General features: G+C 39.6%; 2 protein-coding genes, 2 long non-coding RNA genes, 4 other non-coding genes and 2 pseudogenes across 15 annotated transcripts; 4 read left to right on the top strand and 6 right to left on the bottom strand.

The window, feature by feature from the left end:
- Window positions 1–247,599: 247,599 nt before the first annotated feature.
- LOC102518753 lies at window positions 247,600–305,317 on the bottom strand (annotated as a pseudogene).
- A 43,280-nt stretch (window positions 305,318–348,597) lies between these two features.
- Window positions 348,598–353,516, bottom strand: SOX4 (SRY-box transcription factor 4). Its single transcript, XM_032462576.1, has one exon. It carries the CDS (start codon window positions 352,707–352,709, stop codon window positions 351,300–351,302), a length of 1,410 nt encoding a protein of 469 aa, XP_032318467.1. The 5' UTR covers window positions 352,710–353,516; the 3' UTR covers window positions 348,598–351,299.
- Window positions 353,517–357,997: 4,481 nt separating this feature from the next.
- On the top strand, window positions 357,998–361,055 carry LOC116658228. Its single transcript, XR_004313471.1, has 2 exons — window positions 357,998–358,968; window positions 359,082–361,055. It is a non-coding gene; the product is annotated as an uncharacterized LOC116658228 (long non-coding RNA).
- Window positions 361,056–419,804: 58,749 nt separating this feature from the next.
- CDKAL1 (CDK5 regulatory subunit associated protein 1 like 1) lies at window positions 419,805–1,141,180 on the bottom strand. 7 transcript variants are annotated; one of them, XR_004313468.1, is made up of 21 exons: window positions 1,141,063–1,141,180; window positions 1,140,210–1,140,253; window positions 1,128,995–1,129,169; window positions 1,126,057–1,126,169; window positions 1,051,269–1,051,353; window positions 988,633–988,729; window positions 970,878–970,926; window positions 953,249–953,369; window positions 896,266–896,369; window positions 818,206–818,372; window positions 790,023–790,168; window positions 737,725–737,905; window positions 709,424–709,486; window positions 631,681–631,764; window positions 628,390–628,554; window positions 591,201–591,323; window positions 554,163–554,281; window positions 525,496–525,648; window positions 481,829–482,020; window positions 478,165–478,273; window positions 419,805–419,916 (listed from the first exon to the last, which is right to left on the bottom strand). XR_004313468.1 is itself a non-coding variant. In XM_014557197.2 (16 exons), the coding sequence occupies exons 3-16, from the start codon at window positions 1,129,162–1,129,164 to the stop codon at window positions 603,323–603,325; spliced, it is 1,752 nt and encodes a 583-aa protein (XP_014412683.1). In that variant the 5' UTR covers window positions 1,129,165–1,129,169; window positions 1,140,210–1,140,253; window positions 1,141,063–1,141,179; the 3' UTR covers window positions 602,601–603,322. The 7 variants fall into 7 exon arrangements, 6 of the variants coding, with proteins under 6 accessions (XP_014412683.1, XP_014412684.1, XP_006182283.1 ...); XM_014557197.2 differs by lacking the exons at window positions 419,805–419,916; window positions 478,165–478,273; window positions 481,829–482,020; ... (1 more) ...; window positions 554,163–554,281; window positions 591,201–591,323 and adding an exon at window positions 602,601–603,529 and having other exon boundaries at window positions 1,141,063–1,141,179; XM_014557198.2 differs by lacking the exons at window positions 419,805–419,916; window positions 478,165–478,273; window positions 481,829–482,020; ... (1 more) ...; window positions 554,163–554,281; window positions 591,201–591,323 and adding an exon at window positions 602,601–603,529 and having other exon boundaries at window positions 1,140,210–1,140,267; window positions 1,141,063–1,141,155.
- Window positions 468,788–484,899, top strand: LOC116658227. Of its 2 annotated transcripts, none has more exons than XR_004313470.1 (5): window positions 468,788–469,466; window positions 470,038–470,156; window positions 470,600–471,033; window positions 475,651–475,707; window positions 482,388–484,899. It is a non-coding gene; the product is annotated as an uncharacterized LOC116658227 (long non-coding RNA). The 2 variants fall into 2 exon arrangements; XR_004313469.1 differs by having other exon boundaries at window positions 470,600–471,157.
- LOC116658402 lies at window positions 551,833–551,939 on the bottom strand. Its single transcript, XR_004313782.1, has one exon. It is a non-coding gene; the product is annotated as a U6 spliceosomal RNA (small nuclear RNA).
- Window positions 580,763–580,834, top strand: TRNAA-CGC. The gene has a single exon. It is a non-coding gene; the product is annotated as a tRNA-Ala (tRNA).
- TRNAA-GGC lies at window positions 608,436–608,508 on the top strand. The gene has a single exon. It is a non-coding gene; the product is annotated as a tRNA-Ala (tRNA).
- Window positions 1,061,475–1,063,781, bottom strand: LOC116658226 (annotated as a pseudogene).
- Window positions 1,141,181–1,147,929: 6,749 nt separating the features above from the next.
- On the bottom strand, window positions 1,147,930–1,148,003 carry TRNAS-AGA. The gene has a single exon. It is a non-coding gene; the product is annotated as a tRNA-Ser (tRNA).
- Window positions 1,148,004–1,153,433: the final 5,430 nt, after the last annotated feature.

Raw genomic sequence — 1,153,433 nt, 5'->3', positions numbered from 1 at the left:
ACCAAAAGCAGTAGTCTCCATCCAACAATCTGACTTCCTGTATCTCCCAATAAACAAGAAAATCCAAAAACTATGGGTACAAAAGTGTTCATCTTAGTTTAAAAAATAAGCTTTCCTGGCTTAAAACCCCATACTGCATAATTTGGCATTTTCTTATTCTTAAGATGCTTCTGCTTTTTGTCTTTTCTTTCAACTGGACCATAAATTCCTTGAGGGCAGCAACTGTGTGTCTTTTATCTCTCACTCTGTATTGCTGCTGTCCAGTACTCATTATCAGTAACATAAAAGTCAAATCAGACAGCCAGTGAGAACCTGATATTTTCTTCTCAAGTGGACAGATTACAAAACTAAAGGGTAATTCTAGATGCCTCTTCAAATACCCACAGGGAATTCTGACTTCACAGCGTAGATCTTCACAGCAGGCAAATCCCTGGTAGAACGCTGGTGCTTTACACCGCTGCTTTAATGAATTTCAAAATACAAGCCAAACAAATAAAAATAAGAAGTTAAAAATTTGATGAGCTCCTAGAAATTAAAAACGCCATGGCTAACAACCACTAAGGATTGGAAGATAGTTAAAATAGTTCACAACATATGGACAAAGACAGAAAGATGGAAAATGTGAAGGAAAGATAAGGAACATAGAAGATCCACTCAGAGGATCCAACATCTGACTGACAGGTAGACCACCCTAAGAAAGAACAGAAAAAGCCTAAGGAAAATATATCAAAATAATAAAAGAAAATGGCCCAGGGCCAAAAGGAGATGTAGTTTCTAGATTACTCCAAGTACCACTCAGAATTAATAAAACCCGAACATCATTACAAAACCTGAGAACCAAGCTTAAAAGAGATCCCAAAAGTTTAAGAAAACAACATTGAATCTAGAAGCAAAATCTAACTTACTTTTTTTAAAGGCTTGTATTTATTTCCCCGCCCAAAAACAAAGATCTAATACTTCAGAGTTAACAAATTGTCTAGTAAGTTTGGAGGTCACATTTGAAGCAAACTGAATGTTTTATGGTTTCAATGAATTGATACAATTAAATAAGGAGTCTTCATTTGACCCCTTTCATAGAGATCATGAAACTGGAAAAGAATACAATCAGAGTATCTTACTTGGTCCTATAGTGGACATTATTTGCATACATACAGCATAAACACTGATGATTGGTTTTCAATTTTTAGTAACAATCTGAATGTGTACCATGGGAGACTTCATAACAGTTACAGAATTGTTAACTTTAGCAATGGGAAATGTACAGTTGATACATGTTTGAAAGTAGAAGGCTAGAAGAGCTAGGGTAAAGGATAAAATGCCTGTATCCTCAACTCATGAAGTAGATTTTTAAATGTACTACTGTAAACTTATCCAAAGAAACCAGGGTTTATTATTTTTTTTCCAAGTGATACACCCACTGAAAAATCTGTATTGAGAACAAGTATAGGACACAGAGACATTCATGTCGAATGAAACTGGTGCTGGGATCATGCTTGATTTTCTGTTTTATATTTGATTCAAAGTCACTCCATTAGCAATTGACAATTAAAAATCAAGCAATAAGGGGAAAAAATGCTGTATGTTAGTCTAGTTTCCAGAAGGCATTTTTAGAAACACATGAAATACCACTTGGGGACACATTGTGCAGGAGATAGAAACTGGCATTTAATTGACAAGCCAGATAACACCATTTCCATCCAAACAGTATATCCCACAAGTGATTTCTGAGGATCATGAAGGCCTATTTTGACAGGAGCGCATCTTTAAAGTGCCTCAGTACCCAACACGTACCTTCTCATTTCAAATAAACAGAAAACTAATGCAGCAACTCTGCCAGAGTGTCCCCTTCAAAAGGTTGGCTCTGGTGGAAAGGGAACAGCTTTCACTTGGTACTGTCTCGCCAGCTCAAATAGCTGGTAACCCCATTTCTTTTCAAACACTTTTGTTCTTCCATATAAAATAGTCTTCCTCTACCTCCAGCTACCTATACTTCTGCACGATTTTTCTTCCAAAGACTCAGGCCACTTTATCATTTTGATTGCCCTTGTGTGAAGAAATCATTTTGCAACTCCATGAAAACAGGAAAGGGGAGCACCATCTCAGTGTTTAAGTGGATAAGCAGGAACAGATGTTAAACAGTGACACCAGCACGAGGTGGTACTATCAAAATCCTTCTAATTTATAGGTAGCTTCCTTTTGAGCCACAATAAGGTTATCTTACGTCATTTTAATGACATTAGCGCAGAAGTTCACAAATTCAGACCAGAACAGTTCACACAACCAAGAGAACACAGTCATAATGGAATTCTAGTCCTTAGCTAGCTTAATTTAACCAACTTGAAAAATTGAAAAACTTCTTATCCAAATTTAAATATATATATATATCCATCTTCCTTGAAGTTTCCCTCAAAAGAAAAGTGGGTATGTTTCCATTAATATATGACATAAAGTAGCTTTTGCATTGATACTGAAAAGGAAATTAAGAGAAAAGAGGAGGCAGAGGTGTATTTAGAGGCATCCTCATACTGTAAAACTACTTCTTTCATAAACTTCCTGGGTTGATCATGAACTCCCTAACACAGGAGGAAAGTAAATTTACACAGGATAAGGAAAAGAGGAAAAATTGAAAATGAAAGTACAAGTAATTGATAATAACTCTATATTCAAGCTTCAGGATTTACTGGGTATTTGCCCTTCCAAAGATTCTGAGGGTTACAAAAACACATCAAGGGAAACAACAAAACCCAAATGGATGATGGGTTTTTCCTTGAGGTGAAAGGTTTATTGTAAACAGAGCTGTTCGGCTGGGAAGAACAAAAGGGGGCTGAGAAAGTGCCTGTCAGGAGGCTCTCTCACTAATAAAGCATGAAGTCATCTAGAGTGGTGACACTGGCCGTCCCTGTCCACCCAGGAGTCAGGAGGGCCCTGAGGGAGTGGATTGTCCCCGCCAGAAGAGTCAACCTGCCCAAGCAGAAGGTACAGCCTGGGAAGTGGCCCCCAGAGCAGTGGGCTTGGCTTACACTTCCTACCAGCAAGCAGACGGGAAGCATTTTCAGCCTGACAAAGAGGCAAGGAGAAGCCAAGGCTAAAAGTAGATCACATTTCTGAGTTTCGAACATTGAAAGGACGGAAACCATATGGGAATTTATTATTCAACTGCAGCCTTCAGATGGCTTTAAACTAAAAGGAATATTGTCAACCACATCCCTGGGCCCTTTTTTTTTTTTTTCCCACTTCTCCACCCCCTCCTTCTCTTTTCAAATTTTACAAGCTCTGTGATTTAGCAGTGGAAATTCCCTAAATATAAATTAAGCATTATGTCCACCCAAGAAAATCTTCCTGGCACACAACCAGGAGTTTGGCATTAACATCTCTCATATGACTCTTGGGAGGGTAAGTTAATGTATGTATGTGTGTGTGTGTGTGTGTGTGTGTGTGTGTACACAGTTTCATTTTTCCTTCCTTAGAATTATGCTCTATTATGTAACATATTTGTTGAGAAGTATACACGCCATGTCAGAAGGTCAGAAGGGTTGTCATCTCTCTGCAGAAATGTAACAACTATACTGAAATGTAGGACACACCTCTCAGAGCATAAACTGGGCACTCAGTTTTTGTGTCACAGGAACTACCATGAGTACAGTTTCCTAGCACTGTCACCATCACAGCTGTGAATACCCCTCCCAAGTCAAACATCTAGGACTCAATTCCCGTGACTCTAAAGAGATAACGCCAACAGCATTAGTCAGGACAGTGACGATACCCAGCAACACATCACCCGCAAACCCTGACTTGTAGTAACCGAAGCTTACTTCTTGCTTGCACCACAGTCTGACCTAGGTCCAAAGCTATTTCCTTCAGGGGCCCTTTGAGACCGGACTGTGAGGGTTCCGACCTCCATGTGTGCTCCCACTAAAGTAGGTGGGAGGGAATGACTCTGAAGCTTCACCTGGGAAGTAACAGAGGTGACCTCTGCTCACGTTTCATGGGCAAAAGCCAGTCATGTGGTCATACTTAACCCAAAAAGAGGCAAGAAAGCGCAACTGTACTCAGTGTCCCCAAAGAGGCCCAGATACATTTGTGAGCATCCTTGAAGACCACAGGAGTCCTACAAAGGCTTAAAGCAATCAAAAACCTCCTAGAGCTCATGAAGATTATCAGCTGTTATTGAGGTACAAACATCCCATCTTATTTTTACTTACATCCTCAGCCCCCAGGCCAGGGAACTCAATGTCTGCTTGAAGAGAGAATAAAAGAGACTGGGTAACGTACCTATGACAGTTTTTACTCCTATGGACCCCAACACTAATTTGGCAGGTTAAGTAAAAAACTTCTCCCTGTTGTTAACAAAGATAGCAGAATAAACGATGGATGCCATGATTGTTCTTCAAGTGCTCCCTGCATTCTTTGCAGGACAGGAGAGGGGTACTCAGTCTCAAGTAACCTTGTCAAGACAGAAACTCACAGATACATGGAAAGAATTTCCTTGCTAATCATTTAAAGAAGACCAAGAGAATATTTCACCCATCTACCCTTAATGCAGATGTAAATTTTCTCCCCACAAAGCACTCAGGGACAGGGTATTCCATCTTGATACAAATACATCTCTTCACTTAGTACATACAGACCAGTAAAAGAATGTCTGCATAACTCTTGCTTTCCTAAGAAACAGCCCAAATAATGTCTTATCTAAGAGAGAAGCAGAAGGTCAAGAATACATAGAAGAGAAACCTTATTCCCTCCAGCTCAGAAACACTTGCCTAGCATTCCTTCTCTGGTACGTTAACCCTGCCCCACACCCTGAAATTCTAAATGGGGAGGAGTGAAGGAAATGTATCGGAAGGAGACTTGGGAGGCTTTTAGTAATGTTAGAATACTGCTTACTGTTTACTAGACACATGGAGAGACTTAAATAAAAAATTCATGCCAAACAGTATCTGTACAGGAGACCAGCTGTGCCTATTTACTCCAACAGACATGGTTACACAGGACTCTGAGCTCTATTATCCAGGCTCAGCAAACTACTCTAGCAACAATTGCAAGGGCTTTGAAGCAACTCAGGTCACAGAACAAGGCCTTCATTTTACAGAGAAGTGCTGAAGAACAGTTTTTTCTAAGAACTCTAAATTCTACCTGAAAGCAATCAAATTTGATCATGGGAGAGAAGAAAAAAAAAACAAGCCTCACCATACTGTGGGCTCAGCACCTAAATTACTTTCCTTCTCCCCATAATGCCCAAGACTTGCAGGCACCATTACCCCCACTCCCCCACCTCCATGCTCATCCCTGACGACTGACACCAGCCCTTGAAACAGGGCGACATGCTGCTGATCCCCGCTGAGCACAGCCTTTCAGCAGTGAAGCCTGAGTGAATTCATATACCCCCATCCACGAGTGCCTTGGAGCACAGACATCTCACCTGAGAAGTTTGCTGAGAATTCATTTCTTTTTATTTTTTGATCGACATCAATAAATGACTGAGAATGGTATAACTACGAGGAAGATGCTTTAAAGACTACCAGCTTTTAAGTACTGAAGGGGAAGACCAGTACCAAAGCAACGACTATGGTCACAACCGGCATTTAACGAGGGTTTTCTAAGTACCAGATTCTGTGGTAAGAGCTTTAGCATCTTTAACCTTAAAACAATGCTATGAGCTATGCCTAGTCATCTCCTTCCAAAAAGTACAATATGGAAAAGGGGGAAAGGAGTAACTCTACAAAGGAAAGGCCTGGCCACCATCATCTCAGCCACGTGAACAAGGTCAACCTCAACAGTAACGAGCCATGTTGAGGGTATATACTCTTGACATGACGAGCTGGGAGTAATGATTCACCTCTGAACCCTTTCTCTCAAAAACCCATAATCCAGTCCTATCATGAGAAAAACATCAGACAAACCCCAACTGAGGGACATCCTACAAAATACTCACCTGTGCTCCTCAAAACTGTCAACGTCATCAAAAACCAGTCTGAGAAACTGTCATAGATCAGAGAAGCCTAAGCAGACATGATGAATAAATGTTACATGGTATCCAAGATCAGACCCGGGAACAGAGAAAGGACATTAGGGGAAAACTCACGAAATCCAAATAAACTGTAGAGTTCAGCTAATAACGAAGTGCCAGTGTTGGTTCCTTAGCTTTGACAAACATCCACAGTAAGGTAACGTGGTAAGGACAAGGGAGACGAGGTAAGAGTGTATGAATACGCTGCCTTTCTTGGCAACTTCTCTGTTAATCTAGAACTATTCTAAAATAAAGTCTAATTTAAAAAACCCTCTGAGGTTGATGCTCTTGTCTCTCTTCTAGAGATGAAACATCACAGGTTACATAACTTCCCGAAGTTATAAGCTAAGGAGCAAAAGAACGTGGTCAGATACGTCTCCTCTCCCTTAAGCACCAGTGCAGTAAGGCTGTAACGTCCTACGTTGTATAAGCTCTATTAAAACGGTTTTATGCCAGATACATGCTGAGAAACTTCAACTAAAGGGATCTGTGTCACTTGCATTCCTCAGAATACACTTTTATTTTAGTACACTTTTAAATAGAGGGGCCATAACACTACTTCCTGAATATTCCATTTTTATACTCGTCACAAATTTAAATTACTCCATCAATGTCAACGCTGTGTGATAAGCTCATTTGTGTTTAAATGTGATCAAGATTTTGCCAAAACCTTTTTTTCTTCATTTATTGAAGTACAGTTGCTGGACAATATCGTGTAAGTTATAGGTGCAGAAGGTAGTGATTCACCATGTTTAAAGGTTATACTCCATTTATAGTTATTATAAAATATTGGCTATATTCCCCATGGTATATGTTTCACAGTATATCCTTGTAGCTAATTTTTTTAAATTAATTTATTTTTTAATATATACCTCCTCCTCCATCTCGTCCTCTTCTTCCAACTCCGCACCCTCCTCAGGCCAGCTGCCCTCGGCCTCCAGCTCTCGGGCAGCCGGGAGCCCTGGCCTCGGGCAAAGGCCTAGGTTCTCCTCTCTTGCCGCAGGCACGGGTCTCAGGGCGGGCGGGACGGCACCGCTAAGGCTTCCTCGGCCTTGGCAGCACCTGGTCACATGTGGATACCACAGGGACCCCCTCCCAAACAGGCGGTGCAGACCATGTGAGGCAGACAGAGCAGCTGGATAGCGCGGGAATTCCCGTGCCTGCCCCAGCTGCCAGTGCACAAGCGCGGAGACCTGCAGGACCCACTTCTTGTAAGCTTATTTTACACCTAACAGTGTGTACCTCTTAATCCCCTACCCCTATATTGAGTCCCTCCCTTTCCTGCTCCCCACTGGTAACCACTAGTTTGTTCTCTACATCTGTGAGTCTGCATTTTTGTTATACTCACTAGTTTGTTCCATTTTTTAGATTCCACCTGTAAGTGAGATCATAAGAGTGTATCTTTCACTGACTTACTTCACTTAGCAAATAGTCCTCCAACTCTATCTGTGTTGGTGCAAATGCCAAAATTTCATTTTTATGGCTAAGTGGTATTCCACCATACCATATACACACACAACTTTATCCATTCATCTGTTGATGGACACTTAGGTTGCTTCTGTATCTTGACAATTGTAAATAATGTTGCTATGAACACTGGGGGGCATGTATCTTTCCAAATTAGGGTTTTGTTTTTTTTGTTTTTTTTTTCAAATATATACCCAGGAGTAAAATTGCTGGGTCATATGATAGTTCAATTTTTAGCTTTTCTGTTTCCCACAATACCAAGTTACATTCCTAGCAACAGTGTAGAAAGGTTCCCTTTTCTCCACATCCTCACCAACATTTGTTATTTGAGTGTTTTGTTTTTTATGACAGCCATTCTGCCAGGTGAGAGGTAGTATCTCATTGTGGTTTGGACTTGCATTTCCCTGGTGGTTAGCAATGCTGAGCATCTTTTCATGTGCCTGTTAGCCACCTGCATTTCCTCTTTGGAAAAATGTCTATTCTGCTCTTATGCCCATTTTTTAATTGGGTTGTTTGTTTTTTTATGTTGAGTTGTATGAGCTGTTTATATACATTGGATATTAACCCCTTATCACTCATAACATTTATAACTATTTTCTCCCATTCAGTGGGTTGTCTCTTTGGTCGATGGTTTCCTTTGCTGTGCAAAAGATTTGAAGAAAACTAAATGCCCTCTGAGTATAAATTCACACAGTCTTATCGACTAAACCAGTTTCCCATGTGAAGCCAGCCTCTCTGGGAAAACTCCAACATCCTCCAGGAAGGCTCAAGCAGTCCAAGACATATATTCTTTTTTTTTCCTTGGGATTTGCCAAAATCAGACAGTAGGATTCAATAAATATTTCTAAACACTGCACTTAATATATTGTTCCCTGGGAGAATATACAGTGGAAGTGGTCCAGCAAGTAAGAAAACAGTCTGCCTTCTTGTGTGATTAGATTAGCTTGCCTAAAGACATGTTTTTCACAGTCTTGTTCTATTTACCAGTCTGTTTGTTGTTCTTTTTAAAGGCAAGTGATCCCTTAAATTATTGATTTTACCACTCTGGGCTTGTCTCAGGAATAGCTCAAAGTACACCTCCCCACCCCCACCCCTTACACTTCAGACTATCCCAAGGCAATTAATTAAGGACACTGTATCAGTTTAACAAGAGAAGGATAGAGAGAAAAAAGAGGAAGTGATTATGACAAATTTTCCCACAGCAGTAGAGTAACAAATGGAGCTAACTCTCCTGATTCACTGGATAATGGAAATAGAACCAAAGCCAAAGTTAAGTTTAGAAAGAAATGAACCAAGTTAACGAAGCCATAATCATTCCCCCAGACACACACAGACACACACACACACACACACAGAGCAACTTGGCAAACTGGTACTCATCCAAAACAAATCCTTCTTATTGAGAATCTTTGCTATTTTTATATCTGTATTCATGAAAAAAATCTTTTTATTTTGGAGCCTTGGGTGGTTCAGACTGGAATTTTTAAATTTCTAAAGTCGAACTAGGATTAGAGGCCAAGGTGTTGAGAGGCCACAGGGAAAGTTACACTTCTAGGATCATCATGGTGAGAAAGAAACTGAACATCAGAAGCAGACCACCTTGGGGCAGAATCCTGGGTTCTCAAAAAAGCACTTAAACCCTCTGGATGAGTATCCCCAGCCTGCCCAAATCCTGATCCTCCTCCAGGCAGACATCCCTAATCTAAACCTATTTATATCCTCCATCATCTCAGCATTCCAGATGGATGGACACCGAATTCATCACACTAATCTGCCACCCTTCAAATCCTGTCCTAACTCCACAAAGGACACCTGCTGAACATTAAACCGAGACTGAGTTTCAAAGCCAAAACCTACAAAATAAGGAGAGGTCAAATTTTTCAAAGCACTTGCCGATAAGCTTTTTTGTATCCCTTAAATTGCTCATGAATGGTGTCAAGTTTTCTCAGTGATTTTCCATTCTGCCTTTGGTTCACCAAACGTCGAAGGTTGCCAACTATCCACATGGTAGGGAAAGTTGAACCACGTGGGACAGTACAGAGCAGATAAAACATGTAAAAACATGAAGCAAAAGGTCACTGTTTAACCTTAACATTTACATGTCCATATTACAACTTTTGTATTGATATTATTATTAACTCTTAGTAAAGCCACATTAACCAGTATATCAAAGAGAACCAATTAAGCCATCTGCCATGTGAAAGCACAGAGCAACATCACAGCATTGTACCTGGTGCACACAGGCACATATATATTGTTGAATTAACCAGTAGTCTTTGACATCTGCTAAACATCTAGGGGGAAAAAAAGGAAAGCTCTTTCCCTTCCTGGTCTTCACAAATATTTCTAGATAGCTTTTATGCTTAAAATGCTGTTTCCATGATGGCCCTATGCTGCATTTAATACGTAGGTAATACATATGAATATTAGCAAACAGATAAGCAAAATAAAGGCATTATCTCTAGGTGATTTGAGAATAATTAAATAACTTTTAGATTCATATATAACCTCCTAAATCATTTCAGTGCAGACCTGCTCATGTATGCCTGCAGAGCAGGCTGGGGTTTTTGTTTTTCTTTTGTTTTTTTAAATAAAATCACAGAAAAATCTACAGCATTATTTGAATGCTTCATTTGGTATTTAATTGTTTATTTCTACTATAACTTATTTGAACACCCTAATATGTTTAGATATTAATAACAAAATACATCAAAAAAAAGTTTGTGATAAAACCTTCTTGAAGTCCTATCTTTCTACACATGTTCCATCATAGTTTTGGGACAAATCTGCCTGGAAGCCATGCTGCCAGGAGCAAGAATAAACACATTTTGTGACCTCTGATCTTATATACTACAAAATAACCTCCAGATACCATATACACATTTCCCCCCAAATAGTGTGTTTTTCCCATACCTAAGTGACACTGGATTTTATGATTATTCTCAAACTTAGCCAGTCTTGATAGTTTAAAAAACGTGTTGTGTTTTGCTTTACATGGCTTAGAGAAAGGCTGGTTGTTCACATATTTGAATATAAATAACACGCATAGTATTTCGAAGCAACTCAATAAGAAGTACAAGAAGCTTTGGGCACCTAATACTATTTAAAAGGTACAATATATATTGAAGTCCTGGGGTTAAATGTTTCCTTTTTTCTTTTTCTTTTTTTTTTTTTTTACAGAATCATCCAACACTTCCGTAAAAATTTCCTAAAGTTCAATACAGATCAGAATGGTGGAACTTAGGGTGACAATGTCTCTTTTTTAAAGTATGACTTTCTCTTCTCATCAGATACTGAAGAATATGCTCAGTGTTCATATTCTCTCTCTATCTCATGGCCCATCTGAGTTTTGCTTCAAATGGCGTGCATGCATGCACACAGGGACGTGTGTATACACATGTGTGCGTACACACAGACCTACGTATATCTGTGTATGCATGCATCCATATACATATACTTGGTATACACCCATGTATGTACAGACACACACAGATACTACACCTTGCACTCTTCCCCTTAGTCTCAGTACACCAGCTACTGAGATGCCAAGAGCTATACTTCCTCTGTCCTCCAAGTAGGACAGGTTTGTCTTGGCTCTGCGAAGAGCAGGGACAGCTCCACGTACCCATCGTAACTGACATCTGTGGGCAAGACGCCGAGGTACACCTCAATCCCGTGTGCCTGCTGGGGATGCTCACTCACACACCTGCTTCAACGGTGTGAGTGCAGCCTGTGGGTTTTCCTTGATTGATGTTGGTGTAACTGCTTCACGGTCTCTGTGGGTGAAGGGAAGTGGGCTCGGCTCAAATCAGCTTGTGGTGCTTTGCACTTCCACTTGCTATTACACAAGGAACAACAAGTTTCAGAGGTGGGTGCACATGCCCCTGGGCTCACCACACCCTCACTGACGGACTGAAAAGGCACCCAGACTTAAAATAAAACAACAAAGAAAGAGGCTTTGAAAACCAGGAAACAAGCAAGCAAAGGAAGCATCTGTTTCTTTCATTGAAAAACCACCCACCCCCAGGAATCATACAGATACACACACACCCACTCACCACCGCAACCGCGACCACCACCACCACCTGAGGACCATCGATTTCATCACCTCCAGGCCTTCTGAGAGACTTAATCTTTCTTGACTAAGTGAATTTGTTTCTGGCCCGAACTGTAACAGTATTCATGGAATCATTCTGAACCAAAAAATAGAGGGAAAAGACACCTTCTTGAACAAATTTCACAACTTTGAACAAGGTTCAACCTCCCCTAGCATGGACATGATGTAATAAATCGAGTCCATGCAGATAGCTTTTCATCTTTCACACCCATCTCTTATTTTCAAAACAAAACAAACATAAAATCAGCTAAGTGAAAAACCCAACTTTGGATCTTTGGTGCCCCACAACCAAACCCCCACACGTCCCCAGGTGAACAATCAGGTAAGATTCCACAGGCTTTGGTCACTCCTGACACCATGCTATTCTTTGTCTCTTCTACTATGAGATTTGAAGCAATAACTATAATTTTAGAAAAAACTGGTAAGAAAAATCCAACCAGAAAATACCTGTACATTCTAGCAAAATATATGCAAAAGAAAAAATCACCAATTGGATGCCAAAACATTTCTGGCTTCTGAAACCACTCCATACACCCAACTGGGGGATAGAACTGTAGAAATTCTAGCAAAAATGTAATAACTATATTTAGTTGAACTATGTAAACTGCCATTTCTATACAATTGAAATACTGACAAGTTCCGATGGATCAACCTATTTCCTTAGATTTCTACATGCCACAATACCTCTGGTGATCTGGACAGAACGTTTATGAAGTGCCAGAAGCTTCATTATCTAAATCCTCCCATTTTCAGCCATATTCTTCCCTCTTTCTCTCTTCATCCCCTTCCCTCTTCCCCTGTGTCTCTTCCCTGAACAGATGGAGGCGGGATCCTGAGTAATTACCTGGAACCAGATCTGGGTTTGAGCCCAATTTCCAGTTCCAGAGGTAGACCTGTACATCCATTCATAAAGTTTTTAAAAGTAGGGCTCTAAAAATGTCTTCTCCACTCATGCCTTCTGTTCAGGGACCATCTATCCTAATAGTGACGTTCACTCATCCAAGGTGAATTTAAAACAACCCTTGAAAACCTAACTGGTTACACACACCACATGGTTTGGGTTTTGAACTCTCTAACTGAGCTCGTCACAAATCAGTTTTCACCTTTTACATCAATTTTCTCCCACTGGTCCAGAATTGCCTTGACATTTTCTAGTCACCTTGCTTTCTCCAAGAAGCTTCCCACTGGAACACAGGAGAGTTTGCCAGATACCTTCACCAAGTACAGTAAGATTACTGCACTGGTATCCTTTACCACTTTGAGAGAAGAGTATGCATTTAAGTCAAATATCCACATCTAAAGGAAACCCATCCTTGCAGGAAACAGAAAAATTAACAGAAAAAAATTAACTACATATACAATAATCAGGAAGCCCTCACACCCCTACCTAGTGTAGCTGCCAAAAGTGTGCTAGAACCTTTGGACAGATGTCAAAGGTCACAGATTAGAGAGAAAAGATGCCAACTGAGTGCAATAATGTATGAAAAAATCCTTGGAAATTTTTAAAGAATCCATGAGCACAAAGTACTGATAAACGGCTGTCTTCAATAGGTTACAAGCCTAACAAAGACTAAATTCAAGTCCCACTTTTAAGAAAATGTATTAATTGATGTAGTGCTCTCATTTCTGTATCTTTCCTTTCATGACGATTCTGAGTATCTTCAGTCCTCAGGGTTGTCACCAACCTGATTCTGAATGTAACTGCAGTGGGGATGGGGAGACAGAAACTTAAGGGGCTTAGAACAAAAGCACAAAGTCATGATTCAGTCAAAAGAAAACCAAGTGTCTACCTAGTATGAATTAAATTATACGATTTTTCTCTCTTCAGATTATGCCACCCCCAAGAACTCAGTTTCTACAGTATGGTTTCCCTAAAGACAGTAAATTCTGTATTGAAATACACAAATAGAAATATGGGAATCCCAGACACAAGTCCTCCCATTTTACTGACTAATAGAAGCATTAATAGAATAGTAATAGCATTATTATAATATTATATATTACTGTGAGTACTATTATTGTTATTAATAATAGAAGTAATAGCATCGTCAATGTGACTCCAAAGAATTGCTATCAATTCACCTAAGAAACATAGCAACCAAAAATTACAGTGACGGCTCATGTGTGTAGCATGTGTTAGGCACATACATAGCTCTTTTTTAAGGATGTCGAGTATCCTATCTCACTAATGTTCTTTCCAGCAACCCTTGAGGTGAAGAATCCTCCTTCCACTTTACACATGAGGAAACCAAGATGTAGAAACTAAGTAACTTGCCCAAACAGACAAAACAGGTGGTGAAGCTCAATGTCAAACCCAATTCTTCCCCATCCCACATCTCTATCTATTCTCTCCTGACTTCTCCTGTGGAGGCCCATGAGGGAGCAAGCGTGAGGGTGGGAGGTGGGACTCTAAGGAGCTGCCAAGCCCCTGCCCTGCCTACTCAAGGCAGGTACAGCATAGCTAGTACTTATTCTAACGGACATTTACCATGGGAGACTACCGTTCTGCAGAAGCCAGATCTTTTGGCTTTTTTGTCAAGATTAACCAGATTTTTATGTAATTAAAAAAATACTAGCAGCTAGTTCTTTAAACACACACACACACACACACACACACACTCTTCCTTGCAGGGCACACAACGCGTCTGAGGGCTGGCTCTGCTCTGTGGTCCACCAGTTTGGAGCACCTGCCTAGCCCGCCCGGTGCCCATAGCCTCTGTCCATCAGGAGCCACACTACAGTCCAAGTCCGGAAGCCCCTTATTAGCTTACATTAGAGTTCCGTACACTTTGCAAATCAAAACCCTCCTTAAAACTACCAATGGTTTCAGTGAACTGAAGAGAGGCACGAGCTTTAAAGACACGAGCTTTAACAACAGAAGCATCCACCTTCTCCCATGGTCAGTACCTGCAAAAGGACAGTCAGATCCCACCCCAGCCACTAAGCAGGCAACTCCAAGAGTGGTGACGGCAGCCTCTGGGTTCTATTAGCCTGTGCTTTGCCAGAGCCACAGACCAGGGGAAATTTCAGAAAGGCAGATCACAAAGGCAAAAAGCACCGGCAGGAACAGCTCTCCCCATAACCTTTCTTGTCCCTCTCTCCCCTTCCAGTTTGATGATTTGGCAGTTCTGGAATTCTTCCGAGAGGAGTCAAGACTCACTCTGCCAGCCCCAGCTGTTCAAAGCGCAGCACAATCTGTTCCATACAGTTGGCTGTATTATAGCAATAATGTGGCTAGAGTTCACCTTCATTTGCTGCGAAGATCATTAACTATCCCTCGGAGAGAGACAGCATTAAAGAGAGAGAGGGCCCGAGACATAATAAATGGAGTCTCTGGGTAACACAGCCCCCCCCCCAAAAAAAGGTAGGATGATGCCAGCCAGGCTACCTGACAGTTTCCATACTCAGAGAAAAGAGTAGAAAACAAGGGCAGGAGGGATGGAAAATAAGAGAAGAAAGGAAAAGCAAGAACGTGCCTGCCAAACATGTATTTTCACAGGAAGGGAGAATAAAGAGGAAAAACATTTTTTTGAAATAAAGACAGCAGGACATATAAGGTTAAATCACAGTAGGGATATGATCCTCCTTGTCTGGCAGCTCAAACATTCTAGCACAGAGGTGGAAGTAAATGTGGAAGGAGATCGAGTACAGAGAAAATGAATCACAGTCTAATACAGGAAGAATGTAATATTCAGGACAATTTCAGTGTAAGTAAAAGACGGTGAATTCGGTGAAACGTGTCTAAATCGTGTATCTGGCCTCCCATTCACAAAACTGAAGTCAGATGTGGAGTGGGTGTGTTTCTTCATTCAATTCACACATTCAGTTAAAGTTTACAGCGTGCCTCTTTGGAATCTTGTTCGCCAACCAGTAAGCCGGCACCTTTATAAAAGCACGAGGGATCAGGGTGCCCCTTCAAAGAAAGGACTCCAGGATATATAACCACCTGGAAGTTCTTCAGTTGATAATGAGGGCATCAAAATCAACACGTGTTCTAAGTGATGTGCAGTTGTTGTATCCATCTAAACCAAATTTCAGCCAACAAGGGATAGATAATTGGTGGAGAAGTAGGAATTTTAATGGCAGACTTCAACTGCTAAAGAGGTACCTTCTTCGGAACCACACGGGTAACGTATTTTAAGAGCAAAAACAGTAACTCCATATTCTACATCTTCACTAATTTCTTTTCCTTCTTTTCTATAGTTAAAGTTATCCCTAGAGCAGCAGTTCTCAACTGGGAGCAATAGTGTTCTCCATGGTGCTTTTTGGGCTGCATACAGGGGTATGAAGTGTTATCAGCAACTAGTGGGTAGAGGCCGGGGTGCCACTAAATTCCACGATACACAAGAAAAAAACCCGACAATACAGAATTATCCAGTCCATACTGTACACAGTTTTTAGAAGTAGGAGAACAGGAGGTGTTTCTATATGCATCCTGCTATTATTAAAAAACCTTCCCTCCACGTAATAGTAACATTTAACATAACTGCAAAGGAAAGCAAGGGGAAGAAATTTAAAACTAATTTAGAATCACAATGGAACTCTGGAAAATCCTGTTACAGCATCAAATTTTGTGTAAGGCTCCAACCAGTGATGTCATTAATACAAGGCTTAAAAAATATAGCACAGTCTAACTCAATTCACCTAGAAGGTAGCTTCAAAACATACAGACTCAAACATAGCAAAAAAACAAAAAAAGAAAAGATAAAGATTTACAGAGGGAAAACAGCCTTGGCCACGTCCTGTGGAAATACACAAACTCACACACACACACTCACACCCCACCCACAAGCACAAACACACCCACACCAATACCTTCCAAAACCAGAAGCCTCTGTGTTAAAGCTCTCATACTGGCTCTGCACAAAAGAACCTGCTCTCAAGGGAGACAAAAAGTTGGGATTTAACCTTCTCCTGCAAGAAGAGAAACACTTCCTCAGTCACACCTAGAAACGAATGAGTCGTCTGTGATGTTTTCATCTGTAGTCAGCCCAAGAGCTCAGCGGAGTCATCCTAACATTTATAACGCCTGGTAAAAAAACCAACTCACTGTGAGGTAATTAGTGAAAGCTCAGGTCATATTCCCATCTTGCCAAATAAACAGAACTGCCCAGGAGAATTCCTGCTGCTTCAGCCCTCAGACTGATGCTCACCTGGTCGGCTCTCTCCTCCCCACTGATCCTCACTCAGGTCCTCGGGGTCTGTGTGTGGCTGTGGGCAGGTCTGACATGTGTGGGCTCCTGGGCTTTTCTGGACTCCTCTTGGCAGCCACACTTGGACTCAACTCCTGCGAAGGGAAGAAGCACAAGGGAGGTGTCATCTTGAACAGGGATAGAGCTGTGACTTCCCAGCTCGAGGAGAACATGTTCTGCCCTGTCAGGATGGGGAAGTCACTTTAGAAGTCGAGCCCAGGACTTCCCAGCACAGACCGTCCACTAGCTATCGTGCGGGTGCAGACTTCCACTCAGCAAGGCAGGGACGCAAGGGCAAAGGAATTCATTCCCTGACTCCTCACCATACACAAAGTACTGGGAGCAGGGAAAATGGACTGGGAAAAGGCATGTGTCCTCAGAGTAGAAGAAAAATACTCCAAAGGAAATTTTATTTGAACAGATTTCTTTGGCAAAATGTTCCCTCTTATGTGAACAGAACACAGAACGTAATTTGGTAATTCAATTTATGAAACTGTCCATGCGTAACTTAAGAAAAACATGGATTCAGTTTTGTTTCCATCCTGGCCTCTCCCAGGGTCTAACCCCAAAGCTGCTTTTGTAAACCACTGTTGGCAGAATTATCAAGGTGATGGAGGTCACAGCAGGTCATTTATCTCTGGTTTTAAGGAGAAAATGTAGGGACAGGGGACGGGACCATTTCTACTGTAACCAGGTTAAGGAAATCCTTACTAGACAATGTACTTACATCCACTAGAATGTATTTAAAAACCAAACTCCTGTCCAGTTCAATCCCGGAAGGAAAGCATGAGGACAACAGTAGTATTCAGCAATGGACAATGGACACCCAAAGTACTTTCCAGTCTGGGAAGAACCCAAGATGTTACTAAATCAGCCAGTGATGTTACATTGAACCCAACTCTCATCCTAAATGTCATTACATTAAAATGCCTAAAGATTTCTTCCTCAAAGTGCTTCTCCTTTGATCAAAGGAAATTAGGGTGAGAAGAAAGGATACATGGATAGAGCTAGAAGACCAGGAGGAGGAGAGGCTCCTCCAAAACCCTATCCATGTCTACAATTCAGGTGTTCATTCTGTAAACTGGTAGCTCAGTAGATCAGTCATGTACTTTTTAACTCATAAAACTAAATTTACTTATTATCCAACACTACCTTATGTATTAGATTTATTGAATAAACCATAAAAATTTAAATCACAAAATGAACTATATGACAAAATGTGGGGCTTTGTTGCATGCCAAGAGTGCATTTTCTCCCCAAGTGAAATTTTCTGGAATAAATGTGACTTTGGTCATAATAATACCTCCAAATCATCTTCTATTTTTGCTGCATCAGAACATTGTAAACAGTGTATTCAATGGTATGTGAGTGTGTGTATGTGTACATGCATGTATTCATCTGTCTTACACAACCATGGTTGGGACACCAGTTAGTTTACTAAGCCAAGTGAGCAACTGAAATGTTTAAAGTTGCTTAACTACAGCAGCCAGTATCAGGGTAATTTTATTTCTTTAAGAATATATTTTTCTGAATAAATATGGTCGACACTACATTTTTGTGAGTCCTCTTGGAGAATATAAACTACTGATGGATACCTGTCAATGACAGTCCTCTGTAGTTTGTGGCATTTGGGATTTATGACAGGAAAATCACTCATTTCCCTAGTGATCATAGAGAAATCTGCTGAATTTTATATAATGTAATTGAAGAGACAGTAAGTCAAAACATATAAAACATTCTTCATGCTTATCTTAGCCATCTGCAAAGCTTCTTATATGCACGAACTATTTAACATCATGTCAGGCAGTTTTATGAGTTTCCCAGGAATTATGAGTTACTTAAATACGAGCATTTTGCTGTCCCAGTATAAAACCCCAAATTAGCCAGTCTCTCATTCTAAACAAAGGAAGTCTCCCCATTGACATGCCACACTTATCCAGGATGGCTCACAAAAAACCCAAGAGAAGCAGGAATACAGGCACTTAGTGATCAAAGAGAAATTCCAACAGTAGAAATGAAAAACAGAATTTCCTGAGAAAAAGAAATATGAAATGACATAGAAACAAATGGCAGAAAACCTTGTATTCCATTGTACGACAGTAGGCAACTTGGTTTTTTTCCCCTACTTCTTTGGCCTAATGTGGGAAATGCCTATACCTAATTCACATCTATCGAAGGGGGAGGGGGAGGAGAGGGGAAGGAGGAGCAGCAGCCCCATTTTATCGTTTTATGCAGTAATGAATGAAGACTGGCTAGGGAGATCCCTGAACCCTGGGTGCTGATGGTGGCATTTCCTTCACCAGTAACCCAGCTCATCAGTGTTCAGTTTCCTAGCTGTGAGATGATGACAACTATTCTGGTCCTCCCACTGTTCTAGGCTTCTGAGCAATCTAGCCTCCCACACCCTCCCTGCCCACCTTCACCTACCCAGCCAAATACTCTGCATAGACTGAGCTCAAACGTCTGCTGAAAACCACAGAAGGAGTGGTCTCCTCCCTCCTCTGTACCCTTACAGAACTTTTCTTTCTGCTTACACCCCACTTCCTCATCAGCCCTGATTAGCTGGGCTCAGGACATTTTCTCCCACCAGAGTTCAAATGTCTCGAGGACAGATTCAGCATTTTATTGATCTTTTATCCCCAGAGTCTAGTAGTGAGTCTGGAATACAGCAAGAGTTCAACAAACATCTGCTGAATAACTATGCCAGTGACTCAAGAAACATGGAAAGACTAAAGAAAAGACTAAAGACTTTAGTCACCCCAAAGACTAAAAGAAAAAAGGCTAGGAGGAAAAGAACCTAGTTCCCCTATTTCTGCCACTCCAATCATTATACTGAAAGGATTCGATACTTTTCAATACAAAGGGAAATATATTTCCAAACAGAAAAAAGATAAGCATCTCATGTAAAATATCACAAGGACAGTAGACATTATAAATTATACCTGAGAAATGCTAGTCTTTCAAAACCTATGTGGGATTTCCCTCAGTCCTATCCTTTCATCTTTACCCTCGATTTGTTTTTCCATCACTGAGTGGTTCAGACTGAACACCAAAATAACACAGGGACACTTAAGTGTGAAAGCACAAAATCTCCCACTCTCTGCAAGCATTCAGAGTCCTAAGGCCCAGCTACCACCCTGGAAAGGCTCCCAGAGAGCTTTTCCCAATCATTCCCAATGACTTACTCCTCCTCCACCCTCTAACTATGGCTTGGGGGTACATTACAACTGCTATCCTAAAAAGTGTACACTACTTATAATTAATGAAAAAATAGGGTAACAAATGATAAGTGCTGGAGAGGCTGTGGAGAAAAGGGAACCCTGCTACATTGCTGGTGGGAATGCAGTTTGGTGCAGCCACTTTGGAAAACAGTATGGAGATTCCTCAAAAGACTAGGAACAGACTTAGCATATGACCCAGGAATCCCACCCCTGGGCATATATCCAGAAGGAACCCTACTTCAAAAAGACACCTGCAGCCCACTGTTCATAGCAGCACTATTTACAACAGCCAAGACATGGAAACAGCCTAAATGTCCATCAACAGATGGCTGGATAAAGAAGATGTGGTATATTTATACAATGGAAGACTATTCAGCCATAAAAATGACAACATAATGCCATTTGCAGCAACATGGATGTCCCTGGAGAATGTCATTCTAAGTGAAGTAAGCCAGAAAGAGAAAGAAAAATACCATATGAGATCACTCATATGTGGAATCTAAGAAAACAAAAACAAAAACAAAAAAATGAAGAAGACAAATGAACTTAACTATGAAACAGAAACAGACTCATGGACATAGAATACAAACTTGTGGTTGCCAGGCGGAGGAGGGTGGGAAGGGACAGATTGGGAGTTCGAAATTTGTAGATACCGACAGGCATATGCAGAACAGATAAACAAGTTTATACTGTATAGCACAGGGAAATACATGTAAGATCTTGTGGTAGCTCAAGGTGAAAAAGAATGTGATAATGAATATGTGTATGTGCATGTATGACTGAAAAATTGTGCTCTACACTGGAAATTGACACAGCATTGTAAACTGACTGTAACTCAATAAAATAAAATTTTAAAAAGAGTATGTATTTACCGAAAAAAAAAAAAAAGATAGTCTTGGAAATACACACACATGAAATCATTTCCAAAGTCAAGTGAGGCCAAGGCAAAGCTCCTAGAGAGCCACAGCCACTAACGCACCAGGCTAAAGATCCCACTGTAGGGTTGCTATGGGGCAAGAAGGCTTGGATTTGAGTGCACGTTGGCTGTGGGACCCTGATAAGTTAGAAATCCTATTGAGCCTCAGCCTCTTCACCTGTGAAAGGAAAAAATAATGGTGCCTACTGGCCAGGAGCGTGATGCAGAGCAGCGGAGTCAACAGAGATGAGGCCAACAGACACACACGCGGCACGCGTTAAACAGCCTAAATAGCAGAGCTACTGCTGCATGGTCATCTTCAAATGTTCCTGTCCTTTAAATGATTGCTGTCCTAGAACATTCCCAGAAGACAAGAAAATGCCCCACCTCAGCAAACCTCTGCCATAACGTCTCTGCCATTTTGAGCCTAAGGCAGAGTTGACAGTATAAAAACCTGATTCTATAATATTATGTTCCTATAGGGTATGAAACCATGGAAGGTTTTAAACGGAAATACATAGTACTGGTTGCACTACAATCCATATGATTATACACAAAAAAAATCTTTCTGAGCCACACACAAGAGAATAAAGAAGGAAAACCCTACAATGCTTAGTAACAAAATGTTTTGGGCCAGGTTACTTGCCTCTGGGAGCCTGTTTCCTTATTTGTCCAATAACATTAGTCATTGTCACAACCTTCACCATAGCTAATGCTTTGATAAAACTTAAATTATGTCTAGAAGAGCATCTAATATACAGATGATTCAGGCAGTCTTTATATTTTTTTTCCTCCCAGTTTCTATCTAAACCTGTGGACTTGCTGTGATTTACATCAGGTTTCCAAGATTCTCTTGTTCCTCTCTCCTTTCCACTTTGAATCAGGTCTGTGAGAAAAAACAAACAAAAACCCAAAAAACTAAAACTAATAAACAAACAAACAAATACAACAATTTTCTGTTTCTGGAAGAACCCAATCAAACATTCCTGATGAATAAGTTCCCTGTTTCCTTAAACCAAGGATATCTGTTGTAGTAAGTGTGTGACGGAGCCAAGAAAGGGTAGTTACCATAAAACTATACAAAGAAAGCAGACCAAGAGACATGAAATGGTCATATGAAGTTAGTTGTAAACAGAATAAACAGTGACTTCTTTCCCCTGAGTTTGGACTTAGAAGACAAAAGGAAATAAAGGCATAATACGATGCTCATTTTTCACTTTGAGAACAGATGGTGAGTAGTATCTGAGAACACTGAATTGTAGATCTTCCCAGGTATTTCTGCAAAATTAGATAAGACCAAAATATATGATACAGTGCATGTAAGTTATCCAATAAAAACCACCTTTTATGTTCTCTCTCCCCTTTATAACTGAGCAACATATTTTAAAAAATTGGACATAAATTTCAAAAAGATTTGTGTAATAGCCTTTTTATTAACTTTTAAATAGCTTATTTGTGCCCCCAAATCTATTATTTAAATGATCTTTGTTTGTGGCCAAAGATTTTGATATTAGATAAAAGGAAAAGAAGAATTTGCCACCTAAATAAATGACAAGGAAAGAATGGATTTTCTCAAATCCACATATACTATGTTTATATACTGCAACTACCAGCCACAATAAGTAGTTCAAGAAACAGATCTAAATTTCTGACCCTACACGATACTTACTTACATGGCATCACAGATGAAAGCAAATTATATATATTTAGCCTTTGGAAGACTAAGATTCAGAGGGGGTTGTGATTTAATCAAGTTCACCCAGCTTCTAACTGCAGCACAAGGATTTGAGCTCAGAGTTTCCTAAAGCCAGCATCTTTCCCTCCCCATCAAATTATGCCTCCTCTGAGAATACACATTCACAACAGAGAGCTGTGGAGGCCACTCCTGGAAAGGCAGATTAGAGTCAACTCGTGGTGGCCATTGAGTGTTTTTGTCTTTTATTCCATAGTTATAAGGAGCCATTACAAGTGTTTATTAGGAAAATGACATGTTTAAGAGGAAGAGATATGGTATGTTTTATAGACAGTTACAATTTTTTTTAAATAACTGAAACCATTCTCTCCCAACAGTGCTTTCTGGTCTGTTGAAAGGTTGGTCAACAAGTCATTTTTTCCAACCATCCAAATTTCTAGGATATACCTTAGTTATCACGATTATCTCCTACATCCAGACTCTATCTGCAAAAACAACACTGTTCTAGATTGTGAAAACCCAAGGTCAGCTTTCATGGAATCCATTAAACACATAAAAAGGAAATGAAATAGCCTAGCACAGCCAGAAGGAGAAGAAGAAAGTTGGAGGAATACCATTAGCTGACTTCAACACTTATTATAAAGCTACAGTAACCAAGACAAAAGTGGGACTGGCAAAAGAATAGGCAAAGAGACCAATGGAACAAAACAGAGGGCCCAGAAATAGACCCAGAAGAGTATAGTCAACTGATCTTTGACAAAGAGGCAAGGCAACACAAGGAAGCAAGGACAGACTTTTCAACAAATTATGCTGGAACAACCGGACAAGACATGCAAAAAGAAAAAGAATTCAGACACAGACCTTATACCTTTTACCAAAAAAAAACTCTATAAATGGATCACAGACCTAAATGTAAAACATAAAATTATACAACTTCTAGAAGATGACATAGGAAAAAAACCTAGATGAATTTGGTCTGGCAATGACTTTTTAGATACAACACCAAAGGCACAATCCATGAAAAATAATCAATAAGCTGGACTTCATTAAAATGCAAAATCTCGGCTCTGCGAGAGAAATTCTCAAGAGAATGAGAAGACAACTCACAGAATGGGAGAAAATATTTGCAGGACATCTCAAAGTATTTTGTATATCCAAAACACAGAAAGAACTCTTAAAATAGTAAGAAAACAAACACCTCAATTTAAAAATGGGCTAAAGACCTTAACAGATGCCTCAAAGAAGATACACAAATGGCAAAGAAACAGAAACAGATGCTCCTCATCATATGTCATCAGGGAAATGCAAATTAAAACAATAAGATATCACCACATATCTATTAGAATGGCCAAAACCCAGAACTTGTTCAATGCCAAATGCTGACAAGAATGTGGAACAACAGAAACTCAACCACTGATGGTGGGATTGCAAAATGGTATAGCTACTTTGGAAGACAAGGTGGCAGCTCTTTATAAAACTATTCTCTTACCACACAACAATCATGCTCCTTGGTATTCACCCAAAAGGGTTGAAAACTTATATCCACACAAAAGTCTGTAAAGATATTTAGAGCAACTTTATTCATAATTGCCAAAACATGGAAGCAACCAAGCTGACTTCAGCAGGAGAAAAGATAAAGAAACTTGTACATTCAGACAATGGATTTAGTATTCAGCACTAAAAAGTAATAAGCTATCAAACCACGAAAAGACATGGAGGAAACATAAATGCATTTTACTAACTGAAAAAAGCCCATCTAAAAAGAGTATATTCTGCATGATTCCAATTCTATGGCACACTAGAGAAGGCAAAAACAAGACAATGCAAAGATTAGTGGTTTGCAGAGTTTGGGAGGATGAGAAAGGATGAACAGGTGGACCACAGAGGATTTATAGGGCAGTGAAAATACTCTGTATGATACCATAATGATGGATACACGTAATCATACCTTTGTCTAAACCCATAAAATGTACAGCACCAAGAGTGAACTCTAATGTAAACAATGGACTTTGGGTGGTAATGATTTGTCAATGTAGGTTCATCAGTTGTAACAAATGTACCAATCTAATGAGAGATGCTGACAATGGAGTAAACTATGCATATTTGGGGGCCAAAGGAAATATGAGAAATCTCTGTAGCTTCCTCTCCATTTTGATGTGAATCTAAAGCTGTTCTAAAAAATAATTTTTTAAAAAAGGGAACCAAAGAACAAAATATAGTCATACTGACACTTTTAACTTTCATCTTCTTGAAAAAATGCACAGAATTCCTTATCCTCTTAAATATAGATTATATATTCAACAGAAAATATATTCATGGACAACCAAGCTCCATAAGACCCTCTACAGAAACAAATTCAGGATGAGGACAAGTAAAGATGAGATATAAATGAGTGAAAAACACTTCCTGGTTCCTCAACACAAGTATTCATTTAAAGGGTATACCTGAATACATAGGCAAACAATTGAAATAGCTTTTAAAAAGTACTGATGTGAGCAGTGGTTATGATACAGTAATGGTATAGTATGATATAGTAATAAGTACTGTCCCTTGACAAGGAGAAAATAAAGTCAGTGGGTACTTTTTTAAAAGCATAAAGCTTTTTTAAAGCTGTTTCCATTTTTTGCTTCAATTTTCAATACAAATTTGGAACATAAAAAGATAACCTAGAATACCACCATCAGGGAATATGAATGCCTAGCTAGAAATCCAGATCAGACAAAAAGTAAAAGAAAAAGCTCGCACATGTTATATATAAACCAACATAAAAATGTTTTACTTAAGAGATAGTGTTTATGTTGGAAAGGTACACAAGGCTATAAACAGCTTCTCAGTTGGTTCAATACCAAGGCAGAGCTTATGCCTTAAATGGCTCCATGAACGGTCACCAGGAGCCAACTACAAGTCTCCAATATGTTTATTTTAAAACAAGAACAAGGACAGGCTGGTTCATTGTTCATGCATCTTTCTGAGGAACAGGCTCTCCTATAAAGCTTTCTACATGAACACACCTACCTTCCAACTAGAGTTCTGTTGGCTTTCATAAGCATCTATGTATTTTTTTCTAAATGTCTCCTGAAAAGAAACCATCAACTATCAACAAAGGTTGGTGTTACAGAGAAGCATCTGAACACTGGTCAAGGCTGAGACTCAATCTTTAAAGGCCAATTAAAATTTTCCAATCTTCAGAATCGTTTGAGATCCCATTTTTAAAGGAGTGATTCCAAAAACAATAAATATCTAGTCCTGAACTCAGCTCAGCAGATCTTTTAGTTACACAGAGTCTCCTTTCCAAAGACCCAATAAAAGGCATGACACCAAGCTGTCTTCACCTCTCTTTCTTTGGATCCTTTTATGAGGTAATAGTCTTTGACCACTATCCATGCCCCACTGGGTAGACAAGATTAGTCAGTCATAGAGAACTATATTATATCTCTAATACGCTTTGAGTGTTGAACATGTTAATGGAAATGACCAACTCTGAATAACATATAATATTCTTTAGGTAATATAAAGTACAAACATTGTAATCCTTTAGAAAACAATTAACCTATAATCAGAAGTATTAGAAAACAGACAATTACAATGCTGAGAGAAGTGTTAAAGATAATTCAGACTAAAATCTAATTTCATAAATTCAAATAGGAAATAATTTCATATTTGGGCATGAGGTTCATAAAAATCAAGTTCAAGTTATTCCACCGCATTCACAATTCTAATTAGTGGCAAAAGCAAGACTAGATCTCCAGTCCTGACTCCTATTTCTCTTTATTATGTCACTGAATGAATTTTTATACTGTCTACCATTTCTAATCAGACCACAGATTCACTCCTTTCTCATGGCTGAATGTTAATAACTGGTGTTCAGAATTTACCAAGGGTCCTGGGATCACCACATACATGCTCATGGCTGGACATAGGCACACCCTAGGAGAGATGAGAGCACTGGCTACTGTATGGAGTGTGGAGCCTGCGAGGAGATGCCAGTGTGCCACATCCCCAGCACATACACACAGGGCCACTCTTCAACCCTGGTTAGGACCAAAACCAGTTCAGAGAGAGATGAGATCTTCATCTCACTCTTAAATGAAGAGAAGGTTTAAAAAACCCATAAAGTAAGGCAGAACTATTAGAAAAGACTTACTTCTATAAGATTATAATAAGGCCAAGATGATGGAGCATAGAGAGAAATTTTCTTAACCTAAGTCCCAGATAAACTAAGTAGAACAGAACCTTGGAGCAGAGATACTACAAAAGCCCTGAGCTCTCAGGCTAAAGGAAACTGCTACTGTTCCATTTCTTTCCCCAGAGTTTCAAATTTTGTTCCCTAGGCTATCCATGTGAAAGAAGCAAGAAATAGGAAAAAACAAATCTGTAGCTCCCACAACATATGAAGACTGAAACTGATGGCAGAGGATCTCCAGAGAGGATGAAAAAAAAAAAAAAAAAAGAAAGAAAAGAAAAACCCTCACTTATTTAGCCTCCTAGGTCAGAACAAAGTAAATACCCACAATCGACCATCATGGATGAGGAAGAATGAACAAGAAGGATGCGAATCTTATTTTACTGATTTTTATCTTACCAATAGCAGCTCTTAGGCTGGGGCAATTACAGCTGTTGGAGGTCACACAGTGAAGGTTGCTGGTTTACAGTCCACTCTTGATAATCCAGGGTGAATGATACAAAACATGCAACTCAGGCAACTGGTTGTGTGAGCCTCCTCCTCGTCTCTATCAAGTGAATCAAGAGAGAGATAAAGAGTGTCCAACAGATAATCCACTAGCTTGTCTAATAAAACCACCACAAACAACAAGCATTGTAAACATGTCCATCTGACAAATGACCAAAGGAAAACTCAGAGAAGTTACAAACACTTCCCAGTGTTTACTAGTAAGATAACTGGAACAGGCTGGTTTCTAATCCAGAGTTCCTGACTCCAAGTGCGCTAAACCATGGGCACTTACTGAAGATAGTATTTTATCTCTTTCCTCTTCCATCCTTAAAGAGCTGAGCAGTAGAGAGGTTTTTGAAGGCTGTGTTTTCGGAGAATTTATAGATTTCAGTTCTCCATGTTTTTCTGACCCAAACTTATTATTGATAATGTAAAGTTGGCTTTATATTATCTCTTGGGTCTTTGGAGGGAAAAACAATCCAATTTTTAGAAATAAAAATATGAGCTGAATGTACACTGGGGCAGGGGTGGGAGGAGGTGGAGGCTAATAGGTTTATCTGTCTTTGCTCTAGAATCAAGAGGACCAAATCCCCAGCAGAAAAGTCAGTCCTATCTTCCAATCAAATAAAGTCATCTACCTTCGTAGAGGATACCAAGTGAATGTACATAAGATTTTATAAATTTTATAAATGTTGGAAAAGGACACCACCTGTTCACTGAAAACTAGTGATCTTGGTTCCACCCAGGCTTAGTTGGTAAGTTAATGTGAGTCTTTTTGAAAGAAGGGTTAGGATTCCAAAGCAGTAATATTCTTTCTTCTCCCTCAAAAAAAAAAAAAAAAAAAACAAAAAAAAAACACCAAAAATCTCCAGATAATTGGGATTTGAAAAGAATGGTGTAGTTTTCTAAATCTTCTGGCATTGTGAACATGTGCTAATTAGCATTCACTATTAAAGCTATAAAGCAATCCCTCTGTTATTATTCAGAAGCCTTGGCTCCTTATTTTCAGATTAAAATGAAGACTAAAAGACTCAGCTTCAACCATGTCTGAATGTCTGTGGCCTGATTTCCCCACAACCAACAACCTTACCTAAACTCCCAACTTTTAAACTGCTAAAACCATGGAAACATTAATAAAGACCCTTCTTCATTAAACCTCAACTTCCCCTCCCACTTGCACTTTTGACCAATTTACTCACTTCAAAGCAAGCAACAGCATCCTGTTCAGTTACTCAGTAGGACCTCTGTATCTTCACCCAACACCTTCAATCAAAAGAAAACCAAAAGCCACACACACACACCAAAAACCCTTCGTGATCTCCCCACTTCCAAGTCCAGTGACGCCACTTACGTAACCTCTATTTTTTATTTTTCAGTTGCCATGGGAAAGACTGTTTGGGCAGCCCCATCTGCAAGAGATAATTACTGGCCTTCCAAACACACACACACACCATGCAATGCTACAAAGAAAAAGTATACACAATTAAAGAATTTTTCAAAGAGTGCAAGCAAATAGTAACCAATGTGTTGCTTTGCTATGGGCACAAAAAAAAAAGTTAAAAAGGCAACTTAATTACCAACTATACTCCACATTTTCAGCTAAAGTATTAATAGCAATTAATATTCCCTCACAATTTAGTCAGGCACTTAGTCCACAGTCCATGAATCATTTTTCATCAGTAAGTGCCATGAATATAAATTTATAATTCTGATTTTACAGATAAAAAAAGAGGTTAAGAGAGGCTGAGTAATTCACACAGGGCTAATTAGTAGCGGAGTCAGGATTCAAACCCAGAGCCCACAATCTTGCCACACTGGCCACTGTTCATGGCACTTGACCACAGCCCACGTCATAACCACAGCTAGCTTCTGGCCTGGTCTACTGACATGCTGAAGGGACTCCAGCTTCTACTCCATCCATCTAGTAAAACAGAAAAATACAATATACTTTTGGTACCAAAATGCATAGGTTCCCAGGCCATAGTAGTAATAATGACCCTCTTTTGTTATTCCAGCAGAAAATAAACATGCACATGTGACATTCAAATAGTGTAGTCTTTCCCTCTTCTTAATCAGTTATAATTTTCCCAGAGTTAACTCCTTAACTGAATACTTCTTGCACTTCTTGTGCATAAAAATCCCACCTGCTAATATACATATAAAGCGAACATTGAGTTTTAGGAGATTCAGAAGTGCAGGCTAGTGAAAGGAGTGGCTGTTCTGTCATCTATTATATTTCTCTGGGAGAAGCAGTACTTTTACTTTGGCCTCCTCTTTAATTTAGATAATCATTTAAATTGTTATGATCTTTACAACATGGTTCTGATTCCTAAGGGTGGAAGGTTTATAGACCTCCCAGAGCCATCTATGTTAATAGTGTAAAAAGTTTAAAATATGATTAAAAGAAATTAGGCATTGTCAGAAGCAGAGCCTAGACTGGCAACATTACTTGCTCCACCTTATAACACATCAACATATACCAGCAGCATCTGTGGAAGGGCCAGGCTCATCGCTGCCTCCCCTCCAGCCCAAAGTCCTCCCTACCCTCCTTGACTCCGCCAGTCGGTGGAGGAGTCTGGATAGTGGACTGCGTGGAGCTCCGAGGCCTCCCCTTTTCCTCAGCACAGCATGCCAGGCAGTCACTATGCTGCCTGACAGAGTCTGGTAAGACTCTGGCTCCAGTCCCTTGGCCTCATCTGACCCTGCCCTTCTGCCGTATCACTCATCTCCTGGAAAGAAACTTATTTCCAAACCTCTTCCACATCAGCAATAGGAAAGGAATTTCGAGTCCCTGCGTGTGAAGTGACACAGGTAGGAAAAAAAGTCCAGCCCAGCTTCCTTAGGAGGGAGATGAGCTAGAGAAGTAGGGAAATACCTTCGTATATACGTTTATTTTGCCAAATTCCCATCCCTTTTTTGGCCTCAGGCAAGGCGGGAGGGGAAAGCCAAAAGAGGTGGGAGGATAAGTGGAAACAGCTCCTCCTCTTCCCCTGTGCTTCCTGTCTGTAAACACAGCTTGGCCACCCTTCCCCAGCAGGCGCCTGGGGAGACTGCACAGGCTTGCCTGACCGCGGGAGCCCTGCCACCCGCACTGGGCATGCCTGGAAGGCCCTGAAAGGCTGGGCATGGAGGGAGGTCAGGGTGGGGACAGGCTGGATCCAAGGAAGCCCTTTCCATTAACAACCAGAGCTCCTGGGGTCACTTCTGAGAGGTGAGCAGAGGGGTGTCTGGACAAAGAAATCAAAACATTTTCTTCCTTCCCATCTCTTAGCACCACACTGTGAAGCTTTCCTTAGGTGCTGCAGCCCAAAAAGGTGAGGGGGTGTGCCTGGCCGGGAAGCAGTCCCCCCGAAGGATAGGTGAGTGATTCTGCTCATGGGAATGAAAGGCCGGCCCCGGGGAGCAGTGAGGTGGTGGTACTGAAATCCCAGCTCCCAGACCCATGGCCAAAGCAAAGCATGTAATTAATGTAAACTTGCCAGCAGCTCTCTTAACACATAAGGCCAAAAGTTCATGTCTGATGGACTGGGGCCCACACCAAACTCCAGCTCAGTGCCCTCCTGACTGAGGATGAGTTCAAAGGAATGAGAGGTAGAGGCAGGCAGTATGACCCAGGTCGGGCTCTTCCGGGCTCCTGTGACATTCTGAGCACTTCTCACCACCATCATTAGTGCTTTATTGATGCATCTTGCCCACTAGGCAGGGTGGAGGGCTGACCATTTCTGGACTTTGTGTCCTTGACTGAATATGCTAGGTCTGCACAGTCTAATAGGATGGCCACCAGAACCACGTGACTCTTGAGCACTTGAAATGTGGCCAATCCAAACTGAGAAGTGCTGCAAGTTTTAAATGCACAGCAGATTACAAAGACTTAGTATGAAAAACAAAGCAGAGTATCTCATTTTCTTAATATTCATTGCATACTGAAACGGTAATAGTTTGGGTCTACCGGGTTAAATAAAATGTATTGTTGTTCACAGCAGCACTATTTACAATAGCCAAAACATGGAAACAGCCTAAATGTCCATCAACAGGTGAATGGATAAAGAAGATGTGGTATATTTATACAATGGAATACTACTCAGCCATAAAAACCGACAACATAACGCCATTTGCAGCAAAGGATGCTCCTGCAGAATGTCATTCTAAGTGAAGTAAGCCAGAAAGAGAAAGAAAAATACCATATGAGATCGCTCATATGTGGAATCTAAACAAACAAACAAACAAACAAAGAATCAAACAAACAAAGCATAAATACAAAACAGAAACAGACTCACAGACATAGAATACAAACTTGTGGTTGCCAAGGGGGTGGAGGGTGGGAAGGGATAGACGGGATTTCAAAATTGTAAAATAGATAAACAAGATTATACTGTATAGTACAGGGAAATATACACAAAATCTTATGGTAGCTCACAGAGAAAAAAATGTGACAATGAATATATATATGTTCATGTATAACTGAAAAATTGTGCTGAACACTGGAATTTGACACATTGTAAAATGATTATAAATCAATAAAAAATGTTAAAAAAAAAGTATTGTTAAAATTAATTTCACCTGGTTTTCTCCATTTTCTTAAACATGGGTACTAGAAAACTTTAAATCACATTAAAATTTTATACTTAGGTAACCATATTTGCATTATATTTCTATTGGACAGCATGGTTCTGGGTATCCCATTGATTCTGTTGAATGAAAGAAAGAATGCTGACTTAAGATCAGCATTAGTATTTTTATATCAACATAGAAGCAGTCAATAGAAATGGTTAAAAAAGAGTGAGGCACAGTTGTTTTTTGAAATAACTTTTGTATCTGGAACTACATTTCACTCTGAGTCACTTGCTGTGAGAAAATGCTTACTCATCACCCAGGACTCCAAAAGGATGAGAGGGCGACAGACTGTCGGCCAGGCCACACCACCAAGGCCAAACGACCTTCAGTCCTATGACGGAGACTTAGCAGAGCAAGAGACCAAGCACACGCTCTGAGAAACTGCCAGACAGACACGAAACAGCTCTTCTGGGAACCCCACAGTTTTCTAAGCTTCTCCTCATCCTAAACATAATGGTTCTCCCAGTCCAATTATTTGCCTCTAAGATATTCTTTAATTCTGTTTTAAGAAAATTCATTGCAAATCAAAAGCACTATGAGTTATCACCTCACACACAGGATGGCCACTGTAAAAGGAAAATAATAAAATAGAAAGTGTTGGTAAGGATATGGAGAAACTGGAAACTTTGTGCAGTTAAGTCGGACTGTAAAATGGTGCAGCCACTATGGAAAACTGCACGGGGGTTCCTCAAGAAAAATGAAAGATCCAGCAATTCCATTTCCAGGTATGAATCCAGAAGAACTGACAGCAGGATCTCAAACAGCTACTTGCAAAGCCATGTTCACTGCACCATTAATTACAACAGCCCAGAGGTGGAGGCAACCCAAATGTCCATCAACAGATGAGTGGATAAACAAAATGTGGTTTAAACATACACCGGAAAATTATTCAACCTTAAAGAAAAAATGCCATATGCTACAAACTGGGTGAATTTGGAGGACATTGTGTTAAGGGAAATAAGCCAGTCACAGAAGGACAAACACTGTATGATTCCACTTACATGAGACATCTTAAGTAATCAAACTCATAGAAACAAAAAAGCACAACAGTGAATGCCAGAAGCTGAGGGGAGCTGAGAAAGTTGAGTTGTTGTTCAGTGGGCACAGAGTTCTAGTTTTGCAAGATGAAAATGTTTAGAGATCTAATGCACAGCAATGTAAATATATTTAACTGAACTGTACACCTAAAAATGGTTAAGATGGTAATTTTAGGTTGTTCTTTTTTTTACCACCACAAAGAAGAAAGCATGCCCAGCATGATCAGTTTTACTGCTACCAACGAGTCCACAATGTAGACCATAATCCAGCATAACATCTCAGCATCCTTTACAATAATAAAAGAAGAAAATGTGCTCAGATATTGGTAAACCAATTATTATAGTAGTATTATTCACAACAGGCAAGAGGTGGAAACAAACCAAATGTCCACTGACAAGTGAATCAACAATATGTAGCATATCCATACAAAGGAATATTACTTGAAAAATGAAATTCTAACATGCTAGAACCTGAATGAACACTGAAGATATGATGCTAAGTGAAATAAGCCAGCCACCAAAGGGCAAATACTGCCAGATTCCACTAATATGAAGTATGTAGTGTAGTCAAGCTCACAGAGACAGGAAGCAGAATGGCGGTTGTCCAGGCAGAGGGGAGGAGGAACAGGGAATTATTGCTTAATAGGTAAGAGTCTCAATTTGGGAAGAAGAAAAAGTTCTGGAGATGGATGATGATGATGGCTACAGAACAAAACCAAAGAACTTAATGCCACTGAATTACAGATTTTTAAATGGTTAAAATTATATATTCGATGTTCAGTATATTTTACCATAACTGAAAAAGAAAATATGACAAGAGGAAAGGTAAGGAGGTGAGAAGCCGGACGGGGCAGGAAGATTAGAATGACCGTTGCATCGTCCAAGTAGGAATTCACACATCTACCCGTGACTGCCTTCAAGTGTTGATTGAGCATCACTGCTTCTGAACCAGATGGTCTCTATGACAGCACTCTGTCTTCCAAGAAATGCACTTCCTTTTCATTCTGCTGCTTCAACTGGCAATGAGATTCAAACACCAGACCAAGGGCACACAAACAAGCGAGAGAAAGAAAGGGAGAGTGGGTGCACATGCTCTCTTTTGGGTAAGAATGATCTATTTCTTTTAACCCACTGTTCCTATTCTTGGACCCCATCTGTCCTCACCTCTGTCAAAGTCAGCGACAACAAAAATTGGCCATACTTGATGGTAAATATACTTTCAGATGCTATAAGTGATTCCTAAAATGATCTAGCAAGGTAGTAACAGCAGACATTATGCAGCAGACATGGCCCAAAGTACTTTAAAAGTTTTAATATTTTCGACAGCAACTTTACACTATTAAGGCTATTTCACAGACGAGGGAAACTGAGATTAACAAAATCATCTGTCTGAGAGCACAGGGAAGATGAGATTTTTTTTCACTCAGGTCTGGTTGCTCCAAACTAGGGCTCCTGATTGCTGGCGGTGAGGGCACACTTCAAACACAGAGGCCATCCAAATCAGAGGAATATTAATAAATCAGAGGAAAGAGAAAAGTCAGGAGGGGTAAATCTAAGCAGGCACTGGCTAGCTAACTCCACTGCCAAGATGTGAGTGGTACCGAACTACACTGCACACAAGGTTGGAAACTTAATATTTTATGAGGGCTGGTTACCATGTTAATTTGAAGGGTTTTTTTTTTAATTTCTGAAACTCGGCCTCAAACTTAATAATCTGCTCTCCTACAGTGTCCTTTTCTCTAAGTTACATATGTAAGCAGAGGGAAACATCAGAGGGAAAACAAAAAGACTGCAGCAAGTGTGTAGACGCTTAATGAACAATAACGTCCTCAGTTATTCGTGCTTTCTAAAACATAACACCGTACATAAAAGTCAAGCCATGTTTAAGCAGCATCAGAGGACTTGATTAATACACAGCTGCCACTGATGGTTTGCCTAAACCCAGGTTACAACAGGAGCGTGTTCATCACAAAGCTCCGATTGGACCATCTGCTGAAAATGGGACAAAAACTCACTAAAGAGCAACAGCTCCCTAAATCCCTTGTCCTCACTTCCTCTCCCCCCAGAAACCCAGAAAACCACTTTCAGACGTATCAGAGGATCAAAGCCTTTCCTGCCATGAGAAGCTTAAAACTACACAGACTTTTCCATTTGTTCTTCTCCTCCCTTTACAGGTATTATTTTCTGAAACTCCCAAACTTCTGCCCCTGACAACAAAGCTTTCTCACACAAGGCACTTCCACCGCCCCCCACCCCCATCTCTCTGTATCCATTTTTAAGCGTCTGGAAAACACCAGAAGGGGAAACAAAGGGCAAATGCCAGTCTGTGACCTATGTCTGGACTCAGCCAAGCATGATGTGTGAATCAGGTGTGTGGAATGGAAGTTTCCATAGCAACGAGACAGCCAGGCGGGCAGGGGAGTCACACACTCTTTCTACGAAGGTAATAGAAACGGTGAGGCCATCAGTGGGCCCTTGAAGGGGAACGCAGCAAGCCCAGAGCTCTCCAGGGACTGTATGGACCTAAGTCCTCGGTGGCTCCTTCCCGTGCACCCTGCCCCGGGTGCCTTCCCACCAATAACTTGGGATACTCTACCAGCTCTTTTTTTGGGAAGAAAGAGGGGAAAATCAAGTATTATCTCAAGGGAGTTGCTCATGAGAAAAATGCAGAAAGGACTACAAGAGAAAAATGCTTTCCTTACGTAGAAAAAAGGCTTCTTCGCTTTCCTTCGCAGTGTGCTCTTAGTGTGAGCCCAGTCCACAGTGAAAAGTTCTGGACCCACACTTTCTATTTTACAGATTTTTAAGTTATATTTGCTATAGGTATTTGAACAATCTTCTAAATTTTTAGGAAAATGTGTTCATTTTTAAAACAGCTTGTGTTTTAGACCCACATCTTGGAAGCAAAAAAGTATACAATTTTAATGGCATCAAAGTTGTGCTTGGTTATCGAGCTGGGAAAAGGTAGTCTGAATGCCAGCTCTATGTGGACACTATGGCTTTTTAGGCCATTTCCCTAACTTGAGGCTCACAGATGTTAACAAGAACTGGAACAAGGCCCGTGCATTTGGATCCAAATCATGTAAGACCACAGACTCCGCTCTTGGTCTCGTTTACTGATAGCTGTGCTCTGGAAGAGGCCGTTCAGTTCCACCAGGTTGCTACTCCGGAGTCCAAAGAGAATCACGGTGTGACCTCTGCTGACGGCTATCCTCTAGCAGGGGGTCCCTTCTACACCACAGACGGGATCATGTCATTCAGTCTCCAGACCCTTCAGTACCTCCTTACTATGCTCTGAGAAAAGATACAAAATAGTGTATGAACAGTGCAAAACGAGCACTGTGGAGAAATGAAGGACAGCGCACTGCACGCTGACGTCATCCCGGGGAGACTGCTCTTCTTAGAAGATTAAAGAAGGGCCTGGGCTGCCACGTCAAGTGATGGAAACCAGCGCAGAGAGGAAGTGAAATCTGCAAGATACACGGGGTGAAGAAATAACGCTTGGTTGGGATAGCGGTAGGACACGAGTCTGGGAAAGCAGGCTGAGTAAGTGCGGTAACAGATCACATAGAAAAGGAAAGAAACATGCGAAGGGAATTTAGGTAGAAAGGGAAAAGAAAGAACGATCAAAACTAAAGGAAAAAAAACTAAAAGGAAGAAATAAAAGTGATGTTACAAAGCACTTATCACCAGATAAAACTTAAATTTTAGATGCCTGGATGTGAATTAAATGTAACAAGTAAAGATTTTTCCTGATAGATTAGGGAAGTGTTAAATTAAAAAAACAAACAGGGAGGTCAGTATTGGCTGAAGGGCAGCAAGGTGGGCAATCTGAAATGTTATGGTTGGGAGGAGGATACAACTTCCTTGGGAAGCAGTTTAGCAATGCGGGCAGGGGTCCTTTAATAGACACAGTAGTTCCCATACAGAATGCTAACTTGGTAAGTAATCAGGAATACGGAAAAAACCACTCATGCCCAAAGATGCTCTTTATAGCACTGCTTACCTAACAAAATAAACCACCACCAACACAATTAGTACAGCAGAAAACCCAGAGGGAGCTTGTGAAACACACTGTGATACAGTCACATTAAGAAATGCAACTCAACCGTTAAATACCATGATAATTTTGCTGTTGCAGGAAGAAAGTCAGAATTCAAAATGTGTGTGACCCTACCTATGTAAAAATGCGTGGAAGACATAAGCACATAGAAATCAATACTAAAAGGCAATACATTCAAATTCTCTCCAGGTTATATAATTATGGGTTACTTTTATTTTTTGGAGGTATGTCTATATTTTCCAAATTTTCTACATTAAGCATAGATCACTATATAATTCAAAATTATATCTGGATACTGAAAGACGAAACGTTTTCATTGCTAACAACATTTAGAGAGAGCTGTCCATGCCACGTGAAAATAGTTCCCCCTCTGAGCTGCTTAGTGACAGAGCCTTAATCCTGCTAAACCAGTGACTATGCACGACTCTAAGGGTGACGTGCAGGGCTGCTCCCCTCACGTTCTGCTGTGCACGAGAAATGACTTACACAAGTTATTGCATCATTGCTTTTCCCTAAGGAAGTATTTATACAAGTAAATGTCAACTTTATTTTGGATCTTGATTTTTGAAAGCCTAAACCCCATGGAATATCCTAACCCTTCTCTTTCTTTTGTTCTTCCCCGCATCCCGCCATCTCCTCCCTCCCAACATCCCTCTTTCTCTTTCACAATGTAGAGGCAGGCCTCTTAAATGCTGCCCTCAGACCAGCATAGTAGCACCGTCTCTGATTTCTTCAGTTCTTCAGATAATGTTCAGAGTAGCACCCTCCACACAAAAACAACTTAGAAGTTTCAAAAATGCAACTCAATTTCCGTTGTAGTTTAAGGATATTTACAAGCACCACAGAAAACAACTGCCTGTGCGGTATCACAAAAGAAAGAAAGAAGGAAAGAGGGGAGGGGAGGGGAGGGGAGGGGAGGGGAGGAGAGGAGAGGAGAGGAGAGAAGAAAAAAATACCCGGTACATCAGAAGCCAACATGATACTCATTTAAAACGATATGAGAAGCACTGCCCTCTCAGAGCAAACCTTCAGTCTGTGCTGGGGCAGGAAGCAGAAGTCAGCAACAGCCCACTGCTGGAGAGGGGGCTAAAGTGGTGGTAACTCTAAATCAAAGAGGGAAGCTTGAAATTTTTCTACCACCAAACCAGGCAATTAAAACATTAAATGTGAAATGTGAGGCACTGTAAATTTCCTAATATGGTCGAAGTGCTGAGTTTCCCAAATGATGTTTTCTCATCTTTCAACATATCAAAGAGCATGCCAAAGCCCCAAAGAAACATTTCAGTTTTGAAAACAAAAATAAACCACACACATCCACATTCTATTAATAGCATTGTCTTGCCTTAAAGACCTTGCATCCTTACCCCATTGTAGTTTACATAAATTTTAACATTACTGAAAACTTCCATCCAAAATAAACTGGACTTAGGAAGGAATGGGGCAAAAGTAATCAAATCCCTCCCTTATTTTCCTTACTGGAGACCAAATGTTATGTTCCTCATCGTCACACCTGAAGACTTTGTAAGTATGTTGTACATCTTCAGCGCCATTTCTTAAAGAGTGCAAAGAAGGACAGTTGGTGTCAAATACACAAGTTCAAGCCAACTCTACAACATTTGGAGACCTGGGGTAGCAGAACACAGCTTGGATCCGAAAATCCTGGCAGAAATTGTCCGACAAAACAAAGGACAGGTCAAAGACCCCAAAATCCAGACTATAAACTCTTGATCCCGTCACCATGAAAAGGAAAAATGCTGTCTCATGGCATTTTAAGTTTAGAGACAGGAAGCAGCCATTAAATGTGGTGCTTTCCTTCTTCAACTCAAATACCCACAAGCTGCTGCCTGTGCGCTCAGGGGGAGTGTATCGCGCAGCACAGGACACAGAAGCCGCCCACAAGACACTCCCATGTTTGAGGGAAGAAAACACATTAAAACAATGGGAAACAACAAATGATCATTTACTCTACCCTGAAAAATTGACCATGTAATTAAAATGTCAGTTCAATTCCAGTCTTTTTGGACCGCCTTGACTGAAGCAAACCCTAGAGCGTCTCTACAAGGGCAAGCAAAAGGGAAAACCAGAGCGATGCAGGGACCACCCCTGATCAGGTGAGGAAGGAAGAGGACGGACTCAGAACACCAACTCAAATGTAACCAAAATGGAAAGAAAGGAAGTACAGAGGGTGGTGAGATGAAAAGATCACCTCTTTAGAACCAGCAGATCCAAGTTCTAATCCTAACCCAGCCACTTACACACACCGGGCAGTTTGCTGACCTGTGTTCCTATCCCATTATTTAACATTTACCTACTACACTATGGCAGATGCTCTTCGAAGCACTTTACAGCTTTTATTTATCCCAAACAGGGGAGGCTGGTTTCATCATGATCCCCACTTCACAAACGGGGAAACTGAGGCACCAGGTGGTCACAGACTTTGAAGGTAGCGAAGTTAGGATTCAAAGCAGGGCAATCTGGCTCCAACATCTGACCTCTACACTGTCTCATTATGAACTACTTACTTTTCAAAGTTGTAGTCCAGACATACTGGCATGAATGTCCAGCACCCAGGGCAGTGCCTGACTTAGCAGAGGCTGAATCATCTCCCTCCTCCCACTTCTCCCTGACTCTCTCCCCCCACACTGTGGGAGGCCGCAGGCAAGATTCTGCACACAGATAAAGGCAGCTACATCAATTTGCAGAGGCTTGGGGGCTCCAAGGGCAAGCTAGGAAACAACCCTCTGTCTCTACCCCCTGAGGCCTGGAACAACAAGAGCTCCAGCTCAAGCAGAGACGCCCCGTACTTCCAGACAGAGCCTGCCTCTGTTTGTTACCATCTGCATTCAAGGCACAAGCACTGGAGACAAGTCTTAGGGAAAGTGAAAGGCTTCTGATTTTTGACATATCCATATACAGCTCCTAGCACAAACACAAATACCACATCACACACGTGACATCAAACAGTTACACTGTACCTACTAAGGAGGGGAAATGATCTACTTTCCAGAACTTTCCATTGCCTAGAAAATGGCAGAGTGTCTGTATCAGGCTGCAACTTGCTTTAAGACAGTCCAGACACCGACACTGAGCTAAAGGACAGAGTCCTATTTGAAAATTACTTAAGAACAAATTAGGCCCAGGGACCTTGACGAGCTGTGTTGTAAAACCTGAGAAAATTGTGTTTTCCAGCCCTTTGGCAATTTTCATGAACTGGTAACAATAAAATAGAGGACAGACACTATTTTTTTAATCTTGATCTCAGTCTAAATTATCACTGAGAAAGGTGAACATGTTATCAGTTAAATGGCCTATATAATTGGGCAAGTCATGATCTAATACATTTGAAAAGTCCCAAGTGCGGAGCCAGTACCTGTTACTAATATAAGAAGTTTATAAATGCTACCAGGTAGGAATGCTGTCTACACACTCTTCCAATTTTTCTTCAATTCATAAAAATTATTTTATTGCACTAAAAAATACCACTACAGTGAAGGACTGAAGCTGTTGTTTTGACCCGGAGAATGAGCTAACATAGTTTAAAAGTAATTAAGTAGGAAAGCTGACTTTCTCCGTGGCTCCCGGGTTCCTTGGCGCCTGCCAAACCTTGCGAAATGACAGTGCTCGTCACCACGTGGTTTCTAAAACCATAAGCTTCTCCTGTGAGTAAGCTTGATTTTCTGCTTTAGAAATCCATCACCTGCCAGTGGCTCTCACAGCAGATTGCTAAGAAAGACAGCCCCAAAAAGCCCAGGTACATGCACCAGGGATCCAGATTTCTGTTCCTTTCCACTACAGGTCGGCACAAGTGAGAGCAGACAGTGAAGAAACCGCCTTCCTAAAATGTTCACTAGCAGTCTTCCGGTTACCAGTGGAAAGGGGATGGGAAGGGATCAATTTGGGAGTCAGAGATTTGCAAATATTAGCCACTATATATAAGAATAGAATTTAAAAAAAAAACAAGTTTCTTCTGTATAGCACAGAGAACTATATTCAGTATCTTGCAATGACCTTCCAAGAAAAAGAACATGAAGATGAATACATGTATGCATATGCATGACTGGGACAATGTGCTGTGCACCAGAAATTGACACATTGTAACTGACTGTACTTCAATAAGTAAATAAAATGTTCATGAGAAATGGCCATTTTCTATCGGGGAAACAAAAATAGCACCCTTCAACATACATCTGCACAAACCCCCGGTGTGCAGTATGCCTCTGTCCTCACATGCCTGCCACACTGATGCTTGTGGTTCAGCCCAGAACGCTGGAAGGGGGAGACAGGAACAGAGACGCTAACAGCAATGAAAGAGGAGGACGACAGGAAATTTTTCAGACGTTTATGAACCTGTGTGAACAGTTCCTTCTACTTACTATTTAAGTTCTTACCCTCCCCAAGCAGGGAGATTTGTTATCTCCTTAGTAACTTCAAAAGCCATTAAATGGGAATGAAGAGGGGAGTGAGGCAAGCACGGTGTGTCTGTGTGTGTGTCTGTTGTGACTCAGCAAAAGCCGGAAGCCTTGCAAAAGGACTTCAAACAACAAGCTGGAAAGGAGGACAACAGCTCCCATCCCCAGACAGTGAGAAACTGCATTATCCTAAGGGATCACGGCCACCCGTGCTCAGCGCAGATAAGTGAGAACCGTCTCTGCTCTGGCCAACAGGAGCCGTGCAGCCACAGCTGCTCACAGAAGCTCTGGGTGGCCTCCATTCCAGCTGCTCCAAATGGTTTCAAGGCAAGAGCACTGCAGCTGGGTGGTGCTCCAAAGGGCAGGGGTGGGAGGGCAGGCCAACAAAGTGGAGGCTGGCAAGTTGCATCCCCTCACCAGGTGCTCTAAATCCCCTCTCTGGGCTGAGGGAAATCACACAGAGGTCTCCAGACTGACCCTCAAGGCAGCCGTGTCAGAATCGGCCTCCCCACCATTCCATGGCAATGAACTGAAACTGTGCCTCCAAGACTACAGAAACTGTGGGGCAACTTTCCTGCCAGGCAGTTCTTAATGCTCTAGGAGCAACAGGATAATGAATGCCACTTGGCCAAAGAGAGGGGCATTCCGAACACAGTCATCAGGGAGACAGAAGCCTGGCCACACACCCTCCACCGCAGACACAAAGCCCCTGGAGACATTCCCTTTAAAGAATCAGGCAGATCTGATCAAGAACTTACAGCTGCAGTAAAATTTTAAATTAAAAGAGAACAAACAACAACAAATCTTAACATTTGTTAAGGAAAAGTATGTGAAAGTGACAGTAGGGGCTCACTTTGGGGATACTGTCATTTGCAGGGAAGAATTATCTAAAAAAAAAAAATATTTCACTTATTAAGTACCTACAGCACAATTTTGGAGTATTTCTTGTCATGGGTTACATTTTACAATATTTTCACATCTATGTAGTAAGTTCAGCTGCCAAAAACTTAGGCAAAAGTATCAGGTAAGCTGATGATGCTGGAATCTCCTACTTGCATGAAGACCCCATACCAAGTAACCTTTCTGCAGAACCTAATTTTGTATATATTTCTTTTGAAAGAAATATATACACACGTCATTTTTTTATTATACACACACAAGTGTGTGTGCATGTTAGTGAACGAGAAGTGCTTAAGACAGAAAAATACGAAAACTGGAGCACTGGCTACCATATGAATGCTGACAGTAGTACTTCATGCAACACCAAAATGGGTAGAGGTGTTAAAAATTATAATTAAGTCATCTGGCATCTAGATCACTGCAACGGAAGTTGAAAGACCCAGGAGACATTTTCCACTCAGCTCCTGATTTGCTATGGGGCCCACATCAAGTTGTGCTATGCCTCTGTTGTAGCACTTCACACCACCTACCTCAGAGAGCTGTTAGAAGATTAGATACCAAAAAGGAAAATCCTCAAAGCCCTCTGAGTTTCTCATAAATGTAAGACACGCAATTTAATAAAATACCATCACCCTCACACAGCTCCTAAGAGGCTCAAGGATATAGGAAACAGGAAATAGACACCAGCAACTCAGCAGGGCAGACACCTCACACATTTAAGATGAGGGAGGCGGAGGGCAGTTCTTTCCCCAGCTTCTAGTGAAAAGGTGGGGGAAGTAACTCTGAAATTCTGATCTCCTCAGTCAAAACAAAACATCCAGAGAAGGGGGGGAAAATACAGTCCTGTTTCGACAAATCACTAGTAAGTCAAAAGAAGCAATCCTGACAAGTATGACCAAATGCTTGCTTACAGGTCTAGATTTACAAGAAGAGAAACAAGCAACATGACACTCGCAGTTTTTCAGTTTTAGTAAAGTCTCATATTAAATTGGTTCCATAGAGGAGTAAGTGTAATGATATCCTCACACTGAATGAAATTTAAGCACAGAATACATGGGGTATTTTTAACCCATTTGTACTGGAAACAAAAAACAAAGTGGACTGTATGTAGCCACCTAAAAGAAACAATTACATTGGGGCTCATAAGGAAAATCAGGAGAAAAGTCTTAAACATATACTGAGAGTCTGGATGATGGAAAATTTGAAATTTGAATTGATTAAACACATATTCGTTCTATAGTATTGTCAAGCACTTATTGTGGGCCATGTGTCAGGCTAAATTTAAAAAAGGTAAATAATATCCTATTTCTGGCTCTCATGAACCTCAAAGTCTAGCAAGGAGACGACGCAAACACAATAAAGCAGAACACAATGTGGTAAGGGTTAGAGGCAAGTACAAACAGAGGGCTGAGGAAAAAGAAAGAAGTAATTGATTTTGCATAGAGAGAGGGAGGGAGGGAGAAGGGGAGGGAGGAGAGGGGTTCAGAAGAGTCTCAGAGACTCTGACACTTGAACAGGACCTTACAAGATGAACAGTACTACACCAAACACAGAAGAAGAGAAAAGAGCATTCTAGGTAAGCAAACAGCAGTCCCTATTCTCACGGCCTGTCCCATACATACACCCTCGTTAGGTGAGCAGCAGCGGAGACAATCTGGGAGGGCCTGAATTCCCAAGTCTTCATGGGAGAAAGAGCACCCCAGGAAGACATTTTTAAAGGACTTGTTATTTCAACAACTCAATATAGGAGACTGAGGCAAAAGGGACAGGAGCAGGGGAGGTGGTGCCGGCCACGGGCATGAGACAGACCCCAGGAAAACTGGCAGCATTGCTGAGACCAGTTCTCTAGGGAGAGATGAAGTGCGTAAGGAGGCAGAGAAGCCAGCAGGCTTGGCAAGCGTAACCATGACTCAGGGATGGTCAGGACCAGGGTTTCCAGGAGCAGGCAAGCAGTCATATAAGGTGGGTAAAATACAGTGTAACTGGATGAATAATGCTCTCCAAAGACAGCAGATCCTAGTCCCTGGAACCTGTAAATGTTACCTTGTAAGGCAAAGACTTTGCATATGCAATTAAATTAGGGATCTTGAGATGGGGAGGTTATTCTAGATTATCCAGTTGAGCCCTAAATGCAATCACAAATCTGTTTCCAAGAGGCAGACTGGACTACAGATAGAGGAAGGGAGGGAGGTAGATGCTGGAGTGATGCAGCCACAAGCCAAGGAGTGTCAGCGGCCACCAGAAGCTGGAAAATACAAGGAGCAGAGTCTCCCCTAGGACTTGGGCAAGAGTGTGGCCCTGTGAACACCTAAATTTGTTGCTTTAAGCCACCAAGTTTGCAGCCTTGAGTAAGGAGTCATAGGAAACTAATGCACACAGTGGGCAGAGAGCCAGCCCCCAGGTGCTCTCAGGTGTCACACTCACCAGTCTTGAGAGGAATAATTCAGATGGAAGGCACCTCACTGATCGAGACGTTGAGGTCCAACCTGAAGTCTTAGAGAAAGTCTAGAATATTACACTGAGTAACTAGCAAAATTTAGGTAATGGGGCCCCAGTAAAGTCCAGAGTAGGTGAGAACAAGACGGGTGGGAGAGCTGCAGAGCACGGACACTATGTGATGACACACAGAGGAAGGAAACTGGCCACGATGACAGTGATATGGATGACAGGTGACTCAGAGGGCATCACAAGGCCACCACATTTCTGGTCTAGGGAAAGTACACATTGCATACAGGAAGAGTAAAGAGATGGAAAAGACTTACCTGCACCCTGGCTCAGTCAGGACTGACTCAGGAACTAGACCAGGACTAGACCATCAAATCAAAGGCAGCAGTGGATGCAGGTGTGGGAAGATTTTGGAAAAGAGGCCAACGGGATATGAAATGCTAAAAATCTTGCAATGTACTCTTTGGTCAATAAGGGAAATAACTCAGTAAGATCTATTTCAGGAGGATGGGAGCAGGGTGGGATACCCACAGGAGACCAGATAGCCCAGTAAGAAAGCGCCTGAACCAGCCAAGGTTGGAGATGATAGCAGCCAGATGTAAGAATGGGAAAACGGTGGTGGATTAGAAAAGTATCTGGAGCACATGGTAAGTTACTGAAATAAGGAATGAGTGATTGACTAGGGTGTGGGAGCAGCAGGCAAATGACAACCACCACCTTTGAAGCACAAAACTCAAAGGAAAAGGTCAGAGCAGAACAGGCAGAATGAGCTGGTCTCTGGCTATACTGAGTTCAAGGCATTGGCGGGTCAGGCCAAGGGTGACAGCCAGAAGCTGACAGAACGCTCAGATCGAAAACTCAATGCCAAAAATACTTGAATACTTGCAAAAGTTATCTGTAACACGCTCCTTCAGTCTTCTTCCTCCTGCTTTGTCCTTAGGAAAGGAATCTAAAAATGGTTCCTAACATTTTAATATCGTAAACACAACATTTTTGAACTATAGTCATACCACCCACTCATAAGAAAAACCTTGCATTGGCAGCACTTAAAAGTAAGTCAGAAATGTTCTAAGAGGTGGGGAAACCTTACCATTAGCCATCCCCCTTTTCTGTTAGTTTTAAGGAGATCTAGTAAAATGCACAACAGAACAGCTATCCATGGCTCAGAAGCAGTTAAAGATGTTCAGTGATGACCCCAAGGGTGACCTGATGATGGAAAAGTTGGCTCACATTTTATATTTGCAAAAGACATCAAGTTAGACACCGCTAACGCAGTAAATACAGGTCCTACAAAGAGAAACCAGTATGTTTACTAACAACCACCTGAAAAGAGATGAGCGAAAAAAAAAAAAATACAGATTTTCTGCGGAAGAAAATGCAAACTGATCAGGTGCCCCCTCCCACAAAAAAACACCTCATTTGTTTCCTAGAGCTACAGAAACCATATTCCCCTTCACCAAAATGCTCAGGTATACAGCGATCTGTGGCAGAACACAGGCAGCTCTCGCCGTTAGCCTGCGATTTCTCACAGCTGATACGAGTGGGAATGTGGAGATGACTTCCAGGGCGCAGGGTCTGAAATTCCAGATTAGATAATGCGGTAAGGGTGACAAGGGGAGGGCAGCAAGATATAATGCAAAGATGCAGAGGACTCTGATAGAACCGCTGTCCCTGAGCAACTGTGTGTGTTCACATAAATAAGGTTCTTGGTCCTACAGTGGAGAGACCAGAGCAGTACAGAGGTGACAATACAACAGTAACTTTATCTTAGTAGGCTGTTGTAGACAAGGCAGACCAACAAATATCCGTAAGTGAGCAGATAAACGACCAAGTCAAATATATGTAGGTAAAAAAAACATGAGCAAACAGGGCTGTATTTGCAAGACCTATTATGGAAACACATCTCATTGTCTGCAAATAAAATTTGAAGGTCATGAGAAGTCAGGAGGAATGCTGTTATTCCAGAATAAAGGACGTTGTCAGCTAAGCCCAAAACATGTCCAACCATCACACCACCTTGCGTCCGCATTTTATTTGTATGAACGCTGCTGCTTCATAAGTATCTTGTCTGATCCTTGGCACACCCATGTGTACGTTGACTTCCCCAAGTTTTGACCACGAATTCACTCCACATTTTTAATTTAGTGCCCACTATAAAAATCATACTGAGGTGACATATAATATCTGCCCCTAGGAAATTAGAAACCAATTAAATGAAAAATATAAAACACGGAATTATAGCAATGGATAACATAAAATGGAAATAAAAATGGACAGTTAAGTGTTCATACAAGGCAAGAAGTGACAGAAAAATATAGGTCATAAGTCTGTAAGTGAGGTGCATACATGCAGGACAATGGAAAGCTCCTGAGGGGAGAATAAAAAGATACATGAGGAGAAAATGGGTGAAGAAGATTCCAAAGGATTGGATCAAAAAAGTTATAAGCCTCATGTGACTGAAGTTATGACACTTAAGCATAAAAAAACATCCTGCTGCAGAATAGAAGATGTTACGAGCAAATGACAGTAAGGCCAAGTGAAGACAAGTGGATTGAAGGGTCTAGGCTCTACCACCGTAAGTTTTACATCAGGAGTGAAATAAAACATAAGAGCTTTAATCAGAAAACTACGCAGGGAAGAGGACTGAACACCTGCGTCTTAGAGACTAGCTAGAAGGCCATGAGGGCCATCTATAACAGACTGTAATCATCTCTGGTATATCATAGTATATAGTAAGCTGTTCTGGTACAGGAGGCATGAAGTCATGAGTTCCTCACCAGGGAGGAAGCAAGGAAAATGCTGAAAGAGGGATGGTTACGGAAAAAAAGAGAATTAAGGAAAAATTCTAAGGTTTCAGTGACTGTAGATGAAGAGGATAAGGAATGGCGGGAAAGGTGAGAAATTGCTTGGGATTACAGCTCAGTAACCAGAAGAGTAAGGATACCACTAATAAGGCACCAGGAAGGAAGACGGACATAGTTTGAAAAATGATTGTTTTGAAGACATGGAATTTGAGGTGCAAACAGTGTAACTCACATAAAGTATCATCTGTAAGGGTAACAGCAACTGTGAGTACTGTGGACGGAAGATCCCGGGTTAGAAGTGATCACTCTCATGGGATATTGAGATAACAAATACACGCTTAGAGAAACCATTTAGACAATGAATTCAGGGGCTATGGGATAAAAAGGTTTGGGAATTTCTCCAACACATCACAACTTCTGATTTTAGTGACAAACTATTAAGCAAAACTTTAAATTAAAGAACTTGGAAATACTTCGAGATGAGGTTGGACTTACAAAAGGGACCATATTTCTCAAAATATTTCAAAAGACCAGTATCTAACAAGCAAAAGTCACCCTAAAATATCATACTGTCAATTCTATAATGAGTTCAAAATTTAGTAATGACATTACACTGCTTTCTATGGAATTTAACTACATAAATAAATTATGGTTAATTACTTGATTTTAATCACTTCACACTGCGACCAAAAAAAGCGTCACCAATAGGTACATAGGGTCTGGTGTTTTTAGCACCCTTTCCCTCTTGCCGTTGACAACACGGTAATAACCACTTGACCTCCATGTTCATGGTTTCTTAGGACCTTAAACTCTGTGAGCTTCCATGTCTAAGAGCTGCAGAAGGTTTCTGAAAGTAGGAAGGTAAACTAAATATTCTCTTGGGTTATTTTCAAGTTTCTGGCAGAGAACTCAAAGCTCGAAGAGATTTCCACAGCCGCATAGACCATGCACAGAGGGGTCTGGAGCTTGTCGTTAATTGGAGGGAAAGGACACAGCTCCTGCACAGAAACATTTAACCATCAAGTCCTACCTTCCAGTTAAAGATGTCCTAGTCATCATACAACAAACAAGAAAAGGAAACTGCCCTCCTGTCTCATTTCATCTCTCCTCCTGAAGTTACCCACCGACAATAGGAGGAAAATCTAAAAATGATGCCTCTTTGTTACTAGTTTATTTGGCAATTAATAGCCAATATTTATTTAACACTTGTTATGTATTTGGTATTGTTCTAAGCCCTTCAATATCCACAAAGACCGTGTGAAGTAGGTACTGCTATCACCAACCCCATTTTATACAAGGAGAAACCAAAGCACAGAGAGGCTAAGTTGACCAAAGTCACATCCTTAAATGTAGTAGAGCCAGGATTTCAATCTCAGCAAGATTCCAGTGTCTCACACTGAATACCCACACTGTCTATTCTTTTTCTCAAATACATGAGCCAACACCTCAACTCCTATTTTTAAAAAAAGTAAACCATTGTTTAAAGACAGTAAACAGAGTCTATGACATAAGTGTTTTCTGATTATTGCAAAAACCTCTAAGAGTACCAGTGCAAACAAACCAAATGAAAATAGCAACACACACTTTCTGAGGATACTTTAAATAAAATTTTAAAGATTCCACTTGGATGTAGTGAAACTGCTGACCATTAAGGGTGGCAAGGAAAAAAAATAGAGTGAGCCTCACTAAAAGACAAGTTGGAACCATCCACTCCTGAAAAAAGTGATTCTCCCACAGACATTTGTCCACTTTTTAAAGTAGACTTTGGACTCAATGCAGTTATTTCTCTTGAGATGACTTCACTATGCACTTCACTCTCCTAATTTTCTCATTTTCTCTAACTGCAGTCTAAATCTGAGTTTAAAACAATTATATAAGCATCTCACACATGATCCTTGGTAGGCATGACAACTTTCATTTAAAATTGATTTTTAACCTGTATTCCTGAAGAACAGATTTTAATTGAAGGCCTTTGTAACCAACAATCAAGCTAATTGTATTTTGATTCTCCTTCCATTTCTCTGGCTCAAACGTTCTCATCAGGAAATTTTTCTTTAAGACATTTATTTGCTACCTTATTTCAAAACTTAAGAGGAGAAAAGGGTCCTAATGAAAGGCAGAGGAAAAAGCCACCAACGATTTCTCGATGAAATGCAATTTCTTATGGGACTCTACTTCAGATATGGGTAGAGGAGGAAGTAATTTTTCGATTCAATCTTCTGTGATCCTGTGATAATCCAGCGTTGACAACATGGAACATAAAGTATTAGATAAATCATATGGTTATATAAGGCCAGATCATCACAACAGTTTTAGAAGCAGAGTGCTAGAAATGTCATTAAAAGCTTTATCGACAGCTGCCAGGGAGAGCAGGGACAGCCCCAGGCCCACCAGGTCCTCATACATGACCTGAGGTCCTAATGAATCCTTCCTCCAACACCACCAGGGTGTGGACAATGTTACAGGAAACGTGGGTGCTCATGTTTCACTCTCCCTAACCACACACCTCTAACAGTACCCAATGCCCAACGTAATGCTCATCTCAACGGAGAAATAAGATCCACAAAGAAAAAGTCTTTTAACCCCAGCATCAGTAATGAGAACCACAGAAGCCAGAAGTTCAGCATTCAAATTAATAACACTTCAGTAACTAAATTTTTTAAATGCTGTGAAATTAGTTTATATAAAGGACTTGGGGATTCCATGAAATTTTAGGAATTCTCTCAACTTCTTAAATCTTAGCTTAGATGTATTTATGCCCCTGAGAATAAAAAACTGTAGGCAGGCATAAGCAGAATAAAACTTTAAATCATACTTTATTACTGCCCTCTTCAGAGATGGTTCTTAAGGCTTCATCCTACACAGAACAGTCTGAGCTAGTTTTTCCTTAAGAGCATAAAACTAGCACCCAAGGTAGCTGCTCAGGGGTGTTCCAGGAAACTAAGATTCTGTACTTAAAGTGTGAGACCCATGGCATGCTCTGAGTCTTCCTTCTTGGGAAGGTATAGCATACGTTAGTAAATTCAATACACTGAGAAACTTTGTTAAGTGTTGCCTACTCTTATTTGATCAGGGAATGCATTTTCACAAAATATAGGGTATCAGGGCTGCATAAAGTACAGTTTGGAAAATGTTGCTCTCAATGCCTGAGCTCAGCACTAAGACTTAAGAAATTGACCCCAAATTACACTTCATCATAATCAGTAAGCTACACTGACAACTCTGATGATCAATGCTGATCTCACATCCCAGTTTCGCCAATAGAAAGAAAGCTTCTCCTCTGGTCCAGTCCATCGCCTCTCCCTGTCCCCAATAGAGATTTGCTCCACTGTTTTAATCAGACCATTCCCTGTGCTAGAATTTCTACCATCATTTTATTCAATTTAATCCTTTGACACTGGAAATAAAGTCCCACCTCCCATGTCTCTTCCACATAATGTTGTCCTACCTCCCCCTGAAGAGGCCACCTCCAAGTAAAACAGCACTTTGTCAGGACTCACCTACTTACTACCTGGATTAAGGGCTCCATATTTGCTGCACAGATGTCTGGTCCCCCAACTATCCAAGGATTGGCTGAAAAGAGGCTCTGAGCTCTTGGTTTCTACTATAATATTTAATATAGTATTTTGCTCCACCAGAGCAGACACTATACACAAATGCTGATGAACTGAAAACCCCTGCCAGTAGCCACTCAAATGGTACTGAAACGCCAAGCATGGCTTTCAGCATTAAGTAACAGACTGACACTAGGAAGACTCCAAACACTTAACTGGGCATATTTTTAATCTCTGGAAAATCTTTTGGCCTGTTTTAGAAATTACCAAAAGGACACAACCTAGGTCTGCAAACTGACATCTCAAACGAATTCTGTAACAATGACTTAATGAACACGGAACATACTCAGGCCTTTAAGAAAATGAGCAGCACTGGGATTTCTGTTATCTCTGGTGACCACGAAGTCCATTCCTTACTCTCTACGTTGTACATCTAAATTTGTGACTTCTAATATATTTATGTGGTGCATACAAAAGTCTTATTTTATTTCCTCTCCAGAATATCTATGTAGCTTTCTCTCTCTCAAGGAACCTCAGATGATAGCCTATCTAAACACCATAGTGACTACAAGGGTATACTCATCTCTATGGAGGAAATAAATTCATACCTAGCAGTATCTGATTTTGGCAAGTCAAACCAAGAAAAGTAACGGAAGTCTGAAGGGGCAGAATATTTACAAAGAATTCTGGACTTCAAAGTAACTGTATGATAACCTGGTGAGAACACAGTTGACCCTTGAAAATAGGAGGATTGGGGTGCCAACCTCCACACAGTCAAAAAAAAAAAAAAAGTGTAACTTAGTTGGCCCTACATGTCTATATACAGTTTCTCTGTATCTGTAGTTCCACATCCATGGATTCAACCAACTGTAATCCTGTAGGCTCCTGTAGGATCCTGTAGTATTATCTATTGAAAAAAATCCACATGTAAGTGAACCCACCCACCCGGTTCAAATGTGTGTTGTTTCAAGGTTAGCTGTACAATACACACTGACCACCTGAAAAACCGCTCAAGATAGGAAAATGGCCAGCCTAAGAGGTTTTCTTAACTGGTGAAAAAAATATATATGCCAATAAATACAGAATGACTGAGAAAACACTACAAAAGCAGTTTTTCATGTAATTCCAGAACTAGAATTACTGTCCTGTGGCAGAGATTACAGAGCATGCAAACTTGCCCTTGGGAAGCAATCAAGAGGACAAATTAAAAGCCCTGGAGCAAGTGGTCTAGGTTCAAATCCTGGCTCCATTTCTTACAAAGCATCTGGCAGTATCTATTTCTTCTCTGAGCCTCACTCAGTTTTCTCATCTGACAAACAGATGTAAAATAGTTTCTACTCCATTGTGCTGTTGTGACATTTCAATGTGATAACACCCATGACACTCCTACAACATTGCTGAGTACAAAGAAAGCACGCAATACATGTTACCATTATTACATCCCTGTAATCTAACTAAAGGACTTATCCTGAAGGCTGGTACTGCAATTACAAGATTAGCACAAAAACCTCCACTGTGCTCCCTTTAATGCTATTGCTATTGAGTGGATTACTACATGCAAGAGGAACAGAAAAGGCTTGCTGTGGGAGTTACAAATATTTACAGTCCCTAAATCCTACCTACCTCCTATAGGGGAGATAAAATACAACTTTAAGCAAATAATAATCATCACTGGGCAATCCATTAAGCAATCTAAATTACAATTCTGATATTGCCGTATCTGTGGAAGTTGTATGTTTGTGTTATACTGTCCTTCATTTACATATATGTAACCATGTTTTTACCTGCACATTGGTTTTAGCACCAGACAGAATCACTTCAAACATGAAAGATACTGTTTTCTTGTTTCCTTGATCAAAGGAAAAACTCACAAAAGAAAAACCTACATCTTACTGGTTTTTTCATTTCACTGAACACATTCATGAATCTTGTATGGAAAAAGGAGGAGCACACGTTTTCATTTTATTGCTAAACAATCCAAAATAACACACTCAGAAATCTTTCATTATCAAATACATGTTTACAAAATGATAATAAATTAATTTAACAAAGTCTTAATAGGTGTCATTTAAGGAAAGATCTGAAACTCAAACCTACTTGGTAACATTCCAGGTATTTGCTTTTTGTTCTTTCTTTCCTATCCTCTATTTCTTCAATCTTTTCCCATACCTCACACTCGACATCATTTTTTGCTTTGTTTTTTTGGTTTTTTGTTTGTTTGGGTTTTTTTTTTTCAGGTCTCATACTTCTTTCAGGTCTTCTAAGTTATCTTTTATCTTTTCATTAGGTAACAATTTTGTTGTAGTTAATTTCACATAAATATTTTCAGCACTGTTAGTTTCTAAAAGTCGAGTCTCATTTCTCCCTTTGCCCCTCCCACCCTGCTCTTTCCTTTCAGAAGGATTGCTTTTTGGTGTTTGATGTTGATGTAAAGTTTAAGTGACAGAGAGCATAAGCTGCCAACTAAATCCAGCTTCAAACCCACTTGCTGAATGAGGTCCACGCTCTCCATGAGAACATGGTCTCCTACTCCTCTGAAGGTGGAAAGATTTGATTTCCAGTCAAAGTATTTCTCTCCACAATGGGGAGAAACATGATAAATACACAAAACAAAAATAGTTTTCTACACAACATATATTGAGTTTGTCACTGCACAAGCATACCTTGGAGATACTGCAGGGTCAGTTTCAGACCACCAAAATAAAGCGATTATCACAGCGAAGTCAATCCCACAAATTTTTTGGTTTCCTAGTGCAAATAAAAGTTATGTTTACACTACACCGTACTCTAATGAGTGTGCAATAGCATTATGTCTAAAAAACAACATATATACCATAACTTAAAAATAATTCAGTACTAAAAAATGCTAACCATCACCTGACAATGCAGGGTTGCTACAAACCTACTTGGGAAAAAAATGCAACATCTGCAAAGTGCAATAAAGCAAAGCACAATAAAATGAAGTATGCCTGGAAATGGAATATATAAAACATGTAAATTTCTCATGACATAATGAAATGTTAATATTTATACATATATAGAAGCTTAAACAATTTTACATCCTCTCTAATGTAATCTAGTGGTGATTCTATTATTTAAGAAAATAAGATTCTTTGAGATTTGCAGATACTTACTACTAGATATAAAATAATAAAGTTTCTTCTGTATAGCACAGGGAACTATAAGCAATATCTTGTAGTAACCTATAATGAAAAAGAAAACATGAAAATAAAATATGTATATATATGACTGAAACATTATGCTGTACACCAGAAATTGACACATTGTAAACTGACTATATTTCAATTAAAAAAAAGAAATGAAGATTCTGAAATTTTATTTTGGTCTCATTAGCATATGTTTAGTATAAAAATGCCTGAGTTTTGGAGGATACCTGCTCATCTAGTACACTATAACATGCCAAAAGGCCCAGAAATCATAAAACTGCCATGTTTTACTTTGCACTGTCATTGTTATTTCTATGCAGAAATGTTTCAGACAGAAACAGCAAGATGTTAATAAACATAAGTTGGGAACTTTTTTAAAAAACCTGTGTGTTTCTATTTATACTTAGGGTTATGTTTCTATTAAATTAAAAGGGAGTATGCGGTCATTTAGCTCAGGCTCCCCTCCTGAAACTGTGTTTCAACCACAGGAGAACCTGGGGACACAACTCCCTTTCTAGGAATTTGATGTAAAGCTGGCTCATCTTTGAATCCACCAGAGGGATTAGTTAATGAAGACCTACAAAGGACATAAAAATACAGTATTATTTCAAAAGCAGTTTAAACACAGGAATTGAGCATTAGCAATGAGGCTCCACCAAACACGTGGGGCATAGGGTTCAGCCCTCGGGCTGTCTGCTTGCCCCCCACCTGCCTGTCTGCTGCTGACTCCATGTGCTCCCCTGTGCCAGCCAAAGACCCCACATGTGGCCTGGGGACCCGCTAGTAGCTAAATGGAAAGGGTCTGACACCACTTCACCTTTCTCTACAGAGGTCACTGATCTCAATTTTCATAATGAATTGCTTTAGAAATGCATTTGTTTTTGAAATAATCCAGAAGAGAGATGTCAGATTTTTCTGAGCTAGCTCTTCCATTATTTAATAACTCACCAAGAGTGCCAGTTGTAGGTTAAATTGCAAAGTCAATCAAGATTTAGGGGACCTTCTAAAATACTTTTCCAGTTCCCCTGTGTTCAACCAGGACACCTACAAAATAATCTACCAAATGTCCTTCATCCCCAAGCAGCCCACCCCTCATCTTAACCGCCTCCTCCCTTCACACACTTTCCTCAAGATCCCCCCTTACAGCACCCACCCTGTCCCGACTCTCTGCTACACATCAGGCTAGCATTTCTTAAACTTGAGTAATCTACTAAGGTTTCCTCAACCTCCCAGTACTGACCTATTTTATTAGATTTTAAAAATATGTATATAAGCACAACTAGAAATAAACTCCTTAAGCTTGAACACCTAAACAACTTTAGAGCCAAAATACATTTATAAGAAAAAGACAAAAAGAGCTATAATAACACAATTTAACACCATGAATTGAATGTGATGGTTGAGGCCCTGCTACTACTAACTTGTCACCTGCAGCCTGACTATGGCACTGATGCTCCAGCCAAGGCTCGTTTGTGCTAGAAGCACTTGCACTGCTCTGGGCAGCAGGGTGGTTCAATTCTCCCACCTCTTTTTCCACTAACCTCCATCAGAAAAGGATATCATCCAGCCTAAACTTGCTAGAAACTCATCACTGAGAAATCAGTCATTAGCCAGAAACAAAGACTACGACTCAGAGGCTGGCACAAATGTTAACACAGGTGCTGAGTTTCATGGGATGACCTTGTTATAACATGACCATTCAGATGATTCAGGATGTGTTTATATCAGTGTATTATTGTTATCAAAATAGAAACACAAAGTTGAAACGCCTTGGTAGAGAAGCAAATTCCCTGAGGGTATATGCTCTGGACAGATGACTGCGGAGGCAACTGATGGACCTGTCTCCAGACAGGCTCCTCCATCCTTACTCTCGGTCCAGCTACCATATGGGAAAGCAGTATGAGTCAGCTTCTCACATGGAACATCTTACTGTCCAAGAATATTCATCACATGAAAATAAATTCTTGGAACAGACAGTAACATCTTTAATCCACAGATCACCTTTTTAAAACTATAGAATCCCATGCACGATGTGGAAAGAGAGAGAAAGAGAAAGGGAGGGGGAAGGAGAGGGAGAAAGACTTATTTAGGGGGAAAGTTTTTGGAGAAATTGCTTAATTCTCATTGCTCTCTAGTAACACCACACTCCACCTACACTTGTTCTGATCCCCCATCAACAGCACTGTGACTACTAACATTATCCCCACATCAAATGTAAATTTACACATGCCTGATGTTAAGTATACATACGTGCACATGCACACGCACATGCACACATGCACACCAGCCTGTGTGCCTCTCGGTCCACAAACTTGAGTCTAAGTAGCTCAAAAGCTCCCTCGTCTTTCCTGATTTCCAGTGGAGAAGGTACAGACGTAGCCCTAAAGGCAGAAGCAGTCCTGGATCAAGAACTTTGTCTCACTGTCTTGCTGCTGCTGACCAGACCCAAAAAAGCAGAGAACAGTGTTCATGTTGGAGGCAGAACGGTCTGTCCCCAAGAGTACACTCACAGTCTCACTCCAAAATGTATTTAACCTCAGGCCAGCGAGAAACAGCAACATAAAAAAAATTTTTAAAATATGGACACTGTATTAGTCAGCTAGGGTTGCCGTAACAAAATACCACAGACTGAGAGTCATGAGAGAACTTGATTCTCTCACAGTTCTGAAGGCTGGAAGTCCAAGATCATGGTGTCAGCAAGGTTTGTTTCTTCTGAGGTTTCTCTCCTTGACTTGGAGACATCGCCTTCTTGGTGCCTCTTTGACAGTTGTCTCTGTGCTTTATGTCTCTCTGTGTCCCTGTCATCTCTAGTGTGTCCCAATTTCCTCTTCTTAAAAAAACACTGGCCAGATAGGATTAGGGCCCAATCTAAAGGCCTCATTTTAACTAATCACCTCTTTAAAGACCTTATCTCCAAATAATGAGGTACAAAGTGTTGGGCCTTCAGCATGCATTTTGGAGGAACACAATTCAACCCATATCAGGCACCCATATTCCACATAAGGTAAAGAAACTGAACACTTGCAGCCCCTCTGTGGGTCCCTCCCAGATCACAAACCCCCTATCAAGGGCAACTGCTCTTCTAACTCTAGTTTTGCAGTTCTCCAATATAATTGCTAAAATTATAACGGTTTTCGAAGTCTTAAAGCTATAAATTTCCCTCTAAGTGGTCCTTTAGCTGTATCTCCTACAGACTATGATATGTTGAGTTTGCTTTATTACCATTTCAAAATATATAATTTTTTTTACATATGGGTTATTTAGAAGTGTGTTGTATAATTTCCAAATAGAGATAATTTTCTAAACGGCTTTCTGTTATTAACCTGTAATTTTGCTGTTATCAGAGAATACACTTTATGATTTCAATTCCTTTTAAGTTACAGAGACCTATTTGATGTCTCAGCATATAGTCTCCCACTTGGAATTAAAATAAAATAACATACTTTAACATAGCTGTAGTCACTGTGGCTATGTTGCTTCAAAATATCCTAACGTTGCTTAAGGAGAAGCAAGCTAAGAACAAATTTTAATTTATTAGGTGAAAGTTTGATTGCCACCTATGGAAAATGGACAAAGTATTTATTTTTAGTGACATAAGTATTCTTTTTTTACCTAAAGCATTGAGGAAAAGAGGCTGAAAATAGTATAAACATATCTTAGAGTTACACCATTTTTTAAAGCCCATCATGAAATATCTAAACCAGATCCTAATCATTTACCCTACCTCTAGGAGTCAAGTACAAGCAATAAAGAGACCGACAAATCTTAAAATTTATCCTAGGGCAAAGTGAGCTGGGCTGGAATTTGAGACTTCATTAAGAAATTTCCAATAAAAGACTGTCCAACAAGAAGCTTTATACATAAAAGTTATATACAGTAAAAATGTGAACCTTTTCTCCAAAGACTTCCGGATATGTTATAGGTGAAACCACCATACAAAACTACTTCTACATTTCTAAAAAGGATGGTAACTTAAAATACTGAGAAAACAAGATTTAATGAAAAAGCAAACTACTCAATGTTCACTATCTTACTTTAGGGAAAACCATTTAGGGGTACAGTTCCCCCAAAGCTATTTAAACACTGAGATTCAGAAGCAAACCTTATTTAGCAGAGTTTCTAGTCAAGGACTTGACCTACATAATTTAAATTATATAAATCAAAACTCAAGGCAATATCCTCAAAGGAAGGGGCTAAAAATGTTTTAAAATTTTTCAGCCTGGGGATAAACATGAACTAGAAGAAGCAAAAATGTTTCCTGAATACTTTGTATCACACAGTTAAGTAGACAGGATTTTTAATGTCTAATTCTTAAACTTCTTTAAAAATGAATTTCCGTAAGCACTATGGAAATAGCATGCCCTAAATTTTGGCCAGAATCATGATAACTACTCACATGTTGCAATCATCTTTCAAAGTAAGACTCCACAGATGCAGCTTCTGGGGCTGCTACAAGCCAATATACTGTTAGTACCACAGTGCGCACAGAGCTGTTAGTTTGTGCGATGGTTCAAACATTCCTCTGGTGAACCTGTGTTAATGGAAATTCTCCTCTGCAAAGATTCTTTCGGACCACTATTACAGAAACCTTGTATCAGAGCCAGCAAACAGCCTCATCAAGATCTTCAACTGTACATTTTTCAGGCATGACACTAGATTTTCTTATACAGTTCCCTATTAAAATGTTTTAAATTCCAAACCAAGCCTTGGGAAACAGAGCAGACACTTTCTTGAGCCTTTCTACAGCATTTGGCAATGGGACTAGGTTGATGAAATGAAAAAACAAAAATGGTTTTCAGTTCTTACATAGGAGAGGCAAATTAATCCTTTTACGATGGCAACAAGGGGCAAAACCTTTTGTTATCATCGATTGTGAAATGTTCTTAAGACAATTTTGATTTTTACAAAATTAGGTTTTGGCCTTAGCCTGCAGGTATTTCCCTACTGCATCCTGGATTAATCTACCTTTATAGCTAATTCCTGTCAAAATGACAAAGGAGAATTGATTTCTTTTGGTGAGGTATCCTTATCAATGGCAACTTCTATACATTGATGGATGGGGTGTTAGAGGAAAGAGCCATTAATTGATTTGTAATAAATAAAGCAAAATCTCCACTTAGGACCAGCAATTGATAAAGGCAGCTCTGTTTTCATTGGTAAACTTCTTTAACCTAAAGTTTATAGAGCAGTCCAACTCAACACTCACTCAACTTATTACTATAAAACAGCTTTATTAAAGGAATTCCCACTGACATGGCCCAAGTTAAAGGTCACTCAGCATGGTCATCACAATATTAAGTAAAAAATCTTAAAGTCAAATGGAAAATGTCATTGAAAGTTACTCTCTGGTATAATGGAAAAACCTGCAGCTTTGCAATCAGATGATCTAAATTCAATTCAGCTTTGCACTTATTAAACATTTGACTCAAATTGTCTCAGTCAGTTTTCTCATCTCCAAGATTTGCAGCCCCCTTCCTTGCAGAGTAATTGTACTAAATGAGTTAATACATGTAAAATGTCTGAAATATAGCATAGAACATAGCAGTTAATTGCTTAATATTATTTTATTAGTATTATTATTCGAGAACAAAACCTTAAGAGCAAATCATTCTATCATCTGTCCTATGTCCACATTACACTAACAGGGCCCAGTTAAAAAAAAAAAATCTAATAGGCTTCTCAGATTTTCTTCACTTACAAACTAATATGGTTTTTCAGCAATAAAATTCTGTTATTATAATATCCTTAATGATATATTGGCTTTTTATGTTGTTTGCTTTGCTTTCATAAAGGAATTGAAAGCAAAATTGTATTTTTAAATGCACTTATAATGTTTAAGGATGCATTTCTAAGATCTTCCAACTGCATGGATTTTAACTGATCTGATTTTACAACAGGAGACGCACCGCACCGCTGCTAAGGGTTTATCACATCCTTGGCAAAAATGAGATGAGGCATCAGAAAGGCAATGTAAATGCAATCTGGGCCCAAAAGTTAATTGCTCTTGAATTTCCCTTCTTGTGAATACCGATGGAGAAACAGAATTGGTGCCAAAAGCTTGGAGATGAGGAAAGTAAAGTTCCCACTTTCAATGAGACAGTAGAGAAAAATGACAAGAGAGAATCCCAACACTGCACCCCACCAGTGCACTCAGCTGTTGATCCTGAGCAAGGTTCTTGGAAAATCGTTCCTCAGAAGAGAAAGCAACAATCCTGGCACACAATGTGGGCCCAAGAGCAAGACAAACCTCACTTCCTCCTCTGACAAGGCGAGTAGCCTGGAAGATGAGGAAAAGACACCAGATAAGATACATTTGGAATTGAGGAAGGAATCTGACAAAGGTTCTCATGACAACATAAAGGACAAGCTGCAAGAAAATGAGCTCAATGCCAGGGCACTTTGTTAGACTAATCAGCATTTGAATCAAAATGCCATCAACATCCAATCAATACTATTGTATGGAAGTTTCCTAGAGATCGGGTTTTGTCCTTGGTCCCTTTGCTTCACCACGTTTTTGTTTTTGTTTTTTTAAACAATCACCTGGGTGAAACAAAGAAAGAGTATTTATCTTACCTTAAAACTGGTAAATGAAAATATTTGTGTTGTACATTATTTTTTGACCTACAAATACCTCTACCTGAACTACAACTCTTTGCCTTCACAACTATTCAATGAGGGAGTTAAAACATTATTTTCTAGTTTATAAGTGAGGAAACAGAAATCCTGGTTAAACTATTCATTTCAAATAACAAAGCTAGAAAATAGAGCTGGGACTTAACGTCAAGTCTTTTGACCTCACATTTTGACTAAAACTTGGGACAGGAAAGAACTACAGATGCAGGACAAATAGATCTTAACAAGCATTAAGTCAGGGGAAGTATCTGAGAAATGACATCAAATAGAGTCCCAGTGAGTCCAGATGGGTGCCATGATGTTACATGGATGTTCGAAAACATTTGGCCCAGTGAGTTTAATGAGACAGTTAATCTACTAATCCAGCCAAGCTGTATTAATTACCAAGAGCGACCCTTCTCTCTGCTGGTCACAACCCACCTAAGCGGTACCATTCAACATTTTGACAAGGCCATAAGAGGGATGGACGACAACTGGAGAACAGTTATCAGGATGATGAGGTTATAGGAAATCACGTCATATAAAGAATACTGAAGGAATGACAGGTGTTCAACTAGAGAAAAGGCCATCTATGTGTAGCAAGAGAAACAGCTGTCTTCAAATGTAAGTCATGTGTTTAGACTATGTCATGAGAGGAAAGAAAGAGAACAATTCAAGCATTCCTTAGTCAGAGTCTGATCAGGAAATGATATACAGCACTATGAGTAATAAAATATAAAGGATTTACTAAAGGAATTAAATCATATGCAATTGTAGGAGCTGTGTCTGTGGTCTGGTCTGGAATTGCCAATAGTTCATGCAGGCAGACAGCTGAGAAGGAGAGCTGGACATGAAGTGAGGGCAAACAAGGAAAAACTGAGACCCACGTCTCTCACCATCTCCAACATGAACGATGAGGTGGGACCTGCAGGAGAAGGTGGTGCCTTCGCCACAGAGCCACACGCTCTGCACAGCCCTAGGACCTGGAGAAGCCAAAAGAGCAGATGGAAGAGGAGGGAACCCCAGGGCAGCCCCACCCCAGCACTGGAGGCCAGAGGTGAACAAGGCATGGGAGCGGCACCGTGCCTGACTCCTGACGCCAGTCCCCAGAGCTTGAAAACCGGCTGCTCCTTCACGTCCACCTCTGGAACCTCGTACACTTCTGTTGTGCCCAAGCCTAATCGAGAACCTCACAAGGGGACGCCGAGAGAAAAGTACTCTGGAGAACTGCAGTTTCAGCTTAGCGAAGTAGGGGCGGTGCTAAGTCACCAAAAAGGAAACCTAGGTTTCTGACCAATACAAGTGTGTGAGGCAACCAAAGACTGAACGGACACTGGAAAGTATGGACTCTGTCATCAGCTACACTCAACCTTGGCTCAGGAAACATGTGGAAAAAATAGTATTAGCAGAAAAAGTGATTCACCCAGATGTGATACTTAAGATCCTTTCCCACCCTGAGAGTACCACTGTTGCAGTACAAGGCAATGGTTAAGAGAACCTATTTTGAGAGTAAATGCTCACAGTTTGGATGTGCAGGCACTGACAGCATTACACCAATCACAGGACTTGAAACGCAGAACTCTTAGGCTTTAGAGTTCATGCAGCAGTGATTTTCAAACTTCAAAAATGTTCACCACAGCCATAAAGGAATATATATTTTTTCATTCCAGTGTCATGTGGTCCAAACTCCCCCAAACACATGGGTAGCAGCTGTCAACGGTATACTGGTGCTTAGAATGTAATATGGGAAACCCAAAGACATCTCCGACGTAAGAAGTAGAAAAGGTGACATTTCTCCCCAAGCTTTCAACTTGCTGGGCCTGGGGTTAACGCCCTCTCCTTCCTTCTTTTACTTCCTTCAGGGCAACTTCATCAGGCAACATCTGTCCTCTTGTTCTTAGTGGTCCCTGCAGCACTCAACCTGAGAGGCTCGGATAACACAGGAGAAAGAGTCATGACGGCGGCCCGCATCCTGAACGTGTAAATCCCGCAAAGGGGCCTGCTCCTTGTCCTCGTGCTGATCGAGCACCAGTCCAGCCTGGACTTCCGAGATCCACGGCAGGAGAGACCTCAATCTAAGGCAACCAAATGGTGGGTCATGACAGCCTCCCAAAACAGCAACAAAAACCAAGCAAAATGCTCCAAATACTGAAGGGAAAATCCATGTTTGAGCATACATTCCTTTTCCTATGCCCATAAAGGTCTACACTTGTAAAACTGTACCTGGCCTTTGGCGTCTACAGGTCATACTCTTGGTTCAACGTTTAAATGGCAGTTTCTCCTTCCCAAGGACTTCACAGCTACCGAGGTTTCTGCCTCACGACAGCTTAACTTCAGAACTTTAACAAACCACTTTACATGTCAGATACCCTCATGGTTTTTTTCCTTTTTTTCCCTATTTTAAAACGTATTCCCACCTTCTGACTCTTTCCAGTAGTTTTCTTTGTCCCAGCTTCCTGTGACCAAAGGCAAAAACTCTTTAGGTAAACAGGCTGGGGGCGGGGGGAACTAACTTAGATCAACACAACCGAAGTCGAGTATAGCCAAGAGTGTATAGTGTTTTTCCACGAGGTGTGGTCTAGCAGCTGACTCTAGAGCAGCTCAAATGCCTCCTGCTAGTGCCATTGCACCAGCTCACGCCGTATGCATGGGAGTCACCAGCCAGTGCCTGCAATGCCAGCAAGAATCTGCAGATTAATGAAATTCCCCACAAGGGCTGCAGACACGCCCATCGCTTTATTTCTTTTACCAGGATATTAATGCATTTCAGGCTCTGAGTTTACAGCCTGTGTCAATTTTTTTTTTTTGATGTCTGAGTTACACCCACCAAGACAACATAACATCCAGACAGCAACCCCAAGGGCAAAGTGAGGAGGATTTTCTGATTATGTCATCAAACAGGAAACCTCATGGAGACTCTGGGATTAATGTACTTTCCACTGGAGCTGAAAGCAGGCAGGATGCAGTCCCTGGAAGGGACAGAGGGAGGAAGGGGCAAAGCTGGAAGGGGTGTAAGGTAGTGTCTTTAATAAGGCATTTAAAGAAATCACTCACTGATTCACATCTTCAGTCTCCAAGCAAACCAAGATTTTAAAACATCTGTTGACTGTAGTACTGAGCACACTGCAGAAGCACTAGGGGTGAACGCACCCCACGAAGTGTATCTCTAAACCATGGCACCATTCTTGCTCCAGATGGCATGGAAAATAATTTATAAATGACAAAAGTTCAGTGAATGTGCGGCAGCTGCTCGGTGCGAGCCCTGTGGCCACCCACTTCAGTAGAACTGAGAGCCTTCAATCAACTCTTGTCTCTCAGAGGGCCTTCACACAGCATCAGAACATGTGTACAATATGTTCTCAGAAAGTAGCTAGCCAAATATGAAAGATTAGAAAATCAAGTTAACTAGAAACGGAAGATACAAATACATACTGTTTTCTTGAAATCCCTAATACCAAGCAGGGACTAAAAAAAAGACTTTGACTTTTCAAAACCAAACTTTGCATGATCTCTTTTTTCCCCCTGCGTATATACTCACAGCTTCCTTTCACACAGAATGAGAAGCATCTCAAATTTGGGCAGTATTACTTTAATAGTAGTCAACACTGCACCCATCTCTCTTCCTTCATTCACTCCCACGACTCCTCATATTAAAGTATTCCAGCATAACCATGAGCCACTGGCTACTCTGAAACATAGGCCTCATCCATTTTCTCTTTCTGCTCGGAGCCTCCAAACAAAGCCAACAAATTCTAAAGTGCCACCCCCGCCCGGCTGCAAAATGAACATCTTCTGCCTGTTTACTTGGGAAGGGTTGTGCAATTGCTATTCAAATCTAGGTAAATCATTCACGAGTACAGAAAGGCGACTAGAGATGATTACATTAACTAAATTCTTCGAGTTACTTAAAACCAAAATGAATCATAAAACCAACGCAACCTAAACAACATACCACTTTCAAGGGGGCCAGTTTCTAGCATGGCAACCACAACAGGTAGGGTCATCACTTAAGCAGAGACAACTCTTAGGACAGTAAATGCCGTGAAGCCATCTGCCAGATGGACTCTTCGGCATGCACTCTTAATTGACTACAGAAGTATTCTAAGCTTTCATCTGACCAGGTTTGAACTGCACAGAATGTAGAAGGATGATAAACAGCTGACACCCATGGTAAGCTACAGAACACAGGAAGCTAAGATCATATTACTGGGGGCACCAACGTACCCACTCACTCCTGCTTCAGTCCTCGCCATAAAGAGATATCTTAAATGAGGGGGCTTGCCAGGGCCCAGGAGGTAACAGTTCCTTCACCCTAATACTATGCATGGGGTCTGGTGTTTAAAAATAATAATAACAGAACTAGAAAAACATTTTAACAAAGCAAAAAGTATCATATCAAGCTAACTCACAGCAAACAGTGTTAAGCAAAAATGTTCACAACCACCAGATTTTCAAGAACCATCAGGACCAGTTAAAAACAAAGTATCCTCCAAGTTCATATTCAATTTCATATAAGCCCTTGGACGACGCTTGTCCAGTTGTTCTTTTATTACCATTAAACTAATTGTGCAGCTTGTGAATTATCACTTACACAGTGCTCTACTGGTTAATCTATAAATGAAAAACACATACTTAGGAAAAACTGATCAAACATTGTATGCCTGGAGGGAGCAGGATAGAGAGAAACATTAAAACCAATCATTTTTATATCTTTTTTAAACATACTTTCTACACTACCCAGCTGTTACTAGGGATGAAAAAATCAGAAATGCAGAGTTTTTTCAAATAGTAAAGGCGTTTGGACACCTACCCAGAGTCAGGCAGTAGATACAGAGATCTGGCAAATGTTAAAGTTACTCTGAAGATACTATAAGGATTCAATTTCAAACCAAAAAAAAATTTTATTCACAGCACAAAATATCTCTAGTTCAACAAATTATTCAAAACTTGGGACCGAATACATTCAATAAAGCTGTCAAAGAACAAGGATCCATTGTCTCTGTTCTTTGCCTCAAGGAACTTGGACAGACAGCCACCAGACAGTCTGTTCAGCTCTGTGGTCCTCAAGGGTGAATTTCTGCAGGACAATCTCTACACTACAAAAAGAACTTTAACAAGTAGTTCTGTAACTTAAGACTCCCTGTGTTCGGATTTTATACTAAATTAGTTTCAGTCTGTGGCTGCTTATTACCAAGTCCACTTGCCAAAGAGACAACCAGTCAAAATCAGCAGCGCAATGTCATGAATAAATTACAGTTCTTTAGAATATATACTGTGAAACAAGGTTAAATTACGGTAACCAATGCTATTACATACACTACAGCAAACAACATAATCCACAGCTGCATAGGTGGAATTAGATCTCTCTCTGAGTTCCCACAGCACACTTCACATACCAGAACTTCTTCCAGCAACAAGATCTGGCTACCTTTCATGGCAATAACCCAGTTCAAAATGTTTTAATCCAAATAAACAGATAATTAAGAGCAGATCATCACCACTCGACCTCAAGAACTACCATAGAGCTGCAGTAATCAAGACAGTGTGGTCCTGGCTAAAGAATAAACAAACAGATCAATGGAACAGAATAGAGAGTCCAGAAATAGACCCACATACCTACAGTGCAAAACTGGTCTTTGACAAAGGAGTCAAGGCAGCACAATGCACAACGGGCAGCATTTGCAATGAACGGTGCCAGAACTGGACATTCACATAAAATTAACCTAGACACAGCCCTTCACAAAAATTAGCTCAAAATGGATCACAGAAAATTTAAACGTAAAATGCATACCCATATACCTCGTCCTAGAAGATAACATAAAGAGAAAACCTAGATGGCCCTGGGTATGATCACGACTTGTTAGATAGAACACCAAGGCACAGTCCATGAAAAAATTGATAAGCTGGGCTTCATTAAGATTAAAAACCTCTGCTCTGTCAAAGAAAATGTCACAAGAATGAGAGGACAAGTCATTTGCAAGAGACACACCTGATAAAAGACTGTTAGCCAAAATATACACAAAACTTTTGAAACTCAGTAAGAAAACAGCATAATAAAAAATGGGCTAAAGATCTTAACAGATGCCTCACCAAAGAAGATATACAAAGAAACATATGAAAAGATAACTCATCACGTGTCATCAAGAAAATGCAAATTAGGACGATGAGATATCACTGCACACCTATCTCAGTGGCCAAAATCCAGAACACTGACAACACCAATGCTGATGAGGATGCGAAACAACAGGAACTCTCATTCATTGCTGGTTGGGACACAAAATGGTACAGCCATTTTTAAGGACAGTTTGACAGTTTCTTCCAAAACCATAGATTCTCTTACCATATGATCCAGCAACCACAGTCCTTGGTATTTACCGAAAGGAGTTGAATACTTATGCCCACATAAAAGCCTGCACTCAGTTATGACAACTTTATTCATGACTGCCAAAACTTGCAAGCAACCAAGATGCCCTTCAATAGGTGAATGGAATAAAGAAGCTATGGTATGATCAGATAATGGACTATTATTCAATTCTAAAAAAAAAAATAAACGAATAAGCTATCAACCTGTGAAAAGACACAGAGGAAACTTAAATGCTTATTATTAAGGGAAAGAAGCCAAATCTGAAAAGGCTAACGTATTGTATGATACCAACTCGATTACATTCTGGAAAAGTGCAAAAAGGCAAAACTATGAGACAGTAAAAAGATTAGTAGTTGCCAGGGGTGGGGAGAAATGAACAGGTGTAAAGTAGAGGATTTTTAGGGCAGTGAAAATTCTTTGTATACTATAATGATGGATACGTATTATTACACATGTGTCCAAACCTTAAAAGTGTACAACACCAAAAATGAACTATGAACTTTCAGTGATGATGTGTCAATGTAGGTTTCTCAGATGTACCACTCTGATGAGAGAATGTTGAAAATGGGGGAGGCTATGCATGTGTGGAGCTCGGGTATATGGAAAACCTCTCAATTTTGCTGTGAACCTTAAATTCCTCTAAATAGTCAACTTTTTAAATTATCATAAAAATAAAAGTATTTTAAAAAATCACTAAAATGACCTTAAATCCTCATTGTCCAACAAAACTTCCTGCAATAATAGAAATGGTCTGTATCTAAAACTTTCACCCTGGTCGCCTCCAGTTACAAGCATGTGAAATGTGGCTCTTCCTAAGGGAGGAATTGAATTTTCAGTTTTATTTAATGTTAGTTGACTTTATTTTAAATTTAAATAGCCACATGTGGATAGTGACTACCACACTGGACAGCATGGTTCTAGACAGAAGGTTCAATTAGTAGGAAAAAATTCATCACTTGAGCCCTGACTCAGCAACCTAGAATAGAAGAAAAATTCTACAACTACAATACCAACTCAATGTCAACAGATCAAACATGGGACAACTCTCAACATCTGAGGCAACTACCTTAGGAACCAAGGTGAAAGCTACCAGGAGGTATCAATCCCAAAACATCTATTTTTAAATACTGTGTCTTTTCACTTTTTAATGAATTATATTTTTCATACAATATTAGGATCTACAAGAAAACAAGGTAATGAATTATTCTAAAAATGGAAATCAGACTGCCCCATGAGTATTTTGGGAAGGAAACGTACAACTGAAACAAATACTCATTTTATCCTATCAGTTTTGTTCATCCCTCAGTTTGAGAATGAGAAGATGACAGAAAAGACCTTTGTCTAGCACTTTACAGTTTGCCTTCTTGTACCCTGATAGACATAACAGTGAGTTGATTTTGTCAGGTGTAAACAGCATTTTCACACTTCCTATAGTAGTTTGCTTCGTTATTATTCAACATTTAATTAAGTCACCACATCAAAAAGATCTGGTAGTGAGTTTCAGCAAACACACTATACACAGCTAACTACAGACACAGGGGGCTGGACCTGGAGCCCGTAAATAATCCTTCAGGCCAAATGCCTGATATTAACAGAAATGAGCAGAGGGAAACGACCTGAGATCAGTGGTGGAGCACAATTAGAAGCAACCTGATGGTCACTCAAGTACTTGGTGTGACCATGGGGAAGTCACATCTCCTACACCTCAGTTTCCTTATCTGAAAAATGGGGACTGTAATACTGACTTAACTTTCAGTCAGTCCTGGGTGGAATGCTCTGCAGAGAGAGAGCAAATAATACGTGTGTATTTTAGGAGTCACACTGTGATAGTAAGATTGTCTTTGGTTATTTCAAGTTACAAAAGCTCCAGGACAGTTACCACCCTTAGTCCCAACCCACTCTTGGCCATGTTTAGACAGGTTAAAAAACAAAACAAAACAAAACCAAAAAAACGCTGCACAACAGGACATTAACTTCTTTATCACGTAGGACTAACAGTCCCTTTGATGCATGCTATTCATTCTCTGATGTTCAAGACACACACTGCTGTTTTTAACACACAGCGAAGGAAATAACCACTTCATTCCCATAGTCTTTCCAAGCCTTGTCAACACGCTGTTTCTATTTCCTCAGACACTGTCAGACATTAGGTCTTCTTTTGGAGGAGAGACTAATGAGGCAAGAAGTGGACCCAAAGGCACAGACTCTGAAACAAACTTCAACTTAGAGGCCATCCAGCCTGATTCTCTAATTTTGGTTTTTTTGGAGCCTGGATCTTGGAGGGTAAAACCATTTGTCCCAAATTTCTCAGAAGTTCTATTCCTGGGCTCCTTCTGTCACAGAACATTGCATCAAAAGCCAACATCAATATTTACTTAGAGCTCAGGGCTTCAATGATTCCAGTATCCATTTACTGGGACTTTTTAAGTGATGATGACAATAATTAAATCATATCAAATTATAATATATTCATTAAAAAATGAGTATCAATCATTGACTGTCATTAAGGTTATAGGTTTTTTCCCCTTAGGACACAAGTGAATGGTGTAGGTCAATGATTTAAATGAACCCATGAGAGAATATTTACCTTTGTAAAAAGCCCCAAAATAATAATATAGAATGATATATAACCCGCTGGATGTTAAAGACAAATGTAATTCCAACAACCTACTTAGAAAATTACACTTACATCCTTCTCCTCTTACATGCAATGAAAATCTAAAACCACACTGCCTGCTGCTGTAAAGCGAATGTTCCTTCCACTAAACAAGCTGCCTCCCAAGAAAGTCTAGAAGAAAAAAAGTCAAGAACCAACAGGGTTCTTACTTGCAAACATCTGTAAACAAGTTTAGAGGATTCTCGAAAACCACTGACTAAAATACATTTCAGATTATCAATGATACCATCTTATCTGTCAATGTTTCCCATTACCTGATTCAGCTGAACGGACTGCCCATTCATCTTCCAGTAGGGAAACGAGAATGAAACCAGTTTTATGTAAAGAATTTTGTGTGTGTGTCTCTCACTAACAGACTCCTTCCCTGCCTGTACATTATACCTTCTCTTTGGTAGCAGGTTCCAGAGTATTCAGATCATATTAGAAATCTCACTCTCCTCTTTCTGATATCTATTATCCAAATTTCAAGTATGTACCATTTCAACAGTCGAAAGAGCACAAGCTTTAAAATCGGATACATCTAAAAACAAGGCTCCCCACCAACTATTAGCCAAATGAAATAAACTTCAGTTTTCTCTTGCAAAACAGTACAAATTTTATGTCACAGGGTAATTGGAAAATTAAATGAGATACTGCATGCAAAACACCAGCACAGTACGTGAAAGTTAGTGCCCAGAAAAATAACAAGTATCATCATCTCCAGCAATCAACAGCTACAGTCATTACTCTTTTTTTTTTTTTTTTTCAAACAAGGGAATAAATCAAATCCTTTCCCTTACGGGGCTTTCAAGCCAAAGCAGGGCCCCAACATACTCACAGTGACATGGGCAGCATCCTAAGCAGCAGAAGCTACCCACCAAATGAGGGCCGAGCAGAAAAGAGAGAGAAGCTCCAGGGGAGGGAGGGGTCAGTTTTAACTGGAATAGCTGAAGATGCTTCCTCGAACAACCAGGGTGAACTGTCAACTGAAGTCCAGCTCAAACTTGTAAATGCCAAGGAGCAGGCGGGTCATTGCTGGCGGGGACATGGCTGTGGCAAAGCTAAAATACCGCAGCACAAATGTATCTGGTGGAAGCAGGGCAAAGCAGGGCAAAGCATTCCCACTTAGATATCACGACTGGAAACTAACTGGAGTCCAGTCTGGGCAAGCCTGGAACACAGTCTAAGAATTTAAAGCTCATCCTAATGATAGCTGGCAAAGCACTGAAACTTCTGCAGCAGCGGAGCAATATATACAAAGCGGTGGACTTGGAGGCCAGGAAATGTGGAGGCAGGGGTTGGAGGAGAGGTAACAGAGCCCTAGAGACCAGTTTTCGTCCATGCAGTGGGCGGGGTCAGTGTGCTGTGCTCTACTGTGGTCTAACACACTGGAAGTGAAATGGGAGCGCCTCACACAGTACACAAAGCACGTGCTTATTTGCCCAGTGAACGGGGAATAAAAGACAGTGATGCTGCAAGCCTTTCTGGGGTCACACAGAAGCAGGCTAGAGCAGGGCATCGGCCAGGCAGAGGCCAAGCCTTTAGCAAGGTTCTATCTGTGGTCACTAAAGGAAGCGTTGGGCAGCCTGTGGTAGGATTATAAATAAGGATGAAGGCCCTAGCAATGGAATAGGCAGGTTAAGGGCTGGGCAGAGTTTGGGGCAAGACTGAAAGAAATCCAACGCCAGGAATGTGATGGCCATAACAAAGTGATCCAACAGGAAGAAAAACAATCTCAAGGAGTTACTCGGGTCTTTATCATTATCAGCCCAGGGTGATTCTTCTGGATATAAAACACAAAAGCCTATCAAGATTAGTTCTCATCCCCTACAGGGTCCATCCCCATCCTTAGAAGCCTCTTCTCCATCCTCTCCCTGCTTGCATTATATTCTGAATGGCTAAGGGCTGCGTGTGAGAAGGCTGAGAGTTGAGACTCGTAAGCCTTAAGAAGCTTTCTAAGGCTCCCTCGCTCATTCTAGGCTGAGCAGCCAAGCAGACACAGCCTTTGCTCTTAGGGAGCTCACATTCTAATGCAGAAAGAGAAAAAGAACAGGTCGCAAAAGTTAGACAAATAAATGCAAGATCACGTCGAGAGATAAAGAGATTTTTAAAAACCCAACTCTAAAGGCCATGTGCTAGACTGTAACAGAGCAGGGCGAGGCAAGTAGGGGTCCAGCAGGGAAAGAGGAATCTGAGCTGAAAAAGAGGAGCTTTGGGGACAAACATCAAGGAGGAGCTTGTCTTATGACTGGAAAAGAAAGAAACCACCGTTGACAGACATCAAGGAGGAGGGTGGTACCCCCATCGTACGCCAGCACTGAGTGTGCATCGGGCACTCCGTATCTCCTTCATCTTCCAAGCAGTTCTTCGGGTTGTTACTGCTCACACTTGGTGGGTCAAAAAAATAGGCTCATACAAGTTAAGTAAGCTGCCCGAGGAGAAGAGAGTAAAAAGGTCATGTCTGACACCCAAAGTCCACGAAGTTTTTGACCAAGAGCTTGTCCAGTACGGCAAAAAGAGGAACATAGGACAGGCCTACAGGGGCGCAGGATGAGGCCAGCACAGAGGGGACAGAGGCAGGAACAGGAGGCAGGCACACACAAGGGACACTGCGCAGTTATCATGAGGAGGACCCGGTGGACTAGCCCTGGGGAGTGATGAGCCTACAAGGCTGGGAGAGGCAGTGCTGTTACCAAAGGCTCAAGAAAGAGGACTCTGCGGGAGGCCTGGGTTTTAGCCAAAGACAATGAACTTGGTTTTACAAGTGCTTAGCTGATGGGTGGTAGGCATGCAGGGAACAGCTGGGTAAAGAAATCCTGACAGGTGAGTGGAAATAAGAAACTGAAGTTCCAAAGGAAGGCTGAGCCTGAGGATGTGGCTCTGGAGTCACTCCACCAACGGGGGTTCGGCAGCATTTCTACGGTTTTCTACGTGGGAGAGTGGTGTTACGTTGGCTACAAGAGCAGACTGACATCTTGCCAACCTTCAGGAAACATGCAGGAATTTTCTCTGCTGCCCACCAACATGATTTGCCCCAGAAACACACACAGAATTCAGTTTAAGTTAAAGGCCCTAAGACACAGACAGACTCACAGCAAAATGACACGTTATTTAGATTCAAATGTGCTGAATAAAAATGCTACGAAATCATGTGGGCCTTGACTTCTTAATGTTTCTCAATTGATGTCATTAAAACAGAGGAATTAGTCTTGTAATTATTCCCTTATGAGTTCTGCTTTCCGTCTAAAACAAGGTAAGAGTGCTCATTTCTGTTCCCAAACCAACTTATTTGGGGGGAAATTAGATAGGTTAAAGGCAGCAGAAACCAAGTTTCAACACGCACAGGGAGGAGGGGTGGGGTGGGAGGAAGAAAACATGTGTCAGGAACGAACAACGTCCTGCCAGCCAGTGAGAACGGTGCCTCCATTTGGACTGTGTCGTTTGGCTGATGCAGTGGTGAGGACAGAGCCTGTCTCCTAGGCTTCAGCGAGCTGCCCCGCTCAGCACTCCAGCACTTCATTAACATGCTAACGTGGGCCCGCTCTGCCATGCGCAAGCTCCTCCCTCTGTATCTTTTAAAGTCTCTAGCAAGCCCAGCTAACGCAAGGGACCTAACTGTTGAAAATGACCCAAATGCTAGCTCACACCGTTTAGTAAGAAGCGATACGCCACTCAAGAATTTTTTTTTCTCCTATCTTAGGCTTTGGCAGGTCAGTCATTCTTTCTGTGAACATCAGTGAGAAAAGAAGCCAATTTCTTCTGAAGCAGAAGCAAACCATAACATTAACTCTACCAGGAAAAACAGACACACACTGAAAGTCAAGGCATTAGAGGTATATGGTGATTACAGACATGGTTTGTTGGTAAAAGTAATGAACTAAGTCAGAAAACCTCATTTCAATTTGAGGTTCTCTCACTGTCTGACTCAGTAATCGTCAGTGAGTCATTTGACCTCACTGGGAACTCTTTTTCTTATTTATAGCATGTTGGGATATCTGAGATTACCTTTAAGATTTCTTCTTACACAAATAATCTAAGATCAAAGGATACTGTTACTGAAACAACACTGAACCCTCCATTTCTATACGTCAACTATTTCACAATCATTTCTGTGGATTATCTGTCTTATTTGCCTTCATCTTCTATTGACTCCTACCGCTGACAAGCGTACCTCTATCTTTACGGAGAACAATTTGAAATGTAATAAGGTTCATAATCTGAACTGTAATAAGGTACACAGATGATGGAATAGATGGAGAAACAGAGAAAGCTCCTAGATGGACTTATTAAAATGATGTTGCTATTATCTGTTTTAATTTATAAATTCAAATACATTCCAAACCAAAATTTCAGTTGTATTTGAGGGACGTAACAGAAGTTAAGATTCATATGGAAAAATAGAGCTTGCAGATACCTAAGTCCACTCTGAAAAAGAGCAATAAGGAAGATTTACTCTGCTCGATGTTGGAATGTAAGACCGAGCTCTGGTAACAAAATAGCATGAACTGTGGTTACAAGGCAAAGAGACCAATGGAGCATAAGAGTGGCACCCACTGCCTAGGAAACAAGAACCATCATATGGAAAAATAAAACTGGACACCTGCCCACTAGCAAGTGCACAAATGGACTCTCAATGGGTCAGAGACCTAAATGCCAAAAGGTAAAACTTAAAGTATAATAGATAATAGAAATTTTATGACAGAGGGATAGGGAATAATTTACTTCACAAAGCCCCCAAAGTAAAATCTTGATGAACTAAATTACATTAAAGATTTAGATTTTTCACTCAATAAAAGAACACAATGGACAAAGTTAATAGAAAAATGGCAAGCTAGGAGATTTCTTAAGTCTAAAAGCAGCTAGGGACTAGCTGGGATATATAAAGATCTTATGTAAATCAATAGGAAAAATACAAAAACTTTCAGTGGACAAATGTATAATAAATCTGAAGGGGGAATTTACAGAAGTGAAAAAAAGAATCTTAAAGATAGCAACATATAAAGAGATGATCAAATTCATCTGTCAGATAAAAGCAACAAAAAGATAGCATTGTACACCCACTATACAGAAACAGGGAAAACTGGAAAACGTACTAATCCTAAGTATTGGAGGGAATGTGGGTATATAAACGTTCACACTGCTGGTGGCAGTGTGGACTGGTGAATCACTGTGGAGGTAATCTGAGAGTACTTAGTGAAATCATACTCTTTTACAGTATCTGAGCTGTAGATGTATGCCCCTCTGCCCAGCAATTCTAGTATTTGTCTAGAGCCCAAATAAAAACTCTTGGTATTTTCCAGTAGGAGCCTTGTCTGAGGCTGTTCACAGCAGCCCTGTTAGTGGGGAGAGAAGATGAAGACAGCGTGGATGTTCACTCCTTGTCCCAGGAGCTCTGTAGCATGCTAGGAGCACTGAGTGCGATGGGTTAGGTGTACACGTAGCAATATTCATAGACCTCAAACCAATGCTGAGTGGAGAAAATAACAAAATAAGATCTATAACATATTTGCATAAATTAAAATCCAAGCACAAGAAATTCAAAATATGAAATTACGGGTATCTTACAAGAACACATTCACTGACAAACACATACATTTTGAAAATTGTGTTTCTGAATGAACAGAACTGGGGACAGAGGGGACTGTCCCAGTGCCAGCATGCCTGAGTGCACAAACACAAGTAGGGCCCGGGGAAAAGGTGTGTTGATACGTGTGTGTATGTGTGTATGCACGTACCAAAAGTTTTACAGAATAACATTCTTATTACATGTAATATACTCCGTTTATATTTTTTTCCTATTTTTAATGCTAATCTCTATCTACTAAATTGATCTCATTAACCTATGGGGTTACAACTTTCGATTTTGAGGCACAGATCTAGCTGATAATAAGAGCATTATAGTGAGTTTCTGGGATGATAATAGTAAGGCCACACATTCATTAAAAACCAAAGCATAGAAAGCAGAATCAAGAAAATGCCTCTCTTGTGCTGCCTTGTCCCAGAGACTCACATCCACAGGGAATTACTGCGAGTCCTGGCCGCTCCTTCTCACGTGATCCGGGCCTTCACAGCACTTCCTGAGAGTGAACTTTTCACCCCTACTTCAGCCCTGGCTCGTCTGCCTAAGAAAAACTAAAACAGGAAATGATGCGCCACTTGCTAAAGTATAAAGGGATATTTTAAAACATAAAGGAAGGTTTTAAAACATTCTTTAAACACAATTATACGTGTGTGTGTGTGTGTGTGTATAAAAAAAACCACAATAGTAAATAGATATAAAAAATTAGGTCCTTCTCTTGGACATGGAAAGTTTGGGAAGATATGAAAAGGGCAAACGTGCTAAGGACCAAAATAATAAAACAAAAGCCTTGGAAACAGGAGTTAAGTTACACAGACTTAAGGAGAGCAGGAAGCTAAGTCAGAGTATGAGGAGAAATCTGCCTAAGAGACTAGAAAAGTCCGTCAGTCCTTCCCACTTGTAGCTCAATAATTAAAAATTAAAAGTAATCAAAAATTTACATTCCAAATCAACTGAAAATTGTCTTTTGAGAGCAGCTTTAGATCTTCCTTATATTAGGAAGTCTTACCAGAAAACACATTTACTGGATCTGTGCTGAAAATAGTCATTTTAAAGAATTTAAATAGGGTTAGACACTTCTGGGCTAAATGAGGTTTAAAAAAGAAAATGACAATGAAGAGCAGGACACAGAACTTGTTTCTTCCTTTGCAGCTGCACCCAAGGTCAGAGATGAGAAGGTGCAGACAGGTTTAGAAACAGACCATCACCCCTCTCTACAGACATAGAGGCCACAGCATTCTAAAGTTCCCCCCACCCCCAGCCCCACACACACACCCTTGGAGACACTGTTCCCTGGAGGGTAACATTTGTGCAAGGATACCCAGGAACTGATGTATGAGCTTGCATTTGAAGTCAGCATCTACCTAGGGCCATAATCAACTACTCAGAGAACAGAATTAAGAAGATGCATTATGAAGGCGTAACAAAAATCTAAAAATAGCTGGGTTCCAAAGAATCCATGTAACAAAAGACACCTGGAGAAGAAATGTAGTTCATACAAAAAGAGGAATGACTTCTGACCTGTCGGGTAGAAAAAAGGTAAAGGGCTGGCTATGCAGGTAGGGTAGGAGGAAAGGGAGGAAAGCTAATTAACTGTAATAGGTTCATTAAAAAGAGATGGACATAGAGGAAACACAATTGTCCAAGTGTATTTACCGGTTACTGGTCCCTGACTCACAGGTGTTTACGAAGTGCAAAAGTACACATGTCATGTTAAAGATAAAGACCTGCTACTTTCAATTTTGATGAAAATATGGCAAGAGAACAGCAACCCTGAAAGCTACCATTCATTGGAAAGGCTCTTTATGATATATAATTGCTGACACTTACAACAATTCTCTAAGGTGAGTGATATCCCCGTTTATAGATGGAGGAACAGATCACCATAGATGCTCAAGGGTTACGCAAGAAGAAGTAAGCAGCAGAGCCAAGACTTAACCGCAAGCATTCTTACTTTAAAATGTCTTTTCCTTACACATACTGACTCTAAAAAGCATACATGAATGAGAAATCAAGTGCCTCATGTGAAAGAATTTCCTCCCTTCCGAAAGACTAAAATGGGTTAAGTTCCAGAAGTGTAAACCACGAATGTTAATATCCTGGTTTTCATTATTTTACTATGGTATTCAAGGTATCACTTCAGGGAACTTAGGTGAAGGGTCATGGGAATCTTACTACTTTGCACCTTTCTGTAACCTAAAATTATTTTTAAATAAATTTTTAAAGAATTAATGAGAATGATCCTTCTGGAAGGTTAGCTAGCTTCTTTTTTCCTTTGGAAACAGTTGTTCCCCTGTGTCCACTGGTTCTGAATCCACTGATTCAACCAAGTATATATCGAATATCTTCAGGGAAAAAATTCAAGGAAGTTCCAAAAGGCAAAATTTGAATTTGCTGCATGCCCGGCAACTATTTACATAAGATTTACACTGCATTTACAACTATTTACATTATTACATTTACATTGGATTAGATAGTATAAGGAATCTCGAGATGACAAAGTATTAGGGGAGAATGTTATATGCAAATACTACACCATTTCATAAAAGGGACTGGAGCATCCAGGTATTTTGGTGTCTGGGGGAGTCTTGCAAACACTCCCCTGTGAATACCAATGGATCAAGAAATATCAATGTATCTTCATATATGGTAATATTTGAGACATACTCCATTACACAAATATATATTTGAGATATATATAGGAGTTAAATATGTATTTCTTTTGGACATTTTTTTCCAAAGCTAATTCCCAGTTGTCTGCAGTGACCTACATACCACAAGAAATGAAATACTGAATCCCTTCTACTCCCATTCAATATTAATAAAGTTTCATTAAATACTTATTACCACATGGTACCGTACTCTCTCTTCTATACAAGTTCACATAGTCCCAGGTCTTTCATTTCTGTCCATCATGTTTACATACAGAAACAAGGGAAATTTAGCTACCAGATACACCTAAACTGAATGTCATGAGAATGCTTAGCCAACATTAAAAAGGATGTTTGGTAAGAAATTTACCTTTTGCCCCTAAGAATTACTGGGCCCCTTTTTTTCCAGTAAAGACAATTTTTGAAGAGCTACCATTTATTGAGTGCCTTCTGGGTGTCATTAAATTCCTTTACTATCACGACAATGCTCTCAAGTATTAATTAGCGTGCCCATTTAAGGAAAGCTCGCCCGATCAATGTGCAAAAGTTGTGCAACTATTCAATGGTAAAATGAGAATTCAAACTCAGATCCACATGACTCTAAAGGTGACACGCCTTCCACTGTCTTTGCCCGTCCACACTTTCATTTCTAAGCTTGAAAAGCATCTACTCTATTACTTACTAACTGAACCTTGACAGCAAAATATCCATTCTAAGCACATTCACATGTTTAAGAAAAAAAAACACTCAGTATTCATTCCTGGCTCTAATTTGAAGTTAAAGTTTGTTACTAAAGCTGAAGAAAATCTTAGAAGTATGACAGAAATGCAAGTGGTATTCCAAGTAACAGTATGTGTGCGCTCGGGTGAGAAACATGAGAGGACAATCTGCCAAACTCATTCTGGCCTCATCTGATGCTATCTCACTGATCTGGGTCCAGCTTACATTTGTTCCTCTCTCCCTCCCTCCCTCCCTCATTTCCTCTCCATCCCAGAAGCACCCAAAAATCATACCAAAGAAGCTGGATAGAGTTTCCAAGAATACACGGAAAGCTCTATCATATAAGGGAATGGCCATCTAGCCCAAGCATAACCTTGTTTTGACTAAGAAAAACTTACAACACTAAAGAAAAACTTTATGAGACCATAAATAATGACTGGAAACAAAATTATCCAAATATTGATTATACAGACAAATCGATTTTTGGAGAGAAAAGCTCCAAAGAACTAATTAAACATGCCTTTTTAGTCTTGTGCTCATGCACAGGACATTATCATTTAGTATGAGTCAGCCTCAAAGTGCACACACTTTTTAATTCAAACTTTTTTTAAGCCTTTATGTTTAATTCCACTTCCAGCTTTTGCTCCCCAGCACTGATCCCTACCTGTTCTACTGAGGCTAATGAATCTCAGATTTCTGATATTTATAACTAAACTTCTCAGGACTAAGCATTAGTTTTGATGGTCCACATGCATCATGGCGAGCTCCGTGGTGTCTACCCACACTGGGAAATTTTTTAGTGTAATATATGAAATTGGTGTGTGTGTGTGTTTTTTTTTTTAAGGAACAGTCAGTTTTCAGTTATGCTTTTCCAAAGGGTTAAAGTAAAGATGGCTAGTTGATCTCTATTTTTAAAGTCACCCCTGGGGGTAGGGAGTAGCTCAGTGGTAGAGTGCTTGCTTATCCTGCATGAGGTCCTAGGTTCAATCCCAAGTATCTCCATTTACAAATAAACAAACCTAATTATCACCGCCCCCAAATTTTTTTAAAAAGTCACCTCATTGTTCTCCGCTTATGGTGATATTGTATGGTATCTCTAAGTTCTTTCCTTCCAACTTCTTGGTAAATTAAAGCACTGGACTGTATTCATACAACAGTCAAGAAAATTTAACTTTCTAGAAAACCAAACATACAGGCTAAAAAAATTCTGTCTTCTCTCACAGACAACTAAAGATTAGCTAACAATTAATAGCAATGGATACTTCCCTGCTTATGTTCAGGTGCCCAGATGGTAATGCTATGAAGTCTAACCTGCAAGATGCCAATCCCTCCTGACCCTCCCCTCAAAAAAGGTAAGACTAAAGAACTCTGCCAGACACTGTTAATCCTGGGAGATAACCACAGGAAATGGTATTTTAATAGCCTCCCTAATAAGTTCACACTCAAGTGGAGGAGGTAAAGGTAACAGACAACTGTAATTCAGCATGATGAGGGATGTTGGAAGAATAAGCATAGGGTGATACAAAAAAATAAAGGTAATTTCAGCATAATCTGAAGAGGGGAGGAGTTGGGGGTGTTCAGAAGAGTCCCAGAGAAAATGATGCCTAAAAGAGACTAGGAGATAAAGAACCACCTTACATCCCCTAGGGTGGTAATAATAAAAGACTGACAATAACAAGTGTTGGGGAAGACCTGGAAAAACTGGAACCCTCGTACGTCATACATCACCTGTGGGAATGTGACATGGTACAGCCGCTTTGGGAAACAGCTGGACAGTTCCTCAAAATGTTAAGCAAAGAATTACCCCATGACCCAGTTATTTTCACTCTGAGATATATACTCAAGAGAACTGAAAACATATCCACCCAAAAATGTGTACGTGAATATTCACAGCAGTATTATGCAAAATAGCCACCAAGTGGAAACAGCCTAAATGTCAACTGATGAACAGATCAAGGTAATGTGGAACATTCCAAAATGAAACATTACTCAGTCTTAAAAAAAAGGAATGAAGTATTAATAAATGCTGGAAAATGTAGAATGTGGAGGAATCTTGGTAACATTATGCTAAGTGAAAGAAGCCAGACATAAATGGCCACAGATTGTCTGATTCCATCTATATGAAATGTCCAGCATAAGGAAACTCCCAGAGACAGAAAGCAGATTAGCAATGTCCAGGGGGCAAGAAGTGGGGAGAGGAATGGGGGAATAAAGAGTGACTACTAATGAGTATGGAGTGCTTTTCAGTGGTGATGAAAATTCTGGAATTAGACGATGATGATAGGTCCTGGAGCTTGACTAACCTAAAAACGGCTGGATTGTATACTTCAAAATGGAGAATTTTAAGGCATGTGAATTATGTCAATAAAAAAGAGAGAAAGAAGGAGTGGGCAGGTAAGAACCACCTCTAAGGAGAATAGAAAAGAGTGGTGCCTGGAAAATAAGCCAGTTATTGAAAGTTTCCCATACTTACTTTAAAAAAAGAAAGAAAGAAAATCAGCTTCCACATTTACACTATAAAACAATTTCCTTAGACACAAAATGAACACAGGGTCTCAACAGATTTTTTACCTCAGTCAAACCTCTCGCATCTTTGGACTACACGGTCGGAGGAGCCCTAGGCTCGCTTCCTGCTACTTTTTTTTTTTTTAACAGGAATGTTTACATCATTTCCGAGTCTTTCCTATTCAGTTTGTCAACTGCTGAAGTCTTGCAGTAAGTTGCCCCTTAGTTTCCTCATATTTTACGATATTATTTAAACTAGATACTGCAAACTCCAAAAATCAATATGAAGATGGCTTACATAAAGCTTTTCATAACCTCCAAGGAAAACAAGTTTCTCCTTTTCATTGCATCTTTTCTTAAAAATGGTTTTCTTAATTTTTTTCAACATTAAGAAACCAGGAGTCTATTCCATTTGCTCCAGATCTTAAGTCATGTGCATTTTTTTTATCTTTCCACAAATCAGTTAACTAGTAATTCATATTTAAATGAATAAAATTGGCTTTTACCTTCAGTTGGTAATGTTGCGATTCAGTCAGAGATTTGTCAAAACCTCCAAATCAAGATCCAGATCTCCAAGGGATAAGAAGGGAGCACCTTCAGCAGATGATTTCACCTGTGGACAGAAGTCAGTGATTTATTAGAACTTTGTGTGAAAGAAAGGTGTCATATGGTTACTACTGAGTTATGTAAATACACCAAGTCTTCAAAAAGTACAAAAGTTTCTGATTTCTATTCATTACACAAAGGTAGACTAGTTCAACACGTTTTGAAGGTGTCCTCTGTTGCAGGTGCTTTTTTGCACATAAGCTCATTTGTTTCTTATCCCAATGCTATTTTACAGATGATGAAAACAGAGTAGCCAATGAACAGCAGAGCCAGAATTTGAACCCAGGGATTCTGGCTCTAGGTTCCGAGTTTGTCATCACTACTCAAACTGTCTGACATCCACCCAGATACTCTACTCCACAGAAGACTCAAACAGCCTCAGGAGCATGAAGAATTCCTGGTAACTCATTCCCATTCGAGTGCTAGTGTTTCTCCAAACACATAAATGTGACCCAAAATTCAAAATACTACCGTCAGGATAATATAGAGAAAAAAGACCAAATGAAAGGGAGGGGGCCTGGGCTTTGTTAAGCTAAACTGCAGCTAATGAACCTTGTGTTGAGACGTTTCTCCAGCTCTCCTATGCCTGAGTCCACTCAACTAGCTGACCACAGTTTGCTCAGGGGTCTGAAACGCCACATCAGTGACAAAAGGAAACACATCCTGTGAAGCCCCTCACCAATTCCACTGCCAGCATTACTTCCTTCCTCTGATTAGTCATTCATCACCCATTCCTCTACGCACTGGTCAAAAATCTCTCCTCTCACTCTTGTCAACCAGTCTCTTCTTTCATTTTATATTTTGTTAAGGCTGGTCTGTCCTAGATAATTTAGCACTCATTAGGATAATATGCAACTTGATTTCTTTCTTTAAACCCTTTTAGCAAAGGAGCAGAGCATAAATAAATAAAAAAGCATCATGTTTAATGCTCTCTAAGTATCATGTGTGATTTGTCAGGAGCTTGAACCACTGTCCTTTGAGAGAAGGGAACCCTTGCAAGCCCGTTGCAGGTGGCAGGATGCTGAGCACCTCACAGGCAACAGTCATAGCAGCACAGAACCCTCCCTTCAGGGATGGTCCATGTTTACTGGCTCCTTTGGTGCACAAATTTACTCGCATTTGCAAATATGTAAACCTGTTGAGCTTCAGTCTGTGAACCTGAAATAAGACCTGAAGTCATTATATTTCCTACATATTTCGGCCAAAGTAAACATTTTTCTTTGGATTCTGATTCTGATTCTATCTTGCTTTCTTTGTATCTTGTTTTGACCCTGTCTTCATTTCTGCTGTTCTTCTTGAACATTTAAAATGTGTGCCGTCCCTGTTAAAAAACAGTAACTAAATCCAAAGGTGTGCCTGAGGGTGGGGGCTGGCTCTGGGGATAAAAGAAGCATCACACACACACACACACACACACACAAAACCAGTGCACAGTGTTCATATCCAAAAATCAATGGCATTACTATCGTTCTTTCATCGGTGTATATAAGAGGGAACCAAATTTCCAAGTACCAAGTGGAATTTCTTTTAACCAGCTTCTCTAGTCTTCACATAAATTATAGATACTGTGGTAGTAGTAGCAAGAGTAGCAATAACAGAACACTTCCACAGCATTTAGTCTACATCAAATATCCTCCTAAGTACTTTACTGGTATTAATCACACAGCTCTCACAATAACTCCATGACACAGGTACTACCATTAGCTACTTTAACATTGAGATGAAAAACAGACAGGTTAGTTCACCTGCTTAATGTCACACATCTGGTAAGTGATGAAGGTGGGATGTGAGCCCAGCAGACTGACTCCAGAGCACTCACTTATAGTCCTATTAATCTAAAATGCCTCACCACCATGGTAATATTCATAGTTTTGACCCTAGAACACTCCATAGTTTTGATTCTTAGTCAAATTTGAATGATTCTGTGTAGGTACAAAACCATTCCACTTGTCCAGAAATGTCCTGATTTTGTAAAACTATATTCTTCTCGATACAAGAGTTTCACAAAATTCCAAAACCGAAAGTCTGATTTAATCAGACTTGGTGAGATTCTTATACAAATACAACCAAAAATAAAATAGAATTCAGAATCTCGTAGTAGACAGAGTTAAAAAGTTATTTCCCAATGGCTTCTTACCTGTCTTTCCATGTGTGTGAGATACATAATTACTCACTTACACCAAGAAGTGATGTATTATATTATACAGTGGTAAAAGTTTCACAAACCTGGTGTCAAATTTTTCAAAAGGGATAAAAGAAATTCTAATATATCCTTACTGAACATCCCACCCAACTCATAATGGAGATGGGGAAAGTGGGACCCAGAAAGGTCACAAGCCTTGAAGTCACAGAGCTATTTAATAGCAAAGCACCATCCGAACCCGGACTTTCTGGATCAGTACGCGATGCTACCTTTCAAGTGTTTTTTAAGTAACTAATATACAATTTTAAAATACACCCACTGAGAAGCACGCAGTGCTGTAAGCCCTCACGAGCAAAATTTATACTCCTGAACGCAGCAAGCCTGTTTTAAATAATGAGAAGAGCACAATCTCTTCCATGGGAACATTAATAAAACTTACTCAAATGCTGAACTATAAACAGAGTTCACATAACCAGGGGGAAAAAAAAAAAACCTTCCTTATTTTAGCATTCTGCAATTCTTCCAAGACATCATAATTAGTATCAGTCACCAGCGCACCAAAGAGAAGACAACGTGCAAAAAAGGGGTGATAAGTCCACCTGCCTAAGCGTACTAGGAGGATTAAGATAGTGCCTGTGAAAGGCTTATGTAAATGGAGCTGCACCAGACAGTTCTAAGTGGCTCTTTTCCCCTTGATGTAAATAGAGTTTCTGTCAAACAGCTGATTAAACCAACTTTGTGCAACATGGTATCAGCTCTGGCACCAAGCTTACACTAAGTATCCCACTAAGCAGGTCGCTTCAACTTTTGGTGGCCTAGTTTCCTTGTTCTTCCTCCATAAAATGGAAATGACAACACCTGGTGCTCAGAGCTGGTATGTAAATTAAAGGAGAAAAAAAATTATGTAAAACGCCAAACACAAAGTCTGACACCCAGCACCCAGTTAATAAGTGACAGCGCCCCCATCGTCACCACCTTATCACAGCACGGCCACCATGCTCTTCCCTTACTATGAGAGTTACCGTTACTTTCAGACCCTCACGTTGCTTGCAATATCTACTCCTGGCAGGAAACAAAAGCTGGTTGAAATTGGCTTTGGTTGTAAATAAAAGGCAGCTCATTTTGTATCTGCAAGAGGATACACAGGCAACTCCTAAATTATTTCATTTTTTTCTAGATCTGGCCTCACAATCCTAAGGCTGAGCCTACGTTTTAGCTCCACCCCCACCCAGGACAATTAAACACGGTGAGTTAAAAACCCAAGTATGTTGGGCCCAAAGATGTCATTTTTCTTCTGTGACATGGTACTCTGAGACTTCACCACATAGGGGCTAATTAAGGGTGAAATTTCAGACTAGGATTAAAAAGTATATATATTCAGCAAGCTAATTTTATGGAAAGGCGGAAAAAACCATAAAACCCTTAAAAGATTTAAAACAGATCAGGGATAGAAACAGTATTCAGGCACGCCAAAAATGGTGGCTCTTAATACGTGACTCCTGGCAAACTAAGCTGCATTTTATTACTTAAAGCTTAGCTATTTTTAACTGGCTTTTTCCCCCGTTCTAGAAAAGAATGTGTGTGTGTGTGTGTGTGTGTGTGTAAGTCTGGAAGTCTGGTGTGCAGTGAAATCCCAGGTGCACTGTGGCTTTCAGTCTTGTTAAAAAAAAAAAAAAAAAACAAAAACACCTATTTCAGATCAGGGGCTTCAGCCTGGCCCGTCAAGCAGGAATTAAAATTTCTTTAAAAAGCAGCTTTGCATGGTTCACGTGTCAGGCTGATACGAGCTGGATCAGCTTACAGAAGGGGCCAGAGATAAGGGATCCAAAGGAGGTTAGAAGGAAACAGCCCCTAGAAGAAAATTTATGATTTCTTTCACTCATCTACCCCACTCTCACTTATAAGAATTGGAGCTAAGTACAGAGGAGAGAGCCATTTCTTTCCCTTCATTAATGACAGCACTAGATTCTGAAATTAATACATCAGGAACCATCTACCTCCAACTTCTAAAGATCTGTATATTTCTTTAAAAATCACAAAACAAAAACCACCAGTTTAAAAGCCCATCCCATCAGGCCTTTGATTTTATTAAGTCCAAGGTACCAAGCCAGCAGAGGAGAACAGTTTGGTTTATTTTAAAAGAATGCATCAAATATTAGTTGGAAATTGGTTGTAAATGGAGCCACTTAAACTTCCATGGGAAGGAACTGCAGAGGCTTGGGATTAAAATTGCAGGAAGCCAGAAAGAAAATTGAGGACCAGGAAATGATGACTCAGAGGCTAGGTGCTATTATCTCCAAGAAGAGGAAGGACACTGAGGACTTGGGAAAAAAAAAAATTACATAGGTGACCTTGAGAAAAAGTCTGGACTGAGAAGTCAGCTGGGTGTAGCTTCCTGTGGGGATGAAGGAGAACAAGCGCGATTCTTCGTTTCCAAATGGATGATGAAGATGTTTCAGATAAGCAGTTTTGATTCCCTTTTAGCATGCGGAGCTGCAAGCTGCATCTCGAAGAATAAATGTCGTGAAGCCCTGGCAAAATGCTCCATCTTCCGTAGCTGCAGTTTGAAACTCTTAAATGGTCCTGGAGGATTTCATGACTTTGGACACAGGAGATTGGAGATTAAAAATGGACTCTATTGACTAAATTACTGTACAGGCTTTCTGTCTTTATCCTCCGTCACTGCGCACAGAACAGGAGAGCCCCAAGCCATTAAAGGAGATTCCATCTAAACTTCCTATTAAACTATTTCAAAATGAGAAGAGCAGATCATGGGTCCCAGAGAATGGAACTCTTGCAAATTCTCTCTATACTTGAACTTCCTGAAGGTGGATTTGCTAATGTATTCCTTTAGATCAGCTATTCTGAAGTTGGTTAATTTCAAGATACTTTTACTCATCTTAAAAATTACTCACTCAAATATTTACCATGTTGCAAATTAAAACTAGTAAGTATTTAATACTTATTAGTTCATGTAAAACAATTTAAAAACACATTACTATTAACCTAAGTGAGCTTATTTTTATAAACAATTAGATTTTTGCTATAAAATGCACTGGCATTGTTTTACAGGGTTGTAAATTTTTTTATGCCTGGATTAATAGACGACAGCTGGAGTCTGTCTGCTGTATTCAATCTGTTGTGACCTTATTTTAGTTAGAGTGCATAAAGAAAACCTATTCTGACACAGATATGTAACTGAAAAATGGAGGAATAACATAATAGTCTTTTCATATGATTTTCGATATTCTTTCCCTGATACTACACCAAAACTCAATAGCTGGTGACTTTCCATAGGAATCAGAACCCCTATCAGTGAATTTTTCACACTCTGATACATTAAAATCCATTGATGGGGTTAGCACTTGATCTTTACCTATGCCCAGTTTTGTAACATCAATCACTAGTTATTTAGAAAATATTGATTCACTGTGTTGCAAATAGGCTCCAAATGTATGACAGGAAACTTCATGGTACATGTGTCAGCGAAAGAAGATGAAAAAGGCAAATAACATCCTAGTTTTATTATGAAAATAGATTTGACCTTGTAGATCCACTGAAAAGGTCTCAAGGACCCTAGAGGGTCTATGAACCAAAAGTTGAAACACGGCTGCTTTAAACTCTCATAACACTGAAAATAGTGACTTGAGAATGTAGCTTGCCAGGTCACTGAAGGATCCTTTGAAAGGCCAGTTAACATTAAAAAAAAAAAAAAAAAAAAAAAAAAAATTCTAAATTTGAGAGTTCTATATGGTTTCTAAGCTGTAGGCCAGAAACCAGAAAGGATATAACCTACTGGATTTGACATTGATCACCACTACAAAAGTACCTGAGTTTAAGTAGTAACAACCATGTCTGAAGTTGAAATCCAGATATGAGACAGTGTTTTATGACAAGCCAGAACCATTTATTATTGATTTTTCCCATTTGTGAAATTCTGGGGTTTAATGTTTCCTTCAAAATCATTATTTGTTAATGGCCCAGCTGCTGCTGAGAGAATTTAAAATTTGTATTCATTAGATCCTGATAACTACATTCTTCAAAAGTCAGCTCCAACAGGCAGGGACACAAACTGTCTTGTTCAACACTGCATCCCCAGTCCCACCAGTGAAAACCAGCGCCTATCACCTATTCAAAGCCAATAGATATTTTAACGGCAAATATGATACTGTGTATACTATATTGAAAAAATGACCCTGCATGTCTAACTTAGCAGGACAATCAATGGCATTTTAATGGAAGAAGAAAACGTTGATGAATGGTTTATCTGTAACAATCATCTTTAATCAAAAACATTAATTCACAAGCGTATTTTTAGTAAAGACCTCATGAAATTCAGGTTGCAAATTCAAACTTTAAATTTTTAATTCAATGAAATGAAGAAAGCTATTCAAGAAAAATGAATTCCACTGTTGACAGGCTGTTGTTACAATGCAATCTGATGCTTGAGAAAAGTAAATTTTCTCCTAATCCTTTAAAGATTAAAATTCTAGGGAAAAGTTGTCCAAGAAACAATACCTTGACCAAAACATTCACATGCATTTGTGTGTGTGTGTGTGTGTTTGTATGTGTGTCTATGAAGTTCTCCCTGATGTGTTTGTTATTGCTGCCTCACTGGCTCCCCTGTTCTTCAGCTCATTATGGAAGACAGAGGCAAGACAGAGAGGAGGTGCAGAAGGCTAGCTTTGCAAGTGCCCCAATATTTCAGGAGTTTTGATAATTTGGATTATGTAGGTTAGTTTTTTTTATAGTCCTGCTTAGGGGAGAGAAAGTGGGCCCCCTTGGTGAATAGAAGTGACTGTTTGTGCAATAGAATTGATTATCTGTTCAAAATGGCTTATGCTGTAGGACTATAAAAAATTGCAGGTGGCTTACGCTACAAGAGGAGCTATCAGTCATCCTGAACTATTGACATATTTTTATGTACTGTAGTCTCAAATCACTCACTAAGGTTACCTATTCATCCATGAAATCTAAAATTCACAGTCCTACCTACAGGGAACAAAAGGGATTTAAACTGAAAAGTCCACTCTCCCTAGTCTTAGAACAATATCACGTTTTGAAGCTCAATAGAAAAGCAGGTCTATATTCCTTAAGCTCAGCATCCCAGGTACCATTGGCATCCAGCTACCACCTTTGTTCACGTGATACCAGAGAGCTACACATTTCAGGGATTGGGAAAAGCTATTAAAACTCTTTTCACAGCTTTGATATCCAATTGGGTCATGAACTAATAAATATTATAGTGAATATTTGTTCTTCTTCACCAATGTGCTTGTCACTGTACAAACTGCAAATGAAATCAAGTTTGGTCCCAGAAACTTAAAAATTACTAAGCACATGCTGACCTTCCTGCATTATGAGAGACAGTCAGATAACTAAACACAGGGCCAAGAGAGAATCTCCCTCAAGAGATGGATAAAAACGCTATAGTTATGGCTGTGTGATTTCCCTGCCACAAGAGGAACCCGCTGGAAAGGCTCGCCAGCCGGCTAACAACCTTAGGACCATAATTTTTAAACACATAACGCTGGATTAGAGATGAGGTGGTAAGTTCTTCTTGCTGGCCTTTCTCATCCTAATGTAAAAATTCTCTATCTAGATCTGAATTAACAAATTTTCTTAGACCTTTGTTCCCCAGTTCCTCTTAATTTCTCAGCTCTGTGCAGTTTTTGTCTGTTTTCCCAAACTGGCAGTCACTCCCTAATACTCCATTATCTTCAACCCTTGAAGCAATGAGTCTCTCTGTCAAGTGTTTCCTCTCCTCTCTCCCTTCTTTGGTCCAATATCTGGGCATTTTACAATTTATCAGAACCTTTATCAAGCAAAATCTTATCAAGTAGAAAATTTGAACAAGAAGGGGTAAACTCAACTGTCAAAAGAAATGGAAGTTATCACAGGCAACGGCAGAACTCATCAGTACTAGAGTGGTGTAGCATGTTTTGCTGATTTTCTTTTTCTTGGTTACTGCTGTCTCAAAATACAGTTTATGGAGCTTACTATTATTCTGTGGAGTCATCACAGGTGAAATATCCTGAAAGTCATGTAGAATTTTTTTGTAAAGCAACAAAAAGGAAGAACAGCGCTTGACAAGTCAGTTACAATTGACTTCCATTCTACGTCACTATGAGCTTCGTTCATTTATACCTCTTTCTGACAGGAGCACCATGATTTCCTATTTATTTACTCACTTATTCAGCATATAATACATATCAGACATAGTATGCGATAATAACAGTAAAATCCAGAAGAAATCACAGTCTACACTCAAAGAGCTCAGTGTCGTGCTAGGTATGTAATGTTTTTTAAAGAGCAAAGAAGAAAGGAGAGTAGGAAGGAGGAGAGAAAGTCAGACTACAGTATTCGAAGTACACCTGTAACAGAAACCTGCAACAGGAGGGAAAAGCTACGTCCAAGGACAGAAGGAGGAGAGGGGAGGGGCAGGAAAGGCTGGGCTGAGAGCAGATGCTGGAGAATGGAGTCTTGAAGAGGAGCTGCTCTGCTTGCCTGGTGAGTTAGAGTAAGTGCGCAGGAAGGACGGAGGCAGAAGAGAGCAGTAAGGAGCACTTGTGTCCCCAGGCGTGAGGCTGTCTGTGTCACTCCTCCCTGCATCTTTCATGTCTTTACAGTCACCAGGCCCTGACCTTTCTAGCTCTGACATCTCACAGCTGCCCCATCTTTCCCCTCCTGCTGGTTCTTCTCTGTAGAGGACTTTGTTATGCAACATGCATGCCTAAAGTAGCCCCAGTGGTTCTTCCCTCTAAGCCACAGACTCTTTCCACCTCCTCACCAGCCTCCCATCCACCAGTGGCTCCACTGCCTGCTCAAGTCCCAGCAAGTCATCTTCAGAGTGAAATTCTAAACGCTCAGACTCCATTCTAAGATCTTTGTTACCGGCACCGATCTCCTACTCAGCTTTGTGTTCTACCACGTTGCTCCTTCAGAGACAGTGGTTTCAGTGCCTGACAAATGGACGAGGCTCTAAGGTGGGACTGTAAACGTAACTGTCTTACAGGAGTAAAGGTGAAATGAGAACATATATACAAACATAGCACAGCACCTGGCACTCTGTGAGCCCTCAAACAGGAAGGTTTGGGGGAGCAGGGGAGAGGGGAAAAGGGGACGAGAGGTACTTCTAATTTTAGCACCCCCCCCCCCAAGACTGCCCTCCTTCCCTTCTCTCCTCGTCTTTAAAACGTCCACTAACAATCTCGCTCTGGGACAGTAATTCTCCCCCTGGGAGTACAATTCAGTACTAATTTTCTCTATTCATTATTGCCCCTGCTAAACCTTAATTCTCTCATAATATGCTTCTTTTTTTTTTTTAAGGGAGAACTACCATAGCCTCAGTTTATCCAAGCAAAATCACTACTCCCTCCTCACTCCACAATCACTTGGTCACCAAGTCCTTGGAAATTCTCATCTTCTAAACTCCGCCCCCCTTTTCCCCATCCCCATTTTCCACAATAGTCATTTCACAAACAGGAGATAAATGAATAAAGACACAACTGATTCACTAATTACAACTGTGGATAAGTCTGATAAGTCTCCATGGAGAACTTCACTGGAATGTGTGACATCATATGGCTGTTGTGAACATTCAATGAGATAATAGAAGAAAAATTTAGAACCTATCTTTAAAGGCAAACATGTGACATTGTGATATTTTTATTAAGGTCAGGGGAAAAATTTTAATAACTAAATGGCAAGTTGGCATTGGAAATTATTGAAACATAGTACCAAGGTTTCAAAAACATCTAGGATTAGACCACCTTCAAGTACCTCAACTTCCACTTCAATAAAATGGACTAGATTAGACCAGACCAACTGTCGCTACAGAGAATTTTAAAACTATGGAAAAACTTGTTAACAAAGACTCTGCTTTGAAGGCACAAAGACTTGAAGGGCCATGACTGTGGAAACAAGGGAGCCTGATGTCTGCCTCCTCTTTAACAAGCACATCTGCTAATTCTACTGCAGACGGTAGAAGAACTAGAAAGCTCAATCAACTCAGGAACTGGGCAGGTAAAAACTGGAGTTCACTGCCTGCTAAGGGAAAGGGGCACTCCCTGATAACAATCCAGACCCTTGGTTGGGATCCCCCATTTCTAAACCCAAGGAGGACGCGTAATATACCAGTAAATGAGCAGCCCTCACCAACACTAAGGGCCCTCTTTGGAGCAGTTATTACCTCCATGTATCAAGGTGTTTCATCCTTACCCTGCCTGCCTCCCAGAAGAAAAGGAAACACTTCAAAGGAAGTTATCATTCACAGCTAAATAGTATCTCTATACTTTTAATACACAATGCCCAGCATTCATCTGAAATAATCATGCTTACAAAAATAAGAACTAAGGAAAAATCAAGAGAAAAGTAAGAAGCAATAGAAACAGACCCACAGGAAATTCAGACATTGTAGTTATCAGATGACTTCAGAGTAACTGTGATGAGTGTGTTTAATGAGTCATCCAACTAAAGGATTTCAGCATAAACTGAATCAAAAAGACATCTTATAAATTAAAATATAACCACTGGTATGAAAATATTCAAAATACGGGTTTAACAGCATACCATGGATAGCTGAAGAGATAAAAGTGAACTGGATACTACATCAGGAGGAAATATCCAGATTAGAGCATCAAGAGAAAAAGGGACCCTCATACCACACACAAAAATAAACTCAAAGTGGCTTAAAGACTTAAACATAAGACACCATAAACCTCCTAGAAGAAAACATAGGCAAAACATTTTCTGCCATAAATCTTAGCAATGTTATCCTAGGGCAGTCTACCCAGGCAATAGAAATAAAAGCAACGATAAACAAATGGGACCTAATTAAACTTATAAGCTGTTGCACAGCAAAGGAAACCATAAGCAAAACCACCTACAGAATGGGAGAAAATATTTGCAAATTATGTGACTGACAAAGGTTTAATTTCCAGAATATATAAACATCTTATATAACCCCCCCCAAAAAACCACAACCCAATCCAAAAATGGGCGGAAGACCTAAATAAGCAATTCTCTAATGAAGACATACAAGTGGCCAACAGGCACATAAAAAAAATGTTCAATATTGTTAATTATCAGAGAAATGCGAATCAAAACTACAATGAGATATCACTTCACACCATTCAGAATGGCCATCATTAAAAAGTCTATAAGTAATAAATACTGGAGAGGCTGTGGAGAAAAAGGAACCCTCCTACACTGTTGGTGGGAGTATAAATTGGTGCAACCATTATGGAAGACAGTTTGGAGATTCCTCAAAAAACTCAAAGTAGACTTACCATATGATCCAGCAACACCATTCCTGGGCATATATCCAGAGGGAACTCTAATTTGAAAAGATACAAGCACCTTAATGTTCACAGCAGCACTATATACAATAATAGCCAAGACATGGAAACAAACTAAGTATCCATCAACAGAGGGCTAGATAAAGAAGCTGTGGTATATTTACACAATGGAATACTACTCAGCCATAAAAAAGAATAAAATAGTGTCATTTGCAGCAACATGGATGGATCTGGAGATCGTCATTCTAAGTGAGCCAGAAAGAGAAAGAAAAATACCATATATCATTCTTTTCTGAAATCTAAAAAAAGAGAAAAAAGGACACTACTTATCTATAAAACAAACAGACACACAGATAAAGTAAACAAACTTATGGTTACTGTGGGGAAAGTGGTAGGAAGGGATAAATTGGGAGTTTGAGATTTGCAAATATTAACCTACTATATGTAAAAAAACTTTTTAAATTTCTTCTGTATAGCACGGGGGACTGTATTCAATTATCTTGTATTAACCTATAATAAAAAAGAAGATAAAAACAAATATATATATGCATATGTATGACTGAAACATTATGCTGTACACCAGAAATTGACACATTGTTAACTGCCAATACTCAAATTAAAAAAAAAAAAAAAAGATTAAGGCTGAAAAAAAGAAAAAAGGAAAGCAACAAATGAAACCCAGGTTACTATACATGTAATTAGAACAAGACTATACATGTAATTAGACAAGAGAAGAAAAGGGGTAAAACCGTTATCTAAAGAGATAATGGCTGAGAATTGTCCTAAATTGATTAAAAACAACTGTTAACACCACAGATTCAAGAAGTGCTACAAATCTTGAGTTAGGTAAACACATGGAAACTCACACCTAGACCATAATAGAAAAACTGCTGAAAACCAAAGACAAACAAAATCTTAAAACTGCTTAAAAAAAAAAGTGAACATTGTTAAAGCTGCAGAGAGTGGGGGAGGGGAGCTTAACAGGGGAGACAGTATTTTCAAATGGCAAAAGACAGACCAACAGATTCAACAGAATCATGGTAGCCAGGAGGCATGACCTCAGAAATGCTATTTTTAATGCACTGAAGGTAATTTCCAAAAATTCTATACCCAGTGAAAATATCCTTCAAAAATAAAGGCAACATCAAGTCCTTAATGTAAAATCTACAAATATATGTATATACATCATGACTGGAGCATTATGCAGTACACTAGAAATTGACACATTGTAAACACTATACTTCAATAAATATATATAGATACAAAAATAAATAAATAAAATCTGAGGGAGCTTATCACCGGAAAACCTGAACTGAAGAAATTCTAAAGGGACCTCTTAAGGCAGAAGGAAAACAATCCCAGATGGAAGGATGTTGTACAATTCCTCCCAAGGAGTATTTTTAAGTAGATCTGAAAATATCAGATTGATGATCTAAAGACTGAAGAGTATCATTAGGTCTCTGCATGATCTGTTCAATATTTGCTTTAGTAACTTGAATGGCATAATACAACATACTGTACTATATATAAAATCAACAAGTTTATACTGTATAGCACAGGGAACTATATTCATTATCTTGGAGTAACCTATAATGAAAAAGAATAGGAAAATGAAAAAAAGAAAATATAGAATTCTATGTTAAATATTCAAATTTCAAAAATATGTCCCCACATACCACAAAAACTAACCAATTCACTTTTACTGAAAAGCTTTCTATGATTGGGAGCTATGTATTTACCTCACTTCCCCTTTGAATACCTTGAGTTCCCATCCAATCATTTCCAAACCATTAAAAGCTGTCCTTCCTTCAAGATTTATTTTTAAGTTTCCCTAACATTTATCACCTATTAAGTGCCTATTTTTGTCAAGTTTGTACCAGGCACTATATTAGTCTCTACAGCAGAAAGACAGGTCATACCCCTTGTCTTCCCAGTGTAGAGGTTCTCTGGTTATCTTTCCTGACAGCCCACAACTGAATATACTGACCTTCCTTTAACAGAAGAACTGTGAGAACATCATGGGATGGACGTTTGTTTTTGTTGCTTTTTTAAACTGATCCCTACAGCACAACCTGTCTGAGACTCTTGTATCAGTGATCTCTCTACAGCATTTAACACAAGAGTTCCACACACCAGAGCCTTGACATAAATATCCACTAAGCTAAATCTTGACAAGAGGAAGCAGTGGGCCCCAACTCACATCACAGAGTTTAGTAGAAACAAACAGAAAATCCTTCATTGAAGATTTAAAAAATGAACTGAAAATGCATTGGTGGGAAAGCCCTGACTTACAATATGAACAAAATACCTCAACATTTTAGCTAATAAAAAGTTTGGTATCTTGTAAACGTATTCTTTAGGTCAAATCTCGCTCTTAAAAGTGAGGGTAGACTCGGCACATGTGAAGCCACCTCCCCAACACCTACAGAAACTGATTTCTCCTTGTTGGTCTTAAAAGACTTCATAAGAAAACAACACATCCAATGAGAACTGCCATTCAGTACAAACTCTTGGCCATTCAGCATCTGAGGTATACATGAAACTGTACCAATCCACTTTCCCTTCATTCTGAGCTTTGAAATGATGTTGCTTTTGCCCAGGTTTCTGCCACTTCAAGAACAACATCAAATGTTCTTTATTTGTAAAGTTAAACTCTGTACTCTAGGTTCCTCGGTTATTTCCTTAAACTTCAGTGGATAAAATGATAAAAATTATTTGAAAGGCAAGTCCAGATTTCACCACATGCTGTTCTTGGCAAAAATGAAATTCTCTGCAAAGGTCTGAACATTTGAAGTCCCGCCTCCGTCATCTCTTTTTACTATGTTAATTTTGTAACTCCAGCTTTAACAAACATACAAGAACTCCTCCCTCGGACCTGGCACTCTTTCATAGAGAACCAGAGTAGTAACATCTTTTTCTTGCCCTTTTAATCTTCCCCAAATGCTGTTCTCAGTACTTCTACCTTCAGGTTCAAAGGTTTGTTTTTTATTTTTTTTTTTAATATAGCTGCAAATCTCTTTAATAAGTAAGAGTCAACATAGAACACAAGCCTTGGGTTCACATTTAGACAGCATGAGGTCTCATCCTAGTTCTTCTGTCCAGTGTCTACATGGTGTTACATGTGTGGCCCAGATACTTGTTTCTCCGTCTCAGTGTTCTTATCTGTGAAATGTGGCTCATCATACTGAGTTCTAAGGATTGTTTTCTAAATAGAAGTGGAAATCTCTACACACGGCACCTGATATGATAGAAAGATACACATATACAAACCACATACACATGTGCACGTACTCTTCCTTTCTGTCTGCTCTCTTCCCATGACCATATCCAAGAGGAGTACTTCTCTATTTCAGTGCCATCTGGACAACTGTGTTTACTTCTCTGGGTTAATTCCATATTTCCTTATTCTCCAAGCCATAACCTGCATTCATAAACACTCATCTCCTTCCCCGGATATTGCTTCTAGTAATTATGGGTATGTCCCCTATTGTGGTTGTTGAGTGTAGATCATCCCTGTTACCTTCCCCATCCTTATAGTTTCCTTAAGGCAGCCCCACTAATGCTGGATCTGCATGAAGATCAAATTTATGTTCCTTTTCAACATGCATTCTTCATGTTCCTTTCTGAGATGCACTCCACCCATATATCCATGACTATCACTTTTATATGCAAGTCTTGGCCTTAAAAAATCTTCCCCTGTTTTCATTTACAAAGGCAGTCGTTCCTTTCCTGTGTTTTTTTCCCCTCTACCAATGTTGCAATGTTGACTCTACTACCTTGTCTCTCAAAAGTCCTGGAATGACTTTGATAGCTCAGTAGGGAAATCCACATTATTACAAGGCAAAAACAAGGTCTTTTCAACTATGGCGACTTTTGTATCCAGTGCCTACTTCATGCTAGGTTGTGTTTTAAGTATTTTACATAGATGAATGCATCAAGTCTCACAACTCTATGTAGTCCATTACATTATTATCCTCATGCAATAAATCAGGAAACTGATACAGGAAATAACTACAAACGACTAGTGGACACCCAGCTAACAAGTGCACTCAGACTCAGACCCAGTGGTACCAGCAACACCTCGTTATAGGTGACCCCCGAAGCCGCCTGTGAGCTTGAAGCTGGTTAAGTCAAAGCCATTCCCTGCAGAATGCTGGGGGTGACAAGATCTAAACTCAAACCTCCGCTCCACACCAATGGGAGGGCGAAGGAAGCAGGGTTCCGGGTGAGGAGTGAGCCAGGAGTCAAGGTTTCCTGGATAAGACCTGAGCTGCTCCTCTGCAGCTCACCCTCCACTCCACACTCCTGCCCGGCTGGGGGATGCACGAGGAGGGGGTGGGCTTTACATCCCTCCCTCTCTACTTCCTCATAAGTGAGCCTGGAGGCACTATGAAAATCCTTCTCCTCTCTTCTCCAGAAGGCTTGCGTTTTCCTCCAGCCTGGCCAAGGATCTTCCACCTCATCTTTTCCCTTCCGATGCAGCACACCCCCACTCCCACAATTCAGGCTCCAACGCACAGACCCACTTCTTGACTTGCGTGGGACTTGTATGTATTTTCACTTCATGATCATTCACCCAGGTGTACAGTTACGTACCATGTATTTTTCTGTACATAAGTTATACTTTAATCACAGTTTTAAGTTGTATCTATTTAAGCCCCTAAACTACAAACAATTTTAAGCCCCTAAAATACAAAAATATTTTATTTTTAAAATATTTTTAACACTTCACCTTCAACTTAAACTATCTGATAATGATACTGTAATAACTGAAAGGCAGATCTTCGAAATGTCTTGATGTTTAAAAATATTAACTGAGCTGGTACACAAACAGAAGCTCAGGACTCCAAAGTTCCTTAAAGTGGCCTAAATTTCTGCCTCCCCCAATCTGCATACCCCAAGATCCAACATATCCAGCTACTTGCCCTTTGTTGAACACACAGTATTTCCTCATACCTGGAATGCGCTTCATGTAATTCATTCAACAAATATTTAGTCAAGAAACCAAGCTGAACAAAAAGACAGTCTCTGCCTAGTGGGGAAAAGATATCATTCAAATAATCATGCAAATCATGTCAAAGCACAGCTGTGACAACCACTTTAAAGGTGAGCTCTTCTCATAGGAAGAAATTGACTTAGAAGTCAGACTTGCCTGAGGAAGTAACATGGGATCTGGTATCTAAAGGACTGAACCAGGGAGAAGAGCTGAGAGCAACTTTTCAGGCAGAAGGAAAGGAATGTGCAAAGGCCCTGAGGTTCAGAGGAGGCCGGGGAATAGGAGAAGCCTAAAGAAGGCAATATCCTTCTCTGCTTTCAAGATTCCTCCTCTTCTATCACATGCTGCTCAAATATCACTTCCTCTGGGAAGCTGTTGCCTCCTCTCCATTTGCACTGTAAGTGGATACATCTCTCATACCATTATAGCATTTCTTTCATCCTTCTGTTAGCACTTAGCTCACTGTATTGCAATTATCTGTTTATACATCTGCCTCCCTCACTAGACTGAGAACTCACGGCGGACAAGAGCAATAAAGCGTTATCTTTGTCTCTCTGCATACATGCATAAGCATATTTTAAATGCTCAGTAAGTGTCTTATGAATGAAATAGGGCAACAGAACATGTTATACACACCCAGACATAAACATTTTATCTTCAAACTGTTACCTTCTTTGTGAGTCTGTCTAAAATTTTTGCAAAGACTCAGCTGTGAAGTAGCCACTTTAAAAAAGGTCTTTTCCCACCCCCAACCTTCATGAATCATAAGGTGTTATTTACTTAAGCATAAGAAACAGCTGCCCAGACTTTGTTAGTACAACGTAATTCATTTTATAAATATCACACAATTATCTAATTTCTAAAAGTCTCTGCATGCTATGAAAGGTGTTATTTTGGAAACAAGTCCTGGCCCATCCCAGGGAAATTCCCAAACCAGCATTGTCATTGCTAAGTATATCTACAGAAGCTCAGAAAGACCACAGAGGAAGCATCAACCCCCAGCTCCTCTGGACATTCAGAGCGCTGATAGCCCAACATGGGAGGGGTCTCCACGCCCCCCAGTCAGAGCTGCAGTCACTTGGCCTGCCTGCACTTACAGGTAACAATCCCAGAGCTCAGCTAAACCAACATGCAGCTTCCCTTCATCAAAACAGCACCAGCCCCTCCACGGCAGCTGCTGCCTGCCTGCCTTTGTGTGATCCGGTGGTGAGGATTATGGAACAGAGGCAGGCTTGTTTTGCTGGCCTTTTTTGCTGAGCCCTCCAAATGGGAATCGAGGCCTCTGAGGTTTTCCTTACATGGTGTCAGCAACCCCAGTGCAGATTCTCCTCCCACCTCCAAATCCAATCCCACCCTTTTAGGGAAAGATGAGGGTATTCCTGCTGCAACCCAATCCCCAGGCTCTCCATCTGTTTGATACGGGGTTGTCAGATAGACCTTGGAGGGGAGAGCCCTATCTGTCCCTGACATCTTTCCAGGATTATGGGGACGTTAGCAGCAGCAGGAGGGGTAACTTAAAACCCAGCCTCCTGGAGCCATGTTTGTGAACACAAGCAGATGTGCGCTTATCCCTGTCGTCCACGGAGGCAGGCAGCCGGAGCCCCGAACTGAGGCCGCATCCCTGAGAACCACACTCCCTCAGCCTCTGCTCACCACTTCCTCCTCCACTGGCCTCCGCGCGGAAGGGCAGGATGTGGACAGCCTGGGAAAGAATCCCTGTGCCAGCCCGTCAGACGCTGCCCTTTGATCTCTTCCCACCACACTGTGTTACTCTGTGGGCTGTTTTTTTTCCCCTTAATCTGGCATCCATGGAAGTTAGTACTTTATTACAGACTTCCTGCCTTTATTTATCTCACTTAATTATAAAAATCTCCTGGGAAGAAGGATTCTATAGAATGCCAGGGAAAGGAGCACAACCTATCAAGGAAAGCCAGGCCAGGTTCTAAGGTTGGGGGTCGGGGGGGCACTCCTGACTCAGTCATCTGTCCAGTTCAGTGGTGACACTGTGCACTGGGGTTTGGGTCACAACAGGGTATGACTTAATCCATCTCACTCTTAGGACGGAAGCTGTTTGTCTTACACAACCAGGGTCCTTGGAAATGTCTGTCTCATCTCAGACAGGACCAGGTGGAGGGAAAATCTCAAGTGGGTGAAGGTGGACAGTGGTGGGTGGGGAGTTCCCCAGCCCTTCCTCTGAGGCCTGGATGTGTGCTTCACACTTGCCCCTTCTAAGACAAACAGTATCCCCAGGGATGCTCAGAATAAAACATTCTCCTTCTCCAGGAACTCTCTCTGAACAGCCCTGTCCCTACTCCCCCTTTTCCAAATTGGTACCCCCCCAACCATATCCTTATGGTCCATTGCATATCTTACTGGGTTTATTGATCTTTTTTTTTTTTTAAGGGGAGTTGGGACATTGATCACCTTTTTAGGAAAGTATCTTAACCTGTCAATCACTCCCAATAGACTGTAAGCCCCAAGAGGGCAGGAAACATACCCATAAATAGTAGGCACTCTATAGAAGCAGGCCAGGTACACTAAGAATTTCCAGTACTTTGGCTACAAACATGAAGCCTCAAGTCAAATTTCTCTTTGATTCACTCCAACTACTAAGGGGTTTGTTTATATTTAAATAAACCAGTATTTAGTCAGAAATTATTAGGACTAGTGTGTTAGGACTAGTCACAGAAAGCAAATTTGAACTCCAAAGCAACCTTGCTCGATCCTAAAACTTTCTTTCCCCCTTAATGTTATGTTTTCTGTTGTAGTAAACATTTACTGAGTAGCTCTGTTCCGCACCTCTAAGTCCTTTTAAAATGGAACTGTCATGTCTACACAAACCCATTCTGAACCCCCGAGACAATGCCGAAGACCAAACTCCGTCGTTCGCTCCCTGCCGTCCACTCACCACACCGACACTCAGAGGACTCAGCTTTCCAAGCTGAGTCAGAAGCATTGCATTTCAGCTCCCTGGATGAATGGATGGATGGACGGCCAGAATTGAGCCTGATCCCAGCTTTCTTCAGTTCTGACTTCACCACTCCTGGAGGCCAGGCACACCAACCTAGAGCTCCCTAAACCACACACACGGGAAAAGACGCAGGAGGTACATGAACATGTCTCCCATGGCTTACACAACTCAAGTTTTGTCTCATCTCTCCTCATAGCTGAAATGAGAAGAAAGCTAGGTTCTCGGGCTCCATAGGACCAATTATTGAACAGAATAAAATGCTTTAGCAATAATTTAGGGTTCCCAGCTTTTAAAGCAGACAAGGCTACTCACAGACACTAACAAGCACCCCCAAATCTCCATCACATGGAATCAAAAGGTTACAAATTAACAAGGCTCATTCCTCACAAGCATGTTACAAAAAAGGCAAACTATGATTCCTGAAAAATAAAAAATACATTATGGCCCTATACAACCTTAAGAACTAAAATTTGAGGCTTCAAATTCTCCAAGTATATCCTACAATCCAGATATCAGCAAACTTTTCCTATTAAGGGCCAGACAGTAAATATTTTGGGTTTTGTCTTTGTCTCAACCACTCAATTATGACCTTGTGACCCAAAAGCAGCCATAAACAATCTGTGAATGGGTGAACATGGGTTTGTTCCAATAAAACTTTATTTACAAAACCAGCTGACATAATTAATGGTTGAGTTCATCAGCATTACCAATATTAAATTGTGGAAGATCCAAACTTCAATAACCCTGTCTCTAAAGCAGAGTTCTGTCAGCTCGTACTGAATTTGAGCTAAAAACAATCCAAATGCCCTAGGCTCATGTCTCATCAAAGGAGTACATATGACAATGATCTTCTGTGTTTGAAGACCATGCCTCGGGACTGTTGAAATGTTTGCAGCATCTGTGGAAATTAACCCTGAGTTTTAGGAAACTTCGTGTATACACGAGCCAGTCAAACAGCTGGAAAAGACCAAAGTGGTATGTACTCAGGAAATACAACTAGCCCACATGGAAATCAAATCAATGATTCTGATTTGAGTATAATTATCTACGCTGATCTATTCGGTACCACCTCATTCAGGCACTAGCTGGAACACCAAGCTAGGGTCCCGGGGAGAGGAATATTTAACAGCAAAAGCATATATCCAGAAAATATTAGCACTGAACAGGATCTTACAGGTCATCTGGGAAAACTATTCCATTTGTACAAAGAAACTGAGGTAGAGAGAAATAGTCCCATGCCCAAGATCACAAAGCAGGCTGCAGGGGAGGCATGACCATGAGCCAGTGAACTCGGTGCTCTAGGAAGTGCAGAGCGCATCAGCTCCGGCTCAGCACGGTGTCCCAAGCCTTGACAAGTTCTGGGCACACGGGAGGCAACCGAGAAATATTTGAACACATGAATAAAGAATTGACAAATAAGCAACAAACGGGCCAGACCTCCATACTTCTGCATCAGAAGTAGTGTGGACTAATAAATGCTTTGTTCTAAAAGCATGTTCTCTGTGTAACTTTCTTTCTGATGTTGAACTGAGCATTTACTCCTTCAGACACCACAATAAACTGTTGACCAAGTGCAAGTAGCCTGAAGGAGTAGAAACACCACTCGAGGCAGCTAATTTCAACCTAAGGCATTATTTATTCATGATGAGACTCTGTCTGGAACATCAGTGATGTCTACCCTTGATGACGACTCACAGTGGACTTGGGCAAAGTGTTCTAACACTGTCTCATCTTGGGGCTTCCCAGGACTTGCAAAATGGAAGCCTGATTGCTTAGAGAGGTTATGGCTTATTTCACATTATCTACACCCACTCATTCATCACTACGTGACTGAGTGGTCTACAAAGCAAGCTCAAAGCACACTCTGACTATTCCTGTTTGCCATATTTTCCCTTCCTGACAACAGATGGGACAGGTGCTGCCCCCTGGGACTTTGCAATGGCGGTAAGTGCTCCTACTTGATCACCATAATATCTAAGTACCTTGCCCAGCTCCACAGTTGAAGGTCAAGTGGAAACAACCTGCATTCCTTCCACAGGTGTTGGCCTTTTAAAAGGAATGCAGACTTTGAGCTCCATTTAAGTTTTCAAAATATTGCTTTTTCTTTGAACTAACTTGGAATGTGTAACTTTATCCACAGACTGTGCAATTTTACATTCACCCAGGCTGTATTTCTGTGACATGGCTCTTAATATCTCAACTATTTAAAATTTTTAAAAGTCCTTTGAGAATCTCACAAGGGAGAGCTAGAAAATAGTCTTCAACATTTCCCTGTAAATTCCACAAACATGTATAATAATGTAAAATAATTCTATAATCAACATGTATAATTACGTGTGCATGCCTATTTTAGGGGAAATAGGGGGGAATGGCCATCTTAGCTAAAAGGGCCAGAATATTCAACAGCCATTTTTGGCGCCGTTTTCTAGGTCTGCACCCAGGACTCCTTAGAAGTAGGCCATTAGAGACCAGAAGTAATTAAGGGTAGAGAAAGGTCCCCGCTGCTTTATCACTCGACTTCTAAATGGAAACACTACCAAATACATCTGGCTAGTTTACAAAAATTCTGCAAGCTTCCCCAGCTGCTGCAAAGCAACAACAAATGATATTATATCACTCAATCACAGAATAATTAAAACATTTAAAATATACGACCTCTGGAAATAAATATTTTAGGTAACACTTTCTGAGTTCTATGCTTTATTGACATAATGCTCTTCTGGAAAAACTGATAATACCACATGCACCAAAAAAAAAAAAAAGTTCTGACATACTAAAAAGAAATGCACATAGGTACTTTTCATTTCATTTCACACACACCCAGTTTTCCAGGATGAGACACACACACACCTTGACAGAAGTGAAATGGCAGATTCAAAACAAATTCAAAACATTTACAAGATAAATACAGACATCTGAGGAGGGTTTTCCCCCTATTAAATCTGCAAGGCTATCAACAAAATCGGTTTATTTTAAGACTGCTTGCCCAATATATAAATTTTCCTTTGTGTTTGAAATACTTTTATCAGATAAGATAGCTTTTGTTTAAACGGCTATTTTCAGAATTTGCTTTGGGGGTTTTGAATACACACAGGGAAGTAACTTGAGATTTCCTACCCTGCTTTAAAATGTGTTTCTTCTGTCTGTTTGTATTTAGTAATTTCCTGTCAAATAACCTCACATAATTAACTTTCCTTGCTCCAACCCACTTTTCTTTTCTTTCCCCCCCCCCATTTCTACTTCCTGAGGACAGTAATAAAAACGCTGATTACATTCGGCTGTTATCTGCCCTTCCTCCATCCCCCACCTCCCTCCCTCCATCAGAGCCCACTCTCAGGTTTCAGCAGTTGGACCAGGAGAGACCTGGAACCAAAAGGAAGCCAATCAGACTTGGGAACTTCCTGTTCACTCACATTTATTGAGTAGTCCTACAGCTGAGCTGGGGCCAATGAGTAGTGGGAGGTATGACCTGTTTTTCCACCCCCACAGTCAGTGAAACCCATGGACAAAACCCGCCACCCCACAGCCAGATGTTCCTGACACGCAGGAATGGACTCCTCCCAGCCTTTGGTCAGGAATGAGGAGGAGCAGTAGCCTCGGGGAAAACGCCCACCAGCATATACAGAAATAGAAATGTTCTATGTATCGGCTTTTTTCATATTGCTGAGCAGATCAGTACAGGTTACTTCTTGGTAAGTAATCTTTCATTTCACACTAATTGAGCACTTCATAGAAATTACACCAGGAATCTGTTTAACTTTTTTACCGAGGCATTCCCAACATACACTTCCAAAGATGTGACATGAGAAGAAAAAGCAAAAAATGTTGTGACTACGTCAAATTTAGTGTTGGTACTTCCAGAACACAAGGACAGATCACCCTCATGTACGTCAGTTTCTTACCCTAGTACTGCTGACACACTGAACCGAAGAATTCTTTGTTATGGGAGGCTGTCCTATACACTGTAGGCTTAGCTTTATTTTTACCCTAGTGCCACTGACATGTCAGAGCAAGCATTTCTTTGTTGTGGTAGAGGCATCCTGCTCATTGTCCTATAGGATGTTTAGCAGCATCCATGACCTCCAGACACTAGATTTAAGTAGTATCTTCAACTCCCTCCTGTTCATGACAATCAAGTGTCTCTAGACACTGGCAAATGCCCTGGGGACAAAAAAATCACCCTCAGCTGGAAAATAATCATATATATTAAACTCAGAATAGTGGAGCTGCTTCTTCATTTCTTACAGACAAAAACACAATTTGTGAAAACTCTAGCTTCATCATACGAAGGATTCAACCTTAAAATTCCACGAAGGGTCTCCATTCTGACCACTAAACATTTCAAGTGAAATGATGGTGATTTCATATGATGGTGCCTTACAACACTCAAAGAGAAGTCCCAAGGGACAAAACTCATAAACATCTTCACTGATCAGAATCAGACCAAAAATGCCCACTAGCAAGAGAGTAAAGCACAGGATGCTGGAATCCAGAGCTATCCAAGGTAATCGTGGTTGAATCTGACACCTGACAGGTCACTGAGCATAGTCCATAAACAAGCAGGTTCCCTCCAAGGTGTACTGTCCTAGAGAAACACTGAAATCCATACTTCAGTTGACAGGCACAACAATGTCCATAACAGCACTGCTCCTGATAGCAAACAGTAGAAACACAACACCACTAATGGGAGAACAAATACACTGCAGTATATGTAGAATGTAACATTCATAGCTTCAGCAGAAAAACTGTGGCTACGGGTAACACTGATGAATCTGAGAGGCATTATTTTGAATGAAGAACAAGTCACAGAAGACTACCTACAATGTGCTCATAGTATTACAAAGTTCTAATATAAGCAAATCTAAATATATTAAATCTATTTTTAAAACCAATTTAAACCTATTTTTAAAAACCAAATGTGTGTGTTTTTAAAGGCAAAAGGGTAAGACTCAACTCAGACCAGTGGTTTCCTCTAGGGAGGAAGTAAGGGATTAAACTCAGGTAAACTGAACTGCATTAGAAACGCCTGTGGTAAGTTACCAGGTATTCATTTAATATTATGCTTCATAACACATATATATAGTATGTGTTTGGGGGTGTGTGTATTCTTTCTACCAAATAACTTTTAAATGTCTCCTTTAGAAAAGGGGGGGGTGAGCCCTAAGAAAAATTATGCTAAAACAAAAATCAAAAGCAAGTATTAAAGAATGTACTTCAGTAAAATAAAAAGTGAATCCAAAGGATTTAAAAACAATGGGAAAATAAACGAAAAATTGGCAAAATATCAGTGATTTGATTGACTGAGAAAGTAATAACCAATTGAAGCTAAACTGGGTAAAGTTAAAAATCCAGGCCAATAAAAACAAGTTGAGGGGCACTGTTTAATGGAGAGTTAAGACATGCTAAAGTGTTTTTCACATTCAAGAGGAGGGTAAACTAGATGAGTAAGCATATAGATTTTTTTTTTTTAGAAAAATTTATAGTTATATAATACAAAGGATATTAAACATTTAAAAGCAATCACTGGAAAACACTAGAAATTTCATCTATGCCTTCCAGTCCAACAGAGGGGGAAAAATATCAGCAGAAGTTCTATGGAGTCACATCAGGAAATGGGGGGAGGAGGGCAGGGAAAAAATGGCAAATAGGAATGACTAAGTTTTAAGCAGGTAGAAATAAGTCAAAATAGGTATGTAATTACAGTAAGTGTGAATTTCCAAAACGCACCTAATAAAAGAGAATCTGATGCAGGATCAAAAGAGAAATCCAAAACACCACTCCAAGAAAGACTATGCAGGATCAGAAAAGGTATGTGAGATCAGAAAAGATACACCAGGCAAATACAAACTTCAAGCACCATTTTGATACCAATATCAGAAAAAGTAGAATTTAAGGGAAAAACATCTAAAGGTTAAAGAACGACTCTACATAATAAAAGGAATAATCTATGAATTTGTAACCGTCAGATGCTTGGGTTCACTGAAAGACACAGCCTTAAAAAGGAAAATAAAAACAGAGTTGTGGGGAGAGCTTGTCAAGCCCAAAACAATAAAGATTTTAACACATCTATGTAGAACACAATTAAGCAAGGAAAATATTAGTAATGATGTGAACAATTATAAAAGATTTATTATCAAAAATACACATAGAAATCAGTAGTCAGAAGCTAGTATATATCCATTCTTTCTACATACATATGAAGTTAGCAGTTACTAAAGTTGACACTGTACTAAGTTAAACATGATGTCTCAATAACAGTTCAAAGAATCCACAGCACATACAACTTGTTTTTGAAGTTTAAAGTTGAAATAGAAAATAGAGATACTTAAATCTTTAAATGGGAGAAGAATGAAAAATAATGAGTTAATTATCTAACTTAAGATAAAGAAGAATATGCACAAAGTAGAAGGAAGGAAACAATAAAGATACTAAAAAAATACAGAAATGAAATACAGAAATGACCAAGTAAGCCAGAAGCTTTTCTAAAAAATTAAGATATGATGCTCTGGCAAGGTTAAGAAAAAAGAGAAAGGATAAGTAAACTACATCAGGAAGGATAAAACCATATAAAGACACAAGAGAGATTAAAATCAGAGAACCTAAACCATTTATGCCAATAGAATTTTGAATTACATAGCTCTGTAGTTTCTCTTTATCGAAGTTATCACAGCTAATAATTGAGGAATTAGTACACTGCCCATTTGGAAATCCTAAAGAAATAATCCAACTGGGTCATGATGATTATCAATGGCTGTTAAGATCATAAAAAGATGACTAGACATCACAAGCCTCCTGATTGAAGAACACAACATTACTGATAATTCTTGCCCACTTCTCCCAAAAATCTAAATCCAAGCAAATCTCTAGACCAGTGCTGTCCAAGAGATCTGTGACCATGAAAACACTGCATATCTGTTACCCAATACAGTAGCCACCAGCTACATGTGAGTATTACGCATCTGAAATGTGGCTAGTGCAACTGGGGAATTAAATTTTAATTTCATTTAACTGTAATTAGCTTTAAATATTCATATATGGCTATTTTATTGGACAGTTCAGCTCTAAACCTAACTACCAATTTATAGGACACACAGAAAACAAAAGAACACGATACTTAGTAAACCCAAACATCGAGTGTGTATACATATACTTATATAGAGTGAGAGGGAGGGAGGGAGGACACAAAGGAAGAAACCTAATTGTACACTAATAGGGAAACTGATAGATGGATGATACACCCAAGCAAGATACATTACTTAGCCTTAAAAAGAATGGCTCCTATAAATATGCTAAGTTACAAAGTTATCCTTGATCTGTTGTTATGTAAAAAACAGATGAAGATTAATACATAAAGATGTTATTTTGCAGTATGTGTGTGTGAATGTGTATATTCAGGAATAGATACAGCTATGTGAACTTTGAGAAAACAAAGAAACATAATCTAAATGGTATTTACCATTAGAGGATGGAAATTTTACAAAAAGGTAAATTTATAGTTGATGTCTTGATGTAGTTCAAGTTTACAACTTTAATATGAAAAACTGTAACATTGCAAGAATTGATAAAACATTAAAATCAGGAAAAGTTATCTTCTATAACTCCTTTTAGTCAACACTGTACTAAAGTCCTAACCAACAAAATAACAGTCATAATGTAATAGGTGAATAACCAGAAAGGAATTTTCTTTCAACTGTTGTTATTGGTAGACTACATGTTGTCTACACAGAAAATCTAACAATCAAAAAATAAAAGAAACATTTAACAAGGTCCCTGGGTATATATTGAACAGAAAAGAATTAGAAGCATTGCTATAAATCATTAAAATTGTTCAAAAAATCATAAAACCATGTATAACAGAAAAAAAATTTTTTAAAGAATTGTAAGACCACTGTCTTAAAAATAAAAGAAAATTGCAGTAAGTGGAGACAGATAATTAACTCATGAATGGATAGGTTCAAAACTGAAAAATCTCAATTCTCCCCCAAATAATCTACAAATTAAATGCAATACCAATAAAAATGCTGTTTTGCGGACCACGACAAGCCAATCCTAAGACAGAAAACCAAAAGGCAAAGAGTACGAAATTTTGCAAGAACAAAAACTTGGGAGGACATACCCTACGAGGGAACAAGGCTCTTTAAATAAAGTCAGTCATTGGGACAAGCTAATACAGTGCAGGACTGACAACTAGACCATCAGACAGAATCATTCCCACCACAGACTCAGTAATGTGTGAAAACGGGACAAAATGCAGATGCTGGGCAGCCTGATATCTAGGGTTTGGGACCCAACACAACATGCATACATATGAGACTTACAGAATATAGAAGCCAGAGAATTCTCTGTGGAGATGTTCATAGGGACAGTGAATTATGGGGGCAGTGAGAACCTCCAGGTCACAGACACAGCATGAAGTTGGCTCTCCTGGATGGATGGATAGATGGATGGACAGACGGATGGCAGCAGGAAGAACAGTGATGAGGGACACACAACAACCACACAAACAGGGTGAGACTGTGTCGTAAGAACAGCAAGGGTGGTGCATCGGTAACTATTAAAAACAAAGATGAGATGGGAGGCAAAGGAATCAGATTTGAATTCAAATCAATTCAGACATTTCCATCTCTACCACTATGCTGTGCACTGAGCAGAAACAGACTCAGGACCCAAGATTCCAATTCAGGACCCGTGACTGAAGAGTGGGGTATCTCAATCCACACACATCATCATCACCAGCAGTATCACCCTGCGGCACGACTGTGAAGCAACAAGAGCCCTGAACTTGAAGTCAAAAATATGAGTTCAAGTACTGGTCACTAGAGCACAGTGGTGTAGCCCACATGTGGTTCACATCTGCCTCTGCATCTACCAGGATCTTCAATGTCACTCAGCTTCATGCCTCAACATTCCCATGGGTACAACAGGGACAACAGTACCTCTGTAATAGGACTGATGCGAAGACTGAAGACTTTCCTATGTACTATGTGGAGAGCACTTAGGAAAGTTCTCAGGAAACACTATGCACTCAATAAACCCCAGCTGCTTCAACCACCAGCTTTCTAGTTGTTGGGCCCCAGTCCTTGAAATCTGAGCTTCTGCTTTCTTCTTTATAAGAACATAACACTCCCGCCCTCAGAGCATTGCTGTATGGTTGCAGAAGCAAATAAAAGGAAAAAAGCCTTCGTAAATTGCCAGTGTTATACCAACAGTAGTTATACAACTGCATTTCAAAGAATCAAAAGCTCTTTTTTTTCTTGTACAGACTATTTGTTAACTCCCTGGGTTGCAAAGAATTTCAATATAGCAATTTTGCTTCAGAAAATTAGCCACTCTCAGCTCATAATAAGTAATTAAAGGAATATTCTTCAGAAATCTAGCACATTAATCAGCTGGGTACAGCAGACGGATGTCCAGCCATTGGAGATATCTAAACAATTTGGTTAACCTTTAGCAAAAACATGCAGGCAACACTGACGACTAGTGCAGTTAAAAGATGTTAATGTTTCTTTTTAAAGTACTGTGTGCAGTGTTTATCCTTTCTTCTTTTTATTGTGCCTAATTATTTTTTTTTAATTTAGCAAACTCAGGACAAATTTTTGATGAAGTTTTCTTTTCTGCAAGTTCGTCTCAGGATATGAGAAGACATGAAGCGCTAATGTCTGCTTGTGAGAGAGGCTATCTGAAGGTTTCTGAAAGCAAAATTAGAGAATAACAATATATCCACAGAAAATAGAGAATTTTAAAGTCAGTTTCCTAAAATAACACCCCTCCACCCCTTAGCACTCCTAATCCACTTTCAAAGCTGCCTCCAGGTTCTCTAAGAAGAGGTTAATTACTTTGTGGATTAGTCAAATCCTCTGCCCTTTTCCTCACAACTGTCCTCACCTCTTTCCCGTTTGATAATTCTGATTGTAAACTGCCTTTACCGAACAATGAAAGAATGGGAAGGCAAAAATCAAACAGATGGAGTAATTTAGTATTTCAGCTAGCTCTGACAAAAAGTTTAGGAGAAGGAAGAACAGCTAAAAATGAGGGCTTGAAATTATTTGAGTCAACACATGCATGATAAATAATGAAAAGTTAATCACAGCACACAAGCTCTTTAGAAATGCTGCAGAAGTCCACTGTGCTGGTCACTTTCAGGTACCCAGAGACTTACCAGATGCCTAATTCATACGGCACCAAGCAGAAGTGGTCACACTATGTTTTTAGTCTGAGAGGTACGTAGCAGTGTCACAACTAAAATCTTATGATAAAAGACTGCAAAGATAATCAGTGCATCAAGCCCAGCCAGAGGGGAGAGGGCACAACGGACATAACCAACCAAAGGAGAAGTCAGTCATCAATGGCATCTCGCGTTCTGCAGTAAGATGAGAAGCAGCCCACATGTACAGAAGTTGATTTATGACAAAGGTGGCCCTTCAGGGCATTTGGGAAAGGATGCTATTTTCAACAAATGACTGGTTCAATTTTGATATCCATTAGGGGGTAAAAAATGGTCCTTTATTTCACAACCAACATAAAAGTCAATTCCCAGTAGACTGAAGATCTACATGTGAAAAAACAATCAGGTTTCCAGAAAACACATAGGAAAATATCTCCATGATTTGGGGATAGAAAAAAAAATCTTAAACAGAAGACAAAGGACATTAATCACAGAGGAAAAGACTGATGAATCTGAGTATATTCATACCTCCTGTTCATCAAAAGGCACCATTATGAGAGCAAAAAGGACAACCACAGAGTGAGCAGGCAAAGATATTTGTAACACACAACTATTAAAGGACTTATTTCCGAAGTTTACAAAGAACTCTTACAAGTCAAAAAAAAAAAAAATCAATAAAAATGGGCAATGGCAATGAATTTGGGTAATATCTTTAGAAAGAGGCTTCCCAAATGTCCTCTCAGAATAAGAAAAGATTATCACCTTAACCGTTAGAGGGAAATGCAAATTAAAACCATGTAGAGATACTCCTACACCCAGCAGAATGGCTAAAATGAAGAAGTCTGACAAAGGCAAATCCTCACAAGGATGTGGAGCAATGAGAAACTTTATAATTCTAGTGGTAGTGTAGAGAAGTACAATCAGTTTCAAAATCTGTTTGGCATTGCCTATTAAAATTGAGTATGTGAAAACTTTACAACCCGGCAATTTTGCTTCTAGGGCATGTGTTTGTATACATGTGTGTATATCTAACAAAACAGTAACACCCATATGTATCAAAAGATTTGAAGAAAAATGTTCATAGCATCATTATTCACAACACCAAAAATAAGAAAACCTATGCCCAAAGTGGATAGTCTATATTCATAGACAAGAATTTTATAGGGTGACTAAAACAAATTTAATCTCTCCAGCATGTTGAATAGGGGAGAGAAAGACAAGCTCCAAAGACAAACAACAATATTCCATCTATACAGAGTTCAGTATCTGGTCAAACAAGTCCAAAGGATGACAAGAGGGGATATATATATATATATACACACATACATATACATATATATATATACATATACATATATATAAAGAAATGCTTCATTTATTTGACCCCAGTAGTTCTCCATCTAGAACTTTTTCTTAAGGAAATGCTGACAAATATGAAAAATTTTAGGCACAATATGTCATGTGGCATTATTATAATGGTGAAAAAGGAATATTGAAAAGTAAGGAAATGTAAATTTTAGCATATCTAATTAGTGAAATATCACACAACAATAAAAAGTACACTCATGAAGATCAATCACTTACACAAACTGAAAAACATAATAGAAAAAGACTGAAAATAAGCCAGATAAAAATACGCCAACATCTCTTCAGTATTTAAGTAGACAGGTTTTATGTGACTTTTTGCTTTTTTTTTTTAATTTGTTATACTTAGAAAAAGTGTGTCGTTTTTTCAGCAACAGAATGTTGTGATCTTCTTTCACTACAGCTGGAAGGGTAAATGAGAGATTCACCCTCGTCCCACTAGATAGGAAACACACAAAAACAATTCCTGGACAGTAGATGCGAGGTCACTTGGGTAACTAACTACTAACTGACCTACCTACATATACCTGTACCTCAGAAGTCTTCACATTACACGACAATTTTGTTTTTTAAAAGGTAAATAAATATCATACAGGCATACCTCATTTACTGTACTTCCGAAGATATTGCACTTTTTTTTTTTTTTTTTTTACAAATTTAAGATTTTTAGCAACTCTGGGGAGTCATACGATGGTTAGCGTTTTTCACCAATAAGATTTATTAAAGTATGTACATTATTCTCTTAGACATAATGCTACAGCACCATTAAAAGACGACAGTATAGTACAAATGTATCTTATGTGCCCTGGGAAACCAAATAAATCGTGTGACTCACTTTATTGCGGTGTTCTGGAACCAAATCTGCAGTATCTCTGAGGTCTGCTTGTGTGATGACGACCAAGCCCAGGAATCCCATGAAATACAGTCTTAAATTTCCCAGGCTCTTGCCCCAAGGACTAAAGAGAAGGCCTCATATTCTTTAGCTGATGGTTCTAGAACCAACCAGAAATAAAGATGATCAATCTTTCACTTGAAGGCTTGGTGTTTTGGTCACAATTCTATGAGCAGAGCACTAAGCAAGCACAGGGCTCTGTGGTCTGCCTTGTGAGGTTAATAAAGAGGATAAAACCTATTCCCACCCTCAGGCAGTTTAGCACCTTGTTTACCAAACACATTATATGACAAAAATAAACTAAAAGCTATTAATGACTAAATATTTATATTAATTAGTACCATCCCTATTTTTCTAAGCTCTCACCCAATCTTAGGGGCTTGAAAACTGGAAACTACATTTCTCAAATTCCTTTGCCAGCAAGGATTTCAAGTTTGGGGTCTTTGAACAAGAGACACTTTTGAATGGAGATGGCAGAATTCATTTGTCTTTGACTCCAGCAGCAACAGATTTCAGGAGAATCCTACAGCCCAGGCCCCTGCAGTGGGGGCAGTATAGAGCCCTGCTACTATGCAATGACTGAGTGGGAAGTGCTGGGGCCAGTGAGCACACACACCAGCAGTAGCAGACTCCTGCAGTCCCAGATCTGGACTTCCTTCTCCAGTCCTTTTAGCAATTGTGATCCAATCCCCTGTATTAAATCCCTCTCTGCTTGAAATAGGTTCCATGTCCCTGACTGACCTATGACTATGAGTTACCAAGAAGCAGAATCACCTCTTCTGATCCCTTTTGGACAAAGGCTAAATATTAGTATATGAGACATAGGTTTCTTTCTTTTTTTTTCATTGTCATATTTTTCATCATAGGTTACTATAAGATATTGAATACAGTTCCCTGTACTATACAGTAGAAACTCCTTTATCTATTTTATATATACAGTAGTATCTGCAAATAAGACAGTTTTCTAACTACTAGCAACTCTTTCATTTTTTTAAACCATTATTATGAGTTTCCTTTAATTTTCAAAAGCACAGAATATGGTAAAGTAGAAAAAAACACAAGTTTCCACCTCAAACATTTGACAAAGATGCACACTCTGGATTCCTTACGTTTATCCTATAGAATAGGACCAATACACTAAGTACAGTGTGACACTTCTTGAGTTAAGGACAATTATATCATTACTAAAAAGTCTGCTTTTAAGGTTACCAAAATTATCATCATGCTCAAGCATGTGAGTGTATATATGCATACATACTTGTATACCATATGCCTTTCAAATTCTGTCCGATTACATAGATTTCCATATTCCTGTATACAAAAAAAACCTAACTATATTCCGTAATTCAGATTACCTAGAACCATGTAGGACTCATCAACAGTATGGAAATCCAGACAGTCCTTCCAATTTACATGCATGACTGCTTTAGTATGAGAGGGAAAAAGTCACCCACTATGTTATTCTACAATCAATACTGTAATAGCCAGATTTCTGGTTCTGGATAAGATGGTGTAAAACATACTTCACCTACCTCTATTATTGAATAAAGCTATAAAACCTGGACAGATGACACAGAGCAGCTATTTGAAACCTCTGAAAAGTAAACAGCAGCAGGCAAACCTCAGAAGTCCACTGGAATCTGAAGTACAATCAAACTGGCAGTGGGTTTACCATTTATTTTCCAGCTGTATCCTCTAGCCTGAACTTAATATAGCTGGAAACCTAGAAATGAGCATTGTGGTGGCGGAGGAGAAAGCTCTAGGAGCCCTCTAATTCTCACTCATGGGACAAAAAAGGAGACTCAATATTCATGGGAGCACGGAAATTCCACAATTTTGTTCTTTGTTCCCTCCTTTTTCTGTCACTTTTCTCAGGACCTCGCTCCCAGGAAATTCCGTGGCAGTGACCAGTAATGGAGGTCAGAGAGAGTGAAAACCCTAAGCAAGGGGAATCTTTCTATCCATTAGGTGGAGGTGTGGTCACGAGAAGCTGAGGCCAACCCTTGCGCTTCTTTTACTCTCTCTCTCCTCCTGCTGGTTGGGCCCAAAAAAAAGCCCACATGGCAAAGTGCACAGCAGATTCTAAGAGGACTGAAAAGCTAAACTTTAAGGAACTAAAATGTACCAGGGAGAGTTCAGGGAGGAAGATGCTCAGGCAAGTGACCCTATAACATCGTTTATGAATTCCAGGGATTGTCACCAAGTCAAGAATGTGTCAACCAGATTGTAATTAGCATACCAAAGGCTGTGAGAACTGAATTCTCAAATGGAACACTACACAGGTGACAGACTCACCAATGGGTTGCACACACCCAGAACAGAACCAGAGTACTATCATGACTTTGAAAAGTGGACTGATAATGAAATAGCTCCCTTAAGGTAGGTTGGAACTTGCAGCCTGAACCTAAGTCAATGGCCTGCTTTCAAAAAAAAAAAAAAAAAAGGCAACATTCTTCATAAGATTTAAACATAACCCAGAGTCTCATAATGTAATCTTCAAAATATCCAGGACAGATTCCAAAATTACTCAACATACCAAGAACCATGAGAATTTCAACTCACACAGGAAAAGATAGTCAACAGATGCCAATGCCGACATGATACAGATGTTGAAATTATGTGACAAAAACTTTAAGGCAGCTATTATACAAATGTTTCAATGACCAATCATGAACATTCTTGAAACAAACATGAAAATAAATAGCCTCAGCAAAGAAATAGAAAGTATAAAGAAGAAACAAATGGAAATATTAGAACTGGAGATGACAATAACCAAAATTTAAAATTCACTTGGTGGACTCCAGATCAGAGTGGAGATGGCAGATGAATGTCAGCGGATCTGAAGATAAATCAATAGAAATTACCTAATCTGAACAGAGACAAAAGGGTTGATAAATAAATGAGAAGAGCTTCAGAGATGTGTGATTGAATAGCAGAAGGCATAAGATTCATGTCATTGAAGTGCCTGAAAGATACAGGAAAAAATGTGTGCTAAAAACATTTCAAGAAACAAGAGTGGAAAATTTCTCAATTCTGGCAAAAGACAAATGTACAGATTCAATTATCTGAGCAAATTCCAAGCCACATGAAATTTTTGGGGTTTATCCTAAGAGAAACTGCTAAAAACTAAAGATATTTCATTCAGGGTGATAAAAAAGTTCTGGAACAAGAGAGTGGTGACGGCTGCACAACATTGTGATTTTAACTAATGCCACGGAACTGTACACTTTAAAATGGCTAAAATGGCAAATTTTATGTTTTGAGTATTTTACCACAATTAAAAGGAAAAAAAAAAGGAATCTTCAAAGTAGCCAGAGTAAAATGATATGTACATGATTACAATGATTAGAATGACTGTGGATATCCCATACAAAACTTCAAGGCTAGAAAGAAATAGCACAAAATTTTAAAAGAAGTGTCATCTCAGATTATAATAAAAACATTATCAATAATACAAGTGAAATAAAGACATTCTTAGATGAAGGGAAGTGTTAAGAATTCACAGCAGACCTACTCCAAAAGAACTGCTAGAGGAAGAGCTTTAGAAAGAAGGAAAATGTCAATAGAAGGAAACATGAATGAGAGGAACAAAAGACGAACAAATGAATCCGGACAAATATAGACTATCCTCCTCTTGGGCTCTTTAAAATGTGTTTGATGGTTGAAAGTGAAAAATGACATTTTCAACGCATGTAGATGCTACACATCAGACATCAATGGCACCGAGAAGGAAGTGTAAAGGGATCTATAAGGGCTCTACATTCCAAATGAAGTGTTAAGATATAAGCCATATGTTAAAAAGTTAAATATATATTTTGTCATCCATGGAACAGTCACTAAAAAAGTTATACAAAGAGATATTGTCAAAATCTCAATGAATTAACATGGAAATCTGAAAATGTTCAAATAACCCAAAGCGTGATAGGGAAAGAGAGAGGAACAAAAAATAGGAAATTAAGAACTAATGGACAGGTAGACCTAAACCCAAATATGTCAATAATTATATTAAAAGTACATGGTCTAAACATAACAATTAAAAGACAGAGATTGTTTAAAATGACTCAACTATATGCTACCTATGAGAAATTCACTTCAAAAATATTTATATAGGTAGGTCAAAAGTAAAAGAACGGAAAAATAAAATGCAAACCAAAATAAAGCTGGAAAAGCAAACAATTCATTTATATAATAAGCAAAAGTAATGAACAGACATTTCACTGAAAAGGATATGAAGATATCTAACAATCACATGCAAAGATTTCCAATATAATCAGCCATTAGGGAAATCCAAATTAAAACCACAATGAGATACTACTACACATCTATTAGAATGGTTAGAACAGTGACATCAAATCCTGGGGAAAATGCAGAGAAACTGAATCATTCATATGTTGCTTATGGGAATACAAAATTATACAGCCATTCTGGAAAGCCACTAAACAACATTTAGTTTCTTATAAAATTCAATACTGGAATACTACTCAACAACAAAACTGAACTACTGATCCATACAAGTTGGATGAATCACCAAGGAATTATGCTGAGTGAAAAAGAGCCAATCCCTAAAGGTGGTATATGCTGTATGATTCCATTTATGTAACATTCTTGAAGTTACCAAATTATAGAAATGGAGAACAGATTAGTAGTTGCTAAGGGATGGGGGAAGGGGGATGGGAAATGAGTGTGATTATAAAAGAGCAACACAATGGATCCTTGTGGTAATAATGGAAGTGACTCTGTGTCTTTTTTTTTTTTTTTTAACATTTTTTATTGATTTATAATCATTTTACAATGTGTCAAATTCCAGTGTTCAGCACAATTTTTCAGTCATTCATGGACATATACACACTCATTGTCACATTTTTTTCTCTGTGAGTTATCATAACATTTTGTGTATATTTCCCTGTGCTATACAGTGTAATCTTGTTTATCTATTCTACAATTTTGAAATCCCAGTCTATCCCTTCCCACCCTCCACCCCTCTGGTAACCACAAGTCTGTATTCTCTGTCTGTGAGTCTGTTTCTGTCCTGTATTTACGCTTTGTTTTTGTTTGTTTGTTTGTTTTTGTTTTTTAGATTCCACATATGAGCGATCTCATATGGTATTTTTCTTTCTCTTTCTGGCTTAGTTCACTTAGAATGACATTTTCCAGGAGTATCCATGTTGCTGCAAATGGCATTATGTTGTCGGTTTTTATGGCTGAGTAGTATTCCATTGTATAAATATACCACATCTTCTTTATCCAGTCACCTGTTGATGGACATTTAGGCTATTTCCATGTTTTGGCTATTGTAAATAGTGCTGCTATGAACATTGAGGTGCAGGTGTCATCCTGAAGTAGATTTCCTTCTGGATACAAGCCCAGGAGTGGGATTCCTGGGTCATATAGTAAGTCTATTGTGACTCTGTGTCTTGACTGGTGGTAAATACAAAAACCTACACATTTGCTAAAATTGCATTTAACTAATACACACAGAAGGACACGTAACACCACATAAATCTGAATAAGATCAGTAATTTGTATCCATGGCAATTTCCTGGTTGTGATACTGTGGCACAGTCTAAGATATTACCATCAGGGGAAATTAGGTAAAGAGTTCACTCCTACAACTGCATGTGAATGTACAATTCTCAATATAAAGTTGTTAGCTTTTTTTTTTCCCAAATAGGGAAAAAAAACTTAAGTGAATGGCTATATTAACAGGCAAAGTAAACTTCACAACAAAGAAAATTACCAGGGATAAAGATGGAATACTGCATAATGACAGAAGAACTGATTCACCAAAAAGACGTATCAATCATATGCATATGTATCTACCAGCAGAGCCCAAAATACACAAAGCAGAACTAAGCAAAAAAGTAAATAAATCCACAATTACAGTTGGAGACATCAACACACCCCTCTCACTAATAGTTAGAACTAGTAGACAGAAAATCAATAAGGATAGAAAAGAACTGAACAATAATACATCAACCAATTAGATCCAGCTGACATATACAGAACACCCCATGCAACACTAGCAAAATACACATTCTTGTTAAGAGTAAATGAAACATTCAACAAGATAAACCATAACTTGAGCCTTAAAAAAAAGCACAACTAGTGTTAAAAGATTGCAGTCATACATTATTTTCAGATCATCATGTAATTAAACTAGAAATCAATACCAGGAGAATCTCCAATATTTTAAATAAAAATTCAACATGCACATTCAAACTAGTTTCATTTATATGTGTTATTATAATACTTGAAAATCTTTAAGCTACATCGAATTAAGTCTATTGTGCATTTAAAAGAAAATCATGAGAGAGTTAAGTCTCTGGAATTAGTCATTTGGCAGTCACAAGGTACATATAGTCTATGGCCACTATAATACTGGCATCATTGGTATGGAACAGTAAGGAACCATTTGAACAGAAACAGACTCAGACAAAGAAAACAAACTTATGGTTACCAAATGGGGAAAGGGGGAAGATAAACTAGGAGTTTGGGATTAACAGATACTCACTACTATATATAAAAAATAGACAAACAACAAAGTCTTACTGTATAGCACAGAGAACTAGTCAGTATCTTGTAAAAACCTATCATGGAAAAGAATTTGAAAAAAGAATATGTATAACTGAATCACTCTGCTGTACACCTGAAAATAACACAATATTGTAAATGAACTACACTTAAATGAAAAAAAAATTTAAAGGAATCCTCTAAGCCATACTCTGGAACAACTTCAGTAGTTGCTCATAAGTCACTAAACAGCAATATACACTTAAGGGGTCAGGGCTCGAAAATACAACTACATCAAGGCTGAGATTCTATGCTTGATCTGTATATCCAGCCTCCTCCTCCTCCTCCTCCCTTTAGATAAGTTCAGATATTCCATGATTGAAAGAATCTCAGCTTCTGAAATGTGAATGTCTTTTAGACACTTGAGACATTCAGAAGACTTTCTAATCTACAGAAAATAAAGTTTGACTTATTAAAAACATAGGTCAGGGTTGAGATATTCTATCAGACGTGTCAAATGAAGGAGGAGTTGGTTATGGCATATTTTAATATTCTAAATGTATATTATGCCAGCGATTAATTTTCTAATTTCAAGTTATACTCTCATCTCCAACGGTAGCAATGTAAAGGCAAAAGTAAAGTATGCCAGAAAGTAAATAGTGTAGATACAATTAATAGATATGCAATATGCATTTTTACTATGATCTACATTTTAAAAAAAAAGTAACACCCATAGCCTCCATCCTCAGCTTACATTCATCTAACAAATATATACTGACCATCTTATTGGGTGCCAGACATGATACAGTCATTACTCTTGAGAATTTCCTAGTTCAGCGGAGAGAGAGACAGACACAGAAGGAAACAATTACAATTTAATATGATATTTGCTATAACAACGGGGCCACAAAGGGATATTGACAGGCTTCACAGAAGACCTTTGGCTGGACTTTTGAGTAGGTAGGACAGTCTCCAGGAGAAGTGAGGGGAAGAGGAGAACTAAGAGAAGGACGGGTCCATGCACAGACAGGACACGTGAGCACGCTATTCCTTAGTAACACTGGAACTTAAGGAACTTTAAACATAGGATGAGGTGGGGGAAGGTGGGAGAGGACTTATCTGGGGAAGGGTTTGTGCACCCCAGAGGATTAAGGCAAAGGAGAGACATGATGAGAAGTTTCCTCAAAAACAAACTCCAGAGACAGGTAGCACCTGTTGCAGTTACCCAACAAGAAATAAGACTCGACTCAAACGGTAGCCACAGAAATAGGGGGAAGGACAGCGTCCGGGGTGCTCAGTAGATAAAACAGAACGGACTTCGTGACCAAACTGTGAGGAGGGAGGCCCAGCCTGTAGCATGGACATATCCTAAAGACAGAGAATACAAGAGGAAAAAATTGGGCCAAAGAAGATAATGAATTGGTTTTGAACATGCTGGTGTCCAATGTGATGAAGCTCGCAGACAGAAACCAGAGACTTGAAGCAGTACCGTGAGCACACGAGTGTGGGTTCAGGAGTCAAGAGGCCGCAGGCCAAACTTTAGGAGTCAGTCATTGATGAGCTGTTGAAGTCTCTGGGGATAGATGAAATCGAACATGGAAAATACATTCTTGTGATTCCTCTAATAAATGCTTCCTTGGCAAGGGAGCACTGATTGAAAAGTGATTAGGGTTTAGGACACATTAAGGTTCCTTTGGTTCAATAAGTTTACAAAGCAGTCTTCTAAAATGGTCATCACGAAAGGCAACAGTTAGACAATGTTCTATCCTCAACACTGAACTCCACTTTTGAAGGGGAGTTAACAACACGCCTGCCCCCTGCCCACTCCAGCCCGGGAAGGGTTCCAACGGCTGATGGCACAGAAGGCCCTCTTCTGCTGACGTTCCAGCCAACACCCAAGCTACGTCCACCCCTCACTCATCGGGGCACTTCTCTCCTCTCCCCACCCACAGCCTTGTCCCTCCCCTCCGCTTTTGTTGTGAATTTATCTGGAGGCCATAAAGAGGCTATTAACTCCTCCTGCAGCAGGTAGCTTAAGGATCAAATATAATGTTATTTCAAAAATAAATGTGGTAAGGAGAAACATTGCTTTTGACACCTGTAGAAAGCAGCTGAAGGGTCAGAACTAGAAAGGGAAGCTGGAATCAGAAAATCCAAGCAGAATGAAGGTTTCCCTGCTTAGAATTATCTGGGGGCATCGAAGTCCAACTAGCTTACCTCTAAGTGGGCAGAACTGCTAGCAGAAGGACTGAGTGGAGGGAAAGAGCAAGGAAGGCTCCACCAAATTTTAGCCGCTCAAGAGCCAACAGGAGGTGTGAGAGGCCCCCAGCCAAGACTCCAGAGCAGGACCCAATCGCACGGCCAGAACCCGGAAGACCCGAGGCTGGGAAAGCAGCTCAAGCTGGCATTTTAATAGCCTTCTTAGCAGAAATCTTGGAGCCAAGTATTGTAAAAGATTCCAAGGGGCCAGAAAACAGAGAAGAACAAAGGGTCTGGAATAGAAAAGAACAAACACCCCAGGTTGACCTGAGCTTTGCAACTTCATTTACACAAAAGCAAAGCAGTCTTGCACTGAAGGAGGGAGAACAACACCTGGAGACTTGTGCTCACTTCTAACACACAGTTCTAAATCCAGTGCTTTAAGATTCTGTGAGGTCTCTAGTTATCATAGGAGAAATCTCCAGCAACACAGAAATAAAGACTGCTGGTATCTGGTTAGGCGGGGTTCGGGGGCTGAGAAGTTGCTCTAGGGGGCTTTCCTGACTTGCCCTCAAGTCTTCACAGATGGCTCTGTGATAAAGGTGACTGAAATGTATATTGCGTCAACAGACACTTCCCTGCAAGGAGATAAACATGAAGACAACACCTCACTCATCAGAAACAGCCAAACCTATCGGATACGCAAAGTGAGCCAGAATTCCTTCTTTTGTGTTTTGAAAAACAGTTTAGTGCCAGTCTACTGAGAAAAAAAAAAATGCCAGCAACATCCCCAAGATGACGTCATTATCAACTGCTAGCTTCAGGTCCATTACAGCACCACAGGCAGCTTGACTGGAGACAAATGCCCCCAGTGTCCCCTCCCCCTGGATCAATCTACAGACTCCGAATGACCTACAGAAATGACACTTCCCATTTTGGACACTGAGGTAGTAAACTGTGTATCGAATTACGGCATTTCAGAATATGCAGGGAAATACTCATTCTACAAGTTACTCTGCTTCAGACGGTGAAGCACCGTTTAAGCACATTCAAATTAAAGAAGTTAAATTCTTCTTAACCGGACATCGGTTTCCATCACTGCCCAAGGCCACTCCTCCAGGTTATAAAAACTGAAGCCAGCAACAGCTGTACCCCTGCCTGAATAGTGAGCAGCAATCCAGGCAAGTATTATCAACAGGGAAGAACAGAAATCTGATACCTGATTAGAAAACACAGACAAGCTGGGTTTTGTTTTTGTTTCCTTTGGTGCTTACTCTTAAACAATCCAATTCACATCTACCTCTGTGCACAGAGGTCTTGTGTAAGATGTTGTGTCTGTGTGCGTTGGAGGAGGAGGGGGGACCTACCATCACCACTGTCACCACAACAAAAAGTATGAATTTCTGTCCTCCAAAAGGCCACAATCTTCCTTCTTGGGAAATTCTGCTGATGTCTATACTGTTTCTCCTCTGCCTTCCTAAAACAATAACCACACAATAAGCATCGTTTCAATAAAAGAAGATCAGGAGGAGGTCAAGGCTGTTCAGACTTCCGAAGGTCCTGGTGATAGAATACAGCGAATTTATGGCCCCGCTCAAGCGTTTTTATCTTCCCAAGGCAGAAAGATATTTGCAACTACAAGAGTGAGATACTAGAAAGAATGCAGCCTCTCTAACATGTTATCATTTGTAAATTCTCTGCCTGATTTGATAGCAAATATCACTTTTCCTTCAGCGTTATTGGCAAGAAAAAGAAGAAAAAAAAAAAACCGCGATAACAAAGGTGCCATTATTTCTGGTAGCTTTTTCCTGGGTCCTGTTAATAATCACACTTGCAGTCAACTAATGCCCTGAATTCTCACATCACTAAATAAATATTGCCTGGGGGCAAATATTAGTATCCCAACTCTGCATTCCAAAATAGTCGTGAAACCTATCAGAAAGGTCAGATCTCAGTAAATAAGGCCAAAGCAAAAATAAAATTTAAAAAAACCATCCTGCTTCCACTATTTCTTAGTTTCAACAAATTCCTGTGTCTCTGGCTCCCAGTGGAATTTCCTACCAGATACATCAGTAGTCACTGTAATCCCACTGTGTTTGGCATTAGAGAGGTGATGAGCAGAAGTTCCAACAACAACAAAAAAAAAAACCAAACAAACAAACAAAAAACCCAGAGTCCTAGAAGTGACTTCTGGATCAGGGACTCCTAAGATTTGTTAAACACAAATGCCCTTAAACTGCAGTTTTAAAATTTGTACACATAGGGTTTTTCTCGGAAAATGTCCATAGTTTTCTCAAATTCTCAAAGACTCCTGGTACTTTCCCCATTTTAGAATCACTAACAGCCAATGGTCATTCTTGATTCTTGCTGTGCATCAGAAGAATCCCTAGGGAACTTTTATGAAAAATACACACCCCCAGACCCCACGCCTGACCGACCAACTAAATCAGAATAGTGGTAGACAGCGCCCAGGCATGTGAATTTTGAAAAAAGAGACAGGGGAGGGCTACTGAATGATTCTAACACAGAGCCAGGGTTATGAAACACTTTGTAGCTTCCACTGATTATCCTTTTGTTGAATTAAATCACTGAATTTTTTAAACCTGGAAGAAACCCTAGGTATCAAAACCCAGCAAATTCCCTTTATCAGTCTGCTGAGAGACTTGCCTGGGAGAAACACCACTAACTCAAAACAGAAATGCAACCACAGCTACAGTTTCTCCCCAAAAGAAGGTTATGTACAAGGAGAGTCTCTCCTGAAGGATAAAGTATGGACCCCAAAAGGTACTGCTTTAGATCCTTAAAAATCACATTCACTTCTCTAGAAGAAAAATCATAAAAGGGGGTTGAGCCCTCTTCTTTCGACTCAGTCACATATCATCACTTCTCTAACACAAAGTTCACCACCTTATACACAAAAATTAACCGATCTGCATAACAGAAGAATCCTATTTATCAGGATAAACCATCGTGGGTAGTCAATTTTGAGAAATACACGCTGAAGGTTGGCTGATCCTTTTGTCTACTAGGGGAGAAGCTGCTGATTGTCAAAATTACGCCTCACCATAATTTGTTGTGCTTGTCTTTCTAGCTGGTTTTTAATGATCAAAACCAGGAACTGGAGCTCCTCTGCCACCAAGGGTACCAGCAGCCAAAGCATCTCATCTGCTTCAGGAAGGTATTTACAAATCCTTCCCCAAAGCAGGAAGGATGGGCCCTTTCACGGATCAAATAACATCTATTTATCCTAAGAGAAGGACTTTTAAAATGCAATTCAAGTTGAAAGGACGAAAGGGAGAGAAGGAGGTGACTTTTCCTTTATTCAGTCTCACAAATTTACACCCAATGCAGCAAGTACTTCTAGGTGGCTTCACAGTAGCTGGGATAAGTATACCACGACCTTCCAGATGTGTGAGTTCCCTTTGAGAGAACCCAGCTGAATCCCAAGGACAGCGCTCCAGGGCACTGAAAAGAATTCTTTCTGCACACACCCACCATGTGACTTGGTCCAGGCAAGATTTCTTTGAGGCAGATAGTAGAAAGGAAAGGAGAGGACCTGAGTTCACGCTCCCTACGGGGACCCAGGCAGATACGAACAATTGTTAACCTTCAAGTGATTATCATATGCCAAAAACTGCTCTGAAACTGTTTACATGTTACCTCCATTAGAGGATCCATTCTTAAGGACAAAGGCTCTTCTAGTATGTTCACCCTCTCATAGGGCCCAGGACGATGCCTGAAACCCAGGGGAGAATGAACATCAGATGAACGGAAGTGAAAAAATTCCAGAACATCGGTTCCAAAGGGCATGAGTACTTCCTGCGGTCAAAAGTGCTTCACACAAACTCCTAAAGCCACACTCTTTTCATATCCTTTCACATCCCCCCACCCCCACCCTTGAATGAAGAACCATAAGAAGGGAACTGAGGCCCAAGGCCAAGAACCAACTGCCTCAGGACAGGCCAGTAACTGGAAGAGTCAGACCTCAAATCCAGGTCTCAGCTCAGTTCCTCCAGCAAACCCCCTACCTTCAGCTCTGCCTCTTGCAACACTTCTGTGTGCTCTCATTTACGGCAACCCCAGAGGCTACCAAGAGGTGAGGCCATGGGTCCAGGAACACCCAGCCCATTCTCTCCCCTAGCATCCAGGGCTTTCTCCTCCATATTGCAGGAGCCAAACCCAGGCAGCTGTAAATCCAAATGGTTGCTCTACCTAAGCGTGCTTGTAGCTACCTGCAGTGCAGAGAGAATCTGTGCTAGAGGTAAGCAAGCAGTGACACATGCCTCAGGAACCTCACAAGATGCAGCCTGAGGCTTCTGAACGCACATCTTTTTACAGCCCTAAACCAGAAGTGCATTAGCATTCTTGCAAAACAGGCTGTGTGGCAGTTTAGAAAGCCCTCATATAATACCTTCATAAGACCTGTACTTACAGAGATCCTTTCATCCAAGAAATTCAAAGTCCTTTACAAGCTCAGAGCCGTTCACCCAAACACTCCAGGGAGGTATGCAGGTGGCCAGGGTTAGATTCACTGACAAAGAAACTGAGGCAGCCTGATAGACTTTAAATACTGTTCTTTAAAACAGCCTGTGCTCTTTGAAAATGAATGGTCTTAAACATTCACAAGAACATGTCACTGATATGGGGGGAGAGAGATTTGCATCATTTTTACAAAATTAAATCGAATGTAACAAGAGTTAAATACCATGTCACAGAAATCTATGCCTTGCTGTAGTTCTTTCAATCAAAAGGGCCAAAAATTTATGCTTAGATGCAAATTCCATAATCAAATTTTAAGAGAGAAATTTTGGTCCCATCCTCCCCACCCCAAGCAGAATCAGGCTTTTACACCTTTGGCCAAAAAGCACTTAGCAAAGGCGATTAGCATATTCTTTCCGGTCTAGATGGAATTGATTTCAAGCCACAGAGATTAGCTTCATTTGCTTTTTAGTGGGAGGTAAATGGCCCCAGGGAAGTACTCCTGATAGGAGTGGAAGAAGAGTCCTTTTGTAAATAAGATTAGGAGTTTAGAAATAATTAAATGTAAAGCAGCCACTGTAGCTACCTTAATAAAAAACAAAACAAAAAGTGTGTGCTAAATGACTATAAATCAATAAAAAAAATTTAAAAAGAGATATAAAAAGAGGTAAGATGTAATCAGGCTGAAAATAGTAAAATAAAACCAGATTTTATTTTTTTAAAAAAGTGTGCTGAAAACCTATCTGAAAGTTATGTTTATATAACAATAACCAACACTTAATGCTTACTGCAAAGCTAATCATTGTTCTTGGTGTTTGTAAGTAACCCATTGTACAGATGAGGACAATGAAGTTCAAAGACCTTACAGTGGAGTTACAAAAATAATCACTCATTCAATAAGCTGAACTACACAGAATCTGACCATTTATATAGATTTCCTCTAGAGAGTTCGACATCTAATGGAGAAACACACAGGTCAAACAATTTCCAAATAGGCATGTCCAAGGCACAAGCTTTCATTCCAATGCATTAGAAGCTGACCTGAGGGGCTGAGGCAAGAAATAAAGACTGCCGAGAGGATTTCAAGAGGCAGATTAAAAAAAAAAAAAAAGTACGTTTAGACTAATGGCAGTGGCATATGCAAATGCACCAAGACAGAAGAGAACCTAATCTGGGTGACGTGAGTTCTCTGGCTTTGCCAGGGAGAAAGAGGATGCATGCTAGTAAATGGTAATCCTGGTCTGGACAGGTATGGATAGAATTGGATATTGTTGAGTTAATTACTTTTACAATCATGTGTATCTTATCTCCCCCAACAAGATATAAGTCTCCTTGAGGGAAAAACAACCTATCCGGGATTCTAGTAGAGTGGCTGATATCTCATATCGTTTACTCTAGAGAATTGATTTCTGTTATTTCTTCATCACCATCATCAGAGTAAGCACTTAAATAATGGCTTATAGGCACAAATGTTAGCACTTGACTTGTATTAACTAATTTAAGCCGTAAACAAACCCAGTGAGGTAAACTCCATTACTATCCCCATTTTCCAAACAGGACTGAAGCACAGCACTATGTGAGAACACGCACCTGCTAAATGGCACTTGATGGAATGTGTGTGCCCAAAGCACACCCCAAACTGAAGTGTGAAACTGTTACTAGGGATTTCCTGAACACTATGTCCTCATCCATCACATAGTTGTCTGCCACTTTCTTCCTCTCCTGTTCAGTCCTATCCAGTGATACCTGCCACTGAGAACCAACATCAGTGGTTCTAATGCCCAACATACTCATTTAGCTGCTGAGACATTAAAGATGCCAATTCCCAGTTGCCCAAGCCACCTACTCTTGTGGCTGCCAACCTTATTCCTGATGGAATTACTGGTGTCACTTCACATACTCAATGTGGCACAAAATTTTGGTAACGTCAGTTCTCTCGAGTTTCTGCTTTCGGTTTTAACACAGTCCAGTCTCCCTAGGTTTCCAACATGATTCCAGGAGGAGTTCAACTGGAAGGTAACCCAAATGAGGATTAGCATGCTCTCCTTGAAATCCTCCTCCCCTCTATTAACATAGCTTCAAGTTTGGTTTAAGGAAACATTCCTCCATTTGACTGCAAGCTCCTTTCAACAACCACAGGAAGTACGCACATTTTCCTAATTCAGATTAAGAAAGTAGGAGGTTAACAGGCATTCAATGGGACTGAGCAAAGTATTTTTAATTGTCTACCGTCGCCATATGCTCCTTGAGACTGTGCAAGTCTCTTCTGTTCACTCCTGTTCCTCATTCCCTTGTCTGTAAGATGAGTTAATAGCACTAACTCCATCAGGTTTAAGCACTCGGTAACCATTAGTTACCGTGAGCATTATTCTCAGATATATACATTTACAGATATTTAATTGCTCTGAGAAAGGCGTCAGCAATGGTAGCCTTGAGTATATCTTGTCCAGTTCAACTAAGTCTTCCCATAGAACAAGTTTCCACAAAAAATGATGAAAAGAGACTCCTGGAAATCAAAACACCAGATCTCCAGACTTGCCCAGACAAGTGTGACTTTGAAAATGTGAATGAAACACAGAGGGCCAAAGCCATGACACCAGTTACAACTAAGTCACATTTTCCACAAGTAATTAAAACTCCTCATAGAAAAAGAAAAGATACACACGTGCCCATGGATGGGGTACGCTTCTGAATGATGCAATACACAACTGACCCAGGGTCACTTCTACTGACCTGATAAACGGCTGAGGAGGAGTCATGGCAACATGCCTTGCACTTGGGTCAACATGGTGACATAAACCCAACTAATATCAGGCTATGTGACCTCACCCTGGGATGGGAGCCAGTCGTTTCACCTGAGATTCAGGTACCAGTTCTGCAAAGTGTCTCACCTGCTTTTTCTTGTAGCAAAACCAAAGGACCCTAGGAGGTAAGAAGGTAGAACCAGAAATTGTCCAGACTCCATCACCCTAAATTACCTGATGGTGAATATTCCTTGTTCCGTTGTTTCAGTGAGAGGTAAACCACTAAAGACACCCAGTGTTCATTGTGCTTTTCATCTTTTCCTTTCTTTATCTATAAGAACATTCACATTTCCAGACTAAGGATGTCCCTTTAATATAATCTCAGACAAACCCCGTTTCCTCGTTCTTTTACCCTTTTTCTTGTATTCCTCCATCAGTCCACTTCAACCCATTAACCATCGTGGAGCCCAGCACCTATTACACATCTCCATCCCAGGACGCAAAAGCCAAAATTGTACTGCTTTCAAGTACTGCCCTGACTATTGCTGGCTGGATGACCTTGGGGACATTTCCTCACCTCTGTGGACCTCAGTTTCTGCATCCATAAAATGAAGTTGATCTCCACATCCCTGTCACCATCAAAATTCTCAGTCTTGAGCTCACAGATTTCTAAGTGTGAACAGACACAAAGACTCATGGGAGGCCAGACCCTACTCTCACCTCACGGGCCAAAGAGCTCTGTGAAAACATGTTCTCAGAGGTGGTGGTCACCTAGAGAAAAAATTACTACCATTGAATACAGAGGGCGGGGAACACATCACCTTGTCCCCCAAGAGGAATTCAAAAGTGTAAGCCATCACAACCACAAAGGGGAAGGGCTGGCAGGGAGCCCAGTGGTGTGAAGTCCACCTGAAATCTTCCCTCTCTACCAGTACAGAGTATTTTTGTATCTAGTGTAACTAGAAAGGGAGAATGAGGCAGATGGAGGGTGTTTTTAAAGGGACAGGACAATTTATTAGGTACTACACAGCACAGTCCATCAGTTCTATCTTATTTCAATTGAATTCACCATCTTTCTACTGGTTCTCCTTAAAGACCAAGCTGAGCCCAAAGTGTTCCACTCTGCCCTCTACTCCTCATTTAGTGAACATTCCAGGTGTCAATACACAAATTTAGAAGCTCTCAACAGCAAGACTATAATCATGACCACATAGCACTGAAGAATTTAATCAGTTAATGTTTCAGGATCTACCCAGCAAACATGGACAGACAGCTCACAATCAATGTTAAGGAGTCATTCTGTAAATTAAAATTTTCCTCCAACCTTGAATTTGAGATCTAGAAGTCTGGCTTGCTTGACTTCCCTGGAAATTTTCCAGATTTGTACTTCAGTTCCAACTTTGTAGATTGGGTTTTGTTTCTTAAAGACAATAGTGAATGGTTTTCTTACTGGCTATTAAATCTGTTTTTAAGAGCTATTTAGGTATTCTTTGCAAACAGGCTTTTGTCATTTCCATCATGTTATTTTGTTTTCAATTTTTCCTCTTCCTTCATTTTAAATCCCCTCTCTCAGTGGTGTGCCTAAGTGCTCAGGTAATATACATACAAATGCTTCGACAGACAGATGGGTAAGTACCATCTCATGGTGCCCATGCTTCTTAGCGTAAAAAAAAAAAAAAAAAAAAGTACCCAAAACAGAATGCAGTCATTCCATCCCCTAAGGTGCTATAATAATCCCTGCAGGGGGTAGTTTGCAACTAAAACTATAGCACAATGGATGTATAAATTAAGGCTACCAATAATGCTTGACAATACAATGAAGAAAGTAATTCTAACATCTCCATCCCTAATACACATTGCATAAAACTGGAAAATTTACTTTAAAACCAGAAGCAAAATAACATTTGTTAAACTGCTTCTTAACAAAGTCAGTGCTATGTTCTTCTTTAAATATATGATTTTCATGTAACCAAATAAATACTCCAGGAGTGTGACCCTTGGTATAGATTTTCTTAAGCTGTAGGTCTTATCAGTTTTGCCGGTTAGTCTCTAGGTACAGGATACCTGAAGGCTTATTAACGACTAACGTTCAAGACATCTTTACTAAAGTACTAATCACAACTGGACAGTTCTCATTTAATTCTGATATGTTATTATTATCCCCATTTTATAACTGAGGAAATGAGGCTTTAAAAGAGAGGTTAAATAATTTGCCTGCGGTTCACATTGCTGATGAACGGTAGAACCAGGATTTGAACCTGGAAACTCTGGCTCCAGAGCCCAAACATTTAAGTATGATATAGCATCACCCTGGTAGTGGAACTGGAGTCCGTAATTTTAAAAGGAAGGAAAAACAGCTCACCTACATGTTATTTGCCTTAGATGATGTATTATAAGGCCAGACTAACATGGGGACAATACAGGGAGTTTGCAATATAGAAATGCCTCAAAGACCTGAACTTTGCCTCTGACACATTCCTCCTGCACAAAATCCAGAAGCAGGGCTATAGCAAGGGCCCCTCTGAATTATGGGGATCAGTGAGCTCACGGCTATCTACCCTCCTGTCCACCTGCTTTTAGTTATCTGGAAATAGTGCACACCCTGAACTGTGCACATACCAAGAAATGTCAAGGCCGTTAATATTTACATCACATGGAACTGAAGGTCAGTTCAAAAGGGTACCGTGAAAAACCGGTACCCAAGGCAGATGGGAGAAAAGGAAGAGCCTGGAACTGTTCCCATTTTATCTTAATGATCTCTAACACAAGGAGCATGTATATGTATGATACACACACATGCACACACACACATAACTAAATAAGTACGCTGTACACCAGAAACTAACAACATTGTAAATCAACTAAACTTCAATTTTTAAAAAAGCCTACTGTTAACCACTAAGACACTCCAAAGTGAAAGATAAAGTTAGTATTTTTAACATAAAAATATCACTCAGGATATTCAATTTTCACAAAATCTAATGTCACCTACAGTAGCAAATCAGAAGACCTCATCGCATTAACAGTGCCTGAAACCTCTGAATGATAAGCAATTCCAAAGTGATGATACAGTTTAATTTTAGGATGAGTTGTGTTCTAAATGCTGTATCCGGCATGTTTTAAAAACATGAAAACAGCACAGAAGCCTTTATCTAGAGCAACTGGTGATAAAACAAACCATTTGAACATTACCAAATATTCCGTTCAACTCCACCATTTGAACATTACCAAATATCCCATTCAACTCCTCCTGTATATGTTTGCAATATCAAAATTCCTGGATAAAGTCTTCTCCAAGGCCAGTTAAATCCTTTTGCCCTAAACACACACAGTTGGGAAGGAAACTATTCACCCAACCCCCATTTCATCATGTCAAACCTGGAATGAAGTACATGTAAATGAAAGATTCCAGAAAAAAAAAATAGGGTAAGGTCCCCACTAAAATGTTGAGTTTGTCCTGATACTAACACTGGACAATACCCTGACCTCACAGAAAGAACCTGAGTTCTATATGAGGCCACTTGGTTTCTTTGATTTCCCAAAAAATCACAATATCAAATTAACAAAAATCATGGAGGAAAGATGTATAAAATTTAACTAGGATTGACACACTAACCTTTCTGATGGAAGTCACCTTGAAAAAGTAAAAGAAAAATTCTGAAGACTCTACCGCTTGCAATGAAGAGGTATGTCCAGAGAGTATCAAAAGTTGTGTTCTCCTGGTTGAAATCTTTTGAGTTTTATCTTCCTGTTTTGACTAGATGTCTCTTGACGAAAGGCCTACAGTGTTATAAATTATCCCATTGCTCACTCTCCTCAGCTATCCTCGCTGCAACAGGAAGGAAGTAAATCTTGGAGTCCTGCACTTACACCCCTTAATCATCCACACACATGCCCCCCAAGCAGTAAATCACCGTCTTTCACTACATTATCATGATTCACACCTGAAGCACAGCAGAGAAGACTGGCAGTCAGAAATGCCATACCAAGGAAAGTATCTTAATACATTACAAATAGTGATGCTCAGGCACACCAGTGTTGTTTCTTCTCAAATAGACAGCACATCAGCCAGTATATCACTCTAATTAAGAGTCATCAGCCGTGTTAAAGGCCAATTTTATAGAGCAGAGCTTTCCAAACAGAACATTTCAGGACTCGGTACCCTTTCTAAACTCTCTTAAAACCAAACATCTATATCATGTTGACCCACCTGCACATGACTTCAATTAGTGGGACTGGCCCTATGGTTAGAACAACTTTCCTCCTGTAAATCTGGCAGGGCAGAAACATGACCAGTCACATGTTTTAAGATGCCACACAATGATACAAAAGATCTGATTTCATTTTGTATAGAAACAGTTAAGAGTCAAAATACAGTTGACCCTTGAACAATGCAGTTGAAAACTCATATATAACTTTACTGTCATCCCTGGGTATCCAAGGTTCTATCCACAGATTCTATCAACTGCAGATGATGCAGTACTGTAGTATGCATTTATTGAAAAAAAACAATCCATACATAAGTGGATCCATGCAGTTCAAACCCCATGTTGTTCCAGGGTCCACTGTGTATTAATCCTAAATAAAAATATCTGAGGTGACCCTCATTTTCTAAGAAACTGTGCCCATTTACTATTTTTCGAACAGAAAGACAAAAAGAGCTTTAATAGTTACAGAGCCTACTTTGATTAAAAAAATGCAAACTCTTTTCAGGTCTACGTGAATTGCATGAATCTGGGTGGCTTTCCCTACTCAGTATACAACTGCATGACTTCCATTTACTTGTCTTTTTGGGGAGAGGCAGTAACAGAAGTGTAGGCTCAATACTTTTTTTAAGCATCTTAAAAATCTCTCTAGCTGGGGAGATAAGTACAACTCCTCCTCCTTGCCAATCAAAAGCCGACAGCCAACAGAACAAAGCCAAATGATAGAAAACACCTCCTGCAGATTTTCCTAACTTTTTTGTTGAGTTTGCACCATGATTATCAGCTGCCCTTCACAACTGCCAGCGTGTTTCATCAAATTTGTTATCAGCTCAGTATCAGCATGATAACAGTACAATGGTCTCCCAGCTCCTAGATTTGAGAGATTGATGATTAGATGTTAAGGAGTGCTCTGTCTGCAAGATTTATTTCTTATATTTGACTCTCTGACCTTAACTTTATTTCATTCAAAAACAGGGAACTAAAGTTCACTTTGGGCAAAGAAATGCATTATGACACTCTTTCAGCAAGAACCAGACCAGGCTAACAGGCAGCTTTAACTGCTTTCCAGCAAAATGGTCTCCTCAAGGATCAGGCTCCAAAATGGCTGAAAACAGGGATTTGCAGGACAACGAAAAAGGACACACATTTTTGACAGTGGTAAATATATATATAGAATAAAAATATCTTTTAAATAAAAACCATTGTGGCACATTTAAAGATGAGTAATGTAATTGAAAATAGATTTTTTTTAAAGAAATGAACTCAATGCTACCACACTTTTAAGGCTGTTTTATTTTTTATTGATTTTCAAGGGCTTTCTAATAAGATTAGATGCCCTACATTACAGGGCCAAAAGCTCTTTGACTGCGTATGAATGAATTGTGGTCTGCTTTACTTTCAACTGAGGACTCTCTCACCCAGACTCCATTAACGCTGTATTAAAACAAAAGTCTCTCCTTTGACTTTTTAGTTGCACTGTGGAAAAACACTAAGGCCTTAGCCTGAATGTACACGCATACAAAAATTTCCTTTTCACAATCAGCCTATATTAATGGATATCTGGCATCCATATTAAAGTATATGGTCATAAGTTACTAAACAAAAGGAAATCATCTTGATGAACATCCCACCACAAAACATGAGTTTCTGGGGTTACTTCAACCTTACTGGTGCCATGGATTACTTTTTGAATGATTTTTTTTCTAAATCACACTTGAGTTATGTTTTACCCCTAGCTTGAAACCATGCAAATGAAAGAAAATCAGTCATAGTCAACATCCCCTGATACCATCAGGCTTAGGAGACTGTTATTAGACCTAAACAACAATGCAACATCTACCACAGATGCTGTTTGCTACGACTTAGATATTTAAATTTCTTAGCACTTTACAGTTCGTGGGTATGTATTAATAGTTCATATTAATAAAGCTGTTCTTTAACAGACTCTTCTTATATAAAAAAAAAAAAAAAAAAAAGATGCTGGCGCCTGTCAGGTACGATGTGCCCCAAGATAAACCCACAGCCAACTATCCCTCCGTTCCATTCCACGGTCCCTTAAATATGAACCCAAGAAAGGCACCTTCAAGCTAATACTGTAGATGTCAGGTAGCTGCATGTCAGACTTGAAAGAAGATCTTCAGAAAATCTCCCATGGCTTATGCTGTCCTAAAACAGTGAACAGTGACTTTTTAAAAAATGGAGTAACAGCAAACCACATTCAAGGTCGGAAAGAGTCTACTTGGCCACCTGAGTAACTGCCTTATTTGCTATCCAAAATTAAAAGGCAAGACATTCAAAAGCAGCAGTTGAATGCTAAATTTCGACACTAAAACTTAAAATTGGGGTAGAGCATAACCCAAAATAAAAACAACTCATTTAATGACATTTACTCAGCTCACTTGTTAAATATGCACATCCAGCCAAAAAACAGCACTAACGTAAACCAAGAATGGCTACTGTCATCATCGGACACATCTACTGAGCCACTTCGTGTGTTTGAAACAGTCACAAAATTATTAGGCCTGCCTCAAGTAGGCTGAGACAACCAAATATTGTTAAAATAGTAAAATATATGAAGAGACATGCATAGCGGAGCGTGCACTCAGCAAAACGTCACTAAATTACAACCTTACATCTGCCTTGCCTTTAAAATGCACACCCATCAGACATTCATTCACCCACCACATAGGACACAGCCAGAAAGCAGCTGGGAGCCTGCAACCAAAATGAAAGCCCAAGAGTTTGTGGGTTTTTACAAACGGCAGCTTGAACTTTAGGTTTTTGTTTTTCTGCATAAACAAAATATCCCTGGAAATGTTCTCCTGACACTCTGAAATCACAGACAAGAAGATTCGTAGACCCAGTGGTTTACCCATTTCTCTGATAAAAAGCAGAGGATCAACCAGGTCAGAAGTCCCTTCTACCTGCCACTGGATAATTTATACTGAGCCATGAAGCTGGTTTATTGATTTACCAGGAAATGTCGCCCCTATCAAGTTCAGCACTGAATAATGAAGCACAGATATTCAATTTCAATCAGACAGCAACAATCCTCCAAAGCATAAAACCATCTTTCAAACATCAACATTTATAAGAGGAAGTTCAAGGAGAGAGGAGTAAGAAGAAAAATGCACAGAAAAAAAGGACTGATGTTATGGACGAGCAGAGGAGGGGTTGAATTTTTTCCATTATCCCAGGGGTATCACTCAGGTTCAACTAAGCTCAGACAGAAAAACAAGTTTGAGTCTAAGAGTTTTGTACTCCAGGTACCAGTATGAATAGAGTTTACTGGCTGAAGGGAACGTCATCTGAAAATTTTCAGTTTACTGATGAGGGCTTTCTATCAATTTCCAACCAAAAAAAAAAAAAAATTGTTAAGCCTACCACTGATGTGGTTCATGACTCAAGAATTATACAGGGAAGCATAAATATGGCTGGATAACAACAAGCTCTTGGAGATGAAAAATTCAAAAAGGCAACCTGTTCTCCCGAGCCCTCAATCTATAAATTGTACAGCTGACATCTCCCAACCAGGGGCCATAATACTGGAAGATCAGGAGGGGCATTTCTGTTCTTAAGGACAGAATGGACAGCTGCTGTTCTCGTTTGGAATACACGGCTCCTCTCAACTTGTTTATGCATTTGGTGTATTCATATAATTTGCCAATTTGCTAGACTTGACACCGATAAGATGGCTGAACATTTGCTGCTGTTATCCATTTGCTGACTCACACCAACTCAAGGACTAATGCCACCTAAAAAGAACCGGACCAGCTGGAAGAAGACACCAAGTACTCAGTGAAAGAGAACAGTCTTGTCTTGATTTTTCTCTGCAAACAGTCAAGAAGGAACTCTCATTTTCTAATAATTCTAATCACCATTTATCTTTTCTTTTTACAAAAGCAAGATGTATTCCTACCATGTTTCAATATATGGTCACAACCACTGCTTAAAACAATCAGGCACGAGGTATAATTGCTTTGAGTATTTAGCCCCAAATGAACACCAGCTAAATAAACTACTGACCTGAGAACACAAACACCCAGCCCATCTCACTCAGCGCTACAAGTCACTGGGCCAAATTTTTTTTTTTTTTTTTTGCTAGTGAGAAGCACAGCTCCAGGGTTGTTTTGGGTTTTTTTTTCCTGCCGTCTCTCACCCCAAAAGAGGGCAACAAATCATACATATATTGATTCATGAAAAAGATCTTTAGAACCAGACCAAGGTTGGTTTCTTTCCAGCTGTAACATTTCATAAAAATCTCTGATGATGAGTAATAGAAAACTCTGCATTTAAAAAAAAAAATTTACACTACACTGAGTATATTTCAGAACAGCCAGAGCCACAAAGTTGGCTCCCTAAGCATACATCCTAGTATTTCAGGAGCACCAAAGAGGCCCTCCTCCAAAATAATCTCTTACTGAGTTGCCTGTCACAATACCCAAATCCCCGTGCTGTGTCTTGGATATCAAATCCCCTTGATAAGAGAGCTAGCTATTAACTCCTTAGCAGAAATTTGCATCATACAGTTATCTAGTGACCAAGAGCCAAAGAACATCATCAGTTGAACAGTTAAACCATAATACAAGTGAGGAATAGGAGTTAACTGTTTAATGGGAAGAGTTTCAGTTTTGCAAGATGAAAAAGTTATAGAGATTGGTGCACAACAATGTGAATATACATAATGCTACTGAACTGAACACTTAGTTAAGTGTTTTATCTCAAGCAAAGTTTATGTCTTTGCCACAATTGAAAATAAAGTGTTAGAAACATATCTAGGCCACAATCTGGAAGTAACTGCTCCAAGTTACTACTGCATTTTTGCTGTACCTCTCTTCAGATATTGATCAAATAGGAATGTCCTTAGTGTAATGGTTTTACCTGATTCTCTGAAGTAGTAGCTACTAGGATCAGCCCTTGTTTTACAGACAAGTAAATTGAGGCCCAAAGTGATGAAATAACTTGTCCAAGATCATCATCACAAATTGATGGTACCTGATTCATACGTCACCTCCTTTACCTCACACCTGCCCTTCACTTTCAAAAGAATCTTAAAAGCCGTTGCTTCTACTTTCTAATGTCTTTCTGCAATCAACCTTCTGCAATCAGCCTTTCCCCACACGCACCCACTACACAGCTCTCCCAGAGGTCACCCATTAGCTCCACACCACTGCCACTCAGTTTTGTGAGCTAATCTTAGATTCTATGCAGCAAGGGATCTATCTGACCTACCCTTTTCCTTCTAAGAATTATCTCTTCCCTCAGTTTTCTGGACACCATCTTCTCCTGGTAATCCCTTTCCTTATCGTGTTCTTAATAGATTTTCTTCCCCAATTTCCATCAAACAATGGTTAATGGATGACTAAATGAGTAGCCAAGTAAGATTTATTTTAAACTAATTTAACACAACCACAGGGTTCTTTGGAGGCTTGTTGTAGGTTCTAGAGCCTCCAGGATGCACGTCCTCCAGAGTTGTTATTTGAAGACAGGGATTCCAGTTCATGTGCCTTACACCTCGGTCTGGCACAGTATCTGACACTTAATAAACCTAAAGATGCTTGTTCAATGTACTTTTAGCATAACTAAATTCTCACCTTCAAAGTCGCTCTCCATAGCATACTCTGCCAGCTTTGACTGAGAAAAGTTCCCCAGCTATTCAACTGTCCCCTTCATTCCAAGGCCACTTAAGGGTCCAACATGAGCTCCAGACTGTAGCTAAAGCAGAGGCAGAATAACTCCATTGTCCTTACGGTGTTGTTCTCAGAGCCCTGCCATGTGGGTATCAGAGAGACCCCAAGCTATTTTGCAGGAATTTCCACAGGATGCTGCCACTCCCCGCCTGCTGTGTTTCCACCGCCAAGTCAGCCCTCAGAGGATCTCACCCTAGTGTAACAGCATTAAATGAAATGAGAACATTAAGTGATTTCTCTCTATTTTCTAACTCAATTAGTTGAATGAAACATTTAAAACTCAAATAAGAGAAAACTGAAGGAAGCTCAAAAGGTGTCTGCCTATCCAAGCCAGCTCAATTTTAGTGAAGAGTATGAGGTTAGCAATAGCTAAAATTTGCCGTAATATCCCCTGGACTGAAAGTTACACAGGTTTGCTCTTTGCCACCTTCCCTTCAGGTCTTTGCTTTACCCACAGGCCTCTGGAAATGGTATCCATTCCATCCTTTTTTGAGTAGTGCATTCGGAAACCTACTCCTGCTCTCTGACCTCACGGACAGTCTCCTTATTAGTCCCGTGCTCAGCATAATGGAATGTTAATAGGCCGTTATGATTTACTCTACAAAAATCAATGGTGTAGATCCTGCCGGGTAAACAAGGTACTCCGGTGGGTACGTCTATCCACTGAAAAGTGACTGCCTTAAGGAATGAAAATCCATCCCAGGGAATTCTGAGCTTTCTCAAATGGATTTTTTGTTTGCTATATGGATTGAGAATAATGCCCCACCTAATTCCATACACCAGAAAAACAGTGAGGTAACAGATCCTTATTTGTCTGTCACATGGACAAGATACAAAATATGGGACAATGTTCAGATAAAAATTCGACAGCAAATGATGACCACTAAGTTGTGAATTTTGGAAGACAGTTAGCTGGTACAAGAGAGAGGTTAATTTTTTAAATGCAGGAAAAAAAATAACCTAACATAACCATAACCAACTGATAGATCACTGTAAGACATTCAAAATGAAAATGCTTTTTGCCAAAAATTGATTTTTGAATTCTATTTTTCAATAAATGAAAGGTCACTGTTTGATAACAAAAGTGTGATGGTACATGAAATTGATTCAAGAAAGGATCCATTTTTTAAATTGAGCAGATTTTTTTTTTAAAAGAAATCACAATGTTTTGAAAGAATGGAAAAGAAAGCCTTTCCTGACTTCTGAGTGTTACAGAAAACATTTTCCATCTATGGCGCTGTCTCGAATTAGGTATGTATACAGCGTTAAAGCTTTTTCACTATTTGTGTTATTTCAGAACACTTACGTAAAATGATCATTACCAAGCGCAAAGGCTTTTCTCTCAGAGACAATGGTCTCTGAAGGTCAAGTATCTCAAAAGGACAAACCCCAACCAGAAAAACTGCCGCACACCAGAAGGGAGTGAGGTTTGTGGGGAGCAGCCCTGGAGGAGGAGTATTTTTTAAGCAGGGTCTTACTTAGAAATGCTCCCTGAATAGTAATAAAACAGCAGACCAACTTTTAGTCTGTTTTATTATTTACAATTCTCTACAATGAACCTTTTCACTGCCTATACAGGGAGCTGGGAGCATGCCCACATTCTGCCGCCGCCCCCCACCCCCACTCTTGAATCACATGACTTTGAACACAATTATCACCACCACCTCCATGAAGCCTTCCCCAGCTCCCCCACGGGAGCACTTGTCACAAACTGTGATTTTCTGTTTGTTTTTCTTTCTCCCTGTTGGATGATGAGGTCCCTGGGTTTGTGGAATCTGGATTTACTTTCCCAGTTTGTCCAGATGTCTTGCAGGGTTCCTCAAACACAGCCAAGCCCTCCACAGCATCACTGATTTAAGGAAAATCCACTGAGTGTCTGTTACTGATGAGGCCCTGCCCTGGCCGCTAGGTTCCAGCCACGAACCAAACAAATGAAAATGCCAGCCTTCACTGAGTTCACCTGCAAGTGACACTGGAGGGGGTAACGGAGGAACATTAAAGAGCCAACAGTACTTTTTCTTGATCGCTTGGAAATTTACTCACTGGTGCAAAAGAAAACATGCGCACGGCCTGCCTGTACTTAGTTCTTTACATTCGTGAAAGCCCAGGCCTTACTGTACATGAAATTTAGAGGCTTGGAGTCATCAGTGGCTCCACTGATTTCTTTTTATCAATGATCAAAGGCAGGAGACAGCCCTCCCACTTCCATCGTACTACTCAGCCCACAACCTGTAACACGTCCCCCTTGGATGCAGCCACAATTACCCCTCAAAAACTGAAAACTGTGTTGGAAAGGTGTGTTTAATGAGGACCAGTCCTCCACCAGCAGGCAGTACTAACAACAACTAATACACACAGAATGTAATCTTCCAACTCCTTTCGTTTCACGTAAGTCTCTTTTGAACCATCAGTAGCACATGAGGTGGACACCTCTTGAGAATCTCTTACTGCCTTTTCCCAACAGATGTGTAAGTGGAGGCACAGGAGTTTGTTATGCGCCTAACTTCACACAGCTGATGAATTCCAAGGTCAATCCTAAAACCAAGACTGAACTTCAGCATCAGTAGTTAGGCTCTAAGCAGTACTAGGGACCCAGAGGGAAATCTACCAGTTAACAGTGATGATGAGTATTTCCTGCAGTAGTCAGATATTAAAGCTTCCAGAAAATTTACTCCTAGGTTATCTAGTTATCTCACTCATTTCTGGACCACTGAAGAGCATCTTTTCATCTTATGGAGTATAAGGTCAAAGGCTAGTAAGCCCCACGTGGAATCTCCGAGAGGACCGGGACTGTGTCTCCTTCCCTGTCCACCCCCCCCCCGACCCCCGCCCTCAGCACAGCCCCTGACAAGTAGCAAAACCCTCAGCAAATACTCAATGTGTGGATGGCAAAAACACTACACTCGACACTGTGAAAACTGGCCTTGGTTGTGTTTTTCTGCTTTTTCTCCCCAGTCTATTAATTAGATTTTGAGCCCTTTAAAGGCAGAGATGCTGTGTCTTTCCATATAAATCATGTACAGAAACACAGATGGTGTCACGCTCATGTGACACGTGTGTTGCATCAATATTTGTTCATTGATTTGTTGCTCAAATACCACTGCTGAGTCATGTTTGTCTGACAAATCATGCCATTTTAATAATTAGTGTCTGAGGTGGGAAAGTGCCTTTTTATAAAAAGTCAGGGGTGAATGTGAAGTATTGGGTATGATACCAGACCACTTAGAAGTGTGCTGGATGAAAATACATTTCCCTAGCAAATTAAAATTTTTTTAAAAATTTTAAATGTAGGTAAAATCTCAGTACCACCACCATTTTGACACATACACACACACAAGGCATGCCGAGTCATACAAGCACCTTCAACGCCTCTGGCAGTCTGAAAACTCACTGTTTACTTGCAACACAGAAGCATCAACTACTGCTCCAGAAGTACTTATTCTCATGTCTATAATCACTAAATGTTAAAGATTCTTCTGACCAGAAGTACATGCACTCAATGCGTTATTAGACTCCTAGAGGTGGAATGAGGTGTTTTAGTTAGCTGAGTTTCTGATTCCATTAAAGATTAGCCAGAAAACTATTTATGGTTCAAACCTTCTGATTGGAGGAAAAAGTTAGCAAGGACAATACAGATCATCCAATCAAATCTCTCACCCAATAAAAGGAAGCCTTACTGTACTTATCACAGAGATCTTTAGGAATGAAATAATTAGTCCATGCTTCCATGTTAAGAACGTAAACTCTTTTATCCTCAAAGATAAAATGAAGTAGTGCAAAATTATGTTTTTGATTCAGAATTTTTAACGTAGTTAAGTGTGATGATGTTATCATACAATATTGGGCCAAATGTACACAGATCACAGGGTTTACCTGGGAAAAGACGCTTACAGGAATTAAAATCCTTGATATGTTTACTATCATGTACCTCTTTCTCCTAAGAGAGCTGCTCTAAGAGAGCCTATATTGAATAAAGAATTGGAATTTGAGTTCTGGTTATCTGGGGTTTAATTTGATCTTTATTGAGAAAAATAATTCGATATTATGAGCTCAAGCAGTCAGATGACAGCCAAAGGCAATGATGTCGTTAATGCTTAATTGAAAACTCTTCTGAATTATTAATGAAACTAGCATAATTTCTGCCTTCAGATAAATACACATTTATTTCATTAAAGCTTGTCCAAGGTAAGATTATATTGCAATGACAAACTAGTATACTCTTTCAAGGTACAATAGGGTAACATTATTTTATACAATAGATGTAGTCCTGAAAACTAGGGTATGTGCAAAGTCTTTTTAAATCTCATAATATGTCAAACATCCTAGGTAAATTCACCACAATCAAACCACCGTATCAACTATCACCTAAATTACATTTCATTTGCACTTCTCAATCTTTGAATGTTTACTTTCAAAAAAAAAAAAAAAAAGCACAACTTTAAGGCTTTCTTCTCTTTTCCAAGAAGAACTGAAGATACACAAGCAAAAACACACAAATGTTAAGCAGTCCCTGCCCTCACAAAGCTTACACTCCCATAACAGAAGACAGGCAAAACCCATCTAAATGTATATAACGTCATAGGGATATACTGACAGTGTGGCTACAGCAAAATCAGCAAAAAAAAAAAAAAAAAACAATCACAAGAAAATGAGTAAAGAGGTCACAGAGGTGCTGGGAGTAAGTAGTCAGACCACACAGAGTGTCGCAGGCCACATGGAGGGGATGCCATGGTCTGCCATCCAGACATTCCTTCGGGATCAAGACACTCATTCCTCGCTGCTGGGAATGTTGCTCGCTGTTGGCTCCCAGCTCAGTACTTCTCCAGGTGCGGATGCCAAAGGAAACTCCTCCTTGGGCAGATCCATGACTGGCCAATCAAGGGTAACTGGGACATGCCTGAAGGGTCAGCCCAGCTTCAGTGGTCCCTGTGAGATCAGCTAGCTTTCTCTTGCATCACAGCTCAACCTCTCCCTCTCTCAAGTCCTGCTTCCCAGGCCCCTCCTAGTGATGTTCCTGAGAGCCCTCCCACAAGCAAATCGCAGACTCTGAGTTCATATCCTGGAAAACTCAGTTCACAACCTCTTTTTTGTTTTTCGGGGTTTGTTGGGTTTTTTTTCAAACTTTCAGTGAAATGAGAAGTCTTTGGAGGCTGAAGCAGAGGGTAATATCATCTGATTTATGTTACAGAAGGGCCACCCTTGCTGCTTTCTAGAGAGCAGATTATCAAGGGAGTGAGCAGGCTACGTAGTAAGGGTGAGATAGCAAGGAATCAGAAGCTGAATTTATCACAAAGATGAGCTGACAGGCTTTATAGTGGGTTAGATGTGGAAAGTCCTCAAAATCATGAGAATAGGGCAGCTCCAATTTCCCGAAATTCATGCCTCTAGACATAAAAGCCCAAAATACACAGTAATTCTTATAGACACACTTTCAAAAATCACTATTGCCAGGCTTGAATATACATAGAAAGGAGTAAAATACAACGTGAGATGCAGTTTAAAAGTGGAAGGAATATTTAAGAGATGTTAATGATATAAACTCACAATTGGTATCCCCACCTAACTCTTCTTCCTCTTTTGTTCCCAATCCCAGATGGTGACAGCTACTCCATCATTTCAGCAGGAGACGGGAGTTCCACCCCTTACCTGCTGTCACCCCCTACACACATACCATAACCACCACATCAAAGTCCCACCAATGTCATCTCCAAGTATTTCTCACATCCACCTCCTCCTGACTCAACGTCCTAATTCAAGCCTTTGTCCTGTTTCACATTAACCCCTGTTTCCCAATTCCATCGATTCTCTATGGCACTAGAGGAGTCATCTGTTACTACACACTAATGATGATTACCCCATCATCAACTAGAGAGATGACCCCTAGTTCAAGACCTCACCTTGGCTTTACTCTCAAACCTCACTCCCATCACACTACCCTCCCCTCTTAGAACTGGCCAGTACTGAATGACTGCACTGCCTGTCCCATGTTTAAAACTCAGATCACCCCTCTGACTAGAAAACAGGCCACTCTTCCTAGATTAACTTCACCTTGTTCTTAACAATCAGAGAGCATTTTTCCACAAGTGCCCCTCTGATTCCAGCTCCCCAAATGGATTAGTTACACTCCCACAGCCCTTTCCGCACTGTGCTGAAAGTCTCTGTTTATGTTCACACCCACCAACACTAGACTCTAAGTTCCCTGAGGACAGGAACCATTCTTCCTCATCTTTGAGTTCCAGAAGGAAGAGCAGGGCCTAGTACATGACAGGCAGGGGGAAAAGGCTAACCTTTACTTTTATCATTACCTAAGTATTTACATAAAGGAAGCTGTGGGTGAGTATTTTTTTTTAAAAGAGAGATACTGACTAGGGCAAAAAGAAAACAAATGTACAAACAGAATGGAGCTTTAAAACAACAAAAATTTCCACCACTGTCAGAAGTACTTTCAGCTGCAAATGCTTAAGACATCCTAGTCTCAATGTCCCCTTCTAAAGGATAATACAGTAACAGGAAGAAAATAAACTGTTAACCAGTGCTTTTCACTATCTTCTTCCAGAAAGGAACACAAGCAAAACCCCACCTATGGGTGAAAATTAAGAGTCTCTTGGATATTTATTACAGGGCTATATATGGCAGAGGTATACATAAAGTACAGATTTTCAGAATTCATTTTCCTCAAGCTTGAGTATACGTTCTTCCTTCGTAGTTCCCACAATTCGAAACTGAAAACAGAATTGGTGGCAAACGTAGGTGTGAGAAAGTGTTCTCTTCAAAATAAAATTATTAATCCAAGGAAGTTCCAGTGTTAATGAGCCCTCACCACTCATTATAAGCCTTACTCGGAAATTTCTACCGAACTAGGGTGGTTACATGTGATTTATGGCAAAAGCACTAAGAGAGAAAAAGTAGAAAAAGACAAGGCTTTGGTCAAGTCCACGTGTGACGGTCTAGCCACGTGGTCACGTGGTGTCTGCTGGGCTCTTCCGGAAGGGCCTGTCCTCATGGACCCTCTAGGAGCTCGGGCAGGAGGGGACAGGCAGGGCCGAGGTGTCCTCGCGGAGTCGCAGACACACCAGGCACCACAGACACAGCAAAGATTCCACAGGAATAAAACCACCAAGGGCAGAAGTGGCCCAACTTCTAGGGGACCCGGTAGTTAGAGGAAAGCCTTTTTTAATTTTAAACTCAGTGGAAAAGGCACACAGCGCAGCAGGCACTGGTGTAATTAGTGAAGCCACGAGGCCTGTCTGCCAAGCAGGGTGGATGTGGCCTCTTGACCAGGTTTTATTCTTGGTGTCTGCCTCCCTCTTGTCCCCTCTGCTCTTTCTGCTCCCGCTGCTAAATGCACCAGCACATACTTGCTTCGGGTACCACCGACTCTTGGCTCTCTGTCTTCTGGTTTGTTCTGGCATCTGTTTCCAGTGGAAGAGCATCTGTGAGATGGACCGCAGCCCCCCAGAATGCTGCTCCGGGGCTACTGACGAACTTCTGCGTTTCCAAAAACTATTACACATTTTCCTATCAAAGATACAAGTACGGCCCTGACACAGTCACTCGGCAGTTGCGGTTCCTCATCTTCTCTAGGGAAACACACGTCACTATCCAAATACCAGAGTGGGAGGGGGGTGGCAGTTTGCTTTTCATTCCCTGCTGAATTTCACTCACTCCCATTCCCCTTAGCTCTCTGCACAACCGGATTCACTCCTGTGGCTTCATTATGGGCTGTGTGTCAACTCCTCAGCTTCTCTCTCTGCACCAGACCAGACCTCTCTGCTCAAATCCCGACCCTGAAATCCAAGGACCTAATGGGCATTTCAAGTACAAACTGCTCAAAATTGAGCTCATCTTCCTCTTGCCAGTGCACTTCATCACCCACCAGCTTTCCCACCACCCCCACCTCCTCTCGGGAGTCATCCGTGACTCCCCGCTCTCCTTCCGCCTCACATCTCGTCAATAAAGCCATCCTGGCCTGAGCTACGCTCTATTAACCAAGAAGAGCTAGACTTCTGTCAGACTGAAGTCCGCCGAGTCTCTCGTCCAGACTCTAGCAAGCGGCGCTGTATTTCAGAGAGTGCCCACTGTGTGAGCAGAGCAAATGCCCTTTCATTCTGCCAGAGCTCCCCCGAGGCCATGCCCCTACATCCCGATTTCAAACGCACCGGCATGCAGCGCAGTAGATCCATTTCCTTACATCTTTGGGGGAAAACATAATCCGCTTTCTGAAGTCACTGTCAACTTCTTTTCTCAAGTGAGAGCTTAAAAAAGCAGCTCACTTTGCAACGGTAGCACCTCCAAGGAAGATTCTTCAAGAGTGAGACAACAACGTATATCATAAAACAAAACCAAAAGGAATCCCATACATAGGTCAGTTAAACAGTAATAAGTTGCAAAGCCAGAACTCACCTGGATGGAGACTTAAAGAGCTAAAATGTGACAGGAAGAACACAAATTAAAGTTACCAACGGTGGAAGTCCAGGGACTGCCCGAATGGTGCTCTGCAATGACAGACACCTGCACATCTTACGTTCAACAGGTTTCCTCCTGTCTTCAACCTGTGGGGATGTAGCTCAGATACAAATATTTGAAAAGGATACATTCCCTTAACACTAGACTACCAGTGCAACTCCAATCCAGAACTGGCAGAGTACGATGTCTAATTCGGAAGAGCAGACTTACAGTCTCAGCTTAGTTCAACTCTGTGGAGAGACTATCCCAGGCAATGGCTACACACATGTTAATGAGGATCCTTTCCTATCTTTGGGGAGCAGAGTCACCGTTTCTAGGACTGACCCCACGCAAGCAGTGTTAATCATCAACTCTCAGGGTCCCATTTGACAACCCAGACACTGTTGGCAGCTGAAAGGACAGAGGTCATGTGTGCCACGTGGATCTGAAATAAAATTCTTTTTGCCCCTGAGTTAAGTTGATTACTCAAACTCTGAAGACTCCTCCTGCCCCCACTCCAGCCTACTCGCATTTTCCTCAGGCTGGGAAAACAAGTCTTGCATTATGTTGACTCCTTGGAATGAGCTCAGTCCTAGTTTCAAATTCCCTTTCAGAACAACCCGAAGGCCACAGACCCTGTTAGAAATCTCAGGGGCTTAATGGCCCAGGAGAGCCTGAGCTACAACCAGAAAGCATTACTTAAGTCATAATCTGCAAATGCATCCTAAACCCAGACTGGCATCCTCACTGGTCTGTTCCAAGGCACTGGGCAGCAACTCATCTGTAAACAACCGGGTCTCAGCTCCTCCTCCCGAGGCTCCTCGGCCAAGGCAAGGCTGCACTGCAGCGTTCAGCAGCGATTTTCTCCAACTGGCACCATCTGTGCTGGCCCAGCCAGACGTGCTGACAGAGCAGGCTGCGTAGACCATCACTAATCTACCGAGGCCAGGAGGGTCAGGCCTGGAACACGAAGCCTATAGATTTCAAAGGCCAGCCGTCCCTCCACGCCAGCTAATCAATATACATGGAAAAGCAAGCCCATTTTTATTCCACTTTCTTTTAACATTTCAAAGAGCAATCTCATTCTGAAAGCTCTCAGTGAGGAGATTGCTTGCACAGCATCGGGCGTCCTGATACCACCAGTTAAGCTGCAGGAGGTCTCTGGGGCGTGAGGCTTCCCCTGTTGATCCTTGGCCAAATCAGGGTAACAAGATCAGGACAACCACACTCCTCAGACAATGAAAGCCTTCAAAAGCAGGGACACAGAGAAAGGACAACGTGGATCAAGATTCAACATCTACTGCCAAGCCCCCATAAGCTGAGTCTGCAAGGGAGTAGTCAGCGCCAGCAGCTCTCCTCCCAGACCACACTGTGTGAGCCTGTGCAGTCTACATGGGGCTGGTAAGTTACAGCTTTCCATCACCAACCATCCACTGCAGAATTCTGCCCACCGCGTGTCTGCTAAACACCTGTCGTGTGCCAAGGGCTTTATGTTCCCTTGCATCTCTGTCATTTCCTTTCCTGAGGAACGGGGATAAGTGAGTTGAGCCATCAGCCATGCACTGGCCAGAAGAGCCCCAGAGCCCCGCAAAAGCAGGGGGACAGCAGTCCTGTCTTCAAAGTGCCACGGGGTAGCACAGACACAAGCTTGCTGCAGGAACTAAATAAAACTTTTAGATAATCTTATTCATCCAATTTTTGTGTGTCAAGACCAACAACTATGATCACTCCTTTGTAGTAGATGGTATGTTATTCTAGATCTCCAAATCAAAGGATGACTCATTCTGATAAGAGTCAAAAAAACACCAACAGCCACAAAACTAAGACATCACCAGGAGCTCCAAAGAAACGAGATCTTGTGTTGACAATAATTAAAGGTTTAAAGAAACTTCAAGGTAAATGACTTCATCTTCTTACTTGTGCTTAGATATCAGTTTCTCCACTTACCAGAGTTGCAATTGGGCTAAAGAAGGAGGGGTAAAGACGAATTTGTGGACTAAAATATAACTCCTCTAACCCCAATCATCTTCCTTGTAAGGCAAGCTGGGAGGGTCACAGATCAGACACGCGGCTTCAGCACAATATGAGCAGGTTTGCATTAGTCTCTAGTTGGTAATTTCTTCTTCCAGTTTTCTCCAAGCTTCAAGCGACTATAGGTAACTCCAGGCTAAGCTGGTTCCACACACATCTACTCTTCCCAACTCCTCCCTGCTCACAGGGGTGACTCTGTATTGTCTAAAAATAAGTGCCACAATCACTCAGATCCCCTGCAACATCCCATGTTGCCGAAACGCCGCTGCCTTAACAACAGACCTCTTCTCGGCCCTTCAGACTTACCTGGGAGTTCTCTCTCTTTTTTTTTTTTAAATGAGCACAAAACAAAGGGAAACATTTAAAAGGAGATCATGTTTCACATCTAAGAGTGTATCTTTACTAACCCATCCTGGGATCTCAGGTATACTGAGGAAGATTTCATTCTATTCATAAAATGAACACGTTTACATTCCGGGATGGTTTGTTTCCGTCTTTCAGAAATAAACCGAATTCCACACATTGGGCTTTTAACATAAAGCTTTATGCTGTCTTTCCCCCATCCCTAGGCCCTGTTCTGTTTTAGCAGCTTGAGTTGCTCCAAACACCAGCACCTCCTTTTGTAAACAAAGGCGGCCCAACATTCAACTTCATTTCTCTGTCTGATTCTGCTGGAGTGAAAGATAAGAATCTAGACAGAGGCTTTCATGGTGTTTTACTTATAACTTGACAAAACCACCAACTGACAAACACAGCTCTGCCCAAAGGTACCCGAGGCATCGACGCAGCTGCACAGAACTGCAGCCCTAACAACAGTCCCGGCGCAGAACTGCAGCTCCTTCAGCGGAAGGGACTGGAAGGCAGGGTGCCCAGACAGCAGAACGACCGATTCTGGAGGAACGTAAATGTATCGAGTCAAGCAAGGAGGTGGCAAAGTAACAGCGAAAACATGGCCACAGAATATACAGAAAAAGACCTACCCAAAACTCAGCTGTAAGTCGGGATGGTAATAGATCCATGTTTCTTCAACAACCCAATCACCTCCAAAAAGGCAGAATATACATGGCCAGACTCTGTCCCACTTTAAGCAACTCGTGACCCTAACAAGGTCCCTAAAACATCTTGAGTTTTCTCTCCTTTGATTTCTAAGGATTTAATCGTATTTCACTAGCCTACTACTGAACGATAAGGTTTATGGTGTTTTATTAAATTATTTCATCAACTCTATGCTTTAATATTTACATTTAGTAATAAATTTTAACACTCCACATTTATAGAGTTTAAAAAAACACATGATTACACGTCTAAGGGGGAAAAAACTCTTCATTTCTGAAAAAGACTTAACAGAAGGACAAAAGAGACAAGGTTCATCTTATTCTCTGCCTTCCCCGACCAATTAGATTTTATCTGGTTTATAAAGATTTCAAAGCAAGATTCCTGCAGGGTCCTCAAAACCCCAATTCAACAAGAAGCCCAACAGCAGCAAGTCTCCCCTACATTGCAGGCACTGAGCAGGGTCCTGGGACAGTAGAAAGATACGATCTTGGTGCTCTCTCTCTTCCCAGAACAAATGCGAAGAAACACTCAGAAGTCCTCACCACTACAGTTTAAGACAGAGTTGCTTACATGAGATATGGAGAAAACAGTCATCTTTCATTCTCAGTTCAGAGAAGGGGGGCAGACGACTTCCAGAGTACTGAGAAATGTTTTGGTTTCTCATACAATGCTGGTGTAATATTAAAAACCAGTTAAGAGTGATCAAAGGAACCTCAATGAAACACTGTGGTCACTCTTCCTTCAGGTGTCATTAGCATTTGCCCAAGGGCTGCCTTTGTGACAAATCACAGTGCCTTGCCCCAGGCTCTGCTCTGCTTCAGGAACCAGATTTAAACAACAACCCACGTCTGATTTTGAGCCTCTTAAGTTAAAGGGTCAATTTTTTTTATAAACATTTAATATCTTTGCTCTCTATGTAACTACCCTTTCTACAATGGTTTTACATCTAATCCCCAATTCTTTCTCAAAGAAACCAGCTAGGAATCCTTAATGGAAATAACTCAGGACAACTCATCACCCCCAAAGAAACTCTAACTGTCATGTAGGGAAATGGATCACCAGAGGGGGAAAGTAAAGATAGTTACAAAAAGATGTGGAACAGAAACCAAAAGGAAATGGACTTCTCTCTTTACTAGGGAGTGACAAGCCTGTGGAAGTAAAAGATCCACTCTAGAAGCTCTGATTTCTAAACCCACAATCCAGAAGCCACCAGAACACCAACGGGCCAAATCCAAACTGATTCTCAGGGGGCTGAATCACGCAGTTGGCACCGCATTTAATGGCAGCGTCACCACACACTGCAATGTAACATACTGAAGGCACAAAGTCTCTGCCTATAAGTATTTTTTTTAATATTTTTTCCAGATGCCCCGTCTATTTTCCCAACCGTAGGCACAGTTCAATAAGCAGGGCAATAAATAAAGACTGACTTTTTAAAGAAGGTTTAGGATTATATGCTAATTTTAGACGTTTACTGATTATTCCACAACTTGCCATCTCTTCACTTCTACTGTGGAGTCAATAGCTTACCTTCTGCTTCACATGATCCTTTTTAATGTTAACTTTGACATTCACAGAGATACAGAGTCCTAGCATTTCAGAAGTGAGAGAGCCTGGGAACCAGCGAGCACATATTCTCTGTCACAAATGAGGAAACTAAAGCTCAGGAAGTTAAGTGGCTTAAACAAAGTTACAGAGTTGGAAGTCACAGTCTATCAGGTTATACCGGCCAAATGGAAAGAGACTAAGCACCCAAATGTGCGATTTACCTGTTCAGTTATATTGTATTTCAATAAATTATAAGTAATCCAAGGTTTCTTTTTAAAAATATCTGAATTAATACATTTAAAAAATTTTTTAACTCTATTGCAGTCATTTAATGGGTTGGTGAACTGTAATGTTTCTATAACCACCTTTCAAAGCTAAGCACATGTTGAAACTGGACCACCCAAGTCAAAAATTTACTTATGCTATTCAATGTTTATTTGGTTTGCTTCTAAATGTGTATTTAAGTGGCAAAGTCATAAAGGGAAGAATTAATGATAATCGATACCAGACCTGCAACCATGGAGCTCCTCTTGAGTTTACAATATTAAGCAAAGTCAGTCGAGAAAAAAAAAATTCTAAAATGAGAAAACTCTGCTTAGTACTTTCAAAGCCAGTCCCAACTATCGGCTGTATTCGCAAAGTAAAATTATCCAAAAATCAAAACATGATCCTCTGGAAGATATTCAGCAAAAGGAAAATAGAGACATTAGAAGCACATGGAGGCAGCCAATGAGATGTAATGCCAGAGAAGATGCTCTTTGCCCTTCTGGGTAGCTTCAACACCATCACCATTCTAGATTCTAAAGTGAAGAACTAGCTTAAAAAGACCCAGAAATCAAAGCTTCATTTACTTTCCTAAACACGCACATGGTTCCTATCCCTAAGGAAGGCTGGTAATTCATTTGGAAGCCAGAATACAGCTGTCTCATAGAAACAGTATCGTACAACAGTGATTACGTTTCCAGACAGGCGCACAGAAACTTGTCTCATTCCGTATCTACCCAAGGTGATAACTGCTAGTAATTTATAGAACCTGTGCAGGAAAGAGCCTGAGGCAGGGGCAAGAAGGACATGGGTTTTGTAGGGACAGAGAGGAAGGAAGCGTGCTTTTATTTACCTTCTCCCAGCGCCTCTGAGCATCCGGCTAAAGCAATGGGCCACCACCACTCCAGCTCCGTAGGCCTGCTGGACAGCTCTCTGCCCTCCATCCTCCTCTGCATTCCCAGCTCTCAAGGAGAAGACAGAACCAGAGACCCAAGTGTGGTAATTCCCACCTGCGCAGGCCTCCAATAGGCAGCAGAGCTAACTGAGCAACCAGTCCCTGGGACCCCGGGAGCAGAAGAGGCAATGAGGAGGCCCAGGGGGCCTCAGAAGGGCTGGGACAGGAGAAGCAGCCGCACCCCCACCGCAGCTCGAGGGCCTCAGGCCACTGCATGGAGGGGCAGGTTCTAGTGAAAGTGGCTTTCAGGAATCAGGCACCCAGAGAAAAACCACCGTGAAAGCCAATTTGGTGGGCCACTTGAAACATTAGGAAATGGAACCTTTCTTATTTCTGTAAGAATGAGTGTCAGGGCACAAAGTTAGGATGGGCAGTGAATGAAGTGAGCGTAACTCCAGTGATGGGGGCCAGCACGTTTCACGCAGAAGTAAGGAACCCTGTGTAGCTGCTGTCTGGGTCCCTCAATCCAGTTACTTATCTTGATACACCATGCATTGAGTACTAAACGAAGAACTCAGGGAGGGTGACCATCACCACAACACAAACACTCCAAATCCCACAGCCTGGGGGCCTATTTGATTGCAGTGCTGGCCTAAAACGGTACAAGTCCCCTTAAGAAATCACCTTACGTATAACTGCATGATCTAAATTCAATTCCTTACCGAATGTGTATGTAGAACTGAATTACCATGCAGTGCACCAGAAACGAATACATCATCATAAATCAATCATACTTCAATTAAAAAAAAGCTAGGCAAAAAAAAAAAAAATCAATTCCTTATCAGAAAAATCCATTGCACCAAATCTACCAACCAATAAGGTAGGAGGTAACATGAGTTTGAAGGAGAAACTTCAAGGGAATCCTCATCACCAGAAGCCTGGGCAATACTCCTCCTTCTCAGTCTCAGAACACATCAAACAAATGTCTTAAAACAGGGCTAAATCCAACTTAAAACCATGATTGCCCTTGGTTTTTTTGGTTTTTTTTTTTTTTTTTTAAGTACATTGAGTCAAAATTAATACCACTCCACGGGCTCAAATTCGGCTCAGCTCGGGGCCACATGCCTTTACAGGAGCTCCGCTGGGCTCCACCCCCTTGGGTCCCTGCCTCCGGGCGGAAAAGACTTGAGACAAGTCGAGGCAGAGGAGAAGAGCATACAGAGCCTGCAGCAGACAGAACCATCCTGGGTGAAGATGCTACCTCCTCTTGGCACCCAGTTCCAAGACCAATTCACCACGTGTTGCGGAAACACGCTCAGGATCTGACCAACATGATGAGTTAATTCAGCTGCAGCACGAACAGCCACATATGCGCAACCATTATGTAGTCCTGTGGCTCCAGCAAACCTCAAGTTAATGAGGGAAACAGTTCCCCATACAGGGGAAGGCACTGGGCTGCATCAGAAGACCTAGATTTTTATATCAACTCTGCTGGCTCATCTCAGGGGAAGGGACAAACTGCTCCCTCTCTGGGACTCAACTTCCTCAACTGTAAAATAAAGAGCAGATGTGCTCTTCCAGCCCAGAATTCTAACCCACATGGAAACTGACATGGAAACATGTGTCCCTCTGTGTCGGGCCCAGGGAGCCTCCAGGACTTTTTGGCCATCACATTCATGGGCTTCTAAGACTTGATACAGTGGCATGAGCAAGGCACCTACTTAAGCACTCTCATAATCCCAAACAAAGCATCTTCAAGGGAAAAAAAAACCTCACTAAAGCACATGGCGGATGAGAGCCGTTAACTCTCTCCTCCTCTATCTCAAAAACAAGTCTCCCTAGAAGGCAGCACGACCCCATGACACTGCTGCTGATGCCTGGCAGTCACATGCAATTGCCAATCTCTCCGCAACTGATCTAACCCTCTGGCAGAGGGCTCCCGACAAGATAACCTCATTCTGCCTGGCAAGCCACTTAACTGAATGACAGCAGCCCTGTTCGTTGGTGGTGTAGGTATCCGCACGTTTGTGTTACGTGTCTTTCCTGACTAAGCTCCCAGTAGCTTTGGGGCAAGGAGTAAATCCACCTCCCTATTAGGGATGTCACTTAACAAGGTGACTCAGTGCCTGTGAAGCAATCAAAACAGTGTGCACAAGAGCCGGAGGTGGGGCCACTGAGGTGCTTCCATTCTTCCCTGGAATCCTGTCATCCCCAAGCGGCTGGAACCTGTCCTGGAATGCCCTCCCTGAAGGAGCTCGCAGTCCCACCACCTCTCTTCCCTGCATCTTATTTTGTCAACTGCCTAGATTCGAACTCCCCACTCAGCAAAGCCCAGGTGGGGCAGCTCTTCCTCTCCTTCCCAGCCTCACACCTAATGTGTCTGCTTCTACGCATAACTCGTGTTCTCATCTGCCAACTGGGTACGGGACTTTTAATAACATGAGGGAGAAAAGGGAAAAGAGCCGCTATTGACACTTTCTTTTTCCCAAGCCCTAAATCTGTAAGATTTGACTGAAATGAAACTATCCCTTTCAGACCCAAAGGAAATGGGCAGTTGGCCAAGAGGACAGCCCAGCCCTGGCAATCGGGACACAAAGAGATAGACACTTCACGAGAGGGTACACCCAGGCTTTGTCGAAACTCAGAAAACACAACTCAATGGAAAACTGAGCTTCACCTAGAGAACCAGTTGCTCCTGCTGAAGGACGGTTACAGCCCAAGTCCGCTTGGGACCATCACCTCTTCCCTCCCTGTTTTCTAAACCAGAAGCAAATTCCCTCTTCACACTCACCAACCTATTATCCTGTCTCGGCTTCAAAAGCCAGCTTCCCAAAAGCTACATTTTCTCCATGAAGCCAGCTCCTCACAGCACTCCCTTGGAGTGCTCTTACTCCACAACTGAAAAGGAGCCAACAAATCTCAAGCCTCTGAGAGTTAACAACTCAGTGCCGTGTGCCTGAATCTCCTGCTCTCTCTCTAACCCCAACCATAATCCCCCTTTAAAACCTTGACAGCAATGGGGGGAAAAAAGGATTATTATATGTGATAAAACCCACGGTGCTGATACATGAAATCCTGGATCCACCTCTCAGTTCACTTACTGACCTCCTGGAAAACGTTAGGGAAGACGTGTATCCGTTTGTCCCTTTATGAGGCAGCATTTCACCAGGTTGTGTTGACATACGGCACTTAGTCTTCTTAAGCAAATAAGGAGCATGGAAGATTCTTCCACCCCATCAAGCTCTCTCTGCATAATTCTGTCTAGTGTCTAGTCTTCCCATGTCTCAGGGATCTGCCCTGCACTCTATAGACCTCAGAACTCCAACTCTTACCATGAAGACGTTTCCAATCACATACGAAGTGGCCACCCAAGGATCACAGATAACTCACGTAAGCCAGCATCTAGCGCCTTGACCCCTCATCCTTACAGGCACTTTACACCATGCACAGTATGAAGAAGGGAGACACGCTCAACAGTAAGACTCCTGGACACTAGTCACTCCACACCAACGTTTGTGGGATGAATCTGGATATTGGAACGAGTATTGATATCAAAATGACAAGAGGGAGAATTTGTACAACTGGATTTATTCAATGTTACCCTCTCTAGTGGGCAATTAACAGAAAATCACTTTACTCACATCAGAGCTACCAATTCCCATTTGCAGTGTCACCTTGGGCAGACCTCACATCTAGGGGTCACTTCCGGTTGTTAAAATTCCAGGCCTATTTAAATTTTTATTCTCAAGTTGGATTGTGGTTTTATGCAAACCCCCACTCCAACAGCAGGCAAAGCTCTGGCCTGGACTGCAAATAGGAAGGGCGGGGATCTGCTTTCACTCATTCCCTTCCTCTGGGCTTGATCTGCAAGCAGCTGGTAGGAGGGAGGAAAGGCAAGTGTCTCCCTACATGAGTGGCCATGATCGCTTCTTTAGCTAATGCTGGCTGGCGTGTGGATCCTCCCAAGGGCCCTATAGGACCTCCTCACCACTCAGCTTCTCTGATGTAGATCTGACCCCAGTGCTGACTCAACCTCTTCCACCCACCTCTTGGCTCCCTTTACCAGCAGCCACCCTCGTATGGACAGAGTCAAGCAAGATGGCTCAAGATCATTCTCAGTGTTCACTTCACCTTGGAGAATTCCCACATCCTTGCCAAACTAAACAGGGGATATGTCAGCTGCTCCACTTCCTGTGGTGCCTCTCCAGTTCGCTCTTTTCCAACCCAGTTAGGGACAGAGGCAGGTAGGCAAGTCTGCCGGAGTGGATGTTTAATGAGAAAATCCAGAACCAGTCTTGCGTTCTTCCAGGCACCCTCAATCTCTCCATGGGTGATTCTCTTGGAATTTTCCCTCACATTTTTGGTATAAAGCTAATGAATCTTTCTCTCTTCCCTCCTTCCCCAGTGTTCTATGCAGATAAGAAAACATTCAGAGTAAGGGTAGGAGATCGTAACTGGTGGCAGAAGGGCCAATTTTGCTTTCCTTTGCTAAGCTCTTTGGAGAGGTGTCTGGCCTCAAATGGTCCAGACTCTCAGACTGCAAGGTCTTCAAATCTTCCAGTTTGAACTGAAGCCCAAAACACCTATTCTAAAACAACAGAAAAGTCCAACTCAATTATTACCAAAAAACTTAACTGTATAGAACCAAATTATTTTAACACTTAAAAATAGTAGAAGTGACATGAACTCTTGGGAATAAGTCTTTTGCATGTAAAAAGTCCATTCTCAGCAGGGTACAAAATACAATACATCCCTTAATTCTTAATTCTTGTTAGTTACATTGATAGAATCCTTAGCTCCCTTATTTGGTATTTGTGTATTTGCCTCACCAGACACTGAAATGTGTTTGACTACTCCTTAAAATTGCCCTTTGGGAAAAACAGTATTGCCCTTCAGATTTTTGTTTCTGGCTGAGACAGTAAAAATTTTCCTGTTATTCTATACATGAAGTTTCAGTATTAAAACTTATCTTTACTATTTAAAGAAATGACTTCAACTCTATTTCATATTATACTGAATTATGAAATTCAAGGCCACCATAATGAAACAGATCTTCAACAGGAAATAATTTTTAAAATAATGAGCAATCCTAGTTCTTTTGAGTTTCTTGTTATGTTTTTGTTTTTTTAAGGATCTTTTAGCCCATCCAAAACAAAGTACTTTTAGACAAAAGGTTAATGTTTGGTTCAAAACACTGAAATTATGGCATAATATTTTTTAGCTTTCTAGTTTCCAAAATCTTATAAATATCTCAACTTTGCCTTGACAACATTCCCACCTAGCAAGGCAAGTATTTTTAATCTCTCTTTTAAACATGTGAACATTAAGATGCCAAAGGTTTAAAAGTTCTAGCACAGGTATCCAATTAAGTCTACTGAATATGAAAAAGGATGAAATAGGAAACATTATCTTTTTCTCAAGATCCTAAAAAAATAAGAGAATGCACTTCATTAGTCAAGAGAACTATTATCTATGTGAAAGCTAAGGGAACTTGGCTGGTGTCCTTCTGTTAACTGTAGATTCCAAAATTAGCCCCTTTATGGTAATTGCAGCCTTGATCATAAAAAAATATTCCCTAGTTTCTCAGGATTCCATAATATGGTATTTTTAGATATATCCAAAAATTATTTCTTTGAATCACTACACAATTTGGGAGAATAATAATGGAACAGCTGACATTTGCACCATCCATGGTAATTTTTGATGTTAACATCATATCATCACTTCATGCCCCACGTTATTATCTCTATTTTTTTAAGTCTATGAAAGTAAACTTCTAAGAAGTTTAAATAATTTAATGCAGATCACACAGCTAGTAAGTGCCATGCTTGGGACTCAACCCCAGGTCTTCTCACTCTAAACCCTGCCTGGTTTTTTTAAACTCTTGTAGGTAGACTAGCTCTCCCATGACACTGAGCATATTACCTCAGACAAGTTAGTTATACTCATTTTACAACTTGAAGGTTCTTCATGAACTATCTCACTTGATTTTCCCAGTGGCACCATAGAAAAGACAGATATCATGTCTGTTTTAAAGATGAGGAAATCAAAGTTTAAAAAAGGTTAACGTGCTTGGCAAAAGCCTTACAACTGAAAAATAGCAGAAGGCATCTGAAGCAAGTCTTCTGACTTCTACTGTAGTAAACATTAATGCCTATAGTCCAGATTTCTCATCTTCTATAATTTGAGTTCTTACCCTACTCTGTGGCACAAGAACACAAGGAAATCAAGAGGAAGGAAGAATGAGTTAGATTAGGTCTTGACCCCTAAGAATCCATGAACCCGGCAATCCACGTAACAGCACCAGCCTCTCCTGCTTCCTGCCCAGGGACCTCGAGGATGGGAAGTGGGGAAGAGAAGAGGGTAGAATATAATCTGAGCTGTTTAAACACAAAACAAGGTACCACTGGAAAACAGAGACCACGAGAACAGCGGACCTAGTGAGGTTATGGATCTCTGAAGACAAAGCAAGAAAAACAAAATGACTTGAGCAGCAGCAGAGAGGCCTGAAAGTGACACGGGGGGGGGGGGGGGGACCTGCAGGAGGAGGAATTGCCAGACTCCTCTGAGGACCTCAGAGAGAGCCCTCCCGCAAGGCCACGAAGCAGGTGCTGGCAGTACGAAGATCCCAGCAGAGCGTGAAGCCAAGGCCACACTCACCACGGGGCTGAAGGGCAGGGTCTGCCTGGAACAAAGGATGGAAACTAACATCGGCACACCAACACCTCACTGCCGCAGCAGCCTGGACCTACCTCGAAAACGCTGCCAAAGATACCGCGGGCAAGCAGCACCCATGTTTTAACTGTATCTTTCCTTATGTTTAAAGGAAAAAGGAACATAGTGATCTACTTGTTAATTGCATTATGTGTGGCCTCACACCTACGGCAACAGCCAAGAAAGTCAAAACCCTAGCTTGTATGGGGGACACCACTCACTCCCAAGACGAGACCAAGAAGGTGCCCAACAAGAAATGTCTGGAATGAGTTCTCCACCCCAAGGCCTGCAGGCTTCTTGTCTTTGCCAAGCCTCTCCTTGGATTGTTCTTTATGATTTGCCCCCAAATAATTATTGGAAACACTGTAAGATAAGGTAAAGGAAATACTACTTAAATGTATGTTCTGGGAGAGCCAGTGCTGTCCGTTATACAATTAAAACTATTACATAAAACATAACTTGGCATTGTTTTTGTTATCCATAAGAGAGTAAGTTAATGTCATTAAGATCATGTTTCATATTTTAAAAGCAAACCTGGAAGGAAGAGCTAACTTACATGTTGCCCACTAAGGATCTGGCTTTGCGTCAGGTACCTGGCACTTAGTTTTACAATCAATTAATCATAAGACACTACGAGGCAGCTATGATCATACCCATTTCCCACATAAGGAAATGAAAGCCCCCAAAAGAGAAACAATTTGCCAAGAGTTGAGGAACCAGTATTCAAACCTAAGACTTCAGTTGAAATTCCAATTTCATTATACAATAAATGGCTCCAGAAGAAAGCATGGGGACCCAGTGCATCAGGAAGACTCTAGGTATCCTCCCATCAAACTGACGCTTCACGGGGCCAGAAGAGCTGAAAACGGTGGACTAGTACACCACTGCAGCTCAAAAGGTCATAGCAATGGCTTAAAAATCTCTTGAGTTTGGTAACGTGGAAAGTTAGGCAACCTGTAAATTAAAACTGGCTGAATCTATCTACACTGGATTACCAGAAATTCTGCATAGAGGTAAATACATAAGCACTCTAAGACCAAAATACTTTTACTGACCTCTGGTGCCCTCTATTTTATAAACCACACACATTGAGAAAGAGGAAATTAAAGTTCTAAGTGCTCAACTGTTGAAAGAATGTTGGAAGCTTAATTTGCATAAGGCGTCACCATCTGTAAAGTGCTTACCGAACTACAACTCCAAAGAAGGATTTTGCTGTAACCCCACAAGAACAGAGCACTGGCGAGGTTTCCACTAGGACGACATGGCGGTAATGGTTACTGAGTGTCATCGTATGTACTGGCAAGACAGCATTCTCAAAACTGTGGCAGACCGGGAGAAAACCGAGGTTTTGAGCCTTCAACCCCTGTCAAAAAATACATTTTATCTACAAATGATGAAGAATGGACAAGAAAGGAAAACAAGGTTGCTATTCCTGGGGCATTACTGCTTTTGCACTCTGAAATAGCCATCTGCCTGTGTGGGAGCTCTGAGCCCCTCCCCTCTCCTCCCACTCTCCAGTATTGTTTAAAAACAACTGAGGGGACAGTAGCTCCACAAGTGATTTTCACAAGCCAAATGTCAAATGAGAAATGGCAAGTCTGGGAGAACTGCAGAAGTGATGGAGGGAGACATGACACACCACAGATACTCCCCGACGGGGGGATGCCCCTTGGGTGGATGGAAGGAAGGGCTCTGTTATTTCTGATGGAGCCACGAACCACATCACTTCGGTATTTTCACCTCTGGGCTTTTTACCATGTGATTTAAAGTACGGAGGAGAGCAACTCCGCAGTTCTTGTTTTAAATACAGCCAATGGAGGCAGCTTGGTTTTCCATACTTTGTTTCCAGAACGCACAGTTCCACAACGCACGCTGGCAGTGGGTAAGATGGTCTCTCCCCCTTTTCTAATGGCTGGGAGACACCCTTCCACCCTCTTCCTGGTGAATAAGCTATTGGGTCTTTTTCTCCCTTTCTCCCGTCAAAAGGCCCTATGTATGGAAGTCAGCAGCTAACTGACAGCAGGGAAAGCAGCTCCAGGTGTTGGAGGGAAAGAACTCACCATAAACAGCATCTTGCCTTTGAGTTACAGTATTTTGAGAAGATATTTCAAGTATCCTTAATTTTCTCAGATTTTCATTCCACAACGTGAACAAGACCCTTCAGCTCAAGGAAGAATCATCTCAGAGGAGGAAGGCTGGCAACTTAGCTCCACGCAGCCACTTCCTTTACAACCTCAGCACTTACACACAGACGTGGACACACACATGACTAAGTTCAAGGGACCAGGCTCATGCACAGTGAAGCTTAAGGACTACACACTCAACCCCAAAAGGCTGCAGAAACACAGTAAGAATGAATTCAAATCGAGCAGGTGTTCCAGACAGAAATAGTTCTAGTTAGAACTACCCTAGGTTTTAAAAATAGATTTTAAAGATAAATTTCTCATCATTTATTTTAAACACACAAAAAAGGGAATCTCTAGATTTTAAGGATTTGCAAACTGTTCATGGGCATTAATTTTGTTAGAAATAGAGCAGATCTCAGACATTACTTTTTCCAAGAAATATATTTTGATGTAGCTTTTTGGTGCAAACATGAGAATGTTTTGACATGGGAACACTTTTGACTGATCCTACAAAACACCAACCCAGGAAAAAAAAAAAAAAAAAAAGAAAATTTTCATCTGCTTTTTAAAAAACTACCTAGAAAGTCACATAACAGGCAACCCTCTCTACAACTACTGGGTCAGGGCTAAGATGGATTAAGGAAAACTATGGAAATGAGTTGAGTATACTGCTTAATAAATAAAACCAGTGGTTGCACTGTGAAGAGATGCCATCTGGTCAACCTCTTCATTTGTCTAGGCATGGTCCAGAGAAGGGAGTACCTTGCCTAAACTGGGCAGTGAGAGTGCCACAAATTGATCAGGTTTCTTCTGTCCAAATCTATGTTCTTTCCACTGTTTGAGAGACCCCATGTCTCAGTGACATTTATGTCAAGGAGCTGAACTTTCTTTGTCCAGCTGCCTAGCTTGTTTTCACTGCTATGACTTGTATGTTCCTTTAAGTCTGCACACGAATATGCAATGAATACTAGTCTTCTACTCCTGTGTAACCACCGCAAACTTATTGGCTTAAACAAGAAGCATTTATTAGCTCACAGGTTTTTAGGTCAGAAGTCCAGCACATCATCACTGAGTTCTCTCTTCAATGTATCAAAAGGCTGAACTATCAGTGTAGAGTGGAACAAGTTCTCACCTAGAGACTCTAACGGGGGGGAAAAATCCCTTCTAAGCTTATTCTTGCTGTTGGTAGAATTCAGTTCTTCGCAGTTGTAGGACCGAGGTCCCATTTCATGGTTGGCAGGCATCTTCTAGAATGTCTGCATTCCTTGCCACATGGACCCCCTCCATCTTCAAGTCAGTAAGGGTACTCTGAATCCTTGTTATGCTGTCTCCAATCACCCAGACAAAGCTCTGCTTTTAAGGAGCTGACTGATTAGGTCAGGCTCACCTAGATCATCTCCCTATTTTAAGGTCAACACTGCCATGTAACATAACTTCGAATCCACCATATTCACAGTCCCGGGGATGTTTCAGGGTGCACGGACTGTAGGAGTCAACGAGGGAATCTCGAGGGCCATTATTAGAATTCTGCCTTCCACACAATGTTATTACCCCTTGTTTATTCACACCTCCCTCCATAAAACACTGCCTAATTACAAAAAATAATTCTGCCTGAAATGCCAATAATGAAGCAGCATGGATGCAATTCACAAAAACCTTTCACAGAAGCCAGCATGTTCTACTGCTTGAAACCAATGACAGCATGGTTCTTTCAACTTTAATCATTCTAACAACAGGGGTGGAAAACAAAACGCATCAAGTTGGGTCATCTGGGGATAAATGTGGCACAGTGGTGGAACTGGCTCTGAAGAAGAAACTTTTAGTCACCTACAGTATATGACAGACAAAGAACATACCCTGTCCACAAAGTCATGTGAGCGCCTTTCCCTCTGTCTACCCACTAAGGCATATACGACCTGTTTCCTAAAGGCAAGAGCCACACCTATCAACCCCAAAGACAAGCATAATACCCAGCACATGCTTAGTGCTCAAGAAATTTTTACTCAAATGAGCTTTAGGTATGAAAGGAAAAGCTGATGACCCCCAACAACGAGCGCACAGCCACAAATCATGAAAAGGGGATTGGTAACTTCCTGCTAAATATGAGCACCACCTCACTAGCCTTGGGCAAAACAGAACCAATCAAAGGACCTCTGCAGGTGGAGAGGGAGAGAAATGCAGGATCTCAGGTCCTAACCCAGACCCACTAAATCAAAACGTGGATGTTAAACCTCCAGGTGCTTCACATGCATGTTAAATAGCCCGCCATTTCAATCCATTTTGTTTTTGAACATGTGACAATGTTCGTGTGTTTCAGGAACTGTGAATTCAAAAAAGAGAACATAGCAATTTTATTTATCTTATGATGGGAGTCCAGATTTTAAAAAGCGTCTATAGGAGACACAAATACCACAAATGACAAAAATCTAATTGAACTTGGTTTTTTAGATTAAATGCAGTTTTTGTCACAAAGGTATCATGGATCCTTGGTTTTTTTAGATGGTGTCATAGTGTTAAACAATTTGTAATCTATATTGCTTGTTGAAACATTAAAAATTAGCTGAAATGACAATTATTTTAACTTAAGTTTTTAAAACCAATAGGTTTTCCTTTCTGTACATTTCCTTAAAATTTAATTGTGGTAAAATGTTAACAGACTTCACCATTGTAATCATTTTTAAGTGCACACACAGGTCTGTGGCATTATGTACATTCACACATCACCGCAGTCCAACCACAGAACTCCTCATTCTACGAAACTGAAACTCTATCTATTAAACATTAACTTCCACTCCTCCACCCCAGCCTCCAGCAGCCACTGTTCTACTATTTCTTCGAATGTGACTAGTCCAGGTACCAGGCATAAGTGGAATCACACAGTACTTGTTCTTTTCTGTCTGGCTTATTTCATTTAGCATAATGTTCTCAAGGTCCATCCATGTGGCAGCATGAGTCAGAACCTCCCTCCTTTTTAAGGCTGAATAAATATTCTACTGTATGTATAACACCTTATTCTGCTGATGACACTTGGGTCGCTTCTGTTTTTTTGGCTATAGTGTGGATATGTTTTCAAATTTTTCCCCCATTCTTAAAAATACCTGTCTTATTGAGGAAATTTTGGTTTTAGGAAAAAATATATATCCTTTTTGGAAACAAGGGGATAGAGGCTGATTGCAGGAACTAAGAGGGAGAGGATTAACAAACATGCCTTTCAAACTGCAGGCCTTTGGGCACCACGTCAATAAAAACAATTACATTCACCTTCCAGGACAGCCCACACCTTCTCTATAGTATGGCTGCACCTGCTCATTTACTCAGAGGTATTTAAAAAACGAACTCCTCTCATTACCTACTTGGGAAAAAAGTGGAGAGAAAGCTCATCTGAATTAGTCAAAGTTCTGAATTACAGATTTTTTTTTTTAAGCAAAGCAATTTTATTATCTTCAACCTATGGGAAGCCAACAAATGGTCAGCAGAGCCTCAGGCTCCTATTTTAATGAACACAGGAGAATCGTCTATGACGACCCTACCAAGTGCCACTGTGGAAACAGACTTCGGAAGTACTGAGGACACTCAAAACTGGTTCACCCTCTAGGATTTTTAGACACCCCACCATCACTACCCCATCTACCACAGTATCATTTAGCTGTTCATTTCAAGCACTGATAAAGGTTTACCAAGCTAACGTACACTGTAGCCCAATATTTGAGGTTAACAAGTTCTATTACATTTTAACATATAGCTAACATTCTTTCCTATGAACCAACGGAAAAACTGAAAATGTTTGAAGGGAAAACAAAAGCAGATTTACAACTGATTGGTATATTTACCCAGGTCTAGACAAATAATTTGTTTGCAACCAACAACATTAATAAGAGAAAGTGGAAAAAAAGGAGAAATTATTCCCATCATATAAGCTTAGGGGAAAGAGGAAAGCAGTAACAGGACCAAATTTCTCTCAGAAGAATAAGTGATCAAAGACGAAGGCAAACTGGAAAACAACGACATATCAAAAAACCCAGTAAAAACTCCCCCAGGCTTGATAATGCTTCATGTTGTAAGGCTGTCTGACATTCATTTCCAGTTCTTCACTTCAAACGCAGAGGAAGACAGAAGTGGCTGCAGCCTTGCCTCACTGAGTGAGAGCACATGAGCAAATCCATCCTCACTTTCATTCATTTTCCCTGAACATTTTCTAACTGACAAGCACCAGAATTCATCAAGATCATTACTCCCCACCTGGATTTGGCATCCTTCAAGGAAGGGAAAAAAGTATTCCTTTTCTATCTCATGAAACAAACCAGCAGTAAAAAAGAGCACCAAGAAAAGCTCTTAGAAACAGCATCTCTGGCCTGTGGATATGGGCCATTTTGTATTTTAAGGCGGCTGTGAAGTCCTCTCAGTGTTAAAGGCGGAGGGCTCAGGGATCACAAATCTCTAAAGTCCCTCCATTTCCACATCCTTGTGGCCCCAACTTGCAAGCCGTGTCAACTGGAACAGACCAGTGCTAAACCCTCTTGGTTCCGTGCGCTATGTTCACTTTCATGTTATTGGTGGAGGCCAGGGTTGAGGGAGAAAGTCATCCAACAGAGAGATATGAAAAGAATCAAAGAATTATCAAGGGAGGAAAATGGAGGGATAGCAGATTGCCCGTAATTATTTATTATTACCCTAATTTTTGTCTTTATTAAAAGGAGAAAAATAAGGCATACAAGCATTTTTGGAAGCTGACTATTCTGCTTATGAGGCATATATTAGATGTCTTTTAATTAGCCAAAGAGTAGTTATTAGTGCCTCCTGCATGCTTCTGAGAATGAGAATCACCTCTGGAAGATGTTTCCCTACCCTTAGAGGGCTTACGTTCTACTTGAGGTAAAACCCACACCCCTGTAGGTGAGGACAAGTGTTGCTGATGGTATAAAATCTCGAAGGTCTTAGTCTAGCAAAGGTATGGGCACTTGGAGGTGAGAGCTACGCCTGTTGTCCTGTGTCTTCTCCACCTTTCCCCAAACACAACAGGCTCTTTCTTACTTCCTACTCTTTGATCTTTCATCCTCCTAGGCTCCCCTTTGGCCTTCCTCTGTCTGGAAAAACTCTCCTCCTCCTTCAGAATGCCAGTTTAAATATCACCTCCCTATGAAGACTTCTTCAAATCCAGCCATTAGATATACCTCCTCCAGGTTCCTGTAGTAATTATGCCCAGAGGTCCTTAACAAAGTGGCATTGTGAGTCTGTCCAAGACAAATCTGTCTGAGCCCGTCAGCAGAAATGAGTTTTGTTTTGTGTGCTTCTATCACAAGATGTGATGCAATGTGTTATGCTCAGTAAATGTTTGCTAAGTCTATTTTAAAACAAACCAGAAAGATGGTGTAATTCCTTTGGTCTATCTTGGCGGAGTCTTGGCATTTCTCTGGCTTACACTCTCCCTGAACCACCCCCATCCATAGATCCCTGACTCAACCCCAGCATTTCTGATCTGTGGACAAAGGCAGTGGTCCCTTGGCTGCACATGAGAGATTCTGGAGGTTAGGTCTGGAAATCAGTGGTTTTCGTTTGCTAGTTGTTGTTTAAGAGCTGACAAGATGACTGATGAACAGTCAGGTTTGGAAGCCACTGGACTTTGCATACTATATTTTTACCAGTTCAAGAAGCCTAGCTTACCAGTTACTGCGTCTAGATATTCTATGCCCATTTCGTGATGGGTGTTTACTGCTAAGACTAGTCTAGAGCTTCTAGACTCACCATTTTACTTTCTGATTAAGCAATGAGAGGTGCAAATTCTTCCTGGTTCATTTATTTCACTTATTCAGAACAAGTATTTACTTAGCTTCATTGAAGGGCTAAATGGCTCTCAGCTTTATACGGGATTGTCCACTAACTTGATCTTGAACTCTTTCCTCAAAGGAAGACTTTTAAAGCATAGAGCAATTATGTAGGTTTCCAATTCAGGACAAAGTGGGCGGTCACTTATATTTTTAGCTCTTAAGTGGGTACTCATGACCATATGTCCGTCTTGAGTGTGGAGATTAAACACTAAATATAGAACAAGGCTCATCTATACAGTATAATTGTGGATTTTCTAAGTTTTAGGTGCCAAGCCACAAGAAATGAGGGGGCTAGTCAGAGAAGTGGATTAGTTTAGCAAATATTCTATGCTTTCCCCAAAATCAGTTTTCAATAAATAAGGTTGCAACTGAGGAAATGTTAGTCTTATCCCTACAAATTTATTTGGTATTTCCCACAATCCTTACTTGACTATTGTTTGAGTTTTTTGGTACCCACCCGCTAACTCCCAGAAAGGATGACTATTGATCCTTTTCCATCATTGTTATGATTTCCCACATGCCCAAGCCCTTGGGTGTGACATGCTTCTGCACCTGGAATCTCAATTAATTCCAAGCACTATAAATAAAAGAGCAGCCATGAGTAATGGATATGAAATAAAATGGCAGAGGGACACTTTAAGTCGCGGTATAGTTGATTTACAATATTGTGTTAGTTTCAGGTGTACAACATAGTGATTCACAATTTTTATAGATTATGCACCATTTATAGTTTTATAATACTTCGGCTATATTCCCTGTGCTGTATGATGTATCTTTATAGCTTATTTTACACATAGTGGTTTGTACCTCAATCCCCACCCTTATCTTGCTCCTTTCCCCTTCCCTCTCCCCACTGGTAGCCACTAATTTGCTCTCTGTATCTGTGAGTCTGATTTTTTTTATATTCAGTAGTTTAATTTTTTAGATTCCACGTATAAGTTGTATCATACAGTGTTTGTCTTTCTCTGACTGACTTCACTAAGCATGGTACCCTCCAGGTCCATCCATGTTGTTGCAAATAGCAAATCATCATCTTTTTATGGCTGAGTGGTGCTGGCAGAGGGACACTGTTAAGGAGTGAAAACAACGGCTTTGACTATGAAAATAAGGAGTCATAACACCGGACAGGATCTCGTTTGGTCTGCAGAGGAAAGTGTGGTGTGTCAACTCCAGACATATCTAACGCGCAGCACTTGTTCAGCGCTCTGGGACGACATCCGGCTTTTGTTCAGGTCCATGAGCGTCTTTTAGAAAAAGACAGCACAAAGCACACACAGAGGAAGCTGCTGCAACACTGACTTCTAATTAGATCGCCAACATCACTGGAGGAAAGAGGAAAATGGATCTGTCTACTGCTTCCTTAAAACCCACTACTGCTTTATCTGAAGAAGCCTATAACACAAACATCCTAAATACTGCACTGGACTCGAGTTCAAAAGTTCAGCGATATCTGGAGAAACGGCAGCACCATCCCAGAGGAGAGGACGGTCCGGGAGCTGCAGATGGGAGAAGGGCCATTGGATCTCGTTCCTCCCACTCAGACCATCTGCAAAAGCTTAGGTCTGCAACCACGCTGACCCCCAGGCCCAGAGTCGTTACTCAAACTGCACCTGCCCAGGATTAAGTTTCCTGCTAGTGAAGGATCTTTTCTTTCCTTTAGTCTGCAAACAGCTGTCATGTGATCAAGTGGCAAGAGAGAAGGAGCTGGGCCCCTTGCAAAAGAACGTAGCAGGACATGGACCTGAGTGATTCATTTCCCTCAGAAACCTGTTCCTGAAAGACTTTTGCATGTTTCTATCACTCCTTGTTTCAGCTCACAGATAATTAAAACCTGTCAGGGAAAGAGCTCTAACCTGGAAAACAGACTATTTCTATGACTCATTAGAGCTCCCAGGAATCAATGAGACTCATTGTCTTTCTCTTTTCCCTTTGACCCCAAAGGCCACTAAATCTGTGGTTTCTAACCTTACTAAACGAGGGAAAACTGAAACATAATGTGGCATCTTGCTCTAAGGAGAGCTACAATTGTGTGGCAGAAATGAGTTACATCTGCTCGCTGGGCATTTGGCTAATCCAAGTAACACATCCACAGCATGCATACAATTAACTTGGACAGCCCTTTCATCAGTGACAGAGAAAACTTAGATGCACTTTCACTATAAAAGAGAAGGGCTTCTAGGGGAGGAGGCTGAATTCATACAACACTTGTACATGGTATCAGGAGATTCTACCTAAGAGTACATCAACAAAGGAGTATATTATTAAAGGGTTATCCACCAACGAAGTTAATTACAAGAAAGACTAAGATGATTTGAACCAGAATTTCTCATGATAAAGAATCTTGGCCTTCCCTCAAAAGGACATTTTTTAAAAATCATAACGAGCTGTATTTATACAAAATGCTCCCCAAGCGTTAATCGAAACACAGCATGCCTCCTTCAATTAGAGTGAACCAGGAGGGATGGAGGACCGTCCAACCTTCCCAGACCCCCAGGGTCACAAATCAATGCAGGGGTCAAAGAGTGGCTGGGGCAGTGGCTTTCCTCCAGAGAATTCCACTGCTGTGTAGCAAGAATGCTATTGGATTTTACACACATACATACACAGACACACACACAGAGCCTGGATGTGCCACAGTGTGATCCTCCAGCTGAAACACACCATGCAATGAGAAGAGCACGCATGAAGTGAAAAAGCAGGCTGGTTTAGGTTTAACTGCAGGGTTATCAGACATAGAGAAACCAAATTAGGATTTAAGAAAATTTTAAAAAGCACATTTCATCACCCATCCACATTCCTCCCATACCCAGAAGTGTCAGTGCTGGATCTGAGCGTCCTAGGATGTTTAAAGACGGACAGGAAGAAACTCCCATCTACTGCATTAGCACCTCAAGTGGCCAAATGTCGGCTGTGGGTGCCCAGGTGTTCAAAAGCGCCTGCCTTACTTATAAGCAGTAAGACAAGACGGGCTGAACACTTGTGGCTGATTGCCCCAGCTCCTCAAGGGAAGGCCAGAATGACTCTGAGCACATAAGAAATGCATTCTTTCAGAATGCTCTCAAGTGCCTCATTTTAGATTACAAAATGGATTTTAAACATTTCAGCTTTGAAAAAGGAAGAAAGAAAGAAAAAGAAAGAAAACAGGCGGATCAGTTTATTTTCTGAGCACAGTATTAATGACAAGATGACATCACCAGCAGCCAATCAGAAAGCTCTCTGGTGTCGGGTGTTCTAACACCATTTCATATTTATGGGTAAGCACCAGAAGGGTGTCAACCCTAAGCTGCATTTCCCTCCCTACTCACTTCTAAATAAAGTGCCTGCTTTCATTCAGCAGCCAAACTGCAAAAAAAAAAAAACAAAAAACCACCTTCAGTGTCTCTTCCTCCTCACCCCAGCCTGTTTTCTGACAATCCTGAAACAATAAGTGGAAGGCAGGGAAGGTGCCTGGGACCTTGTGTCACCACTTCCTGCAGAGCTGCTAAACACACTCTGGGGCTTCAGAGCAGCCCTTCACCAACAAACCAAAGCCAACGCTTCATCTGCAAAACCCCTAAGAGCAGGAAGGAGAGACTGGATGCACACGACAGGGTCAAGGCTCTCAATACTCAAGAAGTGAATGCAAACATTTTCCCCTCCTGTTCTTTTTTTTTTTTTTTTTAAACTATATCTACTCCCACCACTTCCTCCCCCTCTAAAGCAATTTTGAAGGAAGGAGTGAGAAAAGTTAACCCTGCAATGCTTAATCCAAGGCCGGCCCAGGCAGAAGCAGTTCAGGAGTTAGGCTTCCCACTTCCCCAGACTGATGGAGGCCAAGTGTCTTCAAGGGATCCCAGGAACAGAGCAATGGGATGAAACCAGCGCATCTATGATGCTGACACTGCTCTCAAAGCTGGTGCTGATTGCTGAGGTGCTCTGAGGCACTGTGTCCGGAACAGGAGCAGTGCCCGAAGTCGTCTTCAGTCTAAAATCAATCTCAACAGAAACTGATAACGTAATTCAAATTTGAGGCAGCACAGCGAAGACGTTCATGACATCCGTGAAAAAATCCCTGCCCTAGACAAGTGCAACATGCTCACACTTCTTCCCAAACCTCGCTTGAAGATGAATATAGCCTGCTTCCCTTTCTACACTCCTAGCCATCTGATGTTGTATAGCCTGCTTCCCTTTCTACACTCCTAGCCATCTGATGTTGTATCAGGATAGCTGGATCCAGCCCAAAACCAGAATTATAACATGTAATAAAGATGCCTGGCCATGCCGCGAAGATGACAGAATTTGGCATGCTGGCCTGGAGCCAGAGAGACAGATCTTGAGCTGATGTTTCTTTCCAACAGATTTAATAATGTACAAGGAGAAAAAAAAATTAATCTGCTCAGAGCAAATTCGGTGTCTACAAGCTTCTTTCAATTTGCCTCTGATGAGCCCCACCCTGTACTTTCCTAGATGCCAAAAACATGCAAATAAAGTGATATAGCTGTCTCTTTTCCTAATTAATTTGGCCAAAGGTAAACTAAGTAGATTCAAAGGGAGAAGAGGAATTAGGGTCCTGACTATTCAAGAGCTATGTAATCAGAATCATCTAACTTCTCATATGCACCTACATAAGCCGAAGTAGAAAAGATTCTCCCTGCCAGATCTCAAAGCTTATGTATTTTATGCACAACCCACATACCCTCTTCCCCTTGCAGAGTCCCCATACAAATCACAAGGCTCACAACGTAAGGAAAAGACAGTTGTGTGTGAAGTGAAGAAGAAAGGAATCTGACCCAGACCTCTAAATCCTTAGGTCATCCAGGGCTTAGGAGAATGGGGAGGAAAAAAATGAAAAGTTTTAGATGCCTTATTTAAAAAAAAAAAAAAAAAAACACACAAGATAGAAAAAAGAAAAAAGTTCCTTCTGTCCCATATGCTAAGCAATGGGTGTTGTCATTTTGAAAGTTATAAAAAATTCACCAGGACAAAAATCAAAAGCAAGACATGAAAATCTGAGCACTCAACGATAAAGAAACAAATTGGCAGGCAATATGCTGGTATCATAAATCCAAAAATAAATATTTAAGTGTTTCTAAAGGGCATTCTTCCCAGTGCCCTTTCCAAAACCTACCTATTAGAAAGCCTTGTTATTACTTTCTCATCTTGGTGCTCCATGGTAGTTGGCAGAAGAGAAAACTAATTTGGATCATCCAAAAATCAGTTACATTTGGTTTTAGTTTTATTATATGAGGGTGGTTATGTTGGCAACAAATTTCCCTCCCTAATTAAGTTTAGTTTAGAATTTTAAATTTTATATTCCCTCAGTACAAGCCAACTAACGACTGCAGACAGTGGCCGGCTGGTGACAGGAAAAAGCCAATTGTGGATTTTTGTCCTAAATTGTCTTAAGTTATCCACATGTAGCTAATCATGGTGACAGAATTGGCCTCAGCTCAGGGTGCAAGAGCTGGTAAGCATCTTGAGGCCTAAATGTGCCAGTGACATCGTGGGTTCAAGCAACGGTGTGACCAGATGTGTCCAGGTCTGAGAGGTGGTGAGGCACCAAAAATATGTATTTCCATGAATATATGTGTATGTATATGCTTGACTGGGACATTGTGCTGTACACCAGAAATTTAGACATTGTAACTGACGGTACTTCAATTTAAAAAATATATATGTAGTTCCGTCATTATAATCATGTCACCTTCCTCAATATTCCATGCTCATAACCCGATCCTTCCTCCAGTTCTTCAAAGGTAAAGCTGTTGTACGTCTTAGGATCTCTAACTCCAATCCAACATACGTATTCACAATTCACACACCCTTATTAAAGTCAGAAATGGCCTGTTGAATCAGACCCCAACTGGGATTCCAGAGGCTACACACAGAGACTCCATCCTAAGTCTTAAGAAACCTGGAGAAGAACTGCCCAATAATCTGACTCAATAGACACAGGGGAACCCAGGCCAATATTCCTATTTATAACAAGTACAGGAAGCCTTCATGTATGTTTAGCTGTCACACTATCTACTTCCTCTGACATCTTTATTATGAATTCTTTCCTCAATATTCCCAAGCAGTTGGTATGCAAGTTCTCATGAGGTGTTATTTTTTAACTCTTCATCTCACTCTAAGCTTTTTGTCTTTTTTCAAATCCATCCAATTTTATATTTTTTCTGTGATTCCTTTGTGGAAAGAAGCAGGATCATGTCTGCTTCTGAATGGCTGAGAGAAAATTTAGGAAAAGAAATGTATGTAGGAGGGGTATTCCCAAAATACGGGAAAAAATGCAGTAAACAACCATCATCATTTTCTTTTCCCTCCCTGACCCCAAGTACAATTTCCTTTCGTCCCCAACACTGGGAGAGGATTACTGTTTGGGGATAATCAAATACAGGTGTTATTTTCAATGTGCATTTGACGTATACCACAGAAATGAAGATAGGTCTGAGATTTTAGGAAAGGAATTTTAAATCTCAGGTAAAACACGCATTTTTTTAGATGCTTGGCCATTGCTGCGGGTAGGGTGGCAGTAAGAGAGACATATTTAAGTTGCTATGAATCACTTCTTATACACAACACATGATGAGCTGTCTTCTCTAAACATAAAAATGACCAACTGAAATTTGTCATTTTATAACAGAGTAAAGCCAAGGCCAAAGAATAGAAAGATTTTATGGATAAAATACCACTAAAGCATCACCTTCTGTTTCTAGGAAGATTGCTCCAGTTTGACAAGAGGCACAATTCTATGCCCTGTTCCTTGGGTAAGCAATGGAAACTCGATCCATGTGCAAAGCCAGCAGAGTAGACATTTATGGGCCTTGCCATTTATCCAGCATTCTGTCTCCCAAAACAGGAAGTGACTCACACCTGAGAAACTACTTCATCATTTTCAAAGGAAAAAGACAGAACTCCGAGTTAACATTTATTCTGTAACAATATACTCCAAGTTAACCAAATTGTTCATTCTGTTTATAATGACCTAAATCGGTTCTTACAAACAATTCATCTGAATGGTTTTCATCTTGCTTTATATGATTCGGTCTCCCTCTAAAAATAAGGTCTCATACTGGGGGCAGCAGATTCATAGTCACATTCTCTTACATTCCCAATTAACAGGCTGTGTCAGTATAATGTTTATATTATCAATGCTACATAGTTGAGATTTAAAAAGCATAGTTTTATCAGCATTTTGGGTCATGGTTTCCATACACAGGAGAAAGAAAATGAATGAGTATAGAAAAGGACCAGGTGTGGTAAGGGTAGGATTATTAAGCCCATTTCTAAACACGCATACAGGAGTCCATAGTAAGTTCAGTGTCTTAAAGCAATCCTCCTAATTTCCCTATTTACTGGGTTTAGTTCTTAACTTTTATCTAATTACAATTAAGCCACTGGATTTGGAGAGAAGGCCAGGATATGAATTACATAAAAACATACAACAATTACTAAGATACTTATTTCTCCAGACATATAATTCCAGGAATCTAAGGGGCCTACCCCAGGCATTTATAGTACTTAGCTATCTGGTACAAAACAAGATGTTTATGCTTGGATTTACTTTCTAAATTATTGAGAGGGGGAAATGACCACAGATTACACTTAGAGGCTGGCTAATCCTTGCCTGCAAATTACACCATATAATGAACAGCTAGATAGATAACTGCACACATAATTCCTCAGATCATTTGCCTCTTTGAGACACCTGAAAATTCAGATACATCCTCCTCTATATAATCAAAAAATTTTACATTATATTAATAGTTATTATCCCTTGAGTATTCATGACACTTTTCTTAGAACTGGGGCCACACTGAGTAGTAGAGAAACGCACACTGGAGAGAAGATGAATGCTCATTAATGACATCTTCAGGCCTACCCCGTTGGGCTATGCAAGTTCTGCCCTCCACAACTATGCTTTAAGCAAAGGGGTGAGCGGGGACACACTGTCAGTCCTCATTGCTCGCCAACCACACATGCCCTGGCACCAGAAGGAACATCTTTTTCTCATTTATTAAAGTTTTCCATAACCCTTTAACCTCAACAGCCTGACTGGGTAGGTTTTTTAGTTGCAGAGGTATCTGGAGTCAGATTATAAACATACCTACTGTTTGGGAAAAAAAAAAAAAAAAAAGCCCAAAATGGAGTCACTTATGCTAAGCCCCTCAATCACCATAATGAAGCTTAATTTATAGTTTCAGCTCTCCCATAAATGAAATCTTCAGCCATTCAATCAGGACGCACCTGATCAGCACACATTCTGTACCCTGCCTGATAGACCTCTGCCACCCCCCCCAGAGAAGAGTAGTCACGCAATAATCCACTTTTTTGCCTGGTAGAACTTCCTTGTTCCTGCTTCTTTCTAACTGTAAGTCTTTCATTGCGTACAGCTCCTCAGAGCTCCTTTCTCACTGCTCGATTGGATGCTGCCCAAGTAGAATCAATTTTTGCTCAAACTTCTTAATTTTAATATGCCTGTTTACTTGTTAATATATACATGTATTTGTGTATATACGTATACATATAAATATATATGTACATCATTTCAATAATTTTGAGTCCACCCATTCAAATTTTGTAATGAATATATGTGATAACATGGAGCTCGGCACCTAGTACTTAGCAGTGCATGTGCAGACAGATCCCAGGTCTAAGTCATCTAAAGGAAGAGCAAAGAGCAGATCCACCAAGAAAAGGAGATGCAGATGAAAAGAAGGAGATGAGTCAGTACAAGGCAAAGAGAAGGAAAATGGGATCAATGTCTATGGGCCACACAGTAGAGGGAGGATAAGACTGGCAGGACTTGACCCACAGAAGGTTATCTTGAGCTTTCATTCCATTAACCCCTGGGCTAAGTCACCTGGGTGATTTAAACATGGAGCGCTAAGAGGCCAAAGTTACAGGTTCAACCATATGTGAGTCACACTGCTTCTGTTCCAGGGGCATAGATTTTGTGCTGCACTCAAATTAGCAGCTTGCATATGCTTCTCACTCGTCATAACAGGGGCCAGAGCATGAGGGTGTAGCCACAGAAGTCCATCATCATTACTGTAAGAAACGTCTCTCTCAAGGTATCTGCCCTCTCCACAGCAGTCCTTCAAGATCAAGTTTACCTGGAAGTGAAACCACGTTCTCAAATCAAGATAGTCCCAGCTCTACGGCAGCCAAGTGGGCATGGCACCCTCATCCACATGTGTCATTGCTCCGGTTCCTAGGTTGAGGGAGGACGGGCTCTGCCTGAGGTCCTGAGCATTAGTGTATTTCTACTGAGTTTTGAGTCACAAGCAGTTTTCTTGCCGCAGGGGACAGTTAAACAAACCTTGAAAATTATACTAAAATTAAGAAGAAAATGTTTTCAATTGTTCAAACAGACACGCTTCAAAATTAAGTATCACTCACATGTAGTCTTTTCCCCAAACTCCTGGAGTGACTGGTTTACGTTACAGACTAATGTCTCTGCAGTATTAAGTAAACCAAACAGTTTGGGTATTATAACAATAATCACTAGCTTTGTTTCTTTATTAGTGGCTTTATAGAGAAATTACTTTTTTTTTTTTAATGAAAAAGTTTGCTTCAGGCTCTAGCCTTGAATACCAAGCTTCGGTTTGTGGTAAAACTTAACAGCCTTGTTATAAACCCTCGAATGTTGGGAATTATGACGATGGAAACACTGACACACATTAGCCGCAGCTGGCACTGCAAAAGGGCTTTTAAATGTGTTGACTCTCCCCTGTGAAGTCAGTCTCCTAGCCTACAACTTCGTGATTTTAAACTGTAAAAGTGAAACCCGCCAGCAGTGAAAATCAGGGTAAGGGCTGGAGACCCTGGACTTCTAGCTCAGGGTATCCAGTGTTGACTAAGAAACATGTGAAAAATACTTGTCCAATCTGTTCCTCAATTACCAGAAGGAGAGAAATACAGATTTCACATGAGGTCTAACTTTACCATTGCCACTTTTCATAATGGTAAAGAGAAAGGAGGACAACACAAAAAGGTGTGATTTTTGAAATGCAGAAGTCAAGAGCTAAACAAAGTCTACTTGATTAATTTTACATCTTACTTGCAAGTTCCAATGTCAATGAGTCAAAGAAAGGAACTGCATGAGAAGTGACTATCTAGATGATAAAGCTAGAATCTCCTTACTGAAGATACCTCAACCCAAACTGGGATCATTACACACACTCTAGCCTTTGATTTATTAAGGGGAAAGAAAATTCAAAGGCAGGTAAAAAAAATTTTTTAAACCAACTGGTCAGGGGTGGGGGGTGGGCAGGGGTCTTAACGATCAATAGGTCTCATAGATGCCATTTCTACAAACTGCCCTGATTTTGTATACTGGCCACGGTTTTCAGTATAACCTTCCTTCCTGTGTCACAAACCATGTCACTAGTCTCTTTCAGGAACACCTTTGGTCCCCAGGCTGGACCAGACAGCCAGACCAAGAGGCATGTTGTGTATCAGAAGGTTCACGGATCTCCCACACTGAAGCCCAATTAAGCTTATTCAGCAAAGATGGAACGACATTCCCTTTGATTTTTCAACTCATTTTGTCCTCAATAATCAAAACCACCATGCCTAAAAGGAGTTTTGAATATTCTGGGAGTAAGATTTGCATAGAAACAGTGCCCACATGTATATACTTTAAGGAAAGTTCTGTACACTCCCTAGGCGACAAGCTCTACCACTCGAACAGCTTCAGCTATTTTTAGGTTAAGGAACCTCCAAAATTGTCCTCCATAGGCTGCACCAATTTACATTCCCACCAACAGTGTAGGAGGGTTCCTTTTTCCCCACAACCTCTCCAGGATTTATTATTTGTAGACTTTTTAATGATGGCCATTCTGGCTGGTGTAAGGTGATATCTCATTGTAGTTTTGATTCGCATTTCTCTAATTATTAGTGATACTGAGCATCTTTTCATGTGCCTATTGGTCCCCTGGATGTCATCATTGGAGAAATGTCTATCTAGGTCTTCTGCCAACTCTCCATATACTTATAACCATCTAAGATTTCTCTCTCACATCCCAGACCTCCAAAGCTGTCAAACCAACCACCCATTTAACATTTTCCTTGAGATATGTCAAAGGAGCTTAGCCAAATCATTTCATCATCTGCCACCCACACCATGCCCACCCCTGGCTCCCTGTCAAAGCTCAGTAAGTGGACCACCACCATTCTAGGTGGTGTGTTGGATACCTTGAGACTTCCTCCCATATGCATTTTGCAGCACATCACAAAGTTCTATTGACTCTCTGCTTGTTCACCAGTTTTACTCCTGGTACCTAGCACAGCACTCAGTACAAAGTAAATGCACTTAAATAGGTATTAAATCAACAAGTGAATGACTTACAGAAATAATAAACCACTTGTGGACCTATCTTTTCATTCCCCCACACCCTTTTCCATGATGTTCCATCCACACAAGCATCCCCCTTTCACTCCAAAACCTTGCTAACATTTACGCTCTAATTCTCGGCCAAAATGTCGCTTGCTCACTAGTTTCCCTTGGCCTCTCCAAGACACACTCTCCGCTAGCATGTTACCACATACACAGCACCACGGCAACACCATCGCTGCCTTGCGATGACTTGGCCTGACGACATCCATCCTTCCTTCCTTCAGATCTGAACACATGACAAACGGAGGTTCAACTATTCTTGAATGACTTCCTTACTGATTTAAACTCAAGTCTCCATCTCTCCCACCTCTTCTACCCAGGCCAAGAAAGGCAGGGCAAAACACACTTAAGAGAAAGGAATGGCCAGTCCTGGTGTGCTCCCATGGCTGCACAGAACCAGACACCACTGTCTTCTCCCATTCTTCTATTAGTGATGAGAGCTGCTTTATTCCTTCCATTCCCCAAATTGGTGAAGGGTGTGTAGGGGACCAGAGGGAGAGGGATGTACACACGTCCCCCACCTCCTGTGAGATGGTGGCCAAAGCCTTTTGGGTTAAGGATCAACACTACAGAGGTACGTTTTCCTACTGTGGGAAAAGTTGTTAGCAAAAGGCTATATACACAAAGCTCTTCAGCCACAAATCTGGAAGAGAATCAAAATCAGCCAACGCTTAATGAGAGTTGAAGATTTCCTGTCTGGGACCCATGTTAGGGACTGAGCTTCAAAAGCCATCACCGTGGAGTCAACTCCATCTCAAGGAGGACGGGCCTCAGAACACCAGAGGCAGAGCTGGCCGTTTAAAAAAAAAAAAAAAATCACGTAATCAGCATTTACAGCTTTTGTGTACATTATTCCCCCCTAACCTCAGCTCAGGGCACTGCTGAAACCCCATGCTCCCAACTCTCTGCTCAGTAACTCCTCTCCCCTCCCATAAATTAAGTTAATGAGGAGTTTTCTAAAAGAGGGCCTTCTCTTAAAGGCTCTGTTATTCTGAAGTTAATGGCTCTGACATGTAGCCAGGCCAAACAGTCACAGGCAGCAATAACTCTCGCAACAGCTCCAAAACTTAGCCTCAAATGTCACCGCGTCCTACCCTGATCTTTCTTCCCCTTTGATTATCACTGGTTGCCTTCCTTCCTCCCCTAACATTTTATAGCAAACTCAAATGCATCAAAGAAACCAGTTAAGGATGTGAAGATTGAGAAACACATTCAATCTTAATGTTACGATCTTGTCTTTTCCTTCCCACGGCTTGTCTCTAAGAGAAAAGGACAAGTGTAAATTCGATGTCACACAAAACAAAACAAGAAATTACACTGAAGGCAACGAGGGGGATGGGCATTTCTAAATGCCAGCACCATGCTCATCTAATACTTAGTACACAATTACTGCAAGGATTATGTCTCATTTTGTGATGGGTTCGTTTTCACATGAGAAATGACTGAACAAGCATGTAATGAAGCCATCAAGCAAACCTGACAGAATCAATTGCTTCAAATCACCTTCCTAACCTAACATCCAGCCAGGAGATGATCAAAATATAAAAATGCAAACTCAACTGCAGGAAACAGAATTTCACCATACATAACGGGTGCAGGATCAGAAACAACCTGGTGAAATGTACTCAAGTTCTTAAGCTGCAATTACAAACGATGATTAAACACAGGTTTATAAACCAGTTCATCTATCTTGACAATAAAAAACACGTTCTGGATAAAATGGGTCCAAAATCCTGTATCCATTATTTGATCTAGAAATTTGTACTGATATACTGAAATTTTAGTACACATGTTCCAAAAAGTTGGGAGGAGAAGGAATAGAGGAAAAAAGGGAGAACCATGGAAGAAAAGCTGTATTTCCTTCCTCTCACTGACCGTGGCTTACTGAACCAGCAATAATTTCCTGACAATTTGTCAGTGTACTCCACGGAACAGTATGTCATCTAATGGCCACAGGCTCCAAAATACAGTGATAAGACAGGCAAAGGGAGACTAACGTGAAGGGCACAGACCTGGAGAAGGGCACTTTTTGTAGCAAGTATGGATATGTGAGATAAATCATTAGACCCTGAAAAACAGCATGTATGCTCTTCTGCTTTGTCTGGGCTGCCTTCCTCTATGCATGACTATAGAACACTATTTAAGAATTTTAGGGTTTCCAAGGCATTTTCACATATATTTATTTCTCTCGTTTGATCCCACCACAATTCAACAAGGCACACTCTTTTCACATGTGAGAAAATTGAGATTCAGGAAAGTTAAGTGATTTTTCCAAAATGATACAAAATAAGAAGTGACCAGAGAGCCAAAATTCATGTCGTCTGATTCCTGGGTAATAGGTTACATTTATTATTAACTTTGTAAATTTACAATAATAAGAGGAATAAAAGCCGCAGGAAAATAAATTCCTAATGAATTTCCAACTACCCCCAAGTCAGGAATGTTGAGGCAAAGTTCCTCACAGGTAAGTAGGCAGTGAACTTGCTTCAAGATTGATCATTATGAAGTGAAATTTGGCATCTTGTGAGTCTGTCTTCATAACCTTTTGCATTTCCTAACATCACAAATATTTGTCTAGGCCGTGGAAGACAGTTTATTCTGACCCTGAATTTGTGAGGTTGCTGGCTGGCTGTCATTTCTACTGAAAACATACTTAGCAGAGCACAGTGTGTTCCTTACCTATCCTTGCCATGAGGTGAAAATGCCCCGGCACTCAATGAAAAGAATGGTCTGGTAATATTTAATATGAACACAGACATTTCTCTTCCAGTGTAATTCACTGTGCACACATCATTAAGGATCAAAGCACAGGCAAACCGAAGAATGGAAAAGGAATTCGAAAACATCAAAGTTAATTATATTTGGTTGTCCCAATAGCTGTTACTAGTTCAATTAAGATGCAGCTTTGGCTAATCTTAAGTCAAGCTGTGCTTCTCAAAAAGTCTAAGCAATAAAAGCAAAAGTCAAAACATCTAAAGCTGACACTCCCCACCCGCTGCCCCACGGCCCACCATGCGTTCTCTGCATCTCCTAGGGCCTCCCTCCACAGCTCCCATCAGCGTGCAACTGACTAGTCATTCTTCACATCAGCAGGGCGAGCTCTAAGGTCCAGCCCCCAGGCCGACCCTCAGTCAAAGGTGGTCCCTGAAACCTCTACATCCTGGGTCTTCTTCCATCCTATGCTTTAAAGGAAAAAGAAAAAAAAAAAAAAAAAAGAGGTTGGGGGAGAAAACCCGCACAGAGAAAGGGGATCAAAACAAAACCATGAGCCTGCTCTGTTGAAATGTCTGATATTACAGGTGACTTCTCAAATCTTGGTTTACTGGGAATGAACAACTCATCACACCTCAATTCTGCTTGTTCTTACACTGTCCCAGGCCAACAAGCTTAGGTTCTGTCACTGAGAGCATTTTCTGCCTCCCTATGCCCACTTCCAAACTCCAAGGGCAAGAACAGTCATCGACTCATCCACTCAGTGGTCCCATCTAAGGGGTGAAGAATCTGCATAGTAGGTAAGGAAACAGTGCTCTGCCACACAATTCATGTAGTACTAAAAGGCAAGAGGCCACTAGGGTTGTCTCCAGTGAAAACAGGCAGAAGAGAAAATGCTCAAAGGCCACTGGCAGCAACATTGCTTTATCATTTCTGGAATCATTCCTTTTACTCCATCCGTACATTTATTTTCATGGAGGGGACCTGCATATTGTCAAGTACTTATTATACACCAGGAACTGGACGCAGGCTTTGTAAATGTTGTCTGATTTAATCCTTCCCACAAGCCTGTGAAACCGAGGCAGAATCTAAATTTTGAGCTGGAACTCAAGGAGGGTGCAGTCCAGATGCAGCTGGAGGAATTTCCATCAGGACTGGTTCTCAAGACTACCTGCGAATCTCTTCTGAAGGTGTGACTTCTGAGTCCACATGTCTTGGGTAAGTTCTGGGATGAGAAGAGGGTGCAGCCACCAGCTCCCAAATGCCCCACATGCCAGCCCCGTGTGTACCCACAATTCTTCCGACAGCCTAGCCAAGCTCTTCTTGAGCCCTACAGTTTTAAGTTCATGTGTCCTGTCACATCAGTGAAAAAAGCACACTTTGTCTCTTCCCTGGGTCTCTTCAAGCCCTTTGGTTTATTTAAAACCAGACACACACCCCCTACTTATCGAATGTAGCAGTTTATCAAGGCATTTCAACCAATTCTCATGATTGAACCATCTGTCTGTATCAAAATAAGTTCCTTCTCCATACTGTGCTTCAACTTCTAAATCTTCCCCCACCTGAAGATGGTGAAGAGCACGAACAGAGAGCAAGTTCCGTATCTTAATCACTCTCTCCATCACATCATGCAGGGAGCCAGACCTGCAAAGTTCCCACACGAAGTCTCTTGATGAATGATGTAATGAAAGCTAGGCACACCAACCTTCTTTTTTGACTTAAATAAACTCAGGAAACTGTTTTCTTTCTTTTCATCGCAGGTGCTCAACCTAAGAGAAGGAAACTCAGTTTTTCCGTGGTTAGTCAAAACCTCTAGAATTCCTTACTGATAAGGTTTTCAAGCCTTGTTCCTCTGCTCAAAGTCTCAAGTAGACTGTATTCTTACATGAGAAGGGCTGTCTTAGGAAACCAAGACCCTTAAAGGAATTTTTCATTGAATAAATATCACAAAGGGTGCAACAACACTGTATCTCATGTTAGAACCTCTAGCAGTCTTTCTATCCTGAACCCTCTCCCAAGAGCCACCTTTGGGTGGTCACTGAGACCTCTACTTTGAGAGAAGACTCTATACCAATCTCATTTTAAAAGTCCTCAATGTCACCCAGAACTGAAATGTCAGCCCCAACTCACTGTGTACTAAGCGCATCCGGCTTGGTTACCCAGATGGCATCCTCTCCCACGTGGTTATGCGCACCAGTGAGTATGATCTTGCTGAGCTCATAGCTGCTCATTCCTATTTGTGACGCTGTCCTTGCAAATATACATCAGCACGATGAAACCCAGTATACACAGGACATCCCACTAGAGTGGGCTCACTGCAGAAGTGCATGTGGCTTCTCAGTACAACTTTTACTAAGAAACTGGACCCCACAGAGGAAAACAGGTCTCTCCTTATCTTGGTTTTCTCCCCTCCATTCACAGTCTAACATGATCCAGAAGACGTCAAAGTCACCTGCTACTCTAAGGCAAGAGACAACACTAAACTAGGAATAACATACCAGTGCTTCTCGAATCATGAAGTGCCGGAGAATCACCTGAGAGGTGCTTGTTCAAACTGATTTCAAAATTCCTCCGCCGTGGTTTCTGGTTCAGCAGGTCTATCGGGGAAGCCTGAACGAGCACTTTGATCAAGTGCCCCAAGTGACTGGATGCCGGCGGTCCCAGGACCACCCCCCGAGAAGCCCCAGCAAGTGGGGGTGAGCACACCGGAGGAAGGAGCCAAGTGAGAGAAGGAGTTGAGTCGGGCCCCTGGAATTCTCAAGTGGTTTTAGCTGTTGTTTATCGTCTATTCCAGTGCTCCAATTGTAAAGCCTGTGCAGTTAAAAATTCACCCAACACACCAGACAGAAAAAAGACGAACATAAAAGCCCTGATAACGCTAATGGTGGTAAATGGGGCTTCTTTAAATAGGGCACCTTGTTTGTGCCGGGTTGCCTTCTTTCAGGATTTATTGAGGTCCAGCCCATTTACTTTCTTTGCTTTAGAGGAGGCTCTCATCTTTGGTGACTTTCATTGGGAACGACATTCCCTAGCACCATCAAAATCTGTCCCATTCATCTTAATTTTTGTTCTTACTTTTCTAAGTTACTTTTGCTACATTAGGTAGTTATACTATTTTTTGTATTCTAAATATCACATTCATTGGTTTTTGGTTTTTTTTAAGGTGACTCTTACACAACCATGAGGTAGAGAAACGCACTAGAGGCACTGGTAAGATGGAATCAAACTCCCCACAAATACATACACACATGCACTAAAATGAGGATCTCAACAGGTTTAAAAAAAAAAACCTGAAAAACAGACTAACATCAATAAAGCCAGAGCAACTAGAGCACAAAAAAGTCTAAGTGATATAAAAGTATTTTTAAAGGGATTAGTTCTGTCCTATTGAACATTTATTCAACTTATACATTTTGTGAAGTACTGTCAAAACCAGGAATGGAAACAGAACCCAGGACTCCCAAATTTCCAGCTCTTGTCAATAAATCAGGCAATTTCCCTACACAATCCAAAACAGCCAAAATGCTCTGGTTACTCTCTAACATACGGCTTAAATATTTATGTTTTAAGTGTTTTCAGCTTACAGTCCACACGATAAACATTCATTAACATTTATGCAACTTCTTAAGTAATTCTAACTCCAAGGTCAGACCAAACACATTTGAACAAAATAAACATTCCCAAACCAATCATAGGCTAAAATTGTTCCAAAATTTACTGGATAACCTGACACCCACACTCACTTTGCCTTCCTTCCTCCCGGAATAATGTTCTTTAGGAGTTATTCCTCCAATACAACATACAACAAAAGACAGTTTTAGAAGCCAGAACGAGAAAAGCACTTAGAACTTGAGAGAATTTAAATACTAGGAGAATCTATCTCATAGGTTGGTTGTGTTTCATGAATCACATCAATTGGTTCAACCAATCCTTGTGCATGTGCCCGGCACAGTCCTGGTCCTAATGTACAGGCTCACACTCCTTGCCATTCTAGTAGACTGACAATAAACCAGTCAAATATTTAACATAACATCAAACAGTCAAGTGCCAGGAAGGGAAAGCAAGATGGAGTAAGAGGGAAAATGACAAAGGATTATGGGAGCAATTTTGCTATTTTTAAGTAGGGTCGACAGAGAAAGCTTCTCTGATGCCTTTAAATCCTATCGACTAAATCCAACAAGAATAATATTAACTCCACTCTCCAGAGTCACAATTATGGGTCAGTATGAAAAGCTGAAGGCTGCTTACACACATGTGAATTAATGAACATCTAGGAATTTTAGAGAAGGAAAGAAACCTGTGAGGCTAGATGCCTTGATCTGTTTGGTTACTTCTGAAACAAAGGAATACAGGCACATGCTTTATCTTGTCAGGTGAGCTGACCAACATGATTCACAGGGCTGACTTAACACGTCTAGAGCCACGCGAAATCAGTCACAAAAGGAGGGAGGAATCCAAGGAAAGCTATTGTGGAATTCCTTTAAAATTCTCTTTTTCAAGGTAGTAAGTGAATATAGTAGCTGATCATACCATCAGATGCAAGTAACCTAAATAATAATACTTTACAAAGGTTATACCATTGCTATGATCATCAGGTATTTTTTATTCTTAAAAGAAGGACAAGCTTTAAACAAATTTCTAACATATTTACAACATGCACATTTTTAAAGATACCAATATCCTATATTAAAAGACAGGAAGCAATTGCCTTAGAAGTTTGTCAAGAGTGAAATAAACCTTTGTATTTGAGAGAAAATAAATATTGGAGGGGTCCGACAGTACAGGAAAACTGTACTCTATTTCAGATTCAAGGACATTTAAAGAGTCATCGCCTTCTAGTAGCTGGGATTAGACTTTGGTGAGAGCTTCAATCATTCATGCTTTTAAACTGAAGTTGGTCCTTAAAACCTGTAATGATTAAACAATATACCATCCACAGAATCAACTGTAAAAATATACTGCAACTAAGAGCATAATGACATACTCACTTCCTTTCTCATTTTTCCATAATCCATTCGACCCTCTTCCTGTCACCTAATGTAATCATTGGCTGGGTTTCCATTAAACTAAGAGTCTCCCCTCTTGCGTTCTCCAAAGTCACTGCATTGCTTCTCCCAGATTTCATGGATAATTTTGTAAACGTTACCACCTACAACTGAATTGTTAAAAATGTAAAGTAGACAGTGATTCAATTTGTGGCTGTGTGTTCCAAGAGTAGAGTGGTGATATATATAGCATCGGGGATGCAAGTTTCAAACTTTGTCCTATACTATCCAACGACTGGAAATATTCTTAGACACGTTTTCCAACTTGATGAAGACATTCCACAGCACTACTATTACCCTCGAAAACAGACAAAGTTTGCGTAACACATAAAGATTCCCAAAGCATTTTTACATACATTTATCTTATCTCATCTTCACAACAGCCTCAAGAACTTTTAATTATCCTAAATCACAAAAACAAATTGCCTAAACTAAAATGGGGGGTGGGGTGGAGGGAAATTGCATGCATGCAAACTGGCTTTTGGTTTCATTAAATCTTCGGTTGTTCGTCAATGACATTTTTTAGTGACATATTTTTAAACAAAAAGCTTTTGCTGCTGAGCAGACCCTCATCAACCTTTCCTCTGAACTCCTCAATTTCTAGACAGGGATACCAGCCACCTTGTTACCTGTGTCTACTATGTACAAAACCATTCAAAGTTATTATTTAAAGACAGATGTTCGGATAGTTTACCACCTACACCATCAATGAGCAGTTTCATTTGGACCTGTAGTATGGATAAAGAGGGAGCTAATCTTTCATCCAAGGTCACACCCAGTTAATAATACTCCTTGTATGTACCTAGGTCTGTCTGGCTTCTTCACTGTCAGTCTTATCTAGCTGTTGATTAAGTAGGGGGAACTATGACCTTGAATAAGGCTTTGACTGGCAAATGGATTCCTAACCCATCCTTAAAAATAGAATTTCAGTGGGTAAGATCAGAAAACTCCTAAAGCAACTCAACTTTAACTCTGGGTAGCTTTCTTTAATGGCCATATCATAGCCTAAATGAAGTGCAATTATTGTTGATTAAATTTTTCAGCAGTTTCTTGCCTACCCAACAGAATTAAAATCACATCTAAGAAAACAATGTTTAGAGGTCCCCCCCCTTTGCCCTTAGGAAACACTGATCATTTGACCTCATTCCATGCATATGACTTTCTCTTCCAGGTTGTGTTTCTGTTTGCTTTAGTTGTGGGTAGAAGCATAATTATCACAAACATAATAGCAGCTTACATTTCCAGAGCGCTTTATCACTCACAAATGCATTATTATCCTTTTTGATCCTTAGAACTCATTGCAGTAGTATGTGAATTATTACCCATTTTCACAAATCATTAAGTGGAGGCTCAGAGAGGTTAAGTAATCTGCCCAATGTCAGTAAGTTAATAAGGGCAGAACAAGGTCACAGATCCAGGTCCTTTTGTCTCTTAAGTCTTGGGCTCTTTTTTAATCATTTGGTCAGAAAAGCATCATCGAAGGAAACATTCTGATGACTCCTGTGTATCACTCTACAGTCACTTCATTAACAAGTATACTCAAAAGGTTTTCTGCACTGTCACTTGACTGCTTCTTTCTTATGTCCCCGTCAAGGTAACTCTGACACTGTCTTGCAGTGACAGAAGCAAACACTACAGAACTGTGCAAAGATAGGTGTTCTCAAATGTCCAAGTTCTACCAATAAATAAATAAATAAATAACAATTTGATCCACAAAGTCCATTTAAGGAATCCATCAATATGCTTCAGAATTAAACTAGTCAAAGGGATGAGATCTGTCACCCAGCTTGTCACAGAGAAAAAGAATAGAGAACAGAAGAACTGGGGCAGACAAGAAGGGCACAAAACCTGGGAAAACTGGAGTGATCAGAAGCCCAAGCTATTGACAGGGAAACTGGGAGCCACAGAAAGCTTGCAATTCTTTCCACTCATTTGTTGGAAAACATCCATTAACATCTGTTAAGTGATTCAATTTATTTACCTACTTACCTAGCAAGTAAAAGCATCTCAAGTCAAGTGAGGTATTTCTTGGGATATTTCTTAAACATTCTTGAAAGCTACTTGGGTTGTGTTTTGTTTAGTCTGTCTTTTAAGCACAAATTTTTTTTAATCCAATTAGAAAAACGGGTAAAAGGCATGAAGACACTTCACCGAAGAGAATATAATATGGATGGCAAATAAGCCCATGAAAAGATGTTCCACATCATTAGCCCTCAGAGAAATGCAAATTAAATCTAATGAAATCTCACTTCACACCTATCAGAGCAATGAAAATTTAAAGAAAAAAAAAAAAAAAAACCTCCAAATGCTTGTGAGGATGCAGAAAAACTACATCACTCCAACTTTGCTGGACAAGTATAAATTGGTACAGCTACTCCGGAAAATAGTTTAAAAAGAAACTGCCAAACCAAACACGCAATTAACATACGACCCAGCAATTTTAGTCTTGGGCATCTGTCCCAGAGAAATGAGAACTTATGTTCACACAAAAACCTGTACACCAATGTTCAAAGCAGCTTCATTCATAACAGCCAAAACCTGGAAGCAGCCCAGGTGCCCTTCAACAGGTGAATGGTTAAACGGTGGTATATATGTATCATAGAATACTATCCCATAATAAAAAGGAACAGATCACTGATGCATGCAACAACCTGCAACAATCTACGGAGAGTTATGTTAAGTCAAAAAAGCCAATCCATAAGGTTTTAAACTATATGATTCCATGTACATAAAGCTTTTTTTTTTTTTTTTTTTTGAAATGGTGAACCAATTAGTGGTTTCCAGAGGCTAGGGATAGGAGAGGAATGGTGGGAGGAAATGAGGTGTAGCTATTAACAAGGGCAAAAAGACAGATGCTCCTGCTACTGAACTGCTCAGCGTCTTTACTGTGGTGGATACACAAACCTACACAGGGGATAAAATTGTATAGAACTAAATACAGACACACACCAGAGTGTAGGTTACATTGTAAATGTGACCAAGCTTGGTAGATTGCATCAGTGTCAATCTCCTGGTTGACATACTGTATTTCTGTAAAATGTTACCAGTGGGGGAAACTGGTTAAAGGCTTTATTACTTCTTACAACTGCATGTGCATCTATAATTACCTCAGTTAAAATTTCAATTAGAAAACAGATCAATGCTATGCTAGCCTAACCATCTCAAAATTATTTTTACCTTCCTTCCTTGAAACAGGACCACTCTGCTTTATTCCTAAACAACCACTTATAATTAGCTTCTATTATACATGATATGAAAACGATTCATGACAATGAAGCTTATGAGTGAGAGAAGCCTTAAACCAACAGTCCATGTTGTGAGGCTTCATTTACATGAAGCTAGAGGAGAGGCTAACCTCATCCACAACGGGAAAATTGTTAAAGGCAGAGGAATGGTTACCTGTTGATGAGGTGAGGCAGTGATAGGAAGGAGCAGAACTAGCCGGGACAAGAGTAACACTCTAGCGAATACTCTGGATCTCTCCTGTCAAGATCTAGAGAATGACTTTTGGACTAGAGTCCAAAGTACATAAGTGTATGCATTTGTCAAAATTCATACACACAAGATTTGTGCACTTCATTGTATGAAATCTTTACACGGAAAAAGATATATAAACAAATTGAAATGAGGCCAAAATGACTGGCTCTGTATCTGTTAGCTTCATATTCTTTCAACTGATGATTCTATGCAATAAGATACTTTGGTATTTCGTCTGATGACCCTGGATATCATTACCAAAGTTTACAATGATCTCATCTCGTATACATTCTTCTCAGGGAAAGGAAATTGCGATCAGAGTAACCGTGAAGCAAATTCATATAAAAAAAGTATCATTAAATCAGACTAAATTAAATTAAAATAAATGTAATTAGGGTCCTCTGAAAGTAATTTTGGCTAATACTCTTGTTTACATGCAATATAGATGTAGCAACTACTGACCTCAGGCACTTTCAGCTGCTTTTATATTAATTACTACATGTGGTTTTTATATTCCAGCTCAAAATATCCTTTATAGCTGAGTAGCTAATACTCTTCTGCCAAAGTTATTTCAAATGAGTCTCAGATCCCACAGAATTAAAAAGAAAACCCTATGAAATCCACATATTGATATTGGTGTAACATCATTCAACCAGTAATAAGTTATCACAGGTTTTGCTTTGCTTAACCGTGATTTTGTTCTACTTAGGATATATATATTTTGGTAAAATTACAAAAGGGATGGTGGACTGTTCTTAATTACAATTATACCCAGTGAGACCCAACCCTTTTCACTTAATAGGCTTACACTGCAGAGACATGTCTTCTTAATTAGCCAGACAAGTCAAGACGCTGATGAAAATTATTTCTTGACCCTACCTGCGATTCATAGAGAAGATAATGTGAGACTTGTCTAGTGCCTACTATCTATTTTTGTCTTAAACTCTGCCCATGCTCCAGGCTCCATCACTAGCTCCATTTTAGGTTAAATTCCTCAGACTGATGGAATTTACTTCATTGTCAATGTGCTGTCATGAGCTCTATCACCAAAAGTATGATGAAAATGTGTATGTTTCATTATTCAAATGAAGTGAAGCAAGGAATTGCTGAAATATACATGATTCTCAAAATATTTCAGCCACAAATTTTGGCTTGTTATAGACTATGTGAAATATATTAAGACACACAACATTTTCATTTCAACTCTAGGGAGAGAAGTTGGGATAGGCAGCCAAATGGAGAAAGAAAAGTTGGAGGAAATGACTATAGTATGTTGTACCTGGAAGAGCAGGTTCCCAGGTGTGAGTCAAGAAACAGGCAGGAAAGAGGTGATTTGCTGTGAACACACGGTATCTATTAGGAAGACCCAGAACATAGCAGAAGGCTTTTGGATTTATTACTAAATTAAACATCAGCAATAGAGTGAAAGCAGGTGCTAACACAGGAATTAATGCACATGGGATCTTGGCATGTGCAAATTCTATTCAAAGGCCAAGTGTAGCTTCCTTATCTTCCTGCTCCAACTGTGAGAAACTACACTTTCGTCTTTTATCATGCTTTATCTCCAGTCTTACTGGGTTTCCACTTAGCTGCAAGCTTTAGTTGGCTGCAGTAGAGTCAAATAGAAAGTCTTCCTCTGTATCATTATCAGAACCAACCCAATTCTTTGGGTTAATGCAATCCCACCCATGTTCACTAAATAGTAACCAATTCACTCATCGGGCTAATGGATTTGGAGATGACAGATATACAACTCTGCCCTTTTTTCCCTGTCCAAAGAGATTCCAATACTAATATTTTTTTAAATAAAGAAGGTATAAAAATATAAATGCAGGATTGTATTCTCACTACCAAACCAAACTCCATCTGCCATTTTCAGGTGCTAAGCAGTCCTACGGCTCACCCAGGACACCTAAGCCGTCACATTCTTCCCTTGTTTAAGCAGGTATTTTAACATAATTTGCTTCCAGATCTTACTACAATTCTGCATTCTCAGCCTCATTTCATTCCTTCTCCTGACATCAGTGGGCACTTCAGAACCACAAACCATCTTTCAGAAAGTCTAGCCTTCTCTGTTGCTAAACAGGCCAGAGTGTAATTTTACTAAACAATACTGCAACCTAGCCACTATATTGCTGCTCTATATAAAGACAGATTTAAATTTTTTTCTTCTGTATATCACAGGGAAATATATTCAATACCTTGTAATAACCTTTAATGAAAAAGAATATGAAAACAAATATATGTATGTATATGCATGACTGGGACATTGTGCTGTATACCAGAAATTGACACATTTTAATTGCCTATACTTCAATTAAAAAATTAACTTAAATTTTAAAAAATACTGCAACCTTTTGTTCTATGAACAGTGATCCAAAAACTAAGTCTTGAAGCCATTTGAGCAATTCCTTCCAAGTAAGAAGTGTACATATTCTAAAAACTGGGATATTCAAATACTGCTGCATGATGGTTGTCAACTAGGATGAGAAACCAAAGTCAGTCTCCTTCCCCGGTCACACCCCCCACCGCCCCACACTCCAAATCCCCTCGCCTCTCTACCAGCACCTCTAAATACCCTTGACTGAGTTATGTTTTTAAGAAGCATATGCCCCTTCACAGTAAGTGCATTCCACTATGAAAGTTTATTTTCAAAACTCAGCATTTCTTTACTGCTGAAGATCTATTCTGGAATCCCTTCCTCCTTAAGCTACTGAGCATTACTCAGCCAGGGGGCCAAAAAAATGCTGATATTTCAAGAAATCTAATCTCTTAATGACTGCTGCCAGAGAAGAGAGAAGGGCTAAGAAGAGTCATCTTGAAATAAGCCTCATCTCAGGGACATGTGAGCCCATAAATGCTCACAGGGACTCAGGACTGCCACCAACATGGCATCAATGAACTTCAACCTGTCAGCCCAGGGGTGTTCTGTCCAGAGAGGACGAGCTGTTCCTTCTAACATCCAGGTTCCACACTCCGCATTCTTCCATCATACAAAAGTGTACTCATTATTTAAAGATACACCCACGTTCCTGGGTGTTCCAAACAGAGCAAGTCAGACTAGTGTGGTGGAGATGTAAATGGTAGAGAAGACCTTGTGAGATGGGGCTGCTCACTGAAGATTTGTTGGAAGGTTTAGGTTTTGAGCTAGAATGTCAGTAACAGCAATAAAAGTTACTGAACAGGGGAAGGAGGGCAACCTGGGCAGAGGTAAGAATCTGTACAAAGAACTGTGCAAAGTAACAGAAGTGAAAACTCACGTGCTATGTTCAAAAAAAAAAAAAAAACAGCAAGCAGATTCACTTGGCTTTAGCAGATTTTGAACAACTACAGCAATGGCAAAGGGTGCCAAACAGAGGGTGAGACAAGATTTAGGTAAAGTGTTTATTAATTCATTCAATACGTATGTATTCAGCATCAACTGTGCACAAGTCACTGTTCTAAAGGGGCTGGAGAAAAAAGTTTTAGGAAAAAATACAGGATTTTCCTTTCCGGAGGGAGACCAGCCCTCAGATACAGAGTTGATTCAAACAAGATTCTAAACAAACTGTCATTTTGATTCCTTCCGAAGAAGCACAGCAGAAGCTTTCACTTCTGTAAGTTAGAAAATCTGATCTGATAGAAATGGATAGAATTTAGATTGATTGAGGAAATCCTCCCTACTTAAGTTCTTTACCTATCTTGTCACTGGCAAGATGTAACATGAGAACGCTGCGAACACAAGGATCAAGAGAAATTTGGGAGACACAATGAACTCTTCTGTGTGCTTACAAGTGACTTTGCCTAGAAAGTTAAGTACTTAAAGTTCAGGCAACAGCTCAAAAGGAAGGTGCTCTGCTAAGGGCCTCAGAATGTGGGGACAAACAGAGCTTTGTCCTCTGCTCTGTCCGAGCATATGGACCACTCCCAACCCTTCAGCTCTAGTGTTTATAATTAAGTCTAACCTGGGGGAGTCTGAAGCAAAGAAGGTTCCAGGACCCCACAGGGGACTGGAAAGAATGATGGGGGGTGGGGTCCTGCTGTAAAACAAGCGCAAATAGCTGTCTGGAGTTGTCGTTGTTTCTTTTTCTTTCAGTGTTACAATGGGTTCTATTTTTCCTCCAGCAGTCAACTCTGCTCACAAGTAATAAAATCACACCAGAGAGGGGAAGAGAGAAGAGGGCACTCTAGAAACACTGCCCACCTCTGCCTAAGTTGTTCACAGTTAAGGCCAAGTCCTTAACACCCAGCACAATGAAGATGCCCCTCCCCAGGTCCCCAGGGGAATCGGTGCGGAGAGAGACCTGGGCTTGGAGAATAGCACTCCTGCCCTCCAAACATGGCGGTCCCCACAAGGAATCCCTTAGCCTCCCTGAGACAGGCTCTCCGAGGTCAGAGAGATCTAAGGGAGAGAATCACAGAGCACCACCATCTCAGTCCACAATGGAAGTCAAGTCAGAGATGCTGACATGTCCAGCCCAGGACATGAATCACAGAAGGGTCTCAGGGCCTTCCTGCAGCTCAGCAGGCCAGCTCCGAGATCCCAAGCTGAGCCAGGCCTGGGTTACCCAAATTTCCTTCAGAGGAGAGAATTTATAATTCTGTGAGGCATCCCCATTTTACAGATGGGGCAACTAAGGTAGAGAGAGGTAAGGGACTCAGAAGTTTGATTCTGGAGCGTGTACTTGTCTGCCTCCCAGCAATCTATTTCCTGTCAGTGGGAGGTCACAACACTATCAGATTCTCTCAGCTGCATTTCTATGGGAAAATTACTAGTGATAGCAAAGGTAGTTCCCTGGGGATCCAAACGTCTCCTGCTCACTTTCCATTTTCATTTCTGATATACTAGTATCCTCCCACCCACCAAATATATAGAGTATATCCTATTTATATGCCACCAACTATCTACAGAATGAGGCAGCCTGACTCCAAAACTCACTCCCCAAATCAGCTACTTCTGTTAGGTTTTAGAGGATAGGTTCACCTGGTTAACAATTCAAATGTTTCTTCAGTTCTCTCCTTGGTATGAAGTACGGTTAAGTTCTACCCAGAACATCTTTATTCAGCCTGAAATATTCACCAATTATCCACTAAGGAATAATACTTCGGGTCGAATCAATATGTCCAAGTTTAACGAGTGACAGCTTCTGTTAAGGAATTTTCGCCTTACAAGACATTACTCAAAATCAAAGGCATTACAAGTAGGCTACAATCTGATATTTATTGACATTCACCCTTGAAGGGATTTAGGAAGAGGGTGGGTTGAGGGGATGATATGAAGAAAAATGAAGGTAAGAAGGGCAGATAGAGACAAGAAATAGAAAGCCATGCCTGAGACATTCGTGAAAACATGACACCTTAGAGACATCCCCTCGCCCCCAGCTTAACCCTTGGAGATTGGGAACATGGAAAAGGAGGAGGTTATCCTAAGACTCTAATTTCTAACTTGTGGCTTTTAGGGTTTAAGGAAGGGGATGATGAGAATTAATTCAAACAGATTCTCATTAGGTGTTATGTAAAAAGGTTGACTCAAGGTTAAAATGCATCAGTAACACAACGATTTCTTCGATTCACCAACCTGGGTGGTACTACCTCTGGTTCAAGTGTTCTCTCCGACAAGATGTAGACAGCTGGCAGTGTGAGAAATGGGCACCCCTGCACCATATGTCAAGTCCAGTGAGAGAGAGCAAATGCTTGAGGCAACCGTCGGGTGTCACCACTGAAGAGGGGTGCTTTCCAGGGAGCACCTCTTATGGTAAGAAAAAACATCTCAGTTCACAAGCGAGTTTAATTTGCCACACTCTTTTTATAGACACCTCCGAACAATTAGAACACTGTTGCAAATTGAAACTGCTCACGCCTAGTTGCAAATTTTATTGCCACAAATGGGGTCCCAGAGAAGCTCTATTAACTTTACTGGCGACTGGTGGCTCCCTGATTATGAGTCATCTTTAATAAGGTAATTCAGGGATCATCTCCACGGTGGCAGAAAGAGAACACACTGCAGCAACCGCGAGGAGGAAGGTGGGCAAGATCCCAGAAGGAAAACACAGAAACAGGATGTGAACAGGGAGGAAGGACACATCCTTGAAGTCAAAGAAAAGGAATCAAGTGAGCATGGAGGAGAAAGATGGGAGGCTACCAGGGAAGACAGAAAACATTCCAGTCTCTTTCTGGAGATCCAGGTATAAACCACCTGCACCAGGCTCGCTCCAAAGGGTGTACGTCACACACATGATTGGAAGCCTCGCAAATGTGAACAGACTTATAACAGTAACTTTTGCTGAAGTTCTGCAACCCCTGTCTCATCTGAATCACGTCAGAGGAAGACACACAGGAGAGAGCCATTCTAGTGCTCATTCATTAAAGTACGTTAGCAAAGGTTAGCTGTTATAATTACATCAGATTTGCTAGATTATAGAAAACAGAGAAGCAAATGTGAAAATAGTTTCACATGTTCATAACCCCTATTCAACTTCTGTTAAATACTCAGGCATAGCTCCTTCTAAACATTCAGAAGTGCATTTTTACATAGATAGGATTATATCTGTGACCTTAGTTCCTTTTACATTTTCCAATGTAAATCAAACTTAAATGTAAATTAAAGGCAATGCATCAACAGTTTTAATGTCCAATATTTTCTCGTGCACTTTAATGTGTGTAATTATTTCTCTATCGGTATATGATAGAGATACAGTCCTCTCCCACTTAAAGAGCCTTTTGCATGGAGATTTCATGTGTCTATGAGAAGTGTGTGTATCTTTTAAGGTCTGCAAGATATGCATTCCTAAAAAAGAAATGCCATAATATGAAAATTCAGTGTATTCTGTAGTCTTAATCATTTAAGTAACTTTTTATTAATAAATTAAATAACTGATGTTAATTTTCGCCCTTTTTAACTCTGCTATTTCTCATGGATCCCAGACTCTCTATTGTGCCTTTAATGGCACTTTTTAGAGAGTGATTTTCCTTTCTAAAACATGTCTAAGTATGTTTAGTTGAGTAGTTTCACTATAAGAGCAAATGTTTGTGGAAGGAGAGAAAGAAAAAACAATCGTGGAGAATGGAAGGCAGGAAACAGGAGGGAGGGAAGAAAACTTGTTAATTATACCCGAAGGCCTATACCTTAGTGAACTTTAGATACATTTTCATTCATTTTTCAAAATTTTCCTTGTAAAATACACTCACATGTTAAGCGGGACCAAAAAAGCCAGTTCAGACTTAAGTGCAGAGGTGAAGGATGAGAGTGGGTGTGAGAGTTCAGAGAAGAAGCAAGAGGGAGGAGGGGGCCCAGCACGCCCCTTTATGAGCAGAAAAGGCAGAAGAAACATTTTCTCTTCCCCTTGGACCAACTTGAGAGCCAGCGGGCTTAGAGAAGACCCCTGCCCTCCTGGTTCAGTTCTGCCAGTGCACCCCCAGCCCAGCCCTGCCCCGCCAGTCAGGCCCACGCGGCAGCTCCAGGAACCATAAGGTCATTGCTAGGTTTGGCACAAAACGCTCAAACTCAGTGAAAACAGGCCTCCAAAGAAGAATGAAGCAACAGCCAGGAAAGAACCACTTCGCAAACAGCCTTCCAAGGAGAATTAGCCTCGTGAAACCCTCTGTGCAAAAGTTCACACCATAAAACAGCTGCTGCTTAATGTCTCAGGGTCCTAATTAGCCCCGAGCTCCTTGGCTTGCCCAGAACTTCTGGCCAATGGTGTCCAAGCTCCCCGGCTCTTCCCTGCGCCGCTCAATCCCGTAAGTGCTCTTGGTCAAAAAACTAGGTCATAAACTTATCCACCAAGAAGCATTTACTGTCGATTCAAACGACGTATTCTGTTCAAGAGGTTATGATAATAAAGGAGGAGCTGCACACACGCTTTCAAGTTCTAGCATGAGCTTGCCAGCTCCGAATGCTGGCTCGTTCCCTTATCTCAGTTTGGCTCTTGTAGACTCAAACCCACTGAACTCTGACCCTTTTCTAGATGAATACAAATCATTTCTTGAATGACTGTATCAAATATTACTTATGCTCTTTTCTCCCCAGTTTTAACCTAACAGGTCCATGCCAAAAAGACAAAAAAAAAAAAAAAAAAGGTTTCCGCTTCAAAAAGTATTAACATGCTTCACCGCTGCCAAAGTTGACAACACAGTTGTTGCATCCTGCCTCAGAAAGAAGGATGGGGCGATGGGGAGGGCAGGAGAGGGTAAGGAGGGGAATGCAGAAGAGCAGCTGTTTTTTCAATCAACTCAAGCAGAAAACCTCCCTCTTTCCCACCCCGCACCACCTCTTCCACACCCCCAGCAGAGAGAAGGGGGAGAAAGCCTGAGAAGTCGTATTCCTCCAAGGAGGAATCAAGCTGGCTCACTGGGTTTCCCATCTCCCACACAATGGGCCACGGTTCTTTCTAATTCACCCGGGGAGCGTCAAGGATGCAAGCCAAAGGGTATGTCTCTGCCTCCTTGGATGCTGACTCCCGTTCTGATGGTGCCCAAGAGGTTCCAATCTCCTCCCCACCCAACCTCACTAGCAGCATCTCAAGACACACCATCCTCCCACCCCTGCACATTCACATCTGAGCTCCGAGGCACACACGGAAAGGTTACACAAGTAACAAACGCAAAGGTGGGTATTTTTCATCCCACACCTTTCAAGAATATGCTGGATTCCTCCCCACAAAACAACACAGCTGCTGTCAGCAGCCCCCCAGCTCCCAACCAGTATGTCCTCCAACCTCAACAACAGGGCTTCACCTTTCTGGAGTGAAAGGGGAGGAAGGGAACCTGAGAAGGCAGGACAGAGCAGCTGCAACCCACCCCCTCCTCATCAGCTGAAAAGCTCAAATTGGCTAACCCAGAACATCCCGGGGCACTGGGATCCCAGGGTGGCTCCACCCAGGCAGTACGTCTGATTATTTTTTTCCCTCCTAGTGGGCAAGCAGAGCAAAGGGGAAATGAGGACAAATGTGTTCAAAACAGAAATGCAGCCTAACACTAACTTAGCTTTGGGCAAGAACCAGATTAAAGGCCCAGCACCTCCATTTCTGTCCAAGTGGAAAGAGAAACTACAGGGTGCAACCTGGATCCAGCTCTGGGCTCTGCTGCCCAGACACTCTGCCAGCCCCAGAGGATCAACCTAACCCCAAAGTGCTCCTCTCAGTCCCCAGATACCCCCTCTTTTTTTATTCTTGGTAAGCTGATTTTAATGCTGTGGTCATTATAATTACCGTGGAACAGACTTTTAACTGCAGAACTTAACATTCTTGGTGTGATATTGTTCTGTATTTAGAAGAGACAGTACAGATACATGAACTTTTAAAAAGCCTCTCAAACTCTTCTCAAATGACTGAACTGCAGCCAAAGAATGTCATCGATGCTGGTGTCAACAGTCTGGTTTACTACTGGGGAAAAAGAAAAATCTAGGTTTAGGTAGCATTCATCTACAACCAATGTCATAACATGTTGCCCATCACTGATTTTAAGATCATAGGAGTTGGCACATCATGGAACAAATTGAAGTCATCATGCATTTTGCAATGCAGGTTCAATATAACTCAACTCACATTAATTGCCTTGAAGGTTCATCCGAATCGCACAATTAAAAAAAGCTGGATTGCTCTGAGAGGCATAACATAACAAAATAAGATGTTGATAGTTTGGCCCAGCCAACACTTAATTACCACAACAATTGTGGGTACAAAAGTCCCATTTCTAAAATACATCTAGCCTCCAATAGGTGTCACATACCCATGCTACAATTTAGGTCACACTAACTCCCACACACAGCCTCTGTTTTTCTTCAAGTTAAGAGAAAATAAGATGGTATTTAATTAAGCCAACTCCTAATTCTAAATCAGTAAAACCTAAGTGGGAAATCTGATTCTTTGGACTTTTCTCCATTTCCATGACTATCGAAGCACATGTGGAGGGTGGGGCAGGAGAGACTCAAGTCAGAGCTGGAAACATCCATCAGTTAGGAACTTGATTTCCCCCTCTAAGGCTTAGGCAGTGGGATTCAATAGCTGATTGAGGGCTTGCCAATCAAACAGACCATCCCAGGAAGAAAACCAATCAACATCTTTAGTTTTGATGGTCCAACGGAACCAAGCTGTGGGAGACAGGAATTATACTTACACACACAGACCCCTCTCCTCTCCACCTGCCCTGGCTTGGCTCCATGTTCACTGACCATCATCAGCTGGTAAAAAGTTATTTGCAGCCAAGCAAATACTTGTGAACTTAATTTGAACTCTGTTTGCTGCCTTTCTACAAAGAAACCAAAATATAAAACTCGTGTATCTCAGTGATTCCCTAGACCATCAGGAGACATGAACCCAAAACATAAGGAGGGAAAAAAACAGACGCCAAAAGAGATGAGTACTATGTGTTTCCACATCTTACTACAGAGTCGCACAGCCTTTAGGTGCCAACTGCCAGAGGATTACTGCCTGGATGTCCCACATTGCTTACCCATAGGATTAAACTCATAAATGAAAATGAGTAATACTCCCAATTCATCTTCTCTAAGACTGACATCACTGTAACAGCTTTAGGCAGCCAATCAGAAACCTCCTTTTAAAGTCAATTTTCCTGCCAGTTTAAAATAGTAATTCACTCTGCCTATCTGACCACTAACCATTAACACTATCTGTAGTATCTATAAATCCATACTGCAACAACCATACAATTAATCAGTTGAGCAACATTATGGTATCACATCCTCCAAACATGTAGTCAACTTCCTAAATACCTAGTATTGAATGGGGAAGGACCTAATAAAAAGAATGTATATCTTAAGCCCAAAAAAGATAGCTCTCTGAAAGATGTACCAGTCAAAATACTCTAGAAAAGGTGAGATGAAAAAAGTCCTAGACACAAAGTTATATGATTATTAAAGGCATATGCCCTATGGCTCAGTTACCTGAAAATTAACTAAGTCCAAATGCAGTTTCATGTTTGGAAAAAAAAAAAAATTACCTACATGTTTGCACTTTCCAAACAGAGAGATGTTCTCCACCCTCCTGGCCTTGCTGCAAGAACAAACTTGAAATAGGTGTCTATGAAGGCCCTACTTATCTCCATCTCCGGGCCTGTCCAGTCAGGGAGAGACATGTGGTTCCTTCAAGAAAGGCACAAAAACAAACACGATCAAAGGAAAACAAGGGGAGAGGCAGAAATGAGTATGCCTCACTAGATCCCATATTTACCAAAAGCATCAGATTCTCAGGCAAAATGTTAAATGTTACTTTAAAAACCGTCAAGGTATATGAAGTCTCCTATCACATTAAAGTCGTATCGCTACCATTTCATATGGATCCAGGACTTCCCTCCATCACTCCTGAACTTCTCCACTTGACCAGAACGTACTCTGAGTTCTTTCAATTAAAACTAGGAAATCTAAGTATTGGTGTCTCTCTCCCAATGTTAGGGGAAAAATTAAAAGCAATCTTACATGAAATAAAAATGGTTACACTCTGAGAAATACTACTGGGAAGTGACAATTTTTAAGTCTCTTATAATGTGATTATGGCTCCTAGCATGAAAAGGGATTACTCTTAACTAAAACAGACAATTAAGGAGTAAAACTCTAGGCAGACCAAACACAAACCAAGCTGGCAGCGTTTCCCTACCTGAAGAGCACTGCTCCATCACTCTGGCTGTCCCATGATAATGCTTCAGCAAACTCACCAGTGAAATGAGATTGTTGCCAATGCCCATGCATTTAAAAGAGGACAGATATGTCACCTTATGCAAAACATGGCACCATGTGATCAGAAAGACATTTAATCATTTGAAGCTGGATGATGAATGTCAGTAAATACTTTGGAACTGAGTGCCTCCGAAAGAGACCATTTAAAATGTTCCTGAAATGTACGTCATACCCTCAACCGGTTTTTGCTTCTTATGTAGTTCATGTTTAGAAAAGGACTTGGGATGCACCAAAGACGTGTGAGTGACATCATGGTCAGACACGCAGCACAGGGGATAAAAGACACAATGGACAAGAAGCACATCCATGCATTTTCCACGACTAGCCCCTGCATCCTGTCAATTGGAGAGCTCTTGCCTATGGGAACCTTTGTTACAGCTGCTATCAAAAGGACAAGGGGGAAAAAAAAAACAGGTTTCTGGCTTTCACAGGAAAAGAATGATTTCCAAATTATGACTTGAGAGCTCAAGAGAGGGAATGACTTATTCTTAGCAAATGTGAAACACATGGTTTTCTCCGAGGGTTTTTGTCCACCCTGCACAGTTATTTCTCTTCTATGAAAGAGACAAATTATTAAGATTTAAATACAATATCCTTCAGAAGGTAACATACATTTCTGTCTAAAGCCAGAGCACCAAGGCTTTAAATAATAATGATTCCAAAGGCAAGTAGAGAAACACTGCGCCCCTCACTCCCAAGGCCAGCAGAGCCGGGAAATGCAGCTGGGTGAACGCAGCAGTCCACAGCACTTCTGCCCAGTGCATCCATACCCAGAACGTGAAGAGAGAAGCTTCAGCCAGTGGCCTCCCTGGGAAGCCTGCGGACCCAGCCATCCAGTGTAGGGCCGGTGGCGGGGGGGCTTTCTTGCCCTTTTGTCAGATTGCTTTCTCTTTATCCCAGTGGCTCTTACCCCCAGCTGTAGCACAGAATCATCTGGAAGGTTCAAGAGAACTCCCATCTCATCTGCATATAGAGTTGAGAGCCACTGTTCTATCCATCTGATTTCAGCCCCACTCACTCAGCAACAACCTTTATCACGCAGACACTTGATGAAACATTTGAGGTGATCAGGTTTTGGAGGAAGTCCAAGAGTCCTCCAAAGGAACATGAACACACTTTTCGTGATGTGCCAAGCCTCCTCCAGGCTGCTCTGTGCAGGTGCCCCAAGTACAGGAGGCTTACACACCACACAGGGTGGGAGTCACAGCTCACTCCCAGAGAGTCTCTGGCCCTCCACCACCCACTGCCTCTCTAATGTGTCTTGAGGGAAGGCATGGGAAAGTTTCTCAGGAGGTCCTATCCAATTTCCTAGAAATCTAACCCAGGAAAGAGCTCTCTGCAGTGTCACTGATACAAATGCTTCTCACAGATACCTCAACCGTCAGTCTTACCCTAAGCAAACATGCCACTAAGCAGAGCTAAGCACTCTCTCTGAAAAATTCAAAGGATGTGACTGCAATGCCTGTTGACTGCACTTATCTTTTCTTATTACAGGAGCTGTACACCACAAGTATCCCTCACCACACACACCAGCTACCTGTTCTCCACTGCACCATTTCTCAGGTAATGCATGTTCATGGATATACTGGGGTAAGACTACCAGAACCTTAGAAAGAGCTAAGCCACAAAAAGCTCATTCACAGTTGTCCCATGCTATACAAACTCTTCATGTCTGGGAAGTCCACTCATTCACAGGTCAAAATCATCAACTGTGAAAGGGGTGTGGTGAAAGGTAGCCTCAGATATGAAGGTACAGCAACTTTAATGATAAATTTTTAAATTATAGAGGCAAAATGCAGTCTAAATTTCTAAGTTTAAAAATCAAGTCACTATATAGCCACATTAACTCCATCAATAGTACGTTGTTTTGCACATAACACAATCTTAAAATGTGATATTAGAAGTGGGAAGTCCATAAAATGAAGGCTCAGATATAGTAACAGCTGCTGTTCTTTGAAGGAGTGGTAGATAGGTACCAGACACTATGCTAAGTGCTTTGTATGTTTTATTCCCTTTAATTGCTTCAGCCTGATGGAAGAACTAGAGGGTCTCCATCTTACAGATGAGTAACACGAACTCAATAAACAAAACAGTATGTCCGTGGTCAGTGAAACTAGAGGAAGGCTGAGCTGCGATTTGGATAGAAGTCTGGCTGAATTCAAGAGCCCTTGACCATTTCTATGAACTACTACAGAACTTATCCTTTTAAAGTGAGTGAGGTACTGAAATACCACTCCCATCACCATTTTTAAAAAGGCTAAAAATCAAATAGAGTATTGATAATGGAGTGGTGATGAGTATGGAGTTTGGAATCTTGTCTGTTATAAACTGACCAGAGACAAGTTACTGAACCTCTAAGCACCCTTCTCTTCTGCAGAATGAGAACAGCAAGGTCGACCAAAGAGCTGGGGAGATTAAATCAAACAGCAGGTTAAGACTCAGGGATTGTTTACTTTCTTCTGTCTCAGCCTCAGTTTCCTATTCTGTCAACCAGAGATAACAAACCATATCAAATCGCAGTGACAGAGGTCCTTAAAATGAAAAAAAAAATTATAAAAATGAAAACGCTTTGAAAAGTGTAAAGTGATGTTTTAGAGAAATTGTGTTTCTGATCATTAGCACTTTTATGTTACTGAGTGAGTCCTGCCAGAAAGAAATGGTAAATTATCACTTAATTCACATTGAGGAGTGCCTATTTAAGTCTGAACTTTTGTTATTTTGCAAAGCAAATTATCCTGACTCATTTGTTTCTCAACTCTGAATTGTCTATTTGACTTGGCATTGCCTTGGTTTTGATTCTTGTGCTTCAACAAGTCTTAAGTACCCATTAAGTGCACAGGCCCATAGGGAATATAAAAATTTGAAAGGTTTCTTACCCTTGAGGAAGGTATAATATACGGTGGGGTTTTCTTAAAGTAGGCACACATAAAATGTGTGGGTTACCAACAGTTAGGACTGGAGAAAGGGTGTGACTATTAAAAAGTAGTAGAAGGCAATCCCTTTGTGGTGAGAAACAATTAGTTCTGTTCCCTGACTATGGTGATGGTTGCTTGAATATGCAAGGATGATAAAATCTCATAGAATTATGTATCCCCCACCAAAGAAATCCTATAAAAACTGCATATAAAAAGACGCACACAAAAATCAAACAAGCTCTCTATCTGAGTTAATAGTACTGTACCAACATCAGTTTCCTGGTTTGGGCAGTGCACTAGTTACGTAAGATTATCGCTGGGAGAAACTGGGTGATGATCACATAGGAACTTTACAATATCACTGCAATTTCTTATGAGTCAAGCTACATAAAAATAAAAAGCACCTTTTTAAAAAAAGGATGAGGAAGTTACCTATAAACTATGTGGAAAGATCTAAGATGTATGGTTAATTAAAAAAAAAAAAAGGAAGGTACTTCACAACATAGTATGCTACCTTTTGTGAAAAAGCAGGAAGGACAGAAATGGTACTCATATTTCCTTCTGGAGCCTAAGGACTAAGGAAGGATACATAAGAAACTAAGAACAGTGGTTTCCTGTGGGGGCTAAAAAGGAGGAACTTGATACATGAGGCACCAAGATGGGAGCTTTTTCTACTTTTGGGGTTTTGAATTATGCAAATGTATTATTCAAAACAGTAAATCAAAAGACAAATTTAAAAATGATAGTAATCATTGATAATATCAATATTACAATTAAATTTGTCATTAAACTGTTCTTTACTGAACAATTTACATATATTATTTTGCATCCTCAAAACAAAAACCAAAGTGTCTGAGACTCAAGTTTTGGTGCTTTTTTTTTTTTTGGAGAGGGTAAAAACAAGACTCAGGAGTAGTTTTTTAAACGTTTGCTAAGCCTATGGTCTTTATAATCAACTCCTTATGTAAGGTTTGTGGAACATGTCCTGCTGCTTCTTGTCTCAGTGCCCTTGAGCATGGCTTTTTCTCTCCCTCAGACCACCAAACACCACCCTCACCCTACCTTGCCTGGAAAAACTCCTATTCAACCTTCAAAACCAAGCTCCCGCATAGTTATTTTCTCCTAGCCTCTTTCTTCAAGAGAATGAAGTCTCCTTTTACTTCTTATTATCTCATAGCTTAAGTGTACCTTAAAAGTAACCATTAGTCCTTAAATGTCTTCAAAGCCTCAACATCTAGCAAAGTGTATGGCAACTAAAACTGTTGCTCAATGAATGTTTCTTCAACTATAATAAACATTTTAAACCTCACCACGAGCATTAAGAATTAAGACCTCATTAAGAAAATCATTCCTTTGCTAACACAAGTAAATAAAGGTAGATATTTTTAAATCAAAGTGGCTGTAAGTACTTTCAAAACCCCCAATACCTTCTATTAAGAGGAATCTCTTTACAAGTGGACTAAGAAGGTATTCCTTACAAACTCTTTAATAACAATTTCTGAGTGAGGCTGATTCCTAATATAGACTTCTGGTAATTTCTTTTCAAAATAGGAATTCATAGAGAAGTAATAACACCATTTATAAAAATATATTAAAGTATTTAATATTCTTAAGCATGGTCTTCTTGAATTTCTTTTTCTATGAAATGTGCTCACCTTTAAAGGTGAAATAAAGATCATTATGTTCATTAGACTCCTTGGTCCTTTGGTGTTGAACTTCTTAACCATTCTGTCATCATTTAATATGGCCTGGGTTTCTAGACAGACACACACAACTTCTAATTATACATGTAAAAAAAAAAAGAATCTGTCCTCCAGAGAATGTTTCCCACATGGCTCATAAGTTAGATCAACTGAAAAGCATCAGGTCAGTACAACATGGTGGTCAAAGACATAAGGTCTGAAGTCATATGCCTGGGTTTGAGTCCTGCTCTGCCAATTCCTAACTGTGTTCTCAGTCAAGTTAACTTCAGCATCTTACTTTCCTCCTTTGTAAAATGAGGTTATGCTGGTATCAAATACATTGAGATGCTGGAACGGTCAAATAAACTGCAACACATACGAAGAACTTAGAACAATGCCCAATATATGCCAAATACTGAATAAACGTTAGCTAGTAATAGGATCATAGCTGAAATATGGCTCATGCTCAAAAAGTAGTATTAACTGCAAGGAGGAGCTTGTCTAGTGAAGTGTAAGGTGTCCAAAAGAATTAAAATGTCAACGCTATTTGGGGAAATAGAGAACACACTGAAAACACCAAGAGCGTGAGGACAGGGTGATACATGTTGGCCATATGAGCTGTTGCATTACGTTCTAAGAGAGAACTTGAACTCTCCTCTAGGGGAGACATACATCTGAAACCATGGATTATCTTCCACCCTGAGGATTTTGGTTCAGAGGATATTCCACAGGTCATTTTTACACTTTGGTTTTCCCAGATGTCATGTGGCAACACTGCTTTGAATAAAGATGCTAAAACACAGATCTTCACAGTAAATTTGATTTTTTTTTTGAAAAGTCTCTCCTTATGGGTCTTTATCAATGAAAGTAGGTCATGATATCAAGGCAGGCATATTCTACATGGGTTTTTGCTGCCGTGTGTTTTATCTGTCCCACATGCTTTTGGAGACCTTAACGCATATCCAACATACTAATTCCAATTAGGCTACATAAAAGACTTTTGTCACAAACAACATTTAAAGTCACTAAATCAGCATCAAAACCAGCATCAGTATGTACTGAATAATTGGAAAGACATCTCTCGCAGGGAAGCAATTCAAAAATATTTAGGAATTCAAACAAATATCTGTATACCTGTCCTTAGTAGCAGTATTCACAATAGCCAAAAGGTGTAAGAAATCATTTTGTCCCACTGACAACTGGATAAACAAAGTGTGGCATATACATACAATGTAAAATCATTCAATTTCAAAAAAGGAAATTCTGATACACGTTACAACGTGGAGGAGCCTTGGGAACGTTCTGCTAAGGGAAATCAGCCAGTCACAAAAAAAAAAACATGCAGGATTCCACTGTAGGATTCTAGAGCTCTACTGAGGTCTCTCGAATAGAGAATTTCATAGAAACAGGAAGTAGAATGGTGATTTCCAGCGCCTAGGGGAGGGCATAATTGGGAGTTAATGTTTAATCATAAGGAGTTTCAGCTTGAGAAGATGAAAAAGTCCTGGCAATGGATGGAGGTGATGGTTGCACAAGACGAGTACTTAATACCACTGAATTGTACATGAAACATGGTTAAAATGGTTAATCTTATGTATCTTTTACCACAAAGGTCCTCCAACACATACAGAGGAAAAGGAGGAACAGGTAGGTATCAGTGAACTTGGATTAAAACAGTTAATCTAGATAATTCTGAGCAAGAGAGACCTTAATGAACTATCAACACTGTCTTAACTTTTTTTTTTTAAAGCTGCCCTTTATTTTACCTAAAGAGACTTCACTTTAGTATAAAAGACTAAAAATTAGCCTCCAAAAAATTAAAGGGAAAAATATTCAAACTCTACTCGTATTCCAAGTCTCAGTCATGTAGCACACAAGTTCTGTTGGATAGCCTTGGTATCCAGCAGAGAAGCAATGGCGAAAGTTACAGGATCTGAAGCTACAATCTCAAAATGGAACCTGAGCCATCCATCATCTTTACTGTCAAAGCAAAGCCTAACAAACTTCCCTTAGCTTAATCCTATTAAGATCTAACACTGTTATCCTTTTTAAGTGCAAATACATGTAATTAAGATCATAAGGATCAAGAAGCAGCCTGGTTTTGCCACTTCAATATCCACTTCTTGGGTCATATGGACATGATATGAATATGGATACAACTATTTGCTTCTGGTATTTCATTCTGTCTTTCCCTTTACCCTTCCCTGCAGCCTCCCTTATTGAAATGTTATATTACACCTTGCTACCAAAGAGCTTTTAAGGTAAGAAGAGCTCTTTGGAAGTATGGAAGATCAGTCATATTACTCCCACATCCCCCATGACACACCTTCAGTGACAGAAGTTTCCAAGAAGAGCCCTTCTCTAATGACTCTGGAAAGTCAGCCTGCTGCAAATCTGACCATCTATTTCTTCTGAAACACTCAATAAAAGTTAACTGGGCAAATTATCTTTCTCCCTAGAAAACAGCAGACACATACATTGTTAATGGGATCTCAAGACTGAAGAGAAACAGAAAATCAATGATTTCATGGGCAAAAAGATAGACAGGACAGCTGACAGGCCTGCATAGGTTTTAATAAAGCAGATGTTTTACTACGGCAGGTTACAGTTAGTCATTTTTATAATAAATATAAAACAGAAGGTAGTGTGATATACAATTGTTAAATTTGGGGAGTGCTAGAATCAGCTCATGAGCAGTCTAGCAGGTCTTTAATTCATGTGTCTGCGTGAAACAAAATCTACTTGGTAGAATTAACCCCCAGGCATTTATGTACTCATCTGATATAGTATGATCTGGAAGGATAAACAAAAAATTTCAATAAATTTGAATTATTTTTCTGACTCTTCAAAGGTAAGGTATTTATTTCATCCTAATAAATTCTGCTGGAATTAAAAACAGGTGCATATGAGTCTCTGGTAACGCTGGCAGTGAGTTTGCCTATCAACAAAACCCAGAAATTTTCTAATCACATCGATCATAAATTGTAACCACATGAAAAACACCTCTTTTCCTATTTTTACCATTTCCTAGTGAGCAACACTTTTTTAAAAGGTCTAAGAATCAGATCTTCAAGGCCAACACTTCCATAACCTGTAGTGCAGTCATGATGCACAAAAAGGTGGGGGAAATACAGAAATGTTTATTTCCCAAAAAGGCACATTAAATAGTCAACCGTGACCAATCAGATTTTAAACGTTTGCTGTCAGTTAAGAATAAATTCCTGAATTGATTAAATTTTTCTCCCATTTTAAACGATGAAATTGGGTCTTTATTTCTGCCACGTCTAACATCAGCAAGGAGAAGTAAAAGAGCATGAAATCAAATAAGCACTGGTGTCAAGAAAAACGTACCTCCTCCTCTATTTTTTTATTGGAAAAATAAAGTTTGTTTTCCAGTAAGATAGTTCATTAAAAAAAAAAAATCTGTTTCTACTCAAGGCTAGAGTTCTATTTATTTTTAAAACGAGGCACACGAAACCTCCCAAGTGCAACCCAGATTTACATCTGGCTAATCCTCCAAATGTGACCCACCAAGTTCACGCTGTTTATTGCTAATGAGTTCTGTGATTTTTGGATAACACGTGTAAGAGATAGCAGATTAACCACTGCTAGTCAGCAGCAAGCAAGCAAAAGAAGGTCTCGGGAAGCTAGTATGAGCAAATCCTGCAAGTCAATTTCTAATCACACTTGCCAGAAATTTGGGGGTGGTGAGAGGGAGGCGATAAACCCTGCCAAGAAAAATCAGTGGCAGGACTTGTTTCCCTTTCCTTTTTCCATGGAATATTTCAACATTCAACCAACAAATACTGCTCAATCTTTCCTTTCGGTAACTTCAAAACTGCAAGAAGTCTCTGGCTCCATTGATCATCTTAGAAAAATTGAAATGCCCCACGCTGCAAGATATAATCTCAGGCTATGTGTGTTTCTTTCCTGGAGCTATATCCCCTTACATACAGAGAATCACAGAGGCGAGAGGTGGTGTCATTTGTGTGCTATAAAAATACAGTCTTCTGCCAACACACCTACAGATGAGTAGACAAACCGTAATTAAAGCCCCTCACCTAGAACTGGCCAGAAATACTGTGCAACAGATCAGCACCAGCTGAAAACAAAAACCAAAAAAGTGAGAGATTGGCACAAAAAAACACTTCCCCAAATCAGGTGGCTAACAAACCCAACAGTTCGAAAAGCACTTACTCATTTAAGGGTAAGACCCCTACAAGTACACGCTTCCAGGGTATCTTCACTTTCTTATCTGAATCCCAAACCAAACCTAAGTTTTTCCTAGTGGTTCTAAACCATAGCTGCAATTAGAATCATTTGAAGAGCCTTCACACCAATGGGACGCTGGGACCCACCCCATTCTTCTCTTACACCCACCTCAATTGAAACTGGAATCTCTTGAGGTCAGGCCAGGTGAGCAGTGTTTCTTAAAAGCCTCCCAGGTGATTCCAATGCACAGCCAGGAAATGAGAGCCACAGCTTCAGAACTGTGCTCCTGACAAAAGCAGCTAGGTTCTCCATCAAATCCAACGCGACGGTAGCTTTCTCATTTCACTCAGGCTGTCCTGTTCCAGAAAGCTCTGGTCATTACTTTCACTCCTGCTACCATAACCATACGCACCTCCTAACAAAGGAGCAGGCTGAGTTTGAAACTCTCCACAGCTAGAGGTGGGAGCAGGTTTGGGGCAAGGCCATGAAACGCTCAGCTCCATTCCTGGGAACGAAAAAGCTAAAACCTGGGGAGTGGGAAGTACAAACTACTGGGTGTAAGATAGGCTCCAAGATGTATTGTACAATACGGAGGAATATAGCCAATATTTTGTACTAACTACTGGAAAACAACCTTTTAAATCGTATAAAAATAAAAATTTTAAATAAAACAAAATAAAAAGCAAAAAATTCCCATTTCTCTCTATTCACCCAACACTTTTGATATCAAACGTATGGGTTTGCTTTTTTTTCACACCAAGCAATTTTCCAATTCTCATTGGACATGGAGTAAGTGTCCTTCAACTTAATTCAATTCTGACACTAACTGCCCAAAGTTTACACAGACCTCACTAGTTCAGGGGTGTCTCACAAGGCTGCCCCCCTCTGCAGATGCCCACGGCAAGTCCAGGCTGTGGCCTGTACTTCTGACCCGCCGCCTAGAAGCCAGAGGTTCCCAAGGCCCCCTCCTCAGGTTCCACAATTTTACTAGAACGGCTCACAGAACTCAGGAAAACAGTTCACTTACCGAATTACTGGTTTATCATACAGGATACGGCTCAGGAACAGCCAAATGGAAGAAATGCGTACAGCTAGGTACCTAGTTCTTCCAAACCACCTCAGAGGACGCCAGCCTCCCACCACCTCCGCGTACTCAATCCAGCTGCTCGCCAACCCCCTTCTTATAGGCTTCAGGACGCCGCCTTACGTCAGCACGCCTTACGGCAGCACGGTTGATTAGATCATTGGCTACAGGTGCTGAACCCAACCTCCAGCACCAATCTCCGGCCCGGGAGGCCAGGGGGTGGGGCTAAAAGTACCAATCCTCTAAGCAGAAGGTTCGTTCCCTTGGCAACCTGCCTCCACAGTTAGGGGCTTTCCAAAATCACCTCATTGATGTAAACTCAGCACTGGCTGAAAGGGGCTTGTTTTGAATAACAAGTGGTGGTCTTTTTCACCTTCAGCACTGTTTCAGAAGCTCAGGACAATAACCAAATTTTAGAACAAAATGCTCCTATTGCTCTTATCTTAGGAAACTACCAAGGTTTTAGGTAGTTTCCTTTGTCTCCTCTGGCCAGGAGCCGGAGACAAAGACCCAAAAATTTGTTACTGTATCACAGCAGTCCAGGTAGAAGCGCACCATCTTATGTATTTTGAGGGTCTCGGGATATGTTGCTATGTGTTAAACACAAAGGCAAAACAGTATGTAGAGAGCATAACAGTTTGGTTTCCTTTGGACCAGTGGTTCTCTTAACTCCACCAGATATCAGAACCACCTGGAGGTTTTGTTAAACCACCCCCCACCCCGAGTTTCCAGATCCAGTCCGTTTAGGGTAAAGTCCCAACAATTTGCATTTCTAACAAGTTCGCAGGTGATGCTAGTGCTGTTGGCCTCACCAAACTTCCGGCACCTACAAGCATTCAAAATGCCAAAGACTGCTTTTATTTTAATTTTTTCTTTTTCACGTTTCCCTCCAGTTTTATCAAGATAAAATTAACATACAGCCCTGTACAAGTTTAACGTGAATAGTGTAATGATTTGACTTACATATATTGTGAAATGATTACCACAGTAAGTTTACTTAACATCCACTTAACATCCACCATCTCATAGCAGTACCAAGAAAAAAAAAGAGAAAAAAATTTTTTTTTCCTTGAGATCTACCTTAACAACTTTCAAATATACCAGACAGCAATGTTAACTATAGTCATCATGTTCTACATTATATCCCCTAAGAGATTTGTTTTTGCAGAATCTGTCTCTAAAATAAGAATATTGAACATAGACTAGACGTTTGATATAAAGGAATTATTGCTACCTATTGTTTCAGGTGTAAAAAAATGTTGTAGCTATGTTTTAAAAAAACAAGAAGTTCTTAAGAGACAAACAATGGGGAAAAAAAACATGTAAACTTTACAGACAGAGTAGCCATCTGTCATGTACCCTGCCATCTTCCTCATGGACAACCCTTGTCTTGAAGGTAAGATTTCCCATCCCCATGATGTTTTATATCATTCCAACATGCATGTATTGAATGCATAAAAATAAAACCATTGTGAGATTAACATATATACATGCATACATGTAACATAAACAACAAGGACCCACTGTATGGCACAGGGAACTATATTCAATATCTTGTAATAACCTATCATGGAAAAGAATCTAAAATGTATATATACGACTGAATCACTGTGCCATACATCTGAAACTAACACAACATTGCAAATCACCTATACTTCAATGGGAAAAAAAAAATGATAGAATAATAGCATACACAAGAAACTAAAACAAATAAAAGCAAAATGGAGAAGACCCAAGGGAGTGGGGACCATTCAGATCTTTGGGGCAGCCCAGAAGAGAGTAAGCAACAAGCGGTAGCCACCAAGGGAGTCAGGGATTTATCTGGAAATCTTCCCCATCCAGAAAGTCTCTTACCTGAACATGCTAGGTGTAGACGCTTCTGCAGTCACCTGAGAGTACTAGGAAAGAAAAGGAAAGGGAGTCAAAAGTTGTAATAGTAAACGGAAGAAGTACACAGTAGAATAAAGTTTCAGAATATGGTTATGCTGACCTTGAAGGCTCCTAAGGGAAATTTGGAAAGCTGATTATTTCTTAAACTATACCTTTAAGACCCACCTTGGACTTGACTGCCCTGGAGCCATGCCAGGGTCTCACTCCAGTGCGCTAAGCCCTCCTCCCACCCAGAGTAAAACGGTAAGCATCCAGCAAGGCACGGTTTTAGCACCAGCCCTGCTTCTCCTAAGACAAGGCACTGCACCCATGTCACTCTACTCTTCTGGGCCCTAATGTCATTATCTGGAAAATGATAGGCTTTTCAGACGTTCACCATAGTGACTCCCAATGCTGACAGTATAAAGCTACACTGGAAAAAATACTAGCCCTGAGATGTAATCGGAAGGAAGAAAAGGGAGTGAACACAACTATGCATACTAGACCCTAGATCGTTCTTTTCTGTAGCTTATTTCAGTTAATCTCTAAAACCCTTTTGTAAGGCCAGTCATGACAGTAACAGACTAAGAGACTGAGGCTGAGAGTGTGCAGGAACTTGCCCAAGGTCACAGAACTAGCAATAGCAGAGTCACGGATCAAAACTGGGAGCTGGCTGTCCCTACAAGGGAAGTTCTTCCCACTATGCCACCGGTGACTGACCAAGTACCATCCTGTTGCTGGTACCGTCACATCGAAGCCACTGTGAACTCTGACTCCAGGAATTACAAAGACATGCAAGATTACATCAAAGGTTAAATTTGTTTTCTGTGCCCAGACTTATCTTTTAACAAAATCTGATATTTGGTGAAAATGCATTTGATTATAAAATTATTGCCTGACAGAACACCCCGCAAAATTAGCTTATAACACGTCAAATGCTTTTACTTAAAAATTTATATTTTCCTTTCTCTTATATTCCTCGTTTAACAGAAAAATACAGCTTATACCAGCAGGTTATGTCTGGATACAACAAGGAAGAAGCTTAGAGGTTCTGATCTCACTTGAAATTATCAGAGGTTTCATCCCCAAACTACTTATTTTCTCAGCACTTAGTTCCAAAAGCAAAGGTTTCAGCAAGTCATGAAAGATTCAACTATTTCACATAGTGGCTATTTTTTTGAAAGGAGAAATACATTTATAGGGATTCAAAATACTACGTTCCTATTAGGCAGTGAAACAGCTTCAGTGGGTGAACACATTGCATAAAGCAACTGTCTGGCTCTCTGGGTTCAAGGTCATTCTTCTTTCCATATAGGGATGCACATAATTGGCCACGCACATTCGTCCAGTGAATCAGGAGGCAAGACAGCCTATTAGATAGATCAGTGGTCTGATCTAGGACACAGCTGCTCTGCTCCCTCCAGGCTTAAAATAACTCAGCACTACCCACCTCCCCCATTACATACAATTAATTGTATGAAATGGGGAAAAGGGAGCTTGGGTAAATGGCTGAGACACACCATGCTCAGCAGAAAATACCAGCTGTGCACACGACACCAGCTTCCCCGAGTTCCCACTGACCCCGAGGTGCTAATAAGGGACTTCTGCAAAGAATGCATTAATAAAAAGTATCCTACATTTAGCCAGCCCTAACCCCAATCCAAACTTTTCTCCTACATCACAGCAGGAGGGCCTTACTAATTGGAAAGTGCAGATCACGTGGCCTAAAATATGTTTTGTTAGCACACACCTCCAGACAGTCCTGAATTACACACACACACACACACACACACATACACACACCCCACTTAGAATTTCAGTTCTTAAAAAATCTAAATATGCACAATAAATATACTTTTAAAAATTACAAGATGTTTGTATGATGTTTTGGGGGAAAAAAAAAACCACAGGTGGAGATGGTTTCTATAAGTACAAATTTCCCTGCCAGACTGGTGGTAAAGACCCAAGATGGAGACAACAAAGATAACTGGCAAAAAGCAGCCCTCTAATCACATTAGCTTGTAGTTCTAAAGGAAGACGGTTGCTCTGAATTTCCCTTTATACATAACAACTTCAAAAAAAAAAAAATCCCTATTTTCTTAGTACAGCTTGATGTAGGAAAGCCTGCATGCCTTTGAAGCCTCAACACAAAACAAACAAGAGTCTTTACAAGTCCTGTCTGACCACCCAGGGAGAATCAAATAGTATTTTTTCTCCAGTAGGCCACCCCAGGATACCACGAATAACAAGGAAAAGGAGGAATTCATCATGTAACTGGGATCTATTTTTCTAGTGTCGTTATTACACTGTTTTAATCTAAATATTATGCTATTTTTTTCACCAGCAAAGCCAAAGAACATCTAATTATTCATCTATCGAGCAGCAGAAGTTTTGAAATAGCAGAAATAGGTTAAAACCAAGGGAACAGTACAGAGGAGGAAAATTAAGGAATTTTCTTCTCGAAAGTCCCAAGAACTGGGCAGGAATTTTTAAAGTGCTTATGTTCAGAATGGCAGGACAGAGGAGCCAGGGCTCGGGTGTTCCTTAGTCCAGAAACTCTGGGATGAAAACTCTCAAGGGCTTAGACTGCAGGGGACACGGTGGGGTGGGAGTTTCTTCAGCACCACACTGAAGAGCTTAGCTGCAAGAAAGTATTTTAGAACCACGGGAAGGTCTTACCATCATAGACACCCTGAAATGTACTCCTTTAATCATGTCCTGTCCCTGCACACAATCTCATCTGGGGCAAAAAAAGGCCAGATCGCATAGCCAGACACTGGGGAGTCTCCCCTATCAAACCTCAAAATGTCTTCCAAGGCTCAGTCTCTGTTAATAGCACTGGGGCTTACGGTGCTCCAGGCCCCAGGCCACCTTGCAGTTCCTCATGAACCCAGGGCACTTCCGCCCAGTCCTGCCAATGGTGACGGTCTTTTATTCACCTGAAATGCCCAGGCCGTCCTCATGTATCTACAGACTCAACCTTTAAGACAGTAAGATGAAACGGGGTTAATAGACCTCCTCCTGGATCACAGCTCTGCCTCTAGACAGCCTGGTGGCTTTGGACACATGATTTAATCTCATTCACTGCCTCAGTTGCTTCATCTGCTAAATGGGGATGATACAGCCCATCTCACTGTCATGAACTTTAAGTGAGACCAGGATGATAATCAAAGGGTGCTCAACAACTTCCTAAGTGTTCGTTCCCTCCCCTCAAACTAAATGCCACCTCCCCACAAATCCCCAAATCTTCCTTAACTTGCAGCCAAAAATACTCTCCCTTCTCTGAATTCCCCTCCCAAGTAACAGCTGTGTTTGGTTCCTGGGCACTCTGACTGCCTGACCACTACCCCTCTAGAGGTCGGCACACCTACCACTGTGTGCTTTTTGGAGGAGGTGAGACCCATGTTTAATTTGTTTGTATCCTTTTCAATGTCTTGCACATAATCAAATTATCAGAAGCTCAGGATTCTAGAATTAACAGGACCCTTTGAATAATATAGACAAAACCCATCATTCTATAGATAAGAAAACTGAGTCCTTGTGAGAGGAATAACCACACCACTGGTAAGTAATAGAACCTCTTCCAACATGACAAACTTGAATGGGTGGATGGATGGACAGATGGACAAATGGACACAGGAAAGACCAACCAGCCATCAGCTACAGCATCCAACACACTATCAGCAATTCAGACCCTACGGGATGGTGTGCTGACCCATCCTACCACTCATACTTTCTTCATCTACTGAAAATGTACAAATGCCATTTCTTTTAAATTCTTCATGAAATCCAGATCAAGAAAAATTCACCACGCAAAAGGATCAGAATAGTCTTCTTCAATGGCAGGATCTCTTAATTAATGTACAACCTAATTGTATTCAGAACTTTTCTCATAAACAGCAGCTCAGCTTCACCCTGCGTATCTGATTCATGCCACAACTTTTATGGAAAGCCAATCCCATGTGCCAGTCACATGCTCATCCCCCCATGAGGCCCACAGACGGACCATCCCTGGGAAGAGCTCACAGCTCAATGTCATTTCTTGCTCTTCTCCTCCATTCTGCCACCTCCATCTGTCCCATTTACTCAGTGAAGTGCAGTCCCGGCATGATAAACCCCATCACAGAGATAATGAGAGGAATTATGGAAAGGCAGATTGCAAAGCACTTGGCAAACACTTAAATCTGAAGGTTGTGGATATAGGAGCCCGTTTCCCTTCACTCTCTAAGGTTCAGGAAATGTTCCAATCCACTCAGATGGCAGGAGGCTTTGAACTAAGACCTGGGCAGAGGAAGAATTTCCCAGCATGCCTCCCCACAGAGCCACATGACCAACAGAAAACAGCCTTAGGAAACATTCTGTAGTGGTGCTGCGCCATACTGAAAAAACGCCCACCTCTCTCCATCCTTCTTAGAGCTCTGAAACTGAATGGAAATGGAATGTGGGGGGAATGCCAGGTAACAGATGTTTGGTATAGGATTGTCAGGGCTGAGGTAAGATGTGGAAAGCAAGTTCACAGCAATTGAAGATAAGACCCAAACAAACTGCCACACCACTGTACTATGACCACCCCTCCCCTCATAAGGTTCCAGGCTACTCCAGGAGCATCTGAGATAATCTGAGGAGGCCTTTCCAGTTGTAAGGATCTGAGATGACTCTGATGATGGTTCAGATGTCACCTTGCCAGAAAATGTCTCCAGACACCCCATTTAAACCAGCACTTCTGGCAACCTCCCTATCCCCACCCTCTGCTTTATTTTGTTATGGCATTTATTGGTACCTGACATTAAATTATATCTTTTTTATTTTCATCATTGTCAGCCTCCCCTGCCAAAACTTAAGCTTCTTCAGGGTGTGACTATGTTTTCTTCACATCTACATTCCCCCCATACCTAGAACTGCATCTGACACAAAATAGGTAGTGAATGAATATCTGTTAAATAAATAATTGAGATCCACTTCCCAGATCAGAAACCTATTCACGTAGACCTATTGTTACTAAGTTACCGACAACAATGGTTTCTCTGCCCCCAATACAACAGTATTGGGTTTAAAGTAACGCCCACTTTGAACCTGGCCTCTCTACACTAATACCTGACGAAAGTCAGTAATAAACCCAAAGAATGAAAGACGTGCTTCTAGTTATTACCCTGGGACAGCAGGTGTGCAATGGGAGTGTCTCGGACAAGCTGGAGAGTAGAGTCACTTTAAGCCTAAAGCAAAACTGGATCCAAGGAGAGACACCATTGACTAAGGTCACTGGGCTGTTCCCGATGCAAAGAGCACACAGCCTGTTTCTTGGAACAACTTGGCCTGGAGCTGGTGCATGTCATCCCACCTCTAGCAGTGAAGAAACCACAGGGAATAACATTTTCTTCCTGTGGCCATGAGGGCCCACCACCATCCAGAGTATAGGACGAAGTAAACTCCCCCTAAAGAAGACCACACTGGGGACAGAGATAAAAATCAGTTTGGAGGTCTTTACTTTAGAAGAAAATGTGTACAACTCAATAACAAAAAAACAAACAACCTGATCCAAAGATGCACAAAAGACCTACACAAGCATTTTTCCAGTGAAGACATACAGATGGGCAATAGGCACCTGAAATAATGCTCAATATCGCTAATTATCAGAGAAATGCAAATGAAAACTACAATGAGGTATCACCTCACACCAGTCAGAATTGCCATCATTATAAAGTCAACAAACGATAAATGCTGGAGAGGGTATGGAGGAAAGGGAACCCTCCTACACTGGGAATGTAATTTGGTGCAGCCATTATGGAAATTCCTCAAAAAACTAAAAACAGACTTACCGTATGATCCAGCAATCCCACTCCTAGGCATATATCCAGAGGTAACTTCAATTCAAAAAGATTCATGCACCTCAATGTTCATAGCAGCACTATTTACAGTAGCCAAGACATGGAAACAACCTAAATGTCCATCGACAGATGACTAGATAAAGAAGTTGTTGTATATTTATACAATGGAATACTATTCAGCCATAAAAAATAATAAAATAATGCCATTTGCAGCAACATGGATGGACCTGGAGATTTTCATACTGAGTGAAGTAAGCCAGAAAGAGAAAGAAAAATACCATATGATATCAAACTGATGTGTGGAATCTAGAAAAAAATGACACAAATGAACTTATTTACAAAACAGAAACAAACTCACAAACATGGAAAACAAACTTATGGTTACCAGAGGGATAAGTAGGGGGTGAAGGGATAAACTGGGAGTTCAGGATTTGCATATACACACTACTATATATAAAATAGATAAAACAATAAGGTCCTACTATATAGCACAGAGAACTATATTCAATATCTTGTAATAACCTATAATAAGAAAGAATATGAAAAGGAATATATATGTGTATAACTGAAACATTATGCTGTACACCAGAAACTAACATAATATTGTAAACCAACTATATGTCAATTTTTAAATTTTTTAAGTAAAAGAATTAAAAATTAAGAGAAGAAAACATGCTTATTGTTCAATATACAGAGTAAGAAGTGCTCATTGAACAGAGCTCTATGAATCAAACTAAAAAGAACATCTTAAAATAAAAATTTGTATCCAAAATCACAGTAATTTTTGCATGCAATATCTCTTTTAAAAGTATAGCAAACTGTATACCTTCTGTGTATTTTCTTCCTTTTGTTATAAATCATCTTTTCAACAAAAAACTAGATTTAGGGTAACTATTCACTAGTAACATACACGTTTTAACAGGTTTTTCAATTCTAAAATTACTGTAACTTTTCACCAGCACATGTGTGCAGATCAGAATTTCAGTTCAGTTGCAATATACTGCCTGAGAGAAATTTTTCTTCATTGTTCTTGCTACTTCAAGAATAACTCAAACAGAAAAGGGAATCCACTTCCGTGGAATCAAGAGACTTGTGTAATGTGGGTTTCCCATATTCTCAACCTATTATTCAGGATCTAAAGGGAAAAATACGGAGTCTCCGTTCTCAAAATCATGGGATTCATTTCCAGCAAGATTAATAAATAACCCTATAAAGTTAAACTGTTTACTTCTTACTACGATGTTGATGGTCAGAGTAATAGTGGCTTCTCCAATACTTGTTTAATGTACTGCATTGGGGTTTAATTACATTTATGGTTTACTTTCTTAAATATTTATTTTCACAAAAATTTTGAGCCTCTTGCAACAGTTTGCTTCTCTAAAACAAGAGGCGAAGTTGTCTGATAATAACATATTATCCTACGTGACATGAAACCGATTTGGGGAGTTGTTTAAACTACTCCTTGACATAATGCAGAGATAAATTCTTTCCAACTGATACTAATAAAGAGTTTAGGAGAAGGAAAGAGAATGACTCAACAATAAAACAACTGCATATGGCATTGTACTCTCTGTCTCTTCCTCCAAACTGAGAGGTTTTCTCAACAAAACTGCTTTCAACGAGTACATTTTAAATAATAATAATCAACAGCAATATTTCTGAAGTTTATATTCATCCTACGGACAGGACAGTCCATCGATACACTTATCCACTGCACGGGTAAGAAAATACAACACGCACATGAGAAAACGTTGTTAGGTTTCCCCCTTCTGTCCCTAAGCAAGCCTCGGCCTCCTCACATGTGCATATGCCGATGTGAAGTGCCTCCACCTTCCTGGAAACGGTCTCCAGAAACAGGAAGGAAGAGTGGGATCTTCCCAGCCTAGAAGAGAAGCAGGCACTGAAGGACTAGTTGAGGAAGGAAGAAAGGAAAAGAGGAAGGAAAAGAAGGTGCCGAGGGACTGGCCTAAAAGATCAGGCAGGGTAGGCAGACAGCAAAGACAAGACAGGATTCTGCCGCAAATGCCCTTTCACCTCTAATCATGGTGAACACCTTCAAACCAGGGACCAGTTTCCCTGCAGAAGACCAGGATGCTCCCGGAAGATCATCTGAGCCATTTTTCCTTTTTCTTAAAAAACAGTAGTCGCATCTGCCAAAATATGTCCTTGTCCTGCCCATCCATCTTTCCCTCCCACCTCCGAGCTCTCCTCCTGTCTGTGATGCTAAGCAAACACCTGGGCTCCTTCCTTACTCCCTTCCCAGTTCCCATAGTCATCAACAACAAAGACATTTGTGGCCCCATGCCAAACCTTGTCCAAACTGTAGTTAACAGACTCATTCCTCTCTTTGAGGAGCTTCCCAAAGAGGTTATTGTTGGGTTTTATCAATTTTACCAACCGAAAAAAGACCCCAGGTGCACATCCTATTAACAGCAGTTCTGTGGGGACGAAGAGCAGCACGTTTCATAAGGTCCTGTAAATCAGAGCGAGTCCTCTCCCACTTAAGCTCTGTCTGCCGGTACCAGCACAAAATGGATGTCTAAACCATGAAACCAACTCTTTTTGAAGAAGGTCTTCCTTTTTACGTTTTCCAATGCATTGGAGTGGTTTTTGCAGTTCTGAAATAGCACAGTCTTGTTCAGGACACAGCCAACCAGAGCCCACTGAGTATCGGAACCATGTGTTACTGACACACATTAAGTAATTATATCCCAAGATAATTATGTTGGACACATCACTTCATCTAGGAAAATGTTCAGGTCCAAAAAAGTGTTAAATGGAAAAGAGAAAGGGGCACAACGATTCCTGTTTTTCAAGATCAGAGCTGTCTTCCTCTCAGCAAATGCATATGTTGAAAGTTAATTTTCTCTCCCAGACATTTCTGTTCTCATGTTTTAAAATACCATAAGCTCTGAATGATCTTACTCCAGAAAATAAAAATTTCTGGGGTTTTCTTATAGGGAAGTTCAAATGGTAGAAGAACATTTGATATTTTCAGTTTTCCTGAAGATCACAAGGACTTTCAGAATAATGCATTTTTTCCCTCAACAAAGGGCATCTGCAGAGCTTAGCCTGCTGAAAAGAATCATTCTGACAGTCTTAATGTATTCTTTTCAGGAAAGCCCTGTTCAGAGAATTCCACAGGAAAAAAAAAAAAAATCAGTACCCCAGGAAAGCACCAATCTAAATCATTATAGTTTCTTGTAAATAGATGAGGCCAAAGGATTTCCAGGCTATGCTAGGTATTAGGTTGAGGGGGAATAGGAGTGATCATATTGAATATTACACATTTTTCACTTTCTCCTGATGGACCAATATTAAAACAAACATTTGAAAGATTTGTCAGTCTTTCAAAGAAAATCTCACAGGAAAGCCTACTTTCAGAATCCTGCTAAGACAAAAACATCCCCAAGGTAGGAAACATAAAATTGCATCATCATTGTAACTGAGAACAATAACCCCAATAACAAGAATTATTACAGCCTGGTATTAACAGAACAAGGCACCTTGCATCCAGGGCTCAGACTATCTTGTAAACACTCTTTCTGACTGGGATGATACAAGCAGGGAATGAGAATGAGAGGAATTTTAATGACTCGTCCCAGGTCACTGGTCAGCTGGAGCGGCAAACAAAATGTAAATACTTGATTGTGGTCTCCTGATCTAAAAACCCAGCCACACACCTTTCAAGTAATAATCTGAAGAATCCTATTTCAAAGCCATTTTTAAGGAGACCCATATTAGTCTTTCCATTAAATTCTGATTTTGCTCCCTTTTTCTCTGTTTCCATTCCCCCCACCATAGCCTAGGTAAGGCAGAGGATAATTAGAAAGTTCCTAAGTGGTTTCCCTGCCTGGAACCAATCTCTCTCATTCTCTCTCTCTCTCCCTCTCTCTCTCTTTCTCCCCTTCCCTCCTTCTCTCCTACGTCCCTTGAACATAGGATAGAAAGCAAAGCTTCCTCAATGCTGGTTTTATCATATCCTGTCCCAGAACAGGAAGCAAGACGTTCCCCACTGCCCATCAGAATCTGTATAGTTCTCAGCCATCGATCTCATGCTTTTGTCACCCTCAACACACACCTGACACAGAGAAATCTCCGTCTCCTCCTGGCTCCCCTGACATGATGGTTCATGCTGTAGTTCTCTGCCACCGTACTGTCTACTTGCCTGGGTTCCCTAAATACACAACCAGAGGTCAAGCTACTAGAATGGAAAAGAACCGTGGAGTCCACTCAGTCCAACCCTGCCACTCTCTCCACACAGCCGGAACAAGCAGGCATCCAACTTCTCCTTCACACTTTTAGGGATGAGGAAATCACTGCTCTGAAAAACAGTGCTCTGTCAAGACATTTGAATTGTGAGAAAACTCTTATTTGAGCTGAATTCTTGTAGGTTCACTGAGACATCCATCCAACAGGCCCAATTCCGCACCTAGATTGACCTATAACAAATCACCTTGTTTTGTAACATGATAGTCTTCGCAATGTTGAAAACTACTGTTATGTTTATCCCCAATCTTCTCAGTTTCAAGCTTATTTTGGTCTCACCCTTCAACTATTCCTCATGAGACCTGGTTTCAAGACTCTCTGCCATCCAAAAAATTCTCTAATCTGGTGCTGCCTATTGTTCATGTCACATGTACAGAGAAAATGATCATACTGGTGCAGCATCTGGGAGAAACAGACGAGGGTTTGGGGCAGTGCTGACCGGTGTGGGGACTCTCGGCTCAGGCCCCTCCCGGGGTTGTGGTCACGGTTGTGTAGCACACATATAACCCATGCGTGGTACCCAGATGGAAAGATTCATCTAATCGTGTTGGTTACTCTTTTAAAAATCTGGCACCCAAAATTGAATACATTCTACATAGACCATCTCAAATCCAATTTATTTCATCAAATTTCCCCCTTTTTCTCCAACACTCATTTTTCCTCTTCCTGATTGCTACGTTGAATTTGCTAAAATATCTGCTTGAGTTGAGTTTGACATTTGACATTGTGACATTTGACCACATCCACTTGAGGATTTTCCTAAATAAGCATCTTATTTCATGTGTGTCAGATTCACTTTCCCCAAAATACTACAACTTCATTAGGGACTATGTATCAGTCATTATCATTATGGCATGAGTACACAGTGCAGGTCTGGGCACACAGTAGGGCCTCCCAAAAGCATTTGCAGAACTGCATCATGCAGCTTCTGGACAGGAAAGCCATGGCTTAGAGGCCATGGTCTGGTTCAAAAGATAGAAACCTCACCTGAAGAGGAAGTTTATCATTCTGCCTGTTTATTCAGGCAGAATCTAAACAATGAAACAGACGTTCAGACTAGAAAACTTCGTACAAATAAACACTTCCAGACAGGTCCAGATTGGGAAGGAGGGCCAAGAATTCCCTCTCCATTCTGGGTTATTAGTCCCAGACACTCATCCCTCAAGTCATAAACACGATTAAACGGCACTGCACAGTTGTATTCAGAGAAACGTTTGCTTTCAGATTAGACTTGAACATTTAATAAATTTCCCATCAGAATATGGGAAGAGTGGAGAATATTTTGATTTAAGCTTCATTTCAAGTATGCAACTCAAAGTATGCTAGTTCAAACAGGCTTGAGTTATAACTCAGCCTCTGAGTAAGGTCAAGACTCTTGGATTCCCCTAATCCTCTTCCTTCAGGACAGAAAGGCCTGGGAGTTCAGTGAATTTACATATGCTTCCTGGACCACAGAGCTAAGTCACAGGGTCCCAGCCAAACTTAACCCCGTAAATTCAAGCTGACTGGTCCCCGTACCACTCAGCGCAGGATTCACCTTGAAGAGAGTGAACTTTAAGGCAGGAATCCTGCCCTAGACGTGGAGGCAGCGCCTTCCTTTCCTGGAGAGAAGCCTTCACTCTCTTTCTCCCTCTCCCACCTCTCCTGGTGCAAACCCGTGCATTTGAAATGCTGCAAGATTAATGAGAAGTCGGCACTGGTCCCTCTGGACTTGATCCGTTTTTAAGTGAGCTCTGAGAACTTGGACACTTTACAGATCCTAGAAGAATGAAATACGAGGAGAGAAAAGGAAGTTTGACACATGCAGAGAATCTGATCTCTGGGGCTGCAGAGAAGCTCAGAGAGGGGAAATATTAAGACAGGATGCAGAATACAAACTTAATTGACTGATAACACCACTGAAGAAGAAAGACTAGCTCCTCCATTAAAGTTTGAAAGTTGAGCCGTGAATATGAACTTGTAATTTCATGCAAAAAAAAAAATCTTGCAGTTCAGGGCAGGCAAAGGACCTCAGTGCTGCCCTGAATTCATCTTCACACTCACTCTTCTTGTGTGATCTGTACAAGGCAGTTGGAATAAGACAGAGAAAATGATTTTATGGGAAAGTAAAAATAACTGCACTGCAAAACAGACTGTTTGCCCTTCTTACCTTTATGAATCCCAAGCAGGAAAAAAGCGATAATTCTGGAATGACCCAAGGATAAGGACAGAGCAGGCCTGGGGCAAATTTTCAATGCAGAACTTCAGGGGAAAATTAAATCCCAACTCTGGTTCTCTCTCTGAAAATGGCATTTCCATACAAATCTATTCTGTTCATTAAAAGTCAGCATTATTCTGAAGTAACACCAATCCATGAGTTTGGCCGGCACTGAGGGAATCTATTCATTTTAATTCCATAGTAGTGCCTTGAAAACTCTGAAGGGTAGATGCTGTGGGAACACCAAAAAACTAACCATTTAGTCCACATTTAGGTAACCAGCAAACAACTGGTAAAGAAAACAAAAATCTCCATTCTAGTCTATGCAAATGCCCATTTTTTTTTTCAATCCAGTAAAAAAGACAATTTGAAAAAAAATGGAAATAATATCAGATTAACACCTAATGCAGTTCTGGACACTTAGTAGGTACTTGATACATTATCAGTGAGTGAACAACTGATTTCTTTAAAACATCAGAATATACTCTATAAAAACAATACAGGGAAGATTGCCTTCTCATGGGCAAAGACTGCCAAAAAGAGAAATCAAAATTATATTACCGCTTAAATCTCCCATAAGACCATGACCAAAGGAAATGAGAATCTAAAAGAAGTAATAAAAATATTTCATGACTCACAGTTCTTTTGCTGTATCTATTTCAAATTAACTGATTCTGTAATCAGTTGCATCATCACCCCTGTGAAATGAATATGGCTCAGAACAATAAAAGGACATGGTGTGCGCTGAACCAAGACTGTCGAGACGCGTAAGTTCTTTTAAGACAGTGCACAGGTAGACGTAAGTGCTATAAGATGATATTAAGAGAAATGCTTGCAATCAGGCAGCCTTCGTATGAACTGTTGTCCGTACCGGGCTTTTCTGAGTGTGCCTAATTCTCCAATTTTCTCCACCCCCTACCATGACTAACATGAACTCTGTCTTCTTGTATTTCCACAATCTGTTTTTGCTGACTCTTGTGGAGGGGGCATGGCTTATAATTCTTCATTATTTTGTAGGGATTTCCTATTTTGCAAATATATCTTGGTACAGCTATCATTTTACATTTAGACATCAACCAATCTATTCTAAATTACTGAGCTACCAATCCGTGGAAATATCTTCTTTTGGGTAGACACTTTATAGTTTTCTCAAGTTCCTCTGTTTAAAAGGAATTAAGTTTTTATCTTCTCACTGACCCATTTTAATTTTTTTTTTTAAAGAATGGGAGTCATGCTGGATAAGGTTGCTTTGTGCTGTTCAGTGATGTCAAACAAAATGAAGCCAAGCGGATTTTAGACAAAAGTAGTCAGACTTCACTGAGTTTTAAACAAACAACAAAAAAAAAGCCCTCTCCCACTACAATAATTCAAAAGGTAGGATTAATTCTGTGTATCTCTGCAAGGATTTATTTCTCAAATTCCAAAAGTGACTATCTTTGGTAAACTCCTAAAGAGATAATACATACCACATTTCTTCCTCAGCATAGTTTGCGTTTGACTTCCCAATGAATCCATTTTGTTTAAACACTTATTTATTTCAACTTTGGGGCCAAAATTAAAGATATGATATATTGTTCTTTGTTGCATGGAAAACCATCTTCAAATTACTTTTATATAATGATGTTTACAGAGATGTGAATTGATGGATTTGATATTTTTGACCCATGTAGGTAAAATAAAATAAATCAGGATCATTATAGTCAGCCAGACCAAAACATCAAGACGTTCAGAGGGAGGGAAGGAAGCAGATTCTCCGAAAATAGGACCAGGTCTTGTACCAAACCTTAAAGAAGAGGGGCTCCAGCTCTATTCATAATAAAACAGCAGAGTAAGTCTTGACTAGAAGATGCCCTGGTGGGCAGGCTTCCGCACATCTTCAGGACACTCAAACTTATGCATGATACCTGCCAGCTCAGAGAGGCTGGGAAGGGAGGTGCCTCTCCGTGAATATGGAGAGCAGTTAGGGAGCGAAAGTCCTGCCATGATGGAACATGCGCAGAGGAAGGCAATGGAACAATCCACAGCAGATTCCTCCTTGAAAAGAATGGAGGCCAGTGCAAGCTGCAGACTTTCATGCAGCCCAGAGAGTGCTTGTCTTGTCGCTGTGTGTGGACCTGTAAAGACATAATGTATCTTGTCCTTTAGGGGTGATTTTAGCTTCGGATTTTTCTATTTGAAATATTTTATGTGCTGTATCTAATTCGCACAAAAAGACCCCCTCTGAAGGCTTGTGGAATTCTTTAAATAAATTAAATAAATCAAATATTAAATGTCTTCTCTAACTCTAATTTAATTATGAGAACTGACAAGTTTTCCTGCACTTTTTTAAAGGAAACTCCTTGAATAATTTATGACACATCCAATACTGCCAAGCCACTCATACGAGTAAATGGAATCTAGATGTTTTGGCTTGGAAAGATGCTCATACTGTATGAATATGCGGGGGGAAAAAACAAGCAACACAAAAAGAGGTGTGGCCACCCACACACACCTGGTAGCTTACCTGGGAAGTAGGTATAAAACATTAAAGGATGAATGAATGAATGAATGATAAATGCTCTAGGTGGCTGCTTTATAAACTGAATTGTGTGAACAATTTCAAGTTTCAGATTGCAAGCCTTCCCAAACAAGTTTAACCTGCTCAGCGGGTCTAAGAGTCTATTTCTTCTCAATTGGCAAAAAGAATCTCCATTTTTGACTTGTTCTACTGATGACAACAACAAAAACAGGATAGCTAGGCTCTTTTGTGTTTCTTTTTTCCCTCTCTGGCCCCTCTACACTCTAATTCTCTGCCAACTTTCCAAATACACTAATTTTCAAAACTCAGGAGAAGAATTTATTCAGACCAGGACATTCAAGAACAAAACCAAGAAGAATTTTGTCTTGCTTCTTTCTAGGGATTTAAAACAGTCCTGACCCCCTAGCCCAGAGGAACTCAAAAATTACAGTTTTACATCATTTCTATTACAGTCCCTAAAGGAATTCTTATGCAAAGAGGAAAATAAATAACTTTAAAGCGAGTTCCTCTGAGTTGGGGTGAGGAGGCAGATGGACAACCCTTATTTCTCTCATCATCAATCAGATCTTGCAGCACGTCTAACAAGATAAATGTCACAAAATAGCAAAAGTGTTTCCCTTCAATAAAGGTGCTGGCTATGAACAAATAAAATATTTACAGGGTCTTAAAAATGCGTATTATTCCTATTTCTGCTCTCTTAGCAGGCAACAATTTTGACACACTTATTCTCCATTATCAGAACAATAAGCGCCCATCTGAACAGCTAACATGAGGTCCTTTGCCAATATTTAGTGAATAAATTATTCTGGATCGTTTTACACTAGAATTATGCCAACATCATTGATCATTTCTTCATTTTGCCCTCTCTTTCATTCAAATAAGTACAATTTTACTTAGAAAAACTCTTAGTTTCAATGTTTACCTATCTTCTCAAAGGTATTTTATTTTAAAACAAGCCCTTTCTTTTTTTTCTTTTTTTTTTTTGTTGAAGCGTAGTTGATTTACAATGTTAGTTTCAGGTAGGCAGCAATGTGATTCAGTTATACATATACAGACATATATATTTTCTTTTCAGATTCTTCTCTATTAGATGTTATTATAAGAAATTGAATACAGTTCCCTGTGCTATATGGCAGGTCCTTGTTTATCTATTTTATATATAGTCATATGTGTCTGTTAGTCCCCAGTCCCTAATTTATCCCTCCGCACCCTTTCCCTTTGGTAACTATAATTTTTTTCTATGTCCGTGAGTCTATTTCTGTCTTATAAATAGAACTTGCATTTTTTTTTAGATTCCACATATAAATGATATCATATGATATTTGTCTTTATTTGTCTGACTTACTTCACTCAATATAGTAATCTCTAGGTCCATCCTCGGTGCTGCAAATGGCATTGTTTCATTTTTTATGGCTGAGTAGTATTCCACTGTATACATATACCACTCCTTCTTTATCCAGTCATCTGTTGATAGACATTTAGGTTCAAGTCCTTTATTACACTAAACTGAACTCTGCAAGAATCCATGGTTTTAGGGCTGCCTCACTTCTGGCTATTCTGGATCCTACTCATCCTTCAAGAACTAACTAAAATTATACCTTACTCCCTAACAATGCTCCCTCACCTTGAGCAGGCATTGGGGGGAAATTCCTCTTCCATTGTTATTATTTACAATTTTGGCACTTAACAATAAACTCTTTTATCTGTAAATTTAATGCTTCAAATAGCCCAGGATTGTCTCTCTGCTGGACTGTAGTTTCCATAGTTCCTGGAAGGTGCAATTTTGCCATACTTTTTTACTTTCTCTCCTTACCACATACCCAGCCTCCAGCCAAAATTTCTTGAATGAATAACTGAATGACAAAAATGAATGACAGCACTCCATGTCTTTTGAAAATGAGCTTTGGAATTAACCATCCACGTGTTAAGGTGATTCTCCTACAGATGTTCTAAAGCCCCTTTAAATTATCCAGCTAATTAAAAGGAGCAATGCCTAGAATGTTAAAATAACAATGAACACAAAAGATAGTTTTTTATGATGCGTCTTAATGTAGTACATTTGGAAACCTGACTTAAAGAAATACACTCCAGTAACACCGGTAGTGTACAGCAGGCTTTGGGTTTTGTATTTTTAAGAGTTCCACAATTGAAGGTAATACAACTTAATGCAATATATATTTAACTATGTATGAAAAACTTACGTCTCCTTGAAGTATCACAAGAAGTCCCAAATAGAGCCTTTTGACCCAAACAGATGAGGAGCTGCTTTGATTTTTCCCTGGCCCGAGTGAGGCTACCATATTCTAGGCCTTCCTGACAGGTGGCCATGCGATGTTTACAGGTGTGCTTCCATATTGATCTCCTCAGTCCTGGGTTGGCTGGATGGAGCCTGGATGGCGAGAGCCTTCGGAACAGCTGGGGCCCCAGACCAGTCATCATTGGCCATGTGCAACTTTATCCGTTGACTCTGGCATGTGTGCCTTACAATATCTTATGGGCCACAATGTGGAAAAGCATGAGAAGCAATCAAGATGACTCTTACTTTGCCACTGGGTTGGTGAGTACCAATGCCTTCCTGCCTTGGCACAGATGGCCAGAGTAATCAAAGCCTGCCATAATATGAAACAAACAAAAAAATCTATAGATAAGCTCCAAAATAGAGAAACACAGAGAGAAAGATAGCTAATGAGCTGATAAGTTGGCAGTATTTTGCATGACAAGTGTATTTGTTGCGGGGAAAACAAGTATTACTGAACTGCCGTTATTTAGGAAAATATCTTTATGAGTCACTTGAGGGCAAGGGAGGCAGGAGAGAGAGGAGACAGTGTAGCTAAACCTCTCTATGCAACAATTTTATGGAAATTTGAGAGAGAGAGAGAGAGAGAGAACAAAGGATCAGCAACTTGAAAAATCCCAGTCTATGGAGAAAGGATGGCCAGTAAGACACTGACAGACAGGGATGTTTGCTATCAGTTTTAAATTACTGCTATTACTATGATTCTAAACCCTCTTTCAGTAAAAAACCTCTACATTCATAATGCAGAGTGTGATTTTTTTTCTGTGAAAATCATGGAAAGAAATCTGAGGCTCATGTCTGATTTTGTGTGAGAAAAGGGGACACATAAATGAGATTAAGAACTCAGTTGGAAAAAGAGCTTAAAACAACCAATGGCCAAAAGATCCCTAGAAATTCAAAGAAATCTTGATAAGGGATGGTGAGGGAAGTGAGTTCAAACTTTTCAAAATCTATGGAATGAAGATATGAGGAAATTTTGACTAAATGTTACAAGGCAAGTCAACAGCTACTTTCTGGGAGATACAGGGTAATAGAGATGATATAAACGAATAGGTAGAAGAGACGTGGTTGGCAGTGTATAATGTTCCTACTATGACTATAAGAGTGCACATTGTAAAAATGAGGCTTCAATCTCCTTTTAAATAGGTTCCCTTATAACTTCAAATTTAAAAAAAATCCTAAAGGTCAGATGTGACATTTTTGTATGTATCTGCTATAAGGTCACCCATCACCCAGAGACTGACCCCCAGAGTTCCATAAGAAACCCATACTGCTGAGTTTGCATGTCTACTAACATAGTAACAAATGTATGCAAGCTGACCCATGAACAGCATGAGTTAGAACTGCACAAGTCCACATATGTGCAATTTTTTTCAATAAACACACAGATTACTCCACAAACTGTTGTTGGTTGAATCTGTGGACCCAGAACCAAGGATACTGGAGGGCCAACTATGAGACTGGAGCATCCATGGATTTTAGAATCTGTGACCAGACCTGGAACCAATCCCTGGAGTATACCAAGGGATGACTATATACATTTTTGTTTGCCAAAGATGCAATATTTTCATAAAATTATCCCATTTTCATAACGGAAACTCTAAATGGCTCTGCCTTCATGCACATAGGGTTAATGTATAATTTCCCCTTCTCACCTAATTATGAAGTTACTATTAGTGACCTGTATACTCTGAGTTACATTTCCAATCATGACAGATGTATCTGGGGCTGAATTGTCACTTTTTCTCAATGTAAAGCATTGTGTTCAATGAGTGGCTGCAGCAGGCAACTGGGCAAAGAAAAAGCCACAATTTCCGGTCTAGTCTTTGATCCCTAACTAAGCCCATCACACAACCGAGATGGCTTTGTTCTTAATCTTGAAGGTGTGGGTTTGTTTACAAACACACTCAGCTCATCCACTGGTTCATCTTGGCTTTAATAGAGATTGAACTTTTTCTTCCGCGGTTTAAAACCGAGATAAAAATCAATCAGGGTGTTTTCCAAAACCAAATTATAGTTTTGCGTAAATAAAGAAAATGATGACTAGAATAAAATATTTATAAATACCTGTATTTTTTAGGGTTCTCAAAAAAAAATCTTTTGTTAAGTTACTCTATCATCTGATCCTGCTAAACTCAACCATGGCTGATGGTGTCAAAAGCTAGCAGTGAAGTAGTTAAAAGGCTCTCCTTCTGTACTTAATCATGGTTAAAATGAATTCCAGTACGCAGACTTAGTGTGCTCATGGATCTTCGGAAGAATTCACAGGTCTAAGAACTTCCAATTCCTAACTGACACAGTAGCTTATAATTGCATTTTCATAGGGTTTAGTAAAAACATTCAGCTTCCTTTTTTTTTTTTTTAAGAAAGGCCTATAATATGAATGTATGATTAAAGAAATCACTTGAGATTTATTTGGAACACACTTTTTCTTTCTGACAAATCACTCATCCTCACATTTGGATAACACAAGGGTGATTTTTTAAAGCACTGATGCACTTGAAAACTTTTCCAAAGCGAAGAAATACACATCCTTTGTGGTAACATGTTTCTTCTTAGATAAATATGTCAGTTATATACTGGATATACCAGATTCCATAGCTTTTCAGTTTTTTTTTTTTGTCTTACATACTTATATTGTACTAAATCTGGCACCTGCATGCAGAAAAATGGAAGCTGTCTTGAAAAGTAAAAGAAACAAATGACTTTCATAGGAAAAAAGAATTCTGGAACACAGTTTCACTGAAAACAACAGCTTTGGGCAGAAAAAAAAATGACAAAACATATAGCAGCTCATTACAGGTTCAGAGGATATTGGATAAGGCAAATTTAATTTGCCCACCTTCACCAAATATGCTGAAGGATGTCTGACGAACACAATAGACAAGGTAGGTTCTATGCAATTTTAAAACTCTCAAGTTCTATCACCTTCAGTCAATGCTTCTAAACAGAAGCAAGAAGCTGCATTTACTGAAAGTTTACCCAGAAAGAGATTAAAAGGAATACAGATAACGGGGAACCAAACTATTGGTTACTATGGCATCAAATGCTCAAAGCCACAGGTTTGAGTTACCGACACGCCAAAAGGTAGTAAAGTATAGTATCTTTATGTTTACCTTGCCACATTCCCCAAGAGTTTGAGCTAGCTACACTGCTCTATGACCATCATAAAGCCATATATTTCCTGGGGTGGGGAGGGTACAGCTCAGTGGTAGAGTGTGTGCTCAGCATGCACAACATTCTGGTTTCAACCCCCGGTACCTCCACTAAAAATAATATATAAGTAAAGATAATTACCTCCTCCCATCAAATAAATAAATACAATTTTAAAAGCCTCTGCATTAAAAAAAAAAAAAGAAGAAGAAGAAGAAGAAGTTTTACCAAAGACCTTAAATGCTCTGGTCCATCCATTTGTTTCCTGGCGAATATTGCTATGCCTCCATTACAGAAAACTCAGTCCTGGGGCATACAGGTAACTTTCACCCTTTGTAAGTGCTGCCCTCTCCCTGCATCCCCACCACTCGGCCCCTACCACTCAGCCAACTCCAATGCCATCATCCATCTGTGTTTCACTCTCCACCGTAATGCCCACCGGACGAATGGTTCAGTGTCACTCAACACATATAGGGGCAACTGTGCCTGGGGGACCAAGAGAGAATAAAGAAGCAAAAATGACCCCTGCACTTAGGAAGGTGACTGGGAAATTTTTTTTAATGGTATAACATTGACAGAGAAACAGACCAGGAATCCGTAACGGAGTACCAGTGGAATACGGAAGAGTGCTCAGGACATGCAGAACAAAGCAGTGGCCGGGATCAAGTGCTTCTGACCAGGGAAGGACTTCCTGGCCAGAGATTTGTCGGCAAAGCAAGGAAAGGCACTCGCGGAGTTAGGGAAGGTTTGTGCAAGGGTGGGATCCAGGAAAATTGAATTTTCCAGACATAGTTTAAAGAGCTCACCTGACCAGGACACTGTTACAATCCCTCCAGCTGGCAGGCAGCCCCCAAACTGACCTTCAGGAGCACTGATATTCAACCATCCCCATGCGTCCCAGGGTGTTAGACTCCAATCCTCACCCCTCATCCCAGCCTACGAGGCCCTAGTGACCTGTCCTGCCCTTCCCCCACTGCTCAGCAGTCACACCAGCCTTCTTGGTGCTCCTTATACTCAACTCCTTCTTGTCTTGAGCCCTTGCTCTGCCTGCTCCCCCCACGTCCAATGCCCTTCCCCCGATCTTCAGAGGACAGGCTCCTTCCTGTGATTCGGATCCCACTTTAGAGGAAGTCTCTTCGGAGACACCTCACCCAACCTCCCAACCAGCAACACCCATCCTGGGGCCTCTGCATCACCCTCCTTAATTCTCTGCGCGGCAACATCTGATGTTTTTCTTCACTATCATTTTCTTATTATTGAAAACAGTAGAGTCCAACTTCATTAGTCATAGATTTTTGTATTTACAAGCTTGCCTCACTGGCTAAAATTTATTTGTAATCCCCAAATCAACACTCTTGGTGCTTTCACATTCATTGGTGGACCAGCAGAGAGCAGCAAAAATTTTGAGATGCCCAAGGCACACATTCCCAGGTAGGGGTCCAACAGGATGAAGTGCTTCTGACCAGGGAAGGATTCCTCATTTCAAATCTCCTACAGCAGACAGATGTCCTTCCTTTGGTTTACATGGTGCTCATTTTTCATGTTTTTGTGCTTTTGTTGGTGACTCCACTGTTAAGGATGGTGCTGAAGTGCTGCCCAGCGTCCCTGTGCACAGGAAGGCTATGGTGTGCTTAGGGAGAAAATTCTTGTGTTAGATACGCTTCTTACAGGCATGAGTTACAGGGTGTTGGCTGTGAGTTCAATGTTAATCAATCAACAATATATATTAAATCAAGCATCTTTAAACAGAAACACACATAAAACAAGGTTATGTGTTATTCAGTTGACAAAAATGTAGTGACCAGAGGCTCATAGGAACCTAACCCTGTCTTTCTCCTAGGAGTAATGGTTCCATATTTGCAAATTCAGTGTTCACAGTGATTTCATAAGGTATAATTACCATAAATAAAAAGAACTGAATGCATGTATTTATTTGGGGGGCGTTCTGGGGATGGAGGGAATTGGGTTTATTTATTTTGTATTGATTTATTTCTTTTAATGGATGTTCTGGGGATTGAACCCAGGACCTCATGCATGCTAAGCACACATTTTACCACTGAGATATACCCTCCCTTCGAATGCATTTATTTTTAATGTAGTATTTGGGGAGTTCTCCAAAGAAAGACATTTTGGTGAACTAGTCTATTTTGCTCCCACTAAACCAGACAACAACTAGTGGTAATAAAAGTAGCAGAGAAATGGTTAAGAGGTCTACTTTTATCCTTAATTAGGTTTCAAATAAATCTCTGCATACAGATGATGTATACACAGCTCTGGCATAATTTATTTTCCCCTGTAAGGAGGAACCATGTCTATCTTGTCCAGGGCTACGGATCACCGTGCCTAGTGCAAAGTGGACTCGTTCGAAACCTCATGAATGATTGAAGTGCTCATTTCATGCCAAACAAAAAATCCTATTTCTTATACTCATTTCTCTTGCAAAAATATGTACCAAGTCTGAGGTACTAAATCTTTGCCCCCACTTAACTTCAATGGAATAAAAAATTTGAATTAATTATGTCATAGTAAAAAGATTGAGAATTTCAACAACAGAGACCTGGAGTTAATTCTAACTTAACTATTTGCGTGAGGCTGGATGGTAATTTTCCTTCCCTTCTCAGAGCCTCAATTTTCTTGTATGTAAAATAGGAATAATACCGCCTCCAGCACACGACTGTGACAAAACAACTGTGATAATGTATACACAGTTTCCAGTACATTGCCTCACACATACAGATACTGAATAAATACCATCCATTCAAGCCTACGTGGAGTCATGAGTCATGCAGAGCACCAAGGCCAGAGCAAAAGGAATGAAGTGTCATTTGACAAGACAGAAAGAAGAGGGTTGGGTGGCCTCCTTCATCCAGGCCAATTTTTATTTTCACAATCTTCACTGATGACCCCTCAGCTCTGCCTTTACAAGGGACACCTGTCTGTAGGAGTTGGCAGCTCCCCTGAGGAACGTCACAGAAGTTACACCCATTAGAACCCACCTTCTGTCTTACCCAAGGAACTAGAAAAATCAGTGAGAATTCACAGCCTACTTTTTTTTAAATTTTGTATTTCTTTTTTGTTTAATTGTGGTAAAATATACATAACATAAAATTTTCCATTTTAAACATTTTAAAGTATCCTCTCTTTCTTAAGCAATCACTGACAGGGGCTGCCCAAAGACATGGAAGCATCAGATTCGGCCTTCAGAATCCGATGAGACTGGATATAATGCCCCTAGGCGTAGATTTATGACTCCTATGCCCCATCCCACCACTGTCCACTGAATGCAGCACTTGAGAAATAGACATTCTCCTGAAACTTAGCCTGTCCTTCTCATTCCTGAAACTTTAGTTACTTTCTGAATTAAGGGACCTGAGAGTCAAAAGAAAAAATTGTAAGAATGGTTCTCAGATCAGTAGTCGACCACCAACACATTTTTTGAGTTAAATCTCCACTTTACATGATCTACCTAGATTTCCTAGTCAGCATGATTGAAATGAGTTCTTTAATTTCTCTGTGACTATTTATTTTTCCATTAAGGGAAAGAGTTGGATGATGTCTAAGACCCAATGTAGGTCTTACACATTAGAATTCTGTTATTAAAATCACAAGAACTATTATATACCATGCTATCTATGCACAGAGTGAAATGCTGCTTCAGGAAGTACAGACCAAAAAAGCTGTATGCTTATGATATTACACATTCCCAAACAAAGCATCTCCAGCAGTATATAACTGCCACTGCAGTAGTTGCCAGAAAAACAAACACCACTCAAGTGACCTCACACAACCTCATTTTATAAACACTACAAGGAGTCCTCTACACTAAGATGTTTGAAGCAGCAAGACTTCAGTTGACTGATAAAGCTTTCCCGTGTCATTTCAGTTACTTTAAAAAAAAAAAGACAAAGAGGTTTGCTCAGCTCACTGGCAGATTATCACAGGAAAGTTGAGCAACAAGCCCCCTTTTATTGGATGAATGAAACAAGACGCGGCTTTGGGTGGTCTCTTGCACGAGACCCTTGATGTGAGAATAACTCGGTCGCGGACCTGATGAGCTGCACACAGAACTTCCTCCAAGTTCCACTCTTTACATGTTTCCCATTACCTGTTTCAGATAGCCCTTCAAAGGTATCGTGTTCAACTGTTTGGTGTTTTCTAGCATATTTGTCTGGTTCTGTGGCATTTCAAGAGCCACCTTATTAGCAAACAATGTCACCCACTGAATGTGGCACAGTATTACAAACTCACACTCCATATTTTTCACGATATGATTGATGTCCAAACCCATTCCATCAGAAACATTGTATTCCAGATATCTACTAGACAGCTGGCAATTTCAGAAGAGAAAGGAATCTTCCACTTGTCCACATGATAAAAACACTGCCAAGATTTTACTGTATTGGATTTTTGCTTATATGTGTGAAGTATTAAATAGGACAAGACAAGAGGAAGAGAAGGGGGAATAAAGGGAGGAAGAAGAAAGAAAATAAGAAAAACAAAAAATAAATTAGATGATAGATTTAAACCCAATCATATCAGCAATTATATTAAATACAAATGTGCTAAACATTCCAATTTAAAAGGGCATCTAAGAAAAATTTACAAGTAATATACTTAATTATGAAAGACTTAATGCTTTCTTCTAAATTCATCTACTTTAAATTAATATTTATTCATCGAAAGTGTTCATAGGAAAGTGAATTAACAAGCCACAAACTGGGAAAAGATACCTTTAAAGCACATAAACACTAGTAGCTAGAATATATAAAGAGCTCCTGCAAAGAGAAACTACAGACCAATAGAAAAACCGACAAAAGATACAAATACACACTTCACAGAAAAGAAATACAAACGGCCAATAATATATGGCAAGATACACAATCCCATTAATTATCCAAAAGCCCAAAATAAAATCATGAGAAGCCACTTTATTCTCCCGACAATACCACAGGTGAGTTAGCGAGGATGTTTAATAGCAGGAATACCCACACACTACTCATGAGTGTTGGTTACTTCCTAGAAAAGACATCAGCATCATCTACTAAGGTTGAACGTAGGCATACCCTGGAACCCAGTCATCTTGCTTGGGAATAAATCCCAGAGAAATACTTGCTCTGGCTAACTGGACACGTGTGCAAGCATGTCCATAGCAATAAACAACCTGTCTTAGTTTAGCTTCTCCTAGAAGCAGACTCTGAGGTAAGGATTAAAGTTACTTTGAAGGAAAAATAAATAAGAAGACAGGTAGATGTGTGGAGAAGTAACACATGGAAGGAAAGGCAGCCAGTAAAGTGTATACAGTTGACCCTTGAACAACATGGGTTTCAACTGCAGAGGTCCACTTATACATGGATTTTTTTCAATAAATACAGTTGGTCTTTCAAATTTGAAGGTTTTGCATCCATGGAGTCAACCATAAAATTTCCACCCGTGACTGGCTGAATCTAGGGATGCAATGCCCACAAATACAGAGGACGTACTGTACTATGTCGTTTTACATTAGGGACTTGAGCATCCATGGATTTTGATACACACAAGGGCTCCTGGAAACAATCTCCTGTGGATACCAAGTACGACTGTATTATTATACCAGTTGCTACATGGATCACTGGAGTATCACCTCATGGGTAAACTATGGGGATGGGAGTGATCTGAGGGAGGGGAGGTATTTATACCCCAATTCTCAAGCATCATTGGTGGAGAGCTACTCCCATAGGCACATCAGGCCTGTTACACTGTGCACTCGCTGCACATCTCTGCAGATACTGCAGAGAAACTTCCTCAGGCATAGATGCAGGCAACAGCATTTGGAAACTGGTGAGAGCACCGAGAAAGATCCAAGGGTCATGGGTGAGGCACTGACAGAATTTGCTGCACAACTGAAACCCAAATGTCCATCGACAGGAAATGGGTAAATTGTGGTAACATTCGTTCAAAGTAAAACTCTAGAGAAGTGAAACCAAATGTACTACAGGTGCACACGTCGCAAAACATAAAATGTTAACTGAAAAAAGTAACTTGCCATAAAAGAAGGACAATAGAGTTTTAAATATTTGAAGATTTAAAACATACCAAAAAAAGCAATTATTATTTAGGGGCATACACATGTGTGGTGAAATTATAAAGGAACCCAAGAAAAGGACACCAACAAAATCCAGGATACTGAATTATTGAAAATATTTTGAGAACTTAGTGTGTTTATAATAATCACAGTAACTTTTTTTTTTGGAAGACAAATTTTAACTGAAAAGAAAAAAAAAAATGCACCAGGGGCAGAAGTGAGGAGACACGACTGAGAGATGAAACAAAGTGGGTGATGCTCTGCTAAGCTGGATGGCGGACACACAGGTAGGCATTTTATTATTTTTCTTACAGAAATGTATGTAGTATACTTTACATATTATTTCATATATTTATAAACATTATTAATTATATATTTTTATATATGCTAGAGATATATATATATCTATTGCAGAAGTATATGTATATTTTTTACATATATTTTTAAAAAGTCAAAGACAGAAATAGAGGATACCAAAGTGTTCATATAACTATCTCTGGGTGGAGGAATAATAGATTTTCTTTTCCTCTTTTTCACTTTTCCATATTTTCTACAATAAACATATATTCTTTTTATATTAATAAATAAAACACTGTGGAGTCAGCTATGCCCCCAGGAACCCCTTCATCTCCCGATCCTAGCTCCACGACCTAACAAGCACAGTCAACCTAGGAGAGCAGGGAAATCAGTTACTTGAGTCCCTATTGTAGTTATTAACTTATACAGAGATCCCAGGTTTGCTAATTCAGCTATAAATTTACATTTGCCCACAGGCACTGAAGTAAAAAAAAAAAAAAAAGTAGGCCAATTCTAAAATAAATCATCTGGTGGGCAATTAAAAACTTGATAAAAACTGAAGGGAAGAGAGAATCAGAACCCTACAGGTTAAATCCTATTAAAACAAATTCCATATGAATGTTTCTATCCTCTCATGAGGGGCTTTTGGGTTGGATTCAGGTTAACATCAAAGATTGCTTAAAACAATCAAATATTTTAAGTGTTTTAAGAAACCATATATTTAAAATAATCACAATAACAATTTTTATTTTGAAAGACAACACTGAAAGGGGCAAAAAGCTGCATCATCTACGTAACTGTGGGTTATGGGAAGATGAAGGCTCCAAGATGCTGCAAATAACCCAACATGTGTATTCATCAAATGCCTTGGTCTTTTGTCAAACCATAAAAACTAAAATCATTTCTGCTGCTCTTAGTTGTTAATCTCTCACACGAGACTGGTTCCACTATTTGAATGCAAATTTGTAATCAATGTCAACCATCCTATCAAGGCTAAAACAGAATCAATGCTCTTCAAGGGTTGCAGGGACTACCTGCTGTATTTACTGTTAGAATCGAGTGAATCTGTGATACCTTAATATGTATTTGTTCATTCGATTAGCAGAATCATGTCTTGATGATACTCTGGTTTGGATATCTTTCTTTAGGATTCCAAAATCATTAAGGTTTATGCATTCATAATCTGAGAGGCCCAAGGGAATAGGCCTGAAGGCCCCAGGAGCACTTAAAAGCTAGTTGGGAAGAAAAGGGCCTGCCTAAATTGCTTTTGGAGAGCAGCGGACCGTGAAGTTCCTTTGTGAGCTCAGATAAGCTTGGACTGAAGAGGGTTCCCATACACTCCCGCCAACCCCAAGTACAGTATCTGCCTCTGTGAGTGTCTAGCCTGGACCCTGACAGCCCATCCCAATGACCCTGTTCTTTTCGCGTGACTGTATTTATCACAAAGGTTGTGCAGGAATGTTTCGTGCCCTACAACCCAAAGCTCTCTTAACAACCAAGCTTGGGAGCAGCAATCCAGACTTTGCACCAAATAGTATCTGGAGGTAAAGAGAAGGTGAGAAAGGGGAAGGCCTCAATTTCGGAGGCATGACAGTGTATACTTAGTAATTACGCACTATTTACATAAAGCAGCATACACATGATTCTAAGAATCTGAATTACAGAAAAATCCTGTAACCCACAAAGACCAAAAGATGCAAAAACCGAGCCAGTCACAGAAATAACAAGTATATTTCTTCTACAACATTTCACTAAATCTCTGGTCCACGTAGTACTTTCTGTTTAATAAAAGAAGAAAAAAAAATACTTTCTGGTTTTCCAATATAAAAAGCCACCTTCAAAGGAGCTTTATAAGTACCATAAGGTAATATTGTCACCCAGGCAATTTCAAAAGGCCTTTCAAACCACTCTCAGATAACTAATCTGTTATCTGGCAACTTGCACGAGAAAACATCTTTAAAGAGTCCATAAACAATCATTATCTTTAAATAGAATCCTTAAAAATGAAACCCCCTGGACACCAAAGATTTGTTTTTCATTTTTACCTCCCCCAGACTCTACTTCAGAAGACTTTCTCAACCTTTTCAGTTAGAAAAAAAAAAAAATCTTTAAATCAAAAGCTAACAAGAGAGCAGGTATTACAACAGATTCTGTAAAATTCACATTGCAAAAATGGGTTTGAAATAAAAATCCATGAATTCAGAGAAAAGGCAAAGAGGCAATAAAAGTATACAGGCTTACATGAGGAAAAATCTTTACATAATCATTTACTTTTCCATTTTAATTAAACTTGAATTCCAAATGATGCTCAGTTTATTAACAAGATAATTCTTTATAAGTCACGACTGAGCAGGTTCCAGTAAGAATTTTATGGTTTGTCAATATCTAATGGTAGAGAGTAATCTCAGAATTTAGTGAGTCAATAAAAGAAAAGGCAATCACAATACCCCCACACTGAGAACTCCTTTGCAGACTTGGGGCAGTGGGGGTGGACAGTGTCGAGTCACTTTCAACATTAGCAATTAAAGCAAAAGCTTCAGCACTGACTGTTTCATATGTCCCTCATCCACCTCATCCCTCTCCCCAATCATCAGCTCCCTGATGCACAGTACGTATTTCAAGAGATGAAATTAGACATTTTCAGGGCCAGAAAATATTCACAGATCACATGAATAGTTATACATAGCAGATCATCGAAATAAATTTTGAATCACCAAAATTTACTGTTACCCAGAGCGCTCTGTTTACCCCAGTAAGCTCTACTGACTACAAGCTATTTATAAGACAGATTCCACTTTCAAGCTAAGACCTCTACCAGAACACAATTCCAGACTTCCAATGTTCTGAAACAAATGTCCTATTTAGGTTAAGCATAAATGAATGAGTGACTGTGTGTGCACATATGTATAGCTGGGGAGGAAAGGGCTGAGAAGATGTGGAGGAAGAGATGAATATATTAAGAAGAAATACCCCTGAATTCAACATGAGGGATTTGGAAATCCAGGAGGCAGTTCAATCTAGTATGAAGTAACCATCGCTGAAGTAAGAAGAAATCTGAAAACACATATCTTAAAATTCTGCATATTCTTGAATAAAATATAACTTGAGGATGGCAAAAAAAAAAAATCTTGCAATTACAACCTGGTATTTGGCATTGCAAAGCTAAGTCATGTGCTACTTTTTCTAGCAATCATTTCAATTTAATATTCACCCCAAAAAAAAAGGAAAGCTAATGCTAATTAAGTAGCCTAACTCAAAAGCTTGAGATGTTATACAGAGAAACACTTCTGTCAAAGAAGAAAACAGCCCTTTCTCCACTGAAATTACACTGAAACTGACCTCTCCTTATGTGACTAATTCCCATTGCATAAGCGTTAATGCAAATCTGGCAACTTCTCCAGCGATTTACACTCACACCCTCTTTTACACAATTGCTATTAGTTGTGCTAAAAACTCAGCTGTCACGTCCACATTTTTTCTAAGATAATAATCCCTCCAGTAGAGTCACTGAAAGGCCACGGCAGAACAACCAAATGTAGAGGGCACTGAGAATTGAATAAGCCCATTGTCTTGTTTGGAACAAGAGGTCTGTATTCACGATGAAACCAGAGTAAAAAACCAAAGCAGAACAAATACTTAAAATTCAGAAACAAGTCAAAAGTAGCTGAAAACCCACTCCAATTTTAAAACTCCCATTTCTATGCTTGGTATCAGTTTGTATGTTTCCATTAAAAAAAATTAAAATATGGAGATGATATAAATGTATGAGGACAGCTCTTTGATATAAGAAAGTGTTTGTTGTTGTTGTTTTATTTCTCCAAGACATTTACAGTGCCTTTTGCAGAGGCAGAATGGCCTTCCTATTCTAAAAGCTTCTAAAGTGAATTAGAGATGAATCAACTTATTAAGCACCCAATTTCATGCTTTGGCGAAAGATATAAATCATAGTAAAAAATATATATATTATTAAACAGTTTCATCTAAATTACCTTACTTAATCCTAGTAACAACCCTGTAATGTAGGTCTGATTGGCCTTAATACAGATGAGAACCTTCGGTCTTAGTGTCGGGATACTTTCCCTGTTTTCTGGCTGGCCAGCACCTTTGGAACACCCTGGATGTAGCCGGGTCATTTTTGGCTTTCTGAGTCCCACTTTACCAAGACAGAGCTTAAGAAAGTCAGCTGTCCAGCCATCTCTGCAGCTTGGGTGAATTCAGCACCACCCATTGGATTCACCCTTGCAAAACCGACATTCACATGTGAGCAACTAGACAAAAGACCGTACAAAATGGTGTGGATTCCATTTGCTTTTACTGGTCAAGATGGCAACAGAGGTGTCCAGCTTAGGGGACCAACACTGGTGGCAAGGCTGAGTTCCCAGAGTAGCACGACTGCCAGCAGCAGATGCAACACAGCAGATTTCCTGGCAGCAGTGCAGACTGCAGCCTCTAGTGCTCAGTGGGCCAGCATGGGTGGTGGAAGATTCCTCTCTGGGCCAGTTCTCTGGCATGGCTCTGAACACTGTTCCTAAAAATTTAACTGTGTTCCTAGTTCTTCAGTGCTCCCAAGGAGAGCTCTCTCTCATGAGCTTCCCAATATCCTGTCAATAAGCTTCACTTCTGGTTAAAGTGCATTTTCTGTTGCTTGCACTCCTGACTCTTTTGTGAGGTTGGCACACAACGTTCATTCTCTTTGGAAATTTTTCTCCTTTAAGCTGAGTCCAAAAAGATCCAAGACAGCCAACCAAGCAACCTTTCAGCTGAGTCCAAAAGGATATGAGAGATGCAAGCAAGCAAAATTGGGGAAAGGAGAATGGCAACCTAGGCAGAGGGCTTAGCAGTGCAAAGGTTCTGTGGTAGAAAAGATGACTAATGAGTTGTGAATGAGATGGGGAAGAATTTGATGAAATGAAGCAAATGAGTGAACAGAAGCCAATGCACAAGGGCATGGTAGGGCCTGCCGACTTCTGGCTCCGCATATTAAAAAAAAAAAATTTCCTTATTAAGCCAAAACAGAAGCATTCATAAGCAACAAACACATTCAAGTTTTATCCTGAGAAGTTTCAGAGTAAGCCTACAGAATGAGCTTTTAAACAGGTAAAGACAGCAATCATCATCCCACATAGCTCTCCTTTTTTACAATGAAACCACCTCAGCTTCTTCAACTACCCAAGTAATATCCCCAACATTATCATCTAGTGGTGAACACAGTGGACTTGAACTGAGGAAACTTGGATTTGAGCCCTGATGCTAGACTTACTAGATGCATAAGCTTAAGAAAATCACTTACGTTATCTGGGAAGGTTGACCATATTCAAAAAATACAGAAGAATCTGCTGCCCTCCACATCACATAGAATTATTCTAAGGTTCAAAGGAGCCAAGAGATGTGGGAGCCCCATACAACACTACGTATTGGCAGTAAGGAGTAATCATGATGCTGATGAGAGTAGTTATTGTTCATAGGGAATGGTCTCCTAAAGGATAAACAGAAATATCAATATGCTGAAGTCCTCAACATTCCTAATGTGTCCAGAACTGAATACGGTATAGTGTTTTAAAAACTAATTTTGTCACAAGAGAAAAAAAGACAATATGAGGTAATGGATGTTAATTTAACTTCTTATAGTGATCATTTTGCAACATGTACATCTATCAAATCATGTTATATAAACATATACCATGTTACAGGTCAGTTACATCTCAATTAAACTGGGGGTTAAAAACTCAGCAATGGTTAACCTTTTAGCATGATGTTCTACCCTTTTTTTGGCCTCCTTGCTGAATAGTAGTTTTCATGAAAAGTCATTCAGGGGGCAACATTGAAATAAACAGCCTGCTAATAGTAATTGTGCTTATTAAGAGTTTTCTAGGTGTCAGATACTGTGCTAAATGCTAATAAAAATTTAAACATTTAAATTACAAAATAAAAGTAGTTTGACCAATGCAAGGTTACTTTGTGATGATTTATCTCTCTAATTCTGAATTATTTCAGGGCAAGTTGATATGAATGTTTTGGCTCTCATGGTTTTGACCTCAAATGAACTCACAACATAAAAGACATAAATAAATGCACTAGCATAATATATTATTGTAAGAGGTAAAATATCATTTTCAAAAGGACACCTCTGCCTTAGTCATCTACCTCTGGGTTCTAGTGCCAGCACCTAAAACACATTAGGCAAGCAATACATTTTTGATGGCTGATTGAATACATGTATGATGTACAGGTAGTCATAGAAGAGCACACAGTAGATAAAAATATTTTAATTATAAAATGAAAATAAATCCTTTATATCTATTAAGTAAACTGTATTATAAATATTAAAAATAATAATAGTGAAAGCTAACCTTTATGATCACACTTTCATGGTCCTAGACACTATGCTTAATGCCTCACATGGATCAACTCAGGTAGTAACTAATGGCTGGACAGCGGAGAGAGAGGTCTGAGAAGATGTCACAGGAGAAGTGGTGCGTTTTTAAGGATGAGTTGGCCATCACTATTAAAACAAGGTCATGTTCGTCTTCTTCACCCACATCTAGCCAAATCGTTTCCTAATTTGAACATTAAGGATAACTTGATAAATTACAAAGCAAATTCTTAGAAATCAATTTAGTTTGGCCATCTGCACAATCAAATCCATGATAACCAATTTTGAAACATTTCATTTAATCTTGAGTACATCTGACCACCTAACAGTATGGAGATGGTGGATTTATAGTATTATTAAATAAAATTACTTCTTTGCCCTCTACATCTTCACTCATCAAGGAGGTCACGCTGGAAACTCCAACAGCAACAAGACTGAGACTCACAGGGCTTAAAAGGAAACTTCGGAGATCTGAATAGACATTTTTCTAAAAACATACAGACAGCCAACATGGTACATGTTTCATGGCACAAGAAAAGATGCTCAACATCACTAACCATCAGGAACATGCAAGCCAAAACCACAATGAGTTCCTGCCTCACACCTGTCAGGTGGCTATTACCAAAAAGACAAGAAATAACAAGTGTTGGAGAGGATGTGGAGAAAAGGGAACCCTTGTGCACTGAGGCTGGGAATGTAAATTGGTGCAGCCACTATGGAAAACAGTATGTAGGTTCCTCAAAAAATTAAAACTAGAACTTCTATATGATCCAGCTATTCCACTGCTGAGTATTTATCTGAAGAAAATGAAAACACTAATGTGAAAAGATATATGCAACCTAATATTCATTGTAGCATTATTTACAATAGCCTAGATAAAGAAACAACCTAAGTGTCCATTGGTGAATGAATGCATAAAGAAAATGTATATAGGTGTGTGTGTGTGTGTGTGTGTGTGTATGCACACATAATGGAATATTACTCAACCATAAAAAATAATTTTGCCATTTGCTACAACATGGATGGTACTTACAGGCATTATGTGAAGTGAAATAAGTCAGACAGAGAAAGATAAGTACCATATGTTCTCACTTATATGTGAAATTTTTAAAAAAAGAAAAAGAAAACAAACTCATAGATATAGAGAACAGATTGGTGGTTGAGAACAGGGGGTGAGCAAAATGAGTGAAGGGATTCAAAAGATGTATTTCAGTTTAAAAATAAAATAAATAATTCCCAGTGACTATAGCTGATAATATTGTATTGCATATTTGAGAGCTCTAACAGAGTAAATCTTAAAAATTCTCATCACAAGAAAAAAATTCTGTAACCATGTGTGGCCACGGATGTTAGCTAGACTAGGGTGATCGTTTCACAATATATAAAAGTAGCGAGTCCCTTTGCTGTACACCTGAAACCAATATTATGTTGTAGGTCAGTTATACCTCAATAAAACAGAAGGAAATTCCACAGATTTGTCCAAGCTATCCCAGCAAAACATGAAAATCCATTGCATTCCAAAAAAAAATTAATAACTTACACGACATTCCATAGCCCACCTCAGAAGGACATTTCAATGTTTAACAACTCTCCCCATCAGACTGTAAGGAAAGCAATTCTGACCCGCAGTCAAAGACATGGGCATGCGTTTCCAGATAGCAAAATAGTCTGTAAGTTAAAAGAGAACACTCAGCCAATGCTCAAAACTGGAAGTTGAAGAGAATACTAAGAAATGGCAACAAGACTAAGACACCATGGGGAAGAGGAGCTCTTCCAAGAATTGTTTAATCCATTACACTCATGCCCACCTATTTGAGTACATTCAGATCCTAATGTGATCATGCCCTGATCTTCCTTTACATTTTAATTAAGATTAGTTGAGCATGTAAATGAGTTTTGAGCATAATATCCGAGGGTGAACAAGACTGTTAAGAATCAGAATAGGTCCATCAGAAAAGGAAAAGTGAGGAAAGGCAATCCTTGGGGAGTCTTGATCCTCAAGGTAAGGGCACCAGAAGGTGATTAAGGTTAGTGGCATTAAGAAGTCAGCTGGGAGCACTTTCCGTTTAGATCCTTCCTTGGAAGGGTGCCCAATCATGATGAAGGCAAGGAAATGCTGCAAGTGTGAGCAGAACTTTAATATCAACACTGTTTTCTTTCTCGGTTCTAATCGGCTGTCCGCCTATTTCCGCATCTGAGTATCATGCCTTTAAAACAATGAAAAACCTAGTGACACCGTCTTGACTCATAATTACCTTGATAACTAGGATATCCCTGTATTATATTTTGCCTGACTTGTGTAAAACTTGTCATTCACCACTTGGTAATATTTTTTATTTTAATTTTTAAATTTTTTTATTGAAGTATAGTTGATTTATACTCTTGTGCTAGTTTCTGGTGCACAGCATAGTAATTCAGTTATACATATATATATATTCTTTTTTGTGTTCTTTTTCATTATAGGTTATCACAAGCTATTGAATACAGTTCCCTGTGCTCTACAGTACGACCCTGTTATATACTTCGCAAACTTTTGATTCATTTTCATCCCTGTTTATTCTGTTCTTCACGTTTCCTTGTATATTGTTTTTAAGTGAATGTATGTGTGTATAAAATGATTATAGGTATATACATGCAATCTAAAACTGAGTCTTATCCTAGTGGTTTAAAGTTAGGCAAACTCAACCTTAGGTACCAGGTCTGCAGACTAATAAACTGAAATATTTTCACTGTCACACTTTGTCTTCAAACTAAATATCCTTAATTTTTCAGGATTTTCCTCCAAAGTCATTATTTCCTACCATCAATAGAAATGCAAGCTTCATAAAAGATCTATCTGTAAGTCACAGGCTCCTCTATCTGCAGATCAGCATCATCGTAGGCCATTTATTTCTAAAAATAACTTCAGTTAATATTTATTTTATTCATCATCTTAGGTAGAGGGCTAAGGTGTAATGCTCAGAACCCAAACTCTGCAATCTGCAGAGAACTGATTTTGTATCCATACAATTGCTTCCTGCAGTGGACTGCCGGAGGACAGCCATGGGAATTTCAATGACCGAGTTACCCGGGAAAGCAGGCTTATTTTTAGTAGTGGGGAGGTTGTGGGGGTTGGTGCGGGAAATGTTGATTTAATTTATTTTATTGCCTGCGAATCTGTTTTGGAAAGGAGAAGCACAAGTTGATTAATTAGCAAATTCAGTAAATTGTTTACCCAGTTGTGTGAATCAGTGTTTCCCTGAATTTAGTTTAGCTTCATTTTCTGCGTTCAAATCTATCCACTAGGTAAGACGTTAAAAGCAAAAGCCCTCCCATCCTCCGGCTCTGGCAAATATCTTTTCACATGTTAATTTGATCTTTTTGTGATTGGAGGCAGATAGAGTTCACAATTCCACCCTCTCCTCTTCCATCCCGCCAGCCCCAGCATATGGATAACACACATAGAGATGACAGAAAATTACAGATAATAGAAAATTGACTGCATTGCTCTATCTTCCTTTTTATGCTTCTCAGTTGTTAGCATTTGTCTTTTCCTGCTGACTTTAGTTTTAAATTTTATTTCTAGCCGATATTACAACCTAAAGGGAAGTAAGACACTTTCTCTATTAATGACAGCATATTTTAAGATTATCAGAAAAGAATTACTAGAACAAATTGCCTTATTAAAAAAAAAAAACAGTTGTTAAATTTCTCAAAATTTTGCTATCTTTTCCTTCTTCGTTCTCTTAATGACCTGTCTTTCTTAGGAAGTTCCTTTCATCTGACTTGCTCCACAAAATCGTTCCTGATTCATTTGTTACTAAGATTTACAAAAGTACAGCTGTTCAAACAAACCTCTGAAAGCCTATGAAAGCCTGGGAAAATTGGGAAAGATAATCAAATTAAAATTCCAGCTATACATTCTTTTAACAAAGTGTACACGATTTTGATTTTTTTTATGTTGAAAACATACGTATTAAAATAAAAAGGGCAAGCTCTGTAGCATCATAGACTACATTTTTCCATTTAATGACCTGGATGACATGTTCAGAAAGAGAAAAACGTATTAATTTAGTAACAATCAAATGTGCTTTTCTAGAAATCAAAAAAAAATTTTTTAATTAAAAAAAAACTTGAAGATCCAAGAGAACAGGGCCTCAAGAACCTAGCAGTTGGGGACAACTGGACATTATTTGGCTCAAAGTGACAAGCATAAAATATGAGTGCTGGTGACCTGGACACAAGAGTGTTGGGTGGCTTCTGATAAACACCAGACATCATTGATTTTCAGCTAAAGGTGGAACTAGCTGTGCTTTAAATTCAGGGGCTGCAAAAATCACCTTCTCTAAGGAAGTTTACATTGCTCTAATTCTCTGAAAATAAAAAAGACTACAGGATCACAGTCTCCCTCAAACTACCGAGGCATCCGCTACTGGCCTGGAAATTTAAAAGCAGAGAGAAAACTCAAAATGGGAGTGCATCATGCTTCTGATTAATTCCTCTCATCTCCAACGCACCTACTCATTGCCTGAGCAAGCAGAGAATGCAGAGGCTTCCTAGATCAGTTCTGATAGTTTTTGAATTACACTGAAATTACCAACCCACCCCCTCATAGATAAATATTATGTTTCCCAGATCAAGAAAGAGCATCCTCTTCTTGCTGCCCAAGACCCGCCCCCGCTACCTCCAGTCAGTCGCCAAGTCCCACTTAAAATCTACCTCCTGAACCTCTCTACACTCCTGCAGCCTCTCCCCCAGTTAGGGCTACTGCTATCTCCCATCCAGATTGAGCAGAAACCTCGAAACTGGTTTATCTTTAACTTTGCCTTACTCCACCCACTCTTCACGCCAGCTAAACTGATCCTTCTAGGAAGCAAATCTCCTATCGGCATTAGGAAGAATTCCAGACCCCTGGACATAGTTCAAACCACGATTGGGCTCTGAACAAAGCTTCAGCTCAACCTCTCTGCTTCCACTTCACACTCCAGAGTACAGCCAGGCTGCATGCTTTTCATCCTCCACACACACTCACACACACACTCTTTCTCACCCTGGACTTGGCACATACGGCACCATCCTCGCTGTGCCATCCTCCCTCTCCCTCTTAAAGTTTAACCTATAAGAGTAACACTTAGTAGGTGTTCAATAAATACTTGTTATTGGATAAAGGAATGAACCAGATGATGCTATGAGGTATATGACAAAGTGGCTTTTTTTAACATTAAAATTACTTCTCAGACTCTGAACAGGGGACAGAACATGGAAATCCAGTTATGCAGGTTACACTGGCGCTGGGTCTAAAGTAATTTCCTTGTCCCATCATGCGCAAGATGACCTAGATGCAGTATTCGACTGTTCTCTGTTGCTTCTATTTCATCGACACCACGGGCCACTACCCTTTGACGTCAGGCGGATGCATAGCCAGCTGAGAAAGGGCAGCAAGGATTACGCCATTAGTCTAACTCAGATCCCGAGTCAAAGTGCTGAAATGAGAAACACTTAAAGTTCTCCCTTACTTCTCTTCATTCTAATCAAACAAATAAACAAGCAAATGTATATTCAAGAGGACCCTCCCTCCCACATACACACACACGCTCTAAAGTGATTTTGTGGTAATTTGGCAATCACCTTGCCTGACCCTGAATTTTGCTTAAGCTTCCTTGATCATTCGTTGGAGTGTAATGAAATAGTTCCTCTGGCCAATTACAGTCCCTATTTACTATTTACCCCAGGCAAGAACTGAGATCTGAGTGTAGATGTTTACTCTAAAAAAAGCTGATAGTCAGAACCAGCTTTTACCCATTCAGAAGCACCCAGTGGCTACAACAGAAAATCCAAACTACTCTGCGTGGGAAAGCTGTGGGGGAGAGGGGCTGGTGCTTAAAACCACTCACAGAATCTACACACCACCCTTCTATCTCATCCCAGCTATGCCTGGGCCCAACCTACACTCCAGGAGTACTACCCAGAGAATCTTCCTCTGTGCTTTGCCCTGGCTCTTCCCTCCACTTGGAATGTCACCATTCCAGTCACATTCCTCACCCTGTCCTGTGCCTGGCACCCCCAAGCAGAATCAGGTAGTCTCTCTGGCCTTCCTTCCTTCCTTCTCTCAAGCTACTTAACACATTAGATATTGCAAAGACCACTCATGGATCTGTCTCCCTTACCAAGTTGAGAACAGATTAGAAGCAGATACGGTATCTTACCCATACTGATATCCTCGGTGTATAAAATAATCCCCAGTACACGGTAGTCAATGAATGGTAATTTAATGAATGAATCTGCTTCATTCATACAACAAAATTATCAGAACCTGACTGTAGCTCCATCCATCTCAAGTCTATACGTCATAAATATCAATGGAAAACCAAACACGTAAGGGCGACCATTTACTTGCTGTGCAAATCCAGGGTCAGTTACAAGACTAATTGTCATAGCTACAAGCAAACAGCTCAGCCTCTGACAACATAACTTTGAATTGTGGTTCCAAATTGATCAGCAGTTGGAAACAATTCAAAAGAGAATGTTGAGAGGTTTTAAGAGATACTGACTGGCCTTTTTATGATACACTCAGCCCCTGTTCACTGGATACCAGCAATCGGCTTGGCTTGCTTCACTTGGGAAAGGACTGTCGCATGGTGTGAGAGAAGCTCCCTGACCTTAACCTAAGGACGTTTCAATCTGGTAGGCAAACTAAGGCAACCAGAAGCCATTCTGTACAGATGTTAGGTGTGCGGTATACACAGGGGGATTATGGGCATTTACAGGAAGATGAAGACATGTTTTTGGTTTTGTGGCCTTTTACTGTTCATTGCTGGAAGGATGGTAGGTGTGGTCTGAGAGCACAGTTTGGGCTCCTTTTAGACCAGAGTTGTTAAGCTGCAGTTCCCTCCAGAGCAATTTGGGAGCTGGAGGGTGACGGTGCTTCCGCCATGAGGAGGGAGGAGGGCAGGAGGGCAGGGAGGGTCTCACAACTCTTCTAGGTTTTTCTCCCATGCGGGGTGCTGTGTCATTGAGATGCCTTGACAGAAAAGAGTTGAAATCCAATAAGCTTCGAGTTGAAACTGACCCCAAACTCATCTCCTCCCAGAAGAGACCCAGTGAACACTGGCCTCTTCCACTCCCAGAGCCAGGCACTCAGTCACATAGAGGAGCTCCCTGAACATACATCACGGGGCCATGGTCCCTGCCTTTAAGGATCTCCATCTTTCATTCTCAAGGTCTAATGTCATTATAAAGCTTTACTTTTATTTGTCTTCAGTGTGTTTGTTATTGGAAATCCTCTGGTTGAGTATATAGTCTAAGGTTTTTTAAGCTAATTAATTTACTAATAAGTCATTAATTATGCTTCCAAATATTTCTCTAGTCTCATTTCCACCAGCCAACATCCCCAGGAGACACATTCTCAAAGTCAAGTTCTTTCTCTGCCACACTCTGTGAGTATGGCTGAGAACGCATTCACTTGAAATCTAGAAATCTCCAAATCTCCTGCTAGGTCTCATATAGACTCAAAAGTCCACCTTTCCCTGGGGATCACACAAATAGCCAGTGCCCAAAGCCAAGTACATTCAAAATGACTGTAGATAACTCAGAACAAAGGATTCATAACCAAGAGTTCAGGGATGAATCCATCATTTGAAATTGTATGAGAAAATCTTATGTGCGTGAATATACGGATTTTTTTCTTGGGGCAAGTTTCCATTGCTTTTAAGAAATTCTCAGAGGGGCCTGTGATATACCCGCACACACACTCCTAAATTCATGAAATCCTGACAGTTTCAATAAAGAAAACATTTTTGTATACAAATACGACACAATTTCCATTTGTCTAATAAAATGTGTCAAAATTTTTCCCATGCCTTTTCATTTAAAATCTGATTTAAATACCCAAATTAGCAGACACACCCGTATTACCCATATTAGTCAGAACACAAAAATCGTAGGCGACAAGGCAGCAAAAAAAAAGAGCAAAGGCCCCCAAATTCTTTATGCCTGAAAAACTTGAATCAGGAAACACATAAGCAAAACAGAAAGTAGGTCATTGTCACATGACTTCAGAAACACACAGCAACATTTTATTGTTACTGACCTATAAATCACCCTCCAGTTCTGAATTTCATCACCACCATCCAAAAGGTTACTGACCACCTCAACGTTCCTCAAACACTACATCACGGCTACTGTGTCTGCCACCTCACCTCCTAAGACACTGGGAAACAACATTAAGAACAAAATACCTACATTTTATTCTGAAAATGAACAATAAAGTGGTAGGAGATTCTATAGAAAGAAGTGTTTGTTTTAAATATACTTAATATATAAGGCTAAAATAGGTCTTTCCCTACAACAGAATTTATACGGCTTAGGGTGCCTCCAAATAGGAATATGTATGCAAAGGGCTCATTTTGAATTTGTCCTGCATTTGGATCAGACATAACCAGTGGAGATTTATTGGCTTTCATGGCTAGAGTTCTCCGACATCCTCTTCGGAACGGATCCAGATGGAAATGTCTCTCTTCTGGTTCTCGGTTATTTGCTGCTGCAGTTTCCATCTGCGATGCTAAGACCCATCCTTGCTTGTATCCTGGACACCAAGCAACCTGCATTTCTTCACACGCCCTGGTTTCTTCTTAACAGCTCCACGTGGGGCTCGCCCGCTTGCCTCAAACTCATCCAACACGTCTTTCTGATAATTTATGTTGGTGACAAACTCTTTCTCACCAACTATCCAGGGTCACTATTCAAAAGCGCTTGATTTGAAAAAGCATTCCGTTTCCCATCCAATATTTTGGTGGCTCTACAGCTCCCCCGCTTCAGCTCTGCCATATTAGCACACTGTGGAACAGAACTGAATTCTTACACTTTGTCTGAAATTGTCTTTAATGCTTGTACTTCTTGGGTATGTGTTCTCCAGTCTAAAGATCACTAATATCAGTAACAACCCTGAAAAAATGAGCACTTTTAAACAAGCTGAGCACTTATATCACAAAAAGGATGCGATACCAGATCTGCCATCTATGATCAGTGGGCCGTCTGAGTGAGTCTCCTAACCTTTCTGAACCTCACTTTTCTAGTCTGTAAAATGGGGAGAATACCACCTTCCTCACCAGGTTGTAAGGATGAAGTATGATATTGTATATGAAGCTTAGCAGAGACACTGGTTGCCCCAAAGCCAGTACTCATGTAAGTATCAAGTATTTATTTATTTTGAGAGCAAAGTCGTAATTATCTGTGGATAGGAGTGAACGTTAGCATGAGATTGTTGTGCGGTTTTTTTGTTTGTTTGTTTGTTTTGTTTTCAGGGGAATGGAAATCATTTCCATAAGAGCAAGCAAGCATTCCTGTTCAAAAACATCAAGGGTATATATTGTGACAAGCCCCGGGTCTGCAGGAGCACTGAACTCTTCTGGCTGACTCCTCCTAATTCTGTTTTTCTTCATCCTCTCAGTGTAAATGAAAATGGCACATAGGAGAATGTAACTGCTACCTAGCAAAGCAACGGCAGCTGACAAGGACCCTAGATGAAGCCTTCGGGTGAAGAGGTTGCTCTGCCCAACTTCCTGAAAAGACTGATTCAGGATTTAAATAGTGGCAGCCATGTGAAAAACACACATGTGGTTTTAAAATATCTGAATTTCATTGTGCAGCTCTTTGTAAAATCCATGCAGACCAAGGAAGCTGACACATTCAATAGAACACATGGGTCTCCCTGGTATCCAAGACCCCTCCAGGTATTTTAAGCACCAGGATCAAATTACGCAAATAAAAACAAACAAAAGCCCACTATCTGTCCATGCTCAGTCTTGCCAGGAAAAAAGAAAACATATTAAAAAAAAAAAAGGTCTGCTGTAGGATGATTGTGGAATTATTTAGCCTATTCAGCAAGATTTTTCACTAAGCTACAATGCAATAGATTTATTTTGTCATTGTCCAACACAAACAATTGAAGAAACTCAGCCTAGTGCAAAATCCCCAGGAGAAACAATCTGCAATTTAATTAGTGAATAATGGAAGCAATTTAAATACAATTCCAGGCATTTTTAAAGTGATATTTGAATAGACATCTGCTGTATCTACTAAGTGCTTAGGCAAAGCATAATAATCCCTGCTCTGATGAGAACGCCCAAGGTTATGAACAAGACGGTCTGTTGTTAGGGCAAGACCCATAATTTAAAACAAAACTCCAGAAATCCACCTTCTCTATACCCACTCCATTGCTACCAAATAAAGAGATAGGTAGATAGATCAGGCAGGCAGGCAGGCAGGCAGGCAGGACAGATGGACTAATCACAGTCTTTTGAAGTGTAGTATAGCGGAAAGAGAAAGGATTTAAAGGCAGTATTCCATTGTGTGTGTGTGTGTGTGTGTGTGTGTGTGTGTGTGTGTGTATACCACATCTTCTACTCAGCCATAAAAAAGAGTGAAATAATATCATTTGCAGCAACATGGATGGACCTAGAGATGATCGTACTAAGAGAAGTAAGTCACAAAGAGAAAGACAAATATCACAGGATATCACTTACATGTGGAATCTAAAATATGACTCAAATGAACTTAATTTGCAAAACAGAAACAGACTCACAGACATAGAAAACAAACTCATGGTTACCAAAGGGAAAAAGAGGGTGGAGAGGGACAAATTGGGAGTTTGGGATTAGCAGATACAAACTACTATATATAAAATAAACAACAATGATCTACTGTATAGCACAGAGAACTATATTCAATATCCTGTAATATACAATAATGGAAAAGAATATGAAAAAGAATATTATATATCTTATACATTCATTTCATATATATACATGTATATAACTGAATCACTTCACTGTACTAGAAACTAGCACAATGTGTAAATCAATTCTATTTCAACAACAACAAAAAAAGAAAAGAAAAATTATAAAAAAGAAAAGAAAGGATTTAAGGACAATGGCACTAAGCTTGAATTCTGACTCCTTCATTACCTCTCTATGACCACCTCAATTTCTTCACTTATAAAATGGGAATATTAATGTCTACCTCATGTGAGCTTTGAATTGTACTGTCTACCTCATGTGAGCTTTGAATTGTAAGCAAGAATATTTATAATAAAACACCATATAAATGTTAGCTGAAGACACCAAAATGGTGAAGAAAGAGAGGATACAAGTCAAGCTGTATCTTCTACCATAAGAATTTTACTATTTCAAGACACTTAGACATAGAATACAGACTTGTGGTTGCCGGGGGGCGGAGGGTGGGAAGGGATAGACTGGGATTTCAACATTGTAGAATAGATAAACAAGATTATACGGTATAGCACAGGGAAATATACACAAAATCTTATGGTAGCTCACAGAGAAAAAAATGTGACAATGAGTGTGTATATGCCCATGTATGACTGAAGAATTGTGCTGAACACTGGAATTTGACACAATATTGTAAAATGATTATAAATCAATAAAAAGTGTTTAAAAAAAGAATAAGATACATGAAGAATATTAAAAATTTTTTTTTACTATTTCAGCTTTATGGATGTATTTGTATATACAATACATTTTACCATGCAGAGTTTTAGTTCTGCGAGATGAAAATAGATCAGGAGACCGATGGCAGTGACGATAGCAGAATGATGTGAATGTACTTAATGCCAGTGAACTGTAAACTTAAAAAGAGCTATGATGGTAAATTTTATGCAATGTGTGTTTTATGACAATTTTTAAAAATTAATTTTAAATATTTACCATAATATAAACCATCAACAAAACAAGACAACCTCCTGAATTGGAGAAAATGTTTGCAAATGCTATGACTGACAAGAGGTTAATATCCTAAAAAAAAATATATATATATACAACTCAGTATCCAAACACAACTCAGTGTCAAAAAAACAAACAACCCAATTAAACAATGGGCAGGAGACCTGAATAGACGTTTTTCAAAAGAAGACATACAGATGCCAAACAGGCACATGAAAAGATGCTCAACACCCCTAATCACAAGATAAATGCAAATCAAAATCACAATGAGATATCACCTCACACCTATCAGAATGGCTATCATCAAAATATCTACAAATAAAAAAATGTTGGTGAGGATGCAGAGAAAAGGGAACTCTTATACACTGTTGATGGGCATGTAAATTGGTACAGTCACTATGGAAAACAGTATAGAGGTTCCTCAAAAACTTAAAAATAGAACTACCATATGATCCAGCAATTCCACTCCTGGGTATATATCTGAAGAAAACAAAAACATTAATTCAAAAAGATACATGTAACCCAATGTTCATAGCAGCATTATTTACAATAGCCAAGATACAGAAACAATCTGAAGTATCCATCAACAAACGAATGGACAAAGAAGATGTGAGATACAAATATAAATATACACACACACAATGGAATACTACTCAGCCATAAAAAAGTGAAATTTCACCATTTGCAGCAAGACCTGGAGGGTATTATGCTTGATGAAATAAGTCAGACAGAGAAAGACAAATACCGTATGTTATCACTTATATATGGACTCTAAAAAATAAAACAAACAGAAGAATATAACAAAATAAAAACAGACTCACAGATACAGAGAACAAACTAGTGGTTACCAGTGGGAGAGGGAAGGGGGGAGGGGCAAGATAGGGACAGAGAATTAAGAGATACAAACTGCTATGTATAAAATAAATAAGTTACAAGGATATATTGTATGATACAAGGAATATAGCCAATATTTTATAATAACTTTAAATGGAGTATAATCTATAAAAATATTGAATCACTATGTTGTACACCTGAAATTAATATATTGTAAGTCAGCTACACTTCAATTTTTATATATATATAAAATATATAAATATATATATTTACTGTGATATAATCCCTTGGAAGCAGAATAGAAATCCTCTTCCACTAATCTTTACCTTGGTCAGGTGAAGAACCCGAGAACAGGAGCTAAGGATACTAAACATGTGATGCAGTAAGAGCATACTGCACAGTCATGTACAAATTCTAGGACCTTAGCCAAACCGTCAAAAAGGACTTTTCCTTTAACCTTTTGTTAACTGCACACAAAACAAATTTCAAAATAAAGGTACCTGTGTGCTGGATGGGAAGCCCTCAAACTCCTATGTTTTGTACACTTTAAGGGACAGAAATGGCATTTGTACTTATGAGCACTGATGAACACCAATACTTGAAATTATTCAACAATTTATATTTAACAATGTTCAAGAGACTCCCAGCATATGTGGCAATAAGTGTATTAAAAATAAGAAGAACCCACAAAAGAACAAGAATTCACATTAAAGCTCGTAATAAAGAGGGAGACCGTGCCATTTAGAGAAGGTCCGAATTACAAAATGGTTCATCATGAAACAGCATTTCTTTACATGTGCTGTGTTTTAAACTAAGGTGCTAATAATGCTGTAAAATAGTTATTGTAACCCAGTTCAATATAGGTCATTTCGTGAACACTGAAGTGGGCTATAAAATCCGTTACAATAAAACAATTCACTGAGACACTTTAAAGTTAAACTCAAAGATCTCTTAATCTTAAATTCTATTAGGCATTTCCTAATTTTACATTTTCTTTACGTGAAATTCCAAACTCTCAAAGTCTGTAGGAAAGATTCTGTATTTTAAATTGGATAGAACTCCCTATTCATGGCCTAAATGATCACAAGCTGCAATTTTGTATAATCATTTTTTATAAAAAATGTTTTTCAAAATTTCAAGTGAAATCATATACTAGTAAAGTGTCTGAGCTTCCTATAAAATGAAAATATATTAATAGATAGAGAAATTTACCACAGAAACAAACACAGAAAGCAGGCATGATCAGAATCTGGAGACATTTTCCACCCTTGCACTGATTGTGGCGAGATTCAGAAACACCATTTTGCAATCTACCTCCTGAGTTACGATGTGAGGGCCGGAAGTGAGAGGCCTCCACTAACCTTCACTGATGGCACCTGAGTGAGAAACTACATTATCCTGAGAAAATGGACAACCCGCCAGGCCAGTGACCCAAATTCGCATCTCTCGGGTTTCCTTTTTCCACATCTAATAATAGCATTAGAAACTATCCAGCAAGTAATTTTCAAAGCCCCAGAACCCACCTCCAACAAGGAGAGCCACATAAGGTAGAAAAACAGTAGACAAAGGCAAAAGAGTGATCCTATTTCAAATTAATAAGTAATGCTGAGAGTGGATGGGAGAGGCAGGATGAGAGCCCCACCAAAAAGCTTTCCTTGGACAGCCTTTTTATGTTAAGAGGCCTCAGGACTATTTGCCTTGGTTCCTAATTTTCAAAGCTGCAATGACTTGACCTCAGTCTTACTCCCAACCCCAAATCTGGACCAGAGTGAACATCCATGCAGTACTTGAAAGAGTGAATGAGTCCCACACACAAAAAGACAAACAGCATTTAGTGAACACATTGCCAGGCATCATAAACTGGGCTCATTACAATGCAAATTAAGCTGCCCTGCAGTTTCAGCAAAGAAAGAGGAACTTTGCCAGAGTCCGTGGGGACTGTGAGAAAATTGAGGAATCCAACATCAAGCCAGGACAGATGCCCAGGTTCCAAGTACATCAGGAAATGAGATGTCTGGAGCTAGATGTGATAAGAGAAAAGAAAACTTTTGCTCCCATCATCTCTCTGCTGGGGCTCCAAGTCCTAGGGCAGGTGCCTGAAAGAAGTTTCCATCCTGCAAAGACTGCTGGGAAAAGGAGGTACACGTGGTCATAAGAATTCAGACCTAGTTAAGTGTTGGCTTTAAGATCTTCAGAATCCTACCACTTTGCAGAAGGCTATCTCTTTGTCCGTAGGAAAACCAGCCTAATAAGCATTTCATTATGCAAAGATTTCTGATGAAATGAAGATTGTTATAAGACTAGGCAGAACTGCATCCCTGCAGGCTCTGTTTCTTGTCCTGGAGAAATGTTTCTTGTCCAAGGATGGATTTGGACCATATGGTTCCTACAGAGTATTGCATGGAGATCTCTGCATTTGAGCAATTGTTTGTAAAAGATCAGAAGCAGAGACACAGATGTCTGGAGAGAAGATACAAAAGCCCCATATTTATGTGCTGATGGAGGAAGGACTACAGGTGACACCTTGAGCAATTTCCTACCTTGAGGAAACTGTACATGCCCTAAGTAATCCAGACTGGAAGCAGACTCCTAAAAAGCGGTTCTTAATCTTCATGCCAGATCATTTTAACGGTCTGATGAAGGCTATGAATTTGTTCCCCAGAAAAAAGCATACACCCACAAAAATTTGTACATAGCTTCACGGTGTTCGTGGATCACTCAAAGCCTGTGTCCATAAAGCTAAAAACGTGTGGACCACTGGATTATGGGGTTGTCTGGCTAGGGCTACAGGTTAAGGTAATAGCACTTTGGGTAAGCTGGGATGTTTCCTTCGATGGAACTGAGTATTTTTTCCACAGGCATGCCAGGAAGAGGTAGATCCTGAGACGGGAAATAAAGAAAGGAAGGTCTTAGGCGAGAAAGAAACTCCCTTTTTTCTCTAATTCTAGTGAGACTTTGGCCTGGACTCTCAGGGGTATAGATGTACTTACAGGTACCCCAGAATGGTGAAGGATACTGACCTCCACTCCCACGGAAGACAGCTAGAGCCCGGGAGCACATCAACCCTAAAATAGCACCTTGTGGATGACCCAGACCTCTGGCTCCCATGACAGCCATGGCTCACAGCTAACTGTAAGTTATCCTCTGTGCTCCGGTTAGCCTCAACTTTCATCAAGTCACATCAAATGTCATAGCCTCAATTCAGAAATTGTTGAGGAGCAATGGGAGGGGTCTCTGTCCAAGCTCGGACCAGAGTGACAAGGGGAGGGCATGCCCTATTTGAACCCAGCACAGTGATGGTGGCTGTAAACTATGAGCCTGTGAGCAGCAATGGGGCCAAGAGTTGAAGGCAGGTGATGGGAGATGGGCGAGAAAAAGTCAGACAGACATAAAAACCTGTGAGTTCTTACATCCTTCCTCTGAAGGATGAAGGAGACAAAAAATTCTCCACAGAGGAGGCAAAGGGCCTTCTGTTCCCAGGGTGGGCTACAAGCCAGTGGGTCTCGGGTTGACCTGTGAATGTGATGCCACCTTCTATCAGAATGGGGGCCATTGAAACACGTGCAATAGGAAAGCTGGAGGAAAAGAAAGATCAAAGATCACATCAAAAAGTAAACAGAAAACTAAAAAGGATTAGAATAAATAAAGGAATCTAAGGGCTAGATTCTGTGGGGGGAAATGTACAGCTCTAATTAAAGAAAAACAGAAAACACAAATAAAATTAGAAATAACTATGTGTTTAAATTTTTATTAAGTAGAGTATCTAACATATAATTTCATGGCAACATTTTATTCGTCTTTTTTCCAGCTTTACCAATATACCATTGACACATAATTTGTGTAAATTTAACACAGTATGATTTGATACTGATACAGATCGCAAAATGATTCATGGTAAAATTTAAAATCTTAATGTACCTGATGGTTTTCTGCATAGATTTGAATTCTCAAAAGCAAGATAAATAGAAGAAATTAAAAAATGTGTCAAGTAGTTTACACCAAGAAAAAGACTCAGTGCCCATTTGGTTTTTTATTGGCCAATTATTTTAAATTTCAAGGACCAGTAATTTCCATGCTATATGATCTGCTACAGAACATTAAAAAAAGGAATTCTCTAAAAAGATGCAACAGCAACACATAATTTATACCTATACCTATAAAACAGAATGAAATAAAAATAAAACTAGTAATATGAAGGGTAAGACCATGCTTTTGTGCCTTTCAGTTGCCTAGTAACTATTATAATTTAAATTAAGATTATGGGATGCAACTTTAAAAAAAAATCTCCAAACATACAGATCCTAATATCAAATTTCTTAATCTCGCCTAAATCTATCTTATGTGGTTAGTGTAGTTGAGATACATAGAGTAACTGAACTGTAGTAACTGTATTTCTACATCCTTCTATCCTTTTACTTTGTGCAACTCTGGAATGTGTATTTGGTTCCAAAGTCTTTGATAAAACGCTTTGCCATTCAATATTCTAAGTGTAAATAAACCACTGCATCACGTATTGATTTTATTTCAGACGCAGTTTCTCCAATGCCTTAAGAATATAAAGTCTATATTACATGTCATTCTCTTAAAGATCATTTTCTTGGAGAGGAAAAGCAGTCAAAAGCGTGATGGATTTTCTTCTTTTGATGGATATAGGGAAACTTACAGTGTAACAACCACTATGATAGATCTATACAGCTGAAGCATTCTCAAGTGGAAGAAATAATAATGGAACATGAGATCTGGCCTCACTGTGGTTATAACAAGGCTTGGATTGGCAGAGGCTAGGCTGAAAAAACAACCCTGTGTCTGATAACCTGATTTCTGTCTCGTATTTTAATGGCTTAGACTTTAGTTCCCATCAATGTTACAAATTCCACCTAAATTCTAAAAGAAAGAGTCATGCAATTTAAAGCTAGAAGGAATCTTCAACACCTCTCCTGATTTTACAGATCAGAAAACTGAGGCCCAAGAGACTAACTACTTCTATTTTGTCTCCTGAATTTATCAGGGCCATAAACGACATCGAGTGGTGGTTATAAAAATGCTTAGAACTTTCCATCTCCTCCACGCCGTCTGCATTAGACCAAAAAAGCGGAACAACTGGTAAAGGGACCCACAAATCATGCAGTTTCAAAATACAGCAGCATATACACCACAGGCAAGAAATACACCCTAGTTTCACCTTATTAATAATTTAGGGCTTAATTCAGAAAGAGTTTAGATCCAACCCCTCCAAGAAACCTTTATGGGCTTCTGACAAAGCTGATACTATGATCTAAATTATTTATCCGCTCTCACCAGCTCAGCATCAGTGGGCTTTGTAGGCAGAAAGGAAGGTGACAGTTGGAAAAGCGGGGAGGCACATGCTTACCCTGAACTCTCCCCTGATGTCTGCGGAGGCCAACAAGCTGATTTCTAAACACCTGTTCTCGGACCCAGGAGACGGCCTCCTGACCTCACAGAGAAATACCTACCCTTCCAAGGCAAGCCTTCCACTTGCTTCAGAAAGAAAGAATTATTAACTCACCATGTTAATGGAACATGCTCTTGTAGCCTTATTTTTCACATTTTCAACTCTGGATATTATGTAACTGCAAACCTCAGTGTCTCGTCAATTATTAGATGAGGTTACAAAAAAAATTTTTTTTTAAGCACACAAGGCCTTTATCACATAAAACAGTTGAAGACAAAAGCTGCGAACCAGATCTTAAACAAATCTATCAGAATGCCAGGGCCTTGCTTAATTCACCTTCATTATCAGAAAGATTTATAGGAAATCTGGAGTAAAAATGAATGAAAAGCCACAAAAGGGAAAGAGCTTATTCAAAAATGATATATTGTGCTTCACAAGAACATTTACATATGTGGTATTAAAATATGTCCCTCCTATTCACAACATACACGATGTAAATTTAGCAAGTTAGCAGTAAAAGACTCTCTTAAAAAACGAATGTGTATCACACATATAGACACGCACAAGTCAAAAGAATTAGGTAGAAGTCTCTAGAATTTAAAATATGGTTTTTCCATAAAAATGAAGAGGGGGTTTCTTTGACATCACAGGGTCCTCTCAGCCTGCTATTTTTGCTAATGTAAATTTTCAGCCTTTCTGGTCACCCACTCTTGCTATGTGCCAGACCACTAAGAACACACGATCCAGTGCAACCTACCTCCCAGTGTTCAAGCTGTTTTAATAATAAAACACAGGGTGGGGGTGGGCTGGTGGAGGTAGAAGGTGAAAGCAAAGAGCAGAAGGAGGAGAGGGAGGAAGAGGAAACAGAGCAGGAGGCAACAGAGGGAGAAGTGAGGGAGAGAGGGGTGCTTTGTTCAAACTCAGAAGATGGAGAGGTGGGCTAGAGGGTGAATCCCAACCAAAGGGGAGGAAGGTGAGAGGAAAGAAGCCCAGTGAGGCTGGCTCCTGGGGCAGATCAGTACCAAGGGAGGAGGCCGGCTTCAGTCCACATTGGATGCTACCCTACAACTGATTCAGCCATTCGAGAGTCTGGGTGGCGGGTGAGCATTACCCATCACAACACGAACAGCCAGCGCTGGTAACATACCTTCGTACGCCTGGCCGGTTTTGAAGTGGTTTGCATATGTTCACTCATCTAAAACCCACAAGAACCCAAGAGGTAGGTACCATAATTATGCTCATTTTACATAGCCCCTGGGCACTCAGAGGCCAGGTAACCACCTAAGGCCACACAGCTCCTGAGGACTTTAAGATGTTTCAACAGGGGTGGTCTGGAAGGGTGAGGTGAGTGGTTTTCAGTTTTACAATGAGAAAGCCTCAGCAGTGTCCCAGGGGTGGGAACCCACATGAAAACATGATGAAGGCAGAATCAACTGATTCACTGAATAGACTTGAAGCGGGTGAGGGTGAGGGAGGAAGAGAGAGAGACAGAAGTAATGGATGTTGAGAAGATTGGCCTATTCTCACCAGAGAAATCAGCTCAGCCCATTTCTTGGGGGCACCACTTCCACTTAAGGATTATTCTTTATTGGAAAAGGGGCATAATTGTGCACCCTGTAAATAGAAATAAACCCAGATTTGCATTTTAACTCAAACTGCACAAAGACAAGTCTCCCTGAAAGAATGCAGTCAGGGACCCACGAGCTGAATTTTTCCCTTTCCTCCCCAACTGTATTCACCAGCCCAGAACAACCACCACCCCACCCTGGCCCCAAGATGCAGGCCGGCGAGAAGGCTGGAGGAACGGTAAAGTCAGAACCCCCAAACCTAGCCTCCCATCACCACTCCGGCCCAAACCACGAAGGAGAAAGTGTTTCCCGCGATGGGCTCACCCATGGGTATCGCCATGCTAGACGCAGCCACCGTCAGTCCCAAATGCGCGCAACCCCTCCAAGCCAAGCACTCCTGAACCACACTCTTCCTCCAACTGAGAACACGTTCCCAAGACAGTTCCATGTCTTTTCAAGAAAGGCTCCCAGACAACTTTTCAAACACGCGCTGTTGTTTTTTCTAAATTTGAAATGCGTTAGTAAAAGGTAAGAACACCCTCCCCAGCTCCCCCCAAAAAGTGGTGTCCATTAGAGATCAACCAAGGCATTAAAACCATTCAACACAGAAACACAGGAAACTACCCTCCAGATTTCTTCCATTTGTCAAAAGACCAATTTGTGACTTCAAGTCCGGTCACTGTATGAGGACTGCCACACCAACATTTAGGTAGAAAACACAGAAAATTCTGGATGACTTTTATTGACAGTCAAACACGTCTTTCTTGAGAGCCAAATGGAAATAAGACTCTGCTTCTAAAATCTCCTGGTATTCTTTCAAATGTAAGCTTAAAAGAAGCAACAAGGCAGAACAGTCAGGACCCAGCACTCTGAGAGCTACAGCCACCCCATTGGGGCAGGTGACTTCGTGCCCAAGGTTCAGGGTCTTTCTCTATAAAATGGTTACACGGCTGGGTGAGCCAAGCTGAGACATGTAGGCAGGTGGAGTTGTGCTTCCATCAAAGCACTAATTCATCTGAAAGACTATCCTGTCTGGAGAATCTGAACTCCAACTACTTTTTCCAGGCAGATTTTTTTCCAGCCATCACATTTCCAAAATGAAAATGTAACAGCTTGCAACCATGGCAATATACTTAAGATGTAATAATGGAAAATGAGATGTTATTGATTGGAGAGGGAGGAGAAGTAACCACAATGGTGTCATCAAGTCAAAGAAAGAAAGAAAATTAACAGATGAACTTCTTCAAGACGGAGACTTGGTTGCCACCCACTACAGATGGCAGAGTTCCGAGCAGCAGTCCCCAGACAAAACAAGCTATACATTAAATATGTGAGGCAGTCCTCAAAAGGCTACTCCACATCCTTTCAATCATAAGAGAATCCCACATTCTAGAGTACATCACAGCTAGAAACTTGTGTACTGAATCCATGCTCTTCAGCAATAAAACACCCAACTGTGTCTTACAACTGTGTGTGAGTGAGATAGTGTCCTTTTAACTTCCATTGAAACAAGCAAAGTGTACAGTGGAGCCACACTTTTTTAAGATTCTTCAATAAAACAGCACTGCATTAAAGGAGCAACTAATATTAAACATGGCATGCCATGTCCTCAAGGGGAAGGCATGCAAGTGTTACTAAATTATAAATGAAGCACCTTTGTCTTCTTTGACTTTGCATCCAAAGAAGGATGAAGACTTTAGAGACACCAGTAAAGTCATAGAAATAGGAAATGCAGTTGACCCTTGAACAATGCAGGGGTTAGTGGCACCAACCCCTCGCACAGTTGAAATTTCAAGTATAACTTCTGACTCCCCCAAAACTTAACTACTAATAGCCTACCGTTGACTAGAAGCCTCATCAATAACATAAATGGTTGATTAACACATATTTTGTATTTTATACGTGTTATGCAGTTATTCCTACAATAAAGTAAGCTAGAGAAAAGAACACGTTAAGAAAATCATAAAGAAGAGAAATTACATTTACAGTACTGTATTGTATTTGTTGATACCGTAAGTGTTTGTTGTCTGTTTACAAGATGAATTATCTATCAGTACGTATATCATTATTGTCTTACGAGACGCAAAACACTTTAGATGTTATATGTCTTATTAAGAGTAGACAAGAAAAATGAAATGATTAATGTGAAAGAGGAATTCATATTTACATATATTTACTGGAAAAAAAATCCATACATACGTGGACCCATGCAGTTTAAACCTGTGAAGGGTCAACTGCACTCCCCTGGTGTTTTCTGCTAGTGATTCTTGCCATCTTATTAGTCTGTCAGAACACTCAACTCAGAGGAGGAGGGAATAGCTCAGTGGTAGAGTGTGTGCTTAGCATGCATGGGGTCCTGGGGTTCAATCCCCAGGACCCCCATTTAAATAAATAAATAAAAATAAGTAAACCTAATTACCTACCCCTGCCTCCCGCCACCAAAACAACCATTCCATTTATCAACCTTTTGGCTATAGCTTGCATTAGAGAAACACAGTAAATTGAGATAATACCAAACTTTGAGTTCTTAACAAGAAAGCAGTAACTTTAGGAGGTATGATTACTGAAAAAGATCTCATTCCTTCTTAATGATTTGAAGAAAATTTAGGTTTAAGTTTCAAGGTTTTCTTCCCAAAATAAAATAAGTATCTTCTTTTGACACCAGGCTAGTATGTTTGCATCAATGAAAAATGACTGATAGTTCAATAGGGTCTCAAGAAAACCAGTATCTGTTGTTGTGGGTTTTTTTTTTTCCAAGTAAGCACTTCAGGAAGAAAGAGTGTGATGGCCCAGACAAGTATGTATCCAAGCATTCAAGGAAGAAGCAGGACATGGTGGCAGGGACGGACGTTATTTTAGAGAACTCTGAAATTCTGCTATGTCAGCTCTTCCCCTCACTAAGAACAAAGCACAAAGGTCCCATCAGCGTATATGGGAGCACAGGGTGTGTAGGAGCAGGTGGCAACTTGACTTGGACCCAGGAGCACTTGTTAGAGTCAGCGTGATCCAGGGCTAATCTTGACTCCATCCATGGGCCTTTGCACAGGTTATCCATACCCTCAAAGCTGGAGTTTCCACATCCACAAAATCCTTCTCACAGGGTTGTTCTAAGCAGTAACTGGAGTTAAGTGCTTTGCACAAAGACTGGATAGGAATATAAAGGGATTTGCATAGAGATTGGCAAAAAAAAAAACAACCCACCAAGTAATTCATAAATTTAGTGTCATCTCATAAGCTTACTTCCCTTGGAGAAGAAGTGAATTTAGTGAACACCCTCAGGGATGGGTGGCTGCCTTATTCATAACCACAGCCCCCAAGCCCAAGAGAGTGCCTAACATAAAATTGGACAGGGAGGGGCAACCAGTGTTCACAGAATTGTGAATAAATGTTTCCCAAAGTTCCTGTCTCCAATTTTTCCATGATCAGATCTATTTTGTTGAGCAAATTTATTTCAGGTAGAACGGTTGGAAAGGTAAGCCCAAAGATGGCTAAGGAACTGTGACAGCAGGTTTCCAGTTGTCTTCCTGAAGGAGCACTTCCTCTCTTTACTATGTTTCCAGGCTGGAAATATTTCCTATGCCACCATCTTGGGTTACAAATGTGTGGGTGAGAGATGCATTGGAAAAGGAGATTGAGTTAACTGATGCCAATACCAACACAGACAAATTTAGTGTGCAAAATTACAGACTACCATAATTTTTAAATACAGAAAAGAGTTTCTGGTGCCAGTGAGTAGTTTTAGGCCAGGAGGGAGTCCAGAAGCACATTTCTATCTTTGTCTAACCTAGACATGCGCAGGGCTGGCCTTCTGGTTACCCAGCAAGAATCCACTCTACCAGCAGCTTCCGAAGGCACTCTGAAACTCATTTAAGCACAGAAAGAACATGTCAACCAAGGCAACGGTTCCAGTCTATTTTCAGTAAGACACCCTCTTTCCTGGTGGTAAGCTCCATTCTGGAAAGAGAACTGTCCCTCTCCAGTGAGGCACTCCAGAGAGTGTGGGGAAAGCTTCACACTCTTCTAGTGAAACATACACCGCAAATACTGCCCCAAAGACCCATCAGGCATTCACTCAAACAACTAGGTATTAAGCACCTAGTACTCAACAGTCATGTTTTAGAAAATGGGGTCCTACCATACACAAAAAGACACCTGCCTAGCCTCACCTTCCCACCCTTGACTCAGTCCACTTTCAACAAAGTTGGCTTTTCCTTAAATGAACCCCTCCATCATTCACAAACCTGACCTCGCCATATTAGACTCTGGAATGTGCAGTTTGTCAAAGAACAAAAGACTCCCTTCTGTCCACTGAAATTTAGTCTGGAACTCTGAGAAGAGAAGCTCACTTCTGGGACCTCGCATGGAGCTACATGACCTCCCAGGGCAGCCTCAACACTCATGGAGGCATCTTCCCGCTAGAGAGTTCCCCATCCACCTTACCAATCGGGGGTTGCCTCTTCAGCCCCAAAGTTTGCCTTTCCTTGTTCTCTTTAACCTCTGCCCTTCTTTCCCTGATGCCAATTGACAAAAATGTCTTCTTTGTACCATCTGCACATTCCCAGGTTCTTATCAGTGGGGGAAATTAACAGGACAGATGAGCAAAGGGTTCAGGAACTTGGATTGGAGAGATGGTTCTTTAATTTTCTTCTCTCATTCAAACTAGCGTTTGAGAGTCGATTTAATTCATTTGGCCACAGCAACCTGTGCCTTAATGGGAGGCATTGTTTCAGAGACAGGGCAGAGGTAGACTGGATACAGACTGTTTTCTTAAATAGTTTATAACATGGTTGCCAAGACAGCATACAGTTGTGCTCTAAGAACATGTACCTCTTGCACCAAAGTAGCTGGTCCGTTTTACTTTCTTAAAGGTGGATCATATTCCCCTCAACCCAGAAGACTGGAAAATATGCCTTGAGCTTCACCACCCTTTGGCTCCAGATCGTGGAACCCTTGTTCTGTATTAAGTCTGCAAACCTGGTAGATGCTTCCTGCCGAAGGGCGCCCAGAATTGCACTTCAGGGTAAGACACCTTCCTCAGGAGACCTCTGTGCATACGAGTCCACGTATCCGCCGTGGCGGCGCTCAATTTGCAGTGCTCATCCTAATTCTTGTGGCTATTTCTCTCTCCCCAGACTTCTACCCCAAGAAGTTGCAAACCACACAGTACTTCTAAAAAGGGCATTGCTGCCTTATGCCAGGTTACTGGTAGCTAAAAGGAGGCAGCTAAAGGAAGGAGAAAAGAACCACACCATGCACTTATGAAGTGAGCAATTTGCAAAAGAAACCAGAAAGAACCCTGTAGCAATCTAAGCAGGAAAGAGGAGGTGGGAAGGGACATAAAAGGTGCCTTGGGGTCAACAGGAAACCCTGCCCAGAAAATAAAATGTCTTAAGTGACATTTCAGGACTCATATTCTCCTTTCAGTTTCCTCTGTTCTCTCTTGCCAAAAAGGGATCCGCCTCCTTAAGGGCCTTTGATGGAATAGATGTTGCTGTTGTTTTCAGCCAGCAGATGCAACACAGAAAAACATGTGGCTAGTCATAGATACTGAAAAAAAGGGAAGAAATAATCCCCAGGTTGACATCACATGTGTCATTTTTTTTGCAGATAAGTACACATGAACAGGTTTTCCAGTATCTCAAGCTAGGGATTCGGATAAATCGAAAAATACAAATGCAGAAAATGTCCTATACTATATTCTCATAAAATGCAAATTTTCTTACCAAAAATATCAGTAATAAAGAGTCCTCAAAAATCAATTCCAGAAGTACAACAATGTCAATTTCAAAGAAAATTGTTTTTATGTCATATCCCCTTTTTTACATACAAGTTTGGTCCTGAGTCCTACGAATAATCCCTTATGCGCTGAACCGGTTAGAGAATTTATCTCAGTCTCCAAACTTAATTCTTTCCCCCATAGGATTATAGCCACTTAATAAGTAGAATTTAAACATTGACAGAAACAGGCTATTCTAGGATTGCTTGCATGGCATTTTAGTAAATGTGATTTTGCAAGCCCCAAACAAGCTGTTAGGTGTTTTGAGTGCCACTGGAAGGCAGTCTTATGCCCCACATAACCCTGTACCTCACTGGGGTGAACTTCGGTAAATGACCGACTGGGGGGGTCTGTACCCCTTTTAATTTTCCCTCCTGTACCACTGCAGATAAGGCCCCTATAGCATTTGTGGTTTGCTGATGGGAGTGATTTTATCCACCCTAAGTCAATTTTCATTCCCAGTTCCATTCTTTCTTAGAACTACCCCTATATTAGTCTTTCATTATAAAATAATGCCCTGCTTTCAGACACTCGCTCTATTTTGGTACATCCTTTTAAAGTAAAATGCGTGCCATTAAAACACATTTGTTCCATTGAGTCAGATTTTTAGACTCATTATGATGCTCTTTGTTGACACAATAGCTCCTTCAGATACACAACAATCTGTCATAAAAGACCCATACTTGGATGGGTGACAAAAGTCTTTTGCAAAGGCTGTCTTCTCAATGCAGTTGCTGTCAAAGACATATATTAATATCGTCCTAGTTAAAGAGTATTTAGTCTAAAGAGTGCAGGTCATTTAAATAGAAAATGACTTCATGAGCTGTAACTTCAAATTCAGTTGCTTCTGAGAACCCAGCATTATTACATATTCAGTGGCAGAAATGAAGAGCAACGAATAGAAGTTTGTAATAGTCAGCACCCCACCAGGAACACATTCTCTGCCCAACTGGTCTGTGGCATGGATTACCAGCCATCAGTTTTCCATTCTTTTCCATAATCAATAAGCATTTCAGATCTCAACTTCAGTGAACTCTTTTTTTTATATCAGCAGGAAAAAAAACAGCCTATGTGAAAATGTTACCAGGTTCAAAATATTCAAGTTGGGTCATCTGTTATAAAAATAAACCTGAAAATAAAAATGTGTTCTCCCCCTCATAAGTGTTAAAACTAGCATCTAAAATAGAGGGGTGACAGATCTTTCAGAATGAAGTCATGCTTTATTCTTAATCACGCTTGATAGACTTAGGACTCAGAGTTAATATTCTGAGCAATGAAAACGCAAAATTGAGCTTATAGTGGGTAAATAGAAAGAGGAGGAAACACAGAATATATTTTAAATTTTTATTTCTGTAGCATTTTATTTGCTATGCTACCATTTCAGTTCTGGTTTCCCTCTCTCTAGAATATAAATTGCAAGGCTGAAATATTTTGAGGGGCTATTATATATTTAGAAATATAGAGCTAGAGAGAACCTTAGAGAAAAACAAAGTCCAGAAATGTTAAGTGATTTGTTTAAGATCACACAGCCACGTGATGACAAAGCAGAGACCAGAATTTAATGTTTCCATATACCTAATCCAGAGATCTCCACATTACATAATCCCATTTCCTGTCTTGAAAGACAATATGCAACAACAGATGGTCAGAATCATCCTTAAAAAGATGAAGCAGAAAACTAAAAGCAGCAAGAAAATAGTATGTATGCTTTGACCTAGGGGTTAGATCAGATTTGAAAGTGAGCCCCAAAATAGAAGGTAAATTATATCTCAGTAAAATTGTTACATTTTTGTGACCATAATCACAATAACATCACCAAGTATAAATATCTAGGCATTAACAAGAAAGATGCAGGGCCTATACAAAACTTTGTCTGAGACACAGAAAAGAACACTGTCGAAGGGTGAAAGATAATCCATTACTGAATGAGAAGAAATGAATAATGTAAAAATATCAAATCTCTCCTAACTAAGTCTAAAGTCATCCCACTGGCTATAAGAAAATTCTTGTTGAAACTTAACACGATGATAAAGGCAACTGGAAGATTAAAAGGGTGGAGAGAGGGAAGGAAGCCAAGACATTTCTTTTTAATAAAATAAAATAAAATTTTAAAAAGACAGATATTGATACTATATAGTAAAACAATCTGCACAGTTGCAATGCTTAAAATACTGTTATACTGGCATAAGATTAGGTAGCATGGCATGGAAAGCCTATGTATAAAAAACTTTAATATATGAGAGAGGTAGTAATTCAAACCAGAGTAAGAAGATTTGTTCAATTTCTGGGATAATTGGTCACTACTAGAAAAACAACATTAGATCCCTATTCTAAACAATATAGCAAAACTAGGCCATTGTGAATTAAAGAGTCAAATATAAAAGAAGTGAAAAAATAGGAAAAATAAAAAGCAAATATAACAATTTTAAAATGGCAAAGGATTTTTTAATACCAAGGAGAGAATCTATGAACAAAAAGATTAATCAATCTGAATATATAAAAATATGTAATGTCTATACCAAAAAATTCCATATGCTGAATTTAAAAACACACAGGGAAAATTGTTACAATATGACTGGCAAAGTGATACTGTCCTTAATATATAAAGAGTATGCATAATCAATAATAAAAGAGAACACAGAGATAGAAAAACATACAAAGGATATGTCTGGCAATTGAAAGACTAATGCAGTGATAAATAGTAAAAAATGTTCAAGCTCAATGGGAATCAGAGAAATGCGTATCAAAGCATTTTAATACCATTTTCATCAACAAACTAGTTAAAAATTATAGAAAATTGATCACAGAGTTAATGAAGGCATAGGAAATAATAAACATTCTCATATACAGCTATGGGAGTGCAAACCAGTGTCAACACTTTGAAGGGCTATGTATTAACTGCTTAAGAGTACACGCTCGTTGACCCAGCTATTCAATTACAAGAATTTACTCTAAGGAAATGATCAGAGTGTACACAAAGATATATCTATAAGGCTATTCATTAGCACATCCTTTACATAGTGAAAAATTTAAAAAAACAAAAAACAAAACCCTTAAATGTTCAATAAAAAGAAACTATTTAAATAAATTTTGTCATTAATGTCTAGATGATATAGTACTAAACGGCCACTAAAATGAGTTTATAAAAAAATCCCTAATGCCTTGGGAAAATGTTCACAACGGTCTGTTAGAAAAAGAACCAAAGAACTTACCATACAATCAAATAATTTTATGATTAAAATTATACTTAATATGTATATATCATTAATGAGACTGGACACCCAAAAATATTAACATTAGCTCTGTCCAGGGTGAGGGGATTATCACTATTAATTGTCTTTGTTGGGTTTCTCCTAAACAGCCAAATTTCCCACAATTAACAGTATTAATTTTCTAAAAGATTAATCATTCTAATAGGCACTAAAATATACTAATATATCAAGATAATAAAACTAAAATATTTTAATACTTTAATATATTAAAATATGAACAGCTGATAAAATTTCAACTTGAACATACTGAGAATTTGGGGGGTGGTGAGGAGAAAAATCAAACCCAAAATAATCTTTTTTTTCACCTATAACTTTTCAAAACTTTTTATAATGGAAAATGCTAAGCATAAATAAAAGTGGATGGTGAGGGGTATAGCTGAGCGGTAGGTAGAGGGTGTACTTGAAGTGTACAAGGTCCTGGGTTCAATCCTCAGTGCCTCTGTTAAGGGGGAAAAAAAACTAAATCAAGTTCCCCTTGACCCTCACCCAGCTCCAACGTTCATCCACTTTTACTCCTCATTGGAAGCCAGTCTCAGACTACACATCATTCCTTTCGTAAATATTTCAGTACCTCTAAAGAGATTAGGATTCCTTCTGTTGCTATTCTTTAAACACAATCAAATAGCACTATTATACAAGAATAATTCATAATAATCCCTGAATATCACCAAATATCCAGCCAGTGTTCAAGTTCTCCCAATTGTCTCATAGGTGTTTTGTTTTATTTTACAGTAGCGTGTTCAAATCGGAATCCAAACATTTATATCAATTGTAATATATTATACATTTATATCAATCTTCTAATCTACAGGTTCCCCCATCTCTCTTTCTTTCTCCTTGCAATGTCTTCATTGAAATAACCCAGGTCGTTTGTGCTGTAGTGTCTCCCAGTATCCGGATTTCACTTATGGCATCCCGTGGTGATGTGGGTAGCATACTCCTCTGCCCATCACATTTCCTGAAAATATGCTCGTCAGATCTAGAAGCCTGGTCAGATTTAGGTTTGATTGTTTTAACAAGTCTACCAAATGGTGGTGTTATATACTTCCAGGAAGAGCTCCTTTTGCAGTGTTCACAGCTGTTGATAATGATTGCCTAAACATACAATGCATTAAGGACTGCGAAAGGGTGGTAGCCTCTCTCTCCTTTTCAGGTATTAGCTGGAACACTATAGAGAAACTTCTCTTCGTGTGCTAATTGCTTTGAAATATAAATTGTACTGCACAGTGAATTGAATATTTGATTCTTTATTTACATTTGCAAAATAATGAGCTAGTTCCTCGAACAGTGCAATATCTGATCACAGCACTCCTATACCTTCCTGGACAACCTTCAAAAGGCAAACCATTGCTCTTGAAGAACAGCAACTTCCATGAAGCCTGCTGGGCCAGGAACAGTCTAACCTGTCTCCCCGGGTTTCTCTTTTCTGGAAATCCATGGTCCAACACACAGACAGTCCTTCCCACCACAGAGCCTTTGCACAAGCCATTCCTCAGCCTGAGATGCTTTCCCATCTGCCCCACCTCCTGCCTCTACTTAATTCCTGTTCATCCTTCAGATCCCAAGTGCCACTTTCTCTGGAAGGCCTTTCCAGCCTCCAAATCTGGATCAGGCTTATTTTCACAGGCTCCTTTGCTTCGAAGCACTCCTCGCAATCTGTAACTAAACACCACTTTGTGTGATTAGTTAATTATTGTCTGCCCCTCACCCCATAACTCTAAGCCTGTGGGGCAGTTGGCATATCTATTTGGGGCCATACCTAGCCAGCCCCAGTGCCTGGTACTGTGCCTGGTGCATTATAGTTTCTCGGTAATTACACGTGGCAAGGAAGAATGAACGAGTGAGTAAATAAGTTTAGGTTCTCACGTTATTTTCTTATCCTCACTTCATTCGACCAGCATCTTGCCAGGTGCCAGGAATTTTGAGTCGATCATAACCTAATCTAGGACGTGGACAAGTAAACAGACAAGTCCACGACAGTGTTTATGGTTTATACACACAGGGGGGTGAGCACAGAGTGATAGCTAAGCACCTGGGCAGATGTGAGAAGATACATTTAAATTAAAGCAGTATTCTCTGCTGGATAAGAGGCAGTATTAAATTGCCTTTTTAACACAGCTGGATCCAGCTGAATGAGGACAGAGGGACCAGAATGATTTTTTAAAACAGACATTTCGTTCAACTCATTAAGACCAGTTTCTCTTACTATAACTCAAAGGTTTAAAACATGTATCTGCACCGTGAGTTCTCTGAAGCTGTTGATAATAGAATTCTCTGGCCATAAATACACAACACAGTTTAAGATCTTGAGACAAATGGAGTGCCAAAAGGGATTTTTTTTTTTAACTACTGCCTTCACAAAGCTAAAGGAAAACATACAATGAATTCTCCCAGTGATTTGGACCAAATATAATTGCTAAGTCGCCATTTGTAGCATAAAATATATCATAAATCATCAACACAAGCTACTGGATGTAACAAACCATTTCACTAGCATAGATATTCTTCTTGCAGAAATCTAGCTCCACTGGAATTTACAGTTGCAATTACAGAACTATGATTGAGTCAGGTAAAACAGTTCTTCTATAATCTGTTTTCTCCCACCTTACTTAAGACTTTAAGGGTAGTGAAGCTCCAGGTATCTTTATACTCCCAGTGTTTATCACACCACCAGCATAAAGTAACAGCTCAGCAGTGACAGAATAAACGAACAAGTGATTTCAGATAAGAAAGCTTTAAATAATACAGAAGAGATGATAGCTATAAATAGGGTGACCATAAACTTATTGTCCAAATTGGGACACTTCTAGAGAGTGAATGAGGATTCTCTTTAAAAGTATATACCTAGACTGCCCCCAAGCAAACCAGCTGCTTCACCCTAGCAGTAAGGAACCAAAATGTGCAAAAAGATCAATCCATTATTCGCCTGCATAAGACTTAGAAAACTTCTGGGAAATAAGAGGGAAGGTTTGCTGGCCACAATTACTTTAAACTGCTTCATAAATGAAGATAACTGAATGGTTGGAATAGATGAAAAGATACTCAAAGTTATTTGCCATCAGGGAAATTTAAAATAAAATCACAACAAGATTCCAGTAGTCGTCCAAGAGAATGGCTAAAATCTAAAAACTGATGATAGTATCAAGCACGCGCAAAGCCGCGGTAACGCAGAATCGCTCACACATTACGGGCGGACGTGTGAACTGGTACAAGCACTTTTAGAACACTGTTTACCAGTATCTACTAAAGCTTAATGTACGCCCTATGACTCCACCCCACAAAAGAAACACATACATACATTCAACAAGTGACATTTACAAGAATATTCATAGCAGCACTACTTGTAACAGTCAAAGACTGGAAACAATCCAAATAGTCACCAACAGGAGAATGGATAAGCATGTTGTGACACATCCAAAGAGCTGAAAACTGAACAGCAATGAAAACAAAGAAACTATTGCTACACTCAGCAACGTGGCTGAATTTCACAAACAAAATGTTGAGCAAAAAAGCCAAACACAAGAGTATATAGTATATGATTCCATTTATATTCACGGAGAAGAGTATAAAATGTGTATCTGTGGTGATAAAAGTCTTGACAGTTACCCCTGGGGGGAAGAGTAGCTGAGGACAGAAAGGAAGCTATCAACGTTGTTAATCTACAGAGTTCACTTTGTGATAATGTATTGAATTGTGCAGTCAAGATGGGTCTGCTTTCTTCATGTATATTATACTTAGTAAAAAGATTATGAAAAAATATACCCAAGAGATGATACTCTCACGTCTTCTTTTTCTCCCAAGAATTCTTAACTCAGCTGACACACTAGGGGAAAAAAATCACTTCATTGACCTCAGAACTATCTGAAAGGGCTCATACGGCAGGTATTCAATGTTTGAGGAGGACATTGTTCTCCATAAGGACCAACCCAACATTTCATCCTTCAAAAGTTCCTTCCTTCTTTTTACTAACTGTTTTATTCAATACCAGACCAATAATGATACTACCAGAAAATAAGAAATGATAAGTCAGTGAATTACACCCAATGGTGAGGGCTACCAGAGAACTTCGAAACTCACTGAGAAACTCTAAAAGCAATTTCCAGATCATTAGCACAGAAGAGTCTAAGAGAAACTTCAAAACATTTAAAATTCTGATTTCTCGGCTACTTGAAAGAACCGAAGAAATAAGAAAAAGAAGTATGAGTGTTAGCATTCAGGGATAAGTGCAACCACTTGTTATGGGCTGAAATGTGTTTCCCCCAGATTCATATGTTGATGTTCTCACTCCCAGTACCTCAGAATGTGACTATTTGGAGACAGGATCATTAAGGAGGTAATTAAGTTAAAAGGGCCATTAGGATGGGCCCTGATCCAATATGACTAGTATCCTTATAAAAAGAGGAAATTTGGACATAGACACCCCCAAAATGAATGTGATATGAGGAGACACAGAAGAAGACGTCCATCTACAAGCCAATGAGAGAAGCTTCAAATGAATCCTTCCCTTACAGCCCGCAGAAGAAACCAACCCTACCAGCAGCTTGACCTTGGACTTCTATCCTCCGAAACGATAAGAAAATATATTTCTGGGTGTTTAAGCCACCCAGCCTGTGGCACTTTGTTGTGGCAGCCCAAGCAAACTAACAGACCATTCCTAGCGCAAAATTCAGAAACTTCGCTGCATCAGTTCATGAATTCAATGCAAATTAACATCAGTTCATGAGTTGCTATTACATCCTGTCTGTGTGGGTCTTGGACTGGAAGCTCCTCTAAGGTAGGGGCTGCATCTAATTCCTCTGTTCCACTTACCAAGCCATCTCCTGCAGGTATGCACTCAACATGTTTTTTTTGTTTTGCTTTGTTTTGTTTTTTTGGCTTGAAACATTAATTTATATTCCTCTCTCAAGGCCCACTTTTGTTTCATCTTCTCTTTGTATCTCTGTGACCCAGGAAGCAGAGAAATGAAAAAAGTCCTCCTGCTTCTAGAAACAATGGGTATGAGAAGTGCTTGTCATGAACACACAAAGGACACTTCTCTTCAGAAAATAAATGAATAGGGGTTTTTACCTTCCCACTAAAAAGAGAACATGAAAAGAGAAAAATAAAAGTCACAAAGACAGAAAAAGATGGATGACACTAAAAAGTAGAGTGTTTGCACTGAAGAATATTAAAGCTCTAATTTAACCTTTCATGAACATCACCTATCTGCACAGTTGGGCAAAGATCCTGGTCCCATTGTGAGCATCCCGTGTCTTCTAGTTCTACTGATACCAAAGCAAATGCAGTAAATCTTTCCTAAAACATACATCTGGCTACGTATAGCGGAGAATTAATTCAACCGCACCTGTAGCAGACCTTCCAAAGATAATTTACAGTAATTTGTCAGGATTAACCTTTTGATAAAACATAAATTTGTCTAAATTTAAAGCACTTTAAAGAGGTGAAGAGGTTCTTTTTTATTATACAAATGCTGCATCAGCAAGTGGATGGAGGCAAAAAAAATTCTGGTGCTGAGAATAGTGACGACTCTGTTAATCTTTAGTGCTATAAAACAGAAGCTTGTCATTTCGGCAGGGGAAAAAGTGATTCACAACCAACTGCATCTTCTTGGTTAGTCCTAGAAATGTCAAGCCCTGTAATTAATGAGGGACACTGACAGGTCCACATACTCAGTATGTAATGACGAGTGAGGAGTCGGCATCAAAACATTTTAAAATGTTTGCGGACATGTGTTTTCAATATTCAGTAGCCACCATCTGCAGAGTTCGAGGTTATCAGACATTCCTAGAGACCATCCAGTGTAAGAGAAGAATCCAAATTGCCTAGGGAATAAAAGCTTTCAGTGTTGGAAGCAGCTAACATCCACTCAATCACTTCCGAACACAGGCTAATAGCCCACACCCATATTGTCCTTTCTTGAAAGGGAGGGATGGGGGTAAAATCACCATGTTATTCTGGATACTTGCATAGACCTAACTTTACAAATGTGGGGGGTTTTTTTTAAGTTAAATACATAATTAAGTGATGCATAACCAAATATTAATCAAAATGAATCTAGTGCTCCCGCTACAGAATTTCTATTTCAGGGACACAGACTGTCTAAACCATTAGATGACAACAGTATTACAGTGCTAAGAGTTGTCTTCAAGAAGCCAGAATCTTCCTGAAGGCAACACTGTGCCTTGTGATGGCTCTTCTATGCCTGCAAGAAACCCAAATCGTTCATGGAGTTTGAGTGCTTTGCTTTCACTGCATGCAGTGGTAATTACAAAAACTTTGGCATATTGCATAGCACACATAATATTGATCAAGTATTCAAACACTTGTAAGTAATCTTACTGCAAGTCTCTGGTGCTTAAAAATGTAGGTACCCAGCCAATTCTTCCATAATACAATGTAAAAGAACCAAACCTTTTAGGAAAATTTCAAATTTTACTAACCAGAAAAATGTTCCTAAAAATTGATTCCCACTTTTCCTTGGATGACCATCTGAATCATAGAGCAAGTAAGGGGCACTATTCTCTGCATAGTAGGGTAAGGCTTCATCTCCAGCTGTGTAACTTACCCTTTGGGCAAAAAAACCACTCAGCTTTGGTGGAAAGAACCACTCACCTCTCTCACAACCCAAGGATCTGTTCCAGAATGAACCATCTCTGAGAGTGTCAGGTAATGTTGAAAACATCAACCAAAATGCTCTCACAGATCACAGCCAATAAGTAAACTGGCCCTTGCCTCGTTTCAAAGAAAGATATTTGAAATCTGGATTAAATATATAATATCCACCTAACTGTCAGGGCTTTTGAACCAAGCTTTTAAGAACAAGTAAATAAAACTTTATTGCCTCAACAAAGACTGATGGCCAGGGCTCTATAGTTATCATTATTGTCAAGAACAGAACTCCTTTAACTTATGAAACAAAAACCAAGTATCCCAAAACTAAAAAAGTAACATTGGGATTTAACAGCAGCATCATGTCTTATTAAAAGTGAATCTTAAAATGAATTTGTGTATATATATGCGTGACTGGGACATTATGCTGTAAGCCAGAAATTGACACATTGTAACAGATTATAGTGCAGTAAAAAGATAAAACATTGAAAACTTAAAAAGTGAATCTTTTTTTACATTTTTTATTGAGTTATAGTCATTTTACAATGTTGTGTCAAATTCCTGTGAAGAGCACAATTTTTCAGTTATACATGAACATACATATATTCTTTGTCACATTTCTTTTTCGCTGTGAGCTACCAAGAGATCTTGTATATATTTCCCTGTGCTACACAGTATAATCTTGTTTATCTATTCTGCATATGTCTATCAGTGTCTACAAATTTTGAAATCCCAGTCTGTCCCTTCCCACCCCCCTCCCTCTTGGCAACCACAAGTTTGTATTCTATGTCTATGAGTCTGTTTCTGTTTTATATTAATGTTCTTTTTCTTTTTCTTTTTCCTTTTTTTTTAGATTCCACATATGAGTGATCTCATATGGCATTTTTCTTTCTCTTTCTGGCTTACTTCACCTAGAATGACATTTTCCAGGAACATCCATGTTGCTGCAAATGGCATTATGTTGTCATTTTTAGGGCTGAATAGTATTCCATTGTATAAATATACCACCTCTTCTTTATCCAGTCATCTGCTGATGGACATTTAGGCTGTTTCCATGTCTTGGCTATTGTAAATAGTGCTGTTATGAACATTGGGGAGCAGGTGTCTTTTTGAAGTAGGGTTCCTTCTGGATTTATGCCCAGGAGTGGGATTCCTCAGTCATATGGTAAGTCTATTCCTAGTCTTTTGAGGAATCTCCATACTGTTTTCCACAGTGGCTGCACCAAACTGCATTCCCACCAGCAGTGTAGGAGGGTTCCCTTTTCTCCACAGCCTCTCCAGCATTTGTCATTTGTGGACTTTTGAATGATGGCCATTCTGACTGGTGTGAGGTGATATCTCATCATAGTTTTGATTTGCATTTCTCTGATAATTAGTGATATTCAGTATTTTTTCATGTGCCTATTGATCATTTGTATGTCTTCCTTGGAGAATTGCTTGTTTAGGTCTTCTGCCCATTTTTGGATTGGGTTGTTTGTTTTTTTCCTATTATGTCGTATAAGCTGCTTATATAATCCAAGAACAGTAATCAGAAAATAGAAACAAAAAAGCTCTCTAGAAAAGTAACTGAGCTACAGTTTCTTCTTATCATGAAGAAAGCTATCTTATCCAGGGATTTCCTGCTAACCCATCAGCTGAACAATATTTCATATAATAAATATTTCCTAGGTTCAAAACTATTAGCTAGACCTGCCTCTGGGCTCCTTTGACGATGAGAAGTTTCTTATCAAATGATTAAGAGAGCACAGGTCCAAGAAGGAAAATCACTCTATTTCCAATGATTGTCATAACAAAGCTGAAATAAAGGTTTCAAAAGCACAATCACAAGATGAAGCAATGACTCACACACCTATTAGGTTTCTTTACAAACAAAATAAAGGAAAAACCAGATTTGCAAGGAGATACAGGAAAAACAAATATTTCTATTTCCAATTCACTAGCTCTTTGCTTCTCCTTATTCTTTTCCCCCTTCAATAAACAGCCTCATTTTTCTTAAGCTAGATATGATATCTAGAGCTTTGTAACTGCTTCCTGACTCAGGAACACTGCAGCGTAATTATCTTACTTTCACAGGAGGGGAACTATGTACCTATCTGCTCCACCCCTTCAATACCACAAGGATACAACTTGTACGGAAACTTCTGCAGAGATGGTTCCCTTTCTGTGAGCTTTCCACCCAGGATAAAGTGCAGTGCAAAATCAGGCAGAGTTTATTCTCTCTTGGAGAAGAGTCTCCAACATTTCCATTAAGGTGGGCTATGTCAAAGAAAAGATCAGAAAAGAGGTCAAATGCCCTTGACCTCACAATCAAAGAGATCTTCAGACTGATTTCCCTCAAAAAAAAACCCCAAAAACAAACATTAGGTTTGCCAAGTTTCACCTATTCAAAAATAAGCCAAATAGGTGGTTTTTATAATCAACGATTCAGAGAAAAGGAAAATCATTGCCTTCAATGATCTAGATTCACCATCATTAGTACCCAAATATTTCAACAGCAACATTTTAAAAGAAATGCTAAGAGAAATGCTATATTTTCCATTTAAGTGAATATCTATTTCAACTAAACAGTCATTCATGTTGTGCAACATAAAAAAATGCAAGGTCCATTTTGTGTATTTTTATGTATATTTTTTCAACTTACATAAATATGAAAAGCAAAAAAAAGCATTGAATTTATGTATTTATTAGAAAATACAGTATTTAGCAAAGGTATGTTGCTGTTACTAAGACATTTTAGAGCTCTGTTTTTAACCACAGAGTTAACAATTTTTTTCCAAAGTCCAGCAGTTTGGGGGCCATGATTTGATATCAGCCAGACAAAGGTTTTGTGGGGTTTTTTCCAAGTTGAAAAAAAATTGAAAATATAAGAATCTTAATCAACATCGGCCTCAATAATAATATTCTCCCTAAGTGTATCAGGAGTTTGTCAAATATTGTTGAAATTATATATCCTTCCCTTGATAAGTGTTTTCCCACAATTAAAGGAAGATCGGAACAATACTTAATTAGTGAAAGTAATAGGGAACTGATTGCAGATTCCCAAGAACAGAATTCTAGTTATCATCCACCCTTTACCATGAAGATCATCTTACTCAGAATCAGTGACTACATTTAAATAAAGGTACTTATGAGAAAATTCTTAGTAAGTACCAGAGGAAATTCCTACACTCCAAACATATTTACATCATTTAAAAACTAGAAAACAAGTGTTTGACCAAGCTGAGATGAGCTCTGTCAGGATGCTAGAAGAAATGTTAGTAATTATCTCCAGTAATCTCTTACTATTTGTTTCACCCTCACCCGAAGCAAGGTAAACAAACAATGGCTTAGAACATTTTCCTAGCATACATTTCATATTCCCTAAATGTATAAAATCAGAAAAGTACAGAGGATGCAATAGGCCTTATGGAGAATGAACAGTCTAGATGTATCTGTAATTAATTCCCTACCATGATCACCTTTCCCCACTGGATAATAAATTTTGACTTGGTATATGTTTAATGGAAATGCACTCATGGAGGCTCCAAATTCAGTTCACTAGCTCAAGAAAGTCAACTAAGACTCTCCCAAGTTTTCTTACTTGTAAATGCCAGCCTTGTATTATCTTGGCATTTTCTCCACAGCCCTCTGTAGAGGAGCTACCTGGAGCAGCCCATGTGGAACCAATTTAAACAAAAATGTCAGTTATCTTATACTCATTAAATAATCACAACAAGTTCTTGTCATAAAGAGGAGTTGACTTTGGAAAGAAATAATATGAAAAGAATCACAAATATAGGGGAGAAATCACCCATTCTTCCCTGGAGTTTTGTATACAAAAGAAAATTCTAAATAAGAACTAATTCCAGCTAGTGAGTACTCAAACCTTCAGCATTGAATCCTTTGCAAATGTTGACACTACACCTTAAGATAAATGTTATCCCCATTTTACAGAAGAGGAAGCTGGGGCTTAAGAGAGGATAAGTAACTTTGCTCCACTATATAACACAGATGAAATCTCAGAGCAATAGAAGCTTGGCTATGAACCCCAAAATTTACAAAGCATTGCACATTTTAACCAATTTCTAAATGATGAATTTTTTTTTGTAAATTTTGTCTGAGCTGCACAATTCTGTTTCAGTTGCATAGCTGATACAACTTTTTTATCAGTTCATTGACAGGACTATACATGTACTCCACTCAATAGCTTATAAAATCCGAATTTTACATCTAGTTAGCAAGAATAATTACTTAAAATAGGAGCCTCCAGATGGTATACACATGCACTATCCAATATGGTAGCCACTAGCCATATGTGGCTTTTGAGCACTTGAAACCAGACAAAGCCAATTTAAGATGTACTCCAAGTACAAATACACATAGGGCTGCCAAGACTAAAGAAGGTAAAATATCTCATTAATAATGTTTATTTTGATTACATGTTGAAATTATATGCTCAATTTATTGAGTTAAAATATGTCACAAAAAGAATTTCATTAGTTTCTTTTCCCTTTTTTAATGGGGCTATTAGAAAATTTAAAATTGCCTATGTGGGTTACTTCTGTGACTTGCATTCTATTTCTCTTGGACAGCACTGCATAAACTGTTAAGAATACCCTTCTGTGCTCATCCCCACCACAAGATGAGTTACAAGGTTGATATGTGAGCCCATGACACCTAATTTACTAGAGAAAGCTTTGCTGACACCAAAACATGTGGATTTTAATCATTATTCAATCATTAACTCATTCAGGTAAATAATTATTTACTGAGAAACTGCTATGTCCTTGGCAAAATAATACAAAGTCTGATCCACGGACCTATCTCCTGGGAATTTCATAAGGGACCTTTCAGGCAAGGTTCCCATCACACCACTTAATACTTCAGTGATAAGGCTGTAGCTATTAGTAAAAACTAAATGGCATATTTGGAGCATATTTAAAATACGGCAGATAGAGATGAGGATGGTGCCAACAACAATTAAAGGATTTCATTAATTGGACACGTAGGGTGGGGTGACCTAAAGCTAAAACAGTCCGATGTCGATCTCAGCCTCAATCAGAAGTTAACATAATCAAGAAAATGCACATTCAATCCAAGGGAGAACAAGGATCTCTTTCAAATCTACTTCTCACCCCACCTGCATAGCCAAGGTGGGATGAACTGAATTTCACTTTAGTCACACTATTGTAATTATCTGCTAGACTTTCTTACTAAAAACAATGAAAGTGACTAAAGAAGTCAAAGAGTATATTAACAGTTCTGTGTGGCATCAGGCAATGATGTAAGTGCTTTAAAAAATGAATCTTACAGTAAGTCTGTAAAGAAACTACTACCTACTCTGTACGTATCAATGGAAACAAAACCAACATGTTCCACGATGCTGCATGGTGTGCGATTTGCCTTTCCTTTCCCATTAGTTTAATAATATGGTTAGATGTTCTAGCAATTTATTTTAACTCCTACCTGGCTTTATAATGTAATTGAGATCCTAGAGGAATGGTCTTAGAGGAAACCCTGTTTCCCTACAGAAGAACAACAAAGAAATGCCATTGAATATCGAGAACAATGTTCACCCCCAGGCCAGCCTACTGAGTCAAGATTCCAGATTCTTTTCTACAGTGTCTCCATATGTAAAAACAAACTATATATTTCCCAAAGAACTCGATCCCGCAGTCCATTCAACTAAAGTCCCAGTAAATACACAAAGGGTTCTGCTTGAATAAGAACCAAGCTCATAGTTTCAAAATGACATTTCATGGAAGATTTGAGCAGAAGACATTCTGTGTTTGAACCAGAAATCCCAGAACACTGTCACTTAGATATTGTCAGTGCTAAAGAAGAGAAAGCCAGCACCAAGGTAGTATCTAATTAAGATGTCAAACCATTGCCTGGAATGACTCGCTTTTCTTACTCTGCTAGATGAAGTCTTCTTGGTGGTATTATTAATATTCCAGCAAAAGAATTGCTACATTAAAAGGCAGTGTAAATCCAAGCTTTAAGATGCAATAAACTCGCAAGAGACTAAGCCTCGGGGGTATTAACATGTTCTTTTGCAAATGAATAGCCAGATCTTGCTGGGCTCACTTCTCTTCCAATAAAATTTTAAATACAAGTCTTGAGGCTCTGAATGGCTGAACCAGTGAAGAAGTCAGTTCAGGTACTTGAGTATTTGAGTGCCTATTAGGTGCATACCTCGGAATACTGAGTAGAAGTCCAGTACAGAGGAGAAGACGTTGCCTGGCCCTCAGAGGTTTACAGCCTTTATTAGTGTCCTAGTGTTGCAGTAACAAATTATCACAAATTCCATGGCTTAAATCCATGGAAATTTCTCTCTCATGATTCTGGAAGCCATATGTCCAAGCTCAAGGTATTGACAGGGCCATGCTCCCTTCGCAGGCTCCGGGGGAGAATCTACACCTTGTCTCTTCTAGCTTGGGGTGGCTGCTGGCATTTCTTGCACTGTGGCCCAATCACTCTAATCTCTGCCACCATCTTCACATCACCTCCTGCTCTGCTCCATGGGGATGATCTTCTGCCTCTTTCTTAGAAGGACATTTACAATTGGATTTAGGGTTACCCAGATAACCCAAGACAATCACCTCACGCCAAGATCCTTAACTTAATCACATCTGCAAAGACCATTTTTTTCTATGGTGATATTTACACATTGCAGATATTAGGACCTATCTGTTTGGGAGGCAGGACTCCCAGCCATCAAACTGAAGTGACCAAAAACCAAGCAAAGCAGCATTAAGAGGTGGTAAACTGGGTGGCATCAGCAAACTTTCTGCCTGAGTTCAGGGAATACGGTCCAGGCTGCCTGACTGGGATGGTTCTCCTGGGACTGGGTGAGGCTCTGCTTATCTTCTCTCAGATGCCCTCGGATGACTTTGTGAGCTTCTGAAGGGCTGCTCTCAGCTCTCCAGTATTATTATCCTGGCTGTTCTTAATGGTCTCTTGCTTGCCTCATCTTTATTCTACTGCACTCACTCCAAGTTTCCCACCCCGTCATAATGTGGTACAGTTCTTTTGTTGTCCTTTTTGTTTTTATTGTTGTTGTTTGCTTTAGGGTTAATCTTTTCACAGCTGTAGTGAGCAACCACCTTACATGACCTGAGGGACACAGAAAGGTTCCTGTTGCCCCAAATGATTACCTTACGGGACATATCACAATGCCTAAAATTCCTCACATTTCTTCTCTGGACTTAAAGCCCACCATTTCAATTCAAATATTATTTTGTAGTGATTACACATTAAACCGTGGACTTACTGAATCTTCACGAAAGAAACCTTTAGATTCATTATTTCCAAAACATATATTTGTCAAAAGATTAGTTCTGTGGTGTTTTGTTAATGAATGTTCTCTGAGTATTAAAAAAACTAAAACAAAATAAAAAATCAGAGGGGGCATGATTCCATATTCAAAAAAGAAGTGAAACTCTAACCACTGGACACCTCAGTGTGTTTAGAGGGCCTGCCGAGCCTCCAAAAAGGGCTTCACAGTGTGTAGAGTTCTCCAAACATATTCAGACACAGATGCCTCTTTTGCTCTTAAGCTACATGATGGCAGGAACCATGTCCATTTTTGCTCGATTTTGTATCTCCAGCATCTGGTCCAGTCCTTACATGTGGATGGTATGGTGGATGCAAGGTGGATGGATGGATGGAAGGAACAACATCTTCAGAGATTCAATGGCTCTGGATGATCAAGAAAAGGAAAGAGGACAAAGAGAAAGAGACAAATTGGCAAAAGGAGAAAAGGAGGTTGAAAAAATGGGAAGAGCAGACAGTAGCAGTCAAATTTCCCCTAAGTGACAATTTTGCTCAAAGTCAATTTTGAGCAGGGAGTTGATACTGAGACTATTTGCAGATCCCTATGCTACACCTTTGCTGGAGAGGCAAGCAACAGATTGAATGTTTGTGTCTCTCCAAAAAAGTATACATAGAAACCCCAGTCTCCAATGTGATGGTATTTGGAGGTGAGGCCTTTGGGAGGTAATTGGATTTGAATGGGTGGAGGCCCCACGATGAGACTGGTACTGTTGTAAGGAGATGAAGAGCCCAGAGATCTCTCTCCACCAAGTGAGGATACAGCAAGAAGGCAGTTGCCGGCAAAACAGGAAGAGGGCCCTTACCAGACACCGAATGTGCCCACACCATGATATTGAACTTGCCCGCCTCCAGAACTGTGAGAAATAAACGTCTGATATTTAAGCCACACGGTCTGCAGTATTTTGTTACAGCAACCCAAGCAACAGACAGCACAGCGCTGTGTGTTGACCCAGACACACCTGGGTCCAACTCCCAGCTCTACCGCTAATAGCTTCCATTTCCTCACTTGCAAGATGTGGATAACAATGCCTCACTTATGAGGTGGTTGACAGGTTTAGAGGAATCATTTCCCTAAAGACCATCATATAGTCATCTCTGAAGAGTTCCTTCCAGTCTACACTTTTATCTCCCAAGGGCCTTGCAAAGTGCTTCATATAAGCACATGACTTAGGAATATTACTTAATTGATGTACTGTTTCCTATATTAGTTTCTTTCCTTCCTCCTTCTCTCCCTCCCTCTCTTCCTTTTTTTTTCCTTTTATCCTCCTGTTTCAACTGGGTGAAATACAGCCACATAGTTCAAAATTCAAATGATATACAAGAATATACCATGAAAATAAATTATCCTTCCTTCCACTGGACCCAGGCATCTAATTCTCCTTTCTGAAGCATCCAGTTTTACTAGCAACAGAGTTTCAGTCAACAGCTGCTTGTAAATTAAGCTCAGAATTAAATACTGCTCATTCTGGGTAAATGAGTAAATGAAAACAAAATGCCCTACTCTTACTCATCACTTCAGAAGGTCTTCCAGCAAGGCTAACCTGTTTCAGCTAGTTTGTTACAATTCCTTGTGTGGATTCATCAAATAGTCTGGTTAATAAAGGACCACGACATATAGGATTCCTCCATCACCAGTTTTCAAAGACTCAGAACGCTCGGATACATTTGACATAGAAATGGTACTTAGCACAGCTTAATTCTTTTTAGATGATTGAGAGGCTCTGTATTTCACCACACTTTGGAGATGTCATTTTTGGTCTATGAATCAGTGCAACACCTTGGGAAAAGGCAAAAGTGATAGCAAATAGACAGTTCTGATTTGGAAAATATGCTAGATTACTTTTTTTTTTTAAGCAGAATATTAGGACCCAATAAGAACAGGAGTTAGAGCCTGAGATGACCAGGGTTGGCCAGGAGCCACTGAAATTGACCAGCCCTGAGGACTGAGGTCTAATGGAGGTGGGAACCAAGGACAAGAAGCAGTGGCAGGATAGGACCAGGCAGAGTTAAGGCCAGTGACAAAACCACTGAGGAGCACAAATGGCCAGGATATGCAAAGACAAACGATTTGAATCTGTGCACAAGTCATGGAATTTGCATAAGAAAGTTGAATCAGCAGGTGAGTAAGAATTAAACTTCATGCAGAGCCAGGAGTCAGAGAGTAAGATGGGAGTCACAAGATGTTCAGAATCTGTGCCCCTTTTCTGGGCACCTGGATTCCCCTCTATGTTCCAAAGGTGATCTGACTATCAAGCCAGAGTTAGCCAAACCCATCCCTGGCTCTGGAAGCCTCAGAATGCACACCCTGTGGGAACTCAGGAGGCCACTCCACACAGCAAGGATTTGGCAGTAGAATAACGATAACGTAATGCTTCTTGACCTTGCTTGCTTGCATCTCAAGTATATTCTTACAGCCATTTGGCTAAAAGCCTACGCAATATATTTAGGTATACTAATATAATCATTAAAGTCAAATGAGAATTTGGAATTTGGCTGCAGAGTCAGGCAGAATTTAACAGAAAGTTTTGAAGAAAAAACATTCCAGGAACTTTCACCTGCATTCCCCACTGAGACAAAAGCTGAAAATGTATCATGATAGAACCATGGTTTATTTATCCCAAAGACAAAATGAAAACAAGTGCCTTTTATTTATTCTTTTAACTATACTAACCTGCAGAATACAAAAGAAGCTGGAAACATGGGCTAGTAATTTTTTGTTATTACCTTCCCTTTATTCTAATCACTGAGGTCAAATACAGTAGGAAGTGTTCCAGCAGGGTTGATATATATATTTAATTAATTGTGCCACCCCCTAATGGGCTGTCATTCTTCACTGATCCACCATTTGGAGCTAGCATCCTGGATGTGCTAATACTGTGAGATTTTTCCAGAGGAAGGATGCAGACAGGAAGGGACAGCCCTCCAGAAAGTCAACTTGAGGTGAGGGCTAACTAGAATGAAAGGTGGAAACATGGGGTCACCACACAAAGTGAGAGTCAAGAACTGCCCAGCTTTGTCTGCTCCGAGTTTGGGGATAACCTCTTTCTTCTGCATCTTACTTGCATCCCAATGAAAGGATTGAAAGGGGCTCAGTTGTGCACTCTAATAACCCAGCCCGCTCACGGTAATACCTAAGGGTTCACCCTTCAATCCAAACAGGAGCCATGAAGACGTAAGTCCTGGCCAAAATGAGCCTTAGGGACACAAAATGAGGGCCATAAAAAGTGTGGGCAACAGAACTTCTGGTGTGGAGTGTCGAGGGAGGTTCAAGATCTCTTCTTCCTTCCACTGTTGAAAAGCCCCTGCTTTTCAGGAAGTCTCCCAAAGAAAGACACCCACAACCCTTGAGCAGGCTTTTCCTCCACCTGCAGCCCAAAGTTTTACGCTTGTTTTCCTGTCCCTAGAGCTTCCTTATGCCACTAACTGTGTAAATGTGTACAGGACAGAATTTTACCACCCGCTAGATTCTCTAATTGTTTAATACATTCTGCAGGGTCTAATCCATCACATCCTTAAAGCCGTTGGTCCATTTATCTTTGCATTTTGAAAATCAGGCCAGCATATACTTATGCTCTTTAATGGTGAAATTTAAACGCGAGTACAATAAAATATAGAAATTGTATACCAATCTCCCCCAAAAAAGATTCCCATACCATGGAAAGGCCAACATCAAACAGGGCATCTACCCAGACCCATGAGAAAGGAAGCAAAGCACCTCCCACTGGGCCCAGTTTTGCTCTAGACTTTTAGAGACGTCCCTTCCCCCCACGAGGGCTATACGATCCAGAAGGCTAGTAAGGCCAGTCCCAGGGACAAGGGAAAGAAGGATGGACGAGGTAGCTTAGGTCCACCTCCGGCCTAGGCCCCAAGAAGGGGCCCCAGGGCCTCATCACAGTCCAGAACAGCTGCTTGCCGCAGCAGACAACCCAAGAATAGGAGCTAGGGCTTTGGATAAAGAGTGTGTCACCGCACAGAGTCCCTTTTCACATATGTATGGAGAGAGAGAGACCGGAGGCCAAGGACAAAGCAAGGTGAAGTCACGGGGAGGTCCTCTACTCAGGGTTTTCAATTCAGGAATTGTAAGCCTGCCCACAGCTCTTCCTTGGACATCCTCCTTGAAGAAGAAATGAAACGAAAAGATTCAAAATCCATTTTTCTTTGGCTACAGAAAGAGGATTCTATGAATACTGTTACATATCACCTTTGATACGTCATTTGCAAAATCCAGAACATTGCAAATAATATTCATTATTTATATAGTCCATTAAAAATAAGGTATAAAAAATGCATTACAAATAATGACACCATCCCATTAAAATCTGACAAGTAAAACTGTTGAACATCGACTAATTTCACCAGCTTGCCGGCTTCTCACCTGCTACTTGCAACACAATCTCTCAGGGATTTAAAAACACCAGCAGAGCGGACCGTCCTCTTTTTAAGCCTGATTAAATGTTTGGGTCTCAAAAGATATTTGCAGAACTTGCAGGATAAGAGCAAATCATATCAACATAAAACTAGAAAAATTATCAGGTTCAGCAGAGCCTCTCAAAGGGATATTCTTTCTTGTCTTTATTCACACGGCTGGTCCCAAATTAACAGATTTGTGCTATTCCATTTGCCAGTTTGGTTACTTGGGCCAGATACTTCTAAGAACCCCAATTTCTTCACCTGGAAAATGAGACTGTCACTAACATCTACTACCTTGGGATTGGAGTGGGACTCAAATAAGAGGATGTGAAAGATTGCTGCACAAATGTCTGAGGTTTCTGCAATGGTTATTACTTCTCTGAAAAATAGAGTACTGAACTATGACTTTTTAGATGTATGCTTTACACCCACTCAGACCAATAATTAAGAAACTTAAATTTCCCTTCTTGGCTTTCTCCATCTCTAGAATGAAATTACTCCTTATAAGAGAATTACTGGTTTTGTCTGGAGTTTTTAAAGTCACTGTATAATTCAAATTGTTAGTATTAAAGCTACAGTACAAAAGTTGAGGTATCATGGTCTACAGAGGTACCTAATCTAAGATTTGGAGAAAGGGATGAAAAGAATTTTAAGAGCAGGAGTGTCACAGAAATCAATTTCAAACATAATTTTCCCCCACAATTACCTATAGTTGCCAAAATTATTAGAATTACTTACTGATGCATTCTAATTACCAAATTTTCTGCATCAGATGTTCTGGGACTTTCAAGTACGAATCACTTGAAACTCTATCATTCAACTGGCCCATGTGTTCTGGATTTTGTCCCACAGAGTAGCATCAATCTCCTAGACATAAAGCAGGTTTTTATCTGTCCAATGAATGACATACCTCCCAATAAATGATACATTTAAAAGAGTTAACAAAACTATAGGACTATGAAAGTGTAGTCTTGTGTGGGGTGTTTTTTTTTCTATCCAAGTTCAAATAATTTTTTTCAAGTTGCCACCAAATTGTCCAACACTTAACACAGTCTAAATATCTTCCTGTATCTTAAGGATGAAGACAGGATTTGGTGGCTGTTAGCTTACCCTTAACCAAGATTATTAAAAAAAAAAAAAAAAAAAAAAAAACTTACTAGGATGCCAAAAAAGTTACATGTGCTTCAGAGGAAAGGAATGCATCCGCCCACAGGGTCAGCCGCCAAGGCTACGCTCATTCTGCTATTAGTTTGGGCAGGTTAATGTCCACAAATTCTCCACATGATAAACAGAGAATAACCTGAATTCCAACAGAATGGACTATTTCTGTTTGAGTTTGTGGCTACTGTTTAAATGGTAATTGTCATATAAACACAGCAGTTGGCCCTACTTTGTACGTTTACATCAGTAATACATCCTCAGCCTGACACACAAGGTTACCTAGGTACGAGCCATCCCCCTTCAATTTTGTTCTGACACTGTGCACTGATACACATCAGGGGCCCCTTCGCAGGCCCTGGGTGCTAGTTGATCAGTCTGAACTTCTCAGAGCAAACACATTCCCCTTGTTAATGACTAGTTTTCACCAAGGCCTTCTTTAGTTACCCTGGGAATGCTTCTCAAGGACTTTGAAAGTTTTTCTCCCTCCTTAAAAGATATAAAGGATCAAGATATGGAGAGCCTGGAACCCTCCTACATTACCAGTGGAACCCTCAAACCTGCCAAGTGCTGTCACCACTTTGGAAAACAGTTTGGCAGTTTCACAAAAAGTGTAATACAAATTTACCAAGCAATACAGCAATGCAACTCCTACACATCTACACAAAAGAAATGAAAACAGGTGTCCACACAAAAACTTATGCATAAATGTTCCTAGCAGCATTATTCATGATAGCTAAAAAATGGAAACAACCCACAGGCCCTGCATCTGATGGACAGAAATATGCAGTCTAACCATACAATAAAACATAGAAAAAAAATAAAGCACTGATACATACTACAATACGGAGGAACTTCAGAAACTTTAGGGTAAGCAAAAGAAGCCAGACAAAAAGACCACTATTGTATAATTCCATTTATGAAATTTTCCAGAAAAGGCAAACTTTTACATTACTGGTTGCCTAAGATCAGGAGGTGAGAACAGAAACTGACTGTAAATGGGCACAGAGGTGATAAAAGTTCTAAAAATGGTGCACATGGTTGCACAACTCTGTACATTTACCAAAAAAACCCACACCATATATACATGGATTCAGTTCTTCCTATCTTGGGTTCCCAAGTGGGACCATGATGGCTGAAGCTGCAGCAGCTCTCAGGACCAGAAGAAGAAAGCCAGGTAACCAGGAACCACGCGTGACACTGCTGAGCTGCCAAGTCTTGAAATAGCCCTTAATCACATTTATTTAAGGTGAAACCAAAACATAAAATAAAACAAAAAGTCTTCCCTTTTTAAGCTACTGTTAGTTAAGTATTTCTTATTTGAAGCCAAAAGCATCCTGATTGATATAGACTAAAAATATAGTCACCAGACCTTCTTTAGCAGGATATGATTCACAATATACATTTAATTTTGAAGGAAGAATAAAATTTTGAAAATATACATGCTACAGACTGGATGTTTGTATCCCCTCAAAATTCATATGCTGAAACCTAAAAATATCAACATTACAGTATTTGGACGTGGAGGGCTTGGGTAGTGATTATGTCATGAGAGTGCAGCCCTCATGAATGGGATTAGTGTCCTTATAAAAGTTCCCAGAGAGCTCCCCTGCCCCTCCCACCATGTGAGGATACAGCAAGAAGACAGCACCCATGACCCAGGAAGCCAGCCCCCCCCAGACACAGCACCTTGGTCTCGGACTGCTCAGCCTCCAGAACTGTTAGAAATAAACCTCTGTTGTATATAAGCCACCCAGCCTCCGGAACTTAGTTACAGCAGTTACCAAACTGACTAAGGCAATGCATTTGTGGTGATGTATATACATTCAGGCACTTGTAACTAGGTTGCATATAACCACCTTATATGACAGGAGATACATTTAAGATGGCACCTGGTAGCTGTTTTATTAAAACCGTATTTCAATCCAAGCTTGAACTAGTACTTGATATATTCCAGCCTATCTCTCATCCACCCTCTTTCATGTTCAGCATGAATCAAATGCCTTCAGCATCCCAAATACATTCCAGTTATCATCCCATGTTTCACACCTCCATATTTTTTGCACATCATATTTTCCAAGCCTAGAATTTTCTTCCCTTTGACTACATGTTAAAATGCCATGCATCTTTTAAATCCCAACTTGGGAAAGTCTTCCCTGATCCCAAAAGATAATCACTCCCTGCTCTGATTTAATTATATATCTTGTATACACTGCTATTACCACCTTTATCACATTGTACTGGCTTTTGTTTTTATCATTTATATCTCCCCTATTATGAATGGCAAAGGGTGTGAAGTTTAGAAGAACCAGCTCTATCTTATATTTGGGTGACTTAGGACAAATTACTTTACTTCTGTGTCTCAATTTCTTTTTCTGTAATATAAACATAGATATTATCATCCCATCTCTCTTAAGCTACTATGAGATTTTAACATGTGAAAGCATTTTATCAATTATAAAGTACTGACAAATTTTAGTTAGACTAGATATGATTTTTTAAAGATATGAAATGGAGCACACCAATTAGGAAGATGTGATCTTTCACCATTTACCAAAACAGCTCTAGCCAGGACTATCCAGGAGCACTGACCTCCCAAATGCCTAACCCCAGAGGTCTATTTCTGATTGTCATCTTACTTAGTCTATCAGCAGATGATCTTGCCTTCTTCCTGGAGACACTTTCTTCACTGGGCTTCAACCTTAGTGGCAGCCCCTTCTCATCTTCTTCTCTTCTCTTTGTGGAGGGCCCCAATGCTCAGTATCTAGACCTCCTTCTTTTCCATACCCACTCTCTTGATGATCTCATCCAGTCTCATGGCTTTAAATAGCATTTAATTTCTTCCAACTCACAAATTTGTATCTGGACACTTCTTCCCTGAAAACCAGACTTCTGTATCAAATTGCCTAGATGCTTTAAAAGTATCTTCATCTGAATGTTCACAAACTGAGCTCCTATAGTCTCCCCCTCCCCCAAGCCTATATTTCATCTCAGTTAATGGACATTGGGTCCATGCAGGTGCTCAGGTCAAAAAAAAAATCTCGCAATCATAGTTAACTCCTCTCTTTCTCTCATACTTCTTATCCAATCCACCAGAAAAGCCTCCCACCAACCTGTCTTCAGAATTCAATCCCTTCTCTCTACATCCAGGCTAATTTTACCCTCATGCAGGTTGCCACCATCTCTCACTTGATACCCAAAATAGTTTCCTAAATGGTCTCCCTGTTTCTGCTCTTGCCCATCTTTGATCTGGTGTCAACTCACCAGCCAGAGTCCTTCTGTTACAACATTACTTCTATCAGGTCAGTCATTGTTTGAACCCCTTCAGTGGCACTCCATCTCCCTCAGTGTGAAATCACAATGGTCTTTAAGGATCCATGTGATCTGCTCACCATACTCCTGTTTCCTCTCTGATCTCATCTCCTACCACCATCCCCTCTGTGCACACCACTCCAGCCACCACACCCTCCTTGCTTTCCGACATCTGCCATGCCTCTGCCTGAATGCTTTTCTACCTGATATCATGGAGCTCATTTCTTCACTCCCTTCGTAGCATTCCTCAAATGTCCCCTTCTCCATGAGGTCAGTCCTGGCCATCCCACTGAAAATTGTAACTCCTTTTCCTGGTTTATTTTTCTCAATAGTAGTTGTCACTTTTCAATATATATTTTTCTGTCACTTGTAAAAGCTCCAAGAGTACAAGGATTTTTATTTCTTTTGTATCCAGAGTTTAGAGCAATGCCTGACACACAAAAGCCACATGACTTTTAAAAAAATGAATGAGGAAAGAATGAATCAACAAAGTAGACTTCACAGATTCATGATAAATACATTTCTAAACACCTGTATCTTCAACAATAATAGGTAGAAATACCACTAAAGTTCTTAGAAATGACCGACACTTAAAAATCAGTAAATTTGAGGCCATAAAGAAGAAATCAAAGTAAATTTGGGAACACTTAATGTTCCTAAAGAAACTTATAGCAAATAAGCAGAAATGGTACTCAAAGTATAAGAAAACATCTGGTTAATCACCTCTATACTTATTATAAAGTTCCAAGTTAAATAAATGATTTTTATTTCCTTATAAGATACTTATTATGTATTGTAGTTATCATTTTAGAAGGCACAGATGAAAGTTTAGATTTTCTTCCTATGTAAGTTTCTTGTGAATACCTTGGCAGATGGTTCTGGTTTCAATAATTCAAAGTAATCCATGTCAACGAAAATTTTAAATAACCAAGGCTATAAAATTTGATACATGTAGAAAAATTAAGTATATTTGGTTATAATTTAAGAATCAACATCATATAGAAAAACTTCAAGGAATTTATCATTTTAAACACTATAATTACAAATTACCATATTAGTAGTTGCTATCCTAAAGATACATAACTGGCTGATTAAAATAAATGTTGTCCACAAACAGAAAGTTTGAATACATCAGGAAAAAAAAAACTTTTCCCATTTTAATATTGATTTATCGCATATTTTTCTTTTCAATGCTATCACTTCTAGGCAACTATCTGCTGGTAAATTACAAATGAGAAGGAGCAATACTTCAAATTCTCATCAGAAACTTCCTAAGGGCAAATGAATATCATCTTCCTCAAACTAATCATCGCTCACAGATGACAATGTATTTTACTAAATTACAGATCTAGAAAATGAAAATCCAAGACTTTAAACTTCATTTCACAATGATACGCTATTCTTCTAAGTGCTGTTTATACTGTGAGGTTTTTTTATTTAAATAAAGACCATTCTCTAAAAACTAATATCAGAAAATGTGTTCCAGTTCTTGATTGATTTCCTCATCAAGAAATCACTGAACCATCACTTTATATCACAGGGAAAAGTGAATGAACAAAACTTTTAAAACTATACCTAAGTCTACTCATAATTGACAACACTGAAAATATAGAGTATTTGTATCAGTCGATTCTAGAAACTTGCACTTATCTCAGTTTACAGAAATTTCTGTAAAGAAAAGGTCAGACCACACATTACAAGAGGAAACCATGACCTTTGGCAACAGGCTGACCCGTAGAAATACTTAGTAAGTGTTTGTTGAAGTGAATTAATTCACAGTTAACTGGATAAAAGAGTTTAATAGAACATATTTTGGTAGAAAAAAAGAACATATCCAAACATGTGAAAACTTCTATCCAAACTGACTTTGAATACGTCAGTGAATACTTTTGGTTAACGTGGCTTGAAACTTTCAAGGCAGTCAACAAAGAAAGTTGGAATTATCAAAACATCACTGATTCATTGTGAAAGGTAATAGTAGCTTTTATTATATTTCAACATATTTACAAATGCTGAGCCATCTGCTAAGTTTTTCCTTATATATATGGTTTTTAAAAATATATTCCCCACAACAACCCCATGGGATACGTGTGATGACTGCCTATTTACAAATGAGAAAAGTGAGACCCCAGGAAGTCAAGAAACCTGGCCAAGGTTATCACGATGAGGAGTCACCTGAACTGGGATTCAAAACTGGGATGAAACTCTGTTTCGTTCCAAAGTCTGTTTCTAAACCTCTGAGCCCAACTCTGGGTAGCCCTTAGAACAGATTCAAACATATTTATGTCAGACATTTGTAGGTAAAATGTTTGTTGGGAAATAATACTGTACTCTACACCCTCCAAAAAATACTCCAGCAGATAAACTTTTGTTGAAAACATTTCAGGAAATCTGACATCTACATACAACACACTTTGCTGAAAGTGTACTACACAGGAATTTTAAAGCCTGTTTCCTGAACGAATATTCCCCGAGCTAAGCAGTCATGCAAAATAATCATTATTCATACACACAAAGTTTTCCATGTCTGTAACTCTATTATTCAATAATTTAAAAATGAACTTTTCAAGAGAGGATGCTCCTTAGTTATAAGAGCAATAAAAAAAAATCACAAAATCCTAAAGCTAAAAGATTTCTTCAAGTTTCTTTAACCTAACCTTTACTTTATAGATGATAAAGTCCAGGAAGGTTAAGTAGCTTGTCCAAGTTTCCACAACTAGAAAGAAGCAAATCATGATAGTTTGCACATATAGCAGGATAAAAATATTTCCAATTCCCAACTGTCTTTTTTGAGCACACCTTAACACTTCTCAATTACAGTAATATAGCAATGATAGTCTTCAACTGTAACATTTAAAACTACTTGAACTTGAGTCATTTTGAGGACCAAATCCTACAACTTGAATCATTTCAAAGCAACCTGTTCTAAACAAAGAAAACTCTCACTTTCCATGACAAACAATTGCTAACCAAGGAAAGTAAATACTGTATCAAAATACTTTTTAAATTACCAGGTATTTATGTGAACTTTTAACTGCTCTCTCACAGAGATGATCAACAATGAATTGTAAGACGTAAAAGAAGGAATATATGACTCTTAATGACCACTATAAACACTCCATGTTTACCATAAAGACTAAACAAATGTGCAGCCTCTGCTGTTATCACATAGTGAAGTTTTCATTCTCATAGAACTTAGTGTACTTTATATTGACTCCCAGCTATAAGGAATTCATTTCTTTCTGGCCACTTTTGGATTCTGTTTACCAAAGTGAAATGTCAAAAGTGAAAAATCTAATGAAAACCACAAAAGTTCTGCTAATATAGAAACATTCACTGTGATATTTAAAAACAAAATCAATCATAAATAAAATAGGACATTTGCTTAACAGACCCGTCATTGTTACATAACTTTCCTTAGTGACCATATAAATCTACATTCATTATATGGGATAATGTTGAAGAAGACATTGTAAAATTAATAAAAATTTCCTTAGACATACCCACACATTATCATTCCACATGAAAATGAACATACAAAAACCAGTTCAAAACAAGGAAATCCAAAGTCATAAATCACTTTGATCAGGCAGCAGCTCAAACTAACTGGACAATTCTCTGATGGCATAAGTACCAGCCCCAAAAAAGAAGTGCTTGTAGAGTATTTAAAAAGCAACATACCTTCTCAAGGTGGTGAATGCCCAGTGATCAAACTGCAGTAATCCACATAAGGAAGGCATCATCAAAAATCCCAACATTTTAACTTTTAAGTAACTCCAAAGTAAGAAGTTTGACAACTTTTGATCCATAAATGACTTGTCGTATTGGTGCTTCCATAATGTTCACTGATAGAAAGATCCAGTAAGAACAATGCAGAATGGAGGAGGTCAATGCACTCATGATGCTTCCTAGATGTTGACAATAGTCATCACACCTATACAATTGAAATTAATTAATGTTAGCTTCCATGTCATTTGACAAACTCAGTTGTTTTTTTTTAGGTAACCATCGCATTAATATATTTCTTCCTTTGACATGAAAACTCAAAACTACATAAAGTTCTGGCAGTTGAATCATTTCTGGCTGTAAGTTCTAAATAACGGATACTACTATACAAAATCATAACTTTAAAAAGTTCAAGTAGACTGTGTCTGGCTGTACCATTTGATGTTTCATCTGTCCTGTCAAACTCTAAAGGCGGGGGAGAAAGGCAAAAGGTATGAGGAAAGCTTCTAGCTCGGGAATGGGCATAGGAGAGGACAGTGGTGATAAATTACCTTGGTATTTAAACCGATCCCACAAAACATACCTGAAGATAATGACCTAAATTAGCATCATTTAATTGAAGAACCCTGTTCCACACCTTCCTAATTAAACATAGCTAGAACATACTACGTCTTTCTACTTTCAACAAACTCTCAGCTTCTGTCCCTAAATGTCTTTCTGTGAACCAAGTGACTGGGCGGATAAACAACTTTTGTGATAAAGTAGAAAAGCGCGCAAAGACATTTCCTATCAAGTGGAGATGTTTACTCGTGTTCGCCTCATCTGAGCAAGAACAAACCTAGAAACACTGCAAAGTGAAGCTACTTGGGAAACAAAGTTAGGGAGTCTTCCTTTTGCCTATAAACACGGAGGGAATTGCGCTGCCTCTCCAGCCCGCAGAAGCAGCAACAGCCATCCCTCTTTTGTGCGGGCGTGGCAGACAGAAACAAAAGGTTAAAACACAAAAGGCGGGGCGGACTGCTAGGTCTGAGGAGCTTCTGGCGCCCGCGTTCCCCTTTTTACACAAACACGTTTAAATGGGGCTGGGGTCGTGGGGCGCGTAAAGTGAGAGAGGTGATGATGGATCTTCAGGACCCAGGTTATTCTGGGTGGGTCGTGAAACTTAAAGGGGCAGACGGGATGGCCCACTCTTAACTAGCGGTCCAGGACCCATCCCTCCATCCCTGCATCTCTGACAGTCGGGAACCTGTGGCTTCTTCCTTCACCCTACCCCAGCCCCAAAGAAAACTTTCTGAACTCTTACCTGTTTGCTCCAACCCCCTTGACCACAAACACTAGAGTCCAGTGCCCCACCACTCAAACCTCTTCTGCATTCTATTGTTACAGCTTTGGGTAGCGTGCCTTGGATCAGCACAGCGCTCCGCAGACAGTTAAGTTATAAAATGGTGAGGAGATGACCCCCACCTCCATATCTCTGTCTTCTGCAAGAGCAAAGTCAGGGCCGGGGTCGGGGTGAGACCGGGCATGTCCCCATCCATTTCAGCACGCTTCCCTCCCGTCTGCACGCAGCTGGGAGAAAGCGAGGCGATGCCCTCTTGAGACACCCTTCCCCCATCCCCCCAGCTCCTCATAGAACAGGCACTTGAGAGAAATGCCCGCCTGGCTTTTGCCTATTAGAAATAAACAAATAAAACAATCTGCGCGAGTTCGTTAAAGAACAAAAGAGAAGGCAATGGGGGAAAGGAGGCACAACTTGGCCAAACTTCGCCACTGGACTGCTCCTCTGTTTTCCGAAGGGCGGGGAGCCGTGCGAGTTCAGGGGGAGAGAGGTAAACAAGAAAACAATCCCCACTCACCTTCTTCCCCACTTCATCGCACTTTTAAGAGACGTTTCCCTCGTTGCGGTCCGCGAGGCGCTCGGACACTTGGTGTGGCCTGACAGCGGAGAAAGTCGTCGCAGCAAAGTTGCGAGAGGGAGATACCCGGGCGTCCGGGGGAGTGGGGAGGAGAGAGTTTATCAGAGTTCCCCCTTTTGTTCCAAGTCCCGGAGCAGACAAAGAGGCGGCGAGCGGCGGCAGGTTTCTCCCTCTCACCCCTTCTTCCTCTCTCCCTCCCCTCCCTCCCCGCCCCCTCCCTCTCCCCGCATCTCCCGCCCGGCTCGGGAACCTCCGAGGCGAACCGGGGCTGCTCAGTCCCCAGCTCATCGCAACTCTGCCCCGACCCTCTCCTCCCACTACCTTGCTCGAAACTTTTCCCGGGAGGTGCCTATCCTGGTCTCCTCCACACCCGCCACTCTTTTACTGCCGCCCCCCTTCCCGACGCAAGTCTACGGGGGCGAGAGGGGGCGGAATCTCCAAAATCATTGTTTCCGGGAGATGCACCTCTTTGTTTGCACTTTCCGTGCCAATCAATGTGAGCAATCCACTTTGGCATCGAGTTTCTGTCAGTTCCTCATCCCAAGAGACAAAATGCGAAGGGTAAGGGGTCAACCCCAGAAGATAAAGGCGCTTACACAATCAGAGGTGGGGCGCACCCTAGGCTCTGCATCCTGGTTTCTCCGCTTGGCTCACCCCTTCCAACCAAAACACCAAAACAACTCAAAGGGCCTTCAAGAAGTGTTAGAAAACTCTCCCCTCTCCCGGCCACCCCCCACCCACCCATTTGTCCCTTGGGAGCGCCCTGTAATCCGCAAGACAAAGCCCAGCTCAGGGTCCCGCCAGGATCTCCACCCTTCGGGGCTACCTGTTGCTGCAGGCGCTGCGCAATTCGGTCTAGGGGCTCCAAGGGCGGATTCCCACCTCTAGCATCGCGCCCACCTCTCAGACCCCAAACTTCCCCTAACCTCAAACCGCGATGGCAAGGAGGCTTCTGGGTGACCGCGCTAGCTCTGACCCTGGAGTCAAGCGCTCCTCACCCGTTCCCTTCCCTACACCACTGCCTTGTCCTCGCTCCAAACATCTGATTCGGGGACCCCGACCGCCTCCCCATCCTCTACCCCCTGGAGAGGCAGAGCATCCTGTCTTTCGGTCTCCTCCCCCACTGCCTTGCCCCGAGCAAAATTGGTGTCTTGGACCAGGAACCGCTCAGGACCCTCCCCCAGGTCCTTTACCAGTCGTTCCCGACCTCCACAACTGGGGACCTCCAACCTCGTCTCGCCCATCCCTGGACCCTCATCCTAACTGCGAATCACAGCATTGGCTCTCTGAGTGACTCAGAGCAGCGCTAATTTTCCATCTAGGTTTCACTAGAATTGAAGAGGAGGAAAGCCGAGAGGTGGGGGAAATGGGAGAGAATGCGGACCCGCAATGGGAAGCAGTTTCTAGGGCAAAGGAAAAGACCCCAAACATTCCAAAGTAAACATCCACCCTCCAGGAGGTATCCGGCCCATTGCGCACCTTTACCTCCACCCTTTCTCCTTCCCCTTCCCAGACTTGGGATTTGGGTGTTGGTGAAGTTTGGGGGTAAAGGGATGAGGCAGAAGGAGACTTGGGAACTTGGGACCAGTGTCGGGGCTGGGTTAGAGGTGGGAGATGCCTAAGGGAGGAGGCGGGGGAAGGAGCGAAGAGCCCCTGCTGAGTCCGGAACGTCGCGGCTGGCTGTCCCTGTACTCGCCCGGCGACTCCTCGCCAGGTCTCTCCCCCGGAGCAGAACAAAGACGCCGCGAGGAGCGCTTCTGTCCTCGCCTCCCAGCTCCCGCACCCCGCCCTCTGCTTCGCCTGCACGAGCCCACGCCGCTCTCGGAAACTTTGCAACCAACTTCCCTCAGAGTTACCGCGCGCGGCGCAGCGAACAGAAGAAGCAACGGAGACAATCTTTATCTCGGGGCCAGAGATGCCGGACGAGAAGCACCACTCCACGCGCCGCGGGTCCCAGCCCGCGCGCAGGGCGACCCACGGTGCAAGGGCGAGAGTAGCCCATGCCCGGCTCCCTTAAGAGAAGGAAACGCGTTTCTTTAATAGTTTGGATGTGTGCACTGCTGGGTGGTGGGGTCGAGGGAAGAGGTGGCAAAGAGAAGCGGGAAGAGGGCAGGCGGAGGGCGGCTGCCCCGACTGCTGCGTGAGGCGAGCGCGAGGGCGCGGGAGCGAGCGCGAGTGTGCGCCGCGCCCGTCGGGCCGGGTTCCTGCGCGCCCCGTCCCGCCCTCCGAGTTCAGCGAGCAGCCGCCACGCCGCAGATTCAGGACCGCGGGCCCGCCCGCCCGGCCTCCTGGCGCCTCGGCCTGCTCACCTGGCCCATCACCGACACCTGCGCCGCCTCTTTCCGGAGCCTCGGGTCTCTCGGGCGGCTACTCGCCTACTGGAAGCTCGGAAGCCTCGTCTTAGGTTAGGGATCCTGAACGCACCACAGCCAACCACAAAGAAAACAGCCCCCACCCACTCCTGTCTGGCACATTTTCCTCTTTGTTTAATTATGATGACTTCCAGAATTCTCCTTTTAGGAGAAGACTACCCTCCCCGCTGACAAACCCTTACTTTCCGCTGTCCTCAGGGATCTGCTTGGAAAATAATGAAAAGTCAGGACTTCGAGAGAGTTCTATTCTGCTGTCTCGCGGAAATACTCGAGTTATGGAATAAATGAACAGAGACTTGCTAACTTCTACATAATACCCAATACTCCACTTACTGTTATCGTGGCCTGATTGAATCTATTCAAATATTACCAAACCTTTTGAAAATACCTTCTGCTTGTTCCTCTTTTCTCAAGGAAAGAGGAGGACGGCCAAGTGCCAGGTGAACAGTCAGTGTGGCTTCAGGAAGGCCTTCTCCCTGCTGTATGAAACACTGTATGTTTGAGGTCTCTCTCTTTCCCAACCTGATTGGGAACAAGTGGTTACCTTCCCAGAATCTTGATCCTTGATTGGTCAGAACTCTCCCCTCGTCTCCCCTCCTAGGTTGCTCGGTGTATGACCTACACACTGTTACTGTTTAAAAGGATCCCATCTTTTCTCAGATGCCACCATATTATTACTTTTTAAAAATTGATTAATATCTAGGCTCAAAGATGAGCAAATGGGCTTAGAAACCGAAATTTCCACTCTGTACTGGTAATATGGGAGTCCCACTTAGGGCTCCACCCCTGTCATTCCAACTCGCAGCCTAACAGCAGCTTACAGCAAGTCTCTCTCCTCTTTGCCTCTCTGCTCAAGGGCTTCCTTGAACAGAAGACCCCACTTTGCCAGAGCAGGGATGCCGGCCAGAAGTGCCAGGCAGATAATGCCCCTCAGAGCAGCCTTCCAGCAATGAAGGATGAAGGTCAGTTTAAAATTACCCCAGCTTCCCACCTGGAGGTAGGACTTTATGTACTAAGTTGAATTCTACAGTCTCCCACTGTCCCCAACTTTGAGCCTCAGTTTCCCCCAGCAGTAATGTTGGCTACCATCCTTACCTGTCTCCCTCTACTTCTAGTGCTTTCTACCATTGTATCCCAAACAGAGCACAGTACTAGCCCTCAAATCTCAGGGTCAGCTTCTAGGGGAACTCAACCTAAGATACCTCTCAGATATATGTGCTTTTAAAGGGAGGAATCCATTCTATTCAGAGAACGAAGCTAAAAAATCAGATTTTCTCTGGAAAAGAGGTTGTTTCAGCCATGAAAAGTGTTTAAGATCTCTAGTTTATTTTCTAGGTAATAGTTTAAAATTAGATATATTACTGAATAAAGTTTAGAAGTAGCGATACATAAAATCATATCTCATGTGTGAAATTTATGTACATAGAGTCATAAAGAAGTTACTTAAGTCTAATGCCAAAAGACAGCAATACAACAGGAAATTCTATTAGAATCTCCTTTTTAAAAAAAAAATGACTTAAAAGTAACAGAGGGCTTTGACTGGGCCAGGGATGAGAGTGAAAGAGGCTAATAAACACGTTCCCTACTGTGTCTGTGTCAGTCATATTCCCCGTGACAGATCCGACAGTGTTTTTCAGCAAACTTCTCTCAGCATAAATTGGCCAACTCTTGCAACAGTTTTAATGAAATTATATATTATATTTTATTCCCCTCTTAACCGTCATCATGAATAAGTCCTCAAGTAGCCACATAATTATAAGCCTCAGTGCCGTCCCTAGCTCCTAGAACTTTACTTCTTGGGTTGCTTTCACTGATTTTTTTTCATTTCATCTTGTGATTGTCCTCAGTGCTATTCACCAAGTTTTTGTTGTTCCCCTGCTAGGCACATACTGGGAATGAAATTCCCCACTCCCCTTGAATCAGATGTGGCCATGTGATTTGTTCTGGCCAATGAAATGTGAGCAGAAATAATATGTGTCTTTTCCTGGTGGAAGCTTTAAGAGCCAGTATGTGATTTCATGTGCCCGCCTTTCCATCTGCTACAGTGCTGGATAAGGTGGCTGAGTGAGCCTGGGCACCAGAGTAAGCCCCCCAGCCAACCTCAGTGGTCATTTTGTGTTAGCAAAAAAGTAACGCTTTCTGGTCATAAGCCGCTGAGATTTTTGGGTCGTTTGTCATCACAGCATAACCTGGCTGACTCTTATTTGTTCAGATACTCTCAGTCATTTATCTTTGCAAAGTTATTCTTTTGGTTTCCTTATGGGTTTAGATCTTGGAAAGTTTATATAGTAGCTCCCATGAACTTCCCATAATATTTTCCAGCTGGACTTCAAGTTTAATGGTACTGTGCTGGGTAAATTGTTTTCTTTATGAAAGATTAGTTTATCTTCTTGTTAAAAAAAAAAAAAAGAGCCCACCAACAAATTACTAAGAAGAGGGTAGAACTTTGTGGAGTCATATATCTGCATCTGCCCCCAGAAAAAGTTAACTCTCCCGTCTTTGTCACTGGCTTACCAACTTTCAGAACTTCTTTAGCCAACGCTGTAATAAGCGCAATGAGTCTTTATCATACTACATTTTGAACTATATTTCTTTGGACAAGTCACTTTGTTAAGAATAATGAACAGCCATCTTTTCCCTTTCCCAGAAGATACCTGGAAAATTGAAGTGCCATTTTACTTCTAAGCCCCAAGGATTGTTGGTTTTGTACTCGCTGTTGCTACTGTTATTGTTTCTAGTTATTTCCATTTCCTAAGGTAAAATCCCAAGCTCCCTAGCTTCCAATATAAGGTCCTCCAGATAAAGCCTCTTCACCCTTTCAATCTGTATTTCCTATCAATGACTCACACCGCACGCCCTGATAACACTAAATTGCTGGTAGCAATGCCATCTCAGCCTTACGTGCTTTTACTCATGCTGTTCTCACTAAAAACATTTCCCCCATCTTTTTCCTATTTCTTTCCTTACTCACCTTTCAGATCCTTCTACGCCATCGTCTCCTGTAGGACGTCCTTCCAGAACCCCCAAGGGGACTGCGCTCCTTCTTCATTAATCCCATTGAATATCTCTGTCCTTTCAGGAGGTAGCGGAATTTTTTATTAAGAAAGTGATCTTTAGAATCATCAGCTTGGTGTGTATCACCTTGCTTTGCCGCTCACCAGCTGTGTGACTGTGAGCAAGTCACCTCACCTTTTGACCTCGGTGACCACGTGTAAAATAACATAACACTCCCTGCTTCATGAGATTGCACGGACAAAATTTCATCACAAATGTAAAGTGCTAAGCATATAAACCTGACAGCAATAAAAAGAGCTGTCATTTATTGGGTGTTTATTATCACTAGTAGATGTAAATAAAGTTAAAGTAGTACAAGAGCAGATGGTAAATTTCATTTTGATTCTCAGCTTTTCTTCCCAGATAGAAAGGTCTGGAACTTCAGTAAATGCTCTTCCTTAAGGATGATGGGCACTGAAAACAAAAGCTACCCAAACTCACAAGAGACAGTTGTGCTACAGGAGTTACACCGGAAACTAGATTTCCCACTCAACAGTGCTTCAGTCTTTACATCAATATATATAGGCCAGCGTAGCCCACTGGAAGTTTCAGAAGGAGCAAGGAGTCTAACGTATTGTCCATGTATTGGACTAAAGAGTATTGCATCCACACTACAGCGGAGTTTGAGAAACTCTTTCTGCTCTATGTACTGTATGTGACTGAATACTCTTATGGTGATTCTCTATTTTCCCAATAAGAAGATTGTTTTAAAAGTTTCTTGGCCAATTTGAATACACACACTTTTAGATCATATATCTGCCTATTTAATGTGGTTCTATTTTTTAGTCACATTAATAAATTTAGAAATAACAATTCAGAAGCATTTCTCTTTTTTGCCACTCACAGTTCATGAAACAATTTTATTTTCTCTTCTCACACATCTTTGTCATCCCCCTAGCCACTGTAATTGATTTATCTCCTTTTATCAGAACCCACTATCTTTATTTCTATTTAAATTGTTGAAAACACAGCTCTTCTCGGACTGATAATGATACAGAAATTGGAAATTTTACCCCAACCCACAAAGAGTCAATCATAAACGTTAAAAAAAGATTCCTCTTTCCTATTGATGTATAGTTGTGCTAGCCACAATACTCGCCTTACCTTTAGAAGATTTGTTTTACAAAGATGGCAAAACTTGGTGATTGTGAGATCATATCCCTAGGAACAAATTTTTAAAAACAAGTAAGTCTTAAAGGCTGTGGAAATGTTCCAGATTAAAGGAAACTAAAGAACATGATAGTTAAAAATAATACCTGACTCCTGACTGTATCTTGTATTAGAGGGGAAAATATGCTATAAATTGTATTATTAGGTACACTGACAAAGCTTGAATATAGATGGTAGATTAAGTGAAAAATATTGTATCAATATAAATTTATGAAGTTAATAATTGTACTGTTAACAGGTAAGAGAATATCCCTACTCTTGGGAAAAACACTGACTTACTTAGGGGGAAAGAGCCACAATGTATGTAACTTACTTGCAAATGGTTCAGAAAAAATTGTATGTGTATGTATATATGTACACAGATATATACAGAAAGCAAGCGAAAGAGAGGAAACTAATGGTAAAGCAAGTGGAGTAAAATATTAATAGCAGGGGAATCTGGGTAAAGGTGTTCTTTATACTGTTTTTATTTTTGCAATCTTCTGTAAATTCCAAATGATTTCCAAATAAAATTTTTGTAAAAGAATAAATAAATAAATACGTCTTGATAAAATTTTTTCTCCTCCTATATTTCAAGTTTGTTAGGGGACCTCTGTAAGCATTCGAAACCAGCTTGAGCCGCAAAGGTTGAAGGCAATGTGGCATCACCAAGTATAATGTGTTTGAAATAAAATAGTTGAGAAATTGACAGAGTATATCATAAGGACTTTTGTGTAAGGCTGACTCCTCTTCTGAAGGATAATTTGGGGACTACGTCTTCCCTTACGTTTGGAAACGTACTAGTACAAATCTGTCTTGTCACACGTTCCACAAGCAGCGTTCTTCCACTTTAGTGCAGGACAGAGCCTTGACAAACTCCACTCTCCATCTGTCCAACACAATCCATCAGCGTCTGCTTGCATTTCATAAAGCATTACGACTCTGTAGTTTCTGTCTTCCCATCTGAACCACAGATCATTTCCATGTCATTATTCTAGAAGATTCTAAAACAGCATGGCATCTTTTAAAAACAGATTTAAACATTTCCCTCTGTTGAGGTTTCTTTCTTTCTCTCTCCAGCAACTTTGCACATTCTGCTGTTGCTCACCCAGTTCCTAACATCTAACCATCCCTGCATTTGTGCTGTAATAACGTCTGTCTCCCAATGGAATCGTTTCCATCCAATACAGAGCTTTCTCTGAAACCTTCTTCATGGATTAGATAGATGGGTGTCATCTTTGTTAGGAAAATGTACATCACAACTTCTGATTACAACTCATTTTGCGGGATGATTACTCACTCTGTCTAAAGCAGTCCTTCAGGCTAACGTAACTATGCAACCGTAGTATCTTTAACTTCAGGGGAAAAAAACCTGATGCTCTTCCATGTGAAAAGGTATAATTTGGGGTTTTAATTCCTGATTCTCTGTTTCATGACATTTACCCCTTATATCCAACTTAGAGAAAAATCTTTGACCAAAGCCAGTACAATTTAATGGAAATGGTCTTACCTGTTTTCTTCCAATTTTTGCAATATTTTGTGCTCCCGAATTCATGTAACTTTGCTCTTGCTTTGTATTTCCTGTGGAAATACTTATTTGAGATGATAACAGCCTTAAACAAGAAGAGAACTGATGAATATTTTGCTTTGTGTAAAAGGTATTATTAAACTTTCTCCTCTAGGCTAAAAAAAAACCTGTCAAGGTCATCCTAGTCATAGAAGTTTCTCAGAAAGACACTTTTTATTATAGCTTTGACTTACTCAGTCCAGGAAGCCTATCACTAATAGATACAATTAAAAACACAAGGCATAAACAAGGTAGTTTTTCCCCCAGACACCTGCCTTCTCTCCCTTGCTTTCTACTTTATTACCCTGTGTATCAGTAGTAACACTGATTACGCTTTCTCGACCATGATTTGGAACAGACCATCTTTTAACTTTGCATGGGTTATCACCTGCCATAGAATAGCAGGCTTTATGCATTCAGTTTAGATATTCCTTTGCCATTTCAGTTTATCTTAGTTCATAAGAGATTTCCTTCAGTTTGGTAGTATTTTCTTCTCTCATTATTTACTTAGTTTGCTTTCTATTTGCTGGCAAGTTTAGCCCTCATAACAAGGCCTAGAGACAGATCCCTTAATCCAGAGCACAGTCAGGAGCTCAGAGAACAGGCCTCCCATCCTACAAAAGGAACCACTTGGTCCCCATAACAGCTGGGATACTGTTGGCCTAGTAATTGGCTGCCAGTGGCGTCCGCAGAACAGACCCTCATCTTTAAGGAACTGTGCTAGAGCCATCATCCTATTTAAACTAGGGCAAAGAGGCGACCATTTGTCTTCTCCTTGGAGAGCCAGCGGTTTCTCCCTGTAATAAATGACTTCATTCTGCAGTCGGAGTTACAGAGGTTAAATTTGCAGCTAAGTGCAATCCTTTACTCGTTACAGCACCTTCCAGAGAATTCTCTCCTTTATTAGCAAAAATATCACTTGGAGTCAGCATAAAGGTGCGGATGTGCTCATAGAAAATTACTAAGAATAAAGGTGAGAGTCTGATGCCAAAAAAAATAATAATAATAATAATAAATGATTACACCAAAAGTATTTCCATGTTGTTTCCCTTAAATTTAAAATAAAGTAATAAGATGTTTAACAAGGGATTTTGGTGTCTCCATGCCCAGTTTCTTCTCAAAAATTAATCCTTGGTCTTTCCCTTTTATATTCCACCTGCCTACCCATGCTGTCCCTATCCACTGTGGCTTTGAGTGTTCACAACCCTTATCCCTGTACCTCCAGCCTAGATTATTCTTCCTTGACCCTCTAAATCCAACTGCTCACTGGAGGTTTTCACCCACAAGTCCCACAGATCCCTCACATTTAACATAACTCAAGCTAAATAATTTTACCAGTTTTTCTCAAAATCACAAACTCTCCCCCACAAACCTTCCTCTTATTAGCAGTACTACCATCTAAACAATTGTGATGCTTAATTTTGTGTCCACTTGACTTGGCCAAAGGTTGCCCAGAAAGCTGGTACACCATGTCTGGGTGTGTCTATTGGCGTGTTTCTGCAAGAGATTGGCATTTGAATGGATAGATTGTGTGAAGAAGATCACCCTCACCAATGTGAGCAGGTGTCATCTAATCCACTGAGGGCCTGAGTAGGGCAGAAAAGCACAGGAAGGGCAAATTTGCTCACTGCCAAGCTGGGCCGTCCATCTCTCCTGCTCTCAGACATCGGCGCTTCTTAGAACTTGGATTTGGACTGGACTACAGAGCTGGCTTTCTTGGTTCTCTAGCTTGTAGTCAGCAGATTGTGGGACTTCTCAGCTGACTCACGTGATTATAGAGGCCAATAAGTCCCATATATATGTCAAGGTTCTCCAGAGAAGCAGAACCAGTAGGATCAATAGGATATCTACATATCCTATTGGTGTATATACCCTACTGGTTCTGTTTCTCTGGAGAACCCTGACGTGTACACTGGCAAAAAGGCCTCTCCTCATACCTAAATGCCTAAACACTCGAAGAGAACAGTCTTTTATTTTCTTGTCATCTCCAATGTCCTTCTCTTCCTTTCCTATGGTTACTACTCAGTTCAGGCCCTCAACATCTTTCAACTGAATAACTGTAAGAGTCTCAGTCATGGACTGAATGTTTGTGTCTCCCCCAAATTCCCGTGTTGAAGAATTGGAAGAATGACAGAAAAGATGGGTAAGATATCAAGACAGTATTTCCCCTCCTATTACTTCAAAAGTAGGTGACCTTATTTTGTCCCTGTTGACTTTGATCTTGCTAGAATTATCTCATCACTCCAATCTGTCAAGATTTTGTTTTGGCAGTTAAATCTAATATAATGGATCCACCCATCACAAATCCTGTACCTTCAGCTAAGTCATTGATTTCATAAAGGGATTAATATGTCCTGGCGAGAGCCCTGAGAAAGAGCATTCAAATCTCCCTCTACTTTGATATCAATTCATTATCTTAATTACTTTCACATTTCACCTGCTTACTTATTCACCTAATTCAACTGCCATCCAATCCCTGATAACCTTTTTCTCTAAACCATATCTGCCTAAGCATAAAGTTGGTCACAAGAATGTCCCACCCATTATGTTGTGCTTTTAAGGTTATTGTTCCTTCTCCCACCTCCTCCCTTACTGTTTATGATATACACCAGAATTTAGTCTGCATGCCCTTAGGATTTGCTAAAGTTTACTATGAACATTTTAAGCATTTTAGATATACTTTGAAACTGCATTTGAGCTCAAACTGTCTGATATTTCCATGATTTTTACTACATGTGAAGTTGAGACTTTCAGAACACTGATTCTCAGTGACCTCGTGTAGAACGTGCCTTGGCGATAATGCCATTGGCCCTCAACTGAAGGATATCAAAGACCCAGAGACATTTTTGTGTCTATTGGAGCAATGTTGCCAAAGACATTTTCGCTATATCATTCCATGTTCTCTTTATGTGAATCATCTACAGGAGGAATGTTTGATAGGTTTTAGGTTCAGAAAAAGTGTTTCATTTATAGTTTGGCTTTAATCTTATGGATAAATCTTATAATTAGGCAGGTTCCCTCTTTGCTCTGTTCTTTAGGAATGTGAAGCCCACGTTGCCTCTCCTGTCTAGCACCTACTCAGGATGAGAAGGTAAATGTGTTTGTAAGTGAAATCTTACCCTTTGCTTTATTCATTTAGTTTTTCTACCCTTACTTTCCATCCCCCCCAAAAAATATTTCAAAAATTCAGGTTTATATTTTGCATTTATGTAAAATGTAGCTCACGAATCAGGGCACAAACAATTTTCTGTCTCTTTTTACAAAGGTGGGAATTGAATGCCCTGATAAGGTGATAACTTTAGGAAAAGCTTTAAGACTGATTAACCCAATAAGACTTAGCTTTTCGGACTATCTTTTTGCATTTGCCAGCTAGCTATCTATGATGACAAGTATGGTCTGGTTTAACATTCTTTTGAGCCAACATTTGTAATAAATTCTTTCCATACCCAGGGTCTGACTATAAAATGTCAAAACACTTGGATAGAAAGTAAAAATTTCCATGATCTTGGTGTTGGTCCTAGTGATTATCACTGAAAGCAAACATTAAAGTGATCAGTGGCTCTTCTCACTCTTGACAAAGAAGTTGTAGTGTCAGTCCTGTAAAATAAAAATCCAACTGTCTTCTAGCGAAAGGATGATAACTCAGTACCCAGGAGACACAAGTTCTAGTCCTGCTTAGTTACTAAGACTCTAGCAAGGCCTGGATTTCCATTTCCTGCATTTCCATTCCCTCAAATCTGTAAGACAAAGGTAATGGCCCCTGGGTTCTACAGATCAATTGAGATAATAGATATAAAAGCACTTTGAGAACTATAAAGTGCTATATGATTATTAGAGAATGGCTTTGAGTCAGAAAACAAATCATTATCATCGCTGCCTATTGATACTTTATATACAAAGCTTCTGACTTCTTTTAAGTCGAGTGGGTCACAGGAGATATATATAGATACACATATATACAGATATAGACACAGCCATGTGCAGGTTCATAAGTTTAAAAAAAAAAAGGGGGAAATGCAATGCCTTAGCATTTTAGCCACAGAAATGAGGAAGGGAGATGGTTTCCTAGAGAATCCCCAGATTGAACCAGCCAACTTCCACTTGTTTGGTGGAGTGGGGATGACTGCATCGCCACTGTGCTTTTTAAAACATAAATTTGTGTATTTATTGAATTATTTATTATTGTGGTAAAAAACATGCATAACATAAAATTTACCATTTTCACCATTTTTAAGTGTACAAAATTCAGCGGCCTTAGGTTCAATAACATTGTCGTGCAACCATTGCGATCCATTTCTAGAATTTTTCACCATCCCAGACAGAAACTCTGTACCTATTAAACACTGGCTCCCCATTCAGCTTCCACTTTGGGAGGCTCCGTCTGTTGGTCTTGGGCCCCCACGTGTCATCTTTCCCCATCATGTACAGGGTGAAACTTTCTTCTGTTTAGGCTTCTCATTTCCCCTTCCTTGAAAAGTTGCTGTTTGCCCAGGTCATAAGTTATTTTTCTCCTATGCTATTAATTATTTAATATTATAAATTAAAAAATGATTTTTGCTTGCTTTGATGTTTTGGACAAAAGTTGGAATGGAGCGTCAGAATTCAGTCCTGATCCTGGCCCATGTATATGCCCTGCCGGTAAACTAATGTCATGGTCTTGACTACAGCACCTCAGGTAAGCCCTGGACTTCTTCTCTCCATAGGGAGCCTTTGCTGTGTCCACTCTGAAGTACATGTGATCTGGGTCACATGGCGGACAAAGTGAAACACTATGGATAAATCAATACACACCCACTTGAAACACAAGTTCATTTATGAAGCTTAATACATTAAATAGGGACAAGTCAATTTCAGGCACAGTCTATTCCTCGAGAACCTGTATTACTAACTCTGCTGTAGCATGTGCTGCCAGAAGAGAGGTACCTGTTAAATGTTTGTTGAAACAAATTCAGAATAAAATTCTTCCTTTGGACAGATTCCACAGTAATATCGACATGTATAAGAAAGCTGAGAGCTATGTTAGAAAAATGAGGAAGGAAAAGTGTTTGCTATGAGCTTATTATATGACAGGTAATTGTGCTGTCTTACTGTTTATGATTTCATTGAATCCCTACATTAACCCAGAAAGCAGCATTATCAATTATGCCCACTTCTTGGAGAGGCTAAGAATTTGCCTGAGCTCAAAGAGCAGTACCAAGGGACAAAACCAGAATTCATACCCAGATATAGCTCACTTGAGTTCCCATCCATTTTTCATTTCTATACTGAGATCTAAAACCATGTGAAAGTATAAACCCACAGTATGCTATTCAGTCTCCTTCTTTCCTGTAAAATGGCTGGTTGAACTTTGAGCTCTTGACTGCAATCTGTGTGATGAAAGACATAGGAAAGTTAGAGGAATGGATGGTGGATTAGAAAATTCGAACATGATCTGAGATACACTCATATATCCTACTGGGTCTCTATTCTCAGGTTTGACATATTTCAACTACCCCATTCTAGGCAAAAATACCATTTATTAACTTTTAATATTCTTCTATATCCCATGTGGGAATTTTTCAAGATTTACTTCAATATGGCTTATAAACAACTCACTGATTCTAGGGTAAAACAATCCCTGAGTCCCTGGAATTTACAACAGAAGATTAGTAACAGGACTTCCAGGAACCCAATCTGTTCCAGAGTAATAACATTGTCATAATTTAGATACACCAGCTTCAAAAAGAGGCTGGTAATAAAAAATAATATTAGCACATAAAGTATGGTATAGAATATGAGGCATAAAGAATGTTGAGAAATAGGTGAGTTTTAAGTTTCAAAACATGTTTTAGAAAACCATTATTCAAAAATTACATTAATTGAATAAACAGAAGATTGCATGAAGTGCTTATTGTCACTATTACATCAATTAAAGATGTCTGGACTTGCCTGAAAGTAGAAAATATAACACTGAACATAAAACCCTAGAAACATGTGGCTGTAAAGATGGTGGCAATATTTTTGCTCACAGAGTCTCACACTGAAAGTCAGAAGTAATCAGTATGCTTGTGGTTTCCTAGAAGACAAAAAAATCTACATGCAATTTTTAAAAATGATGACTGTATTTATAAAGAAATCCATATGAATGTGTAGTTAGCATGTGTCAAATACACCCTATCTTTGGTTGTATTTTCATCTACAGAAATCAAAGAGAAAGACTCAGCTACAGCCCTTTTTGAAAAGATCTATCATTGGGCCCTGCTTACTTTGGCTATATATTTTCTTCACAAATATTTCTTCTATCTTGCATATTTGGAATTCCTCCTTCTCAGAGGTGAAATACCTTGTTTCATCAAAATTCTGGATTTTAAACACGTTCTTTTTTTCCATTCATTATAACCCATACCTCTGCGTTTGCATGGCATGGGTTGGACCACCAGCATTGTAGCCTTGCATGGCTCAGGGGATCACACAGTGACCACGCACAGGGTACCCTAAAAAATCACGGTGCTACAACGACAATCTGTTCATCAAAGAGATGGTCTCAAAAATTCAACGTATGGCAGAGTGGGAGACTGAGCAGATGTGCCTCTCCCTCTCCCATCACCATTACCAACAAATAGAAATACCACACGTACGCACACACACATGAATAAAAGGGAAGCACCAAAGTGCCAGAGAGAAGGAAAGAACTTCAAACATAGTAGTAAAAGCAACACTTAAGGAACCAGAGACTCAGAAGAGCAACAGACACCAAATGTAGCCCTAATCCATGGGGCTTTTTTTTTGTGCTACAAGGGAAGATGTGATCTTTGCCCCACAAGACTGTAGCCTATGCGATCCCTGCATATGGCTTCCTATACTTGAAGGAGGAGCCAGAAAAACTCCATCTCCCACTAAGGGACACAGCAGAGAAATTTTTCACCAGATTACAGATCTGGTGCATAAAAAAGTCTTGTGAGAAATCAAAATGCCAAGACTGTGCCGTATATGGATAAAGAATCCACATTTCTATTACCTGTTGCTTTAGTCATTTGGGGTTGGTGGGAGGGCTGTTTATTTCTCAACACTTCCAGCCTGTTGTTTCAGGAAAAAAAAAAAAAAAAAAAGCAATACTGGCAGCTGGACGTCAGCCAAAAAGTAATGAAAGTTCCCAAGGAGATGAGTGGGCCGCTGACACTACACTGAGTTAAGGAGCAGACTGAAACACAGCTAAAGAGAGACATTATACGCTGGAAGAGAGACCGTCGGAATATCCTAGAATGAAGCAAGAAAATAGAGATAAAGTGTATGAAAGAGAAGTGAAAAGATTTAGAGGCTAGAATGAGAGGGACAATCATACATTAAATAATTTTCAGGAAGAAATCACAGGTGTACCTCATTTGATTGCACTTTATTGTGCTTTGTGCAGATATTGCATTTTTTCTTCCCACAAATTGAAGGTTTGTGGCAACCCTGCATTGAGCATTTGCTCATTTTCTATCTCTGTGTCCCATTTTGGCAATTCTTGCAATATTTCACACATTCCACCAGCAACAAGACTGTGACTTGCTGAAGGCTCAGATGATGATTAGCATTTTTTAGCAATAAAACATTTAAAACTTAAGGTATGCACGTTGCACTTTTAGACCTAATGCTGTTGCACATTAATAGACTACAGTATAGTGTAAACATAACTTTTAGATGTAGTGGGAAACCAAAAATTTCATGGGACTTACTTTATTACGATGTTTGCTTTATTGTGGTCTGGAACTTCACCTGCAGGATCTTTAAGGGATGGCTGTACAGGGAGAAAATGGAAGAGACAATTTATTTATATATATTTTACATATATATAAATATATATATTATATAAAATTTATATATTTATATATAATTTTTATATATATACACATACATATATATACAATAAATAATATATACTATGTATACACATAAATTATATATTTATAAATTCATAAATATATTATATATAATTATGTATATATAAATACATGCTTATAAGCTTCTCAGAATTAAGACATGAATCAATAGATTGAAAAATCAAGTCCCCAGGATAAATCAAAATATGTCCAGACACAACATAGCAAAAGCTGGAAAAACCAAAGAAGAAGTAAAATGGCACCCAGAGAGAATGACAGAAATACATATACATGTACACAAACCTGAATAACAGTAAGAGGCATAGCAAACATCTCAGAGAAACATAGGTTAAAAGATGATATAATAATATTAGCAAACTGCTCAGGGGAAATAACAGACTCCTATACTCAGCTGAACTATCATTCAAGAAAAAGGGCAACATAAAGCTATTGTGAATCTACAAAGGCCCTCACAATTGGCCATTCAACTTGTAGTGAGAAAGAAATATGACTTGAGGGAAGGATCAGTACTCAAATAGTAAGAGTAGGCTCGGCGTGAGAAATGTAAATGAGCAGACTCTCAGGAACCTGTGCTGTTCAAAGTAAGGGCAGCACGTCTACATCTCATTTCAAAACTTAACTCTAAAGCTAGGGTAATCTAACAGCATGGAACTCACGTAAAGACAGACAACCAGATCCTCGGCACAAAATAAAAAAGTCCAGAGAAAGACTCACACTTATACAGTCATTTAATTTTTGGCCAAGACATCAAAACAATTAAATAGGAAGAGAGACGTCTCTATCACAAATGGTGCCGGAACAGTTGGATTATCTCTATGAAAAAAAAATGAACATAAATTATTGCAATGGAAGACAAAGACATTACAGAGATATTGACCTAGAAAGATCTTGAATACACCAAGAGTAGTCAAGAGAGAAGAAAGGATGTTTGTACGAATCTGTATGTGTCTTATGTTTAATCATGAGAAAATATTAGAAACTACTTTATGCCAATGAATTTGAAAATATAAAATTGAAAATTATTTACAAACATAAAATGTCAAAATTGATTCAAGAAGAGAAAATCTGAACTTACTTGTAATCATTTAAAAAATTAAATCAGTAAGCACAAATCTACCCACAGAAAAGGCATCAGAGCCAAATGATTTTATAGTGATTTTTCACTAAGTTAAAAAAAAAAAGATGAGGCACACCAGAAACTAACACAACATTGTAAATCGACAATACTTCAATTTAAAAAAATAGAAAATAAAAAAGATAAGCTTTAATTTCATAAACTGTTCCAGAATTGGAAAAAGTGAGCAGGTCCCCCACTTCATTTTATGGAACTAATACTGCCTTAATACCAAAATCGACAAAGGACAGTATAAAAAAGGAAAACTGTAGTTTAATCTTATTTATAAACATAGACCCTCCCCAAACCCTGATGAAATATTAGAAAACTTTATTTACCACTGTATTTTTAAAAATAATACCTCATGAACAGGCATAGTGCACCCCAAGGATACATGAGTCATTTAGCATTAGAAGAATCTTTTGAAGTTACTTAACAAAATAACAAGTTAAAGGGTAATAATTATCAGATCTTCTTAATGATTTGAGAAAAACAATTACTAAAATTCTAGATCCCTTCATGATAAAACAAACAACTTAGCACATTAGGAGTGGATCAGCCCTTCCTGCATATAATAAGGGATATCTTTAAAAAATTATAGCTAACATCAAGCATAATGGTGAACTGTCAGAAGCTTTTTTTTTTAATCAGAAAAAAAGGTGAGATGCTGAGTTCTCAGTTTCTTTTCAGAATTCTACTGGAAATCCTACATCAAACAATGAAAAAAGAAAGATAAAGCAGAGGGCATGGAATTTGATCTTGGCATCTACAATGGTTAATACAAGAGAATGAATGGCTTTAGGGGAGGAAATGTCTTTGTTTAGGTTTCCTTGCTAAACTGCTAGTGAGGAGGTGAGGGCTTGGGCCAATAGGGGCAAAGGTAATGAAGAATACTCAGTGATTCTGTGTTTAAAATCCAGAATATCTGGGTATGAGAAAAGAGAGAGGAAGAGACAGTAATATTGCTAGAAGCCAAAGCCCATGTTTAGAAATGGTCAAAGGATTTGGGGGCCAGGTCTTCTGAACATTTCATAATGAAGATCATTGAACTTTCATGAATAAGTGTTTCTGCTCTGACAAGATATTTAATAGAGACTTCTACACTGTAGGGATGCTTCTGGATGTGATTTTTTTTTTTTTTTTGATGGAACTTAAAAAAAAAACACCAAGCATGAATTTCCTACCCAGCGCAACATGATGCTAAGAAAACATATCAACAACAGTCACAAATCTTAAATAACTCAGCAGTAAAAGGTGCCCAGAACCAGAGAAGACAATGATAACCTAAGTGCCCGTGAGAAGTCACAAGAATTCGGTGCACTACATAGCAAGAGACAGAGAACAGGGGTTCTAGCAATTTTACGGATTTATTAAGGGTCTAGAAAATGATGGTGCTGTAAGTAGTAGAAGATTCTGGAAAACAACTGTAAAGGGAATATAAAAATCTTTGATTCCTACTGACTGTGAGGTTGATTACTTACATAGCCTGTTGCTAGGTGACAAGGACGCCATGAAAAGGAAAAGTTTCAAAGTGTGTTTAAAAGATTTCATTGGGCACACTAGAATCTATTTACAGAGAAAGTTTTTATTTTCCCTCATGCTTTTGAAATATTTCATCTGAGTGGAAAACTGTCTAGAGAATATGGAATACAAAAAAAGAAAAGTTCTTCTGGGACTTCTAATTTCTCAGTGACTAAATATTTTATGCTAGAATACCTGTTCAGTCAAACTAATGTCAAGGTATAATTTAGTTATCCTAAAAAATGAATCCCACAGTAAACATTTAGCTTGAACACAGAATAACCTAAGGATATTAATATGAATTACAAACAATTCTCATTATGGTCAGAAGGGACTATTACTCTTTTGCTGCTGTTTTTAGCATTCAAATCTCATAATTCTATAAAATTAGATTATAATGGTAGAAGCATCAGCTCTAGTCAAATCAACTTCGGCAATATAAATATCCTACAGTGACAGCAAGTCTTAAAATGAACTGCTATTTAAATTACTGCCAAAATACTAGGGACAGTCTAGTTCCATAAGATGTGTTCCTATTACTTGTGAAATCTGATCACTTATTAACATAACAAGCATGCACTTTTCTGTTTATACGTTGCTCAGCTTCTCTGCCAAGCTTGCATTTGTTTTAGCTTTTTGGTGGTTCTTTGCAACAAACAGTATTGCTACATCAATAAGTCCATTGCTTTTTATCATTTTTTTTACAGTATAAAATAGAATATTTAATGTGTTAGCCCAGACTTCTTGGTATGTTGTTGCAGCTCTACTCCAGAACATTCCTAATCCAGCTGGGAAATAATTTCTTACATTAAAGGCAGCTAATAGAAGTTGTCTCATTCCTTCTACCACAGGTAAACCACTAATGTCACAGTTTCTGTACTAACGCCCTTTCCAATAAAAACAGACGTTCCATGCAGCCAGGACTCACATATAATACATACCTTACGATGATCGGGGAAGTGACTTTTATATAAATGTCTTAAATGCGTTACTGTATTTTAGACAAGCAAGCAGCCAGTACTTTCGGGGTTTGTTTCCTCTCTCATCTCTTCTTTATTAAATCAACTGAGAATCACATTAAAGATTTCCTAGACCTCAATCACTAGTAAAAGAATGATAATCTTAATGTTGTAATATGCTTCTGACTCTACATCAGTGTTCATGGGTGGATGAAAAATACAAATATCAATTCAAATTGCAATAAATTAATCATTGCCACCAAAACCATATTTTCTTACCTTTTTTTTTTTTTAGAAATTAGAAGCTCTGGATTTGAGTCCTGTTTATTTATTTTATTTATTTTTTTAATTGAAGTATATAGTCCATTGGAAATGTGGTATCAATTTCTGGTGCATAATTTTTCAGTTATACATATACACACTTAGATTCGTCTTCATATTCTTTTTCATTATAGGTTACTACAAGATAGTGAGTTCAGTTCCCTGTGCTCTACAGTAGAAACTCGCTGTTTACCTACTTTTCTATACTTTGTATTGAAGATGTCATCTCCTCCTGACACTGACACTCTATTCATTGGTTCCTCCTCGACTACCTTACAGGATAGGCCGGCAATGGTATCTCCACCTGACCAACAGTTACACAGGAAATAGTGAAAAATGAGAGTCACTGTTGGACTTCCCACAAGAATGCATGGTAAGTTAAACTCCTGTGGGAAAACAAAACAAAATAAGGAATGTACCTGGAGGAACACAGAGTTGAACTGACTTCAGGCAAGGGCTTTGCCTCTTGGTTATTTCCAAATCCTATTCCCCTCCACTTTGGCTTGGATGCCCTCAGGTTGACACGGCAGTTTCAACTCCTTATCTCAGCCCAGTAATCATGGTGTCATACAATCCACTGCATGTCTGCCTTCCTCCCCAGCGGAGCAGGCAAACAACGGCATTTCTCCCGGAACTGGGACAGACAACCCTTTCAAAATAAATGGATGAATCATGCCTACTTCATATCCTGAACAAATCTAGGTCCACTTCCAACAGGCGACTAACAATAACCAGAAAATACATGCAGAACTAGCTCTATCATGATCTCTCCTGTTAACGCTTTCGATCTCAGAAGACAAGTTAAATTCCATGCCAATGAAATAGATACAATTAAAACACATACACACTTCAATCTCTAGCTCTGTGGGCTTTGTCTACTAAGAACTCTTAGAAGACTTCAGAAAATCACAAAAATAGTAAGGACTAATTTCTTTTTTTTTTTTTTTTGACTCAATGTCTATTAATTTTTTGTGTGTGTGGGAGAAGGTAATTAGGTTTACTTATTTATTTATTTGTTTAGAGGAGGTACTGGGAATTGAACCCAGGACCTTATGGATGCTAAGCAAGCACCCTACCACTTGAGCTATACCCTCCCCCTTTTAATTCTTTTTCTTAAGATTTAAGCTCGTTCACCTTACTTGAATAGAAGGAAATACTGAAAAAGAAACCACATCTTTGATTTTCCAATGGTTATTCCTTTTCTCAGTTTGGGGATTCATTTAATAAAAACTAAAACTGATGTAAAAGGAGGAAGAACAAGGAATAGCAATACAATTACTATGATTGTATCTTAAATCTATCCCTTGAGTTTCCTGACCAAAAAAAAAATCCATGAGGTGTATAACAGGGTGTGTTATGTAAGTCTCATTGTCTGATTGAAGGAATAAAAGGAAACATACTGATTCTTAAGAAGAGAATATTTTCCTGGTACTAAATTCCAAAGGCAAATTTTTACAGGTCCACCTTCAAAGAGATTTTGAGCTATATACAGAACAACAGCTTCAATAGTCATTGGATAGTATCTTAGAAACTTTTATAGGTGTCATTTTTAAAAAAACTTGATGAGAAACAACCCTTTTATAAAATAATACATGTATACTCGATTTATAAGGAAGGGCTTGATCTAAGGCAACAGGAATGGAGAGAAAAGAATGAATGGGAATTAGTGGTGACTTTTTGGAAGCCTCTGGGCCAGTGTTACTCAGAGTGTTGTCTCTGAACCAGCCTGCCAGTCTGCAAACCATCACCAGTACACAAGGAGATCAGTTCTGAAACTGAGAGTAAAGGTTTAAAACTACTTCAGCAATTTGACAGAATTATTTTATGAATGTTGACTCTGTGAATGTTTAATAATTCAAAATTTAAGCCTGTCCTTTTACTGTCTTTGATTTTTTTAAACTTTTATTTTTCTGGTAATTAATTATTACTGTGTTTTATAAAAACAAGATCCTGCAATGGCTTGAAAATGTAAACATCAAAACAAAACTGGTCCTTCACCACAGATAGAAATAACTACTCTACACTTCTGTTTCTCAAAACCACTTCAGTGGCTATATGCCATCCTCATGGATCTGCCATATCTGCACCCTAACTGTATCATGTATTCAATAATTTTCTTTAAAGAAAATTGCTTTTTTATTTAAATAAATTTATTTTTAAATGATACTATATCACCACCATAAGCACTGTCTTACACTGTAAAGAGAAAATAATTATAAAAGCAAATACTATGAAAACAAAGAATGCTACTCAATTTAAAAATAATAAAATAATGATCTTCAAGTAGTAATGACAAAGTTAATTATTTTGCAAAAACATACACCTGAAAATAAGGAAAAGCCCCATTTTTTCATTCTTACCAATTGAAAATGAATATTCAGTTCAACATTTCTTAGTTCAGGATAAAGATGAACTGAACATCCAAAAGGCATTTAAAGGACTTCTCAGGAAAGGTGGGATACTAAGAACTAACTCCTACTGAAAATGATGTTAAGTGTTTGTTCAACAAATTTTATTTTTCCCAGTAGTCTTCTGAAGTGAACTCCCAAATCATCTGAATGGGCCAGGTTATTTGGTAAAACCCAGGACAGTGATTTTCAAAGGGTTGTTTTTTTTTTTTTTTCCCCTGAATCACAGCCATTTGGTTTGAGAAAATACTCATGAAAACCTTTTATTAAGTGGCTCCCCCATAATTTTGAACATGTTTTCATAAGTTCTTCAGAAAACATTTCTGAAGAAATTACAAGTTTTTCAGTAAGTACTGTTAGCAGAACAAATGTAAGTTTCAGAACTTGTCCCCAGGATCCTGTTTATCATGTCTTATGCATGGAAAACATAACAGCTTCTCAAAACACTGTGCTCTTACCATGGGCCAGATACTCTGCTAAGTGCTGCATGGATGATATAGACATAGTCTGTCATTTATATACTATATAATCTCATTTTATGTACATATATTATATATAATGAGGTTTTACATATTACATACACATATATGAAATGAGATTTTATATATAATAAATTATATAATATAAGATATATATGCATGATATGTCCAAAATCTCATTTAGTTCTCACTTAATGGAAACTCTGGGCTCAAAGAAATGTAGTGACCTCATTCATTCAACATTAACAAATATTTGTTGATGGTTTACTGGGTACTAAGCATTGAGATAACGGAGAGAAATAGAATAGACAGAGTCTGGTCATTTGTGTCCTAGTGATGGTTGGGGAAAGAAAGGGGAATAAACAGGATAATTGCTGATGGTGATCAGCTATGTAGAAAGTAAGTTACGCACCTGAGATGCGATGGGGGAGGGAGAGCAGCAGGGGTGGCTGAGAGAGTCTTATCTGAAGGGACGTTGGAGGCGAGATCTGAATGATGAGAAGTAGCCGTGTGAAGACTGGAAAGGAGCATTCTAGGCATAAGAAACAGTTCCTACAAAGCCCCTGAGACAAGAACAAGCTTGGTACATTCAGGGAAAACAAAGAATGTGGGGCTAGAATCTGCTGAGCAGGGGGGAACGTTATCTTCAGGGTCACGTAACCCCTTGTGGCTCTGTTGAAGAGTTTGGAAGTTATTCTCCGTAATGGAAAACACGTGCAGGGTTTCAATTAGAGGAGCAGCATAATCTGATTTCATTTCGAATATATCCTCTGGATGGTATGTGAGGAATAATGTACAAAGGGGAAAAGAAAAAGACACAAAGTGAAAAGCTCATGTGTTGGCCCAGCCGGAAGTTCTGGTGGTCTGGACCAGAGGGGCAGTGGAGAGAAGTGGGTGGATTTGGGGATAGGGTCAACGAGACTTGCTGATGTGTGCCAAGATTCAGGGTGAGAGAGAAGAAGCAGGAAGGACTCCCTGGTTTCCTCTGGCTTCAGAGCTAGTAAGTGGCACAGCTCAATTTCAACCCAAGGTCTGGTTCCAGAGCGGCTCTTCACTCTATTCTTAGTTTGGTCCCGGCTGAATTGAAACCCAATGCTACAGCCCCCATCTTCCCCAACTACTAACCCCAAATTCCGTGATGGGCCTTGGAATAGCCTAGACTGTCCTTAAGCCCTGGCTGTCGGGCTGCTCCGGATATAGATTCTCAGAGCAATCAGAGAGAAGGAAGTTTGGCGCTAGTGTTTGAGGACATGCAAAGGCGCTGCCACAAAAGACCTGGTGTTAGACAGGGAAATCTCCACCCTTTCCTGTTCCCATTTGTATTTTCCTAAAATTCTCACCCCACCCTCCTTCTCCTGTCCCTCAGGTTCTCTCCGGGCAGCTACCCCCATGTCTGTGTGGGTTCATGCACCATATAAAGTCCTCTTACCACTCAGGGGTGACCAGGGGCAAGCTACCACTTTGGAGAATGCTGCTCAAGACAATTCCTTCCACCTCCTGTGACAGAGACAAATGAGAAGCAGAAGAAAGCGGTTTTAGGAAAGCCAAAGGGTGAGTTTCAAATACGAGAGGAGAGTATTCTGGTGTCGTCCATGACACAGACTCAATGGTAAGCGAGATGAAAGAGGGCATTAATTTGGGCTAATGGGAGAAAAGCTTCAGGAAGGGTGGACAGGGAAAATAGTATCACAGTGGGGTTAAGAAAGGCTCAGCAGTGGGACATAATTATAAATTAGACTTTCAGACAATCTAAGAGACAGTGACTAGAAAAAGGGAGTAGAACTGTAGCTTCAGGGGGAAGCAGAACTAAGAACAATTTTAATATGAGGCATCTATGGAAGCACTTTTCAAGTGTTATGCAAATATCAGGGTTATTAATATCTGACCTTATCATAGGCTGCATTTCACTTATTTCTTTTTTACCTCAATGCCCTATTTCCCCAAGCACATTCTAAGTAAAAGAACAAATCATGTTTAATATTTCTTGGTATCATCAACACAATGTCCTACACAGACAGCTCAGTGGAAACTTGATCATTACAATATCAAGTGGAAATACATGGAAGTGTTCCAGACATGGTCGTGCGTACACGTATGTCCCTAAGAATTTCTTTTCTACACTGTATGTTACTGGAGAAGAGATACTAAGTCCTATATTTCCTTGTATTTATCACAAGACTTACCCCACAGCCTTGAACCTAGTAGACACTCAATTAATATTTGTTAGAGATTTCAAACACTTATATTAGTTATCTTCCAGTTCCAAATACCCAAATATTATAAATAACCAAAATTACAACGTAATTATATGAAATGGCATCCTAATATATGGATAATTCCCTCCCTTTCCCAATGAAATCCAGATGCGCTGCTTCCCCCTTATCAAAGCTCCATTCATCTGCTGGAGGTACCACCGTGCTCATTAACTAAATGTTAAGGAGGCACAGATGCTACTTTGGGTTTCACTTAATAAACCAGGGCAATTTAAAGTAATTACTCATATCTTGTGAAAGGAGGCCAATGTGTAGCCAGTTTAACCTGCTAAAGATCTGGGGGTGAAAGAACCTATAAAGTGAAGAGGATTGCGAATGGAAGCCCACGATCCTTTGCCAAGGCTTTCAAGTGGAGCAATTATTTACCCTAAAAAAAGGACTGAACTGACTTTTAAAAACCTTTAAAAAGCCATTTCAAATGTTTGTAGAATATTTTTAAAATGTTAAAGTGCCCAATTTACCGCCTACATTTAGCTGTTTTGTCTGAAAATTTATTTTCCTAACTGTCTGAATGATGGTCTTCTTTCTAATCCAGTTGGCCAGAGCCACGTGATTTACTTTCCAGAATTATGAGCCCGGCTCTATGCCACTTGGAATAGCAAAGAAATAAATTATAAAATGACTTCCCACCTAGTAATTTTCAATATACTGTCATGTGGATTTATTCTAACTCTGCAGACTTACACGTTACTTAGTGTACCTAAAAATGCTTTCCAGCAAGGAATGAAATGAGGCCACTTTTGTTAATGTGTTACTCCACACAACAGACCAGTAGTAGATAATTGATTAGTAGTGGTAGTAGATTATAGTAGATAATCAGGGAAATTGTAGGTGCTTCTATATTATTACAGAGAAAAAAATTTATATAATTATTAATTGCTATGAAGTGAGTTTATTCCACAACTTACAAAGTTACTATAATTAAAGAAATTAACAATTAGGCCCGATCTTTATAGACTTAAATTCTATAATCTATATTATCTGAAGGCCAAATGATGTTTCTCTCATCTGAAAATAACATCATTTCTTAACCTCTTAGGTTAATAAGCTACTCAAAGAAGGGAATGGTGATCAATATTTACTGAACACTCACTGTATCCAGGTCCTTCTCAGGTAAGTTTCTTATTTAGCCTTTCACAACACACTTCTAAGGGGAACACACGCCTCATTCTGCAGATGAGAAAAATGAGTTTCCAAAGTGTAAGTACCTCATCCAAGAGCAGACGACTAGAGGAGGCGTGGCTGGTGTCTGAAGACGAGTTTGTCTGCCTCCAATGTCCTAGCTGTTTCACCTCAACAAAGATCTTCAATTAAATAAACAAGTAAACAAAAAAAGCAAGCTAATGTTTCCACTATAGTCAAAATCTCCTTGTTCCCTACCAAAATATGACCCCATCTCGTCATTTGTAAATGTCTTTTTTTCTTGTTTCTCTTAAAAAAAGTTACTAAATTTATTTCCTGTCTTAATAGTTGCCTCATTATGCTGCATTCAGAGCATATATTAAGTAACGGCATATTCAAAGTGGGGAGTTTGCAAGGACCAGTAAGACACAGTTGATCCCTCAAAGATTCTGTGGTGAAGGGGGAAAGACAGGCAAACAGATGACTATAAAATAAGGGCTTGGATATTCACAGAGTAGTAGGGATCACATCAGCGGTGGCTTAAACCAGACCGGTGTGGGGACGCCCTCACCAAACATGGAAGCCTATGCTGATTTCTCAAGGGAAGTGTTAGCAGGTGAAGAGTTGGAGAAAGGACATAGGAGGAAGCCAGAAAAACCATATCAGGAGCATCAGAGTGAGAAAGCATGGTACTTTCTGGTAACTGAAAACATTTTAGTGCTGCTGAAGTATAGAATATAGAGCGGTTGATTGTAAAAGAGGAAGGAGGGGTGGTCATTCATGACACCCAGATCAGAAGCTAAATCGGGAACAGTTCCCAGAGTACTGTAAATCATGCTACAGCATTTGAACCCTCCTGTAGGTGATGTGGAGGCATTCAAGGATTTCAACCAGGGGAGTGAAATGACTGGACTTGTATTTTAAATAGACCACGCTGGGGACCTGGTGATGAATAGACTGAAACAGAGCAAGACTAGATAGGAGAACAGGTGAAAGGCCACCACAAAATCCCAAGTGAGATAATGATAAAAGGCTTTGCCTACCGTAGTGGAATGGAGTGAAAGGTAAATTCCAGAGATATCCAGAAGGTCGACTGCAGGAGACTTCGTAAATCACTGGACGTGGGAGTGAAGGAAAGCTGAAGGAGGCATCTGGAATTCTTCCTTTTAATGACCTGCACCAGTGAGCTGACAATAGTGTCATTCATCAACAAGAGTGACTAGTGAGAGAAATAGCAGTCTTGAAGGGGAGCCCAGGAGTTCATGCTTAGACAGGTGAGTTTGAAATCAACATGACTTGTCCACATGGAGCTGTTTAGTAGGTCTGGAGAGCAGGCGAGATGCTACGGCACATAAACATAGATTCTGGGAGCCACCAGTTTGTATATCATTTTTTAATTTAATCTTTTGTATTGAGGTATAGTTGATGTATAGTTCGTATTACATATGTTACAGATATACAACGTATATCACTTTTAAAGCCAAGGAGGTGAACAAGAGCATGCTAGTTGGATGCTCTTACTGCCCGGAGAAGGTGGGAGGTGAATCACAGACCAGCAATATGGAAGACGTGGTCCAGCAGCAAAAAAGTCCAAGAGAAGCACTCATGGAGCAACGGACACCTGGGAGAAGGTAGCATCACAGAAGCCAAGAGAGGAGAGCTCCAGCAGGAAGATGTGGCAGGCAGTGTCCCGTACTTCAGGGATGGCCAGTCAGATCAGGATCAAAGAGCAAACAGTGGATTTAGCAACAAAGACGGCATTGACTGAAAAGGTGAGAGCTGGGTCAGGGGACCTGTGGGAATGGAAGCCAGACTCAAGTTCTCATCTGATAGAGTTTCCTGAATGAAACAAAGGGCTCACCTAGAACTCTATTTGCTGAAGGCTTTATGCCAATTATAAAGTTTAAACTTTTTTCAAGTACTTTCATTTAGTTGGCAATTAAATAAGCAGGGGACTTGTATATGCCCTTTCCTTAATTATAGCTTTCATAATTATTCACTTTCATGTACTGGCTCATCTGTGAAATGGGTTGGCTGAGGCATCAGGTCAAAGCTGGGTCTACATGTGAAAGCTATCGTTGACTCAAACCAGTTAATATAGTTTGCATCTGTGAAATGTGATTAGATGAAGCCTAGAACATGATTCTAATTCCAGTCATCTGCAGACACAGCACAGTGATTCATTTAAGGTTTAGTCCTGAAATGTTCTGTTGTCTTCCATATGTACATACCTCTTATTTTATTGTAATAGAATTAGCTGTTTGTTTGTTTTTTAATTTTTGTGCTGGAGGTTAATTAACCCCTCATGTAGAGTCCATAGCATTATATTTGGTTTCTGCTGGTAGAGTTAACTTTCAGAGAATGCCACCTATCAACAAACATGCCTAAATCAGGGTGATAATGAACCTCATCGCCTGTATTATTTCAAAGATTTCTTCTTTCTCAGTTTTCTTATCTAATTTTTTAAATAATGAGAGCAAGGAGAATTAATTTTTTCTTGCCTTAACAATGTTTCATAATGCTTAAATTGTAGCTTATGTTTATAAATTTACAATATATTCAATATATTGTAAATTTCAATTTCATTATAAATGCATGTACCTAAGACATAAAGATATATGTACATGTATACGTGTGTGTGTGTGTGTGTGTGTGTGTGTGTGTGGTGGGGGTGTTTTTAGGAAAGTTTTTCCTCCCTGTAAAGAGAGAGAGAACAGAGACAAAGGACAGACAAGAAGAGAAACTCCTCCCTTCCTGCTTCTGGAGGTTGTTTAGTGAGAATGAGATGCCTGGAGCTGCTGAACCCATTAATTTGGCCAAGTGATGTGGAGCAGCAAGAAGGAGAGAGCCTGGGTTTCTGATGATGCTGTGAATCTGGTCAACCAATCAGGAACTGCTCCCTTTACTTCTTATTGGGTAAGATAGTGACCCTAAAAATTAAACCCATTTTTAAATAGGGTGTTTGTTTCCTCTCAATCAAGAGAAATGATTTCATATGCAACACGTGCATATGTTCAATCAAAAGAAATGATTATACATAACACACATACACACGCATGCACACAGAGTGCGTTATGCACTGAAGACTATACATTTGGTTCTCAAAGAGTAAGAATTCCATTTATAACAATAAACAAAGGAGGTTTTAGTCACACCACTTAGATTCACTATTTAGTCCAAATCGATCTCTCGTGAAAAACTAGAAAAGGTCACTCTGTACCAACACAAAAGTTACTTTAATTTTTTTTAAAAATTAGGGTTGAAAACAGGCTCCATTAAAAAAATTAGCAGGAAACAGTCAAGTTAGGATTCTTAAAAATAAACATGATTTATGGCCACAGTGCAATTTAAGTTTTGCGTCCATAGAATTTTAAAAGAAGAAAAAATTTGAAAAAAATTACTTCAAAAATCTTTCAATTAAATCAACACAACTATGTGTGATTTTTGATCCACCATTATAAACTGTAACACCCTAAGAGGAATACGTTATATGAACTCCAGTAAGGAGGACAATGTATAATTCATTTAAGAGTAAAGAATACATTTTCTCCTTTATTTATAGATTTTAATTAATTCTGAAATAGGGGAACTTCCCTTTGACACTGAAATTTGGATAAAGAGAAGCTAAGCAGAGTCCAACATATTCTTTGAGAGATTAGGAGAGCAGATTCCAAATATTCAAGGACGGGTACAATTGAAAATGAGAACTAGTGCAAGAGAACAGAGGACTCTTAAAATAGGGATCATTTGCGATTATATTCTTAGAACCTTCCCAAGGAAGAAAAGGTGAAGGCAGCTGCAAGCCAGCTGCAGGGAAGCTCTCTGGTGTGCTCGGACTTTCCAAGGGCACGAGCTGGATGTGAAAGCGGGACGCCACCACGATGATGTCAGAAGGGCATCAACCTGAAACAGACTCAGAGAGCTTTATGCCCAGAGGCCTCTAAAGCACATCCCTGAAAGCAAAAGTTCTGTGGCTCAGAAAAGAAGCACAAAAAGAAAGGGACAGGCCCACTTCTTGGTCCAGAGAAAACTCAAGAACAATTTTGCTTCCATTTTGTTTCCGTCTTCACCTTCAGAAGACTTGACTCTGTAAAGAAAAGAGCGTGTTAAGCAACCAAGGCCCCAGATGGGGGCAGATAGTGAGATCTCCCCTGTTTGTCTCCCCAGGGCTGAGTCTCTGAATGCCTCCCAGAGGCCCTAAAGGCTGATGGATGACAGAAGGACCACTGTTGGGCATCTCTGTGCAATCATGGAGACAGGCAGAGAAGGCAAACTTCCTTCTTTTTCAAGAAGGGAGGGAAGGGGTAAGATGAACTGCAGGCCAAAGTGCTTTACATTATGCTCCAGAAAAACTCAACATTTTCATTCTTTTTAACTGACTGTGATCACTGAGAAAATAATTCAGCAATCACATGGAGCCAAACTAAATTTCATTAAGACACTACATGCTGGTTTCTTTCTTTCTTTCTTTTTTAACTAGGGGCTACTAATCTGGAAGATATAAATATTATATTTAAGGTAAATTCTGATTTCAGCAAAACATTTCACAAAGTCACATGATATCCTCCAAGTCGCTTTCAAACTCGTCATTTGACGATTCTTCCGAAGTGCCTTTTGTTTTCTTTCGTGATTTCATTCTTGGCAAGCTTTTATGACAGTCTTGCACAAGGAATTCTAATTAAACTGCTATTCAAAAATGACAGTAAAAATGGACATGTTGATCAATGTAAATGTGATGGTTAAATGAACGCTATTATGAGTGAACAACACAGATAACTGTTTTCTAGAAATTACCTTAAAATATATGCCATACTTTAAAATTTCTGTCCTATGCCTAATGGAAAAGAGGGTCAGTTGTGGAATTACACAGGTTCAGTTCCACTTATTAGACCTGGGGCAACTGAATTATTTCCTTCTCTATAATAATAACTATCTCAAAGGGCTGGTATTAAATGAAACAATAGACATAAAGCACAAATATACACAGTGCTCCACAAATGCTGATGCTCTGAGTGGTGGTAGCTGTTTAGTAGTCATTTCATTTGCTTTCAAGCAAGCCAATCAATATTTTCTGCATGAAAATGGTTTTCTCTATCTGTTATCAGGTAAGATTTTGCCAGCTACAGACCACTTGGCTAAAAGTGTCTTTGTCAATGTGAATTTATTTTCCCTATGTAACAAGAAGTTCAGTGGTGCCATTCTTGAACTGGTTCCACAGTTCACCGAGTCATGGCTCCAGGTCAGCGTTTCCACGATTCTCTTGGGTTTTCCCTCATGGCCACAGGATAAGCCACTGCAGCTGCTCCAAACAGGAAGGAAACAGGAACAGGCACCCATCAAAGGCCTCACACTCATCATCTGGCAAGAAAATCCTTCTCAGACACCCTGCTTCCCTGCCCTGCTGCCTTTCCCTCAGCTCATCTCCTGGGACACCCGGCGGGTCCCGCCCAACAGGAGGCCGAGAATTAAGTGTCTGCCATTTGCAGCCACAACAGTGGGAAAGGAGATTTCCCACTTTCCCACCCAGAAAAAGGGTGAACCGGTGTTCGCCTCCTTATTTCACCTTTGCTTCTCCTTTTCATTATTAATCAGATATATTTTTTCAAAGGCCCATTTCGGAAGACTAAGGCAAAATATACTGCCCTACCTCAATCTCTGCACAAATGTTCACTGCCAGACGTAATGAAAAAAATAAATATACCATCCCCACCTCCTAAAGGCAGCAAAGCAGGTAATTATTAACCAATGCAAAAATTTGCAAATATCCCTAAAACAAAACAAAACAAAACAAAACAACTGGGAAACCCTGAGCCAGATGGTCTCTCCTGATTGCTTCTGGCCGGATGACTCACTCTTTTGTCCCTTGTGTTTCACGCCTTCTTTCCCAGAAATCCCCCTGATCTCATCTCCCTGTTTGCTTCCTCTTCCATTAGGTGTATCAAATGTCCTTCAAAAAATCACCTTCCTCTTCTAAGCAATGAACAGGAGAATGGTGGTAGAAACAGACATAAGGGACTGAATGTGTGTGTGTGTGTGTGTGTGTGTGTGTAAAGAATGTGGACAAAGGAAGCAGATTTGCCTTTTAACTTCACCCTGTGAACTTCCAAACATAAAAAAAAAAAAATCCATTGATATCTTTCTGATAATTCCCAGGCTTGACTCCCTCTCCACCCTCCTCCACACCTCTCATCCCAGTTCTTGCCCTCTCCCTGCTCCCCACCTCCCCCCAAAAGAGAAAGTCAGGACATGAAAAAGCTTTCTACCTGCTGAAAAAATAAAGCAGAAATCATGAGAGCTAGACGGCCACTTTTTACAGCAGAGCGTATCGCAGATGAGGGCAGAGATCTTTTCCGCTTCTGCCCGTCCTTAAGGAGGCACTTCATTCTTTCCCTTCCTTGTGGGACTCGCCAAACCAGATGCCTGGGCCAATCTTGTTCCAGAAAGATAACAGAGAATCCCAAACACAGAGCATGCCTCACCACAGCCAGTGTGGGATAGTGAAAAGAGTTGAGGTCAGTGCTTGTGTACCATTGAAGAAATGGGATCGAAATCATTCTACACCAGCCAATACCACTCTAAAATAAAATTCTAGTGGGATACACTGCAGGTCCCACAACAATCAGATAAGGATGTTGAGGCTTAGCAACCACACAAGAGGAAGTCCACACTGTGGAGGGCAGGAAACTCAGAGACTACGGCAGCATGGGCATGCTCCCAGAAGATGGGGTGACTTTAGGAAGGTTTGGGGCCAGCCCGACATATGACACGGGATTTACGCTGCAAGATGGGGGTCCTCCGTCTTCAAAGGCCCTTTACAAATATGTAATGTCCAGCAGAGAACAGAGATGGGGGATTACCTGAAAGGCAGTCTAGGGGAGAAGGATTGATAAGTGGGTCAGGAATGTTACCCTGAGAGGAAGGGAGTTCGGCAGGAGCACAGCCTGGAGCAGTGCCAGCCGCAGGGCGGTGGTTCAGTGCTCTGTTCCGGGGTCCTACTTCCTGCCTCCGCTGACCCTGGGTGAAGTCCCTGCCAGCTGTGGGAGAACTGAGTGCCATAGGGAATCCATGCCAATGCATAGAAGCTCCCCAGTAACCGTGTGTCCACTCCTGTCGCTGTGAAGGGCTTCCCATCTTGATTTAGATCCTGCTGCATCTTTCCCCAAGTGCCCGAGGCTGGGACAAAGCATTTGCAGGGAGCTCCAGGTAACATTTTCAGGAAAATCCACCTTTTGATCTGCGGATTGCACAACAAAGAGGTAGTCCTAGGACCTCGACTGGAGAAATACTGTGAAAGCATTCCATTAGGGGATAATCCTGTTCAATTTAGAGAATTTGGCAGGATGGGGATTTATAAAGGAATGTAACTTTTTGTGCAATGTTTTAAGTGTCTCTAAAAACACTGAATAAAGGTAATAACAATAACTCCTTGCATTTGTGAACTGCCTTTAGATATTAAGTGCTTACACATGTGTTGTTTTATTTAATGTCTGCTGAATTATCAGACAATCCTACCTGTGGGAGATGGCTAACAGCCTGCTATAACAGAAGTTTCTGGCTCTGGGCTGGTGTGGAGAGTAACTCTGTTATTGTTACCTTTTTGGTGACTGTTCCATAGGCAGCTGCCAGTCCCCAGTAAACCCCGTTGCCCTGATGGAACAGGGTATAACCTGCAAAATACAACTACCCCCTGCAAAGTGGCTTTTAGACAAATGTGGTTTGTAAACCACCTACGTTAGAAACATTTTCATTTCAAAACGCAGATAGGCAGAAATCCAAATTCCACCTTGGCACAGGAAATCCAAACTGGGCATGAGGTCTAGAAATCTGTGTTTCTAACAAACATCCCAGACGATCCTTACAAATACTAACAATGAAGGACAACCGTTCGAATGTATCAAGAACTCAAGTAAAAATAGTTAAATTCTGCCCAGCTGGCAGCTGGGCAAATGGAAAAAACATAAATTGCACATAAAAGCATATAAAAAGGACTCAGATAGAAGGACCAGTCACCAAGCCAGGAAACCATATACACCAAACCTGCACTAGGGAACCCAGGGCAAGGACAAGGGGGAAGCAAGTAAGGTGCTCACCCGGGGTGCAAAGTTTACAGCGGACCCAAAAAACTCTGTAATCAAGATAAATAATGTCTTAATGAAGTATTTTTTAAAAAATCAAAGTCAGTGCACACACAACTACATATAACATGACATAGATAAACAACAAGGACCTACCATATAGCACAGGGAACTACATTCAATTTCTTATAACATACAATGGAAAAGAATCTGAAAAGAAAATACATATGTATGTATATGTATAACTGAGTCACTTTGCTGCCTACCTGAAACTAACATTGTAAATCAACTACACGTCAATTAAAATTTTTTTAAAAAGGTAGGGAGGGCATAAGCGGTAAAGTACATACTTAGCATGCATGAGGTCCTGGGTTCCATCCCCAGTACCTTCTCTAAGAATAAGTAAACCTACTTACCTCCCCCCACCAAAAAAATAAAAGCTAAAAAAAAAATCAAAATCAATGCAAAAAAAAAATCCATGATGAACCAAGTATCAAAATTTTAAATATAGGATCAGTACGACCCTATTTTCCCTTTGACCCAGGCTCTAGTGTGGCTCCGCTGGGCACTGCCAGGATGGCTATCTGCCTCTGGCTCAGCATCCTGCCTAAATGGTCCCTGTCTAGCCTTTGTTGCATCTAAAGTGGACCTTGGGACACAGGAATGCCAACCAATCGCATCCTCCTGTTGTGGTTTGGAGGGTTTGGGGTCAAAGAACTTGATTTCATTAACTTGGAGACAGTGCTCTTTCCTTGGAAAATAAAAGTTAGATTGAGTTCTGTGGTCCTTAAGCAAACAGACTTTTATTCCAGTGATGGGATCAACTAGCCTAAGACATACAGGTGCATGAGCAGCCCTACTTACTCTGCGATGCTCAGTGTAAGGGACACCCGGCAGCAAGTGTAATGGCCAAACGGGACCCTCTGGGGAAGTCCCTCTGCCTCAGATGCTGCTTTCTGATTGACGCCTCTGGGTGTATAAAATTTTAAATCCTTTATAAACATCAATGACTGGCATAATTGGTGTAATTATAGGTGTCTAAAAAAGCAGAAAATGCCTCTGTAACAGTTGCCAATAGTTGGTTTCAGGAAACATGCAGTCACTTGTGGAGAGCTAAGCTCGGGGTATAAACGCCTGGGTAATATTACTTCCAGATGGACCAACGTGAATTAGAGATGGCACAGAGACAGAGAAAAGAGCTTCCTCCTAAGGGACCAGGCCATGCAGGAATCCCAGGGTAGGAGATGGGGAGGGCCTCCGCTGACTGTGTGATGAGCACGTACAGGTTACAGAACCACAGCGGTCCCCAGCCTCTTACACGAGGAAGAGCTAGAAATGAAGGGTTTCAATGATCTTTTATTGGGTTTAGTTTTTAAATGTTCCACGATTGTTAAGGCTGCGGTTAATTGTAGCCAAAGGGGAAAGCAACTGGCAGTCCTAGTTTGCAAATGTCTGTCTTCCTACAAATGGACTTGGAAGAACTGGGGATATCCTGGATTTTTCTACTCCCTAAAACTTTGAGGCTACGTTTCATTCATAAAATGCCTGTGGTTTATTGAGAAATTAGCCAATTTTGTCAGTAATATTTGAACCTATAACATTTGCATGCTGCTCTTAACACCCTCCCACTCTTTTAGAGAGCATGTGAGTTTGGAAGGGGAAGGGGAATTCACTGGGAGAAGCGGAAACGACTTAGAGGAATCAACCCTCTGGCAGATGCCCAAGGCCTGCTACCTGCGGGTCTGCCCAAATGGTGACCGAGCTAAATTCCTACAGCTCAAGAAATCTCCCACATTTCCTGAGTGTTCTCGCTTCATTTTGTCAAACTACTCACCCTTCCACAAATAAATGGCTTTACTGAACTCAGCATCTTCCTTTTTAAAATGTAAACATGTCTAGCAGTTAAGAGACTGAGCATCATTTCATTAAAAAGTTTCAACCATATTGATGTTCTTCTCACGCCTACCTGACAGTGGTCCTAAAGGAAAGACACTGGGTTTTATCTTGTTTTGAGGGAACAGGGATTTTTAATAACAATTTTGGTAATAGTTAATTTGGGGGCATGGACTGCTTTCCAGGGTTAGGTGGAGGATCTTTGTAAAGCAAAGTAAGGATCAGTGTAAGGCTATGGGCCAGATGGCCTCTCCGGTATCTTTGCCTAAAAAGTTTAAAACTCTATGATCATATCCTAAAGCAGTGGTGTATTTTTTTTTTCAACTTTTGAGCAAAATTTTTTATGTAAAACAGATAAAAGAGGAACTGTTCTGGTTGTGTGTCTATGTGTAGACTTCTTTGAGCACATCTGTGTAAAGGAGAAAGAAAAGGAAGGTAGTGACCCTTGGGCTTTATGAGGACTAGACAGGGTGGACCCCCTTTCCGATTATATAAAGTAGCCTTACACCCATCCCAAAATATGTTTTGCCAGTTTGTCACACGGGCCATTTCCCTCGCAGGATATAGTGTGATAAGACTGGCATCTGGTGCAGGAAAGAAAGAAAAATAGAGCATCTAATGACACTGTGGTGTGGTCCATAACTTGTTGGTCATTTCCAATTCTTAAAAAGTTAATAGTTTTTACATTTACCCTCAAACTTGACTTAAATCTCTTCTCTTCTCTCCTCTTCAGAGTCAACTTCAGCAGCTCAGAGTGGAAAAATACTTTCTCCCTGTGCCACGTCAAAACATTAACTCCTCCAGTGTGATGAGGGGAGGGAGCAGGGGAGAGAATGGTATGGACATCCCTGTACTGACCTGGCGAGAGCTGTCACCCTGTCTCTTTGCGTTGATCTCCAGTGAACACCTACTGTTCACTGATGGCCTTCTGAGCAATGGGCATCCAAATGCTGGTTTTCCCAAGGGCATGTATGTGGGTTCTTCTGATGACAAGCCCCTTCCCTCCCTTGTCTTGGAGGATTCCAGCTAGGAGTCTTCCTTACTTCTCTAATCCTGGCTCTCCAAAGTACTCCCTACTGGCTTCTCAGATTCCTACTTTAGTGTACTTGACCTGTGCAAAGTCACGTCCTTTCTGTGTCAAATGGTAGAAGGCAAAGTCAACAAGCCCCTCCAGCCCCTCTCCCTCCCTCCCTCCCCCTCTGTCTCCCTCCCTTTCTCTCTCTCCATGTCTCTCTCTCTAACTCTCTCTCTGGTGGAGCAACTCAGTTGCCTAAGCAGATGACCAAACACAACAGGGTCCACTGTGTTCCCCTCAAGGGTGTTTCTGGACTCAGTTCTCTTCCTTCCTTTTCCCCAGTCATCTTCTTTGGACTTGGGGGGTGGGGTGAGAAAGAGAAGGCTGATTATATCAAGATCCATTCTGCTCTGGATGACTGGCGTAGGGGCTGTCTGGCCTCCAATGTTGGGTACTCTCTTTAGGATGTGGTATACTTAATCCCTGTGTTTGTACCTTTGAGCATTGGTGACAAAATTAAAGCTATAGGGGAAAAAATCATTCTATTAAATAGATAAAAACTGAGCTGTTTCAAGTGACGATATTGTGGACGGCAGGGGAGGAAAGGCACACGGTCCGTGGGCATTGGGCTTGCCCTCCGGGAGGACAGGGAGACCTCGGAGGAACACAGGTGGGAGTAGGAGGGCGTTCAGACCCCAGGAGCAAAGGTTAAAAAAGAGGGATGGGAGAGTGAAGAATATACTCAACTCATCAGTGGGTAGACACTCAACGCTTGGGTCAGCAGTGAGCACAGAACCCAGAAACAGCCAACTGGCCGCCTGGCAAGTGACGGATGACATAATTGGGTATGCGAAGTCCTGTCTTAAAATGGAATTTGGAGGAACAGATATGCAGAAAAGAATCAAGAAACTGGAGTTGGGAGAGAGTTAAGACATGTAGGAAAACCAAGAGAATATCTGATCAGTCATAATATTTTCTCGGTCTTGATGTTAAATTGGGCAAACAATGAACCTGTTCCCTAGAGCCATGGATCTTGAATGATGTTTCTCTCAGAACTCTCACGAAATTTCTAGTTCCCTGATAGTCATGCTTTTCTCTGCAATAAAGCCCCCTGATTTCAAGTTAGTCGAGTGAGTCTGTTTCTTGCAATCACAGAGCCTAAAAAAAAGTAGAGCCAGTTACACAGGAGCCTGGTGAATTCTAACAGAAGAAGAAAAATGACCAGAAGGAGGTGATCTCTGTCCTCATGTACATTTCAATTGTCACAAAATCCCTCTGCTTGGTCACCACGTGGGGGTCAAGGGCTATGTCCGTCATTGTTCTCTTTTTAAAATCAAGTATGTTATCAGAGACTTGGGATAGGAAAATCATCTCACAGTGATTTGCGATGCCCCATTTTACATGCTAAAATAATCTGTTCATCCTCTGGGGGTGGGGGGAGGTATAAATGGTTTGTTTCAAAGTCTACTTTAATTTTTAATCTTAGTTCACTTAGACCTATCGCTAATTTTTCTCCCCAACACCCACCCACTTTACACTGAATCAGCTCCAGGGTGGAAAAACTGTCACAAGCCGATGTCTGTTAACACTAAGATTTAGCAATTCCATTCCTAGAAGCTGGTCAAGAAAATCTCTCACATGTTTGCACAGATATGAATAAACATACATCGTTATAACAACCGAAATTGAAAATCTTCTTAACCAGCATTTAATTTAATTGACCACAAGATATTTGTTCACAGAACACCTATTAGAATCTTAAGAGACATCCTTTCTAAGAGTGTTTGGGAAAAGCAAAGAACTTTTCACCTTCAGCGACACCTCCCTGCCCCCTACCCCAGTTTTTTTTCCCCTCCAACTTTTGGATTCATTGGGTGCTCACCGAAAAATGAGAACTGTCAGCACATTGCCAAATGTCCTAAGCATCACCTCTTACAGACACAGGCTCCTGGACCTGCTTCTGCCAGGGGAGGAACAAAGTGCAATGTGTTTTAAGACTAGGGCCCCACCACTTCCCAGGAACTTCACATAAATTATTCAAAGCCTCAGAGGATTGGCAAACAAGAGAGATAAAAGGCCCACATCGGGAGTGTGGGAAAGGGGAAGAAGAAAGCAGAGGCCAAGGCTGAAGGTCAGGAGTCCCAGAAGAGACCGTTTTCACAGGTTTTAGGTGTTGGAGCTGGGGAAGTTAGGACAAGCCCTGGTGAGAGAGTGGTAATTAACCACACATACAACAGGAGCTAACTGACTGTTAAACAGGGCCTGGCTGCCCAGCTTTCATAAAAGCAGTTACACGCACCATACACTTCAGCCAGTCATCACGCTACACCGCCGGGCATTCAGCATATGGAGAGCCCCCTAAAGGTAATCCTCAGTGTTTTCATTTGCCTCCCATCTTTTAGCTGCACATTGTGAAAGGAAACAGCACATTCATTAGTTGTCCAAGAACTAGTCCAAAGAACTCTATTTGGGGGGAAATACCTAAAGAACCAACCAGGCTAAATGATGATAAATATGATATTTGTTTCTTCTCTCACATCCTATCCTTTAAAAATAAAAACCTCAAATGGAATATCATTTGAATGTCCTGCGTGTGATACAAAGATACAGAGCACTTTTGTGTACTGAGACACCAGCGAGTTACAACGTGGTCCTCGGAGAACACATCTGCAGGGTAAAGGAAGGCCCAAATGTGAAGCTTCCTGCCCTGACTTGACTTAGGCCTGGCCTGTTTGGCAGTGCTCCATAAACCAACTGCCCTGAATTGAACCTGTCAGAAGAAAACAAAATGGGCTAAATTTATTATCACCTGGATCCACAGATACACACACATGAAGGTGCATTGCTAACCAAGGCACAAACCAAACTGCAGCAGCCTGGTCCAACAGCCCCCTGGGAAATACCGTTTGGTGATGCGAGGCTTTTTTTTTTTTTTTTTCTTCTTCTTCTGTTTAACATTGAGAAGGAAAACAACACATGCAGGAAACCATAAAACCCTTCAAGTTAACTGTAGCCAACGGTCAATCTCATTAGGATATAATGGGTAGGCTGCAGCCCTCTCTATACAGACTAAGTATGCTCCTCTGAATAATTTCCAATTATCTCACTTCCAGATAACATAGCAGAAGTTCCACTCATCATATTTATACCGCTCCTTTTCTGTTCTGCCTCAGTTATTTCCTCCAAAACTCAGTCCCTGACTTCACCTTTTATCTTAGCACATGTCTGTTGACCTGGAAAATGGACGCACACGCAGATAATCAGGGACACTCACCCTTTCAACCAGGGAGACTGAAGGGTGTCCCTGGGAAACGGACAGGAAGTCAGAGGCCTGCCAATCCTCCTCCACGGCCTGAGGCCTGGGCTAAGTCTCCATCTCCACGACCCGAGGAGGAAAGACATCTGTTTACGGAAATCAGAACCAGGGCTCAAGCCAAGGGGTTCCTGGGCCTTTTCTCTCTCTTCTGACCTCACTGAACCACTTAATTCCACTTCTCCATCTTTATTAGGAGAAAATGCTAAAGCAAACTCCCATGGAAGCAGTGGTTCTCTAACTTCAGTGAGCATCGTATGGGGGACTTAGGAGATCCCCAGCCCCACAACCTGATCATCTTTATAATCTCTGCCCGTAACAAGAATCTCGGGGTAATTCTGCAACGTGAGGGTTCATGGACCAGACCGAGAGGTACCAATTCAGGGGATTTATTGTCAAGAACACAGTATCTTCTGTATCGCTTGCACTATGCTAGGCTGGAACATGTGTTATCTTTCTAGAACAACCCGTGAGGTAAGGACCTAGCATTCAGGAGCCCACAGAGGCAGCCAGGCACCATGCCAGGAAGGCCACGTGTCATTTCACTAGATTCTCGCAACAGCTTTGTATGTCACATAGCATTCTTCCTAGTCAACAATTTAGAACACTGAGGCATCAAGAGGCTGAGAACAGTGACCAATGTCCTTTACAGCTAGTGGGTCTAAGAGGCAGCACCACGACCCAGGCTTTCAACAAATCCCAGGCTTCCCCTTCCCACAGCTAAAATACAGCCTAACACGCAAAAGCATTTTTGGAAGCTCTTAAAGCGCCACTGAAACAACGTCAATGTAAAGTCAACAAGTAACAATCAAATATTTATATTACACAATGAAACAGAGATGGCAAATTTGGGGAAACTTAAGTATTTAAGACCTCGTTCCTGTCTTCCAAGAATCCCAGTCTGATGGGAGAGACGGGTTTGGCTATGTTTAATAAGAGTTTTGGAGAACTGGAAGATGGGCTACAATCATTGTGTGCAGGGCCCGGAATGGCAGCATGTGCATGCTGGGCAAGGGGGAATCTGGTGGGTTTTCAGAAGGGTCTGAACACCACGCTGATGCCTGAATTGCATCCCTCCCCACCCTCCTCTCCACTTGGGCTTTCAAATGACAGCCAGAGTGAAGATCTGGAAATGCATGTGGAGAGAATTTTCCAGGAGAATTGGAGGGGTAGGTTAAATGTTAATAAATATGGGTTAAAAAGATATTGTACTATAGGCCTAAAAGGAGAAAAAAAAAAGGCATAAAACAAAAACTACCAGAGAAAAACAAAGCATACCAACCTTCTACCCTGAGAAATCCAAATGGGTAAGATGGATTTGTATTCTTACCAGAATTCTTAGCCTTTTCTTGACATATGGATCTATCCAGATGAACCTTTAAAAGAAATCATTTTAAATTTTTGATTAAATAGTCCAAACCCTAACATTATTATGCAAACCATCTTTTTGATTTGTGGGTACCCTACAAACACAGGAAATAGTAAATGTGGATGTCTGCTTCCCAGCCCTTTGCTTTCTCACTTTTTTCAGAATCTCTTAATGCCTCCAGCATCCCCACCCCCCAGCAATGTGAACACAGAATCCAGGAAGCCTTTTGAGGCACTCAGCCCATCCTACCAACTTACATTTTTTTCTTGGCAGTTAAGGTATTCAACTAGGAATGGACAAAACTTGCTTAAGCAAGTATTACGGATTCACATTTCTTATGGAGCCCAGGGCCAGAGCAGTATCTTGAAAGAAAAGTTATTCTTAAAGTCTAAAATTTATTCTTTTCTATTGATCCAAATGATCTGAAAGAAGAAGTCATACTAAACTGTTTCTCAAGTTTATTATGCCTGGTACTACCTACCACATAAGTACCCCTATGAATCAAAATTGATTCAGAGGAAAGAAAGTACAAAAAACATTCCTTACATTTACTCTGTCACCTCCTGGGAAGGACATGCACTTCATTTAAGCTTTTGTTTGTAAAACAATGTTATCAAAATTCTTAAAATAGTTAAAGCATCTGCCCTTACACAGAAAGCCAAGGGAGAATATAGTTCTAGCAGGAGAATCCTACAAAATGAAATATACTTTAAAAATTGCACCATATAGTCTTCATGTACATCAAGGTTTTGACACTTTGAATCTGAAAAAACTTAACAGTGAACAAAAATTAAATGTAAACACTTGATAGATGAGTCCTTCCTCCTTTTGCAAAGGTCTTTGAAGAGACTTAAGACTCCAGTCTTGAAGGTCTTTTTTTTTTTTTAAATTAGGTATTACAATTGCAGAACACAAATGCAAGTAAAACTAAATGTATCAGGGAATACATGAGAGACTAGTAGTTAAAATGATCTTTAAAGAATGAAATTAATATTGAAACACAATAATTATATTATTTTGGAGGAGGGAATTACTGCTTTTCATTGAACAAAAAAACCGCTTGTTTTGGGACTACAGGCTCCAAAAATCTTCCAGCTGTATATTCCAGGATGAAGGAGACTTCCTTGCATACAAGAAAATCCTAATGATTAAAGGGTTATTCCACAGATGGCTGCTTATTAACCCCCTCCTCGCCAGTGTTGAGGGAAAAAAAAGAGAAGACGTATAAAGCACACATTTTTAATGAACATTTGGAAGTGAAAATGGGTTTTGTTAGTTAATGGCAATTGTTAACCCTCAAAGTAAACAGGAAATAGTGCTCTTTTGCAAGTTGCAGGTTCCAAACCAAATACTAATGGGTCTTAGGAAATCCAAATTTTTCTGCTTGCATACCGGTCTCAATAACCCTGCACCTAATGACTATAAAAATTGTCTCCACAAGCTGAATGCGTGCTGTTTCTCAAATTGGGGGTGGGGGTGGGGGTGGGGAGAGCTTTCCTCTTAGTCCTTCCGGAGCCAACTTCTCCAGGTCACCCCTATTACTGCTGTTTCACTGACATGAATAACCATGTTGGTCATGGCACAAAATGGATTATTTTAGAACCACGTGAACTTTTCTGCTTTTGAGGAAAAAATTCAGACAACTTTTATATTTTATAACCTTTGTCCTCTAGCATATATTGATAATTTAACAGGCTTATTTGTTCTTTATCTGTGGTAAGCAATTCTAGCCACTGCTGGATGGTACCTATGGGAAAGTGAAGAAGAAAGCAGCTTTAGGATCACGTTAAAAAAGGATCAACCAGCTGGTTCCACCTGTAAAGAACTCTGTCCACGCTGCCCCTCCCTTCTCCTCTTTTGAAAATTTCAAGACAAAGGGCGTTGACCTAAATGATGCAAACTCAGAAAATTCCTAAAAAGCATGTAGATGTTGACACACACTCAGCTGATGCCATCATTTCAGGGTTAGGGCCTGCCAAATCCGCCAAGGGGAACTCCGTATTCCTCAACAAGGTGGCATTTAACAGACTTCCCTGAGAACTCACTTGTTTCAAAGCTAAGGCAGATGGTGTAGTTTCTCCACACCATAGGGCCCTCCCAGTCTTAGGCTCTGGGCATAATAATGACAAAAGTCAAGATTTAGGGTTCAGTTCCAGCTGATTTTATTTCCTTCTCAAAAAAAGTTATTTACAGAAGGTATATATCAACAATCTGACAGGCAGTGAACTTGACGTGATTAGCTGGCATGATTTTTTTTTCTTTTTCCCCCAAACATTGTTTTTTGTGGCCTTGAATTTTAAGACAAATATTCTACACGGCATATTGCACAGGATGGATGGCAAAAAAAAAGCTTAAAAACAAAAACCCTTAACGGAACTGCCTTAAAAGGCAGACGTCCTAGTGCCTGTCATGTTATATTAAACATACATACACACAATCTTTTTGCTTATTATAATACAGACTTAAATGTACAAAGATGTTTTCCACTTTTTTCAATCTTTAAACACAACAGCTATAAACCTGAACACATATGCTATCATCATGCCATAAGACTAAAACAATTATATTTAGCGACAAGTAGAAAGGATTAAATAGTCAAATACAAGAATGAAAAACGCAGTACATAGTGTCGCGAACTCAAATCGGCATTTAGATAGATCCAGTGGTTTAAACGGCACGTTTTTGCTTATAAAAAAAGTGCAAAAAAGATGTGGTTTACAAGTTAAAGCTACAGGATCCCTTTTTGCTGTAAATGCACCAGTTTTAAAGCCTCTGGATAAAACAGTATTTTGTTTAAAAAAATTTGTTTTACTTAAAAGCATACAGTGTTTGGCTAATTCTCCTCCCCTTTTTATAAGACTGGGGAGGAAGGATGGACACTGGTGGCAGGTTAAGGGATACTGTCACTTTAAGAAGCCTGCAGATTGAAGTGTAAACATGGAGAAATTAGGGGCTGATTCTTTAAAACTGTGTGAGATATTAACCAGCCGCCCTATTATAAAATCAGGAAATCCAAACAGCGATTTACACCGATTAACACCCCCTTTATATATTTTTTACAAAAATACACTGAGAAAATAATCAAACGTTTTCATCTCTCTTGTCTTTTTTTGTTTTTTAAAAGTGTCAAAAGTCTACATTTAAATATAAAAAATTAAAAGTTAAAACTCTAGCCCTTCAGTGAAGGAGACGTAAAATGGCGTGGGTAACAACAACTACCAAAAAAAAAAAAAAAAAAAAAAAAAAAAAAAAAAAAAAGGAAGGACGAAATCAGAAAGTAAAAAGAAAGAAAAGAAAGTAAAAAAAAAAAAAGGAAAAAGGGACAAAGTAAGAAAAAAAAATGTTTGGCCAGTATAAATACGTCCACATATAAAATGGCATCTGATTACATTTACAAGGAAAAAAAATACGAGGATGGAGCATCGGTGAGGGAAAAAAAACACGTCTTCTCATTTACACCTATAAGGAATAAACACATACACACTGAGAAAAAATTTGGTCCTGAATTGTTTTTTTTTAAAGTCCAGCACAGATTTGAGTTGCGTTTGAATCCTTTAGAGTTAAGAATGAAAAAAAGCTGGTGATAATTTTTTGTTGTAGGAATCAAACATAGCGCCATCTATCTGCTTTTTATATTATCCTACACTATTTTAAAAACTGCTCAACAGTCTTATACAGAAATCTTTAAAAGATAGACAGGATAACATGCTATATTAACCCCACCAGGAAATAATCCAACACCATCACGATTCCAATTAAGAGAAGAAAAAAACCTTTTTTTTCCCCCGAAACCACTCGCCCTCCACTAGCCCCGGGACCACATCAAACAGTCTCCTCTCCTCCACGCCTGCGGGCCTGTGAAGTCTCACCTCACTGATTTCAGAGATGCAGGAGGCGGAGGCCCAGGAGACGCCACCACCTTCTCCCGAACGTGCAAATCCGTTTCAGTTTTATGACTCGCCCCTTCCAGTTCGTGTCCTTCTCCTCCCCGCCCCTAGCCCTCGCTGGTGTGGCTTTCCAACTAGGTTCTCGGGTCACTTCCGAGGGCCGGTCACTCAACATCTCCTCCTCTGGCTGTAGGGGCAAGAAAAAAAATTGGGGGGGGGGGGAGGGAAAAAAAAAAAAAACCACCTCCAGAAACCAATCGGGAATTCGCCAGCGTGGAGTCTCTCAGTCCCGGCGGTCGAGGCCGTTCGACCCCCCAACATCTGCCGTCGGTCAAATTCGACGCCCCGGAGCCTTCTGTCTTCTTCGGGGAAGGGGGAAAGGTGGGGGCAGGGATGCGAAGAACTAAATCCCCCTGGGGCGCGCTGGATTTTTTTTTTCCACCTCCTCTCTTGATCCAAAAAACAAAAACAAAATAAAATAGAACAAAAACACCAAGGGGGGCGATGAGAGAGGAACGAGATTCCTTCAGTCTCTAGAAAAAAAGCCCAACTCGGCTTCTGGCCGGGGAGTGCAGACAAGTCCGGAAGCTCGTTGGGGGGGGGGTCTCTTCAAGCAAAGGGGAGGAAACTCGAAGTCGCTTTTTCGCCACCAACAACAACATCAATAACAACAATAAAAGGTCGCCCCTGTCTACCTCCGCCGCCGCCGCGTCCCTCCAGCCGGGGCGGTGGGGGATGGGAGCGCGGGGCCCCAAACGCCGCCGCGCTACACCGGGACGCGGCCGAAACCGGCCCTGCTCACTTTTTTTTTTCCTTTTCATTTTTTTTTCTTTTTCTTTTTTTTTTTTCCTTTCCCTTTTCTCTTGCAACTCTTTTTCCGTCCGATTTTTTTCTTTTTTTTTCCTTTTTCCTCTCTTGCCCCCCGGCCCTCTTCTCCCAAGCCCGCGCGCCCTTCAGTAGGTGAAGACCAGGTTGGAGATGCTGGACTCGAGCCAGTCTCCCGAGATCATCTCGCTCACCTCGGGCGTGCAGTAGTCCGGGAACTCGAAGTGCGAGCCGGAGCCGGGCTCGAAGTTAAAATCCAGGTCCCGGTCCAGCGCCGACGACGAGCTGAAACTGCCCAGGGACATGCTCTCAAAGTTTGAGCTGGGGTTCAGGTCGAGCAGGTCGTCTTCGAACTCATCGTCGGAGGACGACGAGCCCGAGGAGGAGGAGGAAGAGGAGGAGGAGGAGTGGGACGAGGCCGAGGAGGACGCGTGCGAGGGCGCGCTGGACGGGGCGGGCGAGGCGGCGCGCAGGCTGGCGTAGCTACGGTGGTCGGAGGGCGAGCGGCCGGCGGCCGGCGACGAGGCGGCGCTGCTGCGGCCGCTCAGGCTCGGCCCGTCGGGCGAGCAGCCGGCGCCCCCCTCCTCGTACAGGCCCAGGGGGTCGCTGGGGTCGGCGCCGGCGCCCACACCGCCGACGGGCGAGGACGACGCGCCCAGGCCGCCGAACAGGTAAACGCGCTTCACCTTCTTCTCCGTCAGGTGTTTTCCTGGGGCAGTGAGGCCGGCCGAGGCCGAGGCGCTGGGAGTCCGCGCCTTGTACAGCGAGTGGTGGTCGGCGGCCGCGGCCGCGGCGCCTAGGGGCAGCAGGGCGGTGGCCCCCGCCTGCTCGGCCGCGAAGGAGGAGGCGGCGGCAGCCGTTTTCCCGCCGCCGCCCGCCAGGATGAGCTTGGCGTGGGGTTTGCTGACCCCGCCGCCCGCGCCGCCCGCCGCCTTGGAGCCGCAGCTCTTTTTCTGCGCGGGCTTGGAGTTGGCACCGCCGCCGCTCCCGCCGCCGCCTCCTCCCCCCGCGTTGCTGCTCCCGCCACCGCCGCCGCCCCCGTGGCCGCCCCCGCCGCTGCCACCGACCTTGTCGCCCTTCTCCCCGGGCTTGGAGGAGGCGGCGGCCGAGGAGCCGGAGTTGGCGTTGCCGGACTTCACCTTCTTCCTGGGCCGGTACTTGTAGTCGGGGTAGTCAGCCATGTGCTTGAGGCGCAGCCGCTCCGCCTCCCGAATGAAAGGGATCTTGTCGCTGTCTTTGAGCAGCTTCCAGCGTTTGCCCAGCCGCTTGGAGATCTCGGCGTTGTGCATGTCGGGGGACTGCTCCATGATCTTGCGCCGCTCGATCTGCGACCACACCATGAAGGCGTTCATGGGCCGCTTGATGTGCCCGCTCGGCGTCTTGCACCAGCTCGGGTCGTCGGCCTTGCCGCCCGTGGAGGCGGTGGAGCCGGGCGTGGGGGAGGAGGCGATGCCCAGCTCCAGGCCGGCGCCCGAGTCCGAGCTCTCGCCGGCCAGCAGCGCTTCCGTGTTCTCGGCGTTGTTGGTTTGCTGCACCATGGCCCCGGCTCGGCGGGCGCCCACGCGCGTTCACACCCTCGCGGCGGCCGCGGCGCGATCGCCGGGCCCTCCCGGCTCCCCGGGCCAAGCGCACGCCGAGCGGGAGGAAGCGCGCGGCAGCCGGGCGGGCCGCTCAACTCCCGGCCGGGGCGGAGGCGGGCGAAGAGAGAAAAGTCTCCAAAAGATGCGGGGCAGGAGTACTCCGCCTCTTGCGGAGGAGTTATAGTTCCCAGGTTGGAGAGTCTCCTTCCCTCTCTCTCGCTCTTGTCTCTCTCACCGCGCCGCTGTTTGCTCTGTCTCTCCTCGGCTCTGAGTCCTGGAGGCTGTGCTAAAGTGGAGAGGAGTTTCTTGAATGCTGGTTGCTGAAGCTTCCAATGCAAGTTTCTCGCCGCCTCCCAGGCAAGTCTGGCTTTTTTTTCCTTCCCTTGAAGCAGTTGATTCCAGTTCACGAGCGCTCTCAGGAGCTCAGGAAAGCAACATAGTCTCAATCACTTAGTCCCTCTCCTACAATGCAAAGCAGAAAAGATTCTGGCTCCAGGACTCTCTGTGGGCGGAATCGGCACTAAGGAGTTTGTGCAATTATTTTGTTGCAAGGTAGGAAGCCAAAAAGCCTTCATGCAACAGACTGGCATGAATAAATGTATGTTTCCCCCTCCCTTCTGCAAGAAGGGAGCTGGTAATGGCAGAGTTCCTCCAATGCAGACTCTTAAAGAGCGTGCAAGAACTAGAGACCCGGGAACGACACAGGCCTCTTCCCCTCACACACTGTTTCTCTTGCTGCAGCTTAGAGCAGACCCTAATTCCGCCTCGCGCCTCTTTATCCTTTCCCAGTCTTGGCCGCGGCCAATCAGCCGCTGTAACCAACGCTTCCTCGTGCCAAGCCCCTCCCCCGGGCTTCCCATTGGCTTGGAACCCGATGCAATAATAATCTCCGCGTGCAATGAGAAGCTCCAAATCTGACCTCATTCCAATTTACAGAGCAAACTTTTTAAAAGGGCTAGAAGTACAGCTGAGATTTCTGCTGCCTTCTTTCCTTTTGCTGTGCTCGCGTGTGTGTGTGTGCGCGCGCGTGTGTGGTGTGTGAAGAGGATGTTAATGCATGAAATTATTGAGGGGAGAGACGGAAATGTATTCTAACCATTATGTTAGATAACAAGAGGCTTAGAAGGGGGGGAGTGAAATACTGTAAATGGAGGCTTTCTGCTTAAAAGCCAAGTGATTATTTTTATTAGTTCTTTTCAGTATTGGAATAAAGAATCAGCCTTCTAGTGTAAAATCTGTTCGTTGGCTCCTTCACGAAGCCAAGGACGTAAAAGGGGGAGGGAAAGCCAAGGCAATAAATCAATGGATATTGAAAACCATTAAGAAAGTGGTACCTAGACACCTGTCATCACAGTTATTTTAACAACTCTAGGTACAGCGCAGATGTTGATGTATTGTGTAAATCCCTTCAGAGCAATTTTGGTGCTGTTTGTGGAAGTCAGAGAAGAGGAATTTTTGCAAGAATTACTTGCTCTCTTAACCAAACAGGGGTTAACCATGGTTATTTAATGATTTAACCCCCCTCTATGAATCCGGGATAGCCCAAACAGAGGAGCTTTCCACTGGAACACATTAGGCAGTGTTCCATGGTTAACTCGATGGAATAATTTCCGTCGGACTCTGAGTAAAATGATAGTGCTGAGTAAAGAATGGGAATCAATTGGACTTTCTAAATATTTGTTTTCCACATTTTCAAAACTAAAGATCGCTTCATTCTGCATCCTCATCCCCCTAAACTCTCCTGCTCCTTATCCTTTATAAATATTTTCTCCTATTTATTCCACCTGTATATTTGTTACTTTGATCAAATGGAACCAAAAGGCCAAGGTAAAGAGAAAGTGTAGAAGGCAGTGGTAACTGGTAGCAAAAGAGAATGGAACTTCTGGATTTATATTAGACCTGGAGGCTAGTCCTTCTTACTGATCTTGTAAACTTGGGGTGTGACGGAGTCTCAGTTTTCTTCGTCTGTGATGTGGGAACAACTACTTTGACAGTTGTTGTGAGGGTTCAGTGAGTTTGATTCATAGCAAGTCCTCAGTGAATGCTATTATCCTTCCCGTGATCATTTGAATTCCAAAGACAGTCCCTTTAGTAGAAGCAGCCTGTTATTCAAGAGGCTAAAATCAAGGATGGCCACTGATGTGAAAAAATAATCACAGGTCATGGATGTGAACCATCCAGGGACCATAGTGGGAACCCTGTCTTCCCAATGATATGAAAAGAAAGGAACTTCGTGAAAAGCGTTGTGAAGAATGTGGCAAAGAAAAGGTACCTAGGTAGTCAGAACACACGTTAATTTTACCAGAAAAATTACCTTTGTTCTAAGATGTGAAAATTAAAATTCTAGTAAAAATTGGTCTTCCTTCACACCATAATAGTAAACAGGCCAGTGACAGATGGCCTACAGGCCAGTGATAGGTGGTTAGGTAGGGCTAACCCAACTTAATTAAGTCAGCTTTTGATTCACATCAAACTAGTGCTAGGCAGCAGATTTCTATTTATCTTGTCAAACTTTTAAAGTATGTAGGCTGGCGAGAGGCCCAGGTTGTCAGATTTGGAATTGTACTGGAAAGAACACCCTTTGGAGACATCTGACTGGATCTCTAAGGATCAACCACAAGCAAGAATGTTTTTGTGGGTAAAAGCAAATAATTCTTAACCATTAGCTACCCAAGTTATATACTTTTTCTTTTAGAAGGAGGAACAAATCTTAAAAATAAACAAACAAATAAAAGCCCACAGGCACCTCATTTGCATATAGCAAAGTTGGGTGTGTTAGCCTACATTTCATTTTCTTTGCTGTGCGCACCAGACGACACCCCTTGGTGTTGTCAATCTGACATCAAAATTACTCTAAGAAGTCTATTATTTATAAAATCAATATTTTCACCAGAATAAAAAAAGAATCAATACTTTATTTTGGGATTTGTATCAGCTAATGATTGGAGGGTGTAGCTAGTTTGTCATAGTTCAGTCAAGGTGGATATAAATATAATTGATTATATTTCCGAAGTCATTTATGGTTCTACCAGTGAATATGATCAGGGAAAAGTGGAAGTTAACCAAAGCAGTCATAGTAATTTTGTTTATGTTTAAAGCACACAGATTTTTTTAAAATGTGTACTAAAAAACAATAGGCACTGCCCTATTTCTATGGTTAGATGTGTTTTCTATATTGGTGTTTTTAAGACATACCATTGTTACATGCTGTTAAGCGAGAGCAACTACCAGTGAAACTGACATCCCCAGGGTTGTAAGACATCTGAGATATTAAAAATGAAAAGGACAAGTTTTTCTTTGAATTGAAGAAATACAGTATTAGTAATTTCCATTGACTTTCTAAGATTATTGTAGTATATATGAATGCTTAGGCTTCTGAAGCAGGTTTGTTCTTATGTGTTAATAGTTCTGTTAAAATGTAAGAAAACATGTGACATGTGGCCCTTTATTAAAGTCATCTTTCTCACCGAGTATGTGCACACTGGAATGTGTTGGGCCTCTGAATACCAAATAATGAGGAAAGATTTCCGTGTTCTCATTACCTAACTTAACATGTTTTGTAACCAGTTTTCCATTACTGACATTTTTTTCCGAAATACCAGATATTTGGTGGCCCCTACTAAATCAGTACTCAGTGTTCCCTCTGCTGGCTTTGCAGCACATGAAGTAATTCTTAATGCTACTCTTTAGGCCATATTAACAGTAAACCAAGATAATTTCGCACAAAAAGAAATCCTGTTTTAGAATAATAGACTAATTGTCTTTATTAGCAATTGATGCTAGACATTTCAAATTTTGAATCAAGGTAAATATTTTATTTATTTTCCATTAAATAATGGAACTCTCTTTGGGATGTAATGTAATATCTGCTAGTTCATTTCTTTTCTTCTGCTCTCACACACCTGCACAGCATAAAATCTCACATCCATAAAATGGTATGGGGTATAGATGGGAATAAGATTCTGTCCTACTGCTTAATATATTCCTATAGCATAGCAGCCAAAAAAAAAAAAAAAAAACCTGAAGGGAAATTAGTTTAACAAATCTCTTGGATTTGCACTGATTTGCAAGATTTTGCTTTGCCTTGGTTGTAGAAACTGACTGTAGGAGCTGGTCTGACCTGACAAGTATTCAGTTCAAAGAAAATAGAGAGAGAGAAAAGAAAAACCTTGTCTTTGTAACTTTAGCAGGCAGGTACCAAGCCTGAGAAATTTGATGTCATTGGCCTTTGCCAAGTGAAAGGCCACAGCCTTTATGGAAGTTCCACACTTTATGGAAGAGAACCCTCCATCCGAAGCTGATTTACTTGTCAGTCAAGTAGACAAACATAACTTGCACTTCATCTTTTCGGGCTGATGAAGTTTTATTGGAACGGATTTCGGAGGGGGGCGGTTAGTATTGAAAAACAATGTATGGAATAATTCTTTTTTTCAAAGTATCAAAATAGGATCTGGGGTAAAATGAAGTCCATGAGTTATTTTAGAATAAACTAATAGATAAGAACCTTGTATTTATAATAATTTTTACCATTTTCTCTCCCCTCCTAACCAGTGATTAGCACCTGGTAGGGTTTATGTATGCACTTCATACCAGCGCCAGCTCAATTTCCCGTTCCTTTCAATTTTCTCATGAGAACAAACAGAAAATGAATGTTTCCACTGGGCCACGTAGATTTGAAGCATGAATACGAGCTTCTGCCCCATTTCGCGACGCAGAAGCGAGGCACACCCACCGGGAGCCTCGGTTCGCTCCGCCACCAGCAGGCTCCCCGTCCGAGGAGAAGCGGCCGCCAGGTGGCAGCGCTGAGCCTCCCTGCGCCCGCGAGGAGACGTGGGAAAACGTGGGGACGGTCAGACTTCTTTCTTTTCCCCTATCCTCTTTTCCTGAACCTCTATCATCCTCTACTAGTCTACCTTCTTTAGGTAGCAGTTTAAACGATCAGCGGTTAATAGGATGTGTCGGTGAATTGTGATATTTTTTAAAATCATTAATCAAGGTTTAGGGCAGCGAACCGCCGCCTCCTGTTCACTTGTCAGAATCTTCCAGAGACTGGGGAAGCCAAGGCTAGCTCCCGTTTGGATCTAGTAAGTCAACCCGGGAGATTATCAGTTACCGTGTCCGTATCTTGCTGAAGCCGGAACGAGTTAGAACGCCCTCCAAGAGCCGCTGCAGAGGCGCCACGCAAATGCCACCCCTCCTCCTGAAAAGATGGTTTCCCTGGGCCAGACGCCTCGCGGAGCGCAGCGACTCTGCGGCGCAGGCTCGGCGCTCTTCCTGCCCTGAGCGCGGCGAGGACTCGGCGGGGATTAATGGTGCCCAGCCTCGTTCCGCCGCCGCGGCTGAGCCTTGCCTTTCGATTTCACTTACAGGGAGGAAATAAATTGGAATTGACTCAGGCAGTGCTTTTTGGAAGAAAGTCTTTCGTACTGTAAACATGTTTCAGGCGATCCTGTCAGCAGCACTTTAACACCCATCTTCCGTTTAGGTTTATGACCGGGGAAGAAGCTCAAGATACACACCACACACACACACACACACACACACACATACACACACACACACACACACCACACACACACACACACACACACACACACACACACGTCCCCGCGCCCTCGCCAGCTCCTAGCCCTTCTTTGAAGTTGCAACTGGCCGCCGCTAGCCGGGGGGTGGGTAGGGGTCGGGGTGGGGGAGTCGTTTCCCGGGCGGTCGGCTCCACCATACCCCATCCCCACCCCCTCGGCCACGGTGCCCAGTTCCGCTCCTGACCGGAACTGACAGCCACTCGGCCCCCTTGTCTCCCGCGCGCCCACCGCCTTCGCTCTGGACTCTGAAGTGCTCTCTGCGCGCTGTGCGTCTGGAACCCACGCTCCGGCTGTCATGCGACATTCGTGCACGGGCTGGGCACCCCCTCCCTGGTTCCACTGAGCGTGCGGCTGCCTGATGTCTTGCAGGAAGGCAGAGCAGGGAAAGGAAAAAGCCACCCGGAGAAGGGAGGTTGATAATTGGTTGCACCCGAATCTTCAAGCGTCCCCTCCCCAGGGACTTCGGAGGAGCTGGCTGGCCTGAGTGCCCTTCCTCCTACGGGAAAGGCAGGAGGAGAGGGAAGTCGCCGAATCCCCGAGGGCCATGGAGGCGCCCCGGGTGCCAGGGCCCATCGGTATGGGCGCACCGACGCCCCCAGGTCCCAGGTCTAGGAGAAGGGGTCTTCTGGCAGGTAAATTACTGGTAACGGCTGCGCCCCAGGCGCAGTTACGTGGAAGCACAACCTTGTGGAGGGGTACGGCTCCCTTTGTCCCCTCTGGATTCCGTGTCTCTGCCTTTCTGCAGGCCACCGCGGCAGCCAGCGTCCTGGAGGGGCTGCCTACCCCTCCGCGCGGCGCCCCAAACCATCCCAGTGACCCCAGCACGCGGTGTGGATGAGAGCACATCCCGCGGGATCCCCAGCCGCAGTTCAACAGCCAAGTAGAAGCAATTACAGTTGGAGCCCCGTGGGGGAAAGCGGCTGATTTCACTTATGGAAAAACGCTTAAACAAGAGCAAACCTAAGCCAGCCTTAGCAAACGAGTTGACCTACAATTGGAGGTTGTGCGAGGGCGGACTGGGGCGGACGCTTCTGCCAGGGAGGGAAACCCGCTGGGGAGTGGGCAGAGGGAAGCGAATCAAAATGTCAGATAAGAGAAAGAGATGAAGAGGGGAGGAGGAGGAAGAGAGGCGCTTGATTGCAGAGAGGGAGGATGGGAAGGCTCGGAGACTGCACGGGCTGCCGGGTGACGCGGGTCAGACGGGAAGAGAGGCGGGCGCTTGCTGGGCAGCGAGCGCAGGACGCGCGGGCTCCGCCAGGCACCAGATCTCCTCGCTCCCAGCCCTCCCCTCCCCGGATCCCGCCTCTGCCCGACGTCACGTGTGGCGCAGACTGCTGCTCTGGGGATAGGAGGGGTGGGGTGGGGCAGGGACCAAAGAACTCCGCGCCCCAGACCGCGCCGGGCGTGCTGCACACCTGGCATCCGGGACGCGCCATCTGCTCTGAGCTCACCGCCTCTCGGGCCAGGGGTGTGGGCTTGGAGAGATATGACAATTCTGCCTGGGAAGAGGATGCATTCGAGTCAACTGAAACAATGAAGTCAGTCAATCAATGCTTATGGTGCTCCTACTGTGTGCCGAGCGTCCCCTCCAGCTGCTGGGCTCGGGAACTGCACCATCTGTTCTGTTGTGTATATTGTATAATAAATTCACAATTCGAACGATAATTTATAAGAAAATTTGCCATGCCAAGGAGGGTGGTTGAGGCAGTTTGAGGGTCTGGAGAGGTGTTGCGTCTGGCAGAGTAAGGTATGAAAGGTTGGTGATTTTCCTCTGCTTCCTGAAGTCTGAGTGACCCTTCCTTGTCCTACCCCCCCAGCCCCGTGCTTCCTGTCCCCCATTCTCACAACACAGATAGAAATTAACAACAATAATTTAAAAATAATAATTTAGTGGTACTTAATCTGGGCTAGAATGGCTGGTGAGTAACTGAAACCTAGTTCCTAAACACTCAAACTTGACTCATTAATTTCATAAATATTAGACTCAAAACACTGCCTTGTTGGAACAAGTATTTTGTAATGTAACTTTACCATTCTGAGAGAAAATTCGTCGACCATAAAACTGTATTTTTTAAATCAACATAATGCTCAAGCCAAAATATAAAGGAAAAATAGGCACAGAATTTATAATACAATAATATACATTACAAATGTGCAATGCCCAGGCTATATTTCACTAGAACATCCCCAAATTTCTAAAATTCTCCCCAGGGAGTACTTCCCAGATGTGAATTGCAAACTAAGAGTGTCAGGCAAGAAATGGGAATGCTATTGATATGCCAAAGTCTTAAACTCACAGTGGATGTGATTATTCCGATAAATCTGTCTTCAGGTATTTATGCCTTTGTGTTCTCTCCCCCATTGACTTTGGATTTGGTCACATGAATTGCTTTAGCCAATATGGCATTAGCAAACATGACCCAAGAGGAGGCTTGATAAGTGCCTACACGTTTATTGGGGTTTGTCCACTTGAAACCTTAAAGGCACGGTGTTTTGAAGAAGCTAATCTGTCTTACTGAAGGATGAAAGGCCCTATGGGGAGAACGTGATGCCCTGCCAGCTCTAGTGTCCCATGCATGTGACTGAGGCTATCTTGGACTTCAGTAGGATTGTCAGATGACTTCAGCCACATGAGTGATTCCCAGATGAGTCCAGCAGAAGAATCCCTAGATTGACAACCCACAGAATTATGAGAACAATAAATTGTTGTTTTAAATCACTGTGTTTTGGGTGGCTTGTTATGCAGTAAGAGAAGACAGAATAGTGTTAATTACAATACCATGGGATAAATGCTAAAATTCAAATCCACCCAACAAGGCAGCTTTTCTTAATGACTCCAGATCTTCATTATGAGTTCAGGCAATATATTCATCAATACCTATAGTGGATATGGGGTTAGCTGGACTTGAATAACCCAGGCAGCTCATCTACTCTTGTTGCAAGTGGTGCTCCTTTGCCATTTCCCAGATTTTCCTGAAATTCTTTCTCCTCTCAGGAGACCTGCTGCTCCCTGGCACTGCTGTTTGTCATCTCTGTCACTCCTTCTGCCATCTGTGGCCTTTCCTGGCTAGCTCCTTTCTCTCCACTACTTTTTTTTTTTTTCATTTTCCTTCTTCCTAGTCTCACTTCTCATTTTCTGCTATTGTTTCAACATTTATTTACTTATGATCAGTAAACAGACCAACTATACTATGCCTTCAGTTATTTGATTCTCTAGCTTATCTTGGCTTTTCGGTCATTGGTTCTGCTTGTAAATTTCTTTCAGTCAATTGTTGTGGGTGGGATGAGTATCAACTCTCTAGACCCTGGGAAAGTGTAGTGGTCACATACAGGGTATAATTCTAATGCCACCGGATGGTGTACTAGTCAGGGTTCTCCAGAGAAACAGAACTAACAGCAGATGTATATACAGAGAAGGGGCCAAGTATATAATAAATATGGCTGACAATTCCAAGATTTGCTGTCAGTGAGCAGGAGACCCAGGAAAGCCAAAGGTGTGGTTTTAGTCCAAAGACCAGGAGGCTTGAAACCCAAGAAGAGTTTATGTTTCATTTAGAATCTTAAGGCAGGAAAAAACAAAACCAAACAAAACAAAAACAATGTACCAATGTACATGCAGTCAGGCAGGGGGAATTCTCTCTTACTTGAGGGAGGGTCATTCTTTTTGTTCTGTTAAGCCTTTGATAGGATGAGGCCCACCCACATTAGAGAAAACCTTCACAGAAACACTGGGAACAATGTTTGATCTGGGTCCCTCATGGCCTAGTCAAGTTGACACATAAAATCAACCATCACAGATATTTACCAACAGCCCTGCCTTGGAGAAACGACTATTCAAGGATGGTCTTTAAGTATAAGTTGACTAAGTAGCCACTCAAGAAGGCACTTTGATGGAAAATGGGGAAGATGTTTATCATCCCTTCTGGTACCTACCACCCTCCCCAACCAACCAATAAATAATAGCAAAACTCACCCCTTTAGGTTATGGTACATATTTTCTAATTAAAATGCAGATTATCCAAGAAGGTGTTGCATTGAGCTACTAGTAGGCAACAATAGCTTACAGTACAGTTCTTTATAGTAGTTTTTCTAGTAGGTTCAAGTAGGTTTTAACATGGGCAGGAGGGGTTGAGGAGAGAGAAAAAGAGATCACTTTGAGAAGGGAAGGTTTAAATGTAGAGCTCTCCACTAGTGGGTATGGTATGGTGGATGAGAAAAGGAAAAGCTAAAGGTTAAAATTTGCTTCCCTCTTTAAACATACAGCTTTAATTTCTTGAGATTGGAAAGTCCCTGATGTTAATATGCACAATGGTATTACTAACATTACTTCAAGTTTAACGTATGATATAGCTTAGCTCAGAATTGATATACTTTCCCTTTCTTGTATATGCCTCAAGGGTAAAATGACAAAGAAATAAAAAAGACTCCAAAGGAAACTCCGTACCATGTAATTAAAGGATATTCTTTGCTAATCTTCCTTTAGAAATAATTTTATTATGATAGCCATTGGCTCTAATAGCTAGTAGTCCAAACAACAGTTTCTTGAATATTAGAATTTGGAGGATTAAAAAAAAAGTAGTCAGAGAAGATGCCGTGTCTTTGTGTTAGTTTAGGCATTCCTTACTAGATTTGCCTTTATAAGGATGGACTGTGCTGAGATGTGGGACATGTCCTGAAAACTCAATGACTCTACACATTAAACTTCTTTCTTGATACCAAGTCCACTGTGAGCCTAGCAACTCTCCAGAGTGGCTCCCTTTCCCAGCAGTGGCTTAGGGAAGCGGGTAAGTGGCTCCATACCTAAACATGTGACCTTCGTGGTTGTCATAAAAGGGAGAGTGAAGAGAACTCTTACTCAACCTTAAATGCCTCTTCTTGAAAGGGACACACATCATTTGTGCTCATAGCCCATTGGATACAGCTAGGCACATGGCCCTGCCTGAAGGCTTGAAAATGTGACTGTCATCTGTGCCCTAGGAAAAAGGAAAAATGGATATGAGTGAATACTAGAAATCTGCTCCACATTACTTACGGAATTGATATAGCTCAACTAAATTTTCTATAAAGTGAATTTATTTTAAGTAAATCCTATTCTTCTTTCAGCTGCATTTAAAATCAAAACTATATTCTTCCAGGGAAAAAATTTAACCTAGACTAATATTTTAGGATATTATTCTTTGTTTTTTTTTAACCACATTAAGATTAAAAAGTCATTAAAGACATGACCACTTCTGCTTCTAAGTATGATGTAGTAGTAGCAGGAAGCTATCACAACTAGAAAGAAAGATTACAAAAGTCATGTTTAAAAAAAGTACTGGAGAGCTTTTAGAATAATTTAAGACTAGAAGAAATACAGTTTAGAGAAGAGGCTGAGGCTGCTGGTCATTTTCTTGCCTGGGAGCATCTGCTAAGGCTGGGTGTACCCTGTCATAGTCAAATAAGGTGAAAACCAATTTTTTTTAATATCCATGTTGATTGCCATGGACAAAGTGGAATTCACAGGATCATCAAATAGCCATTTTCTCCCACGGGATATTTTCTGAGTGCTTGGGCAGTGTAAGAGGCTGAGCCGCAAAGACAGAGAGAAATCAGTTGCAGAACAAGTCATGCTAGAGGAAGAGGCATGCAAAAAAATTGAAGAGAAATATATACGTATATGTGTATATATACACAGAATATATACATTAAGGGTCACGGAGACAGAGACAGACCCACCAGCCTCTCAGTCAAAACTGTAGGAAGGCCATGCCCAAGAAAATGACTGGACTAGAAACACAAAATAAAATCTCTTGAAGTCTCCTGGTACTTCAGAGACAAAGTTTCACTGCAGGGTGGAGTCTGCAATAAACACAGAAGATCTGACCCTCAAGATGTTTGAAGCCACAGATGGACTGAGTCTAACCCAAACTACCACCATTCTTGTCTTGTCACTCAAGCCTCTCACTTTGTCTGCTTAATAAGCAAAGCCACAAACCCTTTTTGAGGGAGAAAGAACAACAGTTTCAACCTCTATAGTTTTTTTAAAAATCTAATATTCATCATATAATACCAAATTGTAGGATATGCAGAGAAGCAGGAAAAATTTAATTGATCGAGAGAAAAAAATAGACAACAGAAGCAGACCCATAGATCATCCAGATGTTGGAGTTAGCTGCCATGGACTTTAACTACTATAAATATGTTTAATAGAAGAAAATATGGAAAAGGATGAAAAGATAAAGTATTTAAACAGGGAACTGGAGTCTTTAAAAAAGGAACAAATGGCCATTTTAGAAATATTAAGTAGACTATCTTAAATTAAGAACTCATTGAATATGTTTTACATGAAACTGGAAAATAAGGATTAGTGAATCCAAAAACAGGTCAATAGAAAATATATGAATGTATGTACAGGAAAAAAGAAATGGAAAGAATGAACAGAGTGCTAGAGATATGAGGGATACAGACAAATGGTTTAGCATTGAGTTATTAAAGTTTTATAAGGAGAGAAGAGAGAATGAGTCAGAGTTGATGTTTGAAGAGATGATGATGAAATTTTATAAAACTTAGTGATAGATATAAATCCAAGAATCTTAGTGAACCTCAAAGAATTTAAAAACAAAACTATTCCTAAGTGCATCTCTTAAAAGCAAGAGAAAGCCAGAGGGAAAAAAAGACACATTATACTAAAAGAATAAAAAAATAAAAATTACGACTTTTAAACAGGAATTATGGATGTCAAAAGACAATATAATTACATTCTTAAAGTGTTGAAAGATAAATTTGAAAAAAACTATCTAGAATTCGATCAAATAAAAAATATCCTTCAAAAATGAAGGTTAAAAAGAAAAAGAAATTAGACAAACAAAAGCTAAGAAATTCTGTTTCCAGCAGACACACACTGTAGGAAGGATTAAAAGAAGTTCTTCAGGCTGAAGGAAAATAATTTCAGATAAAAACACAGAAGCACAGGAAGAATGAAAATCATAAGAAGGGGTAAGTATGTTCATAAATATTAAAGAATATTGACTGTTTAAAGCAATTATGATAATTATGTCTTATGGGTTTATATATGGAAGTAAAATATATGGCAACAATAGTGCAGAGTAGAAGGGATGTGAATGGAGTTTCTGCTGTAAATTTCTGGCATTGTTTAAGAAGTAAACTATAATAAGTCAAGGGTGCATATGCAAATTGTTAGTGTAGCCACTAAACCACTAAAAGATTAATACAAACAGATAAAAATAAATAAAAGAAAGAAAGAAAAGAGAAGAAAAGAAATTAATGTCTAACATTTAGAAATCTGGAGATTTTGTGTAAAACCCCTTTAAAAACTGGTCTGTGCCCCATGCTGGCCACACATGCCTACTTGGGTAGACCAGCTGGAGCCCGGGAAGCCCTGCTCCCCTCACTGGAGCCTGTGTCCCCAGCTCCTCACTGTGTTCTCTTCGCCACTGAGGCCTTAGCCCCCTCAGCCAGCCTGCCTCGTGCTTGCCCCGTTGGTCTCTTTTCAGAATTTGTATAATTCTGAAGTAATTTTATAGCCGTGCCTCTGCAAAGATGAAAAAATGAGAGAGAGACTGAGCAGGGCCTTGGGTTTCAGGAAAAGTGGGAGAAAACATGTTTCTGGGTGGAAGTGAAACTGGGTGTTTAATGTGTAAACAAAAGACAACCCAAGAATACAGTCTGGCCCACTTCAGTTATTTTTATTACCTGCCCAACTTCTGAGGGTGGTTGTGTTTGCCTCCCCAACTTACATAAACTGTTTGTAACTTTAAGTTTTAAATAATTGGTGTAAAGCTGAAACCCTAACAGAATTTGAAGGCCATGAAAAATCTCTAATTTTCATCAAGTCTTTGGCTGATAAAAGAATCCTGACTTTGAAAGCCTTTGGGGAACAATCCGTAGGGTATTAATTCATTGATTAAATTATTATTCTCAATATTTGTTCATATGAAAAATAATCATATATTTTCTGTCTTCTCTGTGTGTATGTGTGCATTAGTGAGAGAGGGAGAAGGGGCTCACGTAGATCTCATTCATTGGCACATACATGCATTGTTTGTGCCAAATCATTCAGCAGAGATGGGAACATTAAATCGTGTGTCAATATTGCTGTGAAAAAAAAAATTCTAGTACACAAAATGGGCACGTACTGTCACCAGAAAAAGTGCACTGACTCCCTTTTAAAAGTAAAAAATATAGTAAACACCAGATATTCTGGCCCTATGATTGACTCTAGTCTAAAATATCCTGACACTTCTAAATTTACATACAAGGCATTTTGCCTTTCTTTTTAGTTCTCTTCCTATTGGATGAACTTAACCTTTGGACATCCTGGCTTGGGAATAACAGTGCATTGAATTACTGTATCACTGGATGAGAGCTGAAAACATCACTTAATAATGAAAATGTCCAATTTCTAATTAGAAATGGAGAATTGCCCCAGTATTTGTCAACCACAGTCTGACCTCTGTTGGTTCCCTGTGACATTAGGAAATAGTCTCATTACCCAGGCTAAGACGTATATAAGAACAGAAGGTGTGTGAGTTTCTTACAGTCACTGTAACAAAACATTATAATTAGGATGGCCTCAAGCAACAAAAATCTATTCTGTCACAGTTTCGGATGCTAGAATCTGATATCTAGGTGTCAGCAGGGCCATGTTCTCTCTCTAAAGGCTCTAGGGAAGAATCTGTTCTAGGTCTTTCTCTTAGCTTCTGATGTTGCCAGCAGTCCTTGGCATTCCATGGCTTACAGACACATCACTCCGGTCTCTGCTTCCGTTGTCACATGGTGTTCTCCCTGTGTGTCTTTATCTGTGTCTTTCCTCCTCTTCTTGTAAGTCATATTGGCTTAGGGGCCACCCCAGGGACCTCATCTTAACTTGATTACGTCTGCAAAGACCCTGTTTCCAAAGAAGGTCACATTCATAAGGATCTATGTCTTCAACATATGTTTTTGGAGAAGACAATTCAGCCCAGAATAGAGGGACGGGAAGAACAGTGGACGTATCCTGACCACAGCATTAGCTCCTTAGACTCTGGGCCAGCTGGTTCTCATCTCAGCCGTGGTAGCGTTGTTTCCTTCCTCCTCTGTTTCTGAGCCATCTCTTCCTTCATCCCTCTGCCATGACAAGCTAGTCCATGTCAGTCAATTTTCATCAGTTTTCAGTTCCCTGTCCATGACTAGTCTCCCTCCTAGCATGCATTCTCCTCACCCCAAGCCCTGGAAATAGAATCCCTTGATTGGAACCTAGACCACCATTCCTGGGAATGGCTCCTTTCCCTCCTATCTTTCATTCTTCCCTGTGTGCTTCGGTTTTCTGTTATCCTCACTTTGGCCACCTTGCAACTCTCTTGCCCTGCCATCTTTCTCTTCCACCTACTTGTTGAAGCCCAATATAGAAACAGTCCAACTATTTAGTCTCTGGGCTCACACCCGGGCAGCTGAGCACTGTGAGAGGAAACCACACAGCTGTGTTTCTCTTCATCTTTCTCTCAGTTCCCTCAGTTCTCTCTCAGTTCCCGACGCATTTCATTCTAGCCATGAGCTCCTTAATCCTGTGATATCACAGATTCCCACTCTTTCACACCTTTCTCTTCAACTCTTGGTTTATGGAGAAAATACACAGGTACCTTCTTAACTTCCTGCCACCAAATCTGCAAAGTAGCTTTGATCTGCACCCATCACTTTTCTCCTTCCCGCTTGCAACAAAGAAAACAAAGTCCATGTAAAGTCTTCAGTTTCTACTCCCAACCCCCTGTCTCTGGACTCAGTTCCCTTTCTGTCTTCTAGAAATCTCCATGCCTTTTAATCATTTCTCCTCTCCCTTCACTCTCCATCCCCTTCATTGGCTCTTCCCCATCAAAATTTTAAGTCTCTTCCATTTGTATAAACAATCCTTCTCTCACCAAAACTCTTCCCTTAACCTGATACTCACTTCAGTTTTTTTTAAACTATTTGCAGATTTCTCCTCCTTTCACTGTCCCTTAAATATTGGTAATCTTTGGTTTCTGCCCTTAACCATCTTTGTTCTTTGCTCTATACAATTTCTCATGGGATTTCATGAATTTACATGCTGACAGTTTCCCAATCTATAACTCTAGATCAGATTGCTCTCCAAAGACTCATTCATATATCCAACTTTCTACCAAACACCTTCACTTAGATGTCCCACAGGCACCTCTAATGTACCATGTCAAAAATCAAATTCATAATCTCTGCTCCCCAGTACCATTCTGTCTTGCTTTCACCCCATGGGTTTCCCTTACCCCACTTCATCCTTACCCCACTGACCCCCACCGGAGACTGAGTGTCATCTGTGGCAGGTAGTCTTTGGGCCTCAGCATTCCATATAATTCTGTCCATTCCCAAAGGCCTGCATCTGTGTCTTTTTTGCCCAGGACCTCTTAAGAAGCAATAGTAAGCTTCTCTGCATGTGCAGAGCAGACTGGAAATGCTGGGGAATTAAACCCATCAGCCAATGACTCATGGCAATTGGCTTATAAATTCCCCAGCTCTTCAACCTCTTGGGTGGAAGAACTCTGAGCCTTTTGTTTTACACCATTTCCCAGGATTTCTCCATGACATTAATAGCATAGTTGGCTTGATAAAGCACTCTTTCTTTCTTGGCTCCATTTCCTTCTCTGTTATCACTTCCTCACTTTCCTACCCAGATTCCCTGTTCTTCTCAAATGAACTACTTGCACTTGAACCTTTTCTTTGAGGTCAGTTTCTGGGGAAAAGCAAAGTAAGATATCGTCCTTCTTTCCAATCCCTTCCTTTCTTCTTCTTCTTCCAGGCAGTTACCAAATTCTATTAATTCTACTTCATAATCATCTTGAGAATCTGGCCACTTCTCTTCAGCTTTCCTGCCATTACCCCACTACCCACTGCCATCCTCTCTAACCGGGGTCACTGCAGCAGTCTCCTGCCTCCCTGCAGTATTGTCCCCCTTCCATCCTTTCTCTTCCCTTCAGGCAGTGATCTTTTCAAATATGCAAATTTGATAATATCATCACCACAGTTAACTTTTCAGATCTCAGTTTAGTACTGAGATGTTTTCTTTGCTCTCAGTTCTAGGGACCTGTTACTAAAAAGAGCCCCCTGTCATTTCCCTGTTAAAGGACTTCTCACCTTGTACACGAGTTGCCTATTCACTCAGCTGTGTTCCTCACTACACTGTAAACTCTCTAAGGATAGGAACGTTGTTTTTCATCTTTCTTTTCTTTCCCTTTTTTTCCCTCTGTTGTTGTTGTAGATGTATCTTTCTGAATTAGTATTTTTGTTCCTTTCAGATATATGCCCAGGAGAGGAACTGCTGGGTCATATGGTAGTTCTGTTTTTAGTTTTTTGAGAAACCTCCATACTGCTTTCCTCAGTGGCTTCACCAACTTACACACCACCAACAGTGTATGAGGGTTCCCTTTTCTCCACATCCTACCCAGCATTTGTTGTTTGTGTTCCTTTTGATGATATCCATTCTGACAGGTGTGAGGGGAAATCTCATTGTGGTTTTCATTTGCATTTCCTTGATGATTAGTGATGTTGAGCATCTTTTCATGTACCTGTTGGCCATCTGCGTGTCCTCTTTGGAAAAATGTTATTGTATTGTTTGTTTTTTTTTCTTCAGATCAGTTAGTGTTTACTTAATATATTTCATTTTTCCACTGTCAGGTGCATATATATTGCAATTGTTACATCCTTTTGTTGAACTGAATCTTTTTATCATCATATAATAACCTTCTTTGTCTCTTGTTACAGTTTTTGACTTAAAGTCTATCTTGTCTAATATAACTACCTCTTTTCTCTTTAGGATTCCGTTTGCATGAAATGTCTTTTTCCATTCCTTCACTTTGGGCATATGGATGTTCTTAAAGCTGAAGTGAGTCTCTTGTTGGCAGCAGATAGTTGGGTCTTCCTGTTTTATACATTCAGCCACTCTATGCCTTCTGATTAGAGAATTTAATCTATTTACATTTACAGTAATTATCAATAAGTTAAGGACTTACTAAGGCTATGTTGTTAATTGTTTTCTGGCTGTTCAGTAGCTCCTTTGTTCCTTCCTTTCTCTCTTGCTGTCTTGCTTTGTGAACTGATGATTTTCCATAATGGTATGCTTCAATTCCTTCCTCTTTATCTCTGTGTGTCTATTGTAGGTTTTCGCTTTGTTGTTACTATGAAACTTACATAAAATCTTATGGTCATAACATTCTGTTTTAAGCTGATAACGTAACCTTGATCATTTTTTGTGGGGGGAGGTAATTAGGTTTACTTATTTACTTTTGATGGAGATACTGGGGATTGAACCCATGACCTTGTGCATGCTAAGCATGCACTCTGCCACTGAGCTACACCCTCCTCCTGTAACTTTGATCATATACAAAAACTCTACCCTCGTTTCCTGTTTTTGATATCTCGATCTTCATTTCATATTTTTGATATCATGATTTATACCTTTTTATATCGTGTATCCATTCACAAATTATTGTAGCTATAGTTATTTTTAATATTTTGCCCTTTAACCTTTAGACTGAAGTCGATTAACACATCACCATACCACAGTGTCAGAGCACTCTGAATTTGACTACATATTGCCTTTATCGATGCATCTTGTATTTTTATATCTTTTCGTATTACTAATTAGTGCCCTTTCATTTCAGCTTGAAGAAGTCCTCTCACTGTTTCCTATAAGGCAGGTCTAGTGGTGATGAGCTCCATAAGCTTTTGTTTGTCTGGGACAGTTTGATCTCGCCTTCATTTCTGAAGGATAGTTTTACTGGGTAAAGTCTATTTGGTTGGCAACTTTTTTTCTTTCAGTGCTCTGACTATATTATCCCACTCTCTTCTGACCTGCAAGGCTTCTGCTGAGAAATCTGCTAATAGCCTTATGGGGATCCCCTCGTATGTGAAGTTTTTTTCTCTTTGCTGGTTTAAAAAAAATCTCTTTATCTTTGATTTTAGCCCATTTTATTATAGCCTGTCTTAGAGAAGATCTTTTTCAGTAAAATCTTTTTAAGGACCTATGAGCTTCATGAACTTGGATGTTGACATCTCTCCCCAAATCTGGGAAGTACTCAGCCATCATCTCTTTAATTTTTCTGTCTCTTTCTCACTCTATTCTCCTTCTGGTACTCCAGAAATTTGTAGATTGTTTTTCTGGATGATATTCCATAATTCACATAGGCTTTCTTCACTCTTTTTAAATCTCTTTTCCTTTTCCTCCTCTGACTAGATAATTTCAAATGACCTGAATATACTTCACAGCTTCTTTGTTCTGCTTAATCAAGTCTGCTGGTCATGTTCTTTATTGCATTGTTCATTTCATTCATTATATTCTTCAACTCCAGGCTTTCTGCTTAGTTCTTTTTTATGATTTCTATGTCTCGGTTAAATTTCTTATTTTGTTTGTGTATTGTTTTCCTGATTTCATTGAATTGTCTTCCTTTGTTTTCTTGTAGCTCACTGAGCTTCCTGAAAACAACTATTTTCAGTTCTTTATTAAGCAAATTGCAGATCTCCATTTCTTTAGGATTGGTCACTGGGAAAGTATTGTGTTCATTTGGTGGTGTTGTATTTCCTTCTGTTTTCATGTTTCTTGAAGTCTTACTTTGCTATCTTTGCATTTGAAGAAGGATTCACCTCCTGCAGTCTCTACTGACTGTCTTCATTTGCCTTCCCTAGGGCAGTGCTGAGTGTTCAAGTTTTTATGCTTTCTCCCAACCGTGTAGAGTTGGGCTGCCTTTCTGCACATACTCACTAGCTGTCTGCAAAGACTTGCACTTGTTGCCCTTGAGGGCACGAACAGGGAGTCAACCATGTGGAGGTGGTGGTGGTGATGTGTGTGAGTGAGCTCCACAGAATGTTGGGGGTGCCTGTGGGCCAACTGGTGGGGTCCACAGATGAGACATCCCCAGTGACTAGTGGTTGAGCTTCTGATGGAGTCTGCATAGCAGTTAGTAGGATCTGCATCCCTTTCTTGCAGATGGAGAAGGTGGGCACTCACTCACTGGCATAGGTCTCTCTTAGCACTGAGCTGTACCACCTTGGGGAAGAGAGGTGACTTGGGTAAAGTGAAATTGTTCCTCTTACCTTCTTCAGTATGTCCAATCTTGGATTTTTTTTCTCCAACAGTGTGTTGGAACTTCTCTGTTGGACTCTTGGACTTCCACAAAGGCACTCTCATTTGTGAGTGAATGTCAAAATTGATGTTCTTTAGGGGAAAGACAGTGGAATTCCTCCATTTTGTCACCACTCTCTACACTTTATGTTTTTCAATGCAAATTGCCACAAATGTCTAAGCCTTTTGGAAGAAAATAATTCTAATTTTAATGCAGTGGACAACTATGGATTTTGTGTGGTTTTATTTGACATAGACTCAGGTTTAGAACCTTTGCTCCTTGGAAATACACTTGGAACTCTGATGGAAAATGTTACCCTTCTCTTTTCTCTATAATATCGATATACCTGTCACATTCAAGCAGGGCGCATGATTAATCTTAATGTGCAGGTGTTCTGAGGCCGGAGGTTTGAATTTTCTTCATTCTATGTGGTCTGTTTTAATTTTGATTAATTGCCATCAGGAATAACAACTCCTCAGGGAAGATCATTAGGAAGCTACCGAATCAATTCTGTTTAGCTACAGAATATGTAAAACTCATCACCAGCACTGAAATGATCAGATACCTTTTATGTTGCCTGCACAAGGAATGCTTAGGTCATTCTAACGAGATTGCAGAAACAAATTTAAATGGAATTGGAAATGCTTTTTCATAAATAAGTTAGCCATCAAATTTGCCCTTTTTTTCCTCAATAGATTTTCTTAATTCTGTCATTAAAATCAGTAACCACAGCTGGTAGTCTTGGTTGGTAGGAATAATATGCTTTAGGTGTACGCTAGGGGCCTGATCTCAGTACACATCTGCAGTTATTAATTGGCAGGCTCTCGAGCTCCCGATGCATGAGAAAGGAGCCAAGCTTACCTACTGTCCCCCACCCAAGACCACTGCCTTCGCTGGGAGGCTGAGTGCTTCACCTTGTGGCTAACGCCTTAGCCTCCTATCTTCCTTACTTCTGGTTTAGTTTCTTCTTGTCCCACTCCACGTGACTCTCAGCTCTTTCCCAAATAGACCACACTAGCTCCTATATTCGCATGTGATGGCCACTGTCCCTGGGACACTGTTACTCCCTTTTGCATCCGGCTGTCTCTGTGCATACTCAGGACTTCTCTGAAATGCCACCTACTCTAGGAAGCTTTGCGGCATCGCTGATCTCAGGTGCCTCTTTGTGTGCATTGCCCCTTGGACCACTTCTCCATAACTGCTGTCATATTTATTGTCACTAACTGTCCACCTCCTCTGTCAGAGGAAGATTTGGCTTGTGTCTCTACAGCCCTAGTTCAGTGGGTCCTCCCTTTTTTGATTCACACACTCCTTTGAGAATCTGATGTAAACTTACTCTCTACACAAAGTAGTTTAAATTTTGCAAATAATTTCAGGGAGTTCTGGGACACTCTAAATCCATCTGTGGACCCTAGGAGTTCATGGACCCCTGACTAAGAGTCCCTGCACTAGTTCCTAGATACATAAAAATAGTTATCACCTAACAAATACTTACCACTGTTCTGAGCACTTCACATGATCTGCCCCATTTATTCCTTACAGCAACTCTATGAGGTAAATACTATGATTAGCCCCAATTTACAGATGAGGAGACTGAGGAACAGCATGTCAGTAACTTGGTTGAGGCTGTTCCTGAGTCTGCCCTCAACCAGCCTGCTCTGTTAACCACAGCATTACATCACCTCTCCGCCTCTCTATGGTCCTGTTCATAAAAGGTACCGCATGAATGTCTATTGAATGAACTATAGGATGAAGGAAAGTAATAACGTTATGTACAATGAACTCTGAATAAGCTTAAAATCATGCAGAAAATAAAGAGGCTTAACATTCAAATGGTTTGTAAAGGCTATGAGCTTTTTCAGTGGAGTAAACGGCACAGGGGATAAGCTACATCTAACCTTCAGTTAGCTTTAAGGATAAGGGGCAGAAAGGCAAAGAACTTTCACTGAATACTTCATAGATGCCTGACATTGAGTTCGCACTTCCTAAACAGACTACCTTATACAACAGCTATTAGACCTGGGAATATAGTTGAATTTTGAGTCCAATATTGACTCTGGGGAGGGACTGAATGGGAAAATATTAAGTACATGTTCTTTAAAGGAAGCGTTAAGAAAGCACACTTTGTAAAAACGTAACTGTTACCTCCCTGTGGCATCAAGGAATGGAAGTTTTCCTGGTAGAATGGAGATGGGTTAAGGAGGTAGGGATGGGGTTAGCTTTTTCTTTCTTTTAATAAAGGTACACCTTTTAGGCCTTTTGTGACACGGAAGAGTTTTACAATTGCAGTTAGATGTGAATAGGACCTTCACTCAAGTGTGCATGCACACACACTTCTGCTCTAGTTTCAGAGAGACAGGAAGGGAAGCTGGGAAGAGAGAGGAAGAAAGACCACTATGTGGTTATTTTGTGCCGGTCATTACATTAAATGATTCCAAGTAGACGCCCTCAGCTGATCTGGCCTAGGGTTCCTACAATGGCCAGTGGTTCACCAGTCTAATGTCAGCCGCTGGGTTGGGGTAGGGGTCTGGCAGGAGCAGCAGCAGAGAGACTTTTCCTGCTCTAAAGAAACGTTCAGTCGTCTTCAGAATCATACGAGAATAATACATTAGCAATTCTAATCATTGTCCATGAACAACTTTAACCACACTCGAGAAAATGCACTTGGTGTCGTTCCTTCCCCGTGGTTGCTAAGGCTGAGCTTACTGTGTTCTGCGTATCCGAGTCAGGAGATCCGCCGCCAGGTGGGCCTTGACTCCCTTCTAGCTTGTATGCAGAGGTGGCTCAGGCCTGCGCAGGGCCAGTATGTACCCACAAAGCCCTTGAGAATGTGAATCTGTGTGTCTGGTGGGGAGGGGCCTCCAGGTCAACCCCGGAGATCAAAGGTGTATGACATTGGCCATTGTCCAAGTTTGTGTCTTCACTGTAGAGCTCCTCAATCGTCAAGGTACTTCCAATTCCATCTCACAAATTGCTGGTGTGGGTGGTACTTTTCCCATCAGTCATTTTTATTGCCCTCACACTTAATCCACATCACTGACTCTCGGTATCTCAGTTTCTCAGTGTCAATATATTTGGTTTAACGAGGATGCTATAAAGAACAAATGAGACATGACTTCTTCGAAGTAAATTTGGGGAAATTTTCTGGTTTCGTTTCTTATAAAAAATACTGTCTTTAAAGGTTATATTAGCGAGCTATTGAAAAATTTTTTTTTGGAAATGTTATTAAGTGTTTCCAGTACTCATCTGAATATTCTTTATAACTTAGCGGTCTTAAACCACAAGCAATATAGAACTCTTACTTTGAAATACAGTCATTTTCTCTAACAAATCATCGGAAGGGGACCAAATCACGCCAGCTCTCCACTGAGTTACAATAATGGAGGCTCTAATTATCCAGTCTGCGTCTCAAGTTGCGTTGTAATTCATTAAAATTCTTTTTGCCCCTTTTCAATTGGGTGCATTTCAGCATTCTAAATCCAAGTCTCTTCCTGTTTCAAAAAATGTAGACAGTTAATAGAGTATATTTGTGTCTCATTTGTTTGTTAATTTGATTTTGTAATGATCTCTTTGTCCCTTCATTTCTATAACCCATGGCTGTGCCTACATCACTAGTCAAAATGCAAATTTTCTTAGAGGCCAGCCCTGACAGTCCCTAGCAAAAGAATTTCGATCTTGCAAAATTATTTGCATCTGGATGAAGGATTCCCACCACATGGATGAATTTGCACCTGGATGCAAATCCAGGAAGAGTGGGCTCAGTGGTGGGCTCAGGGAGAGGGAGTTGAAGTCTTGGGGGTGAAGGAAGGTGTTACATTATGTGAAGAATACAACCCTGTGCTCAGAACAGGACTGAGAGTAAAAGCCTTTGATTTTTGGCCTTTTGGAAGGTCTGCAAAGGTGTGTAGCTATAAGATGTTGGCAGGCTAACTGCGTATTGTCAGGGCAGTGGAGTTTATGTCAGTATTCTGCCCTTTGACTTTCAAAGGTCTTTCTGGGCAGCCCAGCTAGGAGAGGTTATCAGGGCTCCTGGCTGCTGGGTGGGGGTCACTATTTAACTCGTCTAAACTCTGCATGGGAATGTGTATCTTTTCTTGCCACGGGTCATACCATTTTTGTAACTAGGCATGCGGGGAAGTCTGAAAGTTTTCCTCCTAGGGATACGCAGGCTTGGAGCCACCCATGTGAAGTTTAACTGTGCTCTTTCTGCTGTTTGCTATCTATCTGGAAAGGATTATCTTGGGAAGAGTGAGTCTTAGGTGCCAGGCTGCTCTTTTCATGTCTTCTCCCCCAGTGAAAACATCAGGTCTTCAGATTACAGACTGAATGTAATTCCATCAGGAAGAGCAGACTCCCAGGAGAAAATCTGAACCGTCGGGGATTACTGAAAAATGGGATACAATGTATTTTTCTCCACACTTCTTAGAGAAGAAAGGACTAGAACTCACACTAGCATTCTGCTTTGTGTTTTAAGGTATGAATTGGAGAATCTTTTAGAAACCATTGCTTGCACCAAATCCAGAGGGGAAAATGAAACTAGAAATAACTTTTAATACATATCCAATTACCTGAATATTATTTTACAGATCTGAGTAGAGAGAACACGATTTTAGATGATATATAATAGATCAGTATTTGTTAATCTCATATCAAAATTAAATCAGATTGTGCATCATGTACTTCATATTTTACTTAATTTAGTTTCACTCAATAGGGATTTTCAAGTGTAGTTTACTATTGCTAACGTACGGTGACTGTACTCGTTAAGGGTTACGCACTTTAAGAAGATAAAACTATTTGAGCTGATTAGGAATTTTATCTAATTACACTGGTCCATTAAAAAAAATACAGTATCTGCAGATCAGCTGAATGGCAGAAGCATCACACCTTAAGTTGTTGCTGGAAACGCAGAAGCTCTCCTCCTGGCTTTCTCTGCTTTTATCCCGTGGAACTTGGTGTACCAAGGATCTTATTCTGCAAGGTTTTTGCAAGATGATGTTAACAGCCCTTCCTCTGAATTCTTTCTGCAAGAGTCATTCCTTTTTTTGCAGTGTGGCTATATTTGTAATTTGGGCCCCGAACACCTGAGAACCCTTGGAGTTACTTTAAGGAGTCCTGGAATCTATATTTATACCAAGTACTATGAAGCACAGAATAAATAATGCATTGGGCTATATGACTAGTATTTTTCATGTGTAAGTTGCTGTTGTAATGGTTAATACAGACAAAATACGCTGATCTCGTGGTAGCTCTGGTATTCTCAACCAACAAGTACTAAAATAAAACTATTCTTAGGCGACACATGGGCTCTCATACTTGAAACGTTTGGAAACTACTAGAAAAAAAGAAGTGGAAAGGGCCACAAATACAGCAAGTTTCTGTCTGAACTGAAGTTCCTTGTGTACCTCTGAATTGCATATGGTCAAAGGAGTTATTCACATCTAAGAATGAATCATGCTTCTATAACACACTGGCAACAAAAGTGTAGGGCATTGGGATTTGGGGGGTGGGGGCGGGAGGGAAGGAGCACATTCAAATTATCTGCTAATGTGGAGTCTTTTTTTTCAATGCTCTCAAATTACCACACTGTGGTTAAGCAGATGACAGCTGGCCGTGGAGGTCGATCAAGTCATTTTAATCATGCTTTCAGCCAGCCAGGATGCACTGAATCGTAACTAAGGAGAGGACTCCGTGAAAGGCACCCAACTCCACCCTTTTTCCCAGGCTGAGCTACTCTTCTCCCACCCCAGGATGGATGCTGGGTCAGGAAAACTGGAGTGGCCAGAGCAGAGGCCAGCTGGAGGCCGATGTACCAGGAAGTACCAAGGCCAAGTTACAGAGCGAAAAGGTCCTACCTGTTGAAGGGTAGGATTGCAAACTAGCAGACAGAACACACAATCAACACTGAGTTCATTCCCACCCCTCCAAGAGAAACAGAACCTCAAAACGTCCAACATTTGAATAGAAAGGACTAGGCGTCTCTAAGCATAAGACCAAAGTTGCCTGCAACCCGGGACACGTCTGCTTCCACTCTTGAGTCGGCAAATAAATCCATGCATTTTATACACTCCACAGAAGTTTTTATTGTTTATAAATAATTACAGCTCTCTTTCATGTTTCCACATCCTGGGTCTGAGGAGAGAAGGGAATTGGGCCTGTTAACCTTATGCAACTAAGGAACGGTTTATAGCTGGCCAGGTGCAAGCGTGTATCTAATCTCTGCCTGTGTCTGTCCTGCAGCAGCTGCAGCAGTTGGAGGGAGTGAGGGAGTTATTAAATATCAAGGGAATGTTTGTGCCAGTATTATCCCTCTTTGGGGTAGTAAGAGACACTTACCAATGATTTTGCACTTAGAATGACAGTCACTAATGGGGAAAAGTTATTTTCACTGAGACCCCAACAGTGGGAGTGAGGACCAGGCAATCAAGTCCAAATGGAGATTTGAGACCCTTTATCAGTCTGTTTCCTTTTGGGCACCATGGCCCCTGTAGTTGCAAAAGCCTTTAAGTATGCTTTTCTTCCCACCACTGGTTCCCTGTGATTGTGGACAGGACACTCAGGTCTCAGAGCCAATGCATATTCACCTGGAAAACAAAAATTGTCTTTAATTCCTCATTAATGCTCAAGGATATTGAAAAGGTTAATAATATAATTCTGGGTATAGTAAATGAGATCTTGAAGAGAGAGGGTGTAAGATGAAAGGAGGTTTTGCGTGAGTTATTCAGACTAGGTGGTGCAGTGAGGTGAATACTGGCTAAGACTCTCAGAGTGACTGCGGACTTCAAGACTTGCTGGAAGCCCGAGTTGGAAACAAGGCATCTGAGCCTTGGTTTCCTTATCTGTACCATGAGAAACTGATCATTGCAAAACTCCTTTTAGTTTGACGGATTTATACCGAATGCACACCGCCCATCCAGGAGAAAGCTAGGCACCATGTCAAACACAAAGGAAATAAGACACCATCCATACACTCTCATAATGAGACTCGCCTAGCACAGGTGAAACAGTTACCTGTTGACATTTTTAGCTCTGCTCTGTGTAGGTTCCTTCCCTCCCCCTCCAACCAAACATTTAGATGAGACTGCAGATGGCATCTGTAGCCCACAGAAATTGCACTTGCTAAATGTCACAGAACCCTGATGACAGAGGCTTGCCTAAAGAGGGGTGGTGTTGGTAACAAGTCGTGGACTCCGGGGATGCAGAGTGAGGGCCGTCCCAGCTGCGACACAGTGGCGTCACGCCCAGGCTACTTTTCTTTCCTCTTCGTCTTTCTTACAGTCTGGCTTTCATCCTTATGGATCTGGCCTCACCTGGCAGCCTACCCAGTGACTTCTGATCTAACCTCATTGGCCAGAACAGTATCCCATGACCACCCCCAGCTGCAGGTGATGCTGGGACACAGAGGACAGTTGAGTGTTGAACAGTTGAAGATCTGAGTGTAACTTTATAGTCCGCCTTCCACATCTGCGCTCCCACACCCATGGCTTCAGCCAGCTGCAAGTCATGTGGCACTGGCGTATTTACAGCTGAGAAAAATCAGCGTGTAACTGCGTGCACTGCACACCCACGTTGCTCAGGGGTCGAATGTACTGTAATTGAGCCCATTGCTACAATTTAACTAAATCAAGCATCTGTTAGTAAAGAAGAAGGTGAAAATGGATATTGGGGATGGAACAGCAGTGGATGTCAGAATTCTCATGAGGGTCACAGATCTGGGAATGATGGTAAATATACTGAGTGGTCCTCAGAAGGCTCTCAGGCGAAGGGAATAAGAAGATGAATCTGATGTGCAGAATTCAATAGCCTTAAAGCCTCACCCTTGAGTCTAAAAGAAGCAACTGTACACAGGAAAAATGGGGGAAATGTTTCTTAATCACACCTTGTAAAAATCTCTATTAATTTAAATTTACCACGAGAGAATAGTAATAGCAATCAACATACCAGTTTACATTTCTTAACTGTTTACTATGACATCTCATTTAATTCTCATAGTAATTCTCTGAGATAGATTTTTATATTATTATTATTATTATTATTATTATTATTATTATTATTATTATTATTATTATTATTATTATTATTCCTATTTTACTTTTGAGAAAATGGAGAATTATAAGTTACTTGACCAAAGTCCTATAGCTAGTAAGTGGCTAGGCTGGGATTTGAACCTAAGGCCAGGGCCCTTGTTAATGACCTCTATTTATACTATTTCCTGAGGAAAAGTGATACCTAAAGAAGCTAATTCAGTCTTGGGCTGCATTAACTGTATCACAATATCTATGTCTAGGAAGAGAAGAGTCTCTGTCTTGTCTGATCAGAACCTATTTGCAGTGTTGCTCTAAATTCTAGAAACCACATTCAGACAGACAGGAACCAGTAGTCCTTCGTACACCCTTATCACCTTTGCTTCAATTTTGGAGGATAGAAAGGATGCTCAAGGCCAACTCCTCCCCCTTGCCCTTGGCCCCATCCCACGTCTCTCTGGACCTCCATCAGTTGACCCTTCTATCTCCCATATCTCCAACTTATTGCTTTTTACTAATTAACTTTTCCTCTGCCAATGAATTTATTTAAAAAATTTCTGTACTAAATAAATAACCCCCCAAAACATCATGTATAGAAATATGTACCTTTTAAACTACTCCTTCTAGTAAGTCCTTGTTAACCATACTTCTTAAAAGAATATTTAACACATGCTGTCTCTGCCCCCTTACCTCCCGTTCACACTTTCCTCAGTTTCCAACTATGCTGAACATCACCAGCAGTTGGAAAATACAAGTCCCTCCTCGGTGGCAGCGTCTTTAGAAGCCGAAGCAGTGGACCAAGCAGATGCTTGTCGGATGCTTGTATCTTAAGGGCTCCTCATTTATCTGATTTGTGTCCAGAAAGCATGCATAAGTCTGTTACAAAGTTAGCTTTCACAAGCATGTTCTACTAAATCGATACGACTTTTAGTTCACCTTGAAAATGTGAACCTAAACTCTGTATGATTTTATTGGCTCACTCTTGGTTGTCTCATATTATTCTTAACATAAGAAGGCTGACTATGTCAGCTCTTTTATATTTCGGAAGTAATTTTGATGGCTTTAACACTATTTAACTTGTTATGGAAATGGTGGTATGCTGAGTGAGAAAGTCAGTGAAAACTGGCTGTTTCCATTTTGAATTATCAGTGGAATAAGCATTAGGGACATGAGGATCTGAGAAAAGAAAGTGTATTGTCTGCATCTACCTTGGGATTGGCCCTGCCAGCACCACGTCCTCTGACCATGGACAAGACCTGAGTCCTTTTGGCAAAACACTTTGTAAGTAGATAATTTCACAAAGATATGGAAAAACATGTTTCGATTGCACATATAATGTAATATATTTCTAAACTTCACCGTCTAAAATATATCAGGAATACTGGTGGGTGTTCAAAAGTTCTAATTCTTCAATTTTATCTCTTACACTACTTCTGTATCCAGTGGACTGTAGCAAGCAATGTCCTTCAAGGAAAAGTCCTAAAACTTCCTAAACGTAGAAGTGAAACAGTAATTAACTTAATCTCCTGTTAAGATATAAAGAACAAGTTTTCTGTGAGCTTTGGCTTTTTGCACCTTTTTCTTGACCATTTGCAAAGCATGATCAGAACAAGAAATTGCCAAAGGCAGGCTGGAGAGGCAGAGTCTAGGAGCACTGAGGGCTGGGGACGGAGAGTGAGCCATGGTGCATAAGCAGATCATGCTTGAGTTCTAGAATGACTCCAACATTTCAAGACTACTATTACATTAGTGCTTGTATTTTAAAATAGCACTTCCAGCTTTTTAAAGCACATTTACATGCATTATGCATTTGTGTGCATGACTCACAAAATGTATTCATTCCCAGTTTAAAATGAATAAGACTGAGATGGAGAAGCTAAGTGATTTGCCCAGTGTCTTCGATCTCTTGGCTCAAAGCTCTGCCCCCCACGCCACATATATACACTTTTTTACTTTTCTCTCTGATCTCTTAGATTTCACTCCTGAAGTGAGAGAGGAGACAGGGAGAGAGGGATGCAGCCAGCCTTGTTATTCGAAGGAAATGGGATAAGAAGCCAGTGATACTTGAGGAGCATTTTGCAAGCATATCTAGATGCTAGAAAAAGCCCGACATTAATACACAACAAGCAACTTGCACTGCTATATATTTTTCTGAAATAGACTGCATTTATGATCAGCTTTTAAAGGCTAGTAACCTTTACTCTACATAACAGGGAAAAAATCAAGTTTTGTATTGAGTTTCTAACCTACAGTTAGAGCCTACACTTTAGTATATTTTACCAAACAACTTTATTCAAAACAGCTATGGCTTAGCATTAAGCAGAACTAAGGACAAAAGGAATAACTTTAAAGTGTTCCACAGGTACAGGCAACAGTTTAGAGGAATCTTCTATTAAACATGTTTGCATGGAGAGACCAAATAGTATGCAATTATTTTGTAATTGCCTTTCAGCCCCTTGCTGTAATTATTCATTTAGTTATATGTGCTTTACAAATTAGCGCCCCCAAAGATCTAAAAAAACATTACACAGAACATGGTGATTATCCTTAGAGTTACATGGTTTCTCAAAGGGTAATTACAATTTAATTTGCTAGGTCTAAATTCATATCATGACCTCGTGGTAATCAGATACTTTCACAGTGACTTGCTTGGCTGTTGGGGTCTCCAGATTCTGTGCACTGGCTCAAGGACGGGGACACACTTAGGAACAGGTGCAAATCCAAAATGGTGGCTGTGGTGTTTTTGTACCTGCTCCTGGCTATCCAAGGCTTGCAATCTATATTATTTGAATGCATGTGTGTATGGATGGGCACATGTAAACACCTGCCTGCAGGCTCCTGAGTTGTCCCCAAAGGCTGGCCAATTCATGGAGAAAGGAAACTTTTACCCAGTCAGTCCAGGGTCCCTCCCACTTAAAAAGCCACACACCTTTGTTAAGTTTATTAGATGGTCAAGAGAAGAGAAATATAAATGTCTCACCTTCCTTTAAGATCAAGAACAATGCAAGCAAAAACATCTTTCATTAAATACAAGAAGTACAAGCACACAGGTTGGGAGGGGAGGGAGATCAAGAAAGATACAGGAAACTATCTAAGACCTTGAAGCATCAGAGAGCTGGGATTTAATCAGAGAGATGAAGTCTGTCCTGAACACAGAAGCGTCATAAAATGATCTGGCTTCTGGAGGTGGCAGGGTAATCCGTTGCTTGAGCCCAAACTGTGGTGTGCTGAAGGCAACTCCTACTAGCTTGTGAGAACCAACTGCTAAATACGCAGGAATCTTGGGAACAGGCTGTTACTTGGAATCTTGAAGTCAGCCAAGGTGGGAATATTTACACCAGGAAAATTGAGAAACACTACAAGCCAGGGCTCCCCACCCCGACCCAAGTCAGTTTCCCAGCATACCACTGAGTTCAAACATCGCTGAAGGAACACTTCAATGAAAAGCCCAGTTTTCTAATAATTGATATGGGAAAGGTTCTCCCTACTCACCAACTCTTAGATTTTAACCCTTCCCCTGAGTGACTCCAAGCCTCAGTTCCAACTTTTCCTTCTTTCTGTAGGCTCTTCCAACCCACCTGAGAGACTGTCACAAGTGAACACTGAATTGTAGGAAGCTCATTTTTGAATATTAATAGTTAAGAGCATAGATTTGAATTTGAACCCAGATCAGACAACCTGGGTTTGCATCCACAAGCCTGTATCTACCAGATGTGTGATTTGAATAATACTCGCCTCTTCAAGCTTTGGGTTCCCCACCTAATGGAGCTGCTGTAGGAATAATGGTGTCTTCCTGATGGTGCTGCTGTTGGTATTAAATGAGTTATTTCATGGAAAGTACTCGGAACTCTGGCCATAGAAAGTGCCATGTGTCTCTGTTTTTGTTCTTAATCGGGAAGACGATCTGATCATGTGCACTGGGCACAACGTGGACACTCACAAAGTGGGAATTGCTTTTGTTCTTTTCTTTGCAGTACTGTTATTATATAGCATTGGTATTTGGGTTAAAACACCCCTTTCTTTAGGGCCTAGTAGGCGATGTCTCTTGGGCCACAGACTGGCTATTGGGAGAGTTCCCATTGTCACATTGGATGCCACTTTCCAGGAGTGGACCTTCGGCTCTAAAAATGAGCAAGAACCTAGTAGGCGGGCGAGGAGACCCACAACGTGCAGAAGGAGGCAGGGCAGGGAGAGCTTGGAGACCTGTCCTTTCTTTGAACTGACAGAACTTAATACCGATAACACTCGGTCTGTAAGGACTGCCTGAATTTGTTCTCTCTTCCCTTGGGATTTTGAGTCTAGGGTACCACGGTGGTAACTTTATTCTATTTTTGCTCTTTTGTGCTTGGGCTGGGAAGGGTGGAAGTAAGCATGGCTCCGCCCCACCTCTTTTCAGCTGTTTCTCTACCCAAGGAATCTGCTAGTCATTAAGAAGGTCACTTTTGAGAAGAAATACTCAGTTTCAAGTTTAATGAAATTCAATACATTCAGTCATCTATTCCCCTCTCCACCCCTTTATCTTGTCCAGGGTCTTCTTGAACTTGCTTTCTTACTGGGTAATTGTTGGAAAAGAGGCAAAGTCACTTTGCAATTTCACCTTGGAAAGTATTTTGATTTTCTAAGGCTAGGATATTGAAGACAATTAGTTTCCTTTGTGATCTCATTTATTGTACTGTACGTGCATATAAAAAGCATTGTTGAGAACTGATCCTCAAACTTTACCAGATTGCCAGAGAGCATACGGCAAAAAAAAAAAAAAAAAAAGGATATGGGAGGGTCGGGGGGGGGTGTAGCTCAGTGGTAGAGTGTGTGCTTAGCATGCACAAGGTCCTGGATTCAATCCTTTGTACCTCTGTTAAAAAATTAATTAATCAATTATTTTTTTAAAAGGATGTGAACATATCCAAATGGAGAGTTCCAGAGGGTTTAGGAACAATTTTTTTTCATCATCTGTGCTAAGAGAGGGCAGATTCCTAGTAAAAATATGAAGAGCCACCACCTCATTGGCCTCACTCTCCAAAATGAAAAGGAAAATAAAATACATGCAACAAATACCTAAATTTAACTGAAATGTGTTAGCCATTAAATACTAATGGGATTTTGATTGACTTTCATAAAACCTGTCATCCATTTTTCCACCTATTCCACCCTTTTTAATTCTTTGCTCCCTCGGCTTTGAATCAGTATTTATAGTTGAAAATGAGCATTTTTTCCCCAGTCATTGGGAAGCCTGTTATTTCAGGATAATCTACACGATGAAGGAAAAGCTTGATGCTCTCATGCTGGAAACCTGGACGTCGCTGAAGTGTCTTCTCTAACAGGGAGACGTCCTTTAGCATTCCCCCATTCCTTTTGCCAATAATGAAGACACATCACTGGCCAGGCAGAGTGAAGACCCTGTGACCCTGCCTGGGAAGAGCTAAGTCCACAGAGGAAGACACTAGGTGAGCAAAATTCAGACACGAGGTGCTGGAAGAAAAGAGGGAGCCAGGAGCTCGGGGAGGGTGTGACTACCACATGTGGTAGACTGTCCCCAGATACAGAGGACATAGGGACATATCGCATAGGTTTCCTCAATAAAATCATGTCCTTTGTACTCATTTGGACAGAATTTTAACAGCAAAGATAGACATGTTTAAGGACTCAATTTTATTTCTTTATTCTCATGTTCAATGATGATATATTCTGTGTGTTTGAATTTCCAACCACAAATTCAACATGCATAAAGGAATGTGTCGCAGTGTTTAATCAGCAGTTCTCCATCTTGGATCCCTGGTAGAATTAATTACCTGGTGGTGGTGGGGAGTGGGGAGCTTTTGAAAAATACTGGTGTTTGGGCCACTTTTCCTTGGTGGTTAGAGGCCTGAGGGAAATCATAAGGAAAGATGGGATGCCCTGAGGACGGGCTGCCAGAGTCTCCTGTGCCCCTCATGACCCACACCGACCACGCACATCCAGGGCACCTGCTGGCTTCCTCGGGTTCCAGGCCAAGCCTCACCCGCTCCACTGGGAGGTCAGCACCCTGGACGCAGACCTGCCAGATGATGGAGACGTGGACTCCCCAGAAGGCCTCCTTGCCCCACAGAAATGATTTCCTACTGGGAGCCTTCGTGTTTGAAATTCCCCTACTAGAGCCATGCCTTTTCTGGGAGCTTTATTTTCTTCAAAACTCTAAGTGCCTCTGAGGAATTACACTAAAACTGATTGGTTATTTGTATCGCTGGGGGCTCATTTCCTGATAGCAGGTTTTGAAAGAAGGTGGCAAGGCGAATTTCTGAGAGTTGGATTCTTGAATGAGAGCTGAAAAAGGTACAGGAAGAGAAGGCCTCTCTTCGACTCTGTCCAGGTAGCATCCCGCAGCACAGGCCCGAGGCTCACTCCCACCAGCCCACCGCCTCGAAGCAGAATCAGTCCTTTATTTAAATGTCACTTAACACTCACAGTCATTCCCAAATTACAGGGATGACGCTCTCCTGTCTAGTTTTGACCTGTCTGTTTGGTCTCTAAAAACTTCCTCTTTCCAGTGGGATTCATGTCAAGAGAACCAAATAAGAAGCAAACAGAAAAATTAAATTCATGAGGCACAAGTGGGGAAAAAAATTGTGGAATCCTTATAAAATGACTTGCAGTGGCCCACACAGTGACCCTCTGTGTGCTATGTATGTGTCCTTCTGGCTCAGAACCATAATAAGCACCTGTCCTCAGAGGAGCTGGTTGTGGACTGTTCCGGAGCACTTAGCACATCCTGAGTGCTCAGTAAATGTCGGGGGTAGGAGATTATCTTCAGGGGATGTCTCCTCAGAGGAAGGTGCCGTGCAAACGCTAGTATTGTTATTCTTTTAGCCCAGATTTATAATTGACTTTCTGTTCAACATGGCAGCAAGTTAAATTAATTCAGTATGATTACAGTCATTAAACAAATGCCTGGTAATGACTGCTTTCTTATTTTAGCATTCCTCAAATCACTAGGGTAATACCATATAAGGCTTTTGCTCCATTGTCAGTTAATTGGGATGCACGACCTGCTTTCTGCAGTAGAGCCTGCACACGGCTTTACAGCAGCTGGACCATGATTTAAGGCTCTTGCTGGACTAATTTACCTTCGGGTTTTTTCTTATTGCTCTTGCCTTTCCGTGGGGTACAGTGTACTAGTTCATTACAGCATACAAGTAGCTTAAGGGAATTTCTACCTGCTTTAAACAAAAAAGCAATGTGCTTTTTAAAATCAAGACGCAGGCAGGAACTCTCCCACCATGATTCTGTGGATGCTGAAACTAACCCACGCAATAGGGACAGTGAGGATTTTCACCTGTTTTCACATCAGACCAGTCACCCCAAGCATCACCTGCCATCTTAGCAGGCAGGACAGAAATAGTTAAGTCCCGAAGGCTGGGAGTTAAAAACTCTGCCTGAGAGACACGCATTGTGAGATGTCCCTGCCAGGTGTGGGGGTAGCGCTGCCAGGTGGGGCCGGTGAAAGGCTGCCCTCCTGAAGCTCCGCTTCAGAGTCAAGGTCGTCTGGCTGGTGCCTGATTCTGGAGAGGACACTGTACGATAAAACGCCCTGCAAGTCAGCTGACTGCCGTGTCATCGCAGCTGCCCAAGCCCTGGCTGCTGCCGGCTCCACGTCACCAGGCATACAACTAGGCAAAGAGCGACAGAGTTTGAAAGTGTTCTTTTTCCTGCCGCCGCTCAGCATTTCTGACGTGAGGAGTATTTACCTTGGTTTAGCCAGAAGCAGAGAAGCAGTCTGCATGCACACGACGGCTTCACCCTTGGCAGCGTGAATTTCCAGCAGAGCAGGTCCTGCTCGGAGCCTGGGGGCCAGACTGCCTCTGGTGGAGCCCGGCTGGTTCCCCACCACTTGTGGGAATAGTGTGCAGGGCTTGTCACGCCACGCCGCTCCACCTGCAGGAATAAAGGCTAGGACAAAGGAGATGCTGCTTGCCAAAGCTTTGTCTGGCTGGGGCCTGAGCGGGCAGACTCCCCCGGACGGATGCTGTGTGACTCTCCCAGCTCCCTGTTCTGGCTGGTCACCGGGGCTGGTGCAGATCCCCACTTCTCAGTTATAACACGGTGTCAAAGGAGAAACCAGACTCACTGACCTAAATCCATCCCAGTGCTCTCTGGATGCAGGGACAGCTGTCGACTAGCAGTGACACAACCAGCCATCAAGTGGAGAGTCGTTGCGACTGCAGTCTGGGTGCAGGTGGAGCCTGGGAGAATGACAGTTTAATTGCGGTCCTCTGATGGCTTCTTATTTTCCTAAATAATCGTGCTTGCTAAGTATACAGTTGCCTGGATTAGTCTGCCTTCCATGCAGTCTTCATCTGCGCTGGTTGGAAATCAGGGTGCCAGGCGAGCCTGTTTAGTGCTGGCTCCTTCCTGCGTGAAGTTATGCAACTAGGATGGGTCACACTGACAACAAAGAAGGAAGCAGAAAGCATCACTGTATCTTCTCGTGATGTTAGCGGAACATAACTCTTCTTCGCAATGATGCCTTCCTCTGTGTGTGTGTGTGGGGGTGTGTGTGTGTATGTGTGTTTGTTTTAATTCATCTAATTGAACAGCCTAACAGATATTATCATGGGGGTGTGTGTGTGTGTGTGTGTGTGTTTAATGATTTGGGAAAGAAAAAAATGCAGCCTGTGGAGACAGCGATTTGAGACAGCTGCACATTTAGGTTATTGCCAATTGGAAATACTTTGGTTTGTGAAGCTGAGCCCTAAGGGACAGCTCGGTAACTGAGAAGGAGATCGTAGATAAAGAAATAAAAATGACAAGCGTAATGGAGGCTCTGCGAGAGGACTGTCAGAGCCTCCGTTCATGGATGGCAATTTCGCCAGGCTGAGATTGAATAATTCATAGATTGAAATTACCCTGCTTTCACCTTTCCATTTAAACCGGCATGATCTGAATCTGTAATAAATTTTCAAGATAAAAGTAAAATGCCAATTGGAATCTGAAGAGCTTTTAAAACCAGATGCAGCATCCCTGAATCTTTCGGTATCTTTCACAATTATCCTGTGAGAACTGCACTTCATCACGAAGCACCATTACCAGGGAAAATTACTGTGATTACAATAGCAACAATAGAATACCATCAAATGATCTCTAATTTGCTAAGACTGTGTGGTTTTAAAGCCCATTGTATGTCACCATGCCTGGCACCCGTGAGCTTTTGCACCGGAACAAAAGTGACGCAGTGTGTGTGATACCTTAACTCCCAAAGCAAAGAACATTCTTCTAGGTTACAATGTCTCTTTTGTTGGGTTTGTATTTCTATGTGTGTGTGTGTGTGTGTTTCCGATGCCTATACCCCAAATGCCTGTTTGGGGAAATGGTGAGCTGTCATGGATTTGGGTTTGATTCTTCGATACAGGAGAGTGTAGCCTTGTTCATTTATACACCCTTTTAATTTTAATATATACAAGCATGTGTTTACCAGAAGGGAGGGAAGACTGTGTTCTGGGAGAGGAGTTTAAAAATGCACCCAGGACGAAGTGTTCACCTTTGTTTCTTCTTTGAAACCCCTGTCTGCTTTCAGGTCAGAGAGCCTTTCAGGGCATTACAGTCCTAGGTGTGATGAGTTAAAAACCTCTCAGACTGAAAAGAAGCTCAAGAGACACATCCAGGAATAACCCTGTGCAGCCTTTATTAACAGCATGTGTGTCTGACTGAGTGAGTAAATGAAGCTTTGGGACTAGACTTTGGTCGGGGTTGTGTCTGCTTGCTCGCTAGGTAGAAGTCTCACCTGAACTGCTGTACTTTGAATCTCAGGGCTCACGGTGCCACCCCGAGAGAGTGGCATGGTTCTTAACGCCTGCGTGGAGGACGGACTGTAATCACTTAATAGGCACAGTGACGGCATTTTACTTTCAGTAACATGATGAGAACAGTATGTGGGTTTCTCCTAGTCAGGTGACTTAAGTTTGACTATCTAGGTGGGGTTTCTGAGGGCTGACAGTCTCTGGGGAGGAAGGTAGGTCTGACACATACCTGTCTGATATTATGAGTTGTTTGCTGAAGGCCCTGAACTCTGGTATCTTTCTTAATCTGTTACTCCGGTTTACCCCTCCCCACACTCCTGCAAATGCCTCTGTCAGAAGGAGGTAAGTTGTATTTCTCATCATTTGTATGATTGATGATGTTCTTTGTTGTCTGGTTTCAGTGGCTATGAGTTTTTTATGTTGTACTTTCTTTCCACTTACTGTTATTCTCACTGCCTGCGGGATAACTAACAACTTTCTTTTCCCCTGTGTTTTTTTCTAAATACAAATGAAAACATGGTATTTTAAAAAAATGCTTTAAATATAGTTTTCGTTCCCTTGTTCTGAATACATTCCAGGTTTTAAGGCTTTTCAAAGGAAAGGGGAAAACAGTTTTACGTAGTAAATAGTTTGTTTAAAGAGAGCAAGCGATTCACTAGAGGTCAATTATGTTACCATATTGTTTTGTGCGATAGCTCACATTTCTACTACTGGACCTATTATTCTTATCTTTTGAGAAAGAAGCTTGGCTGTTACTGACAAAGGGCTTTTCACAAACCCACACTGCCTAGGTGCCAAAGTGTTTTCTTTTGTATTTAAGAAAAACACATAGCTTTGATAGTCTGCACAGGGTTTTTAATTTCTGGCGTTTTAAAACTCTCCAATAGTCAAAATTGGAGCAGGATAATTAATCACTGATTGAGCAAACTGGTTTACATGTTGATATTTAAGTATTAACAGGTATCCTAAAATTTTCAAAGAATAATTGGAAACTATTTTTGTTACTTTTTTGGGAGTCAGACACCACTTGTATTCACTTGATGATTCACTTGATAAAAATAGCAAATTTGAAGCTGGTAGCTCTATGATTCAAGTATTTGTATTTCATATTCTTGGAAAATTTTGAGGGGTTTGTTTTATTTCTTTAGGATGCAGGTGCCACTAGTACTGTCACGTCTTAGTGCTTGATGATCCTGAAATTCCCTTGTTTTGGCACAAAAAAAGATTCATCATCTCGAGCTGCTAACTTAAAAATCTCGGACTCCAATGTTTATCTAAAATTAAATTCTCTTTTCAAACTCTGAGTCATTGAACGTAACTGAACACAGTATTGTTCAATTGAACAAAGTATCTTTAGATAATTTCGAATCCATTATTGCCAACTTTTTCACTACGGATATGTCTTACAACGTTCTAGATGAGCATAACATAGTTGAAAAAGACTAAGATAACTTTACAATTGCAGATAATTTGAAAAAGTAAAAAAACAACTGTGAAAGTATACTAGCAGGGGTTAATTTGGGTGAATCTCAGACAATCATGGCTTGACATTATTTTTGAGTGTGTGTGTGTGTTTTCGGTAAGCACGAGAAAGACAGTTTTCCCCTCCCTCCTAACTCCTAACTCCCAAGTCACTACAGAGAATCAGCAACAATCACAAGGAGTGATTTTAAATGTAAACATCAAGAATCACACTCAGAATCCACAAAAATGCCTGGTGCTTTTTATCATTTCATAATCGCAGTCTTTTCTGCAAGATGCATACTGTGGTGAACCGATGCATTTTGCATATAGTCAAATAGACTATTCCTAGTTGACATGGGATTTCTCTAATTAACATATGCAACAAGGACAGTGACATAGTACAGTTTACCCTAAGTTTTAAATGTGTAGGAATGAAACATGCCTTTACCAAGTACCAGTATGTGTGTTCCCCTAGGCTGCCATAGAGAAAAAGGCAGGTGAGACAAAAGAAACAGGTAAAGATAAATGAAAGCACCCACATTATTCAGGGGGGCTTTTGTAAAAAATGGCAAAATCAAAACTTTGAAAATCTTGTGTCTGTGAACTATCTTTATAAAGAGGCCCTTCTCTCTAGTAAGAGAATCTTTCCAACATTTTTTAAATGAAAATTTCCAAACATAGAGAAAAGCTAAAAAGGAGTGAACACCCATATACCAACCCCCTAGATTCTGTAAATGACATTTTTCTGTACTGTCCTGATCACATCTATATCCAGCTTTCTTCTCCTCTGTCCATCCATCAATCCATCTTATTGACAATGCATTTCAGAGTAAGCTGCAGACACCAGTATACTCTACCCTTAAGGCGATGCCTGCTGAAGACCTTAACTAGACTTCAACATTTGTTTACAGTGGTTTCCTTTAACTAAATTATATATGATGAAAACAGAATTTTGAAAACAACGTACTGTTGTTTATGTGACATTAATTGTTTCTTTAACATGATGAGTGGCTGCCTGCAAACGCCCATGACCCTGTGTTTTAACTTGAAACATGCAAATCCCACATTTATGGTGGAGGGGAGCGGGCCCTCCCCAGTCTCAATCCCTGTGGCCCAGGTGAGCCTTCACCCTCTGAGCCTGGGGACCCCGGTAACTCAACATCAGTACTGGGATGGAGGAGGTGTCAGGACATACGTAATTAATTCCCAAGGTCTATCCCCCTCTTGGACCAGCTTTCCTTTCTCCTCCCTGAAGGCTCTTGAAATGTAACCCATTTGCCTCTTGAAAAGTCACCAGCTGTTCTCCGCCTCTTCCCTTTCCTCTCCCACTTTTCCCGATTGGTTTTTCTCTTTTCCACTTCCCTTCTGGCTCCTAATAGTTTTTTTCAGAACCAAGGAACAAATCTCTTCATCTTTCAAGTCATTCTTTGGCATGCAGTTTCAGGGAAATGATGATGGGAAACAAAGGTAATTTTAACAAAGTTAAAGAATCACAAGAACGCTTACAGGATTCATTTCTCTCGGTCTTAATGAAAACGTAAGTGAGTTAAGGCCTGCCCTCTCCACCTCTTCATGAATCCCTCTCTTGGATCCAGTCTTGTCGGTGAGATTTATCGAGCTCTCTCTTAACTGAACCCTAGACCAGGCTTCTCTAAGATTTGTATTGATGCATGAGAACATTCTCTCTACTTCCCACATCTGCTAAGTTTCCTGGACTCAGCTTCTGGTCACTAGCTCTGGTCCTCTGGTCCATAACACTTGCATCAGTAGCAGCACAAGGCCTGCCTCTTAAGTTATGCTTGGCCCTGACCCCTCAGGCTGAGGAAATGTTCAGATCTTTGGTCCTCGTGCACACGGCCGTCACACTGTAGGGGGCTGCTCCCTCAGGCCATCTTTCTTCATTCAGGTCAGCATGCCTAAAGCTTTCATTTGGTGGGAAAGACATCAGAGAGTTGTGGCTGGGTCTATCTTTGGCTGGATGGCCACCAATTTACCTATTTTTATAAAGTACCAACTGGTTATAAACATACTGGCTAAGAGTTTAGGCTCTGTAGTTAAGACAAACCTGGCTTGTAATCTGTGTTACCACTTAACTAGCAACATTACTCCAGGATAAGTTACTGAACCATTTTAAGCTTCATCTCTTCAAAGGGATGCTGTGAGTGTTAAATTATTTATACGATAGAATATATACACTTTATATATAAGTAATATACAATTTATAATTATTTAGAAAATTTTATTTATAATTATAAATTGTATAATTATATATACATAAAAGGTATATATTACATAACATGTGTAATTATATGATATTTTATTAGATATGTGTACATAATGTATTTGGCACAATGCTTGGCACCCACTTGGTACTTAGTGTATCTTAGTGTCCTTGTTATCATCCTCACCATCACCATCACCTTATCAACCGAAGGTACAGTCATCCCAGAACCCAGCTGGCCCTCCACCAATCAGGTCTATCTAATAGATCTTAGCAGACTGCCTTCTCTTCCTATGTCCAAATCTGCATATCTTGATGGACCTCCCGTTAAATTTCCCCCTTTTACTGAAGGTCTAAACATGCCCCTCCCCCAGGTTTTCGGTTGGGTGGGGAGCAGAAACAACCAACAAACTCACTGAATGATTAAGCTCTTCCAGGTGAGCGCTCCGGGTTTTCCTCAGGTGTCCCTCATGAGCCTGCCCTCATTCTTTGAGAATTGGAGATTCCAAAATCAAACTGTGGGACATACACACGCGTATGTTTAATTTAGTTTTAACAAAAGGGGGAGGCACAGGGCCTTTCCCCCTAGGAGGCCCAGAGGTGGAACTGTGGAAGCTCAGTTTCCTACCGCATCATATCCTGCCCCTTTTCAGCCCACACAACATAGCAGACGACTGAGGCTATACCAGAGAAAGAGAGCCTTTAGACCCAGAGAGAGGGGCCTGTGCCCTGGGCACCACGCTGTTGAGAGCTGCATTTTAGAAGGCCCTGCTCTGCCCCTCCGCTGTCATTCCCTGTCACAGCCTCCACCCCCCCTCCCCCCACCAAGGACAAAAAGTCAGTGGGTCAAGGGGACATGTGCCCCCAGAGCCTGTGCTTCACCTGTTCCTAGAGCATGCTTCCTGGAGTCCTGAGTCTCTGCAGAAGCATTCCTGCACCTCCAGGCCCGCCAGGCTGAGGATGAAGGACGCTGCCAGTGTGTGCTGCCTAGGCCTGCAAGGCGGGTGGAGGAGGCTGAGGGGAGCAGGACCCTGTGGGGCCTTCCCGGGGCGGACCCCTCCCCCGTGTCCTCAGCTTTAGCTCCTCTCTGAAGCACCTAGATAACAATAGCTAATTCACGTTTCCTGAGTTGTTTTACAGATGAGAAACCTCCACCGAGTGGAAGGTGTTAACTACTTGACGACCTTGAGAATGCTGCCCCTGGGCCCCCCCCCCCCCCCCCCCGCGAGCCTACCCCGCCCTGTCACCTCACCATCAGCCAATCAGAGAATGTGCACGCGCTGATCACACACCCTGGGGTGCCCCGCCCTCAACCTGGCCTTTAAAAATGCTTTGCTGAAACCCATGGAGGGCTTCTCGTGCTCTGAGCACGAGCTGCCCGGGGCTCCTTGCTGGGTTCCCCGCAGTAAACGCTGCCCTGGCCTCACCACCCAGGTGTCGGCAGTAGATCGGCTTTATTGCGCACGGGCCAGCGGACCCGAGTTTGGTTCAGTAACGCGGGTGGGGAAGGCTTTCCTGACGCCAGAAAGAGCTGGGAGTGGGCAGGGGTGGTCAGCCCAGAGGCTCCCGCTGGTCCCGCCACCACATCCCGGTCCAGGACCCTGGAGCAGGGGGGACAACGTAGTTCCATTCTGGTCTTAGGAGGGACTATGTGTCAAGGTAAGAGAGTCAGCTTTATTTGATTTACCAACCTGTTGGCTTGATTTGTAGTTGATTTGTAAGTATTTAGAGGTGGTAGGGAGGCCTCCGTTTGTATACGGCCCGGATCCTGCAAATGTCGGCTCCGGCCTGAACCTGAGCTGGCTTTGGAAGGCCTCAATTCCCCCCAAAACTTGACTGGTTGGCTACTGCTGTATTGGTGGACAAGTAAATCTTTACTGTTAGGACAAAGGGAAGAAGCTTGTTGATTCACCAAGATCTAGAAAGTTTGTTCTCTGGTTGAAGTTTTTCATCCAAAAAGTTTTTTAAGGTTAGTAAATTTTGAAAATATGAAAGGTCCATTTTGTGCTTACATATAGAACCTTCTGTATGCGAAAGCGGTGAAAATGACTCTCTCTCTACGGGCGTAGTAAAGAGGTAAACTGGTTTTGTACTTGACCGAACCAGAAAGCCAGCAGCTCACTGAACTGGGTGGTAACAGGCGGGACCCGCACAGCAGAGGCTGTGGCCCCAACTGCGCCGTTTCATTGAGCGACTTGAAGACGTGGCCTCTTTCACTGTACTAAGTTCAATATTCAGCACTGAAGGAGGTGCGTTTAAGGCAGAGAAGTTCAGAAATGAATAGCCAGTAGTCGGAGAGTCACTGTTTCATAAAATAAATCCTGGAGAATCTATTTTTTTCAATTGGGTTTCCAGAAGAAAATTCAGGGGACAAAAAGGGATTCAGGAAATACGGAGCGGGAATATGCCTGGGGCTGTGTGGGTGTTTTACACATGAAATGATCCCTGTGTTAATGTCACTTAGTCCAGCATAAAACAAGGGGGCTAATGTCGCAGAGTCTGGAGCCAGTCAGCTGGGATCTGAATCCTGATTTTGTTGCTTTACTGCAAACATGTGTGTGAACTTGGAGCTTTTTACCCCCTCTTGTACCTACAGGAGGGGTAATCGTATCCTCCTCATAGGGTAGGAATGGGGATTAACTGAGGTAATATTTGCAAAACACCAGGAGGGTGCTGGCGCAGAGTAGGTGCAGTACAGCATTTGTTAAATTACACAGTAAAAATGAAAGATGAAAAAATTAAAATCCTGAGAGGTTATTGACTTGTCCGCAGTCACACAGTGAATTAATAAAAGATCCACCATCCACCACACTCAAATATCAGACCTATTTCTGAGAGTGGCATATTGCCCAAGAGCTGACTATGGCCAAAATAAAATACGTATTTGTGTCACTTATTAGACGTCTAAAAGAGAAACAAAAAGAACCTTAAAAAATACTGCAGTACAGTTATCCTGATATATTTTTAAGTTTTTGTCCTACCCCTTCTGTATTTTATATATTGCTTTTCACGTTGTTACTCCCTTTTCGAGTTAACTTCTTACCCCCAGCCGATAAGTCTGCCCAGTTAGGTCACTACTTCACTTGAGTGAGTTAACTACTCCAGAAAAAGGGCCAATGCCCCCCCAACCCCACTCCATCATTGTCCTGTGCAGTTTGTCTCATTACAAAAATAAATATATGAAAGAAATTGGGAAAATGCACAGAAGCATAAAAATAAACCTCAGCATTAATTCCACTGCTCACTGAGACAAGCACTGATTATCTATATGGTACAATTATGTGTGTGTGTAAATAAATTATAATGACTGGACTTAAATTGCATATCCTACTTTGTAACCTACTTTTTTTAATGAGTACATCAAAAAAAAAAAAAAAGAGCCATTAATCCTTCCAGTGGGACATTTAGATTTTTCCAGATTTCCACTATTACAGATGTAATTGGAGACGTTATAACTTTAATGTGGCAGAATACATTCAGAACTAACTGAGTTGTTTCCAGGCTATAGGTTCGTTATAAAACAGCCCAAATCTTTCCTCCTCTTCCCAGCAGGGCTTTGAGCTGTGGCTATCTGAACTTTCCTTGGTCCCAGGAGCAAGTCAGTGGGCCCTTGTGTTTTCACAAGTGTGTGTTCAGGGAGGTGAGTCAATTGAGAGTCCTACATAAGAAAGTGCTGGAGGCTTTGAGTTTCTAGAGTCAAGAGGGAAAAGGGTCAGACCAGAAGCAGAAGGGTAGACTATTTCGAGGCTGGGAACGAGGCAGGGGGTTCCTCAGGAGGGAAGCAGTCCTCAGGAGGTGGTGGAGGCAGGAAGGTGGTGGTGGCAGAACTTTGAATGGGGGACTGTGGGATGCCTGGAGACTGCTCTGCATTCCTGTGGCTGAGTTGGGTCTAGAGGGTTGTGATGTTGTGAGAAGAGCCGCTGGCCTTGACAATGTGCATGCAAGCCTGGAGAGTAAAACTGCTAGAAACTACCTTTCCCAAATTCCTGTGCTGCTTAAACCCAAGGATTCTCTGCAATCCCAAAGGATGAGAGAGGAAACTCAGACTCAGAAAAATGGCTGAGCATCCCACGAACCCTGGCTGGTGGTGATAAATCAGATTTAATTTTGTTTCAAAAGATGATATGGTACCCAAGTATCAGGTGGACTTAACTCTTCTGCACGTATACCTTAGTATCCCCGATGATCTTACGATAAATTCCTAGAAATGAGATTACTTCAAAAAAGCAGTCCAGTTTAAGGTTTTATGTATATACTTTGCCTTTTTAGAAGTTTCTGTATTTGTCAAGTCCACTGATTCTTCTGTTTATCCCTCACAAAGGATTGTTAAGGAAAGGAGGAAAAGCAAAATTAGCCAAGCTAAATTGGTCATTGAGTATACATTTCCATTTACAATCTACCCCATCTCTGAAGACTTCAATTACTGGATTACTTTATTGATAAGCCCAAGCGATAGTTAATCATGAAGTATTTAAGGAGACAGCATACATTCCCACATGAGAAAGTGACAGACACTGCCAGTTAGGCAGACTGTCAAGAAATTATCTAAAAGCCTGGAAACAGATAGGCACTAGAATAAATAGAAGTAAATCTGAACTGGCTCCTCAAAGCCTGCTTAAAATCTTAGTGACCTCTCAACAGTCAGGGAAAAACCCAACTTTTGGGCAAACTTGCCAGCAAATTAACTTCTCTGAGCTTCAGTTTCCTCTTCAATAAGCAATGGGTTACAATAGGGCTGACTTCATGGGGTTGTTGGGAGAGTTGAAAGTTGTAATACATGTGATGTTCTGACACCAGGTGAGCACGATGTAAATATCGTCATCAGAGCACGCAGCGTGCCCTCGGAGCCGCGCGCCCTTCCTGAATCCCCAGTGTCATCTCTCCGTGCTCCCCTCTCCTCAGGCCCCAGCTGTACTGAAATACTTGCTATCCTCCAACTTTCCACTCTCTCATCTTTTTTTGCCTTTGTGCATGCTGTTTTGCCCCCGGAATGACCTTAACCCCTTCCTTTTCCTAGCGAGTTTTCCCGTCATCCTTCAAGATTTTGCTCCTGCATTATCCGTCTCCTTGCAAAACCCTTTGGTCTGAGCTGGGTGCTCCTTAGGAGATGCAGAAGAGTATATATATATATTTTTTGTATATATATTTCTTACTGAAGTATATAGTCATTTTACAATGTGTCAGTTTCTGGTGTATGGTATAATGCTTCAGTCATACATGAACAGACACATATTCACTTCATATTCTTTTTCACCATAGGTTTCTGCAAGATATTGAATATAGTTCCCTGTGCTATACAGTATGAACCTGTTGTTTCTCTATTTTATATATATTTGTTAGTATCTGCAAATCTCAAACTCCCAGTTTTAACTCTGCCCACTCCCTTCCCCGCCGGTAATCGTTTGTTTTCTATGCCTCTGAGTCTGTTTTGTAAATAATTTCATTTGTCTTTCTTTAAGATGCCACATATAAATGATATCATATGGTATTTTTCTTTCTCTTTCTGGCTTACTTCACTTAGAATGACCATCTCCAGGTCCATCCATGTGGCTGCAAGTGGCATTATTTTATTATTTTTTATGGTTGAGTAGTATTCCATTGTATAAATATATCACAACTTCTTTATCCAGTCATCTGTCAATGGACATTTAGATTGCTTCCATGTCTTGGCTATTGTAAATAGTGCTGCTGTGAACACTGGGGTGCATGTATCTTTTCCATTAGAGTTTTCTCCAGATATATGCCCAAGAGTGGAATTGTTGGATCATATGGTAAGTCTGTTTTTAGTCTTTTGAGGAATCTCCATACTGTTTTCCATAATGGCTTCACCAAATTACATTCCCACCAGCAGTGTAGGATGGTTCCCTTTTCTCCACACTCTCTTTAGGATTTATCATTTGTGGACTTTCAAATGACGGCCATTATGACTGGTGTGAGGTGATACCTCATGGTAGTTTTGATTTGCATTTCTCTGATAATTAGTGATATTGAGCATTTTTTCATGTGCCTGTTGGCCATTTGTGTGTCTTCATTGGACAATTGCCTGTTTAGGTCTTCTGCCCGTTTTTGGATTGGGCTGCTTGTTTTTTATTAAGTTATATGAGCTGTTTATATTCTGGAAATTAAGCCCTTGTCAGTCTCATCTTTTGCAAATATTTTCTCCCATTCCATAGGTTGTCTTTCTGTTTTGTTTATGATTTCCTTTGCTGTGCAAAGGCTTGTAAGTTTAATTAGGTCCCATTAGTTAATGTTTGCTTTTATTTGTATTGCTTGGATAGAGAGAACATTGCTAGGAGAACATTGCTAAGATTTATGTCAGATAATATTTTGTCTATGTTTTCTTCTAAGAGGTTTATAGTGTCTTTTATGTTTAAGTCTTTAAGACATTCTGAGTTTATTTTTTGTGTATGGTGTGAGGAAATATTCTAACTGCATTGATTTACATGCAGCTAGTTGTTTAGTTATCCCAACACCATTTGCTGAAGAGACTGTCTTTTCTCCACTATATATTCTTGCCTCCTTTGTCGAAGATTAATTGACCATAGGTCTGTGGGTTTATTTCTGGGCTCTCCATTATGTTCCATTGATCTGTGTCTGTTTTCATGCCAATTCCACACTGTGTTGATTACTTTAGCTCTGTAGTATTGTCTCAAGCCTGGGAGGGTTATTCCTCCAGCTTCATTCCTTTTCTTCAATATTGCTTTGGCAATTCTGGGTCTTTTGTGATTCCATGTAAATTTTAGGATTATTTATTCTAGTTCTGTGGAAAACATCCTAGGTAATTTGATAGGGATCACATTAAATCTGTAGATTGCTTTGGGTGTATGGCCATTTTAACAATATGAATTCTTCCAATCCAAGAGCATGGGATATCTTTCCATTTCTTTAAGCCATCTTTAATTTCCTTAGTGTTCTGTAGTTCTCCATGTATAAGTTTTTCACCTCCTTGGTCAGATTTATTCCCAAGTATTTTTTTTTTTTTTTTGGATGCAATTTTAAAAAGGATTGTTTCTCTACTTTCCTTTTTTGATATTTCATTGTTAGTGTAAAGAAATGCAGCAGAGTGTATTTTATATACTTATTTTGTTGAAGTACAGTCAGTTACAATGTGTCAATTTCTGGTATACAACACAATGTCCCAGTTGTGCATATACATACATACTTGTGTTCATATTACTTTTTCATTAAAGGTTATTACAAGGTACTGAATTCCCTGTGCGATACAGAAAAAACTTGCTTTCTTTATTTTTATATATAGTAGCTAACATTTAGCAGAGTATATTTTAATTACTCATTTACCCTGCTGTACCCCAACCCTGGGTAAGCTCCCTGAGGTCAGGGAACACGCCAGATTTTCTGTTGTATTTCTGGGGCCCAGCCCAGTGTGGTCCATCAGAGATCCTCAATAATGATTTGCTGAATGACTACATTTGTCAAAGTAACATCACTGGGGGAAGAATGGAACCATTTATATTTGTAGAATGTTTTCAAGCATTTCCACAAACATCTCATTTGATTTCTATGGAACAAACAAGCAAGGATAATTCCCACCTTTACAGATGTGGAAACTGAGTCTCAGGCAAGTTAAAGCCCTTACCCAAGAGGCTGTAGCATGCAAGAACTGAGACCCAGTCCCTCCCTTCCTGGGGCTGCTTTTTTTTTTTTTTTTTTTTTTTTTTTGCATTAGATGGCTCCATCCTTCTACAGCAGTCTCTATAAGACACTGCGTGTACTTTAGACTAAGGGCTGATCTCTCCAAGTAGGAGTTACAAGAAAGCGAGAAACAGCAGCGTAAAACCTGGACAAGCAAGCTGGTTGGAAAACTGGAGCTGATGACGGAAAGGAACACAGTAGATGGGGCTTTTGTGGAGGGGCTTTGGGAAGGTGAGGGGATGAGCCTTGAGGATATGCCCACCTCTAGGTTTAAGAAGTGGGTCAAAGTTCTTACCATTCACTTTTCCAGAGGGTTTGAGGCCAACACAAATTATTCTGGTTCTCTTTCCTCTCTGCCTGCCTCTTTGAGACCTCAGGACACTTAAAAACCTTCCTCTGTGATTCTTGCCCACTGACACACAGAGGTGATTTGGGGTCCATCAGCCAAATGGAAACCAGCCACCTGGCCTCCACTTCCCTCTAATCCACTCTGATCTTGCCATTCAGAAACTGATTGATAGCCCACTACATACCTTTCTTGGTATTTAGAAAATTGCTGGGTCAAAAGGAGCCACTCTTGACCACAGTTGGTGTTGATGCTCAAGAAGAATGAATGCTTTTCAGAGTTTCACGCCCCAGGTACCAGTAAGAAAGGCGCTGTGACTGACAGTGTTTAATTTCATTATCCCTCCTTGGAGGCTTATCATTAAATGATGCATTATTAGAAAGGTTGCAGAGTTAAGCTGAAGTGTTCTTCTGTGCTGCCTTGAATTTTCAGTCCCTTCTGCTTTGTGAGTTAGGATAATGGCTGTTCTTTAGATATCACTTTCCAGTCTTCAAACCACTCTCAGCTACGTTTTCTCAATTTGACCCCAAACTTGGAGCCTACAGAATTTAGACAACTGAAAGCCATCCAGATGGTGAGTGAGCAGATTGGAGGCTCAGCTCCTGGGCAGACTTGGGGTTCTCTCCTCACCCCTCTGAGACGATTCCAGCCAGGCCCCAGCTGCTGCCCAGTCTGAGGCTAGCCTGCCAGGACAATTCACAGGAGCATGGACAGCACTCCTTACAGCTTAAAGGCTTCTGAAATCAAATTCTGAAGATGAGCAGTTTGGGGAGGAAAGGACTGAGTGAACTCTTAGACCAAGTTCAACAAAGGCAGAGCCCGTTTGCGTTCTCATACTACGAGCGTTGGCTGTTTCAGTAGAGGAACTGTGAACGTTCAGGAATTGTAGTCTCAAAGATTTCATGCATTTCCAACGATGATCCGTTATGATAAGGCCAGTTGATGGCAGGAAGGCAGTAAGATACTGGGTAAAAAGCATGAAATAGGGACTGAAACGGACATCCCTTTCAAGCAGGGTGGCTGTGTGACCTCGAGAAGTTATTTACTCTCTCTGGGCCTTAGTTTCTTATTTTCACAATGTGTGTAATAACTACTTTGTAATGTTGTACGGGTTTGCAGTAGCATGTCCCTCCCGCCACTTAGAACACCAGCTCATTAGTAGATGCTGGGCTAAATCTGTTGAATGCATGAAATGAATCTGAGATAACGTTTGGTGCCCCTCCTGTAGAGCCTGGCACGTGGTGAAAACAAGGGTTTTTAGCTATCAGAGCTCTACAGAAGCACTAGAAGTTTCCCTAAACTGATCTAGCAATGTAACAAAAATAAATGTGTATGAAAGAGATGATTTGTCTGGTTATTGTGAAATCAATCCCAACTCTCGTTCTGGACACTTAAAAGACTGGAGGGGAAGAAAGTGTCTTTTCCATCGGTTAAGAGAAGGGGCTTTACCCTGGTCTTCCTCATGCTTTCTGGCTGACAAGCACAGGCTAGCTGGGATTTTCGGTGGGTTTGTGAAGTTCAGGCCATTGGTACACCCACATTGCACCACATTTGGAAATCTTGTGTAAGTTCACAATAGGGCATTGTCTTTTCTGCTCCGGGGTATGAGGGTTGTCTGGAAAAAAGGTTAGCTGTTGCCATTACGGAACCTGGTGTAGCCAAGACCACAGTGCAGCATGAAGTAGAAATAAACCATGAGCTCTCGACCCGTTTGCCAAGTGATTTACAAATGTGTTTACTTAAAAAGTAAGCGTAACACATAATCTTGTATAATACTATGTCTAGGGAAGTTTGGTGACTCCACCATCAAGTGCCCACATTATATTCAAGTCATGGCTTCACATCTCCCTCATTGGAGCTCAGATCGCTTTTTAGCTTTATCCAAATGCATTTCAGTAAACTAAACAAATCTTGATTTCCTGGTCTTTTACTTATACCTCATTTATCCAGTTCTTTTTTTTTTTTCCTTGACATACCTGAAACTAGTTTTGAACAAGAGGCACAGCATTACTCTTAGAACCTCAAAAAGCAAAGTGCTGTTGGAAGTTTTCCAATGAACTAGATGGAGAAGGAAAGAGGTGTTCTTGTATTTTCTGGTATTTCATGGCGCCTTGAGAGGCAGGGAATGTAAAGCTTTGAAAGAGTGAATCAAATAATCATAGACCTAATGAAATCACCTGATCCAGGCTTCAGGTAACAGAATGACTAAATCTTCTAAGACACATAATAATGAATATTTCTTAACTTCAAGATCTCGAAGGAGAGAGGCATCACTGTCTTCCTCAGTAGTCAGACTGGAGGGTTAAAAACTTTTTTCTACGTCCAACTGAAACAACTTCTATCATCTACATGATAGATGGAAGATAACTGATCAGGCTTCTTGTGGAAGACAGACTGATAAGACCTAACATCCATTCCTAATCACTTTTTCCCATTCCATCTTCACTATAGAATCTGGAGGAGTTAACCAGTCACTACCCCAACTTCCTTTGTAGACGGAAATAATGATGTGAATATAAACTCAGGCTAATGTTCAGTGGATGAATATCTGTTGGGGGTAGTAATGAAGCAAGACTATGGATAAGTTTTTGTCTTCCTGATAGACTATGACAAACATGTCTTGCAATAGCCCTTTTCCTCCCTTCCTGTCTTAAATGCAGATGTGATGCCTGGAGCTACAGTAGCCATCCTGGAACCGTGAGGGAAAGGGCAAGGAAGTCACAGAGACACTGGTCTTACATTTTTGAGCTATTGAACCGGCAACCACTTACCTCTAAACTTCTAATAAGAAAAATCCACCCCTGTTCCTTTAAGCCACTATTGTTGGGTTTTATGTTACTTGCAGTTGACCTCAATGCTATCTGAAATGCATTATCTAAAAGACTTCATGTGGCCAGAGTCAGATCAATTCAGATTCTCAAGGCAGGCCCTGTTCTCCCACTGCACTTTTATAAATTCCTCCCTTCCCCAATCAAAATAGGTTTATGAAGGCATTGGTTCCTTTATTATTTGTCTCTACTTATTCTTTATGTTTTTAAATTGAAGAATAGTTGATTTACAGTGTTGTGTTAGTTTCCGATATACAGCATAGTGATTCAGTTATATAAACATACATACTTTTTCATTATGGGTTATTATAAGATACTGAATATAGTTCCCTATGCTATACAGTAGGACCTTGCTGTCTATCTGTTTTGTGTATAGTAGTTTGTATCTGCTAATCCCAAACTCCTGATTTGTCCCTCCCCTGGCCTTTCCCCTTTGGTAACCGTAAGTTTGTTTTGTATGTCTGTGATTCTCTGTTTTGTAAATAAGTTCATTTGCATCATTTTTTTTTAGATTCCACATTTAAGTGATATCATATGGTATTTGTCTTTCTCTGTCTGACTTACTTCACTTAGTATGATAATTTCTAGGTCCATCCATGTTGCTGCAAATGACATTTAATTCTTTGTTGTGGCTGAGTAATATTCCATTGTGTATGTATATATATGTGTGTGTGTGTATACCACATCTTCTTTATCCATTCATTTGTCAATGGATATTTAGGTTGCTTCTATGTCTTGCTATTGCAAATAGTGCTTCTGTGAACATTGGGGTGCATGTATCTTTTCACATTAGAGTTCCCTCTGGAAATACACCCAGGAGTGGGATTGCTAGATCATAGGATAAGTCTATTTTTAGTTTTTGGGGGAATCTCCACACTGTTTTCCTTAGTGGCTGCACCAAACTACATTCCCACCAGCAGTGTAAGAAGGTTCCCTTTTCTCCACACTCTCTCCAGCATTTATCGTTGGTGAATTTTTTTAATGATGGCCCTTCTGACGGCTGTGAGGTGATACCTCATTGTAGTTTTGATCTGCATTTCTCTGATAATTAGCAATGTTGAACATCTTTTCATGTACCTATTGGCCATCTGTATATCTTTATTAGAGTAATGTCTGTTTAGGTCTTCGGCCCACTTTTTGGTTGGGTTGCTCATTTTTTGAGTTCTATGAGCTGTTTGTATATTCTGAAGTTAAGCCCTTGTCAGTGGCACCATTTGCAAATATTTTCTCCCGGTCTGTAGGTTGTCTTTTCATTTTGTTTATGGTTTCCTTTGCTGTGCAAAAGCTTATAAGTTTAATTAGGTCCCATTTGTTTATTTTTGCTTTTATTTCTATTGCCTTGAGAGAAACTGACCTGGGAAAAGGTTGCTATGATTTATGTCTGAGAATGTTTTGCTTATGTTTTCTCCTAGTAGATTTATGGTGCCCTGTCTTATATGTAAGTCTTTAAGCCATTTTGAGTTTATTTTTGTGTATGATGTGAGGGAGTGTTCTAGCTTCATTGACTTACATGCTGCTGTCCACCTTTCTCAGCACCACTTGCCAAAGAGACTGTCTTTTCTCCATTGTATACTCTTGCCTCCTTGGTCAAAGATTAACTGACCATAGGTGTGTGGGACTCTATTTATTCTTGGTTTACCTCCTTCTCTGCTCCTGTCCCTAAATCTGCTCCATCTTTAAAGGCACATACTTGTCTGTAGTCTCTCCTGTAGACTGAGCCCTACACAATTTCCCAGTAAAATACTTAAGTATGGTCACTGTGTTGCCTAGACTTTGCTGCAAAGTCTCAATTGTTCATCTGCTTCTCAGGTCCCTTTCCTGGAAATGCAAAGAGTAGGAGATACACACTGAATGAGATGAAAAAATAACGTGAATAGCCATGGGTTACTTTAAAAATGTTACATACCATTAGTTCTTCCATCATTCCCAGTAACCGTGGAGCTTCTGTAAATAAAAAGGAGGTTCTATGAAGCAGTGGTTCTGATGCCAGAAGCTTTTTAAATAATCACAGTTCCATTAATGCAAAAGCTTTTTTTTAATGACTCAATTACTCATTAGTCAGAAGAAGAAAAATTGTCCCTATAAATTAGTTACTAAATGAAATAAGATGGCTGAGTTGGATTATCTTTGTTTCCTTCTAGCTTCAAATTTATGATTATAATGAACTTTTCAGGCTTTTGCTTGATAAAAGCAAATCTCTCCAAATAATCCTGGTGATATCTTTAGAGAATGAAACAAAATCCATTTCCTTCTCTTCCTGAATAGTTCAGTCCCAAAGCCAGTAGATGAAGCAGAGGAAACTAGAAGTTCACGGTGTGGGGAGAGAGGGGGGCAGGGCGGCTAGAATGGAAAATCAGAGCCCAAGTAGGGTGAGGAAGGTGTCCCCATAGAGGAAGCGGTAGCCAACAGTGGAGGATCGGATCCCAAATGAAGAAGATTGATCAAACAAGTATACTAAGAGTAGTGGACACCAAGAATGAGTCTGCTTGGGCTGCCGTAACAAAATACCACAGACTGAGTGGCTTACACAACAGAACTTCATTTTCTTATATTTCTGGAGGCTGAACATCTGAGATCGGGGTGCTAGAATGGTCCCCTTGCAGGGGTCTCTTCCTGGCTCTCTCACAGGTGGCTTCTGTGACCTTTCTCACATGGCAGAGGGCTCCGGTGTCTCTTCCTCTTCTATTGGGCTTCAAAAATTTTTTTGTTTCTTTTTTTTAGGGGGGGTAATTAGGTTTATTTTTTATTTTTCTAACGGAGATGCTGGGCATTGAACCCAGAACCGCATGCATCCTAAGCACACACTCTAACACTGAGCTATATCCTCCCCACTTCCTCTTATAAAAGCACCAAATCCATCAAGAAGGACCCACTCTCAAGACCTTATTTAAACCTAACTACCTCCCAAAGGCCACGTTTTCAGATATCATCACATTGAGGGTTAGAACTTAAGCATGTGAATTTGAGGGGAATGGGGATACAATTCAGTCTACATTATGATATCTCTCGCTACAAGAGAAGGGAGGTACAAATGACAAAGACATACTGGGAGAAAACTAGAATGAAGTGGTGCAGTTGGATTGGAAGTGGAGAAATTAGCACAAACTCATGGTTTCAATATAGAGATAGATCTAGAAATACAGAGGTAAATGTACATGTAAACGTGTATGTGCAAATAAATATATTTCCTAGCTCTGTCCCCTTAGAGTGTCTGGGAATGAACACAATTAGGGTCCAGATCTTCACGTCTCTACTAAACAGAACCACAGCTCCTTGAAGAAATGGTTAATTCCAGAGTTGGGGCAGGCAAAGTCCAACAGGAGCCTGAAACACATCTTTATGCCAGAAACTAAAGGAGCACTCAAAAATGATGGTGTCAGGTAAAAAAAGCACAGAAGGCCGCTTGAATGGACTTGTACTCGCCAAATGTGGGATACTCTGAGCATTAAGGTAAATAATTATATAAAGAGATTTAGGAGATCAAATAAAATAGGGAACTATGAATCCTTAAGTATTAATCAGTAAAAATTGAATGAGGAATGGTATATTTATATAGTTACAAAATAGCACCCCACAAATTACTTATTCATTAGAAAGGGGGAAAAATTAGTAATAACTGCAGTTGAGAAGCTAGGCAAACGTTAGCTTAGGCACAGTCAGCTGAACGCTGCCTGTAAGGGGCCAAGTTGAAATAGTGCACCACTTGGCAGGATGCGAAGAGAACAGAGCGCCACCTCTGTGTTACTGCTGCCCCAGATGCGTAACCTGAATCTAGTCATTAGAGAGCAGCCAATAAATCCTCACAGAGAAATATTCTACAAAGTAACTGTCCTATACACTTCAGAAGCATGGCAAGCTCATGAACCACCCCCCCCCCCAAAAAAGACGGAGGAACTGTTTCCAACAGGAGGAGAGTGAAGATGGGTGATCACTAAAGGCAATGTGCGATTCTAAATCGGATCCTTTAGCTGTAAAGTTGAGACACTGATGAGAACTGAAGGAAGGCGAGTAGGCTCTGAGGATTAGCGGGCAGCAGTGTATCAGTGTTAATTTTCTGACTTTCCCACCACTTTGATGGTGGTACTGTGCTCATGTAGAAGGCCCATAATACTATGGAAAAATCACACTGAAGTGTTCAGGGTGATGGGACATCAGGGCACCATTGACCCTCAAATGTTCAGAAATGTTCTTTGTACTGTAGCTAAATTTATTTTACTTTGAAATTTAAATTTTAATGGGGCATTTTTAAAACAATGAGTCTAAAGCCAAACCTAATAAATCTTAAAAGCAAAATCAACAAGTTTTTATTTATCAAAAAACTGGATAGCCCAAACCCATAAAGTATACACCACCAAGAGTGACCCTAAAGTAAACTATGTACCTTGCGTGATGACGACGCATCAGTGTAGGTTCCTCAGTTGGAACGAGTGACCCTCTCTGGTGGGGGATGCTGATAATAGGCAAGGCCATGCATGTGTGGGGGCACGGATTATACGGAAAATATCTACTTTCCTCTCAGTTTTGCTATGAACCTAAAACTGCTCTGAAAAATGAAGTCTTTAATAAGAGTGGTAATAATAAAATGCAACCAGCAACCTCTTTGTTGTAGACTTTGCACAAATACGTACTTAGCCTTATTACAGGATACAAGTACAGGTGGTTCCCAGCTTACAATGTGTAGACTGATGACTTTTCAACTTTATGATGGTGTGAAAGCAGTATGCATTCAGTAGAAACTGCACTTTGAATTTCTAAAATTTAATTTTTATTTATTTATTGAAGTATATTGGTTTATCTGGATGTAGCCCCATCATAATTTGAGGAAGATCTGTATATACTGAGCTTACTGGACAAGCATTTGCTAGACACCTATGTAATGCAAGGCCAAGTGCTGTTAAGTATTTTTTAAAATACAGTTGACTCTTGAACAACATGGGTTTGAACTTCATGAGTCCATTTATAAGCTGATCTTTTCAATAAATTAGAGTACCTGTATTTCCATTTTACAGATCCTTAAATGAACTAAGTGTGGGGAAAAGTTTGTGTTTGATTAGAGATCACAGTATGTAGAATCAAAAGAACTAGGGTTCGAGGGGGGAGGGTATAGCTCAATGGTAGAGTCTGTGCTTATTATGCACGAGGTCCTCGATTCAATCCTCAGTACCTCCATAAAAATAAACAAACAAATAAACCTAACCCCCCCCCACCAAAAAAAGAACTAGGGTCAAACTTTTTCAGCTGCCTGCCCTTGGGTGGGTCATTTATCAATTCCTTTGTTTTGAGGCAGAGACAGCAGTATGTGGGTTTTCCACTGTGGGGGTTTTGGGGTTGGCACCCCTAATGCCCTGAATTGTTTTAAGGGTCAGCTGTAGTCATATTGGAGTCTGCCTGTATGGAACTCATGAGCTGGTTACACATGTATGTTCCTTAACCACAATTCCATTGTATGTGATTCTAGTGGACAAAGCATTTATTTAAACCCTTCCTTAAAACTACACACATGTTAACAACTAACTGCAGAGAGGAAAGGAAATTGAGCTTTGGGTTCGGAGTTGACCTCATGCAGGAGAATGAGGCATATTCACAGTAAGTTGCAGATTCCTAGAGCTGGATCCTCATGGCATACATTGGTTTGTGTATGCTGTATCGTACGTCTTCATGATATCTACCACATAGGTTTAGATAGACTTGATAAAATCCCTCTGGTGACTTTGATCTTTTACCTTCTTAATGGAATGATGATACCTACACTGAAATGAGACTTACCAAATAAGGAATAGTTTATTTTTTAATAAACTTTTTTATGGCTGAATAGTAGATTCTTTGAACAGTCCAGTGGCCCGCTGGGTGTTGTTGGGCCAGCAGATGGTTACACTTAAAACAGGAATGTATGCTTCTTCAAACAGCCTCTTGCTGCCATGGCACCTCACTTCGCAGGGCATGTCCACTGTCCCTCAGTTGAGCTTTTGTTTCCACTTGTAAAAGCCAAGTCTAGATGCTAGCATATCCCCAATCAAAATTCTCTAAAACCCCCAATTTATTTATTTTTGTTGTTGAAGTATAGTCAGTTACAACATGTCAATTTCTGGTGTACAGCACAATGTCCCAGTCATGCATATACATACATATATTCATTTTCATATTGATTAAAGGTTATTACAAGATACTGACTATAGTTTCCTGTGCTATACAGACAAAATTTGGTTTTTTAATCTGTTTTCATACATAGTGGCTAACATTCGCAAATCTCAAACTCCCAAATTTATCCCTTCCCACCCCCTTTCCCCTGGTAACCATAAGATTGTTTACTATGTCTATGAGTCTATTTCTATTTTGTAAATAAGTTTCTTTTTTTTTTTTTTTTTAGATTCACATATGAGTGATATCATATGGTATGTTTCTTTCTCTTTCTGGCTTACTTAGAATGACGATTTCTAGGTCCATCCACGTTGCTACAAATGGTATTACTTTATTCTTTTTTATGGCTGAGTAGTATTCCATTGCAGTAAATGTACCACAACTTCTTTATCCAGTTATCTGTGAATGGACATTTAGGTTGTTTCCATGTCTTGGCTATTGCATATAGTGCTGCTATGAAAATTGTGGTGCATGTATCTTTTTGAGTTAAGAGTTCCCGCTGGATATATGCCTAGGAGTGGGATTGCTAGATCATATGGTAAGTCTAGTTTTAGTTTTTTGAGGAATCTCCACACTGTCTTCCACAATCGCTGCACCAAACCACATTCCCACCAGCAATGTAAGAAGATTCCCTTTTCTCCACACCCTCTCCAGCATTTATCTTTTGTGGACATTTTAATGATGGCCATTCTGACTGGTGTTAGGTCATAAACTCATTGTCATTTTGATTTGCATTTCTCTGATAATTAGCGATAATGAGCATTTTTTTTTTTTCACATGCTTATTGGCCGTTTGTATATCTTCATTGAAGAATTGCTCCTTTAGGTCTTCTGGCCATTTTTAGATTGGGTGTTTTTGTTGTTGTTATTAAGTTGTATAAGTTGTTTACATATTCTGGAAATTAAACCTTTGTCAGCCTTATCATTTGCAAATATTTTCTCCCATTTGATAGGTTGTCATTTTGTTCTGCTTATGGTTTCCTTTGCTGTGCAAAAACTTCTAAGTTTAATTAGGTCCCATTTGTTAATTTTTGCTTTTATTTCTATTGCCTGGGTAGACTGCCCTAGGAGAACATTGCTAAGATTTATGTCAGAGAATGTTTTGCCTGTGTTTTCTTTTTTATCATGTAAAGCCCCCAATTTAAATTTCATCCTTCACCAAAGGACTATATTAGGAATAATAATCAAATCCTTATCAATATTAAATTAATATGTGTGAGACAGAAAAACCTAAGGTTTTCAGCTTAAATGTATAGGGAGGAATCATTTTCCATTTCTGAATACAGACTTCCAATAAACCTATGCAACCTAGTTATGGTTACATAAGCAGATCTTAGGCGACAGTCCTTCCTTCATGTGATTGGCTAAAGCAAAGCTTTCATTTTTGTAAAACCACATTCTTATTTCTGTTTATTTTGTCATCTTTGTCAGTGGTCATGGGTTGTTTAACTTCCTCTATTTGTTTAACAACTGTTTATCTGTAATAGCTTGCTGCCTCCCAAGCATCAACCTAGGCACTGAGGTCCAGTGGGTAACAAGATCGTCATGGTCCCTGCCCTCATAGAGCCTCACTCTGTCCTGTGTATAATCTGATGCTGGACTGCAAGGCCGTGTGCCAATATGGAGAAACTTCCATAGTCAGGGGTACTAGCAACGCAAATTACTTCATGAAATTGTGAAAACTTTATTGGCGATCATTGACGTCAGAGAACTGTTAACACTTGACTTGGTTGGGTTACAACTGTTACTGAGTCCAAGCGCATACTGCTCACTGGATGACAGGCCAATAAATCAAGAGATGAGTTGTTGGGGCAAGGAATAGCAACTTTAGTCAGAAAGCCAGCTCACTGAGAAGTTGGTGGACTAGTGTCCCAAAGAACCATTCTACACAAGTTAGAATTCAGGCTTGTTTTATATTAAAAGGGGGGTAGGGTGTGGTTGGTTGTTGCAAACTTCTTGGTGTCAGAATCCTTTGTTCTTGCAGCTGTCCACCTAGGTCAGGTCAAGATGTTCCTGTTACCCTCCAACAAGACAAATGTTATTCACTGTTCTGCACCTTTTGATCTCTGTATGAATGGAAAAGTGTTCTACCCTTAAAGGTCAGAGCCTTGAGAATGGGCTAGCCTGTATATTTCAGGCCATAGGCAACTTTCTTTTACAAAAAGGTGCAGAACCAGCATGACTAAGCACAGGAAACAGAGCACTGGGTTAGAGCTAAAGGAACAGATCTAACATGGAGTCAGATTTGTTCCTCCCTATTACATAATCACTTTTAGAACAACCTTTTTAGAGCTTTTAAATTCTGTTGTTTATCTGTGTATTACATAAAATTCTTGCTTGGTTTTCATACGTAATGATGACTCTGTTGGCCAATAATCTGGTTTGCTTTTGCCAGAAGTTGGGATAGATTTGCCCCATTCTGTCTCTAGTCTCCTCTCTGGTTTCTTTGACAAATGACATCATCAGACATGATTCAGAATTCAAGTGGGACTGAAGGTAGAGACCATTATTTTAAAAAAAGATAAGTTAATGGTCTGGTCTGAGGACTTTGGATTTATGTGAATGCAGATAAAATAAAATAATACAGTCAAGAGGGAACAACCTAGATAAACATCTTGGGAGGCAGCAAGGATAAAGAATATGGGCTTGGGCATTACGCTGACCACTTTTACGTGATCTTGGCTAAGTTATTTGAACTCTGTGATTCTTGGTCCTCTCATCTGTGCAATGTGGGTAGTAGTATTTACCACCTAGTGCTGTTGTGAGGATTAAAATGAGATTGTTTATGTGAGGTGCTACAGGCCTGCATGTAAACAGCCTTTGATGCAAAGAAATACTTTGAGGTGACTGTGTGTCAGTCCTACCTAGGGTGTGTTAAAAGGGGAGGGGGTGTGGTTGGTTGTTGCAAACTTGTTAGTGTCAGAATCCTTTGTTCTTGCAGCTGTCCACCTAGGTCAGGTCATGATGTTCCTGTAAACCTCCATTGAGACAAATGTTATTCTCTGTTCTGCAACTTTTTATCTCTATGTGAATGGAAAAGTGTTCTACTCTTAAAGGTCAGAGCCTTGAGAAAGGGCTATCCTGTGTATTTCAGGCTATAGTCAACTTTCTTTTACAACAGGTGCAGAACCAGCATGACTAAGCCCAGGAAACAGCACTGGCTTAGGGCTAAAGGAACACGTCTAACACGGAGTCAGATTTGTTCTTCCCTATTACATAACTGAGCACTGGTGATCAGATGCTTTGACTCAGACAGTAAATGTAACTTTTCATTGGTAAAACCAAGACATATGGCCATGCCTAAACTCAGGGAGCTACAGAAATGCAACGCTCTGTGTTCCCCAAAAGAGGACCAGAAATATTGGCGAGCACCTCTGCCTATCCATCTACCATGATGAACGAGCTCTAATCAGGGGAGCACTGGAGTAGGGGCCAAAAGTTATTAGAAAAGTCATGAGAATCCTAAATCTTGCAAACCACATAAAACCTTTAGCGGCCACTCCAGTGACTTCTGAAGATGATACTGTTTTAAAATGACAAGGCTGTTTCTTTACTTATATCTTGCCATTAGTATGCTTTTTGGTCCCTATTTTTCATCTTTTCTGCACTTTTGTGACTCAGAGAAGTGGCAATGAATAGTACCAAGCATGTAGTGAGTGCTTACAACTCATTTGTTGATTGATTCAAACCATCGAAAAGAAACCACATTTGTAAGGGCAATGAGTTGATGTTTCCTGTCCAAAGTCACAAGGCAGCGAGGGAGGCAGAAAGAGATGTTCATGCTGTCATTCGCCACCAGGGTACATTTATGACTTCCTCGAGAAAAGTTGGCCCCAGAAGAGTTATTCATGTTTGTTGGCAGTTTCCAAAGGTGATTACCGCTTTTAGCCTTGGACGGCAGTCAGGCACCGAATGTTAGGGGCAACGATGGTGGAAGACAGTGTCGAACACAATTAAGAGATCCCGCCTGCAGGTCACTCCCCAGTGTCTGCGTGAAGAGAGAAAGTACAAATGATACTCATCTTTCAAAACTCAGCTCAGGTGTCACTTCCTCTGGAAGCCACGGCCAGGCCCCCAGCAGAACTGGGAGGTTCTACAGATTTTTATACTTCCAGTGCTAGAAAGTCAAATTGATGTTAATAGCATTTCCGTATCCTTCACTGGATTTTGACCTCCCCGAGGACACAGATCTGAGATTATTCGGACTTCTTGCCCCAGCACCCCAGAGATTTCTTAGACAGAAGGACAAAATAACTCTTGCTGACTTAAAGCCCGGCATTCACTTCAAAAACCCAAACGGGAGTACTTGCTTCACCCCTTGCTGTGTTTTAAAATTACAAGCTGACATCTACAGGCAAAGAAGGAAGGTGGGGACGGTCTGTGTTTGTAATCTCAGGCCAATACACGCACCATGCCAAAGAGAGAATTTGATTCCATTTTAGAGCCGAGGTCTCAGGTCCAATTTAATTTGATCCCCCAATGACCAAGCTGATTAATTGTCAGCTCCAGCCTTTCTCCACAGTAAACCTTAATCCCTCCTAATTTGCCATGAAATGAGTGGGAGTTGGCTGTTCGAGGCGTGAAAAACGTCAGTCTTGTTCAACCCTCCCCAGGCCTTGTGGAGGCGAGGTGGGGATGGGGCTGGCTGCCCTGAAGAGGAGCAGGTGTAAGGAGGATTAGGTCCCGGGAGGCAGGGGGGCTGTGGTGGGCAGGCAGCTGGTGAGATCCCAGGTGTGTGTGAGTTGGCAGGGGTACAAAGAGAGGAGAGCTGCAAACAGCTCGAAGTCCCTGGGCTGTGCAGCTGCTTGTCTGGCACTGGCACGGGACCCACCTGTAGTGTCAGGGGCACCGCCCACTCCCAGGAGCAGGGGGACAGGAAAGGCCCCTCCCAGGCAGGAGGCTGCAGGAAGCGAGCCTGTCCGAGGACTGCTGGGTAGAGCATCTCTCTTACACTTTGTTACCTCCCCAGGCTTCAGACAGGGCAGACTGGCTTTCCCTTTTCAAATGGTGACCCTTAGAGGACTAAGAGAAAGATAGTTATTTTCTTTCCAGTTGGGACCTTGTTCCCATGTCCACCTAGAAAGTAAGTGGAGAAACTCCCCAAGCTGGAGAGTAAGTAAGTCAACAGGCAGAGATACTCAGGGGAAAAAAAAAAAAAGAAAAGAAAAAAACAGGCTCAAGGCCGAGAGGCAAAAATAAATGATCGTCCCTTCTGGATGGCCGGGAGCTCATGTAAACAAACTCATCATAACAAGCCCTTCTTAATCTGTTTCTGCCGGCTGCTAATCGCTTCTGTGGTTTTGCAGGATAGGAGGCATTCTTGGTGCTGAGGCTAGCGTGTCAGATTCAGTTACTGTGAATTTCAGAGGGTCTCTTGATCTCTGAGGACAAGAGGAGACGACTGGCCCCAAACCCGAGCGACTGCTGTTCATGCAAGGTGAAACAGCAACCTCTCTCGAGGGTGCCGGCTTCTAAGGAGTGGTGACCTCTCCCCTCCATAGTAAGCCGGCCTCCAGAACAGTTCTGACGCAGGTTAAGTCCATCTTGACTGCTCACTGCTTGGTTTTGGCTTCTCCCATCTCTGCTTTTAAGTGTAAATAGCAAAACCTGCCTGGTTTGCTGGCACACAGCATCCATCCTCCCATTCTTGTTGCTGATGGAACCCCAGCTTGGGGGCAAGGGGACAATGGAAGTGTACACAGTTAACACATACTCACTTATAGCCAGACCCTACAGCATCCGGGCATGGCTGTGTGACGTTGATTGTCAAGGAGACATAGGCGGAGGATGTCTGGGAAAGATTTTTGTTGCTGGATATAGGCCCCACTCATTCTGGATTCGCCCCTTCTTCCTACCTGGAATGCAGACGTGGCGTCCAGAGTACGTCTTGCTCCCACGAAGGTGAAAGCCATATGCTGAAGATGTCAGGGCAGGGGCAGAGGAGGAGGCAGCGTCCTCAGCGTCACTGAGCCAGGGTACCAGCCCAGACTGCTCATCTCTGGGCTTCCTGGTACAGGATAACCCTGTGGTTCCCATACTCCAGTGGGCATCTTAATCACTTGGAGGCTCGTTAAAACACAGGTTTCTGGGCTCCTCCTCCAGAGAATCTGATTCAGAAGATCTGGGGTTGGGCCTGACACGCGTTCCCAGGTGATACTCAATCATTCCAGGTCGGAAACCACTTGGATAAGTGAATTACCATCCGTGGAAGCCACTGTTTTTATATATTCATAGCTGAGTACAGTCCCTGACTGATACACTGCCCTCTAACCGCTCCATGGCTGTACAGCTCACCTCATCCTTTACCTCCAAAAAGGGGCTGAAAACCGTTAATCACAAGGCATAAATAACCAGTGAGGTTTGCATTTGGATTCTGACAGATACTAAGTCAAAGAAAGGAGTCTCTGCTTTTAACTTTGAGGCATCACTGAAGCTGACTGGAGGAGAGACTTTGGAACAGGAGAGCTTACCCGGAATCTCTGAAATCACAGCAGACATCCTTTATATGTACAAGTGGATTTTCTCTGGCACTCTTTCTTTTCTGTCGAGAAATGGTTGGCCTAAGACAGTAAGGTACATTAGCTATGGGACTGGGGGCAAATTTTTAAAGTTCTCTGAGCCTCAGTTTTCTCATCTGTAAAACCGATGATAATACTCATCACACAGGCTCGTTGTGAGGCATAAGTGCTTTTGGGGAATTAGAGGTAATCTGAGTGTCCATCATTGGGAAGACAGACAGGCAAGATGTGTGGGTGAAAATCACAGATTATTAAGTAGCAGTCAGAGCAATAGAACAGATGCACTACCGAGCAGGACCTTGAAAACAGTGCTTAGTGAAAAAAGACATACAATGCCACAATTTGATGAATTAAACAATTAAAAATAGATGCATACCAAATAATACCCATCATGCACAATATTAACAGAGATATCTATTAAATAGATTGGTTGTCTGTGAGGAGGAGAGGATGGGAGTATAATATGGGTATAAAAGGATTTTTTTCCCCTAAATAAACAAGTGTCTTTCAGATTGACAAAAATGTTTGAAAATACTAAACTTTCAAAGTGTCTGAAAATACTAAATTTTAATAAAAACACGGAGGAAAAGAAACTCTCGTACGCTGCTGACAGGAGTGTAAATTGGCACAAGCCCTTGGTACAGCCTGCTAGTTACTGCCAATATCCATTTCTTGTTTTTCTACAAAGCTGAACCCAGATTCTTTAACTTGGCACATGGCCACACAGAATAACTCTCCATTTCCTGGTCTCCTTTGAAGCTAAGTGTGGACATGTGAGTAAGTTCTGGCTAGTGGCATGTGATTGGAAGCATCATTGGAAATATCTGGGAAGTGTTATTAAATGAAGGGGTGGGGGGTCTCAATACATGACTGGAGAAAGAAGGGAATGGCAGAGAGAGATGGAAGTAATCTGTAATGTCTGAAGCCTCCCCCTTAGCTGACCCAGCCCCAGACTGGGCAGCCGGTAATTCAAGATGCTCACTCTGTTCTCGAAGGAAGAGGGGCATCGGCCAGGAATACACAAAATGATCACATTGTTTCTTGTGGAAAGGGTGTTTTAAGGTTGCTTATGATCATAAGTATATAACTTAGCCTTGGTACTGCTACACCCTAAATGGATGAAACTGTTAGAAGGGGGAGGCCATAAACAAATTTGAAGTGGAGAGGTCTGAGGCACGGTGGTAAAGGAAGTACTGTATGATGACTTTCTAAACCTCTGTTTCAGCCTGGAGATATGTTAACAAAAACAGTCCCCCCCCACCTCGTTTCTGCACTGTTCAACATATGCATAAATAAATGTCTTAGAGCTTATTTTTGATGATTAGGCAATCCCTGGAAGGAAAAAAAATGATGAATTCAATTTGTTATTTCTCTGTCCTAAAAAAGAAGATAGTATAGCCCTTAGCTGCTTGTTTCAATAACAGTTTGTCTACCACTCAAAACCAGAGCCCCACATCTGTTCCTAATAAAAGTCTGTAATCAGCAGTGCCCATTGCCTTTCAAAACTTATTTTCTTCATCCCCAAACTATGCACAGACCTGGCCAAAGCTTATTTCTGTTGTCACCAAGACATAATGGCACTACATTTATTCCAAGAGAAATAAATCAGCAGTGATGCCAAGTAGAATCGGTGTCAGCCACTTAGGCGATTGAAAATCTGAACCTTAATTACAAATTGACATGTTCACTTATTAAAATGCTGGAGTAGGCAGGGTTTTTTGTTTTGTTTTGTTTTGTTTTTAAGTTGATGACATTCAAACCTTGGTGATACTTTGTTTCAGGTCACAAGGCTAAAAGACATTTGATAATAAAAACAGTTCACATTTTCTGGAAAAACAGACTCTCAAAACAGCAACCTTAAAACACCCTTTGCGCAAGAAACATTTGTTTATAAAAACTGTGGACTTTGAACTGAGCCTGAAACACAGCCAACCAGGCCACTACCTTGCAAAAAGCTTCACCTGCAGCTGGCCTGAGGCCAGCAGGTTCCTGCGTGAGAGATTTAGAATCGGTCCACCGTCCCACTTGGCCCGACTGTCTTGTTGCTCTGTGAGAACCAGCCAGGGTGTTTGAAAACAGCTTTTGGAAAAGGCTAATGTACAATTCTGGGTGGAAGTGCAGTTTCACTGTTCCTGAAGTGATAGGCCCTACATACTTTCTTCTCCTCTGGGAACGTTGATCTTCAATGTTTTCTCAGCTTTGAGCCATTTAAAAAGAGAAGCACATGTTGGGAGCTTCAGCAAACTTCTGTTTGCCCTAAAGCTATAGCAAGGTAGGGTAAGTGTGCAAAGGAACAGGGGACGCGGCAGACAACGGTGACACCAGACAGAGGGGTGGGGCCCAGGAGCCGCCTCAAGACCTCAAAAGCTCAGGGGAGCTGCTGTGTGGAGCTCACTGCCGACGACATGTAACTGCTGGGCGACTGGCCTTCCTGATTCCAAGGTGGGCACCGGACACCGGTCACTTCAGACAGTCATACCTCCTCGTTCCACTGCCACCATCTCAGGTGTCTTTTAGCTGCAACCAAATCATTTAAAGATGCTGAAAAGCATATTCCCTTTTGAAGGATGTACCTTAGTTTGTTTAAAATCCATGTTTTTCAATCCTAAGACCTATACAGTGCCACAAATTGACCAAGGCTTTGTGTAGGGGAAGGGAGGGGGACAAAGTGCATGGAAGAGATAGGAAAAGGACAGAATTTTTTAAAAATTGAAGTATAGTTGATTTACAGTGTTGTTACTTTCTGGTGTACAGCATAGTGATTCAGTTATGTGCATATATATATATATATTCTTTTTCATTAAAAGTTATTACAAGCTATTGAATGCGGTTCCCAGGTCCTTGTTAATCTGCTTTGGATATAGTAGTTTGTATCTGCTAATTCCAAACTCCTAAATTATCCCTCCATCCTCTTCCCCTTTGGTAACCATAAGTTTGTTTTCTGTATCTGTGATTCTTTTTCTGTTTTGTAAATAAGTTCATTTGTATCATTCTTTAGATTCGACATATAAGTGATATCATAAGATATTTGCCTTTCTCTGACTTCCTTCACTAAGATAATCTCTAAGTTGCTGCAAATGGCATTATCTCAGTCTTTTTATGGCCATTGTTTGTGTCGGGGGGTGCGTGTTCATATCACAACTTCTTTATACATTTGTCAGTGGACATTCAGGTTGCTTCCATGTCTTGGCTACTATAAATAGTGCTGCTGTGAACATTGGGGTGCATGTATCTTCCATTAGAGTTTTCTCCAGATATGTGCCCAGGAGTAGAACTGCTAGATCATAGGGTAAGTCTATTTTCAGTTTTTTAAGTAATCTTACACTGTTTTCCACAGTGGCTGCACCGAATTACATTCCCACCAACAGTGTAGGAGGGTTCCCTTTTCTCCACATCCTCTCCAGCATTTACTGTTTGTGGACTTTTTAATGATGGCCATTCTGACCAGTGTGAGGTGATACCTTGTAGTTTTGACTTGCATTTCTCTGATAATTAGCAAAGTTGAGCATCTTTTCATGTGCCTCTGGGCCATCTGTATGTCTTCATTGGAGAATTGCTTGTTTAGGTCTTCTGCCCATTTTTGGATTGGGTTGATCGGGCCTTTGTTATTGAGTTGTATGAGCTGTTTGTATATTCTGGAAGTCAGGCCCTTGTCAGTTGTATCGTTTGCAGATATTTTCTCCCAGTCTGTAGGTTGTCTTTTCATTTTGTTTATGGTTTCCTTTGCTGTGCATTAGGTCTCATTTGTTTATTTCTGCTTTTATTTCTTTTGTTTTGGTAGACTGACCTAGGAAAACACTGCTTTTATTTATATCCAAGAATGTTTTGCTTATGTTCTCTCCTAGGAGATTTATGATGTCCGGTCTTAGGTTTTAAGTCTTTAAACCATTGTGAGTTTATTTTTGTGTATGGTGTGAGGGAGTGTTCTAACTTCATTGATTTACATGTGGCTGTCCAGCTTTCCCAACACCACTTAGAAAAGGGCATAAGATTGGATCTTAAAAGTAAGGGAAGAAGAGGTCATGGGAGGATGACTTCAGAATGGTATTTTTTTTTCTCTGCCAGGAAACTTAGTTATGATGTACAAGGATACTGATTTTTGAATTCAGGGCAAGTGGCCCTAAATCCATTAGGGGTGTGCTGGTTTGTGCTTCATTCAGTGAGTTTATACATAAAGACAGAAAGATGTGACTTTGTGCACAGAAATCTGCAGCAGGTTTCCCCAGAAACCCTTCAGAGAAGTGGGATTGCGTTCCCAGCAGGGGAGAGTAAGAATTGCCTCTGGAGCCACAGTGCGTGAACTTACGAGTCAGAAACAGAGTGGACTGGCACACTAAGGGACCCTCTAGGTAGGGTTAGAGGATGAGTTACAAGGGGTGCTGTTAGGTCGGAGACGGGAGACTTCCGGCCCATGGGTGATGACTCCCAATGCCCAGCCCCTAGAGTGCGTTTGCACAGAGACATCTGTGTTGGGTGCAGGATTTGAGGGGTGCTGTTTTACATGACGACCTGGAAGGAGCAGAAGAAAGGGGAACACGTGTTCTACACCCCCGCCACCCAACCAGCCGGGGGGTTTGCCCACAGACCCTGGGATTGTTACTTGCAGGCTCCGACCCCAAAGCAGCTGTGGTCGCCGAGGTCCAAGCAGAAGCAGAACTGCTTCCCCTCTCCCCTCACTCCTCCAGAGCCCACAAAGCGGCTCCAGGGCTGAGGGGAGGAGACTCCCCAGAGGTTCAGGTGGTAGGCGTCATGAGGAGCAGAGATGGTGGGCAGGTGCCTTGGCCAAGTTGGAGTGGAGGAATGTGAACAGAGGTTCATAGAGGGAGATGTGCCAAGGTCCTGCAGTTACAGGGGATGGGCGCTGAGAGCTCTTAGGATTTATCATTCAATGTAAATATAATCTCATTTGTATCCACACAAGGGTGAGGCTTGAGATACTCAGTTTATGCAGACGAAAAGCCACCTCCACTATTGCAGCCCCCACCAGGTCAATGACCAATGAAGGGGGGGTTCCATCAGATTTTAGGGGCACAACCAGAGTCGGTGGAGCACCTCTAATCAACTGTAGAGGTGCCATCATTGAGAACTGTGTAGCCCTTGGGAAAGGAAGAGCTGGATGTCTTTGGCCAAGGACAGCCAGGAAAGGTAGTAAAAGGCCCTTGGCTCGCCCTCAGTCTATTCCTCATTCATGCATTCACATTCATTCAACAAATGTTCACTGAGCACCTAACACACACCATGCACTATTCTAGGTGCCCGAGATACAGGAACAAACAAAAAGGATGGAAGACCCACCATCTTGGGGCTTATGCTTTAAAAAGCAGACAGATAATAATTATCTATATTTTCCAACTACATAGTACCTTAGACAGTCCTGAGAGCTAAGGATAAAAATAAAGCAGAGGAGGAGGATGGGAGGAGTGTAGGAAATTGTATGTGCAGCTTTAGATAGGGTGGTCAGGAAAGGTGTCGGCTGAGAAGGTGGCTTTTGAGTGACGATGTAATGGTGGCCACAGTGAGCTCTGCAGATAGAGGCCGAGGGCAGTGTGCATGAAGACTTGAGGCAGGAGCATGCTTCCGCATTGGCGAGACAGTAAAGAGGCCACTGGGGCTAGAGTGGAATATGAAAGAGGGAGGAGGCGTGAGGTCCGAGAGGGGGCAAAGGGGCAGGTCATGCAGAGCCCTGAGACCACTTTAACCACCCACTTAACCGAGAGTGGAAACCATGCAAAGGTACGGAGCAGAGGACTGGACGGTCTCATTCCAGGAGGCCTTTCTCCGTGGGAGGAGAGAATCTGCAGCTCACATCAGAGCTACTCTGTCCCTTGGCATGTTTGCAAGGAGAGGCTCATTAGGAAGAAGGCAGGGTGTGGCAAAATCTTTGGAGTTGGGGGTCCTTGAATTTTTAGAGCATCTGAGCCCTTACCTCACCTTCCCCCTCAGTGAAAAATCATCTAAAATAAAATATCCCCAAGATAGAGAGCACCTTCACAATTGTGCTGTCGATGGAGACCTGGAATCAGGTTGACCCAGTCAACCAAAGCCCAGGGAGAAGCAGTGGGGCCTTGGAGTCACTGAGCCGCCCTGGGGCTCTGCTCTTCATGCCTCGAATGTGAGCTGTGCAGAGGGTCCCCCAGGAGGAATCAGGCAATTACTCCTGCTACGAAACTGACCAACGCCTGGAGGCCAAGAGCTGCCCTTTGGGGAGGCTGGGGTGAGAACGAGAGGCATCTGTGCAAGTGCTGTCCTGGCCCAGGCTCTGAAGCTGCGAGGAACTGCTTATTTCCTTTAAATGTGGGGTGGTATCTCTGAACTTACTATTTTTTCTTCATTTAAAAAAATTGTGGCGAAATACATATAACATAAAATTTACCATCTTAAACAATTTTAAGTTCCATGGTATTGGATATATTCATACTGTGTGACCATCACCACCATCCATCTCCAGAACTCTCTTCATCTTGTAACACTGAAACTCAGTGCCCATTAAACAGTAACTCCCCAATCCCCTCCCTCCCTGACCCCAGTAATGGCCCTTCCACTTTCTTTGGACCTATAAGGTCAGAGAAGACTTCTTGTAAATCCATGGCTCCATTAGACAGTGGGCTCAAGGCAAGGGTCTAATGTAGACTTGTGTAGGACCCATGCCTTGACCTGGGGTTGCCAGTTCCACTGGAGCAGGAAACCAAGGAGAGGTCTCTGGGGACGCCAAGGGTCCTCCCACTCTGCTCTTCCTCCATAGAGACTGGCTGAGGCCCAGCACACACTACAAGGGACCCTCTGTAAAGACCTTTGGACTCTTGCCACAAAATAAGAACTCATTACCATATGAGATAGTCCAATTTGTGTAAATTCCCTTTTACCAGAAAAGCAAACAATTTGGGGAATTTGTATGGCTGATAAAAAGGCAAAAACAGAAGGAAAAAAAAAAAAAAAAGACTGGACTGTTCGCATTTAACGAATGTTTCCTACCTAGCAGGACGAAACCTGTCTTTATTGAAGGGGGAGTGGAAGGTAAAAAGGTAATGTTCGCCTGCAGGTTGAGATATGCAGACATACCTAATTTCCAGAGTACTGAATTTCAGCAGGATGACTGTGGAGAAGCTGGAACTCATCTCCTCAGAATTTCCCAGGTGAAGGGGGACAGGAGAACTGAGACTTCTCTAATAAGTGACAAAAACTCTGTGGGTAATAATTTGACATTTTTAGTGTGAAAGTCTCTATTGAAATAGAATGCGTAAATTAGTAACTCTTGGGAGACCTGCTTAGAGGAAAAACAGAATGGAGATCACGGACCCTATTAACTCACATCTCAAGCCTCTGATGAAATATTCCTGAGGGAATGGGGGAGTGACTAGGATGCTCCAAGTACCTGGAAACTTTGTTAAGCCCACAAGCTCGTGTTTCATAAAGTTGCAGAGTAGAGTCCTCAACTGATTTTACAACTGAGATTTATGTCTCTAACAAAATAAGATATATTGCAAAAGAACCCTTCTGCTAGCCTCTGCTGGAGAGGGAATGATAAATTCTCTAAAGATACTGTTTACTGTGCCAAGTTATCTATTTTTTCTGTAAATTCTCCACATCGCCCCAGGTTAGAACTCCAAATCTGTTGTTCCCATCAAATCAGTTTCCCCACAGAATGAAGAAGGCGGTAGATACTTAAAACTCATTGTTATCTGTTAAGAACCCAACAAGAACCACTGAGATTAAGAGGGTCTGTGTAGTGAAGGTGGAGAGAATGTGTAGGGAAAAAAAGATCCACATGCCGATTATTTTCTAATAAAACGGTTCATTCTATCAGTAAGTGGAGGGAATTAAATATAAACAGATTTGTTTAAACCCAATTTCACTACTATTTTGTAGGTTGTTTTAATCCTATTCGGACATCAGTTGTTCAATAAATGGTGATGTTTTCACAGATAGGAAACAACTGAGCTGAAGTTTTCCAGACCTGCAGGATTCTTATATACAAAATTTGAGAAAATCATATGGCTGTAGAACATATTCATAGATTTCACAAGCTTAGAATTCCATCCAGCAAAATGACTATTTGTCAGGAAGTACAAGAGTCTTAAAAAAATTAAAACAGAAAATAACAATGACAGCAACAATGTATTCAGTGCCTGCCGCGTGACAGGGACTTTATATAGACACAGTTCCCGCTGCTGATCCTTCCAGCTGCCCTGCAAAGTGGTGTTAATATTCCTATGTCACAGAGGAGAAAACTGCAACCTGCAGGAATTGTCTAATGTAAAGTCTTACCCATGCGTAACTAAAGCACACAACCAAAATTTTACCTGATTCTGTCTCACTCCTAAGTCCTGTACACGTTCCATCACTAGTGCTCTGTTCAGTACTACAATTAGGTAGGTGTTACCTGGAAATTCAAAAACCCTAGTCTTCATAAATAAAATTCCAAATCCATAATTGAGGGTCATAAATTCATTTCAAATGTATTTGTGTGCAGGCTTCCCTAATCAACATCCTTGATTGAATTCAAATTTAATAGACTTCTTTACTCTAAAATGAAGATAGAAAAACTGGCTTATCTCCTTCAAGCTTACTGAGTGCCTGCGATGGCCCAGGCACTATTTCAGACACTGGGGATGCAGAGACAGACGGCAGGCTCTGTCATTAACGCTGTAACGACTGCAGTTGTGAGCACGACAGAAACTTTTCAAACATACTGATTTAAAAGGACTGATCATAGAAAAGGATAAAAGGACTGTTAGGTGTTTCAGTCTATCTCTGCTAAACCCACATGGCAATTAAGCAATAATGCCAGAACAGCACTTTATACTGCATTTTTCTTTTTCGATGTCAAACGTTGTAAATGAAAAGTGAAGAGGATGTCGGCTTGGAGGCCAGTTCTCTATTCTCACACTGTGACTAAGCTTCAGCCTCAGCTCCTTCATGTGTAAAAACGGGGGTGGTAATATGGCTTTTCAGGGCTGTTGCCCAGGCTCTTGGCATGATATCCAAGAACCTGAGGCTCTCCTTTCCAGTCCAGTCTACAGCACTATCACCGAGTCCCCTGGGATCCTGTCTCTTTGAACTACTTACTGGCACCTCCAACAGACCAAATGCCTCCTGCCCTTGCATGGCTGTTTCGTTCCTCATCCAGGACTGCCCAGCGCTCCCCTGCCTGTGCAAATCTCCACCACTCGGAAACCTTCCTGATACCCTCCAGTCTGAACTAAGAGCTCCCTCCTCACTTTTCCTTGAATGGATTATCATTTGGACCATTAATCTTTTCTGATTCCTTCACTGGGCTCAGGACAGTGCTCTACAAAGAGTGGTGCTCAGTATTTGCTGAACCAGCGAATGAATCTATTCTTGATCAGCACAGGGAAAGGGCTGGGAAAGAAGGTCCTCTTCCTCTTCCTTCGCCAGACTCCATTCAGTAATTAGCTGTCAAAGATGTAAATAAAAATTTTAAACAGCATATTTTCCAGTGAGGATGTAATTTTTCCAACACTTATGACCTCAGACTCCAGTAAAGAAACGATTTTGTTCTGGAGAAGGTGTGGAGAAAAGGGAACCCTTCTACACTGTTGGTGAGAATGTAAATTGGTGCGGCCACTATGGAAAACAGTATGGCGATTCCTAAAAAAACCCTGAAAATAGACTTATCATATGATCCAGCATTCCCACTCCTGGGCATATATCTGGAGAAAACTCTAATTTGAAAAGATACATGCACCCCAATGTTCACAGCAGCACTATTTACAATAGCCAAGACATGGAAGCAACCTGAATGTCCATCAACAGATGAATGAATAAAGATGAAGTACGTATGTATACAATAGAACACTACTCGGCCATAAAAAAGAATGAGATAATGCCATTTGCAACAACTTAGAGCTTATCTTAGTGAAGTAAGTCAGAGAAAGGCAAGTAACTAATGATATCACCTATATGTGGAATGTAAAAAATGATACAAATGAACTTATTTATGAAACAGAGACAGATATAGAAAACAAACTTACGGTTACCAAAAGGGAAGTGCAGAGGGAAGGATGAAATAGGGAGTTTGGAATTAGCAGATATAAATTACTGTATCTAAAATAGATAAACAACAAGGTCCTACCATATAGCACAAAGAACTACATTCACTATCTTGTAATAACCTATAATGAAAAAGAATATGCAAAAGTATATACATGTATAACTGAATCACTATGCTGTGCACCAGAAACTAACACACCGTTGTAAATAACTATACTTCAGTTTTTTAAAAAGTGACTTTGAAGATAAGTAGTCATCTCCAAGTGTTTTATGTACTCCTATCATGAAAATATTTTTTTGTGTAAATACACAGAAATTTTAGTTAACCTCAATCTACATATACATACTAATTTATAGTCCTACTGTATTGATATAAGATATATACAGAAAATGTGATTTTTAATTAAAGAGATAGTTTTAATAGTTTTTTTTTTTTGCACCCCAATAAATGGTTTTTGCACAAGCAAAGTTTACTTTTGGCTGAGCAGCTGGCTACATTTTCTGGTGGAAAGGAAGTCGTATTTTTCTTTTTCTAGGCTATCCCCTAGTGTTGGCTGTTTCCTCTCTCTATTTGGGTCCTCTTAGGAGACCACCAGCATTCTTCAAATGTTAGTGAAATAAAACAGAAGGGTTTGGTGCTCTGGATTCTCAGTCTGGAAATGTCACAATTTAATCTCAAAGGTTTGCTGTGAAGTTGTAAGCATGACAGTGTGAAACTCCACAGGTGGTTCTTGAATTCCTTGTTTGTTTTCACTGTGACCTGACTCTCATAAAATTTTATTTTTTTCTTCACAACTCCCAGGATTTGTGGTCATATGCTTTAAATGGAGAGGAACACTGTCAAAATAGTATCAAGGAATTATCACTTTTACATTGTTTTTTATTAAATCAGAAGCCCTAATATGCAGATAATCTAATATTAGTTTTTATCTGTATCTTAAAAAACACCAATAAAAAATAAGTTTGTTTTGAAAACATATAAAATGCCCACAGTGTTAAAAAACCATTTTAATTTTGTGCATACACACTCAGAGGAAAAGAATATCAGATGGTTAGTCTCCAAAAGTTAACAATGTAAATCCCAAGATGGTGAGATTGAAGTTAATTTTGTTCTCTTCTTTGTGCATTTCTGCAATTTTGCAGACATCCTCTAATGGCCGAGCACTTATTTTTTTAAAACAAAAGTATACATATAACCAAGTGTAAATAATTTATATAGGTTTCTATAATACAAACTTCCCATAGTAATTTTTTAAATACCTTTTAGAGTTATTGGTACTGAGAAGAAAATTGTCTATTTCCATGTTTTGTGATGACCTTTAATTTTAACATACTTTTTAATGTTATTTTGGTTTCACATAAGAAAATGACATTTTAAATCAAATGATTCATAATGGAACCTCACTTGTCTAGATTTTAGACACATTTTAGATTAGGGATATAAGGAAAGGCAGAGAATGGGTCTAGAGGAGCATGTAAATTAATGGCATCAAAGCAGAAAGGAAGCTCCTGTGTCAGAAGGTGGGTCTATCTGGAGAAGATTAAGATTGTGGAGAGCCCCAAATAATCCAAACAGGTGACAGTCCCTGTAAGGAAAGCCCTCATCATATAAATGGGTGGTCTGGAACCCCAGTCCCCCCGTTTTTTTCTGGCAGAGTTTCAGTTTGGCTCAGATGGCCCATGTGCCTAGTTGGTCTAAACTGTATCTGATGGTCTCCTACCCTTGTCATTGACTCTTTTAGGCAACCCTGCCATTGGGACCTGAGAGGTATTCTGTTGAGGGCATTCTGGATAGATTTTCTCCCTCTTTATAAAGGCTGATAAAAGATTTAAACCAACTGTTGAAAGCCATAAAAGAATAACGAAGGCAGACAGGACTGGAGTGGCCAAATTCCTAGAGAGGTAGGAGACAAACTGAAAGAAACTATTTATTCTTTTCCATTATCAGGACACACTACTTCTACCCGTTGATGGTGTGGGGAGTGAAGGTGGAGCAGGAAGTGACAGCTGGGCCGAGGGACAGTCTCACTGGGCTGGAAAGAGTTCAGGTTTGGAGTTTCCAAGGAGGACGAGTAGATAGAGGTTGAAGTTAGGTGGTGCTGAGACCCCAGACAAGTCTACTATGAGAAAGAACAAAGCATGAAAAGATGAAGCCTAAGAAAGCCTAGGATCCACCCGCAGCCAAATCAAGCTGACCTGAAAACAGACTCTCTGCCTTCGAGAAAGGAATTAAATCCTCTTTGGATGAAAGTATCATCAGCCAGAGCCTTACAATTTTTCATACCCAGTGTCTGACATTCAGTGTATGAACAAATGGGATCAAATAACCAAAGCCAACGAAGAAAAACAGATTATATACAGAGACCTCAGGGTGACTAAGGGATTGAAGTTATCAGACAAGGAAGAAGTAACTTTGATTCGCATGTTTAAGAAAATAGAAAAGTTGAGAATGTCATCAGAAAAACTGTAGGAATCTTACAAGGGGCAGAAGGCACTGGTAATGTTCTGTATCTTGATCTGTGTGATAATGAACTTTTACCAGAAAACCCAATTCATTAAGCTGAACATTTAAGATTTGTGTATATATGTTAAACTATTTAAGAAGCTAAGTAATAAAATTCTAAGAGGAAGAAAGAAAATGTCTAATTCCTCTTTACTGGACATCATCGTATCTGTGAGCCTTCAAGTTAATGAGTTTCTCTGAAGCATGAAAGAAGACACGGTTGATGTGATGAAGATGTCAAAGGAGAGAGCTGGAAATTACCTAGGTCCACGTGATGTAACAGATATTTAAGACCAGCACACTTAAACAGGCACCAACCAATCAGAATGCACACCAACTGTAAACCAGTTGGTATGGCTGAACTGGCATTTGCTATCATTTTTAAAGCCACAGAAACACAGAATTAACTATTTGAGAATAGTCCTGTTGTCATAATTAAAAGAGTAGGATCTGAAGCTGGACAGCTTGGGTTTAAATTCTAGTATTTGTGTCCCCTTTGGCAATTGTTAGTCTTTCCATGCTTCAGTTGCCTCATCTCCAGTTTGGGGCACATCATGAGCTTTATATAAAGGAGTAAATGAGCCAACACATATTAAGAACCTAAGATAATACCTGGGACTTAGTCCTCAATTTTTATTTATTGAATTATTAAAACGATTATTCCTTATGAACTTCTGTTATGTGAAGTAATTAGCCCTAATTAGCCCCCCCTGTTGAGGCTTGAATTTGGATCTTCTAGTTACTTGCTAAAACCATCCCACTGCACTCACATGGCATCCAGCAAGGACTGAAGTATAGGGCAGTCACTTAATTGGCCTTCAGGTAAAAGTCCTTTCTGGATGAATGCTTTTCGAAGGATTCTCTCAGGCTAGTTCTTTTGCTTTGTCCTTCCCAAGAATCAACCTGAACACAGGTGTACTGTTGCCACGAAACAGATATCCCCACATAGCTGCCACACTTCAGCAATGATTCAAGTATGCTTTTCACATTATCTTATTTAAAACATGGCAAAATCCTTATTACCAATAAGTACAGCTGTATGTATACTTGAGAAGGGTAACAGCAGGGCTGTGGAACACATTTCCCTGGCTCAATAGCTCTCGTTTCTGGGATTCGTGCCAGCTGGTCTGGAGCCGCTCTCAGTTGCTGTCCATGGCTACCAATACCCATCCAAAAAATGTCCTTTTCTAAGACTTCGTTCTAAGTTGTCATAGTCTTTTTAAAGTAACATTACTTCTGAGACTCCTAAGGATAGAAGCCCAGGTCAAGCAAACATAAGCTATGTTCAGGGAGATGTTCAGGGCAGGGTTATAATAGTAAAAATTTGACAATAATCTCAAGTTCCAATAATAAGAAAATAGTTAGGTAAATGATTATAGAGTGACTCAGTGGAATAATCTGTTGCCATTAAAAAAAGAGCCATAAAGGTATATAGCAACAAGGAAAACAGGAGATCGTGCGTTTTAAAAATAGGATGTTGGTGCAGCCATTATGGAAAATAATATGGAGATTCCTCAAAAAACTAGACTTACCATATGCTCCAGCAATCCCACTCCTGAACATGTATCTGGAGGGAGCTATAATTCGAAAAGATACATGCACCCAATGTTCATAGCAGCACTATTTACAATAGCCAAGACATGGAAGCAACCTAAATGTCCGTTGACAGATGACTGGATAAAGAAATTGTGGTATATTTATATAATGGAATACAACTCAGCCATTAAAAAAAATAATAATGCCACTTGCAGCAACATGGATGGAACTAGAGATTGTCATTCTAAGTGAAGTAAACCAGAAAGAGAAAGAAAAATACCGTATGATGTCACTCATATGTGGAATTAAAAAAAAAAAAAGAGGACACTAATGAAGTAATCTACAAAACACAAACAGATGTGCAGACATAGTGAACAATTTTATGGTTACCGGGGGGAAAAGGGTGGGAAGGGATAAATTTGGGAGTTTGAGATTTGCAAAGGTTAACCACTATATATAAAAGTAGATTAAAAAAACCAAATTTGTTCTGTATAGCACAGGGAACTATTTTCAATATCTTGTAATAACCCTTAATGAAAAAATATGAAAACAAATATATGTATGTATATGCGTGACTGGGCCGTTATGCTGTACACCAGAAATTGACACATTGCAACTGACTATAATTCAATTTAAAAAAAAGTAAAATCAGGATGTAAACTTATATAGACGACGTCAGGATAAGTAAGTTTGCAGAAGCATGCACAGGAAACATCAAAAGAAGTACAGCAAAGTGCAAAGCATGGTGGTGGTAGAGCCATAGGACTATGGATTTTTGGGTTGTTTTGTCTTTTCTGCATAACAAATTCTCTATAATAGAATTACATTCATTCAATTAGTGGAACTTTTACAAATTAAATTAATTAAAAATAAATATGTTCACATGTTGTATCATCCTGAAAATATGAAATTCAAAGCCAAAGTTATGTGTAATTTGGGTCTATCAGATGTCTAGATTCTAGGCTAGAAATTCACCTCTTCTTAATTTCAGTGGTACCTCATTTATATAGTCAGCTCAAATCTTTGGAATGTGGCCAAGAAATGGATAAAAAGTAAAAAATAAAAGGATTCTAGCAAGCAGTGAATGTCACTTTGCTCTCAGGCTCCTTCTCAGAGCCAGTCAGGAGCCTACATTCTTGCCACAATTCTAACAAGTTACAGTTTTAGGTCATAGCTTGTGAGATGCAGGAAACTGAAAAATGTATGGGGCTGCAAAAAAGTGACACCTGCCACCCTGACAGTAGAGTCCAGAGACAGAGAAAACTACCCCAAAATGGACCAAAACATTTTGGAAATGATGTAATATGAGGTGCCAAGCGTAACTATATTCCGGCATTTCCTATGGCAGTTGGCTCTAACAATGACATTGGAGCCCTCAACAGCAAGACACTTTACCCTACTTGGGATGCTGTCTCGTCAGAGAAGCATGTGGAATACACATTTTAGAAAGAATTCCACTGAATATGGTTTCTTTTTAAAAAATATTTTTGGTACTTGTTTTGCCTTAAAACACACACATACAACTGCAAGGAATTGCTCAGTCCTTCATTACAGGCAATAAATGAGGAATTATACTTGAGCTTTCCTGTTGAAAAAAAAAAGTGGCAACTTTTTATTGAACTTTTTATTGAACCCTCTCCTCAAATTTCCCTGGTTTTGCTCTGTTACTAATGAAACACTAAGAGAACATGTTTCAATCTCAGGCTTGCAGTTGTCCTTGTCTCCTGTTCCATACCCTCCTCCACTCCTGCCTTTTTTCCCTCCACACTCCCTCCCACCGCGTGCTGATCATGGGTCTAAGCTGCACCGTCTGCGGGGAATTAACATGGAGATATGTAAATGTCAGTTTCTGTCATGGCTAACCAGAAACTCTTCCGCCAGGGTCTCCACCAGCACTGTAATCCCTGGGAGGTGGGCTCTACAGGACTGGGGCTGCCTGGGGATCGCAGCAGTGGGGGCCTCTGGGAAAGTTTTAAGGTTGTTTGCTTTCGTGGATTTGTTCCAAGTGAGGCACGTGTTTTTCAAAAACGAATGCCAAAGATAACAAAAAATGCAAAGGAGAGGGGAGACGGAGACTTATCCACAATATACCAGTGAACCCGGATAAGACTTACTAAACAGCAGAATGTTCAAGGGCGTTCTGCACTCCACCACATTTTGAATGACCCAGAAGGACTGAGGTTAAAAACAGTGTACATAATCGCTTGGAAGACACTGACTTGGGACCCTGAATATGTTTTAACATCTTCTTCATGTCACTTGGGGCATAGGCCACCACAGTATTCTGTTATTTAAGCTGTGTACAGCTATATTTGAGTGGTCTTTGTTGACAATTTTGTTTCCAAGTAATTTTCTAAAAACATGCTAATTACTGTTCCCTGTCATTAGCTACTGTAATTTGTTTTCAGGGCTGATGGTCAGCTCGATAATTGTGTTCAGAGCGCTGAATGGGTTTGCATGATCGGTTGGTGCACCTCCCTGTTAAACTTACTGCTGTTTCTTGAACCCTCTTTAGATTTAAAAGAGTATGTCATTTACGTCTTTAAAGAAGATAATGGAAGATGATTATTTTTGTGTTATTATCATTTAGCACTTGCACAGCACTTCCATTTCCAAAGGCATTACAGTCATTTATTAATTATCCAGCCCTGCACCCTTGAGCTCTAAGCCATTTGGAGTTGCTCTGATTTCTAGATAAGCCACTGAGGCTGGGGAAGGATGCTTGGTGGGTGAGACGCTTCCTCCCTTCCTGTTAGGGATTCCCAGTCTTTTTCCAGGCCACCTCACCCCACTGGGATGTGCACAGGCCTGGCTTCATGGCTGTGCTTGAAGTTTTGTGTTTGATGTTCTCTAAATGTGTGTATTAAAGTACATTCCAAAGTCACATATAGATGGCTTTGGGATTATGTGATGTTTGGGATTTCCCCTATTACTGTTCACTTTTGAAAATCCATATTGAGTTTCCCTTCTATGTCAAGCAGTGAGCTAGGCTCTGGGGAGAGTCCCACCATGCAAATCATTAAGAATACAACTGAAAATCCTGTTAGGTAATGTGTGTGATAGCATCTGAAGAAAATCCCCTAGGAGAGCCAGTGGACTCATGTCTTCTTGGAAGGGCAGGGGTAGTGTTTGAGCTGGAACTTGGAGACTCCAGTTTTGTATGTGTGCCTTGGGTGGGAAGTAGGGGGGATAGGATCAAGAAGAGGTGGAGATAAGTAGGGCTATTCCAAGGAGGAAAAAAAAAACATGGAAAATGGGAACTCAGGGGAAACAGTAAGTTATTTGCCCTGATTAAAGGGTTTGTTGTAAGGAATGGTGGTAAATGAGGCTGGAAAAATGGTTTAGAGGCTCATTCTGGGTGGTCTTGAGTTGTCTGTTGATCAGGGTGAACTTTCCCACTAAGTGCTATCTCTCCAGTTGGACTCTAAGTGACTGGAAGTAGCCGGAAGTATAGGGAAAGTAATAGATATAGTTGCATAAGCTGTTTGGGAGAAAGTTACACAGAGAGATTAGTGATACAGATGAAAAGCCAGTGACCAAACAACCGAGAGAACCAAGAGGATAGACTTTAGAGGGAAAACTGAAAGTTAAATAAGGGATGAATTACACTGAAGAATACTGAAATAACAAGATTGAGGAGATTTTTCTGATTTTCTATCAATAAATGTATCATATCTTAAACAACATGGGCTTCACTCACTCATTTGTAGGTGATTAAAGGGTTGAATACTCTGAATTTCAGCTCTTATTTACTTACTCATAGATTCCTCTGTCTCTCTGCCTTTCTGACTTTGTCTCCACCCTGCACTCTCTACCAGATTTGCGTCAACCTCTATTTCATGCCAATGCCCACAGGAAGTCCCATCAGATCAATGATACTGTGATTTGTGCAGTTTACAGAGATGGGCGGGATGTTGAGAGTGTGGGTCCCATCACCACCACCTTTTATCTTTGTCCTCTCCTCGGCATCACCCTGCTTATAGAGCCCCTCTCTGACTCAGGAAGTGCCCCTTCTTGACAAGTGGCCCTCCCCACCTGCTCTCAGCCTGTAGACGCTGAAGATCTGGCCCCTGATCCACATTCTTGGTTTATAAAGATACAAAATATAATCAAGTTGGAACAACTATGATTTATTGAGCATCTACTATGTGCAAGGTCCCGAACTAAGAGCTCACCCGCATTATCCCATCTGTCTCTCCAACTCTATGAGGGAGGTATTACTAAGCCACGTTACAGGCAAGGAAAGAGAAGCACACAGAGGTTAAGGGACGCGCCCAAAGTAATCCGCGTTTTAAGAGGCAGATCTATCAGTCACCAAAGAGTGGCGTCTTAAAAAAAGTGTCATTAAGATTGTCTTCTTTATTCAGTGCTGAAGACACACTGTCTTATCCTCTGGGTAAGAATAAAATAAGCTACAGCACAGTTTTCAATACAGGAACCTCAGTTAGTAATGAATAATCAGTGAGTGAGGTATTAACATAGAGGTTAAAGTCTCTGATAATTACAACGATGGCCCATCCAATACTGAGTCTTTCAAACTGTTCACAGCTGCTGGTGAAAAATCTTTCCAAAAGGTCCTGGGCACTTCTGTGTATTAGTTAATAGGACACAGTGAACTGACTGTTTCTAGGAGGGTTGTTTTGAGACACTGAAAGCATTTGTTATTGCACTGAGTGTATCAGCGAGGCTACCAGAAGTCAGCGTCTCTGTAGCAGCGGGTGCTTCTTACACGGGTTTTCACTGAATACCACACCTCCTCCTCACCGTGGGTTGAATGTCATCCCCCGCCCCAATTCATGTGTTGCTGTCCTAACACCCCGATACCTTAGAATGTGACCTTATTTGGAGACAGGGTCTTTACGGAGGTAAGCAAGTTAAAATGAGGTCATTAGGATGGGCCCTAATCCAGTATGACTGGTGTCCTTATAAAAGGGCAACTCTGGACACAGAGCACTCATAGCGGGAGGGCACAGGGAGAAGATGGCTCACTGCTAGCCAAGGAGAGGCCGGGAGCAGGGCCTTCCCTCACCACCGCAGAAGGAACCAACCCTGCAGACACCTTGACTTTACACTTCCCAGCCTCCGGAAGTGCGAGACAATACACTTCTGGTGTTGAAGCCACCCAGTCTGTTACTTTTTTACAGGAGCACTAGCAAACTACAATACCCGCATCCGCCCCCGGTCCTATGACAGTTGGAATTCCCTCTCCTTTCCTTGTGTTCATCACACTGAATAAGAACCAACAGACGTGATAGCCCCTCGGTGAGCTGTCACATGTTGAACGAAGTACCAGCCAGTGAGCTTGTCCTACAAGAGTTCCCTTTGAGTTGATCCACTCAAATGATTGAGTATGTAAGAACATGTATTTGAATATTACTTTCCCTGGATTAAAAAAGACAGGGATGAGTTATCCAGGGTCCAGGACAACTTTTGAGCCTGGCCCACACTGGAACAGGGGCTGATTCTAACATAGATGGATTTGTCTATCAGATCCTAGAGGTTGTTGGTAGTATTCCAAAAGGATCTTAAGACAAGTATATGCAGCTCCTTGCTCAAGATGTGTAAATAAACCGGCAGCCAAGTCAGCAGCCCCTTGTCTGTTCCTTTTTTAAAGTCATTTTCAAGACAAGCTCAAACACAACTCTCACAGTTGGTTCCTAGAGGAGTTAATGACTCCGAGCTCAAAAGGAATGACTTTTTTTGAATTATCCATTTGACAGAAGGCTCCCTCAGGCAACACGTTTACCCCCTGCCCACGGCCTCTGAAGTTAGCGATTGTGTATTAATTAGTTGAAGCCAAATCCCAGGAAGAACTAACCCTTGCCTTTTCTTTTTAAGAATACTGAGTTCACATGAGAAGACAAATAATTCTCAATTACCTGGAAGCTTCTTGTTACATGCACTGAAAGTTCCCTGGTAAATATTTTCATACCCAAATTCAGGACCTTTCATCTCAGTAGGACAGAAGTGCTACGAAGGCAGTTTGTTGTCTGCATGAAAAGATGAGAGCATTAACAAAAACGCGTTCCTCTCCAACGCTCTGCCTTCGCGGGCTTGTGAATGCCTAGCTTTCACAACAGATACGTAAGTTTTAGAGTTAATCATTGCCTTTGCCTCTGCATCAAAATGTACCACCCCTGGAAGAAGTAATTTCTGGTTCTTACTGGAACCCATTCATGTGGATGGGGGCCCAGCAGAGACGGGTCAGAAGGGCCACACCGGGCCCTGGAGCATGAGGGTTAGTTTTGCAGGGGTCAGTGGGACAACTGGCCCCAGAAGAACACTCGTGGCAGGGTGCCACAAGTTACACCAGGACTTGCAGCCTTTTTTTTTTTTTTTTTTGCAAATAGGGTTCGTCTTTCAGGTCTTCCTCCTATTTGACAGTCAAATACATGGAGTTCAGAGTTCAGTGGTACTACCCAGGTAAGAAGTCCAGTATTGGATCAACAGGTAACATTTTAAGTTGCTTGCACATTAGGAATTAGGCTTTTGTGTCTAATTTTCTACATGATCAAAATGATGCTAGCTAGATCAGAAGACAGGCCCCCCAGAGGGGTGGAGGTGAGGGGGTGGGGTTACCAAAGAGGATAAAAAGAGGAAACTGAAGACAAATGTCTAGCCCCCAGAACTGTGAAAAAATAAATTTGTTTCAACTACCCAGTTTGTCGTACTTTGTTGCAGCAGCCCTAGCAAACGAATACATTCACCTTGCTTTAGTCTCTATTTGTGTGAAGCTCTGTTAAAAATGGGAAATGCCTTTCTCCAAATACCTGGCTTCTTTTCATGGTGAGCTACAACTATAAACTCGGCCCACATCCAACCCTGCTGGAACATTCAAGGTATGTTAAATAAATCTAAGTCTTATTCTTGATGATACACTTACCAGGTCCATCACTGAAAACATATACCTAGAGGAGACGATGTAAGGAAAGCTCATGGAGCCAGAGATGCTGATAAAACTATTATCTGTCAGTGCTTACTGTCTGTCAGCACTTTGAATGCATAGACTCAATTCTTACATGAATTCTATGATTTGGATTTTAATGTAGACTAACGAAATAGTTGCTAGTCTATCACTGTTTACATGAGAAAGATGAAGCACAGAGAAATTAGGGAGTTTCCTTAAGATCATACATCTAGCCACTGAAGAAGAGGGATTTAAATCTTGGCAGTTAGACTCTATAGCCTGAGCTTTAAATCTCTCTGCTATTCGGCCAAAACACTTAACTTTAGCAATAAGAAAACAAAATAAAGTTGGAACTCTACCTCACACCAAAATATACAAAAATATACAAAAATAAAGACCTAAATATAAGAGCAAACTATAAAACTCCAAGAAGAGAACACAGATATAAATCTTTTTGATCTGTCATGAGGCAATAGTTTCTTAGACATGATACCAAAAACACAAACAAGAGAAAAAATAAACTTTATAAAAATTAGAGCACTTCAAAGGCTCTATCAAGAAAATTGAAAGACAATCCACAGAACAGGAAAAAATTTGTAAATTGTGTATCTGATAAAAGTCTAGTAATATCTAAAATACATAAAGAACTCTTAAAACTTTTGCCAACAACAAAAATACAAACAACCCAATTTAAAAATAGGCAAAGGCCCTGAATAGATATTTTCCCAAAGAAGATATATAATGACCAACAAGTATATGTAAAGATGTTCAGTATCATTAGTCATTAGGGAGATGCAAATCAAAACCATGATGAGATAACACCTCATACCTACTAGGATAGCTATAATAAAAAAATAAAAAGACAATAATAAGTAGTAGGGAAACTGTTGAGAAATTAGAATGTCATACCTTACAGGAAGGTAAAATGGTACAGTTGCTATAGTAAACAGTTTGGCAGTTCTTCAAAAAGTTACATGTAACTACTGTATAACAACAATTTTACTGTTGGGTATATATCCAAGAGAATTGAAAACATATTTCTACACAAAAGCATTTACATGAGTGTTCACAGAAGTATTATTTATAATAGAAAGTGGAAACAATGTTTATCAACTGATGAATGTATAAATAAAAAATGATATATCTATACAATGAAATAGTATGCAATCATGAATTACTGATACATCTGCACCACAGATGAACCTTGAAAACATTACACTATATGAAAAAAGGCAAACACAAAAGATTGCATACTGTATGATTCCATTATAGGAAATGTCCAGAATAGGCTACAGAGATAGAAAATAGATTAGTGGTTGCTGAGATTAAGTGGAGGGGGGGAATGGGGCGTAACTATTAATGAGTTAGGGTCTCCTTCTTCTTCTGGGATAGTGAAAATGTAATGGCTGCATAACTTTGTTAATATGCTAAAAACCACTGAACTGTCCACTTTAAAAGGATGAATTTAATGGTATGTGAATTCTCTCTCAAAAAAAGTACATACCTGAAATAAATGTTAGCCAAGATAAAATAATTTCAGATGTACTATATTTATTAGAGACTGTCTTTGGAGGAACAAAAGGTTGGCCGCTTTCCATTAATATGTATGTACATTAAAAATAATTTTAAAGCCTCAAAGATGACTTTAAGTTGTACTATGGAAAATGGAAATTTCAGCTTTCCTTTGAACTAAAACTTCCTCAAAGTACATGAGAACTAAAACTAAAAAGATTTAGCATACACTTCTAAAAAACTCAGTAAATTCTAATAAGATTTATAGATATTGAAAATGTAGAATTTTTGGTTTGGACTCTGCCACTGATAAAAGACCTTGGGCAAGTTTCTTAATCTGTTTGAACATGAGTTTTCCTATTTGTAAAATAGGTAAAATAATATCTCCTTTGCGGGGGATTTGCCAACATTCAACGAAATAACAAATTCAAAGTGTGGGACACATTTCATTTCACCCGGGGGGCTGTGTTGCTGCTGGTGGCGATGATAATGAGGACAATGGGGGATGCAAGCATCCCAGATGAATGGGTTCCTGCAGACCCAACAATCCCCAGCACAGGGCTGGACGTGAAGTAGATCCTAAACAAACACGTGGGCGTTGATTCGTTATTTCCTACTGGAAGCCAGACAAATGAAAAACATTTGTCTTCTGATTTGTCATCTCTTTTCAAGGGACATCCTAGACGTAGCCTGTAGCATGTCCTCTTTAACTAGCAAATGTGCCTTCCCCACTCATGAATGCTGGCTCAGGGCAGGCTACTCTACGATCTAATTTTCTTTTGATTATATTTTCCCCATCTAAGAAAGTTTACTCATTCGGTATTAAGCCAAACCGCGTAATCTGGAAGAACGAACTACAACTCCAGTTGGAAAGACCTCATTGGGTTTCAGCCATTGCTGGGAAAGTGGTAGTCCTTGTTTAAAGTCATTATTTTAACTGGCCAAGTGCCTTTTGCTTCCAGATTAATAATCTCTGCATCATGCCGAAAGCCTGGACGTTATTTTCACTTTTACACTAAATTTCACCAGATTTCTTTTGAAAAGAAAAACACACCCTCAATTTCAGAAGTCAAAACTCCTGTGAGTTTTTTTAGTCACCTTTTTTGGAGATCGAAGCTTTTGAGGGGAAAAAAAATCTCATCACACTGGTTTTAGTGCCCTTCGGCCATTCAGCCAGCTATTTTCACAGGCAAAAGGAAACAATATTTGGTTTTTGTTCATCTATTTGTTTCCGAGAAACTTTTGCCATGCCCCAGTTTAAACCGTACATATTAACATTAATCTGGTAAACAATGCAATATTTGGGGACCAAATCAGTTTCAGACACTTGCTTTGGGATATTACAATAGATTGAATTCAACAGGTTCAATACTGCCCCCTCTCCAAATTACTACAAAACCTAAAAGTGAAAACGCAAGCTGAAGTCAAAGGGTAAAAACAGAGGTACTGTTCCTTCAATAAGATGTTTCATCAAATACCAAGTTTTGGAACTATTCAGCTAATTCTCAAATGTTCCATGGTAATTAACTGGGCCAGTGAAAACCTAAAGTAAAACAAAAACTTTACTTTTGCCTCCTCCAAGAGAAAATTTGAATCCTCTCTTGATAACAAGGAAAATCATGTATTGGTTTCTACGCCTTCCTTTCCCTCTGTCACCCTCTCACCTCCAAGTTCTGAAATAGCCCAAAGTCAGAAATATGTTAATCTCCAACCCAAGGGCAAGTTCACTGAGAGTTTGGGAAATTAGCCTCTGAAAATCCAAATCTGATGGCAGTTCCAGGAAGATTTCTGAAGAAGAGCAGATCCACTGGGGAAGCCCCAGTTAACTTGTCACTGTGGGACCCACCCTTGGCCAATCAGCCCAGTGCCTGCCCCAGTGAGGGGGCATTTGTGCGAGAGGATAAAATTGCCCTTGGATGTGAACTCTCCCCAGCGGTTATTGATTTATTGTCTGTGTATTTTTGTCTAAACCCTAAAGTTATTTTTATCTTTTTACCAGGGTAACAAGTCCTGTATGTATCCAATCTACTCCATAAAATAAAACTCCTTTTTAATTTTCCCCTTAAACTAGCTCCTTTAAGCTTCAAAAATATTCTGAGATTTGGGGAACAAGTCCTTTCACAGGTTTTCCCTACCTTTCATGACTTGACAGACTTTCTTCAGTGCCCTCCAGCTTTAGTCTCTTACCACCAATACCTTCATCCCACCAAGCATCGAGAACAAGGTGGGAGCGGAGACAGTAAACTGTGGGGGGCAGGGGCAGGGGGAGGATGGAATAAAAGCCATTTGATGGGGGGCAGAGGGAAAGATGACAGCCAATCAGCCATTGCACTGGAAAAGGCTTTCAGTAAAATATCAGTGATAACTTAGAAGAAAGTTCTTCACAGTAATTCGTTTGGCCTTTGCAAGCAGTATGTAGTTGAAAGAAAGAGAGGGATACAGGTTAAACTTTTTGCTACACATGACAAAAGTATTAAAAACAGAGTCTTGCTATAATAAAGGCTTTCTAAGTCACATATATTAAAACCTCAATGACCAAAAAAGTCCCATGTTGTATGATTCCATTTATGTGAACTATCCAGAATAGATAAATCCATAGAGATAGAAGATTAGTAGTTGCCAGGGGCTGGAGTGAGTTAGGGAGTTGGTGGGGGGGTTGACTGCTTACAAGGTACAGAGTTTCCTTTGGGGTTGATGAAAATGCTTAGAAATTGAACTGAGGTGATGACTGCACAACATGGTGAATGTACGAAATGCCATTGAATTGTGTGCCTTAAAAAAGTTAACTCCGTATTATGTGAATTTTAAGCCTGTCTCATATATAATATGCATTTAATTTAACAAATATTTGAGTGTCAATAATATGCTGACCACTTTGCAAGTGCTGAGGCTTCATCAATGAAAAAGATAACAGCTTGTATGGAGTTTTCATGTTACCCATGAAATCACCATGCATTGTGAGCAGCAGTGCAACGGGGAAACCACAGCAGTGGGAGGGACATTTAACCCAGACTTGGAGGATCACGGAAAGCTCCCTACAAAAGTAACATTTACATGTAATTTAAAGGTGCTGTTCATTCCACAAATGTGTCCTAGGATGTACCAGTCATTGATACCAGCCCTGGGGGGACAGCAGTGAACAAAATGAAGTCCTGCCCTCATCAACCTTATGTCCTTGTAGAAGGGACAAAGGACACAAATAAAAGTGACAAATGCCACGGAGAAAAGTCAGGGAGGTGGGTAGAGGGGCGTATGCAGGGAGCAAAGGTCCAAGTGCTGCTTTGGACAACTGGGTCAAGGACTCCTTTACTGGTAAACTGACATTTGAGCAGAAACCCAAAGTTAGGGAGGATGGAGGGCAGATTCCTATCTGGGGAAACAGCAGTCCAGGCAGGTCATGGCAAGTGCAAAGACCCAGAGAGAGGAATTCTTGGTGGACTTAAGGAAAACAAGGACAATGGGTTTACAACACAGTTAGAGAAAGAGGGGCAGGAATTACAATTCAGATCACCGAGGCCCCAACATCCACAAGACATTGGCTTGACTCTAAGATGCGAAGACTTTGGATGCTCCTAAGCAAAGCAGCAATTCTAAAAGAACTCCTCTAGCTGCTGTGCTGAGAAAACAGATACAGGGGCACAAGAGAGAGGAAGCAGGAAGATGAGTTAGGAAGCTGCTGCATTTAACTGGGCGAGAGACAAGGCGGGGCTTGGGCCGGATACAGACATGGAGGCAGGAGGAAAGGACTTGATTCTGGATAGATGTTCTCTGAAGATGGAGTCAACTGTTTTGCTGGTGGATTTGATGTGGGTAATGACGGGTGGGATGATCCCAAAGTTTTGGCTTGATGGTTTGGAAGAGTGGAGTTGACATCTGCTCAGATGGGGAAGACTGCAGGAAGAACAGGTTTGCTGGATGGAAACCACAAGTTGAGGTCAGAACATGTTGGGTTTGAGATGCCTGAGAGACATCCGAGGGGTGATACTGAATAAGAAGCTGGAGTTCAGGTTGGATTCTGGACTAGAGGACATCAGCAAACAGATGGCATTTAAACTATGAAACTGAAGATCACCTAGGAGTGAGTTACCAGAGTTTGAAAGTCAACTAAAAACCAGACAGCCCTGACTTACGCTGAGCAGATCATTTATGTGGGGAGGGAAGCAGGCATGACAGAGCTTGGAAACTCAGCAAGCATTTATATGCCAGATCCAATTTTTACCAACATCTCAAAATGGTTCAGGAAAGAGTCAAGGCATATGTACAGACAGGAAAGACGGCATGTCTCCAAAGACAGATAGGAGCTGATTTAAGGGGGGGGGGGGACCTGACAGTCATGGAGCACAGCCTGCTGCCTCCTCTGCTCTGCAGATGTCAGGGGCGCTGTGTTCTTAACAGGAGCACTATCCCAGATCAGGAAAGCTAGAAGCACAGAATGGGCTGCCTCTGAGTTTATCCCGTCTTGTTTCGTTTCATTTTATTATTGTGAATAAACAAGTGTATTTCTAGTCATTGGAGACACTTCTACAAATAGATAGCATGAGAATTTTGAACCCACAAGATCATTTCTTTTTTCACTCTTTTCAGCAGCAGAATGGTAAGGAATAGGTCAGCTTATGCTGCTGGAGGGACGGGCTGTTACTCAAGGCCTAGTCTTCAGACAGACCTGGCTATCAATGGCCCCAAATGCCCACTCCCTCCTCGAGCGGCGTAAATGCTAAAAGACCCTTTGGACGGAGGTCCCCTCTGACATGTACCTGATAATCAAACATCATTTGCAATGCTGTGCTAATGCGGATGTTATGCAACCAGGTTTGTTTGCCTGACCTGCAGCAAGCCAAATGCTGAGACACTGAGGTTTGCAGGAGAAAAGAGGTTTACCTACAAGGCAGATAAACTAGGAGCTGGAAGAAATGTCACAAATCAGCCTCCCCACGGCAAGGGGCTTTGGGAAGAGGATGAGGGAGTCGGAGGTGCAGGGGGAGGTGACTGGAGGCAGGAAGGAGGTGAGGTCATCACTGCTCTGTGCAGGCGTATCTGAGTTACATGCTTTTCCATCTGACACATGTTCGGAAAATGGTGGCATTAGCATGATCTGAGGATGGTGTTTGTGACCCTCTGACGGCAAAAGGTCTCTGAGCGGACACTCGTGCATGCCTAGCTGGAGGGCTGGGGGTCCCAGCCAGTCTCAACTGGCTCAGACTCCAGCTGGACAGAAGCTGACTCCACATTCCTGAAGAACGACTCAATCAGCCATTACCACGGCAATCATACATCAGACGTGTTATCTGTAGGCGGTGGAGTATTGTGTGTTGCCCGAGCTACGTGAAGCTCGGAGGGTATGCAGTTTGCAAGGACAATTATTCCGTGAAGGCAGGCTACAGGATATTACTTATTAAGCAAGCTATGGTTGAAGGCGTCTAAGTGATGACTGCCCTCTGTTTCACAGGTGGAAATTTTCCTCCCTGTTCTCATCTCGTTTTCAAGTGGATAGTTCTTTATGGTTCCCCTACAGGTTGTGGTTGGTTGGTTGGCCTTACTAATCTTTCTTTGGCTCTCACTCACGCAGAATTCCCCATTACTGGCCCAGAACTCCCACACTTCCTGGTGACCTTATTAAAGTTAGATTCTGCAGTTCATAATCTACGACGGTAAGACTTTGTTCAATTTGTTGGAACACTTAACCTGACCAAAATTGCTTGGACAAAGAGGTCTGGGAGAACCACTGATTGCATAAGTCTTCCTTTCCTGGGGCAAAGTGCCTCCATTCCCTTGAAGACAGTATCCTTCGCTGTAAAACCAAATCTGTTTCCTAGCACAGTTACCCCAAACTGACTACTATTGACGGTCGTTAGTGGACACTGATAACATGATCTGCTCTGATGGAGCCAACCATACAAATAGAGGGGTTAGTGGCCTCTGCCTGGTATGATTTAGCAACAGGGGAGGGGCTCCCATTGCAGGACCTGAGCTCTGTTGCCTGACACTCCACCAAGAGTGAATCATTTCTTTACATTAGGCATGGCCTTTTGGAAGACATTCTTCAAAGAGGTATGCTGAAGTCAGTTGGTGGTTAAGAGAGTGGGAGGGGGGTGCTACCAAAAGAGGTGAAGAGGAAGAAAGCTGAAATAAAGATGGAGACAACTCTATGTGCTGAGTCTTACTGAGGATTGCATTGCAACACTGGGTGAACAGAGTAGGTAACAAGTATGAGAGAATGATTCCAGCATGGCTCAAACCAGAGGCACATGCCCATTGGGGACTTACTATTTATTTGTGGGAAAACTTCACAAATAAGTGAAGAGTCAGCTTGATTTGTAATTGGCCTACTAATTCAATATAAATTGTAGGTTTTTTTTTTTTTTTTTTTAAAGACAGTGATTCTCAACTGTGGGCAATTTTGCCCCATTCTCCCAGGAGTTATTGGCAATATCTGGAGACATTTTTGGTTGTCACAAGTCAGGGGTGGTACTACTGGCATCGAATGGATAGAGGCCAGGGATGCTGCTCAGCATCCTGCAATGCACAGGAAAGTCTCTTCCAAAAAAGAATTATCTACCCCAAAATACAATTGTGCTACAGTTGAAAAACCCTGCTTTAGGGTTAGAGGCAAGTAGCCAGGGTTGTAGAAATGACAGAACTATCATATAGAACTTTCGTGTTACACCTCGCCCAGGAAAAGGAATGCATAGGTATAAAGCATGAATGCAAAAAGTGGCCCTTGAATGCTATTCAGAAATCCATCGTTACGTCCAGCCGGACCTTCTACTATTTGGAGAGCTGGATTTTGGTCCCTCCATCTAATCTGTTCATTACCATCTCAGAAGCCAGGAGAAGGCCGGGAATCTCAGCCAATCCTTTTAAGAAGCTCTGGGCCCCTGTTACAGTAATATCTCTAATTAGTATGTTCTATGGGAGGAAGTTTCCTTATAAATACATCACTCAATTGGTATATCTTGATGCGTAGCAAAAATGTCTTAGTGCTCGGATTCTAATTGTTCCAGCAAATGAATGGCAGACAGATGCCATGTGAGGCCATCTCCTCTGGCCTCTTCGATACTTCTTTCTCTCTGATGGGAGTCATTCCCTCCTACCTCCCCTCCAGCACAGTGTGCACTCTTTGACCCTCATCTATTTGCCTTCTTCTCTATCCAATCCCTCCTTCCCCAAGAGCAAGGGAAGATGACTAAGAGCTGGTTATAGAAGCATCTGCCGTCACTCACTTCCCTTCATTGATCGATGCATTTAACAGCAGCTCATCTACAGCAAACGATGACCTCAGAGGGTATTTGCAGGATTAAAGGGTTTCTCCATTCCACCCTCCACTTTGGCAAAGCCACTCCGGACTTTAAAAGCAGCCAAGAGATCTTGGCGGAGGGCAAACCAAATTTGGAAATTTCACTAAGTTTATCACTTTGTCTGATTTAATCTTGAAGACTCACTGGGGAAGGGGAGAGGCGTTAGAATAGGTGTGTGCTCAGAAGGGACCAGCAGTAGCCTCTGTTGCCCGATGACCCCTGACTTGGGGAAGACCTGCCAACTTGGCCCACCTGGGAGTTGAAGAAAATGTTTTCAATCCTTCCTGAACACTCCATCCTCTTAAAAGAACAGCCTCAGCTGGCAATCTGCTCCCTGCAGGATTTCTTCTGGCTTCTGACTGTCAATCAGTCAATCAATTCTTCCCCTTTACACCCAGGCTTCTAAGACACATCTTTACCATCTACTTGTACGTATCGACCGAAACCTGCATTACTACTGGAAGCCTCTTTTTCTTCTAGTATCGGAAATGCCCTGATGTGGCACCATGGGCCCTCCTTTAACCCTCTGATATTCTGACTCTGATTGTGTAGTCTCTGATAATATGTGTCCCTGGAATGCCTCACTTGGCTAATGGAAGCATCACTGTACTGCAGTCATGATCTCTGTTCGGGAGACTCTGGTCTTAACCCCACTGGAACCTGACTGGTATCTGTAGGATAAAAGAGAAATGTTGCTGAGTAGTCAAGAGAATTTGTCCAGACCTCCAGCCCCAGGGAGAAAGGGAAGGAGGGCGGGAGGGAACCAACCTAATCTTCGTTCTTCCAGCAGAGATACAGAGGCTGGGAAACATCCCTAACAACCGAAGTGTGGCTCACTCCCTTGTACGCGCCTTCCCATAAGGCACTTAGAGAGGGGAAAGTTACATCGCTCTTTTCCCTTAGCCTTTATTCTTTTTAGCCAAGTTGTGACAAGCCACTGATTTCTATCCCATAAATTATTTAAAATTCCACCTTCACATTGGGATTGGGAAATCAATCTCCCTGATTAAAAAGTGACCGGCTTCACATTTCTAAATGTCTCTTTAATCTTTTAATTATGTCTAGTTACAGACAGCAAGAGCCTCTGAGAAGCAGAGAGAGGTACTCTGTGCTAAGTGAGCTCAGAAGATCTCTACATCCATCAGCCTTTTTACTTAACCGTCTGGCACTGTTACTGTCAGGTAGGACTGTGTGTAGAAATAGAGCCTGAAGACCAGGACCTTAATACACAGCTATATCAATGTCACATGCAAAGTTTTGTTGTTTGTAGTTTCTCCAACAATATTCACCATTCTAGCATCTAACTGGAGACTTGGCAGCTATAAACACTCCTTTAACATAAAGCACTGAGGCATGTGAATATTCACGTACGGGCCTGAGAATTCAACCCAAATCCACCATCATCAATAGGACAAGCCAAAGTAACCCAGCTAAATGTGTACGTTTTTAAATTGACTCCGGTGCCAAGACTGTTGGGAGAAGAATTACAATCACTTCAACAACCCAGTTCTTCATGAGAAACTACTTCTCGCTAGTGAGCTAGATGAAAAACAGTCTCCAAAAGGCTTTTAAATGTAAGCAGCAGATGATGGAGTGCAAAACAAGGAGCAAGGGATCCAGGTAAGCCCTAGAGCGCTTCTTGGAGAAGTCATTAATTATGTGCGTTGTTTGAAAATGCACTGAAGTCTGCGATAATGTGGCCCAAGAAAGCAAAGCACTTCAAAACCCCAGACCCAGACATGCAGCCAGCTCTTCTTAACTCTAGACCCCAAGGAGCATCGGCAGAAATCCCTGCTGACTAATCAGCTTGCTCAAACACTGTAAACCACTGTTTTAAAATATTCTTGCCATGATATGAATCGCACTGTAAATTTCATAGCCTCTGTTCCAAGTGTCTAGTGGAGAAAAAGCACATTTAGCATTTTAAGGTCCAGTCTAAACAGAGACTAGAATGGAGGCTCCAGGGAGACACCTTGGGGTTGAAAAGGCAGATTCTGATTCCCTCCCTTGCACGTCTGCACGGTTGGGATGTTTGGGTATGCACAACACTGGTGGACCTGAAGCACCATGAGAAATGGTCATAGGCAAGGGGAGAGATTGGCTGCGAGGGTTCTAAGGCAGTGGACAGCTTTAGCAGACTCTCCCGCCTTTGGCCTGGCAAGGTCAGTAGGCTTTCTCCATCTAATCTACGTGGGACACTGACAGCATCCCTGGGAGATGATGTGTTCCTCAGTCTCACCACCAGGTACTCGTGGTAAGGTGAGTCTATGCAATTCTTGAATTTAAAGGACAACCTCCTTATCTCTCCTTGCGTTTCAAGGACCACTCCTGAAATCTCTTGGAAATAATGAAAACTGATATTCTCTAAGACTATTCTGAGAAAGGTGATTTAGCTCATGTGCCCTATAATATTACCCCAAATTCTTGTAATCTTGATCCCAGATGGCTCAAAAATCCAACCTTGAGCTAATTAAGATATTCTAGTTGAGTTGCTCTGGTATTGTAATGACCTAAGGATTTCCTTTATAAAATTAACTTTTTAAAAAGGTTGTGTATTTATGTTCTTACAGTTTTATTTTTAATTTGCCTGGTCTGAAGCCCTATAATTATCTCTGAAGAACACACCAGATCTGTTCTTTCCTATGGGATTGGAAGGATCTTCAAGGGAAACATTGCCCTTCTGACCTAACCTTATTTACATATAAGGCTAGAACAGTGAATTAAGATAAACCATCAGTCATTAGGCACAGCCCAAGTGATAGAGAGGTATAGGGATAAATATACAAAGAGAGATCCCTGTAGACATAGATTCAGACTGACAGGTATAGTTGGAGAGAAAGAGAGAGAGTTGAAAATCAACTGAAACATACCAAAGTAAATAAATACAAGATAGAATAAAATAAATTTCAAAAGAGGAGAACACTAATTTGTGCAAAAAGGTAATACATTTCCTTTTAGGTGTACTGATTGTGAATTTCCTAAGAGGTGGAGATGAGTGTGTAGATTGGCTGTTATTAGCATAGAAGTCACAATCAGAACACTGGAAGTAGGTGGGCTTCTCCTGGGGGTGGGGAATGAAAGAAAAAGACATGATCTACAATAATACTGAGGAATTGAAAAGCATAATCAAAGAAGTCCTTCTAAGAGAATTTACTAAAAAGGTGTTTCAAAGAGTCAGATGTTGCAGAGTTCAAGGAAACACTCACAGACAAGAGGCCGTTGGCTGGTAGATCTCTTCAGAGCAGGGTGTATGCCATGCACAGTGGGAAATACATGAGGAAGGCAAGGTCTCAACACACAAAGGACTTCCAACAATAACTGAGAGGGCAAAGCTGCCCCAAAGAGTGGTATTAAAACTCAGAGCTAAAATGCATGATGCCAGCTATGGAAGGTGGGGCGTTCTATGATGGTTCAAGATGCCAGCTGCCAAGGAGCCTTTGACTCCACAAAGAGCAGGAGCAGATGCTGCCCAGATTGCTACAGTAAGGATGGCATTGAGGCTAGAATATTTTTTTAAATACAAATAGCCCTAACATAATGTAAGTGCCCAAGCCAGAAAAGGATGAAGGATGGTTTAGCCCAACACCGCTCTTGCATTCATGAAAGGAAGAGTGAACGGCAGATGTGACCAGAAGACACCAGACTGCAGCTCTGTGGATGAAAGCTACCTGTGCATGAAAGGACATACGGATAATTTGTCTCACCACCTCCTCTCACCTTTTCCTCTCACTGCAGAGCCTTACAGCCAGAGACTCTCTCATCTGCAGACTTGCCAAAGGCTCCTTTACACAAAAAATGGAGACTATCTGTTACCTTTTCTTATTTCTAATTATGGTGTACATAAGCAGTGTTGGATTTGAAGTGTTACTTGGGCATTTAAAAATAATGTTAGTGTTCCTTAGTTCTGTTTGCAGCCCCACAGAACAAGTCATCCAGGAAAGAATAGTGGCTTACGAGTATCAGCAAATAGGGAAATACATTCCAAAGGAAGAAAACGGCAAATAATAATTCATATATCAGGAAAATACCTCAGCCTGTGCAATCCAAACATTCTTTTGTTTATTCATTCATTCAGTAAATATGCATTAAGTGCCAACTTCATGCCTGGCATTGCCCGAAGGGTGGGGCTACCCGTAAGAATAGCGTATGGTCTCTCCCATTTGAGAGATTCACTGCCTGCTGGAGAAGGGAGAAAAAATACCCACCGCTTATTCTCTACCTACTTCCCATCAAGAACCACCCATGGCCCTTTATCTGGTTTCATTTATTTAATACAACCACTCCGAGAGTTAGGTGTCATTATCCTGCTCTCATGTCACAGGAAGTTTAGGTGCAGCAAGACTGAGGAATTGACCAAAGTCACACAGCTAATGTGTGGAATTCGAGCCCAGCTCCCCTGAAAAAGACCACGCTCTTGGCACTGCACTACTCGACCTCCCCGAAATAAGCTGACAGTCGTCAGCTGTCAAAGATTACACAGAGATGTTTATAAATTATAACGACGATATGATTATCATAAAAATAACACCATTTTCAAGGCTTGCCCAGGGCTTTTATCAGCACTGAGCATTTTAGAACCCACACACGCCAGTGGATCAACTCTGAAGGGCAGAGCCTGGGGAATCTCCCCATGATGAGGAGATGTATTTAGAGCTCCTTGCATCTGTGGTGATACTTCTTTAAGGTCCAGGGCCTGCTAAAATAGAGCGTTTGTCTGTCTGTCCATCTATCACACATAGCTATAGCTCTATGATGCAGCATACAGCTGTAAGTACCCATTTCCAACTTTCACACTAGTCAGAGCCACGGATCCTATGTGAAAAGTATCAAGAAAAAGTGACCTAGACGTTTTTATCACCTTTGGAAGGGCTGGTGCTCACTGCACTGGGTGCATGTTTCTCTGCTAAGATGAATTACGTTGCCTAGTATTTACCTGTTCTCTTACCAGTCTCCTTCACTAGACTACAAAGGTTTCCAGGCTGAGGACTCTGTTTCCTTCATCATAATATCTCCAGCTTGTATAGCAATTCACTGTACATAATAGGTCACCATTAAAATGTTTACTAAAGAAAAGAAAAAAAAACTGCAGCTCTGTTCATTCATTGTTGTTGTTAAGTTTATTTGTAAAAGTCTGTGCTAAGTCCTAGGAGAACAGTCAACACAACACCGAATCAGACAAACCCTGGCCCTGGTCTAACCTAGTTAGCATACCCAACTTTTACATATTATTCGTTTAATATATAATAGAAGACTGGGCCTGCCATATCAACCTTGAAATAAATGCTCTGTTTTTATGGTATATAAATTTCCACTCTGATTTCATTTACCGATATAAGGTCCAACATCCCTTAAAAAAAATAAGCTGCAACTCAGAAGTAATCATCAATCAAGTTACAAAATTCATATCCACTTAAATGTGAAACACTGAATACATGCATATACATTTTTATCTCCACTCCCTCCTGGAAACCCACTTACATGTCAGTAAAAGAATACAAAAGTATAATGAACCCATGAGAAAAACAGAACAGCAAAGAGGACATCAAGGATGTCAACAAATATCTGCTACGTGAGAATGACTGGAGGAGTGGGGACAGTTTCAGTAGAACAGAAAAGGCTGGATTCTATGTGCCCATAGAGGCATCCCAGTAAGAAACAAGCTAGCCATTCTTCGGAACTCTGGGAAGACTCAGGAACTAGAGGTATGGCCTGCAGAAGGTACAGGGATGATGTCAAGGGTAACTGAAGGTCAACATAAAGCAGCTAGCTCCTTAGGTCCATCCATCATCATGACTTCTCATCTCCAGAGACAGGTGACCTATTCTCTCAAAAAGTGAACCAAACAGATCAGGACCAGGGACCCAAGGCACAGAAGACAGAGAAACAGGGGCTGTTGACAAAAGTCTGATCACCAAACTCTTCTAGCCGCCTTCTGCCTACCACCCAGAAGGACACAGCCAGGTTTAAAATCCCCAGGAAGATCTTTGGAAAATCCTTCTGTGGAAAAATTAAACGACTTAGGGAAAAGATCTGTAGAATTCAGGGGTACACTAGTAAGATTGTTGGCTTACTGACCATCATTCTGTAGTGAATTCCTCAGTTGGTGAGCCTTACATACCCACACAGAACATTCAGTTGGCATGCGATTCCCTCACAGCCAAGGATCACAAGATTTGAGGGACAACCTCCAACATGAAAGGCAGAGACAAAACAAGCAAACAGAAAACAAGGAAGTCAGAGGGAAGAAAAACAATGCAGGGATCAGAAGAACAGTTCAGATAAAGTAAGATGAATTTCCACAGAGAGATTAAAAGACACATTGCATTTATAAAATAGCACCAAGGGTAGGTGCTATTAAAAAAAATGGAACAATCTTAGAACATGAAAGACTCCTTGGAAATTAAAAATATGAGCCCTGATATTTTTAAAAATCAATAGAAAGTTTGGGTGATAAAGTAGATGAAATCTTCCAGAAAGTAAAACAAAAAAGATAAAGCAGGCATTTGGGAGAGAATAGATAGGAAAATGGGAGATTAATTCAGAAAGGTCAATAACTGACGAGTAAGAATTCCACAAGAGAAATTAAGGGTGGAGGGGTTGGAGTGGGGAGAAACAAACTAGTGAAGAAACACTATAAGAAAATTTCATAGAACTGAAGGATATGGATCTTAAGATTAAAAGGACCACTTAGTGCCTAACACAACGAGTAAGAAGAGACCCAATCAAGGCATATCATTTTGAAATTTCAGAACTCCAGAGTAAACACAATGTTCACATCAAAATCACGGGGAATCAGAATGACTCTGGACTTTTGAACAGAAACATTGAAAGCTAGAAGATAATGGTGCAACGCCTTTAAATTCAGAGTGAGAATTATTTTTAATCTAGAATTCAAATTTCAGCTAAACTATCAAATAAATGCAAGGGTAGAATAAACATATTTTCAGGCAGGGAAGCTCTTAGTAAGTTTACCTTACATGCACTCTTTCTCAGGAAGGGTGTGCCACCAAAATGAGGGAGTACAGCAAGAAAGGAGAACCAGGAAGGAGGGGCTCCAACAGAGGAAGGAGGCAAAGAGAATCAACAGGATGATAGAGAGTGAAGTCCTGGGAGAACAGTGGCATAGTTGCCCAAAAGAAACTAGTCCAGGTTGGAAAAAGGAAGTCAAGAGCTCCAGAAAGGAGGTCTTCATAGACCTGATAGGCCACATGTTCTGTGTTACTATGTGGAAAGTTTGAAGGAGACTGTTGGAATTTGTGGCAGAACTTGGGGACAGTTATATACAAAGTCAGGCTGATGGAAAAAAAACAAGGCGATTATTAACTCCAAGAAAAACAAAAAGTTGTATAAGAAAGGAAAGATAATTATAGTGTAGTGTTAACTCAGTAGAGAACATTATTTACACAGTTATAATAATATAAATCCTGAATATTGATTTAACCAAAAAGGGGAACAAGAGGAAGCAGTGTTGTGGGATAGGAGACGTAACTTCTTCCCAACTGTAAATAATGATCTAGTAGAACACATATATTACTTAGAAATATGGAAGTAAATACCAGAAGAAACTGCTAAAATTAATTTAAAGTAGTTGCCTGAAGGGACTGGTGGTAAAGGGGGTGGAGCATGAGAATTACTGTGGGTTTTTTTTTGTCTCTATTTTCAAAAGCCATTTAGTAATATTTGATTCTTAAAATATATATGTTTATTTGTATAAATTTGAAGTTATTTGTAAGTTGTGATAAATCCGGTTCTAAGGAGGCTTATGATCAAAAGTAAAGTAGATACACTTCTGCCCTCAAGGATGATACAATTTAAACACAAAGCTGAGAAAAATCCTACAGACCATTTTCTAATACAGCAAAGCCTGGAAGATTTCAGCACCAATCTGAATGCATTTCCCCCTTCTCCTCTCCAATCTGTAGAAATCGTTAAAATGTGAAAAAGTTGTATAAGCAGATGCTCCCACATTTTCCCAAGATATTTAAGAGATTACATAATTACAAAACTTCACCACAATCTGAGTGCATTTTTACATGATACCACGTTCTAACCAAAGCAGGGAAACCAACTGATGTTGGGAGAATTTGTAGTCTTTATCTGAATATAAATTCAGAGAAAGCACCATAGAGGGGTGAAGATTTGAGCCAAATCTTCAGGGATGATGGATGTGCAATTTGATGGACAGAGGGACAGTTCCACTCCCGATTCACAGAGAACAGCTTGGAAAGGAGGAAAGTTGTAGGTCAAATTGAGAGTCAGAATGGCCCTGGGGGTTCTCAGAAACCTGCAAGGTTTGGGGAAATAAGAGACTCAAAAGAGTCCCAGAGAAGGTAACCTGCTAATTCATTCCCAAACTGTAATTTCTTCATCACAGCAGAAATCCCTGGTAGACTAAAAGACTTATCTCCTCAAGCAGCATCTCTATGACCAGGCAATGGCCAGCCTGCTCACAACAGTAATAATGTGTTGATGACTTTGATAAGGGAGGATACGTGTCATTATCACCTCTTCATTACCTTTCCAGCAATGGGCAGGCAGCTGTAGAACACGCGAATCAAGGAGCCCGGGGCGGAAGTGTCCCTTAAAGTGGTCTCTGTGATTGTTAATTCTGTATTATTCTGCCTCCATTAATTATCTTCTTTCTTTAAAGGTTACCTGCTATTAGTCAAGAAGCAAAGTACAGGCTTGTGGTTGACTTGGTTCCAATTACAAACACGGTGTTTATCTATGGGAAGATCATTTCCTTTGGGCTTACGGCTTCGAATTTAGGTCCCTTGTTGATTTCCCTTCCCAGTTGCACATTTCACAGGGCACAGTTCTACACATTTACTTGGCAAACCAAGAACCAGGAGGCACCTTGTAAGGCTATGATCCCTTAAGAAGAAGGCAAGTTTCAGTTTTTATTTGCCACAGCGCCTAGCACAATATAGATGGGGTGTGTGGAAACCCCAAAACTTCAGTCCTGAGGTGTCTTGTTCCCCCCAAACTCTGCCCGGTGGCCGGCCAAGGAATGAGTGAGTGTTGTGCCATAAATCCATACCGTTTTCCTTTCTCTCCACACAAAAGGCAGTCATCAACTTCAGGTTTTCTTTGCAAGCCGCTCTCTGGGAGTTCAAGGTTACCTGAACACAGTTCCCATGATCACTTTGGGATTCCTCTCCTCTTATTACCTAGTCCTCGATGGGATCAGCTGTGTAACATGCCGGCCCACTCCCTGTTCATCTTTCACTGTTATCAGTTATAATATTTAATGCTCCTGAGACAACTCATTTCTCTACAGGTAGGCAAAATCATTGCCTGAGAGAGAGAGACAGAGGCAGAGAGACACAGAGAGAGAGAGAAAGAGACAGGAAGGAAGCAAGGGAGGGAGGGAAAGAAAGAAACTGGGCTGGAATACATTCAATTGGAAAAAATTACAAATGCTGGTTCCGAAAGTTTGTCTTGCCTTGTTTTTATTTTTATAGATTTTATTCTACTTTCTGTTTCCAGCCTGGACTAGGAGCAAAGGAGTTACTGAAGTCCTTTATAGTCATGAACCCCCAATAATCTAAGATTATCCCTCAAATCTGAAGTTAGCATAAAACCACAAATGATGAACAGGCAGCTGACATGAAGGCAGACTCCATTATTTGGATGGAACAAAAAGAGATTAGCAAAAGTAAAGTCTGGATTAACAGGCATCCTCATTTTTCTACAGTCACTCTGCATTGTGTGTCTAATTTCTAAACATTAAGTGGGGCATTCGAATTTTGTTAAAATAAAATAAACTGCAGGCAAGTGCAATGCACTGGGCCAGCTGACATCTGCTCCTTGCACACAAGCGGACCCAGAGCAGCCGCCCAGCCCCCGGGCCTCTGTGATCTCCAGCTGCCGCTGTCAGGCACCGCCCTTATCTCACCGGACTGGGCAAGGGCAGCGGCTGTGACCTCAGAACAGATAAAGGTAAGGGGCGAAGGGAGAAGCGCGCGAGAGAAGCCAGACGCTCCTTTCTTTTCCTCCCCACCTGCAACAGCCTCCTCACTTCACCTCGTGCCCACCCCCAGCTCCACTTTCCAAAAGCCCTCGAAGCTTCTTTTCCTCCATTCTGGCAGCCAGTCCTCAGTGGTACCCTGAAGCTGGGGTTTTACTAGAACAGAAGAGCACGGGTGCCTGTCTGTATCCATGAGTTCTGCATCCCAGGACTCACCCATCCTTGGATGGAAAATATTCAACATAAAAAGTTCCAGAAAGTTCAAAAAAAGCAAAACTTGAGTTTGCCATGTGCTAAAAGTGATTTGCATTGTATTTACAACTGATTACATTGTATTTGGCTTTATAAATAATCTAGAGATATTTAAAGTCTAAGAGAAGATGTAAGCTATGCACAAATGCTACATACACCATTTTACATAAGGGACTGGAGCCCCTTTGAATTTTGGTATCAATCCAATCCGCTGTGGATCCCGAGGGACACCTGTAATTTTGACTCTAAACGATGGTATTGGGGAATAACCTGCTGTTAGCTTTTATTACCTAATGAATCTATCTCCTTTCCTGGTTGAAATCAAAGACAAAAGTGGGGCAGGGGAAGGCAGGAGCCCCAAACTTCTGTGTGTTTGCTGTAAAGATGGCAAAACAAGAAAACTCTGAGATCAAGGAAGAAAGGAACCCTGGTTTCTAAAAGCCACGCAAGAGAAAACTGGACGTGTGATAGCAGACCAGTGGGGTGGAGGAGAAAGGGCGCTGCCTAGGAGCTGAAAAGGGCCCCAGGAGTGTGTGCGTGAGTTGGCAGCAGGGGGTGAGCGAGGGCGAGGGGGCTGGGGTTTATGACAGACGGCGCCCAACAGCTCTCTGCTTAATCCCCACTTCGCCCCTCGCACACGTCCACACGGGATGCTCTGTGCCCTTGGCTTGGCCCACCCGCTGGAAACTACCAAGAGCAGGTGTCTTGAATTTTCTATGACAGCTTCTATTTTAAATGTCAGGTCTACTGGCCCTGTGGACAGTAGCAGCAACAGCTAGAGTGCTGGGCGCTGGCACTAGAGAGCCCAGTCTTGAATCCCGGCTCTGCCATGCCATGTACTCACTGGATGACTTTCCACAACCTTCTAAATCTCAGTTTCTCATTAATAAATTGGCCGGAATAGTACATTGGGCTGTAGTGAGACTTCAAAGTGATAATATGATAAATAGCTTAAAATAGCATCTATCTCTGCTAATGTCTACTAGTGTCTAACCTGTATCTAGTAGCAACAGTAAGGCCTCACTAACACTAAACTTAGTTTACTCATACTGGTCATTACTACACAAGTAGATACTTTACACTCATTCTTTCTAATCCTTACAACAAGCCAGGAGGGGATAAAATGTCTTAGAAATTGTAGAAATTGGTGACAAAGCAGTATCTCCTAGATTGCCTCTCCTAGCAAGAAAACGGTACAAAAATCCATGGTCACATTATCCCCAATTTTTTTAATAAGAAAATGTGGCTCTGGTACACAGAGCTCTCCTCCTCTTCTCCCACGTTCTCCCGGCTCCTTCTTGAAACTTTGGTCCCAGGCTGCCATGAAAGAGGCTTGTGGCTACTTAGTCCACTGTCTTTTAAATGGGGGGAGGGGGAGGATAAGGAGAGCGTGTCCCCTTCCCTAGGTAATGGGAGGATGGGGGGAGGGCACCATGGTCCCAACGTGCAAAGTTGGAGCTCTATTGTTTTCTGAAAAAAATCCATTTACATACGGCTAAATTCTATAGTATTAATATCCTGTGCTGAACTTCATGTCCCTAGTGGCTATGATAGAATTTTCAGTGCTGGCCCAAGGACATACTACACAGAACTGTGTCTGAATTAGAAAAAGATGTTCTAGAGTTTCAAAGAATATTCCTAGCAGTGGGCTGTTGAGACGCCACTGGTACATAATTTGCACACTTCCTGTATGAGTTTAAGTCAACCTCAGCCACTCTCCTGCTAGGAATCTGAGGAGGTCTTCACAGCTGAATCAATGTGAGCTAAGCCTTAGTGACGACCTGCTCTGACCTGACAGGCCTGCAGAGCTGAGACCCTCAGGGAGGCAGGTGTGCTCTCGTCAATTTTAAACCTTCTTCTAAGCACAATTCTTTTCACACTGTATCGTGTTCATTATTTTGTCTTTCCCCAGAGCCTTGCCAGGTCTACCTCCTAGTAGGTGCCCAAGGGTCTCTTTTGAATGAAGAAATTAATACAAGTTAAAGGTGGAGAGATTTCAACTCAGCATCAATGTGGAAGCAATGGAAAGAGGGAGGGAGGAAGGAAAAAAAGAAAGAAAGGAAAGACTAGAGGACAGGAGGGAGGGAGGGAGGGTCAAAGGACTGCGGAAGTAGGTATTGCTCTAATACAGCAGGGTTTATTTGCCTATCTATTAGCTGGATGTCAAAGTCCCGACTCTAAGATGCTATGAATTACTGAACATCTGTTATGGACTTAGCACTCTGATAGTTACTAGAGGAAGTGGAAAGTGAGGAGTTCAGCAAATAGACATGAATCGCAAAAGTTATCCGAAGGAGCTAACAATTGAATTGGAGGAACTAAAATTCACACATGAAATAATCAAAGGACAATATGTCCCAGTAGATAACTAGGTTCTAAACTACTTGTTACAGACGAAAGGTCAGAAGGGAGGAACTGTAGTGTGAGCTGGAGGAATCAGGGAAGACTTCTATGAGATCGGAGGCCTGGGCCGCCCCCCTGGACGGATAACAGGGAAGAACAGCAATCTCTATAAAGACAGAGGCAGAGATGAGCGTGTTTCACGGATCCCTGGGACCAGCTTGGCTAGGGAGAGGAGCTGGCAGGGCGGGGCCAAATTACTGGTGGCCTTGGAAGTCAGCCTAAGGCAGCATTTTTACACAGGATGTGGTAGCAAACAGAAGCAGCCCGGAGGAGGTTTCCGGCAGGACTCACTTCCCAGTCTTTCTTTCTCTTCCCAAAGGATGAGGGTGGCTAGCACTGGCTAGACTCACCCTAAGGGTAAGGGATTTCCGAGGACGTGGCAGATGAAAGCAGTGGTGGCAGCACCAGGCGTCTCATTCTGCTTCCCAGATGGTGATAAATCTAGGCTAGGAAGTGTCACTATTTTCCCAAATTCTGTGACTTCACAGAAGCTGCAGGAAATGGGGTGGAGATGGGGATAAAGAGCTTTTCTCTGCTGCCTCAGAGGGTGGTATTTTACAAGAGGCATATGGTGCTGGCTTCGGTCTGAGATGGTTTCCACGTGTGTGCCTCCTCTCATGAGCTGTAAGACCAATCCGAGAAGTACCCTCTTGGCAAAGCAGCCCCGTGCTGGGTGACACTACCTTCCATTTTTCTAGATCATCGAGATTTTACACAGACAGGTAAGTAGGTGTTTTTCCTTTGTCTCTGGAGACAGATCCTATGCACTTACTTGATGGAGTCTATGATAGTGGCTATCCATGAAAATAAATTCACCACAAAATTTGAGCTATCTTTAAAATACCCTGTTATCTCAGAATAATAACTGTTTGGAGCCATTGCGATATTCATAAAGCATCAGAGCTTTAACAAAATGAAAACATGCCACAAAAGAAATACCCTTCAAATTTTATGCAAATTTATCAATTTGAATAAAATAAACATTAATTAGGTTTACATATGCAGATTACTTCTAACTAGCCTTGTTTTCATACTTAGTTATTAACCACAGTTTTCTTTTATGTCTCATTGAAATTAGCCCTATCATTTAGAAAATATCAATAGAAGAATGTTTTAGATGCTTTAAATTTTAATGCATTAAATATGAAATATTACCTAAATAAGAAAAAAAGACATATATTTAAAATATACTATCAAACAATGAGAAATAATTTTCTGGAACTAATTTTGTGTTAATTTGGGATTTCACCTGTGATCAGAGAAACCGTATTTGTGCCTTCCTCTCTTATATCTGTGGTCCTACGTCTTTGTAGCTCCATCAGACTGAGTCTTAAGGTGAATTCTTAGGAGAACAGTAAAAAGAATCTTCTACCAATGAATAAGGCAGCAATAAAATGTTTGGGAGGAAATACTGAGAAGCAAGTCTGATCTTTTGTTTTATATACCTGTGAATAATCATAACAATTTAAATCACCTTCTGCAGCCTTTCAAATGTATTTGAAAATACATTTCAAATCACATTTTCAAAAAACATAAAGTAAGGGTCATTGCTTACAAAATCCATCTGGCAGGTAGAGAAACTGATTGCAAGAATAAATGACATATTTAAAGACAGACTGTCAGTAACAAAATCAAACCTAGCTGCCTTCCACTTTTAGCTCAAAGTACTTCTCATTAACCCTCATTTATATCCAGAACGTTACACCCACTACTGGACAAGTTATTTAGCCCAGAGAAGGGCTCACAAGAGAAAAACAAAGGATCTTAGGATACAGCTCCCTACCGCATACCCCTCTTTTAGTTCATACAGGAAATTAATCCACTGGTTCCTAAACATGGTTGATCATCAAAATCATCCACGAAGTTTAAAAACATGCAAAGATCAGGACCTCCCACGGAGCTAACGAAATATAATCTCTAGAGGTGGAGTTCCTTGTGACAATCTTTTTCGAGAAGAATAACATTATGTTACTAATTAACTGCTTGACACACTTCCATATTGCTTTTTATTTCCTGTTTGGAAATGGCCTGATTCTCATAATCCTCTTTGTCTATTTTTTTGTCATTTCCATTTTCTCTATTTTTTCTCCCTTTAGTCTTTTTAAACATCTCCCCCGCACCCCCCCTGCCCCCGCCGCCTTGGAAAGGACCTTGATGATCTTGAAGATGTGGAAAGGAGATGGTGTTAGGAAGTTTTAAGAACACTGTTTTAGAACGGAAGGATGAAAGGGAAGCCATTTGTTTGGGGGTGTCTTACTCATCACTTCAGCGGCATTTCTGGAGATGGCTCTCGGGTGCGAAGATTCACGGATGGAGCAACACAAAGGAAAATAACGTACAAAGAAGAGGAGATCATTCTTACCAAGGAAGAAACAGACCCAGCGCCACTAGCTCAAATTCAGATGTTACTCTGTGACCTGTTTCAGTTCTCTAAATGGTAGTCTTAAATGAAAAAAAAAAAAAAAAAAAAGGCTCTTTACGGGAAGAACAACTATCACTGAGGTTTCTTTTACCCTCTTTGTTGTACACAGTTCTACTGACCAGTGTTAGAGTAGGATTCATCCAAAAATGTAATACAATGAAACCAAACAACAAAATGACAAATTTGCTATCCCCCAGAATGCTTCGTAGGGAATTTTAATTAATCCAACATTGTGATAATTAGTAATAAGGATGTTTACCATTTCATATAATGTATTCTGAACATAATTTTAAAATTTATTTCTTATTGAGGTAACACTGGTTTATAACATGATGTAAGTTTCATGTGCACATTATACTTCTACTTTCCTGTACACTACAGTGTGCTCACTGACCCCAATTCAGTTTCCATCCATCTCCATTCAGCTGATCCCTCACTGGGCAATTCTTTAGGTGAAAATGTACCCACACAAAATTGGCATAAAGTGACTAAGCAGAAGCGTCTGTGTTCCATCAGCCCTTTCCACCAGCACAGCAAGCAGTGGGCCACAGGTGACAGAGAGAAGGCATCTCGCACGGGTACGTGTGTGTCGTCATACTCATTCAACAGTGGGCACTGCTTTTGTGGCAGGCACTGTGCTAGGCAATGGATTTCCAGCAGTGAGCCTGAAAAGTTATGGTCCCTGCCTTTCTAGAACCTAAATTCTAGCTACGGAGTCAGAGAACCATGGCATTCAAACCGTCAACCAGCCAAATGGGCAGCGTTTTGTAGGAGGAAGTGGGGAAAAAAGCAAAGCCACTGACTTAGTCTGCTCAGGCTGCTAGCACAGAACACCACACGCTGGGTGGCTTAACCCACGTTTACTTCTCACAGCTCTGGAGGCTGAAGTCCAAGATTAAAGCGTTGGCAAAACTAGTGTCTGGTGGGGCCCTCTTCCTGGCTTGCAAAGAGCAGGCTTCCTGCTGTATCCTCAAGTGGCCCCACGAGAAAGCGCTAGTCTCTTCTTAAAAGGACTCTAATCCCAGCCTGGAAGGCTCCACCCTCATGGCCTCAGCTAAACACAGTTCTCTCCCGAACTCGTCCTTCTCACACCATCCATCAGAGTCAGGTTTCAACACCTAAGTTTTGCAGGGACAAACACAAAGTCCTTAACAGCCAACTGGACCTGTGCTGTCCAGCAAGACAGCCACCAGCCACATGTAGCCACTGAGCCCTCGAAAGGAGGCTCATCCAAATGGAGATGTGCTGTAAGTGTAAAATGTACACTAGATTTTGAAGATTTAGTAAGAAAAAAAAAAAAAACTATGGAAAATACCTGATGAATAATTTCTTAATACTGTTACATCTTAAAATGATAGTATTTTGGACATATCAGGTTAAATTAAAAAAAATTACAATTTATTTTGCTAGTTTCTTTTACATTTTCTCTAATGTAGCTATTAGAGAACTTCAAGTTACGTCTGAGGCTCACACTCACATCCTGCATTATATTTCTGTAGGACAGTTGCGGGGGGCGGGGGGGGGGTAAGTCCCAGCCTGGTGCTTCTCAACTGGGGGCAATTTTGGCCCCCAAGGGACATCTGGCAATGTCTGGAGACATCTTTTATTTGTCACAACTGGAGAGAGTAGATGCCACTGACATCTAGTTGGTAGAGGCCCCCTGGGAAGCTGCTAAATATTTAACAATGCATAGGACAGTCTTCCCCCCTAATGACAGAGAATTACCCACCCAAAATGTCAATAGTGCCAAGGTTGAGAAACTCTGATCTAGAGAAATCAATTCATAAAGTATAAGGAAAGCTTAAAGTGAACCAGTGACAAATGTACAAATCTGTGTCTGTATAATGGACTTCATATGACATAGTAATCCATAACTAATAGATTTCCATTTGCAATATAAAAGGCCCGAGGCCAGAAGCACCCCATTCCTGTGGCACTGGGGCAAGGGAGCAGCCCACTCCTTCAGACCCTGGTTGTCACATGTCACCACCATGCTCGTGAGGAAAAGCCCTGAATACATGGCTTGAAGTTTAAAGCACATACTTAACGGGCATGAATATCCACAACCAATATTCGCAACAGATCTCCTTAGGTCCCATGTCAAACAACTTACTGCTTATGATTCAGACCAGTTGGGACCTTCCAGAGTAAGGATTTTAGAGCGCAAGATGAGCAAAGTACGGTAAATGGTTCATCTCAGCAAAATTTACTTCGGCCTGAATGTGCCACGTGTTTCAGAAAAGTCAAGAAATTGGCTGAAATCAATCTTAACTCTGAAACATTCTGGAAATTGCTTTTCTTTTGAAGGTGTGTCTGATTTCAACTGATTTACTTGCCATCTGTTTTTTTTCCCCCCTTAGTCCCAGGCAATAGAGAGGTCTAATTATTCCAGCTTTCTGATTGTTTGGACTTCAGCAAGGAAGTGTAACCGAACTTGGATGGGATGCACGGCCTATCTGAAGTTTTAGGATCAAAGGGTTTGGGGACTTTGGCTAAATATTTGGAACCCCTACTTCTCTATTTCCATCCTGATGCAAGAGAGAAGCCCAGTGCTTATCACTGAAGCTCTTCACAAATCAGCAGGAAAATCAGTCTCCTCCCTTCGACCCCAGAGATGGAAACCCAACTCCTCTCCTGCGCTCCATGTGTCTCCTCTGAAAGCTGGACTTCTCTGACCCTCCAGATCCACAGGCCCTGCCCTCCTTAACCTCTCCTTCTCAAAACGCAAATATTGCTTTGCGATTTTACTTAAATAAAGTTTCCTCATCCACGCATCAGCATTTTCCTTTCCAGGCTGCCTCAGATTATTTCTTAAACAGGCAGAAAGTGGCATGCCCCTATATTCACAGTCTTCAAAATTTAAGCAAAAATCAGGCTCTACTTGAAAGCAAAAACACATTGGTTAGTGATCTGGTGAAAGAAAACTATCTTGTTATAGAAACCACTTGAGGAAGACCAGGACTGGTCTGCAAATACGGTGCTGTATCATTAAGCCGCAGGAAGAAGAAAGGGAAACCACGTTACTTTACTTAACTTTCATCCCTCATGTAAGCTCCCAGGCACTCCCCCTTAGCCAGATTCATCATCTGCGTCTAATGCATCATAATTTTCTGGAGTAAGATAGGCAACAATAAAAATACACATAACTAATTTATATTCTAGGTGACGTATGACTAGGTTGAACAGCAGGGAGAAAAGCACACTGAGTTGCAGTATGTCACAAATACTCCAGTTTTCTCCTGGATAAGTGCTAGAAAAGTATTTTCCCACCCTTCTGAGTTTAGGCACAGCCATGTGAAATGGCTTAAACATAGGAGCAGAAGTGATGAGTGTCACGTGTGGTCAGCTCTGAGAGGAAGTGATCATGGTACCAGGTATTGGCCTGGATCTTCGAGTGAACTAGGTAACCAGCATCCTTCTGAAGACCTAACTGTGCCTGTGATGTTAGGTCACAGAGATCCGGGCTTTTTCATGACTACAGCCTCTATCTTGGTGGTCTATCCCGACTAGTAACCACATCACTTAATACCTAGGATCTCATTTTTACCTCCTATGTCTTTTCAAAATATTGCTGATCTCGTCCCAGCCTAACAGGGGAGAGAAAATTTAATAAATACACTTGAAAATAATAGTTAGCAAGAGAAAAATACATTTGAAGCCCAGAGAGGATGGTATGAGCAAAGAAGAGAGTGCCTGTCTGACGAGAACCATTTCTCCTGCCGTTGTGTGTGTTCTGTTTTCATAGTGCCACTTCTCTCTGTTAAATACGGTGATCTGCTCCATGTCAACTCAACAGTGTTACCACAGAATGATTTTTAATGACCATTTCTGCCATGCCCTGATTTTTGGCTGCAGCCAGTTTTCCATTATTTTTTGATGTTTGTGGTCCTATTTGACTCTGCTAGAATGGGGACTACCAACTCGAAGAACACCTGCAGTGTCTGAGGCCCTGCATCCAACTTTTCCATGTGCTTCTCCCCCAGTGCTCCCACTGTGCACTAGCCACAAGTATGCAAGCACGAGGACTGAATACTCATCCAAAGGCAAAGCCGGGCTGGCTGCGGCTTAGCGTCTTAGGAAATTCCTCCAGCTGCCAGGGCATGTGTGGAACACATGACAACTGCTGGCGGTGACAGACGTTCTCCACCAGCTGACTATCAATAACTTGGAGGCTTAGTTATTTTTCTTTTTTTGTTTCCACTTAATTTACATTTTTTTCAAAATTAAATGTGTACATATTTTTTTTAAAAAATCAAACAGTTCTACAAAGCCTGTAATGAAAAACTCTATCCCTCCTGACCCCTGATTTACACTGTCAAATCCCTTCACTGTTTTGTCCCCTTGTTTCTAAATAACCTCATCTGTTGTGCTGCTTGCGTTTTCAGATTTAGGTAGCTGTACTGATTTCCCATTATAGAACGCAAAAACCTAGCTTGATTGCATTAACATCCTCCCGTAGACACGCATGTACATGTACGCACAGTATCAATTAAGTTTTGCTTGTAACAAATCATCCTGAAATGTATTGGCTTAAACCACCCATTTATGTATTCACGATTCTGTGGACCAGCAATCTGAACTGGACTGGACTGGACAATCCTGGTCTTGGCTGAGCTCAAGGTCAGCTGTGGTCAGTTGCTAGGGTGGATGGGGGCGGGTTGGCCCCAGTGGCCTCAGCTGGGGGTGGCTCTTCCACACTCCGTATGGCAGGTGAGGCGGGGCTTGTTCACACAGAGGATGGGCAGGGTTCCAAAGGTCTCAGCACATGAAACTTGCTGAGGCCTAGGCTCTCTGGCACTCCCATTGCATTCGCTCACAAGGCCAGCTGGATTTGAGTAGAGGACGAATAGCCTGCACCTCTTGGTGGGACATGCGGTAAAGTCACATGGTGAAGGATGCAGGGAGAAGAGAACTGTGGCCATTTTTGCAATCTGCCTACCAGACACCAGGAGCTCCTACATGGCACCTGCACATCCACTACGCCACAATTCCCCTCATACAGACACAGCACATCACCAATCAGAGTTGAGTATTTAGTATTGACTCTATTATAATGACGGGCATTTATTTATAACTAGATCTCATAGTGAACTAGAATTATATTTTCTTTCTCATATAGGGATTGGTGCTCTGATCCTCGGAGTAAATAACTGTTTTGACCTGTTTGCTTAAGTTTATCTACGTACTTGGTAATCCGGCTCCCAACTCTGCAATAAGCATACATTTCCTGAGAACAGGTACAGCAGATGAACGGTCAGTTTCTTCCCCCACCCGCTTGGAGTCACCCCTCTGGACCTCTCTAACCTTCTGTTCCCACCTGGACTGGGTCTTCCGTGGGCCTGTCGCAGACTAACCACTCTGAGGTCCCCTTGGCTACTTTCTTCTGTAGAATGCCGTTTCTTGTCCGCTAGCATCTTCTGAGTTTTCTCCTTATCTTGGAGGAAATTCTCTGGTGGACTCCTGAAAAGTGGTTCATGGGCGACAGCTTTTTGAGACTCTGAATGTCCGAAATGCTAGCCCACTTGCAGACTTGTTTAACAGTGAAGGTGGGAATTATTTTCTTTGGAATTGTGAAGGCATTGCTTTTCTACCTTCCAAAGTTATTTTTAAGACCTCTGAGACCATTCTGATGCCTGTTCCTTTGTCCATAATCAGGCTTTCTTTAGAATTTTTCAGTCATCTCTACTACTGAACTTCTTGGGGGAAAGAAAAGACAATGATGTGTCTCGACAGGGGTCTTCTGTCGTTCACGTTGTGGGTGCGCCGACTCCATCTAGTAACTTTTCTGCTTTATTCTAGGGCTCCTGCTGGGTATCCTTTATGGCTACTCTAACTTTTTAAATCTTACTTTCCTCTTATTTTAGACACTTTTCATCTGTTTTACTGTGACAAAAGTTTTTGTTATTGGTGGTGGTGGTGGTGGTGATGTTTTAGCTGCTTGGTTAGTAAGTTTATTGTCTTTATCGGAAAAACCTTCATAGAAGATGGTGGTTTGGTTTGTCTCTCACTCCTGACTTGCCTTCTTCTGAGCTACCTGACCTTTCTTCTGAGCCAGAGACACTGGAAGACTTGCACCTCTTCTTTGCAACCTCTTTCTTAGGCTTCTTCTGACAGACTGGGTTGTGTCATACAGTAGTATATAGCGTTCATCTCCTCCGTCATGACTGGAGTTGTTTTTCTTTATGTATTGGGAGCATCCCCATCCTCTTCTATAAGATCACTTTTAAAGACCCTGGTGATCTCCATCTCTTCTATAATCATCTGCGATGTTCTGACCCATGATGTGCTTCCGAGGTACTTCTGCATTGAATGCCCTGCTTCCTGAGTCATAACCAGGGACTCATGTGGTACTGTGAGGGACTGGTAAGCCTCCATCCACAATTCCCAGCATCCTTACTGACATGTGTTTTACATTCTCTTGCTGTCATCTTAGCGGGACTTTCAGCAGGACTGGAGGGATAGTCATGTTTTGTTTTGTTTTTAGTTTCTACCTGCCATATTTAGCTAGAAGTCCCTATGGTTTGGTTTTTAGGAGCACTGCATAATTGTGAAACCAACTGTATTCTCTGTGTCCCATCTGACAATCAGTTTCTAGTAGTTTGCACTAAATATCAGTGACAAGAGTTCAGAAATTTTTGTATTCCCTGGGAAGGAGGTAAAAAAGGAAGTGAAGGTAGCAATTACTAAGTGGCCACCTCAAAACAGTAATGTCAAAACAGCCTTCTTTGCCTGGTCCAGAACAGGTGCTCAACAGGGCATTTGTATGAATTACATGATGCCTGAAATGTACTGCAAGAATTGTGCAGGTCCAAGCTTTCGTCTATCTCTGAGCACAGGCCCTGGCGTACACAGTTGTTACTGAATAAATACTGATGAATTCATTCGTTGGGTTTTTTTTTTTTTTTTTGAGTTGAAGCTAGTCTGAAATTAAAAGTGAAAAGTACTACATCCTAATAAATTTCAGAGAAGGCAAAATACTGAATTCCCTGGAATGCGTCAAATAGAACTTTGATATTTTATAGACTAGCGATACTGTCAGCAGTAAATCAGATAAATTATGAAGAGAGGACGTGGATTTTATCACCTCCCAGTTATGTGATGTTAACATGTCATTCTCTCTCCTCCTTCCCCCAGAGCCTGCTGTTTCATTCATTGTTTTACTTCTTGCTAATAACATCCGCCTGAGGGCTGAAAGCTTGGCCAGCCGCTATTTTGCCAATGCAAGTGGATGGGGTGGAAACATCGCCCACTTAGAGGTAGACTGGTGGCTACCATCTCAGTCTCTTTCTCTTAGACTCCGGCTCTTTTCACAAGTATTTGGTCCCCCTTTTGGATGCCTGCGGTTTGCTGCATGTAAATATCTGTCAGAGAAGCCAGCCCTGGGTTACCAGAGGCCTTGCGGCATCTAGCAGTTTGCTCAGACCAACGGCCAACACGGTTACTTGGCAGGCTCCAAATGAGGACGTTGGCTGCTCTCAGAAGGCTTCTCCCAGCCCTGGGCTAATGCCGCCACTATGGTGGGCTTTCTTTGTTGACACCAAAGAGCAGCGCAACCGGCGCCAGCACCAGCGCCACTGCCACTGTGACACAGAAACTTGGTTGTATTAGCGAGGTCTGCTTCTGCTATGAAATGCTCCTAATTAGCTGTTAACACCTGACAGCTTCACACACACACCTCAGTGCAAAAAGCACAGCCAGTTCAACCCATGCATGAAAAGCTGACAGCAAAAGTGAGAAAGAATGAATGGTGATGATACATTTTGTGCCTTCAGAGTTTAAAAAAAAAATCTTTGATAAATTGTATATTGTAGTACTTTGTTGTCCCAGGTTTATGATTCCAAACATGAAACCTCACCTGGAATGCTGAGTGGATGGGGAAACAGAAGGAGAAGAAAAAATGATTTCTTTTTAATCTGTTCTGCAAAGATATAAAAGGAATTGAAAAGGTATTTGTTAAAACTTCAACTAGCTTTGTGACTTTGAGCCCAAAAAGATCTCTTAGGACCTCAATTTTTCTCATTTACAAAGGAACGGACTGGATTATTTACATATTGAACTAAGAGGCTTCTTACAATGTTAAAAACCTCAGATTCTAAGATAGGCCACGTTCCTAAAGTGATGGAGAACTGAGTCTGAAAAAGCACGTCTCCCATGATACGAGGATTTGTTATATCCAACCTGGATTTAGTGCCTTTATACACATTCAGATGTTAGAAATTTGTAATGAGTAAGAAATATGCTGAAAGATTTAGTAGAAAGAAATAACATGTTGGGTTTTTTTTAAAAATAGAAGTATTATTGTTTGAAGAGCTCTGTGCTTTGAGAAACTGTCATCTAATATCAAAGAAAACGTTTGTCATATTTATTTTTTGTTTGTTTCGTTGTCCAGCGCACAGCTCTGTAGCTGTGACTGTCCACCTGGAGATCTCTGACTCCACAGGGAAGACTCAGACCTTACGACTGCACCTCGGAGTGTTTTACCACACGTCATCTCACGCAAGACTCATTCCTTACAGTCAGAAACATGCGCAATTTGAAAAAACTTTTCTTGCAGACATTTGGAAAGCTACGTTTCTCTTCCGTGGGTGGTAGATGAAATCTCAGTGTTTGATCATCCATGACCTTAGGGGAAAGATAAATATTCCATTCCACTTCAGCCCAGTTTCCCAGGGCACAACCAATTTTCCCAATGGAGAGTGGATTAAATTTGCAGATAAAACAGTGTTGAGGAGAAAGAACTGGCCTAGGAGCCTCAAGGGAGCGGGTTCAGAGGTGGTTTAGGGAGAATCACTTCCTTTCCGGAGCACGGTTTCTCTACCACAGGTAATGCCCATGTCACTGCATCTTGACAAGAATCTTCTCGGATAGTTTGCTTTGTGGAATCATGCCAGCCTGGAATTTCTTTGCTCTCTTCTTTCAAATTCCAAATAGAAGTGGCTTAAACAAGGTGAGGTATTATCACTACAAGGTCATTTTTTAAAAATCGAAGTAAAGTCAGTTTACAATGTTGTGTCAATTTCTGGTTCACAGTATAATAGGCCAGTCATACATATATATATTCGTTTTCATATTTTTTCATTATAGGTTACTACAAGATGTTGAATACAGTTCCCTGTGCTGTACAGTAGAAACCTGTTTATCTATTTTATATATAATAGTATCTGCAAATCTCGAACTCCCAATTTATCCCTTCCCATCCTCTTCCCCACCTGGTAACCGTAAGTTTGTTTTCTATGTCACTACAAGGTCATTTAATATATTAATTACCATAAGCAAAAGTTAGTTCCATGGTGGAGGAATGAAGATCCCATGCCAGCAAAGTCTACATCACACACATTTTGAACTCAGCTTCTGGAAGCCTGAAATGCCAGCATCCATTACCTTCCAGCTCCTTACGCTTTGCGGGAGTCCTCCTGCTCATAACTCAGTTCTCTGGTACTTCCTGCCCTTCCAGACTTCCAGCTGTGTGATGGGCCCGTGCTCTGCTCTCACCATGGAGAAGAGAAGATGCCCCATAGCATACAATTTGGATCTTCTTCCCCTCCCTTTTGAAGATTTAAAAAAAAACGACTATTATCCAGACAGAGCATCAGTTTGGGTCTTGTTTGAGGGCTCTTTGTAATTCTCCAGGTCCTGCTCTTTTTTATGACTATATTCAATTAGGATTAGGTTTGGCCTTGAATAATGAAACCGTAAATAATGAAGACCTGCACAAGACAAATGTCTTACTTCTCTTTCATATAGAAGAAGTCTGGGGGGCAGGTATTGAGAAGTGCAACGGCAGAGAGTCATCACAGACTCAGGGTCTATTTTGCTATACTGCCAGTTTTAGCAAAGGGATGCCACCTCATAGTCTAAGATGGTTCGTCCAGCTTCATCCATTATTTTGACTATCCCTTTCCGCTGGATGGAGAAAGGGTCCAAAAGGGGGCACCTTCTTTCTTCAAAAGTCATTTCTGGAAGTTATATGTGGCACTTTTACTCATCTCCCATTGACCCAAACTTAGTCACATGGCCACAACTAGCTGCAAGGGAGACAGGAATGATGTCTTCATTCCAGGCAGCCGAGGGCACAGCTGAATGAGAGTACGGTGGGGGAGGAGCACTAGGATCTGACCCAGATCAAATATCCTGGAGAATTCTTTCACCCTCAGATATTCATGAGCTATTTCTCAGGAAGGATCAAGAGGAGATAAGATAATCTCAAGATATATCAGATAACCTCAAGATATATCCCTGCAGAAAGTGTTAACCGATCAGAGTGATACAAGGGCTGTGGTGGTTATGGGTTAACTAGAAAAGTTTCCATGGATAAATTTTATCCAAAATCAGAAAGATGGGAAAGATAGAATTTGGCAGGACACTGAGGCAGGCTGTTTCAGGAACGAGCAGAGCTGCTCTTTGGCAAAACCATAAAGTGAAGGCTGCTCTCCTCAGTGCCCCTCTATTCTAAGTATTCTACATACTTTCCCTCCCTTTCAACACTATTCCCTTCCCATGAGCATGTAATAGTCTGTGCACGTGTGTGTGTGCGTGTGTGTCTCTGCGCATGCACGCACACACGCACACACACACCCATACACAAAAGTGCACACTAATATTTCACTGAACCATAATTTAAGAGGAAAAACCAAATAAGCTAAACTAATTAACTTTTATCTATTTAAGACTTAACTTGCTACCATCCCAGGAGTATTGTACAAATTAAATTAAAATTAAAGTTCCTGGGAGTGAGTGCTGCTTTAATTCTAGTCAATAAATGCCTAAGGGACTATTTCTTACAGACTCTGTGAGGATGGAAAAGAATACATTTCTGCCCTCAAAGAGGTTATCCTTTGGTAGACAGAGAGCCATGCACACACTTTCCAAGAAAAACACCCAGTATGATCTTTTATTCAAACTATTATGAGTGCACTGGGAAAGCAGAGTTCAATCCCAGCCCGATAGGAGGATGGTGAGAGATGGGTGATATTTCGTAGGCAGAATCAGACCGACCTGAATAAAAGAAGGGCATGTCAGGTGGAAGGACCAGCCTGAGAAGAGGTGGAGGTGGATGAGACTGAGGAGCCTATGTGACGGAACGAAAGGGACCAGGACGCCATCATGAGACGCGCAGCTGAAAATGCAGCTTGAGACCTTATCATGAAGGGACCTGGCACTTTTATAAAAGAAATGGGCACTACAAGAAAGGTGGGTGAGAAAGGTCCCCGATCAGGTGGGCTGTTCTATAAGAAACAACACCTGGAGGCGGACAGCACAGAGACTGAAAGGGGAAGACAGGATCCAGGCAGACAAATTTGGAGACTGGCTTACGTCCAGGTGGCAAGTACCAGAGACCTGAATAAAGCTAGTGGGAACTGAGAAGACAAAATGTATCACTCATGGCGAAGTTTCAAATGAAAACCAAGTGGGATACTTGGGGGAGGGAGCCTTTCTAGGCACTTCTCAGGTGACACTATATTAATCCCCACATTTCCCAGTGGTACGTGGGACCCAAAGGTGGGGAAGACAGGGGAACCTTAATAAACCGAAAAGTAAGAAGAGAAAGCAGAATCATAGCCTTTCAGAGGTGAGAGGGCCCTCTAATAAGGCTTATATTTTTTACAGATGAGGGAACGGATCTGCGGAGGCACAGTGGTAGCACAAGAGATGCGAGACTTGCCCTCCCTGGTATTAGTGCCTTAGCAAAGGAAATAGGTATTAACTATCCAAAAACACTACTGACAAATGACAAACTGGGGAAAATGCTGCAGCACATATCACAGATAAATGGTTAATCTCCACCATAAAAAGCACCGAGATAACAGGAAGGGAATGATTAAGCACCCAACAGAAAAGGGGCAAGAAACATGGACAGACAGTTCACGCACACAAAAACTACAAATTCTCCTTAAGCACATGATGAGAAAATCTTACTCAAAATAAGAACGATGCACATTAAAACTGCCCTGAGTACCATTTCTTACCTCCCCATCAAAACTTGGGCAACACCCCTGGTCAAGCTATGAAGAAATGGGCACTTATGTGTTACTGATAAAGGTGGGAAATGGTACAACCCACAGGAATGGTAATAGGGCGATGTCTATCAAAATCACTGACGCATCTGTCCTTCGACCCAGCCATCCTACATGTGGGTATTTGCATAGAACTCACACATGCGTAACATAACAGGGACAGGAACACGTGATTATTGATTGCAGCATTACCTGTAATAGTAAAAGACTGAGAATATGAAACGAATACTTGTACGTATATGCATGGCTGGGACATTGTGCTGTGCACCTGAAATTGACACATTGTAACTGACAGTGCTCAGTAAAAAAAGTAAAAGACTGAGAACAACTCAACGCCAGCATTAAGGAACTGGTTCCAGAACCAACGAAGAGTTAACACAGTGGAATTCTATGCAGCTGTAAAATGGAGACAGGTTCTTCATGTCTTGATACAGAATAAGCTCAAGAGTACATGGTTAGGGAAGAAAAGCATGGTGTACAACAGGTACAAAGTACGTTCGCTACCTTTTGTGTTTAAAAGGGGAGGAACAAGATACAGATTTGCATTTGTCCTTGCAAAAAAGAAATACTGGAAAGATAAATAAGCAACTAATTAAAAAAAAGTTTACCTCTAAAAGGAGAGGTTATGGGGTAAATGAGAACAGAAATCAAAGCTAGATAGTTTAGAATATATCTTTCTATTTCACTTTGATTTTTTTCATCATGTAACCACATTTATCATTGGAAAAAAACACTATAAAATTTAAAATGGCAATTGTGACAAACATAACATTTAAATGAGACATTCATGGTATTATCACAGCCAGGAAGATGTGATCTAATCATAGAGGTCAGGGAAGTCTTCCTGGAGGAAGTGGCTCCTGAGGTCAGATCTGAAGAATGAATAGAAGTAAATGGATTCAGAGAGCAGAGAAAACGCATTATCATCAGAGAGGGAAGCCTGTGCACAGGCCCTGTGATAGGAAGGGAAAAAAAGCACTTATGAAGAAAGCAAGCAGAATAGCAAAGCAAGCTGTGAAACAAGGCTGGACCAGTGAGGGCAGGCTAGACCACGCGGGGCTTGTGCGCTATGCTGAGAGATACTGTTTTAATCCTAAGAGCAATGACATGCTGTTGAAAGTTTTTAAGCAGGCAGAGAGGAGGAAGTCCAGGGGAGCTTGTGCTTTACTCAAGGGAATATCTGTAGTCACTGAAGATTAGAGAGGAAAAGGCGTGGTGTGATCACTACACGTGTGCTTGGAAAGAACCGTTGGTCACACCCATCTCCCAAATCCACCTGTAAAATCACATGCAATGCTCACTAACAACATTCCATGTATTTCAATTATGACCCATCAGTTGCTGTTTGCTAAAGACATTACACAAATTGCACAACGGATAAAGTTGTTGTAGTCTAATTTAAATTGGAACTTATCTTCGTTTCTAGGCAACATCATTGCACTGGATAATGATGGCTCTGTCCCTCCAAATCGCTCACAATCTGGTAAGTGAAATGAACGGGGGAACCAATTTCTGTGTGTTCAGGCCAGTATCTCAGCCTGTTAGATCCAGCCCGGGAATAAAACACATTTTTAATGCACCATTTGATAAGAACACTTAACCTCAGTATGTGTTGTAATTAGAGAGATAATTAGAACTTCACTAGAACCTCTTAAGACTAGGAATACATTTTAAATTCACCTAGAATGAAAATTGCATTACCTGAGACCAATCCAAGGGAGTTTCCCTTCCAACTCTACCTGACCTGCTCTCCCCATCCCAAGGCTCTTGCAGTCTAAGAAGTGTGAAAAGATAACAATTTTACAGGTAGTGGATATCACAGAAGGCTAATGGGTTCAGTTGAAAATTGCTTTATAGTTATTTGAAAAGGTAAAAAAAGACCCTTAATTTTGAAAATGAGCTTCAGAGGCCGAGTATGAAGAAGACAGAGTGTTGAGTCATGTATGCAGAGAGAAGGAAACTGCTTACAGGAACCCACTCAGAGAATGTTAATATATGCATAAGAAAATTGTGTTCCTTAATCTCTGAAGAAACACTTATCACTAAGAACCCTTTAATTCTTTTCCTGTGCTTGATTTATTAGCTTATGAAATTATGTTAATAACCTTCATGTTAATGGTTTGGAGGCTCAAATGACCTGATTTTAATAATGAAGTAATTTATGTAACAAATGCAATCAGCATCTATGAATCTCACTTCACAGAACGGTACTGGTGATTAGCCAATGCTAAACCAAGTGACTGTCAGCGTGGGGCAATGCATGTGCTTCTGCAGAGAAAACAGATCTCGCTGATGGGTGCCGAGGTGGGGGCTACTCAAGGCACGTGAAGCGAGCTGCAGCTCTTAGCAGCGAAGGCTATGGTAGAGAGGCTGAGCCCCAATCCAACTATAATATACAAACTGTTAAATGAGTCTGATACTTCAGTAACTAAAGATTAAATCTACATGGGAGGTGTATCCATGGCAAGTATCTTTGGTGGAATGGAGTGAATTCCTGGAAGGAAATTGGGTTGCACAGAAAACAGCAGATGAAGGAACATCCAACAGCATCCTGGGAGAGAGCAGAGGAGGTGGAGGGGACACCTGGGAGGAGTGGAGGGTGCCACCGTAAAATCCACGTCCTAGAATAACCCGGGTGTGAGTATTACTCAGCTTTGCCTTTTGAGAGTATTATGTTGAATTACCCTTTTTGCTTTGCTTAGTTTTGTTTTTGTACTTTTTCCCATTGCCTACAGATCTAAAGCTTAGAAGCAACTAATTTACACGCTTATACATTCATCTAAGACACACTTTACCCATGCTGGATAGATGAGATTTTTCTCCTTTCTTTCTTCAGAGATTCCCCAGGAAACAAGTTCCCATCTCTCTCTCTTAGCTTACGATTTAAATATTTCCCTTAAAAATTCTGTCTCCCTCACAACTAAAGTCTATGAAATCGTTCTCTGACTTCCTAGAAGTGAGGTCAGGCATGGTCATTGCCTCTTCCTACTGACTGTACCCAAGTAGGATTAGGAGGGCAGGCTGTTGGGTATAGATAGCCTCTGTTTCCAGCAGGGTCCAGACCCCACAGTGCAGACCTTCCAGTGCCCTTAATCTTCACCCTGAACACTGACATTCCACAAGACTTTTTATTAAATGTTCAAAACCACTATTGGGGTACTTGATAGAATGTTGTACCTTGCCCCAAGAAAGTTCTAAGTCAAATATGCCTATGGTACAATGTTAAGTTAAAAAAAAAAAAAAGGAAAATATTACATTAGCTAAACTCTAAACTGTGATGTAGCTAAGACAGCATTGGTTTGGAAATCAGAGTCCCTGGTTTCTAACTCAGCGTCCACTCTCACTCCTTGTGGAATTAGTCAAGGTACGTGACTCTTTAAGAGAGCCATATTGATTTCTCTTTTTCTATATTTTAATGAATGGGCATTAACTTTATAACAAAATCACCAAGGGCATAATTTTGGAAAATAAATACAGAATACAACTGGTTAGAATACAAACCTTCAGTAGAATTGTAATTCTTCATCTCAGTTGTAAATTGGCATTATATTGACTATAGTGCAAATAATGGTCATCCAAACTCATATCTCCCATGAAGTCTAACCCAATCTCCACTTTTTTTTTGGATTTGCATAAAGGTGATCATAATCTTCCCACACCAGAAAGCATGAAGTAAAGTGCCTTTGAGAGGCGTCATGTGCAGTCTGCAGGAAGAGCTGCTATATGTAATTCCATAATTTAAAAGATGACAAGTGATAATAATTCCTTTCTTATTGCAACACCTAAGTTCTCAAATCTCTACTCACTGGTCATCAAGCCCAGCACTGTGCAGTGCTGAATGATTCCTCACCACCACCACGACATTAATCCCCACCACTGAAAGCACCTAGAAGCACTGTCCCATTTCACAAATAAAAATATCCACCAAGAGACCTCATACCTGCTTTGCCCCGTCTCCAAGCGCAGAATCTGGAATCCTAGTCCACTGTAATAATCACCGTATGGCCATGTTTTCATCTGACAGGATTCTCATCAAATATGGGCTTAACCTGTGATATCACAAATAAATTAATTACGAAAATTGGAAGGATGCGGTCTCTTTGCAAAAGAGATAACTCTTCAAGTTGTTTAAGCTATCTCTCTGCACACAAAATTCTGAGGAATTTTTTTCTCTAGCCAGAAAACATAGTAAAAAGAAAGAAACCATGCTTTTCCTCCGTTAAAATCAGTGTAGAAAGTAGAGACCTAAGCTACGCCTCCCTTTGACTCTGAGCAATGGCATCCAAGACGTGTGGTTACTGCTGTTGAGTTTTGATGAAATTCCATGTCTTTTAGTATTTTTTGTCAACTCTTACCACTATTACTTTAGATGCCTTTCCCCTCACCAGTTTGAGCTCTCAAACTCACAAAGACCCTTTCTTCCACTGTCATGGCAAACTTTGTACATTGCAAAGCAGGAAGAGAAGAGTGATGGGTGTAGTAGCGGACGGATTGGATGGAAGTGGCCATCCCTGCGCTTCTCCTTGTGTCCCTTTTCTGAGTTCCTGATTCTGCACAGCCCTCCCGTTCATACCCGGGGCTAACCTCTTCCACTTCGCTTCCAGCCGCTTCCCCGTTTTGCTCTACGTGTGCTCTCCACTCTTCAGGGAACACTGGCCAGTTTACAGCCACTTCAGCCATCTTGACAGGCTGTTTACAGTGATTCTTTGGGTGGAAAAAAAAAAAGCTATTTCTAACCCCCTGGTGTCGAGTTATCTATTGTGTTAAGAGACACTGCTTCCTACTGCTCAGAGGGGTGGAGCAAACAACTCATTCTTTTCTTCAGAGAGCAGCTCTGCTCCTGGAATCTCAGGGGTTTCTCACACCTTCTGACTTCATGATTCAAAACATATTCTTTCTTCTCTGCTCTTAATTAAAGCATTTCTTTTATCACTCATTGCTGCTGTGTAATTTAAACCAGCCATTGTGCCAGCGGAAATAAAACTGATTAAAAAAATAAAAATCACTTCTTTAAATGTTAGCTCCATATTTTTAAAGAAGGAAAATACCAAACTTGATCCCTTTCAGGTAAGGAAGGTAAAACCGAGTCCCTCTGAACACCTGCTTCTCCTGCTTTCTTCACACCTTACCGCACTCTTTTCGGCAGGGCAAAAACTCCGACTTGTTTTGTATTTAACCTGATTTTATGAAATGACTGGGCAACAAAAAAAGGGACTTCCTCTTGCTAACAAAACTATTCCTGGGATAAATGAATATATTTTTACACCAATGGCCATAAATAGATTATTTTAAAAATCCCAGTGTCTTTATATAACTCAGAACCACAGTATTGTGGTTGAAAGTGTGGGTTCTGGAGCCAGAGTAACTTGGATATGCCTCTTTTGTAACTGTAATAGGGAAGAACAAATCTGACCCCATGATGGATCTGTTTCTTTTACTTTAACCTTTGTATTCTATTGCCTTTGCTAAAATTTAAGTATGCTGCCTATAGACTGAAATATGTAGGACAGCCCATTTCCCAGACTCTGACCTTTAAAGGTATAACACTTTTCCATTCAAATAGAGATAAAAAGTTGCAGAACAGAGAGTAACATCTGTCTTGGAGCTTTATAGGAACATTGTGATCGGACCTATGCGGACAGCTGCAATAACAAAGGATTCTGGCAGCAAGAAGTCTGCAGCAACCAACCACACCCTTTCCCCTTTTAGTGTAAAAGACGCCTGGACTCTAACTTGGTTCTTTGGGACACTAGTCCACCATCTTTGAGGGCTACTGGCTTTCCGAATAAAGTTGCTATTCCTTGCCCTCACCACTCATCTCTCAATTAATTGGCCTGTTGTGCAATGAGCAGTATGAGCTTGGACTTGGTACCAATAGCTGTGTGACCTGGCACAATGACCTGCCTATCTGCAGCCTGCTTTTCTCATCTTAAAAACGGGGATAATAATAATACCTACCACTTTTGACTGTAGTGAAGACTATTTGAATTTACACATAGAAGGCACTGAGAAGAGTGTCTGGCATAGACTAGCTGCTCTATGACTGTTATTATCTATTATTTGTGTAATAGAATAGTACATAAAAAGGCCATTCACCCACTGTGACTTTAGGACAAATTCTGGGCACCTCCAAGAAGGATCAGGAACAAAGAAAATGTTCTGCCTCTCACATCCTGCCTAAAACACTTTTCTTTTTACTATTCAAAAATTCTTTTGGTTCAGCACAATCTTGAAAAGATACTTATCAAAATAAGAGTTCAAGGGAGTATGTGTTTTAAATATGATCATTGGAGTTAGCCAGATAAGCATTTGACTCATACTGTTTAGTACTCTTAAGAGCTTTGGTTGAAGTCCTATATAATCAAAAACAATCAAAGCCAGTAGCTCTGTCAGCTTCTCTGCAGAAACAAAAAGTCATCAGTGGCCAAAGGAAGTTAAGATATTTGCCTTTTCCCTGCAAGAATTTCTCATTTCACATATAAAGTACAGATTGCTGTCGCTGCATCAAGCATTAGGGAACTTAAGATACAGCTTGTGGAAGGAATTAAAAATCATTCATCCAAAGCAGTTTTGCAGTGTTCTCGTGTGTGTGTTTTGGGGGGCGGCGGGGAGTCATTTGTTTCTCCTACTTCTACCCCATCAAGATTATCCTCCAATCTGACATTTCTTAATCTGAGTTTATTTTCCAGATTTGATTTCTCAATGTTTTGCAGCTTTTAAAGTCCTCAGTTAAAAGAGCATCGTCAACATCAATCATCATTTTCACTTTTTCCTTATTTTTTTTTCTTTCCTCCTGCCATGTTTGTTTGGTTGGTTTCTTTATAAATCCTTTTTCCACCACTATTTTAAAATAGTATCTGACCTTTTTTTGCATCAACCCAAGCTAATCCAGCTTAATAAGTCAATTTTGAGTTTCCCAAGAGAGACAAATGGGAAAGCAGGCAGATCTATATTCTGGATTGTGGAACGCAAAGAAGAGCAACATGGAAGCATATGTTTATCTCTGCCGTATTTTTCTGAAAAACAACAAACCAGGCTACCAACCAACCGGATAACATTACAAATGAAAAGCAGATCTTTTACGTGTATCATGCCATCAGCAGACAGCTGCCCACCAACCCAAGTTCTCTTTTAGCTCTCTTCAGGGTTTTAGAGCTGAACCATGGGGATGTTTCTCCTACCACTGAACGTGCTCTGTCCTGGTTATAAATATAGAGGACTTCTCTTTTTATCTGTTTTAGTCAGAATACTGAATACTCCCAGAATACTGAAACCTGTAGGTAAACTAGGATTTAAATTCAGAAGAAAGAAATATAAGAGGAGGGAAATTCCAGGAACTTAACTGACTCACTATCTGAAACTTAAGCACACTCACCTGAACTAATGTAACTTAAGTCCTAATAGTGCAGCTTAATAGTTTTATTGCCCAGAGTCGCAAGTTGAGGGCACCCGTGCCGATTTGGTACGTGTAAAACTTCGGCCGCTTAGCCAAGAACAGGCTTACTGGGATTCTCTTTAGGATGCTCTCAACTCTGAAATTGGCCACCACTCTCCATGATTCGTATGGTCCGGTGTCAGGGCAGCCCTGCGTATCTGACACTCACCTGGAGGTCTGGTGACTGCGCCTTAAAGATCATTCCAAAGTATCTGCATGGCTTTCCAAAACAGAATAGCCGCTCTCCTCTGCCACACATCCCGATGTCTTATCACCTTTTTTCAGCCATTCAAAAGCTCCCTTTCCACAGAGAACCCTTCATAAACACTGATGTCAAGCTGAGGAGTTGTATATGAAAGATCTGGGTAGAGATAAAAAGGTGGATTAAGTTACAAAATATCCTTGCAAGGTTTTTGTTTTGTTTGTTTAATCTACAATGCACTTTTTTTTTCCCCTAAAAACAGAATTCTTTACGTGGTTAGGTTTCCAACCCTGCCTCTAAAAATTTATTTAAATGTTAAGGTAGGTGAATTAGAGTGTTAAAATCACTTCCCATGGTTTCTTTAAGAAAAGCAGTGAGCTAGACGTAACAGGGACATTGGAAGCAGGGTGGGAACTCTGCTTTTCCTACAATCCCACTCTTCAGAACTGAAGTCCCTTTAAGTTTCTTCCTCCTTTTTCCCTCAGACACAAACGAATTTCCTCTTCGCTTTTTTCCCCCCTCTCAGGAAATGAGAGTGGATTTCTTCTTCCCTTTTATGCCCCTTCAAACAACAACAGGACCCTCAGGGGTCCTGCCCAGCAGCTTGGACAGTGAATCCAGTGGTGGACAGTGACAACAAGGGTCACAAAAGAGAAGCTTCCCACAGCCCCACGTCAGCTGTACAGTCCTTGAGGACCACTGGGAGTAAAGGAGAGCCGTGGTGAAACTATGGAGACAATAAAAAGAACAGTGGTTACCAGGGGTTTGGGGCGGGAACGGTGACAGTCAGAGCAGAGAGAACACTCTGTACAATACTGTAATAGTGGATACACGATAGTGGATACATATTATTATACAGTTTGTTCAAACCCATAGAATGCACAACAGAGTGAGCCCTAATGTAAACCGTGGACTCTGGGTGATTACGATGTGTCAATGTAGGTTCATCGGTTGTAACAAATGTACCCCTCTGGTGGGGGATGTTGATAATGGGGACACTATGCACATGTGGGGACAGGAAGTATATGGGACATCTCTGTACTTCCCCTTGGTTTTGCTGTGAACCTTAAACTGCTTTAAAAAATACTAAAGTATGAGTTTTTGAAAAAAGGAGAAAAAGAGGGGAAAAGAAATAGAGTAGAGAAGTTCTGGAGAAAAAAATAGCCACTAACAATAACTTACCATGTACAAAGCATACCCCCACCCATCACCACATCTGATGTTCACATTCACCTTGCAGGGTAGGTGTGATTTCCACCCGCACTTTACAGAGACGGTAAGTGAAGCTCTGAGAGGTAAGTGACTTACACAAGGTCACTTGGCTCATAAGTGGTAGAGTTAGGATTCTAAATACTTTTCACTTCAGAGTATCAGCTCAGTCTTCAATGTGCAACTGTCACCACTATACGTCAATGAAGCTGTATGCAGTTGTCTCAGAAGCACACGTAGAGAAATGCAGCATAAACTTCTTCTAACAACTAATGATCAACTTGCCTTTGTATGTTTAAGTAAGACAAAGTAACTGAAACGTAGTAAGTGTTATTTCTTTTGTTTAAAGCACTCTATATTTTAAAGCTTATTATTGTTTTGTTAATTTATGTTAAGGACCTGAAAATTTGAAAAGCATATCTAACAGTGTATAAAATAAGGATTTATTACAGACATTGAAGAATGGGCATTCGAATTTTATCAACATAATTTATTCCATTAATAAATTACAGGGAAAATAGAAAATTACTCCAATATATGACTTTAAAAAGATACAGTTCAGTAAGCATTCATGATGAAATCTCTAAGTAAAATAAAAATAGGAGAAAACTTTTAAACAGGTATTAGAAATCAAAGATAACTTGTAAAGCATTCAGAGGAAGGAGACACTGCATCAGCGGACAAAAATAAGAATTATGAGTGACTACTATGCACAGAAAACAACGAAGGTCAGAAAACAATCAGACGTTATGTATAAAACACAGAGAGAAAACTGTCAGTCTAGAATTCTACAGCCAGTGAAAATATTCTTCAATAAATGAGGTTTAAATAAGTTTCTGGATAAACGAAAGCTGAGACAATTCATACCCAGCAGATGCTCACTTCAAAAATGTTCAAGGAAGTTCTTCAGACTGAAGAGAAATAACAGATGGAAACTCAGTTATACAGAGAAATCACCACCACCAGTCTTAGTAAATATGTGGGTGAATTTTTAAAATCTGCCTTTCTTATTTTTAAAATTTATTTCAAACAAAATTGACCATTTAAGTTAACTATAACAACATTGTGTTGTGAATTTTATAACATATATGAAAGCAAAATATATGACAATTCATAAAGAATGGAGTGATGGTGCATGGCATTATACTACTGTAAGATTCTCATATTTTACATGAAGTGGTACAATATTAATTTAAGTGAACTGTGATAAATCAGGAATGCATAATAAAATCCCCAGAGCTACATTTTTAGGAAAATTGCAAAGAGGAGTACTTAAAAAGTCAGTACATGTTCAACAAATGTTGTGTTGCAACTGAATATCCATATGCAAAAAAACTCTGATTAATACAAAAATTAACTCAAAGTGGACCACAGATCTCAATATAAAACCCAAACTCGAAGATTATGTCATGCTAAAGAAGTTAGACACAAAACAGTATATACTCTATGACTTCGTTTAAATGACATTTAAAAACAGGCAAAAATAATCTATTGTGATAGAACAGGATTTGCTTCTTGAGAGGGACTGACTGCATGCAACGTAGCAAGAGCAAACTTTTTAGTGCTGAAAACGTACACCTTTACTGGATGTTGCTACACAGGTGTGTAGGTCTGTCAAAAGTCATTGGACACACACTTATTTACTGTACATTTCACGCCATGTAAATTTTTTCTAAATTAAAAATAAAACTCAAAATCGCAATGCATTAGTGAATTCAAAATCTGAGTAGAAATTTATTCTGAATATCACACAGAAGGATGAGGTATAAAATATAAAATAAATATTGTAAATTTAACAAAATATTATCATGTTAAACCAGGAGGCTGGATTATAGGGTATCTGGAATATTAGCTTCTGTGATTTTTCTGCATGTATAAAATATTTCAAATTAACTAAAATAAATAAAATATGATAAAAGGCTAAATGTCTCTCCAACCTTAGTGGTATCCTTACAGTGAGACTTGGGTCAGAGATCAGCAAGTAATGTCATTGTTTTAAAATACCCCATAAAAGAGACCGGCAAGCTTAAGGACCCATGATTTCTGAGAGTATTAATCACACTATTGTAAATCCCACCAGCCATTATTTTATCAGATGAGTTGGGAGCACAATTTCTGCACTGTCTTCTGTTCCCATTTTGCTTTTGAAATTTGGGCATCTGACTGTTTCACTCAACTGAAAAACCAAAGCCAAGTTCTCCAGGCAATTTTCTCTTGCATTTTAAATGCAAAGACATTTCTAAGTGAATTGATACTGTTGTTTACAATGCCATTCAATTGCCATCATTACATTTCACTCAATCAGACCTACTAGAGGAACCAGATTCTTTAAAAATTTCATTTCTGTACATTTCTTACACGGAGGTGACATTTTGAAAAATCAACTGCATAATTAGTGTTCTTACTTTATTACTACACCAATTAGTGTTCACTGAGTTCGCAGAAGGTGGGTGGTAAATCAGTCTAGTAATATTTGATTCCTTCAACAAATTTTGAGAGCCTTATATTAAACACAGGCTCTGTTCTAGGTGGGAGGTAAATACAAAACTATAAATGAGCGCCTATTCTCCAGCACTTTCCAGTTAGAACAAGACATAATGTTCACACAAATAATAATGACGCCTGAATATGAAAAATGCCTGAAGAGAGGTAAGTAAAGGGTTTTTGGAATTCAAAGAAGGGAAAACTTTCTGGCAGCTGGAAAGAGACAGTGGGTTATCAGGAAAGAGTTCTTAAGTGGTAATGGTATTTTAGTAAGGTTTTTAATGGCTAGGACTACAGTAGCTGGAGAGGGAAGGAGTTTGGGGGGCATTTATAGAGAAGCAGGGGTACATTTGGCTGGGGATGCTGAAGTGATAAAGATCCGGATTGGAATTAGGTTGAAACAAAATAAAAATGGAACAAGACTGTGTACAATGCTTTTGGCTGCAGGTAGCTGAAAAACTGACTCTGATTTTAAATGAAAAAGTGTCATATCATATCATGGGAGCTCCAGAGGCAGGGCAGACTGGAGAGTTAGCAGTTGCTTCAGCAGCCTGGGAATGCCTTTAAGGATCTAGGTTCTTTCTACCTCTCTGTTCTTCCATCCTGGGCTTGGCTTACTTCTAGGAAATCCAGCCAAACATGCAGCACCCAAAGGCCGACTCAGCTTCTCCCTGAGACTCTCTCAGGGGCAAGGGAACTTCCAGAGGCCGCTAACACACCTCTCCTCACATCTCATTGGCCAGAACTGTGTTATTAGCACATTCCTAAAACAATCACTGGCAAGGGGATTTGGATTATTCTTAGATCAATTGGAGCCTCTTCTTCACCCTGAGACACATTTCCAAGTGTTGGATAAATGGAGATCTGAGAAAAGTCAGAGTTATCTTAGGATAAAGGAAGGAAGAAGAGAGATGTGTGTGGGATGGAAACCAGTAGCATCCACTGTGGGACCAACAACTGTCACATGCCTTCCCCACACGGGCATAGGTCTGCTGTACGTTTTAGGTTAACATGTGTGGATCTGGATAACAAAGAACCTTCACAAGGGCCAGGATGAGATGGCTGCACTTTATTCCGCAGACGTGAAGAGACTTACAGGATTCTGACTAGGGAAATGATATGATCAGAGTAAGATATTTAGAGACTTAACAAGAGTTTGTGAAAATAGAGAAACTGCACGTGTACCTGAAAGCAGTAGGACTACTTGTCAAAAATACGATGTCAAATTGTCACCAACTTTCCTTATTTTCCATTTCTAGCCATACTCCGTCCTCCATCCTTCTGCCTGGAACTTGGTTAACACAACTGTACAAGTTAAGCTTGTCATCATAATGAAGCAAATAAATCAGAGGTGTAAACAGGATGGAATGGAGCTAAATAACCAATAAAGTCCCATGCTACTCCAACTGTCACCATTTAAAAACAATAAAGAGTCCCTGTCTTGGGGGGGAACGCATAGCTCAAGTGGTAGAGCGCATGCTTAGCAGGCACGAGGTCCTGGGTTCAACCCCCAGTACCTCCTCTAAAAATAAATAAGCGTAATTACTTCTCCTCTCCTCCCACCAAAAGAAAATAAATAATACAATAATAAATAAAATATTTTTTTAAAAAAGAGTCCCTGTCTATGCCTCTGGCATAGATTCTAGTTTTGACAGTCTGCTTTTTCTACTTTGTGGTGTGTTTAGTTCCCCGAGCAGTGCTTCCATCTCCTTCTTTACTTTCTGAGCTCAGTTCTTCTAAGTCCATTCATTCCAATTCCTATCATCCCTTCCACTCTTTCTATGAAGACTTTCCTAGGGATGTCCTGTAACTTACAAGGTCCTCTCCTTCTCATTTTCGTTTGGGTTTCTCAAGATGCCATTTAGCCACTTCATCCAGATACACAATATTCTCGCTCCTATAAACCAGAGTGAGTTAAATTACCTAAGTGTGTTTTAATTTCTCAGTCAAATCTCTGAACTCACCTTTGAGAGTCAATATTTTTATCTTTTACCACCACACTTTTAAAGGATCCAAAATATCACAGGATTAAATGTAGAGTTTAAGTTACTAAAGATGCTCCAATATGATAGGCAGAGAAGGCCTCAAGAAATGAAGTTAACTCATCTCTGAGGAGGGGGGTGACTGTGTCAAAATAAAATTTTGAGTGCATCTGACTTTCTGATTTACATCTTCCTGACAGCTAAGAGCCACCTGGGAGAGGTCCCTGTTCTCTCACCTTCTCTTTTCTTCTACAGGGGCTCCTGCCCTGGCTCAGTCCCTCCTGGGGATTCACCAGTGGTGGTGGCCAACCTCAGGGAGAACGGGAGCAGGCAGCAAAAGCCAATGCCAAAGCCAAAAGGGCCTCAGAGGGACCCTTTCACTCCTTTCCACGTCCCCTAAGCAGTCCCATAAGTACTTACATGCTTGGCGGTGACATGAGGAACTGGCTTGTGGTGTTTCCAAGGGGACGCGCTCTGAGGGACTGCGAATGATTAACGACCGTGGAAGGGAGCAGGACAGCCAACCCCACGGTCAATGAAATAAAAGCTTAGCTAGGGAACTGGAAGCTTTCTCCTGATATAGGTCTGACTTTAGGATTTGCAAACACAAGACACCCCCCAGTACTGTCTCCTCTCAAACTCCTCGTCAGTCTTTGCCCAGCCCCCCAGCAGCAGAGGAAGCCGGAGTGATTCGCTCCTGAAGAAGGACGGTCTCACTCGGCGCCACCGCCCAGTGAGCAATACGTTCCTACCATCCCGTATAAGAGCTTAGACCAGATTTCCCCAAAGGACGATGCTGCCTGAGAAAGGGTTCCGAGCTCCTGACACTGGGCTGTGTTGAAGGTACACATAGGCTAGAAGTGGAAATACAGAGTCGAATCCACGGTCCCAAACCACGAAACGCATTAGTTGAGATCCCAGACTAGAACCCAGTCTCCCAACTCCCAAACCAGCGCTCCTTTACGATGTCTCCATTACGAATGAACTGGGCTTTTCAGAGTGCGTCTGAGGCCCTGAACACTTCTGCTTACATAATTTATATGAGAGGAAAAAGCACGTGGAATTTCAAACGATCAATTCTGCTAACATTATTAACAGGGGACATCCCGTACTGGACTTGCAGCTTTCTTTGTCGGCCTTTTCCTCTAAATGCCTCTGGCATGTCTTGTGAGTATTGAACAAACACCAGTTCTGCCTAGGTCATGAGTTTTGTCAATGTGAACTGAAAACGTGCCTGCTTTTTTTTTTTTAATCCTTGCCAACAGCTTTCTTAATTAACCTGCTGATAGAATCAACAGCACATTCGCTGCTCTCCGTTTGCTCTCCCGCCACTACGGAGTCAGGACGCTCTTTGGGAAGCACAGAACACTGCCTGAGGTTGTTTTGTTTTCCAGAAAGAAAGGGGTGGGGGAGCCCAAACCCTCACAACCACAGTGAATTTGACTTAATTGCTAAAACTTCCTTCTGATTGTTTTGCCCCGAGTAACAGCCCTTCCTTAACTAATAACTTTAATTAGAGCAACCGCTAGTTAATAAAAGTGTACCTTTTCTCTTGACTTGGTCTGTTCCTGCAAAAACTTCTAATTATGAAACCGAGGATCAGCAAGTCACCTTCTGAGGTTTTCGTCAGATGGGGAGTGGGGTCCAGGAGTCACAGACATCGTGCATTTCGTGCTCTGTACATCAGCCTGTCGTGGCTGAAGGCCATCTGCTGGGCTTTGCCTTTACTGCTTTCCCTGACACATGGGGTGAGTACAAGGCAAATACAGGGTCCCGATTCTGGAAGAATTCGTCTTCAGAGAATAACCAAGTTGAGGATATGGGATGCCATCGCTAAGATGAATGTAGATTTCCCAGTGAAACCCAAGTTCTTCACTTCATTCCCAAAAGTTAACTAGGATGGTGCAGTTACTATTTAGAAAAAAAATTAGTTGTTTAAGGCACCAAAAAACATCTAATACAAGCCTATTCTCTGGCTTGTATTCACAACATTTTCAGCTGATTATGAAGAAAATAAAATTTTCCTGCACTTCAAGCTGCTGTGTCAGTGTTCTTGTTATGGATGGTTATCAGTTGAAGGGCCATGCTGGGCTCACCCCTCATGCGAAATTACTTAAATGATCTATTTCAACTGCGTTATTGCCAGGTAAGGATGGGCTCATGTTTGAAGACACATATTCAGTGGTTGGGCAAGAAACGGTGATGTTTTTCTAGCTTGTTTTGCCTCCTTCTGCATCCATCCAGCTTGCTTTCCCCATGCTGCCTTGCAAAACTGCCCTTTCTCTTTGAAAATCACTCAGCAGGCTTACAGGCCCCCCACTGGCTGGCTCTCCTGTGATGCTGCGGGGTGGACAGTCTCACCCCCAGCCCCGCCCGCACCCGCAGGCGGTCTGCGGCTGGCCCTCACGTTCACGTCCAAGTTGGGAGAAGCGGGAGGGGCAGCTCAGGCACATGGCCGCCACGCGTGGAGGGCTGATCGCTGCGTGGATGGCGTAGATTATCCGTCCCTTCTATCGTGATGATGGACAGCACCCCGCCGCACACCACAGGAACTTCCCACAGCCTTAGCGGAAACCTTGGGTCCTGACAAAAGGACTTCTGATCAGCGACTGTATCTGCTTAATGGGATGCTGACTACAGATGCTGACCCTCCTGGTCCCTCCTTTTGTAGGCCCCGCTTCTCTTACTGTTGTTCATCCTTCATAGAAACATGCAATGTTAAATGGGTGCCTGGTTAATCAGAACTATGGATTTTTATTTTTAAATGAAGTAGGGAGTTATTTAAAATCTGCAAGCCACTTCCTAGACAGGGCAAGTCCTCCTGGAGGTTTCCCTTGTTCCAGGAAGAATAACTTTAATGTAGAACAAGTGAGCATCCACAAACTAGTCTCTGATGGGTCAGAGTAGACGGACTGAGGTCTGCTGGCAAACAAAGACCCCAAGGGTGTGGGGGTCTCAGCATGACAGCAAAAGGAGGGTCTAGAAATGCAAGCCCAACTCCACAACAGCAGGACGATGGAGAGGTGGTCCTAGTGTCGGGTGGACAGTGTGGGTGTGCTGGGGTTGGGGTGAAACAGCCAAGTAAGAAAATGCAGACCAAGAGCTATGGACCTTGAGAATGTGATCCTCATCCTGTCCTAAAGGGCTACTCAGCAGAAGATCTGGACCAGTAGTAGCATCGTCACAAGGGAGGACGGGAGCACTGAGCTGTGACAGCCCAGGTCTCCTGGAAGGCAGGGGTGGAGCAGAAAGCAGCCACAAGGGGGCTACCTTGTGGACCAGTCATATATGACAGTTTCCTCTCCAGGAGGTGTTGATTACCAGACCTGTGTGATCTGGATCACTTAAGAGACCGGAGAGCCTGCCAGTCTCTGGAGGCCCATGCTAGATTTAACTTAAAAATCAAAAGGATGAGGCTTCATGTGTATCCAAGGTGGGACCCTGGTCATTCAGGCTGCCTTAGAACCAAAAGGGCTACAGAGCTCAATCAGTCCTCATTTTGCAGAGAAGAATTACTCAAGTCCAGATTAATTTACTCCCATGACAAAGCAAGTAATGGGTAGAGTTTCTGTAAGAGACACAGGGGTGACTGCCAACACAGTGTCTTTCATTGTCAAAACTTGCAGTTCCCCGTAAATTTGTTATTATTTGCTTTCAGTAGTCTGAGATTTAGGAGGGTGCAAACTTTAGCTCCTACTTTGGAATTTTGAGACTAAGCCTGAATTTTCCATTTTCACACTTTGGGACATATGTTATCAGGTTTCCTCTAGTAACCAGGAGAGCCTAGAGATTTCTTACTAAGGTAACTACAGAGATGAAACTCTTTATTTTTGACCCAGATCTCTCTTTTGAGCTCTCATCCTTTATATGCAACCACCAACACAACATCTCCATCTAGATGATCAACATGGTTAAAATGCACAGAGTCATCTCAGTCTCCACCCAACAAAATCCTGTTCCTCCTCTGGAGTTCTCTGAGGAAGGGCCCCACCAGCCTTCTCAGTCATACACAGTCCTACAGATTCCAGCTCCTAAAATATTATTTCATAGCCTCCTTTCCATCCCTACTGCAATGACAGGACTATAGGATCTTACCATCTTCCATGTGGACTGTGATCATTTCTCAATTAGTCCCCTGGTTTTTCATCCCATTCCAGATCTTATTCCTCACCACCACCAGAATGATCTTTCAAACATATAAATCTGATCAAGTCATTCCTTCATTGGCTCTGCAGTCCCTCAAGATAAGCTCCAAACCCCTTTGCAGGCAACGAGAGCCTTTCATTTTATTTCATTCAGCTCTTACCTCACACAGTTCACCAGCCATCCTCCCAAACACTAGTCCCAAGCTCTCTGAGTTGCTCTGATTAGTCAGCAATTGTTCACGCCCTCTTCTTTCATCCCGAGTTCCCCTGCCACCTGGGAATGTCGCTCTGCTTTTTTTCCGGGTGATCACTTACATCTTTGAAGACTCAATTCAAGTACCACCTTGTCTATGAAGCTTTGTCTAACCTCTCAGTCCCACAGGGTAAAGATGAACACACGAACTTTGGTGTCTTGGCTGAACCTTTCCTAGATTTCTATCCTAGTACCTCTAACATTGCGGGGCAATTGTTTTTTCCATGTCTGTCTGTCTCTCCTCCATGATGTTAGGGACAACCTGATGATAAAGAGCGTGTCTTCTTTATTGTTGATTTTCTTGTTTGCAAGCATGGTGCCTGGCATATAATAGACACTTGATAAGTGTTTTCAGAAGGGAGGGAGGGAGGGTGGGTGGGAGGAAAATATTATCACAAAATATTATTGTTCCATTTTTTATTATTTTGAGAAAGAAAGGCATGTAGTAAAACTCTGACCACTATTTCTACAAAACTCTGAAGCCAATTACCCAAGGCCATTCAGGAATTCAACTAGTAGTGTTAAACAAAATAAATATTTATTCGTTTTCACATTATACTATGTGGCCACTGGTGACATACCTCAATTCTAAGATTAAAAAAAAAAATTCATATTAGTGACTACAGTGGAAGCTGTGCTGGGTTGTCTAGACACCCCTCCGATGTTTGGAGGAGTCCCCTGTGCATAAGACTTTGGGGAGGCAGAGCCCCTGACCCCCTACAGTAGCTGCAGAGGTGTGGTACCCACCTTCCCAGCATCCCTTCCAGTCAAGGCACAGACATAAGCTCACCAATTGTATGTGCCCATAAGGAAGAGAAGCTGATGATAATAAGGGGTGGGGACACGGGTTAATTCTTTTCTAGTCATGCTAATAATGGTACCAGTGGCCTCAGGGGTCAGCACCAGCAGCCATGTGGACCACAGTGACTGGTGGGCGGCGGCAGGGACCCCATCGGCCCATTCTGCAGATGGATGTCAGCCAAAAATCTGAAACGTGGCCTCACTCTGGTCCTGCCCAGTTCCTGAGCTTGGTCCTCCAGCTGTCCTAGAGGTTCTCTTAGCCAACTAGTCTTTTCAGTAATTTCCTTGTCTGCTTCTAGTCCTTTCTGTTCCAACTAACAAACCCCAAAAGATCTAAAGCTCCTTGGTGATTCATAAATGCTTCTGGCTTTAGTGATCTGGGTCTACTAATGTGCATGATTTACATGATTGGTAAATATTGGTTGGTAAAATATCTCATCCACTGGTAAGTCAATGGTTAGTTCACTCCACATTTATACCAGGATTTTTCTAGACAGAAAAGTTTCCAGAAAAGCCTCACCGGGGCAGGTCTGCTCCCCCTAAAGCACACCCCCATGTGTTAGTACAGTGCCTGGCACTTGGGAATACTTGATACTTGATTATTACTTGCAGAAGGAATTAACAAATGAATATTCAATTCCAAGAGACTGTTATCTAATTTTACTATATCAAATTGGGACTGTTATGGTCAGGTTATGGTTCTGTGACCTTTGGCCAGACAATCTCTATGACCCTCAGTTTCCTCATCAATCAAATGGAGATAATAAGCCTTCCTTAAAGGGTTGTTACCAAGAGCAAAATGTTATTGATGCCATTCCTTTTTGTCTTTATTATTCCTGTTTCTACTCTCAGCATCCTCTCTTAAATTTAGTTCCACAACCCTCAGAAGCACCTTCTCTGCTCCAATGAGTAAGTCACCGTGGATACAAAGATAAACAGAGCCTGCCCTGACACTCATGGAGTTCACAATGCAGTCAAGGAGATGGATGGGTCAAAAGGAATCAGTCAGTATGGTAGGGCAGTGATGGAGGCCAACACAGGTACTGCTCAGGAAGTACCAGGAAGGGAGTTAATGGAGGGAGAGATGGGAAACATGGAAGGATTCCTGGAGGAGATGTGCTTGAGGGGAGTCTCCAAAAGGGAGAGAGAGACAACTGGACCTCCCAGGAAAATCAACTATGTACTCAAAGGCAAACATGGAACACGGCATTTGAATATTTCTGGAAAGTCAAGTTCAAGATAGGTTTGGAAGAAAGTCAAATGGAGGTGGGTTGGGTCATGGATGACTGTCTATGTCAGAAAAGGGCCGTGGGACTCTGGGTAGTAGGAAGTCCCTAGTGGACTGTAAACAAGTAAGTATCTTTAAAACCTCAGTCCAGTAATTGTATGGAGGACGAATATTGGAAGCCACAAGCCTGCGTGAAGGGAGGGACAGTAGGAAGTCATCACCCTGGTCCAGGTGAATGAACTGGGTATGAACTGGGGAAATGGTGTGAGAGAGAAGGCTGAAGGAGGGGAGTCAGCCATGAAGAAGACATTAAATGTGTTATGGGAAGGCCTATTAGTCTCCTCAGGGTTCACTTTCGTGAACCTCTATTTCCTCAACATTGTCATGGTGCAAAGGAGCTGAACTGATGATGATAAATGGTCACTTGGCAGACTTCCCCACCCCTTCATCTTCAAATAGGATGGAATTATAGCCTATCAGACACTGTGCCCGGCACCAGATGGTGACAACTTAGTTCTAAACCATCTTTCATCTCTACTCAAAGATCACACAAGTAATGGAGAGGAGTCTAATATTTTCCATGCCCAAGACATTTTTGATGTGGTATACATTATTCATCTTTCTGGAATTCCTTATAAAATATTTTACATTGTTCAGACAGTCCTATTCAGAAGTTCAAATGAATCTTTAGCTGGGATTTCTTTTCCTATTTTCATTGGACAGCCTATATATATTAAAATCAAATAGGGAGGAAAAAGCAAAAAAGACATTAGGGTAAATACATGATAACACTGGCCAAAAATGTCGAGAGTAGCTGCCCCACTCTGTCAAACAGAAACGAGGCCAGACAGCGATTTCACTGGGATTTACATTCCCCAATCCTCCCACCCCCTGCCCAAAACAAATCTAATCTCATCCTGGTGTTCACAGTCTAGGTCAGCAGGAAGACAGTCTAAATGTGGAGCGCAGAGATGCAGATAGACTGGCTCCGCTCCCAGGAGGCCAGGTCAGGATGAGAATCAATATTTCAATAGCTCAGGATTAGGAAACACATATGAAATCATGTCCATTAAGGAAACAAGAGTGAAAACCACAGACATTCTGTATCTCGCACAGCCTGATAGGGATGAAGTGTTTGACTCATCTGCAGAAACGTACCCATTATTCTTGTACTTTTCCAACTCAAACAAGTTGCGTAAAAAATTCTCAGAACGAGACTGAGGCTGCTCAGAGGACTGCCATAAATAAGATCTTAGGGACCGTGATAAGCAGCTTTTCAGAGTAAAGGGAAGACAGAGCAGAGCTCTTAAAGACGGTTCTGTAGTCCTATGTCATCTTGAAAACAAAAGTGAGAAATCAAAAGAGCTAGAATTTGGCTTGGGTGTGCAGCAGACCTCCCCGGGGTCTCCCACTCCTGCCTCCCCCACCCCCACCTCAAACATCTGGAAAATCCGGGCAACTCAAAGTTAGTCCCAGCCAGTTGGTACCGCTCCTGTTTGCATCAAAGGAAGAGCACTGAAACCACAGTTTGATTCCTATCAGCTCACACACTGGGACATGCATCTGCAGGTATAACGGGGGGGATTTCACACTTACCTTTTATTCCCTCAAAAATGATGAATGAAAGCAACTGTACTTAGAAAAGGGGTTTTCCTCTAGGGGAGGTTATGTCTCCTGTGTCCTCGGGCACACTCAGGCGCCCCGAGCCGCACGGCTTCCTCCAGGGCGCGCCTTCGTCTAGCACGTCCAGTTGTCCAGGAAAAGAGGAAAAATACGCAGAAAGGGTGGGGAGGGGCGGGGGCCAAGTGCAGAGCCTCAGAGATCTAACTGCAGCTTTGGCAAGCATCAGATCAAAGGCGTCTCTCCTTGGTCTTTGATCTCTTGATAACCACATTTAGCACCCTCCCCTGGCTGTGCCTGGGGCAGGCAGCCCTCCTTTCTAACTCCCTCATCTCTTTCTAGTTTAAATAATTCAACTGCTAAGCACTTTCAAAGGGGTGGAAATAAGCAAATGCTTTAAAATCCAGCTCACTGGTTAGACTGAACAAAGCCTCGTTTCCATACTAATGCCAGACTGAAAAATACAAATAAGCACCACAGAATCCTAACCAGGACGGTTACAGCTTTTAATACCGCCTCTGACTTAAAGTTGGGCAGCAAGTGCACAGAAGTGGGGCAATGACCACAGCTTCACGTCCGGAGGTGCCTGGGGGTGGGAGGAAGGCAAGAGGTGACTTCCAGTTCTTCTGCTAATGGAGGCAGGAGTCTGAGATGCATCAACCGGCAGCAGCCACGGCAGCCGTATCCTCCTCCCAAATTCCCAAGACGATTAGCTGGGCCTCCCCTTTTTGCTCCACATCACCCAGTATATTCCGGCACTGAGTTTCCTTATCAGGTTGTACCCAGCATGTTCTGCTCAGAGATGGCCTTTATTAAAATGTTAGTGGGGAGAAAACCATTGCCACGGACCATGCTTCTACCCTAAGGCAAGTCTGGGTTGCCAGATTTAGCAAATAAAAATCCAAGACAGCTAGTGAAATGTGAATTTCAGATCAATGATGAATAATTGTTTAGCATAGGTCCCAAAGGGCTCATGGGACACACGAATGCTACCTAAAAAAATTATTCATCATATATCTGAAATTCACATTTCACTGGGTGTCCTGTATTTTAGCTAGCAAACTGCCAGGGTTTCTGTGTTACCAAACCTTGCTAGAACACCATGGGGTAGCCTGGCCTCAGATTGTAACACAGACTGACTCAGCCCTACCTGTGTATTTCCTTGTGTCTGGCCCAGGACACGCCTTTGACCAGGTGGTGGGGGACGGAACAGGGCAGGTGTGTGTTGAGCACCTGAATATGTCATGTTCCGTTCGATCCTTACCACACCCGCATTGGTTAGGGACTATTATCTCCCTTTCACATTTGATGGGACTAAGGCCCACGAAAGTCAAGGAGTTAGCCAGCTTCTCAGGGCTGGAGGTAGGATCCGCATCCAGGTATCCTTGACTTCAAAGCCACGATCTGTCCACTGCTTCCTGGTGTCTCCTTCCCTCCCCTCAATGGGGTACGACAGAGCCTGAGGCCGATGAACTTCTTCCAATACAAATAGGCCTTTTTCATTCCCGATATATCTTTTCATGTTAATCAAACATTCTAGATCTTATCTTCCAGAACTCTCTGTTCAGCTCTTAGAAACCAAGGGCTGTGGGAAATCCAGTCTAAGAGAGAAGAGCTGATCAGAAGGGGTGTCTTGCATACTGAAGTAAATTGAAGTTTTCCTTGCACCAAGGAGCCTGTGTAAACTCACTCATTTGCACTGAATTCAAGCTAGGAAAGCAGCAGATTGCGCAATCCTGACTTCCTTATTCCCTAGGGCAGGGCTTCTCAGATTTAAGCACGTTTCAGAATCACCTGGAGGGTTTGTTAAACTACAGATTGCTGGGTCCTGGCCCCAGGTCTGGGATGGGGCCCAGGAATGTGCATTGCTGCCAAGGTCTCAGGTCACTCTGATGCTACTGGTCTGAGGCTAACACTGGAAGAACCACTGCTTTAGGACCAGAAAGGGGGAACTTAAATCCACACACACACCACACTTTGGAATTCAAGGCCATTCTACACCTCTCATTCCCACCACCTTGCGATCTCCCGTAATCCTACCTCTTCAACGAAGTCTCCATATGGCCCTGCACTCAGTCATTCCCACAGCTACAAATCAGGCAAACGCAACATATTGGATCCTGTGTGGAACCTCAGGACAGAGATGAACTAGACATGGTTCCTGCCAGTTCCTGCCAGGGCACGTGAGACCGTCACATACACAAAATCACACCCATGGAATAAGAGGTGTTACAATAAAAGCAGATAAACTTAATCACAAAGGAAGAGAGAGAAGCAAGGGAGGGCTCTCAAGGGACTTTACCGTTGAGCTGAGTTTAGAAGGCTGAGAATGGGGCTGTAGGAAGACCCCGGGAGGAGGGACAGTCCATGCAGAGCAAACAGCATGTGTGAAAAGCACAGAGATGTGAAACAACATGGCAAGTTCAAGGGCTGCAAGAAATTTACAATAACTAATGTCTATGGTCCATTTGATGGTAGATTGGGGGTGAGTGTGGAGGAGGCCAGCGAGCAGGGCATGCTGAGATGCTTGGCTTTCTTTTCCTTTAAGATGATGAAGAGGCACTGGGTGGCTTTTAAAGGAGGAATGACACATTCAGACACATAATTTGGAAAGGTTATCTGAATGGAGAAACCAGGGATATCAAACCTGGAGGCTGCTGCAGTGGGACCCACCAGAGGTGGTGACTGTGTGAGAGAAGGCAGGACCCCTGTGAATTGAATACAGAAGTCAATACTACGCTGATGGTCTGAAAATAAAGCCTGCATTTCCACTCTTGCTATCCTCCACTGCCAGAAGGACCCTAACTACATTTGGGGGAATAAGATGCAAATATTTCTGTGTGTTTTTCTGCTGCTATCTTCATAAGACTGCGCCTTAGTTAAACTCTGCACTTCCGTTCCAATAACTGCCATCTTTTAAAGGACTGTTTTAACTCATTGCTTGTTGTGTAATTTTACTTTCCTTCCCGTCCTCAGACATTTATTTATTCATCCAAAAGCATCTGGTAGCTTACTGGCTGGTAAAGGAGAGAAGTAAACAGAGAGTTAGAATCCAATGTGGTGGTACAATGGTGGTATCCACAACGATCTGTGAGGTGAACCTAAAAACACTCAACTGTCTGACAGTTAATTTTCAAATCATTTTGAAATTAATTTTGTTGACTTGAACAGAAAATTGTCAATTCGTTCCTGAGATCGAAAACTACTTCCTAGAGGAGCATATATATTTTTTCCTTACATGCTGCCTCATGGAACACCTCCCGCACAAGCACTTGCTAAGTACATTTTGGTGATTAAGAAGATTAATTAAACTGTCTCAACATGTTAATCTCACCAGAATATCAAAAATCTACAATAAGTAGAACTGCCTTCATTATGTGATTTTCTCCAAGTAAAAATATTCTAAAATTTGATTTAAAACTGTTTTTTTAAACAGTAGGAAACAAGGGTGGAGAGTGTAATATCAAAGCATCAGGTACAAGAACCTAGCCTTGAAGAGAGAGCTTGACTCAAAGGGGACTGCGATCAGAGTTCACCATGGACTGAAATAATTAAGGACGGAGGAGAAAAATACACCGATATTCAAAGAATGACAACTGTAGAAGATCCAAATGTCTTCAGAAATCACTCCTACTCACGTGTCAGGAAGCTGAAGCGGCAGCAGTAGCAAGATACATCAACAGAACTCTTTACATAAGGCCAGTTTAGCAAACCATCTTCCAGCAATTCGATGCCAAATGCTTGAGGTGGAAATAATAGAAGTTAAACTAAGAAGGCAAACCTTTCTCTCGGCTTCCTGTGGACTACAAGTTCAACTGGGACTCCTGAGGATGGCGGCTTCTCCCTCGCTCCATAAATGACCTTTGGCAAGTCACTCACTGTGGTGTCCACAAAGAGCCATTGTCCGCCTTTAGAGCTGCCAGCATCTCTATCCGTCGGGAGACCAAGAATGTAAATGATCCTCCCCGAGCCCAGGGCCTTGACCTCACTGCAGGGAAAACCCACATCTCTGCAGCCAAAGAAACTTCCAAGATGAAACTGAACTAAAATTAACTGGGAAAAAAATGAGAGAAAAATTAAATGGAGTGACTTAAGACCTCCCCTCCTTTTGGCTCTTGCTACTGAACTAATTCATGATTGGCCTTGTTCTTGACAAACTAATTCAAGGTTGGCCACAATTGTCTGCAGTAAAGTGAAGGCAGCTCCCAGAGAGTCATCCTGGCCTCAGTCCTCTGGGGCCACACAGCTTGGGTGACTCCCAGAGGCCACAGTGACCTAAGTCCCTCCACCTGCAGCCCTGGCTGTGCTGTAGGTTGTAAGTTGTTGGCACCTTTCTTAATGGCCTGGAAAGGGTCCTGGGTGTGCTTTTTTTATAGCAGGTATCTGTGAAGTTAAGTTTGCATGACACACACACAAAAAAAGCACTGGAGAAGATGTTCAGCAACGGGGACACCAGAAAAGCTGTCAATCCTGAGAAAATTACAGTTACAAGTTGAGTCCATCACTGCTGCCAGGACATCTTACTTTCATCACTGCATCGCATCCTGCTTCCACCTCGGGCCCCTCAACTTCCTGGCTATTTTCTACCTGTACAACCATCTGCACTTCGAACTCCTCAGAAACCTGTTTTCTCAAAGAGCACGTCCAGCGAAAGCATCCCTCCCTTTCCTCACGCTGGGTCCATTCCTGTCCTGCTTACCTGCCAAATTCCTTTCTTGCAGTGTAGCAGCTTTCAGGTGAAAAAGCAAACTGATCAGTTATTTACTCTGAGGTATGAACAGCAGCAGCAGCAGACCCCACTGCTCTGCTCCCCGGGTCTCTTCTTCCTTGTCGTTATAATCCCGCTGGTTTACTGGTTCCCCAGCCTGCCTAGCCCAGGGTGCCATGAGGCAGCGTTCCGGCCAATGGAACACAAGCACAGCGTGACTGGGGACGTCCTTGAAAGTGTCTTCCTGATACAGGGGGACTGGCACCTCTGGCACCTCTCTTTTTCCTTCTTCTATTGGAAGCAGACATGTCAGCTGGAGGTGCCAAAGTTACACTACAACCAGGGGGCAACGAGCAAGAGGGAGCGGCCGAGAGAATCATGAGAAGACAAGTCACTGGCTTTGTTTCATCACCTACCCACGTGGACCCCAGATCCCCCAGTGCCCTCTCTCGCCAGCACTCCCCCTGCCTCGTGTCCTCTTCTGGTCCTCTGCCTCTCTAACCCATTGTGACTCAAGCTCCACGTAGTGGCTTTCTCCTCTGCTGCCTGCCCACCAACCCCCAGCCCACTGCTGGAAAAAGTTGACTGGCTCCATCACACAAGTGAGGTGATTTGTTGTTGTTTTTATTGTGGTAAGAAGAGTTAACGTGAAATCTACCTACTGCAAGATTTTCAAATGTACAGTATAGTATTATTAACTGTAGATCCAATGTCATACAGCAGATCTCCAGAACATAACTCATCTCCTGTAACTGAAATTTTACATCTGTTAAGCAGCAGCTCCCCACGCCCTCATCCCCCACCATCCTACTCTGTTTCTATGAGTCTAAGCATTTTAGTCCCTCATATCAGTGGAACCATGCAGTATTTTGTTCCCCTGTGACTGGCCTATTTCATTTAGCACAACCTCCTGCATGTGCATCCCTGTTGTCGCACACGGCAGGATTTCGTTCTTTTTTAAGGCTGAATAATACTCCACTGTAGGCACACATCTAATTAAACCTTGGTTTTAACATTTCCTTGGGCCTCATCTATAGTCAGAACCATACTCACTCAGCCCCATGGCTAAAGGACAATGGAAAATGCTGGAACTTAATGACTTTGCCAGGCACTTCCAACTTCTAGGTCTTGTATGACTCTACTTTCAAGATGGCTCAGTGATCTCTGCCTCCCTGTTCTCCTCCCATTATTGTTAGATAGAGTCATGGGTGATGTTTTGGACAGAAAGATCCGGGTTCCTTTCCTGGTTCTGCCAGGAATGCTAAGTGACTTGTGAAGTAACTTAACTTCTTTTACCCTCAAATTCTTCCCTTGTGAAATGAAACCATTTTACGTGTCATTACGAACTGTTATCAAATACAAATGGGTTCTCAGACATGCACATAATAAGTACTTAATAGGCATTAGCCATTAATTTTAAAAATTAATTAAGAATAATTTATTAACGGGATCTATACCAGTAGGCAGACACCTCGGCCACTTTGGGGCCACCATCAGCAATTCACTCACTGGCCCCAGCATCACCCCAACTCCAAAGCTCCCTTTATTCTTGAGAGCAAAAAATGCATTGCCACAGAGGCATCCAATTAAATCTGTCTTTTAAGTTTCACTGTTTCAGTGGACGAAGCTGGGGTCGAATTAGAACATGAGGCAGACAAGACAGAGGAAGCTCAGGTGGCTGAGATGGGGATGAAGAAAACAATTTGGAAAATAGAAGGAACCAGGACCAATGGACGTCGGCCCCAGAGACAGTCCTAGCTGGGTTCCTTTCTTCTCTGTTGCTGTTTCTGCTGCCTTTGGTTTAAAAATAAAGTATCCTGCTTTGGCTCTAATTCTGTCTTTTATCTTCATATTTGTAAGATTAAAGCTGCATAGCCTGCCCAAGACAAACTGCGATCTCAAGTGTCTGATGCCTGCTTGGGGTGGGGGGAGGGCTCAAGCCTGCCCCGAGGAGGCAAAACGCCCATGTAGTACGAGAACCTTATTGACTTAAGTTTCTGGATGGCTCTCCCAGGCAAGGAAAACCATCTCAAAAAACAAACAAACTCATAATCTGGGGTATTTCCCAGAAAAGACGCAGGTATGGTTTAGTAAGATGGGATTTGGTTTTGTTTTTCGAGCTTCAGCCGGGTGGTAAGAGGTCAGCTGTGTGTTGTAATCCACTCTGGTGCCTTCCTCCCGTAATCCTGACCACAGCCTGCTCAGAGCTATGTGGCGTGGTGATTAGCAAAATGAAATGTCATTTTCTAAACATCTTCTCCTTGATACCTTCCCAAGTTACTGCTGAGTTTTCGAATGTTCTGGAAAGACTCTGGTGGTCAAAATTTCAGAAGAATTTCCCTCAGAGAAGGCTGTTCAAACTATTTCCCCTAAAATAAGTGAATGAGATGGAAAGAGGGCACGACTGAGATCTTGAGAATGGGTTAGAAGGAAAACCAGGTGGTGATGTGTGGGAAGAAAGAGGATTTTTAAAAATAAGAGCTGCATCACCTTCTGACCTGCAAACAAACATGTCTGTGGGTACGAAGACCTCCAGGCTGCCCCAGTCTGTTCAATGCACCACAACCTATTTCAAGCCCTGTTCTGGGTCCTGAACCTCCAGGCAGGGAGGCACCAGCTCCGCCCTGTGGAGTGTGGGCTCCCCAAGGTCAGCCTGGAACAGAACCTGCCACTTACACACACTTGACAAAGGTGTCAAACAAATAAAGCACATGGCAGTGAGCATCACTGCAAGAAGACATATTAATATTAATCATGGCTCTGGACTTATATTGGAATGCAATCCTTACTTCATCCTTGGCATTTACGATTAGGTCTGACTCCTTATTCTTAATTCGGCCGCCACCTCACCTGTCATTGTGATGGGAAGCCACTTAAACACACTGTGAACTAAGACTTAAATCCCCATCCTGTGACCAAGGCTTAGTCCAACAATGTGAGGTATATTGGCTTGAACTTTATTTTTTCCCCCTTTCTTTGCCTAACTTTTATTATAAGAAACCAGGCAGGAAAAAAAAAAAAAAGAGTAAAAGGGGAAAATCCAGAGACTATATCCTATAAACTTGCTAATAAGCTCCTAGGTCAACAGACCAACTCTTCTGTTGTGGATGAACTGTGTTTCCCCAAAATTCACATGCTGAAGTCCTAACCCACAGGCCCTCAGAATGTGACCTGAGTTGGAGACAGGGTCACGGGAGACGGAATTAGTTGAGATCACATTGGAGTTTGGGTAAGCCTTAATTCAATATGCCTGGTGTTCTTATAAAAAAAAAGAAACTTGGATGCAGCCACGTGCACACAAAGAGAACACCACGTGAAGGTAAAGGCTGAGATCAAGGTGATGCTTCTGTAAGCCAAGGAACACCCAAGATAGCCAGAAACCACCAGAACCTCAGAGAAGGGCCTGGGGCAGATTCTCCCTCATGGCTCTCAGTAGGAACCGACAGTGTGGACACCTTCATCTTGGTGACCTTCTGGCTTCCAGAACTATGACAGACAGTACATTTCCACTGTTTAAGTCCCCCAGTGGGTGGTACTTGGTTATGGCAGCCTTAGCAAACCAATACATCTTTGCATTTAAAACCCCCCATGATTTGGAAACAGAACCCTCCAATCAGGAATAGAAGGGTGTGGGTACCCAGCGAAACTGTAGACAGTCTTCCATGGGTTTCACGATCAGCACTGGGTTTACGGAGTGACGTGTGAGTCTCATAGGAATGATTAGATATCATCATTGTTTAGGAATAAAATTAAAATGTATTGTTTTCCAGCCACTCTCCCCTTCGTAACGCTTGCCTGTCTCAGGCTATTGATGATGTAATGTATTTCCCGCACAGCCGGGGTCTGATGAAGGTGAGAGTGATCTCTAGAACACTTTTCAGTCCATGGTTCCTACGAAACCACCTCTCTGTGTTACTCCACTGAACGTGTGGTGCCGTCACTCCCAGAGCAGTGCCCATGTCAGGGGAAGTAAGGAGAAATAATTCACATCAGCCCCGCCTCCGCCTTGCAACAGTGATGCCACGTTAACCCTTAGGTGTGCTAGTGTCTATTGCTGGGAAGACCACTTACTCTGGGCTCAGCAGGAGTCAGGGATGGAGGCAGGGCTCTCTCCCAGCGCCACCTCATGGTCCATCGTCATCGCCAGGGCTCAAAGCCATTCCAGCAGATCCGATGGACCTGTCTCTCCATGCCGCAGAGGAGGCTGATGCTGGGAAGACTTCCCTCCTGGGCTTCCCACCTTCCGTGTGGCTTATGGGCACTTGCTTATGCTGCAAAGTACTGACAGCGGCAGGAAAGCCAAGCAGGTTGAATGGATATTATCAAGCAGATTTTCTGAACTTATTTTTGCCAGAATGATCCATTCCGTTGACTATTTACATGTGAACCGGTCATGAAAATACAGTTCTCCATGGAAATCTGCTGTCAGAGGGACTGGCGCGTCACCAGCCTCTCCAGGCCGCTCCCCTAATATTTACATTTCCTTGTATGGCTCACTTTGATCTGATTTTTCCTTCCAAGCTCCCAAGCTGAAATTTCAACAGAACACCACCCCAGAAGCTGCTCCCTACATCACTAGTGCTAATAATTTTATAAACAGAAGATGAAAATTAGCCATAGCGCTAAGTAGGGCAGAAAATGATGGCTTTCACTCTATACCCCTGAAGGCAGACCTTCTGTCCAATCTGCAGAGTGCCAAAGACAGCATTTGGTGCTTAAAAGGAGGAGGAAAAATGACTGTAAATGGAACTCGAGACGTGGTACTTCCACGGGGGCTTTCCAATCAAGTCTCCACTAATGGGTGTACCCTGCACAAGGGATGTTTAAACAATCCTTGGCAAAGGAAAGATCTGAGGCCCCAGTGCAAGTGACTTGGTAATTATAGGTTGTGTAGGGGAGGTTGTGTGGAGGACCGACTATCTGCCTCACGTGAGCACCTGGAAGGTATGCCTTCTGTAAACCTTCTGAGGGTTTTACCTTCATGTTCAATCCTCTCTGTGACCGCTCTGGAGTTATTACCTCCTGGATAGTACGGACCTCAATATGAACCCCATACACGCTTGGTAACAGTCTAAGAGCGGTAAGCCCAGTGTCTGCAGATAGAGACGCTGGGGTTTAATGGGGGCTCTGCCATCTTTCCTACTGCCTGATCTTCAGAGAAGTCCCTGCCCCAGATGATTGTTGTGAGGATTAAATAAGCTAACGTGTGACACGTAAGCACTGGTTTGGAGCAAGTGTCCAAGAGTAGCTTTTACTACTGCCGATGTTTCAGATCGTATCGGGCACCCGGGAAATACGGGTGGGAATCTAATGGGCTTGTTGGCCAGACCACCCTCAGTCTGCGAGGCAGAAGGCCCTGCATCTCTGCCCAGATGGCTCCTTACTCAAGATCATTCAGCTTTCGCTCCTCCGGGCATCTTCACCTTGGCCAGGGAGGCCTGTCCCTCTGAGCCGGGATCATCCCCATTTCCGTGTGCGCAGTCTTTCCGAGGCCCCTGCTGCCCCTGGAAAGCCCTATCAAAGATCAACCTCATGCCCGGCAGTCACCCTGGCTAACTTCCCCAGCTCCTGGTCCCAAATCCAATCACAATCTTCTCACAGTGAAGCATCTGTACCCTCAGAACTCCAGCTGAGCGTGGAGGAGGGATGAAGATTGGACGAGAGAGGGTGTGTGTCCTCAGCTATCCTGGGAGGGTGTGCAGGGGAACGTTCTCCAGATCATTCTCGGTGCCCCGTCTGCTCCGCAGATCAAACGCTGCTGGTATCCGCTCACCCACTTCCAAACTTAGAGGCTTCAAACCCTCCTCCTCCAGTAAAACACAGTTCCATCATACGATCTTACACATAATGTCCTTGAGAAGGTGAAGAGCTTTCCTAGTCTTGGTCATTTGTTTCTATGCTTTAAGCATCTGTCCCGTACAGATGATTATTAAGAGCTAATCCGGAGAAAGCAGGAAAGAGGTGACGTGTGCCCGAGCTGGCATCCTCCCTGCACTTCCCTTGAAGTGCATGCCCAGGCTCCCTCTTCCTCTGGAGATGGGATCTGCCTTCAGCCGCGCACGCTTTAATGTAGACTGGCCCCAGTTGTAGTCCAAACATCCATCCCATCAGAAAGACCTGGATGCTTATTAAAAGGCAATTGCCTGGCCTCCCCCAGACCCACAGAATAAGACTATCAGATAGCAAGGGTTGAGGTCTGTTTCTTGTGCTTAGCTTGCATTTCAGCCCATAAGCTCAGGGATTTATTTATTTATTTATTTTAGCGGAAGCCACCGCCCTCAATTATGGAAATTCACGACCCATCAGTAGGGGTGTGGGAGGCTGGAGATGGATGGTGGGGTGGGGTGGGGTGGGGAGACATTTTGAAAACCAGTGATTTTATTTATAAAGCTAAAGCCACACAGCCTTTGGGTCATATCACCTGAGTCTATTAATAGATTCTATCTCCTCTAACTGGCACCTCAAATCTACGGCAGTTTAGAAATTCTGAAAATAGGTCTGCCACTGAGCTTTTGAAATGAGCTGTCGGTGTCAAGAAGGTGACACCCCTCGTTCAGGGCGTTTAACTTCCTCCCACGTTCAGTTATAACAACTGTACTTTATGCAGTTGGAGGAACAAATGGCCAAAATTAAATCTGTACAGAGCTCTGCTCCTTCTCCCCTCCCTCAGATCACACAGCTTCTACACGTTCCTTACACACAATTTACTTATGTGCACACAACAGGGAGACTTTCTGCCACGGAAAATGTCACAACAGATCTGAGTGATTTTTAGAATCCAGCCTAAGGAGTTTGCGAAAAGCCCCCTGCTGGATTTTTTTTTCCCAAAAATAATTCTCATATGGTACAAAAATAATTCTCTTTGCTAAGGAACATTAATACTTTCCAGCCTTAAATAAAACCTGTGTCTATAAATACCATATATATATATATATATATATATATATATATATATATATATATAAAATAATTTTAAAAAATAAGGTACATGAAATTAAATACATATATTTAGTATATAAAGTATGAATAGTATATTGAGTTACTATATAAGACGTGTATATAAATATATATATCTATATATCTAGATATATATATATATATAAATAAATCCTCAAGGCTATCTTTCAATCCATTGTTTCTGAGCAAATCTTTTTAGCTGGAGCCCATCTCTTGTGCCTAACATTTCTCTTTAACAGATGAAGACTGGTATAAATGAGGACAGCGTTGACTGGTTTATACCCAGAAACCATGGGTGCTCATGAAAATGCAGATCTCTGGGCCCCGTATTTACTAAGTAAACCAGCATCTCAGGGGTGAAGTGCAAGTGATCCGCATTTCTAACAACCTCCTCGGGAGACGGTGATGATGGGGATGTCGTGTCCTAGAGCGTAAGTATCACCAACGACTCAGCTGGAAGGTAGACGCATCCTGCCAGGCTCGGGTTCATGTCAAAGAGGCTTAGCTCGCGGGCGAGGCCCGGCGGCAAGGCAAGAACCCTGGTCTTTCTCTCTGGAAACGTCTCGCAGCATATAATAGGTGCTCAATGCAGATACCTGTTTCATTGTTTGTCCTGCTTTTGATGGACAGAAGAGGGGTCATGAAATGCCAATAAGAGTGTGGGGGCTAAGGGACTCAGGCCAACAGTATTTTACCTGTCGACCCTGATTTTTAACAGGCTACTAACAGTGATGTCTACTCCATGTTCTGGAAGCCCTCAGACTTTGGATCTGGAAGGATGGCCCCATCCTGCTCTTCCACAGGACAGTTCCACGGTCCCAGCACCCACAACAGACAACTGTACCAGGGTCTGAACCTAACCACTGCAGTCTTCTGTTTCAGCTTTCATCTTGGCTAAAGACTCTTTGACCTCAGACCAACAGTAAATTCTTCCTGGAGATCAAATAACACTTAGACAAGTAAGTGTAATAGTATGTCTTGATACTGCCCCCCCCCGAACACTTTTTTCTACAGTACTGGGAATCATGCCCATTTTAATAAGCCCTCTATAGTCCATGGAATTAAAAGTTTGGGAAAGCAATATCACAGTATATTTAGTGACTGAAAATGCCCTTCAGAACTGTGAAGGAACATGGGAAGACAGGGAAGAGAAAGACTAAATAATTCATGAAGTAGCTTTTCATATTGGTGACATTTAAGAACTAGAGTCATTATTATAAAACTTTAGGATTTGAATTTGTGGTCTGTATGTACACTATGAGAAAACATTGAATTTGTTATTACTGTACTTTTTTTTTTTAGTCTAATACCAGGAACCATCCGCAGAAATGCATTTAAAAAAAAAATAATGCTGGAGACGATTTTTTAACAAAAGCAATTCTTTAAGATGCTCATTTTGAGTAAACCCTTTGATAGTGCCTCATTCCAATAAAAACCTCATTTCAGCTTCCCTTCATTGCAAGATTCGAGGCCTGGCTGGAGCTAAAGTTTTCCTTTCCTGAGATGGTGGAATTTCCATGAAGGTCAGAGTTTATCCTTGCAGCAAAGGTTAGACAGGTCAGTGATTTGGCAGTAGAATAAAGAGAATGAGAGGAAATGAAACCCAAGATTACAGAGAATATGAAAATACGGTCTATTCCTCCTACAGTCTAAGACAACTTAGCCCAGGACACGCACACACACACACACACACAGGCACGATGCAGATGGACAGAAAGGCTTAGAAACCAAGGGAAGGAAAATTGTTTTCTTTTGCTGCTTTCCCTACTCCCCCAAAGATCTTTGAATCTGCACAGACACACCCAAACCATTTGGCCGGTTCCCAAAATTCCACACTCTAGAGCTGCTGTAAAAACAGCTGTGAGCTAGAAGGAATGAAGGGTGGCAGAAGTCTGTGTTTCTGAGAAGGGCCTTGTTTGGCTTCAGCCCCAAAGATGACAAAAGTCATTTGTCCACATGGATAAATGCAGTCATGACGCTCATGACGTTTACCGGGCAGTCACATGAAGTAAAAAAAATCTCCGACAGTATTCACGCTCAGAGGGGAGAGAGAAAGAGAGAGTCATTTCAGATGTTGCCAGATAAGGCTGAGCTGTTTCCATGAAAAGCGGCAGGAATGGCGTTAGCTCAGGTGAGTAACGTCCGAACTAGCTAGGAGTGGTTCCCGGGGCTGGCCCCAAACCTGTGCAGATCTAACCCAGCCTGGGCCATCGTAGAAGCTAGACCCAGGTATCGAACTGGTAGACGACTCTGAGCAGAACTCTGGTAGAAGAAATGTCTGGCTGAAAAAAAACACAGCATTTATCACAGCCAACCTGAGCGGGGTAAAAATGCCTCAGAGGACCAAGACCAGAACTCTTAGGACTCTAGGTCACAAGAAACAGTGACATAACCCCACAGAGGTAACCAGGGAGGGCAGTTTCGGGGCGATCCGTGGAATAAGTCCATCCATCGCAAAGAAAGGCATCTTCTCTGCATAAGCTTTGGGTGACATCTGCCACTATTCGGTTATACATGTTTAAAATTTCTTCTCTGTAACAAGCAATCCTGGAGACATGAATTGATTTTACTTGATTTCGGTGCTAATGAAATGTCGAGATTGTCAGCTCAAATTAAAATCTTTTTATTTCAGGGTGAATAAATATGAAAGGGTTCTTTGGAGGGGGGCTTTGAGCTTAGGTCTGGAGTTCCTAAGAAAACTGTGCCATGCCCTTCTCCTCCAAATCCTAGCATAATAAAATAAAATAGTGTAAAAACACTCTCAGATGTGCCTCTGCCTTCAGCATGTGATTGCTGAGAACTGGCCCCTCACTCCCCCAGGGCCTGTCTGAGCAGCTATCACTGGGGAAACCTTGCAGAACTGAGCCTTAAAGAGACAGTGCTCTGTAAGAGGTACTTCCCTCCTCATCGTGGCCACGGGGGGCATGAAATTCTTGGCTTGAATAGTTGGGGAGGCTCCATCAGATCTGTTGGTCTTGCTAATTGGGGTAAGTGGGGAACAGTGTGCTATCTTGGCCACAACCTGCAAAATCAGCTACCACTCGGTGGTGGGCAAGGCTGGCTGCCTGGGGATGTGAAGCAGAGGACACCTACAGATGAGGGGAGGGTGTCTTGGAAAGCAAGAGACCATCTGAAAAGCCATGTGGTAGAGGAGTGGATAGAAGGAAGAGAAAAAATAACTAGAAGAAAAGGGTCAACAATAGAAAACCACATTAAGGACTCAGCAGGTTTGGGAGGCAAGAATCTGGAGTGTTTCTTCAAGCATCTGTGTACAAGGGAATGGAGATTTTATAGCGAAGCTGGAGAACCAGCATGCAGTGGGGCTGCTTGAGGACTCCCAGCCAGTCTGGAGGACCACAGCAAGGCCGAGAGGGCCTTTAACTTGGGTTCCTTTGAGGAAAGCAGTAGGTTGTGTTGAGAATGCTGAATGGGACACTCTAATGGGAATTAGATTCAAATGAGTGTTGTCCTATAAACTACAGACCAGATAATACACAGGACAGATATACACTAGAACGATTATTCATTGTTTATCTGAAATTCAAATTCAACTAGGCACCCCATATTTGTATGTGCTGAGTCTGGCAACCCAGATTCCATTTACAGAGTGCATGATTAGTTAAACAAAATGAACTATAAAGTTTACAAGGTGGGTTTTAACACGTGTCTCCCATTCATTCTCTGAAAAGGAAATAGGGGGCGGGGAGGTAAGAACACTTAACATAAATGTGGCTTCAGAAACAGTCTCTCCTCATCTCAAGTCCAGATCTCACTGTATATACCATGTGTGGTTTGTGAACCATAATCACACCAACCACGCTACGGCAGCCCCTTATTTTCTCCTGGCCGTTATTGCTAAATCTCCTTCTCCCATATGCATTTACTCTAAGTGTAGCTGTTCAGTACCAAGTCTCTAAATCTTTATAAATTAACTTCTACAGAAGGCTCTGTTTGCCTCCAAAATACTCTTCAAAAGGCTTAATAACCTGTATTCCTCATTAACTTAGAAAAGCTGCACAAAATTGCATCACATCCTTTTTCTGCACCGTTAAGAGTTCTCTTCATGGTCTGCCTTCCCAATTGCTACACTTCACTCTCTCTTTTTCCCCTTCTCTCCCTCACATGCAGGACACCGGGCCCCATGGAGCTTGTCCACATCTTCTAGATGATTCAGGGTGCTGTGGAATTTTGTTTCCATTTTCCATCTCCTCAGCTGACAATCTTACCCTCCGCTATGATGTCAACTAATAGCTCCCTGGGAATGATCAAAACCCAGGTCTCCAGCTGCACACTCTCCTACATTCCAGACCTACATGCTCGGCTGGCTGCTCCACCTGGCACCGGGATGCTTCATCAAAAGAGCCAGGAAAACGTGCTGGACCCACGGCCTGTCGGCCACTCCTGAAAAGGCATGCTGGGAGGGGAGCACCTGTCATCACAGGAAGTAGCTTTACACTGGAAAGAGGAGTGTGCTGCAGGGGGCCTCCTCCGGGGACTTTGAAGGATAAAGGGCCACCGAATCAGGGAAGGGAGTTTCACTTTGAAAGTAGGGCAGGTAGCCCGTTTTCTGAGACAGAGGGGCCAGGGCAGATTCTCTGTGGTTCAAGGAAAGTAAGAAAAGCTCCCCAACGCTTGACTGAGGGAGGAAGGGGAGCTGTTCTGTGGAGGGATGGACGCTTGCATTAAACTGGAACTGAGTTTGGCTGAAACGGAGCTTTCCTTCCTTTTTTTTTTACTATTCGCTCAGATGAATTTTTTTTCCCAAACAATCTTATGGAGGCTAACATTTCATGCGTGGTTACTGTAAGTTTGAGAACACCCCTGTTAAGGATTAAGAGTGGCAGCATTTAGCCAACAGTGTAACATGCAGGAACAGGCAGTAAACCTGAGAAGGACGGCCACCTCCTGCAGGCATCGGAAGAGGCAGATTTGGCCAGTGCTGTGGGTTGTTCTCACAGCTTAAAGCTTCAAATTAGATTATGGACTAGGTTAATTTTCCATGGGATATTGGATTTGGTTTGCCTTTCAAAAACAGAGTTCATTAAATTTGCATTGCAGTTGATTATCTTCCATTAAGGAGCACATCCTGAAGTTTCATTACTGGGGAATGTATGTGTGTCCACACCTCCTTAGTTCCACTGCTAAGAATGCAAATCCAAGAGTTTTCTATTGATTTCACTGAATCTCACGAGGCAGCCTAAGCCCATATTTTACTTTCAGTCCCCATTCCAGCTTCTTGAAAAATTAGCCCCACTACCCGTAACTACAAAGGAGGGCAAGCCTAGAAAATTTCTGTTAAATTGTATGGGTCCTTCACAAAATGAACAAAGAGTAATTTAATGAATAAAGTTGCTTTAGACAATATTTCTGTCTAACTTAGCAAATGTAAGATTCAATACCTTCTGAGGATAATTTCACTTATAAGTCTATACGGGAGTTGGGTTTTTGTTTTTGCTTTTGTTTTTCCAAATACCACCAAATCTATGCAGGTTTTAAAGCTATGTTTCAGATTGATAACCTAGGGGTCGTGTGTCAGATCACAGAAGCTGAGCTCAGGAAAACCAACACTCTACATCACAGATATACTCAAGAAAAAAGAAATAAGCCTATGAAACACCAAGTGAGCTTTGTAGAACTGAAAACCCCTCCCAGTCAGCCTGGGCTGTGGGGAGTACAGGTGACTTTCCTCTTTAAGGCAGAAGAGTATGTTCAAAGGCAAATGAGAATTTCAAAGGAAGAGTTCACAATGCCTAAACTTTTTTTTTTTTTTTAACCTCTCACTTGCAAGGGACCAGGACTCCTGGAGGTTTTAACCAAAGCTGTTGAGATGTGGGAAGTTCTCTCTTTTTTTTTTTAACTGTCATTAGAAAGCTCGCACCTCAGGATAACAGAAACAAAGTGGGAGGGGAGGTAACTGTGAGGCCCCGTGAAGGTTTATGAGTTTCACCTTGACCTGAAGTCCGGACACCACCCACAGTCCTTCCTGTTCCCTCAGTAGTGAAATGATGAAGTCTAGACAACACTCAGGAGGCCCACTGCAGAGGCTGGACATTTCAGAAACAAAAAACTGCCTCAAGTGGGAGGACATTTTACTAAAGCAAAGTGTGAGTTTTGATCACCCTGTTTATCCACTCGTTCTCTGGTCTATAAAGTTCTATAATCAGAGTGCTGGCTCCGAGCAGGAGAGCTTTGGAAGCCACACACATACCTTCTGGCTCTTGGGTCTTGAACTGAAGGAGCCATGACGATGGTAAGACCCTTAAGGACATGTCGCTATAACCTTGGGATTATGATATCAGGAGCGCCCTTGGCTACAGGTTCTCTTTTTTAATGTCTCACAGCCAGAGACTGAAGATGGAACCAGAGAATCATGTCCTGGTCTCGAAAAGCAAAGGTTCCACTAAAATGCCTCTTGAGACATGACTGGGCTTTTCTGCTGTGAAAGCCATATTCAAGAAGACTGCATAGGAGAATTCAAGTTTCAGAGGCCGAGCAGACAACAGGTTGGGAGACAAGACAAATAATTATGAAAGGGGAGAACCCAGGTGGACTTGAGCGTCAATACAAGGTCAACTCAATAGAAGTCAATACAATAAAAGCACCAGACAAACCCTATGTAGAACCCAAACGTAGATTCAGCTAAGCAATGGTTCCCAGCTTTGGTTATACACTAGAATCATCTGAGTTGTGCTTTAATCCAAATTCAATAATCAATTCCTCTCCAAACCAGCTGAGTCCATATTTGGAGCAATCTGATCCTTAGTCTGTGTGAGTCATATTGCTACTTCTCCCCAGGTCTACATCATTCCTTCAAAGTCAAGTGGCCCCAATGTCACCTTCACTCCCCCAGTGCCCAGCTTATCAACAGGGATCACGGTGCTGTCATCTCCTACTAAGCTGCACCCCTCAACGGCCCCACCACATCAGAGGCCCTGAATGTGTGTAGATCAATTATCCGCCCCTTGAAATACCTGCATTTCCCCATTATCCTTCCCAGGCTCCACGGATCCAACACAAAGATATTCCAGATCTGCTCCACATCCAGCAGAAGAGAAAGTTAACACATGTATAATGTTTCTCCCAAAAGCATCTTTGAGCTTCATACTAAAATCTTAACCACCTTCTTTCTTGTCTGATTCTGAATAAGTTGAAAAGCAATGAGACCTATCAAAGCCATCTCGGAGAAGTCAGTCACCAAGAAGAGATATGTGATTTTCTGGCCAAGTTCAAAGTACTTAACAGATGTCGTGACTTCCTCCCAGCATGGTTCAATCTATCTTCTAACAATAGACAGTCAATCCCCAGGTGATTTCTCTGTTTCTATAATAATCTTCCAAGATTAATAGATTGTGAGTACTTTCCCATCTGACTGGAGCGATCCTGTCTGCCACTATTATACCTTCTAAGCATCATTTCAGATTAAACTGGGTTAGCAGTTGAAGTTCTTCTGTGTGATAACTCTGGATTCTATTATTAACCTAGTTTAGAAACCACCATCTGTTTTTGGTGTTGAGGTCAGCAATCCCTCGGTTTGGGGTATAATATATCCACCAGAGGGATTTTTCTGGCTGTAACAATATTCCTCAAATTGATCATTACCATAGCTAAGAGACCAGTGCTAATAAACTTATTTTTCTGACAATCATATTCTCTTACACGCTTCTCTCTTGCCTTCACTCTCCTGAACTCTTGGGAGTTGTCCCTTTACACCCAAAGACACTCAGAACACAAAACTTGGCTTGTTCTCCGATTACTTTGAGGCAGGCATTTTATGATTTTTTTCTTGACAGGTTTTACTGGAGATTTGTGGACTTGCAGGAAGGAGTCACGCTGCAGATCTCTTGACCTTTGACTGCCTCCTCTGCTCTACCTTCACGCCTCCTCTCTATTGTACTACACTGAAAAGAAAAAAATTAAAGCTTCCAAAACCAATGTTCTCAAAGGAACCATAATGAAAATGCAGCATCTCTCTCTCTCTCTCATCACTTTTAATTGCAAACTTCTACAAATCAATGGTTGATGGTTTATTGGAAACAAAGACTTTCAAGTGAGTTTCTTTCCTTCTTTCTTTCCTTTCTATAAACTTATTTCTAATGACTCAGGGTCCAGAGCATCCCTGAACACATACTCAGAGTCTGGCTTTCGTGGTGTCCACCAGAAATGTCATAGCTCTGGCAGTGGATTCTTCCCACTCTTTGAACATGGAAGCTTTCTTTTTTTTTTTTTAATAGACTTTATATTTTAGAGCAGTTCACAACAAAATTGAGCAGAAAGTACAGAGAGTTCCCATATATGCTCTTCCCCACATACGCACAGCTTTCCCCACCATCAACATTGCTCACCAGAGGGCTACATTTGTTACAAATGATGAACCTACATTAACACACCGTCATTATCCAGAGTTCATAGTTTCCCTTAGGTTCACTCTTGGTGAAAGGAAGCATTTGTAGCCAAGGGTTTTATGACACCTGCTCTGTGATTTGGGTTCTGCTGGGCCTTATGAATTGATGCCTATCGCACATCCCCCATCAGAGGGCAAACACCATGATGACAAGGACCTCAATTCTGAGTTCTGTATATTTCCAACAGCTTTCAGCATTCTGCACAGCTTTTGCTATGAACTTATCTTAAAGTTCTGGAGTAGAAAAATCACACTTGTCTTAAAGGTCTGGAATAGTCACAAGCATGACTTTAAACAAGCCATCAGGGGTGAGCTCACGTGTGGGAGCTTTCAGGACAAGGATGATGGCGGTACCCTATTAGGTTGTAAGGTTAGCCAGCTGGATGTACTAATACGACTTAATCAGTGCCAGATGCTGTGTGTTCAACTCAAACTGCAGTGTGACAGCACCAGGATGGGGGACGGGTAACAAGTCACAAGTGTTGTTTAAAAAGAAGGAGAGTCTTGTCCCCTCATCTTTTATTACACTTGGATCCTCGACTTACTTCTGAAACAGTCTTAGTTCCAAAGCAAACACATCTCGGTTAACGTGCTCTGATGTGTGCTTCTGAGCCCAGCCAGGCCCTGACGGTCACACTTTGTGGATCCCTGAACCCACCACAGTTACTGCTGACTTTCTCATTGCGCAATTGGAAGGGGCCTTCATTTTTCAATGATGCCAAGAGGTGCCAGAGACTGGACTCCTGGCTGAGGACAGTTTCTCAGGGAGCTCAGATGCAGCACACTGTGAGAATTCGGAGGACAGATGATCTTATTATTTCATAACCCCTAAAACTCCTGCTAACACACTGAAGTCAGACAGTAACAAAACTTTTCGGACACTGAAATCCAAGACGAGGGGAGGGGCCAACTGAAACCTTGTTCTAAGGTTGTCTTTTTGGAATTGTGACTCACTTCAGTGATCGTGAAAGACTGAAAATTAACCTTTCCATGATGAATAAGGGTCATTTTAACAAAAATCAAGGAGTGCTTCCCTTTTTCCAGCTTTCTCTCTTGAAAGGAAAGCTTGGTCAAACAACTTAACTTTCTAAATTTCTATTTTTTTTTTAATTATAATCTCTGAAAAAAATTACTATCTTTGGGTGGTAGAACTAAGGGTGATATTTTCCAGCTTTTTTTTTTTTTTTTTTTTTTACTTCTCTGTATCGTCTTAAGTATTTCATAAAAAGCATGTGCTCCTCTTACTATTTTTAAGCCTGGTTTGTAAGTACATATATATGTAAAAAAAAAAAAAAAAACCCAGGATTCTTATAAGACAAATTAAAACCTTTCTTGGGCATCATTATGGATTAAAAACAGCGGTAAGCAGGTTGATTTATTTTAGTGATATTGCAAACTCTCCAACACCAATTTGGTCACTCTCAACTAGCCTCCGGAGGTGAGACGTGGTGGTGGGAAATGTTTAACAACCAGCTTTCCCAGCGGAAAAAAAAAAGCCCTGATTGGTGGTTTTTGCTCATTTTCATGGGAGATTTTTAGCCACTCTGACATCTGTCCGACGTCATCGGACACGGAGTTGAGAAGTGACGTGTACACAAACGTCTTTCGAGGGCGTAAGGGCCAGTGCATGCAATTCCAGCCCACCAGTAGGATAAGGGCAGACAGACAGACAGACAGATACACACACACACACACACACACACACACACACACACAGGGTATATGTTACAGTGGAAGTAAATCTCAGACTGATCCGGCAAACACGTACCAGCAAACAGCCACACATGCAGTCACAGTGCGTGTTCTTCCAAGGTGAGTAAGACCCCAGGTCTCTGCCCACTGACACATCCCAACAAGCACCTTCTGAAAAACTCCCATTCGAGGTGCGTACTCCTCAACCCTGGCAGCAAGATCCAGTTGACTTTCCAGGTAACAAAATCAGGGCCACACAAAAGGCCACTCCAAGGAGTACCAGGCTCACTGCCTCAAACTCTGCCTGTGCGACAGTCCAGCCAGTCCACGCATCTTCCACACCGCTCGTCCTGACAATGAACGATGTCTCCTGACATCTCCTGTGCTGAAGCACAAAGCCTCTGCTGCTGATGGAGACAGCCAGGGAGTAAACCTTGAAGGCATTACCCTGGATGGAGGAGCAGAGGGCTGCAGACCCTAAGAGACCACCCCTGGGGGTGGGTACTCCCGACAAGAGTCAGGAACAACTCACACTAACGATTCCAGAAGAGAGTAAAACGAGCGTTATGTATCTCTCACGGGCTGTCCTTTTGCAACATGGAAAGCCCGAGGGCTAAATGAAGCCGGGGCCAGCCTGGCCCCACACACCCCAGGGTCTGCCAGCTGGGGCAGCACTGCTCCCGCCCCCCCCCCCCCCCCCCGTCAGTCTGCTTCTGCCTGGACAGGGAAAGCCAGGAAGCGTGAAGGCCTCTGAGGGACCGGACCACTGACTGGCCCCTCAGCCGCACTGATCTCAACTCCTGGTCTCCAGATTTGCCTGTAGGCCAAGTGTGTATTTGTTCTGAGTCTATTCTGGGCTTGGGTAAGCAGCTAAGGCCTTGGAAGCCCAGGAGACACAGGGGCCCAGGGCAAGAGCAAGGTTCTCAGGGGAACAGGAGCATAAAGATAACAGAAGACAGTGAGCAGCCCACAGAATACCAAGGTTTGGGCATCCCCAACCAAGACATGTGATACTCCCACCAGCGCACTTCATGGGATTTTGGCCAGTCTCCAGTGGCCACTAGTCATGTGACCCCAGGTAAGTCGTCTGGTCTTTTGAGCCTCTATTTTCTCATCTATAAAACAGGGAGCATTCCACCTTCCTCAGGGAGGCGTTGCCATTGAGTAATTCACGAAGAAGGGCCTCTGCCAGGCTGCCATATACGTCACGGGCCACTCAAATTGTCAATATTATTAATCCTGATGAGCTGATATCAGCCTAAAAATTAAAGCCAATTTCATGTGAGAAGAAAGTCTCTAAAAACGCAAAAATACACTCTATATCCCTCAAGTTTCCCCCTTCCTTGCATTTATTCCAAACCCAACTGGTTGAATCAACTTATCAGTCTAGCAGAGATTTATCATACTAAGTGAAGGAAATCAAAGACAAATACCATATATCACTTATATGTGGAATCTAAAAAAATGATATAAATGAATTTATTTATGAAGCAGAAACGGACTCACAGACATGGAAAATAAACTTATGGTTACCAAAGGGGAAACAGTAGGGAGGGATAAACTGGGAGTTTGGGATTAGCAGATACAAACTATTACGTATAAAATAGATAAACAACAAGGTCCTACTGTCTAGCACAGGGTACTATATTCATTATTTTGTAATAACCTATAATGAAAAAGAATATATACATAAAACCAAATCACTGTGCTGTACACCAGAAACTAATACAACACTGTAAATCAACTGTACTTCAATTTAAAAATATTATCAATCTGTCAATTAATGATATCTTTTTTACATTATTTTGATTTCACACTCAAAGAAGATGGAGAAGCTCTGGGTAGGAACTGGGAGAAAAGGCAAAGTTATCATCTTTTTTACACACTAAAAAAGATAAGAGCTGAAAATAGTGCAGTAGTTATTCAGGAAAAGATCTAGATTTGACAATCTCAGACTGTCATTTTTATTTCTGCTAGACTAGCATGCCTCCTACTGTTTTAACCTAGTTTTTAAAATTTATTTTATGCACTCCAGCAGCATCCTGCCTGTCATGAGCAGTTTTTATTGCTCTGATATCTCATGCCAAGAGATTTGTTGCCGCTGAGAACATCTTTAGGGGATAACATGATTTAATGATTAAGCCTCTGTAAGTAAACACGTAAGCGTAAGCACATGCAAGAACGTATCATCCACAGACACTCTCATGTTAACAAAGATTTTTCAACTCCGAAATATTGGCCCAAATCTCAGGACTTGGTGCTTTGTTCTTTCTGTTTGTCTAGTTGCCTCTAGTGCCTTGATTATGCATCTGGCAAAAGCATCACGCAGGCTCTGGCTGGCGGGCTGGTGACCACAGCATCCCTCTCCCCGGCCTGCTGTGGCCCCGGGGGACAGGGAGGTGAGTGAGGGCACAGCCCAGAGCCAGCCAGCCAGGGAGTGGGAGGGTGAGCTCAGCCCTTCCCTGCTCCCTCCGCCCCGTAGGAGGAGGCTGTGACACCAGCAGAAGCTGGCGTTTCCAGTCACAAGATCCCCAGGGTCCCGGCTCGGGAGTACGTGCCAGGGCTGTGGTTACTGCAGATGCAACCTGGCCATTGCTGCCTGGCTCAGGATCACCTCCAGAACAGACGTCCTGGGACCGGCCGGGCCACCCCAGCTTTTCCCCAAGGCACCAGATTAGAGCCTCAAGACTGAGAGGCCGGTATTAGCCTACTTCCTATTTTACATCATGAAGGAGGATGCCCGTAACCAAATAAAAAGGGTGATGAGAGGGAGCTCATTGGGGACACTTCCAAGCCAGCTCAGCCAACAGCAGGTACACACAGCTCTGGCCCTCACAGTTCTGGGCAGGGGGTCAGAGCTGTTACAGCCAGAGGACACCCGTGCGACCTGGAAACATCAGCCCACTGCGGGGAGAGGGAAGCGAGAGGGCACGAGAGGCTTCACACTTTCTAGAAATTGATCTCTCCACCTGAAGCTGCAGGGGGTGTCCACCCTTCCACAGCTGGCAGGTTAGAGAATGTTCTGGATACGGAGAGGAGCACCCGGCAGTGAGACTGGTTCCCAAGCACAAGCCATGGTCGTTCATTTGTAAAGGCAAAGGAGGTGGAAAGGGCAGCAGTGCAGACAGACAGCATGGGACAGTGAGAGCTGAGACACACAGAAGACAGCCCACAGAGGCAGGTGGGAAGAGGGCTCAGAGGCAGGCAGAAAAGCGGGGAAGAGTGTTGCTCATGGTCCGCAGTGAGGTCTGACTCCTCCAGCGCGTGCTTAGGGACAGTCCTCTCGGCCACTCTCTCCTTCTGAAGCCCCTGCTGCTTTCCCACTGCTGGTGTTGGTGGGGCTGCCTCTGCTCAGTTTCCACCAGGTTCCAGTCTCAAGGGGAGAAAGATGCCTATAGCCTCACGAGTATGTCAAATTCAGCCCCAAGATAGTCGGCTTGGCTCTGGTGTCCAAGGGGATTGGTCCCAGGAACCCCACAGTCCCCAGATCCACAGACGCTCAAGTCCCTCACATAAAATGGTGTAGTATTTGCGTATAACCTATGAACATCCTCCACTGTACTTTAAATCATCTTTATATAACTTATAATACTTAATACAATGTAGCTGCTATGTAAATAGTTGCCGGGCAAATTCAATTTCTGCTTTTTGGAACTTTCTGGAACTTTTTCTCCCCAAACACTTTCAATCTGCCATTGGTTGAATCTGCAGACATGGAACCCACAGGTACAGAGGGCTGACTATATACAACAAAAGAATATAAATTCATTGTTTTATAAAGATCTACTTTTACTGACTTCTCAGAGGCCTTAAAGAAAACAATGGTATTAAAGAATAACATATACTCTCTATTAAAGATGTATCTTGTTATAAAGTCAAATTATATCCCCCAAAATGATGTACTGAAGTCCTAACCTCCAGTACCTGTGAAGGTGAATTTATTTGCAAAGAGGGTCTTCACAAATGCAATCAAGTTAAGATGAGATTGTTAGGGTGGGCCCTTAATCTATATGTCTGGTCTCCTTATGAAAGAGAGGACCCCATCTGAAGACAGACACACAGAGGGAAGAGGTCAGGAAGGACTTCCCCTAAAGGATCTGGACCTGCCAACATCTTAATTCCAGCTTCTAGCCTCCAGAACTGAGAGAGAACACATTTCTGTTGTCTTACACCACTCCATTTGTGGTACTTCGTTACGGCAGCCCCAGGAAACTCATAAATCCCTTCTGTCCCTTGCTGGCCTGCAGGCCTTGTCCAAATGTTATGACCCTTTACTCTCTCTTCCCCAAAGCTGAGTCCCTTCCCAAGAAACTCCTTGGATCAAATGCAAATAGGTCTGGGTGCCCCTCCTCCCCCAGCCTTCCAGGTGCACCTGAGTCCTAGAATGAACACAGCTAATATTCTTAAGCCAGCATTTCCAACATCTCTCTCTGAACCCTGTCATTTTTTCTAAACGTAGTCACGAGAGACACTGAAAACTTATCTTCAAAATTCTCATTTTCAACAGCATTTAACTGACAAACTACTATTAGGCTAACCATTCTTTTAGACAGGCGGGGGAGGTTCAAATAAAGCAGATGGCCTCTGCTTTCAAGACGTGGATGTTTAGGAGGGAGGGTATAGCTCAGCGGTAGAGTGCATGCCCAAGGTCCTGGGTTCACTCCCCAGTATCTCCATTAAAAATAGATAAATAAACCTAATTACCACTCCCTTTAAAAAAAAAAAGAGCTGGATCCTTCCTGCTGGAAAGAAGAGAGTAAAACTGTATACATATATATACGATGGACTTTAACAGGCTCTAATTAAATGTTAAACTGCAGTACAGAACTTAAGTTCTGAGAGAGTTCAGATAAATGGGCTCAGAGATGTCAGCAAAGGCTCCCTGAAGATGGGGCTGGAGGGGCGAGGTGAAGAGAAGGGACGGGGGGAGTAATGTGGGACCGTGATGCCCCCCCCCACCGCATGCAGTGGAAGGCAGGCGAGTCCTAGGGAATAAAACTGTCCCCAGGTGGTGGAGGGATGTGACATCCAAGCAGAAGGCAAGTCCATTTGCCTCTAAATTGCTAAGGGAAGTTGACGACTCCGCAGGGTAGAACCGGCAGAAAAATTAGCTAGTCTGACCCCGAGCTGTGATTTTCCCTCTCTGCTTCTTTGCGTTTCTGAAATCCTCAGGGACTAGAGGTAAGTGCACATTTGCAAGAGCAATTCTCAAAGGATTAACAGAGCACTGAGAGGCCATGGTGACTCTCCAGAACATTTCCTCCCTCCCCGTCACAAACATCATCACAGCCTAGGCCCCCGCGAGGTGGGGAGGGAGGCTGGAAATGTATGAGGTGTCTTAAGTGTGCTCTCAGAGACAGGCTCCACAAATAGCCCTGCGAGCATTCCTCCACCCAGAGTTACGGACGCCAGATGCTGTTAGCAGCTTGTGACCGCGGAGACCAGAAACAGGGGTCTGAGCCGTATCACCATCATCCGGCTTCTGGCGTTAAGGCTTTTATCAAGTTACTCACCCACCTACTAAGTGGAGAACATTCCTCTTTCCAGGAATGCTTTGGGGCTTCCCTCTTTGCATTCGTGGTCTGGGAACATAAAGCAGCTGAGTTGAAGGTGCCGAGTTCCGAAAAATCATGAAGATGGATTTTCAGAATGCCGATCTCTCTGAGTGTTTGAGAGTGGGGACCGGGGGTCCTAAACACCCACTTACACACCAGTGGGGGACCTGAGGATGAAACGTTCAGAGGTGTCACCAGGACACTTCAATGCCCTGGTGATCCTTTGAGAAATGTGCTTGCAAGTGAATACCTATCTCTGGTTTCTAAGGATTTTAGAAACTCCTAGGAATACTATGTCCTCAGCAGCAACTTGTAATAATGCATCTGCAACGCACTGGCACTCCGCCCCTTCCCCAGGCCGGGAGCTGCATGCTCTTTGGCTCCTCCTTCCACTTGGGTGAACTGGGCAACTTTCCAGAATCTGCTACAAGCGTCCAGGCATGTTCACCACCCAAGCTGTCATCTAGAGAAAGTCTGTGCAGTTGTTTTGCCTCCTTCCTGCTCGGCCTGGAGACCTTACCTCCTGATCTACCTGGTGAGGGAGGTAGAGCCCCCTGGGGACCCTGAGACAGGAATCCAGGCTGGGGCTTTGCCCATCACCACATCACAGTCTCCCAAGTGCACCAGAGTGACATCTGCCATCTCTCCTCCTGTACACGTAACAAGTCCTTGAGTATAAATGTCTTCTTTTATTAGAGATCAGGGGGTCAGTGAACTTCTTCTCTATAGGGTCAGATAATAAACCTTTTGGGCTTTGGGAGCCGTACAGTCTCTGTCTCAGTGACTCGGTTCTGCCACCAGAATGCAAGCCACAGATGATGTGTCAACAAATGAACATGGCTGCGTGCCAATAAAACTTCATTTACAACAATCAGGCAGGGGGACTGATTTAGCCTGTGGGCCATTCCCCTGTTATAGATCCACATGCACAGGACTATGTTTGAAGAGCCTACCATAATTTTAGAACCACTTTCAGAGACGTCCTTGTTTCTCACCACCCTGCTAGGCAGGTAAGCCAGTGTTGTATACACTCATTTTATATATAAGGCAATTGAGGTCACTAATGACTTATCTGATGCCAATAGTTAGAAACTCAAACAGGAGATTCAGACACAGGCCTTTTGTTTCAAAATCCAACATCTCTTCTTCCAGGCCAGTATTTTCCAGAATGTGTCTCTCCCTATTAATAGGTGTTATGTGAAAGTGGAGTTCTGGGGTCAAATAAGTTTGGGAAACTCCACATTAACCAAGGTTAAGGAGGCTTTTAATGTGTGTTATGAATCTCCAGGAGGGGATTATAGCATACTGAGTTTTCCAAACATATTAGACGCCAGATCCCCCTTTATTCCTCCTGTCAAAACAGCTCTCAGGACTCATGCTTCTTGGATCCGAGTCTAAGAAATCCTTCACCAAGCATAAACACAAGCTATAGGGAAGAAGACATTTCAGAGAAGGAATGTCAGAATGAGACAGGTTAAGGCCCTGGGGCAGCCCACCTAAGACAGGCCTTGGACTTGGAGCAAACCTTGACCCAGCAGAGGGATAACAGAATGAAACAGGGACCATCACACCCTAGACCCAAGTCCGATACAAACCAGGTAAATGAAAGCAGCAGGGAGGGAGATGTACTCTGCTCTTCCCACACCCTACCTGCTTCTGCTTTTTCTCCTTCTCAAGAGGAACTGCTGATCTGATTGGTCACACTCCAAGCTGATGGCTGGGCCTCTCTTCCCTCACAGCCTCCCGAGTAGAGGGCACAGGCTCAAGCCAAGAGCAGCAGGGGGTTTGGTTATAGTCCACAGTTTCTGAAAAAATACTCCTTTTTATGATGCCAGATGTCAATTACAAAGAGTATAATATTTCACTGAGCTAATCAAAGAATTGAGTGTCCCCTGCAAGAGGTTTAGATACTTGGAAGGCATTATGGCTGGAAAATCCAAGAATGTCTGAACGCTGACTGCAAATACCCCATCTCTCTCCAGGATTCTGGAATGAGTGATGCTCAAGGAACAAGGACAAGATAAGACTCAAAATGCACAGTCTTAGTAACAGCACACATGCTCTGAACCCCCCCATACTGGCTTCTGACAAAACCAGGATTGGAGTCCACAGCTGAGGCTCAAGTCTGAACGAGGGCTCCTCTCCTCACCGTTTATCACCAAATCCAAGAACTGGGACCAGCACACTGGGACATGTTCACAGGGAGCTAGAGTTTAAAACCTGGCAGGGCCTTAAGAGAGGTATTGACTCAACATACCAGGAGTGCTGTACTTTGTGGAAGAAGATGTGCAGGAGAGTAACGGCACGTGAGCCTCAGGAAGCATGTGGAAGAAGGGAGTATGGTTCTCATTTTACAGCCCCGTCCCCAGGTCTCACATGAGTCTGTGGGCTGCATGCCAAAGAAATGCATGCTAGTCAGTTGAGGTCCTCTGCATCTTCATCTTTGGCCAGCTCACCAGGGAGTATTCTGGGATGCTGAGGACATTCTCCCCCTTACCCTCCTTTAAGAAGGATGAGTCAACAAATAGTAAATGAGTGTCTCCTATTGCAAGAAGGTAGAGAATCATTGCCTTTGAAAGAGCTTGTGGGAGAAACTTACCAGGAGACGCAGCAAAGTGGGCAGGACATGGTCCTTGGCAGAATGTGGGCAAGACAGTTGGAGAAATAGCCTCTCTCTCCTTTTGTGAATGAGGGCTCCTTGTGCTTGGAGGCACCTGAGAAAGGCTTGCAATTTCCAGAGACCAGAGTGTACCTGCAAGAACATTACCAGTTTAGAATAAAAGTCATTTCTCTTCCTAAACAATGTATAATCTTACACATCTACCTTAAAATCTTTTTGGAATAAATTAAGGCATATAAAAAGAAAAATACATTTATGAAAATCAATCAACCAATTTATAATATTGCACCTATTTCTAAACATTTTCCTATGTGCAAACAATCGGCTTTGGGGACTGTAGAGGGCTAGATGGTGGCCCCCTAAAAGATATGCACACATCCTAATCCCCAGAACTTGTGAAAGTGATTTTATTTGGAAAAAAGGTCTTTGCAAATGTAATGAAGTTAGAATCTTGAGATGAAGAAAGCATCGTAGGTTATTCAGGTAGGTCCTCAATCCAATGACAAGTATCCTTAATAGAGACACACAGAGGAAAAGGTGATGTGAAGATGAAGGCAGAGAAGAGAAAGATGCAGCTACAAGCCAGGGGAGGCCAACAGTCATGAGAAGCTGGAAGAGGCATGGAACACACTCTCCCCTAGAGCGTTCAGAGAGAGTAAAGCCCTGTTGACATCTTGCTTTTGGGCTTTTAGCCTCAGAACTGGGAGAGAGAAAGTTTCTGTTGTTTCAGGTCACTAGTATATGATAATTTGTTACAGCAGCACCGGAAATGAATGCAGGTACTTAATTTTTATGGTATTTTGGGGGGTTAAACTTCAGAGGCACGCACACACAGAGATGTATGTCCGTGGATACTGAGCTGCAATTCCGCATCTCCAAGTACCAAGACCTCACACAAGGCCCACCACACGGACCTGATCTCAGTTCCTCTCTTGAATGCAGAACAGGCAAGAAGCATCTCCTGTGGTTTTATAGTGAAGCACTGTTTGGAGAGGAGGAGAAACTGCAGGTGGAGGGGAATCTTCCCACAGGACCAACCAACCTGCCAGATTAAATGGAGTTGGAGGTGGTCACATACTTTCACCAGGGGCTCATGTTTCACAGAGAAAGAATTAAGGTAATGCTACCAAACTCGCCTCCATCCTCTTACTCTGCTCAGAACAGCGAGAACACCCCTTCAGAGCCACAGACACGGGGTTCTATGTGGCTAACCTACCGTGCACAGCCTCTCTATTCCTGCACCCACTTAATCTAGAACGATATTCTAACTTGGTGTCATTTTCACCATCTTCAAAAAAGCGCTGGTTTGTCCAAGGTTGACTTCTAGCTCCCCCGAGAAACTACAAGGGAATGGGAAACTCTGGGGGAGGACGGAGGAGGATGATTTGGGTGAGGAAATTATCTGGGTTCCCAACTCGTACAATTACACAGAGGGCTTTTTTGTTTTAATCAATTAGGTCAAAAGGCATAGCAGATTTTGAAGGGATGAAATGACCAAAAGGCACTTTTCCCTCAGGATTTGAATAAGCCCAATTCAATTAAGTTTTTGACAGGAAAGCACTTAATTTTTTTTTTTTTTTAAATAAACAGGTATCCAGCAAGAAGGCAGCAGAAAACAAATTCTAGTAAAAAAGCAACAGGCAGTGTTCTCAGCAGTCACTTCTCAACTCTCAGGGTCTTGTGCTGTATTTTTCCATTACAAAAAAAAAAAAAAAAAAAAAGACTATGCATAGATGAAAAAAAAAAAAGGAAGCTGGAAGTTACTGCCAAAACACATCAGTTCCACCAAAAATGCACCAGAGTAGCCTTTTCCCTGCCCTGGAAATTATGAGTCTCTCTCCACCCTTCTAAATCATGCTGTCCTGATAGATTTTATTTGCCCACTAAAAATACAGAATGGAGATATTCACTGATAATGTGGCGTGTGCTACTTTTGGCAGAGCGTGCCTTTTTTTCTTTTCCCAAACAGAACCACGTTCTGGATCACAAGACCTTTAGAAGTAATGCCAGCATTTCTTTGTCCTTTGCAAAAACGCGGTGGTTGTCTCTTATCTCATACCAGAGAGGGGACCCAGAGGCTGCCGTAATAGTATATATGCGATAATTTTGTAGAAATCACAACTGAAAAAGGAGTGCATTAATACTGCATTGGGATTCTGCCCAGTGTGCATATCTTCTTTCCTCTAGACCTTAAATATTTCCAGAGCCTTACACAGAGAAAAGAGTGACAGTGGAATCAGTACCTAAGTTAAAAGCAATCATAGCCTTGTTGTAAAATCAGCAGCCAATAGCCTCAACATTGGTCACGATTTGAGTCTAGGTCGGCCTGCTAAGCAGTCCGCCAACACGAGAACCCTAGCTGGTCCCATCACTTAATTCCCACCGACGTGAAAGCATCCGACATCTACAAATGGTAGTTTCAAATAAAGGCAATAATTTGTTTCCAGCTGGTACAACTGTTTAATAAAATGCCTGCTGGCTCTCCAGAAGTAATATTTTCCTCTCCTCAGCAACAATGAAAATTAGCTTGTCTTGGGGAACCACTAACTCAATCCATACAAAATGTTCTCAACTTGAAGTATAAGATTTTCAATGACTGTGATCTGCCATATGGAGGGGGAAAAAAAAGCCCAAAAAAACGTTTCAGGGCTACAGAGTAAACTGGAGAAGTAAAAGAAAAAAAAAAATTTAACAGAAGGCTGAAGCCATTTCACTATTGTAATAATTATTCTTCTAATGTTTTAATCAAAGGAAGCAGCCGGTCTCTCTCCCCTCATCAATATTCAGGCCACCACACTTTGTAGGTGTTAATCTCCACACCTCCAGGCTGTTAGAAGGGAGCGGAAATTGGCAGTCCCGGCACCGCAGAAGCCTGTCGGGTAACAGTACCTGGCACTGCCCTTAATTATCTCAATTATGTTAATATGTGTTGTTTGTCAACAGCTACAAAGAAATGAGACTGCGAGGCAGTTGGCAAGATCAGTTTTTAGATGTAGGTTTGGGCAATGAAGGTTTTCCTTTCTGTTACAATTAAAAAAAATTTTTAAGGGGTTTTATATTCATGAGAGTAAAAGAAGAAACTAAAAAGTCACCCATAATCTCAGCTAGTGTGTATTTTCTGAAAGTCATTTGTCCAATGCGGTTTCAGTAAGCTTTTATTCCTCTTCCTCACAAGTGATCAAAAATATGTAAATATATAAAACATACAAACGAGTAAATACAAATGTTATACACAGGGAGAATGAGGCATGTGATTTATTTTCCAGGAGCTGAAGTAACTAATTAATTAATCTATAAAATCAGTAGCATCCTTTCAAATACAACAGGAAAACGTTTTAGACGATTCCTGTAAAAGAAAACAAGGCTATTTCGTACTCAAAGCCCTAACACAAGCAGATCTGTTTTCAGAGCAGCATGGTGAAGCTTGTATAAGAGTCCTGGTCAATTTTCTAGTTTCCTGGCATAAACAACGCCTGGAACCCAGCCTACCCTATCCATCCAGAGACAGCAGAAGTGGATTTGACTAATGGCAATTAAGGTATTACCAGTCATCAAACACACACAGGGTGTGTTCCCATATCAGCAAAAGAAATGAGAAAGAGGAGAGTGTTGGTTTTTTAAAGCCATCTCTAGGGAATGTGTGGGCTGTTTCTCACCTACTCTGAATCCGAGCTTTTCTGAGTATTTCCTGAGCTGAGCACAGTTTGATCACTGCAGGGAGAGGAAGTGAGCAGAGGCTTGCCTGGTCTGATTTCAACAATCTGAGCCACAGTTTCCTCATCTGTTGAAATAATGCTAATCAGACTGGCTGGTTCTGACGGCCAGCTCTAAGGCTTGCTGGAGAAGCCCAGAAGAGTAAGGAAGCAAAAAGGGGCCTGAGTAGAGACTGGCATGTTACCATTCTGCAAAAAGCAGCAAAAAGCATTGGAACTTTCTTTCTAGACCCCATGGAGACCCTTGAAATATGGGACTCTTCTAGAAAAAAAGTCCTTACAGGGCAGGGCAGCAGAGTGAAGGGAGCAATGTAGCTGTGGTCAAAGAACTGGGTTCGAGCCCCATCTTCCATTGACTTGCTGGGCGATGTGGGTAAGAAATGTAACATTTCTAAGCCAAATTCCTTACCTATAAAACGGAACTAACACAATACCCCTTTAATTGGGTTATTTGTAAAAAATTAACTCAAACAAGATAAGAAAAAATTTTATAAGCTAACAAATGCTACACAGATGTAAATCTCTTCCCACTTTTCTTCTGAAGGCAAATTCTTGGAAGAAGTGGTGTAGCTCAGTGGTAGAGCACATGCTTAGCATGCAGGGGGTCCTGGGTTCAATCCCCAGTACCTCCATTTAAAAAAAAAAAAAAAAAAGGAAAAAGAAAAGAAGGCAAATTCTACTTCCGAATTCAGAGGACTCCTGTTTTCCCTGAAGTGCTGTTCATGTCACACTAACAAAACGACTTCTAGTCCAATGCATACGATGTCCAAGATTTTCTGCTGAGGAGGACCTGCAGAAAATATGTGTTAGAACTTATTTCCATGGAGATAGAAAAAAAATTGTCTCCTTGTAGCGAAAGGGAGTTTTTTTCTTTAAATACTGATTGGAAATGTGGCCATATGAAATATAAGTTTGAGCTCTCCTGCCTAGAAAGATCTGGAGAGAGTTTAGTTTGTTACGTCCCTGATGAGAAAAGAGCCGAGGGACAGCGGGGTCTCCAGGCCGGGCCGGTGGGAAGGAGCCATATCTCACAGGCACTTTTGACTGGTCCTGCCTGCTGCCCGGGCAAGGGGAACCAGGGTCTCTCTCCTCCCAACCAAAATTTAACTGCTGTAGGGTTGCCAGATACAACACAGAACACCCAGTTAAATCTGAATTTAAACAATGGTTGAACAATGAATGGTTTTCTAGAATAAGTATGTCCCAAATATTTGTCAATCTGGTCATCCCAAATGGTTGCCTGAGGCAGAAGAGTTGTGGAATCATATAATTTTTTTTTTTAAAGAAGGGAAACCATAGCAATCTTCTAATTCAGCCTCCTCATCTGACGTATGAGAAAAGGAAAGCTACCTGTCCTCAGAAACACCAGCGGAACCAGGCCCACCATCCCCCTCAAAATACCAAGAGCCATTTTGTGACTGATTTTTTTTTTAAAGCCATTGAATACAAAGTATCTTCAATTTTTCTGAATATTTGTTCATATAAACCCAGGATTCTACTGAGCTGTGATCTGTGGCTGCCGTTTTTATACCAAAGCCTTTGTGTGTCTGTGGCCAACAGACACAACCAGCTCTAAACAGATAATTAGTGTTAGTAACTAGTTAACAGCGTCTACGGCTACCCCTGCTGACTGCAGGATGCCAGAACAGGAGGGGGATTTGCCTGAGCTCAGCTGTTTCACAGGATTTCCGCCATGACTTATACTAAGATAGGAAGGTCATCAAGCCAGAAAGGGGCAGGTTAGAGAGGGGTAAGAAAGGAGGCTAACCAGGAAATACTCTCACCTCAGAACTCAAAGCCAAGGTATACGTGTTTTAGTCACACTCTCATCCTCTGCCCTTTGCCATCTGACCTTGACCTACTGGCAGACTCAAGGCTGCCCTCGTCTCCTTCCCCTCCCCCAGCCAGGGTACACGTGGGTGCATCCAACCATCACAGTAGCTCCATTTCCTCTCTTAGAAGGATTAGGACTGGGAATAGTTTGGAAGCAGATTTCTCCCTCAAGGTCAAAGCTGTCAACGAAGAAATCGTGCAGCACGATTAAACCTGGATCTGAAACAAGGCTGGGATGCCTACCGCGTTTTGGGTGGATACAGGGGTGGGGAGGGGAGGGGGAGATGATATGTGAAGGCTTCAGTTTCACAAATATAAACCAGTACTTCTCCCCCTTTTCTTGTCTTTTCAAATATTTTTCCCTTGTGCTCGGAGACACTTGGTACACACAGAACATCATGAAAGGATGCTAGGGGACAAGCGCCGTCTCCTCGCTTTGCCCCACACTTAGGAGCTGGTCAAAACACTCTGACTCTGTAACTGGCCAAGTCTCAGTGCCTGCAGAGTGTTTTTGGACCTGATACTTGTTTTAGCCTCTTCTGTGACTTGCCCTTCGAAGCACACACACAACCCACCAAGGGACTTTCCCCTCTGTGCTCAGCAGTTAGCATCGGATCTCCTTGGCAAGGCTCTCGGTGACTGCACAATCTCACACCTGCCAGCACTGGAAAGTTCCGGAAATCAGGACTCTGTGCCAGACATTTCTTTGGAGCACTAACTTTACCCAGTTCCTCATTCTCCTGGCCATTAGCCTGGTCACCCATTCCTTGAACTTGGTTAAACTTTTGGCAGTGAAAGTGTGCAAAGAGCACATCTGAGAAATGAGGTGGCCGCCCAGGCCCTCGGGCTCTAACGCTGGCTCTCCTGCTGCCTTTGATTGCCTCCCCTGGGTACCACACCCTACACCTTCCAAAGCACCCTCCCATCTGCTCCTCCTCTGTTCTTTAGGGCGGCTCTGAGAGATCAAAGAACACATTGTGAGGATTTACCTTGTGACAGCTTTTGTGCTGAGCATTTTCATCTATGTTACCTCGTGGGGTCCTGCTGACCACCTTATGCGGAGAGTAAAAAGAAAATACCCACCACATGGATGAAAAGCTTGAGAGCCAGAGAGGGGAACGCCCCAGAGCTGAAAGCTAACTCTTCTTCCTCACGACAGATAACCTATTTTAAATTCTGTGTCCCAGTTAAAATTCTTCAATTAACTCCAGGGAGCCCAAGCAATGCATCTAGGCAGGAGAGCAGCATCTCATAGTCTAAAAGCAATAACCAGCGATCATGGCCACAACTTATTACTGACACCCAGTCACGGCCTCTTGATTCCTGGACAAGCATTTGGCCTGTATCTCACCCTTCAGACGGATAATACAAATCATAGTTCGAGAAGGAGTGCTGGGTGCTTCTGCTGTGAGCTCCCAGAACACTCTCAATCTTCTCTGCAGTATTTTGTCAGTTATAAAACTGCTAATTGTTAAAATTCTCTTTGATACTTTACAGAAGTAATACAAAACAAGGTATAAAGATGGGGGAGGGTACGGCTCAGTGGTAGAGCACGTACTTAGCACGCACGAGGTCCTGCGTTCAATCCCTAGTACCTCCATTAAACAAACAAACAAGCCAGCCAGCCAGCCCAGAACCCTTTGAAAAAATAAGCTGTAAAAGAAAAAAGCTAGCCATCTACCCAATCCCATCTCCCCACAGAAATCAGTATTAATATGATGCTAGGTATCTGTAAACACATTTCGCCTGGATCCCATATAAGTATACAGGCTTATACACATATTTGAGTTTGTTGGCTTGCTTTTCACTCAAAGAGAAGCATACCTTTTTCTTACTCTGAAACTATTTTTTCCTTTCTCCTTTTTTTTTGGTTTAATACTGTATCATGGATATTCCTAAATCTAATTTTTCCTAATTTCTTTATATATATATATGTATGTATATACGTAAAATATCACATATATGGGATAGCTTGCAAGAAACAGCAAATGCATAAAAATCCCCATGGAGTGATTACACCATAACTCCTCTTTTGATCGGTTTCCAGTTTTTTTGCCACTATGAGCAAAGATGCAACACTGTTCAGTGTGCAGGGGAGAGGGTAAAAACTGTTTCCTCTGATCTCTGATCTTCAGCTCCTGAGGACTGAATGAACTTGACAAAGACAGCTTAACTGGAGAGAATTTTCTTACACAGTAAAGAAGTGAAAGCCTGAAGAAGTGGTTAGGTCTGAGGTCTTTAAACACCATTTTAACAAAGGGTGACCAAGTATGGAGAATTGACAAGACAGAAGAAAAGGGGTTTGGGCTTTCTAGGGCTGGTCAACTGTGGGACAGAAAATGTATGGGGGAAACTAATGGAAGGTAAGGGTCATTTTAGTGAGGTTTGTTTACACAGACTCACGTCAGTGCTGCCCCCAGCCCTCTCTTCTTCCTGCTATGAGAGGGGAGGGGGGATATCTTTACAAATGGAAATTTGTACCCTGCTTTTGGCAGAGAATTCTCCCTATGACTCCTCCAGTTCAAAATAATCTATTTGCTGAAGTGGCATATTTTGGGGTGGCGTATTCTGATCCCCTCCAAGTGTATGCTCTTAAATATTATTTCCGTGGGATAAATTCCCTAGAGTGCTGAGTTAAAGTATACATGCATTTTATTATTTCTTTTATAGGTGTGGCCAGATTACTCTCCTAAAAGGCTGTCATCATAATTCAGATTTCAGCCAGCAGTATGAATCCATGAGCACCCACCTCTTCTACATCCTGGCCAGCTTTTGGTGTTTGCTAGTTCTGTCAATCAAATAGGTGTAAAAGTGGCATCTCCTTGATATTTTAATTTGCATTTCCCTCCCCGCTGGGGAGGCTGAGCATTTTTCTATTTTTATTGATCATTTGAATTTGCTTTTCTTAGAATTTCCTGTAACTGTTTAATTATTTTTCCTTTCTCCCTGGAGTGTAAGTTCCACCAGAGCAGGTACCAAGTGTGTCTTGTTATTCTGGTTGTTATTTCTGGTTCCTAAGACAGTTGCTGGCAAACTGTAAACACTCAGTAAAGAGCTGCTTAATAAGTAAGTGAATATCCTTCAACCCAGCAATTCTCCTCCAAGGAACCATATTAAAGAAATAATAACGGTTGTGTGTACAAATCTGTCCATGAAATTTTCATTATAGGATTGTTTATAACTAGAAATAAAATAGGTAATAATATTTATACAGGAAGAAAATAATAATTGTAACAGCGAACTTTTATTTAGTGGATACTATTAGGTAGTGTTAAAACTTTTTTATAATGTATCCTGTTTAGTCCTTATAATATATTAAGATTAAAAAAGCAATTATAACACTGTTTCCTCATTGTTTCAAGAAACGTTTCTGTGTGCATCGACAAAGAACTGGAAAGAAATATAGCAAATTGTTAATAGCGGTATATTTGTGTGATTTTAAAAATAGATTATTTTTAGTTTCTTTTTCATTTAAACCTCCTTTTATCTAAGTCGTCTCCATCCTTTGTAATAAGAAAAAGAATGTAAGAAAAGCAATTCCTGAATAATATTCTAGTATTTAGTGCTTTCTTCTGGTTTTTAATAGTGTGTATAGATACTACACATGTCTGTATATTTTAAATATTCATACAAATATGTATATAAAAACTGAATAAAGTCCTACAATAAAGGCTAGAGCTGATAAATACCTAATGAAATAGCTCGTTGGCCATCTCAGTTTTCCTCGATAATGTATGTCCTGGGGCTTGTTTCCCCAAGAATGAGGTATAGTTGTCTCCTCAGTCTGTTAGGGTGGACCTAAAGGGCCATTAATCATTCTGTCTGGAGCTCAAAGAGAACCCTCTGGAAACAGGGAGACGTGTAACCAGCCCGTCCAGCCTCAGCAGCAATGATGAAGGTGCCCGGCCACTGGGGTGGAACCGAGCACAGACACGAACGTAATGATGAAGGGTGCCATTTCCTGCCTTGCCGGCCCGCACCGCAGGTGAGGCCCCACCCGCCCCGCTCTCAGTCTCAGAGCAGCTCTTTCCCGTCATGTCATAGGAAACCGAATGTTCTTCTCTCAGTGGAAATCAAGGCTGGAATCCAGAAAGTAGAGTTGAAATGCGGTCCCTTAAGTGGTATACGGTGACAACCAAAAAGCAGTTGACAATAGATCACAAGCGAGATTTCTCCTTAGCAGCACAAACAACCCCCTCCCCACCAAAAAACAGATACATCAAAAATTAAAATAAAAAGCCTACTCTGGTTCTCTTGTGCATTTCACCCCAACTTCCCTTTCTGGGTTGAACAAACTCAAAAGAAGCCGCCACAAGCACATCTCCCCATTCTCCACCCCTGGAAAACTCACGGGCTGATTCCGTCTGTGTGGATTTAAGCTATTTCCAAGGCTCCCGTGGACATCAAGCAAAGCCCAGGCCCAGTCAGGGGGCTTGCGGAAAGCTGTGCTGAGACACAGTGTGGACGCCACAGGGCCAGTCCCCAGAGAACCAAAGTGAGAGCCTTAACTGAGAGTGGAAAGTGGTCAAGCCACGCCATCCTCCCTCGGTGAACCAGGCCCACCATCCCCTCCTGCTGTGTCTCCGACAGATCGACGCCAGTGTATCTCCTGTGACCTAAGATCCGACATCAATGAAAGTCACCCTGGGGGGTGGAGGTATTCATGCACGTCCCTATTAATAGTCTTAAAATAAATTTCCTTTTCGCAAGAGACCAGGATCTGCCATAAACTAACTAGCTCTCTTAGTACAGGCCATGATGCCCTCGAGCCCAGGTCCTCGCCTAGGGAACGAGGATGGAGTCCTGATGGTGGGCCACTTCTCCATCACCTCTGGACGGCTGTCATCTCCTCCCCTTAGCAACTCAGCCCTTCCATCCTCACCCTTCTGCCAAAAAGGTCCCCTTTGCTTTCCTGTGTGTTTGCTGGCCTAAGCAAGCTGCTACCTGCCCTGTGAGCGGGACTCGCTGGCCTGGTCCTGACTCCCAGGCACAGCGCTGCCCAGCCACAAAGGGAAGCCAGAAGTCAGGAGTGGGCTGAGGAGATGGGAGGCAGGCACAGAGGCAGCCGGCTCTCCCTGGAAAACCTCCCTAGACAGTCAGTCTCGGGAAAGTGTGCCAAGGTGGTGGAACCTCGCGCACAGACTGTCCATCCCTTGATGCTGAAGGAAATATGGAGAGGATGTGCTGGAGCTGCCTGGTACTGGCTCAGGAAAGCCGATGATTTCCATTTTCAGGAAGATCGGGAGCCAGCTGAGTTCCGACTAGCAGCCTGAAATGGGCCAGTGAGAGTACTGAGCCACGGAAATCGGCGAAGGCTGTTACCAATGAGGACTTTTTTTTTTGTTTGCTTGAGAACTGGTTGTTAAACCTTCCCCAGCACACCACCCAGGAAGCTCCATCCTCAGGGAGCGCCATGTGCTGGCCCAGGACGGCCCCTGCGCCCCTCCCAGCTCTTCGCTCACTACCTAGAAAACACTGGGGTGGTTCCTTCACCTCCCTGTGCCCCTCCTTCTGTCTCTGCAGGATAAGGATAGAACCTATAGGAGGGCTGAGTTAATTTATTTAAAGTGTTAAGAATGGTGCCTGGCCCAACGTAAGTATTTTCCATTATTATCTGCTTTTTAAAAAAATGATCCTTTTTCGGGGAGGGGTGATAATTAGGTTTATTAATTTACTTATTTTTTAAACAGAGGTACTAGGGATTGAACCCAGGATCTTGCGCATGTTAAGCACACGCTCTACCACGGAGTTATACTCTCCCCCCATTACTACCTGCCTTTAATACCCTTGGGCAGAGAATGGATTGAGAAGTATTGATTAAAAAAACAAAAACAAAACAAAAAAACCAATCCCCTCATATCCTGAATGCCTAACAAACTCGTTTCAGGGTTCAAATGTGGCTGGCTGTTCTAAGACATCTAAGAACTAGAACTTTCAAAAAGTGAGCCAAGAAAATGAGAAGAAACACAAAAGCAAGGATTCGCCAAATAGGTGCAAAAGAGAGAAGACGTAAATATAAAAATACATGATGAATATAGTGGCCTCTTCTGCTGATCTCCCCTTAACACACAGAAGAAGGAATGAAAAAAATAAAACAGCCTGGGAAGCGAACAGATTTTTAAAGACCGTCTGAGAAGCCAAATTCCTTCACAGCAATTATTCAGATGATGTTTGTGCTTAGATGTTTTGTGTTTAGAAAAAAACCTCCAAGAGCATTTAGTTTGGAGATGCAGAAACCTCAGTAACTTCTCATGCTTTGCAAAGCTGCTGTTAGAGCCAAGCATCCTTGTCAAGTAACTGGGTAGCAATAAATATCTGGGTTTTTTTTCTTCCGTACGAAGAAAGTTCTATTTTGTCCAAGGCTTCACTCACCCAGGCAATCACAGTCAAACATTCAAATTTGGATTTGTTTCCCGCTTTGGTTTCTAGCACACTGGGCCCCCTGCCTTCTTTTGGACTCCGTGACTTAAGATATTTATCATTTCAGGGACAGACTTTGCCAAGAGCATTTTGGTTTCAGGCAGAAAACAAAAATAGATGCACTTCAAAAATGATCCAAGTGTTGTTATGTTTCTGATTATTTTTTATCCCCTCAACCATTAAAAAAAAAAATCCTGGTGTTTGAAATAGTCACCTGAATCTCCGAGAAGCTTTAAAGCACCCTAAGACAATTAAACAGATTCCTGACATCACGAGGGCCAGCAAGCAACACAGCGCAGCCAGAGGTGACGGTCAGAGGACACGCGGCAGGTGTACGCGGCATCTTTTTTCCCTGGAAGAGCCCACGTCTCAAAGTTGCTTTGATAATAACCCCCTGACTTCTTGTCAGCATGACGCTTCCAGCAGTTTTTTGAGAAATGCCTTTTCTACCGGGGGCTTTGACCGTGACCTTGTTTTTTTCACATTTAATAAATTGGAAGAAAACAGAGCTAGAGGACATTACTCCAAAGACATCAACTTCCTTTTCCATGATTATCGACAGTATAGTGGGCGCCTGAGAACACGGACGGGGGTGCCACTGTAATGTGATCATCCTGGCACCAAAGAGCAAAAAGGAGGATTCAGAGCCTGGGCATCTACCTCTGTCTGGACAGGGTTACTTTGAGGCACTGAAAGGTCGACAAAGAAGCAGCACAGTAAGGCCTGTAAGAAGAACCGTGTCACCTTAAATACAGTCGGCTCTCCGTATCGGCGGGTTTCGCATCCACGGAGGGAGGACCGACCGTACTATGCCATTGACATAAGGGACTTGAGCATCCTCGGATTTTGGTACCTGTGGGGACTCCTGGAACCAGTCCCCCTGGATACTGAGGGAGGACGGCACTGTGATTATGGCTCTGTGTCCATAAAAAGCACTTATGTGTATAGAAGCAAAGGTGGACACTCTAAGCCAACACCAGACAGACGAAATGGTGGAAATACAGACATCTTATTTCTTTATTTGCAGACACCTTGTTCCTAAAAGGATTGAGACAGCTTGTAAAATATATATAAAATTTAAGACAAGTCATTCTGGGGCTTTCTTTCAATCATGGTAAAATACGTATAAATTGACCATCTTAACTGTTTTTAAGTATACAGTTAAGTATAGTCTTAAGCATATTCATGCAGTGGTGCAGCCAATCTCCGGAACTTTCTCATCTTGCAAAGTCAAAACTCTACCTATTAAACAACTTCCCATTAACAAGTTGTTTTCTGTGACAAGTTTGTGTATTACCTAATGAAAATAAAACATACTTTAAAAATTAAACAAAATGTAATGACCTTTGCTCTTCATTAAAGAAAGCGTTTGGCTGGGAAACGTTCTGCCCACCAACCTAACAATCCTTTCTGACAATAAAAAAGGCTAGAAATCAGAGCAGCCTTACAGAAGGGCAGGCAACAGGAGACGGAAGTCTGGAACTTGAGCATGCAGCACCTATCTGGGAAGGAAGAAGTTGCAAATGTGAGCCAAAGCGCTCTTCAAATCGGGGGCCCTCCAGCAGCCAGTGCGAAGAGAGAAAGCAAAGCAGTTACAGGAATCAAGAGCAAATTGGCTGCCACGCTCTGGGGACCGGCCAGGAGATGAGTTTCAGGAAAGGCAGGGGCTGAAGGGTGTTGGCAAGAAAGGCACATGACGCTATGACAAAAACTGCTGGAGGTGAATGGAAATGGGGTAGGAATCGGGAGAATCTAAAGGAAAGCAGAGGATTCTTCTGGAGTTCCCTGGTGGAAGGATACTATGCAATTTACCTGACCCAGACTGAGGGTGAGGGATGAAGGCCGGTGGAAAGACCCCAAAGATAGATTCCAGAGCAGCAAACAGCAAGCTAACTCCAATGCTAGCTGCATCAACGTGGGAAAGTTCCTCTCTAGAAAGGACCTCCTTTACACCCAAGCCAGTGGATATAAGAAGAAAGCCCACCTTAAAATCTATTTCTAGGCTAAGCCTAAAATTTATTTCCAAATAGAGATGTTATATTTCCATGTTCCTCACTCCCCCCCACACAATGCACTTTCAAGGGTTCCAAGATTATATGCTAAGAAGGAAAATCCTTTGGATGCTGATACTAGAATCTACTAGAAGAAAATAGAATTTCTGCTAAATTTCAGGCATAAACAGGGAGGAAAAAATCTGTCTCTCAGGACTGATGGCATGGATAGTACGGAAAAAAAATTTTTTTCTCAGATTCTCAAAAAATGCTTTTAGATCCGTGGAAGAGAAACAGTGAAAAGTGGATGTTCCAGGCAGCATCTCACAGCTTTACTTGGAAGGATTTTAGCAGTGTTTTCTGAAACTTGGGGCGTTTCCAAGCATATTCTATGGCTTCTAAAATAACACCACAGCCTAGGGAACTAGAAGACAACTCTCATCTTCTAGAAATGCTCTTATTACATGTAGGCTGTGATGGGCGCCAAGGTGGAGTGAAAGGGCACTGGTGTTAGATTCCGGGACAAGTTCCACAATTTATTAGCTCTGCAACCCTGGGAAAATCACTCCGACTCTCTGACCTCTAGTTTTCCACCTGTAGCCTGAGGGTGATAATACTGTCTTGAGGAAATCGTCTGGAGGAACGTGAATTGAATTGGATGCGAGAAAGTGTTCAATGGATTTAAGAACATACTGTTGAACTTCCGGCAGCACGGCACATGAACCTAATTCCTCCAGGTACAAAGATACCCAAATGCTGGATAAAATATAACCTTTACAAATACAGAGGGAGAATGGGGCTTGAAGGAAAATATGGGAAATGGCCAGGTGCCAGAAATGACAGCAATCAAAGCCAGGGAAATGAATCTAAGCTGATGCAGAAGCAGCCCCCTGGGTTTTCACTGGGTTTCCAAAGTTCCTGGATGCAGAGCAATGAGTTTCTAGCGCCCACGGAGATAAGAGATAGAACCTTAGCCAACAGATGGTGACAGGAGAGTCAAGTCCAGAGTGAAGAGCCACCCCAGCCACTAAGGAGAGCTGTGCTGTCTGCTTAGGCTACCACAGCAATATACTGCAGTCTAGGTGGCTCCTGAGAAATTTGTTTTCACATAGTGTTGGAGGCTGGGGGTCCAAGAGCAAAGTACTGGCCTATCTGGCTTCTCCAGAGGCCTCTGTCCTTGGCTTGCAGGCGGCCGCCTTCTCCCTGTGACCTCGCATGGCCTCCCCTCTGTGTGTGCATCCCTGGTGTCTCTCTTCTCATAAGGACACCAGTTATACTGGATTAGGGCCCCACCCCTATGACCTCATATAACCTTAACTACCTCTTTAAAGGCTGTTTCCAAATACAGTTAACATTCTAAGGTACTGGGGGCTAGGGCTTCACCATATGAATTTTAGGGGGCACAATTCAGTCCTTAACAGAGGCTGACAAAAACTACTCATAGGCTCAGACAGGCAGTAAGAAGGCTTACGAAAACTTGTCATTCGTCAGGGGCTTTAGATGAGATGGGGGAAAAGATCGCCAGTGAGAAATAAACAACAGCCCAAACTTGTAATATGTGCAGGTACTATGCACCTGCACAGGTAATATGTACAGGTGTGAGCTTTGAACCTATCCTCCCTACATGTCGTGGGAACCGTAAACTAAGTAACATAAAGTGAAATTTCTCAAACCCTACCAGAAACTTAAAAAAACACCAAAAAAACAAAAAAGACTAATCAGAGCAAAACTTTCACAACCCAAGATATGCCATGTATATATTTTTTAACCCTGCTAAAAATTGATTCATTAAAAAAGCTACAAAAACTACAATGAGAGTCACTGAATACAACGGACCAATGGTTCTCGAAGTGTGTTCCCTGGACCAGCAGGGTATCACCTGAGAAGCTGTTAGAAATGCAAATCCTTGGGCCCCACCTAGACCTATGAAATCGGAAACCTTGGGAGCGGGGATGAGAAATCTGGTATTAGCAAGCCCTCCAGGGGATTCTGACGAAGTGTGGGAGCCCTGTAGTAGAGGAATGGGCATCTCAGCCACTGTCGGGTATGAGGCATCCATACAATAGTCCCCTTTTCCTCGATGTCAGCAGCTCACTCAAGCCACCAAACTCACTATCCACTGCCCTTCCCTGTTCGCATGCTGTTCAAAGCCTCAGGTCACTTCCCTCCATTCCTAAATGCCTTTCCCCCTCGCTCACTAGCCCTCCCTGGTTCCCACCTTCCCAGCTTAGCATATAGTTGGTGCTCAGTAGATTTTTACTGGAAAGAGTAAACAAGAGCTGCATGTGTTGTGAGGCTATATTCTTTTCAAAAAGCTGCTAACTCTACATTTGATATTTAAAATGGGGGTGGTAGTGGGCTGCTGCCTCCAACAGGGCTAAATCTAGAAAGCGGTCTTCTGAGGCACAGAGAGCAACTCTGCAGAAGGAGGCTGTATCAGTTAGCTAAAGCTGCTGTAACAAAGCACCACAGACTGGGTGGCTGAAAGGACAGAAATGGATCCATTTAGCTTTGAAGACTGGGAGTCCAAGATCAAGAGGTAAGCGAGGTTAGTTCCTTCTGAGTGCTTTGAGGAAGCATCTGCTCCAGGCCTGTCTCCTAGCCCCTGGTACCTCATTGTTCCTTGGCTTACTGAAGATGCTCTCCTGCACCTTCACCTCATCTTCCCCTGTAGGTGTTTCTGTCTCTTCCCAGGGCATTCTTTTTAGGACACCAGTCCCAGGGACTCACCCTACACTAGTGTGACCACACTGTAACTCAGCGAATTACATCTGCAATGGGTCTTTTTCCAGATGAAGCCACATTCTGAGGTCCTGGGGATTAGGACTTCAATGCAGGAATTTAGGGAGACAAAGTTCAACCCATAACACATACAATCAGCATAATACGTACAATTTTAAATTACATAAAACCTTAGCACAAGAACAATGTAGTATATAGTTTATGGACAGAAATGCATAGTGAAAGTATAACAACATGTATGAGAGGGAAAAGACCAACGTCAGCAGTGCTTCCCTCCAAGGAGGGACAAAGGGAAGGAAATGCTACCAAGGGGTCTGGAAAGGGGATTTGACGGCATCTACACTGTTCCATTTTTTTTTTTTTAAATGTGAAGCAATGCAGCTCGATTTGTTAAATGTTGATGGTGGGTTATTATTTTATCTCTGCATTTTTCTTTTTCTGCATGTCTGAAATATTTCTAAATATTTGTTTATTTGAGAAATTAGCATTAGGGAAGAAATGTTCTGGCCTGTAACGAACATGACATAGGACAAGGCACTATGAACTCTGTGCAGGTGAAGACATTAGGGAGTGCCAGCCAAGTGGCAGGTGGCTGTCTGAAAGGTCAAGTACAAGGGAATGAAACCAAAAGGCAGTCCAGACTGCAGGGGGATGGGCATGTCCCATGTCAGGCCACAAGTCACGGGAGATGAGGGATCAGGCAGGTCAACACAGGCAAAACACAGGGGACACTGCCAAGGCCAGCAGGGAGGGTGAGGCTGTGGCACTGATGGAGGTGAGACACAGGTGAGCGGGGTTTAGAAATACAGTCAAAGAGACCAGCATCCAAGATGCAAACTCGCTCCAGGCAGGACGCTCAGACTGGTGGCTGGAATAGGAATTCCATTCTGACAAGCAGGACTGGATTAGGAATTTTGCCTTAGAATTCTAGGGAAGGGATTCCTATAATTTCACAAGAGATGTTTGGCAAGTGAATGACAGAGATCAGCAGAGGCCCCAAACCAACAGGCAACTGGGTGGTTAGTGTTCCCTGCATCCTGGGGCAAGTGCCAGACTACAGATCCAAGGAAGGAGGGCGGGGTATTACCCTGACCCACCTCTGCCTGACACAGAAGACTGAAACATTTGCCAGGCCCAGAGTTAAGCCATTTACAAGCATTATCTCACTTAATCCTCAACAACCCCATGAAGTTGATACTATTATTATACACATTTTACAGATGAAGACACCTTAGAAAGGCTTAGAAAGATGACGTTAACTCGGCAGTAGACACAAGACAACACAAATCAGTAGATGGCAGAACTGGGGTCCAGTCCCAGTCAGTGGATCCCAGAGCTCGCAATCTCAGACCCTGTGTTTCACGGTCTCCTTTCATTCACATCAGAAATACCTGCCTGACCCTGGTTCAGGTGCTGGAGACACAGCACTGAGAAGTCAGACCAGGGCCCCATCTTCACGGTACTTACGTTCTAGGAAGCAGCTCACCACCCCCATAATGCAAATACAGCCTCAGAGACTTTTAAGGAACGTGTTCCAATAACCCGAGCCTGACATTTTTTTAAAGTGGAGGAGGGTGGGGTTCAGAAAAAGGAAGTATAATTAAGAGGCTGTCCAGGCAGGAGGCCCCGCCACACGGAAAGGCCAGGATTCCTAAAAGACACCTCTAATCATCCTGGGTGTGACGAAACTGTAACAATGACCTTGGAGCTAAAAGGAAAAGAAGGCGGCTTGCCCTGATAGGACGCCCACTGACAGGGAGACCCTGGCCTGGCCGAGGTCCCCCGCGCTCATTATGCCAGCCTGGGAAGAAGGAAAGTCAATTCCAAAATTGCTTGTTCATGTCATGGTAAATCCTTAATGCTTTTAATGAAAATTCTTCTCCTTCATGAAATATTTTCTATTTTAAAGAAGAACGGCAAATTAATACAGCATTTCCAATAGCCTTTAAGTCAGGTTTAATTGGGGCAATTCCCTCCAGTGAATCGAAAGATGACATTCGTCTTCATCGCCTGGGTGGAATGTTAAACTAGAAGCAGGGAGGAAATGTCAACGTAAAATAATGCTAATAATTATTCTGAATGTTACATTCTCCTTGACCTTGGAATTTAAAGGGCCAAGATGAAGGCTTTTTGTCAAAAGTCAAGAAGTCATCCAGAGACGCTGCTGACATTTATGATTAATACAATCTGGGATTATTAGGAGAGAAATGCAGAATGTGATTAGCGCCTAGGATCTCAGTAATTCATTTTTATATCACTGTAGAAACCATATAGTATACGGACATAAAAAGAGCTGACATGATGTGGATAATCCTAATCTTTAGAAATTTTGAAAGGAAACCTCTAAAGATAAGGAAGATTTTTTAATTAAAGCAGCAGTCACTAAATAATTAAATGTATAGGTCTGGAGGAAAGGAGGGAATAAAATGACCCCAGTTGAAGGAAAGATAATGATTCCTTGTGCATAACCCACATATGCACACAAAAGAAATCAAGCCTCTATCTGTCAGTTCCTGTCGCTTCACAGTTTCCTGGTTCATTTGCAGTGACAAGAGAGAGTGTGGCTCGGGGAAGGAGACCCCGGCACTGTGCTCTGAGCTGGCAATTCAAGCCCTCCCAGAGAAAAAATGGGACTCTGGGTGAGAGCAGACACCTCTGTCATGAGAAAGATGGCTTTCTGTTTTTGTTGAGGAAAACGAAGCTCCTGTTTTAAATCAAGCTTTTTGTCCCAACCTCTAACTGAGAAAAGTGCAAAGCGGAAGGGGCACCCACTCTTTGGGACCTGTTTCCCTCCCCACCCCGGTCCCCCCCCAGCACAATTCATCTCATTCCTCTTCCTCCTTCTTGCTCAGACAGAAGCAGGAATGTGGAAGAGGTGGGGGGTGGCAGGGAAACTGATTCTTGTAAAAATAAACTGGTAAAGACTCAGATACCCACAACAAAGCAAAAAGGGAAAGAGGGCTTTTGAGAGAGAGAAAAAATACAAAACATTTAACTTACCCATTTTAAAATGAAAAACTGGAAGCAGGAAGCTTTATACCACCCAATCAAGTGATACATATAATCCTGACTTATGTGCAAACAGCATATACATACAGGATGTGTGATATATTTTATGTATAGTAACCTTTCCTCAATTTTTCCCTCAGTCGGGACAGATGAGAGGTAGAGAGCAAGCAAACAGAGAAAAGGTGAAAAAAAGTGAGGATGGAATGTGAGGGAGAAAAATGTGGAAGGGAGCAGGAGGCAGGAGACAGCGCAAAGCAGAGAGACCCACATGGAGAAGCTTTCCCTCTAGCCTAGGGTGCATCAGAGGGCTTCTCGATACTTCTTGATTACTCCCTGGTAACTGAGAGCAGACTCTCTGGTTTAAAGTCTCATTCTCATCATCCTGCCAGTTTGGCCCCGAGAGCTGGTAGATTTCCACGTCGGTGCCCATATCAACCTATACCATGCACAAAATCCGTGCAGACCAAGAGAAGGGCTGGCTCTTCCAGGAGTCTGTCCTGCCTGCATTACACTGCAAGCTTTCAGCCTTGCAATAAATAATAATTCAGGGGAAGTAAGTGAGGCACTATTTGGAAAGGAATCTTATGTTGCCCTGAAGGTACCTGTGAAAACAAATGAAAGTAAAGTACTTGCAACAACTCAATAAGGTTGAGAAAACTGAAAATCTCTCTAAATCAATTCAGCCAACGAAGGACTTGAGAAGACTTTCAAGCATCTGGACCGGAGATGTAGCAACCGTCACAGTTTGTTCTACTCATTCCAAGCCTCCCCTCCCCCACCCCAGATGTGACCATCTTAAACAAATACGCATTTAAATTGCCTTCATCAGCACCTTAAAAGGCAGAGCCACGGTCAACGTTGACAAGATATAAATGGAAAAAGTTTCTAAATGTCAAAACTTCCCACTGCCAAGTGGCAGCTGGGAGGCGTCATGGTGACCACTAAAACCTCACAAGTAGCTTCATTTCATTTCAACATTCTTTGCGGACCATGTGTGCAGACACTGCTCTAGTCCCTGAATGACGGCGATGAATCAAACATAGGGTCCACGGTCCTCCTGGTCTAACGGAGGAGACAGACAAGCAAAGCGGCCATGAAAACGCACTGGTGTGAGTGCGCAGGTGTAAATCCTGAGGCGCTGAGCCAGTGCAGGGGAGAGGCACCCACCTCGTATATCTCTGGGTGGGAGAAGGGGGGTAAGATTTCTCTGGGGAGGTAACTCTCGAATTGAAGTTCTAAGGAAAAGGTAGGAGTTAGCCAGAAGAAGAAGAAACAGTAGGGTGGGCGGGTGGGCTGTGTGTGCACACGGATGGGAGAGGATAGCAACACACTTGCCGACAGGCGGCGCCACTGTCCACTGAGCCAAGTGGCTCAAGCTAGAACCTAGGAGTCACCTTGACCCCTTCTTTCCCTCACTGCATACCTAATCATTAATTCCTGTTGACTTTACCCCCCCAAATATATCCCAAATCTGTCTAGTTCTAACTTCACCCCGCCTCCTGGTAGAAGCCCTGTCCTCTCTCCTCTAGACTCTGCAGTCAACTCCTAACTTGTTATTATGGGCTGAGTTGTGCCCTACGCCCCCACCGCCACCCAATTCCTATGTTGAAGCCCTAACCTCAACCACTAAGTACATCAGAAGGTGACTGTATTTGAAGATAGGGCCTTTAAAGAGGTGATTAAGTTAAAATGAGGCCTGATCCAATCTGGCTGGTGTCCTTGGAGAAGGTGATCGGGACACACAAAGACGGCAGGGATCCACGCCCAGGGGAGAGGCCAGGTGAAGACACGGCTGGTGGACAGCCGTCCGCAAGCCACGGAGAGAGGTCTCCAGAGAAACCAACCCTGCCCACACCTTGATCTTGGGCTTCTTAACCTCCAGAACTATCAGAAACAGATTTCTGTCCTTTAAGCCCCCCAGGCTGCGGAGCTGGGTCATGGCAGCCTTAGCAAACCAACAGAATCGCCTTCCTGTTTCTACTCGTGCCCCTCAAATCCACTGTCCAGCAGCTAAATCGCATCACAAGAGAGCCGGAAGGGAGGACGGCAGAGGAGCTGGGCTGAGTCCATGTGAAGCCGTCCAGGCCATCCCCTCAACCCCGTAATGGGGATTTGTAGAGACTTGAAAACAGAAGGTTCCCAGTCTTGTGAAAAACAACCCTACTTAAGACACAAGTTAAGAAGGCCAACAGTTGTAACCTTTAGATTTGGGAGAGCCAATGAAAATTTCAGTGAGAAGACACTAATCTATCATTTAAAAAGATTACTCTTGATACCAAATAGAAGATGGACTTGGGGGGCCGGGGGGAAAGCAGGGGATTCTCCCTCATGCAGACGGGGAGCTGTGGCCCTCTCCCAGCTCTCCAGGAATTCTGGAAATATCATCACAGGCTCTAACTTTCAACTCAGTTTGACGACAAGATTTTTATGATTCCCAGGAGTTATGTGGTAACTGCTAGACTAAAAGGTTTCCTCCATCCCACAACTAGAAAACTCATCTTCAGGAAAGAAAGCAATGCTTTGGTATCTGCAGATACCACCATTCCTTAAAAGTTTGTAAATCACATTAAGTAAATATCTCCATACTTAATCCGGATATACTGTTTTCAATTAAAAATTATATTCTTCAGCCTGATAAACCATCGTAATCATCAAATTTGGCCCTAAAAGAACCCCAGTTGTTTTCAAACCAAAAAAAGGCACACTCCTAGGGCAAAGGTCTGTCAATTACTATTTCAAATAATCTAAGACGAATTCTGACTATTTATTTTAAAAAGTCAAAACTGGTTTGAGCAACAGAAACATGTGAGCAACACTGTTTTAATAAGCTGATAGTCTCAGAGTGATTAGATGGTAGAGCCACTGGGATAGAATTTCTAGCTTGTGCATTTTTTAGAAATCAGAAATGACTTTACATTAAATGACATATTTGTGTGCACTGGAGTGATGGAGGGGCAAGGCAGAAGATGGATGTATCTATTTCATGCATTAGAAGCATCTTCAAGATTCTAACAGAATACTCCTAGAATCTCATTATTCTTGAGGTTATGGGCCACACAAAATGTAAGTACAATACATGCAAACTAGCCACAGTATAATCAACCGTCTGTTCAGTTTCTTCTTTATAAAACAAAGGAAGTGATAGCATCCCCTTGCTTCCGTTTTTATACTTGCACTGCTTAAAAAAATGACACTAATTTGGCTACATTAATACACATTAATGTAAGAGCCCATTAAACAGTAACAGAGAAAGGCCAATTACTTTTGTTTCTGACAACACATCTTTTCCTGGCTAGCCCACAATGGCTTCAACCAATTCAGAGGACAAGATAATAGTTCTAGTCTATAGAGCTAATTCTCCTGCCACTAAATATATTCTCCTACAAAACTGCAAAAGGTCATTGCTAAAAACCACAGTGAAATTCATAAAATATTGGAGGTAGGTGATGAATACTCTGTACAAAAATTTACTATGGGAATTAACTGTATTTCATCAGCCTCAGTACCAATTACCCAATTACACACTACATTTTGAAACATAGTTGGCCAACTATACCACTCACTGCAGGGTAAGGGCTGGAAAGAACTTCAGATATCTCAAGCGTTTTAAAAACCAACTAAGAGATAAAGGAGACTTGAAATTTTTTCCCACCTCTATTGAGATATAACTGACATATAACACTGTGTAAGTTTAAGGTGTATAATGTGTTGATTTGATATACTTTTACATCGCAAAATGATTATCACTATAGCATTAGCTGACACCTCCATCAAGTCCCATACATGTAATTACAATTGCTTTTTTGTGGTGACATTTAAGATTTACTCTCGTATCAACTTTCAAGTACACAGTACAGTATTATTAACTATAACCATCATGATGTACATTAGATCCTCAGAACTTATTCACCTTACAATGGGAGTCTCATACACTTAGACCAACATCTCCCCATTTCCCCATCCCCCTGCTCCTGGTAACCATCGTTCCACTTTGTTTCTGTGAGTTAAGCTATTTTAAATTCCACATATGAGTATTTGTCTTTCTCCATCTGACTTATTTCAATTGATACAATGCTCTCAAGGTTTATCCATGTTTTTGCAAACAGCAGGATTTCCTTCTTTCTCATGGCTGTATAATATTCCATTGTATGTATACACCACGTGTTCTTTATCCATTTATCTGTTGACAAATGCTAAGATTATTTCCATATCCTGGCTATTGTGAATAATGCTGCAGTCAACACCTGAGTGTAGTTACCTATTCGAGACAGTGTTTTCCTTTTCCTTGGATGTACACCCAGAAGTGGGTTTGCAGGATCATATGGTAGTTCTATTTTTAATATTCTGAAGAACATCCATACTGCTTTCATAGAGGATGCACCAATCTGCATTTCCACCAACAGTGCTCAAGGGTTCCCTTTTCTCCACATCCTCATCAGCATCTGTTATCTCTTGGTTTTTTGTTTTTGTTTTTGGACGAGTTGCTTTTCTACAACAGTCATTTTAACAGGTATGAGGTGTAATATCTCATTGTGGTTTTGATATGTATTTCCCTGACGATTAGTGATGTCCAGCACTTTTTCATGTACCTCTTGACTATCTGTATGTCTTCTTTGGAAAAATAACTATTCAGTTTCTTTGCCCAGTTTTGAGTTAGGTTTTTGGGTTTTGCTATTGAGTTGCATGAGTTCCTTATATACTTTGGATATTAAACCCTCATCAAATATGGGATTTGAAGATATTTTCTTCCATTCTGTAGGTTGCCCAGAAAATTTCTCAATAGTTCTATCAAGCAGCCTCTTCCATGAATATCTAATCTTCAGGTGTTTTATTTAACAGCTCTATTGAGTTATAATTTGCAAAAGTTACTCACTGTAAATGTAAAATTTGATAATTTTGGCACATTTGTGTCATTGGGCAATTATCACACCACCACCGTGAGCCAGTCCGAGAACAGCTCTAAAAAGTTCTCTTGTGCCTGACTGCTGGCAATCCTCGTTCCCAATCCCAGTCCCAGGCAACCACTGATCTGTTTTCTGTCTCCATACATTTGCCTTTTGGGGAGATACTTCATATAAATTAAACCATGCAGTCTTTCCTGCTTGGCTTTTCTCACTTAGCATAATGTTTTGAAAGTCCGTCCATGTTGTACTGTGTAGCAATAGTTCATTCTTTATTGCTGAATGGGATTTCATTGTAGGAATATACCACAGTTTGTCTATCATTCACCAGTTGATGGACATTTGCTATTATTTCATCTTTAAATAGTTGATAGAATTCACCATTTGGAACTGGAGGGGATTTTCTTTGTGGGAAGATTTTTAGTTACTGTTTTTATTTATTTACTTCTATTCAAATTCTCTATTTTTTTTCTTGAGTTAATTTTGGTAATTAATGCCTATCTGGGAATTTTTTGAACTTTTCTAGGTTGTCTAATTTATTGACATAGTTCTATAATATTCCACCTATAATTCTTTCCATTTCTGTAGGGTCAGTGATGTCCCTTCTTTCACTCTCGGTTTTAATGGTTTGTGTCTCCCTTCTTTTATTCCTGGTCAGTGTAGGTAAAGGTTTATCAATTTTCTTCATCTCTTCAAAGAAGCAGGTTTGAATTCATTGGGTTTCTTTACTGTGCTTTGCTCTCTATTTCACTGATTTCTACTCTTTATATTTCCTTCCTTTTGCTTGCTTTGTGCTTAATTTGCTCTTTTTTTGCTGGTTTAGAGTAGAAGCTCAGATGATTAATTTGAGAACCTCTTTTCTAATATAGGTATTTAAATCTATACATTTCCCTGTAAGTACTACTCTAGCTGCATCTATAACTTATGGTATGTTGTGTTTTAATTTTCACTCAGTTCAAAATATTTCCTAGTGTCCCCTTTGATGTCTTCTTAGATCCATGCGTTACTTATAACTGTGTTAATGCCCAAATATTTAGGGAATTCCTAAATTTCCTTCTGCTAATGATTTCTACTTTAATTCTGTTAAGATTGAATGGCTTCAATTCTTTCAAATTTATTATTATGACATACCACATGTTCTGTCCTGGTCTACTCCTTTTGTACATGAAAAGAACATACACTACACTGTTGTTGGGTGGAGTGTTCTACAAATGTCATTAGGCCATTTAGGTCATGTTTGATAGCGGTGTTCAAGTCTTCTATATCTTTGCTGATTTCTCTGTTTAGTTATTATATTAATTATTGAAAGGAGTATTAAAATCTCTCTGTTGAATTTGATGTTTCTTATTTTCTTCTGTCAGTTTTTGGTTCATGTATCTTGGGGCACTGTTGTTATATATGTATACACTTTTAATTGGCATATCTTTTTCATGTATTGGTTCTTTTATCATTATATGTGTATTTTACAAGTGAAGTATAGTTGATTTATAATGTGTTTCTGGTGTACAGCAAAGTGATTCAGATATACATAGATTTATGTCCAAGAATGTTTTGACTGTTCTCTTCTAGGAGTTTTATGGTGTTATGTCTTATATTTAAGTCTTTGAGCCATTTTTTAGTTTATTTTTGTGTATGATGTGAGAGAGTGTTATAACTTCATTGATTTACATGCAGCTGTCCAGGTTTCCCAACACCACTTGCTGAAGGAAAAACATGGAATGCTTCAGGAATTTGCCTGTCATCCTTGTGCAGGAGCCATGCTAATAATCTCTGTATTGTTCCAATTTTAGTATCTGTGTTGCCAAAGCGAGCACCTTTTTATCATTATAAAATGTCCCTCTTTGTCTCCAGTAACAATTTTTGACTAAGGACTGTTTTGTCTCATAGCAATACAACCATTCAAGTTCTCTTATGGTTGTTACTTGTATAGTATATCCTTTTTCTACCTTTTTACATTCAATCTATTTGTGCCTTGTATTCTAAAGTGTATTTGTGGCAGACAGCATAGTGTTAGATTTTGCTCTTTAATCGCTGCTAGAAATCTCTGTCTTTTAATTAGAATGATTAGTCCACTCAAATTTAATGTAATCATCGATTTGGTCAGATTTACATTTGTCATTTTGCTATTTGTTTTCCATATCTCAAGTCTTTTTTGTTCCTTTATTTCTCCTTTACTACTTTATCTTGTGTTAAATAGATGTGTGTTCTGGGGGCCATTTTAATTCTTTTTATTATTTAGCTTCTTTTTAAAAAGTTATTTTTGTAGTGATTGCTTCTAGGGATTACAATATGCATGTTAAATTACAACAATGTACTTCAGTTTGATTCTGACTTAATTCTGCTAAAAGACAGGAATTTTACTTCAGTCTAGCGCCATTTCCTCCATCTTCCTATATGTTACTACTGCCACATAAATCACATGTATGTATGTCATCAACCCAACAACACACTGCTATAATTATTGCTTTAACCAATTTAAAATGTCTTTTAAAGAACATAAGGGAAGAAAAGAAAAAAATACATTTATACAGTCTTTTATTTTTACCCATATATTTGTCATTTCTAGCCCTTAGTTTTATTTTCTTACCATATGTTCTCCACCTCAACCTTCCCTCGTACTTCTCTCAAAGTGGCCCAGCCACAGGCAAGTATGCTGGTAACCAGAGAAAACATCCTGAAACTAAAGGCTGTCCCGAAGTCAGATTTCTGATATAAATCAGAAAGGAAGAAACTTTTTCAAAAGTGATTCAAATGCCATCTTCCTAAATAGACTCTTTCCGGAAGCAATCTTTCCCTGTAAAATTAAAGGGCACTTCAGCCTGTTGTCTCACATTCTTCAGTTTTGAGAAGTTCACTTGTGACCACTCTGAGCCTCATCCTTGAGCACTTGCTGAGTTACTCCTGCCCACGGATATTCTTGGCAATCGCGCTTGCTGCGCCTGCTGCTCAGTTCTAAAATCCAGGTGTTTCCCTTTACCTCCCAGTAAGCCGGTTCATTTCCTAGGTGTGATTACTTGGGCTATTCTTCCTGGATGTATTTGAATGAGGGGGTTAGCAGGACTCTTTCTGGCCTGTAGAATCTGAGCCCAGACTTAAGTCTATGTTAAACACCACTCTGGAAAAAAATCCTTCTACTTTCAAACTCTTCCGTCTGTGGGATAATTAACTGAACTCTTAGACTTCTAAGTTTGCATTCCAAACAGAACAGTAAAACAATTATTCTTGGACCCGTTAAAACTTGACTAAATGTTTCATTAAGATTATAATTATGGTTTCAGGACATCACTAAGAAAATATTTCAACATGTCATATCTGTCTAACGGTATGTATAAACCTACGTATGCAACTGATTCGTAAACAAACACATATTTGCTTTCTATGCTTTTTTTGTTGTTCTTGCTATTACTCCCAGTGGTTTGGGGTTCCTTAAAATACTGCCCATACATCTTCTTCACATTTTATAACAGGAATATGTCTATAGGTATGAGATTCCTGACCGTAGGATCTGCTTAATTCACAGATGAGAGAGAAAGAAAAGAAAGAAGAAAAGAAAGAAAGTAAGAAAGAAGAAGGATGGGAAGGGAAGAAAGGAAGGAAAGGAGGGAAGAAGAAAAAAGAAAAAGAAAATATAAACTAAGAAATGTGTGAGAATTGGGAAGAAATAACCTGTGTCTGCGTCCCTTCCTTGATCTAATTACTATCTGAGAGAGTAAAACCTTGGAGCCCTGAAGAGAACAAAGTCAAGAGTCGAGGTGAGAGTCAAGTCTAAAGTAATTGTATAATAGTCACTAAGGTGCTTTAATTAAAAAAGGTAAAAAGGACATTCTCCTCCCTCTAAACAAAAGACCCATTGAAATGGAAACTGACATCTTCAGGAAAATGAAGGGATTTGATGTGGAAAATAACTAACATCCTACACAGTAATATTTTGTTATTGGCAAACAGAAAGCAATAGTTCAAAATTTATCAAGCTTATAAGTTCCACCTAATTAAGGCTATAGCCAGAGGGTATAGTAAACAAAACTCTAATAACTCACTTCTGGGATTCTGGCTCCAGTGAAATCTAATATCCTTCTGGAAAAGTGCTTGGTGGTCTCCGCTCATCTTGACCTTCGTCCGAAAGGCGACCACATGTAACACTCTGCTTCTGCTGAGCCTAAGGATGGAATTATATAGAGATTACATTTTTGTCATCTATGACAGACTCTTGTCTCCAGCCATAATATTGCCAGGGGATGCATGAAGTTTTAAGTGATTCTTTGAGGAAAAAGGAGGTCTACAGAATCCGGAGGAGGATAATTTAATTTCTATTTCAGTTACTGCCACCATCTCCACTTCATTTGTTTCAAAATGAAGCCCAACATTTCCCCAGAAAAACCTCCCCTCTCAATTTAGAAGATGTTTCAGTATGAAAGTTATGTGTTCATCAGGGTGCTTGGAAGAGGGTCGTGAAAGCATCTCTAAAGCTACAATTAGAAACGCTGGAAGCAGTGGTGAAATGTAAATTCAAAGACCCTCAGGCCCCTTACTTCTGATCCTCTTCTACCTCTGCCCCAAATTCTCTTTTTCTTTGGAAGTCAGCTCTTATCCCTTTTAATCTGTGGTCAGAAAAGAGAATGTTATGTCCCTCCCCTAATAACTATGTTGAAGCCCCAACCCTCAGCGTGATGGTATTTGGCAACGGAGCCTTTGGGAGGTAATTAGGTTTAGAGGAGGTCATGAGTATGGGGCCCCACGTAGCGTACTTATAAGAAGAGGATGAGAACAGAGCCCCCGTTTCTCCACCATGTGAGCACACAGTGAGGAGGCGGCCAGCTGCAAGTCAGGAGGAGAGCTCTCACCAGAACCCAACCAAGCCGGCACTCTGCTCTCAGACTCTCAGCCTCCAGAACCATGAGAAATAAATACCTGCTGTTTACCTAGTTTATGGTATTTTGTTACGGCAGCCCAAGCTGACTAAGAAAGAGGCACCCTTAAGAAAGGAAGGCTGTCCTCAGGCCATACTGCGGTATCACCCTGAGATGGATCACGGCCCGCACAGGAGCCAGCTGCTAAGAGGAGCAGGGCAAGCTGAGTCAGGCAGGCAAGACATCTCTGAACAGAGTGACTATGATGACCGGAAGGGCCAGGTAGATAAGTGAGTCAGAGGCAGGAAATCCACTTCTCAGAGGAATTGAATGCAGCAGGGAGTCCACAGACACTGGGTCCACCCAGCAATAAATCAGTGGGTACTCTGAGGCCAAAGACTCAAAGAAATCAGAGAAAGCGCCACCAGAAAAGAGGAGAACTGGAAGCAGAAACTGACTTGAGGCAGAAGCTGATCTGTAGTCAGATACATCCTGGACTTGCCTCCCTACAAGGCAGTCAGGGTCCTGTGTTCTCTGGCTTGGATCCTCTATAAGACCCTCACATCATAGCCTGATGAATGATTCCTGGCAGTGGGACTGGCCCCACATGAGGTGGTGATAACCTGGCATTATAACTTCTAGAAACTCAGAGGAATGAGAAAGGAGAGAGATCGCTCAGCCACCCGTAGTTAGGCAGATGAGGAAACTGAAACCCCAAAAGACTAAATTATATTCCCCTCTAGGTCAAACCAATAGGAGATACAAAACTACTTAGTTAGGTTACAAAATGTAATGCCCACTTCAGTGCTTGCATACTGCCTCATGATTTCCTTACACAGCATCTACAGACTATTATATATCTCTTTGGCTTAGATCTCAGCATACTCTCCAGGCACAATCTTGTCTCAAAAATAACCACTTAATGGAGAAGTACATTGGGGCCAAATTGTGGATGCTCTAGAAGGCAAACGATTTTTTCTATAGGTTGCAGCTTTTCATATGAAAATGTTAGAGTCTCCTGAAAGTTACAATTAAAGCGGAAATGTGCATGCGTGCATGCTCACATTTCATGGGAAGAGCTTTTAAAAGAATTCTCATATAGGTAAAAACCACTCTTGTTGACAGAGTTAAACTGGAGAATGTCATGACCCAGAATCTTTCCTCCTGCATTACAAAGAAGTTGAGAATCTACTTCTAAACTGTTACTTTTAACAACCATCCTCATTTCCTTTTAAAGAAGCTGAGATTTTTCCCCCCTCACTTATACCCTCTTAAAGAAATAGTACTTCCTTACAAACTGTTAGAAACTCCTTGTGAGCAAATACTTAAGGCTGTAATTCCTTTTTTAATTTGTTTTTTATTGAAGTATAGCCATTTACAATGTTGTGTGGATTTCTAGTGTAGAGCATAGTGATTCATTTATACATATGTATATAAACATATTCCTTTTCATATTCTTTTTCATTATAAGCCATTACAAGGTATTGAATATAGTTCCCTGTGCTATACAGTTGGCTCTTGCTGTTTATTTATTTTATATATATAGTAGTTAGCATCCATAAATCCCAAACTCCGATTTATCCCTTCCCACCTCCTTTCCCCTCTAGTAACCGTAAGTTTGTTTTCTACATCTGTGAGTCGGTCTTTGTTTTGTAAATAAGCTCACTTCTCTAAGACTGTAATGCCTATTCTTCCCAATTGGAGCCACGTGGCCAAGATGGGGAATCCTGTTCATTAGGTCTGGATATGCATGGGAATTTGTTAGGAGAAAGAAGAGTTATCCTCTCTAACCCAGAGTTCACCTGATGTCCAGAGAAACCACACTCCGGGTCCAGTCGGCTCCTTTGTCATTCTGCCTTTTCACCAGGGATAACAGGAAAGTGTCCTGTTCCTGGTCCATCTGCAGGGCTTGCCCTCAGCAAAACTGAAAAGTAGGAAAAGTTCACCTTCATTAGGCTCTGCAACCTTTCTGGCTTTGGGCTTCTAAAGATCGAGTCTGACAGCTAAGCAGTTTGTGGTTTTCAAATCGTATTGTCTGTCTCGCTACAAAAATCCTTTTAATCAGCTCTTTCCTTCTGTTTTAAGGACAGAAGGAAAGCTCCAGCTCCTCCTCTCTGCTGTGTCCACCTGTTAGACTAGCCATCAGGTCCAGGACATTTGTGCCTTTGGAAATGTGTTACTTCTCCCAAAGGTGCTCTAGTGTAGAATGTATCTGTAAATGTAATGTAAGAGGCTTTTTCAAGGGGTAATATTATCAATAAACTATCTGGAGAGGTCGGGACATTTCCTGAGAGCGTGAAGTCATATCAGAGGGTCCTATGTGTAGGAAAAAGCTGTCTTGGCAACGCGTACCTGTCACCTCGGCTACTGAGAATTTTCCTTTCATGCCAAACAATGTTTGGAAGGCAAGTGGAAAACCCTGACTCCAAAATAGTCCCACAGCAATCACTACAGGATCTCCTCAAATATGTACTTTCAATCTGTTGACAATTCTTCTCTGAGTACTAGTGTGTATATATGATGAATCAATCTACTTTGCACTAAAAATAAAGGCTGGAAAAGAAAATTTCAGTTCTACATGCAAAATTCTATTTAAAAAAAACCATGCAGATGTTGCTCGATTCACAGTTCCAGCCAGGCATGTAGAAGATCATTTTACACCCGGACTCCCACAAGGAACTCTGAAGAGCCAGGAACTGGGGGTTCATTTTTCATAGAAGCCAGAGAACTGTTTTAAATCCCTTCCACACAATTTGCAAAAGTCTCGCTAATGCAAACCATACATACTGTTTGGAGTTCAGTAAACAGCAAACACAAAATGACTAAGCCTTTTTAAAAATAGTATTCTTTCAGTAACCTTGAGAGCAGTGACCAGAACACCATTCTGAATCCCAAAGAAGTCCCACGATTTAAATCTGACATGGTTATTCCCACTCTGGTTTGTTCTGGCCAGAAGAACACAGCCAAGTTTTCTGTTTTCCAAAGGCAGAACAAGTATGGCTTACAAAAATTCAGCCTGACAGTTAGGGAGTTTGAGGACTTCAAATCACATTGCATGTCTTGCTGTAGAATTCTAACATTGTAATCCAAACGTAATGTTTCTGTGAAATCTAATTCTGACCAACCAGTTACAAGCAACGGGCATTATCAAACAGGAAATTCCCTAATTCAAATGGACCATTTACCCATTTTCTGCATTTCAGAAAACTCCTTGGTGGGATTTGAGTTTTTCCAGTTTTCTTCTATATCCATTGATTCTCTGTGGGACACCCCAAGTCCCTCTCCTGGCTTTAAATTCCATTATCCTGACAAGGGGCTCAGCATGTCTGGCCTCCCACCAGGGAAGTAGAAAAACATTCTAAAATGACGCGGAGTGCTTTTGGATAAAGATGATAAACACGTCTATGGCCTCCTTCTCTCGAAAATAATTCCTCAAACCACCTCAAAACAGTAAAGATGAGGAAACACAAAAGTTTATATTTTGTGAAACCAGAAGATATCTGTAACCAAAACAATAAAGACAGAGAGAAAATGAAGGGACAGTAAATACTTTGCAGAGGAGGGAGGATTCCAATGCAGAGTTGGTAGGGACAAAAATGCTGAGAAATAAGCTATTTTGCATCTCAGAAATCCAGAAAAGCTCACTGGAGACCGTTTCAGCCCAAAGGAGCTGCATATGAGATAGGAAATAAACACAGGGAAATTGTTTTGAATTCAGTATGGGAAACAAGCTCACCCTGGTCTCAACCTTTATTGAGGAAAACCTCCAAAATGGATAAAACTATAAATAAATAACTATTTCCACCCCCCCCCCAAAAACCCAAAACCTCAGAGGAAATAAAAACAACATAGAAAGCTGGAGAAAAACTCAAGACATCACTTTTAGGAAACAAGAACGAGACGCCATCTAATAATCAGCAGCAGCAGCAGCATTTAGGAGCTCCTGGAAGTACAAGTAGGAGAGCTAAACTTACGAATTCAATAATGCACCTGGAAGATAAAGAAGACTTCTGAAAAATGATAAAAATGGACAAGGAAAGGAAAACGGCAAGAAAACAAAAGGTTAGAGAAGAATGTCCAACACCCAAATAATAGGCACTGTGGAAAAAGAAAGTAGAGAAAACATTAGGGAGATACAATTAATACAAGAAAAAATTCCAAAACTGAAATAAATGAAGCTGAATCTCCAGAATGGAAATGACCAGTAAGTGAACCTTTTTTTTTTTGGTGACTTACATTAAGGAGCATTATCCCAGGTTACACTGAAAAGAGCAGGAGTTGGAACAGCACTGGGCGCTGTGTTCGTCTGTTTGGGCTGCCATACCAAAATACCAGAGGCTGGGGGGCTTAAACAACAGAAATCTCTTTTCCTGTTCTTATTAGGTCTCCAATCCTATTGGATTAGGACCTCACCTTTGTGACCTTATTTAAATTTAATTACCTCCTAAGAGCCATATCTCTAAATATAATCACATGGCAGTGTGTGTGTAGGGGGGTGGTTAGGGCTTCTACATTTGAATTTTGGACACTTGGGTCTCAACAGCAACATTAGAAGCTAGAATATACATAGCACAGGGAACTATATTTGATATCTTATAGTAACCTTTAATGAAAAAGAATATGAAAATGAATATATATGTGTATATATGTATGACTGGGACATTATGCTGTACACCAGAAATTGACACATTGTAACTGACTATACTTCAATTAAAAAAAAAAAGAAGCTAGAAGATAGAGAAATTCAGGGGAGGAATCACTAGGCAGACAATCTCTCACAAACAGCAACAGTGTCAAATGTCCACCTCACATTTATGTAAATAATAAAAGCTTTATACAGGGATTTAATTATTTAAGTGCTAATAACTAAATTGTTTAAGTGCTATTAACTAAGAGAAGGGAGGTGTAAGATTTAAAATACTATGTGTCAAAATAGAAATTCAGTAAAATCTAAAATTGATTAATCAGACATAAGTTTATAAGTCCACTCTAAGGTGATCCCAATGTGTCATGCTCTTGTGTATTTCTCCATCCTTTTAAGTATGGGAAGAAAATGTGACTTGTTTCTAGCCTGTAGTATATGGCAAAGGCAAAGAGATTTTCCAGATGTAATTAAGCTCCCCAGTCAGCAAGCTAGACAGAAGGAGATGATCCTTGTTGGACCTGAGTCAATCAGATGAAAGTCTTTCAAGAGAGAATTTCTGCTAAAAGAAGAGAGAGGGCCAGGTGGCAAAGAGAGTCAAGCAGCCTTGAGAAGCTGAGAGCAGGCCATAACCTGCAGCCAGCAAGAAAACAGGGACTTCGGTCCTACAGCTTCAAGGAACTGAATTCAGTCAGCGAGCCGATGAGCCTGGACCAGGATTCTGGGCTCAAGAATGGAATGCAGCTCAGCTGACATCTTGGTTGCAGTTTTGTGAGACCCTAGGCAAAGGACACAGAGAAGATGTGCTGGACTCCTGACCAGAAGAAATAATGAGCTAAGAAGTGTATGTTATGTTAAAGCCACTAAGTTTGCGGCAACTTATTATGCAGTGATAGATAATTAACACACAGGCACAGTATTTAGAAATATGAAGGAATGTGCCAAAAGGCATTAACACAGTTACCTTTGAAATGCTGGACCCAGGAAGTGGGGGGTGGGGTGGCAGGTTGGTAGAGGACGACTATTTAAGTTATTATTATAAGGCTTTTATTATTATTATTTGACTTTGAAAACTACCTAGGTATTACTTTGAAAAAATTAATTTTTTTAAAGGTAACCTGAGAGAAATGTAAAGATTACAGGATGTATTTCAGATGAAATGGGATAATATACATAAAAGTGCTTAAAAAAGACAAAAAGTACAGTACAAACATAGGGACTTATAATTAAGTTTCAAATTCTCAGTTGGTTAGGACTATGTCCCACTAAAACATTCCTATGTTGCAACCCTAACCCCCAGGGGGGCTATATTGGAAGACTGGAATCTCTAAAGAGATAAGTAGTCTTAAGGGTGGGGCCCTGATTCAATAGGATTCAATAGGCCCTGATTCAATAGGTCCTTATAAGAAGAAACACTAGTGCTCACTCTACCCGCAAAGCCCCGCCACACACTGAGAAGGTTCATGTGAGGACACAGTGGGAAGGTGAGTGTCTCTAAACCAGCAAGAGAATCCTCACCAGAAACTCAATCAGCTGGAACCTTGATCTTGGACTTCTAGCCTCCAGAACTGTGAGAAAATAAATGCCTGTTGTTTAAATCACCCAATCTATGGCATTTTCTCATGGCAGCCCAAGGAGACTAATACTGAGTTTGGTACTAAGAAGTAGAGTGCCGCTGTAACAAATACCTAAAAATGTGGAAGTGGCTTTGAAACTGAGTAATGGGCAGAAGGTGGAAGAGTTCTGAGGTGTATGTTAGAGAAAGCTTAGATTGCTAGGAAGGGACTGTTGCTATAATATAGATAGTAAAGGCAATTCTGGTGAGGGCACAGAAAGGAGGAAAGCTAGAGAGAAAGCCTGCATCTGCCTATAGGATACATGTAGCACCACAACCAGAATGCTGGTAGAAATATGGACATTCAAGGCCATTCTGGTGAGACCTCAGACAGAAATGAGAAAGGTTACAGGAAACGGGAGGAAAAGCAATCCTCGTTATAAAGTGGCAAAGAACTTGGCTGAATTGTGTTCTAGTGTTTCCTGGAAGGTAGAACTTGCAAGTGATAAAACTTGTTGTTGAGCTGAGGAGATTTCTAAGCAAAGTATGGAAGCAGCAGCTTGGTTTCTCCTTCTGACTCACAGTAAAATGCAAGAGGAAAGAGAGAAATTGAGGGAACTGTCAAACAAAAAGAAATCAGAACTTGAAGACTGGGAAAGTTCTCAACCTATCCATGTTGCAAAAAAAATGAAGCAGCATGCTCTGAAAACACGAAGGGTGTAGCCCATTTGAGAAGGCTACTAGGCTGGGGAGTGAACCGTGGATTTGATTGGCCATCTCAGCAGAAGCTAGGATTAGAGATGGGATGACACCAGCAGAAACACTGCCAGCTGGGAGTAAACGCAACAGAGAAAAGGGACCAAATGAAGGAAGGCTGTTAACATGTGTTGTCACTGAAGAAAAAGGAAGACTGGCCTCCAAGGCCATTCAGAAATCATCAGGGCTGCCACTCCCACCACACAGGCCCAGGGCAAGACTGCTTCCCCTGAGTTTCAGAGGAGTGGGCCCCCTCTTCAGTTCCACTGGGCCAGATGGCCAGTGAAGAGAGCTGTGTGGGCAGGGCCCTAGCAGAGAGCCATGGCTGGAGGGAAGTGCAGGCCACCTTGTGGAGCATGGGGGTGACACCTCCACTCCAGTGGGCCTGGAGGGCAGAGCACTGAACCAAAGAGGATTATTCTTGCGCCTTAAGAGCTAATGAAATCTGTCTCACTAGGGATCCATCATCTCTTTCTTCCTTTAGATTTCTCCTTTTTGGAGACGGCAGTGTCTGTCCTAATCCTGGGCTGCCCTTGTGTTTTGGAGACATAACTTGTTCGGTTTTGCAGGTTCACATCTGGAGAGGAATTTTGCTGCAGGATAAATCTTACCTTGAGTCTCACCCATATCTGATTTACATGATATTTAGATGCGACGTTGGGTTTTAGACTTCAGAGTTGATCCTGGAATGAGTTAAGACTTTGGGGGTTGTTGGGATGGAATCAATGTATTTTGTGTGTGGAGAGGGATGTGAATTTTGGGGAGCAAGGGGGAGAATGCAGTGGACTGAATGTTTGTTTCCCCCCCCAAATTCTTTATGTTATAAAGCCCTAACCTCCATTGTGGCTGTACTTGGAAATAGGTTCTCTAAGGAACTAATTAAGGTTAAATGAGATCATAGAAGTGGGGCCCTGATCCAACAGGATTAGTGTTCTTATAAGAAGAGGCACCACAGAGTTCACTCTCTTTCTATAAGCATGTGCTTACCAAGAAAAGGCCATGTGAGGACACAGTGAGAAGGTGGCCATCTACAAGCCCGGAAGAGTCCTCACCGGAGTTTGAATCAGCCAGAACTTTGATCTTAAACTGCCAGCCCCTAGAACTGTGAGAAAATAATTATCTGTTGTTTAAGCCAACCAGTCTATGGTATTTTGTTATGGCAGCCTAATTCACAGTCCAGTGCTCCAATGTGCATGTAATTGAATATAACATTTTTAAAGTTTATTCTAACCATTTAAGAAGTGCTTGTAAAATATAAAATACACTTGCTTCATGGATGGGAGCAAATAAAACAAGACTTTCCTTGATATAATACATAAGTACAACTTAAAATTACTACTCTAAAATAAAAGCAAAAATAAACAAATGGGACCTAATCAAACTTAAAAGTTTTTGCACAGCAAAGGATACCACAAAAAAAAAAAAAAAAAAAAAAAAAAAAAAAAAAAAAGAAAAGACAACCTACAGACTGGGAGAAAATATTTGCAAATGATGAGACTGACAAGGGCTTAACTTCCAGAATATACAAACAGCTCATACAACTCAACAGCAATAACAAAAAAAACCCAACCCAATCAAAAATGGGGAGAAGATCTAAAGAGACATTACTCCAATGAAGACATACAGATGGCCAACAGGCATATGAAAAGATGCTCAACATTGCTAATTATCAGAGAAATGCAAACCAAAACTATAACAAGCTATCACCTCACGCTGGTCAGAATAGCCATCATTAAAGAATCCACAAATGATAAATACTGGAGGAGATGTGGAGAAAAGGGGACCCTCCTTCACTGTTAGTGGGAATGTAAACTGGAGCAGCCACTATAGAAAATAGTATGGAGGTTCCTTAAAAAACTAAAAATAGAACTACCATATGACCTAGCAATCCCACCCCTGGGCATATATCCAGAGGAAATTCTAATTCAAGAAGATACATGCACCCCAATGTTTATAGCAGCACTATTTACAATAGCCAAGACATGGAAACAACCTAAATGTCCATCAACAGATGAGTGGATAAAGAAGTTGAGGCATACATATACAATGGAGTACTATTCGGCCATAAAAAAGAATGAAATAATGCCATTTGAGCAACATGGATGGACCAAGAGATTATCATACTAAGAAGTAAGTCAGAAAGAGAAATACAAATATTATATGGTATCACTTATATGTGGAATCTAAAAAATGATACAAATGAACTTTTTAATAACCAGAAATAGACCCACAAACACAGAAAACAAACTTATGGTTACCAAAGGGGAAAGAGGTTAGGTGACGGATAAATTAGGAGTTTGTAATTAGCAGATACAAACTACTATATATAAAATAAATGAACAATAAGGTCCTACTGTGTAGCACAGGGAACTATATTCAATATCTTGTAATAACCTATAATGAAAAAGAAATGTTAAAGAATATGTATGTATAACTGAATCACTTTGCGGTATTTCAGAAATTAATACAACATTGTAAATTAACTGTACTTCAATTAAAAAAGGAAAAAAATGCTGTTGCTAAATGAATATATATATGTATCAAAAAGTTAGCAAACATAGGGATGAGAACACAACAAAGCAACTATCTAATGAGGATGTGTACTAACAATTTCATGCCAGGATGCTTATTGTAGCATCACTTATCACAGTGAAAAACTAGAGACAAGCTAAATGTCCAATAATTAGAAGATAAGTTAGATAAATTATGTCACAACCATGCAATGAAATATTATGAAGTCATTTCGAATCAGTTTTAGAGGAATAGTTAACATCTTAAGAAAACACTGACAATCGTTAAGGGGAAACACAAAACAGTAGGAATAATATAATCCAAATTGGGAGTCTGTGCATTTTCATGAACAATATATGTCAAAATGCCAATGGTTATCACTAGATGGGAGGGTCAGAAGCAGTTTTATTTTCTTTTTAGGACTTTTCTGCATGTTCCAAATATTCTACAATCAACATTTCTTGTTTTTGTACTCTGTATGTTCATAAATATTTTTATTTGGAGACCACATTAGGATAATTTTGCTCTCATTAGTTCTCAGAAAATTTGACAAGTTGGTTCCTATATTTTAATAAGCAGATAAATCCTGATTTCACAGTTCTATCTAGCACATTCTTTCTCCTAGTAGATGAGAACCTCTAAATTGCTCATCACAAAAGCAAAAGGAGATGCGTGCGGTCACAAGCAACGGAATGGTAAGTGTAGGAATCCATTCTGAAGTTTTGCAGCTTCTGCTGTACTGGGTTGCCCACCACGTCCACCCTACTGTGCATTGCTTCCAAGACTAGAAAGTGCATTAAGTATGTAGCAAATTCTTCTGGCACAAACTTCCTCTGTTTTTTCCAGGAACCCTAAGGATTTGGGCAATGCTTTCTCCCTGGGATTTACATGGAATTCCCAAAGGAAAAGAGGAAGATATGCCCCAGCTTTCCTAGCCTCCCTGCCTCACTCATCACTTCTCTTTCCTTCTTCTAAGAGAAGAAAAGGTATGTTGAAGTCCTAACCTCCAGTATCTCAGCAGGTGATCTTTGAAAACAGTCACTGCGGATGTAAGTAGGTATGGATGAAGTCTTACTGGGGTAGCACAGGCCCTTAATCCAATATGACTGGTGTCCTCGTGAGAAGAGTGGAGACACAGACACACGTCGCCTTAGAAAGAGGTAGAGATTGAAGTGATGCATCTATGAGCCAAAGAACACCAGGGTCTCCCAGAAGTGAGGAAGGACTCTGCTCTAGAAGCCTTCAGAGACAGTGCAGTCCTGCTGACACCTTGATTTCAGTCGTCTAGCCTCTACCACTAAGGGAGAATCCATTTCTGTTGTCTTAAGCCACCCAGTTGGTAGCACTTTGTCACCGCATCTCTAGGGAAAGAATCCAAGTGATATGAAACTTATGGGCAACTTTCCTCCCACAATTTGTAACTACTGCGCCTGGTTGAGAATCATGAAGAAAAACAGCCACTGGTGCGCTTCCTGTGCATAAAGTGGAAATCAGGCAAAAGTTTTATTTCCAGAAATTAGAGTAGTGAGATCCTGCTAGTGAAGACATCCAAACACAGGTGGATGCTCACTCAGGAGAGATGCTGGAAAGGAGTTGGGTTTTCTACATGAAGAGCTGGACTCTTAGAAACACCTTAAAGTGTCTCACCAAATCTAACGCCTTCATCCAGAAGCTCCCCCGTGAGAGGTGCGCAGAATCCACATGGCATCAGACTAAACCCTTCTGGTTATGTCTCAAAGAAATACACAAATGTTTAGCTGGTTGTGCCAAAGAGACTGGCATATGCCTTAGTTGTTTATATCCTTTCTACCTGGAAAATACCCTTTTGCCAAAGTTTTCAAAACGAAGGATCATGAATTGAGCCCTTTCCATGCTCCAGAGTCTACATCAGTTTCCTTTTACACTTAGAGTCATACTTAATCATGTGCATTTACTCCAGAAACTGCTGCCTGATCATGACTAAGGCACTATGATAACACCCTCCTAGAAAGACAAGGAAGCTTCCCTCAAAAGCCATCCTGCATAGAAAAAGCAGATAAATCATGTTCATGGCTCGTGAATCACTTCAACTTTGACTCATAAAACGCTCACCTGCAGACACGAGCCAGTTTGGGCTCTTGTCCTAATAACTGCAGAGGGGGCCAGGGAGAAACTCCAGTCCTAGAAACTGGCGTGCAAGTGGCAGACCACATCTGGGGGCTGCAGCAGTGGAGGATGCATGACATAGGTGTTCAGCAGTGCTCATTAGACTTTCCGGCAAGCACCACACCAACAGATGCTCTGCTGCATATGCAGTGATCTAATTAAGGGCATGGGCTATTTTTCTAAAAGGAAAAGCAATTATTATCCATTTTAATTGTAACTGCTCAGCTTGCATAGAACATTTTAGGAATTCGTTACAAACTCAGAAGCTATACGTGGTTTTTTTAAAAAATAGAATCTATACAAGGTCTCAAGAATCACGCAGTAACTAACACCTCCTTTCCAGTCTAAGAAGAAGCTGGCATTTCCCCTCCTCTGATGTAACTGCCAGAGTTTGAGAAGTATCTTGAAAGATGAATCTGATGTGAGTCTAAATACACAAAGCTGAGTTGATTAAAACTGGCCTGCATCTGTGTAAACTAGAAAACAAAATGTGCACCCATTCCTTTTGTCTGTGACATCTGCCTACCCTCAGAAGTTCCCAAATCAGCTCATTTTTAAATCCAAGGTTTCTGATTACACATCAGAATAGCGCTTGTCCTCATGTGAAAACGGGTTAGAGATGCTTCTGTCCACATCCACCCAACTTCTCCAGCTCAGACCCACCACGGGCTCTCTGGCTGTGGTTTCTCCCAGCCTATATTCCATCCCATTTTCCAAGCTCAACAGTGCCAGGTGCATCAGTCATACTGGGAGTAATGGTGAGACCCTGAAGTAACAGAAACCCCAAACTCATAGCATGTCTCTGATAAGGGAAGATCATTTGCCTGAGGTAGAATCATTTATGAAAATCAACAGAACTCTAGCCAGAATGGCATCAGATCAGAGCCTCCATACACACATAACCTAAGAGAGCCCCTGGACCCTCCTCCTGGAACCTCCCCAAAAGATCTCCATAGTCACACTACTGGGACCAAATTTCTCCCATAGTAACCTCAGCCTATCAATGCCAGAACCAGTAAAAACATCCTATGGCATTCAGTAGATCCATTTTCCCAGAAACACATCTTTCAAATACCTTTCTGTCTGTCTCAGCATTTTAGAAGATAAACCATGAATCCTGTTTTCATTCCTGTGATGTGCTGCCTAAGAAAAGTACTCCATTTTTGAAGGCTAGTCCTAAATGGTCCTTATTACCAACATAGTCATCTACTAATTGGTTGTTGAAACTTAAAATACTTTATTAATGTTGCTGTTAATTACCATTAAAAGCATTTAACCTGTGTCCATCAACTGATGAATGGATAAACAAATGTGGTATATCCATACAATGGAATATTATTCAACCATAAAAGGAATAAACTACTGATAGAAGCAGACACAAAAGATCACATATTATGAGTCCATTTATATGAAATGTACAAAATAGTCAAATCCATAGAGACAGAAAGCAGATTAGTGATTGCCAGGTGCGGGAAGGAGAGGAAATGGGAGTAATTACTTAATGGGTAAGGGGTTTCCTCTCGGGATGATGAGAAGTTCTGAAACTAGATGGTGGTAATAGTTGCACAATGTTATGAATGTATTTAACGTGCCTAAACTGCACACTTTAAGATGGCTAAGAGTCAATTTTGTGTTATACTTATTTTATCACAATTTAAACAAACAAACAAAAAAAGAGTTTGACCTCTGGGCTTCCTTTTCCTCAGCTATATTCTTGATCTATTTTCTTGATATGTGACAGGAAAAATATATAATAACCCGTTTTGTGAAAATTTTTGGAAATGGAAACTTGCACATAAATGGAAGATAAGAACCACCATGCTGAGCACACACTTAATGGCCAAAATTGTCCACAAAGCCAGGCTACTGGGATGAGATCATAAAGGTGACAGCCACGCGTCCCCATGCAACACATACCCCTCAAAGTCTCTTGTTCTCCCTCCACCCGTACCCCTGGAGAAAAACAGCTCTTAAGATAAATTGCTAGTCACAACGTCCAATCTGAACATTATGTGGCTACATACACAGTGCTCGTTCCTAATGTATTCTAAGTACTTGATATGCTGAGAGCACAGGATGATTTTTTCACCCGACTGAGCTCCTTAGGGCCCGTCTTGTAGACCATTTTGTCGGTTTAAATACACCACAGCTCAAGTGTTGTGAAGTCCGCCCGTGTGCCTGGTGGGGAAAGCAGGGCAATTTGGTTCCCTGTGCTGTGATTGTTCTTTTAGTGAAATCACTTGAATTTCCAACTGCATCTTTCATTTCTTTCAACAACATTGAGCATTAGCATGTCACTTGTCTGTTTCTAGGAATGAAGACTAGAAATCTTAGTATAAAACATTAACTCAGTGGGCTGGTCTGGCAGAGTCATAGATCTTGGGAACTGCAGTGGCAAGACCTTGCTGGGACTTCCTCAAGTCACAACAAAGCACTGTCATTCTTTTATTGAGCCAATAGCGTAAGTCACAAACGTATCTATGCAGAAAGCAACTGCGGCAGCTCCTCCAAGGGATGACTGAAGGAACCCGTCAGTACCAGCATGCATGAGCCCTGGTGCTGAAGGTGAAAATACTGGATTAGATTAGAAAGAAATGTTCAGACCCAGAGCAATCAATGACACCTCAGAGCTGCTTAGCTGCGCTGCGATCGCTCCGACTTGACATGCAAAGCACACTGCGGTAGCAACCAGATGGTATCTTCCTTTTCCTGCTGGACTTCCTGGGATTTCCAAAAACGCTTGCCTGAATCAGTTCACTTTCTCTGGCCAGCCCAGTAAGATTTCAGCCAGCTGACAAGCCTGAATACAAGGAAAAATGGATCCTGATAGATTAGGACAACTATTAATCAGGCTTAATGAGAAGAGGAAAAAAAAAAAAAAAGAACAGCTTAGGAATCAATATAGTCAATACCTTTGAGTCTCATTTTTTTTTTTTTTTTAACCCTGGAAAACTCATAAAATCCTATAGGTCTGGGAGGGATATCGGAGGTCAACTATTCAATGTGCCGGGTTAGTTATCTACCGCTACCTAACAAAGTACTCCCACACTCAGCGGTTTGAAACAGCAGTATTCTTTACCTCACAGTTTCTGTAGGTCAGGAATCCAGGTTCAGTTTACCTGGGTCTTCCGCTTTCAGAATCTCCCAGGGGCTGCCATCCCCATGTTGGCAGGGGCTGCAGTCAACTGAAGGCTGGGTTGGGGAAGAACCTGCTGATAATCCCGCCGAAGAGATGGCTGGCAGGAGTGAGTTCCTCCTGGGGTTCTGGATCGAGGGCCTCAGCTCCTCATGAGCTGTGGGCCCAAGGCCTCACTCTGCTCCTCGCCTCTCTATGTGGCCCCCACAATGGTGGCAGACTGCATCAAGCAAGAAAGGGAGAGGGCAAGAGAGGGCGTATGAACAAAACACAAGTCACGATCTTATGCAAACTAATACAGGCATACCCTGAAGATATTGTGGATTTGGACCCAGATCACAGAAGTAAAGGGAATATTGCAATAAAGTCAGTCACACAAATTTTTTGGTTTCCCAGTGCGTATCAAAGTTACGCTTACACTATACCATAGTCTAATATGTGTGCAATAGCATTATGGTAAAAACAAAACAAAAAACCAATGTATACACCTTAATTTAAAAATACTGTATTGCTAAAAAACGCTATCATCCAAGCTTTCGGAAGTCAAAGTAGTAATGCCAAAGATCACTGATTACAGATCACCATCACCAACATAATACTGAAGGGGTTTGAGACATTACCAAAATGTGACACAGAGACATGAAATGAGCGAATGCTGTTAAAAAACTGGCACCGATAGATTGTTCAAGGCACAGCTGTCATAAACCTTCAACTTGTTTAAAAACGCAATAAAATGAAGCACAAAAAAAAGAGGCATGCCTTATCAGAAGCAATATCCCATCACTTTTTCTATTTATTAGAAGCAATTCATTAGGTCCAACTCACACTGGGAGGGGGTTACACAGGGCCTGCTTACCAGGAGGTGACTGGGGCCAGCTCAGTGGCTGCCTGCCACCCGCACCCATTAGACATTTCTACCTTCTCCACTGACTCCTTGCCGGCCTCTGCTCTAACCTCTTCTGCCACGAGGCGCTAACTCACCACCTCCTGAGGCACCCAGCTCATTTCAATTCAGAACCCTAACAAGTTAAAACCCCCTGCCACTGTTTGGATCCCTGAGATTCTGTTAAATACCTGGAAATTCTAAAGATACCCTGGAATTCAAGATATTTATACAGAAGATGTTTAGAAATGGGAACTTTTTACAGGAGACAAGATCTGGGAAGAGTAACAGTTAAATTATCACAAGGGGAAGTTCTCACACAACCATTTCATCTCAAACACCGCAAATATTAGGGCTGGAGATATCAGGGGAAGGCAAGCACCATGTTTATCATGCGGCTGAGCACCCCTCCAGTCAGCCCCACCCTGGGTTCCCCGAACCATTTTGAAGATGCACACAGGTTTATCTCCTCGTCCTGAAAACCACAGGGGAATGCCTGACACAACTCTGGACTGTGCTAGCCCTGCAGAGGCGCAGAGGAAGGATGCCAAGGACAGTTGCCTGGGTTCTGAAGCATCCCAGAGCAATCTGTCAAGTGGGGAGGGGGCAGTGAGACAGCCCTGGTGATAAGTGGGGAAAGGACTTCCAAGCCATCAGGAAACAAAAAAGCCAAAGGACCACAACCCTGAGGATAAAGTCACATCATAAGCCTCAGAAGTCCTGATTTCCCAAAAGGCTGGATTTCGTCTGGTCAGGAAGGGATGGATAAGCCTGAATGCGGACTGGAGACAGGCAGCAGGAAGGGCAAGATGAGTAAGAGGCCTGGGTCCCCAGTGCTTTCTACTCATCTCACTTCACTGGTCACATTAATATTTTTTCTGCCACCCCATATACATTTAAAATAAGAGTCCATGTGGGGGATGGGTCAGAGTGGGGAGGAGGAGGAGGAAGAGACCCACACCAGGAGTTTGTTCCTTGTTCCGTCTCCTTCACGTTGTCTGCAATTCAGTGAGCTGCATCCTGGGGCCTAAACTCGTGGATTTAATGTTATTCACTAACTCAGAGTTGATGGAGCTAAAATCTAACTCATCAACTTAAAAATAAAAAGTCATCTAATGAATTAGCAAGACAACTGACTCAAATAGACATGGGTGGCAAAGAGAAAACTGAAGCCCTTGTACCCCAGAAGCAGGTAAAATGCCACCTGAATCAACGTGCTGGAAAAGTTATTTCCAATCAGTGAAATGGTAAGATGGCTGGGAAAGTGTTAACCTGTTTCTGTCACTCACTTTTTAGTTTCTCTCTCTGCCATTTACACTCTCTCAGACATGAACTGGGACCCCTCCATACTGTGCAGTGGTCCTTCGCTTCCAGGGTGATGGTCAGCACCCCACAATGGGAGTTCAATGTTTGTCTTTGGCTGAATGGTAAGACTAAGAAACAAAAAAACGCAAGGATTATATCAACTCCTAACTCCAGCGTGTTTCCAAATACCCTGGAGCAAATTCCATGTGCTCATTTAGCTTCAAATGCTGAGTCACTGGTAGATGAACACAAATCCCAGCCGAGGTTAGAAGTACTATGACAGACTGATCAGAGTGCACAGAGGTGTATTTCTCTAAGATGTTCTCCTGAGAACCAATCAGCAGTAGCCTTTTAGAGATACACAAATGATAGTGGGTGTGGGATATAGCAAACGGGGGTCCAAGCATGCACACAGATTCTGGAAGTGCTTTTTTTTTTTTAGCAAATCTGAAGTTGTTTGGGAGGACAGAAATATTTTCATGATAAACCTAAATTGACACATGAGCTATAGACTGAAGACTTTCAGAAACCAAGGGACCTCCAGGCCAGCCAAATATTATCTCCAGTCAAAATGGCCAATCTACACCCATACTTTCCAGACTGTAGTGCAGGTCTACAGTATAGGTCAAAAATTCAAGAACAGGAAATTATATATTTCAGGATTTATCTTAAAGGAAAATTAAAGTGCCTTTAACCACCAATCTTCACTCATATACAACATCAATGTTTCTTTTATGAGCCCCAAATTCTGTGGTTCACAAGTAAGTAAGTAATTATAATATAGTATTTTGTACTTTTTGAAAGATGTTGCTTTAAAGAAAAACCTATTAGCCAATGAGGAGAAGGGGGGGGTCCACAGACTACTTTCTTCCCCAGTCTTTTTCCACTAGGAGAAAATGCATGTTGACTTCTCCAAATGTGGGCTCCATAAATCCTCCACGTGGTTTGTCAGCTGGTCTCTTGTGTGATTCAAGATTACAATGAGACCAATCCATGCCTGACTTAATAACTTACTAATTGTAATTGACTAAACACCAGGCGTCAACTCACACATGTCAAGTCTCATTTCTGTCATCATCCTGGAGCTATTGTATTCCAAAGAGAAGCATGCCGGGAAATGTCCAATGGGTCACCAAAACATGGCAGACCCGAGGTCGATATCACGATCCAGAAGATGAAGCCAGATGGCCCCAGGGCCAGGGGACAGGAGCGGAGAGCTGAGGTCAAGCAGGAGCTGCAGGGCGACTGAATGAGGTCACTGAGCCCGGGCCGCCGTGACTGTATGTGCTTGGTGATGAGTGAGTACTGCTCCGCTGAAGAGCCAGAGTCGGGGCACCACATTAGGGAGTTTAAAACAGACCTAGTGATCTCACTAGACAGGCCTACCGCACAAACCCTCTGACTGTCCTCATTTCTGGATGCTTGTGGTCTCTCTAATCCCCATAATTGGAGTTCATTGCTTCAGGGGATGAGGGTAGGAGTGGCGTGAGACAGTCTCCCAAAAAAACGAATTTGTCTAGATTTAGGGGTGATGAAGATGCAAAGGGGCAACACAGCCTACAGCAGTTTGACTAGCCCATTAGCACCCTTTGTCACCATCCAATAAAACTGTCCTGAGAAACTTGGCACAGCCAGAACCTTAGAAGGCGAACTACAAGTGGACCTCAGGACTTCTGAGTCCTAATTTGATGCTCTTTCCCAGGATCCCCAACTACCTTTCCGTGTGTGCTGTTAGGATGTAATGTCTCTTTCCATTGCCTTCCAGCAACAAATAGGAGATGGTGTCATTTAGAAGCATCTACAAAACTAGGCCCAGGAAACACTGACTGAGCTGAGTAGTATGTACCGGGCTCTGGTCAAAGAACTAGAAAGAGAATGGCAAGTAAGGGGTGGTTCTTGCCCTCAAGAAGCTTGCTCTGAGGGGCAACACACTTACCCCTTAATCCAGACCCTGCGTGGAGATACATTTTCGCACCTTCTCCACAGCGCAAAGTTTTCCCTTGGCTTCTTTCTCTTGAGCTCCCTCAGCGGCAGGAAGCCTAGCTACTCACTGAATGTAGGTATCTCTCCTCCACCCCTGGCCTTTCTCCCCAGTTCACAGAAGGGCACTGAGCCCAGCCAGCAACCTCTGCCTCAAATCTCTGCAAGACGGAAGAGCCCCTTAGCAAAGTCTGTCCCCAGCCCCATGCATTTGCTAGGACAGATTTCTCCTCTCAACACTGTATTTATTACTGGGGCGTGAAACACAGATCTGCAGATGCCTTTTCCACTTGCCTGCTGTTCAGAGCCTGCTCAATAATTTAGCACGTTCTCTCTTAAGGACACGTGGTTCTGCTGGCTGTTGCCTAAGATGGTGCAGGGATGAGTTCCGAGGTGCCCGGATCCCTCCACCCTCTCTCTTGCCTCCCTTGCGGTCGGCTCTGGCAAGCATCGGTTTGCAGCTGCACAAGCAGCAGCTCCTTAGCTCTTGGGCAACCACAAGCATTACTGCTGCTTCCCAGATACAGTACTATTCTGGTTCCCCAGTAGATTATCACAGCAAACTGATGGTTACTTAAGAAAAGAAGAAGAAGAAAAAAAAAAAAAGGAAAGAAAAGAAAAGAAAGAAAAGCTGTCACAATAGGAGACCAAACACTGGCAACAGATAAAACAAAAGGAGGCACTGAGCTCTTTAATTAAGGTTCACAAAGGCATGTGAATCCTGGCTCGTAGCCTGCTGCGCCTCTGCCTGATTAGCCACGATGCATCTGCTCCACTTCCTGGTATCCATCTGTACTGCGAGGGAGAAATGTATTCGGGTCACCCCAATACCCAGTAAGACGGCTCGAAGGCATCAGCTGCGGACAGGCTAATGGTTTTGCACGTTGACAGAGGGTTTCCTGCACTTCTTGCTCTGTCGACGTGCGAGATCACATCACCTTACACACACCTGAAATTAGCCCATATCCACGCACACAGCCCCAGCGGAACGCTGACTGCCAGGAAACCCGGAGAGTGTTAGGATGACTCATTCCTCCGCTGTTGTGTTTAAAGCTGGAAATATCCCTCAATCACACCCTTTACAGAAACTCCACCTATCTGTTCTGCCATGCAATTTCTTCTTGAACAGATTCAAAGGAGCAGGAGATCTGGGGTCTTTCTGCACAGTACAGTGGAAGGGGCTTCCCATCTCAGTGTGCCCTGCAGGTGTGTCTGTGTGTACAAGGATTCATTCTCACCAAGGCAAGGGCAACCAGGACCTAAACGGCCACTAGTCAGAGCTGTTTGTGCAGAATACGCTGTGCAATGGAAAGTACGTTGGCCCCATGCGATTTGTTTCCCCAGTGACCTTATTTGCCTCATTTATAAAAATGCGTTAGCACTACGTGGATCTTAAAATCCTTCACTAATGTGCCACTCTGTGATTCAGTGCCCTCGATCCCATCAACTCAGGTTCATAGAATTTGAAACAGCTGAGCTGACCCCGTACCCAGACTCAGACTTCTGAGACTTGAATATTTTCCTAAAACTGACAAAATCCAAATACAGCCTAGAGTTGAGTTCACAGTAATGTATCAGTGGTTTCTTAGGTTTTCCAGATGTACCATAATAATGTAAGATGTCAACATTAATGGAACTGGGTGAGGGGAATATGGGGACCCACTGCATCATCTTTGCAGCTTTTCTCCATATCTAGAATTACTCCAAAATGAAGCGTTTAAAAAAATTTCGTATGTATTTTTCTCACTTGGGTGTAAATAAAAGCAACACTTAGTTGAAACAGGCTATTACAATAGAACATCTTGTCAGCCCTCTGATTTCAGAAAAGGCAAGTCACAGAGAAACATGGGTTAAAATGTTGTTGTCGGTATGAACTTAATGCCCCTGCCTTTAGATCATCCTGTCACTTCTTCAACGCTTTGTACGCCCTCCATGGTTGCAGGGAGGACCTCGGCCTTTGAAGAATTCCACATTCTTGGAACATTCCAGATCGTATGCCTTGAACTGTGAGTAGAGTAATTGGTATAAAAACACTAGGGAAGAGATAAGCTACAGGAGGGGTTTCCCTCAGAAAGCGACCAAAACGGGTATGGAAGTGAAAAGCTTTCTAAATGCCGAGAGCTTGTTGGCAGGCGCGGACTAAGCACTGCTGAGTCACTGTAACTCGAGTTCCTTCCCCTTGTTCGCACCGGCGTATCGATGAGGGTTAAATGTGGTGCAATCATCATTAGTCTAGCTCTTTCTTTTTCCCCACTTAAAACACCTTATTGAACTCATAGTGGAAGCCCCGGAAGGGATTTGGAAGTGGCCTGACCTATTCTCTTCCTGAGGCCCAGAGGCAGGTTTCAAATTAAACAAGGACACACAGGCGGAAATACTTTATAAATAAATTGCTGCAAAATTATAAAGGTATAATTACCACCGATATCATGACCAGCCACTTGGCCAAGATCACCCAGCTACGTGGACCATGGAAGATTCTAAACTCCAAAGAGCCTGGTGGGATCTTTGCAATTTAATTATGGACAGTCCTGAATCCCACATGAGGAAGTGTTTAATAAATAATCAACTGACTGCAATGTGAACTCTTTAATCCCAAGCCAGCAGAGAGGCTCGCTTTCCTCTTCAGAAGGAGCAAACCCCGAAGAGAGAGCATTTGTTTACCAATCTGAAAAGGGAGCAGAGAAAAGCCTGCCTTGATTCCTGGGGGAGAAAAATACAACTGTTCTAAGCTGTTGTGTTACATCAGTTTAGAAGTAACTTCTCTGAATTAAGAGAAAATTGAGTTGGGGAAAACGCTTCCTTTTGGAGATTTAACTCCCAGCTGGGCATTTATGTGCTGCTACACCTCGCAAGTACACAGGCGGTGCCCCACTGCACCTGCCAACACCACCAGCCAGGACAGGGTGGGAGTCACGCTCCTCCCAGCCTCCCCCAACCCCTCATCCTCCTGATCTCCCCGCAACCCACACCGGCTCCTTTAGCAACAGGTGGGCATAAACCCATCAAGTTCCGTGATGACCATCAACGAAACCCACAGCAGTGAATCAGGAATGAAGGAGAACGTTTCAGTTCATATTTAAAATGTTAAATCTGGTACTTGTAATTCCCCTGATTTAGCTTTTTTAATTAAAAAATTCAAGCTTTATTCAACATTTGCATATTCATGCCTCTGTAATGTGCGCTGATTGCATTAAAGGTGGAGAGAAGGCATGGCCGTGCAGCACAAATACAGTCACTCATCAAGGGCACTGTCTATGTGTGCAGAGATAAATATTTCCAAACAAATTAACATACACCCCAGCACAGGTGCTCCAGCCTCACGGCTCCCTCCAGCTTTTTCAACCCCACTTTTCCTTCCATCTGGTTTCACCAGCCAGACCATCAGTTTTAAAAATGTATCATTTGGTGATTTGTAGGATTAGTGGGCCCCTTGGCCAAAGTCACTGATCAGTGACTCACTCTTCAGTGAGCAATAGTCAGGGAAGAAAACACTAAGCTGCACTTTTTACTATAAATTACTTCATAATTATAATTATAATATCACTTGTTATTATACATTTATTATCAACCAAGAGTGCAGCTTCCATAATTCAACGAAGACCTCTAATGCACAGTTCGTAGTCACAACAAGGGGCAGTCCCCACGCCTGAGCACTGACCACCCCTGACCAGGCAGAGCAGGCGCTGTTAACGGCCCACTAACAGCCACTGTCTTCTGACTTCTTGCTCACAGAATCATGACTTTGTGTGGAGCTACAGTGTGCCCAGCTCTTAAAAGTAGGTCATGTTTTGCCTAAGCCAGCAGTTGGCAAACTACCCCTGGGCCAAGTCCAGCCCACCACCTGGTTTTGTAAATAAAATGTGATTGGAACACAGATCAGCCCACTCATTTATGCGTCGTCTGGGGCTGCTCCACTCCAAGGACAGATCCGAGTAGCTGCACAGAGAACACAGGGCCTCCAAAGCCTCAAGAATTCCACACCTGGCCCTTCTCAGAAGACATTTGCCCAACTCTGGTCCAAGCCATCTCCAGCCAATTTCCCAGCTTCCCTTGCAGCTAAGAAGGTGTTGGATTGTATACAGTAGACGAGGAAGAAGACGTGACCAAGAGCTACTTGTGGGTAACTGAAGAGATGACAGACACATTGACTGAAGTAAGAGCCTTGGATCAGATTTGGGGAGAGGAGTGCAGGGAGGAACAGGTACATTCAGAACATCTGAATATACGATTTAAGGTAGTCTGGGGGAGTCAAGTAAATACTTCAACACCCAACTACAGAACTCAGAAAAGAGTCTAGACTGAAGAATCCTAAGGTCAACTGCTTTGTTAACTTTAATTCAAATAGACTCTTCTTGGATCTTATCCCTGCAAACCATTATCTCTACTTAAATCCTCTTGACCACTGCCTCCTCCTTAAAACTAACTTAGCTCCAATGGCACTAGCCTTCCCTGGTTCTCTCCCACTGCTCCTTCTATCCTTTTGGCCCGCCCACATTTTGTCCTTTACTCTGAACTGGGGCATTCCTTTAGGGCTTATCATCAAGCTTTTTTGCCTCCCTTAATATTCTCTCCTTAAACATTCTCATCAGCCTCACAGCTTTCAAGCAAGAGACTCCCAAATTGACATTTGTAGCCTAGTCTTTTCTCTACATCCTGACCCATTGTTACCCATTGCATATCCCCAAATGGGTGCTGTGTTGTCAACGCAAACTCTACGTACATAAATTTTTATTGATCTTACCCCAGCTAGGTGAAAAATGCTGGTTATGGAGTTGGAATTACTTGTTTTGAGTCCTGGCTTTGAGTCTCATGGTGTGAGGTTAGCAAATTCCCTCATTTCTTAGTGGCTCAATCTCATTTCCATGTACCTCAAGAGAGGTACAAAGTCCCATTCATGGTTGCAGACGAGAAGAAAGTACTGATTTGGAACAGATGGTGAGGGGAAACCTAGTAATACTGAGAAGATCATATTTGAGCTTGAAAAGTGTGGGGAACTTCAGGCATCTGTACACCCTCCTTTCATGGGGACCCTGGGATTTCAATTTGAGTATATGCATGGGTGGGGTATACTCTGACTTCAGGCTCCTGGATGCGGAGGAGGCCAGATCTGAACACCATTTTTCCTTTGGTCTCCGGTCCCAGCTTTGTTTCATACTTGCTCAGTTCCAGCCTGGGTCCAACCTCTGCTCTGGCATCTGTGGCCTGTGCTAGTTGCTGTTTATCCAACTCGTTTTGTCCTCTGGCCCTTCCTGAAGCCTGGCCATCCATGTGAGCTCACATGTGACCTCCGGTTTCCACCTGCTATTCTTAGACTTGAATCTCTCTGATTTAAACCACAACAACCAACTATAAATGAGCTTTACAAAGAGGCAGACGCTTAGAGTGGGTTTACATCAAGTCGGTCAGAGAACACAGGCAAAACACTGGGAACAAGTTTCAGGGGGTGTTCCCTGAGGCAATGGCCAGAGAGCCACACCCTGCCCCTTCCTGGCTGTGGTGTAGCTCCCCGCTGGTCACCCTGAGATGCCCAGCTGAAGATGTCGTGGAAAACTGAGCCTCTTTTGCCCCGTTACTGTTTCTTATATGACACTGTTTATTCAGTGTTTGCTGAAAGATCAGCCTTTCCACGTGTCCTGAGATGCACCCTTTATCGAAGAAAGCATTTGCTGATTTCCTAAGCACTCAAAGGTCAGATGCAGAACGCTTTCTTCATCTTCCCTTTAAAGTCTTTTCAGGGGGCTGTCTCTCAGAGACATACAGTGTGGTCTATTTAGTCCTACTCCTCAAGAACTCGAGAAAGCAAGCTGGATCCGGGAAAAGCGAAACAAAAACAAAAACATTTCCAAGCCAGTGTGGCTCCAGGAAACAAAGTAAAGATGGAATTCCTAGTCGCTGTGTTTGCTGTGGGACTAGAGCTGCCTGGCAAGATGGAGTTAAACACAGAAGCCAAGCTCCTGTGCAACAGTCTAGGGGCAGAGTCCTTCCTTTGTAGTGATGACGAGATAGTTCTGCCGGTGAGTGCAAGGCCACAGGCCTGGCATGTGAACAGGAAGTGGGACCAACCCTAAATGCAATCAAACTGGGAATAAAGGAGGATTCACATAAAAATCGACAGCCTAGTTCACAGAGCTCGTGTGTGGCTCAGCCGCCTAGAGGCCGCTGCCACATCTCCGCCCTGGACAGAAGATGAGAGAAATCGCTTTGCTGGCGACTGGCTGAGGAGGTGGTGAGAAGCGGGTTTGTCCACACTTTGTCGTGCCTGTGACACTGGGAAGGTGAGAGGGGCTGGTGAGAAGGGTGACAGGCTGATGACTTTCTTTGGAAACAGTCTGGAAAGGCTGCCAGGAATCCAGGAAGCTGAATGTTCTGATTCAAAAGCTCGACTCTCTGAGCTTTATAACCACAGCCATATGATTTTTAAATAACTATTTCAGAGAGGACACTGGATCCAGTCCTGCCTCTGCTAACTGGTTGTCTAACCTTGACAAACTGCATCACTCCTCCAGGACCACGTGTTTATTTTCTGCTTAAAGAGAGGATGCGAGGGTTGGAGAGGTGTTTGGAAGATTAGGGAGAGGGTGGCAGAGATGGATAAGATTGGGTTCCTGGGTCCAGACTTGGGGGCCTAAGCCCCGGAGAACAGAGAAAGTTAGAACAGGACTAAGCAGACACTGCTCCAAGGAGGTGGTCAGCTTATCAGCCATCATCCCGGCGGAAATATTTCCATCAGCAAGGGTTGAATATTAACTTTCCAAAAGAGAAGTCCAAGTCCTGAGCACCAGAATTTGTGAATGTGATCTATTTGGAGGAAAGATCTTTGCGGATGTAATTAAGGATCTCAAAATCAGATCATCCTGGGGGTGCGGGAGAGGGGGGAGTTATAGCTCAGTGGTAGAGCATATGCTTCGCACGCACCAGGTCCTGGGTTCAATCCCCAGTAGCTCCATGTAAATAAACAAACAAACAAATACATACATACATACCTAATTACCTCCCCTGCCTCCAAAACACAATCAAGTCAAAATCACATCATCCTGGATGTGGAGTGGTCCCTAAATCCAACAAGTGTTCTTATAAGAAAAAGGTGGTGGTGGCAGAATGGGGGGGCGGTTTGAGAGACTCAGACATACAGGGGAGAAGGCCATGTGGCGACCCAAGGCAGAGATGGGATTCCGCAGCCCCAAGTTAAAGAACACCCGGAGCCACCAGAAGCTGGAGGAGGCTGGGCATGCATTGCTAGAGACTTCAGGAGGAGTGCGGCCCTGCCAATGCCTTCATTTCAGGCTCCTGGCCACCAGGACTGAGACTGTTCTAAGCCACACAATTTGAACTAATTTGTTACAGAATCCCTGGGAAACTAACATAACATCCTTGTGAACAGAACAGTCAAGCACAAGCCTCCCTTTAAAAAGACTTCCTTGAAAAAAGAACCCTCCTACACTGTCGGTGGGAGTGTAGACTGGTGCAGCCACTGTGGAGGACAGGATAGATGGTCCTTAAACAACTAAAAACAGAGTTACTATATGATCCAGTAGTCCCACTCCTGGGCATTTATCCAGAGAAAAACATAATTCAAAAAGATACATGCACCCCAATATTCACAGCAGCACTATTTACAATAGTCAAGCCATGGAAACAACCCAAATGTCCATCAACAGATGACTGGATAAGGAAGATATGAGAGAGATAGAGATAGAGAGAGATAGAGAGAGACAGAGAGAGAGACAGAGAGAGAGACAGAGAGAGAGACAGAGAGAGAGAGAGAGAGATAGAGAGAGATAGAGAGAGATAGAGAGATAGAGAGAGATAGAGAGAGATAGAGAGAGATAGAGATAGATAGAGAGAGAGAGAGAGAGATAGGTATATAGATATATATAGATATAGATACACACACTGTGGAATACTACTCAACCATAAAAAAGAATAAAACAATGCCATTTGCCGCAACATGGATGGACCTGGAGATCATCATTCTAAGTGAAGTAAGCCAGAAAGAGAAAGAAAAATGCCATATATCATTCATATGTGGAACCAAAAAAAAAAAAAAGACACAAATGAACTTATCTATAAAACAGAAACAGACTCACAGACATAGACAACAAACTTATGGTTACTAGGGGTTAAAGAGGGTAGGAAGGGAAAAATTGGGAATTCAAAAATTGCACCTCTTAGTGAGTGATGGAAATGTTAGCTATCTTGATTGTGGTGGTGGTTTCATGGGTGTAGACATCTATCAGATTAATCAAATTGCACATCTGAAATATGTGTAGTTTACTGTACAAGAACCATACCACAATAAAGGTGTTTAAAAAATAAATAACACTTTAAAAAATAAAATAAGAATAAAAAGACTTCCTTCCTCCTTCCTTGGGGTCTCGAGGCTGCTCATTTAAGCCAGATTCAAGCCCCAATTTAAAGATGGGCAAGGGGGTAAGAGCACGTCTAACTCTGTCAAAACCATGTGATTCTCATAAGAGACCCTGTTGCTTTAGTTTAGCCCCAAGACGGCACCATGTCAGAGGTGTCTGAAGCTGTTTGGCAATGGTGCCGGGAGGAGACAGCTTTTCCACAAGCCCTTCCTATGAGATAAGAGATAGGTGAACATCACAGGAAAGGCAGATAAGGAGCTAAGAGGGGTAGGAAATTAAACCCATTTCTAAGGAAGCAACAGTGTAGGGTGAACACCGGTGGCCCCTCTTCCCACACCCTCCTCACCCCTCCAAAAAAGAAGTGTCATTTCTCTGAATGGGGAGGCTGTGGCACTCGTGGGTCAGGTCCTTCTGGTTCTGGAGTGGGAAGGAAGTGGGAAGCCTCGGTCCCCCCCCTCACCGAGTCCTCCTCACAGACTGATGGCGATGCCAGGGAGCCGTCCTCTTCCAGGTCCCTGTGGTTCTCAGGGCGCAGGGTCTGGCTTCTAGAAGCCGCTTAGGAACCCACAGTTCTGTCCTCCACTTTCTACTTCTCTGCCTTGGTTCATCTGGTGGCTGTGACTTTCTGTGCATCTTTGAGATGCAGCCCTGGCTCTTTGAGAGGTAGGAACCAGTCTCCATCTTTGAGACTTCGGGAGCAAGAAGTCCACTTGGGGTCTGGGTTTTGGTTCAGGACATGGAGGGCACATTGCCCACTGTTTTCTAGGAAAGGCGGGCTTTGGGTAATGAAGCTGGTAACTCTGTTCCTTATTTGACCATTAGTGTTTGTTTACAATCATTTAAAAACTGGGGTAGGTGAGGGTCACGTGGTAGATACTCCATACATTCCAGCAAGATCACTCATCTACTGAAGCCCTGCCTGCCAGGTGCCAGGCACTCAGCTGATCCACTTTTTCGGATTCATGTTCTTTTTTCCTCAATGCAAATCGCTTTCTGGGACCATTTTCCCATGAACTAAAGGGACCCTTCCATCCTCTTTCTCAAGCAGAGAGCTCAAATTAACCTCCTCCATGAATTCTCCAGAAATAACTTCAAGTCCACAGATAACACAGCTCTACATTGAATTTCTTTATATTTATAAATTTTATGCAATGTGTTTATTCTCAACATGTTTAAATATCCTGATTATTTCCTTCATATTCACCATCTCACTCCAAATCTGTTAAAGTTAGTTACATATTGAAGAATGGTATTTTTTCCAATATCTCTCCTATCCCTATGAACACTCCCACATCCCAGGTTATCTGACAGAGTTTCAATTTTGTGTAATTTTATTCATTGATTCAGCAAATCCTCCACTGGAATCCTACCACAGGCAGGCATGAGAGAGATAAAGATAAATAAAACACAGTCCCAGCCCTTGGAGATTTCAAATTCCACTGAGAGAGAAATTTCAATAGGAAGTATTGTCATAGACTTTGTTTATATTTACCTTACTTTGTGAACAGAGTCATGAAAACAGAAGACAGAACAACTTACTCTGCCTGAGAGTCAAGAGGGTCTTAAAGAAAGGGGATGTAAAAAAAGGTTCTGAAGGAAGAATAGGAATACACTGTACAGATTAAGAGGGAAAGGTATTCTAAACAGAAGACGTAGTATATGCAAAGGCACAGAGTCATCAGTGGTCCAAGCATGGCAAGAAAACAATGAAAATCTCCAAGGAGCTGGAATGAGTTGCCATGGAGATGCTGGCAAGAGATGAGGTTGGCAAGGCACTTGGCAGCATGTAGTGAAAACTCTGTACGCCAAGTTAAGGTGTTTAGATATTATCTGGTCAGCAACTGGCAGCCAACAGAAATCCCTAAAATCATCTTTAGCTTTAAGATTTTTGTAAAATAGCAATTAGAAAAAATTTCTAGTTTGAAAATTACTATTAGGATGTACACAATTCTCAGGATATTGCTGGACACACAGAAGGCACTAAGTAAGTTCCTACTGAATATGAATTCAGGGAGAGTCAGAAGGGAGGAACCACGGAAAGAGATGCTGAGGCCATATTGATCACTTTTCCAAGTCCTAGCTGCCATTGGTCATTCCCCCAAAGACAGGATGCTCCACAAGGATGCAGACAAAAGTCTTTTTTTCTCAAAACAAAACTAAAAACTCAACTCCGTGCTTATACGATTGAGCACGTCTGCTCTGGTCCCTCTAGCTCTCACTTTGTAGTGAAGAGACGGCATAAACCACATTCACACGCTCAGTTCAGACTCAGTGAGGGCCTATCATGACTCCCCAGTTTGACCATGGCTGACGAAATGACTGTCCCACATTTAGAAATAAATGTGTAGGTGGAGTCGTCAGATAAAAATATTTTGGAAAATTAAGCACAGATGGTTGAGCATTTCTGTAACACTTTAAGATTTTTTTCCCTTTCTCCTTTTCCCTCCTCCTCTTTCTTTAAATACTGCAATTAAAGGAAACCCTTAAAGGGAGACCTGGTTTCAAATCCCAGCTCTGTTGCTTACCAACTGTGTGCCCTTGGTCAAGTCACTTTGCTCTTCCAAGTCACTCCTCCCTTTTATAGAAAAACAATCGAGTAAAATGGGCTATTGAAAGCATTAGATATGTCCACGTGCAGAAAGGGGCCTAGAACAGCATCTGGTAGGAAACAGGTGCTTAACACACGGTATTATCATTTTAACAAACTCATGTTGTTACTCAATCTCTAAAACCTCTGGATGAATTCCAAGGAGGACCAATGTACATGTAGTGTGTGTCAGGGTGATATTTTGGGGGAATTATCCAGGAAACTCCCTCCTAATGTTTGGTTCCACCTTGACTCAGAGTCAGATTTATGTTCTCAAGTTCACAACTTCCTTTCATAGTAATTATCAGTGAATCTCCAGCCTTATCTCTTTCATTTTTGCTGTAGATGAAACAGCATCTGTTTCCCAAAGGTGACTTTAGCTTAACCTGTCCCTAAAGCCAGCTTTTGAGCCAATGGTCGAGCTCTGGAAACGCTTTAAAATCATTTTAAAGTCATGAATAAGGCCTCTGATATAATACATTCTGCCATAGGTGAAACCCAGCTCAGGCACACATGAAACAATGTTAAATTATTAATTTTGATTCATTATACATGAGTGGAAAAAATCTCATATTTGTTCTGATCTCCATTTAAAATCAAAGCAGACGGTTGTGAGCACAACACACTCTCACCCTTCTGGAATCAGCAAGATAGTATGACCGCAGAGAAGGACTCACTGAAAACAAAGTCCCCAGCAAGAGTTTGAACAGCTCACAGGCCAGCCCCAAGAAAATTCATTAAATCCAGAAAGTCTGCTCCCTCCCTCTACCCACAGCACCCTCATACCCCTTTGCCCACAAATAAAAGGTACAAATCTCACCAAGCTGTTGAGAGGGCCCTCGCGCAGAGAAGGGATGGAAGACGTAAAAAAGCCCAGGGGTGGAGACGTCCTTCCCGAATCTACATGTTGGTGAGCAGTGTTTTACAAGCCTGTAGAGATTAGATTATTTTGAAAAGTGTCCTCTCTGTGGTCTGTCTCCAGGCCCAAGTGACACGGCCTCCAGAAGTCCAGTTGTTAAGGACAGGAAAGGCAGCCGACGGCAGCTTCCAGCCCAGCGGCACCCATAAGCTTTCTGTTGAGAAGGAAGCTGCCTTAATATAGCGCTTCTCGGTCGCGGCTGCACATTGGAATCACCTGCGGAGCACTTAAAAACTATTGACGGCTATGAGGCTGCGGCCTGGGGCCCTTCACCATAGTGCTTGCACCTGGACAAATGAGCAACAGAAGAGGAGCAAGGGACTAAAAGTAACTACGTACAGGTGCAGTTGGGGCAAATTATGAGCAACCAGATACAAAAAGACCAAAAGCCCAACTTCTGAGGTGTCGGGAGCAAAAGCGGGGGACGCGCATGATCCCTGCACGCAGCACCCACCCATCCAGCATGCCCCATCCATCCACCCCCAGCCTCCCCCACTTAAGTGACCAGCTCGCCCCCACCCAGGGAGCAAGCATGGGAACCTGTTACTTGTTTTCGCTCCGTCGTGCCGCAGCACGAGTCCCAGTAAAGCCTTGCCTGAGTTTCTCCTCCAGCCTCTTACCAGTGTCTGTTGATTAAGGAATCCAGAACGCTGGTTGGTAATAGCTGGGGCTCACTGACAGCACAGTGGTTCCCCAGTGTTGTCACGTATTAGAATCACCTGGGGAGCTTGTAGGACTCCTAATGCCAAGCTTTGCTCCAGACCAATTACATTATTTTCTCTGGAGGTGATACCAAGTTTTCTGTAGTTCTTAAAACTTCTCAGGGGACTCCAATGTACAGCTGAGGCTGAGAACCAATGTGAGATGTGAATGGTATGTGGTGTAACCTGGCTGTAGGATTTTTAAAGTTTCCTGGGAGATTCCCATGGGCAGAGACCTGCCCTGCTGGAAGCCCTGAGCGGTAGGATCAGACAAGGACGAAGGAGATGGTAGAGGTGAAGGACACACTCACGTGAAGAGGTACTGAACAACGTGTAACTGGACAGCATAAAAATGAGCGAGAAGTGTCTGCGCTCAGGCCTGTATCGCAGAGCTGGGCACTCAGGCAGGAGGAATGAGCCCAGGGTGGGGGAGGAACATCTGCTGGCTTTGTCCCATGGAGGCCCCTGACCACCAAGAAATTCAGGAGTGGAATGGGTGTTACTGGATTGCTGCCCACTCATTCAGAGGTGCTGCTCTTTCCTAATCAGAAAGAAAATGACTTTCACCCATGTGTTTTCACTTGTAAACTCACATCGGGGGCTCGGGAGTAGAGTGAAGAACTCAGAGGGGCTGACACACTTCTCTGCAAGATGCTTCTTTCCCTGTGTTCAAACATTAGAATGAGGCTACAGGAAATGAAACAAGCAATCTCATGGAAAGTGATCAGGTCCCTAAATGCAGGCTGGGGTGAGTAGCTGGTGAGGAAGGAAGACTGAGGCCTTGGCTGAGGGAAAAGGCTCAGTCTGGGAGCAAGTACGCCCTTGACTTTGTAAAATCATTTTGTCTTTTTAACTGAATCCTGGAAGCCTCAAGTCCAGAGCGTTCTTTAAGTAACGCTAAGTAGAATTTATTAACATTTTTTATTTTTCATTTTTTTAAATGGTAACCTTCTATGGATGGCAAGTGACGTAGGTTTTCCATTTGTAATAAACATTGTCTTTTAAAATAGACACATTTAAGTCTCCAAAGTGATTGACTGAAAGAAAACTATTAAGTAAGCAATTCTGCTGATGGTACTCGGCTGTGACAAAAGTCCTGAGGTCTGAGAAACTTCATGATGGAACAAAGCCTTTCTGTTTGTTAAGGACAGCTAATGTTTAATTGGCATTTCCACTGGATAGGCCACTGAACAGAGCATTTTTCACGTCTGATCCATCACAGCCCTGCAAGGTAGCTGTTATGAGCCCTGTTTGACAGAGAAGGAGATTCAGTCTTGAGGTTAAATTTCGCTATGAAAGATCACATAGTTAGAGAAGCCGGGACCGGAAGGCAGGTGTGACACCCAAAGCTCCGAGCTTTATAACGCACTACTTGTCCTTCCTTGCAGGGTCGGGGCTGCCCCACCTGATTTTCAAGAAGAGGCTCTCCACGAAGACCTGTCGGAGGACAACCGAAAAGGGCACACGCCCTGTGCCCTCCCCCAGGTTAGCGCTCAGAAGGTGTCCGTATTTCTGTCTCCTCTTTTAGTTCGTCCAAGAGCCGGGCCCGTCTTCATTATTTTCATTCCTAGTCTGAGCACTTCTTCCTCCCCCAAACCCTACTTCTGCTCCATCATTAGGAAAACACCCGTCTTCCACAGTCTAGTGCTGTAACAAGTTTTGCTGGAAGGAGGCAGCGCCCGCTGACCTCGGTGCGAATTAAAACATATCAAAGGGGCTGAGTTTTAAAGTTGTCGGACCTCCGTTTCCACGAGGAGGAACTCGTTCTTTCACTCATAGCCCAGCAAGAGCTCAGCAGCCTGAAATCACTTTGACAGTGTCAGTTGCTCTATGCATACCACGGGGAATTTTAATTCCAGCCTGTGAAATTGAAATTGCTTCTCAAGGAGAAGTGAGGAATCCTGGATAATGGCCGCAGCCAAGCTCCATGTCAGAGTTGCCAGTTGCTGCCACACCAGATATTACTTGCTGTTATTCAAAAATCACTCCAGCTTTCCATATTGGAAGTCGAACTGCAGAGTGAGAGTAAATTAACAGAAACTGTCAGCTGTTCAGAACAGCACAGACAGCAGTGTGACAGAGGTGAGTGACCTCCCATCAAAAAAGGTAACTTTTTCCCTTTTCCTGGTTAAGATAAAGAGTTTCACAAACAAATTTCATTACTTAAGGTATGCAGCTAAATGATGTCACTATTAAGCAAAAAATTATCTGGTCCATGGCATGATAGGATTAAAGCTGCCAATTTCTATCCACTCCTTCCTGGAAAGAGCAGGGGGGCAGGGGAGGGGGAAGTAGCCCCAAAGAGTAATTAAAATAATGAAGAAAGCAAGTCCATGTCAGGTTGATGTTTGCAATGGATTAAAATTACCTGCTATCAAAGTTAAACTGTCTGAGAAATTGTTTCCTGGCTATGTTTGGAATAAAGAGAATTTGGAGCTACCACATCTGATTACAAAACATTTAGAGACAGAGAAAATTAGCAAAGGGAAAACTTGTTACCTGCCACCTTCTGAAGATAGGGGATGTTCTGAGAAGAACTGAGTCATTCTAAAATTAAATTTTTTTTTTTTTTCCTACAGAGGGTCAGAAAGAAAAGAGAAGGGACTAAATACAATTGCTTAGGAAAATAGATGTAGTCTACGGAATGACTTTATTTTTTAGACATTAGATAAAATTCAGATGTGGGCTTTACTATTCCTCACTTGATGATTTTTTAGGGCAAATTTTAGGCATTAGATTTCCCTCTTCCGATGAAAGGAAACTTGCCCTTAGAAGGTCCTTCCTCCTGGGATAGCTTCTGTTAAAGACAGGTATCACCCACTCCGTCTCCTCTCCACTAGTCCTCTACCCCAGTCTCCTCAAACTCTACCCACCTCTCTGCTTCCCCTCATCTTTCAGCAGTCTGGTTTATACCCCTTGCTTGCCCCACAATCTCATGACACCCGCCCTTGCCTCTTTCAATGGACTTGGCATTCTTTAGAAAGCCTTCAGGGACCTCCCCAGCCCAGGTTAGATGTCCCTCCTACGCTCGGATGATTCCCTGTACTTTCTACCTTGAGTAGCTGGAATACAGTTGCCCCTCGGCGTCACAAAGGTAGGGGCGGTGTCTGTCCTGTTCATTTCTTTTATCCCAATGCCAAGTGCGGTGCTTGACACATAGGAAATACTCACAAAACATCTGCCAAGTTGTCCTTCCCTTTCGGAAAGTCTTCGTCCAGGAGGGGTTTTGTTCCTCCCAGTGCCCTCACCTGACCTTGAGCACCTCCTGTGTTCATGGTCTCAGTACCTCTGCTTGTGCCCTGCCCACCCTCTTGTCTGACGCATACTGATGGACGCTGCAGGCCCCACATGCTCTAGCTTGGGAGCAGTGAAGCAAACTGGTGAAGAGCAGGACTCCAGGACCCGATTGCCTGGGTTATCATCCTGGCTCTGCCACTTACCAGCTAATGACCTTGGACCAGCCACCTCTCTGTGCCTCAGTTTCCTCATCTAGAATAATTATTCAGGGTGGCTGTGAGGGTGAGATAAGCTAATACCTGTAAAGTGCTTGGGAAAGTGCCTGGCTCTGTGTAAATGGTAGCTGTGATGATGATGATGATGATGATTTACTTCTGCTACTACTGCCTCAGGCATTATAGGTATTTTGGCTACTGCTTCCATTTGCTTCGACTCTTACGGCAATCCAACCAACCCTGGTGCATGATTTCTAAAACCAATAATGGCAAAGTACAATGACTTCAGCTTCCTCCAAAGCAGTGACCCAGGGCCCTTCTCCTTGTTTCTGGTCCACTCCAGGTCCTCCTGCCGTTTCCATTGCTGGAATTTAGCATCAACTTCCTGTTGCTGCTCCAACAACAGAACAGAGCCTCGGGGGTGTCTCCTAGCTCCAGTCACAAAGGCCTCAAATCTTAACCCCAGCCACTAAGTGTTGAGAAATTTTCACTGTGACAGAGGATGAATTAGGGTGTTTCATCTTTTAAAGTTGTCTATAATGGAAGGCAACGTTCATGGTCACAGAATTAGGGAATGAGAAACCAAGCCCTGAGCCCTGAAACATTGGGTCTTCCTGGGCCCACAGGGCTGTCAGTGACTCTAGTGGGCGCTCTACGACCTGCGTGCACTGGACAATCAGAGGCTGCTGCAGCCAATCTGGCCCAACCAAAGGCACCAAACGTGGTGGACAGTACATGGGGCCCTTGGGTCAGTTTGAGAAGGGAAGTGTGAACGTCCATGCTGCTCTGGGTATGGGGAGGGCAGAGATTGCAGATTCCAGAGCCCTTCAAGAAGAGTGGTCACTGTCTTACCAAGCATAGCACAGTTGCAGCAAAGACTGGATGAGCTCAGGAGTCTAAGGAATATGAACTTTAAAACTCCACTCAGGTTTCTTTTGGGAACTCACCTTTGGATAACCCCATTCCAGTGGAGAGACAAAAGTCAATGTGGGTCAGTTCAGCACAGTGTCCCCCACTGCCTTCTTTCTGGGGCTGGGACTAAGAACTCAGGGGATGGAGACAGTTGCAGGGGACACCTCTGGCCCAAGCTGGCATCGGGCTGCACAGGCCGTCTTAGCCATGAGGGGATACGTTCAGATACACTCAGTTATGATACAGCTCTGGACACAGGTAAGTCCCAGTCCCAAAGCATCTCAACACCAAAAAGACCACTTGGGCTCCCTGCTCAGAAATGCTCCAGACTAGAGGAGTGGATCTTAGGCAAGTCACTGAACTCTTCCTCACCTGTTTCACCACCTGTAAGGTGAGGCGGTCCATCTCTAAGGTTTCTAGGAGCCCTTCTTGCTCTTCCCTTAGGCGGATGATCTTCAGGGTTCACCACCCCAGCTTTTCAAGCAAGACCAAGTCCTAGGGGAGGTGGAGAGACACACACATCATCAAGTGCTGAGAAAGAGCAGTCCTCCTGTGTGACTCAAATTTCCAACATTACTGGAGGAAAGTTTAAACTCCCTGACACATCGCAGAGAACCAGAGGCTGTTTAGGACTGATTACCAGAAGGCAGCTGGTGGTGACTTCCCAGGGGTCTCTCCTTGTGCCTTCAGTGTTGGGTTGCCACAAGTTTTGCTTTCAATATTAACTGGCATTGCTGCAGCTCTCAGATAGACAGCTTCACTTTGCCACAGAGCATGAGGGAAACCTGGTGTTAATTTGCTTCCCTCCCACCCCCCCACTTTCCTTTTGATTTGTGTCTTAAGGCATTAAAAATATTCTCCAACCTGAAATACCTGAAATGCAACATTTTTAGCTAGTGAATTTTCCTGTAATTTCTATAATTCTGATTGCTCAAGGCAAGCTGGTTTGGTAAGATTAGATTTATTTTTAGACTGGGATCCAACTAACTTGTGCTTTTTGTAAGACTGCTTTGGAACTTTCAACCTTTCTAACCTCAAAAATCTTAGAGGACGCTGTGTAAAGAGGGAAAAAGAGAAGGGATCTTAATTGGAGGCTTGAGAATCTTACCCTGTGTGGATGGGGTTAGAGATCTTACACTTAGGAGATACATAGGAGAATGAAAACTATTGGAAAATCAGAGAAAAAATAGATATAAAAATAGGAAAGGTGAGAAGCAGTCAAGGGCAGACCTTTCAGAGGCATGTGGGTCATTCTTTTCGATGACACAAAATCCAACCCATCTTGAATGCGTGTCCATGTAAAACATTTAAAAGCGGATTTCAGAAGCCCCTTGCTTTCTCTAGATGGGACCCAGACTCTATAAACCCCACCCCTTGGTTCATTTTCTGTTTGGCTTCTGATTTTACTCTTGGATAGGGAGCGAAATGAGACGTGATGTTGACTATTCACCGTTGTTTCCTGCGTGAGAGATTATGGTCTAATCAAGTTTACTTCCTCAGGCCCAAAACACGGAGTCGACACCAAATTGTAGCCCAGTTTTTCCAGTCCTGTAGAGATGACAAGTGTTGACACCTCCATGGGCCAATAATCAGGAATTCAGAGTTTCCCTGTGAAGTTTGGAATTGAGGATAGTGGACTGTGAGGATGCAAGGGCAGCAGAAGCCTTTCCTTTGTATCTCAAATGAGACCAAGCAAAGCTGCGAAATCACAGTGGCTGAAAAACCAAAAAAACAGAGAAACAAAAAAGCAGGAGCGTCTGCTGTCTAAGATCCCGGCCCGAGATAGTTCTCCCGGGTGGCCTTTTGGTTAAGTATATTCAGATCCATTTACTGAGAATAGAGCCTGTGAGTTCTTAACTGAACAGCTGTCTTCATAGAATTTGAGATACAGAAGATCAAACCCAGAAAGCTGGAGTCACTCATTTGAATCACAGTAGATAAGCCGAGAAGGTAGCAGGTGCTGGAGGGACAGAGGGTTGCTAGGTCCCCAGAAGCCCTTGAGTGTGGGAGTGCCAAAGCGAGGATTAAGGATCACATATGCTGAGCTACAAAGACAGGAGCTTGATTCTTACTGAGGCACTTTCTTAATTGAAATAATGATGGGACCCACACATCCAGTTCCACTATATGTTACAGCAACAACTATGAAACAAATAGACCCCCAAATCTGCAATACTGCTGTCAGTAATAGCAATGATAAGAACCATCACCAACCGGCTAAGCTGATGCTTGCTAATGGTTCTCTTGGAAGTGGACAGAGGTAAAAGACTCAAAACCGAGGCCAGACATTTAACTCTCCCTAAGCCTGGCTTCACAGTCCCTGAAAAGTGATCACGACACTGTACGTTTCCAAAAGTGTCAGTATAGGATCAGGGAAGGGGAGACTACTGGCCTGGATCATCAACAGGAGAAGCCATCCTCCAGGCAGGCACTGCGTGTCTTTCCGAACAGGACGCTCTTCAGAGTCTGCAATGTTTAGAAGCCTGTTTGGATGCCTACAGTGGCTCTTCTCTGACTATCAGATAAAGTCTAAATACCTTTGAATGAGATCAAAACTTTTCTCAACCTGAGCTTATTTCTTAGTCTAATTTCTGGGCGCTCCTCTTGGATATCCTTCACTCTAGCTACACTACTTCACCATACACTTTTATACTGTAATGCGACTTTTATTTTGGTAAAATATGCATAACATAACATTGATCATTTTCACGATTTGTAAGTGTATGATTCAGTGGCACTAAATACATTTATAATGCTTTGTAAGCATCACCATCATCTACATGTAAAACTTTCATTGTACCCAACAAAAACTCTGCACCCGTTAACAATAACTCCCACTTTCCTCCTGCCCTCAGCTCCTGGTAGCCTCTACTCTATTTTCTGTCTCTGTGAATTTATCTCCTCTAGGTACTTCAATACAAATGGTATCATACAATATTTGTCCTTCTGTGTCTGGCTTATTTCACTAAGCATAATGTTTTCAAGGGCCATCCATGCATGTGTCAGAATTTCACTCCTTTTTATGGCTGAGTAATATTCCATTGTACACATGAACTACCTTTTGTTTATGTATTCATCCATCAATGTATATTTGGGTTGGTTCCCCCTTTTCACTGCTGTGAATAATACTGCTGTGAACATCAGTATGATGATGTCTTTTAGAGTCCCTGCTTTCAATTCTTTCAGATGTATAATTAGGAGTAGAATTGCTTGGTCATGGGGTAGTTCTAGGTTTCAGTTTTGAAGAACTGCCAAACTATTTTCCACAGTGGCTGAACCATTTTACATTTCCACCAATAATATATGAGGTTTCCAACTATCCACCTCCCTGTCAACATTTGTTATTTTTTTATTTGTTTTTTGTTTTTTTTTTTTTTAGTTGCAAAGTAACGATGTTGAATATCTTTTCATGTGCTTATTGGCCAAGTGTGTAACTTTTTTGGAAAAATGTCTCCTCAAACCTTTTAAATATTCAGTTGGATTGTTTGCTTTTTAATTGTTGAGTTACAGAAGTTCTTTATAAAATCTGAATTTTAATCTCTGGTCAGAGATATGATCTGTAAATATTTTCTCCCATTCTGTCTTTTTGCTTTCTCAATAGTCTCTTGACACACACAAGTTCTTTTTTTTTTAAACATTTTTTATTGATTTATAATCATTTTACAATATTGTGTCAAATTCCAGTGTAGAGCACAATTTTTCAGTTATACACGAACATATATATATTCATTGTCACATTTTTTTCTCTGTGAGCAACCATAAGATCTTGTGCATATTTCCCTGTACTATACAGTATAATCTTGTTTATCTATTCTACAATTTTGAAATCCCAGTCTATCCCTTCCCACTCTCTGCCCCCTTGGTAACCACAAGTTTGTATTCTATCTCTATGATCTACTTCTATTTTGTATTTATGCTTTGTTTGTTTGTTTTCTTTTTTAGATTCCACATATGAGCGATCTCATATGGTATTTTTCTTTCTCTTTCTGGCTTACTTCACTTAGAATGACTTTCTCCAGGAGCATCCATGTTGCTGCAAATGGCGTTATGTTGTTGGTTTTTATGGCTGAGTAGTATTCCATTGTACAAATATACCACCTTTTCTTTATCCAGTCGTCTGTTGATGGTCATTTAGGCTGTTTCCATGTCTTGGCTATTGTAAATAGTCCTGCTATGAACATTGGGGTGCAGGTGTCATCCTGAAGTAGGGTTCCTTCTAGATATATGCCCAGGAGCGGGATTCCTGGGTCATATGGTAAGTCTATTCCTAGTCTTTTGAGGAATCTCCATACTGTTTTCCACAGTGGCTGCAACAAACTGCATTCCCACCAGCACTGTAGGAGGGTTCCCTTTTCTCCACAGCCTCTCCAGCATTTATCATTTGTGGATTTTTGAATGATGGCCATTCTGACTAGTGTGAGGTGATACCTCATTGCAGTTTTGATTTGCATTTCTCTGATAATTAGTGATATTGAGCATTTTTTTCATGTGCCCCAAGTTCTTAATTGTGATAAAGTCTAAAATTTTTCTTTTGTTGACTGTACTTTCAGGGTCACATCTATGAAACTGTTGCCAACTGCAATACCATGAAGATTTCCCCCAATGTTTTGTTCTCTTGTAAGAGTTTTATAATTTTAACTCAAGTTTACTTTGGTCTTTTATCCATTCTGAGTTAATTTTCATATGTGGATATGTAGTTTTCCCAACACCATTTGTTGAAAAGACTGTCCTGTCTCTACTGAATGATCTTGGCACCCTTATCAAAAATCAATTGGTCATTTATGTGAAGAATTTTTTTCTGAGATCTCTATTCTATCCTATTCTATTGATCTATATGTCTATTCTTACACTAGTACCATATTGTTTCAAGTGCTGTAGCCACGTTGTAAGTTTTGAAGTTGGAAAGTGTTTGTGCACAGTGAAAGTGTTCTTTCAAATTTATTCTCCTTTTTCAAGATCGTTTTCGGTAGTTGGGGGCCTCCTGAAATTCCATATGAATTTGAGGGTTGGCTTTTCCATTTCTGCAAGAAAGGCTATTTCAACAGGGATTGCACTGAATCTGTAGCTCACTTTAGGTAGCACTAACATGTTAGCAATGTTAAGTCTTCCTATCTATGAGCATTGGGTATCTTTCCATTTATTTAGATACGTAAAACTTTCTTTCAGCAATGATTTCTAGTTTTCAGCATACAAATCTTTTACCCCTTTGTGCGATTTATTCCTCAGCATTTAATTCTTTTAATTCTTTTAGATGCTATCATAAATGGAATTGCTTTCTGAATTTCTTTTTTTGGATTGTTCACTGCTGGTGTATGGAAACGATTTTTGTGTGTTGATCTTATAATCTACAACTTTGCTGAGTTTGCTTATTAGCTCTAGTAGCTTTCTTGTGGAAGCTTTGGAATTCTCTATACATAGGATCATCATGTCATTTGCAAATATAGTTTTACCTCTTCCTTTCCAATTTGGATGCCTTTTATTTCTTTTTCTTGGCTACCAGCTCTCCCTAGAACTACTAATACGATGTTGAATATCAGCGGTGAAGGTGGGCATCCTTGCTTGTTCCTGATCTTAGGAGAAAGCTTTCAGTCTTTCCCCACTGATATGCGTTACCTGTGGGATTTCCATAAATACCATGTTGAGGAACTTCCCTTCTATTCCTAATTTTCTAAGAAGTTTTTATCATGAAAAGGTGTTGGGTTTTTTGTCAGATGCCTTTACTGTTTCAGCTGAGATGATCACATGTCCCCCCAATTCTTAAAATATTAATGTGATGTGTTATACTGATTGATTTTATGTTGACTCACCCTTGTATTCCAGGGGTAAGTCCCACTTGTTCATGGTAAATAATCTTTTAATATGCTGTTGAAATTAATTTACTAATATTTTATTGAGTATTTCTGCCAAACAAAATTCCCTATAAATATAGATGCAATTTTCTTTTCTTACGGCATCTTTCTCTGGCTCTGATATCAGGGAAATGCCTGCCTTATAGAATGAGTTAGGAAGTCTTCCTCTTTCAATTTTTTGAAAGAGTTTGAGAAGAACTAGTGTTAATTATTCCTTAAATGTTTGGTAGAATTAACCTGTAAATCCATCTGCTCCTGGATTTTTCTTTCTTCCTGCTAGTCAGTGGGGAAAGTCTAGTGTTTAAGGGAAAAAAGTCTTGCTGCAAAGTATTTTCTTAAGAGAACCAAGGTCCATGAACGAATTTTCCCAGGGACCCCTATCAACACATCTACTTCAATCTTATGCTTCCCTCACTAGATATGTTTAAATTACTTCTGGTTATTTTTAAACAAATTAAACCTGCAAGAATAAAAACATTACACAAATTCCTCCTGCAAAGGCAAAGATTCACAAGATAGTACAAGGAACTACTTTCAGGATTGAGTGTCATCAGACTCAGTCCAAAGTAATTCTTTGAGGGAGGTAACACTCAACTTCACAAGGAAGCTATAGTTTGTAATTAGACTCACTACTTCATTGCATATGTATCCATTACATGGATGGTAGGCTTTAGGTCACAGAGGTTGGGCCCAAGTACACTGAGCCGTAAGTAAACAACTTAGTTTATATCTATTTGAAAATCTTTAGGTCTGTTTAAAAACCACATGTGTTCTATTCCTCTATGGAAACAGGGGGTTAAAAATGAAAGTTAAAAGCTTGGACTTTGGAATCAGACAGTCTGGGATAACATCTATAGTTCTTATGATTAATTAGGCATATTAAAAGCAGATTAGATAAACTCAAGAGGTAAAATTCCCAGTTCTTCAGGCTTTTCTGAACCCCAAGCTTTCCCTTACCTTGATCCAAGGTTCCCGGGTCCCCTTCACACATTCTTTTCTGGGCATTTGCCTCATCAGTCCTTCTAAGTATATTCAGATGCCCATAAACTAGGAAAACCTAATAAGAGGCCAAATGAAACTCCTTGCTTCAACAGCTACACAGTTGGGATATTTCGGCCATAGAACTCTAGGAAGCAGTACTGGTAGGAAATAATTGACAGAAAACTAATGAAGAATAATAGCGTCTGCATTTCCTTTACCCCCAAGGTAGGGCTGGGGAGGGCATGACTTCTAGGCCTCCCTATTAATCTCTTTGCTCTTTTCATCTTTGGCCATGGAAAAATCTCCTTCTTGATCTTAAGTCGCCCCCCAAATCTGTGCTCCCCAGCAGTCATTAACTTGAGTTCCTCAAATACAGCTGCAACTCATTTTCTCTGAACTTCCCTTCCTTTGCTGCATTTGCTAGAATTAGATGCTACATCCCTTGAGGCAGGAATCTTTTTATTCCATATATAGTGCTTTTGGGTGGTCATGTGTTAATATCAAAATTTAAAACACCTAACCTTGTTTATAAAATTGGTTTTCATGTTTAAATGGCTAAAGGAATCATGAAAGGGGAAGAAACAACGTGTGCCAAGGACCCACTGTTTGACTCTTGTGATCTCACTTCATCTTTCAATGACCCGGCAATGGAACTTTGTCCCTGCCTCACCAATGAGGCTCAGAAGCAGGAAGTGGTCTGGCTGCAAATTTAAACCAAACTTTTGTTGATGTCAAAAATCTCATGCTCTTTCCCTATACTATCTGTCTCAGATTTGTAGGGAAAACAACTGAGATCTGAATCCCAGTTGCTTCAGAGCCTTAACTCTTTTATGGTTCCTTAACTCAAAGTTTATGGTTTCAACATCATAAAAATCAAGCTCAGTAGTAGAGCAGGCATAAACAGGTGTTACTGATGAATCGACTTTCAAAAACTAAAAATATTTTGAGAAATGATTAGGACTCCAGATGAATATAAACTTGGCATGGGTCCTCTAGATTGAGTTGTACCATGGAGCAGAGGTTTCCCAGGTTTCTTGATTCATGGTACCCCTCAGCCAAAAGAAACAGCCAACCAGTCTGTTTATTAAATAAGTAGGTCTTAACAACATAATAAATACTTGTGTCTTAATAGTTCATGAAAGTGGTTTGAAAAAAATAATACGTGTTATTGTACAGCAAAGGGAGTATAGTCAGTATTACAATAACTTTATATGGTATATAATCTATAAAAATATCAATTCACTATGTTGTACCCCTGAAACTAATACAATATGGTAAGTCAACTATAATTCAATGCACATTTTTAAAACTTAAAAAAATACATGTAAATTAAAATAAATGTATCTTTATTTCATTCTAAAATTACCATAATTACCTACGAATGAAAGCTGTGCATCTGTTGGGCACTGTACAACTTCTCAAACCTTGAATTAACATCACCCTCATTTCTTGTTACACATTGATTTTCAGTTGATACTTGCCTGTTATCCCAGCAACTGCCTTAAGTCTGGTCTTACAAAGATATGGTAACATCAAAAAATCTTACGCATTTTAATGTTGAAACTGTGAACTATTCTGAGCTAACAGTTTGCTTGGTATCTGACAGATGTCGCGGTGTTTCCCACAAAAATTTAAAATATCCCATGGCACTCCTATGAGTTCACTACAGCACCTTGGGGTGCCCAGGGGCCAGGCAAGCCTTAAGAATATCGTTTATCCCTTCTTTTTTCTTCTTTCACTCCCTCCTTTCTTTCCTTTTCTGCTGCTCTCTCCCTTCTTCATTTATCTCCCATGCTTATTTTATAACGATAAAAACTCTTGAAGCTTCATCTGTAACTCTAATTCTCTCTCCATGACATCTTATAATAGACACTGAAATTTTCAACCTGGAGTGAAGTCAATGGAAAAGCCTCTGTTTTGACTGAACGACATACGGAAATCTGATGTTTCGACACATTTTCCCAGCAACAAAGCAGTTTCAGCAAAGAATTTTAACATTATCCTATTGACAGTTTTGCACTTGATGAACCAGGGAAGAATGGGAAAGAGAGGGAGAAAGAGGGAGGAAGGAAGCAAGAGAAAAGAAACTTGAGTAATATTTTAAAAGTACATCCAGAACCATGCAGATTCTTGGAGCAGGATGATACGGAGGGAGGGTCCGGGCCCCCTCAGAACCCAAGCACCCACGGGGTCAATCTTAGATCCACATCTGTTGGCACAAGTCAAGTTGAGGTGGAAGAGAGTCTTGGGAGCAGGAAGGATGCACAGCATTGGAGCCAAGACTCTGGAGTCAGGTCCTGCTTTTATGACTTAGTAGATCTGTGATCCTTCCAAGTTACTTAATCTTGTGAGTTTTAGATTTTTTTTCTCTCAGTAAAATGGGACTAATAAAATGTATCTCAAGGCTGTGTTTTCAGGACTGATAAACACTTGTAAAGTGTACATCATTTTGTCCAACATGTTTAAAGGTTAGACAGTTGATGGCTATCAGTATTAATAATCATTATTATCAAAATCAGGCTGACTCATGGATGAGAGACAACAGAGACAAGGTCTGCTGAACAAAGTCAAAGGTACAGAGAGGAGAAACAGTGCGGAGAATGTCAGGGTTCACCTCAGCAAGCGGACTGCGTTCACAACTCTCAGACAGAGCTGATGGGAATGTAAATTAGTCCAATCACTTGAAAACACCACTTGGCAGTGTGTACCAAAGCTGAGCATGTGCAAATGCCCCGACTTAGCAATTCCACTCCTCGATCTAAGTTCACACAAATGCACGCTTTTGTGTACCAAAACACGAATTATAGCATCATTATTCTAGTAGCCAAAAAATTAGAAGTAACTCAAAAGTAGAATGGATAATTACAATGCGGTATATTCACACAACAGAATTCTAATCAGCAACGAAAGTGAACGGACTACTGCCACACACAACCTGGATGCATCTCACAAGCAACGCTGAGCAAAAGAAGGCAGATGCAAAGCAGTGCATGGTGTATGACTCCGTTACAGGGAGACCAATTTAGGATGTTAGAAGTAAAGATAGTAGTTACCTTTTGAGGGACAGAGTTAATGGCTGGGAAGGTGCATGGGGAGTCTACTGGTGCTGGTTACCATGTGTGTTCATTTTTTGAAAATGCATCAAGCTGTCTCCCTCTGATTTATATATATGCATTTAGGTACATGTATTTATGTACACATATTTGCATTTTCCTATGTTTGTTTTACTCTAATAAACAATTTAAGAAAAAAATTGGCCAAAATCTTGAAAAGATCTTACCATAGAATTTGTCTCCCGGTCTGTCCCTCCCAAGGCACCCCTGAATTCACGTTGAAAGCCAATCCCCAAAGTGATGGTGGGAAGTGAGGCCTTTGAAAAGTGATTAGGTCATGAGGGTAGAGCCCTCACGAATGTGATAAGGCGTAAGAACAGCTACGTTCATAAACTGTGATTACAAACAGGTCGATTATCCTCTCGTGCCCGACTCTGTATCAGTCAGGGCAGGCTGCGTCACGCCACAGTAAGAGCTCCCAAATCTCAGCGGCTCAGCGGAGCACAAGTTCCGTTCTTGCTCTATGTGTGTCTGGCACACGCAGGCAGGATGCTCTGCCCCTCGCACTCCCTGAGGCAGTCAGACTGAGGAAGCTTCATCCTGACACGTGTGTCCACAATCGCCTCTGCGGTGGGAAGAGTACGTGGCAGACTGGATTTGAACACGTCTGTCCAAAGAAAGACATGGCCTTTCCACTCCCACTGCATAGGCTAAAGCAGCTCACATGGCCAGGCCTAACCCCAGAGGGGCAGATGTGCAGCCGCCCTGTGGGCAGAAGGAGAGGAGCTGGAAAGGGGACAGCTTTACAGATACCACACTTGCTCCTTCGGCTTCCAGGTTTAGTCATGTTCAGAGTTCTGTCCGCAAGAGAACTGTGTGGTCAGCAGACACCCACCCTTCTCTCTCTTCCTCTAGCAGGTCATGGAAAAAGCAAGCTGGGCCTTCAGACCACGGCCACACCCTCGCCAGCTGGTCACCAGGATGGGGACCGCTATTAGGTATGATCCGTTCCTGCTGCAGGGCTTCGACGCCTTCTGGACCGAAGAGCAGGGTGGAGCTGCAGCCTAACTGGGGGTAACAGCTGGGGTGGAGTGGGGACGATCCTGCACGGCCGAAACAATCCTTGAGAATCCCCACCATGGCTGGTGAGGGGGTAGCAGGGCTGTCAGAACCCTGGATGTATCACTCTCTTACGGAAAAAGATGAAGGAAGGAGAGTGGAGGAGAGGCAGGCACAGAGCTGGAGGGGAGGAAAGAAACAGATGAGGGAGATGAGAGGAAAAGTCTCAGATAGGAGTAGAAAAAAAGCTTTCTGTGTCCAATCTGTACTGGATGTGAAACTTCCTTATGTCCTAGAGAGCATGACTCTAGGCTTTGGGTAGTATTTCCACCTCTGCTAGGTTTTCATTAAATAAGCACCACGCTGGAACCCACTCTTTATTAACAAAGAAATGACTGTATATCTCTCAAGAAATGAAGTGCCCAGCAGGCTCCTATACCCTGCCAAGTCTTCTCCTTCCTCCTGCTGCTAGCACAGGAATCCCAAGTGGATGTCCCGCTGCAGGGCTCTTGTAGAGACATGAGCAGATCCTTGCATTTTACATGTGATTTACTCTTAGAAGCACATACCAGGTTCCGGAGAAATGTACTAACTAGTACTAGAGTTTTTTGTGTTCTTTTTTTTTTTAAACTCAGCAACTGATGACATAATTTTAATTTGGATTCCTTAAAGTCAAAAAAAGAGGCTGAAAACATTTTGAATAAAAAGAAGACCCGAACAGGGGTGGAGGTTCAAAATGAAAGCTGTCCCATGGTAACCACACGGCGCCTGATTTCCCTGTGACTATACAATCCAAGTAATTTATTAAATTCTGATAGTCAGGAGACTTGTGCATTACACCAATTCCTTTTATTGTGAAAGAAATCACTTTATTTAGTAATGGCCAGTGATGTCAGGTAGAAATAAACACGACGTAATTGATCAAAAATGTCAGAAAAGAGGCAGAGCTTGTTTAGACAAATCCAGTTTTTGAAAGTTTGTGGGTGCTTAGGAAGTGGCTGATTCCTCAGACTTCTCAAAATGTTGCCAGGAGTCCTTTAACTGGCAGACTCTCCCTGTGCATTCCAAAAGGATTCAAGATCCAAAATCAGGTCTCCATATAAAGTTTTCAGGAATACAGCTGCTGTGGAAAATAAGATGCTTATAGCATCAGGACCCCAAACAAGGCATCAAGAGAAAAGAAACATTTACAAATGTTTATTGAAAATGGAAAATTCTTCCTGCATATGGAAGAGGTGACCAGACCCACCCTACAAATAAGCCCTGATTGAAGATTGGCGATTTAAAGAAAATGCAGCCACTTGCATTTCTTGCTAAAAATAAACCAAAAGGAGCTTAATTGAAAAGAGATGCTATGGCAGCTGTTATTAGGTTGCAGGTCAAATAACTCGTGGTCCCAACTCAATGTGAGATGGGGTGAGCCTCATTAAAGAGTGTGGTTGAAGAGCAGATGGGGAGACCAGAAGAAATTATCGCCTTTTGAGAATTAATGTGGTTGCTTTCCTCTTCTTTGAAGATTTTAATTAGAAATTTATTCTTCTTCACAGAGGCTTCAGTTAGTTATGTTTTCATTATAGACCTTGACCAAAAAAGCAAAAAGAAGAGCAAACAGAGCCATGCCCACAGACAGCGTCAGCGCACAGTCCTGGTGCAGCCTTTGCAGTCGCCGCGCCATTCTGGAACTTGCCGAGTCCCGTGGAGTTGCAGCTGGGCTGTGGGATATTGAGTTCAGGTGATGCCCAAGCCTATTTCTGAATTCCTAGGAAGAGAAAAACATAGAGGAAAACGAAAGATTTTAAAGTTACAAAAAAAGCTCTCTTGTGATACCAGTCAAGGAATGGATCTCTAGAAGGAGCATTTTTTTTTATTGAGATATAATTGATATATATTGAGATATAATACATATAACACAAGGATTCAATATTTGTATACAGTGAAATGATTACCACAATAAGTCTAGTTACAACATAGTTAACAAAACTTTTTCCTTGTAATAAGAACTTCAAAGACCTACTCTCTAACCAAATATACAATGCAGCATTATTAACTGTAGTCACCATGCTGTACGTTAATTCCCCAGCACCTATTTATGTTACAACTAGAAGTTTGTATCATTTGACCCCCTCCACCCATGTCACCCACCTGCCACCTCCCTGTCTCTGACAACCACTAATTTGTTCTCTGTATCTATGTATTCATTCAGTTTTCTTTCTTCTTTTTTTTTTATTAGATTCCATTTCTTCCTCTGACTTATTTCATTTAGCATAATGCCCTCAAGATCCATCCATATTGCTGCAAATGTCAAGACTTCCTTCTTTTTTACAACTGAGTAATAATCCATTGTACATATATGCCACATCTTCTTTGTCCAATCATCCATTGATGGACACTTAGGTTGCTTCCATGTCTTGGCTGTTGTAAATAATGCTGCAATGAACATGGAGGTGCATGTATCTTTTCAAGTTAGTGTTTCTGCTTCCTTTGGATAAATATCCAAAAGTAAAATTGCTGGATCATATAGTAGTTCTACTTTTAGTTTTTTGAGGAAACTGTTTTTTTTATATTTTGCTATTGAGCTGTATGAGCTCTTTATATATTCTGGATATCAACCCCTTATCAGATATCAGTTATGTAATTTGCAAATCTTTTCTCCCATTTGGTTGGTTGCCTTTTCATTTTGTTGATGGTCTTTGCTGTGCAGAAGCTAATTTTTAGGTTGATGAAAGAAGCGGCTATCACTTACTTCTTCAAAAGAGGCAAAAACACCCACCAGATGCCAGGTGGGCCATGTTAGGTATAAGTTACAGTTCCTTTCCTTGAGGGGTCAGACCAAGTTCATGAATTTCCAAATTATACACAGACTATGTGAGACAAATGGTGCTCACAGAGAATCAAGGCAGAACTCACGGAGAGTAGAACTGATGCAGAGTGGAGTCATATCACAAATGTACCTAACTTTTAGGGACGCAACCATATCCACTCAGGAAAAGAAGAATGACAAAGGATCAAACCATGGAAGCCATTTTATTCAGCAAACACATTCCTTTGGACAGGGACTCCTGGCTGGGACACTGCAGCAGGAGGGCTGCCCTAGGCCCTCCCTGTGCACAGCCCCTCCATTCACCCTGGTGTGCAGAGAACACCGCCATTTTCTCTGTGCGCCAGACCCGGAAAGGCTGGGAAATACTGCTTGGAGGGAGAATGAAGACCTAGGAGATGTGACTGTGAGACTTTTCGGGTGATCTGTGTTCCTTGATGCATTTTAGCAGGTGTGGGGAGGAGTGGACCAGGGGCACGCGGCCGCTCCCAGGGTGGTTCTAGTGTTTCAAAATGTAATTTGGGTTCCATGATATTAGGTTTCCACCTTATGCACAGGCTTTACAATCATTGCCTCTCCTGCTGAGACCTGAGTAACATTTTGAGAGATGGAGAGCGGAGAGCAGGGTGCTGGATGGAAGGAACAATGCTGGGGGGCGGGGTGCAGTCCAGGGACAGCACAGCACAAGGCGTGACTGCGGAAAAGCAAGAAGTCCACAGAAGCACAAGATGTCTTGGAGGGACCATTTAGCTTTGTTTATTCTTTCCTTCCATGCTCTCAAACAATCTTCTGGTAACAGCTTGGGCCTCTGTGTGGAGTTGCAGTCCCACTGGGCACAGAAGCAGAAGGTGACTGGCAGGAATGTGTAGGGTGGACTAGGGGGAGGGAAGAAAATAGGGGAGAGCATCCAGGGGCAGGTTGTGGTGATGGAGGAGGTGGAAGGTGATGAGGACCTATGTCAGGATGACGACAGAGGGCGCAGAGGAGGGAATGACAGATTTTTGATGTAGAATCAACAGGACTTGAATTCAGGTGAGTAGGTGACGGAGGTAGAAAGAACAGGCAGAAATGAGAATAACTTTCCTAACCCAATTTTCACCAGCTACTGTGATAGACGTGGAAGGAGTCTTGCTTTGACTATAGGAGACTGATTACATTAACAGTTAATATTAATTAGTTAATTAATTAATCAATACAGCTGTTGACCACCAGGATCAATCTCTCAACCCCAACGGCAGTCAAGCCATTACTTACTTCTGGGCTCCTCAGGCATTGGGGCGGACACCCTGCTGACTCCCTGCACTGGAAGCTGTGGACAAGGAGGCTCACAGCTGGACTGATGGAGCCGTCGTCCCCGCAGCAGAGGGGGCAAGGGGCGGAGCTCCGCGGTCCACACAAACCTGCCCTGGGAAACCATTCTCTTCTAAGACTGGCTTTCTAGGGGGTCTTTTGGAGCTGGGACTATGTTGACAAGCTTTCATTTCGACTGGCTAGAAATAGCCCCAAGATCTCGAGGAGAGCACATGGATATGGTCACCCTGGGAAAGAAGGCAGTCCATCTACAGCTAAAGTGACAGAAACTACGTGAGTTCCTCAAAAGCAGAGAGGCTGCCGAATTCATCTCTGGGTTCTTGGAACCTGCACAGCCTCGAGTACAGAGCAGACACTCAGTAAGTGTTTAGACATGAATGAAAGAGTAGATATGAGGATGTACGTTACAGATGAGATAGAACTGATCAGAGCCATGCTTGTCTATGTCTCTGGTGATCGACGGACACGACTGGACTCCAGCCAGGAGCTACTGTCTCCAGCAATTCAAAAATCACTTCTTAAGCTTGGGTTTGCAGGTCCAGAACTAAGAGGCTAATTAATTTCTCCTGGGCCTGAGTTCTTTGACCCTTTTAAGTCACAGATGGCTTTGAGAAATCAGTGAAGACCACAGACCATTCCCCCAGAAAAACATGGGGGTGTGCAAGCACCTATACACACAGCCCCACTCACATTCTGCAAATAATTTCAGGAGGGTCATAGATCCAGATATTGTGGGGCCCCTCGCTTGCTCTTCAAAAAATATGAAAACTACAAATACAAAATTAGGTACAGGGCCTCAGAAGGGGCCCCTCCAAGTGTGAGGCCCTGAGTCTTAAGCTCTAACAGCTTCAGGGAAAATCCGTCCCTTTCCCATCCCCAGTTCCGAATGCTGGACCTTGGTCCTGGGCCTGCGACTCCGGAAGGTGCTATTCTGTGACCACTGGTGCTGGGCCAGGGGTCAGGCTGCCCTGGGCAGGACTAGGTGAGTCTCAAAGCACAAAGCACTTGGTTGGGTTTATAATACATTGTACTTCACGAAAGTGCAGCACAGGGAATGTACCTGCGCTCTCAGCCCGAAAAGAAAAAAACCTTCAGCGTCAACACAAGTGACCTATCTGATGCCAAGCCACTCTCCTGTTCCCAGGGGCCAGTACACATCACAGGACCGTCTGGAAGTGCAGTGGCGTCTGCAGCCTGACCTGCTGCTCTCCCTGAGATCAAGGTGGGAGCCTGACAACGGAGCAGAGAGGGGAGATGCAGCCTGTCTCCACCGCGCTGTGCTGCTTTCAGCATCTTCACCTCATACCAACTCAGCGTCTTGGTGACAGGAGTTGGATGACGCATTTCTAATATAAGATTGAAAAAAAGTTTCTCAGATGACGGAGTCATCTGTAGCCAGCTAGCTTTGTACATTTCAATTGTCAGCACCACTGTGATATTGAAGGAAAAGTAATTTAGAAATACAGGAAATACAAGGACTTTCTCACGAAGTCCAAGATGCTCGAATACGCAAATGCACAACTACTGCAGATTTCCACACAGCTGGAAGCATTCATGAATAGAAAATAATGTAGCATTTCTGGAATGTAATGAAACTATAGGTGAAGTGATGACAAGTAACCACAGCAAGATAAAGTTTAAACACACACACACACAACAATGTCTATAACTGACTTTAGGGACAAATTTGGCACAGTTCATAGTTCTGGAAAGTAAACAGAAAGGCTTGGACCTTTCATAAACCTCTTAGACATCATCAAGGTTATTAATTCCTGACACTAAAGACACATTTGTATCGCTCAAACTTTAATGGACCAAATACGAGAAATTGTATTGTTTACTAAAACTAACCAAACATCGACTCTCAGATTCATAATTCTTAAGAAATCAAATTCCATTTAGAGAAGTCTTTTTCAAAACAGAAATTTGAAACAAAGTAGGATATGACCTTTTTACTCAATCAAAAAGATCCACATCTTTATCCAGTAATAGTAGGCTAAGGACACAACAAGAAACTGCTAACTTTGATTAACATGGGTTTTTTTGCCCCTTGTAAATCTCACTGTTTCCGTGATTAATTTCTAAACACGCTTACTTGCTAATTGTTAAACATATTCTATTAATTTTCAAAATTATAGCTTATCAAATCCTATTAGAATAATAAAAATATAGCTTATCAAATCCTATTAGAGTAGATCCAAGTATATACACCAAACCAAACAAAACAAAAAACCCTAAAAACCAAAACAAAAACAACTTTGATGTTCAGAAACTTCAGGGATCATATGTCAACCAGGGAAAGGAAGAAGCAGCCTTTAATTTGAGCACGTTTAACACCCCGAGGAGCAAATGGGACCAGTTCTAGAAGCAGCAAGTACATGGGCTCCGGGCTCTAACAATTTATCCTCTTTTTCCCTCTATACAAAATCACTTGAAAATGGAGATAACATGAGTATTTGCACATCATAGGGTCGTTATGAGGATTAAATGAGAGCTGTAAGTGTCTTGAACATTTAAAACTCAATTAAGGGCGAGTGGAGAGCATAGCTCAGTGGTAGAGTGTGTGCTTGGCATGCACAAGGTCCTGGGTTCAATCCCCAGTGCCTCTGTTAAGGGAAAAAAACAAAACAAAATTCACTTAAAAAGGACACATTCCTGGTAATGTATGGCCCTGATGGAATATGCAAACTGCCTTAGATGTTACTTTTGTTAAAAATTACAAAGTCACTATTTTATTTGCTTTTCAAATATGGTTTAAATTGTTTTTTTGTTTAAACTATTTTTGTTTCTTACACATATTTCTTAACGAATAGCACGGGTTTCAGATTCTGGCAGACCAGAAACCGAATGCAAGTCCAGAAATTTATCAGCTGTGTGACACTGGGCAAGTGGCTTAAGCTCTCTAAGCCTAGTTACCTCTTCTGTGAAGTAAAGATACCAATATCTACTTTAAGATGTTGTTGAAAGGGTTAGAATTAATATGCCCAGAGCCCAGGTGGAGTGGCTGGAATACAGAAGGTTTAAAAAAAGGGCCACTATTATATTCCATTTCAGGGGTGTGCCTTGGAAAATGCAGAAGGCCAGAGCCTCCCACGGCACTTACCGACAGTGCCGAGATGGTGATGCCCTGTTCTGGACACTGTTCTTGGGGCTCTAACCCATGAGGGAGGGGGCCTTGTGCCCACCGTGGAGGCAGCGCCTCTAACTCCCTGGGCTCTTAGTCTACGGCGTGAGCCTTCTGGAAAGTCTCTTAACTAAAACCATCCCATATAAGAAGGGAGACCTGGGTACCACAATTTATAAAGAGGAATTCAACTGTTAGATGTGCCACGGGCCCATTTTTATATCTGGCTTTTCTTTCAACATTTAATATTGTTGTCTTCCAGGAAACTAAAAAGGAAAGAAACACGCCACATCCTCCCCCCAGGACTCCACACACCTGTTCCCCTCAATCTGCTCTCTGCCCGACCCAGCCACCTCCTCTCTACCCACCGTCTGCCCCTGTCTCCTCCTCGTACTGATTTCTCAGAACCTGACTGCTCAGGACCCTCACTAGGAAAACCTCTCTCAACCCAGTGCGCAGCCCCTATGGGTGAGGGGCTCCGGCTCTGCGGGGCCGAGCATCCTGCCGGCCCGCATCCCGGCACACGTGGCACATGTGATGCCCCGAGCTCTCATTATCTCACCAGAAAGTGCGCTCAGTTCAGGCAGAGCTGAACCAGCAGCAGGAGAGAACGTGCTCCAGAGGAAGCCGCCTTCTCCACACATCTACAGGGGAAGGCGGGCGAGGCGCCTCCCAGCAGCGTGTGGCTGGCTGCCCCTGAACCCTCCTGGTGGAGGAAGACGGGGGCCAGCAGGGCTCGGCCTCCTCTACGGCCTTTGCCTTCCACTGAGCTAACACAGAGAAAGCTGCTTGCCAAGGAAACAGACCTCCAGGGCCGCCCTGATTTGTCCTAGTCACAGCTCCTTCAGCCAAAAGAAACAGGGGCCTGAAGGAAAGGGTACCTAGAAGGTGGTCCGTCAACATTTTCTGAAGGGATATTTGCGTGTCTGCTTGTTCCTTCGCATTCTATAGCTCTATATTCAAACAGCTGCAAGGATCCTCCTCTTAGGAGCTGACGGGCTTGGCCTTCCCCTGGAAGAGAGCCATGATGCTGGGAGGCCCCTCTGGCAGCTCCTTCTCCTTCTCATCAAAAATACTTATAAACTGTAACATGGCTGCAGAACCAGAATAATAAGGAGCCAGCAAGAAAGGCGGATGGACGATAGGCTTTCTGGAAGAGTACTACATGGGAAAAGCCTTGTTTCTGGGACGTTCACCACGTGCCCAGCAGGGCCCTGCTCTCCACGCCTGCTCTGCTTCACTTCTCCCTAACACGAGTTTCTCCCGACTGCAAGAGCTGGCCCAGTTTCCAGAGTAGGCGTCCACGGGGAAGCAGAGAGGCCTAGCTTTGGTCACGTTAAGTCGAGCCTGGAAGGAACATCAGACATGCACCTATAATGCAATATAAAGACAGGAGAAAAATCAAGCAACTGTGTAATTATTAAAATGACTACCAGTATCAAGATTCCTACCAAACAGACTTTATCCACTTTACATGGAGGTGACGGCGTCACCTTGTGTTTCCCGACCGAAGGCCCTTCCAGGAAGGGCAGCCTCAGGTCAGGCAGAGACATTTCAGGCCACCTGTCCTGCAGCTCGGAACCATGTTGAGACTCCGTAAATGTGACCTGTGGATGGCACGTCACTGGATTTTCCCTGAACACACACACTTAATCTGCTCACGTTAGAGCGTGTTGCAAGATGTATTTTAATGAGGAACAGTTGGTTTGGTTCTGCTCAAATGAAAGGCATCCCTGTAGGAGAGATGCCACCTGTCTTCCCATCTTGTGGGGCAGCTTCTAAGTGAGTTCCTCCGTCCCCGACACCTGCAGGTGTTGCCAGGGCCCAGCAGTTGCATTCCACACGCCAGCTCCCTTCTCGGACTGACAGCCTCACCCTGTGCTTCGTGTCGCTTGCAGACACCAGGACACACAGGGGGTTACAGGCGCCAAGGTAGCTTTCTCCACTACTTTTCTCGACGTTTCTTAAATTGGGAGCCTCTTACTGTCACATAACTAGGTATGCCCGTTATCCCCAGACCAAAGCTGGGGTATTTTCTAGGTCTTGCAGTCCGTACACAGAAGGTTATACGTACAGTTGGTCCGCATTACAGGTGCGCTGCCATGTAACAGGATAAGTGAATTAAACTCAGAATCAATTACACCTTTTCATTTGGGAGAAAATTGACATTTTAAAACCTCTGTCACAGAGTTATGTGATAAGAGCACAGTGCTGCCAGCCTTTCTGTACCACTTTTGGGCAGTACCAATTCTAAGCCAGACACCAATCACATGTAACTTCCCTCTCCCCCACCTCAAATGCGTACCTGCTATCAGATCATCAAAGTGGCGAAGAAAAAGTTTAAAACCGGAACATATGCACATGCAAAAAGAAATCACTACAATCTTAGTTTTTAATCTTATTTTGGTGATAGCAGAGTAAACACAAGGCTGTGCTAATAAGGCCAAACATAAATTATTAAACTATCTGCCGTGTGATCAAATGCATTGCAGATTATATTCTGAATAATCTTGCCCTGACGACCACCAAAGGAATAGATCTGAGCTGCCTCTGTGTGCTCGTGGTGACCCCGCCCTTTCAGGACGCCCAGCCCTCTGACTTGAATGGTGCCAAATGAAAGAAAGGCAAATAATCATATCAAAACCCGAAGCTCAGCGTCTGCCCATCACCTCATTATTATTTTCTGTAACATCGCATTTCATCCTACTCAAGAGATATGAAAACGACTCTTAAGCTCTGAACTTCCTTTAATGAAGTCAAAATATTTCTTATGTGTAAATTTTTCTCAGGGCTCAGAGGCGCTGTTACAGCTTGAAGTAGAAGCTAACAGGGATGAAGGAAAAAATTGTTTGATAGCTTGTAGCTCAAGATAAATTAGAGTTTAAGAATCATCTTTTTTTTTCCAACCCGGCCTGAACATATGGCCTATGCAGAAAATCTATTGAAACTAAATAAGTGATCAATGCAAGGAAATTGTTTTAAAATATACATCACACAGCGCAGTATACTCTTGGAAGAGAACTTCAAAATCTCCTAATTTTGAAGAGTTTGCTTTGAATAAAAAATTATCTTCATATCAGAAAGCTATCGCTATCATAACTGTATTTTATCCCTAAAACGTAAACTGAAGGAAGCACGCCAATGCCAGCATCCCTAAGGCACACTGCTGCGCGCGGCCCTGGCAATCAGGGATGAACCGAGGTGGCCGCTCAGTCTCGGCGCTGCCTTCTCCGCCCTCCTCTACGGGCCTCTGTCCGACACCTTCATTCTCTTTAACTTTCCTGATCGTTCTTCCTAAACTTAGCACCAAATAGGCCTTCAAATGAGCTCACACTTTCCTAGTTTTGACTTGTTACCTTTACCGAAATAAGGTGGCAGGGGCAGGTCACACACACACACACACAGCCCCCAGGAGGCTCACTAAGAACCATGAAGGTCTGCGATCACAATGCTCATGAACAGGTAGAAATCTGAACTCATCTATTCCAAATGATTGGCTGGAAATAAGCATTTGTACAAACTACAGCTGCTCCACAGGTGTGGCAAAGCTAAAAAAAGAGAAAATGAACTGGGGCAAGATGCTTCGCTGACGATAAAGTCCTTTTGATAATCTCTTAAACCACAACCGAAACCACCCTTATTCCATGGAGCGTAACCAGGAAGCTGTGAACCAGGCTCGCTGCTGAACGTTAACAACTGGGTGTCTTAAAGTGAATCTTCAATCAGTTGAACTCAAAATAATTACCCCTAAGGGTTCTGTTCAACTAGGGTAACCACAAGAGGTACTGGCAGATGTTAGTGTTTTAAATGATCTGTTCAGCTACCCTGCAGGTGACTGCAATTGTGGGAGTGTGTGCCCAGTCGAGATTAGCTGAACGCCACTAAGGTTTTATGGTTGTTTCTCATGAGGCATTTGTAGTGACAATAGCTAAGGGATGTACAGGATGACCAGATATTTGGTCCTGCAATACCTGTTAATAAGGGATACACATCCATCTTCAGCACCAGTACATTCATCCATCCATCCATCCATCCATTCATGCATTCAAGAGACACTGACTGAGCACTTGCTCTATGCCAGGCACTATTCGAGACATTAAGGACAAAGAAGTGAACAAAGCTAAACATCCCAGCACTTACGGGTGGGCTTCCATTGTATTAACTGGAGACACAGAAATACACAAATGTTGGGTGTGTCTGATGGTGAGATGTACCGTGGAGAAAACAAGAGTCAGGACAGGGGTACCAGGTGTGACAGATGGTGGGGTTGCTATTTTACAGAGGTTACTCAGCGAGGTCACACTGACAAGGTGGTGCTTCAGCAGATGCCGGTGACTGCAGACACTTCGTGTGGGCCTCTGAGAGAAGGGCCCCAAGCAGAGGGACTAGTGAGTGGAAAGGCTCCTGCTGAGGGAGCAAACCCGGTGTGTGCACATTCAAGGCACAGCATGGAGGCCTGGGGGGCTGGCCTGGTGTGCTGAAGGGAAGCAAGGTGGATGATGATGTCAGAGAGGCAACCAGGGGTGGGGATTGGCAGATGCCTTGAAGGCCATGGCAGGGACACTCTTAAGTGTGCTGGGAAACCCTAGACTTTTGTTCTGTTTTGTTGCGGGGGGTGGGGGAGGGAGGGTAATCAGGTTTATTTATTTTTTTTTTTCAGAGGAGGTACTGGGGATTGAACCCAGGACCTCGTGTATGCTAAGCATGCAGGCTACCACTTGAACTATACTACACCTCCTCCCTCTTTGAAACCCTAAACTTTTTATTAAAAAAATTTTTTTTTACTGTAGTGAGCTATATATAACATAAAAATTACTTTAACCATTTAAAGGTGTACAGTTCAGCGGCATCAATTACATTTGCCACATTGTACAATTATCACCACTAAGTTTTTTTAAAATCACTCTAAACAGCAGCTGTAACCATTAAGAGACAACTTCCCATCCCCACTCCCAACCACTGATACCCTTTCTGTCTGTTCTAGATCTTGCATAAGTGGAATCATATAATAGCTGTTCTTTTGTGCCGACTTATTTCACTTAGCGGAATGTTTCCAAGGTTTATCCATGTGGTAGCATGTATCAGAATGAATGAATGAATGAAATTCCTTTGTATGTATATGTCAACATATCAAACACGTTCTGTTTATCCATTTACTTGCTGATGGGCACTTGGGCGGTTTCCAGCCTTTGTGTGAATAACGCTGCCATGAACACTGGCATGCAATACAATTGGCATACAAACAGAGCAAGGATCTATTTGAGTGCCTGCTTTTAATTCTGCGGGGTGCATATGCTAGGTCATATGGAACCCTAGATGTTCCTGAGCGCAAGAGAGATAGGATATGATTTTTATAGGGTAGAAACAGGGAGACTAATTAGGCAGATTGTTTGTATTTATTTTCAGATTATATAGTACAGAGCATGGAAAACCACCTTCTACAAGAATATTTAAAAGGAAAGGCCTGTGGCAAATAACACTATCCTGTACCATGGATGCTGAAGGCTAGCAGGAAAGAAACAGCACCAAGAGTCAATGAAAAAGGAAAACTTAAAACTATGATCACAAAGTGTTTATTTTAGGTAACTGTATGTAAAAAAAAAATGCTGTTGCTGGTTATAAATATGGTTGAATAGACCAATGACCAAGTTCTCTTCTCACACTAAATATGTCATGAATGCGATATTAGCATTTTGATTAACTAGGTTCAAATACATCTTCACTGACCGTCACCATGCCACCAATTTCATACCACATATTCACTGATCACTTCCTCTGCACCGGTTCTGATTGTTTCTCCTGCATTATCTCACTTCTTGTCAACCCCCACCCCGCCCCTCCATCGAACAGACTCTGTTACCTTCAGTTACAGAAGAGGAAACATACCTTGATATTGGAACTGACCAGCCAGTGACCACACAGCTAGTAAGGGACAGAACCAAAATTCCAATCCACACAGTAAGATGCAAAATTTACATGCTTACGGGATACTCTAGTCTCTCAAAATGGATGTTTGTAAGAAAGAAGCCCTGGGAGCCAGGGGCCTCTAGAAGGAAAATGCTGGCTCTGAAAAAGTCAGTCTGCAGTGCTCCTTTGCTTTTTGCATCCTTTGGACTTCCTTCCCAAGTGGTGGCAAATCTGAAAGGTACTGTATCCTATTCTTATAGGTTGACTTTCTACTAGATAAAGGTCAACGTGACACATGACTTGTATATTGACATTTCTCAGTAATTTTACAGGATTGCATTGAGGAGGTTGAGGGACAGGAGAAAACTTCTTTCTCCAACATCATTTAATTTTAAAACATTGCAAACTGTGTTAGCAAACAAAGAGACCTGTGAGTCCATTACTTCAGGTACGACTCAAAGTCCGTACTCTGAACACGACAGGAGAAACAGGCTGTCACTTTCATCATTAGAAAGTGAAAGGGAGGGAGACGAAACTTTATGGGTGAAAGCACGCCTGGCTCTGAAGTGCTCATCCCTGCGGTGCCCACGAAAAGAATTTAAAGTTGCAAGATTATCATCAGCTTAGAAAAGGGCTTTCGCAATCTGCTTATCAAGATGTCAAAGGACTTCAAAGAGCAGGTTGGGTGGCCTGACTGTGATTTTTTTAGCCTTTGAAGAATATATTTATGTCCTAAGCTGAAGTAACAGAAGGTGTCAACCTATTACGTACCGTCTACCTCCCTGTCTCTGGTCAAGGAACCACCCACTCCAGCCTGCACATCGGTGAAAGGCAAGCTCATTCAGCAAACATGTGCTGAGTACCACCTCGGAGCCTGGCGCCGGGCTAGGGCCCGAGGCCGGGGGTGAGCAGGACAGACGGCGTGGCCCTGCTCTCATGAACTTCTGCTCCCACACGCTGTTTTCACTGTTACGCTCGTGCTCAAAAACTTTCCAACATGTGTGGTGGAAACTTCTAGCATTTGCCTGTATCTTCTCCTTAATTATACAGAAGTATGTATTTGCCAAACTCTTAAAGTTGGGTGGGGCCCTGTGAATAGTTCTGGCCAACGGACATAAATAGAAATATCCTGTGCGCCTCCTGCGGTCAGCCTGGGTCCCTGAGTGCCTGTGTGCCGCAGATAATCCCTGGGTCCGAACTGCCCACCAACTGGTACTAGATGTACTGGACTGTGAACACGCGATAAAGCTTCCTCCAGGGTTGATCTGTTACTGCAGCAAAGCCTAAGTTGTCGTGGACCAACACACGTGCTTTGCTGTCCACGGTGGCAGGTGTACGTCCTTCCCTTTGACTTCGAAGCCCAGAGGGCCCACTCTTCATAATGAACAGTATTTCACACTGCCTCTCAACTGCCTGCATCTCCTTGAGAATACGCAGAGAGCCAGGTTTGTTCCCGTGCCTCCTGTCACTTGACTCCTGCTCCTCTCACACTGCGAACCTCCCTCCTCACTCGCCTGATTAAGTCCTCACCTCCAAAGTCCAGTACTAATATCGTCACATCCATGAAACTCTCTGCAGTAGACAGTGTCTGAACACCTTCTTCACACTGAGTCTCCGCACTGTGAACTCCACCTTACAAATACACATTCCGAGACACAGTTCCCATCCTCCTTTGTCCCTCAGGTGCAAACCTGAGACCCAGGTCAAACACTCCGATGCAACATGTACGAGACACGGATTGTGAAGTAAGCTTCATGAAGAAGCAGACAGGTGTTGGGGCTTCTGCCCTATTGGGGCAGGAGGGCCGGAGGCAGCAAATCTTAACCAGCAACTTCTGCGTGGTTTGGGTGCTATTTCCAGAAAACTCAGCAAAGAGTCTGCTCCCTAGCCCTTCCAGTAATTCTATAGATTATCTAGTATCTCTTTTTAAACCCCTTTCTGTTAAACTAACTGAACTGTTTTCGGTTGTCTTCAAAGAACCCTGACCCATTCATTCCCTGATACCTCAAGTCTCCAGTGGTCTCCTATCTTCCAGTCTCTTAAGATCTCACATCATTCAACTGAATACTTTATATTACAGATTTTGTTTTATTAGCACTTATCTTCTCTTCCCAACTAAGTTTCCATCTCCTTGAGGGCAAGGATCACATCTTAGGCTTCTGTATCTCAAGCAGTGCTTGGCACAGCACTGAGTCTGCTTTAGGAATGGATCAGATAACCATGTAATTTACCACACTTTAGAGAATGAGAAAAGGGCACTTATTAATTACACCAGGACAACGGGTATAAACCAGGACCATCCCAGACAAATCAAGACATAATCATACTTGGTCATTGTCGTCTGAATAAAAAGTGAAAGACATTTGAAAGAAAGGTAACGAAGTCAAAATGAAAGCACAAAAGAGCAGTCCTGGACACCTTAGATTTGGTAAGAATCATCCATAAACTTTAATCACAAGAGCAAGTGTATCACCTTGGGTAGCCAGTGCACCTACATAGTACCCTCTCTCTCACCCTAATCCCTTCCAACCAGGCTCACAACAGAATAGCAGTATTACCAGAACCTCCAGACTAAGTCTCCTCAAAGGCCCAAACCACACTCATTATTTCCGTCTCCAACATTTAGCCAGTGCTTAGATAACGTAATGTTCAGTAAGTGCTAAAACGTGTCCTGAGAAGCCAGGCACCACCTGCGTGCTGCATGTGTGAGTAATCCAGGCTCGCGGGGCCCGGTTCTCCTCTCCCGCCCACAGGCCCTCCCGGCTCTGGGAGTCTGCCTGTGCCTCTCTCTGCCTCAAGCATCCTGCTCCTTCTGCCCCTCTCCGCAACGTGGGCAAAGGACGCAGAGGAAGGGAGAGCGCCTGTCCAGTCCCACCCCGACGCCCCTTTGTGAGAGTGCACAGCGCTGCAAAGAGCACGTCACGTGTCTGAGCTGCTCTAACCCAGGCTAGGAAAAGCCTCACCACCGAGCACACAGTAGAGGCTCGTGAAATAGTAGCTGTCATTGCTATCAAAGCACATTCGTTCCCCGATGCATGCGATTCCCACCACCAGGCCCCAGCGACAAGCCAAGCGCAGGAGGAGGAAAATTATCATCAGTGATTGCGCAATTAGTGATGCAAGTGAAATGGAAGCTAATTGTCTAACATCAGCTCGCTCTGATGCTACTTTGGATGGTAGTCAAATTGGTGCATGGGAGGTACCGCAAACACACTAAATACATTTTTGAAATGACATAATCATCCGAGTTCAGCTGTGATGCCCGATAAAATACAGCTCAGGAGCACAGAATAAAAGCTACATATCTGGACTGTGAAACCCAAATATGTCCTAATGGATCTTCAAATGCGATTAATTATATGCCCTATGAAAGGAAGAAATGGACTAAATATTACATGTGCTATGGTTTTAATTGTGACACCAATTTAACATATGGGCAGTGAAGAATTCTATCTTATATAAAAGGTAAAGAGAAAAAAGAAATCAGCAAAACTGCTTGGGATTGGAGCCAGTCTCTTGGGGGTGGAAGGGAAAAAAAGGAAAGAACACACCCTCATTTGCTTCTAACACGGTTAGCTGATCTGTTTGAAATTAGACCCACTTTCAACTGTTTTAACTTAATTATTAAGCTGTTTCTTAGCCTCATGAATGCAGTTTTCATGCGCTTTCAAATCTGGCCCTGAACTAATAGACCCTTTCACTTCAGTGGTTTTGGAAATGAATGTGAGATAGAGAGGAAAGCATTTTAACGATGCTTTTCTAAGGGTCAGAGCTCTGAAAATATAGTATAGTCTGTACATAAAATTCAGTACACCTGAATATCCTGCTGGCCCTTTGCCTGGTAATGAGGTAAGCACGCCACCCTCTAAAGCCTCTGCTTCCTTGCTAAGTGCAGTCGGCTGTGCTGGGGCTGAGCTACGTAACTGCTCAAGTGAGGCCATCGTTAGGATCAAAGTCCCGACAGATGAGAAACAGGTGGCAGCCAGGCACCCTGGGGTAGCCATCCCTTCCCTTCTGAGAGAGAGAATGCTGGGGACAGGTCTCCATTCTAGAATGTTCTCCTTTAAAAGGGGGCAGAAGGAACAAGAGGAAGAGAAGTCTGTCAGTAAGAACAGCCCATGCTGGAAGACTGCGGCTAAGTCTCCTCCTGTTACTTTGTTAGTCTCACTGTGTGGAGGAACCCCTGAATAAATCTGGTTTCCTGTACTGTTTTGTAGGGAATCAGTGGCCGATGATCACCGCATTTGAAATGATGAAAGACTGCACAATTTTACCCTCATTGCTTAAAGTAAAATAATCCCTTAGCATGGATCACAAATTTATAATAATTATTATTCATTATCATTAGCCAGTATTCATTGTAATAGCTCCAATTTATTGATTGCTAAGCCATTTCCATGCACATCCTATGAAGTGGGTACTATGTTATGCCCCCTTTACAGAGGAGAGAACTGAGGCAGAGGGGTGGAGTAACTCCCCCAAGGTCTATTTCTTACTGTGAAACAAGGATTCAAATACAGGTAATCAGACTCCAGAATCCAGAATCCACATTCTTATTTGCTATACTATGCTGCCTACTGAAGACTGATGGAAGTAAAGCACCTGTTAGAAAATTAAAGTAAAAATTTTTTTTTAAAAAGCCAGTAAATCAGATTTTTTTTATCTTTACTGAATCCCTTTATCAAATATTAATATACCTACTACGCACTGGGCACTCTGTCCACAGTATCTAATTTAACCTTCTGCAAATTAGGTATCTCCATTTTACAAATGAAGAGACTGATTCAAGGAAGCATGTTGTATGACATCACAGGAATTGTAATCTGAACCCACGACCAACAGATTCCAAATCTTGAGCTCTTTTCACAAAGCCACGCTACCTCTTCTTTCTTTAAAGTGATTCTTTATTACTAGGAATCAACCTAAAAAGAGAGAAACTTTGGAATAAAACTGACTACTTTTAAGTTCAGAATTAGGAGAATTTTCTTCTTTGCTCTCTTCTGCCAGGCTCAAAATAGCTCTGACTTCTTAAGAATCGATCTTAGAAATGGTAGGATTCAGGTGATTTGTTCTAACATGGGCCATAAAAGGAGAAAGAACATCAGAAGTAAATCTTTCAGGCTGTATCCAGCAGCAGCAGTAGCGCTCATATTCGTCTGTATCCCGAGGCAGACTTACAGCTTGAATACCACTTTTAACAGAACACAGAGAAGATGATTAATATTGTCCATTTTCCCATCATCCCCTCCCGACTTCCTGTACCTAATGTAAGCTTACTGTAGTATATAAAAGGCAACTACTGTCCGATATAAATAAAACTCCTGCAACTCAAAAGGGGAAAGGCAGCACAGGCCAGGGGTTAAAGATCCAGGCTTGAACCCACACCCATCAGGATGGCAACTACAAAGAAACCCCAGAGAACAGTCAGTGCTGGGGAGGATGTGGAGACATTGGAACCCCTGTGCACTGCTGGTGGGAAGGTTAAGTGGTATAGCCACTGTGAAAAACAGTATGGTAGGTCCTAAAAAAATAAAAATAAAAGTACCATGTGATCCAACAGTTCCACTTTTGGGTATATACTCAAAAGAATTAAAAACAGGGTCTCAAAGAGGAATCTGTGCAACCACGTTCATAGCACCATTATTCACAATAGCCAAAAGGTATAACAACCCAAGTGTCCATTGATGGATAAATGGGTAAACAAAGTGTACAAATATACAACTAGATATTATTCAGCTTTCAAAAGGAGGGACATTCTGACACATGCAGCAACAGGGATGAACTTTGAGGACATGATGCCAAGTGAAATCAACCAGTCACAACAAGACAGATACTGTATGTTTCCCTTATATGAGTTCACAGAGACAGAGAGGTGGCTGCCAGGGGCAGTGCGCAGAGGTGAACGGGGAGTTGTTTAATGGGCTAGACTTTCAGTTTTGCAAGACAGAATGAGTTCCAGAGATGGGCTGGACTGTGAACACACTTAACACTACTGAACTGTACACTTGAAAGCGGTTGAGATGGTAAACTTCATGTTCTACATATAGTCACAATTCAAAAATAAGAACACAGGCTTGAAAGTTGGTAAGACCTGAATATAAATCCTGGCTTGCCTCTCCCAGTTTCTAATTTTGTGACTCTGCATAAGTTATTGATTCAGCTACTGATGCTCGGATTCCTCATCTCTGAAAGAGGGATCAGAGTAGTACCTGCCTGACAGCACGGATGTTATAAGGATGATACGAGCGAACGTGTGTGAGATGTAGTGCTTGGCCCATAATAAACACTCCATAAATACTGGTTTTGTGTCACAGCAGCAGGCATGGAGTATGTAGCCAATGGCAACGCAGAGTGGTACAGAGGAAAAGTCCCTCGCAATCTCTCCAGAGGCCACAAGGGGTGGCATTTGTTACCCTGCGGGTTTGAACACGGCCCAGGGTTTGGCTCACCGCCTTGAAAGCTCAGAAACCGAAATGCTCACCATCTACAGAGGAGACCATGCGGCCTGGACACAGGACACCAGTGTAGAAAATTAGAATGCCAATTTATAAACAGCTCATTTATAGCGGGCTGCTCAAATTTATTTTCTTCCTGCAGGAAGGCAGACTTGCATAGGAAGGCAAATCATTATCAGAGGGTGGACTGGTAATCATGAACTCAGCAAAGGAATGTAAATGCATCGAAGGCACAATGGTACCAGGCTATGGCAACCACATGCATTCATTTCTAGACAGGAATGGTTTTCAGACTTTTTAAAGTCCTCTGGCCAAAGTGGCCTTTCTTCTGGGAAATAAGCGTTACTGCCAATGTTGGCTCCGAATCACTTTGTTTTGTTTTTTTTGGGGGGGGGGGGATTAGGTTTATTTATTTATTAAATGGAGGTGCTGGGGCTTGAACCCAGGACTTGTACATGCTACGCACGCCCTCCACCACTGAGCTGCACCCTCCCCTGAATCACTTTGTTTTGCTTGCATGTCTGACCACTCCTACACTCTGGCCACTTTACTACCTTCCGTCAGGTTGCCGGCAACTCCTGCAGGCCTAGGAGCTAGTTGTCTCCTTAAGGTAATTCTGCCTGTCTTTGACCAAACGGGTGTTGGGTTTCATATGAGGTAATGTTACTCATCTCAGATACTTCAGCAATAGAGACTTTCAGGTATTTTGTATAAAAGCCTGACAAAAACCATAAGAAACATTCATTTAATTTCTTCATACTAGGGTAACCATCAAGATACACTGCTAAGTGAAAGCAGCAAGTGTCTGCCATTTATATAAGTTAAAGAAGGTGATAAAAAATATGTACAATATGTGTCTGTGTCTGTGTGTGTGTCTGTTTATACTGTTAAAACAAGCCATTGGAAGAATAAACTGAAAACTAAAACAAAAACAGTTCCTAAATAGGTAAGAAAGGAAACAGGGTGGAAAGGATAGGAGTAAGTAGAAGGTGGGCTTCTCGGGACATACTTTTGCAGATGTGATTCTGCAAATTATTTTACATAATTATGAAACAAAATTCAATTTAAAAATTCAAAGAAGTTGAAAACTAATACTTCTACTTGTGTAGTCATTTGTTGGTATAATTGTATGAATTATTATTATTTCAGGTGACTTTAAAACCATCATTTGCCTGGACAGCCCTAGTGGGATACACTCTAAGAACAGAAACAACTGCAAAACTAGCACCACCTCTGACAGTTTCCAGGCATCGTATTGTTGGCAGAAGTACTGGTATGGTTACTATTAGACAGTTATGTGCATATTACAGGATAAGCCAAATGAATAATTATGTTGTGTTACTCTGAAGTGGGATGGAAGGAAAAATTTACAGATGCAAGACAATCTCAGAATCTGACTTGGATGAGAGCATCAGTATGAACTGGAAAAAAAAGGAGGGGGAAGACTTTCTAGCTCTACCTGCTGAAAGGTATAAAAACAATGACCAATTAAATAGTCCACCCTGATGTCTCTAAATACCATTTTTTTTTTTAAACTTAGAAAAACCAAGGCTCCTTAGAGACATGGCTGATTCCAGGTCTGGAGCAGAGAATGTCCAAGATAAGCCTGGAACATCTTGTCATATTGAAAAGCAAAGAAACTTCCAAAGACTTCAGGAGCTCCGTCAAAAGGACTGAGGAGCCAATTTGAAGAGTTTCCACTCTCCAAAAATGCAGCCATTTGAACACCAATTAAATGCAGTAACTGCAACAAATAAAACCATATCAAATATGCAATATCCACAAGTTTATAATAATATTTAAAAAAAAAAACCTTATTGGTTACTTTTCAAGGATGCTACAGAATCAACTTAAATTTTTTCTTCCTCTTTTTTTTTTTTTTTTTAATGAGGGGGAGGTAATTTATTTATATTTGGAGGTGGCACTGAGGATTGAACCCAGGACCTCCTACATGCTAAGCAGGCACTCTACCGCTTGAGCTATACCCTCCCCCACCAGAATTTACTTAAATTTTTAAAACTGATAAACAGAGAGAAAGGCAGCAAGCCTTTATCTCACCTTTCCTGGCTGAACTGTACTTCAGGGTTAACAAAAGTGAAGAAGACCAAGTTTCTCTCACGGAAGTACTTTTAGCTAATAAATGAGGAAGGAGAGTCAGAACTAGAATGCCACCACTTTGAAACCCCTCAGGACTCCATGAATTTAGGCAACACTGGTCAACCACAAACACATAAAGAGACAACCAGACGTTATATGCCTCATAATGGAAACACATAGCATCCTCTGAAGGCATCCCATCAAAAACTCAAACCTGAATCTGATTAAGCCTCTAACTCTCACTACCAATTTATAAAACAAATGGAGAACAGAGAAGCCTGTTAAATTGTATCAGAGGATGCAATTAGCAATTCCAGACTGTGGGAAATGCTGCAGGACAAACAACCTGGCTGCTTCTGCAAATAAACTGCAATACAAAGAGAGAAAAGAGAGAGAGAAAAGGCAGCACCTACAGATTTAAAATGACTTACAACAGGTACTAACTAGTTGCAATGAGTGGACCTTATTTGCCTCCTGATTCAGATAACTGCTTAAAAAATTGCAAAATCTGAACACTGAGTTGCCATTAATAGGACAAAGAATTAACGTTAATTATTTTTAGTTTGATACTGTACTGTGATTATGTTTTTAAAGGGAATCTTCATCACTTAGAGATATTTTCTGATAAATATCTTGATGAAATAAAATGATAAATGGGATTTCCTTCAAAAGAATCAGAGTGGGATGGAGAGCGAGAGCACAGGTGACGTAACTGACACAGGGTGGCAGGTAAGCTCGAAGTCGTCTATAACAGAAGACTTTCACGAGAGAGTTAAAACAAAACAGCTTTTTGATCTCATTCTTTGATGATGACCCTCAGATAATTTTTCATATTATCAAATAGTCATGGATTTTGGTACAGGTGACATTAGGTCCTGTTTACCCAAAGGTTTTCTTCAGACGGAATGCCTGAACAGCACAGCAATTTTCTAAGGAAACTTCAGCTGTATAAAGAGAACATCACGTTAAATTGGATATGTTACCACAAGTTTAAGTTCCATGAGAAAACATGGTAAAAATATCATGCTCTTAATATTTTAAAAACTGTGTTTTCCCAAGTTCTATCTTTTGGCCTGTTTCACTAAACACACACACACACACATAACCTCTGCCTATCCCCACCATCATTTATAAAAATGACCCCCTCTGAAGAACCGTTAATATGTAAATGAGAGATGATCTCCATCATCCAAGGAGATGTTGTTCAACTCTACTTTCTGAAGGTAGTATTGTAAAAACCTGGTGTTATTACCTTAGGTATTAAAACTGCTTTGACAGATATCAAACACTCCTCCCCACTTCAGAGTTAGTTTCCTGGAAGAGAGGTTCTCAAACTTCAGCGTGCATTAGTATTGCCTGGAGAGCTTGTTGAAAAACAGATTGCTGGGCTCCTCTCCCAGAGCTTCTGATTCAGGTCTGGGTTGGGGCCCAAGAATTTGCATTTTTAACAAGTTCCCATATATTGCTGATGCTGCAAGTCTGGGGACCACACTTGTGAATTACTGTCCTAGGAAATCTATATATATGCCCTGCTTCCTCCCATCTCTTCTTCCTCTTAGGAACAAAGTCCCCTGACATAATCTATCTGTCTTTGATTTATATTTAATCTCTTTGAGTCTATTAAAATTATTGACTAATTATTGGAATATTTATTGCATAACCTTTTTCTGAAATTAATTATCCTTAAGTGATACTTACTAGAAAATGTTCCCTATTAGAGGTGGCGTTTTGGCTCCCATCTTCCCGAAAAATAATCAGACTAATTTTGTCTCTCTGTCCTATTCTCCCCTTCTCTTCCTCCACTCCTCTAACCAAACTGAAAAGAGGAAGAGTAATAATCATTAGAAGATGGTACTATATGCTGTTTTTATTAGAATATCATTTCTTAGGAGACAGCAGTAACCTTTTCACCTCTAGCTTTCTTTTTCCACCATGTTATGGGCATTTACATAACTACTATCATTTGGAAATAACAAGGCCTGATTTCTACTAGTATTTATAGAATTCAAAGTCCTGCCACAGGGTAGGCATTTAATCCATTTTCGTTGAATGAAACACTTCAGTCACAGAGTCTCAGAGACAATGGAGGCTCAGGGAACCTCAGTGATGTATAAAAGGTCACCTTTTGTTACCGCAAATGCCAGAATCCTATAATCCAGATCTCAACTCCCACTCAGCCTGTGCTTCTTCCCCTAGTCCGCTGGACCTCTCGCCAGTTTTATCAGAAGAGGTCAACAGTGTCTAGAGTGAGCCAAAGTAAATCCCAAGTAGCACAGGGCTAAACACTTAAAGGATAATCATAAAATTCCCAATTAAGGAAGTACATTTACTATGGAAAATTATTTCCTTACACAATACTTTGCTATAGATGCTTTGGCTTTTCTAGATTTCTTTACAAAGTGGGTAGGAGGAGGTTATTATTCTAGACAAACTCAGAAAAAGCATAGAGCATTTAAGAAGACAGAAATTCTGACAGGACTGGTTTCTCTGGCACTGGATAGATTATCCTAATACAGAAATTCACCACTTCCCGGCTCCAATACCACGTGCAGTGCATGACCACAGCTAAATAATTAAACAAGACCAAAATTGTTAGTACCATGGTCATCTTTAGAGCCTCATCTTTCTAGCTAGATTTGGGAAAAAGGGAAAATAATCACTTAGTAACTATTTACTATGTCCCAAGAATAGTATTTTAGGTGGTTTACATACACCATTGAATGTATTCTGCTCAACAATCCTATGAAATTGACAGTATCATTTCCATTTAACAGACTAAACTAATGCCCAGAGGAGTCACGTGCCTGGGGTAAACTGGCAAGTTCAGATGCAAACTCAGGTCTATCTGATCCCAGGGTCACATGTCATCCACAGAGTTAAACTCATTTCTTCATTGAAGAGTTCCAGCACCTTGATCAGTGCTCAGAGAGCTCGAGAGACATGATTATAACCTCTATCATCGACTTCTAAATCCTATAAAAATGGAAGCTGTTTTCCTCCTGCTGAATTTGTTTTGGTTCATATCATCAGCAAAAGCATTTGTAACACCAGGACAAATTCATGAAAGAGGGCATGTTGACCCCAAGTTTGGCATATCTTTAAAAGCTGACAAATAATGAAGCGGAAAGCTCTGTTCATTAATATATATGAAGTCACAAAGGGTGATAAAGGACTTGCCTGATGTTTCCCTTCATGTAAATGTCCAAATCCATATTCCTAACCCTTTGGCCTCATGCATGCTATCAGACTATAATTCCTAGGGGCCCAGAAAGGCCAGCGGTCAACTGACCTTTATCCTCATCTCATCTAGAACTTTCGGGTCAGCCCGGCTCAGAGGGCTGGTGGCAGAATTGATGACACCACTCCCCAGGCTGGAGGGAGGGAGAGGAGAGCAGAAAAGGCAGCCCCGTGGAATGTAAACAGGGCCGCCCCTTTAGACAGTGATGTCACAGTTCTCCACACGTAGCGGCGTCTGTGAATAAGGAACTAATGAAAGGATCCGACTTTCCCTTATTTACCTGTTTTTAATGTGATGTTTTAAAACACCAGCCTTGTCAATAGGCATACAAGAAGGAATTAAATCAGGCAGGGACTTTGAAATCCTAATTTGCTACTATTGCCATTTGTTGTAAAATCCTTTTCACTGTGGCAATTTAAAATCAACCTTGAAAAACATATTGTGAGGAAAACCAAAATTTAAAAAGCCACTTCCTTTAAAATTTGTGAAGTATGAGTTAACAAATCAAAAGCCAAATCTCTAACAATATAATTTACATGCTGGATTACAGTTCCTTCCTGGCCATCCATCCAAACCCCCAAGTATGATGTATGAATTTTTTTCCTAAACAGCAGCAAACATCAGTGGTTATGCTTATCAAGTATATAGCGTTCCCTCCTGGTTGAGCAAGAGGACACACTTGGCAGGGTTGTAACAAAGGCCAGTCTATGTCTTTCCGTTACCACTCAGATGGCCGTGCACACCGATTTTTCACGTGTCCTCGTCAAGCTCACGGGAGGTGTCGCTCATGTTTGGACACCGGAGTCCATCAGCACCATACATGAGAATACAGATAATAGGACCCTCTTTGTCACTATTTCTCAAGTATAATTAATGTGCCTTTGCCATTTATTTTGAGGGAAAAGATAATACCTATATTAAAACAATTTTGGAATTGTAAAGCCAGATAAATATCACTCATCACTTTTCTGAATGTTAAGTCATCGCTTTATACTTTTTTTTGGAGCACTTAACAATTGTGTTGAAGAAGGGACATCAAATGATGCTTAGAAATGTGATACACATTTTCATTTCACACTCCATCAGCTTTTACAGCTGTAGCTCAATGAAATGTAAGAGAGCGCTTGGCAAACAGCCATAGTTACCAAGGTATAAAACAGGGGTCAGGTTACTTTTTTATAGAAAGGAAAAAAATATTTAATTTTCACTCCACATGACTAAAGCAGATATTCAGCTAACACCCTCGAGAAAGGCACCGTCACCACACATACTGACATGGTTTAATGCCTGTTTAACTGTATTAAAAACAGCTTCATAAAGCACGGAAATTTTCCCTTCCTCATCCCCTTCCACTCAAGACCTACTGACACAGAAACATACTGCATCAGATCATCTTTGGTGGTAAATTTTTCACCTGAAAATAATGGCTTTTGCCCTGTTTCTAGCCTAGACGCAGAAACAGCTTCCCTTCACAGGCAGAGAAGCAAAGCTACAAGCATCAGCGAAAATGCATCTTTTTAATTCAGATTTCAATCTGTCAGAAAGGATTAAAGCCTCATGCATAAATAAAAAGGGAACTATAAATGATAACAGAAGCAGGGTCGGAAATCACTGGGCTCCCACCGCTGCTGTGTCACTGGCAGGGGAGGGGAAAGCATCTTTTACTCACCTCTGTTAAACCCGAGACTTCTCCTTTTGCTAATGGTTTGCTGATGGATGGCGTGTGTACTTTGGCATCTGATACTGGCTGCCCTTTCATGAAATGTTTTCCTGATTCATAAATGTCCACTTCGACCATTTTCCCCAGGAATGTGGGGTTCTTTGGCACTAAAACCTAAAAAAAAAAAAAAAAAAATTACAGGAGGCTTAATTTCTCAAAATAAAATTTTACTTGAGAACAGTTTCAGTTTTATAGAATGACTGTAAAGACAGCACAGAGCGCCGGCATACCCCACACATGGCTTCCCTGTTACTAACACTGCACAGTGGTTTGATGTATTTGTCACAATTGATAAGCCAATATTGATACATTACTATTGACTGAAGTCCACACTGTATTCAGATTTCCTCAGTGGCCCCTTCATGTCCTTTTCCCCTTCAGGGATCCCATCCTAAGCGGGCTCTATCTTCCAGCTGCTGAAGGCTCTGGGGATCTGGGGAAGGGAAGGCATTCCTGGGAGGGGCATGGGGCTGCAGACAGCGCTCTCTCCTTGCAGGATGCCCATGGTCCTCAGGCATGTGGAAGGCTGGCCAGGGATCCCCACTCCCGCAGCCCTCAGCCAGCTGCTCTTGGACAGGCCTTTGATATACTGCTCTTGGCTGTCCCAGGCAATGAAGGACCGAGACAGCACCGACGAAAGCCTTGTACTTTTAATACGGTCCAAGTCAGCTGTCAGAGCCACGATCTGAGCAGCCACTTCAAATCAAGGCCCATGTTTGTGCGCGTGTGTGGGTGTGCACAAGCGTGTGTGTTTTGGGGGAAGAGGCAGAACATTCATAATTATTTTTATCTTATTTGGGGGGGCAGTAATTAGGTTTTATTTGTTTATTTTATTTAAATGGAGGTACTGGGGATTGAACCCAGGACCTCCTGCATGCTACACAGGTACTCTACCACTGAGCTATACCCTCCCCAGGATGAAGAACATTTAAAAGCCACCTTTTCAATATTCTAAGACTTGGTGTTTGGAGCTAAATGACTCTTTTAAACTGACAGTTGCCCTTTATTTCTTTGGCTCTGTTATAAAATCCATGTATTCGTTAGTCCAACCTCCATATAGTATCAGCTCCTCGGAAGGACACTTTGGCTGGTTCACAGGAAACTGTCGGATGGTCTGCTTCCACTAGAGATGCCTGTAAAGGTACTTGTTTACCTCGAGGATGCCTCCCCTCCTTTGGGACTTACACGCACTCTGTGTGTTAGGTCTCCCTCACACTTCTATTTCAGTCCTGGACCTACTTGCCAGTCTTTTCAAGTCAGAATCCAAAATAAACAGACCAATTCTCATTCAGCAATAGTTTGATATCTAGATACAATCTTCACTTCTGGAAGTCATCTTTTTTTAGAAAAATGATTCCTATGAAATCTTTCATATGCTTGGTTGTAGAGACAAACAAACAAACAAACAAAAAAAAAACTCAGATCAGAGCCAGAAGTTCCACAGCCAATTTCTCTGTGAGGCAGAAATGGATCTCGGTCTTTCTGAGTTTGATTTTTTATGGCCACTGAGTGCACTGCTTCATCAAAGCATAGGAGAAAGGTCACCTGGGCGGTGGGTTACTCACGGCAAGCAATGAACTAAAAGAACGTTAGTATCAGGATCTGAAAGCCCTTTTAAATCAGCTTTTTATAAAACAAGAAAATCTCTAGAGGAAACTGTCCCTGGGAGATGTGGTACTATTCTGGGGGAAAAGAACTCCCCTTGATCTGCTGCCTTGATCTGAATGAAGGGCTCAGTGTTTCCTTCCCCCTCCGGTTTTAATAATTGGAAAGAGCCCGACTGCTTTAAATGGGAGGAAACAGCTAATGAGGCATGCCATCGCCTTTAAAATGAAGGGGGGAGAAGTTCCCTGCTGAGGTGAAAACCCAGATGGCAAGAGAAAGGAGAGGAAAGAGGCAACCAAAATATAATCAAGCTTCTCCAAAGGGCTGAGCAGAAGGTTGGCCTGAATCGGAAAATGGCTCTCTGGAGTCAATTAATGAGATGGAAAATGGGGGCGAGACTCAGCTCGAACATGGAGTGCTGGGAATCCGTCCTCGACTGTAGTCTCGACGGGGACCGAAAGGGACGTGCTCGATCTGGGTCTTGAGAAGCTCCCCGACATGTCCTGTGGCCCAAGTGCCCAGTCGGAGGTTGCTCCACGCGGAACATCAGCGCTGGAGGCCTCTTCAGCCACGGCTCCCTGCTTTTCCCTCACACAGGCGGTCCGCTTCTCCTGACCATTCCTTGGCTGACTTGCCCTCCCTGGCCTTAAGAGCCTTCCCAAGCCACAACCCACAGAAAAGAATTTCCCTTCTCATTTGATGAGAAAGGAGTAAAAAAGTATGAAAACCCACCTGAGATTAAGAAAAGTTAGTACAATCCAGGAACAGCTCATGAAACCCCTAAGCCCCGAAGCCCCTCTCTGCTAGAAAGGCATGTCACCTCCTCCTTGGCCTTTCCCAGGGTCAGCGGCCCTGCAGGAGGCACTCTGTTTCCTCCAGTCACTTGTGAGTGGCTTTGCCACCTGGGGAAGTAGAATCCCAAACGCTGACACAGAGGCCTGGCTGCCGGTGGGGCAGAGCAGGCGAGCTTCTACGAGCAGGGACAGGTGGACAGTGAGTGGGAGCCCTTCGGGCTGGCCTTGAAGGAAACTCTCAAAGTCAAGTTGGTCTGCTCCTCGTGCTGGTCTCCAGAGTTGTTCACAAGATTTGAGCCAAGTCCAACAAACAGACTCTTTTCCCTTTGCCCCTAGCATTTTCTATCAAAGTGGAAAAAAAACCAAAACCAAAACCAAACAACTAGAACTAAACAAAACTAAAAAAGCCAACCAACCAACCAACCCACCCAAACCCGTGTGAGTCCTGTGACAGCGAGAGGAAAGCACTGCCCTTCCAGGCTGATGCCGCCGGTTCAGACATCCTTCCTGTCTTCCGGACAGAACTCTCCCCTCTACGCTGCCAGGCTGTGGGGATCCTGGCAGTGATAACTGCCTGTTCCAAGCTCCCCAAAGCCAGCGGCGGGCCCTGTCAAAGATTAATGAGGACTAAAACACACTCATTCCTTTGTATAGAATGTTCTGTAGATTAAGCCACAAAGATAAGCCTCCTGTTAGCCTGGCTGGCTTGATGCTATAAAATAGCCTTCCTGTGACAACACTGTACAACACTCCCCTACTTTAAGTCCCTTTTGCTTAAACTGAGGTGCTTTCAGAACTCCTCATTCTGGAGAAATCCTAAGAATACGGAAGTGTCTCTCACCTGTTCATAGAATCGATTGTGTGCAACGTAAAACTTGCAATCAAAAGATTCTTCCGTTACTAACACTTGTTGTCTTTCACCAACCTGCAGAGAGAAGGGGGAAGAAAAAGGACAGGTCAGGGTAAATCCCTGAGAATCCAAAATAAATGTCAACCAAAATAGTTACAGACTTTTAAGTGATGTCTTCTTGAATTTAAAGTAGATTCTAGATTGCTAGCTACTTAACAGTCAATACAAGAATCACTGACTCAAATTTCCTGAAAGACATTATTATCTGTATATTAATATAAAATGTGTAGAGTATGTAATCTTTTTTCTTACAGAATTATGAAACAAAACTTGATCTTATTTCCTCCTTCAACATAAGTTTGATAATTAAGGCTTCTAAGACATACAAAAATCTTCTAAATATCACTTTGTTTCTTGAAACAAAGTTGCAAAACAAGCCAGAACAAGCTGCTTCTAATTCAAATTCATGAAAATATTTTGGCAATAGGAAACTGGTAATAAACATTCATTTGAGTTATGAGGGATGTAACACTAGAGAAAATGCCTCAAAAACCAATCATTAAGTCCTTATACTGAACCATTTCTCACGTTCTACGTGATTCTGAAATTATTGATTAATTCAGTTATTTACTTATTATATACATTTTCTGTATCATGCGCGACTGTCTCTTTTTTGCTGCAGCCATGACCCCATAGTCATTTCATTTAAGGTGAAGACAGCAAAAATATAGGACTGTTAATTCTCTACAGGATCTATATTTATGATCTGAGCATGCATTTTTAATAACCAAGGAGTTAAATCAGCCAGAACATTGGTTAAAGCAATGAGACCATTCTAAAATATTCTGCCATTTCCAAGTTTATTCCACTGTGAAATGCAACATTTAAAGTATCAATTACTTTTTTTTTTTTTTTTTACAAGGTTGTCAAAATGTCTGATGGAGCAAACCAGCTGTACTGAATGGTTGTCCCTGGAATTATTTTTGCCATTGATACTTGATAAATACAACCCTCCATGTTAAAGCACACTGGCAAGATTTTTTAAATGAAATCTCTATTCTCATATGCAGGGACTTGTCACCCTGTTCAGGCAGTTACCATTTAGGAAACATAAACACAGCTGCACCAAGGAGACCACCTAACAATTAAAAAGAAAAACCCCAAAACATCAAGCTCTCTTCTCCAGCATACAATGCCAACACCTAAACACACCATAATTTGCGGTCTTTTTCACTCTCATTCACATGCAGCTCCCCTCAGCCAAGGTGGTGCGGTCTCTAGGACGATGCTCATCAAAGACCCACTTCCTTCACTCCCTGAAAACCAGTGAAGTTCCTGCAACCTTAATCTCTTTAAAAAAAAAAATCAAGGAGCAACAACAAGAAAGTTCCCCCAACTTCTACTTTGAGCTTAATGGCCCAGTTTCTTAAAAAAGACTGATGGGTATTGGCTTTCACTGAGGTATATTCTTCTGGAAGAAAACATAGGATGTTTGCACTCATTTCACAGTGTGAGTTGCTTATAACTTAGGATAAGTATCTGTTGATGGTTCTTAAGGAAATCTGCAATTACACTTCATCTAACATTAAGTTTTCAGGAAATTAATCTAATACAATACGAGATTACAGAGCCACTGAAAACATACACTGCTTCTTTCCTCTTGCTGGAACTAATGTGGACAGTTGTAGTCATCATTTTGGGGCTATTCGATTTTATCTGGAGAGAATAATGACAGTAATTTACACACAGAGTTAGAAAGACTTGCTATGTTTCTACAGTAGAGGGCAGGGCTTTTGATCAACCGTCAGAGAACCACATGCTCGTGAGTTTTTCACTATTATTTGCCAAAGGGATTCAGTAAAACTGCTATGGGCAGTAATTTACAGTGGCAAACACGTCTCCAGTCACCTTTTTGGTTCCCTCAGTCATGGATTTTGTTTCATTGGTGAGATTCTTCAAGTTCCCCAGAGGACGCTGAGCCAAAATGAGCCTAAGCAAGCTAGGACTTGGATCAAAAGCTGATGCAATCTATCCCCGCCCCCTAAAAAAGCCAACAGAAACAAATAACAAATGCTCTACCCAGTGCTTTTTTTTTTTTTAAGGATGAAGTTGCAATGAAGTAATATCAAATACAATCTTTAAGAAAATCAACTGTTTCAAATAACCTTAAAAACAACAACAAAGTTAAGGAAGGGGGCAGTTTAGCTGGAACTCTGGAAGAGGCAACTTTGTCTTGGTGACAAACTTAGGGGCCAAAGGTATGAACAGAAGCCTCAAATCTTTCTGAAAATGAGCCACCTTCCTCTCTGCTTTCCAACTGTTTTCCCCCCAACCCCACATGATAACTCAGTATAGTTAAAGACCACACAGCAAGATTCAGGGCAACCACCCTGATTGGCTTAAGAATGCCTCTGCTATCCAGCAAGGAAGTCCTGGTCTCACAGAAAAAAAAGCAGGGCTCCTGGAGAAAGGTGGTAAGGTGACAGTCATCCTGAGACCACTGGGATTCCAACCACCCCCCTATCTGTTACGCTAACGGCAGAGCGGATCTGCTAGAAGGGATGGACTTGTCCTACAGATGGAGAACGACAGACAACACAGTGTGTCTGCTCTGAGGCTCCGTGACATCTGCTCTCATCTGACACTGTGGTGTTCTGCTGAGAAGGCGGCTCCTCTCTACTCACCAGCCCTGACAGAACCTTCCTCAACAGCTGGAACCTCCGACAGGAGTGCAAGGTTATGTCACTGACTTGAGACAAGCCCTTTGAAGAGGAAGTTAACAGGAAGACTGCTTGTGTAATTTAAAAAATGAATAAACTCCTGACTTTACAGAATATATATATATATTTTAAAGAATATAGAGGAGGTTGAAAATAATGGTTTTCATGAACTTGGTGACTGGTGGCACAATATGGCTGACTGTTCAGCAGAAATGATTAAGACTCAAGTATTGTAAACCCAAAGAATGGTCCAGAGGCTGATTTTAAGATAACTGGAACTTTCAAGGACAGGAAGAAAGGAGAAAGTGACTTGCAGGGAGAAGGAACTGACAGCCCTAACAGAACCAAGGAGAGGGGAATAGAAAGAAGGGTTATTCAAAAATATCAAATCGCAAAATCCCTTATATGTGGAATCTAAAAAAAATGCTACAAATGAACTTATTTACAAAACAGACACAGACTCACACACTCACAGACATAGAAAACAAACTTATGGATACCAAAGGGGAAAGGAAGGGAGGGATAAATTAGGAGTTTGGGATAAAACCATTATGGGATTAACTTATACACATTACTATATATAAAAGAGATAAACAACAAAGTCCTACTGTATAGCACAGGGAAGTATATTCAGTATCTTCTAATAAACTACAATGGAAAAGAATCTGAAAATGAATATAATTCTTATGTATTTTATATGTATCTATGTATTTCTACGCTTATATATGTATATATGTGCTTATATATGTGTATATACATACTCATATATATATATAACTGAATCACTTTGCTGTACAACAGAAACTAACACAACATTGTAGATCAACTGTATTTCAATTAAAAAAAAAATCAAATGCCACATATTCAACTTGAACAGTAGAGTGGGAGGACATGGGTCTGAGTAGATTATTTTTAAGGTAAAAGAGATTTGGCTATGTTTTGGGCCTTTACTTTCCTCCTAGAAAAAATGAGAGTTTGGCAGAAGTGACAGGGAGGTGGGGAGGGAGCAGGGCTGAAGAGGAAGTGGATTATAATATTTAAAGGAACTTTCAGCTCCAAACTTCTAAGTCATCATTCATGGTAGACTTGGTCCGCTCACAAGGTTTCAGATGAAGGAAATATGGACTCTAAAACCAGGCTGTCTCTTTTCTCACAGTAAATGCATGCTTAGAGCCCTCTGCAAATTACAGCTACTTTCTTGCTGCACTTAAAGTAACAACGTGGTCTTTAAAATCCACCAAAAAAAAAAAAAAAAAATTTTACAGAGCCTCTCATAAAGCTATCCAGAGACCTGAACCTAAAGAATCCTGTCAAAATCTTCCCAATAAAACCCTTTTTAAAAAAATCTTAAGAAAGATGGCCCTTTCCTTCTGATTTGGTTTATGGGGTATATAATTCAGAGTTGATTAAATAAAATGCTTATTTAATTTCTAGGGCATTTTAGAGTTCAGGAACTTGGGATGGGAATACAACCCTGCATTTCTATGGGAATCTCAGTTCCCATTTACAAAGTTTGAACTTCAGAACTTGGCAAAGTGGCTGTCAGTCCCGGCACCTGCTTTAACAAGCTAGACATATTTTGTAATTTATTCATCAAATGTCAGTGAAGAAAGCGGCTTTTCCTAAGAGGTGTGGAACTTCATTTAGTCCATTTTAACCTGACTTCAAAAATATAAGTTATGAAAAATGAACTATGAAAATAGTCTTGTAAAAATCATCTCTCCATTTCACAGATTGGGTCACTGAGGTAAGGGAAGGTACAGGAAAACCCCCACAGAATCCTGCACCTACTGTTGATCTCACAGAGCTGCTAAGAACTACAGCCCTGACTATGAAAGAATGAGTGGAAGAGAATTTTCCAGGCTTTGTTGAAAGAGATGAGAAAAGCTCTTATTCTTTTTTGTTTTGTTTTGTTTAACCACAAAGGCAGAAAATAAAGACCGTATTCCCCTATACAGACAAAGAAGGTAAGGACCTGAAGGGGGCTTAGCAGTCTCTGATTTCACAGAGAGGAAACTGAGGTCCAGCAAGCCATGGTGATTTGCTCAGTGGCAGAGAGGAGAAGGTTTGGAACCATTCCCACTACTTGATGTCTCCTATTCAATTGCTAGCTGTTGAAAATGTACATTATGGATCTAATTCTGCAGCGCATGGCTTTTCCTTGAGCAGAGAAACATCTGTGACAAACAAAAAGCAGTGTTTTTTTAAATTCAATTTCGGGATAGATTTTCAGTACGTTACATAATCAGCTGGCTGTGTTATTTGTGTCACATCTCTGCTTAAAATTTCCCAAGTGCCTGAAGTGGTGAGAAACATCACTTTTAACCATATGGCCAGATAACACACAGAAAACACACACTTGCATTTAAAAAGCAGCGGTTCCTAACCAAATTTGGTTCCTGAACGAATGCTCATTCAAGTACACCCTACTTCTCCATTAGTCCTAAAACAATATTCTGTGTGGCCATCTATGGATTTAAAGAGAGAAACTAAAAAGGACTGCTTCAAGACAGGAAGGTAACACTGACGTTGAACAAAGACATGAGAGTACATGGGCTCCTGCCTTTAATCCAATGAGAAATGTTACTTGTGTGAGTACTCCGTGGACGAGGAGAAGCAAAGAATTTCTTTTAAACCCATATATGGCTTTAAAATATAATTCACATAAATTTTACTTTTCTCTTTATTAGTCCCCCCCCTTTCCCTTTTCTTTTACTGAAACAGAAAATCTGAGGTACAGTTTTGGAAAATAATTGCAATTCACTTTCTACTCTGAAGGGTTAGCTTAGAGAGATTTCAGTAATTCAATATAACTGCTCAGAGTACCAAAAAAAAAAAACAAAAACAAAAACAAAAAACAAAAAACAACCAACCAACCATTCACAAAGGATAGATATGTATTTGAAGACCCGTGTAAGAGAAATATTTATTTCTTGAAAACAGTTATAAGAAGGGATAGAAATTATTTTTCTTCTCCTGAAAAGTTTCTAGCAATTAATTTCTCTGTCCAATTGCCTTAGAGAAAAAAATGGATTAAAACCCACCTATCAAACACTCTCATAATTATTTACAGCATGTTCCTAATAAACGAATTTTATCTGTTTATCCTACACAATATTCTGACATGCTACTTCTGCAGCTAAGTATTTTTTTTTATTATTGTAGATAATAAAATACAATTTTTATACCTGACTGATTTCTGAATGCATGACTCTGGGAAATGTCAAACGTCTTTCTTTAGCTCCAGTCAAATTAGTTTTTTTTTCCCTCCTAAGCTGCCTGGAACATGTTAAACACAAGGCTGTGACCTTAAACTCTGAAATAATATTTCTAGTGTCTGTGCAAAAGCCTGCCCTCACATACACCTTTAGACTAATTACTGCAGTGTAATGTTGCCAGTGAACCACTGTAATTACACTTGGAGAAAAGTATGGTCTTGTTCTTTCCTAGCTAATGAAAATGATAACCTTTCCATTTTGATTCATCATTCACAACAGGCAGAGCATGCGATGCTGGGTCTCCAGGGTATACAGTAATTTTCCTGACTGTTTATGCACACTTCTGTTTTCTGGCCCTGCAGAAGCTGGAATTAAAGAACCAGGCAGACTTATGCTAAAAACAGTCAACAGTAATAATAGCAATAACATTAAAATTTAATATCATCCTTACTCCACAATGCCATTCTATAATGAAATAGGGCCATGACACAGAAATGTGGGTCAAAAAACGATGATAGCGTAGAAAACAAGTAATGAGCCTCTAAGTCCATCGTATTCAAAATGCTTGCCCTCAGTTTACTGGTCCACTTAAGGATTCTGGGAGGAGAGGTGGGACAGTTCATTGTAAAAGGGGCTGGACTTGTATCTGACTCTTAAAACAATGACAGGAAATACATTTATTCGATTTTTAAAAAACACTATCCTTTGCGTGGAAAAAACCCCCAATATTCTCTAGCTCTACTTAGTATTAGAATTAAATATATTCAAAAGGGAAAGAATGTTCCTTTGAGGTCAAATATCCATACCTCCAAGTGTTTAATTTATGCTTCTCTATTTATTGCCATGAGTATTTTCCAGGCCCTACTAGTCTTTACTCTCATTACAGAAATAACCTAAACACAAAGAAAAACTGAAAAAAAAATTATGGCTTTTTAAAAGTCCTTCCTCCCCAGGCAAAGATGCAAGATACAAAGACCAGACAGAAGGTGGTTCTGCTGAATCAAATTAGACTATGAAATTTCTTCCAGCAAAGGCCCTTGTGCTTTTTGCCTTCAGTTGCTGGCTGGTTTTCTTCTAGCCATGTGCCCAACCCAGTCAAAGAAAGGCAACCCAAGGGAGCCTCTTCCTTGTTGGAGGCAAATCTCATTCTTAATAACAAAGCAGTTTTCTTCTGCTGGTTGAAAGCCAACAGTAGCAACACAGTAACAGTGTTTTATTGGTTTGGTAAATGTAATTCTAAACATCAGTTCTCGACAGCAAATAGTTACACAACAAATGCCAACCCGATATCCCCTTTCCAGCACTAGAACCTGAACCTGAGTGCAGACTGAACTTCCAATTTGAAAACCAGCCAAGTGTTAACCACCTACCTGTACATTTCCAGTATTCTAGAACATTCTAAGGTATTACCTACAATGCTTTTACAGATTTTTTTTTTAATTGTAATAAGAACATATAATCTGAAATCTGGTCTCTTAACAAACTCAAACAAGTGGCCCTTCCACATCACAGACTTGGCACAAGTATGTTACAACTATTTTTTCTCTATACTAGGCAAGCTCTACAATGCCCAAGCACCATAGGAAAGTGCTCAACATATAAAACTATCAAAAATCCTAAAGGTAGGGGAGGGTATAGCTCAAGTGGTAGAGGGCAAGCTTAGCATGCATGAGATCCTGGGTTTAATCCACAGTACCTCCTCTAAAAATAAAAAAATAAATAAACCTAACTACCTTTCCCTTAAAAAAAAAAAAAGCCCTAAGGCTAGATGTTGCCAGTAATATCTATTCATGAGATCTTATTAATGGGATGACCAAGTGGGGTCAATATGGGATATCTACGTGGAACCCTTTTTTTTATTAAAATTTCCATTCCGAGATTGAATAATTATCTCCATTCGCTCCTACCTTCCTGATCTTTTCCCATTGGTCCCTATCAGCCATTATTGAGCAAGATGGGGCCAATTTTCTTTGATGAGCTTTTCATATCGGCACAAAGGTGACAATCTTCACATCTTCGAACTACAGAGCAGATTATCTTCTTGGAAAGTGTCTTTAGAATTTTTGTTTCACTGATGACACAATAAATGATCCAAATTACAGAGAGAAAGGCAGACAGAAAGGCAGCTGAGTTTTAGAGAGAGATTTAGTGCTTAATCTACTACTATGCAGTAATTACTTGCCAACTAGCCTCGTATTTGCCCAAAGACCTTCTTCCAAAAGCACTGAGGACCGGGCACCTTCAGTCTCCTACACTACCAAACACTTTATCAAAACAATACAAGACTCAAAAGAATTCAGAGAAAGATTCAGACACTGGGAGAAAAAAGATGTGGGTGTGGCATATAGGACACCTCCCAATTTTCCTTGTGGGGAAAGAAGGCTTCTTTTCAGATACTAAATTATAGGAGAGGATGGATAAGTTCTACCTTACTCAGGTTCTAAATGAGAATTTTTGAATCATGAATTCAGAACTGGCACAGGTGGAGGAATTAATAGATCATTTAGTTCAAACTCTTCAATTCAGAGATAAGGCTCACTCCTTAGACAATAAGTGACATGGTCAGTCATACAGCTCATAATACTTATCCACATTAAAAATGGATTTTATCCTGACGGTTGCTTTTAGGCACGTGGTGAATTAACGAATTAATCTAAACCTGCACCATCCATTATGGTGGCCACTAGCCACAAGTGACTGTTGAGAACTTGAAATGGGCAAATCCAAACTGAGATGTGCTGTAAAACACACACCAGTATAAAATACTCACCAGATTTTAAATAAAAGAATGTAGACTCACTCATTAACTTTATATTGATTATGTGTTGAAATGGTTAAAATTAATAAATAGAAATCTCAATTAGAGTTGTGTGGCCAGAAGGGGAAGTTCTGAGTTTCATGATGAGAGCGGAGCCTAACAGGAAGGAGAAAGACTTTCTTTTCTTTCCTGGCAAGAGCTCAGCCAATCAGAGACTGAAATAACTCAGCTAATGAAAAGTCACAACAGTGCTCCAAACTCTCAATTCCTCCAATGAACTCTTCGTTCACTACAGCCCTCCCAACTTTCTTTCCCCCTCTTTAAAAGAGTTCTCCTCTCCTTGCTGTGTAGGGACTTGCATGTGGCTCACAGTGGTTGCAGATCCAAAACTGTAATTCTTTCTTGCTCTAGAATAAACCCACATTTTCCCTAGAGAAACAAATGGCAGTCTATCTGTTGTAGGTCAATAAAATGATAGTATTTTTTATATCCTGAATTAAATAAAATATATATAAAAATTAACCTCACCTGTTTATTTTTATTTTATTTTTTTAATGCAGGTACTGGGGATTGAACCGAGGACCTCATGCATGATAAGCATGCATTCTATCACTGGGCTACACCTATCCCCCTCCTTTTACTTTTTTAGTGTAGCTTACCAGAAAATTTAAAATAACATCTGTGGTTCATTTTCATTGGACAGCACTGCTCTAACACACTGCTGTGTAGTTTTAAAACATTTAACAGAAATTCCTCCTTTCTCTATTTTAAGAACCATATTGATCATTTTTCAAAAAAAAAATCTTTTTAACTCACCACAAATACCCTTAATTGCACTAATTATGTAAATGAAATGCTTTAATTTTAGGAAAAAAATACATACATATCTATAAATTGTTAAAGGCAGGAATTTTGAACTGCTGAATTTCTCTTTTTGACCTTTAAATTAATCTTGCTTCCCTTTTTCTGGTTGACCCTAGCCTCGCCAAAAGCTTAAGGCACGATCAACTTGCTCGTTGTTTTCCGAGTAATCCAGGCAACCAAGGAGAGAGGCCATCTAAATTTTCCAATCTGTCATTTCCCATTTTGTGTGGCTGCAAAAGCAACCATATAAAAAAAGAATAGTGTTTGGACTTAAAATGCAGAAATCGATTATTCTCAAATTTATTTTTGAAAAAGCCAAAAATGAAGGTCCAGAATACATACTGTCTTTGGTAAGATAAATCTTTTGTTACTGACCCTATTACCAAAGAACTTAGCATAGATGTGAGCAATAAATAACACGTGCAGTACACCCACCATCTTTCAACCATTTGCCAGTCGGGATGGAGGCAGAGGAAGCAGAAAGGATTAAGCAGAAATCAAAGACGGCCAAGCTCTAATGGTGTCTAATTAGCATAACAAAAGACACTGCCACAATTTTTCAGCAGTGGGCAATACATTTCATTAAAGAAGACTGAATAACAACTATTCTGTCCTGCTCCCCCCACCCCCACCCCCACGCCTCTTGGCTTAGCTCCGGGAGACCCTGAGAGCTGAGCTGGAGAGCTTCTGCTTTCTTGGCCAGGCATTCAGGCTGCAGGGAAAGAGCCCGCTTGTATTACTGTGCACCTGCATCTCAATGCTTTATTCTGTTTTCCTCTCCTGCTGTGAAAATGTAGCTTCTTCAAGCACACATAAGTCCTGCTATGCTGCTGACAGGTATACAATATTGAGAATTAGCAATGATGACCTAAAAAAATGAATACTAAATATCTTTATTTAAAGAAAATTGATCTATTTGTTTCTCTTCACTTATTCTGTTTTTCTCCTTTGATATTACTTCCCTGTCTCAGAGATGAAGCTAAATTGAAAATCTACCACATTTACTGCAACCAGTAATTAGCTCTGAGCATGTGTGTGTGCACACACGCACACATGCGCGCACACACACACATCATGGAATTTAAATGGGAGTAGCCTGGTTCAGACCTATCCTCTCTCCCTAGTTCCTCTTGATGATAGACAACTGAGAAAATACATGAAATTCAACACAAGGAAATTGAGGTTGTAGATGAACACATGGGTAGTTTTTGTATAAATTTAACCAAGAATAAAAGATTCTACTTAAATGAAGTATTAAAAAAATTCTTCCAGGGTGATCACTAAGAAAGATGAAAGCTTCAAGTAATCCTACGTATTTTTCATCTCAGTCTCCTTTTAGGGGAAGGACTGAGTGGGGAGGAAGGAGAAGAGCATGCAGTTATTTAAACCAAACAATTTCCAGTTGTGAGCTATATTTTTTGATCAGTAATACCTTTCAAAAAGGAATCTAGTTATGAGGGCTGCTTTGATTTTTTTTTTTTAAATGGCCTCTCCTGCCAAACACAATATTACAGAGTCTACTTAAACCTGAACACTGCCCTGTCTGTGAGCTGTTCTAGGAAAAGCTGTTTATCACAGAGGTAGACAGGAACCTCTGCAATCCTTACTGAGCCTCAGAAGCAGAAACCAAGCCAATGAGCCAAGTAGCTGGGAAAATCTACTGAACCTATTTAGTGCATCTGGATTTTCCAGCTGCTGCAAAGCTACTGCATTGCGGTAACTGAGAGACCTCGAGAATATTCAAGTCGTTAACATACAGATTGCATGAAATGGAGCAAGACCCTGTGGGGAGTCCCTGGGTACAAATCCTTTCTTTGCCCCTTTTCTTGTTTGTATGAAATAGGCTTCCTTCAGCTTCCTTGACCTTCCCTGAGTTCCTAAGGGCAGATTCAAACAGTTGCTTGTCTATGAAGGGAGGGAATGCAGAAACCAAAGAGGACCAGTCAAGAAACAACAGTGCAGCCATGGGCAGGTTCCTGGTTCCTTCTCAAGGAATATACATAACAGTACTTTTGAGTTCCTCTGTAGGAACTAAGGCCTCCACCCAAGTAGAAGATGGCAACTTCAGGCTGAGCACAAGATTCCTGAACACCGTCCTATTACCTCACCATCAACCAGTCAGAAGGAAGTCTGCACACACTGAAAGATAAGGAAGACTCTGACCCTCTCCCCAAATGATTCTCCTTTTAAAAATGTTCATGGTTGAGCAGAATCTTTGGAGCTGGTTTTTGGATACGAGCCCACCACCTCCCGGAGTTGCTGGCCTCCTGAATAAAGTAATCATTCCTTTCCTACCAGCACTGTCTCTCAAGTATTGGCTTTCAAGCAGTGAGCTGCTGAACCTGAGTTCCATAACATGTAGACCCGGGGCGAGGCATTTTAATGTTACACTCCGCATGCGGCAGCGCACAGTTAAAATAAACCTTGGGATGTCACTTAAATCCTGAAAGCCCCTTTGCTATGGGGTGAACGACTCAACGTTCAAGAACTGGTTTCCACCTTCCACACTACAGGAAGAGTGAATTTTTAAAAATCCTCTCACCGAATTTCTCCTATTTAAAAGAGCACATGGCTGGGGTTGGGGGGATTGCCAAGATGGCAGAGAAGGACGCAGTGCTCACCCTCTCCCACGAATGCATCAAGAACTACTACATGCGGAACAATCCGCACAGAACGCCTACTGAGCTTCGCCAGAATATCGCTTACTTTGGGAACTACCAGGAAAATCCTCACAAAACTGAGTAGGAGAGGAAAAAGAAAAAAAAGAAAAAAAAAAAAAGAAAAAGGAAATTGGGGCAGGATCTGTTCCCAGGGGAGGGAGCAGCAAAGGGGGAAAGCCCCTCACCCTAGGAAGCCCCCTCTCCGGCAGGGAGGCCAGCTGGGCCAGAACGGGCTCCAGAGGCCGGGAGGAGACAGCAGCAGTGGGTCGGCAGAGAGACGGAGAGAACACGGGCACAAAGGACAAACAGGTTCCTACTGGAGAGCACAGGGAACTACATTCAGTATCTTGTAGTAATCTTCCATGAAAAAATAAGAAAAGAAATGTATATATGTTTATGTGTGACTGAAACACTCTGCTGTACACCAGAAATTGACAGTACATAGTAAACTGACTACACTTCAATTAAAAAAGAGAGCACATTGTAGTATTTTTTACTTTCTTGCCTATTTTCACCCTAAAGGTTTGCCAAAAGATAGTATGCAAATACAGCATGTTACTATGAATTCTATTCTACTTTATAGTTTTAAAGCACAACAATTTGGTATTTTAATTCCGAATAAGGGCCTAGATCCACCACAGCCCCTGTCTCTGGTCTGACATCCTACAAAGGTTTCTGGGTACATTGGTACAATTTCCTTCCCTTTCAAGAAAGAACCCCAGCCAGCAGGAGAAGAGCTTGAAGCGTCCTAACCAAGGAGTCAAGAAGCCTTTAGTTTGACCTCTGCCATTAACCAGCTATGTGACCCCAAACAAATCATTTCGCTTTGGAGCCTCAGTTTCCTCATCTAAAAAAAGGGGGAGGGAGTTTGAAATCAGTAACTTGAAGGGTCACTTCTGGCTCACAGATTCATGTGGGGGCAGGGCCAGCAGCGCCCCCAGTGGAAGGTCGGTGGTCGTGGTGGCAGCAGCAACAGTGTCCCATGGACATGGCCAGGGCCTGGCCCTTGCTGCGCGACCGGGCACTGATCTCAGCGTCACTGTTTCTTCTCTTCACTCCCAGAGCTGACACACAGCCTGGGATTAACAGTGTTCGCTGAAGGCAAGGCTGAAGGAAGGAAGGAATGGGAGTAACATTTTGGGGATTCGGTTTACCAGTCGGAAAGAAACAATTAAAATAATTACCTGGCTCAAATCTTGAATTGTCTTCAGATGATAACCTACTTGTGGGAATCAGTGTATGTGCTGGAAAAGCTGGATTCCTATTGGTATCACAGCCGATGGCACTCCTGTTCCCGTCAGGAGTCAATTCCCAAGTTTCATGCATCTTTCATTTACTATAGGAGATAGCTCTGAGAGCTGAAACATGTTCGTGAGTTCAGCATTACTCCTGGATATCTTGATTCAAGGAATCAGGAAAAAATTTTAATTTTAAGTAGAAAGCCATCTTGGGGGCTCTATCCAATTACTGCTTCAGAATCGGAAGAAGTTTGAGAAAGCAATATGGTATGGATGCATGACTACTGAGTGTAAGACGGTTGCTAAACATGCTAACAAAACAGAAGGCTGCAGGAGGAATTAGGTCCCTGGTCTCTCTTAAGGAGCCCTGGTCAGAAGTCCTGCTGCCCACTGCCCTGTGTCTGTCTGTCTGTCTGTCTGTCTCTGTCTCTCTCAGAATCCTGCCCGAAAAGCCACAACTCAAAAGGATTTCAGAGAAGTAAGACAAAACATATTTAATGGGGAGAAAGAAGGATAACTGTACAATATGGATAAATCTACAATTCATTTTTTCAGTAGCGAGAAAGATGAATTATGCTAAAAACAAAAACAAAAACAAAAGAACTCCAACCCTCCCCCGTCAAAAACTGAGCAGCATCTTCCCATTCTAAAACATGATCCTGTACCTGCCTGAAAGAGTTAAGGCTATATAAATATTTATCGTCCTTCTTTCAAAAGGATAAGAAAAATTCCTTTTGCGTACATGAATTTCAGACTGCTAGGCAAACATCAGGCTATGGTCAGGGGCCCATCATCTTAATGAGGATATGGTAACGTTAATGGGCTTTCTTTTCTTTCTTTCTTTTTTTTTTTTTTAGCTTGCTTACGTGTGATCAAAAACACCCTAGAGATTTTGATTTTATACTAGGGCACGCACGGACCCGTGAACAGTTAATGCTTTTAGAAGCATATGGGTGGGATGGCAGGAATACCATCTAGGGCTTACGGTGGGACTAGGGTGAAAGATTCATTAAAAGTGATAAATAGGATATGTCTTTCTTAATGTTTTGCAATTGCATATTTAATACAGCATGCCAGTGACTATGCATTTTAACTGTCTTTATTTTTAAGAGAGCTGCCAGATTTCAATTATAGATTAAACAGTTATTTGCAAATGAGTATCTCTTCATTAACATATCAGAATCATCATAATAAACAATTCTGTTACTAAACAGTACCTAGGACAGTGAGAAGTATTAAGAACAGTACATACATATGGCACTACAGCTAGGCAAAATATTCTATTTACCTTGAGCAAGCTAATACCTTAAAATTTTTTTTTTAAGGGAAATCAATAACCTAGATGAAAGCTCCCAAGATTCTAGATTTTATGAGATTAGAGATTTTGTTTCTTTTATTTACAGCCATATCCCTAGTGCTGAACACCATGGTTGGTTCGTTGTAGGTGTTCAATAAATGTTTGTTGAGTGAATGAATGAAAGAACCAGCTTTTTTAACATGTACATGGTCATATTTCTGCAGTTACATTGTCATGCACTGATACTTCTGGAAAAATTGCTAAATTGGAATCAAATCATCAGTGAGGTAATTCTCAAAGGATTTAATTCCCTAATTTATTCCAAGGACCATAGAAGAAATGCATTTTTTTCTGTTACCACCTTCATAACAAACAGCAGCTATAATAATCTTATTTTACCTAGTTCCTTAATTAATTAATTAATGTATAGGAAAGACTGTATTTTCAGAGCAGTTTTAAGTTCTTAGCAAAACTGTGAGGAGGGTACAGAGACTTCTCATGTATCTCCACCCCTATCCGAGCGCAGCCCCCTCTACTGATGTATGTGTAGGTTCATTACTTGTAACAAATGTGCCACTCTGGTGAGGGATGTTGATGACAGTTCCCTATATTTCATTTTCACGTATACTTTTGTTGTTTCCAACTCCCAGATGAAGAAACACAAGGAACTTAAGTAACTTGCTCAAGGCTACTTTCTAAGTTAGATACAGCTCCCAGGCACCAGGCCTCCTAGCCCAAGTGTTTAATGCAGTCTACAAAGCTGCTACTTATTTTGTGTCTGGAAGAGAGCACAAAACAAGGCCCCTCAGGGAAGATAAGAGGTACTGTAATTAGCACGCAACAGGGTAAAGCACAAAAAGATGGGAAATTTTCATTATTAACAGAGAAGGATGGAAAATAATTAAAATCTTTTCTCAAAATAGCCACCTAGAGTTCTCTGCTTCATATTAGATTATAATACATCAAATATAGAACAGCTAATGTCAAAATGTAGGCTAAGAAAACGGCCTTTAAAATCAAGGTCTAAAATTTGTGATTAGATCTCTAAACTGACTTCAGCAAGACATAGATGCACTCAATTTGCACCCTTCAGAGATTAGGAGATTTGGGGGAAAAGACAGTCAGATTCGGGAATTTCTTGCTTACCAGATCACAATCAGAAGACAAAACCACAAAAGTTCTTCAAAAGACCTACCTGTGCCTCCTTTTTTAGGGGACATACAAGATGGAAAAAATTAATAAAGCAAAATCAGTAGCCCTACAGATCACTTACAACTTAGGCAAAAAAGTAGTTGGATAGTTTTAAAATTCAAAATATTAATCCAGTTTCCTTAACTATTTCAGATTGGTTTGGCGGAACTCTCTCTGAGGCTTTCTAGAAATCACTGAAAGATCAGATAAGTACAACCAGGACCAGACAGCTAAGTTCAGCTTACTTCTAGAAATGCCTGGAGCTGGAAATGAGTCCACCAAGCTCAGTGGTGTGTTCCAGTGGATACGCTCTTTGGTAGCACAAGGATTGGCAAGTGATATAAAACTTAAAGGTGCCAGATTTACTGTTTCAAATATGGTGGTGGTGGGTAGGTGGGTGGGAAGGATTCATGAGAAAGTTTAAGAAACAGAGAAAATTTGATTCGATTACTCATTTCTCCTACCCACCATGAGCATAAGCACAAGCACTGCCCTACTGCGACCCCTGTTCCAGTGATGAAATACGGCTTCTTCACCAAACCCCGTATGAGGGAGGTACTGACATAACCCTTACACTGTTGATAAGAAAATTAAGGCCCACTGCAATGCTCTTAACCAAAGCCCCAGAGGTAATAACGTGAAGCTGAATGATTTTTTTTAATGCTTTAAAATTCAAAGGGATAGTAATCTATTATTTGGAGTACATATAGACGGAGACTTGTGCAGCAAATAAAAAAATGCTGTTTTATGGAGGCGACAGTTAATAGCTTACAATATTCAGTCACAAACATTTTATTTCTGATTTTTAAAAAAATGTAAAGATATACAATTACTTCCAAATTCTTCAGCTTGCCAGAAAGCTAGTAGGCAAGAAATATAAAATGAATTTAAGGCTAATTATTAAAATATACCGACCCACAGTATTTCCTAGAAAAGACACGGGAAATCCTTACCCCCCACTCTCCAGCCCCCTGCCAAATGCTTGCTCCTAACTAGGCATCTTCATGGGCAGCACATGACTTTGTTTAGCATTAGTCTTGGGGTTAAACCAGGCCTCAGACTGATAAATGAAGGAAGCATCTGACTATTAACAAGCAAACCCATGATAATGAGTTGTTTAAATCAGGGCAACTTATTTCATAAGCCTAGTTTGGGTACTGTTTCTATTATGGTCTCATACTCTCTCTCTCTCTCTTCCCAACACTCCCCCACCCACCCACCACCCTACTTCCTCCTCTGTCTTTGAAAATCTTTGCAAAGACGCTGAGGCCTTTCCTCACCCTGCAAACAGGTGAGGGAAGACACGCCATATCACGCCAACAGCAGAGAAGTCACTTCCCTTCTAATGAGTCTATCACTTGCTGTGCCCTAGGTTAAAAGATAACAGGGACACTAGCAAGCAATCCTGTCGCACTTTGCGAGTTGAAATGTTGTTTGCTTAAAAATTCAGAAAAACATGGCCGTCTGGAATCACTCCCTAAACTGTGTGCTTTGCTAGTGACCCCAGTGTTCTAGAAAGAACAGGGAACCCAGCTGGAGACCCAGGCTCTGAGTTCTTGTGTGCTTGGCTGAGTCCTCCTGTGATCCTCAGTCTGACGCAACTACAGTCAGTTCACTTAATGTGAGGACAGGTACCACTTGTTAAGAAACTGATAACTGCTATATGAAAGTAAGTTGTTGGTGATACTGACATCGCTGTTGTGACTACAGAGGCCCAGTGATTGTACAAGCAAGTTATTGTCTAGAAACTGTTTTGAGTTAGAAACTTTTGGGGGGCACCATTTTCAATCAAATGAATTTCTCTGGCAATGACTTATATAACAAGATCATCTTTGACAATGCGATCCCTCCTTTCTTTCACTTAAAAAGCCTTATATACAGGTTAAAATTAACTTTAATGCGATTTTTTTTAAGCTAAAGAGTATGCTCCTCTTCATTATGTGAGCTCAGAATTTACACAGGGCACATCCATATTAACAGCACACGCACGTCTCTTCCACTGTTGGTGCCATCACAACATAAATGGTGAAGGATTTTCAAAGAACAGTAGGCATTGGCTTTGTGCAAGAATTTTATATTATTAAAAAATTCTTAAATGTATAACCCTTGTCGCAGAGTTCAGAATGATAAGAAACGTAATTTTGTGACGGTTTCCTTTTCTCCCTCTTCGTGCTCTTTCCCCAGGACACTGTCCTTGCCTTGGATACTGTGATTGCCCCTCGCATCTTCATTCCTCCTTTGCTCTGCTGCCCTGTGCTCGTGACACTGGCGGTTCCTATCTTTTAGGTGACATTTTCTTATTTAGTGGATGGACTAGACAAAGTATCAAGGGGTGCTAACACAGGTTTGAGTTCAAGTCAGATTCTGACTTGTTTGGACAAGCTAGTCACTTCTGCCATCTATAAAATGGGAAAAGTTTACATCTAACTTAGAATTAAGGAAATATATAAAAATACCCGCTAAGATACTACAGAATACTTTAAAAAACTTCACTTCCCACATTGGTTTATTCAACATTTCTGGTTAGGTTGCTAGGCTTTGAGAAAATTTTTATCAAACATAAAACTGTTACTCTACGTGTTCGCCTTATCTTTTTGGAAAACCTTCAAATGTATCAGTAAATGATGATTCTCCAGTTTCCTTAGACAGTAAATGTTTGAGCAGATCCAGCAGTCATTTTTGAGGCAATGTAATGCCTTGCTTTATAATAAATAGGAAAAAAATTAGATCAGATGATGGAAACCCTAAATAATACCTAGCCAGGCTGAAGGTCATATCACACTCTTTAAATCAAGCCTTTGGTTTTGTAAATCAAGTCTGGCTTTATTCAAAACACCTGCTTTTTTATGTATTCACTTTTAGTAGTTAATGAAAAGAGGGTAGAAAAATAATCATATAAATTGAAGTTTCCAAATGGAATTAGGCAATTAAATCAAATCAAAGAAAAATTCACAATCAATACAAACTAGAACTAGTTCTTCCTTGTATTTGATAACAGATATATTTTCTAAAAATAAAGTGTGTGTGTGGTGGGGGGGATGTTCAATTTATCAAAACAATAATTATCATGATATATAAAAACTAAATATCATAAAAATGGAAATAAGCCAGTGTATTAAAACACAGTAGAAGGGAAGAGACCCAACTTTAAAAACAAGGCAGTATTTTATAGATTTCCATTCTGTTCAAGTCTACCTAAATTAACTGAGAACACCAGAAAGTCCAAAAAAAGCATATTTCACTATGGTTCTAATTTAAGAAGGCGAAGCCTTGCTTATGTAAATAATTCAAGTGAACAGCAGAGTTGTGGATTTTAAAATCATAATTCTTCTCTACTAGTCAGGGGACTGTGAGAATTGCTTTTCAGAAACAAAATCTCACCCTTTGCAGACATTTTCAGACTACAGGAGCAGAAGACCCTTTGCCTCAACTGCCTCGTGCTTCTTAAGATTCCATATTCTAGTGCACGTGTCCTTCTTCATGGAAGGCTATCTATACACGTGAATTCAAAGCAGCATTTTTGACTCCTTTATTTAGACTGTAATTTACAAACACCCAAGCAGATTAAAAGTTTCACCCATCAGGAGACAGAAGCATACCTGGCATACTCATTTGTCTTATTTGCACATCTTTCTAAATACCAGCCTTTCCACTTTGTGTTTCACCATGTGGCCTCTCAGTGGTAACTCAAAACTAATTAGCATGAACATTCATAAACAATCTATGGTTTTCAATTGATTATGTATAGAAAAATGCTCTCTTCTTTCAGAAGCATATTTGCATGCATGAAAAACCAAAATGAAAGCTTTAAACCTCCAATGCCCCTCTCACCATATAGCCTCAAATGAAATAAACTTCTCTTCCATCTAAAGATATATGCTAGAAAAGAATCTTCATTTCATTTTATTTTTCATTTATTTACTTATTTTCTACTTAACAAATACCTATACTGAGTGCTTTACAAATATTAGCTGGTTGAACACTCAAAATAACCCTTTGCAGCACTGACTTGCCCCTGGTCCCACAGTTGGTGAGCGACAGGCATAGGCCATGTTCAAACCTGGCAGCCTGGCTCCAGAATCCGAGTTCATAACTATAATGCTATGCTACCTCTTCAATTTCAAAGTCAAGTTACAGTGTTAAAGTAATGATATAAATGCTTAATTAATCCTGGGAAGCTGATAATTATTGTGTAGCTTGCTTTGGAGTTAAAATCATCCCTTTCTTTTTAGAAAGACCTTTACTAAACTAATATGAAATATTTACAACTTCAGGAGATAAAAGTCAAATGAGGGCTCAAAGTCACCAGGGCTCAAAGAGAATATGCAGCTAAAATGGCAAATTTAATGCATTTATTTTGTTAAGAACAAGACAACAGGTCCAAAATGGAGTCACTTATGCTAAGCCCCACATCACCAAACCAAGACTTAATTACAGTTTTGGCCTCTCCCAGAAATGGAATCTTAAACCAGTCCATCAGGAATTATCTGGTCAGCAACAGTGAGGTAATCTGTCTGACAGACCCCTCCCATGCCCTAAAGGAAAGTGATCTTACCACAACCAACCCACTTTCTGCTGGCATAACTTCCTTGTTCTTGCTCCCGTCTGCCTATAGAGGATTGGACATTTTGGACAGCAACTTGGAGCTCATTTCTATTGGCTAGATTGGATGTTGCTTGATTCATGATTCATTGAATAAAATCAGTAAGATCTTCAAAATTTACTCAGTTGAATTTTGTTTTTTTAACAGTTAATTAGTAATTTTAACTGTCTAGTTTTTTAAACAATGGATAGTCAGCATACAATAAAAAACCACACATAACGATGCAGTTTTTGAAAATGAAAATAAAAGATGAAAGTATGGAGGAAAGGAGAAGCTAATTATACCCTAAATACTAAGCTATATGGTCAGTGCAGGTGAGCGCTGAATTTGTCTCTGAGCGTCCTGAGAGTCAAGGCAAAAAGACTAGTCACCTAGTCAGGCTCCACTGTTTCAAAAAGGAGGTAAATGGCCTTATTTGGAAAGCAAACAATAGAACTAACAGGGTTTATAATTTTAACCTATTAGTAAATAGATACCACAGTTAGGAAACCTAATTTATCACCCTTGTCTAGGAAAGCACTTTGTACACAGCTGCCAAACAAACATACATTAAAATAGAATACAAAATGAATTTCTACCTAAGAGTATTTTTTGGCTGTGTAACCATGGTTTCAGCTCTGCCATACCACGGGGCCACCATCGATGCCTGAATGGATTAACAGCCTTGTAATGGGATTCTTGCCTCTATTTCATGTCCCTCTGATCCATTTTCTATAATCCATCCAGAGACAGATTTTAAAAACTCTGGTCTGGTTACATCATGCCTCCATTTAAAACCCTACAATGGTTCCTCACTGCTCTCAGGAGAAAGTTACCACATAAAGCCCAACTTAATTTTTTAAATTAGTGCACAGGAGATCATGTAATGAAGATGTTATAATTTATTTAACTTCTTCCCTATTAATAGACAAGTGGCTACTTTCCAATTTTTGGCTACTACCAAAACAATACCTGCATCTTTGGACACGTGGGTGAGCATTTCTCTAGAAGCGGAATTACTAGGCTGAAGGAAGAATATGACTTTCATGTATACCATCAAACTGCCCTGCAAAATGGCTTTATCAATTTATACTTCTCACTTAGCATATGGGGTTGCTTTCTTCCCTACACTCAACAATATGGTATATTAGCAATTTAAAAAAGTTTGCTGCATAAAAGGTGAACAAATATTTTCAGTGTCATTTTCATTTCCCTAAGTGCCAATGAGATAGAATATCTCTCATACTTTTATTGAACACATTTGCCCATTTTTCTATTGAGTTAAAATTATTGAATTACAATTATTACAAGTATTTTCACCCCTGGTTTATTGCTTATTTTAAAACTTTCTTTATTATTCATTATACAGAAATGTTAACTCTTTGGTAGCAAAATTTATCAAAAAACCCTGCTGGGCTTTTGATTAAGATTATACTGTTTGTATAGAGTACTATGAGGAGACTTGACATTAGCATTGTATTAAAGTATCCTACGCAGAAATGTGTAAGTTTTATAATTTAAATATATTTTTTACATTCTTCAAAAAGTATCAGTTTTTATCATAAAAATCTTATGCATTTCTTATAAGATTTATTCGTTGGTATATGTATTTGCTTAGTTTCTATTGTGAATGAGATCTTTTTCCATTACATTTATTTAAATGGTCCTTTTCTGTTCATTTTAGTTTTGATGGGATCTTGTAGCTGGCTCAGACTCAGTTGTCTTCTTAGCTTTTCAGTTAATTCTCTTGTATTTCCTGTAATTGTATACTTGTCTGTATTCTCTACCAGACTAACATATTTATGAGAAAGGAGACTACTATTTCTACCTTTTCACTGAAATGTTCCCATTACCCAGCACAGTTCTTGACACACAGTAAGGAATCATTAAACATTTGGTGAACTGAATAGAATTGAAAATGTAAATTCAGGTTTCTCTTCTCACACATATGTCAATGCATGTTCAGTTCTCCCTACAATGGTTACACTTCTTGAAGGAATGAACTTAGGGTTCTACTATTTAAAAATTTAATAAGTAACCTATGAAAATAACACATATGAAAATTAAGAACACTTCACTATAGATCAAGGAGAAAAGAAAAACTCCAAATAAGTCAATTTAAAAATAAAAAAAAAACCGAACACTGCACACTAGACACAGAAAAATAAAGCAACAAACGTGTAAGTTTGGCAATTAGGCAAAGAACAACAGTAACCCCAACAATAGCCACACCCTAAGAAATTCAGAATAAAGGAATATAATTAAAAACAGAAACAGAAAATATAAAAATAGGAACAATTAGTCACTCAAGCATATATTGATTCGTGTGTGGGGCGGGGAGGAGCTCACAAAAACAAAATGAAACACAAAAACAAATCAATACTGAAGCAGACAACACTAGCCAAACCAACCAAGGGGATTAAAAAAATGAGGAATGGAAGGGGGATGGTAGTAATCAAGAGAATATTACGTACAATTCTATGCTCAAAAATGTGAAAGAGAAAATCAGCAACATAGGTAGCTATTGTGGGAATATATTATAAAAATTGATCAAAAATTAAAAAAAAACCCTGCGATGCATATAAGCAGTTGAAAAGGTTATTAAACAATTCCTTCTTAAGAGACTCTAGGCAAGAACGCCTCTTAGCAGTGAACTCTTGAAACTTTTAAGAAACAGTCTCGTGCTATGGAAACAGATTCAGCGCACAGAAAAAATATGAAAAATGACTCTATTAGGTCTTAGGAAGCCAGCATTACTCTTACTAGAAAAACCTGACCAAATAACATGAAAAAAAAAAAAAGACAAGGTGTCTTAACCTCGATGTAGTGCAATATCCTGGATACAAGGAGAGGTTCTGGAGTCTGAATCCTAGCTCTACCATTTAGAGTTGACCCTTGAACAACACCGGGGTTGGGGGCACTGACCCACTGTGCAGTCAAAGACTCAAATAACTTCAGTCTTCCCTCTGTAACTGCGGTTCTGTATCTGTGGGTTCAACCAACTGTGGATCGTGTAGTACTGTAGGATGTATTTAATGAAAAAAAAATCCATATTTAAGTGGACTTGTGCAGCTTAAGCTCATGCTGTTCAGGGGTCAACTGTACTAATCAAGCCACTTTGAGTTACTTTCCTCTGTGATGCCCCAGATTGTAAGGATTAAATAAAATAATCCATGTAAAAACAGAACAATGTGAGCAACAAAATTTTAAGGAGAGCACTGCCCACAATCTCCTTAAAATATGTAAAAATCTGCATTATGTCGATTTTTCTGAGAGGAAGGTTCCTAGTTTTCATGAGATTTTCAAGTGAATCATAGCTTCTTCCCCCAAACTAAGACCCACTACTATATACTCACCTTACTTTTGAGTATAGATGTAGAAAAATCTGGAGGCAATATAAGCAAAATAAATACAGCAGCACATGAGAAGAACTATTTAACAGCATCCCAAAAAATTATTCTTTTAAAGTGAAGACTACTCTGGGGTGAGGATGCCCTTCAGACAGCTTTTCTAGAAAGCAATTTGGCAAAATGTATCTAGAACCTCTTTAACTGAATGGTATTTGTACTCTTTAAGCTAATAATTGTGCTTCCAGAAATACATCTAATGAAAACAGTCACTGAGACAAAAAAGTGTGTGTGTATGATGCTTATTCTGGGGTAATTTATAATAATAAAACAACAGAAACAGTCCAACAGTAGAGGAACGGTCAATACACTAATATATCAATTCAATGTATAGGATGCAGCTATTCATGACTTCATGAACTTCAAAGACAGAACAAGGCTCACAGTATAATTTCTTAAAGTTACTCTGAATATAAAGTATAATGCCAGTGTTGTAAAATAAAATAAATCAACACAGTCTAAAGGAAGTAAATATACCAAAAAAGTACTAATGGTTAACTCTGGGTGGTGGGATTATGGGTGATTAAGTTCCTTCCTCTGTCCCTTACTTTTTTACTCTACAGATATTCTACAATAGGCATTTTTAAAACCATCATATAAAAGCCATTTAATAAAAATATCTTACTAATAAAGATGGGTAATCAAATGGATCATCACAATTACTGGCCCCCACTTTGTAAATTTTGCTTATAATACTGTTTCAACTGTCTATTCAGTAGTAAAGTCATTAAAGCATACTGACAATTAATGACAGAGTTGCCAACAGACCATTACTTTGCAAGTTTTCTAAACAGCTGAATAACGTTGGCTAAAGGCAATGTAACGCTTTGCTAGATTACAGTACTTTACCAGCTTCTGTAAATGGCAGGAAGATTTCCCCACCTTTCATATGAAAACTTTTAGTGCAACGTATTTACTGCATCAGTAACATTCTAGAAACGCCATCATAATTTTTTGCTCCCAACTTTATGAAGAAGAAAGGAACCCAAAAAGTCCTTAAGTAGGTAATATGTATGAAATAAGATGACTAAGAAAACTACTTTTGTAGTCTTCCCTCAGAACTCCAGTATTACATAATGAGCTTCCGGTCAACCAGCCCCCCTTCTGTAACAGGACAACATGGCCCTGATGACCATCTCAAGTGGGATGCTGTAGGCTTTTTATCAGACAAAGGTGCAGACAGCACCCACTAAACTTCACTTACTTGCTCATTAGCTGTCCTCATTATTACTCTGTTTCTCTCATTGGAGGGTATGAATTCATCTACATTAATCAAAATTTGATGGATTTTCTATTATTTTTTATTAATTCTGTCAGAAAACCGATAAATCCACCGAGGGTTATGCAAGTTGGTAAATAAAAATTTCAAAATTATACAGGTTTTCAGTGCAGACACAGGTGCACAACATTTGCAGTATCTGTTCATCTCTATTACTTACATGGAGTAGACTTTGTAAAATGTTTTAATAGTATCTATTTTTTTTGAATGTCCAACTTATAGACCATCTTATTTTGTTTCGTCCTGTATTCCTTCTATTGGGATAAAAACTGTCTTGCATAGATTCTTCCTTTCTCTAAATAAATCATTTCTTCCTTGCCTCTCACGGGAATTTCTCACGTCTCCACTGACCTGGAACTTTGTCCTGGAGCCCAAGAGGTCTATCCACATTAAATCAGCAGGGGAGAATACACTCACATATTTATGTGCTGGTGAAGGAGGGTATTTACAAAGAGGGAGAGAGGAGGAAGGGACCTCTGAGAGAAAGACAGAGAGAGAAAGAGACACACAGACACACAGACCAACAGGAATAAGAAGCAAAGATGGAGAGATACAGAAAAATACAGTAGTGCTGTCAATTTGGGGGTAAATATATCACCTAAAAGAAAACTGCTAAAAGCCTGCTATCTACTTGGGCTATGGGTACGTTAGAAATTGTTTTTATAGCTCTTTGAAACCACGCTGATTTTCAGAATATTCCCTTTAGCTTTTAGAAACAGATGGTATGCGTTTTATTTTGAAATTACTCCTATCAACTTTTCCCAACTGTGGTATATTACTTTTTGATTTGTAAGACAATAGCTCCGAGTCCAAGGAAATGTACAATTACACACAAAAATTTTCCTCTTACGTAGCTATGTCAGTGAACTATTAAAGGTTCTTCCCCAAAGTGAATGAAAATTAATCTCTCCGTTGCTTCCATCTGTTACTCGTAGAGCATCTGCTGAAATGAGTTGTCTTTCTAGGTGGGTTGACATTTTAGGACCCTGATAATCATCGCACCTAGCTTCAATCTCAAATGTCCTTCATAAGCATCACTGACGAAACAGCTCGAGCACCTGGATGCTACCTGCGTGAAATCTGCTTCTCAAGAGAAGGTTGAGCTCACTGGTGTCAGAAGTTGTCTGTTATCTTCCCAAGGAATACAGATTGATTTGATTTCATTTTCTGCTTTCTTATGCAAGTCACTAGTCAGCATGCTTCCCGCAGTCAACTGCTATCTTTGGCTGCACACAGGACATATCCCAAACATAGCCTGGAATACAACCTCCCCGTTCCTCAGGCTTATTTATTTCAAACCATCATGCTCCGCCAGCTCTGCACTGCCATTTGTCATCTAATAGAACTTCTAGGCCGTGAGTGTCAAGAGTCCATCACATGCAAGCATTCTGAGGGCTCCTGAAGACATCTGCAGAATGGAAGAAGGCCGCAGAGACTCAGACACACATTCTGACATCAGCTTGCAGGTCCCGTGTCTCCTTGAGTGAGGCTCATAAAGCCTCATGATAAATACACTTTATTAAATTAAATCAAATGGAATGTATGACAATCCTAATTTACTTCAATGGCAAGCAAGAGTATCTTAGACAAAGTGCCGTCAATTGGCCATCCATGTATGACATACTCAGGATTTCGGTCCCTTCATCAGTTTACATTCTTCGCAGCAGTCATCTGAGAGGGGCCATTCTCAGTCAAAGGAAGGTCACAGAAGAGAATACAGAGACCCTTGCACTTTCCATAAAATTGATGTGAACAGAGTGTATACTCTTGAGCACGAGGCCTAAGATTGCTTAATAATTGTAGTGACAAAGGCAGAATGATAAAGTGGAATAGCCATTGTTAGATACGGTCCTCATGTCTATTATGAACTAGTTGGTGACTTTGTTTCTAAGCTAATTAAGCATTTTCTGGTTTTATTTAATAGCCCTTCCATGGTTCATATGAATCAGCCATGGTTACTTTTAGTGGCAGTTTCATTAGAAGTGATTAAGTCAAACAGCTGTCAGCTTTGACTGTCCATTTGGCAGAAATACTTTGAAAAAGCAACTCAAAAATTAAAGTTTAACAGCATTACTACTCAAACTCCTCCTCACCTGGCTCAAAAGTGCCACTAAAATTGAACCCAAATTCATAAGAACTAGAGGACAAACTGAAGGCTTAAAAGAGCTCACATGAGATGTACAGCTTGGCAAACCACAGCGCCACGCTGCTTCTCTAATTTCACATTGTTCTTACCTACGTCATCGCATTTGTTCCTCCCGACAACTATCTGAAGCTCAGATGGCCTCCTGCATCTGTGGGTTTTGCACCCGCGATTCAACCAACCAACTGCAGATCAAAAATATTTGGGGGAAAAATTTCCAGAAAGTTCCAAAAAGCAACACTTCAGTTTCCAATGTGCCAGGCAACACAGCATTTTCATTGTGTTTTCAACTATTTGCATAGCTTTAACATTGTCTTAGGTATTATAAGTAACCTAGGGCTGATTTAAAGTATGCGGGAGGATGTGTGTATGTTATATGCAAATACCACGCCCTTTTAAATAAGGGACTTGAGCATCCGCAGATTTTGGTATGGTGAGGGGTAGGGGTGTGTGTGTGCGTGTGCGTGTGCGTGCGTGTGTTCTGGAACAAACACCCTGAGGATACTGAATGATGACAGTATTATTACCTCCCCACTGAAAAGGAAACAGGCTCCCAGAGGCTAAGGAACATCCTCTAAGTCTGGGTTTTCCATCTTCCGCTTTCAGCATAACAGACCAACACTGATGTAGATAGTGAACAGGCGTTTAGGAGCAATGGATGAGGCAGTCAAAGCGGGGCACTCTGTATTCATTTACTGGAGCTTCTCCTTTACTGGAGTTGTTTGAATATTCCTCTATCAAAAAAAACCCATGTTACAAAGCGCTCACAGTAGGTCTAAAACATTCCCTTTCAATGATAATTTCTCACTACACTCTCTTTGATTAGTCTTTTAAAAGTTAAGCCTTTGTCTCTCTAAAGTTTTCTCAATAGTTAAATTCAAGATGAGGCTAATATGCTTGTATGATGTTTGATGTGGTTGAAGACGAGCGTGTCAAAGGGCCTGACCCATCAGGAGGCAGGAAAGCAATCAGCCTCAACGAAGCCGCAGGGTGGGGAGCACGGCATCCCTTCCTCTGCCGCTCCTGTACGCCTGCACCCTTCTCGCCTGGCATGTTACACAATCTACTTTGTGTCATCCTAAGTTTCTCCCTAACTTTCCTTTTTCCAGCCTTAAAACTGGCAGGTTATTCTTTACATAGTCTAATCACCTGAAGACTTTCAATGGGTCTCCCATCACCTACACAGTCAAGTCCAAATCCCCTCTACTCCCGCAGTCCTCACCTCTCTTTGCTCTTACGTGTGCTACCCCTTTGGGGGATACCGGAAAACTACACATAGCTCCCTGAACGTAGTGGGCTCTCTTGTATATCTGCACCCCTACGTTTACTCCTTTTCCCTAATTCAATTATCAGGCTAACTCCTAGTGACAGTAAAAGCTAATTCCCTGCCAGGCACTGTTCTAAGTGCTTAGCACGTGTAACACACGTCATGTAACGTGTGTAATACTTACAAAAACTCCATCATGAGGTAAAGACTGCATTTATCCTCTATTTAATTATGAGAAAACTACCAGCACAGGCATTTACTTCCCAAAGGTGACACAGGAGGTAAGTGGGAGAGCGAGGATATGAACCTGGACAGTCTGCTTCCAGAAGCTCCCCCTCGATGCAGAACTGGCCTGTAAGCTCAGCTCAGGTGGCCTGTCCTCTGAAACTTCTCTTCAGTGGTCCCCTGCTCTCAGGTAGGCAGGGTCTCATTCTTCACAGTGGTCACCCTGACAGCGTCCCACCCACTGTTCTGTAATTGTCCTATAACACGCAACATGGACCCGCCTGGGGCAGTGATCAGGGTCCTCTTCGCCCTCTAGCTTCACACTTGCCACATGCTTGGATTTGGCCAACTGGTTACAGAGCCAGTAAGGGGGAAGAGAAGTGACTCGGGTGGAAAAGAAACAAGCAAGGAAAGAAAAAATGGTGACGACTTGAAATCCAAGCAGTAAGGGCTACTCTATCCCCAGGCTACAGAGGGTTCGCTCTGCAGCTCCAAATTGCTGTTTGTTTTGCGTTCCTGTAGGGACTAGGAGGCTGGGACCCATTTAGGGCAGGGAGGGATGCACGTGAGGCCTCCGCCTTCTGAGAGGTGCGCGGTGGAGCAGGCTCTCACACAGCCCTGGGGAGGTGGTGGACCAGCAAGAACCAAGAAACCACCACTTCGGCTTCAGCCATCTCAAGAGAAGGGACTTTTTCACAAGGCAGGACTGAGGGAGGAGGTGACAAGAGCCATTTGCCAGCTCCCTACATCAGGCGTGAATTTAAGGTCAAATCCTGTGTTGTGACACAGACATCCTGGTGTCATTCTGTGTGTGCGGTAGGTCCACCCTGGTGGATCATATGAGACGGGTTCAAGTGTGACACTAGAAAATGAGCTCTCAAGACAGTCTTATTCTAGGTCCTGAAAGCCAACAAAAAGCAGGGAAACTATACATCCTGACTGAGCCAGGTGTTTTTTTGTTTTGTTTTGTTTTTTTTCAATATTAGAGCAAAACCTCCATTAATTGGAATTTATCCAACTCGAATTCTGGGGCCAGGGCTGGTTCCAAGCAGAACAGTGGAATGAACCTCGTGGTTCTGAGCCCTGTTTACAGCTTTTCCATCAAAGTTTTCAGTTCTAGGCTCTCTTAAATTTTAAAATGTTGCCTCTCTTGGGCATGTTTACTTTCATGACCCTGAAGAGATGCAGCTTTTTGGGGAATCAGGAGTCCATAAGGAGAGAGGATGGGAGGTGCATCTGTTGTCCTGACAATATGCCACTGGGAGAGGCTTTTGGATGTTCTCTAAACTTTTGGGAGAAAGCAGTAAATTAGGGCTCATAATCACGGATCTTTTTTTAAAGGCAAAATTCAAGGAATTTTGTGGGGTCAGTAAAACTCAGTACCTTATAGCCTCCACAGAGAGAATTCCAGGGCCAAGCGAATTAACATGTAGGAAAAAGATTCTAAAGAATCAAAGATACCATACTCACTAATGCATTTTAGACAGAATTTTTAAAACGAAAGGTTAAAACTGAAAGGACACAGTGTTTAACCAGAAGACGGCTGTTCAATGTTACAAACCATTCCAGAATTTGCCCTGCCGAGTCCTGGAACTGTCCCAGTGTATGTCTTGAGTCAATAATCAAATTGAAAACCTTTCTAAGATTTTAAATGGGTCTGGCAAATGAGTCGCTCACATTTCTGGAGTTTGAAACCAATCTCTCCCTTCCTACCAAGGCACATCTCAATCTCAAACGTCTACTTCCCGCAATTAACGCTGTTTCAAGAAAATACCAGCATAAATTAACTCATGAAAGTCGTGTCTTATTACTTATTAAAAGCCTCATGCTAGGCAAATAGATACTTGAATTCAAGCACTGAATTGATGAAAATGGCATTTTGTACTTTTCATTTACACACGTCTTTTCCTTTGCACCACAGTTTAACTTCTTTCTAAATGCAGCTTTTAGTAGAAAATGACAACAATTATGAGTCCTTCGAGATTTAAAATCTGAAACTCAAATTAGCAAGCCTTACTAAAAGCCTAATAAATTCCTTTATGTGTTATACTATGTCTGCTTAATTACTCCAATCCCATAATGGAAGCAATGTGGACACAGAGTTTATATGTTAGCTTTACAGAAGAGTGATTTTTGAGACTCTTTCCTCTCACTTTAATTTTTATGTGTTCATTTAAAAACATATTCAGAGACATTATAAATCAGAAACTAAGATCTCTCCTATAAATATATTAAGTGGACAAACTGTCTTGAAAGGTCAAAAGTGATTAACCACCCCCCACCCCCACAAATATCTTTATCTCAAAACAGTATATTCTCAGTTCAGTGAGCATCTCTTCATTCTTGCTAACAGTTTATCTCCTATGCTGATTGGAAAGAGAGATACAACTTGCTTGTTGGAATACCATTTCAATAGTGCTCTTCTAAGGAACATAAATAATCTTTTAATGAAGCAGGAAGTCACTGTTACTTAGAAAATGGTCTTTGCTTATCTGCTGCTGTTTAGGAAAAAAAATAGCAAGCAACATTATTTTTGTTCTGATAATGTCAATCTCATACAGTATCTTTGGAGGGGAGGAAAAACGTAGCCTTGTCAAGTTTATAAGGAGGGTGGATCCATTTATGTAAGATTTCCACAATGTCTCTAACTCAGAAGAGCAAGGTAATTACTCTGCGCTGTGACATGCAAATCGGGCTGGTGACAGCAGGTCCTCTTCTGCGTACACCTTGACCCTACCTTCACAACCCCCAGGCAACAAAAGGGGCTTCCTATATTATAATTGATTCTTATTTTTCCTTAATTTGCATTTTCTAATTTTCTAGGAGCTATTTTCTTGACTGAATTAGCCACTGTTCAAGTAAAAATAGGTACGTATCCAAAAATTAGAGTGAATACAAAGTCATTTTTTTCCCCTTGAAAGCAAAAGATGGAATGAAAATGAAAAGGTACGATGCTCAGACATCATTTCAAAGCCAAAATGTTCTTATTGACCTTTCACTGAAAATTTCACACCTAGGTCTATGTGGTTTAAAGTGTATCTACAAAAATATTTACGGACCACAAATATGCTACCTAGTACCCAAATAAGCAAAGGGCTCTCTCAGAGAACTGTCACAAATGGACAAAAGCAAACGGTAATCCAAAATCACCAGAACAAATTCTATATATTTGGTGCCACAATTTTTTTTTTTTTAAACATCTCTTGTTCTGGAAATTGAGGGTGTGAGAATAATCAGGCCTCACCGCAAAGATCTTTTTCAAGAGTTGCTAGCAAGTCAATAATCTCCCCCTCTTGTCTCTTATGGAATACAGATCCTCAAACCCAATCCATGCTGGGTGAAACCAGAGGGAACTTTCTGAATCTCAGACCCTGCCTGCAGCAGGGATTTTAATTTTTAAAGAGTAATCTACACTGCAGACCCCAAAACAAATATACAAAGGAAGTAAGATCTCCACAGAGTGATAATGAAGTGAATGAGGGGTCACTGTGAGCTGACATCTGTGAGAACCATGTAAACCCGGGGCCTGAGGACATGCTTTCATAAAACAGAATATACTACAGATATGATTGTTTCCATTCGACTCTCCAGGTCTCCGCTGAGCATGCACCATGTGCCAGGCTTTGGGCTGCGCTCTGCTGATATCATGGTGAGCAAAACCAGATACAGTCCCTGTCCTTAAGGAACTGAATCTAGTGAGAAAGATGAACTGTGATCAAATAATCACACAAATGTAAAACGGCAACTCAGATGTGTGTTTAGGAGGAGTGTCACCCGTTATTAACAATGACGGTGATGTGGCCTAGTCTGAGAGGTCTGGTAAAGGTTCCCCGAGGAAGCTCTCGGGCTGAGGTCTGCAAGGTGACCAGGAACTAATGGGGTGAAGATGGGTAAGCAGAGCATCTCAGGCAGAGAAATCACACGTGAGAAGAAACAGCATTTGCCTGAGGGAGCAGAAGAGGGTGAGGTGAGCTCGGGGCGGAGAGTCAGGGAGCAGAGGGGAGATGCTGCCTCGCACACAGATGGGCTTGACTCCCTGAAGAGTGGAAAGCCATAGTAGAGCTTTAAGCAGAGAAGAGATATAATCAGATTTATTGGTATAAAAGATCATTCTAGTTTCCCTTCAGCGAACAGATTGCAGAGAGAAGGAGAATGAAGGCAGAGGGGTGAGTTAGTAAGTGATTGCTTCAGTCCAGGCAAGAGAAGAGGGTTGCCGGGCCAGAGTTGATTTTAAGTAGAAATATTCAAATGTTTCCCTGCCTGTGATCAATGTGGTGTTTTTCACTACTGGCAGGTTTTCTCTTCTCTGAGTAAGAGCAGTTGCATTCTCTCCTAGATATCAAAGCACCTTTTGGCACAACAAGACTTTCTCCTGGAAAGACAAATCATACAGAATTAAAATATATGATTACAATTATGTGAAACTAAAAATACATAATTAGGTACACATTTCCAATTAAAAAAGTAAAGGCTAGAAGTTGAAGATTTTCAAAATTCAACGGGAAATCCATGTGCATGTTAAGTTATTCCAGACAGAGTTTTACAGGATACAATATTTCTATTTATCTAAATTAAATCACTCAGATCATAGACCACAGACCTGCAGTCAGTGATGAAATGCATACTGAATTTCTAGACTTTAAAATGTCGATACTTTTATGAACGCCATCATATGTGATTTGCTTGTGGTTATTCGCTTCTCAGAAAAAGAGTGATGGAAATAAGAAACTAACAGATATCCGTAAAATGGAGTGCACTTTCGTGGTCCAGGGAGGGAAATGGCGGGGCACAAACCCTTCCTGAGCTTTTAGCAAAGGAGTTAACCAGTGCCTGTGGTTATCTGGCTTGCAGCCTTCATCATGAGCATTTGAGTTTTTGCCCCCTGAATAAAGCAGGCACAGCATATCAGATCCCTGCAGATGCTGAGAGCTGAAGGTAACAGAAAGAAAAGCTTTGACATTCTGTCACTGGAATGACAGGACAAAATGGACTGCAGTAAACAACGGTTTGAGCACGATAATTTGATGCACTGGGAACTTAAGCTTCTCCAGACGCTGAACTCAGCTTGGGATGTGAGATAAGAGGACAGCATTTACCCTCTTGGATAAAGTAGGGGTGGGTGAAACCAGAAAAAGAAATCTTGCGTAAAGAGGAACCAGTTCATTAGCACACAAGGCCTCAAATCGATACAGCGGTTCACAAAGAGGTTCCATACACTATTCATACGTGTTACTCACACATGGGAAACGTCATACTCACACATACGTATAAAATATAACTTGTCTGTTGTCCTCATAGGAAACGATAGTTAAGCCGGAAAGAAAAACAAGTGCTCCTGAGGAATCTTAACACAGAGATAGCACTATACCAATATTAAGCTCCCTTCCTATCATATTGCTTCATAACTATTACAGATAAAATGCCTCTGAATAACATTTCTTTCCCAAATAAACAAGCACATGCAGACACAGATTTTGACTGTGAAGATTTAATTCACAACAGAAGGATGTTGCTTATGGAGTGAGAAGTGAAATCACAGCCCCCTGGGCACAGCCAGGTGTCTGCGAGTTTTCCACACCGAGGCTGGGTGACGTGCCTGCACGGCTCAAAGGCGGTTTTGTTTCAGGAAGGCCAGTTTAGGTGACTGGTAGGTGTCACGGGGAAACAGAAGTATCACCACACTATTGATTTTGGTTAGGATCGCTCCGAATCAACAAAGCAGCCTGCTTTTACTGGTGGAGATTTAAACTTTTTAAAGATTGTGACTAGTTTTTCTTTACAGTATTAAAGCAAAAAATTTAAAAACACAACAAAACGAGACATCAGCACAAGTGGGGAGGGTAACAGCTCAGTGGTAGAGCGCGTGCTTAGCATGCATGAAGTACTGGGTTCAATCCCCAGTAGCTCCATTAAAAAAAAAAGACATGGACACAAGCATATGGTTATGTGATCATAAGATACAGTGAGCTAGCGTAAGCAGGAACAGTGAGGAAAGGCAGTCTTAAGGACAACAGCTAACAGTTACACAGTTATTGGCTGTCCATTACTGTGCAAAGCACTGAGCTTGTGACTTTACATACATTTATTGTGTTTAAAAACCCTGCAAGGTATCTGTTATTAGCCTCATCTTAGCACTACTGGCTCAGAGCACTGAAGCAAAGTTGTCCAAGGTCACAGAGCTCAGAAGTGACAAAGCACAGATTGAACTCTTGTCGGCTGAATTTTGCCAAGCTCAAAAGCCCCTCTCTTTCCACTCCACCCACCAGCTCTCAAAATACCACTGCAGAAACCAAGAACAAGGTGCAGAAAAAGAAATCAATAAACACGTATTAAGAGCCAAAGACACATACAGCTAAAATGGGCTCAAATTCTATACGGAAACCCCCACCCCCAGGCAGACTGCAGAGCCTTCCCCTTGACAAAGCTTATCAGGCTTCGAGTTCTGTTTCCCACCTACTCCACGTGGCTTGATGCTTCTAGGAGGACTCCACGACGGAGCAGTGACAAAGGTGTGCGTACCAACCTTGCTCCTCCGGCTCCTGGGATCTCGCTGCACCTTTCCAGTTATCTGCATCCTGTTAATCTCACCGCCCAAATTCCACGGTGCCTGAGACTCTTTCCTGCCGAGCCATCTCCAGCTTCTTCGCACACACTGCTCTCCCCTCCCCAGCTTCCACCTATGTTTCCATTCCTTCCCCATGGATTTGACCCATCACTCTACTAAGTGGCACTGGGAAACATTCCTTCCTTCCACCCTTCTTTACAAAAAGCATTAGCTGTTTGTTTTAGACATTTTCAAAAAAATTTAGAAAAGCATAAAAAAAGAAAGTGAAAAGCACCTTGGATTCTGTCACTTTGAGATAACGTCTCCTGTTAATGTTGTGGTATCTGTTATCGGTCTTATTTTTTCTGAAGCAAATGTTTAGTAATTATTTTAATAAAATTCATATCATAGATACGTGTTATCTTGTAATACTATTTCCATTTTTGACATATTGATAAACATTTGCCCATATTAAATATTCTTTTACAACATGACTTTCAGTAATTGTATGGCCTTATATCACATGAATGTAGTGGATTTATTAAGTCATCACCTATCATAAGATATTTAGGGGTTTTTTAAAAACATTTTATTATTACAAACAGTTCTGCAATGAACATCCTCACAGACTTACGTTTATTCAAATTCATGACTGTTTCTTTCAATACATTCCTCTTTACACTTGGAAGGCCTTAATACAAACTGTCGGGTTGCCCTCACATATTTTATGAATTTAATTCCCAGCAAGACTAAGTACTAATGCATGGGAAATGGGTCTTTTGAACATAACGATCACCAACTTGCAAAGTGACTTATAAGTGAATTCATTAATTCATTCAACAAACACTCATTAACCTTCTAAAGGTCCCAAGCACTGGGGATACAGCAAGCAGACACAGTCCTTGCTCTTAAAAGAGCTTTACTTGTATCAAGACAGAAAATGAAAGAAGCAATAAAGACAAATTGTAAAAAGTGCAAAAATGAGAGGTCATGAGAACGGAGAGAAAAGACTAGATCGGAAAGGTACCCGGAGGGAGAACTGAGTCTCGGGATGGACTCGATGTCCTGGGCAAGGTCCGGCTTCTCCATGAACTTCTCCAGTCAGCTTCCTCACCCTTCTGCCATCACAACGATTCTGCTTGTCCTCCCATGGTTCCTATTCCTATTTCTAACTTGAGCTGAGCTAAAACTGAATATTTTATTTCAAAAGTTCCCTCCCAACTATGAAATAAATCACTACTAAATATTATAGCTTTTCAAAGTTACCCCCCTCCTACCTGACCCCACATACATACTGCTTAACGACAGAGTAATTCTAGAGAAAAATTAGGTAAAATAAACAATTATGTGGGGAAAAATGTTTTTCTAGAAGATAATTTAGATTTGAATTAATAACTTTATTCATAGCTGAGTTTCTAGATACATTGTAATCGATATGGTAAAACAGTTCTCATAAACATGAATGGCTACCAAAATGGGTCAGCAATAAATGGCCTAAAGGTTTGAAAGGAGGTAGTTAAAACACACAGTAATTACACTCTCAAAATAACCACCATCCCCATATTTTAATATTGTACACAGTACAGCATTTAGCAACCGCTGAAGCTAACAACTTCTACAAAGTAAGCTGCTTTTCCATTTCATGCAGACAAGAGCTCAATGATTAAATCTCTGTAAGTTACGTCTAATGAGCCCCTAGTTAGAAACAAAGCACTGCTTTTTCTCTTAATAAGCAAATATATACGGATTGGAAAAATATATCAAGATTTTGATAAGATTCTGGTCTTAAAATATGATGACATATGGAGCCAAATAATATTGATGTACAGATTACAAATTACTCATCATTTGATTTGAGGTGTAAAATATGTTTGAAAGAGAAATGAAGGTGTTAGGATCCCCAAGTACACATCTCTCTCTCTCTCATGGAAGTACTGAGGACTGAACCCAGGACCGCATGCATGCTAGGCATGCACTCTGCCACTGAGCTATACCTTTGCTCCCCCAGGTCTCACATTCTCAAGGTCACATGTAGTTTCCAATTTTTGGTCTTCTGACTTAGTTTTGTCATGAAGTACATACAGGGAAAAAATGCAAACCACCTAAAACTGAATATTAATTATTCCCCCACTTCTTCCTTCTCTTTTATCACTCTTTCTTCCATTTATCCTGAGAGAAAAATCCCCTCTATTTTCCTTCTGCGGAGCAGTCAAGTCTACCTTTCATAGCCTTGCTTCCTTCTAATTCATGGCCTCAGGTTCTTACTTTGTCCACTAAATTATTTATCAAAGTAGTTTCCTAAACAAAGCTATTTCCTTTCCTAAGAGGAATTCTGTAGCTAGTTACGAATGATACCCTTCCTCCCTGTATGTGCGTACAAATGTGAAGGTGAGAAATACTACATTTTGATTAATATCCAATATTGCTATTGGTGATCATTACAGCTGCCATAATAGAACAGATCTGACATCGGAAGCAGAAGCAACCCAAGTTCAAATGACATTAGGTTAGTTCATTAAAGTCTTAAACAAAGCCATACAAGACCAATTCGTTTTCTTTGTGTTTGAGAATCCATGGTTAGAAATGACAACGCTTAATGATAAAAAGAAATCACAGACCTCCACTCTGCCAATGAGGTTGTCAATATATATAACAGTGTTAAAAAGCCACGTCAAAAGACTGTAAGAAAAAACAGGTCACAGGTATATACAATGGGGGTATATACAATTTACTAAGTCATATGTATCTAAGTCATATAACAATGAGTTTTCCAAACAGCACCTGCTCTTGATGATTTCCATGGCTTTAGATACTAGGCGTGATTTAAGAGAGTAGGAGAAAGAAAGGATACACGGACAAATTTCAGAAAATAAAGCAATGTTTCACAAATTGCTGGTACCCTAAGAGTCAAAAGAAAATATTTCTTGAGCCCCAAAAGCTGCCGAGATTGAGATGTGCTCGGTCCCCCCCCCGGAGTGGAACAGTACACATCTGAGTGGCCGTGGGAGGAGGCTCTGTGGTGAGGGACCTCTGTCAGGCAATGACCATGAAAGATAAAAAAGTAATTCAATTTTTGAAAAATGGTCTTTGCCTTCAAGATGTTTCCACAGTAACTGAAGAAAAATTGCCTTAAGCATTATGGATACATATAAAACACACTTTGGAATTTGGGGCAGGAAACAAACAAAACTTCAAAATGTGAGGTGTGGCTGGTTTGGGCTCCAGGAATCACACACACTGCGTGATACCTGAGAGCAAGGGCTGTCTTTAACCATCACTGACTTACTTGATCTTGATTCAGAATATTTGCTGAATGATTGTTTGTGGAGGTGATACACAGAAGTTACCAGTGCAATCAGCTTGGCGGTTGTCAGCTATTCAAGAGAAGCAACTCTAGCTCAGTGGAGGGTATACATACCAGCATGTATTACTTGGCTCAATGCCTGGGACCTACTGAGTGCCCAATTCATGTTCAGCAATTTAATGGCAACTGGAGAAGAAGTCAGGTTACAATGGAGATTATTACTATGCCAATCAGAAAGCAAAAAGGAAGACGTCCCAGAACCAGGGAGACAAATGATGGAATTTCAGGAAAGCCTGAAGAGATCTGATTGAGAATGGAGGGCAAGGAAGAGCTTTGTCAAGGACGAGAGGAACCTCTCTGAGACAGGAAGGAAGAAAAGATCACGATTGAAGCACAGGATTATTTGTAAGGGGAAAGGAGATGACGTTAAGAAAGTCGCAAATGTCTCCATCTTCTCAATTAATGAAAATGATACTTATTTAAAAAATGCATAGGTAACAGTCGGCAAAGACTACTATTACTACTCAACAGAGTAAGGGTGGACTGAGTAGGATCTGAGCCTTGAAAATGACAAAGCCTGAAAGTTATCACTCTGTGTGTTTGGGGTGGGGGTGGCATGCCAGGGGGAGCTAAAAAGTTTTAAAAAATTAGATATGGGCCATATTTCCCAAACCAAGGCTTTATTTGTTCAATCATTTTATCAAGAAATGTGCTGGGCGCTGTGGGGAATTTAGAGAAACGTAAGATATGGCTCTTGTCCCTGAAAAGTTAAATAACAACCCAGAGATATTTCATGGTAGAACGTGAACAGATGCCAAAAAACAGGGGGAGAGATAAGGGCAGAATGTTCCATAACAAGCACTCCATTCATCACATGTTATTTCTTTTCATATTAAATTCTAAAAATTTTCTCCTCTACTGTTTTTTGCTATTCCTTTTGTTGTTTACAGGGAATAAAAAAGTCATTTTCTGACTTTCGTATTGGAATCATTATTTTAGTAGGTATTTGAGTTCTTCTTTTGTTTGTGAAGAAATTGCTTTCTCCTCAAGGTTCACTGAACAAAACAGGTCACAAAGCTTTGGTTGAACATGGGGTCATTTCTTAGGTAGACAGAATAGATTCTTCTAAGAAACACTCTTTGTACAAAGTCAGGCCTGCGTCCCAGAGCTACACAACCAACAAAAACTGTCATTAGTGTCCGTCCGCACTCAGGCTGGTGCCGAGAGGGTTAAACCCCAACCCTGGTTATTGCCGCCTCTCTTGGTTCAGTACGGCTTTTCTGTAATTCTCTGGAGCTAGGCAGCTGACAGCACGGATTTTTATTGAAGAAATGCTATGACATTTGTTCTAAATGTCACATTTCTCCCCCACAAACTAAAAATAGCACGTCACCATACCCCTACCCCTAATAAAATTGTTGGCTTGGAAATGACATTGATAAGCAAAATGCAGCATATAACCTTTTCTCCCCTTTTCTTTCACATGTTTTATTTATTCCTGAGTAACATTTGGTATCTTTTGTAGGCTGAGATCAAAGGGGAAAATCAGTAAATTTTACTGCTGAAGTAGTCTTCACAGTACGGGACTGTCATTTTGCAAGCATGTTCCAGGCAGGCACTGCTGTCATTTGAGTAGTGATCTAGTGACTGACAGAAAATATCTGTAGAAATAATGTGTGCTCTCATAGTGATGTGACATTTTATGAGCAGTTTGACTGTTTTCATTACTCTGATTTCAGGCTGGTGAAGAGTCAGTTAGAAAGCCAGCAATGGAACAGGGAAAGCCTGTCAGGATGGAGCCGACAGGACAACCTTGAAATCAGGCTGCTGCATTTAATAAGACTTCGTGGCAATTATCTGAAAGCATTTTAAATATTAAGTTGACTCAAATGCTTAATCAGATCAATTCCAAGGTGACTGGTTTTACTGATAAGAGTGCTTGGTTGGCCGACACTCAGAGCCAAATTTCAAGCAAACTCCACAGTGGCTTTGGCTATGCTTGCCTGCATTATCTTAACCAGGTTTTGTTTGAAGGGTGAAGATTTGGTTATACAGGGAAACTTTCATTACAACAAAATTCAAATCTGAACTGTTCTCTTCAGGAGTGGAATTCTGTTAACAAGAACATATTGCTGGAAAACACAGTCCTGGGCTAAGGACCATGGAAGCCAGCTTCCACCAGACGCTCTCGAAGGAGTCATCCAGAGTTCTGACTTTTAGCACAGGAAGTAAGGGATACCAGTGTACCTCGCTCATGAACACTCAAAAGCCTTTTTTTCCCCTTGCTCTTGGAAGTATAGACTATTTGGTAAATGCACAATTAATGTGAGAATTCTTTCAGACCAGTGTGAGATCCTTACTACTGGATGTTCAGGACATAGATTTGCTATTTTGGTGACACACAATTCGGAATTCCCAAATGACTTCAAGACTGGTAGATGGGATGGACTCACTTAAAGGGTGAATTGTGCCTACTTCCCAGTGTTGACATCTTGAAATGGTTTCTTTACTGCCAATGCACAGTCTCAGGAAGGCCTGAAGCTGCCATTCCAGATTTTCAACTACTTTTACTAGCACAATTTAGGGCTGCAACTCTAAGTTGTAATGTTGTCTGGGAAGCTGAGGATTCACAAAGGCTTCAGGATATATGGCTAGCAAATGCCGAAAGGTCACTATATACACAAATTAGTGCCACCAGGTAATTTGAGTGCTATTTCCTTTATATACTACTCAAATAATTTTATTATATAAATTCCCTTTAAAGGACTTTTTGGAAGTAAATTATTGTAATTTCTACTTTGCTGTAACTCCTGGTCCCCCAAATACTGACTTTCACTGTAAGCTCCTTCAGGGAGGCTCCTATCTTCATCATTTGTGTCCCTAAACACAGCACACACCAGGCACAGAATATATACTGATGTTGCCTTCACATTAGGAAAGCTCATGTCTCATGCTTTCAGATGTAAAATTTCATCCTAGTATTCTAGGACTTAACTAAAAATTCAGTCTTCATATAGTTTATAATTTTTTAGTCATGAATGATATGATAACCTTTTCCATCTGAAAAGTATGTGCACTTGGTTTGGGGCAATCCTCCACAGTTCGCATTGTGTCTTGCCTCCCCGACCCCACCCCCCAATTTTATTACCTGTTGCTATGGACTTTTCATCAGTATCCCACCTCTCTTTGAAATTACAATCAGATTATTTAAAAACTCTGATCATTCTCTCCAGTTTTGAAAACAAGGCCATAGTGGTACTTGCTAGCTAAAAAAGGAAGGCATATACAGAAAACCAGTCATTTTTTTTTCAAAGAGGGATAGAATAATTTATTTGGAATTCAAAACTATAGCACTGTGATTCTCTGCTTTGCTCAGGATATACAGAAATGCTTCTGAATTTCATAAAAGAAGTACCCATTCTTCTGTATATATTCTGTTGTACACAAATGAGGTTATTTATGCATTATTATTATTATTATTATTATTATTATTAGCTGGTGGGTTATTCAATCAGATTTTTTTGAAGGATGAATTAAGACTGTTTTCCCAAGTAAACGTAAGATGTAAGGTGAGGCACAGGGAACTGTACAGCATCTCACTTCATGGTCCCTTCAGTTAAGACACGCTCTCCTCTTTTGGTTCATTCACAAACATTGCCATCTTCTTGTCAGCCTTCCCAGCCCCCTCCAAAACAAAACATTTATTAACTGAAGCTTCCAACTGTGACAGAAATTACAGTCATGTTAATGGTACAGATGGTGTAAAAAATGCAATCTAAAAACATGATTAAAAAACTCGGGAGCTAGGTAACCCAAGTTCATCTCGGATATGGCCGACCAGACATCTCTCAGGAAGGAAATACACGTTTTTGGTTAATTAGTTTGCTTTTATCCATCCCTGTAATTAGAACATGCTTTTCCCCTACTTAATCCTAAAACAGTCATTAGATTTAATAAACCTTTCTCGATTGCCACAAATGAGAAAATGAATTAGTTCAAAAGCAAGCATTAAGCTGGTATTAGCAATATGATTGTAACATTATGTGAATAAAAATGTTTTTGTTTAATTACTCAAGATTAAATATATTATTTTATAGTTTGTTGCAAAAGAGTACATAGGGTTTTTTGTTTTTCCTTCTTCCTTATGTTGGTTCATAAGGTAGTAAAAACATTGATGCTGCCTCCACAGATTACATTCCACCAAATGGAAGTGATTATTAATCATTCTTTCAAAAAAAAAAAATCAAGCCATAATTAGTTTCTTCTCCAGTCAAAGGAGAGTCAGATCCCACATGATCAAGGAGAGAGGGTGGTCTTGGTTGCAGGGCACTAACTAGGAAGCTTGGCTCATATAACTTTCAAGGTTCCTTTGAATAGACAAGGGAAACAGAGCTGAAGGTTAGGCTTTGTTCTTCTTATTAGTTTAATCTCCAGGTCTTTGTGTGATGGTCTGACCTCCCAGGTTGTCCACCAAGGCCTCCTAAATCCACAGTCCTACTTCTCCCTTTCACGCTCTACTTGCCAATCTGGTCAGCAAGGTAGCTATTCACACGGTGCTACTTTTCAGATGATTAAAGGTTAAAATCCTTTTTATAAGTGACAACCAATACATGACAAAGTTGAAGACCTAAGCTTTCCAGAGCTTCATCTTGTGCATTTTCTGTCCTCAAGTTCCTCTTCGTTACACATCAAGAAGGACCTCAATACAACGACATCATGGGGAGAGAACCCAAGTTGGGTTTTACCTGGATCACATGTTACAGTGACAGCAAAAAAGCTGTTAGTTGGATGGCAGGTTCTGGGGCATAGACATTTCCCCTCCATTGACTCCCTGCCTGTGCTCACTGAAGAGCCTGTGGTCATGGCATCCATAGGCATTACTGCTGATGGGCCACAGACAAGTGCAGGTCCCTAAAACATAGATGTGGACTTGGATCAGACAGGAACGTGCAGGAGAAAGGAGGTTTATTTTGATCACAGGACAATATGAGATTTGAAGGAAACCTGGGTAGGAAGGTGAGTTCAGGAATATGTTAGTGGGACCAGCCTAACCCAGAAATAACACTAGGAGCTCTAGAAATAATTCTACACCTTTTCCTCCTCCCTTCAAAACTCATAAAAGTTAAGAGCAAAGGCAACCGAGGCCAGTGCGGTCTTTGCATACTGATTTTGAGCTGAACCTACCTTGGAATTTGTTGGATAGATTAGAGAGGTTAGGATCAGAAATCAAAACCTTTTTTTTCCTCTTGGCTATGGGACATAAACTGCAACCCTTTTTAGTAATTTTTATGGGAGACTGGTACTGTGTGGAGCTGACAGTTTGTCGTGTCAGGCATTTTGACCATTCTAATTTCAGAGGAGGTGAAAAACCCAAGACCCAGAAAGTACATGCTGGAGCTCAGGCAAAGGCCCAGTCCCTGACTCTCAACGCCACGTCTGATGATACGTTTCCTTTTGCTAGGCTACTGCTGGGCTATTTACTAGCCATTCCTAGTGCTACACGCAGTCCAGACTCGTGAAGCATAGCAGAAAGATGTAGTAATGGATACTAGCAGTGGAGAAGCGCACAATCACCAAGCCAGTTTTCACGTGTATTTATTTGAATAAAAATGTTACATTCCAGTCTCCCATAACCTTTAGGAAATATCACCCTTTACGTTGCCTAGTGCACCAAACTACAGGATCAGCCACAAATCAGCCATGTGACTGTAGATGGACACTTAGCTTCTCTGGGCTGTGGTTGCCGCACTGCGGAATGAAGTGGTTTAGATAACTGATCTCTATGGTTTCCCCCTAATGCCAAAATTACTTGATTTCACTCTATTCCCTAATACCACAGACTGCAAATCTGAATTACTATTCTTTGTTGAGATTAAGTTCGAATGCTCCCTAAACAGAGGCTAAGAATCAAGTAAAGAATAAACTGCTGCTTTACAAATGAAGTAGAATAAAGGAGCTGTGTGTCAAGAGGGATGCTTGACCTAGGAGTTAACAGAGAATTCCAGTTTTCTGGGATGTTGCTAACATAGGAGGAATAAAAAAATCTTTTCTCATAAATAATGTTACAAGCTTTTGGAATTTTTTTTAAGGAGTTACTGCAAAGAAGATACTGATTCTCAATGTGAAACGATCACCTCAGTAAGTGAAGGCATTTACAATATTACTTAAAAATTTTTATGGACTTTCTGCTCTCCATCATTAAGAACAAACCTGAAAATCTGCACACTTTCAACAGTTAGGACATTGTTCCGAGGAGGGAAATGTGACTGCTTGGAAACAGAGGCTGTGAATCCCATGCATGGACAAAGTTCTGTGCCACCAGCTCTGCAGACCTCACAGAGACACGTGGGAGACGGTAAAATCCTTAAGGCTCCCGGTAACCCAAGGGCATGTGACCACTGAGCACTCAAGCATCGTGAAACTGGAGAACTGATTCTAGATACTTGATGAGGATGAAGCCACTTGGCACAATTCTCTGGTTTTGAGCAAAGAATAGTTAAAACAGGAAATCTTAGAAAAGAAGTGAAGTGATGGCATTCTCCCCGTCTGCCTCAGCCCAGCCCCAGCTTGCCTGGACTTGTTTCCTTTATTCTGGAGAACAAACAGGTGATTCAGTATGACCTGCCCCATCACAGAACCCACTCCCAGCGCGGGTGTGATCCTCGGCTCCCTGACAGCCTTTCCATGTGGGGGTTGCTTTACAAATGGCTGTTAATGAACATATGTGACCTCACTCCAGTGAAGGGAACATACCTGAACAACACTTGCTTGACTGAAAGCTACATCATTTGACCTTCACACTTCTGGGGGATTAACAGGACAACTTGCAGTTTTATGGCCATTTTTCACAGACCAGAAAACTGAGGCTTGAGGAAGTGAAATAGAGACTTCAAGAGAGCACGGCTTGGTAAGATTCACAGGTGAAGTGCTTTGCGTAAAGTAAGACAGAAATGAAAGTAATCACTCTGACCATTTGACACATCTCTATAAATTAAGGCAAAATTAAAACTTCGTATGGAACAGTATTCTAGTCTTTTCTGAACACAACATGCCTACTAAAATTTTGTGTGTTTTTCGCCTTCAAACTCCCTCTTCACTTAGTCATAAACGAGGAGGTGTTTCTCCTCCTCCCCTGTCCAGAACGGCAGGCAGTTCACATGGTGAAACGCGCTGTTCTATGACCTGAGTTGTTCCAGACAGCCTGTCACGGGGCGTTCAACACAGAGCAGCAAGGCACACGATCACCCTCCCGACCAGGGTCCCCAGAGACACAGGCCTGGAGAATGAGGGCGCCAAGAAACGGGGTTTGGTATGATCAGTAGTCTTTCAGGTTGACTCAATGTGGAAAGAAAACAGTATTAAACAATTACGAACATTCTCTGTAAGAGTGTATAGTTGATCATTTTTACAGTTAAATAAAAATGTATTTGCTTTTGTTTATTACAATGACACCAGGAAACTGAAACACCAAACGAACAAAGGCAGCTGGCGAGCAAGAGACCAGCTGAAAAATAAAAGCCTGACAAATTTCAAAAAGAAAATATCAATCTCTAATTTAAGGAGCATCAAGCCAATTTTGTGTAAAAACAAACATAAAGCTTTTGTGTGAGCTGTTAGTCACCCTCGTTTTTCTTCAACAGAAAAATGAACAGAAGAGCTTTTGTGATGAAATGCTAGTATTAAAAGTCCCTGCGGTCCTACCTTCCACTCATGAGACGCAGCCATCGCTGCAGACACACTTGCTTTGATGACACACGCTAAAACAGAAAAAACACAACCCTTACAAAATAGAGAGATGCTGAGGGAAAAACAAACTTCCAGAGATTTATTACTGTGTGTGTTTTTAACTTTCCTAATTCAGGCTATACTGACCTATACTGGTTGCTTGTATTTTTGATCTTCTAGCAACACTGTGTTTTTAGCTTCTAAGAAATAAAATATGACTAAATGAAATATGAACTTGCAGATTTCGGTTTCATCCTCTGAGAATAAGGATTAGGCCGAATCAGCAAATTAATTATGCTCCCTACATTTTGAGCCTGATGGAATGATTATTTGGCTACAGCCGGCACAGATCATGCATTCTTCTCTGTAACAAGGCAAATTAGATATTTATGCTTCTATTCCAAACAAAACAGACATGCTGTCTGGCAGGATTTTTTTTTTCTACCCTAGTTAGAACTCTTGTAAGTAAAGCTTATAAGTTTTATCATGTGGCTCTTCAACCCTGCTCTGCATAAACAATCTTTATGAGGGTCATACTGCTTCTGATTTAATAGTCAATAAATGTACTACCACCATTACCATCTCTAACTTCTTGGAATAGTTACATAAAAATAATGTTTTCTTGCTTTAATCTGCACCCAAGCTAGTTCATATTGATTCTTTAAGGATGCCTTTCTACAATTTGTCCTTCCCATTTCTCTTCAGGCATTTTATTTATATTCTTGTCTATGCTTTGGTTCAAATGATCAACACAGGTCTTCACCTCTGAACCTTCTGGCGCCCTGTTCCTCGTATCCGAGGATGTCGCTGCTGCCTCCAATAACCTGCTCAGGGGCTGGCAGTGAGGGTCCCCAGTCCATGAATCCAGCCAACATCCTTCAGCTCTTCACTTAATCACCTTCAGGGTGGAGGGTACCCGGTGGCCACCAGCTTACCAGGAGACAGGGGCCAGAATTAGGTCCTACCATAAACCTTGCTGCTAGAAGTGAGAACTGGGTACCCAACTTCTCTGGAGTCCTGGCGCTCTCCAAACTCCTGACAGGCTGACTTGATCTATACAAATAAATTTTTCTGTTATGTTTTGTTTTCTGCTTGGCACTGCAGCTCTGGTCAATGCTACTTCTTACCCAGAACTCCAGGTACTCAGAGAGGACTCTCATTCTAACCATTTGCCTCCATCTCAAGTTAACCATTCCCTTGCCAGGAGGGGAATAAAGGAAGGGAAGAATCAGCAGTAAGTTCCCGCTTCTTCAGCACCCAACTTGGGAGTCTGGTGTGAAACAGACTCGTGGCTATGCTTGGATCGGATCGCCCTGACCAATGGTGCTCAAGCTATCTGCGGTGAAGACCAGCTTAAAAAAAAAACCTCTTCCCTCCTTTCTTCCTTTCCTTTCCTAAAAAAAGTTTCAATGTATCAGGAACCAATTGACTTATAAGTTATTTTGTCAAATTCCTAAGTGCTTGCTCCAGTAGTTAGCTCATTTGAGATCCACACATTTAGGGGACTGGCTGTCTGGACCTTGTTTGGAACAGCACTGGTGGGCACGTGAGGACACAATGAGGAAACAGTTGCTTATAAGCCAGGAGAAAAGACCTCACCAGACACCGAATCTGCCAGCGCCTTGATCTGGGACTTCCTAGCCCCCATCACTGTGACAAAGTCAGCTGTTGAATCCATCCAGTCTACAGGATTTTGTTACAGCAACCCGAGCTGAGTAAGACAACTGCACTCTCCTACGCACTTGGGCGTGCAGGTAGCTATGCACAAAAACACAGGAGTCCAACGGACTGCACAGACCTTTTATAAAAACAGCATCGGTTCATATTAGGTAAATGTTTCTTCTTCTAACAGTATCGCCTGATCAGTGGAGCTGTGCTAAGGCAGCTCTCCCCAGGGGTGTTATCTTAAAGCATTACTTGTTACATGAATGATCTGAAAAAAATACAGATAAAACCCCACAGAGGGTCTATGTCAAACTTTGGAAACAATACACATAAAAATATTCTTGGTGGGGCGGAGAAAAAAAGAACAGCACTGACGGGGCCTGGCACTGTGTCCCACGCACAGCCAGAGCTACCGAGTGACTCGAGCCTGCGCGGCCCCTTGCAAGGATCATCTTCCTTCCTTTCTCCTGACCTCTTCCATTCCCCTGCACAAGCTCTCCTCCCCATCCACGACGCCCGTGTTGCTGATACCCTCGTATGCCTCATGCCAAGGCTCTTCCTAGTTACGAAAAGTACGCAGTAAATATTTGCTGCATGAACTAATTCCTGTCTAAAAACTGCCTTGATTGATTCACTCATTCAAAAAACTATTTATTAAGTGCTCAGTATGTGTCAGGCACTCGGTGAGATCCTGGGATATCCAACTCCTTAAGTAGATGTCGGTTTAGTAACAGAGACAGAAAGCAAACCCATCACCACAATTCACTGGGAGAAATGTCATGACCAAAGAAAGTACAGAGTGCTTTGAAAGCCTATAAAAATGCCACTTATCCCAGTCTGGGTTTATAACAAGCAAAAGTCTCTTGGAGGAGATGGTGCCTGAGCTGAGTCCGGACAGGCTGGAAGAAGACAAAGTAGGACAAGAGAAGAAGAAACAGAATCTGTGAAGATAAAGAAGTAGACAGAGATTGGCTTGATCAAGAATCAAGTAGCTCAGAAAGGCTTAAACACAGAGGACAGCAGGGAGAGGTGAACATGAGGTCTGAGTCGCAGGAAGGACAGAAGCTTTAAGGAATCCAGGGTTCCCAGTGACGGGTACTGGCAGTATCATGAGCACAGTTTTTCTCTGGGAAGGTCTGCGCTGTGCAGTATTTAGGATGTTGAGTTAGCATCCCGGACACCTGGGCGCTACGTGCCAGTACACTGTCAGAGAGGAACGAATGTCAGCCCTGGTTGAGAACCTTGGGTAGAAGCATGATTTGGTCACCAAGTGCACAGGTCTCTTAGAAAGATGCAAGGTACCAATCTGCCTGAATTGAAGTGTTATCCTAAAAGGTGTGTCCAAGGCAAACCACACCAGCCACGTCCAAGCTGTTCCAAAGAAAATCACTTCAGACTCCTCTAGTGTTTACGTCTGGCCTCTACACAGGTAATTTGCTAAGTAACTTTACCATAAATTCAGTTCCACTCAGCAAGTATTCACTTAGAACCTATTAAATGTCAACTACTAGCCTAGTTTCCTTTAAGGGATTTAAAAATATAAGACACAGTCTCTACCCAAGAGAAATTTATAATCTAGTTGCTAAGACATAATTAAGCAAACACACAAGGCAGCATGTAACCCAGGGCTTGACAGAGTATTATTCATATGTTCATGGGAACATTGAGCAGCTGAGTGGATTCCTCCTCCTGGATCTTTCGTATCTGACCACATCCTCTATCAGAAGAATACAACAAAGAAAGACACAGAGTCAGCAGAAAGCTGAGATTACCGGTAATTACCTACGCGTCCTCCCAGTCTCTCCCTTATTAGTGATTTTAGAGACAGTACTATTTTAATTTACCTGAGAGAAACGGGATATTTTTGCCTGTAATAAATATCCTAATAATTAACAAGATTTTCGCTGACTTTCGTATATTTTCCATCAGTGAGGATTTTAAGGAAAGGCACAGTCCTATTGATTTTGCACTGAAGGTGGAAATTATTTTTCTCTACCTGCTCCGGCGCTATTATGTCTTTCTTAGGACACACTGATGACCACAAATAACTACTTCTGGTCGTCCTGCTGTCGCTGCCATCCTCTCTTCTGCTCCCAATTCTCTTCCTTGATGACACTGCATTTTACCGGACTACATGGCCACAAAGGATAATGAGCTCCTGCCCAAAAGGAATAGTTCCCAGTGATTTGTGGATCTCTCTGCTGGGGTCACAAGTCATCAAAAGCAACCTCGTAAAGGGGAAAAGACTGATTTCAAGTTATAATTTTCAGGGACATTGGAAACGGCAAGTTCCAGAAAGTCTGGTAGAAAATAAGAAGGTTCATGAATACGGGAGAATCAACAACTAGTAGTGAAGACAGGCTGAAGTCCTCGTCTCTTCTGTTAAAATGAAAACAGCCAGTGAGATTCTCATTCTGACCCTTTTCAATAATTTATACCGGGTAATGGATGGGTTTATCCTATTCTTTCCTGCAAGCGGTTGGCTGCGGGTGACTAGAGACAGTGAGGGGGGTAGTGGACAGGTCAGGCAGAGGGGAAGGGGGGAAGGTAATGGCCAGAAGAGGCAAACCTGGCTTCGCAACCTTCTCCAGGGCTGGGTCTGACTGTGAACTTACGTATAAAAGTGGGCTTGATCGAGCCAATCTGTGATGTGTGTACATTTTCATGACAATGTGTTTTTCTCAATTGCCAAGGAAAGGCATGAGAAATAAAACATGAAAATTTAATAATTCAGTATTTCCAAGTGTCTACACTACTGAGCATACTAAACAGTAATTCTTTAGTGGGAAGGGAAAAGAAACGGGTCAGACATTTCACGAGTACTTAGAAAAATAAATACGATGGTTTCCCTTGTTTACCAATGACAAAGGAGAAGGTCAGCTAGCTGAGGAAATGTGCCCGGAGTTTCACAGCTAATGAAGGAGAAGATGCCCATTTTCAGCCAGATTCACCTGAGCTGCAGGACACACGGTCTTCCTCGTCTTCACCATGCTGCCCAGATGTCTGGGCACATTTGGATTACAGAAATGCTAGAAATAAAATTATGTTCATTAAAAGATGAGCATTTAAAAAATCTTGGGGTTGTGGCTGCCTATGGCTGAAATGATAAAATGACGGTTTCCCTCAAACTCACACACACCCTGACAACGCTGGTTATTGTGGGGAGCTGCTGAGTCTGTTTGGGAGAATCATTTTCTTTTGCAGGACAAGATAGAGATGGCAATAAACTATTTCCCCAGACCTTTGGGGGTTCAGGGCAGCATCTGAAATAAAAGCAACATTTGGAACAAAAATATGGTCCCAGTGACACATACGAAAGTGAACCGCTCTGTTAATGTTAAAGGGAGAAAGGGGAAAATGAATAAAACAGCAGGAATAAAACTGAAATGAGACTGAAAAGAGGAAAGAGGAAACTCTGAGTACAAGGCATAGGCATATGTTATACAGAGGTGTTCGAGAAATGTTTCTAAACAGTGGATGTGGAATGGAAAGTTAAACAGCTATGACACGGAGACTTTCCACTCTGGGGAAAAATAAGGACTCCCTGGCCTGCATGTCATTTGATTCTGGCAAGTATTGCCCTATCCTGTCTAACATTTATATTAACCATATAAGAGGCCTTCCTTTTATTATTCTGTTTTTCTACCATCTGAAAATAATGAGCTTAAACAGCAATTATGCTACCGTTTTACCCCATGAATAGATTCTTTGAATGAAGAATTCTAACAAAATTATCGCTTGGGAAAAGAAAACCAATTCACATTTTTATATGCATTTATGGAAAAAAAACCCCCTAGATCATAAAAATAAAGACTCTTTCAAAAGGTAAACATCTCATCTCATATATTTAGAAGAAGACTTTAGCCTATTTATCATTTCTAGGCTTTTTCATGTTTTCATTACCTTCTGAAAACAGGCAGTTTGAAAACAGGTATCAGGCTGTGTCAAAGAAAAGAAGTTAAGAGTAGTCTGTTTCTTTCCTAGGATAAACCTACCTTTGGCAGTGAAGGTCAAGTACACATTGTAAGTAACTGAAATAACTCATAACTAGTAATACACAGGATGATCAACTGTTACTAAAGAGAAACAGCTTCTTTAGCAAGAACGGTATCTTCAACTGGAAACCAAATAATTGCAGCATATTAGGTTAACTGAAATGTGGAATTCCAGAGAGCAAATATTCTTTCCCTATTATAAGTGGGATGAGTCTGGGGGAACTTTTGTTCACATTAATGCTGACAGTGCATTAACGCATGTCTGTCCCACCCTCCAGCTTCCTCCCAATAGTTTTCTGCTTTTATTCCAATCCGTATACGTACTCCACGCCATGGATAAGGTGCAGGACACATTAGCAAGGGGCTGGGGGGAGGGGATGGAAATGGTAGACATTAGTCTGGATTGTCAATAACCTTGGAGGCCTTGGGGAAGAGTAGAAGGGCAAATAATTTATTGCAGCAGAGGAGAGAGGGTTAGGAAGTAATTCCTCAGTATTATCTTTGTGATTTGAGATAGAGTCAAAAGAAATAATACATGAGGGCAGAGTGCCATTAAGGAAAATGCACTGAAAAGTTATTTGGACAGGTATGTGCTAAGCCTTTAGGCTACAATTTAAGCCAGATGTGAAACTCAAAAAGGTACGCTGGGACAGTTACACTCTTGGTGAGCTGGCTCAAGGACCACTGCAGTTTAGACAAATCTAAATACGAGTCTTTGGGAACACACTGTGGGCATTCTTAGGCCTTAGGGGAATAAAGAACAAATTTATCTGAATCAAATAATTAATGAGGCTTGCTTCCCACAACTGTTTTCAGGCGTGAAGTTAGTAATGAATTCCTTGTGCTTCCAAAGTTTTGTATAATATGGTTTATATATGTACGGTCTGCTATTAACACTACTACTATCAATAGAATAATTCATAATAGTGGTGTGAGCGGTAGTTGGTAGGACTGTCAGAATTAAAATTAGCTGTTCACTTCTATCCTCCCCAATGCACTGTGAGCAGGTTGAGATCTGGGGCCACACAATATCCTATTCTTTGTGTTCCCAGTGCCTTGCACACAGTGTGACTGAATAAACAAATGCCAGTTCTACTAAATTTCCTCTAATAACTTCTGAGTCCCATTTACAATGTTGGCATCAGGGCAAGAATTACTGTTTACAGACATTAAGATCTGCCCTGTGACACGAGGCTCAGGGTACAGTGGCACCTGATTTCACCTAAAGTCCAAGCAAACACAAAATACAGCCTCAAATGGAAGTTATTTTCCCTTGATTTGGAGAGCCAGCCACGTGTCCTTCCGACAAGCCGGCCACATGAAAAGGTGCTTAAAAATTCAATCATAATCTAAACGTTCACATATTCATAATAATGCCAGAACATAATAGTGTAGATTCATCAAAATGTTACACATTTAAAAATCGCTTGTGTTCTTGCATTAATTATTTGAGAGAGGTTTACTTGGCATTCCGGGGCTTCAGTGCATTTTAAAGCAAAGTCTGATGACGACTTCTGCAAGAAGGGAGAGCTGTCTGCTTCGCTAACGTGTCCATCTGTTCATGCCCGCCCTCCGGCGTGGCCCCGGCTCTCCAGCAGAGAAGTGAAGCCCCAGCCTCTGAAAGCTGTCTTTTTGGCACTGCCTCCCTGAACTAATGAAATGTTTTGGTTTAGAAGTCCAACCCTTTCAGTCCTGTCCGAGCTTCAGGATGAATGTTCTTAATTTTAAAGAAGCACAGTCCAACAGTGTGTATGTTGCCTGAAGAAGGAAATTAAATTACGTTGGATTTCACGAGCATATGGTCCTTTACAGGGGAAAAAAGTCTTCCACCCCTGCTGTAAACTCTAGAGGGAATTTATACAAGAGGAACTTGGGTACCAGGAGACGCATGTATTCATCATTTCATTGGGTCTTAGATTTTCTGTGACACAGGAGGAGAACGTATCCCTGTGCAGACTCTCGTGAATGTAACAGATGAAATCCAGGGAAGTTTAATTAACAAAAATGGCAGTACGTATATTTTTATCGCATTTAAAAGTTTATAACACATGCACATTATCCCGTTTGACCCTCACAAACAGTAAAGGTACATGGAGCAGGGATGATCTCCATATTAAGACAAGAAATCAGATTTGAGATTATTAAAGACATTTCTTTTTTAAGATAAAAACCTCACTAGGCCTATTCTGTCTTAGGAGGGTTAATCTAGAAATAGGCTAGCTAGTTTGAACCCATTTTCAATACCATCCAGCCAGTCGAGTGGCACAGCCAAGATATGCACCCTGCCTTCCTTAGCAAAAATAAGTGCTTTTCACAAATTCCTAGAACTACATTGGCGTTCTCACGGTCACAGCCCCATTTGCTATAGATTTTCTACTCTCTAGTTTGTAGGCGCAGTGTTCTTGGCAGTTGAGTATGATTTTAAAAAATTGATTAATAGAATGAATTAAGCAATAATGGGACCTAAGTTATTGGAAGAACCAGCTAAAATTAGCTTTAAAATAAGAAATGGATGTGCTGAATATTTAATTTTACTGTTTTTACTCTTAAAAATTATTTTTTTCCAGCTTTATATATAATGTTACCTTAATATCTTAAACTTTCATGATGTCCGTTTGGACCCATGGATTACCTTTTATATAGTTTCTATTGGTAATGTTCACAGTGCTTATGTGACAAATTAAACCTTAGTGAAAGGATGTTTCAAGCAGAAGCTTCAGTTTACTCCTTTATCAACAAAACCTGCCTTGTTTCCCATGCACTCTTCCATGACTGATTCCTGGTACAGTGTGGACTGTATTTTGCATTCTGCAACACACAAGCTTTAACCTTCATTCATTCTTCAGCAGAATGATCCATTAAAATACATACTTTGAATTTAAGGCACATATAAGAAGACGTAACGACAGGAATATGGTGCTGTCAGGACACAACATAATTAATAAAACATAAAATGTGTTTCTTAAAGTTACGGTTTTAATTTGCTACCACATGAAATATGCTCTGGCAATTCTATACAAGATAACTTCCCAGGAGAATTTAAATCCTCTTTTACCCTCCCTCCTCAACATACTCAAAGGATTATGATTAATGAACACTAAATCTCTCTTCACTGGAAAAGGTCCTAGCAAATTTCTAAAATCAAATTTAAGCTACTGATAAGTGTCATAGTCCTAAATCTGGAGCAAACTTTGTTTGACTTGTGAATTCCTGTCCCCCCCCCCTCTTTTTTCTGGACATTATTACACAGCAGGAGACAGAGTGTGTCAAAAGTGGGCCCAGCTGGAGGCAGCACAAAAGAGCAGGGCCACGCACAACCCCAGCAACCCCAGCACACGGGTGACCTACATTTGATGCACGCAGTTCACATGAGAAACAGTGGATCTCTGCTGCTGCTTGCATTTAACCTGTATTTTAAGAGGCAGTTAGAAAGATGTAAAGTAAATGTGCATGAGATAAGAATTACCGGCATACATCAGTCTAAATTCACACGAGACAGCAGCAGAACTCTGTATGTTCATGTAAATGTGCACATGGTCTTCTTTCTCTTAATTCCTCAATCTTCATAAACAAATGTACTAGTGGGAGGTGAATACAAGTGAAAACAGCATTAATGGGTCGCATATTAATATTTATGTTTTACTATATAAAGACCTTGCATACATTATGACTCTGTTTTGCAAGCTGAATGAATAACTAATGTTACATTATGTATGGGTACATATTAAACAGACATGTCTACACTTTCTTAGTTCAGGATATGATTAATGCAGCCTATCAGAAGCCAGATGGTGCAGAACCAGAACCATCAATCAAAATGAAAAGACCACTGCATGCTCTCCACAATGAGGTTCTCACAAATGGAGATTCTGTTCACAGACCCTAACTGGTAATAGGCAGAAAACGCCAAGAACATAGCTGCACTGTCCCACTGGGATAAAAAGTCATAGCTCAGGCTTTGGCTGGATGAAAAATCTGGTGCAGGAATTCGTCACTGGAGCCCTGAGCATCAGAGCTGGGAAAGCCCCAACAACCAACCAGTCTGTCTTTAAAATTAAAAAAAAAGCTTTTTAATTATTTTAATAATGTTTGCACTGATGACAGTATCTGTCAACCAGTACCCATCTCCCACTTGATTTAGGATGGGACAGTGCCACGTAGTAACAACGCAGCTGCCACTGTCTGCCTGACACGTGGGCTGGCATCTTGTTTCTCTTGCACAGGCTTTATTATAAATAACCCCAAATGCTTCAGTGTTACTTTGCAGCCTTTCTCCACGGATCTATGGGAAACAATTTTAGTCACTGTTATGTTTAATACTAATGACTATTTTTGGGGCAGTTGCAGGGAGAAAGGTGGTCGAAAGATGTTTCCTGTTCCTTTAATAGCTTTACATAAAAATAACTATAGAAACACAAGGCGCTTTGTCTTTGTAAATGGATCATGTGTGCTTAGAAAATGTTAAATAATCCCCATGTGCTTTAGGACCGAAAAAAAAATTAAAACAAATATATAGGTTCCAATTCCTAACAGCCACTGAAATACCATCTCGGAAATCTAATTTTGTAGAGTTTAGGGAGGTAGACAGATGTGCAAGCAAGGAGAAAATTCCAGGAAATGTATACTTCTTCCAGAAGAGTTATGTAGCAAAAGGAGATACTTAAATAATACACTGAAAACCACAAATTTAAACGGCTAATGGAAATGAAAATATTTGGAAAACCTAAATGTGTTATCTAAAGATATTTCTGCTTTAAGATAAAAATTATATTATGACCCTCAAAACTTGACATGTGAGATAATTTGGAAAAGGAACAGCCCACTTACACATTTGTAGCAAAAGTGAAAAAAGGAGTGGCATATTTATATAAATGAGATTGTAAGCAGAATGTCTGAGCTTAAGAGACTGAAGTTTTCAGTATTTCTTTCTATCTTCATTATTTTGTTGTTTTCAAATAGAACATCCCAACTTACGTAAAATTCTGTTCCCATCCTTTCTCTAATAATATGACCATTTCCCACATTGTTATAAATTCTGTGTAAATAATATTTATCAGCTGGGCATTATTCCACTTCACATATATATTATGATATACTTATTAATTTCCTTCATGGTGAATGAGTTTTTTCCTCTCTCCTTGTTATCATTAATAATAGTGAACATTTTTGTGGAAAGTGTTACTTCTGCCTTAGGAAATATTTCCTTAGAATAGATTTTCAGAAGCTGAATTGCTGAGCTAAATGACATGAGTTTTAAGGCTCTCAAATTTATATTCCAATCTAGCACTTGGTAGTCTCAATTAAAAAATCGTTAGTCATTTTATAGGTAAAAATAATACCTCATTATAATTTAAATTTGTATTATTTTAATTACTAGCTAGGTTAAGAATTTTTCTGTAGTTAAACATTTCCTTTTTAGTCTTACTGATATCTTAGAAAATGTTATCACTCATTTCTACTTAAAGAATCACAAGGTACTCTTCCTTGAAATAGTGAATTTGTCTAATTACTTGAAATTAGTTGAAATTACTTGAAAGTAATAAACTTTCAGGTTTATTTATTTATTATTATTATTTTAGCATAAACTAAATATTCCTTTAAAATATTTAAAAATGAGTTTTTTTTTTTCACTAATTTGGACCTTGCAAACATTTGACTCTGGCAGACTGAATGAGTAACTAATGTGACATTATATATGGGGACACACTAAACAGACATATCTACACTTTCTTAGTTCAGAATATGATGAATGCAGTTTCAGGTCTCCCTTGAAACTACTTCAAATCAGTGAAAATTTTATATAAATAACTAAATGCTCTGAAACCACAGAAACATTTTAGAGTAGTCACCTAGTTTTCATGTTTGTTTGTTTGTTTTCTCCCCAGTGTTAGGAAGGGTAAACAACAGTTATCTTTCTCAGTAACCCTCTCCCATGAAATGTTTCTGTTTTACTTCTACCAACATTTGAGTATTGGGTGGTTAGTCAAGTTCCTTTTGACTTGTTTATGGTGACTCTTCTGTTACACTTGTAACAATATGGACTACGCCAAAGTAATGAAGACGCATGGTTTGAAAGAGTAATAGTCGTGATCAAGGCATACTAAGACCATACCATCAAAACGGTCCAACAAGAAAGTGAAAATTAAACTGATACAGAAACTATATATCCTTTGAGAACAAGATATAATTGAGGTAAACACTCCAAAAGGCAATATCTGTCCTGAATTGGTATTTCCAAAATTTAGTGATGTTTATACTTAAAGCAGATGATACTGTTAAAAAAGATCAGAATTTGAAAAACCTAGTCATCCAAATTTTCTCTGGCCCAGTCACAGCCTCTCTAAAGGAAAAGTAATATTTAGCCCTTTTATTCCTCATTGTAGAAATCATATAAAAGGTAGACAACTCAGAAGCACACGTACAAAATACTGGCGTCATACTGAATACTCTACTCTGTAACTGCTTTTTGAACTTTGGTGTATCGTAAGCACGACCCTGTATCACTAAGCAGTCTTTGGGAACACACTTCTTTTAATTCCACTGTAGCAGGTAGCGCAGAAGGAAAAGCAGGGATAAGAGAACTTACAACACTGCTTACAAAAGAGAAACTCAATTTACCTGTAAGTGGCAGGTCTTCTCCACCCTGGCATTGGTGATTTGTCATACCTTCCTTCCCCACGCTTGCTTTCCTAACCCTAGCCACTGGACTCCTTGGGGACTGGCTATGGAGAGGTCAGCCAGGGAGCAGAGGAACCACCACAAGCCTGGCCAACTCCAGGGCTTTCTACTAGTAGAACCGTGCAGAGGTTAACTATAGTTGCTTTCTTTTACACAAATCCCAGATAGATCTACATAACCCAAGAGCCGTGGCTGTGTTACACTGAACTGCTATTACTTCTCCTGTGATCTGCACGCTTGGCCTCTGGTAAAAAGCTAAGTAACCTGGAAACTCACATTTAGTTGAGCAATCAAGTTCACATCAATCTCAGGAGCTTAAAAGGTTAAGTCCAGTTTGCTAAAATGTGAAGTGTCCTGGACTTTAGAATCCCAGAACAACTGGAAACAAAGAAATTCTTATTCTGTAGACTACAAATATTGAAAATCAACTATAGCCACAAACAAAAATAAACAAAGATGACCAAGAAACCCCAAAACACCTTGCGGTGAAGTGAAAGGCCTCTCAGACTAGGAGTCAGCAAATCTGACTTTAAGGTATAGTTTTATTATTAATTAGCCAGCTGCCTGTGGAACTTGACTTCTGTGAGCCTTGGTTTCCATATCTAAGTTAAACAGAAAGAAAAAAGAAGGCGCTGTATTCCTCTTAGTGTTAACATGAATGATTCTAAATATAAACCCTATGACATTGACTATTGACGAGATGAACAGAAGAACCATCTATCACCGATGTATTAGCAGGGAAAGTAATCTAGGTAATCTTACTTTGGGTTATATCTAGAGTTATCAGTACAATTATTCTGTTTTTCTCCCTGTCCTTTTTTTGGGGTGGGGTGGGTACAGGGGGATGGCAAACTAGCGTTAGGACTTAAAGACAGCATCCTTTAATAGCACTGCTTACACAAAGGAATGACTGGGACCACATCAACCAGACGATGAGAGGCTAACAAGCCTCTCGTCTACGCTGCATTCTGAGGGCAGGCACTGTCAGCGGCAGTGTGAATTCTGGGCTCCCCTTTGGGTTCACACACATTAGTTAGCTTCTTTGACCCTTCCCACCACAGGCTTTTCATGGCTGTACTATCTTGGAGTGCCTCAGTTCGGTTCTAAAATGACTTTTTTTTTTTTTTTTAAATCTGTAACAGAAAAATTTTAATCAGCTCACAGAGGGAACCAGAACAATATTTACACTTTTCTCCTTTAGATTTCCAGCAGGTTAGATTTTTATCTTGTTGAAGGATGACTTTTTTCTAGTACATTTGGTGGTATTTCCTAGTATCCAATCACATGCATGCTTTCATCACAATAAAATAACCTCACAGTCGATATTCTTTTATAGATACCCAATTACAGCAATACACGTTTACTGGTGGGATTTGTAATAATAATAATTATAATAACAACATTGACTAAGCACACCATTCAGAGCACTGTACCGATCTCTCCAACATACAGTCTTTTTTATTCCTTATGGTAATGCCCTAGGGTAGGTATTGTTTTTTCCTCTCCATTTTAGAGATGAGAAAGCTGAGGCTCAGAGAAGTTGAGCAGATGGCCCGTTACACAGCTCACACACACATGGCCTATTGAGACCCAGGCTCCAGTGCTTCTCTACTAAAAACTGTCCAAAATAGTTTCAAAGCTTACTGGGTTTTGTAAATTTCATGGTACAATGGTCCCTTATGCTGTTCAATGCCCCTTAACAGCAAGATGGATGGGATATAGTCTATTTAGAGACTAAGAAAAGGCTGTCACTCCTCTTGAATGATACGCTTTTCGTTATTACAAAATGAAAGCTGGGGGTTTAGCTCTTTATCTATTTGCCTTTGCCTCCCAGAAGCCCAGGCTTTTCTTCTCAACTGTAGCAATGACTCAGATTCTGTGGGTAAACAACACACACAGTTCTTTTTATTTTGTCCTAAAATATATTATGCAGTTTTTCTATCTGGCACTCAGAGGCTTTAGACAAGGCCAGAAATAAAAACAAAGCAAGTTTTAAGTAATATGTGTTAGTAAAATAGAATTACATTTTAATTATAATGATATTTTCTTTGACCAGGTAAACTCAACCTGATGAGACAGTGAAATAAATAGCAATTAACACTGCCTTCTTATTATACGCTTAACATAAATCATCTCATTTGACACCGTAACTCTGTGAGATAAATGAGCCAGGTATTCATCATACCTGCAGCTAGCAGATAACAAAATTAGTGATCAGACAAAATACCTCATCCAAAGCCAAGTGACAAAACATCAGTTTGAAGTCAGTTCTTCAGATTCTATTTATGTCACACTTCTAATATTTAGTAGAGTAATTTCATTATTTGTAAAAAAATTAAACTCATAAATTCAATGACAGAACATGTCATTTCTTATACTGCTTATAAGAACAGAACATATTATAACTGTTTTTGCATTCATTTCACGAGAAAGCCAAAATGGTCCAACATGACCCAGCAATTTTACTAATTTTACTACATACATATTTCCGCACATATGACACTTCAAATTAAATACATTGTTCAAATGTTGGTGAAACACTTGCAGATAATATTAAATAGTATGGTAATCTGCACGATGGTGACCATTTGCTGTTTGCCCTTGCTGCAATCATCCTTCACTCCCAAGGAAATTTGCCGCCCTTGGCCCCTCATACTGTGGCCAATGCAGTCTGAGTGGGTTAACAGCACCCCTAGTTCCTGGCCTGAGAACCCTGACCAGCTCAAGTCAATAAACACAGTCCCTAGTCAGGGAAGTGCACACAACCCAAATCAGTCAGGTCTGATGGAACTTTGGCTGGATTTTCCAGGACAGCGGCCTTCCCTCGTCTTTACATTTAGGGGTATGAGGAGTGAGGAGTGGCTGCCGTAGTCACTTTGCCTGAGAATGGCTGGTGTATCAAACACTGTCAAGTGACGCAGCAAAGACTGCTCCTGGTGACTCCATTTGAGTCCTGAATCAAACCTTGCTTAATGCAAAATCTACTTTGACAGTTCAATTAAGGAAGCCAATAAATTATACATATAAATTGTCTCTTTGTTTAAGTCAGCATGAGTTGAGTTATTCACAACACTACTTTAAATAAAATATCCAATAAGACAGGTAAGAGCCTTAGGGATATGTCACATTATCAGATTGAGTACAATGTGGGTAAAATTAGAAATTCAAAATGGTAGATTCAGGTCTTCTGTTTGAGCAATATAAACAGAAGACCAATTCATAAGGAGGCTGTGTGTGTGTGTGTGTGTGTGTGTGTGTGCACGTGTATGCACGCACGGGCTACAGGTAGCAAGAGCTACATCAAAGAGACACAAATGAGGAGGAGCCTGGAGGGAGAGACCAGGGAGGCGAGAAGGAACCCTGGTAGAGATCAACACACTCACGTGTGCATAACACACGCGTATTACGTTACTAACCGATTACCAAATATTATGAAATTATATACTTAGGTAAGTATTTTGCAATCCTTAAGGGAAGTTTCAAAAAAACATGTCTGCTACATATTCAAAATTTATCATTATGAATACTTAATTTGAAAAAGATTTTTTATCCTCGAGTTAAAACCATTTGTCTTTATTTTAAAATGAGGGCACTTGCATGTTACAACCAAAGTGAAAACTGGCATGTTTAAACCTATCAAGTCCAAGACGGGAATGCCAAGTCACTAATCAGGCGGAGAGGGACCACCGATAGACCTGAAGTGTTAGCAGCTGCCGACCTCCTGCGGCACGAATTTAGTGACAGCTTGGTGGCATTGTAATCTGTTGTTGTAAGCCTGAGTGTAGACTGTGACAGTATTTCAGTAGGAGATATTAGGTTTGCTTCCATTTTTCAGAGCAAACTTTCAGGTTGTGACCTTATCTTCTTCAAGTAAGTGAAAGGTGAGTGACTGTGAAGTCAGATAAACACGTCAGCAAGCAGGGCTGCGATCAAAGGGGACTTTCAGAACACGTGGGAGGGACCTTCGTCCACACCGAGATGCTCAAACTGGAGCAAGAGCGCTTCACTCCTTCCACAGAGCGCCTGCGAGCACGGCCGTGCTATCCTGATTCAACAGATACGCTGAGTTTTCAACAAGACTGACTCAAACTAAATTTAAGGGAAAAATATCCACATTTCACTTGGAAGTACACCTGAAGAATTCTAAGGACACTTAAAAGGTAGAAAAAAATACTATTACCCAGAAATGGGCTATCTATGGGGAGCTGCTATCTTTGCCAGTCTCCACACCAGCCAGACCTTACACTTTAGCCATAAGATCCCTCTCTGCATACTTTTACACACACCGCCCCCACAAATATTTGTAACACACACACTTGAAGTCTGCATATCATTATCTCCTCTTTTTAAAGCAATCAAATCGGTATTACATTTTCAGCTCTCAAAGATTTAAAACAGAGAGACCTAAGCCACATAGAAATATCCAAATACCCATCATCAAGTTGGAGTCTGCAGAGTCTAACAGTCTAAAGGGAGAAAACACTAGAATTAAAAAAGGAAGAGTGTGAGGACATAGACTGTGTGGAGTAATGAAGAATTTCCTCAAGTCCACATACTTAGAGCCAGGAAGATGAAGAGAAGAACTTCTCATATGAGTTCACATCCTAAAAAAAAACTAAAAAAAACCCAATGGTACTTCAAAATAAAAGGCCTTATTTCTATATTCTTTCTGTAATGGATGTATTGCATAGCAATAGTTCAATACTAGCTCAGGTGTAAAACCAGTGTACAGTCAGTCCTCCATATCACAGTTTTGCATCCGTGGATTCAACACCCCTGGGTCAAAAACAGGAAAAAAGGAATTCTAGAAAGTTCTAAAAAGCAAAACATGAATTTTCTATGCTCCAACAGCTATTTACATAGAATTTACACTGTTTTAGGTATTATAAGTAACCTAGAGATAATTTAAAGTATACAGGAGGATGTGTGCAGATTATTTGCAAATACGACACCAGTTGATGTAAGAATCTTGAGCACCTGTGAATTTTGGTGTTTTCAGGGGTGGGGGTAAGGAAGTCATCCTGGAACCAATCCCCCATGGAGGCTGAAGGATGACTGCACTGAATTTTGAAAATGCAAACTCTAAAATGCAGGGCTCACACAAACTTTACAAAAGTCTTATTAGGATCCTGTACGGATTAAATAAAACACAGTTGGCCTACTGTTTGGAAAAGAAAAAGTTTGTATCAACAATATTCTGAAGAATCCTTTGTATTCAAAGTCTTGGGCTTTATAAATACAGGTTTTTCAATGTTTACACCGAGCTCCACAGGGCTCAGTTATTTCTGAAACTAAAGCATGTGCTTTTTGATAAGGTCTAGAAGTTTGGGTGAGCACGTGGTGGGAAGAGGAGAGCTCAAGACCGCAGAACTCTCAGATCCACAACCACTGCGCCTGCCACTCAGGGAAATTAAGATTTCTATGTATCCTTCTGCTGAAGTTTTGGAGGAGTAAGATTAATTATCTTCAATCAACACACAGTTATAGAGCACTTCCTATAGGCCAACACTGTTTTAGGTGGTGGAGAAACAGCCCTGAGCAAAGCTGACAAAATCCCCAATTACATTCCAATAATGAATTTGGCGTTAATAATAAATACAATCACAGAAACAGTTATTCATTGAGACTGTGCTATGTGCTCAGTACTAGCGGTGGGGCTGACATTCCAGGAAGTAGCACTTCACTGCAAGAATAAGAACAGCCGTTTACTGAGTACTTACTAGGTGCCTGCGGGGTACCATTCTAGACGCTTTTCACTTCATCCTTACAACACCCCTAAGAGCCAGGTACGAGTGAGTTTCATCGATTCTGAATGCACATTTCTCCTTTATAGTTTGGCATCTCTCAGTCTGAGATGCATTTTCTAATGAGGGGTGTCTCACTATCAAAAAGGCAGTTTTTTTTCTTTCTTAGTGTTATATAAATTAATGACAAGTCTTACAATTAATAGTGTTTTAGAGACCATGAAATACAGTATTACTCTCATTGTGCACAGGAGAAAACAGAGGTCAAGGAAACTTCAGTATCTTGGCAAGGGCACACAGCTGGTATATCTAAGAGTCAAAATTTATGGTCTTAAAAGTGGCAGTAACTCCATAAATTCAAAGACCAAATTCTTCTGTTTTTGTGGTTACTTTTGACAACTGACTAGCTATACTCAAAAGAGCAATATAATGAAAACTATAATAAGATATCATTTTTTTCTCTAACAGGAAAGGATTTTACAAGTTAGCTGACACAGTATTTAGAGGAGCATGTGGGGAAACAGCACTGAGTTCCCTTGTTGATGGGAACGAACATTATAACATCTCGTCTAGGGGGTCTCTGGCAATTCCTATCACTGATTTAAAATGCACACACCTATGACCCAGCCATTCCACGCCTAGAAATCTATCCCACAGTTACTATTTATACATGCATGAAATGACACGTTTGTGAGATTACACACTACAGCAGTGCCTGGAAGATCAAAAGATCAGAGGCCACCCCAAGATCCATCAGTAAGAGTCTAGTTAAATAGATATGGTAAACGTCTGGAACAGAATATAGACATCTATTCCTAAAAAGTGAAACAAGCATTTCTTTATGTACTGATTGAAATTATATACAAGATACACTGTCAGTGAAAAAGAGACGAATTTGTAGTATGCTAAGATCTGAATAAAAAAGAGCACATATCTATATGGAAACACATATGCAGGTATGTGGTTTTATATGCAGAAAACAACACTAGATGTACACACATAGAACCAAAAGCAGTGACTGCTTCTGAATGGAACAGGGATCTGCAAGACAGGGTTAGGTGGGAGCCTTTCTTTGACTATGGTGTTAAGCACATGTATTCTCCATTTTATAAGAAAAACCAAGAACAAACTTAGTGCATCCTCCCACAGCTGTGGTCATTACTACTGGAACATTCCAACTACGTAGTGACATGGACAGAGCACCAAGTTGGGAATAAAAGGCTGGGTTTTAACCCTGCATTTGCTGTGGGATAATGGTTAAGTGCCTTGTATAGTTATGGTATGCAGACTGAAAGAATAAATTACACTTCATATATACAAAATAGGAAATTCTAGTCCGTCACTCAGGGTCTGCCCCTGGAGAGGGGGAAAAAAAGACAAGTAAGATACAATCGTTGTCCTGTAGACATTCACAGTGTAACAGGAGGAAATAGTTATGCCAACAATAAATATATAACAGAGCAAAAGAGTTGCAATTCAATGACTGCTGCCACTTCCTCCTACTGTCCCAATGGATTATTGGCATTTTTATCCCAGTTACGGTGCCTGCCACTTAGGAAAAAAGTCATGGTTGTTGAACGGAACTGAATTCTAAGAACACGTCAACTCAATTAATGAAGAATATGCACATCATGGTAGCAGCGTGAGAACAGTTTTCTGTGTGCATCAGAAAAGATGCAAAGAAGTAAAACTAAACTGGGTCTTGAAAGAGGAGTAAGAACTCAGCAGGACAAAAGAGACTTTTTTTTACCTGTATAGTAGACGTGGGATGGGAAGAGTGGTAAGATTCCGTGAGCTCTCAGGGCCCTCCCAGCTCTACAGTTGAAGACGGGAGGAGGGACGGACGCAGTGTTGATTATTTTGTATTACTGTCTCCATGGGGAAGGGAAGTAAGTTCCAGAATATGCCACCGGTTGAAGATCCCAAGAATTACACCCCATATACTCCAAGCAGCAATGTATTAGAGGGTAAAAAGCAGAACCATCTAAGAAATTGTGTGGAGAGATGTAAAGGTAAGTGGAATAGTAAGAAACTATGAGTACAAAGAATGGTTAAGGGAAGATTACCAGCTCGCAGGGGGAGAGAAACTGAAAAACAATGGAAAGTAAGCACACACGCCCTAGAGGTATGGGGAAGAAGGGAAACCATAAAAGCATTAACTACATCATTGTTTTAAATTAAATTAGAAAAAGAAAGTGTTCATAAGAAATAAAAAGTGAGGAATATAGACAAACAAGCAGCTTTAAAATTACTCCCCTCCAAAGAAAAGGCCTACAATTGAACTAGGGCTGTCTATTGTATGCATTATTATATGTTGAATTGTTTTATTTTACAGTAATCAAAAATGGAACAGTCTCCTTTCTTACCCATCTGTGAACCATATAATGCTTGAAGCTAAATTAAAAAGAACCTGAAAAAAATCCTTTATTTTTATTTGATGCATGTGCACTTAAAATACCTCTGGAATTCCGAAAAGCACCCAAAGGCAGGGCATTAAATCATGGAAAATATTAACAACCATTAGAAGAAGCTGGTTAACTTATTTTCTTCCCAGATGCTAAAACTCTCTAGTTTTCCACTTTCAAGAGAAGAGTGGTAATATACACATTAAAAAAGCACCAGAGATGCTAACTGTAGTTAATGTCTTCTTAACCTTGCACAAAACCCCTAGAGAGAATGAATTACTGCCCCATGGAAATACTTTCATTTCACTATTCTCTGTCAGCAGAATTCTGGAAATTGTGCAAGTCAGAATCTGTATCAAAGGCTGGTGATCATAGGGGAGTGGTACCTAGACTGGGGCCTTTCAGCCACCATTAATAATACGCTGAGGAAGACACAGGCCAGGCCTGGGGAGCCAATTCCGCGAACGGCACCAACGCACACTCCACCAATCAAAGGACTCTCAACAGTCTTAAAACTTGAGCAGCAGAGCTAGAGATGAAAAAGATCAGTAATGGCTTCCTCATTTCTCTAGCGGATGCCTGAATTACTTTTTTTTTTTTTCCTAAATGCTTCTTGTTTTACTTACTTTTTAAAAATTGAAGTATGGTCAGTTGACAACGTTGTGTTAATTTCTGGCATACAGTGTAGTGATCAGTTATATATTACTTGTTTTAAGCATCACTAGCATTAATGCTTCTTAGCACATCTCAAATATAACTTCAGCTACAAAGAAGTCATTAACATATTTTGTGATAAATACATTGCTAAGAAACAAAGTATACTTTTCGGGGGAGGGGATTTGAAAATTCTTCCTTGAAAATAAGGTATGGGCATTTTTAAATTTAACTTCTCTTTGTGTCTTCCAAGCAATTTTCCAAACAGGTTTACCAGGTTAAAACACTGTCATGAGATTTTAGAGAACAAAGGTTAAATGAGCAGCTTTTTTTATCTTCTTAATTAAAATAGTAAATGTCTGAAAAACTACATCTGACATTGGTGTTAACCTTTGACAGGGAGGCCAGGCACACTATATAAGGATGAGATTAGGAACAGGAAGAAACTCTCTCATATCCTTCACATTTTATACAGGAGAGGTTTGAAAATCATTTTTATTTATTTTCATTTTGGATATCTTTTTCCCTTTCATCTTTCTCTCTCAATTTGCTAAAGTGAAAACTATAATGAACATGAAATTAGGGTTGCCAGATAAAAACGAAGCATCTACTTACATATGAATTTCAGACAAGCGAATAAGTTTTTAGTATAAGTGTGTCCTATATATTGCATGGGACATACTTATACTAAAAAGCAAAAAAACAAAACAAGCAAAACAAAACCCTCATTTTTTTTAACCCTCATTGTTTATTTGAAATTCAAATGTAACTGAGTGTCCTGTAATTTTATGTGCTAACTGGCAGCTCTACATGCAACAGGCCTAACACAGCAAGTGGAGGGTGTACTAGCCAAGTCTGTTGTTGGGAAGGGTTGTTAAGTGGTAGTGCCCACTGATGGTGAGGCACAGAGAAAAGAGCTGGGGCATGGGATGCATCAAAGAAGAATGGTGATACATTTCAAGTGCATGCAAAGACTGATGGTGGAGGACCAGCACAGGGGTGACTGGTGGAGCAGCTGGAGCCAAGCAGCCCAGGAATGAGTGGTACGTGCACATTCTATGATTCTTGGTACAAGGCAGGTCCGCTTCCCTCCTCTGCTGATTTCTTCCGTATGCTAGTGACTTTTGCAAAGGCAGTATATAATCAATGACAGCAGAAGTTGAGATACTTTTAGGCTCGATAAATAATTTAAAATAAAGTATCTGCCGTATCTATGTAAATTTTCTTTTTCATTTATTTTAACTTGAGGTGTAATTGAAATACATTATGTTAGTTTCAGGTATACAACATAGTGATTCAATATTTGTATATATTGCAAAATGATCACAGTGGCTCCAGTTAACATATGTCACTATACGTGTAAGATTTTTTTCTTTTAAAGAGAGCTTTTAATATTTACCCTCTTAGCAACTTTCCAACACACAATATGATATTATTAACTATAGTTGTCATGCTGCACATTGCATCTCCATGACTCATTTATTTTATAACTAGAAGGTCATACCTTTTGACTCCCTTTACCCATTTCTCCCACCTCCTACCCTGTGCCTCCCACCAATCTGTGTTTTATGTCTAGGAGCTTGTTTTGTTTTGTTTTAGATTCCACATTTAAGTGAGATCATATGGTATTTGCCTTTCTCTGCCTGACTTACTTCACTTAGCATAATACCCTCAAAGTCCATTCATGTTGTTGCAAGTGGCAAGACTTCCTTTTTATGGGTAAATAATATTTCACTGTGTGTGCATATACAGGTATACATACACACACTCATTTCTCTTGTCCATTCATCTATCAATGAACACTTAGGTTGTTCCATGTCTTGGCTATTATAAACAATGCTGCAATGAACAAGGTGGTGCATATATCTTGTTGAGTCGGTGTTTTCATTTTCTTTGGATAAGTACTCAGAAGTGGAATTGTTGGATCATATGATAGTTCTATTATTAATTTTTTGAGGAACTGCCATACTGTCTTCCATAGTGGCTACACCAATTGACATTCCCAGCAATAGTGCACAAAGGTTCCCTTTCCTCCACATCCTTACCAACACTTATTATTTCTTGCCTTGTTGATAACAGCCTTCTAACAGGTGTGAGGTGATATCTCATTATGGTTTTGGCTTGCATTTCCCTGATGATTAATGATACTGAGCATCTTTTCATGTGTCTATTGATCATCTGTATGTCTTCTTTGGTAAAATATCTATTCAGATCTCTGTCCATTTTTCACTTGCATTTTTTTTCTGTTGAGTTGTATGAGTTCTTAATTTTGGATATTAATCTCTTATCAGATATATGATTTGCAAATATCTTCTCCCATTTGCTATGTTGTCTTCTCGTTTTGTTGATGGGTTACTTTGTTGTGTAGAAACTTTTTAGTCTGATGTGGTCCCACTTACTTTTGCTTTTGTTGTCTTTTAGATTTTAATTAATTTTAATCAACACTTCTATACTGAATATTAGCACAAGATTTGATCGTGAACTCCTCCCCCCTCCCCAATTACTGATATTTTCTGGGAATAGCTGGGCGATGGGTTGAGGGAAGAGAATATGCTACTATTAAATAGGACATTTTTAAATTAGGACCTGGGGAAGTTTCCGACTTCTGCATCATGACCTCACTTGGTGTCCTGATAAATGCAACAGGACAGCATTCTACCAGTTTCTAACCTACCCTGCTGCCATTTTCCCATCTCTATGAGGCATCAGTTGATTCTCTTCTCAACCTTTCTCAAAAGCTTTAGGCTTTTATACTGGGTGCCCTGTTTCTCTGGCTTGGACATCCCCTGATGCTTTGGCTCTAAGCAACTCCAGTCCTTTGGCTGGAACCTGCCCCATCCCCACTCTTACAGAAGGGAGTTGAGAGGAGAGCAAGGTAAATAGGTCTCTGCTAGAAACAGAGTGCCCAACAGTCATCTATTAGTCTCCAGCAATATCAGCCCTGATGTCCAGCTTCAGTCCAGTGAGCTCTGCCCCAGGCTGATGGTGAATTAACTAAGGGGGGAAGAGTGGAGGTGAAGGTGGCAGTTCTCAGTGTAAGTTCGGCTGTTTTACTGTCTGCTTTACAGGGAAGCCAGTCAACGGAACCCTCAGTGCTTCCCCCTGCACTATTTCTGTCCTCTGCCTCTCCTTATTTCTTCTCATACCTTATTTCTACATAGGATTTGCTTCTTTAGATTCAGATTTGGGACTGGGGTGAAAGAGTCAGGGGCAAGAAGGTCCATTTCAGCCTTGAGCTTAAGTTGTGTTGTGAATCCTCCTTTATTACAGCACCTTACTTTGTAGATTTTCAGCTACTTGTGGCAAAGGAGTGATGAACACGGACTCTGGAGTCAGACTGCTCTATAACTGACTGTGTGACCTTAAGCAGTTACTTAATCTCTCTGTGTCTCAACTTCCTCATCTGTAAAATAGGGGATAATAATAGTACTTATAGGGTTGGTATAAATATTAAATGAGTTATGTGTACATGTAAAGCTTTGAGAATAGTACCAGTCACATGGTGTGCTTTACATAGCTGAGCAGTAATAACAACAATTATTATCATCATCATCATGATAACAACAACAACAACAACAACAACAACAACAACAACAACAACAACAACAATAATGATCCAATCTGATTCCATTCTCCTTGTCAAGCCTCAGGGTAACTGTCAGAGCAGAACTCTACCATCTAAAGGTCCCTGGATTTATCATTTTAACACCACTAAAATCTCTTGACACATACTTCCATACAATCTATCCTTTCAGTGACAGTAACAAAATAAATAAATCAACATGTCAAAAATAATGTTTAATTTTTAGAACAATGCCATGCTAGAAGGAAAAGAGAAAAACACATAGGTACGATATTGAAGTCAGGCTCAAGGAAACAGGATCTGTTACTCAACTTGAATCACAAGGTGAGGGGGGTTAAAAATGAGGAAAATGCTTTTGGATCAGGTTGGCACAGATCAGGAAGCAAGAAGGTGGTAAGAGATAACTACGGTTGGAGCAGAAAACAGCTGAATTATATGTGCATCTTTGGTAATAATTATATGGCCACCTTGAGAGGGAAGATACTTTAACAAACGGAAGCACAGATTTTACACCAGAAGAGCTCTTTAGTATGCCCACTATTCTGAAGCTGAGTTATTCATTCCATTTTAGTGTGGAGTTCATGGGACCAAGGAAGTGGGATGAACAGTTACTGAAGTGCTCACATCCCTGTGTTTCAAGGCCATAACCTGAGCATGATTTAGTACGACTTGCTCTTAATATAACAATAAGGGAACTCAATCAATTAGACATTTATCCAATTGTCCCTGATATTTAGCAACATCCCTAAAATTACTTTTTAAACCTTTTTTAGTCTTTGCCAAAGATAGGGAACAGAGTGAAGCACACAAATGGCTTTGGACAATCTGCTGCAGAGAACTGTTTTAAGCATGGCGTAAACACGCCAGATCAATAACTTGTTTCCTTATCTGCATGTGCCATGAAAATCTGGCTATCATGGAGTGCCGGATCCATTAGAAACTGAATTTGCTATTTCCAGACAGCAGATAGCTCAAAGCTCAACAGGGCCAGCAGGCAATAATCCAAATTCGCATCTCCCTCTCTAGAAGAACAACTCAAAGCACTCTGTTGCTACATTATGCTACTCAAAGCAAAGGAGATAATGAAAGTCTGACATGACCGTAGCTGCCTCAGGATTGAGTCAAATGGCCATCATCCTTCAGACGTAAAGAGCTGGATAAAGTGACTTTTATCTTCAATCACTAGACAAATTTGATTAATGGAGAAATGTAAATCAATACATGATTACTGAAATGAAACCATCCCTTTTGCTCAAGATATGATATACGTATGTATGAAACTCGATGTCACAGAGACTACTACTAGTCTCTTAGGGAAGAAAGGATAGTGTATAACCTAAGATTTTTCTCATTCCCAAGACTTCTGAAATGGATTGGGCTTCTGCCCAAATGAAGCTGTATAAAATAAAATTTTATACTTTTTATTATATATTTCACTGTACACTAGTAGATCTGAATTCCTAGAAATATTTGTATGAATGACAGCTCTTAGGAAGTGTGGTTAAGGGAAATATACACCAACTTGGGGGGGTGTATTTAATACTACAATTAAAAATGCATTGTACTGATGCACTATTGATAAGTATTCACTCAAGTTATGCCTACAGTAATCTTTAGGATAAAAGTATCTGATAATAAGTCTCAAAGAGCTGAATATTTTTACAGTGTCTGATTATATAAACAAACTGGGGGAACACTGATTCTACCCTTCTCATCTTTTATGCTCACAAATGTTTTCTGTCCTTTACTTAGTTACCAACCCATGTTCAACCATTCTTTCACTATTTCTTTTATTAAACCACTCTCTATAGTAATACATACTTCATTTATCCAACCTTATTAAGAACCAGCTGTTCCTAAGAAGAGTTTTCAAGATAAATAAGACTTATTCTTAAAATATCAATGTTTGTAAAGATAGATTATACACAGCTCTACCATCTTTAAATAAAACATCTGTTTCTTGATATAATTTAGGCCCAATTATTTCACCTTGGGACTACAAAAACATATAGGGATATTTGGGTATTTGGGTCCAGATTAAGTGGTCTTGGGCAGCTGCATTCTCAGAGCTCCTCTGTTAATGACCGACAGCTTTTATGACCCTGTCCTTGCCTTCATTTAGTACACTGCCACTTCTTAATGGAGCTCTGACTTCTTGAAGCAATTAACTGCCCTCTTCTAAACTGCTGCTAGGGTTGACTGTGGTTTGGGAAACCAGGCATCTATGTTTGTTAGAACTATTAAAAAAAAAGTGTACTGTTTGTGGATGGAGGACTGAAGAGGTAATGAGGTGGGGAGAGACAATTAGATGATTTGGACAGTCTGGGCTGAGGCTGGCTCACTTTTAGGTTCTGGGCTGAGTTTCTGACAGCTAAGATTGCTGCACAAAAGGCCTCGGGTTGAGTGATTTTCCTATCTGTTCATCTGCTAACTTCTCAAGTGTATTCATGCACAGCTGTTTTTTGGACACATATGAGTTTGTTTACAGTTCAACTGATACATGTCTGTGTGTGCAGAAAAATCACTGAAATAACATTTGTCACCAAAAGACAAAGAAAACTTTACTTCACCAACATAGAAGCTATGTAATAATGTTTCTCTTCACGTGTGTCCACTGATTTCTGTACAAAATGTAGAATATTTTACAAATGTAGAAAAGTATTAAAACAGCAATCGTCACTAAAAGAAAATGAGAAGCCCACTTCACAAAATACAGAAACTGCAATAGTGGTATCTTGTTAAAGACTCACTTTCAGTGGTTGAGCTTAGAGCAAAATGAGCACTCAAAATGAGTCTTAAGGAAAATACTTGATTTATTTTTTTAAGCTGTAAGACAAATTTTGCTGGACACTGGAAGAATTTTATTTTGGATTAATTAATTACTTCATTAATTCATATAGAGTAACTGTGTTTAGGAATGTATTCAACTTTGCAGATGTTAAAAACCACCACAGACCTAAACAGAACTGTGTACCTTTTTCCTTCCAAGAATTTTCATATTTTATAGTAGCTTTTTACATTAGCAGATTATAAACATCTGTGTGTAGCTAATAAACCTAGATTTCCCCCAGACATATAATTCTGATAAAATCTAACAAGAAAGAAAAGAAGAAAGAAAGGAAGTAAGAAAAAGAGAGAGACAGACATCTTCTATATGCATGGCAGTATTTTCTTCAGGCCAAAGACAGAAAGCACATGCTAATTTGCATAGCTGTAATAAAAGTGTTCTAATTGTAGCTTATTCTACTTACCCGTGACTTATCCAAAGGAAAAATTCAACTCCAGATTGGATTTCTGTGACCTGGAAGATCTCTGGCCCTATAACCTTTCCTGGTCATTAGCATGATGTGTTTTCAGAAATTACAAGCTATGTTTATTATGTGTTTATTCAAATAACAGAGGAAAGAATATAATGTACAAAATACAATCAGATTACCTGCTGCTCTGGGTTCCCTTTACCAATGTTCCCTTTCATTAGGACAGATAAATGGAAATTAGTTCGGTCCAGCCTTTCTGTGTAAGTGTATATTATAAGAATTCCCAAAAACATTTTTTTTTAAAAGATGAACATGGAACCAGAGATAACAATCCAAAATGAAATTCTTCCAGTGTCCAGCAAAATTTGTTTTAGAGTATAAAAAAAAAATCAAGTATTTTCCTTAAGACTTATTCTGAGTGCTTATTTTGCTCTAAGCTTTATTTGATTCTTGCAACAGCACTTAAGAGAAAACCAACTGACCATTTACAACCTAAACAATGGCTTTAGAGTATGACTAAGAAATGCACCTGGCTTCACTCAAACAACAGATTTGTTTAACCTGGTGACTCCTGTGTCTGGGGTCAGGCTGGAGCAATCTTGGATGGGGGAGGAAAGAACAGCAAATGTAACTGACTCACTGGGAACAAAACGGTGGTACTCACTACTCTTTGTAATTACAACTGTTTTAACAGTTTCTCGGAGGCAAGGCTATCATTTAAGTGACCTACTATAATTTGGGATGAAGCCCCAGGAAATTATGCCAAGTTGAGAACAGAAGTTGCATTTCTGAGTTCACTCAGCATAATGAATCCACTGAGGTGATGAGTATTCCTTCTTCGGTAGAAATTTACGTCACGGGAAAAATTAACAATTAAAAAAATCTAGCTGGAGAGGAAGAGAATACTGCAACATTCACTCCCAGGAGCAGACCGCAGTTTATTTTACTTCTTGCATCATTTTTGTTATACAAAATTTCAGTCATATAGAAAAAATATATGGAATAGAACGATGAAGCTGCACAAACCAATAATTCAGTTTCAATCATCAACATGTGGCCAACCTTCTTTTACTGAAACTTACCCATCCCCTTCTTTTAATTCTTTTTTAAAGCAAATCCCAGACAGCCTATATTTTATTGTATATAAGCTTTCATTTATGATATACACATATATATGTAACCTGAAGATCATTCCAGAAATCTCACCGAGCATGAGATGTTTAAACCAATTTTAACCACATCTTACAAAACCGTTTACACTAAAATCTATCTGCCTAGAAAACTAATTTATTTGAATATAATTGGATAATTAAAATGGCAAAGTAACTTGAATCACAACAGTCTATTATTTTATTTATGGAGAGAAAGGGAACATTCTAAGATTGAGAAAAGCGTGCACGTTACTCAATCCCTGTGATTCTGGGCTTTGTGGACACCCATCGACATGAGACAAGGTGAACAGTAACACAGTTAGACCGGCCCGGATGGAGCTTGGAAAAACGGGAGGAGGCTACCACGGGTCAGGAGCTGCCTAGAAGGAACCTTTTGCCTCTTCCTTTACTACACGTACAGAAGGAAACGGAATGCCAACAGGCTAAACCTTGGGAGCTTCAAAAATCACTCATCAAGCAATCCAGCTACTTATAATAATTTATTACCGATCTTAAAGCAAAGATCAAAAGGAACTCCATCTAGCATTTACATTCAGTTCCTCACTGCCTGATGACTAATTTGTAGAGGAATGAAGTCTGCACAAGGGAAGCCAACATAATCTGAGGTGACTTTGATACAATGCCACAAAGGATATGAAGAGGAAGCCAGTAGAAAAGCTGCAAATGGCTAAGTTCCATTAAGAGTTCTAATAAAAGAATAATGGAATTTCCCTTGGCTATGAATTAAAAAATGTTAGAAGCAGGCAAAATTTAGACAAGTCAGGCAAAACCTTTGCTCTGTTATAGCCTCTTATTGTTGCTGTTGATAAATATTAACTGAAGCCACTGGTGCGTTTATGTTAATTAAATGGCATCATCTAAAAAAATGCAACTTTCCCATCAGAAATCTGGCCAGTCTCACTCCTTTTGCTGTTGTGTTACTTATCAGCCTGCACCTTCCGTCTGCATTGTCAGACACTCCTGGCTCACTCAACCTCTTTCAAACAAAGTGCCATACTCTGCAAAGTGATTGATTTAACTTGAAAAATGTAACTTGAAATGATAAAAAAAAAAATTTTTAGTCTTGTATATCCCCATGGTCACATGGAACATAAACACCTCTTTTTCCAAATTTTTGGTGCTTAAGTCACTTGGTCACTATAGAAACACTAGAAGCTCTTCAAATTCTTGCAACTTCTATGAACAACTGGAACAATTTTTTCCTCCTGAATCCAGACATCTCCATACTCTCAAATGAGGAAAGTGGTTTTCACACTACTTATTTTGGCTAGTTAAAAAATTCCCACCACATGTCTCCTTGTAAATTCATAGATAAAGATTTAAGTTTATATTAGCATTTCGACTGTGCAAATGTTTTGTTTGCTTCTGAAAGCACCTCGAATTAACAGATTTACTGGAACCTGAAATGACAGAGAAGTTTTGCACAAGTCTCAGAATACTTGTGATGTATTTCCCCATGAAGATGTGGTGCTGAGCAGTTTCTTAAAAAACAGAAGTATTTTCTAAAAAAACCTGATTTTTTAACAAATATATGGTGAAATACTTAAAAATGAAAAGACGTCTGAGAATTCTTCAAATACAGGGAATGGAGAGTGTGGGGTATACATGAGACAAGTCTGGCCATAGGTCCAGGAAGCCAGGGGATGGGTTCCACAGGGGTCATTACCCTCCTCGGCTTTCTGTGCAGCAAAGCTCTTGGGAGTGAGTATTTCACGTATAATTCTAGGGACTGCTTTTTTTTCTGAGGGTTTTTATTTACAAATGTGATTTTCTATCAGGAGCAATGGAGAGCCAAGAGTTGGCAATTAATATTTCAACTATCTTTACCAATTCAAAAGCCAAGTTCCCCCATGCTGCTGTTTGGAAAGAAAGAATCCACCAACCAAAAAACACCCCTCAAAATCTGTCTTTTCATGGTCTTTGAGATTTCAGTGACAACACGTAATGAGATTTTAATGTGAATAAAATAGAATTATTTTAGTTAGGAAATACAAAGTTTCTCCTTTCTTTACAAGATATAAAGAGTTGAAACATTAAAATTGAAATATAAACGTAATTGGTAAGTATACTTCAGAATCACTATGTACTGGTGAAAACTGTGCTATACGTTCAGAAGGACATCTGTTAACCCAGTAAGACTAGTAACATGCTTCTCTTACCTTGTGATCATAGGGACTGTAAGAATGAAACACGCGAGAAAGATCTTTTGTTCTTTGCTTTTTCTGTGGAAGAAAACACAAACATTTGTGTTGACAGGTGGCAAAAATATACACATCTGTATATATCTGTATGTGTACCTCTGTCTGCCTGTCTGTCTGTTTTATGACATTGTTTACGTAGAGGTTCTCCCCTTGTACCACCAGCTGAGGGAATACACTGTCAATCTGGGACAAATGGATACAACTAGAAACCAAAGCCATTTGATGGTTATGTGGGTCACTGTCCCAGACCAGCCAGGCAACCGCTTCCTAGAAGGCTCTGTAATTAAAACTCTATTTATAATAAATGCATAATTCGGAGACTAAAATGAAGAAAAAGCTATGAAAAGAAAGAAAACAAACACATTTAGGGCACTTTAAACTTCACTGAAATACCAACTTCTGTTACTCAGAATCGGGCACTCATGCTTCATTTAATATACCTCCTTCAGGCTTCCTGGCCACAGCGTCGGTCTGTCCACTGGAGCCTGCAGCTGTGAGCCTGCCTTTGCTCTGTCACTGCTATATAGTGACATGTGTTTATGTCTCACACACACTCAATAAGTATCTGCTATGTCAACGAATAAATGAATATATCTGAGTTAGGTATATAATTATTATCTCTGCAATAATGACACGTAACTCTCACACACAGTTATAAAAAGACAAGCCTTTCTTGGCTTGTAATGATGCTTCCTTGATTAGAAGAAGCCAGGCACTACTCCAGTGCCCTCCCCACCACCTAGTCCCCAGTATCTGCGACAGTGAAGTGTGTAGTTCTCTGATGAGAGCTGACTGTAAGAATCAGCTTGTTTACCAATCCACTGTGATTTGTCCACCCGCCATAACCACCATGAGCCATTCTGCAGGTGTTTCCAGACCTTCGGTGTGTGTATCTTCACACACAACTGATTACTATTACTTTCAAAGAAAAGGGATCATTCTGTACAAAGTGCTCTGAAACTTACTTTTTTCCACTTAACAATTTATCCTTGCCAAACTCGAAGGCTTGTATATCCAGCTCTCTAATCCCTTACACAGAGTTCTGAAGCCCAAAAAACTTCTGAAATCTGAACTTTTTTCCCGCAATTCACTTCAATTTTTAAATAAAATGATAATCTCCCACAAACATCTTTGCCAGCCTGAGAATGTATATATATATTTTTAAAGATAAATTACAGAAGTCCAGTTGCAGGATCAAATAGTATGCTTGTCATAATTACCCTGACAGAAACTGCCAAACAGCCCCTTCCCCCAAACTCTGTACTGATGTCCTCTTGCCAAGACAGAATGAGAGAAGGGATGCGGCTTAAAAAGGAAGTTCTTAATTTCTCTCTTCCATTTAAAGATTAGGACATTTCTAAATTTAGAGCACAGATACAACATTTTAAAAACAGATATTGAACATCTTCCCAGAATCTGATGATGGAATTTATTTCTTGTATTTACTTTTCATACAGCATAGAGTTAGCCCACTACTACATCTTAAAATTCTGCCATGAGAATGGCCTGTTTGACTTTAACACTGCCCTCCTCTTGCTCCACATTCTCTTCAGATGTTGTTAATCCTTGCCTGGTGTCCACATTTCCTAGAGAAGTAGTCCTTCCTTAAATTCCAGTGTCCTCAGGAACCCATCTGTCATACCTCCCCAATGTCGGAGATCTAAGCACATCCCCCAGCATAGCTTCCACGCGACCTTTGGCAGCTACTTGGCTAAGTAGTCAGATCTGATAGTAATTAGCACCTTGTGTTCGAGTCGTCTGTATAGAACTCACAGTTTTCCCACAGATTAGTTCCCTGTTTCAGAACTCTCTTTGGAGCCACAATTCCAGTTAGCAGTCCTTCAAATCACTTGGCCTGTTTCCACATTCTGATGCCGACTAGAAGTCATCCCTCCCGGCAGCTCAGCCAATATTCCTACTTTCTCTGTCCACTTCTGAGCTGTGCTTCTGACCACCTGGCTCCAAAGTAATTTAACACCCTTTTCTCTGGAGAGCAGACGTGTATTTCTAAACTGATTGGAAATGGCCCTGTGGCTCTGTGAGCCCTGGAATCCATTCTGAACGGGTCACTTGCCCACCAAAGTTTTCATTAGCTTATAATTTTCTCTTTCCTTTCCATACACCCACTTAGTTGGTTTAACAGGTCTTGGCTTACACTTCAATCAGAAGGAAAATGACGGATATTAACACTTCCTTTGGTAGGAGACAATATAAAACACTTGGGAAATTTTTTTTTTCAGGAAGGAAATTATGCTAGAGAAGATAAAATAGGTGGCATATCAGTATTCAACATAGGAGGTGTCCCAAGGACTGATCAGCATTAGAAACGGTTGAGCTACAAGCTTGAGTTGGCAGGTGGATAAGGGACATGCAGAGGTGGTTTTGTGTGGGCTTTTTATGTGGGTTTTGATTTTATGTCTTTATTTTCATAGCTAAAACCTATCTATATATTTTTTCTATTATTTTGGGAAGAAAGTAGTATAAATAATAAGCAAATGACACTATTCATATTAAGCCCCCAAAGAGGGGAGGGTATAGCTCAGTCATAGAATGCTTGCTTAACACGCACAAGGTCCTGGGTTCAATCCCCAGCACCTCCATTAAGAAATAATTGAGTAAACAAGCCTAATTACCTCTCCACCCTCAAAAAACCACAATAAGCCCCAAAAGAAGACAGTGACGAAAGAATGCCTTTTTTTCTGACAACAAATTTATTATGCACAACCACAGTGAAGTCTTGGCTATGAATAGTGAAGGTTATAAATTATTAGTCCTGCTAACTGAAAACCAGTGCTATTTTTCCTGTGAAGTCAGAGTCGTATAGCCCAGTGGTGTATCTTCAGGATCCAGAATAGGGGCTGACTAACAATGGCCCCAGGGCCAATCCAGCCTATTGCCTGTTTCTATCAATAAAGTTTTATTGAAACACAGCCGCACGCATTTGCTTATGTATTATCTATGACTGCTTTCATGCCACAATGGCAGAAGTTGAGTGGTTACAATAGAGGCTTTATAGCCCATTAATCCAAAGGTACTTACTATTTGGCCCGTTACAGAAAACATGAGCCTCCTCTGATCTAGAACCTCTATCTCTGACTACGTCTACTTCTGGCAGTAGCCCTTTGACCCAAAACCACATGAACAACTAACTGTTCAGCAAAATTCCTTGCTCCTTCTACTTACCGAATGGAAACAGTTTAAGAATCGATCATAATCCATATCCTAACACATCAGGATGAAGAAACCAAGCAAAATATCAATTAGCTGTCTTGTTTTCAGGATTTTACCTTCTGAGCATTCTGTATTCAGACAGAGAATGTTACAAGTTGGTTTCTGGAGCTTTCCGAGCCTTCTGTATTCACATTAAAACTGCTGATGACAAAAACTCTGAAAAGAGACCTGTTACTAAGTTCTGGCATTAAAGCCAAGTAGAAGGCTTTGTGTACTAGTAACTAAAGTTGCTAGTGAGCCAGTTTCTCACATGCACACAGCGTTAACAATACTATCCTACAAAGCCTGTTGAGCCTTGCTATCAGCAGTTTTAACTGAAATTAAGAGCTGAGCCCAAAATGGAGTAATTAGGTATTTTCCTATTGCATCACAGTGTGTGTCTAAATTACCTCCCACTTTTTAGCCTGTTAAACATCTCAGTCATGCAACCACCTGTTAATTCTCCAGGTGTTTAAAAAGTAAACATGTTAAACAAGTTGTGTGATGAACTTGTAACAAGGGTGCCCAAAGCACAAGGTGTAAGGCAAATCTCTCCCCCAGCACTGAATGAGGTGCCATCAAGTCAGCTCCACCATCAACCTCGAGGTACACAGAGATGAGAGGATGTTCAAAAGTAACTACGTGCCGAGCCCTGCAGTATGCAAATTTGATGAAACTTCTGGATTTCTGACAAGTTGAACAATTCCTAAACTGCTTGTGAATTTCACTCTGCAAGGACAGGAAACACCGATGACCCCTTTTATATCCATGTTTAAACTCCCTTTCTGACAAAACCAAACAAAATTAAAGGTCCCAAAGGAGGATTTTTAACAGTTCAGGTTTCCAGACAATGTAATTATTCCAATTTTTATCAAAGGTATGCAACGGAACTCAGAACTGAGAGACACTCCACATGTGATGAGAACCTGTGTTATTTCGAATGTGACGTTATACAATCAACTGAGTTTTAACAATATCCACCAACTGAACTTCTCTTGGTTCCTCTAACTAACTCGGTGCTTTCTGTGCCCATTCTCTACTTGTAGATTAAAGTTTTCTCAAATAAATAGTGTTATTATAAGGTAAAACTGTAGTAATGCTATGAATATCATTTCTATATATGGAATCTCAAAAATAATAAAACCTACAAGCTTTCTGAGTTTGATGTGCTCAAAGTACATTATAATAAAATACAAATGCTTCAGCAAGCCTTCATCAGACTTTGTGGTAAGAACCCAAAAGGCAGGTTTGAGCGTCAGCATACCAACTTCTGCTCTCTAGTTTTGCAGGTTAAGCGGCTTGGAAGTGGTCACTCTGTCCCAATAAGTAACAAGGTGAAAAGACTGAAAACCCAGCAACTCTTCTTGAAGAGAGGGGAGGACACGGAAGACTGCTGCACGCCCCACAACCCCAGACTGGAGAGACCAATAGGTAAACACAGGGAATGTAGCTTCCCAGACAGAGTGGATCACTGTGGGAACCAATGCTGGGGTAGGAAAACCTGAACCGTACTTGCTGGATGGCTGAGCTCAGTGCTGACAACTCATGAGAGCTGAGAACTCCATGGGGATCCGGTCATAGGGGGCCCCACAACGTTGTGAGATTTACCACCAGGAGCTCAATGAGGTTCCCACAGTAAATATCAGAGAAAAATCCCCTTAGGTTTCCAGCAGAAGGAGGGGTGAAGGAACCATTCTGAAATACACCAGTGCACTCTGTTCTTAACAGGGCCTGCCCGCAGGAGAAACTAGCTAACCAGAGCCTGACTGACCTGGGGAAGGGAATACGCAACTCCAACCCACCTAGCCATCCTATCTCACCAAAGAGGAGGAAAAAAACCTGAGAAACGCTTGTTATGTTCACAGTCCAGAGGTCTAGGCCAACTGGAAGACTGAGATCTAGTCATAGGAATACAGGATATTTCCCCGCTTCTCACACCTTGCCATATCACTAAAGGCAGCTCCTTTGAACCAGTAATCATGTCTGGTTATCAAGAAAAATCACAAAGAATTATTACCAGAAAAATCAAAGGCAAAAAACACCCACAATTTGAAAACACAGAGTAAACATCACAAGCAGACATGGCAGAGAAGTGAGAATTACCATAAAACTGTGATGAATACAGGACGGGCTCTAATGGATAAAGCGGGCAGCAGGTGGGAACAAATGGACAAGGTAAGCAGAGATGGAAATCCTAAGAAAGAGCCCAAGGAAATGCTAGAGATCAAAAACAATGTAAGAGAAATGAAGAATGCCTTTATGAACTTACTAGTAGACTGGATGCAGCTGAGGAAAGAATCTCAGAGCTAGAGGATATATCAACAGACTCCTGGAAAATGCAAAGTAAAGAATAAAGACTGAAAGAAAAGAGAAGAGAATATCCAAAGATACTGTGGGATAACTATGTTACGGAACTACCAGAAGGAGAAGAAAGAAAGGAAAAGAAATATTTAAAACAATGATGGCTGAGAATTTCCCCAGACTAAGGCCAGACACCAAACCACAGTTCCAGAAGCTCAGAGAACACCAAGTAGGACACGTGCCAAGAAAACTACACCTTGGCATATCATTTTCAAATTACAGTAAACCAAAGATAAAGAAAAAAATCCTGAAAGAAGCCCAGGGATGGGGGAGAACACTTAACCTATAGAGGAACAATAGTAAGAGTTACATCCAACTTCCCCTCAGAAACCAGGCAGGCAGGAAGAGAGTGGAGTGAAACATTTGAAGTGTTGAGAGATAAAAAACCCACCAACCTAGAATTCTGTACCCTGCAAAATTAGCCTTCAAAAATGAAGGGGCAATGAAGATTTTTTCATGCAAAAAGAAATGAAGGCATTTGTTGCCAGTAGACCTGCCTTGCAAAAAATGTTAAAAGAAGTGCTTTAGAGAGAAGGAAAAGAATATACGTCAGAAATGTGAAGCTACATAAAAAAAGGAAGAGCAGTGAGGAAGGAATAAATGGAAGTGCAATAAAAAACTTTTATTTTTCTTATTCTTAATTGATCTAATAGATAAGTTTGTTCAAAGTAATAATAGCAAAAACTAATAAAAATAACAGCAACAAATGATAGCAACAATTTGACTATGTATGCTTATGTTTACATGAAATGAAATGACAGCAACGGTACAAGGGATGGGAGGAAGGAATTAGGATTCTTTTGTTGTTATAAGGTACTCACACCGCCTGTGAAGCAGTGTCGTCCAGGTGAAAGGGGGTTGTTTTCTACTTGGATTAATTGCAAACAAACGTTGCAAACTCTAGGGCAACCACTAAAATAAGTTGTTTTTGTTTTGTTTTGTTTTGTTTTTAAAGTGTAAATGATATGCTAGGAAAGCAGAGTTTCAACACACTTAGGTTTTCCTGCTCCCTTTCTGGCAGAGAGCCTGGGTAACCGACTGACTGGCAAAAGCAGCAGGGAAGTAAGAGTGAGAGGATAGGGGGCCAAGACATGTCACCAACTGGACAGTCAGGTTCTGAGTGGCTGACCTTTGGGTCACGTGGGGTAACGGAGACAATGGAGCAATGACGGTGCCCTGAGGACTACGAGAGTTAGGACTTAGGCTCTAAATACCTTTTAAGAGACTGGAGTCAAAATTCCAGGTAATATAAAGACAAGGGATCGAGGCCTGGTCAGTTACTACATGCCAGGGACAGGTATCCCATAGGGAAGTCACAGAACCAAATCCTGAGGCAAAAGGGGGGAAACAGCCAAGAGTTGCAAGATAATAAATGCCTGAGAGTCAAAAGGGTTAATGGTGAAGAACTAGGAACCAAGAGGATCAAAATGAAAACAAGGACTTAGCAAAAAGCATTAAGAGACACTGAAGTCACGGATGAGAAACGAAGCAGCAAGGAAACCTCAAGAGTAAGTGAAGGCCTTAACAACTGAGGATGTGTTCTGATGCTAAGGCAGGTCTGATGTTTCTCTTGGGATCTTCTGTTGTGCTTCCTGCAGGGGCAGCTGCCCGTAGTCAGGGTGTGGGCAACGTGGGGCCCATTAAGCTCAGTCTGAAATGGGATCGCGTTTGGCTGAAGAGGGAAAGTAGTGTAGTGTACTGGGGAGGTCGGTTTTTGATAAAAGCAGAAAGAAAAGAACTGAGTCTATAGATAGATCCTGCCATTTATAAGCTGTAAGAAAGTAGGTCGCATATAGACACCAAGGCAGACAGAAAAGGAGGCAGCTTTGATGAATCAAAGAAAACAGCTAAATGATTAGAGCACATGATGCAAGAAATGTGACAAATGATCACATTTGTGTTTCAGAAAGAGCTTCCTAATGGTGTTAAGTATGGAGCGCACAGGAAGGTCAGAGGTTGAAGACTGCGAGAGGATGCTGAGGTGGTTTGGAAAAAATAACAGCATCTCAGATGAAGCGAGGTGCAAGGAGAGGAGGTGAGATGATGTGAGAGACAGCGGAGAGGTGGGATGGGTGCATCTGGGCAGACAGGAGACCAGAGGAAGATGCCAAGAGGGCTGAGGTGGGGGAGGTGTCCTGCACTGAGGTAAGGAATCTAGACTGACAAGCAGGTTTGGGGATGGGGGGAAGGGAGGGAAACTGGGTTTCAAATTCAGTGTTTGATGTGGCTGGCTGGGAGACACTGGGAGAGTTAACGAGAAGGAAGTCAGATACAAGGGTATGGTGCTAAGAAGAGACATGTGGGACGCAGATTTGGGAGTCATGAGGCAATGGGTGTGGTTTAAAGCAGGAGAAGGATGTGATTGCACAGGGAGTATTAAGGACACAAGAAAATTCAGGTTAAAATCCAAGCGAAGAATAGCTCTCTGACCGCTGTAAAATGAGTGGGCTGGATTAAACCGTAGTTTTCAACCGTGGTTGCAGGTTAGAATCACGGGGGAGACTTTATTCACTTACTTATTTTTTAATTGTGGGAAATACATAACATAAGATCTACCCTATTACCAAACATTTAAGTGCACAACACAGTATTGTTAACTACTGTTGTACAGCTTTCCAGAACTTTTTCATCTCACATGGCTGAAACTCTACACTAACTACACAGCAACTTCCTGCTCCTCCCCTCTCCCCCTGTCCTGGGCAACCACCATTCTACTCTCTGCTTCTATGAGTTTAGACACCTCATATAAGTGGGATCATACAGTGTTTGTTCTTCTGTGATTGGCTTCTTTCACTCAGCATAATGTCCATAGGTTCATCATACTGTAGCCTGTGACAGAACCTTCTGCTTTTTCAAGGCTGTATATTCCTTGATCTGTACTGTAAACTAGACTTCTATTCTGAGTTTTATACCAATAAAATTAAAACTCACATATTTTGGCTCACCACACTTTTGTGCTCCTGCTGGTAGTCTGTGGTGCACTCACCAATGCAAAAACTTTCGGGGCAGATTGGCCTAATGCCCACTCGCATATAAAGGTGGTTTTCTTTACCTGTGATGTATTGCCAATATTGCATGACTTTTTCTTTCTTTCTTTTTTTTTTTTTACATTTCATTAAAATTAGGTTTATACAAACTATAAGTCTTTGTCTATAAAAATCGCCTTTTAAACTGAATGAACAGACTTTTGGGGGCCACTCTAGATTCTTAGCTTAACTCAGCACAGTCTTTGGGCAAACTTCTTCCCCCTGTGGGCCTGTTTACTCATTTGTAAAATGGGGAGATGAGACTAGATCAGTGGTCCTCACCGAGGGCCATTTTGCCCCTCACTGGACACACAATGGCAATGTGTGAGGACATTTTTGGTTGTCACACTTGGGGAGGGTTGCTATTGGCATCTACTGAGTAGAGGCCTACAGTGCACAGGACAGCCCTCTCCCCAACTGAAGAACCATCCAGCCCCGAATGTCAACAGTGCTGAGGTTGAGAAACCCTGGACTAGCTAATATCGACCAGCTCTAAAATGCCAGGACTCACTGGGGAGCCTTTAAGTGTACCAGTGCTCCAGACCTAGGCCCCAGTGATGCTGATTTAATTGGCACGGTGGGACCTATGCAAGTGTATTATTTAAATGCTCTTGAGTTTTCCAATGAGCAGCTGAAGTTGAAAACCACTAGCCAAGATGATCCCTAAGGTCTTTTCCAGCTGTTGACCTCTATTCTTCTAGATCAGCCCCCCACCCCACCCCCATCTTCCAGCTGTCGCCATTCTGGGTTCTGAAGTCTATAAGGCATCTTCATTCTTAACCTCCATATTATGCCTGTAGCTTTGCCTTATTTCTTGATCCCTTCCTTTACTTAAAAACGGATTCTCTGCAGGAATTCCTCTGGGGCACCCTGAGGCTTTGGCGGCAGAGACAGGCTGCTGTTATATATTAAGTTCCCTACGTGGTGAGAGCTTTTGAAAAATAAATGGAAAGCTAATTGAATAAACGTGAACCTTTATTTTGTTATCTACGTATAAAACATTAGAAGCTTAATTAAAAGTACTTGACATTATCAGCACTCAATCACAACCTCACGTTCATACTCAACATTTTTAGATGGTGTCCCTAAGATGATGATAATCACTCAAAATCACTGAGAAGGAGGAAAAACATGTCCATGGAATGGGGACCTCAAAATTTAGAAATTAAAAAAAAAAATCAATGATGTGAAATATGTTTGGTGATCAAAAATACCCCCAAAATACTCAAGGAAATAAACTCTTCAAAAATCTCATCTGCTTTTCGTTTATAAGGCACATATAATACTCCCGTGTTCTATGAGAAACAACTCTACTGTGAGGGTGGTAGGAAAAGTAAAGAAAAATAAAGCTGCCCTGACTTTACCCGTTTTTTCATCTCTTACTTTCTAGTAAGATCTGCAAGATAATGGAAATGACCATAAACACTGCTGACTATAGTCTTTTTAAAAAATTTATTTTCACTGATGTATCATTGATTTACAATGTTGTTAGTTTCAGGTATATGGCAAAGTGATTCAGTTTTATATATAAATATTTTTGGGTTTTTACAAGATATTGAATATAGTTCCCTGTGCTATATAGTAGGTCCTGTTACTTACCTATTTTATATGTAGTAGTATGTATATGTTAATCCCAAACTCCTAATTTATCCCTTTCTCTGACTCCTTTCCCCTTTGGTAACCATAGTTTGTTTTTTATGTCTGTGAGTCTATTTCTGGTTTATAAGTAAGTTCATTTGTGTATGTGTGTGTGTATATACATATTTTTGTTGTTGTTGTTTCCACATATAAGTGATATCATATGATATTTGTCTTTCTCTGAGTGCTGACTGTAGTAAATTTCCTTCTCTCCCTCCTGTTACAGCAAATTCAAGGAGAGTTCCCATGTTCTTTAGTTTCTTGAATCTCCACAGTGGGGGGCCCAGGATAAGCATTTCTTGGAGGACACTAAAGCAGCAGACCTCTAAGAGTGGAAGTTAGAAAAGAGATAAGTGAATTTGTTCACCTGACTGTAATGGGGCGCAAATAAAATAACCAGGCCATCGTGGAAATGTACCACAGATTCTAAAGCACAGCAGGTGTCAGTGGGAGACTATTTTTCAGCCCTATGGTTTCTAAAATAACCTCAAGGGAAGGAAGGTGCCACAATCAGCCTCATGTTGTCACAGCGGGGGTGGGAGAGGAGCAGGGGCACCTTTTACCCTGGCAGGTCCTTAACTAGGCAACAGATGTGGGAAGAAAATGCAAATAGGGAATTCTGCATTAACCCAGCAGTTATCTGATAAAATAAAACATGAGTTGCCATATCGCTTATATCAAGCTTACCTTACTTTCTAAAGAGAATATTTGTTTGCAAGGAAAGGTCATTCTTTTGAAAACAAAGGCAGGGCTGGCACAAAAGAAAGGAAGGAGACAACTATTATGTGGTGATCAGTGTTGCCAAAGCGAAAAGCCATTACAAGCAGTTAGAGAACAAATAGCCTTTCAACATAAAACAAATCTCTGCAAAGCAAAAAAGCAAAATCAAAGAGTACGAAGCACGACACACACACACACACACACACACACACACACACACACACACACACACACACACACACACACACACACACACAATGATTCTTTCCAAGCTCCTTGGTAAGGCAACCTCCGGGTGCTCAGACGTAGCACAGGGGAACACGGGTTGTTATGAATATCAAGTCAATATCACTCATCTTCACTCTGCTCTTCCAACCAACCAAAGAGAACCACCTTCACCTCTCCTCTGGATTACTGCAGTGGTATTTTCTTTCTTGGACTACCTGGGTCCAATTTTCACCCTCTGAATCAAGAGCTGGTAAAATAGGGTCTAAGGGCCAAATATGAGTGGCTGCCTAGTTCTGCACAGTCTGCAGCTTGTTTTTACATTTTCAAACGGCTGGGGGAAACAAAAACCCAAACACAAACCCAAGAATGAGAAACAAACAAACAAGAGTACTGGTGGCCTGTGAAAATTACATGAAATTGAAAGTCCCATAAAGTTTTATCGGCACACAGCCACACTCACTCGTCCATGTATTGTCTAGGGCTGCTTGTGTGTGGCAATGGCAGACCGGCATGGCTGTAACAGCAACCCTAAGGCCCATAAAGCCAAAAATATTTACTATCTAGCCTTTGACATAAAGAGTTTGCCAACCCCAGCTTTAAATCACTGGTGTGCAATCCTGGCTGCACGCTGGAATCACTGGGGGATTTAAATAATACTGATGTCTGGGGGCCAACGCCAGAGATTCTGATTTAACTGATCTGGGGTGCAGCCTGGGATTTGGAATTTTAAAAATCTTTGCCGATGATGCTAGCTTGAACCCAGGGTTTGGAACCACTGCTTAACACATGTCTGTCCTGAGGCCAGGGTGAGTTCTCTAGTGTATGGTCATTACATGTCACTCTCCTCTTCAAAAACCTGCAAAGGCTCCCTGTTTGCTCAGAGAATCAGATTTCAAGTTTTGCATGAGGGCTTCGGCCCACTTTCCCCAATAACACCAAAGACAATGTCTTGTTCCTGACATTTTCTTGAGTCCACATCTTGCTAATGCTATTTCCTTTGCCTGGAATACCTCCCCTACCATCTCCATGTATTAAATTCATTCTGAAAAGCCTAGTTCGAAGGTTATCTCTTTCTTGCTGGATCCTCCTACACGCTCCCACAGATCTCTTTACCACTTTTCCGTGTCAATACCTCCTTGAGGGCAGAAGCCGTGTCCGCTCATCTGGGTAGCATCCCTTCCCTCCACAACTCTTCATTAATGTGCCTTGCCTATGGGAGCTGTCCAATAAATGCCACCATCCCCTTAATCCCACAACATTTTGGTTTAATCTTCATTGAGCCTTCTAGACCCTCACACTACCCACCCAGGTCACCTTTTCTCTGCAGGCTCTCGACTCATGAACACAGCACTCAACTTCAGTAACCTCAGCTTCCCTCTGTCCTTCATTTTCCCTACAGACTCCTGGCTTCTCATCTTATATTAATCTAATTACTTGCCCCCTAAGTAATCCGGGTGCCATCTGTGAACTAAGGCCATCTCAGCACTCCTTGGTCATTCCTTCATTAGGAGACAGTCAGCTGCTATTCCAATCCCTCTTAAGAGCCTCCTCACCAGTTTTTCTGTCTCCATTCTCACCTCTATATCCAAAATACATTCTCCCAGCTTTAAAACTTAGCCATTAATATAATCAATTATTCATTCATTTGCCATATTTATTGTGTGTCCATCATGCTGCAGGGACCATATTAAGCACTGGTGAGACAGAAAGCAAGTCACAGGCCAGTGGACTCAACAGAGCTTACAAACTAGCAGGGAGAAATAATCACCATACTTAACCAGCAACCAGGAACACAGTAAGTACTTAAATGCTGAATGCGTTCCAAAAATTCTGAGGATTAACACTACCTGCTAAGCTGCTATGCTAATGGATGAGCTGATTATGATTTGCACACTGATTTCTAAATTTAAACGCAAATTTATTTCATGTTGGATAGAATTATTTTTACAACTATAAATGGTACTTCAAGATGATAATTGTAAAAATTCTGGAATTTGAAACTATTTCCATGGGATTCTGCCCTTGAATCAACTTACATTTTATGCACCATTTTTTTTTCATTGTTTTTGTTAGCATGCTTGCACTCTCATAAAGCTTGCTCCTTTCTCTGACAAGTTATACCTAGGATAGGGGAACAACAGCATCCAGTACCTTTTTCCAGGTAGAAAAATATTAGGAAAGGACATAATCAACGGCTATATGTCATGCATTACCCTTACCTTAAAAATAAATAAGTAATGAACTATAGAGATGATCCGTGAAAGTAAAACCACCATATACAAAAACAGATGAAAAACCAGATTTCTTCTGTAGAGCACAGGGAACTATATTCAATATCTTGTAGTAACCTTTAATGAAAAAGTATATGAAAATGAACATACGTATGTCTATGCATGACTGGGACATTGTGCTGTACACTAGAAACTGGCACACTGTGACTATACTTCAATAAAAAATAAATAGGCAAAGAAAACAACCAGTAACAGTTCAGAAAGTAGTCAGATCTGATCTGCTAGCCATATATTTGATACTAGCTTTTATAATGCACCCAAAACACCTGACAGCGCGAGAAGAAGTGTTACATCCCCACGGAGGTCCTCCACCCCAACCCCCCTCCCTTTGGTTACTCTGAAGCTAAATAGTTTGACAAAGGAAAAGAAAACTGGATTTGATCTAATTCCTGTTACATTTTCTTTCATACACTTTTAGAATTTCTAAACCAATTCATATATATAAATATTACCCATGCAGGAGGAGGTTTCACTGTTATTTCTAAAATTTTAAAAATTCGTTTAACACGTGACGACCACTCATTCTCACAGCACTATTTTAGAATTACCGGTTACAGTGTGAAAACTCTCGAAGTCTGGCCCATCATCACCACCCAGCAAACAGTGTAGGGCAACAAATTTGTTGCCATCTATCTTTTTATTTTTATCTTCAAAGTTTCACTGTGCTATAAACTACTTGAAATTAGAGAGTGGGCGGGACAAGTGGTTTTATTTTTTTTTCTAATTGCTTAATAATAATGTCTGATGCCTATAAATTATTTTAGTAAGGACAAATTATACAATTAAAAAAAGTAAAAATAGGAAGTCACATCAGAGGTCTAAATATGAGAGAAAAATATTTTGCAACAGGATGAAATAAATGCAGGTGGGTTTTTTCTAATTAGTACCCTGGAGTCCTGTGTCCTTCTGTATTGTCATTAAATATGTTTCTTCCTTTTATTTAAAGAGAGATGGTAACATGCTTTTACTGAATCTAACATTCAATGAGCTCAGGGGCTCAACATCGGGAAACACGTTGTAAAGTCTGGTTCGGCGCAAACTCTGTTAACGCTCTGAGCCTCAGACTGCCTTCCAGAGGCTAATCCACACTGCATCCAGAGGGAAAAAAGGATGAAAAAAGAATGGAGGAAACTAAATTTCTCTGACCCACAGATAAGCTGCTCTACCGTTCTAAAAAACTGATCAAAACCAATGCATCTCCTTCATGACCCTGAATTAACCCCTGGTATCACCGCACTTGAAGAGAAGCTGCAAAACTGTTTTCTGCCAGTTACTGCTGCATCTCCAGATAAGCCCACAACTCGTTTTCATTACGATTTCTCCACTGGGACCGGGAAGGTCAGATGTGACAATGTAGGTCTGATAACTCCCCTACTGTCTACATCTAATTTAGCACCTACTGTAAAACATCATTTCTATCAGCAATGCGCTCATCGCTGATATCTCTCTGCCCCATCCCATCAATACTAAGAGTCTGAAATTCATTTCAGGGGTGGCTGGGCTTTTTGACCTATTTTCTCCTCAAGTGCTACGTCAAAAATAGACTTATTTTTGTTCCATGTATTAAACATACACATTTTCTTTATCTTTGGCCTTTATGACAAAGGAGTCTTTATTTGACAAGCAGAAGACAATTTAATATACAGCTCAATCTTCTCCAGTCTCTTGTCTTCATGTCACTTCAGAAATCAGTCGATTCTTTTTTTATGTTGTGGAGCGAGGTTATTGCGCAGACAGCCAATGGATGAAAATTTCTAGGGTTGGCTCTAAGCCAAGCAGTGCTTTCAGCCAATGGCAAGAAGGGTGCAGGTGAGGGTGGGAGGGCAGGTGGGTGGCAGAGGCCTAGGCAGTGAGAAAAAGGGCAAGACAGGAGGAACACAACGTAGCTGAGGTTTGCCCTGCGCCCTCCCCTTCCAACACTTCAGACCATCCAGCTATATATAATTCATGTCACAATAGCATTCAGAGAAATTAACCCACGTTCACATAGGAGGGGAAAAAATGCCCACAGAGTGTAGGCTTCTGGACCAAATGGCAGGTCTGACCATTGTAAGTAATGAGAATACAGACAGAACGTGATACTTCAACTAAGTCCACCCGAGACCTCCTCGGAGGCCGAAGGGCTGCGACCCCATCAGCCAAGCTCTGCCTTCCCGGAGCCTGTGCCCATCACCTGAGGCACGTTCTCAGGGCTTCCAGCAGGCCTCCTACTCAGCCCCGGGATAGGGTTCTCGCATCCTAACCAGCCTCTCATCTCTTGCCTCTCTTTCCTTCTGTCTTCAAAGAGGAAGAGCTAAGAAGTGAGAAGACCCTGGCCATCCACTTATAGTGAATATTGTGCGCTTTGTGCTTTTTCACTGGGAGATGATCCTAAGGTGTTAAAAAAAAAATCCTGTAGGTTTAAACATACATGCATGTTTACAATGCAAAATGACAAGAAAATCTTAGAAAAAGCTCAATAAACTACCTATGATGACTTTAAAGGAGTTATGCTTAAAGCAACTTTCATCAATGTCAAAGTCCATAAACATGAGATGAAATGTCAATAAAATGTTCAATACAGTGTCTGCATAGAGTCATCACTTAATAAATGTTGGCTCCTATTATGAACATGCAAGCTCCTTAATTAGTTTCAATTAACATAACTGTCACAGTTCAATAATATCACTTGTATTCATTGTCTTATCACAAGTTAAAGTGTAACAAATGTCTGTCTAGCTATAGTTACTAACATACGTGACCCTCATAAACTTTCTTCATAAATGACTAGATGTATCCCTCCATGAAGTCAAAGAATGACGATGAATTTCACACCAGTATGTCACAGAGCGACACCAGAAAACAACACTGGCTGTTGCCTTCTAACCGTTACTTAAGTTCACATAAACTTCAGTTTTGACTGGTGGCACCTACACTGCCAACTAAAAATTGGCATTTGCCATCTCCCTCTGCAAGGATTAAATCATGAGCTGCTACAGCCATGGACCTTCAACACACCCTGAAAGGAGTTCAGGGTGGAGATCAGGAATGAGCTGCTCTGTGCTCTGGGAAAAACTGGCATAACAGGCCTTCAGATAGATATTTTCAGAAGAAAATTGTACAAGCCCAAATTCTTGCATCTCTTCATATCTAGAAAAGCACTAAGGTCATTAACAGTGACACCTGCTCCTCCTGACTAGCAGGAAGCCTCTGCCAAAATGTGTGCTTGACTGCAGGTCCCCCCTTCACTAAAATAATGTGTAATACTAATGCTCTCCACGGCCTTTTCAGAGCAGTTCCCCACAGCTGTCTGAAATGCTGTCTCCTGGGCTATAATCCTTATTTTGCCCCAAATAAAAGTTAACTCACAACTCTGACATTGTGCTTTTTTTCAGTTGACAACACATTCTCTCAATTTCAAAAGCAAAAAAATTCCAGTGTCCTCAACTCTTACTTTACAGAATTCGTATGACATTTACAGCTTCTCTTGCTTCATGTCCCTTCCCCTGGCGTATAAAGTCTGACATGACTGACCCCCGTCCATCTTGCCCACTTCATTTCCTGCAAGTTTCCCCATCACCCACCATACTTCAGCCGCAAAGCCCTCCTCTTTGTTTCTCTATGATCATCCCTTTCCAAGGCTGTTGTGTGAGACAGTTCCTCTGCCTAGAGTCTTCTTCCCTAGAGATCTTCACAAGGCTGGCTGCCTGTTCTGATCTGAGTTCAGGTATCACCACCACAGAAAGGCCTTTAGATCACAAAGGATTCCCCCTGCCATTACTGATTATATTCAACTATTTTAATTTACTACATACTTGCTGTATTTTGCTGGTTTTGTTTGTTGTGTTCTCCCCTGTGCTAGAGTGTAAGCTCCGTGAGGGGAGAGTCCTGTCCATGCTGCTCAGCACTGTTGGGTTCGGCACAGAGTGAATTCAAAAATATGTGCTGTGTGAGCAGGAAGCAAAGATCATACAGGTGGTTCTTGTGATCACAAGGCAGGCTTGGCAAAAACCTTGTAATCCCACATTTTAAAAATACGGGAGACAGCCAAGACATGGAAACAACCTAAACATCCATCGACAAAGGACTGGATGAAGAAGTTATAGTGTCTTTATACAATGGAATACTACTCAGCCATAAAAAATAATAAAATAATGCCATTTGTAGCAACATGGATGGACCTAGAGATCAACATTCTAAGTGAAGTAAGCCAGAAAGAGAAGGAAAAATACCATATATCATTCATATGTGAAATCTAAAAAAAAGAAAAAGAAAAGGACACTATGAACTCATCTATAAAACAGAAACAGACTCCCAGACTAAGTAAACAATCTTATGGTTACTGTGGAAAGGGGGTAGGAAGGGATAAATTTGGGAGTTTGAGATTTACGAACGTTAGCCACTATATATAAAAACAGATTTTAAAAAGTTTCTTCTGGATAGCACAGGGAACTGTGTTCAATATCTTGCAATAATCTTTAATGAAGAAAATATGAAATGACTATATGTATGTATATGCATGACTGGGACATTCTGCTGGATACCAGAAATGGACACATTGTAACTGACTGTACTTCAATTTAAAAAAAAAAAGACACAAAAAAAGACAGAAAGACAGAAAGACAGAAAGAAAGACAGAAAGAAAGACAGAAAGAAAGACAGAAAGAAAGAAAGAAAGAAAGAAAGAAAGAAAAGAAAAGAAAAGAAAAGAAAAGAAAAGAAAAGAAAAGAAAAGAAAAGAAAAAGAAAAGAAAAAGAAATGAAAAGAAAGAAAGAAAGAAAGAAAAGCTGAGGAATGGTCTCAATTAAAGACGACTAAAGAGAGACATGACAACTAAATGCAGGATCTTGAATATATATATGTATAACTGAATAACTATGCTGTACACCAGAAACTAACACAACATTGTAAATCAACTATAATTAAAAAAATAAATTAAAATTTAAAATATTTTAAAAATTTATAGGGCCTATAAAAAAAATCAATGTTATGATAGAAGAACAACTTTGGAAACCAATACTTTTTGGTCAAAGTGTTACAAACTTGCTTTGAATTTCCAGGATAAACATTTATTTTACTGTTTATATGAGCATGGGGCAAAGAGTGAGAAAGAGTGAACTCTAAGTCTCAGGCGTTTTACTTACTAGTTATGTAACCTTGGGTAAGTTTACTTAACTTCTCTGAGCCTCAGCTAACTTCCTCTGTAAAGTAAGAAATAAGACCAGATACCTAAAAGTATTGTTGGAAGAATAACATGAGACAAAGTACACGAAAAGCACAGACTACAGATCTGGCACAAATTAACATTCAAACAATGGGAGTTTCTTTTCCCTGCCATATGACTTCTAATCTTACATACCACTTCTATGAAGGCACTTTGTTATGGGCAGCAAAAATAAAGGATCAGAACGTTTACCATAGGTTATAAGATCTCAGAGAACATATGATTAGCAGAAAGATTTTTGTCCATTTGAATGCTTATCTGCTCACATTTAGTTTGTTACTCCTTAATTATGAAATAAACACGATTCTAAGAGGCAGGAGTTTGAAGAGTGCCATGTTAAATTGCCAAATATATTCTGTTGACCACAATACACATTTAACATTAGCTCTAACACTTAGAATTACACTTGTAAATCCCCTGGAGGGTTATAAATATGGAGTTATTAATGAATCATAGTTATCACAGAAAGAAATAAGATTAAAAGATAAGACAGATCATTATAAGGTTCTCTACCTGTAGAAGTTACTCCAAAGAGTCTACTCAGTTCGAAAATTGTGATTCAGGTAATAAAAAGTGAGTTCAAATTGAATATTACAATTGTAATAAATCAACTTCATATAAAAGGCATAAAAGAATTATGTAGATCTTCTCAATAAAACAAGGTGTGTAATCATAACTGAAAAAATAGTTAGACTAAAATATAATAAAGATGACTTTCCAAAGGATACAGTTTGCATTCTTTGTATTTAATATAAATTCACTCAGCCCTTCTCAACCCTAATACCCACCACCATTCAGCATCTGAGAGAAAAACTTACAACCACACATCTTCCTACTGTTTCGGTAATTATACATTCATAAAAGAAGCAGGATAAAAATAATGTCAAAATGAAAGCGAGAAATTAAAAAATGTTAGAAACAAGTTATTACATTTTTTCTACAGGTTTAAAAAAGAGATTTTCTGTAAGGTCACGATGAAGTACAAATTAAGACTCAAGGCTCTCAAATCACCTCTGACTCTTCACAGTCCTACAGTTAGATTATTTTAGAAAACTTGAAATATGAAGGTTCCCAAGACAAACCATGGTTCCAAAGTAAAACCTGATTTTTCTTACAGTGGCTTGTAATTAACAGAAGAGTCATATGAAAGAGTTTAGGTATCAACAAAAATCTGTGCTTTCCTTATCTTTGCCATCCTGATCAAAACATGGCTCCATCCTGGGTTACAGTCCTGCGTGTCTAGTGCATGTCTGGTCCTGTGGTTTGACAACATGAAGCTGATTTACAGGACAATGGAATTCAGTTCATCAATGTCCCATCAGGACTTAATAAAAAGTTAGCCACTGCTCTGCGGCAGGCAGGTAAGAGGTCAGATTCAGAGGCCAGAAAATTAGGGGTACCCTGAGGGAAGGCTGGGATCTTCTAAAGAATGATTCAAGCTGAGAGGAATCAGGAGTAAGCTCTCCCCCACCTAAGAAAACCCCACCGTGGCAGTAAAAATGAATGGTGGTGTCACTGGTGCCAGCTCCTTACTGTGGGGTTTCACTGGGTCTCCTGAAGAGGTTCCTGGGTAGTGAGCTGCTGCGTCAGTCCACATCCAGGCTCTCACTTTTTATGCCCCCGAGAGCACTTCTCTCTTAAAAACAGTACTTACTGTCTTTCAGGGTATCTTGGCAAGACACTCTGCTTCGATTTACTCCACACATTAGTCACATTTGTTAAATTCTCTACCATTTCAGGTTCAAGATGGAAGACAACCAAAGGGCCTGACCCTACTGGCAAAGCCAACATGAGATGGACATACGCCAACTCTTCCCTACACAGCGGAGGCTTAACCCTCATTCTTGTTACTTCCACGTTCTTCAAAGCTCCAAACATCGCCCCCTTTTCCTTTAGTCTTTAAGTGTGAGAGTGGGATAAAGGGGAGTGATCACCTTAGAAAGGATTAAAAAAAAAAAAAAAGTGATCCAACCAGCTTCTTCAAATTTTTCCAAATTCAGATAGTTTTGTACAGGTTCAAACCCACACACTGACACACACACTCGGTTGCTGTTAAGCTTATCTTATGATACTCAGAACAACAAAAACACAAAGAAAGTTAAAGAGGCTACAGGGAAAAGCAATTCCACAGGGAAACAGTTTGGGAACATATAAAACAACGTCGAGGACGGAATGTGAGTAGATAAGGGTGGGGGGTGGGGGTGGACTGGATTTTCTCCTGTGGAGCAGAAGAGGTCCTGGCCTTATCTAGGGAGCAATCTTATGACCATTAGGAAACGGCATCAATGGTACCAGCAGGAGCAAAAGGCAGGAACAAGCTGTAAAGCCCTAAACTTCAGGCACCTTCCAGGGTCCTTGGCACATGCCTTGGCTTTACTGTGAGCCAGGCTCAATCAAAAGCCAGTAGAGTAAATTAATATTCTCCACTGAAAACAGAATAACCTTGCTGACCTGTAGCTAAGTCTAAGACTCAGAATTATTAAGTCCAAAAGAAGAATATTTAATGAAGGTTTCACAAGTAAGTTCCAGAGATTTCTTAAATCCATTAGCTTCCAAACCTGTCTTGCACAATCTCCTAAGAATCAGTGACTTTTTAAACTTAAGTTACCTTTCCTAGGCAGACTTAGAATCTCAGCCACAATTAAAAAATACCAACAGAATTACTTAATATTAATGAAGACTAATGAAGGCAGACTCAATGGAATAGAAAATACAGACATACACAACTGAACTTTCATCTAAAAGTCTAAGGTCTCTCTCGTGTAGCTCAGGTGATTCTACCACTGAATCTCATACATTTATAATCTTGCAAAAGCCAAGAAAAAAAATTTTAGTTCATCCTGTTCATGTAAATATATTGCCTAATTTATATTTATCTATTTTATATGTAGTAGTGTGTATATGTTAATCCCAAACTCCTAATTTATTCCTTTCCATCCCCTACCCACTTTGGTAACCAGTTTGTTTTGTATGTCTGAGAGTCTATTTCTGGTTTGTAAATAAGTTCGTTTGTATCAATTCTTTTGTTTTTTTTAGATTCCACATATAAGCGATATCATACGATAGTTGTCTTTCTCTGACTTACTTCTCTTTGTATGATAATCTTTAGGTCCATCCAGTTTTGTTTTTTTATTTAATAAACAATGGTCATCATTTAATAAAAAAGAGGATTATACTCTTTCACTCTTTTTTTTCAGTGGGCAATCAAGGACTGACAAAAAAATCCACCCTTCCCACCTATAAAAGTGCAAAATTCAACTGAATGGTGCTTTTTCCATTTGATGATTTAAATGATTAAAAATACACATAATTTAGTTCATTTATCAGACTTTACTATAAGACATTAAAAGCACTGGAATTTACTTATATTAATACTAGCATTAATGTAAAAATAGTTATGAAGAAAGGGAAAAGTGTACTGGAATGATTTATTTTGTGTCATTTATAGGGGAAGACATTTGGAGGGCTTGACTTCAGTGGAAATAAAACGTACATAAGTAGACAATATATTTTCACTAAGAGGCCTTCTACAGCCACAATGAAGAGCTGCTGTTTGAAATGAACTGTTGGTGTGTTCTTCCAATAATGGGTTAGAGGCTACTTTTATTGCTGATTTTTTTTTTGGCAAGGAAATGGGAAACAAATTAGATAAGGAATTACTACTTTGTAGCAATGTTTTCTGTGAAGTCTAAAAGCCAGGCAGTTTCATAATGTACCTTATCATGAAGTACCTACCTTAGGGTGGATAACTGTTAATTTTTGAAAAATTTAGGAAAACCAAGAAGACTCAATGTACATTACGTATCCTCTATTTGATGGCAGGTCTCTAAATTTTCATCATTAATACTTAATTCTCTTCATTTAAGTTTCTGCATTTTATAAAGATGAAACTCTTCCAGGCTACTGTTTTTACCTACAGCATAATTACAGGAAAGTAGGCAAGTGCTGTGATTCAGTTGTATCTCCCCCACAAAAGATATGCTGATGTCCTAACCCCTAGCACCTGAGAATGTGACCTTATTTGGAAAGAGGTCATTGCAGATCTAACTAGTTAAGATGAGGAGTAGGGTGGGCCCCTAATCTCCTATGACGGAGGTCCTTACAAGAAGACAGACATAAAAGGCAGAGACACAAAGGGACACCATGTGACAATGAAGGAAGAGAATGGAGTTAAACAGTTACAAGCAAACGAAAAAAGACTACCCGCAAACCAACCAAAGCTAGGAAGAGGCAAGGAAGGATTCTCTTACACGGTCCAGAGGGAGCAGGGGTCTCCCTTTGGACTTTAGTCTCCAAAACTGTAAGACAGTAACTTTCTGTTGTTTTAAAATGAATGCAAAATGAGCTATCAAGCCATAGAAAGACCCAGAGAAATTTTAAATGCATATTACCAAGTGAAATAAGCCAATCTGAGAAGGCTACAACTCTGGTGATTCCACCTATATGACATTCTGGAAAAGGCAAAACTATGAAGACAGTAAAAATAATCAGTGGCTGCCAGGTGTTGGGGGTGGGGGGAGGTGGGGAGAGAGGGATGAACAGGTGGTGCACAGAGGATTTTCACAGAAGTGGAACTATTCTGTATGATACTATAATGGTACATACATGTCACTACACATTTTTCCAAACCCATAGAATGTACAACACCAAGAGTGAAATGTGAAGTACTGACTTAGGGTGATAATGATGTCAATGTAGGTTCACTGATGAAATCGATGTACCACTGTGCTGAGGGATGTTATTATCAGGAGAGGCTGTCCGTATGTGTGGCACAGTATATGGGAACTCTATGTACTTTCTACTCAATTTTTGTTAAGAACCTAAAACTGCTCTAAAATATACAGTCTTAAAAAAAAAAAGGTTCTGCTATGCCAAGACTGGATGACTGAAGTCTAAAAATGTAAAGAAGATGCTAAGGAGCTATGTTTAGAAGATAAAAGCCAAGAGCAAAAAAAAAAAAAAAAAGCATCTGAAAGCTGATTTTATGTAAAAAATTCTGCTTCTGGCTAAGGCAAACCAGCTTGTATCAAACCAGTGATCTTGCCAAGAACAATTAGAAAAGGTGAATAAAATTTATAATATGTACTATTTGAACATCAAAAAGCTACCAAGGCAGTGAGAACCTGAGGAACCCTGAGATCCCAGAGAGAAGCTCAATATTTGAATCTACTTTTCCCTTCTGGGTATTTATCAAGTTGGAAGCAGCAGCTGGGAGGCTGAGCAGCCAAGTTAAAGCTAAGAGGCTGAGAAACTATGCAGTGTCTTAGGAGTTCTCACGGGTCTGTGGAGACAAAAATTAGAGTTGAAGACCTGCCGTAAAAAAAGGCCCTGGTAACCACCACAGAATTTCTGTTGAGACCCTGAAGAGCTCCACCAGCTGGTGTGTTGGATCAGGAGTTGATTACGTGCATTTTCTCTTCCCAGTTTCATGCTCAGTGATGTCACACTGGTGGTCTGAAACTGGTAAGAGTGGAACTATTTACACAATGGAAATTGGCAAATGTTCCACGTCAGAACCCGTTCCACTGATTGTCAGTTGTGAAACAGCAGTTCACCACTGGTTGCCATCAAAAAGTAAGGGTGAAACAAGCTTATACTGTATAGCACAGGGAAGTATATTCAGTATCTTGTAACTTATGGTGAAAAAGAACATGAAAACGAATATATGTATGTTCATGTGTGACTGAAGCATTGTGCTGTACACCAGAAGCTGACACAACATTATAAACTGACTATACTTCAATAAAAAAATATATACACATACACAAAAAAAGTAAGGGTGAGCCAGAAACAACCCAATCCTCAGAAAGACTGAAAACAGTTTCAAAAATCAGCCTTAGATCAATTCAAGTGATCAGCCCTTAAGAGTCTAGCAGAAGCAAAATTAAATCCTCCCAGAGGAAGTTGCATGATAGTCTAGAACGTATAGTTTTAGGGTTTTTAAAATGTATGTATGTATGTATGTATATATGGTTGATTTACAATGCTGTATTAGTTTCAGGTGTACAGCAAAGTGATTCAGTGTTATATCTTTATATATACATATTTCAGATTCTTTTCCATTATAGGTCAATACAAGATATCACCTATGCTATACAGTAGGTCCTTGTTGTTAATCCATTTTACATACAGTAGTGTGTATATGTTAATTCCAAACTCCTAATTTATCCCTTTCTATCCCCTATCCACTTTGGTAACCATAATTTATTTTATTTGTCTGTGACTCTATTTCTGGTTTATAAACAAGTTCATTTGTATCATTTTTTTAAAGATTCCACATATAAGTGACATCGTATGATATTTTTCTCTGACTTTTACTTCACTTATGATATGATATATATGATAATCTCTAGGTCCACCCAATTGGCTTTTTAAAAAGTAAACAATGGTCATCATTTAATAAAAATGATCAGGTATATGGAAAGAGAAGACAAATGATCAAAATCAAGAAAAAGAAAACAGCAGTACACATAAGCCGACATGAGATCCAGATATTGAAGAATTCAGCATGGGCTTTAAGATAACAGTAAACGTGTTCAAAAATATAAAGGAAAATATAAGGAATTTCATTTTAATAATGGAATCTATTAGAAAGAATCAGATTGCAACTCCAGAAACAAAAAACAAATTAACTAAAATTAGAAATTCCACTGATGAGTTGAATGGCTCATTAGAAACAGATGAAGACAGGAAAGGAAAAAAATTCTACAGAAAAATTATTAGAATAAATGAATTTTGCAATGTTGATGTGTGAAAGGTAAATATATTAAAATCAATTATATTTCTAAATGGTAATAACAATTAAAAATGAAAATCATTTTAGTAGTATCAAGGGCAGACATATGTAAGAATAAAAACAGTAAATGATATGCAAGGCTTGTGTATACAGAAAACTGTCAAGAAGATTGAAATAACAGAGAGATACTTCATTCAAAGATGGAAAACTTGGTATTATTACAATGTCGATTTCCCCTAAAATGATCTACAGAATCAATACAATCACAATTCAAATTCTATCAGGATTTCTTAGTGACAGTTGACAAATTTAGAAAGTCAAAGGACCAAGAAGAGTCAGGACAATTTTCAAGGAAAAAACAGAGTAGAAATCCTTAAACTGCCAATATCAAGCCTTATAAAGCTACAGTAATTAACTCTGTGATTTGGTGGAAAGATAAACAGACCAAAGGAACTCTAGAATGAAGTTCCAGAACAGATCTACATGTAAAGACAATTGATTCATGATAAAGGTGACCAGGCAGAGCAGTGGGTAAAGGATGAGATATTCCATAAGTGGCGATAATACAAATGAATATGATTTAAAAAAAAAAAGTCTTGACCTCCACACCTCTTACCTTAAAAAAAATAAATTCCAGTTGGATTGAAGATCCAAAGGTAAAAGAGAAAATTATAAAATTTCTAGAAGAGTACACTGAAGAACAGTACATAAAATTTCTATAAGAGTATCTTCATGACAATGCTGGGAAGGTAATTTTAAACAGGACCCAAAAAACACTAAAACAAAAACATTTGATAAATCCTATATAAAATTAACAATGTCTGCTCTTCAAAAGGCACCATTAAAAGAGCAAAAGGACTGGTTACAGAATGGAAGATATTTAAATTACCATGACCAGCAAAGGACCTCTATCAAGAATACACAAATAATTCCTATAAAATAGAGGGGAGTGGCGAACAAACAAAACAGAGATAAACGGACAAAGGTCTGAATAGGCACTTCGTGAAAAACTATACCCAAATCTCCAATAAACGTATAAAAGGTATTCAATATCATTAGTTAACAGGGGATATAAAAACCACAGTTAGATTACATTACATTCCCACCAGAATGGCTACTAATAAAAACATAACAATGCCAGCTGTTGGCAAGGATACAGAGCTGCTAGCATTTTCATCTATAATGCTGTTGGAACTGTAAATTCAACTATTTGGAAAAACTATTGGGCAGTATCTAGTAAAGCAGAGCAATTATACTTCCTATGACTCAGCAACTATACTCCTAGCTAAACACCCAGCAGAAAATATTTACATACATGAGCCCAATAAAAGATACAAATAGAAATGCTGACGGCTGTACTCATTGTGATACTAACAATGGAATGTTGAAAAGGCTCAATTCGTCTTTCACATTAGGATGGATAAATTGTAGTTTGCATGCAATGGAACACTACATAACAATGAAAATGGATGAGCTACAGCTACTAGCAAAAACAAACTAGTCTCACCAACATAATGTTCAGTTAAATTAAAAAAGTCAAACATTCAAATACCGATGAATGATCATTTACATCAAGATCATTTACATCAAGTTTAAAAACAGGTCAAACTAATATATGGTGCCAGAATGAGGGACAGTGGTTTCTGCTGGGGAATGGGAGAGGACAGTAGGGAAAAGGCACGATGGGATACTGCTCATGTTCTATTTCTTGATCAGACTGGGGGTTACACGGAAGTATTCACTTTATGAATGTGTATAGTTGTGTATTTTTCTGCAGGTATGCTGGAGTTCAAAAAAGTGTTTTATTAAAGAAGTAGTATTCAAAAAAGAATGGATTAAACTATAAAGACCATAGAACAGTAGCTTCCAGGAGCTGAGGATGGAGGAAGTAGATGACTACAAAAAAGTAAAAGTGAGTTTTGGGGGGCTGATGGAACCATTCCGTATCTTGATTGTGGGAGTAGTTACACTAAGGAATGCATTTATCAAAATTCAAAGAATTGTATGCCAAAAAGAGGTAATTCTGCTGTATGCAAATTATACCTCAACAAAAACTGTAATTTAGATATAAAAAGTAATGAATTAATTTGACTACTTTTTGTGTTTGTGAAAAATTCATGGTAGCACATAATTTGTTTTAATAATTAGAAACAAAGCATAACACTTTCAGTTAAAAAATTCTACTTTCTCTTAAGGCTTAATATTTTTTCATCTTTAGCCAATGACGCTAGAAACCAAATGTTTGTTTGAGGCCATTAATTTCTTGGGCATTCTGGAAAACAGTGTGCCTTTACTGGATCTCAGACTTCTTCACGTTTATTTTAAGTCATCTTACTCTAATATATCTACGAACATGTAAGGATGAAATTCAATTGAGATTCATTGTGAAAGCAACACACATCTGAAACAGACAGACAGCATAAAACCTACCCTATGGAAAAGCAGGAAAACCATGGGACCCCCCCAGTGAGTAACAAATTATGAAAAGGGTCTCTTAAGAAGCAGGGAAGCCTCTTTTGCTCACAGATATTTAAATTTTGCCTTATTTTGAAACATCCGAGGATTTATCTTATAAACATAGGTAGCAATAGATAATTAGTTAAAATTTTCTTCCCAGTGTCATCTGAATTTCACTCTTCAAGACGAAAAAAAAAAAGTCATATTTTAGTTCCTAAGGTCATTTAACTTACCAAAAGTCTCCCTGCCCTGACCCCAACTGAGAACAAACACTCCATATTTTTAACTTAAGGGTTATACCATGAGCCAGTTGTGTTAAGGTAGGCAACAGAGTTCCATTTTTATAGCTACTGGCTAAATATAATACCTTACAAGACAAGATTCTTACCACTTGTGCTGGAACTTGTTCCATTTTTGCAGCAGGAGTTCCTGGTCTTGGGTAGAACTGGTTAATAAAGAGGCTCGGAAACTTGTATTCTTCAACAAGTTTCACTGTTTCTTGAAAATCTTGGTCTGTTTCTCCAGGAAAACCACAGATAATGTCTGTAGCAATAGTTATTCCAGGAACTCTAGAAAATAATAAGACAAAAATGTAAAAAGTTGACTACAATCCATAATTATTCTATTTCCTTGACATTTTAAATACCACTATTCCTTTAAAAATTAAAATTTATTTTTAGGAAAGGGACATTTGCAAGCAGTTTTAAAGAGCCCTAAATACTAAAAGCCTATTGAAAACACGGCCCCTGTCATCCTCAAGAGATACCCATTTTTCATTCTTTGAGATGTTTCCTTTATCCTTTCGTCTATAGTTTAACATTGATGCTTTTCCTGCTATTTCTAGATTTACTGATTGTTAGGCAATGTTTACTGACTTCAGTGAGGATTTAGCTCTTTAAACTACTCTATCCTTCCCCTCCCAACATAGTCACTGCTCAATTTTTAGTTAAATTAATAGTATGAATAGTATTTCCATTGATAATAAATTCTAGTAACTCTTTCTCACTTTCCAGTTTTCACTTTCACAGCTTACTGTTTTTGTTTTAGAGGTGCAACACCTTTTCTTAACTCTGAGGATACCAATGAAACTTCTTCAATTTTTCCTCTGCTCACTGCATTTGTGTCTATTTCCTCCAGGTTCTTGTATTCTGGCCCTTCTCAGTTGTAATTAAGACCTGCCATGATAAAAAGTGATTCTCGGTGCCCTTTAATACCTAAGAGTAAAGCACTAAAAGCTTCCCATCAGGGTGACTGCGTAGCAAGCTGCCTCTGTTTTTCACAGGCCCAAATGTTAGCATCTTGGAAGTCATTTCTCTCTGGTCATTGAGTTTCTCCACAGGTAAACCCCAATACTCTATCGCATATTAACAGTGTAAAAATAACAAAGAACATTAACAGCATTCAAAACTGCAGTATTATCTTGAATCCATGAACAACAGGAAAAATAGCCCTAAACATTTCGAATAACAGAAACCTACCTATATGCCAATTTTTTCTCTCACTTAAACGCATTTCTATGTGGATGAATAAAATAATTTATCTTACTAAGCTCTATTAGATATTTTGGGGCATAAGAGCGAACAAAGGATCTAACAATGAGGAAAGTCAAATTACTGGATTCCTGATATAAACAGCTTCATAAAAACTACAGTTTTCCATACTTTGTTTGAATAATACTTTAATGTCTCTGTTGAGAGGATGACAAATTAAAAAAAATATTTTTCTTGCTCTCTACTTAGTCTCATCCAGCTATTAATCTGGCTGAACTTTAATTAGTAAGAGAAATGTCAAGGTCTGGAACTTTTCTCTGGGATGATAAATAGAAAAAGAGACAATATCCATTTAAAAAATGAAACAGTATTTTGAAAAAATTTTTATTGTGATATAAAAACAATTTTTCTCCTTTAAGGGTAATTATCAAAATTACTTTTGAAAATCATAAACATGTTTTTACAGTTAGCTGTAAATTAAAAGACTTTCTAGACTTACTAAAGTATGCAAAATGAAAATGTCAATAACTTCAATTAGCAAGTTTTTACACTTGACTTAATAACTACTCCTGAACAAAAGAAATCCACAACTAAAAATAAAAGTAATAGATCACAGCAGAAATGACAGAGAAGAGAATATCTCCCCTAGGAAATTTAAAAAAAGAAATCTGAGAAATTGCCTGTGAGACAAAGACAATTGGTTATTGTCCTAGGCTATGAATTGGAATGAACTTGGCACTAGATTATGGGGCATTCCCAAAGGAAAGTACCTTCCTGATACTCTCCCCTCCCCCTGCACTCTTCTCGATCCAACAGAGTTGAGCTCAGAATTATGCAACACCTGTTTACTTTGGCCTTAAGATCCACAGTGAAAAAGAAAAGACAAACCTTTATAGGTGTAATCCCAAATGTTAATGAAGGGGGTGTTCAATGCATAAACATCCTTGATAACCTACACAAAAAGTTGACTGACAACAGGAGTGGGGGTAGGCCACTATTAATTAAAGACCTAAGCTAGTCAGTGTTTAAAAGTAAAAGCAGATTAAGTTTCAAAGTACCTAAGGGAGTGCATAGCTCAGTGGTAGAGTGCCTGGCTAGCATGTACAAGGTCCCGGCTTCAATTCCTGGTACCTCCACTAAAGTAATAAATAAATAGATGAACCTAATTACCTATCCCACCCCAAAAAACTGAAGTTAAAAAAATTATCAAAGTACGAAAGAATATAAACTGATTACCCACAAAATGTTTTCAAAGTAGAGACTACGCTTTAATGCTGAAGCTCATCTACACATTATTTTATATATTCAAATCATGCTACTGAGGGTCCTCAAAGTAACTGGGTTGCTCAGGTGAACCAAATAAAAAATTTCATATTTACACTGTTACTTTACTTTGTAAATAGTTTTCTTCAGTATATGAGAAAATCAAAAAAGTTTGAAGCAGACCAAATTCTAAACTACCTGCATATGATTTAAGTGGCTATGAGGAAATTTTAAGGGGTGTAAAACAGGATATTAATCCAAATATTTAATACACTAAATGTGAGTAATTGCTGTTTTGGAGATGGTATGAATTTTCAAAATACTAAAATTTTTAAGAACGATCATTTCCACAAACTTATTGAAGCTGTAAGTCTAATAAATATAATTACTAGGTATTACGGCTTTTTAAAATTTAAAAGACCTTCTATATTTGTATTTTCATAGTAGCATTAATTCTGAAAGAAAGATGAAAATGAAAATGTTCAATTAGCCTGAATATCAGAAATTTTGACCTATTTTTTTCTGACTTTTACCAGCTATTTATTCGCAAAAAGTAAAAGGCACTACAGACACCACATTAAGGATATGTTATAAGCAATTTTATGTCAACAAATTAAAATCTTAGATGAAATGGGCAAATTTTTTGAAAGATATAAATTATAAAAACTGACTCAAAAAAACAGAAAATCTGGATAGCTTTTTATCTATTACAGAATTTGAATTTGTAATTAAAAATTATGCCACCAAAGAAAACAGCACAAAACAACACAGGCTTAGATGGCTTCACACTTAAGAGAGAATAAAAGCAATACTACAGAGACTATTTCGGAGATGAGAAAGAAACTCATTTTACAAGTCTAGTAGTAGCCTAGGAAAACTGGAGGAAGAGACAGAAGTAACTCCAGACCAACAGTCCTCATGAACACAGAGACAAAAATTCTTAACAGAATATCAGCAAAGTGAACCATGAAATATGTAAAAAGTATGGTACATTATGACCATGTGTTTAACCTCAGGAACGCGAGGGTTGGTTTGACATGTAAGTATCAATTAACGCAGTAAGTCACATTAAAAGAATAAATGGTAAAAACCCCACAGTGATCTTAGTACATGCAGAAAACTCATTTTAAAATTCAACACTCATTCATGATAAAAACTCAGTAAACAAGGAGCAGAAGGAAACTACTGCAACCCAATAAAGGGTCTACAGCTATTACCCTATTTATTGGTGAAAGACTGAATGCTTTTCCACTAAGAACAGTAATGAGGAAAGGATTTCTGCTCTCATTTCTTCAATTCAACATATTACTAGAGGTTCTAATCAATACAGGAAAGACAGAGAAATAAATTAAGCTGATTCTAAAATTTATATGGAAATGCAAATGACTTTGAATAGTTAAAACAATTTTGCAAAGGAACAAAGTTAGTGGAATGGAGGAATGGACGAACCTGACATAAAGAATTACTATAAAGCTACAGTAATCAAGACAGTGTGGTAGCCATATAAGGACAGGTCAGTGGGACAACACAGAGTCCAAAAATACATCCACACATTTATGGTTGATTTTCAACAAAATTGCTCAGGCAATTCAGTGAGGGCAGGAGATAGCATTTTCAATAAATGGTGCTAGAACAATTGGATATCATATACAAAAAAAAAAAAAAAGACTTATTAGATCCTTGCCTATATTATACACAAAAAGTAATTCTATATGAATCATAGATATAAATTTAAGATCAAGAATTACTACTTCCAGAAGAAAACATGGGAAAAAATATTTGTGACCCTGAGTTAGGCAAAGATTTCTTAGCTACAACACTAACATCAAAAGTACAACCTATTTAAGAAAATTGGATAAATAGATAAATTGGACTTATTGAAAAGACACCATTAAGAAAAAAAAGCCAAGACTAGGAGAAAGTATTTACAAATCATATTTCTGATAAAAAGTTTTGTATTCAAAATATATTAAGTACTCTCATGGCTCACTAATAAGAAGCCAACACAACTGTACAACGGGCCAAGGATCTCAACAAACACTTCACTAAAGAAGATATATAAAAAGCTAATATATGCATGAAAAGTTGCCCAACATCATTAGTAATCAGGGCAATGCAAGTTAAAACCATACAAGATGCCACATACCCAGCAGAATGGCTATACTGAAAGAAGACTAGAAAAAGACATTGATGTGCATACTGAGAAATGGAAACCCTTATCCATTGCAGATGGGAATTTAAAATGGTGCAGTTCCTTTAGAAAGCAGTTTGGCACTTTCTTCAAAAGTTAAACATGCTGCTGTCCAGTTTTCCCAACACCATTTGCTGAAGAGACTGTCTTTATTCCACTGTATATTCTTGCCTCCTTTGTTGAAGATTAGTCGACGTTTGTGGGTTCATATCTGGGCCCTCTATTCTGTTCCATTGGTCTATATGTCTGTTTTTGCACCAATACCATGCTGTCTTGATGACTGTAGCTCTACAGTATTGTCTGAAGTCTGGGAGAGTTATTCCTCCAGCCTCTTTCTTTCTCTTCAGTAATGCTTTGGCAATTCTAGGTCTTTGATGGTTCCATATAAATTTTATTATGATTTGTTCTAGTTCTGTGAAATATGTCCTGGGTAATTTGATAGGGATTGCATTAAATCTGTAGATTGCCTTGGGCAGTGTGACCATTTTAACAATATTGATTCTTCCAATCCAAGAGCATGGGATATCTTTCCATTTTTTAAAGTCTTCTTTAATTTCCTTCATCAATGGTTTATAGTTTTCTGCGTGTAATTCTTTCACCTCCTTGGTTAGATTTATTCCCAGATATTTTATTACTTTGGGTGCTATTTTAAAGGGGATTGTTTCTTTACTTTCTTTTTCTGTTGATTCATCGTTAGTGTAAAGAAATGCAACTGATTTTTGAATGTTAATTTTGTAACCTGCTACCTTGCTGAATTCTTCAATCAGCTCTAGTAGTTTTTGTGTGGACCTTTTAGGGTTTTCTATATATAGTAACATGTCGTCGGCATATAGTGACACTTTTACCTCTTCTTTTCCAATTTGGATCCCTTTTATTTCTCTCTCTTGCCTGATTGCTGTGGCTAGGACTTCCAGGACTATGTTGAATAGGAGTGGTGATGGTGGGCATCCTTGTCTTGTCCCAGATTTTAGTGGGAAGCTTTTGAGTTTTTCACCGTTGAGTACTATGCTGGCTGTAGGTTTGTCATATATAGCTTTTATTATGTTAAGATATGTTCCCTCTATACCCACCAGTTTTTATCATAAATGGGTGTTGAATTTTATCAAATGCTTTTCAGCAGCATGTAAAACAATGAAGCTAGAACACTCCCTTACACCATACACAAAAATCAACTCAAAATGGATCAAAGACTTGAACATAAGACAAGATACAATGAACCTCCTAGAGGAAAACATAGGCAAAATATTATCTGACATACATACATCTCAAAAATTTTCTCCTAGAAGAGATAAAAGCAAGAATAAACACATGGGACCTAATGAAATTTACAAGCTTCTGCACAGCAAAGGAAAACATAAGTAAAACAAAATGACAACCTACAGAACAGAAGAAAATTTTTGCAAATGAAACCGACAAAGGCTTGATCTCCAGAATATAGAAGCAGCTCATATGACTCAATAAAAAATAAACAACTCAATCCAAAAATGGGCAGACCTAAACAAGCAATTCTCCAAGGAAGACATGTAAATGATCAAAAGGCACATGAAAAAATGCTCAATATCACTAATTATCAGAGAAATGCAAATCAAAACTACAATGAGGTATCACCTCACACCAGTCAGAATGGCCGTCATTCAAAAATCCACAAATGACAAATGCTGGAGAGGCTGTGGAGAAAGGGGAACCCTCCTACACTGCCGATGGGAATGCAGTTTGGTGCAGCCACTATGGAAAACAGTATGGAGATTCCTCAAAGGACTAGGAATAGACTTACCATATGACCCAGGAATCCCACTCCTGGGCTTATATCCAGAAGGAACCCTACTTCAGGATGACACCTGCACCCCAATGTTCACAGCAGCACTATTTACAATAGCCAAAACATGGAAACAGCCTAAATGTCCATCAACAGACAACTGGATAAAGAAAAGGTGGTATATTTATACAATGGAATACTACTCAGCCATAAAAACTGACAACATAACGCCATTTGCAGCAACATGGATGCTCCTGGAGAATGTCATTCTAAGTGAAGTAAGCCAGAAAGAGAAAGAAAAATACCATATGAGATCGCTCATATGTGGAATCTAAAAAACAAAAACAAAAAGAGAAAAAAAAAACAAAGCATAAATACAAAACAGAAATACTCATAGACATAGAATACAAACTTGTGATTGCCAAGGGGGCAGAGGGTGGGAAGGGATAGATGGGATTTCAAAATTGTAGAAAAGATAAACAAGATTATACTGTATAGCACAGGGAAATATACACAAGATCTTATGGTAGCTCACAGAGAAAAAAATGTGACAGTGAATATACATATGTTCACATATAACTGAAAAATTGTGCTGAACACTGGAATTTGACACAACATTGTAAAATGATTATAAATTAATAAAAAATGTTTAAAAAAAAAGAAGGAAAAAAAAGTTAAACATACACTTACTGTGACTATGAAAGTCTACTCCTAGTTATCTACCCAAGAGAAATTAAAACATATGTCCACACAGAGATCTGTATGTGGATTTTCACAGTGGCATGCTTCATAATAGCTCCAAACTGGAAACAGTCCAAATGTCCATCAACCAGTGAGTGGATAAACAAAATGTGACATATCCAAACAATGGAAATTTACTTACAAATAAAAGAGAACCAACTAATGATACATGTACCAACATGGATGAGCCTTGAAAACATTCTTAAATAAAAGAAGGAAGACACAAAAGAGTACTTATTTCCATTTATATGAAATTTCTACAAGAAGCAAAATACAGAGACAGAAAACAGATCAGTGGTTGCCTGGGGCTGGGAGCAGGAATTCATTCCAAATAGGCATTAAGAAATTTTTTGTCATAACTAAAGCACTCTAAAACTGAATTGTGATGATGGTTGCACAAATGTATACATTTACTAAACATCTTCAAACATACACTTAGATTGGGTGCATTTTGGATGGTATCTGAATTTACCCATAACAAATCTCTTAAATGTGAAGAAACCAAACCAAAACAAAAAACACCTTCCTGAGGACAGGCAGCAGGAATCCTCTATAACATGCTTTCTTTTCAGAAGTCCTAACAAGCTGAACTTTTCATAGGGCATTGTCCAATAATTAAATATGGCCAAAGAGGGAAAAAAAGGGAAAGATAATAAAAGGTAAGGTTAAGGTTGAAAGGAAATTATGTCCAGAGCATGCTATCACCCAGGACTAGAATGAGGAAAGCTTGGACTTATTTCCTAACTACCAATTTAGGACAACAAGGAATCATTCTGTTCATACTGAAAGAGGAGATTTAGTTAGAAACAATATGACATCTTCAAATACATTTAAGAAAAATTTTCAGCAGCTTTAAACTTATTTTCATAATTTTATGAAAAAATTCTTAAAGGACCTGGGATGAAAACGTAAGTCCTGAAACACTGGGATGGGGGTTGAAAAGCCATAGTGAGTCACTAGGACATCGAGAGAAAAAAGGTTCCTCAGGTTAATCCGAGTGAAATAATCATCTTTGCAGTGGTAGACTTAGTAGAATCCGTAAGTTAAAGTCATCTGATATTGCTGTTTTATCTGCTTGTGTGTTTGACTTGCTGCAAATCAAAAATGGTCAGGTAACAACAATTTCATAAAGTTTAACCTAATAGAAAATCAGTAATATAAAATGGGTCCCACTCTATCCATTATTATATTACTTTGCAGAGGATGAAAACTGCTGTTATTCCTAATGTGTCTTAGCCTCACACTCATACTGTACACAGTAATACTGGGGCTAGAAGCCCATAAAATATATTCGAGTCCTTTAGCAGCTGCCTTCCTGTTAGGTCCTGAGAAAGGAGGCATGGACAGGAGATCAGAAGGTGGGAGCAGGCAGAAGCATGTGTTCCTCTAAGTGATTACCTCCTGCTCCTGAAGTAGCAACCCCCTGCTCTGTGCTCTGGTTCTTCTTCCTGCTGTTCTCAGCCCTGGTGGCAGTAACTGCTCTCAGCAGTTAGTGTTCTCTGGTGACTGCATCTCCCAGTCCTTGCTTTTCCAGCCTTCCAACATCTACGTAATGAATTTGCTATATTAAATATCTCCTGGTAGAAATAGCTAGCATAGTTTTTCATCCTAACAGGACCCTGAACAAAACACTCAAACTCACCAATGTCCATATTCTGCCACCTTAATGAGATCACATTTACACAGATCACATTCTCTGAGAATAAAGTAATAAAATTAGACAAATGGTAAAACGATGGATTTAGAAAAAACTCAACCCAATTTTTGGGAAACTGAATACAGTAAGAATATAAATGTATTCTTACAAATGAACAACTGTGATCTTTTTCAAGGTAGAATACATAAAATTTCTGACCTTAAGAGAACAGTTTAAACCTACTTGTTTGAAGAAATTACTTTCAATAGTAGCCAAAATCTACATGTTAACATATAATCCACATATTAATTTTAAATGACATTTATAATCAAGGATAGCTTTTCAAGGCCTCTCTCTGAGAAAAATTTAGCAGCAATTAGTTTTTTAAATTATTCCTTCTCTTTTAAAGTAATAAAACCTTTTCATAAGCTGAAAAAAATCCAGATGGTTTCCTGTTTAAATTTGATACATTTTACTTTCTTGAAGTAAAAAAGCAGAATGTATGAGACAAGGAAAGGAAGAAGTAGATGCATAAAATGACAAAGGATTTGCTAAAACTTTGCAAATTTCTAGAAATTCTGAGAAATTAGGATTTAAAATGGTAAAAAATAAATAACTATTAAACACCTGTGATAAAACTGATCAAGCATATGGGAAAAAGTGCTTCTGAAACTCAGAAAGAAAACAGGTTGTCAAACAGACCAAAAAAGGAAAAAAAAGAAAAAAAAAAAAAAAAGAAGAAGATAGGGGGACAAGCAGATGCAGGTGACACCAAAGAATTTAGTGTCATCCATTACATTTCTAAACCAGGTATAAATCCAGAATATGCAGTTTGGCTTCAAGCAAAAATCAAATGAATCATTACAGTTAACTAAAAACTAAATAAATACTACATTAAGTAAGTTTTTTATCCTGTAACACTATTCTTGCTTTCCACAGCAAATATTTTAGAGTAAGCACAAAGCCTTACATAAGACCAAAGATATTGCTTTAAAAATTAAAAGTAAGCAAACTGGATAATATTGTTACAATATTTAAAAGGAACCATATTAAATTTCACAGAACTTTTACACATCTGTTATTAAAATCATTTTATGATACTGCTGGTTAACGTGAAGGTATTTACTATCTATGGTACTGTTAACACAATTCTTATATGAGTTTTTCTGTTTCTATGGTAACATGAATTATAAAGTTCAATGAAGCCAGATTCAGTAATGTGTATTTTTCTGTTATTCAAGGTGAAAAGGAAATGAAACATTTCTAACATTCATAAACTGCAGCACATGTCTGAATTCCATTTAGAGATAAGATGATAATTACTAAAGTAATTAGAATTCTTCCTGGATGGAATTATTTTGCACACAGTGGAAATTTAGATTTGGGAATGAAAGCAGGGGCCAGAGTATATTCAGCATCAGTAATTAATTACAACCAAAACCAATATGCTATTCTGATACCTTGGAACAGACTATACCTTCTGTCTGCTTCTGACTACAGTATGAACGAAAACTGGTCCCCCACCCCCATCCGCTAAGTCAGAAAGATAAAGTGGGTGAAATCATTTTATTCAAGAGAAAATCCAATTACAGAAATAATCAACTTTTCCCTCTTGCTTTATTTTTTTCATATTTGAAAGGGCATTCACATTAGCAGAACCAATTAAATGAATATCAGGACAGGGCAAAAACTACAAAGTTGGGCAAGTTGCTTAAATCTTTAAAAATTAAACTTTGAAAAAAAAATCACTTATTGAAATTTTAAAGACTCAAACCCAGATCAGAGCATTCTTTAATAAGAAAGCGTAATTGGAAGGTGACTAAACATTGGGTCTCAGGAAGAATAAATTATAAATTTATAGTCATAATGCAGTTGCCTCTAAAATCCAGTCCACACTATAAATAAGAAACTAGGCAAATTTTTACTTTTAATAGAAGTGTTGTCATCATCAAGAATTGGTACTCAGAGATAGCACATTTCATCCTCAAATGCAATTTGTACAATAACATCATAAAAAATACTGAAAAAATACAGAGAGCATGAGCACCAAAAATCCTAAAATCAAAATACAGCTGTAGTATTACAATTACTTTCTTTATTCCTAATTAGCTGAACTCATGTTTTGTTCTGTTTGAATTCAGTTTACCCTAAAAATCAGATCATGGGTTGGCAAACTATGGCTCACGGGTCAAATTTAGCCATTGCCTATTTTTGTCAATAAAGTTTTATTGGAACTCGGCCACACATCTTCATTTAGATATAGACCTAAATACTACACGAACTTTGGCTTTGGCTTTGGCTACACGAACAGAGTGAGTAATGGTGACAGTTGCAACCGAGAGGGGATGATCCAAAAGGCAAAACTATTCATTACCCACAGATATTTTAAACAACTAGGTCCGTGACTCTGATTTTTGGCAAGTACTCCTAGCGACACTCCAGGGTGAGTGTGCAGGGTCAGGGGGCAGATGGTACTCTCTACAACCCAATCAATCTTCCCATTATCACCAAAGTCTCCCTGAAAGAATTCAAATCACAATAGCTTCTCCCTGAGGCATCTTGGTGCGCAACCTATTAGCACCTGTGCTCGCGATGCGTCCCCCGTGACCCGCCTCTCCGACAAAACTGCTCCTGATCTCTCTCCTCATCTCTCCTGTTCCTCTCTCAGTACCATGGAGTCACAGCCCTCCCTTTACACCTTCTGTGAAGGTCCCATTCTAATCTACCTGGCAACTTGAGCATGCGTGTTTTCTGCTCTTACGCTTCCTAGTAAACCACAAGCACCGGTGGGACTAGGAGGGGGTCATTTTCATATTTTTACACTCTGCAGTAGGGAGGCAGCAGCCCGCAGACAGCTGAGGCTCAAAAGGTCTTCACTGAATTAAAGGTGACGGGCAAGGGAGACTGAGAAAAGACAGGGGTGATGAGCAGATGAACTCAGTCAAACAACAGGCTTTACGCATAGGTACTAAAGATTAATCCCTGTTTTGATTTATCAGTCTCGGCATTTTCAAGTCCTAGAAATGAACTGCTAGTCTTCATCTACCTGGCAGGGGAAGAGAAGGGGTGGTCCACAGGGCTTGGGAATCGACAAGCTTCTCTTTGGGGTGAAGGCTCCGCAGATGCTGCCAAGACACTGGAGCTTACCTGTCCTGCTTACGACAGGGGCATCGCTCTCAAGTGAGCACTTTAAAAAGTGTATTAATTGACTAACAGTTGTTTTACCTTCAAGTCTGATTTCTAGAAATAACTAAAACCCTGACAAGGGATCAAAGCTTATTTTAAATGACCTGAGTTTATTTGCCACTTTCGGTTTAAAATTTAGGGAAAAGGGGTTCAAGCTGGAATCCCTCAAGTAAGATTTATGAGACTCGGAAGGAGAGTTTTCACTCTAATTCTGCGTTACAGTTGCCCTCCTGTATTTTTGAAGGTGGTGAGTCCCATCGTTCGAAAATTGCTTTGCAACTGGATGGTATGTTCTCCACAAGGTTCTGGACAGTCGACACCTATGAGGGCTGCGGTGGCAGAGAGCCAGCAGAGGCCCAGGAAAATCACATGAAATGTGTCTGTTCACTAGACATTGGAGCTTTTATGTGAAAGGCCTGTCGTTTCGTATGACACTGCCGTTTCGATCACCTGTTTGGCCCAAATCTCTACCTCCAAAAGGGCAGTTCCATTCTGTCTCCAGCCACGCCCGGCTGGTCTGTCTGCTGTGGCTAATCCCCAGCCCTCCACAGCCACGCATCAGGGGCTAAGTCACGCTGCACCAGTCCTCATGACACTCTGAGGCTCTGCCTGATAGTGAGGACCCTGACTGAGTTCTTGCCACAGCAGCTCCCCAGAGGCAGCCCGCTTCTCATGCAGTGCCGGGACGCTGGGCATCGCTTTGATGCGGGTGGTAGCTGATCCTAAACTAAGGAACATCCCAAACCCCAAGAACAGAGTGACTACATTAGGGAGCATCAGGACACTACATCAATCTCCAAAGTCACTGCTGAGGGCAAAAGACAGACCTCACTAGTCACACGTGAACTAGCTCAGCATCAAGTTGATTTGTGGCATTTTCTGGCACTGGCCTCTCTGAACCTTAGTGAAAACTTACTCTGTGCCAGGCACTCTTTCAAGTGCTTTTAACACACTGACTCATTTAATCATCAAAGCAGTTAATGAGTTGGGCAATATTTTCTCCATTTCATAGATGTGGCAGCAGAAGCACAGAGATCAAGTATCTTGCCTAAGATCACACAGCAACAGGACTAGGCTGGATCTGTCAGTTTTCAGAGTCTGTGATCTTGAGTGACAAACTGCCTCCCACTGATGGAGGGCAGTGAATATCAAATAGCGCCACGTACAATTATTCCAAAAGGCCTCCTTTCTCAGAAACAATAACTTCCAGGTGTCATCACAGACTCGACTTGATTGAGACTCATCTGGAAGCTTGAGTGTCACCTGATAACCCCACAGCTACTAAATGACAAAAATACCCACTTCACATTATCAGCTCAGCCATTCCTCGGTTATTTGATGATTACTCATGTTAAAAAACAAGGACACCAAGGATGAGGTCACCTGTCCACAGTCATAGCGCAAGTCAACAGGAGAGAAGGCCTGGGATTATGTCTTCTGACTCCTGGTGTGTTCCTCTGGTACACAGTCAAGGAAAAGAATTGCAGGGGAAAAAAATCCTCACCAGATAGTGCATCTGCGCCAGTAGCCAGGAAAAGATATTCATGAAAGCTCAGATTTTATCACACACATTTTCAGCGGTGCCAAATGAGAAGGAGAGATAGGCCCCCAGGAGACTAGAAACATTAGTAGACAGAACTAGCCCTTGGCTCCGAGAGGCAGTGAGAAAACAAACGATCTTGTTAATTTTTAACACTTCATATCATGTCCCAAACCATGCAAGGTCTAGAAAGTAGCCCCAATTACATCATTTTTGGCAAAAGAATCTGAGGAATATTTAGATAATCATGATGGTGCTTGATTCCAAGTCCTGGACGGTTCACAGCCTGGCACAGAAACCAAAGAATCTCTGTCTTTCATATAATTCAGATCCAACTAGCAGCTATAAAGACCCGCAAAGGGTCACACGCTGATACTTCTTTCTCTGTGTTGTTTCACAGACATCAAAACGACTCTCTGAAAAAAAAGGGGGTGATATATTTACTTTGCAGAGTTTCAGAGAAACCAAGAATTTGTATAGAGGAATCACGATTTGAACACTGACTACTGCCTCTCAAAGCTGCTAAAATGATTAATTCTCAGGAACCACAGCCCACGCCAAAGGTTTTTATGCTGTGATCTTAGAGGGGCCAGTGAAGGAGAAATTTTTTTATCTGTGACAACCAACATAAACAGCAGAGTGTCGGTGTCTCTCAGACAGGTATCGGGGGTGGTCAGATCTACCAGCTGAAAGCCTGATTCAGAGACAGTTTGACTCAGTCCAACCTCTAAGAACTGAATATCTACAACTAAGGGGCCAAACAGAATCAGAGGACACTGGAGGGCTACGCAGCATTTCCCGTCACCAGCGGAGGCAAAAACAGGGATGTGACTGAGAGTGCAGGCTTAATACAATACCAGGGAGAAGAGGGGGAAGGGCCGGGTGGCAGAAAAAGTGGGACTATGAGCCTGAGAGAACATGAAATTAGGAATAACATGGATTGGGGGTCGGGGGTGGGGAGAAAGGATACAAGGAAAAACTGCAGAGGCTCGTGACAGGATACACAGAGCCCCAGACTGTTACCTCCTAATGCAGCATCTGCTGAAATGAACAGAAACAATGTGGCATCACTAGAATTTATATCCCGTTTCAGTTCGTATGCAGCTCCAAAGACCACGAACACTTCCTTTAGCAAACAGCTTGAACAAAACCAATTTCTGATCAAAAAAGCAAATGAAGAAACCCAGGCAGTAAAACACACCCAATGGCTATCTCATCATACCTAAAGGTCCAAGACACAGGTCTGTGTAGTCAGTGACAGCTGGCCTCCTACACACAGCTATTTCCTTCTGAACACAAGTCACATTCTCCAGGCAACATTCAATAAGAATTGTTTTTAACTGTATGATGACACTTTCATAAAATGTTAACATAAACAAACTGAATGTAACAGAAAATCATGAGAACATGACACTGAGTTACCAAAATGGAAAAGCACGTATTGCCACTAAAATCAGGATGATGAATTATCTTCAGAGGTAAGAGAGCGCAGAGACAAATGGTGAAAATATACAGACGTGACATATTCTTAAGTGAGTCCAAACGCTTTAAGAAAGGAGAGAAGGGCAATGTTGGACGTATCTCCTGGAGTATCGCCTAGGAAGTATCCCCCAGGACAGCAGAAAGAGAATGAATAAAGAACCGTTGTAACACAGATTTCAGGGGGCTGAAAGAATCGTAAATGTTCACGTAGTTCGCTCTCCTACTGAAATCTCTTTTTGAAAAATTCAAGCAGAAGAGTCACTTTGGGCTTTGATGACTTCCCAAGGAAAATTCAATTCAATCCATTATCAATTAAATCGATAATCAACTTAATATCACAGAGGGAGGACCCCCTATGTCTTAGCACTGTGCAATATAAAGACAGCAAGACACTCTATCTGCCTTCAAAGACCGCAGTCAGGGATAAGTTAGGTACACACCAGAAGCAGGAGGAGTACTTTTAGTAGTTATTGAAACATTTACATTGTACTCTATGACAGGCAGTGTTCTGAGTGTTCTCCATATATTAACTCATTTAATCCTCCCAGGACTTCTATAAGATAGGTACTACTATTATCTCTATTTTACAGATGAGAAAATTGAAGTTCAGAAAGGTTACATGACTTCCCCCAGGTCACTGAATTAGTGTCAGAGCTGTGATTTGAACCTATATATCCTGGTTCCCAATTCTGAGCACTTCACTCAGTGTATACATTATCTCTTGATAAATAATTAATTCCCTGGCACAATGAATAAGTGAGCATTGTAAGTAAATCCTACAGTGATGCAATGCAGAAGGGGAGAGATGCAAGAAGATTTCATGAGAGTGGCAGATGAGCTCAGGGGACAGAACCACACTGGATGGGGGGAACCATCCAATTAAAATATAACATGCACTGGGTGGGGTACAGCTCAGTGGTAGAGTACATGCTTAGCATGCATGAGGTCCTGGGTTTGATCCCCAGAACCTTCCTCAAATTAAATAAATAAATAAACCTAATCACCACATCCCCCCAAATATATATAAAGCATGAGCAACACATGTTAAGTATTCTAGTAGTCACATTTAAAAAGAAATAGGTGAAATTAACACTATTTAATTTAACCCAATACACACAAAATATTATCATTTCAACATGCCATCAATATAAAAAATTAATGAGCTATGTCCCATTCTTTTTTTCTACCACGTCTTTGAAAGCTGATGTATGTTTCACACTCACAGCTTATCTCAGTTTGGATTTGCTACTTCCCACGTGCTCAGCAGACAGACGAGGCTCTTGTATTGAACAACACAGACACAAGGAGAAGGGAAGACCTTAAACACAATGAAAAGCAAGAGCAAAGGCATTCAGGTAGAAAAGAAACAACAAACACCACCACAGGATGTAGTATGCATGAAAGGGTGTATTGAAAGTTACAGTTAAAAACGTGTGATCAGCACGTTGATGTTTGGCAGAAAGGAGCTACCAGAGGCTTCTGTGAGAAGCATCAACACAATGGCTCTGGCAATACTTTAGAAACGACTTGGATGAGAGAGAGATGACAGAGCATGAGACTGACAGGCTCGGCTAGGATGGGGAGAGTGGAGATGGAAAGGGGGGAGGAGTGTGAGAGGCGGTATGAGGTATGATCCTCTGTCACTGATCAGACTGGTCATGGTGGAAGCAGGTGGAGGAGGAAGGCAGGGGAGACAGTGAAGACCGGGAGCCAGTGTGACTCTAGGGTGTTAAATCTGGAAGCGACTGGAAGGAAAGTGAGACCACTAATCCAGAACACCCTACCAGAGTATCCAGCATCACTAAAGAAGTGCTCCTTGTGTAACTGATGAGCTCCAAGCGCAATGAGGGCAGGGCCCAGGTTACATCCAGGTTTCATCTCCCCAGGCCATAGCGTGGAACTAAAAACACGGGGAGGAAATGTACAGCACGACTATAGTATCTGCAAGCTGCTAAGAGAGTAGATTTTTTTAAACATATATGACTCAAAATAATTATGCTAAGAGAAAGAAGACAAAAACAGTGCATATAGTATGATTTCACTTACAGAAAATTACAGACAATGTAAATTAATCTACGTTGACAGAAAGAAGATTAGTGGTTGCCTGGGGAGGGTACTTCTGGGGGGAGAAGAGCAGACTGGATTACAAAAGGGGATGAGGAACCTTTGGGAGGGAATGGATATGTTTATGACAGTAGATCTTTCTGAAAACTCCTCATCATACACACGCACAAAATCTGTAAGTATGTATGGGGAACGGATATTAACTAGACTTATTGTGGTGATCATTTCACAATATATACAAATATTGAACCATTACATTGTACACCTGAAACTATTATAATGTTGTACACCAATGAAACAAAAAGTGTTTGTTAGTACAGGAGCAGGGATGGGGTAAATGGTGGTAGCGGTGGTGTACAGTGGGTAGGAAAATTGAAAGATGAAGTTAAAAGATAAACACAAGGACCACATGATAAGAAATGCTAGAGAGGGAGGTGCAGTCTCTCAAAATGGATTAAGACTTGAGCACCTTGACTCTACATTTCCCTGGCAGTTAAAAACATTAAGGAAATAAAATCAGAGCAAAAGAAGAAAAATACTTCCACTAGAAAGCAAAAATCCATTCTAGCAGATGACTATTAATTTATTTAAAGCTAAAACTGTGTTATCACGTAATTTATTGTATTAAAATCAATTGTACTGATGAACATGAAATAATGAGGAAATGTGTCTTTGTACACTGACTATAATAATGGGATGTTTACAAGTCTGTATGCTACTCACCATAAAAATTACAACCAGGAGAGACATTAAACAATAAGTTCCTAATCATCAAATATTATACATGCTACAAAAACCTTTATCAAATCATGCAGTGGACACATCATACATTATAGGTCATTATCGTATGTTGCGCATTAAAACATTTTAAAGGCAAAAACCTGAAACACCAAGAAAAATATAACTTTCACAGTAACAGTGAAAAATCTAAGACTGAAAGGTAACACAATACAAAAACTCTATTTTATTAAATTGGAAATTCAGTTTAAAGGGGTTACATGATTTTAAGCCTGAGTTTTTTATTCAAACCTTCTGTTTCAATTACTTTTTACAAATTTAAATCTGGTGATGGTGTGCATATTTCCAATAAATACAACAGCGTGAGATTCCATACTAGCAGGACACCTGCTAACATCTTTTATTCATGTACGTGTTCCCAGTGCAAAGCAATTATATTATTTCAAATATTTTAAAATGTTTTCTATTACCGCCTAACATAACTGCAGGTTACCTTACAAATCACTGCTTTCCTTTAGCACTCCTTCCATCTAAATGTCTGAGAAAAAAGACTTATTTGTGGTGCTGTTTGTAGAAGTCAATAATAGCTCACAAGTAATCTCAGTCTGGTTTACTTGCATCTGATTATAGACGTGAGAATATAGCTTCCTATCAAATGCAAGAAAAAGGCACGCATATATAGATTTTGTTTCTTATCTTGATTCAGCTCTTTGGAACTGGTTCCCAATGTTATACATTCTGGAGCAGGAAATAAATGCTAAAAGTTAGTTATTTCAGCTCTGAAAACCTTGCAATACTCAGTATTCTCCTATCAAAGGATAATCATCACATGGGCAACTGCATTCTTGTCAGCTTCTCACCGGCAGGAGTGAACATGAAGGTACAGCAGGGTGTGATGCTAGGAAGAGTAAGGAGCGCAAGGAATCAGGGAGAGAGTGATGTGTGTTTATGTCATATTCTTCTACATTCGCTGAAATGACAGTCATTTAGGTCTAACTCACAACTGAAAATGGTAAATCTGAAAGGCAATGAATTTTTTTATACTAATTTTCGGTCACCATTTTTGGGGATATATTATACTTGGGGGAGGAAAGATTAGCTTTGAAGATTAATAAAGAAATCTTATTTTTAGCATTGAAATAAGGATCCCAAAGCAGAACAGTATTTTTTAAATAAATCTGAAACTGTTCATTGACATACGCCTAAAGTGATGACAATTTTTAATGAAGCTCTCCAAACTATTTAAATCCATTATTTATATGATGTGTAAAGTATTGTTTGCAGCTGCTATCTAATTGTTAGTAGTCCATTATTTACCCTATCCCTTTTTTATCTAACTTTCTCCGCGACGGTGACTACTCAACAAAAAAAATATTTTTAATCTCAACTTGACTAAGAGACGTTCATCTAAAAGAGAACAGTCTCAAGCCAAGCTTTATCACAGGGGCACAGGACTTCAGGCCATTATTGTTTTATGACTAAAAAATGAATGACTTAAGACAAAAAGCTCAACATCCTTAAACTTCATTTCTATTCATTCTCTAATAAATACCATCTGTTGTGTACTTTAGGGATATAATACCCGTCAAAAACTCCATCGTGTTATGAGAACCGGCACCAAGTTGATCTGAAATGCATATTTGAACAGATGTGTTTAAATTACATCTCCGTCTATCCACATGCATAAATTCAGAGCAAGCGTGTGTTGATTTAAAATGCATAAAAAAAGGGATTTGGAGATGCATCAAAAGTGAAGAGCATCTCGACGGATCAAGGCTCACATTACGAAAGGTCATTACTAAAAATAAAGTTTGCATTTATTAAGGGTTGCACCAGGGGGCTGTTCATGGGAACTGATTTAATGTTTGTTGCACAAAATCAGCCACTGAAACTACACTAATTTTTTACAACTCCTCCATGTAAAACATTAAAACCGTCACGCATGGGCAGAAAAAATGGAATAGAAGACATCAAAATAGAGAAAATTATATGGCATGTCTACTGACTGACATTGGTTTACATGGCTCAGTCCCCCACATTTTAACCATACTTCGCATTTCTCCAAGAAAAAAATATCTGAGTGGTTTCTGTAGGCATAATACTGTTCTGATTCCATTTTTTACAGACATGCTCCCAAAAGTTAAAATTAATTAAATCCTCCAGGAATTACGAAGTTCATCAATGTTTAGCAAGAAATTAAACACACAAAGAATACAAGAATGAAAGTTAATTAAATGTTCCCTATATTCTACAAGGTGCTCATTTCTAGGCTGGCTTTTCACCATCAGTGAAGCTTACCGGTGAGCTGCTGAGAACAGTGCCCATTCCCTAGGAGGGTAACGGTACAGAAAGAAAAAAGCTAACTGCTGAGTGAAATTCCTGATTATCAGTATTATCAACAAACGCCTAGTTAACTCATAGCATTTCACATGATCTACATGTACAAGCAGCTCCTGTAGACTCAGCTCTCAAGGTAGAAGCTGAAGTGAGAATACACTCATTCCTGAGTATCTACTCCTAGTTGCTGCTCCCCAAACCAGTGCTGCATATACTGGACAATTAGTACTTTATTTATTCACCGATGAGGAAAGTAAGGATTCAGGGTAAAACTGATAGGGGAAAAGCTTTATAAACCGGCCATTTTCCAACTAAACCTTTAAGGTACTATGGCGTGTTTGGGCTGTTTAAGAAAAATGACCACTTCAAAAGGATTTTCAGATCTGTACAAAAAGGAGATTTCTGAGATACAAGAGGAAAGTCAGCTTTTTCAGAGTACATCTAGTCTCTTAAAGGTGTAGATTAACAGTTCTTCTAACTGATAGATTCAGAAAATTCTGTGAAGCTTGAATTAATTAACAAAGGGATGGTAATGAAAGTAAGCATGGCTAGTGAGTGTAGTAATAACCACTAGGGAAAAATATTCTTTTTATTAAACTTCTAAATATGTCCAGATTTAGAATTTGTGCTAATTATTCTGTTCCCTGCCCCAGCCAGCCATTCCTGCCCTCTCGGCCCTGTTGTATGCTGCCCCAGAAAGCTGACCCCACAGAATTAGAACATATGGGCTCCCATTCATGTGTCATACAGTCCAGCTCCACCAGACAGCCACTCCCTTCTCTCAGGCCCCGGGCTTTCTAGCCTGTAGCCAACCCCCGCCCCCTAAACATTCTCCTTACTGCTCCTCCAAACCTGTTTGGCAGAGGTAACTCTCACTCATTATTCAGGCCTCTAATTAAAAGAGTATTTTCTCTAGGAAAACTTCCCTGCACTTAGACTATATTCAGTGCCTTTTCCAAGCTGCCAAACTGTATTTTCTAATGTTCCATTATAATTGCTTGTTATTTCTATGTTTTCTCCATGGGACTGTTAAGTCCCTGGAGGACAGTGACTGTGCCTGTCTTGCATGCCGCTACTTTCTCAGAGTCCAGCTCAGTGCTTGGCACAAAGTAGGTCCTGACTAAACACTAATGAGTTAATGAAAGATTCATTTAGTTCCCTTTGTAAGGAGGAAAAATCAAACCACATAAATAATTTTTATTGAGGCCTGACTGTCAACTTTTCAGTTGAAATAGGTGAAATTAAATATTTACATGATACATTTAACAAAATATTCCAAGATAAATATAAATTACATAATAATCTTTCAAAATAAGTGGCAAAGTAAGAGATTCACTGAAGAACAAACCAGTTTGAATGAGACTGTTACCTACAGCTGAACTTTTGAATATAGTAGATGCCATCTACCTGTGGCTGTTTACAGGAAAGTGAATTAAAAGCAAATTTAAGATTCAGTTCCTCAGTTACATCAGCCATCTTTCAGGTGTTCAGTAGCCACATATGGCTACTTTTTACCATATCTGACAGCACGGATAGAGAATATTACCATCCTTGCAAAAAGTTCTATTAATAGTACTGTTCCTGAGAGTGGAGATGCTATAAATAACAACACTTAAAAAAAAAAACAACAAACCCAACCATATATTTGAATGTTCTTTTCTTTGTTTTATAAAATGGCAATGATATTTACCAATGATGTTACTATGAGGGTTACATGAGCTATTTTAAGACTTAGTAACTCAGTGTCTCATGTGTAACAGGTGATCCAACAAGCTTCCTCCCTCCCTTTTCTTGGAATGCAAAGGCACTTGGCTCAAAGTACATCTTATCACATGTTCCCCAGTCATGCTAAAAACAGGTTTCAAATTGTTCTGCAGGAAAGGCTAAGGAGAGAGGGCTTCAGTGGCACTTCAGGACTATGGGTCTCCAGGCCTCCCACCTCCTGATTTTTCAGCCAAAACAACTTCAGATTTAACTGTTACAGATTGGGTTTCCCCTTGAGATTTTTTTTTTCTCTTCCTGATAAAGGACTATGAAGCCAAGCAAACAAACGAACAAAAAAAATCCAAAAATCCCCAATGTCTTGGAAGATACATCTTCAGCCTTTATGAATGGCAAGAAAGTAAGTATGGCCCAGCACAATCTAACTCCTCTGGGCTCATCTCCTTCCACTACCTCTTTCCTCTCCATGTTCTACCCACACTGAGTTGAGGGTATTGGGACCAACATCAACAGTCGACTGGGAAACAAAGCAAATTATTTTGAGAGGTAATTCTTGGCTTTGACGAATCAAGAGCTAGTACCAATACTGCAAAGTTATTTTTATTAGTGAAGTCCATGCAAAAATTGAAGTGACTGAAAATTAGCCTCTATGAATAGTCTGCATGGAAAAACTACAGACAAGAATATTTTCAAAGACGCTGAGAAAACACTATAACCTGAAGTGGAATCTGCTATGATGTATTACAACTGATGGTAGGTAAAAGTATGTGTGAAATGCACACCAAAAAAAGGCTTAAGAAAATAAATTAACCAGCTTGTGAAATGAAAGCCTACGATACTGATCAGCATGTACTTTGTGGAAATATATGAATCTTATGTTTTTGGGGGGATCAGGATTGATAACTAAAATTTTTCTCAATGAGAAGAACCAACTTCAACCACTCTCATCGAATGGTCTTGAAAATTAGCTTTTGTTATAGATTTGATACTGTTTCTTTTTTTTTTTTTTGCTGTATAGTTGATTTATAATGTTGTGTTAATTTCTGGCGTACAGCTTAGTGATTCAGTTGTGTGTGTATATATATATGTATATATATTTCCTTTCAAATTTTTTCATTATATTCTTTTTTATTATAGACTATTACAAGTTGTTGAATATAGTTCCCAGTGCTATACAGTAGGACCTTGTTGCTAATCTATTTTATATATAGTACTTAGTATCTGCAACTTCCAAACTCTCAATTTATTCCTCTACTCCCTCCTTTCCCCTGTGGTAACCTAAGTTCCTTTTCTGTCTGTGAGTCTCTTTCTGTTTTATAAATAAGTCCATTTGTGTCATTTTTTTTAGATTTCACATGTAAGTGATATCATATGGTATTTTTCCCTTTCTGGCTTACTTCACTTAGTATGACAATCTCTAGGTCGATCCATGCTGCTGCAAATGACATTATTTTAATCTTTTTTTGTGCTGAGTTGTATTCCGTTGAATATATATGTACCACATATAACTTCCTATCACCTAATACCAGTCAGGATGGCCATCATCAAAAAGTCTACAAATGATAAATGGTGGAGAAAGTGTGGCGGAAAGAGAACCCTCCTCACTGTTAGTAGGAACATAGTTTGGTGCAGCCACTATAGAAAACAAAATGGAGATTCTTTAAAAACTAAAAATTGATTTACCATATGATCCAGCAGTCCCACTCCTGGGCATATATCTGGAAAGAACTTTAATTCGAAAGGATACATGCACCCCAATGTTCACAGCAGCACTATATACAATAGCCAAGACATGGAAGCAACCTAAATGTCCATCGACAGGTGATTGATAACGTTTCTTAATAACTTCAACCTAATTATTACATGGCAGATTTTGCTTTATGCAAAACGTACACTGTTTAAATCACAAGTAATATTCAGGTGCTTTCCACATTTACCATACCATCAACAGTGAAAGCTTGCTCTCCACCCCCACACAAATTTGCAGCAGATCAAATTTTTTCAGCTCAAACTACACTGCCAGCAGCATTTTTCAGATCTCAATACAAGTGCAAGGGAAACGCCCACACTTAAAAATCCATTTAGCTGTGTGATTGAGAGGAGCTTCCACCCAAACTTCAATTGGAGGTAACTGATCTGATAAGAGGCAAACATCAAGAAAAGGATCTAACAGAATTTCATAAAGGTCAAGTGATAAATATGTTCAGTTAAAACCATGATATACTGATATATAAATTGATACGAATATTTGGCATGATGTATCTGTGTGAAAAGACATTTTCAAAAAAGAAATACATAAAATCTTATTAGACACCAACACTGACGAATGAATATTAGCAATTGATTTTGATGATGGGGACCATTAATCTTTGAACCCCAATAAGTGAAATGTTATCCAAATAAAGTAATTGCATTCTTCTTACTAGTAGGTCAGTATTTTACATATTGTACATTACTATTACATTTTAAATTTCATCAAGTAAAATTTCATGAAAATTGGTTTTCCTTATAGATGGATGGTAGACAGATAGATAGATACTCCTTGATTTTTACTTCTTGATCTTCAAAAGTGTAAAACATTATCTGACCCTTTATCAAAAAAGCTTGCTAACCCTATACTAGATGCTTCTCTAACAACCCTGAGTAGTTTAAAATATATATAAAAGTAAAGTTTTCCTTTCAATTATGAGTTGTGCACAAAAGAAAACCTATGGCTGCTTTTTTTTTTTTTTTTTTAATAGCAAAGAAAAGCATCAGAGTACAAGAGGGTCCCAGGAGATTAGGTTAGACGTGCCCTGTCTCAGGGATTGCCTGTGCTTTAGTCTGACAAATTCTGTACAGGGAATTTCAACAGATTTTAAATAAGCCCAGTCTCCTCCAAACCTGGGTCTCAGAATCTTACTTATAGAGAACTTAACTATTTAAGCAATATTTAATGTTAATTAAATATTATATGTTCCTGTGATATGTTCCTATGACTGCCTAAGATTGCTGGCAATAAAGAGAGAAAGATGTTGAAATAAAGTCCTTATTGAAGTTCAAGCACAAACATCAACATGCACTAACACATTAGCAGAATAAATAATTCACTATGAAAATTTCTTGATTTGCTACTTCGATCTTGGTCTATTTCATTAAAATGAACACCAGTAAAAGACATATGTCTTCATACATGCTATGCAGACAAATGCACCATATTGTAAAATTTGTAGATTAAAAGATTTTTAAAGTAATTCAGTTTAGAATTCCCAAATAAACTTTCTAAAATGAAATTTTGTACTCTTGTGCTTTTTGTTTACAAAGGGAAAATGTCAAACAGGAATTGCTCATATCTGATTTCTTTACATTTATCAAGTTGAACTGAAATTGGTTATTTCAAAAATAACAACAAAAATAATTTGTTGAGATTAGATTATCCAGGTTTTTTTGCATGGATGAACAAACAGCTGCACTAAACTAACCCTACGTTCACATGAACAAGTCTTTAATGCGTTGAACTTGTAGGCAGTTTGTGTTGGCCTGATAACAAAACAGATGTTTTCCTTAGTGATTTGGCCAGCTTTATTAGGTACAGATCAGCCATGGGAGCAAACTACATATGTGATTTAAAATACTGTATTCATCTTTGTAAAATAAAGCCTATCAGACTAGCTCATCTATGAGCTGCTTTAATTGGCCACTTATTTGAAATTACACAGGTGTAATTCCAAACATTGTTTTTCTTTTTACAAATATTTTATATTAAAAACACTTAAAGGATGTTAGAGTCTCCAGAGATAAGACAATGATGGTTCAAAGATAAAGCTGAGAGACTCTTAAGAGAACGCACTGCAAAGCTAACAATAGTGACAGACAGAACACAAGCTCCTTAGCAGAGAGGATGGGGACCACCTGGCAGGACCAGAATTTCGTCTTCATCCACATATCTCAATGCAGTTTGGTTCAATTTTCTCTATCTTCCTTCCAGGTCCTGAGGAACACATACGCTGATTTCTTTGTAACTGTGCTCTGGACTCCATTTTTCTCGAACCTGTGATGGGCTTTCTTGCCCTTAATGCTTGCTTGCTCCTTTTCTAGCACGTTCCTAAGGCTCACCTATACGAGGGAACAAATCCATCCAGCTTGTCTCGTCTGGCTCCTCCATCCCTTTTCCCTAACTGGTTCCAAGTATTTTCCCTTCTCCCTTTCGTTCCCAGACTTCTGGAAGAATAGTCCATCATTGCCACTTCTACTTCCCCACTATTACTTTTCTGGTAAACCCTCTATAACCTGGCTCCTGCCCCAATACAGTGATGAAATCATCTCATCACTGGCAAATCCAAGAATGCTGCTTTCTGTCTTTTTTTTTTTTTAATGTTAAATCGTTTTATTTTTTTTTAACATTTTTTATTGATTTATAATCATTTTACAATGTTGTGTCAAATTCCAGTGTTCAGCACAATTTTTCAGTTATTCATGGGCATATACACACTGTCACATTTTTTTCTCTGTGAGTTATCATAACATTTTGTGTATATTTCCCTGTGCTATACAGTGTAGTCTATTCTACAATTTTGAAATCCCAGTCTATCCCAGGTTAATTCCACTTGACCTACTTATTGTGTTTGACACTGTTAATCACCCCTTCCTTAACTGTTCATTTGACAAATGATGTGATGGGGTGAGCTTTAAGGTCCACGGGTTGTCTAGTGTATAAAACAGCATTAGGATAATAGAAAGAGCTGAGAAAAATGGGCCTTACAGGAGCTAAATTATATGGATAGTGTGTCTATTTTATTTATTATGATGTCTATATTATGTCTTCAGACACAGGCATTGTCCAGTGAAAGTGCGGTGTTCTTAATAAATATGCCAGGACAACGGGCATAAACCAGGATGGTCCTGGGCAAACAAAGGGAAAAACCATAGGTAAGAGAGGAATAAAGGCCCAGACAACTCCGCACTTTTGAGGAAACCTTGAGACACTGAGACGTTTTCCAAACAGGATTCAAAAGTCATGCAAATAATGCGCTGAAAGACCTGGAATGTGGGCCTTGGAATGTGGGAATCTATCACACAGTAACAGAAAATGAATACACAGAGAATGAAGTAAGGGAAGTACTAGGCATCCGTCAGTACCCATCAGCTCCGGTCAAAAGAGAATGGGCCAACAGAGTAATGAAATCACCCCCCCCCCTTCAAAAATACCCCAGTAAAGGAGAAACTGAGTGGCTGGAGGGAGAGACCTACTTTTCAATGTTCCCCTGTATACTTGGTGATTTTTTCCTCCATGTGCACGCCTTCCCTATTACAAAATAAGTAAGAATGAAATTCATCACGACATATTCACAGATGATTTCAGGAAAGCATCAAAAGAAGGGCTTTAATGGAAACTGATGCTTGTACCTTCATACAGCCTCAAAGTTAGAGCAATGAACCCACCTAAGCAGAAGTTTTACAGGAAATTGCCAAGGAAAGGGTGCTGCTCCGCCACCACCTCATCACTCTGACTTCTGACACTGTCCACTTTCACTTCCATCTTGTCTTCTTTTTCTCTCTAGTCCATTCAGAAAGTGATCAACATTAACAGGGAAAAAAAAGAAGTTAGTGACCACCAGTCACTCGCTAGATGTAGGGAGCAAGGAGAAGACCATTAAGGTCAGAATCTCCAAATTTTAGGTTGTAGCAACTTTGAAAGCTTAAGTACAGAGAAGAGAAATAATGAAGACTTAAAGCAGTGAGACTGGCTCAGGGAAGGGAATATGATGTCTGTCGTAAGCTGAATTTAAAGCGTCCGTGGGGCATCTAGGTTAAAAGGTCTAGCAGGTGCTTGGTAAAGAGCTGTGGAACCTTGAGCATCTCCCCTCCATTCACCCAATCCTATCCCCCACACAGCTTTATTGAAAAATATTGATGTTTTAGTCTACAAATTGAGGATAAAACCTAACTAGCTGAATGTTGGGAAGATCAACAGAGATTAATGTCTATAAAGTTCTAAGATCCTGCCTGGCACAGAGTCAATCCTTAAATGGTAACTATTATTGTTGTTGGAAACAGGGGAGGTGAGTCAGAGTCAGATTAAAAAAAAAAAAAAAAAGACCCATGAGACAGTTCTGTCCACAGTCTAAACAAAATATTTCACTGACTCAGCCCCAGGCTTACTCTTATCACAGTGCCTCCATTCTGCCCAGATGACCCCATCACACCAGCTTCCTTCAGATTCCCTAGTTCCTGGGCCCACCTGCTTTTTTCTTGGATTCTCTGATTCCTCCTCAGTTCCTGTGCTGAGTCCACCTGTATTTCATCCTCTCTGGCCCTACCTACCAACTCAGGCCTAGTGATCTCCACCTCAGACTCTTGGACCAAAGCCTTCTGCTGACTCTGCTCTGGCCCTTCCCCCACAGATTTTCCAGAGTATGGTCAACACAGGAACCTGGCACTGCCAGGCACTTCCCCTCCCTGACCACTAGGATTTGCTTCTATCTGGTTGAAAAGAGGAGCAAGGAATGACAAATTCTTAGGCAGGAGAGATGTGGAAACTGACCAGGAGATCACTACATTCTGAATTCAACAAGGAGGTGAGATAAGGTGGTACCTGCTGGGAAGTCCTGTCTTACTGCTGAATCGGTTAGGTAGAGTTGGAGTATTATCATTGAAAGAGGTGAAAAAAACTGGATGTGACTAATATTAATACGGAAAAACTGACTGAAAAAGAAAACAGAGATGATAGCAAAGAGGGCTCTTAAAAAAAGTTTAAGCCAGGCTCCTACAAGCACATTTAGCCTCCTGGAGCGGGGAGCAGTGGGTGCGAGTGGTAGGGCCACAGCTGAGGGGGTGGGGAGGATTAGATGTAAAGGAATGCCAAAGATGTCACCAAAGAGCATCGATACAACAGGGCACCATGGGGTCCGGATCAGGGGGAAGGCAGAAGGTTGGGGAATTAGGAGAGGTCGGATGATGGTATTCCTGACAAGGATGAAGGCAGGAGAGAGAACATAAGGGGGACTGAGGGTCACTGAAGAGTCGAGGTTCCCCTCTGGCAGCTGGTCATTCTTGTAAATGGACAGCATAAGGCACAAAATCCTGCCCAATAACAGATAAAGAAGCACCTAGAAATGAAACCATTTTCTCTGATAACATCTTCTTTAAGACTGCATCTATGTCTGGCTTCACACATGGGTAGTCTCCACTTTCCTCCAAAATGAATTCCTGGAAAAAGCATCATAAAAGCCTGACTTTTCTCATAGGGAATAATAAAGACATCAGTTGCTGCCCTCCTGGTTGTGACTTGACATTAAGTAAATTAGAGATAAGAGCAAGAATATATCATAAAAGCAAAGATAAAATAATAAATATGTATAAGCATTTAAAACAGTAAAACTATGTTCCAAGTTTTAAATGGTAGAATTTTAGAGCAAAAGTGAACTTCAGAGCATGTTTAGTCTAATCCCTGCATTCAAAAGATGAGACTCATTGAACTACAAAGATTAAACCAGTTTTTCCAACTCAACAACAAGAACAAACCTATTTTTCTTGATTCCGAATCAAATAAATGCCTTCACAGCCTATTTCAAAGGAATCCCACAAAGTAAGCAAGATTATACTGTGATATTGTATATATTGAATATATAAGGATATACAATTTACTTACAGTCAGTTTACAGAACTGAAAGTGCAACTGTACTATATGATAACTTTGGATTATCTAACCTTAATATATTAGCTGCATATGTATATACAGCTGCCCATCTGTATCCAAGGATATGAAACCCTCAGATACAGAGGGCCGACTGTACTACACCATTTTATATAAAAAGCTTGAGCATCCATGGATTTTGGTATCGGTGGGGGTCCTGGAACCAATTCCCGTGAATACTGAGAAGCAACTGTACAATGAATTTTAACTTGCCTCTATAATCTCCACTTCAAAAAAAAAAAAAAAAAAGAAATTCTTGGCCGACTCTTTACATGATACTTAGGAATGGAAAACAATCCAAATGTTTCACAATGAGGGAAAAACTAAGAAGGGAATGTAAATTTATTAAAATGTTACATAACCTCTAAGAATGATAAATACATGGACAACACTGAATCACAGAAATTTTTATTCAAAAAGTGATGAGAGAGAACTGAATACAAGCTAACAGGTGTTCAGCTATAAATTCAGGGAACAATGTAAATAGGTGAAAATTAAGTTTTATTGTATTCTTTTTTTTTTTTTTCCCTGTAGAGTTGTTCCATGTCTGTAACATAAACCAAGAAAAAGCAAGCAGATGCATTAGAAACCTGTCAGGAAAGTTTGGAATGAAGCTCTCTCTTCTTGATAAATTCCACTGCAGCTAGAAAGAGGAGCAGGGGCTACTAAAATCAGTTTACTATTCATTTATTTCAAGGAGAATGATTAGAGCACTTAAATATTCAAAGAATTCTCTTAAAACTCGAGTTTCCAAAGTCCAGAGAAAATAATCATTTCAGTTCTTTCTGTTCATCTCTGTTTCATTGCTCATTACCTTCCTAACTCCAAATAAACAGACCAAAATCTACATGTCTCCAAGTGGAGAGAGAAGTCAGGGGGTGGGCCTGAAAGTTCTAGAGGAGAAGGAATAATAAGAACATTCATCCACCTTTGCAGTACTTTAAAACTTGCTTAAATTTATAACAAAAATAAACAAGTAAAACCAAATCAAAACAAAAAACTAGAGTGGACAAGTATGCCTGCAGGAAAAACAAACAAAGCACATAGAAAAGCACTGAGATAAGAGTGTGCTTAATGAGAAATGGGGTGTCTGACTGCTCATTCCAATGACAAAAATACTATCTCAGCCCAACTTAATAATCCAAAAAGCAAAAAGAATTTTGGGGAAGGGAGGAAATGGGGTGACTAAGGTACAAGTTACAATTAACAAGGACCAACTTGAAAATGACTGTTTTCACATGAACTCTGTAAGAATTAAAGTTATATCACATAAGTGGGTTTTTTTTCAAGCCTATGACTCTATCTTTAATTTAGCAAAAAAAAGAAAAAGAAAAAGAAAAAAAAAAGACTTTTTTCTATGTATTGTCCAGATAATACAACAGCAAAATTTCAGTTACCCGTTATTTATTAAAAACGTAACTGTGCAAAATAGCAGATTGAAGGATGTAGAGTCCATCCATTCCTCTAATGGTCTAAATTTATGCTTAGATTAACACAGTGTGAGAAGATTTTGTACTTGGATTTTTCTGAGCTGTGGTCTGCCGTTCTCTTACCTACAATGAGGAAGAGGGGAAAAACTCCCACGTGGCCACTCAGGAGGACGTGGTACGTTACAAGAAGGGTCACAGGCAGAAGTTTTGCTATGGTCTCAATATTTGGGACAGCTGCGTTCCTGAGCACATTTTCAGTCTTATCTACTTTGCGTAGATCATGTAACTGGTAATATTTCCCTCTTTACATTGGCTTCGAGAAAGCCTGTGGTCAAACATGCAGTCTAATAAGGACGTGAGACTGGAGGGCCCGTCTGATAATAACCTCATCTTATTTTTCCTACATTAATTTTCTCCTTCCTCTTGATTTCTTCAACTGCATATAAAAAAAATCTTACATTTCACATTCTTCTCCATAAACTACTCAATTCCTGAGCGCAGTTATAAATAAACAAATTCTGTTAATATATGTTAAAGTAACATGGACTCATGTCACCTATCAAACTGTTCTATATACTGTCCCAGAATAAAATACTTCTAATGTTGATAATTTTTATCGACTCATCTCTGAAATTAATTCTCATAACAGGAAAGTAAAACCCAGCAGATATAAACGTGTATATCTTATTATTTTGTTGGCCAAAATAGAACTGCCTAGTCTTGTTATTTTACTATCTCTACTACATATTTTATTCACAAATTAATATAAAAGAAAATGCCACACACTAAAATTTTATGATATATTCTTCAACTGAGGGCTGTTTCCCCTCATTTGAAGATCTTATGGAAACCAAAGGAAAACAATCATAACTTTCCTTTCCCAGGTCACACCGTGTGAGTAACTAACGTACCCCATTAAAGTGAATGACACAGCAGAAAATGATGAAACAGCCATGATGGATTCGCTCCCATTTTGCCAGTGAAAAGTGAAATGGCTATGATCTATGGTAAATAAAAACATATTGTGCCATTCTGTCCATTGCTTCTAGTCTCATGAAAATGTGCACTCTGTTCTGAGACAGATGAAAACTAAATCGCAAACTAAAATTAAAAACAGGGAAATTTGCAGCAGATATTCTCCAGAAGACAAAATTCTGCCCATTAGAAAACGAAATCATTTACAATCGAAAAGCAAACCATGTCAATGATCTGAAGACTTTCAAAATGATAGCAGGAAAGAGACGAGGGCACAAAGTTGGATAAGGGTATGAAAGAAGAAAATCACTTGACTTTTGTACTTAAAAGAGCTGGGGCTTTCTGGCTTTCCAAACCAAAAACTTAATTTACAGGAAAAACACAAAGGCAATCCGTATCAAACCATGGCCCTCAAGGCTTCCTGAGACTCAGAGCCGAGCGCTACCAGGAGGGTGTGAGGTTACAGGTACCTTGGGTCACCCTCTGGGGTTCAGTTCCTCACAGTATGTTACTGTGAAGTCAAGGGATCCTTTAATTGGACCTACAGAAATAAATACTCTATATGTGGGCTTTAAATCACCTCAGAGTAAGCACATTTAAACCTGTATCATAGGGGTAACAAGTTTCCATTCATGTGCCTCAATTTTAAATTGCTGCAACTTATTTTCAAAGGCTAATGTAGGAAAAAAAATGGAATTTCAAATTGAAAAACATTTATCTTCAAACTTAAAAAAAAAATCACACAAACTGCTCATGTTTTGCCCATATTTATCCTTCATTCTTTCAACCTGAGGTCACTCTTCCAACCGGTATTTAACCAGAGTGATCTAATCAAAGGGTAACAGAATGATTAACGCTGATGCAATGTAATTCTGGCCCTACCCTTGCCGAAAATATATTGGACAGATACAGTTCCCTCTGAAAATCATGGAGTGCAATATGGTAAAGTGAAAATTAATGCATTTCTTATTTAGTGATGATGAGTCGAAGAGAAGTTACACAAAGCACACCGCATACTGGCATTTCCCACAGGCAGGTGGCTGGATAAGCAGTGCTGGGCATGACTGGTGTGAGCAGGTCAAAGCCTGAGCAGGTCACAAGTCACAGAAAGAGCCTCACAGCCAGGCTGCGGAGGCTGCAGTCAGGGAGGAGGGGTAACGTGATCAGAGAGATCATCACACCGCCCCTCCCGCGGCACACACAAAAGCAGTCTGGTAATAGTTTACAGATAAGTCAGCTGACCCAAACTGGTGTCAGGTCTAAGTATGAGTCAAGCTCTCTTGACAACTTAAATCAACAGTTTACTGGGTGCAGTCAACCCGCCACTTATCTGAGTTCCCGCCACAATCTATTGTTTAGAATTAACTGAAACTGATTACATCTCCCAGGACACTGGGCAGCAGCCAGGCCATGAGACTCCTGAAGATAATTTGCCCCCTCTAAATAGTGCTCCAAATTAACTCGTGGGCTAGGCACGAACCTGTGGAACAACTCAAGACAGTATTCTTATGCTTTGATTTTGAAACACAGTGGAACAAGATAATGTTTCACATCATCCAGAGATTAGAGACCTAATTCTGCTTTTAAATGTAACTAAATTTTGTACCTGGGGGCCTAAAAAGGGGGAGGCAGTGCTGGGAGTCAGTACCATTCCACATACTGGTAACCCTTCTCAGATGTGGTGGTGGGTCCATGTTAAAAACGTACAATGTCTGCTCAGAGGTGACGGGTGCTGGAAGTTCCCTCTGAACAAAACAGTCTTGTATATTGGCCATTCAGAGTTCCTAACAGATTCTCTGTTACTTCTTCTTTTCCTTTAAGTCATTAAAGACTCCAGTCAAATGCAAATTCTATTTAGGAAAGAAGTTTCCAGGCATTATCAACCAACAACACTTCAGCAGGAAAATTAAGTACCAGGGCAAGGATGGTGAGATGTTCCAGGAAAGCAAGGATTACAGTGTAGGGGAGATTGAAAGGTTGGAGGACTGGCAATACTGAAGTTGAATGAGGGTGTGGAGTGAATAAAGGAAGAAAGGTGTTGAAATAGTGATGAGATCCCTGGTCCTGAAAAAAAAAAAAAACCCATTAATTTCAACCCCAGTGACCCAATTGACAGCATCATCTTTAGAGATGTCAGTAGACCTCAATTAGTATGTAGCTGTTGCATATTCACTCTGTTTTCTCAATCTTTTGGAATATTCTGCCAAATAAACTAAACTTTTAACCTAAAGGGATATTTTCTAAAAATTTGTAGAAAGAAAATAAAACCGAAAAATATTTTCAATGTGTTTTTCTTCTTCCATACTGACTTTTTCTGTCTATCTTAGATTGCACTGGCTATGCACATTGGCTTCTACATAACATGTTATCATTTTTTAAAATTTATTATTTAGGTATCACGTAATGACTGTTCTGTGTTGTGGTTGTGCTGCTACTGTTGTTATTACTAGTAGAAAAAGTACCAGCAACCTTTTAATGAGTGAATGAATACCCAGCACTGTCCCACATCAATCTTACAGCATCTGATCCCATTTAGGTCTCACAACCACCTTAAAGAAAGGGTATTATTTTCCTCATTTTACAGATAAGAAAGCCAAGGCCAGAGGTTAAGAAATTTGGTAAATATTACAAAGACAGTCGGGATTTAAATACATCTAGTTTAGCTGACTTTGTGCCTGTGCTCCAGGACTTTGATTTGAAGTGCTCCCATACAAACCCTGCTGGGGAGGAATCATGACAGCACCTCACTTGAATATCTAAACCAAAGTGGTTAGGTCCATAAGATACATAAGTTTAGCATTCCTTTGTTTGGTTCCTTTTTTTATAAACATTGTAATACCTGTGAATTTGCTAGAGTTCCTTTCTGTCAAAAAGAGCAAAACTTAGTTGAAGGTATGAGGCTATCTCCAACACAACCAACTTACACATTTCTGTCTGAAATTTTGGGAGAATGAGCTTTTTAGGGCAGTCAGGTAGTGCCATAAAAACCTCAGAAAACCAGAGACTGACTTGCCCATTAAATATATGTGAAATAGAAGCAAAACAAAACTTCTTAGGTCTTTGAAAACAAGAAAAGACAGACTGATTTCTAACCTGCCTCCCAATTCCACATGTTCATTATCATATTTATTAATATGATCAAACCCCACATATCTTATTCCTTAATTTTTTTTCTTTTCTTTTTTTTGGGGGGTAAAGAATGAAAGAAAAAGAGAAGCATTTGTGTCTAATGAGGTTAGCACCACAGCTTTGAAGACTTCTGAACAGTATCATTAAGGATATTGCTGTTAAAGAACCATTTTTACTTTGGGGATAAAATATTTGGGGGGTAGAGAAGGAAAGAGAAAATGGCCACTGTATAAATAAAATGCTTTGAGAAAAGGTAGAAGGGTAACAAAATCTAAGCTAGCAGTAACTTTTAAGATTCCTTCCTCAATGCTACTTGAAGTTAGTGAATTAAATGGCCATATTTAGCATCTCCTAGTGGCCTGCTGGAGTGAAATATTTTGAAGGATAGGCTTAAATAGGTTATATTTTGCCTGCTGCTGTATAGATGATGACTCCTATATACACCCAATTAGTTGAGTGAGGGAAAAAAACCTATTTTTTAAATCACCATAATGCACTCCGCACAAGACAGCAGTTAGTCACGTCCAACAGCAGACCCACAGGCTACCGCTACAACCAAGTGACTTCGAAGGCTTCCGGCAAAGGCATAATTTAAGTTTCAGGTATCTAATCATAGCTTAAATCACTAATATTTATACCATCTAGCTTCCAGTCTATTTTTTTTTTTTTAATGCAAAACGAAACTCCTTTAGAAACTCCAGTTCTGTCCACAGCACCTGACGCAGCAGTAGAAAGAACAGCACGTGGGATCTTCACTAGGAACAGAAAATGATACATCAGCAATGTTGTAACAAATGGGCAACACCTACAGGCATAGGTCCTCTGTAAACTAAGAGAGAGGAAAAAAAAGAAAAGGAGCAACCCTACAACAGGGACAACAGAAACGAGTTAAAAACCAAACCCAAACCCAAACCAAAAGACACCTAACAAATAAGGCAGATAACAGAAGACAAAGCGAAAGAGAGAAAATAAGGGAGGCCAGGTATAACCCCTCTTTGGCCACCAAGAAAACACACCTAGTTTATATGTGGATGTAACGTCATTTAAATTAAATAACCTGGGAATGTAGACCAAAAAGAGCTTACTTCTTATCTTCACAAAGAAAACCTTTATCATGATAAGTAACACAAAGGTATGACTAGAAACAAAATAATAATGTATAAACTTGTATTTTTCAATTTTAGGCCATTAAAGGTTTGCTTGCTCCAAGAGTTCATTCTTAACAAAAGCACCCAGTATCATAATACTTGGAAAAGGGTAGATAATCCTTCTATTTTCTATCTAAGTTTAATTTCTACTGCTTGGATAGAAGCTTATTCTAGTAATTTGTTTTTCCTCCTTTCATTCATTATGTCTTTTTTCCCCCCTAAATTGAAGCATAATCAGTTTACAATGTTGTGTTAATTTCTAGTGTACAGCATGGTTATTTGGTTATATATGTGTGTGTGTGTATATTCCTTTTCATATTCTTTTTCATTATAGGCTATTACAAATTATTAAAGATAGCTCCCTGTGCTATGGAGTAGGACCTTGTTGTTTATCTATTTTATGTACAGTAGTTAGTATCTGAAAACCCCGAACTCCTATTTTATCCCTCCACCCCCTCAATATTTTAATAACATTTTTATAAGAATACAAGGTGACATGAAATAAACAGAGACATAAGCAAAAACTGCAACATAAACATATTTCTGCTTTAAGGATCAACTTTGGTTTCAGTGTTTTGTTTTAGGTAATTAGCACCAAATTAGTTCATTTGGCATCAGTGTTTATTTTTTCTCAGCAGCTCTTATAGCAAAAAACAAAGATGAAACCCTGTCTTGAAACATAGTGTGGATCAAACAGAGCCTGTCTGCATGTACTTGACTAAATTATTAAATTTATTTCCCTTGGCTTGATATTATTTCTAGACAAATAATCTTGGGCTCTATGTTTAGCTATCTAAACAAAGTCCTATTAATCCACACTTCTCTTAAGCAGTGAATATTCTACCAATTTGTTCGAAGAAGGTGTAAATTCACTCTGCCCTTTCTGCTGCTGTACCAAATACTGCAATGGCTTACCCACGGGAGATTGTACAGAAAAAGCAGAGACTCCCGTTTGACCCCTGCTGGCGATCAATTTATGGCCTCAAGCACAGAGCTTGCTAGCCCTTGCAATTCTATATTAGCTTTCGTAACTCTTGATATTATTCTTATTCACATAAATGTCAAATTCCTATTGGTAACCTGACCTTAAAGTGTTCATAACCTCAGTTTACACCCTTTAAAACATCTCAGAATGGAGGAATTAAATTTTATATATTTTAAATTAAACACCCAAGAAAGGAAATTAAGAAGAACAGTTTTTTGCTGCTAAACAGAGGATCCCGTGCTGTGTGAAGGTTGATCATTTAAGAAATATAAAATAGCTTGGAAGAACCAGCTATCTTACAGTAATAATGATGAAATCACTGTCGTTCAATAAAGAGGGTCAGCAGTGAAGAATGAGACAAACCAGAGCTAGGAAGGGAATTTCCAAGGCTATTTTCTGTAGGATACAATTATTTTGCCTTAAAATATGGTGCATGTCGGTGTGAGGCTGCTGGTAGTAGGCTGCATGCACTGAATCAAAGCATAACGACAGTCATTTTCACCCTTTCCCTGGGTCCTGCTGCATTTAGCTGATGATGCAATTGTAAGGACTCGAAAGAGGCAAGTGCACTGGCCTCTGGCTCCCGTGACCTGGAACGAGCATTCTGCCCTAGCCAGCAAGCCTCTGCTGTCCTTGCTGCAGGCTCTTCTACTCCAAGACTCTGAAACCTCCACATCCCATAGCACATATGAGTCTTATGACAACCACAGAAATCCTTCACTTAGTGAAGACGGAAGGGGTTTATGTTGGAGGCACCACAGTAGGTACTGGAGATGCACACGTGGAAAGACTCGTGAAGTTGTACGCGGTGGGGAGGCAAACACAGGCACAAACACAGAACCATGTGGTAAGTGGAGACAAACTATAAAAGATTATGCATGTAAAATACTCTGCACAATTCCTGGCGGGACAAATCAGTAAGTGTTCGGTGGTCTAACTGCTACTATTGTTGCTTCTTATACTGAAGGCAAGGGAGAGCTATGGAAGAATTTTGATGAAAAAAATACAAAGTTTGTATTTTAGAAAGAACATTTCTGGCCGTGAGGTGAAGGATGGGTTGGAGGGAGTGAGCCTGGGCTTTGGGAAGGGATTTAGGGAGCAACACAATTCCAAGAACTTCCTCAATGAGGGCAGTGACAGTGGGGATAAGGACGCAGACAGGAGTCACGTGGAAGATCAAGTTCATGGGACCCGGTGGCGGATTAGACTGGGTGGGAAAAGGTGAGAGGGAAGTCCAGAAAAACTGCTTCTGATTTGGATGGATGGATAGTGGGGCAGGAGGAGCAGGGGTGAAAGGTGGGGACTGAGCGCTTGAGGGACACTCAAGTGGAGAGTTCTCATTCAAAAGCAGCCTGATAGATGCCTTGTGTGAGAGTGGGGGGAAGGGGGGGGGGGAAGAGGACTGACCAGTACTGAAACTGATTCAAGGAGGAGGGGGTTGGCAACATAAGGGAGAAGAAAATGCAGGATGAAGACTGCCTGCTGGAGTCTGCCTTCAGGAATCTAACAAGAGCAGCCATCATGAAGGAGAGCGAGCAGACACCAGGCTACAGAGGATCAAAGAGGGGATGGAAAGCAGGGAGGGAGGGAGAGGGGCAGGCAGAAGGGGCAGGTGCTCTTCAGGGAAACGGGGCCATGAGGAGGCATGAATTGCCCTGTAACAGGTAAATACAGGCTCAGAAAGGGGTTCTGGAGAACAGAAATAACTGGAAAGCAGAAAAGACTGAAACTCATCAAGAGAAAGCTAAGAAAAGAAAAAAACACACTTTTTCAGTTAGACTGGAATTTAAAACAATTCAGCTCATCCTTTTTATTTATAGATGAGGGAATGCTACCTTACACTCTGCCACTACCACGAGAAGCAGCAGCAGGAAGACCTGAATTCCCCACTCTACGAAACATTTGCTAGTGAGTGGAACTAGGCATGTCAATACACATTTAAAGGGAGAATTGCCTCTAATAAATCACAATAAAAACATCTTAACAAAGAATTAATAAATGACCAGGTTGCATTATTCTCTTTAGGTTTCAAGACTCTTCACATTTAAAAAAAATTCTTACTCATTCAATCTAAGTTCTCTTTTATGAAGATAACTGACAAAAAAGAAAAAATACCTTTAAAGGCTTTAACAAATGTGTATGTTCCAATATGAGTATCACCAGGGACAGGAGAATATAGTTTCTATACCTTATAGAATAAAGAGCAGGCTTGGAATTACAGGTCTCTCACATATATACCTTCTCTGCTCTTTAGTTTCTCGACCTAAAACATGGCAATAGCACCATAAACTTGCAGGCTTATTGTCAGCATTGAATGAAACCATGAATTTAAAAGCATCTAATAGCTATAAAAGGCACTCTTCTTAGAGCCATGCTTCTTGAACTATTTGTGGGGAATAACCAGTTTTCCTTCCAATTTATTACAGACCGCTACATTTCTAAAACACGAAGTGAATAACTAAAAAATATATCATAAATTTGATATCTTTGGAATGTTAAATTACTAGAAAATCTAAGTGCTTACTTTCAATTTCAGTAATAATCTCGTACCTTGATGACAAGTAGTTTGCAAACATGTGCTCGTCTATAAAGCAACTTTTGAGCAGCAGTTGGCGGACAGCGTGGCCTGGGAGATGGCAGACCACAGCAGTTAAAAAGCGCCAGCTCTGGTGCTAGACAACCAGGGTTCACAGCTTCCCCATCGCCTACTATCTACGTAACTTCAAGCTCTCTGTTGTCTGAGCTTCTTCATCTATAAAATGGGACTGTCAACAATACATTTTATGTTGTCATTGTTTTTTCTTCCTTTTAAATAATTTGTGCTTTCAGAGGGCTATCATAAGAATTAAATGAGTTTATAAACCAATCTGAACAGTGACTGGGACATTTTTTAGGGCTCAATAAATATTAGTAATTAATACTATCAGTTAGTGAGTAATAAGGTAGATACAAAAAGTCATGACTCTAAGGGTAAATATTTTTATGCAAATGCTGTTTTTTGTATTTGTATATTTTGTTGTTTTTTACTTGGAAAAAATGGAGATTTATTTTAGCTTACAGAAAGGGAAACATACATCTTTTATGCATGAAAATATTGCTTTAATGTGTATTAAAATGTAATAAACAGTTTTTTCAAGCTTCCCATGTACTAGAATTCTTAACATTGCAAAGAATTTCCCATCAAATTCAGTTTCTTTTATCACTAGTAGATAAATTCAGGGAATGACATTATAAAAGTTAAGATGAATTCTGATTTTTTAAGAAAAAAATTGTTCAAAATTTAATTATATCATCATTCTTGAAAGCACAAATTATTTAAAAGGAAGAAAAAAAGAATGAAACCCAATTAGAATACACTAGATAAGACAATGTAATCAATGTTTTCAAAGAAAAACTCAAAAGAATATTTTTTTCAATGATACAATTAAAAATTAAACCACAATACATTAGGAAACAGAATATGAAAAGGAGTCATTGTACAGTTGAATTAAAATTCTGTTTTCTAAAAGGCATTTGATGCTGGGTCTTATTTACATGGTTAGGCTAAAAACAAGTGGCTTGAAATAATAATTAACAGAAAGAAATCTGTTCATTTTAAAGGCTATTAACAAGAAAACACTGATTTCATTGATCAAAACAGATTAGTTTAAAAAGAAAATTCTTTTAAGAATTTAAGACATCTAAAATAAACAAAAGCAAAAGCACATCATGCAAATAACCTCACACAAATCAGAGGGAATACTGGGGTAGAAATAAGCTTGCACAGACAAACAGATGGAACAAGTGATTTTTCTCCTTGCTATCTCTTCTGGTCTAACATGAAAATATTTAGCATTTCTGGCAGAACGCTAACTCCAGTGCACTAGCATCCTGATTTGGAGGTGGCAGCAGAAGAAATATATGTTTCTTTGCATCGAGTTTTTAATCTAGTGTGACAGAAGCAGTGGATAGAAGGCTATGCCATAGAAGGTTTGGAACCACAAGAGGGGATTCACCATGAGGCCCAGGCAATTGCTAATACGTAAGAAAGGACACCAGGGACTAGAAAAATGGAGGTAACAATGATTTTTGTTTGATATTAGAAAGAAACAAAAAAAACTAGAAGCTAAATTTCTTTAAGTCTTAAATGGCATTTTCTGATAATCACTCAGAATAGACAACTGATCACATGCCAAAATACTGTTTAGTTTGTGAGGTGGTTTCAGCATGTGTACATTTAAAAAAATGAAACCACTATGCCTGCCAGCAACAATAAAAAAATAGTTATCAATTGGCTCATGTGCAAAACCAGGTACGACACCCAAGAGAAAAATAAGATGCTTAGAATCATGATGACAAATTCACTTCTTTTTAAGCGGCAGTTATCAAACTTCAACATGAAAACTTTTTTAAAAGTACATGTCATGGCAGAGATTGGTAGTGACACCTGCGCATCTATTCCTTCCACTTTCCACAGAAATAGATTACTCGCTAGACACATGGATGCCTGAAAGAAATTATTTTCATCTTCCCCTGTAGCTAGGGATGGCCATGTTGTAATCAATGAGATATAAATGGAAGTGTCATGTAACAACTTCTAAGAAAGTAACTTTTGAAGGAGGGAGGGGTACACCCTTTTTCAATTCTTTCTCCTCTTTGTTGCCTGGAATGCAGACTTGATGGATGGATTTTAAGCAGCCAACATGGCCCATGACACAGAAACTTACACTGAGGATAACGGAGCGACAGAACAGAATCCTGGTTCCTTGCTACTGTGGAGCATCCTACCAGCACAGGATTACTACCTCCCAATTTTTTTTTTTTTTTTAACGTGAAAGGGTAATATACATCTACCTTCTTTGAGATATTGTTTTATGCTTTTGACCATTCACAGCCCAAACCAATCCTATCTAAACTAGAGTGCTCCATGTAACAGAACCTGAAAGGATGGCATTAGTTGAGTTGGATAGCAGCAGGTAGGAGGAACTCATACTGCAGGCTGGAAAGCAAATTAATGTTATATGTTGGCAAAATATCTGGTCATATTGTCACCTGCTGAACCTTGGAAGATAGACCCAGTGTTAGGTAAGTCTGGAGCAGTGGAAGTGTTACGAACGGTTCAGAACCTTAAGTACTAGCTGGCTTCTCCCTGCTCTTAGCAACAAGGAGCTCAGACTAGAGCTGGCCAGCTGCAAGGTGAGACTTAAGAAAACTGAGCTTTTCTTAGAAAATCTGTCTGTTTGTGAATTTACAGTCTAATTTGACCGAGAATCCTGTGATTTTGAGGTTTGCAGGTTTGCAAAAGCCAAGCCAAGCAATTACAAGCACTGGGTACAATACCACGGAAGACAGAACTGGTGCCTCTTCATACACTGGCCCAGTCCTCTGGCACTGATGGGATTAAGAGCGGTTAAGAGGGTCTGAAAGGAGTCATCAGGAAGTTCAGAGGGTGGGGATGAACAGAGGCCAGAGGGCAATAAATCAAAGCGTCTTCAGGTTCAAAACTATGTCCTGACCTGACTTTTGACTTGTTCATGGAACTGACAAGAAACAAATAGACTGAAAACACAGTAAAGTTTTGAAGGAAATGGGTTGCCAAAGATGCACCAGGATGGACTGCACAGCATGTGACTGCACAACTCCTAAAGCAATTTCCATGTCTCAAATCAGCACCACAAGGAAGCAGGCACGGAAGGATTAGAACCCAGCCAGAAGGTCACAGTCCCTAGGCCTAGCACAGATATGGCCATGACGGACAACCAGCTAGAGAGTTTCTCTCACAGAGCGAAATCAAAGCTCATCAGATGGGATAGCTAAAGAATACCCTTTGGTGCTAGGGCAGAAAAATCATGATTTCTACCAAGCAGGATTTGTTATAATACCCATCGAATATGTGTGTTTCACAGTCTCCCATTTTTCAAATGGGAATTTAAAAAATTATAATTATCTTGTTTTTACTCCATTTTAAATGGGCAGTTTGGGGTTGCCCTTTAGTTTATAGCTATCAGTCCATAGAAAGCCACAGCTGGACCTTCGGAAAAGGACAGAGCATCAGCGTTATCACAGTACAACAGGACAGGGTAATTATGTGGGGCTGGGTTATCTCTCTCAGACAAAGGCGAAAGTCCTGTCAAATGAGACAGACTGAGGCAGAGACTACCAATTGTTCCCCACTATCTCACCTCCTCTTATTTCCAACAGAACGCTTTGTTTTTAAATGGGAACAAGGCCACTCAAAATAAACACTGTATTGCTTAGCCTTTCTTTCTGCTAAGTGCAGACCTATGACTAGGTTCCAACCAACTGGAGATAATCAAAGTGACATGTGGCTTTCAGAGAGTATTTAAAGGGACGGAACATATACTCTTCTCTGCCCCTCACTTTCATATAGACTGGGATGCAAATTTGATGGCTGGAGCTCAAGCAGCTATCTTGGACCATGAGATAAAAGCTGTATCTTGACTGCATCCCTTATATGCTGAAGCCTTAAAATGCCCTACTGCCTGCCTAGCTCTGGACTTCATTTACACAGCTGAAAAAATAAACTTCTACTTTCTTTATGCCATTACTTTTCCTGTCACTTGCAGACAAACCAAACTATAATGTTTATATACATAAATATATATTTGTTTGTGTGTAATCTAGTTAAAGTCTTTCCTATACTAGTAGGTTTTATTATGTCGTAGACAAACTCAAACCTAGAAAGTATAATTGTCTAAAGAAAAGAAATTGGTTTTCATGTAAGACCTGTAATTCAGTATTTCTTTCTTATTCATGGGAAGCCTATAATAAATATTTAAGCTCATTCCCACCCACCATACCAGAATTAACACTGGAGTTTTACTATATTTATCAAACATCATAGTTAAAAGTATTTATATAATAGTAACCCTGATTTAAGAATACCAGTCCCTAGAAGACAGTTATCAAGTTTCACTAATCTCAATATGCTTTACCTAACAAGTGCCTGACATACATTCCATAACCAATTAATAATAGTTGAATAAATACAAGACTTTGGATCCTTTGAAATTAACATTAATTCACAGAGATGTTTTTGATCTTATTTCCAGAACTTAAATTGGTCAGATTTTCATAATCTGAGATTCAAACTTTAAAAACAATTATGGGTTACATTACCTAGTCTTTTCCCTACTGTTTGCTCTTAACATAGTTTTAGTACCTTTCAGATATTACTGCAAAATCTAAGAGAATAGTCAAAATTACAGGCACTATACATGCTCCTTTGATTTCTTGTTATTGATAAGAATACAAAGTCCTCGATATAATAATGAGGACTCAAGACGTGTACATGAGAGGATGGCGACAAGGGTGAGTACGGGGAGGCGAGAGTGACCAATAACCAGCTCTCTCTCCTCATGCAGCACCAAGTGAGGGAATAATCAGTGTTAAGAATTGAGGCTGCTTATGAGCAGGAGTTTGAGCTGGATATTTAATATTCTTGGCTCTAGGAAAAAGGGTAAATAGGAGGTAGACATGAGGACTGACAAAGGTTTTGAAACACAGGAGGTTATGTAAGGTGATAGTTCTGCAACACATAACCATTAGTCCAGCATTTTATTTACTCGTACACACACTGCATGAGGAAGGTGCAGTTTACTGTTAAAGATGCGCTTACAGGTAAGCTACTTGTTAACTTCTCTTTGTAGGTTTCCTCCACACAGTCACATTCAAACCAAGCTTAGCACCCCCTTAACCCAGAGACTCTCCACCTGGATGGGGAGGCAAAAAGAGGGGATACTGACTACAGAAAAATGTATTAAATTTATAAGAGAAGGAATCTATAATTTTTAAATTTCTGTTTAATAGGATAGTATAATTTCTAATTGGAAAATTACCATCATCCCTAATGTTTCTAAAAATTATTCTCTCTGGAAAAGATAGATGCCATGACAGAAGTGAATAAAGTTTAGAGGATCACAGGCTGGAGCCTGCATCTAAATCTGCCAGTAACTTGGGGCAAGTCACTTAACCTCTATGTGCCATAAGTTCCTCACCTGTAGCATCAGGGTAAGAATATTTCCTATCCAGTGTGCGTCAGGTGAAAATTAAATGAGTTAACCCCTGCAAAATAACTGGCACATTACTTTCAACATATTACATGCTCAATAAACACTGTCTCATAATTATTGTTAGCTACTAGCCAGCGGGGGTTCAGAGAACACAGAATCTCTAAGAAGGCAGAGTATTCTGTTCCACTAAAGGGAACATATCAGTTTCTCTGCAAATCTCAGAGGATGTTCTTGCATATGAAAAGAGAACTTTAATTAAAGCAGACTGAGAAATCCTACTCTAAGCCTTAATCTTACTGGTTCCAGAGTAAGCGCTGTTCTTTGACAAAATCGTATTATCCCGGCTTCCTGCTCCTGGGCCTCTGGATGCCATGTACACAGTGCAGCCAGACAGGGGTTGAGGAGGACAAATGCAGCATCATGCTAGGACTGGGGGTGCAGTAATCAACAGAGGACCAGGAAGGCTGGCTCCCATCTTAGCCATTACCTCAGCTCAGTATTTGACAAAGAACGTAACCTAACAATAGTTTTGTTTTGTTTTTCCCTCATAGAACCCAGAGCACCAAGCCCCACGTCTGCTTACAGGAGGCAACTCTAATTGCCATTTGACCCTTACCATTTTTGTTTTCCTAAAACTGCAACGTCTCTGGGCTTCCACGGTGTCACCTCCTCCTGGGTCCCCTCCTATGCTGGCCTGACCCTGCCGTTTCAACCTCTGCCCCAGATCCTTTCCTTTCCCATCACTCAAGTATTGGCACTCCCGAGATGCCATTCTTCTGGAGGATCTCATCGCCCACAGCTTCACCTGCTGCCCACACGCTGATGGCTCTTTCTCTCTACACTCCCATCGACCCCAGGGGCTGCTCACCCTTATTTTCTACAGGCCATAGGAGCTCTTCTTGGGTTTCCTACACTGGCACTGCAGATTCAGTATATCCAAAACAAAGCTGTTATCTTTCCCACTCAAATTCCTCCTTCTCCTGTCTTGGTTAACTACATCATCCTCTCCTGTGTCTAGAGACAAAACATCACAGAGCCATCCGTGACACTCACGCCTACATTCCTCCTCTTCCCCTCTAACCACACACTGCAAATTTTATCTCAATATTTGCCGAATCCGACTCATTGTCTCCGTCTCTAGAGAGACATGGCTTAGATGAGAACAACAACACAGTATGATCTTTGGGTCCCGGCTCAAGACTAACATGACCTGAGTTTTCATCAAGGTTCTGTCAATAGCTGCATGACCATGGGGAAATTACATAACCTCCTTGGGCGTTAAGGATTTAACAAGCTAACACATGCAATACCCTCAAAGTAGTAATGGGCACAAAAGTAAAACTCAAAAATATTAGTTATTGGATTTCTTACTGTTAGCATGTGAAGTGTTGATACTGGCATTGTTACTGTTCCATTTATTATAGTGCTGGGCACAAAACTGATAAATGAAAAAGTGAATCATTTAGTTACCATGTATTATTAGTGTTGGAAGGAATCCTGTTTCACAGGCCAAACTGAGGAGCTAGTCCCACTGTGCATTAAGTCACTATGGGATTTCAACAAGTCTTTTTAACCATGTGAACCCTGACCATCACTCTGAAGTACAGATTAAAAATACCTAACCTACATATTTGCCTAGGTTTTTGTGACAACGTCATGACAGTATGTGAGCCCTGTGGAATAAAAGAAGCACTCCAAAAGGAAAAATGCTTACTATTAGTATATGACTTCATAGATATGTGATCCTTATGTTTACAACAAAACACTGAGATGAAGAAAACATACAGGGGATTAAGGGAAGGTAGCTTCTTAGTTCCTGAAAAAAAAAATCATAATACAAGAGAAGGTAGAAAGAGATTAGGGAAGATGAGATTTCTCTCTTTACCAAGCTAGAAGGAAAATTTAAGTCAATAGAAAATTTAATTACCTTCAACCAATAAATCAAACTTGGGGGAATCCCCAAATAATATGGTATTTAGCACATGATACGAACATCTTCCAAATGTAAATACAATGTTGTGTTGCAAAAGGAAAAAATAAGTGTTTTTCTACTAGATAACTGTTCCAATTGTATGTATTCATTCTCTTGAAAAAATTTAACAGTAGCAAGGGAGGGAAGGGAAAAGAACAGAACTTCACTACCTCAGAAAGAAATCTGACAAAAGATAAAAGCATGAACAAGACCCGAGGGACTCCCCAAACAACAACCCAGTTAAAGATATTAAAAATGATGAAGTAAAGCCAGAAAACATCTTTGAGGGAAGTGTTTTGCCTAAATTATTTTGGAGGTGGTTATTCAGTGAACAGAAACACATCTGGAAATGCATCTGGAAGAAAACTCAATTATTGAATCCTTGCTGAATAGTTCTTTTTATTTGCAATGTTCTTTTCTTCTATTCTGACAAATATTGCTATTTATGTTTCCAAGCTGTTAGGAATAAAGCTAGACAGAGGGAAAAAAAAACAGAATAAAATACAAATTTAACCTCACTTGTCTTTTATCAGATTGTGCTCCAGGACGAACACGTGGATGATTGGGACCGATGAAAGGAAAGAAAAGAATGTAGGATGTTAATGAGTTAGCATCACTGTTTTGTTTTGTTTTGTTTTGTTTTGTTTTGTTTTGTTTTGTTTTTTGCAGACAGACTGGAAAAGGAGGTCACAGGACAGGCTGGACAGAATGAGATAACTCTGGGATGCTCTTAGAGACATCATCCTGCCAAAGTGACCCTGGCTTCGTGTCCCTGTGCCCCTCCACCATCTGAGTGTACAGTGCAGAGATCAGAGGATGGAACTTTCTGTGCAAGGCGGCCACTTCCCTTCAAATATGTTCTTCCCACTAAAACGTCCGTCTTCACCGGAGTGCCCTTTAGTTACTGGTTGTGGCATTTCACTTGGAGATCTCTGGCTGTGTAAATGGGTAATTCAGGGCTAAAAGGGTTAGTGTCCTATGGGAAACAAGAGGAATTAATCCAGAAGTACGTAGTACATTGACAAATGATCATGGCAAATTCTGAGACAAATGATATCATGGAAGTAAAAGTCAAGACAAGGCTGCTACAGTATGGTGCAACTTACTTTAGATACGTGCAACTTGCAAGCAAGAACACAACTGGGCATTACTTCATTCAAATTTTACTGACTGAGGGAGATGGATCTTGTCTCCCAAGTTTAAGATCTAGTAAACATACACCAAAAGGCCACTGGACTGCTAACAAAATAATCTGTGTCAACAGTTAGGTCTTTTGATATACAAACCATTTCATTTCTTAAACTGTATCTATCAAAGGGACATTCTTAGATATTTCTTTCTTACTTTCATGTGTGAATTGGAAGGCTCAGCGATTCTTCTACCGAGCATTAGAACATATGCTTGAGAGAAGAACTTTCATGCTGCACCAATTTTTAAAAAAACCGATGTGAATATATGTTGGGGAGTGAATGAGTACATTCAATGCTGCTCAAATGGGGAAAACCCAATTAAAGTTTATGTCCAAGGCCCCAAGGTCCTGGGAGCCCTAATTATATCCTCCCTATATATCAGAGTAAAAAACCTTCTCAATGGGAAAGGAAGTCTTTAAAACTACATGAGAAAGCAAAAATTAATGATTCAAGTTTTAAACTTGTTTTAATCCCAGTATTATGTGAAAAAGATAACAGAGAAGGCAGGTAAGTGACCTATAATAAAAGTAGTAAAATTTATGAGGTCGTTACTAAAAATTATAAAAACATGCATCTCTCTAAAACCAGAATCACGTCTCTTGCTTTTGTTCTGTGTAGTTTTCCTCCACATCCCTCCAAAGCCCATCATGTATTTTAAGGAATCATCTTATCCCTTTAAATAAAAACATCAAATTACTTAGTTAATTTTCCAACTGGATTAATCAATCTGAATAGAATCGTTTCCGTCATATGAGTGTCTGCTCATGACCAGCTGTTTTAAATTAGTATATTAAGTAATTTAGACACTTTTCTTTGCAAAGGTTGCATGATTTAATAAATTCCCATATGCCCCAACATGTGCCAGCACTACTAGGTTATCTCCAGTCCAGCTGCTGTCATGACAGGAGCTGCCAACTTTCAACCAACTGAAAAGAATAATGAATCAGCAGCAAGTCGGCTCGTATGTGAACTTCTTCTGCTCCCAGCTAAAACACAGGCCAATTTCAGCCATAAAGAAAATTAATTAAAAAGCCTTCACCTCCGCTGTTTGGGCAACACGGCATGACAAATGCCGCTGCATCAGTGGTTGAAGGGCCTGCAGCTTCAGGTAAGATCCTATAGCTTGGATTTCAGTCTTAAATGCTGTTGGTTGTTTTTTTTTTTACAGATTGGATTTTTTGAGGAAATAGATCAGGAAATGCCTTGTGTCCCTAAATTTGTAACATGAATATTCGATAAGCCTCACACTGCTGGAGAATAAATAAATGAGACTTTTGTTTGTTAAAGGCTCATTACAAAAAACGGACTTCAAAGGCTTCAGAGGAAACGAGGTAAATGAAAAGGGCCACATGTACACAGAAGCTAAAAAACAGATCAGAGCACCAGACGCACAACTTTGAGTGAGAGCCACTGTCTGAATGAGCATGATGCATAAAACAGTGGTAGAGTGTTAGACCCTCATTCTAAGAATGACAATATTGCATTAAATTTTGATTAAAAACTGGACAGAACAATTTTGTGCGGATCAGTTATCCAGACTAGGGGTTCTATAGAAACCTCTGAAACTTGGATGTTTCCAATAAGCACGAATCTATGTGGCATAAAGCTATGCTAGTTTTTTTATAGGGGAAAGTAAACACGTAGAGCAGACGTCTGCTTATAATTTTCCATTTATTTCTAAATGCCCATCATAGTTGGAAATGACTCACTGGATGGATGGACTTCCCTGAGGACAGGAAAACTTACCCACTGAGGAGCAGAGTTAGGTTAGAGAGTCCTCACAGGAGTGAGGCTCCACTGTTTTTCACAAGCAACAGAATGGACTGGATGAGACATACAATTCTTTGGTGCTGATGAACTGTCTAAAACCATATATAGCCCAGAGTTAATTTTTAAAACATCACCTGGAGATGCTAACTGTCTTAACTTCTATTCTACAATTCCAGTGATTCACAGCACTTGAAACTGAAATTGTGGATGGATGGGTGAGACGGGGTGTCTTCTCCAGGCATCTCTAATTTCCTCTTTCTGGGATCTCCAGTATTTCCAACCCTGGAGCCCTGGGTAGATTACTTGGCTCTGGAGTCTTCCAGACAGTTGGGATAGTTCTAGAAAAGCCACATGGATGCCTCAGGGTAATTCAGAAACCAAAGAAATAACAATGAGCTTAGCGCTGTTTTCTCAAATCCTTTGATGTGATCATCTTTTGACCCCTATTTAGCTCATGGATGCTGTTGAAACTGTTCAAGATGCAACAGATTTAAAAGGTCCAACTCTGGAGTAACACAAAAGGCTAGACGTTGTTGAGAAGTCGTTGCCCTGTTAAGCAGTCACAGTAATTCCCCCAAACAACTGAGTCAGCACTCACCCAAACGGAGGTGGAGAAATGTTGATTCCTTAATCTCCTTGAATCACATCAGTGTAACTTTTGGAAAGTGTTCTAGTCTACTCTGCATAACAGGATGCATGCCTACACTCGGAAAAATCTTGTGCAACAGCTATGAACTGTGTGCACCATCTGCTACTGCTCTAGTAAGCAAGAGGCAAGAAACTTCACAGGTGTAAGTACTTATTTGCAGTTTTGAAAACATGCCATTTACCAGTGCCAGTGTGCCCAAAAGGTCTCTCTTCCATGACACAAGTTTACCTATAACAAGCTAGAAATAAATGCAAAGGACAAGCCAATGAGAGACATCCAACATAAACATCCTTACTCTTCAGCCTTGCCCTCAGTTCTGTTCAAGATCAGGAAGTATTAGAGATGAGAGAGATCCATCATTATTCTGTTTTCTACTTTGAAAGTTGTATATACTCAATGAGTATACAAGTAAAATCCATCCTAGAATAAATATACTTTCTACTGACTGATTTGAATATTCAAACAATCAGCTGTATTTGCTTGAATGCACACTACGTGTCTTTATTTCTGGTGGTGAGGATAATCAAGACATGCCGGGAGTGGGGGTGGGGGACACATAAAGGGAAGATGAGGAAGGACAGAGAAAGAAAATAGAAGAAAAAGATTTTTAAAAGATTTGTAAACAGTCAGGACAAGTGACTAACTGAAGGTGGAAAAAATAATTGCTTCCAATTTGTATAAAGCAATAATATCCATGTAGTACTCGGTACAAAGGTACATAATTATAAACAAGAAGATGGAAATAAAGAATTATATTTTAATTAAGAAACACAACAGAGGGAAAAATTATGGGAAAAAATTGTGGAAAGTAGGAAGAGCCATGCCACAAATATGCCAAGATAAATGACACAGCCCCAGAGGGGGGAACAGGGCCCCAGACTTGAGAACTTCGCCATGACCTTGGCCTGCACCATTTCCTGCCTTGTATAATCACAGAAGGCATTCAGTGTTTGGTGATGATGAGAAGTGGGATTTTGAAGAATATAATTATAGGCTGCAAGTGTTTTCTGTGGAAACAAAATTATCATTCACGTCTGAGACTGGGTAAATATGCCTTAATTTTGGTCCATGGCAACTTGAACTTTAAAAAAACAGAATCCCCAAACAGCCTTATACATCTCAATTCTTCAAGAATACTCCAGGGATAAGTGTGTAGAGGCAGAAACATTCTCAGATCCTCTTCAAAAAATGCTATTTTGTATAAAATTATCTCTTTTGTAGTGACATGATTTGAGCTACCTCCATATCAAAAGCAGCTGACAACTTCAGAAGGCCGCATTAAAGAAGGTTTAAGCAGAGCAAAGCTAAGGCAGTTTTCATCTGCTAGGTCAGGTAGAGAGACATCACCGCGCACATAACCTTAGAGAGATTGGGGACTGGCCGCCAGTGAACGGCATGTGATGCCCAGATGGAAGGTGCATGTAAACTGAGGGGAGAGAAGAAACCACATCAAGGGTGTCTAAGGAACACTGAAAGGCTTTGAAAGCTTCGAAAGTCTTGCCTCTTTCTCTGTACCTTTAATTGTGGCTACCGTCAGTGCATTTTTGCCACATGCTTTTAAAAGAAAAAAGAAATGGTTATTTTCTTAAGTGCTAACAGACTTACTTCTCTTTCAGAAAATCCACGACTCTTTTGAAGTCAGCCACGCAGTATTCTCTTTTCATTTCCATGAGCACCGTGTCAGAGGCAGACTGGACCGGTATGTGCAGGAAAGCATAGACTCGGGGATGATTGAGGATTTTTGCCATTTCCTTTAAAGAGATGGAAGGAGAAAACATTCATCATTTTCACAAATCAGGGAATGGTTTCCCTTAGATGAACACTCACAAGTGCTAAACAAATAGCATAGCTGAAAACAGACCAATCAGCTAGGATCTCAGAATGAACGTCACCTGCATCACTCCAGGATGACAAGTGGGAATTTCACATTGCTTTTGGAGGATTTCATGTAAGAGTTATATCCTCATGGTCACTACCTCTCTTAGGTGACAAAACAGAGATAAACGCATGTAATGTCTGAAGAGTAAAAAGGTTTCTGAGTACTTCCAAATAAATACCACTCTTCCCTTTCCTCAAAGCATTTTCTATTCTGCCTTCTTCCATTAGCAGGAGGAACAGCAATATTTAAGGCGAATTGTCGAAGCCATGCGGTCCTGTGTACTTGAATAAAGTTCCCAAATTCAGAGTAAGTCAATAATTTTTTTTTTAAATACCTATGACTCCCCTGTTTTTTTTTTTAACATTTTTTATTGACTTATAATCATTTTACAATGTTGTGTCAAATTCCAGGGTAGAGCACAATTTTTCAGTTATACATGAACATACATATATTCATTGTCACATTTTTTTCTCCATGAGCTACCATAAGATCTTGTGTATATTTCCCTGTGCTATACAGTATAATCTTATTTATCTATTCAACAATTTTGAAATCCCATATATCCCTTCCCACCCTCCGCCCCCTTGGCAACCACAAGTTTGTATTCTATGTCTATGAGTCTATTTCTGTTTTATATTTATGCTTTGTTTGATTCTTTGTTTGTTTGTTTGTTTTGGATTCCACATATGAGTGATCTCATATGGTATTTTTCTTCCTCTTTCTGGTTTACTTCACTTAGAACGACATTCTCCAGGAGCAACCATGTTGCTGCCCTGTTTCTTTTTCAAGTAGTTAGTGAACACTTATGTTTGAGTACTACCATGCAAAAGGCATGGTATCAGACAGTGAAGCCAACCTGGTCACCTCCCGATATCTGCCTTTCAGCTGCGGAGTTCAAAAGAACAGAAATCAGGGAAGAGCAGGAAGAAGAATCTGTCTTGCAAAGTTAAAGAGAGCAAACTGGAGTGAAACACATGAGGAAATCCAGAGACGGTTTTAAATTCCTCCAAGGATATAAAGTGGGTAGGAAAAAGAGTGACAAAACGAAAACTGGAAACAAAACCATCGATGTGAGCAATACGTAAAAATGTGACTAATTAACGGCCCATCAATGGCGGGGAGGGAAAAAGGTTGGGAGGAGGGAGAAGGGGAGGGAGACGGGTGCGTACGAGCGCAGAGTCCAGAAGAGATAAAAATGTCCAGAAAGGGGTTGCCCTTCAACAACCTGCATGTGTCCTACGGTTCTGAGTTTTCACAGTCCTGCACTAGCAGTTCTATTATCTCACTTCATCGTTAGAACAATATTTTGAGGGATTTTACAGAGTCAAAGAGCCACCTAGTTCCACAGTGACCTCTTAGCTATTCAGGGGTCAGTCATGCATTTTTATCACCCGTGTCCTTTGATCCTCCATTTTCTTTCCACCGACTATGAATGTTAGTATTTTCACCAAAGTGGAAGAAAAGAATGACTAATTCAAACCACTCACCTTCTTAGCAGCTGTTTAAAAAAAAATCCTTCAGACTAAGAAATTCAAACAACCAAATGACATTACTCATGGATATTCTTTATCTACCTTCTCTACCAGGAATTTACAGGTAGATAACCTTGTTATATACAGATAAATAACTAAACTGAAACTGGAGTTGATGAATATTTTATTTAGCAGAAAAATAAGTAGCTGACACATTATCTGAAGATGTCCTTCACAAAACGGTGACATTTCTTGTCTGGGTATTTAGTCAGAAGGCTCTGCACCTCCTCACTCAGCATCTTCCCCGGATAAGGCTGTGGGAGGCAGGGCAACCTTTATCACTGCGCACTCTATAGTAACTGTGTTGGCCTTCTGTTTTGATTCTCTGCCTTTCAGGTTTTTCACACCTGAATATCAAGATTCTCCAACAGTGGAAGGGAAAAAAAAATTGTACAAAAAAAACTTTGTTTTCTAAAGGGACAGGACTCAGCTTTAACTAACTTTCAACATACATGCTGCGGTAAAAAAGCAGTACACCTTAACAAATCACACAATTTGTGAAACAGAATTTCACTCAATCTCTGTGCCTTGGTTTTCTCATCTGCAGAATGGAGATACTAGTAATACCCACCTCATAGGGCTGCTGGGCTACTGCGAAAATTAAATAAGATAATCCAGTACGTGCTTGTATGTAAGCACTCAATATATAAATGGTATAATGGTCTTCTTCTTTGGAGAGTAAAGTTCATGGTAACATTTTCATACACATTATGGGAACTTACCAATAAATAAAATAGCTTTTCAACAATGTAATTCCCTTTACTAGTAAGTGAAGGAGCAGTAACTTGTACTGATTTGCAAAAAATAAATTTGAAAGGGGTTCCCAGCAAACATGACCCCGGGCCAGAAAGGGCAGAGCGGTTTCTGCTGGAAACACGCAGGGCGGCCTACTACTATAAACAGGATGCTGTGCAGATGAAGTGCTGCCTTGTTACAGTGTGGCAATTTACAAATTAAAGCGTTAATAGCTAGCAAGTAGGATAAATCTGGTGGGTTTTTTCCCTTTGGCTCTCAAAATAAGATTCCCCACTAGTAATTATCTACAGCTTCATACTACAGACTTTGCAACTTTATAATGGTAGGCACTAGAACATAAAAGTGAAAAAGACCAAAAACAACTTGCCCCTTAATCAAAGTCTGCATTTCTGCTACGAAAAGGATCACAACTTAACACAGATTAATGTACCCCAAAGAGACAAAGCACTTATTTTCTGCTTCGTTTTTCCTTCTGTCCTTCTTCTCACTCAGCACTGTTGGTTAAGAATAACCTCTTGTCTCCTCCCCTTTAAAAATTCTCTATTTTTAATGTTCAGCTTAGAGTTACAGGTTCAGTGCAAGAGACTCCTCCTTCCTCTATGACTCTACAGCAGTCTGTTCCTGGCGTGACCGAAGTATTTCCTTGGTACAACCTTGCAACATGATAGTGAGCCTGTAACATGGGAGCTCGAGGAGAACAGGGGTTGTTTTCCTCATCTCTCTGGATCCCTGCAAGGACTAGCACCGGGCTAAGCACACTGCCGAACATGGACAGATACGTGTGAGTCAGAAACTTCATCAACCTGAGAAGAAAGACATTCAAAATACAGCTGCTATTTGATAGGAAATCAAATTTTCAATTAATAATAGTTCCATTTGGCTAAAGCAGGTTAAAAAAGCACTTATTAAAGCAGGTAAACAAGCATATAATCAGCCTGCCTTCATTTTTGGAAGTGAAAAATTATCTATGAATATATAAGTAAATACATACATAAGTAAAGATCAGGCACTCTATAGGTAGTCCCACCAGGGGCTGTATTTCTAAAAGGCTGTTGGAGCTTTGGATTGGAATCACAATGTATATTCTTACTGAAATAATTTATAAATGGGGTACAGGGTGCAGGTTAACCAAGAATGGCAGCCACAAGCAACCTGAGGCTCTGAGCTGGGTAAGAGAGTCTGCAGAGACAGGCAGGGGTGTGAGGGCATGTGTGCACACAGGTGTGTGTAGGTCTCGTGTCTGTGAGCACATGCACATGCCTCTAGAGGAGTGCCGGTAGTACTTAGCATAGAAAAGGTATCTATTTTAATAAAAAGGTCATTTTTAATTTCAGGGTTGATGGATCAAGGCTGCTTAAAATATAGATGGTGACTATTTTATTGGCAAGGGCCAGAGAATGGCTAAGAGATCAACAAAACATTATTCCTGGCTGGTGTTTTCACATGGAGCTCTCCTATTACAAGCTGGTAATCATCTTGGTGTTGGTTAATTTTTAATGAACTTGAAAAGCAAACATAAAAATAATGAATGGAAACAGGCCTACTTTTAAAAAGCAATCTTATGTATGGTACATTTTTAAAAGAAATGTTAAACCTCATTTTTATCACCTTGCAGTAATCAAATTAACCATCGTATTCTTCCTGGTTTTGAATATATAAAACTGCTTAACAAAGTCACTCAGTGTGTGATACTGTAAAATGTATTAATACTTGCATTCAGATGTCTCTGCGCTCACACTGACAGTTACCAGTCAGAAGCCCTCTCAGACTGTAGCTTTGTTAGGAAGTATATGCATATTTAAAAAGCTAAACTTTACATTGTTATGTTTTTTTCAACTAATCTAAGATATATGATGAAGCAATAAAAAAAAAAAAGACAACCTATATCATTACCATTAAGCATTTTAAACACAGTTTGAGATATAACTCACAATCCATATAATTCACCCATAAAAAGTATGCAATTAAATGTTTTTTAGAATATTTACAATATGGTATAGCTTGCCTGGAAAATTCTTATTTATCATGCAAAATTAAACTCCATTCGGAGTGAAACCTTCTGTGGCCCACGTAACCCTGTTCTACTCCTGTAACTGATACATACTTCCATTCCCATATTTATTGTAAACTGGTTAAGAAAAAGGATTCAGCAGTCTGACAGGCTTAGGGCCTATATCCAGTTATCCCACTAACTGCTCTTCATTCTGGACATATATATTTTAAATGTTTCCAAGAGTTAGTTTTCTTCAGTTATAAAATGACAATGTGTCAGCAGAAAGCATTAGGCTATGCTGTATAACAAATAATCTCAAAAATCTCAGTGGCTCCTAACAACAGAAATGTAGTATGTGCTCATGCTACGTCTTTGTCATGATTAGGCTGAAGCTCTGTTCAAGTTGCCTCCACTTCCAGACTCAGGGTGTGCAAGAAGCAGGGAGAAAAGAGAGACATACTGAGACAGGAAGGAAGGAGGCAGGGCACAGCCATTGAATGAATGACACAGCAATTAACACCAAGATGATAGAAAATTCAACTCCCATTAGGCCTTGAGGCCCAAGATGGTGGGAGATTTGACCAAGTAATAAATCTACTTTTACTCAGCTGTGGCTCACTCTTGAATTCTTTCCTGCATGAAGCCAAGAACCCACACTCGGTGGGGCGCGTCCCAGGGACTCAACCAAGACCTGAGACATGGCCATCCTCTTGCCCCACATTTTCCTGTATCAATACAGAATCACTGGCTTTAAACCTTCTGCCCGGAAATAGCTCCTACCACTTCTGCCCACATTTCACTGACCTGTGCAAGTCACATGGCTACTCCTGAGTTTAAGTAGACAGAGATTCTAATACTCCCACAGGGAGGGAAACCAGAATATTTGGTAAACAGTGATACAATCTACCACAGAAGTAATAAAAATATCTACATCAGAGAGGGAGGGGTCAGACGAGATACATAACAAGTGCTCAGCTGAGTGCCTGACACAAGTCAGTGTGCCCTCATCAAAGCAGGCAGCTCTGTGTTTACATGTTTATAAAACGCAGGGGAGGTTACTGCCGTCTTTGTACCCCCAATCCCAGAAACATACTTTGATGTTTAATAAATGCTTGCTTAGCTGCATCATTTTACATACCAAGCAACTGCAACAAGAGCAGTTAAACCATTAGAACATTCTTTCTACTCTATACCACCTAACACATGAAACAAAAGTCCTTTAGTTAGGCTCATTTGGGATAATCAGACTATACACAAATGAGAGTTAAGTATTTTTCCATCAATCTTTTAACATCTGCCTTTCTACTGGATTCTTTAACTATTTCTATCATGTTTAAGAGAAGCCCAAAGAAGAACTGTCTATGCTCAATCTAACGGGGCTGCAGGCACTATTCCCATTAAACTGACCAGGTATTGATTTGTTCTTTTAAAGAGAGTGTTTGGTAGACAAGGTCTTTTTTTTAATGGAAAAAAATTAAAACATGTACCTGTTCATATTATGTAATGTTTGAATCACAACAAATTGTACTGTTAGCTTTCCTCTTTGTTACTTTATTTTAAAATGAATATGGTAAAATTTACTTTTTCATGTATGTTCAGTTTCATGAAATTTAACCTATGTGTAGATTCACAAAACCATCACCACAATCAGGATATAAGAACTCTCTTTTGATTTCTTCTCCTTAGCAGAGCAGAATAATAATTTTAAAGTAAAATCAAACACTGATAATATCAGTTGAAAATAAATGTGTGTATAATCACAACTCTTAGCATTTTGACATAGTATTGATGTATATTTTTATCTTTGTAATGTAAAGTTTGATTATCGCCTCTGACACTAAGTTGCCCCTGACACTTAGTTGCCTCTAAGATGATGTGGTGATGGTAAAGGAGCACTGGAGTCCTTTTAACATCTCTATGAAAGCTAATTAGAACAGACATTTTGTCTCAACTTATTTTAATGCAAACACTGAAAATGTTAACTCTTTGCAGTTTAGAAGTGAATTTCCTGTTCTAAGTAAGTTATAGAGCAAATGTAAATTAGAATCTGTTCACAGTTATCTACTCCTTTTCATTTGGGCTATAAGGATTGGAAATGTTCTCTTTTTATGCTTCCTCCTTGACTTTCTGATGCCATTAATGATAATTTATTTTTAGATTGCTGAGAGTAAATGCAGGTGCTGGTAATTCACTGAGTGGCAGTTACAGTGTCATTAATGAAGCAATGGGTGAAATATGACTCTGGTCTTATTTTATCTTGACTTACATGACTTTGGGAGTGTTGAAGGTGACTCTAAAATAGGATCTCCTAGAATACAGGCACTGTCGTTTTGACCTTCACCTAGAAGTCTTTGTAGGATTCATTCCAAAATAACCATGTTGCTTAATCAACTGGGTCATTCAATCATTCATTCATTCATGCAACTCTAATTTAACTATTTAAGCACCAGGCATTAAGCAAGGAGACAGATCAACAAGATACACTCTTGGCGTATGAGCATGCATGGTAAACTGCATGCTGTACAGTGTGCACTGGCACAGACAGTAAAACCGCCTGGAACAGCAGTAAGTAAAATAACATCACATTGCTACAGCAGGGATGAGCGTGAACACACTGTACTAAGTGAAATAAGCCAGACACTAAAGGACAGACATTGTGTGATTTCCCCCATGAGGTACCTAGAATAGCCACGTTCACAGAGATGACGGAGAGAGGCAAGGGGAGTTATTGTTTAATGGGTATAGAATTTCGGTTTGGGACAATGAAAAAGTACGAGTGATGGGTAGTGGTGATGGTTGCATAACATTATAAATGTACTTAATGTCACTGAATGGTACACTTAAAAACAGTCAACAGGTAACATACGTAAGATCAAAGGCTGTGTATTTTGTAAAAAATAATCCAGTGACCTGTCATATCAACTCTGCTTTTTTTAGCCTAATAATATCAATTTTAACTTTAAAAGAACATTTAGGAAAAATAAGAATTACATTTGGAGACCACTTAATGATTCTCTAGTTCTTTATTCTTTTATCAAATATATCAACTGTTAACATTATTCGCTGGAATAACTTTAAAGAGAGAATTGTTCGTTTGAGGTTTAGACTTACAGATCTTACAGACTTAAAGAGGCTAAACCTGTTACATACTTCCAAAATAAAGATGCATAAAGTAATTAGTGTACATAATATAATGAAAAAACACTGCTCTTTTTCAAAATGAATATTTTTCTGTATTATAAAGTAATATATACTTATTTTTGAACTTTTGGAAAATAGAAAAATAGAAAAGAAAAATGAATCACAGTTAAAGCAATCATTGTTAAAAGAAAAATTCATTACTCTTACTATCATCTTGAAACATTTAAATTATAAAACTATATATGATACCACTTGGTGGGTTCAGAAAAAGTAAAATGATTTTCAAAGACCAAAAGATTAAGCTAATAATATTTCTTGACAAATACATCGTTCAGTATGAACTTAATTTCTTCAAAAATGAAAGAAGAAAACCTTTCTTCTAAGCAGGGTCCAAATCACCCAGGCACTTACACTCAGGGGCTAATAATGCTTTCACATTAGCATAACAGGAGAGAAATCTGAATATGAAAACAACAAAGGAGAATCAGAGATAAGAATCAGCAAAACAGCTTATAATCATTCCCGAAGAAGTGATTACCACTAGAGTAATGTTGTCCCTGGAGCTGTGATGAGAGAGCAGAAGTAAACAGACAAGAAAGAAATCTCTTTGTTCAAAAAGACACAAAAATGAGAATGAAAGTAAAAGGAGAAAAGAGAGATGGGCAAGTCTTTCCCTACTCTCAAATTTATTGTAATATAAGGGAACTCTCAAAAACATAGACTATAATTGGCATGATTGTTAGAGGAAAGAAGAAAACTCTCGGCACTCTCCAAATCACAATACTGTGAAGTGGTACAGCAGCAGCAGTAACAGTAGTAATAATGGTAATAGCAGGTAGCATCTTTATGTGCTAGACATCTTGCTGATTAACAATGAAATCTGAGGGCGTCCCTGGGTACAAAAGCCCCTCTGTGTTCCCTCTTGTTTGTAGGGGGTAAAAAAGGTTTTATTCCCCTCGGCCTTCCCCAAGTTCCAAAGAGTAGACTCCAGCAACTACTAACTAGGGAAGTGAGGGAACGCAAAAACAAAGGAAAAACAGTCAAGCAAGAGCAGTAATAATAGCTTTAACAATAAATAGTTCAGTGATAAAACAGTCTTAGTTCTTCCTCAAGGGATACATAACAATCTGAACACATTATCTTTGAGCTGAGCCGCAGAAAGTGAGACCCACACCCAGGTGGAGGATGGTGATGACATGCTGACCATAAGCATGTAGAATGGCTAGAACCAGAATGTTGATGATTAAGATTCCTGAAACATCACCCTGTTATATCACCATCAACTAATCAGAGGAAAGTCCACAAGCTGCAACCCTCATCTCAAACGTTGCCTTTAAAAATCCTTCCCTGAAAGCCATCAGGGAGTTCAGGTCTTCAGAGCATGAGCTGCCCATTCTCCTTGCTTGGTGCTCTGCAATAAATGCTGTACCTTCCCTCACTGTAATAGGGTGATGGCAGACTGGCGTTGCTGCGAGTCAGGTGAGCACTCACAAGTAACAACACGCATTATCTCAATTAAATTTCTGAACAAACCTAGAGATTAGTTTTACTGAATCTAAGACTCAGAGAAGTGAATACCTTGCTCAACGAACAATGGTACAGCTGGAGTATAAACACACTCACACTGAGCCTTGAAAGTTACCAGAATAGACCATCCAAAATAGGCCTCTTTGGCATATGGATTATTTGGAGCTAGAGGCCACTGAGTATCAGCAGACCCAGGAAACCTCTAAAACCAGGAAAATTTCCATTTTTAAAGGAAGAACTTGGGAGGGGGCTGTAAATATGGAAATTCTGTACTAGGAAGAGGGGAACAAAATTTTAACAACCCCTATCAATGGTGAAGGCAAGACTTGAATATGTGTAACAAACTTTCCTAAACAATCCTCATTTACCACATTTTTTCTGGTCACCGTCCCAGAACTTGTCACCCAGGAGCTCCAAATCCAGGTTCTTTGGTTTTACGCATAAGATGTACATAAACCCAAGCTCTAAACACCCTTTTGGGTTACTGATTGCTAGGTGCTTCCATGCATGTAAGTTGGAAGCACATGTTAATAAGCTTCTGTTTTTCTGCTGTTAGTCTATCTTTGGCCAGTCTAACTTAAAGAACTTCACCTGGAGAACCCAAGATGGGTAGAGGAAAAGATTTTCTTACTCCCCGTCACTCTGCTCCATCAAATGTATCTCACAAAAGTATCAGCCGATTGATCAGTGATCCTCCTTAAACCTAAAATCATTCTTGAGAGCAGCACTAATTCTCGTGATAATGTTAAATAATAATAAATCATTGCTGGAAGCAGGGCTGGAAATAAGCAGTGGAGAGTTGTCTCCCCAAAACAAGACCAAAAAAAAAAAAATCAAAGACAATTTAAATATTTTGCTTTGCAAAATTCTCCTTACGTCTGATTTATTAGAAACGTGTGGGTTTTTCCCAAATGTCTCAAAATGCATGAATTAAATGGCTCTTATTATATTACTTGAAATTAAAAGATAATAAATTAATAGGATCTTTACACTCTTGCTGCTGAATAATACGGAATTTGAGCTCAAACTGATAAATGGGTGTATAATTTTTATAAAGCAACAAAGGGGGCATATTTCCTCCTTGTTCTACTTTAATTGTTCTCCCTTGGTAAAACTGGCTTCTCTTGTCAGTTCTTTAATTGGAGCTGAAATGAAAGCATTTCCAGTTACTGCATAGCAGGCTACCTTGTCTAAGTTAAGAACACCTTGTCAGAATATTTTCTGAGATTCTAACCTGCTGCTTTTTTAAGTGCTGTGGTTCCAAAGTTACAGGATCACATAGCTTGTCTAGCATGTAAAGAAAGATCAGGAAAAACTTCCATTTGATGAGCTAAATTTACCTTTTTAGACTTGGGATATATATTTCTTTTAATGCTCTGTTATTTTTTAATCAAATAGAAGTTAAAACCCTATGCAATCCAAATAGATTTCTTCAGATCAGAGGAGAAAATGAAGATTTCTATTTTCCTCCTTTCTGTCAAGGTCTGGTTTCTACAAATACAAAAATATGATGCACTTTTTTTTTTGCAAGGTTCTACCTAATGATAACAGAAGCAATCACTTGATTTTCAGATTTTCAGATCTGAATGTTGCCATTTTTATAGGATTAAAGTATTATTTTGTAAAAAGGTAACAGAACAGGTCTTGAACTTTATCTCTCCATAGATCAAGCATTCTATAAATATATATATTATTAATACATTATGTTTACCTGGTTACAAAACTGGATAAACATGGGCTTAAAGAATAATGATGAAGGAGATGGAAGATCCCCTATTATATGCTAAATATTTCCTTCTGTCTTAGGTGAGGAAAATGATTTCCAAAACAATTTTTTTTAATTTCAAAATTAGCTAGAGGTTGAGATTCTAGAAGACAGACAGGAAAAGAAAGAGCTATGTCAAAGAGAGTCTAACAAAACGTGTAATATGCTGAAATGAACCCTGGTAAAGGGAGCAGGCACCTCCCCCACTTTTCCATAGAATGTTCACATCATTTCCTTTGTCCCATCCTCACAGGGCTCTAAATAACCTCTCCACAGAATTACCCACACAGGCCCAGTTCTTATAGGATATCTAGAAAGAGCTGGGATCATGCTGAAATAATAATAATTTAGTCTGAATAAATAATACTCAGTGTCCCTTGAAGAAATGGTGTCAAGCGGGAGAACACAGTCCAGATGAAAAAATGTCTCCCAGGAGCAAAATTAACACTCTGCAATGTCTTCAGCTGAGTGAAATGAAGACAGGAAAATCCAACCCCTTAGAGGTTTAAGGATTACACGTTAAAACTACCCACTAAAAATTAAAAACAAATGGGATACTCCCATCTGGGTGTTTGTTTTCCCCTTAACAAGCCATTGAATGACTTTCCCGAGCACTGATTATATGGATGATGTTTAAAAATGAACTCACTATGGATGAACGGATAAAGGAAATGTGGTATATGTATACAATGGTATATGTATTATTCAGACAAAAAAAGAAGGAAATCCTGCCATTTGTGACAACTTGGATGGACCTTGAGGGCGTTATGCTACGTGATATAAATAAATCAGACAGAAAAAGACCAACACTGTATGATCTCACTTATCTGTGTAATTTAATAGAATTCACAGACACAGAGAACAGATTGGTGTTTGCCAGTGGCAGGGATGGGAGGGGGTGAAATGAATGAAGGTGGCCAAAAGGTACAAACTTCCAGTTATGAAACAAGTAAGTACAGCATAGTGACTGGAGTTACTAATACCCTGTTGTGTATTACTAAGTTGCTAGGGGAGTAGACTTTAAAAGTTCTAGTCACAAGAAAAAATTGTTAAATATGTGTGGTGAGAGATGTTAATTAGACTTATTTCTTATTCTTACCACTTACTGTGATCATTTCACATTACATACAAATATCAAATCACTATGCTGTACACCTGAAACTAACATGTCATCTGTCAATTATATCTCAGTTAAAAAAAAATGAACTCTGTACTTCCTTGTCAAAGCATTACAACCTTCCCCTGCTCAGAGTTTCAAAACCTCTCAATTTCTCACCTTCATTCACCACACCCCATTAGTTGCTATGTGTTTCTTAAACATCTCAACACTCAGAAGTCTCTGACATTTGCCCGTATGTACTGCCTTACCATGACTTTGTACTATCCAGGTCACACTCTTCTTTCTTACAAACCATAGTGTAAGTGTGGACCCGTAGATGAGCGCAGGGTCTTGCTGGAGGAAAACCAACTAGCAGGCAAGGGTCATCTGAAAATGAATCCATTTCCAGGTCTTTAATTTCCTTTTGTGCTCTTGCCTACAACCGATCTGTCTATGGTCAAGGCTTCATGCAGGCCTCTTTCACACCTCCTTCTCACCTTTACTGAACACCTTCAGGTCACCAAGCAAAAGCTGTGAAGCTGCCTTTTTCAAAGCAACATAAAGAGTTCCCATGACTACCACCCTCACCATCCATTTCATTAAAAGTAGTGTTTCTATTAATTTCTACATTTATGCTTAATAAATATTTATACTGTTTTTGATGAATTGTGTACTACTAATAATTTAATGACAATTCAAAAAAGTGTTTTATTTTTAAATACTTAGAGCCCCATGGTCACAATTATGTTTTAATTTTTAACACATTTTGATACAGAGGATGGTAGAATGATCAACCGAAGACTTTCAAGCTTAAAAATAGATATTAGATAGAATTCTGTGGAGAAAATGGAAATTCAAATTCCAGATAAAAAAGAAGATGACATGAAATTTCCTGTTTTTTTATGTTTCACTGAATTCATTTGAAAGAGTGATGTAACAATTCTATTTTATAATTCTCTATGAGAAATATGAGAGATGACCTCTTCTGCAACTATGTTAACTTACAGTGAAAAAACATTCAATGTCAATCAAAAAATGTATGAGGTGGCACATGATCTTAAAAAGTTATTTTGGGTTAATACCAGGCAAGAGTTTCTATACCACTCATGGGTCTACAAAACAAAGTCCTAACATCTGAGTGTGGCATTCCACTCCCCAGGACTCAGGCTCCTTTCCAGTCTCATCTCCCATTTATGGCTTTCCCCTCTCCTCCCAACATACACCGACTTTCAGAAAACACATTTTCACTCAAAACAGACCTACTGTGCTTTGCCTAGAACATGCTCTGGATGTGTCACCCCTGTTCAGATGTCACCCTCAGCTGGAATGCAACTCCCCACTTCCAAGCTACCTACCCTAAACTAGCCACACCTCATTCATCAATTCCTCCTGTTTCCCAATGTACACAAAGAACTAATAATTTCTTTTCAACTCTCATTTAGAGCACTTTGTATCTCTACTAGGCAATTCTTTATTTTAATTAACCCCTTGCTTCCCCAATCAAATATTTGGTATCTTTTTGCTTAATAAAAATATTTGGTATCTTTTTGTTTAATTGAGTTGAATAGCAGTTAATTTTACCAAGAGCCAATGTGTTTAAACAAGGCCAGCTGAAGACTCCGAATTCACAACTCTCATTTTGGCTTTTTCAATGATCTGGCACAACATAATGATTTAAGATCTGTATATATTGCAAAATGATCACCAAAATAGGTCTAGTTAACATCCCTCATCACAGTGACAATTTTTTTTTCTTGTGGAAAGAATTTTTAAGGTAACTCTCTCGGTAACTTTCTAACATACAATACAATACAGTGTTATTAACTATAGTCACCATGCTGTACATTACATCCCCAGGACTTATTTAAAACTGAATGTTTGTACTTTTGACCATTTTACCCATTTTGCCCCCTCTCTACCCCTGGCAACTGCCAATTTGTTCTGTTTTTATGAGCTCTTCTTTTTCTTTAAATTTCACATAGAAGTGGGACCATACAGTATTTGTCTTTCTCTGTTTGACTTATTTCTCTTAGCATTATGTCCTCAAGGTCCATCCAGGTTGTTACTTTCTTTATCCATTCATGCACTGATGGACATCTTACTTTTTATACAAAGAATTTTTAATGAAGTTAATCAAAGTAATTTGTCATCATTTAAAAATATGATAGAATAATGATGAGTAGTATTATTAAATTATAGGAGCCTAAAATTAAAGTCATTTTTAAGATAAATAAGATACAAGGAGGTCACATGACAAAGCCAGTGGGTTGAAAAGCGGAGGATACTGCTCAAATACTAGCGAGTACTCAAACTTATCTTAATTTCCCTGTCCAAAATAGATTTTCTAAACAAACTCCACATTTGTAAACAATAAAAAATTCCACATTCACTAGCCATTTTACTATTCATGTCTCTCAAACAGCAACCAATAACAAGATGATGATTAAATTCATCTTAATTTTTTACTCAACATTAAAATGTACAACATGATATAGACACTGCCTCAGTCCACTTCAAAAATAATATACTGTACTTCATCACTCAGTAATAAAACTATTAACTGACAGCCCAAGGAGAACATGAAAACCTGCTAGTCTCAAACACAGCTCAACTTTATAGTTATCTGTATGTCTAACCTCACATCTGTTTCCTGTTTATACTTTCACAAGGTATTCTGCATTGCTTGATGTAATTATTTATTCTGCAGTACGTAAAAGTACAATACACGGCCTCCTCTAGTCCCATCTGGATGTAATAAAGGAATCAAATTTTGAAATCGCAAGACTGGGAAAGGAAACTTCTACCTTTAATCGTAACAGAAACAGAGGACTGGCCTTTTCCCTTCACCATGGACTTACTAGTAACTGTAAGAAACCCTGCCTCAGTGTAGTAGGATCTGAAGGGCCACAGGCTGGTTGAATCTGTTTCAAGCTGACTTCACAAAACCCAGTCCAAAGCTGAACCTTTGCAACATTGTATGTGGGATGTCCTTTAGGTTTCTGATTCCGTAGTAGCTGAGCAGTGCAGCTGCGATGCACTGCCAAATTGAAGCAGTTGCCAGTAAAGTTAGCATTTTATTTTATTTTTAAAGAACTTATATTTTTGGTTTAGTAAAACCCTGTAGTCTCAGATTAATGACAAAATGATTCAAACTTAGGTCTTCTACTTCTATGAACACTTCAGTACAGTCACGTCCGATTCAGTTAGAAGGATAATAAACAAAAACATCTTAAGGATATTCTAACAAAAATGTTGCTGATAAAACTGAGGCACTTTAAAACCTGTGTTTGCTCTCATGACAGTAAGACAATGTACCGCAAATTTCAAAATGACTCTAATTCCCGGAATTACATATCCTCAAATTACCAAATTATATTTTCCAGTGTTTAACTGCAAAATTTAGAGTTTATACCTATTAATTGTAAGTTTGATACCTTCTTAGTTTGGTAAAGCAGCATCAACAGCAAACATCTTTCTAATTAACAAATGCTGAATCAATTTACGTGCAAAGATTTCTGGAAGTCTATGCAGAGAATGGGACGTGGCATAGTGATGGGGACGTCATCTGTCAAGAAAACAAAGCATTTTCATGAAAAGAGACCTACAGTAACGTCAACAATAGAAAAGATAGTGATTGTGGAAGCTGAACTATCTACTAGAAAATAAATAACAAAATAATATTTGATACGGTTTTTAGAAACAGAATCATTAAAAAAAGAGAGGGAAGCAACTAAAGGTCATAGGCAAGTTTCAGTCTATGTAAGCCACATTATCTCTTGTGTGGTGCCCAGAGCTATGAGCATCTAATGAGGTATGCACTTTATCTGTAAATTTCGGCTCTTTCTATGAGGGTGATGTTTGTTACAGGCCACTGAGAGATTCAATTAATAGCGATCTTTTGCTGTCAATAGTCTAGACATGAGTGCCTTCTCAAAAGCTTTACAAGGGCAGATGGAATCATAAGTGATTGATGGTACCTTTGACAGGGAACACAAAAATTAAAGAAGAAAACTGAGACAACCCCAAGCACTAATGGCCTGACAGAAATAGAGGCAGCCTGTTCTAAGGCATAAGTAATCTTTACTGCCATCAGCAGGAATGGCAGAGTGAAGACCCCTGAAAATCCTCTCCTCCATAAAAGCAATGAGGACAGTGACAAAAATGGTCAGAATCAAGTTTTATCAGAACTCTGGAAATTAACTAAAGGCTTGCAGCAATCCGGGGAGTGTTTATTCAAGAAAAATGGAGCAATCTTGGTAATAGCAGAGAGTTACGTGGCATTTTAAACCTGTCCTTTTCTCACGTCCCACTCCCCAGTTCTGTGGCGGCCTTGAAAACCAACGAACTTCAATCAGGGTGAAAACCAGCAGCCTCGCAGCCACTGAAGGGGGCAGAAGAGGGTTGGAGCTGCTTCAAAGTTCCACTCCCAGAAAAACTGTTATTATTTGACCTGTGTGGTGATTCCATGGAAGACTCCACTCACATGGCGTTCTTATTTAACCTGACCTGGCACTCACCCAGTGAGAAAAGCCCTTTTCCCAGGGGCATTTGTCAAAAATAATCAGCTGCAACTGCTTAACATCACCCCTGCCTGGGGCTGTGAATAACAGAGCAAATAATAAGCAAATCAAAAAAACTTAAAAGGAAAAGCCAGGGGATGTGATGTCCAGAGGGGGTTTCGAAACACACTGACATATTCCTGGGAATCTAGAAGGCCATGTGCATGCAGAGGGACGTGTGCCTGTCCAGGCCATGCACCTGTTCAGTAAACATCTAAAAGGCCCTTAGCTCTCATCTCCGGCTAAATCTGAGGTTTTGCACAAGCAGGAAGTGAAAGTAGAGATGGAAGTTGTACGTGATCTGAGCATTAAAGGCATGCTCCAATATGCACATAGGACTCCTCAGAAAAGACTGAGAGATTTATTGGTTCTACGCATTTAAGGAAATCTCTGTCCAATCATTAGCTGACTGCTAAGCTAATTTGGTAAAGACTTTACTTGCCATATATACAAAGTACAGACTTTACTGAATTTTTTTCTTATTTTTTATTGAACTGAAGTAGATTTACAATGTTAGATTCAGGTGTATAAGCAAAGTGATTCCGTTACACATATATATAAATACAATTTTTCCTTTTCAGTTTCTTTTCCATTATGGCTCATTACAAGAAACTAAATATAGTTCCCTGTGCTATACGGTAGGTCCTTACTGTTTATCTATTTTATGTACAGTAATGTATAACTATTAATCCCAATCTCCTAATCTATCCCTCCCCTCCATTTTCCCCCCGGTAACCACAGTTTGTTTTCTATGTCCGTGAGTCTATTTCTGGTTTGCAGACTTTATTGAATTAATTAAGAAAAATCACTAAACAAACAAACAACAACATCAATAATAAACCCTGAGCAGAGAAGAGTAACTGATTTCTAGAGCTGTCACATTTATCTTTAAAAGTATATTTAAATGTCTAGTTTTTAACAAAAGTTGTGACACATGAAAAACACACAGGAAAAAAAGCAATTAATAGAAACTCTCCCAGCAAAGGCCCAAACATTGGACATACTAGACAATGACTTTAAATCATCATTTTAAATATGTTTGAAGAAGTAAAGCAAGTCATTTTTAAAGAACTAAAGAAAAGCATGAGAATGATGTCTCACTGAATAAAGAATATCAATAATGAGCCAGAAATTATGAAAAATAACCAGACAGAATTTCTAGTGTGAAAAGTAAAAGAACTGAAATTAAAAATTCAGGTAGGGAGGGTATTGCCCAGTGTTAGGGTGTGCACTCAGCATGCACAAGGTCCTGGGTTCAATCCCCAGTACCTGCATTAAAATGAATAAACCTAATTATATACCTTCCCAAATAAATAAATAAATAAATATATAAAAATTCACTGAAGGGGCTCAGCAGGAGATTTGAGCAGGCAGAAGAAAGAATAAGCAAACTTGAAGACAAAAATTGAGACTACTTGGTCTGAGAAACAGAGAAAAAAAAAGAATGAATAAAAATTAACAGTGCCTCAGAAATCTGTGGGACACCACAAGCACGCTAACATACACATAATATGAATTCCAGAGGGAAAGAAAAAGGCAGAAAAATATCTGAAGAAATAATGGCCCCAAACTCTGAAATGTGAAGAAAAATATTCATCTACACAACCGAGAAGCTCTACGAACTCTAAGTAGGATAAATTCAAAGAGATCTGTACCCAGCTATCTCACAAACTGCCAAAAGACAAAGGAATCTTGACAACAGACAAGCAGCTCATCATGTATGATGGATACTCAGGAAGATTAGCAGTTGGTATCTCATCACAAATCAGAGGCCAGAAGGCAGTGGAATGACGTATTCAAAGTGATGAAAAAAAGACTTTCAACCAAGAATTCTATATTCAGAGAAGCCATCCTTCAAAACTGAAGAAAAAGCTAAGATATTCCCAGATAACAAAACCTGAGAGAATACATTGCTAGGAGACCTGTGTTAGAAATACTAAACGGAGTCCTTCAGGCTGAAATGAAAGGACACTAGACAGTAACTTCAATCCACGCGAAGAAAGAAAGCGCACAGTTAAAGGTAACCACAAAGCAAACATAAAACACAGTATAAATGTGGGTTTTGGTCGTAACTCTTGTTTTTATATTTCCTAACTTAAAAGCCAACTACATAAAGCACTAATTATTAATGTGCTGATAGGTGTACATTTCAGGAAGATATAATTTGTATGGCATTATCAGCACAAAGAAAGGGAGAGGGAATTAAGCTACATATAGAGGCAAAGATTTGTACACTATTATAAAGTTGATACTAAGATTAAGGTAACCACTAAGAAAATGACTTTGAAAACTATGTATGTATGTATGTACATAAATGAATTAAAATGGCACACTAGAGAGTATTTACCACAAAAGAGGGCTATTGTAGGTTGAATTCTGTGTCACAAAAAGATACGTTGAAATCATCATCCCCGGTGCCTGTGATATGGCCTTATTTGGAAATAGGGTCTTTGCAGATGTAATCAAGTTTAAATGGGGTCATACTGAATTAGGGTGGACTCTAATCCAATGACTAGTGTCCTTATAAAAAGGAGGAAATTCAGCCACAGAGAGAGGAAATCAACATGTTAAAACTGAACAGAGATCACAGTGATCTCAGCCAAGGAATGCCAAGGACGGCCAGCCACCACCAGAAGCTAGGAGAGAGGACCAGGGCAGATTCCTCCTCAGAGCCTCCAGAAGGAATTAACCCTGCCAGCACTTTGACTGGGGACCTCTGGTCTCCCAAACTGTAAGAGAATAAATTTCTGTTTTTTTTAAGCTACTCAGTTTGTGGCACTTTGTTACAACCACCTTAGGAAACTAATATAAAGGCAGTGAAAGAGGAACAGAGGAACCAAAAAAATAACAAAGATCTGTTGAGTGGGAAAAGGAAGCTGGAAAATACAGTAGCAAATTAATGAAAAGATTAATGTCTGAAATATCAAATGATCCGTATTTAGGCTGATATTCCAGAGGACACTACACAATAAAAATTGACATAAAGCTTGCTTTTTAGAGCTATTTTAACATGTGACTATGAAAGTTATTTCTTTGGTGCCATATATGAGAGACAGACCGATCCACAATATTTTCTCTAATCAAACAGTACTTCGCATGTAGCAAACTTTTCACAGTGATTTTTAAAAACAGAAAAATTCATGCTATAAAAAGAGACAATTTTTTGCCCCTAAACTAATGAACTGGAGAACTTACAGTACTACTGTAAACAGTTTGACTTCTCTGGTCCACATGCAGCATCCTCTGATGCTAAAAATTATTTGTTACACATACACCATTCATGTCCATTATAATCTGATAGTTCTGTTTCAACACATACAAATAAAGGAGTTCTTAATAATTAAAAAACCCTATGTTCTCAATTTAGGACACAATCATCATTTACTGTTAAATGACATTAAAGAGCTCTGGACTTAAAATTTGAAAGCTTAACATTTTCATGTGGGTTATTTTTACAGTAGGCAAAGGAAGATGTGGGGAAAAGAACAGATGCATATTAGATCTAAAAACAATACACTATTTAGTAGATTAAAAATAAATAGAAGCAAGCTAAGGAACTACATTTTACTTTCTGAAAAATATGCAGAATGTCCCTCAACTATTCTATGAACCATTAACTTCATTACCAACCTTTCTGTTCTACACCATGAATCACCTGAAAATTCCATTACCCACCTGATATAAAATATGAAGATTTCATTTTACTAAGTGCTGAATTAGCAAGTGCCTAGGGTAGCCTTTCATAGGCTATCAGAGCAAAGAAATCAATATAGAAATGATCCTAGTATCAAAAGAAAAGTATAAAGGAAAAACTGCACCAATTGCCTTATGTCTTGGCCCTTCTCCGTGCTTATGAGGGAAAGTCAAAAGCAGCTTTTCTCAATGGTTTGAACATAACTGACTTCCTAAATTAATGAGGAAGATAAGGCCCACAGACAGTGTATTGTGGAGTTTGAACCATACTAATTTTGACAGGTGGCATGGAAGCCTTCTCAGCTACTCCTGTGAAATTAAGGATTCAGGGAATGGCAATGCGAAATGCCTTTTAAGATGCAAATTAAACCATACACATATCTCATGCCCTCCTTTATAAACTGACATGTACACGAGAACACTAAAAGATGAAGTAGGAATATTTGTACTCCACAATGAAAATATGTAAATTTCCAGGCTTCCAGTATTTCATATAATTCTGAAATATTAGAGTATTCTGCTTTGTTAAAAGATACACACACACACAATTCCATATATTGCACTATGACATCAGTTTCTTTATAAAGCATTTGCTGAGGCCTTTTCACTTATCATCTTGACACACATTTTATCCCTATGTCCCTATGTTCTTTTCCTCTCAGGAAAATGGTCATTTTCTTTTGGGAAAGAATATAAATATGTCACTGGATTTCATCAGCAATATTCAATAACTAAGGCCAATGGCAAGAGAAAAAATGATGACATTAGTGGTTGTGAAGTTCAGATAGTTTTTACCACAAAGTGGATTAAAGCATATTATGATAACCAAAACCAGTTTGACCATTTATACTCCTACGCTGGGTCTAGACTGGTAATTTAGAAATTGTAACTGAGGGCATCAGTGAGGCCAACAGGTCAGGCCTCTGTTTAAATTATCGATGGCCATATAAAAAAAATTTTAAAACAAGGTATTTTCCATTGTTCTCCCCAAGAAGACAGAGGTACCCAATAGTTTCAACATGAGAAACATTCATCCACAAAATAGTTCATTTTTCCCCTAAAAACATACCTGGGATGATAAGCATAAAATAAGATTCCTGATGAAACTGAGTGTATGGCTGTGAGGACAGCAACAGAGTCACGTGCCAAGATCAACTCTATCTATTCATTGAGTTCATCTCGTTTCTGGGTGCTCTGGCCTGCGTGTTATCAGGAGGCTGAATCATCCAGAATATGACAAACTGAATCTCAGTATTAAGAAGGAGGAAGCTATGAACGTTTTACTGGCGGGCTGTTGAGTTCAAGCAAAGCTGAGGATTCTTGGGCAGGGCTGGAGTGTTAGGGGTAGAAGACTGAACAGGAACAAGTGAGGCTCACAGGAACAAACAGGCTGTGATACAAGTATGTGCACACATGCAAATGTTTTAGTACAAGGGCCGGACTGAAGCTTTGCTGATGCTCAGATCCAAATCCACCCAGGAAGGAGCAGAGCTGGCGCTGTGGTTGGCGGGGGTGGGGAGGTAGAACCTGCAACCATGTTTATGCAGAGCAGTATTTCAACTTCATGGTTTATCAGGAGTCAAGTCATTGGGCAAACAGGGCTAGGGCACAGCCTCCATCCTCATCTTCCCTTCCAGGGAGGCTGTTCGCAGCTGAGAATTAGGCCTGATAAACTTTTCATCAAGAATATGAATCCTTTTCATATTTGATGAAGGATTCCTCTCCTGAAATTTTCAGAGAGGTACCAACTTTGGTTTCCTGTTTCTGAGGTTTCACTGACGTCTTGAAATCTATTCACAAGTGCCAGGTTATGAATGAAGTAGAAAAAAAAAAAAAAAAGAAAAAAGAAAGAAAGAAAGTGCTGATGATCATAGTCAGTGAGAAACTGGGTGCCAACAGTCACATCATACCACACACGACAAGTCCCAAAAGCTACAGTACACGGAGGGCAGAAATAAAGGATTTTTCTGTCCATTTTCTTGCTCAGAATAAATCATCTAGCATGTCCTTCTATTTACCAAAAGGGTGAAATATTTTGTCCCTAACAGCACAAAACCTCTTTGCATATTTTTCTATTATTCTGGAAAGTATAAGCCATAAGGAAAAAAAAAGTTTAAAGACCCCATGTGAACTGTTGACTTCAGTTTGGAAATTCTGTATTCCTTTGATGAAACATAAGCACAGCAGGTACTGAGTTTGATATTATTTTGACACTATGAGGCATTTTTCAAAAGTCTGCCAAGCCAAACATACTATTAATGTCCATAAATTACCATGCAGCGAAAGTCCTTGACAGATACCTACTTTCTTCTACCAGATAAATTAACTTTGCTAAATATGCAATAGAGTAGGACTTAAAGTCATTTAAATAAAAGTAAATATACAAAAATCACAGGTGGCAGGAAACTGACTTGTAGTGACTACCAGATTTCTCAACCCAAAACACCTGGAACATCTAAAACATCACTATGATTAACTTTACACAATGTAACATATATAATATATATAATAGCAACATACTAAATGTAAATCTTGCAAAATATTGTACATTTTTAACTCAAGTTAAATAAAATGTAGCATATTAATGTGAATATATGTGTCAATATGTTTCAGCAATATTTTACAGAATATAGTAATAAGTTAAAAGATAACCAATTTGCTTTATTCATATTGTGAGTGTAGGAAAAGTCCTTAATATCAAGCATTTGCACTCCAGATTAATCAACTTGCTCTCTCTGGACCAGGCTGTAAGTGATGCACTGAAATTCTGATATGAATTTAAGACACACAGGAATCTAAAAGAAAGACAACAGTTCTTTTAAATTATTCATAACACACAGAGAACCAGAACAGCTCTGATAAATAAAATCCACTGATAATTCCCATATCCCTTACTGGTCAATAGCTTTAATATCTTTTCCCTACCAGCCAACCCATAAAACGAAAAACAAGACAAACTGCCTGATTTTAATTTCTCCTCCTTTTCCAGCCACTGCTGACTTCCCCGATGGAGATTATAAAAAGCAGTGAAAGCTAAGAAGCAGGAAGGAGAAGAGAGAGGCTAAGAGCCTAGATAATCTACAAGCTCAATAATCAGACAATGACCTCATTTGCTGTAGGTAGTCCTAAAGATACTATCACTGTGATACTTCAGCAGGGCGAATAACTAAAACACATCCCTTAGATGGATCCCGCCCCCACCGTCCAGAACAGCTCCACAGAAGTGTGACTCATAAGTGAGGAACACGTGTGACAATCATCCACAAACTCTTCTAAAACGAGATGCTCAGCCCGGATATGAAGACAGCTCAGGATATATAAGACACACAGTCAACGAACAGCTCAACTTAGAGCCATCACATCACTCCACACACATTTATTAAGCGCATGTTATCACAGGCGCTGAAATGCAAAGACCAAGGATACGATACAGCCTCTCCCTAAAGATAACAGTTTTGTGGGATTTAAATGTAAATAAGTAGTCCTGAGGCACCAGGATGAGTGCCGACAGAGATACGCTGGACAGCGCCTGACAGCATGGAAGGAATCTGGGACGGTCTCGTGGAAGACGCAGTATAGGAGAAAGCATTTTAAGTCAGACAAGATTAGAAACGAGTTCAGCTGTCAATTCGTTATGCAATTTGGCCAATTATTAAAGCTTGCTAAGACTTGGCTTCTCAATCAATGAAATAAGGATAATAATTTCTATATGGCTAGCTGATTTTAAGAAGGAAAAGACATGAAGTGTATAAAGCAAGTCACATGGTTTCTAGAAAATAACAGGAACCTGAGAAATTGTACTGGTCTTATTACGATTCTATTACAAAGTCTGGGAAAAAGTTCCCAGTGTTTTCTGGTGCCTGGTTACCAGTAACCATTGTATCACTGTCACTGGCCACATCACCCCTTGGTGGGTTCATATGCATTATGTTCAGTCTGAACTAATATTTTAGCTGTGGATACCTACAACTCAGAAGGCAAAACTAAGCAAGGTAGTTTCACGAGTAATCAAATTCACAAGCTGCTCCACCTAGAAGGTCAGAGTTCATTAAAAAGAAATATGCCAGCATTATTATCTCAGCGATATCAACAGGAAAGCAAACACAGAGGGCAAGTGTCTCTTATTTGCCACTACAGGGGCAAGATATTAGTCAACATAAGTAGTAGCAAATATTAGTATATCTGATTAACTCAGGACCACCAACTGTCATGTGGTGAGTGTGAAATGGGAAAAAGTTAGAGTAAACATAGCAGGAGTATGAAATGGTTTTAAAAAATGCAAGCTACATAGGAAGCATCATAAGGGTAGTAAAGGGAAGAGAGAACAGAGATGTAATGGAAGAAGCATCTTGAGGACCCTGTAGGTCGTGAGCGAGAGCTCTTTATCCTAAGGGTAATCAAGAGGCATCACAGACTTAAAATGAGGCAATAAAAGCTTTTTAAATCTACTGTTTTATCTATTGTTTCTACCTCATATCCAAATTTAGTAAGTATTAGATAAGGTTATCATTTTGTTTCTTCAGTTGCAGGGTGTTTTCCCACCAAATATACACACGTTTGAGGTATCTTTGTCAGCTATATCGTCATTTAAAATAAATCTCATATTGTTTTTAAGGCAGTGACAAGTTAAAAATAGGTTTGTAGACGTTCCAATCAGATACTTGACCTGCCTGCCTGATAGGGATTAAGAATTCTCCCTCCCTTCCTTGTATTCATTACACCTTTATTCAGCATCTGCTATAACAAAGTGCCACACATAACGCCAGGCTCTCGATTAGAACTTAAACGTGCATCCTGTATTAAGTGTAATATGCATCTTCTGTTCTTAGGAAGATTTAAGAAAACGTATTTTCAACAGATCTAACTTTCCTCGTCATACGTTTAAATAATGATAGAAACTCTGGTATTCTCCTTTAAATGATTTCCCCTTTAAACTGTTCAGTTAAAAAAAAACTGGTAAAAGAGATGAAAAAAAATTCAAGAGTCAGGTGAAAGTGGAGAGAATAAAATGAAGAGGAAGGAGCGCAGCCAGCTGAAGGCTCTGTAATTGAAGTCTGCAGGATGAAGCATCTTCCAGAAACACAAGAAGGCTGGCTCCTATCAGTACAATTCTCCAGGACACTCACTCACAGCTTCCAAGTAGCTCTCAAGAGTGGCTTCCTTCTATTCCTACGTTTAAAAAAAAAAAAAAAACACACCACCTGTCATTCACTGGTGTTACTTTTTCCCCTTGTTTTCATCTTTTCTCCTGTTTCCTTTTTTTTTTATTGATGATCTCTCTTCAGCACTTTAGATAAGTCAAGTAATTTCTGCAGAGTGGTCTAAGCTTAGCGAGAGGAAAATGGGGAAACAGCATGCACTGGTGGGTGAGGCTCCCTGGGGGGGCTCCCTTTCCGAATGTTCTTTTTCACACCTGGAAGCCAGGGGTGCTGTGGAGCTCAGGTACCTTTCCTGGTACAGAAGGGTGTGTTTGTGGAACATTGCAGGCTCAAGGCTCTCCCGATAAGAGGAGGATGAGAAGAACCAACAAAGTGTGCAAATCCTATCAAAGCGACCAAGGAAGACTTGAAAAGCTCCTGCTTCCAGATGTCTAGGTCTTTGATTCTTGTACACTTTTGCTCATTTGTTTCATTTGGCTCTGTTTCCTCTGGACTGCTTTTTCCTTTGGTGTGGTCCAGGGGGACTGGATTACTCCCTGCTTATCAAGTGCAGAGAAATGGGTAGTTTTCTTTGGGACAAACCTCACCCTCGAGGCTCATTTACTTGGTCATCTGGTGTTGCCTCTTCTGGCCACAAGGTTAAGGCATCAAAGTTCAAGACTACAGTGGGCTTTACAATTTATTTCACAAAGAAGCCTCTTCCTTTATCCATCATTTTATGCATTCATTTACTGGGCGACTACTGGGTCGGGCAGGTCTGGAGACAGAAACGACTAGGTCCTTGCCTCGTGAAGATGACGATGTAGGAGGGAAGGCCAACGTTACAGATGTCTTAAAGCAAGAATGTTAACAAGCTAATGCTATGACAATCAGAACTTGTTATCACTCTAACCACAATCTATGAACCAAACACCTGGTGCTTTTCCAAGTAAAGTGCACCTTCTGTTGATTTTTAGAAGTTCTTCTGGAGCATCTATTCAGAGGTCAACAACTCCAGTACTGCGTTGGGTACTGAGCATTAGGGTTTGCAATAAAGACGACATTAGGTTTTGCAATCTTGCAATTAATTTAAGTGCTGAATTTATCCTAAGATGAACTAGGTTACTCATCTCAGAGCCAATACATGATTTTTCCCCCTTGTGTTTACTTCCCACCTTAACTTCTCTGACTCTAGCTACTCATGTTCCCTTGATCCTTGATGAGACTTTTTTAATCCATAGAAACTGGCACGTTATCAGCTGTGTACTGGCAGGGCTTCCTTGTCTTCCTACCAACCATACATGAGCACATCTCCTGGGCTTCATGATGCGGGCCTCACACTTACCACAAACATCCCAGGACTGCTACAGCTCTTAGCATATTTGATTTTTACAGAGAATCTTTTGCTTTTCCAAGTGTTGAGTCAGAGGGTTATGTAAAAATTGACATGCTTGCAACTTAATTTTTAAATAGCAAATCATAATTGTCCTACATTGTCCAAAGTACCAAAGTTAACATATAAATCACATGCATCTGTGTAGGATCTGGCTGGGAAAATGTGAGTAACAAAATTGAAATTTCTAAATTTCTTCATTACAGATTCCTAATTAACGATCAGATTGCGATCAACTCTGTTTTCCTTCTAAAACACATTGTTGAGATTAGAGTGGCTTTTCAGCAACAACCTCAACAAGTATAAGCCTTCAGATCAACAGAAACAATCTTTTAAATCTTTGAGCATTCATGCACATTTATGCATTAAATTTCAGTCACTATACTTGCTTTTAGAATTTTGCAATGTTGTTTTTCTGCACAAACTAACTGCAAAGAACACAGCTGATTAAAAATATGTGACTTGTTTCCATACTTGGCACATGACTTTTTAATGGCATTTATGAGATTTCTTATCCTTAACTATGAGCCTAATATTAAATAATAATCTTATTTCTCAAATAACACTCATGGATCCTAGCATCCTTCCATTTTAATGGATGCTCCCTTGTCCATATTCTTTGCTCATATTTATTGTGTCATTTGTCATCAAGTATCACAGTTACTTGCACACACGTCCACTTTTTTAGTTTAAAGATAAGCTACTTGAAGGGAGGCATCCTGATCCACGGAAGGTATAAAACTGATGCCAGGGCTCTCACATCATCATAACCCCTTTTTCATTGTGAGCACAAGACAACCAAGTGGAAGAATACTGAGCTCTACGTCTCTTTGATTTCACTTCGCCCTTAACTATCCCCAGACAAAGGGGTGAAATTTAAAACGTCCTTAAACTTTACAGCACAGTATCCTTGTAGGTGGGGCTAATTTCAGATAATGCAACGCTCACAGTTGGCTGCAAAATCAATGCAACGTATTAGCAGTCCTGAAACAGACAAGGGTTATAAGTGGAGGAATTGGGGCCAATTTATGCAATGGAAAACTGAAGGGCTGCAAAGAAACGAAGAACTGTGACAAGATGGCAAATACTGGAAAACCTCGGCAACATTAGTCAACAGTGAGGAAGTGAAAACAAGACGTGCAGACTGACAAAGAAGGGGACTTGAAATTCTCTATCCATTCTTGGTCACGTGGGACCACACACAAAACGTGACTGTGGTTTTAAGTGAAGCACATGTGACGGTGCTGAGGCTGCCACACTGTCCGGAATGGTTCGTGTCTGTGTCAGCAGGGAAATGGGGTGCTTCTCCTTACCTCCAGATGCTCTAAAATATAGGGCGGATTTGTCATGCCAAGCCTCAGCATTGCTCCCTCTGGAATCACTTCAACCAGCTTCCACAGTAGTGTGGGGAGACTGGTGCCAATATCTCTGCCATAAGCCCCTGTGTCTTCGCTGGTCAACCATATCTCACAAACGCCCTCTGTGAATCAAAGGAGATAATTAACAAATCTGTTGCAGAGCTGTTGCCTTCATCACACAGCTGCTCACCCTTTCTAATGCAGTATTTCTCAACACTATTATGCAGGCAGCCTGGGTATTCAATTGCAGAGAAAAAGCAGCTTATCCCACAGTGACACTGGGTTATTAAGTTCATTTTATGAACACCAGAGTGTAACAACAATGCTGTCAATTATCAGTGTATCCTATGGAGTGATTAACATTCACAGCCAATCAGTTCCTCCAGAGCACTCTGATCAAGACTAAAGCTTTAGCCCCAGCACAGAGAATACCTATTTTAATGAACAGCATAAGCCCCAGAACTAAAAACAGTCACTCCACAGGAAAGGTACTATCAACAGTTAACTCACTCATCAGTCTGTCACTAACCCAAGGAAAAATGTCAAGTGTAGTTAAGCTTTAACTCACGTATTATTAATTATAAGGTACCCATTTCTCCTGCAGTAACTATGCTCATTTGTTGTCTTTATTCAATTAGGAATAGACTGCACTGTATTGCTGCATTCAAAGGAGCTGGCTGCTTTATAAATGAAGTATTTGTGTTAGAAAACTCGTTTACTAAAAATAGGACAGGTTGCACCCTATATTCCATCAATCAGACTTTAGGAAAATGGATATATGTTTTACTGTTATCGTTTTTATAAAGAATCCTGACTTCAAACAGTTCAGCCTGCAATAACAGTCTTTCAAAAATCGAAAAGAAATACTTCTGGATAACCTAGTATTTAACATAAATAAAGCAGAGTTAGCAAGAGCCACCCAAGTTTTCATGGCATACAGAACTTTTCTGAGTGCATATTCAATTAAAGGATTAAAAAAAAAAGAATTTCATAAGGGGAATAAAAAAAGGATTAGCCTGTTTTAAACGGCCAAATGATTCACAAGGCCAAAACAATGAATTGGGCCTGTGAAATTTGTTCGTCCTAACGTGATTTGTTGCTTCTGAAGAATCTCAACACACACACACACACACACACACACACACACACACACACACACACGGCACACAAAGACGCCAGCCTGAACCAAAAGTATAGTTTCTAGGAAGAGTCCTAAAATTATAATTTTAAACTGGGTTTAGTTGACAGAACAGAAGAATTTCAAAAGTACATTTAAATATTCCTAACCAAGAGAGACAACAAATAAAACACACGGCATCCATGTGAACGTGAACTTAAAACTTACAGAATAAAAAAGCAAAAAGGAAAGATCTTCACTCTCTTTAACATGTTCCACTGAGGTGGAAAAATTTATACTGAAGTTAAGATCTCCAATCAGTATGCTTTCCTTTAGAATAAGAGATATATTTATTTTATCAAAAAGACTAGCCAACCTACATAGAAACGTGTTCACTTTTCCCCACTTGACTATCTCTCTGAGACAAGCATATTCTCACTGACACCCATATCGACATGGAAAATACAGGAACAGAAATAAAATTTACTTTTCCCTAATTAAAGAACAGGAGACATCAAAAAAACAGCTCCGTTTTAAAAGTCAGCGATAATTTTAGTATGAAAATCAGTACTGATATGAATAGATGGGTTTTCTTAATTTAAAGATGTAGTTTCCAAAATTAATAAAGCTTTACTTAGTTTTAATCATTTATTAAAAAGTTTTAACCTCAAAATACATAACCCAGAATGTCCACAGCTGTTTCTGTAGCTTTGTAGTTTTATAAATATTTTCTATACTCGGAGTAAATATTTTTCTATTAAAAAATAGGTTGCAATTAGTGGTATCATCTGTATCTTAATATTACATATGCCATCATACACTGGACTCAGACAACCCCCCCTTTTTAAAAAATCTTATCACAAAATCCACTCCAGGAAAAGAAATGGCTAAGTAACAACATAAATGGATTTTAAAACGCTCTGAAAGAGGTTATAAAAACAGGACATTATCCATGATTTTCCAGTTACTGGCATTTGAGCAACACAATATGAATATTTTAAAATGAACAGAATAATTTTAATTTATAATTTTTCCATCCAAATGGTTCCACGTTACGCCTTATGTAGAGAGAGCAAGTTCCTGGAACAGTGCCTTGCTGCTGCTAGATGAATACAGGAGGGGAAAAACCTCTATGAATAGGAATGGAAATAACATAACATCCCTGCAGAAAACAGCAGCCAGCTCTTGAAGCTGCATAGGTGGGGACCAATAGCCCCCTGGTGGGCTGAAACTTCAAATTAAATCACATAAAGAGGAAGCAGCTGTGACACTAAATCAGCAACAACAGGAATAACGGTCTTGACGTCTCCAAGATCAAGGCCACTAAAATGCTCTAATAGCAGCCTGCTCTAAAACACAAGGAAATGAGAAAACTGGTGCAAAACGTGAAATCCTTGGACTTTAGGAGAACCGTGCCTTGTCAATTCAATCCAAAAATTTGTCAGAGATGATTCTGCTCTTAATGTGAGAAAGTTCAGGTTTTGTAAGGTTCTGTTTCAAGCACAGATTCTAATGAGAGCTGATCCCTCACGTGGTTAGGATACAGAGAGCCATTTCGTAGTAAAAGAGAAGCTCCATGTGGAATCCCCACGCCTGACATCCTTTTCTCTGGGAAGCATTGTGATTATTCATAGTGCAAGCCGTTCCCATCAGGTCAGCTTGCAGATGAATTCACCAGGGAGCTGAAGGCTGCAGTCTGTAACCACAAATGGATATTGGGACACATGCATGCTTCTGGCTGCACACTTAACTGGCTATACTTATGGTCAGAGTGCTTGCCCTAAGCACCTTCATTCCAACAGGACTTCAGTTATGAGCTATGTTCCTTTGCACCTTCATTTCTTTCTTCGTCCATCAAACATTTATTACCTACTATGTGCCCCGCAGCTCTTCCAGTTCGTGACCGATATGTAATCATCATTCAACTTCTGTGACCTAAGACTGGCTATGACTCAGGAGCTGGCAAGAGGACACTGACAGACATCCTGGGAACTTCACACACATCCTTCTCAGGGGTGATGGTGGAGGGGTGGGTCCTGGAGAACACAGCTTTAGAAACCAAAATGAAGGGTGGACTGGGCGGGCTTGAAGTGGATATGACGTCAACCCCAGTGAGATAGATTCAGTCTGCACTATAACATGGATTTTGATTAATACGTGTCAGAAAAACAAACACATGAAAATGAAAAGGAGAAGCAGGCAGGAAGAACTGAGATAAGAGGAGTGAATGCCCAGTGAAAACTCCCATGCCTGTAAAAATAAATATGTGCAAAAAAAGAAAGTGGTGGGTAGAAAAGTGGGAGACAGAAAGGAGCTTTTTTTAAGCATCCAAGGAGAAATCTTACCATTTCCTAAAACTTCATCTACCTGACTTTTGTTCATGTTGCTTAAATTATTCAGTCAGACTTTTCTACCGAGCATTAGGTTCGTAAGATCACCTATCATTCTGCTGCTGTACTAATATTGGCATTTAAAAAAGCAGCAAATACTAAGAAGAAATGAAATGCATCTTACGAGGGAAAACTCTTTAAAAAGTTTAGTTATTGGAGTCCATTTTCATTTTACTCAAGTAATTATAAATCAGCCTATGGTTGAAATGCTATTTTTCTCTGAATGGAGAGCAACCTCGACAGCTGGATTCTGATCTCTGCTCCACAGTAATTTGAGATGGCAGAGGATGGAAAAAGTAGAAGACATAAAAGGTTAATAATAAAAGAAAGATAATATTCTCACTAATATAAGTCTCATGACAAAAAAAAAATCCTTTCTGAAAAAACACACTTTGCCAAAACTCAATTTCAAAAGATTATGACTTACTATAACTTCTCCTGTGTATGAGCTTCATTGTAACAAATTAAAATATGGGTGAAGATTGATTTCATCTGGTCAGAAGTGATAGTTCTCTACTAGCTTTTGCTTTATCATTGGGGAAAATTTCCACCATAATAAGTTGTTTCAATTATTCCATTATGAGTAGAGCCTCTAAAAATACAGATTGTAAAAATATAAAAACTGTAAACAGTGATTAATGGGATCAATAGTTAAAACACACCAGATGGCAAGAAAAGCCACATCAACTAGACATAATAGAAAGAGATCACCTCAAAATCTGCGAACTCTTCCTTCCTCAGAAGATGTGCTCTCTCCCCGCTTCTGTCCTGTACTCTCCATTACCAGCCTGGCCTTTCCCCTCCTTCGCCAATTCCATCCCCTAGTCTTTCCCCACCACCCACTCCAGCCTTCATCCTCCATTTCCTTCTATGGCCAATAAATAATATGAATTAAATATACATTATTTGTTATGTTTATTTAATATCCATTACATTCTCTGCTCTTAATTCCCCATTCTCTCTTTTAAGGGTCACAGAGTATAGTTACTCAATTTTCATGGGTGCTTTCTCCTTAAAAAATAATCTTGGGCAATTCAGAAATGAATATGACCCTCTGCCTAAACACTAGAAAGGTCACGGAAACTTCTTCAACAGCAACACTTACAATAATACAGATAGTCAGGCTTTGACGTGTTTAGCGTATTCATTTAATAGTGAATTAGACAACAGAACTCTCCTTAGGTCCCTTCTGATCCTATTACTGGACACTCAACGGTTTTACATTTTCCTTTTAGACAAAAAATGACTTAAATAACAGTTTTATTAAGGATAGCCCCCTAGCAGATTAATCAAGGCTATCTTTTAAAGAGCAACAATCACTGACAAATACCCAGGTAACAGGCCACCATAGAAGACAATTATTTATTGGCTAATTCTTCAATTATATCATGTTTATACTACTTTTTCAAACTTAAAAAAAAGTTTACTTGTGACCTGAAGGTCTTTTTCCTTTTTTTTGAACAATGTTAAATTTAAAGAAAAGTTTCAAGGACTATAATGAATACCTGTACCTCCTACACCTAGACCCATGAATGACATTCTGTCACACTGCTGAGCACTCTCCACATTCACAAATACATGGTTTTTTTTTGACTCATGTGAGAATTAGTTGCAGACATCATAGCACTTTACCCCTAAATATGCCAGCATATAGCTTCTGAAGTCGAGAACATTCTTCCTGACATTCTCACAACACAACCACTCCCCCAGGCAAATCTGACACTGGACGACACTGTAGTCAGAACTCTGCTTTGGCATATGCTGCTCCCTCTAAGATCCTTCCACTCTTCTTTGCATAATGAATACCTCGTCCAAGAAACTTTTTTGACCAACCAAACTAATTTAGATGCTCCTCTCCTGTGCTTCCAAGCATCTTGTGCAAAATTCTGGGCCACAATGCCTCGTAATTACTGGATTAATTGTGTGTCTCCCGATAGGATGCAAGCATCTCCCAGGCAGAGATGCAGAAACGTTACAAATACACTAGGCCTAGGACCTACTGTGGTGCACAGCACAGAGGAAGCACTCAATAAACTTGGTTCCATCAATCAATGTAGTTAATAAGATTGCGTTCGGTAAAAATGACCCATTACGTTTAATTCAGCTAACAATGGACTTGTTCCCACACGTGTATATGTAAATGTGTCTGTATGTACATGTGTGCATACACACACACACAGTATACACAGGAGTGTATTAGGTTCTGCATTAGGCAATAAGGCAATAGCAACATGAATTTTCTTTGGACAATATGAAAATGCAGCTTGAATGTTGCAAAGTGTGTTGCGTAGTCTCTTCAATTCTAAGCAATTTTGCCTAATGTTCCCTAGTACCCTATAGTGGTGGTGGGACAACACAGCAAGCGAATATAAACCATCTTTTTATTTAAAGGACAGATTTTCCACTTGCACCTAAGTTCAGATGGATCAAGTATCCATAAAACAATGAAGCTTTAAAATGATCTTTTTTAGTGCTTTAATAATAAGAGTTAACAGACAGTATTTCCAGAGCATCCAGACATCCAGGAGTACAGTCACACACAGGAAAACAGTTACTGGCTGAAACTGATGATGTTGCTGCTAAACAAAAACAACCTGTGTAATTCATTTCGTTTGAAAGGTCATAATCAGATAAAAGATTGTTTATTTCCATACTTCTACAAGAATTTGGAAATAATGGAAAGCTAAAAGCAAACCAAACACCACAAAAGGATGACCCGCTTTCTGCAAACAAGGCATCCGACTTCCCAGTCTCCAAAATCTACAATAAGCCTCAGTGAGGCAGATTCCGTTTATCCTCTTAATTCCAGTCTGCTCTGTTCCATACGCAGGCTTTTTAAACACCCCTAGAGAGAATCCAGGCAGCCGTGTCCATGAAAGGACCCGCTGGTGGTTCAGTAGGAGTGGGGAGAGACGTTGTTTTGTCTTAAAAAAAAAAAAATCACAACAGGCTTAACTCCCAGCAGTCCAAACAGTACAGATATAAAAGGAAGGAGGAAGAGGAAAAAAGATGGCCAGATGCCTGCAACACAGTACCCGTTCTCAGAAAAGATTAATATGAGCTGATCATGGTGACAGACAGAAATTTATCTAGATTTCAAGACAAACTCAAAGGGCTACAGAATAGTGTAGAGGGGAAAGGAAACTAACGAAGCAAAAGATTTTGTGTTATTTTGGCTAGTGAACTCAATTATAGAATGAAGAAAAAATAGAACGTAAATTTTAAATAGACCAGAACATTTTTATGACTAACAGTTTCTGGTCCAAAAGGTCTTTCTCAAAAGTGACCTCCACCAAATCTACAGTCAAATACGACCTGAAATCCTGTAGTTATAAGGAGGATATTCTGACTTTGAATATAAAATATATAAATTAATATTTCAAGTATTTAAACAACAAACACAGTTTTTGATTTTCTATTATATTCTTATGTTCAATGTCAAGGTGCATTGAGTACACAGTTTAAGTGTCTTCAGACAAATGTAACATTATTCATTCATTGATTCTTTTTTAAAATTTTTAAAAAAAATTTTGGGGGGGGGCAAGATAATTAGATCTATTTATTTATTTATTTTTAATGGAGGTACTGGGGATTGAATCCAGGACCTCACGCATGCTAAATAAGCATGCACTTTACCACTGAGCTATACCCTCCCCCATTCATTGATTCTTTCGCTCTTTTCTTTTAATAAATTTTCTTTTTTATTGAAGTGTGGTTGATTTATAATGTTAGTTTCAGGTGTACAGCAAAGTGGTTCAGTTTATATATATATATGTGTATATGCAAATATACTTTCTTTTCAGATTCTTTTCCATTATGTTATTACAAGAAACTGCATATAGTTTCCTGTGCTCCACTGTAGGTCCTTGTTGTCACTCATTCTTCTACCAGCAAGTACTTGTTGAGTATTATTATGTGCCAGACACAGTTCTATATCTCAGAGACAAGATCCCTGTCCTCATGAAATTTATTCAAGTGAGAGACAATAAACTGAGAGATGAAGAATACACTGTTGAGTAAATGTAAATACTAATAAAATGTATGAATGCAGAATAAAAGGAACATGTGATAAAGTGGTTGGGAAAGGACATTACTATTGCTGATAAGGAATAGTCACGGAAGGTTCATGATGACCCGAGGCTGGAATGAACCAAGTAGTAAGCCATGCAGATCAGTGACCCAAAGGAAGAGCACTTGAAGCAGAGGGACTCTAAGTGCAAAGACCCAGCATGAGCATGTTTACAGTTCCCAAGGAACCACAAAGTGGTCAGTGTGGTTGGGGTGAAGTAGGTGAGGGATTTGTGGTGAAAAAGAACTGTAAAATGGGAGCCACTGGTGACAGAAGTTGTGGCAAGAGGCTCAAGCCCACAGAGCAGGACTAAGGGAGCAAAAATTACACTTCAATAACCTATTAACTACTGTATGTGATGAATATCCAAGATGCGTATTATACCTGTCAGTGAATGCTCTCAGTAACTCCATGTTTTAAGATACTTTCATGCTCATGCTCATGAATATTCAAAGCAGTTTCAGGATTCTCAAATCTCTAGATTTGGCATATAAGAAATGGAAGGAAAGGGAAAAACAAGAAATACCACTGTCCAGTCTTTCTTCAAAAAATCAGTTTCTTTCCCTCTTTTTTTTTTTTTTTTTGGAGAGGGGATTTATATACCTGGCCAAAATGCATGAAACGAAACTCACATATTTAAATAGAAACAAATAAAAGGAACCCAAGACCAGTAACACATTTATGCTTTCTAGATGGCAGCACCTAGAGGGAACGGAAGTGTTGCCTTCTTTTCCTTCTTCCCACCCAGCAAAGCCTCAGTACTGCTACAGGGGTCCAGTCCATCACTGGGCATCATTTACACCAACGTCCAACAAAACAACATTTGCCACAAACTCAGAGTCTTCAAAGATGCTGAACCAAGGCTACAATTTCAAAGAGAAGGACAAATAAGAATAAGTAAAGAGAATCCTCTCTTGTGAGGCAGGAAAAGGAAAGGTAAAACAGGCTCGCCTTCAAGACTCTACCACTCATACTCCGAGTAACTATTATGAAAATAGAATAATTCGGGGGGAGGGTACAGCTCAGTGGTAGAGTGCGTGCTTAGCATGCACGACGTCCTGGGTTCAGTCCCCACCACTTCCATTTAAAGAATAATTAAGTAAATAAATCTAATTATCTCCCTCCTCTCTCAAAAAAAAAAATAGAATAATTCACATCAGCTTTACTCTTTTTAACTATAACTGGCAACTTATCAAAAGATGGACGAGTTTAAAAAGTCTTGTAAGTATAAGTCTTGTGCCCTTTCCATGTATAATGTCACAGACATCAGAATATAGTTATGCTTTCTGGTGAGTAAAAAGTAAAAATGAGGGAAACAGGTGAGAGCTGTTTCCATATAAGGAAAGAGTACAGTACAATTCTAGGACAAAAATATACACAAAAGTTTAGAAGTTTTGCCAAGACATGGAGAGAGCCTAAATGTCCATCAACGGATGACTGGATAAAGAAGTGGTGGTATATTTATACAATGGAATACTACTCAGCCATAAAAACCGACAACGTAACGCCATTTGCAGCAACATGGATGCTCCTGGAGAATGTCGTTCTAAGTGAAGTAAGCCAGAAAGAGAAAGAAAAATACCATATGAGATCGCTCATATGTGGAATCTAAACAAAAACAAAAACAAGAATAAAAACAAAAACAAAAACAAACAAAGCAGAAATACAAAACAGAAACGGACTCAAAGACATAGAATACAAACTTGTAGTTGCCAAGGGGGTGGAGGGTGGGAAGGGATAGATGGGATTTCAAAATTGTAGAATAGATAAACAAGATTATACTGTATAGCACAGGGAAATATACACAAGAACTTATGGTAGCTCACAGAGAAAAAAATGTGACAATGAATATACATATGTTCATGTATAACTGAAAAATTGTGCTCCACACTGGAATTTGACACAACATTGTAAAATGATTATAAATCAATAAAAAATGTTAAAAAAAAGTTTAGAAGTTTTATGGAGAAGCTGGAGAAGAAGAAAGGTCTGATATACAATCCAGATATCAAGGATTTAATAATTGACTACCTCTTCAATTTAAAATTTCTAAGTAAAAAGCACTACAAATATTTGCAGGTGGTATTAATAAAAGGGAATTTTAATATATGTTAAAACAGAATAACACATATACCAATAACCAGCTCCATAACTTGACCAAGCTATGCTAATCAAATTTATCTCCACCAACATTCCTGTTTCTGTAAAGGAATGCACAATATCCAGCATGAACTGTGGACTCTGGCCATATTAATGACAATATATAATTATAATCAGAAAGAAATATTGTGAGGACTTCCATTTCTACACATGAAGGATTAAGTGTTACAAGAATTGCCTTAATGTTATAAACAACTAGAAAATTTGACAAAATGTATGAAACAACCACCATCAGACAAGGAATAAAAAGCGGTGCAGGACTACGGTTTTTGAGAGAAGCAAGTAAAGTGAGTCCCATGAATGCCCATCTTATTGCCTGGAGGCATTTTTTAGGCCACAGCATAGAAAAGGGAATCCGAACAGAGCCTGATGATCTTGCTGACTGAGGAGACAGAAATTGGAGTTCAGAAAGGGTTAAATATTATCAACGAGAGAGATATACAGAGACAGAGATCAAAAAAACAGCAGAGGGCCCCCCTCAAGTTTCTGGCTGAGAATCCATAAGAGAAAACTGAATCTCAAGGCTGGGGAAAGAATCATAGAAAAGCAGTAGGACAAACAATTCCTTGAAGTCGTATAGAATCAGGAATAACCTGTGTTATGTAAGCCAAAAGAAAGAATTCAGAATGCATGAGTCATTGGATAGAGCCCTTAAAAAGGAATCCACCTTAGTGGCAGAGAAAAGCTGGTGTTAGACAGAAAGCTTCTTTGGACCTATAATAACAGAACTTAAAAAGAAAGCCTCAAAAAAAAAAAAATCAAATTAATTTTAAATAATTTAACCCTAAAGCAGAACAAACTCCAAAACTCTTTAAAAGAACACAATAAAACCCAATGTTCAACATGAAATTCAAAATGCCTGGCATCCAAACAAAAATAACCAGGCACGCAGACAAGAACATACTGTGGTTATGATCAAGAGAAAAATCAATCAATAGCAGCAGAGTCACAAATGACAGAGATGATAAAATTAGCAGACCAAGGAGATTAAAATAGCTAGTGTAAATGTAGTCCACATGTTTGAAAACTATGAACATGATGAGAAAATAAACAGAAGATTTTAGAAAAAAGATCCTACTGGAACTTCTAAAGATGAAGTTGAAGACCCAGTAACAGAAACTATCCAAGCTGAAGCAAAGAGGCAGAGAATACTGAGAATGAGAACAGAACAATGCCAAGCCGACTAGCACACACATAATTAGATTTCCTAAAATAATGGCTGAATTTTTTCCAAATTTGATGAAAACTATAAACTAAAAACTTAAGAAATTCAATCAACCTCAGCAGAATAAACATAAAGAAAACCACACGAAAGCACATTATAAATAGGTTTTTTAAATAAAGAGGAAAATTTAAAAGCAAGTGAGGATGGGGATGACACTGTACACAGGCACAGAGATAAAAATGGCAGAAAACTTGTCAGCAACTACATAAGCCAGAATGGAACAGAGAGACATCCTCAAAACACTGAAAAACTGTCCTAGAATTTTGTATTCAGTGAAAACAGAAAAACAGCTATCCAACACGAGTGCAAAATAAAGATGTTAGACAAGCAAAGCTAGACAATTCATTACCAGCAGACCACTACTCTGTAGAGCATTTAAACCCTAGAGCAACCACCGATCAATCAAACAAAAGGTATAACTAACAACACAATAGTGGAGATAAAAAACAAAGAATCCTAATATTCAATCTAGAAGGAGGCAGGAAAAGAGGAAAGAAGGAATAAGGAAATCATGGGAATAATCATCAATCATTAACTCCAGAGGAGATGTGAGTGGAAATGGAATCACAGAGGGATACACACAGGAGGCTTCAACATTGTAATACTTACTTTATTTAAAAAAAAAGTCTGAATTGAATATAATAAAATGTTAGGGTGTGATACAGCTGGTAATCGCTGTGTGTGCATTTAACTGTTTCTACAGGTTTTTATATTTTTAAAACATTTTATACTTTAAATTTTGAATGACAACTAGTAATCCCTGTGATTAGATTACTATCGGTGAAGTTCATCTTTTCTTCTTTTTTTTCCCATAAATCCCTCAGAAGCTAAGTCAACCAATGAAGTCAGTGTGTTTTACAGTAAGTGGCTCTACAAGCACAATTAAGTGCAACAACCTTTACTAAATTCTGCTATGTGAGGCTAATCTAGGTAGCTAATATTCAATATTTAAAAATAGAATGTTAACGCTCCTCTAGTCTAAGGGGAAAACAGAATGCCATTTTAAAATAACTACCTCATGGGGGAAAATGATAAGTTCTTACCATAATAATTCAGCTTTTCAAAGAAAGACAAAATATAGTTAGCTGGTGACACTGAGGAAAACAACAAACCAATAGCTCTGTTGACCTTGCCCTTTTCTTTGTCCCTGATTACTCAATTCGGGTTCTCCAATTATACCCAGATATGATAAAGGCTTTAAATTGTCTTGTTAGAAAATGTTAGAAAATGTCAGAAGCCTTGATTCACTTCATTTTACAAACACAGACTCTCAAAGATCAGAAAGGTAAAGCAACTTGCCCCAAGTTATACAATAACCAGTAGCAGAGCAGGGATAAGAATTAACCTCCTAACTTACAAGGAAGGAATTCCAACATAATTCTTTTTATGCCAATTCAGTGATCCAAGGAGAACACCTATAAAACTTCGGCTATAATTATGGCAACATGAGAAATAGCATCTAAAATCTCAAAAGAAAGAAAGCTTTAGTAGCATTAGAAATAAGAAATCACTGAAGAAAACCAAACAATGCATAAATAACGTATGAGATGCTTTAAGAGTTTAAATCTGCACTATCCAATATGATAACCACTAGCCACACGTGGCTATTGAGAACTTAAAATGTGATTAGTTGTGCTGTAAGTGCACAGAATGTGAAGACTTAATATGAAAAAAGAATATAAATATCTCATTAAGAATTTTTTATATTGATTATGAGTTGAGATGATTTTTGATATATTTGGTTAATTAAAATCTTATAAAACAAATTTAACCTGCATTTTTTTACTTTTCCTATATGACTACTGGAAATTTTTAAATTACATACATGGCTTGCATTATATTTGTATTGTACAGCACTGTTACATAGACAATACAGCTGTCTACAATGAAGAGATGAAAGAATTAACATGAACTTTAAATCATTACTAAAACGTACTTCCTTCTATATAATTAACCAAGAGAAACTGAAAATTCTTCAGTTAGATAACTGATTAATAACAGCTACAAGATACTCTATACATTTGACACTTCATTTACTTATGTTTGTTTTTATTTATTTTTGCTGTTTTATTAAAATATGAAAAATATTAAATAAAAAATACCACTAGCAAACTTCCAATTCTAGTACATTTTGTGTATTATGTTTAAGTCATTTTTGACATGTACATTCTATATACTCCACACTATTAAAAAAGGAAAGATTACTCTATTTAAAACCATAAAGTTTCTTGAATCCTTAATTCTCATCACTAATACATACACATATGTTTACAAATAGCATTCCCAACTTTGATATATTTAAAGATTTACAAATTGCCTCTAACTGTAAACCATTATTTATCTTATAACTTAAAAATGAGGAAGCAAACATAGAAAATGGGTGAGGTTTGTGACTCACCTATCATTAACCAACACATGAGTTAAACAGAAATCCTTTAAAAAGCTCCTCATTTCCAAGTGTGACTTATACAACTTCTATTCTTTGGGGGAAAATGAATTATCAACAAAGTACTCATGCTAACATAATAAAAACCCACATTCACCATCCCTCAGTCCCCCTGCATGAAACTATTACAAGGCAACTCTCCACCTTTTCCTCCATGCTTGCAGCCAATATATTACTGTGAGATTTTCTAACGATGGAGAAATGATTTAAAAAGAGAACAGAGTACTTGTGGTAATTGCACTGGCCCAAACTCAGCCAATTATAGTAAAATCACTTTATTTTTTATAAGTAAGTTGGTTAAGTTTTTTAAATACTTTAATTTACTTCTACTAAGTCTGCAAAATCTCTTCCAGGAAACACAATGTTTCAGTACTTCAAACTTGAGTTCACATATTCTTTAAAAACCCTGTGAAAAACAATTTGACTCTGTATTCTGAAATTTCCTAGTTCTTTTGTGTTATTTCATGTGACTTCAGGTGGTTGGGGATTAAGCTGAGGTCCTAGAGAGGGTCTCTTTCATTCACTGTTTATTTTAAAGATCTCCAACAGTATCCATGGAGAGAAATTACTCAGCGAATAGCACAGTAGGGAGGAGCAGGCAGAAAGAAATACGGAGGGAAATCTCTCTTTCTAACACACTATAATTTGCTTCTAATTATGTCTATTGTGTATTGTCTCTCTACCATACCTCCTACCAGGAGAAAAACTACAGTAAGATTGAGATTTTCACTTGTTCTCTTCGCTGATGTATCTCCTGCAGTAGGCCAGTGCCTGACACTTCAGAGGCATCCCATGAATATTTGTTGATTGACTTATTCAATTAATAAAAAGATAGGAAGAAAAGAAAACCTGAAGCGGTGGAGAAGGAGAAGGTGATGCAGGGATGAGAACACGTGGGACTGAACTAGGAGACTACAATTTCAGTTCTCAGATCTGTGTAAATGGCACGAACACAAGAAAGTGACAGTATTTCACACAGAACACAAAATATAAATGCTTTTCCCACTACAACAGAAAACTGAACAATCAGAAAATGCCTAAAATATATTGAATATATATACTTAGAAAAAAAACACAAAACAGATTGTAAAAATAATCGTAATAAATTACTTGAGCTTCTGTTAATACTTGTTTTCTACTTACGCACTAATTTGTCATCTTTTATTTATCTAGCCGATAGAAGGTAGCCACCAAAACAGTGAGAAAAAATTTTCTGAAAAATACTGAAAATGAAGATAATTCTATTCATTAACTTAATATTTTCCTTCTGAAATGAGGAAAAAGAAAACAGCATTATTTGAACAGGAAAAAAGCAGAGTTTCACTAGAGAATCACTTGAATATCATTAGTTTACACAGAACTGTACTTTTTTTAAGTTTCAACAGAACTCCATACATTCGAAATGTAAAAGATCAAGCCAGAAGATGATACCCCAGAAGCAACGAGTGCAACTAATAACCAGACTGTATTTTCTAAACACCATTCTCCCCTAAAAACAACGGTTGCTTGGAGAAATGGTAGATCCCAGGCCTGGGTAAGTAAAGTACAAGAAGAGCCTGAAACATTTTCTGGAGCCAGAAAGGAAGAAAGTGCTCAAAAAATTGATACTATAACAAAAGAGCACAGAAGCCAATTTGAGGATGTGCTCAATGGCAAATTGGGGACAATTTGAGCAATAATAGAAATTATAATGAAATTCAAAGTACAGAATAGAGTAAATATTCATAAATCCATACTTACATAAATAAGTATTTGAAAAAAAAACAAATAGGAGACACAGCTCCTCCTTATATTGTAATTCCAATTACTAACTGTGAAAGGAAAGAGAAAAATCGCCAATTGACATACACCACAGTGATAATCATTGGAGTTAAGAATCATCAGTGAATGTTCAAGTCAGTGGACAAAAGAAAGTATGAGGATACACAGGTTATTTGCATAGTCCTTTATATCCCCATAAGATACCTGCTATCTGAGAAAAACAGTAACTTTGCAGTAGAGAAATCTGGCAGATTGTCACCTTCATTAAGTGACAGAAATTAAACCCACCTTTAATGAGACATCTCAACATCATCTATTTGAAGGCCCTGAAAAGTGGACATCACTTTAGCTGTATTCTTGCCAAAAACACATAATCTGAATTTAATAATGTTGAAACAGCAGACAAATCCAAATTGAGAGGTTCTTTTAAATAACTGGCCAGTAATTTTAAAAAATATCAACGTTACAAAAGATAAAGAAAGGCAAAGGTACTATTGTAAATTGGAGGGGAAGAAACTCAGGAAACATGATAACTAAATGTAATATGAGATCCTGGATTGGATCCTGAACCAGAAAAAGGATTTTAGTGGGACAATGGGTGAAATTTGAATAGAGTCTATAGATTACATAATAGTATTGTATCAATGTCAATTAAAAGATCAATAAAACTAAAAGCTGGTTCTTTGAAAAGACAAACAAAGTTGATAAATCTTTAGACAGAGACTCATGAAGAAAAAAGGGAGAGGGCCCGTATCAATAAATCAGAAATGAAAAAGGAGAAGTTACAACAGACATCACAGAAATACAAAGGACCATGAGAGACTAGAACAAGCAACTGGATGCCAATAAAACAGACAACTCAGAAGAAACAAATTCTTAGACAGGGACATCTCCCAAGACTGAACCAGAAAAAACAGACCAATTACCAGTACTGAAACTGAATCAGTAATTAAAAAACTCTCAACAAACCAAAGTCCAGGGCCAGATGGCTTCACGAGCAAACTCTACCAAACACTTAGGGAAGAGTCAGCACCTATCCTTCTAAAGCTATTCCAAAAATTTCCAGAGGAAGGAACACTCTCAAACTTGTTCTATAAGGCAATCATGTCCCTGATACCAAAACTAGACAAAGATATCACAAAAAAAGAAAGTTAAGAGGCCAATATCACTAATGAACATAGATGCAAAAATCCTGGACAAAATAAAAGCAAACCAAATCAAACAATATATTAAAAGGATCATACACCATGATCCAGTGGGCTTTATATCAGGGATGCAAGGATTTTTCAATACCCACAAATCAGTGTGTTATACCATATTAACAAACTGAAGAATAAAAGCCACATGATCATCTCAATAGATGCAGAAAAAGCTTTTGATAAAATTCAAAATCTATATATGATAAAAACTCTCCTGGAAGTGTGCATAGGGAACATACCTCAACATAATGAAAGAAAAAAAAAAAGAAAAAGAGAAAAAAAAAAAAACCCACAATGAATGCCATATATGACATGCCCACAGTTAACATCATTCTCAATGATGAAAAGCTGTAAGCATTTCCTTAAAGATTAGGAATAAGACAAGGATGCCCATTCTTGCCACTTTTATTCAACAGTTTTGGAAGTTCTAGCCACAGCAATCAGAGAAGAAAAAGCTATAAAAGAAATCTAAATTGTAAAAGAAGTAGTAAACTGTCACTGTTTGCAGATGACATGATACTCTTCTGGTTCCATTTTAGAGTGAAATCCTTTCACACCACTTACTGATCCTTGTTCAGACTACTGTGATTTGTACCACAGTCCATATAATGCTTTGAACATTACTGGCGTTCAATAAATAACAAACCAGCTTTACTATTAAAAAAAAAAAATGAACAATGAACCTAGACTGTAGAAATCTCTACTGACCACAAAATTGCTGTCAGTGTCACTAACAGCTATTTTATTATAAAAGGCCCTCAAATTACAAAATATGCAAATTATCTTTATGCAAGAAATGTAGCAGATATTCTAAGATTCAGAGTGCTTAAAAATATTCACCCAACTGGGATGATTTCAGATTAAAGAAAATAAGGACTGTGTAATTATATACACTTACCTTGACAAATAGAAAGCAATCTGTGATTAGAACACAGCAATTAGTTATAAAATGCTTCACATGGATTTAATTACCCATCAGCCTACATGTAGCTTAATTACTTTTATCTCATTGCATCAGTAAAAGATTTCTGCCTGAGGCAACTGCCAGTCATATATTTATAAGGCTTCTAGACTTTACAGTGAATATATTATAACATTCAGGCAAATGTGCTAAAGTTACAGTTACAGAGGCATTCTTAATTTTGAGTCCCTAGTTTTAGTTTATAAATGTCTCATCACTGTCTTGGAGTCAATGCTCATCTACCTTTCACATTGCCAGTGTCACCTATTTGGCTAAATAACATTGTTGACATAAACATTACCTCTGTTTATTCTAATCCTGTAAGAGCCAGAAAGAAAGACCTTTAAAACCAAAATAATTATCTTATTGCCCCGAGGCAAAGGGTACTATATTCCCACAGGTAAAGTCAACACTTAAATTCAGAAAGGAGATGACCCCTTTTTCAGGGCAGATAAAGAAAGTCCTTTCACTCAGTGCTGCTCTGCTGGTAACTTTGGAAAGATGGTGGCTTCACTGGATGGAATTTTTCTCGTGTTGGACTCAGAGTGGAAAGCACTGTCTTCCATTTTTCTTGACTTAGGAAGACACGTTTTAAAAATTCAGCTAACCAAGATTTGAGTCCTAGGTTCTTTGCTGATTAACTCAACATCTTTGGGCAAGTTATTTAACTGACTTAAGAATAAATAACTGTTAAATTCAGTAACACAAAAATATCTAGTAGAGGGGACGGCTCACAGCACATGTATCACTGGTCGTAGGGGTTCCCTTAGGAGAGGTCTGTGAAGATTACATGAATTTATCAGAAAAAGAGGTCTCTTTGGAACTAAGCAGAAAAATATTCTCTTCCATTTTTCTTTAAGGGAATATTTTTGGTGTTGTTTTTGGGAAATTAGATCATTTAAAAAGTGAGACTTTTCAAAACGCTGGAATCTGAGGCTGGGGGAACCTGGTCTCATCCTACTTACAATCACTGAAGAAAACACCATGCTAAGGCAGGCAGGTCTTCGGGGCCAGATGACACCGTTTCAGCTCAATTTACAGAGATCTACTGAGGCTTCCTTTAGGGCTCACAAGTCAAGGAGTATCCCTCTGTAATTTATTTCTTACTCAAAACAGAGTTTCTTTTGCTTCTGCTTAAATACATACAAAATCAACAAGAAAATAGTTCTTAAGTGCTACCAGGCTTAAGAACCACTTACAAAGCAGGTGAAATATTCAAGCAGGGTGGGCAAGATTCTAATGGGTTGATGTCTCAGACCATGTACTCCGGTGATACTGATAAACACACTTGGAGAAACAGTAGGTTTGGCATCATGTGAGTATACAGCAACAACAATTAAATACATTATCAAAATTCTAAAAAAATAGAAAAGATTTGCACGTCCTTTAAAGACTTTAAAAATTCCCTTTCTGCATTGACACACTATGATTTCCTACTTCCCAATTATTGATCCCCCAAAGAAATACAGGCTTGCAGAGTCTTAGAAAGAGCTTGCAAATGGTGCACGTGTCATCAGGATGTGGAGGCTCTCCACTGCAGTCGGAAAGAAACACAGCATCGGGAGAGGTAACAGCTGATTCGATGGCAAGACTTTACGGTTATGTTTGGGCACTACAGCACAGAGAAGGACCTCATCCGTTTGATATATATACTAAATATGTGAGATAACCTATACTGTAAAATTAACCCCCTGAAGATTTTATGAATTTTTACTCCTTTATTTATAAACTTCAAAGCAAGCAGTACACAGTGGTTGCTCAAAAAGTATCTGGAGGTTCTTCCAGGTCACGGGATGTGTTCCAGTCATGTGGGTGCTCCCAGCTTTTCGTACGATGACTACTGCACATAATAACTACTTAGCTAATATTTGCTAAAGGAAGGAAAGGGATGGGGCAGAAAGAAGGGAAATGTTTCAAATATTTAACCTTCTAGGAAAGGGCAAATTTTTTTCAAAACAAATTTTTCCGATATTTCTGTGGCAAACATGCATAAAATTATTAGGCAATAATTTTATAGAAAGTGTTCTAAAGATACTCAGATGTCACAGAGGAAAAACAGCACCACACATTAAATTAAAACAAAATGAACAAAACAAGTAGTCTCAACTGTACTTCAACCCCTTTGTGTAGCTTGTCTGATAGTTCTTACCCAGAAATAGAAAAAGAGCTTTGTTTGGAGAAAGCCAGCTGCCAGACCAGGTTCTAAACCCCTGGGCTGGCCTCTTTCTAGCCAGCGACAATGACCACATTAAAATCTCCTATGTCTTGTCTGTAAAGTAGGCAGAGTGACAGTGGATTGTGACAATTCAATGACAGCAAATTTTCCAGTAAAGAACCCAGCACAGGACCCGATGTTGTGAGGCCAAATCCTATGTATCCTTACTCCTCTAAATCAAAGTGACTCCAAAGATGACCTATAACTAGAAAAACTATACATATATGTACGCATAGAACAATAATCGCACATCCCCATGTATCAGTAGAGCACAGATGCTCATGTGACAACAAGCTTCAGGGTCAGCCTGGGTTAGAATTCTGGCTCTGCCAACTTACTGGCTGGGTAGCCATGAGTAAGTTAACTACATGACTCAGAGCTCAGGTTTCCTCAGCTGTGAGATGAAGACAATCACATCCGCATCTCACAGGGGTGATGTAAAGATAAATGAGATAATCCATACGGAGCAATTCCCACTCTGCCTGGCACAGAGTACGCAACAAATGCTAGCAACCGTTACTACTACGCGAAATACCACAGTAACAATGAGGAGCTAAGACCCGTCCAGGTCTCTGCACGGGTTTCGTTTGCGGGACCAGGGGCCACTGCCTTTGGAAACTGGAAATGACAATATGTTTACTAAGGCATTTGAATCACTCTGAATTCCCATTTGCAGACAAAAACTACTTCTTTGATACTGAAGTTACAATAAAAAGGATAATTGTGGCATAGCCTGTTCAGACCTAAATGCAGAAATTGCCCCATTTGCAAATGGGAACTACCCAAGCACAGAAATAGAGCTGGATGGAGGGCTTTAAAAAACAATAAAGTTAATTAAAAGGAAAAAAATACTTTTTATAGAGTTCAAAAACAAGTTAATTTTTCTCAAATTCACATTTATAGTGTGAACAGCCAAGGAGTTAAATAAGCAATGAAATAAATGCTTAAAACCACTTCAACTGACTTCTCTTAAATAGCTTTCATTAGTTTGGTTTGAGTCTGCTTTTTAACTCATTAAGTGTTTTTAAAATTAGATTTGTTGTTTTAATGCAGCTTTTCTTGGCACTTTTTGTCAAGAAAGAAGTCCAGAGATCACTTACACTTTTGATCTGTAAAATCCAAACCAACTTGATAAATTTTTTTGAAAACAAACTTTATGAAGACAAGTTAAAATTAAAGGAAAAAAGAAAATATAGTTTCAGCGTATTTAAACAAGCACTAAAATCCAAGAGCTGACACCCTTTAAAAACTAATGTGCCAAATCTCTACCCATTTTTCCTTGTGTTCTTTGGGTCCAAGGAGGAGATGTTGATGTGAGTTGGTCCTTGATGACATGCAGGAAGAAGCCATGAGCAGCCCAGCTGCCAGTGGGGAAGAAGACACTTGCCACTGATCACTGAGGTGGATGGCGGCAGATGTTCAGGGATGGAGTTAGCCAGCAAAAATTAAAAATAAAAATTAATAAATCTAGCCTATGTCCTGCCTGTTACAGAAAAACAAACATCCCATTTCGATGATTATGAATGTTAAAGAAAGGCCAAATACAAAGCAAAAATCACTGTTACTAACATCAAAATAATCAGGAAGATTTAAAAACTAAATAGGATTAAGATTAAACAGGAAACATCCAATGTGCTATCATTCCTTCCTCATGAGTAATTATTCTTGTTAGTATAACTGCATTACACTGCCTCCTTGACTGTATCTTACTTTCCCTACTACTGCTCCTGCTGGAGACCATCTCCACCTGCTCTTTGGGGTTCTCCCTTCCATTTTCTCCTATGTTGCGCTGCACTGGTAACTGTTATCCTTGCTCCCAAGGCTAGCCTTTATTATCAGAAAGAATGGGGTAGTATTTTTATGTGCCCCAAGAAACCTGAAGCACCCACAAAGAAAATCCAACAAATGAGTGGTTGCATACATCTATTATCAGCATCCTTACAGGAAGGTTATCCCACAAAGTTTCAACCTTTAAATACGGATCCTTTCAATGTCTACTGGGAACCCTCCTTATTATCTGGAACTGTCAAGATTTATCCAACACATGCTCGAAGAAGGAGAATCTCCAGTCCCACTGCACAGGGTTAAAATCAGGCAGAGGAGGAGAGGCCTTACTTTCTCTTATAAGCTGTAACGAATATTGGCTGGCTTTTATAAACAGTATCTCCAAGCTAAGATGGAACTCAAAACAACATCCCTGAGATATTACGAGTCCAGGTCTCTAGCTCACATGTATTTTGGGTTAAACAGATTTTTGTAGGGAAAAGGTCCATGATTTTTTTCAAGTCCAAGTTCTGAGCACCTAACTTTTAAAAGAATATTGGAAACCTAAGGGACAGTCTAAAGTAGAAGAAAGGATTTTAACTGCAGCTCTTCCAATATTGTCTCTCTTTAAATAAGTCACTTGATTTTGCTGGATTTCAGTTTCTTCATCTGGAAAATAAGGAGATTAGACCAGGCTATTTAGCTCAACATCTTTGGGTTAGAGATGCCCTTTGACACTGATGGAAGTTACAGATTCCTATCCAGAAAAAAAGCCAATACAACATTTTGCTTGGTATTTCAGAGGATTCATAGATTCTTAAAAGAACATATGTGGAAAAACCCTTCAACTATATATTAAATTGTGATGCTACAGTCTGTACACATAACAAACCATTAAAAAAAAAAAGATACACAATTTTCACCACTAGAAAATCAGTTGCTTCACATCCCCGCTCAGTAACTGTTGGACAATTACTTGAAAAATATAAATTTTAAAGGGATCCTGAAATTATCAGGCTGCTCATGGTACCCACACATACCCCAACATTCTGTGTAATTGTAAAGTGATCACTTTATCAGCCAAGGACGGCCAGCACTGATTAGCAAGTGGCTTAAGTACTACAAGTCATAATTTCTCTCTGCATAATTTCAAAGCTCTCACCAAACATGAATGAAATAGTTGGTTAAAGCTAAAATAAGTTTTGCAGAGACAGTCATTTCCCTTTTACATCAAATGCAGGCTGTTTACTTAGAAAAAGAGAACAAGAATGGTTAGGGAAGAAGCATCTCAACTATCAACAGTTAAATGAGACAGAGATAAATAATCATCTAAGGTTTTAATAAAAATTCACAGATTTAATCTTCTATTCAGCAAAGCTCCTATTAAAGAGAGCAGATTTTATGGTGACTATTAAAGAAAGTGATGTAATTAAAGATATATTGTTTGTCCAAGTTTAAACTAGAAGGCATCATTCTCAAGGGGAAAAAAATCAATCATTTTCCTGGTTAACATTTTTAATAAATAATCATTATTCAGGCTTATTGGTTACCAAGGCAAAGAGAAAATAGTAAAGTGAAAAAACACATTCCACCTTTAGGAAACCTAGGGTGTGATTCCCAGAGTATACTTCAAGTTCCAGAATTCTAGAGTTCAGGACCTATCTTCTTGTCCAACATAGGTCAAAAATTTGATTTTCCACTTATCTTTTGCTACTGTGATTTAAAAAAAAAATCAATGAAAAAGTAATATTAATGCAAAATAGGTGTACTCCTATTGAATTATTAATAGGCAATACAACTGTAAATGTTTTTGTTCACCATTCTTCACTGCCCTTGCAAACAATCTCAAAATGGGAAGTGCTGAAGCATGAAGATTGTTTGCAGCCATTGCTTTCTGAAATCACAGTGCTGGGAATTGGTGGAATTCTTGCTTCCTTGGGTTATTATCAGATATTGCGAACTTTCCTTGAAAGCACACTATAAATTCGCAAGGGGGTCCCTTGCCTTCAATCAAGGTAATGTTTAAAACGACCCCCATCTGCCATTTTAATGTATTCTTCTCAAAGACTACCATACATATTTAATATAAGAAAGGCACTGTTTAAACATAATGAACAGCTTACGAAATTAAAGTTGGCTGACAGATTACACTGTGTACATAATACACTGTAAATAATGACAAAGAAAATATGAGCCACATTACTAAACTTCTCTTGCTTCTCTTGACATTTCTTAAGGAATATGCAGAAGACATGTAGATATGAAGGTCAGTTTAATTGACATCAAATGGTGACTAACTCTATAGAACCTTTCTATTCTTGACTCTCTATGTAAGATATTGATCATTTATTTCCTCACTAAATGGATACCATACAGGTTTCTCCATTTCTCAAGAAGCCCAATTTAGCCCGCTAACTACTTTCAAGAAAGTTATAGAACTAGGGGGGATACTGTATTTCTGGACCCTAGTCTCTTGCATTCAAACAAGAATCAGTACCTAACATTAGATCTTTCTAAGGAAGATATTCAATATGTATTTATCAAATGAGTACATACAGTTATTACCAGATGCAATAATATACTGTATTCAAAATTTCTAAGAATAGGTTCTCCTTTTTCTTTCTGGTACTATTACAACCAACTGGCATATTTTCCACTCTCATTAATATCCATTTATTCTTACTCTCTGTTAACAGAAATGGAGAACAGCTGGTGTCTCTTCTCCTTATAACTCCTAATCTCTTGGTTCTTCTGCTTAAATCAAACCATTTCAATTTCTTTTAATTTTTCTCAGAGGTCTCTTTTTCTAAACCATTTTCACTGAATTTCTCCACAGTGTAATAGAAGAATTATTTCTCAATACTTATTTAGTTTACCCCAAAGTAATGTTAACTCTTACAAGAACAACATATCCTTGACATAATCTAAGAGTGCTGACCAGATTTCTGCAGCCTCTCCACCCCTCCTCCCTGCCAACTGCAGGGTTAGTGCCAAGCCTCAATTCTTTACAGAAACAATTTTACAGTTCAACTTACTATACACCTGTTGATGTTCTGGACCAAATCTTCTACAGTTAATTTACATTCTTTTAATCTTTTGATGCCACCAATTTCCCCCATCTTGATGTTATTCATCAATTCCTTCTGTATGTCTTTCATTCCATTTACTAAATAAAGTGCAATATTGTTCCAGGCTAATGATATCATCTGTAGAAAACCATCCTCAGGCTCTTAATAGAGCTCTACAGAATATCCTTCAATATGTATGAGGTCATTTTCCTAAAATTCTTATATGAAAAATATACTGGAACTTGTCAAAATTTTCATTTATGTCTAGATAACATTAATTTCTTTCCACATTTTTAGATGAGCCATGACTCAATCTAAGAGAAATAAAATTGAATAAAAAGTATTCCTCAAAACATCATAGTACTTAGTAACCAATATCACTGGCTTGATATTTTGAATATTGGCTGAGGTTCTAGTATCTTCACAATTCTTATCATTTGTATGATGTATGGATGTGTCTATTTAAAAGATAATTACTGTATACAATGGAATCTAAGACACCAACAATGTAAAACATATCTTTCTGTTATGTGTCAATTATATATCAATAAAGCTGGAAGAAAAATAAAATGCACTTTATAAAATGTACTTGTAAGGGAAAAAAACACAAAGTGCTTTCAAATAATTATAAAATTCCCTCAATTATAAGATGCATCTTCATTTAGACATAAAATGATATGTAAATGCATCCTCATTTAAAAATAAACATCAATGTACCCTAAAATTTACTGGAAAAGGTACTTTGGAATTTTGCTCTTGTAACACTATATTCTATAATAAGTACATCTTGGAATATCACTAAGTATTTATAATGTAAGCTAGAGAGTTAACTGTTTAACATAACAAGTCACTGTGTTACTAAACCAATTTTCTCTATTACAATTTTGAACATCTTAAATATCTAAGTTTATATATACATGCTTTTCCCCTCTAAATATCTCTTTAAATCACTTTATGTTTTTTGTAAGTTCTAGTCTGCCTTAATAAAACATTTCTGAGTCAAATGCCACCCCATCTAACAAATACTTCTGTGCCTAATGCTTGACAAAAACCTTAAACATAAATTATGCTATTCATTCATTTTAATAAACCAGCTCAAATGGTATATAGATGCAGCTTAAATTACAAACCATTTGGTAAATGATGGAAATTTCTGTGTATTACTGAGACTCACTGAAACAACCTACTTTTTTAGTGAACAAAAGCTTCCAAAGTAAGAGTTATTGCTTGAATAGAGTCAAGCTACAAAATTCAACTCCCATCTCTCTAGTCTCATCACAATCTTAAATTACATCTTATAAACTGCAGACTGTCTTTCTGGGTGAAAAAGCACGGGACTGTTTGACTCAAACAAGTAAAGCCTAACACTGAATGCAGTGTACAGGGAAACTGAGGATCCTTCAGTTTTCTCTCTCCTCTCTTCCACTATAGGAGCTGGCCTGTCATTTCCCACAACACACCACATATACACACATGCTATTAGATGTTACTAGATGATTATGTAAGACTTACAGTCTTCATTTAGATTCTGTACCCTTTCCACGACTCCTATATTTTTAAGGTGAGATCACTGTTTTGTTACGTTCCTTCCTCCTCCCCACACAAACTTTCCAGCAATCGATAATACTCAAGAGGGTAAAGAAAGAAAAACTTTAAAACCAGGATTTCTTTATCGCCTAAAATTAAAAAAAAAAATTTCCTTCTATGTCTGCATTTTGAATATGTGATTTGTTACAGCAGGTGAAGAAGACCATTTTTGGAGAAGAAAAAGATCCTTTGAACGTTGGCGGGGAAATGATTTATTTGAATACAAAGTGTGCTCCTCAAATAGTACAAGAAGGCTGAAATACATCTGATACGATTTTTCTCTCTGCATTGGCTCAGAGTGCATGCCTTTACCACAAACCCAGTTTGATTTTTGTTCAAAAATCCTTCAAACCTTTATTCAAAATATTCTACGCTTTCAAGTCCACCAGCACTGGGATGTCTATCAGATGTACTTCATTCACAGTTACAGTGCACAAACGTATTAGGGCCTCTAAGGTAAGTTCATACAGGCCTGGCATCTCCCAGCATCAGAAAAAAAGTTGAGAAGTTTGACTTATTTTTCCTTCCTAGTACAAGAGAATAGTAGGGATATCTATAACTGGGGAGAAGCTAGTCAGAAGGTTTCAACTGTCAACACGGCACTTTCTTACTCATTTGCTGTTTTGGCCATGTGTAGAGAATGGAAACTGGAGAAAATGCAGCTCAAATCTATGAGAAATTACTTCACCAATAGGGAGTGAAATGAAGTGATTCTTAGTAGTCATTGCCAGCTGTTAAAAGACAAATAGCCTGTGAAATCAAGCCACAAAGTTGGTCCAGAGGTTAAGAACAACCATTCTCTGAAGATACAAGCAACGATGGGCCACAGGGCCATTCTATTTAAGAGTCTGAGATCAGGTTTAAGATAAACAACAAGTCAAGATTCTTTAGAAAAGCACCTTAGTCTCCTTTTGTTTAATTTAAAATTACTCTCAAACATCAACTTAAAATATCCCTGGATAGCCATGAGCAAGTAGAGTAATCTCTCTGAGCCTTATATTCTTGATAAGACAGGGGTAACAACTTGTCTTGCTGGGTGTAGTGCGGCTCATACATCATTTATGTAAAACAAGTAAGACAGTGACTGCACTCGATCAGCACTAAATAAAGGAAGCTATTTTTATTATTATCATTTTATTTTTTAGTAAGAAATTTTTAAGAAGGAAACTTTCAGTCGCATACAGATGAAAGAGGATTTAACTAAGACAATCATTTGAATTTCAAGAAAGAGAGACACTTAGCAGTTTAGACCATATTATTAAAGCAACATTGCCTCCTGATTGCCTATTCTCCAATTAAGGGTCAATAATTCTATAAGGAGTAAGTGAAACTCTCAATATTAAGATAAATCTATTAAACTAAGGGTATGTGTGTAACAGCTTCTTAAGTCTACAATTTCTGGAAGTGTATTTTCATTTTAAGTGCTTTCTTGGGCATATTTCTCACTAGTAATTGAAAAATCAGCATCATTATTTGAAAACTAACCAAGTAAAGCATGGATGGCAGTACATATCTGAAAAACAAAATTTTGGCTTTGTTACTTCTGTATATAGTAGACAACAAATTTCATTCTTTGAAACTTTTTAAGACTTATAATCTTGGAAATATAATCAAGGGAGTCAGAATCAAAGAAAAGTATTGAAATCTAAAATTTTCTAAAAGCTGAGAAAAAAATTACACATATTTCAACCTGTCAATCAGGCATGAATCTAACATATTCCATTCACTTCACTAACTTTGATCTCTATGGTCATCTTGTCTTAGAGTTAGCTTTTTCTATGGTGGGCCCTCACCTTTATCTTGAACTCAGGCTTCCTTCCTCATTTTTGGCTTATCTTTCTAGGTCTAGACCTAAAAATGGTATCATTCTTACAAATTCTGAGCCCAGACCCTGCCCTGTGCCTTCACCTGTCACTGAAACACGGCCAAGCTAAATTTAGTCTGGCACCTCAATAAGATGCTCGGAGTTCACTAAGAACTGATACCATTCAAGTTCTTCGTTGTAAGCAACAACAGCTGATTCTGAGTAATCACACAGAAAAAGAAGTTTATTAAAAGGAAACTAAGAACGAGGCTCAATACTAGGCTTCCAGGAACAATGTACAACGTAGTACAAAACAGATCTAACACGAATATCAGTGTTTCTCCCACACCGAGAATTCGACCCCACAAACACTGCCAATCCCAAAAGCAGGCTGCCGCTACTGCCACCCTGGTTAGCAAAAACAGATCACAGGAGGAGCCTCTGTCCTCGAGGTGCTCACTTCAGAATTCAGACTTGTTGCTGGAATCTAGGTCATGTTCCAGTGCTAGAGCAAAGGAGGTGAATTTTCTGAGCTCCTTCCTAGGGAGGTGGTTCTCCTAAGGTTGGAAACACCCTAGCTTATAGCCAAAGCGTTCAAAAGGCACTGAGCCGCCGGCAAACACAACTAGTGCCAACTGTATGAGACTATAAACTGAAGATCAAATCCACACCCGCATAAAGAAGGAAATGAACAGTATTCATCCCTTAAGCATCAAAATGAGATGTGTTTTAAAACAAATAATTAAATCATAAATACAGCAAACAAATATGATTTGGCTACAACCATATCTCCAATTATGATATAAGTCCATTGCAAATAATGAAGATGAAGATCTGTAGTGATCTTAACTGCCCAGCGCCAACATTTCCAATGGCTGTTAGTCACCCTCAACCTTTTCCAAATTGTACACGCACAGTTGATGCTTTAGGCCCCTTACTGACATGTTGCACCTTAGTGAAGTCTGTTCCCATTAATCCTGCCTTTCTTCTTTCCTTTCTCTTTTTACCTTTGGTAACTCAATGACTACGTTCACAAGGGTTTTTGCTGAGTTTTCACAGGAGACCACTCTCATCACTGAACATGTGTATTCAAGTGATATGTAATATGAACGCTTCGTTCTGACCCACAAAGTGAAGGGTTCCAGGGTATGATATGCACAACACTGCTACAGGCCGCTACTAGAGGGTAGGAACATCCATGAAAACTAAGTGCTGGCGATGCTTTCTTACCTCAGGACCAACCGTGGATGGATAAACACAACAAAGATGGGCTGATCCTTGCTTCTTAATGCTCCATAACATAGCATCATTTTATGGAGCTTCCCATGTGCAAACTGTACTTGGGGGCAGGAATATATGTGAGTAAAGAGACTGACAAGCAAAAGTAAAGAGAATTATCACCTCTAGGCTAAAGTCCTAACACAAACAATATGCATTTACATAGTGGGCCCTCGGTATCCATGGGCTCTGCATCCGGGGAGTCAACCAACCACTGGTCAAAACCGACCTGTTGTTGGTTGAATCTGTGGATATGGAACTGTGGCTATGGAAGGCCAACTGTACAAGCCAATTTTATATAAGGGACTCGAGCATCTGCAGATTTTGGTGTCTGCAAGAGTCCTGGAACCAACCTGGGCAGCTAGGTGGGACAAGTGTATAAGCCTTAAAAATGATTAGAAGCACACACCCAAAACTTCACAGTACTTATATATAGGAAAAATTATAGAATGAGCATGTGTTCTTCTTGTTTGTGGCTTTTTTTTTTTTTGAATGTGGAAGAATATGTGTTACAATTCTTCCATTTGGGGGAAATAGGCAGACTCACTTAGTATGGTCCCCCAAATCTAACCTACAATCATATCTCCCAACAAAATTAAAGATTATTATGAATCTCATTTTCCTAAAAGTACTTTGCCATAGAAAGTTTTAAATCAGGTAAACTTATGATATTTTTTAATAATTGAAGTATAGTCAGTTTACAATGTTGTGTCAATTTAAGCTTGTGATATTTTAATGGTATATTAAATCTCTTTTTAAAATGTGTGGTCAGGTACAAGGCAACCTCCTTCACCACTCTTTTTCAACTTCATGTTGGAAGTACTATCTAACGCAGTAAGACAACACAAGGAAATAAAAGAAATACTGATTGAGAAGGAAGAACTTAAACTGTATTTATTTGCAGATGAGCATCCAAGAAGAAAATCTGAAAAGAACTGACAGAAAAACTCCTGGAAATAACAAGTGATCATAGCTAGGCTGCAGGATACAAGATTAATAAATAAAAGTCAATCATCTTCCTACATACGAGCAATGAACAAACAGAATTTGAAATTAAAACATAATGCCATTTACATTAGCACCCCCTAAAAAATGAAATAAGCAGGTATAAATGTAACAAACTATGTGTAAGATCTATATGAGGAAAAGTACAAAACCCCAATAAATGAAATCAAAGAAAAATAAATAAAGAGATAGTCTATGTTCATGAATATGAAGACTCAATATTGTCAAGATGTCAGTTCTTCCTAAATTGATCTACAGATTCAATGTAATCCCAATTAAAATCCCAGCAAGCTATCACCAAACTGTCTAAAGTTTATATGAAGAGGCAGAAGACCCAGAGTGGCCAACACAATGCCGAAGAAGAAGAAGAACAAAGTTGGAAGACTGACGGTACTTAACTTCAAGACTTACTAAGAAGCTACAGCCATCAAGACAGGGTACTGGTGAAAGAGTAGGCAATCAGACAATAGAAAAACTAGATTTGAGAACAAGGTAAGTTACCAGGGAGTATGATACAGACAAAGAATCTGAAAAAATTCTCCCCCATAAATGAAAAATTTTAGCAAACTAGGAATAGAAGTAAATTTTCTTAACCTGACTTATACGGCATATACAAAAAAAACTACAGGGTACATCATATTTAATGGGAAACAACTGAATACTTTTCCACCTATGAGATTGTGAACAAGTCAAGGATGTTTTTTCTCTCCATTTCTATTTAACATTTTACTGGTGGGACTAACTGGTACAATAGAGGCAGAAAAAAGAAACAAAGGGCATATATGTTAGCGAGAAGGAAGAAAAATATATTTGCAGGCAACGTAATGGCTGTTCTGGGATGAACTGTGTCACCCTCAAAATCTGTATGTTGAAACCCTAACCACCAGCACTTCAGAAGACAATTATATTTGGAAACAGGGCCTTTAAAGAGGCAATTACATTAAAATGGAATCTTTAGGCTGGACCCCATCCAATATGACTACTAGTGTCCTTATAAAAGGAGGAAACTGAGACACACACAGAGACACTGGGGGCACACACACAGAGAAAAGAGAAAGTGTGATCTGCAAGCCGAGGAGAAGGGCCCCAGAAGAAACCAAGGGTAATACCTCAATCTTGGGCTTCTAGCTTTCAGAATATAACTTCTGTTGGTTAAGACACATACATATACAAAAAGAATTTTTAATTATGTGTTGTAAGAATATAACTATGAGCAATTACAGAACAAATGCACATTGTATTATAAACTTTTACTCACTCATTAGTTTAATAAGTGTATACCAAAGCCTACCACTTGAAAGTTATTTGATTGCACTGCTGTGTCAACTTCTACAAATTATTACTGGAAGTCCTTCCTTCAAAGGAAGATCTTACTAAGGGTAAACCTATGTCAGAACAAAAGTGTACCAAACGTGCAACAAAAACAGACACAATGGACTAAAGCGTTTAGAATATTTCAGTGAAATATTCTATTCACTTATTGAAGCACAGCATGTCAAGCTTCTTCGTGCTTTGAATTTTTCAGGCCTAAAACGTAACTGTCCTTTTAAATTACAATGGGTTCTAACTTAGTGAAAAATCTCATGAAAGCTCTCTATTTTCTCCATTGGAGGTGAGGTTTCAAATGCCTCAAATGCATTTGAGGTCCACAACGAGGTCCCTACCCTCTGCATCTGATCTTCCTGTTTACTGTCTCCACATGTAATACTTTCATTAGTCTTCCTCCTCACTGCTTCACCGCCACCATGCTCAGTCCAGCTTTAGGCTTTACTGTTGTTACTTCTTCTGCCTCTATGCCCACCTATTTGTTATTTTCAGTGATTTCTCTAATATCTGTAGATCTTTCTCTTCTTTTTCCTTCTTTTGAAACAACTTTTAGTTTAATTAATTTGACTCACACAGAAGTTGCTAAAATAGTTGTAACCCTTTACCAGATTCTTGGAACGATATCAATTATCAAGACTAGGAAATTGACATTGTTCCCATTTGGTTAACCCAACTATAGGCCTTACTAGGAGTCCACCAGTTTTTCCATGAACTCACTTCTTATTTGGGTGGAGGGGGTGGTCTACAATTTTCATTCATGGAACCCCCACCACAACCAGCATACAGAACGGTTCTACCACCTCAGGAACACTCCCTTATGCTACCATCCCTTTACAGCCATTACTCCTCCCACCCTGACTCCGGCAATCATTAATCTGTTCTCCATCTCTATAATTTTGTCATTTCAGGATAATTTATATAAGCTTATACAATAAGTCATTCAGGGTCTTTTTTTTTTTTTTTAACATAATGTTATTGAGATCCAGTCAAGTTGCTGCATCTACCAATACCTTGGTCCTTTTTATTGCTGAGCAGTATTCCACTGTATGGAACACAGTTTATCCATTCATCTGTTGAAAGACAACTGAGTTGTTTCCATATGGGGTTATCACAAATAAAATCAACATTCATTTATATGTTTTCATATAAACTTAAATTTTCATTTCTCTGGTGTAAATACCAAGAGTGGGACTACTGTGTCATACACTGCCTGTGATGGTTAATTTTTACATGTCATTTGGCTACCCTATAGTACAGTTGTTCGGATAAACACCAGTCTAGATGTTGTGTGAAAGTATTTTTCAGATGTGATTAACATTTAAATCTTTGAGTGAAGCACACTACCCTCCATAATATAAGTGAGTCTCTTCTAATCAGTTGAAGGCTTTAAGACAAAGGACTAGGGTTCCCAGAAGAGGATGGAATTTAAACAGCCTTTAGACTCAAGACTGCAACATTGCCTCCTGCTGGAATTTTCAGGCTGCCCTGCAGATTTCAGACTTGCCAGTCCCCAAAAGCATGTGAGCCAATTCCTTACATCAAACAGTAACTCACTCACTCACTCACTCACTCAGTGTGTGTGAGTGTGTGTATAATTGGTTCTATTTCTCTAGAGAACTCTAATATAGGACCCTAAGATTAGGAAATAGGCAGAGATGTCTGCTCTCATCGCTTCTTTTAAAGTTTTCCCAATTTTTAAATCATGTATGATTTTCAAAATGTGAATCAATTTATAATAAATACATTATTTCAGATATTTGCATATTGGCTAGTCAAAGATTAAGAATTTAATAATAAAGATTCAGCAAATATGATGGGAAAACAACTTACTGTAAAGTCCGTTCATATTTTAGCAAGTAAATTCTACAAGAAGGAGTAAAACAGACTACCCAACCTCCAATTTTACAACCACTATTATAAACTAAGTAAAAAATATCTTCAGGCATATTGCGTGAGTTTGGAGGTGATCAATGCTTTAGATATACAAATGCCATGTACATTTTGTAAAAGTGGTACCATAGCTATGAGAAAATCTTCACATTAAAAAGGTGGGAAAATTGAATACTACTTCAAATGACTACTAAAGACCTTTTTAAGGGGCTATATGAAACTACAGAAAACTATTATTATGTTCTGTGGTGGTAGTAGCAGAGTATTTTTAAAACCTGCTTTAAATAGTAGCATTTCAGAAAATAATACAGAACCAGACAGGTAGTGTTGATATCTCTGCCATTAAGACAGTCATCCAAAAATTCAACAGTAATTTCTACTGAGCATGTATTAAGTTCTAGGCTCTGGGATACAGTACTAAGAAAATATCCAGTCTAAACTCTCATGGAATCTACACTGGGCTGGAGCGGAGTGGAGAGAGAAAATGAACAAACATATAGTAAGTCAGATCATGATAAATTCTTATGAATAAATGTAAATCTAGGTAAGACTTTAAAAGATGGAGGTGTGGGTGGTGGTGGGTGCTATTTTAGAGAGGACTCTCAGGGACGACTTCCCTGAGAAGGTGACGTTTGGGTGAAACATGGACCCTTTAAAATCAAGAGTGACCTCCCACACGAGAAGACGGAAAGTGAGATCCTCAAAGGTTTCCCAGCAGTAAGGCTGATTCTTAGTTCCACTGCTTGACCACCTGGGCCTCCAACTCATATCCTGCTTTCTGGGCTGTCTGTTTTTCACAAGGTTTTACCTCTGACTTCACTCTTGACTACCTGCCTCATTCAGCTATTCCTAAATTAGAACACCACCCCCACTCCTCATGGATCTAGAGTCCTGGATGCCTCACCAGGTGAGGAACTGAAGACCAGACCGACACACCACTTCCCTGAGAAAGCTATTCACCAGCAGAAACTAAGAGATCAACTTTACCTCAAGAGAAGGTGAAGCTGGTCTCCTAGTTTATGCCAGGACCCAATCCAGGAAAGCCTGCTGTTTCTCCACCCAGGCAGGGAATCAAACAGTTTTCACTGAACTCCACTTTAGTGACGGAAAAAGAAACAAATAGTAGCTAAAAAGAAATTGGGGGGAGTTGCGGAGGGAGAAGAACACTGGAAATTTTTAGGAATTTGAATGAAACAATAATAATAATAGTAAAATTACCCATGAGTTTTCTGGTAAAAATCAAGAGCAGAAACAGGGGCTTCTTCATACACTTTTATTCAAAACAAAATGGCAGTGGATCATGGGAACATCAATCACCATGTGGTAGAAAAACACAAGAACTATCAAACTGTTGGGTGGTCCTTCTCAAAGGAGACTTGTCAGATCCATCTGACTTTGATCTCTCATTCACAGAAATAGCCTGAAGAAACTTCTCCACCCCATAAAAATAATAAATCTCAGAAGCCACACACTCAGCACGCCAGAAATCACCTCTGGTGAGAAATCCTCCTTTCCAATGTACTAAGCAAACATTAACTGTTAAAATGCTGGACTAGATACACTACAGTGAAAAATCGAAGGAATAAGTCTGCACCACAAATCTCAGGTGTTGGGGAAGATACAGGAAAAAGAGGGCAGTAAAATTTTATTATTTCCTGCATCAGAAAAATTTTATGGACAGCAATCCTTTCAGGAAACTGCTAAGCACTAGTAGGAATATAATACCCAGAGATTAAAACTGACAATGTCTACTCTGGTCTCAATGCAAAACAGAGCAAAAAGAATAGTGTCTGTAATAATATGAAAACCTTATTTGTAATTCTTCTAATTCTTGCTAAAACTCAAGAACAAAGACATCTTGTGTGACCTTGGCCACATAAAACAGTTACTGAGTCATGCGCACATATGCAAAATGAGCATACGAACCAAAATACTTAATTCCAGACCAAAGAAACAAATCCAACTAAATAAGTAGGCTCTTTCTCTCATCTAGTCCTTCGTGGAGTTACACAACTGGTTAGTATCTTTCTTGTCTAGTAGTAGTATAGAACAGAGCTTGGAACCAGAGAATTTGGACTTGATTCTTGGTTCCTCCTTCTGGCAGCCACTATTTGACTGTGCTAAAACACTTTATCTGACTGAGCTTCAGTTTTCATTCATAAACTGGAGCTAAGAAAATTCCTACTCTGGAGGCTAGAGGTCTAAGACCAAGATGTCTGCATGGCTGGTTCCTTCCAAAGGTTGTAAAAAGAATCCGAAGCCTGTCTCCCAGCCTCTCGAGGTTACTGGCAATCTTTAGGGTTCCTTGGCATCACCCTGATTGCTGCCTTCATCTTCACATTGCATCTCCCCATATGAGCACCTGTCAACAGAATTTCCCCTTTTGATAAGGACACCAGCCATACTGGATTGAGGCCCATATTAATACCTTCGTTTTAACTTTATTAACTCTATAACAATGCTATCACCAAATAAGGCGAAGTACTGGGGGTCAGGACTTCAACATATGAATTTGGGGGAAGGGACACAATTTGACCCATAACACCATGCTTCATCATAACAGCCACCAAATCATACAGATACAGATTTGGACTTACAGAAGGTGTGAAGTGGCACCTACATTTTATGTCCAAGAAAATCCTGCATCCTGGCTAGAATTCATCTGGCCCCCAGGCTACAAGTTCAAATGGCTGCTTCTACAGCACAGATATATTTTCTCCAAAGCTAGGATTGCCAGATAAAACATCAAGTTACATTTGAACTTCAGATAAACAATGAATAATTTTTGGTTTAAGTATGTTCCATGAGCCTCCTGTATTTTTATTTGCTAAAGCTGGCACCCTCCCCACTGAGCTAGTCTCTCAAAGTCAGCTGTAAGAATTACCTGAGGTACTGGTTATACATCCAAATTCCCAGGCTCCACCCAGGCCCACAGAATCAGACCCTCCATGGGAAGAGTCTGGAAAACTATAGGTTTACCAGTAGCCAAGATGATTCTTATCAAAGACATTTGGGAGACAATGGGTTGGATGCGGACAAAGAACAGTTGAAGAGCTGTTAGGAGAAGAATTATAAGGAAGAATAAGAAAGTGAAAACAGAATCTAGAAATCAACAGCCAGGAATAACAAACATTTTTCTAATTTAGAACATGAGAATGTAGGAGATAGGACTTGATAACCATAAATAATTAATGCTTACCTTCGGGGGAAGTGGGAGTGGGTGTGATAATTGCATTAGTCACACTGTTTTCAACCAGGCTGAAGTTACTAAATTCCGAGTGCCCTACCACCAAGGCCACCTCTTGGCAGAAATGAGGCCCTACTGTTCCACCCCTCCTGGCACAGCACCTTTGCTCTACCTGAGGCCAGCCCAGAAGTGTGTTCTCACGGCCGCCAGAGTCGCAACCTCCCTGGCACAGAGACATCATCTTTCTCCCTATAAACAGAGACTCTCAGGACAGAACTCTGCCTAGTTTGTGGGTGGGCTGGGTGTGGCTCAAAGGACTGATATGTATTTCAAACACTGGTGGGGGAGGGGAGTACAAACAAAACCAGGGCAAATACCACATTAAAATAATATCTGTGTTTTAAGTTGATTTTAAGTGAAGCACTTAAACCATTTAAATAAATCTCATTGACTGCATATGCAGTAACAGTCTAGATATGACTAGCAAGCAGCCTTATTAAGCAAAGTATCATCAGTTTACATACTCAATTATAATGAATGCGTAAAGACTTGGATGAATTCTAAAAGGTGCTGAACTGTGATAGGTTCTTTACAAAATCTTACCCATTTTTGGTCCTTTCATCAATTCTGATTACCAAACCCTTATTTCCTTCTTGTACTAGATGTTTGGAAAGGTTTTTGAGCTCTTTGGAATTTGAAATCTGTCCTAGAGAGGCTTAAATTCAACAAAAGCATTATACACACCATGTCATACACACAAATCACACAGATATATGCATTTTTATCACATTACAGCTTATTTTAGCTCTTGGATTTTAATTTACAGTGTTTGACCTTTTATTTAATATAGTTTTGTTTATTAGAAAAGGAGGCAGCAACAACAAACAACCAGAAAATTTAACAATTCATTACAACAGATGCAATGACTAGTACTCCTTCAGATACGTACACTGCAGCAAGACACACAAGGATACAACTTCTATGACAAGAATGAACAATATTCTGAAGCTGAACCAGTACTCCCACTAAAAATTTAAGTGAAGACTCCTCTTAGAAAAATAACCAAGCAATAAGAGTATTTAAATTTTAATAAAAATATTTTGTCACATTACAATTGCTTTGAGACAGATTTCAGCGGAATCAGACTTTATATGTAATATAGAGAGTCTATTCATTAGAAGGCTGTTACTTAGGATAAAAATGTTTATTATATAAGTTAACCTCCTGTCAACTGGAGGAAATTTTCTCCCTAAAGACATGGTAATATCCAAAGGTTTTATAATGCTTCTTAGTTTCCACATACATTATTCCTTTTAATCTTCATAAAGAAAGAATGTAAAGATGAAAAAATTAAATATTTATGCAAAATCACATAGCTAGTTTATAACACAGCTAGTATTAAAATCTAGGTAAGAGTCATGTCCAGTGCGTCTTCTCATTTGCCTACCAATGAAGATTCAGGAAGGAATTCATTGTAATCATTCAATTAAATCTGTATTTATAAGTCCTATCTTAAATATGACCCTTTTAATCAATACTAAATGTTTTCAAGTAATTATACTTGGGCCCATCGAAATCTGACAAACACAGGTAGTGCTCAATTCTTATTAAGTAGACCTTGCATATTCAAGATTGTCATTCGTCTTCTCGTGAAAAACACATGAACATTTCTCTTGTCTCCAATAATTCTGGCATTTGAAGTGGGAGAGAAAAAATACCAACTTTCAGGAGCCTCGTTATTCAGATTCCATCCTGTGGTGGTTTGTTCTCTGTCAAACAGCTCAGCTGGAATCCCCAGGAGGCCCTTCCCTCTAGGATTCTGAGTTAAAGCTGGCCCAGAAAGGAGTTCACAGGAGATTTGGAAGCAGAAGTGAGGCAGCAGCCACGACTCTCTGAATGAAGGCCATTATAATTGGAAGAGGTGACAGAAGACGCAGAAACGCCAGCAGATTCCAGCTCATTCTCCTCCCCTTTGTTTCCAGGGATTCCGTCCGTGCTGAGCCCACTGACAAATGGCAGCCTGAGGCCCATCACCAAACTCCCACCTGAGCCTGCATCCCTGGTTCCCACCACTACTCCCTGCAGCGAAGCCCTCATCCCACAACTCACCACTCACTGGGCTCTGCTACCCTTTGATAGACCCTTACCTGATAAGCAGCCATGAGAGGATTCGCCTAGGGTTGTTTTTTAATTACTGTTTTTTCTTCATAGTCATTTTTAAGACTACAATTTCTAATCCTAAAATGATTTATGTTTTCCATGACAAAACAATAAAGCAAGCCCAACTCTGCCCTATGATACAACTACAGGGACTTCAGAATTTCATTTGTTCCTTAGGGGTGGTTCCAAGCCCTTTCAAATAAAACATTTTCTATTTAGAAGCAGCACCTTTGTTAACAGAATTCTCTCTTCTCAGTTACTATGTGCAAGTATATGGAAATACAATCATGATTGAGCAATCAAACTAAAGTACATAGGAGCCGAAAACCATCTCGTCTTTTCCAATAAATATATAAGGGCACTGAAAAAGCAGCAGAGCTAAAAGCGGGAACATCAAGAACGATCTCTGAAGAGCTCTAAAATGATGCGTATTACTGATGCTCAATTATAAAGTCTCAAAGGAGCTCGGGCTGAGTAAAGTAATGAACGTGCATTTACCAGTTCCAGCAGCACTTTATTCAAGAACACATCTCCAAATAATGATGCTTGGGAAGATTAAAGGAGATAGTGTTTCAAAGACTAACATCCTCAGAAAAGCTTTGATATCAAAATTAAGATATTCAGCATTAAAGCTGTGTGTGTGTGTGTGTGTGTGTGTGTGTTTATGTGTACAAATGAAAGGGAAGAGGAGGTATTAAGTTTGGTTGTTCAAATACAGAAAGTGGGCATGGCCTTCTGGTAAGCAGGACTGGTAAACAGTTATGTTAAAAATAGCTTGGCTTTTCCATCCACAAATTCTAACTTGCCCATTTCCCCTCAAAACTTAGTGGTTTCCTAATACAGCTAAATCTTAGTCTCTAGAATATAGTGTCAGCCACAGTATGAGACATAGGGATGACTTGTGGGCAAAAGCCCTAACATCACAACTGATTGTTATCGCACTGTCCTGGACTCCTGGGAGGGTTTTACCTCAGCACATCCTCCCCCATCATCCATCTGGACTGCCTAAATGACCTGCTGTCATCCCTTCGCCAACAGCCATTCTGCTGTTATTGCTTTCTGGATCACCTCTTTATTACTCTGCCTCCCTTTTTTTGTATTTCATACCTTCTAAATATTATCATTTCTTTGTGCTCTAAGCTCCATCTCTAAAAGATTTCATCAATGTCCATGGTTTTAAATGTAATTTATATTTCAGCAATTCTCAAGTTTAGCTCTCCAGCTCAGAGTCTTTTTTCAATATAGTGATATATTCAACTGCCTCCTTGATAACCCCCTTTGAGGGCTCACAGCTATTTCAAAATAACATGCCCAAACTGGACCTCCAGAACTTCTTAGTCAAATGCATGCTTCTGTCAGTCTTTCTCATTCAGTACATCTTATCCATAAACCCAAGAACTATTAACGCCTCCCCTCCTTCTTCCTCACGTCTTATATTTAAATTCTGTTTATTTGATCTAACCAATTGCGCAAGCAAGTGCATTTGTGTGCGTGTATCTTGAATCTGTCCAATTCTTCCCATCTCCACTGCCATGGCACTAGGTCAAACCACCAGGTGGTTTCATCAAATAGCCTCTTATCTGATCCCTCCACTTAAACTCCAGACCCTACAATGTGCTCTCTACACTGCAGCTACTGGTCTTTTAGAAGTGCAAATCAGATGATGTCACCTCCCTGCCTCAAATCTTTTGATATGACTTCTTCCCACTGTTCTTAGGATAAAGTTCAAAATCCTTAATCTGGTCATTTATAAAGGGAAAAGTAAGATGGTATTAGAAGTCAGGAAAGTAGTTACTCTGGGTAGATGACTAGAGGGTAAGAAACTGGTTTCTGAGTTGCTGGAAAAGCCCTACTTTTTAATCTGGGTGTTGGTTACATGTTTTATGTTTCTTGGTTTCATTTTGTAAAAACAAAACTGTACACTTAAGATCTGTGCATTTTTGGTATATATGTTGAATAACGACATTAAACACAAATTCAACAGGAAAAAAACAGACTCTGCAAATAAAGTAACAGTCACAAATAAAAATACCATCTTTATGTCATTACATCACTAAAAAGGACTTCGTAGCATGCACATGTCTCAGACCATGGAACTCACACACTAGTTCTCCCCTCCCTCCCACAGAGCAAGCACTAGTGAGGCTGTCATCTCTCAACTGCAAAAGTAACCTAAATGCTCATATTGTAACACCTGCGCGCCAGTGGACATTACCTCATCGTGAATGTGAAAGAGGACATGTCCTGTTGATTTTCAGTGCATGATTGCAATTGAAACTATTGTAAATGACACAAACCCTTCAGGACAATGATTTTTCATTTAACTTTAATATTTAACGTCTAGGGGAAAAGATCTACACAAATGATAAAATATCCTATCACATGTTCATAAAAGAGCTCCTTAAGGAATGCTGCCCATTTTCTTACATTCTATATATAGCACATGACTTAGGCAGACATGTTATAGCAGTATTTTGAAAAACAGAGTCTGTGTTTTCCTCCTTTACCAAGAAATCCATTAGCAAAAGCAAGGTGATTCCATGAAGAGAAAATTGGAAATGACTCTAACCTACAGGTGTTGTTGAAAAGTGACATTTCTGACAAGGGAGCAGGTGTCTTGGGGAGGGGGACTTTTTTAAATAAGCATACAGTTAATGACACTCAGCCTCATCATTTAATTTAACAACAGCCTTTTTCACTCAAGTAGCCAATATATGCTGTGCCACTAGCAATATCTACTCATGGTGCTGCTGCTTTCATTTGCATATTGCATCAGAGCACACACTGTTTAACGTGAAGACATAAGAGGCCACGTGACAGTCCTGATGAGGATATAAACCTTGAGAGTCTCACAATTTACTAAAGACGTAAAACCACCAGCATTAAACAGCAGCTTGAAGACTATCTTTTAAATAACAGAAGATACCAAAACATTGTTTTCGTAACACCCTTTTACCTACTCATCTTAGAAAATGGCTTTAGTGTGATTCTATATAAATACTTGTTACCACTTTCTATGAGAATTGGGTCAAACACTCAATATTCCACGGTAGCATGCCAAATTCTACATGGGTATAAATTAAAGGAGAAGGAGCTATTTAATCTCAAATTTTCTCTGAATAAAAGTTATTGTGGATAAAATTTAAGCACTAGAATATTGAGCAGGTGAAGTATAATCTTAAACTGTTCCCTAGAGAATTAAGAGGAGAGGGTCCAGGCAGCATCTCTAGTCACTGAGCACTTCATCAGTGCTTTAAGTTAACACAGCATGGTCATAAAAAGTCAACACTTACGTTACCCTGGTCAAATCCCTCAGGACCCCTTTGATTCAGTTTCCTCATCAATAAAATGTGGTTAATAGTAACAACATCACAGGGTTATTGTGAGAATAAAAATGAGATTAATGATATGTAAATTGCTTAGTATAACACCTGGAAATATTATATGCCCAATAAATGGTTCTAAAAAGCAGCATCATTCTGCTGACAAGATTCACTACAGCAGGAACAAGACATTCTCTGCCCTGAAAATAATGCCCCGTAAGTAGGATGTAGCATGATGTGGTAGCTAAAGAATTAGAAGAAGGATTCCAGGAGACAGTGTCTTGTTGTGCTTACCAGGACTAGTTATGTAACAGGGGCAAGTCACTGAGCCCCTCTTGCTCTGAATTTCCATACAAATAAAATGTGGAATTCAGTTTAAGACATTCATTGGCAGTAATATTTTGTACGGGGGGGATCCTGGGAGTTATTTAATCTTAGTAATAAGTTAGTTTAAGCTAATGTATTTTGGAGGAAATTGTTTTATAGTAAGTTTCATCACAGGGTTACTTTGAATACAGACTTCCTGTTTGAGAAGAAAACATTTATGTATGATTGACTTTACTAAACATTATTTTTTTCAGTAATTTTCGTGATGACAGCATTTAAATAATGTTTAGTTTATCAGTACTCTCAATAACTGTTCCTAATCCTATTGAATCCATAGTATTTAGAAAGAGCAATTGGGTTTCTATCTGTTAGATTTCAGATGCCAAGAAAAACAGTCATTAGTCAAGATTAGGCCACTTTGGAATAATTATAGTATCCCTACAAAAACCAAGTTCACTCCTGAGAAGAAGCGAAAGAAAACTAAGCAGGAAGTCACTCTCAGAATGACAGTCACAGTTAGTGGATCTGCTCTAGTCATTACTGCCTAGTCTGCCCAAAACTCTCATCTGGAATACCCCAACTCTGGAGAGCTACAAAGTCATCAGGAACAAGGAGAGAGGCAAAGAGAAGGGGTGGGGGTAGGAAGAACGCACCTCTACGGACCAAGAGAGTATAGAGAGGAACAGAGAAAGACAAGCAGGCCAGGCAGATTTATGCTGAGATATACAGAAGCAAATGAAATAAAACTCAGACCAAGAAGAAACAGTGAAAAAGAGTCCAAAGAGTCCCCCATTACCAAATCCAGCTGTCACAAGCTGAAATATACCCAAGAGTAGCTGGGTTCTCCGTCCCCGCCCAGAAGTGAATGAGTGAAAATCTGTAACAAGGCTGTACTCTGAAGGGTAACTACATTTTTCATGGACTTCTCCACAGACTGAAAAACTTAATTTCATCAACTCATCAGACCTTGACCGAGTCATTCATACAACACAATCTTAAATAGACTGATTTATTAGTTATGAAGTCATTTAACTGAAAAATAAACTACCAAAATATCCTCCTATTTTCTGTGCAGCATTAAAACCATCAAGTGTTTTAACTACGTATTTTTAATTAGTTTATAATGGGAGTCAATTCATGTTGACTGTGGAAAAAAGATTTTGGACACACTGTAAAAAATTCTGTAGACTATAAAATTAAAATAAATCTCCCTACTGAGAGATAACCACTTAGATATTTTTACTTCAATCCTTTGACAGATGAATGGATAAAGAAGTGGTGTATACAACACACACACACACACACACACAGAGGAATATTACTCAGTCATAAAAAAGAATGAAAAATGCCATTTGCAGCAACATGGATGGACCTAGAGATTATCACATTAAGTCAGACAGAGAAAGACAAATACCATAAGATGTTGCTTATATGTGGAATCTTAAAAAAATAAACAAATACAAATTTTATTTACAAACCAGAAATAGACTCACAAACATAGAAAACAAATTGTGATTACCAGGGGGGAAAAGAGTGCCGGAGGGATTAGGAGTTTGGGATTAACAGATACACATTACCATATATAAAACAGATAAACAAAAAAGATCTATTGTATAGCACAGGGAACTATATTAAATTTCTTATAATGAGTTGCAGTGGAAAAGAATCTGGAAAATATATATATATATACCTATATATATATAGGTATAACTGAATTGCTTTGCTATGTTCCTGAAACTAACACTGTAAATTGACTATACTTCAGCAAAAAATAAGAATTTTAAAAAATGACATTTTAGGTACTATGTATCTAGCAGCCAATAAGCAAATGAACTACCAATATCCTTAACAAGAATTTTATTCTCCACTTGATTAAAATGTGCTCAGTACCCAATTACACGTCAAAAGTTTGCAATATGCCTCTATTTTATGTGTTTATGTTGCATGTATAATCACACCACATGAATGCTTTAGCAAGGTCTGTTTTGTTAGCATGAAATAATGTTAATTTCTAATCTAGTGAGAAATGTTCAAAGTTATATACTCACTCTTCTTGCTCACACACTACTATATTACTCCTCCTCCTCATCTTCATCATCACCAACATCATCACTTGAACACTTATTCCAAGCCCAACCCCGAGTCCTGTGCATACATTTCTTCATCTGATTCCCACAACTCAGTGAAGCTAGTTCTGTCATTATCCTCATTTTACAGACCGGCAACTGAGAACAGAGATGTTAAATAACTTATCCAAAGTCACACAGATTCAGCAAACAGGAGAACAGTGATTCATCTGACTGTGGAAGTCAAGTCCTTAACTGTTACACATTCTACATATACCAGAGAGAAGCAATACAGATAAGTGCAACTATTACACAACTAAAAATCATACAATGAGGCAAATACACTTTTTAAAATTTACATTATTTCCACTCCATCGCCCAGTCAGGTCCTCCTCGATCAAACAATCCAGCCTTAACATTTCCTGTAACATATCCCTGACTCTTTATCATAATTATTGAGAAACAGTGGCTAATGGCATGAGATCTAAATTGAATATCCCAACAACCATTTAGTTATATGGTGGGGAGACAGGTGCACTGCACCCTATTATTCTTTTGCTCTGAGGCAAGCAAAGGACCAGCAAATACCTCCTGGATGTGGGCTATAAACTGTATGCGGTGCAGGTACTGGAATGAATCAAAATTATCTTACTGACTCCAGTCAAAATCCTGAAGAATTTAGTATCTTATTGAGATGTTCTAATGTGCTTCTTTTGTGATGCCAAGTCAAAAGATGTCAACTATTAAAAATGAGGCTGCACAGAGAACCGCATACTTGGGATCATTCCAGACCCACCGACTGGGTAATGCTATTCTGCTTTCAACAGCTGTTTCCCCTTAACTGAGGTGAGGCAGGTGCAGGACAAAAGAAGCAAACGACTCTGCACCTGCTCCCTCAGATCCCACTCAGGTAAATCAGGAAGCCTGACCTCTGTGAGCCCGCCACCAGGAGCAGATGTGCAGTGGAGACCAGGAGGTTCTCATCCACTTGACTCTGCCCCAGTTGAATTCATTTAATTTAACCAATCTGATCAGGCTCCACTGACAGATGCTTGAGGCAACTGCTTCCTGAAGGTTTGGTTTATTTAGAAAGATCCTCTCAGAAAATACTGGAACAGAATCTGAGCAGGTCAAGGTACAAGTGGACACTGGGCCATGAGGTAAATGAACACTCCCTATAAAGAACCAGTTTTAAAGTAAGAACTGCTTCATTAATTCTGGAGGTTTGTGCAGATAAAGAAGGGTTATAAGCATGTATTTCACTTTAACATTTTATTACAGGAAATTTCAAACATATACACAAGTAGATAGTCAGTATAATGAATCCTCATGTCCTCAACAGTTTCAAGAAATATGACCCATGCAGCCCAGAGCCACCTGTCCATACTTGGCTCCCTCCAATCCTCCCCAGAGATTTTTGATGCAAATTACAGATACGTCACTTTATCTATAAATATTTAATTATTACCAAACCTAAAAAAAATCTTAAAAATTTAAAAAGTCATCAGTATTCAATTTTATAGTGGTCCATTTTGAACAACAGTTTGTTGGAGTAAGAATCTGCATACACTCCACACACACTGCAATTTTCTTTTAAAATCCTTCAATCTATTCGGTTCCCCTTCATCTCTTTTCCTGCCACTCCATCTTCTTTGTCACAGAAACTGTGTCTTTGACCTGTTAAGTTCCTCAGTCTGGATTTTATTGGCTGCACCCCTGAAGTGCAGTTTAGCATGTCCCCATGTCTTCTGCATTACTTTAATCAAATTCGAGTTCAACTTTTTGGTAAGGCTTCCTCAGGGGTGGTGGTATGGAAACATTAATTTTAACAGAGGTACACAATAAGCAAAAGTCACGAAAGTGCTAAAGAGAGGAAAGACACAAAACAAGAGCAACTCTAAGGGTGCTACAACCTTGGAGTCGCAAAGAAAATCTCTGGAAATTAGACTAAATTTAAAAAAGAAAAATAGACAACCATCGGGGGAGGAAAAAAAAAAGCAGACGAGCCCTGTATGCATGTAAGAAAGGAGCAGGATGGGCAGCAGAGGGTGAAATGGCACAGGAGTGGAGGATGACTGACAACACCACTGAGCATCACCTCCAGAGCTCCGACCACCACAGGAGGTGTCATTAACTTGCGGGAAGGACAGGCTGCAGCGCGCCCAGGGTCCTGTTGCTAGTAACTGATCCTGTCGCAGCTCAAGCCAAAGCCTTCCAAGCCCTGTGTGGCACGGCCCGAGGTCACTAGTGCTGGAGGTGGTAAGGAGGTAAGGAGAGGAAGGATGGAGGCGCTGGACCAGCATTACACCTCATTTCATTACTGTAGAAAAATTCCTTCCAACCTTCAAAAAGAAGTAGATATCCTTTCTATAGCCCATTGTGGGGCCAAGCAAAGTCCTGGGTAAGGTATGGGTTCTCTAGCCAGAATCTCTAGGTTTAAAGCCTGACCCTGTCACCCTTTATCTTCGAGAGCAAGAACAAATTTTTCTGGATCTATTTCCTCATCTGTAACATGAGATAAAAATAGCACCTTCTTCTTTTGTGAGGACTAAACAAAGGTAATAGAAACAAGGCACTTAGAAGAGCAACAGGAATACCTTAACTGTACTATTCAATAATATCATCTTATCACTGTTATAATTGTTACATTGAATAATTAATCTCAAAATTCGACTGCATTTTAAGAAGTTATTTAAAGGTATCACTGGTCACCAGTAAGAATTACAAAGGTACTTCTTGCCTGATGCCTTTGCCTACAACCTGAAAACAGTGTTTCACAAACAATTTGACATGAACTACCCGAGGTACTTGTTAAAAAGACAAATGACACGAACCTCATTCAGAAACACTGAGGCAAAATCTCCAGGAGAGGAGTGTAGGAAATATATTTTGAACCAACACTCCAGGTAATTCTTATTTTAAACAATGTTAAAGAAACACTGGAGAGCTCAGGAGAGAAAAATTTGGATGTCACCAGAAGGTTCGAATAACAACTACAATTTCCATCAGATAATTTGACATTACAAGGGACGTGAATAGAAAAATGAGATTTTTTTTCAATACTCTTTCATTTTTGAAAATATATCAAATTACCTACTGCACACTTTTTTCCACTTAAATTGCTAAGCACTTTTTTTCCTCACAACTGCTTTACAGTGTTCATATCTGGGCACCAACGATTTTATCACTAGAGAAGGAGTTCTTGAGAAAGGAAAGCTCCCATAAACACCATTTGTACATCTTGCTTTGAGTCTGCAAATTGATAATTAAGCAATAAGAAACATCAAGATGTAGCTTAAAGCTCTAGTTATTAAGATACATGGTGAGTACGTTGTAAAACATAAGGCTGTAACTGCCCAAGGCCAGTGGTAACAGCCCCATAAAATATGCAGTTGTCTTCCGCTACTGCGTGACTATATTCAAAGCTCAGAATTATTTTTTTTCTTTATATCATTAACTAGAGTTTTTTATTTGATGCAAAATTTACATAAAATGAAATGCACAGATCTTGAGTGACTTTTGACAAATATACACAGCTGTGTAACTCAAGCTGCTTTCCAGATACCATCAACACTCTTCTAGAAAGCCATCCCCAGGCACCTAATCAATCTCCACCACCTCCTCCGCTACCACATCCCAGAGGCGACAAATACACTGCACATTTTCGCACTAGAGATTAGTTCTGCCTGTTCTAGAGATTCATGTGAATGGAAACATACCCTGTGTATTTTTTGTGTAATGCTTCTTTTTCACTTCACATGTTTTGAGGTAAATCCGGTTTTGCTTCTATCTTGTTCCTTTTAATTGCTAAATAATATTCCATTGTGTGAATAAACTACATTTTATTTATTCATATTTCTATTGATGGACACATGGGATGTTTCCAAGGTTCTGGCTATTGGGAACAAAATGGCTATAAACATTTCTGTATAAATCTTTTCTGACCATATGGTTTCCTTTCTCTTCAGTAAATGAATAGAATATCTGGATCATTAGACAAGTGTACACTTACTTTTATAAGAAACTGTAAGATCTTTTCCAAAGTGGTCAGAAACTGCAATTCCCAACAACAATGTATGAAAATTCCAGTCACTCCACATCCTTGCCAACATTTTGGTGTTGGCAATCTTTTAAATTTTAGGATTATACCGAATGTGCAGCAGTATCTTACTGTAAGTTGAATGCACTTCCCTGGTGACTCATTGTATTGAGCACTTCTGTAAGTACTTAAAGGTCACTTGATCGTCTTCTTTTGTGAAGTATCTGCTCAAAGCTTTTGCCCATTTAGAAATTCTGTTGTCAAAAAATTCAGTTGTCTTCATATTACTGAGTTTTAAGAATTCTTGTATCCTGGATATCAATCCTTTGCCAAATAAATGTATTATGAATATTTTCTCCCAGTCTTATTGTTTTAACTCTTTTTATGTATGGTGTGAGGCAGGGAGTCTAACTTCATTCTTCTACATGCGGAAATCCAGTTGTCCGAGTACCATCTGTGAAGATACTAATTCTTTCCCTATTGAATGGTCTTGGTACCCTTGTCAAAAATCAGCTTGCCAGGTATGGGTTTATTTTCAGACTCTCAATTCTATTCTATTGATCTAGATGTCTATTCCTGTGCAAGTAAGTACCACACTGGTTTTTCTGTTTTGTTTTTACTTTTTTCTTTTTTATTTATTTATGTATTTATTTTATAATATATTTTAAAAATGAAAGTATAGTTGATGTACAATATTATATGTTACAGGTATACAATATAGTAATTCACAATTTTTTAGTTATACTCTATTTATAGTTATCATAAAATATTGGCTATATTCCTCCCCTCAACATAAATAAGTACCACACTCTTTTGATCATACACTGAAGCTCTATAGTAATTTTTGCAGTTGGGAAGTGTAAGTATTCCAACTCTGTTCTTTTTAAAATTGCTTTAGCTGTTCAGGGCCTCTTGGAATTTCACATGAATTTAAGGATTACCTTTTCTATTTCTGCAAAAAAGGCTGCTAGAATAGTGATAAGAATTGTACTGCATCTGTAGATTGCTTTGCATAATACTAACATCTTTGCAATATTAAGTCATTATATCCATGAACATAAACGTTTTCCCGTTTATTTAGGGCTCATTTAATTTTTTTCAGTAACACTTTGCAGTTTTCACTGGATAATTTTCTACTTCCTTCATTAAATTTATTCCTAAGTGTTTATTCTTTAAGATGCTACTGTAAATTAACTGCTTTCTTAATTTCATTTTTGGACTGTTCATTGCTACTGCATAGAAAAACAGCTGATTTTTGTGTGTTGATCTTGTAACCTACAGCTTTGCTAAATTCATTTCTCAGCTTTAGTTGCTTTCTTCTAGATTCATTGGTATAATCTGTGTACAGGGTCACATAATCTATGTATAGGGTCACAACATCTGTGAGGAGAGAAAGTTTTATTTCTTCCTTTCCAATTTTAATGCATTTTACTTCTGTAATTGCTCTTGCTAGCACTTCCAGTACACTGTTAAATATCTGCAGCAGAAGCAAGTTCCTGATCTTAGGGGGAAAGCTCTCACTCTTCCACCACTGAGTATCACGTTAGTTGAGGGCCTGACATAAACACCCTTTGTCGTGTTAAGGAAGTTCCCCTCAACTTTTAGAATTCTTTTTAGTGCTTTTGACCAAAATAAGGTGTTTGGTTTTGTCAAATGCCTTTTCTGTGTCAACTGGGATTGATATGTTTTTTCCCCTACATTAGTTAATATGGTGTATTTCACTGATCAATTTTCTATATTTAACTTCCCTTGCATTCCTGAGATAAATTCCACTTGGTGGTGGTATACAATCCTTTCAGTATGCTGTGGGACTTCACCTGCTAGTACTTTTGCTGAGGATTTTTGTACCTATATTTGTTAGTGATATTGGTCTGTAATTTTTTTTCTCCTAATTGCTTTTCCTAGCTTTGGTATCAGGGTAATACTGCTGGTCTCAGAAAATGAGTTAGAAAAAGTTCTCACTTCTATTTTTGAAATAATTTGAGAAGAATTAGTGTTAATTTTTCTTTAAATGTTTGGTAGAATTCTCCAGCGAAGCTATCTGGTCCTGGACTTTTCCTAACAATTATAATTAATTTTTCAATAAAGCACTTTGAAATATTTCCTCCTATCAAGTTATTATAAAACTTATACAGAAAAAGTTGAAATAATTTTACAATGAACTCCATATAAGCACCACCGAAATTCTGTGATAAGCATTTTACCACACTTGCTTTACTGCATAGCTATCCACCTTTTTTTTTTTTTTAATGCATTTCAACATAGGATCTAGACATCAGTACACTTTATTTCAAATACTTCAGCAGGCACATGTGGCAATTTATTTTTAAATTAATTAAAATTAAATAAATAAAAACATTGCTGAGTTGTATTAGCCACATGTCAGTGTTGAATAGCCACTTGTGGGAGGTGGCTACGGAATCATGGAAGGACCATCCCGGCATATTCAGCTTCCTTCAAGGGGAGGGAATTACACAAGGCACGTACAGCAGAGGGTGAGAATCTTGGAGACCATATTTCAGTTCTGCCTACCACATGTGGGAAAGGGGCAGCTGCCTGGAATTAGCCATCCTTGTCTTGACTGAAATGCAACTGGGAAAATAATGCAGGCAGAGGTGAGAAGAGGCTAATGCCTATAACTCAAATCCAGTTCCTTACTGCTCCATTGCCCAGCCAGCCACCCACTGAGAACTGGGTTTTGTTATCCTTCAATATGAATTTGGGAAGACCCTTTGGGAAGAATTACAGGTGGGGCCCTATGCCCTTCTGCCAAAACTCATGATGATGCTTGAAGTATCTAATTTCATCTGTACCTCAAAATGACTATAGACTTCTCTCTTACAAAGGATGAGCAAAGAAAACACAGAACAAAAATTTTAGTAGCAAAACAGAAAAAAAAATCAAAGTGCCAAAGAGAGACAAATTTCCATCAATAAACCATCAATGTAAAATGTAAATAGAAGAATTTTTTTTGCCAGTTTTTCAAACTCGTTCTTAACACACAAAGGGACACTGACTTCAGAAATCAGAGGAAGCCATTATGAAAACAGAATACATCACAGTAAATAAAGACCGCATGAGAGGGAAAAACTGGTGAGGAAAATCAGATACTACCTTGGGTGTTTTCTCACAGAAGTCTGCATGTGAATGTCTACAATGGCCTTATTCATAACTGCCAACATTTGGAAACAATCTAAAGGCACTTCAACTGGTAAGCCCATGAACAAATTGTGGTACATTCATACAACAGAATAATACTCGGCAATACAAAGGAATAAACACGCAACAATACGGATGAATCTCAAATACATTACATTAAGTGAAAGAAGCTGGACTTTCTGGGAGAGACAAAACTAAAGGGACAGAAAACAAATTTGTGGTTGCCAGGGTTGGCAGGGAGAAGAGGGCTTGACTACAAAGGGACAAGGAGGACATTTCTGCGAGCGGTACAACTGTGCAGGATCTTGACTGTAGTGGCAGTGACAGCTCCCAAACAGAATCTATCAATATTGTTGATAAATTCATCAATTTCATCAAAATGTCTACTGTGGAGGCAGAAATAGGAGATTTGAGCTTGCATAAAAATAAATTAATAAGGACCGACTTAAGAAATAAAATCATGACAGACAAATAATAGCAACATGCTAGCTGATAAGAAAAATATTTCATAGAGAGCCATTTCTGGAATAAGCAGAGTTCAAAGAGAAAGACAGAAATAATATGGTTGTTTACCTAGAAATCCCAGAAGAATCAACTAAAAAGCTACAGGATTAATAATTAATAAGAAATTTCAATCACATATCTGGATAAACATAGCCAAATCAATAGTTTGCCCACCCATAAGTGATAAAGTTAGAAAATATTACCCAAAAAAGGGAGTCCATTTAACAAGAAAAGTCAGCTAAAAATAAATTCTTAATAAGAAATGTATAGAATAAAGAATAAAAAATGAAGGTTTATAGAGTTATATATCAAATATACAGAATACATGTTTATCGATATATACTGTAAAGAAGGAATCACACACCAGTGGAGACAGGAAGGTCTTTTTTCAGTGATTCTTGACAGACAGTCCCAGACCAGCAGCATCATTATCATCTTGGAACTTGAAAGACATGCAAACACTCGAGCTCTACTCCAGACCCACTGAATCATAAACTCTGGGGAGGGGGCCCAGCAATCTGCGTTTTCAACAAGCCCCTCCAGGTGACTGTGATGTTCCTTAAAGTTTGAAAATCAAGATAGTTTGGGATCACACCTGGAGACTCACTAGTCTATTTAATGAATAGTGTTGGGATAAAGACTTAGTTATACAGAAGGACACCATGTTAAACCCTCATTATTTACATGTATATAATTTGTTTCAGGACACACACACACAACATGCCAGATGGGTAAACAGTAGCTAAGGAAGATGCCTGGATAACTTCCACAATCTTCAGAGAGCTGGTGGTCCCTTGCCAAGGAAGTCCCCGAACCCATCCAGCCAAGGCCTCTGCGAATGCTCTCCCACCTGCTGAGTTGTTCAGGTATGCAGGAACTGATAATACAAAATTTTATAATCTTTTTTAAGCCTTATAGGAACTTATTTAGCAACCTTCTCCCCTTATAACATGTAACTCAACAATTTGACTTTCAGATAACTGACTTTCAAATACGTTTTCAAACCTACATATATACGAATTCAGGGGGCTTTATGTGCACCATATAAGACAGAGCTCACAGAGAAATATATAAACAACAAAGACCAGTTTATGATACATTATAGAGTCTTGGTTTTATGTTAAAATATTGTAAAAATTTAAAGAATTTAGTTTCTTTGATGGGTTAAAAAAACAACATAAAATATGTAGAAGTGCTCACTATGACCTGACATCCCCATTCTAAGTATTCTGGAGCCCTTGGCAAACTTCATGTTGATGCATAAGGAAATTATTTAGAAAAATTCCAATATAATAAAATATCCCCTAGTGCTTCTCTGCATGTGATGTCAAAGACATAGAATTTATTTCTAAAGATGAAAAAATAATTCAACTATGAAAGTCACAACCTCTGAGGAAATTAAAACTACTATCTTGGTGAACCAAACACTGGAAAGCAACGGCAAGAACACAGTGGCCAACCCTGCTCATAACAGCTGGAGGGGGCTGAAACGGAGGAAGACAAGAGGCACAGATTTAAAACACAGTAAAACAGAAAATGAGGTAGGGCTGGGAATAGAGAGATGATAATCAGTATCACAATTTTGTACTGTAACTGAGAACTGGACAGTCAGGGTAAAACTTTTAACTGATTGCGAGGAAAGGGCTCTGTTTGAAAAAACGTGATCTGTTTCTTGGTCTGGGTAGGCTGGATTCTTTCACTCTAGGATGTGGGCAGCAAATCGCTGGGATCACTGCGTGAAAGAGGAAGCAGAAGCAGGGAATCAGGGATGACTTTCGGAACCAGAGGGGTAAGAACAGTCAGAGGAGGACAGGAGCAAAAAGTCTAGAAATCCAGCATGGATATGAAAGAATTTGCTGATAAAAAGGAGAATAAAGTTTAAATTTGTTTCAAAACACCAGTCAGAGACAACAGTAAGCCTGACCCGGGACAAATATTTTTGTTTTTTGTATATTTGAATTTCAGGCTCTTCATCTATAAAAGCAGGAATAATGATTTCCAACAACAACAAAAAAGTTGTTTTGAAGATTAAATGGCATAAAAACTGTTCAGGTGCCTTGTATATAATAGGCAGGAAATATTATTTACTGAGTTATTTTTGGTAAAGCATATGTGAGTTGTTTTAAATCTGAGAGGTATATTCTGTTGCTCTTAACTCACAGTACCAATACTTTAAAACCAGATGCAGATGCTCATTGCACCTCCCAGCCACTGCCAAAGTGTTCTCTGCCCCTTTTGGGGAGCGCAGTTTTGCCTGTGGTATGAGCAGCTTTCTGGGTCCATGAAAAAGGGATGACATCCTACCTGAACATCAACCTTAAGACTGTGAAGGTACTCCTCTCTGCTCTTAGTACTGGAACAATCTCTAATGGGAGAGATTCATTTAAAAACAGAGGGCTGATAAAATTGGCTTTAAAGATTCATTGACTTAACACTTGAAGGAGCCCAGGACAAGAGTGTAGAGCGGATATATGTGGGAATGAGGGCAGGGTATGTTAGCCTAGAAAGGGCTGCTGGAGATCCAAGTCCGTGAGGGAATGGGGGAAGCTAATTAGGTGACAGATAAGAAGGGCATTCTATCTCACTGTTCTTGGTGACCCTCTACAATCTGGGTCCCCACGCCTTGCCACTGGCAAAATTTTACTTAGAACCTATGCATACAAGACAGTACATGGGAATAGTCCAGTAAGGGTGACATGACATAACACAAATAACTACAATGCACAGTGGAAAAAGCAAGATATTATTAAATAACATAATAGTGTCGAGGAGGGAGAAATTGTTTCTGGTCAGAGAAATCACCTCAACGTCCAAAATCAACGTGGCAATTTTGAGCCCGACCTGAAGGAAGGAAGGAAGGAAGGAAGGAAGGAAGGAAGGAAGGAAGGAAGGAAGGAAAGCAGGTCAGCAAAGATCCATCATCCTGGTGGGAAAGCTTGAAACACATGTGGAAAAGTCGAAGTAGGTGAGCTTGACTGGAGCCGCGGGAAGTGGGGTGGTTAGGCCTAAGGCTGGAAACAGAGACCACAAGTGGCCTAAATTTCCAGGCTAAGGAGCAAGGATTATAACCATACAAAGCCAAACACAGACACTTCAAACATTCATGGGCTGAGTCAACACAGGATAAGTACGCGATGCTGCTTCTAAGAGAAGGAGGGCTCAATTAAGAGTGACCCCGACGCACACATTTAGAATGAGAGCTGAGCTCTGAGCTCTGCGTGGATGAGTAATAGTGAGAAATGCACACAGAACCAACTGAGGGTCACAAACAGGTTCTCTGAGTTCACACTGCACTCAGCTGAGGCAGCAGAGTCAGGGCCAGCCAGAGAAACACAGGGTGAGTCACTAGAAAATCAATGACAGGTTCCGCCCGAGGGCAGTGAGCTCAGGGCAGCCTGTGTTAACAGCCAGACAGGTACATTTCAGTCCCGGTCAGCTCGGGGGGACACCCGACGAGTCTGTGATGGTGGGAACAGGACAGCAATTCTACACAATGAAAGATCTTTAAAACTCCCAGGACACTCGCCCTATATTTAACTAAAATTTCCTTCAATCTGTCAGGTCTTAGACGGCACGAGTTTGTATACGACACGGACAAGTCTGTCAGGGTCAGGTCCGGATGCCCTACCCCTCAGAAGCAAGCAGTGGTGTCCACCCTCCTCATCTGTGCTGTAACATCTGTACACAAGGTTTACCCTTCTTTTCTGCCCCAAGTGGGAGGATCTCTGCTGCTTAAAATTGCAGTGACTTCTAATCCCCAGTCCAGCCCTGTCCGTTTAAACTACGGGTTCTTCTATGTGTTACCAGCAACCCACCAGTGTGTTCGGATCCTGAGTCAGCTTCAAAACCCCAGCAGCAGCTGGTAAAAATGGAATGCTAATTCATTACAGATGGCAAAACACTGCCTAACATTTTAATTTATTTACATTTTCAGAAATTTTGAATCTGCAGTTAGATTGCCAAATTATTTTAACATGTAGGTTGAGCCTTTTTCAATTTAGTCTGTGCTCAATAAAAATTAATGTTTATATGTTAAAAATTCTTTCAACAAGCCCAATGAGCCCTATATTCCCACAGCTTATATTTTAAAAGCTATTTATGCTGGTGAGCCTTTTTTTGAATTTCTTATTATACAAGTCACAGGCAGAGATGGGACAAAATTAGGCCTACATCATATCAAAATTTTTCAAATAGAACCATTATATAGAAGGATAATTTTCAGGACTTTCCACAATTGCTATGTTTAGTAATGTGATACTAATGCATTAATAAATTCTAACACTATTAAGTAGTTTAATAGACTCTTTTTTCGTTAGTTAAGGTAATACGGACAGAAAACACATTATTAATTTTTAAAAGCCAAGTGAACAGAGAAGGGAAATACGTACCCGAATTAAATGTTTATAGCGCTGCTGCCCCCTCCTGGAATCAGTCTTCCAACCCCCCAACACATCTCAGAAACAACAGTGAAGATAAAATATTTAAAATCCAAGTACTGAAACATCTTCTGAGAGCTTCTATTTTTTTTTTCCCTCTTATTCAAAGGTCTACAAAGACATATAATCATCAGGTGATGTACAACCATTCTCCTCAGATCCCCAGTGATTCCTGGGAGCAGATGACCTTGCTACCTACTTATTATTAAAAGAGCTGGAGAATCCTCATTTTTAAAGTCTTTAACCCTCCTCCATCACCACAAAACTTTTCAATTTTTTTTCCCCAGAACCTTCCTTCTCCCTTTTGTGTCACGGTAACAAGCGTTCGTACCCTTGTGCTTCTCTAACCTTACTATCCCTTCCATCTCCTCTGAAAGCGCTCTCCTGTTATGCAAGATCCATCTCTCCAGTGAGACCAAAACTTTACTTTTACTTCCTTTTTCCTCATCATACAGAAACACGTGTAAATAGCCTGCACTGTGAAAAGTGTTCCCTCCATGCAGTTTCATTATCTCCCACACCATTTCTGTTCTTCTTTCCATAGTTGGAGGCACCAAAGGGTAGCTTTTATGGGGCTTCAACAATCTCCCCCTGACCCTACTCCCAGACCCAATTATTTCCTTCTGTAACCCTGGCCCAGTGCCCTTCAAGGCAGTACAAATAAACATAACTCTAAGTGAAATCAGTGTGCTTGTTTTAAAACCACAGCTTCTCGACCTGGGACTGCCACCCTTAAGCCCTTTCTACACAGAATTCTGGGCCAGGCACTCACTGCTCCTTCATCTCCAGACCCTAGCTACTTTGACTTCCTTGCCTCCCTCGGCTACTAATTCCACTGCAGTCCAACTTCTTCTGCAACCACTTACCCAGGGCCTCTTGAAAGTTAAGAGAAACCTGGTCACTTACATTTTTTAAGGCTCAAAGAATATTAAAAGTTAAGCAAGGTCAAAACAGTGTTACGAGAATTGTACCAGGAAACAAAGCAATGCCATTTAAAACACCCACAGAAAAAAATACAATGACTAAGGGCCTTGATAGATGAAAGGCTGGGTCGTTGGTATTCCTTATCTAGCTTTGATGGGCGCTGCTCTAAGTGACTGGCTCTCAGCACTCACTGGGAGTAACACAGTGGTCGAGCTCATCTGCTGTGGCGTCACCATCTCTTGTCTGTACAAACTGGGGCACGTTATTTAACCTCATCGTGATTCAGTTTTCTCATTTGTAAAATAGGGAAATTACAGTACATAATTCATAGGATTCTTACAAGACCATGATTTTAAATATAATCAACTTAAAACAGTGTCTGGCATATAAGTCCTCACTGTATACATATCAGCTACTATCATCACCATCATCTGAATGCTTTTAAAAGCAGACTTTCAGGCCCTGGCTAGTCCTAGAGACCTGTGATAAAGAGTTAACAAATCTAGGACAAGCTTTCTAAGGCCATTCTTAGGCACACTAAATAAAGTCTGGGAACGGCTACAATGCCATTGCTGTCTTCTGATAATCAATGAGTTCCTAATTGCCACATCCACGATACGTTCTTAAATCTCATCCTCTCAACCTCTACAAAATGGATGGCACCTCTTCAGCTTTCTGCTCCAAAGTTTGACCCCCTGGCCATTATTTACCTTGAACGTTTAAAGAGAGCCTCAGATGAGAATTTGAAATAGACAGCTACATTTTACTACAAAGAAAGACTTCGAACACCTCACTGAACCCAAGCCTAAAACTGCCTTTTCCTCTGAAACACGCTGCTGCTTTTTTGATTCCATTTCCTTTTCCCATCATTCAGACTACAAATTTCAGTCCTTTGTGACTGTGGGTTTTTTATTTTCCCATCCTCCAATTTTTCAAAATCTGTACTTCAAAGTACCCCTTCGTTCTAACTCATCCTTTCCAAATTCTCAATGCCAGGTTCAAGTCTCTCGCCTGGAACATTTGAAGAGCCTTAATAACCTTATTCTTCTCCAATGTTTTGCCTTTTCTAATTATCCTTCATATTACAACCTGAAATACTTCCCTAAAATACAGATTTTCTTTCCTGTGTTCGCTCTGATTAAAGTTTATTTCCTTCCAATAATTACCAAATAATGGTTAAGCTTCTTAGCTGTGGACAAAAAGCTTCAACAACTGGGCCCCCATAGAATCCATCACACACCACCGTGTACCTAGCTATTCATACTAGGCCGTGTTCCTAACTAGAATATGCATGTCCATCTCTTTCAGTATTTGTTCATACTATTTCTCGAGCCTAGAACAGAAATGCCCTTGCCCACATTACCATCTATCAAATCCTACATGTCCTTTGAAACCCAGCTTAAAGGAATCTCTTAGATAATCCTTCATCATGCATCATTTTGAAAGCCAAAAATAATCTTTCTCTGTACTCTGATGATTTTTGCTCAATTATTTTCACTTAGTTCTGACCACAACTGTGATCAAAAAAGCACATGTTAAAAGAGTGAGCTTTTCAGCATTAAAAAAAAAAAGTACTGCTGCTCTAAAATTTGCATTTTAAATTAAAATAGTTATAATAATATAAGTTGCTGAATGTTTTTAAAAAATGTGGTATATTTTTGTGGCTATTTTCTTCTATAATTAAAGATACATAAAACAATGCAACTACAATCTCTATGGAATATGCTTGGATCTTTCCTGTTGCTCTGTGTTTGGACAAAAAAAATTTCAAGATTTTAATTTAGGTATCTACTCAAGCTCAGGCCACATCATTTGAGAACTCCAAGCCTACTGTGTTTCAAGCATTCTTTGCTCATAGGTAAAGGGACAGATACTGTGTTTGTAAAGTAACCGAATGGTTACAGACCTGTGACGCAAATAGATTTTCATTAATTTCACAGAAAATTTGTATTCTAATTCAAATAAAACAGTAAGTGCATTTGGAAACAAAATCAAGTCACAAGGAACTACTGAATATAAAACTGTGAGACAGCTAACCTTACAGGAGGGGATGGACAAAGGTAGCACTGAAGGGCCCACTGGCCAGAGGTCTTGGTCAAGGGCTAGTACAACACAAACCAGTTGGTCTGAATCATTTCTGGATTATTTTGTTGATGTTGGTAAGTGTGTGTATTAGTTTCTGTCGCTGTTTACATCTTCTCCTTCATTAAGAAAGCTGGTTGAAAGTTTCCTACACTACACCAGGGGTTCTTATCTTGGGTACAAAAACCCTGGAGGTATGACAGACTTGAAGGGTAGCAGAACACCCAAACTTGGATGAGGGAAAAAAAAAATCACAACTTTGTTTTCACTAATCTTTTGTCAAAATTTTGCATTTGTATACTTAGGCAACAAGCTCTAAGTATTGGCAGTACCTGTGATTTTCTATCCATAAGAAATTATAGTTTCGTGTCACATTACAGTTATTCTAGGTATTCTGAAATATTCTGAGATATCACTATTAGGAAGTTATTAAAACTATTAGACATAGCTCTATCTTGCTATTTAATGTATTGATAAAGAAACACATACCACAAAAGCATCCTTTTCATACATTGATAATATTTCAACATAATTTTTCTTTTAATCTTATGTCTTTTATTTTACGTATTTAAAAATACCATCAGGAGAAGGGACAGATGTGTAAGTGTGTCTCCTAACTGATTAGTACCCTTCAGTGGGCATTTCTAACCTATTAAGTACCTTGGAACTGTGTAGATATATGTCCACCCTGCCTGTGAAGAATATGCTAGGAAATAAAGGATGGTGACTTATTCTGTGAGGATAATCTAAATACTGGAGTGTAGGTTCTTAATCGCATTTGCTGGTAAAAAGAGCCATACAGCAGCAACCACTACTGCGTGCCCATACGGGCCCTCTGCCAGGAGCACATCAGCACGAATTCTCACAATTTGTGCAAGGTAAAGGATTATTATTTTCAGGTTATAGATGAGAAGACTGAGGCTTGGAAAGGTTAAACTACTAGCTCAAAGTCACATACCCGGCTAGGGTCCAAGCGAGGATTCAAACAGTTTGACCTCACTGCCCATGCTTTTACTAAGCTCACAGCCTGGTAAATAGGTGACTTCACTAATGTCTGCTGAATGTAGGAGAAAAAAAAAATCCTGATAATTAAATGCTCTCAACACAAGTGAGTAAACCTTAGGCGAGAAATAACATATTGCTAATATATTTTCTGTCCACTATTACACTACATATTAAGTGATAATCAAGTAACTTCCCAAGAGATAACTTAGAAGGAGTTTTCAACCTCTTCTTATTTGCTGCCTTAGATTAATTTATATAAATAGAAAGGAGGGGGAAATGAGATACATTTTATTAATGTTTTAGGAGCCTTATTCAAGGTAAACATGAAAAAAATTAGCTGGGTATTTTAAAGCAGTAAATTGCTTATACTTGTCTCCTTTCACGGAGCCAGAAGTATCTGGATACCAACTTGAGATCCACTGAAGGGACGTTCAGATGGCAGCACTGTCATTGATGGGAGAGCTCTCCCTGCCTCTGCAACTACACTGACAAATACTGACCGCTGGGGCATCACTGCAAGCATTCGTGTAGTATGTTTTTCTCTCATTTTCCATTTCATGAAAATTCATGGAAATGAAATGACAAAATGCATGGGGATTCACTTGGTGGAAAATTTTATTTATCGGAAACTCTTAAAGAGTTTCAGATCACTCAGATCATTCAAATATTTTATTTGCATTCATTAAAGAGATTGTGAAACAGCTAACTAATGTCAGTTAAATGCAACTACAGACTCCAGAAGATTGTCCAAATTATTCTGATAAACTGATCTCTCATATAAGATACATGGTATAAAAAAGTCAGCCACCAAATGCTACTTTATTGTTACTTTCTGTGTTATATGAATGTATACTATAGATTTCACTAAAAATTTGCATGATATTAATATTCTTATTAATAAAGAGAGCAGTCATATGTGAACTACCTATAAACATGCTAGGTGCATTAAATATATTATTCTTAATATAATATGAAATATTGTGAAAATATAAAAATTAATTTAGCAAGTTTAAAGCATTTAACTTTCCTACAAAATAAGCAACCTTAAATATCAATTTTTATTCATTTCTTAAAAAATCATTTTAACCATTTTCCAGTGTACAGCTCAGTGGCATTAAGCATATTCACATTGTTGTGCAAATAATTTATTCTTAAGCTTGACTGGAAAATAAGATTTTGTTATATTTGAGGCAAAATTACATCAGCTTGCAGAAATAAAAGAATTCTTTAAAAAATTACCAAAGAAAATGTACTTTTATAACTTTTAATAAATAAATTTTATGTATAAAATATTTGAGAACAATGTGCATTTAGCCAATTTGCACAGCTATTCTATTTTATTTAAAAAAAAAACTACAAAAGTGTTGAATCATTTAGAATTAAATGGTCATGTGGATGTTACTAAAGACAGTTAGCCTTACTCAAAACTGAAAATCAACTCAATGACTTACTGTATTTCACATAGCTGAGACTGTGAATTACATCATATCAATACCACCGCTGAAAGCAACTCCCAGCTAAAATGAGATGAGATACTGAAGAGATGAAGTGCTGTTCAAAGTCAATGTAGCCCAGACTTAGGGGACAGAAGAATTAATGAGAAAATGAGAATCTACCAGATGGTGCTGCAGGATTCCTCGCTGCACATCCGCCACCTCAAGCAGCTTCTATACATGCAAAGCCCCAGGGCCCCACCTGGTAGCAGCATAATTACCCTAAATGTGCACTTATGTTTCATTACACCTTGGCCATTACTATGTGTGCTGATTACAAGTATCAATCCCTTTCATTTTCATACACCTCTGCAGTTCCATAGCATTCAACTGTGAAAACTCAGCACTCCGCTTATTTCTAACATGAGGCCCATGCTGATAAAACTGCAGAGGGTAAATTATTTGTCACTCTACAGGGTGCCAATTCAGTTTGATAAGGATGACATCATCCCCATTTTACCAATAACAATGGCACTAACAAGAACGTGTAATCAACAAACCTCAGTCCTCCACTACCCCTGGCAGGTGCAACTCTTTTTATGCTAAAAATAAGCCAACATTAGCTTCCAGCTCAAAACTATTTCTTTTATCACAATGCTAAGCAGAAGTTGGCTTCCATAAGGCACTGCAGCTGCTGCCGCCGCCGCTTTTGCAGATGCCTGCATTAATTGTATCAAGGACATACTGAAATAAGTGCTTATTCAGCACAATGGCTATTGGGGAGCAGCTGGAGGCGCAAGACAAACTGTCTTGAAGAGAATATACCAACCCAGTGTGTAAATTACAATGATGAAGTACAAAGAGAGTCTAAGTTTAAGGGTCTAATGTAACTGCAGAACAGCATGAAAATTTAGTGTTATCCATGGAGTTTGAACCAAAGTATTTCCTAGGTAAGGAACAGACCCTTTCAGATTTCACTAAAACCACTTTTAGAATGGGGGTGATATTTAGTACCTCTTCAACACAGCAGAAATAGGAAGGTTATCATTAAAAATATCAAATGTTGATACAGCTCCTCATATGTATAAATCATAATAAAATTCCCCTCGTATGTATGCATGCATATGCAGTGTGTATATTTCAAAGAATGAAACAGCAATACAATAATGACATTGCTCATTACACAGAAGCAACATGTGGCTCAAAACAAAGGACGAATTTGTGTGGCTTTCTTCCTCGTCCCCTTTCATGCCCCCTTTATACATCAGTTTTATAGTCATTTCTCTTCCATTTTCTAACCCTTACATTAGGAGGCAAAAATGAATTAACAGTGACTCAAGACTACTCCAGGATATAGGTTATTTGGAATGTTCCATCATGCCAGTTTGGATGGGGATAGGGGAAATAGGTCCATAAAGGTCCTGCTGAAACAAAGGGTATCCCTGGAGAGGAGCGAAATATGAAGTGAGAGAATCAGACTAGGGCCAGATAGTGATGTCCAGTGACGCTCTGTCAGCCTTTCCCACGGTCTCCCCAAGTAACACATCACCTGTCTTGAAGGGACTAAGGACGGCCATACTTCTGCACTGGTTCTGAAACCTTGATTTGAAGACATATAGTGGGCCTAATAATATGTTAATATACCTGATCTAACTGACTTCTAGTTGAGATCATACCAAACTGCTTTACATCTGCACCATAGACATTGCTCTCATGCAGGGGACATCTCAACCATGAACATGTTTTTTGAACTTTCACAAAATGATCCACACTTCTGGTAAAGAATTACACTTCTACAAATGACAAATGACCTCAAATCAAACTGGCAGGTACAGTTTGCTTTAATTTCATCTAAATACAAAAAAAAGGTATTTTATGTGAAGAGACCAGGATGGATTTGAAGAAACGCTGTCAAGCACAGGTAGACACTAGCAACTGTACTTGCCACCGGCCCTGAGAACCAACACCTCACTGCTTCAGTAATAATTTCCGTTTTTATGTAGCATTTCGTAGCACAATTGCCATGATGCTAAAATGTTATTACGGTCATATTCAAACCATTATATCATCTGCAATCCCATAAAATAACAATTAACAGTATGTCTTCATTCAAATGCTGTATAGCTGAATTTTAAAGTTTCTAATCAATTTAGTCACAATAGATACAACTCAAATGATTCCATTCAGTTACCCATAACCTTACAATCTACAAAATAATATCCATATGAATATTGGAGGAGTCAGGAAAGGTGCATTTTTAAAAGAATAAGAATAAAATTCTGGTGTATACCACAAAGCAAGTCAGCCATGCCCCGAAGAGTCTTAATAGTTTTTTTTCTGAAACAGTGTTTTTTTTCTTTGAGTGTATTTGATATTTGACAGATATATTAGCTCTCCAGCATCATTTATCATGTTTATTTTTAATAGGGTTCCCTTAGAACAGCTGCCTAAGATGCTAATCTTTTCTTTTTTTCTTGGGCCTTTTGTAAATATTTGAAATAGCTATTCATTAACAGTTGCACATTTATTCAGTCCTGTTGTATGGCTTGTGAACTGGAATTAGCTTTTATTTCATTTTTTCTATCTGCTGGCCAGACTAGAGAAACCCTGCTGTTTGGGTTCAATCTGTCAAGGTTCAAATTATCCTCCAACTGAGAGCTAATCAAGGGCGTCTGACCTGGTTTGCAAATAAACTAGGAACAAAAGTGGGTTTATTTTTTCTTTCTTTGGAGCACTGGTTCTCAAAGAGTAAAGCCAAACAAGAGTGGGTCACAAATGCAATTGCCTAAAATTAAAAACAGACACAACTAGCAACTGAAGATGAACTGGATTTACTTAGCATTTCTGAAGTGCCCAGTTTTCAAGCTATAAATCTATTTTTTAATAGGAATTGGTTTCCAAATACATTTCAAATTAAAATTCACAGTTCATTTAAAGCAATTCTATGGCATGAGCAGAACACAGATTTTAGGCAATCAAACTAGTCTGATGGGTACACTGGAAACTTTAAGTATCTTCATCGATCCAAAGCCTTGAGTTAATAGTTACATATAGTACAGCTAATCTTTCTGCATCATTAACATCACTCCTATATTCATTTTATGCACATTTCTAAAATATGAAATACAGCTTTCTTCTCTTTTAAATATTTTAAATCTCCAAACTGAAAAGAATAGGTATTTTTGCAAATTAAGCACAGTTAGTTATTAAGAAGGTACATTAAAGTAGTTTAATGAACTACTTAATGAATGTACTTAAATGTTACTAACACATATATTAAAACACTTTCTCCTAGTATATTAAGGTTCCTAGAGCCTAAAATTACTGCTTGGGTCTGATTTCTAGGCTTCTGTTGTTTTTACAGGCATCTAATCTTTTGAAACAGGAATGGCCAATGCAACTGAAATCCTGTGAAATGTGTCAGTGCCACCATTCAAGAACATTATGGTTGCAATTCCACTAAGGGCTTCTCTCAAAATGATCCCAACTGATGAAATGACACTAATTATCATAATAAACTAAACTGCACTATAGCAACCAATGCATTTGCAATATCAAGTATTTGCATACAACACTGACCCTGAGAGGCAGCATGTTATAGTGCAAAGTACACTGGCCTATCAGTCAAGAAATCTCTATTTCAATACTCTTCCTCAGACCTGCAAGGTGACCTCTCTGTGCTTCACTGAAAGAGGGACAACAAGCACCAGCAGCTATAATTCACTAAAGGAATGGAAAGGCGAAGTGAAAAGCTAGATGTACAAGTACAAAGAACATTATGCGATACCCACTTCCCAGGAAATTTTATTAATACAAGGGCCACAAAACAGCACAATGGCTGAATTATACTTATGATCATACCTGTGCTGATCACAAAAAATCACGGTCACGAGTAAGAATGAAAATAAAACAAGGAAAAAAATCAGTGATGTGCAAAGGTTCTATTTTACGTTTTTTGGTGACAGAATATAATAAATACTATGCAGCATACATAATAAATTTTTCTTTACTTAGGGATGGCAATCTGGCTTCCTGGAGTCCATGTTTCAGAATAATTAGCAATATGGTAGCTAAATACATGATTAAATGTCAAGAGTTAGCTGATACCCAATTTGAGAAATATCTTCTCTTACCTAAAATACATTGGTCCAAATTTCCATTTAGTTTTCCTTTTATATAAATTATTCTGAACAAGCCAGCCATTTTTAAGTAGCAATTTATATTTTATTAAGTTCTATATTAGTGAGGACAAATATATATTTATTTCATAACCTGCTATCAAGCCATAAATTACAAACTGCTTCTACTAAATATTCCAGGATTCACTACAGAAAATGTCAAATATAAACAGCATTTCAGTAAAACAAATCCTCCACTTAACAGGTACTTGACAAATGTTTGCTAAATAAATAATAGTAATAACAATTAAGATTAAATCTCACACTAACTTTGGCTAATGTACTAAAAAAAAAAATCCCTCAACCATTCTCCTGTATTTACTCAAAGTAAGCTATTTTAAATATCATCATTTAAAATCAAGAACTAGTCAACAAAATGCAAAATGTTAGTCAAGAGCAAAAACACTTAGATTTTCAAAATTCATAGGAAGAGGTATATTTTCATGTCATCACAGTATTTATGAATTTACAAAAAGCACTTTCTATTTGAAAATTTAGTTAGAAAATTAGAAATAATATTGCTGGAAACATTCAAATGATGGGCTAATACAGTTAGAGAAATTATTTTTTAAGTCTTTATTCAATTATTCTCCACTTAACATAGTGCCAAGTTTCTCCTACTGCCCCCTTCTTTTTTCACTAAAACTAATTACACAGTGAATTATATCTCTAAGTCAGTAAAACTGTAAATGAAGGCCAGACCATTGCATATAAATTATTTCAAGTCTAAAAAATAAAGCACAAAAGAATATGAAAATGAATATATACGTATATGAACAACTGAAACATTATGCTATAGACCAAAAACTGACACATTATAAACTGGCTATACTTCAAAATAAATAAACAATGCACAGAAGTCACCAGAGTGAACAAACACAGATATAAAAACAGAAACAAATTCACTTGTACACAATACATAGCAACCCAATTTTTCAATGAAAACAGGTATTATCTTTTTAATTCCAGTTTTCTTCAACATTTCCTATGTACAGCATTCATTTTGTTTCAAATATTATCTAATTTGGCATTATTCGTTTATATGATCTAGTATGGGTGTACATTAATATTCACAAAAAGAAATAGTCTGAACTGTGCCCAATTCACATTATCCTCCCTAAATTACCTCACATCTGTGAACAATCCATCTTTCTCTCATTACCAATCAAGGACATTGGCTGACTATTCCTTCAAACTCCAAGATCCACAGCCAGATATTAAGAAGGTTTATTCTGAGAACATTCACTACTTTTGGTTAGAAAGGTGAAAGATGAACTTTCCAGTCTGCTGTTATGAGAATCGTAAGGGCATGCATCAGAAGACTTTTTTTGAAAAAAAATAAAGGCTTTTACTGAACATTAATTGTGACATCAAGATAAGTAAGACCCAAGGAGTCATTATCACAGAGATGGTCCAGTGGAGGATATTAATGTTTTAAAAAATCACCTTAATTATACCTGGTAAGCACTATTACAGATGTACGAAGGAAAGATTCTGTGTGACTGAAGAACAAATTCTGAATGGTGAGGGATGAAGACTGAAGGGGAGACTTAAGAGCAGAATATGAAGTGTCATTACTATCATGTCATCCTACCGGCTCTTTCCATCCAGTGTGAGCCAAGGACAAGCAGTGTCAGCATGACCTGGGAGCCTAAGATGCAAATTCTCAGGCCCCACCCAAGACGCACAAGAAACAAATTTGCATGCTAACAAAATCTCCAGGTGATCCATCTGCCCTTTAAAGTATGAGGACCACATCTACAGGCCAGTGTTCTTCCTTAAAAGCAGCCCACACATGAGCATATGAAAGCATGAGGGTATAGGCACTAATACACACAGAATAGACTTAAAAAGAAAAATAAAATGGCAACAGCATTTTGTCTTTTCTGTTCCCCTTCCTCCTCCTTGCCCTCTTATTAGATCATTAAGAAAAGTAACAAGCAACTTTATTCAGTATTCACAAAGTATCACAGATTTAGCATTACATTATCTTGTTTAATATTCATACTGATTATCTAATGAGTATGCTTTACTCCTATTTTTCAGAAGAGAAAACTGAGCCTGAGAGGAAAAACAGCATTCTTAAGGCCACAGAGCTAACAAACTATGGGAACAGAAGTTAACCCTTTCTGTTCTTGTCCACAGTGCCATGGTACTAAGGCTTATCTGAATCACTGCTCTTATCACTCAGTGATACAATGGCTTACTTACTAAATTGCAGATGATAGGTTACAAAGCTAGTGATTCTCAAACTTGTAGGGCTTTTAAATAAACACTCCCAGCCTCACAGAATCAGAATCTTTTGAGGTGGGGCCTAGGAATCTGTATTTTAAAACTCCCCCAAAATAATCTGACAAAAGTCCTGGCTGGGAAGAATAGAGCTGGTCCTCACGCTGCATCTCTTACATGGGAAAAATAAGTCCAGATTTTTACTTTATTTCTTCACATAAATGGTACATTTTGTCTCCACCTCCATTCAGTATTTTGATCAAATGACTCAGTGTATTTAATCAAGTAGGTTCTCAAGACAAGTTTCTAGAAATGATCCTCATGACACCTGTAGTATCTGGGTGGCTTGGAGCGACTCATTAGAAACTGCAAATTCCTGGGCCTGTTGCAGATCTACTGAGTAGGGAATCTGGCCAGATATTTGCATTTTCAACACATACCCTGAGGTCCAGAGGTTATTCTCAGAGACAGTAAAGTTTAACAATCACTTCCACAGACAGTTACTATCTCACCATCATTCATAGTCCCTAGCTAAAATTCAACGCATCTAAAAGATTTTTATGGCGGGTAGGATCATTTACTCACTCTTTCCCTTATTCATTCAATTCATTCTTTCATCAGGTGTTTCTCATTCTTCCCCAATCGTATTTTCACTGGTTAAATCCTTACACCCAGGATCTCTCCCTTCTTCTGTTGACAGTTCCAGAAACGAACTAAAGGGCATGGTTTTTAAAATCAGCAATCTAAATCAAACTTTTCTTTCCTATATTACAAATAACAAGAAATATGTTGGAACTCACCAAGAGAAATAAAACACATAACTGAGAGCAACAAATAAAAAGAAATACAGAAATTTATAACCTCTGCTGAGCAGCCAAGGTCCCACTAACATTTTTTTCACGCAGAAAATTGTGCTCACCGTACCTGACATTGTGCAAGTATGTTTACTGCGATTTAATATCCACACAAGCAGGAGAAGAAATTTAATAATTTTTCAGCTGGAATGAATTGACAGCCAGTGTTAGAAAACTGCAGATTCTGCAGAATCAATAAAAGCTGCTGGCATCACAAAGTAGTACTTTTGCCCAGAAAACATCTCACAAAGGTCAGGTTTACAAACCACCAGGTAGCAGTATCGCTTTCACATCTTTCCAGGGCTATTAAAATTCCATTAAACAACCTTCCAAAACTAACTTGCAGCCTTTAAAGTCCACCAAAGTGATCCCAGAGACAGATCAGCCTCAGTTCAAACTCCAAAAGTAAACCCTTGGTTAACTTTTGTCCCCCTGTCACCAAAAATTGTTTGCATAATTCTGTTTAGTGAAAGAAAAAATACCAAAGCAAATATTTATTTGTAACTAGAAACATGGACCTACGTGGATATATTCATTTGGTAAAATGACAGATACCCATTAACTATCAAGAAATGATTCCTCAAAGTAAATGATTTCTCTGCTGCAAATCTTGGAAAGCCACCACCACCACCAAATATCTGGTGTCATAAAATCAAGCCTGTGTTATAAGACACAGTGCTCAACTATGCCTGAAAGGCAGCTAAACTAAGCAGTATCTCTTGCCCACTTCAGAAATATAGCTTTTCCAGGCTGTATTTTCATTACAGGTTCCAAGTCGCATATGGCGTTTCATCGAGCGTAATCAATTCAGGATTAGCCACTCATTCGATATTTAGTGAGCACCTACTAAGCCCATATATGCACTGCCACACATGCCTGACCTGACGCCCCCTTGGCTCAGTCCTCCAGCGACCTGACACACAGATGGAAGGGGCAGGGGCACGTGCTGCTGAGGTTGAAAAGTCAGCCTCTGAGCAGATGCTCGGCAAGAGTCTTCATTAAGTGCTTCCGGTTTCCTCCAAGGGCATACACTTCATTATTTGCTTATTTCATCTCAAAAGCAGATGGATTTGCACTCAATCAAAACAGAATACGGGCACCTTAGGACCTTGAGAGAGAGCAAAAAACTCTTCTGCCTACTCAAACCAAATGCCTGGCTGAAAGAATGGGGTTTCTAGTGGGAAATGAGCAGGCTCTTTCTTCCTCTCCATCAGTGGTCTCCACATTTTAGAAAATCACTTTCCTGAATCAGTGAAAAAAAATTTTTAAATGCACCCCCTCAGATAGATGCTTATTCATTATATTCAGGTACTGTACTAGCACATTATATACAATATGAAACATACACCAAAAAAAATTTTTAAAGGAAGAGGCAATACAAAGAAACACCAATTCTAGTATCTTCTCCCTGCACTCTGATGGGTCGTCTCACAAAATGACCTGGGCTGCGCAAACCCCGCCAGTACAGCAGGATTCCTTTGTGGTACCCGACGGCTGTGGAAGTGGGGCCAGATCACTCCCGAGCCACACATAGTTGGAGTGCATTGTCTTATCCTCCCAATAAATCCTTTCAGAGTGGTGTGCTTTGGGGGACAGGGCTGCAAGTTTTAACAAAGAATGCCAAAACATACAACTCTAAGAAACACAGTATGTGGATTGGACTGTTAAAGAGACGTTGTTGACCCACTAGCTTTCTCAGGACTCCCTACAAGAACACACACAGGAACATTTTCTTTCAAATCTAATGCCCAGTCAGGTTGCTTTTTTTCCTTACAGACAATAAGCTTTCAAGAAGTTCGGAGTCGAAACTGCATATGTGACCATGCCTACTTTCCCATGTTCCAATTCCACACTAAGTCTGGACTTTTCTCCTCTGTTTTCCCGGGGTCTCATTATTTTACCTATTTTTCATACTTTCTTGCATACTTGCAGGGTTGTTTCATGGAACAAAATAAGAGTTTAAAAAAAAATCACCAATAACAGTGGGAGACTGATGACACTCTAGTTTCCCTAAGGATGGATAGAAAAAGGTATTCCCAGAAGCTCCAAATTTTTTGTACTTTGGATTATATGTACCCCAAACTATGAAAACTCAGAGAATTATGAACAGATGTCATTCCATACAGCAGCCTTGGGACCACATCCTTGTTCCCACAGCAAAGATAAGCTTTTTGTTCGGTTATCAGCAAACCTCACCACTGGCCTCCCTATTTTATAAAAAGAAAATTAAAGGCTGATAATCATAATGTATTGTTATCGCTGCTTTTCTAAAGCATGTGTCTATGAGGAGAAACATGAACTGTTTCTAATAAATATTCAATAAATATTTGTTAATAAATGGCAAAATAACAACTATATAGTTCCAACAGTTACTTCAGTTTAAGAGTCACTGTTTGGTTTCTTTCTTTTATAGACCTCTAGCATCACATAAACCTTAAGATTCAGAATGGCAAGTAGATTTCATCTAGAATATTAAGCATAATCAAACAGCAGTGGCTAATAAGAACTCTGAATTGAGAGGGATTCTGCAGAGAAACCCTGGTTGATTGCTAAAATATGCCCAGAGCTAGAAAGGTGGGTGGGGGGAAGTGGGCAGCACAAGGCTGTCAATTTGCTGACACCACCCTGACACATAACGGATGTTTTCAAAATCCAAAGGTATTTAAGCTTAAAGGCTCACTGATTGTTGCCATCTGAAGACTTCTGCATACTTTAATTTTTACTAGTCCAACTGGCTACTCTGTCCTCCTAAACTAGGAGGAGCTCCTCGAAGACAAGGACCATGCCTTTTCCATCCTTTTAATTCTCACACAGCACAGTAAACACTCAGTAAAATGTCAGTTGACCCTTTTGTGATACCTGGAGATAACTAAAATCATTGAGCCTTTTAACTGAAATAAGCACCACTGGATTTTGAAACCAGCCATTAACTAGTAGGGTGATATCAACACATTAACAGCACTGCACTTAACTGCCTCTCCAACCTTCCTACTCAGCTCCATTCTTTAAAACCAACCAGGGTTTCCTCCTAATGGTCCCTCTCAGTAGAGGTTGAGAGGGTCTGTTCATCTAACAGCTTCAACCAAAAAATTATCTAAAACTAGTGGCTCTCAATTCTAGTCCTCAACTCTGGCTTATATGGTAGGATCACCTCTATTTTAGACAAAACAGGGCCCCCAATCCACAGAAATGATGATACAATTGCCAGCCATGGGACATGGACGTAAGTATGGTTTTGGTTTTTCAAATTTCCAACTGACTAAAATGAACAGTCAGGCTGAGAACACTGATCTGTTCTAGATCAACATTCATTGCTAAAAACTACAGCCTTCTCTTGCGAATTTGTGCTGTATATTAGCACATTAGAGATAAAAGGAAGCTGGCAAAACAGTCTTATTTAAGTTAGCTTTCCCCAGAGTTGATCACTGAACACTTTCATCCGTAACTCCTGTTCTAAACACGGTTTCACTGGAACGCAGCCACACCATCCACTCATGCACTGTCTGGGGCTGTTTTCACGCTACAAGGACAAAAGTGGACACTTGCAACAGAGATCTTACAGCCCATGAAGCCTAGAATACTCTACCATCTGGCCCTTTAAGAAAATGCCTGCCAGCTCTGGACCAGTGTATAAAGGAACACACCAGAGAAATACTCATCTGCACCAGCCGGTTCAGCCTGCATCCTAAAGGCTCCGAGAAAAGGCCACAGGAGCGAGGGCTCATTAAACTGGGCCTCACCTCTACTTCAATCACAGCAGTTCTGCTTTTACTTTTCCAATTTCATTTGAAGAAAGAGTTCCTTTATTGCTAAGAAAACTCTGCACACTACTGACTTAGAAACTCAAAGGTCTGAAGAGATAAGAGTCAAGTAACTTATACTCTGGTCTGCCATAGAGAGCCTTAACTAACACTATGAAATCAAAGTGATTAATCTCGGTTTATTTAAATTGAGCATCTGATAAACAGCTATTTAGGCATCCTATCCCTATCAAGTTATATGTATTATGTACATTACATTTATTTCACTCTCTCATTAAAATTCCTTTAAAAGTCACATTTCAATATTATATTTGGGGGTTTTGTAAAAATCAACAGAAGAAAAGGCCATGTGGAGACTATATCTTGAAATTCTGTATCTTACCAGCTAAAGGCATTTCTATTATATTTGTCAATGTCTCTTAGAAAAGGACGTATGAAAATAAACCTTCATATTTACAGCCTCATTATAAACTATATACTTCCTTTTATACACCCATATCAAATTATATAAATCACCCTATTTCCTTATGCTTTGAAAGAGCCACGATTCACCAGTTGGTAAAACTATCTTCCCTCTTTCAAAACACAATACAGCGTTTTATACAGCCTTTATTTTCATGGTCTATTACATACAATCATTTAATGTAACTTGCCTAAAGTTCTTTTTATAAGTTGACAATGTATAACAAAAATGTACATTAACATTATTAATCCTACAGAAGAAACAGATTTCTGAATTTGAACACAGCACAAATGAAAAGATAAAGGAATAAAAGAGACACAAATAAGTGCCATAGAAATTAATAGGACGCAATTATTGGTCTCTTTTTGATCTTAGATGAAAATCAGTATTTGGTAATCACTGCTACAGATGATAAGTCAAATGCGGCTCGATATAAACCATACAATTCAGCTTATACACCAAAATACCAAATATTGTTCATATCCTTTCCTACCTAAAAGGGCAGGAAGCAATGTTTTCCAGCTATGTTGCATAATTAATCTTATACACAACGGACAGTATCTTTCCAAGTCTTGAAATAAAACAGAATCCATTTCTTAAAATCCCAACATTAATCCTAAAATCACGAAGCATCAAGAAATTTCCTCCTTGCTCTGAATATTTCATCTTAATTTATTTACCTTTCCATCACTGGTTTATGCCAGTTATCTTGGGGGGCGGGGGGTGGTTCAGATTTATGAGGAAGAAAAAAAAGAACCAACAGAGAAATGAGATCTAGAAAAGCACACAAGAGCTATAAAAACAGCTCATCCATCATCTCTACATTTTGATTCCAGAGACAGCAGTGAAAGGTGTTGTTTCCACACCACTCACCCAGCACACTTAAAAAGGTTTGCTCCATCACTTATACAACTGAAACTGATTGATTAGCTGCTAGAGAAAAATCAATACAAATATCCTAGACAACACTAGCTTGTAAATTCATTCTGGCCCCAACAAAGTCCTGGTCATTGCTTGACATGTTTTTCTAGGTATCTAAAATGTAACCATGTCAAACCCCAGCCCCCAGAGACTACTATGCCAAGGAATTTTTAAAACCTAAAGCTCGGCACAGGTAAGGAGGGGAGGGGGACGCTTCCCAACGGTCTGTTAGGACAACGAGATGATACCCAGAAGTTAACCTGGTAAATCCTACACTCATACGTGGAACTGCCCACAAAAATGATACAACACACTGAGAAGGTAAAAATAGTCAATGAAAATGTCAAGGGGACTAGGTTGAGTGACAGAAAAAGAGAAAAAAAGCCAAGAAACAATGAAATATAAACTAAATACCATTCAAAAATTAATGAGCTCCCTTTCCCACTTTTGGGCAGCTAAATGTATAATCAGCATGTTAATACTTTAGAAAACCACTTACCATTCAGAATGATTTCATGATTATTCAAGAAACTCTGCTGAATGCTCCCTTGCCTTTGGGTTAGCCCTACTCTCTTCATTCTTTAGACTTCTAAGAAATAAATGTTTATGAATAGAAAACATTTCATAAATATGCTATTCAGAAAGAAACCGTGATCTTACTGTACAGTCTGTCACATGACCGGTAACCAGGGTTCTAATCTCCATACCACAACTGGTGTAGAGTTTTTAAAAATCATTTTGTATTTGTGACACACAGTCATTTAAACATTTTTTAAAAAGAAAGGGAGGAAATGCAGTTTTTCAGGACGGGAAATTTTACGTGCACTGACAAGAGTGGCTTTAAACATAGCACAAAAATTTACTGGCATCTTTAGACTTTTCATCTGAGAGTAACTTTTCAAAACCATAACGTTTATTATTGATTATAAGACAACTTAACAATAGTATCATGCAGAATTTAAGGGGTTGTGAAGTAAAAATAATCCTAATATCTGATCTATTAAAGAACTAAATAGGCAAAAGTCACAGAAATAAGAAAATGAGTTATTTCTTCTATGATATTTACCTTCATAATTATTCTTCACAATTTTAAAACTCAACTATAGGAATTCTATAAGACCATTATGATCTCAGTGTCTTCTGCAGAAAAAAAAAAAGATAACGCTGCTAACTCAAGTCTTTAAAATGCGAACTTACAGACAGCTATTTTCTACAGTGGGAAGAAAACGTAAGGTCATCCTTAGCAGTTCTCAAATTAAGAAAATAAAAGGTAATTGTCATCCTAAGTAGCTTCTATTGATAGAGACATTTTTCATAAAACATATTTTATAAGCAAAATTAAATCTGTCATTCGACTCTGGTCATTAATGTCTGTTACAGATGTTCCAATATTCTCACTCAAAATTAGACTTCTTGGATTTATTTTAAATTCCTTCAGTTCAAGTAACATGTCTTCTTCCTCATAATAAGGACCCAGCCAGTTACTTCCTGTAAGTTATCTCAAATTCTAACAACCAGCAACACTAAATATTATAGCAATGAGAAAACCATGGCTTGTTAAGGTCAAGTATCTTGGTCAGATCATGTGGCTGGTATGTAGCAGAGCAGTGTTTCAAATTCAGACTCTTCTAGGCAAAGAGCATCAAATACTCATGACTTAACATTTTCCAAAACACACTGGCTTACCTAGAAAGTTAGGACCTTAATATTTCAGTAATACTACCACAAATCAATCTAATGAGCTCCCAAGTCCAAAAACTAGCTTTCCATTTCAACTCTAATACACAGATAACAAGACAATAGAAAACTTTACATTGCAGTCCATGATTGGGAATAGCAAAGGAGATTGTCTGTCTGTCTGTCGCTCTGTCTATCTATTTATCTATCTACTGCTGCTGCTGAAAGTAATACCAAATAAATCTCTTCTAATACTTCCTCTGCTAACCTCTTATATATGCTTTGAATCACCCCCTTTAACCGGCTAACCCACTTGGACATGACAGTATTATCTAACAACTAAACGCAGACCAAAGTAACACACTGTACCTTGGATGCTCAGAGGGCATTTTTAAGATAAATCAGACAGCTAAGGTAGATATCTTAGGAATAATTCTGTAATCAGTTCATAGCAACTATATTTATTCCTTTCTTCTTAAATCACGCACAATACACAATATACAAATGTAAATACTAAGTCATGAAGCAATCACATCAAGTAGTTAAACACAGGTTACAGGTGAGGATAGATCTGAGGGAACCAAGAGAATATTTTTACTTCCTACACAGTAATTTAAGAGTTTCATATTTTTCAAAAAAAATTTCAGAGTAAAATGAGTACAATTTTAAACAACTGCACTTAGAAATACATAATGTTGAAAAAGTGTCTCAAAGAAACTAATTTGTATGTCTTCCAATTTGCAGAGTTTGGTGGCTAGATTATGTAGGTTTAGTATCTCCATTATCCAACAAATATTTGGAAAAAAACACACAGCAATTCAGCATGCCAGCAAAGGCATCACTTTTCAAATAAAGTAAGGTTCTGTGCAAATTCATGCCTTTTCTGAAAAATCCTTAAAGTAGTGATGTTGTAGAAAAGACAACCAGATAGACTTTTCCTCAGATTAGACAATTACCTGGCTCTGAAACAGAACAATTACAAGATTCAATGAGTTTCCATTTATTTGTCTTTCAATACAAGTTGAATGTGAACAGAGGAGGGGACTGTGTTAAGAATATTAAAGTAGAAAGTAATTGTTGAGATGTGTTAAATTAATCAAGGGCATTTTTCTCTGTTATAAAGAACACTTCAAATTCATGTTGATAAAAGCTTTAGACTAAATGTGTGTGGAACTCCTAATTTCTGAGATTTAGAGTGTGAAGTACTGAAAGAAACACTCCAAGTTACTTGCTAAAAGGAAAAGTACTTTGCCAATAATTATTAACACACAAGATTATGAAACAATAGGTTATCTCATGTTGGTTATGAAAACACACCAATGTTATATACACATATTATAAACAAAGACAAAAGAGGAAGTTTATGATTATGTGTCAACACAACTATGACTCATATTAAAGATTAAGTCTCACTATACACTAAGAGATACCTAGATAATCACATTTTCCAGCAGAAGTAGCTGGCAACCCACACAAAGAATTATTCCCATGAGGACTCAACCAGCACCACTCTTTCCTGGTCCAACAGTCCTGTGGATGAGGGGGTTATCTCTACTGGGTCATAGCAAAAACCACCTTCTCTTCCCTAGACTCCCAGAAACCCCTAGTAGCTCTATTTTCTAAATGGTCCAAAAACTATCAAAGAAAGGTATAGAAATCTTGGGAAGTATTTCACTCAGTCTACAAACGTCTTCACACACACCAGAAGGTCATGGATTTCTGGGTGTTTTTATTTATTTATTTATTTAGGTCTTTTTTCCATGAAGTGTAAAGATAGGTGATAAAGTTCAAAATATGTCACTTACCTTAAAGTCACAAGAAAATGGAGCAGTGCTGAAAGAAGTTATGTGAATACTATAACCAGATTGATTGAATCTGGTAACAACCATTAGATAAGCTGGAATAAATATATGTAAACTCTTCAGAAAGCTAAGGAAGCATGAGAAAGTGAAAGTGAAGTGTTTCTTAGAAGTTACAGTTTATTAAGGAGACTAAATCACACAGAATCCTAGGAACTCTTACCTTGAAAAGACTGCTTGGCTCTATCAACTAGTTCATCAATTAGATAACTGGCCAAATTTCCTCTGGCGTGTTTAGTTTTGCAGTAGGTACAAGCATTGAGACACCTGTTCAAATGATCGAAATATATAAAGTTATATTTTTAAAGACAGTGCACACTTAACATGGGGAAAAAATATCCAAAACATACCCCTAAAATGCTGTTTTGGTATCATTTGCCAGTTTATATAAGAGATATTTTTTAAATGATTATCTACGAAACTTCATACTTAATTTATTTCCACCAAGCACAGAAAGTTGCAATTTGCAATTCTTTTAAGTTTCAACTATTCAAGAAAGATTGTACAAATCACATAATATTATTGTTAAATGTACACATTAATATGGAACAAAGATAATAAATGCACAATAATTATTAAAGGTCCACACTTTTTAAAACCACTGACATTTCTTTGGCTATCATAAAACTAAAATTCTATTATTACTTATACATACTGTATTATTCAGAAATGAAAAGCTTTTCATTCAACTTTTAACTAATGATACAAGAATAAATAGGCAATATAGAAAACACATCCTTAGAAATCTTCAGATAATATTTTTCACTCTTTAAAATCAGAAAAAAAAATTAAAACATATTCAATGAATGCTCGTTGGGGTTATATTAGTCAAAGTAAAGAAGCAGAACGATAATATTAGTTTAAAAAAAACTAAAAAGTAGAATTATTTCCCAACAGACTTTAGATATGATAAAGAATCATCTTTTAAAAACTAAAATGTTGGTTCTACTTTTATAATTTTAAAATACAGTTTCAATAAACTTTCTTATTTAAAAAAAATTATACACAATAAAATATTCCTATGCCAAAAACATAAGGCTCAGTAACATTGAACAAAACAAAGAGTAACTTCACATGAGTGATTCAATTGCTATAATAGTAAGGTTTTAAAAGACAATCATTATACAAATGCTTTCAAATTTCAAACTGAGGAAAATCAAACTTTTAATAATTGTAACTGGCTAGTGTGTAATTTTGTTAATATATAACTTTAAAATGCATATAAATCATTGTACTCAGGAGGCAACTATGCAGTGTTTAATTTCTAATTATTTTTGCATGGAACTCTTAAGTAAAATAACACATACATTTTGATTTTTAACTGTTTAACTAAATACAACCTTAAACAGCTAACATCCCTTTCTTCCTAAACCATTTACATAAAAACACACACAAACACACACATGTACAAACTGTGCCGTCTCTCTTATGAACAGAAGTTCTAGTCTCCCAGTTGTTGTATGCCTTCTCTTTTCAATCCTCATCCATTCCAGAACAATGGGGAAAAGAAAACTGGGTTTTTTTTGGCTGCTTCTTGAGAGAGTAACTTACTTTTCTTTAGCCCTGACTGAGCACCAAAACACTGAGATGTTTTGCATACATTACCTCATTTAACTCTTCTAGAGTTGGGTATTACTATCTCCATCTTACAAAGAATCTGCTTCCAAAAAGTCAGATAATACAGTTGATTTCACAGAAATAAAAAGGAGCATAAGATACTACCATGAACAACTACACAACAACAAATTGGACAACCTAGCAGAAATAAATTCCTTAAAACACACAACCTACCAAGACTAAATCATGATCTCATTTACAATAGCATAAAAAAACAACAAAATACCAAGGACTAAATTCAACCAAGAAAGTGAAAGATCTGTATACTGAAAAGTTTAAGATACCGATGAAAGAAATTAAAAAACAAAACAAAACACACAAATAAGTGGAAAGGCATCCTGTGTTCATGGACTGAATACTTAATATTGTTAAAATGTTGATACTACCCAGAGCTACCTAAGATTCAATGCAATCTTATCAAGATTCTAATGACATTTTTTACAGAAATAGGAAAAAAAATCCTAAAATTCATTTAGAAACTAAAAAGACACCAAACAGCCAAAGCAATCCTGAGAAAGAACAAAGTTGGAGGCTTCACAATTCCCCACTTCAAATCATATTACAAAACTATAGTAATCAAAACAGTATGGTGCTGGTGTAAAAACAGGCAAATAGATCAATGTAAGAGAATTGAGAGCCCTCAGTAATCCCTTGTATACTCAGTCAACTAATATCTGACAAAGGAACCAAGAATACTCAATGGAGAAAAGATAGTCTACTCAATAAATGGTGCTGGGATAACTGGATATTCACATGCAAAAGAATGAAAATAGATCGCTAACTTACATCACTGACAAAAATTAATTCAAAATGAATTAAAGATTTAAATTTGAGATCAGAAACCATAAAACTCCTAGAAGAAAACACAGGGGAAAAGCTCCTTGACATTGTTCTTGGCAATTATTTTTTGCATGTGACACTTTTAAAGCACAAATAACAGACGTAAAAATAAACAAGCTGGACTATATCAAACTAAAAAGCTTCTGCACAGTAAAAGAAAGAATCAACAAAATGAAAAGGTAAGCAACAGAATGGGAGAAAATATTTACAAACCACATGTCTGATTCATAATAAGTGATTCATAGTATTTGATTAGTATTCCATAATAAGGGATTCATAACATCTGACAACAGGTCAATATGCAAAATATATAAAGACCCCATACAGCTCAATAGCAAATAATAAAAACCCAATGTTAAGATGGCTAATGAATATGAATAGACATTTTTCCAAAGAAAATATTCAAATGCACAAGAAAAGATACTCAACATCACTAATCATCAAGAAAATGCACATCAAAACCAAAATGAGATCACCTCACACCTGTTAGGAAGGCTATTATCAAAAAGACAAGAGTCAAAAAGAGCTGGCAAGGATGTAGATAAAAAGGAACCCTTGTAAGCACTATTGGTGGGAATGGAAACATACAGCCACCATGAAAAAAAAGTATACAGGTTCCTCAAAAATTAAAAACATAACTATCATATGATCCAGCAATTCCATTTCTGGGTATATATACAAAGGAGATGAAATCATTGTCTCAAAGAGGTGGCTGCAACCTCATTTTCATTGCAGCATTATTTTCAATAGCAACACATGGAAACAACCTAAGTATTCTTCAACAAATGAATGGATGAAGAAAATGTGATACATTTATACAATGTGATATTCAGCCATTAAAAAGGACAACCCTTTCACTTGAGACAACATAGATGAATCTTGAGGGCATTATGCTAACTGAAATAAGTTAGCCAGAGAAAGAAAACTACCATGTGATCTCACTCATTTGTGGAATCTAAAAACAAACAAACAAAAATTGAGAAAAAAAAAAACAAACTTCATACAAACAAGTAACAGATTGGTGGTTGCCAGAGGGGGAATCTGGGGCAAGGGGGTGGAAGAAAAGGGTGAACAAGTCTAAAGGTACAAACAACTCATTATAAAATAAATGAATTCTGGAGATGTAATGTACAGCAAGGCAACTATAGTTACCAGCGCAGTTTTGAGATCTGAAAGACGCTAAGAAAACATAACTGAAAAGTTCTCCTCACAAGAAAATAATCTGATTATGTACAATGAGGGATATTAACTAAACTTACTGTGCTAAACATTTTCACAGTATATACATACATCAAATAATTATGCAAATAACTATGTTGTACATCTTAAACTTATACAAAGTTCTGTATCAATGATATCTCAGTAAAACTGTGTGTGTTTGGGGGTTGGGAGGAATCAGGTAAGTAACTTGTTTAAGACATGTAACAGCTGAAATTCAAATCTAGGTCTGCCAAATCTCAAATTCCCTGCTATTTCCACACCAAGTTGCCTCCCCAGAATTAATGTGTATCAGATATCCTAGCTACAGACAAGTGCAGATGAGATGCAGTAACAAGAGAGGCGATCACCCAACATGAGCTCTAGAGTGATGCAGCACATCTATTCAAAGACATGGCCAGAAGGCACCATCCTGTGGATGGAAACATTATAAAATGTGTTTCTCTCTTTCATTCTTTGGAAATCTAAGGCTAGGCTTCTTGGCCAGCCACCGGCCCAAATGAGTTACTTCACCCTTGTTTTCAAGTTCTGTTTCTCATCCAACTGCTGCTCTGTGGCAGAATGTGTCCCCTTGTTTGTCTTGGCGTGTTTTTAACATCCTACTGCTCGGAGTCTCCAAGCTGACAGCTCTCTGTGCCCTCCTGCTCAGCGGCTCCAGGATCCACTGGACACAGCGGGCCCCCACCTGATTCATTCACCTGCGATTCCCCCCATGACTGCCATGCACTCCAGTGAAATCACCACCCTTCCCGGGAAGCTGCTCTCTATCCCAATACCACTCAGGTCTCCTGACCCGTTTCTCTTATTCCTCCTGTCCCAACAGAGCTCCACAAATTAAGTGGATAATCTTAATAAAAGCTACTACTGTTTCTAACTTGGGCTATTTCTTAGAAGTAACTTTCTTAGGGGACACCAGCCTACAGAAGGGGAAGGAAAGCAGACTGGAAACGTGTACTTCAAATATTTGTAACATAAATGAATTCACACACAGAAAATACATAGAACACTGCCTGCATCTACCAAGTGACTGGTAAGTATTGGCCAACGGTGGTTTAACGTGACTGTTCTAAACAATTCTGTGAGGAAGTAATCCTGCACTGTCATCGTCCAGGTGTACCTAACTTTATGGAACAGATGTGTTGCTGATACACTGACTTAAATCAACTGTGGAAACCAAATCATATTTTCCTACTGGCTCAGTTAATAAAGGTGGAAATGTAGCCCCCACGGGAAGTCACTAACGAAAGAATACTCCAAAGTTTAAATAAAACAAGGTGATATTCGGAAACATTTATAATACTCAAAATAAGCCAGTAAGTATAAATATTACATTAAAAATTCAAACTATTCTTCACTAAACTGCTCCCTTGGGGCTAATCAGAGTTGCTGATGTGATATATTTCTGAAGTTCTAAATTGTTTATTGTATAATATGGGTTCATCCTTATCTGCAGTTACCAAAATAATATTTTATATTATTTCAATAAACTGAAAATTTCTACACAGTGCATTTTTAAGCATAACAGCACTAATTCAAGCAATAAATCTGCTATGTCTTACAGTGAAAAATGAGAGAGATTTCTTATAATACACAGGAAAAATAAGCAACACAAAATCAGAAAAGAAAGAAAAAGCTTTTGATGCTATTTGGTTTAAAAACAATTTTCTGAATAACCAGGAGTTGTGATACCGATCATTTTGACATGACATGTCTCCAACAAAATAAAGGGATTCATCATAGAAACCTCTATTAGTTTCAGTTATCTGTAAACAATTAAATAATTGTCTAAGAATAAGAACACTGAGCCAGTTTCTTCAACTGTCAGAAAACAAAAGATCTTTGAGGGCTGACTGCTGAAAGCCAAAACCAAGAAGAGATGGTTGCTGAAGTGCAAGGAGGATGCAAACTCCTGAACAGACAGCCTGTTGTGATGGAAGGATACAGCCAGACACCACACCTACTCATCTCTGCACAGGTTGTTATCTGGCCCCAGGCCAAGAAATAACTAAAAAAAAACCTCAAAAGGAGAGACAGACTAGGCATTTAATTTTAGCAGTATTACTCTGAAATCTTAAAAAGCATCTGTGGTAGAATGTTTTTAAACTACAGAAACTAAACAAATGGAATCACTGTGAATTTCCACAAATTAAAGTATTTTAAAGGGTTCAAATGCATGACAACATGTCAACTGGATACCTGAACCACATAAAGCAAAGGAAAATAAAAAATTTTAATAAATTATGTTTTTCCTTCTAAAGTGCATCTTTAGATACCACAAGTCTGGGAATAATTTAAGAATCAGAGTTACACATTTAAAAATTCTGATACCTTATTTTATTGGGCAGGGGAAGTTCATGAGACTCAGGATTCTGCTCCTCCCTACTTAGGGTCAAAGACTAAAATTTTAAATATGCAAAAACCATTGTGGACTCCAACATTAACACTTCAAACTAACATATTCTGTGCCACTCACATAATTTAATCCTTATTTATTTTTAATCAGTTGAATTAAAACTGATTATATTTAAAGCTTTGAGAAAAAGTATAATCTTTACATTATATTTCTTATAAAGTGTAATCATTCTCAAAGCTTTAATTTTTATAAAATAAGCCCTTCATAGAACAAAACTTCGGAAGAAAATCCCACTGTAGCCCAACTATATTCTTCCATATGGAAGCATCAGGAAGCAAAGAAAAAACAAAAACTCAACAAACAAACGGTTCACACACTGTAGGCTGTGACAGACTTGACTGTTAAATATAGCCTATTGTGAGCCCTCATTATAATTTTTAAATTATTTAAAAGTATTTCCAGGAAAATTACAAACTTTTTGATCTTTTAAACAAATACAAAACATATTCTTATCAGTAAAATCTGGTTGGATCTTCAAATGATAATTCCAGTTTTTCAAGATCACAAAGCAAAGGAAAAGTAACACACCTGAGAAACTAGCAGAATATAACATTGAACAGCTTCCGGTGGCTGGGACTCCTCCCCTGTAAAACGAGATCTCTCCACCTGAGTTACTGCCTCAATCTCCAACTGGAAAATCTCATCCTAATAGGTACTGCCTCTGCCTTTAACTGTGCCCTTTCTGGAATTCTTTTCCTTCTTTTCCTTCTTGGTTGTTTGGCAAACCCAGCTGCTAACATTTCTTCTGTTTGTACTAAATTCAAAAAAATTGCAGCTACTTTTCCCCCTTATCCTATCCCCATTAGCTGCTGGGCTACACCCTTTGCTTCAAAAAGTTGTGTCAACATATTTAAACTCTGTACCCTTGTATCTCATGCCCTTTACAAAGAGATATCCTTATTATCACCACCCATCAATCTCTGTGAAAATCATCACCACCTTTAAAATCACCTGGGGGAAGGGGGAGTTGCTAATAATAGTAAAAGATGGTTGCTGAATGCTTGCCAGACAGTAAACCATACATTTTATATTAACTGTTCCATTTATCCTCACAACAATATTGATATACGTATCATTATCTCTAACTTTGACACAGGAAATTGAGGCTGAAAGGGATTTAAAAACTTGCCCAAAGTTACGTAGATGGCCAAGTCAAAGATGTACTCAATCTCATCTGAAATTCTTTATCACTGATTGTACACTACTTCTCTTAAGATACAATAACTTACTCTAGGTAAGAATACATGATTGTTGGGGAGAATTATGGGAAGATGGAAGAGTGGGAAGCTGCAGGATTCTGGCACCCCACCTAGACAACTGCATTGGCATCACCTGTCTGGTGTAACTGTTGTGGAACTCTGGAGTCAGCTGAAGGCTAGCAACTTCCAGGAGAAGATCTGAATGGTAAACTGCCCAACAACAATGGAATAAACATGGGACATTTTCCAGAAAGACCATATTTCAGAACACAAATTAAACTCTAGAGATTTTAAAAGATAAATATCATACAAAGCATCTTCTCTGACCACAAGAGAATGAAGTCAGAAATAAGTAACAAAAAGAAAATGGAAAATTCACAAAATTGTGGAAGTTAAACAACACACTTTTAAATAACCTATGAATCAAAGAAGAAATCACAAAAGAAATTGGAAAATATTTAGGGGTGAGTGAAAACAAACACCACACACCAAAACTTAAGGGATGCAGACAAAGCAGTACTATGGGGAAATTTCAGAGCTAGCTGTAAACACTTAAATTAAAAAAGAAGAAAGATCTCATCAATACCCAACTTTACAATGTAAGTAAACAGAAAAAGAAGAATAAAATCAAAGCTGGCAGAGGAAGGAAATAAAGATTTGAGAAGAGATAAACAAATAGAGAATAGAAAAACAACAGAGAAAAAAATCAACAATACCAACAGTTGGTTCTTCAAAAAGATCAATAAAATTGACAAAGCTTTAGCTAGATGGACTAAGAAAAAAATGAAAGGAGACTTTAATTAGTATAATCAGAAATAAAGCTGGGACAGTACTACGAATTCTAAAGAAATAAAAAGAATTGTAAGACAGTGCTATGAGCAATTGTTTACCAGCAAATTTTATTACCTAGTTGAAGTGGACAAACTCCTGGAAACAAACAAACAAACAAAACACCCAGACTAAATTACAAAGAAATAGAAAATCTGAATACATCTTTACTAGTTACAGAGCTTGATTTGGTAATCAAAAAATTTCCCAACAAAGAAAAGCCCTGAACCTAATTACTTCACTGGTGAATTCTATCAAACATTTAGAGAAGAATTAATACCAATCCCTCTCAAAAGTTTCCAAAAACTGAAGAGGAGGGAACATTTACTAATTCATTATCTGAGGGCAAAACTACCTTGATACTCAACCTAGACAAAGACATTGCAAGAAAAGGAAACCAGAGACCAATATCCCTTAGGAATATGGATGCAAAAATCCTCAACAAACAAAATTCTAGCAAACAAAATTCAGCAGCATATTAAAAGAATATACACCATGACCAACTGGGATTTGTTCCTGGAATGCAAGGGTGGTTCAACATATGTAAACTGATCAATGTAATATAACATATCAACAGAATGAAAGAAAAAAAAATGATCTGAATTGATGCAGAAAAAGTATTTGACAAAATTCAACATCTTTTCATGATAAAAACAATCAACAAACTAGAAGTAAACTCTCTCAATATAATAAAAGACATAAATGAAAGACTCACAATGAACACTGTATGCAATGATAAACACTTGAAGCTTTCCCTCTAAGATCAGAAACAAGGCAAGGATGACAACTTTCACCTCTTCAAGTCAACATAATATTTGAAGCTCTGGCCTGATAATTAGGCAATAAAAGAAAGAGCAAAAAAATTAGGAAAAAAAGTAAAATTATCTCTTTGCAGATGATTCTGTTTATACTAGCATCAAAATGAATAAAATACTTAGGAATTAACTTAACCAAAGCATTGTGAGAGACTTACACAATGAAAACTACAAAACATTGCTGAAAAAACTGAAGACAACTGGGAACACACCCCATGTTCACAGATTGGAAGACATACTATTATCAAAATGTCAATACTACCAATAGTGATCTACTGATTCAATGGAATTCCTTTCAAAATTCCAGTAACATTTTTGTGCAGCAATAGAAAAACCTATCCTAAAATTCATATGGAATCTCAAGGGACCCCAAACTGCAAAAACAATCTTGAAAAAGAACAAAATAAAGAAACGAACAAACAAAAAAACTGGAGGACGCATACCTTCTGATTTCAAAACTTTCTATAAGGCTACATTAAAACAATGTGATACTGACATAAACACAGACATATAAACAAGTGGAATAAAATAAAGAGCCCCCAAATAAGTCCTCATATATATGGTCAAATGATTTTGACAAGGTACAAAAAACGTTCAATGAAATGAGGACAGTCTTTTCAACAAACGATGCTGGGAAAATTGGTTATCCATATGCAAAGAATGAAGTTGGATTCTTACCTACCACCCTCTGCAAAAACTAACTCAAAATGGATCAAGGATCTACATGTAAGACCCAAAACAATAAAACTCTTAGGAAAAAACAAAGGACAAAAGATTCACAAGACTGGATTTGGCAATGGCCTTTTGGATATGACACCAAAGGCACAGACAACATAAGAAAACATAGACAACAACTTCAGAAAAAGTTTTTAATTTTTTGCCTCAAAAGGCACTATCAACAGAGTAAAAAAAAGGCAAACCACAGAACTGGAGATAACATTTGTCAATTATACACCTGATAAGGGATAATACCTAGAATATATAAAGAACTCCAAAACTCAACAACAACAAAACAAACAATCCAATTCAAAAATAAGCAGAGGACATGAACAGACATTTCTGCAAAGAAGATACACAAATGGCCAATAAGCACATGAAAAGATACACAACACCACTAATCATTAGGGAAATAAAAGTCAAAACTCCAATGAGATACCACTTCACACCAATTAGGAGGGCTACTATCAAAAAAAAAAAAAAAAAAAAAAGAACAAGTGTTGGAGAACATGATCTGGAATCCTTGTGTAGTACTGGTAGGAATGTAAAACGGTACCCCAAATAGTATGACCTTTCCTCAGAAAATTGAAAGTATAATTACCATAAGATCCAGCAATTCCACTTCTAGATCTATGCCCAAAAGAATTGAAAGCAGGGTCTCGAAGTAATATTTGTATACTCATATTCATGCCAACAGCAGAATTATTTACAATAGCTAAAATATGGAATCAACTCAAGTGTCCACCGTTGGATGACTGAATAAGCAAAATCAATGGAATATTATTCAGCCTTTATAAGGAAGGACATACTGCAATACATGGAAAATGATTAAACTTTGAGGACTTTATGCTAAATGAAATAGGCCAGTCACAAAAAGACACTCATGATTCCACTTATCTGAAGTACTTGGAGTAGTCAAATTCATAGAGACAGAAAGTAAAATGGTTGATGCCAGGGGTTGGGGAGAGGGGAGAATGAGGAGTTACTGCTTAAGGGGTATACAGTTTATGTTTTACAAGATGAAAAGACTTAAGGGGATGGATGCTGGTGATGGTTGCACAACAATGTGAATGTTAATACCACAGAACTACACTTAAAAATGGTTAAGATGGCAAAAAGGTTCAGTTTCATGTTCCTTGCATTTTACAATTTTTTAAAAAGTGGAAAAAAATACATGATTATTTGTGGGCTTAATACTCAGTAGATTACAGTTTACTTTAAAAATAGGCATATCTTACTTATTTTACTATTTCATCTGTACCTAATACAGTACCTTGCAGACTATTAGAATATCAGCAAATGCTCAAAGTTATTGGTGATTTCATAATGAACCAAACCAGATGTCAAGTCAATGCTTTGTTACAGAGCCAGGAGCAGTGCTAAGCAGAAAAGGGGGCTGGCAATTATAATTCTATCTGCTTAGAAACAAATCCAGTCAGATACAACGAAGCAGGGAAAGGGAAGCCAGGAATGGAGAGGGACAGGGCGGTAACAAGGATCTTGCGAGGCAAAAGGATCTGCACTCTTGTCTTCAAGGTCAGGCAGCTGGGAACAGGAAACTAATGCTTGGAGACTAAAACTCTAAGTCCAGGGACCCCACACAGGATGTAAACACAATGCAGTGTGTACACCATACCAAACAGACTATCCAACAAGGGAAATCAAAGGGCCAAAGTATCCATCAAAGAACCAATGAGTTCATTTATCCATTTTCGATGTAACTGTACATTTTCCATCAGTAGTTCCCAGACCTTAAGAGGTCACAGAGAAATAAATTAAAAATACACACACTTAAGGCCACCAAATAGGGTGCCAACTTTTTATCTTGCCAAGTAAAGACATGTTTTTTAAAAAGTTAAACTGCTCTATGGTGTCATTATTTTATATATTTTTTAAAAATAGCCTATTTTAAAACCCGAAAAGAAGGAATGTCATGTTGAAGGATCACACGTAGCACCAGGAAGAACTCACCATATTTTCCTTGCATTTCTTATTCCACCAGGGCCCAGCAAAAATCTATCAAGGCCCACTGAAACTACTGTTGCAAAATAATTCCATAACATCTGCCTAAGTTGCCTTACATTTCTACGATAATCTTTAGAATTGAAGATGTACAGGTAAAAACAGCAGGAAAGTGGCTTTAACTGAATTTTGGCCTAAAAAAGGAAACATGCCAAATGACACAAACATAGAAGAAACATAATTAATAAGTAACAGTAATAAGCCAGTTGGATTTTCAACAGGGTTCTATTTGTAGCTAGTGGTTTACTCCCTGGGGGACGAAGCGCCACACCCATAACAGTAACAACTGTTTTCTGAATGTGTTTACCAAAATAGCACGATGGAAGATGATGAAATTCTGACAGCCATAAAGCACATATTTTTCCAAGAATTTTCTTTTATTCCACCTACATTGTTATTTTTAGTTTTATAAAACAATGACAGCAGTACAAAAATTAAGGCTAAGCTATTATCTCATATACCTTTCAAAGACAGCAGTGGAAACAGCTGCAGCCCGCAAATAATACTTGCTAGTGAAGCAAAAATACCTGATTGGCCGGTAGAACTGGAGAATAAATACAAAGTGACTGCTGCAGATTTGGATTAATTTATGCACATCCCAGTGGCAAAAGAAACAGGAGCTCTGATGGCAACTATTTATATCCTACCATATAGGAGACTTTATTTACACAGTCTGTGTATAAATCACATATATATTATATATTATATTTATGTTTACATATATATATAAATATAATTCTGCCTTTTAAATATTAATTCTGCCATGTTAGACATATTCCTAAAATACTATAAGGTCAAGAAAGCCGTAACAAATACCCTTTTAAAACTAATATAATCATGTAGATGTATATTTGTATATAAAGCACAAACATACAATCACACACACACACACACACACACACACACACACTCACTTCCACTCCTAAATATTCACTGCATCTTGGGAGTTTGTGATTTGGGTTTGATTTTTTTTTTTTTCTTTTTAGGCATAGATACCTGGCCCCCTTTCCAACCTTACTGAATCAAAACCTGCAAGAATGACATGTGCCCTGCAGAACCAAGGCACATGTATTTGTAAAAAGCAGTACTATTTTTATATGCCTGAGTGGAAGCCAAATTCACTGGAAGATAATATTAGAAATAGCAATTGACTTCCTGTCAATTAAACTAAGGAAAACTGAAGCTTCACTTCCAAGTATTCTAAAGGAGAACATATGGGAAGTGATCACTAGCAAAGATTTATTTAAGGGTTAATCTCCTCAAAGTGTGACTAACCACACACTAAATATACCAAACAAAACAAAACAAAAAACCCCTGAATAATGGACCTCAAAGTGTATTAAAAAGTAAAGGGGTCTCAGCAGCGAGGAGAGCGATTGACTTTGCTTCCTCTGTGGCTCTGGAAGCTGACGTCTGCCGGGGTGAAATCTCGCAGGAAACACTGGGAGAAACTAATTCTATAACATATAACAGGTACCACATTTTGGCGCCTGGGATAAAAGGTATTGTTCTAAAATGGGTCAAAACATCCTGGGAAAATTTTTTAGAAGTCTTATATCTCAACTGTCTGGAAATTAGAAAGCTAAATTCAGATAATTTTCTAACCTGTGTAGGAAAATTAATTGTTTGGGTCAAATAATGGAGTGAGTAATTACATAATGAAGAGAAAGGAGGTGTTTTAAACCAAAATTGAAAAGTAATGCCTAAGCAATTACCCACCATTTTAATTTCAACAAAATCCTCCAAATTTGAGAGCTACAATTCTAATCAGCACTATAAAAATCTACTAAGTAAAATCCACCTGCCTAACTCTCCCTTTTTAAGACCACTACCTAAATAAAGCAGGGCCAAGACAAAACTCCGCATATCAGAGATAAAAGGAGACAACTAGCAGGCCCTTAATGTGCATAAGGCCACTGGCCATGAAGCCACCACCCAAGCCTGAGAAGACAGCTTTTCCCACTCAGGCTGCAGGTGCACAATGGTTTAGTGGACAGCAATCTGTAGCATTCTCTTTCATTCATACTACATCTCTTTCTTTGACTGATAGTCAGAACCCCCTATTGATTCAGTAACAGCTCTTTTTCTTTCTTTTTTGGGACAAGGGAAAGGAGTGATAAAAGTTACCCTCATTAAATATAGAATTTAATCCTTTCAAAGAACCATGCTGTTTTCAGAAAAATTAGGATGGAAGGGAAAAAAAAATCTACCTCAAATGGGGGAAATATTTCAATTTAAGAACTCAGATGGGAGCACTAAATAAGAATGTTTGAGAGATAAGTCTTGTATCTGTTGAGAACTTCCTTCCCAAGAGATGGTGATATGCATGGGGTGTATAAGCCTGAAGAAGCCACCCTTTGACAGAGGCGAAAGTGAATTAAAAGAAATCTCTGACTCCCCAGTAGGGCTAGTCATATAGGCATACACTAAGGTATGTAATGTTTTGTTTGAAAGAATCAACCAATGCAATATGATAAGATCGTTTATCCAAATATTGTAGATCAGATCAGGTACCTGAGTGTCCACAACTCCCAAAGAGTACAAAACAAATGACAGGAAATGCTATTTATTAGTATTTCCCAGAGCAGATTCCTTACCTACCCTTAAATGTTCATTTTGCCGGCTTTCAACAGATTCTACTGGAAAATTCTTTCTTGTATTTCCAAATATCTCCTGTTCTATTTAACTTTTCTTTTCTAGGTTAAATAGGGAAAATCGATTCATTAAAAATTTATCAAGATAAAAATCATCCTAATTTGGCTCAGTAATTCCATTTCCAGGGGCTCTTATAGGTTGCTGATGAGAGTGCAAACTGGTCTAACTTTTCTGAAGGCAAACCTGCTAATAAGTGTTAACGGCCTCACAGTTTCCCCCAATAACTCTATTTCTAATCTAATAAGCATTTTATTTTAAAATTGTTCAACTTGCATACATTTTATAAAGAAACAGTCTTTCAAGTACAGATTCTTAAAAATAAAACACTCGCTGGCATAAAAATAAATAGTAAGCCAATAGTTAATGCAAAGCTTACGTGTGCAAGGCCCTATTGTAAGCACTTGACATGTATTAAATCACTCTGAATCCTTACAGCAACCTGGTGAGGTCCATGTTTTTATTGTCCTTCTTTTACATATGAAGAAACTGAGGCAAAACGAGGCTAGGGAACTTATTACAGGCCACTAATGCGTGGTGAGGCTGGAATTTGAAACCAAGAAGCCCTGGGTCAAGCAACTTCAGTGTAGAAAGTCAAAACTGGCTAGACTGAGACGCATGATGCCACTGATGTCCTGACATCCATGACCAAATATTATATCCTAAGGCATCTAAACTCCACCATTATAAAATAAAAATATTAAAAGCGACTAAAATATACATAACACACGGTAAACTCGCAAATAAACGTATTCACATTTTTGGATCTCTTAATTGCTGAGAAAATAAACAATTTTTTTTTGTCCCTTAAAGAAAGTAGCTTGTTAGCTACAAAAACGTTAACCTAGAGCAGCTGTAGACCTTGTTAAGTCACTACTCATCAGATGCATACAGATGGAATATTTACAACAGGAACAAGATCATCTATTTCTTTTCAGCTGTAAAGCCATTCAATTTGCTACAGAATAGCTGCAGTTTAAGCTGAGTTTCTAGATATGATTACCTTAGCGGTGCTGCCTTTTTCTTTTCAAGAGGAAATATTTTTATAATATGCAAATTTATTACATTAGTCCTAAGCTAGTGATTGAAATTCAGCAAATCAAACAGCCTTTGAAACACAATCATCAGTTTGGTTGACTTCAAGGCTTTTCTGTTCCCACTGCCATTTCTTGAGGGCACCTGCAAACTAATGACAGTTATTCAACCAGTTCACCACCAAATAATGCAGGTGTGGCCTATCCAAGGGAGATAGACCCTCACAGGATGAAAAGGGGCCAGAGTAGAAACCCATGGAGTCTCTTTTCAACACTCAGGAGAAGGAGGGAGAGGAAGAGAGTTCATTCAAAGGACACAAAACACTGTCCCCCAGTCTCCTTTGTGAGGCAGCCCTAGTGCAGGTTGTTAGAAGCTGTTTTTTACAGAAGAAAACTGAAGCTGAAAAGGGTTTACAGGACACAGACTCATTAAAAGCCAGAACCATTGTTTGCATCCACCTCTTCTACCTATAAGAATACTCAAGGGGGTGGGTGTTGGGTTTTTTTTTGGGGGGGGGGCTGTTTGATTGCCAAATAGTATAATTTTAATAAGTATATAAATAATCTTAATAGAGTTATTGAGGTAAAACTAACATACAATATACTGCACGTATTTAAAATGTGTCATTTGTTAAGTACTGACCAAAAAACATCAACCCCAAAGATTTCTTGGGTCTCTTTGTCACCTTTCTGTCCAGTCCCTCCATCACCTCCCCACCATAGTATCCAGCACCTGTTTTTTTCTTTCACTATAAATCAGTATTCATCATAAGTTAGTTTTGTAGAATTTTAGGTAAATGAAACATGGAGTATGTACTCTTTTTTGTCTGACTTTTTCCATCCATATCGTGAAATGTATCAAGAGTTCACTGCTTTTTATTACTGAGCACTATTCCATGGATTCCACACTTTGCCAGCTTTTTCCAGTTAGGCCATGAGTGAAGGGGGCAAAAGAGGGAGGCAGGAAGACCAAACAAGAAAGGATGGACTTGCTTTTCCTTATTTGCTTCCTTTCCCTGTTGGTGGCACATGCTTCTAACCCCAAGAGGGAGAGTTCGACGTCAGCACTCTTAACCAATGAGCTCAGGCCTTCATGATCACGCCAACATTTACTACGGCCGCTTCAAGCAGAAGAAACTTAAATAGTACAGAAGTTAAGAATGATGAAATGTGTTGCCTACTTTTTCCAGCCTAGATAATGATAAACTTAAGCTAAAAGCAGAAAGGGGAGAAAACAGATCTCTGACACAAGAGGCACTCTCTGCCTCTATAACCCAAAGAAGACAAAAGTCCGGTCATGTGGATTCCACAGGGTTAAAACAAAAACCAAGCAAACAAAAAGCCAGGATCTGTAAGCCAAGCTCAGGTCTGTGAAAACAGGGGCTGAGAAGTTAGAGATTCCAGGGGAGATGGGACTGGAGCCTGGTGTGAAGACACCGAACCCCACCCCCACAGCGTCCTTTCCCAAGCACCTCCAGCTAATGGGCCTGCCCTCGCCTAACAAAGAAGACAACACACTTCATTGTGAACATGTATCTGAAATGCAGCCTACGGGCTAGGAGCAAACAGAGGCAAGACAGGGCAGTGACCTTTAAATTAAGGTCCCAGCGCGTGGGTGGAGGCTTCATGCTCTAACAGGTTCAGAAAGAAGGACCAGGCAAGGTGTCAGACTGTGGTTGCTGCAAATGGAACAGACCTTAGGCCACACTGAAAACCACTGCTCTGAGGCAACCTTCCTCTCGACACCGCATCCACTGTGGGGAGAGCCACCAGAAGCTGCCATTCCCAAATGGAGAGTCCTTCCCACAGAAGACAAGGAAAAAGGAGGCACTCTCAGGGGTAAAAACCACTTGCTGTCAAATACACTGACTAAGAAATTAACTTCCTGCCGGCACAGGGAGTACTCACCATGCCCAGACTACGTAAGAGTGACCAGTGTGTGTAGTTTTCCACTATGCTCCTTTAAAAATGGGATTTTTTTCCGTGGGAATCATCCCGCTCTTGCTCCAGCATTATAAAAAAGACATAGAGAAGTTATTCTTTAGCCTTAGGTTGCAAGACCATGAGAGGCTTCAGAAGACCCGAGAAAGAGAACCTGGTCTTGGAACTAGACGAGACTTTGAAATGTCCCAGTTTGGAGAGGAGGTGAGGGGGTTCAGCTGAAGGGCAAATTTTAGTTTAGAACACGTATAAGAAGAAGTTTGGGAGTGAAAAGGCTGAATTACAGGGCACAAACACTGTTAAGATGCCGGCCCTGAAATTATCCCCACTTCCCTTCCTAAAAGAACACCGGTCTTGTTCAGGAATCAACTCTTCCCTCACATCATCCAGAAAGCTAAAGAGAAACCAGCTCGAGCATCAATCCTAGAGTAGGGCAAGGTGAAAGAGAATTCTTTTTTCTTTTTTAATAAATGCTTAGTTTAGGAACTCAGAACTAAGGCAACCAGCACCTGGCACTCTTACGGAAACTAGAATTAACTCAGAAATGTGCAAGGATAAAATTCCTATCAATAAAATGCACCAAGGCTTTTGGGAGAATACTGCCTTGCTCTCAAAATACAGCCCCTTCCTTTCTGTGAACTACAGGTTTGCACTCAAGACCATCTGATCCTGAGGCTAAAAAGCCAGAGGAAGGTTGCCAAGGAAATCACAGAAAAATGCAAGTGAAGCCACTGGTTTAAGGTGCATCTCTTAACTTTGGGTATGCAAGTCCTTATATTTCATTATCATTGGTTATTTATGATCTACAGTTGAAATAGATGAATGCAAATATATCCACCAAAATGTGTCAAAGAACCAACTAAATGGTGTTTGCCACAATAATTCTAAACCTTCCTTAACCTGAACAATTTTCTTTACATTTGAACGATTTCTGGGTGCCAATTTTGAGAAATGCCTTATACTGGGAGATATGAAGTTTACAAGATGGATGGCCCCTAGCTTCAAACCAGAAACAAATTATAGGTTAGACATAATTCGGCAGACTCTACAAAGATTACTTAGGGAATTTGTTAGGGTTCAGAATTTGGGGTGTTGCTAAGACTCCAGAATCATACTCACACGCATACACACACACACACAAGAAGAAGAGTTGGAAAGGACTTCAAAAAGTACATCCTTCTAGTCCAATCCTCTCATTTGGCAAATAAGAAATGGAGACCAAGTGATTCAGCTAATTAATCTGAAAGAAAAAAATGCAGGTTTTCTAAAATGCGGTTTTATACCTCTGTACTGCTTGTTCTCGACCTTTCCTCCTGTCCTAAGACAGTGCTAAGATGTGCCCCAGTCCCATCAGCAACAGTGACCCTGAACAGCAGGAACGGAAAGGTGGCGTGGGGTGGGGAAGCATCACACTCATCCTGGGGCAGACAACTTCTTTTATGGCAGCCTTATGTTAGATGTCACGTGTAATCTTCTTTAGTTTGTTTTAGATTTTTTAATTTGGCCCTAAAATATAGGATTCATTTATTTAAAAAAAAAATCTGCAGCACATATTCTCTGCCTTAGGAAATGAAATATAATCAACAGGATGCTGAATCATAACTCAAATTATCATGCTCAACTTCACATTATCATTGTTAACTGCTACAGGGATATAGGACAAAAGATACTGTTGGACTTTTCTATGTCTCTGAGTTTCTTTTACCTGTTTGGAGGAAGTGAAAAGGGAGCCGTATCTCTACTATCAATTTATTTTTGTTAGCCATCATTCTGAAGTCACGTGAAAAAAAAATCTAGCTCTGATAATGTCCTTGGTTGATAATAATCCATCTTAAAGGATAACAAACCTATTGTTAAAACACATTTACATAAGTTCATTAACATATTCACAGTGAAAATAGTCTATCCAGGTACCTAAAGGTGCACAGCAGTTTGTTGATCCACAGTCTCATCCATGAATCTGAGAAATCAAAATTATTAATGCCAGCCCACTTCCATGCTCTTGATGCTATTTTTGTGTGTTTTGTTAGCTCCATTTTTTGGCAAGCTTGAAAAACAGTTCTACTTTTCAGGACTACCTCAATACAAGATTCTACCTAATCCTACAGTCACCTATTTTGATGTTAACTCATATGACTAAAGTCAAAGGACAATGCCTTGCATTTCATCTTCCCAAGGAAGTCTTGGTGGAATGAGGAAACAAGTGGGTGGCCTAGTAAAACTCATACCTGTAACACAATCTTCACTATATTAAGTGTGTAGGAATTAAAATGCATCTGTTAAGAACTAAATACTGTAACAGTGGATTACTTTGACTGGTTCTCCAGAAAAAAAGCACACCAAAATACATAAAATTCTACTGGCAGTGGGAATATAAAGCAGTATAGCCACCACTGAAAACAGCATGCTGGTTCCTAAAAAAATTAAACGCAGAAGTACTCTATGATCCAGCAATTCCACTTCTGGGTATATATACAAAAGAACTGAAAGCAGAAACTTAAACAAATATCTGTGCACCAGTGTTTATAGCAGTCTCATTGACAATAGTCAAAAGGTGGAACAACCTAAACGTCCATCACAGGCGAACACATAAACAAAATGTGGGCCATACATACGACAGAATGTTACTCATCCTTAAAAAATAAAATTCTCACACATGCTACACATGGATGAAGCAGAAGGACAAATACTGTATGATTCCACTTATTTGATGCACCGAGAGTAGTCAAGTTCATGAAGACAGAGCGCTGAACGCGGGTTGCCAGGAGCTTGGGGAGGGGAGGGAGAGACATTATTTAATGGGCACAGAGCTTCAGGATGAGAGGAGGAACAAGTTCTACAGATGGACAATGGTGATGACTGCACAAAAATACCAGTGTACTTAATGCCACTCAACTGTCCACTTAAAAATGGTTAAAATGGTTAATTTTATGCTATATACTTTACTATAGTAAAGAGTTAAAAAAAATTGATTAATGACAAACAATGCACCATAAAAGCTTCAAAAACAAAGTAAAATTGCATAGACAATTTCAAGAGTTCACAGATCACCTAAAGATCAACCAATGAATCCCAAGTTATAAACTCCTGCAGAATTTCAACACAAACATAATGAAATAGGCACCATAGTACTTTTTTTATAGAAATTAGCCCTCTGTGATCCCTGTAATGACTGCCAACAAAATCCCATGTGTAAATAAAAAATTATTAAGACAGCAGAAATTTTTCCCCTACTCTGAAGTTATCTTTCCCACACTGAAATAGAGCAACAGCAATTCCGCATTTGTTGTTTGTGTTTCATCACTGTTTTCAGACAGAACAAGAGATCTGCTGCCTACACACCATTTCTCAGCATCAACACCCATTTTCTTATGCAATTTTAAGTTCTGTTGGCAGGTTAAAGACATTTTTTCCAACCACAAACAGAAACTTCTTTTGATACTCTAAGTGAATGTTCAAGGAAATGTTCCCAATAAAAAAAGACTATTTAAAACAATAATATGGAAGTGTATCAACAGTCAAGAAAACTTAAGTGGTAACTCGATGAAAACTCAAGTTTTAGATATTAGACATATAAGATTTGGTACCCACTTTGTCAAAAATCAGATGTTTTTATGTCTTCAACTAGGAACATAAGCAAATGCTAAAAGTATGCTAAAAAAGGCAGAACCACATTACTTGGTCTTTCATACAACTCCATAGACAATGTTTCTTTGTTTTTCCTTTTTAATGTTTAAAACACTACTTTGCAATAGTCTTTGATAATGAAGTATTTAGCTTCAGCCGTTCATTTGTTAAGAGTTACAGATAAAAAAAATGGTTTCCACTGATAAGTTTAGCTTTAAAAAAAATAAGTTCTAGTACATACTTTTAATATAACATAAATATCATTTTGTTAGTTATTAGCAAATCCTTTGTCAAACTAGACAATCACAAAGATGACTGATGGTAGCTAAGACTTACATGCACCGACCCGGCAGTGCCAGGCACTGCTGTAAGCGCTGCACATATATGAAGTTAATCCTGAAAACAACCTGCTGAAGTAAGTACTGTCATTATTCCCTATTTTACTGAGGCACAGAAAGACAAAGTGGTTTGACAAATACCACAAACATCACACAACTGGTTAAGTGGCGGAGCTAGTCCATAAGCCCAGACAGGCTGGCTCCCACATCCATTCTCTTAACCATTACACGTACTACCTGTCATAACATACTGGGGAAATAAAGGTGATTTTGACAATGCTGAACAGGTTTTTCAATAACGTAATAGGAAATATTTCAGCTGTCTTTTCATCATTAGTATTGTTTGCTTTTGTAAACTACGAGCCACTGTGCTAGACAGTGTCATTCACAGGATTTAAACACACTGATGAAGTCTAGATTTTTGGTACTGTCCATGACCAAGGAGGATGAAGTCACAGAGTCTGAGGAGAACTTTAAATATATATACATATTTCCCTAACTTTGCAATCAATATACAAGTATGGGGGGTGGGGTACAGCTCAGTGGTAGAGCGCCTGCCTCGCATCCACAAGGTCCTGGGTTCAATTCCCAGGACCTCCATTAATAAATAAATAAACCTGGTCCCCTTCCCCCGACACAAATACACACATACATGCAAGTACAAAAACAACGTTAGCACCAACAGAACTGGGAGTTTACTCAACCAAGATATAACTCTATCATAAGCACAGATGACTCACCAAACTTTTATAAACAGACACACAGTTGAAATTTTTTAACATATTAGCTTCCAGATGCTGAGGTGTATATAGGTAAGTCATCCAAAATAATTAGAGGTTTGGAGGAAGGACATAGTTCATGATAAGTATGACTCACATGTGTCTCACAGAAAAACAAAAACCACCAGACGTTTATCTCTCAAAAACAAAAGACATGGAGTCTGGCACCAGTCAGCCAAGCAAGAAACACCACGTGCGAGTCAGACACTCCTGTGCCGTTTAAAAATAAAAAAGGGAGACAGGCATGTGACGAGTGATGACTGCTAAACCTGACCTTCTCTGAAATACACAATTCCACTTATAACTCCTCCCTCTCCAAAATCAAAACACTTGAAAACAGCAAGTTTCACAAAAGCAGCAAAAGAAAGACAAAAAGGAAATTTTCTAAGTCAGAGGATAAAATATCTTACAATAGGAAACAACTATATTTAGGGATGAAAAAAGTAACAGCTTTTTGTCACACTGACTACTCATTCAGCAGTTTCCCCTCCTCCCTGCATTCACATGGGATCAGTGAGGACAACCACTCTCTCCTCAAGCCAACTAGGCTGAGTCCACCGGGATGGGGGACTGGCTTCCACTTGGAGAAATTCTTACTCAGATCTCCAGTTTCCATCTCAAAGGAGAAAGGCTGCAGACTGAAGGTGGCTCCATCTACTTACACGTAGATCTTGTTTGAAGAGGACATTAAATAATTACATGTAGCAAGAACACCCCTTCCAGGACCAAATTCAGGTCCTATCCGGGAATAAAAAGAAAGGAGTTAAGAGAGTAGTTCCTCGGAAATGCAGTGTGATGTAATGGAGTCATCCCCCAGAATTTATTTAAAAATCAGAATGGAGAGGAGATAAAAATTTATAAAAAAAATATACCACAAAAATAGACTGCAGGAGGTCTGGGGGCCTGTCTAGGTAGCCTGCCCTTATTTGGAATTTGGTAACACTTTCATTAAGTCATAACTAATAATCAACTTAGGTTGGTATCTATGAACTGGGACCATTTAAAAATTATTTCGACTTGTACAGTCAGCAACAGTTTTTACGGTATTTTCAGTAAATACAGCCTGTCACTAAGGAGTATGCTTTCATGTCACAAGTATTGCCAAGAAGAATCAAGTCATACACTTAAAAAGAAGAATCAAGCCATACCCTAAAAGAGCTGTCAGAAAAGCACAGGGTGAGACACAACGTAACATCACTTACAACTAAAGTACCAGAAAAAGCAACAAAACTTTCCAAACACTTACTCTCTATTTCCACAGGAACCTTGTCTTAGACCAGCAACAAATCTTTTCACAGGAGCAGCAGTTCACATTCCGAGCAGCTAAGAGCGTAGAGCCAGAGCGCCATACTGGTTTCCATAGTGGCTGCACCAATTTACAGTCTCAGCAACAAACAAAGCACAAGGGTTCCTCCTCCTCCTTCATCTCCTGCTCCTCCTCCTCCTCCACCACCACCACCACCACCACCATTAAAGAAAAGAATGGCTGCCAGGCATAAAAACTTGACTCTAACAAGACTGAATATGCTGACGAAACCACGGGCAGCAAAAGAACGTGTGATTGGAGTCAGAAGCCTCCACCTTCCTCTGCCAGCACTACTGCAATCCTTGCTCGTGAGGAGCTGTGAGAGGTGACAATGCTGTCCACACATTTTTAGGCCTAAGACCTTCTGCTTACTTTCAGAAATTCTGGGGAGCACAGAGAGAGCAAGCGCAAACTCTGGGAGGGAATCCACGGCCGCCGCGGCAGGCCACATCCTCGACGTCAGCCCTGCGGAGTCTCCCAGTGGAGAAAGCCAGGGCGGCTAGGGGCAGGCCAGGTCCATGAGGCATCTCCTTAAACAGTCAATGAAAATGAGAACTACAAACTTTTGGGATGGTATTTACTGCTACCTTATTTCTATAAGAAAAATCCATTTTTGAAGCAGAATATAAAGACAAATATTCATATACATTAAATAAATCTTAACACTCTACTTTTTTTTTCAAGTGTAGGAAAGAGTCATTTGTTTAGTGGTTAAAGCTTTCAAAACAGCACAAGATAAATATTTAGATCACCTGGTCACTTTAGGATAATATCCACTTAGTTGGTGTTTTCTGTCACCAAAGGTGTGAAGCAAAGTTCACATATCAGTTTGACCATCAGGAATACAAGAGAAATGAATACAAAGAGAAATACATTTGCCAACAACAATTAATATTCTGCCACTTCTTCAAAAATTCAAAATCATTATATTCACATAGGTTTAAAGTCAGAAGAAACCTACAATGCACACCTACCAGGTTCTCAAAAACTATAATTCTTTTGCCTAGCAAATTAAAAGAGATGTCTGCTTATAACCCACCTGAAGCTTTTTTGCATAGCCCAGCAGCCTGTCATCTTCGTCCAATCAGCCACTAGTATATACTCTAGATAAACATTTAAGCATACAAAATATTGGAAAATAAAGCATCAGACACATAAATCAAAGTTTTGCAACAATATATGCTAGCTACATGGAAGCAAAAAAGGCAGAAAACACCATTTGAAAATGGCACTATCAGAAACTGTTTTCTACACCAGATCAAGTGAGTAACCTGTTAACACAATTAACTCTAGTTCAACCAAAGGATTGTTCTAGTTTATAAAGCATAAATCAACCAAGTACTTGCATCATTCATGAATTGAAGAAACACAGACTCCTGTACCAGGTAACACCATGTAGAGGATAAACAGATTTTTTAAACATTCTGTAATACCTAAATTATAAACACAAACAATAATCAAGATGTGTCATGAGAGTATGAACACAGAGCCCCTCTCACTACTGCCACATCATCTCACTGTGATTTCACAGCAACAGGGACACTTAAAATACAGATACTACGTTCGCATGGCATAATACATTTGTAAGAATTTTACTATGAGTTCTTAAATGTTTACATAATTTTAATGCATCTGTTCTAACAGTCTTTGATTCTGATGAAGTCTTACAAAGTAGAAAGTCCTGAATACGCAATTATGCAGTCGTTCTTCTTTATTTTACTTTCAGTGGTTATAATACAGACTTACAATTTTTTTAAGTAATTGATTTCAATTATAGGAGTTAGAAGAGTAACATCAGCTCAATTTTAATGAGAAGAACTTATCACTTTTCTTAAATACAAAACACTCAAACAAAAAAGATAATTGGTTGATACTGGATTGCTATTTATAATACTGACAACCTGATAACGTTAAAACAATGAGTTTATTGCTCCATAGTATGTGAGTAATGACTGAGGTACAAATATGAGACATGACATTACTATCACAGAACAGTTTAGAGGGGTCAATCCAGAAACATTCCTCAACTGAAGAAATAGTGCTAACTCCAGTTTGAGACACATTATCAAAGACCATCATCTAACCCTTGATTGTGACAGTGTTAACATTTGGCCCCACAAGACCAAACAAGAGATTGTGAAAGCTCTGAAATAAGCCATTATCATAGAAATGACTCACTAGTTGGGGAGGGGGGCACCTTTGGGAAAAGCTGACACCACAGTATGAACCATAATGTGAATGAATACTTGGTACAGAGTATTGATGGGGAGGGGGAGAGCGGGTGTGAGGCTTGGAAAAGGAAGCTTCTTTGAGAGCTGGGAACTTCAGGCTACACTCCTGTTCATCCAGTCTGCAGTTATTTTCATAAAACATTCCCTAAGATCGAGCAATTGTTTCACAAAAATCAGATGATAAAATTCCTTGTTGATGTAAACCATAAAAACTCTTAGTATAATAGTAGTACATCTGTGCTTTCTTGGGCACACTAAGCTGCTCAGACGAATGGTGCATCTGTGTGTTCACTGAGGATGGAGGGCAACTTATACATCATTATTATCCTTCAAACAAGAACTAGACAATTCTTTTTAGATAGATTTCTAAAACACCTAAAGGTCTCCATATTATTTAATCCAGTAGCATAAAATAAAAGCAGTTTGAGAATGACTTTCTCCAACCTTCTGAGAAATAGAAAACTTGTTTTAAACCTATAATTACTATGAGGAGATAGTACATGACTGAGAATTTAAATACTTAAAAAAAAAAACTAACTAAGCAAAATTCCACTTCAACTCTTAAAGGTGGGTTGCCTTATAGAAGACTTGAGAGAATATTTATACGTATATCCTGTCTCTACACCAGAGCCTGCATGTACATATATTAATAAAAAGAACTACAGATCTTCCTCAACTCACAAGGTTACATCCTGATAAACCATCGTAAGTTGAGAATATGGTTAAGTCGAAAATGCATTAATTTAATATACCTAACCTACCAAACCTCATAGCTTAGTCTAACCAACCTTAAATGCGCTCAGAACACTTCCATTAGCCCACAGCTGGACAAAATCATCTAATGGAAAGCCTATTTTATAATGAAGTGTCGACTATCTCACGTAATGTATGGAATTCTGCACTGAAAGTGGGAAACAGAATGACTGTCTGGATACAGAATGGCTGTAAGTGAGCGGACTGGTGAGCCTCCTGATGGCGTGGCTGACTGGGAGCCGCTCGCTGCTGCAGCCCAGCATTAAGACAGCGCACGGTTCCCTGAGCCTGGAACAACATCAAAATGCAAAATTGGAAGTACAGTTTCTACTGCTCAGTATCACTTTCACACTACCTTAAAGCTGACAAATCCTAAGTCAGTAGTGCTACAAGAAAAAGTTTGGAAATTAAGGCCTAAGTTATCGTTCCAATTTTACTAATAACTAGTGATATGATTTTATCTCTATGTTTCTAATACTGAAAATGGCTGTAAGACTTCCCTTTCAGTCAGTTTTAAGGAACAAGCAAAAATAACATGTAATGTGACACAGCATATTGTACATAATATCCTCGGAGGATCTGGATCCTCCAGAATACTGTATCTACACTAATTAAGATGCAGCGGGTTAAACAGCCACAACAACAAATACTTATTAATTCATCACAGTTAGGAATAGCCATTGACTTTTGAGATACAAAAATTGCAATGGAGACTAATCAGCATTTGTTAAAGAAAGGCGGAAGGTAACGAGAATGTTAGAGGACATGTGAGGGCCAGGACGAATACCATGAGAAAGGTCCAGGAACAGCTTGTTAATCAAACTAACCAGCAACAACAAACCAAAAACAAAACAAAACAAAGTACTCAAGCCACTTTTTTTTTTTTTAGTTTTCTGATGATACAACATGACTAAATCTATTTGCTTTTTTATGCTACTTAATTTGGGTTTAAAAACACCACATTCATTCTATTCATATATTTAATGATTTTCAAGAACAGTGTAAGAGAGAACATTCTCATCTTCTAAAATTAACCAGGATATAAGCTCTGAGGAAATTTAATGAACCCTGCCTCTCCTTCCTATGATGACGCTTTGTTAGGTAACGATGGAAAATTGAGTTTATGGGTAAACTGTAAGCATAGTTGGCTGCTAGCAGATCACAAAGCAGATACACTCCAGCACTGATGTTGCCCAGCAGCAGACCCTAAAATTCACTTACAAAAATAAAAGTATAAAGAAGGCCTTGAAATAAATAGAAGGGAAAATAACAGCAGAATACAATACTGGGTTAAATAGTGTACCCCCAAAATTCATGTGCACCCAAAACCTGTGATGGTGCTATTATTTGGAAACAGTCTTTGCAGATATAATCAAGTCAGAATGAGCCCTAATTCAATGACTATAGTCCTTAAAAAACAGGGAAATCTGGACACAAACACAGAGGAAAGAAGCCCATGTGAAGATGAACAGAGATTAGAGTTACATTTGGAAAGCACATGGCCACGTCAAGACCTTGAGTTTGGATTTCTAGCCTCTGGAAACATGAGAGAATAAATTTCTGTTATTTTAAGCCACCCAGTTTGTGGTACTTTGTTATGACTGCCCTAAGAGATTGATACAAATATGTGCATAGAAAATTGATCTCAATTATGTTAAATTAACATGCAATTATATGCATACCACCATAGAAAATGTTACCAAACTGTTAACAAAGGCTATCTCTGGGTGGTAGACTAGCTGATTTTTATTGTATTATTTGTGCTTCTTCCAAATTTTCTAAACCTTTTTTCAATAAACATGTTTACTTTTAAAATCAGAATAAAAGCCAATAAAGATGATTCTATAAAGAAGTGTACAAACACTAAACTAATCAGGAAGCAAGGCGTCAAGGGAAAAAATGCAAAATCAGAAAGAGCAAGAAAGAAATCACCATCAAAACAGAGAAAAATTTTAGAAATAAGAGACTACTTTGCACAAACTTCTCTAATGATTTTGAAAATCTGGATAAAATGGATAACTTTCTAGAAAAATACAATGTCACAAATCTGACCCCAGAAAAGACAAGAAGACAAAAAAACAATTACTAGAGCAAAAACACAGAAGCTAAAGTACTCCTTCCACCACTGGGTCTTTAGAGATCAGATGATACAGGTGCTATACAAACTATTCCTAAAAACAGAAGAAAAAGAAAATTATCCAATTCTTTTCTTATTAAATAAACATGACAATAATTCAGAAACTTGACAAAGAATCCAAAAACCAAAATGGCAACCATTCTAAGGAATACTGAAGAAAAAAATGTTAAATAAGACACTGGCAGAAAGACTTCTGCTTTCTGGCCAAGATGAAGTGACAGGAAATCATATTTATTGGTCTATAATATATAAGAAAGTAAAATGTAGGCCAACAACTGAATAAAGAAGGAAAAGAGGATATAATAGTATATTGCTTTGAGGTTTTAATCTATATCTAAAATGATATAACTTGGAAGCAAACTGTAGTAAATATAAATACTGTAAACTGTGCAGAGCAACTACAAAGAAAATGGGACCAAAATAAAGAATTTTAAAATTCACTTTTCATGCAAAAGAAGGCTGGAGAAGAAGACAAAAGAAGTCAAAACACTTGGGATAAATACAAAACAGCAAAATGGGGGAATTAAATCCAACACACCAATTACCACATTAAATGTTAGTGGTCTAAACATACCAATAAAAAAATGGAGGTCAGCATTTCCATGATATAAAAGTTAGAGTTCGAGAAAACTACACACCAACGTTTCCCATAAAATAGATCTAAAAATTCTTTGCAAAATTTTAGCAAACTGAATCCAAAAATGTATAAAATAATAATATATCATAACCAAGTGAGATTTACACCAGTAAATCAAAGTTGGTTAAACATTCAAAAATCAATGTAATTCAACATATTAACAGGCTAAAAAAAGAATAAAAAACATACATATAATCATCTTAATAAATGCAGAAAAAGCAACTGACAAAAGCAAACATCCTTTTGTGATTAAAATTCTTAGCAAATTAGGAATAGAAGTAAACTTCCCCAATCACATAAAACCCACAATTAACATCATACTACAAGTTTTTAAAAGTTACAAAAAAACTACTAGACTGATAAGTAAATTTAGGAAAGTGGTAAGATACACACAAAAATTAATTATACTTATATAAATAGTAATGAACATTTACAAATTGAAATATGTAAAAATATCATTTATAATAACATCTCCCAAAAAGAAATACTTAAGAATAAATTTAACAAAACATATGTAAGAACTGTTAACTAAAACTATAAAACAACTTTGACATTAAAGAAGATCCAATTAAAAGGCAAAATTATCCTCAGGGATTAGAAAATTCAATGTTGTAAAGAAGTCAGTTCTCCCCAGAATGATCTATAAATTCAATATAATTTGACTGAAAATCATAAAAGAGTTCTTTTTTGGGGGTAAAAACTTAAGAAGTGATTCTAAAATTTCTAGAAATGCAAATAATTTACCATAGTATAACTGATTTTTCACAAGAAGAATAAAATTGGAAGACAAACTATGTGAATTCAAGCAACACTAAACAAAATACTGTAAAATTGGTGGCAAAGGAGATATTTAGGTCAGTGGAACAGAATAGATAGTCCAGAAACAGAAGCACAAGTTTATTGACAACTGATTATTGACAAAGGTTCAAAGACATGCAGAAAGGATTATATTTCCAACAAATGGTGCTGAAACAATTGTATACTCATATGCAGAAGAATGGTCCTCAACCCTTACCTTACACAACATGCAAAAATCAACCAAAAATGAATACTATACTTAAATGGAAAACCTAAAACTACAGAATTTCTAGGGGAAAAAAAAAGAAAATGTTAGTGGCCTTGGACTGGACAAATGTCTTAAATATAATAAAAAATACAAATTTTATTTTAAAATATGATAAACTGGACTTCATCAAATTCTAAAATTGTTCAGTTCAGCCCTTTCAACTCCTAGATATTTCCCAAGAGGAAATGAAAGCAACTGTCTATGGAAAGACTCACAGAATAATGGTCAAAGCAGTTTTATTTGACATCAGAAAACAAGTAACTCAGGTATGCATCAGGAGGTGAACAGATTAACAAACCTTGTAATATTGTTGGCAACAAAGAAAGGAATTGTCATACACATAACAATATAAATGAATCTAACCATGGAGGCTGTATGAAAGAAGTTAGCAAAAAGAGGGGACATACTATATGCTTTTATTTATATAAAACTCTAGAAAATACAAAGTAATCTACAGTGACAGAATGCCATCAGTTGTCCACAGACAGGGATGAAGGGAAAACAGATTTTAAAAGAGCATGAGAAAAAACCTATGGGACACAGCAAAGGCAGTGCTAAGAGGGAAGTTTATAGTGATACAGGCCTTCCTCAAAAAAGAAGAACAATCTCAAATAAACAATTTAACCCACCACCTGAATGAATTAGAAAAAGAAGTACAAAAAGCCCCAAAAAGCAGCAGAAGGAAGGAAATAATAAAGATCAGAGAGGAATTAAATACAATAGAGATTAACAAGATCATAGAAAAAATCAACCAAACCAAAAGCTGGTTTTTTGAAAAAGTAAATAAAATCGACAAACCTCTGGCCAAACTCACAAAGAAGAAAAAAGAGAGAGCACAAATTAGCAAAATAAGAAAGGAAAATGGAGAAATTACAACAAACAAAATAGAAATACAGAATATTATACGAGAATATTATGAAAAACTATATGGAACCAAACTGGATAACCTAGAGGAGATGGACAAGTTTCTGGAAACATACTGTCCACCAAAACTGAATCAAGAAGAATCTGAACACTTGAACAATCCGATCACTAGAAAGGAAATAGAAATAGCAATTAAAAACCTCCCTACAAATAAAAGTCCAGGACCGGACGGCTTCACCGGGGAATTCTACCAAACATACAAAGAAGAACTCATACCAGTCCTTCTCAAACTCTTCCAGACGATTGAAAAGGAGGGATTACTCCCAAACTCATTCTATGAAGCCACCATCACCCTGATACCAAAACCAGGCAAAGACACTACAAAAAAAGAGAATTATAGGCCAATATCACTAATGAACATAGACGCCAAAATCCTCACCAAAATTTTAGCAAATAGAATCCAACAACACATAAAAAGGATTATACATCATGACCAAGTGGGGTTCATCCCAGGGACACAAGGCTGGTTCAACATACACAAGTCAATCAATGTAATACATCACATCAACAAGAGAAAGGACAAAAACCACATGATCATCTCAATCGATGCAGAAAAAGCATTTGATAAAATTCAACACCATTTATGATAAAAACTCTCGCCAAAGTGGGTATAGAGGGAACATATCTCAACATAATAAAAGCTATATATGACAAACCTACAGCCAGCATAGTACTCAATGGTGAAAAACTCAAAAGCTTCCCACTAAAATCTGGGACAAGACAAGGATGCCCACCATCACCACTCCTATTCAACATAGTCCTGGAAGTCCTAGCCACAGCAGTCAGGCAAGAGAAAGAAATAAAAGGGATCCAAATTGGAAAAGAAGAGGTAAAAGTGTCATTATATGCTGATGACATGTTACTATATGTAGAAAACCCTAAAAGAACCACACAAAAGCTACTAGAGCTGATTGAAGAATTCAGCAAGGTAGCAGGTTACAAAATTAACGTTCAAAAGTCAGTTGCATTTCTTTACACTAACGATAAATCAACAGAAGAAGAAAGTAAAGAAACAATCCCCTTTAAAATAGCACCCAAAGTAATAAAATATCTGGGAATAAATCTAACCAAGGAGGTGAAAGAATTATACACAGAAAACTATAAACCATTGATGAAGGAAATTAAAGAAGACTTTAAAAAATGGAAAGATATTCCATGCTCTTGGATTGGAAGAATCAATATTGTTAAAATGGTCACACTGCCCAAGGCAATCTACAGATTTAATGCAATCCCTATCCAATTACCCAGGACATATTTCACAGAACTAGAAAAAATCATAATAAAATTCATATGGAACCATCAAAGACCTAGAATTGCCAAAGCATTACTGAAGAGAAAGAAAGAGGCTGGAGGAATAACTCTCCCAGACTTCAGACAATACTATAGAGCTACAGTCATCAAGACAGCATGGTATTGGTACCAAAACAGACATATAGACCAATGGAACAGAATAGAGAGCCCAGAAATGAACCCACAAACTTTTGGTCAACTCATCTTTGACAAAGGAGGCAAGAATACACAATGGAATAAAGACAGTCTCTTCAGCAAATGGTGTTGGGAAAACTGGACAGCAGCATGTAAAACAATGAAGCTAGAACATTCCCTTACACCATATACAAAAATCAACTCAAAATGGATTAAAGACTTAAACATAAGACAAGATACAGTAAACCTCCTAGAGGAAAACATAGGCAAAACATTATCTGACATACATTTAAAAATTTTTCTCCTAGAAGAAATAAAAGCAAGAATAAACAAATGGGACCTAATGAAACTTACAAGCTTCTGCACAGCAAAGGAAACCAGAAATAAAACAAGAAGAAAACCTACGGAATGGGAGAAAATTTTTGCAAGTGAAACCGACAAAGGCTTGATCTCTAGAATATATAAGCAGCTCATACGACTCAATAAGAAAAAAATAAACAACCCAATCCAAAAATGGGCAGAAGACCTAAACAAGCAATTCTCCAAGGAAGACATACAAATGATCAAAAAGCACATGAAAAAATGCTCAATATCACTAATTATCAGAGAAATGCAAATCAAAACTACAATGAGGTATCACCTCACACCAGTCAGAATGGCCGTCATTCAAAAATCCACAAATGACAAATGCTGGAGAGGCTGTGGAGAAAGGGGAACCCTCCTACACTGCTGGTGGGAATGCAGTTTGGTGCAGCCACTATGGAAAACAGTGTGGAGATTCCTCAAAAGACTAGGAACAGACTTACCATATGACCCAGGAATCCCACTCCTGGGCTTGTATCCAGAAGGAAATCTACTTCAGGATGACACCTGCACCCCAATGTTCATAGCAGCACTATTTACAATAGCCAAAACATGGAAACAGCCTAAATGTCCATCAACAGGTGACTGGATAAAGAAGATGTGGTATATTTATACAATGGAATACTACTCAGCCATAAAGACTAACAACATAATGCCATTTGCAGCAACATGGATGCTCCTGGAGAATGTCATTCTAAGTGAAGTAAGCCAGAAAGAGAAAGAAAAATACCATATGAGATCGCTCATATGTGGAATCTAAAAAACAAAAACAAAAACAAACAAACAAACAAAAACAAAGCGTAAATAAAGGACAGAAATAGACTCACAGACAGAGAATACAGACTTGTGGTTACCAGGGGGGTGGAGGGTGGGAAGGGATAGACTGGGATTTCAAAATTGTAGAATAGACCACACTGTATAGCACAGGGAAATATACACAAAATGTTATGATAACTCACAGAGAAAAAAATGTGACAATGAGTGTGTATATGTCCATGAATAACTGAAAAATTGTGCTGAACACTGGAATTTGACACAACATTGTAAAATGATTATAAATCAATAAAAAATGTTAAAAAAAAATAAATAAAAGAGCATGAGAAAACTTTTGGGGAGAAATGCTCATTATCATGACTGTGGTGATGGTCTCGTGGGAGTACACATGTTACATTCTTTACTGGGTACACTAGAAAGACCGCTGACACCAAGTCAAAAAGATCCAGGAGACAACCTGAAGGAGCCCCCATTCACGAACATGCAATGGTTTGAAACACATCAAAAATGTTTTTTAAAGAAAATCTTCAAGTGAGTAATGTTTCTTGGTTAAAAGTTAAAACCAAAACTTAATGGATACCTTTGGAGAATACTAGGGAACCAACTCATTTTTCTAATACCAGTAACTAAAGAGGGAAGAATTAGGCATTCATCTTGTCTTTTCTGTAGGAATTGTACATCAGGGTAAACAATTAGGAAAAGTTATTTTCAGAGGAATCCCAAACAAAAGATGAAGAAGCAATATTAGGAGCACTAAAATTTAACAATTTTGTAATGTTTAGTAAAATAATGGATGTAGGCCAGAAGTCGGCAAACTCTAGCCAGTAGGTCAAATCTGGCTCATACTGTTTATATATGACCAGACAGCTAATAATGGCTTTTACATTTGTAAAGAGATGTAAAAATACACAAAGAAAATTATTTGATAGGGATTTTATATGACCCACAATGCCTAAAAAATGTATCTGGCCCATACAGAATACGGTTGCCTACCCCTGATATAGTCAATCATCTAGCCCCCCCCCCCTTTTTTTAAACCGTTAAGTAAAAGCTGATTAAACTTTAAAAAGGTTGGATGAAGTTAACAACACATAATTCACATGCTATGGGCTGAATGTGTTCCATCAAAATTTGAACGCTGAAATCCTAACCCCCAAAAGTGATGGTATTCGTAGGCAGGACCTCTGGAAGGTGAACAGGCCATGAAAGTAGATTCCTCGTGACTGGGATTAGTGCTCTTATCATTTTGAGGCTCCAGAGAGACCCCTTGCCCCTTCCACCACGTGAGGACACAGTAAGGTGACGGCTGTGAGCCAGGAGAAAGGCCCTCACCAGAAGGTGACCACACCGACGCCTTAATTTTGTACTTCCTAGCCTCATGAGCTGTGAGCAATACATTTCGTTTACAAACTATCCACTGGTATCTTGTTATAGCAGCCCAGAGTAAGACAGCACAGATTAGCAAAAGTAAAATAACTAGACATGAGCCTCCTGATACGAGACATTAACATCACCTGTTGGGAAGTATTCATGCCAAATCTAAACTGTGAGCAAGCCTCTGGATCTAATTTCCAGTGCACAGCAGAAACTGGGGATAAAGAAACATATTAAATACCAATAAGTCCAGAATGTGAGAAATGCTAGGATAAATGTAATGGTTTCTTAAGTGAAAAAAGAGAGAGAGAGAGAAAAACAAAAAAACAAAAAAAAAACCAAGGAATAGATGAAACACTACTTAAGAGACCATGTATAACATTGGCCTGAACAGACACACTCTCCTGGGAATGACCTCAATGTCCCTCTTGTCATACTTGTTTCCCTGGAAACCTCAGAGTTAAGATAAATGCAGAATGTTATGTCTGCTTCATCTGCTGTATGAACTGCCCCTGTTATTGAGTGAAATGGTATGCAGGGCAGGATCCACTACTTAACAGAATGGTTTAAAAATTTAGTGTGAAATCGAGGCTGAGACTTTGCTGTTGTCAAGGTGGCATCCACATACCTTGCCTCTTGACCACAGCAACTGAACCACACAAAACAGGTGAGGGCTAAAAGAAGGTGTATTTCATAGGGCAGGGATGCTAGGCTTCCTGATGAGATGAAGATGCTGTGTCTCCTGCCCTTGGTCCTTCTATGAATTGAAATAAAAGCAGAATTAGATTAAAATTAGCTGAGTCTTGTGAGTCTGATGGCCAACTTGGACACATAACCAGTGCTGTGATGGTGCAGGTCTATCAACCCAAAGCAGTGTGTGGATCTCCTTTGGGTGCTGACTCAAAATAACCAACTATAAAGATGGCTGGGGGAGAAAGAGAGGAAGAATGAACAAAAGCATCAACTGTGAAAGTTTTGGGACTGAATAGGTATTTGTTGACAGTAAAGAATTCTACTCATTTTATTTTAGGTGTAACAATGGTATTAGATTGGTTTCTCTCTTATTTTTTTTTCCATAAAGGAAAAAGAACGAAGAAGATTTTTTTTTTAGAGATAACATAACTGATGAATTTACCAATTAAATAATACAATGTCCAGAACTTGCTTCAAAATAATCAAGTTGTGCTGGGGCAGGAAAGGGGGTGCTGAGTGGTGGGAGACAGACAGAATATAAGGATCGCCTGTTAGCTGATAATCACTGCAGCCCAGTGAGTACGTGAGGGCTCATTATACTACCCTCCCTTTTCTATCTGTTTGAAGTTTTCCATAATTAAAAAAATAAAAGCAATGTGAAAGAGCAAAAGGTAGAAAAATCAGATACAAAATGAAGGATGACTATCAGCCTATAGGGACACCTACGTATAAATTTAGATGTACCTTTGAACTGACTTGCTGCTTCTATATTTATATCTATTAAATTTTTTTCATATTATGAAATTGGAATACTAAATATAGTGAATATTCCTGAATAATTTCTATTCGTAAGACCTCAAAAATAAAATTATCTTTCTTCAGAGAGTTACATTCTTGAAAGAGAAAAATCAGCTGAAAACAAAATAAAAAGGGTGAGCCAAGCCAGTCCTCAATTTTCTGTTACTCTTCAAGAACTAGAGTAACTCGTCTGTATCTCCTTTCTTCCTCTCTACACTTGTTTATTCCTCAATTGTTAACTCTATTTTGCTGATGAGCGTTCAAGCAAACAAATATTTACTGAGTATTCACTAGAATGAGGCATTCTGAAGAAAGCGGACAAGAACAGAGATAAGTGTGTGGCCTCTTCAGGCTGCTGCTTCATCTCACACAGCCTACATATAAAATCGTTCCTCACGTACAAAAATATCAATGCATTAAATTCTCTGCTCGCCGTTGGCTACTGAAGGGACATCCCTATTCAGCATGCTGAATTTCTCAATTTGTTTTCAGAAAAAGGCACAAATAAAGGTTAAAAATCATTAGTGATATGAAGTAAAATATCTTTTTCTAACATTCTTTTAAGCTAAAAAAGGCATGGTCCCCAGATGCTGACTAGTAACTTGAAAGACACACTATATTAAGGAAGGGACATGTGTATGTGTGTATGGGTGTGTGTGTGTGTGTGCATGTGGTGCAGTGGGGGGGGGTGTTTAAGGAAGGAACGGCCCTATGGGTGATCTTGGACTGGGAGCTCCAGCTCTAGCTGAACAGCCTTAATTAGGAAATACTGACCTTAGATGTCTGTTACAGTAAGTTGTTTTGGAAAGAGTCCTCAGGCAAAAAGATCACAGATTTTGTTATGCTTTCCACTATAAACAACTTTTTGCTTTCCCCCTGATAAAAACACTGTGGTTTCTGCAAGCAACAGTGATGGAGCCAAAATGCATGTATTTTTTTGCCTTCAAAAAAGATCTGCTGAATTTACTTCTAGTATGTGGCCGAGAATTAAAGTCACACATAGTGAAAGAGAATTCTATCATGTAGTCAAGAAGAGAATGTGAATTAGCCCCCTTAGTGTGACATCAAAGAACAGGAGTTACTTAGTGACCAGAGTTGTATTTTAGGAACTCCATGAAAAATGAGCCTTGCTGCAAATATAGACAACACAGTAGAAAAATACATTTATTTTTGAAAGGAATATAGAGTATATTAAAAAACATACCCTTGGTTTCTATTACCATCTTATAACAACAGCACATCTATTCCCTATTTCTCTCTTGAAACCCAGACCCAAATTTTCAAAGGCTCCCGAAAATATCCCACAGGCATCCCAAACACGGGCTCAAAATGCAGCTACTCATCTTTGTCTTACCACCCAGCCTCTTCTCTGGAGCTCCTGTCTGCAAGAGCATCAGTGCAATGCCCCACCGGAAACCGTGGGCATCACATCTCCCGTTCCCATCACTCCCCTTTCCACATTCAATCAACTAAGAAAGGCGTGGCAGATTTTTCTATCAAGGGTCAGACAGTAAATATTTTTCCAGGCCAGAAGGTTATTATGTAGGTACTCATATAATGAGAGGAAAAAAAGTTCCTGTAGACTTTTTATTACAGAAATTCAAAACATAATGACAATGTATTTTTTGGTAATACAAGTGTATTAATGAGAAGAATGGAATTCTTTCTTTGTGGGGGATAATATTCTAACTTTGAACCAAAATTAAGTAACGTCTATCATAAAAATCAGTTACAAATGTTCATCTGTTAAGACTGATACGTGAAAAGATTTTACTCATTTTATCTTTGGAAGTGTCTTTTCACACAGATAGTTAAGGGCAAATGCAGACTGCAAGCCACAAGCATGACTGTAACTGAGCACACCCATCACCTGGAAGGCTTTTACGCACTCTTTCCTGGCATTTGCCTTTTAGCATGTCATTACAACGCAGACCACTCACTTCCAATGAAGGTTAGGTGGGACTTCCTCACTGCACACTCAAATGGATTTTGAAGCTAAGGAAATTTGCTTAGTCAGTTAACGTGTGGAACTGTATGATTGAAAACAAACAATCATACCTATGTGAGCCCTGAGTGCCTATCACGTGCCAATAATTGCCAGAAGAGGCCTGGTACAAGCACCTCAAGACTATATGTGCACACGTGCGCATGCACACACACACAGAGCTAAGGAGAGGAAAGCAAATGAAGGTGTCCTCTGGTAGTCTGTTATCAGCAAAATGAGATCTTGCTTATGCTTTCTCTCTTAGCTTTCTTTTTTACCTCCCTACTGATTTTTTTTTTCTTTTTATATTCTAAGGAAGACATCAAGGTGGCAGGAGAAAATAGAATTTTTTTAATGGGAAAATGATAATTAAAACATGATAGAATTCCTATTAAGTATCAAAAGAATTAAAGAAGCTGGGCATGGCAGTTTGAAAAGCATTTGATACATACACTTTTATATGCATGTATACGTACATCGCTGTAATAAAGAGAGTGAACACATATACATCACCCCCAAGTTTCTGTGGGCCATCCCGGGCCCCATCCCAGACCTCCTGCTTCAGGCAACCACTGATCTGCTTTCTTTAATAGATTTATCTGCATTTTCTCTATTTTTATATAGATGATACAATGCAGTATGTAATGGTTCTGCCTGGGTTATTTCGCTCTACATAATTCTTTTGAGTCTTACTCACGCTTTCGTATGTACGAAAAGCTAATTCCTTTATTTTGCTGGGTAGTATTCTACTGAATGTCTGTCTGACAGTTTTTCCTTTCATCGGATGATGGATGCTGGGTAGATTCTAGGTTTAGGTTACTACAAATAAAGCTTCTATGATCATTTGATTAAAAAAAAAAAACAAAAAACAAGGCAGCAACAGCTTCCTATGCATACATCAATCCAACACTTCCGGCAGGGCTGGGTGCTCCTAGAAACTGCAGGGATTCATGCTGATTTTCCACCAGCACACATCCTCACAGTCAGCCCATGCAAAAGAGGATCTTCAGTTCCTCCAAATACACGGCTAAGATGATTAAATGATGAATCTGAAGACCTGATTATAATTCTAGTGCCTATTCAGACAGAAAAAATTAAATCTAAACAAATCATTATGAAAAAGTAGCCACATACTCTTAGACTTCTTCAGTTTCTATAGGTACAAGTTCCAAAGCGGTAATTATTTCCTTATGCAAAAAGGAACAAGGAAAACTGCAGGGTTGGTGTGCACATGTGCACATAGGTAAGAGGAGCATATAGGCATCAGCTTAATTATAAGCCAAACCCTTTCTCCTGTGACTGTGACATTTTTGCTCCAGCCAGATTCCACCGGGGCCTACTTTCACCTCTGGCAACAACAGAATACTTCCGGAAGTTCTCTTCTGATCAACAAATGGTGACTGGCAGGAATTGCCAAAGTGAAAGACAGTGTCCTTTAATGGGAAGTGACACTGAGTAATTAAAAAGTTTTACTTAATAAATCAAATCATGACATAAATCCTGCCATGTAACTTTCTTACTATTCATGTCATATTACTTAGAGGTGACAATGTTCCATTCACTACTAAGGATAAATTCACTAGTGCTTCATTTACTCTGGGCAACTGTGCCAAAGCTCAGATCTTCTCAAATATACAGATCAAAACACATCTCCCTCTCTGTCCAGATGATTCTTTTCCTACCTAAATGAGGTATAAACCCTTTTTCACAAACTTCAATCTCCTACCTTGATTCTTCATCTAAATATTTAATATATTTTTTCCTTCTAGGACCAATTAATTTTTAAATAACTGCCATACAGTAAAACAAATATTTGGAGAGTATACCATTGAATGAATTTTAGCACATGTATAGACACATAGAACCACCACGACAATAAGGATACAGGAGAGTTCCATCACCCAGCACACTCCCTCTCACTATCCCCTTACAGGCACACCTTCCCCACCTCTACCTGTTGGAAATCACTGACATCTCCATTACCATCATTTTCTCTTTTCTTGAATGTCATATAAATAAATCATGCTTCTGAGATTCATCCAAGATGCTGAGGGAATCAATTGTTCATTATTTTTTAGTGCTCAGTACTATTCCACTGAATGTAACAGTTTATTTATTAATTCAGCTATTGAAGGACATATGACTTGTTTTCAGTTTTGTACAATTAGGAAGGAAGCTGCTAAGAACATTTGTGTACAGGTTTTTCTGTGAGCATAAGTTTTCATTTCTCATAACCAGAAGAGGGATTACTGATCACAGGTAAGTTTATGCTTAAGTTTTTAAGGAAACTGAAAAGCTGTTGTACAAAGTACTGTATCATTTTGCATCACCACCAACAATGCCTAAGAGTTCCAGCTGCTCCACATCCCTGCCAACACCCGGCGCTGTCAATACTTTTAAATGTTAGCTAGTCTAATAGGTGAGTTGTTGTATTCCTAGTGGTAATGATGCTGAAAAACTCTGTATGTGCTTATCTGCCATTTGAATATCCTCTTTGGTGTAGTGCCTGATGAAGTCTTTTGAGCATTTTTTAATTGGTTCGTTTCTTTTCATACTGAGTTTTGAGAGGTCCTTATACATTCTGACAAAAGTCCTATGTTTTGGTATGAAAATGCTTTCTCCCAGTTTGTAGCTTGCTTTTTATTCTCCTAAGAGTATCATTCAGAAAGCAAAAGTTGTTTACTTTGATGAAGTCCATCTTTTGTCCTTTTTACCAATCGTACTTTGGACACCACATCTAAGAACACTTTGCCTAACCACCGTTAGTCACAAAAATGTTCTCCTTTGTTTTCTCTTATAATTTTTAAAATTTAAAATTTTGTATTTGGATCCTTGATCTCTTTTGGGTTTGTGTGTGTGTATACATAAATGGTTTAGGTCAAAGTTTTTTTTTTTCTTTTTTCCTATGGATATTCAATTGTTCCAGCACATTTTGATGAAAATACTGCTTTCATTCTTCAACACACTAGGCACCTCAGTCAAAAATCAATTAGCCAGTTTGTGTGGGTCTATTTCTGGACTTGCTGTTCTGTTTCCAATGACTTATTCATCTATCTCTTTATCATTACAACACCATCGTGACTGCTGCTACTTTGTAATAAGTTTTAAAATAGGTTGGTATGATTCCTCCAATTTTATTCTTTTTTCAAAACAGTTTTGAATAACTAATTCCTTTGTCTTTCCATTGAAAACAGAAATTTAGAATCAGCCTGTCTGTATCTACAAAAAAAAATCCAATTGGAATTTGTACTAAAATTACTTTAAATCTATAGATGAACTTGGGGAGAATTTTTATCTTTAATATGTTGAATCTTCCAATTCATAAACTTCACATATTATTTTTCAGGTCTTCTCCAATTTCTTCTGTTTTACAGTCTTCAAAATACAGATCCTATACTTGATTTGTTAGATTTACACCTAAGTACTTACACGTAATTAAATTTTCTTAGAGCTACTGTGTAAAATATGTTTTTTTTAATTTCAGTTTCCAACTCTACATTTCTACATAGCATGTAGAAACAGGATTGATTTTTGGTGGGTGTATACTGTATCCTTGCCAAACTCATGAGTTTTAGGAGTTGTACTGTAGATTTCAAGGCACTTTCTATGTAGGTAATCATGTCATCTGTGAACAGGTATCGTTTTATTTCTTCTTTCACTTTCATACAACTGACCCTTGACACATCTAATATTGACTCCTTTATAAAGAACTCAGATAGTTGCCAGTCTTAGATGCCATGTCTATAAACAGGGCTGACTCTCAGGGGTCAGTTGCAGTGGCCACGTTGCTGTTAACGACCCACAATCTACTAGTTTCTAGTCTCCTACCATTGCTCTTGGAACTTGTGCTGTCATGATCCTAGCACATCTGACATATGAGCCCACCCAACCAGCAACCAGTCTGATATTCAAGTGGTATATGCTTTACATGAGAAAAACACAACAATATGAGAACTCTATTACACACTTATTGCTGGTTCTTTTAAAAGAATAAGCCAATTTTCTGTAATTTATTCAACATAAAGCAAACTGAGCAACAATTCTTAGTAAAAACTGAAGTTTATGCAACATAAGGAAATGTGGAGTAAAGAAACAAGTGGCATGAAAATGAAGTCAATCAATGACACTCCTTAGAAAAGAAGTAAGCTTTAAAAAGGCTATTAGGAGGCCTGATGAAGTGAATAAAGCAGTCTTTCTCAATCAGTGTCCCAAGATAGCAGCTTGAGTACTACAAAAAATAATCTAAGTGATCATTTTCTCAATTCTCTCAAGAATGGTACACAGCTATTTATCAATCTAGACGCCCAGGAGAGAAGTTAATTCGTTAACCACCATGAGTGCCTAGAACATTCAGATGTAAGTTTAGACTTAATTTTCTCAGAGAACATACACTGAGAAAGGCTGGAATACATGGTCAAGACTCAGGAAACAGCAAGAGAAAGCTTTAGAATGAAAACATACCATTACTGAGTCATAAAAACTTTTTAATTGAGCACTCCCATATGCTAGTCACTATTAGGTGCTAGAGATACAAACACACAAAACTAAAGGAATAAATTTGACAAAGAGTAGAACCAGAAATACTGAGGGGAAAGGCAAATAACGAGTGACGTGTAGAGGAACACAAGGAGATGTGAACTCTGGAGTTCTGGTAAAGGTTCTCACACATCAAAAGAGAAACTTACAGGGAGGATGGTATGGCTCAGTGGTAGAGTGCATGCCTAGCGTGCACGAGGTCCTGGGTTCAATCCCCAGTATCTCCATTAAATATAAATAACTTTTTAAAAACTTAATTACCCCCCCAAAAGAATTTCATTAAAAATAAATTTTAAAAGAGAGAAACTTAAGTCTCAATAGCCTGTTTATCCCATGTAATCCAATTCACTTAGTAGAAAGAGTCACTGTTTTCTATTGTTTATTCTCCAAACATTAGTGACCAAAGTGATAACCATTTTCTATGTTTTGATCTATACATAATTCAATACAAGGTAACATAAAATATCATTTTTTTGATGTCTTGCAGACCACAAATGCTTCTAATCCTTCCACCAAGCTCTAAAACCCTAAAGTGTGAAGGCCTACCACCTGTCAAGAGTGGTCTCTCTCTGTTTCTCATGAACTAATTTCTCCTACAAGTAAGTGTGATATGTGGGCCACCAGACTTCGGGCTGTTAGGTCCAGTGGGCCTCAGTTTCATCATCTATGAAAAAAAAAAAAAAGATTTTTAAACCTCTAAAATCCTTTCCAGCTCTAACAGTCTCTGAATATATGAGTCTGCCAAAAGGATTTTTAATTACCCAAGAATAGATTCATATTAAGAAGGTGTGTGGGCAGTTGGTATTTGGCCATGGGGCTACCAAAAAAAAAAAAAAAAAAAAAAGGAACTTATTAAACAGTTTGAAAAGTCTATCCCTAATTAAAAGGTTTTTTTTCCATTCCTTATTTAAAAAAAAAAAAAGGCCTCAGACCGTTCTTATTAGTTGGCAAAAGATCTTAGACAGTATATAACCCATTAATACACAGCTTAAATCAAACTGCTGCTCACTGCACAATCATGTTGCTCTACAATCTATCTAAACATTTGGCAAGGAAATGTTACAAAGAACAAACCATATATTTACAATAGATATACTTAAGTTCAACTAGTTTTTTCTCATCCAGTATACCAAAATAAAGAGGCTTTTAATAAAACATAATTATATAAAAGTCAAAGATGTGGGTTCTAGGCTGCCTTCCTTCCTCCCTTCCATTCACTCAAAAAATGACTGAATGGTTCCACAATTTGATTACTCAAGTGCCTATGTCATTTTAGAAAGAATAAACATTATACATGGATAATAAATAAGTAAACAGAGAACACAGTCTAATTAAAAATGGTGATAATGACAGCAATCACTTATATATCAATTATATCTGTCAGATGCTATTCTAACCTATCTATAGATACTCTTAATCCTCACAGTAAGCCTTTGAAATTTTAATTTTAATTTTAATTATTATTCCTGTTTTAGAGATGAGAAAATTGACAAAGGAACTTGCCTGGAGTTACACAGTAAGCACTGGAGCCAGGATTTAGATCCAGGCAGTTTGGCTCCAGAATTGTACTTCACACCAGGCCAAATGGCCTTCCACATTCAATACAGGAGGCTGCAAATTTTAGCTGTATCTATACTAACATGGTGGCTCTAGGCACATTATTTAATCTCTTCAACCTCAGTTCATATAAAATGAGAATAATAATGAAGACTTCATAGTGAAGTGAAACATGTAACCTCCTTGTTGTTTTAGCATTGTAAATGACAATGTTTTGGAAAACAATTTGAATTTATATTCCAAGACTCATAAAAAGGGTCTTAACTCGACATTAATTCTTCTGCTTCTGTAAATTCATCCTAATGAAATATATTTGAAAATCTATGCTTTTTAATACGTGGTAGTACATGTTAGACACGCCAAAGTTAACTGCAGTTAAGACCATCAGAACAGAAAGAAAGTAAAAAAGACAAAGGTAAATTTATAAAGTATTGGGTTCTAAAAAGAATGGATAATCCAGTCTAGATCACAGAAGCTACTTTTTGGCTGTCATTACTAGAACTCAATTCAGGAAAAAAGTTCTGCCAGGGTCCACTATCCAAAAAAACAAAAAAACAAAAAACAGAAAAGCACACTGATAATTCTGTATCAGATGCAGAGAAGAAAACAACACACTGGTGATACTTTAAGACCAAACTATTCCAGTAATCAAAGTATCCTGATGGTAATGGCACCTTAAGAAAAGGCAGGACATATAGAAGATGGAAGATGGGAATGGGAACGGAACACAGCATAATTTAAAGAAAATAGATTGCAAGAGAAATCAGAAAATATAGACATGAGAGGATCGCTTAAAGTTGTCTTAGAACCGTTAACATACAAGCAGAGTGGTACTGGGATGAAGAAAATAAATTTAAAAAGTAGCAAGTCATACTGACACTGATTCAAATAGGCATTTATGAAGTTTATCAGGAAAATCTTCTACATATAAGTCCTAGTCACAGTTGGATCTGAAATTAGGATACGCAAAAATAATATAATCAAGTTAAAAATCAAAAAAAGAAGAAACCCTGAAATATTGACATTATTCTTTCTTCCATCATTCACCTTTGAAAATCTGCCACAGAATTTAAAGTTAATGGAGTATTAAATTATGTCAGTTTACATTCCAAATTGAAAATCTGGATAACAAGGCTAAATAAAATTAAGAAAATTAATCGATCGATGTGTTACTGTAAAAATGTAAGTGTACTAAATATCTAAGTGCCAGTCAACTCCATTACACAGAAGACTCACATTAAGTGAACCACCGTGTAGCAACCACTAGGCATCACTAATTACCTTCAAAATTTGCCTTTAGCAGCAGCAGAACCTCAAGTCCCCACTCTCTCCTCATGGGCACTGGACACAGATAGACATCTTTGTTTCAAAATGTAAAAAAAACTTCAGAATTGTATTTGTCTTATTGTTATTGCTTTGCCTCTTATTTTTGCATGTGATTGAGAATTAAGGCAGGAAAATGAAAAAATAAACCTAACGGTAGAAATAAGGAGAAAGATGTTGGAGTAAGCAAAAAGGGACCTTAATAATTCCATTCTTTGGAGGTGAAATCAGGTATTTATTAATTTAACAGAATAGGCACAGAATGAACATTCAAAGGATGGTGGGCTTCCTGAAGTTCACAGTGAGAACAATATGTGGCAATGATGACTGAATTCTCAGCAGCAATCAATTACCAAAGGGGGGCCCCCAGCTGCACACTATTGTTGTACAAGCCTATTTTCATGTGTCATATATAGTATCAGTCTTATTTTATTCTTTCTCTGTATTTGTGGTCATTTCTAGGTATATAACTCTAAGTCTCACACATATTCTTTTAAAAACCGGATGATTATTATATTCCATGAAGACTGAAACAGAGTCATTTACCAGTTAACTAAACTACACTAGTGATAAAAGACTCATGGGGGTTGTGATAAATTAGGTAAGCATTATTATTTTTACTGCACTTAGCAGAGTATCTTATACATATATAGATAGTAGGTAAATGTTTGCTGAATAAATGAGTGAGTGAGTAAAGAAGAAACAAACGAATATATGAACAAGCCAATGAACACAGCAGGCAACCACCAATCTTGTTTGGGGATAGCTTCCAATCAAAAGGGCAACTGGTCCTAAATAAATAAATTCATCCGTACATACCTTGTTCTCATAAATTTATATAGATGTGGGGGGCACGGGGAAGAAAAACAGAGATGGGAAAAGGGAAGCAGGGGAGCAGGAGAACAGAATAAAAATACCATCTCAGACAGTTTATGATTTTCTCGAGAGCAGTAGTGGAACAGTACATAAAGGTACTTTACAAGGTAGAAAGAACTTCCTAAATCCCTATTATCTCTCACTATTAATATTTATGTTAAGGTCAACCTAAAAAGAACCACAAAAATACACATCACAAATCACAGAGCTACATACGTTGTTTAAAAATAGAAAATAGGATTTTAAAAAATGACCTTGCCTTAAACCCAGTTTCCTTCGTGGATTTACAGAAAAATAAGACATTCCTCAGAGACTACCTCATCAGATAAAGTAAATGAGGTCTTAACTATATGCACTACTGCCTTTTCAAAAAGCCAAACAAAACATTCTGCTTTGTCAGGGTTAGAAAAAATAAAACAACTGGTGCTACCATGCTGAGATGTAGCAAAAGAAAAGCAAAGTGGTTTCAGAAATAAATATGAGATATATATTATTTTTGTAGTGCAAAAACTGACATGACAGGCCTTCATCCACAATCACATGTGCCTCCAATTATACCTAATTTCAGTTGGGCAACACAGTTCTGAGGTTTTTCCCCCCTTCCTGATAGGGCTTGAAAACAAGTTTCCTTGAAGCAACAAGAAAATTGACAGATGGTAGCTCTTTGGAAACAACCACTCAACCACTTCTGCTGCGCCCTTCCACGTGCATCCTAACTCAAGGACTGGTTTGAAAAAAAAAAAAAGACCACAGGACAGGAGGGTACAGTAATCAACCATCTCTAAACCTGCATGAATCAGCAGTCCTATCCTTTAAGCATCGTAATACGAAATTCAGATTCCACTCCATTGGACAAACTTAATGCATCTTAAGACGCATCTGAGACAGTACAATATAAGAAAATAGTACAATATAAGAAATTTCTCTTGTAAAAATCTGGGACCTATAGCCTCTTTGGGGGGGTTTAGTAGGCTATCCCCTAGATCACTATCAAACTTTAGCTCTAACTGGCTTTCAACTAACTAAACAAATACAGTTTCAATGCAAGGATAGAATACTGGGCTAGAAGCCAGCGACTCTGTGGTTTACTGGAAAAAGAACTGGTTAGATGATGTGGTTCAAGTCATGACTCTGCCACTTACTGCTCCGTGGTCTTAAGCAAACTGAAATCTAATTAAGCCAGAAGTTTGTCCTCTGTATAGTTCTGACAGTAACAAACTTAATAATAATTATATTGAACAGTTACTATGTGCCAAGCATCATGTTAATTACTTTAAACAGATAATCTCTTTAAATTCTCCCAACACTATTCTAACCATTTTACAGATGAGAAAATTGAGGCCAACAGAGGGGCTGAATAACTTGTACAATGTCACACAGCAAATGAGAAAACAATGAGGCCAAGTGTGAACCCCAGCAATCTCAAACTATCTCTTTCTAGCCTTTCTCCTGCCATTCATTCCCTTATTCAAAACACCACCACAATGATCTGTTGATCATTCTCTGTATAAGATACGGCCTTTCAAAATTCAATACCACTGGTCATGATGGGGGAAGGGGGTCTACCTCCTTAAAATGCCTTTGAACTCACCTGTAAGATAAACTCTGCCAGACAGTCTAAATAGCCACCTGCTATGAAAACTCCTAACTCACTCACACAGCCCATCCCCCTCCTGAATAACTTTGTTCACTCCTTTACTGTTGTACTTACAATGCTATGATTTCATTGTTTCATTTCATTGATGCTTGTCTTACTCTCTCTCTCCTGTGAGATTCTCAAGGGCAGACACCAAATGAACACATCTTTCAATCCTCTGCACTTATTAACAAGCATCAAATCATGTTGAGTGAACAAATGTCCACAAACAGGGTCTTTACTTTTTTTTAAAGAACAAACATAAAAGATTTTTACATATGAAATAAAATAATAATCTTTCTAAACGATAAAAAGCATCTGAGTACTTATAACTAATGTATATCCTCACCATATAATCTATGAACTGACCTGAAGTGAACCATTCTACTCAATTAACTTTAAGGTTTCTTTAATATGTCTAAATTTGAGTGTCTTTAGATTTTTTGCTTTTTTTATTCAAATTCCAAGTTATTCTATCTTCCTCAAACTAAGTAATTTTATCAGAAAAATGGTCAGCAAGATATACTTTTTAATTAGAGCAATGGTATATCCTGTAACATGCTAGAATTTGAAATGTCTTTTCAAAACCAGTCTTTTCTTTATATATAATTACATAAAGAAGAATTTAGAAAATTTAAAATTAAAACCCCATCCTAATGCTGCCTAAAATTTCCAAGTGGGTCACTCATTTAAAGGCATTCATTAAACTAGCATTTGAAAGTTCTGCAACTTGATGATAATCACTTCACAGGTATGAACCAACAGTGCCATCAACTGTTCTTATGAATGATCTTTCCCAAATACAGTGTATATATACACTAAAAATAGATTACATTAAAATTTTATTTTTACAGTATTTAAAAGAAAATAGGTATTTGGGGATTTCATTAAAGATATCAAAAAAAAAAGCCACAAATTTCAAGACAACTAGTTCTGGAATAAAAGTAAAAATGTGACAAGTTCAAAACTGCCATAAACACTTCAATTTCACACATTTAATTGTTTGAGATAAGTTCCGCTTCATTCATGGTCCAAATTAACATATTTTCTCCACAAAACAATCATCTATATTGAGAGAGAAGTAAAGAGAATTCTATACCAGCTCAGCTGGAAAGCTTTTTCTGCATTCAAGTAACACCGCTGTTACCGAAATGCTAAAATACTTTCAAAGTAAATATTGTGAGCAAGTTTATTTGTCAAACATTCACCTAAAACTGAACCAGTGAAACAGGAGATTGAGGAGCTGTTGATGAATCAGATAAACTCCTGACTTTATGTTCCAGTACCAGTAGCTCTCCTGCCCAGAGTACACAGGATGAAGAGGAAGGAAGGGGAGAAGTGGCCTTGGAGAAGGCTGATGGAGCAATCCTAAGGAAAACACTTACTAAAATGCCCATAATGCCAGGCTACATATATGGTAGGTAGCATGTGTCCACGTTAAAAAAGAGATCGGCTCTTAGAGGTTACCCAGTTTCTCTGAGTCACGCAGCTAGAGAGTAACAGTGTCTATGACTCCAACCCCCAGTCGCCGAGCTCTCCACAGTGTGCCATGAACTCTACCGTCTTCTCTGCAAGAGGCTGGTGCCACATTCCAGGCTCATCAACCTTTTTACTGTGTGGCTGACACTGCATCTCACAGAGGGGCGGTAAGAGGGTATCTGTGTATCTCACACCTCTTAAACTCGGAGGCCTATGGAAGCACTGCTGTGCACCCTCACCTCTAGCAGAGTGTCGTGCTGGGACCCAAAAGCATTCCCCAGAGTACGGAACAGAGTAAGACCCAAATCATCCCTATACAGGAGCTATAATTAACTCTGCTTACAGCTGCATGTTCTCGATTATTTCAGTCTATGTTAGTTACCCATTGACTTGGGAAATCTTTGTTTTTGTATATGTCATAGTATCTAACACAATACCTGGTAGTGTGGTAGGCAAATAAAAATTACATTTTCCAATGTATTTTGATTATGTTTAGTTAGTAACTATTTTATATTTTAATCATCAGGACCACAAAGATAACAACATGTTATTAGTAGTAACTATATTTCTCTGAAAACAACTGCACCTTCTATGAAACCAATTTGCATTCTTGTTATTTCATTCATTCACCTAGCACTGGAATAGAGACTGATAAATTCTGGACATTACAGAAAAAAATCTTAAAACATCTGAGTGAGTTTGTTTTCCCCAAGCTAAGATGTTACAAGGGGGAAAAAGTAACAGATACTTTAAAAAGTGATAATAAATTCAAGTATGCAATCTCAAAGAAAATTAGATTCCCCTTAAAGGCTCCTGTATACCATTATTTTATGTCTGACAGATGGCAAGTAACAAGAAAGACAAGATAAATTTTAAAAGAGAAAGTACCGGTAAAGCATTACAGGGTCAGACAGTATTTTCTAAGATGTGTTTAGCCCAGGGGAGGATTATCCCTTCAAACTAGGGATAATGTGATAGCAGTATCTGAAAAATGATATAACTTGTATCAGAACTGCTAAGCAGCATCCAACTCTTGGCTCTGGAAGAACGAAAATTGCCAAGGGATTGTCAAAAATGATTACTTTAATAGTGACAGAGAAGGCAAAATAAAGCACAGATTTTCTTTATGGCCAATTTCTGATATTTTACATTTTGTCCCCTACATTACCTTCTGTCTGTCTCCACACTCCATTCTCCCTCCTAGAAAAAAATAAGGCAAGTCACACAAATGGGGTCCCCTGACAGAAACTGCGCTTTTCAACAGCTCGCTCCTTTCTTTAATGCACATGTTGACTCCCTATTACACTGACCACAGCACTTGGTTGATATTTTTCTACATCAATGTCCACAGATTTCCTACTCTGCTGTCCTTTAGAACTACGACCTTACTCTACCAATTTAATGAAAAAGATTAAACAATCTGGTGTGAATCTTTAAATTTCCTATCTTTACATCAGAAACTAGATTATTTCTGGCCAAATATTCAATGAGAATCTCAGATTAGATATAGCTTCCAGTTTATAGAAAATACATAGGTTAGAATACCAAGTGAACACCACCACCAAACAGAGGAAAAGGGGGAAGAAGAGAATTGACAAATCCCAGAAGGCAGGGGATGTTCTGATGGAAAACTGCCTGTATCTCAAGTCAGTGGCATCAAAGAGGCTACAGTACATCAACCCAGACATAAAGGGACAGGGCACAGAGCACCGCACCCTCGGTTCTGCCTGACCGCGTGGAGGAACCAAATGGCTTTTTCTAAATTACATCAGTCAAGACCTTTAAGAAACCTTAAACTTACATCCTTTACTTCTATCTCTAAGGAAGCATAGAAGTATCTCTTTCTTTCCAACACTTTCTAACTATGTATATAATCCTGTTTAAACAGTTTCTTCTTTCAATGGAGTTCTAATCTTTACTCCTCGGCCTCAAAATAAGCTCAGACAGAAAAATCTATTCCCTAAAGACCACCTCTTTTACTTAATAGTCGAACTCCTCCAAAGAGTAATCCTCCTGTGGCAATCCCTACTAGTTTCCAACGACGTTTCCAGTTTTCCCACTCTTCCGAAATGGTTCACCTATCCAAGCATTATTTCTCCTTAAGAAATGTTAAGTAATGGATACTTATTACATTGCATATGCATAAAACCTTCACCTCTGACTAATTCTATTTCACAGATAATTCCTCTGTCTCCTCCTATTTCCTACACACAGGCACTGATCACCTTCAGTGACCTCCACTCTCACCCCTCCACTAACTAAGACTTCTTTTTGGCCTTGTATTTCTATCTCCAACCAATCTCTGCAACTACCAAGTCCCTGGTTACAAATAAATCCATTGGAGAATGCCAAAGCCCATCTTCTTAACCATTACACAGTTCTGCCACCCTTGCTTCTATATTTCCAAAACTACCAATCAAGCTCTCATTCCTTCCTGGCTGAGCTGCTACAGGAAACATGAGCAAGAAACGTGAGTGATCTACAGATGCTGAAATTTCATTTCAAATGTCACTATAATGCAAAGATTATCCTGCTCCCACCAGACCCCTCCCTGTCGACCACACAAGATACTACTTGCTCAGTCATTTACTAGCTGGAGGACAACATGAAGTCACTTAGCCTCTCTATAACTTAGTTTCCTCATCTATTAAAAAATCTCATGAAGCAGTTGTGAGGATTAAATACAGGAAAATATATACAATTACCAGAATTGTGTCTGGCACACATTAAGCACTTGAGATACACTAGCAACAATTAACCTCATTCTCGACTGTATTTGAGAGTCATGTCCATATAGCTGTCTTATCCTCCCACTAGAAAAATAAGTGCCTATTCATGTCTACAGGGAGTCTTAACCCACAGAGATAGTCCAGACATAAGACGTATATTAGACAAATGGTGGCTAACAAAAAACAAGAACAGCGTAAATTGTAACAAGGCACCAAGTGGACCAAATTTATAATATCCAATACAATAAGCATAATAAGTAAGATGAATACTTGAACATAAAATTAAGACAGAGTATAAAGAGAAAAGATAAATGTTATTTAAGAAGTAAAGGTACTCTTACATACCCTTGATCAAATAAGTGGTCCTCTTAGCTCATCCACAACCTAGCATGACCAGAAATTTTCAACTTCTCCCTTGGCTAAAGAGAATAATATATTCCTTTTAAATTTTAAGTTAGAACTGTAACAAAGCATAACAACTTTTAGCCAACAAGGACATGAAAAGATGCTCAACGTTGCTAATTAATAGAGAAATGCAAATCAAAACTACAATGAGGTATCACCATCATTAAAAAGTCTACAAATAATAAATGCTGGAGAGGGTGTGGAGAAAAAGGAACCCTCTTACACTGCTGGTGGGAATGTAAATTGGTACAGCCATTATGGATGACAGTAGGGAGGTTCTTCAAAAAACTAAAAATACAGTTACCATATGATCCAGCAATTCCACTCCTGGGCATTTACCTGGAGAAAATTGTAATTCAAAAAGATATATGCACCCCAATGTTCACAGAAGCACTATTTACAATAGCCAAGACATGGAAACAACCTAAATGTCCATTAACAGAGGATTGGATAAAGAGGCTGTGATTATATTTATACAATGGAATACTACTCAGCCATAAAAAGATTAAAATAATGCCATTTGCAGCAACACAGATGGACCTGGAGATTGTTATTCTAAGTGAAGTAAGCCAGAAAGAGAAAGAAAAATACCATATGAGATCGCTCATATGTGGAATCTAAAAAAAGAAAAACAAAGACACTACTGAACTTATCTAAAAAACAGAAACAGACTCACAGACATAGAGAACAAACCTATGGTTATCAGGAGGCAAGGGGGCTGGGAAGGGATAAACTGGGAGTTTGAGATTTGCAGATACTAACTACTATATATAAAATAGATAAACAGTAAGTTTCTTCTGTACAGCACAGGGAACTATATTCAATATCTTGTAATAACCTATAATGGAAAAGAGTATGAAAACGAATATATGTATGAATATGTATGACTGAAACATTATGCTGTACGCCAGAAACTGACACACTGTAAACTGTACTTCAATAATAAAATAAAATATGAATAATAAATAAATAAAATAGATAAACAAGTTTCTACTGTAGAGCACAGGGAAGTAAATTCAATATCTTACAGTAACCTATAATCAAAAGGAATATGAAAACAAATATATGTATGTATAGGTACGACTGAAACAGTATGCTATATACCAGAAACTGACATAAAATTGTATACTGACTATACTTCAAGAAAAAAGGATGCAAATTTTTTAAAAAAGCATAACAATTTTGTATAGTTTAACAGTAACTTAGATAATTTACCAATACATGTAATAAGATTTGCTGAAAATGGGATCCTTTTCCTAAATGATAAACAAAAAATTTATATGAAACATATATATCTATATTTCATTTGAAAGAGATAAAACTGAAAAGTTGAAAGATTTTGATGGGGATGATACTTTTCACTCAAAAGAAAGCTATCAGTAGAACTCTTTTAAAACATTTAAACGTAAATGAAAAAAACAATGAGCTCTGCAGGCGATTAAAAAAATAAAATCCAAGGTAAAGATGTTAAGAGTGATATTGCCAACCAACACTCATGGAGATACTTTCATCTGAGAACAAGTGATAAGGCTCCAGCGAATTCAGGAAAATGATCAGTAGTCAGAGAAGTTCAGAAACTCTTATCTCAATGAGCTATGGAATGGACTGAATTCTCTTCATAGCAAAAGAATACTTGTTCACTGACTCACTAAGGGGCAATTCTTCACTGTAAAATGAAAGATGTGAGAGGATGAGAGTGAAAGGAAATATCCAGTGAGCTTTTAAAAGTCTAGAGCCTCATTTTAAGAGGAGAAAAATTCAAATGCACGTGAAAATTTTTAGCCTCATGCTTTTTAAATTTAAAGTCCATTTAAAATGGCTACCAAAGGCAAATTTTGAGAAATGTATGGCAAAATAAATCAGTCATAGCTTTAAAGTACTTTCAGAAACAACAAAGCTTACAACTTAGTGGAAAATATAAACTACACGTTCTGAGATAATCAAGTAAATAGGGAAGTTTGTAGATGCACATGGGAAGGAGGGATGGGGCAGGAACAAGTAGCCAGCCAAAGAATGGGGCACACACCTGTGTCAGGCAGGATTACCCCCCAAGTGAGTGGAGAAACGTTAAGACGCAAGGGGACCCTTACGGCACGCAGAGAGGCCTGTGGTTGAGACAGAGAAGGACCTTGATCTGAGCCTGAGAACTTCAAGTAGTTCAGTTTGTCTGAATAGTGGAGTGTGGGTGTAGAGTGACAAAATGGAGAAGTACAAAGGCTGGAAAAATAAAGCATCTTTGAAAACTGACATTCAATAGCTCGAAAGTAGCTGCAAAGTCACCTTGATCCTAACATGGTGGATTCTCATATAATAGAGTTTGACAGGCCCTAAAATATTAACATACTATTAACATACTTAAAGGAATGTGCCCATCCAAAAAGGAGTTGATCAGTCCTGCATTAAAAAAAAAAAAGAATCTCAGAAACATTTTGACGTTGCTCTTCAAAAGACACTGTTCAAGAGAAAGTGTGCTTAGCCAAACTCCAAGTATTACCGTCCAATCTGGCAAGGCAATCTGTACTGTGATGAGAGTTTAACGTGATCCCATCAAACTTTCAAATTACATAACCCAATGATTTGATTCAATCACTAAGTGAACATTTATTAAATCCCTACTGTGTACATTTTTCTGTGTACTAAGGATACAATGCAAAACAAGAGAGTCATTTCCCTACACTCATGGAGCTTACTACATGCCAGTGAGGGGAGGTGGGCAGTTACAACATAAATGGACCTATGTCTGTTTCAACAGTGAGGAATATTAGCGAGGAAAATGAGGCCAATAGGGAGGAGAGGAAATGCAGGGACGCTGCAGTTTTCTACAGGAATTCAGGAGTCAACAACAATGCAGTATGTGAAGGAAGGAGAAGAGAAACAGAGACAGAGGGACCAGCCAACAGCCCGACATGTATGACCTGGCTCAGGCTCGAGAGAGTGTATCAGATTTGTCAGTCAGTGTGACAACTCCACATCTCACTATTCAATTCTGACTCACTCACTAGTCTCTGAGCCTAATGGGTCCAGGTTTCTGAATCTTCAACATTGAAGGCCAGACGTTGGTCCTGGACAAGTTCACCAAGTCAACTGAAAGTCCCCAAGGGCTTTTAGGGGAAAAGCAAATGTCTTCTTCAACTGTCCCCAGTCTCTGACGGCAGCGTGAAGGCTCGCCCAGAAGGCAGTGAGACAGGAGAAAAGGGGAACAGCGACAGCTCAGCCACAGGCGCACAGGGGGAGGGGAAGGCCCTGGCTTGGAGAGAGGCAGAAAGATGCCGGAGCAGGAAAGAGATGTTCACCTGATCTCAGTGGGAAACAGCAAGAAGAAAGGACAGGGCAGAAGGAGAGCAATTTTTACAAAGAGGGAAGGAAGATAAAATAAAAAAGGGGCACGAAGGCTTTAAATCTGTGCGAAATGTAAGGCAGCTGCATGAACAGAGGGGACTCCCTGAGGTTTAAGGAGTAGAAGGCCTTGGCTCATCAAACTTCCAGACTATGATGATCTAGACTAAAGTGTGAAGTAAGTAACTTTTCAGATGGAGCCATAATTGAAAGGAACTAAATTCAATAAATGCAAATAAAACCAAGTATGACTAATTACACCAAGCGCTGCAGTCAGGCAGAACTTCAGACTAACATGGCAATTAAGAGTACATGATAATTCAGTCATAAAGCTTATTTTCAGTTTCAGGCTTATAAAAGTAACATTTTAAAATATGCATTTCAGATAGTTTATCATCAAAACATAGTTAGCATCTTGGACAACATTTACTATTGAAAAAAACAGTCAAAAATGATGGGTGTATTAACCATTTCACAGAATGAAATACTCTTCTTAAAAAGATTTTAACCAAAGGCATAGCAAATAAAATCCATGTTTATCACCAAAAAGGAGAAAGTAGAATAATGTTAAAGATTTAACCTTTGCTGCAAATCTAAGTGTAACTGCATAAAAGGAACATCTCATAGGGAACGATATTCATGAGCTTCAGAGCTTTCTGATTTTTCTTTCCCACAGAAACGTTCAACTACTTTTCTGTCACATGGCCAGGAAGAAAAGCAGAATTCATGGACTATATGAAAGGGTAAGTTAGAGAGAAGCTTACCCAGTATTGATGGAAATGATCTCTATCAGCGGATTCTTTCGAATCTTTGGCAAATCTAATCGTGCTCCCCCCAGCCGTTTTCCATTATCCTTTTTCTGACCCAGCAGTCTCACGGAGTGACCTTCAATTAAAGCATATAAATATACATTAGCATGAGTCACATAACTTCACTTTAATTTATTGCTTTCCAAAAAATGTGTTAATATTTACATTTAACTTTTTCTTTTACGAAAATAAATAAAAACAACTGAGAGAAGATGTGATCACTGAACCTAAGACATACTACCAAAGGGAAAAGCAGCTGTGTTCGAGTCCTACAGTCAGAAATACTTCGTTTATAATATTTGCACATTCCTGCTACACAGTTGAGAGAAACAGACACAGATCCTCAGAATGTCATTCCACCAGCTAGGAATGCTCCCTAGCATGGACCAGATACGCATATGTAGCAGGAAGGGTTCACCTGGGCACTGGGCCTGCAGGCCAATGGCAAAAGCAGGTTACCTGCTCAAAGCAAACTGTCAATCAAAGAAGAACAAAAAGGCTGAGAGAAAATGACACCTCAGGGTTGGATTTTTAAGAACAAAGTTTTTAAACTTATTTTTTTTTAAAACATTACAGAAGAAAATCAAACCACTTCTAAGATTCACGAAAATCCTGAATTAACTGCAGAGCTGTAGAAAAGGTGGAAGAATAGTACAAAGAGCCCCATCCCCTTCAAATTCCCCAATTATTTTCCTCATTTACTTTGCCACTTGCTCTTACACACATATCACTTTAATAACTTTACTGAGGTACTTCCTATTCAACTCATGTACTGTAAGTACATAATTCAATGATTTTAAACAAACTTAAACAGGTGTACAATCATTATAACCCAGTTTTAGAACATTTCCATCACCTCCCCAAATTCCCTTAAGCTTATTCATAGTCTGTCCCTGCTCCCACACCAAATATGTTGCATTTTGTTAATCTGTCAACCAGCTAATGAACATCTAGATTGTTTCCAATTAATATCTATCATAATAATGCTTTTACGAACATCTGAATATAGGTCTCCATGCAGACATATGTGTTCATTTCTCTTGGATGGCTTCCTGGCAACAGATTCGCTGGGTCATGTGTTAAACTTATATTTAACTTTATAAGAAACAACTGTGTTTCTGAAGTAGTGCTACCATTTTACATCCTACCAGCAATGTATGAGGGTTTGCATTTCCTCACATCATCACCAAGACCACATACTGTAACTTCTGACAACAGCTATTCTAATGGGTTTATCATTGTCGTATGATTGAATATGCATTCCATAACAACTAATAGTATTGAGCACTTTTTCATGTGATTATAAGCCAACTAGATTCCTGTTTAGTAAAATATCATGATGCCTAATTTTACGTGTAAACTTGACTGTGCCACAGGGTGCCCAGACATTCAGCTACACATTATTTTGGTGTGTCTGTGATGGTGTTTCTGGATGAGACTGACATTTGAATCAGCAGACTGAGTAAAGCAAACTGCTCTCCCTAACACTGTTAAGCGTTATCCACTTAATCGAAGATCTCTACGATTTTCCTACATGGGATTCATTAGGTTTTTGGATCCAAAAGTAATGGTCTTCACCGAGTTTGGGACGCTTTCACGCAGCGCTGGTCAAGGCTGCTGTTGTAGTTGCTGCTGTTTACTGCACCTTCTTCCTGCGACTCCCATGGCGCACTTGCTGGTGCGCCAGATGTTGTCCCAGAGGCCTCGGAGGCCCTTTTCAATGTTCTGTCCTAGTTGGATAATTTCTCTTGGTCTAGCCACAGATTTACTGCACTTTTCCCTTCAGCCGTCTCAAACCAGCAGTTGAGCATTTAACTGAATGTTTCATTTCAGTTACTGTGCTTTGCAACTCCAGATCTCCTACGGATTCTTTTTTAATAATTTCTGTCTTTTTGTGATTCTGTATTCAAGTCACTGTCACCATCCTTTCCTTACATGCTTCTGACATGGTTTCACTTAGTTCTTTGAAGTCTTTGTCTGCTAAACCAACAATTCTGGCAACTCACAATCTATCCTGCTTTTTTTCCCCAAAATATGGTTATACTCAGTTTCTTTGTATGTATCACAATATTTCACTTGAATACTGGAAATTTTAGGTAATATATTATAGAAACTCTCAATTCAGGTTTATCCCCCAAAGGTTACTGCTGTCTTTGTTTAGTACTTACCTGGCTAAATCTATTAAATCTATGTCTGTGTCTATTAAGTCTAAGCCTGTCCACAATGAATAGTCATTGATCTCCCTTTTGAGTTTGTCTTTTTTCCCTCCCAAGCATAACTTCCCAGCAGTCAATTATGCATCTGAATAGCTTTTTGTTAAGCCAGGGACTTAAACACCTTAAGCCAGTAAGATTCCTACTGTGTGCTGATGGATCTATTTTTGAACTGAGAGCATCCAAGGTTAGGGCCTTTTCAAGTCTGCCCCATCTTTTACTTTCTCCTGGGCTTGCTCAGGTCCTCCCACCTTCTCAGGATGTGCGTGCAGCCTCTAGCAGGCGAGTAAGTGCAGGTGGCCTGGGCCCACTCCAGTCCCTGCTGTGCATGTGCACAACCTCCAGGCAACATACAGTTTTCAAAGACTTATCAAGCATCCTCTCTCTGACTAACCTTCCAGAAGTCCTGCTAAATCTGTTGCTGGTCTGGCTGTCTATTACTTGTGCCAAAAAAGCCTACAACTTCAAGTGGGTTGAGCCAGAGACACTCCAGCTCCTACTCTCCCAACCCACCACTCCTGGTCACTTGCCATAAAAATCTCCACGTTAACTAACAATTCTCCAAATCAAATGAGCCTCCATGGGAGCAGCGGTGAGGCCACCGCGTCTCACAGCCTGCCTCTACCCTGGTTGAACAACCTTGCCCACAGAGCTGAGGAAGGAAAATGGGAGTAGCCCCAGGCACAAACACCACAACTCACACTGTTCTCACCCAAAGCTCAGCTATTTTCACAAATAAACACTTCTCAGTTTGCTGACTGCTTTTAGTCAATTTCCAGAGTGCCAGGATGACTGGTTTTTGACCATCTGTCCAGCTTTATTGTTGCCTGCGAGGAGATTTGTTGACCTTCTCACACAACTGTACCCCAAGCAAGTCAAAACCCACTTTTTAAAAGCAATTATTTAAAATAACTTCAAATACCTACTTAGTAGAGATTTAAGATTCTAAGCAATCATATGTATGTTTCATCACCCTTCATTTCACAGAGATACATTGGTTAAACATCTCCTGTACAGACAGCTTTTCAGGACCAAGAGTAACAAAACCATCAGTCATAGCCTTTTTGCACTAATCGCTTTAATAAGAGACTTTAAGTACTTCATTCATTCTGAAAATTCTTGCTCTGATGGAGAAACATAGCTAGACCAAAGCAAGCATTTGGCATACCAGATTTCACAGATTTTCGAGATAAGCTGAACTCCTCCATCACAAGTCCAGTTAATGAAGAGGTGAGCAAGATTGTCATGATAACATAACTGTTCTCTAAGAGATGCCAAAAGTTCAGTAATGACTGCGCAAAGGCATGCTATTTTCATACTAGCCTGAGACAAATTTCATTATATCCTGCTGAGACTTCAGTAATATGCAGCCTGTACTAATAACATCTGATAAATTATTCATCTTCACCATCTACATGCAAATAAAGGAACGTATCTCTGCCCGATGATATAATGAGTTATTTTCCAATCCAATGATTCATTAAAGGGAGGCAGGGCAGACCTAACAATAGTCTGGTTTTTTTAATTGAAAAAATGTACTACACTAAAAACAATATAGGAAGTAACAGAAAAGTCTCTCATTATATCTGGCCAAAGATAAAAGGAAGGAAATTCAACCACATAACAACTATTTTTTTAAAAAGCAGACTAGCAGAATAAAACTTTTGTTATATACCATCTCTTTTAAAAACCCTTTTACAAACAAAATTGCTGCTTTGAATTAACCCCTTAAATCTATGGACCATGGAATAAAAACATTTACTCCAAATCATTACCCATTATGTATGCAGTTATCAGTATTATGACCATCTAAAACCAATTGCTATTTGACCGAATAAAGAATAAAACTGAAGGAGATGTCTTAAAGAAGGTACGTCTTTGGGAGGAAAAGGAGAAGAAATGAGGACTCAGGAACAGGATATAAGCTGAGGGCAACATGTGAAAGGGAAAAAGAAAAACTCTGTAGCTGATTTATACTGAAAATGAACATGCTCTACTTATGAAGGGACCAAGAAGCAAGGAGCACCATTAGACACTAACACACCACTTCTCTGTTCAGCCCCCTCAGGTAGCCACTGATGCCTTGTGCTGCAATGGAAAAACAATGGCTGCTCAACGAGGGCCTATTTATTTTGTGACAGTGCAAACTTCATCACCCCGTGTGGCTAGACTGAAGAGAAAAGGAGGAAGAAATTAGGACAACAGAGTTGGAAAGAAAAGAAGACTGAAAATACCAGTTTTTACATCATTTCAATCCCATGGAATAAGAAATTAAAGGAGGAAGTAACAAAAGGAACAGATGGGAACGACAATGCTTCGTGTGACCAGATCAACTGGTAATAACATGAGACCACTGAGAAGACGGCAACAAAGACGTTAGTGATTGAAATAGAGATATGTGATTTTAATACAAGGCCGAAAAAATAAGAGTGCTCTATTCATAGAACGGGACGTAATCAAATGTTCTACATCCAAGATCTTTTATCTTTCCCATTTTCAATGTAAATTCACATTTCATCTCCTCTAAATAATGGTCAAATATGTCTCAGTGGGTTTCTTAACCATCTTTAATAAACATCTTTCTACGTTGTTACAAGTGTCACATAAAATTCAGTCCTGTTAAAACCAAATTTAATTTTAAGCCTGAGGCTTTCAGCAGTTATTTATAAATCAGTTACAAACCCCTGACTCCGTGCTGGTTTTTACATGTGTTCTAATCCACTAAAGAATGTTACTAACCATTTTATTAGCTAAAATTACTGTATATTACAAAATATTGAACCAAAAGCTAGTTTGCTTTATATAGTTCACTATTATATGCACATTTGTGAATTCACAATACTGAACAACCTCTATGGAAAAAGGCATGTTTTTATACAATAATTGCTATATTCATTGAATCAATATTCAATGTTGTTTATGATCTTTAAGAGCAAAAATCTTTTCCAAATCCCACAGTGCCAATTGTGTTGAATATTATTTGAGCTGAGGAAAAACATCCCACCCAAACATTATAGAAAGCCTAGTCTGTCAACATGTCAGAAAGCCAATTAGAATGGTCATTCACAAGCAAAAAGAACCAACCTCTGGAATATAAGCATATACGTATATATTTTTTAAATTGTATGTATATATAAATTGGGTGACGAAAAAAGGCCCACCTACAAAATATATATTAATTAAATTATATGTCTACATAGAAACCAATCCTTCCCCCTCTGGTTCTCAAAGCTAAAATGGGTTGTACAAATTAGCTTTAGAATATCATGACACATTACAGAAGCAACAGTAATTCAGCAACTTGGACGCCAATTGTTTATTTCTCTTCCCTTTAATTTCTTTTTCTTCTAAAGGCTCTATAAACAGCCAGACCGTCCTTCAATACTTCATTCATCCCACGTAATTTTAAAGGCCATTCACTACTTCCTTAATATGTGACCACCCACCTCCACCACCACCAGAGGCCTCAGGCCAAGGTTTTTTTTTCCATCTCTTACTAACTGCTCACTTCACACAAATTCAGTCCTATTAACAGACATTCACAAGACCTCAACTCTGGGTCGGCCTGCTGGAAAACTGCCTAGTAAAGCAATTCAACACGATACTGGGGGCAGAGGGTGAGAGAAGACTGGCAGAAAATTCAAGCAAAAAGAAAAAAAAAAGAAGAGTAAATTGCACTGCAGACATTAATTTTCACTTAAGTAAATTTAGTCACATCAATTTGAATACTGTTTCAGAACATTAGAAAGTGATGTTAATTTACTCAGTTTTTCTACAAAATGCTTGGAGTTGTTCCTTGACATATCCTTCACAGGCGTTTTAACTACTTAATTACAAAGAAAACCAAAAATTCAGCCAAGTTTCTCTCTACTCCATTCAATGGCATTCCTCATACACAGGTTCCTCTCAAGAAAGCAAGCATTCTCTAATACTCACTCGTAAGTAACTTCCCCTCTAAATATTTTCATTTTGAAAGAAGAAAGCAAATTAAAACAAAGAAGTTGGGTCAAATCAAAGAAGCAGCTGTGTCACATGCCTAGGTGGGAAAACTTTATGCGAAATCCTAGAACTGACTCAAAAAGACAAAATGACCACAATGCAAGCGTCAATTTTAGCTACTAAGATTTCAGCAAGTATGAAGAGTTCAAATGTTTATTGAACAATGACACCTAGAAAAAGATATTAAAGTAAGAGCAGAATGATAAGAATAAACTGTCCAAAAAGACAGAATTCAAGGTGTGAATCAAGATGTTGTAAGAACCTTCTAAGGTACTGAAGTTACCAGCAGGGCTTAGAGAGAAAGCTAAGATAAGGTCATACTACAAAATTTAAATCTCCCAAAAGTTTGAGGATTATTTAATAACAAAACTCTTGCTGAAATGACTATTACTCAATAAAACAAATGTTAAAAAAAAAAAACTCTTGCTGCACGATAAAAAGTATCTACACTATAATTAAAATGATCTGAAATGTATGCATGATCCAGAACTATAGAAGATAAAAGGATGAAAACACGTTGGAATGGAATGTTCTGAGGCAATTTTTTCTTCTATTTGCACAGCAGTATTGGTAATCATACTAAACAAAGAATACACATAAGGAATAATCCTCATAAGCAAGATGTCTTCTTACATTAATGGAGACACCTTCTGGAAGCCAATTACCAGAAACATTTAATTTTAGATTTAATTACATCTTTTGCAAGCAAATATACCTTTTATAATAGTAAGAGGAGATTTGTGTGGTGCCAACTTATTTTTCACAATCTAAATCAATTGTACACCCTACTATATATAAAATGAACAAAAAACAGGGACCTACTATAAAGCACAGGAAACTATATTCAATACCTTGTAATAATCAATAAAGGAAAAGATTCTGAAAACATATGTGTATACATATGTATATGTATAACTGAATCGCTTTGCTGTACACCTGAAACTAACACTGTAAATCAACTACAGTTCAATAAAAAGTAGTATTTTAAAATATCAAAGTGTACGTCAAAGCATTCAACAGTCAAAGCACTCCCCTGTCAGTAACTCCACATAAGAACTGACCCTTAAAAGAACTCAGTTCATTGGCTGTCTTGCTACAATAGGATCTCCTGAATTCTAAATTTCAGTAGCCTCAAGGCTTTAATGTTTCCACCAATAAAGCTACTCAGTGCTGCAGTGTCGGTAAGTAAAGCATCCATGGCAGCAGTGCAAGAGCTTAATCACCGCTCAGACTCCAAACTGTATTCCCAACATTAAACTGCACCAGGTGACGGAAGCAGAGATAACAGTCCTTACAATAGCTGGCATTCAAGCTCCCAGAAAATGAGAACAGTAAAATACAAGAACAAGGAACTTGTGAGTCACATTTAACTTTTAGAAACTGAAGCTCAAATTCCTACCTCCCATCATGAATGAATATGTCAAGTTCCTCCTGCTGTTATTCAAGTCATTATAAAGTGTGACAGAGGAGAGGTGGGAAGCAGAGAGAGATGGAGAGCTGTCCCATCTATAGATCTTAAAAATGCCTGTCTATCCATCTCCAAACAGAGGTACACACACCTGGGCTGTGGGCAGCAGAAAGGCAATCTAAAAGAGAAGTCAGGGAAGAGGGCATCTGGTGCTTATGTCCTGGCTTTAAATTCACACTCTTGCTCCTCCACCCCTTGTGACAGCCACTATCACTGCCCTTTATAGACATGGGGACAATGAAATAACTGTAGAAATGTAAAGAAAAAGAAGATGTACATTTTATATCACAACACAATACAACAATGCAAATGCGTAACTCAAAAGTTCCAACATCCTATAGATGAGCTTAAAAAATGAAGTATGTATGAAATATTATTTTATCAATATTTAAATACAACATAATGACTCTCCAAATACACCCCCACACACACACACAAAATCTATTCTGTCTTGAGTTACCACACTGATTTAAAGAGATTTAAGGTGTTGAGGAAAACAAACTTGTGAACAAACCACTGGGATGAAGTGTCAGAGATGGTCTGATTAGTGTTTCTAGGGACAGTGGGACACCATGAGAGAGTGGTCAACTTTCCCAGAAAAAATGAGGAAAGGCTTCAAAGAGAGGTGACACTACAGTGTGGGAGGCTGAGCAAGATACAATTTATGAACACGACAATCTAGATTTCACCGGACACTTGGACACAATACTACTAACACAGCAAGCATAGTTCTTTGCTACAATTCCTGCTTGCTGGTCATTTTCCACTTCTTAAAACCGCTTATCGTTAAAACCAGATTCCACTGAAAAGATTTTATTAGCACAGGGAAATATATACAAGATCTTGTGGTAGCTCACAGCGAAAAAAAATGTGACAATGAATATATGTATGTTCATGTATAACTGAAAAACTGTGCTCTACACTGGAATTTGACACAACATTGTAAACTGACTATAACTCAATTTAAAAAAAAAAAAAGATTTGACCTCAAGGAGGCCCACTGTGGGAAAAAAAAAAAAAAACCACACCTTCAAAATCAAATGTTTCTAAACATAGTTTATGAGGTGGAAATTATGTGAGCTTGAGATGCCTTCTTATTCTCATCAAAAGGCTGGTCAAATACTATTTTTAAAACTTGATTTTAAGAAGTTATAATTAATGCTGAATATGAAATGTTAAAGACTCAAAGTTATCTACACTGAAATCTTCCCTGTTACAGCTTCAGTGCTTACCTGGCCTAAACACAAAACTAGAATTTAAAAACCCAGGGATATCCTGGAAAAACTATGGATTTTCTTGACCTAATCATGACAGTAAAAACCTGTATAAAGTCTGTTTCACTTCAAAACCTTCCAAAATTACCCTTAAAAAACACACAACATTCTCTGCAGAATCTCTTTAGCTTTGTATTGGTTAAATTACCTTTTTACTGGTTTGCTTATGGTTAAGGAACACTTTTACTCACTCCTTTCCTAAATTAAGCACTAGTATAGCACAGTAAGACTAAAATATTCTTTCAGAATTTTTAAAAATAAAACAAATCTTTATTAACAACTTACAAAGAATTTTTTTTTTCCTGTGGGCACGAAATAAAACAGGAAGTAAAACTGAGAAGGAGGAGAGGGAGAAAGAGATGCAGGAGGAAACAAGAAATGTGCAGGAAGAAAATGTGTAAGTCAGGATATTTCATATTTCAGGGAACTAGAAATGGGTGAGCCGTGACCTTAGTCAACAGGCACGGGGGATGGAGGTAACAATACAGGGTCTCACTTTCTTACTTCCCTGCATTCAAGGTAAGCAGCTTAACAGCAAGCAAAGAACTTGAGATTAGAAGACTAGGTTTCAAATTACAGGGCATGGCTGCCTAGCTGTGTAATCAGCAATGCCAGGGTTCCTGCGGAGTACAAATGAATTAATGTACACGAAAGGGTAAGCTACGAAGAGCGAGACAAGTTAATTACAGATGCTACTATAATTAATGCAACTGTAATCCTATCAAGACCTATAGTGCTAATGAAGTTTCTCAAAGCAAGATGGCAAGGAGATTTTTTAAACTTTCCAACACTCCAAGTTAAAGTCAGATCCCATTTATTTTTAAACCTCTGGAGGGCTAGGAAATAGGTCACAAATAATTGCATTGATAATGGTAATCAGATTTGCGAATGATTTTTTAAATATATAAGGTAAAGTAGATTCAAGGTCACCCCTATTAAATTACTCACTTGCATTCTGCTCCAATTTCTCGAACATGAGGGAGGAGAAAGAAGGTGTAAGCAGTGTCCCAGGATGATCCTGGGTAAGTCTAAGCACCTGGAGAGCCGTGGCTGTGTTACCACCCCCAGGACATACGAGTGATACGATCCGTACTGCTGTAACAGGGGCTCACAATGCAGTGATTCTAGGTGAGGGGCCACATGGCAGAATCTCCAACCCCCAGGGTCTGGTAAACCACCCTGCCATTTCCCCACCCTGGCTAGGAATCCTCTCCCAGCAAACACCCTTGAGAATCACTGCCCCCCAGCAATCTCAGTCACCAACCAAGACGAAAACTGCCTGTCTCAAGCACGCTCCAGGGTAAAAATGAAAATTGCTTCAGAGAAGCACCAAATTCTTATGCAACACTGGGAAGTACGCTGCCTATCAAATCAGCACCCAGGGCAGCATTACCACGGGGTGGAGTAAAGGCAAAGGAGTCTGAGAACTGTGCTTTATTCAAGACCCTCCTCACTGGAGAATACAGAGACGTATGAAGGAAAACTGCATGGTATGTCACCAACATCTTCAACTTCATTTTGTAAGTAGGGAGGCACCAAGAAAGAAAAAGTAAAATCTGGCACATGGAGATTAGGGTGTTGAGAAAAAACTAGTCACATTATAATAACTTTTGCTAGAGATCACTGTCCAAAATGTCAACATCTCATTCTAATGACAGGCTCTGAAACTCACTTTTATTTTGCAGATTCCAACACTCCTAGAATTTCAGAGCTGAAAGGACCTTCCATGTCATACAATTCACAAACCAGGAAACGGAAAATCAGTGAGGTTGGGTGGGTTGTTAAACATGACAGTCAGCAGTAGAACCAAGTAGTATTTCAACACAGCTCCCCATATATCTCAGTCCACGATTTTTACCCATCACAGTCAGCCTTCTGTGCAGCTTAAAGAAATGGTACACTTGAATTTTCAGAGTAACCATAAAGGTTTAATGTGTTAGAAACCATCTTTTATAAAGACATTTCAATTACTATTCCTTTATTACTCAATAAAATGTACACTTCATTATAAAACGGTAGTACTGATAAACTTCTACTTTTAAAAATCCATCCATCTTTGATATCCTAACTGGAGATTCTGCAAATGAGTTTCCCCCACCCTCAAAGTAAGAAGTGTATGAAATTCGTATTTATTCTCCAAGTCTCAGAAGTAACTGCTACATATCTGCTGCATTCTTTGTAGAGTGCTACAGAATGAACTTGTAAAAGACACGCATCTCAGAACGTTAAGATACAAAGCTTTAGTATCAACTGAGCATTCTTTCAGCGTATCAACTGCTAACAACATTAGGTTTTCTAAGGAAAGGTCAATGGCAACACCTAACAAATGACATCCTACAAGTCGTTTAAGTAAATTCTTCAAATAGTCAACATTTTCAAGAAAAAGAGAAAATCAGATTTAAATTTCTCATCTAGTTACATCTGAGCCATCAAATTGCTCTATGTTGCTAGTTTTTTCACTTGGCTGTGATATAATTTAGGATTTTACTGGCAATAATGTATTTGCATTTCAGTATTTTTTTCAAAAATGATCATAATTTTTATGCCTATTTTATTTTGCTATTGCAATTTTAGATAGTACACTCCTAACAGGACCTGGTTTCCACTTTATTTTTAAGGAACCCAACTATAAAGTACTCAAGAACCCACTATTTTTATTGAACTCAGCTATAAAGTACTAAAGAAGAATTATCCATACAATACAATTTACTATTGTGTTAAATAAGAATAGCTGAACTGAAAATACCACAATCAACCTACAACTTCATCCTCTATTTTAAAAATGTAACAAAGCTGCTAAGATTATTTTCTCTAAGTTTATAGTCCCAACTATTCTCACTACATTTTACTAAACAAAAATAGTAGATTCTTTAAATGAAGAGGAAAACTCTTCCAGATATATAATAAAACACATAGATGCATGCAGAGTATAACAGCACTGAACCACATGCCAATTCTCTAAGAAGAAAGTTACAAGAAAGGAAGAACTTAAGCATACTGAAGTCTTTAAAAAATTCTACTTTCATGTTTCCTACGAGAGCCTCAAAACAAGATTAATTGCTCCATGTGGCATTTTTTACTAAATAAATCCTATTAGAGTGCATAGAAACTAGAATCTTGTATCTGAAGAGTATCAAAAACCTGAAATAAAATTATTAATATATAGACATGATTAATGTTTAAACCCGATAGACTGTTTTAACAGTAACAATTTTCACAGAAGTCTAGACTACAAGAATGCACTTTTAGAGAACTCAACAATACTTATAGTCTCACTTGCGTGCCATCTGTCAAGGCAATATCAAATCAAGATTTGCAAAGAATTAACATGCAAGCCCAATTTTCACAGTGGGCAAGTCCTCATTAATATTCAAACAAGGAAGGATGGGGCTACTTTACCAAACAGATCAGTGGGATCACTAACACAGGGCTAGGTCGTGAGAGGTTCAGACTTAAGTAATTTCCTTTCCTTGTTCTGAACAATCAAATCCAGTGAACCACTGTAACAGTGTTGTGTGAAAACTACAACTGGATCATCAACCTAACAAACTATTCAGCACTATGCACCCTCCCCACTTCTACCCAGGAACAACAACAAAAAAATCAAAATTGATGAAATACCCAAGTCTTCATATCAGTAAATTCCATTAATAATAAAAGGTGGTTGCAAACCGTAAGATAACACATCTTTGAACAGAAAAGGAAATGTAAGTGCTGAACACACAAAAGCAGTGTAATTAAATTTCAAACAAACTAAAACATGTAACACAATTCTGAAGCCAACACAGCAGAATTCACCTGGGAACACACTTCAGCACTTATCTGAGTTTTCAAAGCTTTGAGACAGAAAAATATTAGACAAACTTAAAGTTACTTAACATGACTATTTACAATATTTAAAGAATACTCTTTCAAGAGCATCTATTGGCTATTTTGTGGCAAATAAATTAATACCAGGACTGCTGAGCATTTCTGTGGCTAGAAACAGGAATGATAATTTAGCTAATAAAGTTACAAAATTATAGAAATACAGACAAGACATGACACAGTGGTTTGTCTAATAAACAGTCCTTTGCAACTGTAATTCCAAACCAGCCATTACAGACTAAATTGATGTGAAAAACCAACTTAAAGTCACATGGTAGAACTTTGCTATATGGGATCATGAAGAACTCTGTTCTCATTTCTAAGGCTATTATGATTTGAAAAATGCTATCTGGAAGAGATACAATGAATAAAAAGAAAGTTGTTCTAGAAATAATGTATATAAAAAGTACAGGGGACATGTAAAGCTAGAGGACTACGGTTATTTGGAGGAACCAGAGGGAGAAGACAGGAAAGGGGACTGAACAGGGCATAAAGTGCCACATTTAAGAAGGTGGCAACATGCAGTGTTTACCAAACTGTCATCCCGTATTAATCCGGTACATAAACTTAAAACAGGCTCATTGTAAAAAGCTAAATAACAGCAATAAATTTCTGGCCCGTTTAGTTATGGGAAAGCAGAAGTTATCACTGCTCTACACTAGTGAGACTGGGAAGCGTTTCCAATGTGTAAAACCAATGCATAACTTTTTCCATGATATTTAGACCACAGTAACAGGTAAAGATTACAGATGATGAGAGGACGTGTAAGAGCACCCTTTCAAACCATATTTTGAAAATCAATATAATTATTTTATTGAAAAGCAAATACTGAAAAAGCAGATGTGTTTCTGTGGTCCAACAGTGTCCAGGTGAACAATGCTACATATCTAAGCTCTATTCACTTACTTATTAAGTTCGGAAACATCCTCAAGTAAATCACTACTGGACTTCGTAGGGAGGTCACTAAAGTCATTAACACTAATAAAACCACACTTGATACAGTTGCGCCTCACAGTCTCAATTTATAGAGTTTATATTCTAAATTAGTATCAAATGCAAAGTACAATTCTGACAGAGTGAAGATTAATAGCAATGCATTAAATAACAAAGAGCTATTTGGTGAAGTATCTTGGGAATTTAGGTCAGCCTAATCCAAGATCACATCAATTACTGAGAAGTTAGGGGAAATGAAAAATCAATCGAACATGCAGATTGTACCATATTGGGAAAGCCTTGAATTAACAACACTGCAGGCATTTGGAATTAGACAAAATGAAATACCAGCTAACATATTAAAACAGCAGAGGCCTCCTTTATTAGAGACTGACTAGAGAAGAATAGGATTTAATAGCAAAAACATTTTTCTATTTTCAATACACAATGTAAGTAAGACCAACCATTGGTCTTACTTATCTGCTTAGACTGTCTTACAAAGACAAAAAAAAAATTTTAAGGTTTTTTTTGTTTGTTTAAAGGACTTCATGTACATATATCAGAATAAATAGCCCAATTTATATTCCCTTCAGAGATTTTACTTAGGACTAAAAAAAAAGGGGGGGGGTTAATGACCATAGAAACCAAGACTAAGGGATATATGAGTATTTTTAAAATAAAGAAATAACTGTAAAATCTTTCAACACTATACTTCTTTCCTTGGATTTAGTTACAAATCTTGAATTATCAAGATGATAAAAAAAAAATCCTAAAGTCATTATAATAGGGTCTCTCCTAAAAACAAATGCTATAAATGGATGGAATATTCAGGCCACTAGTGAAAGAATAAGAACTCATTCAGAAAAACTTAAATTTTCCATTTTGCTCCAACCAAGACAGATACAAATGGAATATGTTTTGATGGTTTTATTGTAAATTATACCAATGTTTTTATCATTTAAATGTTTTTATCACCAATATATCTTATTAATACATTACGTTACTTGGTATAACATAAGAATGCAAACAGGCTGCAGCAGAGGCTGTATGTCCAAGCCTCCTTCAAGGAAGACATATGAAGAAAGCCCAACAGGAATCAAATGTGGAAACAAGACAACGCAAAACCCTCTGGTCAGGCCATATTCCACCTGGCCCTTCTGGGCAGAACTTCTTCTCCATGGAGCATTTATCAATAAGGAACCCAGCAAAGCAGATGGCACACTGCATAATTGAAGAGATTTTAATAACGGGACTATTTACTGAAGTTTGGCAAGGTTAGGAAAACCAAGAGACAATGCAGTAGCCCCAGGCCAGCAACAAGGGGGTGCTGTTTCCACCCCAGGCTTGAAAAGGCAAAGGAGAGGAGCCTGGAGAAACAGAAGAATAGAGAGGGTCCCCTGACAGGAGCTGTGAGATTCAGGTTAGGGAAGCAACCCATTCAGGATGAGCAGGGAAACAGGGAGTGAGAGAGGGGAGTGAACCCTCCTATCTCACACTTCAGCCACACTTTCAACCTCTAACTGGAGAAATCCAACTAGGCGCCAGGTAGCAAGGATCCTACTGACGCAATCACACAGATCGGGGGGGGGGGGGGCCATGGACACACAGCAAGGTGGAGAAGGGTAGAGAATGGATCTGGGGGGGGGGGCAAACAGAACTTAGCCACTTCAGTGCAGTATCCTAAAATGAATGTAAAGCAAACTGCAAGTAATATACAAGGAACATCAAATAGTACAACTGGCTGGAGGAAAAGGTGTACATATGGAACTAACAGAAGAAAAAGTGAAAATGGTAGAATGAGCTGGAAGTCACAAATTAATCTGGTAAATAACAGGCAACGAGGGAAGGTACACATGCAGGAAAGTAAAATAATCCCAGAAAATGACAGCCATATATACACTGATTGAAAGGAGGGTCACTGATATAAAAGGTTAGTTATTTTATCCCAGCAGTCTAGGTATTAAGGAGGTAGTAAGAAATCAACATTCACATGAATTTCTGCCCAGTATATCCCAAGTATCTCAAAAGTCTTTTTCATTTAATCCTCTCCAATTTACACTGAGAAAACTGAGCCTCAGAAAAGTAATTTACTGAAAGACAACCAAGAAGCAGAGAAACAGTGTGGCCCTTGTGACACTTAACTAACTTCTATTAGCAACAGAAACAGGAAATGAAGAATGGAAGTTTCACTGACAGGCCCAGATCACCAGCAACTAGGAGATCTCAGATGAGTCACTTAACCCTCTCTTTGGTCAAAGTATGGGCATGTACCAAAATTACTTCTTCCATCTCTAAAATTATCTTGTTGTATTACTAAGACGCAATTTGTCAGCCTTCCCACCCTGAAACCAACTTCATCTTCAACTTGTCTCTTGCGGTAGACAGACTATCACAATTAAATCCGATTGCAGTCTCTCCAATAAATCTACTCAAGCAAAGCTCTTCAGTGAGAAGCTATCCCTAATTAACCCAAACTGGAGGTGACAGGCCTTTTGCGATATTGTGATATAATAAGAAATACATATTTGCTCACCATCCCCAGTTCCTGGTGCAGATCTCTCAAGTTCATAGTTTACATTATGGCTCACTTGTGTTGGTGTTGCACCTATGAAGTCATCATCATACCCACCATCACCTAGATTTTCTCCTGTATTGTCTTCACTGTCATTAATTTAAAAAAAATATTTAGTGGCCAGTATACATCTGGTACTCAAGACAGGAAACAACATCCCGAAGCAACCCTGAAGCTCTGCTTCAAGAAGCCCAACTGAACAAGCATTAAGGCAGAGTTGGAATTTGAATCCATGCAAACTAACCCCGATGCCTGTGCTCCTATGTTTGACACAACTTTTACACTATACCATGACTTCTCCGGTTGTTTGCATGTTTTATGTCACATAATTAGTTGTAGTTATCCTTTTTAAGTACTTTTAAAAGCAGTATTCAATTTTGATGCCTCTTCTATGTTGTTCATATTGTCAGTTTTGACTTGCACTAACAGAAGAAAAGTAGACTATAAATATTTAAAACTTAATACACAGAATTTAAAATGTTTCTTAATGACTTCACAGATTCTCATTTCAGATTCTTATTGAACACTAGTTAATGAAACAATTACAGCATAATTCTATGTTCTCCTATAATTATATTTTTTCTCATATAACTATCATGTTTTCTCACATAACCATCCATTTTCTCATAACTACAAAAATTATACATAGACGAGGCATCAAAATTGAATACTCCTTTTAAAAGTACTTAAAAAGGTTAAGTACAACTAATTATGTGATATAAAACATGCAAATAATGTCAGTTATATCTTAATAAAACTGCAAAAGAATGCAAATAAAATCATTTCCTTATTTTAAAGTTGACTAAACTCTGTCTTCCTGACCTGAGATTCAAATTAAATCTATTTTATACTAAAAAAAAAATTTTTTTTAATTTTTAAAGACTATGACTGTGGGAGGAGGGTATAACTCAGTGGTAAAGCTCGTGCTTAGCATGCACGAGGTCTTGGGTTCAATCCCCAGTACCTCCATTGAAATAAATAAATAAATAAACCTAATTACCTCTCCCCTGCAAAGAAAAAAATTTTTAATTAAATTAAAAAACAAAAAAAGACTATGATCTGATTTATATATAAGCTAACCAAATATATGCCTCCTACATTTGGACTGGTCAATGCACAAAGCAGTCAAGGACAAAATTTTATGATTTTGTCTAAAAATAACTTTAACAAAAACCCTTTACAAGTATTAACTAAGCAGTATTTTTATAATATAGTTCAAACAATATATACACATGCTTATTTCACTTTCCACAATTACCTTTAATTGTTTCCTCCACAACTTCTACCACTCGATCTATCTGTTGAACCTATAAAGAAAACAAAGTGTTAGACAAGCAATTTATATGGAGAAGAAACATTAATTTTTACGTATCCTTCTGCCTAAGTCAACATAACACATTTTTGAAGCGCACAAATGAAGGTTTTCTTTAATTAATGCATTTGGAGATAATATAAAAAATTCCGTATTAATGTTTTGTGTTACAATGAAGTATGAAATTATCAATCTCCTGTCCTCCAACTGTAATGAAGAAATCATATTACATTTAAATAAACTGCCTGGAGTTCTGTTAAGAAAGCCTATCAACATAAACACAACACATCTTGAGATATAAACTGAAGTTTCATTAAAATATGTTTCTTCACACAGAGCTTCAAGAAAAAAATGGCATAATATGACAACCCACACAAAGGACATGCTGGTATTAAGACGATCTACTCCAAATTTTCTGCTTTATTATTTTAACAGTGAAACCACCTTTAATGAATCTCTACCATGTGCTGGGTACTATGCTCAGGTCCATGGAATACAAAGTCAAATAACAGCGCCTGCCCTAGACACCAGTGACTAAGGGAGATTTCCCAGCATGCCATGCGAACACAGAGGAAAGGTAATAAAATAAGTGTGAGTAATCCAGGAGTGCTTTTCAGGGAACCAAAGGCAATTCCTGAGGGGTGAGCAGGATTAAGACAGGAGAAGCCCACTAAGCAGACTCAGCGTGGCTAGAGTTTAGAACGAAAATGAAAAAAGCAAAGATGTAACCCAAGAGGAAGAGAGCAAGGCAAGTACGAATAGGTCATAAGCTGATATCCCTTCTACTTTAAAAAATCTCCAAAATCAATATTGTTTTCAGAAATATAAAAAGGAGATAAAGAAACTCATAACATCGTCCACTTCTGCTCCCTCAGATGACATCACTCAGAATGGTCTGATGAGCAGACACCAAGATATTTTCCAGTGTTAAACATTTATACATAGTTCTGTTCTGTAGGGTTTTTCCATTACAAATTATGAGACAGACAGATGACATATAAGGTGGAGACCTGCTCCTTTGATTTTTGTTTCCTATATATTGTCTATACATTTAGGTCTACTTCTTTCATTTTACTAGCTGCCCAGTATCTCCTGTATAGATATAAAGCATTCATACATTCCCCTATTGATGGACATTTTTGTTATCCATAATCTTTCATTATTATACAACAATGCTGCAATGAACTCCACTGAGACAAGAACCTTTTTAAAATACTTTACTAAAAATGCAATGGCAAATCTCTTTGAAATATTCCTTTGGCCTCAGTGCCTTATAGGAAATAAGGGAAGACTTGTGAAAACATACGTGACTCCAGCACTGCCTGTCACCACTCCACCCAGCATGATGGTAGTAGTAACAATGATAATTACCGAGAAATTGTCAAAGCAAAGCAAATCTCAGAGAATGTTGGACCTTCAGTCCCAAATAAACCTGCTTAACTGGAGATGGATGTGTCTACCTGGAACTACTGGAACCATAAGGTTCTGGTTTTATTAAGAGAATCCACATGGCTTCCTGACAGAATGTATTCAAAGCCAGGATAATCCAGAGTTCAAAGAGGAAGAAGTAGCCAACAATGTCAAATGCTACAGAGATAACAAGCAACACAAAGACTAAAATGAAGATGCTTGATTTCGCAACAAGGGGATCGATGAACTCAGGATAAACACTTCAGTAGTAATGAATCACAAATAAGAAAATGGTGACAGCTGATACAGACATCTCTTACAAAAAGCCTGGGTCAAAAGAAGAGAGAGAGGACTCCTAGCAGCTTTAAAGCAGACAAAAACCCTGAGTATACATGTGTTAGTATACTTAATTCTTTCCTTCTTTCTTTTCTTTTTTAAAGTTTACATACTGAGGGGAGAAAGGCCTCAGAGAAAAAGGGAGTGGAGACAGAAGAAACAATTGATGGAGCTAGGTCCTTCAGGAGGTGAAGAGGGTAAGATCCACAACACAGGCAGAGACATAAGCCCAGAATGGGAAAGGGGCCAAGCCATCCTTCTAAAAGAAAGGGAAGCATGAAAACAGGTACGAGAAGTCTCATAGAAGTCAGAGAGGGTATTAAGTACATTTCCCATCTGTTGGCCTCAGTTTTCTCAGTGAAATAAGAAGCAAGTTCATCTACTATGAGTGAGAAAGCATGCTGTTAAGTAAGGAGAGAGTGGATGTTTAAGATACCTGTTAAAAGTTTAATAACTGTTAAAAGAAATGAAGACTAAAAATAGCCAAAAACTGCCAGACAGTACTGAGATTCCAGTAAAAATTAGATGCCATGAATTTTTAACAATGACTCCATAGATAGCCGTAATTTTTCTCAGGGCTCAGCAGTTCTTATGCATGAAACAAACCATTAAATAGATTGACCCCAATGTTTGTACATTCCATCATTCATTCATTCATTCAACATCTAACATGTGCCAGGAAGGTTCAAAAGGCTGGGGAAACAACACTAAGAGATTACTAGGATGGACCTGAAAGACATGGAAAAAAGGAAATGAACTATGCATTTTGGATAAGATGAAACTTTACGTAATGGGTTAAACAGAGAACGAAGCAGAGCCAGAAAGGAGAAATAAAGTGGCTGGGGGTTGGAGGAAGGAAAGGAAAAAGGAAGGTAGGGGGTGGGAAAGAGGGTGGGAGGATGGAGAAAGAAAAAGGAGAGAAGAGAACAAGAGATTACCATAGAGTACATATATAAGCATTTAGGATTTCTGAAGAATAGCAAGATCCCAGATCTAGTCATAAGAAATGTTGCTGAAACAGGATGAAGGTGATAACCACTGGAGTTGTAGAAGTAAGGAAGTAAGAGGTTAGAGTATAATACAGAGTCCATATTACATATGGATACTCAGACTGCCCATGATATTAAAAACATGGGTAGGATAAGGAAGGAAGAGTTGGTCAAATTTCCCAGTGAATGTAGGTGAACGACTAATGTATCAGTTGAGGTTAAAAGACAGAGAATAAAAGAAATACAATATGAGATAATTCAATGATAGAACGAAACCAAAAAGGCTTTCTTTTGCAGTTGGAGACGTAATAGTTCAAAGGGAATGCTGCACCCAAACTCGCAGCACATGGACTGAATAAGGAGCAGTATCCCTAGAGAAGAGTCAGGACAACATGTGGAAGGAGCAGTTATAAGGTTAAAAAGCTGAGGGCAGGCTAAAACTATAAAACTCTTAAAGGAAAACAGAGCCATAAATCTAGATCAACCTTGTAGAAGACAGTGGTTTCCTAATATTACTTCAAAAGCATGAGCAATGAAAGAAAAAAGGAAAGCTGAACACTACCAAGATTAAAACCTCTTGGTGTATCATAGGACACAAGCAACAAAAATACCAAGACAACATCAAAAATAAGAGAAAATTTTTGCAGATTATTTACCTGATGAGGGACCTGAATGGAGAATATATATATAAAGCACTCCTACACCTCAATAGAAAGCCAAATAAACCACTTGAAATTGGCATAAGATCTGAATAGACATTTCTCCAAGGAAGATATACAAATGGCCAATAAGCACATGAAAAGATGTTCAGCATCACTGCCAACCAAAGAATGCAAATCAAAACCACAATGGAGGAAATGAGGAGTTATTGTTTAATGTGCATAGCTTTTCAGTTTGAAAAGATATGAAAACGTGCTGGAGCTGAATGGTGGTGATGGTTGCACAGCAGTGTGAATGTACTTAATGCCACGAAACTACACACTTAACATTGGTTAAGACAGTAAATTTTATGTTATGTCTATTTCACCATAATGAGACACACTTCATACCCACTAGGATGGCTATAATCACAAGGACAGACAATAACCAGCATGCGCAAGGCTAAGGAGAAACTGGAACCCTTGTCACACACTGCTAGTGGGAATGCAATAAAATGATGCCACTGCTTTGGAAACCAGACTGGTAGATCCTCAAGTGGTTAAACCATGCGATTCAGCAAGTCCAATCCTAGGTAAACATCCAAGAAAAATGAAAACATATGTCCACACTAAAACTTGTACACTAATATTCACAGCATTATTCCTAATACCAAACGGTAGAAAGAACCCAAGTCCCATCTATTGGTGAACAGATAAACAAAAGGTGTTACATCCATGCAATGAAGTATCATTAAGCCATAAGGGGTAATGGCATATTGATCATGTTAAAACATTATGCTAAGAGAAAGCGAACTGAGAAAAGAAGAAAAATACTGTATGATTCCATGCATATGAAATAACCAGAACAGGGAAATCTTCAGAGACAAAGTAGATTAGTGACTGCCTATGGATGGGTAGTGAAAGAAATGAGCAGGACTGTGTTTCTTTTTGGAGTGATGAAAATATTCTAAAACTGATTGTGATTATGTCACATAACTCTGTGAATATGCTAAAAACCACTGAATTACACACTTTAAATGAGAGAATTGTATGGTGCTGGAATTACATCTCAAGTAAGCTGTTAATCTCCCCTCCCCACCCCCCCAAAAAAAGGTTGAAGGTGATCAAATGTTCTAATATCAAGGTCATGAAACTCAAGGAAAAACTGAGGAAACGTTCCACTTAAAGGAGATTTAAGAGAAGTGACAATTGAATGCAACTTTGGACCTGAGATTTTTCTTTTCCTATACAAGACATTATTGGAACAATTACCAAGATGTGGTTAAGACCTGCAGGCTAACTTATAGCATTTCACCAATGCTGATTTCCTGATTTTTATACTTGGACTATAGTGATGTAAGCGAATGTCCCTGGTTTTTAAATACATCGATATTTAGAAGTAAAGGGGCATCATGTTGACATCTTACTCTCAAAAGGATCAGAAAACAAATGTGTAAATATAAAAAAAGAATGATAAGCAAATGTGGTAAAATATTAACATCTGGGGAATCTGGGTAAATGGTACGTGTTAATTTTTATTTCTGCAACTTCTCCATGAGTGTGAAATTATGTCAAAATAAAGGTTTAAGTGTGTATGTGGGGGTGTGTGTTGAAGAGATTTTCTTTTACCCTAATAGCCACACAAAATTTACTTGAATGCATATAGCTGAAAACATATCCTCCAATTTTAGAAGAGTATTTGATTATCACATTTGCTTTTATGGCAGAAAATTATAGATGCTACCTACACCTGGTAAGTAACAGCTGGGTGTGAAGGAACCCTAGGACTTCAAAAGGAAGGCTCTACCAAACTTTAAGAAAAGGGGGGAAAAGCATTTGACTGCAAAAAAGTAGGGGAGAAGTTCATTAAATGCTCTAAAGAAAATATTGTGTCATTTCCATTTCTAGTTAGAAGGATACTGGAGGAAGTGGTGGGAGGAAAAAAAGCAGCACACAAGAGAAGACAGTGAAGAAAGGGAAGAGTCGGGGGAGGGGGAATGAAGTGGGAGAGTGGGGAGTTAGGAGGAAAAAGCACAGGTGGGAGGCAGGGGGAGAAGCCAAAACAATGCCGAGTGAGAACAAACTCAAGATTCACACACAGTAATGAAGAATACACTGAATTCATTCTAGGGAGAAGAGGAAAGCTGTTCTTAATTAATACTATAAATTGTAGCCCTGGATACACAAGAGCTTAGTCTCTGGCATATAATTCAAATAAAATAAATAAAACAGTATCTTGTGTCCTTCAGGCACTTAGTTATAAATATACAGGGGAAAAAAGACACGCAGTATGTTCTATTACTGACTCCATATGTTCTTGACAATGAAGAAAGGAGTTGGTGAATAAACAATTCATAAATAACATTAATGAGTCATTCTGCTGCAGAACTTTTAAAAGAAACCCATAAAAATATTTTATTCAGCTATTATGAACTACTCCAAATTTATAACTAAACATATATTGAAGAAACAAACCTATACGAAGTTACCTAAAGCAAATAAAAGACCTATTCTGAAGTTTCCTAATTGTTTAGAGCAGTGCTATCCAGAAATTTCTAGAATGAAAGAAATGTTTATATGCTGTGCTGTTCAACATGGGAGCCACTAGCCACGTGCAGTTACTACGTACTTGAAATGTGGCTGTGACTGAGGAACTGACTTAATTTTAATTAACTTAAATATTCACATGTGGCCACTGACAACCATACTGGAAAGAACACGTTTAAAGTATGGTTAAGACAGCCACCCAGTTTGTGGTGATTTGTTAAGGCAACCTTAGGAAACTGGTACACACCTCGAACACAATTTTGCCAACTAGACTGAAAAACAAAGCACAGTCAGGAAACAAGCTGAGACACCGTCCTGCAGTCCGAGGTTCTGCTTTCGTACACACTTGAAGTGTCTTTTTTTTCTGAACAACCAGCAATTAGATAAGTTAATGACTAGGAATAACTCAGGGATGGTTAACATTTCCTGAGCAATTCCTAGGCTCTGTCTAACGTGCCATACGCGCCATCACTTTTAATTCTCAACAACACTCCTACGCGTTAGATACTTTGTCCTTTCCTAGGCTGAGGGCACTAAGGCACAAGGATACCCTGCTAAATTCCTGCCAAGTGTTACTAGTGTATCTTACCTAGAATGGCACATTTGGTAAACTTCCCTCTTCCTAGCCACATAGAGGTCACTACTAAATGATCACAGAATGCTGTTGTCCACCTAAACCTGCACTTCCAAGTGACCCAGGCCACAACTATTCCCCCAAACCCTCCCCGACAAGTCACCACCGCCATGCACCCATTCACTTGACGACAACCTATTAAGCACCAACCAAGCACTATGATTATTGTAGGAATGGGGGATACAATGGTGAGAAGTACAAAATCTCTGCTTCGTGGGCCTTCCATTCTTACTGGGGGAGACAAACAACGGAAAATGTTCGTTTCCTATCATGACAGATGCTATAAAGAAAATAAAATCTGGGAGTAGCTGTAGGTAGAGAGGGCAATTTTGCTACAGGGGTCCAAGTAAACCTCTGAGCAGGTATCATTAATCCTGGGACCTGAACCCTAAGACAGAAGCATCAATGTGAACCTCCAGGGGGAAGAGTACATACAGGGGCTGAGAGACAGAGTGATGGAGAATGAGGGGCACAGTGGAAGGGGATGAGGTCAGATGATTAGGGGAGTAAGACTATGTGAGACCTTACAACTCATACTATGCATTTAGATTTTATTCTACCTGCAAAAGGAAGTCATTGGAGGGTTAGCAGAACATTTCATCAGCATCGCTCAGGCTAATTGTACTGAGAATATGCCAAGGCTACTCTTTAACCACACCTCTCTATTACTTGGCGTGAGTCTTCTTATACTTGAATGAAGCTGCATGTGGTTTTACTATCTCTTTATTTTATCCTAAAACACTTCAAAATTCAGGAGTAACAAAGATTAATACATTATAAATACACATAAACATTGATATATATATAGCAGAGCACTCTCATTAGCTCTCTTAATTTTGACTGTAAACAAGTAAACTAGGACAACCTGTCATTCTCATTCTAATTAAGAAATAACAAACCAAAACTTTAAAACCACCTAAAAACTCTATCAACCTTTAAAAGAAAAAAATATCTTTCTAGCTCTTCTAAGAACTGTATTATTAAAAGTCTTTTCTATCAAATGTATGTTCAAATTTTTCACTTTTACCATAATGGGAGTTTGACTCAATAACCAGCATTTGACAGGTTGAAGTTCAGGACTGACTTCTCTAAAGAAATATTTTTCTAAAAATTTTTCTTCAAGCTGTTAAGGAAAGTCCCTAACTCTATTAATGGTATTTGAAGAGAGAGTTCAATTTCCAAATCTCTTAAATTTGGGGAAGTCCAGAGCAGTCACTAGCTAACTCCACCGGAAGAAAGATTCCTTGAATTCATAAGCCCGTGCATGACAGGTCTGCTAATAAGTAACACAAAAGGGCATTTGATGCTACACGTGGCTTAACTTTTTCAACAAAAGCCTTCTCATCTGCCAGTACAGTTTCATCTTCTTTCATCTCTTCATTGAGAAAAACTCTTCCCCAATAGCAGAAATAGCCCTTTCATCAAAAGTTGTATGACAGCACATTCCGCGCACTACTAAAAGCATACTTTCTACCTGAATGGTACCAGTGAGTGATGAACACACAGTAAGAGATAAAAAGTACTAATTGAAAGATGAAGCCAGACTAGATGGATGCCAGCAAAATGAAGATCAGTACCAGGAACTTTCTCCTATTAAATTCAGTTAAAATACCTATAAAACTTTCAGTATGAGGGAGAAAAATCTTTAAGCAACAATAAGAAAACTCAGCATGGTAAATAAAGTTAATTACATACAGAAACATTGGGACATTCAAAAATTATAACCATATTAAATAATAGGACATATTATAAAGTGAAAAATTATCTTTAAAGTGATACTAAAGTTGAAAACATAGTACTATAAGAACTAAAATACAGATGTACAGAAATACACATTAGGGATATAAAACATCAACTAACAAACAATGTTATATGTAGCAGGCAGAATAATGGCCTCGCAAAGATGGTCAAGTCCTGATCCCCAGAACCAGAGAATAATTTGCTGTGGAAGAAAGGTCAGAGGGAGATAGCATCTCTGGCCTTAAACACGGAAGAAGGTGGCCACAGGTCAAGGAATGTGGGTGATCTCTAAAAGCTGGAAGGACAGAGGAAAAGACTCTCCCCTAGAGCCTTCAGAAAAGAATACAGTCCTGTCAATACGTTGATTTTAGTCCAGTAAAAACTCATGTCCAACTTCTTATCTCCAGAATTTTAAGATAATAAATACATGTTGTTCTAAGCAACCATGTCTGTGGTAAATTTGTTATGGGGCATACAAAATTAGTACACTGATGAAGAAACATACATATGGCAGAGTTAGTTAGCATCATCAAAGAGGGAAAGGAAACTTTCAAAATAAATGCTGCTGGAATAACTGCGAACAATATGGGAAAAATTACGTTAAATGCACACTTTATATTTAGCAAACATTCACTCAATACATTTATTGAGCCAGACACTGTTCTAAGTACAGAAAACAATGTAAAATATGTAAAACCATAAAATCATAGAAAACTAAGTTCCTGGCTTTATAGAGCTTGTAAGTGTCCACCACAGTAAACTGCAAATAGATTAAAGAGTTGAATAAATCCTTTCCATACTTCAAAAAAAGAAGTTTATAACAGAGAGAGAAAAATAGATACTTTATCAGACCTGTTCCTAGATCCTGGAAACATACATTTGAAGTTTTGAAACCACAAGAAAAATTACCCATTCATTGTCCTCCCCCAAATTCCAAGCTTCTACTATATCAAAATTTTAAAAGGCAATGAAAATGATGCTAAAAAGACACATTTTCTTCACCATGTTAAAACAGGTTAATTTCCCGCTGGAGTCCTTTATATATTCTGGATATACACCCTTTAGGAGACATGTGTTTTGCACATATTTTCTCCCAGTGCATGGCCTGTCTTTTCACCTGCTTAACAGTATCTTTCAGGGAGCGAAAATGCTTAATTTTGATGAAGTCCAATTATCAATTTCTTTTCTCTCATGTCCTAGGTTGTATGTGTGTGTCCTACCTAACCAACAGTTTCCTAACTCAACAAACTGAGTAAAAAAGAGGGGTAGGTGATAAAAGAGTTGAACACTTTCCCAAAGATACATGGATGTCAAATAATCACACACAATATGCTCAACGTCATTAGCCGACAGAAAAAAGCAAATTTAAACCACGATGAGATACTGCTACATACCTAGTAACAGCTGCTAAAATTAAACCGGCAGTATCAAGTTTTGGTGAAGATGTGAAGCAACTGGAACTGCTGGTAGAAAAGCAAAACACTGGCAATTTTCAAAAGGCTGAGCAGACGCCTACCATGTGACCAAGCAGTATCACGCCTGGATACTTAGGAGAACGCAAACATATGTCCACACAAAGACCTATGCACACATGTTTACAGGAGCTTTACTCTTTATAGCCCCAAACTGGAAACACCACAAATTTCCATTGACTTGCTGAACGGACAAACTGTGGTCCATCTATTTGGTCAAATAATTCCATGCAATAAAAAGCAACAAGCTATTAATAATCTCAACAACATGTATGAATACTGAATGAATCATGCTAAGTGAGAAAGTAACATATAGATACACTTCATTCTATTGCACTTCACTTTACTGCACTTGGTAAATACTGTGTTCTTTTTTTTTCTACAAATTGAAGATTTATGGCAACCCTGTGTCGAGCAAGTCTGTTGGCACCATTTTTCCTACAGCATTTGCTCACTTCCTTCTCTGCGTCACATTTTGGTAATCCTCACAATGTATGTAACTTTTTCATTATTTTATTTGTTATGGTGATCTGTGATCAGTGATCTTTAATGTCACTACTCTAATTCTAGGTTAACACAAACTGCACCCACATAAGACAACAAGCTTAACAGATCACTGACATGACAAAAAAGGATTTAGAATATTACATAAACTTAGCTGATAAAGCAGAAGCAGGGTCTCACAATTGACTCCATTCCGAAAGTTCTACTGTGGGTAAAATGCTCTCAAATAGCATTACATGCTACAGAGAAATCGTTGATGACAGCAAGAGTCAATCGATGAAGCAAACTTCACTGTTGTCTTAAGAAACTGCCACCCCCCCCCCAACCTTCAGCAGCCATCACCCTGATCAGTCTGCAGCCATCAACACTGAGATTCTCCAGTGACCCTCCACCCCTAAAAACATTATGACTGGCTGAAGGCTCAGATGAAGGCTAGCACTTTGTAGCAATAAAAGCATTATTTAAAATTAAGGTATGTACATTGTTCTCTTAAACATAAAGCTGTTGCACACATAACAGACTATAGTATGGCATAAAGATAACTTTACATGCACTAGCAAAGCAAAAAAAAAAAAAAAATCGTGTGACTCACTTAATTATTTGCTCTATTGCAATGGTCTAAAACCAAACCGACAATATCTCTAAGGTATATCTACAATTCCATTTATTTGACATTTTGAAAAAGGCAAAACCATAGGGACAGAAATCAGAACAATGGTTTCCAAGGACTGTGTGTGTTTGTTAGGTGGGGGTGGGAGTGATGAATACAAAAGGATACAAGGGAACTCTCCGGTCCAATGGAAATGTTCTAAATAAAATCAACCAAAGGTGATTTTATTATATGTTAATTATATCTCAACAATTCTTATTTAAAATAAGAAAAGAGTTAGTATCAATAACATATAAGAAAATAACAAATAACAAATAAAGGACATATAGAAGCAACCAAGATTTCTAACACTTCTAACACCGACCTTTTCACATGATCTTACACGTACCAGTCTTTCACTCTGTCCTGTTGATTCTGACTTAAACATTCCATTGAATGCAAACTCCTTCTTTCCACCCTATTTATCACTCATCTGCACTACTCCAAAATACACCTCTTAGAACTATCTCCTCCAAGTTACACTCAAAGGATACATTTCTTGTTATTTCTTCTTCCTTTCAGGTGCCCTTAAGCATGCATGCTTTTCCTTAGATAGGTTTTGCTTAAAAGCCCTTTCTCCTTTCCTTCATCCATCAGACCACTACTCAGCCTCTGAAACCCAAGTCAATAATGGTGTCAACCTCTGTGTGCCCACAGGACTTTATCCCTCTGCATATTTATCATGATTGATTGTGCCTCTCTCCAGATTTCATTGTCTTTAGGGAAGAGACAAGTTTCATTCAGCTCTGTATCTCTAGCAAATAGTTTCATTCCAGGCACACAGCTGTGCTCTACTAGTAATTCTACTAGTAAGAAAATTAAATAATTCCTTTTTTTTTCTAAAGCTAATACAGAGCATTAACTACATGCTGGGGACCATGCTAAGCATACTAAATACATTAAACACTTTAACCCTTACAAAACTCAGAGTTAAGTCCTAGTATTACTTCCATTCTACAGACATTTAAGGCACAGAGAGGAGCAGTAACTTGCACAAGGTCACACAGCTAATAAGTGGTGGAACAGGCATATGAACCTATATAACATAGCTCCTGAATCCATGCTCTTCACTACAATGATGCACTACTTTTTTATAAATCAGTAGGATTTATATGTGTATGCATATAGGTAGAACTAGAAGCAGCCATGAAAAAGTGGAAACAACATCTAGGAAGATCTAGGAAGGTACAGAAATGAATGGGCTTTGAAATCTACAAGTCATTCTCTTGTGATACTGCCATTTTGATAATTAAAGGTTAAAAAAATGGAATATGACAAGAAGAAATATTAGTAGAGACAAACAGGAGGACAGTTTCTCCAAGTTTTGCCCTTAACACCGATCCCACTGTTATTATGACATTGTTCCATTTCATGAATTTATCTACCTTTTGCAATACAGTAGATGACAGAAATATTCTAAAATGTATCCTCTTTCAAATGCTGCTTTATACATACACATAATTTTCAAAATTAGCATTCATATTTGAAACAGTCATCATGCTGTCTGACTTTTCAGGATTAGAGCAATCTGCCTCAAAAGATGTTTAAACCACTGCAAATCAACCTGGTAATAGTCCCAGAGATAAGTGGACACCTGGGTTAAACCACATTCTGTTCAGCTCGCCAAAGAAAATATACACCTGCCTGCAGGGCTCACAGCTGGCACATCAGGAAGTTCTATCATTTACCAATTTTCAATATCACATTGCATATTCTGCTGTGAATCGTATGTTTTAAAGTGTTACAACTTGTTTATTAATTCAGTTTATTTAGGATTTCTAGACATATTATACAAAGATAAGCCTAATGACTGAACACCAAGTTCAAATGCAGTCTCTTTATTAACAGAGAATCTACCCAAAATACGCAGTTCTGGAAACATGCTTTCCTGTAACAGAAATGAAAACCAACCTTCCGAATAAATGTCATGCCTGTTAATACTGCCTACTATAAGAAGTGAGAAATAACAATATCTTAAGAACTCAAGCAAATAGTTGTTATTTCAACCATCTATTCCTAACACAACCCCCAGCTGATGGACACAAAGTGTAATTCCATCTGAGCCTTACAGAGAAACTTCCAACTAATCTTATCTCCCGGTCTCTAGGGACACATCCCACCACATTTTCCAGGAGACTGTAGATGTTCTAGGCTCAAACCAGATTCCTCTCCCCATGAACTGGAACATGAGCTCTATGAGGACAGGGATCTTTGGTGATTCTATGGACCGCTGCATTCCCAGCACCTGGACTAGGAGCTAGCACTCAGCAGGCACTCAGAAAGTACCTTTCTGAATAGAAAAAAATGACGATGAATAGAAAAAAGGAAATGATGTGAATAGAAAAGAGAACGATGTGGCAGCCCTGGGATTAAAGCCTGGCTTTCTGAGTGCTTAAGTCTATTACTCTTTTTTGCTACCAGACTTTAAAAGAGAACATCCTTTCTGGTTGGCTAACCTAAAAGAAACTTTCCTGTCAAAAAATGAACTGAAGAGAAGGAAAGCAGCATTCAACAGATCGTCACAAGATCTTGGAACTACTGGAACTACCTACAGCTAGATATAGAGTAATCAATGTAAACAAATAATAGTGATTTAAAAAAAAAGTGACACTGCATGAAAACGAATTCCAAGGTGAATAGTTAACCATCTTTGTATTTGTCAAAAGAGAAATGAAAATTTGCACTGTAAGGTAAAATGTTTCAAGATCACATAAAAATGAAAAAGATCTTGATTCTGCACTGGTTATCTACAAATTTATGTTTACATAACTTTATATTCTAGATACACATCATAAACTTCATTTAATCGTGCTAGGAAAAAAATTTTTTTGGTTAAAAAAAGAACTTTTTATCCAAGACATCTGTGTTTTCAAGTCTGCTCTTTCTCCTCTCTCCCTATGAAAAAATGAGACAGCTTTGCTGTCTAGCATGGAAGAAGCCAGAGATTACTGCCACCAAAGCCAGTTTTTCTGGACCCAGAGGCTGACAGGTGTTACTTCTGGTTTTGATGTTCTACTATTTTCCTTCTGTGCACCACCACATAAATAATATTAACCACAACTAGATTCAGGAGACATTAAGACAGATGATAATATAAAGCCTAGGAATCAAATCACCAATTGCTATGTGCCCTTACCACACTGCTATCTCCGATTATGGAAACAAATTAAATGCTTCATTTCTAAAGTCTGATATGGTTGGAAATGAACATGTGGCAATGGTAATATTTTTCCTTATGAAGAATCTTCTTGGGTGCTTACTCCATGAGCACTTGCAAAATGGTGTGCAATTAGGACCCTGCTCACCAGCTTTTTCTTTAAACCATTTGGTCAACAGAACTGACACATCCTCCCTGGATTGCGGGGTGACACAGACAAATCCCAGCAGGAGGCGAAAGCACAGGACACAGTTGTAGCTGGTCTTCCCTCCACCTCTGTTAATGCCCTCCATCACAGACATCTGTGAGGGGAAGATTCTGTGAAGGAGCAGCAGTTCCCAAACAGTCTGGAAATTAACTGTGCAACACTATTCTAAACATCCTCATAAAAATAGTTTCCCAAACCCTGAATTTAAGCATCTTCATATTTTTTGACACCTCAAAATTGTTTTTTCTTTGTGTAAACCAATATAATTCATTTCTTTATTTCATTGTAACTCTATTTCACTGTACCACTTTATTTCACTGTAACTCACTGAATTTCAGAAGGTTTCTGATTTTGTAGCAATTCAACAATTCTACTCGGAAATAGATCTCTCCAAATGCAGATGATTTTGGTCTCCTACTTCAAATTTTTTTTTAAATTTTCAGTTCTCCTCAACATGTTTTTTATATATAAAGTCATTTATAATAGATGTCATATAGCTGCCACAGATAAAAATGCTCTATAAAATGAGGCTGACAGAGAATAATCTTCTAGTTTAATAACAATACTAAATGCTGGAGATATAATTAAATCATAACTCTAAAATGTTGCTATTTACAGTGCAATTCTACTTCTGGAAACTTTTCACTGTATACTGATCTAAAATTTAAATAAAACGCCCTTTCTGAGCATTATTATATTATGGATATTTCCTAAAAATTAAGAAACTACTTACATCCAACATTTAAGAAACGTTAAGTAACATATGGTATATCCTTCAATAGATTAACACAGGATTTAAAATGGTTAAAGAGCTCATGGAATAAAATCTCATGGAAAAATATGGACACAAAATTGTTTTGAGATTACAATCAAGCAAAATATGCAGAGGTTAGAAGTCTGGAAAGGATAAGCGAAGTTATAATTATTGAGTGAGGGTGAGAGAACTATGAATTTTCTGTTTTTTCAAACGCATTATTCCTCCAGTTATAAAGAAGCTAAATAAATCTAACAAATTTTAATAGTAATAAAATGAGACAAAGTGATAGAATAAAAAGGGTGCTAGATTAAATAGGAAAAAATATGTTTATCTGCGGTAGCCAGGAGTTGACTTCATCCCTGAAAATCGTCTTCCACATCACCAGCCCTTGAGCATCCTCTCTTACACTATCTTGACAACTTCCCCAACATCCTCACATGTACTCAGCTCTTCACAGCACACAGCAGAGCTCAGGGAAACTTCACCATAATGCACACAGAGAAGAGGCTTTTGTCATACTACAGAAGTCCTACTATTCTTGTAACTTAATTCCTTGAGATGAACTCAAAGATGAATTCCAAGCTTTTACCACACTCCATCTCTAAAACAGAATTCTAACTAGTTTCCTATTTCCCTAACACAGCAGGCTTATGTTTATGGAGAAAGTTGGTCTGACATGAAAAGATAACTTAGGAGTCCATATTCATTTCACTCCTTAAACCAAGAGAAATCAAAATGTAAACAGACAAGTGGTGAAAACAAACTAAAGTTCCCAAACATTCAGGTTCTGTTTGTTTAACATGAGAGTGTTTGTTCAAAGATTATTAAATTTGCCAGTGGGGCAAGGACTTCACAGCAGAAAACAAGTTCATTACACTGAGAACACAGTGTAAGGACCCATCAACCATACATCAAATGAGGGAAACTCAATAAATCTCAGTCCGGGTGCCAATTACTCATCTAGTTATTTTCTAAGAACATACAATATTTTTATTTTTTTTTTTGAATTGATAAAGCCTCTTTAAAAGAAGATGGTTACTGAGCACAATGAGATCAGCTTTAGTAGAATGGTGGGAAGGAAGGAGCACCACCCTTTGGTCAACAAATATGGTCTGAATGCTAACTCCCTCTGGGCATCTGTGAACAGTGATGGCCACAGAGAGTAAGAGAGCTAGCAGGGGTGGGAATGCAGTTTGGTACAGCCACTATGGAAAACAGTGTGGAGATTCCTCAAAAGACTAGGAATAGACTTACCGTATGACCCAGGAATCCCACTCCTGGGCTTGTATCCAGAAGGAACCCTACTTCAGGATGACACCTGCACCCCAACGTTCATAGCAGCACTATTTACAATAGCCAAAACATGGAAACAGCCTAAATGTCCATCAACAGGTGACTGGATAAAGAAGATGTGGTATATTTATACAATGGAATACTACTCAGCCATAAAAACTGACAACATAATGCCATTTGCAGCAACATGGATGCTCCTGGAGAATGTCATTCTAAGTGAAATAAGCCAGAAAGAGAAAGAAAAATACCATATGAGATCGTTCATATGTGGAATCTAAAAAACAAACAAACAAACAAAAACAAAGTGTAAATACAGGACAGAAATAGACTCACAGACAGAGAATACAGACTTGTGGTTGCCAGTGGGGTGGAGGGTGGGAAGGGATAGACTGGGATTTCAAAACTGTAGAATAGATAAACAAGATTGTACTGTATAGCACAGGGAAATATACACAAAACGTTATGGTAGCTCACAGAGAAAAAAATGTGACAATGAGTGTGTATATGTCCATGTATGACTGAAAAATTGTGCTGAACACTGGAATTTGACACAACATTGTAAAATGATTATAAATCAATAAAAAATGTTAAAAAAAAAAAAAAAGAGAGCTAGCAGGTAGCAGTGTCCTGACTTCCCAGAGCTCACTGTCCAACAGGGGAATAAGCAGGCCGACCACAAGTGTACAACAGGAGGACTCCTCCATTTAGTCAGTCACCAAACACTGACGCTGCCGACTGTCAGGCGTCGTGAGAAAGGCTGGGAAGCAGGGTGAGGGTTTAAGACTGATAATGCTATCATTGGGAACCTAGTAATTCAAATAGAGAGGTGGGCTTTATTCAAAAAATCATGTAAGTTATAACCCCCCAAAATTGCAACTCTGCAAAATGCAGACAGAGCAAATGACAGGTAACAGCACAGAAAGAACAGGGAAGCCAGAGCCGGGATCAGGGAGGCCGCACAGGTGTCAGAGCGCTTACAGAACGGGTCACGCTGAAGCCAAGACCTGGGGGACGAGCATGGCGAAGTGGGACGTTCCCAAAGAGGCACTTGTATACTATGACATAGCAAGAGATGGTGCTGGACAGGCAGATGCAGACCAGGTTATAAGGAACGAACTTAAATTCCATACCATGGCTTTTTATTGTGCCATTCTTTTTTAAATGAGAGAACCTAGAACACGTTTCTGTGCTAAGTTTAAAAGTTACACAAACAAGACCAAGTTTCAGTGGCAACAGGGAAAGTGTGTGAAGACAGCTTTAAGTGCAACACAGCTTTAAATAACCTAGAAATCAAAAATAAAATGTGGGGCCACTACATACTTTGACAATGTAAGATTTTTTTTTTGCCTCATCAGGTACAAGCTTACCCCTATGATACTCAGTCCTTTAAGGTAGTCCTGGCGAGGCTGGGCTTGAGGAACACATCCAGCCAGCACTATTTTCTTGTTCTCCTCTTGAGCTTTTCTACAAGATTGAAGAGAAAACCATGTTAATTCTTTTCCTCCCAAGTGTACCCTTGGAAACTGATGTAAGTGCATATAAGTTCCCTAAAAAATAACAAGCCCATCTAGTATGAAGCAGGATTTGCTTACAACAGCTTAAAGAAAATATATTAAGACTTCTGAACTATGTGTCTATTTGTGGTAACATTAAAGAACACAATAGCAGTTCAATCTGATAATGTCTTTCATTATCGTCCCATTATAAAACACATTTTACTTATATAGCGTTCTCAAGGATATAAATCATTCTTGAAAACCACTTTTTCCAGATAGATGTTAGCCATACAAATAAGTTATTTATTTTAAATATTGATGAAAAGATACCTAAAACGTACTACATGATTTCCTAGTCTTTTGTCTAGTATAGAAGTAAAATACACATTTTAAAAACAGAACAGGAAAGAAAGAAACAGAAGGTATAACACTCCCTCCCTCCCGAGGATTCTCACATCTCCTCAGTTCTGCTCCCCAGAGGCTTCCTACAAGTCACAGACTTACATGCATGCTTCCGTCCAGACCATCCCTCACATATGCGGGTATGATGTGTAAGGAAACCTGTGTTCACTACTTACACACAAATAGGAAACATTCTGATTTACAACTTCCTGTCCAGTACAACTTGTGTATCTTTCCTTTTGAGTCTTTACCTAAACATCAACTGCATCCTTTTTTCTTCATTTTTTAATTGAAGTATAGTTGATGGACAATATAAGTTACGAGTGTATAATACAGTGATTCACAATTTTTAAAGGTTATACTTCATTTATAGTTATTATAAAATATTGGCTATATTCCCCATGTTGTACAATACATCCTCATAGCCTATTTATTTTATGCATAATAGTTTATGCCTCTTAATCCCTTATCCCTATTTTACCTTTCCCCGCTTCCCTTTCCCCACTGTAACCACTAGTTGGTCCTATATCTGTGGTTTTTCTTTCTTGTTATACTCATTCATTTATTTTTTATATTCCACATGTAAGTGATATCATACAGTATTCATCTTTCTCAGTCTGACTTATTTCACTTAGCATAATGCCCTCCAAGTCCATCCATGTTGTTGCAAGTGGCAAGACATCATTCTTATTCACGGTTGAGTAGCATTCCGTTATGTGTGTGCGTGTGTGCGTACATGTTTACACATGTATATATACACACAAATCACATCATCTGTTGAAGGACACTTAGGTTGCTTCCATATCTTGGTAATTATAAATTATAAATGCTGCTATGAACACTTTGGGTGCATGTACCTTTGTGAATCAGTATTTTCATTTTTTTCAGATATATACCCAGGAATGGAATCTCAGCCTTTCTAAACATAACAGTGAGTATACTACTCATTTAATTACTCTTGTTCTGATAGACACTTAGGTTATTTCCCATTTTTCACTATTACAAGTTATTTTACAATAAACATGCATATAGTTATATGTATATACATACATGTACATATATGTGTGTGTGTGTATATATATATGTGAATGGATGGATGTGTAGGTAGGTGGATGAATGATGGATAGATATCTTTGAATATCTGAGAAAGTATTTCTGGATTAGGAAAACCTAGATGTGAAATCTATGCTAAGCTGTCTATTACCCCAACATAAACTCTAAGAAGTAGAAATGACATTCAAAGGAATACACATCTTGTTATTTCACTTGGCGTTTTTTTCCTGTTTATGAGGAAGCTGGGATGTATCTCATGTGGGTGTCACTCATTTGTCCAGGCATGCATGCGTACGGCAAACTCTGTGCTAGAAGACAGTGGTAAGACAGGCAGAGCTAATTATCTTTTCCTAGAAACTATTCACAGTCTTGGTCCATTTTCTATTAAGATTCCAAGTCTTCAGTTCTTTTCCAGCTATGTAGGTTTGGGAATTGTGATGCTTTTTTTTACCTTTTCTGATTGGATGCTCGGGAACTGTGTTTTAGACACCAAACTGACCCCCAAGGAGTCTAGTTTTCTGAAACCAACTGAGAAAGCTAAGGATATCAGCAGCCCAGTTTCCAGACATGTAACTTCTAGACTATACCACTAGGAAGTAAAAAGCCTCTGTACCTTGCACACTTCTGTGTTTCTGTCAACTTTTTCAAGAGTACAAATTCAGAACTAAAAGCCAAAAGTGGGGTGGGGGTGGATTAACAGAACTAGCTGTTTGTGATCAACAGCCACACCAAAACCTTCTGGGAAGTATGCAGAGAATGATAAAATGAATGAACAGGCAGACGACAAGATACCATTTTAACAGCACATGCAAGCATTTCATTTCAGTAAGTTCTTAGAGTACTGTGGCATAACCTTTCCACTTGGAATCCTTAAAAAAAAAAAAAAAAAACTTAATGAAATCAAGAAAATCTGACTTTGGTAGATTGCTGAACATATCCAAAAGAATTACTGTCTGGCTCTGCCACATGGTTCTACTTTTTTTTTTTTATTAGTACCAAGCACATCATTGCACACAAATAATTTTTTTGTAGTAAATGTGAAATACCTTATCAAACAAAAAATCTTTCCATTTACGTTAACAATATATACAAGCAAATAATATCTGTTTCCTCAAAACCTGTAGCTATGCAGCCAGAATCACTGCCAAATATCCAAGAGTCTGTGAGGTCACCAATAATTAAATTCAAATAAAAAAGCCTGTTTCCAATAATGTGATTCAATTACTTAATTATTAAGCACATCCAAATCATGATAGTGAGGGTTTAAGGGACCACAGTAAGAGAAAGAAATGTGCTTTGCACTCTACAAGCTTATGGTTTACAATGGATGAGCCATAAAAGAACACAACACAGCATCAAGTAAAGTGCTCTTAAGTGACAGAAAGATATACAGGCAACACACCATGGAGGGAAAAAGAATATGCACACAGAATAAGACAGTAAAAAAAACTTCATGAAAAATTTTGGGAGGATTGTAACAGACAGGAGTTGAAAATGGGTGAAAATAGAGGCAGAGAAAGCTCCAGGCAGTTGTTACAGGATGGACAAAGACAAGAAGGGAGGAAGCTGGGAGAAAGTATTTCATTATAGAAAGAATTTCTGTATAAGGGAGACTAATAAGGCTCATACTGGGGAAGGAGCCTGATGAAGAAAGGCTCGACAAGTCTAACTTAGCAGGCAGTGGGGAGATTGCCTGTGTTGGTGGCACACTGGACATAGAGTGGAGCCAAACTTTGAGAACAGGACCCCAGTGTGTGCTGTACACCAGAAACTGACACAACATTGTAAGCTGACTATACCTCAAATTAAAAAAAAAAAAAAAAAGGACCCTGGTGGCAAGGTGTGAAATGAAATATCCAGGAAAAGCAGCCAAAAGGTAGGAAAATTCATTTAACATCCTAGGCAAAAGGATGTGAGGAGGTGAACATATGTGGGGGATCAAAAAAAAAGTTAAAAAGAGATGAGTATTCTTGCTAGAATACACTCAGGGAACACCAAGATGAATCAAAAGTGATGCCAAGGTTCTGAGTCTAAGACAGGGATTAACAGTTTCTATAAAGGACCAGTGAGTAAATTACTTCAGGCTTGAGTGATCACAGGTCTCTGTGATCTCTGATGAAGAACTCTGCCACCTTAGAGCAAAAGGCAGGCATATACTAAAACAAATGGGTGTGTGTCTGTTCCAGTAAAACTTTATTTAAAATAAGCAAACTGCAGGTCAGATTTGGCCCAAAGGCCAGAGTTTGTACATCCCCAGGCTAAGGAAAGAAAAGAATACTGGTGCCACTAGCTGTCAGGAGAAGCTGGTCAAGTACTGGGATAGCAGGAAATTAAAACGGAACCTCAGGTTTAGTGTGTCCTGCTAATACCCATCAAGTCTCCGGACGTGCAGGTAAACTGGCTGGGAATAAAGCTGGAGGTAGAGTTTAGAAATGTATTCCAAAGTGACAGCTGGTGAAAGTGAATGCAACAGTCCCCAAGGGTGTGGAGAGGATCCAACTGAATACAAAACTTTAAGGTTCTTTAGCAATGTAGAAACACTCCCACAGGACAAAAAATGTTAGTGTGGAAAACAAAAAAAGTATTGATGCCACCAAGAGCATACAGTAACCATGGCTGGCATTTGTGTGCACTATGTCAAGGTCACCATTAAGTAGTGAGTTATGTAACATATTTGGAAACAGTACAGCCAATATGCAACAACCCAGGGAAAATGTTCTGGTGACATTATCAACACTAGATCAGGTCACGAAACAACAGTCCAAGGCCATATTTTATGGAGTAAGCAGAACACCAGAAAATTAAGAGGAGAAGTTCAAAATAGAGATGCTTAAGTAATTTGTTTAAAATATTATTTCCTGTTTTTATTGAATTTGGCTTTAAAATGCTAGGGGAAACCAGAACCAGACTCCAAGCCCAAAATCAGACCCCAGTTATGGAATTTTCGTGCCACACTGTATGTGACCAAATCAAGAAACAAAATTTTAACACAATTTCTGAAAGAGTATTCTTGTTCTAAACATTCCCTTCTCATATCCTGTTCTTTCAGTTTAGTGAGCTTTGTTCAGGTTCATAGGCCTGAAATAAAGCCTGAAAAAATTTTTCTTTAGAAATGTACCCAGCACAGACATTTTTTTTTAAAGCCTTATCCTTCAAAATATGAATGCTGGTAAAAATAATACCTTAAGAAATTTTCAAATACTTTGAATTTGAAGTCTTCATTTTAGATAGCCTTGAAATATCAATTAGAATGAAAGCAGAATATAAACTTAATCCAATATCATCACTCACATTTTCCTGAAACTCAGTTCTAAATTAAATAGAGATGTACCCTTGTCTCTATACTTGAGTAACACAGAAAACATAAGGAAACCTTTCCCTCTTTTCTGTGAAGCACCAAAAGAAATAATTTGTACAGAATTTTAAAATTCACAGCATCTGAGAAAACACAACAACATAGTGTGATATCATTCCCTTATTTCACAACTGAGAAAACTGAGATTCAAGAGGACACAATGATCAAGACCCCAAGTCCCACACTTCATGCAGCTAGTGCTGGAGCTGGATGAGCATCCAGCATCTCCTGGGTCCTTGAAAACAATGTTTCAGAACATAAATCAAACTTGAGCTTTGACTGTGTGATAAACATTGGAGCAAACACTTCTTGATTAAAACAGCACAGAAATTTACAGAGATTATAATATATTGAATGTCTTCAAAGTAGAAACACAACTTAATACTTGATAGTCCCTGTTTTTCTGAGTCTTACAAACAAATAGTCTAACCAAGGTTTAATAAATTCATAGATATATCAAGAAAAATATAGTTTTCTACAAGTAGCAGATAAGGAGGAAATGTTGCTTCTTCTCCATGTTCATTTCTCTTATTCCTGGTACCCTTCCTGCAAATTGATATTTAGTCTATATAAAATACTCATATCATCATCTAAGTCTTTGACCAAAATTTTCTTGCAGCAAAAACTATTTTTAAACATCTACCTGTTTTTAAAATTTCTAATGTACACTGATAACACTCTTAAAAAAAACTCTTAAAGCAACACTGAAAAGAGAGAGGGTCAATTAATCTGCTTCTGTGCCAAGCAAGCACTCTTGACTACTCTGCATGTCGGTACTGTCTACATTCAAATATTCAAGCGGATACTATCCCCAGTATTTATGTGCAGGCATGTAGCCCTGTGAAACTCATAAAAACATCTTCGCGAACAATCTAAGATAAAACAAATAAGGATCTATATCTGTAATATATTTCAATAACCATGATGCCCTTTCTAAATTTTAGAACAATCTTCAAGGAGGAAAGAGTTTGCAGCTACCATACAACTGTCTCCAGATATGACCACTGTAAGGACTTGGAGAGTTAGGCTTAGAGCTGCCCAAAGTTGAAACTAAAGTTACTCTGAGTCTTGATGGGATTTATCAATCTAAAAAGAAAAAATCATCTCAACAGATGTATTCAAATATGTAACTGGGGATTTCTGGAGACATTTCATATCCAAAATAACTGGGGTATAATCTCAAGACAATATTTTTTCTAACCAATAAAGCTAAAGCCTTCATTGCACATTTTATGCCCTGTGAGAAGAAACAATGCCACTGTAAAGGGTGTGGTCTTCACTACACCTAGAAGAGAGGCGTCCAAAGGGTAAAAGTTTCTCAACACTTAAAACAATGGCAAACAAAGTAGGCGCCTGAGGCAGGTCATCGTAGCAGTTAATCCTTTCAGACACTGCAGTCATTTCTGTAAAGTGAATCTGCACGTTAACAAGCTGCCATTCCCTGATGAACTGGCCACGTAAAGCCAGTCAAGAAACTCCCAATAAGTCCAGGTTCCACAGGTTACCTTTATTGTGCTTCCTACCAGTGCAAGTCCCTGGGTTTGCCTGTAAGAACTAGTATTTGTTAAGAGGTCAATAATCCAGCATTTCATTTGGTCTTTCTACCATTCAGTCACTCACGTGCCAGACACAAGGAAACACAAAAATTAGAAGCTACTCGCTGCTCTGTAGGGGTTCACAATCTAGTGACAAGACAAAGAAATGGGCCTTCAAACCCAGGTCCCTGCAGGAAGGGAAGAGCAGAGATCTGGAGTAGCAGGGGTTGCTGTGAGCGGCCCTGTGGTTCTGGAGAAGCAGCAGCGCCCGGGTCAACAGGGGCACCCAGCTATGGGGGAGAGGCGGCTTCTCTGAATGCAGGGCTGTGGGACCCTGACTCCTAATGACGTCCCTGAGGGATCAGGTCAGGGACACAGGGGAGGCTGAGCAAGGGGGACCAGAGTCTTCCTCCCCGCCTTCTCCTACACATCCTCTTACTGCACTTCCATCTGCTCCATGCATCAAGAGTCTGGAAAAGACTTTGAAGATTTTCTGTTTCTGTGACTTCCATTTAAGAAAGAAAAACGAATTGGGCATGGACTTTTTTCTTCCCAGCCTCACTGAAGTATAATTGCCAAGGACATAGACTTTTGTGAAGACGTTAACAGTATAAGGAAAGTTGGTTCATTGTAGAAAAGGGAATTTCAATAAGAAGTTTAAAAAGTTTAAAAAAAAAGAAAGCTACAGGGGAAAAAGTGATGGGAGAAGTGGGGGAAACCAAAGACTGGAGAAACGCGAGGAGTAAATGGAAGAATCTCCTGCAGAAACCAGAAAACCAGTGACTGGGGCTCGCGTGGCTGGGTAGAGGACAAGAAACATAGTAATAAAGCACGAGGTGGGCCCAAGTAGCCTCAAAGGGAACCAAGTGTAGAGGATCGGAATGATTCCTTACGTTACAGAAAGATGCTTCCCTGTGAATCCTGCCATACTGGCTGCTAAACGCAACTCTTCCTGGAAGTCAGGAAATTAGCATTTCCCCAGATTGTGGGATAGCAGGGGCAGGAAATCCTTGTGATTCTGGGGGGGAGCTGGCTGCTGTTGACCACGGTTGCACGTGCTTCCAGGAGATACTGAATATGTGAGACATTTATGATGAATTTGATCCTTGAGTCCATTTAACTCTAGGAAAATCTACAAAAATCAAGTTTCTGACCCTGTAAAATGAAGGCTCATACCCTGAAAAATATTGATGACACCTATTTATGTCACCTGGAAAGCCAGCCTGACATGACATGTTTCCATTTCTCTAAAATTGAAACCCCCAACGATACAAAACAGTAAAGCATATATTCTATCTTGTTTCTAAAGCTGGTGGCTTAAAAGTTTTATCAGAAGTGTTAAAGGCCATAGGTTTATTCACTGATTCAGAAATTCGGCATCAAGACACCTGTGCAAGACACCCTTCCAACTACTGTTTCCCCAAATCTTGGAATTATTCTCAATCCATCTTGTCCTCTCACTCTCAATCCATCAGCAAATCCCACTGACCTTCGGAAGAATCCACGTTCCAACCACTCTTCCTCACCTGCACGTCCACCACCCTGGTCCAACCCAGTAACATTTTCTCCCCTTCCACTTTTGTTCCCTTGTGGTTTGGTCCCCACACAGTAGAATGATGATTTTAAAATGTAAGCTGGAACAAAGCACCCTCCCCCCTAAATCTTCTCGTAGTTCACTGCCCTACAAAGATTAAAAGTCAAAGTTCTTAAAACTGGTCTACAAGGTTCTATACTGCCTGCCACCCCTCCCTCCTTCACCTCATGAAACTCCTACTCCTCCCGCACTCACTCTGTTCTGGCTGCAACAGGCCTTCTAAGTGTTTCGGCAAGATGTCATGTGGGCACCCACATGAAGCCTCTGCATTTGCTGTTCCCTCCACTGACACATTTGAGGCCCAGACGTCCACGCGGTGCACTGCCCTTCATCCGCCAGGGCTGGGCTCGTAGGTCATCTTCACACTGCGTTTAAAACTGTGTTTAAAGACCACAACAGCACCATCGGTCCCTTCACTGGCTTACTCCTTCTTCACACCGCCTCTCACCTCCTCCTGTACCTTATGCCTTGATGTTTTTCGTAGTCTACCCCCATTCACCTCCCCAGTGTGAACTTCCTAAGGACAGGGATGGTGGTGTGTGTTCTGGTTCACAGAGACATTCCTGGACATAGAACAGAGCCTGGAATACTGTGGGTGCAAAAACTGGGGAGAGGGACACTCAAAGTGAAGTAAATGAGTTCTAGCACAGGCATGCAAAGGAACTGCACAGTCAGTCGAGAAACGAGGCAGCAATGTGATGGAGGGCACGACTCCGGAGCTAGACCACCCGGCTTCTCATGCTGGCCCCGCTACTTACCAGGCAACAATAGGTGAATTACTTAACCTCCCCGTGATTTTGAGTCTCCATTTATCAGAAGTTTCTACCTCACGGAGTTGTTGTGACGGTTAAGTGAGTTACTTTTTATTGATTCACTGATTGATGAAAACGATTTTTTAAAGTGCTGACAAATAGTAAAAACTTCATAAATGTTCACTGTTATTTAAGAGAATGATGGAGACACACGAGGGCTGCCATAGAGAAACGTCCACAATATACGGTTATGAGAAAACACCAAGTTATAGAACAAGATGTAAGTTTCGTCCCATTTCCATAAAGAAGGCATCAAGAAGCCATATGCACAGAATAAATCTGGAAAGGAAACATCCTGAAGTCTAAATAAGTGAACCCTGTTGAATAAGGAATTAAAAATATAAAAAAGATACTCATAACATGGTTCTTAGAAGTTAGACACCCAAACAGCACAAAGGAAAGGACTCCCCGGCAGCTGCAGTAACACACCCCGACCAGCACCCAGAGATGAAGCCCCATCTAAGAGGACATGAGCGCCATACTCTTCCCCACAGACATTCCTAAAGTACTTTAGGTAGCCTCAAAGAGCTCCCCAACACTCCGAGACCTCCTCTTAGATAGCAAGGCTGCCCAATTGAACAGATTTTACCCAGGTGGTCACTATTTCCTTTAACATCCCTTGGAAGTGGTCATGTGGCTTCTGCTTTACTTCCTCAGAGGCGGGGAGTTCATTACTTCAAAATCTCCTATTTAAACACTGTACACCTGTTTTTGCTGTATGTCCTTCTTATTAAACTCTACCTCTAGATAACTTGCACTTACTCATTCAGATTTGCCTTCTTTCACCTCCCAAAGCTTTAACCCCGACACACTAGCCTACATCCCAGTCAAAAAACTACGTAGGAGATGTTTCTAAAATACATGGCATGCTTGCACTTCTTATTACACGAAATATAGTGAACCTAATTGAACCTGTCATTGATTGCCTTAGATCATCATTGTAGATATAGAATTTCACATTTGTAAGAGACATCCAAAACTTTCTGGCCCTGTCATTTCATTTATAAAACAGGAAACTGAGGACCAGAAAGATTAAATAGCTTGCATGAGGTCAAAGTAAAGACAGTACTGGCAGTCATCCATCACTGACCTTTGCCTTCCTTGATATAATGATGTCCTAAGCCAGAGGTCACCAAGATCCAGAAGGTTATGTGGCCCCATAGTAAGTAATCTCAGTAAGCCATATATATTGATTCTTTTCTTTCTTTTGTGTCGGCTATTACTTCTCAATATGTCATTTCTAACCTGTCTCCTTAGTCTACTGCCACCATTTCTAACTGCCATGCTATGAATCTATAAAAATTTCTAAGTAAATAACGACAATGAAAAACTTCATTTTATATACAATTTTCACAAATTCTTCAAAGAAATATTTTGTGCCTTTTATGTGTACAATATACGCTTAGAGGCCTGTTTTAATACCAAGAGCAATCTGTCTTCAAGGAATATACATGAAGTTGAAGACAAAAAAAAAATTTTTTTTTTTTGAAATATGCAAATTGAAAAATACAAATGAACATTTTACTTACAAGGTTAGTACATTAATAAGTACAAATAAATTTACAGACCAATGGCCACAAAACTTTTACCAAGGTATCCACCAGTTAATAAGAGAGAGAGAGAGAAAGATGTACCCCAAATACCTAAATGCATACAACTGAACATAAATAATACACATGGAGTACTATACTAATATATTACAAGCACGATAAAATATATCTTAATATTAGGACTTTTAAAATGAAATACTGCAAATAACTTTACTGTCCTGAGTTCAAATGAGAGGAATTACTGCAGGCTCAAATAAAGAATCAGGCGGCCTCATAAAATTTGGTGTAATGTTATCTATCCATCACTCAGAACCTTCTTTTTTCATTGAAGGAGACCAGAACATGCACCCCAAAATATGTCACTTTGCCAAAGGAATTATTTTGAGCTGAAGGCAATTAAGAAACAGCAGACTCAGGAAAAATGCACTCTCCGCAGTGCCATTTGGCTAAAAGCAGGACATAAATTTCCATTTGTACAAGTGTCTCCCTCGCCAGTACAAGAACTACTCCAGAGACAGCTCTTATCACAGGACCTTTTCCTGTGTAACAAAACGTACTGAAAATTAACATATTCCCTCATCCCTTTCCATAATTTACACCTCTCCAAGAAGCCCCCAACCCCCTTCTCCTTTGTCTGAAGTCTTCTCCACTCTTTACCCCCTGTGTTAAGATAGTATACAATCCCCAAACTCTAATTCCTGCATACTTACATAACCAAATCTGTCTGTTTTGGTTTTTTCCTGTTAATCCGTCTTTTATCACTTTGAGTCCCAGGTCCCAGTTGCCAAAACTAAGAGGGTACATACGAAAAGGTTTCCTCTGCCTACCCTAAACCATGAAGTTTAAAGTTCAATCACATTTTTGGGTAACCTCAAGGTCTAAGGCAAAGCAAGATGAGTGAGACTCACAAAAACCAGACCACTGTATATATGATACCTCACTGCATTTAAAACTTGCACAGCACACTATATTCAATTTCTTGTAATAACATATAATGGAAAAAATTGTAAATCAACTACATTTCATAAGAAATTAAAAAAAAAAAGACTTGCACAGCACTTAGTACTTAAACCAATCATTTCCTTCCTGATAAGCTAATTAAGGCAAGTAAGTGAAACACTCCTTCCTTAAAAGAATTCACATAAAAAATAACCTGAAGTATATGACATGTATATTCTTATTATGGAGAATATCCCCATAAAATGAAAAGCAAATCTGTAATTAGTTCACCTCCCCTAAGATCAATATACCCGTTAGTCTACTCATAGCGAACACTTTAGAAGGTAATGTCCTTCAAGAAAGGAAAGGAACAAAGAAAGAAAAGGAAATGAATTTTTTTTAATGAAACTCAAAAGTATAGCAGTATATAGGAAGACCTTAATAACGCGACATTGAGATGCCCTGATCAGCTGTTACATTTATTCAATTCACCATCCAATTTGCACATCTCATTATAGTTTACTCTAATTATCACATTCACCAATGAAAGATCAAAATAAAATTAAGACATGAAACCATACTACAAGGAAGGAATGAGGGAAATTTAAAGTCCCAGTTCCAAGGAAAAATTGGATTAAAGGGATAAAAGTTCTGAAAGAAAATGCATACTTGGTCTTATTTAGAGTTCCAGCCTGAATACAATTTGAGCTAGAGTACTATTAGATCCCAATCTGGTTTCTGGTAAGAGGCTCAGGCAAATTTAAAATTTAGAATTAGCTACATAATCCGAATAAAAAGCTGTTGTTGTAAAAACTTTAAAAAGGTTCCTAAACAAAATTTTCAAGTTTTTTTACATTGTTTTTAAAGTCACTTTTCAAAAAAAAAATAAAATAATAAAATAAAATAAAGTCACTTTTCCAAAGAGGCATTAGTTAATGGAAAAACTGACCCTTTGGAGGAGTAACAGAAAAGTGTTCTGTTATTTAAAATAATACAGTAAGAAGTGACCAAGTAAGAGACACTTGGTCCTGGAAAAGGTACGAGTCTACAGGAGCTGTCTCTCTGGCTAATTTCCGTGGTCATGGAACCCTTACCTACTGGACCAAGGCAAAAGATGAGAGTAAGTTAAACTGCCTTAACTGGTCGTCAGCAAGCTCTAACCTCTGCACGATCAAGAGGTATTACTGGAGAGGAAAGAGGCAGAGAGTATCAGCATTCTAGGGCGCTATTAAAAAAGCTCACTTTAATATACTCTAGTTGAACCAGCGAATTCAGAATAAATCACTGTTCTAAATTATCAGTACTGTTCTTATGGCAAATGACTGAGGGTGCTCAGCACTGATGTCCAGTGCTGCAGCTCTTGCATCTCTTCCCTGCAAGACTGCAAGCTCCTTGGGAGCAACGCCTCGTTAAAATTCACTTTACACACAGTACATTTTTAAGAAGCCTCTTGCAATTTAGTAAGTGAAAGAAAAAGTAATACCAGGAGATAACACTAAAATCAATCATTAACTAAAGCTGTGATTGACAGCCATGCTTTCATCTCTTAAAATTTATAAGCCCACCATTAAATAAGAATCTTTTTTCGTCATCAGAAATACAGATAATCCAATCGGAGGAACTACATTTGATTTCTATTAACACTATTTATCTACATTTGAATTTTAAGGTAAGTCATCAAAGGATTTTCACTCTTATAAATAAATAAACAGTTTATAAGAGTTGCTATGTAGCAACTATAAAATATTTGGTGTAAAAAATTATATACAGTAAGGATGAAGAGAACGATTTGGTTTGCTTTAACTGTATAATCCTATTAATTATTTTCACTTTATCTGTACAAACAAAGCATGTCATTCTTGGGATACTTTTCGTAATTATTAAGGCTAGCTGACACTCATGGTTAATTTAAAAGCTCCATTTCCCTCTGGAGATTTTTCTCTGTATTCTACTGAAATTAATCAATTAATTGGTCCTTTAAATAACTGTATGTTTTACTAATGCACAGAAGTAACTATACACATACATATATACACACACATATATATATTACATGTGTGTGTATGTATATATATATATATATATATATGAATGAGAGAGAGAGGACCATCACCACTATTAGACTGATGTTCCCTCATTTTTATCTCAGAACTAATAACCAAGATACTATGTATTATCTGTATTTTTATTCATGAAAATAAAACTAGACTGTTATGGTCACCTAAATATTATAAAAAACTCTTAAGTTGAAGCTAGAAATAAAGGAAATGGGACTTGAAAGAAACAAGAATTATACTCAGAACTGCTGTGTAGGAGCCTGTTCAACTGGAACCACAGCAGCTGCTGGCACTGGTGCCTTATTTAAAATAAAAAATAGGCCTGGGAATTTACTATATTCTAACTCCTGCTAGAAGGGAAAGCCCAATTATGTACTTTGATTCCAGCAGAGAGCTGAGATGACCAAACGAAGAGAAACACCTACCTCTGTGTCTTTCCAAAATTTCGGAGAATATATGTAACATTTTTATATACATAATGTTACATATAACATTGATATATTTTAATATATATAAGCTTATCATATATGTATATACACACATACATAAACATAAATGACAGTAAATCCATGGCATTGATGGAAAACTGGGGAAGGGACCATGAGCAACCCAAATCATGACGCAATTTGTGTAAAACGTTTTTTAAAATGTGATTTTCCCCCAAAAAACCTATAGCTCAAAGGTGAAAGGAGTGGAGAAAAGCTGACCTCCTCTGACTAGAGATGAACAATGGTTTGAGTCCCCCTCCCCTCAGTCATCGGCTGCCAGAGTTCCCTACAAGTTACGGCCTCGAGTACAGATCTCAACGGTAGAAAAGTAGGTCTTCTATGTGGCCCTGTAAGTGCCGGCACTACCACCGGGTAAGCAGAACAGTGCCACCAAGGGACTTAAAGTCACCACAGGCCCACAATAACCACTCTTGAAAGAATAGCAACCCCCATATTCTCAAGGGGAAGCCAAGCCTCAGCCAACTGTGATCCTGTCATCCTTTCCATCATCCCCTAAGCAAACGGGTCCAAGTTCCTAAAACAGAAGCACATTTACCATATTAACATACTGAAAAATAAAAACCAAAGGTCATCTCAATAGAAGCAAAAAAGTATTTGACTAATTTCCAAATCCATTCATGAGAAAAGTCTCAGCAAACTAAAATCAAAGGAGAACTTCCTCGAATTAATTAAGGATATCTATAATAAACCTACAGCTAACATCATTTGTTCTCCCTAAGAGGAAAAACAAGGTAAGGATGCCCTCTCTTACCACTTTTATTCACTATTGTACTAGCGGCCCTAGCTAAGGCAATAAGGAAAGAAAGGCATACAATCACAGGAAAAAGGAATTAAAAAGGTTTCTTCACAAATGAAATGATTGGGTAGGTATAAAATCCTACAGGAATTTAATAAAAAGCTACTAGAACTAGTAAGTTAGTTAAGCAAGACCACAGAATTCAAGAGAAAGTAAAACTCATTGAAGATAGGCAAAGACAATCTTAAGAATAAAAGGAGATCCTGAAAATGAAAAAGAAACCCGAAGGCAATGGAATGGAATACTAAAAATTAAAATTCAAGAAAACTTACCAAAAAGATTTTTTAAAGATTTTTCTGTATGTTGGAAGATCATACTATGTTCCTGAGGATACTGTCCCAGAACCAACACTAAGGCACATTCTAATAACATCACTGGACTCTAAAGAAAAAGAAACATCTCCTTTGAGCATCCAGGCAAAAAAACAAACAAACAAAAAAACCAACAACAAGAAAAACAAACCCATGACTTATAAGGGGAAAAATTACATTGCCACCAGACTTCAAAAGCAGTACTCTACACCAGAAAGAACACATGACCCAAGTGTTTTATATCTAGCAAATGTGATCGTCAAGTATAAAGATCACTAACCATTATCAACACACCACACGTAAGGGACTGTTGTTCCCAGGAGCCTTTACTAAGGAACCTACTAAAAAATCACTTCAAACCACCAAAAATAACTAGAAGGGTTTTGACATAAGGTCTAGTGGCAAGCACTAAATATATAATTATTTATGGAATGAATACCAAATAAGGTTTGAAAGGGAGAGACTGAGTACATACAGACTACATGATTTGATGATGTAGATACAGAACTCCCATTTAAAAATATCTGGGAGGAGAATGGAAATATAGCATTTGCCAAAAAAAAATCTTTTTAACTTTTTCAGTAATCATGATTGGTGATGTGTGTTGTACAAGTATTTTTATTATTCTGAAACTACTATGTAGAAAGTGGGATAAAGCTAATGAGGAACATGGGATAATTCTATCACCCTCTATGCTCTTGAGAACTAGGATTCTTGGTGAAGAAATTAGGAAACAAATGTAATATATGAGATTAAGGTAAAAACCTTGTAATCTTAAATGTAAGTTGGAAACACCAAAATGAACTCATCAGGTATTTTATATACAATTTGTGTTTGAGTGTGTGCATCCATTAAAAGACTGAAAAGGCCTAGAAACAACAACCAATACAAAAGCAAAGCACCCTGGTGTGGTGATGAAATGCCATTTCCCATTAAAAGAAACCAGGGCCTCTCAGAGTAAAGGCTGAGTCCATGTCTGGAACAGGAAACGTACAAGATGAGCTTAGAACATCTTATCCAACCATGTGAGAGCAAGGAAGCTATCAAAGAGTACAGGGTCATGTCAGAATGACTCAGAAGCCAACCCAGAGGGGATCAAAGTGGCCCAAGACAGGACAGTTTGAACCTGGGTAAGAATCATAATTGACTGAAGCCCAAGTATGTTTAAATTCCTCAGTTTCTAAACATACTTAAAAAAAAAAAAAAACAGATTATCAGTCACTTTTTCAGAATAATAGGAAACTAATTTATTATTTTGGAAACCAGGTCAATAAAAGGATCTAGAATTTTTCTGCCTTTCCCTAGGAGTAAATAGCAGATGAAGGGAAACATCTTATAAAATTATTACAGCTAACTTCTGACAACGAGGTGATATAACAGAATGTCACCATTTTCCAAACCCCAATGAAATAATGAATCTGAGCATTATGCATTAATGGCAGAGAGCGTCATGAACACGGAAACCATCCCGCATTATGAGCCTCCTGATGAAAGGATACAACTCAATCTAAAATCCTGCCAAGGCTCTACGGCCAGCTGCCAATTTGCAGCAAAATCAGAAGACAGGAGACCATGTTGAACTGCATGGGAACATGCCATCAACAAAATTCAGACTATGGAGAGCTCTCAGGTCAAAAGGCCGACGTTCTTCAACAGGTAAACTATTAAGGAAAAGAAAACGACAGAAGGGAAACTGTTGATTAAGACAGACTTAAAATATACACCAGTTGTTTTTTTAATGGGAAAATTTTAACTTTACTGCTTAAGAATAAAATGTGGGTGACAGAGCCGTAGGGATCAAGCCATACAGAAGTGGTTATTGTAAAGGTCAAGATAGTTGCCACCCGTGGAGGTAGGGCGAGCGAGCTGTGTGACGGGGAACACAAAGGGGTTTCCAGAGTGACTGGCAATGTTTCATTTCTTGAATTAGGGGGCAGTTACAGGGACGTCTGACTTAAAATGATTCCCTAACCTATGTATTTCTTTGCAATTTTAAAATTTATTATTGTATTTTACAATAAAGGAATTAAATAAATCTTTAAGAAAAAATACTCTAGAACTAAATAACCAGAGATTTCCAAGTAAACAAAAAGAGGAAGAGAAGTCCAACTGTGGTAGCTGTCTCTAAAGTCTTTTCAACCTCCCTACTTACCTAAGAACCCACATGAAAGCAGTTTTAACCCACGATATGTAAACAGGAAGTCACAGTTAGCCAGAGGAACCCGATGCATGCTGGTAGAAACAGAACTGTGTTCTGCCCTCTGACCATCCTTGTCAGAGGGAACTGGGATGACACTGAAAGACCAAGTCAGTCAGAATTATTACTAAAGAGATTCCAAGAGAACATCACAAAAGAACTTGTTTACTTCCCGTATTTTGTGGCAATTAATTAACACCTATACCATTGCAAGGATTGACAGAAAAAATTTAAAAGTCCAAAGAGCACACAGAATGCACCTCTGACTGCTCCTCTTCTGAACTGTGTGTGGGCAACTTCACCAACTTCTTCTGCGAACACAACCATGAGCTTTATAAGGCAGGATGGTTCAACAAGGAAAACCCAGAAAACTACATTTCCGTTCCGGCTGTGCTGTTTGTCCTGTGATGACAAACCATCTTCCTTTCAGAGCCTTAATTTTCTCACATACTTGAAAATGGCTAAACTAGATGAACCCTGATGCTTACTGCAGCACTAAAAACCTATGATTGAAGTAGGAAATATCTGCCCCCAAAAGTAGTATTTGCCACCAGAATCCAACAAGAAATACCACAGTGGCAAATAACATTGGAAATGTGTTTCTTTTCTAATTAGTAAGCTTTTAAATTAGAAAAAAGTAAAATTTGTTTGAACATCCCCCCCAAAAGCTACAATCTATATTCAGTTTTTTACACCCAGCTGATCTTTAGTAAAGTTGAATATTAGCAAATGAAAATACAAGGAGAAAGTTCATTTTTAATATTTTAAATTCTGGTTTATGCTCTCACATATCCATTTGTAAAACTGTGACAAGAGAGAACATTTGTGGCTTTGAAAAGCTAGAATTAATAAACTAAAAAAAAAAACAGGCAATAAATTCAGCTTCCTTTCTCACTTCCAGTTTGTAGTGTTCAAATTTCAACCCTAAAATAAACATCAAAATCCCAAATACTCAAGTTACTACATTAAGTCTCAATCAGAAAAGAAATAGTAAAACAAGAAATGAATGTCCCTGTAAGCTGAAAGCCAAACGTCTAAAGGATGGTTCATGTCTTCTAGAGAGAAACAAAAATGATCATCATGACAATAGGATTTTGCTTTTTGTATTGCTTTAGGCTTCTCCACATATGCTGCCTTATGCGATCTTCATGAAGAACCCACGAGTTAAAGGAGAGATTCTTACTTTACAAATGAGGAAAATGAGGTTCAGAGAAGTGAGCTGGAAGATGGAATACAATAAGAGAGGAGTTAACATTAGTCTCTACTATTTAAAGCAAAAACGGGGGTACTTGGAAGCCCTCGAAGAAAACAGAATATATGTAGGAGATCTGTACCTGCTGAAAGAAAAGAAACTCACTTTAAAACCTGAGCAAAAAGAATGTCTCCATTCGGGTCACCTTCATCAGAGTGATAGCCACCAGAGGGTCACAAGGTGGAACATTTCACTGTATAAGGAACTCTCAAGTCCTGGTAGCAAGTGGATACGCTGCAGAACGTAACTCAACTCAATGAAACAATCCTCTCTTCTCTACTATTGAAAAATTAGAGAATTAGCACAAGGAGAAGGCCAAAAACATAACATCACTAAACTTCAAATCCCATATTCAAAAGGCGGTGGGAGGGGACGAGGGGGAGTGATGGACGCCACACAAGTCCTAGTGAAATTCAACTCTCCCTGCTTAAAATGTGTTTGGGCAAAGATTGCTACCCACCATAACAACAACAAAACTTCAACAGCTAGGGAATGTATTTCTTAAGTATCATTTAGAAAATGAAACAAGCATATATTGCTCTAACATGGTCTCTCTCCATTAAGGTTCTCAGCAAATGACCTTGCCTCTAATTTCACTGAAAAACAGAAGTCAGATGAAAATGGCTGTTTCCTTCCACCACTGCATCAATCAAACTACCTGCTCATCATCAACAAGCTTGTCTTCCGCCTGTTAAAATAAATCAGCTTTCCTCACTGGTATGTAAACCCAAAGTTTCTGCTCGTGTGTTAGATCCCAGGCCCTCTCGGATCCTCTGCTCCAGTAATTACCCTCTTTCCTTCTCCCAAGCAAGTTTTACGTCTGTAACGGATCATATCCAACAGCATACAAACATGCAGCAACATCCCATCTGAAAAATACAAAACAAAAGCCCTCCTTTGATTCTACACTTTCCTCACTCAGCTTTGGCTCCATTTCTACTTCCATTTAGAGTCAATCTCCTTTAGAATGCCATCTGTACTCCATCTCACTCCCTTTCTGTTTTAAATCCACTCAAATCAGTCCTATATCCCTGCCTCTCCATTGAAACTGCTCATCAAGAACCACCACCAGCTAGTGCCCTCGTGACAAATCCAATAGCTCAATTCTCAGTCTTCATCAGACTCAATCTCTCAGCACTTCCACAGCTCATCACTCCCCCTCTTGAAACATATCCTTCACTTGGCTTCTAAGACAAAACACTCTCCTGGTTTCTTCTATCTCCACTGAGTCTCCTTTGTTGCCTCCTAGTCCTTGGTCTTTTCCTTCTCTGTCTACCCTAATTACCTACCTAGGCGAACTTCTTCAGTCTCATGGATTTATATACCAGGATGAAGATTCCCAAATTTATCTCTCAAATATCAACCTCCCATATAGAACATGTCAGCTCAGGTCTCCAGTAAGCATCTCAAATTATGCATGATCCGAACAGAATTCCTAATCTCCATTCCCAAACCCACTCCACCCTTCAAAACGAGAGGAAAAACCTGTCTCTCTTTTCTATTAAATACTTTTTAAATATCTTATAAATCATTTTCCTTGCACTTATGCAGACTTTTCTTAAAGAAGCTAGAGTAATTTTATTAGAAGCCTAAATATGACCAAAATTAGTGTCACAGATGGATTTTAAAATAGCCTGCTAACATGAGAAGATAGTATATTTCTCACATTTGGGTTTTATGGTAACTAACCCACATAGGTAACTCTAATTTCTCCCTTGTACTCACCTTGTAACATTTTGTGATAAGGTATTTTAAAAGCCTGACAAAAAACATGTCTGAATTTTCAATTTCAATTATAATTATTACATTTCTTGTACTTAGATTTTGTTCTCAACAAGATGAGGAAAAAGAAAATTAAAACATAAGGCAGTATCAATTATAAATTCTTAATTAAGAATTAACATCGTACATTTTATGAGTTATAGTTCATCAAGTATTTATTTGTAAACTCTGCCACACTCTTTTTCTACTTGAAAAATCTATTGGTTAGTCTTGCAAACATTCTCCATGAATATAACTGGCATTATCTTCCTAGTAACAAGAAAAAAATAGAGTATCAATCTCCTAATACAAACTGTATGTCTCTGGAGAGTAAAGATTAGGAGCCAAAAATGACTCATTTTATGTACTCTTCTTAGGAAGTAATATCATTTTTTAAAGAGTTTAAGATATTGGTAGTATTTTAAAAGAAGAAAAACATGTAAAAATACTAGTAGAGGACAGAAAATGGAATCTGACTTCTAATCATGAGAAGAAGAAAAAACTTAATAGTCTTCTAAATTAATCAATTAATTCAATCAAAACTCAAGAGCTTAAAGAATGAAAGTAAAGGTAAAATAATAATATAGCAGAATGCTGAAAACTAGGTATAGTCATCCCTTAGTATCAAGGAGGGGTTGGTTCCAGGACCTGCCTTACCCCCACCCCTATCCCCCACGGATACCAAAAGTTGAGGATGCTTAAGTCCCTTACATGAAATGGCATAGTATTTGTATATAACCTTAGCACATCCTCCCATATACTTTAAATCATCCCTAGGTTACTTATGATGCCTAACACAATGTAAATGCTATGTAAATAGCTGCCGGCACATGGCAAAAGTAAGTTTTGTTTTTTGGAACTTTCTGGAATTTCTTCCCCACGTATTTTTGATACACAGTTGGTTGAAACGCAAGGATTCAAACCCAAAGATGGGAAATCCGCCGATACAATGGACCAATTGCTTATGCTTTGCATCACAGTCAGAGGGGAAAGGTCCCTCACCTGTGCTTCCTGAATTATGAAAGCCATCCTAGGTTGTGTTCCACTAAACACTCTTCTCACCACAGTGCATCCATGAAGTAATGGCTTCTCTGCACAGAAGAGGTAAGAGCAGCACCATTATAAGTCCTCTGATTCTTAGAATTTTACAAAGATAAAAGACAGTATTTCATATCGAAAATATATGGCACTTCGAAAATTATTATATAACTTTTACTTGAAAAATAAGGATCATTTTGAACATCAGTTGTTATACCTACAAGTAATTGGGCTTAAGTCTGGGTATTGAATGCAAAACGTGTGCCCTAAAACTTCTCTTAAAATAGTCTCAATACACCGTGATGGCCAGGATTTGACCTCCTATAACTGTGGGAAAGGGAGTGTAGATCAATGACTAATATTTAGCTGATACCCACTCATTCTTCAGGTAACAATGTAAGATATTTCCTCCAGAAAAGTCTTTTCTGACCACTCCAACTTTAGCATTTAAATTTCTCTCTTATAATCTCCTGTAGCACCCAATACGTTTCCCTCTCATAGACTATCATATTCTGTTACCATGATCTCTTGGTTTATGTGCATGTACTACTGGATTCTAAGTGACATGGCATGTGCACTACTGACTATCAACTCAGATCATCATTAGAAGCTCATCTTTGGTTAATGAGGTACTGGAAGTGTTAGGCAAATGCAGTGTGTGTATACCTACAAAATGCTTGCCTTTCTAATGAGTTAAAATGTATATTTCAAAACAGAAACTCTATCTTCTATAAGCACTATATACACTGAAGACAGAACACCTACCTGTTTCCATCTCACAACTTTGATTCACTTTTTACCTGTCCCTCCTTGTTCAAATAAACTTAAATCGCATATGATCTTAATTACACTAAAAAGCCACACCTCTAAAGTAAAGAGATATGTCACTAAATTCCCAGGAAACAAATGGTTACAACCAATGAAGGGAAAAAGACATTTTGAGAAAACTAAAGGGGAACTCTCTTACAAATAAAGAAATGAGGGCTTACAGAGGTTGAATGTTTTACTAGAACTCACATAGATCGTTAGAGTCAGAACCGGAATTAGAAATTTGGATTCCAATTCCTAATTCAGTGCTTTCTCCACAATATTCTAATGCTTCCAAGCTGCTTATTAAATATTTACTGAGAATTCTTGGCCAAACAAAAATAATCCATTACTGTATCTTCTAGTAAATCAAAAACCTTTTAGTAAGGTCAGGTGACAGAGGCACACTGCCTTAAATATTGACTTTTTATTATTTTAAGTAAGTTTCTCTATGTCCTAGTTATTTTTTTCACTTTACTAGCCACCAAGATTTCATTTTATTTAAATAATTTAAACATACCAGTTGTTACAGTGCAAACACACTTAAGGGGGAGTCATGGTTCTGATTTTTACATATCTACTTTATAAAAACAATGTGGCATGTCATATTTATTAAACTTTAGGAAGACAGGACAAAAATATCACATTTTTTAATTTAAATGCTGTAATTTCCCTAATGAAGCAATTACCATGATAATATTGACTTCACCCAGCATCCTCTTGGTTATGAACCTAATTACACTGGGAAATATTAACTTGGAACTCAGGAAATCAACAGTCTTTAGAAATTTATTTATAAAGGTTAATTCACATGAGATTTTCCAAATACTGTAGTTGATTCCAATATCTATTTCACTTGAGATGATTAGTCCAAGCCAACACTACAATTCTATCTTCTTTGCCAACAGTTCAGAAGAATAGTATGAAGCTACTTTGGACCAATGATACATGAAGAAAGTTTTGGTCAGGTCTTTGAAGAAAGAAAAGCCAGTTCCTTTCCCACTAGAAAAACATGGCTTCAGCAGTTGCCCCCGTCTTCACAGCCACACAAAGCAGCAGCCTGAAGGGTGAAGCTAAGGATGCAAACGGAAGAGGAACTGGAAATAGGATGAATGAACCTGGGTGTCTTATGACAACAGTTAAGTTCAACCAACCCACTCGGAAGCCTTCCAGGACTCCACGTTGTGAGAAAAATCTGCTTTTTTATTGTTTGAGTGAGTTTCAGCTGAGATTTGTATTACTTGCAGCAAAAACGACCTTAACTGATAAAGCAGTAAAATCAAGTCTAGGGACAAAAAGCACTAGAAAGGGAAGAGACTATAAACCTACATTATTACAAGAAGAATCATTCCAAAGTACCTTCTCCCTCATTATGTGGTTCAAATACCACCCAAGATTCAGGAGTTTCTATAGAGCAAAGGAACTCCAAGAATCTCCCTAAACAATATCTGATTTAATAAACTACCAGGAAACTAATGCATTTCTACTCATTTCTTTCAATAGTTATTAGGCACCCAGCATCCTTCCAGGCTCTGGGCATACAGCTGTAAACAAAGCAGAACTCCTACCCTGGGAGCTTCCATTGCAATAAAGATAATTAACAAGTAAATAAATGTCTTCCACATGGATTTAGTTCTACCGTACAAAAATCAGGCAGCACCCAGGCAAGTTCTATCATGATCAGCATCTGAATGTAATGAATTACGGGTGAAATAAACAAGAAGATTGCAAGAACTCTTTCACTCATGTTTAAAAAAGAGAGAGAAACAAGATCTGAGAACAAGAAGAAAAAACTGAAAGATCAAGAGAAAGAAATCAAGCCAGGATTGCAGAAAAGCAAAAGGGAAAGATGCAGAAAGAACAAGACTTTGAAATCATCACCACACATACACACACAAAGAATAAAGAAATGGGAATTTAAATAACATCTATTTCAACTCTTTCATACTAGAAACAAGGAGACTAGACAAATAGCATGTGAAACCAATTAACAGGGTCTAGAACCCAAGATCTTCTAACACCTCTTCAAAGAAAAAACAAAAAAAACCTACCTCAGACCAGTAGAAAACACTGAAGTTCCCAGCCCACCCACATCGTACATTCCCTCTAAACCACAGCTGACTTTCCAAAATCCACCACATTGTAAACCACATTCTAGGGCTGAGCTAAACCCATTTCATGAGATGGCCAGATGGGCAAGAAACACCCTTCTATTATCTCACGTAGAAAAGGAGAGAAACATCCACCTCCTTTTCTATGTCTTACATGTAACAAGTTAAGGCTTGTAAAGAGAGAGAACTTTTTTAAAGAAAATTTCTAAAGTGATAAAATTAAAACAGCATTGAAAAAAGATCCAAAATTTTAATCTTTTGATGAAAAGTCTCTGATTAGGTACTATCAGATAACTAAGTTGAATAACTTGGCTTCCTTATTTTCTCAGAAGAAATTTAAGGAATTGTTAAGTAACCACTGAATTGTTTAAGAACTTCAAGTAACATGGAAAAGTAAGTTTCTGGGATAGGTCAGAAGCACTTGACTAACTACATGGCTCACTCTTCTAGTATGTAGTTTAAATTATTGTAGACAGAACAATAGGCAATTGCAATTTTTGAGTGCTTTCCCTACTCTTATAATATACTATGCATTAAAATGGTTTCAGAGTTCAAGTCATAGGCCAATGGGTACTATCACTCTGGGGAAACCTGAGACTGGGCCTGAGTATCAGGAAAATATAGAGGATTTTTAACCCAAAGCTGCTTTAAAATGTACATTTTTAAAGATAAGTATCTTTAAATAGCAGGAAGCTTTAAGTTTTTTTCAATATAAACAATTCTTCAGTTTGCAAATACTGACTGAGTGCCTGCTTTGTATGAGACACCATACAAGCCAGAATTAATACAACTTAAATACAGAAATCATCCTTAAATACGTATGGACTATTTGGTTACTCCTGATCACAGAGGATAGTGAAAACGGCCATGTTTTATGAACAGAGTGCCCAGATGTCCTTGTCTGTGCCTCTTATCCCAGCATAATTTTTAGTGGCTCTCTGTCACTCTCAAAAGGGTCCCAGGTTAATCAGTGAATTACACAGTTACCCTACCACAGTGGGTAAGCAGACAGGTGCTATATGGTAGCCAGTTACCATAATGCCAAATACAACTAGATTTCTGTTTTAATGTTGTAGATAAGAATAAGCTACCCCCAGATAAAATGTAAAGAGTCAGATGTTATACCAACAAGATAAAAGCATTCTGTGATTGCTGAATAACAACTTTAAAAGGGATTTGTTTTCTTAATTCAAACAGCCAGTAGTCAAATATTCCATCATTCTGCGCCACCAGATTAATGGTTTGCAGCTAAACCAGGCAGATCTCAAAGGCCACGTGACCAACTAAAGAACCAAAACACTAGGGCCACTTGCCAGATTGCCACAAGAACAAAGGCCTAGCAGGTGGCCATCCACTGCTCCAAATTAAATCATGCTGCACAGAACATTATCTCCATCATTGTATAATGTTGTTTTTGTGTAATGTTACTCCTCATATCCAATTTTCAAAATTAAGACAAAATTGTTTTTAATGACAGGCAAACCACAATAGGAAATAACAATGATCCAAATAACATTGTTCAAGACTCAGTGAAAAGGGCCCCTCCCAAGCTGCAGAAGTAATCACCCAGCCTACCCACCCCTCACCCCAATATTTGTTCACTGAAGCAGTGCTGTATCTGGAACAAATCCCGAGGCCTAGTCAAACACCAGGTGGTATGCTAGGGTGTTTTTTTTAAGTAACAGATGGCTCAAACTTTTCATCTTTATGACATGCAGCAAAGGACTTATGCAAGTGAAACTGTCTTCCAAGTACTTTATACCAGTCATACAACTAACTACTCACGTGAGTCATCCCTCCACGTCACAGAGAGAGCAGCAGGTGAGACAGATGCTGTACTCCCGGGCTATTTATTACTGTGTACAACATACATATAATGAGATACATAAACACAGATACACACATATATATTTAAATACAGTTACATATTTGATGGTATTCTGTTTCCTCTGTTGTAAAATTAGGGTCTAAAATGAACACTTTGGTCTTGGTAAATAAAGGCAAGATGTTACAAATGTGAAATAAAGTCAGGGATAAGAAGAGAGGTGTGTCCTGTTTCACTGAAATTTGAATTGTAGGATATCTTGAACAGAAATGTAAGAGTGGAAAGTAGGCAGAAACTAAGTTGAGTCAGCCTATGGGCATCTGATTACTACCTCAAACTCACCAAAAAAAGACACACACACACAAAAAGCCTAATGTAAAGTAAGTTAGGTTGATTTTTTTCTTTCCTCCCTGTTTTTCCCCACGACACAACTCACCTTCTAGCCAACATCCAGCCCCAAAAAACCTGGCCTCCCTACACCAGGTGGCAAACCTAGTGGGGGCAGGTTGGGGGGGTATCCCTTGATATAACAGCAGAATTAAGGCAAAGGAATCATCACAGGAAGCCCTTAGGCCCTTAAGCAGAGAGAGAACCTGTCCCAGCCCACCGTACCAGGCCCTCACCACCTTCTACTGTCCTGTTACGTGGGGAGCAAACAGATGCTCTGGGACAAGGCCCTGCCTATCCCCTCAGCTTCCTTGTGACTGATAAAGAGCGTGGGGACCCCTGGGTAAGAAGTGCTGCCCTGAGAAGAACTAGTGACAGGACTGAATGTTTAGTGATGTCAGTAATCGCCTCCCCCGCAGACCCAATCCGTGAAACTCCTCTACGAGCCCATTTCCCTTACCCAGAACAGGGGACAAAGAGACACAGACAGCAGGAAGGGAAGTCATCCTAAACAGCCTCAAGAAGGTGTGTGCTGCTGAAACACGTGCACCGATGAAAAGAGAAGCTACAGGTTTTTACTGGAAATTAGATCTGCTCAAAAGTGGTACCACAGTTGTCTCTAAAATCCATGAAATATGTATAGATTCTTAATACATTTTGGGTTTGGCTGAAAATCAAACTACCATGTATATTATAATATTACTCCTGGGTAAAAATGAGTCCTGAATTCCAGCAAGTATTTGCAAAAGAACTGCTTCTATGTAAGGGCCTTCTTGCTGAAATACTTCTCTGAACAGTATACATTTAATCAGTCTTATCTTTATATAAGGCATTTCAATAACTGTTACTAACTGCTTAATATCAAAACCCTGTACTGTTTTAAATATGGTAGCTTTATAATAATTGTGACTGATGATGTTCTTTATAAAATATTTTGTGAATAAGCTTAAGAAATAATCTTATGATTCCAGAAATAAAATTTCATTTGATACCTGTGCTAAACTTGAATCACCATAAAAATATGCTCAGCAATATTATAATAAATTAAAACCCCATAAATGCTGTCATTTGTAAAATGAAAAAAAAAAAAACACAACTATTTTTAAACACCCACTTTTGCTAAAGCATGTTACACAAGCCCTAAGTTAATTAGTTCACATTTGAGGTCAGCTACCTAGCATGCCTCTCAATTATAAATCGCATGATCTGTTTCTACACTTTCAGGAACTTGACCATTTTGCATGACACTTCCAGGAAAAATTAACACTTGGAATACAGCTGACTTTTAAATTTACAACTGTTAATTATCATTCCACTTCTGTTCTCCCCTTCACCCTAGTACAATGAAAAATTATTGCAGGCTATGCACATTTTAATTGAATGTGAATTGTTATTCTCATTTTAGTCAGGCTTTCTGACCCATTTATTCCAAACCTCATACTCTTTGTTGCAAATTAACCGGATGGCCACCCTGTAATGGGTATTGGCATACCATAAATTCAACAATTTATACAGACCTCAGGGCACTAGACTATACCATGTAGAATTTCATTTTGAAAGAGTAAATCGCAAGGAGATTCACCCAAGTGATATTAAACTGGAGGAACAATGAGCAAATTAACTCTATTATTTCCTGACTTCTGGTCTAGGGACATGTTCCACGGATCCTTATTTTCTAGTTTCATACTGTTGTCACTTCATACAGCATTGAGCTTGGTCCCATGTGACCTTAACCCTGACACTTGTTCAGAGCCATTCATTAAGCAGCCAATAAACTCATCTGCTACCTTTCTCCCTATGGCTCTTCCACCAGCCACACTGGCTTCTCCTTGCTGTTCCTTGAACAATCAAACAGGTTCCTATCCCAGTACCTCTTCATTGCTATTCCCTCTGCTTGGAATAGTCTCTCCTCAGATATCCCCACTGCTGTTACCTTATTTCATTCAGGTCTCTGCTCAAGGTCATATTATCAGAGAAATCTTTCTGGACCATGCTATTCAAATTAGAATCCCCCATGTCTCCCAAGATCTTGCTTTCACTTTCTTCATAGCATTTGTCCCGAGTTATGTTACCTCTCTTTTACAACTATAATGCAAGCTACATCAACAACAAATTTTGCTTTATTCATACTGTATCCCCAGGACTTAAAAAAGCACTTGGTATAGTCCAATAAATAACTGAGTCAATGCATGTTTGTTTCTCTCCCTCCCCATGTAAGCTCACTAAGTATTTTTTTATTCAGTGCTGAAATCCAGTGCCTAGAACAGTGCTTAATTCTTGAGACACTCAGTCAGGCTGAATGAATCCCACAGTACAGTCCTGCTATTTTCAAATGTTCTCAAAACTGAATACCACAGAAACTTTCCACAGTTTTCAAAGTTTAAATTAACACCATAATGAACCATATATGTGCATTTGTGCATTAAATATACTCCCGAAAATATGTGTAAAAACTAATTAAATAACATTATGCTTTCAAACTTACTGCCATTATATTCTTCCCTCCAAAAAAGTTGTAACCCAAAACATAAAAAAACTTTTAATTTACTAATTTTTACTATTATATCACGTTTTTACTAACTTTATTACTTCATGTTTTCCTGTAAACTATTATTATAATCTTGCCCAGAAATAGCTTACAGCCAATGACATAATCAAATCATAAGCCAGTTGTAGTCCTACACATTATAAAATTTTCATTTCATTCAAATGGAACAATAGCTCTCTAAAATATCTGCAAAATCATGAAAAAACCATATAAATTTTGAAAATCAATCACATGTCTAATTCTCTTTGTTTTCATCAAAAATAACAGAGTGCATAAAAGAGCTTTTTTTTCTTGTTTGGCCAAAACCATCTACACCAAGAGTCAGCACATTTTTTTCTGTAAAGTGCCAGATAATAAATATTTTAGAATTTCGGACCACATGGCCTCTGTCACAACTTCTCAACTCTGCCCTTGGGATGCGAAACCAGCCACAGACAGCATGTTACCTAATGGGTACAACTCTATTCCAATAAAACTTTATTACAAAATGAGGCAGCAAGCTAATTCGTCCTATTAGCCACAGTTTCCCCACCACTGGCCCATACCACTCTTTTTACAGTAACTTTATTTAACAAAGCTCAGAACAAACCAATGTACTAGAAAGGCATGTGTGAAGTCACCTGACAACTGAAGTCTATTTTTCAATGTTTCATATATTTTAGTAGTGAGGTTCTTAGATGAATGAAACTCAACTCTTTCCCAGTTCTCCTCTCTCCTTCTAATTAGAAACAAAGAAAAAGCATATTTATTCCATAGACTCTGTATCCTAGGAGTTAAAACACCAAGAGCAGAGGGGTATCAAAGACAGGGAAGAAGAGGACCATCTCTTCTCTCCTTTCTAGGAAAGGAAAACTTTAATCTCCAGGGTCCTCCTACTTCCTCCTGTCCACCCTGTAACTGACCTCAGTGACATCGGTCCTTCTTAAGTCATCCCCCAAGGCATTATACCATGACCTGCCCTAACTCTCTATATTACTAGAGCATTAAAAATGTCTACAGGCCTTTTCTAATTAAACTCTCATCCTTCAACAAAGCTGACTCCTACTAAAAACAAGGTTAAAAACTAGCTGATCAAACAAAATCATACCAGTATGTGAATTAAAGGACTAGTAATCATTCAGAGAACCCCTACCTACACCAAGTGCCTGGGATATTTACTTTATTAAGGGTGACTAGGGGGAACATTACTCAAAATTCTAAAGGGTATACATCTCATAACAGTGAAAAGAAAACAAAACAAACAAACAAAAAATGCAGGCATTACCTAGAATAAAAGGGAAAGAGCGTGGAGAGAACAGAGCACAAGACAAACCAAAATGAACTGGGTCAAGGCTCCACAAATTTTTCCTAAAAACTGTCCTTTCTCTTCAGGTTTGTCCTCCTTTAAATCCACACATCTTCCAGGCTCAAGGTCATCACTGTGTCTGTAGGCAGGTAAAAGAAGTGAATAAACAACAGGGATGATAAGGACTAGAGCAAATCAGAGAGTGGAAAGGGGGAAGCTGCTACTCCGACTGGCCAACTGCAGCCGCGCAGGCCCACTGCCACATCATCAGTTTTTCCAAGAAAGCCAGAAATAACAGAAACACAAATGTGAAATTGCCAAAATTTTGGAATACTGTACAAGCCGGAGAAAACTCATCCAGGGGTTAGACTGGGCCCACGAGTCACCAGCTTGAGCAGAATCCTGACCTTTCCCAACTGCAGTTCTTGGGGCAACAACATGGCGTGTGGAGGGAGTGGGCAGCAATTCACAGATCAACAAAGCCAGCAATTTTAGAGTTGGGAACTGCCTAGTGGAACCTAAAGGTGATAAAACCTCATTAAAAATCTGCATCTGCATTATTTTCTATGATGGTCTGGAAAAATACAACTCAGGTAAGTCCCAAAATATAAAGTATTAAGACTGCTTTAATTATAAAATAATTAAAAGTCAAATGTGCTCATAAGACTAAAAATCAAGATTTTTTTTTAATAGAATGGAAAACAAATTTTTTTTAAATTTAAGTTCAGTGAATTACAATGTATCAATTTCTTGTATACAGCACAATGTCCCAGTCATTCAAGATGTTATAGAAATAGGTAACATAGACTTACCATAGATCCAGCAATCCCACTCCTGGGCATATATGCAGAGGGAGCTCTTATTCAACAAGATACATGCACCCCAATGTCCATAGCAGCATTATTTACAATAGCCAAGACATGGAAGCAACTGAAGTGTCCAATGACAGGTGACTGGATAAATAACACACACATACAATAGAATACTACTCAGCAGTAAAAAAAGAATGAAATAACGCCATTTGCAGCAACATGGATGGACCTGGAGATCATCATTCGAAGTGAAGTAAGCCAGAAAGAGAAAGAAAAATACTATATGACATCACTTACATGTGGGATCTTAAAAAAAAAAAAAGACAAATGAACATCTTTACAAAACAAAAACAGACATAGAAAACAAATTCATGGTTACTAGGGGGTAAAGAGGTGAGAAGGGAAAAACTGGGAGTTTGAGATTTACATATACTAACTACTATATATAAAATAGATAAACAAGTTTCTACTTACAGCACAGGGAACTATATTCAATATCTTATAGTAACTTATAATGAAAAAGAATATGAAAAGGAATATATGCATGTATATGTATGACTGAAATATTATGCTATACACCAGAAATTGACACATTATAGAGTGACTATCCTTCAATTTAAAAAAAAAGAAATAGACAACATAAAAAGTTTTTAAAAAGCCAGACTATCCTTCTCAGATATAACTGCTGTATACTATTGGGTGTTGAGTGATTTATTTCAGTCAACACGGAAATCAGTTTAAAAACTCATCTATAAAAATTTCCTCTAGCCCTAAAGTTGAACAAAAGATGACTCAGTGGACAGTTTTCTTTCTCCGTATTCTGTGTATGTTTCTCTCTTTGCAGCTTATAGCCAGCCTCAGTGGAATCTTGTTGTAGCAGAAGGTGAACTTCGTACCATAAAACAAATCTGAGCTTGCCATGAAAGTTAGGCTACTTAACTCAGGTCAGACCCGTCACAGGTCAGGCCTGCCAGCTGCTGTGCAACTTCTGTTCTAGTTTCTGCCCAGGCCTGTAATTATTTACAGTTTTGCACCTGTCAAAATCTTGAAACAATGACTTTCCTTGTTTCTCAGGGTTTATAGACAGTTAAATGTATTGAGTTTCAAAACTGAACACTTAAGGCACATATGTTAAAAGGGGTCATTGTCATTAAGTTTTTTAAACTTTTTTTTAACAGAAATAAAATAGAAGTGAGGTAGAAAACAAATCAGGATTTGATGGTTAATAAATAAAATATTAAAGTAGCAAGCCTCAATCTTTATGAATAAAGAAATTACCCATGAGTTGTTTAAAAAAATACAAATGCTTTAATCCAAAAATATCAGAATTTAGAAATACAAAGGATGAACATATTTTTAACATGTGGTCTGGAAGACATGTATTTTAAAATACTGAGGATAAATAATACAACCATATAATAAACCATAACCATCATATTAAAGCTTAACTCTCTCTTACTACTGTTGAGTACACAGTTGGGGAGAGGGGCTATTTGTTAAATCAACAGACAAGTAAAATTAGAATACTTAGTAAATCAAAAGAAGGAAAGGTAAATAATACTGAAAGTGGTTCCCTGGACTACCCTGACCACTCAGGAAGAGATATAAATGGTAAATCTCAGTACAGCTGATTCTGCAACTGAGCAAGATGGAGAGTTCTGGCTGGCCAAGCTTTTATGCATTCTCCTAAGTTATGCAACTCTAACCAGAAGGTGTGTATTTCTTTAAGAAATCAGCAGCACTAAGTAAACAGGGTGCATCTGGTGAACACATGTCCATGTACAGGTAAACACATGATTTTAGTAATTACTTCCAACACCATCTGTCAAGCAGGTAGTTCAAAACATACTCAACAGGAAAGGCAGTTTAAAGTAATTTTTAAGCAAGTACACTTCTCATCCACCTAAATAAAAGTAAAGATCAAAATACAAACCTAGAAACCTGTCTGCTCTGTCCTGAATGTATCCCAGGCAGAAGCAGGCAGGTTGATTCTTGTAACTAAAAAAGATGATAATCCTACATTGGTTTGAGAAATAACATGAATCTGATTAATTATCCTCAAAAGAAATTTTCTTATGATTAAAAATGGCAGTAATTTATTCGTCACTAATCAATAACTAACAAGACTAGTCTCTGTAATACATTAAAATGTGTCACCTGTCTGTGTAACCACCTCACCACTAATTAAGGGATAAACTACTCTGGTGACAAATCCTTTGAAATGTTTCTCAACATCATTAACTCAGCTTGAAAAACATAAACCCTAATGCAAAAGAACAAAGGGCAAGAAAAAACTTCACAGCAAAGGGAAAAAAAATCCAACTAAGAATTTTTCTGACTTGAAAAAATTCGTTATTTGAGAGACTTTTTAAAAATTATTACAGTTGTGCCTTGATATATATCTACCTATATACCACTGGCCTTTTCACTTCTCTGATTTATATCAGATAAGCATTTAAATAAAGTAAATGCTACCAACTTTCAAACATCCAACATGATGCATGGCAGGAAATACCAAGGGCTGAATTCCCCCAGATAAGTTTAAATTTTTCTTTTAGATTCAGTGCCCTCGCCTTATCTTTACCACCATTTTTACCATGGCAAAACTAACTGATTTAAATTCCACCTTCTGTTGTCCCCATCTCTCCACTCTAAGCCTAAAATATTAAAAATAAAACTGCTCAGTATGTATCCTAATGTGATATAATAAGTGGCACGTCACTTCTGTGAGCTTCCTCTCAAAAACCTATGACCACTCTCAAAATATGAGAAAAACATCAGATAAACCCACACTGAAGGACATTCTACAGAACAGTACTCTTTAGAACTGTCAAAAACAAGGACAGTCTGAGAAACTGTTTAGAGACTAAGAGACATGACAATTAAATGCGATCCTGGAGAAATCCTGGAACAGAAAAAGGACATTGGGGGAAAACTAGTGAAATCTGAATGAAGCATGGTGTTTAATTAACACTAATGTACCAATGTTAATTTCTCAGTTGTGAAAAAAAAAAAGCACCACAGTAAAGTAAGAAATTAACAGTAAGTTAACTGAGTATACAGGAACTCTCTACCTTTGCAATGTTTCCATAAATGTAAAATTGGTCTAAAATTTTGTTCAGTGGGGATTTTGAATGTTCATTACTCATTCAACCAAAATTTACTCAGCAGTCACTGTGTTACAGCCACACACAATGCAGTGCACTGGAGACCCCACTGTGAGACGAGTACCATGTGAACACACACTGGAAAACCACAAAACTGGGACTGAAATCAACCACTAACAGGAAATGATTAAAAGGAGGTGGGTATGAAACGAGGGTCTCACTGATGTAACGCATGCAAATTATTATCTGCTGTTACAATGTCTGTCCATTAATTTAAAATACTTGAGCACAAAGAATGTGGCTTCTGTAGTTCAAACCTGGAGTCTAAGGGCATTCAGTTGCTCTAGTCAAGAATGCAAATCCCAGGGCACTGTAAGCAGAATCCCAGCTTCAGAGACAGCCTACCGTAAATACGTCTATCATCAATATCTCAAGTAACAACAGAGGGTTTGCTAATTAATTGGTATATTAAATGTCAGAAATGAGTTTTTATTGGTAAAAATAGTAGCTTGTTGACTTGCAGGATTCTTGCTACAAATAGGTTTTCACTTATTGAAAGTAATGAGATACAACACATGCAGACTGACTAAACAATTCAGAGACAAGACACACTTCTGAATCAGCAGGGCAAAAGAACTCATGAGGCCTGTAGACTTTACCCTTAGAGACAGCTTCCCAAACTTAATCTCTAGAAGGTTCTGTGTCCAGTCACGGGTTTAGGAGGATTTTTTGCTGTCTGATGTTGAACATAAAGGTAACTAAATCCTATTTCTAAAATGTCACTGTGTCTGCCTGAATGAACCTTTCAGACAAAGTGCTGGTCGAGGCACCTAAAAGAACAGAGATCTGAACCTTCAATCTGTCTTATGGAACAAACTGCGTTAACTGTTTTGAGCTTGTCTCACTAATGGATGATTAATACGTATCTTGGGAAGAATATGGTGTGAGACTTGTAGAGAAGCAGCTCCCCTGCCTTAAACTTGTTTGGCAAAAAATAGGTGTTATGAGTGACAAAGATGACATACGTCAGTTCACTACAGAGCTTAGAGAAAGACTTGTCATCCATGTAGGTTCTAACTTGACATCCATGTATGGTCTTCCAAAAATCCCACTGAAATTGTATGAAAATTTTTCACATGGTTGTGAATGTGCTACTTTTTCGTAGGGGGAGAAGGTGCTTAGCTTTTACCAGGTAATTAAAATGGCCTATGACTCACAATCATTAAGAACCATAAAGCCCTGAGACAACAGTCAACCAATGTTTTTTTCCATTGCAATTAGTTTTCTCTTAAATAACACAATTTATACTTGCCCCAAAACAAGTAGTCTTCTCATTTGATCTAAATAAATACCACATACCTTTCAAAAACAGAAAATTTTCACTATTAGGGTATACAATTCACCTGACGTTTCAAAGCAGAAATCAAAATTTTCTTCAAGAACCTGTTATTTTATTTATGGAAAACAGTATGGAGATTCCTCAAAAAACTAAAAATAGACTTACCATATGATCCAGCAACCCCACTTCTGGGCATATATCCGGAGGGAACTCTTATTTAACAAGATACATGCACCCCAACTTTCATAGCAGCGCTATATACAATAGCCAAGACATGGAAACAACCTAAATGTCCATGGACAGATGACTGGATAAAGAAGTTGTGGTATATTTATACAATGGAACACTACTCAGCCATAAAATGACAACCTAATGCCACTGCAGCAACATGGATGTCCCTGGTGAATGTCATTCTATGTATCAGCTTTAGAGAGACAACCAAAGGAAAGGGTCTTTGCTAAAAGGCAGTCTTTTACTTTTTGTTTCCCAAGGATAGATTTTATTTCCTTCACTAATTTCAGATGCCCTTAGCTCCCTGATTTCTTAAAGAATTCAGTCTAAACTTAAATATCTTTGGAGACTTGGAGACTAAGTAAAGCCTGAGTAACTTGAAATTCTTCCTATTTTGTGTAAGTAGAACATTGCTGCCACTGAGGGCTGTAAAAAATACGGGAAGAACTCTTCCATTTTTAGGTAACATCTCAGGATCAGTTTTTTATTAAAAGGAAGAAGGTCCAACATTTCTAGGGTCTTCCCATGTTTCACCCTCTTGCTTCTGGCTGGCCAGTCACTGTGGAAGGCCTATGGGGCCACAGCTAAGAGAAGAGATGCAAATTTAACTGGTGATTTAACCATGCATTCAAGAAATAAAGCAGTGGCTTTTTCAGATCTTTTTTTAAAATTTCAATGAATCCCCTTATATGAGGTGGCTGAAACAGTTAAATTCATAAAGACAGAAAGCAGAACGGTGGTTACCAGGGACTAGGCGGAGGGGAGTCAGGGGAGTTACTGTTGAATGGGTACAGAGTTTCAGTTTGGGAAGATGAAAAGGTTCTGGACATGGATGGTTATATAGCAATGTCAATGTACTTAATGCCACTGAACTGTACACTTAAAAGTGTTTAAAATGGTACATTTTATATTATGTATATTTTACCACAATTTAAAAATATATGGTATCAATGAAAACCAGGATGGCTGCACACAGCATCTTGCAGAATGGGTAGTAACCCCATGCCCAGAGAAAAGGTAAACAAAAAATGATAGAAGTGCCAGAAACAGATATCAAGAAACTAGGTGGCAACTGAACTAGCAGGTACAAGGAAACCAAAGCCCCCAAGTAGTGTAGAAATACGACCCCCTCCAATTATAACCTGACATCTGGGCTCATCTCTGAAAGGGAAGACTGTGTACTCGGGAACATCTGGATGGACCTATAACCTGAACACTCCTAGAGGATGGTTTTTGTAACAAGCGCTTCTACCAAGACATAGAGTTCCTGGCTGGTGGACCCAACGTCCTAGACAGCTTTGTAGAAACAACTCTGGATAGGCCTATTAGTATCACATTTTGTCTAGAAACATGAGAACATCCAGTTCTGAAGGCGCTAAACAACTTGATTTTTCCCCCCAGAAAGACACAGTCCTAAAAAACATGTACTGTATCTATTTTTTTCAAAATTACTAGCTGGAAAAGCAGCAGCTGTGCATTATATTTTCTACTTTTTCACTACATTTTCTACTTTTTCACTAGAGGCAAGAAGCAGTGACAAAGGCCTTCACTTTGGTTTTCATGTGTTTCAGTCCATGAAGTGATGACACACTCCATTACTATCATGAGCTGTAAGCACAAAGACAGAAAGGACTTCTTTAGCCCTGGCATCCAGGCAGCTATGGTTTCTGTTACCTCTGCTGAGTTGATGCTTCATAACAAAATTAATATAAATATGCAGAACAGGCAAAAGATGTGGACAGAGAACCCTTTCTGCACAACTCAGAGACTGACATCCTGATGCACAGGGAGAGATGTCCATCCTCATCCTCCTGTGGAATTGAAGGGGTACTTCCTGCACCCAGAGCAGAAAACTGGGACTCCTATGAATGTAGCTGGCAAGTTCTCAAGAAGACTTGTGCCAAGTATGACAATCACAGGTTAATTAAATTAGAACGTTTCTGAGTTAAGCAACCCCAAGTTCAAGTATAACTTGGTCTCATGAAAAGCTTTTAGTATTAGGTTTCCATCGTCCACATTACATGGAGGATACATGACAAGAGAAGGCCAAAGTACTCCTGGGGTCCTGGCCTTCGGGGCAGCCACAGGCCGGCAAGTAAGGCTGCCGTTTGGTGTAGTACTAGGTGCACATTAATATGAACTACATCAACCAAAAAACTAAGTACAGAACATCTGTCCCTGGAAGCAACACTTCTATCTGGAAAGATGATTCAGTCATCTGTCCTGTTCTTCAATCCATGCTTCTGGGAAAGAAGACAGTGACTGTTTTTCCTCTTAATAAAAAACACACAAAAAGTTCAAACAGCTAACAGTTCAAAAAGTTTAGTCTCAAAGGGATCTGAGTGATCTGGAACTGAATAACAAAAATTACCTTATCTCAACTGGGTTGATTATCAGAAATGGTTACTATTTCTGACTAACCAGAAAAGCCAATAAATATTTACACACTTGTAATATTTGTCAAGGAAATGAGAATGGAGGAAGAAAAGTGAGAGGCTGTCTGAGAACTGAAAGGGGCACCCTCCAAGAGGCTGAGACCTGATCCCTTCCAAGCTCTGGCTCTCTCTTCACTTCCCAGCACTGTGTACAGCTCCTGTCTTCTTTCTTCCTATTTATCTATTTATCTATCTATTGAAGTATAGTCAGTTTACAACGTTGTGTCAGTTTCTGGTGTACAGCATGTTTCAGTCATCCAGATACATACATACCTTCCTTTTCATATTCTTTTCATTATGGGCTACTTCCCATCTTAATTGCGACCCCTCAAAACACTGGTTTTCCAAATTTACTCAAAAAGTTACATTATTCTTTCTTATGTTTAGGGCTAAACGAAACCCAACAACTACAACTAAAAACAAAGCCTCAAAAAATAATTTATCCTACAGGAAAATATGCAAAAATGATCATTACTATCAATTCTCACAGTTGATAAATCCCCATCAGCAAGCTTTCTACGATGGTTTCACTTTAGGTTTCATGATTTTTGAACCACATGGACAATGAAATTTCAGAGTTCCCAAAAATAACTATAACCTCTCTGTGACCTAGACAGAAATTCTGCGGAATACTAACTTAAAGAGGCTGGGATGGTTTCAAGCATCATAAATGAACATTTAAGAGAAGTAAAGATGAAGAAAACCAGAGACAAATGACTATCATTGCACCTCTTTATTAGCTGTAGACAGAATTCACAAGAGCTCATGATGTTTGGGGCTCCAAACAGAAAGCTCCCTAAAACAGTTATAAAACTCCACATGAACTCTGAGGTTAAATAACAAATTGAGAATACTTCTATACCAGCCATCTCTAAAGTCTTCCATCATTTTGACATTTTTAAATTCAGTATAAAATTCTGGCAAAGAAATAGTGAGAATTGTCCTCGACCTCATGCCCTTCATATGTACTCTATTAAGTCTGATTTACTCAGAGGGGGAAAAAAATCCAAACAAAAGAACTCTTAATAGGTAGATCGTAATCTTATGTAAATGTCCCATGTCCTAGTATTAACAAGCAAAAGCGTTATTCCCATACAACAAATCCCGTAATTCACAATCCTGTAAGATTTAGAAACTGCATGCCATGAAAATTTAGTTAGAAATAAAAAACTTTTGCATATACCACCCTAATTTACATATATTTATTAAGTATATACTTGTCTTAGAGTACAAGTTGATTGTGTACTTTCCAAAAGATAGATGGAAATAGAAATTTTTAAAGAACAAGATAAAAATGAAGTTTTTAGTCTTCTCTTTCCACCCAATGCATTTTTTTAATCTACCCCAGGGATACATGTACCCCATTTTTGAGGTAACTATAAGAAAAGACAAAAGCTCAACTGAGGCACATAATGAGCTGTCTTTACACCACCCTGGAGTCCACCGTGAATTATGAAAGCACTGATGCCTCGATACCTTCTCCAGCTCAGGATAGCTGCCTTCTGCCCTTTCTGTCTCTATTATCATCATCTCCCTCAGAAGATCCAGGGCAAGAGAAGAAGAGGCGAAACCACAAGCACAGAGGCCACTGCTTAAGAGCACTATTAAGGAAGTTCAATGAAACTCAGATTAAATTAAGTGTGTATGCCTGTTCTGCCAGCTCTGACTTTCCCTTAGCCTGGTACTCTTGCTCCCCTTGCCTCAGACCATTATGCGGAGTGAGCTGTATGATCAATCACCTTCTCCAGCACCACCAAGCAGAAGGCAGGCTGGCCCCACCAAGCCATCTGCACACGCACCTGCTCTCAGCAGCACTGGCTGCTCGGGGTCTGCTGGTCCAGAGATGCCCTAGCCAAGAGGGCACAACTGTGCACTCATATTTTCCGCAGGAACTAGTCCAAAGACTGAGGAAGAAAAGCTGGAGAGAGATAAAGACCAGAGACAGGACAATGAATGGCAGCTTACAAATGAGAGCCACAAAGCCTCTTGGTGGGGGAAGTCATAAAGCATCTTACCCACAATTCCTAAAGAATTTCAAAGTCATTACAGCCTACTCCCTTGAGTATTTCCTACTTTTAAAAAAATCTAGTAACATAGTGTTTGTTGCATGAAATATATGCTTCATTTTATTTGAAAAATATACTCATCATTATTTTAGAGCAAAATAATTATCATAACATATTATAATCTCAGGTTCCTTTTTCTGTATACTGATCAAAGTATTCAGGCAGACCATAGTTGGGTACAGAGGAATATAATTAAATAAACTCACATCAGATCTGCAAAGCCTTCTCTCAGGGCTTGAATGTTACGTTTATTCCTGATTATTGTTTTCATAAGCATGGCAAAGCAGTTCTAACTTTAAGAGTTCTCTTACAGCTGATTCTCAAAGACTCTCATATGAGCATACTTGAAAAACATTAAGTCCATAATAAAAAAATTAAAAGCAAATGGTAACTAACCCAAATATATGTAAAAATGTTCAATTCCATTCATAATCAACAAAACGCCTATAAAAACAAGGAACTATAATCTCAATTGCTTTTAAATTAGCCAAGTCAAAACTGGTAATTCTGCAAACACAGGAGGGAGAAGTGTCTCTCTCACTGCTGGATGAGAGCCTAACTGATACACTTTTTCTAGACAATAATGTGACAAGACATATGTAGAGTTTTTGAAATGCTCATTTTCGGACCCAAAATTCCACCTTCACAAATCTAATCTACATAAAAAAAAATAACATCCAGAAATAAGCACAAGGACTTACACCCAAAGATGTTCATTTATTTGATGGTTATGATACATCTGTTGCAGTGTATGGCAAATTGGATAAAATCTAAGCACTCAGCCAAAGAATGTACATAAATTATAGTATATCCATAAAATGAAATATTACATAGGCACTTAAAATTAATATTATATCAAGTGATAAGCTTAAATGTTCTTTTAAAAGTGGGATACAAAAATAACACAAGACAATTACATCTACATAAAAGGAAAACCAATACAGAAAAAAGACTGGGAAGTCATACAGCAGCATGTTAACCATGGTAACCACTGCAGAAGAGTAGACAGGTGACTTTTAAATTTCATTTTCCAAATGCAAGCTACCTGTTTTATAATGGGGAAGAAAAATGGTTTAAAAGTCTGTGGATCAACAACCAATGCTATTTCTGAAAATCAGCTATTTATTTTTAACACTAAGACCAACTTTATGAAACATAAGCCTTATGTAATAAAAACAGAATTCCTTACTCAATTCTGAATGATTGAGATAAATTAGCATCTATGGCTCTGAAAATCAATATCATAATATAAACTTTTAACAATCAATGACAAAGAAAACACCACTTATCCCCAGGTAGAATTATACAATAGTCATAAAATGGACCTTACGGCTTTTTCCCATCATTGCCATCCCCTAAAAATCGCTGTATGAGAGATGAAAGAACTATTCTATTAACTCCAACTTTGAAGAGCACAAGACACTATCCATAAGCAACTTCCTGCTAACAAATAAATCTCTAAGTTTAAATAAAACCAGGAATTGTCAACCAAATGTTTGTTTAACTTTTAACATCTTCTAAACATTTTAGGGTCTTTGGAGTCAGACAGACCCAGGGTAAAAGCCAACTCCATCACTTTCTGGCCATGTCAACCAGGGGGCAAGATACTTAACCCCTCTAAACATACTTGTGCCCTCAAGTTTAAATAAGATTAAATAAGAAGAAGTATATAGATGTGCCTCACCCACTACTCAAGATAGCTTTTGTTTTCCCTTAGAAGATACTTTACTAGGTAGAATGAAGGGGTAAAGAGTGAAACAGAAGATTTAAGTCAATTCAGGAAGTATCTGAGTGTCCCTGCCAGGTGCTGGGTATACTGAAGCAGGTAAAAGCTCACAGTCTTCAGGGAGAGAAATACCAGCCAAATGAAAAGTACAATACCCTCGAAGAGGACGATGTAGCTGTGGTGAATGCAGGATGTGTCAAAGAAGTAAAGTTAGAAGACGTACTTTGGGCTGGAAGTTCAGGGACGACTTCAAGAGGGAAGTGCTGCCACATCCAGATAATGAGAGAGAAATGTTACACAGTCAGAGGAGGAATGGACGATCAGGGACATGCAGGGGATATGGTACAGCCACAACCAGAGTTTCTGGAGGGAGATGGCCCACGATGTCACTGGCAAGGAGGCAGGACCTGTACTGCCACGCGGGCCTCACTAGGCCTTCCCACGCACCCATCACCCCTGGCTCCCGCAGTGAATGAAAAAGGGAAGGAGGCCTAGAATCCAGAGAGCTGCTTCGCTGCTGCTGTGACCTCGCAAGTTCCCGCCAGCACCCTCTACTGACAGAGCCACCCCCGCCGCTGCTGACAAAGGAGAACTCTGGCCAGGTCCAGTTCCAGCCCCAGAAAGCAAAGCAAAGAAGGCAGGACTGGGGGCTGCCAGAGGCTAAATCGGTACCTGGCCCAGGTATTTACTTTATCAAATAAAGACAAGACTCTGCCTTACTCATTTTTTGTTGATGTTGTTATTGTTGTTGTTTGTCCTTGAGCCCTAACAAAATACCTGGCATCAAGGAGAAGTCAATAAATTTGAAAAGCATAGCAAAATGGAAAGAACACAGAATTGAGACCCAGACACATACTGGTTCATGCCTGCCCAGCCACAGGCTGCAGACCACACAACGAAGTAGCAGGAAAGGAATGGAATTCCTAGAGGTCGGCATGCACAACACTGTTGCTGCCTAGAAACATTTTTGACCCCAGACTACACGTAAGAGTTAGCCTAACAACTTTCTAGAATGTTCTTTATAGGGATTCATCTACACAGAGAGGTCATCTTTCAAAGGAACTATACACGCACTCCAGACAGCACTGAACAACTGAGGGAAAGCAGGGCCAACAGGAGAGGCTTGAGCTGAAGATCCCCAGCTCATGTGATGCAACAAACCAAACTGAAACCGGGTATCCTTCCCAACCCGTTAATCTCATTCCTCACAAAATACTGATTGCTCATTTCAGATATTAAAACCTTTAGTATCACTGGTATCACAAACTTATTTTCTCTTCTTAAAATCACACCCGGAAGTCGGAAAACTTAGATGACCAAGCAAGATACCTCTTTGGGAGCTAGCAAACAAGAAACACAAGTTTAAATTTTGCCCTATTATTTACAGCCTCACCCCTCCGAACAGAATCGTCGTCATTAAATTCTATTTTTCCCTGTGTTTTGAAGATTTGACACAGAAGTGCCCTGTCAGGCCAGGTTTCTACAGAAAGCTACACGTAGAAACTAAAGATTTTCCTTCAGAGCAAAGAGAATCACAGATGTAGACAGTGACAGACAACACTCAGTCTTAATCAAGTCTTGCTTATTGAAAGAACAATTCCAGACAAGTGACAACTTGTCTAGTTTTAATCATCTTTAAAAAAAAAAAAAAAGACTAGTCCTAGAATTGTAGCAGTTTGAGTGATGAATGTAAAAAGCAGACATTGCTAACGGCACTTTACTGTCAGGAAATTCACCCTCAGTTTTTCTTAATTTGATACATAATTATAAGAAAACTAACTTCAAATATAATGTCATATCTTTAAAAACCAACACATAGTAGACTACAATCATTACAATATAAAACATGTTTTTAAAAAATCAACATAATTGATAATGACATTATATTCTAAGATGTTCTTCCAATAAATTTCAAAAGCAACATCCATTCATTTCTCAGTAACTAAACAACTTAATTACAGCAGAACCTCCCTATAAAGCCATTCAACACAGAACAGAACTAGATTTCAAGCTCTCCTCTAAAGAGGTTTATTTATAACTGAGGACAGGGCCTATGTCCCCAGTACAGTGGCCAACATATACGAGATAAGTAATGGTGATGATGGTATTTGTTGAAGAAATGACCAGATGGTAGTCTAACCTACAAGGTGGCCCAGGCCGTGGATAACAATGCCAGTCACTTTATCTCATATTAACCCTTTGTCAGCTAGTTCCAAACAGAACAAAACACACCAACATATAATCTCCATTCCTAGTAATCATCTAGGTCTTGGCCTGAAGAAGGCTGGAACCAGAATGGTAGCTGTAGAAATGGCAAGGAATATAATATACAAAGATTTTATATACAGACACTAACAAACAACAACTCCAAGGAGAGATTAAACCTAGCAGACATCAACTCATAAATAAAACTTTCACAGAAACATAAATAAACAAACAGGCCTGTGGAATAAAATAAGAAACCCAAATTAGACCTATATAAATTTGGAAATTTAATATATGATAAAAGTGGCATCTCAAAACACTGGGGTAGAGAAAATATTTTCAGTAAAGAGTCCTAGGACAGTTAAGTAGCTATTCAGACAAATTAAGTATCTTAATTCAATTAACTAGCTTATATCATACATTAGCATAAACTCCACACGAATCAGGGAAAAAAATCCTTTTTCTTTCTTTAAAAAAAAAAGGAAAAAATAGAAAACATACGAGTATTAGAAGAAAACACAAGTGAATGTCTCCTTAGCCTTAGTGTACAGAAAGGCTTTAACTTAACTATGACTCAAAATTCAGGAGAAACGGAAAAAAAAACCCCATAAATTTAACAACAAAAGTATTTTACATGTCAAGAAACATCATAAGCAAAGTCATAAGATAACTGAAAAACTAGGAGAAGGTGTTTATGACATATATCACAGACAATTATCTGCAACACTCTAAAAACTCATAAAAATTGAGACAATGGATAAAAAACTTAGAAAAAGACATGAATGACTGAGAAGAAAGACATGGCCAAGCATATAAGATGTTCTAACTCACTGACAAGCAGAGAAATGAAAACTAAAACGCTGAGGCTCTACCCTCCCCTAGAGTGGCGCAATTCTAGTGGATGATAACAGCAACATTCTGTTTGAGGGGCTATGGGGAAACACGCAATTTTCATACACTGCTAGTAAGAACACAAATCATTACAACCATTCTGGAGTATTTTGTTAATATCTATGGAAGCACTTACCCTACAACCTAGCAACCTCCACTCTGGAAATTCACCCTCAAGACACACCTCCAATAATACAAAAATATATGTACTAAAGTTTACTCCTTACAGCACTATTTGGAACCACAAAATACTGGAGACAACGTATATGCCCACATGCACAAAAAAGTAGTTGAATAAACCATGATATAGCCATTCAGTGAAGTACTATGCCGTTGTAAGAGAGAGAGGACAATCTCCATCAATTGATTCAGTTTCCAGAATACGTCACAGAAAAGCACAGAATAAAAGAATGTTAGAATATGCTATTATTTAAGTGGAAACTCGAGGGAGACTTTTAAAAATGTACATGAATTCTGCATACAGAATTCTGTATATTTATTCTGTGAATTACAGGATTATGGACCCAGAGAATAAATAACCACGACCCTATGCTTACATAAATAAATGATTAAATAATAGATGAAGGAGAAAAAAACAATTCTTCCTTATAGTTAAATTCCAATTAATAAATGTAAAAGGAGGGAGAGGGTATAGCTCAAGTGGTAGAGCACATGTTTAGCATGCATGAGGTCCTGAGTTCAATCCCCAGTACCTCCTCTAAATATAAAGAAATAAATAAACCTAATTACCTAGCCCCTACAAAAAAAAAAAAAAAAAAAAAAAAAAACCCTAAATAAATATCATTCTTCAAAAAATAGAAAAAAAAGAATTAAAACAAATTTTTAAATAAATAAATGTAACTGGTATGATAGAAACAGAAAAATCACAACCTGACTTGTGCTTATGTGTACAAAAGAGGAAGAATAAACCAGAAGCCAATGGAGACAGGTGGGATGAGGATGGTAAGACAAGGAATGGGCAGGAGACACAGGATGAGCTGTCAGTGACACAGCTCTGAGTATTCAGTCCAGTTCTGAGAATCGCGCTAATGTTTCACGTACTCAAAAAAATTTTCTTTTAACCAGACAGGAAGTGAGCAGAATCCATAATGAAACGCTAATTGTAACAAATTAACCCAACTGAACTACAAATTAATAACATAACCACACTGAATGGGACAGCAAAAGTAAGAACTAACCTAAGTAACTTTGAACTACATAATGTAAGATTAAAGACAAAAAGAATTTAAGACAAACATTATATTCTAGTTACTAAAATGTCTTTTTCACATGAAGATAGGTAATTCTGAAACTACTCTATACGTTTAGTAGGACTAAACAAGTAACAAACACATTGTAAAAAATGAGAGCTGTGTTTCTCACTGTTATAGAACGGATTATGTACAAGAAAAGGAGGAAGGCTAGAAAGAAATTCTATGCAGCTGAAATAGAATCAAAGGGCAGAGTGTGACCTTATGCTTTTTAATACATATACAGATAAATAGATATAGATGTTTGCATACATACATTTCCTAGCTCTGTCCACTAACAATATCTAGATGCAATGACATTCCAGTAGCAAGGAGCATACCTAGTGCTCAGATCAGGTTTCTTTATACCATTCACCAATGAACAGAACCAGAGCTCCTTGGAGAAGTGGCTCATTCCAGGAAGAAAGCAAGGAAAGTGTAAGATGAGCCTGGACTCTTGTGGCACCAGGAAGAAAGGAGCCAACTTAAAGGAGTCCTACTGGCTAAATCCAGAACAATTTGAGTAATAAAATAATGACAGTAAAGGATTATGTCCAAGGTTAAAATAATTAACCTTGACTCTCTTAATGACATTATTAAAAAGATAGAAGAGTCAGCTCTTCCTCACATTAAGATTTCAGTTAATCAGTGTAGATGGTATGATGGAAACAGAAAAAACATCATTTGATAAATACAATAGAATTAATTGCTATAGGCAAAAACAATCAATGGACGATAAATTAAGTGAAAGCATGACAAGAAAGTGTATGCACAATAGTAAAGTATCACATAGTCACTGCAAAGGGGAAGACAGTAACTTTACAGCGGAGAAAGACAAAAGCCACCACCTTAAGTAAATAAATTTAACACCTAGTTACTGTATGTTAAAGTTAACTAAGAAGAGATATAACAATATCCTGAATCTCCTTGGTATGACACACTAAGAAGGATACATACTTATCACTCCCTGTATTCTTGATAATGCATTCACATCTGAATCTGATCGTGAGGAAATATCAGAAAAGCTCAAATTAAGCAATATTTCACAACATAATCACCAATAGTCTTCAAAAGTGTCAATGTCATAAAAGACAAAGACAGACTGAGGAAATGTCCTAGATTGAAAGAGACGGAGACGTGTGAGATGTGACAACTAAATGCAACATAGGATTCTAAATTGAATCCTGAACCAGAAAAAGAGGCAAAATTTGAATAAGGTCTGTATAGTAGTTCAGAGTACTGTATCAATATTAACTTCCTGGTTTGATAATTGCATTATGGTAACGTAAGACATTTAAACATTAGAGGAAGCTGGGTGAAAGGTCTACGGTAAGTCTTTGCACTGTTCTTGCAACTTTTCAGTATGGTATCATTTCAAGATGGAAGGTAAAACAAAAATCTTTAACACTCTACATAAAGTTCCAGTCAAAACACGTTTATAAACAATATTTATAATAGTCATTATGTAAAATATATTAATATTATATATTTATATAACTTATAAATATATTTATAATTAATAGAAAAACCTAAATGTCCATCAATAGATGAGTAAATAATATTTCATGTATATAAAATAGAATGTTTATGAATCCATAAATAAATAAGAGCACAAAGAAGTATTCTAAGACTCTATAAATGTAAGAATAAGGAAGCTTTACATATACCTGTAGGGAATTATTCCAGGGTACACAGTTGAAGGAAGGAGGGAAGGAGGGACAAGTAAGGAACAGAAGAGTAAGATTTGTTATTTATAACAGCAAGAAGTGTTACAATGATGCAATAAATGACTTTACATCCCTATCCTTGCAGACAAGTGTTTTTATATCTGCAGGAGGTCATAAAACACAGAACTGCTAAGTCAAGGGGCATATATACTTTCAATTTTTATACCTATCAAAAAATTACTTTCTTAGAAGACGGTAATAATTCAAACTTCCACCAGCAATTTATCAGAGTAAACATTTCCCCCAAATCTTAGGAGCACCGGATCTACTGAAAAATGCAATCTGAGTTATCCATCAAGAAACAGTATCTTATTTTAATTTCTATTTTTCTGACCACTTACTGGTAAGGATGAAAATCTTTTCATTGTTTATTTGTCATTTGCATTTCTTCTTGCATTAACTGCCTTCCCTTTGAAGATTTTTCTATTAAGCTATCTCATTTAAGGAGCTCTTTGAAATTATTCATATATATTCATTTATATTTATATATACATCATATATATATACACATGTATATTAATTACATATATCTTTTTAAACCACTATAGATTTTTAAAATCTTGTTTTGGGTGTTTCAGGCCATACAGAAATTATAATCATTAGGGGTAAAATCTGTAAAATCTTTTCGGTCGTGATACTGATTGGAGAATGCAAATGCCATTGAGTGGGCAGGAGTCAGAGGTGCTGGATGTTTTCTAATGCACGTATGTCCTGTAGAAAGAATTCCACAGGTGCTGCATGAGTTCTCAATGTCCCACTGAACATTCAAGGACGTGAAAAAACATACTATTTGGCCCCAGAATCTAACTCTATCTTACACATAATCACGACAGACTTCTCAGACACTGTAAGGTATTCACCTTTCGTGAAAATGGAAGGAAAAGCATATTTCCTTTCATTAAGAACTTTACCAAGGGTTGTCATTCATCCCAGAAAGGCACATCCCTAGGGCAATGTCATTCTCGGTATTTAAGCTGTTAAGGCTACACACACATCAGACAGAACTCGTCACTCTTACATTCAGTGTAATTCTGCATACAGGAGATTTCATTTGGTCTTCCAGCATATTAGTACCTGAGCATTTATATTTTGAAAAATATATTACAGCATCGATGTTTCTATTTATTTCCTCCTATATCAATTATATTCAGAGCAACTGTGTTATTTGTAATTATGTGTGTAGTAATGAATTTTATTTCACTAATTTTAATCATGAATCAGATGAATTAATAAAGGGTACATTGCAAAACACTTGTTATACAAAAGGATCACTGGGTCTGCTAACGTTCAGAAACACTGCCCTAAGCCTACAGAAGACAAGACTCCCAGACTCTAGATCTTTGACCCTCCTCTCCATCCCCACTAGGACTATTGATAAGGGCCCTCCTCTAACCCCACCTGCACAGTGCACCTTCTTCGCAAGACCCCAGGTCTCCACTGCATCTGTGCTCTCGCTAACACAGAGTTCCAAGGCTCTAACTGTGGCCCGTGGTTATTCAGGCAGTGGGACAATGAGCAGATCAGAAATATATACTCAAGGAACCATACACCCAGGATTTGCTCAGTGGAATATCCATGGGTTCCATTTTCATATATTTTTTATTACCATATTTTAAAAATGGAGGTACTGGGGATTGACCCCAGGACCTTGTGCATGCTAAGCACATGCTCTCCCACTGAGCTATACTTGCACCACCTAAAAATTACCACTTTTAAATGACACCAAAACCTTTGTTATTTATTAAAAGAGTAAAAACATCAAAACAGCAAATTAATGTTTCAACTATGGATGACAAAAAAACAAAAAAGTTGTCTCAAAACATTTTCTCATTTAAAGAAAAACAAGCCTTTCCCTGCAGTAACTATCAAACTATTGACAGGCATTTAAGGAAATCACCAAATTAAACTTTTTACTGTTGCTATAAACTTGCTTATGTGATCTCTCTTATAGCAGAGAAGAAATTTATGAGCTAGAAAGTGCATCACTGGCTGGCACAAAGGATGAGCTGTTGTTTTCTAAAATATACTGTAAAAGAGATTCTTGATATACACCTTAATTTTTTTCCCAAAATATTTCGTATCATGTGATTCTGTCAGTTTCTTTCTTAATCCGTCTACATTGAGAAGAGCAGACCCATTCATATTCACACACACTCACTCACCAAATGAAGAACAACACTAATGAATGGGCCATTAGAACATAAATATATCTCGGCAGTTTGTATCAGTGGCTCAGCAGAGCATCTCTGTAGGGACACAAAAAGACAATGATGCAAAAACGTTCAGGTCACATTCTAGGATGAGAACTGGATACTCTTAACTTTCCTCTAATAACATCCAGTGGTGCCAAGCTACAGAAGATCTACAGCAAGTTCTACAGGACTCCTCCCTTTGGTTAGCTTTTCACTGGTTACATCTAATCCTCCATTTTTTTTTTCAACATAACTGTATAACACCAACTTTCCATCTGAGTAAAAAGAAGCATTGTTCTCAGCTGAAATAAACTTTTTAGAATTATATAAAATACTGTTTTCTAACAATTATAGAATGAATTTAAGTCTCAACCTGTCTTGCAATTGGTTAAGACCTTCTGTGATAATTTTAAACTCTGCTTTCATCTTCTGGCTAAACTCTTTGAAAATTTCTAGTTTCTAAACCAGGTTTATAATTATTATTATCATAGAACTGGGTATCTGAAACAATGAGATACAGATTCCATTTCAAATATGGTCACTGCAGATCCTAAGAGTGGAAAGTATATGAAAATCCCAATTATTCTTTTTTTATTATTATCTGTGCAATATCTAAGCCATGAGCTTCTCGAGTGTATTTTGTTATTGTCATTAGTTCATTAGAGACAGCTCTGTGTAATCAAAAAGAAGAAAAGTTCTCAAATGTCAACTACATTGTTTCTTAAACATTCTGAATAAAGTAAACAGGAGAAAGCAGGGCCATCTGTTCACAAATATGTTGAGAATCTCATCCAATAACTGTAGTCCTGATAAATGAGAAAGGTAAATAAAATACATATCCTGCCCCCAAGACTGTGCCCTGTAGCAGAGACATCAAGTCAGACCCAGTGAGCATTCTCCCCTTCTTCAGTATTAACAGAACCCCTAGTCTGTTGGGAGCAACAACGTGACCAGTCTGAAATAAATGAAAATATACCACATTTCCTCACCTCCCTTACAAATAGACGTAGTCATATGATATGGCTCCAGCCAATGAGATGCAAACACAGCATTTTGTGTGGGACTTCCTATAAAGTTCCTTTAAAGGAGGGACAAACTCAGCTGGCCTGGTCCCTTTTTGTGAGGTATGTATGAAGGCTGAGGAGTAGCAATCATTTTACATCATAATGCAAAGATCAATGAAACTTCAGAGACTCAGCCCTCACATCCTTGACCTGGTAAACTAAAGCCAGTAAACTTCCCAACTACAGACTTTGCATTACACAAAGAAAAATAAACCCCCTATCTTATTTAAGGGCTTTCTATGACATGCAGCTGAATTTCATTTCTAAGTAATGCAATATAATAAAAAAAAGAGATACAGAAAAGGTGCTAAGAAAAGCGACAGAGGAGGACACTTGTTCTGAAAGAGGAAGGGGGTGGAAGGGCTCAGGAGAGTCAACATACAGAGAAAGCTAACACGTGAGCTGGCTCACTCATTTGTTCAACTCTTACTGTCAACCACTGTGTTAGGTGCTGGGGTACAGATAAAAGACATAGTGGCTATCCCCAAGGAACTCTGAAATGGCTTACAGACAAAAAGATTATTAAAATACATGGTTATTTGTATGGGCAGCCACACACAGCTGTGCCAGGCTGTGGCTACAAGGACTGGCATCCTTTTCTAACACCCACAAAGGTACCATCCACTCATTAGAGCCTGTACTTAAAGATGCCTTAAGGCCATTTTGTTCTGTTGATTCTTTCAATCCAAGAGCACAAGGTCTCTTTCCATTTCTTTGTATCATCTTTAATTTCCTTCAATGTTTTACAGTTTTTAAGAGTGTAAGTAACCTCCTTGGTTAAGTTTATCTCTAGGTATTTTGTTGTTTTTGATGCAATGGAAATGTTTATGTCAGTTATAAAATTCTGGTTTTTGAAGTGAAAAAAACAGTGAATGAAGGGCTGCAAATGGCAAACTATCCTTTCTTACGTGTGAGTTGTACTCCATTACATATATACGCTGCATCTTTATCCATTCATCTATTGATGTGCACATAGGATGCTTCCATATCTTGGCAATTATAAAGAATGTTGCTGTTAAATAGTGGGGTGTGTGTATCTTTTTAAATTAATTCTTATTTTGTGGTTGGCTTTATTCTTTTGATAACTATATAAGTTTAAAAAGCTAAAGCTCTAAACGTTCTTAGAAGCAATGAATAGTACATATATATAAATTTTTTTAAATATGTGCAGTATATTCTGTATATGTGTTTACATGCAATATATTATATATATGCAGTCAAACTGTAACAATTCCACATAATAAAAATGAAAAAAAAAAAAAGGTGCCTTAAGGACTGGCCTCAGCCCTTGAGGTATAAAAGCAGTAAGAGAGGTAACCATAGGGTACTTTGAGTAGAATCTGCATCCACAGATAAGACTACTAAATGAAGGCAGAGCTACACTTTACCTTGGATTCTTTTTATCCTTCACCGACACCCCTATCCAGTTTCCCATGATCACAGACAACCATGCCTTCATGTAGTGTAAAATCAAAGTCACTATTTTAATATGGACCAGAGGACACCTAATTCTAATTCTAACCATAAGGAAAGAAACAGAAACAGTTAATGTTTAATATTTTAGTATCGTGTCCTGGGGGTTTAAAGGTCATACTTCTTTACTTCATTTATTGTCAGTTAACAAACAACCCTACTGAGTGACCAAAAATTAAGATTATGTTTTTCACACTTAGAGCATAAGGGGAGAAAAAAAATACAAGTGTCTTTTTTTTTTTTTTTTTTTTTTTTTTGGTCTGCTGTTGTATAAACACACACACCAAGAATAAGTAGAATGTCTTTCAAACCAAAACAATAGGAAATCACTCTTGGCTGAAAGCACAGGCTTAGATCATGTTGATTTCTTCTTTAATCCTGCTAAAGCAAGTTTCTGCATGCTTTCTGGGGCCTCCACCTACAGAGCTGTTAGGACAATAGCCAACACATATATTTAATTACGTAAGTATTCAATGCTATCAGCCAGCTGTTGCCAGTACATAATACACTGACCTCTTTCACTTACTCTCTTGCTTAAAATGGCAAAAACAAAGCAACTGTTGATTTAACAGTAATCATGAAATATGCAAAATCCCATTCTCCAAAAAGATGTTAGACAGCTATGAAACTCAGTTTTGCATTTTAAAAAGACTTACTACATCTAAACTGCTTTTTCTGTTCCTGATTTGCAAATTAAGTAACTAATCTTTCAACTGTAAATCTTACTATTTCTTCTTTTTTTTTTTTTTAAGTCAACCAGGAATTCAACCCTAAAACATAATTTCTCCTTTATTCCCTATCAAATTTCTTACTGGGATGTGTAACATAGTAATCTCCCTGCACTCCCACTCATCCCCATGTTTTCCACGGGTAAGGAGCAAGCAACGAAAGCCTGTAGCAGGAAATGGTCAAAATCTGCTCTGAATTATGTAACTCTCACCCCTCACTTTAGGAATCAACAGAGAGCTCTTCATTTATGTTTCCAGCAAGCATGTTCCTCAAATACCATTATTAACCCCCGACTAGCTGACAGGGAGAAAAACAAGACAAAGTCCTAGCGACAACGGAAAGTAGACTAAACAGATCCATGACTTAAGATTTGAACGATACAAATTCACATATGGCAGACGGTAAGAAGACCTAACACATAAACAGCAACTTACCCAGAGAAATTTGGTCTCCATCGAATTAGCTTTCAATTCAACAAAAACAACTTAGTGCCAACTATTTCCCAGGCACTGTTCCAGAGACCAAGGATCCCCCAGCAAACAAGTGAGTGAACACCACTGTCCACAGAGATCTTACTGTTGGACTCCCCTCACAAAGATCCTGTACTACAGCAAGTTAGCCTTTCCAACACCCTATGATAGCCATGTTGATTTTTCCCCCACTTTGTGTTTTTGATGTTGTTTGCCCATTCGTTGAAACTGGACAATCTGATACTCAGATGTAAGATGAGTGCTGTGATATTAATATAGTTATATAATTAACAATATACTTAACACAAAATTATACATTAACCATGACTTGCTAACACCCTGGTAGCAGATTAATGCTAACTAAGCTCTCTTCCCAAAAAAGGAAGAATCAGTTCAACCTAATTGTACAAATACATGTTGAGTATAACTGTGTGTCTAAAGCAAGGTCAAACACTACCTGGTTTTTATCTACACCTTTCCTACCCTCTGACTCAAGACGAGATGCTTCAATTAATCCAATGGTCGAAGTCCTGAAGCAGGCCCAGCTCACTAAGTTTGGCAGGAAGAACAGGGTCCAGCCATTCACAGTTGAGCGTCTGCCAGATGACTGAGCAATACTCCAAGAAAGGGAGAAGAGATACTTCTGTTACTCCTTGCCCCTGGAAACAACCTGTGGACCATCAGTCACAAACCAAGTTTTCTGTCTCATTTAGGACAACAAGGAGCAGGTTTCTTCCTAGTTTATAAACAAAACATTAAAAAAAAAAAAAGGTTTATTAAAAAGAGAGCCCTCTAATACGATCTTTGAAAATCAGAATGTTTTTTCCCCTTTTTCAAATATACAGCCTGTCTCTACATGGGATTCACAGGGGCCCTGGGAGCCTCTTCTCAGAACAGCTGACAGTCTTCCTCTATTAACGGTATCTGTTTCCTGAGAAAAGGAAAATCATTACATGGTAGAGTCAGAAAGTTAAGACTCCATAAAAAAGGATTTTCCTGAGGTCAATTACCTGACCTGAGGACTCACAATCTAGGAGAGAACCAAATATGTAAACAAATAATAAAATGTGATACGCAACAATGGATGTTTGTATGGGATAAAGAAGTGATTTACCTCTGTGTACCTGGAGGTAAAGGGTGGGAGTTAGAAGGGAGATAACCTTACAGATGATATTACCTTTGATATGAGTTCCGAAAGATGACTAGGTTGCCAAGCAGGATTACCTAAGATGCATGAGCGCGTGCGCGCGCGTGTGTGTGTGTGTGTGTACGCGCACGTGCTCATGCATACACATGCACACATGCATCCATTTGGGGGAAAGGGAAAGCATATTCCAGAAAAGAGGGAAAAACATGCAAACACATTATGAGCCTGGAAAAATATAATTTAGGTGAGAAGTAAAATTCTATGGAGGAATGGTGAGAAGAGAAGTTGGAGAGGTAGGCAAGGAACAGATTTTTTCAAAGACCTTGTTACACTAAGAAATTCTATCTTATCCTGTAGCTGAGACCATTACAGGGTGTGATGGAGGGGAAAGTTTGACCTGGAACAGAAAAGCAGCTGAGAACAAGCTAAATTTCTAGTGTAATATGAAGAGCAAGAGATAGTAAGGCCCATTACTAAAATAGAAAGGATTAAAGTTAAAAGACAGGTTCCTAGTTCATGGCAATCTGATGAAACATGAGAACACAGTGGTTCACTGCAGGTTCCAAGAAGCAATAAAATACTAATAACATTGGGCAAAACCAAAGAGGAAGAAGAGGTCAAAGGGAAGAAGGAAAAGATATTTTAGAAGGAGAATGAATTCTTAAGGATGGGGAAAATAAGGGAGGGAAACAGGGAGTCAAAGAAAACTCTCAGACTATCTGATAGGTGACTATGCAACCAAACAAGACAGGCAATACGAATAGGAACCCCAGCTGGGGTAAAGGTGAGGGAGATAATGAAGAGGTTCCGAAGCAATGACGTCAACAGTCAACGGGGCATCTAAATCCAGGAAGCAATTAGACGTACAAGCTTAGTTTCTGGAAGGAGAGAGGAGTATCAGAAACATAAATTTGAAGTAATAAGCACACAGATAGTATCTGAACAGTAAAAGTAGAAAAAAATGTAGGAGTAAATGTAAACTCATGCTAAGAATAGCACTGTTTAGAGAAAAACCATTGCATTATACAAAACCTGATGGACAATACATGTTAAGTCAAACAGTACAATATTTGGACAAACTTCCCATATAGAGGAAAACTTTTTGGTGGGAAAGAATAGCTGGAACCATGAAGACTGTGACTGGTCAAAGCATACGATGAGTTACTGTATCTGCTACTCACATTGTAAAGAAGAACATAAAACTGACACCAAACTAAAGCCCTTTCATACAACTAAAAAAGCCAAAATTAAAATATCTATGTTTACAGAAACATCCACAGCCTATGGCACTAAAAATTAGTTACACAAGTTGTGTTATCTAACCTGTTTCTTGCACAAGGGCCAAACTAAAACTCACTGTTATTTTTATCACCCAGTGCCCATTTTTTTAATTAAAAAAAGAATGATAACCTGATTACTCATAAATCTAGTTAAAAATAGAACCAGTCTAGTTTTCTTTTCCCTTTAAACTGGATAATTGCTAACTCAAAGAGAAAGCATTTCTCTGTTCTTAATAAGCCAGCTTTTTTGAAAGCAATTTATTTTCCAAATTCAAGTTGAAATAATATTCTGGTACCTCCCCCAACTTCAATTTACGATGAAGAGCTTAAAGTTAAATCCACATGAAGCAAAAAAGTATTTTCATAATAGGAGTGGCCATTCAGTAATTTATGTCTGATCAACAGAATGCTATAAAAAGAGCACTCCTACAGACGTAAGATATCAGATTATCCTCTGTCTCAACACACACTTTTCTTCTTTGTCCACTTCTCCTTATACTCCCATTGTTCTTTTCAAGTAATTTCACTCAGATATCTAAACCATCCCTTCAACATTACCATTTATTTCTACAAGCAAAGGTAGTTCAAAGAACTAGTGACTCCTGTCTATCTGCTATCAGTATGGCTAAACCACAGTGCCTATTTGGGTTAACAACACACAAGGTCAAGGAGAGGTTGACAGTCCATGATCAAAGCAAGCTGGCTATTCTTTCTGTCATTTATATAGAACACACAAGACGTGTTTATTTTCACCAGCCTCTGAATGACCTCCTTCAGGTGGCATGGAAAAGATCCCACATTTCTATGAAGCATTAACCAAAGGAGTTTTCTTGTTTGATATTCTCATTAAGAGCAAATTTTTTTTGAAACTTTTGATCTCTTTTCGTTTACTCAAGAACCCCTCAAGTTAAAGGCCATATTGTCTAAATCAAATGGTAATAGTGGATAAAACAAGGCCAGGGCAACTGGCAAAATATCAAGAAGAAAGCATATGCCTACCACAGGCTGCCATCACAAAACATGGGGCTCATTAGCAATCTTTCCAAAATTAGTAAAGGCAATATAGCATTTAATATTTCAAAGTTCGGGGGGGAGGGTATAGCTCAGTGGTAGAGCGCATGTTTAGCATGCAAGAGGTCCTAGGTTCAATCTCCAGTACCTCCATTAAAAAAATAAATAAATAAACCTAATTACCTCCCCCAAACTGCCCCCACACAAAAAGAGGACATCCTCCTAAAAAAAAAAAAAATCCTCAGTAATAAAAATATTATGTAAAAAAAAAAAAGATTTCAAAGTTCAAAAGGTAGCCCCCCAAAAAATGATTCTTAACTCCGTTTTTGCTACTTAAAACTCCTACTCTTTTATCAAACTGAGCATCAATAATGCAAACACTATAAAAACGTTAGTAATTAGATCAACCAGTAGAAAGTCAGTATGAAGTACTGAGCAGTCCAGCCTCCAGATGAACAGAAGTACATTTTCATATAAGGTATGTTCCTTTGACTAGGTTAAGCAATTATGTTAAGATAGAATGATTTACTACCAGCACTAGTTTATGAAATGAAATTTTTAAACTATTTTTAAGCCAATATTACCTGTGGCCGGTTAAATAATACTGCCCCCCAATACTGTTTATACTGTGAAGCTGCAAAAGTAATACCTTTCTCCACCACCACCACCACCACCACCACCACCACCACCACCAAGAGAGAAAAAAAATCAGCCCATGACTGTCTTGTCACAAATTCACAATTCTGTGATCTTAATCAAAGAGAGACTGCATTTATCAAGTGAAAGATACTGAATCTCCCAGAGTTATCTTTCTTTACTCCTGTTAAAACAAGACTGTCCACTGCCTGGTGGCTCAAGAGAGATAAAATGAGTTGATAATAGACAAACAACTACTAAACACCAAGAATACATTGAAAGAGAAGCAAAAGCAGATGATGAGAAGCAATGACAATCACTCAGAAATGAGTGGCAACATGAAGTGACCATTATTTGGCAGGGGGTGGGGGGGTTAGAAAAAAACATAGCTCCCAGCCTGTGCCGTAAATCTGTGAATTTGAGCATAAGGGAAGAGGCGTAACTGAGCTAGGAGAGATGAAACCCCCTATCAGGCTCTCCTTGAATTCAAATGTTGTCTCACTGTCATGCGGGAAAAGATGCATGCCAGTGAGGAGGCTGAAGGGAAAGGATGGAGCTAGAGGTTGAGAGAAGACAAACGTGTAGCGTGACTGCAGGTGTAATCAAGTTTATGAACATTCATCTCGGTTTTGCTTTGTTAGGAGATGGTGATGACAAGGGGGAAACATCTAAATAAAGCAAAACACTGGACAAGAGTAGGTAATCTGTCACTGAAAGTCTTTAAATGTATAAATGTCACCTGAATTTGATGTTTTCTCAGTGATAACTGTTACTGCACCTTCTACAGGATTATGTTTATTCTGGAAACAAACCAAATGTTAGTTTAGGTGTTATGTTAACAAGGACTAGTTATGACTATCAAAAGCCTTCAAAGCCATTTAAAAAAATACCTGTAATACTGTTTTTAAATTTTCTTTCAATCAAGCAGAACAGTGCATTAAAGGAATCTGTGCTCACCAACCACCAGCTTTACAGTGTCAAATGACAAACATATCTTAAGTGATCACCTCACTGAATCATTCACACACTGTATCGTTACTCTGAACCACATTCACAATGCAGTTTATACATAAGAAAACCCATTGACACAAATTACATTTCAGTTTTTAAGTCAGCTTTTAGAAATAGTCTAGAAGTGTACCCATTAATTACATTATAAAACTGATAATCACAGAAATTAAATTCTCTGGGTTCTTTACTCAGCAGGTATCAGTAACACTAAAATATCTTTATATTTTATATGCCTTTCTTATAGGGGGAAAAAAAGTAGATAACTGGGGAACATGACAGACTTCTCATAAAATAAAAAGCGTGCTTTGACAATGAGCAGCACCTGGCAGACATCATGCTCTGCTCTTGGTTTAATTCTCCCTTCTCCTAACCATAACCCTAACTCTGCTGTTCCATCCCACATCACTACCCTCTTCTGAGCCCCCATCATCATCCAGGTGATAACTTCTCTGCTCCTTCCATAACTTCTGAGTTGAAGATGCCATCATATTCAACTATCGCTTCTATGGAAAAAATATAAAATCTGCATCTCAACAGCCTTAGAGAATTTCATCTGTAAAACAGATGTTGCTTCATCTGGAAGACAGGAATAGAGTAAGAATCTACAACTCATGGACAGACTGCAAGAATTAAGCTAGGTAATATACAATTGATCCAAAGCACTTCTAACATTCACACAGAAGACACTCGATAAAGATCAAATATCATCCATTGCTTTATTACAATATTTAGCTGTGACTTCAAATACAGCATGTTCAAAACTAAAACACGTCCTCCCTCAAGTTGAACTCCCTTTCTGGAATTCCCTATTTCATTCTAGTCAGAGACTTTGGGAGTCATGTTCAATAATGTTGAAAATATAAAGAATTCTTTCTCAAGTCAACTCTTTCCTTCCAACTCTGAATACTTCCACTTGAAACGAGGCCATCACGATCTGGACTGCTACTCCAACTCTGCCCTACATGGACTCCTGATCATACCCTTCCTTAAGCCCAACCATCTTTCACACTGCTGCAAGAATTAATCCTCGAGAACCAGGGAGTAAACATAACTAGAAAGTGAGTTTTTTTTTAAAATTACCATTTACAATAGTATAAGGATAAAAAATACTGTACAGATAAAAGGAAAAAGGATAGTTTAAATAAATGATACTGGAACAATTTGGTTGTCCATACATCGTTAGAGAAAAAAATCAAAAAGATGCTGTAGGAGCTACATGAATAAATTATAAATCCTTAGAAAGTCAAAGAAGACCCAAATATATTATTCACAAATTGGAAACATCAAAATGTAAAAACTACCAATTTTCCCCTCAAAGGCATCAACAGATTCAATGTAATCACAATCAAAATCTCAACAGTATTCCTTGTTGAACTTAAAACCTTACATTAAATTCATATGGAAGGGCGAAGGGCAAAGAAAAGCCAGGACACTCTTAAAGAAGAACAAAAAGGCATGAGCACTATCAAATATCTAGACTTCATATAAATCTATACTAATTGTGACTGCGTGGAATAAGCACCAGAATAAAGAAACAGAAGCAAACAGAGAGCCCAGGGACAGACCCAACCATCTCTGGACGCTCAGTGCATGACAGAGCAGGTAATACATAGATATAAGGAGAAGGACATATTTTTTAAAACAGAAAATAATAAATGATACTGGAAAAATCTGGTGCCTACAGGAAAAATAAGATAAAACCCCGTTTCTGGCATCATACACAAAAAATCAACTCCAGATGGATTATAAAACTAAATGTAAGAAGTAAAAACCAAGAAGCTTTTAGAAGAAATATTGGAAAATATCTTAACAACATCAGGTTAAGGAAAGACTTCTTGAACAATAAGAGCACAGATCCAAAGGATAAATTTTAAACCAGTTTCTCTTCATCTTAAGAAACCATTAAAAAAAGTCAAAAGATAAACCACAATTGGTATTTGCAACATGTGTAACATGTAAGAATTTGTATGTAGACTATAAATAATGTATTCCCACAAATAATAAAAAGACAAGTCAACATGAAAAAATATTCAAAAAGCTGTGTCACAGAAAAGGAAAATCCAAATGGCCAATAAACATATAAAAAAGATGCTCAACATCATTAGTCATCATGGAAATGCAGACTAAAACCATACTGAAGTACCATCGCCACCACCAGACTGGCAAAAGTTAGAAGTCTGACCATATCAAGTATTGGCAAGAATGGAGAACAACCACACTCATCTGTTACTGGTGGGAGTGAACACCTGGCACATCCATTTGGGAAAAGAGTTCAGTATTACCAAGCAAAGTATGAAACTGTACACACTTGTGACCCAATAATTCAACTCCTAGGTACATATCCTAAAACAACTCTGACACATGTCCACCAGAAAGCATGTTCAAAATATTCAGAGACGCACTGCACAGGAAAACAAAACACTGGGAAAACTCAAAACTCTATCAATAATAAAGTGGATAAACTAACAGATTCATTTAAGGAAATACTATGAATGGTCAGCGTTATTTCACATCCATCAACGTGGATAAATCTAAAAGCAAAATGCTGAGAAAAGGCAGCAAATCTCAGAACACAAACAGTGTAAGTCCAACAAACACAGTTTAAAACAGGGCAAAACTAAACAACACATTGTTTAGAGGTACATTTAAGAGACGACAAATTTACTAATAAAAGGAAGGGAATGACTCACCAAAGTCAGGATAAAGATTACTTCTGGGGATATGACAAAAAGGAACACACAGCAGTTTCCAAGGTCTTGACTATGCCTTCTTTCTTACGCTGGGTGGGGGGTTAAGTTTATTACCCTTACTTAAACTGTACATGTTTCATAAACTCATTTATGTAAGATACATTTCACAGTAAAAATCAATGTGGTAGGGGGTGAGTTTGAGAGTGAAGTTAGGAAATGGATAATCTTAAAGGTTTCTCGGGAAAGGCAAGAAGAAAAATAGGACAATAGCTAAAAGGGGTGCACGGAGCTAATCAGACCTGAGCGTGTTTAAATACCAATAAAAAGACATCAGTGCAGTTGGAGAGGTTGAAAATATAAACAGATGAGGCAACAATTTATAGAATGAAGGTTCTAAAAAGGTGGATAGAGTAAGATTCAGAGCAGATATGAGAAAGGATAATTCTTTCATTTTAACTTGAACAACAAAGCAAGAGCCAAGGATTATATGCCCATTTCCCCTGATAAACTGTAATTCCCTTGATGGCCAGACATCATTAGCATCCAGAACAGTGCTGAGGGGCAGAGAGGAGAAAAGAGGAAAGGACTGTTTCAGATTGTTCCAGAATGTATGGACTGGATTCCCTGGGAAGAGTATGTTGTTAATACTTAACAGATATTCAAATTACCTATTAGCTAACTTCACACATACTCAAATACCTATTAGAAAAATCTACATTAAAGTTTCATTCTTTATTAGATAAATTCAAAACATTATGATGCTAAAAGTCCAACTGACTTTCTTTGATAACATACTGAATATTTGTAATATTAAGAATCTTTTAAAAGCTAATTTCCTAAAAGTAATTCTTATGTCACTTATAAAAGAAAAAAAAGTCAATTTCCACTTACTTAATTGAGTTTCTAAAGTGGTCTTCAGCCGGATTTTTTACAGTACAACTGTTCAGAAGCCATAAATCTGCGTCTGATGCATTTTCTATTAAAAACATAAATATGAAAAAGAAAAGTAAGTATCACATTTCATCAGTCAAAAATATCCAAGTGCTTACTCAGATGGCACTGGGCCCACAGGGGGAGAGCAGAGAGAGCTAGCGAACAGAATCAGGTAAACAGGCAATTACAAAGCAGTAGGTAACTCCTCTAATATGGAAACAGTGATGAGAAATAAGTATTAAAATATACAACCTGCGCTAGTATCTTCCCATTTACAATATAAAGAGGATAAGCATTTTCTTCCTGTATTTTCAATCCTGTGAGTATTTAATAACTTCCAAAAACTAAAGTGAAATTGGCCGAATCTCAACATGAAATTAAGTACTCCTTTTTGGTCTGTGTGTTCTTATTTTTCAGGCACATGTATTATCATACACTGAACATTCTTCAGCTTGAGAAGTTATTAAAAACATAATCTGTCTTCCACGAAAAAAATACTGACTTACATCAAAGTGAGCCGTTTATTTCTCTAAGTTGACTGGATATTGCTGTATAAGATACTAAACTCACCAGCAAGGCAACCAATCACGTAAGCTCATCTTGTTTACCGAAATGAATCTGAAAACGCCTGTAATGTCTGATGCTATTCCAAAACCGCCCTGCCGCCTAAAAGGACTTACACATTGAAAACAGGGTTACACCAATGAAAGGAAAACCCAAACTGAAAACTGCAGCACTTTCAAGGGTCTTTCAGTAAGAACAGAAGCTAAGGCCAAAAGACAGGAAGAATTAAGGACACAGGGATGTCTGTGTGCACCTTCTCTCCCTGGGAAGGAGCTTTAGGTGAGAGCACTATGTGAGCGCAACGGCGAGCACAGCAAAGTTCCTAGTAACTTGGCAATACTTCTTCCCGCATTTTATTACAAAAACAGTAAAAAATTTTTATAAAGAGGTAAGATCCAAAACTTCTTGAAATGCTAACAAGCCAAGGGAAGGGCCTCATTACTGAGTGTCAGCTGAATACTGGACCCTCCTAACTTGTCTCACTTCTTCCATTCATCCTCCCCACCCCTACCCGTAGTCGACCTCCCCAATCCAGAGCGTCTTTTGTGAAACATACACCTGATGACGTCACTTGCCTGCTCAAACTCAGAAATGCTGGAGTATTCACCTACTTCCTCTAGTTCCCTCCAAATTATTCCCCACGATGCCACCTAAAAGATACTCCCCTAATATCAATCTGATCATAGTAATTTTTCCTACTAGTGATTTCCAGTTGGTATTCAAGACCTATCCAGATCTCCATCTCCCCAACTTCAGTCTTCACTTCTCCCTACAGTCATCTGTTCCTCCAGACACACCAAACTGAATTTCTCAAGCTCGCACTATTTCATTTGCCTAAAAAACCTTTATTTTCTTCACAGAATGACAATTCCTACCCTTCTGCCATCCACCTGGCCTACTCCTATTCATCATTCAGCTTCACCTAGATGTCTGTTAGATGCCTCTTCTCTGCATCCTGTAATAGACTGTTCTCACACTTCACAATTCTGTATTAAGATAATTCATTTTTCCAGCCTGTCTTTATTACTACTTAAGAGATACTAAAGACAACATTTTTATCTGCTGCTCTCAGGATGTCCAGGTCCTAACACAGGGATGGGTACAGAACAGACATTCAAGTGACCATGGAACACTAAACAATGCACAAGTAGGTAGAAGAAAAAAGAAGAAGATGGGATAATGTGTGGGAACACATGCATATGGTTTGTTAGATGCCTTCTACCAATTTCCTAAAGCTCTGAAGGCCACACTGATCCTCTGAAGTAAGCTTCAAGGTAGTCACCAATTTCTTTAACAAATATTTAGGACTGAGACTTTGTCTTATTCACAGCTACATCCCCAGCACTTATTACAGTGTCTCACACATGGCAGACACTCATTAAATATTTACTGAAGGAATGTTGAAATTTGAAAGAGAAGGAATACTATGAGCAATGTATTATGCACAGAATAAAGACACGGATGTCTGTTAGCTAATGATAAACAATATAGCAACTGCAGATTTATTTCAAGCAAACAAACAAAAATCAAAATATAGGACAATCCATGCCAGATGCCAACTCTGTATCCTAGCACATTCTTCTCCTTGGTCACCTTAGAGCCATCAGACAACCCTTATCACACCTCTAACAAAAAAGCCCACTCAAGAACTCCAGCAACATATAAAGCAAATGACTTTACTTTGTCTAGAATTTTGCCAGTGTTGAAATGTACTGACTTTAAAAATAGAGTGACTACTATGCTTGGTGATCCAGTCACTGCAACCCACAGGAATCCTGTGAATACACTAAAATGCCCACAAAATTACCTAACTTTGTAGTAACCACCCCCCAAAAGAGAATTTCCTTTCTCCAATGAACACAGAAGTTTCTTATCCAATTATTTCTCAACTCAGTTTTGTGTTAATACATCTTATTTAATATTGTCAAAGACTACTTACAAGCATAAATCAGTCAACAACCAAAACACAATGAGGATTTACTATGTGCCAGGCTCTGTTCTAGGTACCAGGGATATGGCTGTGAAAAGGGTGTCCACCCTCAAGGAGTTTACAGCCTTAAACAGGAAGTCTGATGAAAACAAACAAAACAGGGAAACAAGCAAGATGATTTCAGGTATCGGTCAATGGTATTAGGATGATTAAAGAGGGTAATGAACAAAGAGTAATTGTGGGGTTGTTGGTCACCCTTAGAAGTTTAAATCTAAGTTGAGATCTAAATAATGGGAAGGAATCTGCCATGCAAAGATCAGAAGAAAGAGCATTCCAAGGAGAAAATGCCGCAAGTGCAAAGGCCATGAAACAGGACAGAGCTTGTCGCGTTCCAGGAAGAGAGACCAGTGTGACTGGACACAGGGAGAGCGGGGAGAGAAAGGTCTCAGAGGGAGGCAGGGACCGGATGATGCTGCTAAGTTAACAACTTTACATTTATTCTAAGAATAATGAGAAGTCACCACTGGGTTTCAAACATGAACTAATTTCTACTCAGAAATACCATTCTGGAAATACTGTGAGGAAGAGCCTACAGATGGGCCAAGAGTAAAAGAAGTGGGGAAAAAAGTAATGACAAGAAAGCCAATTGGAAGCTGACACACTGGTCTAAGCATAAGTGAAAGACATGGTAACCGGGACTGGGGTTACAGCAATGGTGAGGCTGAGAAGTGAACAGATGTAGATTTTGGAGGCAGAATCAAGAGAACTCACTGATAAATTACATATGAATCATGCAAGAAGAAATCAAGTAGGATTCCTAAGCACATGGAAGGGATTCTGGCCTGAGCATCGGTTGTTTGCAGCACCATTTACTGAGATGAGGACAGTTTGGAAAGAGAGATTTGGGGAACCGAGAATCAATAGTTTTGTTCTGGCCATGTTATGTTTGAGAGCCCTATTAAATATTCAACTAGAAATACTGATCAGCTGTTTGTATATGATGAAATCAAAGCTCATGGGAGTCTTCCAGGCTGGAGATACAACTGGGAAAAATCAAAACCCTTAAAAAAAAAAAAAATCTGAACTTACAGGAATGGACGCACTAATTTAAGAAGATAATGTTGGGGGCGGGGAGGACATTGAGTCATTTAAAGGTCTGATGGAGGAGTTGAGGTGGGAAAAGGATATTGAAAAGGAATAGGCCATAGGATAAGAGGATAAAAACTAGGGAATCTGGTGTCATAGAAATCCAGAGAAGGAAGTATTTGAAAAAGGAGTAATCAATTGTGTTAACTGCTAAGAATTCAAGAAAGGTATCTGTATAAATATTAATATTGTTGCCAAAAAAGCAAGACGATCTTCCACATTTTTTTTCATTTTCCTTTCTCAGTTTTAATTATTTGTTCTGTGCCAGCCCACAATCACTCAGCAAAGGCCCTTTTTTAGGATTTTTAAGTAACACAGAAAAACTCACCACAAGAAGGAAGTGAGGAGGAGAATCGTATATGGCTATTCGCCAGTAAGGAATGTTTATCCCTCATGTTTTGCCCCCTTAGGAACACATTTCCCGGATTTTCAGATGCCATCAACTATAAGAAACACCATCAACTTTGTAAAAGCTTCAAGAGAGGTGGAACACTATACTCATCAAGTTTTAAGATGCATCCCAAGTTCAAACATTAATATAGGAGGCAGGGTGGAGGTGAAATGCATCTGAAACAGAAGAAATAAGCTAGTTTTTGGCATGTCTACCTTAGAGTGGCACCATCCAGAACAATCAGGAAACACCAGGAGACCTGCCTTTCCGAACCTCATCACCTAAAATAAAATAAATGTTCAAATATCCTACCAATAGTAGACAATCTGGTTACTGGATTAAGTATGTGGTAAGAGCAGGTTAAAGCCTTATGGTCTTGCCTGAATCAAAGCATTCATGTCAGGTTCCCCAGTGCCTGGGAGGGGGAAGCAGTCCTAGAGAAGAGCACTTATGGGACAGGACTAGGCAGATGGCCAAGAATGGACCAAGGAAGGGAAAGGCAGTAAGAAGGCACCAATACTGGAGACACAGACCTGGAGAGGACCCAAAATAGAGTTCTACCCACGGTGCAGCTTGTCCTACAGCACTGTCAACCCCTGAAACGCAGCTGAAAATCAGCTGCACATAAGCCAAATACAGCTAATGCCAGAGTTGGGATATCAGGACTGGTGTGAAAGCTACCCACTCCAGGCTTGGCAGACGGAAGATCAGGATGTGATTATTTACAGTCTTTCGTTATTACACACAGTGCTGTAATGAATAGCACTGCACATATATCTTGTTGTATTTTTCCCAGATTACCTTTGGAACCAAGTCCAAAAAGCAGGACAGTTGGGTCAAAGGATAAATTCATATGTAATTTCATGACTTACTGTCAAATTTCCCTCCATAAGCGGTGCACCAATTTGCAAACCCATGAGCGATGCAAGAGATTGCCCACTTACCCACAGCACTGCCCACAGAGCGTGCTATCAAACCTTTGTACTTCTGCCAACGTGGTGAGAAACTGGATGCCAGTGCACTTTTAATGTGCATTTCTCTTATTATGAAGGAGTTGAGCATATTTTCATGTTGCAGGATTATATTGTTTTTCCTCCTATTTTCTGTCTGTTTATATCTTTTGCCCATTTTTCTATGGGGCTACAAGAGTCATTTTCATCTTAAGCTGTAATTCACTAATATACGCAAATAAACACACACACACACACACACACACACACACACACACAGAGGATGTTAATCTTTTGTCTGTAACAGAAGTTACAATATTTTCTCCCAGTTTGTCATTTTACGTTTTTATAGTTTCTTCATACTTTATTTCCAGGATATCAAATTTATCAACCTTTTCTCATTGCTTCTGGATTTTAAGTCTTAATTAAAAGTTTCCTCTACTCCCAAATTACGAAGAAATTCACTCATGTTTTATTTTAATACACATATGGCTTTACATTTAGATCTTTGCTCTATTAGGACTTTATCCTGATATACATTGATCTCATTGATTTTTTAATGCAAAATGAGTTAAGATCCTTTGTTCTCATATCAAATTGGAAAATATTAAAAAGTATGATACTATGGGGAATTTGGCAAGCTCTACTCTGCTGATGGAGTCTACACTGATGAAACTGTCACTGCAACACTGGAACAGCTATTAAAAATTTAAATGTGCATCAGAATTTCTCCTACACATACCTGCACCACAAACACATATTTACATACAAACACACATATACATATACGTGTGTGTGTATATATAAATATATATATATATATACATACATAAATACACACACATTTTAAAATTCACATGGAAGATTTACTGACAAAGCAAAAAACCTGAAAAGTCTACACATCCATTATAAGGAGACTGGTTAAATAAATCATGAGACTGCAGCTAAAGTACCATTAGCTGTTGAAAAAGCAAGATAAATCTGTAAGTGCTAATTCATAGTAATCTTTATTATATCATCAGGTGAAAGCAAGTTGAAGAGTAGACCTTGTATTTCATTTGTGTTTTCAAAAGGAAAAAGAGAAAAGGGGGAATTCTGTTCTAAGTTAAAAAAAAAAAAAATCCTCAAAGCATACATATGTAACTGAGGTGTTTGCCCTTGGAAGTAAGAGGAAGGTCAGCTGTCCTTCAATACAGCCTTAATATGCAACTTGTATATTCTTTTTCTTTTATTAAACTTGCATGGACACTAATTTTTATAATTTTATTAAGTTTAATCCTGAGAAGGGACACATTAATATTTAATTTAGATCCATGTGCATTATTTGAAATCTAAAAGCATTTAGCTAAACTAAAAAACTAATAAAGTCTTTAAAAAATTTTTTTAAGTTTCTTTTTCCATAGAGCTCAAAATTAATAGTATTCTTTCATTTTAAGGGAAGAATATAAACTACTTTCCTGCTGTGATCCATCATGAAAACAGCAACCTGATACACATTTTCTGGGACTTTCCTCCCCACTGCTGAAAGCTTTCATACTCATTGAACCAAGAAAATGATGGTCACTGACACACTACCCACGTTGCATGTGAGGACAGAGAAACAAATTATTTGTTTTAATCGAAACACATTTACTTTCCCAACTATTTCTTTCTGTACACAAGATGAATTACTTTTAAATCTAAAGTAATAAAAATCTGACTAGCAATAATGGCAATAGCTAACATTACTGAGTACACATGATGCAGCAATAAGCCAAGCATGCATGTTCTTTCTCCACAACCCCCTCCCATTTAATCCTCCCAATCGGAGGCAGGTTCAACTTTTATTTCAGTTTTACAGAGGGGAATCTAAGGCTTAGACAGGAAAAGTAACTTGCCTAAAATCACACAGTAATAGGGTGGGTCAGGATTAGAAATCCAGACAAACTGACTCCAGAGACTGTAAATTTAAGGAAATTAGAATGCCTCATTAGTGGCTCTTTGCCTCTCATCAAAAATAATGCAGACAATATCTGAAAACAAAATAAAGTAGTATTGCATGGCCTTGAGGTTGCCTCATGGTACTATTTCTAAGAAGACAAATAGCCAGGCTTCAAAAGGAGCTGTCTGCCTATTTCCAAAATCTCCAAGATCTTGAATACGTCAGCTCTTGGCCTTCTGTAATCGGTGAGAGACACGCAAGTAAAGAAAGAATTAATCCTGAGTGCAGAATCATCACTCCCAAGCACAGGCTACTGTCAAAGCCACCCATCTTCCCTTCAGCCTGCAGCTTTCTGCATAATGGTAGCATTACAGAAGAGAGGAGCGTGCTTCACATCAGTACTGCTCAGAGTAAAACATTTCTCTTACACAACCATTCCATTTGCAAGTCAACTAAAGGAACGGCCCACAACAGTAAGAAAAGCCTGGAATTACTTCAATTCGTAGATTTAAGTAGGGCAGTTAAGCCAGTGATACAAATAAGAATTCACTAAGAATATAACAAAGGTGGGGGGAAAGTCTGATTGTTTTGGACCCAACAGCATTTTGGGGGAATTTCTTCACCACAGAACTCTGGAAGACAAGTCAAGTCCAAATGTTTAAATGTCCATCACGCTTAATCATAACCCAGGGAGTTTATTTGTGTAATACAAATTGTTGGGATTTCTACTAAAAACTCAGAGAAAAGAGTATGCTTTAATAAGAACACTTTAAAGCACCTTTGTGGAGCACACTGAAAATACCATCTTAAAACCAATAAGACAAAATAAAAATTCTGGTCCCGGGGTTGATTTCTTCCTTCCACATTTCACATACTGTTCTTTATAGGGACTGTGCAAATGCATGGTGTGGAGACACCGTGTTTTCAAAATCTGTTTTATAAAAGCAATGAAAGTGACCCACGGAAAAGTACTCTCCTTTAACCAGCTAGGGTTGGAGCAGTGGGAGGCTGGGGAGAAAACAGGGAGGAAAAGAGGGAGCAGGAAAGAAGAGGAGGAGAAATGAGAGAGAGAGAGACCGGCACAGAGCACGCACACTCCCAGTCTGAAGCCCACAGAGAAGCAACCCTCCACTGCCTGGTGCTGGTGGCGCTGGGCATGTTTCTGAGTGAGGTCAGCACAGGAGCCGCTGGGGGAGCACTTAGCCTTGGAGGCTGCCTGCGTAACCGGTTTGCTCTTTTACAACAGTCCTGCTGAGCACTTCACAGAAGTAAGATGAGGAAACCCAGGGTCAGCTTGAACTGTTTACTGTAACAAGGGAAAAGAACATTTTTTTTCTTCTAAGTGAGAAATCGTAGCTGGCAAAACTCTAACAATAACTAATGAAAATTAATTACATAGCTACATAGACCTGGTCATGATCAAAATCAGAGCATTAGACAGACATCTTTCACTTACTATGTAGAACAGAATATTGCCAATATCCTCTCATCCTCTTTCCAAATTAAACTGTTCTGTTGATCCTCCATTAACTACTTCAGAAGGAACTGCGTCTAAAAAAATCCCTGAAAGATTACCTATTTCTACATGTAAAATAAGTTTATAAACTCAGAAGCAATATACACACCAAAGAGACTTTACAGGGCATTTCATGATTCACCACCCCTCTATCCAAAGCCCTTCTGGATGTTGTGTTCCTGCCACACTGAACTTTTAGGCTCTCAGGCCTGAAGAGTAAAACTCAAAAGTTGAGAAGACCAAAATCTAGTTGGAAAAAAAAAGGGGGGGACAAAGAATATGAACTGAGAGTTTCTAAAAAAAGAAGCACATACAGCTCTTGAACACACAAAAAGATGTTTAACCCCGTTCTTAATAAATGAAAAGTACAACTGCACTTAAAAAAAAAAAAAACCCTGTGCCATTTTTCTTCACTTCCTATACTGTCAAAAACCCAAAAGTTTGATAACACACTGAGCTGGCATAACTGAGGAAACAGGCACTCTCATGCATTGCTGATGGGAATACAAACTAGACCACCACGGATGGAGGCAATTTGACAGTATCTTCTGAAACGGCAAGTACACATCCTGTGACAGAGAAGTTCTAAGAATTTAGCCTATGATAAACATACTTGTACAGGTGCAAAGGCATTCATGGCAGCATTTTTTGTAACAGCAAAAGGTGACTGGCTAAAGACATTTTAGTATATTCAGAATTGAGACTTGTTTAAAGCTACCTACAAAAGAAAAAAAAAAAAAGAATAACCTCTAAGTCCTAATATAAAAAGATCTCCAGGACATACTGTTCAGAGAAAAGAGTAAGACACTAAAAAGTACATACACTATGCTACCATTGGAACTCTAGAAGACATATTCACATTTGCTTGTATTTGCTTTAAAAAAAATTGGGGGTGGGTGTGCCAGCAATGAACAGCAAAGGCTGGGACTGGGAGGAAGCAGTGGAACAGGACTGATGGGAGAAAAGAGGAAGATTTTTCCCTGTATAACTTATTTATTTTTGAACCGATTCAAAAATCAAATATTTTCAAAGTAAAAAGGCAATTGTAAAAAATATAGCTTGTCTTAATCCTACAATCTTGCCATTTCTTTGCTCCCTCTCATACTCAAACATCTCGAAACAAACAGTCCCTCTGTGCCAGCTGTACTCTGTCACCTCCCATTCACTCTTCCACTGTTTCATTCTGATGAAGACCTTTAGCCACTCACCATTTTCCTGAAACCGCTTTCATCAAGGGAATTGATGAACCAGCATGATGTAATCAAACATTCCTTTCTTTATGGTGTTGCTAGCATCAGTCTGTTTTCCTCCTACCTCCCTGGCCTCTCTACTTTATCCATCACTGTCTGCCCTCCACGAATTAGAGTTCCTTAGGACCTCAATTTTGGTTCCCTTCTCCTTGGTCACCAGATGATTCCAACCAATCCTCTCATGGTTTTAAACACCACCAGGACACTGACAGTTGACTCCCAAGTTTACACTACCAGTTCCGACACCCACCTGAGCTCACTACCCAATTCATCCAGTAACATCTCCACTGCAACATACCGAAGAACTATTAACCTTGACACCAACCATTTCTACAACTGAACTCTCAAATGTTCACCCTTGTACTCATCAGGTTCCAGTTAAGAAAAAACAGAAACCACTCTTGGTGTTAAGATAAAAATTAATACAGAAGTGTGGTTACATGAGCAACAGAAAAGTCAAGACACAGAAGGGGGATGGTGAAGCAGCCAGGAGATGAGTAACAGCAGGAAAGCTCTACCAGCCTGAGGGCCGAGAGACCCACTGGAGGAGGTGGGATTATGAGAGCCCCGAAGCTGCGATCACTGGGCCAGGGTAAGAGCGACAGCAGGAGCTGCGCCCTGGAGACCAGGACTGCAACAAGGGGCAGAGCTGTCTGACAGGACTGAAGCCACAGGAATGAAAGTGCCACTTCCTGGGACACGGCCCAGAGAGAAGAGAGGGAGGAAACCTCTCTACCTTCTCACTAAGTCCTCCTTCCAGGCTTCCATCAGTGCCTCCTATTGGCCACGTCTACCCACCAAAGCCAAAAGGCAAGGAGGCTGTGGAATGCAGTTCCACGCAGTACAGAGGAAGAGAGGGAACTGACTCTGAGACTCAACCTTACCTCTTGCAGACCTCCCCATCACTATAAATGATATATTTACTCCAATGCTGAAACCAGAAACCTGGAAGTCATCATTAATCATTCCTTGTACCTCACCATCTCCCACAGCAAATCCAAAAACTCTCAAGAGTCCACCTTCAAACAAATGTATGTCTGCTACTTCTCTCCACGGCCCCCCACCGAGATCATTACACAGTCTCCTGCCTCCTGATGGCTGCCATGAAGGCAACTATGAAAACTATCATTTAACCAAAGGAAAGTAGGAGTCGTTTTAACTGGATTATCACGGATAATCTACATATGTGGATAACTGAAAACCAGCTGATAAGACATATACTATTGGCAGCTATTTGCAACTATATTTTGGTAAAGGAGAGAATAAGTCATTATTAAGAATTTACTATAAATCAAAAAATAGTTGTAAAAACAATACAATTTTTTTAGAACAACTTAGCAAAATAAAATTCCAGTGTATTGTTGGACATTTGTTTCACACATTCAAACAAGCCAAATAAACAAACAGCAACTTCATAGACAAAAAAAGGGGAAAAAAATAAACCTTTCACTTTGGCTTTTTTAGCCACCTCGTAAAACTCATATAGTGCAGCTAAGTATATAAACAAAAAAAGTTACTGGCATATTGGGAATAAGATTGTTTTTGTTCTTCTTGTGTTTTTCTCCTGAGGTTTTTTTCCCCACTTTGAGATTATAATGAACATGGTCACACCACAAGTAAAGTCGGAAGTAGGACAGAGAACAATCCAAAGGCTGGTCTGGTCATCCAAGATCATTAAAAATGTCTGACCCCTAACAGTACGTTCAAAAATATAAAATGCAAGCTAAAAATTCAAATAAATTTTTCTTTTTAAAGCACTTTTAAGAAAAGAAGCAGGGCCTTGAAAGCTTTCGGGTTTTTTTTTTTTTTTCTTTTCTTCTCCTGTTGCAAATTCACTCTGTGGTTTTGGTTGGGTGGTGGGTGGTGCCACCCACAGGGGGCAGCCAGGGGGGCCTCTCTACTCCAAGGTTAACTACGTTGAGAGTCCGAGATGGGAAGTGAGGAGTGAATGGATCAGGGCATCTTTTTTATCTTCTTTTCCTTTTTGTAAGTTTACCTTGTTCTTTTTTGCTTTCTAGTTATCCTCATCAGTCTTCTGCATCTTGGTGTCAACATGGTTGTCCCTGCCATCTTCGGCTGCTCATCTGCCCAGAGCTGCCTCAGCCTGCTCGTCTTCTTCTTTATCTTTATCCTTTTCCTCCTCCTCCACTTCCTCCCCAACTTCTACCTCACTGGCAGCCTGCTGCTCCCCATTTTCCTCATTATTTCTCCATTAGGAGGTCCACCCCTTCCTCTCTCCATCTCCTCCACAACTTCCTTCTTCTCCTTTAAGTCCTTGGTGGTGATCTCAGAACTGGTGTCCACAGCTGTGTCTGACACAGTGGGACACACCAGTGATTCAATGCAGCAGACTGAAAAGAAAGCCCCAGTTTGGAGACTGGCAATAAAGCTGCCTGAGCCCATGTCTGCAGAGGAGACATACAAACCATGCGGCTGCAGTGAGCAGGGAGCCAGTCTCAGGGAGAATGAAAAGATGGCTTTTCAGAGCAGCTGACTAGACCAATTGCATCTTTAAATTCATATATTCCATGGAAAATTTCCTTCCTGATTCAAGTATTTTAAAAGGGCTATACTGAAAAGAGTTCTCTTTAGCCAAGGAACAAATCATAACAACCTAGAGAAACCACTCACTAGCAAATTTGCAAAACATCTGGTTTCCATTCAGACTATATACAATCCTCAATTGTTTAGCACAAATCGATAACTCAATTCATCTGCATGGAATGGTACATTTCCATGACCAACTCTAGAGTATAGAAGTACCTCCTTGAAAGGAAGTTTAGATTATCTGCTGAATATTACCTCTAATACAAGAGCTACCTCTGGATTTTTGACCCAGCAAACTTCCTGGGTCAAAACAATTACCCATATGGTAATCAAAAGAAAAATACCCATAGGACACTGCCAAGAGAGGAAAGATTCAGATCAAAAATAAAGCTATGGACTAGTCACAGGTTCACTAGGACTTCAAAGTACAAAGAAGAACAACATCAAAGATCTACTGAAGTAATGAAAGTGAATGTGAGTGAAGTACTTTAAAGTCAGCGTCCATTCTGAGTTGTCAATGCTCATGCCATACGAATGTCTGATATTTAAAATACAGCCCCAGGAGAGAAATAAAATGAGCCAACTGTAGACCTAAGTAGGCATCCAATAATTGTTGTTCAACTGACTGACAGTTATTCATAAATAATATCCCCAAATAATAGTTATCAAACTTTCTAAAATTACAAATATGTTTTACCAACTTGAGACAAAGAATAAGAGACAAAGAGATGGAAAACTATTGTCCTAAAGGATTATTTGGGAAAGAAGAACTACAGAAAACCTTACTCATTTGTCACAGTAGCCGGGGACTTCCTGGGGAGAGAAGTGAGTATTTAATTATCTGACAGACCTGCACATAAACAGGGAGAATTAGCTTAATAAGACGAGTAACATTATTTTAACTAGAATTTGATTTGTGGAATGTATTAATGTTACCACCTTTTAAAATTAATATTGACATCCCCCAACTCCAAATCTACTTTTCAGATTTAAATTTGATTGAAAATTTTAATTGAGTCATTTTCTAGTTCAAGTCAAAAATAATGTATTCTAGTCTTAAATTTGCTTCAAAACACTAGTGACTATATAAAAACAATTACAATTCAATAATAAAAAGACAAATAATCTGATTAAAAATGGGCACGAGAACTGACGAGACATTTCTCCAAAGACACACAAATAACTCATAATCACATGAAAAGATGCTCAACATCAACAGCCATCAAGAAAATGCACATTATTGACACAACATTGTAAAATGATTATAAATCAATAAAAAATGTTAAAAAAAAAAAAAAAAGAAAATGCACATCACACCACAGTGAGACACTGCTTCACATCCATTAGGATGGCTATGATTAAACAAATAAAATAAAATAATAAAAAAGTGTTGGCTAGGATGTGGAGAAACTGGAACCATCACGTACTGCTGATCAGAATGTAAACTAGTATAGCTCATTTGAAAACAGTTTGGCAGTTCCTCAAATTGTTCAGCATAGAGTTAACATGCAGCGGAGATCCAGAAATTTATTTCCTGGGTGCATAATATCTATGTCCACACAACAACTTGTACACTGATGTCCACAGCAGCATTACTGTTAATAGCCAAACAGTGGGGAAAACCCACATATCCAGCAGGTGCTAAATGCAGAAATAAAATGTGGTGTGACTATAAAATGGAGTATTATTAGGCAATAAAAAGAAATGATGTGCTGATACAGGCTGTAACATGGATGGACCCTGAAAACATGCTAAGTGAGAGAAGTCAGTCACAAGGGAACACGTTATATGATTCCACTTAAATGAAATGTCAGAAGAGACAGAAAGCAGACTGGTGATTGCCAACGGCTGGAAAAGCTGGGAGGACTGAGGGGTGACAGCTAAAGGATGTGGGGTTTCTATCCGGGGCAATGACTGTAGTGATGAAGGCACAACTCTGAATACACTAAAGGGTATTCAGTTTACACTTTAAATGGTGCATGGTTTGAGAATTAATTAATACTTCAAATGGTATATGAAAATTACTATCTCAATAAAACTGTTTAAAAAACAAAACAGCAGTAACAACAAAGAAACTACAGACAAGCTTGAGCCACAGCGTCACCACTGATCTCATTTCTGTAACCTCTGCCTAAATATCTCCCCCACCATCTGCCCTAGCAAACTCCTCCTCACCCTCCCCAGCTCGGTTGCACGTCGCCACCCCTAGGAAGCCTTGCGTACGCTCCTCAGAAAGAGTTAAGGCACTGCTTCCCGTGTGCACACAGATGGGCTTGTGGCACATCCTGGAAAAGATTCATAAATGTGTCTCCCTCTTGGGATGAGTCCCTCAATGGACTATTCATTTTTAAATCCCCAGAGCCAAGCTCAGGGTTTAGAAGAGAATATGCTGTTACTGTGGATGGATGGATGGATGGATGGATGGAAGGAAGGAAGAAAGGAAAGAAGGGAGAGAGAGAGGGAAGAGGGTGGAAAGAGGAAAACTGGGGGGAGAGGGGAGAGGAAATGCATGAATGAACAAATAAGCAAGGATCAGGGCAGCAGAAGGCATATTAATGAGCACACATCAAACTTGAAAAATTAAAAAAAAAAAAAAAAAAAGACCAAACTTGGAGGCAAACAGACTAGTTCCTGTCAGCACTCAGAAGTCAACCCTAGAGAAATACTACTTTCAGCAGAAGCTGGGGTCGAGCTCTCAGACACAATCTGGTATTTATTCAGGGGATCTTCTTGTTCTAAGAGGAGCAAAGACAGCAGCAACCTTTCAACCTTTCATTCTATGAAACACTGTGTACCGATAAAAAAAAAAAACTGCACTTACAAAAGTATCATGGAAAAATGCATTTTTCATTTAAAAGACATCATGCAATTTATACATATAATTACAGAAGTAAAAGAGAAAAAGACTATGTATAAAAAATACATTAGAAGGAAATATCCAAAATGTTAACAGTAGCTATATTTAGGTAATGGCACCCGTGGTCTGAAGATCAGGTCTTCCTGGACTCCAGAGGCTTTCCGACACGACTCTGGGCCTGACAGGGCAGAGCTTCTTCCCCAAGCCTGATCCCTTCCATCTGGAGGTTCTGTATCATCTGACTGGCTCATCTGGAAAGGCTGGCTCCTCAGAGAGCTGGCTTTGGCCTTAAGGGTCTTCTTCACCCAATTATTCAACAGAGGCCCAGGCTGGGACCTGGCAAGCCAAGGTTCTAACATTAGCCTTGAAGAAAGCTATTGCAATAGTTCAGAGATTAGGTAATAAGGGCCAGAGGTAGGCTGTTAATTATAAGAAAACAAAGGCTCAAGTAGGAAAGAGGTTTCTGCAAAAAACAAAACACCTTAGTAAGTGATCAGATATGGGAAACGACAGAGGGAAGACTGGAGCTTTCTACCCAGAAGCCTAGTGCAAAGCATGACACCAGTAATCTAAGTGGGAGCTCTAGGGAAAAGCAGGTCAGAGGAAGAGTGTCACTTCACCATGAGACATGTTACCGTAAGATATCTATCCAGGGACCTTGGCAAGCACAACTGTGCCACCAACAACTGCACGGGTGTGAAAAGAACTTGTGTAAGGTCAGTGATGCTGGTATCACCCAAGATGACAGACAGTAGGCACTGGGTGGGAAGGACTGTTGTATACCAGCCACAAAACTCATCAGGCTGGTGGAAGCGTGTCACAGAGGTAGAATGGGTGGGCAGGACTTCAAAAGAGGAGTGTTTGCCTGACTGAGTAATGGTGACAGAACAATGGACTTAAAAAGTGGGAGCAAAAAGCAAAAGCTGTCCTGACCTCTTCTCTGCCTTATGAATCAGAGGGAATTTGCCTAGAAGTCACAATGCAATTAAAATGCTTGACTTAATTTCCTGTCAATTTCCACTTGACTATGCAATGAATTAGAACTAAATGACCACATCTGCATAGCATTTTCCCCTTGGCAAAGCATTTTCAAATATCTTATCTCATCTGAGCTTCCCAACAGCCTCATGAGGTAAGTATTTAAGATCCCCATCTCACGGATGAGGAAGCAGGGATAGAAAGATGTCACTTGCAAAGAGGCGCCATAAACTGGGAACCAGGAGGCTGGGCAGGGATCCACCTGTGTCCCTAACAGGTGAACTGAAGCACTCTGAATCCGCGCCATCAATACCCCTTCTGAGGGACACTGTGATGTTGTCTTTACTCCCGTGTATAGGGATTATTTCTTTCATGACATCTAAAACAACTACGCTTTGCACTTTTAGTCACAGATTATAGTCATCTCTTTTTCTCTAAAAAAATTAATTTTACATTTGGAATGTTATAAATTATCTATTTCTCATGAAAAGACCTATGAAGTAGAAAGAAAAGATGAGAAAGCAAACAACAGAGGGATGAATAAGGACAAAACAACTGAAAAGTGAACAACGTAAGAGGAGACCGGAGCTCCCCTCCCCACCCTTTCATAATGATTCGGTACAAAGTGAACGGGGGTGTTGAGCAAGGCTGGCAGCCGTGCTCAGGGAAGGCAGGTGGCCATCTAAGGAGTGGTATCAGAGCCCATCCAAGAGAAGGAGGGTGTCAGAGCCCAAGCAGGATGAGGGAGGCATCTGTATGGGAGGGTGACCTGGCATGAGGTATCAGTAGGTGAGAAACGAAAAGGGTGGGGGTGGCCACAAAGGAGTGTGGCCTGACCCATGTGTCAGAGTCAGCAGAGAGCATCCACCTAGGCAGGCAGCCCAGCCCAGGGGCTCAGAGCCCAGCAAGAGCAAGAAGGGCATCCCTGTGGGGGAGCAGCCCAGGGAGGGGCGTCAGAGCTGGGGCCAAGTGAGATGGCACAGGCACCGAAGGGCAGCCCGGCCTGCGGGAGCCGACGCCCGGGGAGGTGAAGGGGCCTCCAGGGGCGGCAGCCGCCTGGGGTCTGCTGTCAGTGCACACACGGGGGAGGGAAGCAGGCATGCAGGAGGGCGGCCCTGGGAGGCTCTAGGAGGGTGTGCTCACAGGGCACTGGGCTCCAGGAGGAGTGAGGCGGGCACCCCTGGAGACGCAGCTAGGTGCAGAGCAGGAGGTCAAAGAGGCGAAAGTCTGATGAGGACATTTACATAGCTCAAAGAACCTCCCCACAGAATACACTGCTAACTACAACGGGAAAAAAATAACCTTTCAGTACAGAAACTTGGCAGGTATCACCTTAATTAACTGATCAAAGTTAACATCCCCAATAATGGGGCAAATCAAAGTCAGGTGTCACGTGACAGGATGCACTAAGTGGATCCATTTTGAAGATACTCCTGTTAACGATGCATAACTTGAACCCAATCAGGAGAAGCATCAGACAAACACAAATCACAGTCCGATCATTCAAATCCCTGGCCTGTTTCCTCAAAAATGACAAACAAGGCAAGGAAGGAAAAGAGAGAAACTGATTCAGATTAAAAGGGTCTTAGGAGACATGACAACTCAATGCAAAATGTGATTCCAAATACGTATCCTCCTGCTGGGAAGGACATCACAGGAATAACACGTGTGAGGGCTGAGGAGCAGGTGGTGGCGAGGCCTACGGGTCAATTCCCCGTCTACCAAGGCTGCGTTGCTGTTTTTGTTGGACAGTAACTTTACAGGAAACAGACACTAAAGTATTTGGGACAATGAGGCATCAAGTGAACAGCTTACTATCCAGTGGCTTCGGAAAAGGTTTTCAGCAGTGCTCCTGCAACTTTTTTGTGAACATCATTTTTTTCTTCTTTTTTAAAATTTTAGTTTTTAAACAGAGGTGATAAGAGAGGCAAACTGCTCGGTAACATGTGGCTGCCACCAAAAAACTGCCGGAGAATAAAAGGCACTAAAAAACAATGGAATGTGACTTTCTATCCACATGGAAGTATTTTTTTCTCTGATAGGAAGATGTGGGTGAGTTTCACGAGGACAATATCAGTGGCAGGACCAATACAGGTGTCAACAAAGTGGGGTTTTTGTAAATGTAAAAGAAATATTTATTTTAAAAGCTGAAGAGAAAAAAATTCACACGTAATTATATCCATACATCTTCACCTACATAAGGAGAAATAAGTGAGGCTGATTCATGTCTTTGATTACTAAATACTACATACATTAGATAAAAGGCTTCATCATTCTGTTACTCATGCACTAACCTATTTCCAACTAAAAAATAATAATCCAGTCTCCCTCGTAGTGTTTTTAAGAATCTCTAATTCATCCAACAGTCATTCATGACAAAAACACTCAGAAAACTAGGAACAGAAAGTGTCTCCCTCAAACACATAAAGAATATCTAACAAAAATCCTATAGTTAACATCACTTAATGATGAAAGACTGAATTCTTTCCCCCTAAGATCAAAAACCAGGCAAGGAAGTCCAATCTCACCTCTCAAATTCAGCACAGTACAAGATGGTCCAGACAGCACAATGAAGCCAAAAAAGAAGTAAAATGCAAACAGACTGGAAAGAAAGAAAGCTGTCTCTTTTTGCAGATGACGTGATTATCAATGTAGAAAATCCCAAGGAATTTACAAAAAACTTCGAGAAAAACTGGGTTCTCCAAGGTCGCAGAATATCAAATCAACAAACAAAAATCAATCGCATTTGTATATACTAGCAACTCACAAGTGAAACAAATCAACAAATGGACTACCACTGATAAGTGCTCCAAAGAAAATGAAATACTTAGGTGTAAATCTAAAAAAATGTGCTGAAAAGTAGAAAACTTTGTTGAAAGAAATTAAAGTAGACCAAATCACTATAGAGACTTCCCATGTACATGGATTAGAAGACTCAAGGTAGTAAGGATGTCAATTCTCTCCAATCTGATCTGTAAGTTTAATGCAACTCCTATCAAAATCCCGGCAAGCTTTTTGGTAGGCACAGACAAACTTACTCCAGAATGTATATGGAAAGGGAAAGTCCCTAGAATAGCCCAAACACTTCTGCAAAGGAAGAAGGAAGTGGGAGGAACCAGTCTGCCCACTTCAAGACTTCTTGTGTAGCTACAGAAATCAAGACATTGTGACCAAGGGAGACTCTCCCAGGAAACATGAAGCAGAGACAGCAGATGGATTAACTAAGGAATTTAATCCACTGCCTGAACACGAAGTCTTCAATATTCACATCCTCCAGAACATGGTACATTTGTGGACCAGTGACTATTCTGAGTTTCTAATTCTCTCCTTTTCTAAGTGGGAGGATTTATTAAAATTATCTTGTTCCTGTATCCGTTACGGTTTTCTGGGTGTACTAGGACCACAGATTTTTCTCTTTTAGCTTTAGGTCACCAGAAGACAACCAGCTACAACTAGACCTGATGGAGAAAACTACACATGAAACAGGCATCTTAGACTATGAGGCAGATGCAATCATGAGTGAGATCAGGCATCTCCCTCAGAGAAGTGGTGACTGTATTCAGTGTAAAATGTATTCATAAAGAAGAGGCTATATTTCGATTTTAGCTAGCCAAAGTGGCAGATTTTGCAGATACTATTGGTTAACAAACCCAATACCTAGTTCCAAACTCCTTCTCCCTTCTCCACCAGAGGCTGGAAAAGCTACAACACACTTTCTCAGCCTTCCTTCCAGTAACGGTGGCCACATCAAACAGTTTGGGCCATAACTCTTAAGGGGAAGTCTGCTGTGCTACAAGTTTTCTAAGAAGGCTTCTGGTTTCCAGGTAAAATGAAGAAAGGTTCCGGAAAGGCTTTTGGTTTCGTGATAAAAAGAGAGATGCTGCAGTCAATCCATATCTCTTCGTGGCACCTCAAACAGAAAGGCGATGCCTCGAGCAGGGGCAGCCATCTTGCAGTAATGAAGGAAAGGCCAAGAAAATTACAGAACAGCAGCCCTGACACTGCTGAGCAGCTAAGCCAAAGTCAGCAAGACACCTACCTCCAAACTTCTTACGCAAAGAAAATAAATCCTCATTAGTTTAAGCCACTGTTGATTAGGTGTTTTGTTATGTACAATGCAAAGCATCCCTATCTAAATATGGGGTGTGTTATCTAATAAATTCTTATGAAACATGAATGATTTACTATTGCATGATCACTACTAATAATAACCAATCTTTCTAAAGCCTTTTGGAGTACTTATTTAACGAATATTAATTTGGTAGTGTGTTATAATATACATTCCCTGCATAGTATGTTCACTTAGCCTCTCCAGACTTCGTTTCCTTTCTCTCATTCAACATGTATTTTGAAGAGCCTACCATGTGTAAAACACTCTACCAGATGCTGGGAAAACAGACAGTGATCAAGATTTAGTCAAGGCTTCTCTTTCCAACTAGCTTACTTTCTAGCAGGAAGCTTATTTGCAAAAATGAGACAGACGGAAAATGATCTCTCCTAACAACAACGTTTATGTAAGTGTGAAGTAAGAGTAGCTTCAGAAGTTAAATAATCACAAAATTAAAGAAGGAGGAAAAAAATATACTCAGTCCACACTCTCAGGCCCCACTCTGCTCACAGCAGCTGTAGCAAGGAAAACATAGATCCTAAGTCAGACTTGAATGATTGGGTAATGGGGAACACAATTAAGGCAGGTCTTGGAGACAGTGCTATGGTTTTAAGCCTAAACCAGGAAGGCTGATGTATGTCAAAGGGGTGTAGAGTCTCCCAATTCCAATTTTATACACTCTGACAATTTTTTTTTTAACTTAACAGTCCATGTTTACCTTTATGATGATATTTTATAATCTTTACTACAACAAAATCTGTTTATGTTATGCTCTCCCCAGAAGCAATTCATTGATTGTAAACGCCTTACTTCTACTTAACCTCATAGGGAAAATAGATCTTAATGTTACAAATCACTTAAGAGAGTGAAAATACACAGACTGCATTTAAGCCAAATATATCTCATTTATTAAATTGTGCCTTATAGCAATATGTTGACTTTTTACACATTACCTATATAACGTGACTCATTAGAAAGCCCTAATTTTCAGGAATTGTCATAAGTCACAAAGACATTGAAAACTTTTCAATTAATTTAGTAAATTTCACACATTTCCCTGGTGAGAACTGTGGGAAACACACTGGACTAACATACCACCACTGGAATTCTTATTGAATTAATCAATTCAGAAAAGGTAAAACAGATTGACTCAACATTTTAACTTTAAAAAAAACAGTAAAATTTTCTCTAACAGCCATTTTTATATTTGATAGAAAAGAAAACCCTGGTAAATAATTTTAAAGTTTTTACAACACATTTTTTAAAAGTTTGCTGAAGTAGAGTAGAATACATAACTATTTCTGGATTACAGTTACAAAAACAGATACCAGTCTCACCTGTGGTTTTATTCTTACAAAAAGCTCCAATAGAAGTAAGATAATTTTTCCCAGGAATTAACTGTCCATAATATCTCTATCTAGAATGCGTCAGTGTTTTATCTCACTGTGACCATAGCAAAGACAAATATTGTCTTTTTGAATTAAGTGTGCTAAGTATTCTGGGAAATCGTGTTACTACTCAGAAAACACATGAAGAGAGAAGGTGCGACTGTTTTACAAACCATAATCACAGGATCTATGCCAAAAAGCATAGAAGCATTAGGCAGAATTTTGTTTCAACAAAATCACGATTACGAGGAAACTATTTCTCATCTACAGCCTACTTTAATACCCACTGTTGATGTGAATACCCTCAATTAAACAGACAAAACTGGCTTCCTAAACTCTGTAGAAATATGGTACTACACAGAATTTTAAATACAGAAGCTTATGTAAAAGACTTTAGTACTAAGTAATCTTATAATTTGAAATACTTTTCAAATTTTCGTCTCTTCCCTCTCTTCCACTACTCCATTTATGGAAATGGATGTTTTAAAATTAATTCTACCCCTTGGTTCTAATCCAAGATCACAGCCCAGTTTGGGGGGCTCAGGGTGAGCTGTTAAGAGAGCATCAGGGTGAGGAGAAACAGGGATCCAACTACATCAAAGGCGGGCCTTGCATATTGTGCATACAGGATGGAGCAGCAGCCGGACGCTCTATTACCTGCCCAGCCTGCTCCTGAGTAAGAACACAACACAAGATACATCTTCAAGAGGGAGAAAAAGTCTTATAAAAACAAACAAAATACTACGAGTTTTTCTCATGAGTTCTTTTAATTGATTGACAGGGAAGATAAAGACCTGCATGGTACAGTGGAGGCTTTCTGCATGGGTCTCAGCTCTGAACACTACTACTCCACTCCTCAAAAATGGGCTCTTCCAAGAGCTGACCAGCCCCTCATCCTAGCAGTCACCCCCACCTCTGCCGCAATCATAAACTTTGAAAATCATAAAAATGCCTTCTCATAAACTTTGAAAACAAACCCCTTGAATTAGGTAGCAAACTCTCCCAAACTGCATAGGATCTGGTTTCAAGAAAAGAATTCCACAATAAGCTGCATGAAAAGATTCTCCAGTCTCTCAAAGAAAGCCTATTAATAAACCAATATGCCTTTTAAAATGAGATACAGATAGACAGACACATCGATACATAGATAAAAATCATAACTAGTATTTATTCAGCACATTCTTGTGCCAGGCTCTCAGAGTTTTACATGCATAAATTCATTCAATCCTTACAACAATTCCATGACACAAGTACATGGCTGTCTCCATTTTACAGATGAGAGATCTGAACTTAAGTAACTCAGCCAAGGTCACACACTACCAAATGACAGAACCAAGATGTGAATTCAGCAATTGGCTCCAGACTCTGCAACCTTAACCACCACGTATATACTACTGCTCTCAAATGTATTTAAAAGCATTTAAAGTAATAAAATAAGGGTCCATCATACTATTTTTCTTTATGTCAGGCACCATGGCTTAGAAATCAACAAAACCTCCCTATTAATTACTAACCTCCACCTTGATTTACTTTGTTCAACATATTATACAGCAAGCATTTTGAGCTTTATTAAAAAAAAAAACTTCTGAATCAGTATACTACTCCTTCTGTAAATTACAGTAGTTAAGATTTTATTTTAACAAGATTTGAACACAACATAGCAATTTCCCTTTCCCAAGGAGTTTGGGGAAGTATATTACAAAGGATACCATTTAAAAACCTTTAACACACTGAATAACCTAAGTGTTATAAAGTAAGTCTAAGTTGGCAGGCTGTTATATTATTATATCATATCCTCACTCCCCATGGTCCAAATGGGTCACTGCATAAACTTATTAGTGTGCTTTCTTGGCTTACAAAGTTAGTTTACATACTGATTATCTTAAGATTTTTCAAAAATCACCATTTTTCTAAAATAAGGGTATATATTTCACCATAATGTTAAACTCTTTTTCTGTTGATACTAAAAAACGAATAAACTTCCTGCAACGACAAAACTTGTCTACAACTGTTTATCTGAAGAGAAGTTATGCTTTGCCCTGGAAACAGACAGATTTATATTTCATTGCTCACTAACCCCAAAACACCTTTAACATACATTTTTCTTCACCAAAAAAGCCATACAAAAATAATACAGTGAGTCTCACAAATATGTTCACGTATAAAAACTTTTTCTTAAAAAAAGCCTGGCAAATGCAAGGAAGGGGGGTGTCTCCTTTCTCTTTCAGATTAGGATTAAAAAAAAATCAGCATGTCAATTTCTAATGAAAATGATAGCCAATTAAACTCTTTAAATCTGAGAATTGTACTAGCAGCTAAGATAACAATTAGGCATTACAGTAGTACTTAAATGTCAACAGTAACTTTGCGGAAGCAGTAGAGCGAAAAGGGCTTTCGAGGAAAAATGTGCTGGTCAAGGCAAAAGAATCACGGAAATTAACCTTTTTCAAATCCCAATGAACTAAAACAAAAGAAAATCAGCAAAGAAAAATACCACAAGTGTTCTAACCTGAGAAGGGGCCAAATTTAATCTATAAATTTCAGGAAAATGTCATCTGAAGGCATAGTAAACATATAAAACTGAAAACAAAACATTTCGGTCATCAATCCAATGTTATTCTTCACTCCCTTTGCCCACATTATCCACCCGAAACTGAAAAACAAAACAAACAAACAAAAAATACTATGAGGATAGAAGGTGAATGGATAAAATTTTCAAGCATCTCACTGATAGAACCCAATTTTTATTTTTTAAAAAATGTTCAAACATATGAGGACTTAGGCAACACAGTATCAATAAACGGGGGCAGGGGGAGTTTGAGTATTAAACAGCTAGATAATTCATGGAAGAATGAAAATGGCTCAGGAATGAAGAAATCCTTACACAAAACAACTGGGCGTGAATACCGAGTCCAGCCAAGCACAGCTAAACAACAGAAAGGGTACCTGTGTGGGACAGGATAAGATTGCCATAAACTTGTAAAACCTTTGGTGCTTTTTTTGTTGTTGGGTTTTTTGGTTTTTTTTTTTTGGTTATTTTAAAAAATTGGAGTTATACTGAATTAGAGTTGGAGACATAGGTAAAAACTCACGTTTAACCTAATACAGATACATACAAATATCTACACACACGTGTATACACACACAACATCTCCTCCATCTGCCACCTGAGAGGGTCTGAAAGACAGGACAAGCACTGGCAACGGGTGCACTGAGACCCGGTCTTGGCTTCTATTACGTCTCCCCAGTAAAAGGAACAGGGCTCCTGGGAGAAATGGCTGCTTCTGGCCATGAACAAAGAAGAACAAAGTGTGTTGCTCACCACCCAACTCTACAAGGGTTAAGAGGTAACCCACGGCAGCTGCTGACAGTGCACCCTGAGAGGAATTCAGGAAGAAAAAAATGGTGAGGCCCCATGGATAGCTAGATGGACACCTCGGGAAGAACTTCAGTGACCCCAGATTCTTTGCATCTTCTCATACACAGAAAAACACAAACATCATTTAACTTGAGATATCTGTTCTTTGTGGTTAGCAATAATCACTCACCAAGATGTATGCCTGACTGCATGTATTTCCTAGCCAAAAATCATATACAAACTGGCTTCTCCCTTACCTCTTCAGAGCAGTTTCCTCAGAGCTAACCAAGTGGCTTGTCTCCCAGGCTATAGCCCTCCCCAAGACCCTGAATTAAACTTACGCTCACAACTCTTCTGTTTGCATTGTTCTTTAAGTCAGCATAGAGATGGGGTGGAAAATATACAAATAAGCCTGCAATATCTTGTAGCACAAGAAAGTGCCAAAAATATTTTTTTTAATTAAAAAAGAAACTGATGGAGATATGTCAAAGGGAGAAAGGAACAAGTGAAAGATCTCTCAATGGCCAAAGTGAGAACAATTTAAGTAACAAAATTAAGTTGACACTGGATTATAACCTAAAGTATAAAATAATATCCATAGTGATATAAATAAAAGACTGAATAAGTTAATAAATAAAGGAGAAGAGACATCTCCCATGCAGAAAAATTCCAAATGAATTATGTCAATATTCCACTCTAAAGGAAACTGAACATTAACTCCCCACTCCTGAAGTGTGGGCTACACATAAGTGACTTCCTTCCAATGAGCACAGCACAGAAAGGGTGGGGTTAAGGGGGATGATTTTACAGTGGAGAAACCTGACAAACACTACTGCAGGCAGCTGATCAAGGTTAACATCAGTCATGAATCATGTTGATAGGGTATGATACGATTACATGATATGATATAATGAAAATGGCACTTTAGTTGTGTGGTCTTCCTCCCCAAAACCCATCATCCAAGTCTAATCATGAGAAGAACACCAAATTCCAATAGAGGGACATCCTATAATATCTAACAACCAAGAGTCCTTAAAACTGTCAAGGTCATCAATAACAAGTAGTCTGGGAAACTGCCCCAGCAAGAGGAGCCTAAGGAGACATGACAAGTGAATGGAGACTTCAATCAAATGACAATAGTAAAATCCAATGAAATAAATGAAAAAGTGCCTCTTCAGATTATTTTGGGGAATTATAAGACTCTGGAAGACCTAACCAGTCAAGTATGTATGGGACTTCACCAGACAATAACAGATTGTAACAAGGCATATAAAACACAACAAAACTGAAAAAAATTAACAAACTGCAGAACTGTTCAAAAATAAAGAATTCCTAGTCAAACTGGATATACGAATTGTGAAGATAATAACTAAAATCTATATTCATTTTATATCACTGCAAGGTATTTGGTGAATCCTAGTGAAAATCAGGGCTATTTGATGAAAATGGTTTCTCATTTTCAAGAGAGTTTTTAGCTGTACAAGAATGTGATCCATGTTTTAAGTTTCTGAAGCTGTCTTTGGAAATAAATCTGAGGACATAATTGAATGATCAAGAACAAGCTCTATGAAGTTAGCTCAATTTTAAGAAGATTAAACATACTAGCCATGGAATCTAATCGACAAATATAACCTAAACTGAAATTTATAGTACGTAAGATGTTTGCACCCATCTGGCATCATGGAAATGTATTTTCTCACATGAAACTGACAAATCTGACACTGAGCACTAACTTCAGTGGTACAAATCTAGAATCAAATGGGACATGTGCCCTGACACCCTTATTCTCAAGAATGCAGTCATGAATTTGACCAAAATGGTATCAATTTCTAGCATTTAGCCTTCTATATGCTGTCAGAAATAGATCATATTTAACCACTGCTTACAACTTTATTATTCATGTAGTCTACACACAGACTGCTCATTATGTGGCATGCTAGTGAAATCATCTGGACACCTCTATACTAATAAAAAATTTCAAAATCCATGGTACACAATGGCAGGTCCCTCCAAAAAACAAGTGCAGGAGGAAAGCTTCATGACGACTCAATACTAACCAACTAAAAGGCCAATGTGGTATCACCTTCTGAAGCAACTGATTACTAATAAGAGCACATAGACACCAAATGTTTACCCCAATGTTTTTTCTCCTGAATTTGGAAATAAAAAGTCAAATATTTAACTTATCTTTTTAAATGTCCGTATTTTTAGAGCTGCATGCAGAAGTCATATATGGGTCAAAAAAACATGGTATCTGGGATTGCTTTCTTCAGAAAAAAACAGAAATAATGAAAGGATAAATATTAATTATTACATCTGTTGATAGGTATGGGGGGCAGTTCACTGAAGTATTCCCTCTACTTGTCTGTATGTTTGAACTTTCATAATAAACAAACATAATTCTTAAATATGAAAAAAATACAAATGTATACAGGAATTTAGTGTGTGGTAAAGGCAGCATTTCAAATTAGAAGAGAAAAGATAAATGGCTCAGTAAACAGTATCAGGAGAATTGGTCAGTCATCTGGGGAGAGTGGAGAGGGTTGGAACCACATGTCACACATAAAATGAATTCCATGTAGCTCAAAGATTTAATGTAAGAGAATGAAACTATTAAAGACACAGAAGGAACAATGAGAAAATTACAATCATCTTGGAGTAAAAGAAAACATTGATAAAGTCAACTGTATAAAAAACAATTACCTTCTTCATGGCAGAAGCAACCATCAATGGCAAACACAACAAAGAGGGGACAATCTGGAAATCCTATCACAAAGGATTACTTTCTCCAACAGAAACTAACTACAAATTAGTAAGCATCATCCAATGGAAAAAATGATAAATGGGCATGGATAGGTCACAGAAAAGGAATATAAAAATAGCTCTTATGAGAAATGAGAATTAAAAGACACTAAGACACCATTTTTCATCAGATTAGCAAAGAAAGCAATTTGGTAATATCTATCAAAATTATAAATGTATGCACTGTTTAACCCAGTAATTACACTTCTAGGTATTTACTCTACAGATATATTTACACATGTGTAAAATTATACACACACACACACACACACACACACAGTGGGTATCCTTGTAGCATTGCTGGTAAAAGCAAAAGATAAGAACAAAATAACATGAATGTCTGAAATGAAGGGTCTGGTTAAAAAATTATTCTGCATCTATGTGAGATATATGTTTATGTATGTGTGTGTGTGACTGTGTATGTACATTTCTTTTTATAATTCCATATCCTCCTTTATAAAGAGAAAGAAACTAACACTAGGTTTCTTCAGAAAGACTTAGCAGGTGGAGCAGATGGATGGAGACATTGCTGTATACCTCTTGGGTCCCTTTTGAATTTTGTGCCATGTGAATAAATTATGCATTCAAAAAAATGTTTAATATTCTTATTTTGATCCAAAAAGTAATAGTAAATACCAGAGTCTTGGTTACATACATTATTAATTTAAAATTGAAATGCATAACAAATGTGTTGGTCCTGGGTCACAAAGAAAGGCTTCCCTATCCAAAAATATAGTAATAAAAAAAGTTAGCCTTCTGAAAATGATACTATCAGTTTAAAATACTAATTTGCTCTCATTGAGACTACCAGAATACTTCCTCCATCCAAAGAGGCAGCAGGAACAATTAACTGTCCATTATTTCACTGGTCTAGATTATTAAGAACAATTCATGGTTGGCCTGCAATCCTCCTCTGCACTGAAGTAAGATGATGAAATAGTCACCACTGAAAGAAAATTATTCTGGGGTGGGTAGATGTGAACTAATGTACTTTCTCAGGCCAGAAAGGAAGCAACAGAAACAAAGGGCAGTTAAGTGGCTAACAGAAAGCAATTTACAGCAGAGAAACATGGGAAAATTCCAGAGAAGCATGAAAGATGGGCCCAGAAGTTACTGTTGATAAAATAATGAGGTGGCCATTCTAGCATGCAAAGTTAGTATTTCATACATATATATAAATTCAAGAATATATTAACAATCTGCATGAAAATGTGGAATGCTGAACACAGATTTTTTAGGTATAGTAAATGCACAGATGGATTTTCAAATATGCACTAAAATTAACTGCTATCATGTATATTTGAGTGTAACACTGTCAAGGAAATTCCAGAAAGTATGGTAAAAAGACAAACAGAAAATAAAAGAAAAATTAAAAGGCAAAGAAATTCAGTCACAAGGGCTAACATATACAACAGGACTGCCAGAAAAAGATAAAGAAAGTAAAGGTATGGAAATAAAGAATAAAATTTAAAGCTTCTGACTGATAATCCCAACCCTGCTAAGCATCATAACCAAAAAATCATCCACACCTTGAAATACCCTTCTGCTATTTCAGACTGAAGCTAAAGATAAGGTCCCAAACGTTTTCTAAAAACGAAAGACAAGAAAAGCTACCTACAGAGAGAGAAAAAACTAGACTGTCATCAGACTTCTTATCTCTTAGATTGAATTCTAAAAGGAAAGAATACTTCAAAGATCTGAGGGAAAATTATTTTCAATCTAAAAAATTGTACCCATTCCAACAAGTATGAAACATCTTCAGTCATGCATGAGCAAAGAATTTACTATTGCAGATCTTTTTGGGCAGATCTTAGATTCAAGACAGATCTAGGCCAAAGCTGAGTGAAGAGGAGACCAGACAAAAGTAAAACCATAAGTAATTTCAAAGTCCAAACTATTCAAAAATAATATTAAAAGTGTCCCAAGAGTCCAAGTGGAGACAGCAAAAGCGGGACAGCACACACACTCACTGCCCTCCTACACACACACACACACACACACACACACACACACACACACACACAGAGGGCTGTGAACAACAATCCCAACCGTGTCCTCCCAATCCCAACAAGGCCTGTAACTCTGCTACAGCCGGATACATGCAACACCAAACTTTACTTTCACAGCACAGAGTCATAGACATGAAAAGGAATCACTTATAAATGTCTAATAATTTTAAGATTTATTTTTACTGTATAAAATTGTTCCAAATCCAACCCTATGAAAAATCATTCCTGTAAAGGTTTTTGCCTCATTGTGAAAACACCTTTTCCAATTCTCATCATGCCAGATGCAATCACAAACCACAAACACCAGTACTTTGATAGCATTAAAAACAAAGCCTATCATGCAAATCTTTTTGAATAACTTAATCATGTGCTATTTATTTTTTATAACGCATTACCCCTTGCTAAGAGTAGATAAAGATGCTAAACAAGCATTATCGTGTTCTTTCCTGATCTGGTTTCCCAAGGTAGTACTAGCTCCAACTGTTAGACTAAATCAGTTGTAAAGTACTCGACTGCAGGCAACTTCAGACATTCTCATTTACTCTATGCTCACAAACTAAAACTTGGCTTCCTCTCTACTGGTATCTGTCACAGTTTTAACAGATGGTGCCATTCAATGGGGAAGGTATGGTACTGAATACAACTAACCAACCATATGCCAGCAACAAAATAGTGTTCTTGTCAAGGATATAACACAATGAGTTTTATTTACATGTTTGTTTTTGGATAGAGTATAACACAGTACAATGCAGTTATAGAAACTTATACTAACCTGGTATCAGGAACACACCTCAAAAGCACTAAAAAGATCTTCAGTTTCTTAAATTGTTCAACCTTCTAAAGTACACAGAGCATACCAAAGAAAACAAAAGTACACAAAGTGCTGATTTCACTCTCACAATCAAACACTGAGAATTATTTTTATTAGCTCAAGAACTTTCTCAACTTTGGCCATAGGTTTTAGACATTACCAGAAGCAATAATATCATTTATATGACAGGCACTAAACTTCTTTCTCCAGTAAATCTCCATCTGTCCAAATGGTGATAACAAAGGTATAGTAGATTTCTAAGATAATTTATTTCAGGAACAACAGAACATACTTAGACTTAAAGTTCTATCAGTGATCTATTAAGAGCTATCTCAGTACACCTCTATCTAAACATTCCTAAAAATGCTATAGGCTTAATCCAAAAAATACATACTGGCATTGAATGTGTTCAACTCTACCCCATTTTTAGAACCACTGTCTTCCAAAAAAAAAAGGTAGCCACCAACCCCCTGTCATAATAACTCTGCTTTTATAGTGTTATTTCATTGTGCTTTGGGATCAGATGGTTTTATTTGAGAAAAAGACTCTCTGAATCTGTCTTCTATAATACTAACATTATGACTTCAAGTGCTATCTGATATAGAAATCTGCAATAGTCTGAATCATTTAACAAGAATGCATAATTTACTGATTAAATTATGCCCCCTAAAAATATGTAACTGTTTTACTTACAAACATGCATCCATCTCAACAAAATAAGTATGGGCATTAGAACAAAAACTACATTAGTCAGAACAGGGAAAACACAAAACCTGGGTTAGACTACTCAGTCAATACTTCCCTTTTTCTGTTAATTTGGTGACCAGAAGAAACTGAGATAACCTTAGAAGTACTTTCAGTTCTTCAGTTTTTGCTCTTTACCCAAGGAAAGAAATGTTCATCTATTACCTTCAGAAAAAGCAACTGCACCACGCAACTCATGCATGTGATGAAGTGTAAGGAACACCTGCCTACAAGTCAAGTCCCAGGCACAACCCCTGCTTACATACTAGCAGTGACCTTAAGCAAACTACCTAAACCCTTATAAGCCTCAAAAATCTCCATCTTTAACATGAGATTAACACCACATTCCTCACTGGATTTGTCAGGAGGAGAGATGAGATAATATATGTAAAGCACCTGGCACGGAGTAAGGCCAAAAGGAGCCAAAGAAATAAAATCCTCACTTCCTAAGACTCACAAACAGCCAGAATACCCTTCAAAAGCTCAGGGGAGCCACAAGGTTTTGCCATTTTCACCCTGAACTGAAACAGATTTTATGAAAAGTTTCATCAAAGTTAGCTTTCTTCTCTCCTGTTTCATACCCAACTTTTTTGCAGCATGTCTGGATCGACTCCTTTCAGACTGATAGATTTTCCAACATTCACTACGCAGATTTCAAATCAGCAAGTAACAAACACAGACCTATATCCTTAAGACAAGACCTTGGGAATATTGTGCTTCAAAAGCTTCTCCTCTGCTTATTTGTGTTTCTCATCCTGCATTTATCTACACATGATTCTTCGGTGCTCAGATAAACTCTAGTCCCAGACTTCTCTGCTACCTTTTTGAAATTCTACACTTTCAACTTCTCTGTGCTCACAAACCTACAGAGGCAATCAGGTCAATCTTACCGGCTTTGTCTCTTCTATATTCTACAATTTATAAGGGAGAACTCTGGAGACACACAAATCTTCAATTAAAAAAAAATCTTTCCATGATTCAGAAGTGGTTACAAATGACTAAAAAACGGGCTCCCGTTATGAAGAAAGGTTTTCTTTTGACTTTCTAAATAGTCAATATGTTTTGTTCTGTTTAATATTAGCCTATTAAATGTTACACGAATACGTGGCCTCAAACACGATACTAAAAGCTCCCATCTGAAACAACCGGAAAACACGCAAAATATACAAAACAGTTTAAGATACTGAACACACTGTGAAGAGCAATGACCCCTGAGAGAGGGGATACAAGTGAGATGGGCTCTACAATTGCCCTGGTTTACTGCCTTCACAGAGTTTCCAGTCTGAGTTGTATTTGACCAAGACAGTCCAGAGGAATCTGAATTGACAAGAATTAAATGGTTTATAGGACAGAGTCCCATAAAGAAGACAGCTACAAAGCAAGAGAATTCCAGAGATCTGCAGAAGTTGCTCTGCAAATATTCAGCTGAGTACTGATCAGTGCAAACATGTGAAGAATAAACCAAGCTTAGGGAAAGTATGACCTCCGAAGAATGGAGGTAACAGTGCCCAAAGCTCACACAGGGCTGGGAATAATGCCTGTTTTCTCCAGCCAGATGGAAAAACTTCCTGATTCATGGGACACTGGGTAGAGTACACAGAAGGGTCTTGCCTGAGTAGTAGCCTTTGACCGAGCATGGATCTGGTCACGATCAGAAGGATCAAACTGCTTCCAAGTAACTTAACTGGATCTCAGAACAAAGCTTAAGAGTATTTACAGGAATACAAAAATACCCAGCAACCAACAAGATAAAATTTACAATGTCTAGCATCCAATCAAAACTTACCAGGCACGCAAAAACTAAGGAAAATAAAATCTCATAATGAGAAAAAAACCAGTCAATCAAAACTGACCCAAAATTAACACAGATGTTAGGATGAGCAGATGAAACATTAAATAGTTATTATAACTATATTACATACATTCAGGAAATTAAGCGTAGACCTGAAAGGCAAAAAAAAAGAAAAAGAAAAAGAAAAAGACTAAAGATTAAACTATCTCAGCTCCTCAGGGTTGTTCATCTGGCAGGGTAATCCAAACCTTAATTCTTTAAAGACCTGACTCATTAATCATTCTGCCCTTTTTTGGCTGATGTAGTTTTCCATTAACATTTACTACTGGGAATAAAAGAACTAAGAGGAACCCCAGAAAAATCCCCTGGATTCCAGATTTTGTCTCCATGACTCCATAATGTAACCGTAATCCAATTTCCCTCTGGTAGTCAAGCTTAATCACTCCAGCAAGTAAGTCAGCCTCTTTTTTTGCCTGTTGGTTCAGTGGCATGAGGACCCCAAAATGGCTAAGTGGTAGATTCACCTTCCAATTCAGTGGAACCACTGCTGAGGTCCCTAATGCAAACATTCTCCCCATGGAGCCTTAGGTCTCTAAAACTGCAGAGCTCAGTACTCCCAGGACAGGTAGCATAATTTCCACAAGTGGGTTATTAGGTATACTAGTGAGAAATGCCACTCTCACTTCCAACCCTTGATTTCCAGAGCCATGGATTCTGACCATGGAAAAGACAGAACAATATAATTCAAAGTATATACTACATCCTGTAATACAGAACCCTATCCTTTCATGGTACTGTCTCAACTGGTGCTATAATGAAGTATTCAGTAAGCCATTCCACTTTTCAGTAAGGCCAGCCACCTTCAGGTAATGGGGTATCTGGCAAGACCAGTTAATTCCAAGGGCAGGAGCCCATTCTGCAGCTTCACTGTTGTGGAATGAACTCCTCGATCAGAAGCAACACAATACAAAATGCCATGACAGTAGATAAAGTATTCTGTGAACCCAGACTGTGGTTGTTGGCAGAAGCATTACAGGTAGAGAAAACAAATTCATATGCAAAACATGGGAGTACTCCAGTGAGGATAAATCTTTGCCCTCTCTATGACAGAAGAGGTCCACCATAATCAACCACCAGCAGATGGCTGGCTGGTTCCCTTGGAGAAGGTGCCATGTCAGGGACTCGATGCTGAACTCTGCTGTTGGCAGATTAGGTACTCAGTAACAGCACTAGCCAGGTCAACCTTGTTAAAAGAAAGTCCATATTATTGAACTATGAACCCTCCAGCCCTGCCAACACAGCCGCTTTTTCATGGGCCCACTGACCAAGTGCTAGGGCTGCTAGAGAAAGACGCTAACTGACATTCACAGAGAGTTTTGTCTACTTCATTGGTAAGAGTCTCCTTTGCAGTAGATGCCCTTTGGTGGGCATTCACAAGAGACACAATCTTCACAATCTGTCACTAGTCAGAGGGGGCTATCCACATATTTCCTCCCTAGACTTCCTTGTCACCTATGTTCAGATCCTGCTCCTTCCAGACAAAACATTAGCAACTGCCCATTAATCAATGTAGCTCTTTATTTCTGGTCATCTCCCACTCCAAACATAGTAGGCAATAAAATATACTGCTCAAAAATTCTGCCCAATGTACAGATTTTCCCACCATTGTCATTCATGGTCAGTCTTCAGTGGGGTTTTAGTGCTACAGTGTCTACTTTTGAGTGACTAGCATTTTATGCAGAATCATTTGTAAAGAAGGCTCAAGTTTTTTTCACCTTTGCTCAACTGATCACAAGGAACTCCAAAGAGGCCACAGGCAAAAATTGAAAAAGAAGAAGCAATGAAACAAAAGTTGGCATCAAAGGCGCCTGAGCCACCTACTCAAACAACCTACTTATACCTTCCATACCAAGTTGCCATCATTTGCATTTAATTACGTGTTTCTGCTCTTTCTCAGAGATACTGAGACTTCTATAATCATGTACAAAACATTCATCAATAACACCGATTTTCTCAGTAATCTGACCTAAGTGTGGGCCACAGGGAGAGCAAGTCGAAAAGAAAACTGAAGATATAGTAATGCCTTCCAAGGGAAATTGCCAGTTCCCTCAGGGGATCCAGGATCAATTTAAGAACATGACTGTTTATCATTCAGCACACCACAGAATTTAGGAACAAAAAAACATGCTAGGTTTCAGAGGCATGCCTCACTTTATATAACACACATCCTAATCTAATATTGTACATAAAGTGAATTTTACAAATCTAATAATTCAAATACACTAAGGGGTGTACACTAGCCAGAAATAATTTATAAATACTGTTACAAAATATTTTATATTTATATTCTTATCCATCCAGGCTTTTTTTGTTTCATCATTAGATTTGCTCAAGGCAGCCAAACGCTTTATAAATAAAAGTAAATAGCTTGAGTATTATTCAATTATCATCTTATTAAAAACATATTTGAAAAGGCATAGAGACTACTCATGATAAAAGGAGAAATTTTTTAACAGAAATTGTATTAAGGACTTTTTTAATAGAAAATTACTTAAGGACTGATGTTCAGTCACTACCTCAAAAGTATTATCATCCTGAGGTCCTACAAAGAATAATGACTTCAGTGAAATTGATAGAATCAAACTGTTCAAATACAAAGACCTATTCAATGGCCTAACACCCTTACCAATATATTTACAGTAGGTTTAACACAGATGGAGAAAGGTAAAATAAGAGGTGTGATTTTCCTCTGCCCTTGCAAATCTTAGGCAATCACTGTTCTAAGAAGTAATCAACCTTTGTAAATAGCCAGGAACTTCATCTGAAAAGGAGATTTATATAAGCTCCCTGCCTCCAGTGAATCATTACACATGCAGACACTCATACAAGATTTAATAAAAAGAATCATCTTCTCTAAACAATAACAAGGACAGACAAGACCAGATGATTGGGAAGTTATCAGCTAACACCAGAAATAAAGCCTACAGCAAAGCAAACGCCAACATGAAATGAACAAAGTTAGTGTAATTTCTTTCAAAATTATAAAACAAACCAAGCTGTAAACCCCTCCTGAATGATCCGCCTACCAAGATCCTTAGAGAGAGGATTTGACACCACACAGCTGCTAGGATTTATAACATGCTATCCACCATTTCCAGTACAAGAAGGTAAACTGTCAGACATGTTACTGACATTGTGACATGATACCACAGCTAATTCCCAGAAAAGATTATCAAGTAAACCAAATGGGCTTAGATTAGTTTTTCATCATGACAGCCAGTCAGAGCTGCACATGCTACATAAATAAGGAGTTAACATTTTGCTCACTATACCTTGAGCTATCAAGAAGACAATTTTATGCAAATTTTCATCAACTGTAAATGGAGCTGGGTTAATAATCATAGATCTAGATTCAATATGCAAATTAGATTTAAATACCTAAGACAGAGTTATCCTGAGAATGTTGCCTGTCACCGTACCTTTTTATTTGGTACACACTATAATCTTTCATATCCACAGCATTTGAACTCTTAACAATACACAAAGTTAAATGAGCCGAATCACTATGCAAATTTTACCAAAAACTCCTTTGAGAAACACAAATAAAACATACAGGTGGTAATATTTGTATAAAGCACCCAGTGTTTGCATGACTGAGTAAGTTTGCATAGGATGGGTCAAACAGAAACAGTTCCAGAAAGGGTAGGACTTCTCCAGGAACTTTCTATTCTGAAGACGAAGCAAACATGAACACTCAACCTGACATAATGGGGGGGAGGGGGCTATGATACAACTGACTCAACTGATTAATACTGTGACTTTGCTCTTTCCAAGTTATTATCTAACATTTATTATCTATTACCTTATATGTCTGGATTTCTGGGGTTTTTCCAAGACTTTAGTGACAAAGGGATGAAAAATAAAGACATATATTTCTTCGCAGTTTTATAAACTATTGAAGCATACACAGAAACTAATAAATGACTTTACCTAGAGAGGATATGAGAACAGCATTTAAGGAATTCAGAAATCCAGACAGGAACACACTTTTGCCTGTAAATCTTTTTATGTCTTAGGTATTTTAATCTATGTGAAGATATGACCTATTCTAAAGAGTAAATTAATAAAAATGTAAATAAAATGATGTGACAATACACCAGAGCAGCAGAAAATACCTTTTTATTAACCACAGAAGTTAAATGTGGAATTTTAACATTCCAACAGACTGCAATTAAATTTAGGTAGACAAAAAAAGCACTAAAGATATTTTATAATTATAATTTTATAATTTTAAAAAACCTCAATAACTTCTTTTGCTATACACAAAACCCCCGGAGAATAAAAGCAGAAATGCCAATGTTCAAGTATATGAAAAATAAATGTCCCTTTTCATCTTCCTGAGGCAGAAATCTTATAACATGTAGTGAATCTATTTTAATTACCTTTATTCTCAGTGCTAAAAACTAATTATTAACAGTTGATAAAATTAGCTGTTTGAAATGTTTAATTTGATTCGTTTCATATGTGTATTTTAATGAACACAATAGACATTTCTCAGTAGGCCACCATTTATGAATTTAAAACGTGTCTATGCTCGTGACAGGAGGTCATGTCATTAATGACTTGCTTCAGCAAGACGTGTCAGACTCATAGCACATGCCATATTTAATGCAGAAGTTCAAACACATTCTCTCTTCAAAACTAGCTATAGACTATTTTTCAGTCATCACTCTACAGCCTTCAAAATCAATATTAAGCTCAGTAAGCTGAGGTTTCAGTTTAGAGATAATTTTGCCTTCTGGGGAGAAGAAAACCAGAATGTGACAGTAACAAAAGTAAATTTTGATACAAATCTAGCATACATCACAACTTTCCCTAGATTCCAGATTATTGCAATGATTCTGTCACTATAACCATTACAAATGTAAGAATTTAAGGAAATGCAGCTTCATCTAACAGTGCCTCTGAAACTCCTTTAATCCTTTAATGCCTTTACAGCTTGATGTGGCACCCATACCAACACTCTAAAAGGACTGTGATTCGTATTACAGGCACTCCAGGGTCCAGCCACCATAACAGCCTCACAACAGATACTGACAGGCAGAGAGGAGGGAATAATAGACAGGAGATGAAGGAGGGAGAAAATGTTGGCTCAGCACTCACATCCTCTGCTTAAACACTCAGTGGTGAAACCTTGATGATCCCCACCGTGTTCCTCTCACAGCCAGCCAATTAAGAAACATTTATTTTAATTCTGTCTAAAGCCCTGAATCCCAAAAGCGTTCCTCTTTTTTGCAGACTCTAGATATCCATTTAGCAGGATACCACTAAATATTACAAAAGACTAAGGAAAAAGGAAAATGGATATTGGGCAGGGTTTTCAGGAGAAAAAATATAAATACTACAAGTAATAAAATTATGGCGCCCTACTCTGCAGTAGGTCATTTAGATATGCATCTCTAGGTCTCTTGATGACTTTTATTAGGTGCAACACAGTATAATCTTCATCTTAAAGATGAAAACTCAGAGATGAAGTCAAGTAAGTTCAGAGAATCACATAACTTGGACAAAGGAAGAATTCAAACACAGACCTATTAGTACTAATAAGAACAACAATAACAGGAGCAGCAGCTGCCTCTAACTACTGTATTGTTTCTTCTCAATACACATTTATGCACTTCCAAGTGTCTTAAAAATATATTAATCTAAATTCATTTATTATTCATAATAACCATATAGAAGAGGTACTATTATCCTGCTTAACAGATGAGAAAACTGGGTACAGAGAGGTTAAACAACTCACTCAAGGCGACACAGCAAATAAGTAATGAAGTGGCTCTTGGACTTACACAACAACTCTATGGTCAATGAATAACTCCATAAAACCTGACAACATAAATTTGGGCTTTATACTTAAAATTTCATTGAAATAAGGGAAAAAACACCTAATAAAACAATTGTCAAAGTATTTTTGTGGAATATTCTTTTTCTGAAATTTAATCTCACTGATGTCAATCAGGAGGCCCTCCACTTTCCTAAAGAACTGAGAGGCAAGTGACAAATAATTTTCTAATCAAAGAATAAGTATTACAGGATCCTGGAATGTTCCATGAGAATACCTGCCAAAGGACACTTGAGAAACAATAATTATTAATTATAAAATTAAAGAAACAAAAACTCTACTTAAGTTAAGCCTTTCAATTTCGTTGGCTTTCTTTTCAGTAAGAGTATCAATTACACCTATAATCAAATAGGAAGCAATGTGAAACTGTTTCAACTTAAAGAGTGTGTGTGTGTTTGTGTGTGAGAGAGAGAGACACTAAGCACAAAGGAGAAAGCAGAAGTGAACCCGTCACTGAAGTAAAAGCCAACACAAATATGCAAGATATTATGACAGATATAATTTAACAGCTCTGATCAATGCTATCTATCTACCCTGAACATTTGTAACATGTGAATCTGACAACAAAAGCTGAAGCGAGTACCTCAGTGTAGGAGAGGAGATGTTCATGATACAAAAAGACTGCCAGTAATTTCACACAGGGCTACAAAGAATGAAAAAATAACAAGCTACCTTCCTCTTGTAGTGAGAGTTTTCATATTACTCCCTGGACCAAGGCTGATTCATGTAATGCCACAAAAGAAAATCCCACCTTGTAATATTTCAGATTTGTCATTTCAAAACTTAACTGAATAATGCTATAAAACAAAAATGGGTAGTAGCTAAACTAGACTCAAGTCATCTTGATCAATTTGAGCTTTCTAGTCTAGACAAGGAAAAACAACTGCTTGTTTTTAGGACTATTGTATTTACAACAGAATCAGCAATAAAACGTAAAACAGATGAAAATATTTTAAAAGGAGATCTCTTTCTATCTCAAACAAATATCTTAGTAGAGAAGCACAGTTTGAAAACAATAAACAAGGTTCAAAGCCTAATTTTACTAATTTTTGCCTCTGAACTTCTGAAAGACTGCCAAAGAGACCTAAGCAAAAGGGGAAAAAAATGTTTTAATAAAAAAAAAAAAAAAAAAAACACCTCTAAGCCACTGAAAGTAGGAGTGCTAGAGGGAAAAACTGAAATAGAAAGAAAACTTCAAAGAGATTCTATAATCGAAGATGCCCGACTCTTGACTGCTTCATCTCAGAGATTAAAGAAGATTTTTAAAGCTAGTTCCATGGACATAGAGATCAAACATTAATAAATGTTTATAATTTTACCAGTCCTAAATTCAAAGGTGGGCTCAAAGAAATAAGAGAAATACAGGCAGCTAGGAGGGCAGATGAGTTTTCCTGGGTGAGGGGTGGATGTGGAAGGTGTCTGTGAAGAATACACTCTTTGGGTTGTAGCAAGGAAAGAGTACTTCTGAAAAGCTCATTCATCACCCCAAACACCTAAATGAACCACAACACGCTTTGAAAAGGGTTCTAAGATGTGGCCTCAGTTTACTTCTACTCAATTTAAGAAGCACTAAATTCATCGAGTATTCACATAATCTCTATCCTACAGTCAGTTCAAGATTATCATATAAACCTAGCTTCTCTTACAATGGCAATGTCAACAATTCAGATCTGTAGTTTCTGAAAGTTTGCAGACAACTGATGAATTTTCTTGCCCCAGTTAGCTTTCTATAGAACTCAATCCTGTAATGAGAAAAAGAGGAGGGAGGTGGGGAAAAAAAAAATTGATCCCTATCAACAACAGCTTGGAGCAAATTAACTACTAGGAGAAATGATCACTGCAGACGCTAATGGCATCAAATACACATTTCTTTTATTATATTTTTATATATCAATCTCTTGATTATTAAACAATGAACATACCATCTAAAATGCCAATAGAAAAAGCTGAAATTGAACTTTTTACTACTTACTCGGTTTCCCAGTGGATACTACTATATTATATCCAATGAGGTCCCTGAAGGAAGTGAACTTTTTTTTTTAATGGAGGTACCGAGGACTGAACCCCAGACCTCGTGCATGCTAAACACGCGCTCTACCACTGAGCTACACCCTCCCCTGCCGCCCCCTAGAACATCTTATTGATCTTTGTATCACCAGGGCCCAGCATAGTGCCCACCACATAACAGAACTTGTGTACTCACTTGTGTTGCCTACATGTCAGCATTATGTAAAACAAGGCAAAACTGAAATATAAATTAAGTCACGTAATTCTACTGTCTCTTCTAAAACAAGGCAAATTTCAGCAGGGGAGGGTACAGCTCAGTGGTTGAGTGAGTGCTTAGCAGGTCTGAGGTCCTGGGTTCAATCCCAAGTACCTCCATTAAAAATAAATGAGTAAAAATAAAACAAGACAAATTTCTATTCATTCTTTAAGGCCCAGTTCAAATGTCACTGTTCTATGAAGGTAGTCCCAGTCCTAGGGCTGAAGTCATTACTAATTCCTCTATAAGAGGGCTTTATTCACATGCCAACAAGAGTGTATCATCTGGACTATAACTACTTGTTCATCAATTAAACATTTACTGAGTGCCAACAACTGTTCTAGACTGGGGCTCCAACAGTATCAGGACATGAGGCTCCCTGCTCTCACAGAACCTACATTTTGGTAGGGAAGACACCACAAACAAATAAATCTATTAGGTGGTGAGCCCTACCCAAAGAAAATCAAGAAGGTTAGAGGTAGAGAGTGAGGAAAGGACGCTATTTTGTCCAGGTTGATCATGGAAAGACTCCCTAAGGTAACATTCATTGGACCAAAACCTGAAAAAAGGGCAGAGAACAAGTGGATGCCTGCAGGAAGAACATGCGAGGCAGAGGGAAGAGCAAATATAAGCACATGACTTGGTATGTTCAAAGCACAGAAAAAAAAATTAGGGTGACAGTGATAGGAGATGAAGTCAGAGAAAGAAATTAAAGGGATTCAGTTCACCTAACACCTCGCAAGTCATGATAAAACTTTGGCTTTCACTCACGTGGCTGTTTACATTTAAATTAATTAAAATTAAATAAAATTTAAAATTCAGTTCTTCAGTTGCACTAACCAGATTTCAAGTGCTTAATAGTCACATATGGCCAATGGCTACCATATACGACAGTGTAAAACAGAACATTTTCATCATTGCAGAAAGTTTATTGGACAGCACTGTGAAATCTGAGCCGAAGACTGAATAATATGATATTCAAACAATCTCTGATTGCTGTGTGGAAAACAGATTGTGTGTTAGGGTTGGGGGAGTGGGGGTGGGCAAGGAGATAAATCAGGCAACTATATAACCAGGCAAAAAGATGATGCTGACTTGGAGCCAGGTGGCAGCCTAGGTGGGGGTGCTAAAACTGGCAGGGCTCTGGATGTCTTAAAGGCAGAGCCACCAGGATAGATTCAGTGTGGCTGTGAAAAGAAGAGTAATTATCCTTTATTCCAAGGATTTTGGCCCAAGCAACTGAAAGGGTGTAGGTAGACCCCTTTTAGTGAAATAGGAAGACTATGAAGGAGCAGATTTGTGGGGGAGACTAAGAATTTTAGACCCATTAAACAGACATGCCTACTCAAGATCCAAATTCAAATGATACATAAGCACAGAGTCCAAGGTTCAAAGGAGAGATTAGATTTGGAAATCTGTATTTGGGAAGCATCAGCATATAGAGAGTACTTAAAAGCTGTGACGCTCCATAAAATTCCAAATGAGTACAGGTGGGAAGAAAGCAAAGTCCAAGAGTGCCTTGAGGAAACGCCAACATTTAGGCATCGTAATAATGAGGAGGTATTAGCAAAGATGACTGAAGGAGCAGCCGGCGAAATGGGAAGAGAACTTATAAGCAAGTGGGAGTGGTGTCCAGGAAGCCCAGTGAGTATATTTCAAGAAGGAAAGAGTGATCAGCTATGTCAAATGATAACAGATAAAGACTATAAGGACTAAGAAGTGACAAGTGCCCTTGACCCTACGATGGTCACTGATGAACTTGACTAGAGCACCTTCAGCAACGGTCCTTCAGCAGCGTTTGAGTAAGTTGGAGACAGAAGGGAAAGCAGCAGGTATAAACAACTGCTTACAAGGAGCTGGGCTACATACAAAAGTAAAGAAATGGAACAGTTGGGGAGAAACATGGTATCAAGGAAAGAGATTATTTCAGGAGGGCATATATCACAGCATGTTTGATGATGGGAAGGATCCAGCCAAGAGGAAAAACAATCCAGCAGAGGAAGGAGAAAACTGTAGGAGCAATGTCCCTGAGCAGATGAGGGGTAAGTGCAGTGACAGCACTGGCCTCAGACGGGCATGTGGACCACTCAAGTGCAGTGGAGGGACCACAGGGTGTGCAGGTGAAGCAAATTCATGCAGGCAGGGAGATTTGGTTTTCAGGACGTGTGGATGGCCTCTTCCTATGGTTCCAAATAGTTATGTGCCTCATTAGACTGATAGCTTTTCAGAGGAGTGGGCAGTGTTTTCGTCATCTTCTTATTCCTAGCAGTAGCAAGCTGGCACAAGTTAAATTATTTAAGAGTTCTCCTGAACAATTACACTCTTAGAACAATCTAACTACCCAGGGATCTGAGCTTAAGCCTTGACTTTCGCAAGACTTACCAGTCCATCCTGTACACTTAACATCACACAGAAGGAAAGGGGTCAGAGTTATTGCCAAGCACAGCTCACCCCCAATCCTCTCCCCGCAAGGTACCACTGCTCTAGGATGGGGGAGTGGAAGGGTTGAACGCTTTTCCACCCTGCATATGTAGACAGTGCCTCCTGCCTGTTGGGATTAAAATCCTCAAATGGTGACTATCCATTTTTATTCTGACTCCCTCAGAAAAGACCAACTGGTTCTACTTTCTTAGAATATAACTGAGTTCCTTTGCCTTTAAGCACATTATCGAGTGCCTTCCTGACTGCGATAAAAACCAACTCCTGTGTGGTCTTTCCCCTCCCTCAGAGCCCCTCAGACTCACAGACCCCACAGACCCCTATTTACAAAAAAGCCTTTAGGAGTTATACAAATTTTTAAGATAAGAATGAGATTAGAAGCTGACTGTATAAAATGTAATTCAATTTCCTGAGCCTCTTTAAGAGTAAAGGTACTGAAAACAAATCAAAAGTGAAATATGGGTAGTAAGATTTAAAAAAAAAAAAAAGAAACCAGTAGAACGTTGCCAATGTTACTGATGTTCATTAAAGGGGCAGAGTCATATCCTCTCTAATCTGGAATACATTTAAGCTGTTTGCTATACTTACTTTCCTATAAGTAGTATTTTTAATAAAATAAATTGAGGCTTAATCTGTTAAAACCTGACAGAGATATTTAAAAAAAAAAAAAAAGCCTCAATCTCTCAAACCTTTTGTGAGTAGCTCTGATTGTTGAGAAGACTGATTCTCTGCAACAAGCATGCTGAATCTAATTGAAGAGAGGGAGCTTTTACTAACAAAAGTGTCTGATTAGATAAGATAATACAACACATCTATTATATCTATTGTAACAATACCATTCACACCACTATGGCTAAGACTTAGCATTTCCATTATAAAAACCTGTTTTTCAACCCTGCCACCTGCCATCCATTAAAAAAAAATTGTTCTCCCATAAGCATCCAAGTGTTGATCCTGGAAACATTCTACCACTGCTCCCACTAAATGTTTTTGTTCTTTAGATTATCATGCAAATAGTTTAAGAGTGTATTTTGCCTTTCCACATTGCACAATCTGATTTCAAATATTAAAGTTCCAACGTGCAAGAAAGCATCACAGGAACACTCATTCCAGAAATACATCAACATGTAATGGGGGTCAAGTTGATAGAATCTTAGCCAATAGAACATTACTCTAACACCCAAAATAAGAATTACAGATATTTACAATACTGAAGATGTCAACAGTGATAAACGTTTTTCATTTGACTAAAGGGGAAAAAAAATCTAACAAGGTAATATGAAATAGAGAAATATAAAAATGAAAAACCAGGTAAAAAGAACTAAATTCATGGCAAGGAAAAGCAGTATGCAATGGTGACAGTACAGCAAGAAAAAACTGGGCAAAAATACAGCCTATCTACTCTCTCCAACAGGTGTCAGCTAGCTACTAAAAATAATGCCCAAATGTAAGGCACAATTTATTCTCCCCCCAAAAAAAATCTCTCAGAAAAGAGAGAATTGTTCTATATTTCTAATAAAGTCCATGTAAAGCCTTTATTACTGCCACGAGTTCTAACTCTCTCCAGTCCTTTATTTTGAGTTACAGTATCACTTGAAGAAGACATTACCCTGAGCAACAGGAAGCCTAGAGAAGTCACCTGAATCAATCACCTGAATCAGTCAAAACAGCTGCAGTGAGATTTAAGCCTGATTTAACTCCTAGGGATATAACCTGAGACTGGCAAGTATTGGATTTCATTGCAAATAAGTCTTTCAAAGATCAGCTTTTAAAAAGCATTATAATAAGTGGTTACACTTTAGAGATCAACATATATGCTTCTACAGGAGGAAAGACAAAACCAACTCTCTTTTAATTACGAGAACAGGCACCAGGGGGAAATTTCCAGGGACCACATCACAGACAGATTCAAAGTATGATGGATTTCAAACAAGTCAAATGGAAGTTAAATCTTGAAAACTAAGTTAGACAACTCAAAAAGTGATTGAAGGAGGGGGAAAAAACCTTATGTTCAAGATGCCCTTGAAGAGTTCAAATAAAACTGCTTCATGAAAAGCCAGGATAGAAAAGCAACATTTCAAAATTATTTTATATAATGCAATTTTAAATCTGTATGTATAACTAACTAAATATAAGGATATGTGACAACTTCATCTTCATTCCTAAAGCTTATATATTCCAGGTCCTCAAAACACTTTAATCTACTCATTGGGAAAACAGGGGCATCACCTTACGTTAGAATCATTCATAACTGCCACCTGCGGTAACTGAAAAAAATAAAGGACCAAATCTTTTCATTTTTAAAATTATTTTCCTCAGCACATAACATTGTATCTCACAGATACGCTGAATAGTTAAGCAACATGTTAAAATTCACTTCATAAACGAAAAGATCTATGTAAAAAATGTCTTGTGAAAGAAACAGAGTATTTTATGGGTTAGATACATGAAGAAAGTCCTTCCCCAAGAAGTACTTCTAAATTTGCTATTTATCTCTTTTTGAAAATATATTTATGGATATATCTGTATGCACATGTTTTCAAAAAAAAGGGGTTGGGGGGGCTGGGCTTTCCAAATCCAGGGTCTTCAAGACAACTTTGTTGTATTTTTCCAAAAAGATTCAGTATTATTTTTTGAAAACCATGTTTAATCCTTAACATGAAGTTAATATATGTACAGTGTTCAAAATAACACCTAGCACACAGTAAAAGCTAAGTACGTTTTAGGTATTACCATAAATTGCTAAACCAAGACTGAGTGCTAAAGAGTGTGACATTATTTACCGACTTGTACTTTATTGCAAGAGGCAAAACCTGCAATTTCATGATATTTAGTATAAATCCTAGCTAAGTAAAATCCAGGAGCCTGTACTTGAACAATGACTACAGGCACTTCGTACTGGCTATAAATCTCCCACCACTCACCTCTGAAGGCTGCTAGGGCCGCCGTCATTACTGTCACCCTACGTGGATTGCTTTAATACCTACATTTCATGAGGAGCAGCGTTAAAAATGAGGGTTAATGAAACTTGTGATAAATTAAGAATTTAGTATCATGCACAGAATTTTTCCTCAAATTTTTCCCTCAGCTCTTACAAGAGGAAGCATATCTGGGTTGCCCAAAACATTAGCTTAGCACCTTTAAAGTCTTCGTAAAAGGATGAATGTTTTGTAAGAATGGAGGACAGGGCTCCATCTCTGGCTCTCCCAGAACACGGAGCTCAGGATCTTTTACATAGTTAAGCATACACTGAACAGGCCCATGAAAATGAAACCTTATGAAATTCAAAGGATTGTAAGACTTCTTACTAAACGAAATATAGGCAGCGTATCTTATGGGTTAGTATACGGGAAAAAACCAACACTCCTTGACAAAAGAACTGCATGTTTAAAGCAGTCTCCACCAGAGAGGGAGTATCTTAGTTAAAATACAGGCGTGAGATAACCTTTTTTTTTTTTTTTTAAATACAGTACAGTAAAAAAGAAGTTTGACTTTATGGAAGTCTACCTTTGAAAAGTAAGTGTGGATTGTAACAGCCTCATTTCAGGCATTCACAAGATCCAGCGTTCCGATGGCAGAAAGCAAGGAGATGTGCCACTGCCTCAAGAGGTGACTAAGGCCCTGGAGGCCGAGCTGAAAAACACCTGGGCTTCCCTTGGGAAATTAATAATATACTTTCAGATCGAAACAAAGTAAGAGGTAGAAAAAGTATCAATGGAGTCAACCTGACCGTGAGCCGAGGGGAGAGGCACTGGGCTAGCGCGCAGTCACAGAAAGGGAAGATACTACCCAGCATGCTTGACCCCCAGCTTGACAGGGGACAGCCAGCAGCAGCCAGCGCTGAACCCGGAGAGGGGAGGCAGACGACAAAAAAGTAAAGGGACTTCATCTTTAAAGGCCAAACAGGAGTAACAACTAAGCACTCCATAACTGACAAGGGGGCAAAAATAATACTGAAGGCCTAAGACCAGGGCAGAAACTTGCGCCTGCCTGGACCAGGAGTGGCAAAAACAATGCCTCCTTGACATGGTAAATGGGATGCATTCGGAGACCCTCCCGAATTCAGGAGTCTCACAGGTGGGAACCTCTGCTAGGTTCACTCACTAACCCAACAGCTAGGTTTTGGACTCCAGCCTTTGACAACTAATTCCTACAACTCTATGAAACTGACGGTATCCTGCATAACAAATGACCAAATGTCATGGACTTTCTGGGTGCATGAAAATAATGGAAACCCCAAATGCTGAAGTCACAGATGTCAAGGATCTGGTGCAGACATGTCCAACCTTTCTGAGCACAAGGCCCCCACATGCTGATAGGCTTTCAACTGCCAGTGATGAAGCACACACACACATCCATTCAGAGGCCTACCCTGCAACCAGTCTGGCGAGTCTCTCAGCCCGAGGGGCTACAGACAACTAGCTGAGAAGCATCAACCCTCCGTACGTACAGGCTTGAATAAGCACTGCTGTGTGAATTATACAGGTCTTAAAATTAAGTTCCAACCACTGCATCTGCTTGGATATTGTCAATGCTTACTAACCCCAATACTCACCCGGAATCACCACCAGGATCAAGGAAAAGTAAGGAGTGTGACTGGGTATGGGGACTGTGACACACAGGGGAGTGGTTAGAAGAAGCATGGGTTCTGAAATCAGCCTGCCTGGGTGAGAATCCCAGCTCCATCCTGATAACTTATGTGACTTTGGTCCAGTCTTAACCTCTCAGTGCCTTGGCGAACTTGTGGGCAAAACAGGAATTAAAAAGGAAAAATTCCCACTTTGCAGATTCGTGAGAATACATGTAGCAGTGAGGACAGTGTCTGGCACATAGCGGGTCTTTTGTAAGTGTAAGCAGTACAAAACTTACACATAAAAACTCAAAGCTGGACTGATATAATTCTGAACAGAAAGGAGGGCATCCTATTATTAGAAGCATCTTTGAAAGTCTTAAGACAACAATGTTACATATACACAAAGGTTATTTCCTTGCAGCCAGTATAAGGGGAATCAAAACTGAGCAACTGCACTGCTTCCTTCCCTACCCAACACTACTTTTCCACTGCCTTTTCCATCTTGGTTCTTATTTTAGCTCATCAATACCTGCCATAAACAGTGCTGGATCCTGAAGAGAACAATAAGAATTTTACAACACAACACAGTTTCTTTTGGCAAACACTGAGCCCCTCACTGGCTGTCAAAACTTTCACCAAACATGCCTGCCACCGAGAACTAAATAAACACATCACCACAGAACATAACTAAGTACATTAATGCGTGCAAAGCACTTAGCATGGGGGCTGCTGCCCCATGAATGTGAGCTGTTGTCACTGATTCTATTAACAATACTCCCAAAAATGTGTTACTCAACCTCTCAGCTTTAAGGTAACAATGAATTTTATTTGGTGGTTAGTGTACACATTTTGTTGTCAGAAGCAAATGGAATTTATACACGCAACAATATGGATGAATCTCAGAAACATCATTTTGAGTAAAATAAGCCAGACACAAGAGGGTACCTACCATATGATTTTGTTCATAGGACTCCCAAGAACAAGCAGGGACAGTATCAGAAATTGGCTCCTACAGAGGGGGAGAGACAGGGAGGGCTGACTGGAAAGTTGCACAACAAAATTTTCTGGGGTGATAGAAATATTCTCCATCTTCTTACTATACATAGAAAACCCTAGAAGATCCACACAAAAACTACTAGAGCTGATCGAAGAATTCAGCAAGGTAGCAGGTTACAAGATTAACATTCAAAAATCAGTTGCATTTCTTTACACTAATGATGAATCAACAAAAAAAGAAAAGATCAATCCCCTTTAAAATAGCCCCCAAAGTAATAAAATACCTAGGAATAAATCTAACCAAGGAGGTGAAAGAATTATACACAGAAAACTATAAACCATTGATGAAGGAAATTAAAGAAGACTTTAAAAAAATGGAAAGATATCCCATGCTCCTGGATTGGAAGAATCAATATTGTTAAAATGGTCACACTGCCCAAGGCAATCTACAGATTTAATGCAATCCCTATCCAATTACCCAGGACACAGAAATATTCTCCATCCTCTTTGGGTAGTGGTACATGGGTGTAAAAAACAGGAAAACATTCACTGAACATTTAGAAACTGTACACTTTACTGGGAATAAATTACACCTAAAGTTTTAATTTAAAGAGCAAATACCTCTGCATATACTCTCTGTAATTCAGAGCAGGGATGTCATATACATAGGTGACTTGCAGGAGGGATGATCAGAATAATTGCCTGGGAAATTTGGGGTCAAAAACTTACGAGTTATGGTCCAGGGAGGGCAAATATATGTATTCATTCTTTTCATTAAAAGCACACCTCCTATTTCCGTCCGTCTCCTCCATCTCCTATCGTCTCTCAGTTCTGACCACTGGCTCATTCTGCCACTCACCTCAGAGGCTGCAGTCTCTGCTTACACCACGATACTACCAGAGGTAACAAAAAGAGACTATGAATACTCAATCCAAACGACAATGTTTTTATTAAATAGACCAGCAGCTGTGTGAGCAGAGACTTGTAAACGCATCTGTTCTACAGGATTCTGTTTAATTCAATTTGTTCAAATCAGAGCAGCCAGACCCAGTAACTAGGCTAGACAAGGAGACAGTTTTGCCAAACAGAATCCTACACTAAAATGGTGTCTGTTAGAAACATATCTACTCATTCATTCACTCATTCACACAGCAAGCCCTCATGAGCACCTATTCCCTCCAGGGCATTGGGTGCGGTGCTGGGAACACAAAGACGAAGCACCGCCTGACAGAGGTGACAGGCATCCCCACAGAGGGCTGGAGTGTAGCACACTGGCAGGTTCATGGGCCAGGGCAGCACCAGGGAGGCGCAGAGGAGGGGAGGACTGCCTTTGAAGGCCGAGGCTTTTCTGGAGACCACAGGCAGAAAAGGAGAATGAAAAGCAGCCTGCTGCCTAACCCGCGCTACATAGGTCCGCGAGCTGCAGCTGGACCAGTCATGCTGTATTTCTCAGTCTGGGTAAGGAGCCTGTGGCTGTTCTGTATCTCATTCTTCGAGTCCTTCTCTCTTTCGAGTATTTCCTAATGAAAAATTTTAACGTGGTCCACCGAGCAGTGCCTGGAGACTTCGAAAACCTGGACCAGCAGCAACTTCTCCCACAATCAAGAGCCTCGAGTTGCCACGGTGAGCTAGTCAGGAGGGAAAGGAAATGGGGATGAGAGGCGGGCGCTGGAGTTCTCTGGTGACGGCTGTGTGGGAGGCCTGGGAAGGCACCAGGGGCACAGAATGTGTTTCAACTTCATTTTAAACATCCATGGGAAAAAAACGGAGTATATACCTTTGCCATAGAAAAAAACTGTTTATCACAAACAACTAACTCCATTCACTGTGATCTCTATTCTCACAGCAAACATTACTGAACACTTGCCCATGCCACACATGTCCAGAGAAAAGAAAGCTCCTGCCATCCAACCGGAGGGGTGACTCAGGTGAGCCACCTTCTGGAGGGCAACAAGTAGACTCCACAGTAAGGACTGACCAAGATGTGGTGCAAGGCGGGCGACAGGGAACGTGGGGAAACAGCAAGTGCTCGTGACTGTCTACCATCTTCACGGGTCATCCCAAAAACCTTGGGATTTTTGCAAAAACATGGCAAAGAAACAAAATACATTTTTAATGTTTCTAATTATTAAGAAATAATGTTCCTGTGCTCCATAATACCTGATATCAAAGGGTATGAGATTTTCAGTAATGATGCAACACCCATTGTTCTCTTGCTCCATAAACAAGTAATCACATCATCCCACTGGCTCCTCCTAACAGGAAAAGAACTGACAAAACCCTGGAACTCACTTAAAAGTTCAAAGTGCCACTCCCATGCTGAAATAATACTGCCTTAAGTCAAAATGACTGACGGGCAAGGGCTAGAGCCTTTAAGCAAAGCAGACTTTTCTCCACTGGAGTGGCTGTGTCATGTGTTTACATGTATAATATAACTCAATTCCTTATTCTCCTTCCACTGTTCTCATAGATGCTAAATGGTCAACCTTCAAAGCAATTTTTTGGAATCTTCATTTTTCCATCCTAAGAAAACTGTTTGATTCAAAATAAACTGCACTTGAGTTTAAAGGTAGGGGGCAAGACAGATTTGTGATGTTTTGACAGAGTGAGTTGCCATGGAAATGACTGGCTTGTTCCTTATGAAGCACCGTGACCTCGTGGCAAATGAAAAAGGAATAGGATGATTTCTGAGGATTCAATTCAGAGAAAAATTAATAGCTAGGAAAAAAAAAATTCAAAACTGAACAATCTGAAAAATACTGGAATGTCAAGAATTATACTGAAATATTTTCAAAAACTTACAAAAGCCTGCCCTCCAAAACAGGAACCTTATCATCAAAAAGGAAGATATATTAATGTGAAGATAAACCATTCAAGTAACAGGGACCTGCAGTTTCTAAATAAATACATTATACCCTCAATCCTGATAGACTACAAGCAAAATCCTATGACTTTCTGTGGGTACATTATAAAATTAAATCCCCACCGTACTTTTCCCTTCCAAAAAGCAGCCTGCTTTTTTTTTCCTTTTCTTTCTTTTCTTTTTTTTTTTTTTTTTTTTGGTGCCCCTGTTTATACAGCTTATCCCTTATCACACTGACAAGACTGGGAACCACAGCAGATGGTCCCCCCAGACATAATTCTAACAGGTTTTTTGTGCAAACAAGAGATAAAGAAGGCTATAGCAATGATTTACTGATATCTAAAGTTGAAAACTGACAAAACACAAACTGCTTTTTTCTTACTATTTGAACTGTTTATCCTTTAAACCACTAAGACAGATATGGCCAAAATTAAATATGATTTCAAACTACAAAACCAAATACCCAGTTTTAATAGCCATTAAGTTGTCTCTGAGTTATCTTCATGTCCTAAATCACATTTTTAAAAAACACTATTTATCATTCCCTTTGTACCAGCAAAAGGGGAAAATATTTGTAAATTTCTGACTTATAAATCCTACTTAGTCGCGAAATAAGCTACACATCTGGATTTTTCTTAAGCCAGAAAAATGCATTTGAATTGAAAATTCCAAAATATTTTCCCCAAGGATAACTAAAGAATGAATTAACTGAACCAAATCTGGAATCTCAGTTGTAGAACTAAGTCTATTCTATTTCAAAATAATCTACCAATGGAATATAACACAAAACCAAAAGGAAAGTGTCTCCAAAATTACTCATCCTTCAAGATTAAGGAGTGTTTACACATCATAAAACAGAAGCTCCCTCACGACAATCTAATTGCAAAGAGCACTGTTTTTTATGGTATACCTGAAAATGCAGCAAGAGCCCCCAACGATAATTTATAATGAAACTGACAAGCATCTGAAATAAACTACCCAGACATTAAGCAAAAATACACCAGAGAGACCCACAGGGCTCTTTTAATGTAGGTCATGATTGTCAGACCATAGCAAAAACATAGTGACCCTTGATAAAAATTAACCTTGATTATATGTAATCATGCACATATTTTGCTCAGTAACCAACCCTCTGAAGTAAGCTCATAAAGCTGCAAGAAGTGGATACCACAGTCCTGCTGTGAACTACTTTTCCCCAAAGAAAATGTCTGCCTTGTCATCAGTGGAGGTATATGCGTAACTTCCAACAAAACAGTCCAAGACCTCTGGGGCCTCCACGGTAGCTCCCACCTTCTGCGAGGTCTCATTACTTCAACAAAATGCACTTATTCTACAGCGTGTTTGTACAGATCTCCACGACTGCATAAAAACCTGCATGTGCACATATTCCAGCTCAACTCTCCAACCTTCCTAAAGATAGAATATGGCTGGGTTTTTTGGTTGAAAAATTATAAAAGTAAGCAAATTAAAATCAGATCAGGAATAAAAGGCCCAATTACATAACCTCTTATATGGTCTCTTTTCGTAGAAATCACTCACCAAGTCTCTGACTGGCAGAGAGGCAGTGTTAAAGTGATGATTTTTCAATTAATCCAAGCTAATAGAACCTCTTCTGAAAACTTACAGGAGGACAAAAATTCCCCATGCAGCAGAAGGAAGATGTTATGATATAGACAATTTATCCACAGCTAGTTAATTCAGGTAGTGACAGCATAATACTAATCAAGCCAGTGTTGTAAATTTAAACCAGTATGAGCCAGCTAGTCGTACTGCCTTCCGGAGCAGCCACAAAGCAGATGTGTAATTCTGCCAGCCAGCCATCACACATGAGAACTGAAAACAGGACCCAGTCGAAGACTATGCTCAAATCTGCAAATCTATTACTACTGGAAGAGCACTGGGTCAAAAAGTTCATCTCTGGAGGGCATACATTATTCAATAGAAACAATAGGTGTTCTCTGTACAATGTTTCCAAATCCTATCTAAATCCCCTGCACCAAAAGAAAAGCACATAATTTTCTCATGTAGGAATAGCCAAGATCCAGGATACTAAAACTGCATTAAGGATAATCTAACAGTTGTTATTTGATGGTCTACATCCTCAAACAAATATTTTATTTATTTCTGAACAGAAAATAAAATTCTGTCAGACACAGAAGAAAGCTAATTTTGATTTTTACAGCAAAAGTATGGCATTTATTATAACTCTAAGACAAAAATAAAAAGCACCATGCTGATGTAAGAGATATAATTCAAAACAAATGCAGCTATTTTTTTAAAACACGTATTAGGTTCACTTCCATCTGCCATCTTTTTGGAGGATGAAAACCTCCCTAGCTGAAATATGTTTGCTAATAAATATAACTTGAGATTTTTCTTTGAAATTAAACTGTAACAGTGTTATGAAAACTGTCTTGTTTGCAGACGGCACCAATCACATCCCATTCTCATTATGGTCACTATACATATATTCTTAATACGTAAATAATAAACACTGACAAGCTAGGTGAAGTACTAACAACAATGGATTCCACGATGAAATTTTCCATCTGAAAAAGCAGATCTAACATACTTTTTTTAAAAAAGGCAAACAGGAAGTGTGTAACAATGAGTTGTGCAACGTGGTCCTTAAAATCCTGAACTCACTAAATGTCATCATATTAGTAGGAGACTCTGGCTACAAGCTAATTTAATACTTAAATGTTAATATAATTTTCCCATGGCTACATCTGCCATGAATTTTTTTTAACCAATAAAAGGTTAGCCAATGGTACATAAAGGAGAAAAGAAAAATCCTCCAGTAATATTCTTGTTACATAGTCACAAATACACATTATTTCCAGGCCTGATTTACTAAAAATTACTATCAAAAATTTATGATTTGAGCAGAAATAAAGGAACTAGCTTAATAAAAAAAAATCTAAGATTAACATAACTGAAATTAGGCTACTTTTGCCAGCCACAAACATATAAAAACAGTGTAATTTTACTTAAAACATGCAAAGACCAAGTCCTAAAATAATTAATTTCTTTAGCCACCGTAAGACAAGCAAGTCACAAAAATAGCACTGGATAAATCTTGTTACAAACACTGCAATGCGGACCCATACATATGATAAATAAAGTATAAGAAAGCACTCAGCATTTCTATGTAAACTGCTTCTGAAGGATTATTATGGAATGCACACACTGGCTGAACTTAAAGTGTTGGGGTTTTAAACATTAATTTACTTTGACTATGTGCATGTCAAAATGAAAGATTGCTGTCTGGATCCAGACATGCCGTATTAATATTGAACACAGGCATTCACTTCAGGTCAGTAGTCACTCCAAGCCTACTTCAGCAGGTGGTCAAAATAATGTACTCATTAAAATGTATGTGTTACAAGGTTATCTCTCCAAAACAGCTCTCAAATAGAGGTAGCCGTGAAACTTAAGCATTAGATATGCTAGAACCAACCTCTAATTGTCACAGGTCTGGAGAAAATTGAACTTACTCTCACTCCCTAATAACCAATAAATTTAGTTGCTTTCGTCAGTATCTTGGGAAAAGTCAGAGTTTTAAATTCTATGACGCTAACCTGGCTGCCTCCAATGGACTTAAACGCTCTTGCCCCAACCTGCACAGGCAGGGTATCGTTTTAGATCCAGAAGCCAAATCTGAGAGTTTTCTTCATTTTGGATGCCTCAAAGTATTTAATTAACTAAAAATGTACTCCTTTCACTTCAGTTAACTCTATTCAAATTATCTTCCCCTTTCGTGAGATAATAAATTTCAGTTCTCCAGATTAAAGGCATAAAGCTCAAAGATATTAGAGCTGACTCAAACCAAAGAGGTTCCCCTTCCCAACCATCAAGAAAGTTACATCTGACCTTCACCGTATACAACAGTGTGAGTAACTACACCCAAAAAGCTCAAATACTTTTTTTTTTCATTACTTTTCAATGTCAGGGATAAGTCTTTTCCATTTATACCTGGCACACCTAAGTATCAACAAGATCATTCTCTAGCTGCCTTTCACTTCACTCCCAAGTCGTCTAATTACTTCCACTAACAGATAATTTACTTCTTCTTTTTAATAACCTTTTTAACATGTATAAACTATGTTCTTTACAACCTGCTTTTTTTCCCCACAAAAATACTGATCCAGTTTATATATAAGCAAGCAAAAAAGGTCCCAAAATTTGTCAGTAATTATTTCACACTGCTTCATTTCCTCATTATCCACCCAATTACCACCCATTATCCACCCGGGAAGACCAGGGAAAGGGACAGGGCAGCAGAGATGGGGCAACAGAAGTCTCCTTACAGGAACGAGACCCTGTCTGCCTTGTCCTTGATGAATACACAGCACCACAGGCACATGCTAAATATCTAATGAATAAATGAATTTATAAAGAACCAGCGAGCACTGGGGTTCAACTCACTCATTTTAGATGTAAGTAAACTGAAACCCAGACAGATTAGAAGGCTTCGCTACTATCACAAGGCAAGCTGGTCAGCCTCGCAGAGTCTAACTCAACGGACACCACTTTATCGTCGACCTTCCTTGTTCTTTCCCCTACCTTCAGTACTTGTTAAGCTCAACACAGCCCTTTTTCAAGAGATTTACATACTTTTCCCTTTCTAGAAATACAGGTGGCAAGTAGTCCCTCCCCAGTCAGGGGGTTAATATTTCTGAAGATTTCCATAGCGGGAGAATACATTTGGGGGGAATTTAAGATCCAACTGGAAGACAGGATAGAGAGACCAAAGGTAGAAAAAGAACCCAGGGAAGCCCTATCAATTTTTGTTAAAACTGACTACAACCTAATACAGACATCACACTGAAAGAAAGGATGATAAGTGACATTTTACTCTTTTGTGTTTGTAACGACAAGTACTGCGCTTTTCAGGTTCTCTAACCATCCCTCGCTTTTGAGAAAACTCAGTATGGCCCTTCTACAGTTTCATTCAAATGTCAGTAACCTTTCTTGTACTTGCAGCAGATAAGATGCATTTTAAGAGTGTATCCAAACAATTAAATCCAATGGATTCCCGTGGGGGGGGGGGGTCCCACAAGGTCCCAGGGACCCTCCAGCAGGGATCTCAGCTTCCTTCCAGTGCTCAGATACAAGATGACTAGGGCCCAAAGTATCCCTCTCTTCCAGGCTGAAAGGTTAAAACCTCTACATATGATCTATGAGCCATTTTTCTTCCTTTTTAAAGTCTAAACCTCCATTTCCTCTTTTCTAAATTATCTTAAAAGGGAGTGACTTAAATAGACCTAAGGAAAAAATTCTAATGGTCCTGAAAGATTACATAAAACTAAATTTGATACAGTCTACTGGAACTTCACACAAAGGAAAATCATATTGAGAGTGAGGAGAAGTCTTCAAATCTGGTAGCATATTCAGATAAAGGATTTTTCCATCCTCTATGACATCTTTAGGTTTAAAACAGCACAGTATCAGAATGAAGCATTCTAGTAATGCTAATCAGTATGACATGCTTAGACTTATCAGGTGGTCCATGACCTACAACATAACGAAATCTAACTAACTCCAAATGTCTTTGACCAAAGTAAAAGCATTTCTTTGGCAGGTGGCAGAAGGAATGATGCGTCAGGAAGAAATACTCACCATGGCCAGATGCCTTAAGGTATCACCAGTAGAAACAGGAAAATTAAAAGAACCAATTGAGGAAACTAACAAAGAACAATGAGCCTATTCTGTTCAGTCACTTTAAGCAGGAAATCTACACTTAAGGTGCCCATAAATCCAACATTTGTAAAGCACCAATAAGGCCATTTACTACTGGCAGGCTCCTAAGGGGGTCTCAAAAAACCTATGAAAGACTACATGACCCAGAATAATGCTAAATTTAATTCTTTCAGGTGGTACGAAATCATCAGTGGTTTACACCTAACAGTAAAAGGCAGGGCATCACAAGTGAGAAACCACCTCTGTACTTTATATAACCACTCAGCAAAGTTTACCTGTTTCTCACGAATGACATAAATATTGATACAAATTCATTCAAGAAACATGAGCTGAGTGCTTATTACAGACCAAATATGGTAGGATGTTCTCTGAATATAAGAAAAAAGGGCTATCTCTGTACTCAAGTTCAGTTTTACAGGAGAGAAAGATATGTAAAGAAATAATTCCGATAGAGTCTAATGAGTGCTACAAGCAGAGTAAAGGTAACCTTGGTCGTAGGAGTGTGTTAAGTAAAAGCCTGATTTGATATGGGGGAAGGGGGTGGACAGGGTAAGAAGGAATGGAATTAGACATGGAAGAGAAGGATTCCACATCTGACATTTCCTAAACTAGTGCTTTAGCTCTTTCAAAGTGAGACAATGTACGTGAAAAAACATGACCTGTCCACCTGTCATGTTATTCCTCACACTTCTGGAATAAGCAAGATGGTTATTTCACAGATGAGAATTAAAAAGCTGAAGAAGGTAAGTTCACTAATAGTCAATGTCATCTTTGAAGTAAGACCTCAGATCTTCCAAATTCTAATCCCTTATTCCTTCCATGAAATCGCTCTACTCTGCCTCACTGGTTCCCCAGGGAAGCCATGTGTTACACGTTACTTCAGTATCCTATCCTCATTTCCTAATGAACACTCACCATCAGAAAAAGATGTGCAAGAGAGAAATGCATAAAACTAAAAGACATTTAAATAGATTTAAATGAATTAAACACATTTAAATTAAATTTCATTAAGTTACCAATTCGTTTCAGAAACTCAAATTTAAAAAATATATAATGGTGAGTTTTCTTTAGTAGTAATTAATATAATAACAGCTAACATTTATTGACCACCTTCTAATTTTCACAAGAACCCTGTAGCTCATTTTAGAGACAAAGAATCATAGGCTCAGAGAGGTCTGAGAAATACTTACTCAGTTATGCCAAGTACGCTAATTTAAAAATTACACAAGTTTTTCAAACATTTGAACTGATCAGTGTCTTTCAGATCAAGATGAGAACCAAAATTGGGGTACAACAATTTTGAGGCAAAGTTAAAAAGGTATTACATTTTCAGATAAAGGGCTAACTATTAGAAGGAAAAAAAAATTCCCTGCTGTATACCTTTTATAGAAAGAATAAAATAATTCCTAAGTTCCATTGGATGAAGGAGGATAACTTAATTATATTTAAGTCACATAAATTATCTTCTAAGAATATTTTTATCTTAATTTTTTAAAAAAATATTTTAGTTCTCTCACATTTTAAGCCTTGGTCATCCTACCCTGTTTTCACCATAAGGTCTTGAAATTTTCAATGACATAAAGTATTTTCCTACCTTGGGCATTTTTACACACATGACCCTCAAAGTTTACAGAATAGAAAAAGGGGTGTAATAAAATGGTTAACGTCTTCAAAACTGCCTTACAACATCTATCATTCCTTTGATACTCTCTCACTGACATTTTTAAAAATTTAAAAATAAAATAAAAAGATGCTGATAAGCTCTTGCTTAATAAAACCAATGACCCAATTCTCTTTTCTAATTAAAAGCTGACAGTACTTGGGAGTACTTACTATTTTCAATGAATGTTCAGATGTAACAGTCTTCTTAAAATTATGTCTATTTTACAAGTTCCTCCATTACTAATGAATGCATGCTTAAAGAAATTGATTCTAAGATACGCTTTTCTTGTTCTTTTCCAGTCCTTGACACAGACTGCTGAGTGGTACTGTGGACAAACAAGCATATTCAACCAACACAGATGACTGAAATTACAAAGCTATAACATATTAACATATCTAGGCCACATAGAAGGGTCATAAGGTAAGATCATCAGCATAAATTAGCACATTATTATAAGGCATAAAGAAGCCAGACAAAATCTGCATGATAGATCTTTTCTTCATAACAAATACATAATGTCTTTGACTGGATTTCTATTAATCAAAAGTATTATTTAGAAAAAAATATTGCTTGTATAATATTACATGTAGTACTTCGGCTCCAACCCTGAGAAGCAAACGTGAAATTGTGGGGAGCCTGGGGAGAGGCTATGGAGTGGAGGGGGCTGGTTCAAAGTATTTGGGGGACACTTAGCTGTCTTTCTCAGTTTCATGTCCAAAATCAAACTATTTTTTTAAGTTATGCTGAGTGCATTTTTGCTTTTTCTAATTTCCTTACAAAAATCTGTAAACACAAAGGTATTCAGGAAAATCATCTTTTTTATTTACCAAAACCATGAAACTTCATATCTGCAAAAAAAAAACTAGGTCAAAAAACATTTCGGTTTCTTGCTAGGTAATTAAAACACTTCTTAAATCTCTACAATAAGAGTATCCTAAGAGTATGGGCTTTCTGAAGTACCAAGGTATCACAATACTTTCCTTCTATTTTTTATACTATTCATAGCTCACAGAACAATTGTCAAATACTGGAAGAAAATGTCTAAGTGATAGTCTTCGGCTACTAAAACAGTTGCTAAATAATCAAATCCTCCTTTAACTATGCATTTTTAAACAATTCAGACAAATCACATATGAATCATATTACTAGCAAAACAAAAGCAGCAGTAAGAGTGAACATTTAACTGTAAGCACACTCTCACGAACATAAAAACCCCTGTAACTGCCAAATGTGTCTTCACTTCCCCGAACTACATACATTCAGTAACAGACTGTCACTTCAGAGTGACAAGGGTGAATTTTTAATGTAAGATGTAAACTCTTTATTTCTATGGATTAGTACCTTAAAAACTGATACTTAAGGGAAAAAAACTGAAATGTAGTAGTTATGCTAACTTGAAACATCTACTTTTAAATAAAGAAAACAGTGGAAGGAAACCTAAAATTATCTTAGATTTCTTCATCTTACCCCCAAAACAACAGTCAAGCATTTTATAATATTAGTAACAGCAGCATTTTGTGCTGCTCTACTTCCAGTAAAAATCACTGGCAAATTCTATTTATACTCAAAAAACTACAGACAGCTTTGATTGCACATAAAAATATCCTAATTATGTTATCTTCTTGGGTCATAGTGGGATGTAATACACTCCATAAATGAACAATCAGGAGGTTTTCACCTAACTGTATGGGTAATGTATTCACCACATCCTATTATATAAATAATCCTCACTTCAAGTCAAATTCATATTATCTAATTTTTGCATTCTCCACCGAAGGAAGCTATGCATAGAACCTCAATTCTCCTTTCATCACACTACTGCCAGTAGGAAATTCAAGCAATGAAAGATTCTGCTAAATTTTCAAAGGTGCTTTTAACATAAAATAACATTCCAGAATGGATAAACCTATGAGGTATGACCTAAAAGCCACATAAATCATTTATTTATGGCTGTTATGTTTTAATCACTGGATAGTTTTTAAAGGCTTAAAAAAATTAATGGTTTTTGCTATACAAAAGCAAGTATGTTTTCCACGACACATTAGCTGTCACATTAATACAAGGTTTTATCATTAATTATACTGGATTATACAGGAGTTTATATCTACAAAATAGCTGTTAAATATCTGAATTTCCAAACCTTTCCAAAGTAAAAACAAAACCTGGTCCCAGTAAACCTTAGCTGAAATAAAAATCCATTTACAAAACAGAAAATTAAACGTAAAAAATATAACCTCAATTCAATACATTTGCAGATAAAACATGCAACACATTTTTTATCAAAAAGCAAAATATTATACATATGTAAACAGCACCACCTTTTGGTATATTTAGGAACTGGGCTTCTAAATTGTATAAAAATATCCTTAAATGTAACAAAGATGACAGAGAGCAAAGCAAGGTATTAAAAAAATCCATTGAGAAAAATAAAAATTCAAAAAAAATCAGTTTACAATTTAATAACATTAAGTTATAATAAATAAGCTATTTTTAAACATAAGTATTTTCAAAACCTAAAATACCTCATGTTTATGTTTTCATTTTAATTTTGTATGGCTGACAGCACCATTTCATTTCAAAGAAAACTGAGACTCAGAAAATTTTAATGCCTGACCCAAATATCCCTCAGTTAGAATGGCTGAGTCATTAGGAGCTTGAAATTGCTAGGTTTTAATTCCAGCATTAATTCCTCAATGAGTCAAATGCTCTAATTATCCTGTGTTATAAGTAATGCACACATTGCAACACTGCATAAGATTTTACAAAATAATTTTATCATTTGTACAATGTTTTTTATATGTATTTGCAAGAAAAAGATATGTATATTTAAATTCTGACATGAAGACACACAACCGCTGACTACATTCACATAGCTGTTTACATTTCACCAACACAAAAACTCTTCACCCAGTACAGTACTCTCCCTATTTCTATGCTGAAAGGAAAAAACCTTCACTGAAAACTGCAAAGCCTTCTCTGTTTTTTTTTTTTCCAGGAAAAAAAAAGCCCTTGTTTATGGCTTGCACATGATTTGCAACTTTCCTAAGTCACAAGATAAAAGAGCTGCTACAAATGAGATGGAAATGAAAAGCTTCAAATATTCTCCCTAAAGCTTCTTTGCCTTAATTTGATCTCATATTGAGATGTCTGAATAGCATTTTCAATGTCTTCTACTTTTACATCTTTCATTGATTTCCTGAATAGTTTTTTTTACCAGACCGTAACATATTTATTCTAGAACACTCTCACAGCTCCCTTATTTTTGTAAGCTAGCTAACAATTCAGCTCTCACATGGGAAAAAGAAAATATTCTCAATGATCTTATCTTTGATTCGTTACCAAGAATTTTACTCTAAGTGCAGTCGTCAAGTAGTTCTTTATAGAGATTTCAAAATCAGTTAACATGTAATGAATCCATCTTAAATTACTGTACACTGTCACTCAATTAAAAAGGAAGAAAAAAGACTGCAGCTTAAAAAAGATGGTAGCTAAAATGGTTACGGAAAACACTGAAAGAGTAAAAGCAAAGAGCAAGTCAGAGGCATGGGCCCGAAATACTACATCTTCTGTGAAACAGAACTCCACCATCAAATGATCAACAATTAGACACTAACTCAGAAAATGTATTTATCAGTTCATTAATTAGCCTCACCTCTTATTCATAACATAATCATGAAAAAGCACTGTATCAGACATAAAAATCGGTAAACTTCGCCATTTCTAAAAACGATTTAGTGGGAAAGACTGAATATAAACACTGCTAAGAATAAATTTTTGAAGGATTCCATTTCACTCCACAGCTCTTTTTTCATCATTGGGAGGGTTGGATGCTCCCTTCAAGAGTAAACAACATTCCAGATCTTCTCTGGAGACTCTTAATTCCCTTCTCCTATTTCTGAATGGATGAAAAATCCCACTCTGAAGGCCCTTCGTTGTATTTCTCTCTGCTTTATTCCCTGGTAGAGAGGGGAAAAAGAATGAGGAAGTGCCATCCTGTACCATGTTCCTCTTATTATCGCTGCAAATAACTCGTGTGACTACAAGTAACGCTCCAGATCACTTCTCTCTCTCACAGGCACACATGCAAATCATGGAAATATACATAACCAAATTTTATTAAGTTTGGAGGAACATCAAAATTTCTAATACTGAATTCAGTCCCATTAAATTGAAAGCAATTACTGCTTCCAATTTAATAAGAATGGATTAAATTAGATTTCTGAGTCAGTATAATTTGTAGAGTCCGTGTCAGGAAAAGTGATAGCGTGAGTGAGGATCTTATCCAAGACATGTCAGGACTGCGCAGACTGGACTTGACAGCCACCTAAATAGGGACTGTAAGGAAGAACTAAAGGGATTCACATAGACACACGGTCACACACACATACCACACACCACATTCAGTTAACCTTTAAAATACACTTTTTTTTTTATAAAGAATAAAGTTACTTCAGTACATTACAACCAAAAAATTGTTTTCATGTGTTTACTAATACACACACAAAAAACACCTGAGTTCCTACTTTGTGCAAGATACTTAGTTTGATGATGATAATGATAATACCAAACACACACTGAACATTTATACATACTAACATTTAATCTTTAGGAAGGACTACTGTTGTCATCTACATTAAATAAATAAGGACACTGAAGCACAGAGATATTGTCATTTGCCCAATACCAAACAGCTAACACACAGCAGTAGCTGGTTTTACAGTCTGGTCCAGTACTAAGAGCTGGCTATAGTCTGCTCTTAATCACTAAGCAACAGTGTCTCTGAGATGCCAAAGGTAGAAATGATTTAAGATGGAAGTAACTCACACACCATGGGAGAGAACATGTGAAAAAGATAAATTAAATTACCCTAAGACAGGACGTAGCTGAGGTGCTACTCCCTCTGTCTCTAAGCCGGGGAAGTAAGCTGAACGGTGGCAGTGTAAGTGGAGCTGCATCAAGTACAAGGAGTTAGGAAGGATGTAAAGTGATCAGATTAGGTCATCTCGTATACAGTCCCAATCAACACACACACACACACCCCTTAAGTCACCCGTATTTATGATATACATGAATCTGTGTATATAGCACTGCACAAAAATTCTTAGAAACTCTTAAATTTGAGCCTTACCAAGCTATGAGGAAGGAAGGACCAAAAGCTGAGTCTCTGCAAATGCCTCCACACTCAAACCATCTCCCCTTAAATTAACCATCATTTTGGTAAAGTAGGAATGAGGGAAACGTTCAAGTGCTGCAGGTTATTCCATTTTCTTTTAATACTAAGCCTCTCTACCCTGAATATATGTTTATGGATTTGAGGATTAATGAGCTACTCAAGTTGCACCTTACACGAAGTTTAGTTTAGTTAAGTGTGAAATCAGTGGAGTGGTAAAAGGTATCAAATGTGTCTTCAGATTCAAAAAACCGCCACCTGAGCACGCTCCTCTGGGCAAAAGGACAATGAGCACACTTTACGACAAGAACAGTCAGGGCCAACAGAGTAAGGACAATGTCAAGCAGTGAGCAATGAACGAATAATTTCACACGTGGTCTCCAGCATACATGTGGTGGGCTGGTATCTGCACTGGATCGCGCTGCCTCAGAAGAGGTCATTTGTCCAATTCTTACATAAGTACGACTAAAAAGTTTGAGAAGCAATAAATCAGAAAAAAAATAAAGTGTTAACTAATTTAATGATTTCTAATAATTTAATGAGAAAACTCTTTGTAACACAAAACTCACTTTTCATATATAAAGGTATAGCTGCAGTAATACTGCCATCTATCGTCCAAGAGCTGAAAATACATCATGTGTTTTAATCCAAACCTACCAGAATTTTAAAGGCCAAAATGTGCCAACGTTATTTCACATTTCGGGGTCAGCATCTTAAAAAAAGTTTGTTTTTTTTTTTTCCAAAATCAGAGACAACAATGCAAAAATAGATTTTTTTAAGTACTTTCTCATCTGCCCATTTTCTTAGAGAAATAAAATTGAAACAGGCTATTTCTAAATGAATTATTAAAAAACTGTTTTACAGAATCTCAAAGGGTAATGCGAATCATCAAGCAATTAATCAAAAGTAAAGTTTCTAAAAACCTATCAGTCTATATCAATTTGTCACTCAAAAATTATAAAATATCAATATTAAAACTTGAAAATATTTCAAATTGTTCAATACCAGAAGGCCAGTGATTCCAAAAGGACTAGTAATTTTAACACAACTTAGCACTCCATAGTAGTTTATTCACAAAAATTAATGCAACTACTTGTGAGTTGAAGTATTACCAATTACATGCTACAAGAAATGCAAACAAGAAGTTTAAGTGACCTGAAAAGGTCAGGCCAAAAGTGGAACAGGACTGAAAACTGATCCTCAAGTTCCCAAAGAAAGACAATAAAAAAGGTGAAATTTTCCCACATCTACTGTGAGAAAATTGCAAAAAAGAGCTTAAAACTTTTATCAAAATAATTTGATGACCAGGCAAGTTATTAACTATTACTGGGCATTCACTTTGGCTAAAAAAGTTAGGACCTGGAACCAAAATATTTTATTTTAGAATTCACAAGATTTTTATTTTAGAATTCACAAGAGTCAACCAGATTTTCTCTTTATCTTTGTAAAAGATAAAAATGCTAATCAACCATGCGAATTCACTCTCAAAAACATAAGGAAAATACAGCTCAGGATTTAAACAACAGGAGCGAAGCAGACACTACTTAATTTGTACGGATAACACACAATTTACTACAAAATCAAAACCAGTGCCACTTAATAGGCTGTTGGTTCAAACACAGGTAGTTTTGTGCTTCTGATCATGAAAAATTTCTGTTGAGATGAAAAGAGGAGGTGACAAATAATGAACTACTTATTCCCATGCTCTATTTACTTAAAGAAAAAAAAAACCAGAACGTAGAGATCAGAAAAATCAGCCTGCATCCTATTTTATATCACAGTAAAGAAGAAACCCTTTTAAAATGTACTAAAAATACCTTTCTGAAATGTTTCGTTCCACTAAAGCACTGCAAAATTTAACAAAATTCTCAGCATACAGAATTTAAATTTTAGGAACCTGAATAGAGAAAGCTATTCAGTTTTTATAACATAAAGCATAATATAATTCCTCATGTAATGAAAAGCAATTTTCTCCCATTTCTCAGTCATCTTGGGCTTATTTTAAAATAAAGACAACCTCCTCACAAGATCTTATAGGGAAAGTGATTCTAAATTTGAAGGGTAAATATAATCTAAATTATACTTCAATGAAGTTGTTTAAATTTTTCTTAAAAAAAATTATAAGAAAAGGGTAGGGTATAGCTCAAGTGGTAGAGCACATGCTTAGCATATACAAGGTCCTGGGTTCAATCCCCAGTATCACCTCTAAAAATTAAAAATAAATAAGTAAGTAAACCTAATTAACTGCTGGGAGAAAAGAACTAGTTCCAGAAATTGACACAACACTGTAAACTGACTATACTTCTGTATGTGTGTGTGTGTGTATATATATATATATATATACACACATACATGTATATATATATAAACTTAATGGGAAAACATTCACCGCAGAATGACAATTAAGGTATGCAATATCTTTACTACAACATTTTCCTTAAGAAATGTACATTACTTGGCTCCATTTTCAGGTGACATAACAATGTTTTTATACTTCTACAAAGTCTTCTTATCCCTGAGGCCACAAATGCAACAGTGACAGTTTTCCAGGAAGTTATGCATAACATATGTCAATTAATTATATGTATCAATGGCCCCCCAAATTGAAGCACTTTGAAGAACCAATTATAAAAATGGTTTCTCAATTACGTTTGTCTACATCCTTCCAACTGATGGAGTCTTTCATGAATACTTACATATATACACACACATCCTAATTAATTCCCTTACACTGACTTACATTTCAGTCTTTGGTTTTACTTAGGATGTCAAGTCTGTTCTCTGCAATTTCCACTTTAAAAATCACACTTTAACCCCCTTAAATAGCGGCTCATTTTCCACAACTTCAACCAACCTTTCACTTAGTCACCATTCCCAACCAACTTTCCTCAACAAAATGGAGATGGGGTTGAGGAGCACACTGTTACTCAGTTCCTCACAAAAGGATTTTTCCTGACTCAGGGAAGCCATTCCAGAACTCTCCAAGTACAGGATTCCAAAATTTCATCTACTGAGAACATACAGGCTGATCAGAAAGAAACAGTCTAGTCCTAGATTGTTTCAACCCCAATTGTTTATTATACATACTACAAGGCAATGTGCAAAGAGGTCTCATTTTATATTTAGGTATCTCCAAATTACCTCCTGTCACCAAATCCTAACCTCATGAGCTTTCTTTTCTTCTGTCCAGGTAGATAAAAGGTAGGGAAGCTACCAAACCTCTTTAAGACTTCTATCTTTGAAAGCTGAGTGTTGGAGAGACTTCATAAAAAGAATACAGCTCGGTGATTCAATGACAACTGTCATCTGACACACTGGTGCATCACTTTTATTTTGTTGGAAGTCACACCCTGGAAAAATGTCTACCTCTACTACCCTGTGCCGTCAGCTCCTCATGTAACGTCAGCTTTTAATAAAATCCTCTACTTCCTAGGTGATATAATAGTGGCAAGAAGAAACTAGAAAAATATTAAGACTTACGAAGAATATTCTTACTAGTTCATGCGAAAAACCTATATAATATTCCCACAGTAACCAGAGAGAGAAAGTGAAAGTAAATTACTGGGAAGTTAGGAAATAACTTTAATTATCTTAAGATTATAGTTTTCTAGGACATAGGATATAAAAAGTAAAAGCTTATAAAACTAGCCTGAAATGCCCACATGAGGACATTTTACAGATCAACAGATACAGTTTCTATTTTAGTGTATATAACCCTTTCTATGTTTAACTTCTGAGCTTTAGAATAATGCTAAGATTGAACTGTATCTACATGCTGATGGTCACCCTTTGCATTACAGGCACTCTGCAAATGATCAGAGTAGAATTTATTTTCACTGAAATTCCAGATGGACTTCAAAATCTTCAGATAAAAGCATCACCTTTGGCTAGAGAATAAAGAATTTCTGCAAGGAAACTGTGTTACATTAAGAAAATGTTCTCTTCAGCACATAACTAAATCCCTCATCATAAATACTAATTACTAATACACATAACTTAAGTCAGAAACCTAAATATCAGGCTATTTTTAAATAACCTTTTAAAAGCCTAGGTTAGCAAAGTCTTTGTTCTGCCTTCATCTCAAAGCTACATAAAACCAGCAATAGACATGAATGTGTTTTACAAACTGTAAGACAATATACACGCTGTAAATAACTGTGAGGCTGGTAAAGGAGCAAGAAAGATGGATTAAAGAGGTACATGTGGAAGGCAAGTTAAAAGTCCTGCACTATACACGCAATGATGGAAGGCAAGTTAAAAGCCCTGCACTAAGACACGCAATGATTCGCTCACTGAACTCCACTGGAAGTTCAAGAAGAATACAAAAATCAAGAAGATGTTCTATTTGTTCCACTGGGAGATGACTCTATGATTAAGGAGGTGGAAATGGACCAGGGAGCTCTCAGGTGATACTGACTCTTACAAAAGAAACAGCTTACTTTCAACTCCTAACTCAGTGTTGAAATTAACAAACTGAGCATATTCCTGTGTAATGGAGTCCAACGGTCTGTATCCCCCGCTCCCTCCCCTCCCAAAAAAGAATGGCTTCTAATCAGGATCCCATATAAAAGATGACTAAAGAAGAAATTTCAAAATGAGGGGCCGCAAGAACTACCCTAATAAAAGCCATTACGGTTATTAAATTTCCACACTGGACTGCTTTTAAAATACCAACTTTGAGAGACTACACAGCGTAACACAAAGAGCAGAGGCTGCAGTGACAGACAGTAAGTGCCCGTGTCAGCTCCTGCATGGATTCACTGGGTGAAGTTGTGCAGGTCATGTGTCTTCCTTCTCAGTCTCAATCTCACCTTAGAATATGAAGTAATCTCACACCTAGGTAATTTCATTTGATCCTTGCAATAACTTACATGAAATGCCTAATACACGGTAGGCTTTTAGCCAATTCAGTCCCCTTCCCTGAAAATGTGTACAAAAATCCTGATTTCACTTTGAACTAGCTGGCACAAAATAATGTGTCACATAAGAGAAGAATGTATCATACATTCAATTTTCATTTAGTTGTGTTTTGAAGAAGCTGAAGGCTCTTGCTTTTTCAGCTTCCCACAGAATTAATCTCTTCACTTCATCTCCTTTATTATGCATGTAAACTCAAGATATTAATATGAAATGTCATGCCCACCAGTGCTTAAAAGAGATAAAGCAGGGAAAGTTTGTTTTGTTGGGTTTTTTTAAAGGAAGTTTATGTGCACTCATACTTTAATTATGAACAAGAAGTATGATTTTCAAAACTCCAAGTCCAAACACAAAAACATAACTTTAATGTCTTTAAAAGTCTACCATCCACAGTGTGGTTCTTGAATTTATTTCTTACACAAACATTTCTATTCATCAGTCTAATATAACCCCCTTGACCTCAGTCTTCCAATTTAAAGCTACTTCAAATTAAATGGCCAGGTTCAGGAAATATGCTTACACTTTAGTCATTCAATTATATAATACTGTCCTTTACCAAATAAACTAATGTTTGTTTCCACAACAACAAAGAGCTATTAATTTTCTTAATTCAAACATAAGACTTTATACTCTGACTTGACATTAACATCAAGCATTTCTAAAATATAAATTGGAAATGCTCTTTTGATAAAAGCAGGCCCTATTTCCCTTGTATTATAAAAAAATGAAAGAATACATTCAAAGACCTTGAACATTTACTAAAATAACTTCTAAGATTTAGAATGTAGTATGAATGCTTTTCCTCTACTAGAAAACAATCATCTTCTTGTCTGCTGGAATCCATGTCTAGCGCATTTTCATGTCTGCACACCTCCTAGCATTATACCCTGTAGCATGTATCATGGTCAGAGAACATTTGCTGAATGAATGAACTCTATACAGGTGTAACAAAGAAACTATCAAGAACTGCAACAGCCCAGCAATTTCAAAATGATTTCTCTGAAACTGTGGGCACCCAAGCTAAATGCTCTGATGTAGGTAAGCTCATCACAGATATTTCATGTACATAACATGTTATTCTCAGGTGTCTATGAACTAGAACCTAAGTCAATGGCCTTGTGATGGACTTTTTCCCACTAAATAAAAAGTGATACTATATTCAATCACTGTAGAGAGGACTACAAACTAAACATCTCTCTCTCCAACATCTTTTTTATCTCTTCAACCTATCTCTAACATCTCTCTACTTTACCTGTATCTAAATGAGGGCTGTTCCTAAAGCAGTCACCTTGGAAGACCATACCTTCACTCCACCATTTGGGCCAGGCAATGGTTATGAGTTCTTTGCCGAAATTGTGTAAGAGTTGTAAGTTTCTGAAGAGATCCAAAAAGTTTAAGAATCACTACTATAAACATTTTTTGAACTCTTTTAGAACAGTTTTCAGAATCAGTTAAGACAAATAAAAAATGCCTTATTTTTAACTAAAACAGCATTGTTCAACATCATATCACATACTTTTGGCCCCAAATGACCTGTGACCATTCTAACACTAAATATACTCTCAAGATATGAAGATCTGCCACCAATGAGGATGCTGAATATAATTTACCAACATCCCAAAAGAAATAATCCTAAAATAGTCACTAAAGGTAGCATTATGGTGGGGGGAGAGGGAGTTTAGTCCATAAAAATTGCTTACGTAAAGAACACTCTCATGAAATATATATGTTCAGATCATACTTTTTGTTTTTGTTTTGTTTGTTGTTTGTTTTCAAATCATACTTTTTTTTTTAAGTCACTATACCTACAAGGACAATTCAGTTGCTTTCCATGATACTGATTTAAATGCATCATGCAAACAGGTATCCATGATACAATTAATTGTTCTGAGTTTTAGGGAATGACATCATTTCTCCACAGTAGGTTTCACTCTTTGAAATGACAAGCAAGCAAGCACTATTTTATAACTTATGAACCTTTTTCCTCAAAATAAAAAGGGTTTGAAGGAGGCAACAAACAAGAGCTTACTGCTCTGAGTAAGCCTCTATGAGGTTTTACTATGGAGTAATTATATTCCTAGATTCAAATAGTTAAAAGCAGCAATTTCAAGTATATAACCATATAATCTCTCTCTCTTCTCCAAATAGTAAAAATACCTACTACTGCTAACTAAGAATTCTGAATTTCTCTGTATACTGTTATCAATAACCTCTGTGTACATTATACATAAAATACTTTATATCTAGTTCTTATCAATTATAAAATTAAATAAAAATATTTTAGTTCTGTATTTGATTCCTGAAACATTATAAACTATTAAACAATAATAATTTTTATAAACTCCCACTATTCCACAATAACAGAAGAGACGACTGGCACAGGTAGTCAGAAATCATTCACATCATGTATCTAACCTAAATAAAAGACCTGCAGAGATTTCCTACTAAATGTTTTACAGAAGGGAACACTGTTCCTATTTTCTGGGCCTATAGCATCTAGACAAGTAAAGAAAGTGGTCCTAAAGTCTGCTGCATGCAAGTCATACCAGAATTAAAAACGGAGTATATAGCACAGGGAACTATATTCAGTATCTTGTAATAACCTTTAATGAAAAAGAATGTGAAAACAAATATATGTATATATATGCATGACTCCGACATTAGGCTGTACACCAGAAATTGACACATTATAACTGACTATACTTTGATTTTTAAAAAATGGATTATCAATTTCTAAAGTGGGTACAATCAACAGTATATAAAGTTAATACAAATAGATGTAAATAATGTAGATATATAAAATAATATACTACATTAAGAAAAATAAATTCATATTCAAGTAATTGCTTTATTTTCCCTTTCTATTATTCCCAAATAAGAAACCAAAATTAGGTGTGCATAACAAAGCTTAATATCCTTGTGTAAACACATTAGGACTGTTATTTTACAAAGAGTACTATTATAAGACTGAAAACAAACTGCTAATGGACTAAAATTCAAATTAAAATGTGTTAGATATTGAATACCACCTGGGAAAAGTCAAGCTCTGTTTTTTTTTTTTAAATGTTTTAGGCAATTATCTTAAAGGCTATTTTCTTAATTTTCAAACTGCACCATCAGAATGTGGTAAGGCAAGTCTAGTCTAAATTATACTGAAAATTACTAATGAATATAGAGAAGCAATTCTAAAAGCAGATTTGGAGTGTTTTTATCTAAAGAACATAAGTATTAAGAGTGATTTTTTTTCTATCTAGAGAATAAGTCATCAAAAGCACAAAGTTAATGACATACGATCATTTAGTTACTGAAGGAAACAATGCTGTGAAAGGAATAATTGTCCAAGCCTCCGTACTCCTCACGTCCATCTTGAAGCCAAGACTGGTCAATTACACATGCAAAGACAACTATGAGATACAGATTAGCGGTCAAAAGCAGTGTTTTGGAGCAACAGATTCCACTGCCTACATGATTTACAGTAAGACACAACCTCGCCATCCTCACCTATAAAGTAAGAGTTCTAATACATCCTTATATCACAAGGACTAAGCATAACACATATAAAGCACTGAGCCAGTGCCTGTCACAAAGCATTCAAATTATGTTCCCATTTAATATACATACAAGAGAAATACATACAGAGCGTGTACGGGCCATCTAGTGTACAAAGATATTTCCTAACTCTGTCCACTGAGAGGACCGAGAAGCACTGACACTTAAAGGTGGCAATGCGCACACCTAGTGCCCAGATCTCTGGGCTGGTTCTAAACACCATTCTCTTAATGAAAGGGATCAGGATTCCTTGGAAAAGTGGTTGCTTCCAAGGCTGCAGAAGGGAAAATGTGAGACCAGAACACCTTGTGGTGCCAGAAAATAGGAAAGTGCCCAAAAAAGAATAGGAGCATGTTGAAGAGACACAGGCGCCACAGGCTGAACGAGGTCCTACGGCCAAAACTGAATACAAGCAACAAAATAATGACAGTATGAATGATAGTCTGTGCAGTAACATAAATATTCATAAGTCCACACTGATACAGACAAGGAAAATGTGGGAGAAAGGACAACTCTTTCTTACAGAATAATTTCAGTTAATAAATGTGGAAGAAAACAGAAAATCAACAGTAAGCAAATATCACAGTAGTAACTGTTACAGATAAGATCCACCAACAGACACTAAAACTATCGAATACTAAAATGAGTAGGCTAAAGGTTGAGGAAACACAGGAATATTTATTAGTTATAATGAGTAAAACAGTAATGTAACTTTGGAGAAATCTGGCAGACAAGAGTTAGTGTATTAACATCATGAACCCCCTGATACAATGCACTGAAAAGGATATAATATCACTTTTGTGCTCTTCTTGGCAAAAATGCATATACTATCTTATTTTAATCATGAGAAACTATCAGACAATACTAAGCTGAGGGACATTCTATAAAATAATCAGTTTTCTTCTGAAATGTCAAGGTCATAAAAGACAAGAAAAAACTGAGGAACTGGTACAGATTGGAATAGACTAAGGAGACATCACAAGTAAACCTAAGGTGAGACCCTAGATTGGATTCTAGAACAGAAAAAGGATTCAAACGGTAAATGTGGCAAAATTCCAAACAGGATCTGTAGTTTAGATAATAGTATTGCACTAATGCTAATTTCCCAGTTTATTAATTGTACTATAATTATGTAAGATGTTAAGATTGGGGAAGCTAAGTAAAGGGCATATGCATACTCTGTAATTTTACTACTTTTCTGTACGTCCAAATTAATTTCAAAATAAAGGGGTTTTTTTTTAAGTTTTTAAAAAATATGTCTTATATACAGTCATCCCTCAGTATCCACAGGGAATTCATTCCAAGACCCAAAGGGATACCAAAACCTGCATATGTTCAATTCCCAGAGTCAGTCCTCCATATCCGAGGGTTCCAAGCCCAAAGATTCAACCAACCACACACTGTAAACATAGCAGTATATGTACTGAAAAAAGTCCATGGATAAGAGGATCCATGAAGCTCAAACCCACGCTGTTCAAGAGTCAACTGTAGTAACCTATGCAACATAAATCAGCTTCATTCTTTTTTGCCTTAAAATCATTAAGTTATGCTAAAATATCCTCTAGCTGCTGAAGCTAAAATACATCTCTCTGGAAAACTTAGCTCCAAACAATTTAATCAATAAAATACATTACAGATGCCATTACCTGTAATTTTATATCCATAAGCAGCTAGTTGTCCAGCCATATATTCTCCATCCGAATTATTATGAGAACAACCCCATGTTCGTACCCAAATTTTCTGTATGCCTGGAATAGTGCTGTTAATTAAAAAAAAAAAAAGTCTCATTAAGGGATTTTTTAAAATAAAAAACACTAGGTAATTTCTGGGCATAGTATGTAAAAAACACTTACTCACTGCAACCCATTTGCAAGCTATTCATTAAAAGCAGTAACTAAATACATAATCTGTCATTACACCAAAAATCTAAATCAAGATAAAATTAGCACAGAATTCTAAGTTAAGACTCTCTCTATTAAAAAAAAAATTTTTCTATGAATTGTATCTTTTTAATTTTTCATTATTTTTTTTTTATTGTTAGTTATTTATTTTTTTGCAGGGGGAGGGAGGTAGTTTTATTCATTTATTTAGTTTTTAGTGGAGGTACTGGGGATTGAACCCAGGACCTCATGCATGCTAAGCATGTGCTCTACCACTGAGCTCTACCCTCCCCCTTCTCTGAATTGTATTTTAACTTCAATGTGACAAAATACCACCACTAAATTCAACTCCTGGAAAGGTGCTAACAAATAACAGTAGCAGAGAAAATGGTTCTAACAGCAGTGGCAAATAAAGAAAAATTAAGTGCATCTATGTAAGACCTGACACCATAGAACCCCCCGAAGAGAACATAGGCAAAATATTCTCTGACATAAATTGCAGCAATCTTTTCTTGGATCAGTCTCCCAATGCAAAAGAAATAAAAGCAAAAATAAACAAATGGGACTTCATTAAACTTATATAAGCTTTTGCACAGAAGAAACCATAAACAAAAAGACAACCTATGGAATGGGAGAAAATATTTGCAAACCATGCAGCCAGCAAGGAATTCATTTCCAAAATATACCAATAGCTCATACAGCTCAATATCAAAAAAGCCAAACAACCCAATCAAAAAATGGGCAGATGACCTAAATAGACATTTCTCCAAAGACACACAGACAGCCAACAGGCACATGAAAAGGTGCTCAATCTCACTAATTATTAGAGAAATGCAAATCAAAGCTACAAGAAGGTATCACCTCATACTGGTCAGAAAGGCCATGATCAGAAAGTCTACAAATAGTAAACACTGAAGAGGGAGTGGAAAAAAAGAGAACTCTCCTACACTGTTGGTGGGAATGTAAATTGGTGCAGCCACTATGGAAAATAGTATGGAGGTTCCTTAAAAAATTAAAAATAGTTTTTAACTGAGCTCTTGGGGATACATTTGGGAAAAGAAAACTCTAATTTGCAAAGATACATACCCCAATGTTCATAGCAGCACTATTTACAATAGCCAAGACATGGAAGCAACCCAAGTGTTCATCAATAGACAACTGGCTTAAGAGGATGTGGTGTGTGCGTATGTGTATGTGTGATATATACACACATACACATACATACACATATATACACAATGGAATATTACTCAGCCATAAAAAAGAATGAAATAATGCCATTTGCAGCAACATGGAGGGACATACAGAATATTATGTTTAGTAAAATAAAGTCAGAGAAAGACAAATACCATATGATCTCACTTATATGTGGAATCTAAAATATGATAAAAATAAACTTATTTACAAAACAGAAACAGACTCACATACACAGAAAACAAACTTATGATATCCCAAGGGGGAAAGTGGGGAAGGATAAACTAGGAGTTTGTGATTAACATATATACACTACTTTATATGAAAGAGATAAACATCAAGGACCTACTGTACAACACAGGGAACTATTTTCAATATCTTGTAATAACCTACAGTGGAAAAGAATCTGAGAAAGAACATATATATATATATATATATACACACACACACACACACACCCCTATATATATATATATATATATTTATATATATATAAAACTGAGTGACTTTGCTGTTCACCTGAAACTAACACAACATTGTAAATCAACTACACTTCAATTTTAAAAAAATAAAAATTAAGTAGATCTATATGCTCACACAGTAGTGATTTTCCTTTGCAAATTCTTGTCCAAGACATACTAGCTACAATCTTTATTTTATAATTACAAATACAAATAACAATCAAAATGAAAATCTGCCACCCTATGGCATTATTAAAAGTACTCCATATATAAAAATAAAGTTCTAAAATATGCAATATTTTTAGGGAGGAGGAAAAAAAGACTTTTACAACTTGGATTGGTCTAATAATTAATAATTAAATAGACATTACCTTAAGGACCTGTTCAGGACAGATTTAATAAACTACAGTCATTAAAATGTAAGCAAATTTTAAATTCATAGATTTTAAAAGCTTACTGTTCCCAACAAAATCATCAGGGGTGTTACAGCTTTCAGCAATTTACTAGATAAACAACATAAGTGTATTATAACTGTGTAACTCCATAATCCTTTCTGGCTAGGCTGTATTAGAATGTCACTGAATGAGAGACCTAATATAATAGTGTAAACAGCACAATAATTTATTTGTGTCCAATTCCATTAGATGATCCATAATTATTTATAAATTTGCTAAGAAAAATCAAATGCTCAAACCACTACTATTTCATAAGAAGCACAAATTCCAATAAAAATTTTTAACTTGGGTTTAACAATTACACACCAACTACAGTAATACCAAAGACATCTGGCCTGGGAATGGAAGGGAGATCTATTTCTGTGCCAAATACTGTCCTAGACCCTGCCTTTTAGGAACATCTTTTTCTTTCTTAGACTTTGCTAATTTTAAAACTATTCCAATTTAAAAAAATAATAAATCTACATATTTCATCTCAAGAGTTCAAAGATTTTTTAGCAGAGATATTATGTATATCATATACAATAATGCCAGCCTCTCACCTGGTATGATACTGAATATAATTGTAAAAAAAAAAAAAAAAAAAAGTTTTACCTATCACTTGGTGGACTGCTTTCCTCTTGTAAATATTTTTGGGTGTTGCGCCTTCGCACCTTTGGAACAACGTGCTTTCTTGCAAAATGCCGATCTTGTGGCTTCGAATCTTCTTGTGACACAATATCTTCTATGTCATCCAGTAGTGTATCACAGGATGCAGAAGGCATCTTCTCTATCACATAAAAAAGTTATAAAAGCGTATGAGTCCTTTAGAAACTGTTTAACATAACATCACCTATGAAATATTCTTGCCAAATCTTTATCTAATAAAGCCTTTAGATGTAACTTCAAGTTTACAGAAAATATAGGAGATAAAGAAATACAAGGAAACACCAGATAAATCTTACTGATAGTGGGATATTCCAAGGTTCAGCTAGAACTATTTCTCCAACAAGTCAATGTCATGGAGAAAAAAGCAGGAAAGGAGCTGTTCAAGATTAAAGGAGACTTAAAAGATAGCAAGGAAACAAACTTCACGTTCTTGATTAGTACTTTGTCCAAAAACCGGTGAGACATTTTGGGAACTAGGGAAATCAGAGTATGAACTGGGTATCAGGTAATATTAGGATATTACTATAAATCATTAGATATAAAGTATTGCCCTTATGTTTAAAAATCTTATTTTTTTAATGATGAATACCGAATATTTGGAGATAAAATATCATTATGTCTATAATTTATTTTAAAACAGTAAAAAATACAGTAAGACATGTGGGACAACATTTAGAACTCTTAAATCTAGGAAATAGATATGCTGTTGTTTATGATCCAATTCTACTTTCCTGAATGTTCAAAATTTTATAATTAAGAAAAGAAAATGTGGACATGCTTCCAGGAAGATAAATAAACATATTTCCCCTATCCCTCCTGCTGAGTACAACTAAAACTCTGGACATTGTAGATAAAACAAACATAAGAAGACTTTGAAAGGTGGACAGAAGAAGGCAGATTGGCCAGGGACCTTGGAACCTAAGGAACACCAAAGTGGTGAGTTCCCTGCATTTTATTTTGCTTCCTATATCCCAGACTTGGAGCTGAAGAAGACAGCAACCCAGAAGTGCCAGCAGGTGCAGACAGCCCTCAACAAAGCAAAAGCCTGTTCTCTTGCCGAAGAAGCAGAAAATGGGCAGCTAAGCAAGACAGAAAACTTTTAGACAATAACCATCCAACTCCACACACACACCAAGAAAAAACCAAAAGTGCAAAAAGCCATTCAATGGAGGAAAGACAGCCTTTTCAATGACTAGTACTGGAGCAGCTGGACATTTACAGACAAATGAATGAACTACAATCTAAGTCTCACACCTTACACAAAAATTGATTCAAATGAACCATGGACAAAATGTAAAACATAAAGCTATAAACTTTTAGAAAAAAATCATGAGAGCATTTTCTAGATCTAGAACTAAGTTGGTTTTAGACTTGACACCAAAGGCACAATCCATAAAAAAGAAAAATTAACAAACCCAGGCAAAGGTAAAGACTTTTACTCTGCAAACGACTCTTCAGAGAATGAAAAGTCAAGCTACAGAGTGGGAAAAAATTTGTGCAAACTACATATCTGACAAAAGTCTAGTATCTAGAACTCAAAATAGAATAGTTAAGAGAGATGAAAAGAATCCAGTTAGAAAACAGACAAAAGACAGAAAGAGACATTTCACCTAAGAGGATATACAGAGGAAAAATAAGCACACGCTAAGAGATTCAAAGCTACTAGCCATCAGGCAAATACAAACTAAAACCACAATGGGATATCACAACATCCCTATCGGGATGACTAAAATTAAAAAGTGACAACACTAAATGCTGGCAAGGATGCAGAGAAACTGGATCACTCGTACAGTCTTGGCAGGAATATAAAATGGTACAGTTGCTTGGGGAAAACAGCATTTTCTTAAACTAATCATGCAACTACAATGAGACCTGGCAACTATATTTCTAGGAGTTTATCCAAGAGAAACATTAAGACATAGTCACACAAAAACCTAAACACGAGTGTTTCATAGCAGCTTTCTTTATAAAAGCCAAAACCTGAAAACAACCCAGATGCCCTTCAACAGACTGAATGGTTAAATAAACTGAGGCACATCCAAGACCATGCAATATTAGTCAGCAACAAAAGGAATGAATTATTGACACATGCAACAACCTGGATGAATCTCCAAATAACTATGCTCAGTGAGCAGAGCCAATCGCAAAAAGTTATATACGGTGTGATTACATTTACATAACATACTTGAGACTGAAATAACCAAATTACAGAAATGGAGGACAAAACAGAGGTTGCCAGGGATGAAGGAGAAGATGGGTTGAGAGAAAAGTGAACGTGACTATAAGCAGCAATGTGCGCGATCCCTGTGGTGATGGAAACGACCTAGATGCTGCCCAGATCAACGTGGATATTCCGGTTGTGATACTGTATTACAGTTTTGCAAGGTGTTACCCCTGGGGGAGACTAGGTAAAACATACAGCACCTCCACATAATATTTATTACTGTAAGTGAACCTACAATTACATTAAAACACTTAAGGATCTAACCAAGGAGGTGAAAGAATTATACACAGAAAACTATAAACCATTGATGAAGGAAATTAAAGAAGACTTTAAAAAATGGAAAGATATTCCATGCTCTTGGATTGGAAGAATCAATACTGTTAAAATGGTCACACTGCCCAAGGCAATCTACAGATTTAATGCAATCCCTATCCAATTACCCAGGACATATTTCACAGAACTAGAAAAAATCATAATAAAATTCATATGGAACCATCAAAGACCTAGAATTGCCAAAGCATTACTGAAGAGAAAGAAAGAGGCTGGAGGAATAACTCTCCCAGACTTCAGACAATACTATAGCGCTACAGTCATCAAGACAGCATGGTATTGGTACCAAAACAGACATATAGACCAATGGAACAGAATAGAGAGCCCAGAAATGAACCCACAAACTTTTGGTCAACTCATCTTTGACAAAGGAGGCAAGAATATACAATGGAATAAAGACAGTCTCTTCAGCAAATGGTGTTGGAAAAACTGGACAGCAGCATGTAAATCAATGAAGCTAGAACACTCCCTTACACCATATACAAAAATCAACTCAAAATGGATTAAAGACTTAAACATAAGACAAGATACAATAAACCTCCTAGAGGAAAACATAGGCAAAACATTATCTGACATACATTTAAAAAATTTTCTCCTAGAAGAAATAAAAGCAAGAATAAACAAATGGGACCTAATAAAACTTACAAGCTTCTGCACAGCAAAGGAAACCAGAAATAAAACAAGAAGAAAACCTATGGAATGGGAGAAAATTTTTGCAAGTGAAACCGACAAAGGCTTGATCTCCAGAATATATAAGCAGCTCATACGACTCAATAAGAAAAAAATAAACAACCCAATCCAAAAATGGGCAGAAGACCTAAACAAGCAATTCTCCAAGGAAGACATACAAATGATCAAAAAGCACATGAAAAAATGCTCAATATCACTAATTATCAGAGAAGTGCAAATCAAAACTACAATGAGGTATCACCTCACACCAGTCAGAATGGCCGTCATTCAAAAATCCACAAATGACAAATGCTGGAGAGGCTGTGGAGAAAGGGGAACCCTCCTACACTGCTGGTGGGAATGCAGTTTGGTGCAGCCACTATGGAAAACAGCGTGGAGATTCCTCAAAAGACTAGGAATAGACTTACCATATGACCCAGGAATCCCACTCCTGGGCTTGTATCCAGAAGGAAATCTACTTCAGGATGACACCTGCACCCCAATGTTCATAGCAGCACTATTTACAATAGCCAAAACATGGAAACAGCCTAAATGTCCATCAACAGGTGACTGGATAAAGAAGAGGTGGTATATTTATACAATGGAATACTACTCAGCCATAAAAACCGACAACATAATGCCATTTGCAGCAACATGGATGCTCCTGGAGAATGTCATTCTAAGTGAAGTAAGCCAGAAAGAGAAAGAAAAATACCATATGAGATCACTCATATGTGGAATCTAAAAAACAAAAACAAAAACAAACAAACAAAAACAAAGTGTAAATAAAGGACAGAAATAGACTCACAGAGAATACAGACTTGTGGTTACCAGGGGGGTGGAGGGTGGGAAGGGATAGACTGGGATTTCAAAATTGTAGAATAGACTACACTGTATAGCACAGGGAAATATACACAAAATGTTATGATAACTCACAGAGAAAAAAATGTGACAATGAGTGTGTATATGTCCATGAATAACTGAAAAATTGTGCTGAACACTGGAATTTGACACAACATTGTAAAATGATTATAAATCAATAAAAAATGTTAAAAAAAAAACACTTAAGGAAAAAAACTATCCAGAAAAAAAAATTGCGCAGGCACACCTCAAAGATACTGCGGGCTCTGCTCTCCAGCCCACCACAATAAAGCGAGTATTACAATAAAGCCACACAAATAGGTTTATTTTCCAGTGAGTCATAAAGTTATGGTAATTAAACATGCAATAGCATTATAACTTAAAAAATAGGATACACACTTAAATTTTTAAGTATTTTCTTGCTAAAAAATGCTATTTTCTGAGCTTTAAGAGAGTTGTCATCTTTCTGCTAGTGGAAGGTCTTGCCTTGTGTTGAAGGTTGCTGACTCATCACGGTGGTGGTCACCGAAGTCTGGGGTGGTTGTGGCAATTTGTTAAAATAAGACCACAACGAAGTTTGCCTCATCGACTGACCCTTCCTTTCACCAACAGTTCCTCTATAAGCACGCAATGCTGTTTGATAGCATTACCCACACCACTTTTTGTGAAATTAGTCCTCTCACAACCTGCCTCTGCTTTGTTAACTAAGTTCATGTCACATTCTAAACCCTTTGTTGTTGTTTCAACAATCTTCACAGCCTCTCCACCAGGAGCAGATTCCATCTCAGAAATCCCTTTTTTTGCTCATCCCTAAGAAGCAACTCCTCATCCATCCAAGTTTTCTCATGAGATTGCAGCAATTCAGTCCCATCTTCAGATTCCACTTCTAACTCTTGCTATTTCCACCCTATCTGCAGTTATTTGCTTCACAAAATCTTACACCCCTCACAATCATCCATGAGGGTTAGAACCAACTTCTCCCAAACTCCAGTGAATGTTGCTATTTTGACCTCTTCCTATGAATCATAAATGTCCCTAATGGTATCTACAACGGTAAATCCTTTCCAAAAGGTTTTCAACTGACTTTGCCTGGATCCTCAGAGGAATCACTACCTACAGCAGCTATAGCCTTATCAAATACACTTCTTCAATAATAAGACCTGAAAGCCGAATGACTTCTTCTTGATCCACAGGCTGCAGAATGGATGCTGTGCTAGCAGGCATGAAAAACAAGCTTAATCAACCCCCATCAGAGCTCTTGGGCTAACTGGAGAGCTGGTTTCTCTTTCACTGAAGTGGCTAAGTTAGAAGGACATGAACTTGAGGATACAGGCGCCATTCTGCCTGCCAGAAAGCAGAAGCCTACCTAAAGAAGGAAGCCTTTCAAGAGCAGGAAATGTAAAGAGCAATGTCAGTATCTGAGCACCTGGATCCAACCAAAGCCTTAAGCCAGATGCAGCCCTGCTCTGCCCAGTCGTATGAGCCAATAAATTCCCTCTGTGGCTTAAATCTGCTTGAGCTTTCTGCTCTTGCAAACAAGAACCCTGGCCAAGTCAGCAAAAACTAGGTAAGGTGAAATGAACTAGGTTAGTCTTTCCCAAATTGGTTCTATTTATTAACTATCAGTGAAAAAATAGTTCTGTGGTCAAACCAACCTGGGAAATTCTGCCTCTTACAGAGTCTCAGTATGCATCCCAATGACTGGGGAAGAGCTGCAGTAAAGAAACTTAAACTCATTTATCTTAGGAACTGTCTGAAAATAATTTCTCACAGATCTTGTCCTAATGAGGCTGATGACGGTACTGAAAACAGAAGGCCTGAATGAAGCAGGCCCTCATCCCCTCCCACATTCTACACAGATGGATGACTTCATTCTCTTAACGGGAAATGCTCCTCTGCCCACGTACCAATCTGTCGCTATGAATGAACTGGCCACCTCCCCAGGAACAGTCCTACTTTAATCTGCTTGAGCCCACAACTCCAGCAACGCTCCCACTTCTTGCATCATCACTAGTTGTGTCTCTACCGAATCATTACTACCTGGATATAAATATACTGTTATCTTCCCCATTTAAAAAAGAAAAAACGTTATCTTGACCCACTTCCTCTACTTACTACATCCACCACATTTTCATCCTTTAAAGGAAAACTCCTTGCAAGAGCTGTCTATACTTACAGTGTCCAATATCCCCCTCCTGTTCTCTCATACGCCAGGCTTTCCCCTCCACCACTCCATCAAAATCGCCTGTCATGATTTCAGTGGCTCCCAGCAATGCAGACGATGGTCAACTCTCAGTCATTGTCAATGACCCCATCTGCAGCATCTCATACTACTGACCATTCATTCCCTCCTTATGATGTTTTCTTCACTGGCTTCTGGGATCCCACTCGCTCCAAGTTCTCATTCCACCAGGTCAGCCACTCCCCAAGTCTCCTTTGCTGGTTCGTCCTCATCTCTCCAACTTCTCAACGTTGGAATGTCCCCATGGCTCCATTACAGGGCTTCTTCTCTTCTCTAGTTACAGACACACCCCAGGTGATCTCATCTGGCCCTGTGGCCTTGAAATACCAACTATCTGTTTATATAACCAGCTCCAGTCCTCTCCTGAACTTCAGACTCAGATGTCCAAATGCCTACTCAACACCTCTGCCTGAATGTCAAAGTTATCTCAAACTTAAAAAATCAAAAACAGTACACGAGAAACACAATATTCTAAATCAACTATACTTCAATTTTTTTTAAAAAAGCCAAAAATAGAACTCTTTACCCTCTCCCAACCTCACCCTACACACAACTACCAACATTACACCAGATCCACCCACAACTTTCCCCATCTCATTTAAAGGCAATCCCAACCTTCCACCCACTCAGGCCAAAAATACTAGGAATCATTCCTGACCCCTCTTTCCTTTACCCTAAATCCAAGTCATCAACAAAATCCTGTTGGCTCAATCTTCCACAGGTATTAAGAACCTGACTATTTCCAGCCATACTCATGGTTACATTTTTGGTCTAAACCAACATTAACTCTTGCCTGGATAATCTGAATAGTCACCATTCTTCTACTCTTAATTCCCGAAAGACACTTGCAGCAAGTAAGCCAGGGATCCCTTGAAAACCTAAGTCATCTCTGGCTTCTGATCAAAACCTTGCACTGGTATTCCATCTCAGAGTAAAAAGCCACAGAGTAAAAATCGCTACAAAGTTCTGCAAGGACATACATAACCAGCTTCCTGTTACCTCTCTGACCCCACTTCCTACTGCGCCCCCCCCTCATACCACACTGCCCTCCTGGCGGATTCACACCCACCAGGTACACACTCAGCTCAAGGTCTTAGTCCTGCCTGGACTGCCTTCCAGCCCTTTGGGACTTGGCTCATATGTTACCAGTGAGGCCTGTCTGAGCAACTCCCACCTCACCATGTCCACACACACTTCCTATCCCCCTTCCCCACCTTGCTTTCTTACCACAGCACTTCACCACCTGCTTAGATATTGGAGGGGAGCAAACTTGCCACCCCAAAATGTCTCTGGCATACAGATCATTTCGAACTGAAAACAACTAAGGCCCAGAAGACTCAGGCAGAAACTCTGACCTTCCCCCTAACTGCCCAAAAGAATGTAAACAGAGGACCTGTTCCAGGAAGGGAGCTGTCACCATAGATAACTATAGTATGAACTATGTGTACAGACAAGGTGAAACTAGCAAAGTCTGTTTGTTAAAATTCCTCTTTGTTACCAAACATTTGCTTTTCCATCTCACGGCAAATGCCTTCTTCCCCTCTGAAGTCCCAAACCACTACCCAGAGGTTCCTGTTTTGACTTCAGCTGGAGATGGTATTTACAGGAAGGGTTTCAGCCATTTTGGCGAATTACTCAGTTTTCCTGGCTCTCTCCCATGCACACGTGTTATTAAACTTTTCATCCTATTTTTTTCTATTAATCTGTCAATTTAATTCTTAGACCAGCCAGAAGAACCTAGAAGGGCAGAGGAAAATTTCTTCCTCCACGACAATGTCTTCATTATTTTGGTACTATCTCTTTCTGTGAGGGTATATACTCCGGGGGCGGGGGGTGGGGGTGGGGAGGGAGGTAAAGGCTGCAGGTGCTTTGTTCACTGCTTTACCCCAGGTGGTACGTAGAACTATCAGGCACAATGCAGTATCTCAATAAATGTTTCTGACCGTAGATTACGCAGTCTCACAAAGTTTGGCCCCGAGCTCCTACTCCCTCTGCCCCCTCCCACTCGCCCCAACTGCACTAACCTCTCAGATTCCTCGAGCATGCCAAACTAGGCTCCGACGCAGAGCCTTCACACTTGCTACTCCTCTGCCTGGAATATCATCCCCAGATATTCACATGGCTTGCTGCCCATTTCTCTACTCAAATGACAGCTCCTCGGAGAGGTCTTTTCCGAACCGCCCTATCTAAAATAACCGCACACTGATCAGACATCCCACACACGCTCACTGACCTCTAGCCCCGCTTTATGCTTCATTTTAACTCCTAACACTTACCTGACACCGTATCTGTATCTGCTTCTGTCTTTCTCACTACAGTGTGAGCTCTGTAAGAACAAAGGTGTCATCTCTTTTTCCCCTCTAACAATGCCCAGCACACAGGACGCCCAGATTATCTGTTGAATGAATGAATGAATAAAATGCTTGTTTAAGCTGAAGTTCAGCTTAAACCTGGTCTTTCTACAACACAGGAGGACATTCTTACACTGGGTGGGAGGGTGAAATACCTAACCCTTAAGGTTTCTTCAGTCACTGTAATTCTATGAAATAACTAAGCTCAGTGAGAAAGGGTAAGGCCGGGTAGTGCTTTTCAATGTTACTAAAGGACTACGGAAGGACTGGGAATTGAATGACATATTAAAAGCCCTGTTTTTTTTTTTTCCTACATTATGCAATATTTACATCCCACACACAAGTGTGTGTGGATCCACTGAAGGGACATAGTATGGAAGAAAAGAGATGAGAGGGGACCACTGCGGTAAACTTATAATATCAGAGTTACAGAAGCAGGGAACACTGCTAAGCCTTTTATTTTACAGAACTGAAGTCCAGGGGAGCTACAAGATTTGTACATTGACAGAGCTAGAATTAGAACCCACATCTTCTTCCAACACACTCAGCTCTCCCCACGTGCCTCTGCCTCACTGGCAAAGCACAAATAATGCAAGAGTTGAATGTGACCCTTAGAAAGAAAAACATTCCAGAAAAAAATTGGGCAAAGGAAAAACTGGCAACTCACTTATGAAATGCAAATAGCCATTAAGTATAGGAAAGAATGCTCAAACACACTAATAGCATTGTTTAAACAAGGAGTTATTTTCCACCTACCCCACTGATAGAAAAAAAAAAAGACTGACAAAAGCCCTACTGGTAGCTGCCAGCTCAGCAAAGCCGGCATACCGTTTCTGAAGGGCAACGTGGCAATACGAATCAACCCTTAAAACATGTGTGTCCTTTGACCCAACAATTCCATTTCTAGAAATTCACTCTCAGGAGACAAAAGAGACAAATATGTAATGCAGGTTCCTAAACCTGGCTGCGTATCACAAGCATCTGAACAAACTCACTCATCACTACTAATCAGCTCAAGTTTTTACTTCCAACAAAACTGGCAAAGGGGATTGTTAGCCTTCAGAAATAAAGTGAGTAGTAAGGAAATGAAAGTTTGAGAATAAAAGGAAAGCAAGGTAATAGTTAAATGGAACAATAGGATCATATAGAGTTTTCTCCTCAAAAGTAGAGGAAATCAAGTTTGATACAGGGACTAACAACCATAAGTGGAAATATTGAAAATGATGGAGCGAGAACAGTACCACAGAGTACCGGTTACTCACATTGGAGAATTTGTATGATAGCAAATACCCAGGCCCCTTTCTGAATCAGAATCTCCAGAGTGGAATTCAAGGTTGGGGATGTAAAACCTGCCCAGGTGATTGCACTCTTCCCTGACTGGGTACCAATGTTCTCCTACAGCAAAAGGTCTCAGGCTTACATGTTTATTATATTCACCTGTGGAGCTATGGAAAATTTCCAACTACTGAGCCCTGTGCTAGTTGACTCGATCTCTGAAACAGGAGCCTGGCCATCAATCTTCTTTTTAACACTTTTCAGTAATTCTCATATGTGTTGCCACAGCTGTGAACCAAAGTCCTACACTACTATTTTTCATAGTGTGGTTCCCACACCAGCACAGTTAGCACAACTGGGGAACTTTTTAGAAATGAAAAGCCTTGGGTCCCACTCCAAACCTACTGAATCAGATACTCTGAATAAAGCTCAGCAATCTTTATTTAACAAGCCCTCTGGGTGATTCTGACGTGCACTACATTTGAGAATCACTGTCCTAGAATTATTCTTTCATAAGAATCATCTAGAATGCTTGTCAAAAATACATTACCTGGTTAGCTGATTTTCAACAAGGGAATGTTCAACAGAACACTTACAACTCAACAACAGAAAGACAAATGACCCAATATAAAATATGAGCAAAGTCATTGAAAAGACATTTCTCCAAAGATATACAAATGGCCAATAACTCACGGTAAGATGTCAACATCATTAGCGAACAGCCGAACACAAATCAAAAGCACAATGAGATACCACCGCACACACATTAGAATGGCTAGAATAAGAAAAGAGAACAGTGTTGATGAGGATGTGGATTAGATCACCCAGAGAGAAAAAGAACAGAATCAGAAGAGGAAAGGGGACAGGACCAAGCCTTAAGGAACCCCAAATTTAACTGCCAAATAAGAGAACCAGCCTATAACAAAGACCAAGAAACAGCCACCAGAGAAGGAGAAAACCACTGGGGCACAGAAGCAAAAGGAAGAAGCATGTCAAAGAGGTGGACATGGTCAGCGCTGCTCAATGCAGGTGATGAAAGGTTAAGTAAAATGAATGAAAATGCTTCTTAGATTTAGTGATATCAAGATAACGCGTTTCCATATAATGATGGTGAGAAAATTACTAAGAAATTAAAACAAACTACCTTTGCCACGTTATAGTACGTGTAACACGTCACTCCAACATAAAAGGTTTAAAATAAATGAGTACCTTGATTATCTGCAATTAGTCTCAAATCTTCTTGAAAGATGAGTCTGGAACATAAAAACTGATTAGAAAAAGCAAGCTAGTAACGAGTTCACAAAACCACAGTAAGAACTCTTTTAAGACTGCCAAAAAGGGATTAAACTCTGTAAAATACAGCTTTATACAGCAAGGATAATGATGTCCCACACTACTCCCAACTTCTTACTAATTAGGACAGGTGTGACATCTGCCATATTTGCCATGACTGAGATCCAGTGTCTGGCCTTAGTAATAAACACTATCCTGCAGTATAACACATCTGAGGGATTCAAGTTAATACCAGTAAGCACAAAACAGGATAAGGCAATGAAGTAAGTATCTACATCACCTTCCACCCGAAAGACACGTGTCCTTCCGAGATTTAGCGAGCGGTTTCATGAGTAAACAAGAAGGAAAAGTGAAAAAACAAGACCCTGCTCTTCAGCCCAACTAGAGCTTGAATTCTTGTTGAGATACAGCTCTGAAAGTTAGGTAACTGGGAAAGCCCTGTCCCGCCCCACAAACTCACTAAGGCACAAAGTGGAAGAATGAAAGCAGTTAGAGGTGACAATAAGGAACAAGAGCCCTTAAAAACGCCTTACAGCCCCGCAGCACCTCAGGCCAACGACCCGGTCCTCACTTCTGGCAACGCTCCCTGCCTCCCAATTCCCCCAGCCCAGCTGGGAAGCTCCCTTTAAACTGCGAAACACACCAGCAAACGGCCCGAGAGAGACAGAAACGGGGGAAACAAGCCTCCGCCAAAAAAGGAGCTCCGGCCAAACTCTGTCCCACACTGGTCCACCCGCCGCCCTTACCCAGTAGTCGGGAAATAACAAACCAGCCCAAAGCAGGAGAATCCACACGCCACTCTCCACAAACGGCAGAGACCTCAGATGGAGCTCGCCATGACATATGCGTCCCGCCACGTTTGTTTACGCATGCTCGGCGACGGTGGCTCGGAGGGGTCAAAACGCTTCATCGCTGAACGTGCGCGTTCAGGTTTAACCACTTTAAGCAATGATTCCACTAATTCCTTTAGTTGCAGGAGCGAAAATAACACTGCCAAGACCTCGGGTTCTGAGACTCCTTTAATAGCTAACTTCTCTTGAACTCATACTACGTGTCGGGCACTGTGTTCAGCGCTATACATAAGCATTATCTCCCGGCTTATCTTACAAAAGAGGAAACTGAGAGTTTAAGTACTTGCCCGAAGTGACTCTGACAGTAATGACTATCCTCTGTGCTGAATCCAACTCGGCCCAAATCTCAAAAAACCTGCTCATTTCGTTACATTTTACCAGCTCCCTCAACGTTTGTGGAAAGAAGTCGTATTAGAGAAGAAAATGGAAAAGGATAAAGACAGAATAGTTGGATTAAATTTAATGCAGATCATGTAACACCAAGCAAGGTGTTGCTGGGTTTTTTTGTTTTGGGGTTTTGCTTTGTTTTGTTTTTTTAATGCTTAGAAGTCAGTTTAAGGGTGGAGGGTATAGCTCAGTCAGTAGCTAGTAGCTAGAGTAGTAGAGCACTAGCCTAACATGCCCGAGGTCCTGGGTCCAATCCCTAGGACCTCCATTAAAAATAAATAAATAAAAACCTAATCACCTCCTCCCGTCCAAAAAAATAAAATTAAAAAATACTAAATAAATAAAACTTTAAAAAGTAAAAAAAATAAATAAATAAAAGCAGAAAGAGTAAAGCAGGATGATGACAGGGAAGCCTAGAGAGGAAAAGTGCAGGGACCAGACTAAGGTGCGCCTTGTTTGCTGAAATAAAGATGTTAGACCTAATACTGAATGGATTGGGTAGCATGAAAGTGTCTGAACAGATTGTTCTCTTAGGAAGATGACTTGGAGGACAACACTTCAGAAGTGAAGAAACAGTGAAAACCTAAATTGAGTAGTCGGCTGTGAGCAATGGGGAAATGAAAAGGGAGGACAGAAGAAACATTAAGGAGGTAAAATCAGCAAGACTCAGAGATTGATCGGTATAAAAGAAGAGGTTACAGGGATGTTTCCAGGTTTTTCGACAAAGCAACTAACACCAATACCTCTGGTGAAATCGGTCTCTTTAGGCACTTTTAATATGAGTTATTTGAAAAGCCAGTGACCCTACCTCTAGGAATTTATCTTATGGAAATGCTCAGAGTTATACAAAATAACACACACGCCAGATTATTCTTTGAAACATTGCTTGTAATAGCAAAAGACTGGATACCCTCTCTGGCTTCTCAATAAAGGATGGATTAAATATATTTATCATATTTATACAGCTCTTTAAAAAGAACAAGTTTGCTTTTAATGCACTACCCAAGACATTCTTAAGTGTAAAAAGAACTTGCAATATGGTGTATACAGTGTATGAGTATAGTTGTTGGAATATACACATAAAATCTCTGGTAGGACATATGAATAACTAACAATAGAGTTATGTCTCTGGCAAAAGGAATTGAGTGGCTAAAGGAAGATTAACTTTTCCCTGCATATCATTTTGTACCTTTTATTTTTGTACCATGCACATGTATTATTTATTCAAAAAATAAGTGGGTACATTTCATAAATAAAGTTAAAGTAACATTTGGTAATTTATAATTTACTGGTTTATCTGTTATAGTTAGTATTGAACTCTAACTTTATTTTATATGAATATTTAAATATTTTTATTATGGTAAGATACATAGAATGTAAAATTTACCATTTTAACCATTTCTAAGTGTACAGTTCAGAAGCACTGAGTACATTCACACTTTTGTGTAACCATCCATCTCCCAAACTTTTTCATCTTCCCAAATTGAATGTTTCTGCCTATTAAACAATAACTCCCTATTCTGCCTTTCCTCCAACCCCTGGTGACCACCATTTTATTTCCTGTCTGTATGAATTTGACTACTATAGGTACCTCATATAAATGGAATCATACAGTATTTGCGCATTGTAACTGGCTTATTTCACTTAGCATAATGTCTTCAAGGTTCATCCATGTTGTAGCATGTCAGAATTTCCTTTCTTTTTAAGGCTAAACAGTGGTAGAGTGCATGTCTAGCATGTACAAGGTCCTGGGTTCAATCCCCAGTACCTCCACTTAAAAAATAAGTAAAGAAATAAACCTAATTACCTCTTCCCCTAAAAAAATAAAAAGGCATTCTTAAAGCTAAATAATATTCCATTGTATGTATAGACCACATTTTGTTCATAAATTTTAAATCTTTATGCTTTGTTTCTCAAATTAGATTGTAGACTTCATAACAGCAGACACTCCATTTTGTCTTTTTCTTTTTTTAGCCCTCAATATAATACTAAATGCTTTATAAATGTTTGGTGGTAGGCAAACCAATTGGAGTTTACAAAGACACGCTAAAAATGCAAGTGAATCTATAACAGCAAACACTAACATTTTGGAGAACTTATAAATGTGTGCCTGTTACTATACTAAGTGAATTGCCAAATGTATTCATCACAACAACTCTATAAACAATCCTGTAAGTTAGGAGTGCTATTATTATCCTCATTATCCTCCTTTGACAGAAGAGAAAATTGAAGCTTAGACAGGCTAATTTCAGGGGGTTTTTTTTGGAGGGGGGATAACTTTATTTATTTATTTATTTATTTTTAGGGGAAGTACTGAGGATTGAACCCAGGACCTTGTGCATGCTAAGCATGTTCTCTGCCACTTGAGCTATACCCCTAGGGGGTTTTTAATATAAATAATTCAGAAGAAAGAAACTGTATGTTTTCATTAAAGTGTAAAATTTCAAATAAAGAAAACATTCGAGTGAAAAAAGAAAAGAATGATAAGGAAATGTGGAATAAATGTATAAACTTTCAGAGTGATTGACTAAAGCTTTTAATGTTATTCCTTACAGTAAAAATTGAAGACAAAATGTGGGCAATAATGAAGTTGGAGAATTCTTTCTAGCTTAGCCACCAAGAAAGAAGGAATAAAATATGAAAGCTATAAAAATGTAGGCACACATATTTTAGATTTAGCTTATGATCAGAGCAATTAGCTAAGGTACTTGTAAATTTGTACTAATCAGTATCTTTATATGATAAATAAATCACACATTTAATTCACTCCTGAAAAATGATAAGAAGTATATATGAAATTTTCTGTGTAGAATATTAGATAAACTTAGAGTGAAATTTAAAATGGATAAGTCTATTTCTTATATAAGAGGTAAGAAAAATATGTGTCCTCAATTTTTAAACTTCAGCAGGTCATATATTATGCAAATATATTATTACTTATGATAGCTTCCTAGTGCATGTGATAGAAAGCTAACTGTAATGTCTTAATTGCAAAAGGATGAGGGGGCACACGAAAATTAATGCTAGACCCAGGGATTTTGATTGGATTTAACGAATTGTCAGAGTAAATTCCCCAGCTGGACACCATACAACTAAAGCAGTTTTTTCAGTAAGACTTTTCAGGTGTTGGTTTTCATAAACGATGAAAAATAAGCAAACAAGTTAGGATATTATCACAACAGCCCAACCAGTAAAGCCAGGAAGAAAGATGATGATAGTAGAAATGGAGAAAAAAAGACGGTACAAGAGCTATGTCAAAATAAAATGCACCCAAGATGGGTGAATGCTTCAATGTAGAGAATAAAAGGGAAGGACAGCAATGTTCTTAAATAAATTGAGAAAATGTCATGTAAAAACATGACGTGAAATAATTAACGTGCTCTTGTCTTTGGACTAATGCTGAATTTTCTCCGTGTAATCTAACCACTAGGGGTCAGAGTGTTATACTTGTAATATCAACTATTTCGGTCTGGCAATTTACACAGATTGGTTTGGCTTGATTCTATAATTAATCTTATCTTTTCATTCTCCCACTCTCAGAATGAGTGGTTTGGGGCTGTGCCTGTGGCCCGGGCCACAGCCACGGGAACACCACACTCCCTTGCCAGGCCACAGTGAGTTCCGGACTCCCAGTCCAGTGGGAGAATTTGGCTGGAGCTCCCAGGGCTACCACGTGGAGAACACCTGCCTGAGACCCAAGCTGTTTCAGAGAAAAGGAGAGCTGAGCAGTGAAGAGAGAAAGCAACAAGTTTCAAAGACAACTGTAAACCCCCTACATCCGCATGCCTGCAGCTAGGATTTACTGCTGAGCTGTTCAGTTTTATGAACAAGTAAATCCCCTCTTTTAACCCTGAAGCTAATTTGAGCAGGTTTATCTCACTTACAACCAAAAGAGTCCTGGCTAAATTTATTTTTACATGTTCTCTTGGCCTTTAAACAAATAATTTGTATCGGTTGTCTGACTCCCTGATTGGAAAAGAGACATATGATGTTTTCTCTGTCCTTCAGCAACATAGGACTCAAGTAATAAATGTATTGAGTTATATAATAATGTATTTATTGAGTATATACAGTATACCAAGGATTGTTTTAACATTCAGGGCAAAAAAAAATAGACCGATATCTCTGCCTTCTTTAAAGTTTATATGCTAGCAGGTAGAGAGAGATAGATAATACACAATAAATATGATATAAATAGAAATTCTATATTGTGTCCAAAAGTGATTTTTAAAATGGCCAAAAATTGCAGTGTTAAAGAGAACCAAGAGTAAGGACTTGCAATTTTTAAAGATAGTAGTCAACGTAGGCTCATTGAGAAAAAGATATTTAGGTAAAGACTTGAACAAGATGAGGAGGTAAGCCAAGGACTGTATGGCGGAACTGCATTCAGGAAAAAGGAACCAGCCAGTGCACAGGCTCCAAGGGAAGAGTACGCCTGGCATGTTTAAGAGACAGCAGGATCCATCAACAGATGAATGGAGGAAGAAGATGTCGTGTGTGTGTGTGTATAATAGAATACTATTCAGCCATTTAAAAAAAGGATGAAAGTTTGCCACTTGCAACAATGTGGATGGACTTGGAGGGTATTAGGCTTAGTGAAATAAGTCAGACAGAGAAAGACAAATACTGTATGTTTTCATTTATAGTGTGGAATAAATCAAAAAATAAATAAATCAGGGAATCTAACAAAAAAGAAACAAACTCACAGATACAGAGAACAAACTAGCGGTTACCAGTGGGGAGAGGGAAGGCAGACAAGAGCAAGATCAGGGAAGGGATTAAAAGGTACAAGCTACTATGTATAAAATACAGAAGCCATAAGGATATATTGTACAACACAGCCAATATTTTATAATAAGTTTAAGAGGAGGATAACCTTTAAAAATGGTGAATCAAAATTTTGGTATGTTGTGCATCTGAAACCTACACGGTATTGTAAATCAACTATACTTCAATATAAATTAATTTATTATTATTATTTTTAAAGAGGCAGCAGGGAGATCAGAGTGGTTGGAATGGAGTGAGTGGGTGAGTAATAAGAGGTCAGAGTGTGAACAAAACCAGCTCAGATGCGCCCTGATGGGCCACAGTCAGATCTTGGGATTTTACTCTGGAAGAAATGGGAGGCACTACAGAGTTATGAGAGGAGGGTGGGTCAAGCAGATCAGTTAGGAAGCTGTTGGAATAACCCAGGCAGGCACTGACAGTATTCTGTAGGAGCAGGAGGTGATCAGTGGTTAGATTCTGAACATATTTGAGAACCCAGCCCATAGAATTTCTGGTACATTGGATTTAGGGTATGAGGAGGAAAAGAAAGAGAAGTAAAGGATGATAACTTCAAAGTTCTGGGCCTGGACCACAAGAAGAAAGAGACTTCCATCAGGGGAGATGGAATAGATTCCTGAAGGGGGAGATCAGGAATTCAAGGCATCTTTAATATTTTATCTTTTATTTTTTGTTTTGAAATAATTTTAGTTTTTTTAAGTTGCAAAATTATTACAATTAGTTCATGTATAACCTTCACCCACCTTTCCCCGATGACAACATTTTACATAACCAAAATATAATTCTCAACCCCAGGAAATTCACATTGATACAATATTGTTAACTCTCCCAATCTAGGACAGGTCCTCATTCTTTCTTTGTCTTTCATGACCTTGACATTTTTTGAAGGATTCTAATCAGTTATTTTGTAAAATGTCCCTCAGTTTAAGTTGGTCTGATGTTTCCTGATAACTAAATTCAGGTTATGAATTTTTGGCAATACCACTGCAGAAGTGATGCTATGGCCAGTTAGACCATCATATCAAGGAGGTACATGATGTTAATAGGTCTCAATTACCAGTGACATACTTTGGACGTGGTCTCTGCAATGTAAAGTTACTATTTTTCCTATTGTTGCTAGAAAGTGTCTTGAGGGAAGATACTTTGAGAGTTGTAAGTCTCTTATTTCCCAGCATGTGTTTGCCCACCAATTTTAGCATCCCTGAATGATTCTTGTGGGCAACAATCATTACTGTGCAGTTTGACAAATGATAATGTTCCATTTCCATTATTCCTTCCACTTTTATTCTTAAATGAGCTGTCCCTTCTCAATTATTTATCTGTTCAATTATTAATTCATATTATTATGGATACACAGATATTCATTTTATTCTCTGGTTTATAATCCATTGCCAGAATTAATCTGTGCTCAAATTATCCCAGATTTGGCCACTGGCCTTCAGGGTTAGCTTCTGTGTTCTTTGGACATGTCTGCATTTTTTTTTTTTTTAGCACTTCCTTATTTTCTGGCACCACAGATGCTTTAGGCTCATCTTTTTTTTTTGGGGGGGGGAGCTTTTTTGTTTGTTTTATGGAGGGGAGGTAATTAGGTTTATTTATTTATTTATATTTGGAGGAGGTACTGGGGATTGAACCCAGGACCTCATGCATTCTAAGCATGCACTCTACCACTTGAGCTATAGCCTCCCCCCTTTAGGCTTATCTTGCACTTTCTCTGCTCTGTCCCTGGAATCCGCCAGTTTTCCAAGGAGCTGTGGTTCTTTTAGTGAGAAATTATATTTAGAAACTAAGATATGAGCACTAGGTGTGCTCATTGCTGTTAGCTGTCACTGCTCCAGCAGCTCAGTTTTAAACCTACTAAACTTGATATAACTTATCAGGCATCCAGTTGGATTGTTAACTTGGCAGTTAGAATTATGATTCTGAAGTTTAAGTGAGAAATTTAGGCTGAAGATACACATTTGGGAGTTATTGGCTACAGGTAACATATAAAGCCAAAATACTAGACGAAATTAGAATTAATATAAAAAGTGAAGAGGATCAAAGACTGAAGCTTGGGGCACGCCGATGTCAAGATGAGTGAGAAGAAGTAAAGAAAACTGAGAAGGACCAACCAGTGATGTAGGAAGAAAACGAAGAATGTTGTATCCCAGAAGCCAAATGCTAAAAGTATGTAATGAAGGAGGGAGTGATCAACTGTGTCAAATTATGCTGATAGGTCAAGTAAGATGAAGACCAAGAAGTCATCACTGAACTGAGCAACTTAGAAGGGAAGTTTTGGTGGAATGGACGGGATGAAAATTGAATGAAGTGGATTCAAGGAGGAAGAAAGGCAGAGAACTGGAGACAGGGCATATAGACCACTTAAGATTGCCTGCAAAGCGGAGCAGAGATATGGGACTTAGCAGCGGAAAAACTGGGATCAAAAGGAAGGAATTTTTTTAAGATAGGTGAAACAAGAGCATGATTATATGCGAAAGGAGAGCAATCACTTAGAGATGGGGAAATTGATGGTTCAGTACAGAGAGGGAGAAACTACTGAAGTAATATTGCTGAGAAAGAACGGTGACCATTTCCTAAGCATTATATCATAACACCTGAGATATGAATATTTGAGAATAGATAAAAGTTGTTCACCTAGTTTAAAAAATCAAATACATTTGGCTGATTTTTTTTTTAATTAAAGTATAGTCAGCTACAATGTGTCAATTTCTGGTGTACAGCACAATGTCCCAGTCATGCATATATATATATATTTATTTATTTTCATATTCTTTTTCATAAAAGGTTATAACAAGATGCTGAATATAGTTCCCTGTACTATACAGAATAAATTTGTTTTTTAATCTATTTTTTAATATAGTGGTTATCATTTGCAAATCTCAGACTCCCAAATTTATCCCTTCCCACCCCCTTTCCCCCAGTAACCATAAGATTGTTTGCTATGTCTGCAAATCTGGCTGATGTTATTTTTAAAAACACATTTAGAGAGATGTGACTTAAAAAACGAGAGCTTTCTAATAAGGCGTTAGCAGTGACCATCAAGAGTCAACTAAAATATACTGGAAACATATTTCACTAGCAAGTGTCAGAATGTGGTCACTGCCAGGAAGATGTGGAAACGGAAACTCCTTTTTTTCTTTTTTTAACCATAGGATACTCATGGTTTTTGGTTTAAAAAGAATCATTCATTAAAAGCTCTCTATTAGCCACATCTCTCATGGGCTTCTTTCTGAAATATTTCTTACGAGTGATAAATGGGCAGGGGAAATTCAGAGATTTGCAATTCCACTGAGAGAAAATCTGTTTGAGAGTGAGTGGTGGGAATGATAAGGACCGTGAAAGATTTTACGAGTCAGAAACTCGCTACCAGAGTATAGAATAACGCTTGCAGTAGCCGATTTCATGAGAATTTTCTCCCCGAAGCTACAGAGAACCAGGTTTAAGCTGCATCAGTCAGGAGGGGAGGAAGAAGAGGGAGTGTTCAGTTTGGGCTTATTTGGTCTATTTGGTGAATCTAAATTTCTCAAAGATCCCCTGGGGTGGCTGTCCATTCAGTAGGAGAGTAAAAGCAGAGATCAAAAGGCAAAGTAAACCAGGACAAAATAAAGAAAACAAGACTTTTTGTCATTTTCTTTATTGTGTTCTTGTAATTACCCTCTTTAATTTCTCAATAAATGATTTGTAAAGAGGCAGAAGAAATGTTTAGGAAAAAGACACTCGCTGAGCCACTACAGCATTTATTTTCAAAGCATACATTTAATTATGTTATGTATACATATGGGCAGAATTCATACGCTAAATGAATTTGCTCAAAGCAAAACTCTATTCCCTGAAGTTGACTTGTTCTGACATAATTATGATGTTTTATGAGACAAGTGACACATTTATTTAGTTGATTGTTGCTTGTATTGCCTAATGGAGGGAAACAATGGTGTGGTTACTCCAAAATAATCTAAAGTCATTTATATTTGACTTTGAAAAAAAAAGAGCTTGCTATTTGGCTATGAATGTGGGTATTTTTAAGATTCTAAGATTTTTTTTAAAAAACTTCAAATGGAGCAATGAAAACATACTGTGTAAAAACTTACTCAGATCATACATAGCCTAGCCCTGCATCTATTAAACTTGGAATAAGTCGATGCACCAGGAAGTTTCTCAGCTTCCCTATCACTTAGCAGCTATGTCAGATAGTCAGGTTTTCTTTATCCAGAAGAACCTTCTCTAATTTTATGTGGTCCAGGGGGCCATGGACTACTTCAGCCTCTACCAGTGGGCAAATGACTAAGACCAGATCAATCAGAACCTTGTAGTCCTCTGACCACAGTACTGGATTTTATGAGTACCTATAACCTGGGCAAGCCCCGTGGGCATATCCTATCCTCCCTGGCAGTAAGTTCATGGATGAGCATGTGGTAACAACTATCCCACTGGTAACAACAGTCTGCAGCTGCCATTTTTACAAAACATGTCCGTGCCCTGCTGACTCTAATTGATCGATCTAGAATTGACCTCTGGCCCAAATTGGTCTAATCAGAGGTCTTTCCCTATGAATTTGAAACAGAGACAAAGAGAGTTCAGTATCAGTTTTGACATCTAGCAGAAGAGTTGTTTATCAGGGAGCTTCCATGTGACTGTGGGAGAAGAGAAAGCTGTTCTAAAGAGAGAAAATGAAAGAAGAAAGCAGCAGTCAGGCAGAGAGCAACAGAGATGAAAATGAAGAGAGAAGCCCCGAATCTCGTCCTTTAAGGGCCAGACTACATTCTTTTTTCTTTAAAGTTTATTTACTTAATTAATTTAATTATTTTGGTAGGGGAGAGGTAATTAGGTTTATTTAGCACTTATTTATTCTTAGAGGAGGTACTGGGAATTGAATCCATGACCTCATGCATGCTAAGTATGTGCTCTACCACTTGAGCTATACCGTCCCCCACCTTGACTACATTCTTGACCCTTAGTTCTCTGAAGGTACAAATGTGAATCCTCATGTTAATCTCCTTCTCTGAATTGGTTTCTCCAATTGATTTCTCATTGTCAGTCAAGAATCTTTACTGACTCTGCAGCCCCTGAAGGTAGTTGAATAATTCATGGATAGAGAAGGCAGATGGATGAATTAACCCAGGGTTCAGAATCGGCAGGACAGACAGAGTAGAAGGACAAGAGGGGAAGGAAATTGAAGGTACCAGTGAGAAAGACGCTGAAGTGGCTGAAAATGAGAGTCAAGTTGGATTGAGAAGAAAGAGAATCCAAAAAGGAAGAAATCCAACTAGAAGAAGGAGAAGAGCTGAAAGGCTACAGGGCTCGGTTAGATGAGTCTTTGCTTTGTGAGAGTCAGGAATTGTGGGGAAGGATGTGGTCTGAGAGTAGGTATCAAAGATAGAGGAGTCCCAAATTGTAACAAGGTCCAGGATGTGGCCAAGAGAGTTGGCTGCTGAGAGGGAAGTAAGAGTTGGAATAGAGATTAAGGGACACCAAGAAATGGAATGTATAATTCACCCAGAAAAGTGGCAGAAGTTAGGTGGAGAACGTGAACCAAGTGTCAAAGCCCTGGTGTATATGTGTTTGTTAGAAATACAGGCGATGACAGAATCAAAATTATACAGGAGATTTTAATTCTCCATTGTCAATAGGAGAGATTGAGTGGATGAAATATTGTATAAAAGATCCTGACATCTTCAAATATAGAATTAATTGATATTTATAATAAATTAAATGAGGTGCAGGAATTCTATTTATTGTGCTTACATAATGTTCTCTAGGCCATCAGTTGTGATAAAAACAGAAATTAATAACAAAAATACCCTAATTACATGAAAAATAATATAATTCTCCTAAATAATATACTTACCAAGGAGAAAGTTAAGAACACAGTAAAAATCTGTTTAAAAAATAATAAAGTACTTTTCAAAAACCTTGAAATGCAGGAAAACTCTTCTTAAAGGAAACATATGCTTGTAAATTATTTTATTGCTAATAGATAGTTAATTAAATAAACATTAAATTAAAGATCTTAGAAAAGGAAAATTTTAAATCCTGATGAAAAAGTACTAAAAGCATAATAAAGTAAATTAAAAATCAAAAGTACACTGGACAAATAAAATCAACAGCTGATTTTTTAAAAGCAACTACAAAAACAAATGAGACATAAGACAATAAAGAGAAAAAACACAATAATTAGAAACAAGAATACAGACATGGCAAGCAAACAAAAAGGGATACAAAATTATAAAGGAAAATAATATTATAAAAGACTTTTTGTAGGAATCAGGATATGTTTATAAAATTCATTTTTTTAAATATCCAAAAAACCTGAAAACAACGTGATGTCTATTTCAATTAGTAAATAGTTGAACTTTGGTACTTATATGTAACGGAATATTATTCATCAAGAAAAAAATGAATGAACTCCTTAACACACACAAATACGCTGCATGAAAAGAGACTTAAATAGCTCCATACTACATGATTCTATTTGTATGACATTCTGGAAATGGTTAAACAATATGGACAGAAAACAGATCATCAACTGACAGGAATTGTGGGTAAAGGAAGGGTTGACTATAAAGGGCAAAAAGGAACATTTTAAGGTGTTAAAATGTTCCGTATCTTAATAATAGTGGTTGTTACACAATTCTGTGCATTTGTCAAAACTCTTAGCATTGTACACTAAAAATGGTGAATTTTATTGTATGCCTATTACACCTCAATAAAATTTTTGATTTGGATTTAAAATATATATATATAAACAATGAAATATTAAAGAACAGTGCTAAAAAGAACAGGTAAAAAGTGCTTTTATAAGAAAATATTCCATGGACTAAAAATTAAAATAATGTGTCAACAGTATGAAAACAGAAATCTAGATCAAAAGAAAAAATTAAAGAAACCAGGCATAGACTTAAACACAGGTAATAGATTACTACTCCCTTTCCTTTCATTTTTTTTTCCTTCCCTTCTCTGGTCTTCCCTCCCTTACCCTGCCCTTCCTGAACAATTCAGTGAAAAAGCTATCAGACCATGGGAATGCAAATTGGTAGAGCCACTCTTGGAAGAGCTTGGTGGTTTCTTTAAAAAATAAACATGCTCTTATCATATGACCCATCAGTTGCATTCCTGG

This window comes from Camelus ferus, chromosome 20, assembly GCF_009834535.1.
Source record: "Camelus ferus isolate YT-003-E chromosome 20, BCGSAC_Cfer_1.0, whole genome shotgun sequence".
Taxonomy (NCBI): domain Eukaryota; kingdom Metazoa; phylum Chordata; class Mammalia; order Artiodactyla; family Camelidae; genus Camelus; species Camelus ferus.
This window is presented reverse-complemented; position numbering and strand designations above follow the sequence as displayed.

Coding starts and splice junctions, on each gene's coding strand:
- CDKAL1 (XM_014557197.2), bottom strand. CDS start 1,129,164: ATGCCTTCTGCATCCTGTGATACACTACTGGATGACATAGAAGATATT. Junction 953,370..970,877: donor TGTGGAGGAAACAATTAAAG/GTAATTGTGGAA, acceptor CTTTAATTGAAG/GTCACTCCGTGAGACTGCTG. Junction 737,906..790,022: donor GTGGATTTTCTGAAAGAGAA/GTAAGTCTGTTA, acceptor ATTATTTTCTAG/AGTTCCTGGAATAACTATTG.
- SOX4 (XM_032462576.1), bottom strand. CDS start 352,709: ATGGTGCAGCAAACCAACAACGCCGAGAACACGGAAGCGCTGCTGGCC.